At 36.9% G+C, this 1,022,973-nt stretch overlaps 267 protein-coding genes, 7 long non-coding RNA genes, 12 other non-coding genes and 30 pseudogenes across 520 annotated transcripts; 157 read left to right on the top strand and 159 right to left on the bottom strand.

Moving 5' to 3' along the window:
- Positions 1-1,863: 1,863 nt before the first annotated feature.
- On the top strand, positions 1,864-5,796 carry LOC147926183 (DNA-directed RNA polymerase II subunit RPB1-like; annotated as a pseudogene).
- Positions 3,710-5,215, top strand: LOC104747981 (DNA-directed RNA polymerase II subunit RPB1 pseudogene; annotated as a pseudogene).
- Positions 5,797-7,165: 1,369 nt separating the features above from the next.
- On the bottom strand, positions 7,166-8,595 carry LOC147926182 (F-box protein KIB4 pseudogene; annotated as a pseudogene).
- Positions 8,596-13,327: 4,732 nt separating this feature from the next.
- LOC104747979 (pentatricopeptide repeat-containing protein At3g03580) lies at positions 13,328-16,165 on the top strand. Its single transcript, XM_010469681.3, has one exon. It carries the CDS (start codon positions 13,340-13,342, stop codon positions 15,989-15,991), a length of 2,652 nt encoding a protein of 883 aa, XP_010467983.1. The 5' UTR covers positions 13,328-13,339; the 3' UTR covers positions 15,992-16,165.
- Positions 16,139-20,007, bottom strand: LOC104744450 (uncharacterized). Its single transcript, XM_010465508.2, has 10 exons — positions 19,274-20,007; positions 18,704-19,091; positions 18,389-18,583; positions 18,072-18,290; positions 17,925-17,991; positions 17,624-17,836; positions 17,315-17,406; positions 17,040-17,222; positions 16,815-16,951; positions 16,139-16,636 (listed from the first exon to the last, which is right to left on the bottom strand). The coding sequence occupies exons 1-10, from the start codon at positions 19,396-19,398 to the stop codon at positions 16,429-16,431; spliced, it is 1,827 nt and encodes a 608-aa protein (XP_010463810.1). The 5' UTR covers positions 19,399-20,007; the 3' UTR covers positions 16,139-16,428.
- LOC104744449 (uncharacterized) lies at positions 19,778-23,619 on the top strand. Of its 11 annotated transcripts, none has more exons than XM_010465503.3 (19): positions 19,778-19,943; positions 20,044-20,134; positions 20,238-20,315; positions 20,407-20,466; positions 20,561-20,665; positions 20,758-20,868; positions 20,951-20,992; positions 21,159-21,272; positions 21,400-21,557; positions 21,658-21,791; positions 21,875-21,981; positions 22,099-22,141; positions 22,217-22,308; positions 22,390-22,438; positions 22,535-22,605; positions 22,703-22,822; positions 22,926-23,011; positions 23,118-23,163; positions 23,314-23,619. In XM_010465503.3, the coding sequence occupies exons 1-19, from the start codon at positions 19,906-19,908 to the stop codon at positions 23,344-23,346; spliced, it is 1,578 nt and encodes a 525-aa protein (XP_010463805.1). In that variant the 5' UTR covers positions 19,778-19,905; the 3' UTR covers positions 23,347-23,619. The 11 variants fall into 11 exon arrangements, with proteins under 11 accessions (XP_010463805.1, XP_010463809.1, XP_010463808.1 ...); XM_010465507.3 differs by having other exon boundaries at positions 19,799-19,943; positions 21,685-21,791; XM_010465506.3 differs by having other exon boundaries at positions 19,799-19,943; positions 21,682-21,791.
- A 1,329-nt stretch (positions 23,620-24,948) lies between these two features.
- Positions 24,949-26,338, top strand: LOC104744448 (RING-H2 finger protein ATL51 pseudogene; annotated as a pseudogene). Its single transcript, XR_015582685.1, has one exon. The product of XR_015582685.1 is annotated as an RING-H2 finger protein ATL51 pseudogene (transcript).
- Positions 26,339-28,186: 1,848 nt separating this feature from the next.
- LOC104744447 (non-specific phospholipase C5-like) lies at positions 28,187-30,398 on the top strand (annotated as a pseudogene). Its single transcript, XR_015581897.1, has 5 exons — positions 28,187-28,778; positions 28,900-29,097; positions 29,186-29,595; positions 29,664-29,837; positions 29,929-30,398. The product of XR_015581897.1 is annotated as a non-specific phospholipase C5-like (transcript).
- Positions 30,399-33,316: 2,918 nt separating this feature from the next.
- On the top strand, positions 33,317-35,581 carry LOC104744445 (non-specific phospholipase C4). Its single transcript, XM_010465500.3, has 5 exons — positions 33,317-33,845; positions 33,937-34,134; positions 34,262-34,671; positions 34,755-34,925; positions 35,037-35,581. The coding sequence occupies exons 1-5, from the start codon at positions 33,403-33,405 to the stop codon at positions 35,420-35,422; spliced, it is 1,608 nt and encodes a 535-aa protein (XP_010463802.1). The 5' UTR covers positions 33,317-33,402; the 3' UTR covers positions 35,423-35,581.
- A 755-nt stretch (positions 35,582-36,336) lies between these two features.
- LOC104744444 (non-specific phospholipase C3-like) lies at positions 36,337-38,999 on the top strand. Its single transcript, XM_010465499.2, has 5 exons — positions 36,337-36,723; positions 36,861-37,252; positions 37,678-38,087; positions 38,301-38,471; positions 38,567-38,999. The coding sequence occupies exons 1-5, from the start codon at positions 36,472-36,474 to the stop codon at positions 38,911-38,913; spliced, it is 1,572 nt and encodes a 523-aa protein (XP_010463801.1). The 5' UTR covers positions 36,337-36,471; the 3' UTR covers positions 38,914-38,999.
- A 130-nt stretch (positions 39,000-39,129) lies between these two features.
- Positions 39,130-42,518, bottom strand: LOC104744443 (uncharacterized). Of its 20 annotated transcripts, none has more exons than XM_087487778.1 (12): positions 42,404-42,509; positions 42,158-42,311; positions 41,874-41,947; positions 41,702-41,759; positions 41,302-41,613; positions 40,631-40,720; positions 40,479-40,552; positions 40,304-40,385; positions 39,978-40,129; positions 39,713-39,866; positions 39,511-39,624; positions 39,130-39,420 (listed from the first exon to the last, which is right to left on the bottom strand). In XM_087487778.1, exons 7-12 carry the CDS (start codon positions 40,526-40,528, stop codon positions 39,301-39,303), a joined length of 672 nt encoding a protein of 223 aa, XP_087343904.1. In that variant the 5' UTR covers positions 40,529-40,552; positions 40,631-40,720; positions 41,302-41,613; positions 41,702-41,759; positions 41,874-41,947; positions 42,158-42,311; positions 42,404-42,509; the 3' UTR covers positions 39,130-39,300. The 20 variants fall into 20 exon arrangements, with proteins under 20 accessions (XP_087343904.1, XP_087343894.1, XP_087343893.1 ...); XM_087487768.1 differs by having other exon boundaries at positions 40,631-40,837; positions 41,182-41,613; positions 42,404-42,497; XM_087487767.1 differs by having other exon boundaries at positions 40,631-40,837; positions 42,404-42,497.
- Positions 42,519-42,582: 64 nt separating this feature from the next.
- On the top strand, positions 42,583-44,362 carry LOC104744442 (peroxisome biogenesis protein 19-1). Its single transcript, XM_010465496.3, has 5 exons — positions 42,583-42,806; positions 42,941-42,980; positions 43,154-43,469; positions 43,767-44,083; positions 44,192-44,362. Exons 1-5 carry the CDS (start codon positions 42,764-42,766, stop codon positions 44,235-44,237), a joined length of 762 nt encoding a protein of 253 aa, XP_010463798.1. The 5' UTR covers positions 42,583-42,763; the 3' UTR covers positions 44,238-44,362.
- Positions 44,363-44,624: 262 nt separating this feature from the next.
- On the top strand, positions 44,625-46,316 carry LOC104744441 ((Z)-3-hexen-1-ol acetyltransferase-like; annotated as a pseudogene). Its single transcript, XR_015581896.1, has 2 exons — positions 44,625-45,218; positions 45,292-46,316. The product of XR_015581896.1 is annotated as a (Z)-3-hexen-1-ol acetyltransferase-like (transcript).
- A 3,361-nt stretch (positions 46,317-49,677) lies between these two features.
- LOC104744439 (cytochrome P450 89A9) lies at positions 49,678-52,174 on the top strand. The gene is made up of 2 exons (XM_010465495.3): positions 49,678-51,457; positions 51,680-52,174. The coding sequence occupies exons 1-2, from the start codon at positions 50,257-50,259 to the stop codon at positions 52,015-52,017; spliced, it is 1,539 nt and encodes a 512-aa protein (XP_010463797.1). The 5' UTR covers positions 49,678-50,256; the 3' UTR covers positions 52,018-52,174.
- Positions 52,175-52,185: 11 nt separating this feature from the next.
- Positions 52,186-53,949, top strand: LOC104744438 (uncharacterized). Its single transcript, XM_010465494.3, has 2 exons — positions 52,186-52,708; positions 53,141-53,949. Exons 1-2 carry the CDS (start codon positions 52,254-52,256, stop codon positions 53,763-53,765), a joined length of 1,080 nt encoding a protein of 359 aa, XP_010463796.1. The 5' UTR covers positions 52,186-52,253; the 3' UTR covers positions 53,766-53,949.
- Positions 53,950-55,272: 1,323 nt separating this feature from the next.
- Positions 55,273-57,721, top strand: LOC104744437 (DELLA protein RGL2 pseudogene; annotated as a pseudogene). The gene has a single exon (XR_015581730.1). The product of XR_015581730.1 is annotated as a DELLA protein RGL2 pseudogene (transcript).
- Positions 57,722-58,245: 524 nt separating this feature from the next.
- Positions 58,246-61,326, bottom strand: LOC104744436 (U-box domain-containing protein 45). Its single transcript, XM_010465492.3, has 2 exons — positions 60,791-61,326; positions 58,246-59,303 (listed from the first exon to the last, which is right to left on the bottom strand). The coding sequence occupies exons 1-2, from the start codon at positions 61,207-61,209 to the stop codon at positions 58,490-58,492; spliced, it is 1,233 nt and encodes a 410-aa protein (XP_010463794.1). The 5' UTR covers positions 61,210-61,326; the 3' UTR covers positions 58,246-58,489.
- Positions 61,327-62,219: 893 nt separating this feature from the next.
- On the bottom strand, positions 62,220-62,700 carry LOC104744434 (putative calcium-binding protein CML28). Its single transcript, XM_010465491.3, has one exon. It carries the CDS (start codon positions 62,657-62,659, stop codon positions 62,408-62,410), a length of 252 nt encoding a protein of 83 aa, XP_010463793.1. The 5' UTR covers positions 62,660-62,700; the 3' UTR covers positions 62,220-62,407.
- Positions 62,701-63,206: 506 nt separating this feature from the next.
- On the bottom strand, positions 63,207-64,718 carry LOC104744433 (mitochondrial inner membrane protease ATP23). The gene is made up of 5 exons (XM_010465490.3): positions 64,488-64,718; positions 64,148-64,269; positions 63,895-64,032; positions 63,717-63,800; positions 63,207-63,627 (listed from the first exon to the last, which is right to left on the bottom strand). Exons 1-5 carry the CDS (start codon positions 64,591-64,593, stop codon positions 63,493-63,495), a joined length of 585 nt encoding a protein of 194 aa, XP_010463792.1. The 5' UTR covers positions 64,594-64,718; the 3' UTR covers positions 63,207-63,492.
- Positions 64,719-66,552: 1,834 nt separating this feature from the next.
- Positions 66,553-67,185, top strand: LOC104744432 (putative calcium-binding protein CML34 pseudogene; annotated as a pseudogene). Its single transcript, XR_015582604.1, has one exon. The product of XR_015582604.1 is annotated as a putative calcium-binding protein CML34 pseudogene (transcript).
- A 366-nt stretch (positions 67,186-67,551) lies between these two features.
- On the bottom strand, positions 67,552-76,368 carry LOC104744431 (protease Do-like 7). 4 transcript variants are annotated; one of them, XM_087489182.1, is made up of 25 exons: positions 75,714-76,194; positions 75,395-75,465; positions 75,084-75,218; positions 74,769-74,827; positions 74,522-74,558; positions 74,071-74,196; positions 73,565-73,654; positions 73,097-73,162; positions 72,948-73,004; positions 72,758-72,823; positions 72,424-72,531; positions 72,014-72,094; positions 71,527-71,576; positions 71,187-71,352; positions 70,704-70,830; positions 70,354-70,604; positions 69,901-70,083; positions 69,725-69,830; positions 69,429-69,599; positions 69,265-69,344; positions 68,956-69,183; positions 68,609-68,824; positions 68,292-68,449; positions 68,048-68,159; positions 67,552-67,906 (listed from the first exon to the last, which is right to left on the bottom strand). In XM_087489182.1, exons 1-25 carry the CDS (start codon positions 75,997-75,999, stop codon positions 67,742-67,744), a joined length of 3,195 nt encoding a protein of 1,064 aa, XP_087345308.1. In that variant the 5' UTR covers positions 76,000-76,194; the 3' UTR covers positions 67,552-67,741. The 4 variants fall into 4 exon arrangements, with proteins under 4 accessions (XP_087345308.1, XP_087345306.1, XP_087345310.1 ...); XM_087489180.1 differs by having other exon boundaries at positions 70,354-70,830; positions 75,714-76,368; XM_087489184.1 differs by lacking the exons at positions 73,097-73,162; positions 73,565-73,654; positions 74,071-74,196; ... (3 more) ...; positions 75,395-75,465; positions 75,714-76,194 and adding an exon at positions 73,193-73,241 and having other exon boundaries at positions 72,948-73,065.
- Positions 76,369-77,743: 1,375 nt separating this feature from the next.
- LOC104744430 (uncharacterized) lies at positions 77,744-78,261 on the top strand. Its single transcript, XM_010465488.3, has one exon. It carries the CDS (start codon positions 77,886-77,888, stop codon positions 78,102-78,104), a length of 219 nt encoding a protein of 72 aa, XP_010463790.1. The 5' UTR covers positions 77,744-77,885; the 3' UTR covers positions 78,105-78,261.
- A 176-nt stretch (positions 78,262-78,437) lies between these two features.
- On the bottom strand, positions 78,438-82,170 carry LOC104744428 (U1 snRNP-associated protein usp106). 3 transcript variants are annotated; one of them, XR_015582601.1, is made up of 14 exons: positions 81,925-82,071; positions 81,499-81,551; positions 81,217-81,385; positions 81,065-81,128; positions 80,774-80,853; positions 80,531-80,678; positions 80,188-80,249; positions 80,042-80,104; positions 79,681-79,739; positions 79,503-79,543; positions 79,272-79,353; positions 79,155-79,189; positions 78,831-79,061; positions 78,438-78,751 (listed from the first exon to the last, which is right to left on the bottom strand). XR_015582601.1 is itself a non-coding variant. In XM_010465487.3 (13 exons), exons 1-13 carry the CDS (start codon positions 82,069-82,071, stop codon positions 78,733-78,735), a joined length of 1,212 nt encoding a protein of 403 aa, XP_010463789.2. In that variant the 5' UTR covers positions 82,072-82,170; the 3' UTR covers positions 78,438-78,732. The 3 variants fall into 3 exon arrangements, 1 of the variants encoding a protein (XP_010463789.2); XR_015582602.1 differs by having other exon boundaries at positions 79,503-79,540; XM_010465487.3 differs by lacking the exon at positions 79,503-79,543 and having other exon boundaries at positions 81,925-82,170.
- Positions 82,162-84,955, top strand: LOC104744427 (uncharacterized). 4 transcript variants are annotated; one of them, XM_010465485.3, is made up of 12 exons: positions 82,162-82,432; positions 82,532-82,587; positions 82,670-82,703; positions 82,795-82,893; positions 82,992-83,140; positions 83,285-83,323; positions 83,459-83,551; positions 83,785-83,883; positions 84,098-84,199; positions 84,351-84,434; positions 84,511-84,576; positions 84,680-84,955. In XM_010465485.3, exons 1-12 carry the CDS (start codon positions 82,357-82,359, stop codon positions 84,767-84,769), a joined length of 987 nt encoding a protein of 328 aa, XP_010463787.1. In that variant the 5' UTR covers positions 82,162-82,356; the 3' UTR covers positions 84,770-84,955. The 4 variants fall into 4 exon arrangements, with proteins under 4 accessions (XP_010463787.1, XP_010463788.1, XP_087345304.1 ...); XM_010465486.3 differs by having other exon boundaries at positions 82,271-82,432; positions 82,532-82,582; XM_087489178.1 differs by having other exon boundaries at positions 82,277-82,432; positions 84,536-84,576.
- A 128-nt stretch (positions 84,956-85,083) lies between these two features.
- On the top strand, positions 85,084-87,934 carry LOC104744425 (uncharacterized). The gene is made up of 12 exons (XM_010465482.3): positions 85,084-85,241; positions 85,346-85,401; positions 85,497-85,530; positions 85,607-85,705; positions 85,794-85,942; positions 86,054-86,092; positions 86,197-86,289; positions 86,647-86,745; positions 86,958-87,059; positions 87,256-87,339; positions 87,415-87,480; positions 87,648-87,934. Exons 1-12 carry the CDS (start codon positions 85,112-85,114, stop codon positions 87,738-87,740), a joined length of 1,044 nt encoding a protein of 347 aa, XP_010463784.1. The 5' UTR covers positions 85,084-85,111; the 3' UTR covers positions 87,741-87,934.
- On the bottom strand, positions 87,843-89,629 carry LOC104744426 (uncharacterized). Of its 3 annotated transcripts, none has more exons than XR_015582603.1 (8): positions 89,141-89,412; positions 88,933-89,063; positions 88,783-88,843; positions 88,645-88,693; positions 88,477-88,531; positions 88,300-88,359; positions 88,075-88,193; positions 87,843-87,986 (listed from the first exon to the last, which is right to left on the bottom strand). XR_015582603.1 is itself a non-coding variant. In XM_010465484.3 (8 exons), the coding sequence occupies exons 1-8, from the start codon at positions 89,310-89,312 to the stop codon at positions 87,924-87,926; spliced, it is 738 nt and encodes a 245-aa protein (XP_010463786.1). In that variant the 5' UTR covers positions 89,313-89,629; the 3' UTR covers positions 87,843-87,923. The 3 variants fall into 3 exon arrangements, 2 of the variants coding, with proteins under 2 accessions (XP_010463786.1, XP_010463785.1); XM_010465484.3 differs by having other exon boundaries at positions 88,300-88,387; positions 89,141-89,629; XM_010465483.3 differs by having other exon boundaries at positions 88,075-88,196; positions 88,300-88,387; positions 89,141-89,417.
- On the top strand, positions 89,626-92,790 carry LOC104744424 (phospholipase A(1) LCAT3). The gene is made up of 11 exons (XM_010465481.2): positions 89,626-90,046; positions 90,278-90,369; positions 90,627-90,754; positions 90,845-90,980; positions 91,093-91,144; positions 91,235-91,335; positions 91,482-91,664; positions 91,768-91,925; positions 92,037-92,091; positions 92,261-92,314; positions 92,443-92,790. Exons 1-11 carry the CDS (start codon positions 89,824-89,826, stop codon positions 92,605-92,607), a joined length of 1,347 nt encoding a protein of 448 aa, XP_010463783.1. The 5' UTR covers positions 89,626-89,823; the 3' UTR covers positions 92,608-92,790.
- Positions 92,791-93,319: 529 nt separating this feature from the next.
- On the top strand, positions 93,320-96,482 carry LOC104744422 (putative metallophosphoesterase At3g03305). Its single transcript, XM_087488895.1, has 4 exons — positions 93,320-93,864; positions 94,093-94,334; positions 94,471-96,036; positions 96,148-96,482. Exons 1-4 carry the CDS (start codon positions 93,561-93,563, stop codon positions 96,262-96,264), a joined length of 2,229 nt encoding a protein of 742 aa, XP_087345021.1. The 5' UTR covers positions 93,320-93,560; the 3' UTR covers positions 96,265-96,482.
- A 520-nt stretch (positions 96,483-97,002) lies between these two features.
- On the bottom strand, positions 97,003-98,281 carry LOC104744423 (putative F-box protein At1g77650). The gene is made up of 2 exons (XM_087489122.1): positions 98,079-98,281; positions 97,003-97,900 (listed from the first exon to the last, which is right to left on the bottom strand). Exons 1-2 carry the CDS (start codon positions 98,279-98,281, stop codon positions 97,003-97,005), a joined length of 1,101 nt encoding a protein of 366 aa, XP_087345248.1.
- Positions 98,282-103,845: 5,564 nt separating this feature from the next.
- Positions 103,846-111,408, top strand: LOC104744421 (endoribonuclease Dicer homolog 2-like). 6 transcript variants are annotated; one of them, XM_087487624.1, is made up of 23 exons: positions 103,846-104,023; positions 104,307-104,386; positions 104,484-104,661; positions 104,878-104,991; positions 105,280-105,414; positions 105,542-105,626; positions 105,750-105,811; positions 106,231-106,371; positions 106,539-106,667; positions 106,753-106,882; positions 106,973-107,069; positions 107,257-107,452; positions 107,534-107,694; positions 107,785-108,000; positions 108,097-108,323; positions 108,397-108,668; positions 108,754-109,181; positions 109,283-109,386; positions 109,467-109,648; positions 109,746-109,955; positions 110,112-110,522; positions 110,603-110,881; positions 110,962-111,408. In XM_087487624.1, the coding sequence occupies exons 2-23, from the start codon at positions 104,307-104,309 to the stop codon at positions 111,307-111,309; spliced, it is 4,185 nt and encodes a 1,394-aa protein (XP_087343750.1). In that variant the 5' UTR covers positions 103,846-104,023; the 3' UTR covers positions 111,310-111,408. The 6 variants fall into 6 exon arrangements, with proteins under 6 accessions (XP_087343750.1, XP_087343751.1, XP_087343749.1 ...); XM_087487625.1 differs by having other exon boundaries at positions 103,876-104,023; positions 104,289-104,386; XM_087487623.1 differs by having other exon boundaries at positions 103,980-104,117.
- A 110-nt stretch (positions 111,409-111,518) lies between these two features.
- On the top strand, positions 111,519-113,121 carry LOC147926181 (uncharacterized). The gene is made up of 2 exons (XM_087487629.1): positions 111,519-111,684; positions 111,760-113,121. Exons 1-2 carry the CDS (start codon positions 111,637-111,639, stop codon positions 112,609-112,611), a joined length of 900 nt encoding a protein of 299 aa, XP_087343755.1. The 5' UTR covers positions 111,519-111,636; the 3' UTR covers positions 112,612-113,121.
- A 43-nt stretch (positions 113,122-113,164) lies between these two features.
- LOC147926180 (uncharacterized) lies at positions 113,165-114,814 on the top strand. Its single transcript, XM_087487628.1, has 2 exons — positions 113,165-113,434; positions 113,509-114,814. The coding sequence occupies exons 1-2, from the start codon at positions 113,375-113,377 to the stop codon at positions 114,646-114,648; spliced, it is 1,200 nt and encodes a 399-aa protein (XP_087343754.1). The 5' UTR covers positions 113,165-113,374; the 3' UTR covers positions 114,649-114,814.
- LOC104744420 (uncharacterized) lies at positions 114,790-116,085 on the bottom strand. The gene is made up of 3 exons (XM_010465477.2): positions 115,533-116,085; positions 115,361-115,446; positions 114,790-115,272 (listed from the first exon to the last, which is right to left on the bottom strand). Exons 1-3 carry the CDS (start codon positions 115,990-115,992, stop codon positions 114,976-114,978), a joined length of 843 nt encoding a protein of 280 aa, XP_010463779.2. The 5' UTR covers positions 115,993-116,085; the 3' UTR covers positions 114,790-114,975.
- An 868-nt stretch (positions 116,086-116,953) lies between these two features.
- LOC104744418 (uncharacterized) lies at positions 116,954-117,888 on the bottom strand. Its single transcript, XM_010465476.2, has one exon. It carries the CDS (start codon positions 117,730-117,732, stop codon positions 117,193-117,195), a length of 540 nt encoding a protein of 179 aa, XP_010463778.1. The 5' UTR covers positions 117,733-117,888; the 3' UTR covers positions 116,954-117,192.
- Positions 117,889-118,446: 558 nt separating this feature from the next.
- On the bottom strand, positions 118,447-118,990 carry LOC147926179 (uncharacterized). Its single transcript, XR_015581761.1, has 2 exons — positions 118,852-118,990; positions 118,447-118,773 (listed from the first exon to the last, which is right to left on the bottom strand). It is a non-coding gene; the product is annotated as an uncharacterized LOC147926179 (long non-coding RNA).
- Positions 118,991-120,276: 1,286 nt separating this feature from the next.
- LOC104747977 (uncharacterized) lies at positions 120,277-120,858 on the top strand. The gene has a single exon (XM_010469680.2). The coding sequence runs from the start codon at positions 120,344-120,346 to the stop codon at positions 120,731-120,733; it is 390 nt and encodes a 129-aa protein (XP_010467982.1). The 5' UTR covers positions 120,277-120,343; the 3' UTR covers positions 120,734-120,858.
- Positions 120,859-121,749: 891 nt separating this feature from the next.
- LOC104744417 (universal stress protein PHOS32) lies at positions 121,750-122,945 on the top strand. Of its 2 annotated transcripts, XM_010465475.3 has the most exons (4): positions 121,750-122,162; positions 122,263-122,372; positions 122,465-122,583; positions 122,736-122,945. In XM_010465475.3, the coding sequence occupies exons 1-4, from the start codon at positions 121,988-121,990 to the stop codon at positions 122,806-122,808; spliced, it is 477 nt and encodes a 158-aa protein (XP_010463777.1). In that variant the 5' UTR covers positions 121,750-121,987; the 3' UTR covers positions 122,809-122,945. The 2 variants fall into 2 exon arrangements, with proteins under 2 accessions (XP_010463777.1, XP_087343747.1); XM_087487621.1 differs by lacking the exon at positions 122,736-122,945 and having other exon boundaries at positions 121,801-122,162; positions 122,465-122,587.
- A 2,480-nt stretch (positions 122,946-125,425) lies between these two features.
- Positions 125,426-130,056, top strand: LOC104744416 (homeobox-leucine zipper protein HDG8-like). 4 transcript variants are annotated; one of them, XM_087486709.1, is made up of 11 exons: positions 125,426-125,632; positions 125,771-125,895; positions 125,994-126,111; positions 126,219-126,410; positions 126,805-127,239; positions 127,380-127,484; positions 127,682-127,882; positions 127,973-128,153; positions 128,867-129,126; positions 129,332-129,421; positions 129,537-130,056. In XM_087486709.1, the coding sequence occupies exons 1-11, from the start codon at positions 125,630-125,632 to the stop codon at positions 129,933-129,935; spliced, it is 2,109 nt and encodes a 702-aa protein (XP_087342835.1). In that variant the 5' UTR covers positions 125,426-125,629; the 3' UTR covers positions 129,936-130,056. The 4 variants fall into 4 exon arrangements, with proteins under 4 accessions (XP_087342835.1, XP_087342833.1, XP_010463776.2 ...); XM_087486707.1 differs by having other exon boundaries at positions 125,459-125,632; positions 129,332-129,427; XM_010465474.3 differs by lacking the exon at positions 125,426-125,632 and having other exon boundaries at positions 125,642-125,895; positions 129,332-129,427.
- A 3,673-nt stretch (positions 130,057-133,729) lies between these two features.
- LOC104744413 (homeobox-leucine zipper protein HDG8-like) lies at positions 133,730-138,400 on the top strand. 2 transcript variants are annotated; one of them, XM_087487659.1, is made up of 10 exons: positions 133,730-133,929; positions 134,014-134,131; positions 134,226-134,416; positions 134,955-135,401; positions 135,543-135,647; positions 135,844-136,050; positions 136,141-136,321; positions 137,050-137,309; positions 137,669-137,764; positions 137,874-138,400. In XM_087487659.1, exons 2-10 carry the CDS (start codon positions 134,125-134,127, stop codon positions 138,267-138,269), a joined length of 1,890 nt encoding a protein of 629 aa, XP_087343785.1. In that variant the 5' UTR covers positions 133,730-133,929; positions 134,014-134,124; the 3' UTR covers positions 138,270-138,400. The 2 variants fall into 2 exon arrangements, with proteins under 2 accessions (XP_087343785.1, XP_087343786.1); XM_087487660.1 differs by having other exon boundaries at positions 133,736-133,929; positions 137,669-137,758.
- A 6,808-nt stretch (positions 138,401-145,208) lies between these two features.
- LOC104744414 (homeobox-leucine zipper protein HDG8-like) lies at positions 145,209-150,041 on the top strand. Of its 2 annotated transcripts, none has more exons than XM_010465472.2 (10): positions 145,209-145,672; positions 145,769-145,886; positions 145,979-146,170; positions 146,726-147,160; positions 147,302-147,406; positions 147,605-147,811; positions 147,902-148,082; positions 148,799-149,058; positions 149,252-149,347; positions 149,457-150,041. In XM_010465472.2, exons 1-10 carry the CDS (start codon positions 145,554-145,556, stop codon positions 149,853-149,855), a joined length of 2,112 nt encoding a protein of 703 aa, XP_010463774.2. In that variant the 5' UTR covers positions 145,209-145,553; the 3' UTR covers positions 149,856-150,041. The 2 variants fall into 2 exon arrangements, with proteins under 2 accessions (XP_010463774.2, XP_087342990.1); XM_087486864.1 differs by having other exon boundaries at positions 145,443-145,672; positions 149,252-149,341.
- A 471-nt stretch (positions 150,042-150,512) lies between these two features.
- Positions 150,513-155,709, top strand: LOC104747976 (UTP--glucose-1-phosphate uridylyltransferase 2). The gene is made up of 20 exons (XM_010469679.3): positions 150,513-150,799; positions 150,953-151,000; positions 151,272-151,363; positions 151,476-151,566; positions 151,892-151,952; positions 152,044-152,121; positions 152,208-152,258; positions 152,370-152,443; positions 152,954-153,026; positions 153,121-153,178; positions 153,294-153,406; positions 153,628-153,660; positions 154,003-154,055; positions 154,132-154,207; positions 154,290-154,346; positions 154,453-154,536; positions 154,616-154,714; positions 154,812-154,916; positions 154,999-155,070; positions 155,423-155,709. Exons 1-20 carry the CDS (start codon positions 150,735-150,737, stop codon positions 155,447-155,449), a joined length of 1,410 nt encoding a protein of 469 aa, XP_010467981.3. The 5' UTR covers positions 150,513-150,734; the 3' UTR covers positions 155,450-155,709.
- Positions 155,710-158,097: 2,388 nt separating this feature from the next.
- LOC104744412 (uncharacterized) lies at positions 158,098-159,864 on the top strand. The gene is made up of 5 exons (XM_010465470.2): positions 158,098-158,231; positions 158,460-158,710; positions 158,790-159,001; positions 159,118-159,376; positions 159,501-159,864. The coding sequence occupies exons 2-5, from the start codon at positions 158,468-158,470 to the stop codon at positions 159,789-159,791; spliced, it is 1,005 nt and encodes a 334-aa protein (XP_010463772.2). The 5' UTR covers positions 158,098-158,231; positions 158,460-158,467; the 3' UTR covers positions 159,792-159,864.
- A 1,242-nt stretch (positions 159,865-161,106) lies between these two features.
- LOC104747975 (uncharacterized) lies at positions 161,107-163,229 on the top strand. 3 transcript variants are annotated; one of them, XM_087489266.1, is made up of 5 exons: positions 161,107-161,212; positions 161,526-161,773; positions 161,888-162,099; positions 162,490-162,743; positions 162,815-163,229. In XM_087489266.1, the coding sequence occupies exons 1-5, from the start codon at positions 161,200-161,202 to the stop codon at positions 163,108-163,110; spliced, it is 1,023 nt and encodes a 340-aa protein (XP_087345392.1). In that variant the 5' UTR covers positions 161,107-161,199; the 3' UTR covers positions 163,111-163,229. The 3 variants fall into 3 exon arrangements, with proteins under 3 accessions (XP_087345392.1, XP_087345390.1, XP_087345391.1); XM_087489264.1 differs by having other exon boundaries at positions 162,490-162,742; positions 162,833-162,981; XM_087489265.1 differs by lacking the exon at positions 161,107-161,212 and adding an exon at positions 161,312-161,356 and having other exon boundaries at positions 162,490-162,742; positions 162,833-163,226.
- A 75-nt stretch (positions 163,230-163,304) lies between these two features.
- LOC104744411 (expansin-A13) lies at positions 163,305-164,911 on the top strand. Its single transcript, XM_010465468.2, has 2 exons — positions 163,305-163,863; positions 164,280-164,911. Exons 1-2 carry the CDS (start codon positions 163,376-163,378, stop codon positions 164,590-164,592), a joined length of 801 nt encoding a protein of 266 aa, XP_010463770.1. The 5' UTR covers positions 163,305-163,375; the 3' UTR covers positions 164,593-164,911.
- A 77-nt stretch (positions 164,912-164,988) lies between these two features.
- LOC104744410 (protein ALTERED XYLOGLUCAN 9 pseudogene) lies at positions 164,989-166,707 on the bottom strand (annotated as a pseudogene). Its single transcript, XR_015582643.1, has one exon. The product of XR_015582643.1 is annotated as a protein ALTERED XYLOGLUCAN 9 pseudogene (transcript).
- A 1,744-nt stretch (positions 166,708-168,451) lies between these two features.
- LOC104744408 (NAC domain-containing protein 45) lies at positions 168,452-171,258 on the top strand. The gene is made up of 6 exons (XM_010465465.3): positions 168,452-168,917; positions 169,462-169,742; positions 169,838-170,119; positions 170,229-170,477; positions 170,558-170,627; positions 170,717-171,258. Exons 1-6 carry the CDS (start codon positions 168,761-168,763, stop codon positions 171,106-171,108), a joined length of 1,431 nt encoding a protein of 476 aa, XP_010463767.1. The 5' UTR covers positions 168,452-168,760; the 3' UTR covers positions 171,109-171,258.
- Positions 171,259-171,328: 70 nt separating this feature from the next.
- Positions 171,329-174,617, bottom strand: LOC104744407 (glutathione S-transferase F11). Of its 4 annotated transcripts, none has more exons than XM_019236588.2 (8): positions 173,780-174,617; positions 173,528-173,623; positions 173,356-173,436; positions 173,143-173,237; positions 172,944-173,031; positions 172,331-172,480; positions 172,200-172,248; positions 171,329-171,932 (listed from the first exon to the last, which is right to left on the bottom strand). In XM_019236588.2, the coding sequence occupies exons 2-8, from the start codon at positions 173,531-173,533 to the stop codon at positions 171,484-171,486; spliced, it is 918 nt and encodes a 305-aa protein (XP_019092133.1). In that variant the 5' UTR covers positions 173,534-173,623; positions 173,780-174,617; the 3' UTR covers positions 171,329-171,483. The 4 variants fall into 4 exon arrangements, with proteins under 4 accessions (XP_019092133.1, XP_010463766.1, XP_087345510.1 ...); XM_010465464.2 differs by having other exon boundaries at positions 173,532-173,623; positions 173,780-173,983; XM_087489384.1 differs by lacking the exon at positions 173,528-173,623 and having other exon boundaries at positions 173,780-174,003.
- A 1,563-nt stretch (positions 174,618-176,180) lies between these two features.
- Positions 176,181-176,251, top strand: TRNAS-GCU (transfer RNA serine (anticodon GCU)). The gene has a single exon. It is a non-coding gene; the product is annotated as a tRNA-Ser (tRNA).
- An 11,384-nt stretch (positions 176,252-187,635) lies between these two features.
- Positions 187,636-188,678, bottom strand: LOC104744406 (protein OXIDATIVE STRESS 3 LIKE 3-like). The gene is made up of 2 exons (XM_010465463.3): positions 188,303-188,678; positions 187,636-188,096 (listed from the first exon to the last, which is right to left on the bottom strand). Exons 1-2 carry the CDS (start codon positions 188,467-188,469, stop codon positions 187,802-187,804), a joined length of 462 nt encoding a protein of 153 aa, XP_010463765.1. The 5' UTR covers positions 188,470-188,678; the 3' UTR covers positions 187,636-187,801.
- A 1,402-nt stretch (positions 188,679-190,080) lies between these two features.
- LOC104744405 (uncharacterized) lies at positions 190,081-190,796 on the bottom strand. Its single transcript, XM_010465462.2, has one exon. It carries the CDS (start codon positions 190,659-190,661, stop codon positions 190,269-190,271), a length of 393 nt encoding a protein of 130 aa, XP_010463764.1. The 5' UTR covers positions 190,662-190,796; the 3' UTR covers positions 190,081-190,268.
- A 96-nt stretch (positions 190,797-190,892) lies between these two features.
- Positions 190,893-193,094, top strand: LOC109129048 (late embryogenesis abundant protein At5g17165). The gene is made up of 2 exons (XM_087487620.1): positions 190,893-191,239; positions 192,650-193,094. Exons 1-2 carry the CDS (start codon positions 191,130-191,132, stop codon positions 192,903-192,905), a joined length of 366 nt encoding a protein of 121 aa, XP_087343746.1. The 5' UTR covers positions 190,893-191,129; the 3' UTR covers positions 192,906-193,094.
- LOC147926178 (uncharacterized) lies at positions 190,964-191,671 on the bottom strand. Its single transcript, XR_015581729.1, has 2 exons — positions 191,438-191,671; positions 190,964-191,290 (listed from the first exon to the last, which is right to left on the bottom strand). It is a non-coding gene; the product is annotated as an uncharacterized LOC147926178 (long non-coding RNA).
- Positions 193,095-193,171: 77 nt separating the features above from the next.
- On the bottom strand, positions 193,172-196,838 carry LOC104744404 (uncharacterized). Its single transcript, XM_087487618.1, has 4 exons — positions 196,136-196,838; positions 195,541-196,052; positions 195,163-195,429; positions 193,172-194,915 (listed from the first exon to the last, which is right to left on the bottom strand). Exons 1-4 carry the CDS (start codon positions 196,315-196,317, stop codon positions 193,606-193,608), a joined length of 2,271 nt encoding a protein of 756 aa, XP_087343744.1. The 5' UTR covers positions 196,318-196,838; the 3' UTR covers positions 193,172-193,605.
- On the top strand, positions 196,832-199,564 carry LOC104744403 (uncharacterized). Its single transcript, XM_010465460.3, has 4 exons — positions 196,832-197,290; positions 197,755-198,226; positions 198,317-198,526; positions 198,619-199,564. The coding sequence occupies exons 1-4, from the start codon at positions 197,177-197,179 to the stop codon at positions 199,407-199,409; spliced, it is 1,587 nt and encodes a 528-aa protein (XP_010463762.1). The 5' UTR covers positions 196,832-197,176; the 3' UTR covers positions 199,410-199,564.
- A 103-nt stretch (positions 199,565-199,667) lies between these two features.
- On the bottom strand, positions 199,668-201,525 carry LOC104783161 (uncharacterized). Its single transcript, XM_087487619.1, has 6 exons — positions 201,179-201,525; positions 200,763-200,853; positions 200,565-200,680; positions 200,402-200,461; positions 200,254-200,319; positions 199,668-200,166 (listed from the first exon to the last, which is right to left on the bottom strand). Exons 1-6 carry the CDS (start codon positions 201,233-201,235, stop codon positions 199,978-199,980), a joined length of 579 nt encoding a protein of 192 aa, XP_087343745.1. The 5' UTR covers positions 201,236-201,525; the 3' UTR covers positions 199,668-199,977.
- Positions 201,526-201,679: 154 nt separating this feature from the next.
- On the bottom strand, positions 201,680-209,999 carry LOC104747974 (protein EXPORTIN 1B). 4 transcript variants are annotated; one of them, XM_087487616.1, is made up of 32 exons: positions 209,360-209,999; positions 208,987-209,103; positions 208,808-208,900; positions 208,634-208,705; positions 208,440-208,547; positions 208,287-208,369; positions 208,009-208,147; positions 207,855-207,923; positions 207,701-207,778; positions 207,442-207,504; positions 207,320-207,364; positions 207,109-207,216; positions 206,918-207,016; positions 206,601-206,810; positions 206,127-206,186; positions 205,801-205,911; positions 205,443-205,540; positions 205,090-205,198; positions 204,796-204,861; positions 204,622-204,720; positions 204,449-204,529; positions 204,275-204,364; positions 204,046-204,131; positions 203,881-203,961; positions 203,603-203,785; positions 203,323-203,389; positions 203,069-203,179; positions 202,827-202,934; positions 202,603-202,740; positions 202,385-202,522; positions 202,189-202,293; positions 201,680-202,089 (listed from the first exon to the last, which is right to left on the bottom strand). In XM_087487616.1, the coding sequence occupies exons 1-32, from the start codon at positions 209,456-209,458 to the stop codon at positions 201,967-201,969; spliced, it is 3,237 nt and encodes a 1,078-aa protein (XP_087343742.1). In that variant the 5' UTR covers positions 209,459-209,999; the 3' UTR covers positions 201,680-201,966. The 4 variants fall into 4 exon arrangements, with proteins under 4 accessions (XP_087343742.1, XP_087343740.1, XP_087343741.1 ...); XM_087487614.1 differs by having other exon boundaries at positions 202,370-202,522; positions 209,360-209,901; XM_087487615.1 differs by having other exon boundaries at positions 202,370-202,522; positions 206,601-206,804; positions 209,360-209,901.
- A 572-nt stretch (positions 210,000-210,571) lies between these two features.
- On the top strand, positions 210,572-213,208 carry LOC104744399 (putative NADH dehydrogenase [ubiquinone] 1 alpha subcomplex subunit 12). Its single transcript, XM_010465454.2, has 5 exons — positions 210,572-210,773; positions 211,195-211,221; positions 212,063-212,154; positions 212,632-212,741; positions 212,834-213,208. Exons 1-5 carry the CDS (start codon positions 210,682-210,684, stop codon positions 212,990-212,992), a joined length of 480 nt encoding a protein of 159 aa, XP_010463756.1. The 5' UTR covers positions 210,572-210,681; the 3' UTR covers positions 212,993-213,208.
- A 227-nt stretch (positions 213,209-213,435) lies between these two features.
- LOC104744397 (D-xylose-proton symporter-like 1) lies at positions 213,436-218,158 on the top strand. The gene is made up of 14 exons (XM_010465453.3): positions 213,436-213,975; positions 214,302-214,402; positions 214,641-214,719; positions 214,959-215,018; positions 215,164-215,230; positions 215,317-215,441; positions 215,904-216,005; positions 216,131-216,499; positions 216,578-216,625; positions 216,723-216,785; positions 217,001-217,081; positions 217,226-217,324; positions 217,447-217,584; positions 217,778-218,158. The coding sequence occupies exons 1-14, from the start codon at positions 213,943-213,945 to the stop codon at positions 217,907-217,909; spliced, it is 1,497 nt and encodes a 498-aa protein (XP_010463755.2). The 5' UTR covers positions 213,436-213,942; the 3' UTR covers positions 217,910-218,158.
- A 50-nt stretch (positions 218,159-218,208) lies between these two features.
- LOC104744396 (NADPH-dependent oxidoreductase 2-alkenal reductase-like) lies at positions 218,209-220,431 on the top strand. Its single transcript, XM_010465452.3, has 5 exons — positions 218,209-218,573; positions 218,865-219,042; positions 219,356-219,522; positions 219,675-219,757; positions 219,846-220,431. Exons 1-5 carry the CDS (start codon positions 218,340-218,342, stop codon positions 220,222-220,224), a joined length of 1,041 nt encoding a protein of 346 aa, XP_010463754.2. The 5' UTR covers positions 218,209-218,339; the 3' UTR covers positions 220,225-220,431.
- Positions 220,432-220,561: 130 nt separating this feature from the next.
- Positions 220,562-221,995, top strand: LOC104744395 (NADH dehydrogenase [ubiquinone] iron-sulfur protein 6, mitochondrial). The gene is made up of 3 exons (XM_010465451.3): positions 220,562-220,817; positions 221,482-221,566; positions 221,662-221,995. The coding sequence occupies exons 1-3, from the start codon at positions 220,680-220,682 to the stop codon at positions 221,769-221,771; spliced, it is 333 nt and encodes a 110-aa protein (XP_010463753.1). The 5' UTR covers positions 220,562-220,679; the 3' UTR covers positions 221,772-221,995.
- Positions 221,996-222,588: 593 nt separating this feature from the next.
- LOC104744394 (uncharacterized) lies at positions 222,589-226,451 on the bottom strand. 3 transcript variants are annotated; one of them, XM_087487613.1, is made up of 9 exons: positions 226,321-226,451; positions 225,843-226,209; positions 225,426-225,521; positions 225,047-225,157; positions 224,650-224,959; positions 224,357-224,447; positions 223,836-224,160; positions 223,439-223,587; positions 222,589-223,354 (listed from the first exon to the last, which is right to left on the bottom strand). In XM_087487613.1, exons 2-9 carry the CDS (start codon positions 226,158-226,160, stop codon positions 222,847-222,849), a joined length of 1,908 nt encoding a protein of 635 aa, XP_087343739.1. In that variant the 5' UTR covers positions 226,161-226,209; positions 226,321-226,451; the 3' UTR covers positions 222,589-222,846. The 3 variants fall into 3 exon arrangements, with proteins under 3 accessions (XP_087343739.1, XP_087343738.1, XP_087343737.1); XM_087487612.1 differs by having other exon boundaries at positions 224,650-225,157; positions 226,321-226,394; XM_087487611.1 differs by having other exon boundaries at positions 224,650-225,157; positions 225,843-226,376.
- A 61-nt stretch (positions 226,452-226,512) lies between these two features.
- LOC104763931 (cellulose synthase-like protein D3) lies at positions 226,513-231,506 on the bottom strand. The gene is made up of 4 exons (XM_019237220.2): positions 230,890-231,506; positions 229,598-230,541; positions 228,698-229,505; positions 226,513-228,522 (listed from the first exon to the last, which is right to left on the bottom strand). The coding sequence occupies exons 2-4, from the start codon at positions 230,491-230,493 to the stop codon at positions 226,774-226,776; spliced, it is 3,453 nt and encodes a 1,150-aa protein (XP_019092765.2). The 5' UTR covers positions 230,494-230,541; positions 230,890-231,506; the 3' UTR covers positions 226,513-226,773.
- Positions 231,507-232,092: 586 nt separating this feature from the next.
- LOC104744392 (F-box protein At3g03040-like) lies at positions 232,093-234,222 on the bottom strand. The gene is made up of 3 exons (XM_010465445.3): positions 233,013-234,222; positions 232,715-232,855; positions 232,093-232,616 (listed from the first exon to the last, which is right to left on the bottom strand). The coding sequence occupies exons 1-3, from the start codon at positions 233,952-233,954 to the stop codon at positions 232,293-232,295; spliced, it is 1,407 nt and encodes a 468-aa protein (XP_010463747.1). The 5' UTR covers positions 233,955-234,222; the 3' UTR covers positions 232,093-232,292.
- Positions 234,223-234,367: 145 nt separating this feature from the next.
- Positions 234,368-236,636, bottom strand: LOC104744391 (F-box protein At3g03040). 2 transcript variants are annotated; one of them, XM_010465443.3, is made up of 4 exons: positions 236,372-236,636; positions 235,309-236,225; positions 235,066-235,206; positions 234,368-234,962 (listed from the first exon to the last, which is right to left on the bottom strand). In XM_010465443.3, exons 2-4 carry the CDS (start codon positions 236,218-236,220, stop codon positions 234,627-234,629), a joined length of 1,389 nt encoding a protein of 462 aa, XP_010463745.1. In that variant the 5' UTR covers positions 236,221-236,225; positions 236,372-236,636; the 3' UTR covers positions 234,368-234,626. The 2 variants fall into 2 exon arrangements, with proteins under 2 accessions (XP_010463745.1, XP_010463746.1); XM_010465444.3 differs by having other exon boundaries at positions 235,309-236,220; positions 236,372-236,520.
- Positions 236,637-236,907: 271 nt separating this feature from the next.
- LOC104744390 (F-box/LRR-repeat protein At3g03030-like) lies at positions 236,908-239,033 on the bottom strand. Its single transcript, XM_010465442.2, has 3 exons — positions 237,770-239,033; positions 237,537-237,677; positions 236,908-237,449 (listed from the first exon to the last, which is right to left on the bottom strand). The coding sequence occupies exons 1-3, from the start codon at positions 238,739-238,741 to the stop codon at positions 237,114-237,116; spliced, it is 1,449 nt and encodes a 482-aa protein (XP_010463744.1). The 5' UTR covers positions 238,742-239,033; the 3' UTR covers positions 236,908-237,113.
- Positions 239,034-239,085: 52 nt separating this feature from the next.
- LOC104744389 (F-box protein At3g03040) lies at positions 239,086-241,357 on the bottom strand. 2 transcript variants are annotated; one of them, XM_010465440.3, is made up of 4 exons: positions 241,048-241,357; positions 239,972-240,909; positions 239,737-239,877; positions 239,086-239,646 (listed from the first exon to the last, which is right to left on the bottom strand). In XM_010465440.3, exons 2-4 carry the CDS (start codon positions 240,902-240,904, stop codon positions 239,302-239,304), a joined length of 1,419 nt encoding a protein of 472 aa, XP_010463742.1. In that variant the 5' UTR covers positions 240,905-240,909; positions 241,048-241,357; the 3' UTR covers positions 239,086-239,301. The 2 variants fall into 2 exon arrangements, with proteins under 2 accessions (XP_010463742.1, XP_010463743.1); XM_010465441.3 differs by having other exon boundaries at positions 239,972-240,912; positions 241,048-241,187.
- Position 241,358: 1 nt separating this feature from the next.
- Positions 241,359-243,052, top strand: LOC104744387 (uncharacterized). Of its 2 annotated transcripts, none has more exons than XM_010465439.3 (8): positions 241,359-241,496; positions 241,726-241,933; positions 242,020-242,078; positions 242,184-242,243; positions 242,367-242,436; positions 242,551-242,620; positions 242,745-242,771; positions 242,888-243,052. In XM_010465439.3, the coding sequence occupies exons 2-8, from the start codon at positions 241,727-241,729 to the stop codon at positions 242,905-242,907; spliced, it is 513 nt and encodes a 170-aa protein (XP_010463741.1). In that variant the 5' UTR covers positions 241,359-241,496; position 241,726; the 3' UTR covers positions 242,908-243,052. The 2 variants fall into 2 exon arrangements, with proteins under 2 accessions (XP_010463741.1, XP_010463739.1); XM_010465437.3 differs by having other exon boundaries at positions 242,858-243,052.
- Positions 243,053-243,815: 763 nt separating this feature from the next.
- On the bottom strand, positions 243,816-244,646 carry LOC104744386 (putative calcium-binding protein CML18). The gene has a single exon (XM_010465436.2). It carries the CDS (start codon positions 244,529-244,531, stop codon positions 244,034-244,036), a length of 498 nt encoding a protein of 165 aa, XP_010463738.1. The 5' UTR covers positions 244,532-244,646; the 3' UTR covers positions 243,816-244,033.
- A 2,591-nt stretch (positions 244,647-247,237) lies between these two features.
- Positions 247,238-250,009, bottom strand: LOC104744385 (heat stress transcription factor A-1e). Of its 2 annotated transcripts, XM_087487610.1 has the most exons (4): positions 249,459-250,009; positions 249,049-249,187; positions 247,598-248,801; positions 247,238-247,508 (listed from the first exon to the last, which is right to left on the bottom strand). In XM_087487610.1, the coding sequence occupies exon 3, from the start codon at positions 248,577-248,579 to the stop codon at positions 247,635-247,637; it is 945 nt and encodes a 314-aa protein (XP_087343736.1). In that variant the 5' UTR covers positions 248,580-248,801; positions 249,049-249,187; positions 249,459-250,009; the 3' UTR covers positions 247,238-247,508; positions 247,598-247,634. The 2 variants fall into 2 exon arrangements, with proteins under 2 accessions (XP_087343736.1, XP_010463737.1); XM_010465435.3 differs by lacking the exon at positions 249,049-249,187 and having other exon boundaries at positions 249,459-249,936.
- A 287-nt stretch (positions 250,010-250,296) lies between these two features.
- Positions 250,297-252,475, top strand: MCC1 (MEIOTIC CONTROL OF CROSSOVERS1). The gene is made up of 5 exons (XM_010465434.3): positions 250,297-250,966; positions 251,080-251,224; positions 251,651-251,750; positions 251,839-252,067; positions 252,180-252,475. The coding sequence occupies exons 1-5, from the start codon at positions 250,860-250,862 to the stop codon at positions 252,301-252,303; spliced, it is 705 nt and encodes a 234-aa protein (XP_010463736.3). The 5' UTR covers positions 250,297-250,859; the 3' UTR covers positions 252,304-252,475.
- A 102-nt stretch (positions 252,476-252,577) lies between these two features.
- LOC104744382 (protein EXORDIUM-like 6) lies at positions 252,578-253,913 on the top strand. The gene is made up of 2 exons (XM_010465433.3): positions 252,578-253,212; positions 253,323-253,913. The coding sequence occupies exons 1-2, from the start codon at positions 252,687-252,689 to the stop codon at positions 253,784-253,786; spliced, it is 990 nt and encodes a 329-aa protein (XP_010463735.2). The 5' UTR covers positions 252,578-252,686; the 3' UTR covers positions 253,787-253,913.
- Positions 253,914-254,355: 442 nt separating this feature from the next.
- LOC104747973 (heavy metal-associated isoprenylated plant protein 8-like) lies at positions 254,356-256,087 on the top strand. The gene is made up of 5 exons (XM_010469676.3): positions 254,356-254,417; positions 254,497-254,719; positions 254,874-255,052; positions 255,192-255,285; positions 255,598-256,087. The coding sequence occupies exons 1-5, from the start codon at positions 254,409-254,411 to the stop codon at positions 255,885-255,887; spliced, it is 795 nt and encodes a 264-aa protein (XP_010467978.1). The 5' UTR covers positions 254,356-254,408; the 3' UTR covers positions 255,888-256,087.
- Positions 255,991-257,634, top strand: LOC104744381 (THO complex subunit 7B). The gene is made up of 3 exons (XM_010465432.2): positions 255,991-256,320; positions 256,660-257,285; positions 257,378-257,634. Exons 2-3 carry the CDS (start codon positions 256,686-256,688, stop codon positions 257,486-257,488), a joined length of 711 nt encoding a protein of 236 aa, XP_010463734.1. The 5' UTR covers positions 255,991-256,320; positions 256,660-256,685; the 3' UTR covers positions 257,489-257,634.
- Positions 257,635-259,060: 1,426 nt separating this feature from the next.
- LOC104744380 (transcription factor MYB93-like) lies at positions 259,061-261,045 on the bottom strand. The gene is made up of 4 exons (XM_010465430.3): positions 260,923-261,045; positions 260,481-260,774; positions 259,381-260,055; positions 259,061-259,290 (listed from the first exon to the last, which is right to left on the bottom strand). Exons 2-4 carry the CDS (start codon positions 260,741-260,743, stop codon positions 259,254-259,256), a joined length of 975 nt encoding a protein of 324 aa, XP_010463732.2. The 5' UTR covers positions 260,744-260,774; positions 260,923-261,045; the 3' UTR covers positions 259,061-259,253.
- Positions 261,046-263,595: 2,550 nt separating this feature from the next.
- Positions 263,596-272,944, top strand: LOC104744379 (replication protein A 32 kDa subunit B-like). 3 transcript variants are annotated; one of them, XM_010465428.3, is made up of 11 exons: positions 263,596-263,737; positions 270,305-270,510; positions 270,803-270,907; positions 271,002-271,099; positions 271,203-271,244; positions 271,333-271,410; positions 271,612-271,690; positions 271,794-271,913; positions 271,994-272,070; positions 272,435-272,503; positions 272,615-272,944. In XM_010465428.3, the coding sequence occupies exons 2-11, from the start codon at positions 270,409-270,411 to the stop codon at positions 272,697-272,699; spliced, it is 855 nt and encodes a 284-aa protein (XP_010463730.1). In that variant the 5' UTR covers positions 263,596-263,737; positions 270,305-270,408; the 3' UTR covers positions 272,700-272,944. The 3 variants fall into 3 exon arrangements, with proteins under 3 accessions (XP_010463730.1, XP_019092919.1, XP_087343728.1); XM_019237374.2 differs by having other exon boundaries at positions 263,648-263,737; positions 271,612-271,684; XM_087487602.1 differs by lacking the exon at positions 263,596-263,737 and having other exon boundaries at positions 270,206-270,510.
- LOC147926177 (U1 spliceosomal RNA) lies at positions 265,154-265,315 on the bottom strand. The gene has a single exon (XR_015583371.1). It is a non-coding gene; the product is annotated as a U1 spliceosomal RNA (small nuclear RNA).
- On the bottom strand, positions 265,588-269,546 carry LOC104744377 (WEB family protein At3g02930, chloroplastic-like). 6 transcript variants are annotated; one of them, XM_087487593.1, is made up of 4 exons: positions 269,437-269,546; positions 268,942-269,094; positions 268,195-268,387; positions 265,588-268,092 (listed from the first exon to the last, which is right to left on the bottom strand). In XM_087487593.1, the coding sequence occupies exons 2-4, from the start codon at positions 268,959-268,961 to the stop codon at positions 265,882-265,884; spliced, it is 2,424 nt and encodes an 807-aa protein (XP_087343719.1). In that variant the 5' UTR covers positions 268,962-269,094; positions 269,437-269,546; the 3' UTR covers positions 265,588-265,881. The 6 variants fall into 6 exon arrangements, with proteins under 6 accessions (XP_087343719.1, XP_087343717.1, XP_087343718.1 ...); XM_087487591.1 differs by having other exon boundaries at positions 268,195-268,390; positions 269,437-269,490; XM_087487592.1 differs by lacking the exon at positions 269,437-269,546 and adding an exon at positions 269,199-269,424.
- A 501-nt stretch (positions 272,945-273,445) lies between the features above and the next one.
- LOC104744376 (putative gamma-glutamylcyclotransferase At3g02910) lies at positions 273,446-274,694 on the bottom strand. The gene has a single exon (XM_010465423.3). It carries the CDS (start codon positions 274,300-274,302, stop codon positions 273,730-273,732), a length of 573 nt encoding a protein of 190 aa, XP_010463725.1. The 5' UTR covers positions 274,303-274,694; the 3' UTR covers positions 273,446-273,729.
- A 1,725-nt stretch (positions 274,695-276,419) lies between these two features.
- LOC104744375 (uncharacterized) lies at positions 276,420-278,184 on the bottom strand. 4 transcript variants are annotated; one of them, XM_010465422.2, is made up of 8 exons: positions 277,988-278,184; positions 277,798-277,907; positions 277,479-277,556; positions 277,306-277,381; positions 277,085-277,158; positions 276,922-276,995; positions 276,763-276,809; positions 276,420-276,649 (listed from the first exon to the last, which is right to left on the bottom strand). In XM_010465422.2, exons 2-8 carry the CDS (start codon positions 277,819-277,821, stop codon positions 276,633-276,635), a joined length of 390 nt encoding a protein of 129 aa, XP_010463724.1. In that variant the 5' UTR covers positions 277,822-277,907; positions 277,988-278,184; the 3' UTR covers positions 276,420-276,632. The 4 variants fall into 4 exon arrangements, with proteins under 4 accessions (XP_010463724.1, XP_010463723.1, XP_087343734.1 ...); XM_010465421.3 differs by having other exon boundaries at positions 276,420-276,652; positions 277,988-278,168; XM_087487608.1 differs by having other exon boundaries at positions 277,999-278,150.
- Positions 278,185-278,334: 150 nt separating this feature from the next.
- Positions 278,335-280,122, bottom strand: LOC104744374 (uncharacterized). Its single transcript, XM_010465420.2, has 5 exons — positions 279,904-280,122; positions 279,465-279,591; positions 279,262-279,358; positions 278,773-278,853; positions 278,335-278,680 (listed from the first exon to the last, which is right to left on the bottom strand). Exons 1-5 carry the CDS (start codon positions 279,938-279,940, stop codon positions 278,537-278,539), a joined length of 486 nt encoding a protein of 161 aa, XP_010463722.1. The 5' UTR covers positions 279,941-280,122; the 3' UTR covers positions 278,335-278,536.
- Positions 280,123-280,131: 9 nt separating this feature from the next.
- Positions 280,132-286,089, bottom strand: LOC104744372 (ASI1-immunoprecipitated protein 2). 7 transcript variants are annotated; one of them, XR_015581717.1, is made up of 15 exons: positions 285,807-286,089; positions 285,510-285,563; positions 284,925-285,219; positions 284,599-284,804; positions 284,356-284,441; positions 284,050-284,144; positions 283,656-283,949; positions 283,122-283,541; positions 282,434-283,010; positions 282,121-282,351; positions 281,881-282,005; positions 281,668-281,739; positions 281,382-281,593; positions 281,102-281,249; positions 280,132-280,991 (listed from the first exon to the last, which is right to left on the bottom strand). XR_015581717.1 is itself a non-coding variant. In XM_010465419.3 (14 exons), the coding sequence occupies exons 2-14, from the start codon at positions 285,510-285,512 to the stop codon at positions 280,384-280,386; spliced, it is 3,300 nt and encodes a 1,099-aa protein (XP_010463721.2). In that variant the 5' UTR covers positions 285,513-285,563; positions 285,807-286,089; the 3' UTR covers positions 280,132-280,383. The 7 variants fall into 7 exon arrangements, 3 of the variants coding, with proteins under 3 accessions (XP_010463721.2, XP_010463720.2, XP_087343714.1); XR_015581718.1 differs by having other exon boundaries at positions 281,668-281,736; positions 285,807-285,965; XR_015581715.1 differs by having other exon boundaries at positions 284,599-285,219.
- A 1,116-nt stretch (positions 286,090-287,205) lies between these two features.
- Positions 287,206-288,201, top strand: LOC104747972 (gibberellin-regulated protein 5). Its single transcript, XM_087487609.1, has 3 exons — positions 287,206-287,337; positions 287,472-287,505; positions 287,786-288,201. The coding sequence occupies exons 1-3, from the start codon at positions 287,260-287,262 to the stop codon at positions 287,965-287,967; spliced, it is 294 nt and encodes a 97-aa protein (XP_087343735.1). The 5' UTR covers positions 287,206-287,259; the 3' UTR covers positions 287,968-288,201.
- A 542-nt stretch (positions 288,202-288,743) lies between these two features.
- On the bottom strand, positions 288,744-291,703 carry LOC104744371 (putative inactive receptor kinase At3g02880). The gene is made up of 3 exons (XM_010465417.3): positions 289,875-291,703; positions 289,393-289,710; positions 288,744-289,304 (listed from the first exon to the last, which is right to left on the bottom strand). Exons 1-3 carry the CDS (start codon positions 291,160-291,162, stop codon positions 289,027-289,029), a joined length of 1,884 nt encoding a protein of 627 aa, XP_010463719.1. The 5' UTR covers positions 291,163-291,703; the 3' UTR covers positions 288,744-289,026.
- LOC104744353 (thioredoxin F1, chloroplastic) lies at positions 291,611-353,887 on the top strand. Of its 2 annotated transcripts, XM_087487605.1 has the most exons (4): positions 291,611-291,690; positions 352,717-353,129; positions 353,316-353,415; positions 353,573-353,887. In XM_087487605.1, exons 2-4 carry the CDS (start codon positions 352,828-352,830, stop codon positions 353,720-353,722), a joined length of 552 nt encoding a protein of 183 aa, XP_087343731.1. In that variant the 5' UTR covers positions 291,611-291,690; positions 352,717-352,827; the 3' UTR covers positions 353,723-353,887. The 2 variants fall into 2 exon arrangements, with proteins under 2 accessions (XP_087343731.1, XP_010463696.1); XM_010465394.3 differs by lacking the exon at positions 291,611-291,690 and having other exon boundaries at positions 352,609-353,129.
- Positions 292,603-295,176, bottom strand: LOC104744370 (IAA-amino acid hydrolase ILR1). Its single transcript, XM_010465415.3, has 5 exons — positions 294,558-295,176; positions 294,323-294,448; positions 293,459-293,773; positions 293,253-293,381; positions 292,603-293,178 (listed from the first exon to the last, which is right to left on the bottom strand). The coding sequence occupies exons 1-5, from the start codon at positions 294,909-294,911 to the stop codon at positions 292,780-292,782; spliced, it is 1,323 nt and encodes a 440-aa protein (XP_010463717.2). The 5' UTR covers positions 294,912-295,176; the 3' UTR covers positions 292,603-292,779.
- LOC104744369 (inositol-phosphate phosphatase) lies at positions 296,527-299,007 on the top strand. Of its 2 annotated transcripts, none has more exons than XM_010465414.3 (12): positions 296,527-296,784; positions 296,913-296,968; positions 297,070-297,120; positions 297,294-297,374; positions 297,487-297,590; positions 297,692-297,776; positions 297,898-297,952; positions 298,094-298,137; positions 298,228-298,296; positions 298,394-298,494; positions 298,600-298,656; positions 298,744-299,007. In XM_010465414.3, exons 1-12 carry the CDS (start codon positions 296,772-296,774, stop codon positions 298,841-298,843), a joined length of 816 nt encoding a protein of 271 aa, XP_010463716.1. In that variant the 5' UTR covers positions 296,527-296,771; the 3' UTR covers positions 298,844-299,007. The 2 variants fall into 2 exon arrangements, with proteins under 2 accessions (XP_010463716.1, XP_010463715.1); XM_010465413.3 differs by having other exon boundaries at positions 296,641-296,811.
- On the top strand, positions 299,212-301,436 carry LOC104744368 (protein ABA AND ROS SENSITIVE 1). The gene is made up of 7 exons (XM_010465412.2): positions 299,212-299,505; positions 299,616-299,715; positions 299,954-300,113; positions 300,223-300,514; positions 300,663-300,738; positions 300,837-300,883; positions 300,996-301,436. Exons 1-7 carry the CDS (start codon positions 299,417-299,419, stop codon positions 301,180-301,182), a joined length of 951 nt encoding a protein of 316 aa, XP_010463714.1. The 5' UTR covers positions 299,212-299,416; the 3' UTR covers positions 301,183-301,436.
- On the top strand, positions 301,498-306,663 carry LOC104744366 (potassium channel SKOR). Its single transcript, XM_010465409.3, has 11 exons — positions 301,498-303,019; positions 303,519-303,743; positions 303,839-303,902; positions 303,983-304,322; positions 304,415-304,710; positions 304,785-304,865; positions 304,942-305,040; positions 305,134-305,544; positions 305,623-305,993; positions 306,085-306,206; positions 306,295-306,663. Exons 1-11 carry the CDS (start codon positions 302,775-302,777, stop codon positions 306,531-306,533), a joined length of 2,493 nt encoding a protein of 830 aa, XP_010463711.1. The 5' UTR covers positions 301,498-302,774; the 3' UTR covers positions 306,534-306,663.
- On the bottom strand, positions 306,497-307,781 carry LOC104744367 (U-box domain-containing protein 21 pseudogene; annotated as a pseudogene). The gene has a single exon (XR_015581724.1). The product of XR_015581724.1 is annotated as a U-box domain-containing protein 21 pseudogene (transcript).
- Positions 317,165-319,601, bottom strand: LOC104744365 (zinc finger CCCH domain-containing protein 33). 2 transcript variants are annotated; one of them, XM_010465407.3, is made up of 7 exons: positions 319,189-319,601; positions 318,907-319,064; positions 318,706-318,768; positions 318,464-318,583; positions 318,139-318,378; positions 317,717-318,049; positions 317,165-317,631 (listed from the first exon to the last, which is right to left on the bottom strand). In XM_010465407.3, exons 1-7 carry the CDS (start codon positions 319,241-319,243, stop codon positions 317,386-317,388), a joined length of 1,215 nt encoding a protein of 404 aa, XP_010463709.1. In that variant the 5' UTR covers positions 319,244-319,601; the 3' UTR covers positions 317,165-317,385. The 2 variants fall into 2 exon arrangements, with proteins under 2 accessions (XP_010463709.1, XP_010463710.1); XM_010465408.3 differs by having other exon boundaries at positions 317,717-318,043; positions 319,189-319,574.
- On the bottom strand, positions 319,705-321,844 carry LOC104744363 (uncharacterized). Its single transcript, XM_010465406.2, has 4 exons — positions 321,209-321,844; positions 320,990-321,112; positions 320,490-320,592; positions 319,705-320,287 (listed from the first exon to the last, which is right to left on the bottom strand). The coding sequence occupies exons 1-4, from the start codon at positions 321,521-321,523 to the stop codon at positions 319,953-319,955; spliced, it is 876 nt and encodes a 291-aa protein (XP_010463708.1). The 5' UTR covers positions 321,524-321,844; the 3' UTR covers positions 319,705-319,952.
- Positions 321,892-325,926, bottom strand: LOC104744362 (E3 ubiquitin-protein ligase ORTHRUS 2-like). Its single transcript, XM_010465405.3, has 9 exons — positions 325,347-325,926; positions 324,256-324,785; positions 323,989-324,114; positions 323,788-323,887; positions 323,637-323,701; positions 323,458-323,560; positions 323,181-323,325; positions 322,711-322,925; positions 321,892-322,307 (listed from the first exon to the last, which is right to left on the bottom strand). The coding sequence occupies exons 1-9, from the start codon at positions 325,815-325,817 to the stop codon at positions 322,110-322,112; spliced, it is 1,953 nt and encodes a 650-aa protein (XP_010463707.1). The 5' UTR covers positions 325,818-325,926; the 3' UTR covers positions 321,892-322,109.
- LOC104747971 (uncharacterized) lies at positions 328,262-330,497 on the bottom strand. 2 transcript variants are annotated; one of them, XM_087487600.1, is made up of 3 exons: positions 330,318-330,473; positions 329,494-330,224; positions 328,262-329,406 (listed from the first exon to the last, which is right to left on the bottom strand). In XM_087487600.1, exons 2-3 carry the CDS (start codon positions 329,750-329,752, stop codon positions 328,382-328,384), a joined length of 1,284 nt encoding a protein of 427 aa, XP_087343726.1. In that variant the 5' UTR covers positions 329,753-330,224; positions 330,318-330,473; the 3' UTR covers positions 328,262-328,381. The 2 variants fall into 2 exon arrangements, with proteins under 2 accessions (XP_087343726.1, XP_087343725.1); XM_087487599.1 differs by having other exon boundaries at positions 328,262-330,224; positions 330,318-330,497.
- LOC104744361 (receptor-like kinase LIP2) lies at positions 330,720-333,465 on the top strand. Its single transcript, XM_010465404.2, has 5 exons — positions 330,720-331,124; positions 331,203-331,366; positions 331,491-331,680; positions 331,784-332,169; positions 332,277-333,465. Exons 1-5 carry the CDS (start codon positions 331,037-331,039, stop codon positions 333,189-333,191), a joined length of 1,743 nt encoding a protein of 580 aa, XP_010463706.1. The 5' UTR covers positions 330,720-331,036; the 3' UTR covers positions 333,192-333,465.
- LOC104744360 (inositol diphosphatase DSP3) lies at positions 334,000-335,457 on the top strand. 2 transcript variants are annotated; one of them, XM_010465403.3, is made up of 5 exons: positions 334,000-334,431; positions 334,527-334,620; positions 334,701-334,758; positions 334,844-334,887; positions 334,977-335,457. In XM_010465403.3, the coding sequence occupies exons 1-5, from the start codon at positions 334,256-334,258 to the stop codon at positions 335,238-335,240; spliced, it is 636 nt and encodes a 211-aa protein (XP_010463705.1). In that variant the 5' UTR covers positions 334,000-334,255; the 3' UTR covers positions 335,241-335,457. The 2 variants fall into 2 exon arrangements, with proteins under 2 accessions (XP_010463705.1, XP_087343730.1); XM_087487604.1 differs by lacking the exon at positions 334,844-334,887 and having other exon boundaries at positions 334,008-334,431.
- LOC104744359 (protein METHYLENE BLUE SENSITIVITY 1) lies at positions 336,626-337,054 on the bottom strand. The gene has a single exon (XR_015581726.1). It is a non-coding gene; the product is annotated as a protein METHYLENE BLUE SENSITIVITY 1 (transcript).
- On the top strand, positions 337,143-339,634 carry LOC104744358 (isopentenyl-diphosphate Delta-isomerase II, chloroplastic). Its single transcript, XM_010465401.3, has 6 exons — positions 337,143-337,545; positions 338,001-338,056; positions 338,452-338,543; positions 338,808-338,910; positions 339,014-339,151; positions 339,251-339,634. The coding sequence occupies exons 1-6, from the start codon at positions 337,325-337,327 to the stop codon at positions 339,499-339,501; spliced, it is 861 nt and encodes a 286-aa protein (XP_010463703.1). The 5' UTR covers positions 337,143-337,324; the 3' UTR covers positions 339,502-339,634.
- Positions 339,674-341,393, top strand: LOC104744357 (putative 4-hydroxy-4-methyl-2-oxoglutarate aldolase 1). The gene is made up of 3 exons (XM_010465400.3): positions 339,674-340,013; positions 340,184-340,384; positions 340,958-341,393. The coding sequence occupies exons 2-3, from the start codon at positions 340,201-340,203 to the stop codon at positions 341,272-341,274; spliced, it is 501 nt and encodes a 166-aa protein (XP_010463702.1). The 5' UTR covers positions 339,674-340,013; positions 340,184-340,200; the 3' UTR covers positions 341,275-341,393.
- Positions 341,477-344,917, top strand: LOC104763894 (histidine--tRNA ligase, cytoplasmic). Its single transcript, XM_087487589.1, has 6 exons — positions 341,477-342,987; positions 343,063-343,242; positions 343,332-343,589; positions 343,672-344,085; positions 344,189-344,329; positions 344,418-344,917. The coding sequence occupies exons 1-6, from the start codon at positions 341,629-341,631 to the stop codon at positions 344,727-344,729; spliced, it is 2,664 nt and encodes an 887-aa protein (XP_087343715.1). The 5' UTR covers positions 341,477-341,628; the 3' UTR covers positions 344,730-344,917.
- On the bottom strand, positions 345,050-345,575 carry LOC147926176 (uncharacterized). Its single transcript, XR_015581727.1, has 2 exons — positions 345,445-345,575; positions 345,050-345,327 (listed from the first exon to the last, which is right to left on the bottom strand). It is a non-coding gene; the product is annotated as an uncharacterized LOC147926176 (long non-coding RNA).
- LOC104744355 (putative protein phosphatase 2C 33) lies at positions 345,988-349,520 on the top strand. 6 transcript variants are annotated; one of them, XM_087487594.1, is made up of 8 exons: positions 345,996-346,428; positions 346,533-346,812; positions 346,922-346,976; positions 347,060-347,461; positions 347,646-348,059; positions 348,145-348,262; positions 348,371-348,594; positions 348,679-349,520. In XM_087487594.1, the coding sequence occupies exons 4-8, from the start codon at positions 347,207-347,209 to the stop codon at positions 349,141-349,143; spliced, it is 1,476 nt and encodes a 491-aa protein (XP_087343720.1). In that variant the 5' UTR covers positions 345,996-346,428; positions 346,533-346,812; positions 346,922-346,976; positions 347,060-347,206; the 3' UTR covers positions 349,144-349,520. The 6 variants fall into 6 exon arrangements, with proteins under 6 accessions (XP_010463699.1, XP_087343720.1, XP_087343723.1 ...); XM_087487597.1 differs by having other exon boundaries at positions 346,000-346,428; positions 346,533-346,592; XM_087487595.1 differs by having other exon boundaries at positions 346,099-346,428; positions 346,533-346,631.
- LOC104744354 (aspartic proteinase 36) lies at positions 349,525-352,424 on the bottom strand. The gene is made up of 9 exons (XM_010465396.3): positions 351,819-352,424; positions 351,147-351,515; positions 350,839-351,063; positions 350,594-350,756; positions 350,438-350,511; positions 350,162-350,249; positions 350,007-350,082; positions 349,856-349,927; positions 349,525-349,766 (listed from the first exon to the last, which is right to left on the bottom strand). The coding sequence occupies exons 1-9, from the start codon at positions 352,058-352,060 to the stop codon at positions 349,615-349,617; spliced, it is 1,461 nt and encodes a 486-aa protein (XP_010463698.1). The 5' UTR covers positions 352,061-352,424; the 3' UTR covers positions 349,525-349,614.
- Positions 353,888-354,385: 498 nt separating the features above from the next.
- On the bottom strand, positions 354,386-356,530 carry LOC104744352 (protein DJ-1 homolog D). Its single transcript, XM_087487601.1, has 5 exons — positions 356,186-356,530; positions 355,977-356,093; positions 355,345-355,785; positions 354,885-355,247; positions 354,386-354,756 (listed from the first exon to the last, which is right to left on the bottom strand). The coding sequence occupies exons 1-5, from the start codon at positions 356,240-356,242 to the stop codon at positions 354,568-354,570; spliced, it is 1,167 nt and encodes a 388-aa protein (XP_087343727.1). The 5' UTR covers positions 356,243-356,530; the 3' UTR covers positions 354,386-354,567.
- TRNAS-AGA (transfer RNA serine (anticodon AGA)) lies at positions 356,428-356,509 on the bottom strand. Its single transcript has one exon. It is a non-coding gene; the product is annotated as a tRNA-Ser (tRNA).
- Positions 356,531-356,701: 171 nt separating the features above from the next.
- Positions 356,702-359,359, bottom strand: LOC104744351 (uncharacterized). 4 transcript variants are annotated; one of them, XR_015581720.1, is made up of 8 exons: positions 358,242-359,359; positions 358,020-358,104; positions 357,817-357,913; positions 357,598-357,661; positions 357,448-357,504; positions 357,239-357,276; positions 357,061-357,142; positions 356,702-356,919 (listed from the first exon to the last, which is right to left on the bottom strand). XR_015581720.1 is itself a non-coding variant. In XM_010465391.2 (8 exons), the coding sequence occupies exons 1-8, from the start codon at positions 359,326-359,328 to the stop codon at positions 356,830-356,832; spliced, it is 1,605 nt and encodes a 534-aa protein (XP_010463693.1). In that variant the 5' UTR covers positions 359,329-359,359; the 3' UTR covers positions 356,702-356,829. The 4 variants fall into 4 exon arrangements, 1 of the variants encoding a protein (XP_010463693.1); XM_010465391.2 differs by having other exon boundaries at positions 358,237-359,359; XR_015581719.1 differs by lacking the exon at positions 357,598-357,661 and having other exon boundaries at positions 358,237-359,328.
- Positions 359,353-360,949, top strand: LOC104744350 (protein LEAD-SENSITIVE 1). Its single transcript, XM_010465389.3, has 2 exons — positions 359,353-359,760; positions 360,062-360,949. The coding sequence occupies exons 1-2, from the start codon at positions 359,667-359,669 to the stop codon at positions 360,721-360,723; spliced, it is 756 nt and encodes a 251-aa protein (XP_010463691.1). The 5' UTR covers positions 359,353-359,666; the 3' UTR covers positions 360,724-360,949.
- Positions 360,950-362,194: 1,245 nt separating this feature from the next.
- Positions 362,195-364,242, top strand: LOC104744348 (F-box/LRR-repeat protein 13-like). Its single transcript, XM_010465387.3, has 3 exons — positions 362,195-363,377; positions 363,456-363,596; positions 363,699-364,242. The coding sequence occupies exons 1-3, from the start codon at positions 362,385-362,387 to the stop codon at positions 363,969-363,971; spliced, it is 1,407 nt and encodes a 468-aa protein (XP_010463689.1). The 5' UTR covers positions 362,195-362,384; the 3' UTR covers positions 363,972-364,242.
- Positions 364,169-366,619, bottom strand: LOC104744349 (WAT1-related protein At3g02690, chloroplastic). The gene is made up of 9 exons (XM_010465388.2): positions 366,557-366,619; positions 366,344-366,449; positions 365,551-366,245; positions 365,421-365,468; positions 365,223-365,345; positions 364,982-365,131; positions 364,689-364,860; positions 364,537-364,597; positions 364,169-364,450 (listed from the first exon to the last, which is right to left on the bottom strand). The coding sequence occupies exons 3-9, from the start codon at positions 366,163-366,165 to the stop codon at positions 364,348-364,350; spliced, it is 1,272 nt and encodes a 423-aa protein (XP_010463690.1). The 5' UTR covers positions 366,166-366,245; positions 366,344-366,449; positions 366,557-366,619; the 3' UTR covers positions 364,169-364,347.
- LOC104744347 (nibrin homolog) lies at positions 366,243-369,550 on the bottom strand. The gene is made up of 14 exons (XM_010465386.2): positions 369,456-369,550; positions 369,097-369,150; positions 368,737-369,007; positions 368,549-368,640; positions 368,324-368,454; positions 368,209-368,255; positions 368,011-368,119; positions 367,781-367,867; positions 367,538-367,709; positions 367,027-367,451; positions 366,888-366,949; positions 366,707-366,803; positions 366,557-366,619; positions 366,243-366,449 (listed from the first exon to the last, which is right to left on the bottom strand). The coding sequence occupies exons 1-13, from the start codon at positions 369,490-369,492 to the stop codon at positions 366,566-366,568; spliced, it is 1,638 nt and encodes a 545-aa protein (XP_010463688.1). The 5' UTR covers positions 369,493-369,550; the 3' UTR covers positions 366,243-366,449; positions 366,557-366,565.
- Positions 369,551-369,712: 162 nt separating this feature from the next.
- On the top strand, positions 369,713-372,008 carry LOC104744346 (tyrosine--tRNA ligase, chloroplastic/mitochondrial). 2 transcript variants are annotated; one of them, XM_010465385.3, is made up of 2 exons: positions 369,713-369,904; positions 370,300-372,008. In XM_010465385.3, the coding sequence occupies exon 2, from the start codon at positions 370,352-370,354 to the stop codon at positions 371,885-371,887; it is 1,536 nt and encodes a 511-aa protein (XP_010463687.1). In that variant the 5' UTR covers positions 369,713-369,904; positions 370,300-370,351; the 3' UTR covers positions 371,888-372,008. The 2 variants fall into 2 exon arrangements, with proteins under 2 accessions (XP_010463687.1, XP_010463686.1); XM_010465384.3 differs by having other exon boundaries at positions 369,819-369,904; positions 370,293-372,008.
- Positions 372,009-372,074: 66 nt separating this feature from the next.
- On the bottom strand, positions 372,075-376,269 carry LOC104747970 (WAT1-related protein At3g02690, chloroplastic). The gene is made up of 7 exons (XM_087487587.1): positions 373,435-376,269; positions 373,287-373,334; positions 373,074-373,196; positions 372,846-372,995; positions 372,548-372,719; positions 372,396-372,456; positions 372,075-372,309 (listed from the first exon to the last, which is right to left on the bottom strand). Exons 1-7 carry the CDS (start codon positions 373,750-373,752, stop codon positions 372,195-372,197), a joined length of 987 nt encoding a protein of 328 aa, XP_087343713.1. The 5' UTR covers positions 373,753-376,269; the 3' UTR covers positions 372,075-372,194.
- On the bottom strand, positions 374,160-376,221 carry LOC104744345 (small ribosomal subunit protein mS80 (rPPR6)). The gene has a single exon (XM_010465383.3). It carries the CDS (start codon positions 376,219-376,221, stop codon positions 374,428-374,430), a length of 1,794 nt encoding a protein of 597 aa, XP_010463685.2. The 3' UTR covers positions 374,160-374,427.
- A 138-nt stretch (positions 376,270-376,407) lies between the features above and the next one.
- Positions 376,408-378,000, bottom strand: LOC104747969 (putative UPF0481 protein At3g02645). The gene has a single exon (XM_010469672.1). It carries the CDS (start codon positions 377,998-378,000, stop codon positions 376,408-376,410), a length of 1,593 nt encoding a protein of 530 aa, XP_010467974.1.
- Positions 378,001-378,479: 479 nt separating this feature from the next.
- Positions 378,480-379,239, top strand: LOC104744344 (uncharacterized). Its single transcript, XM_010465381.3, has one exon. It carries the CDS (start codon positions 378,581-378,583, stop codon positions 379,097-379,099), a length of 519 nt encoding a protein of 172 aa, XP_010463683.1. The 5' UTR covers positions 378,480-378,580; the 3' UTR covers positions 379,100-379,239.
- Positions 379,240-379,410: 171 nt separating this feature from the next.
- On the bottom strand, positions 379,411-382,931 carry LOC104744343 (stearoyl-[acyl-carrier-protein] 9-desaturase 5, chloroplastic-like). The gene is made up of 4 exons (XM_010465380.3): positions 381,855-382,931; positions 380,832-381,336; positions 380,050-380,490; positions 379,411-379,868 (listed from the first exon to the last, which is right to left on the bottom strand). The coding sequence occupies exons 1-4, from the start codon at positions 381,974-381,976 to the stop codon at positions 379,746-379,748; spliced, it is 1,191 nt and encodes a 396-aa protein (XP_010463682.1). The 5' UTR covers positions 381,977-382,931; the 3' UTR covers positions 379,411-379,745.
- On the bottom strand, positions 382,302-384,212 carry LOC104744342 (stearoyl-[acyl-carrier-protein] 9-desaturase 2, chloroplastic). Its single transcript, XM_010465379.2, has 3 exons — positions 383,952-384,212; positions 383,067-383,580; positions 382,302-382,961 (listed from the first exon to the last, which is right to left on the bottom strand). The coding sequence occupies exons 1-3, from the start codon at positions 384,164-384,166 to the stop codon at positions 382,392-382,394; spliced, it is 1,299 nt and encodes a 432-aa protein (XP_010463681.2). The 5' UTR covers positions 384,167-384,212; the 3' UTR covers positions 382,302-382,391.
- An 842-nt stretch (positions 384,213-385,054) lies between these two features.
- On the bottom strand, positions 385,055-388,871 carry LOC104744341 (putative lipid phosphate phosphatase 3, chloroplastic). 8 transcript variants are annotated; one of them, XM_087488368.1, is made up of 10 exons: positions 388,005-388,462; positions 387,747-387,875; positions 387,174-387,266; positions 386,531-386,752; positions 386,358-386,445; positions 386,142-386,251; positions 385,972-386,062; positions 385,679-385,867; positions 385,526-385,585; positions 385,055-385,443 (listed from the first exon to the last, which is right to left on the bottom strand). In XM_087488368.1, the coding sequence occupies exons 4-10, from the start codon at positions 386,744-386,746 to the stop codon at positions 385,253-385,255; spliced, it is 945 nt and encodes a 314-aa protein (XP_087344494.1). In that variant the 5' UTR covers positions 386,747-386,752; positions 387,174-387,266; positions 387,747-387,875; positions 388,005-388,462; the 3' UTR covers positions 385,055-385,252. The 8 variants fall into 8 exon arrangements, with proteins under 8 accessions (XP_087344494.1, XP_087344496.1, XP_019092935.1 ...); XM_087488370.1 differs by having other exon boundaries at positions 387,747-387,839; positions 388,005-388,214; XM_019237390.2 differs by lacking the exon at positions 387,174-387,266 and having other exon boundaries at positions 388,005-388,459.
- A 132-nt stretch (positions 388,872-389,003) lies between these two features.
- On the bottom strand, positions 389,004-391,161 carry LOC104744340 (putative Delta(7)-sterol-C5(6)-desaturase 2). The gene is made up of 3 exons (XM_010465374.3): positions 390,607-391,161; positions 389,537-389,842; positions 389,004-389,452 (listed from the first exon to the last, which is right to left on the bottom strand). Exons 1-3 carry the CDS (start codon positions 390,821-390,823, stop codon positions 389,181-389,183), a joined length of 795 nt encoding a protein of 264 aa, XP_010463676.1. The 5' UTR covers positions 390,824-391,161; the 3' UTR covers positions 389,004-389,180.
- A 911-nt stretch (positions 391,162-392,072) lies between these two features.
- LOC109129046 (F-box protein DOR pseudogene) lies at positions 392,073-393,297 on the bottom strand (annotated as a pseudogene).
- Positions 393,298-394,875: 1,578 nt separating this feature from the next.
- Positions 394,876-396,530, top strand: LOC109129045 (uncharacterized). Its single transcript, XM_087488089.1, has 2 exons — positions 394,876-396,136; positions 396,493-396,530. The coding sequence occupies exons 1-2, from the start codon at positions 394,876-394,878 to the stop codon at positions 396,528-396,530; spliced, it is 1,299 nt and encodes a 432-aa protein (XP_087344215.1).
- A 3,436-nt stretch (positions 396,531-399,966) lies between these two features.
- LOC104744339 (putative Delta(7)-sterol-C5(6)-desaturase 2) lies at positions 399,967-401,299 on the bottom strand. Its single transcript, XM_010465372.3, has 3 exons — positions 400,958-401,299; positions 400,563-400,868; positions 399,967-400,482 (listed from the first exon to the last, which is right to left on the bottom strand). The coding sequence occupies exons 1-3, from the start codon at positions 401,175-401,177 to the stop codon at positions 400,181-400,183; spliced, it is 828 nt and encodes a 275-aa protein (XP_010463674.1). The 5' UTR covers positions 401,178-401,299; the 3' UTR covers positions 399,967-400,180.
- A 790-nt stretch (positions 401,300-402,089) lies between these two features.
- On the bottom strand, positions 402,090-403,837 carry LOC104744338 (delta(7)-sterol-C5(6)-desaturase 1). 2 transcript variants are annotated; one of them, XM_010465371.3, is made up of 3 exons: positions 403,379-403,837; positions 402,757-403,062; positions 402,090-402,584 (listed from the first exon to the last, which is right to left on the bottom strand). In XM_010465371.3, the coding sequence occupies exons 1-3, from the start codon at positions 403,605-403,607 to the stop codon at positions 402,271-402,273; spliced, it is 849 nt and encodes a 282-aa protein (XP_010463673.1). In that variant the 5' UTR covers positions 403,608-403,837; the 3' UTR covers positions 402,090-402,270. The 2 variants fall into 2 exon arrangements, with proteins under 2 accessions (XP_010463673.1, XP_019092753.1); XM_019237208.2 differs by having other exon boundaries at positions 403,426-403,831.
- Positions 403,838-406,042: 2,205 nt separating this feature from the next.
- Positions 406,043-408,360, top strand: LOC104744335 (mannose-6-phosphate isomerase 1). Its single transcript, XM_010465368.2, has 5 exons — positions 406,043-406,662; positions 406,792-406,959; positions 407,256-407,465; positions 407,584-407,850; positions 407,941-408,360. Exons 1-5 carry the CDS (start codon positions 406,324-406,326, stop codon positions 408,253-408,255), a joined length of 1,299 nt encoding a protein of 432 aa, XP_010463670.1. The 5' UTR covers positions 406,043-406,323; the 3' UTR covers positions 408,256-408,360.
- On the bottom strand, positions 408,344-410,070 carry LOC104744336 (small ribosomal subunit protein eS7y). 2 transcript variants are annotated; one of them, XM_010465369.3, is made up of 5 exons: positions 409,944-410,070; positions 409,305-409,389; positions 409,131-409,204; positions 408,735-409,041; positions 408,344-408,644 (listed from the first exon to the last, which is right to left on the bottom strand). In XM_010465369.3, the coding sequence occupies exons 2-5, from the start codon at positions 409,377-409,379 to the stop codon at positions 408,528-408,530; spliced, it is 573 nt and encodes a 190-aa protein (XP_010463671.2). In that variant the 5' UTR covers positions 409,380-409,389; positions 409,944-410,070; the 3' UTR covers positions 408,344-408,527. The 2 variants fall into 2 exon arrangements, with proteins under 2 accessions (XP_010463671.2, XP_010463672.2); XM_010465370.3 differs by having other exon boundaries at positions 409,921-410,046.
- A 1,531-nt stretch (positions 410,071-411,601) lies between these two features.
- Positions 411,602-413,555, top strand: LOC104744334 (uncharacterized). Of its 2 annotated transcripts, none has more exons than XM_010465366.3 (4): positions 411,602-411,792; positions 412,138-412,322; positions 412,419-412,488; positions 412,844-413,555. In XM_010465366.3, exons 1-4 carry the CDS (start codon positions 411,781-411,783, stop codon positions 413,120-413,122), a joined length of 546 nt encoding a protein of 181 aa, XP_010463668.1. In that variant the 5' UTR covers positions 411,602-411,780; the 3' UTR covers positions 413,123-413,555. The 2 variants fall into 2 exon arrangements, with proteins under 2 accessions (XP_010463668.1, XP_010463669.1); XM_010465367.3 differs by having other exon boundaries at positions 411,788-411,887.
- A 940-nt stretch (positions 413,556-414,495) lies between these two features.
- On the top strand, positions 414,496-416,065 carry LOC104744333 (LOB domain-containing protein 41-like). The gene is made up of 2 exons (XM_010465365.3): positions 414,496-415,088; positions 415,253-416,065. Exons 1-2 carry the CDS (start codon positions 414,899-414,901, stop codon positions 415,861-415,863), a joined length of 801 nt encoding a protein of 266 aa, XP_010463667.1. The 5' UTR covers positions 414,496-414,898; the 3' UTR covers positions 415,864-416,065.
- Positions 416,055-419,580, top strand: LOC104744332 (ubiquitin receptor RAD23c). The gene is made up of 12 exons (XM_010465364.3): positions 416,055-416,535; positions 417,046-417,207; positions 417,312-417,362; positions 417,524-417,591; positions 417,711-417,878; positions 417,966-418,143; positions 418,298-418,441; positions 418,539-418,604; positions 418,706-418,753; positions 418,842-418,954; positions 419,097-419,184; positions 419,287-419,580. The coding sequence occupies exons 1-12, from the start codon at positions 416,470-416,472 to the stop codon at positions 419,401-419,403; spliced, it is 1,269 nt and encodes a 422-aa protein (XP_010463666.1). The 5' UTR covers positions 416,055-416,469; the 3' UTR covers positions 419,404-419,580.
- A 905-nt stretch (positions 419,581-420,485) lies between these two features.
- Positions 420,486-424,526, top strand: LOC104744331 (T-complex protein 1 subunit zeta 1-like). The gene is made up of 15 exons (XM_010465363.3): positions 420,486-420,843; positions 420,951-421,014; positions 421,315-421,450; positions 421,686-421,837; positions 421,928-421,975; positions 422,090-422,182; positions 422,353-422,459; positions 422,570-422,684; positions 422,763-422,849; positions 423,138-423,342; positions 423,455-423,549; positions 423,635-423,703; positions 423,783-423,890; positions 423,987-424,105; positions 424,236-424,526. The coding sequence occupies exons 1-15, from the start codon at positions 420,710-420,712 to the stop codon at positions 424,309-424,311; spliced, it is 1,608 nt and encodes a 535-aa protein (XP_010463665.1). The 5' UTR covers positions 420,486-420,709; the 3' UTR covers positions 424,312-424,526.
- Positions 424,527-424,926: 400 nt separating this feature from the next.
- On the top strand, positions 424,927-426,734 carry LOC104744330 (14-3-3-like protein GF14 nu). The gene is made up of 5 exons (XM_010465361.3): positions 424,927-425,097; positions 425,412-425,922; positions 426,024-426,146; positions 426,240-426,356; positions 426,468-426,734. The coding sequence occupies exons 2-5, from the start codon at positions 425,446-425,448 to the stop codon at positions 426,546-426,548; spliced, it is 798 nt and encodes a 265-aa protein (XP_010463663.1). The 5' UTR covers positions 424,927-425,097; positions 425,412-425,445; the 3' UTR covers positions 426,549-426,734.
- Positions 426,735-427,262: 528 nt separating this feature from the next.
- Positions 427,263-430,049, top strand: LOC104744329 (ultraviolet-B receptor UVR8). Its single transcript, XM_010465360.2, has 11 exons — positions 427,263-427,411; positions 427,529-427,673; positions 428,108-428,218; positions 428,306-428,366; positions 428,442-428,557; positions 428,691-428,776; positions 428,875-429,076; positions 429,163-429,216; positions 429,309-429,422; positions 429,519-429,575; positions 429,673-430,049. The coding sequence occupies exons 1-11, from the start codon at positions 427,383-427,385 to the stop codon at positions 429,877-429,879; spliced, it is 1,182 nt and encodes a 393-aa protein (XP_010463662.1). The 5' UTR covers positions 427,263-427,382; the 3' UTR covers positions 429,880-430,049.
- Positions 430,050-430,163: 114 nt separating this feature from the next.
- On the bottom strand, positions 430,164-432,519 carry LOC104744327 (uncharacterized). 6 transcript variants are annotated; one of them, XM_087487585.1, is made up of 6 exons: positions 432,216-432,519; positions 432,085-432,129; positions 431,460-431,762; positions 431,207-431,373; positions 431,060-431,111; positions 430,164-430,542 (listed from the first exon to the last, which is right to left on the bottom strand). In XM_087487585.1, exons 1-5 carry the CDS (start codon positions 432,412-432,414, stop codon positions 431,085-431,087), a joined length of 741 nt encoding a protein of 246 aa, XP_087343711.1. In that variant the 5' UTR covers positions 432,415-432,519; the 3' UTR covers positions 430,164-430,542; positions 431,060-431,084. The 6 variants fall into 6 exon arrangements, with proteins under 6 accessions (XP_087343711.1, XP_010463659.1, XP_010463660.1 ...); XM_087487584.1 differs by having other exon boundaries at positions 430,230-430,542; positions 431,207-431,376; XM_010465357.3 differs by lacking the exon at positions 431,060-431,111 and having other exon boundaries at positions 431,207-431,376; positions 432,216-432,514.
- Positions 432,520-434,729: 2,210 nt separating this feature from the next.
- LOC147926175 (uncharacterized) lies at positions 434,730-435,472 on the bottom strand (annotated as a pseudogene).
- Positions 435,473-437,989: 2,517 nt separating this feature from the next.
- LOC109129286 (small polypeptide DEVIL 2) lies at positions 437,990-438,354 on the top strand. The gene has a single exon (XM_019237117.2). The coding sequence runs from the start codon at positions 438,217-438,219 to the stop codon at positions 438,352-438,354; it is 138 nt and encodes a 45-aa protein (XP_019092662.1). The 5' UTR covers positions 437,990-438,216.
- A 906-nt stretch (positions 438,355-439,260) lies between these two features.
- LOC147926174 (U6 spliceosomal RNA) lies at positions 439,261-439,356 on the top strand (annotated as a pseudogene).
- Positions 439,357-439,375: 19 nt separating this feature from the next.
- LOC104744325 (pentatricopeptide repeat-containing protein At3g02490, mitochondrial pseudogene) lies at positions 439,376-441,571 on the bottom strand (annotated as a pseudogene). The gene has a single exon (XR_015581558.1). The product of XR_015581558.1 is annotated as a pentatricopeptide repeat-containing protein At3g02490, mitochondrial pseudogene (transcript).
- A 277-nt stretch (positions 441,572-441,848) lies between these two features.
- On the top strand, positions 441,849-443,578 carry LOC104744324 (UPF0725 protein At3g44770-like). The gene is made up of 4 exons (XM_010465355.3): positions 441,849-442,019; positions 442,106-442,285; positions 442,379-442,772; positions 442,853-443,578. The coding sequence occupies exons 1-4, from the start codon at positions 441,903-441,905 to the stop codon at positions 443,356-443,358; spliced, it is 1,197 nt and encodes a 398-aa protein (XP_010463657.2). The 5' UTR covers positions 441,849-441,902; the 3' UTR covers positions 443,359-443,578.
- Positions 443,579-444,011: 433 nt separating this feature from the next.
- LOC109129195 (Late embryogenesis abundant protein (LEA) family protein) lies at positions 444,012-444,816 on the bottom strand. Its single transcript, XM_019236908.2, has 3 exons — positions 444,695-444,816; positions 444,401-444,469; positions 444,012-444,262 (listed from the first exon to the last, which is right to left on the bottom strand). Exons 1-3 carry the CDS (start codon positions 444,749-444,751, stop codon positions 444,182-444,184), a joined length of 207 nt encoding a protein of 68 aa, XP_019092453.1. The 5' UTR covers positions 444,752-444,816; the 3' UTR covers positions 444,012-444,181.
- Positions 444,817-445,694: 878 nt separating this feature from the next.
- On the bottom strand, positions 445,695-447,474 carry LOC147926173 (S-adenosylmethionine decarboxylase proenzyme 1-like). Its single transcript, XM_087487582.1, has 3 exons — positions 447,336-447,474; positions 447,103-447,150; positions 445,695-447,071 (listed from the first exon to the last, which is right to left on the bottom strand). Exons 1-3 carry the CDS (start codon positions 447,472-447,474, stop codon positions 445,963-445,965), a joined length of 1,296 nt encoding a protein of 431 aa, XP_087343708.1. The 3' UTR covers positions 445,695-445,962.
- A 414-nt stretch (positions 447,475-447,888) lies between these two features.
- On the bottom strand, positions 447,889-448,252 carry LOC104744323 (uncharacterized). Its single transcript, XR_015581714.1, has 2 exons — positions 448,064-448,252; positions 447,889-447,936 (listed from the first exon to the last, which is right to left on the bottom strand). It is a non-coding gene; the product is annotated as an uncharacterized LOC104744323 (transcript).
- An 865-nt stretch (positions 448,253-449,117) lies between these two features.
- Positions 449,118-452,188, bottom strand: LOC104744321 (uncharacterized). Of its 3 annotated transcripts, none has more exons than XM_087487580.1 (9): positions 451,837-452,188; positions 451,417-451,714; positions 451,132-451,327; positions 450,878-451,048; positions 450,679-450,795; positions 450,081-450,278; positions 449,932-449,991; positions 449,751-449,849; positions 449,118-449,510 (listed from the first exon to the last, which is right to left on the bottom strand). In XM_087487580.1, the coding sequence occupies exons 2-9, from the start codon at positions 451,572-451,574 to the stop codon at positions 449,442-449,444; spliced, it is 1,068 nt and encodes a 355-aa protein (XP_087343706.1). In that variant the 5' UTR covers positions 451,575-451,714; positions 451,837-452,188; the 3' UTR covers positions 449,118-449,441. The 3 variants fall into 3 exon arrangements, with proteins under 3 accessions (XP_087343706.1, XP_087343705.1, XP_087343707.1); XM_087487579.1 differs by having other exon boundaries at positions 451,885-452,188; XM_087487581.1 differs by having other exon boundaries at positions 451,417-451,674; positions 451,885-452,166.
- Positions 452,189-452,501: 313 nt separating this feature from the next.
- On the top strand, positions 452,502-457,720 carry LOC104744318 (putative inactive ATP-dependent zinc metalloprotease FTSHI 3, chloroplastic). Of its 2 annotated transcripts, XM_087487578.1 has the most exons (12): positions 452,502-452,528; positions 452,666-452,779; positions 452,892-452,970; positions 453,086-453,841; positions 453,914-453,994; positions 454,102-454,140; positions 454,230-454,446; positions 454,544-454,613; positions 454,746-456,483; positions 456,572-456,895; positions 456,967-457,267; positions 457,388-457,720. In XM_087487578.1, exons 9-12 carry the CDS (start codon positions 455,458-455,460, stop codon positions 457,585-457,587), a joined length of 1,851 nt encoding a protein of 616 aa, XP_087343704.1. In that variant the 5' UTR covers positions 452,502-452,528; positions 452,666-452,779; positions 452,892-452,970; positions 453,086-453,841; positions 453,914-453,994; positions 454,102-454,140; positions 454,230-454,446; positions 454,544-454,613; positions 454,746-455,457; the 3' UTR covers positions 457,588-457,720. The 2 variants fall into 2 exon arrangements, with proteins under 2 accessions (XP_087343704.1, XP_010463648.2); XM_010465346.3 differs by lacking the exons at positions 452,502-452,528; positions 452,666-452,779; positions 452,892-452,970; ... (1 more) ...; positions 453,914-453,994; positions 454,102-454,140 and having other exon boundaries at positions 454,319-454,446; positions 454,746-454,853; positions 454,960-456,483.
- Positions 457,721-457,976: 256 nt separating this feature from the next.
- On the top strand, positions 457,977-459,988 carry TBL20 (TRICHOME BIREFRINGENCE-LIKE 20). Its single transcript, XM_010469671.2, has 3 exons — positions 457,977-458,671; positions 459,049-459,533; positions 459,664-459,988. The coding sequence occupies exons 1-3, from the start codon at positions 458,054-458,056 to the stop codon at positions 459,947-459,949; spliced, it is 1,389 nt and encodes a 462-aa protein (XP_010467973.1). The 5' UTR covers positions 457,977-458,053; the 3' UTR covers positions 459,950-459,988.
- A 300-nt stretch (positions 459,989-460,288) lies between these two features.
- Positions 460,289-461,157, bottom strand: LOC104744317 (transmembrane protein, putative (DUF679)). The gene has a single exon (XM_010465345.2). The coding sequence runs from the start codon at positions 461,101-461,103 to the stop codon at positions 460,441-460,443; it is 663 nt and encodes a 220-aa protein (XP_010463647.1). The 5' UTR covers positions 461,104-461,157; the 3' UTR covers positions 460,289-460,440.
- A 535-nt stretch (positions 461,158-461,692) lies between these two features.
- On the top strand, positions 461,693-464,583 carry LOC104765471 (uncharacterized). Its single transcript, XM_019237270.2, has 9 exons — positions 461,693-462,004; positions 462,399-462,528; positions 462,640-462,740; positions 463,037-463,162; positions 463,254-463,374; positions 463,462-463,546; positions 463,658-463,771; positions 463,885-463,924; positions 464,240-464,583. The coding sequence occupies exons 1-9, from the start codon at positions 461,828-461,830 to the stop codon at positions 464,390-464,392; spliced, it is 1,047 nt and encodes a 348-aa protein (XP_019092815.2). The 5' UTR covers positions 461,693-461,827; the 3' UTR covers positions 464,393-464,583.
- A 333-nt stretch (positions 464,584-464,916) lies between these two features.
- On the top strand, positions 464,917-467,979 carry LOC104744314 (putative isoprenylcysteine alpha-carbonyl methylesterase ICMEL2). Of its 2 annotated transcripts, none has more exons than XM_087487577.1 (11): positions 464,917-465,790; positions 465,934-466,005; positions 466,098-466,167; positions 466,256-466,342; positions 466,427-466,501; positions 466,649-466,750; positions 466,833-466,970; positions 467,066-467,131; positions 467,241-467,384; positions 467,478-467,568; positions 467,656-467,979. In XM_087487577.1, the coding sequence occupies exons 2-11, from the start codon at positions 465,978-465,980 to the stop codon at positions 467,815-467,817; spliced, it is 963 nt and encodes a 320-aa protein (XP_087343703.1). In that variant the 5' UTR covers positions 464,917-465,790; positions 465,934-465,977; the 3' UTR covers positions 467,818-467,979. The 2 variants fall into 2 exon arrangements, with proteins under 2 accessions (XP_087343703.1, XP_010463644.2); XM_010465342.3 differs by having other exon boundaries at positions 465,282-465,790; positions 465,929-466,005.
- Positions 467,980-468,116: 137 nt separating this feature from the next.
- LOC104744315 (SMAD/FHA domain-containing protein) lies at positions 468,117-470,646 on the bottom strand. Its single transcript, XM_010465343.3, has one exon. The coding sequence runs from the start codon at positions 470,334-470,336 to the stop codon at positions 468,357-468,359; it is 1,980 nt and encodes a 659-aa protein (XP_010463645.2). The 5' UTR covers positions 470,337-470,646; the 3' UTR covers positions 468,117-468,356.
- A 118-nt stretch (positions 470,647-470,764) lies between these two features.
- Positions 470,765-471,210, bottom strand: LOC104747967 (uncharacterized; the record flags this gene model as incomplete). Its single annotated transcript, XM_019236593.1, has 2 exons — positions 470,765-470,874; positions 471,102-471,210. Coding segments are annotated over 2 exons (219 nt in total), but the record flags the coding sequence as incomplete, so codon positions are not given.
- On the bottom strand, positions 470,934-476,318 carry LOC104744313 (citrate synthase 5, mitochondrial-like). 19 transcript variants are annotated; one of them, XM_087487567.1, is made up of 16 exons: positions 475,959-476,311; positions 475,754-475,841; positions 475,461-475,597; positions 475,267-475,361; positions 475,111-475,167; positions 474,908-474,936; positions 474,646-474,745; positions 474,254-474,424; positions 474,095-474,172; positions 473,954-474,005; positions 473,723-473,861; positions 473,557-473,631; positions 473,129-473,251; positions 472,901-473,048; positions 472,154-472,352; positions 470,934-471,958 (listed from the first exon to the last, which is right to left on the bottom strand). In XM_087487567.1, exons 4-8 carry the CDS (start codon positions 475,267-475,269, stop codon positions 474,317-474,319), a joined length of 297 nt encoding a protein of 98 aa, XP_087343693.1. In that variant the 5' UTR covers positions 475,270-475,361; positions 475,461-475,597; positions 475,754-475,841; positions 475,959-476,311; the 3' UTR covers positions 470,934-471,958; positions 472,154-472,352; positions 472,901-473,048; positions 473,129-473,251; positions 473,557-473,631; positions 473,723-473,861; positions 473,954-474,005; positions 474,095-474,172; positions 474,254-474,316. The 19 variants fall into 19 exon arrangements, with proteins under 19 accessions (XP_087343693.1, XP_087343689.1, XP_087343694.1 ...); XM_087487563.1 differs by having other exon boundaries at positions 473,766-473,861; XM_087487568.1 differs by having other exon boundaries at positions 473,776-473,861.
- LOC104744312 (zinc finger protein CONSTANS-LIKE 2-like) lies at positions 471,320-472,697 on the top strand. The gene is made up of 2 exons (XM_010465341.3): positions 471,320-472,054; positions 472,191-472,697. The coding sequence occupies exons 1-2, from the start codon at positions 471,374-471,376 to the stop codon at positions 472,548-472,550; spliced, it is 1,041 nt and encodes a 346-aa protein (XP_010463643.2). The 5' UTR covers positions 471,320-471,373; the 3' UTR covers positions 472,551-472,697.
- A 6,944-nt stretch (positions 476,319-483,262) lies between the features above and the next one.
- LOC104744311 (6-phosphogluconate dehydrogenase, decarboxylating 2) lies at positions 483,263-485,653 on the bottom strand. Its single transcript, XM_010465339.3, has 2 exons — positions 485,330-485,653; positions 483,263-484,918 (listed from the first exon to the last, which is right to left on the bottom strand). Exons 1-2 carry the CDS (start codon positions 485,469-485,471, stop codon positions 483,444-483,446), a joined length of 1,617 nt encoding a protein of 538 aa, XP_010463641.1. The 5' UTR covers positions 485,472-485,653; the 3' UTR covers positions 483,263-483,443.
- Positions 485,654-485,687: 34 nt separating this feature from the next.
- GAUT9 (galacturonosyltransferase 9) lies at positions 485,688-488,681 on the bottom strand. Of its 2 annotated transcripts, XR_760629.3 has the most exons (4): positions 488,097-488,604; positions 486,739-487,977; positions 486,301-486,640; positions 485,688-485,991 (listed from the first exon to the last, which is right to left on the bottom strand). XR_760629.3 is itself a non-coding variant. In XM_010465338.3 (3 exons), the coding sequence occupies exons 1-3, from the start codon at positions 488,265-488,267 to the stop codon at positions 486,365-486,367; spliced, it is 1,686 nt and encodes a 561-aa protein (XP_010463640.1). In that variant the 5' UTR covers positions 488,268-488,681; the 3' UTR covers positions 486,063-486,364. The 2 variants fall into 2 exon arrangements, 1 of the variants encoding a protein (XP_010463640.1); XM_010465338.3 differs by lacking the exon at positions 485,688-485,991 and having other exon boundaries at positions 486,063-486,640; positions 488,097-488,681.
- A 564-nt stretch (positions 488,682-489,245) lies between these two features.
- LOC104744309 (uncharacterized) lies at positions 489,246-490,871 on the bottom strand. Its single transcript, XM_010465337.3, has one exon. It carries the CDS (start codon positions 490,710-490,712, stop codon positions 489,438-489,440), a length of 1,275 nt encoding a protein of 424 aa, XP_010463639.2. The 5' UTR covers positions 490,713-490,871; the 3' UTR covers positions 489,246-489,437.
- On the bottom strand, positions 490,826-490,897 carry TRNAD-GUC (transfer RNA aspartic acid (anticodon GUC)). The gene has a single exon. It is a non-coding gene; the product is annotated as a tRNA-Asp (tRNA).
- Positions 490,898-492,565: 1,668 nt separating this feature from the next.
- LOC104744307 (pentatricopeptide repeat-containing protein At3g02330, mitochondrial pseudogene) lies at positions 492,566-495,419 on the top strand (annotated as a pseudogene).
- Positions 495,420-495,537: 118 nt separating this feature from the next.
- Positions 495,538-498,022, bottom strand: LOC104744308 (uncharacterized). Of its 2 annotated transcripts, none has more exons than XM_010465335.3 (6): positions 497,376-498,022; positions 496,921-496,960; positions 496,495-496,824; positions 496,214-496,396; positions 495,915-496,120; positions 495,538-495,816 (listed from the first exon to the last, which is right to left on the bottom strand). In XM_010465335.3, exons 3-5 carry the CDS (start codon positions 496,807-496,809, stop codon positions 495,938-495,940), a joined length of 681 nt encoding a protein of 226 aa, XP_010463637.1. In that variant the 5' UTR covers positions 496,810-496,824; positions 496,921-496,960; positions 497,376-498,022; the 3' UTR covers positions 495,538-495,816; positions 495,915-495,937. The 2 variants fall into 2 exon arrangements, with proteins under 2 accessions (XP_010463637.1, XP_010463638.1); XM_010465336.3 differs by having other exon boundaries at positions 496,921-496,980; positions 497,376-498,001.
- Positions 498,023-499,549: 1,527 nt separating this feature from the next.
- LOC104744306 (WEB family protein At3g02930, chloroplastic-like) lies at positions 499,550-502,374 on the top strand (annotated as a pseudogene). The gene is made up of 4 exons (XR_015581712.1): positions 499,550-499,909; positions 500,377-500,569; positions 500,700-501,694; positions 502,075-502,374. The product of XR_015581712.1 is annotated as a WEB family protein At3g02930, chloroplastic-like (transcript).
- An 826-nt stretch (positions 502,375-503,200) lies between these two features.
- Positions 503,201-505,042, bottom strand: LOC147926171 (nucleolin 2-like). Its single transcript, XM_087487554.1, has 7 exons — positions 504,803-505,042; positions 504,581-504,630; positions 504,331-504,477; positions 504,059-504,235; positions 503,859-503,969; positions 503,622-503,761; positions 503,201-503,520 (listed from the first exon to the last, which is right to left on the bottom strand). The coding sequence occupies exons 1-7, from the start codon at positions 504,821-504,823 to the stop codon at positions 503,408-503,410; spliced, it is 759 nt and encodes a 252-aa protein (XP_087343680.1). The 5' UTR covers positions 504,824-505,042; the 3' UTR covers positions 503,201-503,407.
- Positions 505,043-506,385: 1,343 nt separating this feature from the next.
- On the top strand, positions 506,386-509,307 carry LOC104744300 (pentatricopeptide repeat-containing protein At3g02330, mitochondrial). The gene has a single exon (XM_010465331.3). It carries the CDS (start codon positions 506,429-506,431, stop codon positions 509,126-509,128), a length of 2,700 nt encoding a protein of 899 aa, XP_010463633.1. The 5' UTR covers positions 506,386-506,428; the 3' UTR covers positions 509,129-509,307.
- Positions 509,282-512,992, bottom strand: LOC104744301 (tRNA (guanine(26)-N(2))-dimethyltransferase 2). Of its 2 annotated transcripts, XR_015581711.1 has the most exons (12): positions 512,570-512,917; positions 511,869-512,153; positions 511,679-511,766; positions 511,472-511,593; positions 511,252-511,391; positions 511,095-511,167; positions 510,878-510,966; positions 510,658-510,763; positions 510,202-510,414; positions 509,932-510,126; positions 509,378-509,832; positions 509,282-509,335 (listed from the first exon to the last, which is right to left on the bottom strand). XR_015581711.1 is itself a non-coding variant. In XM_010465332.3 (11 exons), the coding sequence occupies exons 1-11, from the start codon at positions 512,663-512,665 to the stop codon at positions 509,461-509,463; spliced, it is 1,779 nt and encodes a 592-aa protein (XP_010463634.1). In that variant the 5' UTR covers positions 512,666-512,992; the 3' UTR covers positions 509,282-509,460. The 2 variants fall into 2 exon arrangements, 1 of the variants encoding a protein (XP_010463634.1); XM_010465332.3 differs by having other exon boundaries at positions 509,282-509,832; positions 512,570-512,992.
- Positions 512,993-513,054: 62 nt separating this feature from the next.
- On the bottom strand, positions 513,055-513,128 carry TRNAI-AAU (transfer RNA isoleucine (anticodon AAU)). Its single transcript has one exon. It is a non-coding gene; the product is annotated as a tRNA-Ile (tRNA).
- A 4,548-nt stretch (positions 513,129-517,676) lies between these two features.
- On the top strand, positions 517,677-520,656 carry LOC104744299 (developmental protein SEPALLATA 2-like). The gene is made up of 7 exons (XM_010465330.3): positions 517,677-518,456; positions 519,145-519,226; positions 519,345-519,406; positions 519,493-519,592; positions 519,714-519,797; positions 519,914-520,059; positions 520,277-520,656. Exons 1-7 carry the CDS (start codon positions 518,272-518,274, stop codon positions 520,368-520,370), a joined length of 753 nt encoding a protein of 250 aa, XP_010463632.1. The 5' UTR covers positions 517,677-518,271; the 3' UTR covers positions 520,371-520,656.
- A 110-nt stretch (positions 520,657-520,766) lies between these two features.
- LOC104744298 (RCC1 domain-containing protein RUG3, mitochondrial) lies at positions 520,767-523,816 on the bottom strand. Of its 2 annotated transcripts, none has more exons than XM_010465329.3 (9): positions 523,607-523,816; positions 523,091-523,363; positions 522,712-522,905; positions 522,584-522,631; positions 522,428-522,500; positions 522,160-522,331; positions 521,482-521,913; positions 521,161-521,352; positions 520,767-521,049 (listed from the first exon to the last, which is right to left on the bottom strand). In XM_010465329.3, exons 2-9 carry the CDS (start codon positions 523,344-523,346, stop codon positions 521,001-521,003), a joined length of 1,416 nt encoding a protein of 471 aa, XP_010463631.1. In that variant the 5' UTR covers positions 523,347-523,363; positions 523,607-523,816; the 3' UTR covers positions 520,767-521,000. The 2 variants fall into 2 exon arrangements, with proteins under 2 accessions (XP_010463631.1, XP_087343679.1); XM_087487553.1 differs by having other exon boundaries at positions 521,990-522,331; positions 523,607-523,748.
- A 72-nt stretch (positions 523,817-523,888) lies between these two features.
- On the bottom strand, positions 523,889-526,575 carry LOC104744297 (E3 ubiquitin-protein ligase At3g02290). The gene is made up of 5 exons (XM_010465327.3): positions 526,098-526,575; positions 525,219-525,598; positions 524,660-525,101; positions 524,463-524,572; positions 523,889-524,191 (listed from the first exon to the last, which is right to left on the bottom strand). Exons 2-5 carry the CDS (start codon positions 525,336-525,338, stop codon positions 524,165-524,167), a joined length of 699 nt encoding a protein of 232 aa, XP_010463629.1. The 5' UTR covers positions 525,339-525,598; positions 526,098-526,575; the 3' UTR covers positions 523,889-524,164.
- A 374-nt stretch (positions 526,576-526,949) lies between these two features.
- On the bottom strand, positions 526,950-530,700 carry LOC104744296 (NADPH-dependent diflavin oxidoreductase 1). Of its 2 annotated transcripts, none has more exons than XM_087487552.1 (12): positions 530,368-530,700; positions 530,120-530,197; positions 529,918-530,022; positions 529,672-529,763; positions 529,384-529,568; positions 529,034-529,113; positions 528,724-528,798; positions 528,527-528,637; positions 528,312-528,443; positions 528,054-528,173; positions 527,743-527,959; positions 526,950-527,658 (listed from the first exon to the last, which is right to left on the bottom strand). In XM_087487552.1, exons 1-12 carry the CDS (start codon positions 530,515-530,517, stop codon positions 527,129-527,131), a joined length of 1,875 nt encoding a protein of 624 aa, XP_087343678.1. In that variant the 5' UTR covers positions 530,518-530,700; the 3' UTR covers positions 526,950-527,128. The 2 variants fall into 2 exon arrangements, with proteins under 2 accessions (XP_087343678.1, XP_019092517.2); XM_019236972.2 differs by having other exon boundaries at positions 529,662-529,763; positions 530,368-530,688.
- Positions 530,701-531,035: 335 nt separating this feature from the next.
- Positions 531,036-532,781, bottom strand: LOC104744295 (nucleolin 1-like). 2 transcript variants are annotated; one of them, XR_015581713.1, is made up of 7 exons: positions 532,660-532,781; positions 532,446-532,495; positions 532,205-532,351; positions 531,903-532,082; positions 531,676-531,811; positions 531,439-531,578; positions 531,036-531,321 (listed from the first exon to the last, which is right to left on the bottom strand). XR_015581713.1 is itself a non-coding variant. In XM_087487555.1 (7 exons), the coding sequence occupies exons 1-7, from the start codon at positions 532,678-532,680 to the stop codon at positions 531,248-531,250; spliced, it is 726 nt and encodes a 241-aa protein (XP_087343681.1). In that variant the 5' UTR covers positions 532,681-532,781; the 3' UTR covers positions 531,036-531,247. The 2 variants fall into 2 exon arrangements, 1 of the variants encoding a protein (XP_087343681.1); XM_087487555.1 differs by having other exon boundaries at positions 531,676-531,789.
- A 453-nt stretch (positions 532,782-533,234) lies between these two features.
- Positions 533,235-550,971, top strand: LOC104744294 (auxin transport protein BIG). Its single transcript, XM_087487551.1, has 14 exons — positions 533,235-533,719; positions 533,935-534,041; positions 534,465-534,630; positions 534,720-540,760; positions 540,905-541,501; positions 541,610-541,787; positions 541,956-542,190; positions 542,266-546,783; positions 546,859-547,081; positions 547,273-547,671; positions 547,808-547,951; positions 548,178-549,197; positions 549,286-549,789; positions 549,977-550,971. Exons 1-14 carry the CDS (start codon positions 533,428-533,430, stop codon positions 550,799-550,801), a joined length of 15,249 nt encoding a protein of 5,082 aa, XP_087343677.1. The 5' UTR covers positions 533,235-533,427; the 3' UTR covers positions 550,802-550,971.
- A 4,223-nt stretch (positions 550,972-555,194) lies between these two features.
- On the top strand, positions 555,195-558,593 carry LOC104744293 (rhamnogalacturonan I rhamnosyltransferase 1). Its single transcript, XM_010465322.2, has 8 exons — positions 555,195-556,223; positions 556,365-556,432; positions 556,544-556,632; positions 556,725-556,890; positions 556,983-557,272; positions 557,370-557,574; positions 557,664-557,821; positions 557,912-558,593. The coding sequence occupies exons 1-8, from the start codon at positions 555,914-555,916 to the stop codon at positions 558,171-558,173; spliced, it is 1,548 nt and encodes a 515-aa protein (XP_010463624.1). The 5' UTR covers positions 555,195-555,913; the 3' UTR covers positions 558,174-558,593.
- Positions 558,594-559,700: 1,107 nt separating this feature from the next.
- LOC104744291 (protein GOLVEN 9-like) lies at positions 559,701-560,823 on the bottom strand. Its single transcript, XM_010465321.3, has 3 exons — positions 560,694-560,823; positions 560,347-560,420; positions 559,701-560,144 (listed from the first exon to the last, which is right to left on the bottom strand). Exons 1-3 carry the CDS (start codon positions 560,785-560,787, stop codon positions 559,992-559,994), a joined length of 321 nt encoding a protein of 106 aa, XP_010463623.1. The 5' UTR covers positions 560,788-560,823; the 3' UTR covers positions 559,701-559,991.
- Positions 560,824-561,770: 947 nt separating this feature from the next.
- LOC104744290 (protein GOLVEN 8-like) lies at positions 561,771-562,634 on the bottom strand. Its single transcript, XM_010465319.2, has 3 exons — positions 562,464-562,634; positions 562,304-562,377; positions 561,771-562,109 (listed from the first exon to the last, which is right to left on the bottom strand). Exons 1-3 carry the CDS (start codon positions 562,543-562,545, stop codon positions 561,927-561,929), a joined length of 339 nt encoding a protein of 112 aa, XP_010463621.1. The 5' UTR covers positions 562,546-562,634; the 3' UTR covers positions 561,771-561,926.
- Positions 562,635-566,804: 4,170 nt separating this feature from the next.
- LOC104744289 (UDP-arabinopyranose mutase 1) lies at positions 566,805-569,269 on the bottom strand. Its single transcript, XM_010465318.3, has 4 exons — positions 568,500-569,269; positions 567,701-567,951; positions 567,447-567,615; positions 566,805-567,350 (listed from the first exon to the last, which is right to left on the bottom strand). Exons 1-4 carry the CDS (start codon positions 568,839-568,841, stop codon positions 567,039-567,041), a joined length of 1,074 nt encoding a protein of 357 aa, XP_010463620.1. The 5' UTR covers positions 568,842-569,269; the 3' UTR covers positions 566,805-567,038.
- A 2,133-nt stretch (positions 569,270-571,402) lies between these two features.
- LOC104744288 (uncharacterized) lies at positions 571,403-573,123 on the top strand. The gene is made up of 7 exons (XM_010465317.3): positions 571,403-571,630; positions 571,727-571,848; positions 571,971-572,023; positions 572,121-572,184; positions 572,307-572,349; positions 572,464-572,511; positions 572,655-573,123. Exons 1-7 carry the CDS (start codon positions 571,550-571,552, stop codon positions 572,946-572,948), a joined length of 705 nt encoding a protein of 234 aa, XP_010463619.1. The 5' UTR covers positions 571,403-571,549; the 3' UTR covers positions 572,949-573,123.
- A 97-nt stretch (positions 573,124-573,220) lies between these two features.
- On the top strand, positions 573,221-575,928 carry LOC104744287 (COBRA-like protein 1). The gene is made up of 6 exons (XM_010465316.3): positions 573,221-573,724; positions 574,152-574,231; positions 574,321-574,777; positions 574,873-575,029; positions 575,116-575,396; positions 575,482-575,928. The coding sequence occupies exons 1-6, from the start codon at positions 573,637-573,639 to the stop codon at positions 575,772-575,774; spliced, it is 1,356 nt and encodes a 451-aa protein (XP_010463618.2). The 5' UTR covers positions 573,221-573,636; the 3' UTR covers positions 575,775-575,928.
- Positions 575,929-576,013: 85 nt separating this feature from the next.
- LOC104744286 (uncharacterized) lies at positions 576,014-578,697 on the bottom strand. Its single transcript, XM_010465315.3, has 10 exons — positions 578,346-578,697; positions 577,944-578,073; positions 577,711-577,849; positions 577,417-577,629; positions 577,190-577,328; positions 576,922-577,072; positions 576,740-576,849; positions 576,562-576,659; positions 576,405-576,474; positions 576,014-576,327 (listed from the first exon to the last, which is right to left on the bottom strand). The coding sequence occupies exons 1-10, from the start codon at positions 578,436-578,438 to the stop codon at positions 576,217-576,219; spliced, it is 1,254 nt and encodes a 417-aa protein (XP_010463617.2). The 5' UTR covers positions 578,439-578,697; the 3' UTR covers positions 576,014-576,216.
- On the top strand, positions 578,657-579,334 carry LOC104744285 (large ribosomal subunit protein eL39y). The gene is made up of 3 exons (XM_010465314.3): positions 578,657-578,789; positions 578,880-578,983; positions 579,077-579,334. The coding sequence occupies exons 1-3, from the start codon at positions 578,787-578,789 to the stop codon at positions 579,123-579,125; spliced, it is 156 nt and encodes a 51-aa protein (XP_010463616.1). The 5' UTR covers positions 578,657-578,786; the 3' UTR covers positions 579,126-579,334.
- A 214-nt stretch (positions 579,335-579,548) lies between these two features.
- On the bottom strand, positions 579,549-581,163 carry LOC104744284 (protein SPIRAL1-like 3). Of its 2 annotated transcripts, none has more exons than XM_010465311.3 (3): positions 580,304-581,163; positions 579,877-580,157; positions 579,549-579,771 (listed from the first exon to the last, which is right to left on the bottom strand). In XM_010465311.3, exons 2-3 carry the CDS (start codon positions 580,144-580,146, stop codon positions 579,670-579,672), a joined length of 372 nt encoding a protein of 123 aa, XP_010463613.1. In that variant the 5' UTR covers positions 580,147-580,157; positions 580,304-581,163; the 3' UTR covers positions 579,549-579,669. The 2 variants fall into 2 exon arrangements, with proteins under 2 accessions (XP_010463613.1, XP_010463614.1); XM_010465312.3 differs by having other exon boundaries at positions 580,231-580,364.
- A 4,102-nt stretch (positions 581,164-585,265) lies between these two features.
- Positions 585,266-589,535, top strand: LOC104744281 (protein LONGIFOLIA 2). Its single transcript, XM_087487549.1, has 5 exons — positions 585,266-586,354; positions 586,489-586,541; positions 586,638-588,269; positions 588,369-588,519; positions 588,646-589,535. The coding sequence occupies exons 1-5, from the start codon at positions 586,198-586,200 to the stop codon at positions 589,359-589,361; spliced, it is 2,709 nt and encodes a 902-aa protein (XP_087343675.1). The 5' UTR covers positions 585,266-586,197; the 3' UTR covers positions 589,362-589,535.
- LOC104744283 (uncharacterized) lies at positions 589,496-591,472 on the bottom strand. Its single transcript, XM_087487550.1, has 2 exons — positions 591,183-591,472; positions 589,496-590,952 (listed from the first exon to the last, which is right to left on the bottom strand). The coding sequence occupies exon 2, from the start codon at positions 590,819-590,821 to the stop codon at positions 589,706-589,708; it is 1,116 nt and encodes a 371-aa protein (XP_087343676.1). The 5' UTR covers positions 590,822-590,952; positions 591,183-591,472; the 3' UTR covers positions 589,496-589,705.
- Positions 591,473-592,709: 1,237 nt separating this feature from the next.
- Positions 592,710-595,110, bottom strand: LOC104744279 (transcription factor TCP13 pseudogene; annotated as a pseudogene). Its single transcript, XR_015581709.1, has 2 exons — positions 594,309-595,110; positions 592,710-594,005 (listed from the first exon to the last, which is right to left on the bottom strand). The product of XR_015581709.1 is annotated as a transcription factor TCP13 pseudogene (transcript).
- Positions 595,111-598,865: 3,755 nt separating this feature from the next.
- Positions 598,866-600,376, top strand: LOC104744278 (ninja-family protein AFP4). The gene has a single exon (XM_010465305.3). It carries the CDS (start codon positions 599,310-599,312, stop codon positions 600,231-600,233), a length of 924 nt encoding a protein of 307 aa, XP_010463607.1. The 5' UTR covers positions 598,866-599,309; the 3' UTR covers positions 600,234-600,376.
- Positions 600,377-600,470: 94 nt separating this feature from the next.
- On the bottom strand, positions 600,471-604,677 carry LOC104744277 (LRR receptor-like serine/threonine-protein kinase RPK2). Of its 2 annotated transcripts, XM_010465304.3 has the most exons (2): positions 604,282-604,677; positions 600,471-604,198 (listed from the first exon to the last, which is right to left on the bottom strand). In XM_010465304.3, exon 2 carries the CDS (start codon positions 604,167-604,169, stop codon positions 600,759-600,761), a length of 3,411 nt encoding a protein of 1,136 aa, XP_010463606.2. In that variant the 5' UTR covers positions 604,170-604,198; positions 604,282-604,677; the 3' UTR covers positions 600,471-600,758. The 2 variants fall into 2 exon arrangements, with proteins under 2 accessions (XP_010463606.2, XP_010463605.2); XM_010465303.3 differs by having other exon boundaries at positions 600,471-604,367.
- A 1,140-nt stretch (positions 604,678-605,817) lies between these two features.
- On the bottom strand, positions 605,818-607,095 carry LOC104747964 (uncharacterized). The gene is made up of 2 exons (XM_010469667.2): positions 606,391-607,095; positions 605,818-606,280 (listed from the first exon to the last, which is right to left on the bottom strand). Exons 1-2 carry the CDS (start codon positions 607,086-607,088, stop codon positions 605,977-605,979), a joined length of 1,002 nt encoding a protein of 333 aa, XP_010467969.2. The 5' UTR covers positions 607,089-607,095; the 3' UTR covers positions 605,818-605,976.
- Positions 607,096-607,562: 467 nt separating this feature from the next.
- Positions 607,563-608,460, bottom strand: LOC104744276 (uncharacterized). Its single transcript, XM_010465302.3, has 3 exons — positions 608,081-608,460; positions 607,878-607,986; positions 607,563-607,773 (listed from the first exon to the last, which is right to left on the bottom strand). Exons 1-3 carry the CDS (start codon positions 608,311-608,313, stop codon positions 607,723-607,725), a joined length of 393 nt encoding a protein of 130 aa, XP_010463604.1. The 5' UTR covers positions 608,314-608,460; the 3' UTR covers positions 607,563-607,722.
- A 2,841-nt stretch (positions 608,461-611,301) lies between these two features.
- On the top strand, positions 611,302-614,265 carry LOC104744275 (serine carboxypeptidase-like 25). The gene is made up of 7 exons (XM_010465300.3): positions 611,302-611,730; positions 612,502-612,705; positions 612,782-612,957; positions 613,032-613,331; positions 613,478-613,608; positions 613,696-613,897; positions 613,985-614,265. The coding sequence occupies exons 1-7, from the start codon at positions 611,463-611,465 to the stop codon at positions 614,126-614,128; spliced, it is 1,425 nt and encodes a 474-aa protein (XP_010463602.1). The 5' UTR covers positions 611,302-611,462; the 3' UTR covers positions 614,129-614,265.
- A 3,925-nt stretch (positions 614,266-618,190) lies between these two features.
- On the top strand, positions 618,191-619,719 carry LOC104744274 (F-box protein At2g05970-like). The gene has a single exon (XM_010465299.3). The coding sequence runs from the start codon at positions 618,322-618,324 to the stop codon at positions 619,483-619,485; it is 1,164 nt and encodes a 387-aa protein (XP_010463601.1). The 5' UTR covers positions 618,191-618,321; the 3' UTR covers positions 619,486-619,719.
- Positions 619,720-619,833: 114 nt separating this feature from the next.
- LOC104744272 (UDP-glycosyltransferase 83A1-like) lies at positions 619,834-621,649 on the top strand. The gene is made up of 3 exons (XM_010465296.3): positions 619,834-620,402; positions 620,512-620,941; positions 621,016-621,649. The coding sequence occupies exons 1-3, from the start codon at positions 619,895-619,897 to the stop codon at positions 621,467-621,469; spliced, it is 1,392 nt and encodes a 463-aa protein (XP_010463598.3). The 5' UTR covers positions 619,834-619,894; the 3' UTR covers positions 621,470-621,649.
- Positions 621,523-624,827, bottom strand: LOC104744273 (putative mitochondrial-processing peptidase subunit beta, mitochondrial). 2 transcript variants are annotated; one of them, XM_010465297.3, is made up of 9 exons: positions 623,830-624,827; positions 623,406-623,570; positions 623,177-623,314; positions 622,935-623,086; positions 622,733-622,841; positions 622,534-622,632; positions 622,341-622,406; positions 622,061-622,168; positions 621,523-621,915 (listed from the first exon to the last, which is right to left on the bottom strand). In XM_010465297.3, the coding sequence occupies exons 1-9, from the start codon at positions 624,499-624,501 to the stop codon at positions 621,829-621,831; spliced, it is 1,596 nt and encodes a 531-aa protein (XP_010463599.1). In that variant the 5' UTR covers positions 624,502-624,827; the 3' UTR covers positions 621,523-621,828. The 2 variants fall into 2 exon arrangements, with proteins under 2 accessions (XP_010463599.1, XP_010463600.1); XM_010465298.3 differs by having other exon boundaries at positions 622,057-622,168; positions 623,830-624,633.
- A 36-nt stretch (positions 624,828-624,863) lies between these two features.
- On the top strand, positions 624,864-626,188 carry LOC104744271 (small ribosomal subunit protein eS19z-like). The gene is made up of 4 exons (XM_010465295.2): positions 624,864-625,006; positions 625,519-625,609; positions 625,692-625,875; positions 625,957-626,188. The coding sequence occupies exons 1-4, from the start codon at positions 624,923-624,925 to the stop codon at positions 626,027-626,029; spliced, it is 432 nt and encodes a 143-aa protein (XP_010463597.1). The 5' UTR covers positions 624,864-624,922; the 3' UTR covers positions 626,030-626,188.
- Positions 626,189-626,464: 276 nt separating this feature from the next.
- Positions 626,465-628,958, bottom strand: LOC104744270 (microtubule-destabilizing protein 60-like). Its single transcript, XM_010465294.3, has 8 exons — positions 628,007-628,958; positions 627,887-627,932; positions 627,709-627,801; positions 627,503-627,622; positions 627,279-627,377; positions 627,032-627,091; positions 626,858-626,952; positions 626,465-626,781 (listed from the first exon to the last, which is right to left on the bottom strand). Exons 1-8 carry the CDS (start codon positions 628,828-628,830, stop codon positions 626,643-626,645), a joined length of 1,476 nt encoding a protein of 491 aa, XP_010463596.2. The 5' UTR covers positions 628,831-628,958; the 3' UTR covers positions 626,465-626,642.
- A 488-nt stretch (positions 628,959-629,446) lies between these two features.
- On the top strand, positions 629,447-632,057 carry LOC104744269 (UDP-glucose 6-dehydrogenase 3). Of its 2 annotated transcripts, none has more exons than XM_010465291.2 (2): positions 629,447-629,782; positions 630,368-632,057. In XM_010465291.2, exon 2 carries the CDS (start codon positions 630,380-630,382, stop codon positions 631,820-631,822), a length of 1,443 nt encoding a protein of 480 aa, XP_010463593.1. In that variant the 5' UTR covers positions 629,447-629,782; positions 630,368-630,379; the 3' UTR covers positions 631,823-632,057. The 2 variants fall into 2 exon arrangements, with proteins under 2 accessions (XP_010463593.1, XP_087343674.1); XM_087487548.1 differs by having other exon boundaries at positions 629,674-630,087.
- Positions 632,058-632,063: 6 nt separating this feature from the next.
- LOC104744268 (iron-sulfur cluster assembly protein 2) lies at positions 632,064-633,235 on the top strand. Its single transcript, XM_010465290.3, has 3 exons — positions 632,064-632,485; positions 632,604-632,658; positions 632,851-633,235. Exons 1-3 carry the CDS (start codon positions 632,194-632,196, stop codon positions 632,996-632,998), a joined length of 495 nt encoding a protein of 164 aa, XP_010463592.1. The 5' UTR covers positions 632,064-632,193; the 3' UTR covers positions 632,999-633,235.
- A 301-nt stretch (positions 633,236-633,536) lies between these two features.
- LOC104747963 (uncharacterized) lies at positions 633,537-634,780 on the top strand (annotated as a pseudogene).
- A 795-nt stretch (positions 634,781-635,575) lies between these two features.
- On the top strand, positions 635,576-639,194 carry LOC104747962 (putative galacturonosyltransferase 13). Of its 2 annotated transcripts, none has more exons than XM_087487547.1 (6): positions 635,576-636,444; positions 636,930-636,985; positions 637,095-637,250; positions 637,334-637,924; positions 638,036-638,338; positions 638,437-639,194. In XM_087487547.1, the coding sequence occupies exons 1-6, from the start codon at positions 636,234-636,236 to the stop codon at positions 638,716-638,718; spliced, it is 1,599 nt and encodes a 532-aa protein (XP_087343673.1). In that variant the 5' UTR covers positions 635,576-636,233; the 3' UTR covers positions 638,719-639,194. The 2 variants fall into 2 exon arrangements, with proteins under 2 accessions (XP_087343673.1, XP_087343672.1); XM_087487546.1 differs by having other exon boundaries at positions 635,638-636,444; positions 637,092-637,250.
- A 350-nt stretch (positions 639,195-639,544) lies between these two features.
- Positions 639,545-641,635, top strand: LOC104744266 (membrane-anchored ubiquitin-fold protein 1). Of its 2 annotated transcripts, none has more exons than XM_010465288.3 (4): positions 639,545-640,130; positions 640,517-640,793; positions 641,136-641,300; positions 641,422-641,635. In XM_010465288.3, the coding sequence occupies exons 2-4, from the start codon at positions 640,661-640,663 to the stop codon at positions 641,475-641,477; spliced, it is 354 nt and encodes a 117-aa protein (XP_010463590.1). In that variant the 5' UTR covers positions 639,545-640,130; positions 640,517-640,660; the 3' UTR covers positions 641,478-641,635. The 2 variants fall into 2 exon arrangements, with proteins under 2 accessions (XP_010463590.1, XP_010463591.1); XM_010465289.3 differs by having other exon boundaries at positions 639,878-640,135.
- A 384-nt stretch (positions 641,636-642,019) lies between these two features.
- Positions 642,020-643,567, bottom strand: LOC104747961 (F-box protein At2g05970-like; annotated as a pseudogene).
- Positions 643,568-645,825: 2,258 nt separating this feature from the next.
- Positions 645,826-648,174, bottom strand: LOC104744265 (uncharacterized). The gene is made up of 6 exons (XM_010465287.2): positions 647,583-648,174; positions 647,275-647,424; positions 646,880-647,138; positions 646,577-646,795; positions 646,356-646,498; positions 645,826-646,276 (listed from the first exon to the last, which is right to left on the bottom strand). The coding sequence occupies exons 1-6, from the start codon at positions 647,859-647,861 to the stop codon at positions 645,974-645,976; spliced, it is 1,353 nt and encodes a 450-aa protein (XP_010463589.1). The 5' UTR covers positions 647,862-648,174; the 3' UTR covers positions 645,826-645,973.
- Positions 648,175-648,552: 378 nt separating this feature from the next.
- Positions 648,553-650,032, top strand: LOC104744264 (early nodulin-like protein 16). The gene is made up of 2 exons (XM_010465286.3): positions 648,553-649,070; positions 649,407-650,032. Exons 1-2 carry the CDS (start codon positions 648,896-648,898, stop codon positions 649,754-649,756), a joined length of 525 nt encoding a protein of 174 aa, XP_010463588.1. The 5' UTR covers positions 648,553-648,895; the 3' UTR covers positions 649,757-650,032.
- Positions 650,033-653,859: 3,827 nt separating this feature from the next.
- Positions 653,860-656,350, top strand: LOC109129296 (putative WRKY transcription factor 58). Its single transcript, XM_019237136.2, has 4 exons — positions 653,860-654,503; positions 654,862-655,436; positions 655,533-655,679; positions 655,794-656,350. Exons 1-4 carry the CDS (start codon positions 654,111-654,113, stop codon positions 656,089-656,091), a joined length of 1,413 nt encoding a protein of 470 aa, XP_019092681.1. The 5' UTR covers positions 653,860-654,110; the 3' UTR covers positions 656,092-656,350.
- Positions 656,351-656,479: 129 nt separating this feature from the next.
- LOC104744263 (cyclin-dependent kinase C-2 C-like) lies at positions 656,480-659,707 on the top strand. The gene is made up of 8 exons (XM_019237135.2): positions 656,480-657,107; positions 657,196-657,480; positions 657,575-657,892; positions 657,999-658,229; positions 658,325-658,425; positions 658,528-658,636; positions 658,717-659,079; positions 659,200-659,707. The coding sequence occupies exons 1-8, from the start codon at positions 656,739-656,741 to the stop codon at positions 659,323-659,325; spliced, it is 1,902 nt and encodes a 633-aa protein (XP_019092680.1). The 5' UTR covers positions 656,480-656,738; the 3' UTR covers positions 659,326-659,707.
- A 147-nt stretch (positions 659,708-659,854) lies between these two features.
- On the bottom strand, positions 659,855-663,391 carry LOC104744262 (SNF1-related protein kinase catalytic subunit alpha KIN10). The gene is made up of 11 exons (XM_087487545.1): positions 663,140-663,391; positions 662,430-662,617; positions 662,139-662,323; positions 661,860-662,042; positions 661,644-661,775; positions 661,355-661,540; positions 661,174-661,263; positions 660,981-661,064; positions 660,770-660,907; positions 660,441-660,674; positions 659,855-660,156 (listed from the first exon to the last, which is right to left on the bottom strand). The coding sequence occupies exons 2-11, from the start codon at positions 662,611-662,613 to the stop codon at positions 660,043-660,045; spliced, it is 1,530 nt and encodes a 509-aa protein (XP_087343671.1). The 5' UTR covers positions 662,614-662,617; positions 663,140-663,391; the 3' UTR covers positions 659,855-660,042.
- Positions 663,392-663,536: 145 nt separating this feature from the next.
- Positions 663,537-667,913, bottom strand: LOC104744257 (hyperosmolality-gated Ca2+ permeable channel 2.3-like). Of its 4 annotated transcripts, none has more exons than XM_087487541.1 (11): positions 667,578-667,913; positions 666,864-667,201; positions 666,622-666,771; positions 666,467-666,530; positions 666,164-666,373; positions 665,897-666,076; positions 665,517-665,815; positions 665,152-665,428; positions 664,795-665,070; positions 664,150-664,383; positions 663,537-663,919 (listed from the first exon to the last, which is right to left on the bottom strand). In XM_087487541.1, exons 2-11 carry the CDS (start codon positions 667,142-667,144, stop codon positions 663,791-663,793), a joined length of 2,100 nt encoding a protein of 699 aa, XP_087343667.1. In that variant the 5' UTR covers positions 667,145-667,201; positions 667,578-667,913; the 3' UTR covers positions 663,537-663,790. The 4 variants fall into 4 exon arrangements, with proteins under 4 accessions (XP_087343667.1, XP_087343668.1, XP_087343669.1 ...); XM_087487542.1 differs by having other exon boundaries at positions 666,864-667,198; positions 667,578-667,815; XM_087487543.1 differs by having other exon boundaries at positions 667,414-667,619.
- A 541-nt stretch (positions 667,914-668,454) lies between these two features.
- Positions 668,455-671,480, bottom strand: LOC104744259 (cystathionine gamma-synthase 1, chloroplastic-like). Of its 2 annotated transcripts, XM_087487539.1 has the most exons (12): positions 671,042-671,413; positions 670,797-670,951; positions 670,586-670,689; positions 670,397-670,470; positions 670,119-670,287; positions 669,935-669,994; positions 669,640-669,843; positions 669,461-669,547; positions 669,267-669,374; positions 669,088-669,183; positions 668,858-668,976; positions 668,455-668,772 (listed from the first exon to the last, which is right to left on the bottom strand). In XM_087487539.1, the coding sequence occupies exons 1-12, from the start codon at positions 671,332-671,334 to the stop codon at positions 668,649-668,651; spliced, it is 1,593 nt and encodes a 530-aa protein (XP_087343665.1). In that variant the 5' UTR covers positions 671,335-671,413; the 3' UTR covers positions 668,455-668,648. The 2 variants fall into 2 exon arrangements, with proteins under 2 accessions (XP_087343665.1, XP_010463584.1); XM_010465282.3 differs by having other exon boundaries at positions 670,797-671,480.
- A 2,148-nt stretch (positions 671,481-673,628) lies between these two features.
- LOC104744256 (uncharacterized) lies at positions 673,629-674,775 on the bottom strand. Its single transcript, XM_010465275.3, has 3 exons — positions 674,566-674,775; positions 674,388-674,453; positions 673,629-673,944 (listed from the first exon to the last, which is right to left on the bottom strand). Exons 1-3 carry the CDS (start codon positions 674,611-674,613, stop codon positions 673,891-673,893), a joined length of 168 nt encoding a protein of 55 aa, XP_010463577.1. The 5' UTR covers positions 674,614-674,775; the 3' UTR covers positions 673,629-673,890.
- Positions 674,776-674,971: 196 nt separating this feature from the next.
- On the bottom strand, positions 674,972-678,832 carry LOC104744255 (uncharacterized). 2 transcript variants are annotated; one of them, XM_087487538.1, is made up of 15 exons: positions 678,380-678,832; positions 678,124-678,292; positions 677,906-678,039; positions 677,687-677,825; positions 677,455-677,601; positions 677,291-677,362; positions 677,111-677,206; positions 676,969-677,028; positions 676,817-676,891; positions 676,671-676,724; positions 676,467-676,574; positions 675,797-676,381; positions 675,602-675,700; positions 675,398-675,505; positions 674,972-675,295 (listed from the first exon to the last, which is right to left on the bottom strand). In XM_087487538.1, the coding sequence occupies exons 2-15, from the start codon at positions 678,181-678,183 to the stop codon at positions 675,146-675,148; spliced, it is 1,887 nt and encodes a 628-aa protein (XP_087343664.1). In that variant the 5' UTR covers positions 678,184-678,292; positions 678,380-678,832; the 3' UTR covers positions 674,972-675,145. The 2 variants fall into 2 exon arrangements, with proteins under 2 accessions (XP_087343664.1, XP_087343663.1); XM_087487537.1 differs by having other exon boundaries at positions 678,124-678,255; positions 678,380-678,819.
- Positions 678,833-679,648: 816 nt separating this feature from the next.
- LOC104744254 (transcription factor MYB106) lies at positions 679,649-681,478 on the bottom strand. 2 transcript variants are annotated; one of them, XM_010465273.3, is made up of 4 exons: positions 681,045-681,478; positions 680,817-680,946; positions 680,388-680,728; positions 679,649-680,277 (listed from the first exon to the last, which is right to left on the bottom strand). In XM_010465273.3, exons 1-4 carry the CDS (start codon positions 681,175-681,177, stop codon positions 679,817-679,819), a joined length of 1,065 nt encoding a protein of 354 aa, XP_010463575.1. In that variant the 5' UTR covers positions 681,178-681,478; the 3' UTR covers positions 679,649-679,816. The 2 variants fall into 2 exon arrangements, with proteins under 2 accessions (XP_010463575.1, XP_087343666.1); XM_087487540.1 differs by having other exon boundaries at positions 679,649-680,271; positions 681,045-681,177.
- Positions 679,904-681,734, top strand: LOC109129030 (uncharacterized). The gene is made up of 2 exons (XR_015581705.1): positions 679,904-680,658; positions 680,893-681,734. It is a non-coding gene; the product is annotated as an uncharacterized LOC109129030 (long non-coding RNA).
- Positions 681,735-684,794: 3,060 nt separating this feature from the next.
- LOC104744253 (polypyrimidine tract-binding protein homolog 1) lies at positions 684,795-687,911 on the top strand. Of its 3 annotated transcripts, none has more exons than XM_010465271.2 (10): positions 684,795-685,165; positions 685,361-685,570; positions 686,154-686,216; positions 686,302-686,375; positions 686,475-686,570; positions 686,684-686,741; positions 686,835-686,939; positions 687,022-687,103; positions 687,258-687,370; positions 687,519-687,911. In XM_010465271.2, the coding sequence occupies exons 1-10, from the start codon at positions 684,983-684,985 to the stop codon at positions 687,735-687,737; spliced, it is 1,203 nt and encodes a 400-aa protein (XP_010463573.1). In that variant the 5' UTR covers positions 684,795-684,982; the 3' UTR covers positions 687,738-687,911. The 3 variants fall into 3 exon arrangements, with proteins under 3 accessions (XP_010463573.1, XP_019092018.1, XP_010463574.1); XM_019236473.2 differs by having other exon boundaries at positions 684,822-685,165; positions 687,258-687,323; XM_010465272.2 differs by lacking the exon at positions 684,795-685,165 and adding an exon at positions 685,902-686,004 and having other exon boundaries at positions 685,431-685,570.
- A 139-nt stretch (positions 687,912-688,050) lies between these two features.
- On the bottom strand, positions 688,051-688,751 carry LOC147926170 (UPF0725 protein At3g44770-like). The gene has a single exon (XM_087487535.1). The coding sequence runs from the start codon at positions 688,749-688,751 to the stop codon at positions 688,296-688,298; it is 456 nt and encodes a 151-aa protein (XP_087343661.1). The 3' UTR covers positions 688,051-688,295.
- Positions 688,051-689,999, bottom strand: LOC147926169 (UPF0725 protein At3g44770-like). The gene is made up of 3 exons (XM_087487534.1): positions 689,682-689,999; positions 689,389-689,568; positions 688,051-689,297 (listed from the first exon to the last, which is right to left on the bottom strand). Exons 1-3 carry the CDS (start codon positions 689,799-689,801, stop codon positions 688,812-688,814), a joined length of 786 nt encoding a protein of 261 aa, XP_087343660.1. The 5' UTR covers positions 689,802-689,999; the 3' UTR covers positions 688,051-688,811.
- LOC104747956 (UPF0725 protein At3g44770-like) lies at positions 689,922-691,596 on the bottom strand. 2 transcript variants are annotated; one of them, XM_087487533.1, is made up of 5 exons: positions 691,439-691,596; positions 691,169-691,351; positions 690,698-691,073; positions 690,106-690,590; positions 689,922-689,998 (listed from the first exon to the last, which is right to left on the bottom strand). In XM_087487533.1, exons 1-4 carry the CDS (start codon positions 691,553-691,555, stop codon positions 690,121-690,123), a joined length of 1,146 nt encoding a protein of 381 aa, XP_087343659.1. In that variant the 5' UTR covers positions 691,556-691,596; the 3' UTR covers positions 689,922-689,998; positions 690,106-690,120. The 2 variants fall into 2 exon arrangements, with proteins under 2 accessions (XP_087343659.1, XP_087343658.1); XM_087487532.1 differs by lacking the exon at positions 689,922-689,998 and having other exon boundaries at positions 690,032-690,590.
- A 633-nt stretch (positions 691,597-692,229) lies between these two features.
- Positions 692,230-693,057, top strand: LOC147926168 (pentatricopeptide repeat-containing protein At3g02490, mitochondrial pseudogene; annotated as a pseudogene).
- Positions 693,058-693,086: 29 nt separating this feature from the next.
- On the top strand, positions 693,087-694,066 carry LOC104747955 (pentatricopeptide repeat-containing protein At3g02490, mitochondrial pseudogene; annotated as a pseudogene). The gene has a single exon (XR_015581704.1). The product of XR_015581704.1 is annotated as a pentatricopeptide repeat-containing protein At3g02490, mitochondrial pseudogene (transcript).
- Positions 694,067-694,160: 94 nt separating this feature from the next.
- Positions 694,161-694,264, bottom strand: LOC147926167 (U6 spliceosomal RNA). Its single transcript, XR_015583031.1, has one exon. It is a non-coding gene; the product is annotated as a U6 spliceosomal RNA (small nuclear RNA).
- Positions 694,265-695,014: 750 nt separating this feature from the next.
- On the bottom strand, positions 695,015-695,426 carry LOC147926166 (small polypeptide DEVIL 2). Its single transcript, XM_087487531.1, has one exon. The coding sequence runs from the start codon at positions 695,294-695,296 to the stop codon at positions 695,159-695,161; it is 138 nt and encodes a 45-aa protein (XP_087343657.1). The 5' UTR covers positions 695,297-695,426; the 3' UTR covers positions 695,015-695,158.
- Positions 695,427-698,224: 2,798 nt separating this feature from the next.
- On the top strand, positions 698,225-700,369 carry LOC104744252 (uncharacterized). Of its 2 annotated transcripts, none has more exons than XR_015581703.1 (4): positions 698,225-699,055; positions 699,427-699,683; positions 699,814-699,951; positions 700,059-700,369. It is a non-coding gene; the product is annotated as an uncharacterized LOC104744252 (long non-coding RNA). The 2 variants fall into 2 exon arrangements; XR_015581702.1 differs by having other exon boundaries at positions 698,239-699,055; positions 699,427-699,716.
- A 1,238-nt stretch (positions 700,370-701,607) lies between these two features.
- LOC109129043 (uncharacterized) lies at positions 701,608-703,200 on the top strand (annotated as a pseudogene). Its single transcript, XR_015581700.1, has 4 exons — positions 701,608-701,891; positions 701,977-702,021; positions 702,342-702,654; positions 702,767-703,200. The product of XR_015581700.1 is annotated as an uncharacterized LOC109129043 (transcript).
- A 489-nt stretch (positions 703,201-703,689) lies between these two features.
- LOC147926165 (uncharacterized) lies at positions 703,690-705,625 on the bottom strand (annotated as a pseudogene). Its single transcript, XR_015581699.1, has 5 exons — positions 705,486-705,625; positions 704,985-705,402; positions 704,805-704,879; positions 704,043-704,560; positions 703,690-703,964 (listed from the first exon to the last, which is right to left on the bottom strand). The product of XR_015581699.1 is annotated as an uncharacterized LOC147926165 (transcript).
- Positions 705,626-706,005: 380 nt separating this feature from the next.
- On the bottom strand, positions 706,006-707,436 carry LOC104744251 (uncharacterized; annotated as a pseudogene). The gene is made up of 5 exons (XR_002035504.2): positions 707,172-707,436; positions 706,749-706,924; positions 706,399-706,621; positions 706,209-706,273; positions 706,006-706,108 (listed from the first exon to the last, which is right to left on the bottom strand). The product of XR_002035504.2 is annotated as an uncharacterized LOC104744251 (transcript).
- A 346-nt stretch (positions 707,437-707,782) lies between these two features.
- LOC104744250 (inactive serine/threonine-protein kinase/endoribonuclease IRE1-like) lies at positions 707,783-710,150 on the top strand. Of its 2 annotated transcripts, none has more exons than XM_010465269.3 (7): positions 707,783-708,044; positions 708,232-708,861; positions 708,941-709,108; positions 709,237-709,343; positions 709,427-709,593; positions 709,727-709,770; positions 709,928-710,150. In XM_010465269.3, the coding sequence occupies exons 2-5, from the start codon at positions 708,237-708,239 to the stop codon at positions 709,574-709,576; spliced, it is 1,050 nt and encodes a 349-aa protein (XP_010463571.1). In that variant the 5' UTR covers positions 707,783-708,044; positions 708,232-708,236; the 3' UTR covers positions 709,577-709,593; positions 709,727-709,770; positions 709,928-710,150. The 2 variants fall into 2 exon arrangements, with proteins under 2 accessions (XP_010463571.1, XP_087343656.1); XM_087487530.1 differs by having other exon boundaries at positions 709,232-709,343.
- A 338-nt stretch (positions 710,151-710,488) lies between these two features.
- On the bottom strand, positions 710,489-711,925 carry LOC104744248 (uncharacterized). 2 transcript variants are annotated; one of them, XR_760621.3, is made up of 3 exons: positions 711,569-711,925; positions 710,928-710,979; positions 710,489-710,745 (listed from the first exon to the last, which is right to left on the bottom strand). It is a non-coding gene; the product is annotated as an uncharacterized LOC104744248 (long non-coding RNA). The 2 variants fall into 2 exon arrangements; XR_015581701.1 differs by having other exon boundaries at positions 710,489-710,721; positions 711,569-711,918.
- Positions 711,926-713,049: 1,124 nt separating this feature from the next.
- On the bottom strand, positions 713,050-714,911 carry LOC104744247 (UPF0725 protein At3g44770). Its single transcript, XM_010465267.3, has 4 exons — positions 714,691-714,911; positions 714,385-714,544; positions 713,931-714,291; positions 713,050-713,843 (listed from the first exon to the last, which is right to left on the bottom strand). The coding sequence occupies exons 3-4, from the start codon at positions 714,190-714,192 to the stop codon at positions 713,320-713,322; spliced, it is 786 nt and encodes a 261-aa protein (XP_010463569.1). The 5' UTR covers positions 714,193-714,291; positions 714,385-714,544; positions 714,691-714,911; the 3' UTR covers positions 713,050-713,319.
- Positions 714,912-715,084: 173 nt separating this feature from the next.
- On the bottom strand, positions 715,085-717,890 carry LOC104747953 (pre-rRNA-processing protein esf1-like; annotated as a pseudogene). Its single transcript, XR_015582573.1, has 7 exons — positions 717,528-717,890; positions 717,110-717,301; positions 716,476-717,036; positions 716,288-716,362; positions 715,830-716,060; positions 715,566-715,729; positions 715,085-715,476 (listed from the first exon to the last, which is right to left on the bottom strand). The product of XR_015582573.1 is annotated as a pre-rRNA-processing protein esf1-like (transcript).
- A 202-nt stretch (positions 717,891-718,092) lies between these two features.
- LOC104747952 (uncharacterized) lies at positions 718,093-718,965 on the bottom strand. The gene is made up of 3 exons (XM_019237126.2): positions 718,775-718,965; positions 718,450-718,629; positions 718,093-718,356 (listed from the first exon to the last, which is right to left on the bottom strand). Exons 1-3 carry the CDS (start codon positions 718,913-718,915, stop codon positions 718,093-718,095), a joined length of 585 nt encoding a protein of 194 aa, XP_019092671.1. The 5' UTR covers positions 718,916-718,965.
- A 194-nt stretch (positions 718,966-719,159) lies between these two features.
- LOC104744246 (pre-rRNA-processing protein esf1) lies at positions 719,160-723,283 on the bottom strand. Its single transcript, XM_010465266.3, has 7 exons — positions 722,198-723,283; positions 722,028-722,102; positions 720,951-721,195; positions 720,692-720,854; positions 720,476-720,604; positions 719,679-720,382; positions 719,160-719,576 (listed from the first exon to the last, which is right to left on the bottom strand). The coding sequence occupies exons 1-7, from the start codon at positions 722,768-722,770 to the stop codon at positions 719,300-719,302; spliced, it is 2,166 nt and encodes a 721-aa protein (XP_010463568.2). The 5' UTR covers positions 722,771-723,283; the 3' UTR covers positions 719,160-719,299.
- LOC104744245 (uncharacterized) lies at positions 722,973-724,430 on the top strand. Its single transcript, XM_010465265.3, has one exon. It carries the CDS (start codon positions 723,526-723,528, stop codon positions 724,213-724,215), a length of 690 nt encoding a protein of 229 aa, XP_010463567.1. The 5' UTR covers positions 722,973-723,525; the 3' UTR covers positions 724,216-724,430.
- Positions 724,431-724,953: 523 nt separating this feature from the next.
- Positions 724,954-728,100, top strand: LOC104744243 (uncharacterized). 2 transcript variants are annotated; one of them, XM_087487527.1, is made up of 4 exons: positions 724,954-725,980; positions 726,206-726,550; positions 727,396-727,625; positions 727,719-728,100. In XM_087487527.1, exons 1-4 carry the CDS (start codon positions 725,116-725,118, stop codon positions 727,989-727,991), a joined length of 1,713 nt encoding a protein of 570 aa, XP_087343653.1. In that variant the 5' UTR covers positions 724,954-725,115; the 3' UTR covers positions 727,992-728,100. The 2 variants fall into 2 exon arrangements, with proteins under 2 accessions (XP_087343653.1, XP_087343652.1); XM_087487526.1 differs by having other exon boundaries at positions 727,716-728,100.
- Positions 728,036-732,054, bottom strand: LOC104744244 (starch synthase 2, chloroplastic/amyloplastic). Its single transcript, XM_010465264.3, has 8 exons — positions 731,266-732,054; positions 730,269-730,935; positions 730,091-730,155; positions 729,900-729,977; positions 729,675-729,785; positions 729,552-729,596; positions 729,290-729,463; positions 728,036-729,203 (listed from the first exon to the last, which is right to left on the bottom strand). The coding sequence occupies exons 1-8, from the start codon at positions 731,584-731,586 to the stop codon at positions 728,247-728,249; spliced, it is 2,418 nt and encodes an 805-aa protein (XP_010463566.1). The 5' UTR covers positions 731,587-732,054; the 3' UTR covers positions 728,036-728,246.
- A 493-nt stretch (positions 732,055-732,547) lies between these two features.
- On the top strand, positions 732,548-733,179 carry LOC104744242 (protein DOWN-REGULATED IN DIF1 11-like). Its single transcript, XM_010465261.2, has one exon. The coding sequence runs from the start codon at positions 732,635-732,637 to the stop codon at positions 733,097-733,099; it is 465 nt and encodes a 154-aa protein (XP_010463563.1). The 5' UTR covers positions 732,548-732,634; the 3' UTR covers positions 733,100-733,179.
- Positions 733,180-733,245: 66 nt separating this feature from the next.
- LOC104744241 (peroxidase 27) lies at positions 733,246-735,047 on the bottom strand. Its single transcript, XM_010465259.2, has 4 exons — positions 734,498-735,047; positions 734,166-734,351; positions 733,913-734,072; positions 733,246-733,792 (listed from the first exon to the last, which is right to left on the bottom strand). Exons 1-4 carry the CDS (start codon positions 734,708-734,710, stop codon positions 733,386-733,388), a joined length of 966 nt encoding a protein of 321 aa, XP_010463561.1. The 5' UTR covers positions 734,711-735,047; the 3' UTR covers positions 733,246-733,385.
- Positions 735,048-735,876: 829 nt separating this feature from the next.
- On the bottom strand, positions 735,877-737,833 carry LOC104744240 (pyruvate, phosphate dikinase regulatory protein 2). The gene is made up of 3 exons (XM_010465258.3): positions 737,067-737,833; positions 736,226-736,865; positions 735,877-736,107 (listed from the first exon to the last, which is right to left on the bottom strand). The coding sequence occupies exons 1-3, from the start codon at positions 737,442-737,444 to the stop codon at positions 736,001-736,003; spliced, it is 1,125 nt and encodes a 374-aa protein (XP_010463560.1). The 5' UTR covers positions 737,445-737,833; the 3' UTR covers positions 735,877-736,000.
- On the top strand, positions 737,720-739,359 carry LOC104744238 (binding partner of ACD11 1). Of its 3 annotated transcripts, XM_010465257.3 has the most exons (6): positions 737,720-737,871; positions 737,964-738,001; positions 738,118-738,263; positions 738,338-738,413; positions 738,477-738,578; positions 738,673-739,359. In XM_010465257.3, exons 3-6 carry the CDS (start codon positions 738,148-738,150, stop codon positions 739,129-739,131), a joined length of 753 nt encoding a protein of 250 aa, XP_010463559.2. In that variant the 5' UTR covers positions 737,720-737,871; positions 737,964-738,001; positions 738,118-738,147; the 3' UTR covers positions 739,132-739,359. The 3 variants fall into 3 exon arrangements, with proteins under 3 accessions (XP_010463559.2, XP_010463557.2, XP_010463558.2); XM_010465255.3 differs by lacking the exon at positions 737,964-738,001; XM_010465256.3 differs by having other exon boundaries at positions 737,869-738,001.
- A 4-nt stretch (positions 739,360-739,363) lies between these two features.
- On the top strand, positions 739,364-741,637 carry LOC104744237 (homeobox-leucine zipper protein ATHB-20). 2 transcript variants are annotated; one of them, XM_010465254.2, is made up of 4 exons: positions 739,364-739,592; positions 739,657-739,770; positions 739,860-740,245; positions 741,043-741,637. In XM_010465254.2, the coding sequence occupies exons 2-4, from the start codon at positions 739,677-739,679 to the stop codon at positions 741,379-741,381; spliced, it is 819 nt and encodes a 272-aa protein (XP_010463556.1). In that variant the 5' UTR covers positions 739,364-739,592; positions 739,657-739,676; the 3' UTR covers positions 741,382-741,637. The 2 variants fall into 2 exon arrangements, with proteins under 2 accessions (XP_010463556.1, XP_010463554.1); XM_010465252.2 differs by having other exon boundaries at positions 739,378-739,770.
- A 1,091-nt stretch (positions 741,638-742,728) lies between these two features.
- Positions 742,729-743,479, bottom strand: LOC104744236 (uncharacterized). Its single transcript, XM_010465251.3, has one exon. It carries the CDS (start codon positions 743,390-743,392, stop codon positions 743,006-743,008), a length of 387 nt encoding a protein of 128 aa, XP_010463553.1. The 5' UTR covers positions 743,393-743,479; the 3' UTR covers positions 742,729-743,005.
- Positions 743,480-744,400: 921 nt separating this feature from the next.
- LOC104744235 (uncharacterized) lies at positions 744,401-745,078 on the bottom strand. Its single transcript, XM_010465250.3, has one exon. It carries the CDS (start codon positions 744,982-744,984, stop codon positions 744,586-744,588), a length of 399 nt encoding a protein of 132 aa, XP_010463552.2. The 5' UTR covers positions 744,985-745,078; the 3' UTR covers positions 744,401-744,585.
- A 250-nt stretch (positions 745,079-745,328) lies between these two features.
- LOC104744234 (uncharacterized) lies at positions 745,329-746,168 on the top strand. The gene has a single exon (XM_010465249.2). It carries the CDS (start codon positions 745,432-745,434, stop codon positions 745,924-745,926), a length of 495 nt encoding a protein of 164 aa, XP_010463551.1. The 5' UTR covers positions 745,329-745,431; the 3' UTR covers positions 745,927-746,168.
- A 129-nt stretch (positions 746,169-746,297) lies between these two features.
- On the bottom strand, positions 746,298-748,233 carry LOC104744233 (uncharacterized). The gene is made up of 6 exons (XM_087487528.1): positions 747,687-748,233; positions 747,534-747,583; positions 747,348-747,420; positions 747,157-747,270; positions 746,760-747,072; positions 746,298-746,662 (listed from the first exon to the last, which is right to left on the bottom strand). Exons 1-6 carry the CDS (start codon positions 748,192-748,194, stop codon positions 746,362-746,364), a joined length of 1,359 nt encoding a protein of 452 aa, XP_087343654.1. The 5' UTR covers positions 748,195-748,233; the 3' UTR covers positions 746,298-746,361.
- Positions 748,234-749,024: 791 nt separating this feature from the next.
- LOC104744232 (putative pectate lyase 7) lies at positions 749,025-751,271 on the bottom strand. Its single transcript, XM_010465246.2, has 4 exons — positions 750,873-751,271; positions 749,858-750,614; positions 749,532-749,777; positions 749,025-749,444 (listed from the first exon to the last, which is right to left on the bottom strand). The coding sequence occupies exons 1-4, from the start codon at positions 751,064-751,066 to the stop codon at positions 749,220-749,222; spliced, it is 1,422 nt and encodes a 473-aa protein (XP_010463548.1). The 5' UTR covers positions 751,067-751,271; the 3' UTR covers positions 749,025-749,219.
- A 753-nt stretch (positions 751,272-752,024) lies between these two features.
- Positions 752,025-754,271, top strand: LOC109124534 (mitochondrial outer membrane protein porin 1). Its single transcript, XM_010465245.3, has 6 exons — positions 752,025-752,343; positions 752,673-752,740; positions 753,008-753,118; positions 753,224-753,310; positions 753,434-753,642; positions 753,725-754,271. Exons 1-6 carry the CDS (start codon positions 752,295-752,297, stop codon positions 754,029-754,031), a joined length of 831 nt encoding a protein of 276 aa, XP_010463547.1. The 5' UTR covers positions 752,025-752,294; the 3' UTR covers positions 754,032-754,271.
- Positions 754,272-754,313: 42 nt separating this feature from the next.
- Positions 754,314-756,100, bottom strand: LOC104744230 (hypersensitive-induced response protein 3). The gene is made up of 4 exons (XM_010465244.2): positions 755,585-756,100; positions 755,388-755,508; positions 755,078-755,266; positions 754,314-754,982 (listed from the first exon to the last, which is right to left on the bottom strand). The coding sequence occupies exons 1-4, from the start codon at positions 755,771-755,773 to the stop codon at positions 754,627-754,629; spliced, it is 855 nt and encodes a 284-aa protein (XP_010463546.1). The 5' UTR covers positions 755,774-756,100; the 3' UTR covers positions 754,314-754,626.
- A 783-nt stretch (positions 756,101-756,883) lies between these two features.
- On the bottom strand, positions 756,884-760,201 carry LOC104744229 (serine/threonine-protein kinase PBL35). The gene is made up of 6 exons (XM_010465243.3): positions 759,453-760,201; positions 758,782-759,119; positions 758,540-758,675; positions 758,036-758,172; positions 757,826-757,949; positions 756,884-757,648 (listed from the first exon to the last, which is right to left on the bottom strand). Exons 1-6 carry the CDS (start codon positions 759,673-759,675, stop codon positions 757,137-757,139), a joined length of 1,470 nt encoding a protein of 489 aa, XP_010463545.2. The 5' UTR covers positions 759,676-760,201; the 3' UTR covers positions 756,884-757,136.
- A 917-nt stretch (positions 760,202-761,118) lies between these two features.
- On the bottom strand, positions 761,119-769,621 carry LOC104744228 (inositol hexakisphosphate and diphosphoinositol-pentakisphosphate kinase VIP1). Of its 4 annotated transcripts, none has more exons than XR_015581698.1 (31): positions 769,279-769,470; positions 768,952-769,101; positions 768,696-768,755; positions 768,359-768,405; positions 768,105-768,188; positions 767,915-767,978; positions 767,629-767,782; positions 767,364-767,434; positions 767,125-767,229; positions 766,916-767,008; positions 766,643-766,717; positions 766,433-766,518; positions 765,783-765,989; positions 765,592-765,691; positions 765,434-765,504; positions 764,994-765,075; positions 764,556-764,714; positions 764,365-764,407; positions 764,181-764,263; positions 764,022-764,084; positions 763,865-763,939; positions 763,567-763,695; positions 763,135-763,370; positions 762,971-763,015; positions 762,817-762,883; positions 762,568-762,639; positions 762,272-762,461; positions 762,059-762,151; positions 761,805-761,972; positions 761,648-761,722; positions 761,119-761,568 (listed from the first exon to the last, which is right to left on the bottom strand). XR_015581698.1 is itself a non-coding variant. In XM_010465242.3 (31 exons), the coding sequence occupies exons 2-31, from the start codon at positions 769,024-769,026 to the stop codon at positions 761,302-761,304; spliced, it is 3,156 nt and encodes a 1,051-aa protein (XP_010463544.1). In that variant the 5' UTR covers positions 769,027-769,101; positions 769,279-769,621; the 3' UTR covers positions 761,119-761,301. The 4 variants fall into 4 exon arrangements, 2 of the variants coding, with proteins under 2 accessions (XP_010463544.1, XP_087343651.1); XR_015581697.1 differs by having other exon boundaries at positions 768,934-769,101; positions 769,279-769,465; XM_010465242.3 differs by having other exon boundaries at positions 762,059-762,116; positions 762,220-762,461; positions 769,279-769,621.
- Positions 769,622-770,057: 436 nt separating this feature from the next.
- LOC104747951 (uncharacterized) lies at positions 770,058-771,941 on the bottom strand. The gene is made up of 4 exons (XM_019236592.2): positions 771,580-771,941; positions 770,954-771,226; positions 770,556-770,844; positions 770,058-770,258 (listed from the first exon to the last, which is right to left on the bottom strand). The coding sequence occupies exons 1-4, from the start codon at positions 771,811-771,813 to the stop codon at positions 770,245-770,247; spliced, it is 810 nt and encodes a 269-aa protein (XP_019092137.2). The 5' UTR covers positions 771,814-771,941; the 3' UTR covers positions 770,058-770,244.
- A 324-nt stretch (positions 771,942-772,265) lies between these two features.
- LOC147926164 (small nucleolar RNA R64/Z200 family) lies at positions 772,266-772,356 on the bottom strand. Its single transcript, XR_015583354.1, has one exon. It is a non-coding gene; the product is annotated as a small nucleolar RNA R64/Z200 family (small nucleolar RNA).
- A 264-nt stretch (positions 772,357-772,620) lies between these two features.
- LOC147926163 (small nucleolar RNA Z199) lies at positions 772,621-772,698 on the bottom strand. The gene has a single exon (XR_015583339.1). It is a non-coding gene; the product is annotated as a small nucleolar RNA Z199 (small nucleolar RNA).
- A 2,242-nt stretch (positions 772,699-774,940) lies between these two features.
- Positions 774,941-782,447, top strand: LOC104744227 (paired amphipathic helix protein Sin3-like 1). Of its 4 annotated transcripts, none has more exons than XM_087487524.1 (23): positions 774,941-775,387; positions 775,516-775,597; positions 775,803-776,006; positions 776,101-776,284; positions 776,378-776,476; positions 776,557-776,724; positions 776,811-777,087; positions 777,264-777,400; positions 777,480-777,555; positions 777,632-777,667; positions 777,758-777,951; positions 778,026-778,180; positions 778,253-778,380; positions 778,485-778,739; positions 778,882-779,577; positions 779,658-779,746; positions 779,961-780,542; positions 780,628-780,728; positions 780,819-780,957; positions 781,050-781,202; positions 781,307-781,473; positions 781,684-781,795; positions 781,912-782,447. In XM_087487524.1, exons 2-23 carry the CDS (start codon positions 775,521-775,523, stop codon positions 782,038-782,040), a joined length of 4,158 nt encoding a protein of 1,385 aa, XP_087343650.1. In that variant the 5' UTR covers positions 774,941-775,387; positions 775,516-775,520; the 3' UTR covers positions 782,041-782,447. The 4 variants fall into 4 exon arrangements, with proteins under 4 accessions (XP_087343650.1, XP_087343647.1, XP_087343648.1 ...); XM_087487521.1 differs by having other exon boundaries at positions 774,975-775,414; positions 775,519-775,597; XM_087487522.1 differs by having other exon boundaries at positions 774,989-775,387; positions 775,519-775,597.
- Positions 782,448-782,695: 248 nt separating this feature from the next.
- On the bottom strand, positions 782,696-783,101 carry LOC104744226 (uncharacterized). Its single transcript, XM_087489119.1, has one exon. It carries the CDS (start codon positions 782,990-782,992, stop codon positions 782,696-782,698), a length of 297 nt encoding a protein of 98 aa, XP_087345245.1. The 5' UTR covers positions 782,993-783,101.
- Positions 783,102-783,293: 192 nt separating this feature from the next.
- On the bottom strand, positions 783,294-783,742 carry LOC104744224 (uncharacterized). The gene has a single exon (XM_010465236.3). It carries the CDS (start codon positions 783,671-783,673, stop codon positions 783,347-783,349), a length of 327 nt encoding a protein of 108 aa, XP_010463538.1. The 5' UTR covers positions 783,674-783,742; the 3' UTR covers positions 783,294-783,346.
- Positions 783,743-785,899: 2,157 nt separating this feature from the next.
- Positions 785,900-788,757, bottom strand: LOC104744223 (E2F transcription factor-like E2FF). 2 transcript variants are annotated; one of them, XM_010465234.3, is made up of 11 exons: positions 788,483-788,757; positions 788,287-788,354; positions 788,119-788,171; positions 787,920-787,997; positions 787,761-787,814; positions 787,515-787,596; positions 787,201-787,280; positions 787,013-787,085; positions 786,856-786,917; positions 786,392-786,755; positions 785,900-786,229 (listed from the first exon to the last, which is right to left on the bottom strand). In XM_010465234.3, the coding sequence occupies exons 1-11, from the start codon at positions 788,578-788,580 to the stop codon at positions 786,159-786,161; spliced, it is 1,083 nt and encodes a 360-aa protein (XP_010463536.1). In that variant the 5' UTR covers positions 788,581-788,757; the 3' UTR covers positions 785,900-786,158. The 2 variants fall into 2 exon arrangements, with proteins under 2 accessions (XP_010463536.1, XP_010463537.1); XM_010465235.3 differs by having other exon boundaries at positions 787,201-787,268.
- A 221-nt stretch (positions 788,758-788,978) lies between these two features.
- Positions 788,979-790,894, bottom strand: LOC104744221 (protein transport protein SEC13 homolog A). Its single transcript, XM_010465232.2, has 2 exons — positions 790,732-790,894; positions 788,979-790,122 (listed from the first exon to the last, which is right to left on the bottom strand). Exon 2 carries the CDS (start codon positions 790,102-790,104, stop codon positions 789,196-789,198), a length of 909 nt encoding a protein of 302 aa, XP_010463534.1. The 5' UTR covers positions 790,105-790,122; positions 790,732-790,894; the 3' UTR covers positions 788,979-789,195.
- Positions 790,895-795,678: 4,784 nt separating this feature from the next.
- LOC104744219 (protein NRT1/ PTR FAMILY 5.9) lies at positions 795,679-798,686 on the top strand. Its single transcript, XM_010465230.3, has 4 exons — positions 795,679-796,082; positions 796,205-796,422; positions 796,984-797,522; positions 797,615-798,686. The coding sequence occupies exons 1-4, from the start codon at positions 796,028-796,030 to the stop codon at positions 798,507-798,509; spliced, it is 1,707 nt and encodes a 568-aa protein (XP_010463532.1). The 5' UTR covers positions 795,679-796,027; the 3' UTR covers positions 798,510-798,686.
- LOC104744220 (uncharacterized) lies at positions 798,652-799,763 on the bottom strand. The gene has a single exon (XM_010465231.3). The coding sequence runs from the start codon at positions 799,761-799,763 to the stop codon at positions 798,813-798,815; it is 951 nt and encodes a 316-aa protein (XP_010463533.1). The 3' UTR covers positions 798,652-798,812.
- A 96-nt stretch (positions 799,764-799,859) lies between these two features.
- Positions 799,860-804,613, top strand: LOC104744218 (CRM-domain containing factor CFM2, chloroplastic). Of its 2 annotated transcripts, none has more exons than XR_015581691.1 (13): positions 799,860-800,691; positions 800,767-801,286; positions 801,375-801,505; positions 801,636-801,944; positions 802,032-802,188; positions 802,349-802,637; positions 802,752-802,811; positions 802,896-802,952; positions 803,048-803,161; positions 803,352-803,531; positions 803,616-803,814; positions 804,044-804,174; positions 804,289-804,613. XR_015581691.1 is itself a non-coding variant. In XM_010465228.3 (13 exons), the coding sequence occupies exons 1-13, from the start codon at positions 799,999-800,001 to the stop codon at positions 804,496-804,498; spliced, it is 3,054 nt and encodes a 1,017-aa protein (XP_010463530.1). In that variant the 5' UTR covers positions 799,860-799,998; the 3' UTR covers positions 804,499-804,613. The 2 variants fall into 2 exon arrangements, 1 of the variants encoding a protein (XP_010463530.1); XM_010465228.3 differs by having other exon boundaries at positions 802,345-802,637.
- A 194-nt stretch (positions 804,614-804,807) lies between these two features.
- On the bottom strand, positions 804,808-810,586 carry LOC104744216 (uncharacterized). Of its 3 annotated transcripts, none has more exons than XM_010465226.3 (18): positions 810,195-810,586; positions 809,904-810,095; positions 809,642-809,797; positions 809,234-809,527; positions 808,585-808,802; positions 808,410-808,484; positions 808,120-808,186; positions 807,579-807,904; positions 807,259-807,492; positions 806,988-807,175; positions 806,530-806,671; positions 806,337-806,445; positions 806,146-806,248; positions 805,864-806,053; positions 805,646-805,744; positions 805,488-805,546; positions 805,292-805,397; positions 804,808-805,156 (listed from the first exon to the last, which is right to left on the bottom strand). In XM_010465226.3, exons 1-18 carry the CDS (start codon positions 810,442-810,444, stop codon positions 804,989-804,991), a joined length of 2,976 nt encoding a protein of 991 aa, XP_010463528.1. In that variant the 5' UTR covers positions 810,445-810,586; the 3' UTR covers positions 804,808-804,988. The 3 variants fall into 3 exon arrangements, with proteins under 3 accessions (XP_010463528.1, XP_019092554.1, XP_087343639.1); XM_019237009.2 differs by having other exon boundaries at positions 809,642-809,753; positions 810,195-810,556; XM_087487513.1 differs by lacking the exons at positions 808,410-808,484; positions 808,585-808,802; positions 809,234-809,527; ... (1 more) ...; positions 809,904-810,095; positions 810,195-810,586 and having other exon boundaries at positions 807,579-807,894; positions 808,120-808,185.
- A 9-nt stretch (positions 810,587-810,595) lies between these two features.
- On the bottom strand, positions 810,596-813,646 carry LOC104744217 (V-type proton ATPase subunit G1). The gene is made up of 4 exons (XM_010465227.2): positions 811,980-813,646; positions 811,371-811,469; positions 811,116-811,216; positions 810,596-811,022 (listed from the first exon to the last, which is right to left on the bottom strand). The coding sequence occupies exons 2-4, from the start codon at positions 811,456-811,458 to the stop codon at positions 810,879-810,881; spliced, it is 333 nt and encodes a 110-aa protein (XP_010463529.1). The 5' UTR covers positions 811,459-811,469; positions 811,980-813,646; the 3' UTR covers positions 810,596-810,878.
- Positions 812,528-813,838, top strand: LOC104744214 (uncharacterized). The gene has a single exon (XM_010465225.2). It carries the CDS (start codon positions 812,528-812,530, stop codon positions 813,602-813,604), a length of 1,077 nt encoding a protein of 358 aa, XP_010463527.1. The 3' UTR covers positions 813,605-813,838.
- A 256-nt stretch (positions 813,839-814,094) lies between these two features.
- Positions 814,095-816,427, bottom strand: LOC104744213 (uncharacterized). Of its 2 annotated transcripts, none has more exons than XM_010465224.3 (9): positions 816,262-816,427; positions 815,980-816,151; positions 815,713-815,871; positions 815,447-815,512; positions 815,219-815,338; positions 814,888-815,124; positions 814,687-814,794; positions 814,470-814,521; positions 814,095-814,326 (listed from the first exon to the last, which is right to left on the bottom strand). In XM_010465224.3, exons 2-9 carry the CDS (start codon positions 816,088-816,090, stop codon positions 814,295-814,297), a joined length of 885 nt encoding a protein of 294 aa, XP_010463526.1. In that variant the 5' UTR covers positions 816,091-816,151; positions 816,262-816,427; the 3' UTR covers positions 814,095-814,294. The 2 variants fall into 2 exon arrangements, with proteins under 2 accessions (XP_010463526.1, XP_010463525.1); XM_010465223.3 differs by having other exon boundaries at positions 816,239-816,423.
- Positions 816,428-816,776: 349 nt separating this feature from the next.
- On the bottom strand, positions 816,777-820,349 carry LOC104744212 (alpha-dioxygenase 1). Its single transcript, XM_010465222.2, has 10 exons — positions 820,171-820,349; positions 819,737-820,000; positions 819,228-819,377; positions 818,988-819,121; positions 818,495-818,711; positions 818,214-818,359; positions 817,881-818,108; positions 817,592-817,794; positions 817,263-817,506; positions 816,777-817,165 (listed from the first exon to the last, which is right to left on the bottom strand). Exons 1-10 carry the CDS (start codon positions 820,276-820,278, stop codon positions 816,940-816,942), a joined length of 1,920 nt encoding a protein of 639 aa, XP_010463524.1. The 5' UTR covers positions 820,279-820,349; the 3' UTR covers positions 816,777-816,939.
- A 1,053-nt stretch (positions 820,350-821,402) lies between these two features.
- Positions 821,403-823,289, bottom strand: LOC104744211 (mediator of RNA polymerase II transcription subunit 11). The gene is made up of 4 exons (XM_010465221.3): positions 823,037-823,289; positions 822,863-822,944; positions 822,648-822,764; positions 821,403-821,961 (listed from the first exon to the last, which is right to left on the bottom strand). Exons 2-4 carry the CDS (start codon positions 822,914-822,916, stop codon positions 821,785-821,787), a joined length of 348 nt encoding a protein of 115 aa, XP_010463523.2. The 5' UTR covers positions 822,917-822,944; positions 823,037-823,289; the 3' UTR covers positions 821,403-821,784.
- A 1,526-nt stretch (positions 823,290-824,815) lies between these two features.
- Positions 824,816-825,954, top strand: LOC104744210 (photosynthetic NDH subunit of lumenal location 3, chloroplastic). Its single transcript, XM_010465220.3, has 3 exons — positions 824,816-825,194; positions 825,299-825,585; positions 825,694-825,954. The coding sequence occupies exons 1-3, from the start codon at positions 824,918-824,920 to the stop codon at positions 825,790-825,792; spliced, it is 663 nt and encodes a 220-aa protein (XP_010463522.1). The 5' UTR covers positions 824,816-824,917; the 3' UTR covers positions 825,793-825,954.
- Positions 825,955-826,895: 941 nt separating this feature from the next.
- LOC104773405 (methyl-CpG-binding domain-containing protein 9) lies at positions 826,896-836,008 on the top strand. 2 transcript variants are annotated; one of them, XM_087488372.1, is made up of 10 exons: positions 826,896-827,676; positions 827,971-828,664; positions 828,749-829,861; positions 829,967-830,647; positions 830,775-831,077; positions 831,292-831,627; positions 832,073-832,171; positions 832,528-832,962; positions 833,163-835,211; positions 835,313-836,008. In XM_087488372.1, exons 1-10 carry the CDS (start codon positions 827,153-827,155, stop codon positions 835,622-835,624), a joined length of 6,546 nt encoding a protein of 2,181 aa, XP_087344498.1. In that variant the 5' UTR covers positions 826,896-827,152; the 3' UTR covers positions 835,625-836,008. The 2 variants fall into 2 exon arrangements, with proteins under 2 accessions (XP_087344498.1, XP_087344499.1); XM_087488373.1 differs by having other exon boundaries at positions 827,017-827,676; positions 828,767-829,861.
- A 44-nt stretch (positions 836,009-836,052) lies between these two features.
- LOC104773404 (homeobox-leucine zipper protein HAT5) lies at positions 836,053-838,218 on the bottom strand. Its single transcript, XM_010498008.2, has 4 exons — positions 837,630-838,218; positions 837,259-837,401; positions 836,906-837,145; positions 836,053-836,612 (listed from the first exon to the last, which is right to left on the bottom strand). The coding sequence occupies exons 1-4, from the start codon at positions 837,715-837,717 to the stop codon at positions 836,259-836,261; spliced, it is 825 nt and encodes a 274-aa protein (XP_010496310.1). The 5' UTR covers positions 837,718-838,218; the 3' UTR covers positions 836,053-836,258.
- A 7,426-nt stretch (positions 838,219-845,644) lies between these two features.
- On the top strand, positions 845,645-848,571 carry LOC104773403 (peptidyl-prolyl cis-trans isomerase CYP38, chloroplastic). Of its 2 annotated transcripts, none has more exons than XM_010498007.3 (7): positions 845,645-846,403; positions 846,666-846,962; positions 847,101-847,300; positions 847,457-847,692; positions 847,777-847,919; positions 848,014-848,085; positions 848,154-848,571. In XM_010498007.3, exons 1-7 carry the CDS (start codon positions 846,269-846,271, stop codon positions 848,379-848,381), a joined length of 1,311 nt encoding a protein of 436 aa, XP_010496309.2. In that variant the 5' UTR covers positions 845,645-846,268; the 3' UTR covers positions 848,382-848,571. The 2 variants fall into 2 exon arrangements, with proteins under 2 accessions (XP_010496309.2, XP_087343642.1); XM_087487516.1 differs by having other exon boundaries at positions 845,996-846,403; positions 847,429-847,692.
- A 61-nt stretch (positions 848,572-848,632) lies between these two features.
- On the bottom strand, positions 848,633-851,596 carry LOC104773402 (serine/threonine-protein kinase 54). Its single transcript, XM_010498006.3, has 5 exons — positions 850,662-851,596; positions 849,987-850,108; positions 849,550-849,746; positions 849,137-849,446; positions 848,633-849,043 (listed from the first exon to the last, which is right to left on the bottom strand). The coding sequence occupies exons 1-5, from the start codon at positions 851,056-851,058 to the stop codon at positions 848,837-848,839; spliced, it is 1,233 nt and encodes a 410-aa protein (XP_010496308.1). The 5' UTR covers positions 851,059-851,596; the 3' UTR covers positions 848,633-848,836.
- Positions 851,597-854,836: 3,240 nt separating this feature from the next.
- LOC104773401 (transcription factor WER-like) lies at positions 854,837-856,167 on the top strand. Of its 2 annotated transcripts, none has more exons than XM_010498005.3 (3): positions 854,837-855,126; positions 855,420-855,549; positions 855,676-856,167. In XM_010498005.3, the coding sequence occupies exons 1-3, from the start codon at positions 854,988-854,990 to the stop codon at positions 856,016-856,018; spliced, it is 612 nt and encodes a 203-aa protein (XP_010496307.1). In that variant the 5' UTR covers positions 854,837-854,987; the 3' UTR covers positions 856,019-856,167. The 2 variants fall into 2 exon arrangements, with proteins under 2 accessions (XP_010496307.1, XP_087343646.1); XM_087487520.1 differs by having other exon boundaries at positions 854,893-855,126; positions 855,428-855,549; positions 855,676-856,122.
- Positions 856,168-856,617: 450 nt separating this feature from the next.
- On the bottom strand, positions 856,618-860,426 carry LOC104773400 (beta carbonic anhydrase 1, chloroplastic-like). The gene is made up of 10 exons (XM_087487517.1): positions 860,142-860,426; positions 859,096-859,157; positions 858,782-858,931; positions 858,630-858,678; positions 858,424-858,540; positions 858,235-858,288; positions 857,572-857,657; positions 857,370-857,475; positions 857,101-857,259; positions 856,618-856,780 (listed from the first exon to the last, which is right to left on the bottom strand). Exons 1-10 carry the CDS (start codon positions 860,349-860,351, stop codon positions 856,742-856,744), a joined length of 1,032 nt encoding a protein of 343 aa, XP_087343643.1. The 5' UTR covers positions 860,352-860,426; the 3' UTR covers positions 856,618-856,741.
- An 854-nt stretch (positions 860,427-861,280) lies between these two features.
- Positions 861,281-864,790, bottom strand: LOC104773399 (phosphoglucan phosphatase LSF1, chloroplastic). Of its 2 annotated transcripts, none has more exons than XM_010498002.3 (10): positions 864,307-864,790; positions 864,101-864,207; positions 863,169-863,625; positions 863,002-863,070; positions 862,792-862,913; positions 862,472-862,687; positions 862,248-862,353; positions 862,007-862,119; positions 861,671-861,815; positions 861,281-861,546 (listed from the first exon to the last, which is right to left on the bottom strand). In XM_010498002.3, exons 1-10 carry the CDS (start codon positions 864,604-864,606, stop codon positions 861,427-861,429), a joined length of 1,755 nt encoding a protein of 584 aa, XP_010496304.1. In that variant the 5' UTR covers positions 864,607-864,790; the 3' UTR covers positions 861,281-861,426. The 2 variants fall into 2 exon arrangements, with proteins under 2 accessions (XP_010496304.1, XP_019098194.1); XM_019242649.2 differs by having other exon boundaries at positions 863,169-863,641; positions 864,307-864,679.
- A 40-nt stretch (positions 864,791-864,830) lies between these two features.
- LOC104773398 (uncharacterized) lies at positions 864,831-865,740 on the bottom strand. The gene has a single exon (XM_010498001.3). The coding sequence runs from the start codon at positions 865,667-865,669 to the stop codon at positions 864,992-864,994; it is 678 nt and encodes a 225-aa protein (XP_010496303.1). The 5' UTR covers positions 865,670-865,740; the 3' UTR covers positions 864,831-864,991.
- A 1,580-nt stretch (positions 865,741-867,320) lies between these two features.
- LOC147926162 (uncharacterized protein At1g43920, Chloroplastic pseudogene) lies at positions 867,321-867,687 on the top strand (annotated as a pseudogene).
- Positions 867,688-869,902: 2,215 nt separating this feature from the next.
- On the top strand, positions 869,903-872,817 carry LOC104773396 (uncharacterized). Of its 3 annotated transcripts, none has more exons than XM_087488986.1 (3): positions 869,903-870,041; positions 871,711-871,788; positions 872,067-872,817. In XM_087488986.1, exon 3 carries the CDS (start codon positions 872,090-872,092, stop codon positions 872,654-872,656), a length of 567 nt encoding a protein of 188 aa, XP_087345112.1. In that variant the 5' UTR covers positions 869,903-870,041; positions 871,711-871,788; positions 872,067-872,089; the 3' UTR covers positions 872,657-872,817. The 3 variants fall into 3 exon arrangements, with proteins under 3 accessions (XP_087345112.1, XP_010496302.2, XP_010496301.2); XM_010498000.3 differs by having other exon boundaries at positions 871,711-871,792; XM_010497999.3 differs by lacking the exon at positions 871,711-871,788.
- A 776-nt stretch (positions 872,818-873,593) lies between these two features.
- LOC104773395 (universal stress protein A-like protein) lies at positions 873,594-875,705 on the top strand. Its single transcript, XM_010497997.2, has 4 exons — positions 873,594-874,027; positions 874,701-874,822; positions 874,972-875,090; positions 875,384-875,705. Exons 1-4 carry the CDS (start codon positions 873,850-873,852, stop codon positions 875,490-875,492), a joined length of 528 nt encoding a protein of 175 aa, XP_010496299.1. The 5' UTR covers positions 873,594-873,849; the 3' UTR covers positions 875,493-875,705.
- LOC104773394 (transcription factor MYB57-like) lies at positions 875,683-877,291 on the bottom strand. Of its 2 annotated transcripts, none has more exons than XM_087488987.1 (3): positions 876,526-877,291; positions 876,277-876,406; positions 875,683-876,192 (listed from the first exon to the last, which is right to left on the bottom strand). In XM_087488987.1, the coding sequence occupies exons 1-3, from the start codon at positions 876,692-876,694 to the stop codon at positions 876,153-876,155; spliced, it is 339 nt and encodes a 112-aa protein (XP_087345113.1). In that variant the 5' UTR covers positions 876,695-877,291; the 3' UTR covers positions 875,683-876,152. The 2 variants fall into 2 exon arrangements, with proteins under 2 accessions (XP_087345113.1, XP_010496298.1); XM_010497996.2 differs by having other exon boundaries at positions 875,683-876,202; positions 876,526-876,915.
- Positions 877,292-878,327: 1,036 nt separating this feature from the next.
- LOC104773392 (DEAD-box ATP-dependent RNA helicase 14) lies at positions 878,328-882,613 on the bottom strand. Of its 2 annotated transcripts, XM_010497994.3 has the most exons (9): positions 882,056-882,613; positions 881,361-881,698; positions 881,100-881,258; positions 880,868-880,936; positions 880,016-880,285; positions 879,566-879,916; positions 879,206-879,483; positions 878,775-879,110; positions 878,328-878,674 (listed from the first exon to the last, which is right to left on the bottom strand). In XM_010497994.3, exons 2-9 carry the CDS (start codon positions 881,664-881,666, stop codon positions 878,545-878,547), a joined length of 1,899 nt encoding a protein of 632 aa, XP_010496296.1. In that variant the 5' UTR covers positions 881,667-881,698; positions 882,056-882,613; the 3' UTR covers positions 878,328-878,544. The 2 variants fall into 2 exon arrangements, with proteins under 2 accessions (XP_010496296.1, XP_087343641.1); XM_087487515.1 differs by lacking the exons at positions 880,868-880,936; positions 881,100-881,258; positions 881,361-881,698; positions 882,056-882,613 and adding an exon at positions 880,419-880,631.
- Positions 882,515-884,967, bottom strand: LOC104773393 (phosphoenolpyruvate/phosphate translocator 2, chloroplastic). 2 transcript variants are annotated; one of them, XR_015581695.1, is made up of 9 exons: positions 884,357-884,916; positions 884,152-884,274; positions 883,923-884,075; positions 883,684-883,769; positions 883,515-883,596; positions 883,314-883,433; positions 883,158-883,235; positions 882,896-883,049; positions 882,515-882,767 (listed from the first exon to the last, which is right to left on the bottom strand). XR_015581695.1 is itself a non-coding variant. In XM_010497995.3 (9 exons), the coding sequence occupies exons 1-9, from the start codon at positions 884,651-884,653 to the stop codon at positions 882,679-882,681; spliced, it is 1,158 nt and encodes a 385-aa protein (XP_010496297.1). In that variant the 5' UTR covers positions 884,654-884,967; the 3' UTR covers positions 882,515-882,678. The 2 variants fall into 2 exon arrangements, 1 of the variants encoding a protein (XP_010496297.1); XM_010497995.3 differs by having other exon boundaries at positions 882,896-883,025; positions 884,357-884,967.
- Positions 884,968-885,552: 585 nt separating this feature from the next.
- On the top strand, positions 885,553-887,931 carry LOC104773390 (uncharacterized). Its single transcript, XM_010497991.3, has 3 exons — positions 885,553-886,057; positions 886,196-886,471; positions 886,739-887,931. Exons 1-3 carry the CDS (start codon positions 885,809-885,811, stop codon positions 887,648-887,650), a joined length of 1,437 nt encoding a protein of 478 aa, XP_010496293.3. The 5' UTR covers positions 885,553-885,808; the 3' UTR covers positions 887,651-887,931.
- Positions 887,908-888,733, bottom strand: LOC104773391 (oleosin 5-like). The gene is made up of 2 exons (XM_010497993.3): positions 888,600-888,733; positions 887,908-888,525 (listed from the first exon to the last, which is right to left on the bottom strand). Exons 1-2 carry the CDS (start codon positions 888,705-888,707, stop codon positions 888,070-888,072), a joined length of 564 nt encoding a protein of 187 aa, XP_010496295.1. The 5' UTR covers positions 888,708-888,733; the 3' UTR covers positions 887,908-888,069.
- LOC104773411 (putative pentatricopeptide repeat-containing protein At3g01580) lies at positions 888,652-891,279 on the bottom strand. Its single transcript, XM_087487514.1, has 2 exons — positions 889,221-891,279; positions 888,652-889,109 (listed from the first exon to the last, which is right to left on the bottom strand). The coding sequence occupies exon 1, from the start codon at positions 891,277-891,279 to the stop codon at positions 889,297-889,299; it is 1,983 nt and encodes a 660-aa protein (XP_087343640.1). The 3' UTR covers positions 888,652-889,109; positions 889,221-889,296.
- A 404-nt stretch (positions 891,280-891,683) lies between these two features.
- LOC104773387 (putative glucose-6-phosphate 1-epimerase) lies at positions 891,684-894,679 on the top strand. 3 transcript variants are annotated; one of them, XM_010497988.3, is made up of 10 exons: positions 891,684-891,880; positions 892,066-892,156; positions 892,394-892,554; positions 892,783-892,857; positions 893,156-893,212; positions 893,304-893,461; positions 893,557-893,688; positions 893,767-893,869; positions 893,960-894,059; positions 894,146-894,679. In XM_010497988.3, the coding sequence occupies exons 3-10, from the start codon at positions 892,477-892,479 to the stop codon at positions 894,361-894,363; spliced, it is 921 nt and encodes a 306-aa protein (XP_010496290.1). In that variant the 5' UTR covers positions 891,684-891,880; positions 892,066-892,156; positions 892,394-892,476; the 3' UTR covers positions 894,364-894,679. The 3 variants fall into 3 exon arrangements, with proteins under 3 accessions (XP_010496290.1, XP_087343645.1, XP_087343644.1); XM_087487518.1 differs by having other exon boundaries at positions 891,708-891,880; positions 892,056-892,156; XM_087487519.1 differs by lacking the exon at positions 892,066-892,156 and having other exon boundaries at positions 891,701-891,880.
- A 401-nt stretch (positions 894,680-895,080) lies between these two features.
- On the top strand, positions 895,081-897,665 carry LOC104773386 (SUPPRESSOR OF GAMMA RESPONSE 1-like). Its single transcript, XM_010497986.3, has 6 exons — positions 895,081-895,367; positions 895,808-895,940; positions 896,040-896,226; positions 896,349-896,818; positions 896,900-897,148; positions 897,237-897,665. The coding sequence occupies exons 1-6, from the start codon at positions 895,360-895,362 to the stop codon at positions 897,279-897,281; spliced, it is 1,092 nt and encodes a 363-aa protein (XP_010496288.1). The 5' UTR covers positions 895,081-895,359; the 3' UTR covers positions 897,282-897,665.
- LOC104773385 (cell division control protein 48 homolog C) lies at positions 897,638-901,327 on the top strand. The gene is made up of 9 exons (XM_010497985.3): positions 897,638-898,824; positions 898,923-899,512; positions 899,612-899,764; positions 899,853-899,969; positions 900,057-900,161; positions 900,336-900,401; positions 900,481-900,741; positions 900,847-900,996; positions 901,094-901,327. The coding sequence occupies exons 1-9, from the start codon at positions 897,891-897,893 to the stop codon at positions 901,190-901,192; spliced, it is 2,475 nt and encodes an 824-aa protein (XP_010496287.2). The 5' UTR covers positions 897,638-897,890; the 3' UTR covers positions 901,193-901,327.
- On the bottom strand, positions 901,303-903,081 carry LOC104773410 (uncharacterized). Its single transcript, XM_010498013.2, has 2 exons — positions 902,780-903,081; positions 901,303-902,594 (listed from the first exon to the last, which is right to left on the bottom strand). Exon 2 carries the CDS (start codon positions 902,568-902,570, stop codon positions 901,488-901,490), a length of 1,083 nt encoding a protein of 360 aa, XP_010496315.2. The 5' UTR covers positions 902,571-902,594; positions 902,780-903,081; the 3' UTR covers positions 901,303-901,487.
- Positions 903,082-903,341: 260 nt separating this feature from the next.
- Positions 903,342-905,173, top strand: LOC104773409 (protein NUCLEAR FUSION DEFECTIVE 4 pseudogene; annotated as a pseudogene). The gene has a single exon (XR_015582670.1). The product of XR_015582670.1 is annotated as a protein NUCLEAR FUSION DEFECTIVE 4 pseudogene (transcript).
- Positions 905,174-908,499: 3,326 nt separating this feature from the next.
- LOC104773384 (glucuronokinase 1) lies at positions 908,500-910,819 on the top strand. Of its 2 annotated transcripts, none has more exons than XM_087487512.1 (6): positions 908,500-908,925; positions 909,187-909,336; positions 909,414-909,602; positions 909,701-909,817; positions 909,950-910,110; positions 910,230-910,819. In XM_087487512.1, the coding sequence occupies exons 1-6, from the start codon at positions 908,668-908,670 to the stop codon at positions 910,462-910,464; spliced, it is 1,110 nt and encodes a 369-aa protein (XP_087343638.1). In that variant the 5' UTR covers positions 908,500-908,667; the 3' UTR covers positions 910,465-910,819. The 2 variants fall into 2 exon arrangements, with proteins under 2 accessions (XP_087343638.1, XP_087343637.1); XM_087487511.1 differs by having other exon boundaries at positions 908,566-908,925; positions 909,701-909,821; positions 909,954-910,110.
- A 283-nt stretch (positions 910,820-911,102) lies between these two features.
- LOC104773383 (E3 ubiquitin-protein ligase RGLG1) lies at positions 911,103-914,833 on the top strand. Of its 3 annotated transcripts, XM_087487509.1 has the most exons (12): positions 911,191-911,524; positions 911,938-912,139; positions 912,250-912,636; positions 912,813-912,897; positions 912,985-913,125; positions 913,226-913,339; positions 913,449-913,546; positions 913,647-913,726; positions 913,823-913,928; positions 914,017-914,144; positions 914,238-914,379; positions 914,468-914,833. In XM_087487509.1, the coding sequence occupies exons 3-12, from the start codon at positions 912,319-912,321 to the stop codon at positions 914,603-914,605; spliced, it is 1,350 nt and encodes a 449-aa protein (XP_087343635.1). In that variant the 5' UTR covers positions 911,191-911,524; positions 911,938-912,139; positions 912,250-912,318; the 3' UTR covers positions 914,606-914,833. The 3 variants fall into 3 exon arrangements, with proteins under 3 accessions (XP_087343634.1, XP_087343635.1, XP_087343636.1); XM_087487508.1 differs by lacking the exon at positions 911,938-912,139 and having other exon boundaries at positions 911,103-911,524; XM_087487510.1 differs by lacking the exons at positions 911,191-911,524; positions 911,938-912,139 and adding an exon at positions 911,777-911,937.
- A 254-nt stretch (positions 914,834-915,087) lies between these two features.
- Positions 915,088-916,356, top strand: LOC104773382 (uncharacterized). The gene is made up of 2 exons (XM_010497979.2): positions 915,088-915,801; positions 915,898-916,356. The coding sequence occupies exons 1-2, from the start codon at positions 915,283-915,285 to the stop codon at positions 916,210-916,212; spliced, it is 834 nt and encodes a 277-aa protein (XP_010496281.1). The 5' UTR covers positions 915,088-915,282; the 3' UTR covers positions 916,213-916,356.
- Positions 916,357-917,101: 745 nt separating this feature from the next.
- On the top strand, positions 917,102-920,447 carry LOC104773381 (protein SIEVE ELEMENT OCCLUSION A). Its single transcript, XM_010497978.3, has 7 exons — positions 917,102-917,792; positions 917,877-917,957; positions 918,030-918,499; positions 918,584-918,693; positions 918,782-918,924; positions 919,001-919,465; positions 919,567-920,447. The coding sequence occupies exons 1-7, from the start codon at positions 917,241-917,243 to the stop codon at positions 920,227-920,229; spliced, it is 2,484 nt and encodes an 827-aa protein (XP_010496280.1). The 5' UTR covers positions 917,102-917,240; the 3' UTR covers positions 920,230-920,447.
- A 1,788-nt stretch (positions 920,448-922,235) lies between these two features.
- Positions 922,236-925,654, top strand: LOC104773380 (protein SIEVE ELEMENT OCCLUSION B-like). Its single transcript, XM_010497977.3, has 9 exons — positions 922,236-922,646; positions 922,740-922,835; positions 922,956-923,398; positions 923,487-923,596; positions 923,678-923,820; positions 923,916-924,163; positions 924,265-924,526; positions 924,653-924,949; positions 925,072-925,654. The coding sequence occupies exons 1-9, from the start codon at positions 922,395-922,397 to the stop codon at positions 925,441-925,443; spliced, it is 2,223 nt and encodes a 740-aa protein (XP_010496279.1). The 5' UTR covers positions 922,236-922,394; the 3' UTR covers positions 925,444-925,654.
- A 620-nt stretch (positions 925,655-926,274) lies between these two features.
- Positions 926,275-928,883, top strand: LOC104773379 (putative amino-acid acetyltransferase NAGS1, chloroplastic). 14 transcript variants are annotated; one of them, XR_002037169.2, is made up of 8 exons: positions 926,277-926,449; positions 926,554-926,666; positions 926,818-926,946; positions 927,028-927,139; positions 927,234-927,469; positions 927,566-927,713; positions 927,839-928,049; positions 928,453-928,883. XR_002037169.2 is itself a non-coding variant. In XM_087488887.1 (7 exons), the coding sequence occupies exons 3-6, from the start codon at positions 926,927-926,929 to the stop codon at positions 927,693-927,695; spliced, it is 432 nt and encodes a 143-aa protein (XP_087345013.1). In that variant the 5' UTR covers positions 926,275-926,449; positions 926,554-926,666; positions 926,818-926,926; the 3' UTR covers positions 927,696-927,713; positions 927,839-928,883. The 14 variants fall into 14 exon arrangements, 5 of the variants coding, with proteins under 5 accessions (XP_087345013.1, XP_087345011.1, XP_087345014.1 ...); XR_015582455.1 differs by having other exon boundaries at positions 926,296-926,449; positions 927,042-927,139; positions 927,632-927,713; positions 928,574-928,883; XR_015582453.1 differs by having other exon boundaries at positions 926,296-926,449; positions 927,042-927,139; positions 927,632-927,713.
- Positions 928,884-933,555: 4,672 nt separating this feature from the next.
- LOC147926161 (uncharacterized) lies at positions 933,556-935,167 on the top strand. The gene is made up of 4 exons (XM_087489118.1): positions 933,556-933,631; positions 933,691-934,033; positions 934,708-934,884; positions 934,970-935,167. The coding sequence occupies exons 1-3, from the start codon at positions 933,556-933,558 to the stop codon at positions 934,781-934,783; spliced, it is 495 nt and encodes a 164-aa protein (XP_087345244.1). The 3' UTR covers positions 934,784-934,884; positions 934,970-935,167.
- Positions 935,168-935,262: 95 nt separating this feature from the next.
- On the top strand, positions 935,263-937,305 carry LOC104773377 (uncharacterized). The gene is made up of 5 exons (XM_010497976.3): positions 935,263-935,817; positions 936,067-936,103; positions 936,190-936,426; positions 936,533-936,580; positions 936,677-937,305. The coding sequence occupies exons 1-5, from the start codon at positions 935,516-935,518 to the stop codon at positions 937,139-937,141; spliced, it is 1,089 nt and encodes a 362-aa protein (XP_010496278.1). The 5' UTR covers positions 935,263-935,515; the 3' UTR covers positions 937,142-937,305.
- A 1,912-nt stretch (positions 937,306-939,217) lies between these two features.
- LOC104773374 (classical arabinogalactan protein 11-like) lies at positions 939,218-939,955 on the top strand. The gene has a single exon (XM_010497964.3). The coding sequence runs from the start codon at positions 939,434-939,436 to the stop codon at positions 939,827-939,829; it is 396 nt and encodes a 131-aa protein (XP_010496266.1). The 5' UTR covers positions 939,218-939,433; the 3' UTR covers positions 939,830-939,955.
- Positions 939,956-940,052: 97 nt separating this feature from the next.
- On the top strand, positions 940,053-940,124 carry TRNAP-AGG (transfer RNA proline (anticodon AGG)). Its single transcript has one exon. It is a non-coding gene; the product is annotated as a tRNA-Pro (tRNA).
- Positions 940,125-940,162: 38 nt separating this feature from the next.
- Positions 940,163-942,532, bottom strand: LOC104773376 (uncharacterized). 5 transcript variants are annotated; one of them, XM_019242647.2, is made up of 8 exons: positions 942,262-942,532; positions 941,631-942,158; positions 941,269-941,514; positions 941,131-941,189; positions 940,969-941,043; positions 940,806-940,869; positions 940,522-940,698; positions 940,163-940,420 (listed from the first exon to the last, which is right to left on the bottom strand). In XM_019242647.2, the coding sequence occupies exons 1-8, from the start codon at positions 942,310-942,312 to the stop codon at positions 940,406-940,408; spliced, it is 1,215 nt and encodes a 404-aa protein (XP_019098192.1). In that variant the 5' UTR covers positions 942,313-942,532; the 3' UTR covers positions 940,163-940,405. The 5 variants fall into 5 exon arrangements, with proteins under 5 accessions (XP_019098192.1, XP_019098189.1, XP_087343632.1 ...); XM_019242644.2 differs by having other exon boundaries at positions 940,969-941,046; positions 942,262-942,517; XM_087487506.1 differs by having other exon boundaries at positions 940,969-941,046; positions 941,269-941,511; positions 942,262-942,517.
- Positions 942,533-942,890: 358 nt separating this feature from the next.
- LOC104773407 (peptidyl serine alpha-galactosyltransferase) lies at positions 942,891-946,925 on the bottom strand. Its single transcript, XM_087488797.1, has 9 exons — positions 946,540-946,925; positions 946,029-946,446; positions 945,736-945,906; positions 945,400-945,643; positions 945,084-945,284; positions 944,517-944,992; positions 944,253-944,417; positions 943,912-944,155; positions 942,891-943,817 (listed from the first exon to the last, which is right to left on the bottom strand). The coding sequence occupies exons 2-9, from the start codon at positions 946,352-946,354 to the stop codon at positions 943,200-943,202; spliced, it is 2,445 nt and encodes an 814-aa protein (XP_087344923.1). The 5' UTR covers positions 946,355-946,446; positions 946,540-946,925; the 3' UTR covers positions 942,891-943,199.
- Positions 946,926-947,339: 414 nt separating this feature from the next.
- On the top strand, positions 947,340-947,842 carry LOC147926160 (uncharacterized). Its single transcript, XM_087488798.1, has one exon. It carries the CDS (start codon positions 947,474-947,476, stop codon positions 947,747-947,749), a length of 276 nt encoding a protein of 91 aa, XP_087344924.1. The 5' UTR covers positions 947,340-947,473; the 3' UTR covers positions 947,750-947,842.
- A 1,119-nt stretch (positions 947,843-948,961) lies between these two features.
- LOC147926159 (putative F-box protein At1g70970 pseudogene) lies at positions 948,962-951,049 on the top strand (annotated as a pseudogene). Its single transcript, XR_015582840.1, has one exon. The product of XR_015582840.1 is annotated as a putative F-box protein At1g70970 pseudogene (transcript).
- Positions 951,050-951,406: 357 nt separating this feature from the next.
- LOC147926158 (uncharacterized) lies at positions 951,407-952,500 on the top strand. Of its 4 annotated transcripts, none has more exons than XM_087488794.1 (2): positions 951,407-951,683; positions 951,893-952,500. In XM_087488794.1, exon 2 carries the CDS (start codon positions 951,900-951,902, stop codon positions 952,293-952,295), a length of 396 nt encoding a protein of 131 aa, XP_087344920.1. In that variant the 5' UTR covers positions 951,407-951,683; positions 951,893-951,899; the 3' UTR covers positions 952,296-952,500. The 4 variants fall into 4 exon arrangements, with proteins under 4 accessions (XP_087344920.1, XP_087344918.1, XP_087344919.1 ...); XM_087488792.1 differs by having other exon boundaries at positions 951,491-951,683; positions 951,888-952,500; XM_087488793.1 differs by having other exon boundaries at positions 951,647-951,787; positions 951,888-952,500.
- Positions 952,501-953,231: 731 nt separating this feature from the next.
- Positions 953,232-956,729, top strand: LOC147926157 (uncharacterized). Its single transcript, XM_087488790.1, has one exon. It carries the CDS (start codon positions 954,492-954,494, stop codon positions 956,493-956,495), a length of 2,004 nt encoding a protein of 667 aa, XP_087344916.1. The 5' UTR covers positions 953,232-954,491; the 3' UTR covers positions 956,496-956,729.
- Positions 956,730-957,423: 694 nt separating this feature from the next.
- LOC147926156 (lysine histidine transporter-like 4) lies at positions 957,424-959,994 on the top strand. The gene is made up of 8 exons (XM_087488791.1): positions 957,424-957,683; positions 957,837-957,979; positions 958,080-958,469; positions 958,606-959,002; positions 959,096-959,201; positions 959,299-959,390; positions 959,504-959,572; positions 959,662-959,994. Exons 1-8 carry the CDS (start codon positions 957,636-957,638, stop codon positions 959,782-959,784), a joined length of 1,368 nt encoding a protein of 455 aa, XP_087344917.1. The 5' UTR covers positions 957,424-957,635; the 3' UTR covers positions 959,785-959,994.
- Positions 959,951-963,957, bottom strand: LOC147926155 (transcription factor GTE11-like). 4 transcript variants are annotated; one of them, XR_015582399.1, is made up of 11 exons: positions 963,531-963,822; positions 962,261-963,365; positions 962,133-962,181; positions 961,963-962,046; positions 961,512-961,576; positions 961,205-961,271; positions 961,029-961,112; positions 960,831-960,946; positions 960,666-960,748; positions 960,431-960,573; positions 959,951-960,347 (listed from the first exon to the last, which is right to left on the bottom strand). XR_015582399.1 is itself a non-coding variant. In XM_087488789.1 (11 exons), the coding sequence occupies exons 2-11, from the start codon at positions 963,332-963,334 to the stop codon at positions 960,087-960,089; spliced, it is 2,010 nt and encodes a 669-aa protein (XP_087344915.1). In that variant the 5' UTR covers positions 963,335-963,365; positions 963,531-963,957; the 3' UTR covers positions 959,951-960,086. The 4 variants fall into 4 exon arrangements, 2 of the variants coding, with proteins under 2 accessions (XP_087344915.1, XP_087344914.1); XR_015582398.1 differs by having other exon boundaries at positions 961,029-961,115; positions 963,531-963,793; XM_087488789.1 differs by having other exon boundaries at positions 960,666-960,732; positions 963,531-963,957.
- A 47-nt stretch (positions 963,958-964,004) lies between these two features.
- On the top strand, positions 964,005-969,320 carry LOC147926154 (protein TPLATE). Of its 2 annotated transcripts, none has more exons than XM_087488787.1 (7): positions 964,005-965,272; positions 965,397-965,993; positions 966,188-966,549; positions 966,638-966,941; positions 967,045-967,167; positions 967,317-967,766; positions 967,860-969,320. In XM_087488787.1, exons 1-7 carry the CDS (start codon positions 964,139-964,141, stop codon positions 967,890-967,892), a joined length of 3,003 nt encoding a protein of 1,000 aa, XP_087344913.1. In that variant the 5' UTR covers positions 964,005-964,138; the 3' UTR covers positions 967,893-969,320. The 2 variants fall into 2 exon arrangements, 1 of the variants encoding a protein (XP_087344913.1); XR_015582397.1 differs by having other exon boundaries at positions 964,139-965,272; positions 967,266-967,766.
- A 902-nt stretch (positions 969,321-970,222) lies between these two features.
- On the top strand, positions 970,223-970,725 carry LOC109131562 (uncharacterized). The gene has a single exon (XM_087488796.1). It carries the CDS (start codon positions 970,357-970,359, stop codon positions 970,630-970,632), a length of 276 nt encoding a protein of 91 aa, XP_087344922.1. The 5' UTR covers positions 970,223-970,356; the 3' UTR covers positions 970,633-970,725.
- Positions 970,726-971,846: 1,121 nt separating this feature from the next.
- Positions 971,847-973,934, top strand: LOC104774424 (putative F-box protein At1g70970 pseudogene; annotated as a pseudogene). The gene has a single exon (XR_015582841.1). The product of XR_015582841.1 is annotated as a putative F-box protein At1g70970 pseudogene (transcript).
- Positions 973,935-974,291: 357 nt separating this feature from the next.
- On the top strand, positions 974,292-975,385 carry LOC104774565 (uncharacterized). Of its 4 annotated transcripts, none has more exons than XM_087488785.1 (2): positions 974,292-974,568; positions 974,778-975,385. In XM_087488785.1, the coding sequence occupies exon 2, from the start codon at positions 974,785-974,787 to the stop codon at positions 975,178-975,180; it is 396 nt and encodes a 131-aa protein (XP_087344911.1). In that variant the 5' UTR covers positions 974,292-974,568; positions 974,778-974,784; the 3' UTR covers positions 975,181-975,385. The 4 variants fall into 4 exon arrangements, with proteins under 4 accessions (XP_087344911.1, XP_087344909.1, XP_087344910.1 ...); XM_087488783.1 differs by having other exon boundaries at positions 974,376-974,568; positions 974,773-975,385; XM_087488784.1 differs by having other exon boundaries at positions 974,532-974,672; positions 974,773-975,385.
- Positions 975,386-976,116: 731 nt separating this feature from the next.
- On the top strand, positions 976,117-979,614 carry LOC104774578 (uncharacterized). The gene has a single exon (XM_010499133.2). The coding sequence runs from the start codon at positions 977,377-977,379 to the stop codon at positions 979,378-979,380; it is 2,004 nt and encodes a 667-aa protein (XP_010497435.2). The 5' UTR covers positions 976,117-977,376; the 3' UTR covers positions 979,381-979,614.
- Positions 979,615-980,308: 694 nt separating this feature from the next.
- On the top strand, positions 980,309-982,879 carry LOC104774222 (lysine histidine transporter-like 4). Its single transcript, XM_087488782.1, has 8 exons — positions 980,309-980,568; positions 980,722-980,864; positions 980,965-981,354; positions 981,491-981,887; positions 981,981-982,086; positions 982,184-982,275; positions 982,389-982,457; positions 982,547-982,879. Exons 1-8 carry the CDS (start codon positions 980,521-980,523, stop codon positions 982,667-982,669), a joined length of 1,368 nt encoding a protein of 455 aa, XP_087344908.1. The 5' UTR covers positions 980,309-980,520; the 3' UTR covers positions 982,670-982,879.
- LOC109130969 (transcription factor GTE11) lies at positions 982,836-986,697 on the bottom strand. Of its 4 annotated transcripts, none has more exons than XR_015582395.1 (11): positions 986,416-986,552; positions 985,146-986,250; positions 985,018-985,066; positions 984,848-984,931; positions 984,397-984,461; positions 984,090-984,156; positions 983,914-984,000; positions 983,716-983,831; positions 983,551-983,633; positions 983,316-983,458; positions 982,836-983,232 (listed from the first exon to the last, which is right to left on the bottom strand). XR_015582395.1 is itself a non-coding variant. In XM_087488781.1 (11 exons), the coding sequence occupies exons 2-11, from the start codon at positions 986,217-986,219 to the stop codon at positions 982,972-982,974; spliced, it is 2,010 nt and encodes a 669-aa protein (XP_087344907.1). In that variant the 5' UTR covers positions 986,220-986,250; positions 986,416-986,697; the 3' UTR covers positions 982,836-982,971. The 4 variants fall into 4 exon arrangements, 2 of the variants coding, with proteins under 2 accessions (XP_087344907.1, XP_087344906.1); XR_015582396.1 differs by having other exon boundaries at positions 983,914-983,997; XM_087488781.1 differs by having other exon boundaries at positions 983,551-983,617; positions 983,914-983,997; positions 986,416-986,697.
- Positions 986,698-986,880: 183 nt separating this feature from the next.
- On the top strand, positions 986,881-991,460 carry LOC147926153 (protein TPLATE-like). The gene is made up of 7 exons (XM_087488778.1): positions 986,881-988,157; positions 988,282-988,878; positions 989,073-989,434; positions 989,523-989,826; positions 989,930-990,052; positions 990,202-990,651; positions 990,743-991,460. Exons 1-7 carry the CDS (start codon positions 987,024-987,026, stop codon positions 991,292-991,294), a joined length of 3,522 nt encoding a protein of 1,173 aa, XP_087344904.1. The 5' UTR covers positions 986,881-987,023; the 3' UTR covers positions 991,295-991,460.
- A 149-nt stretch (positions 991,461-991,609) lies between these two features.
- Positions 991,610-993,492, bottom strand: LOC104773510 (uncharacterized). The gene is made up of 5 exons (XM_010498138.3): positions 993,303-993,492; positions 992,952-993,023; positions 992,610-992,776; positions 992,354-992,465; positions 991,610-991,989 (listed from the first exon to the last, which is right to left on the bottom strand). The coding sequence occupies exons 1-5, from the start codon at positions 993,345-993,347 to the stop codon at positions 991,768-991,770; spliced, it is 618 nt and encodes a 205-aa protein (XP_010496440.1). The 5' UTR covers positions 993,348-993,492; the 3' UTR covers positions 991,610-991,767.
- Positions 993,493-993,607: 115 nt separating this feature from the next.
- Positions 993,608-995,263, top strand: LOC104773508 (uncharacterized). Its single transcript, XM_010498137.3, has 8 exons — positions 993,608-993,839; positions 993,977-994,126; positions 994,225-994,340; positions 994,450-994,541; positions 994,623-994,644; positions 994,727-994,795; positions 994,899-994,967; positions 995,064-995,263. Exons 1-8 carry the CDS (start codon positions 993,608-993,610, stop codon positions 995,142-995,144), a joined length of 831 nt encoding a protein of 276 aa, XP_010496439.1. The 3' UTR covers positions 995,145-995,263.
- A 133-nt stretch (positions 995,264-995,396) lies between these two features.
- Positions 995,397-1,000,717, top strand: LOC104767275 (uncharacterized). The gene is made up of 10 exons (XM_087488779.1): positions 995,397-995,549; positions 995,994-996,597; positions 997,075-997,837; positions 997,929-998,707; positions 998,797-999,076; positions 999,159-999,389; positions 999,474-999,647; positions 999,727-999,906; positions 999,994-1,000,107; positions 1,000,185-1,000,717. Exons 3-10 carry the CDS (start codon positions 997,139-997,141, stop codon positions 1,000,494-1,000,496), a joined length of 2,769 nt encoding a protein of 922 aa, XP_087344905.1. The 5' UTR covers positions 995,397-995,549; positions 995,994-996,597; positions 997,075-997,138; the 3' UTR covers positions 1,000,497-1,000,717.
- On the bottom strand, positions 1,000,669-1,002,534 carry LOC104773507 (putative adenylate kinase 7, mitochondrial). The gene is made up of 4 exons (XM_010498136.3): positions 1,002,056-1,002,534; positions 1,001,545-1,001,685; positions 1,001,156-1,001,341; positions 1,000,669-1,001,069 (listed from the first exon to the last, which is right to left on the bottom strand). The coding sequence occupies exons 1-4, from the start codon at positions 1,002,365-1,002,367 to the stop codon at positions 1,000,917-1,000,919; spliced, it is 792 nt and encodes a 263-aa protein (XP_010496438.1). The 5' UTR covers positions 1,002,368-1,002,534; the 3' UTR covers positions 1,000,669-1,000,916.
- A 538-nt stretch (positions 1,002,535-1,003,072) lies between these two features.
- Positions 1,003,073-1,005,978, bottom strand: LOC104773505 (protein LYK2-like). 2 transcript variants are annotated; one of them, XM_087488777.1, is made up of 3 exons: positions 1,005,404-1,005,978; positions 1,003,813-1,005,315; positions 1,003,582-1,003,768 (listed from the first exon to the last, which is right to left on the bottom strand). In XM_087488777.1, the coding sequence occupies exons 1-3, from the start codon at positions 1,005,829-1,005,831 to the stop codon at positions 1,003,708-1,003,710; spliced, it is 1,992 nt and encodes a 663-aa protein (XP_087344903.1). In that variant the 5' UTR covers positions 1,005,832-1,005,978; the 3' UTR covers positions 1,003,582-1,003,707. The 2 variants fall into 2 exon arrangements, with proteins under 2 accessions (XP_010496436.1, XP_087344903.1); XM_010498134.3 differs by having other exon boundaries at positions 1,003,073-1,005,315.
- On the top strand, positions 1,003,168-1,003,777 carry LOC104773504 (putative calcium-binding protein CML40). Its single transcript, XM_010498133.3, has one exon. The coding sequence runs from the start codon at positions 1,003,168-1,003,170 to the stop codon at positions 1,003,618-1,003,620; it is 453 nt and encodes a 150-aa protein (XP_010496435.1). The 3' UTR covers positions 1,003,621-1,003,777.
- Positions 1,005,979-1,007,161: 1,183 nt separating the features above from the next.
- Positions 1,007,162-1,008,042, bottom strand: LOC147926152 (uncharacterized). The gene is made up of 3 exons (XR_015582824.1): positions 1,007,842-1,008,042; positions 1,007,588-1,007,763; positions 1,007,162-1,007,394 (listed from the first exon to the last, which is right to left on the bottom strand). It is a non-coding gene; the product is annotated as an uncharacterized LOC147926152 (long non-coding RNA).
- Positions 1,008,043-1,008,435: 393 nt separating this feature from the next.
- On the top strand, positions 1,008,436-1,010,851 carry LOC104773503 (uncharacterized protein At3g27210). The gene is made up of 3 exons (XR_015582823.1): positions 1,008,436-1,009,202; positions 1,010,063-1,010,146; positions 1,010,270-1,010,851. It is a non-coding gene; the product is annotated as an uncharacterized protein At3g27210 (transcript).
- Positions 1,010,852-1,015,956: 5,105 nt separating this feature from the next.
- On the top strand, positions 1,015,957-1,017,949 carry LOC104773502 (hypothetical protein At1g04090 pseudogene; annotated as a pseudogene). Its single transcript, XR_015581494.1, has one exon. The product of XR_015581494.1 is annotated as a hypothetical protein At1g04090 pseudogene (transcript).
- Positions 1,017,950-1,018,403: 454 nt separating this feature from the next.
- Positions 1,018,404-1,020,250, top strand: LOC104773501 (vacuolar sorting-associated protein (DUF946)). The gene has a single exon (XM_010498128.2). The coding sequence runs from the start codon at positions 1,018,476-1,018,478 to the stop codon at positions 1,020,237-1,020,239; it is 1,764 nt and encodes a 587-aa protein (XP_010496430.1). The 5' UTR covers positions 1,018,404-1,018,475; the 3' UTR covers positions 1,020,240-1,020,250.
- The last annotated feature ends 2,723 nt before the right edge of the window (positions 1,020,251-1,022,973 follow it).

Below are 1,022,973 nucleotides of genomic sequence, written 5' to 3'. Positions count from 1 at the left end.
ATTTTGTAGTGTTTTTTTATAATTTTTTTTTGCTTTAAAAACCAACATTATTATCCATTTTTTAAAACCATATAAAGTAAAAGATCTATAAATTAATAAACACTATAAAATAATATACATATTACATATAATACTTTATCCCATCATCTTGTAATCACATACAATTATATTAATATTTTATAATAATTTGGAAAATAGTAATTACTGTATATGTTATACAATATTTTAAAGTTACACATAATAAAATTAATAAATATTATGATCCCATCATCCCATCATCTTGTAATTAACGGAAAGAAACAAAAATTATATATACATATATATGGCCAAGATATTCTCTAACTATAGTTTGACCTTATAATAATGATTTAAATATTTTTTTATAATTCAAAGGCTGCAAGGTTTTGTACTGACTATGTGCACGGTTAGAATGATCATTTTTCTATAGATCAACCAATCAATTGATTGGATGTTATTGACATTAATTAAAAATATATTAATTTGGTATTATTTTCCTTTTTAATTTGATAAACACATTTACAACAACAATAGTTTTCTAATCATGTAAGAAAATATATATATATATATATAAAATACAAAACTTTAGATGTGGAAAAATATAAAAATGATATGCTTAAAAATGATAATATGAATATATGATCATTTTTATTTTCTTATAGATCAACAATCAATCAATTAGTTGTTATTTACATTAATAAAAATATATATTAATTTAGTATTTTTTCTTTTTTAATTTGATAAATACATACAACAAAAATTTCCTAACCATGTAAAAAAATCAAAAACCAAATAATATATAAAGTACAAAAGTTTGAATGCGGAAAAAATATAAAAATGATATGCTTAAGATGAGAATATGAATATATGATCATTTTTTATAGATCAACAATCAATCGATTAGTTGTTATTTACATTAATTCAGTATTTTTGTTCAAATTGATAAATACATTCACAACAACAAAATTGCTAACCATGTAAGAAAATCAAAAACCAGATAATAATATATAAAGTAAAAAATTTTAGATGCGAAAAAATATAAAAATGATATGCTTAAAATAAGAATATGAATATATGCTCATTTTTTATTTTTTTTAGATCAACAATCAATTGATTGGTTGTCATTTACATTAATTCAGTATTTTTTTTCTTCTTCAATTTGATAAATACATTCACAACAACAAAAATTTGATAACCATGTAAGAAAATCAAAAACCAAATAATATATAAAGAACAAAATTTTGGATGAGGAAAATATAAAAATGATATGCTTAAAATGAGAATATGAATATATGATCATTTTTTTCTTAAAGATCAACCATCAATCGATTAGTTGTTATTTATATTAATTCAGTATTTTTTTTCTTTTTCAATTTGATAAATACATTCACAACAACAAAAATTTTCTAACCATGTAAGAAAATCAAAACCAAATAATAATATATAAAGTACAAAACCAAATAATAACATTCTGCGTACGGTCGCCAAGCCATCTCGGTTCCCATAACCAAAGCCATGTAAGTATTTATCTACCCACCTCCCCAAGTTACACCATGGTGTCCCCAGCCTACACGACCACATCACCAATATACCACCACGGATCCCCAAGTCACAACCCGACTTCAGCCTCCTACTATCTCATATTACCTTCCTACAACCAAGGTTTACATTCCTACAGTCCTGCATCACTTTCCTGCAGCCAAGCTCCACCCTCCTACAGCCAAGCTTCACACTCCTACAGTCTTTCATCACTTTCCTACAGCCAAGCTCCACCCTCCTACAGTCCCGCATCACCTTCCTACACTCATACTTCACCCTCCTATAGTCCCGCTCTTGATTCCGGTTATGAAATTGCAACCTGTTGAAATTGTTAAATATGTTGTTAAGCTTCAGGAGAGACTGTTGGTTATCTTGTTGATGATGCGATTAGTGTGGATGCAAAGAGAAATGCTACCATGTTCTTCAACCTGTTGCTTCGTAGCACTCTTGCTAGTAAAAGAGTTTTGGAGGAATACAAACTCAGTTGGGATGATTTTGAATGGGTGATTAGAGAGATTGAATGGAGATTTCAAAAATCACTTGTGACCCTTGTGAAAATGATTGGTTGTGTTGCTGGTCAATCAATTGGAGAACCAACTTCGCAAATGACTTTGAGAACAGTCATTATGCTGGTATTACTGCAAAGAATGTTTCGACCGGTATTCCCAGGTTGGAAGAGCTTATTAACATAGCTAAAGGTCCCAAAACACACTCCTTATCTGTCTAACTCACCCCAAAATTCAGCAGGTCGGAAGAGAATGCTAAGACGGTTCAATGTGCTTTGGAGTGTACTACTCTCAGAAGTGTTACTCAAGCTTCAAAGATTTGGAATGACCTAGATCGGACGACAACTGTTACTTAAGAGGATTTGGAGGAGGTCACGAGGGTATATAGTTAGAATGAATAGGATTTGGAGTATTTGGGTGCAATGTCTCCTTGGCTGATTTGTATAGTGCTTAATCGTGAGATGATGGATGATAACAATTTGACATTGGTTGATTTTGCAACAAAAATCGTCAACAGTTTAAATGGTTTGAATTGCATTTACATTGATGATAATGTCGGAAACCCGATCCTTCAAATTCGCATTATCGTCCCGGAAGAAGAAAAAGGTGATGAGGTTTCCTATGTCAAAAAGATTGCAAGCACCACTCTTTCAAATATGGTTCTTAAAGGTATTCCAATCATCAACAGATTTTGCATCAAGAAGGTTACACAAAGCAGGTTTGATAAGGAGGATGGATTTAAGACGACTAAGGAGTGGATTTAGTCACAGAAGGTGTTAATCTCTTAACCGTTATGGGCAAAGAAATGTGGATCCGAAAAGGACAACAAGCAATCAATTGGTTGAAATAAAAAACAATTCTCAAAATTGAGGCAGTTCACTGTAGTTTAGTAAATGAACTGAGTGTTGTGATATCCTTTAATGGTACTTACGTGAACCACCACCATATTGCCCTCTTGGCTGAAAACATGATCTATTGTGGCTATTTGATGTTTTTCACACAACATGATATCAATAGGAAGGACATCGGGCCTCTGATGAGATTCTCCTTTGAGGAAACAGTAAAAATTCTTTATGTTGCAGTTTGTGCTGAGACCGACAACTTACAGGGTGTTAGTGAAAATATATTGTTGGGTCAAATTGCACCAATTGGGACATGTATTTTTGAACATTACGTGTGTGAAGAGATACTGAAGAGTATGGAAGCCGGAGAGTCCCTTGGGGACAAGCCTATTCCTGGCAACAGTCCCAATATACCTAGCGAAGGACCTCATTATCCTCCCACCTCCCTGAGCTGCGTACGGTCGCCAAGCCAACTCGGTTCCCCTAGCCAAAGCCATGTAAGTATTTATCTACCCACCTCCCCAAGTTACACGACCACATCACCAATTTACCACCACAGATCCCCAAGTCACAACCCGACTTCAGCCTCCTACTATCCCGCATTACCTTCCTACAACCAAGGTTTACATTCCTACAGTCCTGCATCACTTTCTTGCAGCCAAGCTCCACCCTTCTACAGCCAAGCTTCACACTCCTACAGTCTTTCATCACTTTCCTACAGCCAAGCTCCACCCTCCTACAGTCTCGCATCACCTTCCTACACTCATACTTCACCCTCCTATAGTCCCGCTCTTGATTCCGGTTATGCAATTGCAACCTGTTGAAATTGTTAAATTTGTTGTTAAGCTTCAGGAGAAACTGTTGGTTATCTCGTTGATGATGCGATTAGTGTGGATGCAAAGAGAAATGCTACCATGTTCTTCAACATGTTGCTTCGTAGCACTCTTGCTAGTAAAAGAGTTTTGGAGGAATACAAGCTCAGTTGGGATGATTTTGAACGGGTGATTAGAGAGATTGAATGGAGATTTCAAAAATCACTTGTGACCCTTGTGAAAATGATTGTTTGTGTTGCTGGTCAATCAATTGGAGAACCAACTTTGCAAATGACTTTGAGAACAGTCATTATGCTGGTATTACTACAAAGAATGTTTCGACCGGTATTCCCAGGTTGGAAGAGCTTATTAACATAGCTAAAGGTCCCAAAACACACTCCTTATCTGTCTACCTCACCCAAAAATTCAGCAGGTCGGAAGAGAATGCTAAGACGATTCAATGTTCTTTGGAGTGTACTATTCTCAGAAGTGTTACTCAAGCTTCAGAGATTTTGAATGACCTAGATCGGACGACTACTGTTACTTAAGAGGATTTGGAGGAGGTCACGAGGGTCTATAGTTAGAAAGAATAGGATTTGGATTATTTGGAGTATTTGGGTGCAATGTCTCCTTGGATGATTCGTGTAGTGCTTAATCGTGAGATGATGGATGATAACAGTTTGACGTTAGTTGATTTTGCAACAAAAATCGTCAACAGTTTAAATGGTTTAAATTGCATTTACATTGATGATAATGTCGGAAACCCGATCCTTTGAATTCGCCTTATCGTCCCAGAAGAAGAAAAAGGTGATGAGGTTTCCTACGTCAAAAAGATTGCAAGCACCACTCTTTCAAATATGGTTCTTAAAGGTATTCCAATCATCAACAGATTTTGCATCAAGAAGGTTACACAAAGCAGGTTTGATAAGGAGGATGGATTTAAGACGTCTAAGGAGTGGATTTAGTCACAGAAGGTGTTAATCTCTTAACCGTTATGGGCAAAGAAAATGTGGATCCAAAGAGGACAACAAGCAATCAATTGGTTGAAAAAAAAAAAAACATTATCAGAATTGAGGCAGTTCATTGTAGTTTAGTAAATGAACTGTGTGCTTTGATATCCTTTAATGGCACTTACGTGAACCACAAGCATATTGCCCTCTTGGCTGATAACATGACCTATCGCGGCTATCTGATGGCTATCACACAACATGATATCAATAGGAAGGACACCGAGTCTCTGATGAGATTCTCCTTTGAGGAAACAGTAGAGATCCTGCAAGATGCTACAGTTTGTGCTGAGGCCGACTGCTTACGGGGTGTAGTGAAAATATATTGTTGGGTCAAATTGCACCAATTGGGACATGTATTTTTGAACATTACGTGTGTGAAGAGATGCTGAAGAGTATAGAAGCCAGAGAGTCCCTTGGGGACAAGCCTTTTCCTGGCAACAGTCCCAATATACCTATCGAAGGAACTCCTTATCCTCCCACCTCCCTGAGCTACGTACGGTCGCCAAGCTATCTCAGTTCCCCTAGCCAAAGCCATGAAAGTCTTTATCTACCCACCTCCCCAAGTTACACCCTGGTGTCCCCAGCCTACAAGGCCACATCACCAATTTACCACCACAGATCCCCAAGTCACAACCCGACTTCAGCCTCCTACTATCCCGCATTACCTTCCTACAACCAAGGTTTACATTCCTACAGTCTTGCATCACTTTCCTGCAGCCAAGCTCCACCCTCCTACAGCCAAGCTTCACACTCCTACAATCTTTCATCACCTTTCTACAGCCAAGCTCCACCCTCCTACAGTCCCGCATCACCTTCCTACACTCATACTTCACCCTCCTAGAGTCCTGCATCGACTTCCTAAACTCTTATTTTATCCTCCTACAGTCCCACATCACTTTCCTACACTCTTATTTCACCCTCCTACGGTCCCACATCACCTTCTTATACTCCTAGTTCACCTTGCATCCCCATAAATCCTATAAACAGCCCAACTTCACCAATTTCTAGTCCTCCGCCTCCTTCTTACAGCCCTAGAAATCCTGGAAACAGCCCAACTTCAGCAAGTTAGTTAGTTACATTCCTCAATCTCCCAGCTGCTACAAAGGGACTAAGAAGATAGTGAAGCAGGGTGAAGGCCTACAGATAGGAAGAAACTCAAGTGTGTTCTGCTTCATAGCTTTCACAAAACTCTCTAGCTTACAACTGGGTAATAGAAATCATATATATGATAAGGTGTAAGGTTTGATTTGAATATACTTTTTTGAACAATCATACTTCTCCCTGATGTCTAACTACACAGGTGATTAGAAATAGATATTGACCTTTAAAATAGGTTAATAAATTGTTCTGAAGATCATATCCAAACCACCCAGTCGTGAAACCTAAATGTCCACCAAACTACTAAGATGAAAACATTCACTAGTGAACTTAATAGTAGATTAACTTGTCAGTTAAGAGATGGAAGATAATATATTGTACCTGAAATTGGCAAAAGTATATATAATTGGAACTGGGAAAAGAAAAGATGAATGACATCGAAGTAGTGTGTATATATCTATTGGGCATGTATTTAACACTCTTAAAATGCTACATCAGCCGACAAGCAAGATGATCAGTAGAGACACTAAACACATTGTGGAATAAGCTATAAAACCGGTCATAGAGGAGCTAGGTCATGCTTTCAGTAGTAGTAGCCATATCAAGACCTTGATCCATGCCCCAGCTCTTGTAATCCATCAATCAAATTTATAATATTTTTTTTTTTGTTTCTTTATAACATATTAGCTTCTAATCATTTCAATTTAAAACTAAATCTAGTTTGAAAGAGACAAAAAAGAAAGAAAAAAAAAACATAATTATTGTTGGCCAACAAAATTTTAGAAGTTTACTAAATTAGTGGATTTAAACTTGTTTTGAAATCTAACAAGAATCATATGTTACTAAACCATTCATAAATTTTCTGCCAAAATATTTTTCTATTGCTTTAATGATTTACAACTATTAGTTAAAATTTAGTGTTATTCAATAAAAATATTTATTGGATTTTTTACATTATCTAATTTTTCTATTGAGTTTGTTTAAAATTAAAAATATAAAAAGGCTGAAATACAACAAACCTCGTTATTTAAATATTTTGAAATCAAGGTACATACGTTGGATTTTCAAATATACAAGAATTTCCAAAATTGTAATTGGACTATCAACAAATTATCAATTTTTTAATATTGCAAGTTAGGTAGTATGATGCATTCTTTCTCGATTGCTTTCGAGAATTGTCATATTTAGGAAATTTTTATCAAGCTAGTTGCTTGTTATTGCATCCGTACGAACTATAGTGCCTATATATACTCTACATGAACATGGTATGGTTTTTAATCTCTTGACTTAAACCAAGGAAGAGCTGTGTGATTGATTATAACGGTCAAGCCAAACTGATTATCAACCGAGGCAAAACCACATTAAGGGATACTCTTGTTCCACAAATATAAAAGAAGATCATCCACACCCTTACCACAAGACACAACTTGGTTCAGCGCCTTTAAAGCAAACCATTTAAGAACCAACAAGCACGCTTGAAAGATATTGGAAACGAAACAGTACGAGAGGGTGAAACACTTGGACCAGTTTCTTGGTTTCAGTATGGTAGACACGGATATAACTATCAGAATATCGTAGACTACTTGTGTTGCATCTATAAAGCTGGTCAATACAAGTATTAATCTATATGCAAATTTTCACAACTCCATCTTAATTAAGGTGCAACCGTTATTCCAAGCTAGAGCCAAAAGCAATGCCTCATCCCCTATAATAAAATTGATTATGCTCCATTCTAATGATTTTGGATCCATCTTGTAGACGTTGACGAAGCATCTATTATAAGATCCGTATCCATTACGAGGATATGGATCCCCATGGCTTAAAACGATCAAAACTTCTCCAGACAAAAGTCACAACAAGATTCTTGCCGTCAAATAATGAACGAAATCTGAAACTCAATTGTTGCAAATAGGGATTGCACACTAATTGAAATGTGCTTGCAATTGTTTGAATGTTCCTTTAGGTATAACATTCCACTGAAGAACACCACGGGAGAAATCAAGAACAGTGACTCAAGTATTACTAAGCACGTAAAGCTTGCTTTCTTTAAAGACCATATCGACGCATCCTTGATTCTTTAAAGGTTGAATCACTTTCCAGACAGTCTTGTCATCTCCTTTCTTGTGATATGCAAAAAGGCCATCAAAGTTCCAAACAACTAAGTAATCTCTGCTTTCTTCATCTACCCACAAAACGTTTTGCCAACTCTAAGGTGCATAACCATATATGAAGTTTTTCTTCGAGAAGCTTTGGTAATTTCGTGATTGAGAGTAACCCAAAAGCTAGAATCACTTATTCTCAAAAACTCCATCGGTGGCAATGGAATCAAAAGACGGAAGAGGAATCCTCTCTCGAGTAAACAGATTCAAAAGGTGAAAATCGTTTCTATGGTCTAACATAAGAAACCAACTACCGGAACTCGCCAAACAACGACTCCTAGCCATATCAAACCCGATATCTCTTACAGTGTAAGAACTATGGTCACGAGGATCGAACAACTTACATGATGATGAATCATTGTTGCTGCTATTCCAATATGGATTTGGAAAGAGGACGATCCATGGAGTTGTTACGCTGACGCACAATTTCGAAGCGTTATACCATTCTGTAGAAACGCATCTGGCTCGATGAAAATCAGCCAAGCTCAAGCGTTCCAAGATCAATATAATCAGGTCCAGGATTAGTGTCGGCTGCTTTGAATCGTCGTTGCATGTCTTTTCCAAGGAATCGCTCATCTAGGGTTTGTGTCAGTCTGAGTTTTGGTGACTAAAGAAATAGGGTTGGTTAAGCACCGGTTTAAATATAATAGCTGTCACTTGTTTTGTTATACTGTAATTGAATTTTTCAACTCGTTGGAGATGAAGATAACCGGAGTAGACCGGTGTCGACTAGGTGAAAAGAGATGTGGTTTTTGTTCCGGTCTTTATAATTTTATTTAATTAATTGGTTTATAAGTTTTGGAAGTTTATTAAGTAGTAGATTTAATTTAATTTTAAAAACCTAGCGTAATCATATTATTAAACCACTTGTGTAAATTTTCTGTCAAAATCTTTTACTATTGCTTTAATGTTTTACAAATATTAGTTAAAATTTAGTGATATTCAATAAAATTATTTATTGGATTTGAAAATTATCTATTTTTCCTATTGAATCTTAACATTTATAAGTGTTTAAAATAAAAATATACAAAGGCTCAAATACAACAAACATTGTTATTTTGAAATCAAAAATATCTTTGATTTCATGTGATTTCACAGAAGAATACATGTTATAGAAAAACTTAAAATACATTTTAAAAAATGATTAAAAAATAAAAAATATGAAGTGTACAAAATGTCCACCCTGAACCACCATCACAACGACAATCAATAACCTGGACCTTAGTGCTCGACTAACCTTCTAGAACGAGGCCACATTTCAAACATATTGTGTCGCCAGTCTTGAAGTCAACCATTGTGACAATGGCTCTTCGGCTACCGCGCAATCGAATAAGAGAGTATGATGGATTCGTTTTAGCTACTGGTTATTTATGTTTTAGCTACCGAGTATGATTATTTATAGAATATGGAGTAACCTAATTTGTTAAATGTCTTTTTTTCTTTTTTTGGTTTGTTTCCTTTTTACTATTAAAACATATATATATATATATAATTACTTCGTCATATATATATTCATGATGATAGAAATTAACCAGTTTCCTTTTTCTAATTATTATATATATTATTATATATATCAGTATGTCTCAAACGATATTAATTTATAAAAAAAGAATTTTTGTTGATAGGAAAAAATATTCTTATTTATTATACATGTTCCAATGCATGAGTTTTTCTTCTTTTTATGGATAAAATATTTCTTTTTCTTTAACGACTGGGATATATATGCTAGGAAAATTGTAAAAATTTCATTCTAAATCATGGTAATAACTTGCTGGATAAATAATAAAAATATATATAACTTGAATTGTTGAATTACTCTTTTGCAGTGACTCTGTTTTTTTTTTTCCAAAGTTTGCAAATATTTCGAGCCTACTTAAACTTGGCTCGAGCAGCCCCATGCGTAATTAGATTTGAGTTTAACAACCTATCCCAAGAGTTTATAATCTTAAGCAAAAACATTCCTTCGTTAGTCAAACAATGTCTAGCTAGGAACAAGGAACGAAAAGATGAGTTAAAAAGTTATTGACAACATTCACAACATCGAAAGAGGTTGCTCAAAACCACCAAATTCGTCAGGAGTTTCCAAACTAAGCTAATCATTTCTCAAGCAGTCTAGTCTTCACAAAGTGCGGGGGATGAAAACGTGACGAGCAAGCTTTAACAATGACGACACAAGTGCTAACTCAGGTTAAGCAAAAGGGAACCAGAGTTAGTATATATAAGTTAATCTCTGGTTGAGTTGTCTTTGTTGGATGACAAAGGAGCTGCACATGTCATGAGAAGGACAGTTTGTCCATTTGATGTTCAAGAATGGTTTCGGGCAAAACGAAAACGTTTTTGGAGGGGCCAATTCAACCTTTAATTTGCAACAGCTCAAGTCCAAGGGTTTTAACGCCTCTATAAAGTGGTGTTATAGGTGACGGTGAGTGAGAGACAAGATGAAGATGGGTGTATACTAATTAAATCAGGCCATACTATGGTTTCCCGGTAAAATCAGACCATTCCGAGAAAGAAAGAGCGATAAGGATGGAATTATAGAGGCGTTAAAACCCTTGGACTTGAGCTGTTGCAAATTAAAGGCTGAATTGGCCCCTCCAAAAACGTTTTCGTTTTGCCCGAAACCATTCTTGAACATCAAATGGACAAACTGTCCTTCTCACGACATGTGCAACTCCTTTGTCGTCCAACAAAGACAACACTCAACCAGAGATTAACTTATATATACTAACTCTGGTTCCCTTTTGCTTAACTTGAGTTAGCACTTGTGTCATTGATAAAGCTTGCTCATCACGTTCTCATCCCCGCACTTTGTGAAGACTAGACTGCTTGACAAATGACTAGCTTAGTTTGGAAACTCCTGACGAATTTTGGTTTTGATCAACCTCTTTCGATTTTGTGAATGTTGTCAATTATAACTTTTTAACTCTTTTCGTTCCTTGTTCCTAGCTAGACATTGTTTGACTAACGAGGGAATGTTTTTGCTTAAGATCTAAACTCTTGGGATGGGTTGTTAAACTCAAATCTAATTACGCATGGGGCTGCTCGAGCCAAGTTTAAGTAGGCTCGAAGGATTTGCAAACTTTGGAACAAAAAAACAGAGTCACTGCAAAAGAGCAATTCAACAATTCAAGTTATATATATTTTTATTATTTATCCAGCAAGTTATTACCATGATTTTGAATGATATTATTAAAATTTTCCTGGCGTATATATCCCATTCGTTAAAGAAAGAAGAAATATTTTTATCCATAAAAAGAAGAAAAATTGTTGACAAAAAAAAAAAGAAGAAAAATTCATGCTTTCATACATGTATAAATAATAAGATATTTTCGTATCAACAAAACATTCCTTTTTAAATATTAATATTTTTTTGGGACGTACTGTATAATAATTGGAAATAAACTGGTTAATTTATATTGTCATGAATATGTATGACGAGGTAACTAACTATATATAGGAAACAAACCAGATTTGGTTACTCTATCTTTATAAATAACAAATTACGTTACTCTATCTCTATAAATAATAGCTAAAACAATCGAATCCATCATACTCTCCCACAAGTAAATCAGTTTGTTAGCCATGCGATTACTTAAGTAATACACACAAATCTGCATCTTACCAAGATCTTTTACTTTAAACATTATTCACTATGAATATTTTATTATTCCGTAATCGTTTTGCAATTTTTTTTCTTTAGTATTTTAAACCTTCTGTTTTTATTTAAACAAAATCAGTTGTGACTTTTTTCTATTTTATATTTTGAGAAATTATTAGAAATACTGTATTTAAAAATATTCCCTTTCTGACAATTTCATTTTTGTACTCTTTTAACACTATTTCAAAATATGTTAAAGTAATTTTTTAGGATTTTTCTTTTAGATTAGATTCTTTGATAACATTTAGTATATAATTTTGAGGAGGTGTAGGTTTTGTATTTAAAGATTAGAATTTTAAATTTAGTCATTTTGTACATAGTATAAGATTTTATTGAAAATAGATAACAAAAGTGAGGGTGTTTGTTTGGCAAAAAAAAGTTTTATGAGGTTATTTTTGCAAAATGGTATAGAATGAAAGGTACTTTTATAAATGTCTCTATATTATTTTGTAAAATTATATAGGAATTATATATACATATCTTATCATTCTATATAAACAAATTAATTATTTTATAACAAATTAATTTCTTCAAATACACCTCCACTAATTAGATCAGATAATTAGACACAACCAAAACTTAAACAAACAAAAACAAGATGGAGCTCCACATCATCGTATATAAGAGTAAGGCTTATGTACTCTTCCACCAGATGTCTAGTATGACTGCATCCAGACATTGCAGTTTATTGACAATAGTTTTTTTTTTTTAGGTAGAGAATTGACATCTCTATGTAGTAGGCTGAAGAGGAAAGAAGGCAGGGTGAGGAAGAACTTGATGGGGAAACAAGTTTTCTCCTCTGTCAGAACCGTAATCACACCCAACCCAGCATGTACCACAATGCTTTGATACTAGAACAGAGGTGTAAGTGCCGATGATGGCTCATAATTGTATTGTCTCTCCCCAGGTGTATCGTGGAGAATACCCTTCTAGGGTGCCATAAGATTACAAAGAGAAATACTTTCATAGAGAAGGTAGCAATTTCAATAGGACTTGTTAGATTAAGATGCAAAGTGCTTTAAAAGATATTGTTTCAAGTTTAAAGTCAGTGTCTTAATTAGTGTATATACAAGCCGTATTGTCTACTTATATGAATTTGGTATTGATGTTGCTTTAAAACTGTCTAAAACACTTTGCAAATTACCCTGAGTTGTTATTGTAAGGTAAATTTTTTTTTAATCTTGTTAGTGTTATTTCGTTTCCGCATGGTAACCAACTTCTTGCGAAGCTAAAAAAGTTTACGTGCCGCAGACTCCGCCTGGATAAAAATATTGTAGACTCCTCTAATTAATTAAGGATCTTTTTGGTTTTGTCAGTTTCCTAATTTTGTTACTAATCATAGTTTTTCCCATGTGTAAAAGTTTCATTTTTATGACTAGTGAAAAAAGATGATGGCAAAGGATTACTATTACTATCTTTCACTAGATTAATCATTATTTACACAATTGTGTCAGACAAGCACACAATCTAGTCATAAAATAATAACATCTCACACCAAACATCAAACTCTTCGATTCTAAAAATTAAAAACACCAAATGACGCTGATGCCGGTATGTGTATAACTGATGTGACGAGTTTAAACCGGTTAAATTAGTTTATTGGTTAAAATAGTTGTAATACCGGTTTATCCCGGTTAAAATCCGGTAACTAAAAATAATGAAAGAGAGGTAAAAAGGACAATAATAATAACTCTTCAATGACTAGAGTGTCATCATCGTCTTTCATCTCGAGAGCTCTTTCATCGTCATCTAACCTCAGTGAGCTTCGTCGAGCCCACGCCCTTGTGATCTGTCTCGGTCTTGACAGCTCCGACTTCTTTGCCGGCAAGCTTATCGACAAGTATTCTCAATTTCGTGAACCTGCCTCTTCCCTCTCTGTTTTCCGGCGAGTTTCTCCGGCCAAAAATGTCTACCTCTGGAATTCAATCATCAGAGCGTTCTGTAAGAATGGTTTGTTCCCTAAAGCCCTCGAGTTTTACGGGAAACTCCGGGAATCCAAGGTTTCTCCTGATAAGTACACGTTTCCTTCGGTTATCAAAGCCTGCGCGGGATTGTTCGATGCAAAGATGGGAGATTTGGTTTATGAACAGATTCTGGAGATGGGTTTTGAATCTGATTTGTATGTTGGCAATGCACTTGTGGATATGTATGCTAGAATGGGATTGTTGGGTAGAGCACGACAAGTGTTCGATGAAATGCCTGTGAGAGATCTTGTGTCTTGGAACAGTTTGATTTCTGGGTATAGTTCTCATGGTTACTACGAGGAAGCCTTGGATGGTTATAATGAGTTGAGGAAGTGGTGGATTGTGCCAGATTCTTTCACGGTTTCAAGTGTTTTGCCTGCCTTTGGGAATTTGCTGGTTGTCAAACAAGGACAGGGACTTCATGGTTTTGCTCTCAAGTCAGGTGTTAACTCTGTTGTGGTGGTTAACAACGGACTACTTGCAATGTACTTGAAATTTAGCAGACCAACAGATGCAAGACGAGTTTTTGATGAGATGGTTGTTCGAGATTCCATTAGTTACAATACTATAATCTGCGGATATCTCAACTTAGAGATGTATGAAGAATCTGTGAGGTTTTTTTTGGAAAATTTAGATCAGTTCAAGCCAGATATGTTAACAGCTAGTTCTGTTCTTCGTGCCTGTGGACACTTACGGGACTTGCGCTTAGCAAAGTACGTTCATGAGCATGTGTTGAGAGCTGGCTTTGTGCTTGACACTACTGTTAAAAACATTTTAATTGATGTGTATGCAAAGTGTGGTGACATGATCACTGCAAGAGATGTTTTCAAAGGCTTGGAATGTAAGGATACTGTTTCGTGGAACTCGATAATCAATGGATATATACAAAACGGAGATCTTTTGGAAGCCATGAGACTCTTTAAGTTGATGATGATGATCATGGAAGAGCAAGCGGATCACGTCACTTATTTGATGCTTATATCTGTCTCCACGCGTCTTGCAGACTTGAAATTTGGGAAAGGGCTACACTCGAACGTGACAAAATCTGGAATTAGTTTCGATCTTTCTGTTGGTAATGCGTTGATTGATATGTATGCAAAGTGCGGGGAAGTAGGAGATTCACTGAAGGTATTCAATAGTATGGGAACTCGGGATACGGTGACTTGGAACACGGTTATTTCAGCCTGTGTTCGTTTTGGGGATTTCGCAACTGGTTTGCAGGTAACTACTCAAATGAGGAAGAGTGAAGCGGTGCCTGATATGGCTACTTTCTTAGTTACATTGCCTATGTGTGCTTCACTTGCTGCAAAACGACTAGGCAAGGAGATCCATTGTTGTCTGTTAAGGTTTGGATATGAATCTGAGTTGCGAATAGGGAATGCACTAATTGAAATGTACTCAAAATGTGGTTGTTTGGAGAGTTCCTTTAGAGTCTTTGAACGTATGAGTAGAAGAGATGTTGTAACATGGACAGGGATAATCTATGCATATGGAATGTATGGTGAGGGTGAGAAAGCTCTTGAAGCTTTTGTTGAAATGGAAAAATCTGGTATTGTTCCCGATAGTGTTGTCTTCATTGCCATCATCTATGCTTGCAGCCACTCTGGTTTGGTAGAAGAAGGCTTGGCTTGCTTCGAGAAGATGAAAACTCACTACAAAATTGACCCTATGTTGGAACATTATGCGTGTGTAGTTGATTTGCTGTCACGGTCTCAGAAGATTTCGAAAGCCGAAGAATTTATCCAAGCAATGCCGATAAAACCTGATGCGAGCATATGGGCATCTGTGCTAAGAGCTTGTCGAACAAGTGGGGATATGGAAACCGCAGAAAGAGTGTCTAGGAGGATCATTGAACTGAATCCGGATGATCCAGGTTACTCGATTCTAGCATCAAACGCGTATGCAGCGTTAAGAAAATGGGACAAAGTGAGCCTAATCCGCAAATCGTTGAATGATAAACTCATCAAGAAGAATCCGGGATATAGCTGGATCGAAATCTGTAAAAAAGTTCACGTGTTCCGTGCAGGAGATACTTCAGCACCTCAGTCGGAAGCCATCCATAAGTCACTAGAGATACTTTACAGTTTAATGGCTAAAGAAGGGTATGTACCCGATTCACGGGATGTGTCGCAGAATCTACAGGAAGAAGAAGAGAAGAGACGTTTGATCTGTGGGCACAGTGAGAGACTAGCGATTGCGTTTGGACTGTTGAACACAGAACCAGGGACGCCGTTGCAAGTGATGAAGAACCTTCGTGTCTGTGGTGATTGTCATGAAGTCACAAAGCTGATATCGAAGATCGTGGGACGTGAGATATTAGTGCGGGATGCTAATCGGTTTCATCTCTTCAAAGACGGCACTTGTAGCTGCAAAGATCGGTGGTGAATAGTTTCTTTGATGTAATTCAGAGCATGGATTTGCTTTGCTGTTTCATTAAAATGTATCCTGAAAAACCTACCGCAATTTATTCTCCTATACTGAAAGTGCAATCAACATATTCAGATGGAGAACCTCTTATATCCCTTGATCGAATAAAAAGAAGATGGTAAATTTCCATTAGACTGTAAAAGTTGAAATCAATATACAAAAACCAAAAAAACAAAACATGTTTTTGAAATGAAGATACATCAGAGCCAATCACATGTTCTGTATCATACACTTTGTTAATTTCGCACATCAAATATGTTCTTCAACCATAAATATCAAAAGAGGTTTGGTTATAAACCTCCAAGGACATTGAAGAAAGCATTGACCAAATCGAGGTTCCCGATTTGCGCAAGAATATTTCAGACTGAAGTTTATCTAGTCGCAGAGGTAGCTTCTTAGAGGCTTTCGAGCATTGTGATATCTTGAGGTAAAGTAAACTTACTTGTAGCCCCAAATACATTAGCCATCTGAAGCACAGCAGTTTGAACCGCAGGAGCAGTTGGTGCTAGCGATTCCGGGAGAGACGGAAAGCACTCTGGCTGATTTTGTTTGTTATTAGAGACTGGACTGTACAGTGCCAAGACAGCCCGGCAGAAAATGAATCTGCAGATAAGAGAGACAAAACCAACAATGTTCATGTTCCTTGTTCCTACACAATCTATATCCAAAAATGAACCTCCAATCTTATAATATTCTATTAGATCAAAGTTTGTTTTTTCATTGATACTGGAATTTTAGGAGATCTTGAAGGTGTATTAGAACTTGGAAGAGAAACATTTACCTTAGGAGCAGTCGTCTCAAGAAGGGATCTTTTAGTGTCTGGGACCAAACTAGGTGCAGGGTATCTGATGTTGCCAATGTCGAAGCCCAATCGTTCATAGACGAGGACAGAAGCTTCTCCGCCTTAACAAAAATATCCTGACACATGACAGTAGTCAGCATGCAAACAAGAAAAAGTTATGAAAAAGAAGTACCAAACAAGGGATAAAGCTTTATCTCTACCTACCGTTTCCATATCAGAGCCGGAAATCCCACTTAACAAGCAAAAAGCTTGGACTGGTGCAGTGAGAAAAATGGTGAAAAGGCTACCACTAGGTTGACGAGAGAAATCAGCAGAGATTAGCGGAGGAGCATGTGATGGAGACAGAAGCAATGCTGCTGGTTCTCCTTTCTCAGCTCCACAAATATTCTTCACATTTTAAGGAAGAAACATAAATGATTATGAAAATAAGTAAAAAAATGAATGCTATCATAAGAGAGATGGAGACATGTGTATCTAACCTTAAAAACTGTGCTGTGATCACTGTCAATGATTATGAAAAGAGGTTTCCTTGTGAATGGAACTAAATCAGAGGGATAGATGTAGCTTGATCCTGTGGGAAAGACAGTTCAATTATCAGACTTCAGACAATAGCAAATTCTAGATAAACCAGAGTTCAATTTTATGAATGTCTGGAAATGTCAGTGTAGTGTCCTTCTGCCCTCTAGAAGTTATACATGGCTAATTATTACTTGGTGTATGTGTCTCTATTCTAATAGTATTAGATGAATGTTTACATGAAAGTTTCAAAAAATCGGGAATGGATATACCTGTGAGCCCATGACTGCCAAAAGACAAACCACATGGGGTACTGACTGCGTCCTCACTGTTTTGCCTCAAAGACTGACCAGATGGCGTAATTTGAAGTGATGGGTCTCTCTCTTCTTTGATTGTATGAGAATCAAAGTCTCTCAAGATATTTTCCTCAACACTGGTTGCATTTCTACCACTCAAAGGAGATGATGAAATCTGCCCATTCTTGCCTGAATGGAAATGCAAATGTTAAAAGCTAAGGAACTCAATATTCCAAAGAGAAGCAGCATAATAAGAGACTTAAACTACACACATTACCAGAAGCAGACAGATATAATAAAAGAATGCCATGAGAAGGTAGCTCCTCACAAATGGTGGCCAAAACCTACCAAGATAAAAGAGAGTTCAGAGAATGAGGATGTTTCACATTTAGATAGACCAGCAAAAAAATTGATATCCACTTACAGCCAAGAAATGTGTTATGGATGGACGATAAAGGACAGCTTTGCGAGGGTTAGGTGGCAAAGTAGGATCATTCATGCTCTGAGAGTTAATACGAGCAACTCCAACGGGAGCATTCTGACCCATTTTAGCACCAGTTGACTGATATAGTGAACCACTCGGTTCCCACTCTAAGCATTGAAGCATTCTAAAAGAATCGAGCGTGAGCTCTGAGTACTTAACCTAAAGGAAATCATACAGCAAGACTGCAAACGTTAGAGGGTAAGAATATTAAATAGGCATTAGGCGTTCAAACTAAACATGAACAAGTAAAACACTACCTCGTTATAGTAGTAACTGCTTAAGATTGCATCCGTCAACCTTAAAGACCTAGTTGCACGCGGTGTACCAGCATCAAAATTAGGATCCAGAACAGGACTATATCTTAGAGGTCTGATGTTCATAAAAGCAGTGTCAGATTTCAGAAATCTAACTATTTCCTGTGCCACCACCTTCCATTCTTTAAAATCAGTTTCCTGATAACATGAAAAGTTGAAAAAGATAGATAAAGACAGCATCTCTAGTAAAAAACAGTCTAAGGCTCGGGGAGAGAATGTAGTCAAGATGGAGAAAATAAGAGTTTACAGAAACAAAACCTGGAATGTTCTCTTGCATTCATCAATCAACCGTTTAAACTGATCAACAAGTTGATGAACCATCTCACGGCGACCAAGGACCAAACACACCATAAGAAACCTTGCAAGAAACCGAAGCTGTTTGTTTGCAATATTAAGATCCTGAAACAATCCTTCTTTGAAGTACTCCCTAGTGAGTATAGCTTCGTAGAACACATATGACTCAGACAAGTAACCCGCATCACTCGTACGCATATAATGTCCATAGTAAAGCTGAGCAATCCGAGATGCAATCTCTCCAATCTCCCATCTCTTAAGTCCAGCTTCAACTAGCTTCTGCCTATTCTCTTGCTGAAATTTCCATAGTTGTGTGTATACCTTAAATACCTTGAAGAAATAGTTCTCATACCTAATCAACACAATGAACAAACAATCCGAATATCAGAATCACATTCTCATTCCTCCATACTGTTTATTTTGATTCCTACCAGAATCGAAACCTAGCAACTCTCTAATCAACAGTTCTAATGAAATCGAGATTCTCAGGTTCACACCGGTTTTGATCAACGGAATCGGGAGAGAGGTAGGTACCTGGAGCGTTCATAGAAAGGCAAGTCTCTGATCTTGGAGAATTTCTTATCGGCTTTGTTAACGAGAGACCAGTAAACTTCACTCAGCGGGATATTATTATTACCGCCGCTGATTTGCTGCGACATCTCTCTGAGGTTCACTCACGACGAAGCCAGTCACTCTCTCTTCGTTGAGTGGACCGTTGATCGGCGGAGTGTGTTGGTCGTCGTCGTTGTCGCCGTCTTCTAGATCGACGAAATCGACTTTTTTGGATGACTCAAATCAACAACCTTGTACCGAGCGGTTTACCAACGAAATCGATTTTTTTTTTTTTTTTGTATTTATCTGGGAGCACATTTGACTGAAAAAACAAAAAACCACCTGAAGTCTTCTTCGAAGCAATTTTTGACACTTTTTGAGTTAATTTGAAAGACTATTTTGTAATTTCGGTAATTTATGGGCTATCGTGAAACAATGGTTAGTTTGAGGGGCTTATTAGAAATATTTCCTTTGTTTCGTGGAGGTTGAAATTGACTGTTGGTAGAGTTTTTTTTTTTTTTTTGCTTCAAGATAGAATGAAATTAATAAAAAAGACAAAAATCCGATGACCTTAAATTCGAGCTTGGGTCTTCTTGTAGAGCTTGAACACCACCATGGATGACAATCCAAGAAGTTCTGAATCAATCAAAAGGTATTTTATTACTGCTCTGCCTTTAAAATCGTTTGATTTTTGAAGCTGTGTTTGTTGTAGTGGTGACGTTTGTTCTCGATCTGTTTCTCTTTATCTATAGGCATAATGAGATTGGCAAAGAGACAACTGCTTCAAGGAAGCTAGAAGATAATAATAATAATTCTAAGTTAATTCAAGATCCTGAGGAAATGGTAACTCATACTTTAATCTTATCATTTCTATTTCTTGAATCCAAAATAAAATAAAAAAAATGTAATCATACTAAAGAAGAAACTAAGCTTGGAAAAAATTCAGGCACTTTATGCAAAAGTGAGATCACAAGAAGAGGAGATTCATAGTCTCCAGGAACAAATTGCTGCTGCTTGTTTGAAGGTGTGTATTTATATAATTACATCATGCTCATATGAATCTTTCTAATGGATACTTGTATGGAGAAAGTGAAAGTTGCATCTTTTGATTACAGGATATGCAGCTGCTCAATGAGAAGTATGGGTTAGAAAGAAAATGTGCTGATCTTCGTGTGGTTTGTGCTTTTTTTTTTGTGTGCTAATCTATAAGATTGATCAAAGTTTTCACCTTTGGTTTCTGGGTCTGAACAGCAGTTTCTTATTCTTTAGGCGATTGATGAGAAACAAAATGAATCTGTCACGTCGGCTTTGAATGAATTGGCTCGTCGAAAAGGTGATCTTGAAGAAAATTTGAAGTTGGCACATGATTTAAAGGTAATTTGGCATTGGCTTAGTATCCTCAAAAATCGTTAAAGTTCAATGTCTTTTACACTTCCGTCTTTACTTCACTCACTTTCTATCTTTAGGTTACAGAAGACGAGAGGTATATATTCATGACGTCCTTACTTGGTTTATTAGCTGAGTATGGTGTTTGGCCTCGTGTTGCAAATGCTACCGCTATATCCAGCGGCATTAAGGTATTTGCTTTCACTACGTCTTTCTTCAGATTTATACACTAAACAATCTCAGCATATATATCATATTTTTTTTCCTATGCAGCACTTGCATGATCAGTTGCAATGGAAGACTAAAGCGTGCAACGTAAGCTCTCTATCCTGAAGTTTCTCAAATTTCAGTGTATTTACACACATTTACTTAGTATGTTGTTGTCTGCATATTTCCTTTAGCCTTGTTAGACCTCTGCAAGAATGTGAATACTCTTCTTGTCATCTTTTCGAACATGCTGTGACGAAATGTTAAATCACAGGATAGGATTAGAGAATTATCATCTGTTGTGGAAAATCAACCTGGAACAGAGTTTAATAGTAAAGACAACCATGATCCCAGAAATTCGAAAAGTCAAGCTTCTTATGGATCCACGGTAGTCTCAGCAAGTAATTTGCTAAATTAATTTATCATTTGCTCTTAAAGACTTTTTTATCAAAATTTCTGACATCTTCTCAGAAGAGATCTTACTTTATGTGTTCATATACTACCCTTTGATGCAGGATCGTGGTAATGATTACCGGACCAATGAACAACTTTTGCCACCAATGGACAATGTTACGAGAAACCCGTATCATAACCTTACGCCTGACACTGAAAGTTTGAGATTTAATAATCAGATTGGTGGTGTGTCTCAAGGAAATTTCCAGCAGCCGAAAAGGTACGGTATCATTTCTCAGTTCTCTTTAAGCCTTTTAGTTTTAAACCGATGAAGCTCTTTCCAAGTGAAAAATGCTTTGCTTCATTATACTCACTGGTAGGGAAAATTTTGGATATCCTCTAAGTAGTGTGGCGGGGAAGGAAATGATTCGAGAGAGAGAAGAAAAAGCTGAGAATTCTTCCATGTTTGATGCTTATAATGGGAATGAAGAGTTTGCTTCTCATGTTTATGAAGGTTGGAAAAATATTGCTTCGTTTTCTTAGAGCCTAGTGGCTATAACCTTAGATATCTTAATCTGACCTTTCTTTTGGAAACAGAGGGACCAGGAATCGATGGATTTCAGATTATTGGAGATGCAATACCTGGAGAGAAAGTTCTTGGTTGCGGGTTTCCAGTTCGAGGAACCACTCTCTGTATGTTTCAGGTAGAATTTTTGAACATGTTTTGGTTACAAGGCGCCTTTCAGAAAGAACTTGAAACTAATCAAAAAGATGATAAAATAATACATGTCCTGCTTTACATGTTTTCTTTTTTTGAAAAGTGGGTTCGGCATCTTGAAGATGGCACAAGACAATACATTGAGGGTAAGATTTGATTTCTTTGTCTTACTGACTTTTTTCAGCTATTTAAAAAGTGGACTATGGTTTAAACATATGCAGGAGCCACCCATCCAGAGTATATTGTAACCGCGGATGATGTAGATAAACTGATTGCTGTTGAGTGTATTCCAATGGATGATCAAGGTCGTCAGGTAAAATTCTGGGATTTCTCGGGTATCTATAGCATGAATGACTCAGTTGTCCTAAACAAAAGGGTTCTTTCGATTATGCAGGGAGAATTAGTGAGATTGTTTGCTAATGATCAAAACAAGATCAGATGTGGTAATGTATTCAACTGAATCTAACCCTGTCTTTTGTAGATAGCAAAGAGGTCTTTTACTGTCTCTTCTTTGCTGAGAATGTTTTTTGCTTATACAGATACAGAGATGCAAACAGAAATAGACACGTATATATCCCATGGTCAAGCAAGCTTTAATGTGCAGCTTCTGGTAAGTATGAAGACCAGAGCTTGCATCCACTGTCTCAGGTTTTAATTTAGGTCTGGATTTTAACAACCGTTTTTTTCGTGGCTTGTTATTTTGAAAGATGGATTCATCAGAGAGTTGGGAACATGCAACGGTTATTTTGAAGAGATCGAGTTACCAGATAAAAACGAACAACGTAGAAGCTGTAGTGATCTCAGAGAAATACTCAAAGGAACTCCAGGTAAAAATAAATCTTGACACTGAATTTTTAAGCTTTTCTCACATTTCTTGTTCATAATCTAACACAAAGATTTGTGTGTGTTGTTTATCAAAACAAAATACAGATAAAAGTACCGTGTGGAGTCTCAACACAATTTGTTCTAATAAGTTATGATGGATCTTCACATCCTATAAGCACACTCAACATCCGGTAAATATATCCATCCATCTGCAAATACAGTAATTTTTTTATTACGAATTTTTTTATCTTACAAACTCACACCTAAGATAATGAACTTTTGCGTTATTACCACCAGCATGCGTGATACGCTAGTCTTGACGATGAGGATGCTTCAAAGCAAGGTATGCTTTGAGAATTACTGAAATTAACCGATTAGATTACGCGTAATTAAATATAAAAATAACTATTAACTCGCATAAAATGTGACTTCTGAGTTCTGACTTGTGTAATACTGTATAGTTTGTAAATAACAATCTTATTTGATGAGGCAGGCACTGGACGAACGCAGAAAAGGACGAGTTTAATAAAGTTAAGTGACTACAGAACAGATCCATCCTCGAGTTCTTCAATCAAGTTTAATAAATTGTGTCTGCGACTGCGAGTTATATATCTTTTTATAATTGAGTAAGTATGATTGAGTTATCGCTATAGTTTTTGTATTATTATTATTAAAATTTTTTGTCGTTTAGGGCTTTGTTTTTTCTCAACAAGGAAAAAGAAAATCTTATATTGTAATAGACTGTAACATTCACTTTGTAGTTTGTACCGAAGCTAAAAGCGTCGGAATCTTCTTTGTTTTTCTTTTTTTCCTTTTTTTTTTTTTTTTTTTTTTAATGTCATTTTTCTTTTTTTCCTTTTTCTCAAATAATAGATCGATTCTTTCCATTTAATATTCCTTTATGATGCGTTCTATTTTTAATTCGGTTCTACAAAATGGGTACATTTACGAGGTAATTTTAAAAGCTGCAAAAATAGTTATAAAAGGGTTATACTGTACACTACTAATTTCTTTTGTTTTTTCTTTTCCGTCTTCTGGTGTAATTTGAATTTGTGGTAGAAAAGTTAAGAGTTTATCATATACTATGAGAGAGCACAACGAATGAAAAAGCAACTATTTTTATCAGTTAAGAAAATGTTTTTTTAAGTATTTCAGTAATTGCTGATAAAAGCTAAAAAAAGAAATAAAGTAAAAGCAAGGATTAGACACATGAATCACGAAAACATGTAGAGTTGATTCTAAAACTTGAAATTACAGTAATACACCAAACTTTAGCTAGTTGGCATAACATAGAAAGAAAAAAAGGGGGACAACTTTAGGCATGTGCAAATAGATGTGTGTAATCAATCATTATTATCATTTACATAAATGTATATAATTGGGTGTTACAGTTACTCTTTACAAGAGAAGAGAGGATGATCATGTATCATCATTCAATCAACTTTAATACTAATGATTTTGATCAGAGTAATTCACAGAATGACAACTTTATACTAGTTACAATATGATTTCCTAGCTAGTCTTTTTTTTTTTTTCTTTTTCATTTCTATAATTGTTTTCATAAATGAATTATTATGTTCTATAGATACTGTGTATAGATGTATGTCACTTTGTAAAACGAACGGTTGGAGAGTTTCTATCAATCATCCGTTGGATAACAACAACAAACGAAAATATTATTAATGAAGTTTTCATATTCAATAGTAAAATACTATAAGATATAAATCATAGGACGAAGATGGAAAAATCGTATAACGAATGTTGTAGTTAAACTGAAATGAAATTATATTTGTTGCTAGATATGTGCAAGTACGTAAGCGTAGTCAGTAGTATATAACACATGTAAATTGTATTTTGGTTGTATTACTTTACTGACCACAAATTGTTTTTCTTTTGGTACAGATTACGTGAATAAATTTGTCATCCACGTGGCCCCATGTTATACTATTCCCACCTTCGTCAACACTTCACCAAACCATTTTTTATGCCTTTGATATAGACTCTTTTTTAAACAAATTTGTCAACACTTAATACTAACCATTATTCACAAAAATTTATCTCAAAAAAAAGAAAAAGAAATGGAAGCATAAAGAGAAAGCTAAAGAATAAAAAAAACGAATAAAGCAAATTCTACTACACCTTTAGTTTATACTTTATACTAAAAAAGAATTGTTAAAGAAGAACATTCACTAAAGGTTTCATGAACATAAGATTAATTAAATGATCTACTAATTAATTACTAAATTAACACAACAAAAACAAAAGGAGACACTTACCAGACAAGATAGAGAAGAGAGGTACACTTCACCTCCTTCATCTTCTTCTTCTCTCTCTCTCTCTCCTGAAGGACCAGAACAACAACAACAACAAAAAATGGGTACAACAGGAAACCCTAATCCATGGGGAACATACGATTCATACAGAGACTGTTCACAAGGAGTATGCAGTGTCTACTGCCCTCAATGGTGTTACGTCATCTTCCCTCCTCCTCCTTCTTTCTACCTCGACGACGAAGACGACTCTTCCTCCTCCGATTTCTCCCCTCTCCTCATCGCTCTTATCGGAATCCTCGCTAGCGCTTTCATCCTCGTCAGCTACTACACTCTCATCTCCAAATACTGCCACCGCCGCCGCCAAAACTCCTCCTCCGCCGCAGCTATCAACAACACAGAGTCCCACGGAAGAATCTCATCCGATTACACCACGTGGCAAGAATCCACGAATCCGAATCAAACGATCGGCGACGGACTCGACGAGTCTCTGATCAAATCGATTACGGTTTACAAATACAAAAAGAACGACGGATTCGTCGAATCTTCAGATTGCTCTGTTTGTTTAAGCGAGTTCCAAGAGAACGAGAGCTTGAGACTTTTACCTAAATGCAACCACGCCTTTCACGTTCCATGTATCGACACGTGGTTGAAATCTCACTCTAATTGTCCTCTCTGCCGTGCTTTCATCGCCGGAGCTGAGATCGTCGTCGTGACAGATCAACCGATCGATGTAGAGAACAATACGGATGATGATTCCGTCGTTGTTGTTGTTAACTTAGATCTGGAAAATTCCAGATCTCGGAATGAGACGGTTGGTGGTGGTAACGGTGGATCGACGCCGAAACCGCCGGAGATGAGGGAGTCTAGAGACGGAGGAGATGAGGATGTGAATCGGAGATCGAGTTCAGGTGCCGCGGTGGTGTCGATCGCTGATATATTGAGGGAGATTGAAGACGAGGAGGAATCGGCGGGTGTGGGAACTTCTCGACGGGTGGATGAAGGAGAAGAAGGAGAGAAGACGCCTCCGCCGTCGGGATCGGCGGTGAATCAATCGAATGGGATTTCGAATTTTCTTGTGGCGGCGATGAAGAGATCTGTTTACGATAGAGCCAAAAATTACCGTTTACCAAATTAAAGTTACCAACCAAAAAAAAAGATTTAATTTAGGGAATTTGAGTTTAATAATTTGTAAAAGGGAATTGTAAAATCAAAAGAGTTTTGAATTTACCGCCCATATATTCTTAATTATTTAGTTTAAATTTATTTATTTTTACTTTTTGTTTTTACTGTTTACCACTATACCGTACTTGGAAAATACCAGTTTTGGTAAGTTTAGATTATGTCAACACCACAATGACATCATGATGCACTTTACGACATTATTACTGTATACTAATTACGATTATTAAGCTTGAATTATGCAATACGATTTTGCTACAAGGGATTTGATTTGATTTGATTTGATGACACCATTATTTAGATTCGGACTCTAATTAATTATTCACGAGATCCTAATATTCATGATGCGAGAGAATGAAAATAAGTAAAGTATAGATTAATCTATGTCTAAAACGAGTTTTTGATTATTTAGATTATAAGATCATTGAGATGTAACACAAATCTTGTAAATATAGACAGAATAAATATAATTTTGTAATTTTCCAATTACTCCTGAAATCAAGGATTCGTTTATAACTCACTCCACTACTATAAATAATTAAAATCCTCTTTGACATCACCTTAAACAGAGGTTCAAGAATAAAAAATCATACTAAACACTCATAAAACTTATCTTTTTCGTTCTTTTTCCGCAATGGCTCAGAAAAACGCAATTCTTTTAGCTATAATTATGTTCTTTGCGTTAATGATCATGTCTTCATCGGCTGATCTTATATCACCTTCAAGCAACGAAGAAGACAAGGCGATGGTAACAAAAGATGTAGATCCACAAGAGTTCCATCGAAAAGAATGTGTCGAGGCGATCAAGAGTGTGCATGGTTGTTTGGAAACAGTTGGTGATATATTCAAAGGGCAATTTCGTGACATGAAACAAGCTTGTTGCAAAACGCTTGATGGGCTTTCTAATAACTGCTGGCCCTCTATGTTTCCCGGGAAACAATACCTTCGTATGACGTTCAAACTAGCATGTCTTTTTACTGACATGAATAAAACTTTTTCCAATAATAACTTTTAACTTTAGTCATATATACTGGTTATTTGTTAGAGAGAATAAGACATGATCAATCATGTCATGATGTAATGTTTTTGATGTCTAATTATTTAGATCAATAAAAGACACTCGTTTTTTTTAGTTTTTTTGAATCATCATATATCCTATGCAGCGGTTAAAGTTAATACTAGCTAGTACATTCTTACGATAATTTGGTCAGATTAATTAATCTCATACACAACATATACCCGCGACACGCTGACACGAATATATTTTTATTCACCGTTACAAAAATTATATTTTATCGTCGTGATAAATCATGCGTTTTTTGAAAATTTCTCAAGTGAATTGACTAAGATCAGACTCATCAATACCCGTGTTTTGGACATCGCGCATATTGGGGTAAATCTTAAAATTGATCTCCCTTCATAAACACCGCATGGTTTCTCATCTATGCATGTATATTCTTGATTTATTGGTTAACACATACTGTAAACGTTATTTAATTGTCAAACTAAGGATATTTTTATTTCAATGTAATGCGTGTTTACACATAGTTTCGACTTTTAGAAAGAAAAAGAAAAAAAAAATCTAAGTCAATAGTAATTTTTTAACAATTAGTCACTGATCATACGTACGTTTATCAAGTTAATTGTGGTAAGCCTAGCTAGCTATGTATATATGTCACCATCATGCTTGCACTAGTTCTACTTAAATAACATATTATCGTATGATTTTGCTGTTTTTTAGGGATTTGGTGACCATATATATTAACATAGACTCATAATATGTGAGACGACAGAATAAGTAATCAAAACGACTACAAAAAAAAATAACCAATAAGCATGATGCGTATTTTGATTTACTTCCAACTTTATATTCGGGGTGCTTATAAGCATGCATGATGCGTATTTTTCTGATTTGCTGTTTACTTGTAAAACTCTATTATTTCTTCAATTTTCAAGCACTATAAACACATTTATCAAATCATGCATAAACAATGTGTTGTGTATTCAATATTCATCATAAACCCACGCACGATCTTCTCAAATCTTCGAAATAGATCATGGCCGAGGCGAAGGAAGGCTCAAGATCGTCGTATCCTATCAAAACCGTCGTCGTTTTGGTCCAAGAGAATCGTTCTTTCGACCACACACTCGGCTGGTTCAAAGAACTAAACCGAGAAATCGACGGAGTCATCAAATCAGACCAGAAATTTAACCCGGTTTTGTCCTCAGACCTAAACTCCTCTCACATTGTCGTCTTCGACGACCAGTCTGAGTACGTTGACCCGAATCCAGGTCACTCCATACGTGATATCTACGAACAAGTGTTCGGTAAGCCATGGGATTCGGGTCACCCGAATCCAAATCCAGGTCCAGCTACAATGTCCGGATTTGCACAAAACGCTGAGCGAAAGATGAAAGGGATGTCCTCCGCGGTTATGAACGGATTTAAACCGGACGCTTTACCGGTTTACAAGGATTTGGTTCAAAATTTCGCCATATGTGATAAGTAAGCCGGTTCACCTGTCTAATTCGGTTTACTAAAAACTGATTTAATCCAATTAAAAACCTTCTAATTTGGTTGTCTAGCGGTTTATAGCAAAATTTGATGCTCGTCTTGTGTTGGATAGGTGGTTCGCGTCGGTTCCAGGTGCGACGCAGCCAAACCGATTGTTTGTGCATTCAGCAACATCACACGGAACAACAAACAACGACAGGAAATTACTAATTGAAGGGTTTCCACAAAAGACAATATTCGAGTCGCTCGATGAAGCTGGTTTCACCTTTGGCGTTTATTACCAATGTTTTCCTACTACTCTCTTTTATAGGTTCTTTAATCTCTACTACCGTTACCAAAGATTTTAGTATTCTTTACGTATCTATCTTTATAAGTATTGTGTGTGTTTGTTTTTTCAGGAATATGAGAAAACTCAAGTATTTGACACATTTCCACGACTACGGACTAAAATTCAAGAAAGATTGTAAAGAAGGGAAGCTACCAAACTACGTTGTGGTTGAACAACGTTGGTATGATCTATTGTCGAATCCAGCTAACGACGACCATCCGTCACATGACGTCTCTCAAGGACAAAAGCTCGTTAAAGAGGTTTACGAGGCCTTGAGATCGAGTCCTCAATGGAACGATATTTTATTCATTATAACATATGACGAACATGGTGGGTTTTACGACCATGTCCCTACTCCGGTTGACGGAGTTCCTAATCCGGATGGTTTCTTGGGATCACCACCGTATAACTTTGAGTTTAACCGTCTCGGAGTTAGGGTCCCCACTTTTTTCATATCTCCTTGGATTGAGCCGGGGACAGGTATATATAATTATTAGTCATAGCCTTTATAGGCATTAATGTTTAAAAGTAAATGATAAAATGTGTAGTTATCCATGGACCAATTAACGGACCGTTCCCATTGTCACAATACGAGCATTCATCAATTCCCGCAACGGTCAAGAAGATTTTTAAACTCAAAGATTTCTTGACAAAGAGAGATTCATGGGCAGGCACTTTTGAATCTGTTATTACTAGAGATTCACCAAGACAAGATTGCCCTGGTAAATTACATTTTGTTCATCTTCTAATAAATTATATTAAAATTTTATTAATTAGTATTTCGAATAAAACTTCATCAATTTTCTTAAATAGAGACATTGTCAAATCCGATCAAAATGAGAGGGACGGTGACAAAGGAAAATGCAGAACTAAGCGACTTTCAAGAAGAGCTTGTAATAGTTGCTGTGGGACTTAAAGGAGACTACAAAAACGAACAACTGATCAACAAGCTATGCAAACAAACTTGTGTCGCGGATGCTTGTAAATACGTTACGAGCGCCTTTGAGAAGTTTTTACAAGAGTCAAGAAAGGCAAGAGAAAGAGGATGTGATGAGAACGAAATCGTTTATTGCGTATGATGATGTCAATCATCATGTTGTGAAACTCCCAAGCCAGATTAATACCTGATTATTATTTTTTAATAAGTGATTCTCTTGCTTCGTTTTGTCATATGATTAAAAAAGTGTATAAAATATCATTGTTTAGAAAGAAAAAATAATTGTAGTGTGTGTATACTATATAAATGTAAATACTAGTAAGATAATAAGATCTATCAATCAAATGACCTCATATTGACTTCCAATTTTTTTTTTCTATTGAACCCAACTGCCGACATAAAAAAAACTAAACTGCTGACGTAAGACTTATAATAATGATGGTTGGAGTTGCCAAGATAACGATAAAGAGATAACTCTGGTTCCCTTTTGCTTAACTTGAGTTAGCACTTGTGTCATTGATATAGCTTGCTCATCACGTTCTCATCCCCCGCACTTTGTGAAGACTAGACTGCTTGACAAATGACTAGCTTAGTTTGGAAACTCCTGACGAATTTGGTTTTGATCAACCTCTTTCGATGTTGTGAATGTTGTCAATAACTTTTTAACTCTTTTCGTTCCTTGTTCCTAACTAACGAAGGAATGTTTTGGGATGGATTGTTAAACTCAAATCTAATACGCATGGGGCTGCTCGAGCCAAGTTTAAGTAGGCTCGAAAGATTTGTAAACTTTGGAGAAAAAAAAACAGAGTCAATTCAAGTTATATATATTTTTGTTATTTATCCAGCAAGTTATTTCCATGATTTTGAATGAAATCTTTACATTTTTCCTAGCGTATATATCCCAATCGTGAAAGAAGGAAGAAAGATTTTTATTTATAAAAAGAGACAAACTCTGCTTTGGTACATGTATAATAATAATAATATATTTTAAAATATTAATATTTTTTGGGACATACTGTATAATAATTGGAAAAAAGAAACTGGTTAATTTCTATTGTCATGAATATATATGACGAGTTAATTATATAGTACTCCCTCCGTTTCAAAATATAGGATGCTTAAGGTAAAACACACATATTAAGATAATTTACTTTTCTTTTAAAAAGTATCATACATATTTAAATTAAAAAAGATTCAACCAATAATAAAGAAAACTGCATAAGTAATGATTACAGATTATTAAATATATATTAAAATTTGCATGGAAAGTTACAAGACATCTTATATTTTGTAACAAAGAAAAGAGGCTAAAACATCTTATATATTGAAACGGAGGGAGTATATGTTTTAATAGTAAAAAGGAAACAAACCAAAAAGAAAAAGCACATTTAACAAATTAGGTTCTCTATCTTCTATATAGAGTGACGGAATGTTTAGGGCTAGGTCTACACGAGGCTATCAATTTCACGGCTTGCGATATTTTGTATAAATTGTTATTTTGAAATACAACAAACATTGTTATTTTGAAATCAAAAATATATTTGTTTTATTATCAAATTAGTAAGAATACTTGTAAGTTATATATATTTAAAATAAACTAATATTTGTAAGTTTTTTTTAAATTACTTTGCAAATTTGAAAAACATTTTAATTTCATGTGATTCCACAAAAGAATACATATTAAAAAAAAGCTTAAAATCCATTTTTAAAAGAACTTGAGAAATGTTGGCATTAAAATGATTATGAAGTGTACAAAATGTCCACACTGAACCACCATCACAACGACAATCAATGACATAGATCTTGGTGTTCCGAGCAACCTTATTCTCAACTCGGATAATCTCGCCACAAAGCCTTTAAGAAAATGGAAAAATTGACCAATTTTTTTTTTTAAAGTTAATACACATTTAGTAATAAGGTTGGGTGAGAAATAACTTGATGGGAAAACCATTAGTTATACAAGAGAATGTTTTGAGGAAAAAGGGCCCTACAAGTAAATCAGTTTTGTTAGCCATCTGACGTCGTGCCATCAGAGTTAGACCAAGCGAACCAACCAAGGGGTTACTTTTTCATAGTCAGAAAATCTAAAACGGTTACTAGTAGATTTTTACTAGATGTTGTGGCGACTGAGTGTTTTGTCAAAACGATGGCAGTATCTTTGGGAACAGCAGAGACTACTTCATGATGATGTTGATATTGTAGTGATTCTCCACACTGGATAAATATTACATTTGTACTCTCATTACCAAATGACTCCGCTTGGTGGATAGATTTCATTATGGAACATGAAGATCCTTCCTCTCTGCGGACATTGGATAGTTTGCTGACTAGACAAGCATTTGTATTCCTTTCCTTGTATGGTACGCCACAAAATTGATCGAGTATAAGTTACTCCACTACTCGCTGATCGGGTAATAAATGGGCCACTGCAGCTTTATTTTTAGACCAAATTCATGTTAGAAAATCTAAAGATTTGTCGTAGCACAAATAAGAGTATTGGTGGATTGTCACAATCACAATTGTACACTCTAGCATTTATATTCCACCTAGATCCAAAGATCATACGATCGAATTCATCTTCTATTTTTTGCCTTTTATGACCACGAATTACAGTATTGATTTTATGAAAAGGCATCTCTTGGAGGAATATGCACTATTAATACTAATTTAAATCAAAACAATATGTATTGTCTTTATTTAATTTATCGTTTATTCGCATATTCTCGTTTATATTCTTTGCCGTAACGTGTGTTCTTATTTTTCTTGACAATTTTCTTCTCGTTCATATATCTATGTTTATAAGTTACAAGTAACTCAAGTCTCATAGTAATATAATATATAGTATAATTTAGCTGCGAGGAAAATGACACTTCAAACACATAATTTAAACAACTAACATAGTAACACTACCATAAAATTCTATGAAATAAAAAAAAACATATAGTAATTTAAACTAAATAGATGGAATCAGAAAGTGAGAGAATAATGAATTTGTTGACACAAACCAATTTTAACACAATAATTAAAATAAATGTTGTCGTAAAGATATCAACCTTGCCACAAATTATTATTTTCCAATTCCAGCTTATGGGTGCTGGTAGTTGTTGTATCAATTACTATTTTACCAAAACTGGTAATAATTTTATTTCCCTCTCCAACTTTTATTTGGAATAGTTGACTGGTTATACCAATTCAGTGGATAATATATAACTTATGACGTGCGTAGGTGATTTGTTGTTTACGTCTACACACTAGTTCTTCAAATCTCTAATGATCACTATATATTTATAAACCCCACGAGTTCTTTCTACTCAAAACGTTTTAACACTCGCAAAAGAAAATTAAACAGAATGGTCGAGAGGACGGAAAGCTCAGGATCGTATCCGATCAAAACCGTGGTCGTTTTGGTTCAAGAGAATCGTTCTTTCGACCATACCCTCGGCTGGTTTAAAGAATTAAACCGGGAAATCGACGGCGTCACGAAATCTGATCCCAAATCCAACCCGGTTTCGTCCTCCGACCCAAACTCTCTTGGAGTCGTCTTCGGAGACCAGTCTCAGTACGTTGACCCGGATCCAGGTCACTCCATTCAGGATATCTACGAACAAGTGTTTGGTAAGCCATGGGATTCAGGTAAACCGAATCCAAACCCGGGTCCAGCTACCATGTCCGGTTTTGCTCAAAACGCCGAGAGAAATAAGAAAGGGATGTCTTCCGCGGTTATGAACGGGTTCAAGCCAGACGCTTTGCCGGTTTACAAGGAATTGGTTCAAAATTTCGCCATATGTGATAGGTAAACCGGTTTGGTTCATCTGATCTTGAATTAATTTAACTTTACTTCTTCCGGTTTAAAGCAAAATTTGGTGGTTTTTTGTGTTCGGCAGGTGGTTTGCATCGGTTCCAGCATCAACGCAGCCAAACCGATTGTACGTACACTCAGCAACATCACATGGAGCAACAAGCAACGACAAGAAATTGCTAATCGAAGGGTTTCCACAGAAGACGATATTTGAGTCGTTGGATGAAGCTGGTTTAAGCTTCGGCATATACCACCAATTCCCTCCTTCTACTCTCTTCTATAGGTTTTTTTATTCTCTACCAAGTTACGACTAATTAAAACATTAAGATAGTCGTATAAACAAAGTAAGTAGTGAAAAAGAAAATCTTATCCAAAAAAAATGTAAGCTATTAATATTTTGTTTGTTTCAGGAACTTGAGAAAACTGAAGTATTTGACACGTTTCCACCAATACGGAATACAATTCAAGAAAGATTGTAAAGAAGGAAAACTACCAAACTACGTCGTAGTGGAACAACGTTGGTTTGATCTATTGTCAACTCCAGCCAACGACGATCATCCATCTCACGACGTCTCCAAAGGTCAAAAACTTGTGAAAGAGGTCTACGAGGCATTGAGGTCGAGTCCTCAATGGAACGAGATTTTATTCATTATAACGTATGACGAGCATGGTGGATTTTACGACCATGTACCTACTCCCATCGACGGAGTTCCTAATCCGGATGGTATCTTAGGACCACCACCTTATAATTTTGAGTTTAACCGGCTCGGAGTTAGGGTTCCGACATTCTTCATCTCTCCTTGGATTGAGCCTGGGACAGGTACGTAATTTATTAGCGGTAGACATTAATTTAATTTAGTTATCTTATATTCTAATCAACTCCTAATGTCTTAAAATGTGTAGTCATTCATGGACCAAATGGGCCGTACCCAAGGTCACAATATGAGCATTCATCAATTCCCGCAACGGTAAAGAAGATTTTTAAACTCAAAGATTTCTTGACAAAGAGAGATTCATGGGCAGGCACTTTTGAATCTGTTATTACTAGAGATTCACCAAGACTAGATTGCCCTGGTAAATTACTGCTTCTTTTATTTTTTAATCTAACCATAGGCCCATATATCATCATTATTTATGGTTGTTTTGAATACAAACTTCAATCTTTCTTTTTTTTTCTTAAAATAGAAACATTATCAACTCCGGTTAAGCTAAGAGCGACGGTGGCAAAAGAAAATGCACAACTAAGCGAATTTCAAGAAGAGCTTGTAATAATGGCTGCGGGATTAAAAGGAGACTACAAAAACGAAGAATTGATCCACAAGCTATGCAAAGAAACTTGCGTTGCTGACGCTTCCAAATACGTTACGAACGCGTTTGATAAGTTTATGGAAGAGTCTAGGAAGGCAAGAGAAAGAGGATGTGATGAGAACGACATCGTTTATTGCAATGATGATGATGATGATCATGTTGTGACACCAACACATTCAGAAGCACCAAATGCTGCTCCTAAACCGAAAACTCAAAGGTCTTTTTTCAGTAAGTTGTTCTCTTGCTTTGTTCGCCATGATTGAAAAAGTGTAAAACAAAATAAAAATGAATTAGAATTACTTGTAATAAAATTGTATGTGTTTGGACTTTGGTTAAGACTTATGTAAGAGCGCTTTCATGTCTCGTGTATATTTTTCTTTCGTTGTATAGCAAAGTTAAGAACTTACACAATTATTTGCATATTTCATCTTCTTTCATAAATCTTTAGATTAGATGAGATCTACTTTAATTATTCGAATGGAGTAGATTATATCAAAAGACTAATTAAAGACTAAAGTAACTAAAGGCAAAACCATATTAGCCACTGGGTCCAAATTATAATTGTAATTGAATGATTAAAAAGATACTAACTTTTGATATATTAACTAACATATGGTATGCATATGTGACATTATGTCATAATAGCACATATTATGAATTTGTATTTAACTAATATTCCATCTAAACGAAACATTAGTAGTACACAGTAATCAACGAATGGTTAATTTTCCTCTCCAAGAAAAAATCTTATCGTTTGCAAAATTTGTTCTGTATCTAATAAAACGACTCATACGGAGACGTGCTACAGACTATATAGTTTTAGCAATAATAATTTGGTCAACACCTAATTCCATCTACTCCATTGTCATTTTGAAAGATAGAGACTAATTATATATAATGCAATACGTATCGCCCATATATAACCTTAATTAAATTTTCATTTAACAATGGTAAAAAGAGTTATAAGAATCACATGCATTATATAAACTGTCATTTTAAATAACGTTTTTTTTTTCCTATGCACTAAAAATAAAAGATGAGTTCTTTTGCCACCTCACCGAACGTGAGAGGAAACAAATCCAAAAAATTACCGTTTATGAGTTTCAAAGATATCTTATAATTAAATGTAAAACTATACTACCATTTTATTTATATAAGGGGATTTACTAATCATAAAGAATATTAAGGCTACCATTTATTAACACGAGACACAGCTAATTAATTAAGAGAGACAGAGAGAGAGAGAGGTCAGAGAACACAACTAAAGAAGTCAGATTTTTTTTTTTTTTTTTTTTTTGTCATTAACGAAAATATGGTGGCGGAGACGAGCTCTGGTGGTGGCTCATCATCTTCTCCGATCAAAACCGTTGTCGTTTTGGTCCAGGAGAACAGGTCCTTCGACAACATGTTAGGTTGGTTCAAGGAGCTTAACCCAGAAATCGATGGAGTATCCGAATCCGAACCAAGATCCAACCCAATCTCCACATCCGACCCTAACTCTGCTCAAGTCTTCTTCGGCAAAGAATCTCAGAACATTGATCCTGATCCCGGTCACTCTTTTCAGGTACACCTCCGGTTCAGTCATTAACCGGTCTGATGAACATATAAATTCCTTATGGTTATTTTGGATTTTTCGGTTCGATACAACTGAACCGGGCAATTGAAATGGTTTAGTCAACGTATCTTATAAAAAATGTTCAGGCGATATACGAACAAGTGTTTGGGAAACCGTTCAGCCACGAGAGTCCGTACCCGGATCCGAAAATGAACGGGTTCGTACAAAACGCGGAGGCGATCACAAAAGGCATGTCGGAGAAAGTAGTGATGCAAGGGTTCCCGCCGGAGAGACTTCCGGTATTCAAAGAACTAGTTCAAGAATTCGCCGTGTGTGACCGGTGGTTCTCGTCGTTGCCTTCGTCCACGCAGCCTAACCGACTCTACGTACATTCGGCGACTTCAAACGGTGCGTTTAGTAATGACACTAACGCACTTGTACGTGGGTTTCCTCAGAAGACAGTGTTCGAGTCACTTGAAGAGAGTGGTTTCACGTTTGGGATTTATTACCAATCTTTTCCTAATTGCCTCTTTTACAGGTAATAATATTTTACTTCTTCTTTTTATTTTACTTTGAAAAGAGTTACGAATTTACACGATTGTAGAAATAATCAAATATTATTATCATATAATATAAATCAAATAACGTTAGTAATGACACCTGGATTGCAATATATCTACTTCATTGCTTAGTGTTATATATATTATTAAATTTCGAAAAATACTATGAAAGTTGCTAATCTAAATTTTATAACAAAAACATATGAGATTCAATTTTTGAAAAGAAGAATCATTATTGGGGTTTGCATGTGTCCAGCTGTGTAGAGTGTAGACTGAACAAGTTGTCCAATTAATACTTTTTGATACTCATTAAAATGATAAGTTACGCCATTATGGTTCATGTAAATGTAATAATTTAATTAATCAAATTAATAATATTTAAAATTTGAATACTATGAATTAGGAACATGAGGAAATTGAAGTACGTGGATAATTTCCATCAATACCACTTGAGTTTCAAGAGACATTGCAAAGCAGGGAAGCTTCCAAACTATGTGGTCATCGAACCAAGATACTTCAAGATTATGTCGGCTCCAGCCAATGATGATCACCCCAAAAACGACGTCGCTGATGGCCAAAACCTAGTCAAAGAGATCTACGAAGCCTTAAGAGCTAGTCCTCAGTGGAACGAGATTCTCTTTGTTGTTGTTTATGATGAACATGGAGGTTATTATGACCATGTCCCTACGCCAGTCATTGGTGTCCCAAACCCTGATGGTCTTGTTAGACCCGAGCCTTACAATTTTAAGTTTGATCGACTTGGTGTGAGGGTTCCTGCATTGCTGATTTCACCTTGGATCGAACCTGGAACCGGTATGTATATTCTCTCAAATTAATGGAACCAATTTGTATATTAGGTTCAAAACGGGGTATTGATTAGATTAGTGTACATTGCTCTTAGGGTTAGGGGTGCGTAATTTAGTAGAGTAAGGGCTGATTAAAATTGTTGTTGTATATAAATAAAGGTTTATATATAATTTGCTCAACTGTTATATAAAACTTATTGTTCGTAACATGATTTTGTAGTGTTGCACGAGCCAAACGGACCAGAGCCAACGTCGCAGTTTGAGCACTCATCAATCCCGGCAACACTGAAAAAAATATTCAACCTCAAGAGCTTTCTTACAAAGCGTGACGAATGGGCAGGAACACTCGATGCTGTCATCAACCGGACCAGCCCAAGGACAGACTGCCCCGGTATAACTATTGGTTATATCAAGTCGGTTATGTTTCCATAGTAGATGCAAATTAGGTTTGCTATTATAATTCTTTTCATCTTCCGATTCTTTCAGTTACATTACCAGAACTTCCACGGCCAAGAGACATAGACATTGGAACACAAGAAGAAGATGAAGATCTCACTGATTTTCAAATTGAGTTGATTCAAGCAGCCGCTGTACTAAAAGGAGATCATGTAAAAGACATTTACCCGTTGAAGCTCGCGGAGAACATGAAGGTTTTGGATGCAGCAAAGTACGTAGAAGAAGCTTTCACTAGATTCAATGGTGAGTCCAAAAAAGCTAAAGAGGGAGGTCGTGATGGACATGAGATCCTTGATCTTTCTAAAGGATCTACTCGTCACTCGAATCCAAAATCTTTCATTCAGAAGCTCTTCTCTTGTTTGATTTGTGATAATTAAACTTGAGTTAAAAAGTTTTATATTCGATCATTTGAGACTTGGTAATTTTTCTCGGATTTTATATGAAGAGCGTTTGTACTTTGATATTTTAGTTTGTTTCCAAATTTTCCTTTTTTTTTATGTTTTCTTAAACCAGTATATATCCTTTTTTACACAAGACAATAATAAGAGAGAAAGATCACAGCTTCTAGTACAAGTAACAGAAACAACAGACGATTTTGTAGAGAATTAGTTTTTTTCCAAACACATCAACTAATTATAATAATAACACACACAAGAGCAGAATTAGCAGAATTAACAGAAACAGAAGATGATATAGTAATGTTGTTCTTTTGTCTCTTTGATCAGGGATGATGTTACATTTCTGTAGAGAGCTAGACAACATTTTTACTGGTCTGCAAGCAGCTTAGAACCTGGATAAGAGAACAACCTCACAGTGTTTACATAACTTAACTCCGCGAGCTCTTCTTTCTTCATGTTTGACAGGTTCGCAACATAATCTAGTACCTGTTCATCGCCGAAAAACATCATCAGACGAGTAATGTGTAATCTAATCAGCAGAAACAAGACAAAAAGTCAAGTGACAATATAACATACAGCAAGAATGTTTGCAGGCTCATTGAGAGTTGGTTTTGGATCCGAAGCACTATCATCTGATTTTGGTAACCCGTCAGGTGAATCCGTCTCCAATAAGAACCTATCCGAAGGAATCTACACCAGACCCGGTCAAAACATTAAAAAAAAATCAATACTTTCGTTATCCAGAAGTTGTCTTTGTTACAGAGGGAAAAAAACAAACCGATTTCAGAGTCTCCTTTGCAATTTTCTCATCAATGTAAGTGAACCAGCCAGAAAAGGAGAAGTATGCACCAAGCTCTGCGAGTTGAGGAACAACTTCAGCTGAACCATTGAATGAATGAAGAATCACACCAGCAGGAAAAGGTCCCACGGATCTGCATGTATATATTTCGAGAAACTTAATGCGACATATGGAAAAAAGAACATTATAGGCTTTCCCCTTCAAAATCTTTGTAAATGCAACATGTAGATATGTATATACATACCTCATTATCTCTAAGAGATCATCGAATGCATCGATGCAATGAACTGCTACAGGTCTGTTCAGCTCTTTTGCAAGTTCAAGCTGCGGGCGAAACACGACTAGCTGGTCTGAGTAATCAATTCCTGCTGCTAAGGGACCTTTGTCTAACCCAATCTGCAAAAAGACATAAATTTTATGGAGATATTAATATGATGAGATCTCAGCCAAAATCCAAAATCATACATTAAAACATATCATTTTGCGGTTTATACTTAATCTTGGACCAACAAAGTAAACATTTAAGAATTTAGGAAAATAATAGATGAATCAAGAGATAAAGAGACTAACTTCTCCAACAGCAGCAGTAGGAGTGGTCTCAAATAACTTCTTCAATGTGTTAAACCAATGAGGGCTTCTATCAGCAATAAACCTGCAAACCAAAAACATAGCAAAGATCAGGAACAATCTTTGATCTGAACCTTTTTGCATCAACTCGAATTCATCTGCATATAAAAATTCATACCAAGGATGAATTCCAAAGCAAGGAACAACAGAAGGATACGTCTCTCCCATCTCTTTCACCAAGTCCCAATCTTTCTGTCTCCATAAACAAAACCCGTTAAAATATGTATACATGTGAGTAATAGTACTGACTATAAAAAATTGGGAACATACCTCGGAGGTCCCATTGACTGCGAAATTGGTAACACCAACAGCTAAAGCTGCAGATATGAGCTGGGAGGCTTTATCGATGACCCTCTTGTCCTGGAGGTGACAATGAGCATCAAACAACTTCATTTTCACCGTGATGTTCTTGGTTCTAATAGATCCCTGTGACTTCTTTCTTCTCTTTTGAGGTTCTTAAATAATCTGGAGAGACATCTATATATAATAGATGGTTCATGTACTGTGTTTATTATAGCTTAACCCAAAAGATATGGTTTCATCATATGATTAACACAAAAGAGTTGACTTTGGAGATAGTTTGAGGTTTCACAGACGCTACAAAACTGTGATCTGGATTTTACTTGAACTTGAAGACTGAAATGACTAACCTTTGTGTTTGATAGATTAATTACAGTAAACAAATACTTTCCGTATTAACCTAACTTGTGTAAGACTAGAGTAAGGAACAAAAATAAGACTTAAATAAGATTTATCTCTATCTGTGATATTATCAAGAACAAAACAAAGACAGCTCATATGTTTTGTTTAAACGCACATACAGAGACAGGCATGTCTTGAAAGATGGGTTTCCTCTGTGGGTATTGACTTTGTTGGTTTCAAGACCACCTGAAGATTAAAATAAAGAAGATGAAATGTAGATTGGATAATGTAATTATTACCTGTCCGAAGACACAGTCAAGGAAGGCATAAACATCTTCTTCTGGCTGATTGATGCTGTCATTTTCTTCAATTACTTAGAGGAGCACGATTGAAGTAACAAATTCTTGGCATTGAAGTTTCGACCATATAAAGAAGATTCAAGAGCTTTAGTCACACTTATGTGAGCTTTTCAAACGTCTAAAGGAGGCGTTGTTATCATCTGATAAACGCCATGAACCACATTATGAAGCTCCTCCCAGATAGATTTATACACCATCCTCTGCCATATCGCTGAGGATATGCCCTTGAACGCCGCTGATACCACGTTAATGCTGCAACAAAACAATGAGACATCAAACCAGAGAGTCATAACTGTTACAAACTTTGATCCATTTATCTGCAGCTTGTTCAAATCAAGACCAGAGTAAAGAAGATGAGCTCTAAAGTTGCTAGGTGCTTCGTGAAAAATGTGGTCCATCTTCATCTCAGAAACAGAACAATCCAACACACAGATGAGATCTCACAACTTCGATTTGTATAAACTTTTTGGAATATGATTTAACAGAAGAACAAAGAGTTAAGCAAAAGTTACCACCAAACACATCGTCCCCCTTCACCAGACATATCCTTGACAATGACCGACTCTGCGTCCATTAATTTTTTGATCTGCGCAATGAAAACCTCATGAACAAACATTTCTTCAAGCTTAAACACAAGCAACTAATGTGATCTTAGTTGGCTCATTTGGCAACTCAATGTCAACATTAAGAAAACGTGGCAGCATCATCAATCTAAAGCTCTAATGCCAAAAAAGAAAAAAAGAAGATCATGAGTTATGATTCGTAACAATGTGGAAAAAAAAAAAAAAAATCTCACCTTTTTCTCCATGGATTACATAAGGGGCAGATCAATAGACACAGAATCATTTACTTAAGAAGCTCTAGTACTGAAAAGACGATGTTTAATCCCGGAAACCCCAAACACTTCATTCACAGCAAATCGCAGAAACGAGCTAAAACAATTCGAATCGCTAATGAGACAAGAAGCAAAGAAGAAGTAAGAGGGTCTAATCTGAGAACGGAACAGGAGATGAAGGCTTTGTGATCTAGTCGAGAAGAGTACAATGTACGGACGAGAAGCAGCCATTAAGTTCTTCCCCCATTGCTGACTGGACTGACTCTGAGACTCAAAGAAGAGATGAACTTTTTTTTTTTTTTTTTTTTTTTTTTGTGAATTTTGCTTTACCGGAAAAATAATAATAATAATAAAATTGAAAAAGTGATCTCAGCCGTTGGATGGAGTCCTTGTTGCTTCACCGCAACTCAAAGAAAGAAGCGTGGGTCATATCAAATCGCACCGCCTAACAAAGCAAAACCCAAAGAAGGTTTCCTCTTCTGTCAATCTTTCTCTCCATCTGTGTGAATTGCTACAGAGAGAGAGAGAGAGAGAGAGAGAGAGGGGGTGAGTGAAACGCGTAAGGAAATGGCGAACAGTCACACCGATGACTTAGACGAGCTTCTCGATAGTAAGTTATCTCGAATTCTATGTAAATTGTGTTCCCTGCCCATATATATTGACATGATTGTTTGAAAGGTTTTGTCTTTTAGGGTTTTTTATTGAGAATTTTGGGGGTTTCTTTGTGGTTTTTTTGTCTCTCAGGTGCATTGGATGATTTCAAAGATCTCAATCTTTCTCAAAGGTTACTCCTTTATCCTCCTATATGTGTTTTAGCTTCAAAGTCTCAAACTTTTCGTATTCTAGTCACTGTTCAGCTCTGTGTATATATGTATGTTTTGGTTGAGCTCGAGGCTTTCAGTTCCCAAGTTAGAGATATCTAGGAATTTGAATCGTTTATGGGATGTGTTGTTGTAGAAATCAAAGGGAAGCCCAAGAGGAAGAGAAGAAGAAGAAGAAGAAGAAGAAGAAGGAAGAGACGAGTTCATTACCAAGTGGAGTTCAAGGTCTTGGAATGGAACTACCAGATATGAGAAGCAAGAAGAAAGGAAAGCAGAAAGTTTCAAAAGAGGATGATCATGTTGCAGAAGCTCTTGATAAGCTTAGGGAACAAACTAGGGAAACTGTCAAAGGTTTGGAATCCATTTCTTCTTCTAAGCAGCAACCAGCTTCTGATGATGATGGTATGGTAGAAGATTTCCTTAAGCAATTCGAGGATCTTGCTGGAACTAAGGTACAATATAATACCCTCACTCTGTTACTTCTATCGAATGAGAACTTGAAACTGTTATATTATATCTATTGCAAACCGTCTTTACTTCACTACTACAAGTAGATTTTAGCAGAACAGTGTACTGTGTGATTCTTCTTGTGCTCTTTTACTTAAGGTTATGAGTTAGCTGCAGTGAGTTAGAATGGTCGCTGATTGATAGATTTTGTTCTTTATGCTATGTTGAGGTTATATGGAGCTCATTATCTACTTGGTGGTATCTGTGGCTTTGTTTGACGCTCCCTCTTGTTTTTTGCTTAGGACTTGGAATCAATAGTTGAAACAATGATGCAACAGCTATTGTCGAAAGATATCCTTCACGAGCCAATGAAGGAGATCGGTGCAAGATATCCGAAATGGCTAAAAGAGAATGAAGCAAGTCTAAGCGAAGAAGACTACAAGCGTTATTCACAACAGTACAAATTAATCGAAGAACTCAATGTGGTTTACGAGAATGAACCGAACAATTCAGCCAAGATAATGGAGATCATGCAGAAGATGCAAGAATGCGGACAACCCCCGAGTGATATAGTTAAAGAGATTGATCCCGGGTTTGATTTCGCAAGTCTAGGCCAAATGTGAGTTCCTCTCCTCCTTTTCATATCTCTCTCATTATCTCAATTGGGTTTTGATCTCCCCGGACCTGAAAAAAGAACCAATGTTTTCATGTTTATTTTTACCCACAGATCTCCAGAGATGCTGGAGTCCTCGCCAAATTGCTGTATAATGTGAGTGGGGACCAAACAGCTTTTAAGGATTATAATGTCGGTTTATTCTCTCTAGTGTAAAAATTCAAAAGCTTTGTTTCACACACAGACAAAAATAAGTCTTTATCTTATTTATTGTGCCTTTCCCAATTAGTACAGCCAATCACATGCTTGTGTTTAATTGTAGATGATTTACAAAAATATCTGACTGGTGGAAGTTGTTAAATCATTTAAGAGCTAGTTGAATGAATGGTGGTACTCTTTTCATATGTCACTGTTGTTCAAAAATGTGCCAAACAAAGATTGAACGAAACATGCGTACTACTGTACTAGGATTAAACTGTGTGTACTGGGAAGTCTAGGATTACAAATATGGGCTAAAATAATATAGGGAAAGTACATATTAAAAAGATGTTGCTTCCAGTGTCCAATAAAAGATCTTTATACCCAACCGTTAAGAAAAGAAATCTCATAACATTACATAGTCCATATGTCTGTGTGGTGAAGACTGAAGACAGTACGTCTCAAATTATGGACCATCGAGTGTCTTTGCCGACATCTTCCACCACCGGTCTCTCGTTCAAGGTGCATCGCCGGCAGCCAGAGCTAATCACCACGGCTAAACCAACGCCACGAGAGCTCAAGCCTCTCTCCGACATAGATGACCAACAAGGGCTAAGATTTCAAATCCCGGTTATATTTTTCTATAGACCTAATCTTACAACTGATCTCGATCCGGTCAAAGTGATAAAGAAAGCCCTAGCTAGCCGACACGCTGGTTTACTACTATCCGCTCGCTGGTAGGCTCCGGGAACTATCAAACCGGAAACTCGCAGTGGACTGTACCGGTGAAGGCGTTTTGTTCATCGAGGCTGAAGCTGACGTGGCGCTTGCAGAGTTGGAGGAAGCTGATGGTCTTCTCCCTCCTTTCCCTTGCTTTGAAGAGCTTCTCTTTGACGTGGAAGGTTCGAGCGATGTGCTCAACACTCCATTGCTTCTTTTCCAGGTAAATTAATTAATGTTAGGTTATATATTTTGTTTATAATGGTTAGATTATATGAAACGAGACTGGCATGCAGGTCACGCGCTTGAAATGCAGCGGGGATTTATATTTGCCCTCCGTTTCAACCACACCATGTTCGATGGAGCCGGTCTCTCCCTCTTTCTAAAATCACTATGCGAGTTGGCGTGTGGGCTTCATGCCCCCTCGGTTCTACCCGTACCGTATGGGATCGACATTTGTTGACTGTGAGTGCTTCCGAGGCGCGTGTGACCCACACGCACCGTGAGTACGATGATCATGTGGAAAGCAATGCGTTAGCGGCAGGAGAACCTTTGGTTAGCCGGTCTTTCTTCTTTAGGGCGGAAGAGATCTCAGCCATACGGAGACTCCTTCCGTATGATCTCCGCTATACCTCGTTTGAAGCGCTGTCGTCATTTTTATGGCGTTGTCGGACAATCGCGTTGAATCCTGATCCCAACACAGAGATGCGACTTACTTGCATAATCAACTCGCGTTCCAAGCTTAGTAACCCACCGCTACCGACGGGTTACTATGGAAACGTGTTCGTCATTCCCCCGGCAATAGCGAGAGCAAGAGATCTTATGGACAAACCGCCTGAGTTTGCTTTGAGGTTGATACAAGAAACGAAGTCCAGCGTAACGGAGGACTACGTCCGCTCGGTAACAGCCCTAATGGCGACAAGAGGCCGGCCTATGTTTGTGTTGGCGGGGAACTACATAATATCTGATTTGCGATATTTTGATTTAGGGAAAGTTGATTTCGGGCCGTGGGGTAAGCCGGTGTACGGTGGAAACGCTAAGGCCGGTATCGCAGGTTTTACGGGAGTGAGTTTCTACGTACGTTGTGGCGATTAGCTTGCCGGTACGGGCGATGGAGAGGTTCGTAGCAGAGCTACGTGGCGTGGTTAATGTTTTAAGAGGTAAACCCAAAATCCTTAGGTCTGTTATGTCCTCTCTAAGAGCTTAATCGAGACGTTACGTTATCGGTAAAATTATTGATCAGTTTAGTCAATTATTAAATTAAAGACTAATGAAGTTTTAAAGGTTGAATACTTGCATACCACGAAGACATTATTTTCCATAACGGCTCCTATTGGTTTTGATTGTGGCACTCTGATGGGCATGTCCAACCGAGAAATGGCTGGAGATTCTCAAAAGAAAAAAATATACTTTAATTGTACAATTATATTTTTATTTTTTTTATAAAACTGAACCAATTAAAATTGTCTATGGTATATTAACAGTAGGAGAAACGTTTCTTCAGTAAGCAATTTCATAAACGTTTCTTTTTTTAGTGAGCCAATTTTTGAGTTTTTTAATTAAAATTTGGTTCTACAAAAAAAACATGAGCAACCCAATAAGTACTCCCACTAGACTTGGTCCCTCTCAATTCATTTGGGTTAACTTGCTTGGATCTAAATTTGCTCATGGAACAACGTGTGTATAATAATCACATACTTATAGCAAGTTTATATCCACTTATTCAGTGTGTTGAACTCTTGATATACTGTATAACTCTTTGTTTACGATTTTATGATTATAGAATTTGTGGAATAAGTTTAACTTAACTTTTATTCATATTGCTTCTATACTTTTCTTACACGAACGATTACATAGCAAGTCTTATACACTCACTTTCTCTTACTCAAAGCTCTAGATTAACTACTTCCATTAGACTTACTTATCATTAACTTTTAGGTTTAAGCTCACCAGCAAAAACTACTACGAGCATCATTAGCGGGAGAACGGTTCACCGTTGCTCAAAAAAGAAAATTAATATTTTAATATTAACTAATAAGAAATTGACATGTGTAAAAAAAGTTGAGAAACGTTTCTTCCTCAAGTACTTTGAGCAACGTTCTCTTACATTTCTCTCATTTTTATATTATTTTATTAATTTTTAATTAGAAAATTTGGAGGAAGGAACCACCAGTAATGATGGTCTAACAACTCTCTTAGCTCAGCTCATCTCCAGCGATAGAAATGGAGAGCGTTACTCAAAAATACAAAAATAATAATATTTTAATTGTATAGTTATATTTTTAATTTTTTGTTAGAGATGGACCAATCACAGAAACTAATATATTTGCAACAGGGAGAGAAACGATTATCCCAGAAGGACTTTGAGCACCACTGTATTTTCTTTCTCTTAGCTTTTTAATATTTTTATTTTGTTTATTTAGAGCAACTGTGGTTAAGTAAACTCCATTGGCCATGCCCTTACACAACCACCTTTAAAGCAACAAACCACTTAACTAAACTCACATGACTTATAGAAATAACAAGGGAAAAAGACTATTTCCGACCTATACAATGTTAAAAGTGCCAATTTATATATGTACAAACTCTCGGTGCCAATTTCTATTTATATTCAAATAAAATTCAAATTTCATACCCAATTATAAAAAAGTGTTCGATTTCAAAGTCAAAATCAACAAATATTAGTCAAAAGCTGACTCAGATGACACGTATTAGATGAAGTGGCATCGTATATTAAAACGACGTTATTTTGATGCTGTAATTTCGTTTTAAAAAACAAAGAAGGCAAGACCCCAGACTCGAACCAAGTCCATCTAAGTTTTTGTCAAACCTTTAACCATATGATCCAACAGCCTCATTCGATATACTTGGGAACATTAATAATTATATCCTATCCACCCCCGAGAATCTCCCTCCTCTTCCTCTTCTTCTCTTCCTTGACATCGTTAATGGCATCATAATTTTGCCTTACTCATTCCTTAATTTTTACTGGAAAACAAAAACCCTAATGATTAATTAATGATAATTGTGATCAAAGAGGAACATAGAATCTCCAAAATTCAAAATTTTTAAAGAATCAAAAAGTTAAAAAATCAAATCTTGGAAAACCACGATGGATGTAATCAATTAGCAATTGGACCAACAGAGGCGGATCTAGATGGAGAATGAACCACGGCGGAGCAGCCATTAACGATGCCAAAAAAGAGAAGAAGACGAAGAGGAGACAGATTCTCACGGGCAAATATGATTATAAACAATAAAGTCCCCTAATATTTCGAATAAAGCTGCTGGATCATATGGTTAAAGCTTTGATTCATTCTTTGATGGACCCGGGTTCTAATCCAGAGTCTTACATTTTATTTAAAAAACGAAATTACATCATCAAAACGACGTCATTTTAATATACGATGCCACTTCATCTAATATGTATCATCTGAGTCAGCTTTTGACTAATATTTGTTGATTTTGACTTTGAAATCGGACACTTTTTTTATAATTGGGTATGAAAATTGAATTTTATTTGAGTATAGATAAAAATTGGCACCAGAGTTTGTACATATATAAATTGGCACTTTTAACATTATACCGGTCGGAAATGGCCCTTTTCCCCGAAATAACAATAACGTACTTAGCCGAATGGGCTTAAACTAAACCATAAAGATATTATTATGTTGGGCCTAAATATATCAAACAATCCATTTCTTAACCAAAGGACAAATCCTTGTTGACTTCTTCTTGTTTGTTTCTTCTCGTCACCGACTCACATTTCTCTTCTTTTGTTCTTCATTCCTTTTTCAATAATTTCATTATTTTCTTTTCCAGGTTTGAACGAATCACAACACAATGGAATATATATATCATGCGCCACATGATAATAGACTGTCTAAACCAAATTATGGGGACATTGTTATCAACGACTAAAACATGATTAAAAATTAAAATTAAATGAAAAAATAATGAAAAAGCAAGCCAAAATTTTGAATGAAGACACTTACGATGTAACTGAAAAAGTGTTAAGCTCTGGGTTTCATTACACGACTGAAAGAAAACAAAAACTAGAAAGCAGCAACGTACACGCTACAGTTTACATTGTTGTCAGTCGTCGTCAATTCCCTTTCTTTGGGATAATATCTATCTAGTTAATCAGAGTCAGGACAAAATACAAGGTCTGATTGGTAATGTAGCCAAAGTTGTACATAAAAGCTGTAAGCTGAAGCTGTAACCTTTTACGAAATAGTGCAAAGCTGTAAGGAAGAGCTGTAGGTGAAAGCTGTACAAAAAACTGAGAGTAGAGCTTTTAATAAAGTTTTTGGTAAAGTTTTTGTGATTGGTAAAAAATCAAAGCGGTACCACTTGTAATATTTTGTGTATGTTTACCAATCAGTACCACAAAAATAGTGACAGTTAAATCGATCCTTTTTCCATTTTAAAAAGGTCCGAGGATACGAAGCAGTGTGTACGCTCATACACTATTTTGAGATTTATATCAAGCTTTTAAATTTGCATCTATTCTTAATTAGATTATTTGATTAATCTATTTTAATTTTAATTTTTGTACCCAAATTAAAGATTTAACGAAAAAATGAACTGTGTAGTACTCTTCTTTATTTTATGATTATACAAAGTTTGGGTTCTTCTAATTTCTATATAACTATAGTGTTTCTTTCTTTGATTAATTTTTGAACGTAAAAAATCTATCACAAATGAGAAGGTGATATCATCAAGATTTCATGATAGGAAAGATAGTAGGGTGATTTTATAAAATGTTCTACTTTTTTGCTAAATATGATTCAACTTATAGATAATAAATAAAGTGTTTTATGTTTTTATAAATATTTTTGTATGATGTTTAATATATTTATGAAGAGATTTTTTTTGTTATAATTTGACACCGGTTTTAAAATATGTATAAGTTGAATGCCAAGAGAAACGTTTAAGCTATGTATGACATATGTATGTCTTTGATTTAAAAAAAAGAAAAAAGAAAAAAAAAAAAAATTTCACCTTGTATTTTTCCAATTTCTGTTTGATATACACCACAAACTAGGCAGGCAGGTTGGGTGGACAAAACTTACAAGTGTACAGAGACATGCACGATAAAGTCATACGATCAGTTACATCAATGGTGTAAGATTATGCAAAGAAAAATATAATGCGAACAAAAGAGTTTTCGTTAACTCTCTATATATATATTTAGAAATCATACCTTTTAATTATTGAAACACTATATACGCTTTAATTTGAAGCAAGAGGGAGCAACGATGGAGATCATCACTATCATATTCCTCATCATCTCCTCTCTCACCTTCTCCATCTTCCTCAAACGCATCTTCTTCTCACCAACCCACAAACTCCCACCGGGACCGCCTCGTTATCCGGTCGTCGGAAACATCACCTGGCTTAAGAAAAACAGCTTCTCCGATTTCCAAGGCGTTCTCCGTGACTTAGCCTCACGTCACGGACCAATCATAACACTCCATGTAGGCTCCAAACCTTCCATATGGGTCACCGACAGATCACTCGCTCACCAAGCCCTTGTCCAAAACGGCGCCGTTTTCTCCGACCGTCCTCTGGCTCTCCCCACCACCAAAGTCATCACAAGCAACCAACATGACATCCACTCTTCCGTCTACGGCTCTCTCTGGAGAACCCTCCGCCGCAACCTCACCTCCGAAATCCTCCAGCCGGCGCGGGTGAAAGCACACGCGCCGTCGAGGAAGTGGTCACTCGAGATTCTCGTTGATCTGTTCGAAACAGAGCAGAGAGAGAAAGGGCATGTCTCCGATGCTTTAGACCACCTCCGTCACGCCATGTTTTATCTACTGGCTCTGATGTGTTTCGGCGAGAAGCTGAGAAGAGAAGAGATCAGAGAGATCGAAGAAGCTCAGTACACGATGCTTATGAGCTACACCAAGTTCAGCGTCCTCAACATCTTCCCAAGCGTAACCAAGTTCTTGCTCCGGGGAAAGTGGAAAGAGTTCTTAGAACTAAGGAAGTCTCAGGAGGACGTCATACTCCGATACGTGAACGCGAGGAGCAAAGAAAACACCGGAGATGTTCTCTGTTACGTCGATACGCTACTGAAACTAGAGATTCCGACGGAGGAGGAAGGAGAAGGAGAGAAGAAGAATAAGAGGAAGCTGAGTGAATCAGAGATCGTGAGTCTATGCTCAGAATTTCTAAACGCAGCTACGGATCCCACGGCAACGGAGATGCAGTGGATTATGGCGATCATGGTGAAGTATCCAGAGATACAGAGGAAGGTATACGAGGAAATGAAGAGCGTCTTGGCCGGAGAAGCAGATGATCGAGAAGAGATCAAAGAAGAGGATTTAGGGAAGATGAGTTATCTCAAAGCTGTGATCTTGGAGTGTTTAAGAAGATACCCTCCTGGTCACTACTTGTCTTACCATAAGGTCACACACGACACCGTTTTGGGTGGATTCCTCGTTCCACGCCAAGGTAAACATTACTATACTGTATACTAATATATCATCCGTATGCACTAATTTTGGAATGATTAGTAGTATTAGTATAGTAAGAGATGATTTTAGGTTAGTCATATTTTTGTATCATCATCATTTAAGTTTTTTTTTAGAGATGATATGGTTGTTGAAACTCTTATATGTAACAAATACCCCATGTGGTCCAACATGTAATTAATATTTTTTTGTGTGGGAGTAGGTACAATAAACTTCATGGTAGGAGAAATGGGTCGGGACCCGAAAATATGGGAGGATCCTCTAATGTTCAAGCCCGAAAGATTTCTAGAGAACGGGGAAGCATATGATTTCGATATGACCGGAACTCGCGAGATCAAGATGATGCCGTTTGGAGCGGGACGAAGGATGTGTCCCGGTTACGCCCTTTCGTTGCTTCACCTAGAGTACTATGTGGCCAATTTGGTTTGGAAATACGAGTGGAAATGTGTGGTAGGTGAAGAAGTTGATATGTCCGAGAAGCAACAGTTCATTACAATGGTCATGAAAAACCCTTTCAAGGCAAATATCTATCCTAGATGAGAAAGTGATGTTGTATTTTATCACACCAAAAAAAAAAAAAAAAAGCTTAATGGGCTTATTTGTCATATATTTAGTAAAAGGGCTTGTCTCATGTGTGTTGTTAAAACATGTTGGGCCTTTAATGGGCTTTGATATAAATATCAAATAGTTTATCCGATTGTCATGGCGGAGAAGTAGTAAGAACAGTTTTTTGCAACACAGAAAGAACCCTAAAAATTCGAAATTTACGGGAGAGAATGGAGGAATCGAAGCAGCAGCAGCAGCTGCAAGAACAACAACATCAGCTCCTTCTTCAAATGCAGCAACAACAACAACTGCAACATCGTCAACAACAGCTCTTTCTGATGCAGCATTTGCAGAAACAGCAGCAGCAGCAACAGGCGACGATGTCGAGGTTTCCGATGAACATCGACCCTCATCTCCGTCCTCCCGGGTTAATCCAGAACCGACCCGTTAACCCGTTTCTTCAGAACACTAACCCTACTCCTAATTTGAATCAACAAGGCAACAACTTTCATCAACTCCAACAGCAGCAGCAGATGATGATGATGCAGCAGCAGCAACAACAACAACAGAAATTGATGCGTCCTTCGAATCAATCGGAGATGCAATTTGCTTACCAGGACGCTTGGCGTGTCTGCCATCCCGATTTCAAGCGACCTTTCGCTTCTCTCGAAGACGCTTGTGAAAGGTTCGTCTGATTCATAATTGAAATTGATTTATGGGTTCTTTGAAATTTCTGAGTTTAGTGATTTTCTGAGTTATTGATCTCTCTGGTTGTTGTTGTTGTTAGCTTTAAAGATTCATCTTTTATCATAAAGGCCAATGCTTTATTAATGGAGTTCTTCAACCTTTTTATTTTTCTTGGGATTGCAGAAAATTTTTCTATTTTTAATACCCTGTGGCTGTGATATTTGTGTCTGTTGTTGATCTATATTAGCTTTGGTGGGTCTGCATTAGAGATCTTCTGGTTCTCATTGGTGCATTTTATGATATGTTTATTATTATTCTCTTGCTTAATATAATGTGGAATCTTTTATGAGGTTTTGTTACATCTTCAGGGTTCTTCTTCTGAGTCTAGTTTACAATATCTCTTTTGTTTATTTTACCATCTCTGTTGCAGATTGTTACCTTATCACGTCGTAGCAGATTACGAAGCAGAGGAAGAGGAGGCTAAGATCCTTGAATCAGACCAAACAAGCAAGACGCTACCTCTTTGTCAGCTATGGGATAACAACATTGCAGCCAAATTTGAAGAATTCAAGGCTACGTTTGAGGAACAAACCCAAGCTTTCAACAAAATAACTCAGAAGAGAAGCGATGGAGAAGCTAGAGCTGAGGAAAGGCTGATGATTGAACAACTTATGCTGCAGGACGAGAGAAAAGCATGTATTGAGCTGAAATCGGAGCTGGATATGGAGATGAAAGCTCAGGAGGCGAGGTTAAGAATGGCGGCTTTGGCACAAGCGAGGGCAGCAGAGTCGCAACAATCTCATGCTGAGATGATGATGGCTCGTAACCCGTTGAGAGCTAATGCGATTGGGAACCATGGAGAACAAGGGCGTAACATGAATCCTAATGAGATGATGATGCTGATGAACGGATGGGGGAATAACAATAACAATAGCAATATCCAGAGAGAGGAGAAGGAACCTTTGGAAGAAGATTTCTTGAATGATGAAGAAAATGAAAATGGTGAACAGGAGAACTGGCGACGAAGTGGGGACTTTGATTTGAATCTTCGGTAAAAGGGGGATAAAAACCAATAATTTTCTTTTTTTGTTTAGTGGTCCAAAGACTCAGTTTGATGAGGTAGTTTAAACTTGAAAGGTAGGAGTGAATAAGGTGAAAGAAAAATAACAATGGTCAAGTGTTTTTTTTAGGTGGACTAATTAATTCTGGCGTGACTAATGCTACTAGTATGGTTCCTTACCTCTCGCGTTAGCTGAGACAAACGGTGGTTGATGATCCATTGGAATTAAAAGTAACAAAATAATGTAAAACCACAAAAGCAAAAAACAGGCAAATTTAGACACAAGTTACAATCAAATGACTAAAAATGGGAAAGCATGCACCATGTGACTCCCTAAACACATCAACGAATATCATTTTTCTTCGTAGCAGCGACTGGGACCATACAATAATAAAACAATCCCCACAACTTTGTTTTTAAATATTCCAAAAGGATCTTTTACGATTTCCAAAATAATTCGAAAAAAAAACCCTTAATTATTATGCATGCTGATGTGTGTATTACATTGACCTGCTGATGGATATATGACATAAATTTATGTTGTGGACGTTTCGTAGGCTATGTCTTCCTCTACGTGGCACATGAAAGGTAGCTCATGTGTCCGCCTCAGTGACTTTGAGCCGTAGTTTTATCTCAATGAAATAATGCATAACTACAAACAAATTTGTTTATTTTTATTATAATATGAAAATATAATTATTATCGCCAAAAACTTTAGCATTTTGGTAAATTAGAGAGTAATGGTTGAATCATATTATGTAATTTGGTTACTATACTTGTCTTGTAGATGCTCGAGTTTAATTAGAATCTCTTAATACTGATCGTATGACACCTGACAGTGCAGTATCTACTGAAAACATGCATAGGATTCTTGCTTCCATGTATTGTCGAACTTTTAAATTCTGTCATACCATCCTGGCTCCGATTTAAAACTGTTACGGTGTAGAACGAACGTGCGTATGATCTATCAAATTATGGATGAACTTATTTATTTAAAGTCACGGAATGAGTAGGAGTTAGAACTATCCATAAGTAGGAAAATGGATTAAAGAGGAATAGGATTCTCACAGTAATCTATCAAATTTTAAATTGTTGAACTTCTACTATTGTCACTAGAAAAAGATCTCATATGGCAATTGTCTAGTCCGGTCAAACAACTATTGTAAAGATAAATATATATCCTCCACAGAAGGAAAATACAAACTTTGAAAAAGGCATACATATTGATTGAATGCCATTATCTTAACACGCATTTGGTTCCGTTTCGGTTTAAGAACAACGAAGTCGTAAGCAAGAATATGACGATATTTAATGCCATTTAATAAACAATTAAGTCGTAATCATAATCGTATAGAAGGATTAAGACTATGACAGTGTTATTAAAAGAAAGTTTTATACTTCAGAACTTAAAAAAAATCTTACCAACAAATATGAAGAAAGCATGCAAGTCTACAACCTCAAAGTAAAGTTTCACTAGCAAAACTACTAAACAGATTAATTTATTAAAAACTAGCTAATTTCACAACCAATAGGCTGTTAATAACACAAGTTTTTATCAAAAAAAAAGAAAGAAAAAACGAGTAAAAAATCTTGAAGTTAGATAAAAGAAAGAGAGAGAGAGAAGAACAGATGCCAAACTATAGTGGCATGCTCTGAATCTTATCTCTTAAACACACTTCACAGATCACTTCTCTAATTGGACCTCTCTCTTTCACACTCTCCCTCGTGTTTATTACATATTGTTCCTCTCAGAATCTCCCTTTCTTTCCACAAAATTTGTCTCTAACCAAATCACAAAAAAATGACCCACAAATTTATTATTTATCCCTTTTTTTTTTTCAAATCCCCATTAATAAAAAAACCTTACCAACCCATGAAGTAAAGTAAACTCCTTTCTTCTACTTATATCTAAACTCATCTCTTTTGTCTCTTTTTTCTTTGTTTCAACTATATCATCATCACTTCATCAGTCTCTCTTTTAACTCATCGATCACAAGAAAGTAGCTAGTAGTAAAGGAAGAAGATGAAGAGAGGACATGGCGAAACGTGGGACCCACCACCACCTTCTCGTGAAGGTCCTTCAATGGTGGATAAGAAGATGGCTGCTGCTGATGACAACAACAACAACAACAGCAACAACATGGACGATGAGCTTCTTGCTGTTCTTGGCTACAAGGTTCGATCTTCTGAGATGGCTGAAGTTGCACAGAAGCTTGAGCAGCTCGAGATGGTCCTGTCTAACGACGATGTAGGCAGCTCTACTCTCTTGAACGACACTGTTCATTACAACCCATCTGATCTCTCTAACTGGGTCGAGAGCATGCTCTCCGAACTTAACAACCCGGCTTCTTCGGATCTTGACCCGACGACCGGTGGTTGTGTTGTGGATAGATCCGAATACGATCTCAGAGCAATTCCGGGTCTCTCTGCGTTTCCAAAGCAGGAAGAAGAAGAAGTCTTTGACGTAGAAGAAGAAGCTAGCAGCAAGAGGATCCGACTCGGATCCTACTGCGAGTCTACGGGTGAGTCAACTCGTCCCGTGGTGCTCGTTGACTCTCAAGAGACCGGAGTCAGACTCGTCCACGCGCTAGTGGCGTGCGCTGAGGCGATTCAGCAGGATAATCTCACCTTAGCCGACGCGCTAGTGAAACGCGTGGGAACACTCGCTGCTTCTCAAGCCGGAGCTATGGGAAAAGTCGCTACTTATTTCGCACAAGCCTTGGCTCGCCGTATCTACCGTGGCTACACGGCGGACACGGACGTCTCATTCGACGACGTTCTTCAGATGCACTTCTACGAGTCTTGCCCTTACCTAAAATTCGCTCACTTCACGGCGAACCAAGCCATACTCGAAGCTGTCGCGACGTCGCGTAGAGTACACGTCATCGATTTAGGGCTTAACCAAGGGATGCAATGGCCTGCTTTGATGCAAGCTTTAGCTCTCCGACCCGGCGGACCTCCGTTGTTTCGTCTCACCGGAGTCGGACCACCGCAGAAGGAGAATTCGGATTCGCTTCAACAGTTAGGTTGGAGATTAGCTCAGTTCGCTCAGAACTTAGGCGTCGAGTTCGAATTCAAAGGCTTAGCCGCTGAGAGTTTATCGGATCTTGAACCCGAGATGTTCGAAACCCGACCCGAATCAGAAACCTTAGTGGTTAATTCTGTTTTTGAGCTCCACCGGTTATTAGCTCGATCCGGTTCAATAGAAAAGCTTCTCGGTACGGTTAAGGCTATTAAACCGAGTATCGTAACGGTGGTTGAGCAAGAAGCGAACCACAACGGAGTCGTATTCCTCGATAGGTTCAACGAAGCGCTTCATTACTACTCGAGCCTTTTCGACTCGCTCGAGGATAGCTACAGCTTACCGAGTCAAGACCGAGCTATGTCAGAGGTGTATTTAGGGAGACAGATACTCAACGTTGTTGCGGCGGAAGGAACCGATCGGGTCGAGCGACACGAGACGTTGCCACAGTGGACGAACCGGATGAAGACAGGTGGATTTGACCCGGTTCATCTCGGATCTAGCGGGTTTAAACAAGCGAGCATGCTTTTATCGGTTTTTGCTGCGGGAGATGGATACAGAGTTGAAGAAAAAGATGGTTGCCTTATGCTTGGGTGGCAGACGAGACCACTCATCACAACCTCGGCTTGGAAACTCGCCGGAGCGGCCGAGTCGCGGCGGTAGAGAGATGATTAAACCGGGGAAAGTAGTAATAAATGTTTTAAGAGAAGAATTAGGGAAAGAGACCGTGACTTTCTTAGTTATGTTTTTTTACTTTTTAACCCCGAAGTTTTTTGTGTGTTTAACTGTTCTGTCTAAAAGTTCACAACTTTTTATCTTTTTGGACGTTGTGCGTATCTTTGAGAGTTAAGAGAATTGAGTAAAAAATCTTTGTATCGTAGCTCGAGCTTATAGTAGTTTTCAATAAATGGAAGGATAACGATTCTGTATGTTTTTTTTTTAAGTTTACTTCAATCCAATATTAAATAGTAAATGATTGTGTGATATTTTTCAATTTTGGACAGTTTCGTTGATAACATGGGAAGAGTGAACGTGAGCGTCTCTGAAAAGGCGGATCCAAAACGTACTTTCAGTTTCAAGGACTGATGTCAGTCTTTTTATTTTTTGTTTCCAAAACATTAAAAGAACAAACAGATTGTTCGATTCTTCTCTCTCTATTTACTTTTAGTATGGGTTTGATGAGGTAAGATGGATGTGCAGTTGATCTTGGTGTACGTAATCAACTTTTAAAGACATGCAAGGTGAAAATTTATTAATGAGATCATAAGCCTCAAAATTCAATGGTCTTCTACAAAAGAGTTGGTGGATCTGAATTTTAGTTATGAAGCTAATTCTGTAATTCAATCTAGAAGGATAGTCAAAAAGATATCTTTCTTCGTGTGGGTATTTTGGTCGGATAAGTTCGGTTTATTATATAATGAACACTCCAATGCCATTATGATATCAGTGAAACTTTTTAAAAGTAAAAGCGTTTGTATATATAGTAGTAATGTACACACAAAATGACTTTAAATCACAGAAAGCTTTTTTATTATGAACACTTTTGAGTAAAAAAAAAGAAAAAAAAACCAGTCACTAAGAACCAAAACGCCGGCAACTGGACTGGCATATATCAATCTTCACCACCCTTATCCGGTCAAACCACAGTAAATACTTGGAAAGAAACCTCGGGATTGCGGTTTTGGGGATCACAGGTTTTAAGGACGGACAAGAGTAGAAGCACGTTCTTGTAGATGTCTCAAGCTTTTTTCCATGCTAACTTGCACCATTTCAGCTAGCATCTTCTTTGCTTTACCTGATTGATCATCTCCGTCTATATGAGAGATTAAGCTTGACACTATGTTTTCTATTGTATCGGGTTGAACCTCTGATCTAGGGCTTTCCGAGTCCCTAAGCAAACACAGAAGTCTTTGAGCTTTAGTCCGAGACTTCGATGTCCCTTGAACCGTGAGCTCAAGCAGTCCCGGTATCACACCTTCTCTAAGAATTGGCTCTCTGTATTTACTTCTATCGCTTTGGCACAGCGTTAAAAGCACGCCAACCGCGTGTTCCCGTGCTTGTAATGACCCGTTTTCAAGAACTTCCACGACCGCTAAAACTCCACCTTCGTTAGAAATCAACCCTGATCTCGGCTCCTCGCCAGAAACCATCAAGGATTCTATCAGAGAACAACATTTCTCAGATGTTTTCGATGACTTTTTACTTGACTTGAGAAGATTCAGTATCGGTGAGAGTGGTTTAGTGGATAGGATCATGCTTAGGTTATCGGGGAGCGTAGAGAGGTTGGAAAGGGCCATAACTGCATCAGCTTTGGCTTGTGGGCTTCCATGTTTAATGACATTGACTAATAAAGGAATCACGCCATTAGCTCCAATGATGGGTTTGTTGTTTGCTGACGCGGAGAGAGTGAGCAAAGATGCAGAAGCATACTCTTGAAGTGTTGGGCTATTTGATTGTAAGAAGTTGATGATTGGCTCTAAAGCACCAGCCTCAATTATACTCACTTTATTCCTGAAGATTAGAAAAATCAACAACAAAAACTTAGAATAATAGTCTCAGAGGAGAATAGTCTTGAAGACAATGACACATACATATGTTTCTTAGCAAATAGGCAAAAATCAATCTTTCTTTCTCTAAGACTTTAACTCTGCATTCAATTTAAAAAAGTCATAGGAATGGTAACCAAGGGAAATAGAGTTGTAGCCACAAACCTAACAACCTCTTAGGAAAACCAAGCCGACCTAATTAATTAATGTTTATGGGACACCAAACTAAAAGTAGGAAAGATATTTTTAATGAAAACTATATACGAGAGGAAAAGTGAAGGAAAAAGAAAGGCTTGGGGTCTAGTATCTTTTACTTTGCTTGCTCCATCTCTCCTCTCCTCTCCACTAGATGGATCCCATTAATAAAAAGAAAGTGATGATCTCAGAGTTTAGACTAAAAGAGAAATTGACTACAAAGTCGTTTGCGTATAAACTAAGAAAGATTCAGTAGCCATACACCAAAAAAACTCAAGTCTGGTAAAGCAGGGGCCTACAGATGCAGAAAGAGCTAATAAATTAAGCTGTGCAAACTTATTTCATACCTGCCCCCAAAGCAAAGAGTTAGTTACTTTCAGGTGATTTCCATCTTAAAAAAACTTAAATCATCCCCTGTTTTATCTAATAGTTTGACACAAATTTAAAAGCCCTTCTTGGATAAAATTTTTTTTTGATGCATCATGTTATTGTCCTCTCTTTCTAATGGAAGCAAGCAAAATAGGATGTGGAATTTGCGGCGGGTTTAGGTAGAGAATTAAAGAAAGATTCTTGTTCTAGTGTTATCTTACAACTTGATTCTTTGCTTTGCTATTGGAATGTCAAGACTTAAGGGTAAAAAAGAAAAGGTAACATGACTCATATAGCTTTTAGATCAATCAAAATTTCCATCTACAAGTAGAGAAACCAATCAAACCTCACCAAACATGAACGATTAAACAAAAGAAAAAGAAAAAAAGTCAGAATTCTCCAGAAAACCGCATAAACCAAAGAATAAATATTAAAGTAAAGGAATAAAGAAGAGTATCTATCTATCCATCCTTGTAGTAGTATACTGTGACGAACCCCTAGGCAAAATTTTGAATTCCCCCAGTAACAATAAAAAAAAAAAACCTTCAAAAGGAAGCAAAAAGGGAAACAAAAGAGGTAAAAAAAAAAAAGAAACATAGAGTATACTCCAAGCAAACAAAAAAAAGCAATAGCCAACAAAAGTTGATTGATCCACCCAATCTGATTTTTTAAACCATACAAAAATAAAGATCGAGAATTATCCATTACGCCATATCTAATCATCATAAACTTACACGAAACAGACCAAACTAATTAATCTCATGTTAATCTTAGTGGTGATTACCTAACTAATTAATTCCAAGCTAAGAAGAAATCACTAATCAAATCACTATACGAAGAAAACAGAACAAATTTTAACTTGGGGAAGAAGAAGAAGAAGAAACATACTTCTCGTCTTTGACGGCGAGGTTAAGGAGAGCAAGTAGAGCAGCCTCGTGGTGAGATTCAGGCGAATCAAATCGGAGCATCGAAACGAGAGGTTCCACGGCTTGGGAAAAGTGTCGGCGGCACCTATGAGACGTCTTTGTTAGCCGACGGATCTCTCTTGCTGCAAACAGCCTCGAATCTGAATCCTCGGATCTGATTAAACTGAGAACTCTCTGGATTGAAGCGGAGGAAGACGAAGAAACCGAAACCGACGATGAAGAAACCGCCGCCGCGGTGTGGTGGTGGTGGAGCAATTCGTGGTCTACATCTCCGCCACGTGGCGAATCGCAATCGAGGCTCGTGTCGATTGATGATACGGAGGAAGAGGAAGAAGAAGCCACGGTGGAGATTAGGCTGTTTGTTTCTCCGGCGAGGTCCATTTCACGAGAAAGAAAAAAAAAAAAGATCTGCTTAGAGAGAGAGAGAGAGACGTATGAGTAAAGGACGTTGGCCAACGGTTACATAGTACGTGTGTATTTATACTACACACGAGTGGCAATATACATATATATATATATATATATATTTTTAGTCAAAATATTTTATTTACGGAAACTTTAGTACTCCATCCGTTTTAAAATATAAGATGTTTTAGTGAAAACACGCATATTAAGAAATAATTACTTTTAAAAAGTTTAACCAATTATAAACAAGTCGGCATAATATAAAATATAAATTTAATCTAAAAGTTGCATAGAAAGTTGGAAACCTCCTATATTATGAAACAAAAATACTTCTCTAAATATCCTATATTATGAAACGGAGGGAGTATATTTTATAAAACATAGGAAAACAATAAATCCAAATTAATAGGAGAAAATTGGGTTGAAGACTTTTTTATGGCTTCTATTTCTCTAGTTTTTTTTAACTTTTAGTTGTAAAAAGATATTTTTTTTTTGTTGGGAACAATGAATGATGTAGATGGCTCAAAGCTATTTGTGAGATTTTATTCGATTATATTAAAGTAATATGTGTTTGGTCCTCAATGTTGAGATCAATTGGTACCAACCATTCTTTTGTTATAAGGTCTTTATCTTATGTGTTGCTATATCTAGAAACAATAATATGAGAGGTGTTTTTGCAAATGGCAAAAAGTATATAGAAGTAAAGATGTTTAATTGATCTGTGACTGTGTAAGAGAGGTATCTACAAATATTTAAAACTATATTATCAAACTTCGCACATTTCATATGGTAAAATTTATTAAAATCTCAGAGTTAGTAAGTTCTAAATATAATTCTACTTTTTTTTTTTCAATGGAAATGACTACATTTGGGTTTATTCGTATTCATGCTTAATCATCTCTAATGGTCTCAGTCAATAGACTTATAATTATAGACTAGAACAAAAGATCTCGAGCATTTTAAGTAACCAAGTCAAAACCGCAAAATGACAAAAACTAAAGAATGGAGAATTCTTCAATACATCGTTACAATCCGTTTGAAGAATAATCCAACACCTTTCACTCCATGAAATTAAGACATAAAGAAAAAAAAAGACATACTTAATCAAATGATTGTCATTACAAAACAAATTAAACATGATTAAATCTCACATGCACCATACTGTCAGTTAAGCTTAGAAAATCTTGGCGACGTCTTTCATAAGACCACGATTGGCACTTGCGAAATCAGAAAATTCGTCGTAAGAGATGTATCCATCACCATCGGTATCGATCTCGGCCATCATACGCTTAATGTCCTCGTGTGTGACCGATCCAAGGTTCTTGAGAGCATCTCCAAGCTCGGCCGCTGAGATTTTTCCATCTCCGTTAGCATCAAATTTCTTGAAAATACGGTCATGCTCAGCTTTTTCCGTTGCGTCAGCCATTGTTTGTAGTTTTTTTGTTCTTTTGGTCGGAAAGATTAGATGAAACCTCAAGTGTTATATAAAGAGATTTGAATGTGACTAAGCTGAGGCTATGCTTTAAATTAGGTGATTTAATGAAAACCCCGAATTTACCAATATTAGAATTTGACTTGGTCTTTCATCAACTCTCAATACAAAGTTGTTGTTTTATTCTTTTTCTTTTTGGTTGTTGTTACAACAAGAAGAAAATAGTGAAAGAAATTGATCGCCTACCATATTGACGATATAACATTTAAGTTGACATCTTGTGACATTTCTACCATTTTCAGCTCAAACTCATATAATTTAAATCCATCACTTGGATCCTAAAATTGATTGTGATTATCAATTGGAAAAAAACAAACATTGCTAACTTGTATATGCTTAAAAGAATTCATAACAATCTAATGCAAAAGTTGATCAATTAGTTTTCTTAAAAAATGATGTGTTTTTTTTACTCTGTTCTGTCCCAAAAGCATCAATTTTTGATTACACTGTTAGATTCAGAGCTTACTATTCCTCCACAGTGTGATGTTAAAATCCAAATCCATAAATCACTTTCAAGCAAAATTCACTTGAAACCAAAAGATTCTGTATTACACCTTTTCCACTGTTTCAAACAACAATGTAAAGAATACTATCTCGTTTGAACTTGGCCAAAAAGGTTGGATTGTGAGAAATACATGGGAAAAATAAAATTCAAAGGCTAAATCCAACAGTTTTTTCCGGCTTTTTATGATCTTCAAAGATGAAGTTGAACTCATAACTTTGAAGCAAAAATAAGTCTTTTGAGTGTGTAGATAGACTAATTACCTTCAAGGAGCTCTGTCAAAAGGCTTAGTGTCATTGTAACAAGTATCCCACACAGCTTCCATCGCGTCTTTAGCAGCTACTTCCGAGCAATACGGGTTTCCACGAAGCGATTTCAACACTCTTCTTTTTATACATTCCTTTTGAAAAAACCGTGAATTTGGTTAACACTAACAATGATTCAACAAGTGTTTATATGAACTAACTAATGCAACATACAGTGACTTACTTGTTCATGCCCTCTTAATTTAATGAAACCTCGCAAAAGTTCTCTCTTGAAATGACAATCACCGCTTAAATGACCTGCACGTATCTGTTCAAAGACACACAAACACAAAAACCTATCAAGAACTATGACAACAGTTTAGCGCTACATAGTAAAAGCTTTAATCTAACATTGAAATCACCTCGCTGCAAGCATGATGAGCACAATTAGTCCAATCCAAGTTCTTGGCTCGACACTCATCATAAGCATGGATCAACTCATGTATAACTACTTGGTTCACTTCATCTTGAATGGTCAGGTAGTTGCTGCAGACAGTGATCTTGAAGCAAAAAAAGGAATATAGCAAAAGATTCAGCATCAAGGTACAATCATCAAAAGAGCTCTCGAGAGCATAAAGGAAGAAGAAACATTAGAAACTGTGTGTGTGTGTTTACCCCTCTTCCTTTAGTGTAACCTCCAGCAACAGGTCCAGTACAAACAACAGCCTTAACGAAATTATCACCAACTCTACACCCAGATTTCTCCATTTGCTCCATCAGAAACTTCACAATTGGGTCTATATATTCAAAAAAAAACATTCAAACATCAGACAAAATCATAGCAAATGATACTTAAGAAACCCTATAAACCCCCACGAGTCAACTGCTTTGATTCTAAAACCTTAAACCCTAGATTGCTCTAATTCTCATGAATATCTCAAATTTTACAGAGTGAGCTAAATCAAAGAACCAATGGGATTAAGAATCGAAAAATAAAACAAAGATTTGAATATACTTCGGAAGCTTCTCTGAATCATGTCTTGGCATTCATCGATAGATTTGCCGCGTCTTGCTCCTGGGTTGAATTCCGATCCTGAATTCGGAGCTGCTGCATCTTCCATTCAATCTCCGGTTCGCTTGGAATCGGTTTTGACGGCGGTCGATTTTTTAGAAGCCGGAGTGAATCCTCGGTACGGTAAGTGGCCTCTCTCTATGGTCGGCGAGTGCGAGAGATGACGGAGAGAAACATTAGGGAAGGGTAAATATGTAAATTACATTATCAACCTTTTTTTGAAAAAAAAACGTTGGTAATTTTTTTTCTTCTAATTAATGGAAATTTTTTAATAATTTTTTTTTGTTGTCAACAATAGATCAGCTCAAAAGAGCCAATTGGTAGTAAAATCGTATGTGCTTGGCGTGCCAAAAAATCTGCCCTTACATTAGCATTTCTAGGAATTAAAGATAAAGAGAAAGAAGATAATTCCTCCCTATCAGTGTTGATGTCGTCAAGGTACGCCGAGAACGCTGGCCAGTCGGAAGAAGAAGACACCATCTTCACCAAGTCTGAGCAGTCGGTATAGAAAGCCACCTCTCCGAAGTCATGGCCGATCATGCAGCGCATCACCCAAAGCCCAAAGGAAGTCTTCAACTTCAGTATGTAATGGAGAGAGACTTCACCGGAAATTTTTGGCTCCCAAAAACAGCAACGTTGTCTGGATCGAGGTACAACACCAACCAGCACCTGCATACAAATCCCCTGCTTTCCAAGATCCATCTATAAAGCATCGATATCCAGAGAAGACCACAAGAAGGGAAACAGTAGGCCCCTAACTGGTAACTCCGAAACTACTGGAAAAGTGGGATTGGTGACTATGTTGTCCTCTATCTGAGCCTGCTGCCAGGCTGCAGCTTCACCCTCTGCTATTCTAACAATATCCTCCGGCCGCTCGGCAATATTTTCAAAGACACGTGCATTCCTTGCTTTCCAAATAAACCACAGGAGCCAAGGGAAAACCGCAACATGAGCCACATGATTCTGCTGCCCCAAGAAGTGATCAACATTTGCATATACTGATTCCGTCGGGAAGGAATTAGGGCCCACCGGCACATGTGCTAGGGCCCAAACCTGACGGGCAGGAGGACACACAAAGATGGCGTGATTTATCCCAAATCACTTAATATATACGTATGTTTAATACAGCCCAAGTTTATCTATTACATTAATATTTAAAATTAAAAAGTGTAAATAATTCTAGATAACTAAAGTGTATTTCTAGATAATACAAAATTTAATTAGATAAGTTCCACATAGATAATTAGTGGAACTTATCTAATTAAATTTTGTATTATCTAGAAACACACTTTAGTTATCTAGAATTATTTACACTTTTTAATTTTAAATATTAATGTAATAGATAAACTTGGGCTGTATTAAACATACATATATATTAAGTGATTTGGGTAAAATTTACAAATCCTATGTTATTCAATCATGAATTTTAAAAATTCTCATGAAATCTACTGTTATTGAACTACTAATTTAAAAGTCTATCTTAAAATATACTATTATTCAAAAGAGTTTGTGGATTTGGATTTTAATAATTTTTGGGAATTCTGAAGGATTTGAGAAGATTTCTTTAGTTAAAGATATAAAAATCCAAATCTCATGGTTTTAGGTAGTATTTGAAAGAATTTTACAATCATACAAACTTCCTTAAAATCATCAAATACATTTAAAATCTCACAAAAACTAAAATCCTTTGGAATATTAGATTGAATACACCCTTGATTTACATTATTTTTTTCCTTGCTTACTAACTAACATGTGTCAAACAAAATCCCATCTAATTTTTGACAAAATTTCCAAAACTTAAAAGGTTTTTAATACTATTCCAGATGGCTCAAAAACTTATACTCCATTTTAACACAACATATATGAGAGTTATTGTAAGATAAACAATGGAGTGAACAACTATTAATTACATGCAGATTGAACAAATCCAATTTCTAGGGATATAATCCAATGTAATTCATCATTAATAGGAATACATATGTGTTTTCTATAGTTTCCAAACCCTATAAATATAATTCTCAAAAACACAAAGGAGAAGAAAGTATCAAACAAAAACATATACAGTTCAAGAAAAATGTCTGCAAAACGGGTCTTCGACAAGTTCGACAAGAGCAAAGACGGTAATCTCTCGTTAGACGAGTTTCGTGAAGCGGCACTTGCTTTCTCTCCCAAAATTTCTCAGGAGGACATCGTAAAGATTTTCAACGAGATGGACGCGGATGGTAACGGCGAGCTAAACCTCGACGAGTTTACTACATGCATCGAGAAGATGTTGAAGGAAGTGTTTGATTTTTGTGATGTCGACGGTGACGGGAAGATACCGGCCAGTGAGTCCTATGTGACCATGACTAGCATCGGAAAGACATGGACCGAGGAGAGTTGTGCCGAAAAGGTTAAAGCGGTGGATGCAGATGGTGATGGCTATTTAAACTTTGACGAGTTTATGGCTTTGGTTATTGGTGACATATGAGAGAGTCAACCTAAATTGCTTGTTTAATAAGAGTATACATATGTTCTTTCCGCTTATTATATTATATCATTTACATATAACAACATGCCAAATGTGTTGGCCGTTGGGTCATTAGCCATACCGGTCTTATATATAATTATATATATTAATAAAATCCTAAATTACAGTAAATATGAATTTGTCGTCTTTCTTATAAAAATAAGCAAGAAACTAGTGGACATTGATCAAAGCTTGATCTCAATTGTATGAAAAAAAACAAAATATACAATATGTGACTATATTGATAATATGTCTATATGAGACATCTTCGAGAGGTTTGACAAGAACAAATACGGTCAGACGATCTTCTCATGGGAAGAGTTTCGTGATGCGATTCATGCTCTCTCTCTCCAGCTATTCCTTCTGACAAACTCGTTGAGATGTTCGTCCGGCTTGACACGAACGGATTTATCATATACTACTATATTAGACAAGAGTCTAAATTTAATCGACCTAAAACAATTATTTGATTTCGAACTCATTTTTGAAAGATGAGCGTTTTACGACATGGATAATCTTTTATTTGAACATTTTTACTGGATGTAAAATCCTTCAGTTATTTTCTTCTGTAAATTGTAGTGACAGACAGTTCTCTTAGTATAAATTAATGAAGAATTTGAGTATATAGAAGACATACAACAACGTTGGAGCAATGAGAGCTTTTCAGAGAATCTACCAAAAAGGCTTTTTACTTCAAGGCTTTCAATATATTTCTCCGCCAAAGAGCACTCTCTGGGTCGAACCTCAGCTCCCAAGTAGGCCAGTAATGGAGATCTTGTTTGAGAGTCAAGACTCGTGGCTTGCCGTTTAGATGAACAGTCCTAATACGCACAAACTGCCCGTGTTCTAGCTCCTATTGCAACCAAATCGACAAGCAACTATCTTAGAACAAAACTTAAAATCAGAGTAAAAGAATGATTGTAAGGGCTGCATATAACTCTTCTTCAGGTCCAAAGTAATGCAAAGTGTAACTTTTGTAAGGAACGAGACAAACCTTTGTAGCATCTGCGAATGCGTTTAGGTCAGGAGTCTTCTTCCCATTAACTTCCACGATCCACTGAAGTGCGTAGAGGCCATATCGATGTGCGGGACTTCCGTGACACCATCTGAGAACAAAATTTGTTAAAGAGAATACCAAAGAAACTGATGAATTCTAGTCGATTGAGACAAATTACTGGTACGAACGAGGTTTTATGTTAAACCAAATTGAAATTTCATATATAGCTCACAACTAGTACCTTGTGACATAGACACCATGGCCTTCCTCAGGAAGAAATCCAAGAGCACGAACCGCAGGATGGGGATCCTGAACAACGCATCCGCACCAGTTTATCACTCTTGTAGTTCCGTTCCCATCTCTTTTATCAGTTCCAACTACGAGCTCCATTTCTTGGCCCTAACAAACCAACAAGAGACTAAATAAAATACGTAGACCTTTTTTCTACAAACCACTGGTGTAAGAGGTGTTTTGATCAATCGACAGAAAGACTAAGGTGATAACAGAGAAACAAATAAATAATAATATGTCTCAAGAAACAGGAGTTAATGGTGTTACCTGTCGAAGGATTGTTAGACTGAGATTTTCATCGCTGTGGCTACCTTTATCCAGTGTTTGGCAAGCAGCTTCGATGTCACTGAAGCATGTAACTGGCATCTTATTGACTGCCAGAACCATGTCGCCTTGTTCTAGAAGGTTTTCAGCTTTTGATCCTGCCAGGCAACCTTTAACTCGCAGAACTTGACGTCTAACAGGATCTTTCTTGACTAGGATCTGTGAGAACAATCAATATAGTATATCGTTTTGAAAATGTATAATTATTGTTGACTAAGACAGTAAGCACAAAGACATATGATAAAGAATCTACTCAGAAATATAGCGCACAATATAAACAAATGGCTTACTTGGATCCATTCATCACTCAAACCAAAACTCCGAGCTTTTGAGAGCAAAGTAGGATACAGTTCAACTTCCAAAATCCGAACAAGTGGCATCGGTCTTTTGACACCATTTATGAGAAGAGCTGGTCCATTTCCACCGGTTATGATTTTTTTAAGGACTTGGCTGATTGCATATACCGGGATACCTCTGACAAACTGATGGTCTTCTGACGAAGTGGAACTATATTTAACCTGTAATCAATTCACAAGAACGTAGCATGTCAGGAAACAATAACACAAAAAATAGGTAAACTGCAAAGTGGGAAGATGAACCTGAGTCGAAAAGCTTCCCCAAATGGCCCGAATCCTTCCCTGCTCATCAGTCAGTGCCCCTGAAAATGAGCTACCAAAGTCTGCAAGAAACAAGTAAAAAACAAAGTGAGATTTGAACATGTCTACGTAACTAAATTTAATGTCAAAGGCTCTGAATTCCTTACCTGTATCAAGCTCGATTACTTCCATATTAGTAGCTCTGTAGCGGGGAGAATCAGCAGACCCAATGTTTAAGGCTGCACATGGATTGGTTACAATAGATTTTCTTGATGTGGCTTGAAGATTCCTACTCAATCCGACAAGATAGACTGAATCTCCACGTTCCAGTGCAGGTTCTGTTCAGGTAATAGCAACAACATATACATAAATCATATTAGACAGCTTTTCACAAAAGCATAGTCTATTAGATGGTGATTTCCAAACAAGCAACGATGGAACTTTCAAATGGTTAACAACATACCAGGTAGTAGCTCAGCTGCACGAATAACTGAAGCACTGGCAGGACCCATTGCTGACGGATTATAGGCAATAAGAGCATAGTTGTGAACAGGATGAAGAAATACCACCTGCAGTTAAGTTAAGAAAGATCAGTTTTAAAGCTTCCTTCCATGAACTATAACTCACAGAAAATCTAACCTCTCCAGGAATCTCGACTGGAAAAGCAGCAAATGACAACATAACATCAGATGCAGAAATCGCAACAGTATTTTTGTCCACCACAGCAAGTCCCATGCTAGAAGAATGATATATAATGATGCCAGTCCCAAAGAAATGTTGTGAGTGTACACCATCAAGACTGCACGATGGTGGCACATGAACCTGTATAAGGGAAATTAGTTTCAACAGATGCAAGTTATAAGAACTACTGTGTACTTTTGACCAAAAAAAAGGAAAAAAAGAGCTATAATTACAATCGCATATACACCAGAAAAATATTTAACCAAGTGTTATCACACGTTGTCAAAGAAGAAAACCAAATGGCCATTAAGAACCAAGAAAGAAACAGTGAGAAATAGCACACCACATAAATGTAGAAAATTTCAACTGCTGGTGAAACAAATAACTTTTGAGAGAAGTTTTAGTCTTTACCTCAAACATGACAAGAGCAGGCTCAATCGCACGCTCAGCCAACGAAGCATTAGCAGACAGTGCTGTTGCACCTTCGAAATCTCTTAAAACTGTATTATCTGTTGCCATTGCATCATCAGATTTAAATTCACTGCCATACAAGGAACCGTTTGCAGCACTTCCATCTACAGAATCATCGTCAACTCTTTGTTTCTTTGCTTCTGAGCCAAAATCATTCTGAGAACCATCCCCACTAGAGGCTTCCATAATAGCTGCAATATCAGTAACCCCACGAACATTCACTTCATGCATGGGTTCTGTATCGTGATGGCAGATAGATATATCTTGGCTAAGAGGCAAGCCATTATTACCAATAGATGGTGAAACAGAAGCAGGTTCAATTGCAGGTTTCACATCCCATAAACCGGAACTGTCATTCCGGGTATACAACTGAGGAGGAGCGTACCATTCATGACGATCAATTGTGACTAACACAGACTGCAGGAAATGGAACCCGACAATAAGTATTTCTCATTTGAGTATTATCATAGAGTTCAAAAGGAAACATGGACCGCAAGCATGTCAAGACAGAAACGTTGCTAACGCAAAAAGATAATATACAGTGATCACAGAGATCTAGCAGCACTGCAGTAGCAAAAAAAGCCATATACTAGGAGCACCGAGAAGAGAGGTAATCTTATCACAGAATCAACAAATTGTTTGCAAGAAAGAATATACTGATATGGAGTAGCCTAACAAAATATCATAATAGATGCTAGAATCAAGTTTGACAAGTATTGTTTACAGTGGGTTAAGAAGTCTAGCAAAAAGATTGTTCAAACAAGGTATATCACCTTCTTGCGATGACGATCAGTGTGAGACATATATTCCAAGGGAACACGAGCACCCTTGGAGAGTTTTGAAAGAACAGATACTAAATCCCCAAGACCGGAAATGTCCTCATTAGCAACCTTCTTTATGATAGCATGTCGAGGGACCCCAGCTCTAAATAGCATGTATCTGAATATAAAAAAAAAGAGCTCTTCCAAGTAAATCCAAAAATACAGAGACACGCAGTCATTTACATTCACAATAAGCTCACGTGTAATAATATTTGACAAAGCAGTCAAGAAAGTTACGAACTGTTAAATCAAGAAATGTGAAACTTTTGATGGCGGAAGTAGAGCGGCTTACCCAGGGTCCGCAACATAAGCCAGGCCACAAGGAAAACGAAAATTGCGAGCCTGTTAAATCACAGATATTTTAGGATCAGCTAATGATTATAAGAAAGTGTCAGTGAAAGTCGATCCAAAGCATTTGCTATCAATAAAATATCTAATCTAGCATATTGATACGTTTCTCCAACAAATAGTACATTAAAGAGTTCCAAGATCATACAGTTAGCATTACTATATTCACAAAGAGCATGCCAACCAACTAACATTTCAGCTAAATATCTTACTTTAGAGAAAACATATAAGCTTTTAACTATCAATTGGCAAGATCGGTATGATAATTTAGTGACGGATAAACCCTAACCCTAAACATTATACCCCGACCGTAAACCCTAAGCCATACATAAACACAACAGTTCCACCTGTAGCCTGTATGACACAAGAATATCATGCATGCAAGTACAGAGATTTCCAGAATATATATTTCCAAGTCATAGTTAAGTTACCTGCTGATAAGACAACGGATGAATTACAGCACCGCTTACTTCAAGGAAGTGGTCTGGAGTGATTGAGTGTAAATCCTGAACCTGTGGCAGGAAATACATTACAAAAGGCTCTTGCTTTTAATGAAAGATATGAAGTATGAATCACATTTAAGCAGATTTTGAAATCCTAAAAAATTCTATGTAAGGTATTGATAAATTCTTTGATCTATCTGGGAAAACGAAAAGAACAACAAAAAAGAATTTAATGACCAAAAGAAAAGAAGAGAGACGGCTACATATATTTTACTTCTCGTCTTTGCATAGTCTCCTACTTTTCAAGTCAGAATGTGACTGGTCAGAAACTAAACAAAATATCCTAGAGACTACTAGGCACATAAAACTTAAGTTAGAAATAGAAGAATGGAACTCACTGTTACACTAACAGATAGTGGCTGTCCACCCCTTTCAATCTCCATTTCAAGTATCTGGCCAACAACGTCATCAAGCAGATTTTCCAAGCTCAAAAATTGTGTGAGCACCTGTCATAACAAATAAACAATCAAAAGGCAGATTTAGGAAAACGAGGGAAAAGAGAACTAGACAATGTACGTACACTGATTAATAGGTTCTATGGCCAGGTAATAACAAATCTTTAAACAATACGTTCTTTACTAATGTTGCTGCAAAAGATATCACAATTCTAGATTGCTTGAGGCAAACAGGAAAAACAATTCTCACTAAGAAGATATAATAAAGACAACTTACTATCCCATTCACACGAACAAGAACATCTCCCGGCTCCAAATGTTTATCAGCAGGGCCACTTGGCACCTAACACATTTCAAGACATCATATATAGGATAAAACGTTTCATATTTAGCCGTCACTTAAACAGTATCTATATTTTTTGAAATATTTATTGTAATAAATGTTAATAACGAAGCAATGCACTCACCACAGAATCGACAACAAGCATCCCCGTTTCCCCAGTTGGAGATGCATGTCGAACCACCTGAACGGCCAAGATATAGCATGTTAAGGTCTCAGTGTGCGACACGAGGAAAGCTGATGCCCTACATGATGGTAAGACGGAAAAGTATGTACCTGTTCAGTTTCGCTCCTGAGACCAAGACGCCGTATCTCATCGAATCCTTTATGAACAAATGTCATCTAATACACAAGAAAACAGAAAAAGCTTACATAAGCAACCCTCAGTAATAGATTGAACTTCCTCTGAATCTCTGCAAACCTAACAATCGTTGGAAAGTGAAGAGAAATAAAATTATGAACTACTTCAGATCCTAAGGATAACCTTTCTATCACCAGCCACAGTAGTCCAGATAAAAGAAATCTTAACGAAATTCAAGGCATACATTTTCCCTCTAGGATTTGAACACAACATTCAAATCACATACATTTAAGTGACATACCATGTAACAGTATGAGTAATTTTTCAGTCAAAATACTGAACCCAGCTATTTAACGAAAAGGAAGATGTCAAAGTTGATATTCGTGGAAATTTTCTTAACGATACTATGAAGAGTCTCAAAATCAGAGAGGGGAAAAACAAACCTGAAGCGTACCACGAGGAATATGAACTGCTTTTGGCTTATCCGTGCACGAGTCAATGCTTTTTTGGAGAAAACCTAACGCCCTAACAACCTTCCAAACAAGAAAACCATACTTGATCACTAAACTTCAAATTAAGATAGGATTTACGAAATAATTTGTAAGGAACACTAAAAATGAGATCAAGAACCATGTCTGATTTTATCAGCGATTCCTACTAGATAGTCAGGGACCAATATATGAAAAGAGAAGATGTCAAGTATAAACGTAGATTATTTGTCACATTGTACGCACTTTCAGCAGGAACTATTTTTAGGAAGACCAAGCACATTGAACAACCCTCTGATGGATGCTCTATACACTTTTACTAATTCTTAGCTTAAGCAGAAGCTACACAAATAATCTAATGTTCTGAATCTACAGGGGTTGTTTTAGTGACTAAATAAGTTACACTATTTACTTTTAACTTAAAAATCAATACGAGTAAATGAAAACGAGAGATTGCTTACCCGTTGGAGTGGTAGGAAGAAGGCTGATGCACTTGATGACTTGCTGCCAGCATTCAAAGCTACCGCCCTGCCTTGCCAATCGATGACAGGAGAACCACTTGAACCACCTTTAGTACCTGATGCTGCCTATAAACACAGAAACAAATATTAGCGAACAGTAGTGTATGTGTAAGGTTTACACTTTAAATAACAGTAGCCCAAATACTTGAATATTGCACAATACGCTAAGAACAGGAAGTTTTTGCCCTAGTTGGTGGACTCGAGATATTTAAAAGCAATTACCACTGAAAAAACACATTTTGTTGTGGAAACAGGAATAAACCATAAGCATGACACGACTAAAAAGATAAAACAAGATTTTGACTTGGGGAAGACAGCATGCAATTTAGTTCAAATAAGTTAGTGAGTAAAATTTTAAGTAGTAAAGATCAAAGAGGACATAAACACTTACTTGCATATAAAACGTATTGAAGTCGTTATAACCATCTCTGCACCCAAAAAAAAAAAAATTGATTTTACAAAGCAAGTAGCCAGCCATTAAAAAAACTATAAAAGGTAGCGATGATATATTACGAGTTCAACAATTACTACCTATATGAATTAAAGAAAATTTCATGCAAGTCTCAAGAAACACCAAACAACTTTTTATGTTGACAAATAAACAGAACTATAAAATATGATCAGTGAAGCAGAAATACTTTTTGTAATGTGGAGCATCCCTATCCAACCGCGCAAGAGTACCAGCCAGTATGGAAACCTGCAAATCCACACTCCAGTTACTAGAAGCAATAATTATCTATAAATGCACCAACCATATATCAAAATGTCTTCTTCTTGTTTTTGGAACCTATGACAGTTAACTTAGCTAACTTGACAAATAGATAGACAGTTCAGACCTCATCCAAAATTTAAATTGAGACACAGCTGACTTGAGTAAGTAGACTGCTTTTATAACATCAAACTGAAAAATACAGCTTAAAATATAAAGGAATCTGACATGATATATATGTTACCTTTTCTCCGCTATCATTTCCAACAACCCTAATTTCAAGTCCAACGGAAGCTGCCTCTGGGGCAAGAGGAATTTCTTCATAAGACAGAAACTGAACTGCACTGGGATCATAAGAAAAGAAGCCAAAATCATGGACCTGAAAAGAATATCAAAGAATGTAAGCCTGATGACGAGGGAGGGAACAGACAAGAAGGGAGAAAAGTAAACTTAAATAAGATGAGACAAAACACGAACCGTAATAATACAAAAGCAAAACGACGGCCTCTGCCCAAACAAAAACACTCTGGAGTGGGATTAGGATGAAAGACTTACCGGGTCTCTATAAACAGGATAGATTGGGATTTCTTCACGGTTCACAAACATTGCCTCAGCAACTACTGGGCCTACATAAGAAGAAAGAATATACAATCAGAACATAAAGAGATTCTCTGTCTACTCAAACACAGAAGCGACCTAGAAATTAGAATCAGAACATTGTCTTTTCTAAGCCCAGCTACGTCGTTCTAGATAAAGTTCCGATCTTTATTGTTGTGGACCACCAAAATCAAACACGTAACAGCTATAACAATTCTAAAGCAAATACAACAACAAAGTTCGGATTTTTATCGAAGCAGCTCCCTAAATCCCCAACCTGGCTTAACGACATGGCGATTGGTGAGGATGATCCCACGTCGCTTGTCAACAATAAACCCAGTAGCATAGCTAGCACCGGCGGACTCGGTATCGAAGGCGCGACAAGCCGTTGTGCGGAGTACAACGACGGCGGGAACAACTTTGCCGAGAGAACGACGCCAGTCTTCAGCGGTGGCGACGGATTCGGTTAAAGGAGGATCGATCTCAACACACAAGTCCTCCTTCATGACAGACTCAGTAGCAATGGATGCTTGTGATCCCAATCTCTCCAACGGATCTCCCATTAAGCTTCGGGGGGGAGAAAATCCGCGGGGGAAAATGGGGTTTAGGGTTTTGGATCGGAACTCTCTAACTCTCTCTATGGAATGAATTGGGGGAAGAAGGGAAGAAGATATATGAGAAATCTGATAAGAGTGCTTCCAATTAGTTTGTTAAGTACATGACTTAAAATTAAATATGATGTTAGATTATATAATTATGTCATTAAAAAGAGATTTAATTATATTATATAGTTTTTATTTTATTGTTGACCAATGTAGTCTGACTAAGGCAAAACAAAAAAAGAGAGGCAGTTTTGTTTTGTAGCGTAGAATTTGATGATTGCGGAAGAAGAAAAATAAGATTTTTCTTTTAGAAAGCTGAACTTTATTATCAATTTACCGTCATCATGGTGGCGGATTACTATAATAATGCTTCTAAGTTGTTAAGAAAATCATAATATGATTTGTTAAATTGATAGTGGAGTACTTGCATGTCTAATGTCAATTATCCAAAAGTCACCAAACTCTCTTTCTTTGAATTGGATTTTTTAAAACATCCAAGATGAAAGTCTTTAAAATATAGAAAACAGGCCGTATAACAAAACATCGTCTTTTTCAAAATTATAATTTATAAGAAAAGTTTGCATGATTGTTTTAATTTTACGTACGTGCTTAAGCTTAACAGTCTCAATTATTTATGTTATTTGCTGTTATGTTTGATCAATTTCTATATCAGAGCTACACATAAAGATTGCTTACACAATTACATAATAGCTTTTTTGTTTTCAAAAATTTATAAGTACTCCAAACCCGGCCACAATTACAATAACCAAGAGGTACTTAACCGAATTCTGGTTTGCACTAGAATAATAGCCCCATTGGTCATCTGGCTCGGTTCGGTAGAGTTCCCCAGGCACACCGGTCACGTACATGTATTTCGGGGGAGGTCGAGATGCAGACGACCTACTGCAGTAAGTCTTTCGTGGTGGCAACGGAGGCGGCTGAGCACAAGAGTTAACGCAAGAGTCTTTAGCCGGTGGCTGAGTTTTAATTGCGGTATGTTCCACGGTCGAATCAGAAGTGGCTTGATTAGTGAGACAATGTAACACGACAAACATTGAGAAGAAGACTATAATCAGAGGTTTGGCTTTCATCATGATCATGATAATGATTGATGGAGAAATGTCTTCTAATTAATATCAGGACTTGGGAAATAACAATATAAAGTTGATATATATAAACAACATGCATGTGCTGCTGTACAGTATACTTAGCGTCATATCTATAGACTATACATCACTCTATGCATTTGGTGGAGACCAGTTCATACACATTACAGTGCAAAAGGTACTTCGGTTTTGAATAAGTCTTCCATTTTGATAAGTTCAACTATTTGGGTAGACTTATTAAGCTGATACATATATGGATTGGTCCGGTTGATTTTGACTCCGGCCTACTTTAGGCCCATCTCTTTTTGGTTTTGCTACTTGACCCTAGATTACATGTAATGTGCATTGGGTGAAGAACCCCGCAAATAATACTACAGATGTCATCAACGGCTTGGTTACAAATGATCTTTTGGGAACGATGACTGAGTAAATAAAGAGAGAAGAAAACACGTATCCACCTCAAAACCACATGTACAGCTCTCGAACACAACACGTGTTGAAGTGAAAAATAAGAATAACTAAGGACCGACCCTACGTATTTAAGAGCAAATATATTATCAAGATAAAACAAGAAGACCAATTTAATAAAGAGAGTGAAATGATTCGCTTGAGTCTCTATATAAACATCACAATCCAACTCTCCATAATCTTCCACTTCTACTTGTACTCATATTCCATACATCATATCCCTATAACATCAACAAACATTTCATCGCTTTGATCAACTTTTTTTAACCAACGATGATTCCGATATGCGTGCAGTGCGGAACTGGCGGAAACCCTTGTAGATGCAAAGTGGTAGGACCGACGTTAGGGCTCGTGGCGTTTGTAGCAGCTGGAATAGTGGAATGGCCTGTCGGAGCATTGGTTTATATCTTTAAACACGCAAAGGGTCGCCGCATTATGGGTCATCCGGCCACCCATGTTTATCCCAAAGTCTCTCGTTCCATTCCCATATGATTATGATGACTTCATGATCTCACTTTATGACTTTTGAGTAATTTACTATATTATATGTTTCTAAATCATATTGTATCTTATCTATCTTTTTTTCCAAGTAATGTACGTGTAAAAGTTAATAAATCTCCGCTTTCAATTTTTGAAAGTCGTTGTTCAAGAGTCCTTGTTTATTTATAATCGAGACAATAATCTAACTTTTTAACTGAAATAATTAAAACTAGCTAGTATAAGTATACAAATTTCACTTGAGGTAAGAAAGTAACTCCATAAATCATGTAATTTGCAATCTAGCCTTTGTTTGCCGAGGTATGTAGATAGTTTCGGAATCAAACATTTGCGTGGTAGATAGTTTTGTTTGATTTGCTGAAAGAAAAAGAAAAAAAAAAACCGTTCCATAATGGTGTTGTAGTAATACACGCCTCTCAGATGACAGAGAGCTAACTAGTCATATAAAAACATTCAGCGTTTTTGAAGTCTTTTAGTAGGTGGTAACGGAAAAAGATAAGAAATTTTTCTGAAAGCTGATCTACCAAACTTTAAAAACATACATGCAGGCAAAAAAAAGTTTCGGTGATGATCCTAAAACCATTTGTGTAACTTGTACACCCTGTCAAACAGCACGACCGATCTAGTGGCGGTTGTGTCGCCTGCACACAGAATTTTGACATAATCATTTGTAAGAAAGATATCGAGTTCTTAGGGATAAAAAACAAACCATGAATATACCTGTGGCGATCATAGTCCCTTGGTCTGTCTCTGGACCTGGACCGTGAGCGTGACCTACGTCTGCTTCTTGATGACCGATCATAGTCTCTGTCTTGTTCACGATCACGGTCATGGTGCCTATCTCGCTCTCTACTCCTGCGATCATAATCTCTTCGACGTTCACGACTACTTCCTCGCTCTTTCTCTCGGTCTTTACTTGATTCCCTCTCCTTACTGTTCCGTTCCTTTGACCTGAGAATGGTTTTCAGTTTCATCATTAAGTCACTTTCAATGATTCAGAACCGTAAAAACCAATGAACATAGAAACTATAACTAAAACCTAACCTTTCGCTTTCCTTGCGGGAATTGGTCTTCTCATCCTGAAAGAAAACGAGGAGAAATATAAGAACATACAGCTTTCATCCATTATCACAAAAGAGTAGATTATGATATTAGCTTTACCAGAAGCTCTGCTAATTTTTCTCGGACTAGCATGTATCCTAAATGAAGCTTCCCACCAAAATGATCAGCTAAACGACGATCACTGTAGCATCACAAAAAAACTCAATTAGCATGACCAAATGCTAAATCATTTCATGATAGCATTTTAGAACAGCTTAACGTTAAAACTCCATTAGTTAATCTCTACTAGTATGATCCTTCAAGCACAATAATATCAAGAAAAGAACGCACATTTATTATAGCTGCAAAAGTAATCCTGCCCAAAAAGCCTGCTGGTGAAAGGAGAAGGTACAATAGCCGGGGTCAAAAATGTTGAACCACTTGCAACTCAAGAATCTATTTCTAGCTTTTTCATCTTTCAATCCAAAAGGGAAACAATAACGCAGAAACTTTGAGCAAGGAAATTAACCTGTCATAGACGCTCAAGAATGCTCCACATATGTCACATAGTCGCAACTTTTGGTCTGTCTGAGAAGATGAAACCAATTTTTAAACACATTAAGCAGGCGGATACGAAGATGTTATACTTCTGTCCCAAATAATACTTTTATGAAAGAAATCAAACGGGTCTACCCATATTAACTAATAACTATTACTCTTTACCTAAAGGTTAAAATATGATTGTTATCATACTAAATTCAACGGTCCTTTCAATAGAAAAACTGATAAATATATAAGGAATCTTGAGGGCCTCATTGGGAAGAATAGAAAAACTGATAAATATATAAGGAATCTTGAGGGCCTCATTGGGAAGAATGATGTCAACTTACAATGCGCACATCAACAGCAGTGTACTTTGTTGGATCGGCTGCAGGTTCTCGTCTAACTGTAAGCTGAAACAGATATAGGCCCAACAGTCATGAGTCACTAATAAAAGTAGGGAGAAAAGAAAACGAGCTTAAGAAAGAGAATACACCTTCTTAAGAGCTTCAGCCTCTTCTAGTGCTTTCTGTGCTTCATCAACCATTCCTTGTTCACCTAAGAAATCAATTAACCATACACTCTATTTTCAAACTTTGGCAAGTCCAGCGATTCCTTAACATAGGTATAGTAACATACAAAGGGAAGATATTTCCTTATCTAAGGTCAATTTAAGCAATTTATAGGTCAAGAAATCTTAGATCAGCCAGCGGAAAGTCCCAACCGGCAGGGAACACTAGACCGTGGATATTTTAGCAGTTTCAATATTCCACTACAAATGGCTACTTAATGAGCTCTAAATTAAGATGAACATAGAAAATTAAGGTTATTTCACTTACCAAGATCTTCTGCCTTTTTCAGTTTCTCATTTATCATTTCTTGAGTGCGAGGATCAGGTGGAGGTAATACGGAAGATGGTGGTTGAGCTGGAACAGGCTGTGGCAAGGATGCTCTATCTTTGTTGAAGGCTTCCAACAGCAGTACTGCCTACACGAAAAACAAGACACAGGATTTTCCAGTTGCCACAGGTAAAAGTTAAGAAGCAAAAATGCTTATTAAACAAATAGTGAAAGCAAGGTCACCTGTTGGTCAGCTCTCTTGGTCCTCATCTCTTCGACTAACTCAAGAGCTCTAATCTTAAGATCCATCTTGCCTTCAAGATCTGCAAAGAGACATCAAAACTTTTAAAGACTACCAGCATCAGAACATTAGATAACCAGACATTAGCAAAAACATTAATCTACAATCCAGAGATCATCGATATGTACATAAGCAAACAGTATACACTCTTAACTAACAGTACAACAATCCTTTGCAAAACAAAAAGAGATTCAAAAGCCGAAACAGCAAAGCAATTTTCTTTTAATTTTTACCGTGCAGATCTGCTTCCTTCATCTTCTCTTTGATTTTCACTGATAACTCGAGAATTTCAGGTGACTGCAGTTAAAACGATGTAAGTGATTTAACAAAGAGCATAGCAAACTTAGAAGACACATCAAGCAAAATTTAAAAATCAAATGATAACCTGAGTGACTTCAGAGACAGAAATGGCAATGGCAGCTTTGGCGTCCTCTTCTTGAAGACGCTTAAGGGCTCTAGCAATCTTCCTATCACACTCAACGATAAGCCTGTCTATGGCATCTTCCAATTCCCTGTCGTAGTTATCAACACCTTTTGCCCTTGCTTCTCGATATCTTAGGGGAGAGTTAAAGTAACACAGAAGTGAAAAGAGAAACAAGAAGCCACTGTAGAATTAAATTAAACATACCAGTGACACCAACTTCTTTTGGTAACTAAAAAAGGATACTCTTTCCTAAGCTGCAAAGAGTGCACCTTTGGGCAAGGTCCCATATCCATTTTCTGAAAACAACAGAAACGTGAAAAGGAGCATCAGTAATTACTCAAACATCCAAAATTTATAGAAGGGCAAAATTTATAGAAGGACAATTGAATAGTACAGCCACCAAGAAGATACAAAACTGGACACTGTTGGTGTTAACTAACCAATAACGGAGTTCTGAAGATCACTAAAATACTATATCAAATATACTACTATATACCAGTAATCAACTCGAGCTAACGCAGAAACACAAAAGAATCAGATCAGCTCAAAAGTGAAATTAGGGTTTTTTTTTTTGTTTTTCAAAGAGTTCTTCTAGTAAAAGCAGAAATAAACAACACATGGGGATTCATCGAAGATGTATGTATACTGTATAGAGAGATAGGCACGCACCGTCAATTGAAAGAGATCGTGAGGGCAGAGACCAGACAAGTAAAGGCGACACACATCGCGGTCATAGTATTTGCGGTTCACCTCCTGAACGTCGCCGTTTCGGTTTGCTCCCATGAGCACATCAAGCTGCTTCCTTATCGCATCCATCTCCGCTCTTGGTTTCTCTACTTTACTCCCCCACCCACCCCAACAGAGAGAGATTTGGGGTTTTTTTTTTTATCGAAGATGATAATATCAATTGTGCGCATTGGATGTTGTGTAATGTAAGAAGAAGATTTACGTATTTAAGATTAATTACATACAGGCCCCTCAATATCAATAATGTTATGATTTGTCCCCTTTATGTTTTTACGTTAACATATTTTGCCCACTATTTGGATAAAATTTTTGGACCTCTTGTTTGTTCTTCGCCGTTGCCTCAATGCGAGTAAAATGCTGAGTCTAGTGTTCGTCTCTCTCGTACTCCTTCTTCTCATCAGTCTGCTCTTCAAATTCGCATTCGCTGATGGTATAAACTCTGATGAGTTCTAATGCGATGTTAACTCTTTTTTCGTTTCTTCTGGTTATAAAATCTGTAGTAAAGGATTGATCTTTTTGCTTTCTGTAGGAGATTTCACCCTGATTTCGAAGAAGCATGTCAAGCGCGAAGCAATTGAAGGCAAGGTAAATTTAGTGGGAATGATTTGAGTTTTCGATTATTTCAATTTCTGAGCACTAATATAAGAGATTTTGTGGTTTTGTTCAGGTTGTATGGATCACAGGGGCTAGCCGTGGAATTGGTAACTCCTGTTTTTAGGATCATCTGTGAATAGGTTTTCTCGAATTATTTTATTGTGGCTACTTAGTGTTCATGTTTATGATTGGATACAGGGGAAGTTCTAGCTAAACAGTTTGCAAATTTAGATGCCAAGCTTATTCTCTCCGCAAGGAATGAAGCTGAACTGGAACGGGTTAAGAATGAGCTCAAAGGTACTGACACTTGATGAATAAAGGAAAGGTCTCTACTTTTGAACTCTGAACTTTTCTTGTTGACACTTGATGGGAACTGACTCTGTGAATTCTTGTAGGTAAATATGCACCAGAAGATGTAAAGGTTTTGCCTTTAGATTTAGCTAGCGGCGAAGAGTCGCTCAAACATGTTGTAGAGCAAGCTGTGTCGCTTTTTCCTGGGGATGGTGTTGATTATTTGGTTCACAATGCTGCCTATGAGCGTCCGGTAAGTAATTTCATTGCTAATGTTTTGTATCTATCTACTCAATAGAGAGTCTTAAGCTAGAGAATTGTTGTGTTCAAGCTATTATTTCTGTTGTTTAAGCCTTTAAGGGCATGCCAGTGTCATCATCGTAACTTTTTCTTGCAGAAATCCAAGGCAACGGATGCAACTGAGGAAATTCTCAAGGTACTAATTATGTAAAATCCATAGGCAAGATAATTTTGATTGCCAGAGATTTCTTAGCCTGTACTATGATAAGTATGGTTTTTTAATGTTTTTTTATCTTGTTGACATATGGTTACTCGGTGACTTTGTGTGCAGACTACATTCGATGTTAATGTCTTTGGGACGATAACTCTTACAAAGTTGGTAGCTCCTCATATGCTAAACCAAGGAGGCGGTCATTTTGTTGTGGTACGTGGAGACTAACCCGGGGATAGTTTTTGTTTAGTGCCTTATGTTTGTGGATATGTTGAAAGATTAAGATATATATCATAGTTTCCTTTATCGCACGCTAGCTAAATTATAAATTATTTTACCATATACACGTCTTGAGAAGTGAAGCTATGATTAGCTATTCTTGTATGTGTTAATTGTCTATTTCCTTGGGTTAAATGTCATGATTAATAATTCATGTCAATCTATAGATAAGCAGTGCTGCAGGAAAGGTATCATCATCTGGACAGGCTATATATTCTGCTTCAAAACATGCTCTGCACGGCTACTTCCACAGTTTGCGTTCTGAGGTATGTTGAAAGTTAAAGAAACTGTGGTTCTTGCTTTATTTTGGCAGAAAATGACTACTGAAAGTCGCAATAGAAAACTCACACCTGTGTCCCAGATTGTTTATAAAATTATTTACTAATTTTTGATATTTTCTTTTACACTCCTTGTTACTAATTACTAAAAACAGCACCATAAAGTAGTATAATAACTTACAGTATCTGTGCATGGTTTCAGTTCTGTCAGAAGGGAATCAAGGTTACCGTTGTTTGTCCTGGTCCAATAGAAACCTCGAATGGTACAGGAGCATCAACTTCGGAAGACAAGAAGTCTCCTGAGGTTAGTTAACTGATCATGATTGTGATTTGTTGGTTAAGTTGTCATCTGGTTTTGTTTCCGTTAAACACTATAGTCTTGTAGACACATATAATCCTTTCTCTTATTATTTCCATTCAAGCATCTAATACATGAATTTTCTTTTGCTCCACAGAAGCATGTGTCATCTGAACGATGTGCGGAACTGACTATAATCGCTGCATCTCATAACTTGAAGGAAGCTTGGATTTCACATCAGGTACTTCTTTGTCAAATTGCATATCTTACACTCGCTTTAGAGGCAGATATATAAGCTTATTCTCGCTCTTTATCAGCCTGTATTGCTCGTGATGTATATAGTGCAGTACATGCCTTCCCTTGGCTTCTGGCTCATGGACAAGGTACTTAGTTCATGATCCCTTTATCCTTTTCAGAAGTTACTGGTATTGTGAAATCCAAGCTTCCTTCAAGAAACATTTTTGACGAGAAATGAATGACTTGCAGGTCGGAGGGAAGCGTGTGGAGGTCGCCGGAAAGAAAGGCAACACATACTCATGGAAATTACTGTTCGGGGAGAAGACTAAAACAAACTGATATTGGTTATTATTACTTACTTAGAAGGTGTATATGTATATAGTTGGTGTTTATGTTAGCGTCTGTTTGATTGTAAAAAAAGTAGCAATTGAGTTGCTCAATAAGTAATACACATTAGAAGCGTGTTGGTTATACGACATGGATGTTGTGTGTATTTTAAATACAGAAGATCACCATTTGTTTGCATACAGTAAGACATAATTTTGTGCATTGGATGTAATGTTAAGAAGAAGATTTACGTATTTAAGATTAATTGCATACAGGTCCCTAAATATCAATAGTTTTATTATTTACCCCTTTATTTATTTCCGTTGACATATTTTGCGGACCCACTCTATTTGGATGAAAATTTTGGACTCTTTGTTCGTCGCGTCGCCGTTACTCAATCCGAGAAAGATGCTGAGTCTAATCTGTGTCTCTCTCGGACTCCTTCTTCTCATCGGTCTGCTATTCAAATTCGCATTCGCCGATGGTATTAATAACTCTGATGAGTTCTAATGCAATGTTAACTCTTTTTTCGTTTCTTCTGGTTATAGATTCTGTTTAGAAAAGGATTGATCTTTTTGCTTTCTGTAGGAGATTTCACCCTGATTTCGAAGAAGCATGTGAAGCGCGAAGCCATTGAAGGCAAGGTATTACGATTCATATACGAAAAAAACGAAATTTAATGGGATTGATTTGAATTTACGAATTATTTCAATTTATGAGATGTTGTGGTTTTGTTTAGGTTGTATGGATCACAGGGGCTAGCCGTGGAATCGGTAACTCCTGTTTTTAGGATTATCTCGAATCCTTTTATGGTGGCTACTTACGGTTCATGTTTATGATTGGATTCAGGTGAGATTCTTGCTAAACAGTTTGCAAATTTAGATGCCAAGCTTATTCTCTCTGCAAGGAATAAATCTGAACTGGAACGGGTTAAGAGTGAGCTCAAAGGTACTAATGAATAAAGGAAAGGTGTCCACTTTTGAATTCTGAGCTTTTCTTGTTGACACTTGATGGAACTGACTCTGTATTCTTCTAGGTAAATATGCACCAGAAGATGTAAAGGTTTTGCCTTTAGATTTAGCTAGCGGCGAAGAGTCCCTCAAACATGTTGTAGAGCAAGCTGTGTCGCTTTTTCCCGGGGCTGGTGTTGATTATCTGGTTCACAATGCTGCCTATGAGCGTCCGGTAAATGTTTTGTATCTACTCAATAGAGAATCTTAGGCTAGAGAATTGTTTGGTTCAAGCTATTATTTCTGTTGTTTAAGGGCGTGTCATCATCATAACTTTTTCTTGCAGAAATCCAAGGCATCGGATGCAACTGAGGAAACTCTCAAGGTAAAATCCTTAGGCAAGATAATTTTTTGATCGGCAGAGATTTCTTAGCCTGTACTACGATAATAAGTATGGTTTTTATGGTTAATCACTGACTTTGTGTGCAGACTACATTCGATGTTAATGTCTTTGGGACGATAACTCTTACAAAGTTGGTAGCTCCTCATATGCTAAACCAAGGAGGCGGTCATTTTGTTGTGGTACGTGGAGACTAACCCGGGGATAGTTGTTTAGTGCCTTATGTTTGTGGATATGTTGAAGGGTTGAGATATATATCATATTTTATGGATATATGGATATATATTGCGTTTTTATATGTTACTTTAAGGTTGGGATCACACTATCAAATCTTAACTAAATATATTTTAATTTTGAGGCTTTAGGCTATCTAGACAGCTTAAGGGTTTCTTTTGGGTTATTATATTATCGCCTGCTAGCTAAATTATAAATTATTTTAAGACATCTTGAGAAGTCGAGCTATGACTAGCTATTCTTGTATGTGTTAATTTTCTATTTCCTTGTGTTAAATGTCATGATTAATTCATGTCAATCTACAGATAAGCAGTGCTGCAGGAAAGGTACCATCACCTGGACAGGCTATATATTCTGCTTCAAAACATGCTCTGCACGGCTACTTCCACAGCTTGCGTTCTGAGGTATGTTGAAAGTTAAAGAAACTGTGGTTCTTGCTAATTATTTGGCATCAAATGACTATTGAAAGTCGCAATAGAAAACTCACAGCTATCCCAAATTGTTTATTAAATCATTTGCTGATTTGATTTTTTCGTTTACACTCCTTGTTACTAATTACTAAAAATTAGCACCTTAAAGTAGTATAATAACTTACAGTATCTGTGCATGGTTTCAGTTCTGTCAGAAGGGAATCAAGGTTACCGTCGTTTGTCCTGGTCCAATAGAAACCTCGAATGGTACAGGAACATCAACTTCGGAAGACAAGAAGTCTCCTGAGGTTAGTTAACCGATTATGATGATTTGTTGGTTAAGTTGTCATCTGGTTGTATTACTTCTGCATTTCTGTTAGCCACTATAGTCTCGTCGACACATAGAATCCTTGTCCTTTACAACATTAGGATCTTCTATCCGAATCTTTTCTCTTATTATTTCCATTCAAGCTTCTAATACATGAATTTTCTTTTGCCACACAGAAGCGTGTGTCATCTGAACGATGTGCAGAACTGACTATAATCGCTGCATCTCATAACTTGAAGGAAGCTTGGATTTCACATCAGGTACTTCTTTGTCAAATTGCATATGTTACACTCGGTTTTGATGCAGATATATAAGCTTCTTTTGCTCTTTATCAGCCGGTACTGCTCGTGATGTATCTAGTGCAGTACATGCCTTCACTTGGCTTCTGGCTCATGGACAAGGTACTTAGTTCATCCGTTTTGTCTTTTTCAGAAGTTACTGGTACAAGATCTCGTTTTGTTTCCCATTAACATATGACAGGAAACATTTTTGACTAAATTTAAGATAGAACAGAGGCATTTACTATCCCTTAAAGGCAACTTTTTTGACGAAAATGAATGACTTGCAGGTCGGAGGGAAGCGGGTGGAGGTCGCCGAAAAGAAAGGCAACACATACTCATGGAATTTACTGTTCGGGGAGAAGAAGACTAAAACAAACTGAAACTGGTTGTTTAGAAGGTGTAGATGTAGTTGGTGTTTATGTTAGCGTCTGTTTGATTGTTAAAATAACTAGCAATTGTTGCCTTGTGAGTTGCTCAATAAGTAAGAAACGATGGTCATCTTCTGTATTTAAGATACATACAACATCCAAGTTTTTTTGCACTCAAAGTGAATTCAAATGGAGCTATAAGGTAATTGCGGCTGTATAGTCATCCAATAGACTTCTGATCCCAGTGGACTTTAGTTCCTATAAAAGAAGAACCGAAAGCTATATGATGCATACATTAAAGAGTAATGAAAGCCTTTGGTTTGAATTGCTGCCAGAAGAAACTCACAGACAATACTCCTGCCAAAGCTGCATAAGGCTGAATAGCTGGTTTTGCAACACGAATGGCTACAACACCGTTCAATCTTTCCTTCTCTTCAGAGTAAAAGTTTCTGTAAACTTTAACACCTGCTGATATAACATAATTCAGGTTAGAAACGCCCTCTCATAGGAAAATAGATTCTTTCTAGACGTTTTATGTTGTTTTAAGTAGCAATTGTAAAGATCTTCAAACCTTCTTCTATACTCTCAACTCCAGGAAGAACTTTGGCAAGACCCTCCAGTCTCAGCATTTCTGAGAATGAAGTATAATGATGAACATCCTGCCCTCATCAAAATGTTAAATACGAAGATGTATAGTGTGTGAACTCACAAGGAAGAACTGACAGAGATACAACGATTAGTGGACTACCTGAACTTCAAGCAGCAAGCATTTATTGAACAAAATAAAAGCTCCTGAACTAATTCTGAGAGTACAAAGGAGGAAACATAAGGCGAACTAGTAAGTATTGCGTAGACAAATTTTGAAGTCAAGATATGAATGTGATGGTTCATCAACAAAAAGATTAAAACATCAGACCTCATGTAGTCTCCCACTGCACATCTTCCTTCAACAGTTTTCAGACCATCTGGCGAATGAGAGACACCCGGAAATAAAAAAAAACGAGATGGAGCAAATTAAACTATTTACTACACTCAAGTAAACAGAAAAATGTACCTTTCAATTGTGTGAAGTAAGGCTCTTGGACATGAAGCTCAAAGTTGACCTTCTTCAACATCTGAAAGAATGAATCTTTTATTTTCATCAAATATATTAACTAACTTTTTCCCACTCTGTTTTAATGCATATATTTCAAAGTTTACATACATGTACTAAGTCATGTCCCAAGCCATGAAACAGTTTGCTGTATTTCTCCAAGTTAGAATTTTTATTAGCACCCTCGGAAGCTAGACATTCAGACAGAGCCCTTGCTAGAAGCTTATACACCGCTGGTTTTTCTGTCAATTGAAAACATTTCTGAGAAATTTCAGTTAAGCCTCTTCATCATTCCAGTACCATAATTAGCAGAACCTACCAGTTGAATCTGTATCTTCCTCGAGGAGATGAAGGCAAAAATCTCTGGTCAGATCAAGATCGAAACTTGGAACGGTTTCGTCTAAGTGAGAGCGCAGAGTAAAACATAGAAGTGATTCCATACATTCACGGAGATTCACCGACTTTGTTCCCGGCGATGTTGGTTGCTCCATTTTCGTCAACAAAAACGCGAAAGTGAATCGTTAAACTACCCTTAATTAAGTAAAATTCGTTAAAATAACCTTAATTCAGAAATATTTGTTAAAATACCCTCAAGTTTGCAAATATTACAAGATGTTATAACAAAAATTCGAAATCGTTAATAAGACCTTGACCTCGTTTTCCAAACGCTGTCGTTGCCAATGGCGTAAGGTTTACTAGAAGGTGTGACACGTGAGGAGCACGTGAAGCTTTTTCGTGGAGAGTGTCACAGTCAATGGTGCTGGTGTAGAACCTTAACCTCGACCTCGTTTTCAAAACGGTGTCGTGTACGGTTTATAGAAGAGAGACGTGAAGGTTCTCGTGGAGAGTGTCACAGTCACACACATGGCATATTCTCAGTGCTCTGACTAGAGTATATACCTCTGATAAGCCCCACCACTGCTAAACCATGTTTCTCCTGACCTCTGTTTAAAGATCCGAATTAAAGAATATTCTCTCGGGTCTACCCAACGACCCGCTTTGATGGACTGGATTCCGTGTCCGTGCTGGGGAACCAACGGTGATGATGTAAACGCCGGAGAGGTGGCGGATCGTGATCCCGTGCTTCTAGTTTCTGGTATTGGAGGCTCCATTTTGCATTCGAAAAAGAAGGATTCAAAATCTGAAATCCGGGTTTGGGTCCGGATATTTTTGGCCAACCTTGCCTTTAAGCAGAGCGTCTGGTCTCTCTATAATCCCAAAACTGGTAGTAAATCAACTCTCTTTTTGCACTTTTTCTTATAAAGTTTGAGTCTTGCTTTGTACTTTTTTTTTTAGCAGTCTTTATTTGAGCTTTGATCAGAGAGAGATGATTTCCAACTTTAGATTAAGTTTGAAGTCATGGACTTTATATTACTGTATCAGTTTATCTTATGAGTTTAAGAAACGTGAGTTATGAATCAGATCTTTTAATGTGTGTCTTTTTTGTTGTTGGCAGGTTATACAGAGCCGTTGGATGAGAATATTGAAATCGTGGTCCCTGATGATGACCATGGACTCTATGCAATTGACATTCTAGATCCCTCCTGGGTAAGATCGGTCTTTCATTCCTTAGAATTGCTTGTTACTCATTGGCTACTTCTATGTAGTTCTTAAGGTTTAGGGGTGAGTATCTAGTAAGTTGTTCTTTCTTGATGTCAAACCTCAGTGTCTGTTTTGCTGGAATTGTATTTTTTTGGCTTAACGTTACTTCTTTGTTTCGGTCGTTTCATTGTTTCTAAGGATGGAGTTAGCTTGTTGTTTTCATGTTATTATATATCTGATATCACAAACTTTGCTTTTTCCAGTTTGTAAAGCTTTTTCACTTGACGGAGGTTTACCACTTCCACGATATGATAGAAATGTTGGTTGAATGCGGTTATAAGAAGGGGACTACGTTATTCGGATATGGTTACGATTTCCGGCAAAGCAATAGGTGATTTTGCTAAACTTTACTGTTGTCACGACACCTGATATTGTAGTTCCCGAGATTTTATAGATGTTTTTGCTTGTATCATTCTTGCAGGATCGATCTACTAATACAAGGTCTGAAGAAGAAACTGGAAACTGCATATAAATGTTCAGGGGGCCGAAAAATCACTATCATATCCCATTCAATGGGAGGACTTATGGTTTCATGTTTCATGTATCTACATCCGGAGGTATTATAATCACCAACTAATATGATCTTCGGTTCTAGGCTTCTAGCTGATGTTTAGAGAGTACCCTATTCAAACACGATATTGAGTGAGTCTCTGTTCTCTTTACTGGCAGGTTTTTGCCAAGTATGTAAATAAATGGATTACAATTGCAACGCCTTTCCAAGGTGAAACGAGTTATCTTTTTGACTTTTTGGAAAGTTGTTCATAAGAGAAATAGCCGGTTTCATTGGAAATGACTTAATTTTTGTTAACAGGAGCACCAGGGTGCATCAGTGATTCACTCTTGACTGGAGTACAATTTGTGGAAGGGTTAGAAAGTTTCTTTTTTGTGTCACGGTGGACGATGCACCAACTGGTAATATACCCTCAAAGTTTTGGGGTTCTGGCATATATTGTTTGAGTTACACTTAGATTTTTGTGAGATTTGAGTTCTTCAGGATACATGATACTCTTTACTCCTAGACTGATGAATCTGTTTTTTCTTTTTCTTTTTGGTTTTAGTTGGTCGAGTGCCCCTCTATATATGAGATGATGGGAAATCCTGATTTTAAGTGGAAAAAGCAACCAGAGATTCGAGTTTGGCGGAAGAAATCTGAAAACGACGATGATACTTCTGCAGAACTGGAATCTTTTGGCCTAATCGAGAGTATTGATCTATTCAGCAATGCACTGAAAAATAACGAGGTATGAAATCAACGCACTCAGCTTTTGTTTCTCATTTGCATTGGCTTGAGATGTTATTTTGGTCACTGGAGATATAATCAAACATCTAAATTATGTATTGTAGCTAAGCTACGGTGGGAATAAGATAGCTTTGCCCTTTAACTTTGCTATCCTCGACTGGGCTGCTAGTACAAGAGAAATTCTCAACAAAGCGCAACTTCCTGATGGAGTTTCCTTTTATAACATTTATGGAGTGTCACTTGATACACCCTTCGATGTTTGGTATTCACCAGAGCTATCATAGTGTCTCTATTGCCTGAGACATTTTTTGTTGGTTGGTCGATTCTAACTGCTTCACCACGTTAAAAAAACTGTACTTTTTTTCTGCTACAGTTATGGCACAGAGACTTCTCCAATTGAAGATTTGTCTGAAATATGTCAAACTATGGTGAGTGAAATGACTCTTCTTGAGAAAAGTAGTTAGATCCCTTGTAAAAATTCGAAAACTTGCGTTTCTCTATCCCACCTTGGATTTGTTATCTCTTGGCATTCTTTCAGTTACTATTATACTTCTATGTTTGATTTGAGAGTCTCTGCATTTTTTAATCTTGTTTCAGCCTGAGTATACATATGTGGATGGAGATGGAACTGTACCTGCCGAATCAGCTGCAGTAAGCTACTTTCTTGTTCATCTCTGAGTTCTCTCGGTTTTGGTGAAGCAAATTTGTTACTGGTTCTGTTGTCACTTGTTTAAATCCCTTAACAAAACCCATACGTTTCTTCTAACCTTTCTTTGCAGGCTGCTCAGTTTAAAGCAGTTGCGAGCGTAGGAGTTTCTGGTAGCCATCGTGGGCTTCTCCGTGATAAAAGAGTATTTGAGCTGATCCAACAATGGTTAGGAGTAGAGTCTAAGAAGGCTAAACGGAAACAGTTAAGGACTCGCAAAGTTGTTGATTCTGGCTAAATCCAAAGCCTAGTAAGTAAGCCTAGTAGGTAGGCTTACTTATTAAGGATCTTGTTTGAATAGTTCAATAATAAAGAACTTCCTATTATTAAAGTGTGATGATTGTAATCAAATTAATATGCTATTGTAAGTTATGACATGTTTGTGCATGGAATTGAAAGAAAGCATATGGAATTCTTATTACACTATTTTTCTATAATGTAATGGGGACAACATGTAAAACGTTTCAAGACTAGTCATTATTTAACAACAGGACATCCTTTAGCAGCTCCTGATTTTGTTCAAATAACCTTTGTTTTATCTCATTACAAAAACACTGCTAATGGAATCATGCATTAATCATATATACCTTTTGCCTTTTTGTTCCACCAACTAAACATTCAAAATTACTCTGTTGATCTCTGTTTCTTTAATTAAAACGTTTAAAGATAGTCATTTAACAACAAGACATCCCCTTACCAGCTCCTGATCTTGTTCAAGTGACCTTTGTTTTAACATCATAACAAAACACTGCTAATGGAATCATTAATCATAACCTTTTTGCCTTTTTTTTTTTGGTTTCACCAACTGATTTTCTGAGAACAACATTGTCCAGAATCATCCTGCCAAGAACAAATTGAACATGGAAAATGACTCTGTTTCTTGCGTTTGTAAATCCATCCTTACCAATAATTTTCTTTTGTATAACTTTTGACACTCTCACATGTTTTTTATATTACACCATTCTTTCATAAGTAGTTGCAAAGAAGAAAGAAAATAATTTAATGAAATAATTACTTATTTGTCTTAATTAAAACATCTATAATAAAGAAAAACAAAGGCAAAAGAAACGACGAATTAAGAAAATAATAAAAATGTAGACTTTTTTTTTCTTTTGGGGTTGGAACATTGCAGTTCGAAAAATTGAGAGATTCAGCTGCTAATGCTTACTGATTCGCGGATAAACAGAGCTGATGGAATCGATCGGCGACGACGATTTGCTCAGAAGCAAAACAGTTTCCCATCGGAGAAGAATCTCGTTTACGATTCTTCTTCTGCTAATCTCGTTTACTACAAGGGTCTCTGGTTCGATTGACGAATCTGGAAGAAGAGTGATTGAAGCGAGAACTGGGCAAGACTTGATTTGGGTTGTTCAGCTTTCCGATCTTCATTTCAGTGTTCATCATCCCGAAAGAGCCATTGATTTCAAAAACATTGTTGGTCCTGCTCTGTCTCTTATCAACCCTTCTCTCGTCCTAATCACCGGTGATCTCACAGGTTTATATCTCTCTCTCCTGAATTCGAATTTGTGGATCTCTCGTTTGTACGGTTCGTTTGACGATGTTTGTTTATAGGTTCTTAGGTTTTACTTATGCTTCTTATATGCAAGTCTGAAGCTTTATTGATTTGAGTTCGATCTTTCCCCCAAAATTAAAACTTTAGCTTTGGGAACCATTGTGGTTAGATGTAGCTGGTTGATTTTTTGTTCTTAATTTGGTTAATCAGATGGGAAAAGCAAAGACATGCTAACAATGAAGCTAAATGAAGATGAGTGGTTAGAATACGAGAGTGTGATGCAAGATGTTGTGAAAAGAAGTGGGTTGAATAAGAGCATATTCTATGATCTTAGGGGTAACCATGACAACTTTGGTGTTCCCGCTGTTGGTTCATCTACTGATTTCTTCTCCAAGTATAGCATCAATGGACAGATGGGAAGGAAAGGAAATGTTAACGCCATTACTGTTGAGGTTGGTTGTTACTCTCTCCCAGCTTGGTCTATTGTTTTGGTTGAGATCATTGATTGTTTAAGTTTGGGTTGGTGAAGGACTGATTTGCATTTGAGATGAAGGTTATCTAACGGTTCTGTGTTTTGTTATTATACAGACTAGCGAACGTAAACATCTGTTTGTTGGTGTTGACACCACAATGCATATTGGATTACGTGGCCCGACAAATCTCTTTGGGCATCCAACTGATGAGCTTTTGAGCTCACTCGACTCACACCTATCGCAATGGGATAACCAGTCAGCAAAACCTGTGGCAAAAATATCGTTTGGGCATTTCCCGTTGTCATTCACAGCGCTGTCACGTTCTCAAAAGAGCCTTAAAGATGTTTTTCTGAAGCACTCCATCTCAGCTTATTTGTGTGGCCATCTACACACAAAGTTTGGCAAGAATCTTAAAAGACATCATCACTCTGGTGGTATCAGTTTATCAGATAATGACTTGTTTCAGCTGAATATGAGGCAGAGTAGTGCTGAAAGTACTTCCAACTGCTCATTTGGAGCCTTGCCAGCTGCAGACTTCTGGGAATGGGAGATGGGTGACTGGAGAAAAAGCAGGGCAATGCGGATCATGGCCATTGATAGGGGCCATGTTTCATACGTTGATCTTGACTTCAAGTCAAGATCTCAGAAGACTATCATATTACCGACCTTTCCGTTGGATTCACGTTTTATGTCAACATCCTTTGCACGTCACAAATATGAATGCCAACATATGATCTCATCATCCTATGACACAATAAGAGCCATTGTGTTTTCTCATTCCCTGGTTGTGGAAGTTGTAGCTAAAGTTTATGACTCGAGCCCTGGATTTGACAATCTGGTCATGGAAGCTCCAATGAGAAAACAAGGAGGTGACACTTCTTCCGGGGCAACATTCTTTTCAGTTCCATGGAATTATAGGGCCTTTGAAGATCCCTTGCCTGATAGATTTTGGCTGCAGATAGAAGTCACTGACATCAGAGGCAGATTAACTTTATCAGAAATGCGACCATTTTCTATCAATGGTCTAAGCTCTAAAGTCTCATGGACATGGAATGAGTTTCGTGTCATGGGATGCCAATATGCGGCATTATATTACCCGATTCTTTGGTCTGCTCTATATATGTTGTTACTCGTATTTCTTGTCCCCAAATGCATGATCATAGTTTTCAAGAAGCAGTACACTCTCAAGAAGTTTATTGCGAAGAAGGGACCAATTACACTTGTACTGTGGATTCTCCAAGACCTCTGCAGAATGCCTGTGGTATGGTTCGGTTACACGGCATACCTGTTCTATCTCATATTCTTTCCTTGGTTCTCTGGTGAAGTGTTTACTGATTCGGGGAACAGAACATACATGACTATTATGGGATGGGTGGTCAGTAGCTCAGGCGCAGATAAGAAACATGAATACATTGGACAACCCGATGTAATGGTACTGGTGATACCACATGTGATCTTTGTTGTTATCCCCAGTGTCGTGGTTGTGTGTTGTCTGGTTGCCGAGAGAGAAATGTACAAAGATCACATTCGTACCGTCTCTGGCAAGAAAGAGGATGACCATGTCCATGACTGGGGAAGGAAGAAGAGATCACAACGCCGGTCGCTGCTGTTCTCTAACAGAAGACTGTTTCGAAAATCGCTTTTGGTGGCTTCGTTGGCTCTATATTGGAAACATTTCAAGGTACTACTACGTCTATAGTTTATTTTCTGCTTTGCAATTGTCATCCGTTTTTTGCTGTTTTATTATATCTTCAATCACTAATGAAAGTAATTGTTTTTATTGACATAACAGAATTGCTGGGCTATAGCTAGAGCATATGAGATGAATGTGGTTCATTATCCAGGTTACAGCCTTGTAGTTCCTTTATTGCTACTCTATGTTATCTGGAAAACACATAAAGTTCCATGAGATATGAAAAGAACGCTCGGTAGAAATGTTGGTGAGTTATGAGAGTGATTTGATTTTTAGGGATTTTGTTGCATTTTTGTAATGTGTTGTTTGATAGAGTTGGGACATTATTTATAGAGTACAATTGGGAAAAACCGAATTTGAGAATCAGATTCCATTATAAGTGGCTTAACCAACAACTCTACCCCATTGGACTAATTAAAGATGTCTTCAGCAAAGTGTTTTCTTCTAGCACTATCAATCAAAGTTTACGAGTCTCCATCAGATAGGAAGAGTATTTTTAACAAGCTGCAAGTGCAATGTGTTTTCTTCTAGCACTGTGTATCAAAGTTTGTGATCATGAATCATATCGGATTTTGCTTTCGAATAATATTTGATCAACTTCATATCAGTCTTTTTTGGTCCATCAGTAATTGGCTTTTGCTGAATGTATGTGTGTGTGTGTGATTATGATAACGCGTCCGGTTCAGGCATCATGATATGAATCCAAAAGAAACCGCATACATACACACACACACATTACATCAACTGCTTTGTAATGCAACGAGACTATTTTGTAAAAAAAATTATAGTTGAAACATTTAACATATAGATAGAGAAGTGCACAAGTTTCATCACACAGCATATAAGCCAACACAAGAATAACAATAGAAAGACCATGACAAAAGCTTAAGAAAGAACATACATGAATTCTCTCATGCGAGAACAAGAGACACATAGAGAGTCTATTTTTGCGTCTTATTCTGGAAGAGGAACAAGACTCGGAACGTAAAGACTGCCACATCTATAAGTGCTACGGCCACGTGCATACCACAGTGGTCCTGTCTCAACTTGGTTTTTGATCTCACCTCCCTCACTAATTTCGTAAAAGCTGGGACAAGCAATATCATCATCCTTTATTTGTACATCATCTTTATCCTCCTCTTGGACAAGAAGTTTATCGCACCATAACATGAGACCACCACCACCACCATTGGTCTTGTCGTGGATAAAGTATGTGGGAATACTGTGAGCGTAGGCACGGGGATTCAATATAGGGAGATGAGGGTGAGTCACATTAAAATACTTAGTCCATGAGACAGCAGCAGTCACCTTGTTTGTGACCCAAACCTCGATCCTTGGGGTGTCGTCGTGTCCAACGCGGTGTTGATGCAATAAAGAAAGCCTATCTCCTCCGAAGCTTGACAAGACAAATAAATCAAGAGGCTCGTGGTGGACCAGATCCATCTCAATCTTAACGGGGAAATTAGAAGAACATGTTAAGGGCTTGAATGTCTCTTTGGAGAAATCGAAACTTTGGATGAACATTTGGGAGTAACTCCGCGCACTCCTGAGTTTAGCAAGCCAATACATGTTTCCCTTCATAGACACATACTGCCACAACATGATCCAATCGAAAGTAATAGCAGGAAAGACTCTCCAGAGTTTAGATTTGAAGTCATATATCTCATACTCAATACTAGTTGGGTAGTAGTGAAACTTCAAAACCTTGTAGTTGTGGTCATTATTGTCGTATCCAAAACCGTACTTATCAGAAGAATCGTAAGAAGCATGCAAGGGGGGTTCAATCCATTTGACTGCGCTGCTGCTGCTGCTGCTGCTGCTTAAAACCGGATTCCAAACTGCAAGCTTGCACCTTTCCTCGTTTCCGTCACGAAAAACGCATAGGCAATAATCCGTCGCAGTGAATAACAGAATTAAAACAATTATGAATTTCACTACCCACAATCAACTCGGACGGGAGTGGTAGAGTTAAGAGATCAAGGGTCACCGGATTCATGATTTGAAACGTAGTATGATGGATTCGAATGAACCGTCGTCCTGCATCATTTTCCTGGGAGAGATCCAAGTGTTTGTAGATGAATCTATTGTCCTTGAAGACATCGTACCATTCTTTGCACACCGACTTGGCTCGCATCACATCCTCGATCCGAATCCTGATAAGTATCTCTTCTTCTACCACCTCACGAGGCAGCGACGGCCAAAGCTTTTTTGTTTTTGACGAAGCCGCCGCCATGCGAGGACAAACAAATAAACTCTTAAAGTTTCAGTTTTGAACAGTAGAGGAAATTTTAAGAAACAAAGAGGAATGATATTTGACGGCGGGAGAAGAAAGCTGCTTCGAGAGAAAGAAGATTGATCGATCATATTGGGCTTCTATAATATTTTTATTTATTATTAGACTTTTGGGCTATTGATAACCCATTAGCACTCAAAACCCGATTTTTTTAGTTATAAATTTTTTGCTTTTTGTTTTTTTGGGTAAATTAAATTAATGAATGGTTGGATTCATTGTTTGACCCAAAGCGTATTGGTCAATTAGCTTTCCCTTAATCTGTTAAAGTGTTTTGATATGTGGGTAAATTAAGTTTGTTTGTCTGATTTTAAAGATCAAACTCTAACTCTAAAATTTTCAAGCTCATTGATTATCACCTTCCTTTTGGGTTATGGGTGTTATATTAAACTTGATTTTCGATTTCAAATATTGCATATTGTTTTGATGATGATATGTTATAAATCTCGACAAGGCATATTTCTTTCACCGTAAGGTTGCCGTAATTTTCTACCGGAGTTGTTGGGAGTTAGCTTTATAATGTTTATTTTATTGCAGTTAGATTGTTAATTTGGAATTAGTTTATTTTTATTTCAGAAATTTCCTATAATTTTCTTTTAGGTTGTCCATATTATTCTGTTTATTTTAGTATCTGAAAGGATTGATCATCATATTTGACGAAGCTCGGTAAATTTCGTATTTTATCAATCTATTACATCTCTAAATATATTTAATGAAATATGTCTTTTAGACTATTTGCAGTACTTTGTATACTATAAAGTATATATGTTAATAACCATTATCAAATGATAACTAGGAAAGAACACTAAAGCGCCAGATGGTACTTTGTGAATAATTATTTCCAAATCTCTGAAGGTTACAGCCGGTTTCATACACCACAAACCGAAACTAGCCCTGGAGTAATCTCATGTGACACAATAGTAAAACATAAAACACCATTAGTGATTACTAATGCATAATTTGTTCAATAAACATCATTTGTGAATACTAATGCATAGTTGTTCTATAAACTAGTTATTTGAAATTGTTTTTTACCAGAGCTTTGCAGAAACAGACGGTAATGTCTTTTGTTATCACTTATAAAAAGAGAATTCAAAAATAAAAAACAGCTCTGCATAAAAATGCGAAATTAGCTTCCCATACTCAAAATAATAAGTAAAACATAAAAAATGGTTAATACTGTTAAAAGGAATTAACAAATCTTCTAGTTTTTCAACCAGAAACTGAGCTAAACCAGAGTTAATTTAAAACTTTTCATGACTTAATAAAGGTAAAATTGTGACTACAAGTTTATATTCGATAGTATGTTTATATTTAATAGGTGAAAAATGTCATAAAAACTCTAAACTTATCAAAAATGTTGAAAAAAGCATGAACTTTGCTTGTGGGAATCGAACCCATCACCAATGAAGAGAACAACAAGTTAAGTAACCACTAGACTAGAGAACTTTATTGATGTTGTTACACAGACAAATATACTTATCCGCTTCTCTTTGTCTTTCTCTTTGTCTTTAGGGGATTTTGTTGCATTTTGTAATGTGTTTATTTGATAGAGTTAGGACATTATTTTCGCATCCAACAGTTATTTATTTATGCTGCTGATATACAATTACAAGTCTAATTCTTTTTATCTACATTATCAGCTCACAGCTTCCATACAAAAAAAAATTGCAATCAGTTCAATCTTTTCTCTTCACTTGTAGTAGTTGTATCATCCACTCCATATTTTAACTAATCCGATGAACTTTAAAAGAGAAATTAATAAGAATGGATAATTTTCAAAATTAATTCTAATGGTATTTGTCCACTTACGCCTAAAAAGGCGTGTGGGAGAACATAAAAATGTATCTAATGTTGGTTTCATGGCAGAGATGGGCTTACAGATTGTCGGCCTGATGAGGAAGCAATAATAATTAGTGGGCTCACCAAGCCTAATAGCAGAAAAAGCCCAGTGTGGCCCATTTCACACACGAAAGGGACAGAGGCGCCGCAATCTTTCCAGCTTTTACACCATTGATGCTTCCTTCTCCATCTGTATATTTTTTCATTGTTTGCAGCCTCCCATGATTTCGATTTCTGCGGCTTCCACATCAAGAGCTGGAGAAGCTGTGGACCAGTCTCAGGAAACAGAGAGTCAAGAGCTTGCAATGATTGCAGCAGCGGGTGCAGAAGAACTAAGGATTAAAAAGAAGAAAATAAGAGCTCTAGAGGAGAGCGCAAGAAGGGATGCAGAGGAGAGAAAGGAGCAAGTAAGGGTTGCACAGGAGAGACAGGAGAAACTAAGAGCTCTACGGGAGAAAGTAAGGGCTGTAGAGGAGAAAGTAAGGGCTTTAGAGGAGAAAGTAAGGGCTGTAGAGGAGGAGGTAAGGGGTGCAAAGGAGAGAGCAAGGGCTGCAGAGGAGAAAGTAAGGGCTTTTGGGTTGAGTCCGTTGGAAAAGCAAAAGTAGTAGATGCACAACGGGTAAAAGAATAGGGTGTGGATGATGATGTTTTAAATTTGTAGTGCATTAAGCGAAGTTTTTTATGCTTTCCTAACTAGTTATGTTTCATTTGAATTCATGTTTCAGATGAGTGTTCGATTTGAATCATGTTTAATTATGTTGGTATACTCTTAACATATTTTGATCAAGGAACTGAAACTTTCAAATAAGCAGGTTATCGAATTTACAAAATGTATTTTTTTTAGCACTCTTCACCTGCAATGACATGAGAGGATAACAAGGTGGCAACGAAATTCTTTCATAGGCTTTTAAAAGAAAAGAAAAAAAAGGTGCATAGAGACTTCAACTAGGCGTTGCTTGCCAAACAAGCCTGCGTATTTTTCATAATCCTCATTGCTTGTTTGCTAAGCTTTTCAAAAGCAGATACTTCCCGGAGGGTGAGTTTCTTAATTCTTCCCTTGGTGCTAAACCGTCCTATGCTTGGCGAAGCATCCTCTTTGGTAGAGATCTGTTACGCAAGGATCATTGGTAATGGTCGTTCCAAATTGTTATGGTCTGATCCTTTGGGATGGTGTAAGATGGAGACCTCCCTTGATGAAGCATTGCTTAGTCAACATTGATCTCAGAGTAGCCAGTATCATTGATACCATTAGAAGAGATTGGAATCGAGAACTTGTGCAGGATCGATCTGTTTTACCCAGATGATGTTGAGCTTATTTGCAAAAGTAAACCTCTTGTTGACAGAGAGGATTATTGGATTTGGCAACCTACTAGAAATGGTATCTTCTCAGCCTGAGAATCTCAGCCTACTACATTGCTTCCCAATCTCATCATGATGCTTCGCCGTGTTTTTCCTTGGATCCTCTAAGATATTATGGAAAAATCGGAATAAAAATGGTCTTTGAAGGGCTGACTATATATATATTATGGGATGGGTGGTCAGTAGCTCATCAGGCGCAGATAAGAAACATTATGAATACGTTGGACTACCCGATGTAATGGTTCTGGTGATACCACATGTGATCTTTGTTGTTATCCCCAGTGTCGTGGTTGTGTGTTGTCTGGTTGCCGAGAGAGAAATGTACAAAGATCACATTCGAACCATCTTTGGTAAGAAAGAGGACGACCATGACTGGGGAAGGAAGAAGAGATCACAACGCCGGTCGCTGCTATTCTCTAACAGAAGACTGTTTCGAAAATCACTCTTGGTGGCTTCGTTGGCTCTATATTGGAAACATTTCAAGGTACTACTACGTCTATAGTTTATTTTCTGCTTTGCAATTGTCATCCGTTTTTTGCTGTTTTATTATTTCTGCAATCACTACTGATTTAAGTAATTGTTTTTTTGTCATAACAGAATTGCTGGGCTATAGCTAGAGGCCTAGAGCATATGAGATGAATGTGGTTCATTATCCAGGTTACAGCCTTGTAGTTCCTTTTTTTTGCTACTCTATGTTATATTGATTGGATTAAATAAACATAATAATGATCTTTATATAATTATATGTTGGATCACAAAAAACTAAATATAATGATGAGTATACTGAAAATTGTATTACAATTTTTTTTGGAGGTAAGAGAGAATTAAGGTAAATTAAATTAATAATTGTAGTATAATAGTTTATTTCATTAAAACATTGCATACTTTTACAAATAAAATAAAATATGTAAGAAATAATCAAACATCTAAATAAATAATAAAGATGATTTCTTTAGCTTGACTGTCTTATTGTACAATGATCAAAAATAATATTTTTGATTCTACATGATAATTTTTTTGTATAGCCATCAAATTTTTATTATACATATGTAATTTAAAATTTAAAATAATAAGAAAACAAAGAAGTAAGACTATCCTCATTGGTGTTTGTAAGGGGTTTCTTAGAATTTTCCTTAGACCAAAATAATAATAAAATAAGCAACATTCTTCAACAAATCAAAGGAACATTTTCTTACTTGATACCTTCCTTTATATTATTAAAAAATGATTTAAGAAACAAAACAATGAGGACAGTCTAAGGAAACAATACATACCTCCTCAATCCTTACCTGCGAGTAAGATTAAAGAAGTATCTGAAAGGATCGATCAAGTCTCTTATTTGATCAATCTATTACATCTCTAAATATATTTAATGAAATATGTATTCTAAACAAAGATTTTCTATAGCTGGGTTCATTGACCTTGATGAACCTAATTTAATTGGTATGTCTGTTCTACTATATTTAAACCTTCTTTGATTAGATTTGTTTAATTTTTCAAATATTTCTTCATTGTTTGAAGGCCATAAACTAAGATAAACCAGATTTATTTAAAACTTTTCATGACTTAATAAAGTTATATTAGTGATTACAAGTTTATATTCAATAGTTTATATTTAATAGGGAAAAAATGTCATAAAAATTCTAAACATATCAAAAGTGTTGAAAAAACCAGGTTGTGTTAGATTAAATAGCTAACTTTAGTTGATTTTCTAACTAAATGGTTAATTTTTATTGGCTTGACCAAAAAAAACACATCCTCAAGTCAATTGACAAAAAAAATAAAGTCAACGTTAACACTGGCAATCGAACTCATCACCCAACGAGGACAGCAATAGAGAAATTTATTGAAATTGTTACACAGACAAATATACTTATGTCGCTTCACTTTCTCTTTCCCTTTAGGGATTTTGTTGCATTTTTGTAATGTGTTGTTTCATAGAGTTGGGACATTATTTATAGAGTACAATTGGGAAAAACCAAACTTGAGAATCAGATTCCATTATAAGTGGCTCAAACCAACAACTTACCATTGGACTAATTTAAAGATATCTTTAGCAAAGTAATATTCCTTAAACCAATTCTTAAAAAAAAAAGCATATTTATCTTTACAAATAATTATTCTGTATCCTTTTGCTTTTTTTATTTTTAACAGCTGGACCAAAAGTAAAAAAAGCGGTTTAGCTCTCTATCCGCCGGTAAAAAATATACTCACTAGAATAAAATAAGGAATGACGTCAGCAAAAGCGTGATGTGTCACTGTGAACTCACATCAAAATCATACGTCGCCGTAACAGTCAAACTCCTAATTAAATTCTTCTTCCTGAAACAATTTTCAAGTTTTTAATTTTCGGAAACATCCATCATTCAGTGGAGTTAAGTTTTTCTTTAATTAATCAAAATTAAATTTAAAAGTCGCTATCGCTTTGATCAATTCATTCGTCCGTCTCCCTAATAATACCTTTCTTCTTCTTCTTCTTCTTCAGTAAGCTTCCTCTCCGCCACTGTCTGTATCTGAAAGACTACTTTTTTTTTTTTTTTTTTTGAAAAAAATCGCTGCTTTATTTATCCCATTCGAGGTTTTCTTCTTTTTTCTTTCTTATTTTGATTTTAGAATCCGACCCTTGTGAATGAAAGCTGCAAAACGTTTGCGATTTCTTCTTATTTAGCTTTTGCGTTATTGCTCCTTCTTCTTACTCAACTAGTGATATTTGTTTCTAAATTAGGTTTTATTTTGCAATTTTTATCAGTCTAAGTCTATGTTATAGATGACAATGGATGCTGATGTGATGGAAACTGAGACCATTGATCAAGTCGTCTCTGCCTCTCCTCTCCAATTTGCAAGAAGGTTTTGTTTTTTTTTTCCTTATGTATTCAAGTCTCTGTTTTTGCTTTCCTCAGAGAAGCCATCTAATATTTGATGTTTTTTTTATATTATTACCCAGTTATCAGGTTGAGGCTCTTGATAAAGCTATCAATCAAAACACTATTGTCTTCTTGGAGACTGGTTCTGGCAAGACCCTTATTGCCATTATGCTTCTTCGTAACTATGCCTACCTTTTTCGCAAGCCTTCACCTTGCTTCTCTGTCTTCTTGGTTCCTCAAGTTGTTCTTGTCACTCAGGTTTCTTTCTATTAACTCCTATAGTGTATACATAAAATGTGATATGCATCAGTTCTTGTCCTTTTTGTTCTACAATTTTAAGTATTAAAGATTGCTGCTTTTTTCCAAATTTAGAAACATTACTGTCACTTTCTCCATTATTGGTGTGAGACTGAGATAGATATAAAAGAATAATGTACAGATTTTTTTACTTTTGTGCTTGTGTGTTTTACGCAGCAAGCAGAAGCACTGAAGATGCATACTGATCTACAAGTTGGTATGTATTGGGGAGACATGGGGGTTGACTTTTGGGATTCTTCAACTTGGAAACAACAAGTCGACAAATATGAGGTCTCCTTTCCTTATTTTGACCACTCACATTCTCATTTATTTTTCATTCACACTAATTTTAGATGGATTAATTGCTCGCCATTTCATGAGTCTGTCTCAGACTTATATATGAATTTTGCCATATTGATTTTGTGTTTCCTACTATCTGAAGCTAGTTTCTGCTAGGCACTACTTAGGTTTCATGTTTGCTCTGGTTGCACATCCATATAGGCCCACATTTTCAAACCGTTTGGAGTTTCAAGTGTTCACTCTGTTTATTTTTTTTCTCACTTGGTTTCACAAGTGCAGGTTCTGGTGATGACCCCTGCCATTTTGCTCGATGCTTTGAGGCATAGTTTTCTGAACTTCAGCATGATCAAGGTTCTAATAGTTGATGAGTGCCATCATGCTGGGGGAAAACACCCCTATGCTTGTATCATGAGGGTGAGAACGAAAAGATTCTCCTAGCTAGAGAACTCAGACCTGAATGAAATCTCATTGAAACATATGAAATTTCTAGTTTACAATGTAACTTTGCTCCTTTTGACAGCATAGCTCCCTTTTTATGCAGGAGTTTTATCACAAGGAGTTAAATTCTGGAACTTCTGATCTTCCACGGATATTTGGGATGACTGCATCCCTTGTGAAAACAAAAGGTATATATGCATTTAACATTCTTTCTTGATTGGATTTATACATTATATTTTTCCGTTTTGTTGTTGTCTTTTCAAGTTTGGTTTTCTTCTTTGTCATTTTTTTTTTTCTTTCTCTCAACTAAGGTGAAAATCTGGATAGCTACTGGAAGAAGATTCATGAACTCGAAACTCTAATGAATTCAAAGGTTGCTTCTTTTCTTTGTCTTGAAATTTTGGTATTGTCTCTCCTGTTAATATGATTTTGAGTTACAGATAATGAATTATTTTTTTGTTCTAACCTATCAAAGGTGCCATTAGAATTAGAAACTCTTACTTAAGATTGATTTTTTGTTTGGCATACTGACTACAGAGTCATTGCAAATATTTGTTGTTCGTTTATTTTTCGTTCCAACAGTGAGAATACATCATTGGTATCTGATGCAGAAGCATCATATTTCTTAGTTACCATTTTGAACTGCAGCAAGAGTGTTGATTCTCAAGTGCTTGGCCTGTCTCAATATTTATAAAACTGAACCATATTTTCATTTTGAAAAGGAAATAAAATTATAGGCTGGTTTTATCTTGCATACTCCATCATAATAATAAATTTGTTTGATTATTAAAGGTCTATACCTGTGAGAATGAGTCTGTGCTGGCTGGGTTTGTCCCCTTTTCTACACCAAGGTTCAAGTTCTACCAGCACATGGAAATATCAAATAACAAACGAGCAAGCTTGGTAGAGAAGCTAAAAAAACTAACAATGAAGGTACGTGAACTAAGGATTAAAGTTTGTATGATGAATTTTTTTGGGTTTTGAATCAAAAAATCATAGAATGGACCTTTTTTGAGTCTTTTAGAATGTAGCTCATATTTATGATCATTCTTGTGTCATACTCTATTGAAATTGTTAACTGATGGTAGACTTATTTTCAGCATCGCTTATCCCTTTCAACCTTGGATCTCAAACCCTCTACTGTTGATTCTATAAAGAAGAGACTGTCGAAGATCGAGTTAACTCTAACATATTGTTTGGATGATCTCGGAATTTTGCTGGCGCAGAAGGTATATTTTTTCGTGGTGCTGCTTTAAGGTTTTAGATTACATAAGAAAGTAAGGAGTATGGTAATATTTGTGATTTTTACAACAGGCTGCTCAGTCATTGTCAGCCAGTCAGAATGATTTTTTCTTGTGGGGCGAACTAAACATGTTTAGCCTGACCTTGGTTAAAAAATTCTGTTCTGATGCTTCACAGGCGTTTTTGGCTGACATACCTCATGGTAATTTTTTGTTTCCTGACATGTTATGTTTGAAGATTTATTCATTTCTTTAATTTTCTCACCTCTTTGGTTCTTTTCATGTGCAAATAGGTCGTGATTGGACTGTTTCTAGCATTAAAGGAAATGTGGAGGAAGGTCTCCTAACATCAAAAACAGTCTGCCTCGTTGAGACTCTTCTTGGTTACAGGTTTGGATCGCAGACACAGTTTTTTTTTCTGCTTATTATACTGGTGTTTGAGATGACGATCTGAAATGAAAAACCTTGAATGTTTGACATTGCTTAAATCAACTCATATTGGAGTACTGTACAATGCCTTTTTTCAAACCTTTGGTTTTTTTTCCAATTCTGTTCCTCTCAATTTTTATTGATACAGCTCCTTGGAGAACATACGGTGCATCATATTTGTGGATAGGGTGATAACAGCCATTGTACTGGAATCCCTTTTAGCTGAGATTCTTCCAAATTGTAATAACTGGAAAACCAAGTACGTTGCAGGAAATAACTCTGGTCTGCAAAATCAAACTCGGAAGAAGCAAAATGAAATTGTGGAAGATTTCCGGAAAGGCTTGGTATGGTCGAGTTCCTGTGAACTGTTGTAATTATCTGCTTACTGTTATCTTTAGTTCTGAGTAACCTGTTCTTATTTGTAGGTAAACATTATTGTAGCAACATCTATTCTAGAGGAGGGTCTAGATGTTCAAAGTTGCAATCTGGTTATCAGATTTGACCCTGCATCCAACATTTGCAGTTTCATACAGTCTCGTGGGCGTGCTAGGATGCAAAATTCAGATTATTTGATGATGGTGGAAAGGTATGTTACATATTTCGCTGGTCTTCATAGAGTTTACAGCCCCATGCTTAACAGAATCTAATTTATTTCTAACTCATTTGCCACTGCCAGCGGAGATCTGTTAACACAATCTCGGTTAAAGAAATATCTTTCTGGTGGGAAAAGAATGCGTGAGGAGTCTTTGCATCATTCTCTTGTTCCCTGTCCACCTCTTCCAGATGATTTAGACGAACTATTCTTCCGCGTCGAAAGTACTGGCGCAACTGTAACTCTTAGCTCAAGCGTCAGCTTAATATATCATTACTGCTCAAGGCTCCCATCAGATGAGTTAGTCCAATACCAGCTTCATCACATATTTTTCCTTTATTTAAAACTTTGCTTCTTTATATTTCCTTTCTGATGTTTGTTTCTCTTCTTGAAAAGGTACTTCAAACCAGCTCCTAGATTCGATATAAACAAGGATCTGGGGATTTGCACCCTTTACCTTCCTAAGAGCTGCCCAGTAAAAGAAGTTAAAGCTCAAGCAAATAGTAAAGTGTTAAAACAAATTGTCTGTCTAGAAGCTTGCATTCAACTGCACGAAGTCGGAGCTCTAAGTGATCATCTTGTGCCGGACATGGTTGTGGCGGAAACTGTCGCACAAAAACTCGGTAAAATCTTCTGCACATATGTAAATTTGGGCTGTATAATAAATCTCTCGTTTAATGAGGTTTGAGTTTGCAGAGAAAATCCACTATAACACAGTACAGCCATGTTACTTCCCCCCAGAGCTAGTCTCCCAGTTTTCAGCACAGCCGCAGACAACATACCACTTCTACTCAATAAGAATGGAGCCAAACTCTCCAAGAAAATTTCATCTAAACGATGTTTTGCTGGGCACTAGAGTTGAGCTTGAAGATGACATTGGGAACACAGGCTTCCGGTTGGAAGATCACAAGGGTACAATAGCCGTGACATTGAGTTATGTGGGAGCGTTTCACCTAACACAAGAGGAGGTATTTATCTCATTTAAAACTCGTAGGAAATCATTTCTCGTTTGAAGTTCAAATTTGAGCCGTCTCTGTATTTTCTTTTGTTCAGGTCCTTGTGTGTAGAAGATTTCAGATAACTCTTTTCCGAGTTCTTTTAGATCACAATGTGGAAAATTTGATGGAGGCTTTGGATGGATTGCATCTCAGAGATGGGGTAGCACTTGATTATCTACTACTTCCATCCACTTATTCTCATGAAACATCTCTTATTGATTGGGCGGTAATCAGATCCGTGAATCTAACTTGTCATAAAGCTTTGGAAAAACACTTAAATTGTTCTGCCACCGGTGCTTCTCGCGTGCTACATACAAAAGACGGCTTGTTTTGTACTTGTGTCGTACAAAATGCATTGGTTTACACACCACATAACGGATATGTCTACTGCACGAATGGCATTCTTAACAATCTAAACGCGAATTCGTTATTGACGAAGAGAGAGACTGGCGATAAGACTTATATTGAGTACTATGAGAAACGGTACATATAAGTTTACACATTCCAATATGTTCTCACTATTGATATATTTGTTGCTCCTTTTATTCTATTTTTAGATGCTGAATTCTATAATCTTGTTGCAGGCATGGGATTCAGTTAAATTTTTTGGATGAACCCCTTCTGAATGGAAGACACATTTTCACGCTGCATAATTATCTCCACATGACCAAGAAGAAAAAGGAGAAAGGTATAATCTTTAGCCACAGTCTGTGATTGAGTTCATCATGATGTCATGTTGAATTCCTTATTATATTCTTTTTACTGCAGACCATGACAGAGAGTTTGTCGAACTACCTCCTGAACTGTGTCATATCATTTTGTCCCCAATATCAGTTGATATGATCTATTCATATACTTACATCCCATCTGTTATGCAACGCATTGAATCTTTGCTTATAGCATACAACCTGAAGAAGAGCATCCCAAAAGTCAATATTCCAACCATCAAGGTAGAACTTGGGACTTCCAAACTGATACACATATTGTATGGTTTTTCATTTTGTTTTTTTTTTGCATCAAATGCTTTTGGTTTACTTGTGAGTACAGGTTCTGGAAGCTATAACGACAAAAAAGTGCCAAGATCAGTTTCACCTGGAATCACTAGAAACTCTTGGTGACTCATTTCTGAAATACGCTGTTTGTCAGCAACTATTCCAACACTGTCATACTCACCATGAGGGTCTTCTTAGCACGAAGAAAGATGGAATGATTTCAAATGTTATGCTCTGCAAACTTGGTTGTGAGCAGAAACTTCAGGTAAACATTCTTCAGTCTTAACAACTCTCGAACTGCTGGAATGAAGTACCCAGTGCATCGAGGCTCTATAGAAATGTTTAGATCTCAGCAGTTTGACTATCAAATTATTTCATGTAGTTAGTAGTAAAATTGTAAAATTTTCTTCTTTGAATACAGGGATTTATCCGCAATGAGTGTTTTGAACCTAGATGTTGGATGGTTCCTGGTCAATCATCTTCAGCTTATACTCTTGTTAATGATACCCTACCTGAGTCTAGAAACATATACGTTACTAGTAGGAGGAATTTGAAACGCAAGAGTGTGGCTGATGTTGTAGAATCACTAATTGGTGCATATCTCAGCGAGGGAGGTGAACTTGCAGCTTTGTCGTTCATGAATTGGGCGGGTATAAAGATCGATTTCACAACTACGAAGATCGAACGAGAGTCCCAAATACAAGCAGAGAAGCTTGTGAATGTAGGTTATATGGAGTCGTTGTTGAAATACAAATTTGAGGACAAGTCTCTTCTAGTTGAAGCATTGACTCATGGTTCATACATGATTCCTGAAATTCCAAGATGCTATCAGGTCCGATGATGGCTTCTCGATACTAGTTTGCTTTATTTTCTTTTGGCGTTTTGAATAATACTAATTTGACTCTACCGCAGCGGTTGGAGTTCCTCGGTGACTCGGTATTGGATTATCTCATAACAAAACATCTTTACGACAAATATCCTTGCATGACTCCTGGACTGCTAACCGACATGCGATCAGCTTCTGTTAACAATGAATGCTATGCTCAAGTGGCGGTGAAAGCAAACCTGCACAAACACATCCTGCATGCGTCTCATGATCTCCACAAGCACATCTCTAGAACAGTCAGTGAGTTTGAACGGTCGGCTTTGCAATCCACTTTCGGATGGGAATCCGATGTATCTTTTCCTAAGGTAACACATTTTGAAAACAAGTACCTTAACTTCTACCTTTATTTTCTTTTTTGTTTTCTCACTGTCTTTGCCAATGTCAGGTTCTTGGAGATGTGATAGAATCTTTAGCAGGCGCGATATTTGTAGACTCAGGTTACAACAAGGGTGTAGTGTTTGCGAGCATTAAACCACTATTAGGTTGTATGATAACTCCAGAGACTGTCAAGTTGCATCCTGTGAGAGAGTTGACAGAATTATGCCAGAAAGCGCAGTTTGAGTTGAGCAAAGCGAAAGGTTTCAAGAATGGTGAAGCTTATTTCACTGTTGAGGTGAAAGCTAAGGAAATGAGTTTTGCTCACACAGCAAAGGCCTCTGATAAGAAAATGGCCAAGAAATTGGCTTACAAACATGTCTTGAATTCACTTACAGAGTCTCTTCTTGCCTCCTAGATTTCTCTTCTCTTGTGGAAACTGAATTATTAGAGCTTTGACTCTCTCTTTCTATTGGCTATTAATAATAATTACCGTCATTATTATTTTTTGGTTAAATTTTTATTCCATTGATCATTATATTAATTCTATTCCCCCAGAGATCTCATGTATAATTCTTGATTAGAAAAAATTCTTAGTGACGTTTGGTTGTGAATTGTGATCTAGGAGGCACCGAGTTGAGAAATGCCCTATTTTATATATAAGGATTAAAACAGAGGATTTGAGAAAGAAACCCTAAATTGTGGACAGAAAAAGACGTGCGTGCCAAGGATTCTGCGGGCGGTCATGTTGGCAAGGAGGACATCCAAAGTAGCTGGTTTCGGAATGTCGCAGGTAAGCTTCTTTGACCTACTTCTCGTCGTCTCTGTGTGTTTTTGTTTTGATAGAATTCATATCTGTCGATGTCAGATTCGAAGTGGGATTCGTTTGTTGACGACGGCTATGACGTCATCATCTTTGCCTTCGTACCCGTATCTGTTGCTTCACATGGATGATGTTGTCGGAAACGGAGACTCTCCCGCCGCCGCCGGCAGTGAGACAGAGACAGAGAGAGTCGTGAATTTCAATTTCTACGATTTGGTGAAGAAGAGGCGAGTGACCATGGAAGAGGAGCAGAGGATCCCCGAAAGCATCTACCTTTCTCGAAACGTCGGATCTTCACGTGGCTGGATGATACGAATGAACAACGAAGATCTATCCGTACATGTTACCAACATGTTTCATCCCTCAGTTCCTAAATCCTCTCGCAAGGTCATCTCTCTGCCTCCCCTTCTTCCTTTGCCTCATTCTCTCGACCCTTCGGAGTCCACGCCTTTGACTGAGCTTGTTCGTAACGTATCTCTCTCATCTTCCCCTGACCAAGAAGACTGCATTGTGGCCGTTAAGTTTTGGGGAAGCTGTATCTCCTTTTGTAGACGACGTGATGACTCGTCGTGGTCATGGTCACACATTAACTCTCTTCCCCTGGATTTCAACGCTTCCTCCCTCATTTACTCCAACACAGCTTCGATATTCTACATCACGCCGTGGACTTTATTCGGACATGACTCCGACTGCTTGAAACCTAAGGGTTTCCCTCTTGTTGCTTATGTCCTGCTACTCGATTTTGAGCGACCGTGGAAGAGGTCGGATTCCGAGCATAAGCTGCTGCGAGGGTCCCACGACGGCAGGTACTTGGTGGAGACACCCTCCGGCGAGATTATTACCATCCTGCGTGAAATCAGTGAAGAATGGCATCTTGTTCTGCAGGGAGGAATCTGATGTTTATGTGGTAGAGACCAAGCGGTTTGAGCTGTACAAGCACGACTTGAGCGAAGGAACCGTGTCTTACGTGGGAGACATTGGAGATCTCTGCATTTTCTTTGGTAAGAACGAGCCTTTCTGTATCCCTGCCAGTATGTACCCTGGCCTTAAGCCTAACTCCATCTACTTCACCGAGAAGACTCAGGTAGCTGTGTATGATATTGCCACCCACAACATTAATGAACTACTCCCTCATCAAGAGCATCTGATTACACCTTTTTGGCTTCCCCCAATCCTTGACAAGTAATCTCAGTGCTAAAAAGTTCACATCAAGTGTTAGTCCTCCTCCTCCTGGATTTGCAAGCTCTAGTATGACTAGGATAATAAGATACATCATTGTATCTTATCTATACAAGATTTCAGTTATGTCTTAACTCTTAGCATCAAGACCTAGGTCTCTGGATCTGATGTTGTAAGTTTAGGGTACTACTCTTATAATGGGTTTTCATCATCACTGTTTTTTTTTTTTTTTTTTTGGCTCAATCAATCAATGTGATATTCTAAGATACTATGAGATACAATGAAAAGTATTCTGAACATATCGATTCTGCGAGTAAAACAGAACAGAAGAGCAAAAACAGTGTGTAGGGTTTAATAATAACATATTAAACGTGGGGCTCCTCAACCTAAGTGGCCAATAAACGAAGCAATCAATCTCGTATTGAAGCAAACCCTAAATTGGAGGGGGAGGCAGAGGAGGAAGGTTGAGGATAACACAATCATGCTTTTGGTGAAAAGAAGAATGTCGAACGTAGCCGGTGTCGGAGAACTGCGGATTAGGGTTCGTTGTTCGATCCCCCTCCCTCCCTCTCTTTTCTGTGTACTGATGAATTTGTTGTGATTTGTCGATGTCAGATACGAAGAGGAGTTCGCTTGTTGATGACGGAAACGACGTCATCATCTTTATCACCATCTCCATATATGCTACTCCCACTTGATGGTATCAGAGAGGCTCCCGCCCGTCCCCGCGCTACCAGAGGAGACAAAATAGCCAACATCAACTTGTACGACCCAGTGAATCAGAAACGAGTGACGATAGCAGACCAGAGGATCCCTGAAAGCATCTACCTTTCACGCAACATCGGATCTTCTCGTGGCTGGATGATCAGAATGAGCAACGATGATCTAACCGTACATCTCACCAACATGTTCAACCCCTCAGCTCCCAGATCCACTCACAAAGTCATATCCCTCCCGAGGCTTGTTACTCCTGACATTTCAGAATCCATGGCGACTGCTCAGGTTTGTAACGTCTCTCTCTCCTCTTCCCCTGAAAACCTTGACGAAGAATGTATCGTGGCCGTCAATTTCAAGGGAAACAGTGTCTCCTGCTGTAGAATCGGTGACTCCCAATGGCGCCACGCGCTGTCTATTTCCGACCGATCCACGTGCTCATTCGTTTTCTACTCCAATAAAGATTCCACCTTTTATCTCACGCCTCCCACTGATACATTCTTCCGCAAGGACGGTAGGGAAATGGCCGAACCTAGCTTCCCCTTCCTAACTTATTTCCGTCAACGCAGACCCTTAAAGCATCCAAAGATGGGAGAGTATGAATTCGAGCTTCTGAGAAGGTGCACTCGGACCAAACACTTGGTGGAGTCACCCTCTGGCGATGTATTCATCATTGTCTATTATGCTTTGCTAACCTGTAAGGGGAAACCCGTGTTCCCTTGGGAGACGCGAGACTTGGACTTGGATCGTCTGGAGGTGAAAACCGGGACAAGGTGGTTTATGTTGTATATGCATGATCCAACCACAGAGGAGGAGACTTATGTCCAAGACAACATTGGAGATCTCTGCATTTTCATAGGAAAGAACGAGCCTTTCTGTGTCCCTGCAAGCATGTGTCCCGGACTTAAGCCCAACTCCATCTACTTCATTGAATGGAATCAGCTTTTTCTCTACGACATTGCCGACCAGACCTTCTCAAGACTCCCTCATGACGGTCGGATTTCGAATTCCTGGATACAGCCCATCGTGATGCACAAATAATAAAACACTGGCGGGTTATATGTGTGACACAATTCTATCTAGCTAGCTCCATGTGCTTAATTAGAATTGTGTGCTTGTTGTTTCTTTCATCATTAAAAATCTATCTAGTGCAATTTGTGTTATGTTCTATCTAAGTTCAGATGGTGTCTGAATACTCTTTCTGCCTCATTAGGCTCTCAGTCTTGCTCTTATTTCAAAGAATTGTCATTAATAGCCGCATGTCTTAATTAAACAATAACAAAACTAAACTAAAATCAATCTCTACAAAAAAAAATCAAGACAATATGCAAAGACAGAAAAAAAATATCACCTTTAACCAAAATAAATTCAAGCTAAGAGCCAAAAGTTCTTGTGACGTTTGGTTGTGATCAAGTAACCACCAAGCTTACGGTTCTTTGGTTTAACCGCAATGGTCATACATGAAGCCTTCTCTAGGCAATACTTGAGAACTCCTGCTTGGCCTCGCCGTTTCTTCCATCCCCATCTCTTCAACAATCTCCAAACCGGCGGTTTCTTCTCTTCTCCGACCACTAAGAGACTCACTTGTTGTTCTTTAGCTTCTTCCACTATCTTCTCTCCTTTCTCCTTCTCTTTACCTTCTAGCCTTCTTATCTCAACTTCCATCTGTTTATTATATAGACATGATAAATTCTATCACATTTTAGCAGTTTTGAAACGCAACAAAACGCTTTTTGTTAGGATATGGACTCACCCCGGGTCGTTTTGTTTGGCAGAGTTTCTTTAAAGTGTGGACGAGTTCATCAGTCTTTACTTCCTGTTTCCGGTTCTTCCTTTTGCCTATAGCAAATTGAAATCCTTAGAATTTCAATCTCAAAAAAGTCAAGCCAAAATTGCTAATTGAGATGTAAAATTAGAGAAATGACCTTTTTTAAAAGGTTTGGAGAAATATAAGAGAAAGAGATAGTCTTGTGATTGTAATGTATGCTTCAAAGCCCATTCAAGAGCTCCAGTTGATGCAATCACTTTATCCACCACCACCATCACTCTATTCCCGGCCTCAGTGATCTCCGCCTCTGCCTCTGCCGTTTCTACCGCTGCTTCCGTCTCTTCGCCTTCACTTTCGCCACCCCTCTCAACACTCTTCCCATCATCTTGTTCCTCTGCTTCCCCTGCTTCTCCTTCTTCCTCTTCTTCAAACTCTTCATACTCGCTGCTGCTACCCTCATCGTTTTCCTCTTCTCCGATGCCCTTGTCTCCTCCGAGAAACTCGATTCTCTGATCTCTTTCTATGGAACTAGAGTCTGGTTTAAACCTGATGGTTGAAGAACGGATCCGGACATGTCTTAGGCTCAACTTGACTGATTTCTTGAGCGATCTTGCCATGTTCTCCTATGAATCTTGATTCTAACAACCATACTTGTGATCTTTATCATTGTTATTGTCCGTATATACACATACGTGCAAAGAGAATTAAAGAAAAAGTAATCACAAAAGAAGTTCCTAGGACGTGCGTACCATGAGAATATATATATTAGTCCGAAATTTTATAGACAGTCGCACATATTTTTGTTGTAACGAATTTTTTTATTAAATTTGAAGATCTTTATTAATGCAGCACACGTTAATTTGCATCTCAATTCTTATAACCTCTGGTTAAATAAACCGAACTTTTTCATCTTATTCTCTGAACCGGAGGAGGAGTTGCGTAATGAAACGAAGGAGTTAGTGAAGGCATGTGGAGCTGGTGCTTATACAAAAGCTTTGAAAGCCAATACGTTTGTGTAAGACCAAAAGGATGTGGAGTAATACGTACAAGACACTCCTTTTGGTTTGTCATCATCATGTTTTCTCTGTATCTGCAGTCTTCAATGTTTCCAAGTAAGAATTGGCAATCCGGTTCATGTTTTTGTTACCTCTGACGTAAGTCTTATCCTTTCTCAAGTGACTAATGATGCTTTGGTTAATGTTTCTCTTTGTAAAACCTCTAAATTCATCTTTAATGATATTTACATCTTTAGCAAAAAAACAAAAATAGTAGTATCCATAAATAAAGAGAGTAACAGAGTATTTTTAGCGCCATTAACAAGGTCAAATTAGGGTTTCCCAACATATGGTCAAAACCTGGTTTCAAGCCCAAATTAAAGTACTTTTAATGGAAGTCTTAAATCACGTTCAATTTCCCAATCAATCATCATCGAACTTTGTAAGAGACGGATGTGATTAATCTCCAGTTTCCTTAAAAACGGCTAATTTGCAACTTGATCATATATACTCCAACACACACCCCATTACTAAAAGATTTGCAACTTGATCATAAAGTAATAAAAGATTTGTTGTTTTTGACTTTTTGTTCATATGAAAAAGAAGATTATATTAACACACATTAATCTGCAGGTTAACACAAAAACATATACACATTTGCGTAAACGGAAAAAAAAAGTTATCACAAATGAAAAACACACGTTAAGTTACTAATTCTCGACTAATGGCTATTGCTCCTTCCGTACACTAAAATGAGGCACCTTGGTTGGTGAAGAGAAAATGAGAAAAAACATATATAGTAGTATTAAAAATTGGTTATAATTAGAACACGTGATCTTCTATTATTGTCTCTAGTTGTGGTTTCTTTGATTTGGAAACAGACATCCGATGAATAAACTCCGCCGCCGAGAACTCTTCTATGTCTTCAAGATTCAGCTTCGGTCGTCCGATCAGCCTTACGTCATGATGATGATCACCTTCCTCTTGATCCGGAGACACTCTCCTATTGTCAACGCTTTTGGCACGTTTCTTGCCAGCGAGGTAGAGCCGAGTCATGTCGGATGAGTTGGCTGCGGAAGTGACACGTGTCATCGGGAAAGCGACGTACACATGGCAGCCACTTAGGTCAAGGTCATCGTCGGCGGCGAGTGGTATGAATTTCCCGCCGATTCTCAAGGATTTGGCGTCGACTAGGAAATAGCTTGGCATCTCCATCATGATCTCCGCTACTTTTGTTGGCGCGTGGATATCACGCACTCCGCCGTCCGGGAGAATCACTTTAGCCGACGACGATGATACTGAAGATGACGACTGAGACGACGGTGTCGTTTCGTATAGAACGCATGAAGCGTAGTTCCCCATATTGTTGAGTGTTAAAACTGTTAATCACTATACTATCGAGAGATCGAAAGATGAGATAAACCTGATTTTGAGAAGATCGAAGAAGAGACAAACGGAACTACTATATATATAAATTACAAGGTTAAAGATTTAATGATTAGAATAACAAATATAAGTTTCTATAAAATATGGTGAAGATGGACAGCGTTGCAACAATATAGGGAGGTTGACATTAAGAAGAGATAGTTGAATCCGCGTCTTTAACACTTTGTGTATATATGGGCATTGTTTCTCATTTTACTCCACGTTAAAAGGTAATGATTAGAAAGAGACAATTAAATCTTATCAGTTCACGTAATTAGTTTCTTTGTTTACTGCATATTTTATGATAAAAAAAAAACTTGATATGTGGAATTTTCTATTTTGGTGGGGAGATATACCCTCAAAAATATGATGTTTTAATATTTTCTGAAACTTTCTAAATGTTTTTCTCTTTGTTTATACAGAGTGTTCTACTTTCACTAGTAAAAACTTGTCATATAGTTACTAATAATTTTGTAGTTATCTCATGATTTTTGTAGCAAAAAAAATTAGTTACAAATTTGCGACAAAAAATGTTAGTAACTATTTGGTAGTAGCAAAGTTTTTCATCGTGACTAAGTGTCGCAAAGTGCTACAAATTAGAGACTACACAATTTGTAGGAAAATGCTAAAAAAAAATTTAAAAAAATATAATTAGAAAAAGAAATTAATAATAGGTTTTATTTGTTTCTTAAATTCATTATATTATATGTAGAATAAATATATATCTATACAACTATTGGAACGGAGAACAAAACGATGGCGGCGGCCGAGATGTATTGGTGGTGAACTGGCGGAAGCTTCAAAACGTAGTGGCGGTGGTAAAAGGTGCGAGCATCTTCGGTGGTCCTTCACTTCCACCACCATCTCCGACGCCATGACACAAGGGTCTTCAGATCCACCACCTCCGATGTCATTGTTGACACTAGGGTCTTCAGATCCACCACCTCCGACATCGCTGTTGACATTGATTCTTCAGATCTGTCGATGAAACCTAAAATACAAATCAAAGAAATAATTAAAACACATTAAGAAGGAGAGAGAGAGAAGGTGACAAACCAAAACAACAGCTCCAGACATATTCTGTGTTTCTAAGCCTGGAATCACTTAGAAGAATCTGTTGAATCGACAATGGAAAGAGAGAAGATGAGAAAAAGAAAAATTGATTTTCTCAAAAGTGAAGGAAAGACACGATGACCACAAGAAGAGAAAGAAAACAAGAGATGATTTCTGTTCCTTAGATTAAACTGAATCAATGGTGGATGATAAACCAAAGGACAATCCTTGCCATTTTTTATTAGCCAATGAGAAAATTCTTTTTTTTTGTTATAAAATTTTGGTAATTTACTCTCATTTAATGTTATAATTTTGATATTGAGGGTTTAGGATCTAAAAAATATTAGATTTGATTTTAAGTAAGACTTATAAGGCAAATATTTTACACTTATATTTTCATTATTTTAATTAATAGCAGATTGTTACACTTATATTTTCATTATTTTACTTTTTTTTTTCATTACCTATAACATGTTGTGTCACAAACTATGTCACAAATTTCATACAGATTTAAATTGACACTTTCAGTAACTAAATACCCACATTTAGTGACATTTTAGCTACAATTTTTTTTCCCAACTTATTAGTCACTAAGTAGTAACAATCTGTAGTAATAGTTTCCTACAACTATTCTCGTAACAAAATTCCGTAACTATATGAACGTTTTTTACTAGTGTTTTAAACATATAAATAAAAAAGTAGATGATAGAAAGTGCATAAAGTCAATAACTTAAATTTATTAAAATTAGAAGAAAACTATTTTAATGCGCTAGAGTCAACGAAGCTACCATTTTATACAACGCGGCTCAAAGTGTGGAAGCAAAGGACGCAAAACTTATTGTATTGCTTTATTACTTCCAGTTCCAGTTGTTAATTAACCTCATCTCATCACACGATATGATGGTAATATGAACATACACACGCGTGGGATCAACGCTCGATCACTTCTTGATCATTTTGTGCTTTCGGTTTAAATCTACTAACATTAAGAAAACTTTTGACTTTAATGACGCGACGGTTCCGTTAACACCGTTATAAACTTATAATGATTATGCTAATGTTGCTTCAACGCAGTATCATCTCTATATATATGTAGACAATCGTAATCTTAAATTGGAAGACAATTAATCGTGTAGGTTTAAAAACACATTTACAAATTTATATACATTCGATATGCTTTAGTTTTCTGTAAATAACTTGTCACCTGTAAAACTTTCGCTTCAACAATTAAAGCAAGCTAGTCCAAACAAATCAAACGAATGAAACACTAGAATCTTAACTAACAGATCTTTCATATCTTTTTAGTTTTTAGTGTAACTAAAAGATCTAATTCCTCTATATTTCTAAGATTTTTAATTATTTTTCTCTGTTATATATACAAAACCCTAATAGAACCTTTCAAGACTTAACCAGTCAAAGCATCAAAAACCACTAAATATCAATCACTCATATATGTTAATTAGTAATTAGCATTTGCTTCTTCTTCTTCTTCATCATGATGAGATCACCAATTACTCTCATCCTCGTTCTAAGTCTCTTCTCATCTTCTCTTATGCCTCAAACCACAACGGCATCGTCCTTGTTCCCGTTTCCATTCCCGCTTCCACTTCCATTCTCACTTCCTTCCATCTTCGGCGGAAGTATTGCCGGTAGCGGTAATAGTAGTGATGACGAGTTAGCTAGGAGGTGTTTTCCAGACCTAGGAGACGGAGAAGCCTGCCTGGCCGAAATCTTCGGGTCATTCTTTAACCGTCAAATCATGATAGGACCAGAATGTTGCAAGGCGATCCTTGAAATCGACCATGACTGTACACAAGCCATTTTTAAACCATTCAGCAGTTCTTACTTTAGTAGTTCCGTCAATCAGTATTGCACTAATAATTAATCGAAATTTGTTTTATTAGGTCTATTTTAGCTGTGCTTGTTTAACCTTTATGTTGTTTCTTTGTTCTATATTATTATGTTTTTTTTTGTCAGGAACTTAATTCATCTCTAAAGTTTAAATGAAAATTTTGATTGTCGCCATCGGTGGTATTGTTATCATTATTTTAATTTCATAATGATTTATTTTCATCTCTTTTAAGATGGTTTACAATGACTTAGACGTGTTTTACAAAGATTAAATCAAGAAGGGTTTACAATTTCATTTTAGGGCGTTACGTTGTTAGTATATATATTTTAGAGCTTTGTTATTGTGTCTTTTCTAGTTTACTTATTTAATTACGCCGATTAGACTTTGTTTACTTTTTTTTTTTGATCAAAAGACTTTGTTTAGTTAAAGATTAAACTAGTGGTTTTTTTTCTTTTCTTTTTTCTTTCCAAGCTATCATTTTTTTTTAAATTGTACTGTACTTCTTTCTACACATGAAATTAAGAGAATAAAGTTGGTTTTGATATGTTGGTATCTCTATTCCATTAATTAGTGAATAAATAAATAAAAGGCTAAAAAAAAAAAAGAAGGAAAGTTGAAGAATAAAATTCACCTTTGCGAAAAGTTGCCAAAGAATATTATTTTCTTAGAGAGCAAGTGAAGTAATTAAAGAGAATTCACTAATACACTACGTCGTATCGTATGCATACATATCTTGAATCTTCTGGCCTTCATATCAGCGCACGATTTAAGATTCGGATTAAAAATTTTTAGTTACAATAGTTCTATTTATTTAAGGAAAAAAAAATCAACTTACTCGCTCACATTACTGAAAATCAAAATTTTCAATATTAAATATCTTTATACAACATTGGACACCAATGTATAGTTTCTAGAAGAAACACTATGTATTATATGACGTGAATGATATGTTATGCGAAGAGAAAAAAAAAAGTAAAATGTACTGAAAAAATGAAAATGATGTTTTTATCACTTTGAATATCACTGTTTTATTTTTATTTTAAAGAGTCATAATGAGTCATTAACAAAAGAATCAAGAGAGAGAGAGACCTAGTAGCTTCAAGAATCTCCCCCATCACAATTCAAACACAAGTCTAAAAAGAAAAAGACAATCATTAAAATATCTCGAATTCTATGTGCGCCAATATTCTCCAAAAGTCCAAACCATCAAACCGGACCGGTTATATATACATTAGACTACCGTAAACAATTTCCACATAGATATCATCGATAGAGAGAGAGAGAGAGATGGGAAAGGTACGTACGGTGGGAGTGGGAATGGACTATTCTCCAACGAGCAAATTAGCTCTCCGTTGGACAGCTGAGAATCTTCTTGAAGACGGCGACACCGTCATCTTGATCCACGTCCAACCACAAAACGCCGATCATACCCGCAAAATCCTCTTCGAGGACACCGGTTCACGTATTTACTATACATGATCTCTTAAATTTTGTTTCATATTATTATGATAAGAAATTTGCATGTTGATCTTTTAAATTTACAAAAAAAATGATTATTGCAGCGCTGGTTCCTCTGGAGGAATTTAGAGAGGTTAATTTCTCTAAACAGTATGGACTTGCTTACGATCCTGAGGTTCTTGATGTTCTTGATACTCTCTCCAGGGCTAAAAAGGTAAAATTAGTATTTTAATATCATACTTCTTTCATATAATGATGTTAAAATGTTAAATCATTTTATTTTGAACTCAAAATTACAAATTAAAGGTGAAGGTAGTTGCTAAGGTGTATTGGGGAGATCCAAGGGAGAAACTTTGTGATGCCGTCGAAAATTTAAAACTCGATTCCATTGTTCTTGGCAGTCGAGGTTTGGGTCCTCTCAAAAGGTAAGTTTATCACTCTTTAACTATTGTAGTCTAGTTTCATTACATTTTGGTTAAAAATACCTAAGTTGAGCACCTCTATATTTATCGATACGCGTCTATAGTTTTAATTAGTACTACTAACTACATATTTTATATGTTTTCGTATTTTGTAGGATGTTGCTGGGTAGTGTGAGCAATCATGTAGTGACAAATGCAACATGTCCAGTCACAGTTGTTAAGGGCTAATTAAAGCCTCTCTTGTCCTTTAATTCGACCAAGTTAATGCACGTGTGGCACTCATGCATTGTTTAGATATTTTGCAAATCTGTGAAACTGATTAGTGTGTGTAATCAATAAATGAAATTTACTACTTTTATTATTAATACTAGCGTTTTGTATCAGAACGAAGGAATGATCAAATGAAAAAAACACATCAATTAGCTATTTATAAGAAACTTCGAGTTAGAATTTAGAACATTAAATCATGATTCAATAAACATTAATAAATTGGCTCTGTTTATAAAGTTTAAATTCCAATGTTAGAAAGTTCGAGTTAATTCCAATAAGTAGAAAGTTGGAAGTCTACAGATCTACGTATCTGTAAAGAATAACTTTCCAAAATGCAATTTTGGTTTTAGATGGATAACAATCGATCAAGACTAATCCGTTAGTTAAAAGATAATATCAGTAGGTACGATCATGACCTAGTTGGACTTTATCAAAGTGGGCTTATAAACATAGCCGAGATGGGTAGCCTCAGGTCATTGTGTTGGATCATGATCTGATCGGATAAATTTGGTTTTTCTGAAAACTTTTATTTTTGGACTGAAATCTTTATAAAACTATGCTTTTCGATCCAGTTGTTGACAATCTCGTGTAAACTAAAGGAGAAAGAAGATCGAATCTTGAATGAGACCGTTGGAAATTAAATTTTCATTCTTCGGTTAGTGACTGATTTGGAAATTTGTGCATTCATGAAGAAAATATGGGCAAAGCAAAGAAAGTGAACAATGGAGATTAGGTTTTGGGTGGAAGAACAATTGTCATAACTGATTAAAATTAATCAGATGGTTTTGGTGAATCCAATTCGAAATTATAGTTGTTGGTTTCTATGTGTCGAGTTTAAATTTTGGTAAAAACAAATTATGATTATGTTGGCTATTCTAGATCCCTAGATATGTATTTTGATGTTACGTAAGATTATTTACGATATTATTTGCGTTGATGTAATATGGACTGGGTTAAAGTTTGCTTAAACTTGAACGGCCAGCCAAATCATTTTTTTGTCCATGGTCACTGTGTTAAATTATGAATTAGTTTGATTTGATCAATTACACATTACTTGTGTTCAATAGTTAAGATAGTCAATTAGCATAGCGTTCAATCATGGATTAAACTGGTTTTTTTCAACCAAACACTAACTAGAAAAAAATTCCAAGATTAGTAATCCAAACCGGAGGAGAAAAATTTACAAAGGAAATTGCAGAAATTAAAGAACGAGACGACCAAACGAGATAATCCACCTTCAAATTTGCCGTGCAAGGAATCTTGGACAAGGAGAAGAGTAGAAAACCGGTCCGTAGCATAAGAAAGTCGTCTATAATATTAGAAAAAGCCGGCCAGTCCTCAGGAGCTTGATTCATCACTATTAGTTTTGCGCAGTCCGTCTCGAAATGCTGGCAAACCACACCATTTGCAAGGAGACACTCCATAGCCCAAAGTAAAGCCTCCACACCATTGGCAAGGAGATTAAACTGGTTTTTTCGGCCGGTAATATGTAATTTTGAGATAAAACCATATATATATAATTCATGCTTTTTGATCTATACTAGATTGATCCGGTCCAGCTTGAACTGGGTTCTTGACTTAGTTGTATCACTAATTAGTAGTGTCATCCTAGAATTTTTGGAGGTCTAAAACTAAATTAAAAGTGACATAATTTATATAGACCTCCAAAAATTAATATCATAAACGACAAAAAAGAATATTCGGGCAAATAATTTTAATGATATTAAATCAAAAAAAATTATAAAGTCAATATGCAGAACATTTGAAAACAATTTATTACATAAGTAGAGATATAAATCTGACATTGCAGTGAGAAAATACATAATAGAGAAGTAAATCTGAGTTGCTTTCCGAGGATAAGTCTTACAAATAATAAATTTTATTATAAAAAATAATATAGAAAGACCGAATATAAAATATTTCTTTCCTCATGCAATACGCGTCTTCATAATGTTTCATTGGATTTTCTCAAAATTTATTTCTTAGTATTTGCAAGTTGTTGAATTGGGTACATTGTTTAGAAAAAATATATTTTACAATAGATTCATATTTCTATTCTGCATGAAGTTGATGATATCTTTCCATCCTCCTAATTTATAAAATAATTTACATATTAAAATAGGATTAAAACCAATTGATTAATATTTTAAACAGTAATTCTTCATTTATTTTATTTTTAACTAAAAAATTAACTTTATTTTATTTTTAACAAAAAATTAACTTTATTTTATTTTTAACAAAAAATTTTAAACACAATATTTTGTATAAAATAAAATATGTCTACATGCTTTTTTCTCTGTAAAAATTTCAAATATGACAGAAAAAAATTAAAAATTTTAGTTGACAGTTGACACTAGAGATTAACACTTTGCATTTTCATATTATATATAAATTTATGGATAATAAATAGTGTGGTTATAATTAGGTGATCTATAGGCCCTGCAGATTCAAAAATTAATAAAAAAAATAATAATTAAATTATACAATTATTATATACAAGTTTTAAAGTGTAATATTAAATCTTACAATACATATATTTAATTTTAATAAAAAAGAAATTTCACAATTGTAAACTAAATAGAGAGAAAAATGTATGTGTGATTGGTTTGAGTTCACCCCCAAAAATAATTCGACCAATAATATATAGAAAGCAAATCTTACCCCAATACATTGTATACAAATTATATGATTTATATCTCTAATACATACTGGAATTAAATATTATCTTTGAACATATAATTAAATCTAGACCTTTTAATATATAATTCTACCCATTCCAATGGTAATATCTATCTTTTCCCCTTCTTCCCATTTATGATATAATGTACTTTTTTATAATTCCCCTATAAATACTGATTAACTTGTGCATTGAGAAAAATAAAAATTGTTCGTAAACACAAATATTTTTTTTTTTGAGAAGAAGAAAATGGAGAATGATGGTAGTGGGAGCTCATGCAATGAACAATATGCTTCGGAAGACTCCAATCAAAGCGGGAAGAGGACCGGTCATCGCCATACCCCTCAACAGATCCAAGGACTTGAAGCGTAAAACCTTTATTATTTATTTATACATTTTCGATAAAAACTTATGATATTTTTTAATATTACAATCATTAATTTTGATTTCTTGAAATTGTATCAAGTTTTTTCATGGAATGTCCTCATCCAGACGAAGCACAGCGACAACAGTTGTGTGAAGAGTTGAAACTTAGGCTTGACCAAGTCAAGTTTTGGTTTCAAAACAAAAGGACTCAATGCAAAGTATTCATCTTGAAAAATCCTTTTTAAAATACTCTTCAATAATTTCTTAATATATTTTAACCCATTGATATTTAATAATAAATAATCTATTTTTTCATATGCTATAGGCCCAAGAGGAAAGAGCCGAAAACTTATCACTTCATAGAGAAAACGAAATTCTCAAAAGTGAGAACGAAGCTATATTCGGGGCATTAAGTAGTGTATTGTGTCCAGATTGTGGAGGTCCTCCTTTTGGCCGAGAGAAACGCGCAGTCAATTTCCAAAAGCTGCTTTTGGAAAACGTTCGTCTGAAAGAGCAGGTATTCATATAATATATATATATATATTTTGGATGTTTTATTAATTTGACTAATCATCATATTTTTCATTTAAATTTACAAATAAAATTATATTAATCTTTTTTTTCAAAACGCTATTTAGAAAACATAATAAAAAATTATATATATTGCTTGTGAATCTATATACATTTACACATACGCCACTATATAATTATTCATCATATTTTTCATTTAAATTTACAAACAAAACTGTACTAATCTTTTTTTTCAAAACGCTATTTGGAAAACATAATAAAAATATTTGGAAAACATAATAAAAATATTTGGAAAACATAATAAAAATTATATATATTGCTTGTGAATCTATATACATGTACACATACGCCACTATATAATTATTTACTTTAATGTGAAGCGTGACAAAATCTCCCATTTCCTATCCAACATGTCCAAACGACCGACCGTGGGGGACTCATTTGCTTCTGTTCCTACCCAACACATCTCCTCTTACGGAATCAACCCAAGCAATATGTTCGACCCGTTTAGCTCATTCGGACCACCAACTTCTCAACCCATCCAACCACAACCAATATCCCAAATGGATGTAAGCTTGTTGTCTGAAACCGCGGCAAGTGCGGTTGAAGAGCTCAAGCGGCTGTTTTTTAGTGAGGAACAATTTTGGGTTAAGTCGTCTATCGATGGCACAGATTTGATTGATTCAGAGAACTATGAAAAGTTCTCGAACGCTGTCAAAAAGTTCAGGAGCACGAGTGCCCATGTCGAGTCTTCCAAAGATGTCACGGTGGTTCCAATAGAAGCTACTAACTTGATTGAAATGTTCTTAGATGCGGTATGTATTCGATTTGTCGTCTCTAGGAAAAAATATTACGTTTTGACTTTAAGACACGTTGGTTTGTCCTAAATTAAGGGTTGGATGGAACTAATGATGATGAATAAGTTAAATATAAAAATGTTACTTGTTTATTGTAGGAGAAATGGAAAGAGCTTTTTCCAACGATGGTGAACAAGGCCAAGACGCTACATGTGCTCGGGTCGGAGCTTCCTATTAGAGAAAACTGCAATATTTTGCGAGTGGTGAGAATTATTTTTATATTGGAACCATTATTTACGTAACCAACTTACAGTTTTCATTACCGTTCAATCAAAATTAGGGATTATTTTGTTTAAAGACGCACAATCCTGCACGTAGAAATCTAATATGGGCAAAACATTTTGTATGATAACATGTATACTCATCATTTGATGTTTCAAACGTGAATGAAATTTGATAGATGTGGGAGCAACTACACATTCTGTCGCCGCTAGTGCCACCAAGGGAGTTCATGATCGTGAGGTGCTGCCAAGAGATCAGTAAAGGGCTCTGGATTATTGCTGACGTGTCACATAACGTTGACTTTGACTTTTTCAATGCTTCATGTTACAAACGTCCTTCTGGTTGTCTCATCCAGTCCTTGCCCAATGCTCAGTCGAAGGTATATCTCTCTGATCTCCATGGTCTCTTGGTCGAACTCATAAATGACATTTTATATATTGCATTTGACTGATGCTATCAAATATTACAGGTAATGTGGATTGAGCATGTGGAAGTGGCCCATAAACTGGATGCACACAAAATCTATAGAGAGCTTTTAAGCGGCGGGTCAGGCTACGGAGCTAAGCGTTGGATTGCTACACTTGAGAGAATGTGTGAGAGGATGGCTCTCACCTCCTACCTAACCCTTCCTGCAAGTGACTGGAGCGAAGGTACGTATCATCTTTACCACGAACTAAAATAATGACTTCAAATTGTGAAAGTTAATTAAAATATGTTATCTTTTTTATCACTTGATTTGAGTGGTATGATTGTATCATTTTGATTATAATCGAATTTACCAACATGTTCTTAAAAAAAAAACTTTAGTCAACATTTTCTTCCATTTCTATAAAAGAAATTTTTTAAAAATTTTGCAAGTCAAAATTTGAATGACAAAAACACGGAAGTTTTTAATCTTCAAATGGATGAATATACTAACTCATAAAAGCATATAAAAAAATATTTTTTTCCATGTATACCTAAATTTATTTCCCAAATTGAGTTTTCTAATTTTTAATTTTAGAAACAAATTTTTTTTGCGATATTATTTATTATTTTTATAAAAGTATGACATATTTATAAATATTGTCACAAATTTTTATTTTATTTTATTTGCTTCATCTAATCTTGATTTTAATTTTTGAAGTTTGAAATTTTTTGTAAAAATAATTGGATTATGGAAGGTCATAGGTCATATATAATAAATACATATCAGTGCCACCAGCTAAAAAATGTTAAGCGCTGGTCGGATAATTTTATATTACGTATCTCTAGGTTCAGACCGAAAGACATGCAACTTTACGTTATTACATTAGTTATTGTTTATTTACGTATAGTTTCTACAATAATGTGGCGTCTGATCAAGTTATTAATATTTTGGCAGTCATAAGGACAGGAGAAGAAAGGAGGAGAGTACTGAAATTAGGTGAGAGAATGATAATGAATTTCAACGAAATGTTGACCATGTCCGGAAAAGTTGACTTTCCGCAGCAGTCGAAATGTGGAGTGAGAGTCTCGATGCGGATGAACCTCGAGGCCGGTCAACCACCCGGTTTAATTGTTAGCGCTGCTTCGTCTCTAAGAATCCCTCTCCCTCCTGTGCAAGTCTTCGACATCCTCCGGAAACTCGACACTCGTCAGCAGGTTCCTTTCTTTTCTCTATCTCTTTCTTAATCTGTACGTATGATCATCATATTTTGTGAGCTTTGATACGTGAAACTAGTACTAGTTAATCAGTCCAGATTTTGATTAGGGATTTTGGTTTACTAAATTGCATGTCTCTTACTGTTGCATGTCTTAAAGAACGTACTAACACACACATAAAAAAACGTTTAATTACGTGTAACAGTGGGATGTTCTTGCCTATGGGACCGTAGTCACTGAGATCGCGCGCATTGCCACCGGATCAAGTGAAACCAATTGCTTAAGCATCCTCCGGGTACATGTATATATTTCTTCTGAACGACTTTTTATATAATTAAGCGTTTATTGGCATATTATATTACTCTAATAATCTTTAATCGTCGTGCGTGTGTATATAATCTACATTTCAGCCAACGCAAGAAGAGAATAATAATGGCAAGATGATAGCACAAGAGTCAGACAAGGACGACATGTTAATGCTGCAAGATTGCTACATGGACGCCTTAGGAGGCATGCTGGTGTACGCTCCTATGGACATGGCTACAATGGATACCACTCTCTCCGGCGCGGACGTCAAAATTTCCGATATTCCAATCCTTCCTTCTGGTTTCATCATCTCAAGCGACGGCCGACGATCGACTGTGGAGGACGGCGGAACCTTACTCACGCTGGCCTTCCAGATCCTTGTCTCTGGCAGGACCAGTAGGTCGAGAGAGGTGAATGAGAGGTCGGTGGATACAGTGAGTGCTTTGATCAGCTCAACTGTTCAAAGGATCAAAGGTTTGCTCAACTGTCCTGATCAGTTTTGAGTGAGAGAATATGCTGTGTGGAAGATTCTCTTCTGTTTTCATTCTTGTTTTGTTTAAGTCCATTCTTTTTGGGGGGTTTTATGACTTTTGGTATAATTATTAATTTTTTTTTTGTCGACAATCATATTTCATTAAAACCCTAAACTGGGTAAAGATACAGTAGTGAAACATAAGCCCAACAACATAAAAGCCCATTAGTGGTCCAACAAACATAAATTACAAAGATAATCATTTGGCCAAAAATGGACACGTGTAGTCACACGTGTGTCACGCAAGTTGGGAGGTGGAAGACGCATTGAACTCATCCCCGACTCGTCACCGACTCGGTCTTGACTCGTCTTGGACTCGTCACCGCCATCACCACCATGGCTGACCTTTGATCGAATCCAGAATGGATTCTCTGAAATCAGCTACTCTTCAGAATCACCACCTTAAATCCTTTTGCAGATTTCTCCGGACATGAATAAAGAGAGATCCAAAAACCAACAAGGTTGAATCGTCCGAACTGATGACACAGCAAGAGGCTTTAGACCCAGCAGCAAAACACGCTCTTCTGAATCTGTCTTCACCAGCCATCAAGTTTCCAATCATCCTGATTCACAAACAAAAAAAAGACCTTCATCCTAAGCCGATTATGGCACCATAGGGTATGAAGGATTTATTCTTTCTTGCAAGGAAATCGAGCAGTTGATGATCTTTTGAACCTCTGATCTTCATTCTCGGTGTTTGTCTCTAATTATTTTAAGGACATGATTTAAGATATTTTTGGTCAGTATTATTACAGACCGATTTATGATAATAATTAATAATAATAAAACAACCTTTTTTTCAACCTTTGGGCCACAACTGGCCGGCCCATTAGCCAAATTCCTACATTCGTAGGAGCCGGGACTCGATCCCGGATGTGATGGTGTCTTCTACAAATGGACTTACTTCCTGCCACTGCACTAAGGTTACTTCACACAACCCTTCTTTTTTTATACGAGTTTATTTTTTTTTTCTTTTTGGGTTTTGTTTGGTTATGATATTTTTACTCATAATTCTTTTTAAAAAGAAAAAGAAATCTATGAGTAAATTATTGACGTAAAAAAAATGTATTTAATAACCATAATACTATGAGTAACTATGGTTTGAAGATGGATTTTAACCATAATACTATAAGTAAATTTTGTTTTTTATATAAAACACACCACAATTTAAGTTATTTTCACTAAGAATAATAATGAAATGTCCTAAATACATATTTTTTTTTTTAGAAAAACTATACATAAAAATTTCACAATTATACTCATCATTTGTCACTTTCAAGTTGATGGAAAATAACATCCGTTAAGTTTAACGTACGGTATATATTTTTTTTTCTTGTCAGACGGTAATTAGAATGAAACAAAAAAGATTTTAAGAAACAGTGTGGGAAAAAAAGAAGGAAAAAAGATTGACGGTAATTAGAAGAAACCAGACTGGATGACTTAGGTCTGGTTTTGGTGAATCCAATTCAAAATTATAGCCGTTGGTTTCTATGTGTGACCTTCAAATATAGAAAGAGTCGTTGAATTTAAATTTTGGTAAAAACAAATTATGATTATGTTGGCTATTCTAGATTCCTAGGTATGTATTTTGATGTCACGTAAGATTATTTACGATATTGTTTGCGTTGATGTATTGGACTGGGTTAAAGTTTGCTTAAACTTGAACAATTTGTTTTGCTTAAACGCGAGCCAAATCATTTTTTTCCATGGTCATTGTGTTAAATAATGAACTAGTTTGATTTGATAAATTATAAATTACTTGTGTTCAATAGCTAAGATAGTCAATTAGCATGGCGTTCAATCATGAATTAAATTGGTTTTTTGTTTAACCAAACACTAACTAGAAAAAAATTCCAAGATTAGTACCCCAAATCAGAGGAGAAAAGTTTACAAAGACAATTGCAGAAATTAAAGAACAAGATGATCGAGCAAGACAATCCGCCTTCAAATTTGTCGTGCGAGGAATCTTGGACAAGGAGAAGAGCAGAAAACCGGCCCGTAGCATAAGGAAGTCGCCTAGAATATTAGAAAAAGCCGGCCAATCCTCAGGAGCTTGAATCATCGTTATTAGTTTTGTGCAGTCCGTCTCGAAACGCTGGCAAACCACACCATTGGCAAGGAGACACTCGATGGCCCAAAGTAGAGCCTCCACACCATTGGCAAGGAGATTAAACTGGTTTTTTCGGCCGGTAATATGTATTTTTGAGATAAAACCATATATATATATATAATTCATGCTTTTCGATATATACTAGATTGATCCGGTCCAGCTTGATCACTGGGTTCTTGAATTAGTTGTATCACTAATTAGTAGTGTCATCCTAGAGTTTTTGGAGGTCTAAAACTAAAGTAAAAGTGACATAATTTAATAGAATTATAACAAAACTAATATCATAAACGACAAAAAAGAATATTCGGGCAAACAATTTCATTGATATCAAATCAAAAAAATTATAAAGTCAATATGCAGAACATTTGAAACCAATTTATTACATAAGTAGAGATATAAATCTGACATTGCAGTGAGAAAATACATAATAGAGAAGTAAATCTGACGTTGCTTTTCGTAGATAAATCTTACATATGATAAATATTATTATTGAAAATAATATAGAAAGACCGAATATAAAATATTTCTTTCCTCATGGGATACGCGTCTTAATAATGTTTCATTGGATTTTCTCAAAATTTATTTCTTAGTATTTGCAAGTTGTTGAATTGGCTACATTGTTTAGAAAAGAATACTCCCTCCGTTTCATAATATAGGATGTTTAGAGAAGTTTTTTTTGTTTCATAATATAAGATGTTTTCAAGTTTTTATGTTACTTTTAGATTAGTTTAATATATTCTATTATGCAGACTTGTTTGTGACTGGTTAAACTTTTTTTAAGTGGTTATTTCTTAATCTACGTGATTTACTCAAAACATCTTATATTTTGAAACGGAGGGAGTATTTTACAATAGATTCATAGTTCTATTCTGCATGAAGTTGATGATATCTTTCCATCCTCCTAATTTATGAAATAATTACATAATAAAATAGGATGAAAACTAATTGATTAATATATTAAACGTAATTCTTCATTTATTTTATTTTTAACTAAAAATTAACTTTATTTTATTTTTAACAAAATATTTTAAAAACAAGATTTTTGTAATAAAATAAAATATGTTAACATGATTTTTTCTCTTTAAAATTTTTTAATATAAGAGAAAAAATAAAAAATTTTAGTTGACAGTTGACACTAGAGATTAACACATTGCATTTTCATATTATATATAAATTTATGGATAGTAAATAATGTGGTATTATTAGGTGATATATAGGCCCCGCAGATTCAATAATTAATAAAAACAAAATAATAATTTAGATTATACAATTATTATATACAAGTTTTAAAGTTTAATATTAAATCTTATAATACATATATTTAATTTTAATAAAAAATAAATTTCACAATTGTAAGCTAAATAGAGAGAAAAATGTATGTGTGATTGGTTTGAGTTCACCCTCAAAAATAATTCGACCAATAATATATAGAAAGCAAATCTTACCCCAATACATTGTACACAAATTATATGAAATATATCTCTAATACATACTGGAATTAAATATTATCTTTGAACATATAATTAAATCTAGACCTTTTAATATATAATTCTACCCACTCCAATGGTAATATCTAACTTTTCCCATTCTTCCCATTTATGATATAATGTATTTTTTTTTTTATATAATTGGCCTTCATATCAACCTTTTCCCCTATAAATACTGATTAACTTGTGCATTGAGAAAAACAAAAATTGTTAGTAAACACAAATATTTTTTTTTTTGAGAAGAAGAAAATGGAGAATGATGGTAGTGGGAGCTCAGGCAATGAACAATATGCTTCGGAAGACTCCAATCAAAGCGGAAAGAGGATCGGTCATCGCCATACCCCTCAACAGATCCAAGGACTTGAAGCGTAAAACCTTTATTATTTATTTATACATTTCGATTTTTTTAATATTACATATCATTAATTTGGATTTCTTGAAATTGTATCAAGTTTTTTCATGGAATGTCCTCATCCAGACGAAGCACAGCAACAACAGTTGTGTGAAGAGTTAAAACTCGGGCCTGACCAAGTCAAGTTTTGGTTTCAGAACAAAAGGACTCAATGCAAAGTATTCATCTTAAAAAATACTCTTCAATAATTTCTCAATATATTTTAACCAGTTGATATATAATAATAAATAATCTATTTTTCATATGCTATAGGCCAACAAGAAAAAACCAACAACTTATCACTTCGTGAAGAAAACGAAATTCTCAAAAATAAGAACAAAGCTATGCTCGAGACATTAAGTAGTGCATTGTGTCCGGACTGTGGAGGTCCTCCTTTTGGCATAGAGGAACGTGCACTTAATTTCCAAAAGCTGTTTTTGGAAAACGCTCGTCTAAAAGAGCAGGTAATCATATAATATATAAATATATATATATATATATATATATATATATATATATATATTGGATGTTTTATTAATTTGACTAATCATCATATTTTTCATTTAAATTTACAAACAAAATTATATTAATCTTTTTTCAAAACGCTATTTGGAAAACATAATAAAAGTTATATATATTGTTTGTGAATCTATATACATGTACACATACGCCACTATATAATTAATCATCATATTTTTCATTTAAATTTACAAACAAAATTGTACTAATCTTTTTTTTCAAAACGCTATTTAGAAAACATAATAAAAATTATATATATTGCTTGTGAATCTATATACATGAACACATACGCCACTATATAATTATTCATCATATTTTCATTTAAATTTACAAACAAAATTGTACTAATTTTTTTTTCAGAACGCTATTTGGAAAACATAATAAAAATATTTGGAAAACATAAGAAATATATTTGGAAAACATAATAAAAATTATATACATGTACACATACGCCACTATATAATTATTTACTTTTGTGTGCAGCGTGACATAATCTCCCATTTGCTATCCAACATGTCCAAACGACCGACCGTGGGGGACTCATTAGCTTCTGATCCTACCCAACACATCTTTGATCACATCTCCTATTACGGAATCAACCCAAGCAATATGTTCAACCCATCTAGCTCATTCGGACCACCAACTTCTCTACCCATCCAACCACAACCACTATCCCCAATGCATGTAAGCTTGTTGTCTGAAACCGCGGCAAGTGCGGTTGAAGAGCTCAAGCGGCTGTTTTTTACTGAGGAACAATTTTGGGTTAAGTCGTCTATCGATGGCACAGATTTGATTGATTCAGAGAACTATGAAAAGTTCTCGAACGCTGTCAAGAAGTTCAGGGGAACGAGTGCCCATGTCGAGTCTTCCAAAGATGTCACGGTGGTTCCAATAGAAGCTACTAACTTGATTGAAATGTTCTTAGATGCGGTATGTATTCGATTTGTCGTCTCTAGGAAAAAATATTACGTTTTGACTTTTAAGACACGTTGGTTTGTCCTAAATTAAGGGTTGGATGGAACTAATGATGATGAAAAAATTAAATATGAAAATGTTACTTGTTTATTGTAGGAAAATTGGAAAGAGCTTTTTCCAACGATGGTGAACAAGGCCAAGACGCTACATGTGCTCGGGTCGGAGCTTCCGATTAGAGAAAACTGCAATATTTTGCGAGTGGTGAGAATTATTTTTATATTGGAACCATTATTTACGTAACCAACTTACAGTTTTCATTACCGTTCATTGAAACTAGGGATTATTTTGTTTAAAAACGCACAATCCCGCACGTAGAAAACTAATATGGGCAAAAGATTTTGTTTGATAACATGTTTACTCATCATTTGATGTTTCGAACGTGAATGAAATTTGATAGATGTGGGAGCAACTACACATTCTGTCGCCGCTAGTGCCACCAAGGGAGTTCATGATCGTGAGGTGCTGCCAAGAGATCAGTAAAGGGCTCTGGATTATTGCTGACGTGTCACATAACGTTGACTTTGACTTTGACTTTGTCAATGCTTCTTGTTACAAACGTCCTTCTGGTTGTCTCATCCAGTCGATGCCCAATGCTCAGTCGAAGGTATACCTCTCTGATCTCCATGGTCTCTTGGTCGAACTCATAAATGACATTTTATATATTGCATTTGGCTGATGCTATCAAATATTACAGGTAATGTGGATTGAGCATGTGGAAGTGGCCCATAAACTGGATGCACACAAAATCTATAGAGAGCTTTTAAGCGGCGGGTCAGGCTACGGAGCTAAGCGTTGGATTGCCACACTTGAGAGAATGTGTGAGAGGATGGCTCTCACCTCCAACCTAACCCTTCCTGCAAGTGACTGGAGCGAAGGTACGTATCATCTTTACGACTAACTAAAATAATGACTTAAAATTGTGAAAGTTAATTAAAATATGTTATTTTTTTATCACTTGATTTGAGTGGTATGATTTTATCATTTTGATTATAACAGAATTTACCAACATGTTCTTTAAAAAAAAACTTCAGTCTAACATTTTATTTGATTTCTATAAAAGAAATTAAGAAAAATTTTGCGAGTCAAAATTTGGATGACGAATACACGGAAATTTTTCATCTTCAAATGGATGAATGTACTGACTCATATAAGCATATAAAGAAAGAATATTTTTCTGTGTATAACTAAATTTATTTCCCGATAATTGAGTTTTCTAATTTTTAATTTTAGAAACAAAAAAAATTCTTTTTGCGATATTGCTTATTATTTTAATAAAAGTATGACATATTTACAAATATCGTTCCAAATTTTTATTTTATTTTATTTGCTTCATCTAATCTTGATTTTTTTGAAGTTTGAAATTTTTTGTAAAAATAATTGGATTATGGAAGGTCATAGGTCATATATAATAAATACATATCATCTATTATGCTAGTGCCACCAGCTAAAAAATGTTAAGCGCTGGTCGGATAATTTTATATTACGTATCTCTAGGTTCAGACCGAAAGACATGCAACTTTACGTTATTACATTAGTTATTGTTTATTTACGTATAGTTTCTACAATAATTTGGCGTCTGATCAAGTTATTAATATTTTGGCAGTCATAAGGACAGGAGAAGAAAGGAGGAGAGTACTGAAATTAGGTGAGAGAATGATAATGAATTTCAACGAAATGTTGACCATGTCCGGAAAAGTTGACTTTCCGCAGCAGTCGAAATGTGGAGTGAGAGTCTCGATGCGGATGAACCTCGAGGCCGGTCAACCACCCGGTTTAATTGTTAGTGCTGCTTCGTCTCTAAGAATCCCTCTCCCTCCTGTGCAAGTCTTCGACATCCTCCGGAAACTCGACACTCGTCAGCAGGTTTTTCTTTCTTTTCTCTATCTCTTTCTTAATCTGTACGTATGATCATCATATTTTGTGAGCTTTGATACGTGAAACTAGTACTAGTTAATCAGTCCAGATTTTGATTAGGGATTTTGGTTTACTAAATTGCTTAGCTAGTTCACCTTAAATTCAAGTATGCTTTAGTCCAACTCGTTAGATAGATTACACTAGCCCGAATTCATGCATAGCATTGCCGATGATGATGGAGGGAAACGTGTAAAGCCTCATGTTAAAAACATGAATATATAATTTTTTTTTTATTTCTCTTACTGTTGCATGTCTTAAAGAACGTACTAACACACACATAACAAAAAACGTTTAATTACGTGTAACAGTGGGATGTTCTTGCCTATGGGACCGTAGTCACTGAGATCGCGCGCGTTGCCACCGGATCAAGTGAAACCAACTGCTTAAGCATCCTCCGGGTACATGTATATATCTCTTCTAAACGACTTTTTATATAACTAATCGTTTATCGGCATATTATATTACTCTAATAATCTTTAATCGTCGTGCGTGTGTATCTAATATACATTTCAGCCAACGCAAGAAGAGAATAATGGCAAGTTAATGGCACAAGACTCAGACAAGGACGACATGTTGATGCTGCAAGATTGCTACATGGACGCCTTAGGAGGCATGCTAGTGTACGCTCCTATGGACATGGCTACAATGGATACCACTCTCTCCGGCGCTGACGTCAAAATTTCCGATATTCCAATCCTTCCTTCTGGTTTCATCATCTCAAGCGACGGCCGGCGATCCACTGTGGAGGACGGCGAAACCTTACTCACGCTGGCCTTCCAGATCCTTGTCTCTGGCAAGACCAGTACGTCGAGAGAGGTGAATGAGAGGTCGGTGGACACAGTGAGTGCTTTGATCAGCTCAACTGTTCAAAGGATCAAAGGTTTGCTCAACTGTCCTGATCAGTTTTGAGTGAGAGAATATGCTGTGGAAGATTCCTTTCTGTTTTCATTCTTATTTTGTTTAAGACAATTATTTTTGGGGGTTTTTATGACTTTGGGTATAATAATGATTTTAAGGACAAGATTTAAGATATTTGATTATTTTCGGTCAGTATTATTACACACCGATTTATGATAATCTATACTAATAAAAAGTAAAAGCAATAAGCTTCTAAGGCTATCCACCTAGGATTTAAAACCTCCAATTGTAATAAGATATATCACTTATTAACATTTTTTAAAATTTATAGAATTTTCTATTTTAAGAATTATTTTATAACAACCTATCAGGATTTGACATATCATTCACTAACATTTTTTAAATTTCTAGAATTTTTTAGAAAAAAGAAAATTTTAAAGTTATGGAAATAAAAGAACTATGCACAATATCCCACATCGGTTAGAAAAGTTTTAGACAATGGTTCAAAACCAATATAAATAAGATTAATATGCTTCCAACAACGAATGAGCAGGAAAGCTTGATTTATGAAGCGTCCAAGTTTAAAAATTATTCGGTTTGATCCGGTTTTTTATTTGATCAAATTAAAACTTTAAAAAGTTTCAAATAATATTATAATTTTTAAAATTCTTAAAAGTTTAAATATTATAAATATTAAAACTTTTAAAAGTTCTTAGCTTTTAAAAAGTTTTTAAATATTATATTTTTAAAAGGTTCAAATTTTATATTTCGAAACCTTTTAAAAGTTTAATATACTATAAATATTGATGTAAAACATAAATTATCTTATTTATCTACGTTTGTGCTTTTTATTTTTTATGAGCTACAAAACATATTTTTGTGTATGATTTTATAGATAGTTGATATTCTTTCATTAATTTTTTTTTTGGGTCTAAGGAAGAATGATTGACATCGCAAGACGCCAAGACCTTGATTTGATGTTTGAGTCAAGTTTTTGAGTTTAAAGAAGAAAGATGGACAACAAACACACATGTTTTATTAGCTATACATAGGCATGACCAGAGTTACGGTTGTCACGGTTATGGTTTATTAACCATCGGTTATGGTTAGAAATATTGTTTAGCCTTAACTATAACCGTTTAATAAACGGTTAAACGGTAACATTTAAATACGGTTCCGGTTCAAGTAGTTACGGTTATATACGGTTACGGTTATTTGAGAATATGATACATTTGATATTATTTGATGATATAACATAATTGATATTATTTATTTATAATTAATATGTTCTTATAGTGTACTCATATTTCTATATATCATATGATTCATATTAAATAAATTATTATTAGTATATGTTATTAAGTTTTTAAAATATTATAAACCAAGTAAAGATTTTGGTTGGAGAAGATTCTAAATATGAGGATCTAAAACAAAATAAGTATATAGATAAAATTATCAATAATTGGATGCATGTGTTAACTATGCTGCTCTTCATGAATTTCACAAATTTTATGAGAAAATAAATAATTTTGTTCTTGGAGTTTGATGGGTTAACAAGTTGTGTGGTAGTCTAAAAAAAAAAATTTCAGTAGAAGAATGTGAAGAAGTTGACGAGTAAGAAGAAGTAAAAAGTATAACGAAGAAACAGACGGTAAAAGTAACAATGAAAATTACCACAAATTTTGACAATGAAAATGATAATATACTAATTTTTTTAATAAAATCATATTTTATTACCGTAATCAATCATATATAATTTTCATCAAAATATATCTAATAAACCCACGCGTAGCGTGGGTTCAAAACCTAGTAATTATAAAACAACCCTTCCTTTTTATATGAGTTTTTTTTTCTTTTTCTTTTTGGCTTTTGTTTGGTTATAATATTTTTACTCATAGTTCTTTTTAGAAAAAGAAAAAGAAATCTATGAGTAAATTATTGACGTAAAAAAAAGTACTATGAGTAACTATGGTTTGAAGATGGATTTTAACCATAATACAGTAAAACCTCTATAAAATAATAAGGTCGGGACCATGAAATTTTATTAATTTATAGAAATTTTAATTTATCGATAAATTAATAATTATTAATTTATGATGATATTCGTTCATTTTCATAACTTTGAAAAAATTATATAACAAAATAAAATACTTTTGTTATCATTCACATTTTAAAGAATTTTCTTAATTTATAATCTTGTCTATCGTAATAGGATGAATGTCAATTATTTACTATATTATCTAGGTAAAAATGATAACTGTTAGAAGTTTAGAGTTTAGAATAAATTGCTACTGCTATCATTCATGGTAATGATGAAGTCGAAGAAAATATTACGGTAGCTTTAAAACCAGTTATATGTAAAGAAAAAAAATTTGCATCTAGGACTCTCCACAATTTTTTATGCTATTTGAGAAGACACCAACTAAAAAAATTAGAGATAAGCTCCAATAAGTATGCAAATTCAAGAATATACAGACAAAATAAAATCATATTTCACTAGATTTTCTTACATATATATATATATATTAGTTTATGTGATTACTAATTTATGATATTGATGAGACCATATTTTTACATATGATTTCCAAAAAAAATATTATCTTATTATTTTATTAAAATGTGTCCTTTTTTTACACCAGTCCAACTTGGAATCGGAAGAATTTATTAATTTATAGCGAGTATTAATTTAAATAATATTAATTTATAGAGGTTCTACTGTACTAAGTATAAGTAAATTTTGTTTTTTACACACCACAATTTAAGTTATTTTCACGAAGAATAATAATAATTGTAGTCTAGTTTCGTCACATTTTGGTTAGAAAGGCCTAAATTGAGCACCTCTATATGTACCGATACGCGTCTATAGTTTTAATTAATACTACTAAATACTAATTACATACTCCCTCCATTTCAAAATAGAGGATGTTTAGAGAAGTATTTTTGTTTCATAATATAGGATGTTTCCAACTTTCTATGTAACTTTTAGATTACTTTTATATTTTATATTATGCAGTCTTGTGTATGATTGGTTAATCATTTTAAAAGTAACTATTTTTTAATATGCGTGTTTTAACTAAAACATTCTATATTTTGAAACGGATGGAGTATTTTACTTCCTCTGTCCCTGATAGTTTGATGTTTTGCTTTATACAGCCTAACATGTGGAGAAAACATAAAGTAAAAAAATTATATTAATTTTTAGGGACAAGAAAAGATCCTAAAACATCAATTTATGGGAGACAGAAGCAGTACTGTATATGTTTTCGTATTTTGTAGGATGTTGCTGGGTAGTGTGAGCAATCATGTAGTAACAAATGCAACATGTCCAGTAACAGTTGTTAAGGGCTAATTAAAGCCTCTCTTGTCCTTTAATTCGACCAAGTTAATAGTAGTAATATTACTAGTGACGTGTGGCATTCATGCATTTTTTAGATATTTTGCAAATTTGTGAAACTGATTAGTGTGTATCAACAAATGAAATTTACTACTTTTATTTATTAGAGAATTTGTTAAAAATGTCATTTTTGATATACTTCTTTTCAAAAATACCCTCTTTTCTGGCCATTTTTATTTTTGCCCTCTTTTAATTTTTAATGACCATTTTACCCTTAGATGAAAATTATTTTATTCAATAAAAAGAAAAACAAAATTTTCCCGCCAAAAAATTTCCGACATATTTTCCCGCCAAAAAATTTTCGAAAAAATTTTCCCGCCAAAAATTTTTTTGTCAAAAAAATTTTGATAAAAAATTTTGACAAAAAAATTTTCCCGCCAAAAAAAATTTACAAGGTTTTTAAAAGGTTTTAAAAGGTTTTTTAAACAACTTGTAAACGCTTTTACAAGATTTTTAAAAGATTTTTAAAAGGTTTTTAAACACCTTGTAAACGCTTTTACAATGTTTTTAAAAATCTTGTAAAAGTTTTTATAAGATTTTTAAAAGGATTTTAAAAGGTTTTTAAAAGCATTTACAAGCTTTTTAAAAACATTTACAAGGCTTTTAAAAGCGTTTACAATGTGTTTAAAAACCTTGTAAATGCTTTTAAAAAACTTAAAAGCGTTTATAAGGTTTTTAAAATGTATAAATTTCAATATTTTTGGCGGGAAAATTTTTCGATTTTGGCGAGAAATTTTTTTTTTTTGGTGGGAAAAAAAAATTTGGCGGAAAATTTTTTTGGCGGGAAAATATTTTTGATTTTGATGACTGTACATTCTTGCTGTCACTCAAAAAGGGTAATTTGGTCATTTTGTATATAAAGAAGGGTAGTTTTAAAAAGGGGTGTTTGGTCAACATGAAGGGGTATTTTTAAAAAGGGGTATGAGAAAATGGGCATTTTTGAGAATTCCCCTTATTATTAATACTAACGTTTTGTATCAGAACGAAGTAATGATCAAATGAAAAAATAATACATTAATTAGCTAATTATAAGAAACTTCGAGTTAGAATTTAGAACATTAAATCATGATTCAATAGACATTAATTAATTGGCTCTGTTTATAAAATTTAAATTCCAATGTTAGAAAGTTCGAGTTATTAATCCATTATTCAACAAACATTATTTCTCAAATTGAAATTCCAATACGTAAAAAGTTGGAAGTCTACAGATCTACGTATCTTATTTTATCACTCAAAATCTAAAAAGAAAGGAAGTTGGTGCTGTAAAGAATAACTTTCCAAAATGCAATTTTGGTTTTAGATGGATAACAATCGATCAAGACTAATCAATCCGTTAGTTAAAGGATAATATCAGTAAGTACGATCATGACCTAGTTGGACTTTATCAAAGTGGGCTTATAAACATAGCCGAGATGGGTAGTCTAAGGTTATTGTGTTGGATCATGATCTGATCGGATAAATTTGGGTTTTCTGAAAAGATTTAGTTTTGGGCTGAAAATCTTTATAAAACTACGCTTTTCGATCCAGTTGTTGACAAGCTCGTGTAAACTAAAGGAGATAGAAGATCCGATCTTGAATGACACCGTTGGAGATTAAATTTTCATTCTTTGGTTAGTGACTGATTTAGAAATTTGTGCATTCATGAAGAAAGAGAATATGGGCTACGCAAAGAAAGTGAACAATGGAAGTAGGTTTTAGGTGGAAGAACAATTGTCATAACTGATTGAAATTAATCAGATGGTCCAAAGATGGTTTTGGTGAATCCAATTCGAAATTATAGCCGTTGGTTTCTATGTGTGACCTTCAAATATAGAAAGAGTCGTTGAGTTTAAATTTTGGTAAAAACAAATTATGATTATGTTGGCTATTCTAGATCCCTAGGTATGTATTTTGATGTTACGTAAGATTATTACGATATTATTTGCGTTGATGTATTATGGACTGGGTTAAAGTTTGCTTAAACTTGAATGGCGAGCCAAATCATTTTTTCCATGGTCACTGTGTTAAATAATGAACTAGTTTGATTTGATCAATTATACATTACTTGTGTTCAATAGCTAAGATAGTCAATCAGCATGGCATTCAATCATGGATTAAACTGTTTTTTTTTTTCCAACCAAACACTAACTAGAAAAAAACTTCAAGATTAGTAGCCTAAACCGGAGGAGAAAAGTTTACAAAGAAAATTGCATAAATTAAAGAACGAAACGACCGAACGAGATAATCAGCCTTCAAATTTTCCGTGCAAGGAATCTTGGACAAGGAGAAGAGCGGAAAACTGGCCCGTAGCCTAAGGAAGTCATCTAGAATATTAGAAAAAGCCGGCCAGTCCTCAGGAGCTTGAATCATCGCTATTAGTTCTGTGCAGTCCGTCTCGAAACGCTGGCAAACCACACCATTGGCAAGGAGACACTCCATGACCCAAAGTAGAACCTCTACACCATTGGAAAAGAGATTAAACTAGTTTTTTCGGCGGGTAATATGTATTTTTGAGATAAAACCATATATATATGTATAGTTAATGCTTTTCGATCTATACTAGATTGATCTGGTCCAGCTTGAACTGAGTTCTTGACTTAGTTGTATCAACAATTAGTAGTGTCATCCTAGAGTTTATGGAAGTCTAAAACTAAATTAAAAGTGACATAATTTATATAGAATTGTAACAAAATTAAATCATCAACGACAAAGAATATTCGGGCAAATAATTTCATTGATATCAAATCAAAAAAAAATATAAAATCAATATGCAGAACATTTGAAAACAATTTTTATTACATAAATAGAGATATAAATCTGATGTTGAAGTGAGAAAATACATAATAGAGAAGTAAATCTGACGTTGCTTTTCGAGGATAAGTCTTACAAATAATAAATTTTATTATAAAAAATAATATAGAAAGACCGAATATAAAATATTTCTTTCCTCATTCGATACGCGTCTTCATAATGTTTCATTGGTTTTTCTCAAAATTTATTTCTTAGTATTTGCAAGTTGTTGAATTGGCTACATTGTTTAGAAAAAAAAATATTTTACAATAGATTCATATTTCTATTCTGCATGAAGTTGATGATATCTTTCCATCCTCCTAATTTATGAAATAATTTACATAATAAAATAGGATTAAAACCAATTGATTAATATTTTAAACAGTAATTATTTATTTATTTTATTTTTAACTAAAAATTAAATTTATTTTATTTTTAACAAAATATTTTAAACACAAAATTTTTGTAATAAAATAAAAATATGTTTACATGCTTTTTTCACTGTAATAAAAACTAAATATAACAGAAAAAATTTTAAAAAAAAAACAGAAAAAATTTAAAAAAATTTAGTTGACAGTTGACACTAGAGATTAACACTTTGCATTTTCATATTATATATAAATTTATGGATAATAAATAGTGTGGTTATAATTAGGTGATATATAGGCCCCGCAGATTCAAAAATAATAATAAAAAAAAAATTACACAATTATTATATACAAGTTTTAAAGTCTAATATTAAATCTTATAATGCATATATTTAATTTTAATAAAAAAGAAATTTCACAATTGTAAACTAAATAGAGAGAAAAAATGTATGTTGGTTTGAGTTCACCCTTAAAATTAATTCGACCAATAATACATAGAAAGCAAATCTTACCCCAATACATTGTACACAAATTATATGAAATATATCTCTAATACATATTTGAATTAAATATTATCTTTGAACATATAACTAAATCTAGACCTTTTAATATATAATTCTACCCACTCTATTGGTAATATCTAACTTTTTCCATTCTTCCCATTTATGATATAATTTTTTTTTTTTTTTTTTTATAATTGGCCATCATATCACCCTTTTCCCCTATAAATACTGATTAACTTGTGCATTGAGAAAACCAAAAATTGTTAGTAAACACAAATATTTTTTTTTTGAGAAGAAGAAAATGGAGAATGATGGTAGTGGGAGCTCATGGAATGAACAATATGCTTCGGAAGACTCCAAGCAAAGCGGGAAGAGGACCGGTCATCGCCATACCCCTCAACAGATCCAAGGACTTGAAGCGTAAAACCTTTATTATTTATTTATACATTTTCGATAAAAATTTATGATTTTTTAATATTACATATCATTAATTTGGATTTCTGAAATTGTATCAAGTTTTTTCATGGAATGTCCACATCCAGACGAAGCACAGCGACAACAGTTGTGTGAAGAATTGAAACTCGGGCCTGACCAAGTCAAGTTTTGGTTTCAGAACAAAAGGACTCAATGCAAAGTATTCATCTTGAAAAATCCTTTTTAAAATACTCTTCAATAATTTCTCAATATATTTTAACAATAAATAATTTATTTTTTCATATGCTATAGGCCCAAGAGGAAAGAGCCGGTAACTTATCACTTCGTGCAGAAAACGAAATTCTCAAAAATGAGAACGAAGCTATGTTCGGGGCATTAAGTAGTGTACTATGTCCGGATTGTGGAGGTCCTCCTTTTGGCAGAGAGGAACGCACACTCAATTTCCAAAAATTGCTTTTGGAAAACGTTCGTCTGAAAGAGCAGGTATTCATATATATATATATATATATATATATATATATATATATATATATATTTGGATGTTTTATTAATTTGACTAATCATCATATTTTTCATTTAAATTTACAACAAAATTATATTAACCTTTTTTTTCAAAACGCTATTTAGAAAACATAATAAAAATTATATATATTGCTTGTGAATCTATATACATTTACACATACGCCACTATATAATTATTCATCATATTTTTCATTTAAATTTACAAACAAAATTGTACTAATCTTTTTTTCCAAACGCTATTTAGAAAACATATAAAAATTATATATATTACTTGTGAATCTATATACATGTACACAAAAATGCAACTATATAATTAAGCATCATATTTTTCATTTAAATTTACAAACAAAATTGTACTAATCTTTTTTTTCAAAACCCTATTTGAAAAACATAATAAAAATATTTGGAAAACATGATAAAAATATTTGGAAAACATAAGAAAATTATATATATTGCTTGTGAATCTATATACATGTACAGATACGCCACTATATAATTATTTACTTTTGTGTGAAGCGTGACAAAATCGCCCATTTGCTATCCAACATGTCCAAACGACCGACCGTGGGGGACCCATTTGCTTCTGTTCCTACCCAACACATCTCCTCTTACGGAATCAACCCAAGCAATATGTTCGACCCGTCTAGCTCATTCGGACCACCAACTTCTCAACCCATCCAACCACAACCAATATCCCAAATGGATGTAAGCTTGTTGTCTGAAACCGCGGCAAGTGCGGTTGAAGAGCTCAAGCGGCTGTTTTTTAGTGAGGAACAATTTTGGGTTAAGTCCTCTATCGATGGCACAGATGTGATTGATTCAGAGAACTATGAAAAGTTCTCGAACGCTGTCAAAAAGTTCAGGAGCACGAGTGCCTATGTCGAGTCTTCCAAGGATGTCACGGTGGTTCCAATAGAAGCTACTACCTTGATTGAAATGTTCTTAGATGCGGTAGGTATTAGATTTGTCGTCTCTAGGAAAAAATATTACGTTTTGACTTTAAGACACGTTGGTTTATCCTAAATTAAGGGTTGGATGGATCTAATGATGATGAATAAAATTAAATATGAAAATGTTACTTGTTTATTGTAGGAGAAATGGAAAGAGCTTTTTCCAACGATGGTGAACAAGGCCAAGAAGCTACATGTGCTCGGGTCGGAGCTTCCTATTAGAGAGAACTGCAATATTTTGCGAGTGGTGAATTATTTTTATATTAGAACCATTATTTACGTAACCAACTTACAGTTTTCATTACCATTCATTGAAATTAGGGATTATTTTGTTTAAAGACGCACAATCCTGCATGTAGAAATCTAATATGGGCAAAACATTTTGTATGATAACATGTAAATATACTCATCATTTGATGTTTCGAACGTGAATGAAATTTGATAGATGTGGGAGCAACTACACATTCTGTCGCCGCTAGTGCCACCAAGGGAGTTCATGATCGTGAGGTGCTGCCAAGAGATCAGTAAAGGGCTCTGGATTATTGCTGACGTGTCACATAACGTTGACTTTGACTTTGACTTTGTCAATGCTTCTTGTTACAAACGTCCTTCTGGTTGTCTCATCCAGTCGATGCCCAATGCTCAGTCGAAGGTATACCTCTCTGATCTCCATGGTCTCTTGGTCGAACTCATAAATGACATTTTATATATTGCATTTGGCTGATGCTATCAAATATTACAGGTAATGTGGATTGAGCATGTGGAAGTGGCCCAGAAACTGGATACACATAAAATCTATAGAGAGCTTTTAAGCGGCGGGTCAGGCTACGGAGCTAAGCGTTGGATTGCCACACTTGAGAGAATGTGTGAGAGGATGGCTCTCACCTCCAACCTAACCCTTCCTGCAAGTGACTGGAGCGAAGGTACGTATCATCTTTACGACTAACTAAAATGATGACTTCAAATTGTGAAACTGAATTAAAATATGTTATTCTTTTTATCACGTGATTTGAGTGGTATGATTGTATCATTTTGATTATAATCGAATTTACCAACATGTTTTTTAAAAAAAAAAACTTTAGTCAACATTTTCTTCAATTTCTATAAAAGAAATTAAGAAACATTTTGCGAGTCAAAATTTGGATGACGAATATACGGAAGTTTTTAATCTTCAAATGGATGAATATACTGACTCATAAAAGCATACAAAGAAAGAATATTTTTCCGTGTATATCTAAATTTATTTCCGAATTATTGAGTTTTCTAATTTTTAATTTAAGAAACAAAAAAAAATTACTTTTGTGATATTTTTTATTATTTTTATAAAAGTATGACATATTTACAAATATTGTTACAAATTTTATTTTATTTTATTTGCTTTGTCTAATCTTGGTTGTAATTTTTGAAATCTTTTGTAAAAATAAATGGATTAAGGAAGGTCATAGATCATGTATAATAAATACATATCGTCTAACCAGCTAAAAAATGTCAAGCGCTGGTCGGATAATTTTTATATCACATATCTCTAGGTTCAAACCGAAAGACATGCAACTTTACGTTATTACATTAGTTATTGTTTATTTACGTATATAGTTTCTATAATAATGTGGCGTTTGATCAAGTTATTATATTGTGGCAGTCATAAGGACAGGAGAAGAAAGGAGAAGAGTTTTGAAATTAGGTGAGAGAATAATAATGAATTTCAACGAAATGTTGACCATGTCCGGAAAAGTTGACTTTCCGCAGCAGTCGAAATGTGGAGTGAGAGTCTCGATGCGGATGAACCTCGAGGCCGGTCAACCACCCGGTTTAATTGTTAGCGCTGCTTCGTCTCTAAGAATCCCTCTCCCTCCTGTGCAAGTCTTCGACATCCTCCGGAAACTCGACACTCGTCAGCAGGTTCTTTTCTTTTCTCTATCTCTTTCTTAATCTGTACGTATGATCATCATATTTTGTGAGCTTTGATACGTGAAACTAGTACTAGTTAATCAGTCCAGATTTTGATTAGGGATTTTGGTTTACTAAATTGCATGTCTCTTACTGTTGCATGTCTTAAAGAACGTACTAACACACATAAAAAAACGTGTAACAGTGGGATGTTCTTGCCTATGGGACCGTAGTCACTGAGATCGCGCGCATTGCCACCGGATCAAGTGAAACCAATTGCTTAAGCATCCTCCGGGTACATGTATATATCTCTTCTGAACGACTTTTTATATAATTAAGCGTTTATTGGCATATTATATTACTCTAATAATCTTTAATCGTCGTGCGTGTGTATATAATCTACATTTCAGCCAACGCAAGAAGAGAATAATAATGGCAAGATGATAGCACAAGAGTCAGACAAGGACGACATGTTAATGCTGCAAGATTGCTACATGGACGCCTTAGGAGGCATGCTGGTGTACGCTCCTATGGACATGGCTACAATGGATACCACTCTCTCCGGCGCGGACGTCAAAATTTCCGATATTCCAATCCTTCCTTCTGGTTTCATCATCTCAAGCGATGGCCGGCGATCGACTGTGGAGGACGGCGGAACCTTACTCACGCTGGCCTTCCAGATCCTTGTCTCTGGCAGGACCAGTAGGTCGAGAGAGGTGAATGAGAGGTCGGTGGATACAGTGAGTGCTTTGATCAGCTCAACTGTTCAAAAGATCAAAGGTTTGCTCAACTGTCCTGATCAGTTTTGAGTGAGAGAATATGCCGTGGAAGATTCTCCTCTGTTTTCATTCTTGTTTTGTTTAAGACAATTATTTTTGGGGGTTTTTTATGACTTTGGGTATAATGATTTTAAGGACATGATTTAAGATATTTTCGGTCAGTATTATTACAGACCGATTTATGATAATAATTAATAAAACAACCCTTCTTTTTTATATTAGTTTATTTTTTTCTTTTTCTTTTTGGCTTTTGTTTGGTCATGACATTTTTACTCATAATTATTTTTTAAAAAGAAAAAGAAATCTATGAGTAAATTATTGACGTAAAAAAAAAATTATGTATTTAATAACCATAATACTATGAGTAAACTAACTATGGTTTGAAGATGGATTTTAACCATAATACTATAAGTAAATTTTGTTTTTTTATATAAAACACACCACAATTTAAGTTATTTTCACTAAGAATAATAATGAAATGTCCTACATACATAATCTTTTTGTTTTAGAAAACTAAATATACATAAAAATTTCACAATTATACTCATCATTTAACATTTTCAAGTTGATGGAACGTACGGTATATATATTTTTGACTTTAAGAAACAGTGGGAAAAAAAATATTGACGGTAATTAGAAGAAACCGGACGTTGGAAAATAAAAGGAAATAAGAATGACGCTACACGCAAGGTAACACGTGTATGTTTCTAATTGGTTGAGAGAAGACGACAGACAAATTTACATATACATGCGGGTAACACCACACACATCGTCGCCACTTCATCACCACCACTCCCAAATCTCCCCTTCGCCTATAAATATTTTCTCTGCTATACAATTTTACAATCATCTCTTCGTTTTTTTTTCTGTGAATCTTCTGAATCGAAAGCTCTTAATCTCTAATCAACAATGGCCGCCACAACTGAGAACCTCCCTCAACTCAAATCCGCCGTCGATGGCCTTAAAGATATGAGGTTTGTGTTCGGATTCGATTATTTTAAGTCTCGTTTCTTCCTAAATCTGATGGATCTTTTATTATAGTTTTGAGAAATTCTAGATCTGGATGATATCGTGTGGATTTTTTTTTTGGACTGATCTGATTGTTTCCTTCCTTCTTTTGTTTCCAGTGAGAATGAGAAGAGCGGATTCATCAGCCTCGTCTCTCGCTACCTCAGGTTCGTCTTTCTATTTCATCGTTTCCAATTTCGAATTTGTGGATTCGTTCTCTTGAATTTGTGATGATCCAAAACAAACAAATATTGCGTAGTTGAGCTTTTTATTGATTCTATGATAGATATGCTTTTAATCTGAACGTTTATTAGACGTTGAATCGATCGGATCAGATCTGGATATTAGATCTGAGGTGTTGTCGTCGTTTAACGTTATAACAGTAGACTAATGAGTTCCACCATCACTGTTTTTTTTTTTTTTTTTTTTTTTTTGCAGCGGTGAGGCACAGCATATTGAGTGGAGTAAGATCAAGACACCTACTGATGAAGTCGTTGTTCCTTACGACAAAATGGTTCCCGTCTCTGAAGGTTTGAGCCTTCTCTTCACTGACGATGATACAAACTTTTTTTTTGTTTCAATACGGTTACAGGTTTCTCACTGTGGTGCTAAAACTATGTTTAAAATTTTAAATTGATGTAGATGTTTCCGAGACCAAGAATCTTCTGGACAAACTTGTTGTGTTGAAGCTTAATGGAGGTCTTGGAACAACTATGGGATGCACTGGCCCCAAGTAAGCCTTTTTTTCTTTGTCTGTTTTTAATTCTTAATTTTCAATCTATATGTGTCTGTTTGAGATGTCAAGTTCATTGTTTGCCTTTCTCTTTAAGCGTACGTTTCCTAATCAGGAGATCTATATGCCATGTCATCCGTGTCTTCTGGTTGAATGTTGTCTTGTTCTATATAGTTTATAAATTGCTTTCATCGCTAGTGGATGTAACGCCCAAATTGAAGCTAGCGAACAATTCATTGTGTTCTTTTTTTTTTGCATAGTCATTTACTAGTAGTCAGTCCAAGATTCAGTAAGTGAAGATTTACTTTGCCTTGTTTCTCTGCAGGTCGGTTATCGAAGTTCGTGATGGTTTGACATTTCTTGATCTGATTGTTATCCAGATTGAGGTTTGTCATTATCTTTTTTTTTTTATAACACTGCCCTACTGCCTCCATAATCTTTGCTAATCTTAATGCCGAATATATTGCTCACTCACAGAATCTCAACAACAAGTATGGCAGCAAGGTTCCTTTGGTTCTTATGAACTCGTTTAATACACATGATGACACACAAAAGGTACTTCTTTCTTTCTCTCGGGATCACATTTCTTCGCTTCTTTGTTTATGCTATTCTCTTTGGCTGACTGTTTTTGTCATATTCAGATTGTGGAAAAGTACACCAACTCAAATGTTGACATTCACACTTTTAACCAGGTTTGTGATGTGGATGCATATCAAAATTAGCAAATGAAATTCTCATTTCTATGTAAAAACCTGACATCAGTCTGTAACTACTAAGTACTAACGTTTACTTTGATATTTCAGAGCAAATATCCCCGTATTGTGGCAGATGAGTTTGTGCCATGGCCCAGCAAGGGAAAGACCGACAAGGATGGCTGGTATGATTCCATTTTGTTACGTACTCATAACTATTGAAATCTGTTATTCTGCAGTTTAGATAACGAACAGCAACTGGAAACAGTATTCAAGTTTACTTAAATCTTAATACTTTAAATGGCTATTGTTTGCTCGTGTTCATATTAAATCGCATTTTTATCTTCTTATGCAAGCTAGAACTGGTTAATTACTTACGTGATGAAAAATCAAAACTGCTTACTTAATTGCAATGCCTTGTGGCTTGTGCTCTCTGAGATCTGTCCATGATTGCAGAGATCAAGAAGCTGTGAATTTTCTAACATTTTACAGTATATTGAAATCTATTAGAGAATTTGACATGTTCTCAATTAGCATAAATTTTATCTGTTTTCTGGTTGACCATATGCTGTAGTCTTTTTAGATTTTATATTTTTTTTGCCTTCATATGCGTTTTTATTGGAGATTACGTTTGCATTTAGAGAATATCTTCTGTTGTTTATTGGATCGCCTACTAATAAATTGTCTTTGTGAAGGTATCCTCCCGGTCATGGTGATGTATTCCCAGCCCTCATGAACAGTGGAAAGCTCGATACGTTCTTATCACAGGTTCTTTCTTTAGTGCAGTCAACTACTGTTTTTACCCCAGCACTGAAGATTGACGTCTATGTTTATTGAAATTTTTGTTTTCTGGGTCTCTCAGGGTAAAGAATATGTGTTTGTTGCCAATTCAGACAACTTGGGTGCAATCGTTGACTTAAGTATGTCTCTTTATAGTTTCTTCGTTCTTGTATACACAGAGTTATATGGTTAAACAGAAATTTTACATGAAATTCCCATACTAACTGTCTTGTTTACCGTGTCTAATTGCTGTAGCAATCCTGAAGCATTTGATCCAGAACAAGAACGAATACTGTATGGAGGTTACACCCAAAACCTTAGCTGATGTAAAGGGAGGAACTCTCATTTCTTATGAAGGAAAAGTCCAGGTAAGTTATTGTCTCATCCCTTGTTTAGATGTACCTTTTCTTAAGCATGGTTTATTCAAAAACTGCTAATCAGATTTGGTTTTTCTCTAATACACCCAAAAAAACGAAAATTCTAAACCTCCTTTTAACTCATGGTGTTCTCACTGCTACCATTTTCTTGTGCTACTAAGGAACATACGTATTTTTCTGACCTCTAAAATCGACTTTTTGGTTTATCTCAGCTTCTGGAGATTGCTCAGGTTCCTGATGAACATGTAAGTCTATACTTCTTTTTTTACTTCCTGTTACCGTTTGGATGTCAATTTCTTTAGAGATTGTTTGAAACTCTTTAAGCATATTGATTAGAGATTTAGGAAAGTTGGTATAAACGAGCTTGGTTTAGAGAATCTTTCTTGGAAGCTTTGCAAAGCCATTTCTCCCTTTTCTTTGTGCTTTAGATTGTTCTTATGAAGGGAATATAGTAAATGCCATATTTATTATATATACAATAGAATGTGAAACCTGTAGACTTTTGTTTGTGCCGTCTTTTTTTTTGCTCCCACTTGTATCATCTGCTTAAAAGAGTAATTGCACTTTGTTTTTGATCCTTGTGGTAGGTCAATGAGTTCAAATCAATTGAGAAGTTCAAGATATTCAACACAAACAACCTGTAAGTAGATCACATCCCTGACGATATTAAAACAATAGAAACTTTTTTGTACACACTAACTGTGTAAAGCATACAGATGGATTAATTTGAAGGCCATCAAAAAGCTTGTGGAAGCTGATGCACTTAAAATGGAGATCATCCCAAACCCAAAGGTTCCTGCGTGGCCTAATGCACAGTTTTATATTTTTGCAATTTTCATTATTATCTAATCGAAGAACTGCAACTTCAATTCAGGAAGTTGATGGAGTCAAAGTTCTTCAACTGGAAACTGCAGTTGGTGCTGCGATAAGGGTAACATGCCTGTCCTAGTGGCTCATTTATAGAATGCAAACTGTAATCTTTTCTCAACTCCTTTTTTTTTCTTTGTTTTTTAAAATGTGATTCTGTTTAAAAACAGTTCTTTGACAACGCTATCGGTGCTAATGTACCTCGCTCACGGTTCTTGCCAGTGAAGGCAAGTTCAGACTTGCTGCTCGTCCAGGTAAACTCTATCAACTATATCAACAGAGCAACACAGATATCTTTTGAAACATTTGACTAATGATTTAAATTTTTCACAGTCTGATCTCTACACCTTAGTTGATGGCTTTGTCATCCGAAACAAAGCTAGAACTAACCCCTCAAACCCATCAATTGAATTGGGACCGGAGTTCAAGAAGGTAATAAAAGAAAATGATATCCTGACCAAGTCCCATTTGCTTTCTTAAACATCCTATCAAGACTTTTGAGCCTCACATAGTGTATCTTTTCTAACAGGTGGCCAATTTCTTGAGCCGATTCAAGTCCATCCCTAGTATAGTCGAGCTCGACAGCCTTAAGGTTTCTGGTGATGTGTGGTTTGGCTCATCTGTTGTTCTCAAGGTATATCTACATTATATACATGCAATTTGTTTTCATTAGATTCCGAAGTGGGTACTAAGAATGGTTTTCTTTGGGTTTAAAGGGCAAGGTGACTGTAACGGCAAAATCTGGCGTGAAACTCGAAATTCCGGACGGGGCCGTGATCGAGAACAAGGTAAGCTTATGTTTAATCCGGTTTTTTAGCTTGGTTTATCGGTTTTATATCATTGTTTGGCTCTGTTGGAAATATAGGAACCGATTATAGTTCGATTAGGTAATTTGTTTTGGTCTGGTTGTCAGTTTGGTTTTATTGGTTTCTAGGAACAGAATAATTTAGCTTGGCACGGTTATGATTTTGGTTCGGTATCTAATCAGAGATATACAGTATCCCGAAAATGAAAACTAGGATTGATTTAGAGGTTTCATCTGGTTCAGTTAAACCTAAGTGACATTTCACATCGTTTAGTTTAGAACCTAAATTAATTTTGAAGATCAGAGACTAATAACACCATCTGTGTTTTGTACAGAACATCAATGGTCCGGAGGATCTCTGAACAAGACAAATTCCAAGTCTTCTTCCCTCTCTCATGGAAGACACAACATCTCGAAAAGATACTGTTTAAATTGGTGTGAAAATATTACAGTGCCACAGCAAAGTTATGAAGAAAGAATAAAACAACGTTTCCTTTTTGCAGCTTAGCAAAGTCTATTCCCCCCCTACGGACGGACTTTATAGTATTAAATTTTGCTCTTTTGAATTTTCCCAAAAAAAACATAGCAATTAAGTATTTGATTATATATTTTGGTTTCTATCTCCGATCATTCTTCTTTTTGATAACCCACTTTTTCTGTCTACAACCCATATCTATGCTTTAAAACTAGTTTATTACATTTAAGTACCAGATGAGATAGTTCTCATTTGATAATTTAATTTCTAATCAACTTATGTAGTTACTAGTATTTTTTACTGCATTTCACTTTAGTTAGAATAATCGCAAATTCAAATGACAAAAGTAGAAATGATTCATCACCAAGATTTCTTATCCTGTCAAATTATTCTGTAAGATTCTTGTCTTCTAAAATTTATGACAGATCAGTATGTAATAAATACGAAGACCATTTTTCGTATTTTGATTGTGAGTTTTTAGAAACAAATATATATATCGGATCTTTTTCAAATAGTAATAACATGTATGATTGTATTCATTCTAGAATTTGGGATGATGGGATTATTGATTTGAGATTTGAATAGAGTTTTAAAGACTTTAAATGTTATGGAGAATCTGTTGTTATTAGATCAAGATTTTGTTAAATTTTATTAAAGTTTAGTGTTATTAGTTTGTGATTTTGAAAAAGTCATTTAAAATTTTAACAAATTTGGGTTATTGGATTCAGATTTTTGTAAAGTCATTAATAGTTTTGTGTTATTCAATTAAAACAAAATAATGTAGGATTGTTAATTAATTCAATTATTATGTTATTGGTTCATGATATTGTACATTTTCTTCACAAAATAAAGTCATGGAAAGTATCACAAAAATATAGAGGTTATTTACAGCATTTTACAAGATTTTTGAAAACTAATCAACAAAACTATAGACTACCCTCTAACCATCTTTAAAAGTCTCTTATTCATTTTTGATGATTTTGTTAAAATCTTCAAAATTATTTATAAATTAGAATCCAATAACACCCCTAGTGATTTGAATTTTCATGAGATTTAAGGGGTAGTATTGGATTCTAATTTATGAAGATTTTTGAAGAGTTCAACAAAATTATTAAAAGTGAATATGTGAAAGATTGTTAAAGATTGTTAGAGAGTTTTGTTGATTAGTTTTCTAAAATCTTGTAAAGTCCTCCAATAATCCATGTATTTTTGTGATATTTTCCATGACTTAATTTTGTAAAGAAAATGTCTAAAATCATGAACCAATAACATAATAATCAAACTCATTAACAATCCTAGATTCTTTTGTTTTAATTGAATAACACAAAACTTTTAATGACTTTACAAAAGTCTGAATCCAATAACCCAAATTTGTTAAAATTTTAAATGACTTTTTACAAATCACAAACTAATAACACTAAACTTTTACATAGTTTAACAAAATCTTGATCTAATAACAAGAGATTCTACATAACATTTAAAATCTTTAAAACTCTATTCAAATCTCAAACCAATAATCTTCACTTAAATGATTTTTGATAATTTTAGGGAAATTAATATGATTTACTGTAAAATTCTTTCAAAATCCACTTAAAACCATCAGATTGGATTTCTATATTAACTAAACAAATCCTCTCAACACCTCTAGAATATTTAAAAATCATTAAAATCCAATCAAAATACACAAACTGTTTTGAATAACATTGGATTTTTAATCAATTTTTTAAAATCATGAATTCAATAACAATAGAATTTAATAAAAAATTTATTTGTAGCCTCGGAACCTGCTATGGTTGATTATATCAGCAAAATCTCTATCACCTAAAATTAGAAGTATGAAGTCGGTTGCTTGTTTTTTACCTAGAAAAGTCCAAGCAAATAAACAATTATTAATGTTGGTTTAGTAAATATCAAAAAGATAAATTACTAGTAAATATCAAAAAAGATAAATCGTTAATAAATATTTTTTACCAGAAAAAACACGGTAGACACTAATTCCTGATTTTTGGAGTTCTTCTCCAATACGATCAGAAATGTTGTGGTCAGCAACTTCAATATTTACTGGACCCAAGAAAATTTGATCCAGCAAGATATAAGCACATATTTTGTGCAATTAATTTATGATTGAATAACATAAAATTTATAAAATTTACAAATCTGTATATATTTCTAGCAAATAAAAAGGAAAAAAAAATCAAATCAAATAACGATGGATAACCGCATACGCGCATAGTAAGATATCAATTATATTCATATGCAATTATGCATACACACGTGTATTAGTCATAATTGTAACAATCTAAGACGATCTTTCCTGTTTCTTGTTTTATACATGTCACGATCTAATTGCATTACATAGATGGCAGTTACTTGAAAAAAGTAAAAATTAAATATAGATTATGTGTCATTTGGCATGTTACATACGCGTCCAATTTAAGACTATGATGATCTAACATATCTCAACAGATAAGCTCTTCTTTATTTTCAAATCTGAAACTCGTAATTGCATTTCCTTCTTAATTTGTTTGACTAGTCCTGAAGTCTTTGCTTTTGATCAGTATAATAAATATATATATATATATATATTGATAAGTTGTTTGACCAGTGATATCATCAATAAAAGATTTTTACATTACCAAGCCATCTCTAGCTCGAATCAAACAGATCAGGTCAGTTTTCTCTCTATGACTTTTTTCTTTTCATTTTCTTGGATCTTATTAAAAAAACGTTGACGACGAATCGATCACTACTGCTACCTTGTTTTGAGGGACTTATGATGTCCCAAATATTAGATATGTCACTATCGCACATATATGATCAGTTGATCATATATCAGTTTATCATGTTGTTTCTAAAGTACTCTTTCCAATATTCCCTCATATATCTCTTACGCACAGGTCACTAAATGATGTTGTTTCTAGTCGCTGTTCTCGGTTTAATAGCCTTTTATGTCTACAAGTCCATAAAGCCGCCTCCGCCAATTCCGTTGCCAAAGAATGTTTCTGAGATATCTCCAAGAATCAAGCTCAATGATGGCAGATATCTAGCGTACAAGGAATTAGGTTTTCCAAAAGACAAAGCCAAAAATAAAATAATCATTCTCCACGGATTTGGAAGTTCCAAGTTAGTGGATTTAAAAATCACACAGGTATTCTAAATTAAATGATTATATTGCAAATTCCTTGAATATTGTTTCATATCATTAATAATGCTCCTCTGGCTTTCAGGAAATGATCGACGAGTACAAGATATACTTCTTGCTCTTCGATAGAGCTGGCTATGGAGAAAGCGATCCTCATCTATCAAGAACACTCAAAACGGATACATACGATATCGAAGAACTTGCTGATAAATTGCAAGTCGGTCCAAAGTTCCATGTCTTAGGAATGTCACTCGGCGCTTATCCAGTTTACGGCTGTCTCAAGTACATTCCTCATAGGTATCTATCGTGCTACGTACATATTCCGTATATATAAATAAATTAAAGATTATATAATCTATATATACTTGAGTGAATGTCTCTAACAATATATTAATGTGTGTATTATATTATAGATTAAGTGGAGCAACGTTGGTGGTTCCGCTACTGAATTTTTGGTGGCCTTGTCTGCCTCTAAAGTTGTCGATGTCGGCGTTCCAGAAACTGCCAATTCCAAACCAATTGACACTTGGCGTCGCACACTACTTTCCATGGTTGTTTTATTGGTGGATGACTCAGAAATGGTTCTCACCATTTAGTCAGGATCCTAGAGAAACTATGACTGAGCGCGATATAGAGCTCGCGGATAAGCATACAAAACACGCTTATATCAAGGTATCTTAATAAATTATGTAGTGTAGTTTTAAACTAGTTTTCTTATATATATACTGAACTTGATGATACTTTATAATGAAGAAAAAAAAAACACTCATGAAAGCGATTGATTTATGCGGTTCAGGAGTCCGCTCTACGTCAAGGTGAATATGTGAGCATGCAACGAGACATCATTGCGGGTCACGAAAATTGGGAGTTTGATCCAACCGAACTGAGCAATCCATTTTCAGATGATAACAAAGGGTCAGTTCACATTTGGTGTGCACTCGAAGACAAACAAATATCGCATGAGGTTTTACTCTTCTTATGTGATAAGCTTCCATGGATAAAGCTTCATGAAGTCCCTGATGCTGGACATCTTATTATTCATGAGAAACAGCATTTTGAAGACATTATTAAAGCCGCTTGTAGTTGAATGTGAAAAGATAAAACAAATCTTAATAGTTTGTGTTTGGAATGGATTTAATTAAATATATGTTTTGATGTCATGATTTTTACGACTTAAATTCCAATTTTATATCGATGTGGTTTTTTCTAATGATATATATATATTATCTGAGTTAGTATCAGTTAAAAAAAATCACTTTAGTGGCGATACAATCATGGTTGGCAAATTTATCACCGTGCAATATAGGTCTTTAGTCTTTTTTGTTTAAAAATGCTTCCACCGTATGTGTCACAAACACTTGGATTTAAATTAACAAAGCAATTTCTTTAAAAATTCACGAAGGATAAGTTTGTTTGTCTTTCTTTCTTAGTGATCTAAAATCTGTAATAAATCCAAAAATACAATTTAATATGCAATATAAACGAAGGGAGTTACGTAATTGATAATGAATGCAAAAGGACAACCAATTCAATAAAAGTAATGCAAAATAAGTTATCAAGATTCAAGACATGTGTAACAAAGAGAAAAAGAATAAAGACAGTATTTGTAACAAAAGAGCGGATTCCTGAACTGGATAAACCAAGCGCAATTATATTAGAGTTGGAAGGTATCCTTGTTATCGTTTAATGGTATCCTTACAAAACCTGTTGTATGCCTTGCTAAAAAAAAGAAAAAAACAACGATACCACCATTAGACCACACTAGGTACGAACCTCCACTATGTGCGGGTAAATTGAATTAAATAAATATTATGAGTAATATTATTATTTAAGGTTTAAGATTAATCTCAAATAAGTAGCAATATTTTATAGACAAATCGATTAAATTTAAACTAATCGTAAATTTAAAAATGCAATATGAAAATATATAAAACTGGTAAATAAATGAATAATTTTATTTTTGTTTGTGAAATTCAATTTACTTCTAATAATTAAATACATTATGAAATTGATAATTAAATACATTTCTAGATTTTGATTATTGAAAAATCTTTCATTTAAAAAACTAATAGAAAAGAACATTGTCTTATATATGTGAATAACATATCTATGTAAATAATAATGAAATGTAAGTGCATTAATTAAAAAAAAACACAGAAACGATGTGAACGCAACACCTCAGGTTTTTTTTTTTGGTGAGAGTGATTCTATATTAATATATAGGGAATAACATATTTATGTAAATAATAATGAAATATAAGTGCATTAATTAAAAAAGACACATAAGCGATGTGAGCGTGACACATCAGCCTTTTTTTGTGAGAGTGATTCTCTATTAATATATAGGGGATACCATATTTATGTAAATAATAATGAAATGTAAGTGTATTAATTTAAAAGACACAGAAGCGATGTGAGCGCGACACCTCAACTTTTTTTTGTGAGAGTATTTCTCTATTAATATATATGGATGGGATTAGCTAATCATCTCGTATATGATATCATTAGGTTGGTCTTTCTCTCCATTTCTCTCTAGACAGTTATCTGAGTTTCTTTCTTCTTTGGTTTTCTTTAAAGAAGTTCTTTTAATTTTTTGGTTCGTAGATTTGCAAATCGATGACGATGGCCACTCACTCATTTTGATATTTATAGGCAATGAAAACTTTTACATGATGTCCCAAAAAATGATTTTGTTACTATCAATCATCATATTATGTTTAACAGTTTTAGCATGTTTTTTTCTCTTTGGCAACAGTCTAAGCATGTTAATTTTTCTCACAAGATAAAATAAAGTTTTTTGTGTAATTGTTATTGTCTATAGGCCCAATAATGTTGCTTCTACTTGTGATTGTGGGGTTGATAAGCTATTATGTCTACAAGTCCATAGCACCGCCACCACCGATTCCACTGCCGGAAAATGTATCCGAGATATCTCCAAGAATCAAGCTCAATGATGGTAGACATCTAGCCTACAAAGAATTAGGGTTTCCAAAGGACAAAGCCAAAAACAAAATAATCATCGTCCACGCATTTGGAAACTCCAAAGAGATCGATTTATATACCACACAGGTATAAACATCAGGATCGAATCAATGCATGGTTCCAATACATTATTTTTAGGTGGTTTCTTTTAATAATTGATAATGAGATTTTGCAACTACAAAACACTCCTGTGGCTTTCAGGAAATGATCGACGAATTCAAGATATATTTTTTGTTCTTCGATAGAGCTGGTTATGGGGAGAGCGATCCTAATCCATCACGAACACTGAAAAGCGATACATACGATATCGAAGAACTTGCTGACAAATTGCAAATCGGTCCAAAGTTCCACGTTCTCGGCATGTCACTTGGAGCTTACCCTGTTTACGGTTGCCTCAAATACATTCCTCATAGGTAAATAATACTCCTATATAAATATGGGATATCTCTTAAGAAAAATATAATGATAAAAAAATTAGAAACAATAATCAATATTTTGGATTGTCACTTGTCATCATCTATCAAGACTAGCGCTTATGTTTATATATTTACATCTTTTATCCATTTCTTTTAAGATTTTCGGTTTGAAAATTTTCAGGCGATAGATTACAAACATTAAAATTTAAATAAGAAAAAACACTTGGTGCTAATAGTTGGGATAATATTTTCTCAAATACACGACTCTTTTCTTCTTGTTGTTTCATCCCCATCTGTAACTTACCATTTACCAAAAGTCAGGTTATCTAAAGATTATAATGATTGTGGTGTTTGTGTTGACTTATATGTGAATGTTGTTTATAATAGGCTAAGTGGAGCAACGTTGGTGGTTCCGTTAGTGAATTTTTGGTGGAGCCGTGTGCCTCGAAACTTATTGAATGCCGCGATGAAGAAATTGCCAACTGGATTTCAGTTGACACTTGGAGTCGCACACTACTGTCCATGGTTGTTATATTGGTGGATGACTCAGAAATGGTTCCCAAATAGTCGGAATCCCAAAGACACTATGACCAAGCGAGATTTAGAACTCGCAGAAATACATAAAACACATTCCTATAAGGTACGCATATGTAATGAACCTTATTGACAAAAAAAAAAAAACACTCATGCTCATGCATGAAATGCTATTCGTAATCTGCAATACGACAAGGTGAATTTGTGAGCACACAACGAGACATCATCGCGGCTTACGGGAAATGGGAATTCGATCCAACGGAATTGAGCAACCCGTTTTCGGACAGTAACAACAAAGGGTCGTTTCATATGTGGTGTGCACTCGAAGACAAACAAATTTTGCGAGATGTTTTAGTCTATATATGCGATAAACTGCCATGGATAAAACTCCATGAGGTCCCTGATGGTGGACATTTCATCATCTATGAGAAGCAGCATTTCGAAGCCATTATCAAAGCCGCTTGTAGTAATTAATGAACAAAAAAAAAAAAAAAGACTTGTGTTTCGAATAAATTTGATAAAATTATGGGCATGTATGGTTTAACCGTTTAAGTGGTATGTATATGGATTTTGATTTGTGGTTAAGCCGCTAAGTTGGAGGGTATTATAGTCATTTCAAACAAACCGACAAAACCGGTAAAAGCAATATGTTTTGTTTTCCCACTAAAGAGTTGTTTTAGTAAACAAAAAGAGAAACCAAAAAAATCAAATCTCTCTCTCTCTCACTCTCGCCGGAGAGATGCGACGGTTACTTCTAGCTTTACTCTTCCTTGCACTAACCCCGCCGGCGATTTCTCATTACTCTTCGTCAACCTCATCACCTTCTTCTTCCTCCGTCTCTTCAGACGCATCAGAATGGCGTCCAGCTCGAGCCACCTACTACGCGGCTTCGAATCCTAGAGACGCGGTGGGAGGTGCGTGTGGATACGGAGATCTCGTGAAATCTGGGTACGGTATGGCTACGGTTGGTCTAAGCGAGACTCTGTTTGAGCGTGGTCAGATCTGTGGTGCTTGTTACGAGCTCAGATGTGTTGATGATCTCCGTTGGTGTATCCCTGGTACTTCAATCATTGTCACCGCTACGAATTTTTGTGCTCCTAATTACGGATTTGATCCTGAAGGTGGTGGTCACTGTAACCCACCTAACAAACATTTCGTCCTTCCGATCGAAGCGTTTGAGAAAATCGCTATTTGGAAAGCTGGGAATATGCCGGTGCAGTATCGTAGGTGCGTTTTGTAATTTGTTGTTTTTTTGCCAAATTAGTTTCGCGTTTTGAGAGAAGTGCGTTTGCGGTGGTGGGAACGCGGTTCTGCTTTTTTCACGATTTAAATAATGGAGGCGATGATGATGCTTTTTCTTTTTGCTTTCTTCCGTCTTCTTCGATATCCGTGTGCTTTATGTGAGCTAGGTTTGCCCTAAATTGATGTCTCGATTTAGTCATTTACTTTATTGCCCCTCATATAGTTCTATCTGATTTTGAGTTGGTGTTTACAATAGTTCAGAGAAGTAGAATTTGGATAGATTTGGATTGGAGGATACCAATGTTGTATGTATGTAGTCTGAATAGTTTTGGAGCATTGGATATTTTTAAGTTATGGCTTAACAGAACATGTAACCATTGTTGTTGGTATTACAAAAACAGGATCAACTGCAGAAGGGAAGGGAGCATGCGGTTTACAGTTGATGGAGGGGGAATTTTCATATCGGTTCTGATCACCAATGTTGCGGGATCCGGTGATATAGCTGCTGTGAAGATCAAAGGGTCAAGAACCGGGTGGTTACCTATGGGTAGGAATTGGGGACAAAATTGGCATATCAATGCTGATCTCAAGAACCAAGCTCTCTCTTTTGAGGTAACTTCTAGTGACAGGTCAACCGTGACAGCTTACAATGTCTCCCCTAAAAACTGGAATTACGGACAGACCTTTGAAGGGAAACAATTCGAGACTCCATGAGACAAACACGGGGGTTTATCGAGAGATATCTCGTGATTCTTTTTTTTTCCCTGTCGGAATTTTTTTTGATGGCAAGTATATTGATCTTGGTCTAAGGTTATCTTTAGGTTTGAAAAGGAAGAAACTTGGGTCAGTCTTTTTGCATTTCATAGTCTCTTTTTCCCACGCATAGGTACAAATATCACCAATGTACTAAGAACAGTGATCACACAAACATCACTATTGTATCTATATGTTTTACATTACCAAGGAGCGAAAGCATCCTTTCAAATGCTTAAATCTAATGATGAGCATTGAGTCTTACAGTTTTCGTTCAAAACCACTGGTGTACTGTATTCCGATTTTGTAACAATAGGCCATGATCAGATATATATTGAAGGTAAAAACAGTTAAAAGAATGCAAAAAGAGTACTGTGATGTATAATAGTAACAAGAATCTGAATAACTAAAAGGTTATAACTTCCAAAGTCAAAAGATAGTAAACCTATTATAGCCAGGAATGTAAGTTCACTTACTTCCAATGTGAAGATCATTCAGGCCAAAAGGATCATCGTGTGTTGTAAAAATTCCTATCAACATCCCACTTCTCTTAAAACTCTACATGAGATTCAATAACCCCAAACAAAAAAAACCAAAAAAAAAGTAAAACCGTGTCAAGAACTCATAAAGTTTGATGAGATTCAATAAGCAACGCATTGAGCATGACGTGAACAGCAGCATCATAGACCGCAGAGTCGTAATGCATTCCGTCAAGTGTACATTGCGGTCCACAGTTCCATGTAAAAGACTGTATATCAAGCAAGATAAGTGGACCTCCCATTTGACGCAAGATCTTACTCTCCCCTAGTGACCTATCATACTCATGCCACACCGTATCACTCATCTTGTGCTTCTTCTCATCCGTATTCAACATCCCATTGATCAAAACAGGCATCCCAATCCAGAACAGATGCATAGATCTACCAGAAACAGATCCACCTCCTTCTTGCTCTTTTGGCCTCAATGGCACCAGAGACTCCACATGACTACTCAACTGCTTCAACTGAAATCCGAAATCTGAAGCATTGTTGACATGAAGCATATGCCATAACCCACTTCCCATAATCAAAACATCAGGATACTTGTTCATCTTCTTATACGACACAACAAGATCATCCAAATCTTTCTCGTAAGGAGCCCAAACGAAATCAAGCTTCATCCCAATCTCCTTAACCACAAGGGTGTAATCACTATGCCTCTTAAAGAGATCATCTTTAACCGAACCCAAGGACTTTGAATCCGAACCCAAAACAAGACTCAACAAAGACAAAGCAACGAACCTCGCCTGAGAGTCACCAGCGACAACAACCCAAGATCCATTCAACAAATCAGAAACATCGAACCTATCCAATTTCTGAAACTCACAGCTCAAAACTTTCCTCGATTTCATCCAATCCCAATTCTTGTCGAAATAATCAAGCTTCGTTGTTGAGCCGTTGTTGTTACTACGCCTACGAACAGGCTTAACATCCCAGACAATCTGATTCACCTCGTTGATACAAGAGATACGATGATCGTAGACGACAACAGACGAAACAGAGGCAACGATGTCGGAGACGGAAGGGAAATAAGGAGTGAGATGAACACAAACAGCGAGAGAAATAAACAAAGCGCCACTAAAGAAGAGCATCTTGTTCCTGCTTAGATGCCAACCTGCCATAACCATGGGAACGAAGAGGACGAAACAAGCTGCTAATACTCCGTAATGAATCGCTCCTAGCATCTCTCTCAGGGTTTCGTAATCAGACACACACATCTATCATCTAGATTTCATCATCTAGACAAAAACCCAATTTTTTTATTCAGATTCGACGAATCAAACTCTTTTCTTTTTTTTTTGGTTTTCTAGTTCCTATAATTTAAGAAGCTAGGGTTACGAAATTGGTTTGGTGAAGAGAACACATCAGATTGAAACACACAAAAATTGAAGGCGAAGATGAAAATTTGGTGAGATTGAAAGGAACAGAACAACCGTAGGCTTCTCTTCTTCGGTTTTTTAAATTTCCATATTTGATAGATCTCCATTAGATTTTATTATTGATGATGAATCTCAGAACGACATAGTTCGGTTCACTTTAGCTTGATAATGGAACAAGGAAACTATTCTAACGTACGCTCACCGCTGGGTATCACGTAACTGCATGTTGGTTTGGATCATAAGTTTTTCGGCCCACCTAAAAGCCCATTTAGCTTACCGATTTTACATATTTAACTTTTATTTTGTACTTGGCTTTTAAAATTTCCATATTTGATAGATCTCCAATAGATTTTATTATTGATGATCTCTCACATCTCAGAACGACATAGTTCGGTTCACTTTAGCCTGCTAATGGAACAAGGAAACTATTCTAACGTACGCTCACCGCTGGGTATCACGTGACCGCAGATTTTATTATTGATGATCTCTCACATCTCAGAACGACATAGTTCGGTTCACTTTAGCCTGCTAATGGAACAAGGAAACTATTCTAACGTACGCTCACCGCTGGGTATCACGTGACCGCATGTTGATTTGGATCATAAGTTTTCGGCCCACCTAAAAGCCCATTTAGCTCACCGATTTTACATATACTTTTTATTTTGTTAATTTCTTCTCATTCTATGGTTACTTGAGGCCTTGGGGAGGGTGTAACAAATCAAAATATTAATGCCTTATTATATTCACTCTAGCTTTTAAGGTAGGGCTAATAGGAGGACAAATCTATGATGTTATTAGTTTTATAGAGATGTGTGTGAACGTTGGGTAGGAAGAAATAAGTAAAGAACCAAAAGATGGATTCATGTGGGGGAAATGTGTAAAGAAGGCTATATGATCATATTGTATGTGTGTAGATATGTTTAATGTATATATATGTGGGATTGTATGTGTATACAATATGGTGATACATAATAGAAGAAAAAGAGAATATGGAATTTGGAATAATGAGAGAAAAAGGTTATGACGATGATGAGAAAGGCTGAGAAGTGATGCTCCCGGCGGGATGGCCCATCAATTGCTTCCAAGGATTTATTCACATGTTCACATCTGCTGGATCCCACATGATGATGATAATAATAATATCCATCTCATTCTCATATGCTTTTTTGTGTTTTTTTTGTTAGGTTTTTTTTAATATTGATCTAGTTTCAGTCGTCGATCGAAATTTTATAAGTTTTATAATCACCTTTACCATGTGAACATGTTCATAATCATATAAACATAGCAAATAGAGCAATAATTTCTAATATCCATTAGTTTTGGACTTACGGTCAATAGTTTTCTAATTAGATCAAATGATATGGTAATTTATTGGCGGACTAAAAAATGTGAAGAAATAAGTTTCTAGCCATATAAACTACGACGATGAGATATGAATCTGAAAAAAAAAAAACATATAAATGACAAAATGAAATATAAAATAACTATAAATAATAAATTACAACATGAAAGATCTATTTTTAAAATAAGATCAATGTACGTACGTAGATCGGATGGCAATGTGAAAGAAGACAAATTAAAGGATTCGGATGCAAGTGGGTACAAAATGAATTAAAAGAGACAGTTATTTCAGTTAGAAGTGCCGCCAAAGCACAAAGACCAAACATAAAAATAAAAAATATACTATAAAAGAGATTGCAACAGTTTTGGGTTAACCCAAGATTCGATCTCCCATGCAACCAATAAAATTCTGACACGTACACAAATATTCCAGACCGACCACTCTTGGAGAAGCATGGGATAATATAATTGAGAGGATCGCCACTTGATGAAGAAACACGGTTTACCATTTTAGGGCGGCAATTTTTCATTAATTATTCCGGTTTAGTACATTATCACCTCGTGATCATGTTATTTGTTAGCACAAAAAAGAAATTGATGAATTTTTTTTTAAAAAAGAGCTAAATTTATAATAGTAGTATTTGTTATATTGGGATAGGGACCTTCTCTTTATTCACTTTTTCGCCTCTCCTTTTTTCATGTCTTCTGTCTTTTTCCTCTTTATATATAACCCCTCCCTTGCTCTCCGAACCCTCAACGAACACAAAACATTTCTGTCGTCTTCTTCCTCTCGAGTCTCGATTATTTCTCTCTTTCTTTCTATCTCCTAATTGATTCAAAAAACATCATTTCAAGAGATTATATATATACATGGCTCCTGTCTCGTTACCTCCAGGTTTCAGATTCCATCCAACGGACGAGGAACTAATTACTTACTATCTAAAAAGAAAGATCAACGGTCTAGAAATCGAACTTGAGGTTATCGCTGAAGTTGATCTCTACAAGTGTGAGCCATGGGACTTACCAGGTATTAATTACTAATATTTTGATCTTCTTCATTTATGCGCATGAGTTACTAGCTATATAAATCTTTTAAAGGATATATGATTTATGATAAACATTACTCGATTATAGTTTAGTTTCAATTTCTCCAATTGGATTAAAATCACAGTTTCTATGATAATAATTGTTATTTATGCTCTTAAACTTAAGCAACAAAGAGAGCTAGGTTGAAGAAAAGAATAAGAATATAACATGTATGAAGAAACCCTATATATACGTTTATTTTCTACCTGGAAAATTCCACATGTTACAAGCAACAAGTATACAATAGTTCTTTATATAACTATTTTCTTAATTTGTTATTATTTCGACTGTTTTTTTTTTCTGACATCAAATTCAATAACTGTATTTCTTTAATTCTTTTCAATGTATAATTGTAAACATGAATGCCACGAACTTTGTTGAGATATTCGTATTTCTTAAGGTTTGGATTCATTATCCATATATATCTATTGATAAATATCGTTGTTTATATAGTAATCGCTAATCAAATATATATTAAATGATAGGTAAATCTTTGCTTCCGAGCAAAGACCAAGAATGGTACTTCTTCAGCCCACGTGACCGGAAGTATCCCAACGGTTCAAGGACAAACCGCGCAACCAAAGGCGGTTATTGGAAGGCCACTGGCAAAGACCGACGGGTGAGTTGGAGAGACCGAGCCATTGGAACCAAGAAGACACTGGTTTACTACCGTGGGCGTGCCCCACACGGTATTAGAACCGGTTGGGTCATGCACGAATATCGACTCGATGAAACGGAATGCGAGCCTTCTGCGTATGGCATGCAGGTTCGTTCGCTAACTACAATTAATTCGACTAATTATTCTTTTTTTATTGTATATATATCATTAAAAAAAATCCCGTCTAATCTTTTATATTTCAGGATGCATATGCACTTTGTCGTGTGTTCAAAAAGATTGTTATTGAAGCTAAGCCAAGAGATCAGCATCGGTCATATGTCCACGCGATGTCGAATGTGAGTGGTAACTGCTCATCGAGTTTTGACAATTGTTCGGATCTCGAAATCAGCTCAACTACTCATCAAGTTCAAAACACATTCCAACCGCGATTTGGCAACGAGCGTTTTAATTCCAACGCAATCAGCAACGAGGACTGGTCACAATACTATGGTTCTCCTTATAGACCGTTCCCTACTCCATATAAGGTATAACTAATATTTCAAAGTTTTTTTACATCCATCACCCTATAAGGTTAAATGCACCCATCAACGTATAACATATTGTTAATGATGGATTCTCTATATGTTCATACAGGTTAATACAGAGATCGATTGCTCAATGTTACAACACAATATATCTCTACCACCGTTGCGTGTAGAGAACTCTGCGGTTAGTGATTGCGATTTCTTTACGAGTATGACTCACAACAACGATCATGGTGTGTTGGATGACTTTACTTTCGCTGCAAGTAACTCCAACAACTATAATAACGTTGGTGATCAAGTGATCCACGTTGGCAATTATGATGAACAATTAATAACGTCTAATCATCATATGAACCAGGTATGTATATCAGACTATATTTAAAGTTACTTTCTGTTAAATTAAGCCTAACATATATTATTTATAATGCATTTGAACAGGCCGGTTATATAGAAGAGAAGAAGATGATCTCGAGTTTGGATGATACTGACCAAGATCTTGGATTTCATGGTGAGAATGATTTATAATTAGGTTTAAAGTTGAAGATTGTTAAGTTGCACTTCTTATCTAACGATAATTACAAATTGTTTAATTTACAGGGAACAATACCAATGGCAACATAGATATCGATGATTTTTTCTCATTTGATATATATAACGAGGAAAACGTGAATAGAATAGAAGATAATGAACATGTGAGCACAAATGAAACCCTTGATTCATTAGGATTTGAGGTGGTTGAGGAGGAAACTAGATATAACAACCAAATGCTCATCTCGACATATCAAACAACGAAAATTCTATATCACCAAGTCGTACCATCTCACACGTTGAAAGTCCACGTCAATCACAATGTGGAAGAAAGAACATTGTTCATTGAAGAAGACAAAGATTCTTGGTTACAAAGAGCTGAGAAGATCACGAAGACAAAACTAACACTTTGTAGTTTAATGGCTCAGCAATACTACAAATGTCTTGCGATTTTTTTCTGATTCTTTTCTTTTTAAATTATTGATTTATTTAACCCTTTTGGATATAACACAGGGCACTTACATATATGTATGTATACTAATATTTTTACATTTAATTGTTGTATTTCTTACTATTTGCAAAATATCTCTTATACGTATAACAACAACAAATTGGAATATTTCCCTCCAGAGTATATATATACTTTTTTCAGTTGTTATTTCCCTCAAGATTTTCGCATAGTTTACTGAAGTAATATAGTTTTTTTAATAGAAAATTAATATAACATGCGATTTAACTTTATTTGGAAAAAAACACTTTTACTTAATTTGGTCCAAATACCACATTATAATTATCATCATCAGCACCATCCACCATCCATGTAAACTTGAAGTAATTTAATAGGCAGACAAATCCATGAGCTTCTTCCAAGCCGGTCTAGCCGAAATCTCATTCCACCACCGGTTAACATTCTCTCGAGACGTAACCAAACCGCTCAAACTGACTTCATTCATGATATATCTCATACCGGGCATATGAGTCAAATCAGCCAATGTGAATTCATCACCGGCCAAATACCGGTTCGTAGCTAATCGGTTCTCATAAACATCGAGGACCTTCTCGAACTTGACCTTTAGCTCCTCAACCAAAGTAACGTCGCATGGCTCACCAAACTTGGGCTTAAAGACGACGTTAATAACTAAGGGAAGAGCCACAGCATAGAGATAGTTATTCTCAACTTCCACCCACTGGTCCACAATGGCTCGTTCCTCCAAAGTCTTGCCCAAGAGGTCCGTTCCTTGGTCCGCATACTTTGTCGCGTAGTACCTCACTATGGCTCGCGACTCTTGAAGTTAAGCCAAAAATGGAATATATAACTTGTTTTTAACCATTAGTATAAGAAAATATATTTTTGAAAATTTGACAAAAAAAATCAAATAAAAATAGAAAGATATGTTGTTGAGACAAAATCTAAACAAAGAAATCGTATACAGTTTAGAAATATATTTTACCCATAAAAATTACTCAAGAGTAAAATTTCGACTTAAGAGTAATTGAGTACACATGGTCATTTAACTTTAAAACAATAACAAATTTGAGAGTTTTATCTTACCAAAAAGCTTGAGATCTCCATCTTCAATAGCTGGAACTTGACCAAACGGCTAATAACAAGTATACAACGAAAGTAATGACTAATACATACGTTTCTGTGATAATAGTTAAAATATAATGCTAAAGTTATACCTGACGGAGAAGATGTTCTGGTTTTTTCTGCTCAAGTTGATCGAGATCGACATGAATCACCTCAAACTCGATGCCTTTCTCCAAAAAACAGAGCAATACTCTTTGTGGATTAGCTGCTTTTATCTGCCCATATACTTTGACTACCATTTTCTGATAAAAAATGTATAACTTTTTTTATACGTAATGTATTGTTGATATGAATATGGATGCGTGTAATTTATAGACCATGAATTATATATATTTCAATTTTCAACATCCAAAGAATGAGAGTGACTTTGCTTGTGGAGTAATCATCACTTATATATATTTCGAAATCCGATGGACCGGTAAGTAGGTGAGAAATGGAACGTGCTGTTTCTTTTTTTTTTTTTTATTATTATTTTGTGAAACACAAAGTTTGAAGGTTACGTACATTTCGTTTGTGTTTTGCATTAGTGTGTTTACATCTATTTGTTCTAATTTTGCTAAAACAGGTTTCTAATTACATCTGTATACAGTATATGTAAAATTTGTAAATACAAATGTATTTCTTCTTCAACTGAGTCCAATTATACGTTGGGTTGGGGATAAGGAAGATATATGTGTAAAATAAAATGTAAAACTGAGAGTGTACCGATCTGATGTATGGTTGATGAAAAAGCCAGCCCAATAGAGGTATCCTTTGAAGAAAGACCGCAACCGCAAGTGTAGGCCAAAAACCACTTTTAAACATGACAGAAGAATGGAAGAAAAGACATCATCATCAGTAAGCAAAATCAAAACTTGGTAATAATACGGCACAAGATGTTGTTGAGGAGAGAGGAAAACCAAACCTGAAGAGGACAAGGAAGCCATATGATTTTAGAAGCAAACCGAAGATAGGCCATCCAAACACAACAGAGAAGCAGAAACCCAATCCAAATGATATCTATATGTGTATATCAACAACAAGTATAAAAGCAACAAGTATCAACTTTTAAGTCTTTTTGCCTTGTGACCTCAGGAGTGTCAGATTGGAAGCAAAAGGGACAATAATAGCTAGGAACCTTAAAACTCTGCCTTTTAGTAAAGAATTGGATTGTTGGGTGGATTCCAATGGTTAGAGTAACACCAGCTAAGAAGAGTATCTGTTGTTCAAATATAGACCACAGAAACTTAAAAAGAGCTTCTTGGTAAAATCAATCGTAAGAGAGCACAAAGATGATGGTAACTAAATACCAACATTCCCCATGGCGATGAGTCCCTTGTCAAACACAAAAATCACTCCCAGGAATGTAAAGAAGATACCAAATCCAGTCAAACCTAGCCCAATCTCTACCACCACCACATATGTATATCATCACATCACCAAAGTTTCAACAATAATGATAACAAGTGCAACAAATTCATTCGACAAGGCAAATAACAGAATTCGAAATCAATGGATACAGAGTTCATTATTCTTATCACATATATCCCAAAGGAACTTACTTTTTAGGTCGTTCATCTCCAAGGAAGCCATTGTTGCCGACGACGAATTGGACAATAAAAGAAAAAACACGTAAGAAGACAAAATTCAAACAAAATTTCAGATCTGAGAAAGTGTAATTTTTCTTTTTAATAATCTCTGAAACAATCAACCCAAGAGGAGTTTGAATGATCATCATCTTCATCTTGTTGAAATTGGATCGTGGTGGAGTCTAACAACTTCAAGTAGAAGGAACCAAGCAAGCGCGACGAGTCAAAGCTTCGTCATCCCATGGGTCTCCACGTCAGCATCTTACACAACATATTTGAGATATTTCAAAAGAACCCCTCACTGTTATTTATTACCGAATATATCCCACAAGATTTCTAATCATATTTACTTACATATGTAATAATTTCTTTTTTTTTTAGAATAATAGTGACTAATTTATTTTGGTTATCAAATTATTATTAAGAAATTAAAATGCTAGAAATTACATTACATAAAAATTAAAAAAATATATTGAACAAACATAATTACATTATTACTTAACACTCAAATTTCTTTTATTAATCCAACCATGTAAAAGTATATTTAACTTGTGTGTAAATTTTGTAATAATTTCTTTATTAATATTATGGTTTTTTGGCCTCCAAAAATCTTATTTTTGGCCTCCAAGAGTCTCCATTTTTGGGGCCTCCAAGAGTCTTCATTTTTGGCCTTGGCCTCCAAAAGTCTTCATTTTTTGCCTCCAAAGCGACTTCACTTTTGGCCTCCAAAGCGTCTTCAGTTTTGGCCTCCAAGGATCTCATTTTTTGCCTCCAAAAGTCTTTCATTTTTGGCCTCCTCCAAAGCGTCTCCATTTTTGGCCTCCAAAAATCTTTATTTTTGGTCTCCAAAAGTCTCCATTTTTTGCCTCAAAAAGTCATCATATTTGGCCTCCAAAGCGACTCTAAATATAGAGACTCTTGGAGCCCAAAAATGCAGACTCTTGGAGGCCAAAAATGCAGACTCTTGGGAGCTAAAAGTGGAGACTCTTGGAGGCCAAATATGATGAATTTTGGAGGCCAAAAATGAAGACTTTTGGAGGCCAAAAATGAAGACTTTTAGAGGCCAAAAATGGAGACGCTTTGGAGGCCAAAAGTGGAGTCGCTTTGGAGGCCAAATATGATGACTTTTAAAGGCAAAAAATGAAGACTTTTGGAAACCAAAAATGGAGACTTTTGGAGACCAAAAATAGAGACGCTTTGGAGGCCACTATGATGAATTTTGGAGGCAAAAAATGAAGACTTTTTGAGGTTAAAAATGGTGATGCTTTGGAGGCTAAAAATGTAGACGCTTTGGAGGCAAAAAATGGAGACGCTTCGGAGACCAAAAATGGAGTTGATTTGGAGGCCATGGAGACACATTGAAGGAAAAAATAGAGACGTTTGGAGGCCAAAAATAGAGACGTTTTGGCCATGGAGACGCTTTGGAGGCCAAAAATGGAGACTCTTTGGAGGCAAAAAATGTAGACGCTTTGGAGGCCAAAAATGGTAGAACCGCACTTTATATACACATTTCAAAGAGGGGCATTTTTAAAAATGTCCATTCATAGCATTTTTAAAACTTTTATATACAAAATGACCATATTACTCTTTCTTTGAGTGATGGTAAGAATGTACAGTCATCAAAATCGAAAAACATTTCCCGCCAAATAATAAAAAATTTCCAGCCAAAAAATGAAAATTTTCCCGCCAAAATTGGAAAAATTTCCCGCCAATTTTTTTGAAATTTATACCTTATAAAAACATTGTAAACGCTTTTCAAAGACCTTGTAAATGCTTTTAAAAACCTTGTAAACCTTGTAAACGCTTTTAAAATTAAAAAGGGCATTTTCAAAGAGGGCATTTTTAAAAAACTTTTATATACAAAATGACCATATTACCCTTTCTTTGAGTGATGGCAAGAATGTACAGTCATCAAAATCAAAAACATTTCCCGCCAAAAAATAAAAAATTTCCCGCCAAAAAATGAAAAATTTTCCCGCCAAAATCAAAAAATTTCCCGCCAAAATCGGAAAAGTTTCCCGCCAAATTTTTTTAAATTTATACCTTATAAAACATTGTAAACGCTTTTTAAAGACCTTGTATGAAAAAAAAACTAATAAAAATTGATATCTGATATCAATATAGAATATTTTATGGAAATAGAAGAATCATATATTCTTGAATATGGAATTCAATATTAAATATATAGAATAAATCTAATATTAATATATAATATATATATATATATATATATAATTTATAAATATTAATAGAATTGTTAATTGAATTGATTTGGTGGTAGAATTTTATGAAATGACCCCAAACCAAAGAGTGTATCTCGTCTAGCTTTGAACAAATATTATCGATAAATTTCTTATCAAGAAGGCAAAAAAATGCGGATATAGTCGAATGGTAAAATTTCTCCTTGCTAAGGAGAAGACGCGGGTTTGATTCCCGCTATCCGCCCAAACATAAATGGATACAAAAAGATAAAAGATTCTGTTTGCACTGCCTAAAATATATTGACATGTGCTTAATATATTCTCATTAGAAAAATATATTTTTGATCTTAAATACATTTCATTTTCTCATATAAAATATAGTTATCATTTAGCGAATAAAATAAATAGATGGAAAAAATTTTAAAAATAAAATAGAAATCATAGTTTCCCATGTAAGGATTCAAGAGGCCTCAATTTCATTTCAATGAGGCAAAGAAAAAGCCTTTTATTTGATCAGAATAAGGCAAAACCTCTAGATGTATAACGATCAATCCAGAAATGACATAGTCTTATATTTGATCATATAGGGGGCATATCCTGCCATTTTTAACGATCTTTCCGGAAAATACATAGTCTTTTGTTAGATATAGAAGGAGGCAAAGCCTACCATATAAAATGATCCATCTAAAAATTATATAGCTTTTATGTATGATCGTAAAGGAGGCAACGCCTACAACTTATGATGATCAATCCGGAAAAATATATAATTTCACAATGTCTATAATATTTATGTTCTATAAATATAAACCGAAACAATATGAATTTACTTACCTCGTCAAAGCTCTAACGGTAAAGACATCGTGCTGATAAAGTGTTGTAAATAATAACGTAAATATATATGTGTTAAGGAACTATATAATTGTACAAAGAAAAATGGAGGAAGAACGTGATAGAAGAGAGAGTGAGGAAAAGCATATTAACACATTTCTTACTCTTCTTATTATGTATATATCTCTCTCTTACATTCTTCTCACATACATAACCTTTATATATACTAGTGATAAAGACTATGATGACTCATGCACTACACAAGGAAATAAAGACAAATGTACAAATGTGAAGGACAAGTGGTGAACAAGTGTTACACCAAGCAAATGGGTATGTGTCATTAAGATGGAAGACACATGTGGTGATGGACAGATCGAACGATTCGCAGAATCTTCCAATTTTTTGAATCTGAATCGATGGTTGGAGCTCTCGGTAATCCTTTCAATAATTTTCTCTCTTTCTTTTATCCGTTGTAACACACAAGAATCCATATCGTCAGTATTTTTAGTGTTCAACCGGACCACCGTCAACCACCACTGCCGGCCATCACCTTAACCCCTACCTTTAAACCAAAAAACCCAAAATAGTAATTTACCCTACCCTTGATCCTACTTTTCTAATTTTTTTGAATAGATGGTTATATTATTCTATAGTTTTGTTTTTTTGGCTACTCAGCTAATTCACCCTTATTAAAAACAACATAAACAAAGAAAAGAAAGTGAGTACCAGATACAGACGAAAATTTAAAATACCAAAAAATTGTTAAAAAAACACAAACCATAATCTAACTACAAGAGAAAAAAATTAGACTAAATTAACTGAAAAACATAGTCGAAAAAATAAACGAACAAAAGAGCAAAATAAATTAACAAAAGAGGAAAAGAAAACATACTAACAACGTAACCTGACGAAAAGAAGAAAATACATAACAAAAAAAACAAATTAACAAAACAACCGAAAAAGTTTAGGGGTTAGGGTTTAGAGTTTTTAAAATTAAAAGGTTTCCAACCATTTAACAAGGTTTAATAAGGTTTTTTAAAAACCTTGTAAAGTTTTTAAATAAAATGTTTTTTATAAGGTAGAAATTTAAAAAAATTTGGTAGGAAAGTCCAATTTCGTAATTTTGGCGGGAAATTTTTTCGATATTGGCGGGAAATTTTTTTGATTTTGGCGGGAAAATTTTTCATTTTTTGGCGGGAAATGTTTTTCGATTTTGATGACTGTACATTCTTGCCATCATTCAAAGAAAGGATAATATGGTCATTTTGTACGTAAAAGTTTTAAAAAGAGGTATGGATGGACATTTTTGAAAATGCCCCTTTTTGAAAATGCAGAATAGTCTCCAAAGATAAAGTGCGGTTCTACCATTTTTGCCCTCCAAAGCGTCTACATTTTTTGCCTCCAAGAGTCTACAATTTTTTGCCTCTAAGAGTCTCCATTTTTGGCCTCCAAGAATCTTCATTTTTGGTTTCCAAAAGTCATCATATTTGGCCTCCAAAAGTCATCATTTTTTGCCTCCAAAGCGTCTCCATTTTTAGCCTCCAAGAGTCTCCATTTTTGGCCTCCAAAAGTCTTATTTTTTGCCTCCAAAAGTCATCATATTTGTGGCCTCCAAAAAGTGTGGAGGCCAAAAATGGAGAAGCTTTGGAGGCCAAAAATGATGACGTTTTGGAAGCCAAATATGATGACTTTTGGAGGCCAAATATGATGACTTTTGGAGGCCAAAAATGGAGATGCTTTGGAGTCCAAAAGTGGAGACGCTTTGGAGGCCAAAAGTAGAGATGCTTTGGAGGCTAAATAGTGGAGACTCTTGGAGGCCAAAAATGGAGACGCTTTGGAGGCCAAATATGATGACTTTTGGAGGAAAAAAATGAAGACTTTTGGAGGCAAAAAATGGAGACTCTTGGAGGCTAAAAATGAAGACTCTTGGAGACCAAAAATAGAGACGCTTTGGAGGTAAAAACTCATGACTTTTGGAGGCCAAATATGAAAACTTTTGGAGGCCAAAAATGAAGACTTTTGTCCGTCAAAAATGGAGACTCTTGGAGGCCAAAAATGGAAACGCTTTGGAGGCAAAAAATGGAGACTCTTGGAGGCAAAAAATGGAGACTCTTGGAGGCCAAAAATGGAGAAGCTTTGGAGGCAAAAAAGGATGAATTTTGGAGGCTAAAAAGGATGAATTTTGGAGGCCAAAAATAATGATTTTTTGAGGCCAAAAATGAAAATTTTTGGAGGCAAAAAATGGAAACGCTTTGGAGGCCAAAAATGGAGACGCTTTTGGAGGCCAAAAGTGGAGACGCTTTGGAGGCCAAATATGATGACTTTTGGAGGCCAAATATGATGACTTTTGGAGGCCAAAAATGGAGACCTTTGAAGGCCAAAAATGGAGACGCTTTAGAGGCCAAAAGTGAAGAATTTTGGAGGCCAAAAATGAAGACTTTTGGAGGCCAAAAATGAAGAATTTTGGAGGCCAAAAATAGAGACTCTTGGAGGCCAAAAATGGAGACTCTTGGAGGCCAAAAATGAAGACTTTTGGAGGCCAACTATGATGAATTTTGGAGGAAAAAAATGAAGAATTTTGGAAGCTAAAAATGGAGACTTTTGGAGGCCAAAAATAGAGACGCTTTGGAGGCCAAAAGTGGAGAAGCTTTGGAGGCCAAATATAATGACTTTTAGAGGCCAAATATGATGACTTTTGGAGGCCAAAAATGGAGACTCTTGGAGGCCAAAAGTGGAGACGCTTTGGAGGCCAAATACGATGACTTTTGGAGGCCAAAAATGAGACTCTTGGAGGCCGAAAATGAAGACTTTTGGAGGCCACAAATGAAGACTTTTGGAGGCCAAAAATGGAGACTCTTGGAGGCCAAAAATGAAGATTCTTGGAGGCCAAAACGGATGACTTTTGGAGGCCAAAAATAAAGATTCTTTGAGGCCAAAAATGGAGACTCTTGGAGGCAAAAAATGGACGCTTTGGAGGCCAAAAGTGGAGACGCTTTGGAGGCCAAATATGATGATTTTTGGAGGCTAAAAATGAAGACTTTCGAAGGCCAAAAATGGAGACTCTTGGAGGCGAAAAATGGAGACGCTTTGGAGGCCAAAAGTGGAGACGCTTTGGAGGCCAAAAGTGGAAACGCTTTGGAGGTCAAATATGATGACTTTTGGAGGCCAAAAATGGAGACTCTTGGAGGCCAAAAATGAAGACTTTTGGAGGCCAAAAATAAAGACTCTTGGAGGCAAAAAATGGAGACACTTTGGAGGCCAAAAGTGGAGATCCTTTGGAGGCCAAATATGATGACTTTTGGAGGCCAAAAATGAAAACTTTTGGAGGCCAAAAATGAAGACTTTTGGATGCCAATAATGAAGACTTTTGGAGGCCAAAAATGGAGACCCTTGGAGGCCAAAAATGGAGACGCTTTGGAGGCCAAAAGTGGAGTCGCTTTGGAGGCCAAATATGATGACTTTTGGAGGCCAAAAATGAAGACTTTTGGAGGCCAAAAATGGAGGCCCTTGGAGGCCAAAAATGGAGACGCTTTGGAGGCCAAAAGTAAAGTCGCTTTGGAGGCCAAATATGATGACTTTTGGAGGCAAAAATGGAGACGCTTTGGAGGCCAAATATGAAGACTTTTGGAGGGCAAAAATGGAGACTCTCGGAGGCCAAAAATAGAGACGCTTTCGAGGCCAACTATGATAAATTTTGGAGGCAAAAAATGAAGACTTGTTGAGGTTAAAAATGGTGATGCTTTGGAGGCTAAAAATGTAGACGCTTTGGAGGCAAAAAATGGAGACGCTTTGGGGACCAAAAATGGAGATGATTTGGAGGCCATGGAGACGCATTGAAGGAAAACAATAGAGACGTTTTGGAGGCCAAAAATGAAGACTTTTAGAGAAAAAAAAATGTAAGCAACTATTATGTTTTTTGGAAGCCAAAAATAGAGACGTTTTCGAGGCCAAAAATGGAGACTCTTTGGAGGCAAAAAATGTAGACGCTTTGGAGGCCAAAAATGGTAGAACCGCACTTTATCTTTGGAGACTATTCCACATTTTCAAAAAGGGGCATTTTCAAAATTGTCCATTCATACCTCTTTTTAAAAATATCTATTAATACCATTTTAAAAACTTTAATGTACGAAATGACCATATTACCCTTTCTTTGAATGATGGCAAGAATGTACAGTCATCAAAATCGAAAAACATTTCCCGCCAAAAAATGAAAAATTTTCTCGCGAAAATCAAAAAAATTTCCAGCCAAAATCAGAAAATTTTCCCGCCAAATTTTTTGAAATTTATACCTTATACCTTTTAAAAACCTTATAAAAACCTTTAAAAATTATAAAAACCTTATAAAACTCTATTAAAACTCTTAACAAATTTGTTAACAAATTCTTAACGAATTCTTAACAAATTCTTAACAATTCTCCGATTCAAAACCATTTTACTCTTAACAAATTCTTACCATTTTACTCTTAACAAATTACTTCAAAAAGACCCTTTTTCCATGTCCCTTTTTTACTCCACCTATTTTGAAAACTATTTCTTAATGTAAAAAATTAAAATTTTCCCGCAAAAAAAAAGCCTTATTATAAACTTTTAAAAACCTTGTAAAAAGGTTTCCAACCTTTTAATTTTAAAAACCCTAAACCCTAACCCCTAACCTCTAAACCCTAAACCCCTAGCCCTAAACCCTAAACACAAAAATCACAACCCTAAACCCTAAACATAAAAACCATAACCCTAAACCCTAATCCCTAACCCCTAAACTTAAAAACCACAACCCTAACCGAAAACCCTAAACCCTAAATTTCCCGCCAAAATTGAAAAAAATTTCCGCCAAAATTACAAAATTGGATTTTCCTACCAAAATTTTTAAAATTTCTACCTTATAAAAAATTTTAAACCCGAACCCCAAAACTCAAAAACCACAACCCAAACCTAAACCCTAAACTCAAATACCACAACCCTAAACCCTAAACCTAAAAAACAACACCCCAAAACCCTAAAATATAATACCATAACCCTAAACCCTAAACTCAAAAACCACAACCCTAAAACCTAACCCCTAAACCCTAAACTCAAAAACCATAACCCTAAACCCTAAACTCAAATACCCTAAACCCTAAACCCCTAAACCCCTAAACCCTAAACTCAAAAACCACAACCCTAAACCCTAACACCTAAACTCAAATACCACAACCCTAAACCCTAAACCCTAACCCCTAAACTCAAATACCACAACTCTAAACCCTAAACTCAAAAACCACAACCCTCAACCAAAAAACCACAACCCTAAACCCAAACACCACAACCCTAAACCCTAAACCCTAAACCCTAAACCCTAAACCCAAAAACTACAACCCTAAACCCTAAACCATAAATCCTAAACCCTAAACCCAAAACCCACAACCATAAACCCTATACCCAAAAACTACAACCCTAACCCTAAACCCTAAACCATAAACCCTAAACCATAAACCCTAAACCCTAAACACTAAACCCTAAACCCTAACCCCTAAACTCAAAAACCACAACTCTAAACCCTAAATTTAAAAACCACAACCCTAAACCCTAAACTCAAACCCTAAACCCTAAACCTTAATCCTTAAACCCTAAAATCCTAAACTCAAAAACCAAAACCTTAAACCCTAAAACCCTAAATTGAAGAATCAAGCGTTAAGGCAACGTCGTTTGTTGGCGGTCCGACGGTACTTCGTCGGCGGTCCGGCGGTGGCCCGGCGGTTCTCCGGCGTATATATATATATATATATATATATATATAGTAATTGATTTTCTCATTTTCTTTTATTTTTTATTGCTGAATTAATATTAAGAAATTTAAGTGTTAAATTACTTTACATGGAAAAAGATTGAACAAGTGATGCCAAACTTATGAACCAAAGACGATGCAATGGATTGGACACCAAGCTCGGTTATTCTCCATTGTATTGCAATTTAACATTCAAATTTCTTTTATTAATCCAACCATGTAAAATTATATTTAATTTGTGTGTAAATTTTTTAATAATTCTCAAGTAAAATTATGTATATATAATAGTTGACTCTCTTCTTTTATTTTATTGTTGTCACATTAATATTAAGATATTTGAATGTTAAATTATTTTACATAGAAAAAGATTGAACAAGTGATGCCAAACTTACGAACCAAACAATGGATTGGACACCAAGCTCGGTTATTCTCCATTGTATTGCAATTTAACACTCAAATTTCTTTTATTAATCCAACCATGTAAAATTATATTTAATTTGTGTGTAAATTTTGTAATAATTTCTCAAGTAAAAATTACATATATTGACTTTCTCATTTTCTTTTATTTTTTGTTGTCGTATTAATATTAAGATATTTAAATGTTAAATTACTTTACATGGAAAAAGATTGAACAAGTGATGCCAAACTTACGAACCAAAGACGATGCAATGGATTGGACATCAAGCTCGGTTATTCTCCATTATATTGCAATTTAACATTCAAATTTCTTTTATTAATCCAACAATGTAAAGTTATATTTAATTAGTAAATCAAGTTTTATTGATTTTTTTTTGTCAACTAGTTTTATTAATATATTTAATTAGTAAATCAAATTTAATTAAAATAGAATTGTAATATCATGGTGAAAGGTTAATTTTGTGTCAAACTAACCTGAATTTGGTAGGGAGAATGAGAAAATCCGAGGCTCCAAATCCAAATAGACCTGCACACCCTAAAAAAGCAATTCTTCATTCACTAATAATAAATAATCCGTACAGAATTTCATATTTGCAAATGCATAAATCATACATAATCATACAAGTTCTAAACATATATAAAACCACCATACTTTGCTAGTAGTAGCATTAGGTTCTCCTTGAGATCGATCTTTTTTTTAGACAATTCCTAAACAAACAAAATTCAAAACAGTTGAGTTCAATCAACCAACCATAAACGGAAAAGAAGAAAAGTTTTAAATAATCAAGACGAGAAAAGAAAAACTAATAGACTGTACGAGTTACCCTAAAAGCATACCTGGAGCAGAGCACACACACACATGGAGAAGCTAAAAATTCATCCATTGATTCTCTAACCATCAGCTTTGAAGTTCATAACAAGAAAAAACCAGTTTTTTGCATCCTCCTTATCATCGATATCCATTCCAGTTTCCATCTATACATATAAAAAGAACCAAAAACTTAAGTTTCTCGAATTGCTTGCTCTACACTAAAAAACAGAGGACCTAACTTGAATGAAAATAAAACGCGACTGCAAAGAAATTAGTAAGTCGAGGAATGATTGAAAACTAAAACTTACGAGAGGGAAAAAGAATGCTTTGGATGAAGGAAACTTCTCCGGCGTAACGAACCCAGCTTTTCATCTGGCCAACAGATACGGAAAAAGGTTAAGACGTTGTCGACGAATGACGAGACGAACTCAAGAAAAATGGAGAAAAAGAAGAGAGTTTCTAGGTAGAGCTGTCAAAATGGGCGGGCTGACCATGGGCAGACCATGTCCAATTCATTATGGACCGGTCATGGACAAGCCCATAATTGAAACGGACTTATGTGGGCTTGGACAACAAAGCCCAAGGACAAAATGGGCGTGGACAGCCTGGACATTGGGCGGCCCATTGGACAAACAATTCTAGGTCAAAATTGATTTGGGGGAAATCGTAAAACACATTTTCATTTTCTTCTAACTTTCTCTGCGATTTTCTCTGCGATTTCTCTGGCGATACCATCTCTTCCCTTCAATCTCCATCGATTTCAGGTACGAAACTACGAAACTAAGAGACCCATCTGCTTCTCTTCTTCTCTTTCGATTTTGAGATCTAGGTTTAGCCGTTTAGGTTTAGATTTAGGTTTCTTCCTTCCTTCTCTCTTCTCTTTCGATTTTGCGAGATACCCATTTGAGATTTAGGTTTCTTCCTTCCTTCTCTTCTTCTCTTTCGATTTTGCGAGATACCCATTTGAGATTTAGGTTTCTTAAGTGAGATTTAGGTTTTGTATCTTCCCGGATCTGTTTTGTGTTTATGGTTTGATTAGAAACGAATAGCTATATAACGAAGTTTTGAGTCTCAGTTTGTGTTATTTTGGATATTCACAAGGGTTCATATGTTATTGCAGGCTGTGGTTTAGATTTAGGTTTCTTAAGTGAAATATGTTCGACTTTTTTCTAATTCATGTTGTGCTCTGTTGTTTTCTGCAGAAGAAGAGAAGTGTGTGCAAGTTAAGCTCATTGGTGGTAGACAAGGTAAGCTCATTGGTGTCAAGCTGTCTTTAAGTGTGTAGCTTTCTGATTTGGGTGATGCTTGTATCCTTGATGCTTGTTTTGTTCTTGTTTTGTTCTTGTTTTGTTCTTTTTTTTGTTAATGTTTTGAGCAAAACGTTTTGTTAATGTTTGTATCCGTGATGCTTGTATCCTTGATGCTTGTTTGGTCTTTATTACACTGCAACTTATTTTTATTACTTTGGTGATGCTTGTATTGATGTTTGTATCCGTGATGCTCATTGGTGATGCTCATTGGTGATGCTTGTTCATTTATTTATTAATGCTTGTATCCGTGATGCTTGTTCATTTATTTATTAGTCATATCTTTGCTTTTATTCATGTTTTCTGTATCACACTTGTTCATTTAGTTATGCTACATTCGTTTTCTAATTGGTATTTGGTTTTGGTTATTTCAGATGGATGATACACTAAACCTTGAAGATGATTATATGAGTGGAGATGATATGTTTGAGCATGATATGAATCCGGATGAAGAAGAACATGTAGAAGGGGAACGTGTAGAAGCAGATTCAGTAGCTAGTACGGCTGACAAGAGGACTGGCAAGTCTACAGGTAAACGTAAAAGGTCAACTTGTTGGAAAACTTTTGAAATTGTTGGAGATCAGTTGGATGATGGTAGGAATAATATTAGATGCACCCGTTGTGAGCATATTTATTGCCTTAATCTTCGTAAAAGTGGCACCAATACTCTCTTGCGTCACTCCCGATCATGCTCAAAGACTCCAGGAAGCACTCCTTCATGTGGAAACAGAAAGTTAGATATGATGGTGTTTAGGGAGATGATAGGATTGGCAATCATAGAACATGATTTGCCTTACTCTTTCGTTGAGTACAGAAGAATTAGAGAAGCTTTTCAGTATGCAAATTCCAACATCGAGTTTTGGTCAAGAAATACTGCGGCTGCTGATTGCTTAAAGATCTACGAGAAAGAGAAGCTGAAGCTTAGAAAGATGTTAGATGAAGTTTCGGGTAGGTTCTGTTTAACAACAGATTTGTGGAGGGCAATCACAATAGAGGGATACATGTGTTTGACTGCACACTATATCGATAGTGGATGGAATTTGAAGACAAAAATCCTATCGTTCTGTGCATTTCCTCCTCCACATACGGGTGCTGGAATAGCTACAAAGTTGTTGGCGTTGCTTAAAGATTGGGGAATAGAAAAGAGAGTGTTCACAATTACTGTTGATAATGCTTCCTCAAATGACAACATGCAAGGAATTCTCAAGAGGCAGCTTAGGAAAAATTTGGTGTGTGGTGGAGAGTTCTTTCATGTGAGATGTGCTGCACACATCTTGAATCTGATTGTGCAAAACGGATTGAATCTGATTATGCAAAACGGATTGGACAATGCAAACCGTTTTCAAGAACTGTCTTCTATGGCTTGTGACATCCTTAGCATCCCTATTACAACCGTAGCTGCAGAATCATCATTCAGCATTGGAAGCCGAGTTTTAAGTAAGTATCGGAGTTCACTCCTTCTTCTAATGTCCAAGCTCTAATTTGCGCTAGAAATTGGCTTAGAGGTTTTGAAGAGATTGTTGATCCATTCGAAGAAGGCAAAGAAGGACAAGGAGAAGGAGAAGGAGTTTGAAATATGTGTTTGCTTTATTGCTTTTGGATGTTGATCATTGTGTTTTGGATGTTTATCATTGTGTTTTGGATGTTTATCATTGTGTTTTGGATGTTGATCATTGTGTTTGGATGTTTATCATTGTGTTTGGATGTTTATCATTGCTTTTGGATCCATCTTTTATGTTTTATGTTTATGTTCTAAGCTAATTACACAATTTTTTCTCATTTTACAAAATCTGTTATATTTTTGTCCAATGGACACCCATGGAAAGCCCATAAAAAAATGAGCATAAGTGGGCATGGTCGTTAATGGACCGGACGTTAATGGACACGGACACCTATTTGTCCAAAATAAAAGTGGACAATATTGGACGGGTCAAAATGGACGTGGACGCCCATTTTGATAGCTCTATTTCTAGGGAAGAATACAAGAGAGCCTACAGAGACTGCGAGATGCGGAGAGCTTTTCTTTCTCTACCGGAGTGTGTTAGATAATGGGAAAATTGGAAAATATTTCTTCTTTTAGAAATTATTCTTAAATTTACAAAATATTACCATTTTGAAAAAGTTACCGTTAATACTTGTTGTTGTTACTATTACAGTGTCAGAGAAGAACCGAGTTAAAACGGGAAATGAAGGGCAAATAAGTCATTTCGAGTAACCTTAGTAAACCGACTATCACCAGATCTTATTAAACCAACACAAATCGATATTTCCCTTTTTTGAATAAATTTTAGTTTTAATTTCGTCAAATATGATAGCGAAGAGAGAAAGCCCATCTTAGGCCCATTATAGCCAATCAATCTCTAAGAAAAAGGCCAATTAAGCTACACTGTTGCAGATTAAAAATTAATTCGTCAATTTTTCATTTTATCACAAGCAAAAATTCATAAACATTTTTCCATAACCCAAAACATTATGATAACAAGAAAATTGGTCAGCTACTTGTATTTATATATATATACTGTTAAGTGCTTTCTAAATTAAACTGAAAAAAAAATTACAAAATTATCAAAAGAGTCGAGAACACTTTTTTTAAGTAACACTTATACAAAATTAGAGAAAAACAAAAAAAAAAAAAATTGAAAAACATCTCTCTCCCAAACGGAAACCGGTTTAAGATCGAGTGAGCAAAGTCGAAATATGAGCCGCCGAGAGCGTCTGAGCTCTTAGAGGCGGTCTGCTACCGGAAAGCCGCGGCGGTCTATCGAGAAAAACGTCGTGACCACTAAGATTTCGCTCCGATGCGCCGCCGCATCCGGATAATCTACGACAGTGAGGGCTCTCCCGTCGCTGCTTCAGCTTAGCGTTGAAAGGATTCTCCGGCTTGGCGAGATCTTCCACGCTTAACGCTTCTGCTAACGATGTGAAAGACTGTGATTTGCCTTTGTAATGTTTTGATAATCCTCTCCTGTTTATGAAAATTTCCGTTTTGGGGGTTACAAAATATTCGTAACAAAATGAAAAATTATTTTTAGAAAGACCCCATAAATGGAATATTTCCGTGTTATACTCTTAAAACTATAAACCGGTTAGGAAACACCCTAACTATTGGGGTTTATTCTGATAAGATTTAAAATCAGGGGTTATAAACGGAACATTCTGATTCTAATATACCTTGAGGAAGAAGAAGAACTTCGACGGTCCGAATCATCAGGAGAGTTTGGAAAAGAAGAGGGAGAGTTAACACTTTCATCTGCGTCTACGTCTGCGTCTCTGACTAAGTTTCCGCGTCTGCGTTCTTCTCCCAACATAAGAGACTCCATCTGTTCTTGATAGTGCATTTTTTTTCTTCTAAAGCCGCTCCTAATTTAGTACTAAAGAGTTGAGAATAGAAACAGTAGCGTTTATAACCTTTATATATATTTTTAATCAATGTGTTTATATAGTCGGCCCGTGCTTAAAAAATTCATTAACCTAATGAATCATTCGAATTTAAAACATTATCTAAATGAGTTATGTTTCTCAAATAACATGTCACGCCCATGAACATGGGTTCTGGTTTTCCGGTGTTTTATAATAATAAAGATGTCAGAGATAAGATATTCCGGGAATGATTGAACAAGATGATGACACGTGGAAAGAAAGAAGAAATGGACGGAGATTAGATACATGTTTACGTGGTGGGTGGAAACAGATGGCACGAACGACGAGGTCATCGAGAATCTCTGTGTAACGAATCTAACCGATACGTGTCGAACTATGTTGAACAGATTCAAAGACTTTTTTGTGCCATGATTGATAAATGAACTTCGTTTTATGTACTATTTTATGGACCGTCTCTAATGCCCCTTTGGCACATGATCGCTTTATAAAAAACATTATCTTGGGGAGGATTCGAGGAATCCATACGTTTTCTTCACCGAAGAACAAGTAGAATGTTTTCCTCTACTGTGCTTATTTTGCCTTTTTTCCAGCGTCAGAGAAAGGTTAACTAATTTTTCTACTGCTTTTATTCTAACTGGTAAATGATAAGAGTCAGAATCAGCTGTTCTCTACTCTTGATTATATTCCTCTAATCTGGCTACGAATATTTGCTTATTTCACTGACGGAGTCTATAGATGCTAAAAGTAAAGTTTTATGTTTCTGTTCCAAAAACCATCAGAAACTATAATTTATAATCAAAATCAATCACCTTCGCAAGTTATAAACATAAACACAAAATGAATACGTCAGTCATTTCATCAGAAAAGGCTTTAATCAAATAACTCAACTCAGTGTTTAAACTGACGAAAAAAACTATTCCTAAATTATGTATCAGTAGTCAGGCCAAGTATGGCTCTGTATAGAGTTCCTCCCGCTAAGATATTCCACATGAATCTCAATGTATACTTCGAGTCAATACATTCAAAAGTTTCGCCAAAGTACAAACATTTTAAAAGGTAACTGAGAGAAATCGAATAACTGAAAGCCAAAGAAAAAAGAATGAAGTCTGCCATAGCAAGGTCAATATGGGGAAGTAAGTACATGATCATATTTTAAGAGGTACTACTTGACTTATCTATCCTACAATATCTTATTAGCCACTTATGAATTACCCTACTCTTAAAACTGAATCGTCTAGATACTGAAGGACGAGTGATTACTCTAGTCTACAATGTGCATTGTTTGGTATTGGTCAATCAAGGGTTCATGATCAGTTCTTGTATCTAGCAGAGCATATCAAAAGCACATACGACTACAATACTACTTCAGACTTCAGATGCATCATTCATGACATTTGTATTTAACAGTTAAATATGCACATATTAGAAACCTGACACTAAACACTACTAAACAAAAGGTTTCCTTGATTACTCCAATTCACAGAATGCTTAACAGAAATCACAGTGTATAGCCATAGATTCAATTCACTAAAACCATCAATCATGTGTGTCTCATCAAACGCATATCCTGAAGAGAAGATTATAGTCAATCAAAATTCAAAATTCAACAAGAACAATCTCAATCTGGTAACAACAAATAAGAATCCAAGCATAGAAAAGTAGGATAAATCCTTCAATCTCCGGAAGTCAAAAACGTTGAAACAGAGAAAAGGCATTACACTAATTGGACCACTGAGACGAGAGGAGAAAGAGCCGATCAATCCTTGTTCTTGATCCTCTCGATCCTCTGGTTAAGATGCTCGATCCTGACAACCAAATTGGTGACAGAGTAAAGGATCCAGTAGAAGACAAGAGCAGCCGCGATGAGAAGCGCGTTTCGCTGGGATTTCATCATAGATTTCTGGTGACGAAGATGCTCCGACGGTGTGCAGGAATCGCCGTCGCACGAAGGCATAGTCTCGTACTTCCAGTAGATGTCCATCAAGAGGAAGAGACAGAACGGAACTATGGAGAGAAACGGTTTGAGGAGATTACGAGTGACGGCGACTAATCCCTTGCGGAGTCCGTCGAGTCCTGGCATCGTCAATAGCACCACCATGATCGCTTCAGCCGCCGCTGCGTAACCTAAAACAACCCATTCGAGCGCCATTATCACCGGATCAAGCTAGATCTGAATTTTCTATTTTTCCGATCCTTTTTTCTTCTTCTCGTGTGGGATTGGAAGAGAAGATGTGAGTAAGGAACACGTGGGCGGTCAACGCGTGTCGCACGTCGGTTAAGAGGGAGAAGAGTTTTAAATGGGCTTATGCGTTTACTTAAACTCGGCCCAAATAGTTACAAGAGTAAATAGGCTTAGATTCACACACAGTCCATTTGTCAAGTAACGGCGTCAGAAAAAAATGAAAATGAAACGGCAACGTTTGGTAGGTGAGACACGTTGATCAGATTGTGTTTTGTCTCCTAATCACATCACTTTCAAAGCAGATACATAAATGGATATATATAAGCACACATTAAACAGAGTTCATCACACATACTGACTAAACAAAAGAAGCAAAATCTTTAAGTAGAAACAAATTCTCATCTCCGACGAGAAGAAAAAAAAAACAGAGTTTGTATGGCAACCAGATCGAAGAGCTTTCAGTTGATCACCACCGGTTTAAGGAAGCACCTCGTTAACACACGCGCTTCCACACGCGCCACCGCCTCTGCTCTCTTCCCTTCACGGTATCAAAAAACACTCTCTTTCTCTTTTTGTTTTTCATGTGTTCTTTGAACCTAAGTAACAAAAAGAAAAGAAAATACATTGATGACAACTACATTTTCATGTGGAAATATAATTAATTCCTATGAAATGGACAGTAGTAGTATACAGTAACATCATCTTGATTATATATGATGAGAAACTGATATGAATATACGTACATAATAGAGGTTTTTTAACAAGATTATTAGAGGTTTGTGGTGTTTGGTTATTTTGTCAGTGTGTTACTAGTTTGGTCAAACAATCTTTAGTTTCCACTTTCTTGAATTCAAGATATGATTCCCAGATCTAGAAAGTTCAGATATCAGACTTCTTTTATATTTTCAATATCATACATTTGCTCTCTTTTTTTTTTTTTTTTTTGTCGGCTAAACATTTGCTCTCTTTTAATTCTTGTTTTTGTTCGTATCTCTATATGCTTAATATAAACGCAATGGGATCTGAAAAAGCACCCTGTCATATTCGAACAAGTGTATTAGTTTTGAGTCTTAAAAGTCTTTTTCTCTCCAAGAAAATCCTTTTACCATATCTTAAAATATTAATAACATTTTCTTGAAAATAATTATATTCGTACGAAAAGCATAAGCAATGTACCCATTCTACTACCAAAAAAAAATGGCATATGCCATTAGGCGTAAGTGGATAATACCAAAACAAATCTAGTTCCGGATTTGACACGTGTCGGTAGTTGTAATTTACATCAATACCCTTAAAGAATAATAAATTCCTTTTCTTTACTTGCAGTTTTAAGTAGCTGGGGGTCAAACTCAAAACTGTAGCCAAAACTAATGAATTTACATCTTTAATTACAAACCACATTTAGTTTCTTCTTTGCTGTACTCCATCTTTTTTAAACACGTTATTTTCATCTAATAGTATGAGTCTATGAGATCAGTACGTAGACGTGACCTGGCTGATCTTCTCATATCGTTAAATTAAGATAAGAATTGGACCGACAGCTTTGAAGATATAGAAAATATTGATGGGGGGCTGACTATGACATATTTTGACATTTACTTGATTTTTATATCAATTTTATAGGGAAAAGGCTTTTAAGGGGTCACTTTTTATGAAAATCAAAACTTTCCATCTTAAATAATATACAATGACCGGATAAAAAAAAAAATCTATACGAAGAGTGACTACTGTACGAAATCATTATTTTTGGGTGGTTGTGTCCCTGTGGGTATTTTCTGTGGTGGCAACGTCTCACCTACCAATCAACAATCTCCCACCCAACCGGAATTTTGTTTTTATTTTCCTTGATATCGCGTATTGATTTGACTAAATAATTTTGCGTTAGATTCTTTTTATACATGCGACAGAATGTGAGATAAATAAAAGTCTTCTAACAATCTTTTTCTTTTGAACAGTCGGAGTGGTCATTCCTCGGCGTATGATAAGAACGTGGAGGATGAGCTGCATGCAAGTGCAGTACCTGACGAAGTCATAAAGCCAGATTCCGACAAATATTGGTCTCCTCATCCACAAACAGGAGTTTTCGGCCCTTCCACTACTGAGCACACCCTCGCTGCTGAAGGTGCACGCCAGGACTCTGCTGTGCTGGAGGAGACTGCTTGGTTTCGCCCCACAAGTCTCGAGGACTCGGACAAGACTCACCATGTTTGAGTCTCCCACTCTATCTTTCTCCCTGCTTTTTACTGGTGTTATGTCGTTGTAATAAGGTTCTTTCTAAGTACACAATCTGCCAAGTCAAATAGTGTCCTAAAATAACTTTTATGTTCTGCTGCTACGTCTATGTCGATGGGTGTTAACGATAAAGATTCAAACCAATAAAAAATGAGGTTTGGTTTTTAATTTGGTGCGGTTAATCAAAGCCATGATGAGTGATGACCCCAGGACATATAAAAAAGACATCATCTGCTAATCGAATCTCTCAAGAACAATATCAATTATATCTGTAATCTTGATTAACCAGCGAAAGAGTCATAAATCAAATGAAACGAAAAAAAGCTCTCTAAGACTAGTAAACTAAAAGCTGAAGCTAAATCAAAAAGATACATAAAGCTTTCTAAAGAGAGAAAAAGAAAATATATACAAAACGAACCAGTGGTGGTATATTGTTCTACTTCTTCACCGATCTGTACCAATAAATAACCAGAGCCTCTCTAAGTAAATTCTTCTCCCTAACGACTAATTTTCCCTCAGAATCATCACATAATAAAAGACTGATGGTTGCTCAAAAAGATCCATCACCCCAGAAACTGTAATGCCCTAAACGTGATTCTCAATCTACGAAAACCAGAGACTTGGAATTGTTATATGTTTGGTACCTGTAAATCTCGTTTTCACTTGAGTAGAGCTCTTGTTATTGATCTCTTCTTCTATCGTTAAAGGATTTCGCAGTTGGCTTTGAAGGCGGTCTATTTATCTTCTCAAGTAATCTGCTAAATACTAGCTTGACCGGTATGCAGGCCACAGTTGGTGGTCCTGGTAATACCCGTCTGTTAGAGAGCTCGTGTGTCCGGTCTCGTAACACCTTCATCCCATTGTGCCCTTGTTCGCTGCTGAATGACGATAGTGCCCTTGTCTTTTGGCTAGCAGTAGCATTTGTGTTCTTCAGCAACTTCTTTTGCTGCTGCTGCTGCTGCTTTCTCTCTGCAGGTGGTCGTGGAATTCGCAGTGAACTGTTTCTCCTCACCGAGTTATCATCATTACTAAAACTTCCCAGCCCGAGTTTCTTAACATGCGGTTTTCTTCCCTGCTCGGCCGGAGAATGATCATAGTTTGCTTCATCATCCGCTTCGAGGGAAGATGAGAATGGCTGCAGCCGTGGAACCCGGGAATTACTCCTTCTTGCAGTCTTCCAAGCAGAGGGCAGAAGAAAGCTTTTGTCATGGTAAGTTGTTTCATTACCAAAATAATCAATTGTCTGAAAATATGACTCGGAGGAACCATCTGCTAAGACTTCGATTTCGACTGGATGTCCAATTATTGCTCTGCCATTTAACTTACTCATAAGTGAGACAATTGGGACAGGCCCTTTCTGATAGCTTCCTCGCACTTCTAGATCCACATCCATCAACGAAGAACGCGTTTTTCTGCCAAAATGTCGTTGAGAAACATCAAACTCCTGACCTAAACCTTCAAGTTTTTCCTCCCCACGCTTCCTCATACCAATCCGGCCTTCCCAAGGATCATCATCCCAGTCCAGCAAGTCATGGCTGTAGATGTTCTTACATCCAGATGAAACCACAGATGAGAACTGATAATTATCACCTGGTCCAATCATTCTGTCCCCGAACTGCCTTTCGTTGGGATCAGTGTCATCAGTACCATCGCTCATATCATTTGTCCCATTAAAATCTAAACCATAACCCATAGGCTTTTGCCCAAATGCCCTTCTCTTATATTCACAATATCTTCCATCTTCCATACGATTACGGTGCATTTCTCTCTTACGTGCAGACCTTCTTGGAAGATTCCGCAAGTTTCTTTTGCCCTTAAGCTGCCACTTGGAAACCGTGCTAGCATCATTATCAGGATTGTGGGAATAAAGGTAGGAAGAGTCGCCAGAAATGGAGGACTCATAATGATCTTCCTCACTGCTGGTGCTTTCATCTTCTTCTGACATATGTCTACTAAAAGTATTGCGTCGCTCTGAATGACGCCCAGCTCCTGGAAAGAGAAGATTTCAAACAAGAGTTAGGGCATAACTAACACCTGTACGACACAGAGAAAATTGTGGTCTACGTAACTAAACAGGTTAATAGGTTTTTACAGTTCAGAGGCTTGACACAAATTCTAGTCAAAGTAAAATCAGAAATGATTGCCGTCTTGCCACAATTGAAAGCCAATTTTCGTAAAAGTAGAACACATTTATATTGATAAGAAACTAGATTTTAGCAGTCCAAAAAAACTTCACCTGACGGCAAGGGAATGTCATCATCAGTATCCTCCTCCATATCAGAAGTATCAGTTTCGGATTCAGAATAATCAGATTCCATATCTTCCAAAAATTCAGGAGGGTCATAATCTGAATAACGAGAATCACCACGGACAAAGGAGGAATGCATTGCCTCCCTATGGCCTCGCAAACTCTGATGCAGGTCTGAAACATCATTAGTTTCATTTGGTGTGAACATATATTTAGGCCTTTTAGCCTCTGCCTTACTCCTTGTGTTCTCCTTTCCTGAAAGGGAGCCAAAATTTTCAAATGAATTTTATGTCAAAAAGGGCCAGAAGCCTTAAGTATCCAACCATCTTGGAATTAAAAACTTGGAAGTTTTCAAATTCATCTCACCGAGGGTATAACTGGGCCTCTCCATGCTAAAATCTCCACTCGAAGAAGCTGAAGAGTTGCTTCTGGCAAGATACTTTAAGGAAGTATCAGGACCATTGGAACGTGAAATCTTTCGCTTTGAAGAGGCGGTTCTAAGTCCAAAGTCCTGCAAGCCTCTCATTCGAGGTACAGCCTCATCATCACAACTTGGTTGTTCTTCCTCTTTATCTCTCAGCAAATGCGTAGCATCACCAACCCCTAGAAAATCTGAGGATTCTCTTGTTCCATTATCATGAACCCTAACTATATCAGGAGAGTGATCTCTAGCCTTGTAGGAAACTAGTTTCCCTTCTTTTTTCAGCAAGTCCTTTTCAAGTTCAAGGGCATGGAGAATAGCATCTTCTCTACGAGCATACTTCTCCCTCTTTCTTATAGTCAATGCTTGCGAAGATTCTACCCTTTCAATGCATTCATCAAAATCACCACAACGAAATGGCTTCACCCGTTTGGATTTCTCTAAATTGTACCAATCCCTAAGATTGAAACAAAACTGCTTTCAGTAATCAATCCAAGTCCAAAAGAAAGTTCATACAGACAGAAAAAAGAAGAGACTTACACACTTGCATCCTCTCTCCCGAGGAGCTTCACTGGAGTACCAGATCGTGGCGAGGTGATATGCGTAGAGTCAAGATCTTCTTGACCAAGTATCTTCCCAGGCCACCAAGAACCGTTCCTCCTCCTAACCCACACAATAGAACCCACCGTCCAATCCGGAGAACCTGATACTGGACTTCCCATTCTTCTTCTCTTTACACTCAAGATCACACTTTTTTCTCTCTTATCTTATACGTCACTACCACCAAAAAGGACCATTCTCTCGAAAAAAAAAATCTTATACGGCGGTGTGTATTTGATTGATCTACCTGAAAAAATCAGCTTAGCCGCCGGTAATACAGAGGAATCCCGGCGGATCCAAAACCACAACTGAAACAAACGGAAGGGAAGAAGAAAGTGAAGACGGCGAGGACTAAGCTTTCCATTCAGATTTGGAAAATTCCCATTAACCCTACGCTCTCTCTCTCTCTCTTTACGCAGGTTAGGTTAAAACCTTTCCCTCGCAGCTTTTCTTTTTTTTCCACCGCCCGTCTATAATAAACTATGTAAGCGAGTGGCTCTGTCTCCCTCTCTTTTACTCTCTGAAACCTCTCTATATCTCTCTCTCGCTCCTCTCCGTGACTCCGTCTCTCTTTCGCCTTCTCTCTTTCTATCTCTCTCCTCCGGATGGAGATTGCTAGCTTCGCAGTTCATTCAATTTACACGCGCTCCCCGAAAAGCGCGTGCTTTTTACGTTACCGAATCATAGGCCCATCCACTAATCAATAATTTGGGCTTTTAAATTCTTAGGCCCAGTATAATAACATGTTGGGTTTTTTTAAGATAATTTTCAAAATTCAAAATTGACGCTGCAACGGTCACATCTGCTCGAGGGGGGAGTTAGGGTTTTTGTGTTCGCCTAAATGGTATAAATATCCTTCGTCTTCGGATCTTTAGTCTCATCAGAAACGTCTTTGTTTTTTTTTTTAATTCAACCGTCATTTTTTCTAAACCCAAATCAAAGTTTTTTTTTTCTCTCTCTCATTTTCTCTAGATCGTCGCCATGGATTTCGACAGTCTTCCGAGAAGAGATCTACAGTTCTTCTGTAAAAGGAACAAAATCCCAGCCAATATGACCAATATCGCCATGGCCGATGCTCTCAAATCTCTTGAGATTGTAAGTCCTTTTTTTTTTTTTTTTTTGCCTTCTCCTTTCTTTAGAGTTTTGTTCCGATAGTATTCTCAGTAATATTGTTGCAATCGATTTGAGATCCACATCTTTGCTTACTGAAATTGAGAAATTTAGGGCGTTTGCTAGAGTATTTGGTAGTGACGAGTATGAAATCCTCGAAGTGGTTTCAGATGATGCTTGATTTCAATTGGATCGTATTCTAAGATCTGGGTAATCAAACAAGATTGAATGAATTCCTTATTGTTCGTAGATCTGCCTCGAATTTTGTGTTTGAAGCTTCTAATCTATGGGTAAATCTGCGAAATCAAGTTTCAAGTCTTATATATATATATTTGGTTTTAACATTTGTTGATGGGTGATGGTTTTGCAATAGTAACATTAGCAGTTTTACAAATTTGTAATTATACTAGATCTATCCAACATCGTCTGACTGTTTTGTGATTTGATAGGTTGAAGGTATTGATGACTTCATGAATCAGTCTCCAACGAGTGTAGCTCGAACTGCTGTTAGAACTACTCGGAAAAAGGCCACCAAAGATGATACTCAGTCATCAGATTTGGTCACCCGTTCTTGTTATGTGGGTAAGTCCCTCGCTGGAGAAATGGAGCAAGAAAACAGAGACACGAATATGCTCCTACCTCAAGAAGGCCGTAGAAGAGCAGCAGCGACCTCGGTTGCTGTAAAGCTAGACGTCACCGATACCATCTCTGAGGTCAATGTGAGCAAAACTCCAGCGGCCAGAAGCACGAGGAGAGCTCAGACAGCTGCATCTTGTAAGAAGGATGAGTCGGTTCAGAGGGTGTACAGCACCAGAAGGTCTGTCAGATTGCTTGAAGAATCTATGGCTGACCTGAGTTTGAAATCCGTAAATGTACCTGCCAAGAAGCACGAAGATGCTGAAAGAGAAGATTCACCCGCAGGTATGCAATGCCTCGTTATTTTAAACAGATGATTTCCATGTTTTTTGTAATTTGGATGAGTTTGTAATCAAGTTTAGTTGTAAATTGCAGGTTCCAAATTCGAGGCAAAATCAGATGAAAACTCAGAGAAAGTAAAGGAGGCTGAAGAAGTTGTTGTGTCAGTGAGAGATTTGAATGATTCAATGGAGAAGGAATGGGATGGTTCAAAGAATGATTCAGATATTGACATATTATATGGTGATCTTGGTGATATCACTTTCTTTGATGCGTCCACTAGTAAGGAACAGATGAATGGAACAGGTATGCATACACACTGGCATGCCCATCAATGTTGTTTGCTTCACTATTTTTTTGTTTTCATTTCTTAATTTCCATGGGGGCGTTCTTTGCAGGTTCCAACACGGTTTCAGCTTCGGACAGTTTTGTTCTAGTCCAAGAACAAGAAACATCGCAGGAGGATGACTTTGTTGTCGTAGACCATGCTGCTTCTACTACCACCGCAAACACTCTGGCCTGCAACAAAGAATCAGAGTCTGAACAAATGAAGATTGGTTCTGAGTCTGATTCAGATGAAACAGAATATGAAACTGATCCGGAGGAGGGTGATGCTGTTTCTGTTGCTGTTGCTGTTGACACAAACCAAGAGGCATTCGAGTCTAAAGTCTCTGCTAGTGATAATGTGAGTATGGTAGACTCGGTCACAACAATTCTGATAGCTGATGAGTCAAAAGAAGTCGATGAGATAGCTTCTGAGGAGGAACTTGAAGGAGATAGCGATGAATGGTCCGAATATGAGATAGACGAGGTCGAGTTGGAAGAAAACAGTTGCGAATCTGAGGAATCGATTGACATTGAATCAGAAGAGGCTCCTCTCTCGAAGACTCCAGCTTCTTCTTCTTCTTCGTCAACACTTGCTGCTGGTAATAAGACAAAAACTCCGTTGTCTCCATCTGAAGCAGAATCAATCGTAGAGAGCAAGAAGAAGAACAAGGAGGATGCTGTGGAGATGGATATTAACATCAATGGAGAGGGAGAAGCAGAGGTTGAGGCTAAGAAGAAGACAAAGAAGAAGAAGAAGATAATTGATGAAGAGAGCTTCAAAGACGTGAGCGTGAGGCAACTAATAAAGTTGGTCAAAGAGCTTGATATTAAGAGTAAGCAACAACACAAGGGCGCTGAGTAAAGAAGACCAAACTATTTTTGCCTCTTTTTGAAATCATTTCCTTTCTCTCTTGGAAAGATGTTTGATGTTTCTTTTATCCCTTCTGCTGTGTTTTTCTTTTTTTAAGAAAAATCCAAAACATAATTTTCTAATGAATTCTATTACTTTTAATCTCATTCATACTTTCTCTCCATTGCTTTCTAATAATCTCTCCATTCATTTAGCTGTATGTTCTTAATTTATCGAATTGAAGAGCCAAAAGCTCAATAGAGGATGACAGAGACGCAAAAAGATCAATCATATATAGCTTCAAAGGGATGATCCCATGAGAATTTTGCAGATACATTTTATCCATCTGAAAAAAGGAGCTTAACATTTAGCTTTTTAAGAAGCAGGGCCATGTGAAGACAAAAGAAAAGAAAAAGTATTGAGAGATTTTGATTTTGTGATATTACTAACATATCAGAGGCCAAGAAGAAGACTTTGACCATGGACTAAAAGTATATATAATGGTGGATAGACTGAACACCATGAGAGCTTGATTTGGTACTTTTCGTATGTCAATTATAGCTAGTAAATGGAGTGAGTGTTAAAACGAGGGACCAACGGATGAGTAACCAGCAGCTTTAACCTCTTTGAGCGTAGAGGATAACCAGTCTAAGCCTTCATAGAGCCCATCTCCTTGAAGAGCACATGTGCCTTGTATATGCCATTTCCTGTTCTTGAGTTCAAGTAAGCCAAGCCCCTCACATACTTCTCGAGGAGACATGGCTCCTCTCTGAGATTCATAAAGAGTTTTGGATCAATATTGGTAAATGAGAAAGATATCACATAAGAAAAGCTAGAGCTTTGAACTTTTTTTTACCATGTCTTGTTTGTTGGCAAACACTAGAATGATACTGTTGAGCATGAACGGGTCTCTTATGATATCCTGAAGAAATCAATAAGCAGAGATTAGACACTCCACAGAGACTAGTTTCACCTAAAAGATTAGTGTAATTTCTCTAAGGTACCTGAAATTCTTGCTTCGCTTTACCGATCCTCTCTCGGTCCAAGGAGTCTACCACATATATCTGCAAATGCATCAATTCGTTATTCATCTGTCTAAGAATTCTCTTCTGCAGAATCATATCTCCCTAACTAACACACAGAAGCAAAAAGAAGTAAAGACTATACAAGTCCATCGGTATTATTAAAGTAATGTCTCCACAAGGGCCTGAGCTTCTCTTGGCCACCAACATCCCAAACTGTGAACATCACATTCTTGTACTGAACTTTCTCAACATTGAAACCTGTATAAGAAAGAAGTTCAAAATCCTCAGCAAACAAGTCCTAAGATAGTTAAAAAAAAACGCTTTGAGCAATCTGACCTACCGATTGTGGGAACAGTTGAGAGAACTTCTCCTATGTGGAGCTTGTACAGTATCGTTGTCTTCCCAGCCGCATCTAGACCCAACATAACGACCTAGTAAACGAAACACACAACCAAGAGATCATCACAATCATATTTGAGAAACCCTAAACCACAGAAGATTAGTCATAAGAAACACCACAAAAACCTCTAGTAATTGAGCTGGGTTGGTCAATATACACAAAACAAAAGCTGGACTACTGAATAAGATCAATCATATATAATTCGTAACAAATGAATGAAGGAAGGAACACAAGATATAGGTTAACATACGAATCCAACAAAAAGGGGAAGAAGGATTCAGTAAACAATCAATAAGCAATAAAAGGAAAATATAATAAAAAGCGGAAGGGACGAGAGAAAGAGAGAGTAGTAGTACCCTCATCTCCTGGTTTCCGAAGAAAGTATCGAAAAGCTTACGAAAAGTTTGACCCATCTCTGATCTCTCTCTCTCTCTCTCAAAAGCTTTTATTAAACCCTCACAACAACACGAAGAACTGTTACTTGGTTTCTCTTATCGACAAAACCCTAATAGAAACTGAAGAAAACAGAGAGAATCAAAAGCTTAATAAGATGATCGATATTTGTTCTTCCAGGAATTGAAGATTTTCCCGAGAAAGGTTGCGTTTTTTTTGGGTACAATGGAATCAATCCAGGTGTATTTAGATTCGACTTGGTCTTCTCTCTATAGTATTCAATTTTAACCCGGTTTACAAAAGTCAAATTAATTAGGGTCGGTTTAAAACCGGTTGAAGGGTAAAAACGAGATGCCGGAGGAAATTGCTCTTTGCAGTGTCAAGGCCCAACTAGGCCTGTTAATATTTCGTTTAAACAAGGAATTTGATTATTGTTGTCTTGTTGAGCTCCTAAACATATTTCATTTTGATAATAACTGATTACTGAATCAAATAATATAGTCTTACGAAAAGAAGAGGAATACTAGCTAGACAAGTCAAAAACTGTTATGTAGAAAGCTACACCAAATCCAAACGCACACTTTCTCTCATTTCTAAGCTTTCCATTTCTCAAAATCGATTAGGAAGCTATCTACTACTCAAAGAAAAACAAAACTCTTTTAAAGCCTTTTACTATCATCAGAAAAAAAAAAAAACGTAATTCATCCATTGGTTACTATAATATAGCCTTCTTCTAAAGACACGACAAGACTTAAGAATCAACCATGTCGTCTTGAATTTCGCTGGGAGCTATAAGTCCAGGAATTGAAAGCATTCTTTGTCTCTCTCTCTCCATTTGAGCTGCAGCTTCCTCAGCATACAAATCTTTGTTATCCTGAACAAATCAAATCCAATTCATTAGATTTTTTTTAATGATATGTGGTCTTAACGGAAATAAGATACCAATTTAATCTGTAGCAAATCTTTTATTTACCTGAGCAGAAAATTCCTTGGATTGTACAAGGAAGTCACGTATGTTATTCTTAAACCTGCCAGCGTCGCTTCTCGTCTCGTATAGCCCATTCACAAACTGTGTCACCTGTTTTTTTGTTGTGTGTTGTCAGTTTTCAAGATAAGTCGCAATCAAAGAAAAGAATATCCTCTGGTTTAGTCACCTTTAGATTAGTTACCTCTGTTGTAGTCATGTTGGGGAATGATGAGCTTAGAAGCTTGATGGTGTATTCACGAATAAAGGCTGCATTATTTGGATACGAATGAGGTACCGTTGCAGCATCCCACAATGGTTCCGTCAAAGAATCGCTCTCAACCTGAACATTTTTATGATCAATCCTTTAATTCTGCATAAACTAGCCAAGTGGCAGATTTTTATGTAAGTTGGAATCTGTACCAGGGAAAATAGATGCTGCAGCACCAACACATGCAACTTGAACCCTGGCTTATGGAAGGTATCGGTCAAGACAGCAAATACTTCTTGCTCAATTTGCAGAAAGTATGTTCGGTAGAATTGGTTACAGATGTCAGATTTCTGTCACAAATCAGAGAGAACATGTTACATCATGAACAAAAACATAAGGGGCCAAAAGTGAAACAGTTAACACAACGAGAAAAAACCTGGAAGTTTTTCAGCATCTCGAGCAAGAGAATGAGCCCAGTTTCAGCGATATTTCTTTCAGTATGCCTAAATGCCCAGATAACTGAATCCATCACTAGCTTCAGTTGCTGATGATAAATTTATAAAGAGGAACAAAAAACAAGAAAAACTCAGGGATTACTAGAAAACTATCAATATGGAAAGGGCGTTAATAGCTTTCGAAGATCATGCAAAGAAAACACTGAAGAACATAATCACCAACCTCGCTCGACAACTGTATCAAGGCACGGAAACAAAATGTGGCAATAGCACGAAGTAACGAGAAAAACTTGAGGCGGTGCTCTGGGTAATCTTCAAAATTTTTAGTAATCATCTACAGAAAAACAAATTGACCTTCATTAGATGCATAACTACGATTGAGAATCACAGTACATTGTTCATAATATCTCCAAAATGTGGACTGACTTAAAAATGCACATGTAGGAAGTATTTTCAATGGAGCATAGAATCCATTACCTCCAATGTGCACTGGAAAACAGCTTCAAATATGAGGAGAACTTCATCTTGCATTACAACCTTGTACCTACAGGAACACATCAACAAGTTGCCAACTTAGAAGATAATACAATTTAATGGTACATTTTGTGTAAAACTTCTTTGGAGATTTCACACTATTGAAACTTTTATGCATCAACTAATTCAATTAATCCATGATGATAAATATAAATATTCTTAAAAGAGAAGACTGTAAACATCGTGGATTAATAAGGCAAACTGAAACAGAGAAGACACATACTTGTTTATTATCGTTGCAAAGAGTGATAAGACTTCTGATTCTCTGGCATCAGGAACATTTCTTGCATAGTCGCCAAGTACTTGATCCATCATTGGTGGAACAAACTGTTTTCCAATGTGTGGCTGGTTTTCAGCTTTGTCTAAAAATGTTTCTATCAGCTTAAGGATTTCCCTCTTAACAGACCTGTTCCGTGAAGCATAAAGATGTAATGTTATTCCAGTTTGAAATAGAGGGGGATCAAAATCTGTGCTTTTATTTGATATGCATTGCCCTCCTACCTTAAAAGTTTAACAAGAGATGTTCTTGATGCATATGGGCCTCCATTAGCAATGCTGCTTGACACAAGTTCACTATACATTCTGGTGCAGAAGAGGAAGAATTACGTCAATTATGTCTACCACATAACTCTTAACTGCAACATAACTATTGCATAAAGAGTTTACCTGTAAACATTCAGCATATCCAAGTAGATCAACGAAATTTGAGATAAGAAGTTTGTTCCAAGTGAAGTTGCAACCCGTGTATTTGTCTGCACACGTATATAAGTTTATACCATGTAATAAAAACCAAGGTCTACCAATGCACCAGCTCAACCATAATCCTATATTTATGAATGAAATTCTAATGTATTAATAAAATAAAATTCCAGCCAAACTCTGTCAGATATCAGACCTGGAGGATATTAAGCACAGTACGTATCACATCTGGGTCCTTGAGGATATCTGCACTATGGCGGGCTTGTCCTATAATTTCTCCCCATTTCTACATCATAGCAAAAAATACCTTTAGCCAGCTATGACAAAAACAAAAGCTGAACAGTACCTTTTTACTTAACACTTAACAGACCTGATTCGGGAGAGCCATCAACCTCTGGAGGTATTCACCCCTCTTCTGAGCATCTGATTCTGACTGGATCATAGTACCAACCTGGAGAGAGAGAAAGATAGAGACAAAGAATGCGATCACAATAAGAAATAGCTTCCCATCTCCATCAAAGAGACACGACAAACAATTCTTACAGTTTCATAAAATGTGTGAATCTGATGAGGCTCAAGATCTCCAACGATTGTAGTAAGGCTTGATAGAAGTTCAGATACAAATGGCTCACTTTCTCCAACCTTAAAAGCACAGAATATCACTTTTTAGATGATAAACTAAGAATTAAAAGGTGTCTTAAACGGACCAGTACATACCTGAGCAATAACGAATCTTCGATTGCACTTTTTAACAATTTTTAAGAATGTGTCGCATGCCATGTCCTAAAAAAACGTAGGTCGTTAGATAAACCAGACCACCCAAAGACAGCAACAAGGTGAGCAATGACTTTTTATGAACACTGAGACGTAATAAACGATGGTACAATTAGATATAAAGGGATAGTAAAGAAATCAAAGTCTCAACTGGTTCTACTTAATATGAAAGATTAAGCCAAGAAACTATAACTCCTACAGAAATTCTAATTCCAACTTGAACAAGGGAAGAATTACCTGAACACCAGGATGCGTCTCATGCATAAATTCAAACAACTTATGGACAACTGTCTTTAGAAACTTCCAATGGGCTCTTAAGAATCTTGAATATTGTCCAACAACATACCTGAAGCGAATGTACAAGAACACAAGTCAAATACTCAAACAAATCATGCATGGGACAAGTTTAAGTTTTGGGATATATATAATGCTAGCAGGTAACAAGTGATCCACTTCTAGAGAAAATCTCACGCTACATAAGTACCAACAATCCAAGCCAAAATCAACAATATAATGTAGATGTATTAATTTTGATAAGATGTAATGAATAGGTTTCAATTCTAGGATCCATGATGTAGAAAAAAACTCACATGATGTTGCTCGCAATAACAGCTTTATTGTCTTTTCCCTTGACGACTTCACATAAACTTAACAAATCGCGAATAACCATCACTAGAAATCTGTTTTCCTGAAAAGAAAAGAAAACAGACGGAGTTGTTGATATGATTAGTAAAGGATACAAACGTCACAATACACTGGTGGTAGAACCAATGTAACACAAATCGACCATAAAGCAATAGGAGACCACTCAAGAACACTAATAACATTAGAAACATTAGAAAAATGCTAGCACATACCTAGGGCCAATAGTATATGACTGAAATATAAACAAATCTAAAACTGTAGTTCATTACAAATACAATTAGACACTGAGAACGGAAATCTTACCTGTTCTACTAACATGGATCCAGAAATGGACCCAATAGCCCAGCATAAAGTGTTCAGATTGTTCCATGCCCATTCCTCCCCGCTCAACTGTTTGCTTAGCTTACTCAACATCTTAGAAGAAACAACAAAAAAGTTGACATCAATACAACAGGGGTAAGCCAAGATTCTACCCTTTCAAAGTACGGCTAATCCACAATTATGAACACTTCTACATATACTACCATTAGCACACATAAAAATCGTAAAGAATTAAAAGTAAACTCTGAAAACTAAATCATTCTAGAGTCAAGAGGATAGGAAAATTTGGTAACCCTCAAAATAAGTACCTGTTTTTCTGTATCTTCATGATCAAGGTGAGAGAGGTAGATTAATGTCTCCCGCATTATCTGCAATGGTGTAAAATATGAAATGGGATACCATATAATTGAAACCTAAAAGTCGGATCATATAATAGAACTTTCTTCTAATATATCATAACACTATTGGTATCCTATATCAAAGGAGTAGCGATGCGAGTAAAAGTTGTGTCAGTTTTTCTCTCCGATTTCATGAGTCAAGGAAAAAAAAGAGAGTATTAAATAGAGCTTATTCAACATTAAAAAATAATCAAAAGTCTAAATAAACATTCACTTATATTTATTTTGTTTATATTTCTATTATATAATAACTGTTAAAAATAGCTAATACTTTTTTACCACAAATATAAATACTCTGTTTAATAACTATGAATGAACATGCCGTGTGTGGAGGACCTAGTATATCTTACATAACTGAAGATAGGTCATATGCACGATTGGTACCTTATACTGGACAAGAACATCATTATCCTTCATAGTTTCACGGACAATGTTCCCATTTTCGTCCTCAACAATTAACACTTCTTCAGGCTTAGCCATGCGACTAATCATGAGCCCTCTTACTTTTGACAATGGATCTGAATAAATTTTATGCCGCTCTGTGACTTCAGGTTTAACACTATCAACCGTACGAGGAAGGAAAGCCATCTGACACTAGGAAAATAAAGACCCAGGTAAGTAAATACATCAAAGCAAAGTTCAACCAATACAATATCTATAATCCTGATTCCATTCTATAAAAGAACATAAAGGAGTCATACTTGCATTCCAAACAAACTTGGAGTTAGTGCAGGGTGACCGACATGATGTTGCGACCCAAACAACTCCAAAACTAATGAATTCCAATAGTCCAAACAAACCTGTTCGCTCGTAAGCAAGCAAAACGTGTCAGTTTCCAAAACATTGAACAAATAACATGAAATATATATATTAAAAACTATAATTCACATACCTTGAATACTTCAGAGTCATCAACATATGATATGCTAATGAGATATCCCAGACCCGCAAGTAAGAGAGAAATATTTTCGGGTGAAGATTCTAGAACTTTTATATGTGACTGCAAACGAAAAAAGAGTAGAAAAACAAATGCAAACCATCGTCCATCAGTTACACATCCAAAACAACCTGACGTAACTTACTCAACAAAGAAAGAGATTTACCTTGAAAAACGAAGTGAAAAACAGTGCCAAGTTCTGGATAAAAGCCTAGAGGTAAAGAAGATATACAGTCATTATCTCGAAAAATGGAATGGCCAGAAACTAACCCACAACAAAAAACTTGCCTGTTCTTCACTACTTCCGGTTGAATATGCCTTAGGGATATTAAAATTTAAAGGAAGAATTGCCTGCAGATATGAAAACAAGTATGGGCATCAACCTAGAAGCCAAATTATCATGAAAGTCAATCTAAATACAGGACAGAACAGGTAAATGACCATAAAAAGTACATTAACTGACTAAAAGTGAGACTCTATAGTAGGATCATTAAGAAATAAATCCACGAAAATAAGTAGAACCAACAAACAAAGATAACAGCACTACCTGCAAGTGATTCATGAAGATGCTGTACATCTTGACATATTGCACATTGTAGACTTCCCCACAATTAAGAGCTGCGACCTGCCAGAAAAACACTAGTTAGACAATGACAGTAAAATAGCGACAGCAGACAAATCTGAACTACATACTGGCATACCTCTGACAGACATTGAAGTGTGAGATTTCTATATGCTGGAACAGGGAAGAAATTAAGTAGGGTCTCCAGCTGCCAATAACTAGATCAGTAATGGGAGATTTTGTAATTAAAGACTTGTTAACTTATTTCCTTCCACTTATTCCAAAAATATTACCAACGGGGACTCAAATATATATCCCAACGGAATCCAAGAAAGATAGGCATGCAATGCAGAGAGAGTTGCACGTATAAGCTCTGGTCTATGGGACACTGAGAAGACATATAGGCATAGCTCGTGAATGAGTTCAAATTCACTGCATAAGAAAACAATATAAATCAGTAAACTATGAAAAACAAACATTAGCTACAAATTACGGACATATACTTGAACATAGTTAATTCTTATTTCTACTTTATTCTAATAAAGTAAACTCCTTGAAAAGTCTAACTTGCCTGTTTAGAGATTGTTTGAGTTCATCGATCTTTTGCTGAGTCATCACTCCTCTTGAGAAGTCAAAGACCTCTTCACTTAGGAGCTAAGAAAAGAAATGTTATTAAAATACACCATGAACTTAATTAACGCAAATGTAACTAGATTGTACTTACTTTCAAAATAGCCATGCAATTCTCACAGATAGTTTCACTAGTTCTCGCAGCTTTAACTAGATCAGGAAGAAAGCTTCTCCACTTTGCTGACCACTCATGTTTCACGATCTGCACACACATCACATCATACGTTATTCTCAAAGACTAATAAACAGACTTTTTCGATAAATTGGCAGAAACAAAATTTTCAGTACCTGAACCAGGATGACATTTAACTTGTTAACATAAAGCCTTTCCGCTCTGAAAGATGCTTCGTCCCTTGAGAGCTACACGGTAAAATTAAACATCAAAACAATTCAGTTGATCTATCATCTTCGTTCTAACCAAAAAAAAAAAAAGACAACCTAATGCCTGTAGATAATACATACCAGCACAATGACTTCAGATATGTAATTTTTCATTCCATCACGTTGTTCATCCGGTAATGCGTTCCACCTGTATTTGATAACACCTTCCAGCACCTGAAACAATAGATAATGTCAAGAGAAATAAGCAGCAAAGTAATGAGAAGACATTAGCAGATATAAAGAGAACACTAAAAACCAACCTGTAGTGCAAAATATTTTGTATGCGTACTACTGGTGTTCTGTAGAATGTGAACCACTTGAAGCCAAGTATCAGGATTAGCTTTCAAATCCCTCAAGATATTATCCGCAGAAGCTCTCTGCAATGTGTTTTCAAACATTATAATCACAAACAAATCGAAGCAACGACACTAAAAGAACCTCAAACCCACGAAAAAATCAACCAAAACTCATTCAATTTGAATCGGAAATACTAAACCCTCGCCTAAACCCCCAAATCGATTAAAAAAAAGCAACGACAAAGACGCCGCATTAACAGTAATAAATAGACCGCTTAATGCGGTGGCTATACTCGCTCTCATCGTTTAAAATTCACTGATAAAACAATGGACTCACTTCTTCCTTAGATCCGGTAGCGTAAAAAGCCTCAACAGTAGCATCGAGTAAAGGGACGTCAATCGGCTGACTCAAGTCTCGTAACTTCTCAGCAGCCATGGCGGAGAGAATACGCAAATTCCAGAAGAATCGAAAAAAAAAAGAGGAGACTCGATTACGAGAGTGAATCAATGAAGGGAAAACAAATTTCTCGAGTTTTTTTTTTCTTTTTCTTTGGGTAGAGGTAGAGCGGTACGGAAGAGAGAGGCAGTTTTAAATATAGGGGAGAGGAGAGGTTTGTTTTTGAACGACAGCTTACGATTGACGCAGGAGACGACGCTGAGAAAAAGGGAAGACTTGTAAAATTTTTTTTTTTTCTTATTTATCTTTTACTTTTCCGTTGACCGTTCTTAGTGTTTAAACTGTACTAGGTACTAACCCGCGGTAGACCGCAGGCTGAACAATTTTTTTATTGAAATCTATAATAATTTTTTTTGTTGTTATATTATTTATAATGGTTTATGATTGAAAATTCAGAAGCTCCGTTCTCGAATTTTTTGATTAAGTCATTTTTAAGGTCAGCTCCCATCCTATCATCATATATATATGTTTAGGAAAAGAAATTGTTTAATAAAAAAATACTGAGAAAAAAACCTTAATTATGGAAAATAACATACAGCTTCATCAATCATCCACTAAGATGAATTCCATGGAATCAGCGGCAGTAATCGAAGATTGCTTCCACATTTTAAAAATTTTAATGTGTATGAGATTTGTTAGTTAAAAGGATAAAGATTTGGTAAATAGATTTAATTTAAGTCAATTGATTATCCATGTAATCTGTGATTTTTGCTGATTAATAATAAGATAATAAGATTATTAATTATTAATTATCTTTTATACCCTTGATAGTTTTAACTTTTATTTAACAATTTCTAATGGCAGTTGTATGTAAATTTTTACACTTTTTAAGGTTATTTTTATTTTTGTACTTCTCAATTAATATAGTAGGATACTGTACGCTACTCATATATATTTAGTAGGATTATTTTCTTCTGATAAATATTATTCAAATATTTTACCTGAAGCAATTTTGTGCAGGTTACCTGTTCGAATCCCCATTCTAGTAAAATGTTTCACGAGGAAGGGCTTAGCGAGAAGTGGGCCGTGGCCCGTGAAACATCGATCGATCTAGGCGAATCATGTAAACACAAAGCGTAACCCAACAAATACAAAACGGTGCGTTTTTAGTTATCGTCTATTAAATTATGTTGCCCCTTGTAATTTCGTCGACATCAAAATCAAATCCCGATTCCGAGAGAGAGAGATAGCGGAGGAAGACGATGGCTTTGACGGCGGCGAAGAGTGCGTTGGAGGCGATTAGAGAGAAAGGTCTCGGCGGTTTCATGAGGATGCTCCGAGAAGATGGTTTCGTGTTAGTTCTTTGTCTCTCTTATTGATTTCTCTCGTCTTCTTCTCCTATTTAATTTCTTCTGGAATGGATTTGATTCGTTGGATCCCAAAAACCTAGGAATTCGAAAGATCTTTCGGTCTTTCATTTTATTTGAAGATTCTAGATGAACACGCGTTGTTGTCTCTGCTTAATTTGCCTTTTAGAGTTTGTATAGCTGAGTGTTTGGTCTTGCAATGATTCTTCGGATTTTTTATCACCCAAATGTTAAATCTTTGTTAATGGGAAATGAAAAGTGAACACTTTATGCTTAGGTGAACATAAAATTCTTAAGATTGGCTCAAATGTTTCTGGCTTTTTTAAGATCTTATTGTTTTTATTATGAGGTAATCTCTAGTTTATGATAGTTTTCTGATTGCTTCATTTTTTTCCCTTCTCATTACAGGAGATGTTTAAAAGATGGGAACCTCTTGTAAGTATTTATCTTTTTTGATATTTTGTGCTTAGTATCTCACTTATTTAGGGATTACGTATATGATTCAAGTGATTGTTCAGGAATCCTTTGTAGGCTAAGTTCATTTTCATATTCTTCTTTGCGGCCGTTGCTGTGTGACAGTGTGAGCAAACATCTTTCCGTCAGATTTAATCTACTGTGAAACAGAAGCTTGACAATTCTTGAACTCTTTATTGCTCTTCAACTTGGACTGCTGACTTTGGCATAATTCTGTCAATTCCCTCATAGATGTAATAATGTAAGTTGACACGGAGCTCGGCAAAGAAACAGTGACAATGAAGGGCTTTTTGGTATTCCAGAGATAGTCTTGTTACATGTCTGAAGGAATTGACAGTATTATGCCACAAGGCATTTCAATTTGAAGAGGATGAAGAGCTCAGAAAGTGGTCAGGTCTGTTTCACGATAGAGGTTGGCTTACTAAGTAGTCTTGATTCTTGAAAGCTCCTAAGAACCAAAGAATTTGTGCCCCTTGACGAATTGTATTTAAGTTGGATCTGTCATTCTTATAGGCTCTAGATAATTGGTGAATTTGACTAGAGCATTTGCAAAGTAGTATCTTTTTATTTCTAAGATTCAGAATATTGTCCTACCATTATGAGAATCATATATACAAATACAGTAATGTATTCTTTTTTCAGCAGAATATCCATCTTTTGTCTGCTCCTCATTCTGAATGTTAGTGGATCATACTATATGCTTGAATATTGCCAACTTATAGTTTCCCCAGTCTTCATATTTTAGCTTGCTGGTGAGTCTCACTTTCTGATCAATATCGTTTAATGTCTCTATTTGATTAAGGCAAACTAAGATACACAACATAGGAGCAACACTTGTTGGTGTTGACAAGTTCGGTAACAAATACTACCAGAAGCTGGGTGATACTCAATACGGTACGTGATTCTTTTCAATAGCTTCATGTGTTACCTATTCAAAATCATGCTTTTACCAAAAAAATGGATGACACTGTAGTGTGGGATATCAAATAGTATCTATTCCAAGAATACCGTTTGTAATATTCACTTGAAATGTTTGTTTGTCCTGAGTCCTAGCATTTAGTATAGTCATGGAAAAAGTATAAGCTCACAGCATGATTTGATGACTTAGTTTTGGTCAGAGCATGAGAAGACTGAGCAGGTTAACGTACTCTACCAGAGATATGTATAGCTTTGTTCAGTACAGATAAATCTAATCTGTGTGATAGTTTAGAAAAACATATGTGCTCAACTTCTTGTTTATCTGTGAAAGATAATAGTGGTGAAACAATACATGTATCTCTGTAGAAATAGTGGTGAAACAATACATGGATTTTTATAGAATGTTAAGTCAATAGGCATTTACATTGAAACAAGCAATCCCTTTGTTAACAGGTAGGCACAGATGGGTAGAGTATGCTGCCAAGTATCGTTACAATGCATCTCAAGTACCAGCTGAATGGCATGGGTGGCTTCATTTCATCACTGATCACACTGGAGATGAGGTAAAACCAAAAGCCATTTCTAATTTGCAATCAATCAAATTGCTTGAAAAACTTGGAAAACAACAAATAAATTAGTCTATCTGTTTTTCAAGCTATTGAGTTTGAAACCAAAAAGGTACGGGCTTGAGCACAAAGAGAACTTCTCTGGAGAAGGCGATGAATACATATACCATTCGAAGGGACATGCTTTGAACCCTGGGCAAAAGAATTGGACTCGATACCAATCATGGGTACCCACTAAGACTCAGTAAGAAGAGATCTAGTTGATCCTTTGTGTGATTTGTTTGTTTCTGTGTCATTTTAATAAAAGCTGTTTGGATCTAAAGCTGAACACACTTGGGTTTTTTTTTGTATTTGGAATATTGTAATTGACGCTGTTTAATAATTTTCTGATCCTTGAACTTCTCATCATGTTTGTTCACATGTGGACAGAAAATATATATATATATATTCGTTTCTTTCGTGTATTTTAAAATATTGTGATCTTCCAATAAAGAAAAATATGTATACTTATCTTCCAAAAAAGTCTTAATATTCAATACATCTGGCATAGTCGACTAAATAAAATGAGACATCTGCATGAGATATTTTCCCCAAAACGGATATCTATATCATGTTTTTTTTTAATAATTAAATTCCATTCCAGGTCCAGCAATGCGTACCATTTATCTTCTTATGATGATAGCAAAAACATGTTTTGTTTTTCTTTTTAAAAAATTTATATGGGATAAATTTAATACAAAATCAGCACCTCTGTACCACCTTACATATAGTTTTTTTTTTTCCTTGTCGTTTTTTGGTCAACTTTGTCACTTCTGTTGCCAACTTTCTCTAAACAAGAAAATCTCAAAATTTGCAATTTTGATTAATATATGCAAAACATGAAAACACACGATTAAGTCTAATTTCGTACCGAAACGGGTGAAATAAATAATTTTAAAATTAGGAAAAGTAAGCCTTTAATTTGAAATTAAGATCGACTATATAAAGCGTTCGTCCAGTGTCCCGTTAACATTGATTACCCACCCTGGCATATACTTGTCGTCTCCCGTCCTCACGTTTTTCTTCTCCTCTGCAAATTTCAAAGCTCGTACGAGCTCAAAGTTAATTCGTACGAACCCCCTCATAGAACGAGATCTCTCTATCTGGCTCTCGTTGAGCAAACCACACTCACGGGATCCATAATCAAGCTTCCGTAACCATGGGGTTCGATTCCGAGAGGCAATTTGAACAGGTTTTCGCAACTCTCTCGTCTTTTATTATTTCCCTCTTCTTTGTTCGTTTTTTTAGGTTTCCGATAGCAAAATTGTAATGAGCTTTGGTTGTTTTGACTCTTCTCTTGGTCGACGATGTAAAATGGATTTTAAAAAGTTTCGAATGCAATGGTATGAAGGGGTTAGGGTTTGACTTGATTTTTGGAATTGAAGAGATTGTTGTGAAATTGATTTCGATTTCGCTGTAATGTGTCTAGCTTGTATAATATTGGGATTTTGAGTTTTGACCTTAGCTTTTCTGGGTTTGAAATAACGATTTGGTGATTCAAACTATGTTTCTTTGTAGATTGGTGATTCTTCTTCAGGTGGGATTAGTGCTGAAAAGGAACCTCTGATTAAGGAGAACCACAGCCCAGAAAACTACTCTGTTCTTGCAGCCATTCCTCCGTGAGTCTCTATCTTTTTTTTTTTTTTTTTTTTTTTTTTAACTTTGTTTGTTTGTTAGTCATCAAAAAAACCAATTGAATAAAGTTGTGGTCCCAGATTGTTTTGTTTGTTGGCTATTCATAGTTTGTTTGCAAATCTTTTTGATGAAAGCAAGTGGGATTCTTTTGGGGATATGCACATCACACACAGATTTTGTCTAAAAAGCATTGCTAAGAAAGTAACAAGTCATTTATTGCAGGTTTCTCTTTCCAGCTCTTGGAGCTTTGCTGTTTGGTTATGAAATTGGTGCTACATCATGTGCAACCATTTCTATTAAGGTAATTGGTTTTACCTTATCTAAATCCTGTGCATTAGGTACTCAAGTTTGACTTTTCTAGCTTTCTCTAGTCTTTTAGCTCTTGTTTCAAAGCGCTTACATATCGTAAAGCTGTGTACTAGTTTCCCAGTTAAATAATGCTATTTCGTAGTTCACACCTGCATTTGGTTTTTACCTCCTGTCGTTGGACTAAGCCTTTCAAAATTCTGTTAACTTACTCTGCTTTTGCCTCCTGTATAGTCGCCAACGCTAAGTGGAATTTCATGGTACGACTTGTCTTCGGTGGATGTTGGTATAATTGTGAGTCTATAATTCACCTTTCTTGGATCTTCTACATGTTGGTTACTGCATTGTTATTTTTGTTCTTGTTCCCTTCCTACTAGAGTGTGATATTTGTTGTGGAAGAAAAACAAACTTTTTACAGTGTCTTTAAAATTTTGTGCAGACTAGTGGCTCACTGTATGGTGCCTTAATTGGTTCCGCTGTTGCATTTAGTGTTGCCGACATTATAGGTTGGTTTTTCTCGGCTTCCTTCATCTGAACATGTAGCAGTCTCTCCATCTAAAAAGAAATTGAATTGTTGTATTGAATTTTCAAGGAAGAAGAAAGGAGCTGATTTTGGCTGCATTCTTGTATCTTGTTGGAGCCATTGTAACTGCAGTGGCACCTGTCTTTTCCGTACTGATAATTGGACGAGTTACGTATGGCATCGGGATTGGACTGGTGAGATAGATCACACATCTTTAGTTATTACCTGCTGAAACTTGTACGCCCATGGGATCTTCCAATGTGCATCATGCATTTGACCAATTAATCAATCAAAGTCAACGTCTACAAAATAGCTGTATTTATTTGGTAGAATTATGCTTGCCTTTATTACTGAGCATGTCTTATCTGATGCATCCACATACAACCACACATAGACCGACCTGGCAGTGTGTCACTTCTACAATTCATTGATTGGTGGAATTTGGGAAAGAGTATGCACCTATAGCGATGAGATAGAACTCTTCCTATTCTTCTTGTACTGTCTCATTCAGTTTCATGAGCCATTGTTTATGAATCTAGTTTAACATTCAAATTAAGATGGTTGTTCTACTGTGTATGAATCCATACTGTTATGTTATGGAGTACGTTTTTAGCATTCTTTTTAACTTGAAAGTTGAAATGTTCCGTTGCTTTTAGACAATGCACGCGGCTCCAATGTACATAGCAGAGACTGCTCCAAGTCAGATACGTGGACGGATGATATCACTAAAGGAATTCTCCACTGTCCTTGGGATGGTTGTAAGTTTTCGAAGCTCTGAGGATTTTGGAATTTTATTGCTCAGTTCAAAGTTACAGTATTGCATCGATCCTTTTTGAAACCTTTTTGTCCACCAAGTTAAACTGACACATAAAATTTTGTGAAGGGAGGTTACGGAATCGGTAGCCTTTGGGTTACGGTTATTTCTGGTTGGCGTTACATGTACGCAACAATTCTCCCTGTGCCGGTTATTATGGGAATTGGAATGTTTTGGCTACCAGCATCTCCTAGGTGGCTTTTATTGCGCGCACTCCAGGGAAAAAGTAATGTGGAGAATCTTCAACAGGCTGCAATTAGGTCTCTTCGCCGCCTTAGAGGGCCTGCCATAGCTGACTCAGCAGCTGAACAAGTAAACGAGATATTGGCTGACCTTGCCTTTGTGGGCGAGGACAAAGAAGCTACATTTGGTGAATTAGTTCGAGGAAAATGCTTGAAAGCTCTCACTATAGCAGGAGGATTAGTCTTGTTCCAACAGGTTGGTGCAGTCAATTCATCAATTGCTCCTTAAGAAAATGACCAATAACTGAATAGAGGTTTGCTTTGCAAATGGCAGATAACTGGACAACCAAGTGTACTTTATTATGCACCATCAATACTGCAGGTTTTTCTTTTTATCTCTACTTTATTTGGATTCTGTTCAATAGGAGGAAACTCATGAGAGAATCTTAACTTCGTTTACCACTAACATTACCTGTTAGACTGCCGGCTTTTCTGCTGCAGCTGATGCAACTCGGATCTCAATTCTGCTTGGTCTATTGAAGGTATTAAAATTTGTTCATCTGGTTTCACATGTGAGAACCTTTTAGCAAAAATATATTAAAGGATTGATATGCTTTGTAGTACAACTGGTACCAATGTTAGAAGTAGTAAGTATATATGCTTAATCCGTATTATTCTTGTGAGCTAACTTTTTATGCTGCAAAGCGATTTTGATTTTTTCCTTTCGAAGACTTGATGTGATTTTTTACTGTTGCAGTTGGTTATGACAGGAGTTTCTGTTATAGTTATTGATAGACTTGGAAGGAGACCTTTACTTCTTGGTGGTGTTAGTGGCATGGTATATGGCCTCTGAATTCTTATGATTTTCCTTTTTAATTGTTTGTTCCACTAATTTCCACATGTTCACTGTCTTTTCGATTACAAGAGACAGAATCACATCGATCCAGAAATTTACCCTCGTGTATTTTCATTTGTGTAACAGGTAATCTCATTGTTCCTCCTGGGGTCCTATTACATCTTTTATAATAATGTACCAGCTGTTGCTGTAGCTGCGTTGCTACTGTATGTGGGCTGTTACCAGGTTAAATTTTCTTACAGATCTGTCTGATCAAAGTTCCATTGCTGGCAATGTCATATGCAAGATTGTATTTTGATACAAAAAAATTGGATACGACCGTAAGAGACTTTCCACTAATCTTGCAGCTATCTTTTGGCCCTATTGGTTGGCTGATGATTTCAGAGATATTTCCCTTAAAACTAAGAGGTCGAGGAATCAGTCTAGCAGTGCTTATTAATTTTGGCGCAAATGCACTTGTGACATTCGCGTTTTCACCTCTAAAGGTAGAGAAACTCCTTCTCTATAAGTATATGTCTTCAATAGAACTAAGCTATAACTTTAAGAAAAGAATGTGTAACGAGAGATTCCCAAGTTAGCTCTCTCATATATCTTGTTAGTTCCATATCTTCTTCTGTTTTTTCCCCTTAGAGATTATCGAACTTTTGAGGGTTTAGCTCACTTAGTATTGTTTTGCAGGATCTGTTAGGAGCTGGAGTATTGTTCTGTGGATTTGGAGTGATATGTGTACTGTCTCTCTTCTTCATCTACTTCATTGTGCCTGAGACAAAGGGTCTCACTCTTGAAGAAATTGAAGCCAAATGTCTCTAAAAGGGTTCTCATGTTATGGCTCAATTTTCTCTGCTGGTTCATTGCTTGAAGCTATGACAAATGCAGCAACCGCAGGTCGGAAGGTAGCGTCGTTTACCGCGGAATTTTCACTGTATGGATAAAAAGAATTGGTGCACCTTGCTGTAAAACTTTAATCAATGCGCTGGGCAAAAAGTTTGCTTAGTTTTGTATTTTAAAAATGTAAGAACATATACTCACGTCACGCATTCAAAATTTTGTTTTATTGCATTTTTGTTTGTGTGTTCCACATAAGCGGCGTTTAATCATAAGATACCACGTATTCTTTTAGCATGTTGTGTGGACCTTCTGGCTATTATACCGCACGATTCGCGAAGCCTACAGGTACATAACTCGTCAGGAAGAACACAAAAATCATCTTTTGCGGTATAGAGAAACTAAATCAGAGATAATGGCAACCACAGCGACCAACAAGCAGGTCATATTGCGAGATTACGTCACCGGTTTCCCCAAGGAATCTGACCTTATCTTCACCGACTCCACCATCGATCTAAAGATACCTGCGGGATCCAAGACGGTATTGGTGAAGATTCTCTACCTTTCTTGCGATCCTTACATGCGCATTCGCATGGGAAAGCCTGATCCCGGCACTGCTGCGCTAGCTCAAGGTTACACTCCCGGTGAGGTACACCATAACAACATTTATTATAGTTTACGCATTGTTCTCTGGAAGACAAAAAAAATATGAGAATCTATATGGTGAAACTCGATAGATTTTGTTACGTTTCCGGAAACAATTTCACCGGATATGGATTTGGAAACAGTGTTTTTAAATTTAGAAACATTATTTTATTCTACGACCAATACGACGTCTCTTATGGTCTTGCTAATCTCCTTGAGAGACAGAGTCTTGAAGGACCCTGACGAGAAATTATAACTTTAGTCGTGTAAAATGTTCTTACTATTTTCTTTGCAGCCAATCAATGGGTTTTCAGTGTCTAAAGTGATAGACTCTGGGCACCCGGATTACAAAAAAGGAGATTTACTTTGGGGATTAGTTGGATGGGGGGAGTACAGTGTTATAACTCCAAATTTTTCACATTTCAAGATCCAACACACCGATGTTCCGTTATCCTACTACACTGGACTTCTCGGTTTGTTATCTCTGCTTCTCTTTTGGTCATGTTTGTTATTGATCACTTGGTAATTATAGGGAAATTGTCAACTTGCATATATAGTGAGAAAGCTGGCATGATAGATTGGTCATATTGGTATGGTCTTGGATTGTAATGCTGATGCATGCTTTATTGACAAAAGCTCCAAATGCATGTAGAATAGTTGCTTAATGCTGCTCTGTAGAATAGTTGTTATTAAGCTTTCAATAGTTGCTTAATAACATTGTTCAAAACTCTACAAGTTTCAGTAGTTTACTAGTTTGTCTTAGAAGCATTCCTCTGTTTCTGTCAGGTATGCCCGGTATGACTGCCTATGCTGGGTTTTATGAAATCTGTGCTCCTAAGAAAGGAGAAACCGTGTTCGTGTCAGCTGCATCTGGTGCAGTTGGTCAGCTCGTGGGACAATTTGCAAAGATTATGGGTTGCTATGTCGTTGGAAGTGCAGGCAGCAAGGAAAAGGTAATCAGACTTTTTGTTTTTGGAGTCTAGCTATTGATTCATTTCCTTATCAAACAATATTAATAGAGATTTGATTGGTTAATTATGTCTTGTCTTTCTATCAAGAGAGTCCCCTTTTTTCTTTCTCTGTTGACTGTTGAGTTTTGTTATAGGTTGATCTTCTCAAGAACAAGTTCGGTTTTGATGAAGCTTTCAACTATAAAGAAGAGCAAGACCTTAATGCTGCCCTGAAGAGGTCAGTAGATCATTCTTGTTTTATCTATTAATGCTTGTGATATAGAGATCTGACTCAAAAGAAATGATATATATTTGTGACCATGCAGGTGTTTCCCTGAAGGAATCGACGTATACTTTGAGAATGTAGGAGGCAAAATGCTAGACGCAGTGCTCCTAAACATGAAGTTACACGGCCGTATCGCAGTATGTGGTATGATCTCGCAGTACAATCTGGAGAACCAAGAAGGTGTACACAACCTAGCAACTGTAATCTACAAGCGGATTCGGATTCAAGGGTTTGTGGTCGCTGACTACTTCGACAAATACTTGAAGTTCCTGGATTTTGTGCTTCCCTATATAAGAGAAGGGAAGATAACTTATGTTGAGGATGTAGTTGAAGGACTCGAGAACGGACCTTCAGCTTTGCTTGGACTGTTCCATGGTAAGAACGTCGGCAAACAACTCATTGTGGTTGCTCGTGAATGAATCAGGATTCAAGCGGTTTGAAAAATAAAGCCTTCTCGTAGGCGATTGCTTTTTTGGAATTTTTTGTACAATTTCGCTATTTTTCTATTCTACAATTTTGTACCCACAATAACATAATACTAGTAGATTCACAATTTTTGTACTTCTGATGTTTTATTGACAACTAAAAATATTTCATCATTCATTTACATTTCTACTGATTTTCTAGTTCTATGTATTTTGTTTTCCATCAGAACCAAATATATATAGGAAACAAAATGTTCTTTGTACTGTAATTTGTATTTTGCAAGAATTTAAAATACGAAAAAGTCAAGGGCCGTTGTATGCTTCAGATAAGTGGGCCTGTGTTAATGAGTAAAAGCCCAACTAAATGCGTTGTTCTTGGCATAGCTTCTCTTTCCCTTTCTCTCTTTCGATAGACTTTTTTACCTCTGAAAATCTCGTGTGTTGGAGAAATGGCGTCGAATCTCCTGAAAGCCCTAATCCGATCGCAGATTCTGCCATCTTCGAGGAGGAATTTTAGTGTGGCTACCACTCAACTCGGCATTCCAACAGACGATCTAGTCGGAAATCACACCGCCAAATGGATGCAGGTACTTCTCGCGATCATGAATTAGTCTTTACCGTCCTTATTTTTCTAGCTCTTTCGCATCCCGAATAAATCTATCGTAGATTGGGATCTTGAATTAGTCTAATTTTGCGTGAATTATTCGGGGATTAAGTCTCGGTGATCTCCGCTAGGGTTAGATCGTTGAACTGGATTTTAGAAACCACAGGGAAATGCTGATTTCTGAAATTTGTTGCTAGTGAGTTTCTGATCTGTAGTCGTTTGAAGAACTGAAGAAATTGTTTTCGATGTTGGATCAGTGTTCATAGAGGCAATGATATCTGTTTGAAACTGCTTACAAGTTGTTTGGAGTTTAAGGACATTAGGTTAATCTTTCACAAGTATTACTGTTTTATTTCTTTACTATTACATGGAGAAATTGTGGTTATCTGCGCTATCTTTCAATAGCTGAATCGTCATAGCACCATTACCTTCATAGCTTTGGTCTTGGAGTTAGTTCCTTTCGTTGATGAATTTCGGGAGTCTAGTGGAGTTATAAGTTTGGTTGGATTTTCAATCCGTATATATGATAGAAATTGCATAGGATCTATACCAGTCCGTTCTGGTTAACTATGAAGTTTGTGTATCACATTTTGTTTTCTTTGCCACTTTTTCTGGTATTAACACTGTTGAGGAACCAATCTCTACAGGATAGAAGCAAGAAGTCACCAATGGAACTGATCAGTGAGGTTCCACCTATCAAAGTTGATGGAAGGATTGCTGCTTGTGAAGGAGGTTTGTCTCCTTTTCTCATCAGTGGCCCAATATATTGAGTAAATTTCTTTCATGAGCAAAACAGATATTGATGTATACAAGTATAAAACTTGCAGACACCAATCCGGCCCTGGGTCATCCAATTGAGTTCATATGCCTCGACCTAGATGAGCCTGCGATTTGCAAGTACTGTGGCCTTCGTTACGTTCAAGATCATCATCACTGAAGGCAAATTCTGAAAGAGAAATCGCTAGTCTCACTCCCTCTTTTTATTGCATTTTCTAAGTTTGTGTATTGTTTTTCCTGGTGTGCCCACATCTTCAGCTATAACAATATAATAAAGGATTCGACTGAAGTCGGGGTAGTTTGAATCTTGTTTCATCCTCACTTCAGCACTCAGTCATTTTGTAAACATTCAATCAAGATCTGATATCACTATATCATTTTCCATGCCACTGAGTTCATAAAGGAGCTTGGGGTTTGCACTAGTGTCGAGTTGGCTCTCTTTTTCGAAGTTCCAACTCTAGTAATGGCTTTTATGCTACCAAGATTTATTCGTTTATATGATTTTTTCTCGCTACTTATTACGGGTGAGCAATTCGCATAATTTAATGTCTTAAACTATTAAATTTGCGCTAAAATATGCGCAAGGACAAATAGAGAAACAATGAGCCCAACAAGATTTTACTAGACGTACCGGGCTTCCTAAGGCCCACTAATATAGGCTTTTGAAACCAGATTGCACGTGAGGCCCGTGTCCCTTAACTAAAGACGCGAACAGAAATAAATAAAATTCTACGCGCACATGTAGCGCGTCAACGACACGAAGTCAAAACGGGTGGTCTATAGTCCAGGGATTTAGTCGTTTTTACAAAATTTTACAAGAAAGGCGCGTGGAGAAAAATTCAATTGAACTTTTTTTAACTCATCGGTTAAACACATAACAGGCTGAGTGCGTTGCTGAAACTTTCAGGTAACTACAATTTGATTTGGATTACTATTACGACGCATTTCATCTCGAAAAAAAACCGCTGAGTTCCAGATTTGTATGAACTAGATGATGATCAATCATCGCAAATATATAGATATTTCTCAATTTTATTTTTAAAACTAGTTTAATATGAGCTTGGTCAGACAAAGCAATAAGACAAGTACAAAACCTCTCATTAAACCAAACAAGGAGAAACAATAGGAATAAGTCTCTGCCTAAACCTCCGAACCAACATCAGAGAGTCTGTGCCTCTTGGCAAAAGCGTGAAGATGACACCACTTGACTGAACTTTTGGTATATATCTATCTGATCATTTAGAATCTGTTCCAGCCAATATTCTTCTCTGTTGATGCTCTGCAACTTTCTCATCAACAACCTCTCTGAAAAGCTTAGAGTCCAACACACATTCCTCACTTCCATAAACATTTGCTTGAACACTTGCCATCAGTTTCGCAATCTCTCTACCTGAAAACCCTTCGGTTACTGCAGCCGCTTCTTTTAAGAGCTCCTCAGTGACACCCTTTATCTCGATCTTCTCCTGTTCTTTCTTGAAGAGGCGCTGGAACAAACTCCGCTTTTTTGGACCAGCCTCAGCTATGTACTTTTCTAGATAGAGGCTTAAAAGCTTGAACCGCTCTTCTTCTCCAGGTAAGGGGAATTCGAGAACCTCGTCCACACGGTCAGCCACAGCTGAGTCTAGGTCACCAGGTCTGTTTGTGGCTAGTGCTAAGACTATGTCTTTGGACTGATCACCCGTGCGGAAGAGCAGAGCATTTAGAGCACTTCTTTGGGCTTCACTCATGTATGTTTTGTTCCTCCTGTCAAATTCCCATGAACATAACAAAACCGTTAATAAAAAAGTGCTGAAATGATCAGCTTCTAATTACACTTATAGCACTTACTCGCACAAAAATGCATCGGCTTCATCAATGAAGAGCAATAAACCTCTCTTAGACTTTTTGCCCCAATCAAACAGTTGGTGAATCTTTGTAACAGCCTGAGATCCAAGGGGAGCAACATCTCCACCCGTCATCAATGCATAATCCAAACCCTATACAAATTATGAACATTAGGATTATAAGAATAGATGAAGGAACAAAACTTTGAGAATCCCATGAAGCAGCTAAACTAAGAGCCCAAATCAACTTTCAGAAGTAATTTATGTAATCATGGAAATCAGCAACTACCATCTTCTGCACTACCGACCTAACTCTATCTTCTAGAGATTCCATTGCCCATTTGGGTGTCTTCTATAACGGATTCTGTAATAACTTAAATATCTAGGGAAAGAAATCATACAGATTTACGAGCAAGCTCTCTGGCAGCCATTGTTTTTCCTGTTCCTGGAGGACCATAGAAAAGCACATTTCGGAAAGGAGCCTGGTGGATTTTTGTGTTGGCGGTTGCATTAGCTAGCTGTTCAATTCTTTTGTGTAGTGGAGGATGCAAAATAACATCACCAAACCCTTTCCCATTTTTGGAAGCCGACTCCTTACCGCGCAATGTGGACATTACACGAGAAAGCGAACCAGACCAAGGGTACTTGCCTCTTGAGGATTCTCGAATTAAGGATGGTTGTCCTAATATTCTGTCCACATAGCTCCAGATAACCTTTGCACCTTCTCTGCAACAAGTAATAAAACAACCGTCTAAGTTTCTATTTCAATATTTGTAGACAAGTTGACTGGCAGGTAGCATAATCAAAAATGTAAAAAGAAAAAAAAATTGTTAATCAATAATTTAAACATATTCACAACCTTTTCAACCTGATAATGGCAACAGAAATTTCTCAACATTCGGTCTACATATGTAGTCTTTACCTTGTTGTGTAGATTCCCGCTGCGAGAGCAGTGACACCACCAACAGCAACAATCAATTTATTTTGATCCGTCAGAATAGCTCGCAAACCGCCTAGGAAAACAAGAGTACAATGTCAAACACCTCTAACAACTAGAATTTCCATTTATTAGTGCTATGTATACAATCTGAGGTCACATATCTATTCTAATCACTAGTTTTTTTGCACTACACAGGGATTTTTCCATGTCTAGTTAAACCTGCCAAAAAATAATCTAGACTACATAGAGAGCACGCATGAATTTAATTCTCACACCTCCGATATGGTCAAATGTTGTGTTTATGGCAGCAACCCATTTCTCTCTTTCTGCATTTGCACGATCCACAAGCATTCTCCTGTTTACATCTTCAGCAAGCCTTGCTTCATGGGCCCTTCCTTCTGCTTCTGCTATAGCTTTGACTCTGATGGTCTCGCGTTCAACCTCAGCCTTCTCCCTCTCAGTTTGTCGTCTCTGTGCCTGGATCTGTTCCTCAGTAGCCCGTCTAGCTGATTCCTGTCTAATGGCCGAATCTTCTTGCATTTTCACAAGTTCTTGATTTCTTGCTCTGTGGTACTCATTCTCAGCCTGTAAAATTATATACATAACAGAAGCTGTTAGAAAATAAAAAAAGAAACTCCCAGAGTTGTAAAAATTGTTTTGAGAATTACATGCCTGCATCCTCTTTCTTGCCAAGTCATCTTCATAACGGGCCATCTGCGATTTTGTCTGCGCTTGGTGTTGAGCAAGTTTTTTCTGTTCATCATATATAACCTTATGCCTCTCCTGTAAAATGGAAAATGTCAGGCACAAAACTTTGCCGCCAAGAAGCAGCTAAACCGAATAATGAAATGATGCAGAAAATATGTCTCATATTGATCACTGGAAGCAGGTTTTGTCACAAGAAACTACTTTCAAGTTTACTAAGATAAGTTGCTAACTCATTTATATTATGTAGCCATTAGCTGTAACACTATAATCGAAGAATATTTATACATATAAACAGACAAATATCAAAATATTGGATAATGAAGTTAAAGTTAGTTGAACTCACAGTTTCAGCTTGGGCTTGCATAGCTTTAAACTCTTGCGCCTTAGCTGCAAACTCAGTTTGCTTTGTCTCTTCTTGCTGCTTAACACTTTCAAAAACCTACAATGAACCAAAATACACAACAACAACTGTGAGCTCAACCACAACTGATAAAAACACAGAAAGAGAACACTTCAGAGATCCAACACAGAGTACTACCATTTTAAGCTCAAACCTATCTCTTTAAGCCTCATCATACAAATTATAACCTAAAAGAAGAATCCATTTCTCAGCCTTCACTTCCCTAAACGAAGATGTAGTAAAGATACTAACTCTTATAAGTTAAAGAAACCTTCCTATGAACCCTTTCCTAAGCCTAAGCATGATTCGATAGGGTTTCAGAGAAGATTCAAACCAAAAAAAAAAGAGAAGGTTCCAGACCTTTTTCGCGTAAGAGGAGCTGTTAATCTCCTTCAAGGCCTTAGCTCCACGCTCCAGAGCCTCCGGATCGAAACCACCGGAACTGGTCCTAGGATTATCATTCCGAGCTCGCGGAGGAGCAGAAGACTCTCCACCACCAGCCGTCGACGGTGGCTTCTGAGCTTGCGAAGCCGGAGGAGAAGTCTGCTGTTGAGGAATCGAAGAAGTAGAGAATCCAGAGAAATTGAGAGGACCATCAGCAGAAGCGACTTTAGATTGCGCAAGAGAAGCCGAAGCTGCTATGGCTGAAATCAATCCAATCGCACATTTCTGAGCCATTGGTAAACGAGACGAAACGAAACTTAGGGTTCTTCAGGATTCGCGAATGCTGTAAAAAGAATGAAAAAGAAAAAAAAAAAAAGATTTATGAAGAAGAAATTGGCTTGGAGAAGAAGAAATTGGAAGCCGAAATATTTGTTGCCATTACAAATTCACAAACCTCCGACGAGAAGCTTCTCTAAGGTTTTCGTAGGGTTTATGCGACGGTACAATTGTGTGTTGGTTGGGCTAAATTTTACGGGTTTAACATTATGGGTCGGTTTCCGGATATTTAACCCGATAACCCGACCCGTTCTTAATAGATTTCCGGACTCTGGAATTTAAATTGAATAAATTAATTTGACAAAAAAAAAAAAAAAAAATTGAATACATTATAGATTAACTGTAGCAAAATAAATAATTCCATCAACAGATCAAAGATTACAAAAATTTTAAAAAGACAAGTAAAAAAACAATGTCCTTTTCCAACAAACAAACAAAAAATAAGACAATGAGAGAAGTTCTTGACTTGTTCTATGTTTGGCTCAACTGTACTTTTTGAGTTTCTTAGCCAATCTCTGTCTCCATGGACCAAAGAGAGAGAGAGAATTTTTGAGAAACCAAACCTATTGAATCATGGGAAAGTGAAAGATCCTCCGATTTGAGTAGAACCAGCAGGTGGATTAATGGCGACCCATAGGAGAGATATGGTGATGGCAACAAGTCCTGACCAAACATAAACAATGGTTGGTGTCCTTCCTCTTCTTCCCATAAGCCCTTTAGCGAATGGATATAAATGAGCAAGCACCCAGAAACTAAAGAACACTCCTCCAATCAATTTACTCCACTGCGGAATCACACTGTATATTGTCCTGCTAAACCCTACCGCGATGGCTATTAGATTCACCATCATGATTGTGATCGGTGGGATCATGAGTGATGTCCATTTCACAACGTAGAGATCAGCGAACTCGTCGTCCACGTCGTCTCCTCCGGATTTAGATGTCAATGTGAATGAGATTTCGATTCCAGCAACAACTTTGAGCAGTCCTTGGATAACCGCAGCTAAATGAGCGCTTGTTCCTCCAATGAGCCAGAACTGTTCGTTTCTCCACCATTCCTCTAGTGAGATTCCTGACCATTTGATCTCTAGGAGAGCAAGCAAGCAGAGTGTGATGGAGATGGTTAAGAGGTAGATAAGGAATGTGACATTGAGTGTTTGGACTATGAATTGCCCTGAGAAGAGTGAGAGCGCAGGGAGGAAGCAGTAGACGATGAGGAAGATTGATGTGAACGGGTAGATTCCAACATTTAGGTAAGCAATTCTCTGTAGGATTTTCATTCTCGGGCTAGCGAGGAAGGCGTTGTTTCTTGAGAAGAAGATCTCGACAGAGCCAGTAGCCCATCGGAGAACCTGGTGCAACCTATCCGTCAAGTTGATAGGAGCTGTGCCACGGAAAGCATCCCGTTTTGTCACACAGTAAACTGATTTCCAGCCTCGGTTATGCATTCTGTAACCTGTGACCACATCTTCCGTGACAGATCCATAAATCCAACCAATCCGAGATCCCCACTCGGTTTTATCCTCATACCAACAAGAGATGACGGCTATGGCTTCTGCCACGGTTGATGCATCAAGAAGCTCACGAGGTATGGTGAGAGCACCAGGAGGTCGTCCGTTTTGCACAGCTGGATGATCTGCAAGAGGACGGCCTTGGAACTCTGCGACTGGGATTGAATCAATAAGGAAAGTTGAGTTTCCAAACTTCTTTGGAACCAAAGAAAGATTCATCTCTTCATCATCATCCGAGTCACCACCCATTCTCAAAGATCTGTTTTCTTCAGGGACACGGCTTTTCTTCTTCTTGCGAGGGAAGCAGCAACTGCAGAATCCAGGATGGTGTTCTTTAGCCCGAGGCGGATCAAATCCGTACAATGCGATTCTTCTAAAGAGACAACCCGTTCCGACATAAACCGGACCCATCAGACCATCAAGAGCTCTCATGTTCACATCAAAAAAGACAGTATTGTGATTTGCATATCGATCTGACGGGTCAATACCTTCAAACCGTTGCGGGAACTGAACGTAGCAAAGCCTGTCACCGCCTCGATCCATCATGAAACACATTCCTTCTCTCAATGCCTGAGAGTTGTATATGTAATGATCACAGTCAAGATTCAGAATGAATGGACCGTTGGACATAATTGCAGAAGCTCGGACCAGCGCATTCATGGCTCCTGCTTTCTTGTTATGGTCATAACCCGGTCGCTTCTCACGCGAAACATAGACAAGAAGAGGAAGACGAATGTCAACATCTGTAAGATCCATGAACCCTTCAGATACTCCATGTAATGGCTCATCACTAGGCGGCTTCAACATCACCTGCACTTACCAAAATTTTGAAAAATATTGATATTAGAGGCGGCAAAGAAACTGAACCAAACCAAAAGTTTGTTAATCCCAATTCAACCAAACTCCGGCTTCAGTTAAGTTTTGAATGAACTACAATGCTCCAAACCAAATGAACATGAAATAACTGAATTGAACCGAAATGTACCTGAATGATACCAGCATGGTCACTACGGGTATGATCAGGACCAGAATTTAACCAAGTGCCAGGCCAATGAGTACCATCAGCCATCCATGTAGCTTTAGGAATCTTGACTGGCTCTACTATTTCATCGTCTCTGTTCTGTCTCTGCAGCTTCATGGCCTTAATCTCTTCCCTTGCGTGATAAGCATCAGAACGGCGCCTAATAGAGTCAGGCAAGCTGTTGATCCTAACCTTAAACTCATCATACTCACGCTTGACCTTTCTCCGATCCTTAACGAAATCAGCCTTCACCTTGTTCTTGTAAGGATCTCTTTTCAGACTAAAGTATGAGTCTGGATTCCTCGGCTCGATATTGTGTTTACGACAGAAAGGAACCCACATGTTTGCAAAACTTGCTGCTTCAGCCATGGCTTCAAATGTCAAAAGTGCTCCTCCATCATCTGAAACATAGCAAGCTAGCTTTTCGACAGGGTAGTCAGCAGCGAGAATCGATAAAATGGTGTTGGAAGTGACAAGAGGAGGTTCTTTCTCCGGATCTGCTGTAGATACAAACATATCAAGTCCCGGGAGATCAGATTTCCCAGTCGGGTTGCTTGGTGTAGGTGTTTCAAATTTTTCTTTAAGAACATTGAGATCCGTAGCTCGGTTAATAGGACACAGCTTTGGAAGCTGATCAAGAAGCCAAGAAAAGGCGAACCAAAGCTCACAAACCACAGACATTCCCCATAGCCATATTGCATCTTGGTTTTTGTGTTTAATCCTCCACATTAAGAACAACGCAAGAACAACAATTCTGATAAATATCAAAAGCCTGCACGAGTAAATCAAATGTGTCAGCGAAAGTTTGAACAAAATGTAAGCGGTCTGGATATAAAATTTTGAAACAAGAACAAACTTTTCCACCTGTAAGGACTAATAACAGCTGCAGGAATCTGCAGTTTCCTAGTAAGTGGTCTCCACGGTCTGCTCATCAGATCCTGCGGTCCCATACCCTGTCCACCATTCCCATCCTTGTCCCCAAAGTTCCCGTCTTTTGTCCAGAAAGCATTTCCATAACCGTAAGTCCCAGTAGTCTCAAACAACCACCTGTTGTGATCGAAATCCCCGGTTTGACTCCTCATCAAACCAGACTTAGTCGACTTCATCAGTGACAATCTTCTCTCCATCTTCGACCCACCCGCTGGTGGCGGAAGCATAGGCCGTTGCTGCTGCTGCCCTTGCCCCTTGTTGGTATCAGCAAAATCCGCCAAATCAGTGTTCTTGTAAGGCTCCTTACACCCGGGACACATCCCGTCTTGTTTCACAGCATCCGCAAAGCAATCCCTACAGATTTTAAAATCACACTCACAAGGAAGAAGATCTTGACCTCTCCCATCACTCATGACCTTGACATCACAGCCATGAATGGCGCATGAAGAGCCTTTGGCACCGGCCATCTGTGGGTGGCTAGTCGTTGTCTCGATCACTTTGTCCATAAGATGAGCACGAGTGACGCTGTTAAAACCGCCAGTAAACAAGGAACTAGACACGTACTGCTCCTCAACCTTCTGAGAAATGGAAGGATCCATGGGTTGGTTATCAGGAGTTTGCGGAATCTGGACGGTATATAAGTCAACACTTCCGAGTTCGCTATCGAGATCATCTCTCGAGTAGTTGACATAACGTCCAGAGTTTGTCCTGCGGGCAAATGTCACAGAGTTTGACGGAAGCGGCTGCTGGTACCTCCCAGCTTCAGCAGCATCAGAGTTGGATGATAGATTGGATCTACTGTTGGTGAAGTGATTATTATTAGACGCCATGGTCTAAATAATAAACAATATCCACCGGACTTTGTAGCCGGCAGATCCCTGAAACAAAGCAAAACCAATAATGATCAAAATCTCTTCTAGTCATTGTTAACAATTTTCACAAGATCTTAAAGGTTGATGATTATTTATAGATCTAATAAGCTTAAAGGAAGAACAAATCTCATAGTAATGTTCAATAAAGACATGGAAAAAGACAATGATCATTGTTTCACAACCCCACCAAAAGCTTAAATCTGAAGCTAAAGAGGGAAAATTTAAATGACTTAGCTCAATTTTAAAACTCTCAACTCCCACAAATATAGCTTCCCATCAAAATCAACATTCAGGACTAAATAAGACGATCTCACACACAAACTAAACAAGAAAGCAAGGATGTAAGAACAGTACCTGAGAGGCTGTAACAGAGCAAGGTTAAGCTTCAGATCTTCTTCACACGATAGGAATTATAGAAGAAGAAGAAAAAGAAGAAAAGGGCTTTAATTAAATTGAAGAAATCGATAATGAATAAAAGAATGTGATCGTGTAGCCCAAACTAGTTAAGGAGGAGAAGAGAGAAGAAGAGACGAGGAAGGGACTTAGTCGTGAGCAAATACATCAGCACTACTACTGCTTTACTAATACACGTTATGATGGCAACAACGATAACCCCCCAATTTTTTTATTCTCTGGAGAGATCTTACCATTAAAATAATGAATATAAAACAAAAAAATGGAAGAAGGAAGACGAGAGGATGAAACAAGAAGAAGAAGAAGATCCAAAAGATCTCACAGCTCTCTATTGAATTTCTTTTTTTTTTTAACTGAAAAAAAGATTCAGTAGCTTTTGAGACGGTAACAGTGAAGGACGACTGTCAAAACGCCGGCGAGCGAAGAAACCGGCGGAGAATTTTAGTGTTTTTTTAACCTTTTGGAATCCTTTTTGAGTTTTGGGTTTTCGGACAAGGTAGCGAATTAAAAGGTCTCATTTTTTTTTATAATTATAAAATACGCGTTCGTTTCCATGTAAATGTAATAGGAGGAACGAAGGGTATTTTAGGAAATTCAAAGGGATTAAGGGAACGCGTAAGCAACTTAAGGGTATTTTGGTGATTTAAGTGTATTTAACGTGTGTGTGTTTTTTTTTTTATAATACACGGTCCGCCAATCACGCATGTGTTATGGGATGCAAAGTTAACACACCACCCCCCCCCCCCCCCCCCAAATAATACTGGTTTAAGATTTTTTACTAATATCATCAAAACCAACTTGGTCTATCCACCTAATATGTAATGTAAAAGAGTTAAACCATCACATTCACGCGGTTATCTCGGTGGTAATATTGTTCCTGCTGCTATCGACATCAAAACCAATTCATAAACTGAAGACGTTGGTCCTATTTTATCCCTTCCTTCAACCGGTTTAATTCGATGGTTTTCTTCTCTATAAATGTGACTCCTCAATAGCCAGCCACTTCGGTCCTCAAAATCAATTGTTTGTGGTCCTGAATTGATTTGGTTTGGTTTTGGCCGGTTCTAACCAAGAATACATTTCTTGTGTGATCGATCGTGACAAAGAAAGAAAGTCAAGTAACATCTTTAACAAAAAAGTAAGTCAACTGAAAGCGAATCTATTTCTCTTAAAACAATCACCTGACAAAAGATGGTAAGAACAAAGACAAAAGACACAAAAGTAAACAGATTCAGAGGAGGTCAGTTTGGTTTGAGACGGTTTTCAAGCCGATTACACAAAATTGAACCCATGTCAAATATTTTCCAAGGGGACTTTTGGCAAAAAAAAACTATGACCTTCTTTCATTGTTTAATCTTCTTCATCAAGTTGACTTTGCAACTAGATACCTCGTTGAACTCTTCTATCATCCCCAAGATGACTAAAGCCAATTCAGGGTCGTTTTTGAGCTGTGCAAAACTATTCTCATCCATACAGATCTTCATCTCCTTCAGAGATGAAAAATAATCCAGGAAATGGTCTATCATGTGCATCTCTTTCATTGTTCCTCTAAACCCTTGAATATCTATCTCTTTTACCGGACAAGATTTGAGCGAACGGCCTTTGTCCTTCCGATAAATGCAATCGCAGACATCCCCACATTTATCTGTCACATGGTGCACAAGACCCTGAAAGCAGAAACAAGACAACAAAGGTTTATTGTTAGTGAACTGTATCCTTAACACATGTCATAGGTCCAAGTACTTTTCCTGGTTTATAATTTCACCTCAAAGACTAGAACTTCTAAATGCGGACAGTTCCTCAGAAGAACAGGCATTGCTTGCCATCCTCGGCCCTCGTGACTCTTAATAACTAACCTTTTGACGTTGTTGAACACGGGCATCGATTCACAGCACAGAGAAAGCACCTGAAAACAAGGAAAAGAAACCAACTATAATGCTCGCTCGTTCCAAGGGACGGATAGCTTAGGACAGAACACATCTCAATAAGAGCTTTGGTTCCAGTGATTTCGCAATTGCAATATATCATTAACGAGACTAGAAAGAAGAAAATAGAAAGGTGACCTCGAGAGTATCAAAATACAAGTGAAGTTCCTGAACATGTTGTATGCCATTCATGAGCTTCACCACATTGCCAAATTTGAGAACAACATCACCCTCTAGCAATTCATCATTTGGCACTCTTATCCGCTTGGCTTGTTCGTTGGTTACAGCAAGTATGATACGAGCACTGACTAAGTTTTTCATATTAACTAATGGATAGTCCTCGGCAACTAAATCAGAGTAGCCAAAGTAAAGCAGACTCGGAGTATCAAAAGATATGCTCTTTGGATTCGGATAACTTCTGAAGCCGGTGGCGTTAATAGCTAGCCTTTTGATTGATGCACTAGACACAGTTTCATCCGAACCTATCCACTCCATATCTGTCAACAGCAATCTCTCAAGCACAGGGAAAGAAGGAAGCAGCAACTCAAACTTAGTATCACAAAAGATCTTATCTGCATCGATATCAAGACTCTTAAGCATTGGTAAAGAAGTGCCTTGAGCTCCAGTCCACCAGTAGATACCAGATTCACTTTTTAATTTCAGATTGACTAGTGTCTTAGAGACGAACAACTCTTGAGGCAGGTCATAACCATACCCTAAATCAATGGTGAGATCAAGGTCCGATACACCACGATTCAGCACTTGACTTATCCAACGATTCAGACGAGATTCACAAACACCATCTTTACACTTGAGGGAGAGTTTACGAATGGGAGAGTTGCCCTGCAAAGCCAATACCATATCCACAAAACCCATTAAGCTCTCAAGGATACCGTCTCTTTCCCGCTTACCCTCTTCCGGATGAAGAAACTCAGAGTCATTAAAGTCAAGATTAGGGACGAGCGCGAACAGGTTACCCCACTTCTTAGAGAGAACAGAGGTTAAAGCTGCCTCCTTTGTGGTGAGGAAGGACAGTATGTGACAACGAACCTCGTCTGGTAAACTGCTCAACAGATCCATCTTCTCTCCTGAGAGAAATATACACTACGATCGCTCGCTCGCTCGCTCCTACAGAGGCCAATCTCCAAGAGGACGACCAACACTAAACACTAAAAATTAGGGCAATGGAAGGGTCAGTGAGAGAAGAGAAGAGAGACTGAAGTAGACTGAGTACAGAATTTAGGGGTATTTTCGGTATTTTTGATAATTATTATTAATGCGTTTCACTTTACTGGTGTAATTACAACTTGTTAGTAGTATTATAGTAGTAATTAGGAGAAGTAAACACCAAGTAATTATCGTCAAATAAAAATCAAAAACGAGTTATACAAGTGAAGTGACATACATATATTTTCAATCCTAAACTGAAAATTATAACCACTATACGACTTGCTCTAACGTAACCAACAATCGCTTCTGCAAAATTCTCCGACTTGAAACAACATCAAGATTTACTCTAATGTTTATGGCAAAATCTAGTGAAACCAACAAGTTAATGATCAAACTGCAAATACACACATAAAGATAGAGTCTAGAGGATGAAAATCAATCAGTAACCCTTAGGTCAATTCGTAGTTCAAACACAATCAGAAAGTTTCGAGGAATCAAGCAAAACAGGCGTGAGAATGAGTCTGGCCGAGCCAAGGATAAGGATATGATACATAAGACGAAATTCGGAGGAGGCCTTCTTCTTCAGAGATTTCTAATCGACTTCTTATCCAAGTATAGCTTGACATTGCAACTGTACATCTCGTCGTACTCTTCCATCTCATCCAAGACAAGTTTAGACACTTCAGGGTTGTTCATAATCTGTGTAATACCATCTTCTTCAACATAAATCTTCATCTCCTTCAAACACGAAAAGTAGTCCAAGAAATGCTCTATCATGTGCTTTTCTTTCATTGTTACTCCAAAACCTTTTATCTCTACCACTTTCACTGGACAAGATCTGAGCGAACTGCCTTTTTCCTTTCGATAAATGCAGTCACAAGCATCCCCGCATTTATCTGTCACATGGTGCACGAGACCCTGAAAGCACAAACGGAGACAGCATATATGGTTATTGTGGTTACTTGTAAAGTATGAAGTTCATGCTTTGTCCAAGTAGTTTTTGATGGTTTGTATTCCACACCTCAAAGATTAGAATTTCTAAATGTGGACAATTCTTTAGAAGAACTGGCACTGCTTGCCATCCTCGAGCCTCATCACTGTAAATAAGTAACTTTTTGACGTTGTTGAACACTGGCATCGATTCACAGCATAGAGAAAGCAACTGAAAACAAACAAGTAAGAAGTAAGAAGTAAGACAATCCTCCCCAAGTAGTCATGTTGCCGTTACTAATATTTTGACAAAGAAATAAAAGCAGAAACTGACCTCGACGGTATCAGGACACAAGTGAAGTTCCTGAACGTTTTGTATGCCGTTCATGAGTTTCACCACATTGCCAAAGTTGCGATCATTATTTGGCAATCTTACTTGCTTGATTTGATCGCCATTTGTTCTAAGGGCGATTCGAGCGAAAGTCAAGTTTTTCATATTGACTAATGGATAGTCCTCCGCAACAAAATCAGTGTAGACAAAGGAACGCAGATTTGGAGTATCAAAAGAAATACTCTTTGGATTTTGAGCGCGGAAGCCGGTAATATGGAGCGTTGTGAGAGTAGCACTTGAGACGGTGTCATCAGAATCTATCCACTGAATATTAGACATTTGTAAATCCTCAAGGACAGGGAAAGAAGGAAGAAGCACCTGAAGCTTATCATCACAAAAAACCCTTCCCGAGTAAACACAAAGACTTTTAAGCATTGGTAAAGAAGTGCCTTCAGCTCCAGTCCACCAATGAATACCAAACGCACTTTTTAACTTCAGATTGACTAGTGTCTCACTCACGAACAACTCTTGAGGCAGGTAATAACCATACCCTAAATCAATGGTGAGATCGAGGTCTAAAACATCACGCTGCAGCACTTCACATAACCAACGATTCAGACGAGCTGGAGAGACACCAGTTTCACACTTGAGAGAGAACTTACGAATGGGAGAATTGCCCTGCAGAGACAATACTCTATCCACAAAATCCATGAAGCTTTCTATAATTCCATCTCTTTCCCGCTTACCATCTTCCGGATGAAGAAACTCAGAGTCATCAAAGTCAAGTTGTGGGACAAGTGCAAACAGGTTGCGCCATTTCTTTGAGAGAAGTGATGTCGACGCTGCCTCCTTTGTGGTAAGGAATGACAATACGTGACAACGAACCTCGTCTGGTAAACTGCTCAGCAGATCCATCTTCTCTGCAGACAAAAATACATACACAACCCACAAATCAATTTACCAAAAACCAAACAGTTCCACATAAGTAGTAGAGCGATTTGTTTATATTGAGACTCAGAAAAACATCATACCCAAAAAGATATAAATGATTAACTAGGTCACCAACCTTGATACAGAGGCCAATCTCCAAGACCAACAGTGAAATTGCAAATTTTTCGCAGCACTAAATTAGGGTAATGAGGCGTCGGTGAGAGCAGAGAGACTGAGTGCGGAATAAATCTTATCTAAGTTTGCTAGTGTGATTTGACGTGTTACTGTTTTCTTTTGTAAACCACCAACCAAGTAAATATCGTTCAAACTTCTAAGATTAACTAAACCAGTAGAGCGAAAATATATACAAAAATTCATCTGAAAAAACTAAAACCCACTTAACGACTTGCTCTCTAACTATCATGTAAAACAAAGTTGAGAAAGTTAGGAACATCACGCGGCTTAGACAAGACATGAGTCCAAAGGCTCGGAGACTGTGGAGTCTAGTTGCCAACAATCATCTACAAATTCTCCGACTTGAAAGTAAGCTTCATGTTCACCACCTTTTCCTGATATCTGCTCGTTGCAACAATATCAAGATTTAATCTAGTGAAACCAACAAGTGATAATCAAATGCCAAGAGTGTTTAATGCACACAATAAGAAGTCAGAAGATAAAAATCAGTCATGAAAGTATTCAAAAACAATTAGAAAGTTTCTGAGGGTTTAACCAAAATAAGCATGACTATCAGTCTGGCTGAGCCGAGGATTTTTTAAGCAGGATATGATAATTAAAAGATAGATACACATAGATGAGATAAAGAAAAACAAAGCAAGGATCTGATAAGTCAAATTCCGAGGGGGCTTTGTTCAAAGACTTCAATGTTCAGTACACTTGTCACACGGCTCGTAGAGTTGGACATCGCAACTATATAAATCCTTGTACTCTTCTATCATGTCCATGATAAGATCAAACACTTCAGGGTCGGTTCTAAGCTGTGAAGGACCATACTCTTCACTACAGATCTTCATCTCCTTCAAACATGGGAAATTGTCCAAGAAATGCTCTATCAGGTGCATCTCTTTCATTGTTTCCCTAAACTCTTTGATCTGTATCACTTTTACAGGACAAGATTTGAGCGAACGGCCTTTTTCCTTCCGGTATATGCAGTCACAAGCATCCCCGCATTTATCTGTCACATGGTGCACGAGACCCTGAGAGCAGAAACGAGACAACAAGGTTACCTGTAAGTACTATACCGCATGTTTTGTCCAAGTAGTTTCATGGTTTATAGAATTCACCTCAAAGTTTAGGATTTCTAGATGAGGACAATTCCTTAGAAGAGCAGGTACTGCTTGCCATCCTCGGTCGTCGTCACTCTTAATGCCTAACGTTTTGACGTTGTTGAACACAGGCATCGATTCACAGCACAGAGAAAGGACCTGAAACAAGAAAAGAGCAAAAACACAACTATAACATCTTGCAACCAATATATATCTCAACAAGACCCGAAAGAAGAAAGTAGAAAACTGACCTCGAGAGTATCAGAATGCAAGTGAAGTTCCTGAACATTTTGTATGCCCTTCATAAGCTTTACCACATTGCCAAATCGGAGAACAACATCATCATCTGACAAACTGTTACTTGGGGCTCGTATCCGCTCGATTTGATCTTCATCTACTCCAAGGATGATTCGAGCCTTAAATAAACTTTTCATATTAACCAATGGATAGTCTTCAGCAACAAAATCAGAGTAGGCTAAGGAAAGCAGATTAGGAGTATCAAAAGAAACGCTCTTTGGTTTTCGACAGGCTTTAGGGCCGGTGGCGCTAAGAAGTAGCTTAGTGAGGTTTGTACATGACACGGTAGAATCTATCCACTCAACACCAACCAATCGTAACTCCTCAAGCACAGGGAAAGAAGGAAGCATCAACTCAATCCTATCATCACAAAAGAACCTCCAAGAGTCAATATCAAGACTTTTAAGCATTGGTAAGAAAGTGCCTTTCGATCCAACCCACCAACGAATACCACCAAATTCAGTTTTTAGTCTCAGATTGACTAAAGTCTCACTAACGAACATCTCCTGAGGAGGAAAGTAATCATCTTCGAACTCGATGGTAAGATCAATGTCCGAGACACCACGCTGAAGCACTTGAGATAACCAACGATTCACACAAGCTTGAGAAACACCACCACTTTGACACTTGAGAGAGAACTTACGAATGGGAGACGTACCTTGCAAAGCCAATACTCTATCGACAAAACCCATGAAGCTCTCAAGTATATCATCATCATCATCATCATCATCATCATCATCATCTGTATCCCACTTACCCTCATCCAGATAAAGAAACTCAGAGTCGTCAAAATCAAGATTAGGGACAAGTGCAAACTGATTGCGCCACTTCTTTGAGAGAAGTGATGTCAAAGCTGCCTCCTTTGTGGTGAGGAATGACAATATATGACAACGAACATCTTCTGGTAAATTGCTCAACAGATCCATCTTCAAATCAATTTCACCAAAACAGTTCTAAGAGCGGTTTGATTCAAAACCTAATAGCTAACAACAACAACAACGCAAAAAGAGCAAATTGATTTTGAGACTGTGACACCTAAAACACCAACGACACTGAAAAATGCAAATTTTCACACAACCTAAACTAACACTCCAAATTAGGGCTACTCCTCATTGAGGCGTCCAGTGAACGAGTGAGTCGAAGAAGAGAGAGAGAGAGAGAGAAAGTGCTTGTAATTTTAAGATTTTTTTTTTGTCAATAAATATATTAATTGTGATTACTTAACGCGTGTTACTGTTTGATGAGCAAGTAAACATTAAACCGGAACAAATTAGAACATTAAACCGGAATGAACATTAATTGTATTGCAATCCCGGAATGGACATTAAACCGAACAAATTAGAACATCTACACGACTTCAATCTTGAAATCACCCAAAAACAATTGGAAAATTTGGCAAAACAGGTGCGACATACAGTCTTGCCGAGCCGAGGATAGTTAAAAGATACACACAGGAAACTAAAAAACGAAACAAAGATCTGATAAGTCAAATTCCGAAGGGGCTTTGTGTAGTCGACGTGTGAGACACGTATAGGTGGACTTTGCAACTATATAACTCCTTGTACTCTTCAATCATCTCCAAGATTTCAGACACTTGAGGGTTTTTTCCAAGTTGTGTAAGGGTATCCTCTTCAATGTAGAGGTTCATCTCTTTCAAACAGGGGAAATAGTCCAAGAAATGCTCTACCATGTTCAACTCTTTCATTGTTACTCCAAACCCTTTAACCGTTACCACTTTCACTGGAGAAGTTGTGAGCGAACTGCCTTTGTCCTTGCGATAAATGCAGCTGCAAGCATCCCCGCATTTATCTGTCACATAGTGCACGAGACCCTGAAAGCAGAAACGAGACAATAAGGTTACTGTAAGTATATATGAAGCTGCATGTTTTGTCCAAGTAGTTTTCATGGTTTATAGTTTCACCTCAAAGGTTAGGATTTCTAGATGTGGGCAATTCCTTAGAAGAGCAGGCACAGCTTGCCATCCTCGAACATCTTCACTGTAAATACATAAAGTTTTGACATTGTTGAACACTGGCAGAGATTCACAGCATAGAGAAAGCACCTGAAAACAAACAAGTAAGAAAAAACCCCAACCAGTTTTTACAATTAACAACAATATAATAGCAGCAGAGCAGAAAGAAGATATTATATAATACCTCGAGAGTATCAGGACACAAGTGAAGTTCCTGAACATTTTGTATGCCATTCATGAGCTTCACCACATTGCCAAACTGGTGAACGACATCATCCTCTAACAGAACATTATTTGGCCCTCTAAGTCGATTGATCTGATCGTCATTTGTTCTAAGGACGATTCGAGCCAGAGATAAGTTTCTCATATTGACTAATGGATAGTCCTCCGCAACTAAATCAGAGTAGACTAAGGAAATCAGATTTGGAGCATCAAAGGAAATGCTCTTCAGATTCTGAGGAGGGAAGCCGCAAATAAGTAGGTTAGTGAGGGTTGCACTTGACACAGTTTCATCAGAATCAATCCACTCCATGTTAGCCATTTGTAAATCCTCAAGGACAGGAAAACAAGCTGGAAGCATCTCCTGAAGCTTATCACCACAAAAAATTCTCCCCGAGACAACACAAAGACTTTTAAGCATTGGTAAGAAAGTGCCTTCAGCTCCAGTCCACCAGTGAATACCACAAGTACTTTCTAATTTCAGGTTGACTAGTGTCTTAGAGACGAACATCTCCTGAGGCAGATAAACCTCTATGATATCGATGGAAAGATCAAGGTCCGACACACCACGACGCAACACTTGACAAATCCAACGATTCAGACGAGATTCACAAACACCATCTTTACACTTGAGGGAGAATTTATGAATGGGAGAGTTGCCCTGCAAAGCCAATACTGTATCCACAAAACCCATGAAGCTCTCAAGGATACCGTCTCTTTCCCGCTTACCCTCTTCCGGATGAAGAAACTCAGAGTCATCAAAGACAAGATTAGGGACGAGCGCGAACAGATTGCCCCACTTCTTAGAGAGAACCGAGGTTAAAGCTGCCTCCTTTGTAGTGAGGAAGGACAGTATGTGACAACGAACCTCGTCTGGTAAACTACTCAACAGATCCATCTTCTCTGCTTCAAAGAAATATACACAATGTTCCTAAGCAAATCAATTTTACCAAAACAGTTCCACTGGGACTACTACTAGAGAGAGGTTGATTTAAAACCTAACACTTTTAACAACAACGCGATATAGTATAGGAAACTCACCCAGAGCAAAATTGATTCTGAGGTTGTGACTGTCAAAAGACCAGCACTCCAAATTTTGAGACCCCGAAGCTGAAATTGACTGAACCTGCAAATTTTTGTGGCACTCTCTCAAGTCGTCTTCACAAAATTGGGAAATTCTCGTCTAGTGAAGAAGAAGAGTAAGACGTTGTAGGGTATTTATTTAGGGATACTTTGGAGATTTTATCAATAAAAAATGATAAAACTAATGTTTAATTTTGCTCGTGTGATTAAACTTTGTTTATTACTGTCTACAGTTATATGTTTAAGGAGATTAATTGGAAGTTTGGAACGCAATTACTTAATAATACATGTTAAGGATAGAGATATCCGGGTGCCCCCAAACACCATAACTATCGCCGCCGATATCGTTGAAGAAGAAGAAACAGACTTTTTTGTCCACTGCTCAGCCGCCGGCCCGGAAGATTAAGGTAACGTATCTTCCCATTATTGATTAATCCTCCCTCGTAGATTAGTTTCTCTTGATCGGTCTCTCATGTTTCATTAACTACCTTCTCTACCAATCAATCCCTTACTCTGTAGCTCTCTATCGAATCAATAGCTCCGTTCCCACTCAGCTTTTTTGTTTTCCACATTGATTGATTAATTCAACATTGTTTGAGTTTAAATGAAAAGTTCTGGTTTTTTTGTTTGTTGAAGGATGGTGGATTTGATGTGGTTAATAATAAGTGGTTTACTTGTTGGAGCTGCACTTGGATATTTCATCAGCACTTTACAACTAACCCGCAGAATCTTTGTCTCGTCTTCCAAATCTGTCGCCATAAATGCAGGACTTAAGAAGAAGACTCAATCCAAGGAACCTCTCCAGATAGAGAAACTCGCTGATATACGAAAAAAATTCAAAATGGTTCCTCCTCCTTGTCTTTTGCATTATTGTACCACAGACACCAGAATTTGAATGTTTGTTGTTGTTGTTGTTATCTATCTGTGTAGGTTTTGGTTGTGAGGAATGATCTTAAAATGGGTAAAGGGAAGATTGCAGCTCAATGCAGGTGATTTTATCATCAAATTCTCTTTTTAGTTTTCAATATCATTTCTTAAATTTCCATTAACAAGTCCTCTTTTGGTTTGCATTATATATATATATATATATGTAGTCATGCAACTTTAGGTTTATACAAGAAACTCCTGCAACGGGCACCAAGAGCCTTGAACAGGTACATCACACCATGTCATAGTAGTCTACTTCAACTATTTTTTTTCTTCTTCATAGGCTACAGACGAAATTAACAACTTTTGGTTTGTGTTCTCTTCCTATCAAAAATTGATTGTTATTGCAGATGGGAATATTGTGCTCAGCCAAAAGTTGTTGTCAAAATCGAGAGTGAGGAACAGATGCTAGTTCTCCAAGTGAGTTTACTAAACTTGTGTTGTTATTGCTGAAGAAATATTCTTTGCCCTTTGCAAGATCTTTTGTTGACTGTTTACATGTTTCTGTATTAACAATGTTGTTTTTACCAACAGGAAAGAGCAAAGTCCCTTCAACTACCAACCCATATCACCATTGATGCCGGAAAAACACAGATCGCTCCAAGTGAGTTTCCCATAGTCACTGTCATTTGGAATTCAAGCCAGTCTCAAACTTTAAAATCCTACTTAACCATAGTCTTGACAATAGAAGAATCTAATGTGTTACTTGTTCTGTTCTTTTTTTCCAGATTCAAGGACAGTAATGGCTATTCTTGGTAAGTTATTATCATCTATGAGTTAAGTAGTAGGAAATATCATATATTGTAGATACAAGTTCTTAATAAGACTGGTACTTATGCAGGATCCGTTGATAATGTTGATGAAGTTACAGGTGGACTAAAGCTTATGTAATAACTCTTGGATTTGACAATTATCACAATGTGGCTGGCTGAAGGGAGAGCATGTTATTTTTTCGACATTTCTCGGTCACAAATCTGTTTCCCCTTGTACATGTACCACAATTACTAGAAGATAATTACCACAATTAATTTTTAGATAGAACTGTACACTTTATCTTACTAGAAGATAATCATACGACAGTGATGGCTATTCTCCAGCACGCGGTGAAGAAGAGAAACAGCGAGACGCCATGGATCTCAGATTCTGCATTAGGGTTCGCTCTCGGAATTGATTCTCCCTCTCGTCTCTGATTTCCTTCAAAAGGGGGGGGGGGGGAAATTATATTTATATGGTATACATCCTACTGACAATAGAAGAATCTAATGTGCTACTTGTTCTGTTCTTCTTCCAGATTCAACGACAGTGATGGCTATTCTTGTTTAGTTATTCTTTTGTTTTGTTTATTTAAGGTCCTTATGTATCTAACGCTGAAGCAAACTCGAAACGTGTGGAGAAGGAAAATGAAGAGGTAAAAGAAAAAAAAAAACGAATTCTTGAGGGGAAGACGAACCAATTTTTATCATTCTCATCATCTTTGATCTTCTGTTTTTTTTTTAGGTGGTAAGGACTTATGAGAAACACTTAGAGCGATTGGAAAAAGTATTGGTCTCATATGGTAGACCGTCAGAACTCGATGAGAAGCAGAAAGAGTATTATAAACATAACTTAGAAAACAAGTCTTGTCAGATGATCTCTCTGATGCGCTTTTCTTTTGTTTTTGCTATTGAGAGACCTTCCTTCATTATCTCTATGTAAACTAAAGTGGTTAATTCTAGCGACGATTTAGAACTGATTCACACGCATAGCAGCATCGCAAAGTATTATTTTCCCCCCTAAAGATCGTAACCAACAATAATAGCTTTCTCTTCAAGCTATCGAAATTTCATCAAAGAATATATGAAAATTGTGAACAACACAAATATTGTCTTTCCTTGGAATCATCACGCCTACTACTACACACATATACTTCCAAAATGTCTTTGATTTGAGGATGAAGCCAAAAACAAAAAACAAAAAACAAAAAACAAAAAACAAATATTTCAAACTATTTTTCATATTTATATGTACCTTTGTTTCTTCAACCCCAAGCATTATCAAATGCAGCTGAAGTAATCGCCTGAACAAACTCTTGGAAATCGATACAACCGTCGCCGTCTCGATCTGCTTCCTTGATCATCCCGGTTAACTCCTCCGCCGTCAACGCATGACCTAGCTTCGCCATCGAGTGCGCTAGCTCCGCCGCCGTTATGTAACCGTTTCCGTCGCGATCGAACATTTTGAAGATGGCTTTGAGCTGTTCATCCGTGTAAGGACACTTTACCAGATCCGGCTCGACGAGAGCGACGAACTCAGAGAACTCGACCAGACCGTTGTTGTTCCGATCTGCTTTATGGATCAAGGTGTCGAGCTGGTCTTGACTCGGCTTTAAACCGAGAGATCTTAGGAGTGAGCCTAACTCGAGCTCCGTCAAACTCCCATCCTTGTTCTGGTCAAATGATCGGAATATCTCCCGAAGCTCCGCTAATTGCTCGTCGCCTAGTCTCGCCGGCGCTGGTTTCCCTCCGTCGTCGCTCATCTCGAATCTGATTTTGAGTTCGGTCAAGCTTCAATGAACGTTTTATTTATTTTCTTGGTTTTTAGATTGATTTTTTTGTATCTTCTTGACAGAGTCAACGACAGGTATGAATGAGATTATGAATTAGACAAGATTGATTTCTTATTAATGTGCAAGCGAATAACTTTTATTTTTATTTAAATCATATAATTGATTGAGGATGGAATTCGAATTCGAATTTTTTAACGATTAATTATTCGAACCTACCTTACTATTGAAACGGTCAATGGTTGTTCGGTGGAGGCAAAAACAGTCGTGCTAACTCCTAATTAAACGTTACATTTTGCACTTTGGCACTTTGACAATACAAAAAAAGTTATTTTTTTCTCATATATAAAATATTTTCGACATTTGTAGCTAAGTATGTATGAATCAGATTTTACATGCATGATTTAGCATGAATGTTCAAAAAAATTTCCATAGTAATTTTATATCCGTAATATATGGTCTTCATCAATTCTTTTTAACAAATAGTACATGTTTGATAATGTCACTTGCAGCGGGAGCTCCCCATGCTCAGGCCAAACGCAAACGCGGTAGAGGTCTTGTCCGTCGCCAATATCCAAAGCCCGCGCGCCGATGATCTTGACCATGTATGTGAAAGTAGGCGACGGTTTTACCTTCACTCCTATGTTCGTCATCTCCACCTCCATCACCTTTTTCTGAATCTTCGGCTGTCCACTCATTGTCTAAGAAATCTGTTTCGTAATATGATTATCTCAAAGTTTTATGATTAGGAATAACCTCGCAACCTATCAAAGTGAATGATGAATTATATCTTGTGATTTACATGACTATTTATACAAGCAGAGAGAGTGAAAAATGTAATTAACAACAGCAAAAAAGGTAAAAGAAAAAAGTGATCCACCAGCTGGAACCTACGATTACATGAATTCTTGTTGTTCATATAGGTTTAGGACGAAAAAAATATGTTTTGTTTTTTTCAAAAAGTTAACAATGATATATATATATATATATAGATGGTTACCCATAAGATATGTAGATGGTATGTATTTTTAATTATTTATATATTTATATTATTTGTGACTATGATAAAATCATCTATATTAATATAAATTATTTGATTGTTTGATACATTGAGTATAGCTTAAATTAAATTCTATATAAATATAGATTGTAGGTGTGATTGTTTATATATGGCAGCAAATTAGTTATTTTTGGTTTTTTGAAATGTTGAATAGATATTAACAAAAAAATAAGCAAAAGATATGCTAAATATAAACAAAACATAAGAAAAATATTTGTACGTATGTGTTTTATAATGTATTAATTGTTTGAAAGTAAAAATGAAAAACCACATCAAGTTGAAAATTTACAACTACACTAACAAAATATTAATGTGACAATAAAAAATAAATGATATGATCTATATGATATTTGAGAGTATTTTATGTGTTAATACAAATAAGCATTTTGTTAGTTAATTAAAAATATATTTCGTATAAAATTTTAATACAAGTTCTCAATTTTCATGTGGTTTTTCATTTTACTTTTAAACATTTAATAAATTATATAATACTCTATTAATGCAAATAAAAAATTAAGAAATATAAAATCAGAAGAATTAATGACAAATAAAATATTATAAATTTTTAAAATAAAAAGTACATGAAAGTTAAGATTATGTATTTAGTCTGAAATGTGTCGAGAAAGTTATTTATATTGTGCATTAGTTTTCCACGGCTTTTTTTTTTCTCACTTTCTCAACGCATTATATTTATTGTGCATTTGATTTGTAATGACGACGTCATTGTTTCAGAATTCTTCTTTCCAGCTTTGTTTGAAATGGATGGTCGGTCTATGATGACGTCATTTTTTCTAACAGCTTTGAAGAAGAGTAATTCACTAATTTGGCTTACTCTTTTCCAAAATTAAACATCAATTGCATTTTAACAAATAACAATGTGCTACTTTTTTAAAAAGCCGTGAAAAACTAATTAATTATTTGGTACATGTTTAAGCCATTTTATTTCAAAAGATAAATTTTCTTTTCTAAAACGCTGATGAAGAATTTTCTTTTCGTCATGAGTCTTCTAGTGTGATTATGTGGCATGAGAGTCCTCAGAGAACAATTATAAAGAAGTTTTCATTTTAATTACGAAATCGTTCAAATCATGGAATTAGCTTAATCACTTTCATAATTTTCTTTATGGTTATCTATTAATAAAATTAAATATGTTTTCACGCATATCAATTTGCTTGGATACAGAGACTCCTGAGTTTTAATCAAACGAAAGCTCAGTAAAGATACTTCATGGGGCGAATTTGAGCTCCTTCGCCTCTGTTTTCTGTCTACACATCTTGCTCGGACTTCTCGTCTAAAACTTATAACTTAGTACTTGGATTTAGATTTCCTATGTAAACAACCTTTTTTTTTTCAGTAGTAAATTTCACATTTCAACAAAATAAAATATTGATCTACGAGGCCACGAATCTGTTATCTAGCAAAATAGTATATTGAAGAACACAAGTCATAGCAAAATAGTATATTGAAGAACACAAGCCAATGAAATGCATTTGTTTTAAAAGCATGCGAATATAAACGTTTGTTATCAAGTTATATATAAAGACTAAAAAGCAGGTAAAATTTTGGCCACAGTTCGGTAACGAAAACACAAACAAGGATCTCTATCAGAGGCATCGTTATTCTCTATCAGAGGCATCGTTATTCTCAATCATCATAAAGACATACACAAGAACAGAAGCATATCTCACTTTGGAGCATCTCCTTATCCATTAAGTGTCACAAGCAGAGATTTTTTTCCCAAATGCAATGCAAAAAAATCAGAAGGCAATATTTCTCTTATATTATTACACATTAACAAGAATCAGAGTTACACCAATTTTGATACATACACATACCTCCTTTTAATCATATTCTTTTTGTTATTGCGACTCACACAAAATCTTAACCCATCTGCGAGAACAAGAAGACGAGTTTTGAACAAACATTCTGGAAACTGTGTGGTTTATGATAACTCATCAATAAAGAAAGACTGAGATTACCTCGTGAGGAAAGATTGTGAATTCATGGTGATTTCTCTCATTTTCTGAGAGCATCTGATGTGAGAAGTCCCATCTGTTCAGTAAGATGGTTCATCTGTTGGTTCTTGCTCCACCCGTTACTCAGGCTTGATTGTAATTCTAGGTGCTCCATTATAAGTTCATTGTCCACTGATCCTGAGATCAGCTCATCTTTGTCACCAATCACTGGGGTTTCACCAAGGAACTGTCCCCAAAAAGAATCTTGGACTTCAGGAAGTAACTCATTTATAACACCATCTTCTAGTTCGATTGGTCCATCCAAAACAGCCATTATTGGATCCAAACACTCTCCATTATCTATCTCGCATCCAACAAAATCCAAATTTGAACCACCTGAAGCTGCTGCTACTTGCGTTGGAGCTAAGAGATCACCTTGAGAATAAGGCAAAGTGGTCTCCAGGACTTGATTTGTTTCACAAGGGTCGTGATACTTCATTGCAGGATATAAGCTTGCAGCAGGATTGGATGAAACGTCAGCCAATGTAACTCCAGATGATCCATTTGAGGAGCTCCCATTGTCTGAAATGTTTGAACTTGGGACATCGCCCAAAAGAAAGCTGCCATGGTTGCTCGAGAGAGATTCATGGCTTGGTGAGTTACTCATCTGTTGTATCTGTTGGAGCATAGTGTTAGCTGCATCGTTCATGGATGACTGATATCTCACAATCTGGCGACTAATAAGACCATTAACCCCATAACTCCCTGAATTCTTCTGGTCCTCAACAGGTAGCCTTCTCTTCTTGTTGCTTTCAGAAATGTGTTGGTTTGCGTCATTACTCTGCTGGGAGAATTGGTTCAAGAAACCAGGACTTTGAACAGCCTTTGCTAGGAAGGACATCATCTGTTGCTGCCTCTGCTCCATCACATGAACTTTCTGCCCCACGTTTTGCAGATGATGTTCGGTAACTTGTTGTTGCTGCCTTAATCTTACAAGTTCCTGCATAAGGACGTTCTTATCCCGCTGGAGTCTGTCAACTTCTTCTTCAAGTCCAAACTTGCCCACTTCAACGCAGGCACCCACAGATGAGTGCTGAACTTGAGGTTGTTGTTGGGGCTGCACTTGGGCCGGTTTTCGCCGGACGATACTCTTTAGTATTTGTTTTTGGCCTCTTAAAAAGCCCTCATTTGCAAATTCCCAACGATCTGGATCAACTTTTCTGAAGCCCTGTAAAAATGATGCATCAAGAATGGAACAGTCATCAACCAGAAGAAGATAGGAAGCCAGCATAGAGAAGAGTTGTACAGAAAATGTAATATAAACATAAAGACCATTTGAATACTTCAAAAACAACTAATTCTAGAGAGAGTATATAATAAGATAAAATCTCTTTATTGTGTGTCCTAAGTGCAGCACCCAACTAACTACTATGGCTCAAGAAAACTAATATAGTTCTTAGTGTATGGGCATGTACCTGGACGAAAAAATACAAACGACTAAAGTGGGACAACTGATAGAAATTTTGGTTTGTGACTTAAGAGAGCTACTGGCCAGAAATGGAACTGCAGAGTCAACCAATCTTCAGACACATATGAGGACATATCCAAACAAGCCTGCAAAGTTGGTGAACCTTTTGGTAAGTAAGAAAAGCATACAAGTATATAGGAACCGGATCATACTAGTAGGAGTTGACTTCTCCCAAAACCATTCGTAAGTTAATAATTATCACTAAACACTAATAACACTTAAAAATCATACTCACTCGTCGTTCATAGACAGAATCAGCAACTTGATTGAACCAAAACAAGAGAGGAAAATAAAGATTCCCCCAAATCGAACAACGGAAAAAAAAGAATCGAAATCGATGGAACTGTGCTAACTCACATAAGTATTGAGCTGTCTGACGAAGCTGGAGAAATTGTTGTGCTTGAAATACTTGGGAAGGAACTGTTTGGCGAACTCAGGCACGTTCCAAACAACGAAGCTGTTGTTCCCGCTGCTCCAAGACACCACGTCATCCGTCAGTGGATCGTCAACCATATCGTAGGTTTTACTCAGAAAAGGCGGAATAGATCCCCCCATAACCGCCGTCGAAGAGTTCGCCGTCGGTACAGATTCGCAAATCGATCCCATTCAAAAAAATTTCGTAATTGATTCGATTGATTCCGGTACCGTCAAACTTCACAACGAGGAGATCGAGTCCGAGATTCACTACGCAAAAAAAACCAACAGAGATATTTATTGGAAGATCTTGTCTTAGCGACGAAGAGAAGAGAAGAAGAAGAAGAGGAAGCTCTACTATACTTTATTTTAACTCTCTGCAAATAGCTTCACCATCTCTGCTCCTTTTATTTATACAGTTGAATTTTTTAGTTCCAGAAAGCGGTGGAATTGCGCAGAGTGCTCTAACGTGGCTTAATCTTTACCGTTCATCTGATTTCCTCTCCACTGTCCGATTATTAAATTAATTTAGTTTTTTTTCGTGTGCTAAAAGGATAAGAAATACCACGTGGGCCGGACTAACGTGTTCTGTCTTTTTCACGTAGTACGTAGTCCGGCCCTGGTCTTTTTCTCTAGTAACGTATCTGGTCCTAAACTCTCTTTTTTCATACGTGGCACTGTACTTTCGTTTTATAATTGGACCAGAATATACGTTATTGTATTGATTTTATATTATTCGCGTTTGATTTAACCCTCTGCGTTTCACGTTTTTGTTCTAATGAAAACGTTGAGTCTCTCTTCTGCTTGCCGCCGTGGAAGGCCAATACAATTTATTCTTCTGTTTTAATGGAGTTTTTGTTTTTAATGTTGAATCTTTGTCTTTTTCTTTTTTAGTGGGAGGGAATATTTTAAGATTTTATCATAAAGTTTTGTTGGTAACGAATAAATCATATGATTCGAAAGTACAAAATTAAATCTAGTATACAACACATAATAGTACTACTGGCACGTGCGTAAAGCACGTGTGCCCCAAGATGCGTCACTTGAAACGAGAAAGCCCCAAGAGACAGAGGAGAAGGCAAAGCAAAGGTAAAGGACCTTTTATTTTTTCCCATTCGCTCGAAACTCGATTCTTGATTGATTCCTTCGGCGACGATTAGCCAATCAAATTCAAACCCAGATTGGTTCCGGATCCGATTTAGTTCAACGGGTCGGATCCAGTGATCTGGCACTTCCAACTTGGGAAAGTGTTGGCGCTATGGAAATTTTCAAGTTTCTTCTTATTAGCCATCTTAAACAGTAATGTGGTGATTTCCTCGAAGATTCATTGAGGAGGATTCATCAATGGAGGATCCAGGAATCTCTCTTTGCCCAAGTATTTACTACAGACCTATAAACCCTAATGATCTAGATCGTTTGGAGCAAATCCATTGCGACATCTTCCCCATCAAGTATGCATTCATCTCCTTCTTCTTTTGGAGATTTTTTTTTAATATTTATTCTAATTTCTTCTTTGTCGTTGTGAAAAGGTTGTAAAGTATTGATCTTTTGTTTATCTTATCAGGTATGAGTCTGAGTTTTTTAAAAGTGTTGTGAACGGAGTTGATATTGTCTCATGGGCTGCTGTTGATCGGAGCCGCCCTGATGATCACTCTGATGAACTCATCGGTTTTGTTACTGCTAAATTCCTTCTTGCCAAAGATAGCGAGGTCTGTTTCCCATTCTTATGCACATTTTGTCGTTACAAGCTGTTAAAGTTTAGATTTTGAATCTTTGAAAATTAGTTCATAATGTTTTTGATTCTGGTAAATAAATGAGTTCTCTTTGCTCTGTAAGCCTTTGAATTGTTGTGCAGCAATTTTGTGATTACAAGTACTGATCTTGTAATGAATTTGAATATTGAATAAGTTCATAAGGTTTTTAGGTGGGTTTGTTATCTTGTTCACTAAATTGCGTCTCTTTGCAAAGTGATTCAGTTGTAGACAATCTTTAGAATTGGAGCAGCTTCTAGTATTTTTTTTTTTTTTTTGAGTCAAATGATTGAACCATCTCTCTACTACGATAATAATGCAAACAAGTCAAGTGCTGTTTTTCAAAATTTCTTATATGGCAGATGGTTTCTGTGTCTTGCACAGATAGATGATTTAATACATTACAATTCCTCGAAAGGAGAGGAGACTTTGATCTACATCTTGACACTTGGAGTTGTAGAAACATACAGAAACCGTGGAATCGGTATGAGTCATATAGCAATTCTGAACCCTGTTCTGTATCTTGGCTTGGTTTGTAAATTCTGACGTTTCTGCTACTTTTGTTTTCTCAGCAATGTCACTTATTAGTGAGTTGATTAAATATGCTTCTGGTTTATCCTTGTGTCGAGGAGTTTACCTTCATGTGATTGCACACAACAATCCTGCGATCCACTTGTACCAAAGATTGATGTTCAGATGCGTCCGGAGATTACACGGATTCTATCTAATCAAACAACAGCATTTTGACGCCTTCTTGTTTGTCTACTTTATCAACGATTCTCAAACTCCTTGCTCACCCTTGTAAGGAAGATTTACAATACAGACTAAACAAGTCTTTTGATTCTCTTATACTCTTTCATTCTTTTTTATGATTAGTTGATTATGGTTAAAGACATTCTACTGCAATATGCAGAGAGGTGGCGATGTTAGTTGTGAATTATATGAAGAGTGGAATCAAGTCAGTGGCATCTAAGCTGGCGAACAAGGAGGAGAAAGGTTTGAAATGGCTGGTTTGCAAAGACACGGATTGCGTCTGACCCACACAAACCAAATCAAATCTCGGATCATCATCCGGGTACGAATTCATCTGATTTAAACTATAAAAAATATCGATTCATTTTGATTTCTCATTCTGCTCTCTGTAATAAAAATGTAAATAGTTACTGTTATTGTCGCCTTTGTTAATAAAAAGTCTTGGATGTTCTTTAAGAGTTTTTTCAGCACCCTTCTTAAAAATAGTTACCTTTGTTGAAAATAGCTCTTTTGCTTCATTGGCTTTTATCCAAAACCAAAATAAAGCCAGCTTTTGGTGTCAAAAATAGCTTAAACAATAAATTTAGTTACTTGCCTCAAAAGATTGCCTAAAAATCCCCATCAAAGGCCAAAAGAACAGAAAAAGTTTTTTTTGCACGCGGTGGCAATGGCGTCTTCTTCTTCTTCCTCCTCATTATCCGTCATCATTTTCCTCCTCTTGGCGCCTCTCTGCCTTTCAAGTGAGTCACCTTTGCAAATCCCAAACGCAACCCTAGATCTCTCTGTACTATGGTACGGCCAATTCACGCCGGTTCAAAAGGAGCGGGTTCACGATTTCGTAGAATCGCTTAACTTCGACGCCAAGGAAGGTCTTGACCCGAAGGTATCATCATGGTGGAAAGTGGTGGAGAGTTACCAAGAGAGGTTTGAGCTGAAGGAGATTTACCGACAGAAGAAGAATAACAGAACCGTAACTCCGAGGATTAAGGTAAAGATTGTCCGGACTTATGTGGATGAGAAGATGAAGTATGGAAACGAATTGACAATCGGTAACGGTGAGAAACTTGTTGAGACGGCCACTGGTAATATGTCCAAAGTGATACCCGTGGTATTTCTTTCGTCACACGTTCGGGCTCATCGCATAGGGTTTTGTAACAGAACTTGCCAACAAAATGCCCTTGCCAAAATTGAAGGTGTGATCTTCTCTTCTTCTTCTTCTTCTTCTAATTGATTTATGAACATAATACGTAATTGACAACAATCAGAGTAATTTGACGTTATTACGTAAATCCCACGCATGCAGGTAAAAAAGAACCACAACCGTACATAATGGTAAGCAACCCGGAGGTGGAATGTCCCGGAGAGTGTGCTTGGCCTTTCCACACGGCTGACAAGGGTCCACGTGGTATGATCTATCAACCGCCAAGTGGCGATGTCGGAGCTGACGCATTGGTTATTCAGCTAGCCACAGGTTTAGCCGATTTTGCCTCCAATCCAGCTATAACGAAGTTCTTGTTCAAATCTGATACGACACCGTTCAACGATGACGGAAAGAGAAACCATGGCTCTTCTTCGAAGTATATCGAGAACCCATCAACCGAGTGCACTGGTGCTTTTGGATCCGGAGCTTTTCCTGGTTTTACCGGTAGAATTCGGGTTGACCCGGTTACTGGTGGAGCCTTTAATTCTCACGGAATCAACCACTTGAAATTCTTGATTCCTTCTGTTTATGACCCTTTCACCCAATCTTGCTGGACTCCTATGTAACCTCTTTGTTATTATTACATGTTACGCAGTTTTTACCCTTTTATGACAAAATTGAAACCTTGAGTTTGTAAAGGATACTATCTATCTATTGTTGGTAATATTCAAATAGACAAATTAAAGTTGGACCGATCCATCCTCCTATAAATATAACTTGATGAGAAAAAAAAAAAAATCCATGAATTATAGTAGATAAATACAGTATTTTACGACAACTAAAAACGCTAACAAGCTAAGTAAGAAAATAAAGCTCGAAGATTTGTAACCATTCATGATTTTTAGAATATCCAAATAATCAATAGTATACTTATTTTGACACTGAATAAGAGAGGTTACAAAAGTCCTAATTGAAGTTAATAGTGATCGTTACAATATTAGTAGTCTCTTTGTCATACTATAATCAATTAGATCATATTGGTGATTACAATTATTACTCATTGTAAGTAAACAGGATCATCCAAATAGAGAAATTTATAATTTTTTGTATGTTACTAAAAATATAATTAATAGTAAAATTTCTCTAGCCTTGTTATATATATATATATATAGAGTCTCATTGTTGATCCATTCATGATTGTAAAATTTCATTGCACTCGATCGTCGTACAAGGAGAGTAAACATTGATATGGGAAAGGTATGTGCATTTTGTCTTTGGTGATTTTGGTATTTGTTACAAGTAACTTATGTGAACTTTATTTTGTTTTATACTAAAGAACAAGCAAAATGGAGAAGCAGACAACAAGTCTGAGAAGAAGAATCAGAAAAATGGAGATTCATCAGTCGATAAGTCTGAGAAGAAGAATCAGAAAAGTGGAGGAGATTCATCAGTCGATAAGTCTGATAAGAAGACTCAATGCAAAGAAATTGTTCTGAAGGTTTACATGCACTGTGAAGGATGTGCATCACAAGTTTCTCACTGCTTGAGGGGCTACGATGGTAATTATATTCATTTTTTGTCCTCTTTAATGAAATTATATCATCTCAATCAAAAGAATCAATGTTAAGTTTCAGTTTAGGTCGCATTTATCATAAGGATGATCTATGTGGGTCTCATGTAATGACTAAAAGTGCTGATCATATTGTCTTTTAGGGGTTGAGCAAATTAAGACAGAGATTGGCAACAATAAAGTGGTTGTGTCTGGGAAATTTGATGATCCGATGAAGATATTACGAAGAGTGCAAAATAAATTTAGTAAAAATGCTGAGTTGATTTCCCCAAAACCTAACCCCAAACAAGATCAGAAGAAGGAGCCACAACAAAAGAAAGAAGTAAGTTTTCAAAAAATACTCTTGTTATTATATACGCACATTAAACTTATTAGATTATAAATGATTACATCATAAAAAAACAATTTGGTATATACTAACTAATATCATTATAAACCATATTTTGTGTGTTTGGTTTCAGACTACTCCGCAGATCAAAACTGTAATTTTAAAAATGAACATGCATTGTGAAGGATGTGTTAATGAAATTAAAAAAGGCATCGGGAAGATAAAAGGTAATATATATTAAAAAATACGCATAAATATTACTCCCTCTGTTTCACAAAGAGTGTCATTCTGGAGAATTTTCCTTGTTTCACAAAGACTGTCACTTTACAATTCCAATGTATTTTTTACATTAAATTTTCTAATTTACCCTTTATCCCAAAGCTCATTTTCATTGAATTTAAACCATTAGTCACTTATTAAATAGGGGTAAACATGTATAATTCTATCTTTCCTTAATTTGTGTGCATTGTGTCAAAATGAGTGAAATAGAGGGAGTATAGTTTATTGAGTGGTCTAACATTTTTTGTTCGTTTTGAAAGGTGTTCAAACGGTGGAACCAGACCGGGCAAAGTCAACGGTGGTGGTACGAGGAGACATGGATCCTCAAAAACTTGTGGAGAAAATCAAGAAAAAACTTGGGAAACATGCAGAGCTTGCAAGTCAAACCACAGAGAAAAGCAAAGAAAACAATAATAACAAAAACACTAATAAGAACCAAGACAGTGATGGAAACAAAATCTTTAGCTACCCTCCTCAGTATTCATCCCAACATGCTTACCCCTCTCAGCTTTTTAGCGACGAAAATGTGCACTCGTGTTCGATCATGTGATTGACCCGTTGAATCGGAGTCTAGTCAAGTTACCTTATATATGTATGGTTTTGATTTGCTAGACACACTCCTATATTTCAATTTTGAATGATTAAAGAACTTTGTGTCTCCACAACTCAATCATATACAATTCGACTTGTCCTATAGTGTAACAAAAAAAGTTATTTTTATCAAAGAATAAAATAAAGGGTTTATTGTTATACTTTAATAGATTGGGGTTGATTTTGTAATATATTATAAGTTGAGGGTACTTTATGCATTTATCCCAAAAAGAAAGTTAAAAAAAAAAAAAAAAGAGAAGGGGAGGAAGAAGATGAGTAAATCGGATTTAGGGTTCATCAAAATTTGAAGTGTTGTTTTGTAATGAAAAAGACGACTGTTTTGTTCGAGTTTTGATTGCAGAAGACGAATCTGGATCTTGGGTTCACTTCAGGTTGGTAAAGAGTTTGTCTTTTGCTGTCTTTTTTTTTATATAAAAAACTTGTCTGTGTAAAATCAATCGCACCGGAAATTTCAATTCAGTACATCCAATGGTTAACGATTGAGAGAAATTTCTTTGATGATGAATCGCTCATTATAGAATCTTTGAAGAAGAGATCGATATATTTATTGCGTAAATCAAAAATACGTTATGTTTCGGTTCTGCTATTTAGATTCAAGCTTGAATCTTGTATCCATTAAGCTTTTTAAGGTAATGCGATTTTGGCGAATTGGGTCTTTGATATAGTTTTGGTTGTTGAATGTTCTGTTCTTTGTGCATCTCTTTTTGCAGGGTTGAGTTAATTAAGTAAGTTGGAGATGTCAGTTAAAGCAAGGAGGATCTCTGGTAGATTAGAGACTGTAGTGGCTAAGGTTAATTATGCATTTGATCCGGTGGACGATGACAAAATCATAAGAAACCGGCTACTGACCAGAACCACCACCACTCGAGGGGAGCCTCCGTTGAAAAAACTTCAGAAGAAGTTCACTTCTTTTGTACTCGAAGTGGATAAAGATGAAGAGAACTACAACGAGTGCGGTAAGCTTGCGAAAGCATTTTTACAGGAACTGTCTACTTTTGAAATCCCGCTTTTGAAGAGCCAAGCGGTTGTGGAAGCTAACCGTAGGGAAAAAGAGAGCTTTAACGAGGTGAAAGATGAGACTGAGAGGCAGATAACGCAGGCGAAAACTGAGATTGAAGATCTTAAGAAGCAGCTTGAGGAGAGTAAAATTGATAGGCAGCATAAAGAAGAGTGTGAGACGATAAGGAAACTGATTTCTGCGCAACCTCCGAGGTCAGAGACTGAGAAGGTTATAAATGAATTGAACAAGGAGATTGCTGAGCTTGAAGCAGAGAGCACTGCAAGTTGGAGATTGCTTGAGCTTAGGAAGAAGCAGTTTGCTCTGCTGTTGCATGTGGTAATTTCAAAAAAAAAAAAAATTGAGACTTTTAGTTTTGCAGTTTTCATTTGTATTGTGTTTGTGATTGTGAACATTTGTTGGAAATGTAGGTGGATGAGTTGCAGAACACTATGGAAGATGAGCAGAAGAGTTTGGTGGACGAGATTCGGACAGCGTTGGATGACCAGAGGAACGTAACCGAGCCCATGTCTGTTGATTAAGTCCAAATCTGAATACTTTGTAAGAAGAAACCTACATTGTTTCAAGTGTTTGCTTTGTCATCTATTTTGCTGTTTCTGATAATGCCTATGATATTCTCAACCCTCGACAGAGGTGATCCGAACTAGTTGCTTCCCATTTACGAAAACCCGTGATCTGTGTTAGTAAAAGAACTGAGAAACAAAGACTGTAACAAACGTCAATGTGATGAAAGTATAAAACCAGTTAAGAATAGCGTCTGTTCCAAACCGAGACTGAGATTCGATTAAACCGAGTGGTTTATTATATATTAATCACGTAGCAACGGGTTTGCTTTTGAACCGGCTTAACTATAGAATCTCGTCTGTAGGTTTGCTGGTATGAAATCGGTTTGAATACAATATTTTGAAGAATGGAAAGATTTAATTACGATTTAGACAGTGTTCCTCTTTTGAACTTGGTTTCAATGAAGGGTTTCGGTTGCCCGATCGTAATAATGGTTTGGATTTTAGGTTCTTGTGTGTTTTGGACGTAGTCTTAGTTTTGTTTGGTGCGGTTTCTATTTTTGTCTTCGAGAATTATAAGTGTGATTGCATAATAACGGATATTTCCTGCAAATCGATAGCCACAAGCAAAAGCTTATGTTGGGTTTTTGGAATATGTAATTATTAATAAAGAATAATAATGCGACCGACTAGCCAAATAGGCTTTATAGTCCTAATTGTAGGTTTCTATTCTCTTGAGAAATATTTTACCATCATTAGTGTTCGTATACACACGTTTCTCCGATTGTTTACTCAAGTCTCTCCGGTCACAATCTTAACACTAAAAATGAACTTTTGAGTGTTTAATTTGCACTAGATATTCTAATGCCATCATTTTTTGCTTTGACTATAAAGTTATACATATTAGACATTTGCTCATACGAATATATTCCACTTTACTAATAATAGAAGGTGGCATCTTTTGAGAAAATGTGATCCATTAATTGGTGATGCAAAGTGTATATTTTTAACTGAATCAAGCTGAAAAGTAACGTATGTAATTATATTAAAGTTTGCTTAGTTAAATCCGGACATAAAATCTATATAATTGCGATTGATATCAATGATACAAATTAGTTATCGTTCATTTTTCTCTTTTGAATTCTTTCATATATCATATTAAATTACATGATGATGTGTCCACATTGGACACACTAATCATACAGTGTTTGTCTTGTTTGTTTCATTAATTTCAGTATTTCACCCGAGTTTTAAATAAAAAATATTTCGGTATGTTATACTATAAAAGGAATTAAATTATAACTTGCTTGGACTATATATAGTTAGCCACGAGTTTAATAGGTACGATGACGTATTAAATGCTACCATCTATTTCCTCCCATATATACTGATATACATCTCTTTTGTCTCCTCTAAAAGTCAAAACAAAAATAAGATTGTGTCACTTTCGAGACTCTTATTAGTTCACTTCTTCTTAACCATCCCCAACTAAATTTGAAATCATAATATATAATCGAAAAACAAACAAAGATTATACATATAGCTTTTGTATTATTTTTCTCATATATAGTTTGGGGGTACTATTACAAATTTTTAAAATCTCAACTAATGAAAGATTAATATAATACAAATATATGAAAAATCAATTTTGTACAGTATGAATGTGTTTTGTATACATGGTCGAATAAATACACAAACTGTATGAAAGTTAATTAACAATATATATGTATACATCTATATCCACAGAAAAAATAATGCTAATTAATGTTTTTCTTTCGCCTCTCTATTCACGAAATGGCCAAGGCTCCGAACAAGTTTGCCTGCGAAGAGAACAACAAAAGATACTTATAAGAGTTCGTCAAGATTTAAGAAAAGACAAGAAAAAAAAAAAACGACCGTCAAGTACTCACTCTATGATCTCTTTCCAATAAGAATCACTTGCTTCATCATCAATTATGTCACACCATGGCTGATGATCTTGGGTGAACGTTGAGGTCGATGAAGGGTTTGAAGTGTGATCCGCATGCCTCAAAATTTCCTTGTCCTTGACCATCATTTGGGTTTGCTTAGACTCATCAGGAGATGCCGAAACCAACGGTGGGATAGAATTCTGATCATCTTGATGAGCAACTACTCGCATCGGGCTAGTAAACGAATCCAGAGGCTGATTAACAATGTGAGAGAGGCTTTGGGTTTGATCATAAAGATTTTCACCAATATTTGGTAGGTTCTCCAAGAAAGAAGATTGGCCAAAGAGGTTATTGTTGGTGTTGGTGTGATGTGTTTCAAGTGAAGAAGAGGTATTGTTGTTGCTAAGGACTTGAATCATACTATGTAACAACTGGGCTTTTGCAACACTTGTTGCATCCAATTGTACACTTTGATTCAGATTCAAGAGGTTGTTGAAATTTGCGGCGGCTAGTAGTTGCGGGAGAGCGGCTAGAACGTTTAGATGGTCGGTTCTTGGCCTATGGGTCACTGGATCGATCCCCATCTGAATTAGTTTCTTTCTGATATGTGTGTTCCAATAGTTCTTTATTTCGTTATCCGTTCTTCCTGGGAGATGACCAGCTATAGAAGACCACCTTTATTAAAAAAAAAAAAAAGGAAAAGGTTAATAAATATTAGTGGGTTAGTTAAGCTTTATACGTATTATATAAAATTTCCAAGCTATATAAAGATAACTAATTATAGACTTGATAATATTGAACATTGACGAGTAAGTATGCATGCACCAAGAAAACTCCAGTGTAGCAGGTTTTTTTTCATACATATTCTTCAGTTCTTCTATACCTCAACTACCAAAAAAGAAACTGTATAATAGCATATATATACACACATAAATATAATTTTTTTAGATATGTGATATATAAATGACTGATGAAAAAGACTAAGATTTTTTAGAAACTTAAAAAATATTTATCGGTTTTCTAATTTTTGCTCTTGATAATCATCTCAAATATAATTTCTAATCAAAGTAATTAAGAATAAAATTTGTAAGATTAATTACTTGTTCCCAAGAAGAGAATGGAGGTTGATGATGGTTTGCTCTTCTTCGGCTGTGAAGTTTCCTCTTTTGATGTCTGGTCTCAAGTAATTAGTCCATCTCAATCGGCAACTCTTTCCACACCGGTTTAAACCGGCTTGCTTAGGAAGAGCTCTCCAGCTTCCATGGCCGTGTTTTCTTATGTGGTTTATCAGTTTCTGATCTTCTTCTGGCGTCCATGGCCCTTTCTTTAATCCGCTCTCATCACAACACGGTGATCTCCCCATTTTTTCAAAAACATATAGCTATTAACTGTAGCTGGACATAAAGTTAAAATGAAAAAATTAATAAACTACATATAAATTGCTTCAAAATATACTTGATAACACACTTTTGCTAAGAGATCGGATTTATGATCACAAATAAGAGATTAATGAGTGAGCATACAATTTATGTATTAAAATACCTGTGAGGAAGAGAGATAATTGAGAAGATATATAGAAGATTTTGGTGAAGGCAGAATCTGAGGTAATAAGGCTAATTAAGTGTTTTGTTCTTCACTTTATATATAGAAGAGGCTTTCGTCTTTGTCTTGTGTCTTGTCGGAACAAGATCTTAGTTAGCTCTTGTGACGTGTCGATTTGACTTTAATCAAATCAAATAAGTGAAATGATGCAAATGCCCTTTGATGAAACTAGAAGAAAAGTGAGGAGACAGGAGAAGGAGATGTTCAAGTTTGTGAAGTAATGTGTGGAATAAAAGTTGCTGCAACTAATTCATGTTGACAATGTAAGAGTTTCTCAATTTTTTTTTTAAGTATGAGAATACGAAAAAAGTTAGTTAAAGAGCTAAAATATTCAAAGAATCATAGAATATAAACTCTCGTATTAGTTTTAAATCACAGTTCCAGTAAATATTTAAACGTATATATATATATTGAGATTAAGTTAATACTATACACACTAAATTTGTAAATTGCGGCATATAGTTTTGTAGTCTGTAATGTGTGTTGGTCAATTGGTGTGTCTTCACGCAACATATTATACGTTATTGAGAAAATATTAAATAATACATATGGATTTTGAGTTGTGATCGTGTATGTTTATGTACTATATATTGAATTACTTAATACTTAAAACAATATATTATGTAATAATTTATAATGCTAAGTTGGCACAACTGTATATGAAAACATATTGCCTAAGAGATGCAGACAGTGCCTAGCTATAATAGTATGGATTACTGTTCATTGGTCAACTAGTGACACATCTCAACCATATACATATCAGATAAAAAAAAAGTCAAATTGTATAACTGAACCGTGTTCGGATCAGTCGATATGAATAAAACATTTTAGTCTTTAAGAAAAGTTACTCAATAACATTTTTTTTTACTCATTTAAAAAGGGTAGAAGTTCTACTATATTTATCTCTAACCAAAAAAAGTTACACTTTTAATTTTCTAGTAAAATTCAGCATTTTTTTTGTCTAATTATATATGGACGCTTATTATTATTAACACATTATAGCAATATATATATATATAATATTAAAATTTAGGGGTTTTCATGTAATATATGTTTGTACGTGTAAAAAACTGTTTTTTATTTATACTATTTTATAGAGTAGATTTGCTCATATTATTCAACTCATACACATTTACATATTCTTTTTTCAAAACGTTTTATATATAGTGTTTTGTTCATCTAAAAAAGTTTAATCAAGGTCTAGATATGGTTGTTCATTATTGGTATAAATCTAGTTTTAAGCACATTAAGACACGCAAACTATTTTGTTTGAGATCGCAAACCCAGGGGGCCCCAAAACCCTAATACTTTTAACTACTAGTTTTTTTTTTCTTGATTCTTGTATGTAAATATTTCTTTCTACGTGGCTTTTAAATACACATTGCTGACATCATTTTTTTAACATGAACAAACGTTGAGACATCCAAAAGTATCCATGACATAATATATTAAAATCAGTGGTATAACGATTTAGAAATCTCAATAACAATTGTTTTTTACTATTGAAAGGAGAAGAAATTAAAGTAATTATTCGTATATAGAAGTTTCCAACTAATCCGAATGCGACAGCATTCTCATCCCACACAATTGAAGCCAAACCCAATTCATTATTCGTCTTCGGTCTTACCTAAGGACTTATCTTTGCTACATCGCAAGTAAAGTGTATTTACGGAATTACGGTGGTTAACAAAGTTACAAGTACACAATAATCTTTCATAACAAGAATATCCCTTTATGATTCTTCAATAGAAAATATCCCAGCAAAATTAATGGTAAAATAAAATCTCCTAATATTAACACAAGGACAAAACTAAATTATCCTAATCTATAGACTAATTTTCTCCATAATGCACAACCCAACGCCATGAAATTATAAATACGGACGTTAATACTTTTTATGTGCTTTTTATATACGTACATGTACACGGCACATATAATAGAATCAAGTATAATTTGTGTATTTTTATATACGTACACATATAATTAAACCATCAATATTTTATAAAAGACAAAAATAAATAATACGCTCACGCAAGCTAAAACCTGATCGGATGTTGCTATAATACTCGTAGTTCCCAAAGCATAGCACAACATAACTTAGATAGTAATTAATAAACTTAATTATCTCTTACGAGCCCATGCAATGTACGTAACGTTACGTTCGGATTTAGAGAACGACTATTTTCATTTACTGTCACTAGTGGACGAACCGACGAAACCAGATTTAATCTTATATATGATGCCTATGTTTTGGTCTCTTATTCAAATATAATTCATAAGCAATAGATTCTTAAATTACTCTATGAGTTTATCTATGAGTTCTGCGATTGATCACCATCAATAAGATTTCTCAATCAAGATTATTTTCTTTACATATACCGTGAATTAAGTTAGATTTTTAGTCTCCATAATCAAAGAATGCAGAACCTACAATACATGAATGCAATACATTCTATACATGCATGGATTATACTCTGTTTCGGGCCATTCGGCTAGTGGTCCCTCTGTATTGTTCCACACTTGGCTTGCGATGATGTCATGGCTGATGGCTTTCATCCTTAATGCCTACACATGTACCAAAGGTTCTAAAAAGTTTTTTTTTCCAAAAAAATTGTGTTAAGGCATTTGGTTTGAGAGGAATATATATATCTCCAATTCTCCATTTACACCGACATCAATCTTCTGGATCAATATACAATTTAGAGACACAATTCGGGTCCGAAACAATGGAAGAACTTTTTGAAAGCTAATGCAGGTTTGGTTTTTCCCGATGTCTACTGTTTTCTTAAGTCACTACATTGTTTTAATGTTTTTGGCAAAGTTAGTATATACATATAAATAACGGACAATGTTCAGTTTTTTATTTGTATCCCAACATTTTATTTAAATACACTATTAACCTATATATGTATTATAAACAACAAAGATCGAATTAAACACCTATAATATATAAAGATGATATCACACAAATATATAGCGTCATTTGTACTGAGAAATATGTATTTCTTTGCGTATAGCATTTGATTTAGTTCTTTGCACACAAAAAAAAGGTTTGGATTTAGTTTATTTTGTAAAGTAGTTTTGATAGACATTCGTACATATATAAGCTATTATTAAGATATGTTCATAATTAAATTAATAAAAAACGATTGGATACAAACAGTACCTTTCTGTTTTTTGTTTTTTTATATCGTATTTCGTTCAATATAATTATTTATATAGCACAAAATATTGATATATAAATATGTATACACACTAAACAATACAAGTAACTGTATATATATCGACCAGTAGTATACTCATATATATGTGTTTGATTCAATTACGCAACATAAAATATAATTTGGTCCAATTTTATCTCGTTGATACAAAAAAAAGGATCCCATATAGGTGTGTAAATTAAACGTTTACCACGTACGTGGCTAATGTAAAGATGAATGGAACAGATGAACAATCATATCTCTTTTACCTTCTATGTGTACTTTTGGTAGTAATCAAAGGTTTCGTTAAACTAGAGATTTGTCTATTTTTAAGAAACGATTTTACCTTTTTCAACATTGTTATCCGTTTAAAAGTCAAAGATTATGAAACACAACTGATTTTCATATAATGTATTAAGCTCAACTTTGACTTCATCACAGGATAGAACCATATAAAAAGTTCTTTTAAACTTTCTGTTAACCGTGGGAAACTTGTTAGCTGAGTTCTGTCCGGTTAAAACTCTTTATCCTGCAGTTACTTAACGTGAAAAAACTTCATTGAAAGATACCTACCAGATTTAAGAGAACCAAAGATAGGTAAAAGTTCTTGGTAAATTAAGTTCTAAGTTCTACACGGTCAAAATATAGGGAGTAAATATAGAAGAACCTAGCCACCAGTTTATTGAAACCAAGGAAACAAAGTCGTTTCAGTCTATCGGGCTGGGCTTGATTGTTTTGTTAGGGTTATTTGTTTACGAAATGACCCATTTATCTTGCGGATGATTCCACAATATCTATTTCGATGTGGGATACCGATGCAACAAACATACGTCATCGCAAACTTGACTTGGTATCTATTTCCGATGTGGGATTATTGTACTGAAATAATTATAAATTTCAGGAAACTAAATTGTGTACAAATTACATCATCTAATTGTAGAACCTATAAAGGTTAAGACTGATAAAAATGGTAGGGGCTGCGCGAACGCAAACCCCCCTGCCACAAATAATGACGTAGGCTCTTCCTCTTGGAAAGACCTTAAGCTAAGCACCCCTCCGTAATGTGCAATGGAGGTCACTAGCCTAGGCCACTCGTCTTCTTGATCACGAGTTGACCCCGTCCAGGTAAGTGATTTTCCCAAACCATCCGCTACTTTATTTATACTCCTGCTCCCCTAGTCATTTCTTTTGGTCTAAGCGATGTGGGACTTTTTATAGATTAGTGAAGTAACTAGGATCGCTCATTTAAGTTAAAAAGTAAAAACTGAGTCAAAATGTAAAAAAAGATATGCTCTCACAAAACTTCACGTAATTATCTCCCTTCTATCCTCGAATTATTATTATTTCTGGATTTGATAGTCTCCTTCAATAGGAATATACATACTATGTGGATGATACTAGAAGGTTGCAAAAAAGGAATTAATCCCTGGATATTTATAATAGAGATTTTGTTTCTGGGTTTGTTTGACAAAAGAACAAATAATAACAGTGAAAGCCAAAAAAATCGAAAGAAGAAAAGAATCATAAACCAACAACTTAAAACAAATCCTATTCCAGAAGGCAGAAGCCATAAACTAAATAAAAAATAAAAAATAAGAACACTAATGAAGAAATCAAAATGGTGCAAAGAGATGTGTGTTTAGAGATGTAAAAGCTAGAATTTGCAATACCTCAAAAGTGAAGTAATCAAGAGAGGCTTTTATTTCTGGTTCGTGGGTCCTTTCTTCTTCAGAAGGTTTCCAACTTTACCAAACAATGTCTTCTTCTTTTTCTTGTCTTTCTCCTTCACCAGCTCATCTTCTCCAGTTAATCCATTTACAGGTGAGGTTTTCTCGCTTTGGTCTATCATGTTCGAGTCTTCCTCTTCATATTTTGCAGATTCTTGTTCTAGTTTTTCCTTGTGGAATCCTTCTTTCTTCTCAATCTGACAGCTTTCCCACATTTCTTCAACTGTCGCATCATCTGGTGAATGTTCTTTCTTTTCCTTTTTCTCAGCGTCCTTCTCAAGTTTCATGTTCATGCCATCGAGGGTTTTTACTTTAGAAGACTTCTCTTCAGCACTTCTATGACCATTCTCCTCAGAAAACTCAACCACCGTTGGAAGCAAATCATAGTCTTTTTCACTCTCACTGAGCTCACTGTTCTCTTCTGTATATTTCTTAGCCAATGCTTCCTCGAGTAACTTAGATAACTCCTTGATCTTCTTCAGAGAATCATCATGTTTCACTCTGAGTTCATCGTTCTCATGAACAATGCTTTGAAACTCAGTTTCTTTATCCAACATTTTCCCCTTTAGTTTCAAGGTTTCACCTTTCGCTTCCCTGAGAGTTTCCTGAAGATAAATCACCTCATCTTCCACTTCTTTAAGACTATCTCTCATTTGAGATTCTTTTTCCCATGCTGCATCAGCTTCTTCCTTAGTCCTTTTAACCAAATTACCCAACCTATTCATTTCTTTCCCCATTGACGAAACTTCTTCATCAAATTCCTTCACGTGATTCACCAAACCGGCTTCTCTCATCTCCCAGTCTACCATTGCGCTCTCAAACTGTTTCTTGGTTTGTTCTACCGCATTGACAAGAACATCGATCTCATGTCTCGCCTCGTCAAGCATATTCTCATACTTCTTGTTCGTTGCTTTAATGACCAACTTCAGATCTTCTATCTGTGTTTCATAATCCTGATCACCCTGACTCAACAATTTCTCTTTCAACTCACGTGATTCACTCGACACTTCGTGCAATGCTGAAGCTAAACTCTCCATTGCTTTCTTACTCTTCTCCTCTTCCTCCTTTGAGCTCTCCAGTTCTGACAAGATCTTGTTTTTCTCTTCCAAGAGCCTTTGAACACTTGAAGTAGCATCTTGCTCCTTCTTTAAAGCTTGATTTTTCTCTTCATTCAGAGTTTCAAGCTCATTCTTCAGTTTCTCTGCTTCTTTCTCAATCTTAGATAATTCTTCTTCTGCAATACCTAGCCTCTGTTCAGATTTCTCAAGATCAACCTTTTGTCTAGCAACAGCCATCTCCAATAACTCAATTTTCCTTTTAAGACCAAAAATCTCAAATTCCATATCGTGCAATCTACTATTGCTTCCTTCCAGCCGCTTTGTCACAGATACCAGAGATACCGAGGCAGATCTCTCCAGCATGTAAGCTTCTTTCAACCGTTTCTCCAATTCCTTCCCTTTGTTTTGCCATTCATCAGCAGAGCCATGCGCATAAGTTTCTGCTATCTTAGCAGCTTCTAAATCAACATTAAGCTGCTCAATGATCATCTCAAGTTCCTTGACCTTTGCTTCAAAACTTCTCGCTTTCTCAAGCTCTCTTTCTAGAACCACTATTTCCGCTCCTAGTTTTGAAGCAATCTCATTCTTGGATATGGTTTCCTTCTCTCGTGTTGAATCAAGCAAAGCCTTCAATCTTATTAACTCTGACGACAAGATTTCCACTTTCTCTGCATGAATTGCAGCCAACTTACTAGCATCATCTGCTTGACTCAAAACCTTACTCTTGGCATCATTAGCAGCAGCCAATTCTTGATTGGCATTCTCCAGCTCCTGTGTTACCAAAAGAAGAGCAGCTGAATCCGAAGCATGCTGGCTCTTGACGTTTTCGAGTTCTTTCTTCCATTCTTCTTCTTTCCTCTGAACCGCCTCTATACCCGCCTCAACAGCCTCAAATTTCTCAATTTCAAACTTCTCTTGGACCCTTTTCTGAGTTTTTAAAGCCTCATCTAGTTTCCTGGACGCCTCTTCAGCCTCTTCCCCCGCTTCTTTAAGTTCATCAAGTGCTTTAGCTTTTTCAATCTCGAGCGATGCTATCAGCTCATTTGCTTTTCTCAAATCTTCCTTGATTTGAACTGAACGAGGTTGTGATGATTCTGATCCTTTCACAGCCCGTATCTGAGTTTTCTGCAAACAATCAACACAAACACAAGTTAACAACAACAACTAAAAAAAAGGCTTCTTCAAAATTAAAGATATCGAAAAAGATACAAGTATTGAGATGATTACTTCTGGTGGGGTTGAAACTTTGGGCGACCTCTTTTCAGTAGAAGAAGGCTTTGAGTTAGAAGAAGAGCGCTCGAGGGAATGCCGTGACTGTTGAGTAGGTGAAGGAGAGTTAGTCTCAGACTTAGTCACCAACCGAGTCAGTTTACCTACTCGTAGAGATGATTTTCCCAAAGGAGTTTCAGATAAACCAGTCCTGCTTCAGAAAAACAACAACAACAAAGTGTCATCAAGCAAAAGCAAAAGGAGACACATGAAAAATTGATTACATAACAACTTCCAGAGTGGGCAATTCTCTAATATGAACTTATACAAACAGTCACAGTCACAGTAACAGACATATATGCTTTTAACTACACAAGAATCACAAATTCACCAATGTGTTGCAGTAAAAGACATATGTATCATCTGGATTGAAACTAGAACTAACAGAAGAAGACAACACATTAATAAGAACACGACATGACCATTGTATTTAATAATAAGATTAAAAGAAGTAGAGAGAAACGAGAGGATGATCAGACGAAATAAATAATACTGATCGATCATGTCATGTGCTACAGAATAATACTACTATATCTATATCCCCTAAAAATCAGGAGATTAAACCCTAAACCCATACCTATATATATAAATCAGATCTACCCCCAAAACCAACGAACAAGAAAAATAAAACCAGATCGGAATTGGAATCGACGGAATATTCCACCGACGGGATTACTGAAACTTAGGAATAAGAAAAACGCTTACTTAATCTTAGAAGAAGCCATAGTCACACAGTCTCCGTAATCGCTGTGGGATCAATAATGCAATGAGATGTAAATTACATTAGAGGCGGATGAAGGAACTATGAGAGAATTGGAGACAAAACACTACTAAAACTGTCTGAATCTTGTTTTGAACCTGGAAAAAAATCAAATTTGTTCAAACTGAGTTTCCATTTTTTGCGTAGAGATGAAAAAGAGAAAGAGAGAGACAATGATGTGAGGATCATCAGATGAACTAACACTAGTAGTAACGTAAAATGAATTATAGAAGTTGGCGAAGTCTCAAGAGTGGCCACACTCCTCCCCAAAAAAAGCGATAAAAAGCAAATACACAGTGTATATTATTTAGAAAATTAATAAATAAACAAACAAAAAAATCCGATTCGTTTTCCGATCCTACGTGATCAACGCAAACAAATAACGACTAAGCTATCTATCGTATAAACCAAAATATACTACTAGTAGTAGAAAATATTACCGATTATTGAATTATCATCAGCATAAATAGGGAGGAATTAAAAAGACTTATTATTAGCCAAAAAATATCGTTCCTTTAAGATGATTTGTTTGTTTCTGTCACCCAATCATAAACCAAAGTTTTTTTTTAGCAATGCGACAATAGAAATTTTGTGGTGATTGATGGCTATGATAAAATATGTCAAAAAGATAATGATGAAAACATAACCAATTTCTTCGCAACTGTAATCATAATGATAATAGTATACTCAATCAAATTTTCAAAATATATTTGATTGATAACCAAACCTTTTTTTTTCTTTACAATTGCAGTCAACCAAATTTTTTTACCTTCCCAAAAAAATATTTTCATCAATGTCTTGTTTGAATCTTCTTATTAGCTAGCTACCAATCGACAAAAAAATGTTATTGAGCCCAGTGGGCCATTATGTCTTAAGGTCCATTAATTAACCGCAAGATTAAAAAGGACTGTACTTTAAAATCCATGTGCCTCTATAATTATAAAGTAGTGCTGACCTGGCTTCTGCCATTTAATTACCTGTTTATTATAGGAAAAAAAAATGATTATTTCGGATTATTAGACATAAAAAATGCTTTTTGTATTATCGGTTTCAAATTAATAAATATTGCAGATGTAAAAAAAAAAAAAAAAATGCTTTTGAAAAAAAAAAAAACTTGGAAACTTCAAAATGTGGTCGCGGGAAAATGAGAGACATTTTTGGCGGGAATTCTATACATATTTTTTACACTAGTTCTTTTTTTTACTAACAATAAATAAGTTGAAATTTGCAATTGTAGATATTATTAGAAGATACGAAAATTTACTAGGTAAAATTTATTATTAAAAACTCACCGAGTGAATTTTCCAGAAAGCGGTGAAGATCGAAGAATTAAAATCACACTTCCGTTGAAGCGAGGCGACGAGCGTTCCATTAGGGTTTCGAATCGACTTCAAACAAACGAGTTGAAAAACATGTACGGAGGCGAGTTTGACGGCAACGCCGCTTTTGCCGGCGGCGGTTTCATGCCTTCTCAGTCGACTACGCAAGGGAATGACTCCTCTTCGTCCCTCAAGGTTTGTTTCCTCACTCTCTCTCTCTGATTAACTTCTCAATCTGACGAATTCGATCAATCCTTTCCGCGTTTTGTTCAATCCAAGTCTATTACCCCGTGCTTTTCGTTCCCCTGCTATGGGAATGATGTTGATTTCGTGATTTTTGCATCTTATCATAGATCTACTATACATGTCAATACAAATTATGTTTATCTCGAGTAGTGAATCTGGTGTTATAGACATCATATGCTGTGCAGCATTTTTTACTTTAGCAATTCATCAATATATGAGTTTTCACCACTGTTTTTTGCAGAACCGTGATGTACGTACCTTGCTTCCCCTGACACTGAAGCAATTGAGTAGCGCAACAACCAATGGTGAATCAAATTTCTCTGTAGATGGTGTTGATATTAACACTGTAAGCTCTTTTTTCTTCTTCTTCCTCTGCGGTTTAACTTATTTGCTGATGTGTTTATTAACACTGTAACTATATTGTTGTTATCTGTGTATAGGTTGCAATCGTTGGACGAATTTCTAGAATGGAGAACAGAATCACTCAGGTCGATTTTGTTGTTGATGACGGTACCGGCTGGGTTGATTGTGTCAGATGGCAAGTTCTTATATACTAATGCTAATAGAACCTCAATTTGAAAATGCTATCATAAGAGCTCCACTATATCGCTTGCTAATCTATTGTGGATAACTATCTGCAGGTGTCAGGAACGTCAAGAAACTGAAGAAATGGAAGCAGTCAGGTATGTTTCTTCTGAGTACATTTGTAGACTATTTAATTTGGTATAGGTTAACTATAATACAAATTTGAATTTTCCACATCTGTTACAGGCTGGGGATGTATGTTCGCTTACATGGACACGTGAAAAGTTTTCAAGGGAAGCGATCTGTGAATGTTTTCTCAATCAGGTTTGTTTTCTTGACATACTTTCTCAATCAGTTTATGATATACTTGGTCAGCGAATCATTTCCTATTAGGCTTTCTAGATTTGAAATATCTGTTTGATCATCTCAGTGGCTCAAAATGTTACATATTCTATTTTGCTTTGTTTAAAGTAAATGAATTTGCTGCATAAAGATATTTACTTGAGTCTAATAATATGCTTTCAGGCCTGTCACTGACTTTAATGAAATTGTACACCACTTTACCGAGTGTATGTATGTCCACATGTACAACACCAAGGTACAGGTATATTAGCCTATCATTCACCGCTATTTTAAGCTTTGTCCCACATCTTCAAACTTCACTGCTATTTTAAGCCTATCCTTCATCTTTGAACTTCTCATGTCAGGGTGGTTCTGTTGCTCAAGGTGGCTCTACTACTCAGGCTACTGCTACTCCTAGGCCCCAAATGCCATATTCAACAATGCCAACCTCTGCAAAGCCATACCAAACCGGTCCATCTAATCAGGTATTAGACAGATCCAATGTATAATTCAAATTCTACATCTCTTTTGTGGCCATCTTAAGTTACTGAAGAACCTTTTCCAGTTCTCGAACCAAATCAATGATCCAATGCATGGTGTAAAGCAGACGGTCATGAATTACCTAAATCAACCTATGCACCTGTAAGTACATCTACTATGACCCCAATTAACTTGTCATATATCATTCGTACAGCTTTGTATACACATGATCAAACTTCAGTTCATAAAATAAGCAAATTAACCTCTAAAGTCTTTATGAGCCAAATTTTGTTAATTTGTAAGAAAAGCTCATTCAACTAGCACAAGTAAGTATATAATAAGCCTTGTTGCTGGTTTTTGAAATTGTGATATTGCAGAAGATGATGTTCTCGTGTTAGTGATAATTGTATTGCAATATGAGACTCAACTTCTTTCATTGGATCATACCTCTCTTTCGCTCATCGAAAAAGCTAACATTAGTGTGATATTTGGTTTTTTTTTTATATATATGTTGAATCTACATCAGTGTATCTGAAGCTGGAGTTCATTGTGATATAATTGCGCGTGACCTCAGGATTCCGCCGCTTCAAGTCAGGTATATCTCTCTATCTCTATCTCCCTCCTGTCTCTATCTATCTCTACTAGATAAAGGTACAATATCAACGAAAAAAATTTCTCGACAAGAACTGGTTTGTCTCTGTGGCAGGCAAGCGATAGAACAGCTCTCCAGCGATGGCTGCGTTTACTCGACTGTGGACGATACATGTTTCAAATCAACCTTAAACGCGTGATGAAAATCGTTTTATGTCGTCGTCTCATATCAATCGTCCTCGCAAGTTCAAAAGCCCCTTGTATAGGCCCTTAGGTAGGACAATATTGAGCTTCAAGACTCCCTTATCCGATCAAAATTTTGGGCTGGGCCTTTGATTTTTAGTAGTCGTACCAGAATCTTTTTTTTTTTTTTTTTTTTTTATAATGAATCTAAGCACTGTAGTGTACACCTCATACATCTTTTAATGAAAGATTAATTACTTAATTAGATGTTCAGTTAACATCTTGACCCTAGAGTGTCTTGCTACTTGTCCATTGGAGTTGGCAAAGGTCTACTTAGCTTAAATTTCTGATTAATAATATTGTTAAACAAAAAATGTTATGGTTTCGTTTTTCTGCCGATTTTAGTTACATGAATCATGTCACATGACAATGGCGGCAGGTTGTTTCTTGTCGATGTGAAATGTCTGCATTATATAATAGTATGAAAATGCAAATAGCCGAACTACAAAAAAAGAAAAAGGACAAAACAAAGAAGGCAAATAATTGAGGTACTACAATTCCGTAGCGTCCTGAATCTCCTTGAGACGTTTACATAGACACTCAAGTTAAGTTAGAAAGATACAAATGCTAATCATTTGTAGGCTTTGTATCCCCGACTATGTTTAGTTATTGGTTATTTCGATTTAATTTTGCTACCGAACAAATTATATAATCTGTAAAACTCAGATACACAGATTAGATATCTTGGATACGAGAAGAACTCTATTGACAACCTACATTTATTTTCAAAGATGGAATCGTATGTTTTACATCCAACGATCACAGAAACCTCTATATCTGTCTCTCTCTCCCTCTCTCTAATCAAATCGATAACAACAAACCGGTTGTACGGATACGACGGACGGACAAACAAACTGGTGGGACCCTGTAAAACTAAACTAGTTGTGTTTTGTGTTTTTTTCTTTTCTTCTTTTTCCCGAGAAAGGAAAAAAAACAAACAAACAAAAGAGAGAGAGAGAGAGAGAGGGAAGAATTGAAATAGAGAAATCAATCAGATGGAGAAGATACGAAAATGCGGATATGATCCAAGAAGCTAAGATGCTGAGGCCTGTCTTTACGTTTCACGTACCCACGCGCTTCGTTCTCCGTATACGCGCCGAACGATCTCCCACGATTCCTCCTCCACAGCTCTTCCTCGTAGCTCTTGTGCGCGTAATACGCCTCCACCAACGACGGCTCTGTTTCCAGATCTCCTCCCTCATCTTCCTCCTCCTCACCCGTCGCTGAGAGACGGATCGGCTGCCTGACGTAATGGCCGCGGCTGATCCCTTCGAGCTCGTCGAGACGAGAGAGACCGCGAGGAGAAACCGCGTAAAGCTCTCCGGTCACGTGGTGACCTGATCCAGGTTTGTTGAGGAGGAAAGGGACTCTGTAAGGTCCGCAGACGAGAGGATATTTGTCAAAGGTTTTGTAAACACCTTTGAAAGAAGCGTCGCCTGATCGGATCAGATCTTGCATCAGGACATGGTTTGAGAATCCTGTCTTAAGAGTTCCGTACGTGAACACAAGCGTTGTTGTTGTTGTTGTCTGTTTCGCCGGCGTCATTGTTTCGTGTCCCATAATAGAGAAAGTAAACAAAATTGATTAGGCCTAGAGAAGAGATCAAACGGAGAATTTGTGTGCGTGTGTGGGGTTGGTGAAGCAAAAATAGAAAATAGAATCAGAATCGGAGAAGAGAGAGAGAGAGAGATAGGAATCTCTGATTTTTAGGGCCTGAGGAAATTTTGTGGGTTAAACCCGATGACGCGTTTTTATAGTACTGGACTTTTCATTTTTTATCTCCTCACTTTATTATTTTATTCTTCTTTTCTTAAATTATACAATAACCATTTTTTAATTATTTAGAACATTAATCATGTTGTATGTTTTTTAGATTGTTTTCCAGTTGTTGCAATTGAAATGACAATGTTATCTAGCTTGTTAATCATAGTTTATAAATAAATCTTTAATTTTATACATTTACTAGCCATTTAGTTAACTTTTTATTGCATGACAAGATAAAATGAAAAATTATAAATTTACTAATCAAATTTGTAAATTAGTTGTTACTATGTGTAAAATTAAATAAATAAAAGGAAATGACGACCCAAGTTGTAAATTTTCAAGTAAATATATGTACATTCTGCTTTTTTCAAAATCAATAAAAAAAAATATTCAGGGGGAGGACCACTCGGCTCACTAATAGACGAATGAATATAGCAAACGTCGTATCATATACGTCATTCATAATATAATATGATAAGGTTGACATTTGTATATGTTATTTCGTACATAAAATTTTAATTTTACATAACTTTATGCTTTTAAATTGTTATTATTATTTTCTTTGGGCATATAAAAACAAAAATAAAACAATAATTGGCGTGAGGAGTTGGTGTATTTGGGTTACGTGTAGACGCAGCACCACACATTACAGCCAAGTTGCCTTTATTTAGTTACAAACAAAACAATTTATTTTTTAAAAGACCCGAATTAACATTTTTTATTTCCGTACTTTTTTAAAAGATAAATAATTATTTGTGGGGTGGAAATGTGGAATGGATGATAGCTCAATCAAAAGTATATAATCCTCTATTTATTGAATTTCTTCTTTTATTTTCGAAGTCTAGTTTATGAATGTGTTTTAAGAATAGAGAAAGCCTTATAATATACATTCAAAATAAATGAAAGAAAAAGGCACGTAAAATGCTTGGTTTGGTTGACAAATAGAAGACGAAGAGATGAAAGAAGAAGAAGATGATTTGAAGAGACAATGACAAACACACAGAGAGATACAAACAGCTAATAAAAGTTGTGTTGTTTTTCTTCCTTTGGATGTTTGTTCCGTGGCTAGTAGTACAATTGCACCGTACTTCTTCTTTTTACCCTCACCTGACAAAATTCTCTTTAAACTTAACTTTAAATGTACTTTTTAAAAAGCTTAATAAATACTTTGTCAAAAGTACTTTTTCCTTGCAACTTTTTTAACACGACGCAGCCCTCTGGTTGAGTGGAGTAATCCGAATCTGACCGTAAATTCATCTGCGGTTTTTCTTATTAACTTTTTCATTTTTTATTTCTATTTTATAAGTAAAGAATCAAAAATATTAATGGGGGTGACTGGTGAGGGTTTTTAAATTCGATTTTACAACTTTGTATGTATCTACAATTTGGTTACGATTTACAAATCTACCGAGCCTAATAAACTATTGTGTAAAACTGGCTTTTACGTGATAAAATAATTTTCATATAAAATCACAAAGGAAAGAAAAGAAAATTAGAGTGTGAAGCACATTCAATGGTGTATAAAGAAAGGTACAAAACAAAAGCATGACATATCGAAACTTTTGAGCATATTCAATGGACGACGTGACGATGAACACAAAAGTTGCTTTCGGACACCTTCATGATTTTTGTTTTTGAGATCAACACCTTCATAATTTATCAATCAATAAATTCCAATACATATATACATACAAGAAATTATACAACGTTATACCAAATACTAAAAATTTTATTTTTATTTTTTTATCAAATCAAATAACACAACTTATCCATTTTGTTGTTATAAGCAGAGCTATAAAGCCTACAACACTTAACCATGGTTGAGGCTTTTATTCTTGTTTCACTTTCATATCTACTCTCTCACTCTACGTGTGACCCATGAATGATAATAATACAGTACAGGCAACCCACAATTTGTGTGAAGCTTATTAATACATTAGCCAGACAATGTTTCTTCTTACTGTATACCATCAAATTTATAAACATACAAACATCCTGCAAAAGCTGTTATATCGTCGAATGGGGCTGACATAAGGTGTACACTGCTATATCCATCTGGTGAGGCAGAAGATGATAATATGCCTTTTGAGTTTTGGATCAAAGGTTGCAAGAGCTCTGTTTCTACTTCAGTTCATACAGTATCCTGCTAAAACGGTGATAAGTTAGACAAAATTTTCATTACTGATGATGGAGAGTTAAAAGCGTGGAAGAAGAGAATCGGTACTAGCAGGTAAACAGAGTAAAGCAGATTGAAACCTTGCTCATCTGTAGTGTTGTTTTTGCCTTCCGCCAATTGTTGTGTCCTGCAATTTACGTTTTGGTTCGGTTTGGATGAAGAAGGGATAAACAAACAGAAGGTTGATATCATTCCCTTAAGTTGAAGGGATGAAGAAGGTTGAGTTGAAGAGGAGGTACCATGGTGATGAGGAGTGACTGATGCCGAGTCCATTGCAAGTAAGTATCATTCCCTTAAATCTAGCCAGATATTCCTGCGTTGATATCAAATACATGTCAAAACACTGATAATGCGAAAGCAGCTAAACTGAATTCGATAGCTCAAAGTAACAGTTCAACATACCCGTAAAGTATATTTGTGAATCTCGTAAATACCAGTCAAATCATACTCAAAACGTAAAGCAGGGTCCATAAGCACTGCAGGAATAAAAGAACAAAATAAGCAAATTACATGAAGAAATCAGATTACTACCAATACTTCTTCTGCATGTTAACCAACCTGAAGAGGCTATAATCGACACAAATCTATTTTCAATATCGAATCAAATACAAAGAAGACTGTACCATTATAAGCTTCATTAATCTCTTGAAATCTCGAAGTAGCCACAGTATCACCATTGTGCTTATCAGGATGCCACTTCTGCATATGGTTAAGAATCTCAATAAACATTCTTTAATCAAAAGAAATTTCAATCTAAAGACAAAGTATACAGAATCAGAGTCCTTTAATAACCAACCAATGCAAGCTTCCGATAGTTCAGCTTGATCATCTCCTCAGTTGCATCATAATCAACTTCTAGGATCTTATAGTAATCCTTCAAAAAAAAATGAGATTAATGTTAATGGATCACTCAAAAGAACCAGAGACATAATCAAATCCTTTAAAAAAAGATAAAAACTCAAACTTGCAAATTGAATAGTATAAATAATACATTCCATAACATGAACAAATTGCCAATATTTCCCCAGAAAAATCTCAACTTTTGCATCACAACAAGATCGAATCAAAACCCAGTAATCATCAGTGGTTTTTTTAATTAAAATAAAAAAATTTACCTTGGGAGGATTGTTATCTTCCATCTGAAGCAGAGAAGAACAGAGGAAGGAAGAAGAAGAATCGCTTCACACATCATCTAATAAGAGCTTAACCTGAAGAATAAAAAACCCTAAAAAAAAAGGGACTTCAGATTTTTTTTTTTTTCCCTCCTTCAAAAAAATCAAATCAAACTAATGGTAGAGGAATTACTTCAAAAAAACCTGTCTTTTCCATTGTATTAAATGCGAATTTCGACTTGAAGAAAAATATCAATCGAATCTGTGGTTTTGCTTTGAACTTTTTTTTTTTCTCAGTTCTTTTTTTTTTTTTTTGGTTTAATAGGGAAGAAGTTTAGGCTGAGAAGAAGAGACTTGGCTCTTACTTGATCGGTAACGTTGAAGATAGAGAGAGATACTAGCATGAAGAGCCAACCGGTTCACTACTATGTTTGACCGAACCGGTTTACAGCTGATTTCAGCAATTTCTTTGGATTCTGTCTACAAGAAAGTGATATTTTGATTAAAAAACGTTTCAAGTGTCAATTCTTCAATAGCAAATTATCACAAGAAAAGTGAATACTTAAAACACTAATCGACTACACCATTTATAGTTTGATTATAAAAGTTTGATCTTCTAAATGCATAATGGTTATATAAAAAAACTACATAAAAGCCCTCTGGAATGGTTCAACAAACAAAAAATCAGAGAACCAATCATAACCAATGAAAAGGCAATTTTCAATTGGTAAAAGAGCTTGAATCATGCAGTAGCTTCTGCTTCTGCGTCGGTTTCAACTGTGACAGACTGCGAAGAACTGTTCTTGCTTCCTCTCAGACGCGACGAAACATTGTCTATGGCTGAATTCAGTTGGCCTATTTTCTCATTCAATATCTCTCTTCTCTCCTGTTATCAACAAGCAAACAAAATATGCCCACATTAGTTTAGTATTTGAGATTTGCTTATAATATCAGTAACCGAGTTTTTCTTTTTTTTACCTCTAGGCCTTCATCGTAGTACATTGGCTGCTCTGGTTTCTTGAAACCATGTTCATTTTCGTTCAGCAACGATCTTCGGATCTGAATTAAAAATACATGATATCATATGGAAGTAAGAGATCACATGAGAAAAAGAAAATATTTGGTTAATGTTCTTGATTTCATTTGGAATAACCAAGCTCAGAATCATTCAATCATTTCAAGAACAAAGCTCAGGATCACTTGATCAACTGGAAGAACAAAGCACAGAAATCTTAGCAGTGGAGTTCCCTTAAGCCAACATAATCTATGTCAGAATGAAATAAAGAACCGACATAATCTATGTCAGAATGAAATGAAGAACCGGAAGTGCAAGACTAGACTGTTCTTCACGTTCTTGATTTCAGAGAGAACCAAAGCTCAAAAGCAGCAAAGATCTAAAGCCAAGAATCATATAATCTACGTCTTGTTTCCTGTGTTAGAAACACTGAAAATAAAAGAAAAATTTACCTGTGGAGCAAAGACATAAGCCAAAGTACCAAACACAGCACTTCCTAGAAGAAAACCCGTAACAAAATCACTACTTCCACCGCCCCTGCTTCCTTCACTGCAATCATCAACCCCCGTAAACTATCAAATATAATAATCAATCGTAACCTATCAATATCTCAATAGAGCAGCTTTAAATGGTTTATCTGTATAGAGAAACATACCGGTAACCTGCAGAAACCGAGAGTTTGTGACTGCGATTCGATTTTGTTATAACAGTTAATGTAGAGCTCTTGCGAATCAGATTGAGGTTTGTAGACGACAAACAGTGTGCTTTGAGATGAGAGTCACCTGATACCATAAAATTCGAAGAACATGAATCAAAAATACACAGTTTCAGATCATAAAGTTGTATCAGTGGATTTTCGTATCTGCTTCAGGTCGATTTTGCTATACGTTGAACTAGTATCAATCAGACTATTTACAAACAACGCAGCATGATCTTGCGAGAGAAACTATAACATCATATCTGCTACCTAAATCCCTAATTTCACAATTAATTCGAAGCCATCACAGAGAAATTGAAGAAACAACGAGCAATTCTAAGCAAGTGCAAATCGGAAAATCAGAAATTGAGTTCACAATCAAAAGAAGATTGGTTACCTGAGAGAGAGTTAGGAGCTGCTACGAAGGACGCCATTGTTCATGAAAACGAAGAAGAGATCTGAGAAGACGCAAACGAAATATATTTGGACGCCATTTGTTCGTCCAACGAGAAGAGTTATCTATTTTCTATTAGACCCCTTACTTATTACTTATTTCCCAAAACATCCTTTATGAGTTACATATTTTCTGAAGAAGATCAAAAGTTTTAGATTTTGCACCTCAGTATTTGTGATTTGCTAATTTATGCCACTACGAGAAAAATTAGAAATACAGTAGTAGTCACTAGTCAGGTTAAGCAGATCAGTCAAGTCAACCAACGCTAACATCTTGTCATCTGTTTTTTTTTGCCCATCGCTTTTATATGTACAACAAAGCTGTGAGTTGGGTCTTCTTCATGATACCAAAGGACCAAAATAAAAGACAACTTTCGTGGTTATTTTCTAAGATAAGTTTCCATATGAGGATTTGTCAGCTAAGTCACATAGGAGTATTCACATTCTGCTTCTTCCTGTGTTCCCATCTAGACACTGATCTCTGATTCTGCTGTTGCTGTTGTTGTTGTTGTTGTCGTTCCTTTTCTATGGATGACAAGGACAATGAGAGCGAGAGAGATGCTGCATCACCTTCTTGATTCACCATCTTATCTTGTGGCTTTTGACTACTGCTACTTCTGTGTTCTTCAATGGAGGTTGTACCAGCCACGGAAGGCAATACAACTCCTGTCATCGTGGTCATGCTCGGTGTAGTTTTCTTTCTCCATTTGTTGTTGTTGTCACTGCCAAGTGCTCTGGGATTACTGTCTATCATTTCATCATCATCATTCAGAACTAAAGGGAACACAATCCTTTCCGTTGCATCAGGATTCTTATTGATGATCTTTTTCTCCTCCTCGCAGGGACCAGCACAAGATTTTCTTGAAGCAAATTCATTGCCAAATGTATCCCTCCTGAAAATGCTACATCCAGTTTCTACTCCTGTAACTGTCTTCAGCTTTTTATTCAATGGACCGTCACACAACCTTTCTTTATTGAGATCATCCAAATCCACTTTCTGGTTCATATCCGAGGAATTCACTGTCCTAGGCCCTGTCATTGCCAAACAACAAATAATTTGTGAACACCCATAAGATTTTTGTCCTGGCCGGGGAACTAAACATCAGAGCTTGTTACAGCAGAAAGCAAATCCATTTGATTACCTGACGTCTTCTCATCCTTCAAGTGTGGACTAGGACCTATCTCTCCTTCCTCGGTTTCTTCATCCGCTCCGCAATCTTTATATGATACAGATAATGCCTTCTCATTTTGAATGGCACTGCACACTTTACCCTCTTTCGCATTCTCTTCCTGTTCAAATCCATGAATCCATCAATATGTGCATGATGTTAAGATAGACCTAGCAACTGTCTAGAAGACTCCAAACTAAAATACACCTGAGAGTAAGATTTCTATAACTAGCTGAGGAGTAGAACAACCCACCTCCATGCACAATTGCATTCTGCTCGATGTGCGATCAGTCAAAGACTCTCTGTTGCTTGGATTCTCATGGTGAAAAGTCTCACGAGAAGAAGAAGCTTTCCCCATATTTGGCAAAACACAAGACGCCGGAAGAGGTGTGCTCTTGAGTGGATTAGAGCAACTCTGATTTCTTCCTCGGAATACACCCCAAAGGAAATATAACATGTTCCAGCCTGCATCCGCAACAGATATAGGACTAAGCAATATACTTTGACAGATTAAATCAGGCCTTACATTTGAACAGAACCTTGAACACATCAGCAAAACATTTGTGAAACTTAGTGGACAGTGTTCCAGTATGACGGAAGAGCCATAGCTGCTAATTTGTAAGCAAACATTGTAAAGACAGTGAGATTCCATAAACTTAAAAACAAAAAAAAGTTTAAACCTATTCAGAACAGTGGAACTTGCAACAAAACATATGTTCACGAAGTGAAAGAGTTCTTGTTAACATTCTTACGCTGGCAATCCCGAGGAAGCTGGTTGGAGGCAAAAACCAAAAGCTCAACACCCTCGAGGTTTCCCTTTAGGGCCAAATCTTTCTGGATCATGTTGTCTACCAAGGGCTTATAATTTTTCTCATAACTGTGTGTCACAAGCAACAATTGATATTTTCCGTCAGTAGATTAGGAAATAAAACATTGAAGCTACCAAAAACAGAATAACCACATGAAACAAAATACAAGTACACTGTAGTTACCTCTCAATGTCCTTGGCAAAGAAGAAAAGAGCCACATGCTGTTCCTTAGCACCTAGATCTTGAAATTGTGCAGGCCATGCACTGAGCCTGGGTACTTCATTCAAGGTAAGTATTACAGGAAATTGGTTCACCACTTCAACAACCTTAGGTGATGCTAAGGTTGAAAGGTATGCTTGCATTCCGTTATGCATTCTTGATAAATTTCTGCTTTTCTCGACCTCCAAGTCTCCTCTGGTCAAAATAAGTAGAAGGTTTATCTGCAAGCAATTAAACAAGAAAAGAGATCTTCAAGAAAAGGGAACGGAAACCGTACTGCCAAATGTACTCAGGCTCTGGGATGGCTGAGGTTGTCGACAGAACAGCTGGGGCAGCAACAGGAAAATCTCTCATGACAGGTTTTATAGAAGGAACATGAACTTCGGGTACAACAGATTGGGAAGCAGCCATTGCATCAGCACCAGGGAGTGACTGCGTTCCATTTACTGCAATTGTCTGCTTGTCTGTCCCTAAATTTGGATGCCCTCCTGGCAATCCTTTGAATCCCACAGGCCAGTCCCTTATGACCGGCACCTTTGACGACATATTTCTTAAAGCCTTATCACAACCAGAATCCACATTAGACACTGAAGGCAAATCAGATTGCTCCAACCCTCTGCTTTTGCCAAAGTTGGGTTTTTTACGCAAAGCAGCATCAACCGCTGCTCGCAACCTATTGCCCTTATTAATATCCTCTCTAATATTTAGCGTTTGGTGATTACCAGCAGCATCTTTGCTTTTCTCCCCCGCCTCTCTGACTTCCCTAGGCCGGAGTAAACCATCTACATTTGCCAGTTCATTTTTACATTTCGCTTCACTTGAACTGCACTTTTCATTCGTAGATGAATCTCCCACTGCATAGGTAAGAAATAAATCCCTAGGTGTCAATCATGATGTCTTTAACGCATATAACTGTTTACTAATGGAGTGAAAAACATTATAACCGATAACAGTGGAAATCGTACCAGAAGCAACTATATCTTCTAGACGATTTCGACTTAGATGTCTGGCTTGCTTTGTCAAGCTACCTTGTTGACCATCAGACTCCAAATCCTTCAAATCACGGGGACTTTTTGCATATGAACTGGACGAACGGCCACGTGAAATTAGTTTCTGATCGATTGTGGATGCTGAAGGGTCAGCTTCTATGCTCCGATCTTTCAGTTGCTTTGTACCATTAACTTTTGAGTCATAACAACTAGAGCTCCCTACGTCTATACATCTACTTGACATTGATTTGCCTACATTTCTAGAAAATCCTTCTTTTAAATCAAGAGAAGAATTGTCTTTCCCAGTCTTCTGTCGGGGAAGCATAACATCATCCACTGTTCTCACTTTTGGTCTAGAGCTCGAAGAATTAAACGAATTGGACTTGAAAAATGAACCTACACATGTAGAAAACAAGGTAATTTTATACAACCTTATCATATATGAACCAGAAGTACAGCAAACTAGACAAGGAAGAACACCCTTGAGAAAAATCGTAGCATATATCCTACCTTTAGGGGACCGTAGCTGCGAGTCAGGAGATCGTGTGCTTTCTGAGTCATCACTGGAGTGGCTGTTGAAAGATGAGTGATGAGCTAGCTTTCTCGTTGGCTTCTCTAATCCCTTAAATGACGTTTCTCGGGATAAAGCGGACGATCTGGGAAGAACAGATCTCTTGGGTGACCCTGTTGGAGCCTCAACCGCCAATCTTTTAGAATCTGGAGCTGCCTCAAATTTGTCCATGTGCCTTTTGCTGGAGCTTTGTGTATTCAAATTTACTGCACTTTCTCTTTTTGCCTTGGTTTCTGCACGTTTAAACTCAGATTCGTTAGACAAAACCAAGTTCACAACCAAGTTCCTGATGTTTTGCACTAATATCATGGATAGTATATAATTCAGCTTTACCTAGCTTCTTCTTTTCTGCTTCCTCAGCAAACTTGCATTCTTCACAAAGCCAATCACCCTTAGGAACTTTTTTAAGCATTACTCGCATGCAATAGCTGAGCAACAGATAACACAACTATAAAGTTAGCACAGAAATGGTGCTCAGTTATTAATAACAGGATAATCCAATTTACTTAGACTTCACTAATATTAAGGTCAAGGATAAATCCTGGATGGCAATTGGCCATTAGTTCAGAAAGACGGGGTACCCCAGATTCCAAAAAATACTTGATGTTTTTTCTTTCCCATAAACAGAAGCAGGCTTACGTGTGTTCTGCACCATCACTGCATCTGCTGCAGATAGCAAGTAAATCTTCACGACCCGCATCTCCGCAAGTATCACATACTTTTACCTGCTCAACATAATAGAGAACAATTTCACTTCAGATTTTTGTCACTAGGAGATAAAAGTAAACATTGAAACAAACAGAAACAGAGGCACAAATTCAGCCAACAAAATAGATGTGTTTTCTAATTCCTCCTAATATGAGACAAAACAGCATTGCTTACATCAAGTTCCAGCATTTCAGAATCAACACCCTCACTCTCACTCTCAGACATGGCTGATGTGTTCGACTCGTCTGCCTTATTGGAGGGAACATTTTCTCCCGACTTCCTAACCATTGGTCCTGAACGCGTAGAACTCTCAATTAAAGAATTGTTCTTGTTGTCTTTGTTACTCTTTGCTCCTGACTTTTCCTTGACTTTTCCCTGACCTAGAATGTTTTTGGCCTTATGGTCATTACATGTATCCAACTTCATGGAATCTTGATCTTTGCGAGACCCATCTAAAAGTGAGCCATGGGATCTATCAGAAGATCTTATAATTTCCTTACTCTCAGCATTCTCAGATGAAGAAGTATCATGATTGGAATTAACCAGATTCCTCGCTTCACTTGCAGTGTTGCCGAGAGCATTAACCCCATAAGAACGCTCGTTGAAAGAACACTCGCTCGCCAGTACACCATGGGAATTTTCATCTGATGATGACTCATCCGACTTTGAACCAGTAAAGCCCGCATTACGGTGCATACAAGATGAACAAGGAGCAGAGCAGACATTACAAGTTCCAGACTGCATTTTAGGACGACCTCTGCGACTCATGGAGCGATAACCAAGTCTTCTATCAGCCTTCAGTCATAACAAACACATTGACAGGATGAGAAAAAAATGAAGAACTCTTTTTTTTTTCACAAAATCAGTGAATTAAATGAGCATAAAAGGGAAAATTTACTGAAATATAAGTTCTTAAAAGAAGAGTAAATTAAAAAAAACAGTATAAGGAAGACTTCCATATTAATGCTGGACGCATAGCATTTATAAAAAATAACGAACTGTGAGACTACTACAACTGGACATTTATGCTATGATCTACATTCAAAGGAAGCGTAATAATGCAATCAGTTATCCTCTGTTCTTACCATTAATAACAAAATTGATGAGCACGACTCTCGCAAAATTGATTTCTAATCCAACTGTGAACAAAACAGAAGCATAAATTAAGAACTGCTTAACATAAACCCAGAAGACTGAATCATGCTGTTTAATATCCAACACTCGCGTCGACTAACATGCAAATTAAGCACAATTCCTAAAAAGAATCAAAGCGGATTTTGTTTAGATTGTAGAGGTCTCAAAATCATCATCAATCATCATCATCCTCGACATTAGCATTTCACTATTCACCAATCGAGAGAAGAAACAAAACCCTAACTTACCATTCCCTTGATTATCGCACTACGAATATCACAAACCCTAAGTAAAGTTCCTCTAATAAAATCTCCAGATTCGATTCCTAATTTCTCTCTCTCGCTCTGGCGTGGCCCTAAAAGTTCGATTCTATGGAATCTCTCTCGCTTTTTCCCAGATAATGAAATGAGAGAGAGAGAGAGAGAGAGAGAGCTGCTATTAAATAGCCACCACCAAAGCCCCAAGGATCTCTCTCTCTCTAGTCTCTCTACCTACACGTAGATACGTACGGACATACATACATACATACGTATACACACACGCTAAATATTTTATTTATATAGTATTAATTACTAACTAATTTAGTCTATTATAAACATGCAAGTTTTTTAATGGATTACTTAAAAACGTGTTTAACAAAAAAATTACAGTGATTAGTATTCTTATCGCCATGGAAGGCATTTAATATTTCGTCTAGAAATTTCAGATTTCTTCTAAATACTGACAGACACAAGTTTATATAAGTAGTTTAAATTACGCCAAATTTTATAATAATTACATGTTATGAAATTGCTAATTTGGTAATTTCATTTGAGTTATCTTTTTAAGTTGGGAAAACGTTTAAGCCCATGTGTTAAGTGTTAACGTTCAAATATTAGACCAACCGAATAAGGAAAATTACAAGACTGCCATACATTTCATCATCCTAAGTGGACCGTTTTTAGCCCAATTAATTGGATATTTAGCTCATAGGATTCCAGTCCAGTGTTTGGGCCTTTTATAAGAGATTTCTATATTTAAAAAAAATAATAATAATAATAATAATAATAATAATATGACAAACACAAAATCAATGAAATGCCCCACAAAGATCACATGCTGAAAAATCAAATATTTTTATATTCGCCGCATTTTTCGCTTTCTATTTACACTGTTTTAATCCTCTTTACTCCTTTTTTACTTGCACTTCACTAAATTTGCGTACCATTAGCTTAATAACTTTCCTAAATTCGTTTATTTTTCTCTTTCGATTTTAGATATTTGCGCGAGTAAAACATTTAACAAAACTATAATAATACTCCGTTAGTCCGTTTAATAAATAACACGATTCATTCATAAACTGAGGGTTTCGAAACTTTTGTTTTTATTTATTTTCCAAGGCAATATTTATAGACTTTTGCTTCTTCTATACGTTGGGTAATGAACTACTGCTAAGTAGTAAATTACTGTACACTGTTTACTGATTTTGAGTCTTTGACATTTTCCAAGGGACATAAACGACAAGTAGGGAGGGGAGTCATTAGAAACTACTATAATGACCTACTTCCCCATAATCACGGCATGAACTTTGGCAATACCGATTTTCTTGATTAGGAAATAAGCAAATTCCCATTCCTTATTCTCTATAAATATCTTAACCCCTTTTTATTGTTTCTTAACCATTTATTTCGTTCGAGATTAAGAATTTTTTCTTAAAAGAAAATGGCGACTCGTGTCAGAAGAAATGCTCTATTTTTCTTGACTCTTCTCTTTTTACTGTCTGTCTCCAATCTCGTTCAGGTAAACCACCAAAACAATTTCTATTTTATTGAAATATTTTGTGTATAATAAAAAGCTATGAAAATTTTGATCATTATTAATATAGTTGTATACTTGTATTAGTCTTTTGAGATCGAAAGTTTTTATTTTTACAGGCTGCTCGTGGTGGTGGCAAACTCCGCCCACAAGGTACCAACACAAAACTTATGTAGTTTTATATCATACTTATTATTACTTAAACAAAAAAAGAATCGGAGGTATTAAGCTAACAACACATGTATTGATATATATCGTATGCTAATAATATTGAGACAATTATTTTTTATGTGCTAAGATCATGATATTTTTTGTGTGATTGTCATTTTCAGTATTAACATATAAATGACGAATTATATACACGAACATAAAGATCTCAATGATTTTTATTTTTATTTTGTGATATGTTTTTGGATGGAAACTTCAAACGTAGAATGCAACTCAAAGTGTAGCTACCGTTGTTCGGCAACATCACACAAGAAGCCATGCATGTTCTTTTGCCTCAAGTGCTGCACAAAATGTCTTTGTGTTCCTGCAGGCACTTACGGCAACAAACAAAGTTGCCCATGTTACAACAATTGGAAGACTAAAGAAGGCCGTCCAAAATGTCCTTAAAACCGCTTCTTATATGTTCTTGATCATATCTAGATTTGTATGAATCAATTATGTTGTTTAAACCTGTTTCTACAAGTTGGTAGGAACTCTATTTGTCTTTATAGTCTTTATTTTGTTATATCTTTTTTGCTCTTTTTTGTTGTTGTTGTTGTTGTTGTTGCGTTTACAAGCGCAAGTCAGCCCCATGTATGAGTATGACCAAACATTAGTAAAGAAGACTAAATGATTATCTTAGGTTACAATTACATAATTATGAAAGGGGCTTCATTAGTTATTGAGCCTAGAAACATATAGCCAGACCAAAACCCTTTAGCAAAAGAGCCCATCAAGCTTGTAATTATTATCAAAATAATGATATCCCAGTCATAAATACGATTATTTTCTAAAATTAGTATAATACTAGTCGTGAATCTTGTGATAATTGACCAAATAATATCGGTTGTTTTGTGTGGAAGCCATGTTCTATGATGTCTCTATCTTATTGTTTTCTTCCAAGATTTTAGAAACATCAGTTTATGATGGAGAATGCGAGCATAGTAATTTATTTGCTAGTTAGTGGTTACCAACTTTCACATTATAAAACGAGAAATACTCATCTGTCCAATCGTTAGCTGATATTTATGACCATTTTTGTCGTTGACTTTGTTTTTTTAGCTCAAATATTTGGACGGCGATGAAAATATAGATGTAAAGTCGTTGACTTTTCCCCGGCCGAATCGTTGACTGGAGTTGTGAGATAAATGTGAAAGGAAGAAAACAAAAAAAAACCGATAATATTCACACGCAATCGATTGTATATTTATACAAAAAATTAGCAGAAGCAATAGTTCTATAGACATTTTTTTGGAACTTATGAAATTAAGAAAAATAGAAAGAAGAAGAGAAAAGAAAACTGAAAAGGTCTCATCTCAATTTGAGGCTCAAGAAGAATTAACGAACAAACTAAAACAAGAAGAAGTAAAAGACTATGACAGGGGGCCTGACACTATTCAAGAATTTGCAAATTTAACCCCCAAACAATTTTCAAATCAATCAATTTAGACACACCCCCAAAAAAAATCAGTCGGATATGGGATTTGGGGAGGAGCCAGATGAATGAGAAACCTCCTCAATGAGTCTGGTGACATCGGCCATCGAAGGACGAGTATCTGGATACTGAGCCGTACAGCTCATACCGATCTTCAATAAACGGATGATGTTCTCATTGCCCTCAGGTTGGTACCTTGTGAGCTCCGGATCAAGCACCTCAGACGGTGATTGTTGATCTGTAACTGATTGGACCCATCTCGGCAAATCAACGCCTTCTTCATTCAACTGCTGATGTGTTGGAGACTTACCTGCAATGTTAAAAAACCTTTAAACCACCGCAGCAATTGCAAAGAAACACAGTTAAAAAGATAATATTAAGTTTGAATGTTTTGTTACCTGTGAGTAATTCAAGGATTAAGACGCCAAAGCTATAGACATCAGCTTTTTGGGAGATTTTGCGAGCATCCGTGACTTCAGGTGCACGGTAGCCATCAATACGGTTAGGTGCAGATGTAGAACTAATGATAGGCGCTAGACCGTAATCAGAGACCTTAGCTTCATAGGATTCAGACAAGAGTACGTTCGAGGACTTAATGTTTCCATGAGAAGTTGTCCCGTCACGCGAATGTAGGAATTTAATTGCTCTTGCAGCTCCTAAGGCTACACCAACTCTGGTTTCCCAGTTCAATGGAGTCCTCCCGTTTCCTTTGTTCCCTACAAAACCATTAAAACAGCCTCAAAACCGAGCTCCAACCATAATGACTAAATAAGTCCTCATCAAGATCATAAACTAGCATCAAGAGACATTACATCAACTAACTAAGAACCTTAGCTAAGCAAAGAATCAGAAAAATCAATAAATGCATTCGATTTTTTACCGTGCAAGATTGCAGACAAGCTTCCTCTAGACATGTACTCAAAGACAAGAAGCTTTTCGTCGCGGCTGAAGTAGTAAGCGATCAGAGTCACAAGATTGGGATGACTCATTGATCCCAAAACCTGCAACCTCTCTCTGAACTCTTTCTCAGGCACCACAACGTCTCTTAAACGTTTCACAGCCACAATCAAACCATGATCAAAGCTAGCCTTATACGAAGACCCAACTGTTCCTTTCCCAAGAACCTCAGCTGAAGCCTTCAACAACCCATCCAAATCGAATTCTCCAAAAGATTTCACGAAAAAGGTCAGATCTTTACTCACCACACCACTCTCAGACGACGTAGCCTTAGCCGGCGGGACAACAGCCGCCCTTTCCTTAGGAATAGCAGCGGCTGTGGCCGGAGGAGCTACAGGAGCTTCAACGTTTCTCGCTTGACCATTCTCTTCCTTCTTCTTTCTCTTTCTACATAGACAGAACACAATCACGAGAAGCAACAACAGACCAACAACACATCCGAGTACAATTCCGACAATAGCTCCGGTGGATAACTTGTCGCTATCTTTCTTCTCCGGCGGCGGATTGGGTCCTGGTCCTGGCTCTGGAGCAGAGTCACCAGCACAAAGGTTTAAGGGCTTCCCACAGAGAGTGTTACCTTCGAAAGCAGTTGAAGGCCAGCTCGACAACGAACTCGGAATCGAACCATTCAATTGATTAGAAGAAACATTAAACTGCTGAAGAGGAAGAGTGATCTCAGGGATTGAACCAGTGAGCTGATTCCTCTCTAAATACAGAGTAACCAACCGGGTCGCGGAATTAACATTACCCGGGATCCGACCCGAGAATTTATTCTCCGCGAGATTAATTCTGATCACGTTAGGGAGCGTGAAGAGAAACGAAGGAATCTCACCGGAAAAGGCATTACCTTGGAGATACAAGTAACGGAGAAGAACAAGGTTTGAGAAATCAGAAGGGATTGGACCGGAGAGGGCAGAATTGAATCGGAGAGAAAGGGTTTGAAGCTCCGTTAAATTACCAATCCCACCGATTGGTAAAGAACCGAATAAACCAGTTCCGGGTAATCGGAGGGCAGTGACCCGACCCGCATCACAGTGGACTCCGTGCCAATCACAAGGAGAAGGAGCACTCATGTTCCATAACAAAGTACGGCCACGAACACTGTTACGAAGAACGACTAAAGCTCTCCGGTCTGACTCTAGATCTGAAGTCACCGCAGCGAGATAGAAGACGAACAAGAAGACACTTAGCTTCGCCTTGTACTTTATCATCTTCTTCTACAAAACTGTGATTCTTCGTCTCCTTCGTTTCAAAATTCGATAAAGATATGGACTTTTGGATTTGGGGTTTTGAGGAAACTTTAATTCGGCAACGCGTTAAAGAGTGTTTGAACTTTGAACAGAGAGACTTGTTTTTACATGAGGTTCTGTCTCTCTCTCTCTCTATCGCCGGCTAAATAAAATCATAAGATAAAAGGGAAAAAGAAAAGTTACTAATTGGAATTTTTCCTTTTCGTCAAATAAAAATAAAAAGTAAAATAAAGAGAATCTTATGTATTAATGTGACAGCTAAATTACAGAAAATAATTAAACCAATAAAGGGTTATGAATACTAGATAGTTGTAACGATTTATCAGAGTCAACCGGTTTATTGCGTTTACATTAATTACTGTTATTAATATCATCAAATGCAGTAACGTTTAAACGACCATGTTATTCGTTTTTGTTTCTTTATGTTTTTTTTTTTTTTTTTGAATGTGACCAAGAACAGGCCTGGTCTGAGCTACCGTTGACGAACAAGTGTCTCTCAGACGCCGTTTTGTATATTTTGAATTAAGAAATGTTTATAAGTTTCTGCAATTTCCTGTCTACTCTTCTTAAACAAATATATATATATATATATATATTTGTACTAGAGCCGGAGAATAAGTACGTTCCATTGACATTTTTTATGTAGGCTGTATCAATGTGATATGGAATTGAAATGGTCAACAGGAAAAACTTAGTTGTGGTATATATAAAGTATAATATATGCTTGAGATTTTGAAGATTTCAATACTTCATTCTTTTTGGGTTTTCCTAGTCGATTCACTTCTATATTTGGCGGTGTATTCAACTTGACATTTTAAGTAATTTATGTAAAATTTACAAATTTATTCAATCATAAATTTTAAAAAGTTTATTAAAATCTAATTGATGATTTAAAATGTACTTTAAAATATATACTGTTATTTAAAACAATTTGTGAATTTAGATTTTAATAAGTTTTAGAGATTTTAGAGAATTTGAGAGGATTTATTTTGTTAAAAATACATAAATCCAAATCTCATGGTTTTAAGTGGAATTTGAAAATTTTTTATCATAAATTATTTCAACTTCCCTAAATCTATCAAAATTCCAAATTTCCTAAATCCTATAAAAACCTTCAAAATCATAATTTCAATACACCCCCTAATTCATTTCATATGCCTTTTTTAACAACATGCATGTTAACAAATTTAAATATAATTTGTGTGACTCAATAATGAATTAATGATATTTTTGAAATAATCACTATTGTTTAAAGTTAAGATAATTTTCAATTTCAAATTGCTTTTTTTTTTCTTTATTCGCATAGTGTCAATTTATTTTAAATGAAAGTGGGTGCTTTCTGGTGACTTTTAATATGCATTTTGTTGTAAAATGGGTGAACACGTAAACAATATCAGTCTATTGGTTTATCCCGCTGGTCAAACCGCGAGCTAATTTCATTATTTCAGTTTAGACTAACAACAAACATTCTTCCCAACCCCGAAACCTAACCTCACCTAATTTCCATGTTTTCAATACAACTTGCATGATTATTATTACAAGTCTACGAATTACCCCAAATGCTGAACGTAACACATTCTATAACTCACTCTTAACCTCATCGTCATGGACATGACCATGTTTATCCAAATAAGAAACGGCCATGGCTGCGTGAAGAGCAGCCCCAAGAGGAAGAGCTTCTTCATCAACAAAGAAGTAAGGCGAATGAAGCGGCTTACCAGCACCTAGCGTCTCATTCTTTATCCCAAGCACGAAAATCGCAGCTTTAGTCTTTTGAGTGAAGAAGCTGAAATCCTCTGCTCCCATTGTCACTGGAAAATCATGGAAGTTACTTTTTCCAATCATTGCTTCCGCTACTTTTTTACCATGCTCGTATATGCCTTCGTCGTTCATCATTACCGGGTGAAGTGACGGCTTTTTCTCTTCGAAGTTTACTTCTGCTTTGCATCTGTATACTGATGCTTGTGCCTCTGAAATCTGCATCATCAAGAATTGTTTAGGGGCCAACCCGAATGAAACAAAATAAAGTTGTAATAACGAATAATATATACCTCTTTGATCCGTCTTTGAATATATAGAAGACCATCGTTGCTTAAGCTTCTGAAAGTACCTCCAAATTTAGCACTCTCCGGTATTACGTTTTTTGCATGACCTCCTTCAATGTATCCAACAGTAACGACCTGATAAACATTCATTGCCACTCATTCAGTCAAGACTCTGACTCTGACAATGCTTTAAAAGTGGAGAACAAACTTACACCAGCTTCGAGTGGATCCATTTCCCGTGAAACAATCTGTTGCAAAGCAACAACAGCGGAAGAAGCTGCAAGAACTGGGTCTTTAGAGAAGTGTGGTGTAGCTGCGTGGCTACCTTGACCGTGAACCGTCACTGTAAACGATCCCGCACCAGCAAGAACGGTCCCAGGCCTAGAGCCAATGCCACCGGATGGGATAGATGGAAAGACATGAACGCTGAGAATCCCATCTAAGTCGTCTAGAATCTCATCTTTTAGCATTTCATTAGCACCTCCATAACCTTCCTCTCCTGGTTGAAACACAAGTTTCACAGTCCCCTTTTGCAAATAACAAAAATCAACAACAAGAAATTGTGTTTAATTGAAAAGCCCCCGAAAGATTCACCAAATGAGAATCTGACCTTATAGAAATTTCAAATTTTGATTGCTTGGGGGCACACACACTATAATCAATTAAACATGTTACTTTTGTGTGTATGTACACACACACACACTACTGTTTCATTTAAAAGCCCAAAAATTCACCAAAGTCAGAATCTGATCCAACTAAGACATTACTATTGTTTCATTCAAATTTATGCATTTTGTTCCACCAAATCAATAAACCATATCATACTATTGACTCACTCAAAAACCCAAAAAAAATCAAGAAAACAGAATGTGGCCCATTTAGAAAGTTGACATTCTCATTGCAGGGCATACAATAAATCAATCATAGGCATACAGTAAACAGACATAAATGAAGATCAGAATCTGAGGAAACACCAGTCTACATCGAAATGATTGAATGTGGGTACTACACAATTGACTTAATCAATCAAGCACATGTTCTATTGTGTGTATATATATAAAGACAGAGAGAGAGACCTTGATGAGGTGTTTGCTGGTTTGAAGAAGCCTAGCAGCTCCAAGAAGCATAGCAACATGAGTATCATGACCACAAGCATGCATCTTTCCATCTACTTTACTCTTCGATTCCCATTCCACTAATTCCTTTTTGTTTTTTAACCAATCACAGTCATCCAATTTTACAAACTCATTAGTCAAAGTAACATAAAAATCGGATTTAATTTTAGATTTTCAAAAACAGAAAAACAAAAACCTGTAACGGAAGTGCGTCCATGTCTGCTCTAAGTCCAAAAACGGGTTTGGAACCGGATCCGATCCAAGCCACGACGCCAGTCTTCGCGACAGGCCACTTATACTTCACTCCGAGTGAGTCGAGCTCGTCTCGAACGAGTTGACTCGTTTTGAACTCCTGGAACCCAGTCTCTGGGTTCTCGTGAATCGTCCTCCTGATCCCTCTCATCCATTCGAAGAACTCAGGGTCCTTAGCTGATTCGAGCATCCCACGAGCGAGTGACTCGAGACCCGACCCGTAATCATAGCTCCGAGCTGAAGAGAGAAGAAGGATAAAGAAGAAGGTGACGACGGAGTAGACAAAGAAGATACTCATTCTTATTTCTTTCTAAGACGACGGAGACTGTATATGTATATATATATATACACGTAATTATACAGCAGCACGTGTTGGAAACTGTTTAATCGTTTTTATTAAACCATAGGCCTCAGATCAGAATCAGATCATGTGAAATGATTATCTATGTTTATAGCATTGTTATGTGACATCATGACAAAAAAAAAAAAAAATGAAAAAGACTAGAAAAGGGAAAAGCTTTTCCTTTTTGAGTACGTAATTTGAAATTTGGATTGTATACAATGAATGAATGAATACCAACGGTATGAAAGGAATAAATTACGTAAAAAATGATTTATTTCTTTTGAGGGAAAAAAGCTTAAAAATACTTCATCTATTTTTAGAAGTTTAATACCTCGTCTTTTTTGGTTGGAAGAAAAATACTCCATTTAATTAAAACATGTGATTTAATACTCAAACTAATAAATTTTGTTAGTTTCATATTTATGATTTTTTTGCCAAAAATAAAATTCCATTTTTACTCTTACTATGTCAATTAATAATTAATTTTAAATGATATGATATTAATTTATAATTTTATTTGAATTAAAATTAATAAAAAGAAATATTAAATAAATTTAATTTTAATTCAAATAAACCTATAATTAAAAAAAATTGGATTTACAAAAGAGTGATTAGGGTTTAGATTTTACAATTAAACAAAATTATATATTGGTTTGGGTTTACAAAATAGTGGTTAGGGTTTAGATTGTATAATTAAACAAAATTATATGTCGGTTTGGGTTTACAAATGAGTGGTTAGGATTTAGATTTTACAATCAAACAAATTTATATATCGGTTTGAGTTTATAAAAGAGTGGTTAGGGTTTAGATTTTAAAATTCAAGAAAATTATATGTCGGTTTGGGTTTATAAAAGAGTGGTTAGGGTTTAGATTTTACAATTAAACAAAATTGTATTTCAATTTGGGTTTATAAAAAAATGATTAGGGTTTAAATTACACAATTAAACAAAATTATATGTCGGTTTGGGTTTATAAAAAAGTAATTTAGACTTACATATTATAATTAAAACTATAATTTAATGTTTAGAATTAATAACTTTAAAATTGAATGATATACATATTTTGCTTTTTAATTAATAATTTGTTTCCTTAATTAAGTGGGGGTGAACCCAAGAATTGTCCATAAATTAATACCATGTCATTTAAAATTAATTATTAATTGACATAGTAAGGGTAAAAACGGAATTTTATTTTTGTCAAAAAATCGTAAGTATGAAACTAACAAAATTTATTAATTTGAGTATTAAATCACACGTTTCAATTAAGTGAGGTATTTTTCTTCCAACCAAAAAAGACAAGATATTAAACTTCCAAATAAAAAATAGAAAATAGATGAAGTATTTTAAAGCTTTTTTCCCTTTCTTTTGATACACGATTTTACCATTTATGTTAATGATAATTTTGACTCTTTTGGACTAAAAACATTACATGGTGAGTCCGGCCCATAACAATTCAAAATTAGTCCAATAAATGTGTCAAGCCCAAACCGACTCGGATTCACCCCGAACCCGTAAAATAGTCTTGGATATCAAAATTAAGGTCGAATCTAATCCTTCAAATTGGTTAAGTTAGCTTTTGGGAAACGAATCTCAAAGCTTTGATTATTGGGGTAATATCGGATCCAAATTGGGTAATTTTGTATCTATTGGAAGATTAGAGATGCCTAGAATATTCGGTTTATACCCAACCACAAAAAGAAAACCGTAACTTTTTGGTTTTCTAAGAAGTAAGAAAGAAGAGATAACCATCCACACAACTAAAGCAAAGCCAAAGGCATCACTCTTTTCGTCTTCTCTCTTCCTCCTTTCATCGAATATGGCGGACAATGGTAAAGACAACAAGGGTTCAAATCTCAGTTAACTTCTTCAGTTCTCCTACGTTTCTATTCCTCTGTTTTCTCATTTGCTTTTTTTTTTTTTTTTTTAATTTTATTGGGCGACATTGAATTTAATGTAGATTCTCTAGATCAGTTCTTGGCTGCTGCCATTGATGCCGCTAAAAAAGCTGGACAGGTCTCTCTATCTCTTTCTCTCTTATTCGATCTCCTTGGGTTTTGAACGATCTTTTGGGGGTAATCATGATTTAATTTGGCTTATTTGGTTTCATTCTCCAGGTCATTCGTAAAGGGTTTTACGAGACCAAACATGTTGAACACAAAGGCCAGGTTTTTATTTTATTTTTTCCCTCTGCTCTAACAACTTTTTCTTGCAAGATTGCATCTTTATTTCATCTTACATAATCCCACAAAGTGGGAATTGCTTCTTCTAATCACAGAGTGTCAATTTTGTTTTGGAATCTATCTTACTTTGGTTCCTGAAATTTGTTGTTGTTTCTTAGGTGGATTTGGTGACAGAGACTGATAAAGGATGTGAAGAACTCGTGTTTAATCATCTCAAGCAGCTTTTCCCCAACCACAAGGTGATTTATTATTCCTTCTCTAACGTTGAATTCCCCCTTTTGTTGGATCTTTGTTAGCTCCTCCTTCTTCCTTGCATTGATAATGAGAGTTTTTTTGGCTATGGGTTTTTAGTTCATTGGAGAAGAAACTACAGCTGCATTCGGTGTGACTGAACTAACTGATGAACCAACTTGGATTGTTGATCCTCTTGATGGAACTACTAATTTCGTTCACGGGTAAACATATATGTTCTTGCCTGACTTTTCCATTTAAATGATTGTGTGTGTTTCGTTTCTCACATTGTATTGAAACAAGACCAAATGCTGATTATTCTCAGGTTCCCTTTTGTGTGCGTTTCCATTGGACTTACCATTGGAAAAATCCCTGTGGTTGGCGTTGTTTTTAATCCGATTATGGATGAGGTAATGTGTAGATCCTTCTAATGATGGTTCAAGTTTCTTCAATCAGTTACCATTATAGATAGTTTCTTTGATCAATGAATGTATGGTGACGTTTTTAACATGATATTCAATGATAAAACAGCTATATACCGGTGTCCAAGGGAAAGGAGCATTCTTGAATGGAAAGCCAATTAAAGGTTAGCATTTGTTCTATAGAGAGACTTGAAGATTTTGTTGATCTCTCTGTCTATGGCCATCAAGAAGATAGCTTACGCTGGTTTAGAGTGTGGAGTTCTTCCATTTTTTTTTTTTAACTCAAACAACGTTCTTTTTTGCAGTGTCAACTCAGAGTGAACTTGTTACTGCTTTGCTCGTAACAGAGGTAAAAACCTGGCTCCTTTTTTTCTACACTATCAAACTAGATTGCTTTGGGGCCTCTTACTCAGGGTTTATATGGCAAATTGCATTACAGGCTGGTACTAAACGTGATAAAGCTACATTAGACGATACAACCAACAGAATCAACAGTTTGTTAACCAAGGTGAAAGTTTATTGAGAGAATTTTGGAACTCCACCACTTGGCTCTATAACCTCTGCCAAAACTCATGATTGTGTCTTCTCTTTGATTCATTCACCAGGTTAGGTCCCTTAGGATGAGTGGCTCGTGCGCACTGGACCTCTGTGGTGTCGCGTGTGGAAGAGTTGATATCTTCTATGAAGTTGGTTTCGGTGGTCCATGGTAAATTGTCTTTTCTTTCTTCCGCTTTGCTTGGATTATAAATCAGTTTCAATCTTGCAGAAACACGATTAGATCTTGATGGCATAATATCAATATTTTTGACAGGGACATTGCAGCAGGGATTGTGATCGTTAAAGAAGCTGGAGGACTCATTTTTGATCCGTAAGTATTGAGACTAAACCAAACACACACACACTCAACGTTCCAACTATTTTTTAACTGTGTTTTTTGTGTGTGTGTGTTCAACAGATCGGGTAAAGATTTGGACATCACATCGCAGAGAGTTGCAGCTTCAAACGCTTCTCTGAAGGAGTTATTCGTGGAGGCGTTGCAGCTTACAAAGGCATGAAGGAGTTTATTCATTATTGTTACAAAAAAAATGGTCTCAACCTTATGATGAACTCTCAGATTCAAAAACTTTACAATTTGTTAGTTTGGTAACAAATGAAAGTATTTCTTTTAAACTCAGTTGACAAAAAGTTAATAATAATAAACAACTTCTTGTGAGCTTAATTCAAAAACTTCATACCAATGTTCTTATAACTATGTTTTTCATGGTTTTGATATTTCCCCAAAAAAAAGAAATAAAAAAATTTATTGATTTTTATTTTTGCTGTGAATAATCCATAATTTAATAACCAATGAGATATTATTGAGTGGCCCAGTATTTGTTATCAGCCCAGTATTTGTTAGCGGCCCAGAATCAGCCCAAAAGTTGTAAGACTAAACCCGGCTTCGATCGACCCGACCCGACCCGTAGAAGAGATTGCGGAGAAGAAGAACGGAGGAGGGAGACGTTTTGATCCTGATGGTCTTAGGCTAGGTTGTGGTGAAATCCATCTTCTAAGGATTTGTACTAGACGAATTTCTCAGATCTTCTCGTATTCATTACCTGGGTTTGTTGTTGCTTCCAAGGAGAGTGATGGATGCTCAAGCGAAGAAGAAGGCGATGTTTCGCTCTAAACTCAACGCTAAGAAGAAAGATACACGCATAGATTCTCCTCTCGTTAGGTAAACGATTCTATCATCATAAAATTTTGTGGGATTGGGCTTGAGCTGTAGTTATAGAGGTGATTACAGTTTGGGATGAAGATTTATGTGTTTATTGGAATTGTTTGTAGGTACAATGAATCAGACCAGCCTGTGTGTCGAGTCTGCAATGTCGTGTTGAAATCTGAATCACTCTGGGATGTACACCAAGCTTCTCGTAAGCATCACGAGGTAATTATTCCAATGCTCATATAGTCAGTCTCTTCTGCTCTATAAGAGTTAACATGATTTGCATAGATACATTGATGGTTGGTGTTAACTGTTAAGAGTTAAGTTCATGCTTTTATATGGATTATGGATTGCTGCTACTGAATTGTGGGACTTTGTTAATTAACTTCTTCAGTAGCTGGCTCTGTTTATGTTCTTTTGTCTTAGTAACTTTGGTTTGGTTGATGAATTGTTGGGACAGGCAATCGATAATCTAAAGGCTAGTGCAGCTGGAGTTCAACGGGGTAGCAAACCTGCTGCAACTCAGCCAGCAAAATCTGAAACATTTGCTAAACCATCCAAACCTCAGACATCATCTGCTCTTCCGCCAAATTTCTTCGAAAATCGTGAGCCTGCTAGAGGTAATCATGACTGGCTAATGCACTCTCAAGGGTAGTTTTATTTGTCAATTGAGTTTCCGTTATTGTGTATCATGGCAAAAACCTTACTAGTTAAAATATATATGTTCAGAATCTGGAGAAGTAGAATTGGAAAATTCCAAGAATATACAGCAATCAAAGCAGTCTACAGGTTCAGAAACAAGCAAGACAAAGGGACCTCTTCCAGCCGGATTCTTTGATAATCAGATAACCGATTCTTCAAATACCAATACCACCAGTGAACCTCAAGAGAGTCAGACACAGACTACAGGTGGTTCAGAAACGAAACCAGCGGTGAAAGGTGCCCTTCCATCCGGTTTTTTTGATAATAAAGAAGCTGACCTGCTTGCCCGTGGAATAAAGCTCGTCAAACCAGACATCAAGTGAGTTTTCTTGTTTTTGCTTTTTAAGATGCAGAAAATCAAATTGAAAGCTTACTGTTTTGGTTCTGTTACATTTCATGAGATTGTAAAAGACTTTGTACCGAATAACTCTCTTTGTGAACTTATATGAACATGGATCTATTTTCAGGGATGAATATAAAGAATTTGAGAAGTTGATACAAGAAGATCTTCAAGTAGTGGATAGCCGCATGGAAGAAGAAGAGGTCAGATAACTTTCTGTAACTATAAAATAATTGCTGCCAACATCATAAGCTCTATCTTTAAAACTTGACAACCTCTCTTTCCACACTCTAATTCTTAGGTCGATGCTGCTGAAACTATAGAAGAGGAGGAACAAAGAGAGCAAAGGTATTTTGTTACATTACTTGGTTAAATAGCAAGAAGATGAAAGTGTTGGGACTTGTTCAATATTAACCATTAAGTAAACACTTGGCTTCTCCTTTTAATCTTCTTCTGCTAGATCATACAACGAGAAAGTGGAGATTCTGAAGAGGAGGAAAATGGAACTTAAAGCGGCTAGATTAGCAAAGCGTAGTAAAACCTCTGAGGGGTCTGTTAAAAAGCCGAAGAAGACCGAGGAAGAATCCTCCAGCGATGAGGAGGATGACGAGGTTTCCGCTGTTGATTGGAGAGCTCAACATCTTTGAAAAAAGACAGTGTTTCAAAATCTTTGTCCTGGTAAAACATCTTCTGTTAAAATTCTCAGAGAACACTATCAATTCCTGATCTAGAATTCTCAAATCTTGTTATCTGTAGTTTCAGAGGATCAATAGATATTTGAGTATAGTTATCGGGATTATCCTGACACTGTGTCAGTTCCTAGCAGTTTCAGCCTTTCATGTGGTTAACACTTCACTTTGGTGACAAAAAAATTCATTAATGATGAGCCAACCATACATAATACTAGGTTGTTCGATAATTGACTGATATATATGGTCGTTTCATTCTAGTTTTGTTAAACCAAAAGTGGATAATTTAACAATCATATCTTAAAACACTTTGTGGGGTATTAAACAAATACATGTGTTCCGGAAACCAATTAGGGGTCAAATATGTCCATTAACTCATTAGGGGTCAAGTATTCAACAAGGAAGACCACTAACTAAACATATTCATGTTTAGTGACTTTTGGACTGTTTGTGAGTGGCAACCATATGCAGCATGCTTATATATATAACTTATATAATTTGCATCCTGCTTTTTCCATCACAATGGAGATATATAATTTAAAAGCAAGGAAATAACAACGTTGTGCTATCTTGTTTGTAACTTGAAAAGGAGTCTACAAAACAAATGAGAGAACAGACCAAAAGCAAAGGTCGGTTAATGCACAATTGATATAAACTATTATTACCCATTAGAACATAAATTATATAACTAAATTACCTCTGACCTAATTGAAAGCACTCAATCATTTGGTTCAAATTGTCACGTGAATTTTTATAGTGGTAAAGTTAGCACAACGGGAATCAAAAATTTAGGGACATTTCAGTTTAGAGTCTATCCACATCTAATACATACACACTGACAAACACAAACACACCAATCGGGTTCGACCTACGTTACCAAACAATAACTACTACTAACAGAAATCAGAAGTATTGAATTATCCTTTCTGAAGTATCATTCTCTGAGCACTTATGCATGAACGTGATAAAAGATAAACCGGTTTGCATTAAAAAGGAAGAAACCTTTTACGAACAAAAATGAGAGATAAGCTAAGTGACTCTTCAACGTAATCTGGAGCACATCATCAAAACTTTATCACATAACTAATAACTTGTATATTCTTGTGGTCATAAAAGACTCTAATCACTTATGTGGTGCTCTTCATAGGTCATAAATGTGAAGACATAAATGCATATTAAATATTCTTTTTTTTGAACAAAATTACAATGAAGATTTGAACTTTGATTAAAAATAATAATAACAACAACAGCACTTTTACAGCACTAACCAAAAAAATAATAACGAAAAAATTTCTATAAATTTGGCTGCTTCGATGTTATTAGTCATCGAATTAACTTGAGTTGCTGATTTGTTTTTTTTTTCTCTATCTGAAAGTTTTCAAACTCAGGCGCCAATTTTAGGCGTAACTGAAAAATCACAAAAAGGAAATAAGAGAGAGAGAGAGAGAAGGGAGAAGAAACAAAAAAGAGAGAGAGAGAGAGAAGAGATTATTGTCTTCTTCAAATATCCGATTATCTGGTTAAACCTAATTTCTCGATCAAGAAGTGTAATGGGCGGAAGTAGCGGCGGCGGCGGCGGAGCTTCTTACCGGAGCGGCGGAGAATCGGCCGTGGAATTGGAGGATTACGAGGTTGATGATTTCAGCGATGGGATCGTAGAATCGCGAGGGAATAGATTCAATCCCCTCGCAAATTTCTTAGGGTTAGACTCCGCCGGAGGTAGCGGCGGCAAGTTCACCGTCATTAATGGAATCAGAGATATCTCCAGAGGCTCCATTGTCCATCCCGATAACCGGTAAAAACATATTTTCTGAATTTATATTCTGAATCCTTGTTTTTTTTCTATTGTTTCACAAGTAACCCCTACACTTTATATTTTAATTCTATTCTAGTCTACTTACTTTGCTATATGGTTTTAGGGTAGCTATTGATTAAGACTAAATCTTACATACATTAGTTTATTAGATTTTTTAAGTTACCAACTTAAATCAAATCAATAAATTTAGAAGGTAATATCGTCAGCTTAACAAAGTTTTGGGGTCAATTGTAGTGAAAATAAAAACTCAGGGGCTTGATTGTGGTTTTTAACCTTTTTTTTTTCTTTTATTGTCATTACATTTTTCTTCGGTTATTCATTCATTCGTTTCCCCGCCAACTTTTATGACACGTATAATCACAATTAATCCGTTCGTTAAAAATTCTAACGACCATGAGTTTAGATCACTAATGAGTTTAGTTTAGCTACTTCAAGAATCTAAAGATTGATCACAAGATTCTTCCATTACGTTACGTAGGTGGTACAAGGCGTGGACGATGTTTATAATGATATGGGCACTTTATTCTTCCTTCTTCACTCCACTCGAATTCGGTTTCTTCAGAGGATTACCTGAGAATCTCTTCATCCTCGATATCGCTGGTCAGATCGCTTTCTTAATGGATATTGTCTTGACATTCTTCGTCGCTTATCGTGATAGCCACACTTACAGAATGGTCTATAGACGCAGCTCTATCGCTTTACGGTATTAATACTCTCCTCTGTTTCTGTCTTCTTACGGTATCTTGTATTCAAAGGAATGAGCTTAACACCTCTTCATGGTGTTTGCCATTTTTGCAGGTACTTAAAATCATCTTTTATCATTGATTTACTTGCTTGCATGCCATGGGATATCATCTACAAGGTACACTTTTTTACTCTTTGATTTTTGCTAAAACCGTGATAAACCAAACGAGGTGTTTAAAACTGTGAATTTGAAAACAGGCTGCAGGTGAAAAAGAAGAAGTGAGGTATCTATTGTTGATAAGGCTATATCGAGTTCATAGAGTGATTTTGTTTTTCCACAAGATGGAGAAAGATATAAGGATCAATTACCTTTTCACAAGAATCGTCAAGCTTATATTCGTCGAGCTCTATTGCACTCACACTGCGGCTTGTATCTTCTATTACTTGGCCACGACGCTGCCTGCTTCTCAAGAAGGGTACACTTGGATCGGAAGTTTGAAGTTGGGAGATTACAGTTACTCGAAGTTTAGAGAGATCGATCTTTGGACTAGATACACTACTTCTATGTACTTTGCAGTTGTTACTATGGCAACTGTTGGTAAGTTCTGGTAACTGAAAACTTAGTGACTCTTTTGCTTTGATTCTGTTTTATATGCACATCCCCTAATTCGTATGTTTCTTTTGATGCAGGTTATGGAGATATACACGCGGTTAATATGCGGGAAATGATATTCGCCATGGTGTACATTTCATTCGATATGATTCTAGGAGCTTACTTGATTGGTAACATGACAGCTTTGATTGTAAAAGGTTCAAAAACAGAGAGATTCCGGGATAAGATGGCGGATATAATGAGGTATATGAATAGAAACAAACTAGGTAGAAACATCCGTGGTCAGATCACAGGACATTTGCGGTTGCAGTACGAAAGTAGCTACACTGAGGTAGCTGCTCTTCAAGACATCCCTGTCTCTATCCGTGCTAAGGTATATATGATAAATGCGTTAGAGATGTTTAATTCAGATGATGAGCAAAATGTAAACTTACGTTTTTACTGCAGATTGCGCAAACTTTATACTTGCCGTATATTGAGAAAGTTCCTCTCTTTCGTGGGTGTTCGTCTGAATTCATTAACCAGATTGTAAGCCTTTTGACTTGGACTGTAAATATCAAATATCTTCAGGTAACTCAAGAGCACACTTTTGATTTTATTACAGGTTATAAGACTTCATGAAGAGTTCTTCCTCCCTGGAGAAGTTATTATGGAGCAAGGAAGCGTTGTTGATCAACTCTACTTCGTTTGTCACGGTGTATTGGTAAACAAAAATTTAGCCTTTTTCGTCAATATAAGCTTTAGAATGTTTAAAATTCAAATTTGGTAAAATCAAAATGTTTTTGATTTAAATCAGGAGGAGATAGGTATAACTAAGGATGGTTCTGAAGAAATAGTGGCACTTTTACAACCAGATAATTCTTTTGGAGAGATTTCAATCCTATGCAACATTCCTCAGCCTTACACAGTTCGAGTTTCCGAGCTATGTCGGCTTCTAAGGCTCGATAAGCAATCTTTTATGAACATTCTCGAGATCTATTTCCACGATGGACGGAGGATTCTAAACAATCTGCTTGAAGGGAAAGAATCTAATGTTCGGATTAAGCAATTGGAATCCGATATAACCTTTCATATCAGTAAACAAGAGGCAGAGCTAGCTTTGAAGTTGAATAGCGCAGCTTTCTACGGTGATCTTTATCAGCTTAAGAGTTTGATTCGAGCTGGAGCTGACCCGAATAAAACAGATTATGACGGAAGATCTCCTTTGGTACGGTCTTAATTAGAGCTGTTTGGTTTCTTTAATTGAATTTAGAACATATCTAAACATGTTTTTTGCTCTTGACAGCATCTTGCAGCCTCAAGAGGATATGAAGACATTACTCTATACCTTATTCAAGAATCAGTAGATGTAAATGTCAAAGATAAGTTGGGAAACACGCCGTTATTAGAAGCAATCAAGAATGGGAATGATCGTGTTGCGGCGTTACTTGTGAAAGAAGGAGCTACGTTAAATATTGAGAACGCTGGGACTTTCCTTTGTACCGTGGTTGCGAAAGGAGACAGCGATTTCCTGAAACGGCTTCTCAGTAATGGAATCGATCCTAATTCCAAAGATTATGATCACAGAACACCTCTTCATGTAGCAGCCTCTGAAGGATTTTATGTCTTGGCAATCCAATTGGTAGAAGCAAGTGCTAATGTTCTTGCAAAAGACAGGTAAATGCTTTTTTTTATTCCTTATCTTACCAAATAAAGAGTGGTTTGTTTTTGGCGGTTTCTGAGTTGTTTTTTTTTGTATTTGAATTAGATGGGGAAATACTCCACTAGATGAAGCCTTGGGTTGTGGGAACAAGATGTTGATAAAGTTACTCGAAGACGCAAAGAGTTCTCAGATCTCTTCGTTTCCGAGTGGTTCCAAAGAGTTTAAAGGTAGTTTAATCGACATATAGGTCAAGGTAGCAATGTTTCTAATATATGTAAGACTAATGAGCGGTTTGTTTATTCGAATAATCTGCAGATAAAGTGTATAAGAAGAAGTGTACAGTGTATTCTTTACATCCTGATGATACAAAAGAGAAAAGAAGACGTGGTATTGTAATGTGGGTGCCTCGAAGCATCGAAGAACTTGTAAAAACTGCAGCGGAGCAACTAAAAGTCCCGGAAGCTTCTTGTATATTGTCTGAAGATGAAGGTAAAATTATTGATGTAGATTTGATCAGTGATGGACAAAAACTGTATTTAACTGTTGATACATAATAATGATTCAAACCAAAAAAAAAAATTCAAAAACAGAGTATTAGAAACAGAGTAACTACAAAGAATATTAGTGTCTTGTGTTGTTGTATTGTGTTTGTTTGATTAAAAAGATTTCTTCACATTCTTCAAATGCATCGAAGATTCGACACAGTTCGTCTTCTCGATCTCGTTTCTACAACGGTTTAGATTCCGCAAGAGCTCGCTAGCTTTCTCCTTCGTCTTCTCCTCGCACCCGACTTGTAAAAGCACTAAGAGTTTCTCAAAAGCACCAACTTGAAGAGCTTCAACTAACAAACGATCATCACCTTGTCCGTTATTATTCTTCCATAGCTTCCAAAGAATCGAGACAGAACATTGTGTCGCGAGATCCGATACTCGAAGAATCTTCTTCACTAGAAGAGGAACGATCAAAGCGTTTCTAAGAACATCTTCTTTGCCTTGCTCGTTATCGCATGTAGCGTTTAGAACAACTAGTGATCTCTCGCAAACGCTCTTTTCTGCATTGTTGTTCACCATCATCTCTGTGATCAGTTCAACCAAACCCAATCTAACGAATCTTGTAGCTATCTTGTCGTTACACGAAACCGCTCTGTAAATCACCATTAGAGATGCTTTCGTGGAGCTAGTCGAAACAGAGTCTCTGATGATCTTAACTAATCCTTCACAAGCTCCTTCGGTATCTGTTAACGCATTCACGTACCTCTTGTCTACTGCAATAACTTCTCTGATGCAGAACGCAGCGTTTTGTCTCGTTTTAGCGTCCGTGGAGTTCAAGAACCGTACGAGACAGTCAAGCGAAGCCGTTGATCCCATCTTCGAGAAACCTTCTGACCGACTCAGAGGCAACCAGGAAGACAGAATATACAAGATCTCCTCGAGGAGACGCACGTGTATATCACGCCCCTCAGAGAATGTTTCGAAACAAGAAGACAGCGACAAAACGCAGCCGTTTTGGACCAAATACTTTTTGTTCGTGTCTCCTCCTCCTCCTCCCAAGTTCTTGATTTTGCTAACAAGCTCGAAACACTCGGCATATTCCTTACGTGCCGACGCGTTTTCTAGTCTCCGACTTATCTCAACCGCATCACGCGGTGTCAACTGTACCCGTGGTGACCTAATCCGCTCCATCCTCGATGATGATCGGATTTGAGCAGGAATCTTGGTTTCCACGACGGAGATATCGCCGGAAGTCAATTGATTACGTCTCTTTGCTACTCCTCCTCCACTTGATCTCCAAGGTAACACCATTATTTCTTTATATCTTTGTTTGTTTGTTTGGTACTTAACAAAAATCTAATATTCTCTCTAGATGATGATTTGATGAAGACTGAAACGGGGTTTATGGGATTTGTATAAATATATGTTTGTTTGACGTGTTTTTATATATGCATGTTCGTGGGTTTCTACTTATATAATACTAATATATAAAGAGAGACATGGTCAAAGGTTGTGTAAAGCTTTGAAAGAGAAAATTAGTATGAAATGGAACGTTTGATCTAGGTTTGTGAACTGAATTGGAATGTTGACCGTTGACATCCTGTGGATTATATTATTCTGGGTCCAGATTTATGACTTGAATATGTTTCGACAATCGACGGTTAATTAAATTTTACCTTCCTTTTTATATATTGTTATAAAATATTCAAAGCTTCATAATTATAAGTTTATAATAACATACATACAAGAACTATGTAGCATTACATAAAGAAACTTAAAAGATTACGCGTGTTATTACGGTCATACCAAAAACTATGTAGCATTATTACATAAAGGCATACTAAGATTACGCGTGTTTCACCTTAAAATTAAATAGCATATATCATTAACTCGAGGTATTTAGAATAGTTTATATATATTATCAATGAATAGATATATTTAGTTCCCACCAACCATGTTGTATCTTTGATTATGATACGATTTGTAATGAGTCCTTTATATATATGACCATGACGTATTTATTATACTACCGATTACAAAGATGGGAAAATTTGGACCGGGATCGAGTACGCATGTGAGACTCATTCGTGAATTAAGAAAATAGTCATACAGTTGAAATAATAAAAGTAATAATCAAAGAGTTTATTAAAACTTAAGACTAAAGAGAGTAAAGACTGTGTTAGGGTGTAATTAATTTAAATTTTTTAAAAGATGATAAACCGAGTAAGTATGGAAGACTTTAGACCAACCCAGGCGGTGCGACTCGGGGCTGGGTCGCTTATACGTCGTCGGGTCCGTGTTTGTTTACTTTTCCCCGCGTCATTGTTTTCTCCAATAAACTAATCTTTTACGCGTAGACTAATATGAATATCTAGATGAACCAGTCAGGACAATTCGATCATTTGGGCTTGTGGGCTTTTTACATACGAGGCCCTTTTTGTGTTATAATGGTTAGAAGAAGATATATTAACAATTCTTCAAAAATCATTTCTTTAGTACTAGTTTGGTATTTTTTATTTAGAGGCTAATCAAAGTGTTAATACGAAGAAAATGTACTGAAACGAAACCTACATATTGGGGGAGAATATTTTATGACATTCAATTTCAAACTCAATTATTCAACTTACTCAGCAAAACCCATAATATTAAAGCCGGTCTCACTTATATCAGACTCAGTAAGAATTCCTCAATGAATCATATTACTAAAAATTAAAATCCTTTTTCTTGTTACTGCTCTGTTTCAATGGACAAATGCTTCATTGGTTTGTTTTTGTTGTTAGCTTTGTTCATCCAAGAAATCGTCAGGCTGCTGAAATAATGTAATGATTAAAAACCAAAAAATGTGCCCATCCATAGATCTACTCCATGGAAGTAGTAGAAAAATAATCCCAATGAAGAAAAATTGTCATGGAGAGGCAAAATCAATGTCGTCATCTCCGACACAAATTTGGTAAAGAGGTTATAACCTATTTGCTTTAAGGATGACTGCAAACTAAAAATATTGGAATCTCAAGACAGTAACTTAAAGATTCAACAAACAATATAAAAACACTGTTCTAAGAAACTACTACAACAAGATAATTAAATTCATGAACTCAACCAATGGCAATGATGATTAGAGATTGATTCGGACAGAGATACGTAAATATAAGTGTGGAAGTGTGACCTCCGTAGAGCTACTCCATGGAAAGAGAAGAGTTCCATGAAGATAAATATGCCCATGGAGGTCTATTAACTAATAATGTTGTCATCTTCCGACACAAAATTGGTACGAAGTTAAACCAATCTTGCTTTGTTAGATGACCTAACACAAAAATTAAACACTGCTCAAATACGAAAAGTTTTAACTTTCAATTCAAATCCTAAGCCATAAAAAAAAACACTGAGATTGGAGAGGTAAAGCAGAAAGAAAACGCAACTTATATACGCTGCTACTCATGGGAGATGATGTTTTAGGGCAACCCAATAGAGCTATCTACCGAAAACGACGCCGTTTACTTAATGGGTTGTTTTTATATAATATGGGCTTTATCTTAAACCCAACGTAGGTTCAACTGTTAAACTAAATCCAATTATTTATCATCAAAGTATTAAAATTTAACAAAACACTAAAATGTCAAAAGTCCTTAGGATATTTTTTATAAATGTTTATTTTTTGTGAGTTTAATATATTTAAGTTTATTAATTAGTTACTGTATGTGTTAAATTTATATTACGTGAAAATATGTTGAACCGACCAAAGGAAATCTAAGGACCGGATGCCTAGGTTCGGTTTATCGTCAATGTATTAAAATTTAACAGCTTCAACTATTTTTATTTAATGATTTCATGTTTTTTGTGAATACAAACACGATTTTAGTCTAAAACTTTTAAGAAATTAGTTTATGTGTTAAATTTATAGTACATGAAAATCGTCAACATATTAAAATTTAACAGCTTAAACTATTTTTAATATGTAATTTCATGTTTTTGGGAATTCATTAGTTTAAATTTTTTTAAAATTTAGTTTATGAGTTAAATTTTTATCACGTAAAAACATGTTCAACCTATAACACCAACTAACCGACCAAAGGAAATCCTAAGGACCGGATGTCTAGGCTTGGTTTGTCGTCAACGTATTAAAATTTAATAGCTTAAACTATTGTTAAAAATGTTTATTTATTAATTTTCATGTTTTTGTGAATTCAAACGATTTTAGTCTAAATCTTTTAAAAAATTAGTTTAAGTCTTAAATTGTCTTAAATTTATATTACGTGAAAACATGTTGAACCTATAACACCAACTGACCAATTAAAAGAAATCATGTCTAGGCTCGATTTCTCGTCAACGTATTAAAATTTAGCAGTTTAAACTTTTTTTAAAATGTAATTTCATGTTTTGTGAATTCATAGTTTAAAACTTTTAAAAATTTATTTGAAGTGTTAAATTTACATTACGTGAAAACATGTTGAACCTATAACACCAACTGACCGACCAAAGAAATTATCGTCGACGTATTAAGTATGGTGAATTCAAATGATTGTAGTTAAATTTTTTTAAAAATTAGTTTAATTGCTAAATTTATATTACGTGAAAACATGTCTAGGCTCGGTTTGTCGTCAATTAACAGTTTAAACTATTTTTTAATAAGTAATTTCATGTTTTTGTGAATTCAAATGATTGTAATTTAAACTTTTTTAAAAATTAGTTTAACTGTTAAATTTAAATTACGTGAAAACATGTTGAAACTATAACACCAACTAACCGACCAAAGAAAATTCTAAGGACCGGATGTCTAGGTTCGGTTTGTCGTCGACGTATCAAAATTTAACATCTTAAACTATTTTTTAATATGTAATTTCATGTTTTTGTGAATTCAAATAATTGTAGTTTAAAACTTTTAAAAAATTAGTTTAACTGTTAAATTTCTATTACGTGAAAACATGTTGAACCTATAACACCAACTGACTGACCAAAGAAAATTCTAAGGACCGGATGCCTAGGCTCGGTTTGTCGTCGACGTATCAAAATTTAACAACTTAAACTATTTTTTAATATGTAATTTCATGTTTTTGTGAATTCAATTGATTGTAATTTAAACTTTTTTAAAAATTAGTTTAACTGTTAAATTTATATTACGTGAAATCATGTTGAACCTATAATACCAATTGACCGACCAAAGGAAATTCTAAGGACCGGATGCCTAGGCTCGGTTTGTCGTCGACATATTAAAATTTAACAACTTAAACTATTTTTTAATATGTAATTTCATGTTTTTGTGAATTCAAATGATTGTAGTTTAAACTTTTTAAAAAATTAGTTTAATTGCTAAATTTATATTACGTGAAAACATGTTGAACCTATAACACCAACTGACCGACCAAAGAAAATTCTAAGGACCGGATGCCTAGGCTCGGTTTGTCGTCGACGTATTAAAATTTAACAACTTAAACTATTTTTTAATATGTAATTTCATGTTTTTGTGAATTCAAATGTTTGTAGTTTAAAATTTTTTAAAAAATTAGTTTAAATGTTAAATTTATATTACGTGAAAACATATTGAACCTATAACACCAACTGACCGACCAAAGAAAATTCTAAGGACCGGATGCCTAGGCTCGGTTTGTCGTGGACATATTAAAATTTAACAACTTAAACTATTTTTTAATATGTAATTTCATGTTTTTGTGAATTCAAATGTTTGTCATTTAAACTTTTTAAAAAATTAGTTTAAGTGTTATATTATGTGAAAACATGTTGAACCTACACCAACTGACCGACGACCAAAGAAAATTCTAAGGATCGGATGCCTAGGCTCGGTTTGTCGTCGACGTATCAAAATTTAACAACTTAAACTATTTTTTAATATATAATTTCATGTTTTTGTGAATTCAAATGATTGTAATTTAAACTTTTTTAAAAATTAGTTTAACTGTTAAATTTCTATTACATGAAAACATGTTGAACCTATAACACCAACTAACCGACCAAAGAAAATTCTAAGGACCGGATGCCTAGGCTCGGTTTGTCGTCGACATATTAAAATTTAACAACTTAAACTATTTTTTAATATGTAATTTCATGTTTTTGTGAATTCAAATGATTGTAGTTTAAACTTTTTAAAAAATTAGTTTAAGTGCTAAATTTATATTACATGAAAACATATTGAACCTATAAAACCAACTGACCGACCAAAAAAAATTCTAAGGACCGGATGCCTAGGCTTGGTTTGTCGTCGACATATTAAAATTTAACAACTTAAACTATTTTTTAATATGTAATTTCATGTTTTTGTGAATTCAAATGTTTGTAATTTAAACTTTTTAAAAAATTAGTTTAAGTGTTATATTACGTGAAAACATGTTGAACCTACACCAACTGACCGACCAAAGAAAATTCTAAGGACCGGATGCCTAGGCTCGGTTTGTCGTCGACGTATCAAAATTTAACAACTTAAACTACTCCCTCCGTTTCAATATATAAGATGTTTTAGCCTCTTTTCTTTGTTTCAAAATATAAGATGTCTTGTAACTTTCCATACAAATTTTAATATATATTTAATAATCTGTAATCATTATTTATGCAGTCTTCTTTATTATTGGTTGAATCTTTTTTTAATTTAAATATATATGATACTTTTTAAAAGAAAAGTAAACTATCTTAATATGTGTGCATTACCTTAAACATCCTATATTTTGAAACGGAGGGAGTATTTTTTAATATGTAATTTCATGTTTTTGTGAATTCAAATGATTGTAATTTAAACTTTTTTAAAAATTAGTTTAACTGTTAAATTTCTATTACGTGAAAACATGTTGAACCTATAACACCAACTGACCGACCAAAGAAAATTCTAAAGACTGGATGCTTAGGCTCGGTTTGTCGTCGACGTATCAAAATTTAACAACTTAAACTATTTTTTAATATGTAATTTCATGTTTTTGTCAATTCAAATGATTGTAATTTAAACTTTTTTAAAAATTAGTTTAACTGTTAAATTTCTATTATGTGAAAACATGTTGAACCTATAACACCAACTGACCGACCAAAGAAAATTCTAAGGACCGGATGCCTAGGCTTGGTTTGTCGTCGACATATTAAAATTTAACAACTTAAACTATTTTTTAATATGTAATTTCATGTTTTTGTGAATTCAAATGATTGTAGTTTAAACTTTTTTAAAAATTAGTTTAAGTGCTAAATTTATATTACGTGAAAACATGTTGAACCTATAACACCAACTGACTGACCAAAGAAAATTCTAAGGACCGAATACCTAGGCTCGGTTTGTCGTCGACGTATTAAAATTTAACAACTTAAACTATTTTTTAATATGTAATTTCATGTTTTTGTGAATTTAAATGATTGTAGTTTAAAACTTTTTTAAAAATTAGTTTTAGTATTAAATTTATATTACGTGAAAACATGTTGAACCTATAACACCAACTGACCGACCAAAGAAAATTCTAAGGACCGGATGTCTAGGCTCGGTTTGTTGTCGACGTATCAAAATTTAACAACTTAAACTGTTTTTTAATATGTAATTTCATGTTTTTGTGAATTCAAATGATTGTAATTTAAACTTTTTTAAAAATTAGTTTAAGTGTTAAATTTATATTACGTGAAAACATATTGAACCTATAACACCAACTGACCGACCAAAGAAAATTCTAAGGACCGGATGCCTAGGTTCGGTTTGTCATCGACGTATTAAAATTTAACAACTTAAGCTATTTTTTAATATGTAATTTCATGTTTTTGTGAATGTAATTTAAACTTTTTAAAAAAGTAGTTTAAGTGTTAAATTTCTATTACGTGAAAACATGTTCAACCTATAACACCAACTGACCGACCAAAGAAAATTCTAAGGACCGGATGCCTAGGCTTGGTTTGTCGTCGACATATTAAAATTTAACAACTTCAATTATTTTTTAATATGTAATTTCATGTTTTTGTGAATTCAAATGATTGTAGTTTAAACTTTTTTAAAAATTAGTTTAAGTGCTAAATTTATATTACGTAAAAACATGTTGAACCTATAACACTAACTGACCGACCAAAGAAAATTCTAAGGACCGGATGCCTAGACTGGGTTTGTCGTCGACGTATTAAAATTTAACAACTTAAACTATTTTTTAATATGTAATTTCATGTTTTTGTGAATTTAAATGATTGTAGTTTAAAACTTTTTTAAAAACTAGTTTAAGTTTAAGTATTAAATTTATATTACGTGAAAACATGTTGATACTATAACACCAATTGACCGACCAAAGAAAATTCTAAGGACCGGATGTCTAGGCTCGATTTATCGTCGACGTATCAAAATTTAACAACTTAAACTATTTTTTAATATGTAATTTCATGTTTTTGTGAATTCAAATGATTGTAATTTAAACTTTTTTAAAAATTAGTTTAACTGTTAAATTTCTATTACGTGAAAACATGTTGAACCTATAGCACCAACTGACCGACCAAAGAAAATTCTGAGGACCGGATGCCTAGGCTTGGTTTGTCGTCGACGTATTAAAATTTAACAACCTAAACTATTTTTTAATATGTAATTTCATGTTTTTGTGAATTCAAATGTTTGTAGTTTAAAAACTTTTAAATAATTAGTTTAAGTGTTAAATTTATATTACGTGAAAACATATTGAACCTATAACACCAACTGACCGACCAAAGAAAATTCTAAGGACCGGATGCCTAGGCTCGGTTTGTCGTCGACATATTAATATTTAACAACTTAAACTATTTTTTAATATGTAATTTCATGTTTTTGTGAATTCAAATGATTGTAGTTTTTACTTTTTTAAAAATTAGTTTAAGTGCTAAATTTATATTACGTGAAAACATGTTGAACCTATAACACCAACTGACCGACCAAAGAAAATTCTAAGGACCGGATGCCTAGGCTCGGTTTGTCGTCGACGTATTAAAATTTAACAACTTAAACTATTTTTTAATATGTAATTTCATGTTTTTGTGAATTTAAATGATTGTAGTTTAAAACTTTTTTAAAAATTAGTTTAAGTATTAAATTTATATTACGTGAAAACATGTTAAACCTATAACACCAACTGGCCGACCAAAGAAAATTCTAAGGACCGAATGTCTAGGCTCGGTTTGTCGTCGACGTATCAAAATTTAACAACTTAAACTATTTTTTAATATGTAATTTCATGTTTTTGTGAATTCAACTGATTGTAATTTAAACTTTTTTAAAAATTAGTTTAACTGTTAAATTTCTATTACGTAAAAACATGTTGAACCTATAACACCAACTGACCGACCAAAGAAAATTCTAAGGACCGGATGGCTAGGCTCGGTTTGTCGTCGACATATTAAAATTTAACAACTTAAATTATTTTTTAAAATTTTTATTTATTAAATTTCATGTTTTTGTGAATTCAAAATATTTTGTTTTAAAAAAAAGTTTAGGTATTATTAAATGTTAAATAGATTATTTTAATATTTTAAATTCAAATGAGTTTTGTGAAAAATATTAATTTGAAAAAAGAAACGATTTTAAAAATACCTAGGTTGGAACTTAGGGTAGCGAAGTGGACCCACACAGCATATAGCCCATTGCCAATGCCAGACTTAAAATGCCGACCGTCTTACAGTTGTTCAGTCCACCGACTTAGACTCACTCAGTGATTTTTTCTTTTCCTGGTAAAAAAAAAAAGTAAAGGAAACTCATAGAAAGAATTTTTTAAAAAAATCTAATAATCAAAAAATAAATTTAAGGAAAATTATGAGAATAAATTTGAGTAACGGACGAGGATTTGCATCTATCGTTGATTTGATCTTGTATCTCAATGTCGTCGTTGAAGATACCAACTTGCGTAGAGTGATCTGGTGTGATTGATGCCGTTGGCGATCATCACTTTACGACGGAGAGACCATAGATAATCTCTCGGGGATCGACGAACTGAGTGGAATGGGTAAAATATCTATCTGGACCGGAAGAGCAACGAGATCGAGACTTGTGAGCAGAGACTTGGTACGTGTCGATTTGGCATGACCATCGATTCGATGAAAGCTAAATAGGAGAATCGAAAGAGCTGACGACGAAAGGCCGACGCTTTCTCGCCGGGAAAGCCATCAACAGTAACAACCATAAGTAAAAAAGAGTGACCTTTTTAGGTAAAACACTCTTGCAAAAAGAGATTAGGGTTTTTTTCAAAAGAAAAGAAAAGGAAATTTTAAGGTTTGGTTACGTTTGTTGTTTCCTCTTCTTTCTATATATAGTTGGGCTCTCGTAAAAATTGCAACGGTCACTTTTTTACATTCTACCGTTTACAACAGTAAACTTTTTTTCCTCATTAAATTTTACTAATATCAAAAGCTGTGATAAACATCGCAGCAGGTGAAGCATCAACTCATTGCCCTGACCCCATCAAGAGCTGTGTAATTATTATTACAACGGCACTACTGATTTGATATTTGTGGGATTTATTAAGATAAAATGTAAAATATTGAATTAATCAAACAACATAACTGGTTTTTTTTACACAAGACACAATAATAAGATAGAAAGATTTACAGCATCTACCAAGCAAGTAAAGTAAGTAACAGAAACAACAATTGTTTCATGAGACGACGATTTTTCTAGAAAATTAATAAGTCTGATAAAACAAAAAAAAAATAATAAGGTAAACCGGATCTAAACGGGGAATATACAACAATGTTTCCTTAAATAACCGAAAGTCAAATTTGAGGGAAATTACTTTCATATTATTATTCTCTCACCTGATTCGCCAAAAGAATATTACAACAATGGCGATCAGATCAGGATCAAGATCAAGATCAGTTGTATAAATCACCTCTATACATTATTATTAATAGATGTTTGAGATTAAATGAAAATGAGAATTTACATATTCCTCTTTTGAAAAATCAAAGCTTTTTAAAAGCTCTTTCATCTTTTGTTTCTTCACTGCTGTGTATCAATAATGGTGGTGGTGTCTTTACCAGAGCTTGTTGTTGTAGTTGCAGCAGCTTGTCTTGTTTCAGACACAGAGATTCTTCTGGAATGCCCACTTGATGATGTTTCCACAACCTCATCTGTCTCTGAAGCTGTGTTGTCGTATGCGAATACTCGCATTGGGTGATCAAATTTACAGCTTGGACCAAATTTGCAGATTCCATAGCGAGTATAGAACACACACAATGGTTCTCCCTATCCACCAAAAACAATTTGATTCATCAAAACAATGCCTGAGTAAGTCCTACTTCGACGTGAAAACCAAGCAACATGAGCTTACCGGGCGTAAAGGGAGGCCAATGGAACTTAGGAGACAATCAGGAGGAGGAGCTTGTCTGTCTCTAGGATGATGAAACTTACAAACTGTGCCAAATTTGCAGTCACCTGTCTTCATGTAGAATTGGCATTCTGGTTGTCCTGGTCTTTCCGGGAAAACATTTTCCCTTGGCAATGCATAGAACCCTCCTAACGGAACAGAGGATCCCGGGTTGAAACCAGAGAATGAGCCTTGAGACTGAGAGCCTGACTCTTTGGTCTCGCTCTGTTGTTGTAAGCTTCTGTTGTAGTTAAGGTCATTTCCTGTACCTGAAGGCGAAACTGAGCCGAGCTGACCCTATCGAAATGGAGAAACATTCGATAAAAAATCAAAACCAAGTAAAACAAATAGGATTATTATCTGAAGGTGCTGTTTTGATAACTTACGCTGTAAGGGTTCCATCCTTGAACCGGCACAACTCCTTGAGGCATGATTAAGGAAGGATAGGTAGAGGGATCTTGCCATCGAGGGCTGGCAATAAAAGAAGCTCTAGACCAAGGATAAGACTGTTGGCCTGAGGTAGGAACCATCATGTTGGTTGGTTGAGGCTGAGGGTGGTTGAATTTACAAGTGCCACCAAATTTACAGTGTCCTGTTCTTATAAAATAAGCACAATCGACCTCATTCTGCATTTATATGATATTACGTACAGAGGATCAGTAAGAGTATGAGGAAGTATATGAAAGTGAGAAAGTAAAAAAGTCAACATACCGAGCGTAGAGGATAGCCTAACATATTGAGTGAGACTCTTCCAGCAATCCCAGCTTTGTTCCTAGGATGATGAAACTTACATGTTACTCCAAACTTGCAGGTTCCTGTCTTCAAATAGTACTGCGCAAACATACAATGTAAGTTGGTTTCGTGTAAGAAGATGATTCAAACACCAACGCTTGGGAAAATGCTAATCTATACAATGAACAAAACAAAACTTCTTATAAACAACAATGGATCACCTCGCATTCAGGCTGACCAATCCTTTCAGGGTATTCACCTCTCATCCTTGCAGTGGCTATAACCTAAAGACAGAGAAAGAGAAGAGAGATCAAAACAACACCAAAAAAGGGAAAAGCTTTGAGATAATAATAATAAACAGAGGAAACAGATCTCTAAAGTCGAGAATCAGAGACAGGAACAGAAAAGAACATATATCGTACCAGTTCACGATCACGAGGGTGATTGAACCGACAAGTAGAGCCAAATCTACAAAGTCCAGTTCTGATGTAATAAGAACAGTCAGGCTCTCCAGGTCGTTCAGGGTACGAACCAGTTTCCATTGTTTCTTCTGAACCCAAATTCATTTGCCACATTGCGTCTGATCAGAACCCCCAAAAACAAGAAAAAACAAGATTAAATCTATCAATAATCAAAATAATAAAAATAAAAACTTTTCCGATCAAAAACAGAGAAACAAAAAAAAAGACGAAATTGAACAAGACCTTGATTCATCAAAGGTGAGAGAGAGGACATGGGAACTCCAGCATTAAAATCCATAGACGTGAAGAAGAAGAAGTAGAATGTCTCCGATGATGATGATGATGGTAATAAGCATCAGACATTATACTGTCATCACTCTCAACCGATCTTCTTCCGACAAGAAAATGGAGTGTAGATAGAGGTAAATGACAATGGAGGAGGAAGAAGACATAGAAGAAGAAGAGGAAGAAGAAGAATCGTGTAAACAGAGAGAGATGTGAGAGAAGAAGTGAAGAGAGAGAGACGAAAAGCAAAAAAGCGTTCTCCTCTCACCTCCACACAAATCAAACAAGAAATTTTCACTGAAAATAATTAATTAATTAATTCAAAGTTTTTTATTTGTGTGAATACGATGACGAATATACCCCTACTATGTAAAGGGACTAGAGTCTGCCAATTTTTATTTTATCCTCTCCATCAAAATTGGACGGTAGAGAACACGTCAGAAACTTTTTTCTTATCTTTTGTCCTTTTCCATGTGGTTTTAATTCATTCATTTATTAATATTTTAAAAATGAGTATTATACAAAATCACCTATAAATGTTGAAAAAGACAAATCTGCTATTGTGCCAATGATCAACCTTGGCTGTGGAACGAATCAACGGTCCATAATTTTGGGTGTGATCGTTCTTAAACCGACTTTGAACCGGAAAAAAATACAAAACAGTACCAGACATACATATAGCTAGATTCGGTAAATTGAACATGTGAAGTAAAACAGCTAAGCTATTCTTGATTTGGTTGAAGCCTTGCTTTGGCTCTTTCGAGAGCTTTTAGTCTATTAGCTTCCATACGTACTCTCTGTTCCTCGGAAATGTTATGAGCTTTTTCCATTGCCTTCAATCTATTAGCTTCCATACGTTCTCTTTGCTCTTCTGTCAGTTCACTGCTTTTATCCTTGTTTTGTTCATCGCTCGGTAGCTTTGAAGCATTATCAAAGATGTCATTCAACATACTGTCTTGAAATGCATCAACATTGGGATCAACATCAGCGTCAACGTCAACGCTCCTCGATGGTATGTTCTCTTCGTCATGACTTGGCTGATCCATGTCTACGTTACCTACAAAAAGATATGTTTAGTTACCTACAGGAATGTAATGGAGTAACAGAAATTGAACTTAAGTAGAATCAAGCCACACATAATATAGCGTTTCCCTTTTCATATCAAGTTTCCAAAAACTTGTGTAGCCAACCAAATTCCAAGACTACGCAGCACTACCTAAGGAGATTCAAGGGAGAAAAGCTGATCTGTTTTGACATACCTTGATCATCATCATAAGGACCAGTATTTTCTTCCTGCTTTTCGTATAACTTGTTTGGATCAACTCCGCTGGCAACCCTTTCTCGCAGTTCGTTTATACAATTCTAAAAAAGGATAAAAACACATCATTATGGATCAGGTATAAACGCAAAGCAACCATACCAATTGAGTGAATATATCAATGTACCAAGTACAAAATGCAAAGTCAATATAGTAACTGGCAGAACCTAAGTATGTATGTTAAGTAAAGACTAAGGTATGAGCACAATGATCATAACAGCCTAACACGGTCTCAGATTCTATTATAGTTGGAACTTTAAAGCAACACATGATAGAGACGAGCAATGTAATTCTGATTTCAGTATACTGATGTGATACAATCATCAAACTAACTTCAGCCTTCAAATCCGGATTCATCAATGTCAAAATCACCCACCATAAGGAACATTCAAGGTGCACGAAGGAACACTTACAAAAATCAGAAAAGAGGGGATTTTGTACCTTGACACGTTTAGTAGAAGCGACTTGTTGCACTTTATGAACAAACTGATCAAAGGAATAGTAAGGTAGCAAATGAGAGTGCCACTCACTGTACAGCCGTATCATATTCCCCAAATCGCTCACCTTTAAACCAAATAATGATTCATTATAATCCAAATAATCACAAAATCAACAGCTGGGAATCAAATTTCAAAAAAAAGAAGAAGAAGAGAGACTTGCCTCTTTGCCTCGGCCACGATACTTGAAGGATTTAGGGAAATAGCGAAGAACATAGCCGAGACCATCCTCAGAGAGCAGTAACTCAGGAGTCAGCTTGGGCCTTTGAACTCTCGTCTTCGTCAATTTAGGAACTGGCCCTATGGAGGTTCCACTTTTCTTGGAGAATCTCTGATTGTCATTATTAGGGATCTGAGCTGGAGCGGAAGAAGAAGAAACGGAATTGTTACCGGCGGCGACCGGAGCCGAGGATGGGCAATCGCGAGACCAGTGACCGGGACGGCCACACTTGAAGCATCCCGTCGGAGCTGATTCCATTATCACCCTTCAATGATCTCTCTCTCTCGATCTCTCTCTGTTAGGTCTTTATCATTCACCACCTTCGAAAAAATCACATCTTGGCGGCTTTACTTTTTTTCGTTGGCGGGACAATTAGATGGGTCGAACCGGACGGGTATTATCCGACCCGGTCCAGTTCTATAAAACAAACAAGTCGGGTATTATCCGACCCGGTTTATTATAAAAACTCTCACGCAAAGTCTCCCGATGACCTGATGAATGATGATTATACAACTCACTTTTGACCTGAATCAGGTCACCTGATGATTCTATCAAACCAACCAAGTTGAGTTCTAAAACCTAATAAACCAGAAAATTCAAAATAAGCAAAAATCAAATCAAACCAGAGAATCAAAGTTTACCCTCAATTTAGAACTCAGTTGTAGTAAAATCCAAAATAACAGACCGCAAAACAAAATAAATAGCGTACGACATTAGGGTGTTTTTTTTTTCTACTTCAGTCTTCGGTACCAAATCCAAACCATATAAGTCTCCACAACTTTACCGAATGGTTTGATCCAAAAAAGCCATTGGAAAGGCCCCTACCTACTTACTGCATGCAAGATTACACAACAGTTGCAGAAACTGCTACGTCTGTGTCCAGCTTAATCCGTTTCTTTGGTTGCTCAGCTTCTTCAGACACGACCTGCATTTCTTCTTCAGGGTCTGTACCTGAGCCTTCACCTTCTTCATCTACAGGCTTTGCATCGTCCTCTTCCTGGTTCTTCAGCCTCTCTATCACCTCCATCACTTCTCTATTAACCTGTTTACACAATTGCGATTAGGAAGCGAAGAATAATTTCACGAGAGAGCGAAATACCAGATTTGCATGATCATAATAATGGTAAGTCGCGAAATACCAGATTTGCTACAATTTCACTTTTCAAGAATGGAAACCATCAGTGAATGACATACTTAAATCCAATCAAATTTATAATTTATATAGGCTTCTGAATAAACCTTTTCACACACAATCACACTACAAACTCAATAGGTATTTGAAGATACAATCACATTACAAAATCCATTGACCAACTACATCTAGTTCAAGCAGAGCCAAAATCAATGCTAATGCAATTTGCACTTGAAAATATAAAAATTATACGAAAGACGTGTGCTATGTTTACTGCAGAAACAATGCAAGAAGAGAGATGATGATGATTCACCTGAGGGTTCTGGAGAAAGTCAGATATGTCAGTGGGGCAACAAGGGCAATTCATGACATTCTTCTGTGCGCGTAGTGTGCGTCCACCTCTGCTTCTCTCTCTCACTAGAGTTTTCCCAGCAAATTTAGCTTCCAAACACGCCTTGCAGAAGTTATGAGCACAAGGAGTTGTCACAGGAAGAGTCATCACTTGGTGACAGATCTGGCACTTAAACTCTGCATCATCAAAACCCAAAGACAGTTTAAGAAAGAAAGAGCTGAACATATCTGGGTCATATTAATGTAAACTTTATCAGTTAGGTTAACCCATTTCGGAAACATTTGACTTCCTGATACTAAAGCATATTCTATTTTCTAGAAATATATTACTCCGAAATATAGAAACATAGTGCACTAGAACTTATTTGGCAACAAGGGAATAGTCTATAAACATAATAACAGCAGAAGTAGAGAATTTGGACACACACAGACCTTTCAGAAGTCTTGCCCTCACGGTATTCGAGTGTGCCGCCTTTATGGCTTTCTTCAAACTTTTCCTCTCCTCAGGATCCAAAACATTCACTGACTTTTTACTGGCAGGTGGAGGCTTTATCCATTTCCAACAACCCTCACCTTCCTGATCCAGTAAGTTTATTATAAGAAAAGACCAACTTGTATAGTTTATAACAGATAATGAACCGGCCTAAACAAAAAAAATCAATATCTGCTCATACGCCAACTTGTATAGTTGAGATGTCTTGGAACTTACATCAAAATCCCATGATGGACTTTCTTTTCTCTCAAACAGGTCTGTGGCCATGTTAAGCTCAGGAATATTTGGTAAAGGTCTTGGATGATCTCCATGCTCATCACTGCAATATATCTCAGCATTGAACTCAAATGGAATATATATAGAAAAGGGGCACACTTTTAAGCAGTAGATCAAACCTGGTCCATGGAGCTGGCTCATTGTCACATCTAACAAACAGATAACGACAGACCTTAAAAGAACCCTATGGACCACAGAAAAATAGGTCAATGCATAAAAAATAGAACAGGAAAAGTTTACCGTTCTTAGCTATACGTATGTATTGTATACCTGGATTCCAACTTTTCGCCAGCACTTTTCGATCCTGTAAACTCCATCATATCTCACTCCTTCCTCAGGGGCATATGCAGAACGTTTTTCCTTGTGAGACCTGATCATATATCGAGATAGGTAAAAAAGTTAAGATCACTGCAAGTTGAAGAGTGAGAAAAACGTTGCATGAAACGCAGCTGTGCTCGAATAAGAGGTAACCTGACAACTCGAACGGGATACCCCAATTTGCAACTGAGTCTTAAAGCTTCATTAGACTTCTCGAACTTTTGGTCAAAAGACTGATCCTTGTTAGTCCTTTTGTTGCCACTGAGATCTCTACCCCCACTGCAACATAATCAAGAGAAAAAGAGACAATCTATCAGTAAATTGGAGAATTGATACTTGTATACACATGAGAGAAGTAAATTGTACAAGATTATTTAATAAATCAAATGGACCAAAAGCTAAGAGAAATGAAAGGCACACCTTCCTGTGTATAGAAACCATTCTCCATGATCTTCATCATCCTCATAACCTCCAGAGAGTGCTACAGATTGAGCTCCATAACTTGCTTGTCCAGCAATGCCAGCGACATGTGGGAAGTGAGCTCCCCACTGCCTACACTCGAGTCGGTCCTCCCAGGATTCTCCAACTAAAAGACCTTGGCTCCTCACAGGATCATTCTCAGCCGGTATGGGACCAAAGTGGTCAGGTGGTATTGTAACATAAATCCTGCCGCTAGCAGCATTGGCCTTCCCTGTTTTCTTTGCGCGCTCAGTTGTAAATGCTTTATCTGGTCGGTCTTGGTTGCTCACGAAATGATAGACCTTTGAAGTACCCGCAGCAGCACTTCTGGAGACTCTTGCAAACCGGATAGCAGAAACAAGGGAAGAATTGATACGAGGGTTCCTTGCCATTTTCTCAGGAACTATGCTGCGGCATTTTCCACAAGTACGTTTTCCCTGACCCATCCACTTCTCAAAACATTTCAAGCAAGCGTTGTGCCCACATGGTTTCTGAAATGAAAACATACAAAATATCCATCAGCCCTACTTAATATAGCCTTCATCTTTGTAAAAAAAAAAGGCTTATTTTGATAAGATGTTTACACTTATAGTCTTTCCCACTCCTACAGAATGTACAGTTTACCAACTTGTCTAAAATGAGTAAAGAAAAACATCCCATAAACGGCAACTAAACAACAGAGGTGTACATATACCAACCCCTAACAATTATCAACAACTATACTGACACAATGATACACCTCTCAACTAAATAATCCAACCCAAAAAGGGTAAAAAAAAAAAAAGGACAACTTAACAAGTCTAATAACAATCATGAACTATAAATGTAGCTTAACATTGACACAATTTGTCACAAATGGTAAGCACAATCAAAGTCTCTGTCTTTGTAAATCAGCAAAAGGAACGACTTAATTGTGTCAATAAAGTCTAAGCTCTCGAATTAGTAAAATCAAACTATACACATTAAACAATCACAAATCAATACTAACAACACAGATTCGAGAAAAGAAGACTAGATTAACAAGTATAAGAGCCAGGACAGAGAGAACGAACCGTCACAGGTCGCTCAGGCAACTGCATACAGAAAGAACACATCAAGTTATCTCCAAGAGCAGATAACACATCGAGATTCGCATTTTTCCCTTTACCCTTCTTCTTCTCTTCTTCGTCATCCTCATCGACGCCTTTACTACCACTGAGTAACTGTTGCCTCTTCTTAGCCTTCTCCACAGTACTCAAAGTCTCATCAGCCTCAATTGCGCGGATCGCCGCTACAAGATCTGAGCCAACAGCTCCGTACCCCGCCGCAACGCCGGAAACAGGAAGAGGGTCGACTTCGCCGGAGCAATCGGGACAATGCCACTGTAAAGTAGAAGCTAGGGTTTCGGGAGGAGACGAGAGGCAGGACACGTGCCAAGGCGTAACGCACGTGCCGCAAGTGAGTGATTCTTCAGGCGGAGGCGTTGATTTGCATCGCATGCATACTCCGTCGCCGTCGCACGGGAATTGGATGTCACGCGCCATTTCAAAGATATCGAGGGATTTGGGGAGTGGAAAGGCTCTAGCGAGAGAATTGGGAATTTAAGACGAGGGAGAACGAAAAAAAACGAAAAAAAACAAAAAAGTGAAAGGCGGGTTTTTTAAATTTTTGGGGAATATGAAAGCGTCTTTACACCAAAAGGCGAAAAAAAAAAACATTGAATTTATTTTTTCTTTTTAACTAGCATTTTTTACTTTTTTTAAGAAAAAATTAACAGAATATAGTGAAGTAATTAACTTTTTTTTTTTTTCGCAAATCAAACTTTCATTAATTGTAAAGAATAGTAAATTACAAAGACATTATACAGAGTTAATAGAATACAATTATTACATACACATATATATGTATTATAAAGTGAGAAAATTACAGCAGAAGGGAGATTGACGATGCTTTCCGAAGAGTAGCCTTACTCGCTAACCGATCATAAAATCGATTATTGTCCAACTTCATATTTGATTTCTCTCTGTTACACGGTTAGCATGCAACATCTTTTGGCTGAACTTTCTTTTTGAAAACCGTACATGTAAACCTGATGTGTCCAAACATAACTCTGAAATATATACATAATGGTACCAATGCTTCCGTACCAAAGTCTTTTTATATATTTTGACTCTGTAGTTTTCTTCACAATACTCACAAATAACATCAATGTAGTAGTAATCTCCACCATAATATCCTTTGAGAAAAGTTTGTGGCTAAATTTTAGCAAAACTCCAAATCTCGCAAGGGAGAACCATAGTCCTTTGGTAGATCCCACACTTTGCCCAACAGTCTCATCACCAACACCCAAAGATCGAAGGATTTGAATAGTTATAGTCACAGTTTTTTGACTCTCCGAATGTAATATCAATACCACGAGAGAAAACCATGTTGTTTCCATCTCTTGTATAACTTTGGCCAACAAAGTAACATAAGCATCAACATCAAATACATAATTAACTTCTTGTAACCCGATCATGAGAAAAGGTTCCCATCTAAACAATGTTGATGCGTTCTTCAAACTGCAAATCTGACCAATAACCATGTATAGTCGCCTATAATTGATCAAAACCATCTTTAACTTTGAATTGCCAATACAACCATAGCCAAATTGATGTAGCCATAAATCCATCACCCAAACGATAGTATCAACAATATTCACTCTCGGATCCCATATCCTACTTTGATCTTTGTTTCTAAGATTGAAGAAATACAATTTAGATCGAAGGAATCTATAAGATTGAAGAAACCTTATATTGGGTATGAAACGACGACCATCAATCAGAGATGGAAGGAAACTGACACAACTACTCTTGGGCCAGGGCTTGAATCAGGTCAGAAATACACTCTCCCAGAAGGAGAGAATGAAGACGCAAGTTTGAGTAGAACTCCAACCGCGACAGAGACAAAACGAGGCAATCCTTTCCCGACTCAAATACGGAACTACTCTTGGGCCAGGGCTTGAATCAGGTCAGAAATACACTCTCCCAGAAGGAGAGAATGAAGACGCAAGTTTGAGTAGAACTCCAACCGCGACAGAGACAAAACGAGGCAATCCTTTCCCGACTCAAATACGGAACTCCCAATGTGTTTTGGGTGTAATGAAACACCACACAAGCCAGAGATGGTGCCAATACGGATCGGATAACACAAACAAACGTTATCGGAATCAGATCTTTCCTCACCATCATTACAAAGGAGCAAACGATGGGGATTTTGAATCCTGGATTTGCCAAACTAATTAACAAAAGCTATACAGAAAGAAGGATTGAAAGACTAGAACTAAGAGAAAAGGGCCGACCGACGCCAGAGTAGCCGGCGCCGGCCGGAAAACTGTAAAGGCCAGTGAGTCTCTTGTTGAACCCTCTTTGGAGATATCGCCAGAGAGAAACCGTCGCCTTTCTCAATCAATGTAGTGAAGTAATTAACTTTAGTTCCAGTTCTACTACTAAAACAAACAAATCTGGTGATAATAAACTATCTGATTTTTTAACCCGCGGGACAATATTTTTAATTTTAAAAATATGAAATTTATATTGTATTTATTTGTTAATTTATTATTGTTTTATTAATTTTAAAAATATAAAATTTTACAATTATTTGATATAAGTATTCAAATAATATGATTTTTGTAGTGTTTTCAAGGTTTTAACCGTGTGGTATATGTATAGTCTAGTAATACATTTATCTCCTGCTACACATTTAAAAGTGTTTAAAAAAATCTGTTGTATATTATTTAAATTTGAGAGATCTAGCATCCAAAAAAATAGTTTTGGAAATTTAATGGGTTAAAACTTTAATGTGTAGAGTTGTTTTTGGAAAAATCAGAATGTATAGATGTTGTTCAGATTTTATGGCAATAAATGTAACAAATGTTGGTCAATTTAAGAAAGTTTAGTAATTGAATTTCTCTGCAATGTTATTTATGAAATTGTTTTAGAGGTTAATGTTGTAAAAAAAAATTAAATAAGTAAAATTTAAAGGGCATAGACCAAAATGTACTCCAAAAATATTAATATAGATTACAACTTTACAACTTGTTACATCCAAATTAAGAGCTTTTAAAGTATCAAATAGGCTGTTGTGTGCATTTGTTTTGAGAGTGTCCCAACAAATGACAACGACCACATTGAACAATCCTTTTCGGTCTCTTGAGATTCTCAGCTCGAACTACTTTCTTCTTCGGTCTACCAGGCGGTCTCCGTGTCTTAGGCGGTAGTATTAACGGTAAGCATTTCCCGGGTTCTTGTTGCTTCTTTTTCCACAAGTTGATGTCTGGAGTTTCACTTATGATCTGTGAGTATGTCTGCTGATAGCTTCCAACCGTGAAGCATGGTTCTGCGAATTGACGGGGGTTCTGTCCGCACGAGATAAGTGCTGCTGCTGCATGAGCGCATGGTAAACCGTAAAGCTGCCAACGGTTGCAAGAACATACTCGTGTTTGGATATCCACGATGTTTGTTCTCTCTGTCGAAACAATCTCGAATTCGACTTCGTTTGCACGCAAAACTTGGTAACAATCTGCGTCCGAGATAGCTTCTAGAATCCGTTTCTCGGCCGATGGAACTAGTATAGAGTTCCATCTCAAGCTTGAATCACGCCTGGTATCGACCCAAGATGACAACTGATTTCGAATGTGTTCCACTGTTTGAACGATAGGGAGATCGTGACATTCGTTAGCCCAATTGTACAATATCTCAGTGATACCTAAAGCAAAATGACCATAACGTACTAAGCCTTGGAAAAAAGCAACCGCCCAAAGCTCAGGTGGAAAGAGCTCAAACCATTGTATAACGTCATGCGATACCTCGATCATCTCAGACATCTTGGATTCGAATTCTGATGCGGTGAGAGCGTAAACAGCACTCCAGAACATATTAACAATCTTAGTGTTCTTGAACGTATCCCTGAAGTTCTCACTCACGTAACGAAGACAAAACCCGTGAAAAGCATTAGGAAAGTGAGATTTCACCGCTGCCACAATCCCTGAATGTCTCTCCGAGAGTATAGTGAGTCTCGGCATGCTCTCTGAATTCATCATCCCGAGAAGTTTCCTCAGTTCCGAGAGAAACCACATCCAGTTCTCATCGCTCTCTATATCAACAACAGCAATCGCAAGAGGAAAAAGACCATAATCAGCATCAACAGCAGCCGCACAGAGCATCGTACCCAAATACTTACCTTTTAAATACGCTCTGTCAAGCTCAAGAAGCGGCCTACAACCACTAGTGAACCCTAATATACATGCTTGGTACGCAATAAACAAGCGCTGGAAACAGTTTTCAGGTCCAGAGGAAGAAACAGAACAAACACTCCCAGGGTTAACTAGTTTGATCTGCTCACAATAAACAGGAAGAAGACGATAACCTTCCTCAAAAGTACCATGAAGTGCAGCCATACCACGCTCTTTCCCACGCCAAGCCTGCATATAAGAAACCATAACACCATGCTCATCACGAATATCTTGTAATATCTCCTTTGGTTTGTACTGAGGATTATCTCTAATCCGTGCTTCTAACGATCTTGCAACCCAACCAACCGACGCTTGATGATGATGATGCAGATCATCTAACCCCTCACAGGTGTGCTCACCGTTGAGTGTCCTAACCGAAAACGTGGGAACTCCAGGGCATTTAGCTACATGAATTCTCCATGGACAACCTTCCCTTGAACATTTGGCTATGAGTCTGCTTCGGTCTGATTTCACAATACGAAGATCGAAACGCAGAGCTAAAGCCAAATCTTTCAAAGTTCTTCTACAAGTTTCCACATCGGGAAACTCTTTCCCTACTACCAAATCATGGTCAGCTCCCAAAATATCTTCGGAACCTCAGGCGATAAAAGTTTGATCGGCCATATGACGCACAAAACCTTAATTAATCCATCTCCCCAATCAAAGGATCTCCTCGGAACTGAACAAAGAGCCAAATTAACAAATTACAGTAAAACAGAGATTGTGGCAGGAGATGAAATCGAAGAATTACAAAGAAACAAGTCGAAATCACCATTCAGAGACTCTGTAAAGAGGGAAGAAACAGTTGGAAAAAGAAAGCTCCCAGATCTGGAGTTGATGAGTGAAGCGAATCACACACAATGAGGGCGCCGATCACATTTTGAATCGGAGACTCATCATCATTCAGATAATATCAACGGAAGAAGGCAGAGATGAAAGCGATGGCTGGTATACTTTCGATGATGTACGAGAGAGAGACAGATATTTGTAATGGGCTTTTGTTTGTTGGGTCCTTACGGCCTAAGCCCAATATATAAAAAGCTTTAGTATATACGCGAATTTTAAGATTTTTTAAAAATACAAAATCTGATCTAATCACATAATTAGTCTGTTGTTGTGGGACAGATTAATCCACTTCACAAGGGATAAAAACTATTTTAATTAAAGGTTTTTCAAAATTAGGTTTTACAGAAATCGAAAGAAGAAAGAAGGATGGTTCTCCATGCTTTTGGGAGATTTTGGAATTTGATTTAAAATATAAAATAACAAAAAAAAAACGAAAATTTGATTACCGGTGGTTTGCATTTGTCTACTTCATCTTCTTCCTCTCTTTCTAACTTTCATTTTTCTTTTCCGTTTGTTTCTCTTTTTACGTTACGTCGGTCCTTCAATCTCCATGAAGGACCCGACCAATTGCTAAATTCCTAAATAAAACTTTTTTTTATTCAAAAAAACTTTTCTCTGTTTTGTTATTGATTCCGATCATTCATCATGCACTGTTTTCCGTGTTTCTCTTCCTTAAAGAGCAAGAAATCTTCAGCTACGAATGAGACTCAAGACAACGAAACTATACCACCTGGTATGTATATGTCTTAATGTTGAATGAACCCTCATACAAGCAATGTAAATGAAATAAAATATTGATTTTTTTATGAAGAGAGGAGACGAACAGAGGAAACAGAGGAAACTGAAGGAACGACGTTGAAGACATTCACTTTCCGGGAATTAGCGACGGCGACAAAGAATTTCCGGCAAGAATGTTTGTTAGGAGAAGGTGGATTCGGTAGAGTTTATAAAGGAACCCTTAAATCTACTGGCCAGGTACGTTCTTTTTTCCCATTCATCATGCATGATTCAGTACCAAAGTTAGATACTTTTTAAAAAAAATGATCCATCATGAGAGAATATGTCTATTTTTTTATTTTTTTTGGGGAATATAATGTAGGTGGTGGCTGTAAAGCAACTAGACAAGCATGGATTACATGGGAACAAAGAGTTTCAAGCTGAGGTTATATCGTTAGGCCAACTTGATCATCCGAATCTTGTTAAGCTTGTTGGCTACTGCGCCGATGGAGATCAAAGGCTTTTGGTCTATGAATATATCTCTGGAGGTTCACTTCAAGACCATCTTCATGGTATTTATATTGATGTATTCTTATTCAACACATCTTTTGTTTCAAACATATGAAAAGCTGACATTTTTGGTATGTTTGTTTTTGCATAATTAACCAAAATCAGACCGTGAACCGATGAGTTGGACAACTAGGATGCAGATAGCGTATGGCGCAGCGCAAGGGCTTGATTACTTGCACGATAAAACGAATCCACCCGTGATATACCGAGATTTGAAAGCTTCAAACATTTTGTTAGATGATGATTTTTCTCCTAAGCTTTCTGATTTTGGTCTGCATAAGCTAGGACCAGGGACAGGTGATAAGATGATGGCTTTATCTTCTCGAGTTATGGGAACTTATGGTTACTCCGCCCCTGAGTACACTCGAGGAGGAAATCTCACTATGAAATCAGATGTCTTTAGCTTTGGAGTTGTGTTGCTTGAGCTCATCACCGGTCGAAGAGCTCTTGATACCACTAGGCCTAATGATGAACAAAACTTAGTTTCTTGGGTAAATAAATATCTATCTAATAAACCATGCTCTTTTCTTTTTTTCAAATCATATATATATATAAATAGTTGTTTACTTTCTGAAATAAATCTTGTTATATATGGCAGGCACAACCTATATTTAGGGATCCTAAGAGATATCCGGACATGGCAGATCCGGTTCTAGAGAAGAAATTCTCAGAGAGAGGGTTAAACCAAGCAGTGGCAATAGCTTCAATGTGCGTACAAGAGGAAGCATCAGCTCGTCCTTTGATAAGTGATATAATGGTGGCCCTTAGTTTCCTTTCAATGCCTACAGAAGATGGTGTTCCCACAACAGTTACGGCATCCTTTAAGGACAAGAGTATGTCTATAGCCTTAAGCCGGCATGATTCAAATCTTGTATCTCCTGCTGCTGAGCTAGCTACGGAAGATGACAAGTCTAGTAGTACATCATCAGACGAAGAAGCATCTTTGGAAAACGAAAAAGAGAGTGTGAGTAAGAAGAAACTTGGAGAGGAAGATAGCCCAATGGAATCTGATGATGGGTCTGATTCTAACTCTGAACATGAAAATGACCAAGATAGTCCACAACTAAAGCCTGTTGATGAGAAGAACGCGGCGCAAAGCTTGAAGATAAGCTATAGATATAGCTGGGAAGATATAGATGTCAATGATGAGAGGCTAAGCAGCCAGAAATCAACTGACGAAAGCACTTCTTCACACTATGATAGCGACAGAGATCATGATTTGCCTAGAGAGGATGAGAAAGAGAAAGAGAAAGAAGAAGAAAAAGAAAAAGAAGAAGAGGAAGAGGAAGAGGAAGAGGAAAAGCATAGTCATCTTGAGCACAATAATAGCTCAAAAACTGATGATGATCAAAGTGTTTACTATGATAATGATGATGATTCAAGAGATGACAATAATGAAGCATCTTTGAAGCGGATAGAAACAGAGGATGAGATTGATCGTGTTGAAGATGACAATGGAGGCTCTTTGCATCAGATAAAATCAGAGGTTAAGACTGATACTGTTGAAGACTGACTTGTTTTAAAAAAAAAAAAAAAAAAAATTATTCATCCATTTTAAAATGACACAGAGTTTGAATCTTTTTTGGGTTTTAGAAACTCTCAATTGGGTAATTAATAATCTAAACAAATTATATACTCATCTCTCTATGTCTATGTCTCTTTTATGTATGATGAAGATGTTTGGATTGGTAGATAAAAGAAGATGTATTGAGAAAACAAATCTCATGTTTTGTAATCCTCTATTAATTGCTTCTTTTGAAAAAGAATGTAATGTATTTTCCTTAAAACATGCCATAAAAAATCTTACTTAATAATACCATCTTATGACAAGTGTGAGATTCAATAACAAATGTGATCAAGATAATGAATCTTAAAACTTAGCCAATATGTGACTCATATTAGAATGAGATTCTCAATTTTGATATACTTATACCATAAGATTCTTATCCTAATATGTAATTAAGGATATAGAGTCTTTAAATTTTCCATTTTGTTGGTCAACGAGGACAATTGTCAAAAGTTTCAGTCTTTAGAATAATAATATGAAGAAAACGAGACCACTTAGGTTTACTTTTCCTTGCATTGCATTGATTCGACCACTTTCCTTATGCAAAGTTCCTACTTACATAACATTACTTTACAAAAAATGTTATAAAGATTTGACCTTCAAGAAAAAAATTGTTAAGATTCGGAAGAAGAATAGTCAACGATGAGGATCTTGTAGAGAGGAAAAGACACGTGTAAGAATCCTAGAGATTCCTTATTAAGTGAGGTCCTCCATCCTAAAAATTACTAAACCTTAAAAAGGATTTATTAAAAGCAAATCACAAAGGAAGAAGAATCTTTGAAAAAAAACTAAAAAACTCCCAAAATATAATAATCAGATTAGAGTCCGCTTTTCAAAGTTGTCTCCTTTATGATGAAACAAAAACAAAACAACCCCACTTGATAATATGATGATGATCCCTCTTCTCCTCCTATAAAAAGCAAACCTTTGTTCCTCAAATCAATTCCATCACATCTTTGTTTGTTTGGGTCTGTTTTCTCTGTTTCTGATTTTTTTGATTAGTCGTCTGAATGTGTTTGATTATGGATTCGGAGGATGATCACCACAACAACAACAACAACGACGGTACTGATGTTTTATCGCCGCCGTTTAACTTTTCCATGGTTGAAGATGGTATTTACCGATCTGGGCTTCCTCGACCTGATAATTTCACTTTCCTCGATACCCTAAACCTTCGTTCCATCATGTAAAGTTTTAATCTTTTTGTAATGGGTTTTGTTTTGATTTGCTTTGATTTGATGATAACATTGGTTTGTTCAATCTCTACCCAAAAAAAAACAGTTATCTTTGTCCTGAACCATACCCAGAGGAGAATCTCAAGTTTCTTGAGGCTAACAACATTAAGCTTTTCCAATTTGGTATCGAAGGCAAAACGGTGCGTTTTATACCTCTCTCTCTTGATCATCTTGGTGCTTCTTGAAGTAACTTATGTCGGATTCGTTTGTGAATTTACAGGATCCTCCTACTCCTATGCCAAAAGATACGGTTTTGGATGCTCTCAAAGTCTTAGTTGGTAAGGAATCAACAACACTTGTTGATTATTTGTCTATAGTCTCGTGAGTTGTAAAAGTAGATTATTTTTGTTTGTTTCTCTGTAGATGTAAGAAACCATCCAATTCTCATTCATTGCAAACGTGGAAAGGTAAAAATTTACAATTTCTTCTAGGAACTTTGAGTCTATCATTCATCTACAGGGCACTCATGATTTTGAATTTTAATTTATGAATGCAGCATAGGACAGGTTGTCTAGTGGGATGCTTAAGAAAAGTTCAGAGCTGGTGTTTATCATCAGTGCTCGAGGAATACCAGAAGAACGCGGGTTTAAAGTGGAGACAAAGGGACTTGAATTTTATAGAGGCGTTTGATATAGTGAGCTTGAGAAAGTGTCTCTTGAGCATCATGTATCGCTATCACGGTTATGGATTCAAGAGGAGAAGGTTAGCGTATGAAGAAGAAAAGGTCCAGACACCAAAACCGCAGGCTACTAAAGTTTAAAAAAGAGAGCAACCAAAATGCTGCGATATGTCTCAATATTGATCGCTGGATGATTCTTGTAGGTGGATAAGATTTTAGTTTATCCCAAAATTCACAAGTTTGATTTGGTTTTACAAGAAATCGAAATGTACAGGTAGGGTTTATTCTTGATTTGCAGAAGGGGTCATTTTGTACTCGATGATGACAAATAATGCTTATGTTGCTTCATTTTTTTTAATTGCATTGTCAACTGGTAAAAGTTGCTTTATCTAAGTTGTTCAAAGACACCCTCTTTCGAATAACAACAATTAATTACAAATAAACAATTTGTACAAGTGGAGCATTATGCAAAACACCAAGTTGTTAGTTCCTTCTTGGAAGTTATTAATGCCTTGTGTAGTTTGTAACTTAACAAATTATTACACCATCACCATGTAAACTTTTCAACCAAAGAACTTCTCTAGCCAATCAAACTGAACGTTAAAGATCAAAATTCGGTAGTACACTTTCGTCAAAAGATAGATCTATAACTTAAAAAAAGGGGAAAACAGAGGAGGTTAAGAGTATCGAGTCAGCTTCTAGTTCTAATCTAAACCATGTGCACACTAAAGAACAAGGTTTCTGACTATCTAGCACATGTGTTTGGAAAGTATTATGTTCTTAAAAGATATTTTAAGATTATCCAATTTCATTAGCATTCTTCAACTATTCTCAGTCTTCGCGTGATTGAATCATCTAATTTGTACATATGACAAAAGTGTGCAACTATCATTGACATTTTCTATGAAACACCAAAATTGACAAAGAATAATCAAACTGAGAAAATTGAATATCCTAAAAATTCCAAAAACCGCATCACACAAGTAGCCAGATAGAAGAAACTGATCACTTACCTAGAAATTATCACCCAAGTATTGGATAAGAACTCAAGGACGCAGATCAAAGTGACAATTACTCAATCTTATAGTTTATAACTAAGAAAATTCAATGTCATTATAACAAAAAGAAACAAGATGTATGTTCATTGACGTGCTTTGCAAATCATCCTGACCTTAGGTTTCATTCAGCTGTTTAGGTCTGAACAGAAAACAGAGTATTTGATTTAAAACAAGAAGATGTCTACACTCTCAGGTTCAATTGGCAAAACAAAAACTTCAAACTCCTTAATCCTAACTCACAAACCAGTTAAAAACCACACGAGTCTGCAGAATTTCAACTAACAACACAATAGTCATATATGCTAGCTTTGCTTATCTTGATGATCTAAAACTTGTCTGAAAAAGAAACAGAGGTTCTTGATTTAAGTAAGACCAAACAGATTCTTGCCTTTAGAATGTAATACCAACACAAATAAACAGAGGAACTGAAACTACAAAGCTAATACCAAAGGACTCGAGAATGAGAAATCGTTAAATGACACACAGAGTTTATTGATATAACATCAACAACATTATCGATTTGAGTAGCAAAATCATAATCTTTGAAAATAAAAAGATGACAAAATTGAAACAATAGAGTTACTTCTTCAAGCTTCCCCTGATACCAGGTTTAGGTTTTGACTCAGCAACAGGTGCTAACACAGCATGGAGATTAACGACCAATGATTCATCATAAGTGAGCTTAGGATGCTTGGATTCGTGATGGATCTGCATAGTCTTTAGACCCGGAACCGTGATTTTGCAGTGAGGACACTCATACTTAGCGTGACCTCCTTTCTCTTTTCCGGTCCGATCAGCTATTCCAGCTAAGCCTCCTCCTCGATTCGTCAACGCAGCATCGATCTTCGCTTGAATCTCCTTCGCCGTATGCTTCTTCGGCTTCGCCTTACCAGTCATCTTTCAACAACGGCGGCTTAAAAAGGGAGAAGCCCTAACCCTAACCCTAACCCTAATTTGTGCCCCACTCTTCTTAGATTAAGACGCGAGAGCCGATATGAATATATATATACTAATTTTTATTTTTAAAAATGGAAATAATCTTATCTGGTTTTGTTTTGATTGTATACGGAGAGGTACACGGTAAGAACTGTGGACCTTTTGATAAAAAAATAAACGAAGAAAGGTAGAACGCATCAGTCATCACCACATGCGGCACAACCACCACCAATGTCTGCTTCTTCTTTATTTAATCTCCCGTTGATTCGCCTCAGATCTCTCACTCTTTCGTCTTCTTCTTCTTCTTCTTTTCGATTTGCCCATCGTCCTCTATCATCGATTCTTTCACCGAGAAAGTTACCGAGCTTTCGTGCTTTCTCTGGTACCGTAATGACAGATACTAAAGATGCTGGGATGGATGCTGTTCAGAGACGTCTCATGTTCGAGGATGAGTAAGTTCTTGATTCCTGTTTCTATTTATTTCAATTTTCAGTTTCCGGGTGTTGCCAAAATTGTACCTTTGTCTTCATTGGTGAAAGGGAAATGAACTAAATTAGGTTATGGGATTTGGAATTTTTTTTCGAATTAACAATGATTTAGGAGCTTTTAGGTCTATTGATTTGTTGACGTTAGTGCAATAATGAATGAACTTGTTAGAACTCTGGTGGTAACTTGAATGAAGCAAATAAAGGTCAACGCTTTAGTGTCTTCTGTGAAAGATGTCATAGTTTTGGGGGGAACATAGTTAGAGGTTTAGCTATGTTCAGAGGTGTGTTTGTCTTCTGTTAGACTTAATTTTACAATGATGATGGTTGATCCTTTGCCTTGATTCCCTATTATATGAAACTATACGATCTCTCTACCTTATTTTATTGATTCATCTCTATGTTTTTGATTTTGCTTGCAGATGCATTCTTGTTGATGAAACTGATCGTGTCGTGGGGCATGACAGCAAATATAATTGTAAGTGTACTTGGTTTGAGTCTCGTCCTATCACTTATCACTTGGTGTTTTCCATTGAAATTCTTGTTCTTTACCATCCTCCTATGACTGAAGTCACTGGACTTAGTTACACTTGGGGGGATCAAGATTTGACAGAGCGTTTTGTTTTAGTATTGATCTTATCCCTTCTAGATCGCACCTTTGAGTTTCCATCAAATGTCTTATTCCTCTCTGTCAATTTGTCGAACATATTATTTCTGTTGTCTAGTAACCTATATTAATTTCCATCAAAGATCAGGTTTTGCTGCTGGAAAATAGTTGCAGAAAATTAACTATCCGCTTGGTTTTCTTTGGAATATTGTTTTATCTCTTTCTGTATACCTGTTCAAGATACTGATACCTTTTCAAATCTGCAGGTCATCTAATGGAAAATATTGAATCTAAGAATTTGCTTCACAGGGCTTTTAGTGTATTTCTATTCAACTCGAAGTATGAGTTGCTTCTCCAGGTATTGACATATAAGTGCTTTGAAGTAGCTAAGTCAAGTTCTGTATAGGCACGGTTGTGTCTTATCTAGAATCACCTATTTGTAGAGAAAAATAAGCTCAAAACTATGGGAGGTTAGATCGTAAGCTTGATTATAGAGATTTTGTTCCACATGTTGGATGTTGCTATGATGATGGGATGCTCTTGGGATCTTAGATGGTTGGTGGATCTTAATAAGCTGACTCATGTGCGCCATCTTACTGAATTTTTTTTCTCTTTTGAACAGCAAAGGTCAAACACAAAGGTTACATTCCCTCTGGTGTGGACAAACACTTGTTGCAGCCATCCTCTTTACCGTGAATCAGAGCTTATCCAGGAAAATGCACTAGGTTGGTATCTACTAGCAGAAAAATTCAGTACTTCTGACTATCTATGTAACAAATTGTAGCTTCGTGTAACCAGTGACATCACTGTTTGTATCATACTCATTAGGTGTGAGGAATGCTGCACAAAGAAAGCTTCTCGACGAGCTTGGTATTGTAGCTGAAGATGTACCAGTCGATGAATTCACTGCCTTGGGACGTATGCTTTACAAGGCTCCTTCTGATGGCAAATGGGGAGAGCACGAACGTAATACTATTTTCTCAGAGACTTGGTTCCCATTTTCTTAAAAACAACTACAAACCGTTAAAAGCTTTTTTTTTTTCTGTGTTGGCCTTCGTTATGCAGTTGATTACTTGCTCTTCATCGTGCGGGACGTGAAGGTTCAACCAAATCCAGACGAAGTAGCTGAAATCAAGTATGTGAGCCGGGAAGAGCTGAAGGAGCTGGTGAAGAAAGCAGATGCAGGTGAGGAAGGTTTGAAACTGTCTCCATGGTTCAGATTGGTGGTGGACAATTTCTTGATGAAGTGGTGGGATCATGTTGAGAAAGGAACTTTGGGTGAAGCTATAGACATGAAAACCATCCACAAACTCTGAAATTTTTCTTAAGATTTTGGATAAACTTTCTCTTTGTCATTTTTTATCTTTGCAATATTAATAATTGTGGGCTGTGAGAGACTTTTAAAGATTATAAGCACATCAGGCAATAAAGTTTTCATTTTTATCTCAATTCATGAATTTCTTTGAATGTTCTACTAAGCTTTGACATAACATGGTTTTTGTCTTTTTGAGATGTACAAAAGGCATAAACACTAAACAGTCGAGAGAAAGCGAGAAGATGATAACAAGGAAACAGAGTCGAAACCAGACAAAGGCAACGCAAAGATTCCTTTTTTCGAAAGCTTAACGACAACCTCCACCTTCGCGATCTGATTTATGTAAAAGTTAAAAAAAAGTCCATACTTTACTATTATTGAATGACCAAAGCAAAGTAGTATGTTGATGAGACTTATTGTCCTCCTTTAAATAAAGGATCATCAACTTCGTTTCTCTGAGACTTGTTGGCCCACAGAGTCTTCTTTTCTTCATCTGAGTTTCTTCTATTTCAGGTAAATGAAATGAGATTCGATCTAAATCTAATCCAGATGAATTTTGGATTAAAGTTTGTAACTTTCCTTGTGGGTTTGATCGATTGACCGTGAATATATCATCACTTTTTCCAGATTAATCTCGATTTGTATCTCCAGATTACTTGTTTTGATCATAATCCTTAATACAGGTGAGAACCAAAAAAAAATGGCGTTTGTGACCACGGCGGAAGTTTGTGATGCGAATCAAGAGATGATTCGTAGTGGCCAGCTCCGAGCTCTGCAACCCGTTTTCCAGATTTACGGTCGTCGTCAAATATTCTCAGGTCCAGTAGTTACTGTTAAAGTATTTGAAGACAATGGCTTAATCCGTCACTTCCTCGAAGAGAAAGGTATTTTAATAGTTTCTTAAGATTTCATAAATACTGCAAACTTTACTCATAGAGAATAGAGATATGAACTTCCAGAGGATCATTGACATGGTTTAGATTCAATTCTGGTCTGTTACTTAGTTCTCAACTAGCTTCAATGGTTCTTTGCTTGAAACTATATAAAGTATAGGGACACATTGAATCTTGATGTAACAATATAGAGACACACTGGTCTGTTACTTACTTGTCAACTAGCTTCAGTGTTTGGTACTTCTTCAATCACTTTGCAAATGGATAGTTTGTGATGAGAAAAAGGGGTGTGCTTCGATTCATTATATTTAGAATAAACCAATGTGTTTCTATAATATTATTACATCAAGATTCAAGAACTCGTTATAGATGATAATAATAATGGTTATAATGAGGATGCAGGATGTTAGAAACATCAAAAGATTTTACCTTTTGGCTTACCAACTTGTTGCATAGCCTAAACCAACTTAGGGACTAGAGAGATGAGATAGGTCTTTCGAGTCTTTTTTACAATAAACCAATCTGCTCTCTGTAATTTTCACATATTACACATGTTTAAAATAGGCAATGGAAGAGTTCTTGTGGTGGATGGTGGAGGGAGTTTACGATGTGCGATACTTGGAGGAAACCCTGTGGTACAAGCGCAAAACAACGGATGGGCAGGGATCATAGTGAACGGTTGCATCAGAGACGTTGATGAGATAAATGGTTGCGACATTGGAGTGAGAGCTTTAGCTTCTCATCCAATAAAGGCGAGTAAGAAAGGACTTGGTGAACAAAGAGTGCCTTTGAACATAGCAGGCACTAGGATTTGCGATGGCGAATGGCTTTATGCAGATACTGATGGTATCCTTGTTTCCCAGATCGAACTATCCGTTTAATAAGTGTTGTTGTTTTAGCTGCTGCTTTTTGAGCTTTGTGTTCCTTCTTTAATATCGCTTCTTTGTTGATTACATATGTTTTGAGTTTGGGAATTAAATAAGAAAATACTTTCTTAAAATGCAAAAGATCCTCGAACTATCCAATATTTGCAAATTTACGAGCTGGAGGGTTTATCTAGCAATATTTGAAGATCAAGGTTCAAATTCCAAAAACTAGATAATTGTAGGGGTATTTCTGCAATTTTACGTTCTCTAATTCTTGTGTCGTCGTCTTTTACTCACTCACGGAGTCACATTTCTAAAGAAAGAAAACCCTAAATCACTCTCCGGCTTCAGCTCTGTAACTGTGAAATAATGGCGGCGGAGAGATCGTTCATCAATCTCGGAGGGAAAGGATCGTCTTTCACTTCTCCCTCCGTTTACAAGATTGCTTCCGGCGTCGCTAATGTTCGAATTGATTCCTCTGCAATTGAGAGATTCTCCACTAGAAACACTCCATCGATCAAACGAAGCTCATTAGGTATCCCTGAAGGTTTGACGAACGAAGAAACCAGAGCTTCTTTGTCTGTTATCTTAAACAAGCTTATTTTGTCGACTTCTGGTCCTCCTTCTTCCTCCACCGCTCGTTCTGTTCTTCCGGTTAAGATTTTGGAAATTTTGAATTCGGAGGCTGAGAGTTTCGATTCCGGTGAGATTGATGTGACGGAAGGGGAAAACATTGTGTTGGAGAAATCTTTTGCTTCGTTGATTGGACTCTGTTCTATTATAGATCACAAGTCGACGACACTTTCCCAGATCGTTGATTCTGTTGCTGCGTTGAGTTGTGAGGTTACAAAGGCTGATATAGCTTCGTTTAGCTCGTTGGATTCAGGAGATGGGAATGGTGATAAAGATGTGATTGGTGTTGCTGGTGATCTCAAGGTTTTGCTTAACGGGTATAAAGGTACAGGGAAGTTAGAAATCGAAGAGATTTCGAAGATTCCTTGGATTCATGGCAAATTCAGGTTTGTGGTGAAAAGCTTGCACTCTGATGCTCGGAGAGAATTGAATTCAGGTGTTAAAGGAGGCAAAACTGGATCTGGAAACACTGGAATTGGTGAGGCTTTAGGAACATCATTGGCACCTTTGTCGACTGCGATTAAAAACTTAGGAGTATGTTCGTACCTTCGTGCTAAGTTTTGTTTTGAGTCGATTGGGAATGAGAATCTGAGGAATGGTTTGTCTGAAGTGTTTGAGAAAAGCAGTGTTGAGTATGAGAATCTGAAGAATAGCTATAAGTTAGCTTATACTGCTCATTTGGAAGAGGATTACATCAGGTTTGCTCATGAACTGAATGAGTCGCTGGGGATTGTATGGAGAATCGTTGGTTTGGAGGCAGTTGCTGCCGTTTTTGCTCTTGTAGGTGGAGAGTTGTTTGTTCAGAAGAAGGGAGATGCGGACAAAGAAGATTCGAAGACGGATAAGAAAAAGAAGAAGAATGAGAAAAAAGCAGTTGTGGGGAAGGGGACGAGTATAGTTCTCCAGTTTATTAAAGATAAATTGGTGAGTAATGAGGCAACAAGTGATGGTGACCTGATGAATTCTTTGAAGCAATGGGTGGAACAAATCTTAAATCTTTTCAACCCTGCGGGTCACGGTTTTGATAGCTTTTTGGATAAAGTGAAAGAGATTGTAGAAAGTAATGAAAACAGGAGACTTCCCAAGCTTCCAAAGGTAAATTTCCAATCTCAAAGATGGAAAATATTTAGGCCTCAAAGTTAATTTCTGATTTGTTTGATTCTGTGGCAGGGAACTCGAGATTTTGCTAAAGAACAAATGGCAGTCCGAGAAAAAGCATTTGCAATCATACAAAACGTTTTCAAGAGGCATGGTGCAACTGCACTTGATACTCCTGTTTTTGAATTGAGAGAGACCCTTATGGGGAAGTATGGAGAAGACTCGAAATTGGTTTATGATATTGCTGATCAGGTTAAACTCATCTCGTCTGCTGCAATTTCATCAGTTTATGCGAAAGTTATTTCTCGGAAGTCGTGCTCATGTGAATACAGTAATTGCAGGGTGGAGAACTCTGCTCTTTACGATATGATTTAACTGTTCCATTTGCACGGTATGTCGCTATGAATGGAATCACATCATTCAAAAGATACCAAATAGCAAAGGTATACAGAAGGGATAATCCATCGAAAGGGCGATACAGGGAGTTTTATCAGTGTGATTTTGATATCGCTGGTTTGTTCGAACCAATGGGACCCGATTTTGAAATTGTCAAGATATTAACTGAACTTCTCGATGAATTGGAGATTGGTGATTATGAGGTAATAACTTAGTTGAAAGTCCTAATCTTTCCTGGTTGGTTTTCTCTTTGGCTATGTTCTTGATTCTGGTTTGTTAATGTAGGTGAAACTGAATCACCGCAAGTTGCTTGATGGAATGCTGGAGATATGTGGAGTACCACCTGAAAAATTCAGAACCATCTGTTCGAGTATCGACAAGTTAGACAAGCAATCATTTGAGCAAGTGAAGAAAGAAATGGTGGAGGAGAAGGGCTTATCGTCAGAGATTGCAGACAGAATTGGCAACTTTGTTAAGGAGAAGGGAGCTCCATTGGAGCTTTTGTCTAAACTGAGACAAGAAGGGAGTGAGTTCTTAGCTAACCAGTCATCAAGAGAAGCTCTTGATGAGTTGAGTATCATGTTTGAAGCTCTTGAAAGATCAAAGTGCAGTCACAGGATAGTCTTTGATCTAAGTCTAGCTAGAGGTCTTGATTACTACACCGGCGTCATCTTTGAAGCTGTTTGTATAGGAGCAGAGGTAAAATCCTTTGGCTTGGCTTCTTGAAATTCAATTAGTGAAAGTTTATGGTCTTTAAATTCAAAAAAGAAAGTTTATGGTCTTTAATTTTTTCTTTCTGCAGGTTGGATCAATTGGTGCTGGTGGTCGATATGATAACCTAATAGGAATGTTTGGAACAAAGCAAGTCCCTGCAGTTGGGATGAGCCTTGGAATCGAGCGAGTGTTTAACATAATGGAAGAACTTAACGAGAAAAAGAATCAAGTAACTTCCGAAACTCTTATGCTGTTTGTTGATCTTTATTCTAAAAGAATAGAATAAATTATGAACTTTGTTTTTGCTATGAACTTAGGTGATCCGACCTACGGAGACACAGGTTTTGGTTAGTATAATGAAGGATAATCAACTAGCGTTAGCAGCGGAATTGGCAAGTCAGTTATGGGAGGCTAAGATCAACGCAGAGTATCTTGTGAGCAAGAGGAAACAAAAGCATTTCGATCGTATTAGGGATTCAGGGATTCCTTGGATGGTGATGGTAGATGAAGAAGAACTCAGTAAAGATGTTGTGACATTGAAGAAGCTCGTTAAGGGAAGTGAAAAGGAAATCAAGAATGAATCTAAAGATACTTTCGTTGGGGTATTGTTGAAAGAATTCAGTTCTTGAAAAAGAGATGAAAGGTACACACTTGCTGCTGCGATTCCCAGAAACAGAAAAAGGAATCATTCACTGTTGCATTTTTGCTTCTTTTTTTTTTTTTTTGCTTGGTACTGGTGTTATTGGAGATAAGAACTTAAAAAAGATATTTTGATGTTGATGAGGTTTGTTTGATTAGTGGATAATTTACGTGGTTAGACCCCCCGAGTAGATCGTAATGATTGATTGGTTTTTTCGACTGGCTAGTTTTGTTTGTTTGGCATTTTCGTCTGCTTTGTTTATGTTTTTTTCTCCAAAAATATCTCATAAAAAGAAGAAACCATTTGCAATTTGAATATATATGAATGTATTTTATATGCAAGTGTAGACGCAAATATACGTTTCTTTCTAAAACAATCCTTATCCTGATTCTGATAAAAAAAGGGACACCCAACGAAAGTACTCGTTACTATTTCAACCTAATCTGCGATCTTATCGACAACAAATAAGAAAGAAGAAGAAGTTACGATTCTTTGATTGAGAAGAGGTGGAAGAAGAAGAAGATAAGAGTAAGAGTCAGCATAGTAAGACCGAAAGAGAAAATGGCTTTGGGTTCATTCACGAGAACCTGAAAATGAAAGACAAAATAAAAACTCTTAACAGGTAAGGTTAGTCTGTCCCCAACACCAAAAACAAAATTGTGATCTGCAGATCTGATTTTAGCATTGAGAAGAGAAGTTGATACGTGTTGGTTTCTGTGCCTCGCTGCCGACATGTGGCTTCAAGTTAACAAAGATCACTTCTCTCTATTCACACATCTCATGTTTCCATTGACTCTTGTCTCTACTTGTTTTAGCTTCAATAAAACACTCAGTCATATGCATATAGAGTTGTTACACAATAAGTACTAAATTGAGGTTTCAAATAAAATGTGTAATTTTCTTTCATATTGTTACGAATCGAAGCGGATCAATAGGACAAAATAAGTAAAGTAATAATTGTATGATCCTAAAATAAGTAGAATTCAGAGTGGTTAGTATTCTTCTTTCTTGTTTTGGTTTAAGTACCAAATAGCATGCATATGTAAATCATGGATTAAATATGATAAAGACCCTCTCATGTCATGTGGGATTGATTGACTGATTGAGAGACCTAATATATGTTTTTGATCTAAATAATAATATAAATGATCTGGTATGGGATATTATTTCTTTTTTTTTTTTTTAATTTTCAAAAAATAGAAATAATAATAATTCTTATTATATATGATTATATTCTAGTGGATGTCGGGAAATTATGTGTAAGAAACGTCTTATCCAACCCGATGTTAATTGTGCCAGCCTGAGCCCAAAAAAAAAAATCCATATTCACACATACATATATTAACATAAAAAAATATAAAAAATCTCATTACAAATTAATACATTTTGGTTATAAGATTAGAGAGAGAGAGTGACCCATCTCCTCCATTACTGTTTCTCTCTCTCTACACACATACACAAAAGTAGAAAGACGAAGAAGAAAGAACGGGTTTGTAGTTGGTGGTTGCGTTTCTTTCTCCTCTTTTTAAAAAATTCATCCTTTTCTCTTTTTTTTTTTTTTCATCTCTTTCAGTTACCTTCTTCTTCTTTTTTTATAATCTATCTACGCACGAACAGAATCTCTAGCTCAAAATTCATCCTTTTGTTTGAATCTCATTCTGAGATCGTTTTGATTGATCTGTATCCTGGTGAGTCTTCCTTTCAGCTCGAATTCGAATTTTCTGAATTTTGATTCTTTTTTTTTTGTGGAGAGTTCAATTATTTAGTGATTTCTTCGTTTGATTGGTTGCAGACCCAGAAGAAGAAGAAACAGAGAAAGACGAAAAGGGTTTTCATGATTCTCGTGTTTTGAGTCTCTTTCTCAATCCCTGTTCTTTGATTGATGGCTCATGTATTAATAAAATAAAAAAACACTTCTCTTTCTTTTTTTTCTTCTCTGTGTGTGTGTATGTGTGGCAACTGGCAATAGAAAAAAAATCTACGTAGATCTGTTCCTTTTGGGTTTAAATTATTTGAAAGACTCAAAAAGGGTCAGACCCAGAAGAAGTCTCTCACCTTTGCCTTTTTCTTTGGTCAGCTTTGGAAAGCTTTGATTTTTTTATTCTGTTTTTTTCTTCATTCAATTTTGACGATTTGGGTTTAAGATTCACTAGGGGTGTGTGTGTGTGTATGTACTGGCAGTTGTGAGGAATTATATGTGATCATTAGTCAATCTTAGCTGGAACTAAAAATTGAGGTTTGTTCTTGCATACTGAATCATCATCATCATTTTGCTCTTTCTGCTGGGGATCTAATAAAGAGTTTTTTGTCTTCTTGCAGAGATCTCTTTGCATAGTTTGAATCATCATTGCTCTTTCCGGCGAGAATCGTGATCTAAAGCTTCAATCTTTCCCACTGGAGGACCGTGGGGGTGATTGTACCATTGTTGGTCTGGATTGCCTTCTTAATATAATCAGGGCCCTTAGAATGGGGTCCTGTTTATCTGCTGAGACAAGGTCCCCTGGACCGGGCTCTCCTTGCTCTCCTGGGTTTAGTGTGAGGAAGAGGAAGAACTCCAAGAAACGACCTGGTTCTAGGAACTCTTCCTTTGATTATAGGAGAGAAGAACCTTTGCATCGGGTTCCTGGACGGATGTTCTTGAATGGATCAAGTGAGGCTGCTTGTATCTTCACTCAACAAGGCAAGAAAGGGCCTAACCAAGATGCCATGGTTGTTTGGGAGGTATGTTAGATCCAAAATTCCTCCCTTTCTTTTCTTGTTTCTATTTATGTTTTTTCATAGTATATATTGTTTCTCCACTGCTTCTATCTGAAATATTGATATCTATGTAGAATCACCAGATTATCTTTGGTTCTTTTAGCGATCTATGCAAATGATTCTAATTGTTTCCTGTTTTCACGCTCAGAATTTTGGTTCGAGGACAGATACAGTCTTCTGTGGAGTGTTTGATGGGCATGGTCCATATGGTCATATGGTTGCAAAGAGAGTCAGAGACAATCTCCCTCTCAAATTAAGTTCTTATTGGGAAGCAAAAGTACCAGTTGAAGGTGTTCTAAAGGCCATCACTACCGACAACGTTAACAATGCAACCAACATTAACAACTCTGAAGATACTGCTGCTTCTGTATCTGCTGAAGAAGAACCTAGGACATGTGCTAAGATGGAGGAGGAGGAGAACATGGAATCCCATCCGGAATTGTTTCAAACGCTGAAAGAGTCGTTTCTTAAGGCTTTTAAAGTTATGGATAGAGAACTGAAATTCCATGGAAGTGTTGACTGTTTCTGCAGTGGAACAACAGCTGTAACCTTGATCAAGCAGGTATTGTCTCGGTATGGTATGTTATTAGTTTAAGCCTTATTCACTGTTTCTTGATCTTGATTATGTATCCTCCGCAATATTGCAGGGTCAGTATCTCGTTGTTGGAAATATTGGAGACTCTAGAGCTGTAATGGGTACAAGAGACAGTAACAATGCTCTTGTCTCTGTTCAACTTACTGTCGATCTTAAGCCAAATCTCCCAGGTTGAATGATTGTTCCTTATGCGGGATGTATGCTGTTGTCCTGTGGATGTATGATGGATCCACTAATTTACTTCTATTGGTTTTTTTTGCCCTCATTTGATTTTACAGCTGAGGCAGAGAGAATAAGAAAATGTCGTGGACGGGTGTTTGCTCTTAGAGATGAACCTGAAGTTTGTAGAGTTTGGCTGCCAAACTGTGACTCACCTGGACTTGCAATGGCACGTGCTTTTGGAGACTTTTGCCTTAAAGATTTTGGCCTAATCTCTGTGCCTGATGTATCTTTCCGTCGCTTAACCGAGAAAGATGAGTTTATAGTGCTGGCTACTGATGGGGTAATTTCTCGTTCTCTCAGACACATTTCCTTTTCTATTTGCAATTTTGCTCATATTTCTAATGTTATTATGTTTGTGTGATAGATTTGGGATGTTCTCTCAAATGATGATGTAATGGGGATTGTAGCTTCAGCTCCATCGCGTTCCACTGCAGCGAGAGCTATAGTCGAGTCTGCGGTTAGAGCTTGGAGATACAAATACCCGACTTCCAAAGTCGATGACTGTGCCGCTGTTTGCTTGTATCTAGACGCCAACAACTCAAACGTCATATCTACATCATCTTCCATCTCCAAACTGGACGATGAAGAAGGAGACGAAGAGCTAAAAGCTGCGACTGAGAATGATGATGCATCAGGACCAAGCGGTCTTGGCCGTTCGAGTACTGTCAGGACGGGGAAAGAGATTGCTCTCGACGAAAGTGAAGCTGAGAAGCTGATAAAAGAAGAGGATAACTTGGATACAGAACCTGGAACAGAGTATTCTGCACTAGAAGGTGTGGCAAGAGTTAATACACTTTTGAACTTACCAAGATTTGTGCCTGGAAAGTGAAAAGAGAAAGAAGAGCTGAAATGAAGAATTTGAGAGGTGATAGATCATATCAAATAAAATCACCCAAGAGAAGAAGGTACTGTGTCTTTTTGTTTCCTTTTCAACTTTCTACATTGATCTCTATTCTTTTCCTTGAGTCATAATTCATTGGTTTTGGAACATAAATTTTTGTCAATTTTGTCTTTTGTTTATGTCTTTCTTTCTTGTTGATGTTTATGCTGTTTTTTGGTCTTGTCAGTAAAGAAGAGTGAAAAAAAACATCACATGTAATAATGGCTTTGTGTCTGTGATTCTGTGAAAGCCCCTCAGGCTTAATTTTGTCAGTCTGTTGGGAATTTTCCTGTTTTTGTCTATTCAAAAAGCTCCAATTCCAACTACAGATTTGTTGTCAATCTCTTCTTCCTCTCTCAAAATAAATAAAAATGGGAATATTTTAAACAAACTTTGTTCCAAAGAGGGTTTTATCTGAAACTATAAAGCCATGTAACAGAGGAAAGGAATTAAGAGAGAAACAAGTGTAAGAAGTCTTGTAATAGCTAAAGAAGACGACCATGAGAGGTTGTGTGCACCAACTGTGTAGATTGCTCCACTTTCTTCATCCTTTACTTGAATTCCTCCTGAACCTGTGTGATTCAGTATTCATTACAGTTAAACCTTCCAATCTTAGTATTTGTGGCAACGAGAAGACAATGACAGGATTTGTAATGCTTACAGTTGTGATTGGTCCATCCAATGACTTGGTTTTCAATATCGTAGACAACTAACTTGTTAGAGAGGGCCATGTCTGCGCAGGGAGACAAATCAAGACTCAATTTTTACAGCATTTGCAGGATGAAAGTCATTTATAAAAGAGATGTGCGTACCTCCAAGAATAGTTAATTCTTCTCCTCCTTTAGTCTGCAACCCACCGTTTTGCCAACCAAAACACCATGTGTCTTCCTATAAGCCAGTTTTTATGTCAGAACAAGAATACAAGAACACGAACAAGGTAAAGAGTCTGAAAAGGAACACGACTTACTCTAACTTGGAATAGATATTCCCGAGGATAAACCGCCAATGGAAGAGACTTGTCGAACTGGAAAGTGACAGTTGGGAACCGATCTAATCTGTGAATTGGACAGTAAATATTCAGAGGGTTTTACATTGTTCCATTAATGTTTGCACACAGTTCATTTTCATATACTTGATGTTATAACTCCCTTTCAATTCAAAGAGCAGTTAACAGTACAGTTCCAAACATTAGTGGAACACTAAGCACCGAGAATGACAAAGAAGCGATGAGTTAGATTCTTACTTGTCTATATAATGGAAACAAGTAAACGAATCTTGAACTGTATGCAAAGTAAGCTCCGGATGTGAAGCCAATATCTGAAAAAAAAAACAAAGTGTTAAGAACTTTATAGAAGAAGGCAGAGGAAAGAAATTCACAAGTAACATACATAGTCTTGACCTCATTCATTAATGGCTTATAAACAGCTTCAGGAAGATACACTAGAGTTGTACCACTATCAACAATAACTCCTTTGTCATCTCCCGAATTAAACGCATCCGAAGAAAGTTGTAAAACTGAATTACCAACTTCAATTGCATTGAGGTTAACACTATAGTGAGCTCTGTCAAAAAGAGTTACACAAACAGTGTTAAGAAATTCAAAACCTTTTTGACACCAAATAGAGAGTAAGGCATTTCACTTACGATTTAGAGAGCATAGGAGTAGTCTTTACTTTAGGTGACACAACTTCTCCAATGGCGAAGATACCGCCTCCACTGTTATTATCCAAACAATGTGCAAAAGATCTTTTGACCTTTCTTTGTGAAGCTAGCTGCGATATAAACGATGAATTCGACTGTCCAAATCCCATTATCCCATCAACTGCAGCTTGGGATTCACCGAGTTGACCAGACTGTTTAGAACCACATCTGTATATAAGACCCACATATATAACGATTAAAATTGGCACAATGCTAACGAGATTTGTAAGCCACAAGCTATAAAAACTAACCCGAAGATAATAGTTCCGTTGGTGGAACCGGTTTGACGATTGCCAGTAACTAAATCCAAATGCACAACATCTTTAACCAAGTATCCATTAGTAGAGCTCCCATCTCCATACATGATAACATATTGACAAGTAGAGCCTGCGTGACACTCAGATCTTTGGTTAACGTAAGAGCAAAAGCTGTCATCACAGGAAACAGATTTGGCAGTTGACGAAGCATCCGCATCATAAGGTGTCAGCTCTACCAGATCACTTTTCCTAGGACATCGGATGCAACCAGCACAATTCACCCATAAGATATCACTTCCTGTATCAACTTGGACATGAAAGTCTCTTGATGGAGTTCCTAGTCCGATTTTAGCAAAGTATAATCTGAAAAAAGTTAAAAACACCAAAACAACAAAGAACAAAGAATCAACATTTTACCATAGGCTAAGAACAAAAGAGTCAAGAACCAATCAAAAAGTTGAGAATCTTCAATAGATTCAAAATCAATAAAAAGCTTTTTTTTTTTTTAAATTGCAGATTCCGCATTTATAGAAGACAAAAATGCCAACTTTATTTTTGTTGTTAAATAAAATTCCCAATTTTTTTTTAAGTTTTGTCTCTTTACAAAAGAGGACGACAACAAAAATTCCCAAAATTACAAGTTTTTTGATTAATGGCGATTCGAACCCAATAGACTCAGGCTGGCTATCGCCGCCGAGAGGTAGATCGATGGCGGAGAGAAGCCTAGAGTGACGGTGGAGGTCGTGAGCTTTAAGAGCTCCAAGATCTTTTTCTCTTTTTCCAGCGAACTTGCTTCGAACTTCAAATACCGGAGTCGTCGCCGCCGTTGACGAAAACTGCGGCCCAATTAGCAACGCCGCCGAAAGCAAAATAATCGACAAGAACCACCGTCTCCGCTTTAGATCCATAACTAATTTTTAGTTAAAGAAAAAAAAACCGAAAAAGTGAATAAAGAGAAAAAAGCAAAAGAAAGAGAAGAAGTATAGCTTTGGCGGTGGAGTAAGGTTTCGGACAAGAGAAGAAACTTAACTTTAGTTTGGTTTGGTACTTTCCGAATTAAATTAATAATTTAAACAACGTATCGAAATTAAACTTTAAGACCAAAGCTTTAAAAAAATTATTATGTATATTATTAGTAAGTAACAAAAAAAGATTCGAGATTATGTATGATCGATCACACACTTATAAAGAAGGAAACTGAAATAACTGCTAGTAGTAGCTCACACCACTTTGGCGGCAATTGTTTCTGTAAAAATGTTTATTTTCTCACTTGTAAATAAATAAATTTCATATTTTTATATGTACGTACGAATAAATAATTTTGTATTTTAGTCAAAAATAGTTATATTTATGGAAAAATAAAAGAAATACATATTTGTCTCATCATCTTAAGGGACCGAACCGTAATTTCAGTGAAAAAAACATAAATATCAATCTTAATTCCTCGAAGAATTCTACACCGCCCGTTCAATCTATCACGATAACAAGTAATTACCGTAAATACCCCCGAATATACTTGTTCATCCGTAGCTATTCGAGGATAACACCGTCTTTTCTTCTATAGTACCCATTTTATTTGCTTCTCTCGGTCCGTTGAGACCTCTCACCACACACACACACTCTTGTCTTTGAGTCTTTGAGATCATTTCGAAATTATTTTGCTTTACCACAAACAATGCCTCTCTCACTCCGCCTCGCTCCGTCTCCGACGACTTTAGCTCCGAGCACTGGAGGATTCGGTCCATCGAGGAGGAAACAGTGCCGGATTCCTTACTCCGGCGTCGCGACGACTAAGATTGGTTTCTGCTCGTCGTTGGATTCTTGGAAAAGAGGAGATTCATCTGTTGTGGTTAGGTGTAGCTTAGAAACCGTGAATGTAAGTGTTGGTCAAGTTACAGAGGTTGATAAGGACACCTTCTGGCCCATCGTTAATGCCGCCGGTGATAAGCTTGTCGTACTTGACATGTACACTCAATGGTACTCTTCTCCTCCTCTCTGCTTTTAACTATATTCTTATGATTCCAACTCAATTGATTTGTTGCGATGAACCAATTGATTTCATAGTGGATGTTTTGGTTTTGATGTTGGTCATTCTTTAAAGAGAGTTTTCAAATCCTTCTGACTAAAGGAGATGGTCTCTTTGGATATCTTGTGTATATGCAGGTGTGGTCCATGTAAAGTGATTGCTCCGAAGTACAAAGCTTTATCAGAGAAGTATGAGGACGTTGTCTTTCTAAAGCTTGACTGCAATCCAGATAACCGGGTTTGTCCCAATATCTATCTATAATCTATTGAACCATGATAGTATCTAAAGATAAGAGAAAGACTTTATCAACAATGCTACTATGTACTTGTCCTTTGTTGTTGCTTAGCCATTAAAAACGTTTGAGACTCTTTTTTTATTTTATTATTGGTGGCAGCCATTGGCAAAGGAGCTAGGAATAAGAGTGGTTCCAACTTTCAAGATATTGAAGGACAACAAGGTCGTCAAAGAAGTCACTGGTGCGAAATATGATGATCTGGTTGCAGCGATTGAAACAGCGAGGTCGTCGTCTGCTGGTTCTGGATGAACCAATCTCTCTCTTTCATGTCTTATTTTACCATAATAATTGGTTGTATGTAAATGTAAAATCTTGGTGTGTTATACCTATAGGTGAGGTGAGCAAAAAGATTTTATCTTGTATTGTGTAAATGTTTCAAGAAATATGATCATCCAGAAAAAAAGATTATCTTTAGGTACGGTTTCAAAGATTTCTAAGCATGCAATTCGGAGTTGAATTTGGGATTTGGTAATTTGGAAGATTCGGGCGCAATGTTCACTAGTATGTATAGTCACAAAGATTCATGGAATTAATCTATATCACTAAGATTATTATACGTGCAACGCTTACGATATGATTAGGATTCTTCTCTGATTTTTTATTCACAAAAGGATATGATAACATATACAGATATACTATAATACACTATATTATATAATATAAATTATCTAATCGATAGTATGACAGCAAGTCGAAAAATGATAACATCTTTTCCCTTAGCTCGTATACAAATTAAGCTGCATCGATCATAATTAATTAGGATTTAGATCTTTTCCCTTAGCTCGTAGTCGTAGTACTTCTTTTTCCGTATGCTCGTAGGCGATCTTCTTCCACTTATATCTCTGAAAACAAACAAAAAAAGAAAGGGATGACCAATATGATGAAATAATAGCTAGCAATGGTCACAATATCTGTCATTCAAAAGTGCTTCTTTATTTATTTATTTATTTTTGTATACGAGCCAAATTAAGTTTTACAATATCTGTCATTGCAGCAACAGCCAAATTAAGTTTTACACACATTACAACATAGTAAACAAGTGGGTTGAACGGATTCCGAGTGAAAGGGGATGTTTACATAACATAACATGGAACTTAGAATGAAACCTTAATGCCCAACAAAGCCATTAGCTGTGACACAAACTCTGGGTGTCCAGGCCATGCTGCCCCAGTTACCAGATTCCCGTCAGTGAAGCATCTGTGGATTGGCTCTGGTTCTAGCCAAGTTCCTCCTCCAAGTACCACGTTCAGTTTCACGGCTGGATAAGCAGTGCATTTCCTTCCCTGCACCAGCCAGTAAATTGTAATCACGTCACATAAATCAAAATTCCTCAAAGAACTTGGTGGAGGGAAGCAAAAGAGTGGGCATAGAGTTAAAATAAATCGGAGCTACGAAGGAACAGTACACTGACCTTGAGGACACCAGCAGCAGCTAAGATCTGTTGTCCATGACAAATAGATGCAACTGGTTTCTCAGAATTCATGAAGTCTTTAACTATGTTAAGGACATGTTCGTTCAAGGCCAGATATTCAGGTGCTCTGCCTCCAGGAATGACCAGAGCATCGTAACTCGAGGAACCTAGGCCATCAAAGTTACTAGTTAAAGCAAAAGTGTGGCCTGGTTTCTCACTGTAAGTTTGGTCACCCTCAAAGTCATGGATTGCAGTTGGGCAGCGATCACCAGCCTTCTTCTCTGGGCAAACCGCATCAACTTGACATCCCAACGCTTGAAGGGACTGGAAAGGGACTTTGATTTCATAGTCTTCCATATAATCCTGCAAAGGTCAAAAAATAAAAAAACCAAAACTGTGATGTTTCAGAGACCCATGTGCGTAGTTCATTCACCAACAAAACCTATGTTTGGTCGCTTACCCCACAGAGAAACAAGATTCTTTTATTAGCTCCAGTTATTTGACCGCCCAGAGCCTTGACAAAAAGCTGAATAAATTCAGGATGACCCCCATATGTAGCAGCAGTAATCAAACTACCATCAACAACACAAACATCCGGGGTTACTGGTTCGACCCACTTGGCCCCTGCAGCAATAAGAGCAGGTCCAACAGTGGCATAAGCAGTGCACTTTTGACCATTAACCGTGTCTGCAGCTGCCAATATCAACTGCCCATGGCAAATAGAGGCAATGGGCTTGCCAGAGCTTGAAAACTCTTTAACCAACTCAACAACAGATGGAGTCAAGGCCAGGTATTCTGGAGCACGTCCTCCTGGTATAACCAATCCATCATACTTGCTAAGTTCAACTTCATCAAAAGTTGCATTGAGCGTGAAATTGTGACCTCGTGACTCAGAATAGGTCTGCAAATCCTCTAAGAAAATATACATTAGAAAATTGTTTCTCCTTTGAATTCTTGACACAATACAATTCTATCATCCAATTCGAAGCTCAATAGAGATGAAGCATTTCTAAAATTAGTTTCAATGGATTGTATATCAACAGATCAAGCAGCTAGCTACACATGGAGATCGAGAGAGAGAGAGAGAAAAACCTGGTGGCCACAGAAATCGTGAACGGCGGTGGGGCAAGAGTCACCAGCTTTCTTACCGGGGCAGACGGTGTGGACGGAGACTCCGAAAGCTTGCAAAGCTTGGAACGGGACCATCACCTAAGAGAAGAAGAAGCCACATACATCAGTAACTAGCTGAAACTGATATATTATAAGAACAAAGGAGGAATGTAACAGAGGAAGAAGATGACCTCGTAGTCTTCCATGTAGTCACCGCACAAGATCAAGACACTTCTCGACTTCGCCATTTTTCAGCAAGAACGATTGGAGAGAAAGAGGTTTCGTTTGGATTTTGGGAGAGATAATAACTCTCTGACCGGAGTGATCCGGTAACGGCGACGTTTGTGGAGCACACGTGGTCTCATTCTCGCACGTATGTGAACATTAAATTAAATTCAATTTAAAACCAAATTAGAAAAAAAACAAAAAAAAACGTGAACGGCAGGATTCGAACCTGCGCGGGCAGAGCCCACATGATTTCTAGTCATGCCCGATAACCACTCCGGCACGTCCACTTATCTGTACATTGTTATCCACTAAAAGAAATTATCTAGGTAAGCTTCTCGAAAGAGACTTTCTAACGTACATCGATACATGTGGCGTCTGACATTTGAACACTGATATCAAAGAAATCTGCCAGCTAAATGATCTTACGTAAAGTAAGACAGATCAATCGAAAGGTCACAATACTGCAAACAGTGATCAACTTGGTTACCAATATTGATTTTTTTTGCTCGACTTTAAGCCTCTTGAGATGAAAAAAAGAGTCTCTAGTCCCCATATTGGAATCTAATACAAAGTCATTGGCGATATTTCCAAAGTTCTTTATTCCTTATCACATTGCAGATATGAACAACTGAATTCTCGCCTGTCCTCGTTCCTTCTCCTCTGGTCCATCAAGATCTCCAATGTTGTCGTGATATTCCTGTTAAGGGTGTACGTTAGCAATTGCACCAACCACATAGGTTAACATATGGGTAAACCAAAATGTTTAATCCATATCAAGTCAAGTCACTAATTCATTGGTGTGTAGACTAATTTTTAGGCGAAGGAAGAGAAAGAGAACCTGAAGAATCTGCTTGACATCAGTTTTACTAAACCTCTGTTGCTTCAGTAACAGTTCGATCCGCGCTCTCATTCCAGAATGCCTACATCAAGTTTTGATTACAAATTAGTTAGTTAGTCTGAAGCGAAAGCTCAGGAATGTATCTTTTTGGTGTGGTACTTTTAAGGGTGGGACTTACTCAGAACACCATATATGGCCCAGAATAACAGCAATAAGCTGCAATTTCAGAAAAAAAGTTACTCAAGATTAATAACAACTAGAAAAAGAAGATAAAAGCAAGTGTAGGAGGACTGTATAAGTGTCTAATGTAGCATATGTACACATATGAGGCACTTTTGCCATTTCCCAAACGGACATGAAACTGGATATGATTAAACTTAGTCGAACCTGAAGACTGTAGAGGCCTGATTCTAGCTTCCGATTATATTTCTCATCTTCATCCAACTGATAAGTCAAAAACAGTGAAATCATTTCATCAACAGATTCAAGCTCAGAATGAAAACATCAAATTTATGAAAATGATAAAGTGAAAATTACCTCAAGGTCATCAAGCTCAAGCTGGTCTAACCTCTCCGCCTCTGACTTAACCCTATCAGAGTATCTGCCAAGTGAAAACAATAATGAGAGAGGAAACACAACTTTTAGGTAGCTGCATTTCACCATAGCCTTCACCACTACAAAGAAGAAGCCTTGGCTTTCTCATCGAATGCTTAAAATGGAATATTATTGAAGAGAAACAGAGCAGTTATATATTACCTCATATACAGTTCCATGAGCCGGTCAATCTTCTCAAATTCACTCTCCACAAATTTACTTAACAAACGATCTCTCCTAGAACCCCTTAGAATCCCAGCTGAAAAATACAGTCAGAAGCCAAGAAAACCAAAGAGTTAACATCAAGTACATGCAAGGAAAACACTGTTACTTTTTTACATGAACATATTACGTTCCCTTCTTACCAAATAATGACGCAATCAGTGAAATAACCCGCTCCTCTAGCTCCTCCTTATACCGCTCCCTTTTGATACTCTTGTTTAGTGGAATCTAAAACATTCAAAGAACTGAACTAAATCAATATGCAAGTATGCCTCAGAATCACCTCTTTCACATTACTAAGATACAGAATTCAATACACAATAAGCCACTAGTAAGAAGAAATGGGATTGAAAAACTTGCCTTACCCATGAAAGCAGCAAAGGCTGTTTTCAGTCCCATAACATCCACAAACCTCTCACATGCCGGTGGATAATTGGTCATGGCGAAGTCAAGAGCTCGAATTGCAGACCCGTAAGCATACTTCTTCTGCTTCATGATAATAATCATCAGCTCAACACCTTCAGCATTCACAAACCTCTCCTTGTTCTCTAATGGCATCAAGAGACAACACAAACAATCAAATAGATTCTCTAACATCTCTTCCTCATCAGGAGTTTTAGGATCCTTGGACTTATACATGGCCACACCTTCAAGCACAGCGTCTACACCATTCATCTGACCTAACCGTTTCTGATTCACCGTACTGTTTTGAAGCAGAATCGCAAGAATCTCAGACGCGTACTGCTTGATTCCTTCGAATTCCCTCACCTTAATCTTCGTCAGAAGCCACCGTAACAGCTTCGTCCGTTCACAAACCAATTCAGCTACAGACGGCTTCACTTCCACCAAATTCTCAATCACCGTCAACGTTGCGTATATAGCCGTGGCTTCGTCTGGGTCTGCCTCAGTCAAACGATTCATATTCTGAACCAAGAGCTCGAGCACGTTGTTTTCAACCAGCGCATCGACTAACACACGCGCCTGGTCATCGTTATCCTCTAACGCATCTTCGTCGGTCAGATCCTGAAGAAGCTGAACAACATCGTTGGCGATATCGGAGTTTTCATGGGAGAGGAGATTTACAATCGAAGGAACCGTATTGGAAGCGACGAGGTCCGGGTAAAGCTCCGGAGCTCCAGCGAGAACCTTGAGCTTCTGAAGCTCGTCGTGTAGGTCAACCTCAGAGTCAGCGAACTTTTCTGGATTATCAACGTACTTGAGACGAGCAGCTATGTTATCCCTAAGACGCCGCTCGAAGGAGAGTACTAGCTTTTTTAGGGTTTTAAGATCAAGCGCTTCAACTGCATTGTGCGATGACTTCTCAAGTGCTTCAAGGAGAGAAAGATCTACACCGCTTCCTTCGTAACTATCAGAGCCTCGATACGCCGGCGGCGGGGGGCCATGTCCGGCGTCGATTGCTTTCCGTTTCCTGTTCTGATTTGAGACTTCCATTGCTATACTCTCTCTCTTCCGGTCTCAGACTAAAGATTTTGGTTTAGAAGGCTTAATAAGTAGAGGTGAAGAGTTTGGACTTTAAATTGGGCTTTTATTTAATGAAGACTCATATTGTAGGCCCAATTACGCAACGGTGTCGTTTCCGAAGGAGATAGACTCATTCTTCTTCCTTTATGGAACTTTAAGAAAAGTTTGAAGATTTTATCCTAAGGAAGATGAGAAACCCTTACACACTAAGCAATATCAGATCTTTCTCTCTCTGACGGAGGCAGAGACGGAGACGGAGACGGAGGGGGTAATTTATAACTTGTGGTTCTCCGTTCGTCGGCGAGAAGATGGGATTTCTCTCCAATAAAATCCCCAGAGACGAAGTGAAACCAGGCGATCACATATATTCATGGCGTCAGGCCTATGTTTACGCTCATCACGGTTCGATCTCACTCTTGATACCATTTACATTCCACATTCATTGTTGACGCGAGATGATTCACTTTCCAATTGTACTTGTCTCTCAATTTTGATTATTTGATTGAGATTTTGCGGAAATTTCGAATTTGGGGAAGAGCTTATTTGTGATTCTTTCGTTTTGATCCAAATCAATAGATTGTGATTTTATTAGCTGTTCCCTGTTACCTGATCCTTGATCGTTGTATATTCTCATTGTAGGAGTTATTATGTAGGTTTGATTTAAAATGCTTGAATTTGACAATGTGATTAGTTGATTTTGCAGGAATCTATGTTGGTGATGGACAAGTCAACCATTTCACTCGTGGGGATGGTCAAGAGACTGGAACTGGGACTTTCTTAGACAAGCTCGTTAGTTCATCCCATAATCATGGAGCCAACCCTTGTCCTAATTGCGGAGAGAGACCCAATATTGGCGGTGTTATCTCTTCTTGCCTTGATTGTTTCCTTGCTGGAGGTGATCTCTATGTATTTGAGTATGGTGTCTCCCCTGCTATTTTTCTTGCCAAGCCTCGAGGTGGCGTCTGCACAATAGCACCTTCAGATCCTCCAGAAGAAGCCATTTACCGTGCTAATTTTCTCTTGCGAAATGGTTTTGGTGTGTACAATGTTTTCAAGAACAACTGTGAAGACTTTGCCATCTATTGCAAAACTGGTTTGCTTGTGGCGAACACCGACGTGGGAAGGAGCGGTCAAGCTGCTTCGATTGTTGCAGCTGGAAGTGTTCTTCTTTCTTCACCACTCAGGTTTGTTGCAGGTTTTGGTGGTCTGGCTGTCGCTGGCTATGGCATGTACTGTGCTAGTCGCTTGATTTCAGATATTGGCATGCGATGGGATGTGAGTAAGGTGCCTGTCGAGAGACTTGTTGCTGATGTGGCTGATAAGTTAGAGATGGAAGCGAAACCGGATGATATGATGACCACTTAATCCAAAACTGCTCACACCTGTATTACCATACTGGCTCTGTTTGGGAGTATTGTTTTATTACTGATTGTAAATGTTGTGGAGGAAGTAAAATAATCTGCTTCTGCTGTATCGAATTGTGCAACTTTATTTGTTATGTGATTATAAAACATTTGTATTTTGATTGATATTTGGTTAACAATGGAACTATGTAGTTCACTTTATTATATAGAATGTGTATTGAACATAATGATATTTGGATACTTCCTATTCATCTTCATAACAAGTTTTAAAAAGCAGTACGAACTAAAAACGTGTCTCAATCGATCTGAGTAAGCTGATACTTCCTATTCAGCATACTTGGATACGTGTCTGAGTCGATCTTCAACATTGGCGTCAAGAAGGTGAGTGAGCTGAGTTTAGTTAGGCTTCCTGCAAAAAAATAAGACATCATTAAATGATCAGAGATCTCAAACCCGAAGCAGCGAAAGTCTCTCGAGAAAGGGCAGTGATATAGAACCTTTAGTAGCGCTGTAGAAGTAAACACCGTAGCTAACTGCGCTGCCAAATATGGATGTGTAAAGAAGTGCTATGACGTCATTTGTGGTTTAGTTATTGTAAGAACTCTCAGAGACAAGCCACTGAACAGAAATGAGGACAAGTAAGGTTTGAAAAGGCCGAGGATCGAGTATTATTAACCGGTAGCCATAATTGGATCCGAGTATTCTGAGACCCATCGAACCATCACCAGTGCCAATAGCCATGCTCTGAGCTCCAAGAAGCATCCACCACTCTCCACTTCCCCACAAGGTGGGAACTGTTGCCATTCTTTCTGGAGAGCTGCCCGAATCTAAAATCTCACTCATTGGTTAAAAATTAATTACTGATACCATAAACTTAACTTTCTTATCAATGCAAATACTGAAAAGTATCACATACTCGACTTGTTTTGTACCTACTTGCAGGGATTTAGTAAAACTCCAGGAGAGTAGCCAGTTAGTATTTTGCCTGGACCGTATTGTAACCTACCATCTCTGGAGTTTGTTGACATAGGAAAGCCAATGGCAGAGGAGGCAACAGAAATGAAACTAATGAGTTACTTTCTAGAGAAGTCACCAATCCTCAAGAAACTCACACTGCGCTTGGGTAATTTCAGAGGAAAAGAAGAATCTGCTTTCCTCAGGAAACTCCTTACCATTCCAAGTTTTCATTCGCAGATCCTCATAGTCTTTGGCAATTAGTAGAAAATAGTTCTCTTTGAAGACATATGTGAAGTCTGTTACTTTTGTGATGGTTTTGATTTTTTGAATCTTGTTTATGAACAGAACCACTTGTTTTCTTCTGTTTTACAAAATTTGGGCTTATAATTGGGTTCTTCTGTGTCTTTTCTTTAACAATATAAGCCCCAAATATGCAAGACAGAAAATCATTCCTTTTAACATTATATAAGCCCATTATAAGCCCAACTACCTGATAAACAATTGCGATTATGGCGTCCAAATTCGAATCGGATAAAAAAAACGAACCGGGTCTCTCTCTCTCTCTCGCCCAAATTCTTCGGAAGCCCTCATTTTGAAAAATTTCGTTCCATTAATTTGACCTACTCTTACTACTCTCTCTGTCGTGTTAGTTCCCACTTCGCGATAAAATCGATTCGGGTATTTTTGCTTTGCGTCGCACATCACATGGATGGAGCTAGAAGGAAGCGTGTTCGTGTCACTGCCAAAGGATCGAGAGGTGGAAGAACAAGTGAGGGTGATTTGATAAGCGATTTGCCAGATTCATTGCTATGTGAGGTACTCTTGAAACTTACCACTAAGGATGTCGTTAGGACTAGTGTTTTATCTAGAAGATGGAGAAATCTCTGGAAATGCGTACCTGGATTGGACTTGGATGGTGGGGATTTCCGTGAACAAGGCTGTGATACGGAAAGCAGCATGGAAAATTGCGTGAGTTTTGTCGATAGATTTCTAGGTCTTCACAGTGAGTCCAACTTGGAAAGTTTTAGGTTTAACTGCCTTGGTCCTGGGGATCGTGAGCCTGATAATGCTCTTATCTGGCGGTGGATGAACACTGTCCTCGACCTGAAAGTTAAATATATTGACTATAGCGAAGATGCATATGAGAGTGATGAGCCTCAGATACCTCCAGCCATTTACACTTGTCAGACTTTGGTATCCTTACAGCTCTTTCGCGTAACCATGTCCAGTCCCGAGTTTGTTTCTTTACCTTCTCTCAGAGTTCTCAAGCTAAGTTTTGTCAAATTCCTCGAAGATTTGGCTATGGAAACGCTCATCTCAGGCTGCACAGCTCTTGAAACCTTGATCATTGATAGAAATGCCCACGAATACGATCAACTACTAGTTTTACGAGTCTGTTCTCAGTCTCTGTTGAGCTTCAGTCATTATCAGAGCAAGGACGATGATTTTTTGGTAGATACATCAGTTGTAATTGATGCTCCTAGGCTTAAGTTTCTGAAGCTACAGGATTTGCAAACTGAAAGTTTCATAATTAAAAATTCCGGTTCCCTTGTTGAGGTGGATCTCGATTTTGTGTTTAGCTTGAATTATGGAAGGAATTTTGATCCAGGTGATCTACCAAAGAGAAATATGATTCGTAACTTTCTTGGTAGCACCTATCTCGTCAAAGATATGATCATCTCATCCAGGACTCTTGAGGTAACCTGGCTGTGTTGAACTTGCTATTGCCCTAACTTTATCCTAAAAGTTTTTCCTAATTCCTTTTTCTTATTACAGGTCATCTATGACTACTCTAGATGTGAACCACTGCCCTTATTCTGTAACCTGTCTTCCTTGCGTGTGGATTCCACCCACGACAGTTGGGAAATGTTGCCAAACTTTCTTGAGAGTTGCCCAAATCTGAAATCTCTTGTCTTGGTTAGGATTTATTTTAATTGAAAGCATCAACCTCCTCCTTTGTTAAAATGCAAATGGTTAAAGGTATCATATATTGAACACTCGGTTGTGTTGTTCTTGCAGGATTTTAGTCATTCTTTGGACGAGGGGAGAATCAATATGATTCCTGGACCTCGGTGTGTCCTATCATCTCTCGAGTATGTTAAGATAGAAAGGCCATTGAAAGGGGATGAGATGGAGATGAAACTAGTGAGTTACTTTCTTGAGAACTCACCAATCCTCAAGAAACTGACTCTGAGCGTGAGGGATTACAGAAAGAAAAAAGAATCTGTCATCTTAAAGGAACTCATAGCTATTCCAAGACTCTCTTCCTCATGCCAAGTGATCTTTCTCTGATACTGATATTATCTGGGGCAATTTAGACATTATCTGGTGGTAGTCATCAGATTTTTAGACTATGAAATTTCAAGTTTATTCGTTTGTGTTGTGATAATGTTGATGTGTTGAAACCTCGTAAGAAAAGCCACTTAAACCAAAACTGCTCACATCTCTGATTGTAAATATTGTGAAGGAAGTAAGAGAATCTGCTTCTGTTGTATCGAATTGTGCAACTTTATTTGTTATGTGATTATAAAACATTGAAACTTGACTTTTGGTTAACTCTAAACTAAGATGATTCACTTTATTATTATATACAACGTATATTGAACATAATGATACTTCTTTCAACTTCATAACAAGTTTGTAAAGCAGTACGAACTGAGAGATTGTCTCAGTCGTTCCCTTCCGGAAAGTTCACCAAGTATATAGCAACCAAAGTAACTGCTGCTCCGACTAGTTGCAGTGAGGAGAAAGTCTCATCAAGGTACAGATACCTGAACATATCAGAATATGAACTATATGACTACAGAAACATGTGATCAGAATCATGGATGTATCGTTTGCTGATTTTGGATCTTACCCAAAGATTGAGGCAAACATTGGTGTCAAGAAGGTGAGTGAGCTGAGTTTAGTTAGGCTTCCTGCAAAGAAAATAAGAGATCATTAAAATCATCAGAGATCTCAAACCCAAAAGCAGCGAGAGTCTCTTGAGAAAGGGCAGTGATATAGAACCTTTAGTAGCGCTGTAGAAGTAAACACCGTAGCTAACTGCGCTGCCAAATATGGATGTGTAAAGAAGTGCTATGACATCGTTTGTGGATAAATCTTGAAGACTGCCGCTAAAAACTGGGTCATGGTTTATAACGGAAACCGCCAAAAGAGGAAGGCCACCAATAACCATATGCTGCAGATAAGTTTTGAAACATGTTAGTTTGGTTAAGTTCTTCTAAGAACTCTAAGACACAACCATTGAACATAAATGAGGACAAGTAAGTTTAAAAGGGCCGAGGATCAAGTATCATTACCCAACCGGTAGCCATAATTGGATCAGAGTATTTAGAGACCCATCGAACCATCACAGTGCCAATAGCCATGCTCTGAGCTGCAAGAAGCATCCACCACTCTCCACTTCCCCACAGGGAAAAGTTAGTACCATCTGAAGTAACTGATGGAACCTGTATTGAATCAAACATATCCACAAGTTGTAAGAACACTAGTGAGCTACTAGCTCGGACTTCTTTTTATATAGATAAGTAGATCTCTTACCTCAAGAAGCAAAAGTCCAGCAACGCCGAGAAGCAAACCTCCAGCTCTCACTATTCCAATGGACTCACCAAACAAGAAAGATGCTAACACAGCTACAGTCAGTGGCTGAGAATCAATTATAACCTGCAGCGCAACAGATTAGCAACCCAAAAGCATTTCCCTATTACTTTCTCAGGCTTTGCAATATATACAACTTACACTTCCTAAACCAGCAGAAGTTCTCTGTAACCCTTGAGCAAGAAATCCCTGAACCAACATCATCGTTCAGACAAGAATCTATCAACTTTAACTCTTAAAGAGTTGAGGTAAGTAATAAAGTAAAGCAGACCTGGAAACAAGTGGCGTCCACAAGAGCAAAGAGAGCAATAGAGAACCAAGCATTGAGTCCTTTAGGTAAAGGCCTCCCTTTGTAAACTGCAAACGCGACAAGCAACAAACCAGCCGGAATTAACCGAAACGCAGCCACGAAGAAAGGACCAGTAATAGGCAACACTTCCTTCATCGCTACCATCGCCGTTCCCCAGAAAAAGAAGGGTGAAATCAGAACCGTCCATTCAAGGAACGATCCTTCTCCGCCGCTCAAGATTCCGGAGCTCCGATCCTCCTCATCTTCTCCGTTATTATAGACGCATTCCACGTCTGATCCCATTCCGACGCAATCTACAGACGAAGACGAAGGTGGTTCAGTCTCCTCCTCCGTGCTTTTATTGCTTGTGGTGCTTCTCCGAACAACGGAATCTCCATTAATTCGACGTTTAGAGATCAAAACGAGATTATGCTTCGAGTCGAATCTGCTGTGTCGCAATGATCTAGCCGAAGAGTTCGATAGATATCTGTTAGCAAAGCTCGAATTCGTTCGTTTAATAACAGAAAGGCAAGAGTTGGGAGACGCAGAGAAGCAACTAGAAGAAGAAGCAGCGATGGCCGACCATGGCCACTCCATTGATGCTCGTACTTAGAACAAAGAGAAAGGATAAATTTTGTATCTTTTCGAGTTTCCAGAGAAGTAATAGCCACATGTTTCTGTGAAGAAAGATTGAATTTTTGTTTTCATCAGAGATACCCAAAGATCATTTCAGTTATATTTAAGTGTATAACTACACTTCCCAGTATATACATACAGTGTCTCAAGTCATGAAGAAGAAAAAAAAGGCAAGATTTTGTTTAGTTCCTAAGTGATCCAGAGTCATGCCACCACTCTCAAACGTACGTTCTTCCAGATTCGCTCTGAAATAAAACACACAAAGAAAACTGAAAGCTTAGATCTTTTTTTAGAGAGGACTAAACAAGCCTGGGAAATTTACAGAGTAAAGGTCCCATAGCAACTATTTTACCTTGAAACCTCAACCTCGAGTGAGAAACCCGCGAATGGAACCAGCCGTTCCACGCTTTCTAGCCTGCACATTACGATATTAGTATAAAGAGAATCGCTGGATGATCTTTAGATTTTGATGTTAGATGTTAGATGTTATTAAAGTTGACACCTTTTCAGTATTAAACAAGTCCTCTGCAATGGCTTCCATCTGCTTCCTTTTCTTCTCTTCTTTCATTAAATCTGTCACGTCCCCGCTATCATACTCTCTGGCATCACGAAGCAAACAGTCAAGAAAACATAGGGGAGAAATCATAATGAGGTAACAAGCAAGAGAAAAGACCCGGGATTACTTGTATGGATCCTTTGCAAAAGGTATTAGGCTACTGAAGCTGTTTCCGCATGTAACATTTCCCTAACAAAACAAAAACAAAAAAACTCATCATCTCGCAAACACAACATATGTCTAGAATCCAAAGGTTCTGTTTTTACCTTTCTGAATCGCTTGAAGTCCACAACTCCTTCCTCTCCTGTAGAATGAACTTTTCTAGTTGGTCGCAAGTCCCTAACAATTAGATCTTGAGTGTATATAATCTCCGAGTTCCCAGTTTCAGCCTCATCATTCCGATCCCTTCGGATTGTCACACTATCACCTGAGTACTTTTCGTCGATGAGGCCTCTATTTTCAGTATCTGCTAATAAGTTTACGCTTTTAAACTCATTCAAATTCACAGTTTCTTCCAATATCGTAACAGGACTATCCTCTATTACAATAGCAGCAATAGCAGCAGGCTTCTCTGGTGTTTCTGCCTTTTCAGTAGCATCAATCATATGTACAGACGATGTTGTTTCTTCCTCTTCGGCATCAGAATCCGCTACCACTGTCCCATCCGTAGAGCATGAAGATGAAATTACAACTACAAAAACAGAATATGTTTCAAGATCAGTGCTTTGCGATTCATAGTCCCGAGAAAAGCAATTATATCTGGCTCTTTGTACTCACCAGAAGGTAGTATCAGTGAATTCGAAGATAGATTTCCGGAAAAGACTGCGCATACTAAATCCATCTCGTTCACTCTAGATAACAAACTGAGATGCTTCAAACGGCCAAATTTGTCTCCTGAACTTTTCGGGATGACACATATTATGCGATTAATTTCTCCATACTGAGAATCCTGCAGAGTTGATTACGGTTAGGGATACCTATAGAAAGAGAAAAGGAGCAAAACAGTTTAAAAGCACAAACCTGACTCATGGAGCAAATGTCTGCTATGGTAACAGTCTCTGCACCACATACTTTAAGTAAAGATGGGAAGCTGAAACCAAATCTGTACTGCATAAAGATAAAGGCATGAATGGGTAAGTGCATGATTCATCAATAATTAACAAGACTAAGATCTATTGAGACCTATAACAAAAAGCACTTGGAACCATCAGTTAAATCTGATTCTGTTACGGAAAAGTAAGAGATTATACCATGTCTACTGGTTCCAACACAAAAGTAAATCCTTCTAAACATTTTTCACGGACGTTTACTTCTAGTACATCCACCAAAGCTTCTTCAATCATCACTGATGGTCTGTACCTAAAATAACGTTGATTATTTGAATGTCAGTAACAGCAGAATTCATTCTATTTTAATTCTATAACCGGAATACAGTAAGTACTACTCACTGGCTGTATCCGGGAATTTCGCTGGAGATACGTTTCTCTGCGAGAAGCTAGACAAACCAGTGAAGTTAAAAACCAATTAACAGACAAGTGATGACAATGAAATTCTCACACGTACCTTCACCCAATTTGTCAAAATGATTGGTTTTTTGGCTAAAACTGCATTGATTAGAGCTTCATTCACTTGCATACGAGGTTCAAGAAGCACATGAGTGCACTCCTCACTCAAAGTAGGAGAAATATGAGCACCTACATATCGACATAGATCAGGGAATGCGGGTAATATGAAACTACATTAACCAATATGACTCCATGAGGGCAAAGGATAACGTTTAACACTAACCAATTGATGAAACTGCATCTTGTACAGACTGGTCCACCTTAAAGGTCTCAGAGGAAGGGCAGAAGTAAAATACAAGCGGAACTAAAGAAAACCTGCAATGATTTTATTTCAAAAAGGGACGAATATATGCCATATTAAACGAAGTTATTACAACCAAAATAAACATCACACTGACAAGTTTGGAATACCTGTAAGTTGCTGAACCTGTACCAAACGTGATAACATCTCCATCTTTGAGAATTTTCTCCTTATCAGGTAGCTCATGAACTTTCTCTTTTGGCGCCAGGTCAGTTTTGACAAAAGTCCCATACTTTGAGCAATCTTTGACACGGATAACAAATGAGGAGGTTTCATCAGAAGACTTGTTCCTCCGAGAGGTTGAAACAGCTGTTGCATCAAAAGTTAACTCTGCGTGGATCCTAGATACCCCCTTATCCTTATTGATAATTATATCACATCCTAGAGAGAATCAAAAACCCCATGAGAGCACAGAACACAAGCAAGAAGAAGATGAAAGTGTTAGAATATTGAAGAATCTGTATCAATACCCTTTCGGCCAATCTTGTAAATCCCCTTTGTAAAGATATAGTATTTACCTTCACCTGATACACACAGATTCAAACCATTTTACAACTAATTTCTTAAAAAGCAAGATCAAAGCTGACACAAACGCACTTCTTTAGCATAAACCCAGAAAAAAAATTGGAGTTTTCCTGACACATTCATAAGAAAACAGTGCTACAATGGTGGAAATCAACTAAAAACTAAAGCTGATTCCAAGTTCATAGCATAGTTTGAGAACTGCAATTAATGGAGCAAAATGTTCGTAAAGATGAAATTTTTTTATCAGGAAACAATCAAACTCGTTCACTAGAAAGCCAATAGAATTATAATGGAGAACAATCACCTGAAAGTGGATCAACGGGAAAGAGACCCCAAACCATTGCTTCGCTCCAATAATAAAAAAATTGTTCGGAAGGGTTTTGCTTTGCTTTAGTTGGTTTCTTCAGAAAGTCCTTAAGAGGAGGGTGTGCTCTTTACTGGGTTTTAAGGTGACCGGTTTTGTTAACCAAACTTAGTCCGGTTTTATCAAATTAAACTTGAGATTCTTTAAACCCAAACTTTGAGTTGTAATCTAACAAACCCTAACACAAATCCGAAAGAGAGGATTAATTAGTTGGGTTTTATAGATCCCGGTTTTACATCTTAACCGGTTAAAATCAAATTGATTTCGGTTAGTAAATAAACCGGAGACTTTAAGGTTCTATCTTGTTTCGAATAATCTGAAGCAAATTGATCTGTGGAAGAAGCAAAGGTCGAAAACAAATTCCATTCCCGGAGCTGCAAACCAGTAAAGTAAGCTCCTTCACTTCATCATCTTCATCTTGTTCTCGAAGTTTAACTGTGTATACATTTAGGTGTGTTTTAATTTCGCTGAAGTTGGGATTTTTATCTCCAAGTAGTTAGTTTCTCTGGGTCCGTTTCGATGCAATGATGGGGATTCATTTATAGTTTGGTGTAAAATTTGTTGGATTCCTTTATAATTCTGTTTAAAGCTCCCATTTTTGGAGTTCAACTCGTTACTGTGTTTATGGGGACAGTAATATGATACAATGCCCATAAGGTGTTTGTCAAATTGCCTGCCTGAGAATTTTTGGGTTTGGAATCAGCAGTTTGGCTATTAACTCGTGCAAAGATCAGTAATTTATCTGTTTATTTTCAGCTAATTGGTGTTTCTATTTAGTTTGCAGTTGTAGTTACCAGCTTGGCTAGTCAAGAAAGGTTCAAGCATATAATAAATCTATGGCATATGCAACAGGAATAACGCTTGCTTCAAGGAGTATCTTGCCTATTTGTTCCAGAACCTTATCATCTCCCCTACGTGTTGCTTCTTTACTTGTTTTTAATGAGATATCCTCCTCCACTTTCTTCAGAAGGGTCAAAGTTCCTCACTTTTACTCCACTTCTACTACTCCTCTGTTCTCCTCTGTTAGGTGCTCAGTTCAATCTACTTCATCTCCTGAGACATTAACTCAAGCTGCTTCTCGCCCTAATGTAGTCGATATACTTGAAGAAAGAGGACTCCTCGAGTCAATCACAAGCGAGAATCTCAGGTCTGCTTGTTCTGATCCTAAAGTAGCTCCTCTAAAGGTTTACTGCGGGTTTGATCCAACTGCTGAGAGTTTACACTTGGGTAATCTACTTGGTATCATTGTGCTTTCTTGGTTCCAAAGATGTGGACATCAAGCCGTTGGTTTGATCGGTGGTGCCACGGGACGGGTAGGTGACCCATCTGGTAAAAGCCTTGAAAGACCTGAGCTTGACGCCGATACACTGGAGAAAAACATTGCGGGGATTAAAAAAATCATTATCAAGATTCTGGGTAGTAATCCGAGTTCCGGTAGCTCTTATATGATTCTTAATAACTATGACTGGTGGAAAGATATGACAATGCTCGACTTTCTGAAAAAAGTCGGTAGGTTTGCTAGGGTTGGTACTATGATGGCAAAGGAGAGTGTTAAGAAGAGATTAGAATCAGAACAAGGTATGAGCTACACCGAGTTCACTTATCAGTTGTTGCAAGCCTATGATTTTCTTCACCTGTTCAAGAACGAAGGGATCAATGTTCAGATAGGTGGCAGTGATCAATGGGGGAATATAACAGCTGGAACTGATTTGATCAGGAAGATTCTCCAAACGGAAGAAGCAGCTTACGGGCTAACGTTTCCTCTCCTATTGAAAAACGACGGGACGAAATTCGGGAAATCAGAAGATGGAGCAATCTGGCTCTCTCCTTCGATGCTATCGCCTTATAAGTTCTATCAGTACTTCTTCTCAGTTCCAGACGTTGATGTGATACGCTTCTTAAAGACTTTAACTTTTCTGAGTTTGGATGCGATAAAGATCTTAGAAGATCAAATGAGCAAACCGGGGTATGTTCCTAATACTGTGCAAATCAAACTCGCTGAAGAAGTAACCAGATTTGTACATGGTGAAGAGGGTTTGAAGGAAGCCATAAAAGCAACAGAAGCTTTAAGACCAGGAGCTGAGACAAAGCTTGATTGGAACTTGATTGAGAGAATAGCAGAGGATATACCTTCTTGCTCACTGCCTATTGATCGAGTTTCGGGTTCATCGATTGTGGATCTATCGGTTTCTGCGGGTTTGTTTGAGAGCAAATCTGCTGCGAGGAGAATGTTGAAGCAAGGTGGGTTTTATATGAACAATGAGAGAGTGGATGATGAGAATAAAAGAGTTGAAGAAGAAGATATTGTTGAAGGGAAAGGTCTTGTTCTTTCTGCAGGCAAGAAGAATAAAGTGGTCGTTAGAATTTCCTGATTTTTTTTTATAACAAATCTGTATTTTTTTTTTATTGTTTTTGTGATAACGAGCATTAAATCATTAATGATTCATAAGCTTGAAATAATATTTTCTAAATTGAATCATAATGGTTTAGAAAGTTTGAAAGTATGCAATTAGTTGTTAGAAAGGTAGGTGTGTCCCCATGCAAATGGCACTTTCTAAATTTGTTGACAAATGTTTCCTGACTAGTTGTTAGAAAGGCCTTGCAAGTGTGTAAAGTTCAAAACAAGTTCTTGGATACATCTTGTATATCTTCATAACAAGTTTTTAAAAGCAGTACGAACTAAAAAAGTGTCTCAGTCGTTCCCTTCCGGAAGTTCACCAAGTATATAGCAGCCAAAGTGACTGCAGCCCCGACTAGTTGCAATGGGGAGAAAGTCTCATCGAGGTACAGATACCTGGACATATCAAGAATATGAACTATATGACTACAGAAACATGTGATCGGAATCATGGATTTATCGTTTGCTGATTTTGGTCTTACCCAAAGATTGAGGCAAACATTGGTGTCAAGAAAGTGAGGGAGCTGAGTTTAGTTAGGCTTCCTGCAAAGAAAATAAGAGATCATTAAAATCATCAGAGATCTCAAACCCAAAAGCAGCGAGAGTCTCTTGAGAAAGGGCAGTGATATAGAACCTTTAGTAGCGCTGTAGAAGTAAACACCGTAGCTAACTGCGCTGCCAAAAATGGATGTGTAAAGAAGTGCTATGACATCGTTTGTGGATAAATTTTGAAGATTGCCGCTAAAAATTGGGTCATGGTTTATAACGGAAACCGCCAAAAGAGGAAGGCCACCAATAACCATATGCTGCAGATAAATTTTGAAACATGTTAGTTTGGTTTAGTTCTTCTAAGAACTCTAAGACACAAGCCAATGAACAGAAATGAGGACAAGTAAGGTTTGAAAGGGCCGAGGATCATCAAGTATCATTACCCAACCGATAACCATAATTGGATCAGAGTATTTAGAGACCCATCGAACCATCACAGTGCCAATAGCCATGCTCTGAGCTGCAAGAAGCATCCACCACTCTCCACTTCCCCACAAGGAAAACTTAGTACCATCTGAAGTAACTGATGGAACCTGTAGTGAATCAAACATATCCACAACAAGTAGTAAGAACACTAGTGAGTTATATAGATGGTTAAGTAGATCTTTTACCTCAAGAAGCAAAAGTCCAGCAACGCCGAGGAGCAAACCTCCAGCTCTCACTATTCCAATGGACTCACCAAACAAGAAAGATGCTAATACAGCTACAGTCAGTGGCTGAGAATCAACTATAACCTGCAGCGCAACAGATTAGCAACCCAAAAGCATTTCCTTATTACTTTCTCAGGCGTTGCAATATAGTAGACACTAGAGAAAACAACTTACACTTCCTAAACCAGCAGAAGTATTCTGTAACCCTTGAGCAAGGAATCCCTGAACCATCATCAACAACAATTCAACATCATCGTTCAGATAAAGAAACTATCACCTTTAACTCTTAAAAGAGTTGAGGTTGAGGTCAAGTTAAGCAGACCTGGAAACAAGTAGCGTCCACAAGAGCAAAGAGAGCAATAGAGAGCCAAGCATTGAGTCCTTTAGGGAAAGGTCTGCCTTTGTAAACTGCAAACGCGACAAGCAACAAACCAGCCGGAATTAACCGAAATGCGGCCACGAAGAAAGGACCAGTAATAGGCGACACTTCCTTCATCGCCACCATCGCCGTTCCCCAGAAAAAGAAGGGTGAAATCAGAACCGTCCATTCAAGGAATGATCCTTCTCCGCCGCTCAAGATTCCGGAGCTCTGGTTCTCCTCATCTTCTCCGTTATAGACGCATTCCACGTCTGATCCCATTCCGACGCAATCTACAGACGAAGACGACGGTGGTTCAGTCTCCTCCTCCGTGCTTTTATTGCTTGCGGGTGCTTCATTGTTGCTTGTACTTTAGAACAAGAGAAAGGATAAGTTTTGTATCTTTTCGAGTTAACAGACAATTAATGGCCACATGTTTCTGTGAAGAAAGATTGAGTTTTTGTTTTCATCAGAGATACCCAAAGATCATACAGTGAAAGATGAGTTTGACTAGAGGACGCCGAGTCAAGTGAAAGAGGAGATCCCGGGAAAGTGTGTCCCAATGCTAATGGCACTTTTAAAAATTGTTGACAAAAGTTTCCAGACGAAGGATTAGGCCTTGCAAGTATAAAGTTCAAAACTTTGAACATGAAGATCAATTTTCTCAACTGAAAATTTGAAATCGAAACTAAAACCAAAAGATGCTATCTTACTAGAAAACCAAATACAAACAGAACAATGACCACATGGTAAACTGAATCACTTCTTGAATCAAAAGCTAAAGAAAAAATATATTGATTGTATGGCTAAAGGCTTATTGGGGAAGACTGGAGTACAAAAGATAATTCCAGTAACAAAAGAACAAACCAGGTATCTTTCCGAGATTTCAAACCAAGAAAAACATCTTCAAAAGCTAGTCCACATTGTTAGAACTTTGACAAGTATCGGATCGAAATTCTATGCTTCAGCAAGTAAGTTTTCATTTTCCGTTACCTTAGCTTCAGATTCCATCTCTTTAACCGCCCTTATAAGCCCCTGAGTAATCGCATTCAAGTGCAAGCCTTTCTGCTTCATCTCCTCAAAGAGCATCTCTGCTTTTTCCCAATCCAAAGCTTTCAGGCAAAATGATTGTATCAGCTTATTGTACTCATCAGCATTAGGCTGCACCCCAAAACGATCCATTTCTTTCAAAAGTTCCAGAGCTTCGTCATATTCTTCAATCTTGCAATAGCCTCGGATAAGTGCGTGATATGTCACAGGACTAAGCTTCTTATGCTTCTTCTTCGCCTCTGCGAGAATCTCTTGAGCTTCGCTCATCAGCCCTCCTTTAGCATAACCGCTAATGATGACAGTGTATGTGTACACATCTGGTTTCAAACCTCTACTCTCCATCAACTTCAAAACCTCTTTTGCTTCATCCAGGTCTCCACTTCTCGAACAAGCATGGACAATCAAATTGAAAACCGCATTCCCAGGAGCAGGCCCTTTAGAAATCATATCCAAAAGCAAAGATTTAGCGTCTTTAACATTTCTCATCCTGCATAAACTATGGATAACATCAGAAAATGGTTTGATCCCTTGTCGCCTAGCTTCTCCAGACAAATCACCCAACAACTCCTGAGCAAACGTAATAGTCCCATTGTTCTTGGAAAGAGCACTTATCAGAGTAGCCACAGATCTAGGAGGTGGGAATTTCTCTTTCGTCTTGGCCATTTCGTAAACTGAGTAAGCCTCTTCAGCCTTCCCTTCCTTACAAAACCAAGTTATAATGTTACCAATCTGTTCTCCCTCTGGCAACACACCACTCTTAAGCATTTTTTCACATACAGAGCATGCCCAATCCATAAACGACCGCTTACAAAGCGCCTCCAATGTCAAATAATATGTTTTCGCATTCGGAGTAAAGCCAAACTCTTCGGTTTTACTAAACACATCAAAAGCAGCTTTGGATTTACCAATTTTCCCAAACAAGGCAATCAATTCATTCAATATCTCCAAATTCAAAACACAACTATTCTCCTTCTCACCAACCTCCTTAACCAAATCCCACAAACTATAAGCATCCATTCTACGTGTATCACTAGTAATGGCTACAAGAAGAGACTCCACAAGTGAGGTGGTAACAGTAATCTCTTCATTCTCAGTTGCCCATTTCAAAAACCTAATCAAATTCTTACCTGAAATCCCTGGGGATTCAAACACTCTTACCACAAAATCTAAGTGCAAGTCTACATTAAGCGCCTTAAGACCAACCTCCAAGGATTCCTCATCACTCCGTAACAGAGACAGGACAGATTCTAACTTTTCGTCATCAAATTGGTACACCTCGCTAACCTGAGAATCCCCCATTTCTACAACGGATCCATCTTCAGAACCTTCAACCACAACAATCTCTGAATCTCCATCTTCACCAACACCACCAATGGCTTCAACAGAGAGACCGCCATTTACATCAAAATCGCCACTTTCTGCAACACCCAAATCCGAAAGATTCGATTTTTCAAGAGTAATCTCTGCGGCGGCTGACGAGATTGGGATCTCATCCGTAGGTAACGAGACTGGGTTCTCTTCCGTAGGAGTGCTCGCGGAGAAGAACCTGATGTTTCGAGGAGAAGCATCTCCAGACGACTCGAGGTATGAGAATCTGGAAATGGAGTTTAGCGATGGAGTCTGTGTCTTCTTCTTCGAGAATCGAGTCACGGCGAGGTTCCGAGTCGCATTTTGCGATCTCCACAAAAGGGATCTCAACATTTTCTTCAGCAGCAGTTTCTGTTTCTAAACCCAAAACCCTACTCTCTCTCTCTCTCTCTCTCAAGTTCAGATCTTATTGCAATTAAAAAAAAAAAAGTTTTTGTTACAAATTGGTTCAACATAAACCAAAACAAACCAAACCAAGTGAAATAGAAATCAAAATCGAAATCGAACCAAATCCAAAACCTAACCGGTTCTTAACCGAAGCAAGGTGCCAAACACCAAAGAGAACAGTTGCAAAGAAACCAACATCAACAACAAAACCGCAGCCAAAAACGCAAGAATCTGCCAAGAACCGTAAACATAAACCTCAACCAATCTTCCAATCTTCACTTTCCACCGTCCGGTATAATAACGGTTAACATCTTCAATAGTCTTATCCAAAAACCCAACTTTGGTCAACCTAACAGACTTGCTCATACCATTCCACATCTCTGCCGCTTCTTTATCACTCTTGAGACGGCTCACAAGCACGCCTTGTTCTCTAAGCAACCTGACGTCTTCTTCCGAATCGATTATTCCGTTAATGAGCTCTGTGTAACGAGTGAACACTAATGGTCCTGAGGTGTTTGAAGCTTCGTAAGCGACGAGGTTTCTAAGAACTGTTTCTGTGTTGATGTCTAGGTTTATAACAGGGAGGTGAAACTGACCCGAGTTTGAATCGAATGATACCGTTGAAACGTTACCGTTTGTTGTTGGTTTGAATCGAACTCCGGCTTTGTGGAGATCTGAGACTGATGGGATTGCGAGTTCTTCCACAAGAGGAGGCTTTTCGATATCAGGGTCTGAACCCGATGTTGCTGTTGTTGCTGCTTCGTGTTCTTGTCTTGTGAAGAGGTAATCAGCTGAGAGTTTCAGAGCCATGAAGCCAGGAAGATTTGATATGATTCTCCAAGGAAATCTCAAGATTAGATCCGCAGTTTGAGACGCGAAAACCCTTTTGAACTGTTGCTTAATCTCTCTCAGAAACCTAACTGCTCTGTTTCCGCCATTGTCGTTTACTCTGTTTTCTTCTTCTTCGATTAGTTCTTCTTCTTCTTCGATTCTCGGAACGATCATTTGATACAAGAAGTCTAGGATATGATTACACTCATGACACTGAGCCTTTAAAATCTCATCATCTTCGAAACTGATAACTAGAGGAGAGAGATCTTTGCATAGTCCCGTAAGAACAGAGACCAAGAGATCATCAGCTGATTCGATCGATCCAAGCTGAAACTCGAGTGTTTTCCTCAAAACGAAAAGAGGGATTTGATTCTCAATCATCATTATATCTCTAAGAATCTCGTTATGACCAACTCTGTTAATCAAAGTCTCCACCTTTTTAAAACTGTAAATCTTAAGAAACTCGATCAAGAACGATGAATCTACCGCCATGATCCACAACAGTGTCTCTCCGTTAAACCCTATATACTTATGATAACAAGCTCGAATCTTAATCTCCATGGATTGTAATCTCTCTACAAGATCATGAAACCTGAAAGAGCTATTATTACATTGGTTTCGAATTTTTCTCGCGATCATTAGTTTATACCTCTCCATTTCGTGTAGCTCTGGTCTTAGACAGTAATAAGGTCCGATCGAAACCCGGTGAGGTGTGTATGAATCTGGATGGCTACACATTAATGCTTTAGGAACATTGAAAATGCTGACTGTGACTTGTTCGAGATCGTGTTCTTCTAGCTCTGCGTCGAGTGATTTCCGGACATCGATGACCCATCGAGTTTCGTCAAAGCTGTGTTGCTCTGTAGATGAAATAATTGGTCTTTTAGGTAACATGATCTTTAAATTGCTGAAGCAGAACTAGAGATCTTGACTCGAATCCTTCTTCTTCTTTCAATGTGAGTGTAAAGTGTAAACTGAAACGAAGAATTCAGTTTTTCTTCTTTCTGCAGTTATGGTTTCATCTATGCTTTACTCTGTTTCAATTGTATTGAAACGGTCATTAAGTTTCAATTCGATCTTTCATAGAGTATTCGGTTCGGTTTGATTGAGTCGGTTCAATTTAGCGGACCAAACAAAAACTTATTGTTTGCTTCCTAATACTTATTGGACAAACGAGAACCCAACCAGGCCCAATGGGCCTGTCAGTCTAGATCTGAACAAACAGTAAAAGCAAAACACTAGCCGTTACGCAACACCGACACACACTCTGTCCGTGATCTGTCCTGCACTTGACTTCTGTAAACCCCAACGGTCATAATTGGAAAAATCCGACCGTTTAAATTTCTCTTTATATACCATCTCACTCCAATGTATACAGATTCATAACTCACAAATCACTACTCACTAGCTATCTTCTTCTTCTTGTCGATCTCCAAATCCAAATTTTTTAACATCAGATAAATCCAACATCATCATGGGTTTAATTCCTCAGCCACAAGAATCTAGCTTCTACACCCATAAACTCTTCCTCTTCTCAAACTACGTCCTCCTTGGTGCATCCTCAAGCTGCATCTTCCTCACACTCTCTCTCCGTTTAATCCCTTCACTCTGTGGTTTCTTCCTAATCCTCCTCCACGCCACCACAATCGCAGCTGCTGTCTCTGGCTGTGCAGCCGCATCTTATGGCAAGAACCGGTGGTACGCAGCTCACATGATCACTACTGTCCTTACAGCCATTTTCCAAGGCTCAGTCTCTGTTCTCATCTTCACCAACACTTCCAACTTCCTCGAGAGCCTTAACTCTTATGTCCGTGAGAAAGAAGCGTCTATGATCTTGAAACTAGCTGGTGGGCTCTGTGTTGTCATCTTTTGCCTTGAGTGGATCGTTCTTGTTCTCGCCTTCTTCTTGAAGTACTATGCTTATGTCGAAGGTGATGGTAATGGAGTTGCTATGAAGAGGACTGGTAAGGTTCAGAGTGACTTCGAAGTTTGAAGAAAACATGACTTCTTGTAGTGATTTTGTTTTGAGAGAAGAGTGTCTTGTATCAAATGTTAGTTTGATCTGTTTTTCAGAGTTTGGTTTATATGTATTGAAAAATTAAATTGGTTCATTACTTTGTTGATGATTCTACATATGGCTTTTTGATTTGGATTAAACTCACACTTTAGCAACATTGGTTACGAGTTCAAGAAGGTTAATTTATTTATATTACAAATACTAATAGGAACAAATTGAACAAATTAAGAACGGAAGGAGTATTTTACAACTGCCTAAACAAGCAAGGGGGAAAATACAAACCATTCTTTACTTAAAGAGAGAACATTATTATTTAAACTGATACAACAAAGATAGAATCAAAAAGGTAAAGCAAACTCGTAAGTCTTGTGTTCTTGGTAAACCATACATTATCACTAAGAGAACACTCAAAACATTTTTCTTTGGTACTTGACTGATGCAAACAAGAAACATTACCTAACCACATAACTTTATCTACAATGTTCCGTATAAAACAAAACATATTCAAATGAACTTTCGTGGTCTTAAAAACTGGTCCTTCATTGGTGAGAATGAGATGGTTGGGTGAAGACCTTTATGGCTTACCTGGGATAATTCGAAAGAGAAATGTGTACTAAACTTCTTAAGCCCTGATATTTCTACCAAATATCCAGCTGAATGGTATGTTTTTGGATGCTTCTTTGGCTCTTCCTTGAGCTCTCTCTTCAATTTTGCGGATTCTTGTAGGTAGTCCGCAGACAAAGTCCTGTCAAAGGCAATGATCAAATCAGAATTCAAGTTCAGGTCCTGATCAGATCTTCAAATACACAAAACATACTAAACAGTATATCTAATACAGTATTCATGACTTAAAACTACTACAAGATCATGATAAGTATTCACAAACAGGAGGTTTCATCACAGGAAGTTTCATAGAGGTAATTTACCTGGGCCCTGTGTCCTTCACTAGAAAGGCCTGACAAAGTCTCCACATTCCACCGTTCAACAAGAAACTCCAGAATATCAGCATAGTCCTTGGCTGTGTAGATACCAAGCCTCTGGGCAACAGTTGAAAAGTGCTCAAACAGGTTATCATCTTGGCCATCATACATTAAATGTGCAGGCATTGAGATCTTTTTCTTCATCATATCAGCCAAGCCCAAGATCGTGCCATCAGCGTCAATTTCAAAGAGCTTCTCTACAATCTTGGTGTAAGCAGTCTCATGACGCTTCTCATCAGCAGCAATGGTCCCGCATATCTGCGCAAGTTTCAGATCTCCACGATCTTTCGCTAGCCTGGCGGTGTTTCCATGAGAGATGAAGGTCGCTCTTTCTTGAAAGGATGTGTAGATGAAACCCAAGTAAGGATTGTTTTCAGTTTTTGGATCCTAGGAATAACATAAGACAAATCGATCAATCACATATTGAATATTAGGAATACAAAACTACAGAAAATGAAAAACTTTAAAGTGCTTCAAGTGGCAGCTAAGCTGGATCACTTTCATTCTATCTTCAGAACTTCAAACATAAACTATGGGTATGTTGCTAACATGATGATTTGTTAATAGTCATTGTGAAGTCAATTCAAGCCTAACTAAGAAATGTCAAGATAAGTTCCAAAAAGGTAAAGACTGATAAATGGTTCCAAGTTATTACTCTTTATGTTCCCCTACCTATTGTATCTTAACAGTCAAAATCAAATAAGCAGGCAACGATTAGCAGAGCTTACCATTCCAGAACCAATCAGGTACTGAATTGTCTTCTCAATCTGCCTCATGTCTACACGACCAGAAAGATAAAGATACTTGTTAAGAAGATCACCATGTCTATTCTCCTCAGCAGTCCAAGCCCTGGTCCATATAGCCCAAGGAGTAGGACTTGCTCCTGTCTCATCCCTAACTCCATCCAAGGTGTTCAACATGGTCTGGTAAGTAGGAAGTGCTTCTTCAGTGATCATATCCCCAACAAGCACCACAAAATAGTCATCAGGAAGTTCCTTACACCTTTCTCTCAACTCCTTGACTTGGTCATAGAAACCTTCCGATTCAGGTTCCGGAAGAAAATCAGTCGGCTGCCATGATTTCTCAACAGGTTTCAAATAAGTCAAGAGGGTCTCATCAGCCCATCCTTCTAAAGACTTAAAGATCTCCAACTTTTCTGGCGGCATTGAATGTTTCACTTGGACATGCACCTCTCTAGGAGGGATATACAGTTTCCTTCCATTCGTAACCTCCCTGTAATAATAAAAAACCAAATAAAGTTTCAAAATTTCAAAAGGAGTTGAGCAGCTACTACATACACATCAATCCTGAACAACACCAAATAGTCTTTTACTTAACATGATAAACAAACAAGAGAATAAAATGAATAAGAAACTAATTAGCATAGTAGTAGTCTTATGGGCCAACAACCAAGTAACAAGAAAGTCATAAACACAAAACAATTCATGCATGCGTTCAGAACAAAGAAGAGAGATTAGCAAAATTTAATTTATGTTACTTAGTAGACAGACAATATTTTCCTTTGCATGTAAGGTACAGATTAACAAAATCAAACATTTTTCATACAAATGAGTCTCTGTGATCTAAACCAAGCTCGCAGATATATCTTAGTTAAAAATGAGATTGATGAAAACAGGAAGCTGGATCAACCAAAACCGGAGATTTATCATCGATACTCAAAAAGCAAACACCAGATCAGGACAAATTCAAAGCATTAAACAAATTCGAAATGAAGAGATTAAAAAACTCACGTAGCGGCAGAGCGAATCGTAGAAGCCATGAAAATTCTAGAAGATCTGGATCCCCTAACTTGACAAGGACGAAAGACGTAAGATGAAGGGGAGAAGACGATCCGATCCATAGCAATCGCCATTACTTCTTTTCTTCTTCTCTAACAAACTCAATCAATCGAATATGATCAATGAACAAAAGCAAAAAAAACGAATCACAGATGAAACAAGAAAAGTTTTCGATTATTTCTATGCTCTGAGAGGACTGTGAGAAAAAGAGACAAATGTGAAAGAAGAAGACCAAACACTGGGCGTGATGATCGAGCCACACCACGGACGGACAAATTAATACTATAATTGTTAACTTTTTCTTCTATCCCTCAGGTTCACTTCTAATTACGTCTATGCCACTCCTTCTTCGCTTATTTTCACAAAGCCCATGGGCCGTATGACATATTTAACCCAGTGTTTCACTAAAACGCAAGATCATTCAGCGTTTTATTATTTTGTTTACTTTACATTGTTTTAGAGTCCAAGTACAGTGAAAACGCAGTCGTTTTACAGTTTAACTTCTCTTCCGTAGATCCAGCTGAATGAAACAGAAGGTTTTGACCCAAGTTTGACTCTATCGTTAGCTCTTTCCTCTAACCTCCTGATCCTCTGCGGCAAGGTACACAGATAGTCCTGTGCTCTCCTTCCTTCACCGGACAAACCCGACCCTAACTTCTCCACCTCCCACCGCCGCAACAAAAACTCCAAAATCCCAGCGTAATCCGTCGCGGTATAAACCCCGATCCTCTGCGCCACGGCGGCGTAATGATCGAACAGATCTTCGTCGCGTCCGTCGTGCATCAGATGAGCCGGCATCGTGATCCGCTTCCTCATCATACTCGCTAGAGCCTGTACGGTTCCGTCGGGATCTATCTCGAATAGCTTCTCGACGATCCTTGTGTAAGCCGTCTCGTGCCGTTTCTCGTCCGCCGCGATTGTTCCGCAGATTTTGGCGAGGGTTGTGTCGCCGTAGGTCGTGGCTAGCCTCGCCGTGTTGCCGTGGGAGATGAACGTGGCTCTCTCTTGAAACGAAGTGTAGATGAAGCCATTGTAGGGATTGTTCTCAAATTTGGAGTCCTGAATAACAATTATAAAAAATTATCAATTAGACCCTAAAGAATTTATAATTTACAATTTGTGCACACAATATTTTTTAGTAGTATGAGATGATGAGAACGTTACCATGCCGGATCCGATAAGATATTGAATAGTTCTTTCAACATGTCGCATGTCAACACGACCTGATAAGTAAAGATACTTATTCAACAAATCACCGTGTCGGTTCTCCTCTGCCGTCCATGCTCTAACCCAAACCGCCCACGGTGTTAGACTCCCGCCGGTCTCGTCCTTGACGCCGTCGAGAGTGTTTAAAGTTGTTTGATAAGTTGGTAACGCTTCTTCGGTGATCATGTCTCCGACAAGAACTACAAAGTAATCGTCAGGGATCTCTCTCGTTCGATCTCTTAGCTCTTTTACTTGCTCGTAGAACCGGTCTTCGTCGTTGGTTTCGGGCAAGAAGTCTTGTGGTTGCCATGAAGTTTCAACGGGTTTGAGGTAAGGTAATAAGTTTTCTTGGGCCCAAGGTTCCATTGATTTGAAGATCTCGAGCTTCTCTTGTGTGATTGTGTGTGTCACTTGGTTTGGTACTTCTTTGATGGGTCGAAACGTCTTCTTGTTTGTTTCTTTACTCGTTTCTCTATAACATTTTTAAATTGTAAAAAAAATTGTTATTTTTGATCAGGTTTGTGCCTTTCAAAATGCAAATTGATTTGTATATATGAATTTTATCTCATTGATTTAACATATTTCCAAGTTCAATATAGAAAGAAAACAATAGTTAACTTTTTGATCACTTTTTTGTACCGTTTTGATTCGGTTTTGACAGGATTTGCGAATTAGACAAATATTTAAATACAATATGATCATCCAACACTTTTTCACTTCCATTGTCGAGAAGAAATATTCAATGACGTATACGACGGAATCAACCAATATAAAGCAAAAGTCTAAATTTATAATTTTATCAAAGAAATGGATTTGAAGATCTGAAAAAAGATAAAAACTCACCTAGGGTTTGTGGCAACACACGAAACTCGAAGAGGACGACGACGTGAAAAACTAGATCCCAAGCAAGTAGGGGGTGGAGAAGATACCGCCACCGCTGGAGTCTGCTTCGTCCTAGCCATCGTCATCGTCGAGTTCAAGAGCAAAGCCATCGTCATTTTCTCTCTCTTTTCTTCTTTCCCTTGTGCTTCTTGTGTTAAGAGGAGCAGAAGGAGCATATATATAATGAGTTGACAAAAGATTGAGTATTAAACATGTCACCCCTTAGCTGTAATTATTAGTCTTATTATATAGTTATATGATTAATTATTCACTTAAAAATATGCAACTATGCACTTGTGTGACATATGACGAGTCGTTTTTTTGGTTTTAAAAGTTTAAACGATATATGTTAAAAGATCTCTACTAAACGTAATTGCGAAGACATGAGATATTGTCAAACACATATATACAATATAATTTCTTCCGTTTGCATTCGCGTTTAAGTATTTCATCTTATATACAGTCGATCATTAATTTTGTGGTAATTATAAATTTATAAGCATATGTTAATATGATTACCAATACAAAACACAATTATTTGGTTTTACAATAAACAAAACATCACACGTTCGGATGGTATGTTTAGGCTCTTATAGTAGGTATTAACCGGATCGTTTTTTGGTATGTAATAAAGTTTCTGGTAACGCATGACATTTTGTAAAAAACAAATGGGCTTGATCGAGAAAGTTGGCGTGCTCGTGTCGTGTCTACTTGCCACGAAATTTTGGACATGTATATGCTAATATCTATACGAAATCAGACGTTACAACACTTGAAACATAAGAAAAGAACACGAAACTTAAATGTAATATTTAATCAGAGAATTGGAAGTATTCAACACATACAGAAACAAATAACAAAATAGATTATCAAGAAGAAACGATTCTAGATATATATATATTTTTTTTACTTATTTATTTCTTTGAGTTATTTGTTGTCAATGAATTATGCCGGACTTGAGTTTGATTGTGACCCAACAACAAAAGTGGTACACAGTTACAATTTACACATGTTTAGTGTTTCTAACCAAAAAATGATTTTCGATAATCCAGAGAGTGAACTAATGAAAAGCACAATACCGGACCCATTAATACTGGTCCCATCCATTTAAACTAAAAACCAAACGACTGTAGTTACTACTAAACTACTAGTTTATCTTACACAAATCTAGCAAAAGTAGTCAAACAAAGAATCAAAAGAACAAGAAAAAAAAGTGTCCTATTAAAAAATAAAAACCAGAGCAGCTTCAGCGTTTCTTCTACTCAGCCTCTACCAGTTTCTACATCTTCTTCTCTCCTCATACTCGGATTATCCACCAAATGTAAACCCATAAACCCACCGTCTTCTTCTTCTTCACCGTTATCACCTTGAGGCGGTTGCTGCACCGCTCCATTCTCGGTACCTTGAACTCTCGCAGCTTCCAACACTTGGAAGTAAGCATATGGTCCCCAACCTAGCACAATATCAAAACTTTAGATGATCAATTCACAATGTAAAAGATACATATTTTCAGCAAATCTGCAATTCGTTTGCACCTTCGGTGTGATATGGTGGCGGGAAAAACTGAAGATAACAGAATGTAGAGACCACAAGACCTGCGAGTTCAGATAATGGTATGAGGTTTGAATGTTGTTTAAAGGGAACAAGTAAGTTTTGACCTTTTTTTTGAGTAGAGAGTGGAAACAAACCTAGCAAGCCTCCTGCAAAGACGTCTGTCCAATGATGCCAATAGTCATCAACACGGGAAATACCGACCAGAGCTGCAAATAGCAAAGGGAGTATGACTATGCATAGCTTTGCAACATGGCCTTTACCGTCAAATGCTTGAATCTTTCCCGATAAGTAAAGCGACAGAAACCCCAACCCCGCAAAAGACCCTGCAAAAACAAATCAAAGCCACAGTTTAATAAAACCTAAACTTTCTTTTCGCCTAAAATGCTCAAAAAGACAAAGAAATAGAAACAGTTAAATAAGTCTTTACATGAGGTGTGCCCGCTTGGGAAGCTTTTGTGCCCTTCTCTTATGACGCTTTTATCACCATGGCATACAACATCTCCGAGGACATCATAAACCTGAGAAGCAAAAAAACGAGATTCAAGAGGCAGAACATAATTTAAAACGCGATAGTAAAACACATGGAGACATAGTTACAGCTTTGCCATCGGGAAAACAACGCCAGAAAAAGTCAGGACGTGGTCGACCAACTGCATTCTTTATTGCATCGGTAAGTACTGCTGTCACCAGAACGGAGTATAAGAGACCTGCACATGGAGAAAGGCCAACATTACTGTTGGTTAAACAAGTGAAATGAGAGAAGACGTTTTGAAGCAAACAGTACTCTCCAGCCTCTCCTTCAGAAATTCTTACCTAGCACAGCGTGATGAAGATCATAAACATCTCTTCGACGGAAATAGATAAAGATGAAGATTACCAAAGGCAACAGCATCGCATATACCTGTCATTCCGAAGAAAAGAAATGCCATTTATGTTGTGAAAAATGTATGAGGCCAATGTTAGAAGTTGACTTATTGGACGCTTACCGGGACAGACCAAATTGGTACAGTGTTACTTTTTAACGGGTAACTGAGATCAGTCATCATATCTTTCCCAACAAAGCGATAAAACGGGTGGATTATAAGGAGTCCGCCCTCGAGAATAACAAGTAACACGAGAATGATCCAATCATGCATGTGAGTCCTTGCAACAGTCATTCCATGGGACCTCACAGTGTGACCGCCTAGCTGTGCCTCTCTCATCCTGTGCTGCTTAGAGACAAAAAAAATACACCATGATCAAATAATTTTCCTTTCTCTCTGCACATTTCGATGTGACCACAATGATGGAAAAAAAGCAAACAATATAAGCAAGAAAGGTACTTGTAGCGTGTGAAAAGCAAAAACAAAGAATCGGCAAGAGATCGCTGTTGTGGGTCAAAACAGTTACATGGACTCGTAAGAAAAGCTTTTCATAGTATAAATGTATAATATTGAGTTCTCTAACAAAATTGACCTGGTGTATCACAGTACTATACTACAAACTTGTCAATAAATGTGAAGAAGAGATTTATAGATACTCCGATGTCTAAGTTATGGTATTCGTTGCAACACAAGATTAAGTTTTGATATACACTAGTGAGACTCGCCAAGAAATAGTTGGCGAAAAGACAAAAACAATTAGGGGTACCTCTTTACTATTAGGTTCTATGAGTGGAATGTCAGATGGTGAGACCAAATTATTAGCAGTTTCTGAAATCTCAGGCCCCCGGTTTGTCACAGCCTAAGATCATCCCAAGAAATCACACACTCTAATGGGTAAGAAGGTTTACAGGAAGATACAAAGAATACCACCTAATAAGAACCAGTCAAGTAACAAGATTATGGAAGAACCAGTCCTAAGAAGACTTGATTAAAGAAGCATTTTAGATTGAACAGCGAAATTTCTTCATTGGTTTGGTATAGAAAAGCGGCTATGCGTAAAGCTAAAGACATGATGTTATCTTAAATCAAGCAAAAGGAACAAAAGGATTGTACAATTCACAGCTAATCATACAAATCCTGTAATCCGGTGAGATGGGGTTAGGTCAAACATTGGTTTCTTCTATATTAACCACCTGATATAATATAACTATTCCCCTGTTCAATCAATCAATCTGGAAACAAACAAAATTCACACCAAAAGATATCACTTATCTGCAAAGAACTCAAACCACAGAACCACAAGAGAGAAAAACAGAGAAGATTCAAAAGAGATTCTTACTCGCTTAGAACAAGACCATGACTAAAGAAGACTATGACCACCAAAACGAATCTGGCTGGAACCAAGAAAAAGGCTCTAACTTCACCAAACAATCTACAATGAGATCCAAGAAAAAGGCTCTAACTTCACCTAAATATTAGGAGAAACCAAACACGACCGTGACGGAACTACATCAATTCTAAAGTAGAGAGTCAAAAGCAAAAAAACCCACCAATTTAAAAACTTTTACCAAAATCATTGACAAGAGAATTAACAAACCTGATTAAAACCCCCAAAATTCGGAAAACAAGGAAAACTGAAGCGAGCCATTGCGTTGTAACAAACACTTATAAAAGTCTCAAAAATTAGATGAAAAGGAGCAATCAAAGAGTCTCTACTGTCCGAAAAGTAGAGAAAGAATTAAGAAAGAGAGAGAGACAATAAACTTCATCCTTAGTAGTTAGTAGATGAAATGAAATCCCCCAATTCAACATTACAGTAATTGGGAAAAGAGCGATAAGTAGAGAGACAAAACAGTGACACCTCTAAGGACAAATCTAATCAACACACAAGTGGGAGTGGTCAATATAAATATTTTTTTGGGTATATCTTACAAAGACCCCATGTGAAAGGAACGACCTTTATGCCCTCAAGGTTCATGAATATGCAAAAAGATGATTTTTAATATGAAATTACAGAAGAAAAATTTACCAGAGACTCTCTCTAGTCAAATCAATAAAGGAGTTTCTTTTTTTGGGGCGAGAAAGAAAGATTTATACCTGACGTTGGTTGATCGACTCGCCTTAAAATTGTTTTGGTGCTTAGCAGAAAAGGTGTATTATACTTTCATGGCGGATGAAAGAGAAGAGAGGACACGCGGTTTTGTAAATTTCGATGCTTTGGGTGTAATTTTTTAGGTTAATTTGTTGTGTTATGAAAATTTTATTGCTTTTCAAAATTATTCAATCTTAACCGACAAAAAAGGAAACTTTGCTTCATATACAGATCAATCATATCTTGAGCAAAACTCACCTCCCTATTTAAAATTTTACGATTTTGGGAAACTTCAAAGATGACTGTTGTAAACCTCTCTGGCTAGATTTTTGGGTAGAGTTTGACTTTTTGACACCGCAAATTTATATACACAATTGATCTTAAACAAGATAGACCTATTTTAAATCCTTCAGATTTTTAAAAAATCTATATAAAGAAAAAATATATATCCTGCAATTAAAGAAAGTTAATTATAAATTTCTTATGAGAATTTTAGAAAAGGAAAGTCAGAAACTTTGCATCAAATTATGCTGGTCATATGTTTCTAATTCCAACAAAAGTGATTTGAAAGGTTTAAGAGTCACGAGAAGAATATTCAAACATAGGAAGAAGAAGAAAGATGTGAACTTTTGAACATTCTCATTATTGTGTTTTCTCCTTGTAACTGTCTTCTTCTAAGAGTCAGAGAGGATCCTTAAGAGAGCCAAACATCCAATCCATCCATATGGTATAATGACCATAGTTATGTTTGTACGTCGTGTGGTGTATGGTATGGTATCCTGCACCCATTATAGGCCAGATGTTGCCGTGGATGCAGTCATGGATGTTTGTTGTCCATATCGCTTCTATGAACAAAAGACTCAGATGTGTTATAAGATGAATCGGCACTATAAACAGCGCTATCACGTGCGGTACAGCTTGAAGTATCCCATCCAACGGATGCAATGCTAGCCCTGGAAAAGCCAAAATTAACGTTAATTAAGTAACCATTGATACAACATATTCTTGATGAGTTTAGATTGAAAGCATAGACTTACCGGCAAATGGAGAGAGTGTGTTTTGCTTGTTGTACATATGATGGATCGCATGGAGATGCTTATAGAGAAATTTAATGTCATGAAGCTCTTTGTGAACCCAATAAATCCCAAACTCAACTAAAACAAGATAGATAGCTATGTAGAGGAAACAGAGGAACCAGTTGAAATGGTCAAGTGTGGAGTAACATTTGGTCCAACCATGCTCGATCATATACTCAGAGACAGTTGGAAGAAGAGTGTACCAAGGCATAGCCTTCATTGCCACATATATTTGCAAAAGCATAGCCTTTCTTGTAGGAACGGAATCTGAACACAAAATAGAGAAGAAACCCCGGCCCACAAGAAACAGAGCTAAGAACCACAATATTTCAATTTCAAGGAATTGTATACAAGCTTAAAATGAATAGAACACCTATTATGTTAAGTACAATTGAGCACAACAAACTTTCATTACAATGTTCAGTACCTCATGAAGCATCTAGCATAATCAGATTTGAGCTTTCATCGGGAGATTAAAAATTCAACTTAAAGATTCAAAGTTGAGAAATAACTAATTCTTACTTCCTTTTAACTTTTAAGCCCTGGCCCTTTTTTGAAAATAAAAACTAAAAAATGAAAATTTAAGACTAATTAAAATGAGAAGAAGAAAAGAACTGAAAGTAACCGTCAGAATCCATGCAAGAGGGTAATTCGTTCGTTAAATTGAAACGTGTGACAGAATCCATTAGGCGATATAATCGAAAGGGATCAAGAAAATACTTTAATTACTAAGCAAATGAGAAGTACTAGAAGACAAGAGCTAAAAGTGATTAAACAGTAAGAAGAAAGAAAAAAAATGTAACGTTCAGGCGATATAATCGAAAGGGATCAAGAAAAAACTTAAAAGAGTAATCAAATGAGAAGTACTAGAAGACAAGAACTGAAAGTTATTAACAGTAAGAATATGCATGCAAGAGGGTAATGCTCGTCAAATTGAAACGTATTTATCATGTATGACAGAATCCATCAGGCGATATAATCGAAGGTTTAAAACAGAACATATATCGAAATTCAAAAAAAAAAAAAGTCACCTTTGGGAACGTAAACGTTGAGTTTAAGATAATAGATGTAGAAGCACCAGAGGAAGCCGGAGATGAAGTAGAGCATGTTTGCGGCGAGGTAATTCCGGAGCCATGTCTGGAGGAAATGTGGTAAAGGTTCCCACAGACTAGCCGGCAAAAGGTGACTCAGAACCATTTGGTTGTAAAAAGAGGTCTCCTTGACGAAGGGGTTATGATCTGCCGCCATGAGAAAGCGCCGAGAATATATGGCCAAGAGGAGGAGCTTTGAGATCTGTTGCTACAATTTCGAATGAAACACTTATAAATATTTCTATGAGTTACTTTATTACAACATAGAAAGAGGTTTAAGAGTGATTACAACATTCAAATGTCTATTTATTTAAGTACAACAAAGTGATTGGAAAGGCTTAAGAGTCACGACAACAACAACGTAACATATGAAAAAGAGACATGTGTATGCATGCCACTCGAGCACACTTAGTCACTTACCAAACCAAAAATTGAAAGAAAGAGAAAAGAAAAAGAAAAAAAAAAAAAAAAAAAACCATGGGTACCTTGATCTCCGACTTCTCACAACGCCTCTGGGAACTGTATCTTATCTTCTTCCAACCCACATGAATCTCAAATTAACGAAACTGTTGTTTTACCTTGTGTAACAAGGCATATATGTATATATTTACAGTATATATGTATATAGGTTGTTGACAATACCACCCACCACTAAAAAGCTTTTGTATATATATCACTCTAAAAGAAACAATTGGTTATCGTTTGACTACGTACAATTCTTACAAGTATATATAGATTTGACTAATAAAAGCCGATTTTAGTACTCGGTTCAAACCAACATATAATTTTCTTTGATGCGCATAACTGAGGGGACAAAAAAAACATTTGAAAACATCAAAAAAAAAATTAAAATAGTAAGGGGTTCTACGTTCTTGGCTAGTAACAAGAGGATTCTAAAAGTTTTAACTTTTAATATACTGCTCTGATTTCACTTTCTAAGTTTCAAAATATATCTGATCAATTGTAAAGAGAACGATAATTTTTCTTGAATTTAATTTTAACATTACATTCAAAAGAAAAAAAAAATATAGTAAGGGGTTAATATAAATCTCTTTGGTAAAAATTATGTAAATTTACTTTAGCAAAAATAAATAAATAATGCAACATTTGGCAAATCTCATATTGTGACACGCATGGAATTTAGTTTTGGACGAATTTACGTATAGCTTCATCGCGGTCCACCGATCCCTCACATGTCACACATGCATCTAAAGGATCCTTTTTCCAAAGAGTAAATCCGCCAGGAAACGCATGCATCATATACAAATTTAATTTAGTATGAAAAGAAGATGTTATTATTGTATATAATATTGTAATATGAAAACTTTGACCCAAAAAAAAAAAACAAATATAATATGAGAAGATGTTATAAAATTATTGTATCATCAAGCACATTCTGAAATGTGTTACGTAAGTCTCACGTCCTCTACATGGTCTAGAAACATTATAACCCCATTTAACTCAGTCGTTCCCATCCCTTGGATTTCAACTACTCTGATAGTTTTCCTCTCCAAACTGTAGCATAAAACATAGAAAGGGTCGTGCGGACGATCCGGCGAGAACACAATTTCATTTGTAGTACTAATCACCCCAATAAAACGTAAAACTTCCCATTTACTTATATACTGCCACAGAGGAGGCAATTCGTAAACAAACTTGGACCATTCGTGTTTATCTGAGTCTTTTAGAATCCACATCTCAAAACTTCTAAGTCTTCCACAAATGTAAGAACGCCCTTCCGACGAAAATGAAGCCAATTTACCATTGTAGTTAATCAGAGTTGTTCCACTAGCCACTGCTTTGATGAAAGGTTCCATGACTTTGATAAAGCTGAACGTCTCTGACTTAACATCAAAGCAAACTATCATAGACATATGTGAAGATGCGTCGACAGAAGCTCGGTAATACAAAACACCATTAATTAATGCATACCCCCTCAGAGTTAGGAAAATGAGGTATGCAACATTCGATCATGCTCCATGAAAGTTTCTTAGTTCCTAATAATTTTAGAACTTGATGCTCAACAGAAATCCCATCTCTTAGGGTCATTGAAAGTACCTTGAATTGTTTCTCCATCGGATCATACCCAAAATAGCTATTTATATATAACCTCGTCTTTGTCTTTGGTTTCGGTAAAGTTAAGGTTTGTCTGGTGGTAGGGTTACATATCATCGAGACCAACTTGAACTTCTGCACATCTCGAACAAAGACAAGGCCATGGATAGGACTAATAATATCACAAAAATTATTACGGCAGGGAATTTTCATATGAAAAGTGGCAGCTAAAGGAGACGATCTCTCATATGGATGTTGAGGCTGAGGTGTCGAGAAGACGACCAGCTCTCTGTGTCTCACGCAAGCGAACAATAGCTTCGGTCGAGCAGAAGATTTGGTCAGGAACAACTCGGTGAAATAGGGAAGTCTAAGTATAGAAAACCAGAGCTTCGATACGCAGCTACATATGGCTATAGATTTTGCTGATAATCTAGAGAATATGTCCATCATGACATCAATTGGGACCGGTACTTCTGAGTTTTCTAGAGCATTAGTTGAGTTTGAAGTAGGTACTCGTGAGTGCTTTCCAAGGATGGTTCGAGGATCCTCCGAGACGTTCAGCCGCCGCGATTTCATGGCTGCGTTAACTAAATCCAGGCTATATATCTACCAAGAAAAAGATAATTCTCTAGTGCTAACGTGTGACGAGCAAGGGAGAGAGATAGAGAGAGAGAGAGAGAGAGAGGAGAAGAGAGAGAGAAAAGATATCGTGATTACATAGGTCACCCTACCGTACGAACCTCCGATATATATATATGGGCCCTAAACTTGGGCTTTATTATTATTCTAACCAAGAAGTCAAGAACAGACATTCGAAACCTGACCCATATCGACATATCCAATGGTGAGGGGTTATTATCAAATTTTTATTATTAAATTTCGAATTTGTCAATGTTGAAGAACCCATGGGGACTAGTGGTTAAAATACCTTCTACAATGGTAAAACACTAAGAGGGGTTATTGGTTCTATGATTTTAATGGATTTGGAAATCCAGACAAAAATGATGTGTTATTCAATCATTAATTTTAAAATACTTATCAAAATGATGGGTTATTGGTTCCATGATTTACAAATACTTGTTAAAATCCCATGTTATTCATTCAATGATTTGTTTTTAGATTTTAAAATCCACATTATGTTTTAAATGGATTTGAATGGATTTGAAAGTGTAAAATAGAAGGATTCAAATCCAAGGATAAAATATGTTATTTCAAAATCCATGTATTTTGATTTCTAGAATTTACAATTCCATATGGATTTATAAATTACCTCTCCAATAACACCCCCTAAAACTCATGAGAGATTTTAAGAATTTTTTGAATAAATAAGTGTAATTGGGGTTTGAAGAGTTCATAGTCACATAAAAAAAAACTTGTCAAATGCAAAACAGAGATTCATGAACTTCTGCAGTGACAAATGCTAATTTCAACCATAGAAACAAGGTTTAGGCATTCAACATATGACGGAAGATGCTATAGCCAAGAATTGGTTTCTGAATACTCACCATCTAGAATCTGTCCCATATACGCTGCAGTACAGCCTGAAGTATTTCGTCCAACGGATGGAATGCGATCGAGCCCTGGAAACGCTCGTTAAAATTATGCATTCTCACCATTATGCATTCTAACTTGGTGAGAATGCATGCAAGAGGGTAACGCTCGTCAAATTGAAATGTATGATAGAATCCATCAGGCGATATAGCCGAAGGTTTAAAACAGAACATCTAAATTCAAAAAAAGTCACCTTTGTATTAGAGTATAGAATATACTTGTATATAGATTGGTTAAGGGCTCGGGAATGTCCGGTTTATTAGCTTAACTTAGATTGATTTAGTTAATCAATATTACTGGTTAATACCGGTTAAGATCACATGTATAGCATAAAGATCTTGTAACAAACTCTTGAGATCATTAATGAGAATCTGAGTTTATTCATCTTTCTCTCTCGATTCTGATTCAACTGATATGGTATCAGAGCAATTTCAAGCTCGTTTGATCTCTGATTCGTATTCTTTCCCAGATTATTCTTGTTTCCTTCATTGATTTGGCGTATTGATTCCGGATCTGTGCAAAATTTGAACTCAAGCAGAGGAGATTCTTGTTTCCAGCTTCAGATTTCATAGAAATTGCACATTTGAGCTTCGATTACGTCCAATGGTGAAACAGAAGAAGAAGATGACTGTTCGCAACGCTTCACCGGAGTCGGATTACTCACCGATGAAGACTCGAGCTGGATCCTCACATCCAGCGGACGATGACATCGCGTTGACACCACATCCGAAATTTGCGGCGGTTCGCGGCAGATCCACCACAATTTCTGAAGAAATTGAGTCGTACAGCAACGCTCATAGTCCTTTCTTCTTACACGCATCGGATCACCCAGGTCTTTCCATAGTCTCACATACTCTTGATGGATCGAACTATAACAACTGGTCTATTGCTATGCGTATGAGTCTCGATGCTAAGAACAAGATTAGTTTTGTTGATGGTTCATTACCTAGGCCAGAGATAGATAGTCAAATATTCAAGATATGGAGTCGCTGCAACAATATGGTTAAGGCTTGGATTCTGAATGTTGTCAATCAGGAGATATACGATAGTATATTATACTATGATGATGCTGCTGAAATGTGGAATGACTTGTTTTTGAGGTTTAGAGTCAGTAATCTTCCAAGGAAATATCAGCTTGAACAGGCAATCAGCACACTGAAACAGGGAAACTTGGATTTGTCAGCCTATTACACCAAGAAGAAAACACTTTGGGAACAATTGGCAAATACCAAGCTAACTACTGTGAAGAGGTGTAACTGCGACCATGTCAAGGAGTTGATGGAAGAAGCTGAGACAAGCAAGATCATTCAGTTTCTTATGGGACTGAATGATAATTTTGCCAATATACGTGGTCAGATTCTGAATATGAAGCCAAGGCCAAGTCTGACAGAGATATATAATATGCTTGATCAAGATGAGAGTCAGCGGATTGTGGGAGGATCAACAATGAGTAATCTCCCTAATCCAGTTGCTTTCCAAGTTCAATCAAACTCTGTTCCAGACCAGTCAAAAGTGTTCTTAGCACACAATGGTTTTCAGAAACCGAAATGTTCCCATTGCCATAAGGTTGGCCATACTGCAGATAAGTGTTACAAGCTCCATGGTTTTCCTCCGGGATTTGGTTCTAAGTGGAAGAAACCTCAAACCATTGGGACTACAAACCTTGCTGCTACACAATATCAATCTCAGATTGATCAGAAGGAGAATGTGGAGTCTACTTGTGAAGAAATGTCTACTGATCAGATTCAAAGTGTGATTTCGTATCTGAGTTCCAAGCTTCACACCTCTACTGCAACAACAACCACACCTCCTAATCCTTGTGCTTCGCCTTCAACCTCTGTACCTGTAATCTCACAGATTTCAGGTACCTTCCTGTCACTATATTCCAATGCCTACTATGACATGCTAGTCTCTTCTCTATCTAAAGAATCAGCTGTGTCTCCTAGGGCTTGGGTAATAGATTTAGGGGCTACTCATCATGTTACTCACAATAGAAGCCTTTATGTAGATTTTAAACCTTTAGATAAGACCTTCGTTACTCTTCCCAATGGTTATACTGTTAGGATAGTGGGTATAGGTTTTGTCCAATTAACTGATACTATCATTCTGCATAATGTGCTTTATATTCCTGAGTTCAAGTTTAATTTGATCAGTGTTAGTGTTTTGACTAAAACTTTGAACACTAAAGTGAGTTTTACATCTGATGAATGCTTTATTCAGGATCTTACACGGGAGTTGATGATTGGAAAAGGGATTGAAATTGGAAATTTATACGTATTGCATTTCAATGAGTCTACGCATACTGTTTCTTTAAAAGGTATTGTCTTACCTTCTACTATTGTTCCTGTTTGTTCTAGTGTCATTGTTGATCCAATTATATGGCATAGACGCCTTGGACACCCTTCTCAATCTAAAATAGATTTACTTTCTGATGTATTGAGTCTGAAAAATATAAAAGGAAATAAAGAAAAGTCAGTTTGTCATGTTTGCCATTTGTCTAAACAAAAGCATTTACCATTTCAAGTTAGACAAAACATGTGTAATGCACCATTTGAATTAGTACATATAGATACTTGGGGTCTATTCTCGGTAGAAACCAAAGATGGTTATAAATACTTTTTAACTATTGTAGATGATTTCACTCGAGCAACTTGGATTTATTTGATGAAACTGAAATCTGATGTTTTACATGTTTTTCCTACTTTTATTAACATGATTGAAACTCAATACAAAACAAAACTGAAGTCTGTGCGTTCTGATAATGCTCATGAATTAAAGTTCAATGCATTATTTTCTGAAAAAGGCATCATGTCATATCATTCTTGTCCAGAAACTCCAGAGCAAAACTCTGTTGTAGAAAGGAAGCATCAGCATATTTTAAATGTTGCTAGGGCTCTTCTTTTTCAATCAAATGTTCCTTTAGAATTTTGGGGTGATTGTGTCTTAACAGCTGTTTTCTTAATCAATAGGTTACCTACTCCAGTTCTAGGCAATAAGTCTCCTTTTGAGAAGTTAACTAGTAAAACACCAGAGTATCATTCTTTAAAGAGTTTTGGGTGTTTGTGTTATAGTTCTACATCTCCTAAGCTTAGACATAAGTTTGAACCTAGAGCTAAAGCCTGTGTTTTTCTAGGATATCCTAGTGGTTATAAAGGGTACAAGCTATTAGATTTGGAGACACATGCTGTTTCGATTTCACGACATGTCATATTTCATGAGGATATTTTTCCCCTTGTCTCATCTAATATCACGGATGATTCAAGAAATTTCTTTCCTCTATTACACTCTCCTGCTACCCCCGATGTTTTGCCTATAGCGCAAACATCTTCCAGTGCACATCAACATCAAGATGTGTCATCTTCTGAGATAGTTATTCCTTCTGAATCTCTATCTCGCAGAAAAAGAAAACCCCCAAAACACATGCAGGACTTTCATTGTTATAACTTTACTAGTACTATTCCCTATCCTATCTCCAACTATATCTCTTATTCATATATATCTGAGCCTTTTCGTGCCTTCATTAATACCATCACTAATGACATTGTTCCCCAAAGATATTCAGAGGCTAAGGATTATGATGTGTGGTGTGATGCGATGAAAGAGGAGATTGGTGCGATGAAACGGACTAACACTTGGAGTTCGAGCAGTTTACCACCTAACAAGAAGGCTATTGGTTGTAAGTGGGTCTTTACAATCAAATATTTTGCAGATGGAAGCATAGAACGGTTTAAGGCCAGACTGGTTGCAAAAGGTTATACACAAGAAGAGGGTTTAGATTATGAAGAGACCTTCTCACCTGTTGCTAAGTTGGCTTCTGTTCGTTTGATGTTTATGATGGCAGCTAAGATGAATTGGTCTGTTAGTCAGATAGACATTTCTAATGCTTTCTTAAATGGAGATTTGGATGAGGAGATATATATGAAAGTTCCTCCAGGTTATGCAGAATTAACAGGCGAGGTCATGCCATCTAATGGAGTTTTGCGACTACACAAGTCAATTTACGGCCTGAAGCAAGCTTCAAGGCAGTGGTTTCTCAAGTTATCTGCTACGTTGTGTAGAATGGGATTCACGAAGTCAGTAGGAGAACATACTCTGTTCATCAAGTATGATTCTGGAGTTATCATGGGAGTATTGGTATATGTAGATGACATCCTTATTGTGAGCAGCAGTGATGATGCAGTGAGTGATTTCAAAGAGGAACTAAAATCATTCTTCAAGCTGCGTGATTTAGGACCTGCAAAATATTTTCTTGGTATCGAGATTGCACGGTCAGCTAAAGGTATCACTCTCTGTCAAAGGAAGTATATTTTGGAATTGTTATCTACAACAGGTTTCCTTGGATGTAAACCCAGTTCTACTCCAATGAATCCTGATGTGAAGTTAAACAAAGAAACTGGTATCTTGTTACCAGATTCTACAAGGTATAGAAAGTTGGTGGGGAAACTCATGTATTTGCAGATCACGAGACCTGACATAGCATTTGCAGTTAATAAGCTTTGTCAGTATTCTCATGCTCCTCGAGATACTCACATGAAGGCTGTTCAACAAGTTTTACAGTATTTGAAAGGAACGGTTGGACAAGGCATGTTCTATGCGGCTGATGCTAAGTTTGATCTGCGAGGGTTTTCTGATGCAGACTGGGGAACCTGCACTGATGATCGACGGTCTGTCACGGGATATTGTATGTTTGTTGGTGATTCTCTGGTTTCATGGAAATCGAAGAAGCAAGACACAGTTTCTCAAAGCTCTGCAGAATCTGAATTTAGAGCAATGGCATTGGCGACAAAGGAGCTCATTTGGCTTTCTCGTCTTCTGGTGGATTTGAAGGTCCCGTTTAAACCACCTGTTTATCTCTATGGTGATAACACTGCAGCTTTACACATTGCCAACAATTCTGTTTTCCATGAAAGAACGAAACATGTGGATTTGGATTGCTACAAGATCAGAGAAGAGATTGACTCTGGTTTTCTCAAGACAATGTATGTCAAAACAGGGTGTCAGTTGGCTGATGTCCTCACTAAACCACTACATCCAGCTCAGTTCATGGAAATAATCTCCAAGATGGGTGTTTACAACATTTTTGCACCTTCATCTTGAGGGGGGCTATTAGAGTATAGAATATACTTGTATATAGATAGGTTAAGGGCTCGGGAATGTCCGGTTTATTAGCTTAACTTAGATTGATTTAGTTAATCAATATTACTGGTTAATACCGGTTAAGATCACATGTATAGCATAAAGATCTTGTAACAAACTCTTGAGATCATTAATGAGAATCTGAGTTTATTCATCTTTCTCTCTCGATTCTGATTCAACTGATACTTTGGGAACGTAAACGTTGAGTTTAAGGTAATAGATGTAGAAGCACCAGAGGAAGCCGGAGATGAAGTAGAGTATGTTTCCGGCGAGGTAATTCCGGAGCCAGGTCTGGAGGAAATGTGGTAAAGTTTCCCATAGACTCGCCGGCAAAAGATGACTCAGAACGATTCGGTTGTAGAAAGTGGTCTCAGTGACGAAATGATTATGATGTGCCGCCATGAAAAAGCGCCGAGAGTAGTCAAACTGTGCTTAAGCGTTACTGGGCATGCGTTTGAGAGAGAGAGAAAGAGAGAGAGAGCTAGAGAGCTAAAGAGCTAGAGAGAGAGAGAGATGGCCAAGAGGAGGAGCTTTGAGATCTGTTGCTACAATTTCGAATATAACAAACTTATACTGTAATATCTATATAATGTACTTTATTACAACATAGAAAGAGGTTTAAGAGTGATTACAACATACACATGTCTATTTATTTAAGTACAACAAAGTGATTGTAAAGGTTTAAGAGTCACGACAACAACAACGTAACATATGAAAAGAGACATATGATCATATGAAGAAGAGACATATGAGCATTGAACATTCACACTTTTTATTTCTCCTTGAAACTGTCTTCTTCTTCTGCTAAAGGAGCCTTAAGAGAGCCAAACATCCAATCCATATATATGGTGTAGTGACCATAGTTATGCTTGTATGTCTTGTGGTGTACGGTATGGTATCCAGCACCCATTACTGGCCAGATGTCGCCGTGGATGCAGTCATGGATGTTTGCTGTCCATAACCCTTCCAAAAACAGAAGAATCAGGTGTGATCTGAGATGAATGGGCACGATGAACAGCGATATCACGTGCGGTAGTGACTGAATTATCCCGTCCAACGGGTGGAATGCGTACGCTGGAAAACCAAAAAAAAAAAAAAAAACGTCAAGTAAAAGAAGTCACACTATAGATGATACAACATAACTTGACATATACCAGAAAATGGAGAGATTGTCTTTTGCTTGTTGTAGATGTGATGGGTCGCATGGAGATGTTTATAGAGAAATTTATTGTCATGAAGCTCTTTGTGAATAAAATAAACCCCAAACTCAACTAAAGCAAGATAGAGAGCTATGTAGAGGAAACAGAGGAACCAGTTGAAATGGTCAACTGTAGAGTAACATAAGGTCCAACCATGTTCGACCATATACTCAGTGACAGTTGGAAGAAGACTTTGCCAAGGCATAGCCTTCATTGCCACAGATATATGCTTAATCATTGTCTTTCTTGTAGGGATAGATTCTGAACACAAAACACACAAGAAACAGAACTTTAAACCACAATTTTTTCAAATTCAAGGTAGATAACATCGTAATTTTTTAAAATGTCACCTTTGGGGACGTAAACGTTGAGTTTAACGTAGTAGATGTAGAAGCACCAGAGGAAGCCGGAGATGAAGTAGAGCATGTTTGCGGCGAGGTAATTCCGGAGCCATGTCTGGAGGAAATGTGGTAAAGGTTCCCACAGACTCGAAGGCAAAAGGTGACTCAGAACCATTTGATTGTAAAAAGAGGTCTCATTGACGAAGGGGTTATGATTTGCCGCCGCCATGAATAGCTAAACTGTGCTAAAGCGTTACCTGAAAATGTTTAGATAGTGAGATAAATCGCAAGCAGGAGGGACTCTCTAATTTATAGCTGCAGCAGGTTCAGAGAAAAACAATAACTTACAATATTTAAATGATTAATTTGTGAAGGTTATGTTGTGATTGATTTATTTATTCACTAACTCCAATTTCCAACAAAGTGATTAAAAAAGTTTAAGAGTCATGAGAAGAACAACATATGAAGAAGAGAAATGTGATCATGTAAGTTTTAATTTTCATCCTGATTTAAATGACTTTACATTAATTTATTGATTCACTGTTTCCAATTTCCAACAAAGTGATTAAAAAGGTTTAAGAGTCATGAGAAGAACAACATATGAAGAAGAGAAAATGTGATCATGTCAGCATTGAACATTCATTTTCCCTTTGCTTTTTCTCCTTGAAAAGTGCCTTCTTCTGCTAAAGGAACCTTAAGGGTGCCAAACATCTTCTTCTACTATAACGATCATAGTTAATTATGCTTGTATGTGGTATAGTATCATATATAAGCCAGATGTTACTATGGATGCTTGCTGGTCCATATCCCTCCCAAAAACAAAAGACTCAGATGTGTTATGAAATGATCAGCACTATAAACAGCCCTATCACGCTGCAGTACAGCCTGAAGTATTTCGTCCAACGGATGGAATGCGAGCCCTGGAAACCGAAATACCGGGTTTACGAAGTAAAGGATTCTCTATTGATACAACATTCTTGAGTTTGGATTGAGAACATAATAACTTGACATACCGGGTCTACTGGCCCAGTTAAATAAGTTGGTGGTGAAGATATTGGCAAAGCCCACAACAATTGGTGGCAATGTAAGTCAAAATCTTTGTTTCAAGGTTTTACAGTTAAAAGAAAAATGGAGTCTTATAGAGATGATCAAACATTTACCTGATTTAAACTAGACAGCAAAATGTGCAGTCAATGTTTCTAACAAAATAATTGGAAACAATAAGAGAGAGAGAGAGACACATGAAGAACAAGAATAGTTGAAACTTTGAACAAACAAGGAGCAAGCAAACAGACAAAAGACAAAAAACCAAGTGGGCGCTTTCACTTTGCTTTCTTGGAGCTGTCTTTGTTGTCATCTTCTTCTAAGAGAGGATCCTTAAGAGAGCCAAACATCCAATCCATCCATATGGTATAATGACCATAGTTATGCTTGTACGTCGTGTGGTGTATCGTATGGTATCCTGCACCCATTATAGGCCAGATGTTTCCGTGGATGCAGTCATGGATGTTCGCTGTCCATATAGCTTCTATAAACAAAAGACCTATATGGGTTGTGAAATGTATTGGCACTATAAACAGAGCTATCACATGCGGTATAGCCTGAAGTATCCCGTCTACTGGGTGAAACGCAAGCCCTGTAAAACAAAAAACGTAAGGAATATATATAGATGTCACATTCTCTGATAATTCATGATACAGTCCAAGGCTAATGCATAAGTCTTTCTCAGATGTTCACAAACTCTTGGTATGAAACTGAATGCTATCAATCTTTTAAATGACTAAAAGAGTATTAGGAATTAGACGTACCGGCAAAAGGAGAGAGTGTATTTTGCTTGTTGTAGATATGATGGGTGGCATGGAGAAGCTTATAAAGAGGCTTAATGTCATGAAGCTCTCTGTGCATCCAATAAATACCAAACTCAACGAAAACAAGATAGATGGCAATGTAAACAAAATAGAGGATCCAGCCGAATTCGCCTAGTCTAGAGTAGCATTTAGTCCAACCATGCTCGATCATATACTCAGAGACAGTTGGAAGAAGAGTGTACCACGGCATAGACTTCATTGCCACATACATTTGCAAACGCATAGCCTTCATTGTAGGAATGGCATCTGAAGCAAAAAAAAAAGCAGATCAAATAAATAAATAAATAAAAGATTTCAAAACTAAGACAAAAGCTTAGAGACATCTCAATTTTTTTTTTTCCAGGAGTTAAATGCCAAAGTAATAATGTAGAAGAAGATGTAACACTTTTCATTGGTTGCACAAGAAGTTATATCACATCCACATGATCCATCCACATCAAGAGAAATTGTTTTATACTAGGGTTAAATCCAAATCACAGAACAGTACAACGAAGAAGCCCCTTTCCTTAAAATGAAAAACTCCGGAAGCATAATGAGAATAACAAAAGTAGAAATGAAAGACCTTTGGGAAGGTAAACGTTAATTTTAAGGTAATAGATGTAGAAGCACCAGAGAAAGCCAGAGATGAAGTAGAGTAGGGTTCCGGCGAGGAAATTACGGAGCCACGTCTGGGGGAAATGAGGCAAAGGTTCCCAAAGATTCGCCGGCAAAAGATGGCTCAAAACGATCCGGTTGTAAAAAGAGGTTTCGTCCACAAACTGCATCAGATACGCATTCTCCACCGCCGCCATGGTGAATCGGGAAAAGATCTGTGCCGGAAAACACCAAAAAACAAAAAAAGATTTCGCCCGTTTGATTTGTACTTTACTTTTTTTTTCTGTCCTGAATCGGAAAGAAACACTAGTTCGTGCGAATGTTTTAGATTAGATGTGTGTAACAGAGAGTTTGATGTTTGACTATGACTAATCTAATCTGTCTATCCCTCTCTCTCTCATCTCATGTCATGTTCAGTTCTATCAATGGGAAAATTCTTTGGTTCGGTTTTATCGAAACAGCTGTATTTCGTTTTTTGACCCAGTATTTTGTTATATTTACATATTCCACCTTATACTTTGTAGATTGCATTATAATAAACCCACGTTACCAATACTCACCATGTTTATGAAAAGGTAGAGAGAATATTCAACATGTGTCAGTCACATAGAACCAAAACACATTTCGAAACTGACTCTTTCGCGTGTTTTTAGATTTTATGCGGGAGGTGAGTTATACAAGAAAATAGGGGTATGGGTGTTTCATTAAAAGTAATAATATAGGGGTGACATTTATAAAAACTAAAATCTAAGGGGGAGTTAGTTGTAAGAGAGAAAGAAGTAGGCGTTGATTAGTAGATAGATTGCGACGGGGAGGTATAAAAAGATGCTTGTTGGTCCAATTTGTACAGTTGGTGTTGTACTTGTTGTTTAGTCTATATTTATAAGATGACGTGCCCGCACGTGGAAGGGTACGAGCGACACCCGCCGTCAGAACGAATCATACGGCGTTGGATCCCCCCCCCTGATATTTTAATGGGCTACTAACATAACATAAGGCCCAAAATGTAAAACGCAAACCGAAATTTTTTCAACACAGAGCTACGTTAAGGAACTTAAGATTACGAAACTTTACTAATTACATGTTCAATATCCTTTTTCCCTCGTTTAACTAACCATGAACGAGTTTTTACTTTTTAACATTTCAGTTACGTATCTAGTGTTTGGTGTTGGATGTATGACGTATACAACGATATTAGGTCTGGGCGTTCGGATATTTGGATTGGATTCGGTTCAGATATTTCGGATTTCAGATTTTTTTGGATATTGGCTCAAACATCTATTTGGATATTGTTGGAGTCAGAAACAACAATTGAGAAAGAGAAATTAAGAAACAGAATATGGGCAGACTTTCGGTGTAAATCGACAAGAACATTGAAGAACAGTAAACTGGATTTTTTTGTATTGATCTCGTATATTGAATTGCTAGAAAACTACATGTCTCGAACACTTTACAAAAGCTGATTATTTAAACTAAATCCTTAACGAGATTCCTCCGAAATCTCTTCCCCTGATCTCACTCCCGATCATCACCAAGAAATCCTGAACTCCTGTTTGGTTGACTCTGTCCTCCTAGAATCCAAGCTCTCTTTCTGGGCCTTTGCCAGGCCCAATTGTCGGATCGACACCTGCGCCTTAGTGGGCTTATCAGTTGGGCCTTTATTGAGCGAAACCCAACACCAACAGATATTTAAAAAATTCGGATTGGTTTCGGTTCAAATAATTCAAATTTTGGATCGGTTTAGATATATTGTCAATAACCAAAATTAAACCAAATTTATTGGATAAAGTTTTATTCAGATATTTTTTAATCCAATTGTATCAAAAAACATACTAACTGAGTATGTGAAAAAAATAGAAATGAAACAAATAACAAATTTAAAGTTCAAACTAACATAAAATTATACCAATACATAAAAGTGTGACGTACTAACATCCAAAGTGAAACATAAGACCGTGTCAATGTTAAAAAATAAAAACCAAAGTAAACAATAACGTGGATATAGGAGTATATCTACGATTTGTGTATATTGTATATAGTTAGGTGTGTATAATTATATCTATGATTCATGTATATCATATATAGTTACGTATACATTTATCTTTATAAAGTTGTTTCTTATATTTTCGGTTATATTCGGATATCTATTGGATATTGGTCGGATCGGATTTAATCCGATATCCAAAAGTAATGAAAACAAAAACCGATCGATTATTTCTTTAATTTCGGCTTGGTTTTTATCCGATTTTTTCGGTTTGGATACGGATTTTATGCCGAGACCTAGACGATATGATTCAAATACTCACTCAAACGCATCGGCCTGATTTTTTTTCCGATTTATAAAATTAGATTCTATTCTGGTATCATTTTTATTTGTTTCTCACAACATAGAGTGAGATCTTTTAACATTTATTGAATAAAAAGAATGAATTTGGAATTAGCGTACCACAATAATGAGAACGTTTTGAACATTTTTGAAATATTTCGGTTACATTTTGTCGGTTTAGTAAAAAACTATGAAATGTAATTGAGACGTGAGAGTGAGTCATCATAAGAGTCCACGTGGACAGCTAGCAAACGGCCCACTAACCACGGATGGACGTTAATTCCGTCGGCAAAACACGTGATTTCTTATAACATCTGTCACTTTTCCACTTTCTTAAGCTAAACATCTCAACCCCACATTTATAATTGTTTTCAACTTTTGACCCCCATACTTTTGAATTTGCAATCATACCTTCCTCTGTTTATAAAAACTTTGAAAATTTTCCACGATTCGGGTAAAGAAAAAAGCTCCGAGTCTTCTTCCATTGACATGGGCGCTTAGCTTATAATATATAGTTTTTAGATATTTTACATATATCTCCGAGACACGGATTTAGAGATTCGTGATCGTGAGAGTTGTGGTGTGAAATGGAGATCGTAACTGTCGTTAAGGCTAATGGCGGTTGTGAAGCGGATCGACGACGGCTTCGCCGATTGAGATGCTCTGTTAAGGATTACGATTGGGGCAAAATTGGATCGGATTCACTCGTTTACAGGGTTTATGCAGCCAACTCAGATGTTCAGATCGATCCCACACGACCTTACGCTGAGCTTTGGATGGGGACTCACGAGTCTGGTCCGAGTTACTTGGAGGATGCTGATGGATCCAATGGCGTGACCCTCAGATCGTGGATTGCCGAAAACCCTAAATCACTAGGTAATAGGGTTTTGGAGAAATGGGGTTGCGATCTCCCCTTCCTCTTCAAGGTACAGACTTTATATATACATTGCCACCAAAGTCTCTGCATTTTATGATTTGAATCTGTACTGTTGAGTTCTTTTATGTTTTGTGAGTTGCAGAATTGTGTGATTCAAAATTTTTGTAATGTTCGGTAGGTGTTGTCGGTGGCAAGGGCTTTGTCGATTCAAGCACATCCTGATAAGAAATTAGCAAAGAAAATGCACAAAGCTCATCCTAATCTTTATAAAGACGACAATCACAAACCTGAAATGGCTTTGGCCTATACTCAATTCGAGGCTCTCTGTGGGTTTATTCCTCTTCAGGTATCATTTCTCATTTCTTTAAGTCTTTGTTTTTTTGACATAAGAGATGAACCTATGCAATGGCCCACTTAGTTTCCCAATTTTGACAATCATGTTGCTTGGTCTAGTCGTCTAATTTCCATTATGTGTTAGTGACTGTAGTGTCTCCTTCCCTATTGCTCTAAGTTTGAGCCTAAGGTTCTCTGGTTATATCCCAAATATGATCACATTAGTTTGATTTTGGAGAGCAGCTCTATGAAATCTCTGGTATATGTTTTTCATGATTTAGTTTCTTCTTTTACGTACCAATGTTGCAGGAGCTTAAGAGTGTCATTCGGGCTATTCCAGAGATTGAAGAACTTGTTGGGAGTGAAGAAGCAAACCAAGTGTTCTGTATCAGTGAACATGATGAGGAAAAAGTGAAATCTGTTGTCCGAACAATCTTCACCCTGCTAATGTCTGCAGATCCTGATACAACAAAGAAAATCGTATTCAAACTAAAACGTCGTCTGCATATGGAGAGTCAGGTCAGCCATCTGACTGCCCTGTTACCGTCTACTTTGCTTGATTTTAAATTTTGTAATGATCTTTTTCTTTTAATTCCCCTGTGAATGCCACTGCCTGAAACCTTCTCTATTTACGCAGGAACGCCAACTGACAGACAAGGAACGACTTGTTCTGAAGCTAGAGAAGCAATATCCAAATGATATTGGAGTCATATCCGCATTCTTCTTCAACTATGTGAAACTCAATCCCGGCGAAGCCTTGTACCTCGGTGCAAACGAGCCCCATGCATATTTATTCGGTGAGTGCATTGAGGTCATGGCGACTTCAGACAATGTAGTAAGAGCTGGCCTCACTTCCAAGCCTCTGGATATTCAATCACTCTGTTCCATGCTCTCATATAAACTGGTAAACCCTTAAATTTTAAAATTAAACTCAATATCACAACACAAAGTTAGTTTACAGATGGGTTACTGAGGTCTTATTTCTGAGTTTCAGGGATATCCTGAAATTCTAAAGGGATCAAGGATTCGACCATACATCACAAGATACCTCCCGCCATTTGAAGAGTTTGAAGTTGATCTGTGTGATCTTCCCTCTGGAGCCTCCACGGTGTTTCCCTCTGTTCCAGGCCCTTCTCTTCTGCTTGTTCTCCAAGGTGAAGGAAGAATGTCTACAGAAGCTTCAGCAGATGGGATTTCAATGGGAGATGTTTTATTTGTGCCTGCAGATACCGAGATTCACTTGAGGTCTTCATCCGACTTGAAGTTGTACAGAGCAGGAGTGAACAGTAGGTTTTTGTATTCTCTATAGTGAAACTACACACAAGTATTTATTTTCAGCTATTGTATGATTTAATTGAAGTGTCGATCACAATTGTGCCCTGAAATAACAAATTCGATATGGAATTTTTTTTGATATTATGTTTCAAAACCATGAATGCTAGCAGAACAAAAGGGTCTTGTGAAATAGAAACTTTAAGAAAGATTGCGAAGTTGCTAAAACAGAGTTTTACTCCCAAACAAGCAAAACATAACCAAAAGCATTCTATCCGACAAAAATGAATAAAACAACCATTCATCTCTTCAAGCTTCAGTTGGGTACTCGAAAACGACATCTCTTCCTGTAAGTTTCCTGTACACGCCAATCATTGTCTCCAGCTTGTACTCAGTGTCGTTCTTCTGCTTAATGTCCAAATAGACCTGCCCAAAGATAAAAGGGGGATGAGACATTGTTTAAGACCAGTTTATTAAAGCACTGGAAGAAGATCAATGAGGTTTTAAACTCATTACCTTGGTGATCTTGGTGCCATCAAGACGGTATCTGGTTCGCTTTCCTACAATCTCAGCAGGGTAAGCGACATCCTCGAGCATAGCTTCATGGACAGAAGTAAGAGTTCTGTTGCGTGGTCTCTGAGCAGCTGAGCCTTTCTTAGGGGGACGCATGATTCTTCTGGTAGCAACAAAGACGACATCCTTTCCACTGAACTTCTTCTCAAGCTCTCTGACAAGACGGAGATGAATCTTACGGAAAGCTTTCCTCAGTCTGAACGGAACAAAGATCACAACAGCCTTGCGATTGCCAGAAATATCCATGGGCCTGAATAAAGAAATAAAAGGAGACAGTTTAAGTGGGGAAACCAATAACGAAGATCCTTCCAACCAAACCAAACAAAACAAGAAACATACACTGCTTGGTTGATGTAGAGATCTTTCAACTCGCTTTTCAGTTCCTGGTTGGTATTCTCCAAGTCAAAGAAAGCCTGCAACAAAATGAAATCAAACATTTGATCGATGAGCAACAAAATAAAAAAGCAAAATCAAAGCATTTTACACACCAAAGAAAACAAGATAAGCAATAACCTGAGCAACTTGCTCTTCAAACTCAGTTGGTGCCACACCCTTATCCTTATGGATCTTGTTCTGAGCGGAAAACATCTTCACAGATCTACAACATAACAAAAAGATAGCCAAATCAATATTTGGTGACAAAAGGTAACTTACATGATTGTAATGAGACTACAAAGCTAGCAAATGCAATTTCAGCTTGCAACTAAACTAAATCTAAAGACTGCTCAAATTGATTTTGATCAACATTTCCAAAATCAGGACAGACAATTAAAATCACATATCTTTCGTCGGAAAAATTATTTCTTTTACAACTTTACTGAAGCAGAAGTACTCAGTATTATCACCCCTTATAACTAAATTACGCAGCAAAATACAAAGTAGAGACATTTTATCACAACAAAGTTTTCATAACCCTAGAGGAACATCTCTATTCATTCATTGATCAAACAAAGTAAGCAGATCAACCTACTTGTAAACCCCCACTGAACTATACACCTCACTAAAACTAATCACTTTCTCGAAAAAAAAATCACGACGATTCGATTTAGCCTCAAAACAAGAAGACCCATTTCGTGGATTACGCAGAAACGATACTACCCAGTGAAAGGAAACGTTTTGAAGCGTGTACCAGTTAAAGAAAAACGAAACAACCTTTGAAGGTGAGAAAAAGGTTTACGGCTTTCAGAGCTTTCGTCTTCGAGAGAGGGGCGACACAAATCTGATGAAGCAAACCTTTATATATCAAGGGTTTTTCTTGAGACCCCTATTTTGGACGGTCTGGATTTAATCTTTACTGTTTATAACCCTTACTGGGCCTTTTGATGGGTTCTTAATTTTAATGGGCCTTCTTATATTTTCTTTTTCAAACTAGCCCATTATGATACTAAAATATATAGTTTTTTTTACCCAAACCAAAAATAATATATGCTTTTATAGTTTTACTTTTATACCACGAATTTATATATAGGTCAATCTTAAGAGAAACGAATATATTATATACATTTTTATCACCATTTAATCCTCTACAAATTTTTAAAAATTAAATGTTTGATGGTTTATAAGTTACACAATTAACGAGTTGCGGCCGACATAAGAAAAATATATGTACAAACCGACTTACGTTACGAGCTATATATATAGGAAAAAAGATGACTAACTACATGAAGTATTGGAGAATGCATGGTCACACATGCCAAGTATAATATTGTATCATCAACTACATGAAGTATATGTATTGCATGGCCACATGCATGAACTATATGACGTTATGTGGTTAACACCATAGACATACAATCCGGTACACCGGTCGAATGATTCCGGCAAAGACCGACATTGACTCCAGCGTTGACCAACATTGACCAAAAAAAATTGTATTTTAATATTTTCTATTAAAAAACAAAATAATAAATTATTATATTAAATTATATATGGGTTTTCATGATCAGAAAACACATTCTATTCAATATCTAATTATTTCTATATCTCTAATGTATTCATTCTTATAATTAGTTACTTTTATTTTTGAAGCTAAACTAATAGTTAAATAAAATTATTAATAATTATTTTCAAGAAATATATATATATATATATATATAACATATGTAATTATTAATGATTATATATATATAAATCTCTGATCATCATATTATTTAAAATTTTAAATACTACAAGAATCAATAAAATCAAATTCAACTATTTTCATTAGAAAATAATATGCAAAAGATTTGAGTATATGACTCTTTACTTTAAAATTTGCATGGTAAAGAGTATACAAAATTTTAGATACTCTTTGGTATAAAAAAAATTTACATACTCCTAATAACATGTAAACAATAACAAAAAAATTAACACTATTTACTTTTAATAGATAAAATATAATGATACATAATTATTTTCAATATATAATATAAGGACATTTGCAAAAATTTAAGATATTTAGATATTGAATAGAATGTTTTCTAATCATGAAAGTTCATAAATAATTTAATATAGTAATTTATTATTTTGTTTTTTCATAGAAAAAAATTAAAATACAATTTTTTTTGGTCAATGTTGGTCAACGCCAGAGTCAATGTCGGTCTTAGCCAGAATTATTCGACCGGTGTACCGGATTGTATGTCTATGGTGTTGACCACATAATGTCATATACTTCATGCATGTGGTCATGCAATACATATACTTCGTGTAGTTGAGGATACAATATTATACTTGGCATGTGTGACGATGCATTCTCTAATACTTCGTGTAGTTACCCATCTTTTTCCATATATATATATATATCAATTTGTCCACAAATACGAATAAACGACGTGAATAAGCAAAAATCACCAAACGACATCGCTTTTGATTGACAAAAACCTTAATTCACATTTTTTGGTTTTCCTACAGTCGCATCATTTATAAAGTGCATTCATAGCCGCTCTCTCTGTTTCCTCCTTTCTTCTCTCGCTACCCTCTCATCCTTATCGCCGCTGTTTCGTCGCCTTGAATGAGTTATCAGGTTTACTTTTCTCTCTATCTCCTTCTTCTTATTCTTCTTCATTCTCCGTTTATGGCGTATCTCTCAATTTTTCTTTGTGATTTTCTTTGAAAAGGGTTTGTTGGGCAGATCTTTATCTTGTTCGTTTTCTTTGGGTCTTGTGAAAATTTTCCGTTTTTAGTATAGTCAAATACTTCTTTTTGGTGTTCCTTTGATTTCTAATATTTCTATGAAAATTGGTTTCTTTTAGTCAAACGTATTCGTTGGCATTTTCTGTTTTGAAAAAAACACCCTTTTTATATCCTAATCCCTTCTGATTAATTTCAAATTGCAAAAATCTAATTTTTGTTTCATTTTGATGCACAGATTAGGCGTTCTTCTGTGGATAAAAGTGGTTCGAAGATGAATCATTGTAACCTTCAGCAGAACGCCTTCATCATGTCTCGTGACGAATCCAGAGGTTTTGTTTCTCCCATCTTTTGTGATCCTATGGACTCTGTTGTTTGTCCTAAGCCACGTCGCCCTGTTCACCCCCTTAGGTTACATTATAGGTGTAAAGTCTATTCCTTTTTGTTTATCTGGACATCATAATGGTTTAAGTAACAAAATGTTGATTTGATTTTGCTTTTTTCTTTTGGGATTGACAGTCAATCAGGAGCTGCTGATGCATGTGATTCTAAAGCCGGGGAAGACCTTTTGGACATAATTCGTAGAAAGGTTCGTTCTTTTTTCAATATGTATGTTTCAGAGCGGCGCATTGAAGCAATGTCTATTGCATTTCACTTGTCTTCCTTTGTTTGTTTTCCTTTATTGGAGTTCTCTGTATAGAAATCATCAACACTAAGTTACATAGTTGGTTTGCTTATCTTTGTGGGTTATGATGTTTTGTTCCATATAACGTAGACCGAAGTATGTATGATGTTCAAAGCTCTTCATTGTTTTAGTTTGCATATCGAATCAATTCTTTGATGCGTATAGAGATTGATCTTTAGTTGAATCTGTGAAGCATTGTCCTTATATTGTGTGTATTTGAGGTCTAAACTATGATTCTTGTCTTCTTCTTTCTTTACAGGAGGAATCAGGATCCTTTGTAGCTTCATCACACCCATTTTTTCTTGGCTCTCCCCCGAGTAGAGCAGCGAACCCTTTAACTCAAGATGCACGCTTTGGAGATGAGAAACTCAACCCTATCTCACCCTCACTCTCCCCTCTTCTTTCATCTTCATCTCGTGTCAAAGGAGGAGGTTGTGGTAGAGTGAAGTATGGTGTGAAACCAGCAACTGTTAGAGTAGAAGGGTTTGATTGCTTGAACAGAGACCGCCAAAACTCAAGCATCTCTGCCATGGCCTAGAAGAAGAAGAAGAAGACGAAGAAGAAGGAACAGAGAGATTCACAAAGTGTATATAAAATCCGGAACCAAGACTCCAGTGTTTGAAGCAGGTATATATATTTTTGAAGACGATGAGGAAACAGAGGATTGAAAAGATCATCAGTTAATGCTTTTACTTCAGTTTTTTTTTGTTACTATTGATGAGGTCAATGTTGTGTATATGAGATTTTTATCGATATGTATATAAATATCTACCTTGAGGTAAGATGGAAACTTGATGTGTTAAGTTTTCTTCTTTTTTTTTCCTTGTGTCTCGTTGTAACATATTAAAAGCTATTTGGAGTGTTGTTCTCCTTTGTATAGTAACGTTTCTTCTTCTTTTTTTTCTTTTTGGATATTCACAAGCTTTGTAAATTGTAATTTTGATAAATTCAAAATGTTAAATGCTTTTGTATTTGTGGTATTCTTTGGAGAATCTAGTTGTCTTGTCTAGAGAAGAAATGGAACGGGAAAGAATGGGAGGGTCCGAAAGGGAGTCACCCGTCGTTGACTACGTAACGTGACGCTTAGGAATTACGAACGGTCTGTTCAACAAAGAAGGTTCTTTAATATTGTCGTGAACAAAACCTTCTAATTAAATGAAACCCATAGATTAGATTAGACTAATGAATTTTGTTTTGAACTTCTAAAAGTTAAGACCAGTTAGATAACCCAAAAACCATGGATATAAAAATTTCAGTGGAAATATGATACCGGATGATGTGTGAAAAATGCGATATGGTTTGTTTATGTTGTAAAATGTTTACATGGATCTTTAGAAATTACACGACAGAATCCATAAACTCAAAGCAAACACGTATTCTGGTGTACAAAAATTAAAGGTGTTACGGAAGAATAGACTATTGGTTAATAAACTATAGAAGTGGAGGGGAAAAAAGAATTAAAGAGATAATTTTCTTAATGTATACTTATAATTTAGTTAAAGATGATTTAAGATTACGTTAATACGAAACCGTCGGCGAAGAGAGTCACAAAAAAGATCCGCCCACAGTGAGAGGAGAAGAAGAAAAGATAAAAAAAACCAGAAACCGGAAACCAGTCAATTGTTTTGGGACATAAGTTAGAAAAGCGGTGTTGTGTAATAAGGATGGGATTATTTTTCCAGAAAACCAGGAGCTAAGTGTGGGCCCAATTTCTCCTCTCTAATGACTCGAATCCCATCTGGATGAAAATTACGTGGCGACTCGACTAAACTTCTCACGCGCGACCGTGAAAGCCACGTGTTTTTGTCTTTTCAAAATCCCAGCATTCAAGGATAGAGTCATTTAAATGCTATGTGCACGTGTATGACACGCGCATGGGGATGAAAACAAAACTTGGGGAAGAAAACACAAGAAGCAAAACCTTGAATCAGGGCAAAAAAAAAACAGCGGCGGTTCTGGGAGAAAATTAGAAGGATTTCGTGGAATCAAAAAGACAAAAACACCCTTGTCTTTAGAAGAAAACTGCTCTTCTTATCTTGTTTAATCTTTTGTCTTCTCTCTTCTAAACATACCCTTGGTTTTATAATCTCTCCGCTCTCCCAAAAACCCAGGGGCTTCTTAAACGCACACACAATCCCCTTTAAAGCTTCCTTCTTCTTTCTTATATATTTTAGCGAATCTTCATTCACCAACTCCCACATAATCTCTCCGAGATACCTTCATAAACCAGAGACAAAAAAGGGTTTCAATCAACTGTTTTGTTGGTTTGGGTTTCGATCAGTTGTTGTTTACTGTAAGCAAATCGAATTCGAAGATGCGGATGAGCTGTAACGGATGCAGAGTTCTTCGAAAAGGGTGTAGTGAGGATTGTAGTATAAGACCGTGTTTGTCTTGGATCAAATCGCCTGAAGCTCAAGCTAACGCTACCGTCTTCCTCGCCAAGTTCTATGGCCGTGCTGGACTCATGAACCTCATCAACGCCGGTCCCGATCACCTTCGTCCTGGTTAGTGGTTTTCTACACCAAAACGTCGCCGTAGAGTTTAAGGGACTTTTTTGTTTAAACCGACGCCGTTTTTTAGATGGCAGTAGTGAATTCTATTTTGAAACGATACCGTTTGGGGTAGGTTATTTTTTTAACCAAATTAGGGTTAATTTTTATTTCCGCAGGGATATTCCGATCGTTGTTGCACGAAGCTTGTGGGAGGATTGTGAATCCTATCTATGGTTCAGTGGGGTTGTTATGGTCGGGAAATTGGCAGCTTTGTCAAGACGCCGTTGAGGGTGTCATGAAAGGGGAGCCGATCACTGAGATCGCCACAGACGCGGCGACGATAGGCCAAGGTCCGCCGCTTAAGAGCTACGACATCCGACATAACTCCAAAGATGATAACTCCGCCGCCGCTGCGGCTACTGGTTCTACCGATCTTAAACAAGGGAAAACTCGCCGGGCAAAGAGGGTCGCGGCCCTTGAGAAACAGTCGGAATCGGATGGAAAGTCCGGCGGCGGTGAGGCTAGTCACGAGTCATCGTTGAGTCATCAGTCTGAAGTAGTGGCTGGTCATGAAGGAGAGAGCAAGGAATCTGAGAGCAATGCCTCTGAGGTTTTGGCATTTTCGCCGCCGGCTGTTCAGGGATCCGGCGAGATTAAGCTTGACCTAACTCTAGGGCTTGAGCCGGTGTCACGTGAGTATGACGTGGTGCCTGTGAAGAAGAGAAGGATCGGCGTTTTTGGCACGTGTCAGAAGGAGAGCACGTGTAAGACTGAGCTTGTGCTCTAAGCTCCGTTTCCAGCTCTCTCTCCGTAGAAGTTTTGCCGTTTTGCCCGCAATCAGCTCAATTCGGTTCGGCTTTGATCATCGTCAAGCCGAGCCGGTAACTTTTTAATATAATTTTCCAAAGATAAGAATAGCCAGTAACTATTTTAATGTACAAACTTATTTGCAGAGAGTAATTCAAGAATTGGCTGAGATATTATTATTATTTCTTTAGTTTCTTTTACTAAAAAAGCTCAAATTATAAACAGGGAATCAAAAAAAAGAGAAAAAATTATAATAAAATCAAAATTGGATTGAAGTGAAAATATTATTTTGGGCCTAACATCCAAGAGTCATTATGGGCTTATCTATTGACGACGGAAGGTAGTCAGGAAACTGTCAAGACGACGTGGCAAATTTTCATTGGATTGAGAACGGCTGACTTGGCAGAGTTGAAAGCAGAAGCCATGTGCTTCGGGCCACAATCGAGTGAGGAGATATCGAGGGAACACGATCTTCTTCTTTCTCTCTTACCTACTCGCTTTGTCTCTCCCTTCGCCGGCGGCGATCAATTCGAACGGAATTTTTGCCGGAGAAAACGGTCACCACTGGGAAGGGAATTGTGCCGATATGAAGATATTTGTGAAAACTCTCAAGGGGACTCACTTCGAGATCGAAGTTAAACCCGAGGATTCGGTATGCCAATTTCTTCCACTGATTGTTTCCTTACTTGTTAGTTAATTACGTATCCGAGGGATTGGATTTGGTTTAGTTTGGTTTATGACATTATTTCGTGATCTGAGAGTAAGTTCTTGCAAGTGGACTTTGGTAATTTCGAGGTTTCTTAAGAGAATCTATACATACCATACCAGCAATCTTTGTGTATGGTTATTTCACTGTTCGTACTAGGAAATTAGCTCATCTCCTTTGCATTTGAATTGTGTTTGTCACTAGGTTTGGATATATTACCTTCTCCTGCTTCTCTTAGTTGTTTTCCCAATTGGGAATTTCAGTCTTTCTTTCACTGAACTGAGACTTTTAAAATTTAAAAGCATTTGTTATTTGATGATCTGACTTTAGTTTTCTGATGATCATATGTGAGGTTACTAGTTTGTTGTTGGTTGTAGATGTGACTGACATTTTCTTATCTTTCTATGCATTTGACTATGTTTCTTGGACTTGTGATGGTAATATATTTACATTCAGGTTGCTGATGTGAAGAAGAACATAGAGACTGTACAGGGTGCAGATGTATATCCTGCTGCGAAACTGATGCTTATTCACCAAGGTAAAGTGCTTAAAGATGAGACAACAATTGAGGAGAACAAAGTTGCTGAGAACAGTTTTATTGTCATTATGATGGCCAAGGTGCGTTTTGGATCTGGAAACAAAAGTAATTGTGTTTTTTTTTTTCCTGTTTAGCTTTTTGATTGCCTGATGCTCATCTTTGCTCTCTGGTGCTAAACATGTAGAGTAAACCTGCTTCAACTGGAGCATCTAGTGCATCTGCTGGCACACCGCAGGTGAGTTGGTTCTGTTGTTATAACATCATTATATAGGCTGAGATGCTGCAACTTGGGTTTTTATGAAACTCTTGCCTCAGCAACTAATGAAAGTATCAAATGTTCTTTTAGAAAATTTATCTTCTTGTTTGTTGATTGATCTACATTTTGTGTTGGTTCAGGCCAAGTCGATACCTCCCTCAACATCACAGCCTTCAGTTTCTACTCAGACTGCGGCTTCTGTAGCAACGTGAGTTTTCGAGACAAGTTGTACTTTCTTTTTGAAATTTACTGGAATCTGTCTGAAAATATTGTGGTTACATTCTATCCTAAAACTCATTTTCAATCCCCAATTCTTGAACTGTGCAGACCAGTGGCCCCTGCACCGACACGTCCGCCACCACCTGCACCGACACCGGTACCCACACCTGCACCTGTAGCTGCAACTGCAACTGAAACTGAAACTGTGACTGTACCTGAACCTGTGCCTGCTACTATACCGGAAAGCACTCCTGCAGCAGACTCAGCTCCTGTGGGGTTAGTACCTTTGCTATCTACATCTTCTGCTCATTTCAGAAACTAACCTATTCTTGTTATGTTCCTTATTTGTTTTGGTTGAGATAGAAGTCAAGGTGATGTTTACGGACAAGCAGCATCAAATCTAGCCGCTGGAAGTAATTTAGACAGTACCATTCAGCAAATACTTGACATGGGTGGAGGAACCTGGGATCGTGACACTGTTGTTCGTGCACTCCATGCTGCATTTAATAACCCTGAAAGGGCTGTGGAATATCTTTACTCTGTGAGTTCATTTATTTGTATGAATTTGCTGTAGATTTGTGTCCTTTCATGCAACTTTGTCTAAGAGGCATGTTTTGGTGATAATCACGATGCCTCACTAATCATAATGCCTTGAATGAGAATATATAAGTTTAACATCGAAATTTGTGTCTTAGGGGATCCCTGAGCAAGCTGAAGTTCCAGTTTTCCGTGCTCCAGCTAGTGGTGGACAGCCAGGAAATCCTCCAGCACAGACTCAGCAACCCGCAGCAGCACCCGCAAGTGGTCCTAATGCAAATCCGTTAGATCTCTTCCCACAGGTAATACGCCTTAAGATAGAAAGCGGACTTGGTTCATTCAAACTCTATATTATATATGGGTGTGTAATAACTAAAATATACTCTTTATCTTTGACAGGGCTTGCCAAATGTTGGCGGAAATCCTGGTGCCGGAACACTTGACTTCCTGCGCAACAGCCAACAGGTATAAACTGTTTTTTTTCTTACTTACTTACATTTGCGTACAGAATCAGTATATCAGACATCAATGTGTTACGTAAATACTATTATTCTGGTGTATATTAGTTCCAAGCTCTGCGAGCAATGGTGCAAGCAAACCCTCAAGTTCTGCAGGTATGTTGATCCAATTGAGAACTGAAATCATTGTCAGTTTCCATTGAATATCTCGCTTCAAATGATTTTGTCCACGCGTTTTCTGCAGCCTATGCTTCAGGAACTGGGAAAGCAAAACCCAAACTTGATGCGGTTGATTCAAGATCACCAGGCTGACTTCTTACGCTTAATAAATGAACCTGTTGAAGGAGGGGGTGAAAGGTATGTATAATCCTGGTGTTATGATGATTATTTTACGATTATGACTCATCTGTGATACACATCAAAACCAAAACACGATGAGGCATTTGATTACCTAAGCCGTGATTCCTTTCTTGGATAATTTGTGCATTGTATAATTCAGTGGCAATATCCTTGGCCAATTGGCGGCGGAGATGCCACAGCCACAGGCGATTCAAGTCACACCTGAGGAACGCGAAGCAATTGAACGGGTATGTTCCTTTTTCTCTAGAACTTTGATATTCCCCCTTAAGAACAATGTTTGTATCACTCTTTTTATGGACCAACTCGGCTTCGCATTGATAATAAAACAGCTTGAAGCAATGGGATTCGAGAGAGCACTGGTATTGGAAGTGTTCTTTGCGTGCAACAAGAACGAAGAGTTGGCTGCAAACTATCTTTTAGATCACATGCATGAGTTCGAGGAATAAGCTTCTACAGAAGAAACTTACCTTTCTCTATTCTTGTCAATGGTCCATATGTTTACCTATATATATTTGTGGGATGCCAAATTTGAACCAGAGACGACATTTCCATGATCTCCGTCACTTTGTCTATGCTCATGGCTCAGTTCTCAGTTTAAAATGCAGCTCTTTCTTTGTATTGTCTTTGATCGTCGTTAGTCCCTACTTTTACAAAATTGTAATGTTTATTATATGTATGTGCCTAAATAGTAACAATATATATATATATAATTAATGTAAGTTATCCTCACAAGGATGCATTTAGGCATGTCAATTAGGGCCAAAGCCTGCGGGCTGGCCCAGCCCGGCTCTGAAAAATAGTGGGCTCGGACTTAAATATATATGTCTAGAAAAAATCGGGCATTTCAGGTTCAGCCCGTTTGGACTATAGAGTTTTTCGGGCTTAGCCCGACCGGGTTCGAGTCAGCCCGAAAAGCCTTTTAACAAATATATTTGTGTTTTTTTTGTTAACATTTTTGTTTGATTGCAATATTTGATTAATAATTTATTGTAATTAAAGTTTTAAACTCTAATCCTAGTTTTTATATTTACTTAATAACCATACTTAATACTTTAAAAAAATTTATCCATGATATTTTATATGAATTATATATTAGTTTATTTGGTTAAAGTATCAAAATTTTGTTTAGTCTTAAACTTTTTATTTTAAATTAAGTTGGTTGTAATGAATATACAGTAAATGAGTTATTAAATTTTTGATTGATTATTTTATAATGCACTTTCAAACACTGTTTTTTAAGGCTTATAAGTTTAAATTTTTTATCGGTAAAATAAGCCCGAAAAAGCCCGAAAAATCCTGTAACCCTGTTAGGGCCGGGCTCGGGCTTTGAAATATAGGCTCGGAAATATTTTAGGCCAGGCCGGAGTTCAAACAATGCGGGCTTTACGGGTTTCGGGCCGGGCCAGCCCGATTGACACCCCTAGATGCATTAAGTTCAAATTTCTCAGAAATTGACATTGGTCTTCGGCTCTTCGCTGGTTATTACTCAGAGTCTCTAGCGCAGATAGAGTTTCTACGCTTTGCTAATACGACGTCGTTTACTCCACTCATGATGCCTTTTAAGAGGTTTTCTCACTCCGTCACTCGCATCTTCTTCTCTGGATCCCTCACGAAATTTAAAAGAGGAATTAAAAAAAAACTCATCTCACTGAAGCTCGGAGCTCCCACAGAAGAAAAGAAAAGCCCTAGAAATCTACAACCTCTCTCCCCTCTCCTCTATTTCCAGTTTGTTTCGATCTCTCATAATCGAAAATGTCTGTGCGAGTTCTGAATCCTAACGCGGAGGTGCTCAACAAATCGGCCGCGCTTCATATGACCATCAACGCCGCTAAGGGTTTACAGGATGTACTCAAGTCCAATCTCGGTCCTAAGGGAACTATCAAGATGTATCTCTCTTCGCTCTTGATGGATCTATGCTTTATTTCTTCGTCTCTTCACTCTCACTGTATATATATTCATTTTCATGCGATTTTATCGATTACTCTCTGTGTAGGCTTGTTGGTGGTTCTGGGGATCTCAAGCTTACCAAGGATGGCAACACCCTTTTAAAAGAAATGGTATGTCCGATTCAAGTAGAATAAAATAAATATGCTAGATCTTGTTGATTGATTGATTGATTAGAATCTAGCTTACTGTCTCTTCTTACTTGTAAATTGTGTTCAGAAGCTTGTAAAACGCTAGGATTATGCCTATTTGTTTATTGTTAGCAATTTGTTTATGGCTGGTATCATGTAATTTGGTTCGTTGTACTCGAAGACATGTTAAAACCCTACTTAGGTTAGGCTGATCTTTAGACCAGTCCCTTGGTCTAATGGATAACTCTGATTCTTACAGTGGTCACTTGCTTATGTTTTCAGCAAATTCAGAATCCAACTGCCATTATGATTGCGAGGACAGCTGTTGCACAGGATGACATAAGTGGTGATGGTACTACTTGCACTGTCATCTTCATTGGTGAGCTTATGAAACAGTCGGAGCGTTGCATCGATGAAGGTTAGCCAAACTAACTTGTCTCTGCATTTTACTTTGATTTGTTGATGATTTGGGTAGTTTTATGCTTCTCTATGTGTGTCTTCTATAATTTTTCTGGATCTGATGCCTTTCATATTCTTAATCTGTATGTCATGGTTAACATATAATACCTATCTTCTTCAGATCAGCTACCTTGTTATGTTTTGGTTACTTTCAGTGAGAAATGGTCCTAATGAAAGGTTTATATTTGTCTCAGGAATGCATCCACGTGTCTTAGTTGATGGTTTCGAGATTGCTAAAAGAGCTACTCTCCAATTTCTCGAAACTTTCAAGACACCTGTGGTTATGGGTGATGAGCCTGACAATGAGATCCTGAAAATGGTTGCCAGGACAACGCTTAGAACAAAGGTATTCTTTGTTTGCTGGTATCTTTATGTTTTTGTTATCACCGACTCTTCTCTTTGCTTTCTGACTAGCTTTTTTTTCTGTCTTACTTAGTTGTATGAAGGCTTAGCTGATCAACTGACTGATATTGTTGTTAATTCGGTAAGTTTACTGACGATAACTCTCATTGAATATCATCATGCTTTTTCACATATACAAAAACTATCTATGGATCTATTTTGGTTCTTCTGATTAGCTAACTCCCGCATTTAACAGGTTCTCTGCATTCGGAAGCCTGAAGAACCTATTGATCTGTTTATGGTTGAGATTATGCACATGCGCCATAAATTCGATGTTGACACACGATTGGTATGCCTTTGTTTTACAGTAAATTTCTTCAGTCGGATTTTACAGATTTTCACACTAGTAAAATGACTTGTGTATGGGATTAAATATTTTTGCTGGTCGTGAATCATAAATGTCATCTTTATGCACCCGTTGTAATATAACATTAACATAGGTTTTTTCTCTTGTATTAGGTTGAGGGGCTTGTTCTTGATCATGGTTCAAGACACCCTGACATGAAGCGACGTGCGGAAAATTGTCACATCCTGACTTGCAATGTGTCACTAGAGTATGAGAAGAGGTACGTAATACAAATCTCTGGTTGATTGGTTGAAGACATATGAAAGACTAGAAGTTAGATGTACTATCTTATGTATTTGTGCGTTTGTAGCCTAACTTCGTATATATCAGTGAAATTAATGCAGGATTTTTCTACTCGAATGCGGAACAGAGGGAAGCCATGGTTACCGCTGAGAGACGTTCCGTTGATGAAAGAGTTCAGAAAATTATTGAGCTGAAGAACAAGGTGAGTTTGAAACCACTACTACCTCCTAGCTATATGCTGTATTCTTTCAGATATTTACATATTCTGTTTCTCATGCAGGTTTGTGCTGGTAATGATAACAGCTTTGTTATCATAAATCAAAAGGGTATTGATCCCCCGTCATTGGATCTTCTTGCTCGAGAAGGGGTAAGCTATGATTAGCTTTTTCTTTATTTCAGCATCTGATTGCTAGAAAAGTATGGTAAATCCAGAAAATATTGTAAAATCAAGTGAATTGAGATTCAAAGTAAAGGCAAAATGAATTTAAACCAAATAGAGAAAAAGTTGTCCACTTAGAGTATTCACCTAGAAGCAGATGCCTGGATCTTCTACTAAGCTTGTTTCTTGTCTTGTACTCGGTTTCTCGTGTCTACAAGTTGTTACAACCGAATTATCTTTCTGTTTCGTTATATATATGTTTATATGTATCTTCAGATAATCGCCCTTAGAAGAGCAAAGAGGAGGAACATGGAACGTTTGGTTTTGGCATGTGGTGGAGAAGCTGTGAACTCCGTTGATGACTTGACCCCTGACTCTCTTGGTTGGGCTGGACTTGTTTATGAACATGTTCTTGGAGAGGAAAAGTATACATTTGTCGAGCAAGTGAAGAATCCTCATTCATGTACTATCCTCATAAAAGGTACAAAGGCCAAAACTTTTATCTTTTGGCAGCTAAGGTCATTTTTGCTTAATTTTATACGCCTGGTCACTGATCATCTATGATTTATTTATTTATTTTTTTTTTTCTGTAGGGCCTAACGACCACACTATTGCTCAAATTAAAGACGCTGTCCGTGATGGTTTAAGATCAGTTAAGAATACCTTAGAAGATGAGTGTGTCGTATTAGTAAGTACCTTCTTGTCTACAAGGATTAAATATTGCTACTTCAGTGTGATTGTTTTGGTTTATTGACATCTGTCTCTTTCCGTAGGGAGCTGGAGCTTTTGAAGTTGCAGCAAGACAACACTTGATCAATGAAGTCAAGAAAACCGTTCAAGGGGTAAGTATAAAGTAAAATCCCTTCCAGTACCAGTTCTTGTTTGTTCCGGTTGCTAATGTTAAGTATGGGTAAATTGCAGCGCGCTCAACTCGGTGTTGAAGCTTTTGCCAACGCTCTTCTCGTGGTGCCCAAGACACTCGCCGAAAATGCTGGGCTTGACACTCAAGACGTTATCATTTCTCTAACGGTATTATACTTGTGTTTTCCTCTTCTGCCACTATCGATTATGCTCCAGTTAACATTCTGAAATAGGTTTATTGACGGAATTTTGATGTTTATACAGAGTGAGCATGACAAAGGAAACGTTGTGGGACTAAACCTACAGGATGGAGAACCCATAGACCCTCTGCTTGCTGGAATTTTCGACAATTACTCAGTGAAACGCCAACTTATCAATTCAGGGTATGTGTGAAACCAAATGGCAACTTGTAAATGCAATGCTAAAATTTGGCATTTAAAAATAATGGAGTCTTTAATTCAGTTGCGGTTGAGGTCAGGCAGTTAAAACGGTCGTTTGGTTAATGTGTTGCAGGCCGGTCATTGCTTCGCAGTTGCTATTAGTGGATGAAGTGATTCGTGCAGGAAGAAATATGAGGAAGCCTACTTAAAAAGACTCTTTGTTTGAAATTTTTTTACTTTCTACCATTGTTTTTTTTTTTTTTGGTTTTAGTTCTTTACCTTTCGTGTTTAAGCATTAGCGTATGAAATAGTATTTCTTTTGTTTGTCATAGACACTTTTGGATCTAACTTTTTGTATCACAAAAAACATGATGTATATCTTGAGAGTGTTTGGTTTCTAAGGACTAATATACTCTTGTTTGTAGTAGGCATGCATCATTATTTTCAGTAAGGATGAATGTTTGAATCGAAACTGAATATTATAGAGCGAATTCTGAAGAAAATAGAGAAATTAATTGTAAAGTAATCTCAACCTTTAGCATTCTTATCTTACATAACCCTAATTCTAGAGGAAGGTAATTAAGACAGAAAAGTATTTGTGGGAAGTAGTAAATTGTGAACATTTGAAGAAATTTGTGTCGAACATCAATGTGAAGCCGAAATTACATTAATCAGTTTGAAGAACACAATAAAGTCAGATTACCAACAATGCACGGCATACAACTTTTAATGACTTTTACCCTAAAGATGGAATCAGGGCCCAATCAATGTATAAAATTATCATTTTTCACGTTTATTAAAGTCTTTGACCGGTCAACACCGTTAGACACTTGTCGAGTTACTATTGGGCCTTTTTTCTTCTTTACTTTCTCCAAAAATCAAAGCCCAGTCTCTTCTTCCCTTTTTCCCCCTAATTTCTCACTTCTCCCCTTCACAAAGTCACAAGACTCACAAGCTTCGAATTCGACAATCCCTAATTCCAAAATCCCCCCACGGTAAGCTCCCTGGATCTGGTCTCTCTCTCTGCTCTACGAATCATTCTTCTGTTGCTCGTTCATGTTTTCGTTTCGTCGACTTCGTATCTTTGTATTGTATGTGTTCCTTGTTATTTCGAGATCTGGCGTATAATCTAGGCTTCTTTCTAGGTCTTGTTGGCATAGTGTTCCTTTTATGTTTTTTTTTCCGTAATTGAGGATTGATCCGTACGAGTAAATGGTAGAAAACACGAAACCGTTGTTGTGTTTTGTATCTTTCTCTTTTGTGATTTTCGTAATTATTGGGAATTTTGTTAATGGATTATGAAAAACAGGATCTAGAAGTGTGTGATAAGAATAACAAAGAAGATGTCGTCTTTGAGAGAAGAGAATGTGTACTTAGCCAAGTTAGCTGAGCAAGCTGAACGTTATGAGGAAATGGTTGAGTTCATGGAGAAAGTCGCAAAGACTGTTGACACCGATGAGCTTACTATGGAAGAGAGAAACCTCTTGTCTGTTGCTTACAAGAACGTTATTGGTGATAGGAGAGCTTCTTGGAGGATCATATCTTCCATTGAACAAAAGGAAGAAAGCAGAGGCAACGATGATCATGTTTCGATTATCAAAGACTACAGAGGAAAGATCGAAACCGAACTTAACAGAATCTGTGATGGAATATTGAATCTTTTGGATTCTCACCTTGTTCCAACTGCATCTTTGGCTGAGTCCAAAGTCTTTTACCTCAAAATGAAAGGTGATTACCACAGGTACCTTGCTGAGTTTAAGACTGGAGCTGATAGGAAGGAATCTGCAGAGAGCACCCTCGTTGCTTACAAGTCAGCTCAGGTAAACTCTTTAAGTTTGAACATGTATCTGAATTTGCTGCTTGAGACCAGTAAAGGGGGCTGTCTTGATGAATGATTGTTTGTGTTTTCCTTCTGATGTAGGATATTGCACTTGCTGAGTTAGCTCCTACTCATCCGATTCGATTGGGACTTGCTCTTAACTTCTCTGTCTTCTACTACGAGATTCTCAACTCGCCTGATCGTGCATGCAGTCTCGCGAAACAGGTTTGTTTTTACTCTACGGAATGTTATGGTACTTTCAGACTTTGTAACATTTGTTCAAAAGCACCAGTTTGCTTAATATTGTTTTCTTCACAGGCTTTTGATGAGGCCATTTCTGAGCTGGATACATTAGGAGAAGAATCATACAAAGACAGTACACTGATAATGCAACTTCTCCGTGACAATTTGACCCTCTGGACTTCTGACATCAATGTACACTTTTGCCTCTCCTTGAAGATTTCTTCCCGTTAACCCATATCTACGCAATCTAAGCTTCTTTGCCGAGAGATTTCTACTAAACTGTGATGTGTTGCTCATTTTCAGGATGAGGTGGGAGGTGATGAGATCAAGGAGGCGTCAAAACATGAGCCGGAAGAGGGCAAACCAGCAGAGACAGGGCATTGACCAGATGAAAGTGAGGAAGAGATATTTCTTAAGTATGTAATGGTACGGATTTGGCTTTAGTTTCCAAAAACATATGATATGATTATTGGGGTTTGTAGTAGCAGCGAGAAAGATCATTATTTGATATTCTCTTAGAAAACTTAAAAACCTCTGTTCTCTTTTCTTTAGTTGGTTTGCTTTTAAAAAGCTCTTGATCGCTGATTCTCGCGATATTGCTTGTTAAGTATTTAGGAAGTGAAGAAAGAAGAAGCAAAACTATTTTAAGAGTGAAAACAAAACCAAGGACCTAAAATGTCCAATAGAACAAAAATAAATTCCAAAATGTCTTTATTTTTTTTTTTGGGCAGAGCATTATTCTTCATGTCATAATTTATTTTCCTTTTGTGCAGTAGTAACACTCATGGGTCTCTTTCCATACATAATACATTTAAATTTATTGTCTTTATTTATCATTTTTCTGTTGTTCCTTTTTTATTCATGTTTCCCATATGTGTGTATTTATATTTTGAATATAATTTTTTTTATATTCAACTAACATTACTAGAAATTGAAAAAAATCTCGTCAATAACTCCGAACACATATGCTAAAATCAATAGTTTTATTGAGCATACCTTTTTGAAATACGAATATACGCAAATAAATGTCTTTTAGTGATTATGAATATTATTCCTATTAGTATTAATTAAGTAATTAGACACATACTTAACATAAAAAACACACATCGCTATTATTATTACCATCCCCCTCCTCGAATCCCACTGCTTTGCTTTTCCGCTTGTCTTTGTGCATTCATTCACCTTCTCTCTCTCCTCTCGTCTCTCCCTCTCTCTCAAATGGTTTCAGCTACTTCAATCATAGCCTGGTCTAAAACTCTTCTCTTCACTTCTCTCTACTTATCAAAGTTTGGATTTTTCACTCGCTTTTGTTAGTACTTGGTCTCTCACTCTCTCTTGTTATCTTCTTGTTTTTTGCTTTTCAGGGGCTCTGGAGAAGATGGGCAACTAGGAATTGGTACCAGCGAAGACAAGGAATGGGCTTGCGTCGTTGAAGCTCTTGAGCCTTACTCTGTTCGCTCCGTTGTCTCTGGTAGCCGTAACTCCCTCGCCATTTGCGATGATGGCACGGTACTATCCGAATATTCATTGAAATGAGATTTGTCTTCATTTTAATTTGGTCTCTATGTATTAGCGGAGCTGATATCTATCTGTTATAGCCAAAAAAGAAGAGGGCGTGTACTATTTGGTTTTACAAGTTCTCTTAAGATTTGTAGGAACTAGAAACATGGTTTTACAATAATATATATATAATGAAGCTCTGTGTCTTCCTCTGTTGTGTGAAAAGTCTCTAAGCTGTGAGAATCTTGATTAGAAGTCAGCCAATATCTCAAAGTTGTTTTCTTTAACAGGTTTTGTTTGTGTTATCATCCTGTAATTGGTCTGTTTATGGTCCTTGTTTCAGTACTTTGATGACGAAATTCAACATTTGAATTGGCCAAGTTAAGATTTTAAAAAGCTCTATTTCACTAAGTTATGTTACTGGTTGTTTGAACTGGTCTCAGATGTTTACATGGGGTTGGAATCAAAGAGGTACATTAGGACACCCACCAGAAACAAAAACAGAAAACATCCCTAGTCGAGTTAAGGCTCTTGCCAATGTCAAGATCACTCAGGTTTGATCTTTTTCTTCTTCTACTAATCTATTCTGGTTTTCGTTACTGTTTAGTGTTTGTACCTTTGAATGTTGTAATGGATGGTAGGCAGCAATTGGTGGTTGGCATTGTTTAGCTGTTGATGATCAGGGCCGAGCATATGCGTGGGGTAACGCCTGTGTTATTATTGTTTCATTCTCTCTATATGTTTTGCTTGTTAAATCTTATGGGAATGAGTATGTAGGTGGGAATGAGTATGGACAATGTGGTGACGAGCCTTTAAAAGACGAGATGGGTAGGCCCGTGCGAAGAGATATTGTGATCCCTAAGCGTTGTGCCCCGAAACTTACAGTCCGACAGGTAAAGTTGCTTGTAGTCTAATTCTTAAAGCTCTCTGCATTGCCTCAGAACTAAATCTGTGTCCATCACTTTATGTTCTACTCTTTAATGTTGATGTATGAATAAACCGTTTGAGGTCTAATCTTCTTAACAGGTAGCTGCAGGTGGTACTCACTCGGTGGTTCTGACACGTGAAGGTCATGTGTGGACTTGGGGTCAACCTTGGCCTCCTGGTGACATGTATAGAGAGAACAATTAAACTCATATCAATAGTATTCATTTTGTGCAATATTAAGCTATTACTTAAGTGTTGGGGTTTGGTTCCCTCCAAATTGCAGAAAACAAATATCTGTTCCTGTAAGAGTTCAAGGTCTTGAAAATGTTCGTCTTATCGCTGTTGGAGCATTTCATAATCTGGCTCTTGAAGAAGATGGCAGATTATTGGCATGGGGTAATAACGAATACGGACAACTTGGAACCGGTGACACTCAGCCAACATCTCATCCTGTTCCAGTCCAAGGCCTTGATGATCTCACTTTGGTTCTGCTTTTTTCCCTTTTCTTGATTCCTTTTGATACCCATTAACTTTTAAAAAGTGATTCTGATGTTGTTAAACGTACCTGTAGGTCGATATTGCTGCTGGTGGGTGGCATTCAACGGCTTTAACCGATAAAGGAGAGGTAGTAGAACTGATTCTCAAAGTTTCTATATTCCCTTCTCTTCTCATTCTCACCATGTGCTAGATATGATTATATGATCTTCTGATTCTTAGGTGTATGGTTGGGGAAGAGGAGAACACGGAAGACTAGGGTTCGGTGACAATGACAAGAGCAGCAAAATGGTTCCACAGAAAGTAAATCTTCTATCTGAAGAAGATATAATTCAGGTAAGTAAAGCTTCAAACTTCAGTGAGTGATCTATCATGTAGGTAAAGCATTTAACTTATAATAATCTTGAGATCTCTTCTTTCCTAAAAATTTAGGTTTCTTGTGGCGGAACACATTCAGTTGCTTTGACAAGAGATGGCAAAATCTTCTCGGTTAGTCCCTTCAAACCAAGAAAACTGCTTTTGGGTTTTGTCCTGAAACATTATAAAAACAATCGTCCCTCTGATCATGTTTTGTCTTTTGGATCAGTTTGGTAGAGGAGATCATGGTAGACTTGGATATGGAAGGAAAGTAACAACAGGACAACCATTGGAATTACCTATAATGATACCTCCACCTGAAGGAAGCTTTAATCATGCCGACGAAGAAGAAGAAGGAAAATGGTTAGCTAAGTCAATCGCTTGTGGTGGCCGCCACACTCTTGCAGTTGTTAAATGGAAGTCCGATGATATTTGATCCTCAATGGCACCGGTCAATCAACAAGTTATGAAGAGAAAACAAGCAATGTGATTCATACTAAGGAGAGTGTATTTATAAAAAGGAAAGGGGCAAAAACATGCTCATTTCCCTATGAAATAATCTTTTTGTAAGAGTAATTTTGATTTCAAGGAAAGTTTTACTAATAATTTTGATAGTGGGAGATCTTGGTAATGCCAGAGTCCTTGGTTTGTTATAAAACCTTGAACAAAAAAGTTGTCTTTTACAATCTTATAAAACAAAATTTTGAAACATGTAACGTGTACCAACAAAAAAACTTAAATAAATTTCATATAGTATGAAGTTACATACTTCAAATACACCGAGAATAAAAGGGAGAGAAACACAAGCAATATGATCTTGCAAACATTGCTACATTATTATTGTGTTAAGTTAACCAATGATGGTCTTTCTTTTATTTCTTACTAGAATATTATTGGTTCAACAAGTAGTATTGATAAGATGAGGTAGACAAATGTGAAAGATGCATTTGGATTTTCTTGGTTGTCTATGCATTTTCCTCATCCAGGAGAAACACCTACTTCCTCTTTTCTTTTTTGTCTCCTTCTCTCTATCGTCTTCTTCAATTTCTTTCCTTGTCATACTTTTCTCCTTTTCTTCTGACTTCACATCCTTCAAATCCTGAAAACACCCCTCAACATAAGCAGCAACTAATCAGGTGGGTTAATCACTATAAAAAAATGTTATTGGTTGAATGATTCAACTCGTAAAAGTATATTTGGGTTTGGGTATATATACAAATGTGCACATATATATATTAAGCCTTTTTCAATGTAGACTACACAAAATCATAACATGGGGTCCAATGAAAGATTTTTCATGAAATAATTAGAACATCGAAGTTGGACGATACTGTTGAGTGTTTTATATGATGGATACTACTATCACGTATTATGACCATTTGTCCTTTTTATTATAATCAAAATATCATGAAGAAGATACATCTCAAAAAGGATACAGTATTTTTATATGTATAAACAAACAAAACGTGGAGTCTCATCACTGTCTACTCTATGATTAAAAATACAAAATTTATACACTGAGCATTCATGTATTAATTTGTGTTTTCTCTTATTCTGTGAAAGAATCTAATTGCAGAAAGGAAATTCAAAGTTTTATGCAATTATTACGTACGTACCTTTCTTTCCTTTACATGATTTCAATTATTTCGAATGGCCCAATGCAAAATTCTACCCATATTTTATAAAAATGTTTAAATTATGAATGTGTTGGGTTAAATAAAAAAATTATCATAGCAAAAATTGAACAGATATGTTATATGTACCTCTTGTTGAGCTTTCTTAAGTGCATACTCAACCGGCGAATCATCATCATCTTCCACCTGTCTTCTCTTTGATCTCTCCATAATCGGCGACGTCGTCGCCGGACCAACCCTAGTTGCCGGTGCACTCTGCACACCCACGTCTCGTTTCAACCCCACAACTTTCTCTTCTGCTAAAAAACACCCCCAAACTCTTTTTGGTCATTAAAAAAAAAAAAAAAAACCCTATATATAAATCGAGATCATTAACAATCACCTTGGATAAGAACAGGATACGGAGATCTAGAATCCCCATGAATGATTCTGACCATAGGAGTAGTAACCGTTCTTGGATTATGATTGGAAGGCAAAATCGTGAGTGGAGGAGAATGCGTGGTGGATAAGTTTCTGAAGGATCTTGAATTTAGGGTTCTAGAAGACAAACACTCTATAGGAACTTCACCAGACAAAGGATTGCAGATATACTTCTCTGCTTCGTTCCACTTCGAGTTTAACTCAACAACCCCTTCTGGTTTCAACCAATCACATTTCTTCTTGTACATTGCTTTTGCTTGCAATGCTGTGTTAGCAAATAAAACAAAACTTTAAAAAGTTATTAAATGTACCCTGTTCTTGTATAACAGAGCTGCTTTTTATTATTAGCAATGATATATAAACAAACCAACACAGTGTAATATAATGACTTAGTTGTTTGATTCAAATTTGAAAAAAGATTTATCGAAACGTAATGATTTTAGCAGAATTGTCTTTTTAGCTTTTTCTTAATTGACAACAATTACTATAATATACGACGTAGCACCCGATGGTTTGATTAGTCATTCAAATTAGCAAATGCTTAGAATAGGTCGAAATTCTCAAAAGTTTCAATCTTCGAAACTTACCCTTGAGTGCACTAGTGAAGGAATAATCTGATGGGTCAATCTCATCTGTCACAATATTCAAAATTACAAAACCATTTTTCTAATAAACAAGATATATCATAATAAAGAGAGGTTATATATACATTTAATACCTTTGAGGGAGTAGCCAGGAGAAGACAGAGTACTAGAGATGGTGAAGTTTGTTGTACAAGACTTGTGATCTTCTCTGAAGCTTCGGATACATGAGGCAGAGAACCTTCTAGATATTCGATTTTCGCAAGTTAGATGACCTTTTCGAGTCAATTCTCTTAGGTTAAAGTTAAACTCAAGCTCTTCGCCATGCAAAGCCATTAGAACTGAATATTTTGCAACGGAGGATTGTGAGAGGGAGGAAATGTACCTTTGAATATTAAAGGCATCGTTGAGTTTTTTTTGGTTTTTTTATTATTACTTAAGATATTGACTTGCTTTGTAGTTTTCTGACTCATCTTTAATTTTGTTTCGTTATATAGGGTATACCAATATAATTATCTCTTGAAAAATATTATAAGATAATTATATGTTGAACTATCATTGGATGACTTAGATATAATAAAATCTCACAATAAAGTTTAACTTTCTTGTCTTCTGCTTTTTTTGGGTGTAATCCATATATAGGAAACAGATTCACTTGGCATGTTCCAATTTTTCCTCGAAAGGTTATGATCTCTATTAGTTCTGGTTTCTTTTTCATGTTTTCATTTGTATAGTGACAGTTAAAACTTCAAGTATGGAACTGATTAGTCTGACAAGATTGATTGATTTAACATGTTTGCCTATTTTTCACTGTTATCAAATTGACTGAAAAAAAAAAAAAAATTGCAAAAATATTTATTATTTACATGTGTTAAAATTTTATTTAATCCTATAATTAACATGTCTGAAGTTTTTAAAAACTTATATTAAAGAAAAGAAAAAGAATATGTGTACATCGTCCAAAATCATAGATGATATTCTCGAATCTTGACTACATACTATTTATGAGCTACGCATGAGTTGAAAGTTATGGCAGCTGGTTCTATTCACTTAGTCCGGGTTGGTACGCGAAGTTGATGTTTATGGTCTCATTTATGAGTGTGTGAGATATAGTGAATAAGATGTTTATCGTTCATATCATAGTCTCCTACCTATATATCCACATATCTGAACTTCACCGCAATAGAATATAATGAAAATGACATATCTATCATTCATTGATTGATGATGCCTAACCTTTTTTGTAACAGCTTCTCTTCTTTAGCTGAAACCTCTAACGCTGTCCATATGTATGTTTGGACGTCAATTTTATGTTTTAGAGAATAAGAGAATCAACTATACGTATAAAGTGAATTACATATAAACAACATTTCAAACTATGTGATATCGATTGATAGAGCAAGACGTTATCTTTGATTTCTAAGGAGCTTGGTCTAGATAACAAGTGAATTGTTGTGATGGACCAACCCACTATGAATGCTTATGGTTGTTTTCAATATATAGCATGAAATATGGAATTCTCTTTCTAAACATTCCAAAGATAACAACAACAACAATAACAAAAAAGTGGACAATAAAAAGGAGTAGCTTTGTGTTGCATATGTAAACCACGTGCATGTTATAATCACCATGTCACATTCATCATCTGATCTCAGTTATGGTCCATGTTTTCATTTAAATTACTCTGAAAGCAGAATAAACATTCCGCTATTATTTTTTGGTACAAGAGTTTGATTTGAATTCCATGGACACTCGACATTCGAATTTTATGGTAAATATTTTATGTGTTACCGCACCTAAATCCAAGTTTTGTATAGGTCTTTCATTTCATCTCTTATCTTATTAACTCTATCTTTCTCTTTTATGATAGCTTCCTCATCAGACTTGTCACCCTAAGCATGAAATAATATCCCCGTCTGAAATCCAAAAGCTTTTTGTAACTGCAGTAACCAAAGACCATATAATTTGTGTTAAACAAAGGAAATTTTGATATCCAATGTGTCAAAAACAAAAACAATATCACTTTACCTAACAGACATTTCAAGAACAAGGGATCATTACATCCATAAAGCGAGGCAACTGCTGCATATGACAAGCAAAGATTGATCCGAGAGGATGACGACCAGAGACATGTATACACCCGGCAGAGTCCAAGATCAATAACCTTCTAATGGATAATCCTTGAATAGATATCTCCCTAAGAGACATGACCAGGCATGTTCTGACTTCAAATCAGCGCTACCAGCAGCAGCATCTTTCTGAAACGACACGAAGCACATTCTTGTTCACTGCAAAGGGTAAGAGGCTAGATTAGAAGTATGAACGCTACTACAACTGCAGCAGAAAAAGGCATTATCATTATCATTTTATCAAGAAATCACTATCCTTTTGCTAAAAAAAGAAAGTAACTCTCCTAAACCTAAAGATACCACAGAACCAGCTTTCCTGTAGTCTACTCTATCTTACGCACATTGTACAACCAAATCCTTAAACATGCAACTCCTCAATAAAGCAATCACAGTATATAGAAACATTTCAAATTCATCATCATTCACATTATAAATCACCAAAAAAATAGAACATTAAAACGATCATCTTAAAATCCCAAAAAGCACCCCAAGTAGTAACTAACTCTATAGACTTACAATGAACAGCTTTCTACTTCTTCTTGTTCCCTTCAATCTGCCCATTACGCATTCTCCCACAGTCTTTCTTGCCTTTCTTCTATCTCCCTCTCATTATCTTCCCCTAAGAATCAACAAACCCGAGAATATTCCAATCGACCAGACCAGTCTAACAAATCCAAATCGCACCACATCGTCATCATCTCCACAACAACTGCAGTCATCCATCAGTCACAAGTACCTTGACCCCAAAGATGAGTACTTTGGAGCTCGAACCCAAAATACATTGCAAAGTAATTGGTTGATCCAACGATTTTAACTGAAAGATTCAACAAAACCCAAACATTCTGATCACAAATCAATTTGGTTCTCACAAAGCTTTTGTTTTTCCCTTCCCATAGACCATAGAATCTGAGAAGAAGATGCGACCTACCACGTTATGGCCCAGCAATGATAAAGAAGACACGCGGAGACGATTGAGAGAGATAAGAGAGAGAGAGAGAGAGAGAGAGAGAGAGAGAGAGAGAGAGAGAGAGAGAGAGAGAGAGAGAGATGGAGGAACCAGGTAGAGTTAGAGCAAGTGATGAGGAGATTGGTTAATAGAGTATAGATGAAACTTGCTTGAGGAGAAGGAGATAGAGGTGGGTTTGGGAGATTAAGCTTTGATGATCAGACAATCGCCATTGTTGTCTTGTCTGTGATGAAACCTTTATACAGGTCGGAGAAGACACAGGAAAGAATCAAATCAAAGTAAGGATCTTTGGAGATCTCTCTGCTCTTCCGTGTTCATCAGTTTTTTTATTATATTATATTATTATTATTATTATTATTTATCATATTGCTTCTAAATTTAAAGCCCAATAAAACTCAATTGGGTCTATAAAAGGTTACTTAATCGCAAATTTTAATTTAGCCTGTTAAGGCCCGATAATTCTTTATTTAATGGCCCGTTAAGCCTCTCAATAATAAAAGGATTTAATTAACATATCGTCTAATTAACATATCGTCTATACTTTTTATGTAAAACCAAAATTTCATTACAAAATTAAAGTACCACAATGATTAGGAGACTTTTAGTTAAATAATTGCTCAAAGTGCATAGAAATACACTAAGGACAGAAGTATGGGTCAACGTATATTAATATAGATGGATAATGGATTATTGATGTTTGTATATGTAAGCATCTTGATTACATTACTAGAATACTAGTTCCAAGATATTGGATGCTTCATTAGCAAGAATCCAATCAGCCTTAGTTCGAATGATTAGTAAACCAAAATTACAAATTCGAAATTGTTTCTTGGTGCGTTGCACCGTACAAGTTTTTACCTACGCGACACTCTATCTTTTGAATCATCCAAGACCAAGATACGGGTTTATGATTCTTAATTTTGTTCAAGTTCATTGTTAATTAAGTCATATAATTGAATATGGTAAACATTATCATGATAATGGTTTCTAATGAAACGAATTAGAGTATTGGTATTAGTAAATTAATTAGTAAGGGGACAAGAGAACGAAAATTGTCTAGGTTATGCCAAACAGTAACCCTTAGCCATGCCAATTTCACGTGCAGCATGCTCCACATGCTTCTTCTAATTTGTTTATTTCTATGTTAGGTTTTGTTTTCTTTCTCTATTTTTATTATGTTATCCTTACTTCAGAAATTCTTAATAATTGAACAAGAAGAACTACCAAGACAACATTAGTTCAAGACTTGTGTCTTTTTGTTAAAATAATAAGATACCAATAACTGTCATTATTGTTTTCTTTTATTTTTCTTGATTTTTTTTTAAAGAGCTTCGATGGATTGTGGTTTTAATGACTATACGCAGCCATAATACGATATGCAGTCTGAGTGTGTGTAGTTGAACATAGAACAAACCATATTTACAAGTCCAAAATGTTCTGTTTTTGAAGCATGCATGCCATAGGGGAAAATCGGGATATAATATAGTAGCTAGGGGGCACGAAACAATTTTCAAGAATTGAGGCGCTGATAAAATATGTAGGTTTCGGTATTTGAAAACAATTATTAAGTCAAATTAATTTAAATTTATTATATATAACTATTAAAAATGGAGTGATTGTGTACGTAATACTTTATGAATGGTGAAGTACTGGAAACTGTGTGAAGCAAGGGCCAGGTTCAAGTTACGGCTGATTTCATGGTGGAACACGAGAAAAGACATGTGGGATTATGTTTTCGGCCATTATGTAAAATTTGTATGTAAAAGCTCACAATCGAAAATTTCAAGTAATTAAAAACTTAATCTTGTTCCAATTATGTTGGGTTTGATGAAAAGTATCATATACATAATCTTTGGCAGCTTTTAGCAGTATAATTATTTTTGGTATTTGAGCTTACGAAGTTTCTTTAGATAATTAGATTATAATGCTTTCTCACGGTACCATTGACAAAATGTTTTCTTAAGGTACACTATTTTAATAATTGTAAAAAAAAAATCCAAATCGAAGTTTCAACGTTAACCCATTTTTAAAGAGCAATAGATGTTAGATACTCGTTACTGATATGAGTAGTTCAATAATTTCGTGTTAACGGTGAAGGAATCAAAATCCATTTGTACATTTTTGCACGTTTGGCAGTATGCTTTTCGAATGGAACTAGAGATCAACACGGTTTTGAGTATCGTTACACAAGTTTTTTTTTTTTTTTTTTTGAAAAAGGGTATATTGCAAGTTAATTTATTTATATATGATTTGCCAGCTATTTTAGTATATACAAAACGAACCTAAAGTTATAAAAGTTAATGTCGTATTTTTATTTGCGAGTAAAAATGACTCAAGCATCCACATTTTATGGGATCTGTATATTTCATTTGAAGCAAATTGGCTCTAACTGGTCAATGTGTTAAAAAATAAAATAAAAATGAAGAAATATAAGGAAATTATATATACTATATCTAGTTTTTCATTACATAATACTATTTTTACTGATTAAAATAATTACTTTTTGTTAGTATATTGCATAGAAGAATATGTTATGCAACCAAATGGCCGCTGGTTGGTGGATTTTCACATTGTTATGTAAAGTTTGGTGACGTGACTCAACCATGAAAATGATAATAATTTGTCGAGCATTATTATTATTTTTATTATTCATAAGGTTGATCCACTGAACATAATTAAATTTTTAATATTCTGATAGATAGATATGATTAATTTATCTATTAAAATGTAGAATGCAGACAAATTGATTCTCCCTATAAAAACTCATTCGAACGAGTATCTTCCCCATCAAATCACTTATCTTCCAAAGCTCTCATCTCTCTTCACAAAGTCACACTCTCTACATCCATAGAAGATTCCTGCTTGGAAAAGAATCGAAAACAATCTTTTCAAAGGATTAGTCATATAAAATCTCACCATCTTTTTGGTATTTGCGATACGCTCATTGTTATAACGCTCATCTCACCATCTTTTTGGTATTTGCGATACACTCACTGTTATATCATATATAAAACCGGACTCTTAAGGACGCAGACGACGGATATGGAAGGCATCATGAACTTGAAGAGAAAGGAGAAGAAATCACAAAGTAGAAGACTTGGGAAATATCTCAAAGAACAAAAGGGAAGGATTTACATCATTAGAAGATGCGTGATGATGCTCATCTGTTCACGTGATTGATTGGTTTATTCATTACTACGATACACATATTACATATATAGATGTGTATGTACGTTTCTATATGAGTGTGTGTGTGTGTATGTTCAAGGGCAAGATGAAAGCATACGCATGTCAATACTAAAGATTTTGGTTGCTTTTGTTTTGTATTGTCCGATATGTAAATACATAGCGAAGTTGAGCAGTCATTAATTAATATACGATCAATAGTTATGAAGTTAGTTGATTCATTTATTAATCTTTGCAGTAATGAAGTTTACTATTTTGATGCATGCACATGACGTCTTTTTACATTCATCTTCGTAAATGCCTCTTCGCATATCTAAGCATGCAATGACAAAAATGTTTAATCATGAAATGACAAACTGTAAAACGCGATATGGTTTTGTGTATTTATATATACATATTATGTATTTGTTATATAAAAAATTGCTCTACTGATCTTGAGGAGATTTTATTTGAACTAACCGAGGGGATCGGAGAGCACCACTGCTTTCGTATTTGTTATACAACTCGTGCATGTTCATCACTCATCACTATAGAATCTTTGATACACAAATCATTGATTTCTTTACTTAACAAATCTTAAGTACACACCACTCATAGATATTCTTATTTTGTCCCCGTATGATAAAACTGTAATCTTGAAAAGCTGAAAAACTTTGAAACTTTTGATAAAAAAAAAAAAAAAAGATTTATGAACGAAAATATTATGGTACACACACATAAAAGAGATGAGATAGTATATTTTCTTCGAACCCAATAACAAAACTCAAGATGAGACATCCTGTCAAAAAGCCCACAAGCCCAAATAATTAATTTTCTCCTGTTTATTCCATAACCCCACCACATCGATAAACTTGGAAGTAAACTAAAGGGTTTATATATCGCTCGAGTCATTAACTGATTGTCACCTTCGGGGACATCTGATAAAATTGGAACGATACAGAGAAGATTAGCATGGCCCCTGCGCAAGGATGACACGCAATTATGGTCCAGAATATGCAGAATAAGGCAAGCAAAATTGGAGCAGAAATAGTGATTGTGTATAAGTCGAGCATTCCCCATGTCCCAAAAAACCTATAATAATGATTCAAGCTTCTATTTGAGCAGGAGCGGGTACAGGTTTTTCTAAAGAACATTTATCAGGTTTCATGGAGTTAAAAAGTTCTAGAACTTCTGCATTGCGACGGATATAACTTGGGGACATAGACAGCAACTCCTGAGCTTCACTATGCCTTCCAGACTTCAACATAGCTTCGAATACACGCAGAACCATTGAGTTAGATGGAAACTTCTTTGAAGTCACAGCCTTGAGAAAAGCGAAAGCCTCGGTGCTTGTTCCACTATTTGATAAGTAATCTAAGAACGGATCCACAAAAGGAGGGAACCCGTGATTTTTCATCATAGGTAGAAGACTCAACGCTTCTTCATACCCACCATCTCTTGCTACCTTCTTCATCAACAGATTCCTCACCATGATTTTGTATGTACTGTGCCAAGGTTTCAACTGGTTTTGTTTCACTAGCTCAGTGAAAACCTTGTATGCATCTCTTGCCCTCAAACTGTTGCAATAAGCAAGTACCAACTTCTCAAATGCATAACCTGCATAAGAGACTCCCTCTTTGCCAATCATCTTCTTGAAACACTCTGTAGCTTCTTCGAGATCTTTAGCATCACAATGCCCTTCAACTAAAGACGCCATTGCTTTGTCATCTAGATGATTTCCAGAGGTTTCCATAAAGTTGACAAGTTCATTGGCTTCATCTTTCTTTCCCTTACGACTAAGTCCTGATGCAATCACACTCTGCAGATCACCGCTAGGAAGATAGCCACCTTCGTTCATCGCTTTCAACACCTCATTACTCTGTCCAAACCTATCAACGCTTCTCAAAGACTTGAGGACATGCTGCAGCATAGAATCAGGCACAACGTTGCCCTTATCAGTATAAGCTTTCACAGTTCTTAAGAACAAATCCATGTCCAATTTACTCGCAGTAACAATTTTCTTGAGTAGTAAACTGCAGCAGTGCGGGGTGGGTGTATTGTTACCCGCCATTGCAAACTCAAACAATTCCACAGCTTCTTTAATCATTTTAGTCTGACAGAACCTTGCTGAAACCCTAACATAAGTCTCCATCTCCATCTCGTAACCAGCAGTCCTAATTTCTTCTATAATGTGTTGAAACCTATCAAGAAACTTCTCTTTCCCTAAAACCCTGGCCATAGCATTATACGTCTTCTCATCATGCTTAAAATTGCCAGACTCATCAATCCACCTAAAGAACAACAAACCTTTCCTCGGATCCACGTCAAGCTTTTCCAAAATCATCTTCACCAGGTCACTTCGAAACTCAAGTCTCAAATCCCTTAACTGCTTCTCCACATCAGCACCCCACACTTCCTTCATCACAATCTTACACACCCTATTGCAAACCTTGTCCACAGAATTATCCATAGAACCTGAAGCAAAAATCTCTTTAAGCCTCTCCAAATCACCATCCAGACCATCTTTCAGAAATCTCTCACCCACTTTATCCCTAACACCAGCTGATACACCATGCCCTTTCTTCTTCATAGCATCAACCAGTTCCCAAAACTCACGAACAAGACCATTAACACCAAGTATACGAAGCATCGTGTTATAACTTTTGGAGGAAAGTTTTCGAGGATAAGCCTCCAAAACCCATTGGAAAAACCTCCCCGCAACATCAGGGCTTGATTCAAGTTCCCTCAGAACTCTTAGTCCTAACTCATGGCTAATCACTATACCATTCGAATCAAGTTCTTTCCTAATCTCATCCTTACAATTCAATCTTCTAAAAACATCAATCACAACAGCCTCAGCAGGAGGTTTCTCTTCAATCACAGGCTCAGATGAAAAGCTTCGGCTAACAGAGCTCAATCCCAAGGCAAAAAGACACTGTCTTTGTTGCAAAACTCCAACTCCAGAACGTTCTTCATGGAGGAAATAAGAGAAAGATCGGGTCGAATTGGAAACTACCTGGAACTGGTGGGACTGATGAGAAAGTGATAGACGATGTGATAAACGGTAGCTCCGAGAAAGTAGCAACCGCCATTGATACCTCATGTTTTTGTTTTTCAATCTCAGGTACAAAAACACTAGTGTTTGGTTTTGATTTGAACAAAAAAAGTTTGGGTTTTTACGAATGGAATCGATGGAGCAGCAATGGCGAGACAGAGGAAATGGTTTAGGGCTTTAGACTAAAACCTTTGAGCAAGACAAAAGGTTCGACTTGACTTATTTTTAAAACTGTGGTCCTCCTACTTTTTGAGGTTTTCGGTTTTTAGCCACAACGTTTTAGAATTTTATCAACATTCCTGTTTTCTTGACTTTTTATGTTCACTGATTCTTACCAGATCTTTAATCGTGTAGGTGGGCCCAAAATGTGTGAAGCCCTATACATATGGTCCGGGCCGGTACTGGGCCCATTACCACTTGGTTTATATAACTAGTGACCGACCTATCCGCACTTAAAATATAAAAAACACAGAAAGAAATCCCTACGTAACGTCGAAAGAAGAAGAAGATGGCGGATACTCTGCGGCGGATGTTGGATAGCGGAAAGCTAACGGACGAACAATGCCTCTCTATGTTGAGGGTTTTAGATTCCGATGATAAAGTAGTGGGTCGATGCACATGTCAGGTATTACTTGTTTTTTTTCTTTTTTTTTGGCCATGGCGATTGTAACTTTATCACACACTCTCCTTTGTTGTTGTATGTATCATCAGAAAGTGATTGAGGAAAAAGCTTTTAAACGAATCGACAACAGGAAACCTCTGAAGCAGTTGTTGGAGATGCGGAATCTATCTGATGAGGAATACGACAATCATTTACGTGAAATAGATGAAGATCAAGGAGAATCGGAAGAAGTAGACGAAAGGTACTTCCGCCAAATGATTGAGTCTCAGGTATGTAGGTAACCCCTAAAAATATTACTTACCTACTCCTCCCCGCGGCTATATTGTAATTTGTATTTTTTTTCTTTTTTTTTTGGGGTTTAGCTTTTCGATATCGATCCTGACGTTCGTGTCCCACGTTTGATCGGACTCTCACATTTTTATTTTGGGGACAAGGAGGAAGAACAACCACCTCCCGAAATGGATCTCTACGGCCAGTTGGCTGTTCATTGGTTCAACTTTGAGAACAATAGGAACTTGAAGTTCTTACGCATACCAAAATTGAATACCGAGCATCCGTTTCCTCTATACTACTATATTACTGTAGAGGTTAAAGATGAGGTTGAAGATGTTGATGTTGATGCTGCTGCTGATTCGTCTCCGTCGTCTCTCACTCTGCAAACTATGGTCACAAGACCTTTTGGTGCCTCTGCCTCTTTGGAAGCTATGATGGAAGTTACGATTGAAGGCTGCAGAATCAAACCCACCACAACAGGAGGTTTTCTTTATTTTATTGAAACAAGAAAGACATTTTGTTTCTCTCTACTGACCTGACCTGACCTCCTTTTCTGTTTGTAGCGTATCAGCCGTATCAGCCAGATTTCCACCACTTCATGTTTAGTAGGGTTGATGCGTTACGCAGAGGATGTATGCCTACCTTTTTGTCGGGACCACCAGAAGAAGCAGCTGATGATCAGAGATTCTACGAGGTTCCGGACGAGGACATTCGTAAAAATGATTGGCTTCGTCTGTATGCCCACTTTGCACTTTTCAAAGTTTGCGAGGCTGGATCTCATGCTTTCCCGCCAAAGGAGATGGAGTTGAAGAAGGTACTTGTGCAAACCCGAGTAACAACAACTCAATATGATGATGATGATGATGATGATGAGCCGCCGTCTCCGATTTTCAATCCCATTGATGCCAAGTCTAAGAATGCCATCTTCCACATAAGCTTCGAGGCCAACTGTCGCGACTACACATCCGTAGTAAGGAGAACTGTAGATGGGATTTCAGGACATATGCAACTCGAAGTCAACACCACGGAGACTGATTGCTTCTCTTCTTCAACAGATGATCAAAGTTAGTTGGTGGTCATGCTGGTGCGCTCTGTTACAATCACTCGTCAGAATACTCCTTCTTATGCTTTATGTCGTTTTATCTATCCTTTGGTTTCTAACCCTCCACCGCAAGCAACTATTATCTATGATCTTGCATTTGCGTTCTCTATCGTATCAAACGGCTTGGTATGTTGTTGTGTTTAAATTTGTCTTTTAATCATTTTAATAATCAAAGGTTTGTTCAAAAGAGGTCCACTAGCTGTTTCCATTCACACTGTTATACTGAATGTTGCTACTCTAAAGTTCAAGAGATAGAATTTGTCAACAACCCTGTTTTCTTGACTTCTTGGGTTCACTGATTCTTACCATATTGTCAACAACCCTGTTTTCCAATGTTGTAACTTTTTTTCATTAAATTTTTAAAGGTTCCAAATTTTATATCTTCATTTTGGATAAAATTTCCAAATTAACACCAAGGTATACATTGTGTTCCTCCCCAAATACGATTGGAGCTCACTTTTAGCCCACACATGACAAAGATTCTATTGTATGTACATCCTAAACTTATTTTCTGTAAGCAATTGCTCGTAAATTCTTAATATATGATTTTTGCTTATCTTATTTTGATTGGTCTGATATTGTTTGAAGTTGTTACTTTATATCTACTTTTGCTTTAATAATATTTGACAAACTATTTATTAACTATATCGATAAGATTACATAATTAAACATCCAAAAGGAAAGCAAGAAAACAACATCAGAAAAGTGGCAGGAATGAGAATTAAACCCCCCCAATTTATTAAACACAAGTCGAAGAGGGGAATTAATTAGAAAAAGAAGTTGAAAGTGATTAGTTGTTTTTGTTCATGCCCGTCTTGTCCTTGACGACATCAGCAGCTCCTTGTGCCTTCTCCTTCACTTGTTGTCCCGTCTACAATTCACATGTACAAATAGAGGGTTATAAGACCATATATACAGATATACTACATAATTTGACTTAATTTTCAATATTATGAACGTTTCTACTAGAAGGGAACAAAATAATTGAAGGAGTAAATTAAAACTGAACCTGTTGCAAGGATTCTTGAGCAGAACCAGCAGCATCCTTAGCCTTGTCCATCATACCACCTGCCTTCTCCTATATTTATATATTTTAACATTATACATTAATAGAAGTATAGAACAATCTTGTCAAAAAAGAAGTACCACTTAAAATAATCCGCAAGCATTTTCGTGGAAACAATTTAAATATAGAAATGAAGAGATCTGTTGCAATATATCAACAAGAATGACGAAATGTGTAACAAAATATCAAAAAAAAAAAAAACAATACGAGTGTAAGGATTAAGAAAGAGAGAGACACCTTAGTCTGGCCAGTGGCTTGACCGGCTTGGTAGCTCGCGTTTTGCTTGTTGTCCATATTCTTCAAGTTATGTGTTTGGTTAAACTTTGATTGCTTTTTTGATTGATTGTTGTTGTGTTTGATGATGAAGTGGTAGTGGAGTTTTGGGTTGCTATTTATAACCCAGAGACGTGCTTGGGAGTCTCCACGTGTCGAGGACACGTGCATCGGTTCGAGAAACTTGCCTTCGTCGGTGGCATCCACGTGTTGGATAACCGTTTGACCAGGACATAAAGGCTTCTTACGTACGTGGTTCTCTCGATTGCTGATCCTAAAACGACATGGTTTTATTTAACTTTAGGCTTGTATTAGTCTGTTGAGCAATGATAGGATGTTGAGCAGTGTGAAAGAATTACTATTTTTTTAAAGATTTTTAATTACTTTTTCCTCACGCAATGTTTTTGTTTTGTGTTGGTTCTTAGTTTCATATTTCACATATACTTCATCTGTTCCAATATAATATAAGATCTTTTAGTTTTTATTTTTGTTTGATTTTATAAAATTGTTACAAGTTTCTATGCACACATTAGATATTAATTAAATAATTTTTTACTATCTTCTACTATACATTTTTTTTGTTTGAATTTTGTTAAATGGTAAAATAAAGTTTTTGTGTTTTTAGCCAAAAACTCTTATATAATAGTAGAAGAGAGAGAGTATATGTGAAATATCAGATTCCATTTCCTTTTTTCTTTGTTTGAATTTAACAGATTCAATTTCTAAGGATGAAAACAAGATGTTATGGTTTTGAAGGTTTTTTTCTTTTGCTACTGTTATTCATAGGAGTCATCATCTTTAATTCTTTCTTTTAATTTGTACTTCTAATTTTTAGTTCTTACACTCCCATTTACATAAACATCTCGAAAACTAAATTAGTCATTTTAAGTCGAATATTTATGTAACCAGAATCTGAACTTTTGCTAATAGGCAAACATTTTTAACGAATCTTTAAGAAAACAAATAGTATTTAACCGATATTATAATTATTATAATAACGATCATAATAATAATAATGACAATAACATTTCAAAATAACAACATAGTCTCAGGTCATATAAAACCCAAATTCATAAAGCAGAAAAACAAACACCAACACATTTGGCTTGTGAAGGAGATCAACTCAACCTCACAAGCCCATTATTCATTATTCATAAGTTTTTTAAAAAGAAAAGAGCAAAAAAAGAAAAAAAGAACAGAAAGCTCGAAAATATTTATTAGATAGAATTCTGCTAGATTCCCTCGTCCTTCTCGTCCTCGCTGCTGCAGCTATTGTTGCTGCTCCATTCACACTTCAAGGTAGATCTAGGCGATCCACAGTACTTACCAAGTTTCTCAAACGTCTGATACATCACTGTTCCACTCTCTTCTCCTAGAGACTCAAATGTCCTCTCTCTGCACCCATAGTCTTCCAAGTCTACACTGATCTCTGGCTTGTACGCGTTCACTCCAACGCTCGAGTGCACAGCCACAGAGAATTGCTTGGGCTCAAAGCAAGACAGAACCCTTGTCACCAGCTGGCTCAGGTCCATAGTGTTGAAGTCATAACCCACAGCTTCGAAGCTAGCGTAGCTAAACCCATCCTCGGGGGTCACATGGATCGTGGAGATTGCATCTCCTTCAATTGAGTTCATAGAGTAGCCACAGGGCTCGAATTCAAAGTCGCAGATCTGGGACTTGGGAAGGATCTTTCTGATTCCAGAGTTGTCAGTCATGGACCCGGTCTTGTCAGATTCATCCTTGTAGAAGACGAGAGCTTTCTCTCTGTCGAGACCCGTCATGCACATCTCAAGCGTGTAGACATTGTTGTTGCAGTTGCCAGAGTCCTGGGCAGAGGCAGCATAGACGTGCCATTGCTTAGTCTCATCATCATTGCCCATCAAGTAGGCCACGCTGTTCAAACCCAGCTGAGTAAAGTGCCCATCAAGAACAGAGACTTCTTCAGAGAAGCTGCGGTGAGGGAAAGGCTGACCTCCAGGGCAGAGGAAGGAGCCACGAGTGTACTTAACAGACTTGACACTCAGAGAGAGCTCACCAGCCAGCTTAAGAAGTGGCGGGATAGAGAGGAGGAGCTTAGTGGTACCGCAAGTCTTGATGATGACTTTGTAGGGGTAGACAAAGAAGCTGGACTCAGAGAGCACGTAAGAGTCCAAATGATCGTTGGAGAGAGACGAAACGATCGTGCATGCAGCAGGAGTGAGAATATCATCAAGCTGGGACTTGGTTAGAGCACGGAGCCCAAGTCCCTTGGAGTCTTGAAAGATGCTAGGCTCAAAGAAAGAAACCTCGAGCCGTTTCTCGTAACCTTCGAAACCGATTGCAGATAAGGCCATGTTCGCCTTGAAGTAGTGTGAGCGAGAGGACTAGTTGTTGTAGTAGGAGGAGAGAACGATTGGATCCGGGAACCAGCAGAAACGGAGCTTAGACAAACGAAAATTATAAACTGGAAAATAAAGAAAGCTATAACTATATAGCAGGAGACTCGGTGCACGCTAGTACTCAGGATGGCCTCTTAGCGCACTGCAACAAAACAAAAACAACCATTGTTAAGAGAATGGGAAATCGTAAAGGAATGAACAAAAGATGAATTAAAAAAAAAGGAGACTAACGTTGGAGTAGACAGAAGATTTGAATTTCTTGATTCCACCGTTTGGACGAACGTCTTCAATGCTGTAACCGAGGGGAGCTTCGTAAAATAAGGAACTACTACTGCTAGACTTCTTATTACCACCTTTCGACTCCATCATAATCTCATTCACGCTTTTCTGTATAATACACAAAACATATCACAAGGCTAGACGACGATAAACTAATAAACCATGTAAATACAACAAAGCTCTCAACAAGAATTGATTACACCAAGAACAAAAGAAACCAATTATGTATTAAGCATATCGGTAAAATTGAGGATGGCATCATACAAAACGTAAATCCTATATGACGATACTTGTGATCTATAAACGTACGTTAACACAACAACGATCGGAACCAAATTCGTTGGTTTTCAGATAATACACACCAATCAAAAACATGCATACGAATCTCGATAAAGATCAGAATTGTGAATCTACCTAACAATACTAAGATCCTTGACCCGTTTAAATACGATGATGAACAGAGAAGTCAATCGTTCGAGAGAGAGAGAGGGGGATACTTACATATAAATGAAAGATAGATCCAGATCGCGAATTACGAAACCCTTAAACCTGGAAATTGAAGAAAACAAAGAAAAAAAACCCAGAATTCATCAACGACCGAACAGATCTACGAATGAGATTAATCAGCGTATGGAAAGTAAAAAGCAGATCTACGAATTTCAAAAGAGAAACTAACCAGATAGAGATGATACAGGAAACCGCAAGACTTATCGAACAATTTCGTGGAAAAAAAGAGAGACAGAGGAAACCCTAAAAGATTTAAAGGTAATGATGAAGCAATGAGAAGGAGATGATGATGATGATGCGTTCGTGAGGAGAAAAGTAAGCTGGAATGAGTCCCTCTTTATATAATTATTCTAGGGTTGTGCTCTTCTCTCACAATTTACGTTTTTAACCTTTTCGCGTTTTTTTCACGTGAAGCTATCTGAACCGTTGATTTTTTTTTGTACCAATTTGCCGTTTTCAGGTTTTTACCAGATATACCCTTATGAAACCCCTGTTTTTACGTTGAAATCGGTAGGTGCGAAGAGCATCACCATTCCTGACCGCAGATTAATTTAATTGCAACAATTGTTTTTTTTTTTTTTTCCTTTTTGCCGCAAGTAGAATTTATTTTTTATTTTTGGACATTGCTTTTTTTTTTGTTGGCATTATCTTTAGGCGGAAAAAAACAACAACATTATACAAAGACGAGATGAGGAAACACGCTATAATATAATCTAACCACTAAAAGATCGACACGTGTTCAGATACGTGTGCCGTTTGAAGCGGAAAACTCGAGGCGAGCTGTAACGTTAGCGTGGGCCTAAAGAATCAAATTCTCTATTAAAGGCTCTCAACTGCTCCCACTAAATGACAAAAATTGGGCCTCCCGTGACTCATTCATGACTCATGTCCCCACCGTTCCCATTTGTCATAAAAGTAATAATATCAATCAGCTAGTATTTTTGACCACTCTTTTGAGCAATTAATTATTCCAAATCCTTTTTGTTCAACCATAAAATCCATATTTAAAAGTCTCAGATTTTAAACTATTTTGGTACCATGAACCTTAATTAAAACAAAATTATGAGATCCGATCTTCTGTTTTAAGAAAATAAAATAAGGATAATTATTAAACTGCCTTATAATTGGTCTATGGTAAAAAATGAAAACTGGGAATGGTTTTACGCTTTTACTGATTTAGATTGTCTTGTCAATATCATACATACCATGTGCAAATTAAATCCTTCCATCCACAATTTTTTTCTTATTTTTATTCAGAAATTCTGAAAAAGATTTAGGTAGAAAACATATTATTTACCTTCCACACATTATATGAGATTTTTCTAGGAACATAACTCTCTCTATCTACACATGAGCTGGAGCATACCTTCTTTTCCCAGAAATTGCTAAAAAGAACCACAGAGTTTCTGATAAGAAATTCCTCCCCCCTCAACTTGACAAGTATGATGAAAAAAGAATATATTCCAACCAAAAAATAACAGTTAAGTAAAGATGAGAAAAGAATTCGAATCCAATCGCCTGGTTCATGTTATTACCAACCGGTTCTTCTATGGTTGAACCGGTTTGGCATTAGTCTTTTCATAGTCCAGTTTCAGTTCTTCCAAACGCTTTGATACCTGGGATGAACATAGTATTAATGCCACATTTGTTAATCAACAACTCAAGAAACCTCAAAGATTTTTTCAACAATACTAACAGATTGTACAGCATCAATTCCCTCAATTGTTCACTATAACTAAGATTAAATGACGATATCGGGAATCTGATTCTTTCATATCTCTCCCGAGTTATATCATAGAATTTTAACCAGCAGAACATTAAGGAGAAAGCATCACTTTTCAGAAAAGAAAGAGAACCTTAATAGAGTAGGCCAATGGAAGCAATGTATCTGGATTCATTGCATCTTCCGGGAATTGTTTCAGAGCATGTATTAATTTTTCAAATGGTAATTTTACCTGCAGAGTTAATAATACACAATTTTTAAAAAGCTTGGTTTTTCCGAAGTTAACTTACAGCTCATAAAAACACTTCACTCACCAACTCATCTTGGCAATACTTCAACAATGCTAAGCCGACTTTGAACACGATTTTAACACCCTTAAGCAAGAATGACCAGAGAATATAACAGAATCAGGCTTTGATTACAGTAAATACCGAAAAAGATTTTAGAGATGTTATCTAGTTACCTCGGAGAGAAACACATCCCATATCCGTAGAGCCAAAGGAAAAGGAAATGAATAAGAGAAGACGGTGATGAACCATTGACTTGCATACATACTCGGATTGATCATTTCTTCAGTAAAATGTTCTCCGAGCTTTGGAATTAGCTCTTTTACCAAGCTTTCTAACTGAAACAGGTATTGCTGTACAAGAGGAAGCCCTGCCTACATTATACAAAGACAATGACTCTTTGATTAACATAGTTTTACATAGTAAGCATAGATAAATCAACATAAGTATCATAATTTCAGCATCTTCTTATCTATGAATCGATTCAATTTGTCATTTTCCGATATCTTTTTTAATAAGGATGAAAAACCTACAGAGATCAACATAGCCGTTTATCTTAACAAAAAAAACTCTCACCAGAATCGATATAAGCCTAGTCAATGAAGAATTTTCAAAAAGTAGCCACGAAGTCAAAAAGTAGCCGCATAAAATAAGTGTTTTTCTAAACATAGACAATTTCTTGCAATCTTCCAGTAAATAAACATATCATTTTGTCTCTACTGCAACAATATTCAAGGGTACATTTAGAGATGTGGAGATGATCCAAAGACTCACATGATATAGCCCTTCCATTGGAGCATGAACAGCTCCTTTTAGCAATGCAACCAATAGCCAGAACGCATCTTCTTCGCTCATATAAAGAAGCAACAAACCGGCTATAAACCCCATCCCCTGCAGATATTAGAACCATGAATCTCAGTACCATACTAAAAAAAAGAAATGAGAGGGAAGGGAAATATCTCAGAGGACAGACCTGAACATATCCAACATCTCTGTCATAAACCGAGTATGCCTTAAGGACATTGTATAAAGATCTTTGCCCAGGTCCATGTCTCTTCTGAAAGAAAACATGTGATGGGAAAGTACGGGATATGTCTCGAATGATATCAAGTTCTGATGCCGATGTTTCATAAATCACCAATTGCTGCATAAAAAAAAATCAATAGATTATCAAGATTCAAGAATATGATGACTTGTAAAGCAAACGATACAAACAGAAAAAATTACCTCATAAACACCAGGATTCATAAGCAAAAGGTCTCTACTTCCTGAAATTAGTTGCCAAACAAGACCTCGTAAGCAATCTGGGATCCCTTTTCGTATACGCCTTTTGACAATATTAGGTTTTCTCCTAACGTAATGCTTCCAGTCACTACCTCCAACCCCAATCATCTTCCTCCATTTTCTCAGCTTTCTCTCCTCTCTACACCAAAACAGCATAAAACACACACTCTCATTCTTACCTTTATGAAAAAAAAGAAACTCGAATACAATTTTTCAATAAGGACATACCTGTTGTCATGGTCAGTAGATGATGTAGTTCTAGTCTTGCTAAAACGCTCTGGAGAATTGCCATGCTCTTGCTTCAGGAACCCGAATCTATCCACCGGAACATGAGAAGTGACGACTGGTCCTGATACACTGTCGTTTTCCGTTCGTTTTCTACTCATTCTTCTACTAACCTGAAGAAGAGACTCCCTAGCATTGGTTTTACACAGCTTTCAGACTCCTTCTTCACAAGACTGTGTGTGTGTGATCAAGCAGGCTAGCCTTCACAAGATTGTAATCAAGCTTTCATAATCATAGAAACCTGAGCAAACATTCCAATATTCCCAAAAGACTAATAATTAATACGATCGCCACTAATCAAGTAAAAATCTCATAATTTGAATCCGTGATGATATATATTCAATTAGAACGAAGGACTCATACCCACACAAACTTTAGAGAAACAGTTCCGTGAGAAAAATGAAGACTCACCAACCAAATCCTCGATGTTTCCGATGAATCAAGGGAGTTGAGAAACAATCAACAGGACTTTTTGGAGATCAGAATTGCGGATCGCCGAATTTCGCAGATTGAATTGGAGAAGAAAATATAACGTTGGAGATCAAATCTGGGGAACTCTCAAATACGCGTATTGTGGTGTGAATCTTCAATTGTATTGTACCAATTCTTTGAATTTTTCATCCGCTTGAAGAAAGTGATTTTTTTTTTTTTCGAACCAATCAGAGTGAAACCTCTTCTTTATTTTGTTTGATTAAAGAAAATGGTGATGCAAACTTCAACTCAAAAACGCAGAGTTGGGCTTGAGCCCGACAGTATAGAAACGTAAAAGCCCATTATCAGATGTATTTTTACAAAATAGAAGTTCCCCTTCCGATGAACCGAAGAGTAGCAAACCCCCGTAAGCCCTAATTCCCCGATCATGTCGCCGAGTCTGAAATCCGTCTTTGCGCAGGTAGGTACATAGTAAAATCAATCAAATTCGCTCTTTCTTATTTCTGCGATTGAATCTCGCCGCAATTTCTCTAATCTCTCTTTCTTCGCCCAGTTACAACGGCAATCGAGACTCGTCCGTGGTTCTAGCCGCAATTTCTCTTCAACGACCCGTAACAACAACGGTACGGTGCTCGTTCCCTGATCTCTAATCTCTCTTGATAAAAAAAAATCGCGAGCATCTATGGTTTCGATATGTGTGTTTTTTATAAGTATTTATTTATGTCTCTGTTTTTTTTTTTTTTTTTTTTTTAATTTGCAGCATCCAATGGAGGCGGAGGAGGTGCTGTCCAAGACCGCGGGCCAATGGTTACGCTTTGCAAGTTTAGGTTTAGCTCATCAGTAGTGCTTGGATATTTTGTTGGCGCTGGTTTTGGTAAGTTTATTTTCATTCCAATTCGTCTACTTTGATTATTATTATATTGGAGCTAAAAAGATTAAACAAATTTCTTCGTTACTTTACTGCTTATATTTTTCTCCTTCCCTAGAGATAATGGAACTTTCTAAAACGTCACGGAGACTTTATGAGAAAAAGAGCACCTCCTGGAAAAACTTGAGATCGAATTGGTAGGAATTGCTTTTTTTTTTTTCTTTTTAAAAAAAAAAAAAAAAATTGAAAAAGAAAGCAGAAGAACTAAGCCTGAACTTACATCTGTGTTATTCTCTAATCCCATGCTTTCAGGAGTCGAATATGTATAAGGAGATTCTTTATGGACCCCAGAATAAATGAGTTCAGAAGGAAAGCACTGTGTTTAGTTTCTTAGTTGTGCAATTTACTAGTATGGTTGAATGAAGGAACTTATTTAGCTTGTTACCCTCGTCCTGTTGCCTTGAGCTTCTGTTGAGACTTGAGAATGAACTTGTTTCTTGTTAAGAAACAAGTTCTGCTAAAGTTTTCTAACAACGACCTTGAAGTTTAGTTGATATTAAAATGTTTATTAGTTATTGATTTTGCAAAACCTAATTCATTGTCGGATCGGATCAACTGTATAACTAACTCTATATATAGCGTCGGCGTGCTGTAACTGCCTTGAAGGGGTATGTCATAGAAGCTTAAGTTTTCATTAACTTTTTTCTCTGTTACGACAAACACACTAACTGTTAAGAAAACTCCAATCTTCAACAAGAATCCAACCTTCTATATAAATCCTCTTCAATTTTCTCTCCTGCAATCTAATCAGAAAAAGAGCCCCACAAAACTACCATCACTGTTCACGGCCAATTTACCAATCATCACCACCATATTTACGGCTAGCCACCAGATTCATACCCTCTGTTCGATCAACCATATCCTCCTCTATATACACACCACCACGAAAAACTCTTTCAAATTCACCAAACCAAAGCCCTTTTATCCACAATTTCAGTTTATTTATTATGTTTTCAACTCTCTCTGTATTTATTCTCCTCTTTTCTTCTGGCTGTTAAACTACAAGAGGTAAAAATCCTTTAGCTTTTGTTCAGATTCATAACTTTTCTCTTGAACTCACATTAATTATGTTTTTAATAGTTTAAGGTTGAAGATGCCTTTGGATTAATTATGCTTCTCTCTCAAATCTATAGCTTTAATATCCCGGACATGGAATTTCGGGTATGGAAGCAATTTTAGTGTGTTTATATTTATATAATATTCGTATCACATTATAGCCTTTTCAAAGGAAAATAAACTTTGCATGTTATTTTACCAATGTGTACAAGCAAAGATCATGGCAAGATTTATCTCCTATTTAACTCCAGGTTAGTTTAATTTCTTCTCAATTCTTATCTTCTTTCTACGAACTACTGATTGATAATGTGGGTTGTCTCTGTATTTATTTACTCTCCAGGTTCTGAATTTTTGGAGTGGAAGAAGATGAACACACACATAAGCAAAACACCTAACTTACACAGAGTTTCCTATGCATTGCACGGGGTCAATACTACTATTATATATATAAACAATATAGTGCTTCCCCTTCCGGTGAAACCAACGAAGAATACCAAACAACTAAGCCCTAATTCCCCGCGATCATGTCGTCGAGTCTGAGATCTGTCTTTAATCAGGTACATCGTAAAAATCTATCAAATTCGCTCTTTCTTTCTTCTTTAATTCTGCGATTGAATCTCGTCGGAATTTCTCTAATCTCTCTTTCTTCGGCAGTTACAACGGAAATCGAGACCCGTCGGTGGTTCTATCCGCAATTACTCTTCAACGACCCGTAGCAACAACGGTACGGTGCTCGTTCCCTGATCCCGACTGTAAATAAATCCATCTAATTCGCTGGCTTCGTGTCTCGTTGATCTCTAATCTCTCTTGATAAAATAAAAAATCGCGTTTTTCTTTTTTTTTTTTTTTTTTGAAGGAAACGAGTTCCCTCACATCTGCTTCTGGAAATTGATTACGTTGTCTGACCTTAAAAAAGTAGGTTTGGCCTCTTGGCTCGTATCTGCAAGCGTAGGAGTGTATATGGGTATGGAGAGAGTGATCGAGAGAGAGAAAGATTTGATTCCCTAAAAATTTCTTCATGGATTAGTTGATAATTAATTAATGAGACTATTGAATTGTTTTGTGTCTAGGTCGTCGTTATCGAGAATACATGTATCCTGAACACGATTTTGGGTTATTGAAGGCTTAGATTGTTTTTGATTCATAACATGGTTTTGAGGTTGAGGAACAAAACATGGGATTAAATTGGCTGTTAAATTACAATTATTACCTTATTATATTCATTACTCAGCCCAAAATGGAACACAACCCAATAGCTAAAGGCCCATGAGTCACTTACTGGGCCAGTCCTTTTTTTTTATCAGCAAGACAAAATCGTAAGATCAAAAAAATCAGTTCCCCTGTGTTTTGTCAGAGAGGATTTGAGAGCTTTTGCAAACTCTTCTTATCCTTTCAATTGAACCGAGTCGTCATCATCATCAGCTTGAAGACGAAAGCGTTTCTCATCTTTTCACGAGCATGACCTGTTCGTCATCCCTTCTTATGTAAAATTCTTACGATTTCTATTTGTTTTTGTTGGCCAATTAAATATGAACAACGCATGATTCGGATTCTAGGAAAGAGCGTCCATGGCTACTTTTAATGTTCTTTGTAGCAATCGTTTTCTATTCAAAGGAAGTAATTCTATTAGAAAGGTGTCTTCGAGGAGTAGTGAACTTAATGTTTGTGTCGCTAGAGCGACGACGAACCAGTCTATTAGTTGCAGGAGACTTGGTGGGTTTCTTGAAATTGGTGAATCCAGATTAGGAGTTAGGTTTCGTGGCGGCGATTCTCGAAATGGGTTTACTTGTAGTAGTGAGATTAAGCGACTTATGAGCGGTAGTGATTACGGAGATAAGGAAGATGGTAGAAGCAAAAGGAAGAGAAGAAGATTTTCTCTTAGGCTTCGACCTAGGTTACGATTAGTGAGCATGAGACTTGGGAGATTCGATTTCAGAGCATCAATGGAGGATCTTCGATTCTTTTTGAAAAAGAATCTCAAAAGAGTGATCTTATCTACTGGTGTAGCTGTGATCTTTGGACTGTGTTATTTGTTCTTGAGGTTAACCTCTGTTCCGTCTCCATCTACTGTTCCTTACTCTGATTTCGTTACGAATCTTCGAGGTGGTTCTGTTTCAAAGGTTTTACTTGAAGAAGGTTCTCGTCGAATCTATTACGACACTAATGAGAATGTTGAGGCTGTTGAAGAAAATGTTCACAAGTCTAAAACTTTTGATGAATCTGCAATCCAAACTGATGATGGCAGCACAGAGGAAACTGTGACGGAAGCTGTTACGACTCGAAAGGTTCGAGCTTTACCTCCTGTGTGGAAGTATGTGACAAGAAAAGTCGATCATGATGAGAAGTTTCTTCTTAGTTTAATGAGGGATAAAGGGATCACTTATAGTTCTGCTCCTCAATCTGCATTGATGTCAATGAGAACTACTTTGATCACAATCATATCTCTGTGGATTCCTTTAACACCTCTTATGTGGCTTCTTTATCGGCAACTCTCAGCATCTAACAGCCCTGCGAAGAAACGACGGTCTAAAAATCCCACTGTTGGATTCGATGATGTTGAGGGTGTTGATTCTGCTAAAGACGAGCTCGTGGAGGTAACAAAAGTGTTTTGTAATTTCTACGTTTTTAGATTTGAGTTTGAGTACAATCTTGATGTCTTCTGGCGTCTTTTTTTTTTTGTAGATAGTGTCATGTCTTCAAGGAAGTATAAACTACAAAAAACTAGGAGCAAGATTACCTAGAGGTGTGCTTTTGGTTGGTCCACCAGGGACCGGTAAGACCTTGTTGGCTAGGGCTGTTGCTGGAGAGGCAGGAGTTCCATTTTTCTCTGTTTCTGCTAGTGAGTTCGTTGAATTGTTTGTTGGAAGAGGTGCAGCACGGATCAGAGATCTTTTTAATGCAGCCAGGAAAAACTCACCTTCCATAATATTTATCGATGAGCTTGATGCGGTTGGAGGAAAACGTGGTAGGAGTTTCAACGATGAACGTGACCAGACACTAAACCAGGTAAAGAAGCGACCCTTTAGAAACCTTCTTGTCTGGTAGTAGCTGCCATTACTTATATACTTCTTTTGTAGTTGCTTACTGAGATGGATGGATTCGAGTCAGACACAAGAGTCATTGTAATTGCAGCAACTAACCGACCAGAAGCGTTAGACCCGGCTCTTTGTCGGCCTGGAAGGTTCTCTAGAAAAGTTGTGGTTGCAGAACCAGACCAAGAAGGCCGTAGGAAAATCTTGGCTGTGCATCTGAGAGACGTCCCTCTAGAAGAAGATGCGTTTCTCATATGTGATTTAGTTGCTTCTCTAACTCCCGGATTCGTAGGTGCTGATCTGGCCAATATTGTCAATGAAGCTGCATTGCTTGCTGCTCGTAGAGGTCAGTCTTTAAGTGATCTTATATATCAGCCCTAAATATCCACATCTGGTTGCTTCCGGGGTTTGAATATCTGCTCTTTTGGTTTAACCTGCATTAGCACTTTCTTGATTGTTTCATCAGGCGGGGAAGCGGTGGCACGGGAAGATATAATGGAAGCGATAGAGAGGGCGAAATATGGGATAAATGATAAGGAAGTGAGGTCAAGGACATTAGGAAATGAGCTGAGCAAGCTGTTCCCATGGATGCCATCTTTGGCTAGAAGGAACGGACCAGATCAAGACGGTTTACAAGGACCGTTAGGTTATCAAAGTCTTAGCTAAACCAAACGAAGTCAATTGGAACTGTACGTTTCTTTCATTGTATCTGAAAATTTTGGAACTGTACGTTTCTTTCATGTGTTCCGATCTCTGTTTACAATGTACAAGTCAATTGCTTTAATTCCTTTTCCGGAAATAGTTTACAATTAGACCAATTTGACAATATATTTTATACGTGAATAAAGGCAAATAACCTCTTTTTCTTAACGTGGATCAAACCGTTCACTTTGAGTATATTACTTGAAATGATAAAAGATGTGTACAGTGTACTAGAACTTGTTTCTAGATTACAGTAGCACTTAAACATATTTTAGTAAGTACCCATTAGTTAACCTTGTTTGATGCTAATCCAAGAGTATAAATTATTCCTAGCATCTCTCTCATCCATTAGAAATAAAAATAGAAAATTTCTAAAAATATTTCTTATTATTCATTTCTTTTTAAACATGGTTCTTCTCGGAATAGCGAGATGGAACTTCACACGACGAAGGTACGAATAGGACTAGTAATTTTGCCTCTTATTCTACTTGCAATAGCTCCAGTCGTCCTTTATCTCCTTTTTGGTTATCCTCTCTATTATTCATCATCAACATCAATATACAAACATATATCGAATTCATCATCATCAGATCATCATAACACAACATCATCATCATCATCATCATCATCAGAATCAGCATCGTTGTATGATAATGATTATGACGACACGTTTGATCATCCCAAGCCATCATCATCTTTGCATATCAATCAATCCATTTCATCGTATCAAGAAACTCCTAAGAAAGAGCACCGCCGGAAAAAGAGAAAAAGGAAATGCGACATATTCTCCGGCGAGTGGATCCCAAACCCTGAAGCACCGTACTACACAAACACGACATGCAGGGCGATACACGAGCACCAAAACTGCATGAAGTATGGAAGACCTGATTTAGGTTTCATGAAATGGAGATGGAAACCAAAAGATTGTGATCTCCCTTTGTTTGATCCTTACGAGTTTCTCGAGGTAGTTAGAGGAAAAAACATGGCGTTTGTTGGTGACTCCGTCAGCAGAAACCACGTTCAGTCTTTGATCTGCCTACTCTCTCGGGTAGGTACCTTTCTCTCATATATATGCTTATTCTAATTAAAATAAATATAACTTCATTTTGTCGCTTAACTTGATTAATAAAGTTTTAAAAAATAAATAGGGTTATGAGTCATCCTATTGTGCTAAATTAACATTCAAAACATATTTATTCGATACAAACGTAATGCTATATATAGAGACTAACTTCTAACCGCACGTTAGCTTAAAAACGCAAATTCAGCAACTTTGTGATCTAAGATTTTAAAAGTTCGCATGGTCGTGTCAACACCGGTGCAATATTTTGAACATGAGTAAACGTACAATACCAAATTTAATAACTCGATGCAAATATATATACTTTCAAATTAAAGTCACCTTAATTAAAATATTAACTTCAGGTGGAAGATCCCGAGGATGACTCACGACAACAAGACTTTAACTTCCAAAGATGGAAATACAAAACCTACAACTTCACGATTGCCACATTTTGGACAACCCATTTGGTTCGCTCCGAAGAAACCGAAACCGGTCAACCAGGTCCTAATTCATTTTACAATCTATACCTCGATGAACCTGACCCTTCTTGGGCTTCCCAAATCGTCGAGTTCGATTACATCATCATCTCCTCTGGACAATGGTTTTTCCGACCACTCTTCCTTTTCGACAAACAAAAACGGATAGGATGCTTGTATTGTTACATTCCCGGAGTTAGAAATGTCGGGGCACATTTCGCGTATAGAAGAGCATTGAGAACAACATTTAAGACCATTCTTGGATTAGAGGATTTTAAAGGAGAAGTGTTTCTAAGGACATTTGCACCTTCACATTTCGAAGATGGAGAATGGGATAAAGGTGGAAATTGCTTAAAAACGCGACCCTATAGGTACATTGTTTATCCAACATTTAATAATATTCTTCTAGAATGAGAATTAGGAATTTTGTGGTTTAGTTTGAGTTTTTCCATACGTCACCTCCTAACAGAAACATCTATTTGGGTTTCGTTTTGTGTTTAGGAGCAATGAGACAGAGTTAGAAGGAATGAATCTAGAGACACACAACATTCAACTCGATGAATTTCGCATTGCGAAAAGAGACAAAAACAAAAATGAAGGATTAAATTTGAGATTACTAGATGTAACACAAGTGATGTTGTTAAGACCAGATGGACATCCGAGCAGATTTGGACATAAACCGGAAGATAAAGTTGTATTATATAATGATTTTGTACATTGGTGTCTACCAGGCCCTATTGATTCATGGAACGATTTTTTACTAGATATGTTGAAAACAAAGATTTAACGAGATTAAAATAGTAGAATCTAAATTTTCTCAACAAAAGTTATATGTCTGTTTGGTTACGACTTATACTATATGTAGTATTCTCATTCTAGAAGTCAGCCAACGTTTTCCACGTAACACGTCAAACGTATATATTCAAATTCATGAGGTCCATGCAATTATTTAGAGTTCAAGTATGAATTAGGGAACTAATTTATTTAGAAGACGTATTTGACACAACGGTAATATAATGGTTTCATTATAATAAAATTTCCTAACATCATGCATTATATATGACGTACGAAGCGATATCGACAATATACATTTATAATATTTTGTGACATAAATGAGACCTTTTGCTTATATAATTTTCAACAGCTAGATTAGATAAATTTATTAATTTACATTATATAAATATGCATAACGTATGAAATCAAACTTTACAAATAAATAAACAATAAAACAAACGAAGATAGTCAACCCACCATGAACTTATTTGTTTACATGTAAATTCACCGGCGATCAACATTTCCGGTAACAAGATACCCAATGCCGTGACGTCTTGTTGGAAAAACCATAAACAATAAGCTACACATAACCCCAACACCCACCGGAACAATGTCCAAGACATGTTTCGTCTCTGCTTCCGGGGACGGACAAAAGCAGTCCGTTACATACTTATCTCTCAACGCAACCGCTCCAAACACTAAAACCGACAACGTGGCGTGGATCCAATCAACGACACGCATCCGGTATTTGGATAAATCGGGTAAACCAAACCCGGACGGGTCAGGATAGTCAACGACCCACATGCCTTTGAACGTGACGAAACCGAAGTAGATAGTTCCGTCGTCGGCTTTGACGCTATCGGTGAAGGAGCTGACGAAACAAGACGCGGCTAACATATAGAGGAGAACGGCGGTTAGGGAACGCGTTGCATGGTCGCAAACGCCGTTTGAAGTGAAAACAGGCGTTAGGAGTTGAAACGCGAGGAGTGTTCCCGTTGGGAGTAGGTTTGAGAGATTTGCTGCTGACGTCAGCGTGTTTGACATGGCTCGCTGTGACATTGACATCTGTCTTCTGAGCATCCTTGTTTCTGACGGTGGCTGATTAGAAAATTCGTCGAGCTCCGGAGCCGGAGTGTTTGCGTTTCTTAGCCGAAGGGAAGACGACATCTTTCTAATTAAGTTTGTATTATTATGGGGTTTCGTTGGATTTGAAATATGTGATGATTGATACTGGCGATGTTGTTTTATACTCTATGACATACATATATAGAAAAAGCTAATCATAACTAAGTAATTTACGCATAAATGGATTTGTATGTATATTTAATTAAACTTTCTAGGTTGGATCGGAGTACTTAACTTATACGATGGACATTCTACATTTTTATAAATTACTACTAAAATACTCTATATATATATATATATATTTTTTTTGTCTCAATCATCACAAAACTAAAACTAGAAGTCAACATTCAAACTAAACCCAAAACCTTAAATACTCATTTCTACAACTAAAAATTATTATAACCTAAATCTAAATTAGTAAAAGAAAATCTTATTTTTATCGATAAAATCATTAAAATCCAAGTCAAAACTCAAAACCATAATTAAAGTCATTAGTTTAATAAATAAAATCATATTTGTGGAATAAGAAATAGTATAAAATATTTATAGACAGATTTCGGCCTTTTGGGCTATAAAGCCCATAATTAAGCCATAAACGTATAAAGTCCACAAATAACGGCTGCGCCAAAACGTCGTCGTTCTGGGGAGAGTCAACAAAGGTACTAGTACTACTAGTAAGTAAACAAGAAAAGTGGACCAAAGAAGCAAAAACCCATAACAAAGTCGAATCCGAATCCGAATCTCTCTCTCTCCGGCGATTTCATCCATGGCGGAAGGCGGCGAAGATCCCCAGCGGTTGAAGAAAATTGCGGCGGCAGCCTTCGACTACGAAAGCGACGCTCGATGGGCTGATTACTGGTCCAATATCCTCATCCCTCCTCACATGGCTTCTCGTCCCGAAGTCGTCGACCATTTCAAGCGCAAATTCTACCAACGCTACATCGTACGAACTCTCTTCCACCTCTTCAATTTTTTGCTTATCTATCCTTCGTTACTTTTGAGTTTCGACTTTGAGTTTGTCTTGTGTGCGCTACTACTGATTTGGTTGAGAACTTTGAATCTTAGGTTTTACAAGTGTGTTTGTTGCAGTTGCTTGATTTTTTTACGATTGGGGAGTTTTGATCTTCGTTCTACTAATTTGCTTAGTTATTGGGTTTGAATCTCCTCTTGATTAGGTTATATTAAGCGGAGGGTAGGGTTTTCCATTGAAAACTGTGTTCACTCTGTTGATTTCATCTTCGTTTGCGTCTTGTTTAGTTTGTGCTGTTCATCTTTATGAAGCTTCCTTTTAAACGTATTGGTCTGGATTTGTTGCTAAATCTGGGTGCTTACACCAGGATCCTGATCTTGTTGTGGAGCCTATGTCGACTTCATCTTCGTCTTCACAATCTGCTAGACCTTCTGCTACATCTGCATCTTCAACGGCGTCTTCTAATGCAAATGAACAAGTTCGTTCACGTAACTCAGGTGAACTTTTTTTTTGTCTGATATTCTTTACCTTCTAATTTATACTATATGAGATTGGATGAGATGAGCTTTTCTCTAACTAACAAAAATTGACTTGATTGTGTGCCTCAGGATCGGTTTCTCGAACCTCTGGGCCATCTGCTACGGCCGGTGCAAACCCAAGTTCACTGCGCTGGGATCAGCAGACGATTCAGTTTTCAGTCAATGCTTGGGTAAGACAATGTTTCCAGTTGTAGTTTCTTGTTCTTATTGCTCAATTCTAAAAAACAGATCTAGCTCTTTAATAGGGCTGTAAGTTGGGATTGCTGTTGTTATCTGCTGTTCTCTCTTTAACTTGGACAGTAATGAGATGGTGTATGGTGTATTGTCACGTCCTTCTGTTCTCTTGTCTTGCTGAATGTTTATTCTGTACGCATATATGAACTAAGGGAGACTAATGCTTTTTGTCTGCCATGCTTCACGTAACTATTTCCTGTTTGTGTCTCAAAATCCATTACCTCTTTTGCAGGTTTTTGTTATAGCTGTTCTGGCAGTGCTACCTCTAATACCAAAGAACCTCTCAAATAGGGCTTATCGTCTATCTTTCATGGGAACTGCGTGCTCATCTCTATATTCCTTATACTCCTTATACGGGGTAAGCCATGTGATCTCCCGTTTTTTCTCTCTGTAGTGATCATGTAATGCGACATTTTGTTACATATGAATGTCAATATTGTTATCTGTAGAGGCCAAGGGAATGGAATATGCAAGGGCTGCAAGTTTATTTACAGTCAATTGTGGCAGCAAAGGATTTCATCTATTTCATCTACTGCCTTACACTCGTCACTTCACATCTCTGTCTCAAGTGTAAGAATTGATTGAAAACTCGTTTGTGAATTTCTTCATCTCACATACATTCTTATGACTAGTTTCCTTATCAATCTGTTGTTGCAGTTGCTTTGATTCCCATCTTGTGTCGGGCGCTTGAACAAGTAGCCAAGTTCTTGAGGCGTAACTTCGCTCGGTCCACTATATACAGGTAGTTGCATCCAGCTGATTAGCAGGTTTTTAATGTCGTAGTTGGTTCCATGTGTGGATTCTTACTGATGCTTATGTCGTTGTATGTGTCTTGTTCGGTAATGGTTATCAGAAAGTACTTGGAAGACCCTTGTGTGTGGGTGGAGTCAAACACTACTACTCTCAACATCCTGTCATCGCAGGCTGAGATAGCCATTGGCTTCCTTCTGATTATCTCTCTGCTCTCGTAAGCTCTTTGAACCTGTTAGAAGCGATAATAGTTTTAGTTGCACTAAGTTCCTAGCTTTTCGTTAGCTGGTTTCACTTATCTGAACAAAATTGTCTTTTTACTTAATGCAGATGGCAACGCAATATCATACAGACGTTCATGTACTGGCAGGTAAGCATCTTCGTTTGGTTGTAGCCATCAGTTCTTTGTGATGGCTCAACATCTCCTATTAGAAGCCCTGTTTTCTTTGTTTAATTTGATCAAGTGAACACATAGGAACAACCATTTTCATTAAAAAAACCTTTATTGTTGCTTTGTTGATGGATCGTGTTTGTTAAAAAAATTCATGAGAATCTGTCAAGTTTAAATCTCTTTTCATCATATTCTCCCTTAATGAAAGAAGATATAGGCAAATTCCAGGATTGTTTGTTGGTTGGATAGTGGGAGTTGTTGTCATGAACTGAGTATTTTGTTATATGGTGGCAGCTATTGAAGCTGATGTATCAAGCACCGGTAACAGCGGGTTACCACCAGAGCACGTGGAGCAGAATAGGGAGGACGGTGAATCCGATAATCCAACGTTACGCTCCCTTTTTGAATACTCCGGTCAGTGCCGTTCAGAGATGGTGGTTCAGGTGATAGTAAACAAACAAAAAATGCAGAGGTGACATTTGAAACCCCTTTGAAAAACCAGAAGATTTATTATAGCTTTTAACAATCCGTCTTTCATTTCATCTTCAGCGTAAAGTAGATTCTTCCTCTTCTCTTTTAACGTTTTCTTTTTATTTTTCTTTTTGCTATCCATGAAATAAAAATCGCTTATTACTAAAGATTTTGACTGTGGTCGCTAATTTAGTGATATCTGACTAAAAAATCTCTTTTGCATAGGGATCATCTTATAATTTTATAATACTCGTATTTGACTACATGAATGAGTTGACAACTTTTTCTCAGAAACCAAATATTCTGAAATACCTTGGCTCTAGAATATCGGCTTATCCGTGTAGCGGTGTAGGCTAATTAATCAGTTAGATTAGTTAGATAGATACTAGTAGATTATAAGGCCGAAGATATTATTAAAAGGTGGTAATTATAGAAACTAAAGTTGTTTGGTTGTGAGTCTTTTGCACATGTAGATTAGTGTTTTTGTTCATAAAAAAAAAAGAAAAATCTAAAATATACAGGCGACCTAATATTAGGAAGAAGAGATGTCAATCATTGATTCAGAGATGATTCCTTTCGTTGGTGTGCGTGCCACCGCTTAATCGCCGAACACGTTCAAAATAATCAAAAGTTTGTAGACTGGCATACCACGTGGCAACTTTGCAAAGTTTCGAGATATCCAAAACACAAATGATTTTCAATAGCGTTACGTCAGCGGGTCACTGATATACTATACATCTTGCATTTTTTTTTTTGCTTTGTGTCCTTAATTAAAACATTATTAAAAACAGCAATTGTTGTAACTTGTAGTAGTATCACTCAATTTGTTTAATAGATTCGTATGTATAATAATTAACTAAGATAAGATACTTTGTTAAATTCGATTTAAAATTACTTGCGGGGGAGATAATTAGGACGCCGTTTTGAGGACTTTATATCTTTAGTTTCCTCTTCCTCGCGGAAAGAGAGAAAGCCGCACATGCGTCGAAAAGCTTTTTTTTCAAATATTTGAAATAACAAAAAACAGAGAACCGAACAATTTATATAAGAAGAAGCAAGAAGAAAGAAGAAGCAAGAAGGAAACAAACAAAATATCGAGATCCAATCGGCGGAGATGCAGTCTTCTCCGAACCTATTATGCTGTCCGATGTCTTTAAGGGCAGCGAAGTCAGACGACATGGCGCTGCTTCACGGCTCTAACAGGCTACCTTTACCCGAAGAGGTCCGTCGAAGAGTCATCAGGAAGTCTTCTTCGTCTGTTGACGTCTCGCCTCGAATTTGCAGGCAGCAGTCGTTTGGTCGCGATATTGGCCATGCAGCTGCAGAAACGTATTTGATTACTCGACTTAGCTTCAACCTTCTTGGATATCTCGGGTACTCATTTCTCTCTATTTGATCGATGATGATATAAAGCATCATTTGTTTAATAAAATTTAATTAAGACATGTTTTTTTTTTTTGTTTATGTAAGAAAAGATTTGTTTTGATATAAATGTTTGAAGTTTTTATTCAGGGTAGGTTACCAGTGGATCACAAGATTACTTGCTCTTGCTTGTTATGCAATGCTCCTTATGCCTGGTTTCCTTCAAGGTTCTTTCTTTTTGCTCCTTTTTATTGAGTTTTTTGTTTTCTCAATTCTGTTTACTTAACAAGCATTTTTGCTTTTTAATCTTCTTCTGCAGTTGCATATCTTTATTTTTTCTCATCGCAAGTCAGGAGGAGTATAGTTTATGGAGATCAACCAAGGAATAGGTAGGTTCTATGACTCTCTCATAATCTTGCCTTCCTCCATTCTAATCATATGGTTGATATAAAATGTCTGTAATTGTTTGTTTGGCAGGCTTGATTTGTACATACCTCCAACTCCAACGAACGATGGCCTGAAGCCTGTTGTAGTTTTCGTCACTGGTGGAGCTTGGATTATTGGGTAAGCCAATGCATTCAATGGAGTTTCCATATATACTCATCTTTTACGTATTCTTATGCTCATATTATTTGACTCTTCCTTTAGGTACAAAGCCTGGGGTTCTCTCTTGGGATTGCAGCTAGCAGAAAGGGATATCATTGTTGCCTGTTTAGATTACAGGTAACCAAGTTTTATCATTTTCTTACCACTTCCCTTCTGGATTCTATCAACGTACTTAGTTTAGAGCTTTTTAGTAATCTAACTTTATTGACAATATAAAATAAGTATCCCATGGTTTAACCAAGCATTCCCCTGTCTTTGGATCAGAAACTTCCCTCAGGGAACCATTAGTGATATGGTAAATGATGCCGCTCAAGGAATCTCATTTGTCTGCAATAATATTTCTGCTTTTGGAGGTGATCCTAACAGGTTTGATCTCATCTGTCTTTCCGTTCAGTTTGTCTATCTTTCAGGGCTCTTGTGATTGAACCGTGTCTGCTTGCGTGTGTAGAATTTATTTGATGGGGCAATCAGCTGGTGCACATATCTCTTCTTGTGCTCTCTTCGAACAAGCTATTAAACAATCAAGAGGGGAGAGCATCTCATGGAGTGTTTCTCAGATAAAAGCTTACTTTGGTTTATCTGGAGGGTAATCACTTAGTAGATTTGGCGTTACTATCTAAACTTTTTCCATATTGGCTTTCTGTCGGACTCAAAAATCTGCTCACCATTTAACTTAAACAGGTACAATCTCTTTAATTTGGTTGAACACTTCCATAATCGGGGCCTGTACCGTTCAATTTTCCTAAGGTAATAATATATGTCTTTCTAACTTGGAACATTCTAAAGGCATTATTAGCTCTACACCAAAATTTACTTATGGATGGTTCTCTTTTTTGTTTTTGTCATCAATTTGCAGCATAATGGAAGGAGAAGAGTCCTTTGAACAATTCTCTCCCGAAGTAAGATTGAAAGATCCGAGCGTACGAAAAGCCGCTTCTCTCTTACCTCATAATATACTCTTTCATGGATCTGAGGATAGTTCTATCCCCGCTGAAGCAAGGTTAGATTACACTCTTACATATACATTGAATCCAAAATATGCCATTTGGTTTAACCATCTTCATAATCTAAGACAAGTTTTTTTCTTTTGAAGTAAAACTTTTACAGACGCTCTACAAGCTGTTGAAGTGAAAGCCGAGTTAATTATGTACAAGGGTAAAACTCATACCGATCTATTTCTTCAGGTAAGCAATAGAAACACAGCTCAATGTTTTTTTGGAATACTTGTTATATAACTAAGTAATGCGATCATCACAATTTGCATTTGCTAGGATCCTCTGAGAGGTGGTAAAGACGAGCTATTTGATTATATAGTCTCTATGATACACGCTGATGACAAAGACGCACTGAAAAACGATGCAGTTGCACCACCGAGAAAACGGCTGGTTCCAGAGTTATTGCTGAAACTGGCTGGCAAGGTCAGCCCTTTTTGAACAGGAAAGCTATATCTTCATACGGTTCTTGTAGCTTCTTGTTTGTTGTTGTTCTGTGTTTTCTTTTTCTTCGATTTGTAGCAACTCTCACATGTTGATATGATTGATATATATATACATATAGTCTCTCTTTGCATCAGTAAATGCATAGAGCTTAAGCAAGCCACATGAGTTGTCCCACAAAACTAACATCGATCCACTGATCCAAAAGCGTCAAACTGAAGCTACCTCTCAGATGATCAGAACATCATATTCAGCCATTCTATCTTGCAAATAAAAGATATTGGCAATTACAGTCATTCAACACACAAAATCATGATCTACATTGCACAAGATGAGTAAATAATAGATACAGATGCTTTCAAGGAAGCTTTTGTCATTCAATATTTCTTAACAAGATTCCTACCATACCTGAAGAAATCACATTATAAGCCAGTAGCAACTTAACAATGAGATCAAAGTATTCTCAGGTATAAGTTAGAACATAACCTAGAACATATCATGAAGCTTAGCAAAATGGGATGTTGTAAGGACTGAACTTACACGCCCTTTTCCCTTTGCTCTGCAATATGCTTGTAAACTCTCAAAGTCTTACTTCTCATGGGCTCAATCATCTTCTCTGTCTCTTCAATTGTCTGTTTTGGCAGTTGAGCTTCCATGGAATCAAACCAATTTCTTAGTGTCATTTTCCCTAAATCTACTTCTACCCTCTCTACATCCCTATTGCTTGATACCTGCTCAACCTTTTCCTCTTCACAATCATCATCTACTATCGCAATTCCAGCCTCCTCGACCGTACACTCTCTTTCCTCGTCACAACGTTCTTCTTCAATTTGTTGCAAGTTTTCTGTGTCTGCAACTTCTCTAACAGTACAGTTCAGGTCATCTTCTCCTATGGTGTTCTTCTTCCTTAGCTCAATCTCCACCTGCTCTACCCTCTTAGATCCATCACCTTCCCTCTCATCTTCTTTATCACTTCTTTCACTGCAACCTTCCTGAGCTTCATTTTCTTCTGCAATGTCTTGCAAGTTCTCAGTCTCTCCATCTTCTCTAACAGTACAGTTCAGGTCATCTTCTCCTATGGTGCTCTTCTTCCTTAACTCAATCTCCACCTGCTCAACCCTCTTAGACCCATCACCTTCCCTCTCATCTTCTTTATCACGTTTTTCATCACTTCTTTCACTGCAACCTTCCTGAGATTTATTTCCATTTTCTTCTACAATATCCTGCGAGCTCTCAGTCTCTCCATCTTCTCTAACAGTACAGTTTACGTCATCTTCTCCAACTGTGCTCTTCTTGCTTAGCTCAGTCTCCACCTGCTCCACCCTCTTAGATCCATCACCTTCTCTCTCATCTTCTTTATCACATTTGTCATCACTTCTTCCACTACAACCTCCCTGAGCTTCATTTTCCTTATCTTCCTTAACATGACAGTTCTTCAAAACCTCTACTCCGGCATCATCATTTCTAGTTTCCATCTCCACAACGCTCTTGGACGGCTCCTGCTCCATTTTCCTCTTCTTTGCACGGCTTTTCCGGGCTAGGCTCAAGACCATCTCCAACTCCATAAAGGAATCTCCACACATTTCAGTCTTCTTGCTTCTGGTAGCCCTTGTAGCTCTCTTCTCATCATTAACCTCTAAAACAGTGTCCTCAGTCTTTACATTCTCAATCTGCTTGCTCCTTGTCACTCTCTTCCTGCTTTTCACCTCTGAGATTTCTACTCTCTTTGGGGTATCTTCAACTTCCAATTTGATCGATTTCAAACCCAATTTCTTGATACTCTCACTGTTGCCTTTTTCCTCCTCAGGGACTTGTTCTTCATTCGTAATTGCATTACTTGCGTTCTTCCGAGGCCTCCCAACCCTAGAATTGACCTTTTTCTCCTCCGGAACCTCTTCATTTGCACTACTTGCGTTCTTCCGGGGCCTCCCAACCCTAGAATTGACCTTTTTCTCAACTTCCACCTCCAATTCCTCTTCTTTATCGACGATATCTACCAGATTCTTCTTTCTCGAAGCCCTAGTTTTCTTGGGTACTTCATTTTCCTCTTGCTTCAACGATCCACGCGCTCGCTTTGGCTTCTCCTGAACCGACTCAATAGGATCCGGATCCGGATCCGAAACAGCGTTACGCTTGTTATTCCTCCTTGGCCTTGGCGGAAGCTTATGCTCCTGCGGCGGCGGCGCCTGAACATCGCTTACAAAGTTCACCACAATGGAAGTGAACTCACCCAGCTTGATTTCGTCTCCATGGCTAAGATTGACGGGAGTATCTGGGTCGATGCTTTCCGAGTTCAATATGGTGCCGTTGGAAGACCCTAGATCCTGGATTATCCAGTTCTCCGACGAATCGGAGACGATCCGGAGGTGCTTGGTAGAGATTCCGGCGTCTTTGATGGCGATTTCATTACCACGAACGACTCGACCTATCCGGATAGTGGATCCGGGTTTGAACCCTAGAGAATCGCCAGCTCTTGGACCTTGGGTGAACTCGAGCTTCAGCAATGGCGGAACCATCGTTTACTACTGAAGCGTCTCGGCGAAGCTTTTTTTTTGTTTTTTTTGGCTTTTGTGATTCAAATTGTGAATTTGAAATTTCGGATTGTGTCAACTCGACATCGAACGGAACGGTTCTGAAACAAAGTAACCCTTTCAAGCCCAATGGGCTTTTCTTTATATGAATATACAATCCAGTCCATAAGTTACCACGAATAGGATATATATGCCTTTTTGTAACAGCCCATCCAAGTTTTTTTCTTTCTTTCTTTCTTTCTCTTGTAATTTATGCATGATTTTATTTATTATCAAATTCAAACAAGAAATGAGTTATAAAGTTGATTTGATTCAGAGATATATATCGTTATATCAATATAGTTGATGTCAAGACAACAAAACAAAACAAAAATGAAAAAAGGAAGTGATGAGGCTTTTTTATAACTTGTGGCTCATGAGCATCCTAATCTCTTCACTAAAGGCTTACTTGTCATATTCTCATTGGTCACAATAGATTCACTCACCACTGTCAGCTTTTTTTTCATCTCTTTACTTTTCATGTCTCTGAAAGTTTTTGGTCTAATATCTTTTTGGTCGACACCTCATTTACCTAGTAGTATATGATAAACACATGTTTCAAATTTGATTCAAAAAGTTTACATCTTTGCTTAAAAAGAAAAAAACAGTAAAAGTTACGAGATTGGGAATCTTATCCATGTCAGCTCTCACGGGTCCTACAGAGAAAGCTACAATATGAAGAGATTGTTTACACACTTGCATAGGAGACACTTGGTGTAGATTTGTTTTCCTTTGCAAAGGACGTAAGAAAAGACTTTTCGATGATTAAATGAATCCTTTCTTCAAAACTCAGACAGCCACAAGATGATCCAACCACTTTTTACAACCACTAACTCTGCGCCACGTGTTCATCTCCAAAAGATTCTATCTCTTTACCCCTCTTCTCACCACCACCAGATATAGTAGTAGCCTTCCCTCTTTTCTAAATTACAAACAATCTCTCCTTTTGCCAACTAATCTTAAAAACTTTATAACTTACTATAATGTTGAAAGAAGAGAGTAACGAGAGTGGTAATTGGGCACGATCATGTGACACATGTCGTTCAGCCGCCTGCACTGTCTACTGTGAAGCTGACTCTGCCTACTTGTGCAACACCTGTGATGCTCGAGTTCATGCAGCCAATCGTGTTGCTTCCCGCCATGAACGTGTTCGTGTCTGCCAGTCATGTGAGTCTGCTCCGGCTGCGTTCTTGTGCAAAGCTGACGCTGCGTCTCTCTGCACAGCCTGTGATGCTGAGATTCATTCCGCAAACCCACTAGCTAGACGTCATCAACGTGTTCCCATTCTCCCATTGTCTGCAAACTCTTGCAGCTCCATGGCCCCGAGCGAGACTGATGCAGATAACGATGAGGATGATATCGAGGTGGCGTCCTGGTTACTGCCTAATCCAGGCAAAAACAGCGGTACTCAGAACAATGGTTTCTTGTTTGGTGTTGAGTACCTTGATCTTGTGGATTACAGCTCCAGCATGGACAACCAATTCGATGATCATCAGTACAGTCAATACCAGAGGAGCTTTGGAGGAGATGGAGTTGTGCCACTTCAAGTTGAAGAATCAACAAGCCACCTGCAACAAAGCCAACACAACTTTCACTTGGGTATCAACTATGACTGCTCCTCAGGAGCTCACTACAACAACTCCTTAAAGGACCTAAACTATAGCGTAAGATTTTTTATATCCATGCCAGCTCTTTAGTTCACAATAATCACTTGTTTCATCACAAATATGCTTCCCTATGCATCGATTCTTTACTCCTATTACCTCAGAGGATTGAAAATGTCTTTGTTTCTGTCATTAGGCATCCGTTTCATCAATGGACATCAGTGTTGTGCCAGATTCAACAGCAAGTGACATAACAGTCCAACACCCAAGAACAACTAAAGAGACGATAGACCAACTATCTGGTCCTCCTACTCAGATGGTGCAGCAGCTTACTCCAATGGAAAGGGAGGCTAGGGTCCTGAGATACAGAGAGAAGAAGAAGACGAGGAAATTTGACAAGACAATAAGGTATGCTTCACGAAAGGCATATGCAGAGATAAGGCCACGAATCAAGGGCAGATTCGCAAAGAGGATAGAAATTGAAGCTGATGCTGAAGAAATCTTCTCAACATCGCTAATGTCTGAGACTGGATATGGAATTGTTCCTTCCTTTTGAACTACTATGGCGAAGATGGACTAGATTGCATGCTGTAAAATATTTCTAGTTTGTATTTCTACAAGTTATTACCACAGTTACGCATATGAATCCTTAGTTTTGTCACTTTTGTCCAACTAGTACGAGTTAATTAGATATGTTCCTATAGCTGCAGTGTTTAAACAACATCTCTCTACATAGCTGAAATGGTGAAATCTTATCTTCTGGAACAGTACCTATCACTCTAATTGAATTGGTGCCACATGAAAAAGATATGCATCACTATGAGTAGCTGTGAGTAGAAAAGCAGATTTTACACGTTGTCACTTGACATGAAAGACGACACACCTAGGTAGGTTCAAAGTAAATACCTTTTGATTATTTTCTGGCAGTAGAATCTTCGGCACGTTCCAGATCCCTTCTACACGTAAGTTGCAGGACAGTTCCACTTATGCCAACTCATGATTTGTTGATTAAACGGATAACATAGAACAACTTTGTCCACAGAAATTTAAGAAACTCCAAAAACCAACATGCAAATCAGCATCAGTTAACGTATTCAGCCAAGTAGGAGTAAGATAGTGAAGAAACTGAGAAACCTAAGTGGAGCAAGGTTTTGTGAATGGATTGATTACATCCGATCATATTATTTCTCTTGATTAGCACTTGGGTCCTTGGCCAGCACCGAATATACACCAGCTACAAGCATAAGATGTTGATGCCTATGCCAAAGACAAGTAAACAAAGATAACTCACTTTTTAAACCCTTTAGAATAAAGGACTATACTTTCTCACTTTTTATTGGTAAGTGCTGAAAATAAAGGATTTTAGGGCAACGAATAAAAATACCACATTTTAATCAAGCCTAACTGTGTTCACATCTAGAAATGTTCAAAGAGATCATAAAATGTGGGATCTTCCTAGGATCGTTTGTGTTTGTAAATGAAAACATTACGTATGCAAAACAGAAATAGCGGGATATATGATAACAACTAAAATTACCAAAGCACAATATAAATTTACGTACCTGCAGAATTCACTTAGTTGTGAAGTCGAATGCAGCAGAAATCTGTCCTGTGGCATCTACGCTGTCTTTGACTATCTGGAAGAAAACACAGTGTTAGAAGTTCCTAACTACACAGGAAAAATTTAGACTAAAAATCGCTTGTTTCTCTAAAAGTGCCAAAAGCTACCCATTCAAATGGAAGAGAAGGCTAGTTTCATAAAAGAGAGAACCTTGACCAACCACAGTAAGGAGGGATCAACTTAGCGTTTCGGCTGTCCTCTCTTTGGCCTATCTAGTGGCAGTCCAAGAGCCCGGTCCCATATCAGCTGAAACGAAGAAAAGAAAACAGCATTATAAAGATGTGTGTGAGTTTATTAAACGAGACCGGTCGATAGCGCGAATGTATGTCTGTATGTACCTGTGAGCAGATGCCGAGACTCCTTCAGACGCCAAAAAGCACAGTGTCGTATCTGTATTTGAAAGAAATATCACTCTATTATAACCAAGATTCAGTAAAACAAGGTCCAAGGTTAGTCACACTTAACGATGCAGTTCGTACCTTGCTTAGGTTAGACCATAATTAATAGTTCAGCAGCACTCTACTATGAGCATCAACGTTAGGCCACAGGTTCTTGACCTGTAACAGCAATTTCAAGATTCATAAAACCAAAGTAAAATCAGGAATCTGGTAGCACATGAATGATAATGTAAATAGTACCTCTCCCAGCTCAGTTACAATAGGAGGCACCACTTCATAAAGCTTTGAGACATATCGAGTTGATTAATTTAAAAGAGGATCATCCGGTAGATGCTTCAAGGCAAACTCTCTTTGGCACAGGTATCTTGGATCCGTTTTAGGCAAGACACCATGGCTATATCCTACAACAACCTGCAAGAAAATGTTTATATAAAGTGTCTGGCAACATTCACAGGCAAAGCCAAAAATCAAAACATAATCTCAAGCTTTTATCTTTTAATTGGACAATGATTCAAGTTATGGCCTGTCATGATTAGCATGCAATACAAATTACAAACGGTCTATTTCTCTCAGCTTTCATTTCAGAGCATGTAAGCTTTTAAAAAGGCTAAGCAGAGCAGAATTTTGTTTACCTTCCCACTGTTCAACGTTTTCCAGACATTATCTTTTGGCTGTCCTTGATATATTTTCTCCACATTCCTCGACAAATGATTTAATCCACAGCAAAACTTCCTAGCCATGCACAAAAAAAAAAAAAAAAAAAAAACTGACTAAGATTTCAGAATTCTTAGTTGAACATAATAAGTTTAGCAGTTTAAGAGTCATTCTTGGAACTCTCACTTGTAGTTTCGACCAATTAGAAGATTCATTCAGGAGATAAATAAGAGGGGTTACCTGATTAGCCAAACCATGGAGTGGCCAACCTTAATAAAGAAACACCAAAAACAGAACCATCAGATATGTCTATAAAAACATTTGGAGTACAAACTAAAGTGGAACACTATCATGTATCAAGACCAGCGTGAGAAGCCATGCACAGTCAGCAGTTTGAAATGATAAAAAAATATCATAAAACTTCATGTAAAATCCAACTAAACCTTAACTCCATCGAAGACATTTTCCAAAATTCCTGGTCCTAGTTCCAGAGAAAGTGGCTGTAATAACAGGCGCAAAGTATATGTTAGCTACAGATGAATAACCTTACAAAAGAGAAAAGAGAAACGAAAGCCAAGATAAGGAGGAGAACTAACAACCATTGTGTGAACAGGATCATTAACTGTGAATCCAGCTGCTTCCTAGTAAACCAATAAACTTACAAGTCACCACCAGTTATTGTGTCTCCCTCTGACTGCACAAAAAAAAAAATTGAACTTAATTAAGCATCAAGACTAAGACCATATGAACACTTCAACAGAGAGACATATGCAGTCAAACAAAAACACGTTACCAAAAATTGATTGGTCTAGGAGGGAACTAGTCCCAACCAAGGACAATCTTTGTCAAGAGAGCTGGGACAGAAACACCCCCGAGCGATGTACACATCACCGGACCGGATACTCTGGCAAGTAGTTCTTCAAAGAGCTCCTGTGAAGATATGAAACAAAAAGAATCGTGAGAAGCCACAGTATGCCATTAACCCTATAAGCACAAAGCAATCACATATAGATATCTCTAAACCCTAAAAATTGTAATTGTAACCAAAACAGAACAAACAAAAAAAAGAGACAAAAGTTGCATAACCTGTGATCCCGTAAACCCTAAAACCAAGAATCGGTTATATTCCGGTTATCATAAATTGCTTGGCTGCTAGTGTTGGCTTGCTCCTAACCTGAGAGAGAGCGAGATTAGGATTTAGGAACAAAATTATCAGGTGATATGTTAGTCAATGGAGAAGAGAGGAAGATGATTTGCCAATAATAATTAAATAGAGAGAACAAACCCTTACCGAGAAATTGGACTAGATAGGTAGATAAGGAGAAACCCATGGGGATTCGAGTTCGAAGCTCCAGAAACCCTAATTTTCCACACCGACAGTGTAACGGAACAACCCTCACCTGTTGAGACTGGTATAGTGTCTGCTCTCTCTCTCTCTCTTCGATACCAAACAGGCAAACACTATACTAGTCTCTGTTGGAACTACACTTTTGACAACATGGCTTTAGCCAACTTTCCGGTGACTTTTCTGGTGACGTTCGTCATCGGAATGACCGGTTTAAGAACTCTTTGGATTCCTTGTAATGAGCACTATAACATAGTGTAGTTACTTGTCAAAAGCGAAGTTATAATGAATGAGAAATTAATCTCCAAAGTGGTTAGCTTGAAAGCTTATAACTAGTATTATCGGATGAGGAAATTACGTTGCATGGACCGGACTTGGTTTAATATTTTGGAGTAAATTTATTTGCAACTTATATTACATTTCATGTTACGTATGCTTATAATATTCAAAATATTTATTTGCAAAGTCAAATCGAGTTTGTTGTGTTTAAAACAAACAAAGTCGAAACCTTATCAACTCAAACGGAAGAATAAGTCGTTCCGGAGATCTCGCCAACGTGTGAGACTTCGATCGCATCTCTCCACTCCTCAACGTCCCGAGATATCAGTCCACGAGCCCAGATTTTGTGGAGAGCATCTCGTCCTCCTCTCCATATAAATACATAGCTCTCTCGTTTCATTATCTTCACGCTTGCGGAGAAGAAAAACACTCTGAAACAAAATCCAACTCTCTCTCACTCCTCTTTCTCTCACTACAAAAACGTAAGTGTTATCGTTAAGAGTGTATCGTTTGCGCCAACGTTCGTTTGAGTCCGTAGTCAAGTGTTGTGACACGGTCTCGTCTCGGTTGTATCCTGGGATCCATGTACTCACTAAACCGCCACACTGCGGGAGCTATTGTGGGTTAAGGAAAGAGATCGTATCTCGCCTCCGAGAATCTACTTCTACTCCTTTCTTCTATCGTTTTACATAGGTGTTATAATCGTTATCTCATATTTGGATTTTCGCGGTCCTACAGTCTTAACCCAAAGTAAAGATTCGTTTTCTACATATAGTTTAAAACGGATCTTACGACGCGAACAGTTGATAACGATTAATGCCGTAGTGTAAGCGATGTTTGAACGTTTTATGTGAAGGCCTTCGGGTGTGTTTCGTAAAAACGCTTCAAGATTCTCGAGATTTCAAAAAAACAGTTTCCATGAAGACCATGCATGTGGTAGTTTCGTGAATCAGTTTTTTCGAGCAATCAAAAATATTTCTACGATAGCTTTAGTGCAACGTACTATAATAGCTATCTACGGAAAATAATTAATTTTTAGCAAATTAAATTAATTTAATTATTCAATTATTTAATTGCTAACTATTGATTAATAATTATATTTGTTCACAAATATTGACATATTTTTGTCTTTTATGAACAGATGACTGACGACAACAACAACAACGGAGGTGCTGAGGAACTTCGTGAGTCGACAACCCGACCCGGGAATGGTCCACCACCTGCTCCTCTCCTTCCGACCGAGCTGAAACCGAGCATCCCGAGCTCTGCAGTGACGCCCAACAAGTTTGATGGCACAAACTTTGAATCGTGGCAACAAAAGATGCACTTCTTCTTGTGTACACTCAACCTGCAGAAGTTTCTCACCGAGGATGCTCCGTTACTGCCTCTTGATAACAATGACGTGCATGCGAATGCAAGTGTTGATGCATGGCATCACTCAGACTACTTGTGCAAAAATGTCATCCTTGTGTACATGGAGGAAAAGCTGTTCAAGGTGTTTAACAAAGCACTAACCTCCAAGGTTCTCTGGAATCTTCTAGAAACCAAGTACAAAGTCTACAATGTGGGCTCAGGGAAACATGCCACAAGGGAGTTTCTCAACTACCATATGGTGGATTCTAGGCCCATAATGGACTAGGTACATGAGCTTCAAGTGCTTGCACAACAGTTAGCTGATGAAGGAATGAACATATGTGAGACATTCATGGTGAATTGCTTCATTGAAAAGCTACCTCCAAGCTGGAGCGACTTCAAGCACTATCTGGATCACAAGCAGAAGCTAATCACCTTGCTCAACCTAATCTCAAGGCTGCAAAACCAATCAACTGAACGTGACAACGCTGTGTCCGTCATTGATGAGAATGCAAATATGACTGAGTATAGGAGAAAAGGGAAAGCCAAGGTTGTTTACGGCAACAAAGGAGCTTCACCAAAAAAGGCTGTACCAGGCAAGACGGCACCTCAGTCCTCCACGTTCTTCAAGAAGCAAGGCGGGGCTAAGAAGTTTGCTGGAAAGTGCAGCTACTGTGGCAAGAAAGGTCACAAAACCGCTGAATGTCGCAGCAAAGACAAGGGTAAAAATCAAGCCAATTTGACTGAAGAGGACCTGTGTGCGGTCGTCACGGAAGCAAATGTGGTGATGAACAATGAGAACCCAAGGGAGTGGTGGTACGACACTGGAGCCACTGCCCACATCTACATTCACAGAGACATGTTCAGCACTTATCAGAAATCTAAGTCTGGTGAGAATCTGATGATGGGCAATGTGTCTCACTCCAAGATCGTTGGAACCGGAAAGGTGGTCTTGAAGATGACTTCCGGAATGGCCGTCACGCTCCACAACGTGAAGCATGTTCCAGACATGAGGAAGAATCTGGTCTCTGGGACCCTATTGAGCAAGCATGGCTTTGCTGCTAACCTTGCGTCCGATCAGATGACTCTAAGGAAGAATGGTGTCTTTATTGGCAAAGGTTTTGTTAAGGGAGGACTTGTTAAGCTGTGTGTTGCAACAATCCTTAAGAAAAATGATGTAGCTTCTACTTCTGTTTCAAACAATTCCATAAATAAAAATTCAGTTGCTTATTTGGTTGAGTCTTCTAATTTATGGCATGAACGATTAGGACATGTGAATTATAAATCTATGCAAAGATTAATTAATTTGAACCTAATCCCCAAATGCAAAATAAGCAAAGAAAAGTGTGAAGTATGCGTTCAAGCAAAACTCACAAAAACACCATCACCTCGTGTTGAAAGAGCAACCCAACCTCTAGAATTAATACACACAGATTTGTGCGATTTAAAATACGTACAATCTAGAGGCGGTAAAAAGTATTTTGTTACTTTCATAGATGACTGTACAAAATTTTGCTACGTTTATTTGTTACGTAGTAAAGACGAAGTCTTGGAGAAATTCAAAGAATATAAAACCGAAGTTGAAAATCAACTCTCAAAAACTACCAAGGTAGTAAGAAGTGATAGAGGAGGCGAGTACGATGGACCTTTTAATGACTTTTGTCAAGAAAATGGTATTATACATCAAACTACTGCTCCCTATTCACCGGAATCTAACGGAGTTGCGGAACGCAAAAACCGAACTCTAAAAGAAATGATGAATGCAATGTTGCAGGAATCAGGGTTACCACAGAACCTGTGGGGGGAAGCTTTGCTTACCACAAACCTCATCCTGAATAAAATACCGCACAAAACAACCGGCGATACGCCTTATCAACTTTGGAAAAGAAATGTACCATCGTACAAATACCTAAAAGTGTGGGGGTGCCTGGCTAAAGTCGCAGTGCCACCTCCAAAGAAGGTTACTGTCGGACCTAAAACCGTTGATTGTATTTTTATTGGATATGCACACAACAGTAGTGCTTATCGGTTTCTGGTTCACAAATCAGATATTCCGAATATTCATGTTAATACAATAATGGAATCAAGAAATGCGTCTTTCTTTGAAAATATTTTCCCTTGTAAGGATAAACAAAATCTAAAACGCACTTGGGAAGAGAGAGATGCAATCACCACTACTAATGAGGCCAGTACCTCTGGTACCTCGGTAAAACTAGTAGAAAAAGAACCTAGACGTAGCAAACGAGCTCGCCAGGGAAAAACTTACGGTGAAGATTTCTTGATGGTTCTCCTTGCAGAGAACGAACCAAGAACATATAATGAAGCCATGACTACACCCGACGCTCCTTTATGGAAGGAAGCCGTTAATAGTGAGATCAACTCCATTATGCAAAATCATACATGGGAGATAGTTGAACTACCTGAAGGGTTTAAACCACTAGGGTGTAAATGGATCTTCAGAACAAAATTAAAAACCGATGGCTCTATTGATAAGTACAAAGCTAGACTTGTGGTGCAAGGATTCCGACAAAAAGAAGGTCTGGATTTCTTTGACACCTATTCTCCTGTAACGAGAATAACGTCAATCAGAATGCTAATCGGGATTACAGCGTTAAGAGACCTGGAAATCCATCAAATGGATGTAAAAACCGCCTTTCTAAATGGTGATTTAGAAGAGGAAATTTATATGAAACAACCCGAAGGGTTTATTGCTCCAGGACAAGAAAATAAAGTCTGTAGACTGGTGAAGTCGTTGTATGGACTTAAACAAGCTCCAAACAATGGCATGAAAAATTTGACAATGTAATGATGTCAAATGGTTTCAAGATAAATGAATGTGATAAGTGCATATACATTAAAACTACTCCTAGTGGGTATGTTTTGTTATGTTTGTACGTTGATGACATGCTCATCATTGGTAGCAATAAAAACATAATCCAACAAACAAAAAATATGCTTCATGGTCAATTTGACATGAAAGATATGGGTTTAGCAGATGTCATTCTAGGGTTTAAAATCACTAGAACCGCTGACGGAATTATTCTATCACACGCACATTATGCTGAAAAGATACTTGAGCGGTTTAAAAACTACTCAAAAGGAAAAGCAAAAACTCCTGTAGATCATGAACTTCACTTGACCAAAAACTCGGGTGAAGCGGTGTCACAGATAGAGTATGCTAGGGTGATCGGAAGTCTCATGTACTTATCAAATTGTACAAGACCCGATCTCGCACACGCAGTCAACTTTCTAAGTCGTTACACCAGTATTCCAGGTCATAAACACTGGCAAGCCATAAGAAGAGTATTAAATTACATAAGATACACAAAAACTTATGGGCTGCACTATGGTAAAGAACCAGCAGTTTTAGAAGGATACAGTGACGCCAATTGGATAGCTGATTCCAAAAACTCAAAATCCACAAGTGGATATGTCTTTACTTTAGGAGGTACAGCAGTATCATGGAAATCTGCAAAACAGACTCTAACGGCTGGATCAACCATGGAGTCGGAGTTTATAGCTTTAGATAAAGCCGCAGAAGAAACAGACTGGCTTCGTAATTTTTTGGAAGATATTCCGATGTGGGAAAAACCTGTGCCGGCATTACGTGTACACTGCGATAGCCAATCAGCTATTGCCCGAGCACACAATACTCACTACAATGGCAAGAACCGTCATATTAGAAGACGTCATAAGACCATTAGAAACTTGATCACTACTGGTGTAATTACAGTAGATTACATAAATACAGTTTTTAATCTTGCGGACCCCTTTACTAAAGGGCTAGCTAGAGATCAAGTTGTAAAATCATCAAGAGGAATGGGTCTAAAGCCTACAATATAAGAGGATGTTTGATGGAAACCCCACCTAAATGACTGGAGATCCCAAGAATTAGGTTCAAAGGGAAAACTAAATCAAACAAAATCAATCTGGAGTACTGTATGACTAATAGTCACAGCCCAGTTCCTAAGATGAAAAACAGTATTTCCTGTGTCTTTAAAGGTTAAGCAATGCTTTTAATGATCAAGTCCATAAGCTTTGATATATCAGTGGAGTATTTCCTAAAGGAAAACTTCTTAAAACAAACGCTAATGGCGAATCACCTAGTGAGTGTGAAATCAGGCCGTTTCTAGGAGAATAAATGTAAGGCTATATTCTCCAACTTCACTCATGAAATCCAGGCATGTTCACGGCCAAAACGAACACAATAGAGAACTTGGTTCTTCGAGAAAAAGAAGCTGGGTTATACCTGTTGTCTCGGTTTACATAAATATCCGGATGGTTCAAGACATCATGTTCACCTCCTGGCCAGTAAATCCGACAGATATTAACTATGAGTAGTTCAAGGCTGAAAAATGCTACTATCTCAGACACAGTTATTTTTCGCATACACTCTTGAAAGTCGAGTCTGTCTAGTCAGTCTAGTCTTTTATCTTTTATTTTTTATTGAGCCAGTAAAATCTTTCTATGTTTAGGGTAAATTCTATTCATGTGGGGGATTGTTGGAACTACACTTTTGACAACATGGCTTTAGCCAACTTTCCGGTGACTTTTCTGGTGACGTTCGTCATCGGAATGACCAGTTTAAGGACTCTTTGGATTCCTTGTAATGAGCACTATAATATAGTATAGTTACTTGTCAAAAGCGAAGTTATAATGAATGAGAAATTAATCTCCAAAGTGGTTAGCTTGAAAGCTTATAACTAGTATTATGGGATGAGGAAATTACGTTGCATGGACCGGACTTGGTTTAATATTTTGGAGTAAATTTATTTGCAACTTATATTACATTTCATGTTACGTATACTTATAATATTCAAAATATTTATTTGCAAAGTCAAATCGAGTTTGTTGTGTTTAAAACAAACAAAGTCGAAACCTTATCAACTCAAACGGAAGAATAAGTCATTCCGGAGATCTCGCCAACGTGTGAGACTTCGATCGCATCTCTCCACTCCTCAACGTCCCGAGATATCAGTCCACGAGCCCAGATTTTGTGGAGAGCATCTCGTCCTCCTCTCCATATAAATACATAGCTCTCTCGTTTCATTATCTTCACGCTTGCGGAGAAGAAAAACACTCTGAAACAAAATCCAACTCTCTCTCACTCCTCTTTCTCTCACTACAAAAACGTAAGTGTTATCGTTAAGAGTGTATCATTTGCGCCAACGTTCGTTTGAGTCCGTAGTCAAGTGTTGTGACACGGTCTCGTCTCGGTTGTATCCTGGGATCCATGTACTCACTAAACCGCCACACTGCGGGAGCTATTGTGGGTTAAGGAAAGAGATCGTATCTCGCCTCCGAGAATCTACTTCTACTCCTTTCTTCTATCGTTTTACATAGGTGTTATAATCGTTATCTCATATTTGGATTTTCGCGGTCCTACAGTCTCAACAGGTGAGCGGCGCTCTCTAGTCGCCACCATTGAAACGCCTCTCTTTTCTCTCTCTCTGTTTCTCTGAACTTGTTTTTTTGGGTGACGAAGAAGAAGAGTGATGATGAGAGAGAGTATTTATAAGAGAACACTTAATCAAAATCAGATTATGGGCCGAAAAAATAACTAGCGAAGCCCATCTAATAAACATTAAAAAGGAAAAATTATAACCCAAATTAAGATCTCAGTTTAAAATTGGTTTATAGAGAAATAGAAGAGAGAACACAGAAGATGAGAAAACTCAGTTCTACAATCATAAAAATAAGCCAAACAGTATATATATCACACATTGAGGGAACGAAACATTCTGTGTGAAAATTATTATTGAAGGAGAAGAAGAATACAAGAGGAGAGAGAGATCTTCTCTAGATCTTGGATTGTCTTGCAATCTTGAACCACTCGGTATGGAAAGATCCTTCCACATCAGTCCTTTCATATGTATGAGCTCCAAAGTAATCTCTCTGCGCTTGGACAAGATTTGCAGGCAACCTCTCCCTCCTGTAAGAATCAAAGTAGGCGAGACTCGCAGACATACCCGGCGTGCTGATACCTGAGTTGATAGCTAAGCATACAACTCTTCTCCAAGCGGACTGTCTCTCGATGATCTCTTTCGCAAACTCAGGGTCGACCAATAGGTTAGCCAGCTCTGCGTTCCTGTCATAAGCTTGCTTGATCCTGTCTAAAAAGATTGCTCTGATGATGCACCCTCCTTTCCAGATTCTAGCTAACTCACCTAGCTTCAATCCCCACCCCTTTTCCATGCTCTTGGCACGGATCAGGTTCATCCCTTGTGCGTAACTGCAGATTTTGGATGCGTAAAGAGCCTTCCTCACGTCATCGATGAGCTGTTTCTTGTCAACGGTTTGATCAGTCAAGATATCACCAAACCCACCTGCCTTGAAGACTTTAGCTGCTTCCACACGTTCATCTTTTAGCCCGCTGAGGAACCTAGCATCAAGTGAGGATTCAATGGTGGGAGCAGGAACAGATAGCTCAGCTGCTTGCTGCACAGTCCATTTTCCTGTACCTTTCATGCCGGTTTTGTCCAAAACCTTGTCAACCAAATGCCCATCTCCCTTATCGTCCTTGATCCCGAAAATGTCAGCTGTGATCTCAATCAAGAAACTCTCAAGCTCACCTTTGTTCCAGTCAGTGAAGACACTGTGAAGCTCCTCATTCGATAACTTACCAACAGACTTCAAGACGTCATAAGCTTCAGCGATCAGCTGCATATCACCGTACTCAATCCCATTATGGACCATTTTGACAAAGTTTCCAGACCCGCCTTTACCAATGTAAGTCACACAGGGACCACTATCCCTAACCTGAGCAGCAACCTTGAGAACAATATCTTCAATATACTTGTAAGCTTCAAAAGAGCCTCCAGGCATCATAGATGGGCCATTACGAGCACCTTCTTCACCACCAGAAACTCCCATTCCAAGGTAAAGGAAACCGTTCTCAGCCACAGCTTTTTCTCTCCTGTCAGTGTTCTCATACCATTCATTACCACCATCCACAATGCAATCACCCTTTTCCAAATAAGCAGAGAGGGTCTTGATGGTCTGGTCAACAGGTGCACCAGCCTTAACAAGCATGATGATAACACGAGGCTTCTGAATCGATTTGACAAAAGACTCAGGGTCATGGAAACCGTAAAGAGGAAGGTTGCCTTCCTTTTTGGCACGTTCGACGGTCTCATCAACTTTGGAAGTTGTTCTGTTGTAGACAGAGATTGGGAAGCCTTTCTCAGCAATGTTGAGAGCTAAGTTCTGACCCATCACAGCTAGTCCAGCTAGACCTATTCTTGTAGGTTGAACAGCCATGATTTCTTCTCTCTCTGCCAAAATTAATAAACACCTTTTACAAATCTCAAATCTAAGAATCTATGTTAATTTTGATCTTCAACATCTTAGAACACAGGAATCAATAAATCTAACATATGACAAATCTGATATTTGTTACGATCGATCGTAAGCATACACTAACAACATCCCAAGAGCCAAAGAGTCGAATTACCCTTTAGAACCAAAATAGCGATCTAAACAACATAATAACAATGAGGATTTTCAATTAAAATACTAGATCGTGACACCAATATTGCTGGATTATACAAAAAAAAAAAAGTGTTTTTTTTCGAAATATTCGTAGAGTACATCATTAATATCGAAAAGCGATTGGAGATATCAGATGGCAAAAACAAAAATTGATTGGGAAAAACGAGAAAGTGAGTATGATCGGAGAAACAAACCTGCTTTAACTTTTTCGTCAGAGATGGATTTTGAGATTTGTCCAAGAAAACAAAAATAAAGAGGAAAAGATCTGAGGAAGCAGAAGAAGGAAGGGTAAGTAAAAAGGGATTGTTGAGATGAGTGATGGTTTTGTTTTTGCATCAGATTGATATATAGCAAATGAACGGTCTGATTCGCACCACCACTAAGTAAAGTACTAATAATTAATATTATTCCCTTTCTCGTTTTTAAAGTATTGTCAAAATTGGCCACTCTGCGTTAGGTAAGAAAAGGGTTGGGTTGGTGACTTGGTGGTGGTGTGTAGAGATAGTCGTTCGTTTTCTATTGGATCTTCTTCACATTTACACACATAAAAACTATGGAATGTTTTATTCTTCTGTTCTCATTCCCTTTTGATTTACAACTCATATAATATAACTCTTGTTTTGAATGTATTTACAAACCATTTCTGGAGAAATAATTCTCAATCGGTTCGCTTTTTACATCATTCTGTTTGTCAAGTATTATTACACATGGCAATTTAAACAGCGTTTGACATTAGAGCCAAGAAACAAATTCAGAAGCATGTTCACTCCAACAAAATCCTATTTCATCACCAAACCAATCCTTTGACATTATAACTCAACCGCCAAGTTTGAGCCACACACTTCTATGTTCAAACCTATATAATGTATATATATTATGAGCGAGAACATTCTAGAAAGGGAAGAATAAACCTTTTAGGAGGACATATTTGAATGATTCTTGATGATTCTTAGTATGAAATAAAGACAACAAAGACAGACATTGTAGCTTGGAGTTGGAGAACATATTGCTGTGATGATGAGTTTACATAATTTAAATAAAGAGACCAAAGCTATGACAAAAAAAAAAAAGAACAAGCAAAATACTTTGTAACCCTATATAAAAGATAAACGTATCAGTTAAAGAATTTCCCTGAAAGACAGAAACAAATCGATCCGAGGTTTACCTCTTCTCCGTATTCTTTTTCCTCTCTCGGGTTTTGGTTTGGTTTTTTTTTTCCATCGCTCTCTTTAGAGACCAAAATTGCACATCTGCACAAACTCCATTTCGTTATCGACATATTTCGTCCAGAGAGACTTGTATTGGTTCATTGCAATGTCAAGCCATGGTTTCATGTTTCCATTGTAATGGATCACTGCTGCGTTTCTGATCTCGTCCATGCTCACTCCCGGGTTGTACCCTAACCCAAGCACATGCCATGATTTGTCCAATGATTTCGTCTTTGAATAGAATGTGATCAATCCCGGAGGGAGAGTTCCCAATTTCCATAGAGTTCTGTCTTCATTCTGCTCGGAAAAAAAAACAACAGGATGTAAGCGCACATCAGGAGCTTTGATATGTCTAAGTTACTAAGAAAGAACCATACATTATACCATTAACTTACCAAGTTCTGCCAGTAATGGTATTGATCGGTGCATTTCTCGCGCCTCCAGGCATTGAGATCGAATATATTCATTCCAAAGGCCCAAGCACAAGCATTGGGATTAAAGCTCTCTTTGATCAAAGGATGAGTGAAGTTTAAGTATTGACCATAACGATGGAAAGAGCCAAAGCATGTCTCAACAGCTCCATTCACCTTGCCATCCAAGTTGATTTTCCATAAACCAGTCACGTCTTTCTGCACCACAACATCATCGTCCAAGAACAAAATCTTATTCAGCTTCGGATACATCTCTGGTAAGTAAAACCTGAGATGGTTCAACATCGAGAGATATTTCGGGTTCTTGAACTTGAGGTTATGTGAATCCTTAGTTGCGTTCTCAGCTTGATTCTCGAAGTAAAACTTCTGCAACTTGGCAGACTCAAGCTGCCTCAAGACAGGTGCATATGAAGAGTTCAAGAACTTGAAGTCCTCCACGGATTTGATCTCAATATGAGCACCACGGTCTAAAGGACGCATCTTGAACCAGACCTTCATGGCTGCAAGATTCATTCGATCGGTCACCACATGGAAGACATGCTTCCATGGCTCCTCAGCATTCATCACAACAGATCTCACCACAACAGAGACAGCAATCACATTGTCAGAGAAAATCGCATAGTGGTAAAGAGTTGGATCCTCTGCAGCTGGATCAGGTGAAGCATCCTTGTACTTCTCAGGATTTGAGATCCTCTCTCCTACAAGCCTCATAGCCAAACAATGAAGACTTTTAGGAACAGACTTGGCTGAAATCAAGCTTGCAACAGCACCATTTTTCTTTGCTTTAGTCAACTGTTCTTGAACAGCAAAGATCGTATCTTTCAACTTCTGGATCTTAAGCTGTGTATCATAACTCTCTTTAGACTCAACGATCATCATCCTAGCTGTCTTCACCTTATCTTTCACTTCTTTCTCAAGCACTCTAAACGTATCCTCCTCAAGAGCATTGCCGTTGTCAGAGACAGAAGATTTCAAACCTGGCTTTGACTGCAAATCAGAGAAGTTGATAGCCAAATCTTCAAAGAGCTTAAGCTGCTTGGAAGCATCAAGCTTAAGCTTTCTAGCGTAAGCAGCATAAGCATTGACAAGTGTGAGATGATCAGTGGCTTGCTTGTGTATCAGATCCAACCTCGTTTTCAATGGATCCGATTGTAAAGCCAAAAACGTCCTCTGCATATATGCGTTTCCCATACTCGGCAATGTCTAAAACAACAAATACGAAGAAGAAGCTCAGATTAAGATTCAAAAGAACCGATTCATTGCAAAATCAGATCAAAAAAGCATATTAAATCAAGGAGCTAAAGAGATAGGGAGATGCGTACATGATCCTGAGGAGGTTGATGACGAGAAGAGTTGAGAACGACGGAGAAAGTGGCGAGGAAGAGGAAAGAGAACAAAGCGGAGATAAAGATCCGGTAAGAGAAGAAACTACGAAGTCCGGTAGATTGGCCGGATCCGACACCGCCTCGGCCTCCACGGAAGGCCACCGCCATTTATAAACCGATACACTTCACGTCAGTTGTTTTCCAGATCGGGAAATTTTCGATTCGTCGGTGAGGTTCTTCTTTGCTTTTTGTCCCAGAGACACAGATGACTGAGTTAACACAACCTCTGGAGTGTGACGGATAGATCTCAAACATTTAATTTTAGTGAAGAAAAAAACACGTTAATATATATAATCATATAATCTTACTAAAATATGAAATAAACTAATTTAGTGCAGTGGTAACTAACTTATAATTAATTACAAAAATTATGTAATGGAGAGAGGATGGTGACGACGACTGACGCGACGAGTGAGGAGACCACAGCTTTCCGCGTCGGTGCGATGCGATCAAATGATCAATTGACAAATCAAAAACGTTTTTTAATTTCACATTCACACCTTTTATTTTCATTTATTTTATATATCACACCCCTTAATTCTCTCTTTTTCTTATTAGTTGGGCTTTAGTATAACAGGCTGATATTTGGGCCATATGACATATGAGGCCTAATTCAATTATACGACAAACGGCATGTAGTTCTCATAAACAAAAAACATCACGATGTTCAGTGTTTTTCCCAATAAAAAGAGTAAGTATCACAGACAACAAGAGTCTCCGACTTGTTTAAACAAAAGAGATGCGAACCTGTTTCAACATTTTGTCGGGTTGACAAGAGACTATATACAGTACAGTCATATACAGATTACAGCTGATTTGTTCTCTAAATCATATAGGGGAAAACCAAAAAAACTAACAATCAAATCAGACATATAGCATAACATACCAGTGCGACAGGGCGCGCGTAGACATTATATTACTTTTACAAACTCCATCGAATCTGTAAGAAACGCTGGAGTCCTGCTGCAACAACACTGAGAGAACAAGTAAGCATCGCAGAGGTGTATAATCGAAGCCATTACAAAAGGGTAACTTTATAGTACTGATCTATCCAGATCAATGACTACAACTTTGAAGAAGATTAACTTCAGAACAAACACTTGGAACATTATGGGTTCCAAGTTTAACATGATTTATTTCACAAAATAGGAATATTTACATTTACAACATGAACAACAGATACTTCACTATCACATTCACGGTAAGTGCTTACCATAAAAATAAAGTGGTTTAAGGATCTTGCCTGGCTAATTAACATGAACAACAGATACTTCAAATTCAATTAACTATAGGTAAGTTCCTTGGCAAACCGGAATCGCTCCTTTGTGAGCTCTTATGCCTTTCATACTCAAGATCATCAGTAGGCAACTCATACCGACAAACAGGGCAAGTATTCCTTATCCCTAACCAAGGCATAATACAGTCTCCATGATATAAATGACTACAAGGAAGCCTCCTCACTTTCTCCTCCACTACAATTTCATCTTTACACACCGCACAAACAATGTTCCCCTTGCTTAATTCTTCCACTGTAAGTTCCACAACTGGAAGATCCTCAATAACACTTTTAGCTGCTGGAGGATTTCCCCAGATTCCAGTCTCGTTATCAAACATTTGCCCAAGAATAGCATCAGCATCATAATGTCCACTATGGTTTTCATCATCATATTCATCCAAACTAGCTAGATACAGGTAATAACTCGGATCTATATCATCAGGGTTTATCAAGATTCCTTCAGCTTGTTCTATATAATTAACAACATTGTTAACAGTTAACAAAACCTGCCAGTCCAGTTCATGCTCTTCTTCATCATCATCCCTTGATAGTGAAGACAATTCATCTTCCCCTTCTTCTTCTTCTTCTTCTTCTTCTTCTTCTTCAGGTCTACCAAACTCCCTAACCGTCCAGTTAATTGCGTTCTGCACTTCCTCCCATTCTTCATCAGCCAAGACAGTTTCCTCTCCGAAGACATCATCCCACACAGGAGGGAGACCCGTACCAACCTCGACCCGACCCGAATCATTTGCTCTATTCCCACTATCCTCTGAGGTATAACCAAACACGTCATCTTCATAATCGGAATCGGAATCCGAATCGATACCGGTCACTCGAAGCCCTTGCTCACCCGGTTGCTGATCCGACACGGATCCTGAACCGGATCCAGATACACATATAGATCCCAAAACTATCTCATCTTCGTCTTCCTTGGGGTCATAAAATCCCCAAATATTGAAATCACCGGAGGTCAGCCCTTCCGATTCCAAGTACTCAGACGCGTCAACCTCGGAAGAAGACTCTCGATCGAAGAAATCGATGGGACATATGTACGGATCGGGTTCTGAATCCGAGTAAGAACCTGATCCAGAATCTGAAATTGGTCCTGAGAATGGGAAATAAGGATTGCAATTGATGTCCCTGTCGTCGAACGGAGAGTAACAAACGAGCAAACTCGCAGCCTCCGGTATGAAAATCGAATCGTCTACGGGTACACCGTCGCCTTCCGCCTCTTCTTCAAGGTTGATTGCGGGACCGGGCTTCGTCGTCGACGCCATTGTTGTGTTTCAGAGAAAAAAAAGTACAAAAAAAAAAAAAAAATTGCAGAGGGAAAATCGTATGCATTCGTACACAAAGGATATAATATAATGACACGTAATGAAAAAGTTAACGCCGTTGCCGGGGATCGAACCCGGGTCACCAGCGTGACAGGCGGGAATACTTACCACTATACTACAACGACTTTGTTGACTCTGTATTTTTGGCCTAAGTATATACCAGAGAACTAATAAATAGATAGATACTCGATTGTCAAAGAAAAACAATAGATAGATACTCTGGATTGGATAGTATGGGCCGACAAAATATTTGTACCCTATTAATTATATGGGCCGACAAAATATTATTAGTTTGGGCCTAAATATACAAAAGAACTAATAACCATTAAGATTGTCCAGAAAATTAAGGCAAAAATAATTTTTACAAAAAGATATACGTTTTCTTCAATCTCCTAATATTAGTAGGATGAGCTTGATGTTTGTTTCGTATCAGGACTTTGTGATATAAAAGCAATTCATGACTTGCCTCTAAAATCATGATAATAAATTAATATTTTGCATTTTGCTGCAGTAAAAATAAAGGGAATATATAATGTTTACAAAAAAAAATGTATAACATTAAATCTTATGTATATATTATATTTTACAAAGGATTAATCATCTAATTTACAAAATAAAAAGTTTTAAGTAATTTGTAACTAACTATATATGTGTACTATGTGTACACTTTGTTTAGATGAATTTTGGTAATACAAAGCTCACATAGTTTACTTAAATTTAATATATTTAATATATTGTACTTATATTAACCAAATATATGTATATATATATATATATATTCATGTATTTTATATTGATCATTTTAAAAAACATATCTCCAAATTAATTAAATTTAACAAAAGAATAATTTGTAACTAGCTATATATGTGTACACTTTGTTTAGATGAATTTTGGTAATACAAAGCCCACATAGTTTACTTATATTTAATATATTTAGTCCATTACGCATATAAGTACTTGTATTAACAAAAAAATATATATTCATGTATTTTATATTGATATTTTAAAAAACATATCTCAAAATTAATTACTTGCACAATATTTATATGTATTTATTTTTTTAATACATTAATAGCATTTACTCATTATTTTATTCTTTTTAAAACTGAACAAGATTAGTTAGGTCAAGCAATAAGAGTAACCAATGGCCTTGAGACGGTCTAGAGGAAACTGGGCGCTAAAAAATGCAACCTCAGCAGCAAAGTCCGCGAGGTGACATAGAAGTCGGCTACCAATCTCGTAATATCTTGAGTACCTCTGTTTACGAGTCTGGATTCCGCGGCACCTGACTCTAAGAATCCGGTGTTCTCCATCGTTTCTTGTGAACAAAGAAACATTCCTCGTTTCTTCACTGTATATTGTGCTGAGAGAGAAGTTAAATTTTCTCGTAACGCAACGACTGGTTCGGGGAAGTTCATTAGGTCGACATTGATGGAGACTTCTAATGGTGATAATGAGGCCAAAATACACTCGTAATGCACATTGCTCTACTTTTTTTTTCTTCCTCTGTTCTTGATTTTTTTTTTCTTTGTTAATGAAGCAAAACAAATTGTTAAAGGAACGAAGAAGAAGCCAAAAATACATATCACACTTGAGTCGATTTTTTATTATTATATATTTATAAATATTTAGTTATTTATTTAATAACCGAAAAAAAAAATTGTGAATTTTAATGAGATTAGGCTTAATAATAATCTAATTTTATTAAACCGGTTGGGTTGCAGGCTAATTGATAATCGGTTTCAGTCGGTTTACATTATTTTTTAAACCGAGTAAACCGAACCAGTTGTAATCGTTTCAATCCCGCCATAGATATCACGGCTGAGTTTTATGACTCATGGCGGAGTATCTCAGATTCTTGCATATGACCAGAGCAGTGGTTTCATTCAAACGATGTCTTCCAGAGAAATTTTCATACCGAAGAGTTCCAATGTTTTCTTATTTCACGGATTTTGTGACTCAACTGAACTCAGCTAGCACGACCAACTTTTCGTTTGTTTTCAAGGAATGTGCCAAGCAAGGAGCATTAGAGCTGGGAAAGCAAGCTCATGCTCATATGATCTTATCTGGGTTTCGTCCGAGTACGTTCGTGCTGAACTGTTTGCTTCAAGTTTACACAAATTCTCGAGATTTCGTGTCTGCTTCTATGGTGTTCGACAAAATGCCGCTGAGAGATGTTGTTTCTTGGAACAAAATGATCAATGGTTACGCCAAGAGTAATGACATGGATAAAGCGAGTTCGTTCTTCGATATGATGCCTGTGAGAGATGTTGTGTCGTGGAACTCAATGCTTTCTGGGTATCTACAGAACGGTGAGAGTTTGAAATCTATTGAGATTTTCCTTGACATGGGGAGGGCAGGTATTGAGTTTGATGGTAGAACTTTTGCAATCATACTTAAAGTGTGTTCCTTTTTAGAAGAAACCAGTTTAGGAATGCAGATTCATGGGGTTATTGTTCAAGTGGGTTGTGATACTGATGTGGTTGCTGCAAGTGCTTTGTTGGATATGTATGCAAAAGGTAAGAGATTTTACGAGTCTCTTAGAGTGTTTCAAGGTATTCCGGATAAGAACTCTGTCTCTTGGAGTGCTATAATCGCTGGCTGTGTTCAGAATAACTTGTTGTCCCTTGCTTTGAAGTTTTTTAAGGAGATGCAAAAGGTAAATGCTGGAGTGAGCCAGTCAATTTACGCTAGCGTCTTGAGGTCATGTGCTGCGTTATCCGAATTGAGATTAGGTGGTCAGTTACATGCTCATGCCTTAAAGTCAGATTTTGCAACAGATGGTATAGTGAGGACGGCAACGTTGGATATGTACGCAAAGTGTGATAATATGCAAGATGCTCAAATTTTGTTTGACAAGTCAGAAAATCTTAATGGACAATCTTATAACGCAATGATTACTGGTTATTCGCAGGAAGAACATGGTTTCAAAGCTCTATGGTTGTTTCACCTTCTCATGTCGTCGGGTCTTGGTTTCGACGAAATAAGTTTATCAGGAGTGTTCAGGGCTTGTGCCTTGGTGAAAGGTCTTTCAGAAGGGCTTCAGCTTTACGGTTTGGCGATAAAAAGCAACTTATCGGTAGATGTTTGTGTTGCAAATGCTGCTATTGACATGTATGGTAAATGTCAAGCTCTGTCTGAGGCCTTTCGTGTATTTGATGAGATGAGAAGAAGAGATGCTGTGTCTTGGAATGCGATCATAGCAGCACATGAACAGAACGGAAAAGGATGTGAAACAATTTCTCTTTTTGTCTCAATGCTCCGTTCTAGGATTGAACCTGATGAGTTTACCTATGGAAGCGTATTGAAAGCTTGTGCTGGTGGTTCTTTGGGTTACGGTATGGAGATTCATTCCAGCATTGTCAAATCAGGAATGACTTCTAATTCCTCTGTTGGATGCTCTCTGATTGATATGTATTCAAAGTGTGGAATGATAGAAGAAGCGGAGAAGATACATAGTCGATTGTATTTAGGAGCCGATGTCTCCGAAGAGCTTGAAAACATGCACAATAAGAGGCAGCAGGAAATGTGTGTTTCATGGAATTCAATCATTTCCGGATATGTTTTGAAGGAACAAAGCGAGGATGCTCAGATGCTTTTTACCCGGAAGATGGAGATGGGTATAACTCCTGACAAATTTACTTATGCAACTGTTCTTGATACCTGTGCGAATCTAGCTTCCACTGGATTAGGTAAACAGATTCATGCTCATGTCATCAAGAAAGAATTGCAATCTGATGTGTATATCTGCAGCACCCTCGTTGACATGTACTCGAAATGTGGAGATCTTCATGATTCAAGATTGATGTTTGAGAAGGCACGGAGAAGAGATTTCGTGACCTGGAACGCCATGATTTGCGGATATGCACATCATGGGAAAGGAGAGGAAGCCATACAACTGTTTGAGAGAATGATTAGTAGAAAACATAAAACCGAATCATGTAACTTTCATATCGATACTCCGAGCTTGTGCTCATATGGGTCTAATTGACAAAGGACTAGAGTACTTCTACATGATGAAGAGAGATTATTGCTTGGATCCTCAGCTACCTCATTACTTGAACATGGTAGATATCTTAGGAAAATCCGGAAAAGTCAGGAAAGCATATTAGAGCTTATTCGAGAGATGCCATTCGAAGCAGACGATGTTATATGGGGAACCCTGTTAGGAGTCTGCACGATACATAGAAAAAGTGTAGAGATTGCAGAAGACTCTGTTGAGATTGGATCCACAAGATTCTTCAGCTTATACTTTTTTTATCAAATGTATACGCAGATGCAGGAATGTGGAAAAAGGTTTCTCAGGTTTCAGATTTGAGAAGAAGTATGAGAGGCTTTAAACTTAAGAAGGAGCCTGGTTGCAGTTGGGTTGAACTCAAAGATGAGCTTCTATGTGTTTCTCGTTGGAGATAAGGCTCATCCTAGATGGGAAGAGATATAAGACGAGCTTGGTTTGGTTTATAGTGAAATGAAACCGTCTGCTGATTCTTCTTTGGAACCGTTTGGTTGAAAGAGAAGAACAGAACCAGTGGTGCTACTAGTAAATGATGTGTTCAATGTAAAGTTGTGTAATGTTGTTCCAAATAACTATGATATAAGAGGTTTCAATAAATTACTTTAATAGAAAAACAAATTTGGACAGGTTGATATTTTGACTCGCACTCTACATATTCGAAAATACAATTTAATACAAAAACAAATTTACTTTATACCATCCGAGTTTGTTTTCTTTCTTTCTCGTGGCCAAAAAAAGGCCATTTAATCATTATAAAAACATAGTGATATTTTTATTACTATTTCTTTTTTTACCTACGTCTCAAAAGGAAGATAAAATAAATAACGATAATGATAACTACAACCAAACGAAAAAACAGAAAGTCATTATACAGATTGTGACAAAAGGTCCACGAGATTACAACAAATATTAAACTACCAAACTAATAAATGAAACCATAATATTTTCTTGTTTGTGCAACGACAAATGAAACCATAATATTTAACTATAAATACTAGGTCCCGTCGTACCACCACGACCATATCATACCTGGGAAAAAAAAACACGTATTCAGTAAAATATTCAAATTTTAAAACTTCAAAAAAAAAATTGATGAAAGAAATACTAAAATCTTAAACGATACTTACCTGCATGTGGATGAACTCAGTCACTAAATCGCTTCGCACTTACGCCGAATGTAGACTCGCCCGTTCACTGAATATCCCGAAGAGTCTTGACACTCCCAACAAGGGACACCATCAATAATGACAGGCCCAAGAAGTAGTAAAAAGTGACCGTATTCCATCATGTTAGCATAAGCAAGCTCATCATCGGATGGATCGTAAACCGTACCCTGTAAACATTGACATTAGTTAATTATTTAACCAATAATTTCATTTAAATTTAAAAATGTCTCTAACAAAACTTTCAAACAAAAAAAACTTACCATTGTTGCACAAGTCTCGAAGCTACCACAGCTAGGAATCCTAATAGTCACAGGAGTAATTTTGGCACGCTCTTCAAGTAGATGTTCAAATAAATCACTACCAAACTCTTCATACTCGTGTTGATACCAGGCCAAGTAGTGGGGATCCATCTCCGCAAGATAAAATCGTTTCACACGGGGATGCTAATAAAAAAAAATAAAAAAAAAATTGTGAGTGACCTGTAAATAATATTCAAACACAGAGACATGACAAGATAGCTATTTGAAATTAAAATAATTACCTGTGGAGTTCGTCCAGGGGTATCAAGCGCAAAAGTTAGAGGGCACACTGTGTCGAGTACAGTGCCTAGCCTAGTAAGGGTATCTATGGCGTATGAACTACCATGGATGGTACCATGGTATTCCCTGTAACCTCTCGGAAGGATATTTATGAATTCTTGAATAGACAGATGTTGATCTACGGGCAGATTCAGATTTGGTTGTAACCTCACAGTAGCTTCCATTTGATGGATGTAGGAGACAGCCCAGCACGTGTCACCCAATTGGATGACGACTGGAGGAAGGATATGAGGGGCAGTATCCCTCCAAGTATCCATGGAGTCAATCAAGTCCTTATAACCAAAAAAAAACACAAACCCACCACATTACAAGAGATCCAATCTAACATAAATAGAAATTCTAGAAACGAATAAATAAAAAAAGCTTACCGTGAAGGAGAACCGGCCAGAACAACTGCGAGAACAAAACCTAAAAAACAAAAATCAAATCTGATTCCATCAGACATGGAAACCCACAAATTCTCGAAATGACGCCAGAAATACAAAACCCTAAAACACAAAATCAGATACGGTGCAGAGTACAAATTCTCAAAAAAAAACTAGAAAGAAAAAAAAAAAAATCAAATCTGATTCCATCAGACATGGAAACCCACAAATTCTCGAAATGACGCCAGAAATACAAAACCCTAAAACACAAAATCAGATACGGTCCAGAGTACAAATTCTCAAAAAAAAAACTAGAAAGAAAAAAAAAAATCAAATCTGATTCCATCAGACATGGAAACCAACAAATTCTCGAAATGACGCCAGAAATAGAAACTAAGAGCAAAACCCTAAAACACAAAATCAATCAGATACAGTACAGAGTACAAATGGAAGCTTACCAACGGAAGGCTAAAGAGAGCAACAAAACCTAAAGCTAAATCCAATGCGACCTCCCTTTTTAAGGGAACGAAATTTGGTTGGGCCTGCGGAAAACGGGCCTGTATGAGTAGTAGTAACAAATTGGGTCATTCCTCCTATTTTGGATCCCTGGACCAGGCCTAAATGGATAACTGGACGAGGCCTAAATGTCTCCAATGGACCTATAACTTGTTGGGCAGGTTGCTGTGATTGTGATTGCTACGGCGGAATTGGCGGCGGCGACGACGACGGCGGCGGTGAAAGAGGAGTCGAGATACCTCAAGACTGGCCACCAGCAGATATTGGCCACCGTGAGCCATGTTTTGAGAGGAAGAAATTGAAAGTTTATGCTCTAAGTAAGTTAGATTAACTGAAGAGAAGATGGCTTATGATGAGAAAAATCAAACCAAAAAGGAGAAAAAGAAAAGACTAAGCCTTCGAACGAAAATTATAGAACAGATCTAGAAAAAAATGAAGTTTAAACAACCAAAGTAGAAAGAATGAAGTTTAAACGAGACGAGGCTTTTCTTATAAAAGAAGAGCCTGAGGTAAGATTAGGTCTGAGGTACTACTCCCTAGATTTTCACGCCGCTGTCGAATCTTACCCGAAACGTCTCTTTTTATTATTATTATATTATATTATTTATTTGCGATAAAAGATAAGGTCAACAATAACTTGCTGATAAAGAGGAGATAAAAATCCGAATTTTACTGCCTTATCAAGAAACGTTTGTTTTGACAAAAAGAAAAATAAAAAACCGTTTGTATTTACTATTTCATTAAAGATTAGTTCACTAATAGCAGCTTTGTATAAGTTACCCGGATTTCACGCATAGATTCATGCAAAACAATTACAAAACCAGAAAAATCTAGTTTACTGCACCGTGCTGCCGACAACTAAATGCAACTGGGACGGCACACGTGAATCGACGACATCCACATGGGTCGCACTCACCACCTAATGTTTCTTTATGATATACTAGTATCTTTTTTTTTTCTTTTCTTTTTTTCCTTTTTAAGAATTATCAAATTATAGCAGAAATCATAAATATATTTTGACAATTTTATTTTGATAATTTTTCAAAAATACCATACAATTTTTTTTCAAAAATATTAGAAACACAACAGTTGATTTTTTTTTAAGTATAATTTTTGGAGGGGGGAGGGATGTAGGTATTGATTGGTAAACCTACGCAAAGTATCCGCTTTGATTTTTTACCAATCACAAAAACTTTACCAAAAACTTTATTAAAAGCTTTACTCTCAGCTTTCACGTACAGTACAGCTTTGGCTACGTTACCAATCAGACCCGTAGTGTTTAAAATGTTTAAAATTTTAGTTTTGTAGTATTTTTACTAAAATTTTAGTTTTAGTTTTATCCGAATTGAGTTTTTATTTTTAGACTTCAGTCCTTCTTGCGGTTAATTAATGGATTTGAATACATAATGGCCCACTGGGCTCAATTACATTATTTTGTCGATTGGTAGCTTAGCTAATTAAGAAGATTCAACAAAACATTATTAATGAAAAGATTTTTTTTGGGAAGGTAAAAAAATTTGGTTGACTGCAATTGTAGATAGAGAAAAAAAAGTTTGGTAATTAATCAAAATATATTTTGAAAATTTGATTATTATGATTACAGTTGCAAAGAAATTGGCTCACATCTTCATCATTACTCCCTCTGTTTCATATTAAGTGTCATTTTGTGACTTTTCACACATATTAAGAAAATTATTAAATTTTTTATTTTACCCTTTATAATATATCATTTATTTTTTTCTATCGGTCAATACATTAAATTGTTAGGGATAAATTTGGAAAATTTACCAAACATTTACATTGGAAATACAAAATAATACTTATTTTGTAACAATTTTTTTAGACTAAAATGACAATTAATATGAAACAGAGGGAGTATCTTTTTGACATATTTTATCATAGCCATCAATTACCACAAAATTTCTATTTCGCATTGCTAAAAAAAAACTTTGGTTTATGATTTGATGACAGAAACAAACAAATCATCTTAAAGGATCGATATTTTTTTGGCTAATAATAAGTCTTTATAATTCCCCACTATTTATGATGATGATAATTCAATAAATCGGTAATTATCTTCTACTACTACTAGTATATTTGGTTTTTAGATAGCTTTAGTCGTTCTAGTTCGCTTTTTTTGGGGAGGAGTGTGGAGTCTTGAGACCTCGCCAACTTCTATAATTCATTTTACGTTACTACTTACTACTAGTGTTAGTTCATCTGAGATGATCAACATCATTGTCTCTCTCTCTCTTTCTCTTCTTCATCTTTACGCAAAAAAATGGAAACAACTTTGACTTTTTTCAGCTTCAAAACAAGATTCGGACAGTTTTAGTAGTGTTTTGTCTCAATTCTCTCATAGTTCCTTCATCCGCCTCTAATGTAAATTACATCTCATTGCATTATTGATCCCAGCAGCAACAAGCCCAGCGATAACGGAGACTGTGTCTGTGACTATGGCTTCTTCTAAGATCAAGTAAGCGTTTTTCTTATTCCTAAGTTTCAATAATCACGTCGGTGGAAATATTCCGTCGATTAGAATTCCGATCTGGTTTTATTTTCTTTGTTCGTTTCTCTCTACTTCTTTCAAAATCTTATTATTAAATACAATGGGCATGTCGTGTTCTTATTCAAGTGTTGTCTTCTTCTTCTGTTAAGTTCTTGTTTCAGGTGATACATATGTCTTTTAGCTGCAACACATTAGTGAATTTTTTATGCTTGTGTAGTTAAAAGCAAATATGTCTGTGACTGTGACTGTGACTGTTTGTAGAAGTTCATATTAGAGAATCACCCACTCTGGAAATTGTTATATGTATTGATTTTGATGGACTTTATCAATGTTATCTTTGTTGGCTCCTGGAATTTTTTTTTTTCATGTAATCAATTTCTCATGTGTCTTCTTTTGCTTTTGCTTGATGAGACTTTGTTGTTTTTGTGAAGCAGGACTGGTTTATCTGAAACTCCTTTGGGAAAATCATCTCTGCGAGTAGGTAAACTGACTCGGTTGGTGACTAAATCTGAGTCTAACTCTCCTTCACCTACTCAACAGTCACGGCATTCCCTCGAGCGCTCTTCTTCTAACTCAAAGCCTTCTTCTACTGAAAAGAGGTCGCCCAAAGTTCTAACCCCACTAGAAGTATGCATCCCAGTACTTGTATCTTTTTCGTTATCTTGAATTGAGGAAGCACTTGTTTTGTTGCTGTTAAGTTGTGTTTGTGTTGCCACACTACGCTGCAACTGTTGATGATATTTCTTGTTGTTGTCAGAAAACTCAAACACGGGCTGTGAAAGGATCAGAATCACAACCTCGTTCAGTTCAAATCAAGGAAGATTTGAGGAAAGCAAATGAGCTGATAGCATCACTCGGCTGAAGAGGCGTCCGGGAAACTAGATGAGGCTTTTAAAACTGCTCAAGAGAAGTTTGAAATTGAGAAATTTGAGGCTGTTGAGGCGGGTATAGAGGCGGTTCAGAGAAAAGAAGAGGAATGGAAGAAAGAACTCGAAAACGTCAAGAGCCAGCATGCTTCGGATTCAGCTGCTCTAGGCCAATCAAGAATTGGCTGCTGCTAATGATGCCAAGAGTAAGGTTTTGAGTCAAGCAGATGATGCTACTAAGATAGCTGCAATTCATGCAGAGAAAGTTGAAATCTTGTCATCAGAGTTGATAAGATTTTAGGCTTTGCTTGATTCAACCCGAGAGAAGGAAACCATATCCAAGAATGAGATTGCTTCAAAATTAGGAGCGGAAATAGTGGTTCTAGAAAGAGAGCTTGAGAAAGCGAGAAGTTTTGAAGCAAAGGTCAAGGAACTTGAGATGACCATTGAGCAGCTTAATGTTGATTTAGAAGCTGCTAAGATAGCAGAAACTTATGCGCATGGCTCTGCTGATGAGTGGCAAAACAAAGCGAAAGAATTGGAGAAACGGTTGGAAGAAGCTAACATGCTGGAGAGATCTGCCTCGGTATCTCTGGTATCTGTGACAAAGCAGCTGGAAGGAAGCAATAGTAGATTGCACGATATGGAATCTGAGATTACTGATCTTAAGGAGAAAATTGAGTTATTGGAGATGACTGTTGCTAGACAAAAGGTTGATCTTGAGAAATCTGAGCAGGGGCTAGTTATTGCAGAAGAAGAATTATCTAAGATTGAGAAAGAAGCAGAGAAACTGAAGAATGAGCTTTAAATGCTACTTCAAGTGTTCAAAGGCTCGTTTGATCTAAAGCCAGCCGCCAAGCCAGAGTCGAGAGGCTTCCCCGTACAAGTACGTGTTATTTCTGTAGCCTAAAGTTCTGAAGCATGATCCGTTAATGATGATTAAGTTTAAGAATTTGAACTTCTCACAACTAGTTTCACTGGCTTAGGTAATTAATTAGGTTCTTAGCTGCGATTAGGTCATGTGACAGTTCAATTCGACTTTTTGTTGGCTAGTTTAATTATGTTACTTTCATTGTGAGCATATATATAAACATTTAAAGCTATCATCTACGAATCTCGAGATCCTTTCTCATTGTCAATGTAAATGTGGAATTGTATATAGGTAAGCTAATCACGGAAGATATAACTAATGAGTAGTTGTGTTTTCAAAGTGATGGCGGAAAATTGTGAGTTTCTTACGGTTTTGTGTGTATATCTTTATAGCAGGTGATAACAGGAAATCTCTCTCCTGAACATGGGTTATCAATACTCAAACGACTATGCGAGGAGGGTTAATGTAAGTCCTGTCTCTTAGAGTCTTGGAGTTCATGCATTCTTGATCCAAGCAAGAATGAAGCTAGCGGTTGTGTTTGGTTTATCATTGAGTAACGCTCTCGTGTTCTTAAGGAACCTGCATTTTGACAAGCAGTAGTAGAATTAGGATGTATGGGTTTCTTCTGATTGTAATATTTTTGTTCTCAAATTATAGTTTTACTTTCTAATATCAAAATTATGTGTTTGCCACAATGTGCACTTGAGAAGACAAATGAGTCCGTCCTAATACTTTTCTTTCCTTTGTTTCATGCTTTTCTTCTAATTCAACTATTCAAGGATCCCCAATAAAATGATTGAAACGATGGAAATTATTATTGTTTGTTGGGAATTGGGTTTGATGGAGGATCAGACAACTGCAGCTCATTTTCATTCCATGGAAGCAAATATGATCCTATCTTTAGAGATGATAGATCAGTGCACATGCGAGGAGGAGCCAATGGATATGAGATGAGTAACAAGTGCATATATAAAGGTTTGGAACGAAAAATAAAAGAGAAAGGATAAAGAAGGAATTGCCATCGATGATGTGGATATGAGCCAATGCACACCAATGAGAAAGATGAAGATGATACTGAGAGTGTGATCAAGAAGCAAACGGTAAATCTGCTGCTGAGGACTTTTTCTTCAAGCTCTAGATTATGTCCAGACGATGATGTACAAAAGATGGAACCAGGCTAATCAGTGGGAGCGAGATAATTAGTCAGATATGGTTATTCCAGATTCGAGATCAAAAGAAACTTTCTTTGCCCTCTGTGTTGGTATGGCCGAGTCGGAGTCACCATGGATCTCAGAAGTTGTGGCTGTGCCAAAGAGAATAAGATTGGTGAAATGATGAAATTCCTGCTATAAAATTTGATCTACTATCTTCTTTTGTCTCTTTTTGGCGCAAATGGGAAGAGACGAAAAATTAATTAGTTTAAGAGCTTATAAACACAAAAACACAACTGACGAAGAAGATATGATCTTAACGAAAATGCTACGTACCTAATCGATGGAACCGTATACTGCTTGGAAGAAATAAGGCAGATAATATGATTATATTTATAGAGATCATCATACAATACAATACTAATTGAGGTAAATAACGAAGGCTGGTACCATGATTATTGCTGTTAACATCCACACAAAAACAAAAGAAAACCGAAAGTGATAATTATGGAGAAAGAAAGGAGGCTGAACACTTTTATGTGTATCACGAGTTTAAAACACCAAACATAGTCTCCTCCTACTCCCATGAAAGAGAACTCTCCTCCTTGGTCTTCTGATTCCGCTTCGCAATTGGGGCGCCGAGGTTGAGGTAAACTGGGGGGCGGATCTTGTTGCTGGGATGAGAACGACCTACGAAATAAATGAATTACGTAATGAGAGGTTTTTACTTTTGTTACCAAAGAATTAGATTAAACAAAATATATAACAAAGTCATATATGTTAGTACGTACTGGATGTTGGGAAGTTTTTTTTGGCTAACAATGGCGGCAAGACACGAACAACTGTAATATTCCATCCTCCCACGTCACGTCCACTTAGTTCCAGGGCCTTTTCTACTGCGCCTTCTCCCCGAATAGAAACGAAAGCTTTCCTGTAAAAAAAAAGAAAAGAGGGCAAGTCTTTTCCATTAGTTTGTAAAAATAATGATAATAACTCTGAGACAGAAAATTATATAAGAAACCACAAACCAGGCCGGAACCGTAACACGGTTGACCTCTCCACATGAAGAGAAGTATTTAGTCAGCCCGATCTGGAGATCAATCTCAGGGAGCGAAGTGTCATATCCCTCGACTACCAGACTAACAGACAGACGATCGAGTTAGTGATAATATGTAATCAACATGACAACAACGTACGATAACAACACCACAAAGGAAAATGGTATTACGTGCGTTCTGAACGAACGTGTTTGATTGACTCAGCAGTATGATGAGGATCTCCCGCACACACCGTCATCAGTGCCTCCTTAGCGAATACACGCCATCCAGCTCCCACCACTTTTTTTCCACTAAGTTGCAACGCCTTCTCTAGGGCACCTTCTCCGTAAATATTGATGTAGGCATGTCTGTTACGAAACACACCGATGGAAAACAATTAGTTCGGTGGAATTATCGAAGCAAGAATTTATTAATTAGCCAGAACAGAAACAAACAAACAAACCTGTGGAGGGTACCCTTTGCATAGTTTCTGCGGACATTAACATATGTGACCTTTCCGCATGAAGAGAAGTGTTTTGTCAACGCGAGCTCGACCTCACACGCATAAAGCGAAGTGTCAAATCCCTCGACGCAAATACTGCTAATCCCACTGCAATAACAATTCGACAAACAAAATATATACTTTGTACATCTCCGCACCAAAAAAAAAAACGTAAAAAATAAAAAATAAAAAATAGAGAATCAATAATTACCGTTGTCTTGGGATGTCTGATGCATCACTACTATCGATAAATTCAAACCCCTAATCAGATTCAGGTACATACAAAGAAAAAAAGATGTAATCAGAAATTATAATACTACTCCAAATATTTTTCTTCCCTTCTTGTGATGAAACAATTCATAGACAAACAACAAAGGTTTAATTAAAGAAGAGTGCGTAAGAAGAAATCCATAAAGAGAATTAAGAAGATTACTTTCACGGTGGATCCTTCCATGGTTACGGTTTAGAAGAGCGGCTGGCTACGGTTTCCGACCCTCGAAAGATATTTTCCAGATCTAGGGATTTAGGTTATGAACAAGGTTTTTGTTGTAAAAAAAAAAAAAAAAAAAAAAAAAACCAAGGTATTTATATTTTTCGTTTATTATTTATTTTGGCTTCGGACACTATACAAAAGAAAGGACACGATTGGGCCTTGAATTTAGATCAGGCCTGGACTAAGCACATAAAATTCCTAGTCCTAATAAGAAGGGTAAGGTGGAGACGCGATCATATTTGACTGGATAAGGAAATTCGAAATTTAGGGACCTTTTGTGTAACAAATAATAATACAATTATAAACTCCTTTATTATTATTACTTGTGGCAAAGATTCAATGATTGCAAGAAAATCAAAATAGAATAACTTACTCATAATGTTCATGTTAGAAGTAATTCATGACTGGCCCCTAAATTCATGATAATATTTAAATCAACATTTTGGATTTTGGTGCACTAAAAATAAAGGGAATATATAATGTTTAACAAAATAAATGTATAACTTTAAATCTTATGTATATTATATTTTACAAAAAGATTAATCATCTAATTTACAAAATAAAAAGTTTTAAGTAATTAGTAACTAGCTATATATGTCTACACTTTGTTTAGATGAATTTTGGTAATACAAACTACAAAGCCCACATAGTTTACTTAATTTTAATATATTTAGTCCATTACATATATATGTACTTATATTAACCAAAAAAATATATATTAATGTATTTTATATTGATCATTTTTAAAAAAACATATCTCAAAATTAATTAAATTTAACAAAAGAATAATTTGTTACTAGCTATATATGTGTACTATGTCTACACTTCCTTTAGATGAATTTTGGTAATACAAAGCCCACATAGTTTACTTTAATTTAATATATTTAGTATATACATACTTATATTAACCAAAAACATATATATTCATGTATTTTATATTGATCATTTTACAAAACGTATCTCAAAATTAATTACTTGCACAATATATACATGTATTTTTTTCTTTACATTAATAGCATTTACTCATTATTTTTATTCTTTTTTAAACTTAACAATATTAGTTAGGTCAAGCAAAAAAGGAAGGCAACCACATTCATACAAAAAAATCCAATAAAAACACATTAAATTTGAAGTCCTTATAACAAAAAAACACAAACCCACATTTGATTCCAGAGACAAGATATAACCTAACATGGAGTACAAATTCTCGAAGTGCAGACCAAGTTGTATCCAGGATCATGAACCGACATTATTTTAATTGTTATGGAACGAAGAAGAATCGATTTTTTTTATTATTATTTATTTATAAATATTTAGTTAGTTATTTAATAACCGTGGAAAAAAAAAAACAAAAAAAAAAATTGTGAATTAGTAATTTGGTATTTAACACATATGATGAGATTAGGCTTAATAATAATATCTAATTATATTAATCCGGTTGGGTTGCAGGCTAATTGATATTCGGTTTCAGTCGGTTTACATTATTTTTAGACCGATTAAACCGAACCGAATCAGTTGTAATCGTTTCAATCCCGCCATAGATACCACGGCTGAGGTTTATGACTCATGGCAGAGTATCTCCGATTCTTGCATATGACCAAAGCAGTGGTTTCATTCAAACGATTTCTTCCAGAGAAAATTTCATACCGAAGAGTTCCAACCTTTTCTTATTTTACGGATTTTGTGACTCAAGTGAACTCAGCTAGCACGACCAACTTTTCCTTTGTTTTCAAGGAATGTGCCAAGCAAGGAGCGTTAGAGCTGGGAAAGCAAGCTCATGCTCATATGATCTTATCTGGGTTTCGTCCGACTACGTTCGTGCTGAACTGTTTGCTTCAAGTTTACACAAATTCTCGAGATTTCGTGTCTGCTTCTATGGTGTTCGACAAAATGCCGCTGAGAGATGTTGTTTCTTGGAACAAAATGATCAATGGTTACGCCAAGAGTAATGACATGGCTAAAGCGAGTTCTTTCTTCGATATGATGCCTGTGAGAGATGTCGTGTCGTGGAACTCAATGCTTTCTGGGTATCTACAGAACGGTGAGAGTTTGAAATCTATTGAGATTTTCCTTGACATGGGGAGGGCAGGTATTGAGTTTGATGGTAGAACTTTTGCAATCATACTTAAAGTGTGTTCCTTTTTAGAAGAAACCAGTTTAGGAATGCAGATTCATGGGGTTATTGTTCAAGTGGGTTGTGATACTGATGTGGTTGCTGCAAGTGCTTTGTTGGATATGTATGCAAAAGGTAAGAGATTTTACGAGTCTCTTAGAGTGTTTCAAGGTATTCCGGATAAGAACTCTGTCTCTTGGAGTGCTATAATCGCTGGCTGTGTTCAGAATAACTTGTTGTCCCTTGCTTTGAAGTTTTTTAAGGAGATGCAAAAGGTAAATGCTGGAGTGAGCCAGTCAATTTACGCTAGCGTCTTGAGGTCATGTGCTGCGTTATCCGAATTGAGATTAGGTGGTCAGTTACATGCTCATGCCTTAAAGTCAGATTTTGCAACAGATGGTATAGTGAGGACGGCAACGTTGGATATGTACGCAAAGTGTGATAATATGCAAGATGCTCAAATTTTGTTTGACAAGTCAGAAAATCTTAATAGACAATCTTATAACGCAATGATTACTGGTTATTCGCAGGAAGAACATGGTTTTAAAGCTCTATGGTTGTTTCACCGTCTCATGTCCTCGGGTCTTGGTTTCGACGAAATAAGTTTATCAGGAGTGTTCAGGGCTTGTGCCTTGGTGAAAGGTCTTTCAGAGGGGCTTCAGCATTATGGTTTGGCGATAAAAAGCAACTTATCGGTAGATGTTTGTGTTGCAAATGCTGCTATTGACATGTATGGGAAATGTCAAGCTCTGTCTGAAGCCTTTCGTGTATTTGATGAGATGAGAAGAAGAGATGCTGTGTCTTGGAATGCGATTATAGCAGCACATGAACAGAACGGAAAAGGATGTGAAACACTTTCTCTTTTTGTCTCCATGCTCCGTTCTAGGATCGAACCTGATGAGTTTACCTATGGAAGCGTATTGAAAGCTTGTGCTGGTGGTTCTTTGGGTTACGGTATGGAGATTCATTCCAGCATTGTCAAATCAGGAATGACTTCTAATTCCTCTGTTGGATGCTCTCTGATTGATATGTATTCAAAGTGTGGAATGATAGAAGAAGCGGAGAAGATACATAGTCGATTGTATTTAGGAGCCGATGTCTCGGAAGAGCTTGAAAATATACACAATAAGAGACTGCAGGAAATGTGTGTTTCATGGAATTCAATCATTTCCGGATATGTATTGAAGGAACAAAGTGAGGATGCTCAGATGCTTTTTACCCGGATGATGGAGATGGGTATAACTCCTGACAAATTTACTTATGCAACGGTTCTTGATACCTGTGCGAATCTTGCTTCCACTGGATTAGGTAAACAGATTCATGCTCAGGTCATCAAGAAAGAATTGCAATCTGATGTGTATATCTGCAGCACCCTCGTTGATATGTACTCGAAATGTGGAGATCTTCATGATTCAAGATTGATGTTTGAGAAGGCAAGGAGAAGAGATTTTGTGACCTGGAACGCCATGATTTGCGGGTATGCACATCATGGGAAAGGAGAGGAAGCCATACAACTGTTTGAGAGAATGATAGTAGAAAACATAAAACCGAATCATGTAACTTTCATATCGATACTCCGAGCTTGTGCTCATATGGGTCTAATTGACAAAGGACTCGAGTACTTCTACATGATGAAGAGAGATTATGGCTTGGATCCTCAGCTACCTCATTACTCGAACATGGTAGATATCTTAGGAAAATCCGGAAAAGTCAGGAGAGCATTAGAGCTTATTCGAGAGATGCCGTTCGAAGGAGACGATGTTATATGGAGAACCTTGTTAGGAGTCTGCACGATACATAGAAACAATGTAGAGATTGCAGAAGAAGCAACTGCTGCTCTGTTGAGATTGGATCCACAAGACTCTTCAGCTTATACTCTTTTATCAAATGTATACGCAGATGCAGGAATGTGGGAAAAGGTTTCAGATTTGAGAAGAAGTATGAGAGGCTTTAAGCTTAAGAAGGAGCCTGGTTGCAGTTGGGTTGAGCTCAAAGATGAGCTTCATGTCTTTCTCGTTGGAGATAAGGCTCATCCTAGATGGGAAGAGATCTATGACGAGCTTGGTTTGGTTTATAGTGAAATGAAACCGTTTGGTGATTCTTCTCTAGAACCTGAGGTTGAAGAAGAAGAACAGAACCAATGGTGCTACTAATAAATGTGTTTACTCAGGTAACTGATGTGGGTGTATTTACTTGAGTAATTTTTTTCTACCATTAATGTGTAACATGTGTTCAATGTAAATTTGTGTAATTTTGTTCCAAATAATTACAGTATGATAGTGACATTTATAAGAAAGAGGTTTCAATTCAATAAAATACTTTAATTTTTTTATTTTTAATCCAAAAATAAATTAAAATCACTACAAGGGTAAATTTTTAAATGAGAAAACTAATAAGATCACAACAGAAAGAATCTGAACAAATGGGTCACAACGCTCAGTACTATCAAAAATGGTTAAACAGAAAATGTGATCTCTGACTTGTTTTATGATGTTGAAGAAATATCCTCTGTTGTTGTCTTCTGGCGTTTCAGATCAACCTTGTCTTTGAGGTTATCTTCTTGCTCTGCTCCATCTTCATCTTCTTCTTTAAGTTCTTCATGGTGTTGATTAAGATGACCATTAACGGCTCCATGACCAATCAGCGAAACATGTTTGCTCGTGATTTGGCGACCAGCCCTAAGCTTTGGACCCCAATGCTTCTCTGGATTCGGAAGAAAACGAGCTATTTTCTTCGCCTGCGCCTTGCTCAACGAACCAATGTGACGCGAAAAATCAACCTGATGTGATGGTTCTTTGGACAAAATTATACTTCCGGGGTGTTCAGGGGATTGTGCCTTAATAGGATGATTCTTTACCTACAACAAAACAGGCACCAACCAAGAAAAAACCATCAAAAACATTATTAGGTACAATGAAAGCAAGGTCACATTATGAAAATCATCAACTTAGCTTACCCAGCAGCGCATAATGTCCCAGATAATCTCCATAGGAGCATCAGTTTTCATGCCGAGCGGATTCACATGAGTCCCCGAGATCCGGTAATTAGCATTAATAACCGCTGACCGAAACATAGCAGCTGATGGTGAAATGCATTTTAGAGTCGCACAAAGATTATGCAGACTCAAATACAGAGGAACATCTAGCAATTCCTGATACATAACAAAAAAAATCAAATTTTTAATCGGTCAACAACTGAAAACTGAACACACATCTAAGCAACTTACCTCGGAGACTGTAGTAAGTACAGCAGAGATCTTGTCATAAGCAGGATATCTGTCTTTCATGGAATTCACACTGCTTAAAATCGAAGTCACCCATTCTGGATCATGCATTGGAGCAGACCATATTGGTCCACCCATGTTATACTTCTTCCCACAGTGGCTGCATTCCTGCTGCACAACCGGACCAATTGCTGGTAGATACCTCACACTGTTGTTCTACCAAAGCAAACAAATATGATTTAATAAAATACGGTCTCAGGATAGAAATTAAACTACTTTGGAACTAGTGACCTCAGATAGTTCCAAGAGTATCACGAAAAAAGTGGGAACTATGACATACACTATTGTCACACATAGAACCATAACAAGAATCATTGGCTATATTCCAAGTTTCTATCATCTTAGGAGATGCATTGCATAGAATAGAGAATGTGTGAAATTCTCTATAGGTGCATATACCTTAGGGAGAGATCTTCCGACAGGTTGGAGATGAAATGAATCACAGCCAATGCATTGATAGACGTAAGAAAGCTTCAATGGAGTGTTCTTCATTGCACTCGCCGAGCTGAAATTTTCATTAAGCTTTGAGGTTTCAGTGGATCAAAAACGAAACAAAAGTATTTTGTAAAATCTGTATAACTGAGATGTAATGTGTTTTGATTAGGCAAGGAAAACTCACGTGTAAACGCGGACAAAGACACGAACATAGAAATCCATTTGCACAGATAGCACCGGAACAATATACCGCTTGTAGCGGTTTGCATGGCTCTACATTCAATCATAACCAAAAGGTAAAAAAGAAACATAAGAAAACAATCGAAACCTGAGAGAATTGGCAATAAATGACAGAAAATGATTATTTAGTAAAAAACTGGATTTGGCTAAGATTAACAGACCTCGATGCTGGCAAGAAGGATCCGCAAAGCCATCTCATGACAATACTTTCCTCTCAATGGGTAAGAACCATATCTGATATATTAAGGATTGGTTTAGCGAAAAGGCATCATCGGTACTTGTTTAAAAGAAAGGTGTATGAACGGATAAAATACTCACTTGGAATAGCAAACTTCACCGTTACCACCACATAACACTGCCATGTCAGTTGCTGTACACATAAGCAATCCACCATCCGTGACAGATTGTATAGCCGAGTCAAGGAAAATAGACGGTGATCCATATGGATCAAGATCAACCTGACAACATTATTACCAAAATTACTTTAACAGAAGCAACTCTAGTAAAATATGCAAATGAACAAAGTAATAATGCTTACCACATCAAATTCTTTAGGGTGGGTGATCATATGGACACGAGCATCTGTATGATGTGACTCCACCTTTGATATAGCCACCGAGCCACTGAACTTTATGTTTCTCTGGCAAGCTTCGACAGATGCTATTAAAAGGAAAAAGGAACAACATTAGGTACAGGAGAGCTATGAGTACAAATATATCTATAAAGGAATGAAGGAAAAATTTACCTAGGTCATTGTCCAACGCAACAACCTGACCAATTCCTTCTATCTCACGTGCATATCTTAGAGCCCGTAACCCAGAAGCTGACAAAGCCTGAAAATTGAAGTATGCAACAAAAAGTTATTTTTAAGAGCAAGATCACAATAAGGCACCAAGCTATGAAACAAGACAGTGAGTACAAGAATATAGGAGGACCTCAAGCACTTTTGGTGGCTTGGGTTCTCTAGGTGCAAATCCTTCTGTTGTCTTGGCAGGATCTTTTGATGCAGAGCTTGGTGGACCATCCTCAGATGCTACTTTGTGTTCACCATTACTCAAACCGTTCTCACTAGGAGTATCTTCCTTGGAAGCATCAGAAGAATCCTTGCCGTTCACTTTAGAAGCTGATCTAGTTCTTTTAGATGGCTTACCTTCATACTCTTGCTTGCGTTTCGATATAAATTCCCTTAGGACAGCAATAGACATATCTCTATTGTTCACCTAATCATTCATTATAGACATAAAGCAAAGAGTTCAGGTTCACTCTTAAACAGGCATACATCATTGACTAAACCCATGAATTAACTACTTACTATAAAACTGACTAACAATCAAAATTTGTGATACTTTTGGTTCATCTCACGCACATAAAAATCCAAACTTTGGAACAATCACTGACAGTTCTGGGAGATTCCTAGATTTTCAAAAAAAGGTAAACTAATTCTAGTTCCAGAGCAAGGCATCATCAGCTAACTGAATTTGAATCAGTGTTCAGTGTGTCTAACCAAAGCTAAAACATTTAAAAACAGATCAAAGCAGCCAATACAATGGAACAGAAGCACCAATTCAGATAAATATATCTCAGCTTAACTTAAGAAACAACAAAACATTCATAAAAGAAGAGAAGTTAGAAAAACCTGAGCTTTATTGAAGAAGACTTGATTCTTCTTGTGCATGAGAATCTCAGCTTCTCCTTCCTTGATAACAGTATAATCATTCAGATCCGTTTCCATTGCTTAATCTTAGTCTCTCTATTCACAATATCGGATTGTGTAAACTCAACGACAAATCACAAATACGTATTGAAATAAATGAAAAAATCCTATGCGCTTCGTCTTCAGAGACAAAGATGAGATTTTGATTGGAGTTTAAACAAGGAGGAGCCAAAATACAAACAAGGAGGAGATTAAAGCCTTGAACTTCAAAGTTGAAACTTATAAAACCCTACTATGGACCGGACATCATAAACTGTATTTGCCTTTTTTATCTATCTGATTGAATTTGGACATAATTGATAAAATTAGAAGATAGCGGGTATGAATGTATATAAATGAAAAGTCAGGTATTTGTTTTAGACCAAAAGAAAAAGATAAGGACCGGGTATATATAAATTACAAAATAATGGCCCATGCAGGTTTCGAACCTGCGACCTTCGCGTTATTAGCACGACGCTCTAACCAACTGAGCTAATGGGCCATTTGATTATGTTTTCCGATTTGCTTATGATTTGCTTATGTTTTCCGATGGGCTTTTTGGGCTTGACGGGGTACTACAGGAGGGGCCTCATCCCGGGGGCAAGCCGGGGCTTATGATTTGCTTATGTTTGTACAAAAGCTGCATTGATATTTTAGTTAGATTTAAGAGCTTCATTAAGCGTATATATTATGGTCAAACTTTTTTTTTTTTTTGTTCAAAAAAATATTATGGTCAAACATGAAAAACGAAAACATGGAATTATTAAATTTAGATACTTTGTCAGAGAATTATTCAGATTAAACTCATATAAATAAGAGTTCTTTAAAAATAATATATTCTTTAACAAATTATAAAATGATTGCAATCTTATCTAAAATATCTCTAATATCACAAGGAAAAATTACGAGATTTTTAAGTTTCTTAACAAAAAAAAAATATTTTGTTTGATATATATGAAAAATACACATATTAAAAATTATTATTCAAATTCCATAACCTCTAAAAAGATGATGAATAAAATACTTATTTTAAAGATACATACTTCCATCTCGATGAATTTGTGACCAAATTGCGCTTCCGACGGATGTAAAAACGTCCGTTCCATGAATATCCACAAGAGTCCCGACATTCCCAACATGAGATACCACCAATTATCACCGCCTCAAGAGCAAGTAAAAAGTGACCATACTCAACAGATAAAATCTCATATTGCAAAGAATAATTTTGAGATTTTGTAGTTTTTTAAAAAAATATATATTTTTTAATATATATAAATATCATATCAACTAAATAATTATTTTTCTAAGGCATAATCTTCCCTTAAAGTTTAGTAATTTATTACATAATTTTATTTTACAAGCAATGAATCATATAATAATTCTAAAATATATTAGTATTAAGTATATTACTGGCAAATTTACTTCATTAATGTTAATTAATGAAAGATATGAATATATATAACATATATAATTGGAATATTCCATTATTTTATGATATGGATCAAATTTAGAATTAGTTGAAACGAAATTCCTATTTGAGTTTTTAAATATTTTAAACAATTTTATGAAAACAATAAAGAGAATCAAAAAGTTAAAGGTGAATATTAAGCATATTCCTTGGTCATTCTAATCAATATTAAAGGAATAAAGGTATTCATACAAAAGCATTTACTAAGAGTATATTTTATAAGTTAGTTGAAGTAAATGATTAATTCGATTCTTAAATTTGGAAGTTAGTTAGATGAATCAATAACCTGATTGTTATTAGCACGACGCCCTTACCAATTGAGCTAATGAGCCCTTAACAAATGTTAATTTCTGCTTTTTTAAATTAAATTAAGCTTGTTAAATGTTGTTGCGTATACAAGTAACATAAAAAATTAACTATGTCAAGTTCCATTTCTTTCCATTGTCATAAAACTCATCTATACAGATGTTGATTTCATTCTTTTTTTAGTGGTGGTCGCATAAATAAATTAAAAAAAAAAAAAAAAGCTAGACAGAGTGCTATATAATTACTTGCTTGAATGAATTTCAATAGATTATGTTGAAATAATTTACGAAATAAATATGTTAGGTATAAGGTTTCTCTGCTTGTAAGGCATACAATATACAGTGGCAACATGTTTCTTCTACATTGGAGATATTTAAACCATGCATGTGAACGTGATAGATGTCATGTTTTCTTCTATTGAAAATTTCCCAAATGGTCATTAATTTGCTCTTTGCATTCGTGTAGCGCTTTCTGGGCTCATCAAACAAATCATAATCTATACTTGGAGAAGTGTTTAAATCCATCCCTAGATGAGACTACTAGACTATGGTGTCGATCTAGTATACCAAACAAATCAGAAGGGTGTAAAAAAAAAAATACTTTTTATACTGTATACAGAGGGACAAGACACTGTTTAGAAAGGTGACTCTCTCTCTCTCTTCGGGCCACAAAAGTCTAAGCTTGCTTACTAGTGAATCATACTTCGACACGTGTCCTTCAACTTGTTGCGTTATTTCACTCTAGATTTTCCCATTTACTTACTTTTTAACGTCTTTTTGCTGTCTGTAAAAAGAAGAGGTGTACGGACGTTTTCCTACGTCACCTGAGCTGAAGATAAAAGATCTTTGCTGGTAGATTCGTTGTCCAAAGGAAAACAAAAATTAAGATTTCTTAAATCTAGCTACTACCAGGTATATATAATAGTAGTAGACAAATGCATGATTAATCAATTTATTAAGTATTTACAACTGCATACATGTGTAATAATAAATCGTCAGCTATTAGAAAATCCACACTCTCATAGTTTCATGGTTCATTAATTTTTTTTTAGTTCAAAACAATTTCATCGAGTATGAAATTTTAGTAAGTAAATTAAACCTTGAAATAAAAATTTAATTTTGGTTTTTGCTCAAGAGTAATTAAAAACTAAACGAGAATAAATTCTAATCTTAACTTAGGAACCAGATATTACCCTTGACCAAAAAAAAAAATATATATATATATATATATATATATAAATTTACCTTTCTTGGCTTCACCTACAAGACTTAAAACTCTTGCAAGCAATGACCCAAATATAGAAGATTAATTGGAGAACAAAATTAAATATGTTTTCTAAGTAACATAAAGAATAATCAACGAACGAACCTCAACTTAAGTAAAACTATGTATGCATGTCCATGTGGTGTGTATCTCCCATATATATGTTGTTCTCTTCAATATAGTTGTAGACAAAATCACACGGATTCACGGAGATACGTTACCTATAATACCGAGATACGGATGAATAAATCTATACTAGTATTTTTGCAGCAGTTTTTGCTCAAAAATACTAATAAGGAAACTTTTTGTAATTAATGCTACTAATGCAATTAATTCTATCAGACCTCTAGCAATTTTATATGGACCTCTTAGTATTTTATGGGTCTCTTGATAATTCATAATATAATGGTCTCCATTTATTTAGGTTGTAGACAAAACGATGTCTAAAATTTCGTATGACCCTCGAAAATATACTCTTTTGCTAATAATTTAGACAAAATTTCTGGAAAATGAATTTGTAGACAAAATTTCCGGAAAATTACATTGCAATAACTACAACATTAATGATATTCTCAATTGCCAAAATGATTCTGAATAAAAATGAGTAGACCCTTGATTTATCAGGCATTCAAACTTTCAAAACTTTTATTTAGTTTATTCCGGTTCTTTATTTTAAAGATTTTTAAAAGTTTAAATATGAAAAAATTTTAAAATTTTTATGATAAATATTATACCGTAGATACAAAATAAATAAGAAAAGTTAAGATGATACAGTGTGAGTTAAAATATTTCGAGACGGGGTTATAAAGCGGGACAGATTTTATCGATATTTATATAAATTAAAAAATTCAGTAACTCAGTGTTACACAGGTAAAATATCATTTTGTTATTTTGTTAATACTGTCAGTATCAGAAAATAGACATATCTAATTAAATTTAAATAAATATTATATAAAAAAAATATATTGCGGTATTATATGGTTTATTTAACAATTATTATATAATTATAATATATTTAACCAACAAATACAATTTATAATTTTAAATTTTTAATTATAAATAATTTTGCCCCGCGATACACCGCGGGTCCTAATCTAGTTTGAAAACATTAACAAAAACTATGTTTGGAAGAAAAGGCAAATATCCAGCTAAATTAATTAATAAGAGGGTATAAATTTTCTCAAACGTAAAAAAATAAGAAGAAAACTGCAACGTACGTTGTACAAAAGACAGGAAGGCAAGCAAATAGGAAGGCGACACGTACATATTATCCATTTTAAGGTAGGAGAAGCTTTTCTGCGGCTTGTGAAGTAGAAAATGATGATAGCTGCTTTCGTTTCTTTTTTAGATACTCAACCCCAACTGTGTTTCCCCAATCTCTCTCTCTCTCTCACACTCACGCGCTTGGCTTGAGATATTTACCCCCACACCACACTAGCTTGGAGACATTGTACTACTACATTCAAAAAATCCCTTCAAATTGCAAACTTATAGACATATATAATAAGTACATATCACACAATATAGAAAAAATTAAAAAGAAGAAGGAAGAAGCACTTTTTTGTTGACATTTTTTTTTTAAAATTCGAGCCTTACTGGATGGAACTATATATATTAACTCGTAATGAATGAGTTTTCTGACTTTATAAAAAGCCTTATACACTACTATTATACTTACTATATTTATTATTATTGAATAAATCAGAGAAAATGTTCACTACAGATATTATTAGTTGGGAAGGTTTTAAAACGTTGCATGTCATTCTATTTTGATTCAGCCACACATTTTAAAGAAAATAAAACAAAGGTTAATTAATTAGTAGAAAATTATAATATGAGAGATCGATGTTTCAATTTTTGTTTGATGAAGTTGGGGAATGTATGTGTATATACCTAAAAGAGTCGAAACATTGTATCTACTTATCTATATATATACGTAAACATGAAATATGTAATCAGAAATACTTTTTTCCCCCAAAACTTCATATACTACTTTCTTATTTAGTAGTGTACGCAACTCTTTTGCAAAACAATGACGTCTGTGTGACACGCGCAATGGGAGAGAGGGTTTGAGAATGTTTTTTTTTTTTTACTTTGTTTTGTAATGTAGGGAGGAGAGAGAAAGAGTAAAGAAGTAGAGAAAGAGAGAGAGATAGATAGTGTGAATGGAACACACCAAACCCTAATGATCTCTCACCCTCACAATTTTTTTTCTTATCTTTATAGCTTTTATAGATTCACAAAAACTTTTCTTCAGATTCACAACCTCATCACACACACAAACAACAACCCTTCAAAAAAAGAAAAGATCTAAAGAATAAACAAAGAGCCCTAATATATCAAATCAAAAAAACCAAACCAGAGAAAGCTAAGGTTTCCTCTTTTTTATTTTCCGATCTTCTTTTCTTGTTCTTGAAAAATAAAACTAGGGTTTACTTACTTATCCAAAAGATAAGATCTTTCCCCTCAGAAAAGTCATGTTTGTGTGTGTCTGTATATAGATAAAACATTGCATACCCTAATAAGGTTACACATATATATCAGCTATAAAAAAAGAAGAAAATTAGAATTTTGTTTTCTTTTGGGGGTGGGACTTAAGTAAAAGATCATGGGAAGAGGAAGAGTAGAGCTGAAGAGGATAGAGAACAAAATCAACAGACAAGTGACGTTTGCTAAGCGTAGGAACGGTCTTTTGAAAAAAGCTTATGAGCTTTCTGTACTCTGCGATGCTGAGGTCTCTCTCATCGTCTTCTCCAACCGTGGGAAGCTCTATGAGTTCTGCAGCACCTCCAAGTACTTCTCTTTCTATCTATATACATAAACATTTGTTAGATCTGTGCATAGATCTTTACTTTTTCTAGTGATCTTGTGAATTGTGATGAGGTTTAAATTTATCTTTCTTGATTTTGTTGATAAAATTATATATCAAGGTTTTGTTTGGTTCTTGATCGCTTTTTAACAATTTTTAAAAAACTAGTTTCTAAATCTGATCTCTTAGGTTTTGATTATATATAGAAGGATATGTATAGTTTAGTTTATATTAATTGGATTTCGAGATCTGATCTCGTCTCATGTCCAATTGCAATCTGTATATATATGTAGATTCAGAATTTAGAGGAGCTATTGGTAAGTCATAAGTGTCATATATAATAAATGATGAATAAGTTAATACTCCTTGGCTCTACACAGTAACACAGATATATATGTGATTAGGACTTATAAAAGCAAATTGAAGATTCACAGTCTTCTATTAAAAAATAAAAAGATCCAACGTAGAATAATTTGTGGTTACATGCATTAACCAGTCTGAACCTCATGCAGCCATTTAAGCACCACACATGAATTGTAATCTGTATCTCATCAAAAGATCTTTCTTTGTTACAATTTTTGTATATATTTAATAATTTTTTATTCTTAATTCCTGTCATCAAATTAATTGTTTCTTTTATTTCTCCTAATTTGTGGTTTGATCTTTCATCAGCATGCTTAAGACACTGGAAAGGTACCAGAAGTGCAGTTATGGCTCAATTGAAGTCAACAACAAACCTGCCAAAGAACTTGAGGTTTAATCTTTTATCCTTCCTCATTGACTAATTTTGTTTGATATTAACAAAAGCAAATCAAAATTTTCTCAAAGATTCCAAAATATATAAGCTTTCCAACATTTATGGCATCATTCAGAACAGCTACAGAGAGTATTTGAAGCTGAAAGGTAGATATGAAAGTCTGCAGCGTCAGCAGAGGTATATACATAAATTAGATTGTATGCTCATTTAAATTCTATGTATAAATTTTATATATTGATGTAAGTGTATACGTGTTGCTGCAGAAATCTTCTTGGAGAGGACCTTGGACCTCTGAATTCAAAGGAGCTAGAGCAGCTTGAGCGTCAACTAGACGGCTCTCTGAAGCAAGTTCGCTGTATCAAGGTGATTAAATGTTTCCATATTGTATATATACTGAAAGATTCACACACAACATTGACCTCTCTATGTTTTTGATGTGTGAGTATATCTTAAAATGCTTCTTCTTTTTTTTTTTCTTTCTCAGACGCAGTATATGCTTGACCAGCTATCTGATCTTCAAGGTAAAGAGCATATCTTGCTTGAAGCCAACAGAGCTTTGTCAATGAAGGTACTCTCTCTCTCTACTCAGTTCACGGTTATATATCTTAAAGTACTGCTACGTACATATGTCTCTTTTGGATTATTTCTGTGGAATGGTTTCAAGAAAGTTGGTGTTTTGTTTAGCTGGAAGATATGATCGGCGTGAGACATCACCATATAGGAGGAGCATGGGAAGCCGGTGATCAACATAATGTTGCCTATGGGCATCATCAGGCTCATTCTCAGGGACTATACCAATCTCTTGAATGTGATCCCACTTTGCAAATTGGGTAAATCAAACAACTTCTCTTGTCTTTAGACATCAACTTAAGTGATAAACAGTTAACAACAGTTTGGTTAATCCCAAAATTGTCTTTGTTTCAAAGATATTTGAGTCTAAGGTTTCAGCCCTTTGATGTCTTAAGGAGGGAATATCAAACTTTCAGACTTGAAAAGTGGGTTTCTATTGTAAATTCCTAAACTATGTTGTTGTGGTGATGAAAACAGGTATGGCCATCCAGTGTGTTCAGAGCAAATGGCTGTAACGACGCAAGGTCAGTCCCAACCAGGAAACGGCTACATCCCTGGCTGGATGCTATGAGTGAGACTTCTTATCCCAGTAAGGATCTGAAGCAAGTACTGGTGGGGTCTTGGCGTGAGGTCTTAGATCTTATGCATATGAATAAGAATGAATGAATAGTTATGAATTTTGTGTTTATGTATGCACAAGACTTTGATTTGTAGACATAAGTGGCTATAGCTGTGATAAATAGCCTTCAATATTTCTCTTTTGTTTCAGACTTTCAGGAGATATTTGTGCCTTTTATATATGTATGGATTGTAATGTGTGAACGGCTAAGAATGACCATGTCTCATCTGTTTACTTATCCTGTCTTTCAAATTTGTATATTACAATACACGGTTAAATGCAATCGACATAGCTTGCGACAGAGGGTAATAAACTCTCAAGTTAACAGTGAGATTCAATACTCCACAATGCCACCAAACTGGTTTTATGATTAAGTCGTAAGTGTACAGAACAGATAATTACAACATGTGGATCTTCTTACAGAGACAGGACAGGATGAATTGTCCTGAAAGGTACAATGGTACAGAGTTCTGCTGAAGAATGGACTTTCTGGTTTACTACATATATTTTTCAAAGATACAGGATGAATTGTAATAACTTCCACCAGTACCAAATTGTTCGAGAGTTTGGGGTTTGTGCTTTTTAATATACTTCTTCCCCATTAGTAAAGTCTCCGTCAAGTAACTGCTCCCTGAAACACATCAAGCCACAATTGTTTAGCTTTGCTTAACTTGGATTCCCTCTAGTCTAAAAGTTTACGAAGTAACAGAGAAGATTGTCCAAAAGTTTCAACTTTTCTTACCTGAGACTTTCGCAGAGGCGGGCTAAAGCTTCGGAACCCATTCTGAATGCAACATCTTGAATTTTTGAAGCATTTGAGAGGTTCACACTATCTGCTAATTGAAATTCACACAACTCCTTCAACGAGAATGCATCGGTTAAAACAGCCGAGTGACCACCTCCTGCTGCTAGCTTCCTCACTTGTCCTACACACCTGAATGCAACACCATAGTTCCCGTTAATCTAACTGAAAACTACCACAATGTTTTCATCACAAACTCCTTTATTTCTTTGCTTTGTTTTGGCAATAAAATAAACAATATAAACTGTTTGAGCTACATACCAGTCTACAGGCGATGGGTACCAAGCATATGAAGATTTCTCATTTGCTGCTTGACCATAGCTATTATAACCCCATCCGCAAATCCGTCCCTCTCTCATATAAACGAGAGTGTGAGAATGTCCACAAGCAACAAGCCGGACATCAGTTGGGATGACTAAAACGGGGACATTTCGTAGAAGCATATCGGTTCCATTAGAGACATTAAACAAGAGACCAGATTGAGGACCAAGTCCTAGCTGTCCTGCTTGGCCACCACCCCAAGCATAAAGTGCTCCTTCCAAAGATAAAGCACAAGTGTGTACGCCACCACAAGCAACTTCTTTCATGGACACACCATCAAGACCAGCGACTCGCCTTGGTATTAACTCCTTATCCCCGGATTGAAGAGACACATGCCCAAGTTGACCCATGCTTCCTAATCCCCAAGTGTAACTGCAAAGAAAGAGATAAGCAGTGGACATTGAATGAGATAACCAAAATAAATTAAGCGAAAGGGAAGGAGACTTGCATAGTCAGGAATCCATTTGCTTCCTCAAGCATTCCCATCTGTTAGGATGTGATGAGATCAATATCTCCATCAGAAGGATTTCCTTCCCCCGGGTCCTTGCACAGAGAATTAGCTTCCATGCCATGTGAATAACCACAAAGTTTTCAAGAAAAGGCAAATAGATAACTTACACCTCGCCTGCATCAGATACAGCAGCAGTATGGTATTCCCCACATGAAACTTGCATAACCTTCACAAGCTCGGGTGCTTCATCAAGGAACCTCGCATAAGCAGTTATCACACGAGGTGCTTGTAGTCCTTCACAAGTGACTCCTCTACCAAGTTGGCCTTGTTCATTATAGCCTTATAATTTCCATGAAAAACAGAAACCTCAAAATCACAAAAAATTTACCAAACAAACAGGTTATAGTGCATAACAAGTTCTCAAAGCATTCTTACCCCAAGCTTGAAGAAGGCCTTCCTCTGATAAGGCCACAACATGAGCTGTCCCACATGATACTTGGCGAATCGCCTATAATATGTGCATATACCAAATCACTGTCTGCTCTCTACACTAATATATTTCTATCATGGATATAGGTTTTTAGTACATACCGTTGTAGCAGGGAATGCCCCCGAAAACAAGCGTGGTAAATTTGATCCCTGTCATGAAAAATCTGAGAGATCATTTTGAAAAACACATGAAGTAGCAAATCCAGTCACAATAATGTAAACTGCTATACCTGGTTTTGGCCCCAAACCCAGAGTCTACTAGTGGAAAGAGTACCGTCATTCTCACGGGGTTCTGCTATAGCTGCAGTGCAAAAAGCTCCACAGGACACAAATTTCACAAACTCTGATTGCAGCTGCTTCACCTTCTTTGGATGTTTCCTCCTAACCTCAGTTCCATCCCCAAGCTGACCGTATTCATTAGCACCTGAGACGAGGACATGAAAATGTAAGAAACATCCTGATATGTAACCACAAGATCCAAGCAAACAACTATACGTAGATTGCTTTCTATCACATTGATCACAGAAAGAAGAGAACTTTACACATCGTAAGAAGAAAGAAATCCCAATAGAGCAGATTCAAGTTTTATGGAGATAGAGAGAGACAGACCCCAAGTAAAGAGAGATCCATCAGATGCAACGGCAGCTGTATGTTCCCGACCACAAGATATATCGAGCCAACGAGAATTGGAACCAGAGGGGCAACCAAAAAGGTCAGGAGGAAGCTGTTTAGGGAAACGCAAAAGCTTCTCTTGACCATTCCTACCAGTTTGTCCGCTTTGATTGTAACCCCAAACGTAAATTGCGCTCTTTGTTGGGATACTCACAGGTGGAGCTACTTCACCAATGATTTCTCCAATATCCATCTTCTAGGTGACTCCCCCTTTCAGAAGAATCATACCAAAAAAAAAAAAATGTTATCTTTCGTAAAGACCCCAAATTTATCAACCAACGAACAAAACTCTGTTTTTACAGAAACGAGCAGATGCGATCACGAATCACGCAAGTTATTCAATACCTACCCATTCTTAGAGCTAAATCACGAATTTATTGAATAACTAAGATGACACCACACGCAAATGCAAACAAGAAAAAGCAAAAATCCAGAGAGAATCTGAAACCTTACCTCAAATATCAAATGTTACAAATTGGATGAATCGAAAATTCTGAAACTTGTTTAATTAATGTGTAAGAAGAAACAGAGGAGAAGAGAGAAGCAATGAGGGTCGTTCTCGTTCTCGTTCGTTCATTTGCTCCCAGGAGCTCGGGGACCGAGTCGGGGAAGAGAAATTTCTGTTATTAACACCAGAAGTCCTTCACGTTATGGTATATTTACAGTCAAGTCCCTAAACTCTCTATACTTCATAAGAACTCTGTATCAGTTTTGTGTATTCCTTAGATTGAACACTTTAATAAGGGAAATTAATTTATGTATGTAAGAGAATACAACAGAGGAACACTATAAGATAAAGACATTGCTTCTTGTTTTATGGATTTAATTTTTCTCAGAAACTTAAAAGTGTTGCAGAGGAACATTTTCTCCCATTCTGCTTTCATATATTTACCATCGTAAATGAAAATATTCACAAACCAACAAGCCAAATTTACAAATTATTCCTTGCATTGCCTTGTCATCTTCCCCGGTTTCAGTTCAGATACAGGACACAGATCAATGGTACGATGATCACGGTGTTTCGTTGAACTCCATCACCTGCATACAAGGACATTGGCAAATATGGGAGCTTGAATGAATCAGAACAACGTAACTCAACTGTTATGAATTTCCAAAAACAGATTAACTCTTTCTATAGGGACATTTTCTACGCAAATATATGCTTCACTTGTTCTACCTATCAAACGAGGAAGCTAAAACCAGTAGAAGCCATGGAAAGAACATATGAAGTTTTGAAAATAGAGCTTTTTTTAACCAGAATAATACAGAACAACACACTTTGTTCAGAAGTTAAAAAAAAATTGGGTACCTTTCCGCAGACAGGACAGTTTTCACTTCTCTCCATCCACTCATAAATGCAACCAAGGTGGAAATGGTGAGAGCATTTTGTCACAATCTTTGGGTTTTCTGATGTATATTCTGCAAAAAAAACCAACAAGAAGATGAATGCTTATAAGGAACAAAAAGGAAATTGCAAAAGACAACTAGGAGTGGGAGTTTCCACACCTTCAAGACAAGTTGGACAGACATCTTCATCTTCAGACAGTATATACATGTTTTCAGACTCTGCCATTATTGACTTTGACTTTGATTTTAGAATCCTGAGACTGGATTTACTAGAGTACTCTTCTTTGGAATCTTTATCAGAAACAGTGGACTTATGGTTGTTAGCCCATTTGCATCCTCCTAGGCCGAAAGATTCAGAATCTGCATCGCTATCACTTCTTAAAGGTTCAGCTTCATCATGGGAATGACTTGAACCTTTCTCCCGTCTTGAGACGAGTGAGCGGAAATATCTAGGATCAGCATCATAAGGCAGAGGTCTTGGCGTAGAACGAAATGCTTCAGACAGAAAGTTATCGTGCGAAGAAGAGGAAGTCATCGATGCTGTAGCTTGAACCGAAGATGGGAGAGAGCGAGTTTCCCCTCTTCTGAAGACCGAGATATACTGCAACAAAGATTGAAAGATCGGAAAAAATATTTGTGATCATGTAAAGATGAAAACTTTTGAGATTTCAAACCATAAGAAAGCATGAATTGAAATAAGCAATGTGGAAGAACGTACCAGGTTAAGGAAATTATGAGCAAGGCATCTAATGCAGGGACAGTTCCTATAGACAGAGCTATTTGGATTCATGTAGTCATCAATGTCTTCGACCCGAAAGCATGAAGAAACACATCCCATCCTGTCCTGCTCTACTTCGTCACTCGTTCTTTCTTTCTATGTTAATTTGAAATAGATTCTTTTACCTCAACTTTAACAGACCAAATGGTTTAACAATCATCTACAACACTAAGTGATACATGTAAATCTATCTAAATCCGATAATAAGACACTCAAAAATCTTTTGAACGTTGCTTAAAGGTAACTAACTATTTTACAGAACTCTGATCCCCCACAACATTTTAGTTAACAATCAGTCTGAGATCTCCACGTTTACCAACCTGCAATAATAAAATGTGAATTTGATTCCTTGATGAGATGAAGCGGTTTCAAATACATACAAATTCATCTCAACAAAACCGAAACTGTGTCTAGTAGCAACTGAGAGTTTCGATCTGAACACTCACACACACACACAACTAACTTGAGGTTTCAGTAAAGTGGAATGCAAGTACATTAACTGATTAAACCCTAAATTAGGTTAAGAAATTCCGACAACATCCACAATAATAATAAGACAAAAAAAGATAAAAACTTTGCTTCAACAGAGAAACAGACAAACCCAATTAAGATAAGAGACACCTAAAAGTGATAAAACCCATTTTACGATTAATACAAAGAAGTGAGAAAACAGAGTGTTACCATCCATCAGCTACAAGAATCAGCGAGAATTGACCAATACAGAAAACAAAACAATTTGAGATCAAGAACGATCAGGATCGGAATGATCACAACCCACTCCTAGTAGTAATTTTCAATAATTAAGAAGAAAGAGTTAACCTTTTTGATCGAGAATTGAGCTGGAAGGAGAGAGAGAGAGGAGGAGGAGGAGGCCAAGAAGACCTAAACTGATTTCTTCACTTTATTACGATCAGAAAGAGAGAGAGAGAGAAGAGAGATGAAACAACAAATAACTGACGTTTAAAGTTTCAATTTTTATTTAATTAATTGCAATTTCCCACTAAGTGAACAAAAATAAAAAAGGAAATTTGTTTTTTTTTTTCTCGTCGGTGATTGTAAAATAAAGATTGCGGAAAAGGTGAGGAAACACTGAAGAAGAAGAAGATGAATGATGATTGTTTTGTTGTTGTGAAGGTGGTGGGTGAGAGACAGACAGAGAGAGAGAGAGATAGAGAGCTTTGTTTGTTGGATGCCAATGGAGCTTCAAGAATGAAACCAAAAAAAAAAAAGTTGACCTTTTTAACAAAAAGGAAAAAAAACTCCATTAACTAATACTATATAATAAGGTTGTTTACTCAATAAAATTAATGATAATCAAAGGACATCTTTCGTATATTATATACTAGTTTATAATATGTTTAGATTATGAGTTTGAAGATAATTTCTAAATCTTTTTTATATATACTTTTTGTACAATTCTTAATCACTTTTTAATCTTACGGTCCGTAGAAATCTGACTGCTTTTATGGGGGCTTTAATGGAGGACGAATAATCTATCATTTTGTTATTCACGCATGCTCGATTGCTCTCACTTTTTCCATCAATACACTTTTTAAAATCATCTTTTTGCGTGTAAAAGAAATTTACTTCCCTTCCATACTAAAAGTAAAAACAAAAGCAAGCGGTATATCTTAAATTTACACACAAACAAACATAACAACAAAAAGCAAGTATTTCAAAGATTTTTTAAATATATATATATGTTAACTTAACACTAGACAAATCATCTTCAGTTTTACTTTTGTTAATAGTATATGAATTATCAAAATAGCGTTAAAAAAATTAATGTGACAACAATAACCAAAGCTTCTTGGCTTCATATATAAACGATGCAAGGAAGGTAGATTTAATCAAGACCAAGCTTCAACATTGTATCTCCCTTTCTTCTCCAAACCCTTGAGGCACTGTGAAGCATCCTCCTTTGATCTTCCTGTTTCTTCTGACACAATCTCCTCTAAAGCCGACATTATATCAGACGGCATTTTCGTCGACGATCCAGCCACGTAAACGGCAGCTCCACCGCATAGCAAATCCCAAACTTTCTTGCTCATCTCGCGGATCTTATGTTGCACGTAAACCTTCTTCGGTTGGTCTCTAGAGAACGCTGTGTAAAAGCCTCCGCCCATCTCTTCAGAGAGCATTCCTCCTTCTCTTGTGTGAGACTCCCAGAAATCGCGGTATAGAAAGTCTGTGTCTTTGTTTCTGCAACCGAAGAAGAACATGACTGGCGCCACCGGGCTTGACTGCGCTTGTACGGATCTCTCAGCTATGAACCCACGGAAAGGCGCACATCCGGTTCCAGGTCCCACTAAGATGAGCGGAAGCGACTGTGATGGAGCAGGAAGGGAGCCTTTGTGAAACCAAACCGGTATGTGTACCTCTAACCACAACGGGGAAATAAAGAAAACACATCAGAAACAAAGAACTGAGCCAGTTATGGTAAAGAAGAAACAAAGTTTCTAACCTTCTTCAGGTGTGAGGCTTGCAAGCCAAGAGGAGCATAGACCTTTTCTAGTTCTCTTATAAGGCGTGATCCATGACACTATGCTTACAGTCAAATGTACTTGATCAGGGTGGGCCAAAGGAGACGAAGATATCGAAAAAGCTCTTGGTTTTAGCGGTGGGACTAACTGTACTAGCCACTCAAAAGGGATTTGTACGGAAGGAAAATCCTCTAGCACCTACATAGGCATTAGCAATACGATCCATTTGGTTAAACGAGTCAACGCGTGTTCAAGACGAATCATGGACCTGTGAGATCTGGTGCTATTTTACCTCAAGAATGCTTCTACTTTCCTTCTGATTGTAATTGTAGAGATCCTCCCTCCCCTCGGTTGAGGCAAAGTATTGAAGTCTCTCCTTCTCATGTTCAGCTGTTGCATAGAAGCTCATAACCTGAGCAGAGATGATACATTGCAAGGGTTTCCATCAAAATACTTGTTTCATAGATATACTCAAAGCCATATCTACGTAAGATGAAAAGGACTTCCATAAATTTGGAATTCAAAAACATTAGGATTGAAGGGTTCTTACCTCAAAGAAGTATCGTCGGGGTGAAGCGGATGTAACATCCATTGTTAATTCAACAAAAGTCTTAAGCTTGATAGGGAGCTGTGTAACCATTTCTTCATTGACACCACTATTCTCTGTCTCTCTCGGACCAACCTGAAAACAAATTAACCCTCAGGATTTATTTTGAATCCCAAATTATCTTATATCCAAGTATCAACCGATCGGAGCTAACTTACTATGATGAATGATTCTGGGTCTAAATCGCAGCGTTCTATAAACGCATCTATAGCTGAAGGATTTTGGCTTGGAAGAAGCTCAACAACATCGCCGACTTCATATTCGATAGTCTTAAAAAGAGGAGAAATCAAAATAAGATGATAAGACATCACCCTCAAAATTGATTGAAAGTTGACCTTAAACGTAACTGACTTACAGAGGAAACAGATTGGAACTCAAAGTGGCGGACATCCTTTGTGCTTCCAGCTTTAGTCAAGACTTCATTTCTGGTCTACATGTTTGAAATGTTAAAGCAAGCTAAGGGAATATAATTTATATCATCTAAGGCTTAGAATAATAATGTATACCAAAATCAGATATGTTAAGAAAACATGTTAATCATCAAGCAACACCAACTCCACCAGATTCAAGGTAACAGAGCATTGGTAGCATAACCAGTGAGGTTGACTAACATATACAGACAAAAAAAAAAGTAAAATTTTTGCTGGGAAACAAGATGTGCATACCATCTTGAGAAAGCAGTCTGGTTTACTTTTGTCCTTATATAATTTTCCGGGAGACATTCCACGAGCTCTTTGTATGATGTCTGCCAAAACATAAGATGCAAGATAAATCCCCAAAACCAGGTAAAATGCTAGCTAACCTTTGTCATGATGCAAGAGAAAATAATTTCACGAGCCAGTTGAAACAGCACATTTGTGAGACTACTTCCAGCAGATTCATTCGAAATGATTTTAATATGTAGATTTCTAGCAATTACCATTAGCAAGTATACAGTTCACTGTTAAGTAGCATAACATAGTCAATAAGTTGACATAAATGAAGCAAAGTATCCACTCAAAAAATTTGGACATACCTGAGTCTGTCAATAATGTCGACTCCAGTTTGTCTTGCTTATGATATAAAATCCTATATTTAGGCTGATCAATTAAATCATCTTGAGAAATCTTCACATCTGGACCTTTAGGAAAGTATTTTGGGTTGATCTGATATAATGTACTCCACAAAGACAGCATCCACGGATCAAGAGTTCCTTCATACCTAAAAAAAATAAAGAAAACACCAAAACCTGAAAACTTAGTACTCTAACACTAAACTTATACTACTTAGTATTCTTTATTTGTCTTAATATACCGTATCATACCCTGATGGGTGTTGATCATCTCCTAGACCTTTTTCAATGATGGTTGTGGCCCCAAGACCAGATAATCTTTTGTCTAGCTTCTTGGCTACAAACTAAAGCCATCAGATAGAGAAAAGCATGTCATGAATCAGAGAAAAAAGAAATAACCTTGAATAGAAAGGAGAAGGGTAAAGCTGTGCTAACTTAGTAAAGCCTAGCTTTTAGTTATTTTTTTGTTCTTCTAGTAAAAGAGGCAGAAGTACTTACGTTGTACTTCTGGTAACCAGAATCACCTAGGCCAAACACGGCAAAGCGAACTCCTTGCAACCAATCCTTTTCCAGCTTTTTTTGAAGCAGAAACTTCCAAAATGCCTTCAACGATTGAAAAAGACAATGAGCAAAATAAGCTTACAATAATATAAGTAAATACAAAAGTTGGGAAAACTTATAAAGAATAATAACAACGAACCTTAAAGGAATCAGGAGAGTCTCCTTGCCCTGTAGTGGAGACAACAAAAACAACAGCTTCCTCATGAGGTAAGTAACTCTGCAGAAAAACACCTTTTATGTCACACTGTGGTATCTTAGAGAGAGTTTTGTGAAATCCAATAGCTCTACCACAACTACTTTCTAAAGTGAGCAATTTTAATTGTAAGATAAACGAAGCAAACACAATCTTCAAAACAGAAAGATTGGATTTTTTACAGAGACACATACCGCGTCGAATTCGTCAGTGGAGACGATAGAAGCTGGACATCCACGGCGTTCTGCTTCTCGGCCAATACGCTCCGCCGCATCAAGAGCGTTTCCGGTTTGAGAAGCATACAACACAAGCAGCTTCTTCTTCGGCTTTTCTCCCATCGTCATCGCCGCCACTTCACCTCACCTCACCCACCCGGAGATTGAGATTGAGATTGAGAGAAACAACGAAACCGGATCCCGGTCTGATGATTTAAACCGGATCACTGTATCTTTGAGAGTTTTTGTCGTGTTACGTTTTCTGGTTTAAGGGGATTCGTGACTAGGTTGAAGATGAATAATGAAAAACACAACGTTTCATTCATATAAAGACCATAACGAAATAATTGTCAAAAAAAAAAAGACGATAACGAAATAATTTTTATTGGGCTTGATAATACATGTTACTGGGCTTCCTTTTTACAACGGCCCAAATCGTTGACCAGTATGTGCTTACAGAATAAAACCAAGTTAAACGTGACGTGCTAGTTCATGGTATGTTAACGAGTTTGAAGAGCTTTTAAACGAAAAAGACAACTGGAGGAGAGTTGATATGTCAATCAAGGAAATGGGATTACGAAGAAGATATGATCTTAACGAAAATGCTACGTACCTAACCGATGGAACCGTATACTGCTTAGAAGAAATAAAGCAGATAATATGATTTATTTATAGAGATCATCATACAATACAATACTAATTGAGGTAAATAACGAAGGCTGGTACCATGATTATTGCTGTTAACATCCACGCAAAAACAAAAGAAAACCGAAAGTGATAATTATGGAGAAAGAAAGGAGGCTGATAAGTTTTATGTGTATCACGATCGAGTTTAAAACACCAAACAGAGTCTCCTCCTCTACTCCTTAGTCTTCTGCATCCGCTTCGCAATTGGGGCGTGGCGGCGGAGGTGGCCGTTGGGATGAGAACGACCTGAAAATAAAATAAACGACGAAATAAATGAATTACGTAATGAGAGGTTTTTACTTTTGTTACCAAAGAATTAGATTAAACAAAATATATAACAAAGTCATATATGTTAGTACGTACTGGATGTTGGGAAGTTTTTTTTGGCTAACAATGGCGGCAAGACACGAACAACTGTAATATTCCATCCTCCCACGTCACGTCCACTTAGTTCCAGGGCCTTTTCTACTGCGCCTTCTCCCCGAATAGAAACGAAAGCTTTCCTGTAAAAAAAAAGAAAAGAGGGCAAGTCTTTTCCATTAGTTTGTAAAAATAATGATAATAACTCTGAGACAGAAAATTATATAAGAAGCCACAAACCTGGTGAGGCGAACCGAAACAAAGTGGACCTCTCCACATGAAGAGAAGTATTTACTCAGCCCGATCTGGATATCAATCTTAGGGAGCGAAGTGTCAAATCCCCTGACTACGATACTAACAGTTTTGCTTACACCATCTATAGTTAGTGATGATATGATCAACATGACAACAACGATAACAACAACACATAAAAAAAAAGAAAAGAAAAGAGAGATGGTATTAATTACGTGCGTTCTGAACGCGCGTGTTTGATTGACTCAGCGGTATGAGGATCCCTGTTTATTCCCCCACACGGCATCGGTGACTCCTTAACGAATACACGCCATCCAGCGCCCTTCACGTCACTTCCACTAAGTTGCAACGCCTTCTCTAAGGCACCTTCTCCGTCAATATGCAGGAAGGCATATCTGTTACGAACACACACCCATGGAAAACAATATAATTAGTTATTTAGCATTTAAATTCAACTGTCGGGGGAAATCGGAGGAAGAATTTATTAATTAGCCAGAACAGAAACAAACAAACAGACCTGTGGAGGGTACCCTTTTCAAAGTTTTTGGGGACATTAACATATGTGACATCTCCGCATGAAGAGAAATGTTTTCTCAACGCGAGCTTGACATCATACGCATAAAGCGAAGTGTCATATCCCTCGACGCTAATCCTGCTAAAGCAACTGCAATAACAATTTTGTGATTTAATTTGACAAACAAAATACTTTGTACATCTCCGCACCAAAATAAACATAAAAATAGAGAATCAATAGTTACCGGTGTCTTGGAATGTCTGACGCATCACTACTATCGATAAATTCAAACCCCTAATCAGGTACATACAAAGAAAATATATGTAATCAGAAATTCGAATACTCCAGAATATTTTTCTTCCCTTCTTGTGATGAAACAATTCATAGACAAACAACAGAGGTTTAATTAAAGAAAGAGTGCGTAAGAAGAAATCCATAAGGTGAATTAAGAAGATTACTTTCATGGTGGATTCGCCCATATTCAGAAGAGCGATTGCTATTATAACCTAAACCCTTTTCAAGATATTTTTCCAGTCGAAATTAGGTTTATTTTCTCCCGTTACGTATGTGTATGCTTTCCACCGAATGTTCCTTTACGAGATTATTGGTATATAGTCTGGTTTATGTAAACCGTAAATCAAGTGTGATTTTTCCTTGTTAAACCGGAGCACTCTCTTGTAATATTTACGTAAACCGTAAATCAAGTGTGATTTTTCCTGGTCTTTTTGACTTTACTCCCAAATTACAAATTAATGTCATCAAAATTTTTATTAAAATCACTTAAGTTTCATAATCTAGAGAAAAAAGAATTCGTAATGGTGGTGGACCAATAAAAAAAACTGAACGTTTTTATTTCTTACGCCAAAGTGATATTTTTCTCCCCCAAAAAGCCTTAAAACGATGATAGTTATGGTAATCTAACGAATTATATAGATTTAATCAAATTACAAAAAATAATTAAGGATTTTTTATGAACGAAATTAAGGAATTTTCTAAATATTAATTTTGAAAGTAAAAAAAAAAAAAAAAAAAAAAAAGAAAAAGGAAAACGAAGAAGAAGGAACATCGTCTTCCTTCTACAGAAGAGAGTCTCTCTCTTTTTTCACCGCCTTTGAAAGAAAGAAAAGGGGATTTCTGTACTTATAAACCCTTACCTCTTTGTATATATCACTCTCTCTAGAAGAAGAAGAAACCTTTTCCCAATTGTTTCACGAACTCGCCAGGAAATGGCAGATGACTTGGCGAATCTCTGCCGATTTCTCTTTGACGACACCGCCTTTCCTCCCTCTTTGTCGTCTTCGGCATCTTCAGATCTCTTTTCTCGACGTTTACGCTCCGATGATTCGATCAAGCGTGGTCTCCGTTCTTTCTATCTCCTCCTTCGCTGGGGTATCTCTCCGATCGACGGAGATGATGATTCCTCCGGCAAGCTACGCTTTCAGACCTGGTCCGATTCGCAAGTTCAGTCACTTGTTTCGATTTCCCAGGCGATCCTTCTACTATCGCGATCTCTTTTAGGTACTACCGACTTTGACACTGATTAGTTATTTTTTCTTAAATCAAGGTTTAGGTCTGTACTCGCTGATTGTTTGATTATCATAGTCCGTCTTCCACTTTCTGAGCTTTTGATGTTTGCTACCTTAGATGAGCGAGTTACTTGTTGTTGTTTTCCAGATGAAGCAGTAGTAATGACCTCGAATTAATCATTTTCCTTACTGTTTTTCTTTTTTCAGTGGACCAACTCGAACCAATAGTTTTGGGTGTCATCCAGGAGGTGATGGAGTTCTCCCTCAGCTTCTTGGAGAAGTCAAATTTTAGACAAAATGATTTGAAAATGCAGGTTTGTTCTTTTATTTTGATCTGTGTCATTCTTTTACTTCAATTTGTCATAGAGATTCGCTAGGGTAGTCTTTATCGTTGGATATTGCTCTCCACCTCCCCTAGTCGTCATGACTGTCTGTAAGTCTAGGAAATCTGCTTGAGGACCTTGATCTGAATTTTTATTTTTATGAAGCTTTTTGTAAGTCTTTATCAGGTCCTGATACTTTGTGGTTAGGTTTCATTGTTGCACCGTAGATATTAGTTACATATGCTCACCAGCATGTTTTCGTTTTAAATTTTCAGTGAGGGATATAGTAGAGTTACAGGCTACTTCCATTACCCAAACAATTTGCGGCCTAATGTTTTTGTTTCTTACTGTGTTTCTATCAAGCTTGACTGCTTTAGTAATCTCTCCAAATGCTTGCTTCCTTGCTTGATTCAGATAAACATGGAAGTACTTTTGGAAATTGCTTCTTTTGATGCAAGTGAGAAGCAATATGATATATTACCAGCTGTCTCTCCCGCTGAAGTTACAGAACTGTGGCCAGCGTTTTCTGGCGAGCATGATAATATGGAATCATATAGCCTTGTGAAATGTACTTTTCAAGGTATATTATTGCTACCAATCCACTCAGCAATTTGTTTTCTTACTTCAAACTTATCTGATTACCTTTACATCCTTTGACATGTCAAGCAGGGGGCAGATGCTCAAATGAAGAGAAGCCAGTTGACCGGCTTCTAATTACGCTGATGTCTGAATGCATTGAATCTGATGTCCAGGCGCAGTCAGTAGTAAAGCCCTCCTTTCAACAAGACTCTAGAAACTTGAATCCCTTAACTCGACACCTGGCTGTTGTTCACCTTGGCTGTGTTTTTCGTCTGATTATGGTCTGCAAAGAGCTTGTTCAGTTGCCAAGTGTGTTAGATGAGAAGACAGTTGATCAAGCTTTCCTTGATAAATTGTCCTTCTGCTTAAGAATTTTGAAGCTGCTTGGAAGTCTTTCCAAAGATGTTCAAAGTATAGAAAACGATGGCTCATTGTTACAGGCAGTAGCTTCATTTACGGATGCTTTTCCTAAGCTGTTTAAGGTTTTTTCTGAATTCGCTAACCACACAGCTACAGAGGGTAATATTGAGAGTCTTTCTCTTGCGCTGGTGGAGGGATTTCTTAATCTTATCCAACTCATTTTTGGCAAGAGCAGTGTTTTTCAGAATGTCCAGGCATGTGTGTCAGCTTCTATTCTCAACAATCTAGATGCCTCAGTGTGGAGATATGATGCGTCCTCTTGTAATTTGTCCCCTCCTCTTGCTTACTTCCCTCGGTCTGTCATCTACACATTGAAACTCATTCAAGATCTCAAGAGACAACCATACCATATCCAAGATCTGAGGATTTTAGAGTCAGAAGTCACCTATGACAATACCAATCCTTCTGTTGATTCTGTTTATTTCCATCTGCGCCAGGAAATGATCCCGTTGCTCAAGTGCTTCACGGTCGAGGATATAATGAGAGTGATATTTCCTTCATCAAGTCGATGGATGGATGACTGCTTCCATCTTGTTTATTTCCTCCATCGCGAAGGTGTAAAATTACGTCCAAAAGTGGAGAGGACGTATTCCAGTTTAAGATCCAACAGTTTTGCGGAAGTCGAAAGCCAAATTTCTCATGACGATGAAGCCCTGTTTGGGAACTTGTTTTCTGAGGGTAGCCGTTCTCTGTGTTCAATAGAACCAAATGATCAACCACCTGTTTCCGTTAGCAGCAATTTACCATTGCAAGCTGCTAGGGAACTATTGAATTTTCTTAGAACGTGCATTTTTTGTCAAGAATGGGTTCCTAGTATATACGAAGATGGATGTAAAAAGCTTGACACTAGTCACATTGATATCCTGCTCAATATAGTAGGCTGTAGTATTGAAGACAAGGCTTCTGATGGTGGTTGCATGCTCCAAGATGAGGGGAAACCTGGACACGTTGCCTTTGAGCTGTTACTCAATCTCCTGAGAAGTCGTGCTCTGTCCGATTCTCTTGAGTCCTACCTTTTTCAGCAAATCCTTGTTGTTGAAAATAGTGACATCAGCTATAATGATAAGACTCTGGCGCTGTTGGCTCACACTCTTCTTTGCAGGCCGGGATTGGCTGGGGCACAGCTAAGAGCCAAAATTTATGATGGTTTTGTTAATTTTATTGCCGAGAGAGCAAGAAGTATATGTGCTGAAGCTTTGAGTCTCAAGGAGTTGACTGCATGTCTTCCCTCTGCTTTCCATATTGAGATTCTTCTTATGGCTTTCCATCTATCAAGTGAAGAAGAAAAGGCAAAGTTCTCAAATCTCATTGCTTCGTGTCTGCATAAAGTTGATACCCCGTCAGGAATTTGTGATGGTCCCCAGCTGTCCAGCTGGGCAATGCTGATATCTAGGTTGTTAGTGCTGTTGCACCATATGTTGTTACATCCAAACACATGCCCAACATCATTGATGCTAGATCTAAGGTCTAAACTGAGGGAAGTTCGTAGCTGTGGTAGTAATTTGCATGTAACCATTGGTGATCATTTATCTTCTTGGGCGTCTGTTGTAGCAAGGGGCATAACTGATTCATGGGCTGAAGAGGAGTCAGTCAACCATCTGATGAGTCAAATGATTGACTTTTCCCCACATCCTCCTACATTTCAGAATGATGTATCTGCTGCCAAAACTCTAAACTTGAATTATGGAGATTTATCTGCTAGTTTGTCCCGGGTTTTGGGGTTGTGGAAGGGAAAAAAGGCAGGAAAAGTGGAAGACCTAATAGTGGAAAGATACATTTTCTTACTTTCTTGGGATATTGCTCGTATCAACTGTGCATTGGATAGTCAGCCTTCCTTGCATGTTAATTACCAGGAATTGGACATATCTAGCTCTGTGGATCTCATCTGTACCAGTCATTTGCTTGTTGGCGACATTAATGTTGCTGGTAAGAATACAGAGTTGAGAAACATTCTGATCGGTGTTTTAAGTCAGCTCCAGGCAGCACCTGAGCAGGTGGTTGAGGATTTGGGTTGGGACTTTATTCGCGGAGGATCCTGGCTCTCCCTTCTGTTGTACTTTCTTGATGGTGGTGTCTGGGGTTATTGCAAGAACAATTCATGTTCAGAGATCGATCCATTCTGGAGGGAGTGCGCATCTGTTGACGCCAATTATGTTGCTGCTGCAGAAGGTGTAGTCTCTTACTTGATGGAGACTGGTGATATTACAGAACTGCTGAGAATGCTTTCATCATTGGTTAGCAAATATTTACGAGTGTATAAGAAAGCTTTCCTTGCAACTTTTAGCGCTTGGAATCATCATGGTCATAGTTCGCCTTCTCTGCTACTTCTCAAGCATACTCAATTTGGCAAAAGTCTCCAAGGTGAATATGTGAAGATTGGTGACAATTCTCTCCATCTTCAATGCATTTTTTATCTGTCGAAACTGGATGCTCTGGGTGATGGAAGAGGTTCGGGTGTTTTATGGAAAGTGTTTTGGGAATTTATGGTACATGGGTTTTCCACTAGTCTTCAAACTTCCAGTGCGATTCTTCTTTCATGTATTCTAAGCATAAGATGCATTGTGCTGACAATAGATGGCTTACTCAAGCTGGGCAACTCAAAGGAGAAGTTTGGGGTAGATACTTGTGTACTTCATCAGATACTTGATTCTATCATGATTATTAAGTTTGATCAGGTATTCGAAAATTTTCATGGGAAATGTGAGGAAATCCGTCAAAATATATGTGCAGCGTTGCAGCTTCCAGATTTGACGGAGTTGTTCCTGATGAAAGACATGGAGGGGTTTGTAAGAGATATCTGTGCTGAGCAGATAGATAGAAGCCATGTGCTTGAAGGGGTGATTACCAAGATTGTTGATGTTATGGATAGTCTAAGCAAGGATTCTTCGAAATCGGATATTTTCAAATTTTATCTTGGTGTAGATGCAGTCTCTGAGACTACCAGGGAATTCTACCAGTTGCAACGTGGAGATCTCTCTGTTTTTATTGACTCATTGGACTACTGTTCCTTGGAACCGGTTAACATAAAAGTACTCAACTTCCTTGTTGACCTCTTGTCTGTGGCTCCATCCACTGATCTCAGGAGAAAAGTACAGCAAAAGTTCATTGACATGGATTCGATAACTTTATCTGGGTGGCTGGAGAGAAGACTGTTGGGTTCCTTCACTGAGGAAATAGATGGGAAAAAGACTGCAAAAGGGAATTCTCTTTCTTTCAGAGAGGCAGCAATGAATTTTATTAATTGTCTTGTGTCATCTACTGACGACCTACAGACCAGAGAGTTACAGAATCATTTATTCGAGGCCATGCTGATCTCCCTCGATACCGCATTTCTCTCGTTTGATACCCATATGGCTATGTCATATTTTAACTTTGTTCTTCAACTTGCAAGGGAAGACAACCTGATGAAGATGGTTTTAAAGAGAACTATAATGCTGATGCAGAAGCTTGCTGCTGATGAGAAGTTGCTTCCTGGTTTGAAGTTTCTTTTTGGTGTGATAGGCACCTTATTGAGCAACCGTTCTCCAAGTCATGGAGAGAGTTCATGTTGGCAGTCCTTGACAAGCAATAAGAATACTGCAACAGGTCCATTGGTTCCAAAACTTTCAGGAACCGCGAAAAAATCTGACACATTGGCTCTCCCTGTGGATCAGGAAGGAAGCTCAATATCACTTGAATGCGATGTCACTTCTGTCGATGAAGATGAAGATGATGGAACATCTGATGGTGAAATGGCCAGCTTAGACAAGGAAGATGAAGAAGATGCCAACAGTGAGAGGTACCTTGCCTCAAAAGTCTGCACTTTTACTTCCAGTGGCAGTAATTTCATGGAACAACATTGGTATTTTTGTTACACATGTGACCTTACTGTGTCCAAAGGTTGCTGTTCTGTTTGCGCAAAAGTTTGCCACCGGGGTCACCGTGTTGTCTATTCACGATCGAGTCGTTTTTTCTGTGACTGTGGAGCTGGGGGTGTTAGGGGAAGCAGCTGTCAGTGCTTGAAGCCACGCAAATTTAATGACATTGGAAGCGCTCCAGCTCGTGGTACAAATAATTTCCAATCCTTTTTACCCTTGTCTGAGGATGCAGAGCAGCTTGCAGAAAGCGATTCAGATGTGGAAGAAGATGGTCTCGGGGAGGAAAACCACGTTGTGTTATCTATCCCTAAAGAAACTCAATATAAGATGTCACTGCTACTAGAAGAGCTCGGCATAGAGGACCGAGTGCTGGAGCTTTTCTCTTCTTTGCTTCCGTCTATCACTAGCAAAAGAGACTCTGGCCTTTCGAAAGATAAGCAGGTCAATCTCGGGAAAGAAAAGGTTCTTTCGTTTGACACAGATCTTTTGCAGCTGAAAAAAGCATATAAAAGTGGGTCACTGGACTTAAAAATAAAGGCTGATTATGCTAATTCAAAGGACCTTAAATCTCTTTTAGCCAATGGTTCCCTTGTCAAGTCTCTCCTGAGTGTTAGTGTTCGGGGTCGCCTTGCAGTTGGAGAAGGTGATAAAGTTGCTATATTTGATGTTGGACAGCTAATAGGGCAAGCCACAATTGCACCCATAAATGCAGACAAGGCCAATGTTAAACCACTTTCCAGGAATATTGTTCGTTTTGAGATTGTTCATCTGGCATTCAACCCAGTTGTGGAGAATTATCTTGCTGTTGCAGGCCTTGAAGATTGCCAGATACTTACGTTAAATCATCGAGGTGAAGTCATCGACAGGCTTGCTGTTGAGCTTGCCCTGCAGGGTGCATACATCAGGCGTATAGAATGGGTTCCTGGTTCACAAGTTCAGTTAATGGTTGTTACAAATAAATTCGTGAAGATTTATGATCTATCCCAGGATAGCATCAGTCCAACACAGTACTTCACCTTGCCAAATGACATGATTGTGGATGCTACCCTTTTTGTTGCTGCTCGTGGGAGGGTTTTCCTTCTTGTTCTTTCAGAACAAGGGAATTTGTACAGGTTTGAACTATCTTGGGGCGGTAATGCAGGTGCAACACCACTTAAGGAAATCGTTCAAATTATGGGAAAGGATGTTACCGGAAAGGGTGCATCTGTCTATTTCTCTTCAACATATCGACTGCTTTTCATATCTTATCATAACGGAAGTTCTTTTATGGGTCGACTCAGCTCAGACGCAACATCCTTAACTGAGACATCTGGCCTGTTTGAGGAAGACTCAGATTGTAAGCAGAAGGTGGCTGGATTGCATCGTTGGAGAGAGTTGTTGGCTGGCAGTGGATTGTTTATTTGCTTTTCCAGTGTGAAATCAAATGCTGCCTTAGCTGTGTCCTTGAGGGGGGATGGGGTATTTGCACAGAATCTCCGTCATCCGACTGGATCATCTTCCCCTATGGTCGGAATAACAGCTTACAAACCTTTGTCAAAAGACAATATTCACTGTCTGGTTCTGCATGATGATGGCAGCCTTCAGATTTATTCTCATGCTCGGAGTGGAGTTGATGCTGACTCAAATTTCACAGCTGAGAAGGTTAAAAAATTGGGTTCTAAGATACTAAACAACAAAGCCTACGCGGGTGCAAAGCCGGAGTTTCCCCTTGATTTCTTTGAGAAGACATTTTGCATTACAGCAGATGTGAGATTTGGTAGTGATGCTATTAGAAATGGTGATTCCGAGGGAGCAAAACAGAGCTTGGCATCTGAGGATGGCTTTATTGAGAGTCCCAGTCCTTTGGGCTTCAAGGTATGGTTGGTTTTCTCCAGTAATTTTTCTTTATAAGTTTATCTGTGTAATATGCTTGATTATAACTCTTAAAGAGTATTTTGACGGTGTGATTATAATGATATGGGTCACTTGTGTCTAGTTATCTAACTTTCTCTCTTTCAGATATCTGTCTCCAATCCAAACCCTGACATTGTTATGGTTGGCATCCGGATGCATGTGGGTACTACATCAGCAAGCTCTATACCTTCAGAAGTGACCATTTTTCAAAGATCGATTAAGATGGATGAAGGCATGAGGTGCTGGTATGACATCCCATTTACAGTGGCTGAGTCACTTCTAGCTGATGAAGATGTTGTAATCTCTGTGGGGCCGACTACTAGTGGGACCGCACTGCCCAGAATAGACTCGCTTGAAGTATACGGGAGAGCTAAAGATGAATTTGGCTGGAAAGAAAAAATGGATGCTGTGCTAGATATGGAAGCTCGTGTGCTTGGTCATGGTTTGCTTCTTCCAGGCTCTAGTAAAAAGAGAGCGTTGGCACAGTCTGCTTCTGTAGAGGAGCAAGTTATCGCTGATGGTCTTAAGCTCCTATCAATCTTTTATTCAGTTTGTAGGCCAAAGCAAGAAGTAGATCTTGGCGAACTCAAATGCAAACAGCTACTCGAGACGATTTTCGAAAGTGATAGGGAAACTCTGTTACAAACTGCAGCTTGCCGTGTCTTGCAGTCTGTCTTTCCAAGAAAGGAGATATACTACCAGGTAATGATCCTACCATATTCAGTCTAGCATCTTCACATGCTATTTTTGAGCAGATATGCGTGAAAGTTGTATGTTATTTTTGGCATTGATATATCTGTGCTGTTGTAGGTCAAAGACACCATGCGACTTCTTGGAGTGGTCAGGGTGACCTCTTTACTTTCTTCAAGGTTGGGCATTTCTGGTACTGGAGGCTCGATTGTTGAAGAGTTCAATGCTCAGATGCGGGCGGTGTCTAAAATAGCTTTGACCCGAAAATCAAATTTCTCTGTCTTTCTGGAGATGAATGGTATATGTGCTTTCTGTTAATATCTACAGTCTATCTTTTTCCATATGTAGTCGAACACAATATTGTTTCTTTTACCCTTGTAATATGTAATAGGAGCGACTGTTTGTCATACAATTATCGTGTTCCTTTCATATAGCTTTGTTTATATGAGATATGTTTGTTCTGTAGGCTCTGAAGTGGTAGACAATCTGATGCAAGTGCTCTGGGGTATTTTGGAGTCAGAGCCACTGGATACACCTACTATGAACAATGTCGTGATGTCCTCCGTTGAACTAATCTATAGCTATGCAGAGTGTTTGGCATCTCAAGGAAAGGATACAGGGGTTCATTCTGTGGCTCCTGCGGTTCAGCTACTGAAAGCACTTATATTGTTTCCCAATGAGTCTGTACAAACATCCAGCAGGTGTGTTCTTCTGTATGGTTTTTATACTCTGTTCTTTTAGATATGGTCCAGTCTTCTAAATAAGTTTCTTTACAGCTTGGCCATATCATCAAGATTACTTCAGGTTCCTTTCCCAAAGCAAACAATCTTGACAACAGATGATTTGGTAGACAATGTTACAACTCCTTCGGTGCCTATCAGAACAGCTGGTGGAAATACGCATGCCATGATTGAGGAGGACTCTATAACTTCATCTGTTCAATACTGCTGTGATGGCTGCTCCACCGTCCCTATCCTGAGAAGAAGGTGGCACTGCACCGTTTGTCCAGATTTTGATTTATGTGAGGCATGCTATGAAGTGTTAGATGCAGATCGTCTTCCACCACCACACACTCGAGATCATCCCATGACTGCACTTCCAATAGAAGTGGAATCACTTGGTGCAGACACCAATGAGATTCAGTTCTCTGCGGATGAAGTAGGTATTTCAAATAGGTCACCGACGATAACCAGTAGCATCCCACAAGCTTCAACTCCATCGATCCATGTCTTGGAACCTGGTGAATCTACTGATTTTTCTGCCTCAGTGACCGATCCTGTTTCTATCTCAGCTTCAAAGCGTGCCGTTAATTCTTTAATTCTCTCTGAGTTTCTCCTAGAATTGAGCGGATGGATGGAGACAGTATCCGGTGTTCAAGCTATTCCTGTCATGCAATTGTTCTACAGATTATCATCTGCCATTGGTGGAGCCTTTATGGATAGCTCAAAGCCCGAAGAAATAAGCTTGGAAAAGTTAATTAAGTGGCTTTTGGGTGAAATCAATCTCACCAAGCCGTTTGCTGCTTCAGTTCGCTCTTCCTTTGGGGAAATTGTGATTCTTGTGTTTATGTTTTTCACCTTGATGCTTCGTAGTTGGCACCAGCCTGGTAGCGATGGTAGTAGCTCACGATTAGGTGGAAATACAGATGCAAATGATCGGAGGGGTGTCCAGAGTTCCACTCTAGTTGTTTCCCAGTCTGCTTTAGATGTTCAAGAGAGAGATGACTTTGCGTCTCAGCTGATTCGCGCATGCAGTTTCCTCAGGAATCAAGAGTTTGTTAATTATCTAATGAACATACTTCAGCAGCTAGTGCATGTTTTTAAGTCTCGTGCGGCCAATGTTGAAGCACGTGGATCAAGCTCTGGTTCAGGTTGTGGAGCCATGCTCACAGTCAGAAGAGATTTACCTGCGGGTAACTATTCCCCCTTCTTTTCGGATTCATATGCAAAAGCCCATAGAGCAGATATATTTGTGGACTATCACAGGCTGCTACTTGAGAATGTGTTTCGCTTAGTTTATACCTTGGTTAGACCTGAAAAACAAGAGAAAATGGGAGAGAAGGAAAAGGTTTACAGGAACACTTCTTCTAAAGATTTGAAGCTGGACGGTTTCCAGGATGTTTTGTGCAGCTATATTAATAACCCTCATACAGCTTTTGTTAGGAGGTATGCTAGAAGGCTGTTCTTGCATCTTTGCGGAAGCAAAACTCAATACTACAGTGTCCGAGATTCTTGGCAGTTTTCCAATGAAGTGAAAAGCCTATACAAGCATGTTGAAAAGTCTGGTGGTTTTGAAAACAATGTTTCATATGAAAGGAGTGTAAAGATTGTGAAGTCGCTTTCTACAATTGCTGAAGTTGCTTTGGCGCGGCCTCGGAACTGGCAGAAGTACTGTCTCAGGCATGGAGATTTTCTGTCCTTCTTACTGAATGGCGTATTCCATTTTGCAGAAGAGTCTGTTATTCAGACACTTAAACTCCTCAATTTGGCCTTTTATCAAGGAAAAGATGTGAGCAGCTCAGTGCAGAAAGCTGAAGCAACTGATGTAGTGACAGGCTCAAACCGTTCAGGATCTCAGTCCGTGGATTCAAAGAAGAAGAAAAAAGGTGAAGATGGGCATGATTCTGGATTGGACAAATCATATGTGGATATGGAAGGGGTGGTAGATATCTTCAGTGCCAAGGGCGGAGATCTCTTGAAACAGTTTATAGATTTCTTTTTGCTGGAATGGAATTCGAGCTCTGTTCGCACTGAAGCAAAGTCCGTTGTTCATGGCTTGTGGCATCATGGAAGACACTCGTTCAAAGAAAGTCTGTTAGCAGCACTTTTGCAGAAGGTTAGATACTTGCCAGCATATGGTCAGAATATTGTTGAGTACACAGAGCTTGTCTCCTTGTTGCTCGGCAAGGCTCCAGAAAACAACTCAAAGCAAGCAATTAACGAGCTTGTGGATCGTTGCCTGAACCCTGATGTGATAAGGTGCTTTTTTGAGACGCTGCATTCTCAAAACGAACTCATTGCCAATCATCCAAACTCCCGTATATACAGCACTCTGGGTAATCTTGTGGAATTTGATGGTTATTATCTTGAGAGCGAACCTTGTGTTGCCTGCAGTTCTCCTGATGTGCCATATAGCAAAATGAAGCTTGAAAGTTTGAAATCCGAGACAAAGTTTACAGATAACCGCATCATTGTGAAATGTACTGGTAGTTATACGATACAGTCTGTGACCATGAATGTTCATGATGCACGAAAGTCAAAGTCGGTGAAGGTCCTAAACTTGTATTACAACAATCGCCCTGTCTCGGATTTATCAGAGCTTAAAAACAACTGGTCACTGTGGAAGCGCGCCAAAAGTTGCCATCTGTCTTTTAACCAAACTGAACTGAAGGTGGAATTTCCTATTCCTATTACTGCATGTAACTTCATGATCGAGTTGGATTCCTTCTATGAGAATCTTCAGGCGTTATCTCTTGAACCATTACAGTGCCCTCGATGCAGTCGACCTGTTACTGATAAACATGGTATTTGCAGCAACTGCCATGAGAATGCTTATCAGTGCAGGCAATGCCGTAACATAAACTATGAAAATTTGGATTCTTTCCTCTGCAACGAGTGTGGCTATAGCAAGTATGGGAGGTTTGAGTTTAACTTCATGGCAAAACCAAGCTTCATATTTGATAATATGGAAAATGACGAAGATATGAAGAGGGGATTGGCTGCAATAGAGTCGGAGTCTGAAAATGCTCACAGGAGATATCAGCAACTCTTGGGCTTCAAGAAGCCGCTTCTGAAGATAGTATCAAGCATTGGTGAAACTGAAATGGATTCGCAGCACAAGGACACTGTCCAACAAATGATGGCATCTTTACCTGGTCCCTCATGCAAGATAAACCGCAAAATCGCGCTTTTGGGCGTATTGTATGGTGAGAAGTGCAAAGCTGCTTTTGATTCTGTCAGCAAAAGTGTACAAACACTGCAGGGGCTACGCAGAGTTTTGATGAGCTATCTCCATCAGAAAAACTCAAATTTTTCTTCAGGTGCCTCAAGATGTGTGGTCTCAAAGACCCCAAATAATTGTTATGGTTGTGCCTCTACTTTTGTCACTCAATGTCTTGAGATTCTTCAAGTTCTGTCAAAGCATCCAAGATCTAGGAAACAACTTGTTGCAGCTGGTATTTTGTCTGAGTTGTTTGAAAACAATATTCACCAGGGTCCGAAAACAGCTCGTGCTCAAGCTAGAGCAGCTCTTTCTACTTTTTCGGAGGGTGATCTGAATGCAGTGAATGAGTTAAACAATCTGGTACAGAAGAAAATAATGTACTGCCTTGAACACCATCGTTCCATGGACATTGCGCTCGCCACTCGTGAGGAGATGTTGTTGCTTTCAGAAGTATGCTCTCTCACGGATGAATTTTGGGAGTCAAGACTGCGCCTTGTTTTTCAGCTACTATTTTCTTCCATTAAATTGGGTGCTAAACATCCTGCGATATCAGAGCACATAATTCTTCCCTGCCTTAAGATTATTTCTGTGGCATGTACACCTCCAAAACCAGATACAGCAGAGAAAGAGCTAACGATGGGAAAATCTGCTCCTGTAGTGCAAGGAAAGGATGAGAATGCTGCTGGCATCATAAAGTATTCGTCAGAAAGTGAAGAAAATAGCCCGGATGTGTCTCAGAAGACGCGAGATATTCAGCTTGTGAGTTATTTGGAATGGGAGAAAGGGGCGTCATATATCGACTTTGTGAGGAGGCAATACAAAGTCTCTCAGTCAATTAGAAGTGCTAACCAAAAGTCTAGAACCCACAGATCAGATTTCCTGGCACTTAAATATACACTTAGGTGGAAGCGACGCTCTAGCAGGACATCTAAAGGTGGTTTGCAGTCATTTGAGCTCGGATCTTGGGTCACAGAGCTTATTCTTAGTGCTTGTTCTCAATCTATCAGGTCCGAGATGTGCACATTGATTAGTTTACTCTCTGCCCAAAGCTCACCTAGGCGCTACAGGCTGATCAATTTGCTGATAGGCTTGCTTCCCGCTACGCTTGCAGCGGGTGAAAGCAGCGCAGAATACTTTGAACTGCTTTTCAAAATGATAGAGACACAAGATGCACTTTTATTCTTAACTGTTCGGGGCTGTCTGACAACAATCTGCAAATTGATCTCCCAAGAGGTGGGAAACATTGAATCTCTAGAAAGGAGTCTTCAGATAGACATTTCACAGGGATTTACCCTCCACAAGCTCTTAGAACTCCTTGGAAAGTTCTTAGAGGTTCCAAATATTCGTTCCAGGTAAATTTCTCATCATTAAATCTATTGATCTTACATTGACTTCTTCATACGTGTCTAATGTTTTGAGTGTGGCAGATTCATGAGAGACAATTTGCTGTCTCATGTTCTGGAGGCCCTCATTGTAATCCGTGGCTTAATAGTGCAAAAGACGAAGCTTATAAATGATTGCAACAGACTCCTAAAAGATCTTCTTGACGGACTTCTGCTTGAAAGCATTGAAAACAAAAGACAATTCATCCGTGCCTGTGTTTCTGGACTGCAAACCCATGCAGAAGAGAAAAAAGGACGTACCTGTTTGGTAAGAAGAATTGTCATTCGGACCACTGTATCATCTTTAAAATAGTATTTTTGGAGATATTAATCACGTTACAGTCTCTGGAGATTTTCTATACTTCTCTTTAGGCATCACTTGAAGTCGATGACATTTATTTTGTTATAATTAACATATATCCTTGACTAGTTTTTTGACCATTTCAATTGTATTTGCAGTTTATTCTTGAGCAGCTTTGTAATTTGATCTGCCCGTCAAAACCCGAGGCTGTATATATGCTGATCTTGAACAAATCACACACGCAAGAGGAGTTTATTCGGGGATCAATGACGAAAAATCCATATTCGAGTGCTGAGATTGGCCCACTGATGCGGGATGTTAAAAACAAGATCTGTCAGCAGTTGGACCTCTTAGGTCTACTGGAAGATGACTATGGCATGGAGTTGCTTGTAGCAGGAAACATCATTTCACTAGACCTGAGCATAGCTCAAGTTTATGAGCTGGTTTGGAAGAAATCAAATCAGTCTACTACTTCACTGACCAACTCCGCACTTTTAGCTTCAAATTCAGCTCCTAGCAGGGATTTCCCTCCGATGACGGTGACATACAGACTTCAGGTTTGTGACCTTTTTCTGGTGAATAGCTAGGCCAAAGATGGTTTTGCTCACCTTTACTTACTGTTTAGGCCCCTTATAAAACAACTAGTTATTTCGTGTTTCTGTTTTTACTAAAAGCTGTGACAAATATTGGCAGGGGCTAGATGGTGAAGCTACGGAGCCTATGATCAAGGAATTGGAAGAAGATAGAGAAGAATCACAAGATCCAGAGATTGAGTTTGCAATAGCAGGTGCAGTTCGGGAATATGGTGGTCTGGAAATTTTACTTGATATGATCAAGGTAAGCTTCGTAAAACTACGAAACGAAATTGGGATCCTCCCACTCTCTGTCACTGCTCTGTATACTTACACTGGTCTGTCCTTAGTGTTTTAGTGCACTTTTAGGTACACCGTGAAGAGGAATAGTTATATTACCAAAGTGGCTTTTTAAGATAAATTTAATGTATTTGAACGAAGCTGGTTAAGGTCGCAGATTAAATTTATACTGATCATTTTGCACTTTGCAGAGTTTACGAGATGACTTCAAATCTAACCAAGAAGAGATGGTTGCAGTTCTTGATCTCTTAAACCATTGCTGCAAGATTAGAGAGAACAGGCGAGCTCTACTCAGGCTAGGGGCTTTAAGCGTACTTCTTGAAACAGCTAGAAGGGCATTTTCTGTAGATGCTATGGAGCCAGCTGAAGGTATTCTTTTAATTGTTGAGAGTTTGACACTTGAAGCAAATGAAAGTGACAGCATCAGCGCCACGGAAAGTGCTTTGACTGTCAGTAACGAGGAAACTGGAACTTGGGAACAGGCCAAGAAGATAGTGCTTATGTTCTTAGAAAGGCTAAGCCATCCTTCAGGGCTTAAGAAATCGAACAAACAACAAAGGAACACGGAGATGGTTGCTAGAATCTTGCCTTACTTAACATATGGCGAGCCTGCAGCTATGGAAGCACTCATAGAGCATTTTAGCCCTTACCTGCAAAATTGGTCCGAATTTGATCAGCTTCAGCAACGTCATGAGGAGAACCCCAAGGACGAGAGCATTGCTCAGCAAGCTGCGAAGCAGAGGTTTACTGTGGAGAATTTTGTAAGAGTGTCAGAATCTCTCAAGACAAGTTCATGTGGAGAGAGGTTAAAAGACATAGTTTTGGAGAATGGTATCATAGCTGTTGCTGTCAAACACATCAAGGAAATTTTCGCTGTCACAGGACAGGCTGGGTTCAAATCTAGCAAGGAATGGCTTTCGGCTCTTAAACTTCCCTCAGTACCTCTTATTTTGTCAATGCTAAGAGGATTATCGATGGGGCATTTGCCTACACAAACATGCATAGACCAGGGAGGTATTCTAATTTTACTTCATGCCTTAGAAGGAGTCTCTGGAGAAAACGAGATTGGTGCAAGGGCTGAAAATTTGCTAGACACACTCGCTGATAAAGAAGGAAACGGATTTCTAGAAGTGAAAGTCCGTGCTTTGCGAGATGCCACCAAAGATGAAATGAGACGCCGTGCACTAAGAAAGAGAGAGGAGCTCCTACAGGTAATTTTAATAATGAATCTCTCGCAAGGAAATTAAAAGTGTAATTTGGTCTTGTGACAATGTTTACCAATTTTTTCTTTTGTATCAGGGACTTGGAATGCGTCAAGAGCTATCTTCTGATGGTGGTGAAAGGATTGTGGTTTCTCAACCAATTCTTGAAGGTTTTGATGATGTAGAGGAAGAAGAGGATGGATTAGCTTGCATGGTGTGCAGAGAAGGCTACAAGCTCAGACCTACTGATTTATTAGGAGTCTACTCTTACAGCAAACGGGTGAATCTCGGTGTTGGCAATTCTGGAAGTGCACGTGGTGAATGCGTATACACTACCGTGAGCTACTTCAATATCATTCATTTCCAATGCCATCAAGAGGCGAAAAGAGCAGATGCTGCTCTTAAAACCCCGAAGAAAGAATGGGAAGGAGCTATGTTACGTAACAATGAATCTCTTTGCAACTCTCTCTTCCCTGTCAAAGGTCCCTCAGTGCCCTTAGCTCAGTATCTTCGTTATGTTGACCAGTACTGGGATAATCTCAGTGCTCTTGGTAGAGCCGACGGGAGCAGACTCCGTCTACTGACATACGACATTGTCCTGGTAAGTTAAAATTTTGTTCTGAAACGTTCACGATTACTAGGTGTAGGCGTTTGGTTATATGGTATTAAAAATTAGTTTTGTTTCATAGTCAATCCAAACTGCATTCCAAACAGCTCATCAATCGCGTTGGTTAATTTCGTTTCGTATTTGCTCTGTGATTTGCTAACAATTTGTGTTTCCTCTGTAGATGCTGGCTCGGTTTGCAACAGGAGCTTCTTTTAGCGCGGATTGCCGAGGTGGAGGAAGAGATAGCAATTCCCGTTTCTTGCCTTTCATGTTCCAAATGGCCCGTCATCTTCTCGACCAAGGAGGCCCCATGCAACGCACCAACATGGCTAAATCGGTCTCATCCTATATTTCATCGTCTTCACCATCTACCGCAACAACGCCGCCATCTGACTCCCGACCCTTAACTCCTGGATCTCAGCTATCCTCAAGTGGAACCGAGGAAACGGTTCAGTTCATGATGGTAAACTCGCTTCTATCAGAATCATATGAATCATGGCTCCAACACCGTCGTATTTTTCTCCAGCGTGGGATTTACCATACTTTCATGCAACACTCTCACGGTCGGGTAGCTTCTCTCGCTGCGGAATCAACCAGTTCAGGAGGCAAAACTCAAGACGCAGAAACCTTAACCGGCGATGAACTGCTCTCTATTGTCAAACCAATGCTGGTCTACACCGGTATGATAGAACAGCTTCAACAGTTCTTCAAAGCAAACAAAGCAAAGAAACCGGTCCACGTCGAACCAAACAAGAAAGAAGGTACATCAAGTGGAGTAGAGCTTGAGGCATGGGAGACTGTAATGAAAGAGAAGCTATTGAATGTGAAAGAAATGGTAGGTTTCTCCAAGGAATTGATATCGTGGCTCGCCGAAATAAACTCTGCAACTGATCTGCAAGAAGCTTTTGATATTGTCGGAGTTCTGGCTGATGTTTTGTCCGGAGGAGTTACACAATGCGATCAGTTTGTCAGATCAGCGATTGATGTTGGGAATGGAAAAGGCTGAGAAAAAGTTTTGGTTTCGGGAAGGACGAAGAGCTCTATGTGTTTTAATTTGATCGTGTCTCTTGTCATTGGTATTGTGATTGATTGTCATTGTAGAAAAATTGTCATTGTTGTAAACACTTGTTTTGTTGTTTTATCAATGCAAAAACACACGTATTGCTCTTTGTTTAACATGGCAGCCATCTAATTACAACTCACTCGAGCGTGTCCAAATTTGAACCGCATTTGGCTTCGTTACAGGTGTAGCATTTTTATGCAAAATGTATAAGACCCGGTTAATTTGCATTTTCTTAGTTCAAATTCGGTTTTGGTGTTTCAAGATATTAAAAAAAATTATAAGAGCCCAATTTGAACTTTTTGGGTCAAGAATTGGATTTTGCTAATTTATCTCTATTCAATTATTTATTTATTTTTAGAACCAACTTTTGTGTCTGCCCACTAAAGTAGGAGTTGCTATCTATTCACGTACCGCTTTATCCGACGCGCACTTGAAGCGTTGATCGCGTCGAGTTTAAAGGGCTGGACTATAGTCTATAGTCCAAAGGAAACAATGTTTTTGGTCTACTTTTAACCCTTGCGGCAATATAGACGCCTTACGTCTTATGTTAGCAAAGACATAATTTGATGAAAATTTGTTTTTTTGTTTCTTGTTTTCTAAACTCAAAAACTTTTTTGTCCCATTCAATCAAAATTTCGTCATTTTTAGCACAAAATCTCAAAATAATTATCTTCTTTCAAGCACCCAAAAATTGACTACAACCAAAATTCGCAAAATGCTCATTTATATTGTTTTCGTATCTTTTCTTTTTTTCACGCAATGTATGTAAAAATATATGGACAGCAATAATTGCCTAAACTTGAGAATGGCACGTCATGCTTCAGGCATTGAGCCACCGACACTACTTTCTTTATGCTCGTGGAGATATTAATTGTTAAGTGTCCTTTTATTATTATATATTATTAATATATATTAATTTATATATCTCCACGAGCGTAAAGAAATTATATATTATTAATTTATATATTATTAATATAAAATTTTATATTAATAATATATAATATATATATATAATAATATATAATATATATATATAATAATATATAATTTATATATATATATAATAATATAATAATATATAATTTTATATTATAGAAATTATATATTATTAATTTATACACTACTTTCTTTTTATATATTATTAATATAAAATTATATATTATTAATTTATATTATTGATGGGACCATATATTTACAAAGGATTTTCAAAAAATTATTATTTTATTATATTATCGAATTGTGTCCAAAATTACACTAGTCCCAACTTGGGACTGGAGAAATTTATTAATTTATAGAGATTATTAATTTACCGAGTATTAATTTATAGAGGGTATACTTGTACGTATGGAGTAATTAATTCTTGTTTCCTTAAAAAAGAAAGGAGAACAGTATTCAGTGTCTTCGTAGTTACGAGTATTTTCGTGCCATTGTGAAATTTCATGCTCATAAATTTACTCAAAGTGTATATAAACATTAAAACCAAGGTATTTTTATAAATTAGCTTAGGTTTATATCTCAAATTTCACGACTATGTTAACAATACAATGTACATATAAATTTAGCATATACTATAATCTCAACGAGTTTATAAACATGTATCATTGAATTAAAATGATATTCAAGAATAACCAAAAACAAAAATTCATAATATTCAATAAAAAAAAGCAAATTACATATTTTTTTGAGTTTAGATCTCTCTCTAGAGTTCATCTTGCTATCTTCGGTGAAGCAAAAGTTTGCAATCTTTGCACTAATAGATTTGGTACCACAGACTATAACTGTATTTTGGGGCCTCAAATCACGATGAACATACTTCAATTTTGTGAAGATGGTTTAAGCCATTACTAACATCCTTCATCAGATCGACCATCAGACCATCAATATACCCTTTGTTAAGGGTCACACTGTTCTTCTGGATAAACACACCAAGAGCTTCAGGACATGGTAGTCGAGTTGCTGTGCCTAAGCTGTGCAAATATTTAACCAGTGTCTCTAAAGTAAAACTCCATCTGTCTTGAGAGAGGTACAAATAATTGTCATCTTGATCCAACGACACCCAATCCAGAATGTTTTGGTGTTTATCCCAGGCTTCCATCCACTTGATTTCTCTGTCCATTCTTTCTAAACTCTCATCAGAGATCAACATCCGCTTCACCATCAATTTTTTCCCAGGGTCATAAAACCCTAGGCATGAATCAAAATTGTCTCCTTCATCCACTGGATCTTTATAAACAAAGAGCTTCGCCCCAACCTTAGTCCACTGATTTTCTGCTTGTTTGAAACTCGTCGAGAACATCTGAACATGTTGATATGATCTGTTTGTTTTAGAAGACACGTATCATTGAATTAAAATCTTGATTTGCAATCCAAGTTGGGTGGTACATTTAATTGGATTGCCTCTCGCGTTACGTCCAAAACGAAACCCACCTTAATGCACCCCCACACATTTACGTTCACACAAACCCCAACTGTTTATTTCTTTATTTATTAATTAACATGCATATATGTACTTTTATTTATTTATTCTTTTACAATTGATGTTGCGAATCTTTTAATATATATATAGTTTTGAAATAATAAGCATTTCATGCATCACAATACTATATGAGACTTATAAAACATCAACTTCGTTGTCGAGGGTCTTGCATGTTAAGAGCCCTTTTCTAGACTTCTAACCATAAACTAATCAATCATAAATTCTTTATGACTCACAAAAAACAAAAATTTAATCGTTTTCAGTCGACTACATAAATTTTAAATTTAAATTTGTTATGCATATATAAGTTAATGTGTTAATCTATTTTTATGTTCTGTTGGTTTCTAAAAATAATTTCCTAGTGGCTATACATTAGCAATCTACATATATTTTAAAGTTATACGCTATGTAACTATCGATATGTATGTCAGTAAAAAAAAAACTATCGATATGTATGTCAGTTACTTACTGACAGTAAGTGTGTTATATGAATAACCACACACATGTGAAGTTTCTATGAATTGTAACTTGATCGGAAGAGATAGTAAAATACAAACAAAGTAAAGCAACTTGCCAGGTCACGGGGCTTTGTCCTCTATCTCTCTTCTGGTGATTTTTTTCAATTCTCATATAAACTATGTTTTGAAATTAGTTTCTGTCTGTGTTTTCTGTCCGCACTAGGAAATCTGCGAAAACATATACATCATTATTATTAAGTATATATATCACGTGAAGTAAAACTATTTGGGTTTTGATGTTAAGTTGTATATTTATTTGTGATCTTCTTGATACATAAGTCTAATTCTTAAAACTAAAATGAAAACTGATAGACCGATAGTGATATACTGATATTCATGCTACAAAAGTATATTATATTTAGTTTAGTGTTCCGTGGATATTTATACGATGCTTCAAATGAAGCTAAGGTACCAAATTCAGTTTATGTTTGCTCTTTAATTTTACTCATTATATAGAAAACATGTTAATACTTTCAATTATTTTATTTAAGAGTACAGTAAGAAAACTATACATACATACCATATATGGACCTACATATTTTGTGTAATCTTCTGGAAAACAAAATCTAAATGTGGACAACTGTCAACGAGAGAGATCCACAAGACTAGAAAATGTCTCTTTGTATTCGTTATAGAGTTGCGTTTGCTAAATTGTAGTCATTAACTACATTATCAATAACTAATGTATATGGTTGTGGTCATCATCACTCATCAGTACTAATCACTGATCAATAGAAAAATTATAGATCTATTTAGATCAATAAATATTCTTTTGTTTTTCTGCTTTTTTTTTTTGTTTGCGTTTAATTTAAGTTTGGCACTGAACTATATACTTCATCGGTTTTAGTTAACTTAAGAAAATGGTTTGAGACGGGACTTGTTGATGTGGTTTTAGCTATAACTGAAAGTATATAGTTATACTTAAACTTCCTAATAAATGCTAAAATATACACACACACACAAAAAAAAGATTTAGCGATTAAAATATACACTAATTAATTAACGATATGGTCAAACAAAACTGAAAAGTTGACTGTTTTCAACCATAGTATGTAACTTGTGAGAAGATAAAAGTTGAAATCAAGTCGTGGGGGAGAGTTGAACTTACCATAGACTGATTAATTAAGAAGATAAAACAATATTTTTAGTAGAATGTAGTATTGTGATTATTATCCTCACCAGTCACCAATAATTTAAGACTTGGTTCATGCATGAAATTTATAAACTTTTAAAGAAAATTATCAAATCAGAATGTATCAAAAAAAAATTTGATGAATCGAATCCGTATTGAATTTTAATAGATTGTGTATCCTTTAAGAGAGTAGTATTTATTTCTAATCACATTACAATGCAGCTATATAAGGATGGTTCCAACTGTCTCACACAAAAAAGGTTAACAAAACGGTCACAAAAAAAAAAGACTACCGACAAAAAAAAAAAGACAGTTCATTTGTTTTTTCTTTTTCTTTTTCTTGATGAGAAGAAAGTAGTAATCTTTTGGCACATTCTTGTCCTGATCTTCTTCTTCTTTTGTTCCTAATCTTTCTGAGTAGCTTCGATCTCATCCAGTTTCCATTGATCTCTCTCAGACTTGGATCTGGACGAAGAAGAAGAATCTCTCCCTTACCAAGCATTCTCATAAAGCTTCCTCCTTTTTAAGTATAGTACTAGTTTAAAGAATCGTCATTGCATTGTAATTAGGAGAGTTAGTTAGCTTCCAAAGATCTAGTCTTTGAATGGGTTGAGTGAGTTTTGTCGGATGTGGTGGAAGGTTCATAAAAACTCAGATTAGTCTTTTTTTTTTTTAATTGATTAAAAAAGGCGAAATCTGTGGTTGACTTGAGCAAGAATCTGGATTCTTTCGAGGAAGAGTAATAAATGTTCTCAGAATTCCCCTGGTTTTGCGTGTAAAGGTTACATTTTTTTGAGTGTTAAAACTTATCCGAGTGTGCATTAGTATTCTTTTGTAAGCTTCTGAGGAAGACTCTCCAAGTTGCTCCGTTGTTTTGATGATACTCCCCTGTGGAGAGAGAGTGAGAGAGTTGTTAGGATTTTGGAAGAATGTGTAAAGCGGAGAAGTTTCTATACCATAGGAAACTCTGGGAGATGAAGGTTAAGTATCTAGGAGATAGTAGTAAGATAGAGAAGTTCAAGAACTCTTTGGTTTCGAGGTCTCGTATGAGTCTATGGATGATTCGTGCTATGACTATATTGTTGCTTTGGAGTTGTTTTGTTCATTTGGTTGCTTTGGGTGAGATGTGGGGACCTAGATTGTTGAAAGGCTGGCCTTCTTGTTTCAATCATCATGATTTCCCAATGGCTGCTGCTGAGATGACTTCTCTTCCCATCAAAATCGCCTTTCCTCCTAAAAGTAAGTTTCTTTCTTGTTATGTAGTAGCTTAGCTGCAACAACCTGGGAATGTCAATGTTTTGTCTGTTTGTTGTACTTTATTAGTTAAAACGATTGCAAATTTTATGCTTTTTTTTGTTTTGTCCTCTTTGTTCATCTCAGGGATATATCAGAACAATGGCTATCTTATGGTTTCTTGCAATGGGGGACTCAACCAAATGCGAGCAGCGGTATGATCAGATCAGAACTAATCCTCTTGCTTTCTTAATGTAATCTCTTAGCATATCTGAAAACTGTGTTTCTATTCGATGTGACTTTTGAACTCTGTTTTATTTCCTCAGATATGTGATATGGTCACTATTGCAAGATACATGAATGTCACACTTATTGTGCCAGAGCTTGACAAGACCTCGTTTTGGAATGATCCAAGGTGTTATGCCATCCATCTTACTCATAGCTTCTTTCTGATTTCTTCTTTTCTTTTGTATCTCAAAGTTGCTGATTGGATTTTCATGTGGGCAGTGAGTTCAAAGACATATTCGACGTAGATCACTTCATTAGTTCTTTAAGAGATGAGGTTCGTATACTCAAAGAGCTTCCTCCAAGGCTCAAGAGAAGGGTTAGGCTTGGGATGTACCATACCATGCCTCCTATTAGCTGGTCCAACATGTCCTACTACCAAGACCAGGTTATTTTCTCGTTAGTCTTTTATGAGATTAATCTTCAGTTTACTTTGTTGGTTTCTCACAAGCTTCTTTGTACCTAAATCCTTGGAAACAGATTCTTCCACTGTTAAAGAAGCACAAGGTTGTACATCTGAACAAGACCGATACACGACTTGCTAATAACGAACTGCCTGTTGAGATTCAGAAGCTGCGATGCCGAGCAAATTTCAACGGGCTTAGGTTCACTCCAAAGATTGAGGAATTGGGTAGAAGAGTAGTCAAGATTCTGAGGGAGAAAGGTCCCTTTCTTGTTCTGCATCTCAGATATGAAATGGATATGTTGGCATTTTCTGGTTGCTCACATGGTTGCAACCGCTATGAAGAAGAAGAACTAACAAGAATGAGGTCTAAGAAAGAAACTATCATCTTATATTATTTAGTTTGGACTTTGTTTTGTGTTGTGTGATATTGATGATGTTATCATTCTTTCCTGTTGTTTTAGGTATGCTTATCCATGGTGGAAAGAGAAAGTAATAGACTCAGAGTTGAAGAGGAAAGAAGGTCTTTGCCCATTGACTCCAGAAGAAACTGCTCTTACTCTATCAGCTTTGGGTATTGACCGTAATGTTCAGATTTACATTGCTGCTGGAGAAATATATGGTGGTAAAAGGCGGTTAAAGGCTTTGACTGACGTTTTTCCAAATGTGGTTAGTATCTAAAGACTCCCTAATTCCTTAATCTTTCACTCAATATATAGTCACTAAGACAGTAACTGATAACATTTTGACCAAACCAGGTCAGGAAAGAAACTCTACTCGATTCCTCTGATTTGAGTTTTTGTCAGAACCATTCTTCTCAAATGGCTGCTCTTGATTACCTTATCTCTCTCGAAAGTGATATATTCGTTCCTACATATTATGGGAACATGGCGAAAGTTGTGGAAGGTCATCGCAGGTAAATCATTTGCTGTAACTTTCTCTAATCTAAAGAAGAGGTAATGTGTTTCTTTCATCAACGACTAACGCATTATAAAATCACATACAGGTTCTTGGGTTTCAAGAAGACGATTGAGCTAAACCGTAAGTTTTTGGTTAAGCTAATAGATGAATACTATGAAGGATTGTTGAGCTGGGAAGTGTTTTCATCCACGGTTAAGGCCTTTCACTCTACACGAATGGGAGGGCCAAAGAGACGGCTAGTGATCCCAAATAGACCGAAAGAAGAAGACTACTTCTATGCCAATCCATATGAATGTCTTCAGCTATTACATGAGAATAATGGCAATTCACTAGAAGAAACCATATGATCAGATCCACCATATTGTTGTCTTTGTGGATGGAGGAGATCTTTGGGTAAGTTTAGCTTGAGCAAGATGATGCAGGACATGGGTAGATGGGGGGCTATATAACAGTCTTGAAGGTGAGGTTCCTTAAACAGATGAGAAGTTATTTAGGGTTCTTTGGTGTACAGAGATTTCCATGCATGGATGCAGAAGAAAGGTTGTAGCTTTCTTTGTTAAGTGAGCATATTTGTCCTTTGGCACCATATATCCATCATCCATGGCCTTGCAGTTTTGGTAGCTCAAAAAATAAAATTAAAAGCAGTGTAAGATTATGTTACACATTATTATTATTATTTGACAAAATAAATAAGTATTCTTTTCTTCTTTTTTTTTCATCAAAACTTGAACATTATAAATAAGTATTCTATTTTGATTTTCTTGCAATCGTTGAATCTTTGAATAAATTAAGGTCGAACGTTATTATAAAATTAGATTGCCACAAGTAATAAAGGAGTTTATTTCTTTATTATCCTACTATATTAATTGAGAAGTACAAATATGAAACTAACCTTAAAATGTGTAAAAAATTACATTCAATTGTCATTAGAAAAAATTAATTAAGGTTAATTAACTAATTTAAATAAATATAATTAAATTAAAAATAAAAAAACACTCACATGTCAAATTAAAAAATCTAAAAAAATCTAAAAAATATTTTCTCTCTCTCTCTAATAAATTTTGGACGAAATTAGTAAATTTTTTTTTAAATATATAAACCAATCAGAATTTTAAAAACTAAGATTTTATATCCAAGTATACAATACAATTATTTTTAATAACTAAATTCGAAGATTTTGTTAAGATTTCAAATTATGATTCTCCTATCATTTTTATTTTATTTTATTTACAAATTGTTTAGAACTTTCATATAATACTTATAATTAATAAAATGCATATTTTTCTGCATATGTTGTGATTTGATTTTTTTTAAACGAAAATATATTACTCAATGTATGAAAATGTGTGTTTTAATTTTCACATTGGCGGGCTGGTAAAACTAAATTTATATAGATGATAAATTAATATTTTTTATTTACTCACAATTATAACATTAAAATTACTATTTTATATTTCACATAATATGATGCAAATATAACAAATAAACAATATAAAACTGTAATAAAACGTCAAAAATAAAATAATATAATATTCTAAAATAATTAGTATTCAAATAGACTAATAGATTTTTACATAACAATTTAAAATAAATATTATCTCAAACTAAATTTTTATTATTATATTATAAATTTTTTTTAAAGTGTTGATCCGTGCTTTAAGCACGGGATATATCCTAGTTATCTATTACACAAAACGTCCTAGATTTCGAATTTCCTTATCCTTGGTCCCAAAGCTTTTGTCGTCTTATCTCATCAATCGCTATCTCCTCAGAAATCAATATAGCCGTTAAATCACTAATGTGTTGTGATTTTGTAAACTATAAAAATAAATAATATTGTACTATTGAATAGTCAAGTCTTGGCAAAACATAGATGAACAACCTGCTTTTGTTATTATTAATTATGAAAAATAAGAACTTGACACACTTCATCGAAATGGAAGCACGCACGCACTAAGCACGCACTAACGTCACCATTTGTAAAATATAAGCCTCAGTAAGAATACATTGGTTGCAGCAAAACAAAAACAAAAACAAAATAGCAAAATCTTACTTTTTGTACACATACATTTATGTAGTAGACCTATAGGATCTTCTTACATGCATATACTAAACTGTTATCCAAAACGAAAAGTTTCTTAGACTACCCGATACGATATGCCATATCAATTATGAATTGGAGTCCTTTTCCTCCCTTTCATACGTGAAGGATAGTCACTTCTCATTAGATTATCGATTCCCTTTGCTGAATCTGTCGAGACTAAGCCTTTTCTTGATCTTTTCTTTGTTTCAGAGTTGATTGATTCTAAACCTTTTATCTGCGGTAAAACATATATTACAAATAGGATTATATCTTCTTTTTTATTTTTTTTGCTAATGATATAAAATCTTCTTCACGACTGTTTGTGTTAGAAAACCCTCTAGATTGTATATATCAACTGTAGTATGACGCATATAATCTTTACAGAAATTAACGCTAGACCAAAGTTTGATAAATAAACAAATAAATGTTCTGTGTACCTTTCGTCCCATCAAGAGATGTTCACTTCCGCTCACTATAAGACCAAAATCCTCATATTTGGATCCACCTACATCTATTTTTACACTTATCTATAAGTCTTTCATATACAACATCAGCTTCACATAATCACATGTTTACACCATTATACGTCGTCTATGTATATCGTCATATCGACAACACACACACACAATTCATAACTACAAGATTTACACCATGACTATGGAAGAGTATATATATATTGGAAGAGTATATATATATATATAATCATTAGTATCATATAACTCAAAATATCAACTAAGAAAAAATACATAAATAACTAAGAGTTTTATCAATGGATCGGACGAACCGTGAAGCGCATGAGGAAGGTTCAACTTCACCATCGTCGTGAGGAAGAGAAGCCCTAGAAAGAGTGTGATTAACTTAGCATTTGTGTTCTTCATCTCTTTTGTCTTTGTCAATATTAAGGAAGTGGTTAGGATTTTAACTGATGTGAATGAAGCTCATATATATAGTAGAAGTTGGTTCTGAAGTTCGATAAAGTGAAAGCTAGGGTATTCCGACAATTCCATAGGCAAGACAAAAAGGCACTTCTCATCGCCTCATCGGTAATTGTAAACGATTGCGAGAAATAAATTAAAAACAAAATCTTTCCAGCAACAACAACACTTGGAAGATTGGTCAAACAAAGTTATACTAATTAACGACTAAACAATCAATATTCCAGTCTTTTTCCATCATCTTTCACAAATACGTTATATAATCAAACTCTGGTCTTACAATTATATCTCATTGCATATATATAAGACGAAGTTATTCAAATGGTGGTATACCACATATCTGTTATGGAAAGTATAAGAATGAAAAAATGTAAAATTATTTAAAGAATATCGTATATTTAGATGAGAAATTCGAGAAATAAAGAACCTAAAATAGTAAATCTAGAGAAAGTCGGTACCGACATGGAGTATAAATTAAAAGACAAAGATATGTTTCTTGGAGAAATCAAGGAGGCATGGGGAAGTTTTCATGAGTTTAAGTGCCCTAAAGTAAACATTGGAGCTAACTTAATAATAAAATCTTTGGTTACTGCTTAGGGTTTCTAAATAAAGTCCCTCCTTTTGTAGTTCCAAACATCTTTTTCAACCATAGGTTTGCTAAAAATGCTTAGTTTTGTACAATATTTAATTAAGTTTGTACGAAAAAGTATATAGTATATATATGTTACGTTGAATTTGATATATTCTTTTTGAGACACGAGGGCGGGTCCTCCGATTCAATCCTTGTGGCCTTGTTGGTGTACGATGCCACTTTAGAATAAGAAAGTATGTTGTTAAATTAGAATCACATATTCACATTCGTTGGATCATTTCCTATCTAATATTTCCGGTGTGAGTAGTTCAGTAGTTGTACAGTTAATCAACCCTTAGAGAAACATTTGAAGTCTTATTCACATGAAATGAATAGTCATTAAATACATGCAGTACAAAAACATCATAATATATAAAACTTTTGTTCGTTTATTTTATAAATTTAATTAGTAATTTAACTTTAGTTATCAATGACACTACGTACGTAGCCGTCAATTGTGGATTGGGGGCTTTCTGCTTTTTGGTCCTCGGTAGTCCCTAGCCATTAGATCGACAAATACATCCCTTTCTGATAAATGATACGATTTTTGATCTGAATACTCATGAAACCCGTCCTTCTTTTTTGGAGTATTGATTAGCGTCAGCGATTCAGTTTGTGGTTTCAGATATTTTAACTGCATGGTGAAAATATAATCATGGTATATATACACACTCTCAGATATATGAAAGTACTTGTATGGATATATAAGAAACATTAAGATCAAAATATGTGATTGCTGAAGTATTAGTAGTACTCGTAATTAATTAATTGATATAAACATATTTAATTCGATCGGTTTTAGTTGTTAATTGTGTAAATTGTGTGTACCTTTCGTCCCGTCGAGATATCCTTTGTTCCGATGGCCACATGAACATACTGATGATCGTCACCTCTTGATCCACCTAAATGCATATATAGAACAATCATATTATCAAATAAAAGAGTATATCTATAAAGAAGAAAGATAACGATTGGCTAGGGGTCAAACCTTGAAAGGCCAAAAGAAGTATAATTAAGAAGAGAAACAGAAAAGCTGAAGTTATTAACTTGGCATAACTCGACTTATTCATCTCTGTAAACTAATCGTCAATCGTGGAGAGGAAGACCCGAAAAAAAAAAGATATTTCTTTACGATCTTGAAAATGTTTATGTGAGTGAATATTCGTATGCATGTTTTGGTGGAAGTTATATGTGTGTGTATATATAGAAATAGAAAATTAAAGTCAAAAGCTATAAATTTAATTGGTTGGGTTATAATTAAATTAAGTTGTTGACGCCCTTCTAATGAACAACTTTCGATAAATATACGTGTGTAAGTCCAAACAAATAATGATATTTGCATTTTACAGAAAGAAAAAAAAAAGTTACCATGTGAAACCAGACATCTACTAATGATGATCTCTACGTAGATGCTATGGTGACTAGCGCTAATATTACACTCACCGGCCGGTGAAACAAAAGAAAGTCAAAGGCAATTATTATTTTCCATGAGCTGCGTCTATCTGTCCATCTTTTAGATGAATTAACAAGCACCAAACCATCAGCTACTTGCCAATGATAAACGTACAGTTCTTATTTCCGTTAAAAAAATTCCATCAATTAACCGCAATTATATAAATAAAAACAAGTGTCCGCCAAAAAACAAAGAAAAGTCAATGCTAGATTGCTAGATATATCATGTCTTTGCAACTCCAACCACCAGCTGCATATTAGCATAATAGCATATAACATATGGCTCCAAACCCATCAAGGATCAAAGACGTCTATGAGCTCAACAAAAGTGGATTGGTGAACACACAAGTGGATGAGCACAAGAAGGCAAGAGGTTCCATTAGTGTATATAAAATGGCAATTGGTGTATATATTTACGTTGTTTTTAATAATCAAGTGGTTCTTTTTTTCTTTCTAGCTAATAAATGTTTTCCAATTCTTATACTACAATAACAAAACTAGTCGCAACATAAATGAAACAAAATCACCGCGTACTGCATAGAGTAACCGAATTAATCTTTTGGTAAAATAAATAAAAAGGTAAAAAAAAAATATTTTCTTTACTGCTTTCTTTGTTACCTTATGAGTCAGTTTGGTCCCCCTCGCATCGGCGACATCTTTTTTATCATCGCACAAATAATAAATCGCAACTTCCTATATGGCTAATATTAGGACAGCCCCGTCTCAACAATTTTTTGGTCCCCAGGCATATAATTTTTTTAGACCCTTAACAACATAATTTTTTTCTCCATTTTTTTGACCCCATTTACTTAAGGTTTTTTTAAAAAACAAAATTTGTCCCATGGCCACCGCCCCTCTCGCTATGGGTATGAGCCGAGCTTAATTAGGATCTGCGGTACACCGCGGAGAAAAATTATTTATAACCAAGATATTTAAATTATAAGTTGTATTTGTTGGTAAATATGTTATAATAATTGTTAAATAAAACATATAATACCGCAATATAATTTATTTTTATATAATATTTATTTAATCAATTTAATTATATATGTCTATTCTCTGATACTGACAGTGTTAACAAAATAGTGAAATTAAATGATGTTTTACCCGTGTACCACTAAATTAATGATATTTTTTAATTTTATATAAATATCGATAAAATTCGTCCCGCTATATATCCCCATCCTGAGATATTTTAACTCACACTATATCATCTTATTTTTTAATATTTATTGTGTATCTACGGCATAATATTTATCATATTTAATTTTTTCAAAGTATTAAACATTTTTCATATTTAACTTTTAAATCTTTAAAATAAAGAACCAGAATAAACCAAATAAAAAATTTTAAAGTTTGAATGCCTGATAAATCAAAGTTTCTACTCATTTGTATTCAGAATTATTTTGGTCTCTTTTATAGTATGACTCTAAACCATTGTCCAATTTTTTAGACGATGTGGAATATTGTATCCGTATTTTTTATTCATCTATTGAGTAATATACGTCCGTTTTTAAAATTAACAATAGCAGCCGGTTGAAGTTGATTACCACCGTTGTTTCTCACTGTCTTGATTACAAAATTAACCGGAGCAAACACCATTACAAACCCAGTCAATATCGCGATAACTTTGTGATATCGCTTCACAAAGATACGCCATTTCTTAATCTCCCTATACACAAAAAAAAATCATATTTTTTTCAATGTTTAAACGAACGGAACGACTGTACGTAGAAAAATCTGTTACGCCGGACGCCGTCGCTCCTGCCGCCGTGGAGAGAGACTGTGGGAGAGTGTCCATTTCCATGGAGCGCTGTTCTGCAATTTTTCTTGTCACAGGTTTATACATGTATATAAAGACAAATTTTATTGTCGACTGTCGAAGCAGAGGACGACAAAAACCCAACGAACCAAAAAAAACAATTTATAATTAAAGACATCCATTTTTCTTTTCGTCTGTCAACATATATATATACTAAATTATATAACTTTGTGAAAACATTTAACGTATTTTTTGTTTTTGTTTTGTTAAAGTACCCCATTTTCATTTTTACTTTTGTATAGGAGATTTTACATTTTGTTTCACAAAAAATAGCTTTTTAATTAATTATAAATATTTTATCAATTACAAAGGTAAGACTTTTTGGTCATTTTCCCACAGATTTATATACATACTAAAGCCCGCGTATTAACACGGATATAAGAAAAATATGTGAAATTTTAAGTTATATTCAAAATATTATTTTTTTTTCATTTATCTTTTAAAGAAACCGGATTTAGAGTTCACACACTCCATATTGCAATACAATTTCTTTGTATATTACATGATAATAAAATTAGATTTTAATTCTATGCACTCAATCCCAATTAGTAACATTTATAATTTTCATATCAAAAAAATATGCATTGTATCAAATTTATATCTTACTTAATTTTTTCAAAAAACTAAAAATTAATAAAACATAATTTTCAAAGAAAAAACTGAAATATAATTTTATCTCATATTTGTACAAGTAACAATATCTTAAATATATTTGTTTCATATTTTGTAATCTCATACGTATAGTTTTCTACTTGTCCAACTAATTTTGAATAAAATTATTCTAACACTATCATAAATTAATCAAAAATTCAAAGACGTTATTATGAGAAAAAATATTTGTTTATGTAAAAATGAGTATCTACAATCCTTTTTCTTTTAGTATTAATAATTGACAGTATAATTTATTTAATTATGGTATTATATTAATTAATTGTATTATTTCTTAATTCTTTTTCTTATAGAATTAGTAATATATGAACTATCTTTTATATTTATTAAATTGTTTAAAATTTTAATTTCTTATAATTTACAAATATGTTTAAACAAAGTTTTTGTATAACATATGACAAAATCTTTAATTGTTAAAATTGACACATGTCGCGATCACATGAGTTATAACTTTGAAAACCAAGGTTTATATAATAATATAATATTGAATACGCTATCAAAATCATTCACCGATTGAAAAACTTAAGAAAATTACATTAATTTCTTATTTTGATTATCTTATTTTTCTTATATTGTGTTAATCACTAACTGTAACACTTTTTTCAGCATCACTAATTTTAACACTTGAAACCTTTTTATACTTTAATCACTTTTATGTATAAATTTCTTTTTACTATATGATTACAATAAATAATAATTGTAATTAAATTGCAAATATTTTCCTTATTAATTGTAAATATTTTTCTTATTAATTACACATATTTTCCTATTGAAATTAGTAATTTAATAGATAAAATTTCCTTTAGAATTAGTGATATAATAGATTACTTTTGATTTTATATACCTTTTAAAAATATTAATTGTAATCATTTTATTTTTAAATTTTTTTTAATTTTCCTAATAATTATTAAATGAAATTTCTTTTCTAAGTTAAAATACTATCAATATACTTGACACATGTCGCAATTATATGAATTACTAACTTTGAAAACCAAAATTTATATAATAAGATAGTTTTTCTAGTTAAAACTCGAGTTTATTGCAGGCATTATATGATGTAAAGTCCATTAGTCAATTTTTAAAATCGTAAACTTCAGTAAGCAGTTATTTATCGCTGATGAGTGATGGATATGACTTTGAAAGTTGTCTCTGCAACTATACTATCAGTTTGCCTCCTCTGTTGGTTATTGTGCATACTCTGTAAAGTCCTCTACTTTTGTGTCAAAGGATTGCATACTTAATCATTTGCTTATACATACTGATGTTGTTCATCATCTCTTTTCCAAGATCCTTTTTATAATGATGTTGGAGTCTTTTTCATTTTTCAATTTCGAACTTCCCTCAAAGTAAATAACATGTCAACAAACCAGCAAAGACACCAAAGACTTAAGGGATATGATTTTATTATTGAAACACACGAAAAACCTCAAAGGAGAGATTGTCTCGGTCATAAATAGAGCTACATCATCACTATTTAAATAAAACTCCGGCGACTTAAAACGAACTGAAGAATCCGCCGGAAAATTGAGAAAACATAAAAGAAAAAACAAAAGGGAGAAGATAGATGATATAGATTGAGCTAAATTAACCAAAACTGCGGGTGGTGGTTCTTTTTGCTGCTCAAGCTTTGGTGGGTGGGTTAAGCTCATCCCAAGCTTCAATCCAAGTGACCATAGCATCTGCAAGCTTGTCAAAGTAAGGATCAATGACACTTAGCTTCTCCTTCACCATCTTGGACAGCTCAATGTAGCATTGTTGAACTGTCACAGCTTCTTTCGAGAGCTTCGCGCTCTGGAAGAAAGGAATGATATCCTCCTGCCAGAAGATTCCCTTGTACTCCTTCTTCAGGTTCACAAACGGGTTGCTAGCTTTGCTGTGGTAAATGTAGGGCAAACCTGTCTTCACTCCCAATCCAAGATGGTCACAGATCACCTGACGAACACAACCATAAGACAGAAGTCAGTATTAAGAAAAATATATAGTTTAAATCCGCTAAAAGTAAGGAGCAGCTTGGAGAAAGTAAGTTACCTTGACACACCATCCAGCCCACATATCGTCGTAGCGACCAATAGGCTGACCATCACCCATGAGACCAAAGTACATAGCCGGGCCAATGAGCTCACGGTCAAAAGCCAAGTTCATGCCACACATAGGGAAAAGTGTTCCCTTTGGGATGGTCATGACAGCATCCACATACCTAGAAGTGATGCCAATTAAGCATTGTTAGCTTAATGAACACCCCGAAAACAAAAAATGTAGAAAGAAAATGTGAGATTAACTACCTTGTGTTCCTTTCCTTAGGCTTCACAAGTTGGGTCGGGGCATCGTAATCAGGGATGTTGAGCCACAGACCATGGGAAACAGCAGTGGAAACACCCTCACGTAGACTGAAAGGATATCCACGGACGAAGTCAGCACCTTCACGGTATGGGTCATACAAGGTGTTGAAGAAAAATGGAGATGATGGGCAGAGAAGGTTCTTGATGTGTTGCTCAAGAGCGTTCACAGCTTTTCCAGATGGATCCTTAGCAACCTATAATACATGACAACAACAAAATAATATTAAAAATTCAAATGCACGTATAAGACCATGAGGGACCAAACAATACGTTACACGTGATTAAACCAACCACATTATGAAAGCAACATCAATGCTACAATCATGCCGTAACTGAAAACTCAAAATTCTTCAAAAAGCCCCACAAACCCCTAAAGAAGGGAATTTAAAGGTTGGACTTTTCTCCTCCTTAACCTAATGACAATAACATATATGGACAGGACAATGACATGCAAGAATCTTGTGAAGTTAACTCTTAAGACACAGATAGTTTGGTCCAACAACATTGACACTACCTAAACATAAGAGATCATGACAATGCCGACAAACATAAGACAAAATTCTGAAAACAGATCGAGAACAGTGTTATAGATCTAGGTCAAAACAGTGTTATCTAATCACAGGATGACCTAAACAATTGGAATCGAATTTTCAATTTTTAAAGGTTAAGATCTGTTAAATCTACAGACTTTATCACTAGATCTAGATGACAGATCTAAAAAAACAGAATTGTGATAACTTACGAAGCAATCATCGTCAATGGTGAAGATGTACTTCTTCTTGGAGACCATGTAGCCAAAGCAACGACAAGCAGAGTCCTTGAATGAAATGCAGGAAGCTTTAGGACCAAGGATACGGTTGATGTCGTTCCTGTTGTAGAGCTCATAGTCGAACCCTTCAGGTACAGCAATGGTCTTCGATGGATCTCCATCTTGGACAATGATCAGATGGTAAGGCTGGAGAAAAGGTCTCCACATCTCGAGGAAATCGAGGTTACGGATCGTGGGGATGACGATGTCAAGCTCATCCTTCAACTGTGGCATGTGATTCACCGGAATCCCAACGGTATTCGCCGGCTCAACCATGGTTTTGATGATTCAGAGAGAAGAGAAGGAGAGGGTTGTGAGATTTGAGATCGGAGGAGATGAGAGACTCTGAAGACCCGTCGCTTTGGTTTTTATATTGGGTTTGGTACGTGTGAGGGGTTTGGGTGACACGTGTGAGGTTTGACACGTGGTTGATTAAGACTCGTTCAACAGGTCAAAAGAAACCTTTGTTTGTGTTATGTTATGGTGAGGAAGTGAAGACTTTTCTATTTTTTGTCCTCTTGATGTCCGTATTCTATGGGGATGCAAACATAATTATCTTTTTTTTCGGACTTTGCAATTCAATTATTATGCCTATTAATAATTTGTCTTATTGGTTTAGAAAATTAATACAATTTGGTTTAAGTAATTTTCCGAAAAAATAGAAGCTTGTAATCTTGTCTTGAAGATGTACTGTATTTTTAGATATTTATCTCCACACCACACAAAATATATATATATATGAAAATTTTTTTAACATATATTTGTGAAGAATATCCCATACTTTATTGTGTATATAATAAGATTTTTGATAAATGTACAAAAAATATGGATTTATCTGTTTTTATTTACATTTTTTTTGGTTTGACATATTTTAGTTTAGTTTTTAGCCATTGAAATTTTGGAAACTAATTACTGTTTTGACTAACTAAAGGTGCAAAACATTCAAAATAATAATTTTATTTTCTTAATATAATGGTCAATATATTAAAGGGCTGTATTCAACTTGATATTTTAAGTGATTTGAGTAAAATTTACAAATCATATGTTATTCAATCATGGATTTTTAAAAATCTATAAAATTTAATTGTTATTGAACTGATGATTTAAAAATTTACTTTACAATCCACTATTATTGAATTGATGATTTAAAATTTTACCTTAAAATCCACTTTATTCAAAACAGTTTGTGGATTTTGATGTTAATGATTTATATAGATTCTGCAAGATTTGAAATGATTTGTTTAGTTAAAAATACAGAAATCAAATCTCAAGGTCAGAGCCGTCGCACAATATATTGAGGCAACAAGCCCAACATTATGTTAAGGCTGGACCAAAGGAAAGAAAGAAAAAAAATTGTTAAAAAAGGTGTTGCTGAGGTTCGAACCTAGAACCTCATTTAGTTTATAGTTGACTTTTACCACTACATGAAACTTTTATGGAATTGAGGGCCGAAAATTTACATATTATTTCAAGGCCACAAGCACATGCTTCATCAGCTTGTGCTTGGGACCGGCACTAGGTTTTAAGGTGAAATTTGAAAAAAATTTACAATAAATCATATTAACTTACCTAAAATCATCAAAATCATTTAAAATCTCATAAAAAATCAAATCACTTGAAATATTAGATTGAATACACCCCTAATTATGTCAAAAAAAAAACTTAAATGTTAGATCTGATCATCTATTGTATATTGTTAATTGTCATTTGTTTGACTGTACCATCTTTTTTTTTTAGTTAGGCTTTAATTAAGTTAAACAATTGTTGTTTCTTGTTCAATTCGTTTGGTTTTAGTTATTATTTCTTCACTTTTGGACTTGAGAGTAAATTGAAGAGTTTAAGATATTAGGTCTAGCTAAGCTAGCTAACCTTATGAAGGATCTATATCTTTTAGCTAGCAATTTAATTCATTCTCGGCTTACGACTATTTCTTAGTTGATTTAGTTACATACATTACCATAAATGTACCTAAATTCGTGTATGCGTTTTTAACAGACAGGAAAAAAGTCGTATGTGAGGAATTAAAAGTTGGGGGGATACAAAAACCGAACAATAAATTAATACTTTTTGACCGGAGTGTAACATCAATAAAGGTGTCAATTAGAATGTAATTAGGCTTTTAGCTCATAACGGGAATAATGAATTTTAAAAACTGTCCTCGATCTACTTTATTGTGGAACGAAGGAACATTCGCATGTGGGAAGCTCTCAATCTTAGATTTTAAAAATTTTACATTCCTTTTAGGCTTTTAGCAGAAGTCCATAGTATACAAGAACATGCTAAACATAATATACAATAACACGAATTAGTACTTTGATTATAAAAGAAACTACGGATAATATTCTTTATACTTTCATACTTATGTTGGGATTTGATAAAGTTCCAGTGCATTTCACGGAATAAATAATTTTAGTAATAAAAAATAATTGAGATTATTTATTTACATGTAATTATAACAATCAAAAATGAAAAATCATTGGAGTTTGATCTTAAACGTCGTGGGGAGCTCGTCGATGCACGTTGCGAATATCATTACATGCATATCGTGAAAAATCTACATAACATCTTCCTTTTATAAAAAAAACCCTTTAGTTTAAAACATTACAAATGGAACGTGAACCTATGATTAGTATTATAAAAAAATATGATCGCTTGATCTGATGATCTCACACTTGTATTGTATTAGTAAAAATATGGAACATGATCGAACGTTTAAATATTTTTCTCAGACTATTGATGATGACACCTTTAACAAAATGTTGGAAACCATAAACCAAACAAATATGAGTTATATGGGCTTTTAAGTTTATGGACTGGCCCATTATGAATAAACCTAGTAGAACTTCAGTTAGTTATGGATCTTTTTTGGGTTATTTTCTGAAACCTAATTGGCTTCTTCATCTTTTCGCGCCGCTCGTCGTCTTCTTCTTCTTCTTCGTCTTCCTCTGTTTTCTCCGATCTTAAATTCACGACACATAGAGAAAATGGGATCACGGCAAGGACCACCAAAGCATCAGAACAAATTCGCCTGGGTTCCCAAAGCCGGCGTCAAGATCAATGAAACGGTAAAACAATTTGCTCTGCTGGCTATGAGGTTAACGAAATTGAGTGATTAGTGTAGTTAGATCCTTAATTTTTCTGGAAATTTCTTTTTTTTTTAGGAAGTTGGAGGGAGATTTAGACCATTATCGGAGATAACTGGAGTTTGCTATCGCTGTAGAGAGCAGATAGCTTGGAAACGCCGCTACGGCAAATACAAAACCCTAACTGAAGCCACCAAATGGTATTGTTTATTGAATTTAGAGTGTTCTTATATCTTAACCGAACTGATTTGTTTGTTCTTTGTGTTAATTTTCTTAAAAGAGCAATCTTTTTTTTTTTTGTTTGTTGTTGTTGTTGTTGCAGTCAGAAGTGTACTAAGCGAAATGTTCGTCAAGCATACCATAAGTTATGCCCTGGTTAGTGTCTTGTTATCATACCTTTATAGCAATGAAGAAGAATACATCAGTATCTTGTTTTTGAGTTGATGTGTTTATATTACTAAACTAATAACAGGTTGTGCCAAGGAGCAAAAGGTGTGTGCAAAGTGTTGTTCTCGTGTTGATCAAATCCTTGGAAGGTAAGTTTAATCTTGAAGAAAGTCTTTATTTTGCTTCTGCTAAGATGCTGGTTTTCTTCTCTGAGTTAGTTTGGTAGATATGATGTTAAGCTAATGTAGAGGTAATTGTTCGTTTCTTGCAGAGATATTTATGAGGTAGAGGCTGAACAGAAGATGCTTGATGAGGTTAGTCTTTTACTTATTCTGCTTCCGAGTTCCATTTCCTGCTTGTGGGTTTTTTTTTTTTACTTAAAAGATGCTTTTGGTATTCTCACTGATTTTTTTACTAATGTGATGCAGACTATCAAGAATGCTAGGGAAAGGGATCGAAGGACGCTATTACGTGCGGTAAGCTTCTTTAGTAATACACCCTTTTTTACCACCTATGATTCCAAAGAAATAGAGTTATTATATCTTACATTGAAGAGGGTTTAAGATTTGTAAATGTGTATGTGTTATTGGTCCTAAAGTTGCGTATTTGCATGACACAGATGAACAAAGATAACAAGCCGAATAAATCAGATGAAGCTACAAGGAGTGATAGTAGCAAGGTCGGCGATGTGTTTCCTTCAACATCCCTTGAAGAATATGCAAACAAGTCTGGAAGAATTAGCGGGATTATTGGTCATGGTAGCAGCGTACCTGATCATGGTCATGATGATGATGATGATGATGATGATGATGATGCGAGTGGACCTGAATCAGATGAGGATCACACTGGTGATGATGAGCATGATTTGCGAGAAGATAGTGATGAAACTGAGCCATCTCAACTGCAGAAGTAAACTCAATATTGATAGTATTGTAAGATTTTTGCAAAACCGGTTATTGTTGTTGTTTTGATAGACTTTACTTCCTGCAATGCAAAGACTACTAGCAAAGGATATTTATGGTTGTATCTTGTATCCGATGGGATTTAAACGGGCCTAATTGTCGTTTCGCATCGGCCCAATTTTCCAACACTAACGTGTCTTAGTATAGTCTAGAGACTCTAAAAAATCATTGGTAAACTAAACAATAAATGTGGACAAGAATGTTTGAAATTGAAAAAGAAATTGCTAATGCTAGCTAAGTAAGTGCATTAATGCTTGTGCATTAAGTCAAATTATTACACTTGGCACGAAAAAAAACCATCTCATCGCCCACTAAAGCTGCCTTCTTTTGGCTTTCATTAATCTCTCTCTGTCTCTGCACACAAAAAAAACCCCCAAAAGCTGGATTTCTCCATTTTCAATGAACAATTATGAGTTTTTAAACCTCATTATGATACTTAGTAGATTAATCTCAAAGATTTTGAAGCTAATTGGTCATTTTTCATTGTTGTTAATCAATAATCACTTTGGCTTTATCTTTTGTTGCTTGACTGTTATAATACGTCGAGCTTCTTAAGTCTTCATCCTTGTCCTGTCACTTGTCAGAGACTTAAGATTCAAGAAGAAGACGAGTTTCTTTCTCTTTCTCTTCAGGAAAAAAATGGGTTTCTTGTGTTCTTCTTCAATCTTCTTCAAGTTGGGAATATCTATAATCTTTCTAGTGTCTTTCTCTTGTTATACTCCTTCAGGTAAGCCGAAAGATTCTATCTTTATTCAAGCTTTTTGCAGTTCATTATTGTATTTACTATCTAGGGTTTTATTTTCTCTGAGTCTGAGTGTAACTTGGCTTCTGGTGGGTTTCGCTCGAAACTGAACAAAGCTTCCTTCTTTGTTCCCCATGTTTTAATTATTTCTTAAAAGATTTGCTAGGAGATTGTATTTATTGAGTTCTGTAAGATAGGAATTGCTTGATGGTTTTGGGTGCATAGAGAAAGAGAGGAGTTAGTTCTTTTGGTTTTGAAGGAGCTTATTAGTCTCAAAGAGAAGATCTTTTTGACATTTCATCTTCTATGCTCTGTTACTAGAGAAAGAGAGAATCTTTGAGACAAGATAACCAAAAAAAAAAGCTCTTTAATGTATGTGTGACTCATGGTGTTGCTTTTGGGGTTGTTTCAGAAGCTTATGATCCTTTGGATCCAAGTGGGAACATTACTATCAAATGGGATATCATGACCTGGACTGCAGATGGCTATGTGGTATGTATGTATACATTAGCTTCAAAATTTGGGGGATTTCTTGACTCTTGATTGTGTATTTAATACCATTCATTCTTTTCACGGTGCAGGCGGTTGTAACGATCTATAATTTCCAGCAATATCGTCACATTCAGGCACCAGGTTGGACTGTCGGATGGTCATGGGCAAAGAGAGAGGTTATATGGGGAATGAATGGAGGCCAAACAACAGAACAAGGAGACTGTTCGAAATTCAAAGGAAACATTCCTCATTGCTGTAAAAAGACACCTTCTGTTGTTGATCTCTTACCCGGAACTCCTTACAATCAGCAGATTGCTAATTGCTGCAGAGGCGGTGTCATCAACTCGTGGGCTCAAGATCCTGCTACTGCTGTTTCTGCTTTCCAGCTCACTGTTGGACAAGCTGGAACCACAAATAAGACTGTTAGGGTACCTAAGAATTTCACTCTCAAGGCTCCTGGACCTGGCTATACTTGTAGCCCTGGTAAGATTGTGAAACCGACTAGATTCATCGGTACTGACAAACGAAGAGTTACACAAGCATTAAGTAAGTTACTCTCTTCTTGAAATCTACCAATGCTCTTTTTATCTTTGAGTGAAATTAAAACTGAGTTTTGGGTTTTTTCTTTTCTGCTGTGACAGTGACTTGGAATGTAACTTGCACATACTCGCAGTTCTTAGCTCAGAAAACACCTACTTGCTGTGTATCACTTTCATCGTTTTATAACAGCACAATAGTTTCTTGTCCGACATGCTCTTGTGGATGCCGTAACACTTCTCAGCCAGGGAATTGTGTAGAGTAAGTTCTTCGTCTCATGGCTTTCATTACCTCAAAATATGTTAACTTGTTTGGTTAATTTTGGTGTCTTGTCTGTCCATACACAGCCCAAAAGGTCCTCGGATAGCATCAGTCATTCCAAATCCTGGAAAGAACGCATATATACCGCCCCTAGTGCAATGTACAAACCATATGTGTCCTGTTAGAATCCACTGGCATGTGAAGGTTAACTACAAGCTGTACTGGAGAGTTAAAGTCACCATCACAAATTTCAACTACAACATGAACTATACACAGTGGAATCTCGTCGTGCAGCATCCTAATTTCGACAATCTCACTCAGACTTTTAGCTTCAACTATAAACCCTTGACTCCTTATGCTTCCATAAGTAAGTACCATCAATCATCAATCCCTTTGTTTTTATACAAAGAAACAAATCTTGATGTGTTTTTTTTTGTTTTTCATTGATATAGATGATACTGGGATTCTCTGGGGAATAAAGTTCTACAATGATCTGTTGATGCAAGCTGGTCCATTTGGTAATGTACAATCTGAGCTACTTTTCCAGAAAGATGCATCGGCTTTCACATTTGAGAAAGGTTGGGCTTTTCCAAGAAGAATCTATTTCAATGGAGATAACTGTGTCATGCCTCCTCCAGATTCTTACCCTTGGCTGCCAAATACCGGTTCACACAAATCAATTGGTTCTCGGTTTGCAGCAATCGCCTTGTTGTTACTGACTGTGCTCCTACATGGGAACTTGTAAGAAATAAGAATCATCAAGTGTAGAGCGTAGCTTCCTATCAAGAGAGAATTGTTAGCTTATTGTTTCCTATCGACTGTTGTTGTCTGTACTCAGTACAACCGTTTAATCTTTGTATTATCACTAACTAGATTAAATGATAATGGTTACTATATGATTCTTCGTCTCCTGTTTAACTATTAATAGTTTAATACCATTCGCGAGTCCTCCACCTAGTGGTGGCCAATGGTGTGTGCACTGTGTGGCATCGAAATAAGAACATTATTAAGCCAAAAATATTGTATAGCAAAAGTCTCCGCATTGTTTTAAGGACAAAAAAGATTCAAAGACCACAAAACTCTGCAAGCAAAATACACAGAGAGAGAAAGCTTTAAGAAAACAAAAGATTCGTTCTAGAATTGAGCTTTTTTCTGGGGATGCAAACGGTTTCTCTTGATAGCTTTTTTCAACGAACAGTCAACCCTTGAATTGCTGCAGCAGATGATGATGATGCCTGAGAACCTTCCTCGGTTACCTTGTTCGATTCGATTGTAGTTATGATGTTTGAAATGTTGTCCTACAAAAAACCCCACAGAAGAATCAGATTCATGAGATGATTTTGTAGTCAAATGAAGCAAAAGTATGTGTCTTTACCCTCCAAGTCGCAAGCTTTGTTCGAAGAGATTGCCATTGCTTTGTCCCAAATTCACGTTCGGAACAGCGGCTGAAAGATATGAATCAAACCATTAAGTTATAAATGTTACGTAGACATGTATAATTAGTACAGAGTTTGTATAGATGTGTGACTTGCCTGACAATTACAACTTGGTTCATCTGATCCATCTTACAATCAATCAATTTCGCAGTTATTGCCCTCACAATCCATAACTCGACCTCCTCTTCGTTTACCTGAAAACACATAGAACAGTAAGCAACCAAAAGAGTCGCAATATTTCAAGTCTTGTGCCAGCATAGGAGTTTTCTTTTACCTCTAGCGTGTCTTTAATTGAAGCGTAAGGTATTTTGCCAGATTCATCAGAAGCCAAGTCGACTAGTGACAACAATCTCATCTTCGTAAGACAATCTTCGTCGACAAGTCCTATAAACACCAAAGGATGCATCAGGAGATCATGCTCAAGAAAAGCAGGAAATGAAATAATGTGTTAAATACCATGGCTTTGCAGAAAATCCGAATTTGCATTTTGGAATTCTGTGTAGGCATTTAGTCTCTGAGTAAGAAAGATCTTCAGAAGCTGGTAAACCGGTGCATATTTAGCATCCTTTTCCAACTGCGCTACGGCTGGCAAGTCCAATAAATCACACTGCAGTTTTTAAAATCATCAATGAAAATCCAGTAAAACATATAAAAGTAGTGTCAGAACAAGAAAGATGAATCTCACACATCCAAGTCACATTAATACTTTTATAAATTATGATACCTGGAAAATACTAGAAGCCTTGACAAATTCGATAACTGCACGCACAGCCTCCTCCTTAGCTTCATCTAGGCCCTGAGCATCCTCATTGGAGAAAGTCGCTAGATACTTAGTCAAGAACGTAAGGGATTCTTTCACCAAGCTGGAGTATTGACAGAGAAAAACCCATGAGGCTATAGTTATACCTTACGGAAACACAAGAAAGAGAATGACTGATTATTTTGCAGTACCTTTTGTTTTCTTTCAACACATTAGCAATGGCAAGAAAGAGTTCCCTCTGATCTTTAATGTCAATATTCCACTCTTTCAAGAAGTTATCAATCTTCTTAAAAGAAGAAACAATGTACTCAGTAACCTTGCCATCAACAGCCAGTGTTAGAGCTTTCATGTACACTTGAAAACGAGCGTACGGGTGGTCCAGAAGGTTGTAGAGATTGAAGAGTCTACACAAAGACAGGAAAAGAAAATGAGAAGTATGTGATAAATAAACAAAGCATTATAATATAAGCTGAAAAGAATCATACATCTTCAAACGCAGTGAAGCTTTGTCACTCGGTTGTTGAGCAACCTTGGAAGATATAACTTTCACCATTTCGAGGAGTTCCTCAGGGCTTTTCACATTCTTAACAAGACTGCAAATTATGGTGTAGGTACACTCAAGATCTGAATCAAGAGAGGCAAACAACTCATAAATGAATAAGGAACATACAAAAAGAAGGATACAGTGTTTTAGTAAAAAGAAAATAGGAACACAAACCTTTCTCAGATATCTTGGAAGATACCAATTCAGCAGAAGTGACCATTAACGTAGCTAATTCAAGCGACTTCCCTGCTCCTATCGACTCCTCAGCCTCCTTACATAGCCTGTTAATTTCTGGCTCTGCAGCCTAAAATGAAGAAGACAAGTTCCAAAATATCAAACCAGAACTAGTTAAGTAACGTAATCAGACTAATCTTAGATGGTACGCAACCAAATCATGAGCAATGTACTAGTCCAAAGACATCTAACAAAAGGAGTATGGAATTGAGTCTATTAAACACAAACCCATACATACACCAATCAGATGCATCTAACGAAACAACATACACCAAATCAAAGTTCTCTATTTCTCATCGCCGCCGATAAAATTCACAAACAAAGGTGTGGTAGAAGTGGTACCTCGGGACCAGCATCGGCCCAGGCGAGCTGGGAAGTGAATCGGACAACAGCGAGAAAGGGATCTTCTTCGGAAGTGGGAACAATCGTCGTCATAGCTTCGCTCCGGTTTCGAATCTTCTCTTCTCGGCGGCGCTGAAGAACAAAATCCTCAGAAATCAGAACTTGTTTCAGCAAGCCGAGCAGCAGAGAGAGAAGAAAATGAAAACCCTAATCTATATTTTTTTTTATCTTCTTCGGTTAAGCTAACCGGAACCGAATCTGATTCACAATGTTAACGGTTTAAGAATCGGACGGCTAATTAATTATAATAAAATCCAACGGTGATGATTGAACTCTAGTTCACAACCCTTATAAAAAACAATCTCTTCGTCTGCTAGCATTTGAGAAGATTAGGGTTTAAACGCCGCCGTGTTCCGCCGGATCGCCACCGTTGAAGTCAAGATGGTACGTTTTCTCTCTCTACGTCTCTATTCTTCTTCCTCTCTCTTTACCTTTTCTTTGCCTGATCGATTTCACGATTCCTGATGATCTTAGCCGTCGCACAAGTCGTTCATGATCAAGAAGAAGCTGGGGAAGAAGATGAGACAGAACAGGCCAATCCCTAATTGGATCCGTCTCCGTACTGACAACAGGATCAGGTTTATACATTTTCTAAGTCTTTTTTCTTGTGATCCTTGTTAAAGTTACAGAATTTGATGCTAAGTGAGTTCCATTGTTTCAACTTCACACAGGTACAACGCTAAGCGTAGACACTGGCGCCGTACCAAGCTTGGGTTCTAGAGCGCGCTCTCGAGGTCCACAGCCATGTCTCAGATTCGTCCGAGTTTCCTAATTGCCTTCTCTTGGGTCTTTGACCCCCTATAAAGTTTTAGTTTTTGTTGGCTTTGCTATGTTAAATCTTAAGACTTGCATAATGCTTGAATATGAATTATGATAGTTGAATCCTTTCTCTTACAATATGAATATGAATCTTGTTTCTGTTTCTCTAATCTTATGCTAGTAATCATCATATTCAATCTGTGTTTGCTTGTCCTACAATTTGATTACAGCTTTGTTGAACATAGCTAATTCGATGCTGTTACTTGTGGGCATTGTTAGTTTAATTTTGATTTCGATCTCTAGGTGGATCAGGACTTAAGTTTTATTTCCTTGGGAACTTTGAGAAAACATAGTCTGAAATTGTTTTTGTAACAACACAAAGAATTAGATCTCAAAGGCAAACATCACAATTGAATCACACACAGAGGGTTCACAGAGGGATAAAGTCACACTTTTACTGATTTACACAAATCCAAGTTATCGGAAACACAAAAAGTAAACTTGATTATTTGTTTCCAGATCCAGCAGCAGGACTTGATCCTCCAAACAGATAACCAAGAGAAGATCCTCCACCAGGAGCTGCATGAACCTTAGTAGATGGCCTTTCCTGTTCTCATCAACACATTTTTTTTTGGGTTTTGTCAGTTTTCTCTCTAATTCAGAATCAAACTCTTCTTCTTGAATCTCAAAACGTGAAAAATTTCAGACTTACAGTGAGAAAGTTGCCACAGTTTTGGCCTTCTGATCTGAAGTAGTTATTAGGGCTTCCTCTAACACCAGCAGATGTCTTCTTGTTGTCAGTCACTGTAGTAGTCGTGGTGGTAATCGGTCTCCCTCCGGTTCCATCCGTAGTAGTTGTGGTGGTTGTAGTCGTAGTAGTCCCCATTGCGGCTGCAGCAGTGGAAGAAGGCTGACCGGAACCAAAGAGATAACCGAGAGAACTTTCATTAACACCATTGTTCACTCCTCTTGCTTTACCCATCTTGTCAAGATCTGAATTGTTAAGTTTTGTTTATTAATCAGATCAGTACATTAAAGATGAGAAAGATCCAAAAAAAGAGATTACCGTTGAATCATTAAAGACACACGTTGTAATAAGAGGGAGAGAGATCTAAAGGAAAGGATTGATTTTTTTTTACCTCTCTGTCTCTGTAGTCTGTAGTCTGGTAGAGTAGTATCTTCTGCTCTCTACTTCTTCTTTCTTCAACGATTGGCCGCAAATCAAGGAAGAGAAACAGTTGGAAATGGATATGCACTGAGCCACTCTGAGAGGAAATGACACCACAACAACAACAACAAAAAAGTATTCCAAAATGGGCTTATACGGGCCTTTTTTGGGCTTACGTAATACCATAGACATAGAACAAAAGTTTTTCATAGGATATAGGAATTTTATTGTTTCTTTGTAGAAAATCATTAAAATCACACACAAACTATAAATAACATGCATGAAGTAACAAATTTATTTGGGTCTGATTGATAATATATCCGAAGTTGTACAAAAAAGCTATAAGCTTTTACGAAATAGTGCAAAGCTGTAAGAAAGAATTGTACATGAAAGCGGTACAAAAAAACTGAGAATAAATTTTATAATAAAGTGCTAAGTTGTACACTTATACAACTTTGTTTTTGGTTACCAATCACACTCTTTATATATATATATATATAAAAGAAAAAGGAAAAAGTAGGCGAGAATAATGAGATGCATTTTCTTTTGAAAATTTCTGACACGAGAAACTAACCACAATGTGTGAACCCATGACTTTGAGTTTGAGGATCAATATCATCATCATCATTATCATCACCATATGTCCGATCATCATCATCATTATCCTACGGAGGAGATTTCCTAGTTGACTTGAAGATTTTAATTGATGTTGAAAGATGCCAATGAAATTAAAAAAAGAAAATTCTCACTCTCCCTTTGAATCTCTCTCTCTTTTGCTTTTTCATTTTGCGCCCATTATCTCCTTTTTCAAAGTACAAGACTTATCTCTTTTGGTCGACCTTAAAAGTTTGATTCCTATATACTATATATATGTGATTATGTGAATGTGAATTAAGGAATGAAACTTTGGTTTACAAACATGCTTTGTTAGCAGAATATATAGTTTCCTTGCCAAAGAAAAGAAAAACCAATGTTAAAATATATATTTTTAAAACTTATGTTTCGTTCACTACACATTGAACAAGGATAATAAAAAAAAAAATAAGAAAAGGAAAAAAGTTAGATCATAATTTGTTATTGGCAGAGAAAGCATACGATACTATTACATGGTTTCCATACTTCGATCGTCTTTATGGTTACGTTTCTTTTTCCGCATGTGTAGAACAGAAGTATTATTTTAAGGACATTTCGAGAGAAGCACATTTTAACAAACTCCAAGGTACATGCACTTGAAAGCTTTAATTACCTTATGGGTTTAGAGAGTTAAGGCCCATCTGACGACTGGCACAACTCCAGGATTATCAGATTTTTTCCTTCTGCAAAATGATACTAAAGATCTCTGGAATCAATGGACCTATATTATATGTGAGAATAGTACGTATACTGGAACCAAATAGTATATAGAAAATATGAGTCAATCTCTTCGTAAAACTTATCACTTTTACGTGTGGATGTTAATTAAGGCCAACGTCGATTAAAGACCGATGAGCGATGACCTCAAAAATAGCGATTGTTATATTAGACTTCTCTTTAAATTTTGGGTCTTCCCTAATCTTAGATCCGTCGTATGTGGCACTAAATTATAGTTGTTATAGTTAATTTGTAATCATGATGAAGAAAGGAATCTTGACTTAGCTCCTCGTTAACTATCTAAATCTGTTGAGTATATAGATATAGTACTACCAATAATTTTCATTGTTTTTGGGACGAATAATGATAATAAACTTAAGCTTGTAGTGATTAGCTATTTTTCTGAAAGCACTTAAGTAAATTAGTACTATAGTATTTCATAAATTGGTGACTATATATTAGTCAGATGACTACAAATCTAGTCAAATATGTGGGCATATATGAACTTAGCCAGAGAAATCCACTAATAAATTCACGTTGAATTGTGATCATTTAGTTTTCTTTCAAATTTTTTTCTTTAACTTATTAGGGATCATATTTGATGATAAAATAACTATATCCTGAAAAAAAAAAATTAACGCAAAGTAAAACCATTAGTTTTAGGAAAGGCATATGATCACACTCTTACATCCATCAAACAACGCATAAATTAACCCTAAAATAATAACAATAATATTTTTAATCAATAGTAATATTTATATACTGATACGTATGTATGCGTATAGGAACATAATTATTAAATTGTTAATGCATGTAATTATTATAATTTCTTTCAAATGATACATATAACTATGCAAAGATGTGTATGTAATGTTGGTAGTCAAAATCAAAGGAGAGAAGCCCCACATAAATTAATGGTGAAATTAAACAAATGTTGGATGGGTGGGTGATAAGTGGGATCATGTGCCAATAATTGAACAATAGATAAATTGAACAGAAACTTAACGTAAAAGAATACACACTTAACTTTTAGGATTGGTTTTAAGTTAACTATTATAATCATTTAAAATGCGTTTTGCTTAGTTGGTTCCCTATCAACTCTAACACTCAAGCCACTTACCCAAATGCTTCATGTGATTTTGTTCCCTTTGTCTGTTCTTTTTCACTTGTCTATTATTTTCCATATTTTCTCTTAATCTTGATTCTTATTTTTCTTCGATTACTTTCATCCTAAGGAAAAAAAAAGAGTATATATATAACTGATCAAACAGTTTATTCTAAAGGTTGTGTGCCGTGTATATAAGTCTTTCGAAATATCAGATAATTAAGTTAGTTTAGTTACCTAATTTATTGTACTAATTTTCATTTCGCAGTTTAACATTTTAATTATCGCACTGTCTATTTTGCATGGATCTTAGCAAATACATGTATATTTTGTGATTGATGTAGATATGTATCAACTTGGAAAACAAAAACAAAAAATTCCAAAACTGGTGCTCCCTAAATTTGTATCCACACATTCTCTCGTTTCTAAAACGTAATAACAATGAAAGGTTCTTTAGTAATGATAAACAAAATTGTTATTAAAAAAACAACAAATACGTGATTTCTCTTCATCGCATTGTAATTGTAACAAACTAACAATCGTAACGTTTTCTGTGTTTCCGCATGATATATGTCTAATTTTTAACCAAAAATAATAAAAATAGAATCAACCAATTAAGACACTGCATGAAATCTACCATATAATACCAGTAAGTCAGTAAAAGTAAACTTAAATGTAACTGCGCTTATCTTATATAATCTTGTCATTAATCATAAACAAAACAAAAAGTATCCCAAAATGTTGTAAAGGACAAAAATATATACAGAACTCGCATGAATTGAAAAATTACCAAAGAATTCAAACCATCAAATCATCATAAAGAAAGGTAACGCGTTTAATAAACTGATTATGGTACAATATTTGAAACCAAACCTAGCTAATAGTAATACCCACCATGTGTAATAGTATATTCCTTGGTACTTCCAAGGTCAAATCAAATTAATTTTGTTTTTATATTAGCAAACATTATTATTTTAAATAGAAAAGAAACAAATAAATAGATAAGAAGAAGTCCTCACAAACCCCACCTGGTTCACAGCACATTGTGGAACAAAGCACGTGATATGCCCACAAGCTTTTTGTGATTAGTACATCTAAGGACATAAAACCCTCAAATCAACCAAGACAAATGAACTAAACGACGACGACTTTATTATATACTATATAATAATTTCCTTCCTCATTTTATATGCTCTAGATTCCTTAGTTTCTAAAAAAATCACATGCAAAAAGTTATTACATCATCTTAAGCTAATTTATAATATACATTAAGCAACCGACTAATTAATATTTTTTAATAATCAGAAAGTAATCAACTTTCCGATCGATCTAATTAATAATAGTTTCTTTAATATTTTTGATATACTTTGTGGTGGCTTGTCCACAAAATTTTGAAACATCATCATTCACTAAAAAAAATATCTTCACCTTACTATTCAATTTGAGAATCGCAGTTTTAACAGGCTAGACTAAGTACTATGCCTGGCTATAAATTAATTGTATTGATTTGACACATACTCTTAACAACAGGAAAGAGATGTATGAGTAAAAGTAGTTAAGAGGCTACTTGTTTTCCTTGCACAATACAATATCTTAGCAGCCATCTAATTATAGGAAATAGGTTCCTTTCATCATATTTATTGGTGGTGTTTAATCTAAAGAATCAAACAAATAAATATGGCCTCTTTATCATCTCTTTTCTGTTGTTGTTAAAGACCTATTTATTACTCCTCAGATCGGATACAGTTTACCATACAAAATTCATGTAAATACCAAAGTACTGAATGTAAATGACTAATGAATAAGCTGAGTCGATCAATATCGTATACTATAGTTCCTCTTCACCTAGTGGACGTAGAGATATCCCAAATATATGTACACAGTTACACACACACATTCATTAATACACGACACATTATCCAAAAAAATTGAATAGTAGTATGGTTATTTAATAGCCACTATTTAATAAAGCTTTAATTCATGACAAAAACCATATTTAGTGTTCGCATATTCACAAAATGTGGTCCTTAGTTTATGCAGAAACAAATATCCATATTCTGCGTTTAACTTGCATATGGTACATTACTACTATTGAAGTCTGAAGAATCAACAAAAATAAGTAGGGATTACATTACATATATATATCGTCGTTGGTCGACAAAAAAAAATATAAAAGAAATAAAATCTCAGTTTGGAAGACCCACCAATCTCAGACCATGCAAGCTTTCTTCCAGTTCACCAATCCACTTTCCCCTCCCCCCTAATAATTTATTTTGATTTTGTGTTACCATTTCCATTGCATTAGAATACAAATTTATTTATTTTCTCTTATCCTTTTAGATAAATATATATAATTTATTTCTTCTCCTTCTCATAAAAAAAATGCTGTGTGTTCCTGACAAAGTCCACATGCACATGTAAAAGGGGCACCAAGACTTATAAAGACCCACCCACATTATTTTGTCCACATGGATGTGTAAGGAAATTTTAGCTAAATTATCTCACTCATTGTCTTAGATAAAATCTTCATTCATTTTGTATTTTTTTTTTTTTTTAAAAGAAGAAGATAAAACTTCAGTTTCCTTTCTAAAGAGAAAAAGCCAAAATAATTTTTGGAGAAAATTGTAAAATTAAAAATATCATAAGACCTATCAATTTCTTATTTGTACCAACACACTGAAATAAATAGAAATAGATAGACATGGCTAACATTTCTTATAATAGAACCAAAATATAACCAATTAGTTTTCCCAATTTCAAAAAAGCATTTTTTTTTTTTTTTGTTAAAAATAAAGTTGCCTTGTGCTGTCATGTGCATAACTATCATCTTAGGAGGTGAACCAGATTCCTCATTATTTGGCGAGCAGAATTTTTCAGAGCTCTGACATATAATTAAAAAGTTATAAGATATATATACTAAATAATAAAATAAAACAAACCTCTTACATGTATGATTCTAACATGTTAACACATGTACATGCATTACATTATATATGAATGTTCAAAGCCACCTTTGACAGTTGTATCTTTGCCTTTAAAGATAGAAACCTCTTTCTCAAAGACCAAAAACAAAATCTTCTTCTTTTTTTTTTGGTGGTGCTCTTCTCTTCTTTCTTCTTCAAGGTAACCTCCAAGCAACTCGCAGAGGAACCTAATCTGTTGTCTGCTCATAACTTTACAAGAAGCTATCATTTGTCCTTAATGTTGGCTTCTTCTTGTCCATTTCTTCCTTTCTTCTTCTTCTTCTGAAACACAAGAAAAAAACATCTTTAATCCAGAACAGAGTAAAAAAGACGAAGAAACTGGTAATTGTAAAAGCAGAGTACTTACATATGAAGAGAAACTTGAATTTGTGAAAGTCTGTTTAGATTATCCCTTTTGAGATAAGTGTTAAAGAAGCAGAAGAAGATATGTCTGCAAAACTTCTGTATAACTTGTCAGATGAGAATCCAAATCTTAATAAACAGTTTGGATGCATGAATGGGATCTTTCAAGTGTTTTATCGGCAACATTGTCCGGCGAGACCAGTCGCCGTCTCTGGCCATGTAGACAAGTCTTTGCCTCCAGGTAACTTGAACTCTCTATCTCTCTCTCTCTTACTAAATCTCAGTTCTGAGTTTAGGACCACATGGAAACAGAGTAGTAGTTTCACTAGAACCAAAAACAGGCTTATAGCTAAGAACATGGGGTTCTTTTTGCAGGAGATAGAAAAGATATCGTCGGTGAAACTAACATGGAAAGTGATAAAGAAACGGTAAGAATCTAAACTCAGTTTATGCACTCATCGTTAACGAATGAGGATTCAGGAAACAGAAACTGAAAGAAACAGAGAATTTTTTGGGAATTGCAGGAGAGGAGTAGCACCAAGAAGAAGAAGTCAGCAGCAAAGGAGAAGCATAGAGTCTCTTCTGAATCCTCTTCAAGGCCTTCGTTTTCCTCTTCTCCTCGCTCCTCGAGCTTCTCGTCTGCAGAAGTCAGTACCACAGCTTCTCAATTTGACCCGCCTGGTGAGAATCTGATCAGAGAGCAGCCCAATGGTGGCCTGATGACGCCATATGATCTAAAGGAGCTTGTGAAAGGCTCTATTAATAGAGAAATAAGAACCAGGGGTGAAGAAGCAGCCTTCACTCAGCAGCAGCAGCCCAATTCAGCTCGAGCTAGCTTGTTGCTCTCGTCATTGCGTTCACCATGTCGGAGTTCTAATGAGTGGAATGAAGGAAGAGGAATGGCTGGGAGGTTTAAGGAAAGTCATCGCCTTTCTTATGATGAGAGGGAGATGAGAAACAACGGATACAAGACGGGCTCGAAGTTCAAAGAGACACCGAGGTTGTCATTGGATAGCAGATCAAATTCCTTTAGGAGTCCGAGAGCAGATAGCCCGAGATCAAGTTGTCCAGAGGAACACGAAACAATAAGTCACAGGAGATCGAACTCGAGTGTTGTTGCCAAATTGATGGGTCTTGAAGTCATGGCGGACAATTCTGATACGGAACAGAGAAGAGAAAACCGGTTTTGTGATTCTCCAAGGCCAATGTCTAGAATGGAACCAACAGCTCTACAGAGATCTAGAAGCGTTGATTCCATGAAAAAGATACCTGCTTCTGCTGCTTCCAAGTTTCCAATGGAACCAGCTCCATGGAAGCAAATGAAAGCAGGCGACACTGCACTGACGGTTTATGGCGAAATTCAGAAGCGGCTTACACAGTTGGAGTTTAAAAAGTCTGGAAAAGATCTCAGAGCTCTTAAGCAAATACTTGAGGCTATGGAGAAAACGCAGCAGTTAATAGATGAAAGCAGAGATGAAAACAGTACACTGAGTACAACCACTCCTATGCAGAGAACCAACCAGCCAGTTCCAGCTGCAACAAGTCCAGCCAGGAACTTCAAATCTTCGATCGTTCTTATGAAGTCGGCGGCTCCAGCTTCCCCCTCTTCGCTATCACAGAATGTCAGTTTACCAAATGTCAAGGTTGGAAACTCTAAACAAACCCGAAAAGTCACCTCGGGGAAGCAGAACGCGATGGATTTAACCCCAAGGCCAGGCCTTTACAAGGGCCAACATGATTCCACGAAGAGCAATAGCCCAAAAACATTACGGTCGAGGCAAGTTTTGGCTGCGGATTCTTGTTCCATGACCAAGTCAGGTAGGAGCCAACAGAACAGTGTCAGCCCAAGAGCACAGCCAAAGAAGCTCGGGTTCGAGAAGCAGTCTCGACCCACAACTCCAAAATCAGAGTCAGGCAAAAAGCAAATAGGAAGGCAGCAGACAGAGGTAGCCTCCCCGAGAAGAAAACAGGGATTAAAACCTCGCAATACTCTTCAGCAACCTGATGACCGTTTAAGTGATGCAAGCAGTGACTTGAGGAGTCTAAGATCTGACAGCAACATAAGCTTGGGGTCGAATGTTGACACCGAGGTTACAAGCAGACATAGGTTGGAGAGAAATTGTGACTTCCAAGAGCAGCACACCCCAAGACAAAGGGTATATAATAAGATCTCTTTATCTCTCACACAAATCTTCACTTCTCAAGTTAATTCATTAGTATTCATTTAACTGAATATCTTCTGTTTACCAATGCAGAGTTCGGACTTTGGAATCAAACAAGACAGGCCGTCCCTAAAACCTCTGAAAGTTACAATTGAACAACCGAGCCCAGTTTCAGTTCTTGATGCAGCCTTCGACGACGAGGATTCACCGTCCCCTGTGAGGAAGATATCCCTTAGTTTTAAAGGTAAGACACTGAAAAAAGAACATATACAGTAGCAATTACATGTACATCGATGCTAATTAACTACATGGATTCACAAAGTTTTGGATTAAGTTAAGTTCTCACCGTTTTTTGGTTCTTTTGCCACAGAGGAGGATCCTTCACGTTCTGAAGAATCTGAGTGGATAAACAAGCCTACCAGCTTCTGCAGATCCATACTATTTCCTGAGAGTAATCAGGGCACAACACAGCTAGGTTCTGATCTTCTCGAATACCTCCCTGAAGACGGTACAGACTTCAAAAGCGGCGACAACAAGTACATCTTGGAGATATTGTTGGCATCAGGGCTTCTAAGAGATCTCGAATACAGCATGGTAAGCTTTCAGCTGCACCAAGCGCGCCTCCCGATCAATCCTGGTCTGTTCTTTATCCTGGAACAGAATAAGGCCAGCAATGTGACTCTACCGGACAGCAAATATAGAGGCAGAGGTTTCAGACACGAGCAGACAAACGCGACAGAGAAAATCAGGAGAAAACTGGTCTTTGATACCGTAAACGAGATTCTAGCTCAGAGATTCACTGCAGAAGGCAGTACCAAACCACGTTTAACATCATATCCACTCAAAAAGATGGAGAAAATATCAAAAGAAGAAAAACTTCTGCAGACTCTGTGTTCAGAGATTGATAGGTTACAACAAAACAACTCAAAGTGTCTCTTGGAGGACGATGAGGAAGACATCGTATGGGAGGACCAGCAAATTCAAGGCATGAACTTGAAAGAGTTTGAAGGAGAGACTCCAGGGATTGTGCTAGATATTGAGAGAATGATTTTCAGAGACTTAGTTAATGAAGTTTGCTTCTGCTAATTTGTTTATGGTTATCACTTAGAATTGTAAATGAAGGGATCTTAGAGAGGAAAGAACCTCTGGTCCTCTTCCTACTTGGTTGTTGTAACCAGCATATATATACAGGTCTAATTAATGTATAAGGATAATGCATATACCAAAAGTGCCAAGAGCATATTAATTGGTCTATCAAAATAACATGTCACCAGCAACTGAACTTTAAAGGCCAAACAACCTTCTATTTCTCCATCATTTTGAATTAGTAAAAATCTCTTACCCTAAGAAGTAACGTATTCCAGTTGCAACAATCACTAAACTCAGGATGCAAAGCTATCTTGTCTACAAATTCTAAAATGACATAATACCTATTTTACATCTGAGTGGACAATTTGCGAGTCAAGTCTTCCGCGCTTATCTTCGGTTTCTGACTTTTTCTTTCTATTGTCTTCACCATCTTCCTGGAAGATCCGATCTATTGCCAAGCACGTAGGTCTTTTGGTAGTCCCAATCTTGAAACGTACCAGATTACGCTGTGTTCTTGCACCATCTCTCTTCCCTCCATCCTCAGAAACAGCTATCCCGTTCTTGTTGATGATTTCCTCCGAGGGAGCAGATACCTCTAGAACCGGGATGTGATGGTTGTTTCTCACATGCTTATCAGGATCGTGATTGATTCCAACAACTTGATTTGAAAGCTCCAGAGGAGGAAACACAGGTGACACATCCTTCTCCACAAATCGAAGAGGCGCGGTTAAAAACAGGTTACCTTCCACTTCTGCTTCTGCTGTGTCCCGAACATCCTTTGGAGATTTAAGAATTTCTAACCTACCACCATCAAAAGAATGTTGCACACTCGGTAAAGACGAACCATTTTCTTTACTTGGGATTCCTTGTTCGATTGTGCCTTCATTAGCTTCTTCTGATCGATTGGTATCGGGAAACGCAGGAAGCCAAACAGGAATGTGTTCATCTGGAGGCTCTTCTCCAACTTCAGAGAAACTAGGAGAAGGTCTTTTCTCTTTACTAAACGGAAAACGTGGAAGAGAATAAACAAACGGCAACTCGTCAGCTTCTCTAGTATAACGAATAATATCCTTGACAACACCGGAATCAGCAAGACAATGATCAGTATCTGAAACAGCAGGAAAACCCAAACCAGATCCCAAATCCTCTAATGCTTGAACAATGTCGAGAGAATTAGCATCTACTCTACCAGCTAAGTTGGCATAAAAATGAGCAGTCTTGCCAATACTCTGGAGATACTGAACAGCAACATCGGTTAGTGTATCAAGAGCAGAGTCTTGAAAAGAAGTAAACCTTAAACCTTCCCGTGACTGAGAATCCTGATAAGAGTTAACCTCAACACTCTCTGAAATCTGAGCGACAGCCATTTTAGCAACGGCGAAAGCGAAATCATTGCCTTGGGAAAGCTTTCTATTACCACTTTGTTGAGTTCCACTTTCCTCAACTCCATTGCTCATATTCAAACTTTGTTGCAACTTCACCCAACATAACCATTTCTTGAATGAAAAAACAACACAACACGCATCCCTCTGAGAGATGACAGAAACAAAACTCAATTCATTCCCCTCAAAGTTCTTCCCTTGTGCACCTAAATAAGAGAGAAGAAAACATCAGAATCAATTCTGAACTAACCCATAAAACCCAATCAAAGGAAATTGACTATTAAATTATGATCCAGTCACTAAGAAAAACTCAGATTTCAGCGAAACCCTAAAACGTAAATCGGGTTTGAATTCACCGCAAATAGAGAGCAACAAAGCAAACTTGAGAGTGAGAGAGAGAGTAAACAAATACAGTAAGGAGAAGTAGAGTGCTTACCGGAGAAAAGGATATCTCCATTGTAAATTTTACCGAGGAAGAAGAACAGACACACTTGGGCAGCTACCTATCGGCGGTGAAGAAGAAAGTAAAAACCCTAGCGAAATTGAAAGTGGGTACCAACCCAAGCTAGCGATAGCTCCAAAGTTAAACCCTTTCGATCCAGAAAAGAGAGAGATAGAGAAGGCGAAGGCGAAGAACAAAGAAGAGAGAAAGAGTGGCAGTTTTTTTTTTTTGCAAAGTTTTGAGATTTTTTTTAGTTAAAGGAGCAAACTGAACCCAGACATTTTGTTTTTAAAGAATCAAATTAGCCCTTTAATAAGGAAATTAATCTTTTATTAAAGCGAGTTTAAAATTCGAATTATTTTTTTTTAGTAAGGGGTTACAGCGATGATGCAATTATTAAAGAGAGAATTCAATTATTGCGGCTAACGACAATTAATTAACCAGATCCATATATGAAAATAGCTTTTGGATTCGAGAGAGGAGCTTCATGGGCTTTCTAGTTATCAAACATAAATAATGGGCCTTCCTGGTTGGCTCAATTACAAACGATGACGTAATATGCAAAGCAAAGCTAAGTTACAAGGGAGATAATGCGAATAATATAATACTGACTGAAAAAAGCTCAAAATGTTTTCATTGGAAATCAAAATCAAAGTAAAACCATGATGGTTTCTAGGTATGGTTCGGTTAACCAAGGAGTAATTACAACAATATGTATAAAAAGTATATATATATCAATAAATCATGTACCATATAGGCAAATACATATAGCTAGAGTTCGACAGGGAAGCTTTTTGCAGAAAGTATGATGATATAGGTCAGAGCCACAGAGCATTGGATCGGCAGCCTTTTTATTCAAATCAATCAAAGATCGTACGCTTACATTATTTACTAGCTTTTGTCTCTATTACCCTTTTTTACTTCTTCTTCTCTTCCTCCTTCACTCTCATTGGTTCCACCTTTTATAATTACCTTCTACTTTATATATTTACATAATTAAAGCTTATAAATATTTGTGTATCTGCATTTAAGACTAACTCTTGCGTTGGTGAACATGCATGTGATACTAGACTATACATAATTTGAGTTAACAACGAGGGCATTTAGCCTATCTAGTCATCTAGAGTTTTAAACGGGAATGGCGTCCTTGCATCTTCAGTTAAAGTCCAACTTACTATTCTAATCAGATAGTTAAAAATGGACACTTGTATATCAACCACATTCATCATCTAATCTACCTACAGTCACGAGCTGAGTTAGTTCTGTGTATCCAAAATAGAAACACATGATCCCTCCTTATAGCTCAATTAACATATCAAATATAGACTATTAGATTCCATCTCATATTATTGCGTTATCTATTGATGAATCTGTGTTTCTTTAGCTTCTCATTCTCAAGAGTGATACATTATTGATTATTTGTACTTATACTAAGAGCCCTAAATGTATCTACATTTCATGCAAGTGTTAGTGAGTATTCAGATCCTACGAGGAAGATATTAATATTTTTAGAAGAGAAAGTTCCAAACACATGCTAAACACACATGCAATAATTTACTAAATCAATTATAGTATCAATTTGTATATAAAAAATATATCAGAAAAAAGTACAATATTAAATTAGCTAGTAATTATTGTTTTTGTTTTGTGTCCCCCTTACTTCTGAACACGAACAAAACATTAATTGTTTATATAGCTAGCCTAATTTCACATATGGTGTTCACTTCCTCTACTTGTACTACTACTCTCCGACCCTTGAAGCTTCGACATACTAGCCGCTGTAGTAATATTATCTCGGCTAAATTGGACATAAGGCATCCGATTATTAATGTCTCTACCACCATTGTTGTTGCTACTACTACCATGTAGCAATGAATATAAAGTCGAAATGTTTTGGGATGACGAAGATGAAGAGTTACCCATTAACGGCATTTGAAAATGGCTTGCCATTTGCCTCGGATCTATTGTCTCCATAGTTCCTGAACCAGCTGACGAAGATGATGGAAACAAAGATTGTATAGTTGTTGTCGTTGTTGATGTCGTCATTGGACATACCAAAATTTGTGATGGAAATGGGACAAGACTATGTAGTTGATGTTGATGATAATCTCCTTGGAAGCTCAAATATTGTTGATGTTGGTGATGATGATGATGATGATGTTCCATGTTGTGATGATAAGTTCCGTAAGACCCAATATGATGATGATTGTTTGTGAAAACGACATCGTTGTCTCCCTTCTCTTTGTTGTTTACTTCACGGCTGCTAGTACTAGTCTCTTCTACACATCCTCCATTGATTTTAAACCCGAGTTGGGTCGGATCTTGATGAACCGGCCTTTGACCAAGATTCAAGAACGACTGATGATGGTTGAAGAGGCTAAAATTCTCCGGCGAGATTGGTAACGGAGGGAGCTCGTCGATCTCCTCTTTAGCTGCATCGAGCAACCAGTCCACGGCTTTGCTAGGCTGGTCAACGCCGAGTCGTTCTTGAAGATCATAAAGCTGAATAGCCGTGGGGACTGATAATCTCACGCGTCTGTCACGTAGCCCACGTAACGTAGACACTTTGCTGTGACGGTCTTTGCCTCCAAAGGCGCGTGAAACCCTAACAATCCTCGGATCCTTCGACTTCATCCACGAAGAAGAAGAGGAGGTTGGCGGCTTTTTATTTACGGTTTTGCCACTGGTGGCTCTGGCTTGGTCTTCTTCTTGATCTTCTTCTACGTCTCCTTCACGTCTTGTCGCAGCCCCGCCCGAAACTTCGTCGTTTGCATCTTTCCAAGGCATGATATTCATAATGCTATTGTCAAGATCTCTCTATATATTTAATACAAAAAGATGAATCAAATGTAAAACCGTTAGTAGAAAACATATATAAGGGAATTTAGAATTAAAAAAAAAATTAAACAATTTAGTTTTGAATTTCGAAATCTCATATATCTTTTCGAGTTTCTGAATCCTTTAAAAACTAATTACAAAATGGAAAGAGAAACCAAAAAATTAGGGTTTAATTGAGCTTTTTTTCTTCAATTGACTTAATTCTTATAAGACAGGATAAAAAAAAAAAAAATATATATATATATATATATATATATATATAAAGCATGTACTGTTTCTTACCTGAGTTTCAAAGTTTGTACGGCCTTGAGCTTTAACAGAAAAATCTAGGGTTTTGCTGTTCTACAATGTTAAGTAATAAGATGAAGAATGATGCTGAGTAATAGAGAAAAGAAAGTATGTTATTCGAATTTTCTTTTTCAAAAAGTAAAAATGAAAATGAAAAGAAAGAAAAAAAATTAGAAAGAGGAAGATGCTTTTGGAAGTGAATATGAGAACCCTACCAATATCATAAGCCTCCAAAATTTAGAAGTATTGCGACTTAAGTATTTTTATGTTGGAAAAAGCAATGGACGACATAATGCCACATGGCGGATTTCGCTATCCTCGACTGAAAAATAAATTAAATGCGTTTGAATAAATCAGTCGAGTTCATTTTCATCTTTATTATTTATGGATCATCTCAAATCTATATACGGACGAGAAAAATTAAACTCGAATATTTTATCATCTATATATTTGTGATATGACTTGCAACTATAATACGGCTAAGAAGAAAACCCCAAACAAGTATACGTGAATATCCAAATTTAAAAGAAATCAATTATAGATACCAAAATATAACGTGAAGTTATATATAATAGTAGCTTGTTAGAACAGCTAGCTAATTAATGTTCTCAAGATGAAAATAATTAACGAAATTTTAGGAGCTAATAAATTTAATTAAAGACCACTGAATGAATTATGAAATGCAACTCACATCCTTGATGTCTATATATAGCTAAAGCTAACCAAACTCTTTCAAGTTTCATTCTTGATGTCTTTCTGTTTTCCATTTTCTTTCAAACTTCATTGTCTAGTGGACAGAAAAAGGCAACTCACATATACGGTTATATAGTGTATGTGCATGACCATCGACGACAATTGCAAAAGGTTGTGAATTTACCCGATGCACGCCTCGTGTACCTTGTGTTGACTGTTGAGTCACGATTTTACCTTTTCAAAACACAAGTACATTAATTAGACATCACTATGCCCTAGTTTACTTTTGCTTCATAAAAACCGGTTTAGCATCTTTGTTTATCAAAAGGTTGGATATAGTAATATAGTAATTGACATTTCTAAATATATGTATAATCGGCTCTATCCTATTTTTCCATTTATATATTAGGATATAGTGATATAGTAATTGACATTTCTATATATCTGTATTAATTGTGCTTATCTACTAAAAAAACTAATTGACATTTGAGTCGCAAGGAAAGAAAAGAAAAAATGTGCATACGTTTTGGTTAGCTACCACATACATTATTTGAATATAAAAAAAACATTCGTTAATTTAACATCCTCAAAATTAAGTAATTATATCATTTATACATAATGAAATATCTGCTGGCGACTTTCAAAGAGAGCATGCTTATTTGATCATTAATTTCCTTTGTTTGCCAGATAAAAAAAAATATGCTGGCAAGCTAGACTCTTATTTGGATCCATTTGCGAAATTATATATTGTATCAGCATAATATGTGAAAGGAAAAGGGCCATGTAAACCCTTAACTTGAAAACTTTATTTCTTTCTTTCTTTTCTACGTGTTAATGTTCTAAGAAAACATTGAAACAAAACTTTTTCAAATTTCCAAAGCAAAAAAGAAAAGAAACAAAAAAACAGAAGTGGCGATATATATTAGGTATCCACATGATTGTCTTTATAAGTGTGCAACTTATCCATTCACAATAAGATTCCAACCCATTTATTATTTCTCAAATACATTGTAAATATCTTATGAATCGATAATATCAAATTAACTTTTTATTAAATTGTACATCGTCTTTAAATAAAGTGATGTAAGAATATTAATAGGAAAAAATAGAAGTGGACGAAAGCAATATATCCTTATGAATCAAAACAAAGGAGTGAGAAAAAAAAAAGTGTGATGATGATGATCATTTTATCTTAAGACATCACATGAGAACAAAGGAGAAATCGGACAAACTTAAAATCCACTAAGTCATGTCTTCTTCACCGACTCCAAAAGCTTGTGGTCTCATGAACAAAGATTGGGTTTTTAATAGCTTTTCAATAGTAATAATTAATGATGTGAAGGATCAACGACAATAATATCCTAAAAATTGGGTCTAATAATCCAAACGATATATATATTTGAAGTCATATATCACTAATTAAGAAACTAATATACATATCTTGTTAAACCTTAAAAGTATTAGTTCTCCATGTTTAATACGTAGCAATTAATATTAGCGTCAGCTAGAGCTGGCACGAACAAAAAATAAATAAAGAACGAGTAGTTAAGTATGGATATTGCAAATAGATCGAACACCATATCATTAATTTCGCACGACGTGGATATTCAAATGATCTACCTATACTGCTATACAGTACCGTCGGTACGCGTACGCATGCCATTTCGAGACGTATACAATTTAGTTTCTTCCACTTGAGGTTGATTTCAAACACGTTTATATATACACATAAATATGTAGAACATTTTTAAGATTCTATGATCATATAGATACGACCAGGACTTTTAAATATTCCAGAAGCAGAACATTGACACTTTTAATTTCTTTTTGAAACGTTGATATATAGTCCGCATGTGAAAACTAGCTCAGAACGTGATAGTATGAGTTATTGGTCGATTAATGTATTCAAGAATATTAATATTTGCTAAAAAAGTAGCTGAAGAGTGAAGAGAGGGTTGGGCATCTCGAGAGAGAAACTGAAGAAAACAGAAGAGAAAAAGAGAGTTATTTACTACTCTACTCAATGGTCCCCCCAATTTTCCTATCACTTTTTTGTTTTACCTGTCACGATTTTAATTACCTCTATTACAATTATCCCCAATAGTTATATTTCTACTTCAGTGTTACTTGTTGTATTGTGGATCTGGTAATGGTATACCGAAACAGGCAGCAAATTTTCACTTTCAGTTATAGTATCTTTGATTAAGTGGATCCACTAATTGACATCTTATTATAACACATATGAGCATGTAGATATCATAGTTGTTAGAAAGTTTAGATATGAAACACAAGTCTTATTTGGTATATCCATTAATGTCAAGACAAACATAAAAATGTTAGACAACAATTTTTACCCTTTTCTACTTTGGGATATCAATACATTTGAGAAATTAAATTGCAAATTATAATTAACAAGAATATGACTCATAAAAAGGTTAGAAATTTTAAATTAGTTTGATATAAAAATTGCATGCGTACTTTTTTTTCAATGTACTGTTCCTATCCCAAACACCAATCCCTATGCTCAATCCATATGGTAGATACTAGATAGTAACCCAACATAGATATATGTCGTAGATGGCCGCAGGCAGTAGTAAGCAAACCTTGTTTTACTATTCTGAATATATTTATGAGTCGTCCTTTCTTTGTTTATTTGTACGAAATCCAACTTGTATTATGTGAGTTTGTTGTTTTTGTGGAGTCCTGGATCATGAATTTGGGCCAAGAAAAGAAATATAGAGGGCCAACTGTGATGGAGGAAAAGCCCAATGGATACAATCTCTATATTTTTTAGAAAGCTGAAAACTCTTTGGAGAGAGAAGATGGTTTGTGGACTCTTTTTGGGGAATGTAACTTTTGTTTAGCTATATAAACTGTTCGTAAAGAAGTATCTCGTGTATACCGAAAACATGTAAATTAGGTTCTGTAACATGATGTGGTGTGTTGTTCTATAGAAGATAAATTAATAATTACATTATAAATAGATAAGATTTTTGGAACTATATATATATATATATATATATTACTACCAATTTATATATCAAAAAGTGAAAATATGTTGTTAAAAGTAAAAACCACAAAAATAAAACCAAAGCCGGTTGATGACTAGTAGTGCTTAATTTTGTTTTCTTATTTTTAAACAATAATGACCCCTGCAACTTGGTAATATATTGTCGTGAAGCAATGAATAAAAGATATACGTGGCGTATTCTAGAAGCGAAACGTGTCACAAATCTTATCACTTTTGATTATGAGAAAAAAATAGATTTGAATCTGTAACCAAAAAAAAGAAATACAAGTTGGCCACTACGGTCGATGGATGGCGTGTCCCACTTCTCTCTCTCGAATTTGTTTTGCGTCTCTTTAGGAGAATCCTCGATTCCTCCCTCTCCTCCTCTTCTTCAACAACACTTGACAAAAAAAAAATTCTTACCACGAGAGAGAGAGAGAGAGAGGTTTAGAAAATAACACATTTACTTTTAACTTAACAACCAAAAAAAAAAAATATTGATAATTGTTAGAACTTTGAAGTAGGGAGGGTACAACACATTGTAGAAATGTTATTGTTACCTAACCAAAATAAAATAAAACAAAAAAAAAAAATTTGGTTTGGGGGTGTCAGGGGGCCCAAGTCAGGCTGGATACACGTGGCAATAAAGTGAGCACGTTGATAAAATAAACACGTGTCAAGTTGTAGACGAACAAGTAGTAGAAGCCTACGTCTAGTCTACTACTACGCCCACTTGATGCCCTTTTCCACGTGGCGCGGTGGGTGGTCGTCTATTGTTTTTTTTTTTTTTTTGTTCTTCATAAATTTAATAATAGTATAAGGAAAAAGTTTTGAAAGAAGATAATCCGAATCATTCCCATATTTGTTGTCTGTCAACGAGAAAATCAATCACTACTATTTGTCATTTGATTATTGTAATTCAAATGGGCATATTTATTATTTAACTTGGAATTATGATTGGTTACATTAAAAAGCCAACTTGTGCTAGAAATAAAGTAAAGTATCCGTACTAACACATCGTCAACTATGCTTGTAATATAATTCATTAACATGATCTTTTCTTTTCTTCTTTTCTCTTTTTCCTACAAAATTATAAAAAATACTACAAATTGGTAGTACTACTACGGTTTATAATATGCATTTGGTGCTTTGTTTTTAAGGAAAAACCGAAGATTGTTTTCGTAGTCTCTCTCTCTCTCAAAGATCGAAAATAGAAAGTTCATAGCCTAACTAAGACGTTTCTCCCATTCCTTCTCTCTTTCGATTTTTTTTTTTTTTTTTTTTTTTGATTAATGGAGATGATAAGAAGAGGTGGTGGGATCCCCAACGGAGTCGTTCAAGTACCTAATCTTGCTGCTAACAATCTCTTGCACAAGTATTTCATCTCTAGCAACTATCTTTGTCAAACAACAGACTCTGATGATCAGAAACAAGAATCGAACAAGAAAGAAGTTCAAGAAGAGGAGGAGGAGAAAGATGTTGAGCTCACGTTAGGTCTTTCTCTTAATGGACAGTTTGGTACGGATCCGAGATCGAGGAAGAGGAAGAACTTTGAACTGGGTCGATCTTCTTCAATACCCCAAGGTTTCATTTTCGTCGATGAGCTAAGAAGATCCGGCGGCGGAGATATGCAGCGTGGTGCTAAAGACATGTTCCAGCTGGATCGGACACGTTCTCTGCCTGTCGTAACGGAGATAGAGACAGAGAGGAAGAGGATGCGATCGGAGAAGACGAGGACAGTTATGGAATCTCCGGTTCATCCTCTGACAAAAGATAAAAACAGAACCGCCGAGACAGAGGAACAGAAGGCGAGGGCAATCTTGGGATTCAAGATTCCTCCGACGAAGGAAAAGGAAGAGAAAGATCGGTTCGTTGTCCCTGGTTCTGTCAACGAGGGGAAGGGTAAAAATGCGAGGAAGAAGAATGTGCAAGTTTCGGGAATGGAGAAGGCGAGGAACATTCTAGAAGACATGCCGTGTGTGTCGACAAGAGATGTCGGAGCCGACGGGAAACGAGTGGAAGGGTTTCTTTATTGGTACGGAGGTAACAAGGAGGAAGTCAAGATAGTCTGTGTTTGCCACGGCAGTTTTCTTTCGCCGGCCGAGTTCGTTAGGCACGGCGGATGCACCGTGAGCGACGACAACAGTGGTGGTGATGTTGCCATAAACCCTCTTAGACATATTGTTGTTAAACTTCCTTCTTCTTCTTCCTTGTAGTTCATTTGCTAGGGTTAATCCCAAACTAATTCAGAGACTCGATTTCATTCTTTGTTTTTTTGAGTTAAAACATCAAAGTTGATATTGAAGATGAATTCAAACAGATTGTAAATACATTTTATAGACTAAGTTGTATTTGCATTGATCCATGAAGCATTCATAGAGTAATCTATTTGCTTGTTCCTCGGTCTTAAGGGGTTGCTTCTCTCCAAGCGTTATATAATCTGCAATTAACTATTTTTAAACCCCACAAAACTTTGTATTGAAAACAATTTACAAGTGGGAGAGATACAAAAAAATTAGCTACAATTCTGCTTTCTCATAGTTTTATGTATGTTCTGCTTTCCTTTAAGAGAGACCTAACAGAGAGATAGAGAGATTAACCTTCCTATGCCTTCCCCTTCAGAGAGACCCTCGAGAACCCCATAGGAAATTAAACCTCTCTTCTCTTTCTTCTTCTAACTACTACACAAACAGGTTTACACAACAACTGAGCAAATTTAAGAACATCAATAATAATCAGTGCTAACATGACGGAGGCTGTAGCTGCTTCAGCCGTCTTACAACTTGCTTCATCGTCGGTCTCGTCGATAGTAAATCCACCGTACAGACAACCGCTAAATGCAGAACCTCTACAAGATCATCATGAGGACCCGCGTCCCACAAACCCGCTGTGAAAAACTCCTTTGCCCTTCCTTGTCTCAACAGCATACAAGCCCATTGCACGATGTTGAAACCGTTACCGTACGACACAAACGACGGATCTAGTGCTTTCTTGTCTGAAAGGAGCTCTAGAAGCACCACCCCGTAGCTGTAAACATCTGCTTTATCCGACACTCGGCAAGTCATAGCGTACTCGGGTGCTACATATCCAAACGTACCCGCCACACCTGTTGTTGCGTGTGTTTCCGATGTCCCAAGCAATCTTGCTAACCCGAAATCTGATAAATAAGCGTTGCAATCATCATCCAGTAGGATGTTGCTCGGTTTAACATCTCGGTGAAGCACCCGTGGGACACATTGGTCGTGGAGGTAAGCGAGTGCTCGAGCAATGTCTAGGGCGATCTTGTGAAGAACTCTCCAATCTCTTGTGGATCTTTCTTGGATGAATTTCTCGAGGTTGCCTCCTGGGAGATAGTTGTAGACCAAGAACATCTCTGTTTCGCTAGCGTGATAACCAATGAGAGTCACAAGGTTCGGATGTCTTAGTCTACCAAGAGTTTTGATCTCTGCGTGGAACTGTTGCACACCCTGAAACCGTCCAATGGAGAGGCGTTTGATAGCGACGACCACATCTTGAGATATTTCTGCTTTGTAGGTCGCTCCAAATCCACCGTTTCCAATCAGATTGCTTGCGTTGAAGTTGCCTGTGGCTCTAACAACGTTGTCAAAGGTTATCGGAACTCCAATGTCCATGAACATAGTGACTTCTCGTTTCGTAGTGGCCATGATCTTTGACTTCGGATGCCATTTCCTTGTGTAGAAGAAGAGAATCACAAGAGCGATCAGAACCGAGAAAATAGCTGAAGCTGATGCGATTGAGGCGATCTCTAGCGAGTTAAAACCACGCTTTTCTGGCGACTCAGGTGGAGAGTTTTCAGCAGGGGAAGATGCGTAATCCTGCGTGATAGAATCTCCAGCAGAGTCTCCGGAATCAGAAGACGGCGTTGTCAGAGAAAACACATGGCAAGGTCGAAGATAGGGGTTTCCCTGAACAGTGCTGCATTTGGTCAATCCGTTGGTTGAAGGAACTGGACCAGACAGATTGTTGAAGGAAACATTGAAAACCGCAAATGTAGAAAAACCTGACGGGATTGGACCAGAGAGGTTGTTATTGTTGAGAAGCAGCACAGTGAGATTCTTCAAGTTGACGAAATCATGAGGAATGCCGCCAGAAAGATGATTTGAAGAGAGATCAAGAACATCCAAGGAATGTAACTGACCAAAACTCTGAGGAATTTGCCCTGTGAGGTTATTATTCGCAATCGATAGATATGTCAAAGCTGTCATCTTCTTCCCAAGACTTCCCGGTATCTGACCTTGCAACTGATTCCAGCTCAGATTAAGAGCAACAAGCGAACCTAGATCCCCGAGACTCGATGGGATTATCCCGAAGATCTGATTCGACGAAGTATCAAGAATCTTAAGAGAAGTGCACATCTTGTTTAGTCCTTCAGGAATCCGACCTGAGAGCCTGTTGAAGCTGACATTGACATAAACTCCTTTGAGTTCGTCACAGTTATCAAACAGGTTTCCTGGGAACTGCCCGTACAACTGATTCCCTCCAGCAGAAAATATGTAAGAGACTCGCTTCCCCAACCGCTCCTGTGCAAGTGGTATAGACTTGAGAGTACCAGTGAAGTTGTTGTCTGCGAAATTATGAAACACGGCCGGACCTCCATCACCTCCAAGATCCATTAGGGAAGTTCCAACTTGAGACTTCATGGTGAAGAAGGATAGATAAACAGATGATGGGTCATTGTAAGATTCGATAGAAAATTTGTCAAAGTAGACAACAGGAGGACAACGGGTTGTGGTACTGTTGAGAAACTCAGGGATGAAACCTGATAAGCTGTTTCCGCCAACATCAAAGACACTCATACAGGGGACTGAAATATCTTTGAGAAGCTCTCCCGTAAGCATATTCGAGCTCAAATCAAGAAGACGAAGGTTCCTACATTTACTAAGACCAACAGGAATCTCGCCTTTAAAGAAGTTCTGACCCAAATTAAGCATCTCCAAGTTTTGACACAAACCCCAATCTCTTGGAAATCTCCCTTCTAACGTAGCTCTTGGCACCCAAATTATCTTTAGCTTAGGAAGCCTAGTGATTTCCTCCGGAATTCCACCTTGATAGAAATTGAAATCCTCAGTCATCGAAGTTAAATCAGCGCCTGGAGGTAAATCTGATACCCCTCTAATGCTGTTAATGTCATCATACACATTGTACAGATTTGACAGCACGAGAACAGACAACGAAGAGCAGTTCCCGAGTTCAACAGGTAATGGACCACTAAGAGTGTTCCTAGAAACATCCAAAACCTCAAGCTTCTGAAGATTCCCAAACTCTAAAGGGATAGTCTCCTCCAATGTATTTATATACAACAACAAAGACCTTAAACTGCCACACTTGCCCAAACTCTCAGGAATCCTCCCAATCAAGAAATTACCAGACAAATCTAAATGCTCAAGCTTTCCACAGTTATCCCCAATATCTTTAGGTAAAGAGCCTTGAAGCCAGTTTAAAGGCAAGTGAACCACTCTGAACCTCCCAACAAAACCAGGAACAGTTCCATTCAACCTATTACCACCCAAATTCAAAACCTCCAACTTTGACAGATTCTGCAGCGAGTTAGGGATTTCACCTGAAACTCGGTTAAACCCTAAATTCATAACCCGCAAACTCCGTAACCCAGTAAACCGAACAGGCAATGACCCGGTTATCAAATTCCCTTCCAGATCAAGAACTTCAAGCTTCTCCATTCCCCAGATTCCTACAGGAATCTCTCCGCTAAACGAATTGAAAGGCAGAGACAGAACCCTAAGCTCTGTAAGACCCACGAGTACAGAAGGCAAATCTCCGACCAAAGCTCCATGATTTCCGGTACACTCCCTCCGGATACCAAACCCATACAAAGGAAACTTACCGATATCACCACAAGTGAAACGATTCCGACTGGTTTTGGAACTCCCTTTATCGCTTCCAGAGCCAGTAATGTTAAGAGACGTGACTCGAGAAGTCGAATCGCAAGATACACCAAACCAGGAGCAGTAATCTTCGTTATCCTCAACCCAGCTAGCGAGAATCGAACTAGGGTCCGACAACGTTTTCTTAAACCGAAGCAACACCGATTTGTCCGAGTCAGCTGCTAAAACAGAGAGACAGGTAGCAGCGAAACAGAGTAACCAGAGCGAGAATACAACGTTCGAAGGCATCTGTCTACGGAAAAAACGCCATTTGATCACTGAAGAAGGCAAAGAAGTCATCTTCGTAACTTATCCCCAAAAATGGTTTTTTTTAACACACAAAAAAAAACCCTAAACCCACCTTTGCAAAGTCTGCTAATTTTGCAATTGACGAGCAAAAAGATCCTTCCTTTTTTACTGGGCGATACAATCTCAAGCTCTCGACCCTTTAACCCTAATTTGGGGAGGGGGAAGGATGATGAGAAGCTTTTTAGTGAGAGAAACAGATGAAGCAGAGAGAAGAGAGAAGAGAGAGGAGAGAGAAAGAAAGATATGAGAATTCAACACTGTCACTGAGGAAGACGCGTTTTTTTTTCTTCTCTGTTTTTTTTTCCGTTAATAATAAAATATCTAAAATGTTTTTATTTATTTATGGAGAAAATAAAATTCTTTATGTGAATAAAAAGAGTTGGCTTGGCTCACTTTGCTTACTTCCCTATTGGCTAACAAACTCTTTTTATTCCATTTTTATATAGGTTTTTGAAACTATAAAATCAAACAATGTTGTAAAGTTATATTGATAACACACTAAATTAACATTGTAGTCTCTCACCGCATCAAATCGCAATAGGTACATGATTGATAACAGTAGGTAGATGCGAGCGAGATTATCTTATCACTAAATTTGAGGTCACATTTAATTATTATGAAATAAATTATGTTGAGTCATAATAAATGTAACGATCATTCAATCTCTACTCCTACTAATAGTATATACTTCCTCTGTTTCACAAAGAGTGTTATTCTGAAGATTTTTCTTTGTTTCATAAAAAGTGTCACTTTACAATTCCAATGCATTATTTTATATTTTCAATGCATATTTAACATTAGATTTCCTAGTTTTACCCTTAATCTATAACTAAATAAACTCATTAAATACTTATTAAATGAAGACATATTTGTATATTTTAATATTTTCTTAATTTGTGTGAAATATGTCTAAATGACACTTTTTGGAAACGGAGGGAGTATATATATATATATCTCCCCCAAGACGTATCAATCTCTCATCGACCAATGTTATGCTAAGATCTTGAAGCTATACATTTATTACAGATACATATATGTATATGGACATGCATATATATATATATATATATTATATTTCAAAGTTACTTATTAAAAGAAAACTTCATGATCTAGCACTTAACAATTCATCCTGCCAATGAATAATTTTAAAAATACATATTAAATGCATGTGACAAAGATGTGTTTCTTTATATAACAAAAATATTGAGAAATTGTAAAGTGAAAAAGGGACAGAATCGCCTCTTTTCAAGGATTTATAACTAAAGGAAGCTTCAAGATAAAGCAAAAGAAAATGTTTTTTTCTCAATATATATAAATTTATAATTTTGTCATGTACCCAACACATTAGCCAACATTTATGGGGATAAAAAGAGTTGAGTTATATAACCTTTTTAAATGAATAATTACAAGGAAAAAAAAAAGTTTGGTTTTCTTAGTGAATTATATCTGTCTTTTAGCTACTACTTATAAATAATACGTATTGAAATAAAGTAAACAATGAAATGTGGTCCTTGTTTGTATGCATCACCATGACATAAGAGTTATATCATCCATCAGCCGGTTTGTAACCAAATTCAATCGAGCCAAAAATGTGGTGTCAATGCTAAAAACTGGAACTCGATTTGGATCATCACTTACAAGTTTACAAAGAAGAAAAGGAAGAAGATGAAAATTTTAACTACTTCCACACGTACACACATCAGAAAAAAAGATGAAGAAGACAAAACGCTTATAAAAGCCTCATCTACTAGAAAAACCCGCATTTTGAAGGACATTGGAAGCAAGAGAACCAACCCATTCTCGAAGCTTTTACCGATTGTGTTCGAGACTCGAATTTTTCCGATCCCTCCCGTTGTGGTTGTGGCTGTGATTCCGGCTGCAAGTCAGTTAGCGTACTAGATTCTGCATAAGGCTGCGGTTGCCGTTGCGGTTGCGGTTGGGGCGGTAGCACCGGCGACAGAGGCAGCTGGTACTCGGGTCTTTGCTTGTGGATAACGTTCCCTTTGATTTCCATAGATGGCGTTTTGATAACGACATCTTCTTTTGGCAATCTGTACATGAATTCCAAAGAAAATAAATATAGGGTTTCGAAGGTTTCGTGCTTCCCAAGAAATCATCAGAAGAAGATGGATAGATTGAGATTTTGCAGAAAACAACTCACACTTGGAATGCGAAAGAGGCAATGCTGTTATTGCTGGTGTCCGAACGACAAGAAATGCTCGGGGAATGTGAAACTGTACTGGTCGAATCTTCTGGTTTATTCTCCTTGACAACTTCTACAACTTCTTTCTCCTTTGGAACTTTGGTTTCAGTTTCTACTAAAACCTCCGCTTCTATCATTTCTTCATATTCATCGTCGCTCTCGACTTCACTCATCTTCTCTTCTTTGTCATCATTATCATCAACCTCAGAGTCTGATATCTCGACCTGGTACGGTTCCTCCTCTCCATTAATCGTCTCTTTCTCAGATTCATTTGGTTTCTTTACCGGAGGAAGAGGAAGAGGAACAGGAACCGGGTTGTTTTGGGTTATCATCTCAGCCGATCTCCACCCTGAAGCAGCTCCGTCATGGATGCTAAACAAGGACTCGTTAGAAGCTATACTCCATTCCATCGGATTACCCGGTTTACTGGAGAAAACCGAAGATGGAATCCGGTTTGGATCATAAGCCTGATGTGACTCTCTCAGTTTCTGTGCCTCAGAAGCAGATAATGATGGCTTGGGAAGAGGAAAATGTCGGATATCAAAGTGTCCATCTGAAGATTCAGATGTTATCGATGAACATCGTGACGATGAAAATGAACAAATCGAATTATTCCATTGCTCTTCTTTGATTTCGGTTTCTGTTTCCATTGTCATCTGATTGAGAAATAAAAAGAAACAGAGCGCTCTGTTTCTTTTTTGTCTGATTGTATAAAACAGACAACTAAGGGAATTGAGAATTTGAAGATTTGAATCAACACGATTTGCACTGAAACTTATGAGGGTTTATTTTATCTTATTTATACAAACGTAACACTAACAACAAAAGAAACAAGAGTAACAAAAAAAACAAGTCTGAATGATGTTTGTTATGTTTGTTTCAGTTAAACGAAGTTAGTAACGAGATTAAGAGAAAACCTTAATTTAGTTTCTTATTTAAAATGTGTTATTTACTTACCTCTATTTTTAGCAAGAACATATTGTAAAGGTAAAAAACAGCTTACTATACCGTTGTTAAACATTCTAGAAGGTTACTATAAGAAAAGCATAGTTGTTAACTTGTTACTAACAAAATAGGAAACAATAGTACTACTAATATACTACTATTCGTTTTGTAAGAAACCAAAATTATTTAATCAGTTGATAAATTTCCTTTTTAATTATACGCGAACTGCGAACATAAGAATTAAGAAATACAATAACCTCAGCGTTTGAGAAAATAAAGATAAAAAAGGTACATCAGCCAAGAACAATGTATTCGGTTCAAGCCACAGAATTAGCAAAGTCTTCTTCAGCAACTGACAGATGATAAACCGGATTCCGGTTTGCGTAGTTCTTGAATCTGAATGAAACAATATGTTTGAAAATTGAAGAGAGTTAGTAAATCTCTAAACCAAAAGAACAAATTGAGGAAACCGGTTAACGATTTGGTAGAATGAAATTGACCTTGGTTTGGTCAAAGCTAGGTGGAATAAGAGAACCGGAAGGTTTTCTGGTCCTTGCGAGAAGACCTTTAGTAACTGGAGACATCATTGCATCAGTTGGGCTTCTGTACCTGAGAGAGAAAGAGAAAAAAAAAACAAATTGATAAGTTTTAAGTACCAATCGATCTGGTTCAAACCGGCTATTTCACGTTAACCGAGTTATACCTCTCTGGGTACTTGAAAGCTATAGGAACTTTTAGTCGATCCGGAGTCCCGATTTTCTTCTTTGGCTCGTTGGTGGAAGAGGAGACTCGAGCAGAAGGAGGAGGAGATTCATTACTTCGGCAAGATTCCAGGAGCGGTGGAGGCGGAGATTCAGGGCTTAAAACGGTGATTTCTTGATGGTCGGGTTGGGTTTTGATAGGTGTTTCAAGATTTGGTTGTTGAGAAGACTCCATTAGAGAAAGAGAGATAAAGAACGATAAAATTGAGTGAAACGACGGATTCGGGTGTATGTTTAATTTATATGTGTGTGTATTTGGCTGAAAACATTACCGTTATAGTGGCAACGGTCGGATTTTTTTTGCATTATTTAAAAGTCTGTGTGGACACAGTGAGATTAGTGACCGTTTGTATTAAAAAGAATTAAAGGATGTGTATCAATACTTTTAGTAAAAAAAGATTAATTCAAAACCTCTGTATCTTGACTTACATTTTTAGAATATTGTTTTCCATATAAGTTACACAAATATGTATTATTCCATAATAAAGAAAATTTGAAACCTCTGTATATACATTTTAAAAAAATTTAGTAGTGGCTAGTGAAACCTAGTAGTGACTAGTGACTAGTGAGGCCAGGCCCAATAGAGGAGGTGTCATCGAGCAAAGTTTTCCGGCCCAGAAGATGAGAGAGAGAGAGTAGAAGGAAGGAACAGGGACGTATGATTGGACGGTGACATAAGCGACTGTAAACAGCACGTGAGGGGAAGCAGAGAGATTCACCGCTTGGTGTCCTTAAAAACGTCACAGAAAGAGAAAATAGAGAGAAGGAAGGAAGAAAGATACTGACACACAAAACTCTGAATCTGTTGGACAAAAGAAAAAAGAAAATATGCGTAAGCAAAGAGTTGTTTCTTGTTCTTGATATGACCTTAACACTATTCGACGACCCTCACTCACTCCTTTTTACCACTCTCTTCTTATCTTACTTCTTAATCATTTCATCTTTTGTTTTCTTATAGAAAAAAAATACAATACAAATATGATGATCTGTATTCAGTATTTTCAAACAGCAGGAGGATACGAAAAAGAGTCATTATTATGTGGCTTTAAATATCTACCATCTCATTTGCCAACTACTACTCCTGTGCTTCTTTAAATACCATCATTTTTTTCACTTCTTTTAATCATTTTCGAATTTTTATTTTCTTATTACAACGTTGGTGATGATACTTTATAAGCGAATCTGAATTATAGAAAAAGAAGAAAAAAAAAACTGCTAAGCACGGAAATAGAATCTTCTAAAGCAGTTGTCAGATCTTTCCCAAATAAAGGCTTTTACTTAATAGACAAAAACGCGATATAACCCCAATAATTCTCTATTAGAAAATTACGATTTTTAATAAAGAAAAAAAAAAAAAAACAGATATGATGTTATAAGTTGTTGTACTGATGTTGTATAGCGTTTGTTGGATATTCGTATGTATCTTAAATGAATAGATAAATTCATTCAGAAAACTGTATAAGTCCAAGATAACATTATATCATGGCTGTTGCTGATACGAGGCGAAGCAGTGTATATGGTGTCACCATTAATGGCTTCTTCTCCAGTAACTTCGCGTGTACGTAAATGATGTATGTATATTATTAACCTGACCTGAACATCCAATATTTTACATTTATCGACAGCATCCATAAATTACATGAATGGTTTATGTAGTCGTCAATAAAGGTACATACTTAAATGCGCTTGTCTAAGTCAAAAAGAGTTAGCTAGGTCTAAGTACTATCAAGTCGACACAATTATAACTTGAATACATAGAAAGAGAGAGAGAGAACAATATAAAGAAAAATGGAATTAGACTCGTTTAATTTTTTACCTGTCAATATTAATGCTCTACTCATCTCACATTAGCCACTTTTTGTGAAACAGAGGGAGTATGTTATAATTTATGGACAAGAAAAAATGTGTTACAGATTATAATACGAAAGGGGAAATTTATTATAATGACCTATGAAAAGATGGTCAAAGTTGTAGGTTTTTTAATCAGTAAAGAGAGAATACTTTTTGGTTTTTCTTCTAACATCGAGACATCAATTTCTTGCATGGGTCCAACTATTCAAAAACATACCAATTTATATTTTTCAAATGTTTATATATATATATATATTCACTAAAAAAGATTGTAACAATAGAGAGAGACCAAACATTATTGAGAGAATTTTAACTTTGATGTTTCGAGTTGTGATATTTTATTAAATACAAGGAAGGAACTATATCACCTAGGTGGAATTTCTTTAATAGGGAAAAATGGCTGGTCTTATACAAACTATATAAATAAATGGTGTCGAGGATTAAAACATACATGAGTTTATTTAACAGTTACTCTCTAATTCCAAGCATCTAATTCATATCATTAGACAAATGCTGTGGCAACATGCAAATGTAATCAAATAAGTACTTGCAAATCATCATTTAGTATTTTCTATCGTATCGTTTTAACACACTTGGCCATATTGTTATACTATCATGCATGTGGTGTATGACTGTATGTAATGGACACACACGATTGATTTAATGCTCTGTCATATCAAATAACGTATTTCCTTACTACTATTACAAGCTGGTGGTGTCATTGAAGTCATCATTGTATCTTCTTCCAAATTCATAAAGTTACTGTCACTGATAATATTGGTGGGCCATTTTTTCTTACCATCACCCATTTTTTCGCTATTATTTTTCTTCTCTCTCAAATATATTTTCTACATCAGAGCTTTGGAAACATAAACAACTCCATGAACCTACACCCCAAAAAATAAAATAAAATAAAAATTTCCAACCTAATAATGAAAGTAGTATCTGATTTTAAAGTGTAGTTTTGGTAGAGTGAAAATAACTTAGAAGTAGTGGACTAATGTGGATTAATTGGCGATATTTCTGTTTAGAGACAAATATTAAAATGTTACTCGTAATGTAACATTTGCATTAGGAACATAACATTTTAAATAATAATAAAATTGCAAGTGTCTATTTAATTATTTTATGCCGATTAAAAACATATTGGTTCAAAGTACAATCTATGCATATTGGTATCACATGAGTTAGGGATTATTTAAGTCAATTGTACTAATCAAACTGCCAAAACAATGGGGTTTGAAGTAAATATGCTAATAACTTTATTTGTTTCCAAACTATATATATATATATATATATATTTAATATTATTAAAACAATTTCAATGTCATTTGAATATTATCCTAATTTCGGCTATCTCACTCTCTCTCTTTCTCTATTTAAGGCAGGCAGGCTAAAGGTAGAACTGTAGAAGCCAATCTCAAAAGTCTCCGACACACTCTTTAGATTTTTCTCTTTCTCCTTCTTCTGGCCATGGCTATGGCAAAACGTGTAATAATGTTCACCACTCTCATGGCCATACTTGTAATGACATCTCAAGGAAGAGTTCAAACAGAAGGAGGAGAGAAAGAAGCTGAGGCAGACCGAATTACGTCACTTCCCGGTCAGCCTAACGTCACGTTCGAGCAGTTTTCCGGCTATGTCACCGTTGATAAACCCTCCGGAAGATCACTCTTTTATTGGCTCACCGAAGCTTCTCACCTCCCTCTCGCCAAACCTCTTGTAATTTGGCTCAACGGAGGTAACTTTTTTACCAAACCTTTTTTTTTTTTTGACAACAAACCTTTTTTTTTTTTTTATTCTTTTTGTGTGTGATTATTTTTGCTTTTATTTTGTTTGGACATTTATTTATTTAACGTATTTACTCAATAAAATTATAAATCTCGCTAGATCTAATTTTAGCAGACCAACTATCTAAATCTCTGTCACACTTCTTGAATGGGTTTGCAATAAATTCGTTTGTAAATTTTTTATTTATTCAATTTCAAACCACGCTTTATATCCATGAAACTGGATTTATCTTTTTTATTATATAGTATTTGTTATAATTAACTATATTCGGGTTTGGCCTACTGAAGCATGATAATAACGCCCTAACTACTTATGGAGACTCACCATTCGAGCCCATATTTTCTTTTCTCATATAATATCGATTATAAAAATACTTATAAGGAGTATATATTACTATGATTTTTGTCGAGGTTATACAACTTGTCATTACAATAATGCTATCTATGTACATGCATGCATTCAATAGAAGATGGTTGTATTTTCTTGTTAGATACGTATATATTGCTAGAAAAAGTTATAACATTAAATGCAAAATTCATTTAAACTACCATTGAGAGACGCTATTAAATACACAACTAATTTTTGGTCTCTTCTTTAATTTTTGTTAAATAAATAAATTCTCAACCTCTTTATCATTCATATATATTTTTTTCTTCTAGGGGGTAAAATAAATTACTCAAACCTCTATTAAATTTTAATAAATGTCTTTATGTATTATTAGGACCGGGATGTTCGTCGGTAGCGTACGGTGCGTCGGAGGAGATTGGACCATTCAGGATAAGCAAAGGTGGGTCTGGTTTGTATCTCAACAAGTTCGCGTGGAACTCAATCTCCAATCTCTTGTTCCTCGAAGCTCCCGCCGGCGTCGGCTTCTCTTACACTAACCGTTCCTCTGATCTCTTCAACACCGGTGATCGCCGTACCGGTATATTTACACAACCTCCCTCTACGGTTTAACTAAACCGATTTTTTTAGGTTATTGATGACTCTGTTTCTTGCAGCCAAAGATTCACTTCAGTTTCTTATTCAATGGCTTCACCGGTTCCCGAAATACAACAACCGGGAAATCTACATCACCGGCGAGAGCTACGCCGGACATTACGTTCCTCAGCTCGCTAGAGAAATCATGAATTATAACAAACGATCCAAGACTCCCATCAATCTCAAAGGAATCATGGTAATTATCGAAATCAAGATCCTCTGTTTCCGTTACCAATCGAAACTTTTTTGACACTCGGTTACGTTGTATAGGTTGGAAATGCGGTTACGGACAATCACTATGATAACCTCGGGACGGTGTCGTATTGGTGGAGCCATGCGATGATCTCCGATAGGACGTATCATCAGTTGATTAACACTTGCGATTTTAGTCGTCAGAAGGAATCTGATGAATGCGAAACCCTTTATTCTTACGCTATGGAGAAAGAGTTTGGTAACATCGATCAGTATAACATCTATGCACCGCCGTGTAACAAGTCAAGCGACGGTGGTGGTAGCTACACTGGTTCTTCTGGCCGCCGTAGTATGCGGCTCCCTCACCTTCCCCACTCCGTAAGAATCTATTATCTCCTCTGTTTCTTTTGGTTTGGTTCCGGTACACTTGTTTAAATTACTCGGTAGAGACGGTTCAGTTGTTTTAATGATAATGTATTACAGGTTATCTGTGGTTTAATTCGGTTTCCGGTTATTGGGAATAGGTATTGAGGAAAATTTCAGGGTATGATCCGTGTACCGAGAGATATGCAGAGATCTATTATAACCGGCCTGATGTTCAGAGAGCTCTTCATGCCAACACCACTAAGATCCCGTACAAATGGACAGCTTGCAGGTTCATACCAAAAATTTGAGAAGATCATGTTAATTATTTTTGCTGTATAGCTCGATATTAACTAGGATTGGTGGTATTTTGTGGCAGTGAGGTGCTAAACCGGAATTGGAACGATACAGATTCGTCGGTTCTTCCTATATACCGGGAAATGATTGCTGGCGGGATTAGAGTTTGGGTTTTCAGTGGTGATGTCGATTCAGTTGTACCAGTGACGGCTACTAGATACTCACTAGCAAGACTTAGCTTGAGTACCAAAGTTCCTTGGTATCCTTGGTATGTCAAGAAACAGGTATGTGTAACTCTAAAACCCCGAAGCTTGTTTGGTTCTCTCCGGTTTAATCAGGAAATCGATTTGAACCGAAAACGTGGATTTTAGGTCGGAGGATGGACGGAAGTGTACGAAGGACTAACGTTCGTGACGGTGAGAGGAGCAGGTCACGAGGTGCCATTGTTCAAGCCACGGGTTGCTTTTGAGCTTTTTAAGTATTTCTTGAGAGGCAAGCCACTTCCAAAGGCTTGAAAATAAATATATTTCAAGTCAAGAGAGATTGTTAACATTTGAAATTCATGCCCGAGAGAAAAGAAAATGTAAAGTTTGGGTTATGAGAGATGGTATTTAATTAAATCTAGTCTATTAATGACAACAAGTATTTAATCTATGATTGTTTTAGTCCATTTGTATTTTCTCTTAAGGCGAATTGCGAAGATCATGGTTGTGGAAGTTAGGAAAGGTAATATTAAAATTAGAATACAAGTGAAAATCTAGTAATACATTTTCTTATATGTGAAAATCTAGTAATACATTTTCTTATATGTGAAAATCTAGTAATTCATTTTCTTTTGCAAGTGCAAATCTAGTAATACATTTTCTTTTGCAAGTGAAAATCTAGTAATACATTTTCTTATATGTGAAAATTTAGTAATACATTTTCTTTTGCAAGTGAAAATCTAGTAATACATTTTCTTATATGTGAAAATTTAGTCATACATTTTCTTTTGCAAGTGAAAATCTAGTAATACATTTTCTTATATGTGAAAATCTAGTAACACATTTTTAAAGTTTAGTAATACGTTTTCTTACTAGATACATCTTTAATTAATTTATTCATGTGATAAAATCTAGTAATACATTTTCTTATATGTGATAATATCTAGTAATACACCAGTATTACAGTTTTCTATTTACTGTAAATCCCACAAGAATTGGATTTATGCACAAATCAAGAATTGGATTTATGCACAAATCAATAAATCCCACAAACCCCCTTATGTGTAATGGACAATTGTCCAGTTCTTTGTAAGCCGATATAAGGTTCGTTTCCAAGCTTACAGGAATCGTATGGGGACCAGACAAGATATTCACGGTCTTTGTTGGTTCAAGCGGAAATGGTTGTTCGACGCCGACGAACACAATGAGTGTCCCCGTAGCGATGTCACTCCTATCGATCTTGTCCAGCCTTGTGTATCGAATTCTCGTCCTTCGGATAATAAACTCTCCTGGCTTGGGTCCAAGGTTCAATCTTTGATCAGCGACGACGAGTTTCACAATAGTGCCGCTTTGTCTAGCTCGTCTCGTAGCTGCCCGGATATATTTTCCCGTTACTATAAGAGGACGAGAAAACATTACGTTGCGATTAAAGTATGCTACTTCCGCCACCGTAGTTGCAAGGAGGCGTACAAGACTACTACCTTGCTCAAATCTTACGCAAGGGGGAGTTCCTGAACGAGGAATGGACGGGGTTACAAACCTACCACCTACACCGGGCTCTCCTCTCTTGGTAAACACTGAAACAATTCCCGAAGGTTCGTGATACGTACTCCAGAAATGGGTGGTCAAGTTTCTGACTGCGATGTCCGGGGTTGACATGCTTACGGTGGAGATGGTCATTCCTGCTTCGGTGGAAGGAACGTTATTCCCCAACGTGCAATGGAAGGTTGCTGAAAGGGTTGCACCATCCTCTTGGATTGTTCGTTCCATTTCTTCTAAGAAAATGCAAGGATTGATAAAAGCAATTGTTGAACGAGTAATGCTACTAGCTCAGAAATGATAATTAAGGAGGGTGAAACAAAGAACTTTATTAAGATTGTCAAAGATCGTCGAATTACAATGTATCCGTTATAAGCCGATCGGCGAATTACAGAGAATTGTATTCTCAAATTGACTAATAAGACTGAAAGCTAGAATTGGACTGACTCCAGATTCCTGCCTTATGATACTTGATGTCTTTTATGCGCTGCTCCTTCTGTATTTATAGTTGATGGGACGCTTCATCTTTCTACCTCGGGATCGATGTGGTATTGTCTTCGAACAAAGGCAGCGATCGTTTCTTAGCGGGCCCGCTAACTGGGCTGTCCGTCTCAAATGGGCCTTCTAGAAGCTTCGTCGGCCCAACTAGGGAGATTCGGTCAGTCAAGATTTCTAGAAGTTATGCTGACTATTTCAATAATGGGTCTGAGGGAAAGCCTGCTAAGGCTGGGTGAAACCCATATCTAACAGCAATTTAGAGAGAAAGAGCGATAAAGGAAAAAAAACGAAGCAAGAGAAAGAGATTGATATGTTTTTCTTGCTTCGATTTGCTGCATTTATATACAAGTTCTTCCTCACATTGACGACCTCATTATGCCTACACCAACAAATGAGAGTATAAACGTAGGTACATTTTAAAAGTTTTGGCCATGCTTTAGTTAAAAATTAAGAGTATAAAAACGTTTACGTGTTGTATAAGTGAATTGCATGCGCGCTCTTTTGCAATATCTAACTGTAACCGAGTAAGAATTACATTGTGCTTTCATTTTTTGATTGAAAATTTGGATAACTTGGAGAGATTGTTAATCAGCCTTGTAATAAAGTAATCAAACGTCGTAAAAGCCAATGAGTCATTTCATTTAACGTCCTCCTCATGGCTTACCCAAAAATGAAAACCACAAGTATGGACTACTGGGAGAGACATGCTTATTTATTTTCAATTTTTTGGTATTTTCCTAATGGAGAAATTTTCTTAAGCAAAAAGATTGAGGTTATAGAAAAAAAGTAATTAATGAACATAATTAGTAACTCTAACCGTAATAAAGCTAATGAATAAAATGAGTCATTTCCATTGGTTTTTCATTGTTATTTTATTTTATTTACAACAACAATAAAATATTGTTAAGTTCATTTGCTTTCTTATGATTCACAAGTCAAACTTCGGATCAAATTAGTCTAACACAAATCAATTAGAATTCGTTGTCCATTCATCCTGTCCTAATCTGACAAATTTTTCTGTAAATAAATCAAAACCTTTGATAACTCATGAAAAAAAAAAAAATATGGGAAGACCACATGTTGTGGTCATACCTTACCCAGCACAAGGCCATGTACTTCCTCTTTTGGGTTTCTCATGTTGCCTTACGTAACATGGAATCCTTGGTATATCAAGAAACAGGAATGTGTAGTGTAGCTCTAAAACCTTATTTGGTAATCTCCGGTTTTATCAAGAAATCGATTTGAACCGAAATTTTGGATTTAGGTCGGCGGATGGACGGAAGTGTACGATACGAAGCGCTAACGTTCGTGACGGTGAGAGGGGCGGCAGGTCACGAGGTGCCATTGCTCAAGCCACGTGTTCCTTGTGAAGTGTTTCTTGAGAGGCAAGCCACTTCTAAAGGCTTCAAAAAAATGCAAGTCAAGAGAGAGCTTTTTTAATGGAGTCTCAGACGTTAAAAAAATTTATGTAACAATATTGTTTCTTTAAAACATTTTATCTTTATCTTTATCTTTAATTATTTTTCTCATATATTCTTATTTTTAACAGCATTTCCATTATTTAATAATTAATTAAGATAATATTGTGTAGCCTAGTCACGAGTATTAAAGTTTTCTATTTAATGTAAGATGTATTCTTTTATTATTTTCATTTTGTTGTTTTGGGTTAAAGTCTATATTCTTTTTTAGGAGGTATTGGTTTAGAATTTAGAAATAATTTTAATGACTTTAAAAGTTATGTAAAATATGTTGTTATTCAATCAAGACTCTTTAAAACTCTTTAAAAATTTGGTGTTATTGGTTGTGGATTTGTAAAAAGTTATCTAAAATCTTGATAAATCTAGTGTTATTGGATTAAGAGTTTTATAAAGTCTTACAAAATTTTATGTTATTCAATAAAAACAAAAGAATCTTGGATTGTTAATGAATTCAAATGTTGTGTTATTGGTTTATGATTTTATATCATTTCATTCATAACAAAAGTCATGAAAACTCTTTCATCAAATAGAATTTTTTTGAAAGATTTTATGAAAGATTTTACAAGATTAGGAAAAACAAATCAGCAAGATTTAAAATAACTTCCTAAACAATCTCTTATACAATCTTTCATTTTTACTTTCTAATTTTCTATGATTTTTAAAATCAGCAAGATTTTTTTAAAAATAAAGTCATTAATTTCATTGTCTTATATTTGATTTTTTCTTGTTTATGTCAACAAAATTGAACAGGAAAAAGAAAATCATAATGATTTGGCAAATAATAATTAAGATAATAAATAACCTTAGATATACAAAACCCATAGACAGGTGTAACAAGCTAGTAGTGTTGGCTTTGGGCGTTTGGCTCTATAAAAAAGAGAAGTCCCATGAATTTCTCAAAATTGGTGATTTTGTTCTGAGTCTCTTTGGTAACACAACAGAGTATAGATTTTTTTTTTTTTTTTTTTTACTTTGGGGAGAAGACTTCAAATGGGCCAAAGCAAGGACCGGACATCCAAGTGGTCAGAGATTTGTCCGGACCTGCTGCGATGTGTCTTGGAACGTCTGAGTTTCACAGATTTTAATCGAGCTAAATATGTTTGTTCGTCGTGGCACTCTGTTTCGAGAGGCTGCGTACCTAAACGAAATCAGATTCCATGGTTGATTCTATTCCCTCGCGACGACATCATCAACAACAACAACAACAACAACAACGATAGGAGTTGCGTGTTGTTTGTTCCTGACGATAGAGACAGAGTTCACAGAACGAGAGATCTCGGTGTTGACTTTGTGCGGAGTTGTTGTCTGGCTACGTATGGAAGCTGGCTTCTGATGAAGGACACTCGTTCGAATCTCAACATTCTGAATCCGTTAACCGGTGAGAATATAGTTTTACCAGTTACTTCAGACTATTACGTCCCACCTGCACCACCAAATTATGAGAGGGAAAGCATAGCTTGTCTTTGGATTGACGATAGAAGCAAAGATTACGTAGTTGTGTGGCAGGTGGATGAGGAACTGCTCCTTAACAAGAAAGGGAACAATACGTGGCGACGGATTGCTTATACTCGCTGGGGATATGGAACACAACTGGTTTACCAACACAAGAATCAGACGCTCTACTTTCACGGTTACACTATCAGGATCTGGTATTTATCTGGAGATGAACCACTAGAAGAATCTGAATTTTTTCCTCCAGCTTATTTTGCCATTTGGGATTTTATCACTGATAGATGGATAGACAAGTCTCTGAGAGAAGAGGAGTTGTTCGTGAGAGAGTTTCTTGACAGCGGACTATACATTGCAGTGAGTACAGTATCTGGTGAAGTTTATAAGATTGCTAATGTAGTGCAAAAGTGCAAAAGATGGCTCTTCCGCGTCAGCAAGATGAACCCTATAAAACTTCGTTGGGAAGTAATTGATTCCCTGGGAGATGAGGCGTTGATCTTAGACATGGGTATTACTGTTCTCGCCAAAGACGTGCCAGGGTTCAAGAGAAACTCAATCTACTTCAGTGGGCTTGATTATGACAGAAAAAATCCAGACCATATATTTGTCTTTGATCTCACAACCCAAGAGATTGAACCTTTACCTCAGTGTGTTTTCTCCTCCATACAATTCTCTGGTGCTCGATGGTTTCTTCCGGAGTTTTAGTTTGGTTTTACAATTGTTAGCGTAGATTGCTCATGAAGAAGAAGAAGAAGAAGAAGAAGAAGAAGAAGAAGAAATCTGATTTTGGAGTCTACACTAACAATAGTTACTTCCAAAGATGTGTTTTCCCCTCTTTTTCTGTTTGGTTATTTTGAAAAAAGGAAGCTCATTATAAGAGTTTTGTATGCTGGTTATCATAATTTTATATTTTACAATAAAGTAAGCTCATTTGCTCTCTCTTATGATACACAAGTCAAACTTTGGGATCAAATTAGTCTTGATTCCCATAGAAAAACGACAAAAAGAAAGTTCAATAATATAATTCGTTGTCGATTCATCCTGTCTTACTCTAAAATATTTCCCTATAAATGAATCAAAACCTTTGGATTATAACTCAAAACAAAAAAAAGATATGGTAAGGCCACATGTTGTGGTCATACCTTACCCAACACAAGGCCATGTTCTTCCTCTAATGAGTTTCTCACGTTACCTTGCAAAACAAGGAATCCAAATTACATTCGTAAACACCGAGTTTAACCACAATCGCATCATCAGTTCCTTACCAAAATCATCCCATGATGATTATTTTGTTGGGAATGGGATCAATCTTGTTTCGATCCCTGACGGTTTAGAAGATTCACCAGAAGAGAGGAACATTCCAGGGAAGTTGTCTGAATCGGTTTTGCATTTTATGCCTACCAAAGTAGAGGAACTGATCGAGAGGATGATCACGGGCAGTAGCGGTGGTACTGGTACGATCATAAGCTGTGTTGTAGCCGATCAGAGCTTGGGATGGGCAATCGAAGTTGCGGTTAAGTTTGGGATCAGACGTGCTGCTTTTTGTCCCGCCGCGGCTGCGTCTATGGTTCTTGGATTTAGTATTAAGAAACTAATCGATGATGGTCTCATAGATTCCGATGGTAAGAATAATAAACTTTTCAATCTGGTTTTGATTTTTCTTTTTGATGTTGTAGAACTACAAAGATGACTTATAAATTTATAGCTATTGTTTCTATATCATATATGCAGGGACTCCGAGTGTGGACAAGACAATTCAACTATCTCCTGGGATGCCGATGATGGAAACAGACAAGTTTGTGTGGGTTTGTCTGAAGAACAAAGAATCTCAAAGGAACATATTCCAACTTATGCTTCAAAACAATGAGTCAATTGAGTCAACGGATTGGTTGTTGTGTAACTCCGTGTATGAACTCGAAACGGCAGCGTTTGGATTGTGCCCACAAATATTACCAATTGGTCCCGTTGGTTGGGCTCAGAGTCTTGAAGAGGATTCCATTTCCACGTCACTAGGAAGCTTTTTACCTCAGGACCGGGATTGTCTAGATTGGTTGGACCGGCAGATTGCCGGTTCGGTTATATATGTTGCCTTTGGGAGTTTTGGGGTTATCAGCAACGCTCAGTTACAAGAGCTAGCAATCGGTCTAGAGCTTACCAAAAGGTAAAAATTTGGGACAACTTGCTCAACTCTGTGTGATTATTATTCACTAATACTAAGTTAAGTTGACTCAACAGGCCGGTCTTGTGGGTCACCGGCTCCGGTGATCAACAACCGATCAAAGTCGGGTCGTATCAGGTCAAAGTGGTGAGATGGGCACCACAACGGGAGGTCCTTTCTTGTGGAGCCATTGGATGTTTCGTGAGCCATTGTGGATGGAATTCAACTTTGGAAGGAGCCCAAAATGGCATACCATTCTTATGCATCCCTTATTTTGCAGACCAATTTATCAACAAAGCATATATATGCGATGTATGGAAGATTGGATTAGGATTTGAAAGAGATGGACAAGGAGTGGTTCCGAGGTTAGAGGTGAAGGAGAAGATCAATGAGATCATGAGAGACGGTGGAGTGTATAAACAACGAGCCATGAAGATTAAAGAGATCGTGATGAAAAGCGTTGCAAAAGATGGAATCTCTTATGAGAATCTTGATAAATTTGTCAGCTGGATCAAATCACAAATGAATTGATAAAGTTTAGCAATGCATGCATATTATTACAATGTTTCTAAAGAAAGATAAAATGCAAAAGAAATTAAATGTATCCAATTCAAGCTTTCAACCAAACATCCAACAACTTATTAGTGTGTGTATGAGAAAATTATGAAGAGAACAAAAAATCAAAACAGAGGATCTCTGACATTTCCAGTAGAGGATAAAGAGTAAATTGGTACATTTATTTTACCAGCGATGATGTGAAATTATGAAAGATACAGTAAGAAAAAACTCAAAAATAATGAATCCATCATCACCTTGTTCTGCTCTCTCCGCCGCCTACGGAATCTCCCCGTGGGCGAACCTTGCGGTTCTCTGACCGTTGTTTCAGAGACTTAGTAACGGTTCCAGTAGGTTCTGCGTCTGAACTTGTTGTAGTCGGGCAAACCTTGGATTGGACCAATAGCTGAGATGGCAATGTCCTGCACATAATCACATAAGCATTCACTTAATCACTCTTGGGTGTTGTTGTACTCTTGTTTAGCAGTCTAAACTCATTATCTCTTTTCTTTTTCTTGCATTTAAAGAAGCCTGGAGGATAGAGAAGGAGAGAAAGATATAACTTACCTTGTCATACATATATTTGTTGGCAACACGTTTTACCGTGCTGGCATCAACAGCATCAATCCTAGCAAAGAGTTCAGCGATTGGGATTCTACGCCCATAGGTCAGCAGCTGCACATATCACAGGAAATGATGCGTTTTAGAAGATAATGGTGTTCCAGAGCGGAACATAATGGGATGCTAAGGTTTGTTATCTTTGACCAAGCAAAGTATAGACTTCTAAAAATTATAAATTTACAATTTACAAGGTTCTATCAAGTTGCTTCTATGATTCAAGGCATACCTGACGACCAATATCTTCAGCAATTGGGCTAGTTCCATCCATGTGAAGTAACAATGATGATTTCAGCTGCAGAGAAATTTTAAATCAGTTGGCATTAAAAAAATACAGAAATAAATGAACACAACAGATTTACACATGTAACTAGCTAAAGCTAAATCTCGGGAAAGAGAGACAACATTAGTTGGGTGTTAACCTGATTCCGTGCACGTGTCACATCAGCGTCTGATACTCGGTAGGCCAACTTGGTTACCTCATACATAATGGCATATGATAGATCATCTAAGCAATCGGCCTGAAAAAGTAGCAGACTATATGAATATGCTTATATCGATGAAATTAAACAAAGACTCAAAGAGATAACAGCTAAGCTAGCTATGGAATTCTGGGTTGACCTTAGCAACTGCATAAACGCCGAACAGTCCAGTATCCTTGTAGTTGGTGTTAAATGCCATTATGCTTTCCGCTATTTCATTAATGGCAACCCTCTGGGTCAGGTCAGAACTGCACACAGAAATATAATGTTCATCAACACATTGCAAAAGGAGCTATTCTTTGAATCCATGGCTAGAAATAATAGCCAGAGAGCAAACTCACCCCACGTGTTTTCCCCCACCAACATTTTTGTTCCAAGAACCCAACATAGTTTGCATAACCATAAGAGCAACGGAATCTGGATCTGTCCAAGATGCTCCCTCAAAGGCAACAGCAAATTGTGCAAGGGGTAGGTCGTCATCAATCATTCGGACCTGCCAAGAATTTCAAGGGTTAGAGATTTAAGAAAGAAAGAAAGAATACTGCTTAAAGAGAAGTAGCAATCATATAAGTTGTGTCTTTACCTCAGAACCAGTAAAACTAGCAGGTTCATTGGCAACTAGTTGAGAAGTAGATGTTGGATCAGATGACAACTTTGTAAATAGCTTCTTCACTTGCTCAACAACTTCCTCATGATTAACAGCTCCTGCAGCAGCAATCACCTGACATGTTTTGGATGAGCCAACATAAGAATCCTAACAAATTCAATAAACCGATTGTAGGAAATGATAAAGAGGTAACCAAAATTAATACCATCCTGGAAGCTGTGTAGTGAGTCTTAATGTAATTCTGTAGGTCCTCTCTGGTGATGGACTTGACATTCTGAGCAGGCCCCAAAATAGTTCTTCCAAGGGGTGTATATTGGAATGCAGTAGCATGTAAATGGTCAAGAACCACTTCATCTGTTTGTCCCTCCACCTACGGCCACACAAATTACCAAAAGCTACACTTTAGCTAAGTAAAGTAACAAATAACTCTAATAAAACCTATGACTATGCCAATTAAACCTCAAAATATGAATGAGTAAGCCACTACAAGCTTAAAAAGAGGTAGATCAATTAAGAACATGATAAAGTTTTCATTTTTAGGCACAAGAGAAACAGAAACTAACGGTATTGATCGAGAACAGAGCAAAAAGTTCGAATTTTTAAGTAGACAGATAAATAAAAAAGCAAACCTCTTGCATTTCCCTGAGGATGACATCACGTTCCCGGTTGATTCTACCTTCCTCGAACTTGGAGTTCTGTAAGATATCAGCCAACACATCCAAAGCCTGGTTCACATTCGAATCCAACACCTTTGCATAGTATGTGGTCTGTTCCCTAGATGTATACGCATTCAAATGACCACCAATATCTTCGATCTCTTCCTCCAACGCCCTCACAGTACGCCTCGACGTGCCTTTGAATATCATATGCTCCAGAAAATGAGCTGTTCCGTTTGTCTCATCCGACTCGAACCGAGATCCAGCGTCGATCCAGACTCCAACGGTGGCGGTCTTGGCCGAGAGATTGGACTCAGTAGCGACTCTTAGACCATTGGGCAAGGTTGTGACACGTGTCTCCGGAGCTGACAAGATGTGGTTGTGCGAAGCTAGGATCGGAATTGGCGATGCGTATTTAAGAAACCTCTTGTCCGGATTCTCGAGCTTCTTGATCTTACTTTTGATAAGCTCGGCTGCGTGATCGTATGGCATAAGATGCGGCGGCGGCGGGGATGGAGTCGCCGGAGATGTGGAAGCCGGCGCTGAATCGATTGCTGAAAACGATGAGGAGGATCTTGTCACTTGATTCAGAGACAACCGCCTCTGAGATCGGCGTGCTAGGGATAGTAGATGCTTCATCGCCATTGCTGATGATGGCTTTCTCTTTGCTCTTCTCTCTCTCTGGCTCTCCTCTAGGGTTTGATTGAAAAAGCCAAAAATGGCAGAGACGACTCGAGATGCGAAGTAATAGCCAGTGGTTATGTGATTATGAAACGACGACACTTTAAGACACTACCAATACGATGTCGTTTTAAAGAGAAAATACTAGTCAACTAAATTTAAAAGGCCGTATTAGGCCCATTATTATGAACAAGATTGGGCCATGAGAAGGGGTCCGGGTTTAAGACCCGGATTCGAGAAAACCCTAATTGAAAGAGAGTGAGCCGTATATAAAGAGTTTGTTAATGGAGATTGAAAACCCTAGCCTTTGCGGAGAGACAGAATAGTGAGAGAGTTGGGAGAAACCCAGACGAAGATCACGCTTTCTTAATCTCTCGTTTTAGCTATGGCGACTGGTAAAACTGTGAAAGATGTCTCACCCCATGACTTCGTCAAGGCTTACGCTTCTCATCTCAAGCGATCTGGCAAGGTTAGTAGATGAGTTGCTTCCAAGTTCTTTCGTGTTTTTGAGTAGAAATGATCTACGCCTTTTTTATTTGTCAACTTAAATTCTGAAATCAGAAATCTTTCCTTGAATTGAATCAGCCCTAGTCTTCACATTTATGCCATCTGCTCGTTTTTGTGTGCTTTTGTTATAATTAGTGTTGTGTTGAGGTTGTCGTAATAATCATTTACCTGCGAAGAAATGTGAGATTGTAAATAAAGCTCAAATTTTGATTTTGTAATAGCTCAGATTGTATGATGTCTCTTGTTAGCTTATTTTGTTTGTTGAATCTATTGAAATTTGTATCTGTTTACAATAATTGAAACCTAAGTTAATGTTAGTAATTGTTTCTAGACACACCTTTACTGTTTAGTCTGATACAAATGCTTTGAACCCACAACGTAATTCTTATTAAGGTCTTTTGAATTGAATGAAACGTCCTTAGTCGTTTTTGTCTATCTCGAGATCATAACATAATGTCTATTGTTTGTTTTCAGATTGAGCTTCCCCAATGGACTGACATTGTGAAGACCGGAAAGTTGAAGGAGCTTGCACCATATGATCCAGACTGGTACTACATCAGAGCTGGTAACCTCTTTTTTTTCTCTCCTCTTGTCTCTGTATTTCTCAATGCATATAAAGTTTTCTGATGAGAACTCTTGTTATGTAGCATCTATGGCAAGGAAGGTTTACCTTAGGGGAGGTCTTGGAGTTGGCGCTTTCCGTAGAATCTATGGAGGCAGCAAGAGGAACGGTAGTCGTCCACCACATTTCTGCAAAGCCAGCGGTGGTATTGCCCGACACATCCTCCAGCAGTTGGAGACAATGAACATTGTTGAGCTCGACACCAAAGGGTAACATTAATGACTTTAAACATCTTCTCTTTAGAGATCTTTGAACAATGCTAATAGTAACACTTTTGTTCTTCTCTTCAGAGGAAGAAGAATCACTTCCAGTGGCCAACGGGATTTGGACCAGGTTGCTGGCCGTATTGCAGTTGAACCTTGAAGATCTTAATGTTCTTTTTTGTTCTTCTACTACTTTTCAGGCCATTGTGCTTTTAGTGTTTATCTTTACTTTTATGAACTGTTATCATCTCTTGCTGAAGACTGCACTCTTAATGTTCAAAGATTTTAAAAATTTTGGTGGTGGCTTTGGACTTCGAAATTTATGTCTTCCTCCATTTTGTTGTTTTTGCGTCCGAGATATCTTAACCAAAAAACTAACAGAGCGCAAATTGGGGTAGACGAATCTTTAATAGTTTTAACCAGGTTGATTGTAATGCAAATTCTAATCATCATATTGCCAACAAAAAAAAAGCCATTTTGGTTTCTTGATGAAGTAATGTAGACAAAAGAAACGATCACTAAAGAGATCATAATCTGTGTGTGAGACACGGTTCTTTTTTTGGATCAGTAGAATGTTTGATGTGCAAATTGAGTCTTTAGATGCAAGTTTCAATCATTATAATATCTAAATGGAACCGAGGAAACCTAAACTTGCAAGTTGCAACTAATTTGGTTGCGTCAAGGAAAAAAGTAAGGTTCTGTTCCGAAAGAGGGGTGATATGGACAAGGAACAAGATTATTGAAGAAATGTGCAAATTGAATGAAAAGCTTTTTTAGAGGTCTTGCTGTTTGAAGAGGTCGCTCATGTAAGATCCAGTGTCGCTCCAAGACGATAGACTGCACCATGTTATCTTCTTGTGTTGCGGTATATTAAACTTGAATTCTCTGGGTATAGTCGGGTGCTTGTTCGACCTTTAAAGAAGAAACACAACAACACTTGATCATCTATCAAGAAGAAAGCAAAATTCAAGAATGTCTTTTTCTTTACCTTTTGGGAACGAATGGCCTATTAAAATATGGCATTGGTTGTGCCTTAGGGACCAACTCTTTCCTTAGCCTTCGTATCTCTTCTTCTTCTGCTAGCTAAAGAAACCAAAAAGCGTGTCATTCTTTTATATTTGATTACATAAGAAGCACACGGAGTTTCTTCTCATGTGCATACCTTTCGCTGCCGTTCTCTATCTGTTTTGTATTGCCCTATTAGGTTTATCTTCTCCGCAACCTGATACAATGATACAATGCTGGATTTAATCATACAAGATCCACAAAGGTGAAGGCAAATGGCTGAGCATCAGCATTATATATAGAAATTAAGACTCTGCTTGTGGTAGATGAGTTCAGGCCATAACGAGAAACTGTAACATGCATAACTCTCAACTATGGACAAGATATGTGTAAAATAGTTTTACCTGGTAATCAAATTCCGCTCGTTCCACTGCTCGAATGTCTGAATGGAGCTTCAAGTCTACTGGTATTGTGATGTCTTTCACATGAGGCTTAACCAAATTCTGAAATCAGAGAGAAACATTACAGTGTTAAAACAACCTTTCGAGTACAGAATCATCTTCTTATGTTTAAACATCCAAAAAATATCTGGTTTGATAGAATGTTAATGAAGAGCAGAGGGGCTCACCTCAGGTTCATCAGTTGTCAAGGGAAGACCTTGAGCTATAGGGATTCTCATTTTTTCCTCCTCCAGTTTCATCTCTTGTAGCTTCTTTATAAACTCTTCTTCTTTCATTCGTCCCCGTTCCTGCGTAGACATAGACCAACAATCACGATTCAATAACTATCATGTCCGGAAAAAGCTATTCTCATGTTGTTTTGCCAAGTTTATACCTCAGTTCTGAGTTTGAATGGCCTCAAAGAGGTGACTTTGATCTGCTTCTTCTTCGATCTTCTACTCCCCACTGATGCAGAGGATTCCAAGCTCTGTCACAAATAGATAGTCAAACTACATCAACCATTCAAGGAGAGGATAAACAAAATCATATGCTGCATCGAACTAAACACATACATTTCTTCTGCCCCTGCGGCCACCATTTGAGTTTAGACTTGGAACACTACATCAAATCAGACAAATTAGAACCAAGTATGCATAGGATCAACAGTTTCAATAAAACCTCTATCTGTATACCTATTGTCCCATGATGAAGAAACTAAGGCATGAGGCTGTTCTAGTCCAAGATTCGTAGCTGTTAAAACCAAATCAGATGGAGAAAACAAAGAACTCCAAGTGACTTCATCAGTCTCAGTTTCTGGACACTTAGGAGGCTTCTGCTGACTCATCATTCCAGGCAATTCCCATTTCAAAGGTTTCTTAATCTGGTCTTCTTCCTTCTTATATGTAGAAAATGGGAAGCAAGTAAGCTTCTCAAAAGCTTTCACAAGATGCATCACTTTACCATATTCAGGGATACTCATCCTCGCTTCTTCAAGCACCTGTTCTCTTCTCCTCTTCATCAAAGCAACTCCAATTTCATCAGAATCTCCAACTCCGACTTCTTCATCTCCGTCGTCCAAGTTACAACTGGATTCTCCAATCTCTGGTTCAGATTTGAAGAACTCTTCTTGTGAAGCGCGTAGAGTCTCATACGCGATACAAACACATTTCTTAGAGTTGGAATTGGTCTTAGCTCCACATTTACAATCCACAGAAACCGAAGGATCCGTCGTCTCCTTCGTAGAGTTCTTCTTCTTCTTCTTCTTAACCACCACGAATCTCCTCTCTCTGATCCGGTTCCGCGGTGAGAAAACCGTCGGATTAGGCTTCGATTTCGGATTCTTCTGCGAAGATTTATTTCTCGATTTCGCGAGTGGAGTCGAGTGTGAGACGACGATGTTAGGGTTGGAATTCTCGGAGAATTTAGAAGTATCTTCTTGAGAATTGTTGGATTGGAAAGTGATCGGATCCATCAACGGAGTCTCGTGTTTAGCATTCTTCAAATTCGTCGATTCCATCGGAGATGCGAAATTAGGGTTTTGTCTAGAGATTACGGAAGAAGAAAGAAGAATAGAGAGAGAGAGGAGACAGAGGAGGAGGGAATTGGGTGATGCAAAATCTGACCGTTGCGACTTGTTAGGAAGACTCTCTCTTGTAACGGTTTAGTGAGTCATTCATTTACTGGATTTCGCGTAATCACGACGGATTAATTGCTTAATTTCAAACTTTTTGTGGTTTTAACGCTCGAGAATCTAAAATGATTTGTCAATTGGGTTTCTGGCCCAAGCCCAATCCAAACCGATTAAAACGGAACGGCGTCGGTTTTAACTTGGTTATATTTTATTGTCAACCAAACATAGTTTAATGTTGCAATTTAACTTTATGAGTTGTACATATTTATATAGCTTGAGAAACACTTTAAAGTTGGAAACAAAGAAAAAAGAAAGAAAAAGTAATGATGCTGGATTTTGAAGCATCTTTGATCTCAAGTTTGCTTTTGCAGAATCCACCTTTCACTTAACTAAACTAATGTAACACCGAACATATTATATTAATCAAATATATACAAAAGAAAAAAAAAATTACATGTTAGGCAATTACTACTAATATTTACGTGTTAAAAAGTTTGTTGTTGCCTTGTTGGTTTAGCTCTGCGGCTAAGTTAGCACTGCCAAATTTTGTGATCCCCTATACTAGAGAGATTAAAATTTTAACTCCCCCTAATTTAATTAGAGAAAAAAAAAAAAGTTGAAGGAAAAAAAAAGTAACTAATAAAGTTTTAGGAGCCACGTTATGGGAGTCTTAGGGGCATTTACGGAAAATCATGACCTATATAAATCAGCTTCTTCATTCTGATCACCGTCACAATTAATTTCCCCGCAATTCCATACACATTCCCCACCACCACCACAGTGTGAGGAGCGAAACCTGAAAAGTTACGTAGCTCCACTCCTCACTCCTCCACATAAGGTACGATCAACGGACGTAGCTTCTCTCTTGTAATATGAGATCTTCCTTTTAGGTTTCCGCCATTTGATTAATCTCTCCGTTTAATATTATTATGTGATTGCCGTCGATTTGGATCTCAAATTCGTCTACCTTTTTTAAATAGAATTTTGGATCTGATTGCTTGTGTTGATATTGTTGTGCTCCGGTTCGGTTTGCTGTGTGATCCGCGAAAATTCACATAATTTTGCACTCTTTTCTTCGACTCTTCCTTAAACCGGTGGTTTCATTCAATTGCATGTAACCAGATCTGTGATTTTTTTTATAAGGTTCGTGTAATTTCCAATTTGTTTATTGCTCTACTTGAATTGCTTATGGGGCTAAACCATGATCATGAATTCCTCATTTGGTTTTACATGAATTCTCTATCTTCAGTTTCTTTACTGTACCGGATCTGACTTACTTACTGCATCCACCAAACTTGTTTAGTTTTTTTGAATACATAAAAAAAGCTATATATCTTGCATCTCTGTTTCTCATACATTTGCTCTAATTCTCGGATCTGACATGCTGATACCAAATCTCTGAATTTATGTTTTTTCTTTGCAGATTAAATAAAAAATGGTGAAGATCTGCTGTATAGGAGCTGGGTATGTTGGTGGTCCAACTATGGCCGTCATTGCTTTAAAATGTCCTAACGTTGAAGTTGCTGTTGTTGATATCTCTGTACCACGTATCACTGCTTGGAACAGCGACACGCTCCCAATCTATGAGCCAGGTCTCGATGAAGTTGTCAAGCAATGCCGTGGCAAGAACCTTTTCTTCAGTACTGATGTTGAGAAACACGTCAGAGAAGCTGATATCGTCTTTGTCTCTGTCAATACCCCTACCAAAACTCGTGGTCTTGGTGCTGGTAAAGCTGCTGACTTGACTTACTGGGAAAGCGCTGCTCGTATGATCGCTGATGTCTCGGTTTCAGACAAGATTGTTGTTGAGAAATCAACCGTTCCTGTAAAAACCGCTGAAGCCATCGAGAAGATCCTTACACACAACAGTAAAGGAATCAAGTTCCAGATTCTCTCTAACCCTGAGTTCCTTGCTGAAGGAACTGCTATTGAAGATCTTTTCCATCCTGACCGTGTTTTGATCGGTGGTCGTGAAACCCCTGAAGGCTTTAAAGCTGTTAATGCCTTGAAAGATGTTTATGCTCAGTGGGTTCCAGAAGATAGAATCCTAACTACTAATCTCTGGTCTGCTGAGCTCACCAAGCTTGCTGCCAACGCATTCTTAGCCCAAAGAATCTCATCTGTCAATGCTATGTCTGCTCTCTGTGAAGCCACTGGTGCTAACGTCACTGAAGTCTCCTTTGCTGTTGGTAAAGACTCTAGAATCGGTCCCAAGTTCTTGAACTCCAGTGTCGGTTTTGGCGGCTCCTGTTTCCAGAAAGATATCCTCAACTTGGTTTACATCTGTGAATGCAACGGCCTCCCTGAAGTAGCCGAATACTGGAAACAAGTCATCAAGATCAATGACTACCAGAAAACCCGGTTTGTAAATCGCATTGTCTCCTCAATGTTCAACACAGTTTCCAACAAAAAGATTGCTGTCCTTGGATTCGCCTTCAAGAAAGACACTGGTGACACGAGAGAGACTCCAGCCATTGATGTCTGCAAAGGGTTGTTAGGTGACAAAGCCCGAATCAGCATCTATGATCCACAAGTCACTGAAGAACAGATCCAAAGAGACTTAACCATGAACAAGTTCGATTGGGACCATCCACTTCACCTCCAACCCATGAGTCCAACCACTGTGAAACAAGTCTCAGTCGCTTGGGACGCTTATGCTGCCACCAAAGACGCCCATGGAATCTGCTTGTTAACTGAGTGGGAAGAGTTTAAAACACTTGACTATGAGCGGATCTTTGAAAATATGCAGAAACCAGCGTTTGTCTTCGATGGAAGAAATGTTGTTGATGCAGAGAAGCTGAGGAAGATAGGATTTATTGTTTACTCTATTGGTAAGCCATTGGACCAGTGGCTCAAGGACATGCCTGCTCTTGCTTAGCTTTGAGTTTTATTCTCAAGATTTGGATTCCTTTTTCTCTATATATATGTTGGTTATATCAAATAATTTGTTCTGTTTCTTTTTGATGAGACATTTTCCAATACTTTTATCATATGTTTGGTTAGAAAGAGAGACTAGATTTGGTTATTATCGCTAACCACCTTGTACGTTGGATATCAAACTTGTAAGCTTCTCAAACATTTTCAATATATAAACCTTTTACTGTTTCTGATTACTATTTATTGCCGGATTGAGGAAGATATAACTAAAGATGATTGCAATAAAAAAAAACTGTTAGAATTTTCATCGTCCACTCGTATATATAAAACAACCTGCCCTTGAATCCGGCAAAAAAGAGAGAGAGAGAGAGTATGATGATGATGATAAGGCAAACGTCGAGAAAGGCTTATCTAGGGCTACGGGCGTCTCCTTTAGGGTTAGGGCGTCGATTGTACCACGAGAATGTGATCGACCACTTTGAAAACCCTAGGAACGTCGGATCCTTCAACAGGAACGACCCTGACGTTGGCACAGGATTGGTAGGAGCTCCTGCCTGCGGGGACCTCATGAGCCTCCAGATTAAGGTCGATGATTCCGGTCAGATCATTGATACTCGATTCTGGACCTTTGGTTGTGGCTCTGCTATCGCCTCTTCTTCTGTCGGTATGTCTTCGAATCAGAGTTTTTAATTTTGATCTATTCGTTAGTCGCTCATGAGCAGAGTCGATCAGAGATAAGTAGGCAAGTTTTGATTTGTATGTTTTTTGGTTTGTTTGTTCAGCTTCTGAATGGATCAAGGGCAAAACCATAGAGGAAGTTTTGACCATCAAGAACGCGTAAGTGCCCTATTTTTACAATCTGCCAAAGCATGTTTCTGTTCATGTCGCTCAAAGAGATTAACAATATCTATCACCATGGTTGTCATATCTAACTCTGTTTCAGTAGTTGGAATATCTCAAGTCTAGTGATAAGTAAGTTGAACATTTGGATGGATGAGTAATTTTGTTTAGGAATTCTTAAATTCGCAGGGAAATCGCAAAGCATCTTAGGTTGCCACCGGTCAAGCTACATTGCAGTATGCTTGCAGAGGACGCGATCAAGTCCGCGGTCAGAGACTACAAGGAGAAGCAAGCAAAGGCTAATGCTGCCACTGAAGGAGAAACTGTCGAGGCCTGAATCCACTATTAATACTATATGCCGCATTGTGCTGTTGTTGCTGCTGCTGATGAAATACAAGTTGCAAGGAGAGGTGTGTTTCGTTTGGTTGTTTTATGCTTACCTTTCAATTGTTTTAGTTAAGTTCTTTGAATAAATAGCTGAGCATGTTTATTAGCTATTGATTAACTCAACCGAGTCATTCTTCTGCATTGTGAGAGTCATTCTTCTGCATTGTGAGTGATACTTCTTTCTTTAGTGTTTTATGAAAGCTCAAAGCCTAGACACGTCAAACTTAATTTCTAGCTGAAACAAAAAAGTTCTCTTTCACTTCTTATTATAGGCTAAAAAGCCGAAGTTACGAAACTAGCCCTTTCTTCCTTCCCTCGCTCTCACACACACTTGTTGTCAGTGCTGCTTATTGATTCTCCTCTGTTTCCCCACTTTCTCTCTTGCTCCCTCTCACTCTCTTGCTTTCTTTAATCCGAATTTTTCAGAGCATTACGTATCTTTCTTTGCCCCCAACAGTTACTGCTCTGTCTCCGGCGATTTCTTTTGCCTTTCCTCCTGAAAGGTGACGGCCTTTGTAGCTGTTTCTACGCTCATCTTTCTTGGGTAATGAGCGTAATCCTCTTCGCCCTCATCTCTGCTTTCCAACAAGCTTCGTTTTAATGGAAGACCATCATCAAGAATTTGAGAAGTCCATCTTCGAATTCGTACCTAACAAGCTCAGAAACTCTCTAGTTTCGAGAAATCGCAAGATGAAGAATGGCTTCAGAGACTCTATGAGTCACTACGAAGAGCTCTCTAGCTCCTACGGATTGAGGAAGAACCCGAAGAAAACCCAGAAATCTCTACTCGTTCATCCAAGGACGAATAAGAAGAGTTTGATTCGATGCAGAGAGTGTGGGAAAGGGTTTCTTTACGAGAAATGTTTGCTGAATCATCGCCAAGTGACACATTCTGAAGAATCTGTGAGAAGAAGTTTGTTCTGTAGCTTCAGTGTTGTGCAGAAGAGAAAGAGATCGAAGAGAGTTTCCAGGTACAAGAAGAAGAGTACTCCATTCTCTGTTTCTTCTTCTTCTTCTTCTTCGTTTACAATGTTTCCTGTTTCTGTGGATGATGATGGGGAGTTATTAGAAGTCGCTGAGTCTTTGATTCTGTTGTCTATGAGTGGTGGTAAGTTCATGCATGGTTTGGAAATCTTTGGTAAAGCTCTGGATTCGAATCAAGAGACGAATCAGAGAGAATCTGGATATGGGTTTTTGAGGAATAAGCAAAAACTTGTTGCTGAAGCTTTGGATGGAGACGGTGAAGAATCTAATGGACGGTCGAAAGAGCTTTCGGATTTCTTGGCAGACAAGAAGGCCAGGGAAGGCGATGAATCGGGTCAGCAGAAGCAGGTAGGAGCTGGAATGCTTATAGAAGAAATCGAACAGAAACTTGTTGGTCAAGAAACTGTCTTTGGAGATTCAGATTCAGGAAATAAAGGTTTTCTGATGAACATTGATGAGCATCGGTGTGGGCTCTGTGACAAGGTTTTCTCGACTTATCAAGCTCTTGGTGGTCATCAGACGTTTCACAGAATAAGAAACAAGTCCAAAAGTCGAACCTAGAGATGCAGAGACGAATCAGTACTGGAAGTTGGAAGCTGAGATTAGTGGGTCAGTGACGTTGGGACGTAAAGTGCAGAGTGTGCTCAAGGCTTTAGGTCAGTTCAGGCTTTTTAAGAGGTCACAAGAAGTGTCAAAGCACGAGATCAAATGATGGAGAGAACCTTTAGCTAGCTGTGATGTTTTTTTTTTGTGTGTGTTGAAATTCAATTGTTGTTGTCTTGTTAGCTGTGTGATGTTTGTATTTTGGTACGTAGAGGGGAGACTTTGTTTAGTCGTTGGTTTCTCAAATCGGTATTCAAAAAATTGTACATCAACTTGTTATGGTTTTAGCAATTTTAGCTCATTTCACATCACATGTTCAAATTCTCTAATCCATTTGGTTTGTTTTTCGAGAAATATGAAATTTTTCTTTCAAATCTGACCCTCTAGTTTCCACGTTTTGAATGTGTAACTCACTTTAAAATCGGAAAAAGAGTCTTGGGGATCAAATAAAAATACAATCATAAACAAATCTTATGAAAACTCATAAATTCCTGGTTAAATTTTAACAATACACGACATAATATTGGTATGATATCGCAAAATTGAGCTGAAAGATCATGTCGAGGTATAGTTTCTTCAAACTTCAATCTTATGTCTTTGACCGTATCACTATCATGTATAGTGTCGGTTGGTCTTCGCATTAAAATGAAAAACTTTTCAAATAGTTTGGCGAATGTTCATTATAAATGAAATCAAATAAAAGAAAAGTTCATATACTATTAAATGATTACGACATACGAAAATTCGTACGGAAATTTCTGATTTTCCTTTCCTAATTGTATACTTTTCCTTTTCTTCTCCTTTTGCGTCTACTTATTTCCATTTATATAAAAAATACAGCTGTTAAGAAAAATATTTAACATTTTTAATATATAATAAAACTGGAAAAAAATGAAAAATATATATTTATAAATTATTGCTTGGGCATGAAAGTCGGAAAAAAACCTAAAATTAGCTTAATACAGAAAACCCTAAACTCAAGGTCAAGACACCAAATCCTTTAACACGGTTTGATTCATTTATAATTGAAATCCTTAATTAATTACGCTTCTTCTTTTTTTCTTCCTTTTTTTTTTTCTTTTCTTTTGGTTTTTAATGCATTATTATTAGTTCTTTTTTTATTTTGAGATCCACCGGCGAAATCACTTTGGCAAAAAAAAAAAGGCTTGATTTTTCTTCTTCTTCTTCTTCTTCTTCTTCCTCCTCTTATATTTTGTCGTCTTCTTCTTCCACAAAGCTCATTGCTTTGTCTTTGAAACCTTCTTGTAACACGAATTCGAGCTAAACCCATTTGGATTCTCAATTCGAATTTGCTCAAAAGAGTCGGCGGGAATCTAAAAAATTCCGAATTTTTGCTGGCTGTCGTTAAAATCCTAATGCGGTGTGAGAGAAGACGACTACAACGAATAAGAAGAGCGAATCAGAGTCTAAAATCATCGGATTTGGGAGTTACCCACAAGGCTAGATCGGTAATCGAGATCGGAGGAAACGCGTCGTGGGGAGGTGATGTTTTTGAGTTGGGGATTGGGTGGAATTAAAATTAGGGTTTTAAACGATTCGGTTGATCTGATAACGACTCCGGGGCTGCAAGATCAAGGATGCAGCTTCACATATCGCCTAGCATGAGAAGCATTACGATTTCGAGCAGCAATGAGTTTATTGATTTGATGAAGATCAAAGTCGCAGCTCGTCACATCTCTTACCGAACTCTCTTCCACACTATCTTAATCCTCGCCTTCTTGTTGCCTTTTGTCTTCATCCTTACCGCTGTTGTTACCCTTGAAGGTGTCAACAAGTGCTCCTCCTTTGGTAACCCCTACCCCCCCCCCCCCCCTCCCTCCCTCTTCTTTATTCCGTTTTGTTAATATGGTTTGGATCTCGATACATCGTGTAGGATCTACCGCCTTAATGTTGTTAGATGAGCATCTTGTTAAGTTGTTTGGATCCAATTGGTTATGTCAACAAAGTTTCTTGCTTGGAATCAGTTGAGTTTCAATTGTATCATTGTATGAAGCTTCGAGCTCAGATTCCGTGGTTAATGTCATTTTGTTTGAATGAATTCCATTGTTGTGTTTGTGTGTGTGAAGTAAAAGTTACATATATTAGTATTACTAAATCAGAACCAGATACTGATGAGATGAATCTTAAGAGTTGTTCCCTTTTCGCTTGTGGTTCATATGCTTAGCTTTGCCACCCAACATCCTTAGTTGAGTATCTTCCTAATTATGCTCATGTGATGAGCTCATGAAAGTTTTTTCTAATTTTGTTGTCTATTCTTGTCTTTTTTGCTTCAGATTGTTTTGGGAGGCGGTTAGGACCACGTCTTCTTGGTAGGGTAGATGATTCAGAGGTGAGTGATTGCTTCTTTCCAGATGTTTAAATTTACAATTCAGATTTTTCTGTGTCATTGTGTTAAGTCAGATTTGCCTTTTCCTTTTTTTCACGTTCTGTCACAGCAGAGACTACTTAGAGATTTTTACAAAATTTTAAATGAAGTAAGCACTCAAGAAATTCCAGATGGTTTAAAGCTTCCAGATTCTTTTAGTCAACTTGTTTCGGATATGAAGAACAACCACTACGATGCCAAAACATTTGCCCTCGTCCTTCGAGCTATGGTACAGTCTTTAATCTTCAATTAAATATAAGTTGTGGATTTATCCAAAAATGTATATATGATTTGATTACCCTTTCTGAACAGGTAGAGAAGTTTGAAAGGGATTTAAGGGAATCCAAATTTGCAGAACTTATGAACAAACACTTTGCTGCAAGTTCAATCCCAAAAGGAATTCACTGTCTCTCTTTAAGACTAACCGATGAATATTCCTCCAATGCTCATGCCCGTAGACAGCTTCCTTCCCCGGAGCTTCTCCCTGTTCTCTCAGACAATGCTTACCACCATTTCGTTCTAGCTACAGACAATATCTTGGCTGCCTCGGTTGTGGTCTCATCCGCTGTTCAATCATCTTCAAAACCCGAGAAAATTGTCTTCCATGTTATCACTGACAAGAAAACCTATGCGGGTATGCATTCTTGGTTTGCGCTTAATTCTGTAGCTCCTGCGATTGTTGAAGTCAAAAGTGTTCATCAGTTTGACTGGTTAACAAGAGAGAATGTTCCGGTTCTCGAAGCTGTCGAAAACCATAACAGTATCAGAGATTATTACCATGGGAATCATATCGCTGGTGCAAACCTCAGCGAAACAACTCCTCGAACATTTGCTTCGAAGTTGCAATCAAGAAGTCCCAAATACATATCTTTGCTCAACCATCTTAGAATATATCTACCAGAGGTAAAAAAGAATATGTCCTTTTAATTTCAAATTTTTTGCCTTTTGCATGGCTTACTGTCTTGGGATTGAGAATATGAAGGTAAATGTTTGTTTGGTTTGCCTTTTTGACAGCTTTTTCCGAACTTAGACAAGGTAGTGTTCTTAGATGATGATATAGTGATACAGAAAGATCTATCTCCGCTCTGGGATATTGACCTTAACGGGAAGGTTAATGGAGCTGTTGAGACTTGTCGAGGAGAAGACGTATGGGTTATGTCAAAGCGTCTTAGGAACTACTTCAATTTCTCTCACCCGCTCATTGCAAAGCATTTGGATCCAGAAGAATGTGCTTGGGCTTATGGAATGAATATCTTCGATCTACGGACTTGGAGGAAGACAAATATCAGAGAAACTTATCATTCTTGGCTTAAAGAGGTAAAAATATCAGAGAAGCCTGCAATATTTTTGAGTTTAAAGATTCGAAGATTGGCAAATCCTTGATTTTGCTTCTGGTGTTGATTTTTGATGTGCAGAATCTGAAGTCAAATCTAACAATGTGGAAACTTGGGACATTGCCTCCTGCACTAATAGCATTTAAAGGTCATGTTCAGCCAATAGATTCGTCTTGGCATATGCTTGGATTAGGTTATCAAAGCAAGACCAACTTAGAAAATGCAAAGAAAGCTGCAGTGATTCATTACAATGGCCAATCAAAACCGTGGCTCGAGATAGGTTTCGAGCATCTTAGACCCTTCTGGACAAAACATGTTAACTACTCCAATGATTTCATTAAGAATTGTCATATCTTGGAATAGCAAATAGAAAGCTTTCAGATAGTCTTGAAGCAGAGTGGAGATATCGCTGGTTCTGCAGATTTACTCGAATTTTAGCTGGACAATGAAACCAGTTGCAGAGCAGCTGGAGAAAGAGAAAGAGAGATATAAAGATTCATTCTTCTGTAAAAATAGAAGGTACCCTTTTTGAGATTCTTTTTTGGTTTTGAAGTAAAGATTCCAATCTTGGATCTGTTATAAGAACAGGAAAGGTTTCTCAGAAGAAATTAGACTTTGGTCATGATCAGAACAGTCCAAGGACCAAACAACACACTGTTGCAGATCCACTTGTACTCTTTTTTATTTATTATTTTTTTGGTTAAATTTTTAACAGTCAAATTCCACATTTTTTGTTTTTACTATTTTGATTTCATTAGGTTTTAGGGATTTTATATGGACATTATTGCTTTGTTAAGGTCCGTCCCTATTGGATCAATCATGAGACTTTTCTTGATGCAGACGTTTTTTTTGGCAGATTCAATTTACTTATCTCCCTGTCTGTCCTCCTAGTCCTATCTCTCTCTATTTGATGTCATTGTTGAGATATATCTAAACTAAAATTATGAATTTATGACATATTCACAAATTCGTCATTCATAAATAATAAAAAGTAAAAAAAAAATTATGGTGCACTTAAATCGAAATATTGAGGTAAATACTAGATACCACATATTTTCATTTTAGATAATAATTTAATATCTTGTGTAAGAAAATTACAAGTAGAAAATGGTAATCACATAACGTTGACTTGAATTTTGTATATAATATATAAATGAAACAAATAAAGATAACTTACCAATTTATTTTTAGACTTGATGATTAAATAATAAATTGATGGTTGGATAAATAAATAATAAATCATTGCTTTCTTATTTTAAGGGGGCAGATATTAAAAAATTGTATGTGATGAAGAAAGCTTCATTAGAAAGGTAATTTTTGTTTAGTGTAATTGCTATGATATGTCCCAACAGTTTCTTCACAAGAAGCAAAAAGCTTACACATACAAGTAATTAAAAATTGGTGTAATTAAAAAAAAAGTGTATTCAAGAAATTGTTGGAAAAAAAAACAAAGAAAAGAATTAAAATTGGATTGATCTAATCGATTGAGTAAAATAGTAATGCGTTCTTTCCAAGTGACTTTGACAAAAAAAAACAAATAAAAGAATCGTCTTGGTTTCATATACAATATGCTTTGAGAGAAGAGAAGAGAGAGAGATGGGCAATTTGATAGGCGCATAGATGGGAAGAATCTCAGATAAAAATGGAAGCTTTGACCGCCATTGATTCTTCTCATCAACCACAACACTCTTATTGTTGATCTCTTCTATTTCTTCTCCTCTCTGATGCGTGTTCTTGATTCATCGGCTCTCAGATCAGTCACAGAGCCCCCCCAAGTAAGGTTTTTGATTCTCTAGATTACACACACACCTACACCTACACCTATGACCTAACCACCTGACCTAATTAAAGGCCTTTTTCTTTTTCTCAAATCTGGGGATTTTAAAGTTTACTCCTTTATTTGGGAGATTTCCTCTGTTTTTTGTTCATTCCTTTAGATCCCTTTCTTCTTATTTAAATTTTCTTCAATCTTTTCAAAATGCTAATCTATTAACTCTGTATCCTTTCAGAATCCTCTGTTTAATTGCTTTTTTGCATGCTATTCATTTATTATCAGATTCTGTTTTCTTACAAAGATCATTCATCTATTTAAACAAACCCTGTTTCATCTTCACAATCACACTTATTGAACAAAAGATTGTTCTTTTTTGGCTTATTGCAGATAGGATACAGAGCGAACAAGGTCCTGTTTGGGATTTGATCCATAGAGAGAAACTGTCAAGCGTCTTTTGAGATTTTGTTTTGTGGTTTGAGGGAACGTTTTTGTGGGCTTGTTTGTTGGTTTGGTTGGTTGGTTCTTGGATAGATGGCAGAAGTACATAATCAACTAGAGATCAAGTTTCGGTTAACCGATGGTTCTGATATCGGTCCTAAAGCATTCCCTGATGCTACAACTGTTTCGGCATTGAAGGAAACTGTTATCTCTGAATGGCCTAGAGGTCAGTTCTTTTCTTATATATATATATATATGCTTACTTACTCTTATGGCTTTTAAATTTATAATATCCTTAGGCAATAGGCACTGTTTTTTTAGATTGTAAAAGCTTGAATCTTCTTGGAACAATGGTTTTTTCGTTATGAGAATCATGTCACACTAGGATATCTTATGCATTACCAAATTTCAGATTCTTAGAATGTTACTCACCTTGCCTAGAAGGCTAGAACTGTACTTATTCTTGTGATTGCTTCGTCAGGGGAAATTACTTGTTCTTGTTATCAACATAAACCTGTGTGCATCATACCACTTGTCATTTTGTTCTGTTGTGTTTGACTCATGATAGAGAAAGAGAATGGGCCGAGAACAGTGAAAGAGGTGAAGTTGATAAGCGCAGGGAAGGTATTGGAGAACAACAAGACGGTTAAAGATTACCGAAGTCCAGTCTCTAATCTCGTAGGCGCTGTCACCACAATGCATGTTATCATCCAACCTCCTGTTACTGAAAAAGGTAAAACATTCTTTAGATTCTTCTCGTTTTTTTCTAGCTCCTCAAAGAGACAACAGCCTCTACTTTAGCATCAAATTATGTTATCGACCTGACAGAGAGATGTTTACAATGTTTGAAACAGAAAAGAAGCCTAAAGGTGACCCGAAGATGAACAAATGCGTCTGTGCAGTCATGTAAGAGAGTAGCAAAATCTCAAGAGAGAGAGAGTCAGATTTCTCCTTTTAAGTTTGGTCCCTGATGTGGTTGGTATAGATTGTTTACTAATACAGATACGAAATTAAAAGAGTATTGAACCATTTTTTTTTAGATAAGTATAAATCAAAAGCTCTTCTCTAGCTTGTTGCAAAAGTAAATTATGGTGTAGTAATATGATTCAGATCCTCTTTTAAGACACAAGAAGACTCTGTTTTAGCTATATTTCTGAGCTCCTCTGCATTTCGAACCCTTTGTTTCGTCTAAGAATTTTAACATAGCAGGATTGTCAATTGTGAGACTAAACTAGAATATCTCCCAATCATTGGTAGAGATGATTTAGTAGATCGTTCACTGTTTGCAGAGAATTGTTTGACTAAACTCGCAAACAACAAATGAAATGATAAATGTATCATCAGGATTTAGCATTGAAAGAAAAAGAAAAAAAAAACGAATAAAACAACTCAAAAGCAAATCAAGCATAAAACATTAAAAGGAACAGAGCCAGAGGCGATACAGGTAAAGTATCATGGGAAGAACCAACGAGCATCAGAGAATGGTAAGGAAGAGAAGACGCATTGTGGCAAAGGTTGCATCTTTTGGGTGGTGAGATCATAGACAAATATGTGGTGTGGATCCTTTTCACCATGATCAACGCCACTGAAATAGATAGAGTTCCTTTTGATCCCTGGGATGCCATTTGCGATAACGGTGATGCCCATGTCATAGATCAATGCTTCATCGCCCAAAGAATCTATTTTTACCCACTTGCCTCCCACCTGGTTCGTCTTGTAAATGCGAAAATACCATGTTTTGCAGTGTTGTACTATACTTGATACCATCAAAATATCTCCGGACACTGTGACTGCAATACGTGTTTTGAAGTTACGTAACTTTTCCCAATAGAGTTCATCATCTTCTTCATTAGGAAAACAGGGGAAATCTTAATGATTGAAGCAAAAAGAGTCAAGAGACACAGCCCCATCTTTGCGTAGATTATCTCCTGATAGGTCCCAAATATCGACAAGATCATTGTGAAGGTAGAGCTTTTGATCTTTGTGATTATAGACAAAATCTTCATAAAATTCGAAGGGAGGAAGGTCGTGCCACTTGTTGTCTCCTTTCTTGGTAAACACACAAGAGCGCAACATTACCTACAACTAGGTAGGCCCTGTTCGTTTTTGAGTCGCTACTGTAGCGACTGCGACTGGTTTAAAGATATTTCTTTTTGTAATTCTGAATATTGTAAAGGGTATAATTATAAATACTGTAAAATCCCAATTAATTAAGTCATAGAAGAAGATGAAAGGTTCTGCAACTTTTGTGTTTGGAGCTTCTTTTATCTGATTTTAAAAATGGTGATTTGATTATAAAAAAAATAGCGACAGTCGCTGATTCAGATCATGGCTTGGGTCTCATCGCTGATTTTTCCGGCGACTCCAAATTCTTGATATTCTAATCGCAGCGATCAAAATTGAAGGCAAGATGAAGAGAGAGAAAGAAGGAGCAAAGGTATTTTTCATGGTCGCTGTCGCTACTGTAGCGACTCATAAACGAACAGGGCCGTAATCTTTGGTTTTGTTGTCTATCCGAAAACAAGCTTGGTCGTATTGTAAGCATCCTAAACTAAAAGATTGAGTATCGGGTAGATCAATCTTCTCAGCAGTTAAAGGATTGATAATGTAGAGATGCATAAGAGGATTCAACAACAAGAGCCAGCTACCACAAGTCGTCAGACAACGACTCTGGGCAAAGTCAACACCAAGGTCTCTACTTCTGTAAACTTTGTCTTGATCCTCCGGAACAAATAACACACAACTACTGTTGTTGTTGTTGATGGCTTCCTCGTTGGGAGGGAAGAGAATCAGCCATGGAATCTGATTTTGGTTAGGGACGCAGCCTCTCGAAGCAGAGTGCCACGAAGAACAAACCGATTTAGCTCGATTAAAAGATGTGAAACTCAAGCGTTTGAAAACACATCTCAGCAAGTCGGGACATATCTCCGACCAGTTTGCAACCCCCGGAACTTCTTCTCTTTGTCTCCCACGATTAGCATTTCTTTTGCTCCGGTCCATTGCTCAAACAAGGTTTCGATCTCGTTAATGTAACCCTACTACATAAATGAGATGATTTTTTGTTTTTTTTTGTAATTATCTAAACGAAACTGAATAAAATATTAAAATAACCCAAAAATTTGAAATAACCGAACCAAAAAAAAAACAAAACAAATAGCCACATTACTATACATGTCATCTACAAATGCTAGTATTATTGTAAAATAAATACATTAACACACGTAAAAAAATAAATTTGTAACAATTTTTTTTCTCTTCCTGTATCTGAAAAAACGGAAATTGAGTAATTAATATAAAACACTATTATATAAAAGGAAAAATATTTTTTAAAGGGTAAAAATGAGGGATTTTTGGTCTTATTAAAAATACGATTATTCAACTGAAAAAAATTATTAGCCAAACGCTGCTTTTGATCAACATACATTAAGTCAGGACGTGTATAAATAAGACGATGTCGCTTTCAAAAAGCTCTTCTCCATCCTTTCACTATGTCATAGTATAAACTAGATTATGACCTGATACCGCGAGGCAAGTTTTTACATATTTTTTTTTTTTGTTAATATACTCTTTTAATACTAATTTGTTAATGTATTATTTTGTTAATTTTAGTGGTTTAATATATAATTCGCAGTATAGCGTACAATAATTTTTGTTTAATACAATAAATCAATTTGATTCAGCATATTTGATATTGGTGCTGTTAAATAGTAAAATAATGATTTAATTCATATTGAAGTATCATATTAATGATATTTTATTTTTTAGTATTATTAATTCAATTTTGTCATGTCAAATAATCTGTCATGTAATATAACTCATTTGTGTTATTTTAAAATTTTAATATGTTTAAATATTCCTAATTTTAAACTTTTTTTATTAAGTTAAGATATATCATTTATAAATTATAAACTTTTTAAAATTTTATAATTTACTATATACAGTAAATTTACTATACATATATGTTAAACATACACTTTTTATATTAATTGAGTAATATATGTTCGTTTTAAAAAATTCAAATCACAATATATGCAGAAAAAATCAATTTTATTAACTTTATGTATTATATGATGATTCACTACATTTAAAATTTAAAATCAAAAAGATATGATAGGAGAATAAAATTTTATAATCTGGAATAAATTTTCTAAATATCTATATTAATTGGAAAACATTATATATATGGATATTTAAAATATTTTAATTGTGTTTGGTTATAAGAATAGTAGAGAGACTTAACTAAACTTGTTTAGATATGAATATAAGCATTTAATGGTACATGTTTCCAAAAACATATTTTTGAGCAAAAAGTGCTGCAATTATACTAGTAAGATGTTTAAACTTGCTTCACTAAATATAGATGAAATATATATATATATATATATATATATATATATATTATTAAGTATGTGTGTATTTGTAATCATTGTATATTGTTATAATATTTTTAAATCTCTATTTTTCTAAATAATTTATTAAAAATTAGTTGAATACAAAATGTGTACAAATTATACATGTTAAACTTCTTTCCTACATGTTAAACTTGTTAAATTAGTCGATTGCTTCTTTCAATTCGGCGACTACTCTCACTTCTCCGGCGATTCCATCCCCTCCACCGCATAAACTAATGCATCGTAACGATCTTTCACCCCAAAGATCATTCAGTAGCGGCAGTAGTGGTCACGGTGACAAGCCGGTTATTCCAGACAAAGACATGAAGAGTCTAATCGTGGATCACAACATGGAAAGGTTTCTGCTCTCTTTGGGGAAAAGGTTTCCATGGCTTGGGGCTAAGTATGGACCATTGGCTTCTCTTGTGTATCATCTGAAGCTCATGGTGATTGAAATGTGACACTAAGAGAGATTGGATTTTATCAGCGGAAGAGGTTTGGAAAGGAAGATGGTGTTGAAGTTCTAGCACCTCTTGTGGCACAAATTCTCTTCTTGTTGCTTCAACTCATTTGGTATGCTGCTCTACTTTTCTCAAGCAGCTATGTATCGCTCAAGAAGGAATCAAGCAGTTGGAAGTATGTGTGTATAGCGTTAAGTACATTGAAACTGTGTTAGGAAATGTGGATTCTTGTCTAGTTGGTGAAACAAAAAGGCAAAAGGTATATGATTAATTGAATGATTCCATTAGCAGTGTTTTGTAAGAATCACTAGATATGAATTGCTTCTTTTGAGACATGTAATTTTTACCTTTGTTCTCTGTTTTGCTAAAAAAAACTCTCAACAACAGATAAAGACAAGCGCTGAAGTGAGAAAGCCCTACTAAGTGTACAATTTTAACCCATAAAGAGAGAGAGCTTCAGTAAACAAAACATCGAAGCTTACAAGACCGAATCGTTTTTTTTTTATATTCTTAAGACTATATAAGATGAACCCTTTTTCTATTTCATATCAAAGTCATCTTCCTTTTCTACCAGAGACTGTCTTTTTCACAGCCCCAACAGATACTAAGAACTGATCAAGAGAAGAGAGAGTTCTCATATCGTCTGGAGGAAAATAACTCGCTGCTTTTCCCATTAGCGAAGTGAAGAGTAGAGAGAGCGAAGGACGAGTTACATATCTTTCCCCAAGAAGATCGTCTAGGAACCCAAACGCAGCTAGAAACTCTGATCTTCCTGCGTTTATTGGAGCTTCAAAATGAGCTGGGATTATCCTTTTAAATCTCCAGTCACGTGCTATCTCATCGATCCAATCTCTCACCTAAATCATTTGTGATGATCAAATCAAATCAAAACAACCACGTTTGGACCAAAAAGATTTAAACAGATAGAATAAGGACCTTCTCAGGGACTTTGCTAAAGACCAAAGTCTTTACAATGGGAGAAACGATCAGCTTCTGCGACATTTTTGCGAAGCTTGCGTTTGGTTCCAAGAGATTCGAGGGACCAAGAAATAGGATTTGCAGAACCATTCTTTCCCATCCTGCAAGTTTTAAAACAAAAACAGAAGCCACTGAGATCTCCTGGTTGATTGAAAACAGAGATTTTAAGAAGTGCTGACCTTTTTGGCGGGTGTTGGGGTTATCAACCACTGGATCATTGGGTACGTCTTTTCCTTTGCTAAGTATCTTAACAGCTAGTCCATTCTTAGCCGAGGCCAACAAGGACTCGTTGCTGATACTCGAGGGAGGTCTCCGTGGGACGAAGATCACAGCATCAGTAACTAAAAGGGTTCTTGACCGCTTATGGTAGAAGGCTACTTCGACATAAGGTCCAATTCCTGGATATACATATAACCCCATAAGAAAAATATGATTTCTGAATCTTTCAACTAAACCAGATTGGAATACTAAAAGGAACATACCAACTTCAGGGGAGCTTAAGACTTTCTGCTCAATCTCCTCAGCCCATGGTGTAGATAAGTCACCGTCTTTGATGATATTAGCACGAAAGATACCGAAAAACTCGAGTGGTAAGTTCAATGGCCAGCTCCATTGTCTTGGTGCCACCCATATCTGAGCCTTAGGGAACTTTCTAGAAAACGGACCGACAAAAATCTTGTGCTCATAAGCAAATGTTGGCAAGACAATGTACTCAACCGGAGCTCCCAACTCCTTAATAAGCTGCCACAAAGCGAACACAACCAAATAGTGTTCAATCATCTATCTACACGCTTTCTCTATTTATCAACCACTAATTAAGTGTTACATAAAAAACAAAATCCAATCTGGTGGGGAAGAAGAAAAAGAAAAGGGGAACCTGAATACACTCTTTGGTGGGAGCAATAGGAGCATGAACCCATAAACCTCCAGATTTGAGTTTGATGACAGTCATTCGTATATTGGTGGACACACTGCTAAACCCTAAAGCTTGTTCTTGTTCAAACATCCATATACAACCTTTAACCGCCTTCAAACAAAACCAACAAGGTTCAAAAATTGTGTTTTTGTCAAAATTAAAACAGTGTTTTTGGGCATAATTGACTTAGTGGAGTCTGTTAATTGGAGATTACGACCAATTAAAGAATCGGTATTGAGATTGAGAGATGGAGCAAAAAAGAAGCTAACCTCGGTTCTGATGGTGCGCCGGTTAAGGAAAGGGCCAAGAGGAAAAGGAAAGCCAGTGAAGTTAATATAAAACTGTTTGCTTCGATCTCCGTTTATGTCATCAGTAACGACGGTCTTGCTCGTCGAAGAAGAAGCAGAAACCATCAACGGAGCTTTAATTTGTCTGTTTACGGACATGGGTCGACCCAAATTCAATGACCCACCGAGAAAGTTGATGTTTTTATCCAATACTACAAGTTTGGGTTTCGGGAGATGAACGGCCATGGCCGCTGCCGCCATTTTTCTTCTTCGCTTATCAGTTCCGATGTTCTTTTTTTTTTTGGTTCTTCAGCTTTTTTTTTTAATTGGTACAATAGGAACTAGAAGCTGATGTTTGGACACGTGGATGGGTATAATGTGATAGTTTCCCTTTTCTTACGTGGATATTACAACAAATATTGTGTGGACATTAGTAAGTTTAAGTACAAAAGCATAAATCATTCATAGTTGGTTTGACCAAAAAAAAAAATCATTCATAGTTGAAGACGTCAAAAAAAACCCAAAATTGTTAAAGGAAACTGTAAATAAAAGAAGAACATCGTAGAACTTTCCCAAAAAGTTTAAAATTTCATCGGTTTGGTTTTGTGGTTGGTGGTGGTTATGACGCGCTACGTTTGCGGATGGGAAGACGAGAAAGCTTTACTAGCCAGCATTAAGACAAGACCCCACACTCAAACTTGTTAAATTCCCCAACGGCTACACAAAAAAAAAATATAATTGTATAAGAGTTATTTTCATTTTATTTTATTTTAAAAAAAATATGAATTGGATACATATAAGATTCATTGTACATATGTTATCAATATGTCTTTTAACTTGGAAGGAAATAAATCTTGGCTTTACATTGAACAATTTACTAGTATTTACAACCAATTTATTAGCATTGACCAAAGGAAAAGGAAATAAATTTCAGCCAAAAAGTTAAGAAAATATGACCCAAAAAATTCACCAAATGCTAAAGAGAAAATCAGCGAAATAAAGTGGTCAATGAGAACAGCCTTACATAACGCAGCGCTTAAGCCTTAACTTGTACTTTTCGTGAACCTCGAGGTTTAATTTAAGCATTGGAAGGGTTTTATAGCTGGGTCGATGAAATTACGGATCTAGAGAGATCTTTTCCTGGAAAAAGAGAAATTTGTGTCACACGACACGACGTTTTGTAATATACTTATTAAAAAACTTGTAAGAGAAAATAAAAACCATCCAAATTCTAAAAAACCCCACTCACTTATCAAAAGAGAAAGAGTCAGAGAAGAAAGACTCATCCTATTCTGATGGCGAGAGTTGCGTTGTTAGTTGCGGCGGCGGTTCTGGCTTTTCTGATAGCGGCGCCGGTCACAGAGGTTGAGGCGAAGAGGTGGACTGTTGGTGATAACAAGTTCTGGAACCCTAATATCAACTATACCGTTTGGGCTCAGGACAAACACTTTTACCTCGATGATTGGCTCTGTATGTTCTCTCTCTGTCTCTCTCTCTTTACGTTATTATCACACACTCTCGGATTCATTATGATATTTATGTTTTAGATCTGTAACGTTTTCGCTTATTATTATTCTATGTGATTACGTTTGAAGATCATGTCTGATTGTATCAATCATAGGCTCTGTTTTCTTGTTAAAACGACATCACCCAGTTGTTAAAAGTCTGAACATTTTAGTTTCAGTTTTGACCTTTTGATGGATATGGATTAAGCTCTCTGTTCTTTTTTTTTTTGTAAATCTTGTTGACTTATATAGTGTTTCTCATTGGTGTCTCCTTTTGGTGGTTTCTTTCTTGTCTCCATAGATTTTGTGTACGAGAGAAACCAATTCAACGTTATAGAGGTGAACGAGACCAACTATCTAAGCTGCAATTCCAATAATCCCATCGCTAATTGGACTCGTGGTGCTGGAAGGGATTTAGTTCATCTTAATGAGACCAGGCATTACTATCTCATTAGTGGTAATGGTGGTGGATGTTACGGCGGTATGAAGCTTGCTGTTTTAGTTGAGAAACCGCCTCCTCCACCACCACCTGCTTCACCTAATAAGAACAGTGCATCGACGGTCTCTGCTTTTGCCCACCAGTTTGTTGTTCCGGTGGCTGTTTTCGCAGCAGTCTGGACGATGTGGGATGCGGTTCCGAGGTTGTGGTAACTAGTCTGGATGTTTTCTCTTAAAAGAGAAAACGATTGTTATCGGTGTGAATTCCGATTCGATTTTTATATCTTCACCAAGTGAAGCTCGTTTATAGTTTTACTGGTACTCTTTTATGTTTAGGTTCTTTGGATCTTTATGTGTTTGGATTATTTCATTCATGCTTTTGCTTTTTGTTGGTGGGAAAAAACAATATTCATGCTTTTAGCTTTCATGAGCCTACGATTTGGGCTTTGGATTCTGAAGTTATAGATCTTTCTTCAATTTGGACCCATAGATGATCATTGTTTCATGAAAAATGGTTTTATGTAGACCGATAAAAAATTCAAGATACTTATCAACGAATGGTCTTAGGTCTGTATATGACAGTAAAATAAATGAGCTCCTTTTTTTTTTTTTTGTATTTCACAGAAATTATACGTGGAATGAGAAAGCAACTAAATTATTCCAATAATTGATGTATTGTCATGTAGGTGATATAATAAGTTGCAAGTTGGTCGCATTGTCACATAACATCAAAGACAAAAGGATGTTTGGGAACACGTTTATCTTTTTAGTGTCCTCTCAACGACCACCCCTTTCTCCAATCTTCAAGTCGTCTTATGCATATTTTATACTGCTCCACTTGTTTATTCTTTTATTTTCTTGGCCAGTCTTAACTTTGTTAATCAAGTTTTTATTAACATTAAGGATGGCACACTATCTCTACGATCTATGTACTACATTAGTTTTATAGTGTGATGGGTAAAGACTATTCTTTTTGTTTTGAAAAAGAAAAAGTGTGATGAGTAAAGAAAATTAGTTGTGGATAACCCAAGTCCAACATGTGTCTTGTTTTTTGACATCGATCAAGGACTTTCTATTTTGAAAACCAAAAGAACTATTACTTGCTTCTTGGTTATTATTATTATTTTTTTTTCGTTGTCTATTGTGTGTGTGTTTAAGTTGACCCAAACAAAAAAATATTATGTTGAACATGATTACGGGTAACAATTTTGTTGATGATAAGAAATTTCAGTAACTTAAAAACCATAAGACATATAAGTATATAACTAATCATGAGTCAAGTCTTTCATGTTGATCTTGAAGAAAATGTATCGTTTAGCTCTTTTTGTTTAGTTATATTCATATTTAACAGATATATTGTGTCAAAACTATTTCTTGTAAATTTGTAATGGGTCTCCCTAAATCAAGGGAATTCTGGACTTTTAGCCTATTGTCTCCATATATAGGGTACTAGCCATTGATAATATGTGTGGATCGTTATACTTTGTTCCAAACTATTAGTATACTAGCCAAAACTAATATACTAAACTTAACCCTGATTAGGGTTTATTTAATCTACTCATCTCCCAAACAGTGGACACCATGATTAGTCACCTTAACCTATCAAAACCCTAGATCTTTTGTTTTTTTTTGGGGGTTAAATAAAATATTGTCGATAACCATTAACAGTTTAAAAATAACCAGCTAGCTAGACTAATTTAGTTTATTGACTAAAGCTGGCAGTTTAAATAGTATCATTAGTTCATCACATCGATAATGACATGATGGTAAACTAATCTGACCACGAGATTTGCTCATTTGAAGATGTTTAATTTTATAGTTCAAACCCATAAAAGATTTCACTTTCAATTTTAAATTATTGTTCGTGTGGTTATCGGGTTTTCGACTATGTAAAAGGCCTAAAGTAACTATATAATAATAGCTTGACCCTAATCCAAAAGTCAACCACACGTCCCGACAAAACAAACAGCTCTTCAAGGTTTTTTTTGGTCATAAGATTTTTTGTTCTCCGTGTTTTCTCATACACCAGTTTTTTTTAGATATTAAAATCACATAACCCCAATATTAGGGATATATTTAACATTTTTTTGACTATTTTCTTGCAAACATGGATTTCAATTTTGTTAAGTTGTATCCCTTTTGATATTATCCAACACCAGGTTACAATTCTTCTTGACCCTTCTTGTGTTTAACTAAACTGTCTTTGTCATTTGAATACCGTAATACGGTATATCAAGAAATGTCAAACCTTTAATTTGTTTATGTTTTCATTTTGTTTGAGATAAACTTTCAATATGCTTGATTGTTTCCCTTTCTGTTGCGTCCATAACTCATACTGCGTGACACCTAAAATACAACTTCTGATTATCGAATTATAAATCAAATTGTAAATACATATGGGAGTATGATTATATAAGAAAATAGAACTATTAATTTCTATTTCTAATGAGGGGATCAATACGCTGTCCCTTAGGTGTCAAAAAACAATAAAATAATGATACTAATTGCAAAAACATATGTCAGTTAATTAGTTTAAGTTGATTCCTTTAATCCTCTTAACACTCTGAAGACATGGTACGCAGACACTTGTTACGTTTTGCTTTAAGAACCCGAAAACATAATTTAATATAATGAAACACAAATCGTTGCACGAATATTCCCAAAATTACGTTATTATTCATTATGTCATTTAATATCAAAGAGATTAGATCTGTGTATAATCAGCAATATTATATTTTGATTTTTGAGTCTTTTGACATTTTGCAGCTTCAAATTTTTTGTTTGGTCACTTGAAAAGTACTTATAATGATGATTCGAACGATGTAAAATATAGTATCAAATAATTGACCAAAGTCGTGGGCAATATCGAACTTTATATGTTACTAATAATTAGCCACTAATCAAATTTATGATTTCCGAATCAAATGGATCCTTTTCGGATTTTTTTTCTCAATCCATTTAAATTAATGTTTTAATGAACTAGTAATATATTAACATATCTAAAATAATAGGTTAAGTTTCTGTTTTATTTTATTTTTCTGTGAAAAACTTGCATAGTAGTTTTACTGTCGGCCATTTTAGTTAATTGAAGATTATGTTCTGCATAAAATAAAAAATAAATACTCCATATAATAACAAACGCAAGTTGGTCCTTGTGTGTTTGGCTCATAAAGGAATAAGGTGGATGCTTATTGGCTATTCCATATCTCACATTTAATTTTCACCTGTAAAACTATTAACCTCTACTTAGTACTAACCATATGATCATAAGATATTTTACTACATAGAACCGCGATAAACAAATGACTCTACCATACCACCTAAAAATCTTCGATCATTATGTTTAGTATTTTACATGATGTAATTTGTATGCTTTGAAAATCAAACTCCGAACCTAACATATAACCCACTCCGATCCACTTGATCGACCATTGAGTCCAAGAACTTATACTTTCACTTACATTCATTTAATCTAAAAAGTGTATTTTGTCGCTATTTGGAGTGGTTGCCTCGCAGTGCCGGTCTTGTGAGGCTAACTTTGGGGGAAAAAAACAAGCTTCTATGGTCAACACGTTGAAACTAAAGACACAAATTTTGAACACTTTATAAGTACTTATAATATACTGAGATCCATTTAAGTTATTGATATTCTTATTAATATTATTGTATACTTCAGCTGTAAATAAAATCTTTAGGTTTTAATTTTTTTTTTCCCTCGTGAAAAGGTGAAATCATGAAAGAACAAAATTGATTGTAAACGATATATAAAATGACAAAAAAACGTCTTCAAATACTTATATTGCGATTGGTAAAACCTTGTGACATCACATAATCGTTCCAGTAACCCACACTATATCACTAGTAAACCAGAACCTATGTATCTTCTGATGATTATTGTTGTTTTAGATGTGATAGAGATACGCATATATATGGATTATAAGACTCATGACGTCAAACCGAAAATTAAAAAGAAATACTAAAGATATATACCAAGTGAATTATTATTTTTTGTAATTGTAATTTGATAATATAAAGAATAGATTATGGCTCACTCGAATAATTAAGTTCAACTTTACAACAAGAAACGGTCTAGTACACAGTACACACACATCCTAATATTGTTGGTCCACAAGATTTACTATATGTTAATACACAAGTACAAATAGCATCTAAGATGACTTTTACAAGTTAATTTAGTTATTCAATCAACCTGTTAAAGAAATGATTGAATAAAAAGGGTAATAAAAGATGCAAGTTGAATTATATTTTGCACAAGACTAGTAATAAAATAGCTTAAATGCGAAATTCATCAGAACAGAGTGATTGGACCACAATAAACTAGCAATATTATTATTATTATTAAAGAAGTTCCATGTTTAGCCCGTAGACTTTCGAAAACCAATGTCAAGGCTGCACGAAACCGATCTAAAGAAAATCATACATTGAAACAGAAGACTCTTGTCTCTTTGTTTCTCTCTATATATACACACACATATACCAACACAGTAATTAATATCCATATCTAGAGAAATCTACAAAGATTTGTAAAATTTTATCTTTTAAGAATATGGCGGTTGAAGACGATGTATCTTCGATAAGAACGACCACGTTAGTGGCTCCAACAAGACCAACGATCACAGTTCCTCAGAGACCTCCTGCGATCGAAACGGCGGCGTATTTCTTTGGCGGTGGAGATGGGCTTAGTCTTAGCCCCGGTCCACTTTCTTTTGTCTCTTCTTTGTTCGTTGACAGCTTTCCTGACGTCTTGACGCCGGATAATCAACGGACGACGTCGTTCTCTCAGCTTCTCGCCGGTGCTATGTCGGTGTCTCCTGGCGCTGGCGGCGGAGGACGTTCTACGGCGGGGATGTTCGCCGGAGGAGGTCCGATGTTTACTATCCCTTCTGGTATCAGCCCTTCTAGTCTTCTCACCTCTCCCATGTTCTTTCCTCCTCATCAGGTTATTATTTCTTTGTCTCATCCTTAATTAAATAGTTAAAGCCTAAACTTTTATAAAATTATTTTTAGAGTTTGTATGTGTAAGTAAAATTAATTATGTAAACTAATTTATAGTAAATTAACCCAAATATTAAATAAATTCATGATTCACATTTTAATTAGTTCTTAATGCAATATCATGGGTTAGTTGTGTCACTACTCATACACTCAATCGTCTAAAAATTGAGAAAAATACGACAAAAATAGTATAGACCAATACACTACAACCTTGTTTTGGACCAAACTAGCATTTTTCATATAGTTTTCCTTTTTTCGGAATACTATCAATTAAATCGTTCGTATGATATATAATGCTGCAGTCGCCAGTTCAGACCGGCTTTGTTCAACCGCAGCCTCAACCGCAACCACAACAACCAGGCACATTTTCTCACCATATGCCGACATCGACGTCTACCATCCATGGGCGTCAATCTTTTGAAGTTTCGCAAGCTGATCAAAGAGCTCGAAATCATCATAATAATCAGGCGAATAATAACACTAATAACCGGTCGTATAACGTGGTTAACGTTGATAAACCGGCGGATGACGGTTATAACTGGAGGAAGTACGGACAGAAGCCTATCAAAGGGTGTGAATATCCAAGGAGTTATTACAAATGCACACATGCTAACTGCCCGGTTAAGAAGAAAGTTGAACGGTCGTCGGATGGACAAATCACTCAGATCATTTACAAAGGTCAGCATGATCACGAGAGACCTCAGAATCGCCGTGGCGGTGGCGGCAGAGATTCCGTTGAGGTTGGTGATATTCATTTCGTTGGTGGTGCAGGGCATATGATTGAATCTAGTGATGATAGTGGTTATGGTAAGGATCATGATGATGATAACAATGATGATGATGATGAAGATGATGATCTTCCGGGTTCAAAGATAAGGTATAGTACAAGTGTGACTAATATGGAAAGAGCATATAAATAGTATAACGTTCATGGCATTTCCAATTAATTAATTAACTATTGTTGGGATTGCAGGAAAATAGACGGTGTGTCGACAACTCACCGGACGGTGACCGAGCCAAAGATTATTGTCCAGACAAGAAGTGAAGTGGACCTTCTCGACGATGGTTATAGATGGCGCAAGTACGGACAAAAAGTCGTCAAAGGAAATCCTCATCCAAGGTATTATTTTAGTTACGGTCATATAGTTTAATAAAACTAAGTTGATATTATTCTAAAGATTATTTTACATTTTGTTTCTAAAAACAGTACTCCTTTTATTTTGGTAATAATTAGGAGCTACTATAAATGTACAACGGCGAATTGTACGGTCCGTAAACATGTAGAGAGAGCTTCAACGGATGCTAAGGCTGTGATTACAACTTATGAAGGTAAACACAACCACGACGTCCCTGCAGCAAGAAACGGTACCGCCGCAGCAACCGCAGCCGCTGCTGGGACGTCCGACCAACATCGTATGAGATCAATGTCGGGGAACAATATGCAACAACATATGAGTTTCGGTAACAATAATAACAATTCAGGCCAACCTCCGGTTCTATTGAGGTTGAAAGAAGAGAAAATTACTATTTAACTTATAAACCGAAGACTTCGAGGTTGTTTTAGGATTGGTTTAGCCGTTCGGTGATTGATTCTGAACCGGACTACTACTGATTGATGACTTGTATAACAAGTGTGATGTGAATTTGAGTGCATATGCTTTTGACTAAAGAAAATAAATATGTTCTTTTTCTTCTTAATTTGTGATTTTTGTTTTTTTTTGTAACTAACCATTGTTTGAGAATACAAATGTACGTAACAACATATACACTATATACTTTCTTTTCAGTTTTTTTTTTTTGTTTTTCCCCCTTCAAAAGTTAGTAGACGTTATCTTTATTTTTCTTGGCGGTGAATAAGATAAATCTATTTTAAAATTACAAATGAAAAAGATAGATGAGATTAAAAAAAAACTTGTTTTGTTGTCTCTTTTCTCTTCCAGAGTTTAAGGAGGAGGATTATCGAATTCTCCGTAATTATCTCTCTAATCGATTCGGTTCTCTCTATTTTACATCAAAAACTATTTACCCTAAAATTTTGTTTTTTTTTTATTTCTCCTTTATTTTCGTTTCTTTATGGTCTAATGCGGGGATTGCCCTCCCTGCGTTGGACCCGTTTACCCGACCCGGGTCGATACTCACGCAGCCCGGAAACTCTCCTCTGACAATTAATTTATTATATATGGGTTGCTTCAACTCCAAGCATTCTTCTTCTTCTCCGGCGGGTCCTTCACGCCCTCACCGCCGTCGTTTCGACACAGCTGCCCACCACCGAAGTCATCCCCAAGATCACCATAAACGCCACGTTCTTCCCGGTCCACCATCTCACCGCCGTGTCGTCAACTCATCTCCGAAAAAACATCACAAAAATGACGATGATGCTCCAAGATCGAGGACGTCCGGTGTTAGCCTGAGATCGAGCTTGCCGCACGGAAATGTAGAGGCTGAGCAGGTGGCGGCTGGTTGGCCCTCCTGGCTCAGCTCTGCCGCACCTGAGGCCGTTCATGGATGGGTTCCACTACGGGCCGAGGACTACGAGAAAAGAGAGAAGGTAAAAATTAATCCTAAAAACCTAATCATAGATTTCTTGCCAGAAAAGTAACGACCCTATCAATGATCTCTCAACAATTATTTTCTAGATCGGACAAGGGACGTATAGCAACGTGTTCCGGGCTTGTGAGGTATCGACGGGACGAGTTATGGCTTTAAAAAAAATACGGGTCCAAAATTTTGAAACTGAAAATATAAGATTCATTGCGAGAGAAATCATGATTTTGAGAAGATTAGATCATCCCAATATTATGAAACTCGAAGGGATCATCGCGTCAAGGAATTCAAACAGCATGTACTTTGTGTTTGATTACATGGAACACGATCTCGAAGGCTTATGTTCATCTCCCGACATCAAATTCACCGAGGCACAGGCAAGAAAGAGACGCTCAAACACACACAAAACCCTGACCCCTCCAGCAAGTAACTCTGTTTTTTTTCTTCTGACTACCCTAATTTCGTTTTCAGATAAAATGCTACATGAAGCAATTGCTATGGGGAGTAGAACACTGTCATCTACGAGGGATTATGCACAGAGACATTAAAGCCGCAAATATTCTGGTGAACAACAAAGGAGTTTTAAAGCTAGCTGATTTTGGATTAGCCAACATTGTAACACCAAGAAACAAGAATCAGTTGACGAGTCGGGTCGTGACATTATGGTACCGTGCACCAGAACTCCTTATGGGCTCGACCAGTTATAGTGTATCGGTCGACCTCTGGAGTGTTGGTTGTGTTTTCGCAGAGATTCTTACCGGAAGACCACTTCTTAAAGGAAGAACAGAGGTGAGCGAGAAAGGGGACCAAACCGATAGATTGAAATTACTCATTCTAGATAATTACTCAGAGATTATTTTGGAGATGAAGTGTTGCTTGTGCTATTTCTTTGTAGATTGAACAACTTCACAAGATTTATAAACTCGCTGGATCACCAGATGAAGAATTTTGGGAAAAGAATAAGCTTCATCCTCAAACTAAGATGTTTAGACCACAACATCAATATGAAGGTTGTCTAAGAGAAAGATTTGATGAGTTTCCAAAAACAGCAATTAATCTTCTTGAGAATCTATTGTCCATTGATACTGAGAAACGAGGAACTGCTTCTTCTGCCCTTATGTCAGAGGTGACGAAAAACCTACTAAACCAAACCCTAGCCTCTTTTATAATCAGATAAGCTTTTTGTCTGATCTCTGTCGTTTTGTTATTGTTGTTCTTCAGTACTTTAACACAAAGCCTTACGCTTGCGATCCATCGACATTACCTACGTATCCTCCTAATAAAGAAATGGATGCTAAGTACCGCGAAGAACTTCAACGAAGGTATCATCAATGGATCGATTTTGGCCATCTCTGTGTGTACATATCCTAGGTTGTATTTGTATGCAATTACTTGTGTTGAGAGATTGAAACTTTGTTTTGTAGGAGAAGAGTTAGTGTCAAGAAAAGAGATAATTTGGCAACAAAGAAATTGGGGAAATCTCGTAGAACAGTGAAAGAGCCTACAAATCTCAACAGATTACCAACCCACCAGGTATTTTGGTAACCGGAATTAACCGATGAGTATAATTCCCGGTTCAATATTTGTAATTCTGTTTGTTAATCTTTTTGCAGGAAACGAAGAAGGAAGCTGAAACACAGATTGTAATCCAAACGCCGTCAGAGACATCTCAGGCAACAACGCGAAGCGAGTTTCCTTACAACAGTTTATCTCAAACCACCGCACCAGCGAGCGGGTTCGCTTGGGCAGGAGCAAAGAAGAGGAAAGAAAACGACGTAGCTTCAACGTTGACTTATAACCAGCCGGCTGGATCTGCGAGCCATGTCAGTGGTATGAGTATGGCTTTCGCTAAGAACACTTTCGGGTTGACGATAAACGAAGAGAAACCAAGCATTCTTAGGCCTCACGTTTCTCTCGACTCCTCTGATGTATTGTTGTTCTCTGGCTTGCATCACAAGAAAACAGAAGACGATACGGTGAGTCATATTGACCCGGTATCATCTAAACCGGTAGTTGATATTCGAATTTTGGTATTAAACCTCTGTAATATTATTATTTGGCAGCTTAAATTTTATTATTTTGATAAAACTTTACAGGATTTGACAAATTTTGGAGCGAATCCGAAGATTTTTCAAACAAATGGGATGAATGAAATATTAAGGAGGACTGAAAGTGATGTTAGAGTTGGTGTTCGAAAACCACCACGAATAGAGAGAGGTTAAAATTGGGGGGAAGAAAACTAATTACCAGCATTTTCAGCCAAGGATATATAATTTTTTTTTACCTACCATCATCTGTAGTCCATATTTGTTTAATTTGTCACAAAAAAAAAAGCCCAAGACAGCCTGAAAATGTATCAATTTCAGGTTTTCGAAAAGATAATTTTTTAAAAGAATATTTTTTTTACAAATTTCCTTGTATATTTGTGAGAGATTATCACAGTCTTGAGGTGAGTTTTTTGTTTCTTTTTATTGGTAGAAGAAGAAGATAAACTAGTAGGTAAACCACACGTTGGACACTTTTGAAATTCTTTTGGGCTTGTTTTTGAATTTGTATAGTTTTTTTTTGGATCAGGTATCGAATGAATTCTTCTAATTTTCCTAATCAGATAATTAATTCCTTGAAATTATAAATTATTTAATTAAAAGGGATTTTTTTTTTGTAAAAGAAAAATTAGGGAAAAAATCATAAACCAAAAATGATAAGCCCTAAGACTGTTGAATGCTTTATGTACAAAGTTGCTCATATCAATTTTTTTTGTTTTTACTTTTTTACTCGAGTTGTCCGGTCTTACATTTAGGTTAAAAAGAGGTTATTTTAGTAGAGCACAGAAATAGACAAAAAGCTAACTTTTCAATTCTTTCTGAATATTTCTTAAGACGAAGAAGAAAAAGAAAAGAAGAAGTGAAGATTATTCTTGAAGAGGTCCGGCTTAGGATTCAGAGGACTCGGAGCTGAGCAAGAAAAGCAGCACAGAGATCCAAGAACAAGAACTGAGGACCTTGTACCCTTTGCAGATCCAGCAGATACTTGTCGTCCCGAGTTTTATACAACTGTTTCACCATAACAACAAACACCATCAACCCCAGGAATCATTGATTGATAGCTAGATTCAAGAAGATTTACTATAGTTCTATTTCAGTTTCAAATGTGGTATTTCATCCGAATCACATCTGAAAAAATGTGGTATACGAGAAACCGATATGATGACTTTTGATGGCTTGTTGAACACTTGAACTGATGTTACATAATTACTTTGTGTGAGGGTTCTCTACTCTAACATGGGCCTTACTTCATACGAATGTGGTGCTATCATGTAGTGGAGAAGAGGGATTACCTGAATTTCAAACTTGACAACATTCGGCGACTTAACAGCTGCATCGTTCTCTATTATGCTGGACTCGTCTCCAAAGTAGTTGTTATCGTGCATTGAGTTACTGAGCATACCATCTGCGCTGTTAGGAACCCATCTGCACTTCATGTTGTAGTGCCCTATCTTCTTCCAACAGACATTCAAATCTTGCAGGGCTTTCAGGACCTCTGTCATTATTTCACGGGGATGAGCCCGAGACTGTTGGATCAAAGTGGTTATCTTATCAATCAAACTAATCAGTTAGATATCAAAAGCTTATGTCTGTATAGCATAAATACAGAAAAGATGAAAACCTGAAGTCCAAGAGCCCATTTTCTCTCAACAGGGTATTGAGATCTCAAGCCAACTCCTTGGTATTCCATCAGTCCTGGTAGCCGATGGCTAACAGGTGAAGCGACGCTTTCTGCTGGATGTGCACGGGGAGTACCTTCCTAAAGAAATTAAACATTCAAGTATTACTTCAAACATCTTTTGCTACAATCGAAAAGGATAATGATGACCCACCATGGTCTCTTGAAACTCGGCCCCGAGATATCCACTAGAGGCACGGAAACGATTGTCCAGTATTAGATAGTATGTCACAGTACCCTGGAAGACAGCAGTCAGCAATAATTCAGTATTTCAGATCATTCGATGGAAAGGTTGTATCTCTCAAATAAAAGAAACAACAAATGGACAAGAGCTGGGAAACACATACATCATTCTGGGTCCGGTTACGGAGAGATTCAATGAGGTGGTTTCTGTCAAATCCCATATTGATAACTTCTACGAGAATCTCCTCGTCAATCTACAAATGAAGCCAGCGCTTTAAAGCCTTCATTGAAAATGGGAATAAAGACTATCTCAAATGTAAATAAGAGTAGATATGTTAGGTTTACCTTTTTCGCCTGTTGCACTGTATCTGGAGGAGGAACAGCTAAATACCTCGGAAGATGAGCTTGGAACCAAGGGTGTTGCCGAATCTCAGGTATGGTTACTCGTTTCATGGGGTCGACTACAAGCATCCGGGGGATCAAATCTCTAGCACCAGCAGATAAATGGCTAGGTAATGTATATATTCCTCCCTAAAGGAAGAAATGAGAAAAAAAATTACACTGTATAGCATTACTTCAACTGTATAGACAAAAAAAAAGACCAAATCAAGTAACAGACCATATTTTGCCGTACCTTTATCTTCTTAAAAAGGTTGGGAATGTTTTCATCATCAAATGGAAGAGTCCCACAGAGAAGAGCATAGAGTATCACACCACAGCTCCAGACATCTACTTCAGGCCCAGCATATAATTTACCGGAAATCACCTGAAACAATTCAAAGATCTCGATTATAACTGATCATTTGGAACGTGCCCTACTTATAGTGCTCCCGAAAGCTGAAGCACTTACCTCTGGAGCAGCATAATTTGGGCTTCCACAACTTGTCTTCAAAAAATGACCATCTCGCATTATATTGCTCAGGCCAAAATCAGCAATCTTAACATTGCACTTAGAATCCAAAAGCAAGTTTTCAGGCTTAAGGTCTCGATGAACAACCATATTCCGATGGCAATATTCGACTCCTGATATAATCTACATCCAAAAACCAAGTCATGGCGGATTTTTTAACTATTACAAAATTAAATAGTTGCTTGAAAACTTTTGTTGAGCAAAAAAAGAAAAACATACCTGCTGAAAAAAGTTCCTTGCCTCGTCCTCCTGCAATCTACCTTTCTCTACAATATAGTCAAACAGCTCACCAGAGTTCACATACTCCATGACAAGATAAATATCAGTCGGAGTCTCTATGACCTCATAGAGACGGATGATGTGAGGATGCATAAATAGTCTCAAGATTTTGATCTCTCTCCTCACTGCATGAAAAAGAAAACACAGAAACGAAGTTCAACTTAGGGAGATGAAAAAGAAGCTTACAATCAAGAAGATACGTAAGATGGATAAAGAAAAAGAAACTGTAACCTTTCTCCTCCATCTCCATGTTCTTGATTTTGCGACGATTGAGGATCTTGATGGCAACTTTATGTCCAGTCAAAGCGTGCTCAGCAATCTTCACCCTACCAAAGGAACCAATACCAAGAGTTCTCCCAAGCTTGTAATTTGGTAGAATCGATTCCACCCCACTTCTACCGCCTGATCCATCCATTTTTCTACACAAACCAAATTAAAAAGAGTCAAACCCCAAAAGAGTTATATATAATCAGATCTACTACACAAAACACAGAACAAACTGCAAAAAGAGTATTATAAACAAAACAAAAACGTACTTTTGACAATCTGAAGATTCAGTGATCGATAGGTTACTAAATTTCACTTAACTTACCCAATCAAAATCCTTGATTCTTGCTAATATATTCACATTTCACCACTCAATTGCTTCGTTTTTTTTTTAATGAGGATCAAGGAACGTAAAAAAGACAAGGAATTTATAGAGTATAAAAAAAAAAAAAGAATTAACCAAAAACTAAGAGAGCTTAAAAATAGCAATATCCCAACAATCCCCAAATCGGAATAAAGAACCCTAATAATTCAATTGCAGAGAGGATTACTAGTAATGGATCTCTCGTACCCGATAGAGGGAACAAGAAGAATCAAAACACACCCGATTTGCAAAAAAAAGCGAGAATTTTTAATTTCTGAAATTAGAAGATTGAGAGATATACGAAACTTACCAAAACAAATTCACCTTCAGAACCAAAAATGCAGCAAAGAAGACAAAAACACAAAAAGCTCTAAAATTTATGAGCTAAGAGTAAGATTGAGATCCACCAGATCAGCTTAAACCCAGAAAAATTTGAGAGATTCTTCACCTCTCTCTCTCTCTCTCTCGACTCGTCTCGTCTCGTCGTTGCTTGTGTCTGTAGCCTATAAGGCGCAACAGAGAAAATTATTTGATTTTTGTTGCCATAAACGGATTACTCTTTAATAAAACTGCCCCCAGAGTTACATTTAATTACAAGAAATACCCTTACGGGGACGTGGCATTGAGTCATCAGCTTTCATCTTTTTGCTAATTATTCTCTGTTTAGCAAGTCACTTGTGTTAAACTGTTAATGATTAAACCGTTACTACCAATCAATTTTCACTTCATTATATAAAAAAAGAATCAAAAAACAAAAAAAAAGTACTGAGATTTGTGGTCATGTGGTCTAAATACAAAACTCGGTTACTACCCAATGTACAAGACAACCGGTTTAGTATGTGTATAGTAGTAACTAACATACACCATCAACATGTATAATTGTATATGCAGCAAACTTCAAAAGTTCAAGTAAAAGCTTTTCTTCTCGGGCGCGTAAACGTGAATGATGAAGCGGAGGATCTTAAGGTGAGATGTCTCGTGAGTTCTGTGATTCCGAAAGCGCAGGATCTCTATAAGCAACAACAAGTTTCGAATAGAATTCAGACATGTTTTGGTCTCTCTCGTCTTCTTTGTCTTTGTTTACCAGACACTGCAAAAGGTTAAAAAACATCATCATCATCACCATTTTAAAGGTTATGAGAAAAAACGTATACACTGTACTCTGACAGTTATATTTGAGACTGCAAAAGATCCAGACTACATACTAACTACTATGCATAAGTGATTCTCTAAACTTTATAAACGTATACACTTTAGTATCTAGCCACATTCCTACCCTTGCAGCAACAAGTGATTCTCTAAACTCTATAAAGCCTTTACCTCGGTAGGATACGATCTGAAATTTGGTAAAAACCGTCTTTGGCAATAAATGCTGAAAAGCACTGTGAGAATCGGCAGGGGGATTGTTAAATAAGATGCCCACGGAACCTCTTTAAGCCCGAATAATCCGACTGCAATTATGTGCATTAGTACCAAAGAGAAGATAGTGTAGCTGTGTACTATTGGCCAAAACTTTCCACCAGTTTCATACTTGGCCGCATATACGTTTAGGAGCTGCAACACAAAAGGACCAATAAGGTGAAGTTATCTCTATCACCAAGTTGCAATGGATTCATTAAGGCAAAAACGAATTAAGTGACGAGAATATGGATTCTTGATGTAACGTTTTTGTCATGACTTAAGCTTCAAAAGGGACTTTCGGTTTAAATATGCTATTCGAGAATCTAGAAAAGAGATTACACATTAAGAAACGATAAAAGTGAGATTCCATATACCAAAGGATGTGTAGCTGATTCATAGATTATAGAGCAGATATTCCTATATAGCTTTATCAAAGTTTTGAGGAGCATCAACAGAGGATATACTTAGCATTGTCCACAAACATCCAATTGGAATCATCTTAGATATTATATTATAATAAACTCCCTACATAAAAATGCTGAAGAGTAAGATTGGTTCAGTTACCTGGTTGCGGTAGATGACATATCCAAGACAATAGTAACCCAACAAGAACGGCAGTATCAATGGCGAAAGGAAGAAGTAAGTTATACCGAGAAGTCCAAAAAATAGAATCTTTGGGATTTCTTGGCAGAAAGGAGTTGAAGGAACTTCAAATTCTTTGTCATCTTCCTTGCCGAAAAGTTTATTTATTAAATTCCAAAGAAGAGGAACCAAACGTAGGACTTCTGATGATAAACCAGTCCATCCAGATGTCACAACATAAGATACAAAGAAAGATGCCTGCACCAATGATTAAACATAACTCATGGTCTGAAAAAAAAAAATTGTGGAAACCTCAAAACTGGGTTTTGTGTTCATTACCTGTGCTGGCACAGCTGCAGCAAGCACACGAGGAATAGTCTTAGGTTCAAGGAACACATTAACACGATAAAGAGCAGATCCGGACAGTACATTTGTAAAAAAACTGTTCCACACGGTAAAGATTAGAAGCTTGATACATGCAGATTTCTCGATCTGGCTATGAGAATTGAATCCTTGCATTGAGGAAAGTAGAAGCATAATGGGTGGTACTGTCAAAAGGAAAAGCTGGAAAATTAGACTCGGAAGATATCCCGTAATCACTGTGCTCACGATTTTCCTGCAATCATAAGAAGAAAAAAAGCTTTTTGTAGTTGGTTCAACTGAAACAAAGAAACCATCTTTTATCTAATTAGGGCTTTACTTACATATTTAATAAGCCTGTTAGAAAAGGGAACCAAGTCTCTAACTGGTGAAGATTAGCAAGACCTTGAACCACTACAACAGGGACAATGTATAGGATTAACAGAGTTACGAAAGCCACGAGCACCACCACATTGGAGATCCATCTTCTCACAAACGATGCAGTGAAAAATGGCCAATGAACATCACTAGGCTCCGGGGCTCTCTCAGTCAGCCATTGTGTTGGATCTAGACCTTGCTGAATGTTTGTTGCTATTGCAGCACCATGTCTTGTCCTAAAGGAAACGAAAGCAGCTGGAACTTCCTAAAGGGTTTTGCAAAAAAAAAAGGAATGAATTATGAATATGTTCAAGAATGCAATCGTCACATAAAGCAAAATCCTCACCTCTCCTGCTAATAAAGACTGTTTCAATCTCATGTCGTCTTCTAACTTGTCAAGCTTCTTTTGGTAATGGTCAACCACATCAACATTCTTCCCAAACATCCCTAGAAACCCATCACGCCTACGAGATATGCTTCCGGATTTTACTCGAGTAAGCTTCTTGTACAGCTTCTCAGCATCATTCTACCCATAGTAACAAAATATATGAATTCCAGATATATCAAATAGGTAAGATAATATAGAATCCTTACACGGGGGAGAAAAGCTTACCATGAGAACTTTTAACTTGTCTGTCCGATGAACAACTATATGAGAAAGATACGTGGAAGAATGATATTCCCTGAAAAAGTTTTCCACTGTCTCACTTATACTGTTCCCGGACACAAGAGGGACGCCACTGACCAGAACCGTAAATTCATGTGGCTGAGGCTTGGATGAATAAAGATGAGCTATCCGCTTTGATGAGATGTACTGGTGCTCCTGCAAATTTAGTTTAAAAAATATTTTCTATTCACAAGATAGAGAAGCAAATAAGTTGAATGAAAGGGAAAAAAAAAACAAAAGGCTTCTTACATGGTAAAGTAGAGAGCAAACAACTGCAGTGAAGATGTATATTGCGCAAAAGTGGATCCACAGCCTGAAGCAAAAACACATACAAGCATAAGAAATTAGTCAAGGATAATAATAAAACAGGATACTTTTGTTTAGGCATAGCTTTGATTTCTTACTTATTTGATCCATCGTTGACATTAGAAATGCTGAAGTTATCCATAGACTTCTTTGGCAGGTCAAAAAACTCTTCAAACTCGGTGCCCATATAATTAACCGGAAGAAGTATGAAGATTCCAACCACAGAAGCAAAGCTAAACACTCTTATACTGTCAAGAAAATGCGTTGAAGTTTCAAATCATTTTGTCAAGAGAAAAAAAAAAATCAAACTTTAAAGCAGATTCTGGATGAATCAAATCACCTGAAGACAAAAACACGAACGAAGACCAAAGCATCTAAGCCAAGATTGGAAAGGATTTCATCATTGGTAGGTTCCAGTGCTCTTTTGACCCAACCTGCTGTAGGCAAAAGCCTCTCGAGGTTGAACGCATTTGACTGCTGAGAGTTCCCATCTTTAACAAGCCGGGGACCGTATACAGTGACATTGGCAGGCTGTTTTCTCAAAATTGAATACAAAGTGAAAAACAGAAAACAGAGCCCAAGATTGATTCCAACTGAAGTTAAAAGTGCTGAGAGAAGCATAACTCCAAATTGTGCCCTCCTAACGCAACAAAAGGGATTGGTTTCAACCTAGCACTGCTGCCAACGAATATGAGTTGAGCGTTAGGAGGGAGTTAAACAATATGACTCATTTGCAATGCAGAGTGAAATCAAACACAATATATAGATCATTAATCATCGCAAGACCTCAGCAAATATGTGAAAATTGACAAACAAGATACGCGAATTTAATAGTTGTAAAGAGCATGGAGACTGGAGAGTAGGCTAAACCGGAATAGTAGAACCCATACCAATCAATGAAATCTTCAAGCTAATAAACGTTTTCTAATATGGATCATTAGACACATATCAAGAGTCGATTCTTCCAAAAGGCAGATGCTTTTTCAATCAAAAAAAAAAGAAAAAAAGAAAAAGAGCTCTGAGGCAGGGAAAAAACCAGGAGAAAAGATCGAACCTTTGGCGCGATTCAGGTGAGGCGGTGATTTCTCTGAGCTCTGACCATTCATCACATTCGATAAGTCCCTTGTACCGACATGATACAGAGTTCTCGGTTCCTCCAAATTGGATTTTTTTTTTTTTTTTCTTTAATTTTTGCGTTGGGATTCAAAAAAGAATCAATATTGATTATTTAAAGGTTACTTACTACTACTGGGTCAGAGAGGCAACACATGGATTTGCGTAGTTAAACTAATAAATTACAAATTTAGTTTTTTAATTAAATACTATCAGATTCAGATAAAGAAAGTACAAATACAATTACGTTAGGTTAATGGGCCTCAAAAAGTGCCCATTAAGAGTTCCTAAGCTCGTTTTATAAGTGAACCAAGGTTAAGAGTTCATCTTAAAGGGACGAGATTTGTTATGAAATGTTAAATACTGTATTCGTGCTCAGTGGCGTGTTCAGTTGGGGATTTGAACCCTTGAACTCAATTATTATATGATGCATCAATAATGCATCATTGACCACTAGTCTACTTACATCACTAATTAGTACCCATAAACTAAACATTTTATACTTTTATGTGGTCCTGTTCGTGCTCCTCAACATATGGCTTAGCCGGTTGGTTCCTCTGTACAATTTTTTAAATGGTTACAACTTTAAAACTACTGTATAAAGGCCAATCGTGAAAATGAAGGAAAAAAAAACGAGGCATTTAGGAATGCCTTTAATGTTGATTGAAACAAAGAGAGTGAGAAGCAGGAGCGAGAGGGTTATGACCAATGTTCGAACCCAAGACCTTGAGGATCCGAACACAACGTGTTCTCACCACAACGCAATGGTCACATTGGTCGTTCACATTGACACTCTTAGCCAATTTAACCTCTAAATCTTTCTTGAACAGACGTATTATATGGGATTTGTTATCAGTATGACCAACATAACAACAATAATAATACGAGATTATTTCAACGAAACAGTAAATGTCGCGGAACAATAGTTCAAAGACATTATTAAGGTGACTGAAACAGCAAGAGAGAAAACAAAGACAAAGAAACGACGGCATTTCAGGGTGATATCTCATTTTCAGATGGCTTCGAGAGCTTGAAGGACGTCAGCTTTGACATCTTCAAAGTCTTCAACTCCAAAGCTGAAACGAACCAAGTTATCTTTGATTCCATACTTCATCCTCTCCTCTTGCGTCAGATCCCTATAAATTAAACCGTACAAATTAATTAGTCAAACTACAAATCGGTGATTTGATGAGTTTGTCAACTGAGAAGCTTATAACATACCAGTAGGACATGATGGCAGGTTGGTCCACGATGCTTTCGCAGCCACCGAAAGATGGTGCAATGTAAGGTATCTTGAGAGCATCCACAAACTTGATTGTCCTTTCAATGTCTCCATCAATCTACTCAATCAAGATAATCACGGTTTTCAGGATCATTTTTACTCTAAAAATAGATGCTGAAACTTGCTTGAGTAGAGAAAGAGAGAGATTAGGTTGGTGATTGATCTTTACCTCGAAACTGACCACACCTCCAAAACCACTCATTTGTCGCTTGGCGAGTTCATGTTCGGGATGACTTGGAAGACCTGGATAGTATACATGACTCACCTGCAAATCAAAATGCACTGATCGTTACAGTGTTGTTTCAGTAAATTTTACTCAAAAAAGCATACTCAAGAGATATCGCATACCTTAGGATGTGCCTCTAAAATTTCGGCCATTCTAAAAGCAGTCGAGTTCTGTTGCTGTACACGAAGATGCATTGTCTTCATGCCTCGGATGAGTAGGTACGCAGCGTTCTGTTAACAAACTTTTTGTGAGAATTCATGAAATAATTAAAGGCGTCATAAGAGAGAGAGATTCATGAGACGGTCAAGTAATTTACCGGGTTAAGTGTGCCTCCCAACACATGATGCAGATTGCGGATTTCTGAAACCAACTCAAGTGGACCGCAGATGCATCCACCAAGAACCTAAGCCAGGGTGTAACAATCTTTGTTAATAACTACACAGCCAATGAACGGTCTTTTGATGTTTTACAATACATGGAACACTTAATACTCACATCATTGTGTCCTCCAATGTACTTTGTAGCAGAGTGCACGACAAGATCAGCACCAAGAGCAAGGGCTTTCTGATTCATAGGTGTTGCAAAGGTGCCATCAATGCAAACAAGAGTTCCCCTTTTGTGACATATTTCTGAAACTAGCTCAATGTCGACACATCTAAGGAATGGGTTTGTCGGGGACTCCGTGAAGAACAGAGCAACCTGCCAAACAAGTCGGAATGAATTTGAGAGACATATTCTTTTTCCAACTGTAAGAAAAGAATATTAAGGCACAATATGTTACAGAACTGACCTTGAACTCATTCACTGCAGCTTCAAGCCCTGCGATATCAGCAGGATCAATCACAGTGACCTGGACATAAACATGATATCAATCGTCCAACATGAAATGGATCTATGTGGGTTATAAACAGAGAAACTGGAAAAGTTCAAAAGGAAGACTGTAACTAAAAAATTTGGTGCTAATAAGTTCTTACAGTGATCCCCATCTTGGGAAGAAAATTCTCCATGAAGATTCTAGTCTTCCTATAGCAATCTGTAGTAGTCACAATGTGTCCACCAGCAGGAACCAAAGCCAAAAGCATAACAGTGCTTGCACACATGCCAGAAGCCATAACCAAAGTCGATTCAGCTCCTTCAAGTGCACTACACATTATATTAATCAAACAAAGCATCAAAGAAGATAATCTTAAGGAAAAGGCAAGTGTTATTATAAAACACATAATAATTACGATAATATAATAATAATAATAACCTTATCTTCTCTTCAAGTACCACCGTCGTAGGGTTACCATAACGACCATACTCGAAACTCACACTCCTTTTCTCCTACAACATATTCAAGTTTTTCAACACACAAACAAACAACAAAGTCAATGATTCCTTCCTAATACAGATTGTTTCAACGTAATGAGTTAAAGGGACTACTCAATGAACAACGAACCTTGAAGTCAAGAAGCTCAGCAGTTTTCTTGAAGAAGTAGGCAGATGTGTTGACTACAGGAGTAGTAATAGCATCCGTGACTATACCACGACCTAATCTTTCACCTGTTTAATAAAAACCCCCAAAATCTAATAATAATCAGATATGAAAATTGAAATGCCCCCAAAAAGGAAAAAGAAATGGATCTAGCGGTGGTGACGAGACGACGTACCGGCATGAACAGTAAGGCTCCCATCGGAGCTTAAGAATGAGTGTTTGGAATCCGTCAACTGTACACTACCTAACTTCTCCCTAACAAGCCCCTCCTCGGCCACCAAAACCTCCTCATCGATCACGACGGGAGGAACGGCGGCCACGGGGGCGGCGGCGGCGGCTGCAGATGCGGAGGAAGAAACCGCAGAAGCAGACGAGGAAGCAGCAGCAGACGCCGCCGCCGCCGCCGAAGGTAACCCGGAGGAAAGGTTGTTGGACCACTTAGCCGCCACGATCTGCGCGACACCGATGTTGCTACAGTTTCTGCGGGCTTTGATGCTCAGCTGACGGACGAAATTAGGAGGAAACCTCAAGATCCTCGAGGATAATCCACCGTCACCGGTGAATGAGGCAGAGATCCCCGCGGCGGCATTGACACGGCGGCGAGATGATCCACCGACGGGAGAACCGACGAGATCTGGATCAGAACGGCATTGAAAGCCGGAGATTGAGGATGTGGAGAAGATCGAAGGGCACTGGAATGAAGAGACGGCCATTTGTTTCGTTTCTCTCTCGTTGTCTCGTGTGTGTGTGGTTTAGAGGAAGAGGTAGGTGCGTGAGGAGGGCTCTCTTTCTCCAATGGGCGGGTTTTTAACAAGCCTAAATATTGCTTTTTTGTCGTTTTGTGTGTTTAACCACTCCTTTGGGTTTAGATTAACTTAACCCAATTATCTTAAACTAAACCATGGTTTTTTATTTTTTTTATTTTTTTGCTTTTTAGGATTATTATTTTCTAATTTTGTTTGCTTGACTAATATTTTATTCTAATTTTTCTACATTACAAATATAGAACACGTTTCTTGCCAGAATTTTAAAACTTATCTCTAAATTAAAAAGAATCTTTGGAATTCGATAATGTGTTTTTGTTTGTTGAGTTTTCTCAAATTCAAGTTCCAACTCATTTGTATTGTTAAAAGTTAAAACATTCAATTTCATGTTGAAAATTTGCTTAAGAAACTAGTAATAATAACTTTTTAAAAAGCGAGAACGATATCTTTATCCTGTAGTGGCTAATAGGATTTTTTTTTGTTTTGAGGAATATAACATCTCTATCTTAATCATCTGGCTAATCCAAATTTGGGTGTTTTTGTTTTGACTATGACCTGTTTTTTTTTGCTTAAAAAAGATTGTTGCTAGTCTTCAAATAGAATCTATCTATGCAATTTAGATTCGATAACAATTTGTTACAGTTGCAAACACTTTCAACTTTTTTATTCATCTCTATTTGCTAAAAACGATCAAAATGCACCTACAGTTGAAAATTTGTCTTCTATAGTTAAAAAAAAAAGTGTATTAATCTTATTATGTTTAACAATTGGACCCGAACTAGTAATAAATAAGGTCCACTTGAACGAGAGATAGTTAGTGGTCTGGGTCCAAACACCACCAATATAATAAGTCTTTAAAGACACTATCATGAGTCACATTTCAAAAGCTTTTGTATTTGTGGTCATTTGTTCGTGTAGCGATTAACAAGATATTTAAAAAGATGTGAAAAAAAAACACGATTGAAACTTATAGGGTAGTCAATCTAAAATTCATATGAAAACGTAGTTATACGGTTATATACCTCAAAAGAATGATAGCTGGAAAAAAAGAGGAAACAAAAAAGTCAATCAGTCAGACAAAAACAGAACAGTTTGGTAACCCTCTGATGACTCCCTCAGCTTTTACTTGTACTTGTTGGGTGAATGGTAATGTGCTTTATGTATGTGAGTTTAAAAAAATGTTCTTACTATTATTTTACTAAAATGCCACTTAAAATGTGTGAACGTGCGTTTTAAGACCTGAGGGTAGGTCGCGTTGCTTTTTGATTATTATTAATGAATGACTTCGTTAAATTATTATACTATTGTTTACTTATTGAAGACAAATCAGTGAAGTATTTCATGACTGAATCATTAAACAAAAATATATGCGAAAATAACACGAAAATTTTTACAAACAAACAAAAACTGATATAAAATTCGCACAAGGATATGCCGTGTAGGTAGGTCATCATTATTGAGTTGTAAAATAAATAAATAAATCTTATGAACTTGTTGTTATGTTCACTACAAAAATTGGGACCCTACAAATTCGCCGGCTTTAACTATAGCCAGAAATATAATTAGCTATCCATATATATAAGGCTGGAAAATACTACAAATTAAAATAAAAATTTCCTATTGTATAATTTACATTTTCAATTTCTATAATTTATGTTCTGTTGATTGATAGTGAAGATTATATATTTTTCTCTACCCAATTTAAATCGAAACTACAATCAGTTATATACAGTAGTAGTTTGATCATAGCCCGCCAAATGGACCACAAAAACACTTATAGTGATGTTTCGTTTTTTCTATTTTGGAAAAGCCATACAAAATTGATTTTTTTAAAGTTTGTTATCATCCGTCCAATAAGGAAAGCACCAACAATAAAATTAATCGATAACTACGTGTCCCGTGACTCCCATTAACGTCTGTGTCACTATTATTGTAATGTTCAATGGTCATATTATATAGACACACTCAATAGAGTGCTTTGTTTATGAATTCTGATTTCCATAGTTTTCTTTTTGTGTCCACGGTTTTAAAAACACTGCGACTTTGGTACACCCAAGGTTAACCAATTTTGACACTTTTTGTTTTGGCGGATTACTACATCAATCAATACTGTTAGGAAACCTAAATAGAATTCAGGCTAGTAAATCAATCAGTGATAACTATCAAATAACACATTCGATTGCAATCTTTGGTTTCGATAGAAGCACCGTAGGTTATACTATAGTATCAATCTATAGTGCAGATGATAAAAAGATTGGTGTTTATTGAATAGAAAAGCAACAAAAAGAGGACAGCGGGTTTAAACCAAAATGGTGGTATATGATTTGCTTTCTCAGATAAAAGGTTTTCCTCTTCTTAGTCAAAAACAGAAAAATCAAAAAGCGAAAAAAATCGTCAAAAGAGGGAGAGATATATAGCATAAGATGAAACAGCTACTACATTTGGAAATGATAACAAATCACTTGCTTTTTGATCTTCTTATTGTGAAGGGAGAGAAGAGTTGGTTTAGTGATGAGCAGCAGCCTTAGCTTCCGCCTTAATCTGTGAGTTCTTCTTTATCTGCACATGAAGAAGCATTTGTTGGTATCATCATCACTTAGCAAACAATGGGATACTCTTAAGGTAGTACCAGAGTCTCGACCTGCATAACTATTTTTCTTAGGGTTTGGAAACCAGACATACCATTGCAAACTATTGATGCTTTGAAAGGCAACAAAAAAAACACATTGCAGTAATGAGAAAAGCGAGCTATGAACATACAGTGGAATATGAGATTAGAACTCAGAACATAACCATTGGATTCAAAGAAGGATCATGTTACTTGCGAATAGATTACTCCAAGTAAAAGAAGAAAAGTAGCAAACTTGTAATTCAGATATCTAATTTTAGCTTAACTATGCAATGATATAAATCAAATCTACTAATGGACAAGACAAAAAAAAAATCGAAACTTGAAAGTATAATTGAAGCAACATCACGTAAGATTCGATAGAGAGATGTACCTTCAAAGCCTTGAGCTTCACGTTCCCGTAGATGAGACCCAACCCGAAAGCCGAAGCACGAGCCACCTAATTCGATGATACACAAAACAAAAGACTCGATGAAGAACTCTTAAAAAACCAAAATTCCTACAAGTCAAAATACAGATCGAGAAACTGATCGGAGAGAGAGATAGATTACCAGAGCAAGAGTGCTGGTACCGGAGTAAAGTCCTGGAGGTGGCGCCATTGATTGATTCAGCAAATTCTTCGGTCAGAGATTCAATTAAACCCTAAAACCCCCCAAATCGATCGAATCTTCCGAAATCTCAGATTCGCGAGGAGTGATTGATATGAAAAAGACCCCAGCGGCTCCTTTGTCTTCCTTCTTCTCAGGGAAAAAAATATATTCACTGGGCTTTCTACGGGCCTTTAATTAATAATAGCTAGTAATACTTCAGGCCCATATCCTTCTTACTCCATTTTTTTTTGTAATTTTAACTTTTTATCCTATAACAAAATTATAGGATTAAAACCTTTAATAACAAAATTTTGTTTATAAAAACCAAGATTGAAATTTTTTAAAAAAAAAAGACAATCATGACATGTTTTTAAAAAAATATAAAATTCATATATAGAAATATCTTAATAAAACATTTGTTGAACATTGTAGACATTGAACTTGAACATAGGAATAATTATTTAAGCAAATTGTTTGTTTTGTTTTGAGACAAAAAAAAAAAAGAAAAAAAAAAAGAAGGGAAGAGTTTTGGTCATTAGCTTCACTTCCAAGCTTTCCTTCCTCTGAACTGGCTACCGCTGAGGCTATTCTTCTTTTTCTTGGCTATCTTTGATTTCCCAGCCTTTCTTCTTATTGCAGCCAGAGGCATATTCTTCTTGTGCTCCTTCTGTCTATTGCTCGATCCTCCGGTCTGCGTTCGTTTTCAATTCACACAAATTAAGTATTGGATCATATATCAAACAAACATATATTATATGCTTGCTTAACAACGGAAATAACAAACAAGATATACCTTCTTCTGCTTGATGGCAGTCTTGGATTTGTATTTCCCTCTGTCCTCCCTACCCGCTTTAACTAACTCCAGTCTTTCTTCTTTTGTTAGTTTATGCCTTATGTGAGCCTGTTGAAAGAGTCATAAATTTTTTTCAGTTAACATCGAATCTGTGCGAGACATCTTGTGACTAAAATGGATCAGCTTCTCATAGTAACAGCTTACTTCAAGTTTGGCTGGATCGACCAGCTTCTTACTTAGCTGATCAGAATCTGGAACTTTGAATCCTTTTCGAGCCAATGCAATTTTCACATCCTTCTTTGCCTGTATGTGACACCAAGACATCAACAACGTTGGACTTCTTTATACCAAAAACAGAGGAAAACAGAGCTTCTCTCTCTTACGCATATATATGTATACCTTAAGTTCTTTGATTTTTCGGAAGTCCTCATTCGAAAGTATGCCATCACTTTCACCAAAAGATGGACGTTCGCTTGCTTCTGCGCATCTCTTTAGTGCTCGTAAGCTTGTATCAGCAGCGAGAAGACTCGCATCAAAATCTTCTATCTTCCTTTTCTTCCCCTTTGCTTTCTCTTTGTTTCCACTACCCTCCACAGAAGAAGAATCGGAAGCTTCTCCTTCATCTTCTTCGCTTTCCGAATCAATCTCGGCTTCATCACTGTCATTCTCCTCTTCCTCTTCATCACAACTGACCAAAGTATCAGTATCACTATCATCTTCAGTGTTACTCATATCATCACCATCATTAGAATCTTCTCCAGCCTCGTCCTCAGTTCCACATTCATCAGGTATCACCTCCTGTTCCATATCATCATCACTGCTAGGCAACGTCACGTCATCATCGTCTTGATCATTATCACTTTCTTGCAGTAACTCAACATTGGGAACATCGCTGAAGACAGTAACTTCTCCATATTGTTTAGGTCTGGCAATGGGACCTCCAGGACGGCCACGGTCTTTTTTCACTAGAAGCGAAGGGTTGATCTGAAATTACAAAATGTAATTAATCGGCTAACCACAATACATCGACTATTTTGTTTCCAATTGACAAATCAAATGCTTCTTTTACCTCTCTGAACAGTGCTACGAGGGAACGAGATGCTGCTGAGATGGCTTTATTATGGGCATGGTCCTTTTTATACCGAGCAAGATCTTGCAGCAACTCTTCTGTCATCAACTGAAACAAGAAAAGACAATACAGAAAAAAGGATTGGTGTTGTATAACTACATTTATATAAATGAGGATATTAAACCAGAGTTAAGAAATAGTTACCTCGTGAATCCTAAGGCACATTTCTCGTACCACATTGAGTCCGACAGCAATAGCCTGGTTACATAAATGAAAACAATGAATTAAAAAGAAGAATAATATAGTAAATGATAGACAAAGCTTTCTAGTTAAGTCCCTCGAAGTCACACCTCAGGAAGTGAACCGTTGTGTAAAAACTCATTTACTATTTGCTTGAACAGTGGCTCCACGGCATCCGAAGGTACCTGCCCGAGACAAAATTATTGCGAGGATTGAAGAATGAGAAAATAGATAATGCTTTAAAGTGGAAATGTTTCTATACCCCATCATGGCAAGCCTGAACCGCTGCTGCAAGTATATGTGTAGTGTCCTTTCTACCTTGCTGCATTTAAGAGCATCCCTAGCTATTTTAATCAAATTTCAACAGAAATTTTTTAAAAAGTCAGTTAGAAAATCTCACTTACCTTAGCATAGTTTTGAAGATAAGTATAAAAGCTTAATAAATGCAACTTGTGAAGACCAATTGTTCGTGCAATAACTTTTATCATCATCAACCTCGTCTGCAGCATGGAGGAAACCAAACAGAAAGTTAGTTAGCTCATATGATTCTGTAGAATGGATGAAGCGAGTTAAATAATAGTTACCTCAACCCGTTCACTAGTTTTCCCAATGCTCTTGCCAGTCTGAAGCCGGGAAAGCAACCTCTCTGCAAAATTCTGTAAAACAAAATATTCAATTATACTATTGTAATTACTTTCCCTGCATATGAGTATATGACACACTACAAAAAGCTAGGAAATAAATGAACCTGTGGATCATTTAGATGATTAAGAGGTGAATAAGTTGAAGGGGTGTTCTCAGACGACGCACGCTGCTTTTTTTTAATACTTCGCATCGCGCGCTGCAATTTTGCTTGCTTTTTCTTCTTGCTAGAAGATGTACCTTTGTTGTTAGCCTAAACATCGGAAGTTAAAATATCTATCAACAACTAGTAAGCGTCTTCATACTCTGCAATCAAATTCATGTATAACGTTGTTTACCTTGTAAACAGCGTCTCTGTTAATCATAACCTGAGATGCTTGCTTTGACTCCTCTTCATCGCCACTTGAAGCATCACTATCATCCTCATCGTTAATGTTATCGTAGTCAAGAAGAAACCGAAGGGAAGATATCATAATCCTGTTAAAAGAGATAAGTTAGTATCATCATATCAAACTATTCCACAGTTAGGAAAAAAGAAAGAAAGAGATATATAATACCTAGGTGAAGTATGAAAGCACGCTTCACAAATAGCAATTGCTACTCTGTCATGTTTATCACCAAACCAGACCTTTCTCTTGTGAAGCTCACAAAGGGTAACAAGTGCTCTCTTAGCCTTGTTTTCATCTTCTTGCTACAAACAAGCAAAATGATATTATCTACTTGATAAACTCAGTAACACAAATCCCATGAGAAGGAAAAAGAGATTAGAATTAACCTCCAACGTAGAGACCACAATCTTCTGAAGTGAATTGTGCCTTGGATCAGTGATACTCATCTTACGAATGGTCTGAACAATGTGAGAGAAAGCAATCTTTCGCAAGTTTTTATCACCAAGTGTTTGAATATCCTAGAAACAGAGCCAGCAAATCTTCCATGACAAGACTCTTTTTAACACACCAAGAAAACGGTAGAAGAATCATATTAACAAAGAAGTAATCATATTCGTATCAATCACATTTTAAAAAACAAACCTTTCGATTCATGAGAAGAATCAGAGCTTGTGCAACATGGTTCCGAAGCCCCGACGGCATTGCAAGGCATGAGGTACGGAGTAAATCAGTCAACTGTGCTGGAAATGCGGCTAGATGCTTCGGGTAAAACGGAGTGACATGAGCGAGAAACATGGCTCGATCGCCGAGTTCCTTGGAAACGGAAGTGTTGGAGACGACGGAGGAGAAAGTGAGAGCCGCCTGTTGCTGAAAGAGATCGACGGAGGCATTGAACTGTTTGTAAATCAATTGGACCTCCGTTTCGTAACCCTCTGGGTCACGCTTGATTTGACCCTGAAGGATAGGAAGGCTGAGGTTCTCGGAGCTCCGACCAGACGCCTTCAAAGACTCCGTCGTAAGACCTAGAGATCCGGCCATAATCAGAGAGGGAAAGAAACCCTTAGGGTTTATTATACAGAACAGAGAAGAAAAAAAGATAGACTTTTGAATTTTGATCTACTTATCCTTTAGGTTAAGTATTCACTGGGCTTTTATGGGCCTTTTTACCCATAATACTAGTAAAATACTTCAGGCCCATCATTTCCTTTTTTTCTCCATTTTTTTTTTTTGTTTTTGGTATTTTTTTAATGTCTTTTAATAATAGAAATGATGATTGAATAACATAGATATAAAAAATATAAAATTGAAGTCAATGAATTTAAGAAAAAAAGAAGAAAAAAAATCCAAGTCGATGCATGTAACTATTCTAAATAGAATCTATTTAGCATATGTTTTGTTACTATAGATCATATATATTGATAATTATAGTGAAAATGACATGAAACTACCAAGTATTTAGTATTTTTTTTCTTTACTCAACATTCAACGTGTTATTGTTATATATTGTTACTATATAGTGTCTTCATTATTTACATCCATTACATAAACTTGACACTCATATCTTTTTTTTAGAAAATAAGAGTATCAAAGAATCCTTGTGTATATATAGATATACTATAGGTAAGTTGGATTTTGCTACTTGCATATTAAGCAGTAAAACTCAATTATTTAACCAAACTGATGGATACCAAAAAATATAGTTTCAATTTGAACACAATGACAACCACATTAATATAAACTATAACATAACATATTCACTATTAGAGTTATTAAATATTTTTTCTTAAAATTGTATATGAATATGATATACCCCAACATAAAAACATAATATATAAAATCATTGAAAATTGGATTTGTTACATGCATTATTGCAACAACAAAAGAAAAGTAAAGAAAAACAAGGTGTACAAATTTTGTTTGTCAAAGGTCATTTTCATGAAATTTCATCCCATATATCATATATGTAATGTAATAATAATATAACGAAAATAAAAGTGCTATCGACAATTAAAAAAAAAACAATCTGAGAGAATTAAAAATGTTTTTTTGGAGAAATGACTGTAAGACCCCTTATTAAGATCAGAACATGGCTTGAGAATCGGACGGTGAAGAATCAACCAAGTTGAGAATGCTATTCCAGTAGTTCTTGTTATCTTCATAGTAGTTAAACTCACTCTCGCCGGCTCCGGCAACGGAGGAGGACGGAGGAGCCTCGTTTTTTCCGGTGGGTAGACTCCGATTGATTGGATCACCGAGGAGAAGGCTCGTGAATCCTTCTCCTATTCCTTCCGTAGGACAAGGACAGTTGATTTGCCTAATCCAGTCGTGTTCGTGTTCTTTAACCACCAGACTCACATCGGAGGAGGTTGAGGAAGAGACGGCGAATTCAATCCTCGCCGGAATCTCAGATGATTCATTGTTATTATTATTGTTTCTATTTCTGTTGTCCGTTGGAATTCCTAAAGGCATGATCATCAGAGGAAGATTCTCTGAGAATGTCACCGTCGATGTCGGAGATTCAAGCTGTTGATCTCCTGTTCCTGTCAGAGTTTCCATTAATACATTACCAAAAACCATTCAAAGTTTAGTTTTTTAGTTATAAAAGATTCAAAGTTTAGTTTTTTATTCATAAAAGATGAGTGTCTCTTACCTTCGTTTAGTTTTGTTGACCAAATTGTTGATGTTTTGTGAGTGAAGCAGTGTTGTTGAGGAGCTGATTTGTTAAGGTTATTGTTTTGGTAATGGAGAAGCTTTGATTCTCTAGCTAGTCTTGCTTCAGCTTCGAGCCTAGCACTCTCCCATTGAGCCATATGGCTAAGCGTGGCTGCGTTCTTGGATTGACCTGTGGAAGACGAAAGGGTCTCGTTTTTGTGCTTGTGAGTCACTGGATCGATTCCCATTTTAAGCAGACGTTTCTTCAGGTGTGTGTTCCAGTAGTTCTTGATCTCGTTGTCTGTCCTTTTCGGTAAGTGAGTTGCAATCGCTGACCACCTATGAGATTAAAAGATCAGACTTTAAAGCAATCACAAAAGATTGAACTGTTTTGAGTGATACTTTGACTGATAATAAATAATTTCACCTGTTTCCGAGGAGAGCATGGAGTTGGATGATGGTTTGTTCTTCTTGTACAGTGAATTTGCCTCTCTTAATGTCAGGTCTTAGGTAGTTAGTCCATCTGAGTCTGCAACTCTTTCCGCACCTTTGCAGACCTATAAGGAGTTTGAAGAAAGGTTTTAAAAGAGATAGATGACAAGAAGAAGATGTGTGGTTTGTGAGTAAAAGAGCAGAAAAATGTGAGGTTACTTACCAGCTTTCTCAGGCAAAGAACGCCAGCTTCCATGGCCATGTTCTTCAATATAAGCCAAAAGTTTCTGATCCTCTTCTGGTGTCCAAGGCCCTTTCTTCAACCCGGCCTTATCACAACACGGTGATCTACCCATTAAATCCGCAACACAAATTAGACTAATTTACTGAAGAAGGAGAAGAAGCTTCAGTCTGATCCTCCACTGTGTATAATGTGTGGAATAGCTATCATTATAGTGATCACTATAATCACAAAGGCTGCTCACTTGGCGTCACTCTGATATATAGATGGAGAAACACAACAGAAGATGTCTCTGTTTAGGTCCTGTAAGCGCCCCTTTTCCCGGTCTCTGACATGGATTGGCATTCAATTAGATGGGGTCGAGAGATATTATTACCTTTGTGGTTCCAACACCTTGATTTCCTTTTAAAGACTCTACAGAGCACCCAAAAAGTGGCCATCTTTACTCTTGGAATTGTACCTTCTCTCAATACAAGGTAAAACAGTGAATTTCAGAACCTGGAGTAAATTTCAAGGTCAACATCTATCAATAGCCCTCACTTTGATAAACTTGCAACTTAGGATAACGTCATAGACAAGAATGTTTTTTTCATTTCTTCTCATTAGCCTTAAACAAACTCTGTGGTCCTTGAACAGTTTTCACATTTAAACCAATCTTGTTCTCCCATCAAAGTTCGCTATCTGACAGTCTCTGATCTCTCTGCATGTTCACTAAATCAGTAAATCTCAATACTTTTATCTTAAACTAGGGTCAAAAAGATGCTCAAGGTTTCTTATTACAGGTTATCCTATTAAGGTCTGGTTTCTTGAAACCTACTAAGTTCGTATTGTTACTCTCTCTTACTAACTGTGTAACTCTAGTTACCCTAATAAGTTATACTACTTTATGAAAACGTGTTTTATTGATTTCTTTTTGAGTTTTTTTCACATTTTTGTTAGCTTTTACAAAAACTCCACAATAGTAAATGCTGTTAAATGACGGTGAAGAGAAGTGGAAGCTGGCACTATAATGGGAAAAAGTAAATCAGACACAGAGGATTGATGATATTTGGAGAAACTTAAGAGCAAACAATCTTTATGATTTATAAATCCCAATTTTAGAAAAAAGAAAAGGGAAATGCAAAGTAGTTGCAAGTAATTAATTGATTGTCTATCTATGATGTCATTAGCTTAGACTTGTTCTGTATTCAATTAGTCATTACTCTGCAAATGGTAAAATTCTCCCTGTGGAAGCAACACAAGTTTTATGCCAAACACATTTACAACCCTAAGTGTCATTTTCTCTTTAGATTTAGATCAGAAAACTATGACCGTGGTAAAAACGGAATTTCAACCATTGTAAATTTGAGTTTCTAACCTTGTAAATGGAGAGAGGAAGCACTAATGTGGTGGGGAGCAAGAAGAAAGGAGGTGAAAAACCTTTCCTTGTGTGATTCCTCCATCATTTAATGAAAGTCACACTGGCTGCTCCACTGTTGTTGGTGTCAATTCATCAGAAAATCTATTATTTTCACAAAGATAAACTAAGATAGACAATGAATGATGAAAAGTGTACTGAAACTTAACCATCAAAATAGCTACTTGATGAGGTAAAAAGTTATGGTTTACCATTTGACCTTTACCATATCATAAAGGCTTTGGGAAATGATCATATATGAATACTTGCAACTACATTTCTCGGCGACCGTAGAATTTTTACCTTGTTTCTTACTAACTATTATGCATTTTCTTTAGTACCGTTGCATACATGGTTTGGATAGTTTACAGGTGATCAAATGTTGTCGACAAAGGTAAATTTTGCTGCCAAGAAAGGTAGACGATTTAATGGCGGTGACGGTGACATTAAAGAGATTTTACTAGACCAAACAAAGAAAAGAGTATCCTAGTGTGTGCCATGGCAGCAAAGGAGGATTTATTGAGGTGGGCTCCAAGCTTGAAGGGAGAGAAGAAAGTATCTTCATCGACTCAAACCATAAGACAAAATCACAAGGCTCAACGAATTGTACCAATAAAAACTAAAAGAAATTGGGGAAAAAAATTAAATCATATTGGCTGCAAAAGATATAAAGGACAATGGGGACACTTTTATAAATGTCTTGCTGATTTCATATTGCCAGCTTCTACTACTCTTCAAACTTTTATGGTCCAAACAGTGCTCGATAATTAACCTTCATAGATGATGATGATGAAGCCACTTGCCAAAATCACATCCATCCACGTAGCTGAACCACCCAATATAAAATGTGAGAAACTAAGAATCAATGAGCCAAGAAGAGGGGCCAAAGCTTTTAAAGTCAACTGATAACCATTTGCTTTTCTACATCATCAGTTTTTGGACCAGAAATAATATAGTTTCTTAAATTCCCACATCAATGCTCCAAGTCTTTTGCATCAGAATGATCGTCGTTCTACCGAAAAGAACAAGAAGTCACACGCATGGGAAATCAGTAAACAAGAAGTACGTACATGAATGCTCCAAGTCTTTTTCTTCACACTGTTTCAAACTTTTCATACAAAAACTATGTAAAACCCTTTTTAAGTTGGCGTAGTAATTAAATACTGAAGTACACAAGACATAAAAACGCAGAGACTGTTAAGCTGCCCAAAACCTGTCACTGGATCTAGACATTCAATTCCCATTTTTTCCTAATGGTAAAGAAGATGAAAACAACGCAAATTGTGCTATCTTTTAGGAGTTTCATCCAAGTAACAATAGTCAATAACTCATCCCTGTCTATGCCCAAACTTGCTTGTTCTCAGTTCAACCATCTCTCGGTAATTTATGCTCCGACCTTTTCATTCACTATCTTCAGCAAGACATGGCCCAATTTATCCAACTAAAAGTCAACAAAGAGGAAGGAACCAAACAGCACAGTTCTCATCTTAATCACAGTAGACCAAGTACTTTTAAGTGAACTTACGGCAAGAAACAAGCCACGCAAGTTAAGAAACTACAACAAACTTAGTACCGTGTTAAAGGCTAGTTAATAATAGAATTAAAACAGTATTAGTGGACTTTATATAGTAGTCCCTTCACAAACAGTACAAAAATATTGAGAGTTTGAGACCCTCACGACAAAGACAACGAGTACGTAATATTAAGAGGATCGTAATAAGGATTTGAGATTTAACTGATAGTTAGTTCAATGTAGGGCCAAGAAACAGCTTGAACTTTGAAGTCCCAAGTCTCTGTGACCAAATCAGTAGTGTTTTGCTTTTTCGGGTTTAGTTGAAGTATTTTTCTAAAGGGGTCGTCACAGTACAAAAAAACTTGGCAAATCGACTCCCTTAGCCTTAGCAAACAACTAAACACCTCTGAGTCATACGACAAACCGACTTATATTATATCACATATGTGCTCTTCCTGACATTCAGATTTATTGGTAAAACAAAACATCGAATCCAGAACAGGTCATGGTGGGATCCATAAGTTTGGTTGCTAGCAAAGAAGATGCTCGGCTCTCATTCTCAATCATGTAAAGATTGATAACTTCTTCTATATATATAGGACCGTACTTGGTAGTAGTATAGTATATATTGAATTTGAACTTATAGTATAAAACAAAAGAACAATTCCATAGATTTGAAATGAAGCATGCATGTAACTTCAATAGTTAGAGATCGATAATATGCCTTGACTACTGATGATAAAAATATTTTAGTAACACAAGTAGGGGGACTAGTAGTTACGGACATAAAAATTAAGGGTTAAATATGGAGAAGATATAAATATTGGGGGCAATTTTGAAAACATTTCCTGATAATTTAGCTGTATGGGTTAGGTTCCGATGAGAAAATTTTGTTACTCTAATCGAGAGAAATCGAATCGCGAAACTTTTATTTTTCCGGCGGCTTTGCTCTGTTTGATCGATCGTTTACACCAAATCCGAACTAAGTATCGAACCCCGCCGTAATCGGAGATGTCGAGCTCAGGCCAGACGCAGTTCCGCTATACTCAGACGCCGTCGAAAGTGGTGCATCTGCGGAATCTCCCATGGGAGTGCGTTGAAGAGGAGCTCATCGACCTTTGCAAACGATTCGGCAAGATCGTTAATACCAAGAGCAATGTCGGCGCCAATCGCAACCAAGCCTTCGTCGAATTTGTGAGCCTTTTTCTCCTCTCAGATTGTTTTTTTTTTTTTCTTTCTAGCTCCTGAGGATTTGGTTAGGAAACGATAAAAAGATAAATTGGAACTGCTTACTTGAAATTGAAGCACTTAATTGAACTTGTAGTATCTATCTCATCATGAATCATCACCATGTTGAATTGGTTTCTAAAGCATTTGATTGATGTACAGGCTGACTTGAACCAAGCTATATCAATGGTTTCGTATTATGCTTCATCTTCAGAGCCAGCTCAGATTCGGGGGAAAACTGTGTATATTCAGTACTCTAATCGCCATGAAATTGTAAACAATCAGAGTCCTGGAGATGTCCCTGGGAATGTCCTCTTGGTTACCTTTGAAGGAGTGGAATCTCACGAAGTGAGCATCGATGTTATCCATCTGGTGAGTGCATTTACCTTCATTTTCAAAATTTCTTGCTTGCTTGCGTACTACTTTGATTTTGCTTTGCTTTGCTTCCGAGTGTGAGATTCTTTCACTGAATTCTATTTTTATCAAATAGGCATTTCTCAGTTAAAATTGGTCATATTTTGATAAGATATGTGATTGATGTCTTTATATGGGTGAGGCAGTGTGTTGTGCTTCGAGCAGATGAATTTTTATAAAGAAGATTTTTCAATTCTTGCTACTAAACAAAACTACTTTGAGTAACTTTTACATAGACACACTATTCAAATCATAGTATATCAACATTAATGAAATGCTCGAATCACAGATGTTGATGCCTCTTTATTAAAAATCTTTCTGGAGAGAGTTTGGAAATAGTATCGTGTTCGTCATTCTCCTATCTATGGTCTATCATGCCCATAAGTGGACAGGTGTCACTCTGTACTTATCTGGGCTTCTTCTCTTTTTTTTAGTCTCAATCCGGGATCATTTTGAGTTTCTTTCACCCGTTTTGGTTCCCTTTAGCTGTTATCCCTCCTCCGTATGGTCATGGTTCATATCGAGTCCAAATTTGTTTCAGGTATTTTCTGCTTTTGGATTTGTGCACAAAATTGCCACTTTTGAGAAAGCTGCTGGTTTTCAGGTAAGGCATTGAGATTTGTATCAAACGTCTCTATGGAGAAAATGAAATGATATTAACCTTTTTATCTGCCTTCCTAACTTGCCAGGCACTAGTTCAATTTAGTGATGTGGAGACTGCATCCGCGGCAAGGAATGCGTTAGATAGCAGAAGTATACCCAGGTATACTCGTTTTTCTTGCATGCACACACAAGATATAACTCTACTGATTATAACTCTACTGATTATATATTCTTTTGTTTTTGGAACATTTAAATTTAGATATTTGCTCCCGGAACATGTTGGTTCGTGCAATTTACGAATGTCCTATTCAGCTCATACTGATCTCAACATCAAGTTTCAGTCCCACCGGAGCAGGTAGAGTTTTGATTCCTTTACAATGTGTTCTCTGTCTGCATACGCTCCCTGTAATGTTGAAAACCTTATGGTAGAATAGTTGTATCATATGTTTGATTCTTTGATTTACTCAGAGATTACACAAATCCATACCTTCCAGTGAATCACACGGCAATGGACGGGTCTATGCAGGTATCGTTTTCTTCCCCTGCCCTCCCCACACTTTTATCTATCTGTCTCCACCAGTGTTTACCTTTCTTACGTGGTTTATGGTATTTTCTTCAGCCTGCGTTAGGTGCTGACGGCAAGAAAGTAGAATCTCAGAGCAACGTCCTTCTTGGTCTGATTGAGAACATGCAGTATGCTGTCACTGTGGATGTTCTTCATACGGTGAGGAACAACAGCATGCCCATTTCTGCTTCTCAGGCATGCTTAATCTCTCTAAATCAATAATATATTTTGCTTCTCATAGGTGTTTTCCGCGTATGGGGCTGTCCAGAAGATTGCTATATTTGAGAAGAATGGTTCAACGCAAGCCTTAATTCAGTACTCTGGTACATCTCCTTGCACTAACATCTGATTGTGATCCAATTCAACCCCTTTAAGCATTCTGAACATCTTTTAACCATTATCTAATCAGCTTATGGTTATGCTAAGCATTTGAATACAATCATCTTCTGCTTCATATTTGCTATTTCTTCTTTGTAGATATAGCAACTGCGGCAATAGCTAAGGAAGCACTGGAAGGACACTGCATATATGACGGTGGCTACTGTAAGCTTCGACTATCATACTCTCGTCATACTGATCTCAATGTTAAGGTACATAAGATTTGTTGCTTTTTGGAGTTGTATACCTAAGAAACAAAATGTGAGGGGACGACAATAGTAATCGATTTGCGTAGGCTTTTTTTACTTTTTCTTTTCTAACTTGTAATTTCTTCTTTTATTTTCCCGTGTTTGAATGCAGGCTTTTAGCGACAAAAGCAGAGACTATACACTCCCTGATCTAAGCCTAATGGTGGCCCAAAAGGCGGCCGGAGTCTCGGCTTCAGCGCCAGCAGGTTGGCAGAATCCGCAGGTGCAAACTCAATACGGAGGAGGTTATGGTGGAAGCCCATATATGTACCCATCATCTGATCCCAATGGGGCTTCACCTTCAGGCCATCCTCCTCCATACTATGGTTGAGATATTGTTTACTATAAATTTGGGATTTTGCTGTCGTCTAAAGACAGAACTGAGAGTGCTTCCATGTTAGCCAGTGTTATGTGTCCAGTAAAAGTGTGATTTGTTCTTTTTGGTTAATAGACATAATTTAAGTGGGGGAAACCAAATAATAAATTGAAAAGAGCTTAGTATAAATGCATGCAGTAATCAGTATAGCTAGCGCATTAAGGTGTTAACATGGTTAGATTATCTTCTTCTCTGTGATGTGCCGGTGGTAACATCTAGCTACTGAACCTCTTTTGAACAGTGTGAATGGAAATAGCTACTGAACCTCTTTTGAACAAATTAAACCTTTGATTATTAAAATGATTAAAAGACAAATTTAAACACAACAACATACCAAGCTGTTTGATACGATAGAGAACACAAATGCAAGATCATAGATAATAGTTGCTTGCGGTGGTGGATTAGAAACAAAGGGATAGATAAAACGACATAAAGCATAAGAAGGAGTATTCTGACGACGAGTGATTGTAACAGAGCGCACCGGCATGACCACCAACTAACTTTCATCATCTGTTAAGGAGAGAAGCAATCAATCTCCGTGGTGTTGACTTCGAGGCGCATATGTCCTGAAAACCCATCTACAGTTCTCCTTACTACGGATGTGTAGTCGCGACAGTTGGCCTTGAAGCTTATGTGGAAGATGGCATTCATAGACTTGGCATCAATGGGATTGAGAATTGGAGACGGCGGCTCAACATCAACATCATCATCATCATCATATTGAGTTGTTGTTACTCGGGTTTGCACAAGTATCTTCTTCAACTCCAGCTCCTTTGGCGGGAAAGCATGAGATCCAGCCTCGCAAACTTGGAAAAGTGCAAACTGGGCATACAGAAGAAGCCAATCATTTTTACGAATGTCCTCGTCCGGAACCTCGTAGAATCTCTGATCATCAGCTGCTTCTTCTGGTGGTTCAGACAAAAAGGTAGGCATACATTCTCTGTAAGACGCATCTACCCAATCAACCATGAAGTGCTGGAAGTCTAGCTGATACGCTACAAACAGAAAAGGAGGTCAGGTCAGGTCAGGTCAGTAGAGAGAAACAAAATGTTTTCTTGTTTCAATTTGGTTAAAGAAAATTAAAAAAAAAAATAAAAAATAAAGAAAACATGTTGTGGTGGGTTTGATTCTGCAGCCTTCAATCATAACTTCCATCATAGTTTCCAAAAAGGCACCAAAAGGTCTGTTGACCATAGTTTGCAGAGTGAGAGACGACGGAGACGAATCAGCAGCAGCATCAACATCTTCAACCTCTACAGTAGCATCAACGTCTTCATCCTCATCTTTAACCTCTACAGTAATATAGTAGGATACAGAAAACGGATGTTGGGTATTCAATTTTGGAATGCGTATGAACTGCAAGTTCCTATTGTGCTCAAAGTTGAACCAATGAACAGCCAACTGGCCGTAGAGAACCATTTCGGGAGGTGGTTGTTCTTCCTCCTTGTCCCCAAAATAAAATTGTGAGAGTCCCATCAAACGTGGGACAGGAACGTCAGGATCGATATCGAAAAACTAAACCCCAAAAAAAAAGAAAAAAATACAAATTACAATATAGCCGCGGGGGAGGAGGGGTAAGTAATATTTATAAGGGTTACCTACATACCTGAGAATCAACGATTTGGCGGGAGTACCTTTCGTCTATTTCTTCCGGTTCACTTTGATCTTCTTCTATTTGGCGTAAAAGATTGTAGCTTTCCTCATCAGATAGATTCCGCATGTCCAACAACTGCTTCAGAGATTTCCTGTTGTCGATTCGTTTAACAGCTTTTTCCTCAATCACTTTCTGATAGATACATACAACAACAAAGGAGGAGAGTGTGTGAGAAAGTTGTTTAGGTTTGGGATAATCATCTTCTAATATCTAAGCCATGGCCAAAAGAAAAAATGAAGTAATACATGACATGTGCATCCACATCGACCCACTACTTTATCGGAATCTAATACCCTCAACATATAGAGGCATTGTTCGTCCGTTAGCTTTCCGCTTTCCAACATCCGCCACAAAATATCCGCCATCTTCTTCTTCTCTCGACGTCGTATGGATTTCTCATTTCTCTGTGTGTGTTTTTTTCGTTCTTTTTCTTTTTTAGTGCGGATAGGTCGGTCACTACATATATAAATCAAGTGGTAATCAAGTGGTAATCAAGTTGATGTATAGGGCTTCACACATTTTTGGCCCACCTACATATTTTTTTCTCCGAATAGCGTTTACTCTGGATCAAAAATTGTGCCTCATCATTGGTAAGTTTCAGATAATGACCCATTGTATTAAAAAATTATAGTGTTAAACAAACTAGTGGCATAGATTAACAGAGCGCACCGGCATGACCACCAACTAACTTTCATCATCTCTTGAAGGAGAGAAGCAATCAATCTCCGTGGTGTTGACTTCGAGGTGCATATGTCCTGAAAACCCATCTACAGTTCTCCTTACTACGGATGTGTAGTCGCGACAGTTGGCCTTGAAGCTTATGTGGAAGATGGCATTCATAGACTTGAGAATCAGAGACGGCGGCTCAACATCATCATCATCTTGAGTTGTTACTCGGGTTTGCACAAGTATCTTCTTCAACTTCATCTCCTTTGGCAGGAAAGCATGAGATCCAGCCTCGCAAACTTGGAAAAGTGCACACTGGGTATAAAGATGAAGCCAATCATTTTTAGCAATGTCCTCGTCCGGAACCTCGTAGAATCTCTGATCATCAGCTGCTTTTTCTGGTGGTCCCGACAAAAAGGTAGGCATACATTCTTTGTAAAACGCATCTACCCAATCCAACATGAACTGCCGGGATCTTCGCTGATTCGCTACAAACAAAAAAGGAGGGCAGGTCAGGTCAGTAGAGAGAAACAAAATGTCTTTATCTCTTTCTTGTTTCAATTTGGTTAAAGCAAATAAAAAAAATAAAGAAAACCTGTTGTGGTGGGTTTGATTCTGCAGAGTTCAATCATAACTTCCATCATAGCTTTCAAAAAGTCACCAAAAGGTCTTCTGACCCGAGTTTGCAGAGTGAGAGAAGACGGAGACGAAGCACCAGCAGCAGCAGCATCAACATCTTCAACCTCTACAGTAATATAGAAGGATACAGAAAACGGATGTTGGGTATTCAATTTTGGTATGCGAATGAACTTCAAGTTCCTATTGTGCTCAAAGTTGAACCAATGAACAGCCAACCGGCCGTAGAGATCAATTTCGGGAGGTGGTTCTTGTTGTTCCTCCTTTTCCCCAAAATAAAATGCTGAGATGCCTTGCTTACTTGGGATACGAACGTCAGGATCGATATCGAAAAACTAAACCCCAAAAAAAAAAAAAAAAAAAAATACAAATTACAATATAGCCGCGGGGAGGAGGAGGTAAGTAATATTTTTAGGGGTTACCTACATACCTGAGAATCAACGATTTGGCGGAAGTACCTTTCGTCTACTTCTTCCGATTCTTCACCTTGATCTTCATCCATTTGACGTGAAAGATTGTAGCTTTCCTCATCAGATAGATTCCGCATCTCCAACAACTGCGTCAGAGGTTTCCTGTTGTCGATTCGTTTAACAGCTTTTTCCTCAATCACTTTCTGATAGATACATACAACAAAAAGGAGGAGAGTGTGTGTGTGAGAAAGTTACAATCGCCATGACCGAAAAAAAAGAAGAAGTAATACCTCAGATGTGCATCCACCACCCACTACTTTATCGGAATCTAATCCCGCCAACATAGAGAGGCATTGTTCGTCCGTTAGCGTTCCGCTTTCCAACATCCGCCGCAGAATATCCGCCATCTTCTTCTGCTTTCGACGTACGTAGGGATTTCTTTATGTGTACGTAGGATAGGGTCGGTCACTAGATATATAAAACAAGTGGTAATGGGCCCAGTGGCGGCCCGGACTAGATGTATAGGGCTTCACACATTTTTGGCCCACCTACACTATTAAAGATCTGGTAAGAATCAGTGAACACAAAAAGTCAAGAAAACAGGGTTGTTGATAATTCCAAAACATTGTGGCTAAAACCGAAAACCTCAAAAAGTAAGAGGAGCACAGTTTTAAAAATAAGTCAAGTCGAACCTTTTGTCTTGCTCAGAGGTTTTAGTCTAAAGCCCTAAACCATTTCCTCTGTCTCGCCATTGCTGCTCCATCGATTCCATTCGTAAAAATCCAAACTTTTTTTTGTTCAAATCAAAGCCAAACACTTCTGTTTTTGTAACTGAGACTGAAAAACAAAAAGATGGCGGTTGCTACTTTCTCGGAGCTACCGTTCTTCACATCGTCTATCACTTTCTCATCAGTCCCACTTCCAGGTAGTTTCCAATTCGACCCGATCTTTCACTTCTGGAGTTGGAGCTTTGCAACAAAGACAGTGTCTTTTTGCCTTGAGATCGCCACTAGCGAGCTCTATTAGCCGAAGCTTTTCAACTGAGCCTGTGATTGAAGAGAAACCTCCTGCTGAGGCTGTTATGATTGATGTTTTTAGCAGATTGAATGGTAAGGATGAGATTAGGAAAGAACTTGATTCGAATGGTATTGTGATTAGCCATGAATTAGCGTTGAGAGTTCTGAGGGAACTTGAATCAAGCCCTGATGTTGCGGGGAGGTTTTTCCAATGGGTTTTGGAGGCTTATCCTCGAAAACTTTCCTCCAAAAGTTATAACACGATGCTGCGTATTCTTGGTGTTAATGGTCTCGTTCGTGAGTTTTGGGAACTGGTTGATGCTATGAAGAAGAAAGGACATGGTGGATCAGCTGGTGTTAGGGATAAAGTGGGTGAGAGATTTCTGAACGATGGGCTTGAAGGTGATCTGGAGAGGCTTAAAGAGATTTTTGCTTCAGGTTCTATGGATAATTCGGTGGACAAGGTTTGCAATAGGGTGTGTAAGATTGTGATGAAGGAAGTTTGGGGTGCTGATGTGGAGAAACAGCTAAGGGATTTGAAACTTGAGTTTCGAAGTGACCTGGTGAAGATGATTTTGGAAAAGCTTGACGTGGATCCGAGGAAAGCTTTGTTGTTCTTTAGGTGGATTGATGAGTCTGGCAATTTTAAGCATGATGAGAAGACGTATAATGCTATGGCCAGGGTTTTAGAGAAAGAGAAGTTTCTTGATAGGTTTCAACACATTATAGAAGAAAGTAGGACTGCTGGTTACGAGATGGAGATGGAGACTTATGTTAGGGTTTCAGCAAGGTTCTGTCAGACTAAAATGATTAAAGAAGCTGTCGAATTGTTCGAGTTTGCAATGGCGGGGGTAGCAATACACCCACCCCGCACTGCTGCAGTTTGCTACTAAAGAAAATTGTTACTGCGAATAAATTGGACATGGATTTGTTCTTAAGAACTGTGAAAGCTTATACTGATAAGGGCAACGTTGTGCCTGATTCTATGCTGCAGCATGTCCTCAAGTCGTTGAGAAGCGTTGATAGGTTTGGACAGAGTAATGAGGTGTTGAAAGCGATGAACGAAGCTGGCTATCTTCCTAGCGGTGATCTGCAGAGTGTGATTGCATCAGGACTTAGTCGTAAGGGAAAGAAAGATGAAGCCAATGAACTTGTCAACTTCATGGAAACCTCTGGAAATCATTTAGATGACAAAGCAATGGCGTCTTTAGTTGAAGGGCATTGTGATGCTAAAGATCTCGAAGAAGCTACAGAGTGTTTCAAGAAGATGATTGGCAAAGAGGGAGTCTCTTATGCAGGTTATGCATTTGAGAAGTTGGTACTTGCTTATTGCAACAGTTTTAGGGCAAGAGATGCATACAAGCTTTTCACTGAGCTAGTGAAACAAAATCAGCTGAAACCTTGGCATAGTACATACAAGATTGTGGTGAGGAATCTGTTGATGAAGAAGGTAGCAAGAGATGGTGGGTTTGAAGAAGCGTTGAGTCTTCTACCTATGATGAAAAGTCAGGGGTTCCCTCCTTTTGTTGATCCGTTCATGGATTACTTGTCAAATAGTGGAACAAGCACCGAGGCTTTCGCTTTCCTGAAGGCTGTGACTTCAAAGAAGTTTCCATCTAATTTAATGGTTCTGCGTGTATTCGAAGCTATGTTGAAGTCTGGAAGGCATAGTGAAGCTCTGGATTTGCTGTCTATGTCCCCAAGTTATATCCGTCGCAATGCAGAAGTTCTAGAACTCTTTAATTCCATGAAACCTGATAAATGTTCTTTAGAAAAACCTTTACCCGCTCCTGCTCAAGTAGAAGCTTAGTTCATTATAGGTTTATGTTTGTGGACACGGGGGATTCAAAAAGATTGGTCAGAGAATGTTCGGCTTATACACTATTACTATTTCTGCTCCAATTTTGCTTGCCTTATTCTGCATACTACTCTTCTATAACATAATAACTTGGTCTATTCAGAGGAGAAAGAAATCGATCTATAAAGTTTTGCAAAAAAAATTTTGGACCATTTCTCGATTTATGCGTGTCATCCTTGCGCAGGGGCCATGCTAATCTTCTCTGTATCGTTCCAATTTTATCAGATGTCCCCGAAGGTGACAATCAGTTAATGACTCGAGCGCTATATAAACCCTTTAGTTGTCTTCCAAGTTTATCGATGTGGGGTTATGGAATAAACAAGAGAGAATTAATTATTTGGGCTTGTGGGCCTTTTGACAGGATGTCTCATCTTGAGTTTTGTTACTGGGTTCGAAGAAAATATACTATCTCTTTTATGTGTGTGTACATTTCCATATGTTTTCGTTCATAAATCTTTTTTTTTTGATTAAAAGTTTCAAAGTTTTTCAGCTTTTCAAGATTACAGTTTATCATACGGGGACAAAATAAGAATATCTATGAGTGGTGTGTACTTAAGATTTGTTAAGTAAAGAAATCAGTGATTTGTGTATCAAAGATTCTATATATAGTGATGACTGATGATTATGCACAAGTTGTATAAGAATACGAAAGCAGTGGTGCTCTCCGATCCCCTCGGTTATTTCAAATTAAATCTCCTCACGATCAGTAGAGCATTTTCTTTGATAACACATACATAATACATATGTATATATAAATACACAAAACCATGTCGCGTTTTACAGTTTGTCATTTAATGATTAAACATTTTTGTCATTGCATGTTTAGATATATATATGCGACGAGGCATTTACAAAGATGAATGTAAAACACGTCAGATGCATGCATCAAAACAGTAAACTTCATTACTGCAAAGAGTAATAAATGATAAAACTAACTTCATAACTTCATTATTAATGACTGCTCAACTTCGCTATGTATATACACATCGGACAATACCAAACAAAAGCAACCAAAATCTTTAGCATTGACATGCGTGTGCTTTCATCTTGCCCTTGAACACACTCATATATACACGTACATACACATGTATATATGTAATATGTTTGTATTTGTATCGTAGTAATGAATAAACCAATCAATCACGTGAACAAATGAGCATCATCACACATCTTCTAATGATGTAAATCCTTCCTTTTTGTTCTTTGAGATATTTCCCAAGTCTTCTACTTTGTGATTTCTTCTCCTTTCTCTTCAAGTTCATGATGCCTTCCATATCCGTCGTCTGCGTCCTTCAGAGTCCGGTTATATATATGATATAACAATGAGCGTATAGCAAATACCAAAAAGATGGTGAGATTTTGTATGACTAATCCTTTGAAAATATTTTTTTCGATTCTTTCCAAGCAGGAATCTTCTATGGATGTAGAGAGTGTGACTTTGTGAAGAGAGATGAGAGCTTTGGAAGATAAGTGATTTGATGGGGAAGATACTTGTTCGAATGAGTTTTTATAGGGAGAATCAATTTGTCTGCATTCTACATTTTAATAGATAATTAATCATATGTGTCTATCTAAATATTTAAAATTTAATTATGTTCAGTGGATCAATCATATGAATAATAAAAATAATAATGCTCGACAAATTATTATCATTTTCATGGTTGAGTCACGTCACCAAACTTTACATAACAATGTGAAAATCCACCAACCAAGAGACATTGGTCGGCCATTTGGTTGCATAACATATTCTTCTGTGCAAACAAGTGACAAAATGTAATTATTTTAATCAGTAAAAATAGTACATTATGTAATGAAAAACTAGATATAGTATATATAATTTCCTTATATATATATATATTATATTCTTTTTTTTTTAAAAACACATTGACCAGTTAGAGCCAATTTGCTTCAAATGAAATATACAGATCCCATAAAATGTGGATGCTTGAGTCATTTTTACTCGCAAAGAAAAATACGACATTAATTTTTATAAACTAGGTTCGTTTGTCTATACTAAAATAGCTGGCAAATCATATATAAATAAATTAACTTGCAATATACCCTTTTCAAAACAAAATAAAACCTAGTGTAACGATACATATAAAACTCAAAACCGTATTGATATCTAGTTCCATATGAATAACATACTGGTCAAACGTGCAAAAATGCACAAATGGATATTTGATTCCTTCACCGTTAAAACGATATTATTGAACTACTTATTATACCACTACCAGTAACGAGTATCTAACATCTATTGCTCTTTTATAATGGGTTAAAGTTGAAACTTCGATTTGAAATTTTTTTGCAAATTGTTTTTACTATTATTAAGATAGTGTACTGTACCACCGGCGCAAGTGGGCTAGTGGTTTAAGTGCAGGAGTTGGATCCATGTGCTCCCTAGTTCGATTCCCGGTGGGAGAGATGTTTTACGCCATGTCATAAGGTTAGCAAAGGCTGGTCCTGGGCCATGGGGGAGATTAAGGCCCAGGCCCGAACTCCTCCTAGTTAACAAAAAAAAAAAAAAAGATAGTGTAATTAAGAAAACATTTTTTCGTTAAAGGTACCTTAAGAAAGCATTAATCTAAAGAAACTTCGTAAGCTCAATAACCTAGAATAATTATACTGCTAAAAGCTGCCAAAGATTATGTATATGATACTTTTCATCAAACCCAACATAATTGGAACAAGATTAAGTTTTTAATTACTTGAAATTTTCGATTGTGAGCTTTTACATAAAAGTTTTACATAATGGCCGAAACATAATCCCACATGTCTTTTCTCGTGTCACGAAATCAGCCGTAACTTGAACCTGGCCCTTGCTTCACACAGTTTCCAGTACTTAACCAGTATTACGTACACAATCTCTCCATTTTTAATAGTTATATAATAAATTTAAATTAATTTGAGTTAATAACTGTTTTCAAATACCGAATATTTTATCAGCGCCTCAATTCTTGAAAATTGTTTTGTGTCCCCTACTATATTATAATCCCGATTTTCCCCTATGGCATGCATGCTTCAAAAACAGATCATTTTGAACTTGTAAATATTGTTTGTTATATGTTCAACTACGTACACACAACACACACTGCATATCGTATTACGGCTGCGTACAGTCATTATAACCACAATCCATCGAAGTTTTTTTTTTTTTGTTTCTTTTATATATCAAGGAAAATAAAAGAAAACAATAATAACAGTTTTAATATCTTATTATTTGAACAAAAAGACACAAGTCTTGAACTAATGTTGTTTTGGTAGTTCTTCTTGTTCAATTATTAAGAATTTCTGAAGTAAGGATAACATAATAAAACTAGAGAAAGAAAACAAAACCTAACATAGAAATAAATAAATTAGAAGAAGCATGTGGAGCATGCTGCACGTGAAATTGGCATGGCTAAGGGTTACTGTTTGGCATAACCTAGACAATTTTCGTTCACTTGTGCCCTTACTAATTAATTTACTAATACCAATACTCTAATCCGTTTCATTATAGAAACCATTATCATGATAATGTTTACCATATTCAATTATATGACTTAATTAACAATGAACTTGAACAAAATTAAGAATCATAAACCCGTATCTTGGTCTTGGATGATTCAAAAGATAATGTGTCGCGTAGTTAAAAACTTGTACGGTGCAACGCACCAAGAAACAATTTCGAATTTGTAATTTTGGTTTACTAATCATTCGAACTAAGGCTGATTGGATTCTTGCTAATGAAGCATCCAATATCTTGGAACTAGTTTTCTAGCTAGTAATCTAATCAAGATGCTTACATATACAAACATCAATGCATTATCCATCTATATATATTAACATACGTTGACCCATACTTTTGTCATTAGTTTATTTCTATGTATTTTGTGCAATTATTTAACTAAAAGTCTCCTAATCATTGTGGTACTTTAATTTTGGTATTAGACAAAAAGTATAGACGAGATGTTAATTAAATCGTATTATTTGATCACTCCAACCTTTTATTTTTGAGAGGCTTAACGGGCCATGAAATAAAGAATAATCGGGCCTAACAGGCTAAATTAAAACTTGCGATTAAGTAACTTTTTATGGACCCAATTGAGTTTTACTGGGCTTTAAATTTAGAAGCTATATGATAAATAATAATAATAATAATAATAATAATAATAATAATAATAATAATAATAATAATAATAATAATATAATAAAAAACTGATGAACAGAGATCTCCAAAGATCCTTACTTTGATTTGATTCTGTCTCCGACCTCTTCAGATGTATAAAGGTTTCATCACAGACAAGACAACAATGGAGATTGTCTGATCATCAAAGCTTAATCTCCCAAACACATCTCTCTCTCTCCTTCTTCTCCTCAAGTTTCATCTATACTCTATTAACCAGTCTCCTCATCACTTGCTCTCTCTCTCTCTCTCTCTCTCTCTCTCTCTCTCTCTCTCTCTCTCTCTCTCTCTCTCTCTCTCTCTCTCTCTCTCTCTCTACCATTCCCTCTACTGCTTCTCTCTTATACCCACAAACCCTAGTCCCGTCTCCTTGCTCCTCGTCTTCGTTTCTCCCAGAACCTTAATAACTCCAACCACGATTCTGCTAACGAATCGTCTCCGCGTCAATGCTGTATCATTGCTGGGCCATATCGTGGTAGGTCGCATCTTCTTTTCAGATTCTATGTGGTCTATGGGAAGGGAAAAACAAAAGCTTTGTGAGAGCCAAATTGATTTTGTGATCAGAATGTTGGGGTTTTGTTGAGTTGAATCTTTCAGTTAAAATCGTTGGCTCAACCAATTACTTTGCAATGTAATTTGGTTTCGTGCTCCAAAGTACTCATCTTTAGTGTCAAGGGTACTTGTGACTGATAGACAGCAGTTGTTGTGGAGATGATGACGATGTGGTGCGATTGGATTTGTTAGACTGGTCTGGTGTCGATTGGAATACTCTCGGGTTTGTTGATTCTTAGGGGAAGATAATGAGACGAAAAGAGTTTGCGTAATGGGCGGATTGAAGGGAACAAGAAGAAGGAGAAAGCTGTTCATTGTAAGTCTATAGAGTTAGTTACTACACTTGGGGTGCTTTTTTGGATTTTAATATGATCGTTTTAAGCTTCTATTTTTTGGTGATTTATAATGTGAATGATCATGAATCTGAAATGTTTCTATATACTGTGATTGCTTTATTGAGGGGTTGCATGTTTAAGGATTTGGTGGTACAATGTGCGTAAGATAAAAGTAGACTACAGGAAAGCTGATTCTGTGGTATCTTTAGGATTCGGAGAGTTACTTTCTTTTTTTGAGCAAAAGGATAGTGACTTCTTGTTGCTTCTTGATAACATGATAATGATAATGCCTTTTCTCTGCTGCAGTTGTAGTAGCGTTCATGCTTCTAATCTAGCCTGTTACCCTTTGCAGTGAACAAGGGGTTGTTAAGTAAACAGAGACAACCATCTTCTGAAACAAGAATCTGCTTCCTAACGCTGTTGCTGCTGGTAGCGCTGATTTGAAATCAGAACATGCCTGGTAGGGCGATATCTATTCAAGGATTGTCCATTAGAAGGTTCTTGATCTTGGACTCTGCCGGGTGTATACATGTATTGCATGTCTCTGGTCGTCATCCTCTCGGATCAATCTTTGCTTGTCATATTCAGCAGTTGCCTCGCTTTATGGATGTAATGATCCCTTGTTCTTGAAATGTTTGTTAGGTGAAGTGATATTGTTTTTGTTTTTGACACATTGGATATCAAAATTTCCTTTGCTTAACACAATTATATGGTCTCTGGTTACTGCACGTACAAAAAGCTTTTGGATTTCAGACGGGGATTATTTCATCATGCTTAGGGTGACAAGTCTGATGAGGAAGCTATCATAAAAGAGAAAGATAGAGTTAATAAGATAAGAGATGAAAGACCTATACAAAACCTTGGATTCTCGGGCTACGTAAGTTGTTTGGTTCCATCTATTCCAGTGGTAGATAGAATCATAAAAACATCCTTTTGCAGAAAACACAACCGCTAAACTCTGAAATGTTTTACTCTTTTTGGCAGGAACCTTGTACGCCTATGCTATTATCCTGAAGCAGCTAAGACATGATTTGGTTTTGTTAAAAACTGGGTATAAAATAGTTACCATAAAATTCGAATGTCAAGATAGTGTCCATGGGATTCAAATCAAACCCATGAACTTATAAATGAAAACATGGACCATAACAGGGATCTGATGATGAATGTGACATGATGATGATTATAACATGCACGTGGTTTACATATGGAACACAAAGCTACTCCTTTCAACTTTTTTTGTTGTCGTTGTTTTTATCTTTGAAATGCTAAGAAAGAGAATTCCATATTTCATGCTATATATTGAAAACAACCATAAGCATTCATAGTGGGTTGGTCCATCACAACAATTCACATGTTATCTAGACCAAGCTCCTTAGAAATCTAAGAGCGACTGCATTTAGTCTAGAAGTGCTTGTTCAATTCATACTAAATTATTAATATATCTTTTGTATAATGATAGTCTGTTTTGGATTCTTCGTCTGATAAAACGTATTGCTCTATCAATCGATATCACATAGTTTAAAATGTTGTTTACATGTAATTCACTTCATACATAGTTGATTCTCTTAGTACCTAAAACATGAAATTGACGTCCAAACATACATATGGACAGCGTTAGAGGTTTCAGCTAAAGAAGAGAAGCTGTTACAAAAAAGGTTAGGCATCAATCAATGAATGATAGATATGTCATTTTCATATTATTCTTTTGCGGTGAATTTCAGATATGTGGATATATAGGTAGGAGCCTATGATATGAACGATAAACATCTTATTCACTATATCTCACACACTCATAAATGAGACTATAAACATCAACTTCGCGTATCAACCCGGACTAACTCATAAGTGAATAGAACCAGCTGCCATAACTTCCAACTCATCCGTAGCTCATAAATAGTATATAGTCGAGATTCGAGATTCGAGAATATTAATGTTTATAACAAAGACAGCAATAACAGACTATCATCTATGAGTTGGGACTATGTACATACATATTCCTTTTCTTTTCTTTATATATAAGTTTTTAAAAATTTCAGACATGTTAATTATAAGACTAAATAAAATTTTCACACATGTAAAATTATAAATTTTTTCTATTTGCAATTATTTTTTTGAGTCAATTTGATAACAGTGAAAAATAGGCAAACATGTTAAATCAATCAATCTTGTCAGACTAATCAGTTCCATACTTGAAGTTTTAACTGTCACTATACAAATTAAAACATGAAAAAGAAACCAGAACTAACATAGATCATAACCTTTCGAGGAAAAATTGGAACATGCCAAGTGAATCTGTTTCCTATATATATGGATTACACCCAAAAAAAGCAGAAGACAAGAAATTTAAACTTTATTGTGAGATTTTATCATATCTAAGTCATCCAATTATCTTAATAATATTTTTCAAGATATATTATATTGATATACCCTATATAACGAAACAAAATTAAAGATGAGTCAGAAAACTACAAAGCAAGTCAATATCTTAAGTAATAATTAAAAACCAAAAAAAAAACTCAACGATGCGCTTTAACATTCAAAGGTACATTTCCAACCTCTCACAATCCTCCGTTGCTCTTTGCCCCTACTCTTTCATAGCAAAATATTCAGTTCTAATGGCTTTGCATGGCGAAGAGCTTGAGTATAACTTAAGCCTAAGAGAATTGACTCGAAAAAGTCATCTAACTTGCGAAAATCGAATTTCTACAAGGTTCTCTGCCTCATGTATCCGAAGCTTCAGAGAAGATCACAAGTCTTGTGCAACAAACTTCACCATCTCTAGTAGTACTCCGTCTTCTCCTGGCTACTCCCTCAAAGGTATTAATTGCATAACCTCCCTTTATTATCATGCTATATATCTTTTCTTAGAAAAGTGTTTTGTAATTTTGAATATTTGTGACAGATGAGATTGACCCATCAGATTATTCCTTCACTAGTGCACTCAAGGGTAAGTTTCGAAGATTGAAACTTTTGAGAATTTCGACCTATTCTAAGCATTTGCCAATTTGAATGACTAATCAAACCATTGGGTGCTACGTCGTCTATTATAGAAATTGTTGTCAATTAAGAAAAAGCTAAAAAGACAATTCTGCTAAAATCATTACGTTTCGATAAATCTTTATTCAAATTTGAATCAACAACTAAGTCATTATATTACACTGTGTTGGTTTGTTTATATATCATTGCTAATAATCAAAAGCAGCTCTGTTACATAAGAACAGATTACAATAATAACTTTCGTAAGTTTTGTTTTATTTGCTAACACAGCATTGCAAGCAAAAGCAATGTACAAAGAAGAAATGTGATTGGTTGAAACCAGAAGGGGTTGTTGAGTTAAACTCGAAATGGAACGAAGCAGAGAAGTACATCTGCAATCCTTTGTCTGGTGAAGTTCCTATAGAGTGTTTGACTTCTAGAACCCTAAATTCAAGATCCTTCAGAAACTTATCCACCACGCATTCTCCTCAATTCACGATTTTGCCTTCCAATCATAATTTCAACAATCCAAGAACGATTAATACTCCTACCGTCAGAATCATTCATGAGGATTCTAGATCTCCATATCCTCTTCTTATCCAAGGTTAATGATCTCGAAAGAGTTTGGATTTATTTATGGGGTTTTTTTTTTTTTTTTTTTTTAATATATATAAAAAATTTATAACCAAAAAGAGTTTGGGGGTGTTTTGGAGCAGAAAAGAAAGTTGTGGGGTTGAAACGAGACGTGGGTGTGCAGAGTGCACCGGCAACTAGTGTTAGTCCAGCCACGACGTCGCCGATCATGGAGAGATCAACGAAAAGACAGGTGGAAGATGATGATTCGCCGGTTGAGTATGCACTAAAGTTGAAAGCTCAACAAGAGGTAGGTACACATATGTTCAATTCTGCTATGATAATTCTTGATTTAACACAACACATTCATTATTAATTTAAACATTTCTATAAAATTTGGGTAGAAAATCAAATGCGCTAGTATAACTCGTGATCTAATCAACGGTAACATAGACAACTAGTACATGATTCTTCTTTCCCAAATCAGTCGTTTTAAAAGTAATATTTGAATTAAATTTGGAAAGTTACTTTTATGTTAAACATGTTTGAATTAAATTTGGAAAGGGCATTATACTCATTTAGGCCTTTGGGAACAATATTAAACTTCCAACTATAATTATCAATTTCTCGTACTACGATTTTGCATTGGGCCATTCGAAATAATTGAAATCATGTAAAGAAAGGTACTGTACGTAATAATTGCACAAAACTTTGAATTCGTTTGTGCAATTAAATTCTTTCACAGAGAATAAGAGAAAACACAAATTAATACATGAATGCTCAGTGTATAATTTTTGTTTTTTTAATCATAGGAGTAGACAGTGATGAGACTCCACGTTTTGTTTGTTTATACATATAAATATACTGTATCCTTTTTGAGATGTATCTTCTTCATGATATTTTGATTATAATAAAAAGGACAAATGGTGATACAATACGTTGATAGTAGTATCCATCATAGAAAACCGAATCGTCCAACTTCGATGTTCTAATTATTTCATGAAAAATCTTCTATTGGACCCCATGTTATGATTTTGTGTAGTCTACATTGAAAAGGCTTAATATATGTATTATGTGCACGTTTGCATATATACCCAAAGATACTTTTACAAGTTCAACCAATAACATATTTTTCAAAAAAGTATATAAATTTACTACTAGTGATTAACCCACCTGATTACTGATTAGTTGCTTATGTTGAGCATGTTTGAGGATCTCTCACCTCAGATGCAATATCACGAGGTGGATGTTTGAATTCCATGGAATCAGGAATAAATCTAAGGTCGAGCTTGTTTGAGGATCTCTCAAACTCAATTCCATCACACGATTTGTACAAGTAATCTGCAGTAGCACTTGAATCACATTCGGCAACAGCGAAATAATACCTGAAAACAGAGACAAGAGTAGCTTTGAACTTACTTTAATCTACTTAATTCGTAAACACGTAGCTTCTGGTTGATGACATCTCATCATCATCATCATCATCATCATCATCATCATCATCATCATCATCATCATCATCATCATCATCATCATCATCATCATCATCATCATCATCATCATCATCATCATCATCATCATCATCATCATCATCATCATCATCATCATCATCATCATCATCATCATCATCATCATCATCATCATCATCATCATCATCATCATCATCATCATCATCATCATCATCATCATCATCATCATCATCATCATCATCATCATCATCATCATCATCATCATCATCATCATCATCATCATCATCATCATCATCATCATCATCATCATCATCATCATCATCACCATCTCCATTCTTTTTGTCTCGTCCCGTGAATTTCCTCCTCTTTCATTCGCTGAAGTCCAAACTCAGATGGATAGACAGCCACAGACAAAATGCGCCCATCTTTTGGCAGAAACGAATTCAAAACTACGTACAAGTCTTTGGCCTAAGTAAGTAACAAATAAAAGATATCAGCCAAAAGAACAACTGCAAAAACTAACAGAACACTAAACTCTAAACAACGGAAAGAAACAAACAATCTCTAATTTATCGAGCAAAAAGCTTTATCCTTTAGTAACCATTCCCACTTATTAGATTAGTTCCATAACCATAGCAAAGATACAAACACAAAAAAAAAAAAAAAAAAAAGGCCTATCTGAAACAATACATCAAGGATGGAGAACACTTACAGAGACATGTTTCCAATCCATGTTAACGATAGCAAGTCTGGGAGTTTCTTCTGGGATAGTCGGTATGTTCTCTTCCTAGAAACCATCATCAACACCAAATTCGCAACATGAGAACATCATTCATTATTTATAAAACAATAACAACAAGGGCATATGAATCACAAAGTAGAGCAATTATACCGGAATTTCTGGTCCATCGTCTTCATAGATACCTTCATCGTCCTCATCGGTATCATCCTCTTCTTCCTCTGATACCTCTTCAGACTCAGCTCATCGGAGTCAGCTTCATCATTAGACTCTTCCTCCAAAGAAGCAAGCTTTAGCTTCTTGTCCAGTATCACTCTCTTCCTCTGATTCCGCCTCAGATTTCAGATCAGTCATCTCTTTCTCACTGTCATCCCCAGATTCCTCCTCAGTCCTCATTATTACCCTCATCCTTCTCCTTCTCCTTCTTCTTCTTATCATCAGTATCTTCTTCATCAAGTCGATAAAAAATCACGAAGCAAATCGTTTCCTTTTCCAAGTACTTTCCCTTTCCCTCATTTCTTTGAATGCTTCGAATGTGTCCTCAGGGACACCAATCCTCATCTGCATCATCCTGATAAATGTGGTCAGCATTGACAAACATGCTTAAACTATAATATTCATGAACATGTGACTAATAAATTCATAAACACACACCTCAAGTGTCATAAGAGATGCCCTCTTCCCGCGTTTCTTTGTTCTGTTTGCTTCATCAGATTCTTTTAAGAGTTGGACTCCAATCATTTGAAGATGCTTCTTCTTAGCTTCAGCTGTCTTATTCTTAACTAAATCCTCCCCTTTTGATCATCATCAGCTTCTTTTGCAACATCTTTAATTTTGTTCTCCGACTCTCAACTGTAGCTACTGTTTCGTTGGATTCAACTGAAGTTTCAATCAAGCCTTCTCCAAGAAACGGACGTTTCCTTGTTCCATCAATTTGTTTATTCTCCTTGCTTTTTGGACTCGCTGGTAAAGAGCATTCCGTGTTCCATCAATTGGCAAACCCTGAGCTTCAAGTTCTTCCTTTAACTCTGATACAGCCATCTTGTTTGCTGCTTTTGGCTTCAAAAAAGATTATGTGCAGGACCTCTTATTATGTTTCGTAAAGCTCTCCATCACTCTCATGTAATCAGATTCTGATGCATCTCCTAAAACTGGAAGACCTTCACTCTGTAAGGTTCTCAAGAGCTTCCCTATGGTGAATTTTCCAATCTTCAAGGCAACTAAACCTCATATGACTCGGCCCCAGTTATATGTCTCAGTGTTGGGCTTCATAAAATCTATCAAATCAAGCTATGCTAGAAGCCATTACGCAACAACTAGACCAAACATTTGAAGCAGGATGCAGCTGGAAAAAAAAAAAAAAAAAAAAATACAAACCTTGGCCATACTCCATATTTTCAAATGTCGCATAAGCAAGCAACCTCGGGAATCCCACATGTAGCCTACAGAATGGAAACAAAGAAAAACCTATTTGATAACGACAAAAAAAGACATATATAAAACCATCTTCATCATTCATCAGACAGAGAAGAAGCGTATGTATACGTTCCAAAGTACAATGACAAACCTGCAAACTAAGAAGAAGACAGTTGAAATGAAATGTTGTCGCCATTCTACCAGCTGCCTCCGTTTCGTAAGAGATGTCTAAGGTATTATAGGATGATCTACAGCTTTGCAGTCTTCTTCAATCATCAGATCAAAAAGCTGATCTGTTGCTCTCATCCCACCTCTAGCACCCTTCAAGAAAACTTTATTTGCATCTTCCAAGTGATTGGTTCTCATGAGCTCCTCTATAAACAAACCCAACAATCCAAATATAAACGATTACTCAATAACCCCAACCAACCATGGCAGACACACAAAAGAAAATACAAGCATTTGATTCTAACAAATAATAGTCTTGGTAAGAGAGAATACCAATTAACAAGAACGAGCCAAGCTTGACGAATGTCATAGTTAAGCTGCTCCATAGCGGCAAGGATTTCCAAGCCTCTCGTAGCGTTTCAACCTGAGAGTGGAACCAAAGCAATCACTGTTTCAGGAAGCGGACGTTGGCCTTGGCCTGCACCTAACTCCTTTCTAAGCGAGTGCATCTGCAGTCAGACACACCAAACAAAGAAAAGTGTTAATCTTTCACTTCAATCACACCCAAGAAGCTACGAGAAAGAGGAACGTTCCAATTTGGATTAAAATTAAAAAATAAAAAATGTTAAAAAGTCTTAAACCACATAGCTCAAGTTCAGTTGTGAGTTTTTAGCTTTCAGCTATGATGAGTGACTTGTTAAGGAAATCAGGAAGTAGTATACATCTTTAGTTAAGGGGCTATAGAGAAGCATTTACCGCGCCTTGTTCGTCGCCGTTAAGCGCGTGAGCAACGACTAAGCCATGGAAAGAACGAGGTCCAGGGCTAAGCCCAGCGGCAATCAGGTCATAGATAACCTCGGAAGTGTCTCGATTTCTAGGTCTTTCCATAAAAGTGAGGCGGAGACTCCTCTCCAGGGCCGAGACAGCTTCACCGCTTCCGAGAAATCGAGCAACCAATGGAAGACAAACCGGCGGCGCGATGAGGAATTGGGTGGATTGAGTTGGAGGGAAATGGAGGATTGAGGAAGAAGAGTGACATTTTTTTCTTTTTCTTTGGCCAAAGTCTTAAGATTTTATTTTTTTTGGTTCCTTCCTCACTGGAGAATGGATAAAAGTGATTAGAGCGACTGAACTCAGAGATACTATCATCATATCATACTAGATTTATTCTTTAATTCAAAAAATTCATACTTTCATACTGTTGTTGTTATTATAATCGGGACGATGATCATGTGCACATCACGTGAGCAATTGTCTTCCAGATTTTTTATTGGTTTTTATCGAACCAAATTGGATTGAACCAGAATTTTCCATATAACCGGACTAAACCAAGCGATATTTCCTTATTTTTCTAAAACTGGCTTTGCGAGAGAATGTTCGTCGACAAGATATCAGAGGAAGAAGATAAATTGGTTCTCAAGTTTTCGATTCGAGCTTTTTATAGATCTTAATACCAAAACGCATCGTTTCTGTCTTTAGAACGACCGTTGGGCGATTCCGACACCATCTCCAATCCGAGTCCCGGAGAAATCTAGCTCTGTGCCCTTTCTCTTTCAAAAAGATCGTTTCTCTCGATTCTTCGTTTCATCGAACGCACGTCGATTTTCTTCAAAATTTCTGAAATCAGAGGTATGTATCAACATCCTTGAGTCTAGTTTTAGGCTCGGAAGTTTTAAAGAGGGTTTAGGGAATGGTTTTAGCGATGTTAGGATTTAGGGTTTCAAATAAAGTATTCAGCTTTCTTGATTTGATTGAATTAGGGGACTTGGTGTTTTATCGGAATGGTATAATCTAATTATGGTTCTCCCTTGATCAGATTAAATGGCTTTCTCAACGTCTTACAAAACAGCACAAAGAGATTGGTATAAGGTTCAGGATACGAAGCTTCTTGTTTCGCATGATGTAGTGGAAAAAGGCCACGAGTTTGAGTCACTCTTAGGTTTTTATGACCCTGGGAAGAAATTAATGGTGAAGCGGATGGCGAGATCTGATGAGAACAAAGAAAGAATGCAGAGAGAATACACAAATTTGGAAGCCTTCCAAAAACATCCTAACATTCTCGAGTGGGTTACTTTTGATGAAGATGACAGTTTTCTGTATTTGTCTCAAGAGCGATGGAGTTTCAGCTTAGAGGAGCTGGTGAAATACTTTCGCAGCAGTCAACACACACAAAGTCCACAACAACCTCCAGAACATCTTGATACATATATCAAGAATACGGGTATGATTCTAGACAAACCTTCTATTGGTCGTGTCATGTTGGATTTGATGGAACAAGTTGCTAGTGGTTTGAAGCATCTTCAAAAGATAGGGTATGTTCATCGAGATTTGAACCCCAAAAATATAGTCATAGTGTGTGGAACGGAATTTATGACTGCAAAGATTGCCAACTTCTGCACCGCCCAAGATAGCAACATGCCATCTCCGCATAAACACAAAACAATAAGTAAGTGAATTTGTTTTAATGAATATTATGAATTTCTTTTTGGTTGTTGTTGAGTATTCTAACTTGTGTCTTTGTGCAGGCCATTATCACACGGGTTTTCAACCTCAAGAACAGATAAAAAACAATGAACAGAGGAAGCCGTTTGAGACTAGTCAAGGGACATCCAAGCCTAAGAAACCTTCTCCAGAAACTAAAGATGCAGACTTGTTTAGTTTTGGTTGTATACTGTTCTACTCTTTAACTCTAGGTGATCATCCTTTTGGAGCTTCTCATGGTTCACCAGTTGCAAAAATAGAAACAAGAATCTTGCAAAATAAACTCGATCTCAGCAAGTGTGAAAGTGAAGATGCTAAATTTCTTTTGCTTCTAGAACAGGAAAAACAATCCATCCAAACCATTTTCAAGATGTTCGTGCATTGATTAGGTTGATTAGAAACCAGTATAGTCACTTCCGTGAACTATCTACAAACATCCAGATCCAGGTTCGCACCTCATAATAAAGAAAACACAAAGTATCATTGAAACCTGGTACACAAGTTTATTTTGAATTTTATGTTTGTCTCAGGCACTTTATAAGGGGACACTTGAAGGAATGGAGGAATATTACAGTGGGATATTTCCTGGATTGCTGACGACTGTCTATAAGGAAGTCTGGTTAGTAATGCGTAAGCCTGTAGCAGGTTATGAAGAGTTTTTGAGAGAGTACTATTATTGAAATAGATGTCTGATAAGGTACGGGTTTATTCGCAATTCGCAGTCATGATTCAGTTCTTCAAACATAGTTATATAAAGATCAAAACATAAATTGATCTGTTTCCTTTTCTCTTATTAGTTTGGTGTTCTGCTTTGATGTGTAAATTTGCAGGTTCCGTTAGGAAGGTGATCTTGATGATATGGAACAACCAAAAGGTACGCAAAGCTTTAGAGAAAACAAGGGACTTGTCTATTCCTGATGAATATGATGTAGTAATCTTCAGAGGAATAGCATCAATAATCTCTGATCTGTAATGGTGTTTCTTTGAAGTGAATGATTCAGTCGTTGAGGAGTGTTTCTCTTAAAATGCAGGTTCCAAAGTGGTGGCTTTGAAGCGCAAATGAGACTGATCACTAGTAGACATTCAACTTGATGACAGATATATGGTCGCAGATTTTTTTATTGGAGAATATATTCTAACGGACTCCGTATTTGTAGTAACGACAACTCCTAGATTTATGTTTCTTGTTCACTAGGTTCTACATATGTAATCTCCTCAACTCTTAATGAAGAGATACAGAAACCTTTTCACGCATCTGACTCTCTCTTTATTTTTCTCTCTTACAATTCCCTTTTAAAATAAATAAACCAAACATGGTTATGGATTTTTAAAAGGTTTTTTTTCTTCTTTTCGAATAGCGTAAAGACTCTTGATCAAAAAATGTGCCCCATCATTGGAAAGTTTCAGATTCAGCTATTAAGATCATCTTTACTGGTAAAAAGCTAAGAACCCATGAAACCAATTTTTTTCTATTAAATTTTGGATTTGTCAATGTTAAGAAACTATTAAGAAAAACTTTCTCCAATGGTAGAACATATGAGGGGTTCTTAAGATTTTTTTTTTGAAGAGTTCATCATAATCACATTAAAAACTTGTCAAATACAAAACATATATTCATTGACAAAAAAAAAACAGAGATTCAAAACAGAGATTCATGACTATAAGCAAAGAGATTCAAAACAACTATTCAAATCAACTTTACACATTCCAGCAAGCATTTGGATTGCCATTGACTTGATTGACATTCTCATTCTGCAAAGACTCATCATCACCTGAAGGTTCCGTGAAGACAGCTTCTGCTTGGAAAGATTTTTGCTGCAATATCCTGAGATTAAGACAACAAAAAAGGCTTCGAAACAGCAGAGACCAAGAGGATTTAGTCTGGTAATACTAATAACTTTCAGAGAGAAGCCAAAGTCATGAAAAAACTGATGCATGTTCTGAGGGAAGACAGTCATGCTCAAGAAACCGACAATGACCATTTGTATTCCTTGATATACAAGCGTAGAAAGGTTCAGAGAATTGACATACAAGCGTTGAGCCTCCACCCTATGATAATCCACTGTTCTTTCTTTGCTTTTTCCTGCAATCATCATAGAGACCTTCAATCATCATAAACATTACCAAGTGTAACTAAAACCAGATATATTCAACAAGATCAGAGTAGAGTTTAATCATGAATACAAGACTAAGAGAGCTCACAGGTACAAGATTGGTTCCAGCTTCAATTTCATTTTTTCCCATACTTATACGGTTCTAAGAACTATTCTACACAATGACACAGACATCCAAAACATCATCTAACACAATTAACTTGTTGTATTATCTCAGAGTTTCCTACATATGAAAATCAGATGCAAGACAACAACAATTCCTTTGCTTCATTAGTTAGTGAATGCTATATCATATTCACTATGAAAGCTAAAATTGAAGACAACCACAATCAAATCGAAGTTTCAGGACAAGAATACAAACTCTCTCCAAACATGTCTGTAAACTACATTAACCATATCAATCAGAATGATCAAAAACCCTCAAATCCGTATTAAATCCAATCTAATTTTACCAATTTTCGAGATTACTCAATGACTCTTTTGCTCAATGTCATAAACTAAGCAATCAAAACTCTATATTCAACCAACAGAAGTAGAAAACAAGGAGAAAGAACAAACCTTTCAAGAAACTGGACTGAGCAGACAAAAAAAGGGTTTTTAACCGAACTCTGTTGGATTGAAAAGGAGCAATTTGACTTCTCAAAATTCTCAGTTTATCTGCGTTATTAAACTCAAAACAGAACATGGAGCAAGAAACCGAGAATTAGGGAATTGGGTTAGGGTTTGTAAGAATCTGGGAGCGAGAGGAGAAACCATGACATGTGAATGGCTAAAGCGGCTTGATAATACTCAGATTCTCAACAAGAAAGAGTCGCTACAGAGAGAGTTGAGAAAGAGAGAAGAGCTCGTCGCGAAAGAGAGAGGAGAAAGAGAAAGAAGCAAAACGACAGAGTTTTTCCTCATCCAACAAATATCGAACACGTCATTGCCTCTTATGAGCTCTTAGTTTTTTTTTTTTTTTTTATCAACAACTCTTAAGTCTTAGTTAAGAGGTACTTCTTAGCAATATCTCCAATTTTGATTTAATTTTAATTGGGAAAATGTCATTTAAATAATAAACTTTTTTAAACATAAAGTTTTGTTGACCAAACCAAAAAAAAGACATGACGTTAAATCTGATAGTTGACATACTAACGTTACTTTGCCGTTAATCACACCGTTACTAACAAAATGACATCATTTTAATGGAAATTTTAGTTCGAGAAAATATCATTTAAACCATGACCTTTTAAATATAGGTCATTTAAACCATGAACTTGTAAATGTATGTCATTTAAGCCATCAATTTTCAAATTTTTGTCATATAGATCATTTAAACCATAATCGGTTTCGGATTATATGATCTCAATGTTAAGGTACATAAGATTTGTTGCTTTTTGGAGTTGTGTACCTAAAAAAACAAAATGTGAGGGGAAGACAATAGTAATCGATTTGCGTATGCTTTTTTTACTTTTTCTTTTCTAACTTGAAATTTCTTCTTTTATTTTCCCGTGTTTGAATGAAGGCTTTTAGCGACAAAAGCTGAGACTAATACACTCCCTGATCTAAGCCTAATGGTGGCCCAAAAGGCGGCCGGAGTCTCGGCTTCAGCGCCAGCAGGTTGGCAGAATCCGCAGGTGCAAACTCAATACGGAGGAGGTTATGGTGGAAGCCCATACCCATCATCTGATCCCAATGGGGCTTCACCTTCAGGCCATCCTCCTCCATACTATGGTTGAGATATTGTTTACTATATAAATTTGGGAGATTTTGCTGTCGACTAAAGACAGAACTGAGAGTGCTTCCGTGTTATTATGCTTCCAGTAAAAGTGTGATTTGTTCTTTTTGGTTAATAGACATAATTTAAGTGTGGGAAACGAAATAATAAATTGAAAAGCGCCATTATATTCAAAAATCATAAACAATGACTCGTATAAATGCATGCAGTATAGTTAGCGCATTAAGGTGTTAACATGCTTAGATTATCTTTCTTCTCTTGTTGTGCCGTTGGTAATATCTATCTCTTGAACTTTACAGTAGAGAAATTCAGTATAACAGTATGAATGGAAATAGCTACTGGACCTCTTTTATTATTAAAATGATAAAAAAGACAAATTTAAACACAACAACATACCAAGCTGTTTGATACGATAGAGAACACAAATGCAAGATTGTAGATATAGTTGCGGTGGAGGATTAGAAACCAAAGGATAGCTAAAACGACATAAAGCATGCATAAGAAGAAGTATACTGACGAGTGAGTGATTGTAACAGAGCGCACCGGCTTGACCACCAACTAACTTTGATCATCTGTTGAAGAAGAGAAGCAATCAATCTCCGTGTTTCTTAGCGGGTTCGACTTCGACTTCGAGGCGCATATGTCCTGGTAACCCATCTGTAGTTCTCCTTACTACGGTTGTGTAGTCGCGACAGTTGACACTGAAGCTTATGTGGAAGATGGCATTCATAGACTTGAGAATCGGAGACGACATCGGCTCATCATCATCATCTTGAGGCTTTACTTGGGTTTGCATCGGCTCATCATCATCATCATCATCATCATCATCATCTTGAGGCTTTACTTGGGTTTGCATAAGTATCTTCTTCAAGTGCATCTCCTCTGGCAGGAAAGAATGAGATTCAGCCTCGCAAACTTTGAAAAGTGCAAAGTGGGCATACAGAAGAAGCCAATCATTTTGATCAATGACCTCGTACGGAACCACGTAAAATCTCTGATCATCAGCTGCTTCTTCTGGTGGTCCCGACAAAAAGGTGGGCATAGGTCCTTTGTAAAACGCATCTACCCCATCATACCTGAAGTGGTCGAAAAATAAATATGGTTCTTCCGCTATCGCTACAAACAAAAAGGAGGTCAGCCAGGTCAGTAAAGAGAAACAAAATGTTTTTCTTTTGGTTAAATAAAATTAAAAAAAAAAAAAACCTGTTGTGGGTTTGATTCTGCAGCGTTGAATCATACAATCCAAAAGGGGGAAAAAAAGTCTTGAGACCAGAGTTTGCAGAGTGAGAGAAGACGGAGACGAAGCACCAGCAGCAGCAGCATCAACATCTTCAACCTCTACAGTAATATAGAAGGATACAGCATTCGGATGTCCGGTATTCAATTTTGGTATGCGAATGAACTTCAAGTTCCTATTGTGTTCAAAGTTGAACCAATGAACTCCCAACCGGCCGTAGAGAACCATTTCGGGAGGTGGTTCTTGTTCTTCCTCCTTTTCCCCAAAATAAAATGGTGAGATAAATCCCCAACGTGGGACACGAACGTCACGATCGATATCGAAAAACTAAATCCAATAAAAAAAAATAACAAATTACAATATAGCGGCGGGGGAGGACGGGGGAGGGGGAGGTAAGTAATAATTTTAGGGGTTGCCTACCTGAGACTCCTCGAGTTGGCGGTGGTACCTTTCGTCTAATGGCTGCCATTCTTCTTCTTCCACTTCTTCATCATAACGACGACGAAGGTGATCATCATAACAACTGCGTCAGAGATATCCGCTTGTTGAGTCGTTTTACAGCTTTTTCTTCAATCACTTTCTGATGATTACATACAACAACAAAGGAGGGAGAGTGTTGTTAGATTTTGGATAATCATCTTCTAATATCTAAGCCTCTCCCCGCGGCAATATTGGAAGATCAAATACAAAATTACAATCGCCATGGCCAAAAATAAAAAATAATACCTTGTCAGATGTGCATCCACCCACTACTTTATCATCGGAATCTAATCCCCGCAAAAAAGAGAACAATTCTTCCTTCGTTAGCTCTCCGCTAACCAACATCCGCTGCAGAGTATCCGCCATCTTCTGTCTTCTTTCGATCTAGGGATTTCTTCTTCTTTTTTAGGTCTTTTTCTCTTTTTAACTGCGGATATGTCGGTCACGACATATATAAATCAAGTGGTAATGGGCCCAGTTCCGGCCCGGACCATATGTATAGGGCTTCACACATTTTTGGCCCACCTACACTTACTAAAAAGGCCATCCCCTTCCGTTAAGATATTGTTTACTATAAAATTTGGGTTTTTTCTCTGTCGGTATTAAAGACAGAACTGGGAGTGCAAGGACATGCGAAACATTAACTGACTTGAGACTATATAATATAGGCTAGAGTGAAACTCTCTAGAAAAAAAAATGTATTTAAAATATAAGTGAGTGATGAATCTCATCATCATTATAACATACAAAACTGATTTGAAGGAAATAAAAGCTAAAGAGATTTATTTCTTTGATAAATCTTTGGCTTTCTTCTTAATCCGCTGAGCCAGAGTCGAGGAAGTCACTGCGTTTCCCGCTTGCTTCTTCTCCGATTCTTTGTTAATCATCTTCTGTTTTACAGACCTGTTCAGAATTGAGATTCTGTTTTAAAGTCTTAATGCGGTGCGGCTCATCATCATCCCAAGAAAGTTCAACTTTGCTCAATTGCAGCGCTCGGCTCTGAAAATCTAAACCTTCATAACCAGCAGGTGCCTGAATTTTTTATAACAACCAATAGATCAGAAGTAATCACCATGACACAAAAACTAATCCCAAGTAAAAAGGAAGTAGTGGTAACGCACCTCAGATGCAATATCACGAGGTGGATGTTTAAATTCCATGGAGTCGGGAATAAATCTAAGGTCGAGCTTGTTTGAGGATCTCTCAAACTCAATTCCATCACATGATTTGTACAAGTAATCTGCAGTAGCACTTGAAATCACATTCGGCAACAGCGAAATAATACCTGAAAAAGATAGCAATAGTGTATTAGCAAGTTTCAGTAATAGTCCCTCTTCCTAGCTCCACCACATATACCTTAGAGATAAGAGTAGCTTTGAACTTACTTTAATCTACTTAATTCGTAAACACGTAGCTTCTGGTTGATGACATCCTCATCTTCCTCCTCTTCATCTTCATCATCATCATCATCACCATCTCCATTCTTTTTGTCTCGTCCCGTGAATTTCCTCCTCTTTCATTCGCTGAAGTCCAAACTCAGATGGATAGACAGCCACAGACAAAATGCGTCCATCTTTTGGCAGAAAAGAATTCAAAACAACGTACAAGTCTTTGGCCTAAGTACCAAATAAAAGATATCAGCCAAAAGAACAACTGCAAAAACTAACAGAACACTAAACTCTAAACAACGGAAAGAAACAAACAATCTCTAATTTATCGAGCAAAAAGCTTTATCCTTTAGTAACCATTCCCACTCATTAGATTAGTTCCATAACCATAGCAAAGATACAAACACGAAAGAAGGCCAATTCGAAACAATACATCAAGGATGGAGAACACTTACAGAGACATGTTTCCAATCCATGTTAACGATAGCAAGTCTGGGAGTTTCTTCTGGGATAGTCGGTATGTTCTCTTCCTAGAAACCATCATCAACACCAAATTCTCAACATGAGAACATCATTCATTATTTATAAAACCAGAACATGAACAACAAGGCATCCCATGAATCAAAAAGTAGAGCAATTATACCTGAATTTCTGGTCCATCGTCTTCATAGATACCTTCATCGTCCTCATCGGTATCTTCTTCTTCTTCTTCTACCTCCTCCTCTGATACCTCTTCAGACTCAGCTTCCTCATCAGACTCAGCTTCATCATTAGACTCTTCATCCAAAGAAGCAAACTTTAGCTTTTTGTCAGTATCACTCTCTTCCTCTGATCCCGCCTCAGATTTTAAATCAGTCATCTCTTTCTCACTCTCATCCCCAGATTCCTCCTTCTCCTTCTTCTCCTTCTTCTTCTTCTTATCATCATTATCTTCTTCATCAAGTCGATAAAAATCACGAAGCAAATCGTTTCCTTTGCCAGCTTTTCTCCGTTTGCCACACTTATCGACGGGAGCATTAGCCGTGGTAAATCGCTTATCATATAACATAGGCTTGAATCGAGAGTCGACAGCTAATTTTGACTGACGCCTCGGCATACTACGGAATCTAGGATCCGTGTGCGCGGACGAGAACCTTGGGTCGTTAATCATCTGATTTCCTTCCTGTGCGACGACTTCACCACCACCGGATCCTTCACCCTTGCTTTACTTAGAGATTCTTGTCTTTCTTTTTAAGAATCTCTTTACTAAGATCTTCTAACCTTGTATTGAATGTTACCTCCATATCCTGGTCATTCTCCTCTTCCACGTCTTTATGAGAATCAACATCTTCAGATTCAATTAAAGCTCGGTACTTATCTTTCCTCTTCTCCACTTTCTTCCGGTTAATACCTTGATTGCTGTCGTCTTCGTCGTCATCAGATTCACTCTCATCAGAAGCTAAAAAATCCTTCATCTCAAGATTTGCCAACTATGATGAGAAAACTGTATCAGAACGACATAAAGCATAAGAAGAAGTATTCTGACGAGTGATTGTAACAGAAACCAAAGGATAGCTAAAACGACATAAAGCATAAGAAGAAGTATTCTGACGAGTGAGTGATTGTAACAGAGCGCACCGGCTTGACCACCAACTACTTTGATCATCTCTTGAAGGAGAGAAGCAATCAATCTCCCTGTTTCTTAGCGGGTTTGACTTCGACTTCGAGGTGCATATGTCCTGGTATCCCATCTATAGTTCTCCTTACTACGGATGTGTAGTCGCGACAGTTGACTCTGAAGCTTATGTGGAAGATGGCATTCATAGACTTGAGAATCGGAGACGACATCGGCTCATCGGAGACGACATCCTGAGGCTTTACTTGGGTTTGCATAAGTATCTTCTTCAAGTGCATCTCCTCTGGCAGGAAAGAATGAGATTCAGCCTCGCAAACTTTGAAAAGTGCAAAGCGGGCATACAGACGAAGCCAATCATTTGTACGAATCTCCTCGTACGGAACCACGTAGAATCTCTGATCATAAGCTGCTTCTTCTGGCGGTCCCGACAAAAAGGTAGGCATACATTCTGTGTAAAACGCATCTACCCCATCAATGATGAAGTGGTCGAAAATTGAATGTGGTTCGGCTTCCACTACAAACAAAAAAGGAGGTCAGCCAGGTCAGTAAAGAGAAACAAAATGTCTTTCTTTCTTTCTTGTTTCAATTTGGTTAAAATAAAATAAAGAAAACCTGGTGTGGTGGGTTTGATTCTGCAGAGTTCAATCATAACTTCCAAATGGGGGAAAAAAAGTCTTCAACATCTATAGTGAGGTAGTAGGATGTAGAATACGGATGTCCGGTATTCAATTTTGGTATGCGAATGAACTTCAAGTTCCTATTGTGCTCAAAGTTGAACCAATGAACTCCCAACCGGCCGTAGAGAACCATTTCGGGAGGTGGTTCTTGTTCTTCCTCCTTTTCCCCAAAATAAAATGGTGAGATAAATCCCCAACGTGGGACACGAACGTCACGATCGATATCGAAAAACTAAATCCAATAAAAAAAAATAACAAATTACAATATAGCGGCGGGGGAGGACGGGGGAGGGGGAGGTAAGTAATAATTTTAGGGGTTGCCTACCTGAGACTCCTCGAGTTGGCGGTGGTACCTTTCGTAATCCGGATCCGATTCTTCTTCATCCGAATCCGATTCTTCTTCATAACGACGAAGAAGGTCGCTCTCCGGATCACGCATGGCCAACAACTGCTTCAGAGATTTCCTGTTGTCGATTCGTTTAACAGCTTTTTCCTCAATCACTTTCTGATAGATGCATACAACAAAAAGGAGGAGAGTGTGTGTGAGAAATTTGTTAGGTTTGCGATAATAATCTTCTAATATCTAAGCCTCTCCGCGCGGCAATATTGGATGATCAAATACAAAATTACAAACAAAAAAAAAGTAATACCTCAGATGTGCATCCATCGGAATCTAATACTTGCAAAATAGAGAGGCATTGTTCGTCCGTTAGCTTTCCGTTTTCCAACATCCGCCGCAGAGTCTCCGTTAGCTCTCCGCTTTCCAACATCCGCCGCAGAGTATCCGCCATCTTCTTCTTCTTCCGATCTAGGGATTTTTTTTTTTTTTCTCTTTTTAAGCGCGGATAGGTCCGGTCACTAGATATATAAACCAGTGGTAATGGGCCCAGTTCCGGCCCGGACCAGATGTATAGGGCCTTCACACATTTTTGGCCCACCTACAGTTATTAAAAAGGCCATCCTCAGATTGTTTACTATAAAATTTGGGATTTTATTTTTCATTTTTCTGTCGGTCTTAAAGAGTGCAAGGACAAGTGAAACTAACTTCAGACTATAATATAGTCTAGAGTGAAATTCTCTAGAAACCAGTGACAGAAAAAAAAATATTAGTGAGTGATGATCTCATCAATATAACAAACAAAATTGATTTGAAGGAAACAAAAGCAAAAGAGATTTTATTTCTTTGATAAATCTTTGGCTTTCTTCTTAATCCGCTGAGCCAAACTCGAGGAAGTCACTGCGTTTCCCGCTTGCTTCTTCTCGGATTCCTTGTTAATCATCTTCATCTTCAAAGATTTGACTGTAGAATTCAGCGAGTGTCTCTCTTTCTTAGACCCCATCATCGAATTCAACTCTTGTTCTTTCTCCTTTGGCGCTGTCTCTTTCACATCCTCGTCGCTTTTCGAAACTTCCTTACGCTTCGCAGCTATTTGCCTTGCATAAGTAGCACTCCTGCAACAACACCAACAACAAATCCCTCAAAATTTCATTAACTTCCGCAATTCACAACAAAAGATTACCACCAAAATTGGATTCATTGATCAATAATATTACCTCTTAAACTGTGGATCCGTAGGATCTAAGGCAAAAGCAGGAGATGTGAGTAGAGCTGAGAACCTCGGATCGTCAAGATCAGCAGCAGGTATCTTCTCTTCTGATATATCAGTTTTTCCTCTTTTACCTTTCCGTTTAATATTAAACCCTTTCGGTTCATTACCATCTCCTGCATTCTCATCAGCTAGTAACAACTCGAGCACCGCTCTGCTTCTTTCTTCCGCTGCTACTTCATCCTCTAAACCCTTCTTCTTCTTATTCGTCTTTCCTTCTTTCTTCTTCTTCTTAAGAGGAGGTTCTTCCATAAAGAAATCGTCATCACCATCATCATCTTTCACTGCCTTTCGATCAATGTAATCATCATCATCATCATCATTTTGATTATTCTTCCTGGCCCTCTTCTTTTCGCGTCTCTGCCTTAGAGATGACTCCCAGACCGATTCTGACTTCCTGTCTTTCTTTTTAAGAATCTCTTTACTAAGATCTTCTAACCCTGTATTGAATGTTACCTCCATATCCTGGTCATTCTCCTCCTCCACGTCTTTATCAGAATCTACACCTTCAGGTTCAATTAACGCTCGGTACTTATCTGTACTCTTCTCCACTTTCTTCCGGTTCATACCTTCATTGTTGTCCTCGTCGTCTTCGTCATCAGATTCACTCTCATCAGAAGCTAAAAATTCCTTCATCTCAAGATCTGCCAACTATGATTGACAAAACTGTATCAGAACACCAACACTACCACTAAAGGTCTTACATGCCGTCAAGTTTTAAGCAATTAATCCTAATTTACAGACCTGTTCAGAATTGAAATTCTGTTTTAAAGTCTTAATGCGGTGCGGCTCATCATCATCCCAAGAAAGTTCAACTTTGCTCAATTGCAGCGCTCGGCTCTGAAAATCTAAACCTTCATAACCAGCAGGTGCCTATATTTTTATAACAACCATTAGGTCAGAAGTATTCACCATGAAACAAGAAATAATCTCAAGTAAAAGGAAGAAGTGGTAACGCACCTCAGATGCAATATCACGAGGTGGATGTTTGAATTCCATGGAATCAGGTATAAATCTTAGGTCGAGCTTGTTTGAGGATCTCTCAAACTCAATTCCATCACATGATTTGTACAAGTAATCTGCAGTAGCACTTGAATCACATTCGGCAACAGCGAAATAATACCTGAAAAAGAGAGCAATAGTGTATTAGCAAGTTTCAGTAATAGTCCCTCTTCCTCCACCACATATACCTTAGAGATAAGAGTAGCTTTGAACTTACTTTAATCTACTTAATTCGTAAACACGTAGCTTCTGGTTGATGACGTGTTCATCTTCCTCCTCTTCATCATCATCATCATCATCATCATCGCCATCTTCTTTCTTTTTGTCTCCATCAATTAACGGCCCGTGAATTTCCTCCTCTTTCATTCGCTGAAGCCCAAACTCAGATGGATAGACAGCCACAGACAAAATGCGCCCATCTTTTGGCAGAAACGAATTCAAAACTACGTACAAGTCTTTGGCCTAATAAGTACCAAATATAAGATATCAGCCATTTGAACAACTGCAAAACTTACATAACACAAACTCTTGACAGTGCAAAAAAGCTTAATCCTTTAGTATCCATTCCCACTCTTGGTTTTAAATTTGGCAAAGCGCACCATGGCACAAAGGGTCCATCAATGAGCCATGCGCCATGGCGCACTAAGGCGCGCGCCTTTCGGATTTGTGGCGCTCCATTAACAGATTATCTACATATAGTTTTATCCTTCAAGCTTTGTTCATATATGGTGATTTATTAAAGAGAACTGGGAATTAAACATCTTCAAATTGGGAAACTATCGTTAGACTAAGAGGTAAGGGTCAAAACCTGTTCAATTTATATAAACTAAAGAATTGATTTGGTTTAATAAACACATTATAACACATTGTTTAACTTTAAAGCCAGTTTAAACTACCAAATCTCTTTAATTGAATCATGTTTTAACCAGCTCGGTTTGTCAAAATGGTTTATCCTATTGGATCTAGTTGTTCTCTTCCTAACAACCCTAAAATCACAAAGTTTTTTGTTGCAGGTTTTGAAGAGTTTTTGCATCAACCAATGATGCGATCGCCATGATTGCCTCGCGCATCGACGAGGCTCACATATGGCGCGCGCATCATAGATCTCGCCACGCATCCAAGTTTGGTTGCCCTTTTCTTCATAACTTACTGCGCCATGCGCAATTGCGCGCCACAGGCGCGCTATTTAAAACCAAGTTCCCACTCATTAGATTAGTTACACAACCATAGCAAAGATACAGACACGAAAGAAAGGCCAATTTGAAACAATACATAAAGGATGGAGAACACTTACAGAGACATGTTTCCAATCCATGTTAACGATAGCAAGTCTGGGAGTTTCTTCTGGGATAGTCGGTATGTTCTCTTCCTAGAAACCATCATCAACACCAAATTCGCAACATGAGAACATCATTCATTATTTTATAAAACCAGAACATGAACAATAACGTTGAGCAATTATACCGGAATCTCTGGTCCATCGTCTTCATAGATACCTTCATCGTCCTCATCGGTATCTTCTTCTTCTTCCTCCTCCTCCTCTGATACCTCTTCAGACTCAGCTTCCTCATCAGACTCATCTTCATCATTAGACTCTTCATCCAAAGACGCTACCTTTAGCTTCTTGTCAGTATCACTCCCTTTCTCTGATTCCGCCTCAGATTTCAGATCAGTCATCTCATTCTCACTCTCATCCCCAGATTCCTCCTTCTTCTTCTTAGCATCATCATTATCTTCTTCATCAAGTCGATAAAAATCACGAAGCAAATCGTTTCCTTTGCCAGCTTTTCTCCGCTTGCCACGCTTATCGACGGGAGCATTAGCCGTGGTAAATCGCTTATCAGAGAACATAGGCTTGAATCGAGAGTCAATAGCGACTTTTGACTGACGCCTCGGCATACTACGGAATCTAGGATCCGTGTGCGCCGACGAGAACCTTGGATCGTTAATCATCTGATTACCTTCCTCTGCGACGACTCCTCCTCCACCACCGGATCCTTCACCCTTGCTTTGCTTTTTCTTCTTATTCGAACCCATCTTCTTCTTCTTTAGATATGATTCTCAAAATGAACAACAGCGGTGAGCTTTTTAGGGTTTTAGGGAAAGTGGCTGTCTAACGAGGTAGTAGAGAATCAAAATCAAAGTTAGGGTTTTTATTATTACTCTGCTTTGGGCTCAAAATATAAAAAATACGTTTTTTTTTATTTTTAAAGAAATAATGATGACGTCATGTGAAATCAGACATAAGAAGAGGTGTTGTAGTAAGGGTTATCTAAAGAGAAACGCGTGTCAGTCACTCTTGGCTACGAATATACGATTGATTCCCCTTTCCGATTAGATTTGGACCCTCTAAACCAAAAAAGAGATTAACTTTGAATTCATCATGACGACGAAGACGACGATTCAATTTCTCTGTAGACGTTGAATTTATTGTTGTTGTAGCTTCTTGAAAACTCTTCTCATCCTTTTTCCGATTCGATTTTGTTTCCGATTAGGTTTTTACAGGCTTTGCTACCAAAAAAATCTGATTTTTATTTTTTTTACTTGCTTGATTGATCTGATCGAAACAGAGCTTCTTCTAATAGTCAGTTTGATCAGGTGAATTCTCTCTACGTTTGCTCGATCTGATTATTGGGTTTGATCGTTGGATCGAGAATTGGGATTCAGATCGAGTTTCATAGATCGATTCTGATCCCAATCCTTAGAGAAGAAAACAAAAAAAGAATCCAACTTTGAAGATTTGAATCGGTTGGGTAACTTTTATCTCTCTCGAGGGGATTCGAGTGAGTGAGATGGTATATTTCCATAGCTCAATCTCGGTCTGCAATTCCGTCGACCAATCTCCAACAACAACATTGATCATGTCCAACTCTCTTCACTCCTCCTCTAAGCCGACAAGAACCACTCGCAAATCCCACACTTCTTCTCCAACCTGTTCCAACTTCCCTGTCTGCGACAGATCTCAGTCCGCTGCTATCGATGTCGTGATCCTTATCGCCGTGATCACCGCCTGCGGGTTCCTCTTCTTCCCTTACGTCAAGCTCATCACCCTCAAGTCTATTGAGTTCTTTTCAGATCTCTCTGTTTTAGTCAAAGAAGAGATTTTGCAGAACCCTATTGTCTATGGTTCATTAGCTTTGAGCATCTTCTGTGCTGCACTCTCCACTTGGCTTGTTATACTCTTGTGTACTATGCAGCGTTGTGGGAAACCCAATTGTAAAGGGCTTAGGAAAGCTGTTGAGTTTGATATTCAGCTTGAGACTGAGGAATGTATCAAGAGTTCCAACAACAACAACAGTGCCGGTAAGAGAGGGATGTTTGAGCTGCCTCGTGTCCATCACCGTGAATTGGAAGCCGAGCTCAAGAAGATGGCACCGCCTAATGGGAGAGCTGTCCTCGTTTTTAGAGCCAGGTGTGGTTGTTCTGTAAGGAGATTAGTGGTTTCTGGACCAAAGAAGCAGCAGAGGAAGATCAAGAAATGAAAAACAGAGAAAGTTATACAAGGTTTATTCAGTCTTTTGGAAATGAGATTTGATCGTTTACTCTTTTCTTCGGTTAGCTTTTACTCTCATACACACACTTTTTTTACAAGAACTGATAAATATGTTATAGTCTGTGTTTAAATAAAGTACAATGGGAACAAGCATTGTAAGGATATTGTTGGAAACTGGTCATAGTAAAGAACATTTTGGTTATACTCTCTGCTTTTCATTTGTGCTTGCTTAGTTTCGCCTTCGAGATCGGGGCCTATGGAAACAGGGATTGATGTTGTATTAGGTCTGATCTGGTTAGGTTGAAACTTGAAGCTTTTATGCAGGGTTACATAAAAGATGTTACTAACATTGATGAACATCATGTGTGTTTCTGTGTCTGTTAGTTCGTTATGTTCTCCATATGTGTTCTGTGATGGAGCTTGAGAAGTGATGAGCTTTCTATGTGGATTTGATAAAAAGTTACAAAATCATGTCACTAGTTCCATTTGTCTGCCGTAGGTTAACAATTAGAACTATGGAGGGTCAAGTTGGCTCTTTTAATTAAAAATTTTATTATATAGCCAATACATGGCCTTAGAGGTTTAGTTTAACACTAAAACGGATATTTTTCTGTTACATATTGAATTAGTATACTTCAAATCCGAATATTGCCAACATGTTTAAAAGTTCAAAACCAAACAAAACTTGAATCAATTAATAAGAAAGAACATTCAAGATAACAAAATTGACCCTTTACCAACTTAATTTATTAATGATCATGCTGAGGGATAAAAATTCCAACAAGGCTCTTTCGCAGCAGCTTCTTCTCGTCTTTATAAACACACTCTCCTCTTTTGAGTCCCTTTCCCTTCCCCTCTCTCTTTCTCTCTGCCTCTCTGTGAAATTTTGATGGCTATACTCTCAACATGTTGGCTAATTATAGAATCCATAGTGATTCGAGATGGTTTCTTGAGATCGTCTTATCTGAAACTATACATGCACCCTGTTGTTCTGTTTCTTTGTCAACTTCTTATATGGCTCTATCTCTTCTTTTTATGGCTTCTCCCATGTTTTCAAACGTTATACAACGCCTTTTCATCGGTCTTGGTCACGTTCTCTAAGCTATTTACTAGTTTTCTCCGAGTCATTATGGTTAGAAGGGAGGCTACATGTACTATTGAGTCTAGGAAAGAGATCAAAAATACCCTTAATAACTTGGAACTTTCTAGAAGTATTCATAATCCGATTCCTGCCTTTAGCTTTTCTTTTAAATATCAAGTGGACACTCAATTAAAAGTTCTTTTAGCTCAGCGAGAAGGCAAGATTCTTGAAGAAGATGATGATGAAGACGATTTTTTCTACGAATTTGATCGAGAAGATGTTGTTGAGCTTCCTGAAACGGAAGGGGAGGAGGAAGAGGTACAAGACATTGTTGATGCTATTAACATGGAGAAGAATCTTGAGTTCGAAATCCAGACGACTATGCCACTAGATCAAGAAGATGAATATTCTATAACCAGTGATGAAGAAGAAGAAGATATCATTAACTCAGACGTGGAGAATGATGATCTATCTTCTCTAGCAGCTAGCGATAGAGATCATCCCTCGCCTTCATCTACTGCAAGCTTGGATTCAGCGTGCCAAGATTCAGTTGTGATAGAGAATCAAACACATCGAGTTGTTGAAGATGATGAAACTGATCAAGTATACAAGAAGTACTGCGAAAGAATGAGATGGTATGACATACTCAGCCGCGATAGAACCTATGGACTAAGTAAGTCTATTTTTATTTTTACTGTCTTTATAAGTTATAACTGGGGGAGACACCGAATAAGTCTAAACTAGAATCTCAGGACCTACACAACAGTCGATTTGTCATTTTTACAGCATTCTCAAGACTAACAATAATTGAAACCAAAGTCTTTTTAATATACTATAGTTTACCAACCAGTACTATAACATAATTTTGATGTTTAATATTCATTTTTACCATTCCTAGGTGTGATCACGAACCAAATGACGGCAAGTAGTTTGCGCTCATGGGGGGAAACGGCAGAGAAGAGGCTAAAACAAAGCATAGAGAAGGACCTTGAGCTAGTTTATGTTGCTCAGTCTTGCTTATCATGGGAAGCTCTTCAGCATCAGTACATTACAGTGAGAAATAGTTCGAAACCCGCTGATTCGAGAGGTGAGTTACATGACGTTATCTCTAGAGAGTTCCAAAACTTTCAGGTCTTGTTAGAGAGGTTCTTGGAAGATGAAAGGTGCCAAGGAAAAAGAGTCTTGAGCTTTGTTCAAAGGAGATTTGAGTTGATGAGCTTCTTTCAAGTCCCTCGACTCTCAGGTAATTAATTACTTTATTCAATTGTCACATATATTATATATTAAATAATACCTAGATTTTTCAAATACTTTTCTTGGTGTGTGGGTTACATCGAGTATAAATTGAGAGTTCATATAATAGTTTTTAATTACGTTGGTTGGAATCGTAGGAACAAAAATCTACTTTTTTTTTTTTAGCAACAACGATTAGTTATGAATCTTGCTTTTTCTTATAAAATTATAAAGATGTGATCATAAGATGAGCTTTAACAGACTTCTTGACTAAATTCTAAAATCACTATCAAGATTCATCACTCTACTCCTTAAGAAAACATTTTAAAACTCCAAACATATCATTTTAGATACGACTAATCTATGGATTAATTTTTTAAAATAAATTACGTGAATAAAATACCTTATAATTTGGAATTCTAATTTGTATTTCTAAAGAAATAGTCTAGTTTTGGTCTCTAACAGGTTATGTGTCGACAGAATCTTTCGACGTAAATTGGTGGATAAGTCACACAACTCACAAGTCACAAGAACACTCCTTATCTTACTTAGATGACTTGTGTGACTTGTGATAAGTTATCTACCAATGAATATTAATCAAGTAAACTCTTAAAAATTGTCAACTCTACATGTTGACCAAGAAAAAGATGTGCTTACGAAACTCCAAAAAAAAAATAGAAATTTCAAATGTTGAGGGTTAGCATGATTCATCCATTTTTAGATTCGTATAATTTCCACATGATAATTCTTTTTGGGGTCAAAATCTCTTCATTCTAGATTCTTTTTCCATATAGAATTATCTAAGTTTTGTTTTGAACTCATAATTTCCTTATCTTTATCTTATTTTTTCCAAAGGATATAATAGAGAGGGACCTCATGAAGGAGAAGAAGAAAGACAGGACACACAAGTGTTGAAAGCAATAGAGAGATGTATTGAAGTCTTCTATGACTTTGTGAATGTAGACATCAAAAAACCTTTGATGTGGGAAAGACTTAAGATCTCTTTGACTAATTCTCCTCTTATGGAATTGGAAGATCCTAGAGACTTTAAGCTCTTTCTTGACCTTAAAAATTCACACCAAAAGGTTAATTTACTTTTATTAACAATTTAAGACTTTTCATTTTCCCTTGGGTTTTTAGTCTTTATACATCTTAATGTTTTTTTATTTGTGAAGAAGGAACAATTGTTGAAGGAGATCCAAGGGAACAAGAAGAAAATTTGGTTCAAGAAGAAATCTTCCAACATGGAAGAAGATAAGATTGAGAAAGATGAACATTTTATGTTAGTGAGGTTCATAATGATAGATTTAAAGCTAGTGTCTAGGGTTTTACACATGTCTTTAGTCTCATCTTCTCACCTCAAGTGGTGTCAACACAAGCTCAACAACATTCACTTCAACGGTGACAAGATTTCTAGAACTTTCTCTCCTATTTTATTCCCATCTTCTTGATTTCTTTAAGTTAGGGTTTTCACCATATGTAATTATCAATCTACTTTGTGAAGTATATCTATCACTTTAGAATTACTATAGAGAGAGAGCAACAAAGATTAACAAGCTTGATCCTTAGACCACAAGGAGCTTAATGGCATGAGAATTTGCCGAGCTCCAATGTAGTTTTATCACCAAATCTACACAACTAAGCTTCTTAACAACTCCAAAAACAGGTTCTTTATAGACAGTAAAAAAAAAGGAACATTTATTAACTCACCATTGATATTTAGCAGCAACAAGAACTTCTTCGTACTTCTCTGCAGCATTATCCCAACTCAAATCTTGTGTCATTCCTCTTCTCTGAAGCCCTTCCCAACTCTGTTTATACTCTCTATACGTCAACAAACAGTTTCCTAAGGCATGTATCAGCTTACCTGCTTCTGCACTATCAAATGTCCAACCAAGACCAGTTTCACTATACGGGTCAAACTGTTGAACTGTATCTCTCAACCCTCCCACAGCATGGACCACCGGAATGGTTCCATAGTTCATTGCGTAAAGCTGGTTAAGACCGCATGGTTCGAATCTCGAAGGCATCAGCAATATGTCTGCACCAGCTGTTATTCTGTGTGCTGTCTTAACCGAGAACCCAACCCATCCCCGTGCTTTATCTCGGTATTGATGCTCCATTTGTCTGAGGACCTCTTCAAGATCCGGTCGCCCTGTGCCTAACATAACCAGCTGAACGTCCTGACTCATCATCCATGGAACCGCCTCAGCTATCAAATCAACACCTTTCTGGTGATCCAATCTTCCAATAAAACCGATCAGCGGAACATCAGGTCGAATAGGCAAACCAAGCTCTCTCTGTAATGCAGCTTTACATTGAGGTTTACCAATTCCAAGTGTCTCCACGGAATAGTTGGTATAATCATCAGAGTGCAAGTGAGTATCAAATTCAGGGTTCCATTCTTTTGTATCTATACCGTTCACAATTCCTCTAAACTTCCAGTCGTTTTCATTAATGATGTTATGCAGACCCCAACCACCTTCTAAGGTCTTAACCTCCCAGGAATATCCATGGCTAACAGTGAGAACTCTATCGGCAGCTTTTAGACCAGCAGCAAAAATGTTGAAATGCTCACCTCCTACAGGGTCATATAACTTGAAGGTATCCAAGTAATGCCCCGGTAAATCCACGCATGAGAAATCATCTACCGGTCCCCGACCCTAGTTTGCCACCATTATGGTTAATGCACAGATCTCTGGATATAATAAGCATGAAATCAGTCACTTCTTGGAATGAAGATACTAACCTGATGAGCAATGTTATGGATTACAAGAACAGATCGTGTGTATTTCATTATTCCGTGATCTCGGTAATAGGCTTTCAGGTAAACTGGTAGTAACGCAGTGTGCCAATCATTTGCTATAAAAGCCAAATTTCCATCTCCATAACACACACCTCCACAAGGAACATACCACGGAACCTGAATTTTTTTTTCAAGAACCCGAAACTGGTATAAGAAGGCGGCAAAATATCGATCTCCTGTTCAAAATCTTAGAGCAGAGGTTTACCTCAACAGCAGCCTTGCAAAATAAAACCATTCGCTTCAAGATATCCTGGATTCAGATATACCAAACTTAGTACTTGTAGGCTGAATTTGGTAAAGAAGAGGGAGAATAAGACAGAAGTCTTACAAGTCGGTTTCCACCGTAAATGTTATTACTCAGATGCCGGAAGACAGGGCTGTCAATGAAAACAAAATCAACACCATCTATATATGCGTGGAAGTACATTACTTCCATGTCCTGCAGTAAAGTGTGCTCCACTTCAGTTTTCTCTACCACGTCTACTCTTTGTTAAGGAATTTAAATGAAAAGGAAAGAAAAATTCCAATCTTGATACATTAACAGCTTTTATACCTGCCCGGCCACCTTATATCTCTTCCGTACCCCTAAATCTTTGGCTTCGGCATACTCTGCATACCGAGGAACCACAACCTAGCAAGAAAAAATAAAGAAGATGATTAACTTAACTAATTTGAGTTTCGATGTCCACGATCAAACAGAGAGCTTTGATGACACCAAAAAAGGCACTCTTTGATCAATATTACCATAACCCTATGTCCACGCCGAGCCAAAGCTTTTGGCAAAGCACCAGCTACATCTCCAAGGCCACCTATAAAATTTCTCACAGTGTTCAGTTCGTGTACTCCAAGAGAAGCCTACTTATGCATGAGTAAAACAAAACCCGCACAATCGATCAAAGGTAAACAAAAATGAAATAATTACCTGTTTTTGAAAATGGAGCACACTCTGCGGCTACCAATATAACATTCATGACATTTGCTCCAGCTAGTGGAGGCGGCATCTCTTCGTCCTTCCCAGGTTCATTAGTGTCGCTACTAGTTTCTACATGTGTCTTATCCTCTCTTTCTTCCATGTACTCCTCGGTCTCTATACTTGATGTTTCAGGTGCTTTAGTCAGGTAAGAGGGTAGTGGGTCTGCCCAAAATGCACCAGCGCGAGAATTACTCGGCTTTCCAGGAGAAGCTACGGGATCAGAAGTCTTCTCAGAAGAGGTAATAGTAGAAGAGGGTTTATAAGGAGGATCTAGACTAGAGGCTACTACACTAGACCAAGGTTTCCCATTAGTGGCTACACTGGATGGTTTCTCAGGAGAGGTTACAGGGGAAGAAGATCTAACAGGCACTGAGCTTTGTTTGCTTTTCTTCAGGGATTCAGTACTACTGGGAGATAAAGTATTAGGTTCTGATTCTTTGTTCAAAGATGACTTGCCATAACTGCTTGCGCTGACACTACCGTTTGCGTCTCCATCCATCTTATCTTTCATAGTAGTATCAGCATTTGCATTCACAGAAGAACCATAACCTTTCCCATCATCCAAGTTAGGTGTGCTCTCTTTTATAGATGAGACCAGCTTCCTCCTTTCAGCAATCTGAAGAGTAACATGACAGATAAAGTGAAAGAACATAAGACACTAATTTCAAACAACAATTCAATAAATCTAATCCTAAAACAGCCTCCATAGAATTAAGCATCACAAACACCATTATATTGACACATTCTCACTTACATCTCATAGTTTTGGACAAAAAAAAGGACCTTTTATACTCTAAGTTTCTAAAGATCTCCAGAAAGCAATTGAGTGACCTAATCCTGACATTGAATCATTGCCAAAAGGCTAAAAAGGGTACCTTTACTATAGACCCAAGAAATCAAATGTAAATTTTGGAGAGCAGAGTAAAAAAGGATGGATCTAGTAAACCTGCTGAAGAAGGTTCCTTTGCATAGCAAGAACCTTCTTGCTCTTCTCAATGGTAGCCTGAAGCGCATCCTCTGGCTCATCTCCACTGGTAGGTTCAGAAGAATCAGAGCTGCTAGTAGCCTCAACGCGCCTCACACACTTCCATCGATGTCTAAGAACGAAGCTCCGACCACGAAAGGACAGCGACCCATCAGGGTAAGAAACTCGGAGGAGACCCGAATTCCTCAGCGTAGAAGAAGAAGAAGAAGAAGAAGAAGTGACTCGACGGTGAGTCTTGATTTGACACAGAAGAGGAAAAGAGCTCTCGGCAACTGATGCCATTAAACTTCGATTGATTCAACCAATTCAAGAAAAAAAAAAGTTTCTTTTTTTTTTTGGTTATTAAGTAATGAGAAGATGGATCACACACAAACTCGGACAAGTTTCATCAACGAAATCGGACAGACCTAATTGAGAAGAACCGAACTCAGATGATCTAAAAGACAAAGGCTTTTTCTTTTGTCAGCGAGAAAAAAATAAAAACGAGTGCTTTGAGAGTGTAGTTGCGACGGCTGTGTTGTTGTTGTTGTTGTTGTTGTGGATTATATAAATCGAGAGAAAGAGAGAGGAATCAAACAAAAACAAAACAGAGTCGTGTGAGAGAGATTTGCACAACAATGGGGCCACAATGATCTTTCACCATATACAACAACAAATACTCTCAAATACCATTCGCGTGATTCATGAGCCTTAATTAATACTACTATGCAATTTTTATATTTCTTTCTGTATCTATTTGTTGTTGGGGATGGATCCATCTATCTCCACATACGTAGTTTTAGTTAGGCCTCGAGAGTTTCCCAAGAATAAATCGTAATCGTCCAAACAAAAAATACAGATATCAAGAAGACTCTTAGCACCGTCCAATTCTTTTGACCATTCCTTTCAATTTTTTTTTACATTTTAAACATGCACAAATTGATTTCATTAATTATATATTTTGAATCTTTCTAGAATTTTTTTTTAAAAAACTTCACACCTCATATTCAAATGAAACTTTTGATATTAATTATTAACGTTTTTTAAAAAAATGCTAAAAATTAAATGTTTTATGCAATTTAATGAAATTTTTTTATAAACTGAAGTATATTTAATGAAATTTATATACATCCAACGATAACGAAACCGTCAATGTTTAAAGTTTAAACTACATAAAGTAAATAAATATTTTTTTTTCTTTTAATGAGTAACAACCAAAAACGTAATTTATTTATTTTATTTTTAAAAAAGAAACTGATTAGTTGGATAACATTTGATCGACTACTATATATATATATAACATGCAAATTTTAACTAGAAGTAATAAAAAGGAGATTAAAGAAAATAAATAATGAAGACTAATAGTAATTGTGTTTTCATGGCATCTCTTCTAGTGATCACCACATTGGTATTGTTTGCTTATCCAAGTTTGGCTTCAAAACTTGAAGATAACGAGGAACCGTTGATAGATCCCAATGTTGATTTAGATCCGTTTGCGAGGTCCCCGACTACGGATGAAATCAATAGAGACATGACTCGTAAACTGCCAAAAGATGTTTTAGAGTATGCCCTGTTTTGCGGTCAATTGATGGGAGAATCTAGATGCAACGATGAAGTCCTGGGTGAGATTCTTCAAGATAAACCAGCTTCGAGGTATTGTTGCATGAAAATGATGATCTACGGCGAAGAATGTCACATAGCTTTTAGGGAATTTATGTTTAAGGTTTATAAGTTCAAACAATTTGCTTCTAAAGCCCGTCCTCGGATTCGTCAAGTCTGGAACAGATGTTATGCTGAAGTTGGAGGTTTATTTTAACCATTTTCTCAATCCCTTCATTGTATCCATCCAACTAATATATATGTAAACCAATAAAATCATAATATTTTGTTTTTATTTTTTCAAACGAGTAAGCGTTATAACTTGAGCCTTATTATAACGTGAATTTTCAAGACTTTTAAAAATTCTATAATGCAGCTTATTATTCCCAAGAAAACAATCACATTTAATGAAGAAAAGAAAAAAAAAAGCGATATATAGTCATATAGAAGCAAACAATAATAATCAAACTCAAATAGATATATTTTCATTTTTATACTATCTCTTAATTAGGAACCCGACACATCTTACGGATCTCCCCAGCACGACCCGTGAGAACTCCGCTCCGACCCATTTTCACCATAGAGACACCAAAGTCATGAAAGAACATTGACCCATGAGTTCTTAATTGCTGCAAGACATAAGCCTTAGTCTTGGAGTTGTCCAATAGAGCAGCATCCGATTGGAAAAGTCCTCTTCTCTTAGCCACTAGCGTGAAGTAGCTCACGTCAAAAGTCTTGAAACTTCCTGGATCCATCTCTAGAGCCGTCGTCGTGTCGGTTGGCTTGCATTTCTGCCTGAGTTTAACTGCGTACTCTGAGTCCAACTTCGGGTCGCTGTCTCCTCTTCCGGTGAAGTTGTAAAGCCGGTTTGTCACTAGAGGACAATGTCCCATTCCAATAGTGTGTCCACCTTTAGAAAAAAAACATGTGTATTTTCCATATATTAATTCACTACCAAAACAGGTTTCTAATTTTTCATTTTTCTCAGTCGGGCTATATAATATGATATCATTCAATATTTTATACGTACCTGAAAGAATGACTAGATCCTTCTCGTTGAGGCCGTTTGAGCGAAAATCTGTGATAAGCTTGGTGATGTTATCAAAAGGCGATGGCAAGTTGACCTCGTTGATATTAGAAACCCTGCCGTCTCTTCTTCCCGTTTCAACTTCCCACGATGGTCCTTCAAGCTAAAAATTTACATATTTCATAGTAAATATAGGGAGTTCTATGCATGTGTATGTAGAATTTTTTTTTTTGTTTAATGTGATGAAGATACTTACTGCTACCATTGCGTCTCTGGCGACAAGTGCCAAGACATCAGAGCAAGAAACAATGCCCGGGCACACTTTTTCTAGAGCCGCCTTGGAATCGTCTATGATGCCAAACCCTCGAAGGCTTAGGTTAGGAACCGCACTCTTCTCGCCTTGATTGTTCGATTTATCTAACAATATTGATCCGTCACATCCCTGTTAATTATAAGATTCACGGATCAGACGATAGATAATACAACACATTAATAGTTTTACTAGGAATCTCACATTGACAAGAGAACGTACGTGACGTATGAAAAATATAAAAGTCATGAGTCGCTTCACGCTTTACATAAACTTACTCGAACAAAGCAGTCGTGGAAGAACATTCTAAGCAAAGGAGCACCAAGAGTAGGCGCTTTCTTCATTGCTTCGAACACGACCTTTTTGACAATACCCTCGACTTGTGGGCATGTTTTGCTGTAGAAACCTACTTTTAAGCCTTGTGAAGTGGCTTGAGCAAACAACAGCACTAAGAACAAGCAAGAGACAACTAATCCCTTAGAAGCAGCCATATTTGAACTGTCGTCTCTTTAGCTTGTAGCTCTGGACTTTTGTTTTTTGCTAGATTAATTGATGATGAATTGTTGATGAAAGTCGAAGTTATTTATACTCAATTGAGTAAGTAGTTTAAACTAAATTGCAATATTGTAAGTGTTTGTGGTTAGAACATTGAAATTAATTAACATCAAAATGCAGTTGACTATCATTGGTCTGCGGTGGAATGCTTGTTGCATTTTTGTTGTTCATAAGACCAATCATTGTTTCTATAAATATAAAGAGTGCAAATTGACAAAAGTCGTACTATATTTGTGTATAGAAAATATGTATGTTTGTGTATATAATATCTACGCGTGTTTTTCCTTATGTATGGTGTACATATATTGCTACACCAAAAACAAAGGGCTGCCTAAATTTCCCATTTCTTTAAGACCAGATAAAATACAAATTGGGTTTTAAAAATTGCAAATTTCGTGTGTCTTTACGTCACTAAGACGCCTATATAGTTCCTCTAACAAGAGAATGACACATATAGTTTGGATAAAACAATGTATTTATACTACTTTAATTGCCATATAGCTCGGGACAATAGTTTCCTAACCGATGGAAGAATTTAATTAAACTTTAGTTTGTATTTTAGATTAATATATCTACGTATGCATGATGAATGAATGAATGTTTAATCTTTGGACGTTATCGAAAAACAATTATTTGATCCCACATGCATCCATGCATTATAAGTTCCCTGTAATGTTTCGCGCATGTTCTTCCAATTAGGCCAAATCATATGACCGCGACGCTTTAACCTTTTAAAACTACCGCCATCTCTTAGCATTCTCTAAATTAAAAATTGTCTTTCACGATGGACTCCAGAAACGTTTATCAACTTTGCCAACACATCCACATTGCAACGTTTCAACTGAATGCTGATGATAATTATTCTTTTGTTTTTATACATACTATTATATTACCATATTCTAATTAAAGAAATTAATTACAGGCCCGTATTAAATCTTATCCAATAGAGGTGAGCGTCTTAGTGGCATGTGCAAGTGCAACCCCTTTTGGAGGAAATTACACCTCCCCTAGTTTGATCCCCCCTCTGGAGACGGCGTGGTGTGCATCTCTCTTTGAACATGAAAATGAAAATTCAACTAAAATAATTACTGCCTCTGTTTGATTTGTTATTAACTTATTATATTACCGATACTTTATTCAGTTAATACAAAGGTCTATCTTTCAATTCAGGAAAATACTACCAAACTGTTTCATCATATACTGACAATACTGTCAAAGGAGTGAGCTTAGTAGCGTTGTGAGATACACGGTACTGAAGTAGTACTGTCTCTACCATCATGGTACAGCCGCAGAATCACAGCCGCGGTTTCTTCAATCGCCTTATTGGTCACATCTGCAACCACAACCACAACCCCCAAAAATAACATGAGAATACTGTCTACTTGAAAACCTTGTTGTTGCTAACATTGAGTAACAAAAATGAGAATAAGTTTTTAAGTGTTGTTGTTTACCTATCACTGCCCATCCGGGGTTTTCCGCAAAGATCCTTGACGCGAAATCCAGTTCTTTCCGAACAGGATCTATCCCTGAGTAATTGTTTTCTGCCTGTGTATCTACCCCTAAAGTTCTAGCCCTTGTTCTCCTAATCGCTTGAAGTACAACAAGCTGAATCTTCAAAGCAAAAACCTTTCTCGGTTCAACATCAAAGAGTGTCCTGGGTGGTTCCACACCCATCACAAACGGTACGTTCGCAACTTTGTACCCCTTTTGAGCTATGTAAGTCGACAACGGCGTCTTCCCTGTCCGAGAAACCCCAACTAGAACTATATCAGCCTTACTTAAGTTCTCGGGTAAAGTCCCATCATCTTGCTTAATGGTAAACTCAATGGCTTCAATCCTTTTGAAATATGCATCATTGAGAGTCTTGACCCTACCAGCTGCTCCACGGGTAAGACCTGATGGAGAAACACCTAAGTGAGACGCAATCCCTTCGATGATTGGTCCTAGGATATCAACCGAAAGCACACCACATTGATCGCAGGCTTGTTTAGCAGATTTAGCCATTAAAGGGTTTGCTAAAGTATAGAAACACATTGCTCCTTCCTTGGCCGCTTGGTTAATAATCTCTATTAGCTTCTCCTCATCCTCAACCTGAACAGAACAATAACCCAAGCCAAACCAGAGTCATAACAATTCTCAAACCCTAACAAAATGAGCTTGTTCTCATCCCTAACGTGACAGTTCCAAAACCTAACTCATCACAACTAGGTACAAAGATCACTAATTGTAACTCCCTGTGATTGATGATGAAACTTAAAAGGAAATTAAAAAAAGATTGTTTTTTTTGCTTACCCAAGAGAAGAGATGAGTATTTACAGAAGACCCACGATTCACCGAGTAATCTTCGAACTGCCCCAAAGCGGCGTTAACGGAGTGCTCAGCCGTCCACCCTGTCCCGTCGGAAATCAAATAGATAGACTTTCCCGCCGTTATCTCAACGTCAATCGCCGACGTCTTCTTATCATCCTCCTCCGTCTCATTGGATTCCGTTGCTTGACGGAAATGCGTGTTATCGGTACGGCGAATTGGACGGTCGAGCTTAACACCACCGGATCGTAAAGCTCGGCCCATGGACCAGCGATTCAATTTGGGACTAATCTTCATCTTCGGACTCGACGAACCTGTCGGAATTGGAGGTTCGGGATTGCCTGAGACGCCGTGTTGGCTCATCGTTAAAGATGATGATAACCACGGTTACGTTTTCAGCTTGTCACGCCGGCGTTAATTATATTATCCAAATCACGGTGGTCCAACCGTTTTGATATGAGATATTGACGGATCTATTTTTCGTTGGGCTTTAGAAACAGACATATGGGCTTTCAAAAGCCCATTAAAGCCAATATATTGCGCTCATTATTCAACGATGTAAGATCAATAACGCGCATCATTAGAGCGTATCGTTGACGCGCGGATTAGAACATCCTCGTCGTCCACAAAACAACATTGATACCGTGCCGACAAAAAATGAAAAGAGAAAAGAAAAGTGAAAAATTCTCTCTCTCACAATCAATCACACGTATTCTGTGTTCTTCTTCTTCTCCGTCTCTTTCGTTGCCTCTGCTTTCACTCTTTCCTGATCAGTTTATTTATATATCTGGTAAGCTAAAAAAACACTAATCGAGTTTTTGTGTGTGCTTCTCGAAGTTTCCGAATTGTTTTGTTGATACGTCTCATTTAATTATAACTTAGGGTGATGTTATTACTCTGTTCTCTCTGCAATCAATTTGGTATGGACATAGAATTAAAAAGGGCTACTTTATAATGTCAATAATGGTAGTTCTTGAGTTTGTCAAGAAATCTGATTCAAGAATCTTGTTTATGTTTTTTTTTTCTTTGATTTTAGGTATCTAGGTTTGTGTAAGAAAACAGAACAATGTATCCTTGTGGTTACGTTGCTGAAGTCACCAACTTGTCTCCTCAAGCCACTGAGAAAGATGTTCATAGTTTCTTTTCTCACTGTGGAATCGTCGAGCTCGTCGAGATCACCGGGTAATTTTATAAATCATTCAAGAGACATTTTCATTAATTCCTGGATTCTTGTTCAATGTCTCCATGTATTTCAGGTACGAAGGGGATGCGTTAACGGCTTATGTAACCTTCAGAGATGCGTATGCTCTAGATATGGCTGTCTTGCTTAGCGTAAGTGAACTCCTCAAAACATTCCAAATTGTTAAATTGGTATTGATTTTTTAACGTTTTCAGGGAGCTACGATCGTTGATCAAACCGTTTCGATATCCATGTACGGTGTCTATTTACATGAATCTAACCATCTCACACCAAAAGAAGACGACTATTGTGTAACGGTAACAAAAACAGACTTATTAGATTACTCTTTGGTTATATAAGAAGCCAAGTCTTAAAAGACTCTCAAAATCTTTCTTTTCTTGAGGTTTAAAGACCACTCGTTCGGATGCTTTTGCTTCATCACCTGGAGAAGTTGTAACCGTGGCTCAACAAGTTGTAAAGACAATGTTGGCTAAAGGCTACGTTCTAAGCACAGACGCCATCGGTAAAGCCAGAGCTTTGGATGAGTCTCAGAGATTCTCAAGCTTGGTAGCCACCAAATTGGCAGAGATCAGCCATTACATTGGCCTCACACAGAACATTCAGTCTAGTATGGAAGTGGTCAGATCAGCAGACGAGAAATATCATTTCTCGGAGTTCACAAAATCCGCGGTTCTCGTCACAGGAACGGCTGCCGTGGCTGCAGCCACCATTACAGGGAAAGTGGCTGCAGCTGCAGCGACTGGTGTGGTGAACAGTCGATACTTTGCTAATGGGGCTTTATGGTTCTCAGATGCTTTGGGCCGGGCTGCAAAAGCAGCGGCCCATATGGGTGGAGGAGGAAGCAGTTGACTCTTCTCGTTTCAAAACATAATTAAATGTGTCGACATGTGAAGTTCTTCCAAGTGTTGTGAGATAAAGAAAAAAAGCATCTTGAAGATATTATTAGTAACGTTACATATTATTACTTGTATGTTTATGAGAAAACTATAGAGATAACTTATAAAATATATGAACAAAGAGTTTATACATGAATATATGAATAATAATAATAATATAAGCCTAAGCTTTTTTAATAAAGGATGGGTCCTAGAAACCTCTCTAACTTGATCTTTTCTTCCTTCTCGTTCTCTCTCTCTCTCTTCCTCTCTCTCTCTCTTCCTCTCTCTTTCTCTTATATGAGAGGTTGATGAGATCCACAAGAAACTCCAAACTCAATTGTTATTTCCAAATTTACAAACAACAAACCGTTTCGTCATCACTAGATTTATTCCAAATTCCAATAGAGCATATCAGTGATCTATCATTCTGAGGTATTTTGTACGTATATATATATATATATATACATGTATGTGTTTGATCCAAACGCAGACGCAGACGCAGGATTGAGATTAGAGATGGCGTTTCCTCAACATGGTTTTATGTTCCAACAACTTCATGAAGACACTAGTCAAGATCAACTCCCTTCATGTCCTCCTCATCTTTTCAGTGGTACTCACTTGCTCTCTCTATCTATCTCTCTGCATAAAATTGATATAAAACTCTTGAATTATATATTTTGCCTTTCTTGGTGTATATAGGAGGAGGAAACTATATGATGAACAGATCCATGTCTTTAATGAACGTGCAAGAAGATCATAATCAAACCTTGGATGAGGAGAATCTATCAGACGATGGGGCGCATACTATGCTTGGAGAGAAGAAAAAGAGACTGCAACTAGAGCAGGTTAAGGCATTAGAGAAAAGCTTTGAGCTTGGGAACAAGCTGGAGCCAGAGAGGAAGATACAACTAGCTAAAGCATTAGGGATGCAACCGAGACAGATCGCGATTTGGTTTCAAAACAGGAGAGCTAGGTGGAAGACTAGACAGCTCGAGAGAGATTATGATTCACTCAAGAAACAGTTTGAGTCTCTTAAATCCGACAATGATTCTCTACTTGCCTACAACAAGAAACTCCTTGCTGAGGTATGTAACTATATAAAAGTATACTATATGTGTTCATATAGTAAAATATTTAATTCAACTTTCAGTTATAATTTGATTAGTTTTTTTTTTGTTGGTTTTGCAAGACTAATACTTCTTGAGAAACGTAAAATGAAATCTAGTACTATAATTCTTCAAACTTTTATTTGATTTTTGGCTTGGATTGGTACAATTTATCCGGTTTATATTGTATATGCATATTATGTGTGTAAGTAGGATAGATTCATTTAATACGATATGCAAATATGCAATAGATTATTGCTAGGCACATGATCCAACACCATAAGATGTTTGTCAAAAGACAGTAGGTGTTTTGTTTATTAAATAAAGGATTCTTGATCAAATATATACATTTATTTAATACATTCCCATATGACTATCAAGTAATGGCATGTGTAGGAAGCACTAACCAGAATTAAGAAGAATACTTTATAGTTGCTCTTATTATATCATTTTTGTGTGTTTTAAATGATTTTATAATTATTAAAAAGTTATAGTTACAAAAAAAAATTAAGTAAGTGAATTTTATAAGTTCTACAGTCTTACGATAATTTAAATTATATAACTAAGGTTTCTATCTTATTTAAAAGTATATTTTAGTAATTTTTGTTCTTTTGCCATTTCAAAAATTTATATCGAAGTATATAGTTTATCTAAGTGATACTATTTGCATGTAGAATTGAAATTATGACAAATATAATGCATTATGCATAGGAGACGATGTATTCCATCTACGTTTGAATTTCTGAAACATAACACTTGAATTGTGTGGTGGTTAGGTGATGGCTTTAAAGAACAAAGAATGTAATGAATCAAACATCATAAAGAGAGAAGCAGAAGCCTCATGGAGCAACAATGGAAGCACAGAGAATAGTTCAGACATAAATCTGGAGATGCCTAGAGAGATCACTACGACACATGTGAACACGATCAAAGACCTTTTCCCTTCATCGATCCGATCATCTGCACATCGTGATAATGATGATCATCACCAGAATCATGAGATGGTTCAAGAAGAGAGCCTTTGTAACATGTTTAATGGCATTGATGAAACGACGTCGGCTGGTTATTGGGCATGGTCTGACCCAAACCACAACCATCCCCACCAATTCAACTGATTCATGATCCTATAGCTCTTCAACAAAATCATCACCATCATGACATTATCGTAATCATCATCATCGCCACGATCATTTTGATCAGAAGAAGAAACAATTCATCTCTTTGAATTTGATTCTTTGGAATTATTGCTACTCTTTTAAATTTAAATTGTTCATTTTGTTTCTTTGGGTTTGTAGAGCATTGGTGTATAGTGCGAAAATTTGTTGTTGCATTAATTAAAACAATAAAATAAATCTTTACTATTTGAGCAAATTATATGTTTAAGTCATAAAATTAATTCTAATGCATTCATCCGACAACATTTTTTAGATTTGGGATTCACCGTTTACGATATATGTAGTGGCTCAAAAAAAAAAAAAAAAAAAAAAGAAGAATAACCACTCTCTTTAATTTTTAAGGCTCAACCAAATTGACTGAGATTAAAAATCATGGTTTCCTCAACTTATATATCTAGTTTTATATTATTTGATATAGGTTTGGTACAGATTGATTAAGAAAAATAAGGATATAAAAGTGAGAAAGATTCATATGCATGTGACTTCGAGTGGGATTCCAGCTCTGTCATTGACGTAACATGATCCATAGCTTATATTATATTGCAAAGAGTTTTTAAAATATATTTTATTAGTTTATCTTTGCAAGTTGCAATTTTGAATTTTCATGGACTATAATGGAACCATTTAAAAGAAAAACCCATGCGCCGACGTATATACCAAATGTTCACGTTTTCAAACCAGCGTAAAACCCCTTCGTCATCTACCAGTTAGACTTATATACATAATATCTTTGTTGGTTTAAATTTTTGAGTCAAATCTATTCGATGGTAGTTTTGTTGTACGTAATATCTAATCACCCAGAGCTATCCTACATTATTATTACTTTTGTCATAAATATGTGTCATGGTCACTATCCTACGTTACTTTCTTCAAATAATTTTACGTTGAAGGATAGTAAAGAGGAAGACTGGAAGAGTATTAAAAGCACACGTTCCCAAAACACAAAGAAGAACAGACCAAAAGGAAGAAAACAAAAGTGGAGACAGTGTTGAAAGAGTACTTCACTCTTCTTTTGGGTTCATTCTCTTTGAGACGAATCTTGATTGTTTTAAAAAAATATATATGTATTTGTAATTTCAGAAATTAATATTTAGTTGTGCGTATGTTTATTTTGTGTACAGTTTGTTGGACTAGCTATATATGCATTGGCATGTTGAATAATAATGTTTTAATATTATGGTTTGCACATGATTATACATGCATGTTTTTTTGGTAAAAATTATACATGCATGTTAGTTAATAGATATCAACTCATAAATTATTAATTTTAAGTGTGGTAAACAAAGAGATTGAATCTGTTATATTTCTGTAACTAATTTTAAGATGCATTGTGATAAGAACTACATTAAAAAAACCTTAAAACAAAAAGACCTTAACAGTATTAGTAGTAGTAATACATTCCATATTTAATTGTAGTACAATTGATTAATTATTCAATTGATGCAATTAAATATATATACTATGGGCAAGTTATTTGCTCCTCTCACTTGTAAAGCCAAACTCCATGGGCAAATTTAAAACCTCCTTTGAACGCATCAAAGTTAAACGCTCATCAAACCCCTAATTAAAATTTCTTTTTCGATTTGTTTAATCCCAAATCCATCAAAATGGATTGGATTATGGAAACGTATCCCACTTCCTCAGGCGCTTGTTTGATCTTCCTGTTGAATTTCTTGAGTTTTTTCCCGAAACGATCAAGACTCTTACCACTTTTGTAAGCATCTTCGAGCTGAATGAGCGTCTTCTCAGAATCAGTCAACAAAGTCAGCTCGCTTTCCAAGTTCTTGATGTTCGTTTCTTTTTCTTTCAAGTCCTCTTCGAGCAAGTCTTTGGCTTGGTGCAAGTCGTTTTCAACCACTTCTTCGTTAACATTAATCGGACGACGAGCCTCAGAGACATGTTGAAAAGCAATAAGGGCGACAACGAGAAGCACAAAGGAGATCTTTGCCATGATTATAGATTGATTTTCCCTTTAACTTAATTTGAAATAGATCAAATTATAGTTTGTTAAAAGGAAAATATTTTTATGAGAGGAGTGAGTTCGTGTGTCTGTTTCGTAAAATCATTTATAGTTTTGTCTCTGCGTAAAAATAGTATGTAAAATGTATCCATATTTTGATGGTTAAGGAATGGTTTTGACTTCATTACTTAATTTTCTTTGGTCACCCACAATATTCGCATAACGAAATTTTTGTTTGTCATCTTATCTAAAACCTTAAACCTTCAATTATGGGAAGTCAAAAAATATGATTCTTGACTTCTTTGTTTAGATATTTTTGGTATAACGGCTATGCGATGAACCAACTGATTAATCAATCATATATGGGAAGCTGAACCATTCAAAGCAAAACTTACCCATGCATGAGATAAAGTCCTATGCAGCTGCCTCAAAAGTTTGCCTATAAGCACTTTGTAGCTGATATAAATTTCTTCAGAAATATTGGAGCTCTGTTTTTCTTTATGGGTCCTATTACAAAGCAGAATACTACTTTTACTTTTATTATAGTATTTTTTTTTTGTTTCACAGATATTAATTACTATTAGTTTATTTTATTTTATTTTTATCTCTAATTACATAAATTTAGAGTTTTTATTAGTAGTGTGATAAAGCTGGATTTTTTAGTGAAACAGATAATATTAAATACTAAACAATCATATTAGTCAATATAGGCCGTGTACGTGTATCTCTACTTCCTCTAAATTTTGCATGGGTAAATATAAGAGTCATAGAAGATTAAAGATTTTGTTGGATAGCATATGATTGTGTTGAGGGATATAGCAAAACGTTTTTTATTTGTACTGTATATTTCATGTTTTGATCTGAATATATATTCATATAAACAATCGTATTTTCATTTTTTTCTAAGTTATTGTTAGTGTGTTTTGTTTTTTTATATGTTACCTTTTGTATCCACAGACTGTTAATTAAAAAAAAATCGTATGGAAAATTTTTATGATATCACTAGTAATAAATGTAGTATTGATATTTCATTCAATTGTATTAGGTACAATACAATATGATGCAACTAATATACCAAGTATGTGAGAATTATTTCCTCCTCTCACTTGTAAAGCTAAACTCCATGGACAAGTCCAAACCCCCTTTCAACACATGAAAACAATAATCATACCCTAATTTGTGTGTCAATTTTTCCCTCCGTTTAATCCGAAGTCCTTCAAAATCGATTGGATGATGGATACAGGCTTCTTCTTTTTCGCAACAGCTGCAGGTGCTTTCTTAACGGTGGTAACCCTGCTGATCTTTTTGAGTTTCTTTTCGTAAGGCTTTAAGTTCATATCCTTTTTGAAAGCGGTTCCAAGTTCACTCAACACCGCTTTGGATTTGCTCAAAGTTTTCACCTCAGATGTCAAACCTTGAATGTCTATTCTCTTGGCCTTTACCTCTTTCTCGATCATGGCCTCGGCTTTATGCAAGTCTTTTACAAATGCTGCTTCATCGAATTTTGCCAAGTGGCGAGCTTCGTAAGCGTGGAGAAAGGCGATAAGGGCCATAGCGAAAAGCAAGAAGGAGATCTTTGCCATGGTTTTAAAGCTCAATCTTCCCCTTAACAAATCAATTTGAATTTTTATGTTCAAATAATTTGTTAAAGGAAAAGAGGCAAGAAGAGATGTGAGTTCATTTGTTGTGTTTTTTGGGGTATCTTATACTATTTACTTGTGACTAAAAATAGTATATGTACGTATTGATGGTCAACGAAGAATTGTATTGACTCTCGGTTGCTCAACATTCTTTGGTTATCCACAAAATTTGCCAAATATTTTCTAAAGTCAGCTAATCAAAAAATTAATAGCAATTTACTTATAATAAAACATCAAATTTTAACCATCTACTTTTGGATAATAATTTCCTCGTAAAGGGCTACCACCGAAATTAAGTTGCAGTCCTCTCATATATTTGAGAGGCAGGAAGGTTTGTCTCAACGTAAAGCCTTTTTCAAAAAAAAAAAAAAAAAAGTGAAACACAATACAATGGCAAAGAAATCTTTTGTAGTGTCAGGCCTAATCGTGGCCCTAGTCGTCGCACTAGGATGGAACATCGATGAAGCTGCAGCGAGAGACGTGAAGCTAGTGAAGCTCCGCGATGTCAAACCCGAAACTTTGAAAAAGTTACAAGGAGAAGAAAAAAGTGAACTGATGAAAGAAGAGTCCAAAGCCAATCTTCTAAAGGAAATTGAGAAGGCGAAAAAAATGCTTGGAGAGTTGAAAACGTTGAAGAAGACATCAAGCGGTGATATGAAAAGCGAACTGAGCTCTTTGGTGAAATCTGAATCGCTGCTTAATGAGATGACAGATTCTATCAAGAACGGTAAGTACAACGCTAACGAAGCAAACATTTTCGTTGAAAAAGAATCATTTTTCTACAGAGCGTGGAAGGAGAATGCATATAACTCGGTGGTTCCGGAGAAAGAGAAAGAGTTCATGTTTACCATTAAACGCATTGTCAAGTTGCTCAAGAAAACTTAGAACAAGAATATTGGCAGATTTATAATATCTAGTAATTAACCTTTTTGATTAACAAAATAAAAATCATAATAGTGAAAAGAGAAAAAATCTTGTCACACACAGACGCATTCAACATACAATATATGCATATATGTATCAATGATTTTATTGTGTAACAAACATTTTTGTAATTTAGCATGTCCATGTTGTATTTGGTTGAAAATACTAAAAATAAAACTTACACCAATTTTTAAATTTTCAAATATTATATCTCCATCGTCTATCATAATCTATGTTAACACTTTTGATAATTTTAAAGTAAAATTAAAAATTAACATAAAGTATTAGAGTAATATGGCCAAAAACAAAAACAAAAACAAAAAGAAGAAAACTAACACAACAGATTTATTCTTATTATTTTTCTGGTCATAAGCTTTGCAGAAAAATTGACGAAGTTTAGGGAACAATCGAAAACATAAAAAGCATAGTATGCTTATAATTAGTTTTCCCCGGTTCAACCATCTGCAAAGGAAGATACTTGTAATTGATTGCATGTGATTCCAGACATAAACCAGTGTAAGCTTTACGAACCGATCCATTTTCTCCTTTATTGTTTTTAGACCTTTCTCCGGTATAGAATCGTAGACCAGATTGGTCTGTAGATAACTCCATTCTTATCTTCGATTTCTTGTCCACAAGCTCCACGACTTTTCTCATCTTATTTGCAACACCATCTAGACAATAATTTATACCAAACCTACATTCCAAAAAAAAAAAAAAAAAAAAAAAAGAATTATACTAGCGCAAACCGGTTCAATATATGTCCGGTTTGTTCGAAACATTGAATTACGTACCCTGTCTTCTTAAGCTCATTAATGAAGTTGGCTTCAATAGGTCGGAGTTGGCGAAAATCGTACGGTGTTCCTTTAACGGATAGGATTTTCCCGGTTGGAGTGAGATTGTCGTCGAGGTGAGCATAACCGGAACCTAGAATCTGAATTTCTTCAGAATAGATGTCTCCATCGTTATGACGACGACCACCAAGATTCCAGTAAGAACGATGAACTAAATTCACCGGAGTTGTTTTCTCTTTAGCCTTTGCTTCCATCACCATTTTCAATTTGTTTTCTCCCACCAGCTTATACGTTACACTGACCTCAAGTTTCCCTATTTGATTAACATGGATGATTTTAGTCCTTTCTCTATATATCTTGATAATTTATGCAAATATAAAGTTATGAAAAAACGAACCTTGATGATCGCCATGATCAGGACTTGTATATGTGAAAACAATATAAGGTTTTTTGCTGTTATGGTTGTGTTTCTTAACAGTCCAAATCACATCACCAGACCCTTTCTTCCCACCTAATTAAATTATAGAAAGTAGTATGATTTATGAAGTAACCAAGCTGTACATAGATATGTTAATTCGGTATTGTTACCATCGTTGGCAACGGTCTTTTCTCTAGTATTGCTTACACGTGCAACCGTCGCTCCACAAAAGACCGTATCATTCTGATTTTACAAGTTTAGATTTTTTTTTTAAAAGTTAATACCGTAGCTAATTTTTTGAAGGTCTGTACCAAAATTAATTAATTTTAATCCAAAAGTAGAGGTTTTTCACTTACCGTGTAGTCATTAACGCTGTCGTATCCAAGAACAATGTCCTCAACTATTCCTGAAAGATAATTACTCGAATGTTACTATTACTAATGTATATAAGAATACGTATAAAACGCGACACGGCGACACACAGTATAATATACGATTGATCCACTAACCATGTTTATTAGGGAAAAGGAGAGACATGATAGAAGCACCCCTGTTTGTAAATTTGACCGTTAGATTCCCCTTCTTTAGCTCGTGTACCCCCAGCGTCTTCTTTCCTTCATCTTCATCATCATCATCACCATCACCATCACCATCATTATCACCGTCATCTTCATTATCATTGTCATCTTCTCCGTCGTTGTCGTTATCGTTATCGTTATCATTATCGTTATCATGATCATGATCATGATCGTCATTGTCATGATCATCATTATCATTGTCATGATCATCATTATCATTTTCATGATCATGATCATGATCATGATCTCCATCACTATCTTTGTCGTCATCATCATCATCGTGATCATTTACCTTACTAATGGAACGATCAGTTTCTTCTCCTTTGACTTTCTTCAAATCAGTTGATTTCACTTCATTGTTATCAGCGAATGAGACACTAACCATGACTCCTATTGTAACCAAAATAACCAAAATCCATAAAACTGAAATCCTAACCATTTTTTTTTTTTTTTTTTCTTATTCTTTTTGTGTGTATATGTAAGTGTGAGTGACTCTTGGTGTATATTTATAGATGGTTTGTTTTTCTTATTTATATTTTATTTTGGGAGAGACACATTTCGAGCATTATCACGCACCATATATATTTTATATCATATTTCGATTCAGTTCAAATTTGAAAAATATTACTCTTAACGAAAAAAAACAAAACAAATCATATTTGGAAGAACTATAGGTTATTAATTAAATTTATACACTTTATATTGGAGAAAACATATTATGTAAATTAGTATATCTCCTTTTCACTATGATTACCCATAAAAATTCAAATCTCGGATTTAAGAGAAAATAAGAATGCTGAGATCTCTCTACAAATAACAGCAATATCTTATCGAAATTGTTTTATTATTATTATTGTAAATGCTGCATGAATCACCATAACACTAATTAACTGGTGCTATTTGTCATTCTTTTTCATGGTTGTACCGTTTTAATGATATTGTTAAATATGACCATGATAACATAATTAATGTCAAGCCTATATAGCAATAAAGAAGATCTTTTAACGTTTCGGTAAGATCATTCGAAGATTTCGGCAGTACGCCAGTATCCTTGCTCGAGATTTTCAATTAGAAATTGCGCTGCGTGTCACTGAACAATACTAATCAATAATAATATAGATATCTCTTAAAACTATATTATTCGGAATATATAGTATGCAGTGTAAAAATAAAGTCTTTGTTTTTTTAAAAATTGATTGCCTTAATTATATTTTTTTTCATTGGTGTTTCATATTTGCAGCACACAAAAAAAAAGAAGCAAAAAATTAATGAGCACACAACCAAAACATACACAAACAAATTAAAGTTACAAAGTATCCTGCCGTTCGCATATATTTTACACACAGAGACTTTTATAGATTAAGAATCCTTTCCAATTTTTACCCCATGATTTTTGTTTTTCATTTCTTATAATATAGATAGGCCTAGGATACAAGAGAAAAAGGTAGTAGTGAGTTATATATATTAGCATGCTTTTCCGACCCGACAATCCAATGCTCCGGCGTATTTGGTAAGCTTTGAAACGGCCACACCATGCTTGGGCTTTATCATCTGTTGCCTTGAGTGCGAGCACTTGAAATGAGGATTTCCAGATTGTCTGAAATATGCTCCGTTCAAGAAATAATCTTTCTCGGATCTCCAGTTCCAGTTTTTCCATTCAGCTTCTGGAGCATAATCCCTCTTTGTCACCTATATATTATTACACATGTTTCTATTAGTTTTAAACCTCAAACTTTTATTTGATGTAATATGCACATATCGAGAAATATCTTATACCTCTCTGTAATGTTGTTTGTGAGGAGGAGCGATGAAACGGTTTCCATGGCTGAGAATGGTAGGACCTTGGCTACCTCCAATCGCGTAAAGCTCCCAATGAGTGTAGTCATTGTTGACAACATGGACGAAACCCCATCGGATCCTAGGCATCCTCTGTACGAGTCCTTTACCAAAATGGTTGTAAGCCACCGTGACTTGCATCTTCTTGTCATCCTGGTTGTGGTCTTGTGCACCGAGCAACATCACCTAAACCCAAAAACATAACAAGTTCATTTAGTTAACTTGAGTAGTCAATAGCTAATTAGGTTTTCAAGGTGAAGGCTCACATCGTTGTGGTGGGTGAAATGAGAGTTAGAGATGGTGATTGCGGTGGAGCCCATTATAGCGTCAATGAGGCCATCTTGGCATTTAGACATAGAAATGTGGTCAAGCCAAATGTCTGTTGCCCCAAAGATAGAGATCCCATCTCCATCAGCCTGTCCTCTTTGCCCAAAGTGGTCAATCGAATCTCTTATCAAACCGCCACTGCTTGTCACAATGTGATGGACGTGAAGCCCATGGATGATGATATTTTTCACGTACTGCATCGTGATACCGGCACCATATGCGATGTGCACGTTAGCGCCACGAGCATCGATCGTCTTGTGACTAGCAATCATTAGCTCTTGGCTTAACCTAATGCTCATATCGTGCTTAAAAATGATCCAAAGCGGTTCTTTTTGTATCACAGCGTGACGCAGTGTTCCAGGTCTAGGGTTCACCGTATCATCGTCTCTGGGGCTCGTGACCACATAGATGCGACCGCGTTTGCCTCCTGTGGTCCTGTAACCAAACCCACGGACGCAACGAACAAGCCTCTTACGACGCCTGGCCCAATCGGGCTGGCAACGCCAACATTTATCAATCGGGTTGCTTGCGGTGCAAGGTCCCTTTAGCTTGCTCCATTTTCCTCTTCCCCTGCGCTTGCCACTTAGGCTCCGCCTTGTGCTGTTTGTCGGACTAGAAGTCATCTCAATGACGTCCTCATCTTCCGCGGAATCGACCGCCTTGTCTTCCTCGGTCCCCTCGACATCAGTCGAGTTGCTGAAGATAAACACCAACCCAAAAAACTATCATAAGCCAAAATTCCTCATTTTTGATTAGTTAACAAAAATTATCATCAATATCGCTATCATTCTAATCCTTGTTAAAACTCTTGATAATATAGTTTTTGCAACCTAATTTTAAACAAAATGATAGAAGTAATCCAAAACCGTCTACTCTCTTATAATACATAATCACAACCAAACCTATTTTGAACTAGACAAATCAGGTCGAATGCAACAATAGAAAAGGGCTTACTCGTAATGACGCTCGTGGAAGTGGTCGACGATGTCATAAGGATCAGGATGATAAGCCATAAGGGTATGTTTACGAGCTTCATTGGCCTTATTTACCCAATACTCATCGGTCTCGGCAACATTGGCTCGTATGGTCGGAATCAAACTGGCAATACAAATCACACACACTAACTTTACAAGCCTAGCCGTCTCCATTGTATGTGATTACCCCTTTTTCACAGAAAACAATATTAATTTTTTTTTTTTTTCTTAAAGGGGTAATCTTTTATATATATATTGAAATATATATATGGAGAGCAGCTAAGCTTTAAACATGGCTTTAGGTGGTTATATGTGTTCGGCCTAAAGCCTTTTTTTTGGTAGATGAATCGTATTGCGAAGTTTGAGAAACGTGAAGGTTGGTGTTTAAATAATAATAATAAAAAACTTGAAAAGAAAGTTGACTTCTATATTTAGAAAGTTTCCCCGTTATGTATGGAACGCCACCATATATTACTTGTGGACAGGTTTCTTTGTTAATTTTATTTTCTTCTTCTAAATTTGGATGGATACGAAGAGAGAGAGAGAGAAAAAATATTGTTTATCAAGCTTTCCAACTGATTTTAGCAATACAAACAATCACTTTCTTTTCCTCATACATCTAAAAGGTAGTGATTGTGAAGATGCTAGTTATTGTCAAAAGGCATCGGTTGTTGACTTAGAATACACATATGAATCAATAATATCGTGATTTCTCTGAAGATACACCATATATGATTTTTCAATTTCAAGTTGGTTTTTTGAATCCTAGTAACTACGTGAACTTATTTGGAAAGCTTTGAGAAAGATTTTATTTGTGATTGGTGCCCTTAAAGATGTAAAGATTTATTTCAGGGTTGATATATCACTATAAATAAAAGTCAAAACCATGAAAAAATAACATTATTATTTCATTATATATATATATATATATATTTAAATTTTTGTCACTTAAATCACAATCACCACAAATAGAAAGAATTGTGTAAAAATCAAAATAAGTAAATGTGAAATAAATTATTGTGCCTAATTCAAAAGAATACACCATTTTATCTCATTTTATGCGTGGTAAGAAAAGAAGGAAAGTAAACGACGCCGCTTTGATAAATATTGAAGAAGAAGAAAAAATAATTTCGTCTTGGTGAGAGAGGGGAATAAATATATATGGACGGCTGCGGATAAGGAAAACTGAAACAGAGTGTCTCCATCCAACGGCTCATAACATTTTTGGCTTCTGAAATAATTAGGGTATTAAAAATAAAAATAATTAGGGTTTTCTTCAATCTCTTAATAGAGAGAGAGAGAGTCAGAGAGAGACGACGCCCACACACATCTTTCCCCTCAGCTCTCTCTCTTCCAATTTCTTTTTTTTTTTTTCTTCCCCAACAGAGAAAGCAAAGCAACAATGGTGAAAGGTCCTGGTCTCTACACCGAAATCGGCAAAAAAGCCAGAGGTATTATCTCTTTTCATTCGTTGAATTTGATGAATCTGTTTGTCTCCCAGGAACGATCTTATTATTATTAGGGTTCCGTTTCTCTGGATTTTGATTCCCTTTGTTCATGACTTTAAATTTTCTCGGTCTTGTCGATGATAGATGCATGCGTATTAGAGCGATTCAAATGTTATATGGATTTCGATTATTATTGTTATTGCTGCTGATATATATATATGAGTATTTTTCCCCTGGGGGTTCACTCTCGATTTGTGTGTTTGCTCGATTTGGTCATGGTTGGTTTGGTCTTCTGGGATTGTCAATTTGAATACTGTAAATCTTGTTTGCAGATCTTCTGTACAGAGACCACAACAGCGATCAGAAGTTCAGTATCACCACTTACTCCCCTGCTGGTGTTGTAAGTTTCTAGTTTCTTCTCTTTGAGTATCTATCAGCTCTGTATTGTTTATAGATGATTACGGTTTATTTGAGTTTTTATTCTTTCTAGAGTGTGCTTCTACTATTGCCTTACTCATTAGCCTTATGTGTTTACTTCTGAGTATTTGTGTTGAAATCAGCATTTGTTTCTCAAATTTGTTTACTCTCTACTTTTTTTTGAAGATTGGATTTCTTCTATCCCTTGGCCATCCTTTTACTCATAACCTGGTTCTTTCTTTCTTTGTAGGCCATCACCTCATCTGGAACTAAGAAAGGTGACGTTTTGTTGGGAGATGTTGCTTTTCAATCCAAGCAAAAGAACGTTACTACTGATTTGAAAGTTTGCACTGATTCTACCGTAAGTCTATTTATTTATTTCTTTCTTCTCTACCCCTATTTTTCATACTTCTGTTTGGTTTGTTTTGGTTACGCTCCTTACAAGTTTGTGTGTATTTGGTTTCAGGTCCTGATCACTGCTACCGTTGATGAGGCTGCACCTGGACTGAAGTCTATCTTCAGCTTCAAGGCTCCTGACCAAAATTCTGGCAAGGTATTGTTTGTAATCACTATTCACTACACGAACGAACCTATGTCTTTGTATAGTTTTAGAGCGTCATCAGCTGAGAGAGTTAACTTCACGTTTTTTTTTCTTCTTTCCTCTTCTTATAAACAGATTGAGGTGCAATACTTGCATGACTATGCCGGTATCAGCACAAGCATGGGATTGACTCAGAACCCAACTGTCAACTTCTCTGGTGTGATTGGCACCAATGTCTTGGCTGTTGGTACCGATGTTTCATTCGACACCAAGTCTGGCAATTTCACCAAGATCAACGCTGGTTTAAGCTTTGCTAAGGAGGACTTAATTGCCTCCCTTACCGTGTAAGTTGATTTTTTAGTGAGATATTTGGATGGTTTCTCGTTGATTATCTATTAATATCATTTCGGTTTATTGTTTGTTTAGGAACGAGAAGTTTGATCTATTGAATGCGTCCTACTATCACATTGTGAACCCGGTGTTCAACACTGCCGTTGGAGCAGAAGTGAGCCACAGGTTCTCTAACAAAGACAACACCATAACCGTTGGAACACAGCACTCGCTTGACCCCTTGACCTCTGTGAAAGCACGTGTTAACAGTGCCGGTATTGCCAGTGCGCTCATTCAACACGAGTGGAAGCCCAAGTCCTTCTTCACTATCTCTGGAGAAGTCGACACAAAGGCCATTGACAAGAATGCTAAAGTTGGTTTGGCTCTCGCACTCAAGCCTTGAAAACTGAGATGGAAGAAGAAGTTGCTATAGCTTTTTTTTTAACTAGTTTCTTTCTACGTTCTGTTTTTCTCTCTACATGGCTACTCATGGTTTGAATGGCTACTACTCAACTTTCCCATTTTCTTGTCGGATTTGTAGAAGAATAATAAGTTGAAAAAGGATCATCTTGAGGTTATGTGATGAAACCCTAACAATTTGTTCGGTTTCAATTTTTATTTGCAATGTATCTGGGTTCATGTATGATAGTTGCATATTCATCAGATGGTCGTGTTCAAGTAAGTAGAGTTGAATGCGATGGGCTTCAATTCAGGCCCACGCGTTTATCGATAGGTATTCAATGAGATGGGCCGCGAGGTCCACGAATCAATAATTTGACTTTTCACTCTCGCAAGTTGGAAGTTTTTTTGGTCAAAATAGAAAGATACAAAATACAAATCCAAATCAGATACAAAGCGTTTGTTGTAGTTCACGAAAGAGATAGGTACAACATGACAATTCACAATCAGCACACCGTTACATTAAAAAACTTATAACAACAATATAGAAAACATTAACAGAGACGACGAAGACAATTTTGACTTGAGTAAGTCTACTACTAGGCATTGTTAGCCTGTAATAACCCGTTTCGAATCTGCGTTGCCACATCAGAAACTGCGCCGGGACCGTGAGGAATAAACACCGCCGAGGATTTGGAGGTTGCTCCGATATCTCTCATTGTGTCAAAGTACTGAGTCATCATCACCATGTCCAACACATCTTTCGCTGACGTCCCTGGCACGTTACCTGCGAACCCTAGAACACTGTCTCTCAGACCGTCCACGATCGCTTGCCTCTGTCTAGCGATTCCGAGTCCCGACAGGTACTTGGACTCGGCTTCACCTTCTGCTCTCTTTATCTGTATGATTTTCTCTGCCTCTGCTTTTTCGTTCGCCGCCACTCTCATCCTCGCCGCTGTAACAATTACAGATTTTAAAACCAATTAACCAACAATACTAATCAATAAGTATCCAACTTTTGATTTTGGGTTTTAAGATTTGGGGACTTACCGGCGTTGATTTCGTTCATGGCACGTTTAACCTGTTGATCAGGCTCGATGTCGATGATTAGGGTTTGAAGGATCTCATAACCATAAGCAGTCATGGCTTTGTCTAGCTCTTCTTCCACTGATTTGGCGATTTCATTCTTCTGCTCGAACACATCGTCCAAGTTCAGTTTTGGAACACATGCTCTGATCACTGAGACCCCAGAAACAAAACAAGAATTCAATAATTTGACCAGCAAAAAAACATCACTTTATCATTGTTAACAACAACTTATAATAATACTCTGTATTGAGAAGGACAAAGAAGGAGATACCATCAAAGACGTAGGCTTTGATTTGGGTGGTTGGATTGCTGAGTCTGTAAAAAGCATCACTTGCCTTGTCAACCAAGACTCTGTATTGTATGGATGCAACCACAGTCACAAACACATTGTCCTGTTACAGGATCAAAGATGAATTTAGAAGAAGGAGATTTGTATATACATGTGTGTTTAAAATGTGTTATAGTTACCTTTGTTTTGGTTTCACATTGAACATCGAGTTGCTGGAGACGGAGAGTTAGTGTACCGGCGACGTAATCACCGATGACCCATGGAACAAATTGGAGACCTGGATTCAGAACTTTTTGGAATTTGCCAAACCTCTCCTTGATCGCCACATCTGATTGCTTCACAAGCACGCAACAGAAAAGATTCCCCATTAAATCTTACAAAGAACTAAGAAGAAGATTATGAATGGATTAAATATATGTCTCGGCCTCTGTTTTGTTTCTCTCTGTGAGTTTGTGGGATAGAGGAAAGTCGCAGGAGAGCTATCTATATATTGATAAGAGGAAGAAGGTGATCATGTCAAGATGTCATGTAACATTCCTCGGAAATTTCCTATTTATTAATTATTATTCAGTAGTGTGACATTTTCATTGAAATGTCAAGTAGTATATATCTTGAAGAACAATAAATTATTAAATTTGATAAATATTTGTCATTCTTAGCGGTTACTCTTCTTTTTTTTTTGGTTAGGATTATACTTAGTTTATTAAACCAAATTTCCTTTATATGTCATTTGCAAAGTTAGAGACTAGTGAGAAACATATTTGAAAAGTCAAAGAAAATGTCACTATTGAACAATTATTAGATATGCGTTCCAATAAAAAATTAACAATGTGGTTTCTATTGTAGCTGTTATATGGTTTCGAAATAAAAATAACACAATATGGTTCTATTATATCTATATTTTGTTTGAATATTAAGTTGTGTTTGTTGGAAAAAGGTGGAGGGGATTACCGAACTTTTGGGAAACTTGAAAGTTGGAACGGTCCTTTACTCTTCTTTACTAGTTGAACTTGAATGTATATTGTTTTAAAATTAGTACTAATAAAATTATGATCAAGATAAGCAAAGAACATTTAAAACCAAACAAATTACGACCAAAAACTAAGGAAATTAATTGTATAATAATTCATTTGAATAAAAGTCGTTGGTCCTTGAGGCTCGCATGGAATATGAAGAAAATGGATAATGTTCTTGTATTTGAGAAATTGAATAATACTTTAGTAATAATTTTCACGTAAGAAAAGTTGTCATTATGACATGTCTTTTTGTATATTTTAAATAATTCGGTTATCTATGTGAAGCGACAAAGTAGATAAGTCCAAAAACTCGCAAAGAGGAAACAAAATTCAAACTTTCAAAGCAAAATGTCATCCACATTATCCAATACCCCTTCTTGATATGTACTAAATATCTTATTATACTAGTGGTAGTAATGACTAATGAGGAAGAGGTTGTTTTACGTATTGGTGAAGCGATTGTGAAAGTGAAAACGACTAAATAATACATTATGATGACGACAATATTACCCCTAAGAAGACAATTGTTCAATAATACAACAGACGAAAACACATGAGGTCACAAAGGTAACATTCACAAGTTGGGATCTTCTTCAGAATAAACCTTAAAAATCGCCTTTCTTTTAAAATCATCGGGTTAAGAAATATCGATTTGTTGTTTTACATTTGTTAAGAAGAGACGTTCTTGCTTACGTCACAGGAAAGTGCAAAATCTCTAAGTAGTTGCACCTTTAGGCTTAGGAGATGGAATCTGATGACGATAAGGGGAGGAACCAGCTTGACCATGAGGACTAGACAGAGTTCGAAACACAGGTTGCCCATTTCTTGACCCTAATCCACGACCTGACCCTGACCCTGACACAGATTTCAAACGTTCAGCTTGCATAGTCTGGAAGTAGTAAGACGTGCTAGCCATGTCCTTGAGATGTGGGAGAGGCTTTAGGATTTCCACCACTTCACTCATTTTCGGTCTTATTTTGGGGTCACGGCTAAGGCATTTTGCTGCAAGCTGTGTCACTTTTTGAGCTCCTTTCACCGAGAAATGACCCTCAAGCCTCGGATCAAGTAACCTGTAGAATCTTCTTTTGTCCAGGAGATGTGGTCTCGCCCATTCAACAAGGTTGTTTTCACCATTTGGTCGGTTTTTGTCCATAGATCTTCTACCAGTCAGCATTTCAAGTAGAACCACACCGAAACTGTAAACATCGCTTTTTGATGTCAAGTGACCTAAGGAGTCAAAAAAGGACACTAGTTATAGATATAATCTCAAACCAATAATGAACATTGATGCATATATGTCAAACGGGTAGTATCCAGCTCGGTCTCTAACTTTCTATATTCAATCATATAGAGAAGAAATAAGCAGATGAGTGAATGAAATCCCAAAAGCAAAACAAGACTTACCGGTCATTACATACTCAGGAGCAGCATAACCATAAGTGCCCATGACTCGAGTAGACACATGGGTTTTGCCTTCATCAGGAGCATCTTTGGCAAGACCAAAATCTGATAATTTAGCATTGTAGTCCTGAAATTGGAAAAATGGTAAGAGTTTAGAGGCAAAGAAACAGACGTGTATATATAGATGTTGATTTAGAGGAGAGGAAAACATACTGCATCAAGTAAAATATTTGAGGTTTTGAAATCTCGATAAATGACCGGCTTTAGAGCTTCTTCATGAAGGAAACTGAGACCCTTTGCAGCACCTAATGCAATCTTCATCCGAATTGACCATGGAAGAGGCAACGACCCTTTAATTCACAAAGAAAAAGGTTTAACATCAATTATAACTGAGAAGATAAATCATACAAAAGCATTATGCCCTTTTAAACACACTTTATACACCACAGAATCTTAAAACTAGTAGTACTAAGGATGTAAGGGATTTAGTTATTGATCCGTGGTTCAATGTAATCAACTAATCAAGCAATATAAACCATCTAAGACTGCACTAAAAGGTGCCAATGTTCCAAATTTAGCTAGATGCAGTCTTAAAGGTTCCAACTTTAACAATATGGAGTAAATACATCTTTAAATTGTAAACACTTGTATCGAAAACATAAAGGGAAAGAATTTAGCTTGCGTATAAAGAACTTAGGGCTGTAGTAGTTTCCTTACTTCTGAAAAGGTGATTCTCCAAACTTCCTCGGGGCATAAACTCATAAACCAGCAGCCTTTGATCATCTTCGATACAATAACCCACCAGTTTAACAAGATTGGGATGGAGAAGATTGCCGAGATAATTAATCTCAGCCTGCAAACACACAAACAGGAACCTTTAGTTGTATGCTCAGTTTTAACAATGGAAAAGGAGGATATATGATATGGAAGAAGAAAAAACAGAGAAAGAAAGATCTTACAAGCCACTCTTTATGACCCTGAAGTCCATCAGGATTTAAGGTTTTGACAGCGACAGTGAGACCAGTGCCAGGCTTAACAGGAGCAGTCCCATTCTCCTCAACCCATCCTTTAAAGACACAACCAAAACCACCTTCACCGAGAAGACTTTCGGGTCTGAAATTTCTAGTTGCAAGCTTGAGATCAATGAAAGTAAACTTCTTGAGGTGAGAATAGAGCTTAAGTTCTTCACTAATCATAGGAGTGGACAAAGAGCTTTCAGCATTGCTAGTTGTAGTTGTAGAAGAAACTGGACCAACCGGTTGATCATTTGATTTCACAGTTGCGGACTTACTTCCCACTGGTAATCAAAACAAAAAAGAGTCAATTAGCTACAAAAAATGTCACTTTCAAGAAGACAAGATGGAGAAAGGAATCATTTTGCAAAATTGTAAAAGAGCCAACTCATCAAATTAGTTGAGCTAAAATTAGGTAAACCAACTACAATGACATTGAGGTTTTGCTCTCAGTTTGTCAAATGGGGGAAAAAAAACCCTAGATGGAAACATAACTCTTGTGTGACAATTATAGGAAAAAATCCACAAAAAATTAAGAAGAAACATTATCATCTGAAACTGGAAAGGAAGGGTTTTTATTTACATGGAGCTGGGAATTGTAGAAGAAGAGGACATACCAGTGCTTGAAGAGAGAGTGAGAGAACTCTCAACGTCTGATGTAGAAGACACGCAACAAACCATAAACTTAAATTTGACCCAAAACCCATTATTAGATTCTTTACATTCACTGTTTCTGACATTGTTCTTCTTCTTCTTCCTTCTCTTCTTCTTATTCGTCTCACTCTCATTAGCTTTCTCCGATTGCCAATTCTCCATAACTTTGACAGAATCTAAATCCATCTCTCTCTCTCTCTCTCTCTCTCTCCCCCAAAAAATAAAAAAAGGACGAAACTTTGATCAGACCACAATCGAGAGAGGTAAAAACAGAAACCCTAGAAAATCAGAATCGCAGTTGTAAAGAGAGAAGAAGTAAGATTCACTTGTTGGGTTGGGGGAGAAAGAAAGAAAGAAAGAGAAAACGAAGGGAGGTGGCGTAACTTTAGTCAAAAAGGGAATTTGATGTCTGTGTGAAGAGAGAGATGAAAGAAGAAGAAGAAGAAGAAGAAGAAGAAGAAGAGACGGGCAAGAGAGAGAGAGAGAGATTGGGGCAGCAGAATCATATCATAGCATACATAGCATCATGTGTTTGTTTGCTAACTCTCTCTCTCAAGTCTCAACAGTTACAAAACGCATATTACAATTTCGTATCCTATTGTAATAATTTTTTGTAAACTATCTCTCTCTCTCTCTCTAACCAGTTTTGTTCTAGAATAAGTCGTTTAATATCCCAATCAAATTTATATAGGAGATTGATGTATTCAACTTCACATTTGAAATGATTTATATAGAGTTTATAAATTTTAGGTTATTCAATCATAGATTTTAAAAATCTTTTGGAAATCTATTATTATTAAATTAATGATTTAAAAATCTAACTTTAAAATATATTGTTATTCAATTATTGATTTTAAAAAATCTTTTGAAATCTATTATTATTTAAGTAATGATTTAAAAATCTACAATTTAGACCTTTAATGATTTTTAGAGATTTTTTTTTGAAAACTTAAAGAAGATTTTTTAGTAAAAATTACTGAAATTTAAATCTCATAGTTTTTTGTAAGATTTAAAAGAATTTAACAATAAATCATATTAATTTCCCTAAAATCATCAAAATCATTTAAAATCTCATAAAAACTCAAATCACTTAGATTTACTATACCGTTTTTACTCAACTTGGTACTATAACAATTAGTATTAACAAATATTCGATGTTTTGAGATTTTTGCCGGAAAAAGAAGAAAATCTATTGAGATGATGTAACTAGGATTTAATTTGTCTGTGCTTCTTTCGAAAAGAAGCTCCTCTAAATCTAATCAAAATTGCTTTTCATTTTCACTTTCTTCTTTTTCGATATTAGTGAAGCTTAAACCATTTTTTATTATTTTTAATTAATTTTTACGGTAAGTGCCAAAATCATTAGACTGTTTTTTTTGTTTGTTTCATTCGGTAACTGGCGAAACAATTCCTATCCAAAAGATCCAGTGTAATGACTAAACTAGAACAAAAAAGAAAAAAGAAAAAAAGTGCTCATTTATAGAACGTCACGGGTGACTCATTTATGTTCCATGTAATCATATCTTAATTCAAACCCAACTGCATCAGTCCCTTTCAACACATTGACTATATATATCATATTCTTAGTATACCCAAATATATATAGTTATATATACATAACAATCATGCTGAATAAAAGAAACAGCTATATTCAAAAAAAACATTCTAGCAATTTTGGGAGGAAAAGGAAATTCACATAACATGTCGAGAAAAAATATAAAAGATGACTAAAACTGCACAAACACAAGCGTGAGCAAATTTATGTAGCCAAAATAAAAGAGTAAAAAAAATAAAATTGGTCTGCCTCTGCCCTCAGGTCTTTCCATTAGAGGATGAGTTCTTATAGTTGTGGAATAGGTTAACGAGACGCTCGAGCACGGCCGCGCTTTTGGAGAAGTAACCTGAGAAACCCACCGGAGTGGACGCCGGAGGGAAATCTTCCGCCGGCATGGCAAAAGGACGAACCATTTTCTCCATCGTCTCGAGTGTTAAACAAGAACCAACCTCTTGAAGCCTCTCTGGTCCCATTATCGGAAGTGTGTGTTCCCTTAGCAATGACTCTGCCTCGTCGTCATTATTCTGCATGTTCTCACAACAATTAAGATCTTCAAAATTGTTCCCTTATTTAGTTTAAAACAAAAACAATAATCCCTCTTACCTCTAAGGGAGACAAATCAGCTCCACGGCTAAATGTAAGCTCAATGCGGAATCTCTTCGGGTCTTCAAGTGATACCTGCATCGATTTTTATGGTTTCAGAAACTGATCAAGGCCATGCATATATATTGAATCATATGATGTGAGAGTGAAAGGGAACCTCAGTGTTCTCAAATAGCCTTAGGACAATGTAACTCATGTAATCAAGTTCTTTAGTTTTACAAAGACGTTCCAAGGCGTTTTGGCAGATGAGACTTTCTTCTCCTTGAAGTGATTCATCGAGGTTACAGTATCGAAGGACATTCATCAGCGAATGAATATGCGATTCCTGTTCCAATTCATACAACGCAAAAAAACATATTAGTTTTCACTCAAAGACACTTAAACAAGCAATGTAGTAAGGAGGAAACTTACAGATGTGAAGTACAGTCGAGTCCGCACATGACGTTCAGGTGTCTTAACATTTGCATACCTAAAAGGAAATGAAAAGCAATTAGTAGATAACACCTGTGTAATATTCAGAAACCAAAAAACATATTAGTTTGTAGAAAAAGCAAAGAGCCAAAGACTATTACTTTGGATCTAAACGGTATTTGGTTTCCTTATCATCATCTTCATCTTTATCACCTGTGCCAGGTCGTCTCAATTCATCGGTACTGATAGAAAGCCTTGGTTGACTATTTCTATCTTCTTTTTGGGACGCAGATAATGACAATGAGACTTGTTCATGGCTTTCTTTCAGCTCAGCAACACTCATTGCTTCTTCTCGAGTATTCCTCAAGTCTATCAAGATTTTCCCCATTAAGCGCCGAGCAATCTTTGGTTTTAAAGGAAACAAAAAATATAGATATAATAAGTTGTGAGATCCTCTGGAAAAATATTCTGAGAGAGGAAAATAACTACACGTAGCTAGAAACTGTCACCTTTGAACCGATTTTGAGCTTTTGTTGTGGATTGATGCCATACTCGTTTGGGATGACACCATCTGCAAGCAACTGCAACCACATAACTTTTTATATGCAAGCACAGTCAACAATACAAAGATAACCAACAATGGTCATAGTTTCAATCAGGCATGATCAGTAGTCACAATGCCTTAGAAAACAATGCGACCATGCAAACTATTATATGAGTTTCAGGAAAAAGGGAAAGAGAAGTTTTAGTTTGTTTACCTGTGCGACTTTGAAGAGTTCATCTAATCCTTTTAGATCGAGATGGGAATTATGCAACAGGTCGTACCTGGTGGTGAGAATAACACATTACAGCATATTCAGAAACAAGTAACTAAAGCTAGGTGTAAATACACCAACAACACCTAAAACTTACTTGCATGAATCGTAAACATCTGGAATCTGTGTGATGTCAAACCGGCTGCAAATAAACTCAACTATCAGTGATATTCACAAAACTCTACCGGAAAGAAAGATGAAAAATTGAGAAGCATTACTAAATCAAAGCATAGCTAAATCCAAACCCGATGATAAACTTACTCTTTTCTTTCATTGTAGAGGTCCCTTGCGAGTTTTATCCACCGAGCAAACATCAGAAGGAACCCTTCACTACCACATGGTAATCCAGAGGCAATCCGATCACTGTCAATGTTTGTCTTGCCAAGAGCCTTTGCTTGATCATATGGTGGAATTATATCATATGGCTCAGTGAGGTTCTCGTCTTCATCCATTGCAAGTAGTCTTACTTGTTCAGTCACATTCTTGGTTAATTTCACCTAATTATTTTGGAAAGTAATTCAACACATTAAGAGTTTATTTTCTCGACTCCAGTAAATCACTTTTACGAGGGAGAAAATGGCAGAGAAAACCAACTGTAAAATGAGATGTTACGTTGTTGTGCAAACAGACTCATGGCTGGTGATCTCTTTCACGTTAGCAATAAACTAATATATGATGGAAAAGTGTGAGTACCAGTTCACGTAGGAGTTCATGAGCGTTGGGAGGCAGTCCAGCTCCGTCAGTCATCCAAGGGCATTCTTCGGAGGAGACAGGTTCATCTATTATATTTGTGCCAGACGTCATAATCTCGTTCAATCTAGCCTGGGAAAGCACGTAGAGAAGAAATCCAAAAATTATTTGAGAATGGGTATTTGCGGAGACTCTATTAGTAACAGATTGGATCTTGTTGGCCACAAGCAAATGGTTCAGACGAGTTGCCAAAACGTGATTGACACACATTAAAGATGGCTCATCATATATAGCGACAAACCTTAGTCGCTTCCATTTCAATGCTGGCATTATCAAGACCATCCAACATGGAAGAGTCCTTGCTAACCAAAGAAACCTAGAGAAATAAGATAAGAAATTAGTGATGATCAATGACATTGCAAAGCACCACGAGATCTCAGTAAGAGAAAAGGCCAAACCAGGATTGGCGTCAGCTGGCCTTCTAAGTCAAGCAGGCCTTTAGCAAAAGCTGCTGCAGACATCTGTTAACAATGCAAATAAGTATTGAAGCTTGAAGTATATGTTCAAAAGCTGAATATCATATTCTCATCTTGACTACTAAAAGCGTAAAGCTGTACCTGAACACGTCCCTCGTCAGAGCTGTAAATTTTGAGGTCATGACGGTATGTACTATGGAGACGAAGTAAACCAGTCCCTTCACCTACAAGCAAATGCCATTTAATCGTTACAGAGTTAGAAAACATATTGATCATCATAAGTCACCAAACTGATTCAGATGGAAAGTAGATCAAGTTTCCTCACCTGGATACATATTGTTTCGAAAGTATCTACCAAGTTCTTCTGCCTGCAAACGAAGCATACATAAAAAAAAATTAGGCAAGAATACACTAACGGCCTGCAGTTTTGTAGATAAGATGCCTTCATTTAGCAACAGAAATCTTGAATTTTGCAATGTATATTATATTATTTTCTGATACTGAATGGAAGTATACCTGCTTTCTACCAGCGTGTGTTAAAACACCACCGTATTTCAGAACCATAAGGGCCTCTACTGGTCTTTCTTCTTCGCCTTCACCATCGCTTTTTGGTATTTTAACCCACTTCAGCGGCTTCAGTTGAACCTTCCTGTATATACCCGAGAAATGTCCACCCTGCATATCAAAGTTCTATAATATGAGGGGAGGCTAACAGAGGAAAAGCAAAATACCAAACAGAACCTGTAGAAAATTCCCAGATCTATCTTAACATCAAATCACCGTATAGCCAAAAACAAGAACTTATGACAGTAACAGCAGCTGGCCGTGAAGCTAAATCCAGGACGGTTATTAAATAATTCTTTCCAAGGACTATATCCTCTACAATTACAGAAACTTGATTCAAAGAATGCAGCACATAGAAACGGGAAAGTAACAAATGTTGAGACACACAACCTCTTCGAGAACTGCTTTGACTTGCCGAAGCTTCTCAGCATGTTCAAGGTCTTCTGCATCACTATCACTTTCACGACCTGGTCTAAAGATAAAAAAGGAAGACCATAAGGTTCTTACCAGATTTCAACGGTAAATACAGTTTGCAACAGCAGTAAATGAAGCATGCTACTTTGGTTTTAAGAAAACTATGATGGGACAGCAAAAAAAGCCCCTTGGAAGGCTTTGGTGAGCAGAAATATAGCACTACAACGGACGTAGCTCGCTTAAAAACACTTCACAGAAACATCAGGAATGCTCTAGAATAATTTAAGTTATTTCAATTAAATAATGTTACATTTATTAGTAAAGAATTGCGCAGGTGAATATCATTTGGCAAGGAAAAGGCTGGATTGGACATGTTTTTGGTAACAAGAAATGAATAAATAAGTTCAGGGGTTTACCTTGTACGGGGAACTAGCATTCTTGTAGCATCTAATAGATCTTGCAACTGGACGGCACTTTTAAGTTTGGTCTGCAAAAGGGGGAAAAATGACAGAGTATAAGCAAATTAATCAAAGCGAGATGAAGTTAATGATTTAGGAAGTCCTGCGCCTCTCACCTCAGCTCTTGGCTTTCCACCATTGTACTTCAACATGAGGTTTAATAGTTTTTCCTCTGTAACTTTTAGCTTCACTTTCTGTTTGGGAGTTCTATCACCACTTTCATGCAAAACAAAGTTTAACACTTCTCAGATCATGGCTAACCAGAGAGAATGGTAAAAGGAACAGGTGATTATATGCTAGAACATACTGTCGAATAACAGCAATGACACAACGTAGCTCTTCTGACTGCCCAAAAGTGCCGATGATGCCACTTCCCTGGCGAGTTAGTCCTTCATTAGGTTGTACAGGCTCATTGACCTTCCATGGCAAAGTGGGAGGAAGAGTCGATGAAAGATGAGGAGCCTTTGCATCCAAACACATTTTCCTTAGCACACAAGCGGCATCGTCGTAATACCTTACAGTACAAGAGGTTAGTGATTACTTCAAATTAAAAATCACTTTTTAAAAGTATAACAGAGAGGCAACAGCATGCCAGTCTACAAACTATTTCAGCATTCCACGTTGAACACCAAAAACAAGAACGAGGTTCATAACTATCTGGCATCATTTATACCAGCACAGAGTTGAATGTTTGCCATACATTAATGGCCATCATTTTGCAATTAGTGGGTAAAAATGCATTTGCTTTTGTGTTGATTAAGGAAGGCTACTCAAGATCTCTAGGGCTGTGTTCACGTACAGGATTTTCAAACTAAAGCTGTGGCAGCTACAAGTCGGCAATGTAAATGTTAAGCTTATTCAAAAAACTTAACCTGTAACATTGCCATTGCCCTACCCAGATATAAAACGATCTATGGTTTTAAGAGACAAAAATACAAATGCAGAATGCTAGCTTACTTGTATGAATTCTTCACAAAACTCCATCCATTTACATCACAAACATATGAACAGCCCTCAGATCGTAGAAGGTCAAATCCACAGACCTAGAAATGTGAAAAAAAATTGAAGAAATTGCTACGTCGTTGCACAAAATCAGAAAGTACCATTATAAGGGATTACAGCCCTGTAAGACATAAACGAGAGCCACATAATTGGATTCCAACTTACCGCTTGCCTAAATGCAATGCAAACTTCTCTAGCCATTTGCTTTTCAGCAGGTGTAAGCAGTACTGGATATCTCACCTGTTCAATAGATTAAAAATAAATTACTGATCAAAATCTAAGCATCAAAGTTTTAAACCTTTATGAAAAAAACATTGGCAATTCATGCTTTTCATCAAAATCAGCAGACTTTGAAACTCTATTCAAACTGTAGCCCTTTAAAAAGAGGTACATTAGGTTCCATATATGTAACTGTTGGAAAATCAATGGAAGACGTACCTCCTTCCCATCTGTATTCCTCATAACAACACCATCTACAACAGGCGACTTTCTTGCTTCAGCATGTGCGTATTCAGGACCCACTGTGTAGACCTGTGTTAACCAGGGAGATTGTTAGTTGACAACTCATGAAAGGTTTAAGTTGTCCAAAAGATAGGACTGAGAATGAGCTTATCAAAAAAAACATGTAGATGGCAAAGGATCACAACCTTGACATCAGTTCCTCCAGTGGCCATAAACTCCTCGTATATATAAGAGCCTTCTCTCCTTACCCTTCTGACGTCAGGATGAAATTCACTTGATCGGTTCCCAATCTATAGTAAAATGGGAACAAACAAAATATATGAAGCAGGATGGAGTTAATCCGAAAATACAATAAATTATTATGACAATATTAAAATAACTAGTTCAATCCAGAGCAGAGAAGTTCTGCGAAGAGATGCAGTACCTTGCGAAACAATTCTTTCATGCCGCCACCTGCTGAGCTAGGGTAGTATATCATTATACTATGGTCATCCCCTATACACGCATAAAGGATATCAATTGTTAGCCGATAATAAAATAGATCTACAAATCAGAAGATAAATAGAACAAGGAGGATATCCAGTGCCATAGAACAACCAATGGCATTATATGAGAAAACAGCCAAAGGCGAGCTCATGGAGGGATAGCTAATAAGTTGTGAGTGAAAAGAGAGCCAGAGGCAAACTCACCATTGACAGGCTTTTCCACAAATGGCTTCCAGAAGCGTTCACCATGGACCTCAACAAAATCTTCTTCCTCGACAAAATAATCAAGGTCTTGATTTGGTACCGTTCTATTGACACAGGCATACCTAGGAACTGGGATGCCATACATCTCAAGATGCTGTAGAGGTGCACATAAACAGTTAATTTTATTAGTAAATAGGAAAAGCATGCAACTCTTCTTTGTCGCCAACGCTGAATCACTTTGAAGAATTATCAGAGAAGCAACTATGTTGCAGTTAAGAATGCTTACCTCATACACCTTCCGGCGGTCATGAAGAAGATACTGGGGATCAAGTTCATTCACTAAAAATGGCCTGAATAACAGAAGTTGGAAACATCAAACCTCAGAAGTCAAACTCAATTAATTTGCACCCAAAAAAAACTAAGGTAAGATAGGCTATTTATTGAGGCAAGAGCAAGAAATAAAAGGTAGAACTCACTTTCTTAAAGCAGCATATGCCTGAGCCTTCTTAAGAGGATATCCAGAGGAATGAAAAGCAATCAAGCAGTCACAAATGGGCCAACTGAAACAGCAAAGTTTCTTGTAAAGTTATAATTTCAGTATATACTTTTGTACTTGATATATATATATCCAACAAGACTTTATCCTAAAAGAATCATGCATAACAAGAATAAACGAGTATACAAGAAAGTGAAAGGGCCAAAAACTGAGCTCTATATGGGTACAGCATACCTTTCTATAGGATCTTCAAGTATAACTTTATCCCCAAAATGTAAGATCTGCGAATAAAGTTGCGACACAAAAGTGTCTATGAGATGAGATCATAAAAGAGGAAATGGAATATACCAAAGAATCTACAAAGACAAAGCGTAAATAAAAACTTTCTTAGGCAGACACTAATGCCAACAACTTGGAAAGGCAAACAAAAAAAATAAAGTTACTCAGAAGCAAACATCTTCCAATAACATTAGCCCAAGAATCACAAAAGTAACAAACTGTCTCCAAAAGAAAAGAACAAACTATAAAACAAGGTCTGCTCCTGGATTAAAAAAGAGAAAGAAGAAGGTACCTCGAATTCACCAAAGGACTCAAGTCTGTCGAGAATTTCGCCCATGGGAGCTGAGAATACCTATAAACAAGGAACACGAACCATATATGAGCGAGAGAGAGAGAACACATAGATAGTACTGTTAAAAGAATTAACCAAGAGAGCTCAATAAAAAACATATAAAGCATCCGAATCTGTTCGTCAGTAGAAAAGGGCGAAAATACGAACAGCCAAAAAAAAAAAAAAAAAAAAACAGAACCTCGGAGCCGCATTTCACCTTCTTTTCCATGACGCAGACTCCAACCTTTATCTTCTTCTCACCACCACCAACACTTACTCCTCCTTCTTCCATCTCTCTATATCTCTCTTACCTTTACCTTTTTCTCCTGTTCCTATTTCTCGCTTTTTACACAGCGACGTTTTCTCTCTTAAAATCGCAGATTCACAAAACCAACAAAAAAAATATTATTCACTGACAGATACTAAATCTCGCCACTCGCCAGTAGCCAACGATGATACGTATATGAACGGAAACGAACAAATCCGCCGTAAAATAAAAAACACAGTCGAAGATTTCGCAGAGGAGAGAAGAAGAGAGGCTTACCAGTAGAACAATTGTGATCATTCACAGCTCACAGGGCAGAGCAAAAGCGATAACAAAAATAAAAATTATAAAATAAAAAATCTCAGGAAAGATTTTAGCAGAGAAAATATATTTACTCATTAAAAAAAAATATCTTAAGGAGCGGTGAAGCACGAGGAGAGAGAGAAAAAGAACATTCATCCGTCACAGGCCGTTGCGTTATATAATAATCTTATTATAATTAAAAAAAATTGTAATTTACTACATAGCTACTAGTCAGCATCCGTGGACCGAAACTGGACCTACAGCTTGACGTTATATTGTGGTTGAGCAAAAAATTAACGATAATAATGAAACTAATGATGATGATACTAATTGTTTTCAATGTGATTTACTATAAACATATCACATGGTCCATTGTGTCGTCCATCCATGTTATTCCAAAAGGTTTATGTCATTATTTTATTTTGTTCATGGAACAATAAAACAAAAAAAAAAGTATGTAACCAAAAAAATAAAAGGTGTGGAAGGATAAGATCTCTAGCAGGCAGGATTCGAGAATATGCAGTAAGTAAGAGAGAAATTGTAATTTAGCTTTTTGGTTGTTTTCCTAACTTTTTCTTATTCCCAAAAAGTTTTTTTTTTCTTTTTTTTTCTTTTGCATATAGAGTTTAAAAAGGTTCCAACCAAAACACTATAGGTGTCATTATCTTGGTTTTCCTGACTTTATCAGAATCTACTAATAACTAATTCGTTAGGTATATACATTTCGATTTCAATTCTAGTAGCTTGGTGGTAACTTATTATATCAGTTTGAAGATTGAAAAATATAATGAAACGAATAGAACAAAGTTTCAATATATAATATACAACTATATACATGTATATGCACTTATCTTTGGCGTATCAACAACTATATATCGAATACAAATACGAAGATATTATCTTCGAATTGATTTCAAGTTGGCTGTAATTGACGTTTTGCTATCACTTCTCAATCTCTGCAAACAAAAAAGAATGGAAAATCATTAACATTATATTAGTATAGTACTCCTTAGAAACATTAAAAAGAATAATTAACCTAGGGATGATTAAAATATGTGTTGGCGAGACGAATAATGAGATTTCCAAGAAAAATATGTGTCGCATGTTAGAATTCCAATTTGAGATTCGAAACAACAACAAAAAGTCGTATAAACACAAACACTAATGTCTCAAATATACGTAAAATTTTATTGGAAATTGGAATCCTCGAATGAAAAGAGTAGTAGTATAATAAAAGGAGAAAAGTTTTGTACCGAAAGAAGAAGGAAAGACGACGATGTGCATTGTCGCGTTGTTTGGGGGAAGATGCAACTGAAGAGGATAAAGCTTTTCGTTCAAAGGGTTCCTACAGCAAATCATAACATCTTCCATCTCTGTTTCTTCCTCTACTTTCTTCTTTAGTTCAGTTAACTCACTCCCATGGAACATCATTGATTTTTCTCCTATCTCCTTATTTATGTTCCCACCATCATCTCCAGTCTCGTAATATATTAATCTTCCTTCCGATTTTAGTGGTAAACTCACACTAAATGAATCATCTGACTGAATTAACATCAATCAATAATGTTATTAATCCTTCTAATAAATAATGTTATTATAATACGTAACATTTCAGAAAGATAGTATTGGTATGTGTAGTGTTATATAGTACCTCAATCCGTGAAAATGTGGAAGAACTATGAGTAGATTCTGCATCATCTTTGGTAACTCGAATTTGGAGAACGTCAACACTCCACATGATCCAATCTTGCGTGACCGTACGGCTAGGAATGTCGTGTGTGATAGATTTTCTCCACGGTGGTACACCTTTGTTTGCCCTTAGATATTGTCCGTACCGACTCTTGAACCGTACTTGTATATCATTGTCCGATATGGGCTCCCACTCCGCCGATGAATCCAACTTTCCCGGTAAAGTTTGAAGTACCTTGTTTCACAAACAATCTTAACATGGCTTCTTTAATTAGCAAGAAACATAATCCCGTTTGAGAAGAGTCCGTTTATGTATTTTTTTTGCATGCTAATGGGCTTTCTTGTTGTTTAAACATTGAGATTTCTCGATTGGCAAGATTACCGATCTTTTTGCAACATTGTTAATGCAAAGGGGCCTTAAATATAATGTTTTCGTTTTGAATAAGAAACAATGACAAGATAGTAAAAATGTTATGCAGGAATTTTGGATGCCTTGTTTTTCAAGAAAACTTTGAAACCTAATGTGATATTGAGATTCTTTATTGTAAACCCAAGATCATAGCCGTAGCTGGCTAGTTATATGAGTACCTTTTTACCGGAGGCTCCGAGGAGGAAATGAATATTAGTGGCGGTAAGGTATTTGCCGTAACAGCTTTGAAGACGAATCACATTGGATCCAGGTACGATCTCAACCGTCCATCTGGCGTTTTTAGTTGTGCCACGACGATCTTGACGAACGGATTCTTGGTCATCATCGGCAATTAAGTATTTCTCGTTGTGGCTACGGAGGCGTACAATCGCTGCCTTTCGGAATATCTCCATACACGAGAGAATAAGAAAAAAAAAATCAACAAGGAGACAAAAGTGGATCTAAAAGCTATTTTCCTGAAGCTGCCACGTATGTAAATAATAACGTCTCTCTTGTCTGGTTACTGGTTGATGAAAGACTTCGGAGATATGTGTTCTAGGATTAACAGTTTCCTACTGTTAAATCCAATATCCTTTTCAAGAAAATTTAATTTATAATCATTCAGTCCATTGTCGGATTGTCTTGTCACGTATTCATCATAGTATGATTAACATTATATTCAGGTAACCAACTCATTCTGTTCAACTCATCAATTGATTCTATATTATGTCCTTAGTCACACACTGATTATTTGTATTTTCTTATAATACAAAGCAAACCAACTTGTTCTCGATTTCAATTCCTCTGAGCAATCTACTTATCCAGTATCAATCAATACGGTCGATTCTTTTATAAAAAGATTAGTCTTCTGCTCAGAAATATGAGTTTATTCTCATTGATTACAAGAATCTCTGAAGTCTGACATGTGAATTCTCATAAATTCATCACAGCAGAAGAAGATGATAAATTCTACCAAAACAGAAACTGATATTAAGAAATCAAAAAAAGGATAAGAAAGAGATCAGAGTTTGGTTAAGAAAAGTTTCGGTCACGGTTAATCTGAAACACGGACCAATTTGTTCATCATCATATCTCTTAGTTTCTTTATCCCTTAATCGCTAAACAAATCGAATAAAACAGAAAGAAGACAGAGCAAATTGAGAAGATCGAAGAACACGATCAAAAGCTAAACAAAAAGGGGATTGATTAAAAACGAATTAGATCATCAGAGACTTAAATACTAAGAATCATGAAGATTTCTCCATCATATTGTTGCAGTATTTATTCATCACCTGATCTAACTTTAACCCTATCTACAAACAGGAAAGCTTAAAAAACAAAACTCGAAATCCTAGGATCTACATAAAAACAGATTTGAAGATCAAAACAGAGAACCCTAAACTGAGTTGTGTGGTCGGTAAGAGATGATGATGTCTTTAAAAAGTCATGTGTGGTTAGTATATAAAGGTTCCCAACGGCGGCGATTCTCAGGTTTCACAAGAAAACCCTAGCGATGGTGGGCTATTCATAAGGCCCAATTTTAATAACCTCTATGACCCATTAAAAAAAACCCGAACAATCCTCAGTTATTTCCAATTATATTAAAGCTGGTACAAAGGAAACCGAACCAAACCAACCCAACCTAACAACATTCAGTCATTCACTTACACGATAAGTTACACTTTGCAGATCCTACATTCCAACTTACATAGATAAAGTTACAACTTAGGTTTGATTTTGTTAAGTTTAAACAGATATATTGCAAGTACAGTGGTTGGCTATATGGTGATGCTTCTTCCTAATTTCTTCTTGAGATATACTTATCGTGTTCGTAGTGTGGCCGTGTGGGAGATTTATATATCAACGTCTTCTCGAGTCACTTTTACACGAGCCACGTGAAATGTTAGCTCTTGCACAAGCATTCTTTGTCGACGACTATTGCTGGGGGATCATTTTTTTGTCTAGCAACTAGTTCTTGCTTATGGTTTTTATGTCAACTATTTTAATATTGGCTTAGATATAAGAAAACACCAAAGAACTAATATATGTACTTTTGACAAATACTTTGCTCACAAATCTCTACATCTATTTAAGGCTCAAATTCATTAGATCCGACTTTGATGGAAGAAAATATCAAAATTAATATTCTTTTTGTGTGATAGATTTAAACTTATAGCTTAATTTAGCATGTTTGCAGATAATCCAACACCGGATAAAATCTAATTTCAAACTCAACTAATTTTATCCATGTTATCCTAAACAACAAATGACAAACACTTAAAAAAGTTCAAACACTTTTCAATAGCTTCATCGTACATACGCACATAGAACATTGGTGGAATAAAATAGCTTTGTTACCAAAGAGTTAATATTTTTTAAAAAGCTTGAAATCTCTAGTAATGACAACGCTACAAAGATCAGCAGTTTCATTCCGACGCCAAGGTTCTTCAGGTCGTATTTGGAGTGATCAATTCAAAAATGGAACAACAACTCATCAAAATCAAGAAGACACATGTCAACAATCAGGAAGAGATAATAGTAATAATGATCTTGAAGATAAAACTCCATCACGGAAATCATCAAGTTCGTCGTCCTCTTCTTCATCATCACCACGTACACCACAATATTTTTACGAGATACGTCGAGGACCAGATATATCATCTTCTACACCAAACAAACCTGGTTGTGGTTTATCATCATTTTTTCGACAGTGTATTTGTTCTTCAGCTCGTACATAATTTTGTTTTACATATTCTTTTTTGTTTTTTTTTTGTTTTTTTGTTTGGTTTAGATATGTCAATGCTTGACACAAATTTTGTAAATATAAATGTTCCTGTTATATAAAACTTCATTCATCACAATTCTCTTCTTGCGATAACAATTTTGTTCATATATATACATTGTGTCGCTAAACAGATACTACACATTTTTGAATCGAATACTAAAAAAGAGTAATGAAGAGTTCTTGAGGAACTTAGAGGTGTTATTAGATTCTTATTTATAAAGATTTTTGTAGAGTTCAACAAAATCATTAAAAGTGAATAAGTGAAAGATTGTTAGAAAATTTTGTTGAATAGTTTTCTAAAATATTATAAAATACTCTCGATAATCCATATATTTTTGTGATACTTTCAATGATTTTATTTTGTAAAGAAAGTGTTTAAAATCATGAATCAATAACATAATAATTGAATTCATTAACAATCTTAGATTCTTTTGTTTTAATTGAATAACACAAAACTTTTAATGACTTCATAAAATCTGAATCCAATAATCCAAATTTGTTAATTTTAAATAACTTTTTACAAATCACAAACTAATAACAGTGAACTTTAACAGAGTTTAACAAAATCTTGATCTAATAACAGCAGATTCTGCTTAACATTAAAGTCTTTAAACTCTATTCAAATCTCAAACCAATAACCCCACTTAACCTTTTACCAAAAAAATTATTGAGGATACAAAAAAAAAAAAGTTATTGAGACAACAAATAAAAGGGCCCAATGGATAATAAAGGCCCAATAGATATTTGTATACGGCCCAGAAGAATAAGGGAAATAATAATAAAATCTCTGTACCAATTTTAGCAAAAACGCAGACAAAAAGAGAGAAACATCGAACGAACCTTCTCAAGAGGAAGAAGGCAAACAAAATCCCTCTCTCTCTGCCTTATTCGAAAATTCTCTCTGCCCTTTTTGGCTGCTTCAAACTCCTTTCAATTTCTCTGTCTTCTTCGTTCCTTTTCGATTCTGTCTTCTTCTTCTTCTTCTCACCGCAAGTTCTTCTCTGGTCCAAGTCTATTACACCGGAGAATTTGGACTTTCGCCGGAATTTTCCTCTCTCTCTCTCTCTGTGTGTATTGGTTGCCGCCGAGGCGATGATCAAACTGCTTTCATCTCCCGATTCTGTTCTCGTTTAAGAGATCTGAGTATCTGATTTCATATACTACACTTGGTTTCTCGTGAAAAAAATCTAGATTGCAACAAAGTAGGTCTCCCTCATACAAAAAAAAAGGTTTCGCTGGGAATTTTGAGTTCCTACTCTCTTAATTATCTTCTGATTTCGTTAAATTCTAAGAGTAATGATTTAAATTTGATCTTTTGTTTTTGGGGCAGCAGCGATGAAGCGGATAAGAGATGATATATATGCCTCTGGGTCTCAATTTAAACGTCCTCTCGGCTCTTCTCGTGGCGAATTGTGAGTTTCTTCTTAGGTCACTTCTAATTCAATTCCTTAGCTTTGAGGTTTCTTTTAACAGAGGTTTTCAATTTTATGACTCATGTGATGTGATTAGGTTTTCTTCAATTTTTCAATTTTGCATGGAAACTGAAAGAATTTGTTAGGAACGAGTTATTGAATTTGAGTTATTTAATTGATTGATTAGAGATTATTTTTGGTGCAGATTTGGACAATCTCCGGTCCCTGGCCGTGGTGACACCGAAGAAGAAGGAGTAGGAGGGAGATTTGTTGGTGGGGAAATTACTAATCAGAAATTGACAACCAATGATGCCTTGTCTTACCTGAGGGAAGTAAAAGAGATGTTTCAAGATCAAAGGGAGAAGTATGACAGGTTCCTTGAGGTCATGAAAGATTTTAAGGCTCAAAGGTAATACTTTCTATTGACTTGAAATCTCAAGTGTTGAGGTTGTAGATTTTTTATAGGTGGTATCGGATTTATTTGTTCGTCATTGCATTTGCAGAACCGACACAGGTGGTGTCATTGCACGAGTTAAGGAATTGTTTAAGGGACATAACAATTTGATATATGGATTCAACACCTTTTTGCCAAAGGGATATGAAATAACGCTTATTGAGGAAGACGAACCTCTGCCAAAGAAGACTGTTGAATTCGAAGAAGCCATCAATTTTGTGAATAAAATTAAGGTCCTCTCGAAATTTTTGCTCTTTATCTTTCTCTTATTAAGTTCCCCTTACACCTAGTGTCTCAATGTACGAGTTTCTTTTTTGTCACTGCAGAAGCGATTCAAGCATGATGAACATGTCTATAAATCTTTCTTGGAAATCTTGAATATGTATCGAAAGGAGAACAAGGAAATTGGTGAGGTTTACAATGAGGTAATATACTTCATCTCTCCTGTAATGTATACTCCAAACTTTTTCGAACATTTTCTAACCTTCAATTATATGTGCTCTAGGTATCTATTCTCTTTGAGGGGCACTTGGATTTGCTTGAGGGGTTTACTAGGTTTTTGCCAGCGTCTTTGCCATCTCATTCAGCAGCGCAGCATAGCCGGAGTCTGGCCCAACGGTACAATGACCGAGGATCAGGCCCTCCTCTAATTCGTCAAATGCAAGTGGAAAAGGTATGGTATTTGTTTCATATGTTTTACTTGTTCTATTTGTTGTTAGGTATCTCAACTTTGTGCATACTACATCATTTTATCCCCAGGAACGTAGACGAGATAGGGTCTTTGCTTCCCGTGTTGATTATAGTGTTGATCGTTATGACCTTACGGATGATAAATCGATGGTGAAGATGCAAAGAGAGCAGCGGAAGCGTGTTGATAAGGAGCACAGGGCAAGGAGAGGCCGTGATTTTGACGATAGAGAAGCCGAGCAAGACAACCTACACCATTTTTCAGAGAAAAGGAAGTCGTCCAGAAGAGCTGAAGGTCTTGAAGCCTATTCTGGTGTTGCTTCACATTCTGAGAAAGATAATTTGAAAAGTAAGCTAACTCCTGTCAAGCATATGCTTATTTGCTTGGTCCCTTTTCTATTTTCCATGACACCTTAATTCTTTCTCTACAAGAGAGAATTTGTTATCCAATTTTGGCCGTCTGGTATTTTTATGGTGCAAAGAATCTGCTTCTGTTTTCTAAGATATTTTCTTTCTTTATGTTAGGCATGTACAACCAAGCATTTGTTTTCTGTGAGAAAGTCAAGGAGAGATTATGCAGTCAAGATGATTATCAGACATTCCTGAAGTTCCTTAATATGTTTAGCAATGGAATAGTCCAAAGGAAGGATCTGCAGACTTTGGTATGGCAATTTTTGATCAGGGGTTGATCTTGTGGTAACGCTCTGTCTATTGTGTTAAATTCCATTCATATTTTTTCAGGTTTCTGATCTTCTTGGGAAATTTCCTGATCTGATGGATGAGTTCAACCAGTTCTTCGAGCGGTGTGAGAGTATTGGTATTTAAATTACCTATTTTCTTTTTAAAATTTTGTCAGCAATCTTCTTCTTTCTTAGGCTCATTCTTTTTTGCAGATGGATTTCAGCACCTTGCTGGTGTTATGAGCAAAAGTATGCTGCTATTTTAAACTCCTTGGTTTTGAATAATATTGTCTCTTGCCTTCCCACTTTGTACTGACATTACTGGTACACATCCGGCAGAATCATTCAGCAGCGAAGAACAATTATCTAGGCCAATGAAGGTGGAAGAGAAAGACAGAGACCACAAGCCTGACCTCGAGGCTGTTAAGGAAACGGAGCAATACAAGGATGAGTACATGGGAAAATCTATTCAGGAGCTCGATCTCTCTGATTGCGAGTGTTGCACTCCTAGCTACCGGCTTCTGCCTGCGGATGTAATTAGAGCTTTTCCAACTTGCATTTTTAGCATGTTCATTGGATAATACTTACTATAATATTTAATTTGCAGTATCCGATACCAACTGCGAGTCAGAAATCGGAGCTAGGAGCTGAGGTTTTAAATGATCATTGGGTATCTGTCACCTCAGGAAGTGAAGATTATTCATTTAAGCACATGCGCAGAAACCAATATGAAGAGAGCTTATTCAAATGCGAAGATGATAGGTATATATATGACAATATACATTTTTTAGTTACAAGTAATTGGTCTTTTATGTTAATTACTGCTTATATCAGATTTGAGTTGGACATGTTACTGGAATCTGTGAGGTCTGCAGCCAGAAGTGCAGAAACTTTGTTGAATATCATCACAGAGAAGAAAATTAGTTTTTCTGGCTCCTTCAGGATCGAAGACCATTTCACGGGTCTGTATGCTTTTCTGGGGGTTATATCTTCTCTCTTCGCTTATTTTGGGGCCCTCGTATGTTTGGTTCTTAACTTTGCCATTTTCTTATTGACATATTTACAGCCCTAAATTTAAGGTGTATTGAGCGACTTTATGGCGACCATGGTCTTGACGTGATAGACTTATTACATAAGAATCCAGCCACTGCACTTCCTGTAGTCTTTACTCGTTTAAAGCAGAAACAAGATGAATGGAAGAAATGCCGTGAAGATTTTGATAAGGTCTGGGCAAACGTATATGCAAAAAACCATTACAAGTCACTTGATCACCGCAGCTTCTATTTCAAGCAACAAGATTCAAAGAACTTGAGTGCAAAATGTAAGTAGACTTATAGAATTCGAAATTTATATTCACTAGTTCCTTTATTCTGTTTTGTTGCTTACATTCATCTGGTAGTGCTACTCCTACCTCCTTTCCCTTTCTCACTGTTTTATGTTCTTATTCTTGTTTTGTGAACCAGCATTGGTGGCTGAAATTAAGGAGCTGAAAGAGAAGTCTCAGAATGAGGATGATGTTCTATTGTGTATTTCTGCTGGTTACAGACAACCCATAAATCCTAATCTTGAATACGAGTATTTCAACAGAGCTATTCATGAAGACCTGTACAAACTAGTCCAGTTTTCATGCGAGGAGTTATGTTCTACAAAAGAGCAGCTCAGTAAAGTTTTGAGGCTTTGGGAAAATTTCGTTGAGGCAGTTCTGGGTGTTCCCCCACGGGCCAAGGGCACAGATCTTGTTGAAGATGTTGTAATAAAACCCAAGAGTCTTGATGTGAATCACAGTACATCTATTAACGGGGAGGCTGCTTTGAGTTCTGTAGCAGACACAGCAAATTTGGCTTTCAGGAAACTAAAATCTACTGCCAGTGGAGATGAGAATGGTTCATCTGTGGCATCCAAACATGGTGGAATTGGTTTGTTAAGTAAGGATTTGACAAGGACAGAAAATCCTAGACATGCTGATACGGCCGACAGAGATGGTGCTACCTGTTCTGCTGTGAGACCCCAGATAGAACAAGAGACTGGAAATGGAGCCGAGGAGAGATTTGGAATGCCTATCCCGATGGATATTAGCGAAAAAGCAGTCACCTCGAGTGTATCAATCCCAAGTGTGGGAGAAAACAATCATGATGTTGTAGGAAAGGATAATTTGGCAGGTAGTTTTCATATGCAAACTAATTAAATAAAATTATGCTGCTTGTCTATTTGTGTTGATGTTTGTTACTTTACAATTCAGGTTCACATGAGATTGAAGCCAAACCAAGCAACACCCTCAGTGATGTACAGCATGAGGTAGACAGCATTGAAACTGTTCATTCGACTCAGGTACTACAATCAATTGCTTGTTGTAACATATTTATATTTACCTTAACCCACTATTGCCCAGAGGTTTCCATGGGTTAGGGATGTACTACCCATGGAGTATTACAGTACTACCTATGGGACCCATGGGTGGAATAAGTAAAAATGTGCTTTATTTTATATATTATACCTTTCTGGACTCTTCTGACCATGCTAAACGGTCCTTTCATTTTACAAGGGAGGTGATGTTGGTAATTCGATAGTTTTGGCAAATGGAATAAAGTCAGATTCTTCGAAAGGTATTGGGAATTCTGATGAACCCGAAGGTCCGTTCAGAATTGAGAAGGAGGAAGGGGAGTTGTCACCGAATGGTGATATCGAAGACAATTTTGGTGTTTACGAAGATCTTGGGGTGAAGTCTACATCCAAATTAGAGAATTCAGCACAAGCTGAACTAGAGGCAGATGCTGAAGTAGAGAATGAGGATGATGCTGATGATGATGATAGTGATAATGCTTCCGAGGGTGGTGAGGATGCATCTGGAACTGAATCTGGTGGCGACGAATGTTCACAGGACGAAAACAGAGAGGAGGAAGATGGTGAGCATGATGGTAAAGCTGAGAGTGAAGGGGAGGCGGAGGGAATGGATTCACATCTCCTTGAAGGAGACATTGAGTTGGTTCCGCAGTCAGAACGTGTTCTCTTGTCTGTCAGACCCCTTTCAAAGCATGTAGCAGCATTTTCACCCGATGAGAGGACTAAAGATTCCCGAGTTTTCTATGGGAATGACGACTTTTATGTTCTTTTTAGGCTTCACCAAGTGAGTGCATCGTTTAATATGATCTTTACCAAATTATTTACTGTAGTTTCTACTCTCTAGCAAAGATAAAGTGGTGCATTTTCAGATCCTGTACCAGAGAATTTTGTCTGCAAAAAGGAATTGCTCAGGCGGTGAACTGAAATCGAAAAATTCAAAGGATCCCAATTCCCTAGATCCTTATGCGAGGTACCTTCCTTTACAACTGTTTCAACAAGTCTATATAGATATACCAATACTTTTTTTTTCCCATCAAATGCTGATATGTATGGCGTACAGGTTTATGAAGGTTTTGTATGGTTTGCTTGATGGATCAGCTGAAAATGCGAAGTTTGAGGATGAGTGCAGAGCTATTATTGGGAATCAATCATATATGTTATTCACGTTAGACAAGCTGATATACAAATTGGTTAAGCAGGTAATTTACTGATACTAGTGGTTTAAGACTTATTATTTGCTTTTGAATTTATGTTACATACCCTGTGGTGTTCTAATATTATCCATCTGCAGCTTCAAGCTATTGTAGCTGATGAGATGGACAATAAGCTGCTTCAGCTGTATGAGTATGAGAAATCCCGGAAACCCGGAAGGGTTATCGACTCGGTGTATTATGAAAATGCCAGGGTTCTCCTGCACGAGGAAAATGTTTACCGGTTGGAATGTGTATGAACCTTGTGACTCTCTTATGTCTCCCGGTACTTCATACATCAATGTGGTCACTCGTGTTCAATTGGAACTTAATTGCTTTTTTTTTAATTCATATGCAGTCATCCTCGCCATCACGTTTATCTATCCAGCTTATGGATAGCATAATCGAGAAGCCAGAAGCTTATGCAGTTTCTGTGGATCCCACATTTGCAAGTTATATGCAAGCTGAGTTTCTTTCCACCTCATCAGTGAAAAAAGAGGAGGGACATAACATTGTGTTGAAAAGGTATCAATCTTATTTAATTACTCAAAATGTATTTTTGTCTTTCATCTGCTTCGTTAGACTTTTGCATAAACCTCTACGTTCATGAAAATACATTAAAATGGTAGATTCTATCTCGTTGACACGCTTGCAGGTTATATATAGGTTTGTTTTTCCTTTTTCTCGTCTACTGGGATGATACTTAATTATTTAAACCAAATCTGGCTGTGGCAGGAACCTGCGTCCATACACTGGCTTGGATGATCTTGCAGCACTCTGTAAAGCTATGGAAGGTGTCGAAGTAGTAAATGGCTTGGAGTGCAAGATGTCTTGCTCGTCTTACAAGGTGAAATATTTTTAGTTTAAAAATTATCAACCAATCCACTTAAAACCGATTTCTACCAGTTCATCTTTCTTTATGCAAAAGCTTCTCCCTACTCAATTTATATGCGCCTTTTGTAGATCTCATACGTCTTGGACACAGAGGATTTCTTCCACAGAAAGAAGAAGAAAAAGAGGACGGAACAGTTATTGCAACATAACAGAGATAGAGTAGAAAGGTTCCATAGGTTTCTCTCAGCTTCAAGATGACAACAACGAAGCTTCCGCGTTTCTTGTTTCTTTTACTCCAACAGCACACAAGTAAAAGGTAAAACCGACAAAAGTCACACAAGTCAAGTTGTCTGCAACTATTCCCAACTTTGGTCTTCAGATTTCTTACTATGCTGATTATATAAGATGAGATATAGAGAGATGCACAGAGTGGGCAACAAAACCATTAGAAGAACAATGGTGGTTTAGTGTTACTATGTGTATCGTGTATTGGTTTTAGGTTTCAAGTGTCAAGTCTGTTAGTGTTAAATGTAGTGTGTGTGTGTGTCTCGAGCAGATTGTTGTTGTAAATATGGGGAAGCACTGGTTAATATATTTAGATAGGCCCAAAAGAAAACGTATTCTTCATCTACTTCAAATTTCAAGATTAAGAAATCAATTAGAAATATTGGTGTTGATTCTTAATTTACTGAAAAAATGTTTTCTCTATTGTGTATATTTATTTTTTGTTAAAAGTAGAGATGTCTTTTAGGGCGTGCCGTATATATGTGTTCAATATTGACGTCGAGATAGTGACTGAGCTGTAACAAAACGATGACGTATGCGATCAACAAAATAGTTTTAGGAAAGTTAGTAAAACTATTAGACAAGTAGAGATAGTGATCAAGTACATCGTGTAATAGTTTTAGGAAAATTAGTAAAATGATTTGTGGAACTTTGAAAACAAATGCTTTTGAAAATACAAGTATTGTAAGCTCTCTCGGCAATCATCAAGTTTTTTCACTGCTCTGCAACAAAGTCTTGATAGCCACCTGACATCTGCATCTGCCGCTAACCTCACGGCATCAAAACATCCAGGCACCTTAGCTATTGGCGTTGTCTGTTTTTTCGAACATATGCTCGTTTTTAGCTGAGCTTCTGACGGTCGGAAAATCAAAGCTGAAACTACAAGCAATAGGAAGAACATCTCTTTGATTTGCTTTGGTTTCATTTTATGTTTTACAACAACAGATCAGATCTTAAGTTTGTTTATATATATACAGTATAAACTATAGAGAGTTTGTATTGTTTAGTAAAAACTACATATTTAATAACTGTTTGGCCAACTTATTTATGTTTTAGACATAATTAGTTTAACCGATATATTATTTTGAATGGTCTTATAACCGAAGTACGAGTATTAAATTTTTGATTTATTCTTGTTTTCTGATTAAAAAGTACATATTGCAAAAAAAAACAAAAAGCATTCGATGAGACATATATATGGTTGTTTGCGAATTTCTTACCAGAAATTTAACAGGAAATATGATTTATTTTATGAATATTGTAAAGAAACACACACAAATTATAAGATTGATGCAGGAGGGTACTTTCCAACACAAATGCTTTTGAAGATATTTGTATTTAAAGCTACTTTGCGAGGAAAGGCAACCAATAGGCAATCAGGAAGTATTTTCACAGCTCTGCAACAATCTCTTGATAGCCATCTGACGTCTGCCTCCGCTGCTAATCTCACCGCATCATAACATCCTGGTATGTTAACTATTGGCGACAACTGTTCTTTCGTACATATTTGGTTTGGATTTTGACGAGCTTCTGATGGTTGGAAAACCAATGTTGAGATTAGGGTTAACAAGAACAACGACATCACTCTGGTTTGTTTTAGTTTCATTTTCGATAATATATTACAAAGAAAAGAAGAAGAGGTTTTTGAGGTTTAGACTGTGGTGAGATATCTTTGTTTTCAGTAAATAAATAGAAAATAATTTGTATAGAGGGAACTTTTTTTCTTTCTTTTTATATATATTTGGTATATAGGAACAAATTTTGACTATAAGAAAATAATAGGAAGATTTCCTTATTTATTTTGTTTGACCCATGAGACCTCAATAAAATGAGACATTCAAAGAGACAAAGTTAGAAGATTATCTAGTAGAGTTGACTTACCTTATTATATGGTTAACAAATAACAAAAGAGAGAAAAATGATATTAAAAAAAAACTAATGACGTAGTAATACAAATGCTTATGAAGATATTATAGTATAGTAACTTAGTAAGCTTATGAGAACACTTCCTTGCAACAAATTCTTGATAGCCATCGGAAATCTGCCTCTACCACTAATTTCAACGCATTGAAACACTCCGGCACGTACGTTATCTATCGTTGTTGTTGAACATAGGTTCGAATACGGCTGGGCTTCCTATTGTATGAAAATCATTGTTGAAGTTAAGGCTAGCAAGAAAAACGTCACTTTGTTCTTTGTTTCATCTTCGACAGAAGTATTTTTTTCAATTTTACCCAAAAATATAGTGGTTTCGTGGGTTTTGGATTGTGTATAGAGATATTATTGTTTCCTATATAAATAGAAAAGAAGTATGATGTATAGGGAACGTTCTTATATATAAAAAGTTGACCGAAAAATTCGAAAAGTGTATTTATTTGTTTTTTGTACCTATTTACATATACTTGGGAAAATTTACAGTCAAGATTTTTTAAGTAATCATTTGTATCCATCTTTGATGTAAAACACTAAAATGGACGGATTAACACAAGGAATTTTAGTATATTTGCCGTTTTGAGTAAGCTTGAAATTAAACATTACTTATTTGGTGGATTTCTGCTAATCAAACAAGTGTCAACGTGGTTTTCTAGCGGAATATGCATGGCAAAAAAAAAAAACAAAATATATATATCATTTATCTCTTTATCATATCATTGAAAAAACACATGAGTCAAAAGTTCATAAACGATGCTTTGGAGGGTTCACGCCCTTACAAATTTCTTTGAAGACAGTAATTGGTAAAGCAAGATCATGATTAATGTTCAAGAAGCAAGTATCAGGTTGTGTTGCGTATACTGCTTTGCAACAGTCTTTATATAACCATCTATAATCTCTATACGCCGCTAATTTCAACGCATCGTAACATCCATCCTCTCTGTCTATCCTCGTCGTCGAACAATAAACAATCGGCGGAGCTGCTTTCGATGGTCGCACAGTAATGATCAATGCCAAGATTAAGGTTAACAAGTAAAATATTGCTTTGGTTTGTTTTAGCTCCATGTTTTTGAATCTTTTCAGATAAGAGTGTTGTTGGTTCAAACTGTGTGGAATTGAGATTTTTATTTTTGGGTGAATACATAAATAAAGAGTTTTGTAGTGTGTAATCTTGTAGAAAGAAGAAACTTTGACTATTCTTTTTTTCTTCTATATACATCAGAGGAAAGTTTGAGTATAAAATATAATAATTTGGCAAGTTCATATATATTTGTTTGACTAATATGCTAATGCATGCATATTCATATACATATAGTAATTTTCTTCTGCATTTATAGGAAAAAAATCATTCGCCAACAAGGAAAAATCATCTCCATTTTTTTTTTTTTTTTGTAAAATAAATCATCTCCAATTTGAATAATAAGAAATCATTCACTAGTATAACGAAATAAATAATTAACTTTTCAAAAATGCATACAAGATTTACATTTGGAGCCAGTATATTATAATATATGAAAAATGTATTTTAATGCGATATGACATTCATTTCCGAACTACTAAACAAACCTCAAGCAAATAGAATTCCAGTAAGTTGTTACTACAAAATCAGAGATAGAAGCAGTGATATACAACTATAACAAGAATGCACATGGTGGAATGGAACTGGAAGAAGAGGAAACTGAAAGAAGGGGTTGCTGACGGCGTTGGCGTTGGCGTTCTCGCCGTTGTTGTTCAGAAAGATCAGCATCCTCGGCAGGAGAATGAACGCAAAATTCGAGCTTTTTCAAGATTAAAACCAATCGCTTGCATAGTTAATTTGTGGCATAACGAACAAAAATCAGAACATGCTGACATTGAAAATTATAATGATACCAAACCAAACCAAATATGAGAGGGAATATTAAAAAGTTAAGGAGAGAATAGGAATTGGAATCCGGATGGGAACTGTCAACTAGACCAAAGTCGCTCGGTAAAAAATACATACAGGGGATGTGACTTTCTTTATTAACAGTAACAATACTTTGTTCCTTACTAATACTGTTTGTTTTCTTCCATTGATCTAAAGGCAAAAAAGACTAAAGCTATGTTCAATAGAGTTATGTGCTCTCTCTCTCTCTCTCATGTACCCCCAGACGAAACATCTACCTCAGTAATGTTATTTACTTCCGATCAAGCTCTGCATACCATCTCTTCCATGTCTCCGTGAAATGTCCAAGAAGACTAGTTATTTCTGTTTCAAACGACATTTATCAAAACCAAAACTCAGTTATGTTTTGAATTTCACATATGAACAGACCCCATGAATTTTGATCTCACAGAAGCCAAATGGAATCAAGAATGCAGGTTTATTATTATTAACATGCTTCTGTAACGATTTGAGTTTGGTTGTTACCTTTATTACAATACTGTGGTTTGTAGGTTGAAGCAAGGCTCTCGATCTCTTGTAACCTTCCCTTTCTTACATTTTCGTTCTTCTTAGATGCAGCTCCTGTTGGGAAGGATGGGCCAAACACATACTTACTTGCAGCTGGTTTCGATTCCTGCTCTGTGTTTTCATCGTCATGTTTCTTATATCCAATTTGCTTGCCGTTTGATGAACAGTCTGTTTTGTTTCTTTTTGCTCTCAAGTTTGTGATCTCTGTACCAAATACCCGTTTCTTCGGTTCATCGGAATTGAATAAGCTTGTTCCTGTCTCAGCTATGCTTTCTGAGCCCAACCACCTATATGCTGGTTTCTTAGTCTCTGGTATTTGAGTCTGTAGAAAAAGCATACAAAAAAAAAAGTAAAAGATGAAATATTGGAAATTTTTGTAAGTTCAAAGTTAATGTATGGTCTTAGGAATAAAGCTATCTTACCTTCTCAATTAAATTCATCGAGGAAAACACATTTGCAATGTCATAAAGTCGTCTAACTTTAGCTGTTAATCAGTTTCAGAAATTTGGTTGGTTAATGACTCTATGTATGTGATAATAGAGATCAGAAAAAGATCTAAAACAGAAACAAGAGATTTACTTCTCATATGGACTGGATCTTGAGAGTCGCTCAGCAAGGCTTTTGCAGCACTATCAAGTGTGATAAGATCATCCTGAAGAGAAGGCAGCAGACAGAAGTGTGAGTTGTTTATAAAAAGGGATTTGAATATTTTGTGTAAGAAGCCAAATGAGAGATAACAAATCAAATCAAATTATTCATTAACTTACATCAGAACAAAGAAACATCTTCACAAAGTTCTGCGAGAGAAGCCATAGAGATTTCTCCTTCTTTTGGTCTGCAAATGACACTAAATTTTTCATAAAGTTAGCTCCAAGAAAAAAATCTTAGCCTGGAAATTTTGATTTATCAAGTAGCACTTTTGTAACAGGGAGACTTTATTTGCAAATTATTCAGAATCAAGTTCAGGACTGAAATCCCAATAGTGATTAGCAAGTACAAGACATGCAGTTATATCTGCTAGAAAGAAGATGCATATTGATAATACTCGAGCATGACAAAGCAGTAGAAAAGAGAAGAATACCGATTTTAGAGGATGATGAGGTTTCTTGATCATCAGGTGTTAAGCTGAAAGAAGATTCTTCTCTTTCAACATCATCTAAAACCTGTTACAGAAAATCACGTTGGATCAGAACTAAAGAGACAAGATGAGCATGACATTCTTCTAAAGAACCACACAGGTAACATTCTTCTAAAGATGAGCATGAAGAAATCTTTGCCAAAAAAAAAAACAGCAAGAAAGAATATGAATATGTTCATATATAAAAACCTTGTCAGAGTTGTTGGAACTTGAGATACAAAGCTTCTCTCTCATTCCCTCTTCCTGTAAACAAAACAAGAAACCAAGACTAGTTTCAGAACCATTCTCGGGATTTATTCAAAAGAAGCAGAAATAGAGACCAAACAAGATTCAATTAAAATCAAGTACCTTGAGTTTATCTAGAGAGCGAGGAACCTCTCCAAAACCTTTCCAGGAATACATATTCTTCCCTTTTCTTGCAACAATCTGAGTGAGTATGTAAGACCACAAATTCGAATCAGCTAAAGGGTGAAATGAGCTAAGCTAAATTAACCCAGAAACAAAAAAAAAAAAAAAAAAAAACAAAATTCAACAGAAACAAACAAACCCCAATGCTCTCCAAAATATTGACGACATCATATATACGGCGGCGTTCAACTCCTGCAAAAATTATATGATTTTCTCTCCGTTATAAAACCCTAAATTATAATTCTTAGTCTTGGAAATCTAAAGAATACGCTTCTTAGATTTGAGCTTATATAAAAACTTGAATCACCTAATTTGCCAGCGGCGTGATCGAGACCAATCAGATCTGCATCGTCTCGGTTATACAGTCTCAGAAAACTGAATCATACACAAAAAAAACATCATCAATTACACACATAAAACAAAAAATCCAACCAAAATAAAAATAAATCTAAGGTGTGAATCTCGAGAAAGAGAGAGAGAGAGAGAGAGAGAGGGAGTAGTACTTGGAGACGAGAAGCCCAAGGGATTTCTCCTTGCGGCTATAAGTTTGCAGAGCGAGCGATTCCGCATCTTGAGAAACCATCGCATATGATGATGACATCTTCTCTTCTCTTGAGGAACAAAAAAAAAAAATAGAGACAGAGAGATGAAAAATTCTGGGTATATTTATTTTTATTTCTTTCCACAGAGCTCTTTAGCGTGACTTCGGAAAATAAATAAATAAAACCTTTTTGGGCAAAAGCGGGGGGAAGATTTTAGATTTTCGAATTATGAATCTAGGCGCTTCTTCAGTTCATCGCCTTTACTTTATTCTTTTATCTTTCACTGACGAAATTACCCTCGCTCCTCACGCTATAAACGCTGATGCCAAAGGGTCATTATGTCATTTTGTTCTTGTATAGTCGAAATCATCTTTGTTTTTAAGCGCCAGCGGCAAAAATTTCGCAAATCATTTTTTAATAATTTTTTTTTGATACAAAATCGCATTGGGTTATACGATTATACAAAGATACATTTCTTTTTGAAACCGTTAAGAGTCTGATAAAAATAGTACACATATTCATGAGAGATAACGTATAGAGAGAGAAACTGGTCTGGTCCCTAGAAAAATGTATACAGAAGAAACCCCCCCCCCCCCCCCCCCCCCCCCCACATTTTGATATTACCACCACCACAAAAGCAAAAGTTACAAACAATACACAACCCAATCAATCTATTATGGCTCAACGGAAGTCACTTCTTCCCACTCTCCATCAACAGCCTCTTTCCACACTGTTACGTTATTGTTCCCATACGAAACCGCCAACAAGTTACCCGTCAACGACCACGACACCCTCCACACTGTCGTCTCGAAATCTTTCAATACTTTGCCTTCCCATTGCTCCCCTTCTTTCCCTGTTGTCCATATGATCACTTTCCCATCTTCTGAACCACTTGCTATCGTTGATTTTGGGAGTCCTAGGTTCGGTGCCCATGCCACGTCACGCACCCAATCTGTGTGTTTGCTAAGAGCAGGGAAACAGTCCATTTTCCATGACCCGTTTGAGAATTTCCACACTTTCACGGTGCTGTCACACCCACCTGATGCTAGTTTGTAAACCGGCTCGAGCATACCTGAGCTAACGAGTGCGCCTGGTTCTGTGGCTGGTGCCCATGAGACTGAAGTGACTCCAACCGGGTGTGCTTGGTCTATCTTTGTTGTGTCCCAACCGCCATCAGCTCTAGCTGAGAAAACGGATATGTTTCCATCGGATGCTCCACAAGCTAAGGAGAGTCCAAGATCATGAGGAGCCCAAGCGATAGAGTTGACTGATACTTTGTGGTCAGTGAAGACATGAGCTTGTGTCCATTGGTTCTGGTCACCTTCTTTCCATAGTATGATTTGCCCATCGTAGGAACATGAAGCGAGGAGCGAACCAAACTTTGGATGAGCCCAAGCGACTTGCCAGACAGGACCACGGTGACCGGTTAAGGTAGCAAGAGGATGTGATCCACTGCTGTTGTTTACTCCGGTAATCTTGATAGTGCAGTCAGATGAGGCAGTAGCCACTCGTTTTCCATAGTAATCCATGACCACATCATGGACAGTGTCGTTATGACCAGTTTCAATCTTCTGGGGAGGCATATTTCCTGAATGCTTTCACTGTTTCCGTATGGACAAAAACAACCAACAACATGGTAAGGTTCACTAAAACATCTTAAACTATGATTCGAATTTTATAAAAAGAGAAAGACAACGGGTTCATTACACAGCTTTGAGCCACTAACCAACCAGAGTACAACAGGAGAAGGACCTATAAATTTCAATTAGGAGACGATAGAAACGAAACTATGCAATGCAATCCATCAACCATGAGTATGTTTGATTGATTACTAAGCAGAACAACTAGCAAATTATCACAACCAAGACATGTAAGCACATGGATGATATATATGTGAACAATCAAAAAAGGAGACAGAGCAAAAACGCATGATTCGATCTATACTCAGACAGACTTCAATTATAAGCGTTTATTCAACAAAATCACTATAGACCACTCAACATCACAGCGCTTAGATCGTAACATAAGTAGTTCTGAAAAGCATCGCAGGAGCCCCAAGTAAAAAAAAATTGACAAGATCAAAAAGAGAATTCGAAATCGTAGATCCTCCTAATAATTGTTAACTTTTTCCCCCACAGATGTACAATTCCATTCATATGAACTGAGCTAGGAACCCAGAAAAAAACAACGGAGAAGAAGGAGATACGAACCTGGTGGTAACGGAGTTATCTTCTTCCTTTGAAGTCTACAAAACCCAGATCTGCTACTGCTGGAGAGCGAGCGAGCGAGAGAGAGAGAGAAACCGAAAGAGGGGCGAGCTTGTGTTGTGTTGTGTCTTCCTTATTACCGATTCTACCCCTGCTTCTGGGAATGACAACAGTGCCCCTACTTACTTATCAACAATTTACTTAATTGACCTTGAAAGCCTGTTAATTGGTCGATGAAGAGATTAGTGAGAGAATACAGTAATTATGGGCCATCGTATATATGGTATTGGGCCTTCAATTTGATTCATGGAGAAAACAGCATAATTAAGCTTCCTCTGGGGAGAAACACAATTCATACCAAACATATCGATAGATTAGAGATGGTAAGCGGTGCGTATGTCGACATTGATCATTTGCTAAAAAGACCAAGAAAGGTGATGATGTTTTGAAAAATGTTTTAAATAACTTTATCTGGAGACTGGAGTTGTATAGAAAGGTAGCACAAGTTTAAAATGTCAGATTTAAACCAAACATTAACTTATAATACTAATATAAGAGTCAAAATGATATTGTAGAAAAAAAGATAACAAAAGTATAACTTTTTAAAAAGTAATATTTTGGTCATTTTAAATACTTACTTGGAGCCTATAATTTATGTCGTGTAGAAAGGCACCATAACATTAATTAGTACTCTAATCTTCAAATGTTCGTGAATAACTAAGCATTAACATATTTTATGTCAATAATATATCATAGTTAATTAATCCTTTTAGCACCAGATCAACACACAGATAGATTGGGTAAGTGTTTTATCACATGACTAATATATTAAACAAATGCAACTTTGTAAGTATTCATATGTAGGTGTCGAACAAACATGTGTTCGTTAGTTGCGAGTTTACGTACCACGTATAGATAAGGATCAGGCACGAGAAAGATTACGTTGTTATGTATTCAGGAACTTTACTGGCTTTCAATTTCGTAATTAATTAAGATCTTAATAAATAAACATATATATATATATATGTGTGTATATATATACCTTACATTTTCATTTTTCAATATACATATATAATATAATGCATTATGCTAGTTGGCATATGTAAAATTTTAACAAAATGTTCAGAAAACGTAATAAATCGATCGAGAGTTTTTTTGTTTGTGTGTAAACAATCGATCAAGAGTTGGTTGCATGAGATTACAAATAACAAATAATTTGATGCAAAATTTAACGAAAACAAAAACTACGTGCAGAGGTGTCGCTATCTTATTTCGTTGATGATATGAAAGGAAAAACATTCATGGATTGATGTTTTTTTTTGTAGCTGCGAATATTTGCATTATTCTATCGTCATTGGCAACTTACAAACTTCGCTTAGAAAAGTTTCATAAATGAAAATGAAATAATATTTTTTTCCCCATGTAGAAGACACTAGACAGTGTTATCTGTTCCTTTTCTCCTTTGTAGACCAAAATGATTTCCATCTCACTAAACCACCATAGCGTGGGGTACACAGGACACTACATATATAGTGCATGCAGGTATAGTCTAAATTATTTGTTGACCCAAATTTTTTTTTTTTAAGAAATAGAAAAATAAATGTTACTTGTGTTATATGCAAATTTCATCTCTATACAAATATACTATCATGTCAGTGACGTTACTTCAGTATGTTATATAACAACATGGCCGGTATATTATAGAAAGCTAATTAATGTAATCATATGATTTTATTTTGTTTGAGAAATAGATGATCTTCTATCTACTAAGTTACTAAGAATTATACAGTATGTTACTATTTTATGGACAGAATATGTGTAATATTTGTTTATCTAAAAAATGTCTACAATATTTTCGTTACCAGGGAAAAACTCTATATATATATTTGTCAACGACTACATCATAAATTCATAATGTTTTCTGGTACAGTAGTAGGTAATCATGTTGTCTACAAACTACTAGTGATGAATATTTTCTCATGAACATTCGAATGTTTATATTCATATATTTATTTACTTTACACACGAGTGTATGTTTAATAGCTCCTGCAAGTCACGTGTTAAGCAAACGAAAGCACGTGTTATTCTCAGGTTCTTTAACGTACAGTGCAACCTTTAGTTCTCAGTATTATTTTCATACTTTATTTAACATGTCATTCAACGTATAAGAATAGATACTGTTAGTAATTTTATAACAGTGTTCTATCTAAATAATTAAAACCAAACCAGAAACAATCAACTATTTTATGAATTCAATATACATATATAAGTATATGTAACTTATAAATTCAATAATTCATTCTTATCTCATGCACTTTCTATTTGTGGTCAGCGTTGTTCGAGTTGGACCACGTAAAAAAAATATTTAATATTTTAAATTATCAATTAATATATCAAAAGAACGTTAAGGAATTGCATGGTAATAAGGCGCTGATTTTTTTTTTTTGTTAAAGCATCGGTAAGGAAATGACGTAATTAAGTACATTCTCATAAAAAAAAAAAAAATTTGACGTAAGTATATCCACGTGGAAAAGGAGGTGAACCACGTGGCAATATACATCAGAGTCAGAGTCTCAGAGAGAGAGAGAGGAGTTTGGTTGCACGGAAGCTGTTCTTTATTTTTAAAAAAGATTTGGTGCAAGTCGACGTTGGGACACTCACGTACACTAGCTACACCACTTTCCCACCAAAGCCAAAAAAAAACCTAAAGTTGATTTTATCATCCTTTTTAATTTGCTTTATTTTTTTCCAAACCATTAGAAATTTATAATGGTTTTCATTTTTAATTATTGCGACTTGCGATTGTTATTTCTTCAAATCTATAATCCACACGATTGCCATAGTTTATTATTCTACTACGAAATATCGTGTATAGATATAGTGGTTGATGGGAATTTCATCTTAGGTATTATTAATTTGTAAGTCTCTTTGTGATTATAAACTTAAGTTCTCTTTATAGAGTAATAGCTACTTTCATAAGCAAGAAAATCAGAAATTCGTATATATCAAAATTTTGCTCTCTTTTAAGTTTTCAAAATTTTGCTCACTTTATAGTTTTCTTACGTTCCCATTAATTGTAAGAGTTTTATTTGTTTTCTTTGTATTATCATTCTTCGTGTCTAGTAACAGAGATCTAATCTAACAAATATAAATATAAACAAAAGATATTGCAAACAATCGAGGTATGACGGAAAAAAGAAAACGAGTCCCTGGTTTGCCAACTCGTTGGATATCGAGGACGGAAGACCAAACTAAAGCAATTCGATAGGTGGACAAATATATTTGCATCAGTTATTCGAAGCATGGCTCATTGGAGAGCACGTCTAGGTAACACTTTTGCTCTTAACAATTTGATCTCATTCCTCTCTTAAAACCCACCCTATCTCTATGAATGGAACTATATATATATCAACGTTAATTCATAGGTTTGTATATATATGCGTTTCTTTACTAATTTAAAAAAGAAAGTCTCAAGTATACTACTTACACATACATACGTGACAGAAATGTTTCAAATATCATTTTCTTTTCTTCTTTTTTTCCAACAAAAACAAATTGATTTTATTTAATTAAAAAAAGAAAAAGACATATTATCCCACAAAGGCGGTCAATGAAGCCGAAAAGTTGTTAAAGGATAATACACTAGCACACTTTTTAATCTTTGTTTTTCAGGAACACTTTTTAATTTAAGAATTACGGTATCTAAGAAATCGTCAAGTAATTCAAGTAATTAAACGTTCTACAATCAATTTCACAACTATAGAACATATCTCTTTAACTAGTATATAATTCCGTACTTAGATAGCCACACCAGTTATCTGCATCCGTTGTTTTATACGACGCTTGGCACATTATAGAGCACACGTGTTCTGTTCATGTATTCGCCTATTCACAAAACGCGCCACATGATACCTACATGACGACATAAATTACTTGTATTGTTTGTAACTTCTTCGGGGGATACCTAATTTGAAACTTAACTTTGTTCGGATTTATATAGGAAGCAATTTGAAGAAAACTTATCTAGAATAGAAATTCAAATTATGAAAAAATCATTTTCCACTAACTTATGTTTCATGTATTTTTTTTGGTAATCTTATTAATGTGATCATGTGCTCTCACCTCAATATTAATTGCCATTAAAATGGATTACTCCCTATCATTTAATTTATACTTTAGACTTTTTCTAATTTTTGATTTGGAATTCTAACAAACCCCCCCCCCCCCAAAAAAAACATCTTAAATACTAATACGAATTGAATTCACATATTGTGAAGAAAAAAAATCAAACAAGTATATTAAGAAAATACATGCATACATATATATATATATAATGATATAGAAAAAGAAATCAATATACGCCAAAAATAAACGAAAAAGATAAACTTTAATTATTGTTATATATATATATTCAATATAGCTAGCTGATAGAAAAAGAAAAGCTAATGGATGGTCCATTTTAGTGATTATACACTGCATGCAGTTGCATTATTTCGACGTATTTGTAACATTTGATTTTATTTTGTAAAATCGATCAACCGGCCTCTTTTTTCTAGACTTTTTAGTGTTTGATTATAAATAGAACAAATCAGCAAACTTATAATTTTCTAGACTTTTTTTTCTTCTCTTTTTCCTTTTTACTACTTTCCAAAGACGGTCTGGGTTTTCTTAGAACATAGAAGGGAATTTATTGTATATATGTTTTCACATACAAATTAGTTTCTTTCAAAGAGTATAACGAGTATATAAATGAAAATTTTCAGAAATTGGAATATTTTTTGGATTGTATTTGGTGTTATGATTATATACTGGCTACAGTTTATATGAAGTAAAATTAAATTTCTGGTGTTAACAAAAAAAAAAAAAGTTAGCGTAACGGTATATTGAAAAGGAACCTGGTTGCAGTATGGCCAAAAAAAAAAGGAAGAAATATTTATTACTCTTAGCTATACACAATTACACACATCCACCTATCTACACATACAAAAAAAGGGAAGAACTATTTAATATTATGTATAAGATATAGGATTTCCAAATATAGAAATTACTATCTGCCATTAATGGAAGTTCCCAAATACCCCAAAGCTAATGATATTTGTTTTCTTTTTACTCGTATGATTTCAAGTCTTTATAAATACGAAAATCAATCTCACAAATCATCAACAATCACCTTAATAAATCTCCACTCTCTTCTTACATGTACAACAACAAAATAACCAAACATCTTTTCTCCCCTTCTCTCTCTCTCTCTACACACTACCCACACAGACAATAAACACATAAAGACAGTCAGTCTCTAATGGATTTAGAACAGAAGACAAGAGGACTTAGCAAGTCATGTGCTCTTCTCATAGGTAAATGATTTTCTCCTTTCCTTTTTTGTTTGTTTGTTTCAACTTTCAAAGATTCAAACTTCACTCATGAAACTAAAGCTTGAACTTTCTTTTCTTTCTTATAAACCTTTTGTTGTGAATAGTGATTGCGGGAATGGAGAGATATGCATTCAAAGGAGTTGCATCAAACTTAGTGACATATTTAACAGATGTAGTGAAGATGAGTAATTCAAGAGCAGCTAAAACAGTTAACACTTGGGCTGGTTTCACTTCTATGTTGCCTCTCTTCTCTGCTCCTTTGGCTGATACTTATTGGGACAGATTCTTCACTATCCTCGCTTCTTCTTCTGTCTACTTTGTGGTAAGTATCAAGGCATGTTAACTAAAGTGCTAAAACACTCGGTTCCACTGTTAGAAAAAACGGTCAGGCGGTGAGGTAGAGCTTATTTAGTTATGAGGTCACTAAAGTGTTATTGTTTAAATATCAATCTGATTCTCTACGTAATTGGTTAATAAAGGAATTTGACTATATTTTGATCTTCTCATAGATGTCTCTATGTGTATTAACTTGCGCAAGAAAATATGGTTTAGAGGATCTAAGGAAGTTATACATTAGGTGTTAGGTCATTGTCCAAATTAAGAAATCGATCAAGTAGACTATCTTAATGAGTTTTTAGAAATTAGATATTGGGTCATCATCGAATTAGAGTTTTCTTTTACCACTAATGGTGTTTATACATGTCTCCCTTTTAAAGTTGGGTTGATGATAATGGAGTTTTAATTATAATGTTGATATAGTGCACATAATGGGTCTCATCGGATCTTATTGGCGAAAAAGCTAGCTCAGTGGAAATTCGAATTTTTCCTTTGTTATATATTTCGAAGTTTTTTTTAAATCTAATTAATGTTTTTGCTTTCAAAGGGGCTAGTGGGATTGACATGGACAGCATTTGCTGGGTCACGTTCAGCTACTAAGACGATCTCTACGTGTTTTCTCTACTCTTCACTATGTCTTGTCTCAATCGGTTTAGGCGTCTTAAACCCTTCTCTTCAAGCCTTTGGTGCAGACCAGCTTGACCACGACCTTGATAAGAATTCCGAGCTTTACTCGGGTGATCAAAAGGAGGCTAAAGCTACCCGAAAGACTCAGTTTTTCCAATGGTGGTACTTTGGCGTCTGCACCGGAAGCCTTATGGGTGTCACAGTCATGGCTTATATTCAAGACACTTTTGGTTGGGTTCTCGGTTTTGCTATTCCCGGTATCGCAATGTTCCTACTGATCTTGTTGTTCTTGTCGGGTTGCGGAATCTATGTTTATTCTTCGGGTGATGGTCTGAAGATGAAAAAAACTACTACACCTTTTGAGAAGATCCTTAAATTCGTTCAAGGGAGAGTAGTGAAGACGAAGAAACACATATATACACTTGCAGATGAGAAAGATCTGGATGCCATGGAGCTTGAGTAAGTCCCAAAAAACCACGATATGTTATGAAATTAATTAGTCTTTTACGTTTTGTTACCTACTTAATGATGACGGGTTCTTGTTTATGTAGGCTACAAGAGAGGCCTCTCTGTAACTGTGATGACAGCACTGAGACCGAAGACGTTGAGGCTGCTTCAACGACCACCAAAGGATTGGGAGAAGAGGAGAGCTTGAAAACGGTTTTCTCTGGGATTGATAATGTGAAGTTAGTGATTCGCCTTTTGCCCATATGGACGATGCTTCTCATGTTTGCGGTCATCTTTCAGCTGCCAGCAACTTTTTTCACCAAACAAGGTATGACTATGAAGCGAAACATTGGGACCAACTTCAGAATCCCACCTGCAACCCTCCAAAGCACGATCACGTTATCCATCATCCTTCTTATGCCACTATACGATAAGATTTTGATACCTATTACCAAGAGAATCAAGAAAAACGGTAAAGGCATCTCTGTGATGGAGAGAATGGGAGTCGGAATGTTTCTATCCATCATCGCCATTGTTATTGCGGCAATAGTCGAAAGGAAAAGACTAGACATAAGCCAAAAGATGAAGACTTTACCTGATTATGATCCAGAAACCGTCCCACTGAGCATCTTCTGGCTACTCCCTCAGTATATACTCTTGGGAATCTCGGATATTTTCACAGTCGTTGGTATGCAAGAGTTTTTCTACAGCGAGGTTCCTGTTAGAATGAGAACAATGGGATTTGCACTCTACACAAGCGTTTTTGGTGTTGGAAGCTTTGTGAGCGCCGCGCTGATCTCAGTGGTCGAGGCTTACTCGAGCTCAACAGGCGACTGCCAAAACTGGTTTGCAGATGATATGTCGAAAGCTCGGCTTGACAATTACTACTGGCTACTTGCTCTTACAAGTACAATAAGCTTTGTGGTCTACATAGTTCTATGCAAGTTTTTCAAGAGTAGCAGTGATCAAGGCGATGAAAAAAAAGAATCCCCTAAATGAAAAGAAGACCAACTTCGATTCCTTTGACACAGTCAGACTTAGATAAACTGTTTGCCACAAGATTCCACGATAGATTACACTGTAGTATAGTAGGTTTAGAACTAACTAGCGAACCATGAAGAAAAGGAAGAACACTGTTCTCTACTATCAAATGCAAATGATTCAACATTATTAGTATCTCGTGTGTTTGATTACATATCATCTTTAATCCTCCCATTGACCAACAACATTTCTAAAATAGACAGAACACTAAACCAGAAAAAAAGAAAAAGTCTGAAACTTTGATTTGTATTGTATCTACCTTCAGTCATGTGAGCTGATTCCATTGAGAACAGCTTCTTTAGTAACGTGTCCCTCTTCTCGAATCTCGTCTTCTTCATCAGAATCGAGAGTGAAAGTACTTAAATTCTCCATCTCAGCTCCAAGAGGTTTATATTTCGAGTGATCTTCACGGAGATAACCTTTCTTGTTAGCAACAACAGAGAACAATGCAGTAGCCAAAACCACCATCAAAGCCAAGTGACAGTTAAACTGAAGAGTTGCTATAGCTTTGGCTCGATGATAATCACCGTGTCCTTCGCATTTGATCGTGAAATTGCCTCTGCTCTTCCCGTGAAACGAACAGTTATTAGAAATCAAACCGGTGAAAAACGATATACCCATTTGCAGAAACCAAGTTCCTTGCAGAATCAGACCGATCCCACGACCTAATCTAGCGAAACGATGCGTTTTGGAGTCAGATTTGAGCTCAAAAACCGTGGAGAAGACGCAGATCGCAATGGGTACGAGCATGAGATCGTAATAACGATTCTCAATTCCAGAAACATCTTTCTTTTGCAGGTAGAACATCAAGAACTCCTCGACGAAGCCGAAGAGAAGCAACAGAGTCGTAATCGAAGACGGTAGAGAAACAAAGACTGCGTTTTTGGAGTTGTTGACCAGATATGTTAGTATGGCGTATACTAGGAATAGTACTGCCACAGCTAGGATCTGTAACTGGATCATTGACCCGACCCGATCGTGGGATCCGATTGAGCTGAAGAAGGTGAATATCGAGTTGGCTATAAACAGAGACGAAAGCAAAGCTACTGGGATCGAAGATGATGATCCAACAGATTTTGGCGGCGAACCACTGATCTGAGCCATCGATGGATCAGTAGATGGATTCGGATCCACGTTTGATGAGTCGAGTGACTCCCAAGCTCCGATTACTGCAAATCCACCGCCGGCGACGGCGTAACTCAATATTCCCATCACTTCCAATTCTCAGAATCCCACAATCTTCCAATTCCAAAGATCTCGAGGAAATTAGGAAGTAAACCGGAATGACCCGACCCGAATAACAACCCAAATTGGGATATAGGCTGGTGACCCAGTAACACAATATAGGCCCATTGGGTATTTAAATGCAATCATCACGTGTTTAATCACGTGCATCTATGGATATAGTGTGTGAGCTCTATGGATATGGTGGTTCTGTGGAGAAATAATGTCGGTGCCGGTGTATCAGCAACCATTTCCCAAAGCTTCCTTACCAGATCGAATTTTCCCGCCATTTACAATTCCCAAAACCCTAATTTCGCGATGCAATGTCCGTCGGGGGAACTCTTTCGTCGTCCGTAGTAGCTCCTCCTCCTCTGATCGGCGGAAGACGCTTCCTCAATCCGCAATCCAGAGAATCGCTGAGAAGCTTCGTAGCCTTGGATTCGTTGAAGAGAGTCATGATTCGTCGCCGGCGGCTACTGGAGAAGAATATGGTAAAAATAATTCACCAGGAGAGATATTCGTTCCGTTGCCTAAGCAGCTTCCGATTCACCGGGTCGGGCACACGATTGACACGAGCTGGAGCACGCCTAGCTACCCGGTTCCGAAGCCCGGGTCGGGTACTGCTATTTCCAGGTATCATGAGTTGAAGAGAGTGTGGAAGAAGGAAACGGAGATTGAAAGGAAGAAGGAGGTGAAGGTTCCGTCGTTGGCGGAACTGACATTACCGGCGGCGGAGCTGAGGCGGTTGAGGTCGGAGGGGATTAGGTTGACGAAGAAGCTGAAGATCGGAAAGGCTGGGATTACGGAAGGGATCGTGAATGGGATTCATGAGAGATGGAGGACGACGGAGGTTGTTAAGATCTTCTGCGAAGATATTTCCAGAATGAACATGAAACGTACTCATGACGTCTTGGAGGTTCGTCTCTAGTTTTGATTATTGAGTTTGGATGGTAACAATTTATGTTCATATCTCTCGTGGTTGATTTCACAGACGAAAACTGGAGGCTTGGTCATTTGGAGGTCTGGAAGCAAGATTTTGTTGTATAGAGGAGTAAATTATCAGTATCCTTATTTTGTGTCTGATCGGGATTTGGCACATGATTCTTCAGTGGAAACTGCTTCAGGAGCATTATCTATGGATCAGGGAGTGGTTGATAGTAGAGAGAAACTGAGTATTGCAGAATCTTCTTCATTGAGTGTTGTTAGTAAAACGGTTAAGCCTCTGTTAATACAAGGCGTTGGTTCTCCGGATAAGGTTCGGTTTCAATTACCCGGGGAAGTTCAGCTAGTAGAAGAAGCAGACCAATTGCTAGAAGGATTAGGTCCAAGGTACACTGACTGGTGGGCATATGATCCACTTCCAGTAGATGGTGATCTTCTGCCAGGCGTAGTACCTGACTACAGGAGACCATTTCGCCTTCTTCCATATGGCGTGAGTCCAAAACTAACTGATGATGAAATGACCACTATACGGAGACTTGGTAGACCACTCCCTTGCCATTTTGCTTTAGGTGAGCTTGTTTTTCATCTGATTTTAGCTTACTATTAGACACGGGAGATTGTTAACTTATTGTGGCTTACCCCATCTGAGACTTCCAGGTAGAAATAGAAATTTGCAGGGACTAGCTGTTGCAATTGTCAAGCTTTGGGAGAAATGTGAGCTTGCCAAGATAGCAGTGAAGAGAGGAGTGCAGAACACTAATAGCGAGCTGATGGCCGAAGAGTTAAAGGTTGCTGGTTTACTTTAAATGATCAAACTGTTTGTGGCTCTGTTTGCAAACAATAGGAAATTATGCCCTTTGGCGCCCCATATAACTGAAGATATCTACTGATGAGTCAAAAATATATATTCTGTCGCAGTGGTTGACTGGAGGGACTTTGATATCTCGGGATAAAGATTTCATTGTCTTGTACAGAGGAAAGGATTTCCTCCCATTTGCAGTTTCTTCTGCAATAGAAGAGAGGAGAAGGCAAACCATGATCATGGAGAAATCAAGTACGCATAAGATGACTGAAAATGAAGAGGAAATAAAGCCTCAGGCTGCTACTGACGACACTGAGCTAGATGCTGAATATAAGAAGGATCATCTACAAACCCATCAAATGAAACCAAGACAGCCGAAATCTCCTGAGGAAATCCTTGAAAAAACTAGTATCAAGTTGTCCATGGTATATACCCTAATAGACGTTTTATACTAGAAAACATTGGTGGTTTGTGGGTCCTTTTTAGTTGTTAATGGTTAGTTTGCTCTTTAGGCGTTAGAAAAGAAAGCAAAGGCAGAAAAAATTCTGGCGGAGCTGGAGAGTAGAGAGAGTCCTCAACAGTCTGATATCGACAAGGAGGGTATTACTGATGATGAAAAGTACATGCTACGGAAAATAGGCTTAAAAATGAAGCCTTTCCTTTTACTAGGTAATTCATTTTTTCCCCTCCTTTTCCACTTAAAAGCAGTCTGTTCCCGTCTTTCATGTATATATCTGTGGTAAATGAGTAACTTTCGTGGACTTCTTTCTTTGACGTGTTATGTGTAAACTTCCCCTTTCTGACATCTCTTGTTGTGTTCTCAAGGTAGACGAGGCGTCTTTGATGGAACAATAGAGAACATGCATCTTCATTGGAAGTATAGGGAACTTGTGAAGATTATTTGTAATGAACATAGCATTGAAGCTGCTTACGAAGTAGCAGAAATCTTGGAAGCAGAAAGTGGTGGCATACTAGTTGCTGTGGAGATTGTGAGTAAGGGCTATGCAATTATTGTGTATCGTGGAAAGAATTATGAGCGGCCTCCATGTCTACGACCTCAAACACTTCTCAGTAAGAGAGAGGCGCTGAAGCGATCTGTGGAGGCACAACGTCGAAAGGTAAGAAAAATCATAAGAAATCCATGACATGACGATCTTATCTGGAAACTTCAAGTCGATTTTTGTGAATTTCTCGCGTGATTTTTTAATTATGCTTCTCCTCAACTATTACAGTCATTGAAGCTGCATGTGCTGAAACTTTCGAACAACATTGATGAATTGAACCGTCAGTTGGTAAGTCATACGTGTCGCTCAGCTTGATTTGCTTAAACAATCCATAAAAGATGGTCGTAACATTTGAATGCTGGTTGAGGGTAGGTCGAGGACAGTGTAACCAATGAAACATGGTCAGATGGGGAATCAAGTACCAGAGTGGTAAATTATTTACAGTTTCAATATACTCATACCAGTTCTTGATGCTACACATATGCTTCTTTGATCTTTTCAATTCTCCATATTTTTTTATGTAGGTCCAAGAAGAAACAGAAAATCAGCTTATTGAACCTGAGAAGTCAAGAGAAGAAATTGAACTCGGCTATTCTTCTGACTTGTCAGTTTCTTCCTCTGGTGAAGAAAACTGGGAGGTAAGACTCTAAGCGCCTACTCGAAGTTTCTTGCAAATGGCTACTATGAATATATATATATATATTTATATGTCTGGTAACTAGGCATCTAGCAAAAAGCTAGCTTCAAGTACACTACTTGAATATTAATAAATTCTCTGGATTACTAAAATGTGAGCCTGAACTCCTGTGTTGGTGAATATATTCTAAGGATGACAGCGAAGGTGAAGTAGACACATTTACTACGAGCAGTCATGAGCATCAAGAAGACGAATCTGGATCTGGCTTGTCTCAGAGACATGAGGGCAACTCTCTCGATTCAACTGCAAATATATCTGTGCTTGCGGAGAGCGGTTCTGCCAAGGCGTCTTCTTTTCATGATCGATCCGTTGTAATGTCTAAAACTCGTCTCTTTCCTCTTTCTCTCTCTATGTGATATCTAATTATTTACCTTTTTTTTTGGTGCTGATTTTAGCCGGGAAAAAGCTACCTGAATGCTGAGAGAAAGGTACCTAAACAAGAACTGGGATCAAGTGGAGGTGGCTCACGAATCTCAGCTCAGAGAGAGAGGAAAAACGAAAATGATGGGTTGGTCACAGATCTCTCCAATAGAGAAAGGCTCATTCTGAGAAAACAAGCCCTTAAGATGAAGAAGCGCCCACCCTTTGCAGTAGGTGAGTTATAATATCTTCTATACTCTTTGCTGCTAAGAAACCACCTGATTTATATCTCAATTCTTATACTTCCCCCCCCCCCCCCCCCCCCCCCCATGAAGTTCATTAAATAAACACCCTCCGTGTCTTTTGCATCATCATCAATGGCTGTAAGTTGTAGGAAGTAGACATGGAACCATAATAGTTACAATTGTTGAGAATGACTATTATTCTTCCTTCCAATTTGTAGGAAGAAGCAACGTCGTAACCGGTTTAGCGAGAACACTGAAGATGCATTTTCAGAAAAACCATCTAGCAATCGTAAACGTCAAAGGGAGAGCCGAGGGAACATCAGTGCAAGAAGTCATCGCAAAGCTCAAGGTCAGTTCATAACCACACTATATAAACATAAAAGTAACCAGTAATTACTAATTAGTGATGCTTTCTGGGCTTCGTATGAAAAGTTAGTTTGGTGTTGAATTGTTGATTCTGCAGGAAGAAACAGGAGCACTTTTGGTGTCGCAGGAGCCAAGTAAAGTGATACTTTACAGAGGTTGGGGTGCAGAAGAAGAAATGAAAAGCTTCTACCCAAATAACAATGTCAAAAACTCCATAAATCTAACATCTTCAAAAAGCTTTGTTGATGATCCTCCTCCTGTGTCTCCTGCACTCATTGAAGCCATAAGACTTGAATGTGGATTGTAATAACGTTTTAAATTATTAGATGTAAAAATGATATACAGTAAATTCTTCTGTTAGCTTTGCCAAAAGAAAGAAAAAAAAAAACGAAACGTGAAGAGCGTTCGTTCAAGTTTGAACTGATGGGACAAGAAACTCCACGCGCCCCGGTTTCCAAAACTTTAGAAAATACCCAAATCTTGTGGACTATAACCCTCGATTTTTGGGCGGTGGTGATAACGCGCTAATAATGCGCGTGGTTAAGAGTCCATGTTTTTAGAACAGATTTATACTAGCTATAGATTTCTCTAAAAACTCGTAGTGAATGCTTCACAGTTTGAAACAAAAACTTCGTATGATTTTAAAAAAAAATGAAAAATTGTCAAGTGTGCTAACTGCTAACTAAAGGTTTCATTTGCTACATTTGTGTCATAAAACTTCCCATCAGATATCTCTCTCCTGACAACGCCTTTCACAGAGAAGAAAAAATAATGGAGAGTTTTGAAAATTGTGCGCTTCAGAGCGTTTTGAGAGAAGGGGAGGTTGAGAGTGGCTTGACTCGGATGCTTCTCGTGTAGAGGTTGGTAAGTGCAAAGAGTAATAGCACAAATACCACTTGTGCACTCACTATCCCAAAATGGCTTATACTATTCCCAATTTCCATCCAGCTTCCTGTGTTTTTCACCTGCAATTTACATATATTTTTTTGGATATCTGTTACTGTTCCTTCAAGAATGCACCAGAGAATGAATTGATGCTATAAATGTACAGTAAGAAAAGGTAAAAAGCAACTGCGTTGATGCTATGAATGTTTACTTACCAGGAAGAAGAAATGGATTGTCATTATGTCTGAAAACAAGATCACAAGGAAGTAACATCCCAGTCTTGGCACTCTCACTAATTTCGTTATTGCACTGAACGCACATCTGCAATTTACAGCAATTTGGAAAAGGTTTAAAGACTACATTTAATACTTATCATTACTTTGTTTGGTTCAGTGTTTATTTATTACTCACATGACAAGCATGAACGGTATGAAGAGCTTGAATATAAGAAGAGCTGCCATCAGAAAGGGCTGTACAGATGCAATCAACAGTTCACGTAAGATCTTATGGTGTGATTATAAGAAAGGAAATCAGATTTTTTCAAAGCTCGAGGTTGCAGATACACTTACGCTGAAGATTGTGATAAACCGGTATACAGATGATATCTCAAAACTTGCTATACTTGCAAAATTCCCAGTTCCGAAGAAAGCTACATTGAACAGAACCATCTACAGAACACAAGCCATATACTAAATCATATAACAGCTATTTTTTTAGATGTAACAGGTTCATAATCTCTCGCATCATAATTCAAAAAAAAAACGAGGAAACGGAGAAGAAGACTTACAAAAATCAAAGGAATCCGCACATCAGATAGCAACAAGTATCTCTCATCGCTTCCGATAGTAACATGTTCCTCTGTGTTTTTTTCTGACAGAGATGAATCTTTTACTTTGCTAGAATGATGAGAAGCATTCTCAAACAATATCCATGCCAAAAGTACAACGGCAAGTGCACTGTAAAAGACAGCTTCATATCTGCAATAAATGGTGGAAACATGAGAACACGCAATGATCCATATAACCAGCGAACTCTAAATTATATAACTAACACTTGTAAAGAGACAAACCCAATAGACAGAAGAAGGAATGGAGGCGCAAAACCAAGAAATATTGAACTTAATCGTGAAAGGATGCCATTTCCTGAAAACAACGGAAGAACCATTGAAGAACCTGCAAAGATAGAAGACGGTTAAAAAAGTGGTAGCTAAAAACAGAAAGAAACATATTATGCAAACAGAACAGAGGATTAAGGATATACCGGCAACAAACCAGTTGATGAACTGGTGTGACGAATGTAGTTCTTGATTCTGTGTTCGGTGCTTTGTCGACAGAAACACCATCACCGACGACACTCCAACCAAAAAAATCTATGTTCCATTTGCACCAAGAAAAGGTGAGCTATTAGACGAAGAACCAAAATTATAAGTTATAAAAGTAGAAATGGTTTGTACCTGTATGCAATATAGCATGGAGCACAATGGCGTCCTGCTTTCGTGAAAAGTGATGCTCTGCCAAAATTTGTTCCCTTCTGCATGTGTGTCCAGCCACTTTGCAGCAAGGCTTATTACTATAATGATAGCTCCACTTATAACTCTGCAACCGAGAGATGGTACCAACATGAAACAGTGAGCATTTCAAAAGTAAAATTGACGCTAGAGAGCAAAGATGCTTAACGCTGTGTTCCACAAAACTCATTTTCTTTATAGAATGTTCAACATAATTTATTTTCTTGAGATTCTATTGAACAATCATATACAATGGGAGTGAATCCTTTTTCTAGATGAGTAGCTCAAAAGTAACTAGAGCTGATAAATTTGGTTTCTCAAAGCATCAGAGTGTCATGTAAACCACAAAACATAGGAAAAATAATCAGAGGAAAGTTCAAGCACGAGCAAGTAAAAGAACTTACACTAAGTTATTATTGTCAGGAATTTCAGCTGGCATCAGAGTGAAGACAGACAGGGACCAACAAGAAATACAGACAAAAACTGGTATCCCAGATCTCCAAGGGATTGAAAAGTGCAACAAAATTGAAGCCACAACACCAACTATCAAGAAAAACCAAGTGTAAAGCTTTCTCTCAGTGAAGCTATGAACCTGCACGAGGTTGAAAGAAAAAAATGATCAGGGCAAAAGTCTCGATTTCTAATGTAACTATTCGATTATCCAATTACACATACCAATAATTCCACAATCACAACCGACACAGCTGCAGCAAAAAGAAGTTTGATGAAATAGTCAGCCCTCCTCTCCCTCAAATATCTCCACAATCCTCTTATTAATCGGTATTCACTAAAGATTTGTGTCCATAGAAAAACTGTCATTCCAATATATGCATGGTAAAGAGGGGGAGAATGCTCCACCAAATTTAACACCGAAAGAATTGCCATCAGCAGGCACCCTGATATATATACCTGCGTCAAAATGATCAAAATGTATGAGACAGAGAGAGATTTCACATGAAAAGTAAACTTGACAAAGTGAAGATTGAAGTGTTTACTTTTCCAGAGTCTTTTTTCTGCACAGATAATTGCTCTTTTCTGGACAAATCTCCTGATAGTGAGCTATAACATTGCAGGACATGCAGGGCAAGTACGATCATCCATCCAGTGTATCCAAGGGTAATTACAGTCATCAGCATTAGCCAGTCATACGTTTGGAAATAATGAAGGCCCTCTAGTGACAAGTTTCTGAGGTCCACAGCCAATTTCATTGCAGCTTCATAATTTTTGGCGGATATTAACTCATCAATCTGACTCAGCGATGAGGAATGGTGGACCAACGGCTTAAATGGCTTGAAGAATAAGGAATTTAAGCTTTTTATATCTGATTTTGTCAAGGAGACCATATCGAAGATAAAAAGAGCAGGAAATATACAATACTACAAGAAAAAATCCAAACACAAAATATGAATGTGAAAAAAGATTTTTTCGACCAACATAGACTACTGTACAATAGCATGAACAATGTCAAAGGCTTGCAAAATTGTTATCATCAGTGCAGAAAGTTAAGCTAACATTAGAGTGTGAGCAAAAGGATACATGATTTACGAAGAAGCTGATTAAGGATTTGTTTGGTATTGGCTAGCACAGCTTCAACTTCTTCTGCCTAAAAAACACATTAAACAATAAACACTATAAGTCTTGACCTCCCAGCCATCTTTCTGTTCCTCTTATTATTTTAAAACCAGTTTCCTATTGAGTTTCAACCTCTCACCCTTGAACACTCTATAGGGAACTGGGATCTTATGTACGAAATGTAGCATTAACAAATACCTAAACTCTTTCAGAAGACCACAAGCAGAGAGTTCACATGAAGTATAAGAACATACCTCATTCAACTTCATATAACCAAGTGGTAGGTTTCCAACGGAGTTCACTGGGCATGGCAAACCCAAGAGCGTTGACTACAGATATTAACAAAGAGTGACAACGAAGAACTTTAAAGAACAGATTCACATTTATGTTGTTTGACTGAGAGGATAAGAAATGAGGGCAAAGTCCAACCATAAGTGGTGCTATGTCAGCTTGGTTGACGTCTACTCTCTCAACACGACGAAGGCCCCAGTCATAAGGTGTGGGCATATCATGTGCATGCTTGTCAATAAATGTAGTAACAGTATCCGAGTGACTGCTTCCGGTTGCTGGTTTAGGATATTTAATCCCAGCTCCCCAAGCAACTAATGGAGTATCAGTGTTTGTAGGATGCCCATCGCCATGACTTCCTATAAGTAGCAACAAGTTTGTACATAGTATGATTACCATCATTAGCTCAAACGAAACAAAGAAAATTAGATGGAGGGCGCAGATGAAACCCTAACCAGGTGGCTAAGATGGCTAAGAGCATATTAAGGATCATTCCATATATGACACGAGTTTTGAGTGGCAAATGCAAGGCAGGAATATATATCTACTTGAGAAAACAACTGTAGCTGAATTGATATATAAACCCCAAAACATGTCATCTTAGCATCATAAACTATCCTATCTCAAAACAACCCAAACAAATGACAGAGCAACTATCTTACTCCATAGCAGTATACTCTACTCAAACCGGTTCCGAAATCGTTGGTAGCCGAACCACTCAATATGCCCTAAAGTGTTAATGAATGAGAAGATTTAAAACAAAAGGAATGACAACAATGAAAAGGCAGACCTTTGTCGCTCATCCCATGATCAGCAGTAAAGATATATGAAGTGCGATTGTCTCTGTAGTAATCCTCCAAGAGATGGTAAACCCTTTCAGCTATCTTATCAACAACTTTGACATTGTTGAGATAGATTGATGAGTAAGGCCGATGTGCATGACCGTTGGAATCACAACCAAGAAGGTGAAGAAATACAACAAGTTTGTCCTTGTGGAGAAGCTCTTTCAACTTTGGATCTTCGTGAGACCTATTGAGAAGACTCTCAAATTGATCGAAAGACCACTCATCCAAAAAGGAGGCATCTACACCAAAATACATCATCTCAGTTCATTCTAGAGATTAATTTCTTTTTTCCAAATACTTATACATAATTGATACGGCATAGGATGCTCAGTTTATTAAACAACGAAACTAACCAGTTGCAAAGTCTTCATACTCGTGCGGGTAAGAATTCCAAGTGCTGTGAGGTAAAGCACTGCAGAATATAGGAATAATATCGGGGCTCCCAAAAGCAAAGGTATGCCGGCTCTGGTTAAAAACAGAATCAAATTCAACAGGATTAGCTTTCCATCCTGCCAAACAAAAAACAAGGTGCGACACAATTACACATCAAAGCTGATAAGACTAAGTAGGTAACTACCAGCTTGTATATGTATAGAGAAGAAGAATAAAGAAAACCTTTAGTGACAGCACTAGGATCTTCATAGAAACCAGCAATAATGGCGACATGTCCAGGTCTAGATTCAGTAGGAGGACGAGCATGAGACACACCCCAACGCCCCTGATTCTTAATCACATTCCTCAAGAAAGGTGCTCTGTATTTGCCTTGCTCGTCCGGCTCAAAGAACTTGTCAGCACGTAAACCATCAGCTGATAAATCAGAAAAAAGTTCCGGAGCAGAACCAAAATTCAATCTACTAATTTCCAGAGTAAGTATGAAACCAATGAGGAGAAGTAAAAGCAGCTTACAGATGAGAAGAACAAGTCGCTTGGCCGGTGGCTCAGAGAATCTGGGAGGCACCGGATCCATCCCGTGGACTATGGGGGTCTTGAAGTAAATGTCGAAGATGCTTAGCATGTAAACGGCGTGAAGTGCAACACCGAGCACCACGAGCCATGTTTCTCGCCTCTTTAGCCATCTTCGTCTACTAGCGATAACGGCGGCTGTAGCTCGACTCTGATCCGAACCTCCTACTCCCAAGATCCCGTCGCTCCTCATCTCACAGCTCAGAACTTTTTCCCTCGGCGGATGTTTCTTAAATCTCCATCTTCAATTTTTCATTCTTCACTGACTCTTCTCGTCTCACTGACTCTTCTCGTCTGTGTTCGTTGGACGCGGTAACTAAAGCCCAAGCCTTTAAGCTATGATATTAAGCCCAATCCAATTGAGATTTATTGCTTTTTTAAGAGATAATAATAATAAGAAAATAAATAATCCAATGAGTTCCTCTGCTCTCAGCTTATTACAGATATGAATACAAACGAGGAGTACACAGAGAAAGAGAGAATAAATAGCAATAATCATATGAGATGAGTCTCTGGAACACCACAAGAGAGGTAGAGAGAGAGAAGCAGATACTCAAAAATTGACTCCCACTTTTTTCACCATCATACACAAACCATTTTTTTATACTCGGGTTATAAAAAGTCTCATCAGTTCTTCACAGTAGTGACATGTTTGAGAAGCATTTCCACAACATCTTTGGAAATCCTGGATGCTTCGTTCTTCAACTCCTCGATTTTGGTATCAGTCTCTTGCTCCAGCCTCTTCACATTCGCACCAGAGTCTCCACTAGTCTGTTTTCACATATCATAATACTTTTAGAGAAAAGCAAACTAGTTTTTGTAGATTGACTAAAGAAGACATTCTTTTTTTTTTAATTCTTTTACCTCCTCGAGTTTCCTCTGGAAGTCTTGCTCGGTTTTAGCTTTGTATTCGGCAATCTCTTTCTCAGCCTCTTCCTTGGCTTGCTTCAGTCTTGCCATTTTTGCTGCAACCAAGAAACACACACATGATGAATATCAATTTTCAAAAACATATATATAAAATCAAGCATTATGCTCCCCAATTCTAAAGGTACACTTAAACAAGCAGCCTGATCAAGCCAACACTTTTGGTACGTTGTAGAGTTTCAGATCATTTACCGGTTCTGGCAGCATTGACAATGTGTTGAGCTTCTAGCTCAGCAGCAAGCAACTGCTGGATACCACCTTGACCTCTGCTGGAATCCATCTTCTTTTATCCTACACACACAAAAAAAAAAATCAAAGGTCATCATCATACAACACAAAATCTGAACTTCCATTAGAGTCAAAAACATAACATTAAATTCGAAGAAACCTAAACATGATCTAACTGATCAATACGATCATATGAATTCTGAAACTGACTAAGTTACATACAGTCCTTGTTCCGGTAAATTTTCGTTGGATTCGAGCGAGCACAACAGGCTCGGATAGAGAAACATAATAATAATTAACTCAGTAAATTCAAAGCAGATCTGTTAAATCTAGCAAATCACAACTCGGAACCAAAACAAGACTCAGAATCAAACAGATCTAATAGCCCAAAAAGAGCAGTGAGGATTCGAATTTAGTTGATCTAAAAAAGAAAACGAACAAACCCAACTGCTCTAAGTAAGTATCAATCCTAACATTTTAAGTCCCCCTGTAGAATTCCCAAATCATCTCCAGAAACGTCTAAGACATTTTGACTTCCGATAGAAAGAAGTAGAGAGAAGAAGACGCGTATACCTTTCGCTCGTTGTTGTTTCCACGGAGGAGAGAGAGAGAGAGAGAGAGAGAGATCAAATCGGAGAGCAAATCTATTAACAACAACAAACACGTCTATCTCCTTCCTATACTACTTGTATGACTAACATCAGTAGTGGGCCCACGTTGTATAGCAATTAAAGCCCACGTTTATAGTGGGTCTTATCATCTCCTAGAAAAAGCCCAAATTCACGTCTAGACACGTGGAGTTATACAACGCCTCGTAATAATACCATTGCAAAAACATAAAATAAATATTAAAAAAAGCCCATACATCTTATATTATTATTACTATTAAATAGTATAATAATAAAAGAAGGGTATTATAATTGCTCTTCTTTCTCTCTCTCTCTGTAAGACAGAGTCTATAGCAGCAGGCAGCTCATTCTTTCTTCCTTCCTTCCTTTTGGGGCTAAACTAAATACAATTCACATCGGAAACAAATATTCCTGACAGACAAACGAACCCTAAAGCGAGAGCAATCCCCCACCCACGTTTTTATTTTAATTTGATGATCCTTTGATTTATCGATGGAGATGGAGAACCATCGCCCCGGCGGCGGAAGCTTCACCTATATGGGCCGCAAATTCAGCGATTTAAGTGTCAACGACTCCTCCTCCGCTTTCAGCGATTGTAACAGCGACAGATCCGGCGAATTTCCCACTGCTTCCTCCGAAAGCCGTCGTCTCCTTCTCTCTTGCTCCTCTGACAATTCCGATGATCTCATCTCTCATCTCGTTTCGCTTCTCGATTCCTCCTCCTCCGATAACGACCAGAGGAAACAGGCTGCTATGGAGATCAGGCTCTTATCCAAGAACAAACCTGAGAACCGGATCAAAATCGCCAAAGCCGGTGCCATCAAGCCTCTGATTTCTCTCATCTCCTCTTCCGATCTTCAGCTCCAGGAGTACGGTGTCACCGCGATCTTGAACCTCTCTCTCTGCGACGAGAACAAAGACCTCATCGCTTCTTCCGGTGCTATTAAGCCTCTCGTCAGGGCTTTGAAAATGGGAACCCCCACGGCTAAAGAGAACTCCGCCTGTGCTCTCCTCCGTCTATCTCAGGTCGAGGAGAACAAAGTCGCCATCGGAAGATCCGGAGCCATCCCTCTCCTTGTGAACCTTCTGGAAACGGGAGGATTCAGAGCGAAGAAGGACGCCTCCACGGCTCTCTACTCGCTCTGCTCGGCTAAAGAGAACAAAATCAGAGCCGTGCAATCTGGGATTATGAAGCCGTTGGTGGAATTGATGGCGGATTTCGGATCTAATATGGTGGATAAATCGGCGTTTGTGATGAGTTTGTTGATGTCGGTGCCGGAATCGAAGCCGGCGATTGTGGAGGAAGGAGGAGTTCCGGTGCTGGTGGAGATCGTTGAGGCGGGGACGCAGAGGCAGAAAGAGATGGCTGTGTCGATATTGCTACAGCTCTGTGAGGAGAGTGTTGTGTATCGAACCATGGTGGCTAGAGAAGGAGCGATACCTCCGCTAGTGGCTTTGTCTCAGGCAGGAACAAGTCGAGCTAAGCAAAAGGCTGAGGCGTTGATTGAGCTTCTAAGGCAACCAAGATCCATTAGTAATGGTGGTGGCAGATCTTCTTCCCAACTCTGAGATGTTTGATTGACCCTTTTTTTTTTTTCTTTAGACATTTTCTTCTTCTTCTTCTTCCCTTTTGTTTTTATCTTTTTACACTCTTTTTTTTTTCTTTTTTTTACTGTTAATGCGAAGATACAAACAATCAGAAAAGGGAAAGTAAAAAAAAATGTAAATAGTTTATATGTAGAAAATTAGTGGGCTTGTAATTTTACATATATCTTGAGTTTGGCTTCTTCTTTTGTGATCCAATTCGTTAAGTTCTGTTTGGTTTTTAACACTTCTCTCTATCTATGTCCAAGTACGATCCAGAATGAGTTTATTCTATATGTAGTTGGAACGTCTGTAAATAGTTTGTGCACGAAATAATGTAGAAAAATTAGTGCTTTGTACATTTTATCTAGAGTCTAGCCCTTTTACTTTTAGTCATCCATTTTGTTATTTTCGGCTTTGGCTCTAACAAAAAAAAGATAACATTCTTGTTTGGAAAAAAAGAAAAGAGAAACAATAAATATAAAACGTATTTCTTAGAAATTTAACTTGGCGAACAAGTGACTGATATTTCAACAAGCTGGGGGACAGAATAAAAGAGAGAAGAGAACATGTTCCACCATGTTCATGTTTATCCCAACACACAGCATGTTTAAAGACACGATCCCAGAAACATGAAAACAGGAATACTAAACTATTCATATATAGCACTCTCTTCTAGCGGCCTGGAATCACCATCGTTTGACCCTCTGGATGGATACGCAATGACAAAAGAAAACGAAAAAAATTCAAACCTGGTTAGATTGATGCGTATGGATTTCTTTCAAGATCCAGTTTAAATAAAAACAAAATTAGGATTGCTATTAGCTTTAAAGATCTCAAACTAACTCACCTGCCAGAGCAATCGCACAGTTAGCTTGATTATCAGCATCAGAATTGAATTCCTACAAAGCAGACAACTTACAATTAATGGTCATTTTCATATCATATTACCTTAACAACGAAACAAAAAATATATTCAATTGTTGTTCGCAATAAAACTCTTAAAACCAAACATGATTGAAGATCTACAAATCAGCAGCTAAACCAAAAAGGGTTTGGTGGCTTACCCTGTCAATGTGTTCGATATGGAATGTTGTAAACTTGCTCTTGAGCTCCTTTGCCTGTTTGCATAGCTCAGCCATCTTCGGATGTTTTGTTTTCCATGCATCTTGAACCTGGTCCATTGACGAATCCAAGTCATCAAGGTTCTATCATGAATGATCCAAACAATAGAGAAAAAAAACAAATGGGCTGAATTCTATCTGCACCTGCATACAGACAAGCATTGAGTCTCCTTTGACGCGCACATTTTTAAACCCTTTGTCGAGAGCAGACTTTAAACCAAGAATCAGAGCACGATACTCTGCAACGTTGTTTGTGGCAATGCCAACACCTTCCCGTAAATAGAAGAGGACACTTTTATCTGAAGCACGGAGAACAGCTCCTGCACCAGCTTTTCCTGGGTTTCCTTTAGAAGCACCATCAAACTCAATGGAACATGAATCCTGAGGGAAAACGATGGACTACAAATTAAGAAGATGCAAAAAAAGAAAACCAAGCATATGACTGAAATATATATATTTTGTTTGGTGTTATTACATTTTGAAGTATAGGTTGCCGAGTCAAGAGACTGGAAGGAACCCGATGAACCATGTCATTTTCTGTCTTAAGATGCTTTTGCGCAGGACTCGCGGAAAGTGAACCTGATTCATCACTTCCCTGAAAGAGTAGAGGCACAAGAACTTTCATCATTATCTTCAAAGAGACTGAGAAAGATACAGTTACTATTGAACTATGTCTATAGCTGACGAGATTTAGAGTTTTTACCATTGCCTGCAATCTCTTAGCCGGGGAAGGTTTGTTGGAAGTGCCTCCTTGGCAGGAAGATGGTTGCTGAAATGCAAAATCGAAACTTCAGAACAAAATTTAGAATCCCAATTTAGTAAGAACTCAACTGAAATAATCTCAGATTACACATTTAAACATGATAAATGTTCCTGGACAGTATGATATATCTGAACTAAGATCACTCTGTCTTTTTCAGTCTCTCATAAAAGAATGTTAACTCAGATCAACAAGATTGTGAATCAAACCTGAACAGGACAAGGAATGAGTTTCCCAAAAACATCATCTTTGACATAAGATGCATTGATAGAAAAGAGAGCGTTCTTCATTCCAGACGAAGATAACAAGTCCTCTGCTCCTTTTGGCAACCCATATCCTTTGTACACACTCATTGCAGGATCTGACACCTGAAACAAAACCAAATACAAAAAAATCAATGTAAGTCCTAATAATGCAGACGGAGATATCAAGTTCAACAGCAGTGAATAAGATAGAAGAAAGAGAGAAATTAATACAGATGATCCAGCTTGTTCTTGGCACTCGGTCAAGCTTCGATACACACCAATGATGTCTCCCTTACGAACGATGTAAAACGCATCTTTCGCATCCTCCATCGTGGAACCCATAAACCAATTTACACTACTATAATATCTCTAAATTCCAATCACAAACCCTAAAATCCCAAATCTGCAGGAATCAACAAAAACCCCGAGTTAGCGACATCACATTAAAAAAAAAAACCCTAAAACCAAGTCAAACGAACAAAGAACAAACCCAGAAAGCAATTCAACAGATACCCAGAATCCGAACAGCCAACGCGCTTCGAGCGAGAGAGATTTCACCGGAAGTTTTGGTTTTCGAATTTCAAAACTCAGCTCATGATCGTACGCATATGCTTGACCTTGAGACTGAGAGTGCTGCTTTGATGGAACGGAGCTAGAAAGGACAAATATGTAGATGGGCTTCGGCGGGAATTAAAGCCCAATATTTTATTAGGGTTCGAAGATTTGGTATACTTGTGTTGTGTCGTTCGGTGTCATACGAACAAAACTACTTGCCGTTTTTAGTGTTATTCTCTAATTTACCTTTTTCTTTAATTTGCTGTGTGGGTTTGATAATTATAATCTTCTCAAAAATAGGTCTGAACATAATCTTCTCAATGATAACAATTTGTTGTGTGGTTTATATATAAAAATAGGCCTATATGAAAATTAGATAAAATTAGTTTGAACAATTGAACTTAACTTGATTTCAATCTCAATTTTAATAATGAAACTTACAATGGCATGAAAAATTATATTACATCTACTACTTAATAACAAACACATTATTGATATATAAATATTGTTCTTTATATAGTACATGAATGATGATGTCAAATAACTTACAATATATAACACACAGCTCACAACCAACAAAATGCCAATAAACAAATAAAATTCATTCAAATTGCATAGATAACATATTAGAATGATCTAAGAAGGAATTCGGAGATATAGAGGGACTGGATTTTTGGTAACCGGTGGTGAATCCCATACTGAAAATGCACTTTCGGAGTTCATCCATTTATCGGTCATTTCAGGATAATGACGATCAAACACATCTTTGAGACTCTCTGTAGTATTCACCCATTTAAGTCCCTTCTTTGTATAGATTGTTTCATTGAAATCGCTAGTGAAAAATCTGTCCGCTTCTAATCGCCTGTTTAAATTAGTAGTGTTAGATTCAGCTTTTCTATTCTAGTGTATTATATTTTGGTTTGAAAAAAAAATATAACAACCAGATAACATATATATACCTTGTGGCCATGAGGAGGAAAATGTAAAAAGCAGTCTCACTGATAGCAAAACCTTTGATCTTCTTCTCTGCCATAAGTCCCACGAGAAGATCAAGCTCCTCCAAATCACCATTGTACACGTCATCCAGCACTTCAATAGCTTCCTCATCGTCGGTGAGATCTTCCCACTTGGTTATCGGTATCATAAACATTGCTCTCCTGAAATCGTTGTACCGTGGGACGTTTCTCTCCCTGTCCCTATAGACTAAAATAATCGACCACGAATCCACCAATCAAGTGAGAATTCAAGTCAGACAACAATGAATGGCTGAGAGATCAGAATGACTTACTCTCTAAAGCAGCTAAGTCAACGTGGTCCGGACGTTCTTGGCCGTTGGGGTCTTGGGGAACAATGTCTCTAAACCACATTGGATAATTCATCAGTTCGAGGGCACCACTTGCTTGGTGACCCATTGAGACCATTAGCTTAGTGAATCCAATCTGAGACATGGTTTCTTCTCCCTTGGGACCAATCAAATGTATCATAGAAATCCTAAACCCAAATAAATAAAACCATTTAAAAACTTTTTGGAAACTTCAAAATAGGAGAAATAGATGTGTATATATATAGAGTTATACTCTTTGGTCAACGGTAGAGATTTATTAGTTCCGGGTACATCGTCAATGTCACGCATCTGGAGTTGATCAGGTAAGAGAGAGTGCATTCGATAGACGCTAGTGAAATCTTCGGTTAGAGAGTAAGGGACTCCATGATTTTTAGTTTTTTTCGTACCCACGACACCTCCCAAGATCGAATTGCCTGCATGTCCGAAAGAATCTTTAAACTTCTTTCCTAGTATTCCATACCTAAGGAAAATCACAAAAATATATATTAAAAGTGTTAGATTGCACCATGCATGTGTACGTAACGTGATCAATTATGAATGATAAAAAAAATGTGTTATTGATTACCAGTTTGCTCGCATTCCAGCAAGTAAAGTGTCGGTTTTGAGAAGCTGCACTGTCCAGTCTATGGTGTGAATCTTGGCTATCACCGCTGAGGTCACTAGCCTCGCGTGCCGATACAAATCTTCGTCTTCCAAATCCTTATCCTCATCCTATATATTTTAAATAAAGTTTTCAAACTGGATTAGTATTTTTTTTCTTTTTAGGGTATATCATGCATGTACAACAGTAAAAATATTCAGATTTCGTAATTTACATTATTTAAAAAAAAAAAACAAATATTGAACCTTGAGGGCGTCGCATACGGCGTTGTGCTCTTTGATGAAGAGGGCTTGCAAAGCGGAGACGCCAACCCAACTGTTACGAATGTCGCCGGAGATGGCTATGCCGTCGTTGTCATGGAGAAGGAGACCCGTCTCCTCCGATATCTTTAGTTTCCCATCTTTGTAAGTTCTCACTCTATCCATTGTTTTCGAGTTGCTTCCATAGATGACGCTCGAATCCCTAATTTATTAATTATTCTCTAAATTATTTGCAGTCTTCATACATACATAATCAAACGTAATTTGTATGCATGGATGTGTGTTTACGTCGTCCAATATATATATCATCTATAGATATAATGCTAAATGTTAATTTAAAACGAGTCAAAATTTAGAACCGAACGAAACCTAATAAAATCAATTAAACTTTTCTAAACTTAAATGATCCTTCACACATTCTAGTGATCCTTAACACAGTTTAGTTATTTATATAATAAGGTTATAATAAAATAATTACCACCAAGGTGTACGGATATTTTGCGAACCAGTCTTGATTTCGAAGAAACCGGTAGGGACTTCCTTTGTCTTGAAGAACTTAAAGGAGCTCAACGGACACTTGTTCGCTACTTCTTTTGGAGCCACAAGCTCGATCTAAGTAAACCAATATTTAACCGGAGTAATTGAATCAATTTAATTGTTTCATTAAAAAACATATATATGACGTAAATAGATGAAATTGAAAAAATAAAAGACGAACTTGGTGAGTGTCTTCAAGATGATCAATCCAATCATGGATCATGAATTGAATCCAAGAAGCTGCAATCATATTGAATTGTTTTCCTGTGTCGATAAACTTTCTCCTTCCTAATAATTTCGTCGCCACCACCATGGGGTCTGGCCTCAGTAACTTCAAAAATATATCACAAAAAACACGCTTAATTTTTATTTTATTTTGAATATTTCAAAATTTGCTAAAATGATAAAACGTGTTTAAATATTGAAAACTTCTCAACAAATAATTGTTTGATATCAAATTAATAATATATTAGCATAACATAAAGTCATTAATTACCCAATTTTAATTGGTTTGCTTAGTTTCATTTTTTCATCCAAAGACGTGAAACAAAACATGTAAAGCATTTTATATTCTCATAATCAAAAATGATATTGATAAATTACCAAAGTCTAACTGATTCATTTTAGATTATATTCTTTGATTATCAAACTGATTAACTTAAAATCCAACACACATATGTACGTAATTACCTTTGTTTTCTGATCGACAGGAGGACAATTTCTTCCGAAAAAAGTATTTTGACTGCCGACGCTTTCATTAAACGGATCATTGAATTTTCCGTCAGCAGTCCGGTACGGAAAATTAGCAGGATCAAACCGTGTTCCAACCGGAGTTTGACCGACGTTGAGAAGATTGTATTCTTGGTGAAGATGTCTACGTGCTTCAAGATAGGCTAAACCCAAGAAAACCGGAAGGTTATGCCATGGAACCATCTTATCCACTGCATGGACGATCTGCACGGCCATGTAAACGTTAGATTTATAATAATAGAGCTAGTAACAGAAGTGCTGTGTGGCAAAAATAAAAAATAAAAAGAATATGCATTGATAACAACTTCAATTCATTCCATTCCAAAGAGAAAAAGTTTGGATGTGATTCTACGTGCAAAGATCAATTTACTTACAAGAAGTAGAAAACGATCGAGGAGGGACATTCTTGCGTAAATCTCATGGAAGTCTTTGTGGATGAATTTAAGTATAATGGAAGAGATTAGAGAAGTAATTACTTTCATCCTGTTGAGTTTTTTTGGGGTTATCGTAGAAAGAGTAGTCACAAAGATAAATGTTTGAATAGAGTTGTGAGGGTTGTAAGAAAACCTTGGTGTTAGTTGTCTATTTATAAGCATAAACCATGAAAAAAAAGAGAAGTTTGTTCAAATATGTACACTACTTAATCAAATTGAGTTTATTTTTTTCTTCCTAAATATATGTATTCTTAGTGTCAATTATTTTCTTGTTAGTATAATTTTGAAAATGTGTTAGTTGTCTATTTAGAAGCATAAACCACGAAGAAGAAAAAAAAAGAGACGGCTAGTATTCAAAATGTATACACTAACTAAAATCAAATTGAGTTATTTTATTCTTCCTAAATATATGTATTCTTAGTGTCAATTTTTTTCGTGTTATTATAATTTCGAAAGTGCGACTCATTAACCTTTTATCATTGTGATTTATCAGCCATCAGCCATCATGAAGCAAGGTACGTGTTTTTATTACCTTCAACCTAATTTTATACAGTAAAATAATATATTCTTGACAAGTGTGAGTCTATTATATTCGAAAATATGAATCATCATCCTATGAAAATCTTAACAATCACATGTAGGGGCCGGCCGGCCGGGTTCCAAAACGAAAGGGCGATGAAGTGAAGTCAAACTGGACCAAATGCCTGAATTTGTTTGATAAAGATATATTTCATATTAGATACTAGAATTTTACGAATAGAGACCTGATTATAATAATAAGACATGTAATATAGAAACAAATTAACATAATGTTGGCTCTTTTTGTTTGCAGAATGTGAATTGTGTATTCAAAGTAGACATGTCAGACTTTTCAAATAATGTCGTATTTTTTATTTGATCACAATTTTTTTTTTTTTAAACAATAAGGCAGAATAATATTTTTTTATTAAAATTCAAAAAAGGTTGGCCAGCGCGTGACATTCAGGTACCCACTATCCAATATTCCAATCTCATCGCGTAATCTCAGTACGGGAACTTGTCGTCCGGTTTGTTCGAAATTTTAATGAGTAGCTCAACAGATCGTACCGGAATTTGCGAATGGTTCTCATGAACCGGCTTTGGTTCCAATCACATGTAACCGGATATTTCAGCTGTTGATGCTATTAAACCACTAATGGAATGAATGGTGCATTGCACATTCAACTCAAGTTGTTACCAACTTTTTTTAATCGATACAGCAAAAAATACATTTAACTGCAATAAAATTGGTCCGGTAGATGGATATTTTAACCGAATACACCTATATTTTTTTTTTGCAAAATCTAATATACTAGTAAGTAGGAGAAGATGTTACTTGTGTGCAACAGGGCACTCATGCTAAAAAAAAACCAGACAAACTTTAGTGGGATAACCTACAACTGATCTAGAGACTATATAGCACAATGGTTTAACATAATTCTTCAAGTAAGAATTTTATGAATATCAAAACCAAGGAAGACAGAGACAACTTGTAAAATCCCACAAACATGAGCAAATCTGCATAGAGTTGCGAGCTCAATCTGATGAAGTATACCGGTCAGCAGTTTGTTTCAGATCATCAAGCTGCGTGAGAACATATTCAAGCTTCTGGAAGCAGATCTCATTAGCTATTCTAGCGTTGTAATCGCATTTCTCAAAGGGACGGTACTCGCAAGCGCTTTTGATCTCTTCCCTTAGTGTCACTTGAATATCCTGCAAATTTTCATGTTTGTATTATATATGGATTGGCGATAGATTATATGCTGCATATATGTAAAGTCCAAGATGAACATGTTCATGGATCAGACAATGAAGCTGAAATATTCAAACTTTCATTCAAGACAGAAAACCCAAAATCAAAACTCCAGCAAAAAAGAAAAGCCTTTTTACTTGTTCATGGAATGTAATACTCTCTAATCTAGATTTGTGTCAAATGAGAGCCCAAATGTTCTTTGAACAGTGAGGCTCTATCAAATATGAAAATATCAACATCCATCACTCATAAACCTTAAGCCTAAGACTGAAGGATCAATGTCAAATCCTAAGAAACAGGAAAGGAATACAAACATAGAGATTGTGAGACATGAAACCATATATGTTCACTAACCAAAGAAGAAACAGTACATTAACTGCAAAACGAAATGCAGTGGCCGTCTTGAAGACTAAACCCTAAACTTTGATCAGGCAATGTAATGAACCCTAATATAGACTTGTGTCAAATTGAATGATCAACACTCATAAAAAGGAAGGGAAATATGATGAAAGAGCAGAAAAAATACTAATCTAGACTTGTGTCAATGAGCCCAAACGTTCTTCTATAAGCTAGTTTTATCAAAACACTAGAATCCAATCACTCATAAATGGGAGTGAAGAAGAAGAGATTGGAGTAAGTAAGAAACCTTCATAGATTGCATAAACTCTCGGCAATGGCTGTTAACGAACTCTTTCTTGGGACCAGAAGGGCTCGCGAGCTCTTCCATCACTCCTCCAGCTAGTTCCAAAACCTTTACAACTCTCTGCGCGGAAGAAAAAACGCATACACATTCTCACATCACATAATCAATCAATCTCTCTAAGGAAAGAAATAAGTCAGAGATTGTTCCGAAATTTTCACATTCTCGACATTCTGGAGTCGCTGCAACGAAGTGTTCTGCGTCTGCGGATCCATCCACGATTTCTCTAGAGGACCGACGAAACTGAATTATACATCAATCAAAATTACGTCAAACTCAAATCCATTCATACACATACACTACAATAAATACTCAAATCGGAGCAGTGGAAGTACCTCAATGGAACACGACGGCGACGGCGATTCAAGAAAGTAAGGACGGAGGGGAACACGGAGAATTCAGAATCAACGGGAGAATACGGCGAATTTTGACGGCGAGATGAAGATCAGCAACGGAGAGTCTCTCGGCAACACACAGATCGGCGAGAGGAAAAATAAGAAGAGAAGAGGATTTTGTCAATTGAAACGGCACGAGTTCTATACTTGATGGGATCCTTGAAACAGCACGTTGTTTAGTAGTGAAAAGCCCATTCGACGACCATCATCACAAAATACATATGAACCGATAGAAAACCGATTGAAATAATAATAATAATAATAAACCGATTAAAATCCACTTACTGTTTCGTTAAGTCCTGGTTTATTCAAACCGATAAGAGTGTATTTTCTGGCATGAATCCGATCCAGTTTTCACCGGTTTACTTGCTGTTTAAGATTAATATATTAATTTAGCAAAATTATTGATTACTTTTTGAAGAATTCCATAAAACTATATATCATCTCTATTTCGGTTAATAACAAATATTCAATATTATTATAAAAAAAAAACAGAAAGAAGATAAGTCATTTTTTTGTCTAAAAGATAATTCATCTTTTCTATAATGCATATTGTGTGATGGAAAATTCATTTTTTCACTTTCCCGTTTTGGTATACATAAAATTAAATACAACATTAAGTTTGGAGCCTGTATATTATATTTTATCAACTAATCCTAAGATGATGAATGGAAAATTCTAGTTTTTTTTCCTAGACAAAAACTAATATTGTAGTTCACTTTTTCTTAATCCTATCACAGCTTATATTCTTTATTTACCACTTCTTAGCTAACAAATAAATTCCTTCAAAGTTGTTCTATTATAAAAAAAAAAAAATATATATATATATATATATATAGATTCTTTCAAAATTAATATTTTTAATTTTTTTAAAACAAACTTGGACAACCAGGACCATCGTTTCCATTCCCGTCGTCCCTCTACCAATATTTTTGTCGTCTTAGTGCTCATCTTATTTTAAAAGTGGTAGTTTCGAAATCTCTTGCTGAATAACATAAATTGCTCAAATAGGAAGCACCAAATGTACCAAAAAACCTCCAATGACATGGGATGTGAAGGCAACAACGATAGTCCATGCCGAATAAGCCGACCAAAGTTTGCGGCTCCTCCCTTGAGCTTGAAGGAGAGACAATGGACATAAAACAATAGAAACGCTCCACTAGCATACCAATCGGCATAGTCTGATTGAACCTGAATTTTCTCAGCGATATAATTTAGGACATGCTGCAATAACCAGCCTTTGACATGTTGAGACGACGACGGACCTGGCGGTTATGGTTTTAACGCAGGCTTTTGAGTAGTGCCAGAGAAAGCTACCCAAGCGAAGGATTGGGGTCCCATTTTTTTTTTTTTTGGTGTTTAAGGTTTTTTCGAAGTTTTATTTGAATAACTATGTAGAAAAAATGTTCAATTTTATAGAAAATAAATAAATTTTGTCTCAAATATCAGATATTAGTATAAATTTGGGTAAAAAATTACAACTTTTGGTGTGAATCTACTAAAAAGTTAGGTAAAAAAATTACAAGTTTTAGTGTGAATCTCTTCAACATTTGCAAAGTTATTAGCTTTAACAGTTAACAACCAAAGTAAGATTCAAGTTCTACTGTCTTTGGTTGAGTAGTAAAAATTGAAACGGCACGAGTTCTATACTTGATGGGATCCTTGAGACAGCACGTTGTTAATATAGTTGAACTACGAAAACACCCCTTCGTCCAGATAAAATCTTTGTGATGATGGTCGCTATTTCTCCTTTATAAACAGATAAAAAAAACCAACATAAGAACAGAAAAGCTGACACCTTAAGCTTCCTCTGTAGCTACAATGGCTCACTTCCTTAATCTTAACAGCCTCACAAACACTTTATCTTCGATTCCAAAACTACCTGAGAGTCGTAAAATCAGCAAACCCGCTGGATTTGCTTGCAGGAGAACCGTAGAATGTCAAGAACTGGATTCAGTACAGATCACTAGACGGATGACATTAGGATCTGCTGTATCCATAGGTCTAACCGGAATTTTTGGCCAGAATAATGTTTCTCTGGCACAAGACAACGGGTTTTGGATCGATGGTCCTCTTCCAATTCCACCTATTTACAACAGTAAGCACATCTTGAGCCATACAACTAACCAATATGAGAATTTTGTTTGGTATAATACAAATCTGAATTGTACCAGAAACTACTCACACAATTCAAATGTACAGATATCGTGAATGAGCAGACGGGAACGAGAACGTTCATAAAGAAAGGAGTGTATGTAGCTGATATAGGGACGAAAGGAAGAATGTATAGAGTTAAAAAGAATGCTTTTGATCTGTTAGCAATGGAGGATTTGATCGGACCAGATACTTTAAACTATGTCAAAAAGTACTTGAGGCTTAAATCCACCTTTTTGTTCTACGATTTCGACAATCTCATCTCTGCTGCTGCCTCTGAAGACAAACAATCTCTCACCGATTTGGCCAACAGATTGTTCGACAATTTCGAAAAGGTATAAGTATTAGTGCCGGTTTAATTATGAGGGCATTGTTTCTTTTATTGACTTATCCTCCTCTATATGATTGATTATTTGTGGTGTGTTGTGGTGTTTTTTTCACAGCTTGAAGATGCAGCTAAGGCAAAGAACTTAAGCAAGACAGAATCGTGTTATACAGATACAAAGATTCTTCTTCAAGAGGTCATGACCAGAATGGCATGATTCCGTTTCAGTTTTTTCACTGGTTTTCTTGCTATATATTGACCATCATTCACGGTAAAAAAAAATTGTACTCTAGTAAAAAGAAATGTAATCTAGACCCATGTGTACGGCGTCATAAAATATACTCCCTCCGTTTCATAATATAAGATGTTTAGAAGATTATTTTTGTTTTATAATATAGGATGTTTTCAACTTTCTATGCAACTTTTAGATTAATTTTATATTTTCTATTATGCAGTCTTGGGTATGATTGGTTAAACATCTTATATTTTGAAACGGAGGGAGTAATATATATTTTTATTTTTTGAGCGAAATTGATGTTTTATTTTCTTCTTTTTTATCTGATACAGTACTTTGGTTGGTTCATGTAATGTAATCCTCGAAGATACTTTGGTTGGACTAGTATGGAATATATATATATATATATATATATATTTTCTCATTTCTGTAATGATTTTATTCTTTCTTCACCATATTTACCAGCTAACAAATACTACTGATTCTTATATAAAGATATACAAATATATATATATTTTCTCATTGATAAAACGAACCGATGTAGTAGAGAGACTTGTAGTTAATTTGACCGGCAGATGCATGTACGTAGTGGTTTTTTTATACAATGTGTTTACAAACTTGGTCAACTACTGAAACGGTTGATTTTAATGGGGCTTAGTTTTGTAAAGAGAAGAAGAAGAATACATACATACTGCTTTAATTAGAAAAATAAAATAAAAAAATTGAAACTAGTAATGAAGATTAGTAATAAGATCGTTAACGTGAGTATTACAACACCTTCCCGGAGCTACTTTCCTCGTGATGCCAACATCATTTTAAATTCTTCTTTACCTTTCTTCTGACACAGTAACCATTTATTTGACTACGGATCCTTACTTATCTTTTTCGCGTTATATCCAGGCAAATTTACTTTAAAAAAAAAAAACATAGACTATTTACTTTATAAACATAAGAGTAAAAATTTATCTTATTTTATAAACTAACTATATAATACCAGAAAAAAAAACTAACAATAATTAACATTTTTTTTTGGGTAGCATCTTCGAAAATATGAAAGGCACCAAAAAGTAAAAAAAAAAAAAAAGGGGTAAGATAATTCACGTTTTTTTCTTTCTCTCCCCAAACAGAACTTCGGGAAAACTGGGGAAGGCAAAAAAAAATAAAGAGAGAATTAATTAAGAAAAACCTTTTTTTTTGTTTCCTCACTTTCTAGCAATATACAAATCTTCTCTTCTTCTTCTTCTTCTTCTTCTTCTTCTTTCTTGTTCGTACTTCTTCCTTCTTTAGTTTCTTCTTCCTCTTCAATGCAAACAATGCTCGATTCCATCAACCTAATCGAATAATGGGACTCTCTGATTCTACAAACGAGCTACTCGGAGACACTAGGACCGCCGCTGTCAAGGAAGATAACCGCTCCTCCTTTCTCGGCATCGATCTCAACGAAATCCCTTCCGCCGCTACTCTCGGCGGCGGTGTTTGCACCGCCGCTCCGGATGACGACGCCGACTATGAACCCGTCGAAGTTGTTAGGTCGATTCACGATAATCCCGACCCTGCCCCTGGAGCGCCTGCTGACGTTCCTGAACCGGATCGGGATGCTTCCTGCGCCGCCTGTGGAAGGCCTGAGTCTATGGAGCTCGTTGTTGTCTGCGATGCTTGTGAGCGTGGGTTTCATCTCTCTTGTGTTCACGACGGCGTTGAGGCCGCCGCTCCCTCTTCCGATTGGATGTGCAGCGACTGTGTTTCTGGCGGCGAGAGGAGCAAACTCTGGCCCTTTGGTGTCAAGTCTAAGCTCATTCTCGATATGAACGCCTCGCCTCCCAGTGATGCCGAGGGTTATGGCGGCGAGGATACGTCTGATTCTAGGTACGTTACCCTGCTTCTGTATGCGTTATTAGGGTTTATAGGATTTTAATTTTGGTTGAGATCGATCGACGACACAGATGCTAAGACTTGGTTAGGGTTTCTTTACATGAATAGGGGTGTTAGAAGGAGAGCTAGAAACTACTGGAAAAGCCGCTCGATTAGAATTTGGTGTAATTGAATTTAGGTTTTATTTGATAGGCTTTTTGCTGGCCTTACTATAATATAACATGAGCATGTCTAAGAAAATACCTAGCCGAATTGTAAATCACTGATGACTTGTTTCTTCTTCTCCAGAAAGCATATGCTGGCCAGCAGCTCTTGCATGGGAAACTCTTTTGATAATCCAATCATGCATTCAAGCTTTTCAAGTCCTGGTCCAGGATATGCTAGTCTCGAATCTTCAGGGTTAACGGCTCGTAATCCCAAAATGAGTTTGGATGCATTGGGTTCTCATAATCTAGGTTTTGGATTCCCATTAAGCCTGAACAACAGTAGTTTGCCCGTTAGATTTCCATCCTTGGATCCAAGTGAGTTGTTTCTGCAAAATCTCAGGCATTTCATATCTGAAAGGCATGGAGTATTGGAAGATGGTTGGCGTGTCGAATTTAAACAGCCTTTAGATAGTTATCAGCTATGTGCAGTGTATTGTGCTCCGAACGGAAAAACATTTAGTTCAATACAAGATGTTGCTTGTTATCTGGGCTTCGCAGTTAATGGTAGCTTCAGCTGTATGGATGCTGAAATCAGGAATGAAAGTTCTCTTCCTCAAGAAAGATTGCATATGCCCAAGAGGAGAAAGACATCAAGATGGCCAAACAATGGTTTCCCTGAGCAAAAGGGTAGTTCAGTGAGTGCTCAGCTCAGGCGTGTTCCATTCAATGGTCAAACGATGCCCCCTTTTGCCATTAAATCTGGTACTCATTTTCAGGCTGGTGATTCCCTTAGCGCTGGAAATAATGGATGCGGTTGTGAGGAAGCTAATATAAATGTAAGCTTGAAATCTCTCTTGATGGGTTTCTTTTTCCCAATATTTTGTACTTTTTGTCCTCATGTTTGTGTATTTGATTTTCAGAATGGACTTCCAATGCAGTTTGAAGATTTCTTTGTGCTGTCACTTGGACGTATTGACATAAGACAGTCTTACCACAATGTCAACATGATCTATCCAATAGGATATAAGTCCTGCTGGCATGATAAAATCACGGGGTCGCTATTTACATGTGAAGTATCTGATGGCAGTTCTGGTCCTGTTTTCAAGGTTACACGGTCACCATGCTCTAAGTCATTTATTCCACTTGGATCAACTGTCTTCTCCTGCCCAAAGATTGATGAAATGGTGGAACAGAACATTGAAAAACGAAGTGATCGTAAACACAGTACCCAAGAGCATGATGATGACGCTAATATTGAGATCCTTCTTTCGGATCACCCCCCACCTCTTGGAGATGATATATCGTCTTGTTTACAAGAGAATAATATTTCCAAGACATTCAGTTGCTTGCGCTCAGAGGGTGGTTCTTCTCAAGTAGACTTTGATAGTATATTATCCAGTAAACAGGACCATGGGGTTGACATTGGCGACATTGTTGTGGAAGAAGATTCATTGTCTGTTGCATGGAACAAGGTGTGTCAAAAACTTGTTGATGCATGTTCCAATGTCATGAAGCAGACGGGTACCATGGATTTCCTTTGCAAGCATGTTGACAAAGAAACAAGAGAAATCAACTGGGATACGATGAATGAGAAAGACAATGTAGTTTTATCATTGTCAAGATTTTGCTGTTCTTTGGCTCCTAACAGTGTCACATGTGGTAAAAAGGATAATAGAGAGATTGCAACTGTAGTTGATGCTATGTCAAGGTGGCTGGATCAAAACAGATTTGGACTTGATGCAGATTTTGTGCAGGAAATGATTGAACATATGCCTGGTGCCGAATCTTGTACAAATTATAGGAATCTGAAGAGTAGAATTTCCTCCTCTGTTCCTGTAACTGTAGCAGAAGGAGCACTAGTTGTCAAACCAAAAGGCTGGGAAAATGTCAAGGAAGAAGTTTTCGGTGAGATTTCTCGGAAAGCCAAGAAGCCTAAACTAAATGGTGGTCATGGTGTCAGAAATCCACACCCTCCTCCTGGGAGGCCAATGTGTTTGAGGCTTCCTCCTGGGCTTGTTGGTGACTTCCTTCAGGTACGGGCATGTGTTTTCCTTATATGGTAATCTACGACATACCCCTCCAATAACTAAGTTCTGCCATGCATATATGATAGTCATTTTTTATGCTTGCCTGATTAGGTATCTGAAGTGTTCTGGCGTTTCCATGAAATTTTGGGTTTTGAAGAGGCTGTCTCACCTGAGAAGCTCGAACAGGAGCTTATCAATCCAGTTTTTGATGGTTTGTTTCTTGATAAACCTGGGAAGGATGATAAGAGAAGTGAGATGAACTTGACTGATAAAGATTGTACAACTACTAATCTTTTTTCTTTGTTCGATGAATCTTGCCAACCTTCTCCCGCGAAAAATACCTCTGATTCTGTACTAAAGGAGACAAAGGCAGGGGATTCTTCTGATTTTAAGATTTCATATTCCTCTCGTGGGCAGTGTGTCAGTGCACTTCTAACAAGGACTCACATTTCGCTTCTGCAAGTGCTAATATGTGAGTTGCAATCCAAGGTAGCTGCATTTGTTGATCCAAACTTTGATTCTGGAGAATCAAGATCCAGACGAGGACGGAAAAAGGATGACAGTACACTTTCTGCCAAAAGAAATAAGCTGCATATGCTTCCTGTTAATGAGTTCACTTGGCCTGAATTGGCCCGTAGGTACGTCTTGTCTCTTTTATCAATGGATGGGAATCTCGAATCAGCAGAGATAGCTGCCCATGAAAGTGGTAAGGTATTTCGTTGCTTACAAGGGGATGGTGGTTTGCTTTGCGGCTCGCTTACAGGAGTAGCTGGGATGGAAGCAGATTCAATGGTATGTTTTTGTTGGTTTTCTAATTATTTTCTGCGTTACATATCTTCCTTGTATTACTGGAAGAAGGGATCAAAAATTAGTTTCATTTTATTGGATTTACGTGTGGATATTAACTCTTTATCTTCAGTTACTTGCAGAGGCTATTAAGAAAATATCTGGTTCTTTGACAAGCGAAACTGATGTTCTTTATGTGGAAGATGATGAATCCGATGTCGTTGATGCTACTGAGACAAACACTTGCAATGGTGATATTCCAGAGTGGGCACAGGTTTTGGAACCTGTGAAAAAGCTTCCAACAAATGTTGGGACTAGAATCAGAAAGTGTGTTTATGAAGCTTTAGAGAGAAATCCACCAGAGTGGGCAAAGAAGATATTGGAGCATTCCATCAGTAAAGAAATTTATAAAGGCAATGCTTCAGGACCAACAAAGGTTCAAATCTATAAAACCAATTATCTTCCCTCCTGAAGTACTTGCAAAATTTAAATTGCATAAACCAATTATCTTGTTTTCTCAAATTCACTTCAGTTTTTCTGCTTCTTGTTCTTGTGATGTTGTAAATCTCAGTCTCAGTCTGATGATACATGCTTTTTTGTTAGACTCACCTTAATTCTAAAATTAGTTATTTCCCTCCTATTGGATACAGAAAGCTGTCCTCTCATTGCTAGCGGATGTTCGAGGTGGAGATTTGGTGCAGAGGTCTGTTAAAGGAACCAAAAAGCGGACACCCATAGGTGTATCTGATCTCATTATGAAGAAATGCCGGGCTGTATTGCGTGGTGTTGCAGCCGCAGACGAGGATAAAGTATTCTGCACTTTGCTCGGGCGAAAGTTACTGAATTCCAGTGATAATGATGATGACGGGCTCCTGGGATCACCTGCCATGGTTTCGCGGCCCTTAGACTTCAGAACTATTGATTTGAGATTGGCTGCTGGTGCATACAACGGATCAACTGAAGCTTTTCTTGAGGATGTTCTTGAGGTGGGATTTTCCCTCTAAAATCTGTTTTTTTTTTTTTTGGGTGCAATTGATGGCATGATGCTTCTTGTGCGAAGTAGGAATTAGTTTCTGAATGCTTATAGTATAAGTGCTATATGATCAATTTAGGTATCGTATGTTTGTGTTGTTAATTTCACACTGCTAGTTTAGATGCATAAATGTAAAAGTATCCCAAGAGCCAGGTTATATTTAGAATATTTTTGCCTTCTCTTTATGTCACAGCAGTACCAGGCTAAGCTTTCCGTTGAACGCCAGAACTTTTGCTGGTTCATTGGATAATTTTTTAGCCAGCAATTGAGTCTGACAGTATATGACTTAATTTAAATTTTTCATTTTGATGGTATATCCCTGGACGCGGGTCTTTTTAATGCATGCAACTTGATTTTTCTCATGAATGACATGCTAACTGTAGCTTTCTAATTTGCAGCTGTGGAGTAGTATACGTGTTATGTATGCGGATCAGCCCGATTATGTGGAACTGGTTGCAACTTTGTCTGAAAAATTCAAGTCATTATACGAGGCTGAGGTTTGTCTTCTCCCTCCTTTCTCTGTTATGCTCTACACAATAAGTTATATTCATTACTTAGTAGCATCTAGACGTGGAGACAGTCATTTATATTTTGGCATCTTTGTGGAATAAAATGTTTTGAGATTTATTATTTGTGCAAGTTATAGGCCTTTATGATCAAAGAGGCATCTGAAGATGTCCACTAATGCTATATGCTTTAGAAAGGTTCTTCCTTTTGTGTGCGTGTATAATTTTCGTTATGTTCGCAATTCAGAAATTGCATGCATGGTCTCCTTTTTTCTATGAGAATAACTGCAGTATTGGGGTGCAATTATTTTCTCAAGTTTCAAGCCTTTATTTGTTTTCTGGTATAGGTTCTACCACTTGTTCAGAAACTTGTGGACTACATGAAATTGGAATGCTTAAATGCAGAGATGAAGAAGGAAATTAAGGAAATAGTTGTTTCAGTAAATAAACTTCCCAAGGCCCCGTGGGATGAGGGGGTATGTAAAGTATGCGGCGTTGACAAAGATGATGACAGTGTTCTCTTGTGTGATACATGCGATGCTGAGTATCACACATATTGTTTAAATCCACCTCTTATCAGAATTCCTGATGGAAATTGGTATTGTCCATCTTGTGTCATTGCCAAGCGCATGGCTCAAGAGGCTTTGGAATCTTACAAACTAGTCAGGCGGCGAAAAGGTAGAAAGTATCAGGGGGAACTCACCCGAGCCTCTATGGAAATGACTGCTCACCTGGCAGATGTGATGAAAGAAAAGGACTACTGGGAGTTCAGTGCTGAGGAGGTCAGTTTTGAAACTTGTCTCTCATTTCTTGCTCATTCATTTGAAATCTGTCAATTTTTCATTCTCTTTTGGAGATGAAGACTATGACTATAATTTCATATGTGATATTTAGCTTATGCATTGCCATCTATGGATTCTTACAATCTTTTGGTGCTATTTTCACTTGTATTGTGGTTGAATTTATACCTATTCTGATGCAGAGAATCATGCTGCTTAAGGTTCTATGCGATGAACTGCTCAGCTCATCCCTTGTCCATCAACACCTCGAGCAATGTGCCGAAGCGATAATTGAAATGCAGCAGAAATTGCGCTCTCTTTCCTCAGAATGGAAAAACGCAAAAATGCGGCAAGAATTCTTGATGGCTAAACTCGCAAAGGTTGAACCTAATATTTTGAAGGAAGCAAGCGAACTACATAATTCAAGTCACTTTGCAGACCATATGGGATGTGATCAACGACCACAGGAGGGCGTTGTTGGAGACGGAGTTACTCATGATGATGAGACTTCCTCTACTGCATTTCTTAACAAAAATCAAGGTAAAGCTCCACTTGATACCGATTCTCAACCTGGAGATTTGCATGTTAATTCCGGTGCGAGCAAGATTTCTTCCCCAGAGAAAATTACATCCCCTGTGAGGCATGAGTTGCCTGTAGCAGATACCTCTCCTCATGTAACGGATATTATGTCTTGTGAAAAAGATACCTTGCACAAGTCCGTTGGAAGAATTCACGAAACACATTCTCTAAATTCCAATGCAGTGGAATTGCAGACAGCTCATGATGCATCTTCTCAGGCTTCTCAAGAGTTGCAGGCTTGTCAACAGGATTTGATTGCCACTAGTAATGATATTCAGAATCTGCAGCTATCAATCAGAAGTGTAGAGTCACAGCTTCTAAAGCAATCTATACGAAGAGACTTTCTGGGAAACGATTCTAGCGGTCGTTTATATTGGGGTTGCTGCTTCCCAGATGAAAATCCGCGTATACTGGTTGATGGAAGCATATCTTTGCAAAAACCTGTTCAAGCCGATTTGACGGGTTCAAGAGCCCCCTCTCCGTTTCTCCATGCCATTGACCATGGAAGACTAACGCTTTCACCCTGGACATATTATGAAACCGAAGCTGAGATAAGCGAGCTCGTCCAATGGCTTCATGATGATGACCCGAAAGAAAGAGACCTGAGAGAGTCTATTTTGTGCTGGAAAAGGTTACGATTTGGGGACCTTCAAAAGGAAAAGAAAGAAGCTCAGAATTTGTCTTTTCCTGTTTTGGCTAGGGGACTTGTGACCAAGGCTGCCATGTCAATGGAGAAGAGATATGGTTCATGCATCAAACTAGAGATGGAAACGTTTAAAAAGCGGGGGAAGAAAACAAAGGTTGCGGAGCAAGAAAATTTGTGTCGATGCGAATGCTTGGAAGCAATTTTGCCATCCATGATTCACTGCCTCATATGCCACAAAACATTCGCAAGTGATGATGAATTTGAGGACCACTCTGAGAGTAGGTGTATTCCTTACTCATTAGCAACTGAAGAAGCGAAGGAAATCACTGATTTTTCGAAAGCAAAAGAAAGTCTGAAATCCGATTATCTTAATGTTAAGTCTAGCGCCGGCAAAGATGTCGCTGAAATATCCAATGTTTCTGAACTTGATTCTGGGTTGATAAGATATCAAGAAGAAGAATCTATATCCCCATACCATTTTGAGGAGATCTGTTCCAAGTTTGTGACTAAGGATTCCAACAGAGATTTGGTTAAAGATATCGGTCTGATCGGCTCAAATGGCATCGCAACATTTCTTCCATCGTCTAATACTCATCTTTACGACTCAGTGCTTATCTCTGCCAATTCCAGTAAGCTAGATGGTGATGATTCAGGGGATCAGGTCATTTTTGCTGGTTCTGAAACCAATGTTGAAGGCTTAAATTCTGAATCTAACATGTCATTCGATAGATCTTTTACACACGACCTTGGCGGTCCACCGAGTAAACCAAGCGGAATGGGTTTTGGCTTCTCAGAGCTAAAGATTAAGAAATACTCAGGTAGTGGGTTGAAAAGCTGCTGTGTGGTTCCACAGGCTTCGTTGAAACGAATAACTGGCAAGGCGTTGCCGGTTTTTAGGTTCCTAAAAACCAACTTGCTTGATATGGATGTGGCACTACCTGATGAAGCTTTAAGACCGTCGAAATCGCATCCAGACCGTAGAAGAGCTTGGCGTATATTTGTTAAATCCGCGCAAAGCATTTATGAGGTTTGGTCTAATCCTTAATTAGTATATTTCCTCCTCTCTATCTATAGATACACAGATCAATCTGGATTTTCTAATTTCTATGCGTTTCATATTTATTTCAGTTGGTTCAGGCAACAATTGTGCTAGAAGACATGGTTAAGACAGGGTACTTGAAAAATGCATGGTGGTACTGGTCTTCCCTTTCAGCGGCTGCTAAAATATCGACTCTCTCGACGTTATCTGTCCGTATCTTCTCCCTTGATGCAGCTATTACGTACGATAAACTCATAACTCCATCAGATCCGATGGATGAAACAAATCCGATCATCAGCTTACCAGACCAGAAGTCGCAACCGGTTTCAGATTCACAAGAAAGAAGCAGCAGAGCAAACAGGCGATCTGGTAAGAAGAGGAAAGAACCCGAGGTATCATAGTAACTTATTTGAACCCACCGGAAAAGCTCAGCGGGCACAGCCTCGTGAGAATGTGAACCGGAAATGTGGATTTTGTTTTTGTTCCGGTTGAGTCAAAGTGGAGCCAATCTGTATGTTGTAGATATAGGCAATGTTTCTTCTATCTATATATCTGGAAGTGGACCTGTAAGTTGCGGATGTTTTTGGTAGTTCATCATGACAGGAGAGGCCGAAGTCCGGTTCATGGAATGGAACGGCGGTAGATGGCGGTTCAAGAGGTGAATGAGCTTGAGAGAGTATGTGTACACATAATATGTAGAAGAAGACTGACTAATGTGGAATTAATTAGTATCAACTGATGTTAGAACGGAAACACTTCAATTCTTTATAAAATCTCTTTCTTAATGGATCGTTATGACTTGTGAGGGCTGTTTTGGTAGCAATAAGTATTCACAACAACCGGTGATTTTATATTGGTAGTAGTACTAAATTGAAGTGACTTCATAGTAATACTTTTAACTTATCAAATACCGTGAAATTGCTGAATGATTCCACAATTATGCGGGGGGTTTTCGTCAGCAAACATGGCAACGACATGACTGTTGTACTTTAATAATAAACGCACACATAAATAGTAGATGTATATATATAATAATTAAGGCCAACCCCAGAATCCCAATGATTCGCTGTGATGGTGCGACGGTGAAGTAGTGGGCACAAAGACGTCAGAGAAACAGGCCCGGTCATTATCACAGGCGATGTTGTCTTGTTGGGAGTGGATGGGTACGAGGCTGGGGAAGTAAGAGTCACAGCTGTCTAGTAGTTGAGGTGCGTCTTCGTCAAGTACCGCACTCCCAACACTCCCTGAACTTAACCGGTCCTCGGTTTTGATTGCCGCCGGGTTGAGGTATACCGGATCAAGTTGGTTGGGTTCGGGGACTTGACGACCCGGAGGTAGTTCATTAGCTTCTTCATCTTTGCCAAGAAGCTTTTCGGTCAGTGAAGTAACCTGTGGAAAGATTCTTAACTTTTTCAATCACAACGGTCAACACAAGCAACCTCCCCTTAATTATATAATTCTTCTTTGATTGATTTGTATTCTTCCCAACTTTCTATCTTTTTCTAGTATAATAATAATAATATATTCTCCAATCAGCTTGTCTTGAAAGCAAAAAGAAAATTAAAAGCATGTTCTTCTTTTTTCACTTGATGCTTTCTCTTCCTTAGGTAGATTAAATCATTCATTCATATTTAAAATTCTTGAGATGATGATGATAAATTGATGTTGGATGTAATAAAAACCTCGGATCTGAGCTTATCGTTGTCCTTGACGATGGAGTCGTAGTTAGAGAGGAGTTGGTCGTAAGTGGACTTGAGAAGATCGTAGTCTCTCTCGAGCTGTTTTGTTTTCCAACGAGCCCGGCGGTTTTGAAACCACACGGCCACTTGCCTCGGCTGTAGACCAAGCTTCTTGGCAAGCTGAGTCTTGCGTTCTGGCTCCAGCTTGTTCTCTGTCTCGAAGCTTTTCTCCAACAGATGCACCTGAAACACATGCATCATGTATATATTATTAACCCTAGCTAGCTAAATCAATCATGTTTCAGACTTATCTTCTTCTTCTTCTAATATTATTTGGATGAATAAGGAATTTGTACTTGTTCGGAAGTGAGGCGACGCTTCTTTTCGGGCAACTGGTCGTCGTAATATTCCTCGTCGTAGAGATCCTCAGGGGAGCTAAAGAAGGGCCTTCGCTTTGATGTTTCCTCCATGTTCATCATCATCATCGATCTTGCTCCTCCTTCCCAATCCAACATATATAATGATATTTATATATAAACCAAACTGTCACAATATATAATAACTACACAATAACACAACAATATTCATAATTGTTCTAATGCGGGTTCCTAGCTAGAGCATTTATCTAGAAAACAGTAAAAACAGGGGAAATTCACACACCTAGCTAACCTAATAAGGTCAAATTTGAATCAATAGTATTAGATTTGAGTGGTGATCAGGAAATAACCTTGGACGACTGGATTGAGATTCCCAAGGAAGAACATGTTGCCGTGTTGTGAGGCTGATGGATCGAAATAAAACGAATTTGATTCCATAATGATTTTTGAACAGAGAAGAGAAGAAGGAATAAAGAAACAACTTGTGAGAGAAAGAAACAAAGAAAAAGAGGATCACAGCGAGAGATGATTTTATCAAAGAAGATGGATCGATCAAGATTTGTATTGGAAACCAAAGAGAATAGGATTAAAAGATCATGATCTTATGGCGGAAGAAGCTTGTGCTCCATAGTAATCTCACGGGTGACTCCAACGGGCATATGCAAAATCCCATCATGAACTACAAACAATTCCCCTCCGCTCTGCCAGAGGGAGCCAAGAATCACAGCCAGTACTATCAAAACAAGAAACCTATATTGATTTCCAAATATCGACGATTAGTAGTTTTTTTAAAGAGTGTGAGAAGACTTGTGATAGAAGTGAGAGAGAGAGAGAGAGAAAGAGAGAGAATAGAACAAAGTTGGTTCCCTTTTGTTGGTTGGCTTTTGCAATGCAATCGGCTAAACTCATTAGCTTCAACAAGCGCGCTCTTTTATACACACCACTAGGCCCTCTTTGCTGATTTACCTTAATACCCTTTTTCTTTTGGGGGTACACGAGTAATGTTTTTTTTGTTGTTGTTAGGGTATCAAATTCAAACGTTAATACTTAATATATCTGTTTTAGCTACAAAAATTAACATGTTCTTAGATATGATGATTGTGAACTGACCTTTTTGATCAAAAATTTCCATATTCTTCTTCCAACATAATCCGATAATTTTATAGTTAGATTAGGGATTGGACCCGTACATGCGTGCGGGGTTAATTTTTTTAAAAACTAAGTTTGCAATTAGGTTTGGACTATGCAGAGTTATTATTTGTTAAAAATGTTATTAACATTCATAATCCAACTTTGTGCCAATTTATTTTTAGTTTGATTTAGAAAAGAGGATGATTAGATTTACGTACATTAAAAAGTAGTAAAAGAAAGATAGTATGTCTGTTTCGGGAACCCGTCCCGTCTCATATATAGTATGTCATGTGTTTTGTTCTATCTTATAACCGTAGTTCTAATAAGATTTTATCAATTTGATATTGTATGTTTTAGTCCAACAAATAAGGAAGTAGGTAAATGATTCGCATCCACATACATTTTATTTGTAAATATAATTATTTGGTACAGCATTTATAACATAAACTTATATTGGTTTTCTTTCATCAAATTTCTAAATGTTTGAAATAATAATCGCTTCACCATAAATTTTGGATTCACTTGAAATTTAATTTAACTATCCAAATTTTATAATCCCATCTTGATATATATATAAATATATTTCTTGGTTTTTTTTTCTATAAAAATAGTTTATATAATGTTTTTCAAAAAAATTATTTGTTCTCGTCTCTTACTTGATCTTCCCTATACATTAGTATTTTTAATTAATTATGTATTAGTAAAACTCAAATTATTTGGGGTTAATTTCTATAAACTAAACCTATGGATCAACCCGCACTTTCGTGTAGGGTTTTTTTTAATTGTTTGTATTTTATTAAAAATAGTGAGAAGACCTATTATACATAAATTTTGACAGAAAATATAACTTTTTCTAATTTAACTTTGTCTAATTTAATTTAAATATAACTTTGTTCTAATTTAACTTTGTCTAATTTAATTTAAATATAACTTTGTCTAATTTAATTTGATAAAGATATGAGAAAGCCTCAGAACATCTTTGATATTTTTTATTCTCATTAATCTTTTCATTTTGTATATTAGAAAGATAATAAAATTGATGATAAATGTTTTAATATAATTATTGTGTTTTCGTTTTTGTATAGCTATATATATTTAAAAATTATTTTTTATATTTTATGAAATATTTAATTAATTTCAACTAATTAGCATCTCGTATCAATTTAAGTTATCATTTTAAAAGAGATTTAATGTCATGTTTTAATTTGTAATCGTGTTTTTAGAAAATTGTATAAACCTCTAACTTTAATTATTAGAATATTTGTTAAAGATTGAGATCTCTTATACTTAATCATTAATATAGTTTTCTAAAATATTTGAACTTATTATTTATACTGAATATAATTTCATAAAATATAAGATGTATTATTTTTGTAGTTAATATAGCTTCCTAAAATACTGGAATAATTTGAATCAAATTTAACACACGAAGACTAACTGAATTTAGAAAACTATAAATGTTTAATATTTAATTTAAAAAAATATTTAGAAAACTTAATATTTTCGAAGTTAATTATTTATGGGTTATTACCATATCCAAAATTAGATTTGAAATCTAAGTATCCATCGTTTAACCAATTATGAAAAGAGTTAATCATTTATTTCTTTAAAAGCTGTTACCAGTTTAGTATTTTTTTTTTTTAATTATGTAGGTAAATGGGTGTGTTTGGCAATATGGATATATGTTATGTTTTTGTCTTTTTCTTTATGCCTAAGTGTACTCTCCAATTAATAGTATAAATTGATTTTTTTTTTTTTTTTTAATTTCTCTCTGTTGATTGATACATGACATCAAAAAGGGAAATGGGGACAATTGTGGTAATTCGAATGTGATTGGCTTCGTTTTTATAATATTTACAATCGGAAGTGGACTTTTCTGAGCTCTGTAGGGTCCACTTTCTTTAGCGAGTGGACTCGGTAACAGATCTCCACCGTTAGATTTGCATTATATCTTCTCTTTTTTTGTTATTTAATATTTTTAAAAAGAAAATAGTTATATAAAATAAAATACAAAAATCAGATTTGGGGGTGGTTCGGCCAAAGCAGAGAGTGTGGTAGGAGTTAGGGGTTCATGCTCGACGGTCGGGTCAGTGTCGGATCTACGCTTTATCCTATTTTATCCAACGGTCCTCGTCACCCTGTGTCTTAACCTTGTGCACAGCTATGTCACATTATCATCATTTCATTTAAAAATTCTGTAAAAATCAAATTCACGTCATTCCTATCTCTTTTATAGTATTTGTTTTCTTTATCTCTTAATATATATGCTGCTGCACCTTGACGTCTTGCACAAACAACATTATACTATTAGTCTATTGTTAATCACTTTGTTAACTATTACAAGAAATTGCTTCTATATATACTTTTACTTTTCACATTTAAGGTTAATCATATTATCTTCGTTTACTGTCACTTTACCTAACTGCATATTTTTCCAAATTAAAAACAAAAAAAAATCAATTTTTTAAAAAATGTATACAACAAAATTTTGGTGAATATCAATTTTATGTCACACCTTACGGAGGAAAAAAAACAGACTAGGTGCATGGAACTGCTTATAATCGCCGCACTAATTCAGGGCCCTATAGGGTACTGTTCTTTTTGATATACTAATATAAACATATTAGTTAATAAACTTATCATGTTACACAAGTCCCCACGTAGCTTCGTCCTGTCCCTTTTTTTTTTTTTATGATTTCTGATTGAACTATTTTCTGTGAGTTAATCGTTAATCGTTACTAGTTACTACAGTACTTACTAGTTACTAGCTACTAGTATTTCATGATCTTGTTTCCAGTGATATAAGTATAATTCAACATATATAACATATTTAAATTTATTTACCCTTAAAGATATATATTCCTCCTTCGTTTTCATTTCTTTATGACTCTTCGGCTACCCAAAATGCAAATACTCGTATACTGTATTATACATATATCATGTGTGTATGCATGTTTATATGACTTTATATATCAATATATGCTCAGCTCTTGCATTGCATACATATTAATTATGGATGCATAAATATTGTTGATCAAGAAAAACCATTCCAATCAGATTGATCGCTCCATTACAAACTATATGATCCATGGTATATGTTTGATAGAAGAATTATGTTTGTCTATATAATAGATGAGAAAATATGCTAAATTTACGTACGTTATTGTCTGCTTCCATTCCATGTGTTAGCCAGTTGGCTACCAATGGACCTTTCTAATAAAGGAATATCTTTCACCACCCAAATAAGAATATAAGAGGGAAGAAATTAATAACCCTTAAGATTTTTTTTTTTTTTTAAAGAAAAGAAAAAAGGGAGTACTCTAAAGAAAATTGAAAGGTAGAGGAATTTGCCATCCTATGAAGGAATGGGTTTTTTTTTTTTTTTAACACTTCTCCCCAAACGATAATGATCTCACTTAAAAAAAAAAAAAAAAGGAGAATAATATGCTAAAATAAGCAAGATCATAATCATTATAGCAATGTTTTAAAATCCGACCCGGATGACGAACCGGACTACCTCTCGAGTCATCGGGTCACCGGGTCAACCGGGTTCAACCACGGGTCAATCGCACATCTGCATAAATCTTCGAACACACATATGTATTCCCTTTCACGCCATTAAGATGGTGTTTCATCATATTATCACTTTGGGTCTTTTGATTGAATGACATACGGCCAAGCAATATCACTTTTTCTTCGGACTGAACGGTTTGCAGCTGCTTTTTCTTCATAGTTTTCCACTTCCTCTCTTACCATTTCCTGTTAAATTCACAACATAGAAATATCAAACACAGATCTGAAAAAGATTATACTAATAGTTTAATATTCTAAATCAATTAAACACATGATAATCACAAATAAAGATGAATTTTCAGAATAATAGAGAAAGATTAATATAGAACAACCAACGGTTTCTTACGCAAAGTATGAGAGATCAGAGATGACAAATAAGTTGAAGATGAGAGGTGTGCCATCGAAACTCTAAAGGAATAAAAGGTTTTAAAATAATTGAAACTGTGAAACTTTATATTTTTTTCCAAAAATCAACTGAATTTTTTTGAACCACTAACCGGCCGGGTCAACCGATTCACCGGGTCACGGGTTAATAGCGGTTTTTTCTGGGTTTTGCTGATTTTATTACTACCGGTTATTAGTACTATTTCCGAACCGGTGAAGTCTCCGGGTCGCAGGTTAACCGGTCGGACCGGCCGGTCCGGGCCAGGCGTGAAAACATTGCATTATAGTGATTGCATATTTAAGCCACTTTAGAATTAAAGCTTCTATATATGTTTAGTTAACTATTACTCCATAGAGTATATGATGAATATAAATTGTAAAACAACTTAATTAGACACAACTAAGTAAGTTGACTCCCTATATTCTATGATCTCAAAATGTTTTTAGAAAAGAATCTTTGAAAGGTACACTTAGCTCATAATGGAATGTATGTTTGATTAACTTTTCGTCTATCAATAAGTTTTCTCAATTTAGCACTAATTAAACAAAGCAAAACAAACAAATCTGAAATTGTTTTTTTGAGAAAGTAAAAAATATATTCATCTTGATTCTTGATTATTAAAATAGCTATACAAATAAAAAATCAAGATTTTTCTTTTGTTTTTTTCTTCACAGCTAAGCTAAGAGGCCACGAAAATATGGTGGCATCTTTTTCATTGGATAGTGTCTTCTGAGGTTTTCCTTTATGTTTTTCCAAAAACAGGGGACTTTTTTTCTTTATCCCTCTATTATTTGCTTTACACAAAAAGGTGATTGCACGAATAGTTCATGAAATTAAAGTATTGAAAGAACATAAATGTTAATTAGAGAAACAAAAAACAACAAATAGTTACAGATTGCCATGGATTATCGTTTAAGAAAAAGGGTTACGAAAATAGATTACATTTCACAGGGGTGGTTCTTTCATATAATGGATTATTTTTATTTTCATTACGGCATAAATTATACTGACGCGTATTTTAAAAACTTCAATTGAAAGAAAATGGTGTGTACTGTTTAAAGAAGAAAGAAAAGAAAAGAAGCAGAACACCTGAGAGGAACAAATGACTTTTAGTTAGGACATTGTGTGTGACTGTGTGTGTTCGTAGTGGATTGTGTCGCCATGTGTGTGGTTCTGCGAAAAGAAGATCAATCTATAAAGGTGTGTGAGCACCATTCATATTTTTTAATAGTTTCCTCCACTATCTTTTCTTTCTTTCTTATTTCCCTTCTTCTATTTCTATATTAAATAGAGGAAAACTTTAACTGGAATCGTTACTATCTGTCATGATATTCATATTAGCCTTTTTTTTTTTTTTTTTGGTGAGGGTCACGACCACGATGTCATTTTCAGAAAGATAAAAAGGATAGATATAAATATTAAATTTATATTAAAAAAGTATATTCAGTCTTTTCGTTTGAGAAGGTCCATTCATTATGGTATGGGTTTTCAATTCTAACTGTATGCGAACAGTGAGTGATATTCAACTTCTTCTTCATCTCAAACCACACACGTATACTACACACGTTTATCTCTTTACAGGTTATCAATACATACATATAGAATTTTACAACAGTACATGTTACGTGTATGTACGTACATTCGTCACGTAACCCTTTACTAGTCTAGATCGTATAGTATTTAGTTGAAAGACAATTGAATTCTAGCTAGCAATTTCTTTTTAGAGTGATAGATAGAAGAATCACTCGTGAAGCGTTGCCTTCTATTTCATAGACAACCACCAGATGATGATATGAATTTATTTAAATTAGGAAACAAACTAAGTAACAACTACAGTAACATACATCTTTCAAGTAATCGACTTCTTAAAGATATCGTAGTAAAGAGTGATTTGATTATAGTATAGAGCAAGAATAAAGTAAGATTTGATTATATAGCTACATAATTTGTTCCCTAAGTACGAAACAAGAAAAAAAAAATGAAAATACACTAGAATTAACCCAAATTTGGGTAAAAATAACTCAATTGACATACCATCACTAGATTGACACAATATTTATGTAAAAAAGACCAAAAACCCAAAAAATAATAATTAATTTTTATTCTTAGAAAAAAAAGATTTGAAATAAATTAAAAAATAATAATAATAATCTATATAAAAATATAATTTAAAATATGATTTTTAATTTTTTATTTGAAAATATGTTTACAAAAATATTATGTATTAAAATATGATTTTTTAAAAGAAAATTTCGAAAATATGTTTTATAAAACTATAATGAAATAAAATATTATTTCAAAATATTATTTAAAAAAAATATCTGTGTTGATGTTTAAAATATAGTTTTCTTCAAATCTCTACAAAAAGAATATGATAAAAAAATCTGATGTATAAAATTATGATTTGTCAAAAATAAGATGTATAAAATATGACTTAAAACATATATCTATGTTAATGTATAAAAATATGATGTATAAATAGAAAATAGGGAAAAAATTAATGATTTTAATGGTGAATATGGCAACTAATATAAACAAATTTGATAACAAACATCAGATTTTTAGAATCCTAAAAACAAAATTGTTATAACAAAAAACAAATCTGCCATAACATAAAAATAAATTTGTTGCCACTATAATTACATCAAATAAATTTGTTATCAAACACCAATACTCAGACAGCAAAGTAGTGATGACTCAGCATGATATTGGAGTCCCACCATGGTTCGAGGAACGATATTGGTACCTCGTAAAAAAATAAAATAAATAAATTGTTATCAAACAACAGATTAACAAATTTTTTATCAAACGACATATATTTTTGGTTAAATTATCAAAATATGTGGTGTATTTATAAATAAGTCTATCGTTAAAAAATAAATATGTCACTAATTATAAATTTGTTATAACTATCTTCAAATAAATTTGTCATCCAAAATAAATCTATCGGTCATGCACAAATAAATATGTCGTGCAAAAATAAATCTGTCGTACATAAACAAATATGTCACAACTAATCCGATAGACTTTTAAAAATATTTAAAATTGTTTAAAAAATGCTAGAGATTTTTTTAAAAGGTAAATTTGACTTCTTTTTTTTTTGACAAAAAAAAAATGTATTTTAGACATAAAAATAACTCAACTAACCTTCATATTTTATAAGTTAATTGAGTAACTAATCTCTTAATTTGGTCAATCTTAGGTTTTTTCCCAAAAAAGAATTATAATTACGTTCAGGTTGACTTCATATAAAGATGTGACTAACATTGAACGTAAGATGATGATGCTGCAAGCAAAACTCTCTTCCTCAAGTAAGGTCAAACAAAAGTTAGAATCCTAGAACTTCCACTCCAAACAATTGAAGAAAATGATATTAACATTTTTATTTACAAAGAAAAAAATATGTTTTCATGTATCTCTTAGTTTGTTTTTTTTTTTTTTTTTTTTGACATGTTTTCATGTATCTGTTGCTTTTAGTTTTTTTTTCGTTAAGTATGCTACGATATGTTAAAAAAAATTGTTATGTCAAAACAGGCCCATATAATTGAACAGATCAGGCAAACAAGGTTCAATTAACGGCCCATATTAGATAGAAAATATTAAAATAATAATGTGGAATTATATCTTATCCAGAGAGTGAGAGAATCACAAAAACAAAAACCCCTCTTATCCTCTTCTTCTTCTTCCTCAATCCTCTCATCATCCAATTGAAAAAAAATATTCCCCGATACAGACAAATAATACTAGTAGTAATACTTTTCACTTTCTCTCTCTCTCTCTATGTTCGTTTCGGACAGAACAGAAGCACTCCCTAATCCAATGTCAATTTCTCTCTGAAATAGTATCATCATCTCTCTTACTTCATCACGCATACCCTTTGTCAATTTTTGTGCTTCTCCAATGGCGGCGTCGTTTGCTTCTGTTCCCACATTTAGTTTCGTCAATTCCTCCAGCTTTCCCCGAAAAAGATTCGATTTTTCCTGCTCTAAAAAAACCCTCCAAGTTCGCTGTTCTTCTTCCGGCAACAACAAGCAGGTTAGGTCTTTCTGATTCCCTTCTCTCTGTTATCAATTTCTTATAAAAAAAAAAAAACACTCACCAATGCACAATGTGATTAGGTGATTTTTTAAGTCGATTTTTTTTACTGTGTGAAACTTATATTTTCTTTGAGAGATTGGAATTAATACCTCTTACAGTCTTACTACATCACAATGCTGCGAGATTGTTGTTGTCGAAAACTAGCGCTAAAACTTATGGCTCACGGCATCTGAAACTGAATGGGTTTCTTTGGATGCAGAGAGGAGCATTCTCATCATTGAAAGAGTGTGCTCTTTCGTTAGCTTTATCAGTTGGTCTAATAGCTGCAGTTCCTTCGATTTCTTCGCCTCCCGATGCTTACGCTGTGGCGGCGAATCCAGCGATCCCAGATGTCTCAGTGTTGATCTCTGGTCCTCCGATCAAAGATCCAGGGGCTTTGTTACGATATGCATTGCCTATTGACAACAAAGCCATCAGAGAAGTTCAGAAGCCTCTTGAGGATATCACTGATAGCCTCAAGATTGCTGGTGTTAAAGCTCTCGATTCTGTTGAACGGGTAGGGAGTTAAGAGTACACATAAGTACTTCTTAGTGTTTTCAATGATCGATCAGTTGAATTTGCAGGTTTCTTGTTCTGTTTTTATTAAAGGAATCTGAGCATTTCAGTTGTTGGTTCTTGTGTTTGCCTACTGTAGAATGTGAGGCAGGCAAGTCGATCGTTGCAGCAAGGGAAAACTATGATAGTGGCAGGTTTTGCTGAATCGAAGAAGGATCATGGCAATGAGATGATCGAAAAGTTGGAAGCTGGTATGCAAGATATGCTAAAGATTGTGGAAGATCGTAAAAGAGATGCGGTTGCTCCAAAACAGAAAGAGATTCTCAAATATGTTGGCGGGTGAGTGTTTTTTAAACTTTAAAGTAACTTTAGGGGTATGTATAACTGAGGGATGAGGGATAAAAGAAACATAATTCTATAACGGAAAGTGAGATGGGTTATGCTCATTTTGTGATTGATGACTGCAGCTGAGATCTTCGTGTGGGGCATTCGCAGAATAGAAGAGGATATGGTTGATGGCTTCCCATATGAAGTGCCAGAAGAGTATCGGAACATGCCTCTTCTCAAGGGAAGAGCCAGTGTGGACATGAAGGTCAAGATCAAGGACAATCCCAACCTTGAGGAATGTGTCTTCCGCATTGTTCTTGATGGTTATAACGCCCCTGTTACCGCCGGCAACTTTGTGGACTTGGTAGAGCGCCATTTCTATGATGGCATGGAGATCCAGAGATGTAATTAAGACTACTCTCAGTTTCACTTTTGCCTTACTTCATATATGGGATTAGAAACTTAATGTGTGTTTTTTTTGGTTTCAGCTGATGGGTTTGTGGTACAAACCGGAGATCCAGAAGGTCCTGCAGAAGGATTTATTGATCCAAGCACAGAGAAAACGCGGACAGTTCCTCTTGAGATTATGGTGACTGGAAAGAAAACGCCTTTCTACGGCTCAACTCTTGAAGTAAACCTCCTAAAACCTCTCCTTGTCAGTCACTTATTATAGTTATTAACATCGATTTTAAGCTGTTTGTTTGGTTATTGGTGTTGGTGAACAGGAGCTGGGTCTCTACAAGGCTCAGGTTATGCTTCCTTTCAACGCATTTGGGACAATGGCTATGGCAAGAGAAGTGAGTTCTTCTTCTTCTTCTTTTCCATAGTTTATTAAGTTGGTGTACTTACACATACATACAAACAGGAGTTTGAGAATGACTCAGGATCAAGCCAAGTGTTTTGGCTGCTTAAAGAGAGTGAGCTGACACCAAGCAATTCCAACATCTTGGATGGTCGTTACGCAGTCTTTGGTTACGTTACTGATAACGAAGACTTTCTAGCTGATCTTAAAGTCGGTGATGTTATTGAATCCATTCAAGTTGTCTCCGGTTTAGAGAATCTCGCTAATCCCAGTTACAAAATCTCCGGTTAACTACTCCTCTTCTCTTTCCCCTTTGCTCGGTTCATGTATAATGTACTCTGTTTATTTTAATTTTGTGAGAGGAATTTAAAGGTGCATAACTTTTTCCTATGAAGAAAAGTCTGAATTTATATCTTTTTTTTTTTTCTTTTCAAGAAAAAATAATTGATGTAATCCCTTTAATAGTTAATGCTTTATAATCTATGATCAGGTTTAATGCATTGTTAACCAATAAAACATTGACAAACTATAAAACAAGCAAAGAGCAAGAATTAGGTTTTGTGTGTAATAACGATGATCGTTTGAAATAGGTACACGACATTCATCCTATGAATCAAACACCAACTAAATAAAACATTTTTAATAACCCCCACAATCAAATTTTCATAAATAATAATAATCTCTCTACTTCCAAAATAGTAAGAGTTGATGATGATACTAATAATAATGGAAACGTAGTTTATACTTCATGGGCCTCGGTGTCGGCGGAAACAGAAACAGCCTTGTTGCTGGTCAGGAGGTATCATTCCTCCGCCTTTAGAAGTATCAATAGCCTCCAACATTGCCACCACTTCGTCCATCTCTGGCCGCTTATCCGGATTCGCATCCCAACACCTCTTCATCACGTTTGCCAACGAGCTTGGGCAACATCTAGGTATCTCCGGTCTCAGATTCTAGTTATTCAAAAACATAAATGTCTATATATATATACTCTTTTACGTAATCATTTTCATAAATAACTACGAAAAAAGGTTATTTTGAAAAACCTGGCGGACGACGGCGGAGGTGACTTCGGAGAAGCTGAGGTCAGGATAAGGCATGTCGCAACAGTAAATCTCCCATAGACATATCCCGAAGCTATACACATCGCACTTTCTGTTGTAGGGACTCCCATTTAACACCTCGGGAGCCATGTAGCCCAAGGTTCCGGTTTCACCGGTCATGTCGTTAGGGTTGGAGGCCTCGAGGCGAGCCACACCGAAATCTGCAATTTTTAAGGTGCGTGACTTGTCCAAAAGCATGTTCTCCGTTTTCACGTCTCTATGCACAATCTTTTGAGTGTGCAAGTAACTCAACCTAATTTACATATATAATAATCACCAAGACAAAAGGTTAATAAAAACATAAACCGGGTTATACCGGAAGAAATTGATGAACCGATATGCAATATGTAATGTACCCGCGAGCAAGATCAAGGGAGAGTTGGATAACGACTTTGAAGGCGAGTTTGCGGCGGCGAGTTTTGATGAGGAATGATTTGAGTGCGCCGCCGGGGCAATACTCAACCACGACGCAGCATACGTTACTCGGCATTCCCATGTGTCCGTTTTCCGTCTGTATGCTCATCTCCGATGTCCCCATCGCCGCTCCTATGAACTTTTTTTTTGTTTTATCCACCAGACAAAATGAATACACCAGAAACACATGACATCTTTTATTTAATGCTCAAAAAAGACGTAACGTTTGTATTAAAAACAGACATAAACGTACACCTACCTACTCTATCCATACATACATGTGAGTATTTTTGGATATCAACAACTCAATCATGTTTTGGTTAATCGGCTTAAATCGATTTCGGTTCAACACCGATATGTAAGAGTGAATTTAGTGTACCTTGGTGACATTGGGGTGGTCAAGCTTATGCCAAACAGCTACTTCTTGAGTGAAAGCAGCTCTAAGCGAAGCTATCTCTGCGTCTGACCTGTGCCCCTCTTCTCCCCAGTCTAGTAGTTTCACTGTTTTATAACAATATTTTTCACACATGAATCATGAGTTACATTGGAAAAAAAATGTTTAACTGAATACGTACATCCAAATATTTGAAGGAAAAAATTACTTATATGAAATATCTTTTTAAATGCCGAGTAGGTAGATTGAGTTTTGAGTTTTGCAGATTGACATAAGGTCAAATTTGTGTTGTTACTTGTTAATATTACACTAAGAACTGAATATATATTAATTAAAAAAAAACATGTTTTTGTTAGTTTCTTAACTTTAATCACTAATTCACGGAATATAAATCAGCCGGCATTTCGCATTACACTGCTAATGCATGCTTGTTTAATTTACTGATCACCTATTAAGACACCTAGATATAAAAAAATAGTTTTCCACAAATTTCAAAATTTTTTACTTCTTTTTCCGGAAAGTAAGTTTCGATTCTTCCCTAAATTATTTGACAAAAAGGGTACGTTCTACGTACGTGTATATCTAAAACACACTCTATTTGTACAAATACAGAAAACAAAAAAGTTATGAATGATGAGAGAGAGAAAGAGAGATTTGTACCGGCGACATCTTGGCCATCGTAGATTCCACGGTGAACCGTACCAAAAGTACCTCGAGCAATCACACTTTTTACGATAAGCTTAGAAGGATCAATCTCCCACTCTCTTCTTGACCTCCCAACCTCCGTCGACCTAATTATGTCGTTGTTGTTGTTGTTGTTGCTGCTATATCCACCACCAAGAAGCGGTCTCTGAAACACAAGCTGTCGATGTCCGAAGCTGTTCTGGTTATGTCGGGTATTATTTACGTTGTCTTCGCCATCACTCAAACTCTTCCTCTTCTCCATCGTCCATGCTCTGCTTAAGTGTCTCTGCAGTTGCTCGTCTAGACTCTTTAAATCTATCTGATCTGCTCTCACGTATCCTACGCCCCCGCCACTCTCCGCCTTCTCCTTCATTTCCTCTGGATAAACCAAAACCGTTTCAATATATTTGAAATGGTTTTTCTTTTCCCTTTACTAAATTGGAGTTTTCATCATCTTCTTTTTTTTTTCTTTGGTTGAGATTACTTTTATTGTTTTATGTATGGTTTGAGAATTGTGATTGGAGTGTGTAAGGGTTGAACAAAAAAAGCAGAAAATGGGGAAGTTGTGTTTGTGTTTATTGCAACAAACAACTAAAGAAGAGGCTAACTCTCGCTTCTATCTTCTATGTGATGAGACTTCTCTCCCGAATACTTCAAACTTAAACTTTCTATTAAGACAAACAAACGTTTACACGTGACCACATGGGGTGTCCCTTAAGGGGCTAGGGGTCGACGTGTGTCGGCTCCACTTCTCCCAACTCTCTTTTGGATAATAATTTGTTCCAAACCCAATAAAATTATTTGATCTACTGTTATCAAATATTATAACAAATTATATATGGGAAAAAATAATGCTTTAACGTTAATAATAATATATACTTAAAACACTATTTTGAAAAACATAACAATTTGATAAAAAAAAAATTGTATCATCAAATATAATGTGTTTATTAAAACAATGAGTGGATATGTTATAGTTCGAGAAATCATGGGATTCCTGGTCACTTTGCTACCTTTTCATTAAGCTTTTTCGTTTTGTGGGTTTAATATGTCATTTTCAACATTATTTTTTTCTTCATTCTAATTAGTTTATTTGGCTTAGTTCTATACTACTTCTTTTATTTAAATATTAAATATGGACATATTCTTCGAATGTCAGTTTCTATATATGCATATATGTGAGAACCTCAAACTTAATTATGTAGCTATCCTAGTTTATATTGGTATATATGTTCATCCGACTATTGGTTATTTTGGTCCCAAATTCAGTAGATCGGTACCATTTTTAAATATAAGCTAAGTAACTTACAAATCAACAATCTCGGCGTAGATTATATTTTTTTGTTTGTCGTGTTTGAACTTCTAGAGTATATATGCTAATCCGGGAGTACTATTAACAAGGTCAAAAAGTAGGATATGATGGGAAAATGTATTATTGGACCAAAACCAAAGTGTACTGACATCATCTTCATGCCAATTATGAATGTCACAATAGGAAATTTTAGTTAATAATATTTTCAGTCGGCATATAGTTTGAACAAACAAACAAAAAAGGTGGTTTATGTCTAGAGATGTCAATTTGTCTCTAAAACCATGGGCTGTTCGGTCCAAATTAATTTGGATTGGTTTTAGTTATTACCAAATTTAAAACAGTCAAATGGGCCTAAAACCAATTTAACCCATTTATATATGATCTAAACTAGTTTAGATGTGGGCTGTCCAATAATCTTAAAAAATTAGGGTTTTTATTATTTGGGGGATTTTTTTTTTTTTTTTTATTTCGCCGCTTCTCTCTTTCTTCGTGTATTTATGAGTATTATAAGTGTATTATGAGTGTATTATGAGTGTATTATGAATTTATAAATCTTTAGCTTTATAATTATGAGTTTATAAACCTTTAGCTCTATAATTATGAGTTTATGAGATTATGAATTTTGCTTCAATCTGCAACCAATGGACAGACCAATTGGTCATGGTCCTATTTGGTTTGGACATATTTGGGTGTAGGTGTATTTGGGTCTTGACACATAAATGACCATAAATTGTATGTGTCCAAATGGACATGCCCATTTGGTTATGGATAGACCAATGGTCCGAGAGTGTATGTTTAATAGAAAGTTGGTCTGTGCACCCCATATATAACAACTGAATGAAAGTATATATAAAACTTTTCAATTTATTACACAAACTATAATAAATATTTTTTTGTTAACAAAATTAAAAAGATAGATATCAAAAGGCAATATGACAATTGATGTTAATTCTCTTTTTCGTCAGGGAAAAAGCAAATTTAAAAAAAAAAAAAAAAAAGAAGAAGAAGATTAGACTGTCACAAGTAAAGTAGTGGCAGGATAAGAAAACGACCGAACAAAAACTAAAAAAACCCTTTGTTCGTATTTTAGTAAATCACTGTATGTATATAATGGCATATATTTATATAAAAAAAAGATATATATTGGCATAGTTGAGTTAAGCCTGAAAGTTGTTGTTTCGGATAAAAGGAGAAGTCGCTGCAGATTTGCATCGACATGCACGTGAAATCTTTGACCGACTTCAGTTCATGTGACCCAAAAGGCCAAAACCGAGAAAAATAGTATATGCACTGTGCAGTCAGCAGTGCGCACAATTGTAGTATGCACCATGCATATACTATATTTTACAACCTTTTTCCATCAAATAACCTTTGCAAACCTAATTATTCTAACTTCAGAAACCCAATTATCGCTCTAAATAATGTAGGGACTTATTCCACGACGAGTTCATATACAACTTTCGAACTTTATCCCGATTATTGCTCTCGTCGGCTCGTCGCATGAACAAAGATGCTCAGCGGTTATGTCCCAAGAAACTAACCAGAAAAGATATGAGCGTAACCACGACCGCTCCAGAACCTCTTGGTCTTGGACTACTTTTTTGTTCTTGTTATCTCGGCTTTTGATTGGGTCTATTGTGGAATCACGCGAAGGAACCGTTATATCATGGGTAAGGAGTTTGGGCCTTATTGTGGCTGTGAATTTGTGGGGACTAAACTGCGCTCCATTTATTTTTCTCTTTATTTTATGTATCGTCGTATAGAAAAAGCACAGAGAACACTTCAAAAATGTACCAACATAAGCCCTTACGGATACGTATGCTTAACGTTAACCACCAAAATATAGGCTTATAATATGTATCTTTATATAAAAAATTGTATATAAGTATATGGTTTGGAGTCGCGTACTACTTGTCCATAATAATTAAATAAAATCATACGTACCGATTTTGTGTAGGAAAAAAACATGGAGTTATTACAAGTATTTAATGGTGACAGAGAATTATTACTCTTTTATCGTCTCAACTCCTAATGTTAATGAACAACTTTTCCTTGTCGAAGTTTTAATTGTGCAAAATATCTATGTTTACTTTATCTTTTTAAATAAATGGGAATTTTTTTCTTTGAAAAAAAGAGAGATTACAAGTATAAGATTCTGTGTGAGGAGAAAATTACAAAGTATACGTTGCATACGTGAATGGCACAAAATTTCATAGATATAGTGACAAGACAGGGAGGTTCTATTCTTTAGTTTTGTAAAAATAATTTTAATTTCAAACGATAATCTTTTTTTATAATCCCAAGATAGTCAAACCATATACTGTATGTTAAACATCAAATCTCATCGTAACCATGTCACTAATTTTCATGCCACTTACCTTTTCAGTTGAGATATGATAAATATTTGGTCTGACACATGAAACTTCGATGCCAAATTAGTAATCGAAGGCGAATCTTTTTAATACTCACGTGATCTTTTGTGTACCTCTAGACCATCTTATGCGCGGTTCCATATTATTTTGCCAAGGAGATTCGTTCCAGCTGTATTAAAAGAACTAAATGTTAAATACTCAGATAAAAAAAAATTTAGGATTTTTGTACGAAAATATGAATTTGCGTTATATTTTGCCTACAAAATGTTTATCTATAGGAAAAAGAGACGTCAAAAGAAATATCAAAACCAACTTAAAAAAAAAAAAGTGAAGAATGTGAATTGTTCAACTTTAAATTTAATATTAATTCAACTTTGAATTGTTGTTCGTAAAACTATTAAAAAAAAGCAGCTCAATTAAATTAATTTGTAAACATATATATCAATGACAATGTTATTATAAGAGCTAGCTTTGGCGGCACTCCATAGATGTAGCTGAGTAGCTCTACTCTTGTATATATATAAAGAGCTATTCTCGATAGTCTCTATCATATAATTTCTCTCCTCCCCCCCAACCTCTTTGTCTCTCTCTTTCTCATCACTGAAAGAAACGAGTAGAATGAGAAAAAAGATAAGTGGGGAAGAAGGAAACCATGAGTATAAGAAAGGTTTGTGGACAGTTGAGGAGGACAAAATCCTCATGGATTATGTCAAAGCCCAGGGAAAAGGCCACTGGAACCGCATTGCCAAAAAGACTGGTCTCTCTCTCTCTCTCTCTCTCTCTCTCTCTCTCTCCCCATTTTTCTTGATGGTAAAATTGTAACTATGGGTTTAACTACGATGAAGTTTTGAGCTTTTGACTTCCCATTTCAAAAAGAGCTTAATTAAGTTAAGAATTAGTCACATATATATATGATCACATAGATTCATTGTTAATTAGCTGCCTTTGAGTTGGGGGGAATAATTGGAAAAATCATAACTTATGGAGATGCCTTTAGACTTTTACAGGCTCTAGACGTTTATTTTAAAAAGCATTTGAATAATGGAATAGGTTTGAAGAGATGTGGAAAGAGCTGTAGATTGAGATGGATGAACTATCTTAGTCCAAACGTGAAGAGGGGCCATTTCACTGACCAAGAAGAAGATCTTATCATTAGACTCCACAAGTTGCTTGGTAATAGGTAAAGATCGATATAAATTATACGTTCTATTTAAAAAAAAAAAAAAAAGATATCGCACACTTTCAATTAGTTGTATATAACTAGTAGCTACTTGATGTATATATATATATATCAATATATGTACAGGTGGTCTTTGATAGCTAAAAGAGTTCCAGGTCGAACGGACAATCAAGTGAAGAACTATTGGAATACACATCTAAGTAAAAAAATTGGAACAAAAAATCAAACAATCAAATCGATCAGCAATCAGATGAACAATTTGGGGAATATGACAGATGCATCCGAAGAAAGATTATTGAATGTGAAATTTGATAATAAAAGCATTCTCGGGGATGAGAGATTGCTTATGAGCGCAGGTCTTGGCCTTCTCCATCAATCGAGTTCGTCGCTTTGGGGTCATCATGATGATGCTTTTGAGCCTAACACACTCACCTACATGATGGATTTCATTGATGGACAATGTTATTAATGTTTTTTTATTTTTTTTATTTGCTGCCTTTATCTACTTTTTTTTTAATTATTTTCTCTTTTCTACATTATGTCATTTTTTTTTTGAAAAATGTTTAACTGTAATTTTGGTGGTCATAATTAAGAAATGAAGAAAACAAAAATAGAGGATATGTACACTCGGAAGTTAATGAGACAGAGCAATAATAATAAGCCAGACAGAGTCATAAACGCAGAATCCAGATTTTAATATTAGGCAGTACGAATATAATAATGATATTTTCTGTAACTAATAATTAAAATGTGTGACAATTAATTACCATTCACACTGTCCTAAAAATTCTAAAAAAAATCTTGTAGTAGTACATGACAAGTTTGTTCCCTTAGTTTAGTTTAATTATAGTTAATTGCCATGATACGGTTCACGTACTAAAAAAAAAGTTCGGAAAAAAGGTTTTCTAGGTCTTCATATTTGTTACAGATAGTGTTTAGTACGTCCCAATGATTGATTTACTTTCAAACTGCATGCAATAGGCTTCAAATTTGGGAAAGAAAGAAGAGAATTCTTGTCACCTAAGATTTCAATTCGATCTCTCTTACTTAAATAAAACCAAAAGACCATTTTGTTTTAATTATTAAATATATAGCGCGAATGGTTTTTTTTAATGATCTTCATAGAAAACAACAAGTTGGTATGACTGAATTGAAAATGTGAAACAGGAAAAAAAAAGGCTTCAAAGAGTTCCTACAGCTTCCAATGTAGAATGGTAGCCACATCTTTAACCTACCAACCAACATAAGAAAATAAAATCAAACCATAAATAATACAACCGATTTGATATACATAAAGAACACAATAATTTTCATAAAGTTAAACCGCGAAAGATCTATATATATCATCATCTCGGTTTCCTTTTTTTTTTTTTTTTATTGATATAAAGAAAGTTGGTAGAGAGGAGAAGAGAGATATATAAACTCATCACAACCAAAGAGGCACGTTACAAATTACATATGGCGTAGTTATATATATTTATGTATGATGAATATAATGTTGATGATGGATGATCATGATGATGATGATGATGATGGATTGGTGGTTCATACAGAGCTAGTTTCGGAGATGTTAAATTCAAGTCCCCAAAGCTCAAAAGCACCCTTAACGAAGTCAAAGTGGCCTCCCTTCAAAGAAAGTGTTCCATTCACAAGTCCTTCTCTCACAAACGGATATGTCAACAGGTTTGCTAGTGAAACATTCACAGATTCCTGCATTCAATTAATAATATTTATATTAAAATCTCATCTCAGCTCATCTCGTATGTATATATTGGATTCTGGATTGACGATAGAATGAAAACATATATGTATATATGTACCCTTTCGCATTGGGCACATTGGTGTTCAAAGCTTGCATCTCCATGTTCTGCTAGAACCTTAGTCCTGGCTGGCAAACCGATTTTGACCCAGTCCTCTATGAAGTCACTGCAGTTAATAACATATATATAATCTCATTTAATAACTTTTTCCTTAAAAAAATTGATGTCAAAAATTAGTTAAATGGGTAGGAAGATATTATACGTGGAGTTGTTTCCATCGAAGGGGAAAGACATAAGCCCCTTGATTCCACCACATGCGCTGTGTCCTATTACCACAATGCTCTCCACCTACATTCACAAATAAAAGAAAAATCAATTACATGAACTTTATTAATATTATTCATAAAAATTAACAATGTTATATGTTAAAACTCAGTATATATCTCATTTTTTCATTAAATTCAGGTTTTTGTTTTTGTTGTTAGACCATGATTACTGGGAGTAACTCTCTCAGATACTCTTATTAGAAAATAATAAAAGAAAGAGAGAGAAAGAAAAAAAGAAAGGAATCGTTTCTTTCCCAAGTCACTTGAGAATCGATTCTCAGAACAAGTGTGACATGTGTCACTTGTTAAGTGGAACAACAATGAGGAAATAAATAAATAATAATAATTTATAAAAAAAATATTTTTTTTGGTTTTTTTGAGAAACGTTGAGTCGTTCTCGATTAATGATGCTCTTAAGGTGTTAATTGTATCATATGTGTTCTCTTCGTTATTTTAGTTATACAAATATATCACACATAACTACAATTAATATTTCCCTAATATGGGAAACCCGATGGGCCCATCTTCAGCCTTTTGGCCCGGCCCATTAAAACTACATATGAAGAACTAAACTATAAAAGAATTAGGAGTTCGTTCACCTTCAGGTGCAAGACCGCGTATTCAACGGCTGATCCAACTCCAGTGTGTCTGACCTGCAAAGTTCAATCCCCATAGAAAAAGTCAACGTTAGGACTCCTCAGGCAAAAATTCAAGTAGCATGGTCTAAGACAGAAGGATTCTGTCTGGAAGATAGTATATGTAAAGACAAAAGTAAGTGTTGGATTAACCTGGTCAAAAGGAGGAACCATGTTGGCGACGTTACGAACCACGAAGGCCTCTCCTGGCTGAAAGTCGAGAACGTGTGATGGACACACACGTGAGTCCGAACAAGCAAACACCATGAACTGCACCACCATGAACATTTTAAATGTTTATATATGCTGTATATATACTTTTTTGTTAACTAAATTAATCATGATTTCTAGTTACGTACCTTAGGACTTTGACCCTTGGAGAGTTCACCCCATAATTCAGGGTTGGAACTGCAAATTAAAACATTAAAAATATGAACTAGTTAAAATCTACAGTCATTAAATTGGTGATAAAATTAAGAAAATAAAAGAAAACAGAAAATATATAATATACTCGTATTTCTCCTTCTTGAAAGTGATGAAGCCCTGCTTAATGGCTTCGACGGGGTCAAAAGCCTTCTTGTCGGACGAAGTGCCTGTCTTAAGCTCCGCCGTGATCTGCTCCACCTTTGCCGCCGCAACCGTCTTTAGCTCTCCCTTCTCGCTGCCCATATATATTATATCATTGTTAATTCACAAATATATTGTTAACTGGTGTACTGAAACACCCCGTTATTAATTTATTAAAATGTGTTTAGTCTTTTTCAATCCAGTAAATCTGATCATATGCTAATAGTATATGTGAATAAAGAGGTGTATTTTACTTACATGAGAAGCTTCTTGAGAGCTTCAATAGCCTCGTTGTATGATTCGCTTCCCATCTCTTCGCTCTGCATGTTGGTTGACCAAATAAAATTAGAAGACAATCCAGTAGTATATGATATTTTCGTGGCAGTAATTAAGTAGAGAGCGGCTCTTGTCGTGTTTTAAATGTTGAAACTACAATCAACCAGTTCAACACTTTATTATACGATGAAAGTACAATCTTTAATGTCTTTTATACGATTTTAATTTTTTTTGGGGTGGAAGATCGGTAATGTGGTTAGGAGCCAAATCGGTAGGTTGAATGAATAAATATAGATGGCGACTTCATCGTGAATATGCTCCACACGCTCTTATATGGTTTATGCATAAAACACACGTCTCAGTTTTCACAAATCGTTTTGGCGAAGATACTAGTAAATTTATCACGTGGATCCTACGTACGTTCCAGCTCCCAAATTTAAAAATGTCGGATTTTGAGTAGAGACACAATAACGCTTTTTAATAGTTTAAGGTCATTTTTGTTTTTTTGACATCATTAAATGTCGAAGCAAGTAGTTTGAGGAATAAATGTGAAGTTGGATCGGAATCGGTAAGAGCATTTGGAAGCTGAAACACTAAGCTAGTCTGAGATTTGTTAATTTGGGTAATTGTTTCAGTGTCACGCACTCACGCTAACGACCAAAAGTAAAACACATAATAGTAAGGTTAATAAAAAAAAAAAAAAAGGATGTGAAATACACGTGACATTTTCCAGGATTTTTGGAAGTTTTTCGTTTGAAATACCGAATAACAAACAAAGAACCATTTAGCTTTTTGAATAATAACAAAGAACCGTCCGTAAATTATCGGGGTTACTAATTAATGCGAAGAACTTACTATAAAGTAAAAAATTACGTCGAAAGGAAGGGTAAATTTAGTTTCATGTATATGTAGATATAGATGAACCCTATTATAACTAAGTAATCAACAATGTAACTATATATCTATCATGTATGCAAGTAATAACGTAGATTAAGAAAAAAAAAGAGATGAATGTAAAATGTATATACCCAATAAGGGGCGATGATAGGAGCAGGAGCGGCAAAAACAGGCTCATTACGGATAAGGGTTGGAACGGAACGGGAAGAAGAGGAGGGGGAGGAAGAAGAGGAGGGGAGGCAAGCGACGGTGGAAGAAGTACGAAGAGAGAGTTTTTGGAGAGAAGATTGAGAAGGAGTCAGAGAAGTGAGGAAGAAGCCGGAGAGAGGAGCGGTCGACATTTTGCTGGTGAAGAGAAGCGGAGACTGGAGAGTACTGATAGTGAGATTTTATTTATAGTTATATATTAGTCTCTTATGGAAGCTACTGCTTAAGTGAATGTATTATAGCATTGATTTAAAGAGTGGTGTCTCTCATGGACTTATGGTAAGGTTTTGTGGGAACGAGGATAACGAAAACGATAGGTGCGGTGAATATGAAAGTTTCATCTCTTCTTGTGGATGAGGAATATTAGCACAAGATTTGAAAAATCTACGTGCTCTTTGTTCTTTCAGCTTTTAGTTGTATATTTATTTTTAGAAAATAAAAGGTCTCAAAAAGGTTTAGAGGATAAGGTCCCTTATCATCAAAACGAGGATCAGCCTCTTTCACTTACCCTCTCAGCCTCTCAGGCTTTCATCTTAAATAACCACCACCCACTTTAGATGTTAGGCCATTGTTTGTGGTGCATATGAAAGAACCATACTTCTCTAAGCCCGGAAACCAAACATTGCTAACACTTTACATCATCCAGAAGATGCAAACGATGTAGTTACGGAAAATGTGCAAGGATTTACATCGATCATGGACTGTTGCTCTATCTTATCAAGCAACAGATTCAGTGAAACTCTTAGCATGAACGAAGAACAAAAATGAAAAAAAAAAAAAAAGAGAGAAGAAATCCATAAGAAAAAAAGCTTCTTCTCTCTCTGGCCACGCTTCTCTCGGAACATCCATGACCATAAATCATAGAAGCAAAATTAAGGAAAAGAGTTTTGGTTTCCTTTTAACATGTTAGTAGAGATAGAAATTGAAGAAGAAAGATAGATGAGCAATGCAATAGGTTTGGTTTTTGGGACTTATATGTAAAGTGGGGAATGGCGAAACTATGTCGACATTTTTTCATGCAAACACACACAACATAATGTCAACACTCTCTTGTCACAGAGTGTGTCGAATGTGGCTTTTATTTATTCATTCGGAGTAAAAAATGAACATAGGCAATGTTTTTCACAACGACATTAGTAAGTACCTTGAGGAATGGATAGAGACAGAGGAGTAGATGTAATATTTTAACTTATGCCAATTAAAGAACTTCTACTTTGGGCATAGTCTTATTGGACAAACTGAGAACGCGATACATCTAGCTGCTTTTGCTAGCCTAAATCTTTCGCTCTCTGTCAAAACTCTCTCGATCACCTTTATGATATTTGCATCCTGCAAAACATTGTAAAAGTTGCTTCAGATATATGTCTTGAACCAATCAGGCAAGATATAACTTGGAACACATCAAAGTTTTTCCTATTGTGTAAAGAAGAGACTACTGCATTGTAGGAGTAACCTTTCTTGGTTGTTGAATAGTAGGCCTAACGTTAGCAACATCACCAACTATAATTATATTGTTCGTGTTTCCTCGGTCATCCCTTTCTGTTGGTGAAGTTGTTGAATGCCTCCAGTCACCATTGATTATGTACTTGTAGTAGTATCTGCCACATTGTCAAATTGTCAACGATCACCAAGTTATATGACACAAGTGCATTTTCATAAGTTTCCAAACTATAATACCTTTGCGATCCCTCAAAAGTCACAATTAACATGCAGGGAAAATTATGGGACGTTTTTCTGTTGAACCTTGAGCATAAGCTTTAATGGGAAAGGTAAAAGAAGAATGACTTACTTTCCTTGTGAAAGTCTAACTTCAGTTTCAAAACGTGGACCGCCCTTGTGCGTTGCTTTTATAGGCTCTTTCCAATTTCCTGTGAAATCTCCAACTAGCAATACATCCTCCCCCTGTAATAGAGCAACCCAAGGTGTAACTTAAAACACAGAGGCCAGTACCGTTGGTTTCTCAACCCTACAGATCACGAGTTCTAAAGAATTGCAACAAATTAATAAAAGCATGTGAACGCAATAGTCACCTCGTGTCCATTCCACACAAAGGTTACAGAATGTGTTGGATTCCCATCATGTTTGCCATCTTCCACCATTGCAATAAGATCCCATGTTGCCCAAGCAATTGCAGGTCTGTGAAAAATTACACATAAGTCGACATATATATACATCAAAACAGAAAAAAAAAAAAAAAAAGGTCATCCATGGTCTGCACGTTAATGGTCAAGACAGAAATGAGACGGATAAAAACCTGTCAGGTTTGCAAGCGTGCAATCCAGTAACGAAACTATAAGCAGCATGGAGAGAGGTATCAGTCATCCAGTGCAGATAAGCGATCACACAAGCCGATGATCGGTCAAAACCAGTGGTACAAGTTACAAAGACACGATGGTTCTTTTTAAGTAACCGTAGTAGAATCCCGACACAAAGTGGGAGTTTCTTCCTAAGATCAAATGAATCTGCATCCCTGGCACGAAAATATCAAAACTCTATTACTCATGTTCACAACTGATTAGAGCGCTAGGAAAAGAAAGCACATGATGTGCCTCATGGCGATATGACTTTGCATACTTTATAGGATAGTTGATCATTAAGACTTCAGATTTCTGGCATGCATCATTGATTTTTTGTGAATCGATTCCCCAGTTTTGAGCTTCAGTTCCACCTTGGAAATTCAATATGGCAGTAATTCCCTGTAGTAGAAAAGCTTGACCAGTTTAAAGCATACTTGCAATTCTATCATTGCACACCCTAAATAACAATTATATATAAAAGACTCACTGCTTCCGACAAATTTTCCACATCCTCTTCTGTTTGTATACATGAGCCGACATATATTTGCTCTGTAATCTGAAAAAGGCCAACAAGAGAAGAGTGGTGTTGAGAGATTGAACAGAACGAGGGAATATGAAACAAGACTAATCCGGGAAAAGAAAAGAATTTCAGACCTTGCTGTAGCGCATTCCAAGAGCATGGTTATAAGACAGCTCTCCTTTTGATCGGTCAAGGGCTTTGATGTATTCATCTAAAAGGAAATTACCATAACCCCATTCCCCATCTCCAGAAACTTCTTCTGAAAAGACACAGATGAGTGGACTGATAGGTGGAGAAAGAATGTTCTTCTGTGTCCCTGACTGAAAGGAATTGCTCTGTCTGGTCAGAAGTTTCCATCCCTGAGAAGTAAAAAATTTCGAGGAAAAAGCAGCATAGCCAGAGTTTCCATTGCCTTGAGAGGCTCTCAGATTGGAGGATAAAAGGTTTTTGTTCCAAGTAGCAAAGGAGACACGTCCTCTGTTATAGAGCAAATCAAGGTCGCTCAAATGAAGCAGATACTGGATTGGAAATGGAGAGAATGGTCTTTCAAGAACAAGGCTAAAAGATCCTGTTTTCTCTGCCAGCATCTTCCTGAATAAATAAAAAACTGGAAGAAATAAAAAAGAAAAATTCAAAAACATAACAATGGAGTCAGCTTTTCAACTCACATCACTGCACATAAATATATTAATCTTGAAAAATCCAGCTACAACTGTTAAATGTTAAAACTATAGAAAAAAAAGAAAGATACAAGCATGAATGTTTCCAGATTAAAACAACACAGGTTAGCAAATTACTAGTAATCCTACCATCCAATACATGGGAAATATCTCTAGCCAACAGTGTTAGCAACACCAAGTTATATAGGCAAACGTAATGTTATGGGTTGATTTACAAGAGCAATCAGATGGCAGAATATTGCAAGGTATGAATCAGGTAACTCAGATCAAACGCGGGTAAGGACTAAGCAGTGACTAAATATTTCAAATGTTAACTAGTCATAAAGCAACAAGAGCACTATTAAGAGGCATATTTAAAAGAAACAGGGCATAGAAAAATGTCATACTTGGTATCACCAAAACCGTTGATTTCGACAAGAATACCACCAGAAGAATCACTGGCCTTCTTTAGTGTATCTCCAACCATTATGATTCTTGCCTTCTCCGCATTGCTCTACGAAAAAACAATTTATAACAATGGGACGAGATGAGCTAGAAGAAACTTTCAATAAGAAGCTAAAAGAGTTGAGATGGAGAAATAATAGAAGATTACCCCTTTTTTGATGGCGTGGACGAAGATGTTGCCATCCGCTGAAAGAGCGAATCGAATCCCTAAGGGCTTCTCAAGGGTGACCATATACTCATTCAAGTTCATCTTGAAAGGAGATGAAGACGACGACGCTACGACTCTGAGAACGAGTCTTCGTCTGTTGGATCCGACCTTTTCCCTAGAACCAAAGTATGCGATTCCGCCTCTTCCGCTCCTCTGGAACGGCGATCCGGTAAAAATAGACGGAGGAGAAGATCGTTCGAGAGCTCCGAAACCGGAGATTTGTTGAAGAAACGCCATCATTAACCTACCGGAGATCCCAATCGAGAGAAGCAAACTACGAAACTGTGCGCAGCAGAAAACGAGGCAGAGCAACAGCGAGCGAGTGAGAGAGAGGGTAAGGAACTAGTGGTCCACGTGTCTTTCACGTGGGTCCCTCTTTCTCGTGGAAGTAATCTAGCTTCCTTTTTCTCCACATGTGACACGTGTCTTCTTTTTTTTAGTATACTAGTATTTAAAACCAAAAATAGAAAATAAATTATCTAATTGAATTGGACTTTCATCAATATAATAATACAAAGTTACATGCAAGTAGAAAAGTAGTATAAAATTACAAAATAAGTTTAAACAAAAGTAAAAGTGTGCCTAACTGCTATAATAGTGGTCAAGTTGTTGTAAAATCATTTAATTAACGACGAAATCCTCGAATTCCGGCGAATACTCCGATCAAATCTTGCTTGTATGGCAAGTAAGATTTCCTTCTCTTGTCTCCTTCCCCGACCTTATACGACGTTGTTTTCTCCTTCTTCCCTTTCACCCCCGGGGCCGGGGAGCTCGTCTTGCTTGCGTCACCCCCGTCGCTGTGGCTCCTCCTCATAAACTCCTTTAAATAGCATCGTTTCGATGCGCTTGGGGCCAATACCACACCGTCGCTATGGCTTCTCGTTAGAAGAAGCTTCTTTAAACGGCTGCGCTTCGAACCAGCCGCCGGGGATCTAAGCGGACTCCACAGACAATTCCCGGAGTAACACTCCGATATATTCTCAGTGGCGGCGGCTTCTTCGAAGTCATCATCTTGTTTCTTGTTGACGACGAAAACGACATCTTTCTTGAAGGGCGGGAAGTGGACGAAGGTGTCTTCGCGCAACGGCGACGTTTCAAACTCGAAGTCAGCGTCTTCGACGGAGTCAACTTTAGCGAGATTGTAGCTCATCATCTGGCTCTCGCGGGAAACTTTAACGGCGGCTGCTGCGAAGTCACCGGAAGCGTAGCAGCTGAAGCTTGGACTATACGACACCGTTGAGGAAAACTCATGCATTTTGTTGTCTAGTTCTCTCTCCACTAATTTTGCCTTGTTCTCCTCCATATCTCTCTCTCTCTTTCACCAACCGCGTTGTCTGTATCTTTGTGTGTCTGTGTTGTAACAATATTTATACATAAAACGCGGTCTCGCTTTCGTGGTCTTTATTTTATGGGAAGTTTAGAGACACGTACGTACGTCAATGCTGACGATTATCGCCATCTTCAAATTATGATCCATTTTTTTTTCATCAACCAACCTATAATATCTTAGACGTGTATTCAGATTTCACATAATCATTTTGCGATTCTGTCATTTCTTTAATTAATATCTGTGTGAACACGTGATTCATTTCTCTATTTTAATAGACTCTATGTACATATATAATCATATGATCTGCGACTGACTCTACAAATATTTTTATAAGAGTTTTTGAACTTTTTACGTTTAGCAGTAAGTGATTATCAAAATAACTACCACCAATTATTATTACTATATTTTGGTTGGAGTCCAGTACGTAGTTGTTATTCTCTAAGATTTTTAAAATTGCGTAGTTGAATCAAACATATATTGAACCTCTAGCGAATTTATAAATGTTGTTTCCGATAACCCAATTGATTATAACAACTTTGCAATATACATATTCTCGTCGGCACTAAGATCTACATGACGACGACCCAAGACCAAACATTCTTATTTGATATAATTGAGCATACAAACAAGCATGATTATTATAATATTGCACCACATGCTAATATCCATTTCCTCAACCGATAGCAACATTGAAGTCCATTTTGGCATGTTCTGCTACATAAATTATACATTGTTACTTGCTAGCTGTTGGAATTCTAATCTGTTATATATATATATATATATATATATTCTCTTACGAATAATTCAAACATTGTTATTTTTTAATTATCAATAAATATTCCATAAAGATTGTTCTCCATGTTACATTTCTCTGTTACATGTGAAGCAATGAGTTGGCATGCAGCTTAAAACTATATACATAGTTTAAGAGACTTTTAATTTAGTTTGAATATTCAGTCATACTTTTTTTTTTGCTGTATATGTGGCTCCCAAATACATTCTATTTGATTATCTGTAGCCTCATCAAGCCCAAATTTGCCAAAACTCAGGGCCGTCCTTCTCCAGAGTCCAGACCTAATTCTTAGCAGTTTCTGTTAAATAGTTAAGATCAAATATTTCCACATTTGCTGTAAGCTTTTGGACTTTAACATGAGAACCAAGAAATGTAGTTGTACGATGTTATCAAATCTCTTTTTTTCTTCTGTGTGACTACTTCTAGACAATGGTGATGATATTTGGGAAAAATGTCATAAAATACATGAACTCACTCATTTAGGCCATTTTAATCATCAACTTCATCACAGGTCATTTTAAACATGAAATTGCATTGACTTTCTGTTTTAAACATGAGCTTGTGTAGACCAGGACCAAAGAGACATGTCGTTAACTTGGCAAACGGAGCAACTAACTGGGGTTAAAATGTCGTTAACTCTCTCTGTTAAGTCTTACACGACATCGTTTGTCGCTAAATGAAATCGAAAAAACAAAAACCCAATCCCCAATTTCCCCAAAAATCCCTAATTCTCAAAACAAAATCCCTAATTCTCGACATTGTTTTCTCTTCTTAAGTTTGATTTTTTCATCTGCATATCGAAAACTCTCATCTCCATATTATCCTACAAACATGAGTTGCAATTCTGGGCAATCGCACGGTGAAAACAGAGGCCGCGGGTGCCATGGGTTCCCCTCGAAGTGTCATTGCGGCTTAGATGTCGTACTTTACACATCGAACATGCAGGCAAACCCAGGAAGACCTTTCTTCCGCTGTCCAAAGAAAGGAGATGTAAGTGGTTGCATTGTTTTGATTTAGTGTTTTTCAAGGTTTGAGTTTTGTTTTTGTGTTTCAGGACCACTTGTTTAAATGGGTTGAAGAAGGTGTATATGAGGAGGTTGTAGATGCTTTACCAAAATTCTCCATCATTGACAAAGAGATTGAAGATTTGAAAGCCCAGATCGAAGAATTAGGGATTTTTGGAGAAATTGGGGATTGAGAATTAGGGATTTTTGGGGAAATTGGGGATTGGGTTTTTGTTTTCTCGATTTCATTTAGCGACAAACGATGTCGTATAAGACTTAACAGAGAGAGTTAACGATATCTTAACCCCAGTTAGTTGCTCCGTTTGCCAAGTTAACGACATGTCTCTTTGGTCCTAGTCAACACAAGCTCATGTTTAAAACAGAAAGTCAATGCAATTTCATGTTTAAAATGGTCTGTGATGAAGTTGATGATTAAAATGGCCTAAATGAGTGAGTTCATGTATTTTATGACATTTTTCCCGATGATATTTTATGGTAAATGGTCTGTCAAGTTACCACATACGACCTATTTCTCGAATAAACTAGTATAGATTACGTGATGGATTGTGATCATGAGACAGAAATTAATAATTAATCGAACTATGCATATATAGAATTAGGAAAGTAGTTAGTTTACTTTCAAATATCTAAAAGCATGAATTGAAGAGAAGTATTGTATATTCGACTAAATTAATAAAACCAAATTATTTGGTTCCTTCTATGCTCTCTAGTTTCTAATCATTTTCTCTTGTCAACATCTTTCTATGTTTTTCTGATTAGTCAACCAAATTCTGGAAGTTTAAATTTAAGAAGAATATTTCATTATGGAGGAACGCGTAAATACATATATATACACGTATAATATGAAGTTATGAACATATATTAATCACACACATATCAAGCCACTAATTTGACAAAGATGGCTAGTTGTATAATATATCGTCTGTGATTATTAAATTTATTACATTATGGATTTTTCCAAATGTGTCCGCAACACGCAGCTCACGCCGTTTTGACTTGTTTTCTTTTCAGTCAAACCACAAAAGGAGATCGATTGTTACATACTCTGTATGTTCAAAGGAAGAACATATGCATGTTACTGCAGTGATCAGTGACGGAAAACGCAGATCGCGACTCTTGTTATGTAATAGGCAAAAGAAGACCGTTGCGTTGGGCCTGGATTGGGTGTGTGCGTGTCACTGACATACTGACAGATTTGGACGGTGAAAACTTTCTTACCTAAAAGAATTAAAGAGCATCTCAGTTGCTGACGTGGCCACCTTTAAATACGACGCACGTGCATGGCTCAAGCAAAGTGCTTACAAAGGCAGCAAACATAAGAGAAAAAAAGGCGTCAACGACGCTCACGACGCACAGTATTAGTATTTAATATCCTAAACTTTAATTTTGTCTATACGTAAAGTTTTTGCGCAAGTACTCAAAATCCATATTAAACTTTTAGAACTCCAAAATACTCCTACTAATTACGTTGACATATATGATTATTCTACTTATAAATACATCCAAGTGGCTCACAAAGTTCAATATATTCTCATATACTTATGAGAATGAGACTAATCCGACGATACAATTTATGTATTAAAGGTAGAAAAAAACAAGGTATCGAACCACAGATTTAAATATTAGGTAGTCCCATACGAAATTTTGGAGTGCTATGAAAAGTATTTTAATATGTTCATTTCTGATTAAATAGGATATTTTCGTTCGTTTCTCATATGTTTATATATAGTACATATGTTATGCTATGAAAAAAAGAAGGATAAAATACGAATTGCATAGGAATGCACATAAGGGGCCGAGTTCCCATAAGTTGATTCTCTCTGTCTTCGGGACTCATCAAACACAAAGTTCCGATATTTCCTGTAAACCCGTTTCCAACCAAATACAGTATATTGGGTAATTGTAGCATTGTTTTATATTAAACCTAGTAATTAAGTACCTAACCGGTAACCCACTTGATGATTTAAAACCGAGTTATTTAAGAAATTGTAAATATCAAAAAATTTCATACTGTATAATTATTTACAACTTTCATATAGTAAAACTGCAAATACTCTTTTCACTTAATATTTTAGGTAAGAGTAGTAGTATATTATATGTTCATATGTGTAAACAAATATTGATGCTTTAAGAGAGCTTTTGTAGCTGCTAAAATGGATTAAAATATTCATGTAAGACCCTTACACATATGAGTCTGTATCCTCATGAGAACAGGAGAGAGATAGAGAAAGAGATGATTTTCAAAAGATAAACATAGAAAAAAGAGAAACTCAAATTAATCAAAGATATAATATAATGTGTATTATTTATAGATCAGATCACATCTTTAAGCTTCTTCTTCTCCTTCTTCGACTTCTTTTCTCGTCTACTCTTTCTCTTCTCAAACTCAATAGAACAGAAACTCTTACTATAGACCAGAAAGCAGATCTGGGATTTTGTTTTCGTTGATGTCTTCATACGGAGAAGTATTTCAATCAGGATCCATGGCTTTTGAGTAGGTTAATGTATTACACCATCACAAATTAAGGTATGTAACTATTTCGATAATCCTCCCCTTGATGTCTCCATTGTTGTTTCCTCTATCGGGTTCATTGATTCATCAAATCTCCTTTTAAGACAATTTTATAGGCTAAAATCTGTTGTGACTGACAAAAATAAATCATTGTTAACAATAATGCTTACTTGCTTAGTTAGGTTACATTATCCGTTTAGTAGGCGTTTCAATTTATAAGAACAGTAGTTAATACTATACAACAATAATAATGTTCGGATGCAGATCCAAATATTGCATGTTTGTTGATAGTAATAAAAATACAATTCTTTTGTTTATATATACATTACCTAGTTCAACACAGTTTTTTTGGTTGTTTTTGGTCTTTTTATTAGCTAAGTACAGTTTTCCTAGTGTGAAAAAAGCATAATGTGTCTACCTACATAAAGAGTGTCTCACCATAAATCAAAATGTGTGGGGTTTTTTTTTCTAAGCACACCACACTAGCTACGCTGAATAATGAATGTTGCACTAACTAACTTAATTAGTTTGTTGGGTATTTAGTGGTTAATGTTGAAATTTGCATCAAGTTCTCTCATTTGACAAAACAAAATGATGGAAAGTAAAAAAAATGACCCCTAATCTAAATAGATAAACTGTATAAGGTTCGTACATGTCAGTCTATTAATTAATTCTACAACGCCGAATAAATTTTTGAATTTTTTGACTCGCCTTTTAATTATGTACTTTTTTTTTTTTACCTTATACTACAAGTGAAAAAGGGACAGTCGTACTTTTCACCTTTAACTTTCCTTTTTAGTAACATATCGAATAAAAAGATAACCCATTTCTTTTCCAGAGATCGTTTTGTATTTTCAAAATATCTTCTATCACCTATCACGTAAATCATTTACAAATCTAATCGTTTTTAAAATCCTAGGGGTATCCTACTTATTGTAGACACTATTTTATCCCACGTGAATAATAAAATTTTCATTTGAATGTTTTTGTATTGTATTGTATTGTATTGTATTGTATTACTTGTAGCTTTGAAATGGGCCACGTAAATGGGCCATGCTAGGACCCGGCAACCCATGTGAGATATGATCTCCCGCACTATAATCCACGTTGTCTCACTGATATCTCTAATTATTTTTTTAAAACACTACTATCGTCTTTATATTTTAGGAGCGATAAATTAATTTTGAAAAATCAATAGAGGGACTGGACTGTATATGTTTTAAAAGCTACCACCGTACCATAAGATTCTTACCATAAAGAGCCAATTTTTTTTTTTTTTTTGTCATCTGATGTTATTAATACTGCTTGAAAGTTTACATAAAGAGCCAAAATTATAATAAGAGTTTATTTTATAATAAGAGTTTATTTACACATCTCCAGATTAACAGTTTTTTTTTTAATCTTGTTTTAACCAGTAAAAAGAATAGTAGTATTAGTATTATTTTTCCGCTATCGAACAAAAAAAAAAAGCTTCAGATTCATCTCCCACGCGGTCGTTCGTCCAACACTTTTCATTATTTTACAAAAAGCTAACCAGACCAGTCAACAACTTGACCAAACCAATCTCAGTTTAAAACTAACTAACTCCGATAGTATTTGACAGAGCTGTAACGTTGACATGTGATCTTTTCTTTTTTCAACTGGTCACTAAAAAGTAAAAACATTGGCTGGCACTCTCCTACAGAATACTCGTTGATGCAAAAAAAGAAGTAAGACTGTGGCTAAAGTGAAGGCAGTGGCTAATACGCGCCAAAGTGGGAGCGTGAGTAAGATTTGAATGCACCTGAAACTGTCTGGTCAATAAGTTAAAGTGCATGGGAGAAATCTTTGTTGCTGTTTCCTATATCTCTCTTTTTAGTTTTTAAAAAAAAATTTTACTAGTAGTTTATTTTATTTTATTTATAAAGTAACAACAAAATGTAATATACACACTCGTATATGGACAAAAATCTGTATATTGTGATGGAAACAATGAGTAGTATCATGTAAACGTATAACTTACTAGTAAGCTTTATTTTGTTTTTTCTTTTTCTTTGGCAGGGTTAATTTTATAAATTTTTTAAATGGAGGAGGAAAGCCAAAAGCCGCATCGAGTGTCACGTAAATTAGAGCAGAGTGAATCCCACTGTAATAGTCAAGGAGGAGGCGATGAAGAGCCGAGATCAGCCAGATGCTCCCGGAAAAGGTGCCGGTCTTGGGCGGCGGCGGGGATCGCTGACTGCGTGGCGCTCTGCTGTTGTCCCTGCGCCGTCTTGAACCTCCTCACCCTCGCCTTCGTTAAGGTCCCCTGGATGATCGGGCGGAAATGTATCGGCCGGAGTAAGAAGAAGGGGAGGAACCGGGACGATCGTTTACATGAGCAGCAGCAGCAGAAGCGGAGGTCGGCAGAGATGGTGAGCGGTGGTGGATGTTGCGGTGGCGGAGATGACGACCACCGGTTTGTGGTGGAGAGAGATGGGAGTTTGACGAAGGAGGAGGAAGAAGAAAGAAGGGGGGCGTCGTTAGAAGAAGAGACGAGGATAAGTGCGAGAGTGGAAGCAGAGAGAGTTTGGTTGGAGTTGTATCAGATTGGTCATCTTGGCTTTGGTCGAGTCTCCTTCACTGGAATTCAATCAATTCATCATCAGTAGTAATCAATCAGTAATCTAATCAATCATTAATAGAGAGTCAGAGAGATACATATATTCATAGCTAGGCAGGCGTATCATTTCCAAAACAACATCAAAATAGTAATATATACATAAAAATTGTTTTGTGAAATTCTTTTAGTGCAGCAAATAAAATTCCACAATTACATATTTCAGATTTCTCACCCACAAGCTATTACGTATTATTAAGAAAAAAAGAAAGTACATACATATATACTGGTTAAATGTTCTTATACATATAAAAAGATAAAAACATATGTAGTATAGATATGATGGGCTCATTCGTTCGGGCCCATATTGTAGGGCTTACACAATGATTAGCAGAAAAGGGTAGTTTGGCAAATATAGTTATACTAGGTAACAATCCGTACAATGTGCGGGATAAATTTATACAAATAAAATTAGAGTAATGAGTAAAATTATTTTTTGGGATCTAAAATTCATTTGTGTAAAACCAAAATATATAACTAAGTTTTTTTTTTATTTTGTTTAAATTTACATTTATTTCAAATATGTTTCACCGTGAAATATTATACCAATAATATTTAAATAGTCAATCCCTTATAATAATAATTACTGTGATAATTTAAATTTTGAATTTTAAATATGTGGATAGTAATCATATTTTTTAATAGGTGAATAATTTCAGGTTTTGAAAATGTTTTAAATATAATAATTATATATTTTAATAATTAAAATAGTTATGAGAATGATTCATATATATTTGAAAATTGAAATATTTTGTTAGATGTTTGATTTTTTAAATTAATTAAAAAGGAATATTTTTTAATAATTCAATGGTACTTATATGTAAATATCCATAAAAAAGAGAGCAATAAATTCATTGGTGTCTCGAGCTTTCTAACCACGACATATCAGCATTTTCTTGAGAATGCTTCTCTATTAATATATAGGGGATAGAACTACACTGTCATAGCTGTCCCGTAACAGAAACGGTGCTCATTTTAGCATACATATGAATCAGCTAGCTAAAGTAAGCATGTGTATACGTAGTGCGCGCATAGCTTAGCATAGTTGTATTGTCTTCCCCCACATCGTGTATATGATCTGATCTGACCAAGTAGTCGATTCCCCCCCCCCCCCCCCCCAAATATCAAAAACAACAGAGACGTATTAGCAGAAAAAGAAGAGAGAGACGATTTGTGGGTGAAAAAATGGGGAGCGAGCCGACGAAAGTGATGGTGGCCGTGAACGGTTCGACGATCAAAGAGTATCCTCACCCTTCGATTAGCAGCAAAAGAGCTTTCGAATGGACTCTGGAGAAGATCGTCAGGTCCAACACTTCCGATTTCAAGATTCTCTTGCTCCACGTCCAAGTCACCGACGAAGACGGTTCGGTTCTTCTTCTTCATCTCTCTCTCGCCTTCTTTTTTTATTTATCCTTCCTTGACATTGTTAGGATTTAATTATGATATCGCGTAGATTGGGATGATCGTTTCGGTCGGTGAGATCATCTCTTTCTCTCTCTGCTTTTTTTGTTGTGTTTCAATTTTGGCTTTGATCTTTACATTTAAGTTTAAGGGGTGGGTATGTGTTGCTGTTGCCAGTTCAATTACCATATTCTTGAAGAGTTCTTATTTGTATGATGAGAATATATCTGATGCTGATAAGAATGAAGGTCACTATCTCTTCTCTCTTATCTCTTCTCAATCCCTAATACAAACTGATGAACCTAACTGATAAGATCAGAGTTACAGTTCTCCTCTCTTATCACCATGAACAGAGTCGCAGCTCTGATCTAACAAACTCACAATGTTGATCACGCAGGATACTCTTCACAATCCTACACTATTCTTATTTATACTCTAAACTTCACACATGCTTCTCTTTACTCTTCACATGTGCCTCTCACATGCTCTCTTATCAGATGCCTGCCTTGATTCTTTCATGCTACTTGTTTTGTTCTGTTTCTTGTTTGTTTGTTCTGTTTCTTTCATGCCTTGAGTGATGAATTTGTCTAAGTTTCTTTTGGGTGTTCTGTTTTTTTTTGTGAATTGGGAACCAGGTTTTGATGACGTTGACAGCGTTTATGCTTCCCCTGATGATTTCAGAAGCATGAGAGAAACTAACAAGGCTAAAGGTCTTCACCTTCTCGAGTTTTTCGTTAAAAAATGCCATGAGATTGGGGTAATAATACTCTCTTCTTTATTAAGTTATCCTCCTCTCCTCTGTCTACTTGCTACTTCCTCCTTTTTTTTTTTTTTTTTTTTATATCTCCTTACTAACAACTACTGTAAGTAATCTTGTGAAATTCATGATCATTGCAAAACCTGTAGGTTGCTTGCGAGGCCTGGATTAAGATTGGTGATCCCAAGGATGTTATTTGCAAAGAGGTCACCCGAGTCCAACCTGATTTTCTCGTTGTTGGAAGTCGTGGTCTTGGCCGCTTTCAAAAGTGCGTACAAATTCTCACACTCCTCCTACATGATTTATTGCTTCATTTATACTAGTTATTAGACTGAATGATGAAATTACCAATCCGGCTGTCATGTAAAGGATAAAACAGCTAGATATGATTTTCTCTTTGACAGATATTTGAGTTTGGATAGACTAGTTGATTAGTTCAAGACTCTACTAGCTACTAGAGACTGCTATTGTTGTTATTTCAAACATGACGTGTTTTTGTGATAATATGTCTGGAGTCTTATGGGTTTGGTCTTCTTCTCACTCTCCTTCATTGCATTGCAGGGTCTTTGTGGGGACTGTGAGCGCGTTCTGTGTGAAACATGCCGAGTGTCCAGTTTTGACGATCAAGCGCAATCCCGATGAAACTCCCAGTGATCTAGCTGATGACTAAATAACAACAACGTCCCTTCTTTTGTGTCTACAAAAGTCCAAATTTATACCTTCAATATTTGTTATCTCTCTGTGTGTGTTTGTATTATGTATGTGTGCAGTCTGATACTTTTTGGAACTGGTTTTCAAACTTAACCAACTGCTATGATATATTTGATATTTGTTTAATTTTTTCATATATACCGTAAAAGTTGAAAGAAAAAAAAAAAAGAAATATATATATTCTTTAACGAACAGCGGAACAGAGGTAACTCTTAACTCTGCTCTCACACAACCTTCATATGTAAATTAATTGCAACAACATTTCAGCAATAGAAACAACACCAAAGAACGTACCAACACCAAAAAAGAGCAGCTCGGGGATATAAATATATAAAGGTAGTAGGACTATCTTAAATGACATGGTGGTCACCATTTAGCAAGTGGACGGGCCACAGATCTTCAACGTTCCAGTAATTCTCGTTTGACTGTTCTACCACATTAAACGTTGTCGTCGCCGGAGAGAAGCTCTCAGCCATGTCGATGGCTTTCCCGGAGCTGCCTTGGTCCGTCGTCGTCATCCCCGAGCTCTGTGAGTTTCCCGAACGATGATGATTCATCATATTCTCGGACGACACTTTCACTTTCATGTGTCTCTGAATCTTTGTCCTCCAAAAGTTCTTTATCTCGTTGTCCGTTCTTCCCGGGAGATGCTTCGCAATCTTAGACCACATATACAACACAATATATTAGTTTTCTGATTCGTTATTACGTACGCACGCATGTCATGAAACTATATGTAAGACCTGTTCCCAAGCTTAGCATGAAGCTGAATGATCACAAGTTGTTCTTCTGCGGTTATGTTGCCTCGCCGCACATCTGGTCGGAGATAGTTCAGCCACCGGAGCCGACAGCTTTTTCCAGTACGTTTTAGACCTTATTATAAGATGAAAACATAATTATATACATGCATATATAACATCATCAAAAACAAAACATAACACGTGAGTGATCAGTGTTTAATTATTGTATATGACTTGAATGTGCAAATATACCAGAGGCTTTGGCGACAGAGTTCCAAAGACCTTCACCATGATTAAGAATGTAATTAAAGAGGATGAAGTCTTCTTCCATAGTCCATGGCCCTTTCCTCACTGTTCCTTCCTCTTCTTTCTGTGATGTTATAGTCGCTTTGCCTCTCCCTTTCTTCTTCATCGTCTCCATCTATTTTTCTCAATGCAATTAATCAAGATCGAGAGAGAACAGAGAGAGAGAGAGAGAGATACTCGGGGCGGGAAGATGATCAACAACAACTGTTTTCTTTTATAGGGTTGTGCCTTGTGACTAAACTCCAATTGGTTATACAAAGCAGAGTTGTTTTTCAGTGGTAACTATGTACTGTGTACATATATATATAGACAAAATCAATGAAATATGTAATATTTGATTATAAAACTTAATGAGAACTCTTAAATAATAAGCTAATAATCAAATGAGTACTTGACGACCACACAAATTGTAAACAGTGAGAAGAAAGAAAGTACGAAATATTAAATCAAAGCAAAGGTTGACAGAAACATTACACTGATCGTTTATGTAAATAACGACTTCTTCCTAACCCTCTAATCACTAATATATATACTAGCCAATACTTTTATTTAGTAAACAAAATCAATGATATTCTTTTCGTTTTGAAACTGAAATTTATATATATTTTTCATACTTGCTATGTTTTACCCCATCTATTCTAAACTACACTTTCAAAAACGCATTATTTTAATTATAATTATGTATGATTTCGAATTTATATTTCGATTATACAAAGAAAATCAATAGTAGAGAGAGAAAACAAAATGAAAGTTGTGATAGCGTTTGCTTTGGGGCAATTAATTGAGAAGGTTCGGTGTAATTCATATGCCAGATTTAGTAAGTGTGTTTTGTGGCTGATATTTTAAATGATGTGTCATCATCTTACAATTTCAATTAAATTATTGTAAGATAGTAGTAAGCAGCAATATAACCAAATACTTTGCGTGTATTATTATACAATAAATTAAGCTGTATTAAAGTTAATTTAAAACTGTATAGTAGTCGTTTTTTTCCAATATAATTCGAAAGACAAAAATCCTTGAACTATTATTCCATATATATACAATTATTTTACAATATTAGGATTTATTTTGGTTGATGATTGATTTATATATTCAGGATAAAAGGGTTATCTCGTAATGACCAATGATTATTAATATTATTGATAGTGGAAAATAAACCATGTGTGAACATATATGATATATGTATGTAGTGAGCTTTTGATTTTAGATTTTAGGAGTTCATGATTCGTTTAGTTGTAAAAGGAAAACTAATTTGTAACCACAAAAAAACTAGAGAGTCTATTTGGAGACTAATAGGCTGTCATCAATTATATTATCATCAAAGTACACAAGACACACACTTCTCCTCTAAGCCTTAGACTCACCAAACTTCTTTTTCCAAAGTTTTTTCTTTTGTCCAAAAAACTAACTAGAACAATTATTAAACGTCACTTTTGAAAATGATGAATACATAGATTTGTTATGCTTTGCATTAGATAGTTATTTTTTTGGGTTTGGTTCGGTTTATGACTATAGAGTGCTGACAGGTTATTCCGTCAGCACAAATGGGGAGATGACGAATTTGAAGTTCTCATCACTAATTTGGAACTATGAAAGCAACGAAGATAGTTCGATTCAGTTTGGAGACTAAACCAAATCAAACCATACTAAACCGAGATCTCAAACATCACTGTTTTGTTGTTATTTAAATGCCAAAGCAGCGTAGAGATCGAGTCCCATAAGATAAATAAGGTAAAGGTTACTCGTATCGAATAAAACAATTCTTACCAATCTCTGAGAGTTTGAGTAAACAGATGAAATACAAACAATAAGATATCAATTGTAGTTTGAGTAAACAGATGTTTTTTTTTTTTTTCTTTTTCTAAATTCTTCACCGGCCAAAAAATATTATATATTGTCAAAGGAATAAGGGATATCTCCAATAACACATTCTTCTATCACGCGCTTTATCAGGCTACCTTTTCATCTGTGTTTCATCATGGACTCGTGGAAGCTGCGAGGAGGCGATCCGGTGGAAGACGGTGGTGGAGCTCTGTTGAATCTCTCAGGGCTACGGCTCCTTTCACGCTCCCTTCCCCATCCGTTGCTGCTTCTGCTTCCCATCAAAAATTTATACAATCTTAAGTCACAAACATAATTTCAATAACATCCAACACAATATTTTAAAAGAAGAGGCCGATATGTTAATTTACCTGTCACGCGAAGCAAAGCCACCTCTGCCACCATAACCAGAGTCGCCACCTCTGCCGCCATAACCAGAGTCGCCACCACGACCACGGCCTCCAGAAGGAGGACCCCAGCGACTGTACTTATTCATTCCACCACCACCACGTGTAGCCATTTCACGGATCTGTTGGGGAACTTGCTGGTTTGCTCCTTCCAAGATCTTGATCAGATCTGAAGCATGTTTTGAATCCTGATCACCAAAGAATGTGAATGCATGACCAGTCGCTCCAGCTCTTCCTGTTCTTCCGATCCTATGAACATAGTCTTCCACTCCATTGGGAAAATCATAGTTTACGACCGCCCTGTGATCTCAGATTGTGTTAAAACTAACATAATCATCAAGTAACAATTTCATGATTCGTTTTTTAAGGATTGCGATTTGGATTATATTGAATACCTGATGTCCTTAACGTCCAGTCCACGAGCAGCAACATCGGTTGCAACAAGAACTGGAGTCCTGCCACTGCGGAATTGATTAAGAACATGGTCTCTCTCAGGCTGGGACTTGTCTCCATGTATAGCAGCAGCTCCAAATTGGCGGGTTATATTGCGTGTTAGTTGATCACACATCCTTTTGGTCGAGCAGAATATTATCACCTTTGAGCCTGGTTCCTGAGACCGCAAGATCTGCTCTAATCTCCTCTGTTTCTCCATTGGTGTTACCACTTCAATATGCTGCGTCCAAAAAAGCACAACAATCAGATTGATTTTCCTGAAACGGTCAGCAGAATCAATAGAATCAGAGATCAAGTCAAACCTGTGTGATTGACTTGTTAGCCACAAGCTCGTCAACGTTGCCAATGTTGACTTGAGCAGGGTTAACAAGCAAGTCAGCTGCAATTTTCCTAACTCCCTTTGGCCACGTAGCTGTGTACATAAGGGTTTGACGCTTAGTGGGAATTTCTTTCACAATCTTCCTTATCTGTGGTTCAAAACCCATGTCCAACATCCTATCTGCCTCATCTAGCACAAGGTAAGATATTTGACGCAGACTAATTCTCCTCATTTCAAGGATATCATTCAATCTCCCAGGAGTTGCAACCACGATATCTGCTCCTCTATCTAAATCCCTCAGCTGAGGTCCCTTTGGCGCACCACCATACAAACACTGAAACAGAGATAACAAGACCAGACATTTATAATCCATTAGACAGATGCTACACAAGAAGCAAGTCAAAAGTTTACAAGTTCAGAAACTTCTACTTACGGTACACGAAATTCTTGATGACCTCCCAAATTTAACAGCTTCTTCTTGGATTTGTGTGGCCAGCTCCCTCGTTGGAGACAATACCAAGATTGTTGGGCCCGCGCGCGAATCATTTCGGATGCGTTGAAGATGCAAAAACCCAGGAATCAAGTAACCCAAAGTTTTTCCTGAGCCAGTTTTAGCAATGGCTACAATGTCCCTACCTTGAATAGCAATTGGCCATGACTGAGCTTGAATTGGAGTTGGAGCAGAGAAACCTGCACTGAGTACCTAAGAAAGCAGAAAACGAGGCTGTCCTATGAGAAGAGGAACACCAAGGTTATTTTGGGCTTAGGGAGTGGTGGCTCATGTCAGAAGAAGCACCATCCCCCATTTGCAGGCGGCAAAAGATTACTGATGAAACCTGCAGCAGGAGGACGCCTCTTCTTCTGTCTGGACCCGGTGGTGAAATGAATCATCACACCATTAACAGGCCCTGCCACGAGCTTGGATGATTTGGGAAGCCCTTTCCAAAAAATTTGGCCCACCATATAGGGCACTCCAAATAATTTGCAAGGACCTCAAAGAAGTGGCACAGTGTACGACATTAGCTCCCCCCCAGGAGCAAACATCGCACCTGGGAAAAAAAAGAAAAAGAAAAGGGTGCATATGGCATAAAACTTTGACTCTAAATGTTAAACCTAAGTCGATCTAAGCTTGGTGACAAAATAAGGCTACTATTAGGAAAACCAAACTAGGTTCATAAATCAGACCCCAGCATAAAACCCAACAAAGATTCAGCTTATTGAACGGAAACAAAGGTTTGAGGGTTTCTTAATTCTTTTCAATTTACTATGACAAATTAAATCATACCTCCCGCAGAAGATCAGGAGGGAATCCAGTAGCTTCAAAGGACATTATAGGTGGTGGTACTTGGCCCCCCTGAAGACAGAGGAAAAGAGATATCAGTAACTAGAGGAAATAAAAAGGTTTTACAGAAATTAAACAGGTGAAAGCCAAATAGGCAACTTGGTAAAGAGGAACACACTAAAAATTATTACATAAAGAAACCGACTGTGGTTCAACGAAGATTTTAGATACTTACACTGACAGTAATCTCATGACGGCGGGAGTAGGCCTCAGGGGAAAGTTCACTTCTTGGAGCTGATGAAGGAGAAGGACCTCTGGCAGATGGTGCACCATATGCAGGATTCGCAACTCCGTTAGCAGCTCCATTCGAATAAGGCGGTCCACTCCTGCCACCCTTGAGGAAATCGAGAAAATTTTAAATGAGCAACCGACCAAGAGGTACCAATAGCAGAATAGAAAATAGAACAGGTATAAAGGGGAGACAAGTGATGAGTACCTCAGTAAACCTGGAGGAAGAGTCAATCTTAGGGCCATGTTCAGAGGGTCTAGAATACTTATCATCAGCCTTGCGAGGAGGAGCATAGGAGGCACCGTTAGGAGTAGGGTGAACCTGAACGGAAGAGCTAACAGAGACGGGAGGAAGCTTGGGAGCAGGTCTCTCGTACTGAGTAACATTGGTCTCAGGATTCCAATAGTACAAGAAGCCACTGGCATCATCGACAAGGCCTTTCCAAGGCTTAGGAAGAGAATGATCCTCAGGTGCATAACGGACAGAAGAAGGAGCATTAGCGGTAGCAGCCATTGCAACAACACCCCAAACACAAAAAGAGGTTTCTACAATTTAAGAGATTCAATAAAAAAAGTTACTACTAAACCTCATCAAAAAGCAGCCAAAAGTAACACAAGAGGTCTATCTATACAAACTAATTATACTAAAGCAAAATTCGTGATTATCTTCAATTTCAAGTTAATTAAACCAAAATTATAAAGCATCCAAATAGATTCGAGCACAGATCTGGATTTTACTAAATCGAAGAAACCCTAACACGTAATAATAATATAAAATCAAGCGGATTCGGATCATCAGACATCAGAAATAGAAACACGACCAATACAAGTGAAATCTCAAATACCAAATTCGAGGAAATCACCGAGGAATTTTTTCTACAGGAGCATAAAACGCGCTAGTACCTGATGATGATGGTTTCAAGTGTTGCCGATGAAGAGGAGCGGTCTCTGGAAAACGAACCAACCAGCAGATTAGATTTATACTTGGTCGGGTCGGGTCGGGTCAAATCTTCCAAAGTCGAGATATGAGATTCCTTTTTTTTTTTTTTTCTCGACCTTGAATATAAATTTCTCTCTCTAAAAATCTACGCCACAAGAAGGGAGAAGAAGCGTAGAGCAGAAGAGAGAGAAACCAAAAAAGACCAGATGGAGAGAAGACGTGTGTTCCCCTTTTTATTTATGCCGTCCCGTTTATTAGGTTTATACTTTTACCGTCTCTCAACAAAAATATCTGAATACCTTTACCTACCTAAACGAGCCGCCTCCTTCTCTTTTGGGCCTTCTGTGGGCTATTCACTTTTCTTCCAAGCCCATTGTTGACTCATCAGAAGGGAAATACAATTTTCCAACTCCCAAGTATTGTTTTGTTTCTTCTTTAATGGATTAGTGACATATAATAACAAACTCATTGAGTGTAAACTGACATAATAATTGATTGAACCAAAAAAAAAAAAAAAAAAAGGCTTCTCACACTGATAACAAACTAAAAGAGCTTCTACAAATTTTTAACATATATACAGACAAATTCAGCAAGTTTTTGGATTTGGATTTGGTTTTACTTTGACTCTTCTGGCTCTGCTGTACAAATATACTCCAGCTAGTGCAGTCGCCGTACCTGTTCAAGAGTTTATTGAAAAGGAAAAGAAAAAAACTTCTTCCTTCAACAAAATGATCTTGTACCAATCCTATTATTACAACGTATATATATAGTCGTCTATATTTTGTTTGTTCTGTCAGTGTTACCTATAGAATTAAGAGGTGAAACTGGAGTTTGGAAGAAAATAATGGATGATGTTATAACCACCACACGCTTCACGCAGTTCCCCACCGAGTGTGTGACCGGAGACACCATCTCCAGTATCATATACGATACCTAATCAAAATCCGGATTATTATTCTGAGACACAGTATAATACTTTATTAGAAACCATACACTAACTGACGACTTAACACAGAACCTTAACTGATCAGTACAATTTTATGAAACCCAAATATGCGGACCAACCTGTTGGTAGCTATGCAAGCAAACCCCAGCAAGAAGAGACATGATGCATAACTCTTTCACGGACATTCCCTGGCTTGTCTGTCAAGCAAACAATCACAAACATATATCTCATAACTTCTTCTTTTGGAGACCTATTAGATATATCTGTTTACTTACAGCTATTTGTAACTCCGAAGGAGTAAGCTTAAACCCATCCATCATGATTGCTGCAGGGACCAGTAAGATAAAGGAGATAATGGTTATTACAGAGAAAAGGTTGATGTTGTCCAACGCTTCCTGTTTCAATAGAACCACACATGTCGATTACTAGCATTCTTGAGAGGACATATAACACGTATTCGGATCCTTCTTTTTTACCTTTCCAACCATGAATTTTTTACTGAGAACATTCCGTGATTGGTTTGTTACATTAGACGCCATCGCACTGCAGAAACCAATCCTAAAAAAACATCCAATCAAGTCAATAAAAAGAGTCATCAACAAGATTAATTTTTCCTTTCTGTTGATTATTGATTGTTGTTCATACCAATTGAAAGAAGCTTCAGTAAAAGATGCTAAAGAGACTCCAGCGACAATTGGCAACAGCGAGCAAACAACCCACAAACTTGGCCACTGTCATCAAAATCAAAAAACTTCAAGAATATGTTTGAAAGTATAACTGGCTTGTATAGTTATAAGGTTATTTCTGGATGAAATAGGAATCAAATCAAAACCCTGTTTTAGATATGTTAAGTCTTAAGACGAGTGAGTCTCTGTTTGGCATACCTCACCGAGCAAGAGAACAGAGAACAAGACGGTGAAGAAAGGCTCCATTGCTTTGATTGTATGTGTGAAAGAGACGTTTACTCGTCCCAAACTCACGTTTGTTAGCAAGTTTCCTAACGTGTGAGCTGCTGCTAGTTGTACGATCGCCGTAAACTGAAGATCAGAGGTGTTACTTAGAGTTGAAATCTCCCTGTTTTTTTAGGGTTTGACGGAATCAATACTGAATTACCTGAGAAGGAGCAAATTTAGGGGGTGGATGGAGTTTAAGGAGCCACATTATTGCAATCATCAAGGTTCCACACCCTAATTGAAAAGCTGTTACAGTCGCTGGATATGGATAAACCCTAAGTACCTGGGATGAACGAGTTCCAATACTTGTATGAATAGGTTCCTGAGATATTCTCGGTATGTATATAACGAAGCAAAGAAGGAACCTGTTTGTTGAAGATGTTGTAGTAGATATTGAGAAGGTACCAAACTCCGAACATGCCTCCTAACTTCAACCCTTTGACCAAACTTTCGGATTTCGAATCTCCTCCTTCCACGTTCTCGGGAGCTGTGGCTGACTTGAGCTTGAAGCCATTCAATCTAAGGTTCGGTCTCCAAGGATAAGAGCGAGAAGATGAGAAAGCTCTGCTTCTCCTGCTCAACGCTGGTTCAGGAATCGATTTGGCAATGAACAATGGATATGGAAGTCTCGGATTTGGGTTAACAAATGTAAGAGGAAACATAATTAATGTTCCTTTGATTGTGTATATGAGATACTCCAAGATCTACATAATAAATCCTAAGACATTTGTTGGGTTTTGACAAGTTACATAGACAATTCCTAACTTTCTGTTCCTTCTTCTTTCTTCTAATTTGGTAAGAGAATGTTTAACGAATGAAACTACTCTGTCGCCTCATTTTCATAAAAGAAGAAGAAACAAGTTTGTTTTGTTTTTGGATATGATACGATGCAAACTAATTATTATTGTTTCACAAGAGTGCTCTCTCGTTGTACTCTGTTTGATTAAAAACTTGTATGCCGACATTTTTTTTGTCCAGGTGTACAATTCAAGATTTTCTATTTAAACATTGGCTAGTTGGATAGATAATTGTATTGTTTTTTGAAATTATTTTGACATATTTTTGTCCTTCATTTTTTTACAAACGGCAGGGCTGGCAGTGGTTATCTTGGAGTACATTAACATTTTTCATTAAAAGTTTTACGTACGAACAGGGAAAATTTACAGACCACAAATTAATAGGGTTTGATTGTATATAGAAGAAGAAAGGTCAGGGGGGAAAATGTAATGGACAATATTAGTAGTAGAACATGTGGATGTTGTATCGTATGCACCTGACCTGAGTGGTGTGATGCCAGATGCCAGATGCCAAATGCCAATCAATTCTAGAGTCCACTCTTTATTTTTTTGGTCTGCCGTGTTATTTTCGTAAACAATACCATGGTCCCATGAGTCCCCATCCCATTGCTTTGATTAGGAAATTATAAACATTGATATTTTTTATTTGGTGTCTTGACCTTTTTGATATATATAAATATATATATATATATATATAAAAATGCAGCACTGTAGAGAATTATCAAAGGTTTACAATAATAAATAAATTGGGCTTTTATTTAGGTGGAGGAAACACAAATCGGCCCATAAAACTCTGGTAGCCACAGAGAGACAGAGAGGATCCAGAAGACCAGAACCTTCTAGGCCGGAACAGAGGTTATGTTGACACTATGATGTGTTTGTTTTATACAGAACTCTCAGTATACAACAGCGCTAGAGGAAGGAAGCTGGTCAATTTTTGTAACATAAAAAAAAAAAAAAAAAAAAGAGAATCCCTGTAGTAGTAGAGTCAGAGAGCTAATCCGAGAGAAAAGGTTTCCGATGAGTAGTAGAAGTAGTCAGTTTATGGATAAACAGATAATGGATCTTTCCTCCTCTCCACCTTCCACTGATTTCAACTTTCTCGTGAATGATCATATCCACAACAAGAAAGAAGAGATCGTTCCTAGCTATGATTTCCAGCCCATTCGCTCTACCTCCGCCGCTCCATTGTCTCACTCGCCGTCAGATCTCCTCGGATCTACGACTACTTCTTCTTCTACTGAGCCTAGGGTTAATTGGTCTTCCAAGGTACACAATACAATACTTCTCATGATCAATTTCAAATTGCCTTGTCTAATTGCTTTTTTTTTTTTTTTTTTTTTTTTTTTTTAAGCTTTTGCATTGTAATATTCATTGTTTTCTTTTGTTTATGCTCTGTGGGCTTAGGGTTTTGGATCTCTCGACTCTATTGAACCTTCGAAGTTGGTTCCTGACGACAAGGCTCACTATGTGTCTAACACCACCACCATTTTATCTGAGATTGATACCACTGTGAAGAAGCATGTTGATACCTTGCTTCATGTTATGGAATCTGTCTGTTCACGTCTTACACAGCTTGAGACCAGAACCCTTAATCTCCAAAACCTTGTGGATGATCTCAAAGTTTCTGTTGATAACACCACTGATGCCAAATTCACACAGCTTACAACTATCCTTTTAGAGGTAACTCTTTTTTACCATTATATCCATCTGAAATTAGAACATTCAGATTCTCTCATCATATCTAGAATTTAGATTTTACATTATCTGATGATGGAATTGGTATAGAATCCTTGCGCTTTCTTCTTGTATTGTAACTACATACATTTAAGTGAGCCTTTCCTCTGGCTACTTATTCATCTTTTTCTATTCAGACCATATTTTTCGAGTCTGAGCTTATGTTACGTTTTTGTTGATGCTTTGGTACTTCTTTATGTGAATTGCGTGCAGGTGCAGAGTGATGTGCAACTATTGAAGGATAAACAGGATATCCTCCAAGCTCAGCCTCAGCTTTCAAAGCATCACGTATCCAAAGTTGACCAGCACACCAAAACACACTCTTTACATGGTTATGATCCCAATGCTCACTCGCCTGCACCAGTTCCTCCTCTTACTTCTTTCCCACAGCCACCATCTTCCGCTGCTTCTCCTTCCCAGCCACCTTCCTCGCAACTACTAGCTCAGCTACCTACCCAGTTTTCTCCTCAACAAGCGCCATCTTGCCCTCCGCCAAACCAGTTTTCTCCTTACCAAGCTCCTCAAACCCCAATGCCTCATCAACCACCTTACCAGTCACCGGCTCAGCAACAGCCACCACCATCACTTGGCTACAAACTCGACGAACAACCACCATACCATATGCAGTCTTACCCGCCAAACCCTCCTCTTCAGCTGCCACCTGCTGGTTCTGCCCCTTCTCAGCAGTTCTACAACCCTCCTAAACCACGACCATCAATGTACGATGGAGCAGATGGTAGATCTAATTCAGGTTTTCCTTCCGGTTACTCGTCTGAACCTTACGCATACACTGGTTCACCAGTGGCATCAGCTAAACCGCCACACATAAGTAGCAGTGGCACTGGTTACCCACAGCTCCCAAATTCACGTCCCTTGCCACACGCTTTGCCAATGGCTTCAGCCGTCAGCAGCGGTGGCGGTTCTAGTTCCCCGAGATCAGAAAGCAGAGTCCCAATCGATGATGTAATCGACAGAGTGACAACCATGGGATTTCCAAGGGACCAAGTCAGAGCAACTGTGAGAAAACTGACTGAGAACGGCCAAGCTGTGGACCTCAACGTAGTTCTAGATAAGTTGATGAACGAAGGAGCAGCTCCACCTGGAGGCTGGTCTGGTGGTCGGTAGCCATCGGTTTAGTTGATTCTGTACAGAACTATATATCAATTATCGATTTTAGGATCACCTTAGTGACCAACCAAAATATCTAAGAGCTTCTAAACCATTGCGACTTCATATGATTTCAGTTTGATGCAGAGAATGTCCGTTGCTCTGTCTTTGAAGTTTAAAAAGCTTCATCTGATGTTTTCGTTTTTCTTTTTTCTGACCATTTGTAAAAAAAATAAGCTACCAAATCAAATCTAGTACCGAGCAGTACGCATCAATAAACAAAGAACTGATTGAAACTATAGAAGCAAAACGTCTCCGACATTATTGTTACAGGAAGAAAAGAAAAAAACTAAACTCAAAAGAAGCGTACAAGCAAATACAAACACACAAACATCAAGAACTCACAGTCGATCCTTTTATTCACCAAAACACACGCTTTATGTAGACGCCACTCGAACCTCGTGAGTCTTGGTGGTGTCTCGGACATTACCCTTGGTGGTGTCTCGAACATCAAAAGTCTTGGTCTCTCGGACATCATGAGCTTTGTCTTCTATGGTTTGTCCAGCATCTTTAGTCCTCTGTCCCACGTACTCAGCCATGCCAGCCAAACGCTGCTTTGCTTCCTCAAGCTCCTCCGGAATGTGCTCTCCTGCCCGGCGGACGTAGTTGAGTACCCACGACATGGATGATAGTCCAGTGAGACCTATGGCCCCTGACGCCAAGAATCCGGTCATAGCTAGACCGATCACAAAGGCTGCTGGTACGATTACTGGGCTGAAGATGAGAAACAATGGGAATGCTAGCATTAGTCCAATAACCGAACCGGCTAATGTCAAACCAGCTATAGTCAGCAGCGTTCCTCCAACAGGTACACCCGCAAATACGGCTAGCACCTGCATGCACGTGCGTCACGTGAAAACCATATACATATATGCATAGCTGAGACTGGGAGGAATGTAAAACGAACCTGAGTTGAAGAAGGGCCACTCTGAGGATAAAGAACTTTGATGCCTCCTTCGTGCTGGCGTTGAGGGTGCACTTGAAGCTGGTGTGAATGTGTGCGAACGTCTGCCATTGATCCTCCAAGTTCAAACTTAACTAGAGAGCTTCGGAAAAGAAGAGAGTGTTAACTTAATCGATTGCTTCAGCCTTTAAGGCTTGAGAATTGAGATCGGTTTTGGAGCTAGATGGTGTGTAGACATGACACGTAACAGAGTGACGTGGCACCTGAGAAGCTTGCATGAGTAACAAGTTTCGTTTCCTCTTTTATTTAACTAAACTCTCATTGCGAATCCGATGATATCAATGAGATGGACAAAGATGACTACATTAGTGTCAGGGGGTGGAGCCATTCTACATAAAAAGTCTGCTCTACCCTTATAATCAGAGTACTCTCCTCTATGAATCTTGTCATCAAAATCTTCTGAATTGACTAAAAAAGCATACGGCCTTGCTAAAAAAATCTTGAGTTTTTCTCCTATAAAAGGGATTCCTCTGGTCAGGTATGGTTTCAAAAGCAAACAGTCAAAAGATTGAGATTATTGAATAGAATATGCAGAAACTCTGATCTGCAAAACTCAGTACATACCTGTGATGAATTCAAGATCATGTATCGTTGCCGAGAAAGACAGAGATCTTGGCTTCAAGCTTATGCATACACTGAATCACAAGCTGTCTCCCTCATATTCGAAGTACACAGAATATTCCAAGTCTGCTTTCATATGCAAATCCAGCTCTTTGAGCAATCCATAAACCGGCTCTTTCTCGGGATGCAAATCATCATCCGCCACAAATCTATGTACCTTTCTTGTTATCTCAATCAAACTCTCTGCCAGACCTTTCTTAATTCCTCTCTGCTTCACTGTATTTCTCAACTTTTCCACATTCTCCCACTCTCCCTTAACCCCATACAGATTCGACATTAACATGTAATAACCAGCATGATTAGATTCCAATTCAAAAAGCTTTTTTGCTACAATTTCTGCCATCTCATTATTCTGATGAATTCTACACGCGCCTAAAAGAGTACCCAAGATTTGAGGTGTTGGTGAAAAAGGCATGCGCTTTGTGATTTCAATGGCAGTATCTAGTTCTCCTACACGACCAAGAAGATCAACCAATACAGCATAGTGTTCTAAGTTAGGAACAAATCTATATTTATTCACCATCAACTCAAATATGCTCAACCCCTCGTGTATCAAACCTGCGTGACTACAAGCAGATAAGACTGAGAGAAATGTCACTTTGTTAGGCTCAACTTCTGAGCTGTTGACCATGTGACTAAATGTCTCCAGCGCTTTAAAGCCCTTCCCATGAATTCCATAACCAGTGATCAAAGAGGTCCAAACCACAGTGTCCTTTAAAGTAATCTCGTTGAATACTTTAGAAGCATTGCCTAGACTGCCACATCTCGAGTAAAGCTCGACAAGAGACGCTCCGATGAATGAGTTACTGTCAAATCCATATTTAATCACATAACTATGAAAGCATTCAGCTTGTTCGAGAAAACCCAACTCCGAACATGACCCGAGAATCTTGACCATAAGAATAGCGTCAGGCCTGGTATTATTTGCCAGCAGCATCATGGAAAACTCCTCAATTGATCTGTGAGCCATTCCATTTAATGTAAAGCCACTTATCAAAGCAACCCAAGAGACCACATCTTTCCTTGGAATCATGGAGAAAACAGAATAAGCTTCGTCGGGGGAGAAACACTTCATATACATATCGACTAGAGCAGTGGAGACTTTCACATCTGTCTCTAAACCTTTCCTAATGGCTAATTCATGAGTCTTCCTACCTTGCTCTAAATCATGAGCAGCTGCACAAGCTTGTAAAACACAGAGCAAAGTAGCTACATTAGGTTCTGTTCCGTGATCCATCATCTCATTGAAGACACACAATGCTTCAGCGGCAGATCCATTTAGAACGTAGCAAGCAATCACTGTGCTCCAAGATATAACGTCTTTCTCTGCCATCGTCTTGAACAAATTAACCGCTTCTTTGAAAGCATTCGACTTCGCATAACAGTTCAATAGCGAATTTACTAAAGACAGATCCTTTGAATACCCACGCCTCAGCGCAAAACCATGCACACATCTCCCAAGCCTTGAATTCGATAGCTTTGTACATGCAGAGATTAGTGTGACTAAAGTCACCCGATCAGGAGTAATATCAGAAGCCATAGCCATTCTCCTGAAAAACTCAACGGCCTGAAAGGGAGACCCGTTTTTCTCAAAACCAGAAACCATAGAAGACCAAGTCACTAAATCAGGCTTCTCCAACTCATCGAACACCTTCAAAGCTTCGGTCATTCTCCCACATTTAACATACATATAAATCAGAGAAGATCCAACATAAAGGTCAGAGACAAAATTGGGATCCTTGTTCACAAACCCATGAATCATTTCCCCATACTTAACATCCCGCAACTCACCGCAGGCCTTGAGAGCAACTGGAAGAGTGAAATTATCAGGCTTTTCTTCATCGCGGAACATTTGAACAAAGTGACAGAGGACATCTTCCCATTGTTTATCTCTGGATAAACTCTTAAGAAGAGTATTCCACTGGTATAAGCTTCTCTTCGACATTTCGCCGAACACTTGGCGTGCATCCACGGAAGAAGAGAACTTCCGGTAAAAACCCATCCGATCTATCTCCCCTGGAATTAAAAAAATATCCCAAATTAAAAACCTCCTTCTGAGTCAATCGATCTTGTCGCTTCTACATTGCTTGAGCAATTCACATTTCCTTCTCGTAGTGACTAACTTTTGCGAGGGAGAGAGAGTTGAAACTCTTCAAGCATGAAGCGCCAATGCGACGACTGCGTTTTGTGTACATGATAGTTTGGGCCTGGGCTATATCAGTCGGGCCACACTACTCTGTCTCTGTGTTATATTTGTGTAGCTTTTTGATTGGTCGACGTTAATTTTTTTTTTTATAATTAATCAGTCAGTGTTTGTTGTTTGTATGCAATGGGATATTTAAATACAAACCATGGATAAACATAACAATTAAAGAACGATAAATAAAGATTTGTTAATTAATTAAGGAAAGAAATGGGAAAAAGGGGAACACGTGGCAGTATACAGTTATAGAGAGAATTGGAAACAGCTACAAATACGCACAAAAGGGCTCCTTGTTCGTCTTCTTCTTCAAGCTCTCTCGCTTCTTTCTTCTCTGACTCATCATCATATAATAACCCAGAACTTCGAAGAGAATCAAAGCCTTATTCAAGAGAACTTCAAGGTCCGCATTTTGTACTCTCTTTGATCTCAATCTCTATCTCTGTCCTCTTGATCTCTCTTTTATCTCTGTGGTCTACACATTTGTGCTACTTTTTTCTTGTTATTATCGTCACGTTGTGTGTCGCTTAGTGTATATATATAGAGTCGTCTCGGATTTGATTGATTGATTTGTGAAGAAACGCGTAGAGTTCGGTGGAAGTTGTTCGGATCAGAAGCCGATCGCGGAGTCGCTTGGTTTGATTACGTCGCATTTTTTTCCAAAATTCGATTAGACGACGTAAGCTTGAATCTTTTCCCTTTTGGTTTTGTTCGATTCTCTTCGATTTCTTTATTATTTCTTGATTTCCCCTTTTTCCGGAATTGATTCCGGTTTTTATCTTTTTGATTATTATTCTTAAGTATTACTATTGATTTGTCCGTATATTCCCCATATTTTTTTTTGTTTGTTTGGTAAACGGTTGGGGGGGTGTTGTTTATAAAGTTGATAGATTTGCATCTGGGTTTTTGGTTGTAGCCTTGTAGCTAAGAGTGAAGGAGATCATCATCGATTTCAGAACACGAATCGACTCTTCGAGTGAGGTTGAGACCATAAAAGAGATGCCTTTGAATTTAGGCAACGATAGCGATGATTCGTCCCGGATTATTTTGACTGAGCCTCGCGGTTCAACTGCTGAGGTTTGCTTTTCATTTCCTTCCTCCTATTGTTTGAGGCTCTTTAATTTCAGTAGTTAGTGAATTGAGCCTTATTTACCTTGTTTGAAGGAGATGTTTATCTTCAGGGAGTATGAAATGAAACTTGAAACTTGTTTTTCAACTTTTCTGCAAGCCTTCATTGGTTTTTTTCATGTTTGCTTTGTGAGGGGTTGTAGAGTTTACATGTTCTCCGATTATAATATCTTTCAGGTGCTTCTATTTGGAGGACAAGTCATTTCTTGGAAAAATGAAAGGAGGGAAGAACTTCTTTATATGAGCAGCAAGGTAAACTGTACTCAAATTATTAGTCTTTAGATTTAGATCGTAAGCAGCTCTGATGTAGTCACTGATTTAACTTCAAACCCACATAGGCGTTAAGATCTGTGGCCTCAGTTCCGAACTATTGCTTCATCACTTCTCGTTTTCTGTAACTTTGATTTGTTGATAAAGATGTTACTTCATCTATAGCTTGAATATATATATATATATATATATATATATATATATATAAATAGACAAAATCACTGCCCATTGAAGAGTGAAGCAACAATGTTTTAACTAGTATTTGGTGTGTCTCATTTAGGCTCAATATAAGCCACCCAAGGCGATCAGAGGAGGAATACCTGTTTGCTTTCCACAGGTTTGGCACCTCCTGTATTTTTAAGATTGTTGAATCATCTTTTTTTGTGTGTTTCGTTACTGCCATCAAGCATACTGATTCATGTTTGCAGTTTGGAAACTTTGGTGGACTTGAGCGACATGGATTTGTCCGGAACAGATTGTGGTCATATGATGAAGATCCTTCGCCTCTCTCTCCTGCTAACAAACAATCATCAGTTGATCTGATATTGAAGTCCACAGAAGATGACCTGAAGACCTGGCCTCACAGGTCTGTTTTAACTTATACTCTGATCTTTGATCTGGATGTTTTGTTTTTGCTTCCTCTTCGTCTAACTTCATACTTCCTCGGCGCTATTGGTGCAGTTTTGAACTCCGTATTCGCATCACTATCAGCCCTGGGAAGCTTACTTTGATCCCTCGTGTGAGGAACATTGACTCAAAGGCATTCTCCTTTATGTTTACACTGCGAAACTACTTATATGTATCTGACATAAGGTATGCATCTGATTTCCTCTACTTAATACTGGTTTCTTTTTCTGAGTGATAATTCATGTGGGGGTATCGAATTTTCAGTGAAGTACGAGTTGAGGGTTTGGAGACACTGGATTATCTAGACAACTTGATGAACAAAGAAAGATTCACGGAGCAAGCAGACGCGATTACCTTTGACGGCGAGGTGAGTGATGTCAGCTATTGTCTTCTCTACTTAAATTCAAAGAGGAAAAAAAGACCAGCAAGATTGATATAGAGTCATTGCTGTGCACAGGTCGATAGAGTGTACTTGAACACACCAACAAAGATTGCGGTCATAGATCATGAACGAAAGAGGACAATCGAGTTGCGAAAGGAAGGCATGCCCAATGCAGGTAAACTATAGCATTTTTGATCTTCATACCTTTTTTTGGAGTGTTATTGGTTTCGTCTTCTAACGGATGGAGTTGGAAACGAGCAGTTGTGTGGAACCCTTGGGACAAGAAGGCAAAGACCATAGCTGATATGGGAGATGAAGATTACAAAACAATGCTTTGTGTAGATTCTGGAGCGATCGAGCCGCAGGTATTGTTAAAGCCTCGTGAAGAGTGGAAAGGGAGACAAGAACTGTCTATCGTCTCATCCAGTTACTGCAGCGGACAGCTTGATCCACGCAAGGTTCTTTACGGAGATAACTGATCCTTATGGGATTTCTTTTTTTTTTGCTTACTTAGTGAAGACAGAGAAAAAAAAAAAAAACAAGAATAATAATAAGCCCTATGATCTCATTATATCACACACACACTAGCCAGAACACAAGTCTCTAAAGATTCAGGACTTGTCTTGGAACCTTGGAGATTTTTTTATCCTGTCTGGATTGGTGTTGTTGTTGTTGTTTACAGAGAGGAGAGGAGAGGTCACGGTCATATTTTGTAACGTTGACTCTGTGTTTTGACCATCAAACAATGTATCGGTTTCTTTGATTCGTGAAATTAGAATATATATAATATCACCATTGTCTTCTTTACAACTCTGTTAAACTAGTCTTCTCTTCTCTTGCGTTTTCTTAACCATTATTTTCTAGATTTTGTCAAGTAGTAATCATACAAGGATAAAAGATAAAAACGGGTTTTACAACGTATATTTCACGTAGGTAATAAATAGCATACAGTCTCCGTAATCCAACGGTAAGTTGTCCTGTCTCGACTTTGGGGTTAGTATTTTTGTTAAAGAAAAATCATTAGATAACACGCATTTAATTACGGGTAAATCAATAAATAAACTAAACTTATTAAGTAAGTGCGTGTAGGCCTAAGTGAGTATGTGTTTTTTTTACTGTATATGGCTTGGGGAGCAAGCTAGCTGGGCCCCACATAACAGAAATTTACAAAAATAGCCATAAACAAAGCTCCCAGAGTGCTTCGGAATCCGAACCAATATCTCTAGTGGGTCAACTAAAGACGAGTCTTATCCGAAGCTGAGGTTCGTCAGTTGTGTTCTTGAGAAGCTTTCCTCGAAGCTCAGGTTCGGAACGTACGAGTCTCTCTGGGTTTAGCTTTACTTTCTTTCCCGCTCGCTCACACATAGTCTTCTCTCGGTCTTGACGCGTTCACTCCATTTTTACTTAGCCTAGTGAACAAGCTCCAAAGCCTTCCTCTTCTCTCTCTCTCTCTGTATCTCTTTGTTTTGGGAGTCATGGCGAGGTAAGCTTTGAACCCTAATACTGTATATAAAAACCAAACCCCCCAAGATTTTTCGTTAGATTTGATTTCACCCAAAACCCTGAATCGATTTTACCAATCGATTTCGTTACCTGTTTGTTCCGCGCAAGACAAGGCCAATTTTTTAATTAACTGGGTTACGATTCCTGGCAAGCAAAATGTGAAATTTCTATTACGAACGAGTTTTTAGCTACAAAGATTGAGACTTTTAGATATAATTTGGGTCTGGTTAGGCATTGTCTGCATCTCTCTATAGCTTTCAGTTTTAAAGTAATCTATATAGGGGCTAGGAGATTTGTGAGATATAAACCTTTCTCTCTGTTTCTGACAATACCCGCTTGAGTCTCTCTGCTAATTGACTCTGAAGAAGATGACCGATTTGTTTTCTTCACATCTTTATCCGTTTTGTTCTTGTCACACAGGGCTTGGATTGTCGATGGTCGAGGTATTGCAACCAAAGTGAAAAATGCTTCTCTTTCTTCAGCTTTTCAGATCCAAGACTGCGGTGCTCATATCCAATGCCCCAATTGCTCCTACCGCATTGACAACAGCAATGTCAGTCCCCAGGCTCACTTCCCTCTCCTACCACATTGCTCAAACCAGAGACTTCGCTTACACACTTACACACTTGTCTTTCTTCTTATTTGGACTCAGGTACTGCTTCCATGGCCTGGTCTTCCTAAAGGTGTCAAGTTTGAGCCAACTGATGAGGACATCGTCGAATTTTTGGAAGCTAAATGTGGGCTTGGTGACTCACAACCTCACGTGCTTATCGAAGAGTTTATTCGTCCTGTCACTGAAGATGTTGGAATCAATTACACTCACCCTCAAAACCTTCCTGGTAAACTACAACATTCTACCATCTTCTTTTGCAATTTTACTCCATAAAGACCTTTACTTTAAGCTCATATAACTGTTGCTCTTCGATTGATTCCTGTGATCTTTTGAGCTTTGCTATTTCAGGTGCAAACAAAGATGGAGTAAGTGTCTTCTTCTTTCACAAGACGGTGCAGGCTTATGGCACAGGACAGAGGAAACGCCGAAAGATCACACCAACTCTTGTGAACGATGAACCAGTTCGCTGGCACAAGACTGGCAGAACCAAACCTGTATTTCTCAATGGAGTCCAGAGCGGTTGCAAGAAGATCATGGTGCTCTACAAGAGCGCTAGAAAGGGGTCAAAGCCCGTGAAATCAAACTGGGTTCTGCATCAGTACCATCTAGGTACAGAAGGAAAGGAGATAGGAGACTATGTTGTTTCCAAGATCACATATCAGCAGCAGAAGCTTGGGGATGAAGGTGAGAATTCCGGGGGTAGAGGTGGCCCTAGAACACCAAAGACGAATACTCCTACACCTCCTAGACCTGTAGAAAGTGTTGCTGGAGATGAAGAAGCTTTTGATGATTCAAAGATGTTTGCTCCATTTATGGAGGTTGGTAAAATGGTAACCACAAGATCATCAACTTCGTTTTTTAGAGACTAAAGTCGGTGTTTTTATTATCTGGTAAACCAGGGACTGGACAGCATTCCAGAAGCTGCATTAGGGAAGATGTGGTCCAAAAAAGCTCGAATGGATGAGGATTATGTTGTAAACCTCAGTGAAGATAGCTTAACATGCAATGAGAGCATTGAAGCTTCGTCTATTTGGGAAAATCAGGTTCTGCCCCCCAATCCTAGCCTCGGAACTATTGGGGAGCTTGATGGTTTCTCCATTTCAGATCTGGAGAATGCAGATTTGGGGACTCCCCCTGATTTCCTCTCTGTAAGATCCAGCTTAAAACAATTTTCCTTTGAAAATCATTGGAACTTGAGATTCTGATTTCTTCTCGTGTACATATGGGTTTTTGTAGTTGGCTTCTCAGGAGAGCTTGTTGAACTGGATTGGATGGCTGTGATAGGATTCTTGCTGCTTAACCAATAACCTCTAGAATGGCTTTGCCGAAGAAGAAGAAGGCAGAAAGCAGGATCGTGTATAAATTATTAAGAAAAGTCTCCTCCAACTGAAGTCATATCTCTGCGATATTTTTACTTCAGGAGATGAGGTTTTCTCTCGGATTCTCGGAAAGTTACATGAATATTTCCGGGAATATATCATTTTCAATCTCGGAATCTGCACTTTTTGTTGTAATTCAAGAAGACATTGTGACCTTTGTGCTCGTTGTTGTTAACTTGTTATGGGTTACTCTGTTTTATTTCGCTCAAAGGTCCATCAACGGTTATGTATATTTTTTGGGTGTTTTATTTACCATTCGCACCAATATTCTCAAAAGATTTCATTATTACCCCCAAAGAAATTAATTAATACAACAAACCCTCTTAAGTCTTAACCTTGGTCTGTTTCTCTCTCACTCACGAAATTAATTAGGGTTTTTTCTAAGTAGCCGTCTACGGTTCAGACGGTGGTGGTGGGCGCTTCGAAAGTTTTACCCTTTCGTATAACTAAGTTTGGAAGATTCAGACTTTCGTTGTTGAAAACCCCACTCTAAGCTCTCTAATTCAATACGATGGTGAGAAGAGGTCGCGGCGGCGGAGGCGGTGGTATGGGCGGAGGAATCAATCGCAGATATCTGAGTCAAGTTATGGATTCATGCGGGAAAGATTTAACTACGGCGGAGGATATCGTCGATGATCTCTGTTCCAAATACGGCAATTTTGCGAGGTTGACTCGACAAGTGCTTCTTCTCAATGTCAGACAAGTCCTTAATGTAAGAAACAACAACAAGAGGGTTAAAGACGACGACGAAGATGACAACAATGGCGACGATGTGGAAGGTTCTGCTGCTCAGAGAAAGAAACAGAGACGGGTTGATGAGAAAGAGGAGAAGTTGCAGAGAGCTGAGCAGTCACATCTTAGGAAGAGGAGCATGGAACGTTCAGTGTCTTCTTCTCCGTCGTCTTCTTCTCCGTCGGAAGACAGTGGCGATGTCTCTACCTCCGAGGACGGTATTTATGGCGAGAAGCTTAGTCCGCTGTTTGATTTGACTAATGACAGTCTACGAGATAACTACGCTAAGTTAAACAGCTCCTCCAAGAAACCAATTGGGGCGCCTGAGGAGAACAATGTCGAAGTTGAGACTGTGAGCAACAAAGGTAGAAGCAAGTTGGCTACAATGGGGGTGAGAAAGGAGGCTAAAGGCTCTCTTTCCCTGAGTGGAACTACTGGTAATGGTGGTGATTTGGTAGTGGACGGTAATAAAGGACCTACTTTTAAAGATTTTGGTGGGATTAAGAAAATTTTGGATGATTTGGAGATGAATGTTCTATTCCCTATTCTCAATCCTGAACCGTTTAAGAAGATTGGAGTGAAGCCACCAAGCGGGATTCTATTTCATGGACCACCTGGTTGTGGAAAGACCAAGTTGGCCAATGCCATTGCTAATGAAGTTGGTGTTCCGTTTTATAAGATCTCAGCCACAGATGTGGTTTCTGGTGTTTCCGGTATTGAATTTGCATATCCATTTGTTCACTTTGGTTTTGGCTCCCTCTCTGTTCTTATTATTGATTGTACTAATCCAATATGCAAATTTTGTTTACAGGTGCTTCTGAAGAGAATATTAGAGAGCTCTTCTCTGATGCGTATAAGACTGCGCCTTCAATTGTGTTTATCGATGAGATTGATGCAATTGGATCAAAGAGAGAAAATCAGCAAAGGGAGATGGAGAAGCGGATAGTAACGCAATTATTGACTTGTATGGATGGACCTGGTCAAAAAGGCGGTAAAAGTGGTCCTGATTCTAATACTGGATTTGTTCTCGTCATTGGAGCTACAAATAGACCTGATGCTCTTGATCCTGCTTTGAGAAGAAGTGGACGATTTGAGTGTGAGATCGCTCTAAGTGTTCCAGATGAAGACGCAAGGGCTGAGATACTCTCTGTTGTAGTCCAAAAACTGAGACTAGAAGGGCCTTTTGACAATAAAAAAATAGCTCGTTTAACACCCGGTTTTGTTGGAGCTGATTTGGAGAGTATTGCTTACTATGCTGGCAGAAAAGCCATAAAGAGAATCAAGGATTCAAGAAAATCTGAACAGTCTGGAGACGCTGCTGAAGATGATAAATCTTGGCTGAGGCTGCCCTGGCCAGAAGAAGAGTTGGAAAAACTCTTTGTCAAAATGTCTGATTTCGAGGTATGTCAATTGCAGGAGTGAGATATGGGACAACTTTTCTCTACTTCAATGTTTACAAAGTTCTTCTCTTTGGTTCCTAAATCCTCTGTTATATACCAGGAAGCAGTGAATATAGCTCAGGCATCTTTAACAAGAGAAGGATTCTCAATTGTGCCTGACGTCAAGTGGGATGATGTTGGTGGACTTGACCATCTACGACTTGAATTCAACCGTTATTTAGTCAGGCCTATCAAAAGGCCTGATATTTATAAGGTACTAAAAATCACATGGCACCGTTGGTACATAGTCAAGTACTTGCTAGTTCTATTGAGGTCCGAACAGTCTCTTTGGATCTTTTTAGGCTTTTGGAGTAGACTTAGAGACAGGATTTTTGCTCTATGGACCACCGGGTTGTGGTAAGACATTGATTGCAAAGGCAGCTGCTAACGAGGCTGGAGCTAATTTCATGCACATCAAGGTTTGACTTCCTCGTCTTACTTATTTGGCTTTGTGTATGAATGGTTCTTGATAATGTGATTATCTCTCTTCTATCAATGGCTTTCAGGGTGCAGAACTTCTAAATAAATATGTCGGAGAAAGCGAGCTAGCTATTCGGACATTATTTCAGCGCGCTCGAACATGCGCACCATGTGTACTCTTCTTTGATGAGGTTGGTTTATTACATTTTGAACTATATGAAGTATGAACAAAAGGAGACTGATGTCTGTGTATGCAGACAATAAGATATGAGATTAAGATATGACTTGTAGTCAAAATTGATCCATGTTTGGGTAGTTTAAGAGCTGTCTGATTCTTATACATGAGTAATGTCTTTGAAGTTCAGGTGGATGCTTTGACTACAAGTCGTGGCAAAGAAGGTGCTTGGGTTGTGGAACGGCTTTTGAACCAGGTAATATACGCTTTCTTCATCATATTGAATGGTGCAACTGCATACTCAGGCGTTGATCAAATGGGTTTCGATGTTCAAGTTTCTTGTGGAGCTGGACGGTGGAGAAAGGCGTAATGTGTATGTAATTGGAGCTACAAACAGGCCAGATGTAGTTGATCCTGCTTTCTTGAGACCAGGTAGGTTTGGGAATCTTCTTTACGTACCCCTCCCTAACGCGGATCAGCGTGCTTCAATTTTAAAAGCCATAGCGAGGAAGAAACCCGTAGATCCTAGTGTTGATCTTGATGGCATTGCAAAGATGAACTGTGAAGGTTTCAGCGGAGCTGATCTCGCTGGCTTGGTAATTATCTCCCGCTCTTGTCGCAGTGTTTCTTGAAACTTGACATGACCCATGTCGTGTAATGTACGTGATTCTGATGGTTAGTTTATATTTACAAAATGGAAGGTTCAAAAAGCTACATTCCAGGCAGTGGAGGAGATGGTAGGCTCCAGTGAGTCGTCTGAAGATGATGTATTAGATACAACTCAGTGTACCATCAAGATGACTCATTTCGAGCAAGTCTTGTCCTCAGTCTCACCTTCTGTGAACAAACAGGTTTTCTCTTCTCTCTGTTTGCATCACTTTGAGAAATTAAAATTCTATAGTCTCTTGTTGAGTTTGAATTTGAACCTCATTTTGGCGTGTTTTGCAGGATCGAGAACGCTACGAGGCACTATCAAAGAAGCTTCAAAAAAGCATTGGAAGGAACACTGAACAAGTCACCATAGGACCATCTTTCGCCCTTGAGTAAAACTCTCTTACTTATATAGAATGTCTGCAAAATCCCATTTTCCCCGAGGGTATTCTTTAATTTAATATAAAGAGTAAAAGACTCAAGACTGTTTTTCAACTTCAGACACGTAATAGAATCAAGTTATTTTTCCAACTGTTCTGATCAGATCCGTAAGTAATACTACAAAAATTCTGATACTGTAAATTTTATATACAGAGATGATTAAAGAGATAACAAATGCTATTAGCCGTATACGAGATTACCTAAAAGACTATTAAGAGGTCTCTGACAAGTGATAGATAGAGATTCTTATTTATAAGCCAGAATCTCGTTTGCAGTTCCCAGGTAATAAGTACTTGTAGCTATCAGCGTTCTGAATCAAGTATCCAGGGAGATGAACAGCTGAATAAGACCGTGGAATCGGACCTAGTTTCCCAATAATCTCCCTAAATGTGTGTTCTTCAGGAAGCATATCGAAAAGATCAGTTCCTTTGCAGATTACATCTTGGATTCGTCTCGGGTTGAGGTAATGCAAGAATCTAACCCGGTCGGTATGGCTGTATGCTTTCATCTTGAACACAAAATCATTGATGTGTCTGAAACAGAAACTGCAGTGCCAACCTGAATCTGTCAAAAGATTGTTGCTTTGGCGGAAATGAGCGTACCGAGTTTTACCAGGCTTGTAGAGATGAACTGAAGCTCTCCAGCTTTTGCTATCGACATAGTACTCATACGAGTAGAGGTAGTTTCTCAACTGAAGATGAAGAATTGGCGGGAATCCGTCACACCATCTAAGCAGGTTTATGGTATGGCCGCTCGGGATCTCATCGACGTCCGACATTATCAGAAGATCATCTTCTTTTATACCAGCGAGTTTGATCAACTGATCCAGTGCAAGCCTTTGGAATGATTCTTCCACAAAAGGGTTTTCGCCTTTCTTGAACCTTCCTCCAACGTGCCCATAAGTCAGCCTTGACTCAGCAAATTTGAATATCTTGTCCCGGTTGTCTGCGAAAGACAAGGGCTTTGACAGTCCGGTGAAAGTAGAGTTAGATTCGAGAAGCACAAACTGAGTAATGTAAGGACTTAACTCCTTCCAGCGGATAGTGAGCATATCGATCTCGTTACTGAACAAGACAGCATCGAAGACTCTTCGTGGAGATTCACGGAGTTTCCAGCCATGAAGACTGCAGAGCGTTTCCATGGAGGTGTTGTGGTGGTAGTAATGCGGAAGGATGTTGAAAGGTTTTGGAGGTGATTCCCAAAGAGGTCTCAAGAAATATGTGATCTTCTGACCATGTAAGTAGATGCCGAAGATAGAGATTGGGAGGACAGCGAAGAGAAATACAAATGTTTTTAAATCGAGTCCTCTGAGAACAAATCGAAGCCTTGACATGGCTTTGCCTACTCGAGAACCCTCCTGTATATTGTAAAAAGAAAAGTCCCTGGCGTTAAAAGAATGCAAAGGTTCTCAACTTAAGAATGATATGTTTATGTAGCCAATGAAGCAAGCAAACTCAATCATAAGCAATATTTACAAGAACCAAAAAGAAAAAACCTAAATGTTGTAAGTTTCAGAATCATCTAAGAAACAAGAATAAGCACCTGTCCACAAAGATGGTCGGAGATGGTATCCGTCTTCTAATCGAATAAGCACCTGTCCAGTTTTTTGAGGTGTTGCTTCTCTAGAGAAAGTTGAAGTATCCACAAAAATAAAAGCTTATGGAAAACAAAGAGAGAGAGATGTCTATGAGGATCGGAGGTTCAATCAAGTCCGAGAAAACGTGTCTTCAAATCGATCCATATCTCCTCCTCTAAGGAAAATTGTAACCCCCTCCAATTATAGCCGTTTGGTGCTTTTAAGGCTTTCTCTCCAATTATATTCTCAACTATCTATAATTATCTCCTTTATCTCTCCCCTAATTACATTTTAGCTTCCATATATTCATTGATCCCACATAATTATTTTATCCGTCCGATCTCGTAGAAGATTTCATCTTACGGCTTTAAATCTTTTTCTCTCTATCTCTCTGCCAAAATCAGAATATTCCTTTCTTATTTCTTTTTGGATGATTAATAGTATCTGTAATCGAAAATAGTAAAAGTAATTTTAAACCGAACGTTGGAAAAAAAAAAGAAAGGGAAGAAACAAAAGAAATCACCAAAGTGTGTGATTGATGATTATGAGACGGCTAAATAATGATAACCCCAAAGACAATAACGACGGCAGGGGAGGAACCCGCCACGCCTTCACCTTCAGCTCCACAAGTCAATTCTATTCTCCAATGGTGGCGTAGATGGACGGTTTTGGTGGCGGCTATCTGGATTCAAGCCTTCACCGGTACTAACTTCGATTTCTCTGCCTACTCTTCCGACATGAAGTCTTCCATGGGGGTTTCTCAATCACGCCTTAACTACATGGCGGTTGCTTCTGATTTAGGTAAAGCATTGGGCTGGTCTTCTGGTTTCGCCATTGCCTATTTCCCTGTCTCCGTCGTGCTGTTCGCTGCAGCTGCCATGGGACTCGTCGGTTACGGCGTCCAGTGGCTATCCATCGCCGATGTCATCGATCTTCCTTACTCTCTCGTCTTGGTTTGCTGCTCCTTGGCCGGATTAAGCATCTGCTGGTTCAACACCGTCTGCTTCATCCTCTGCGTTCGCCATTTCGAAGCCAACCACTCTCTCGCTTTGTCTCTCGTCGTCAGTTTTAACGGAATCAGTGCTGCGTTGTACACGCTTGGCCATGAAGCTATTAGTGGCAAATCATCGGCGAGCTCTGATATATACCTTCTCCTTAACTCTCTCATCCCTCTCATCGTCTCTGTTTTAGCCCTTTGGCCGGTCCTTACCAACCCTCACGATTCCGATTCTGGCTGCCGAACACGTGACGAAGTCCGAGTCTTTGTCGCCTTCAATGTCTTGGCCTTAATCACATGTTTTTACCTTCTCTTGCCTTCCTCAGGCGCCTACTTAGCTTCATCACCTCGTTGGCATTTCCTCGGTGCCATTTTCCTTCTCCTTTTCCCTTTGTGCGTACCGCTTCTCGACTATGTTCACCGCGCTCGCCAGTCCCTTCGCAGCTCTGGCTATGCAGTGGTTGACATAGAGGATCCCAAGATCCTTGATAACGTGTCTTTGGATCATCAGAAGAACAATGCGGAGGAGGGATGTAATCAAGTGAGACTGGGAGATGAACATTCTCTCGGAACCCTTGTTTGCAGTTTGGACTTTTGGCTGTACTACGTAGCTTATTTCTGTGGCGGCACGATCGGTCTTGTATACAGCAACAACTTAGGACAGATCGCCCAGTCTCTGAGACAAAGCAGATCGAATGCTAAATCCTTGGTCACGCTCTTCTCTGCCTTCTCATTTCTCGGAAGATTGCTCTCCTCTGCACCTGACTTCACACGCAAGAAACTAGACTACTTGACAAGAACAGGATGGTTCGCGATTTCGCTACTGCCAACACCTATAGCCTTCTTCATCCTGGCGTATTCGCCCAAGACAAACCAGACGGCGCTATTAGAAGTGGCTACAGCACTAATAGGGTTAAGTTCGGGGTTTGTGTTTGCGGCAGCAGTTTCCATAACGTCGGACCTCTTTGGACGCAACAGTGTGGGTGTAAACCAGAACATACTCATCACAAACATACCCATCGGATCGCTCTTCTACGGGTACATGGCTGGGACTGTCTATGACAAGAATGCCAGCACGGCGGGTACACCAAAGTCTCAGGTCTCAGCAGACGACGCGGTTGTTTGCGTAGGAAGTAAATGTTATTTCGTAACGTTTTTGTATTGGGGGTTTCTGTCAGTTTTGGGATTCGTATGTAGCTTGTTTCTTTTTATCAGAACCAGACCGGTTTATCAACGGTTAGAACAGAACAGAATCTAAAATGTTGTCCGTAGACCGTAGTATAGATTGATCAGATAAAAAAAAAAGGTGTAAAATGCAATTGTAACTAGTCTATTAATTAATTTGAGTAATTGATTTAGTGTATAAGTTACTAGGAAAGCGACCCGTGCGTTGCCGCACAGGGAGGTGAAATCCTAAATTGAAATTTAACATTTGTAATTCATCTTAAATTCTTTATTTTCTCAATCAATTTGATCATTTTCACTTCTTGCTATTGCTTTCAACTGATTAAAAAGCCAAAAATTCATTTCAATGTTATTATATTTTAGGTTGTCACACACAAAAGTGAGCCTTTTTTAGAGCTTGATTTACTATGAACATTACTTTTAACCATATATAAAATTTCATTTATGTTTGTCTCCGACCATATGGTGCTATATATTGGTATCCTTTCTTATTTCGCTATTAGAAATTGTCTTTGTTGTTGATCATTATCAATCAAAATACATACAAGACTGCTTCTCTCTTTGTTTATTTACTGTATAGAGAAAATACTAAATGCCACTTGTCGAAGGAAGGTCGAAGATTGGGATCGGAGTAGATGGCTGGATTGAGTTTTGTTTCTCCTTCACTTTGATACGCGATTTCTCTTTCCATAGATTACTGATTCACAAATCACAATCAATATTCCGATGATGTAAGCAAGTGGAGTTTGTATACAAATGATTTACTATGAACATTACTTTTAACCATGTATAAAATTTCACTTATGCTTGTGGATGTTTTTTTCTCTCACTTTTAGATATGTACAAAACCAAGTTTTATATGACCGACCAATCAAACCTAATGGGTTAATATAGAGTAACTCACATTCTTCAGCTACAACTTTTAGAGATATATATTTGGCTATAATGCTTTCCACAGTTACATGCATGTTGGTGTCACGTTTTCCCTCAGAAGACCCCATTCTTTCCTCCCTTTTAATGGGTTAATCTTGATTGCCTTATTTCCTACTAACACATTTGATACATGGATTTGTAATATTTGCTTCAAATCACATATTCCTCTTTGGAAAAGAAAAAAAAGCAAGACGTAACAGACTAAGAATGCATATAGACAAAAACTTGTACACTCATCAGCTATTCAATCAAAGCAATTCAATTAAACTACAAAAGTTCAGAAAATTAATAAAATATAGAACAGAGGATTTTATGTTGGTCTCTCCCAATCCATCCCATTCCACCGTGTCGGCTGCTCTCCTTCCAGGCTGCATCCCCCTTTATTTGATTTCCCACTTATGTCTATGAATCGGTACCATCATGTTTTTCAATAAACGACAGCGAAAACGAAGTTAATATGGTGAAACAGGTGATAATAATATCTCACCTTTTGATGTTCTCTTCTTTAGGTTAAACACTAATTTTATAAATTTCTTACATTTTTCTTTTTTTTGGCAGATTCCAGATCACTCTAAAAGTGACTGTTATACATTATGTTTTTAAAAAGTTGTATATACAGATTAGAAAGTCATCAAAGACTAAATAAGTTACCTTTAGTAGATCCTTTCTTTCTAACTTGACTTGTCATTTGGTCGTGCTTACGCTTTCTAGAATTTGATTTTGTGTTGTCACAAGTATGTCTGGCTTTTTCTTCGGTACTCTCTATTTCCATGCTCATTTGTAATATTTCTATATATTATTAAAATGTTTGATACCCAGAAAGTATAAGAAATTATAATTCAACTAAAATTTTTAAAAACTTTATTTACAAAAAATGTAAACTAACCTGGATCATGAACATCTAATGGACATCCTACAAAAAAAAATTTTTTTTTAACATTTATACCATGTTTGTTAGAAAAAAATAAATAGGTTAAAATAAGAACATATATTAAATTATAATTATACCATGTTTGTTAAAAAATTTTGGCTTATCCGTAGCTCTAGCATCACTGCATATTATCATGCCTCTCGTATCTTGGTTTTGGGTTTTCCAGAAAGTCAAAAAATAATATTTGCACATTGAGAATCAAAAACATTAGCCATGCAAAAAATACGGCACACGTACTTAATAACATTAGTCATGCAAAAACATGAAAACCAGAAAGGCTAAAAATTTTGAAGAGACTAAAAGTTAACAAAACTAAGATTAATGTATGAACTTAATAGTGTCGACTAACAGTAATAATAATCTAACCGAAAAACACTACAGGTCATTCGCAGCAAAAATATTAGATTACCTTAAATTAGAGATTGATGCTTGAAAGTTAAAAAACACTTCAATAATACAATTCTTTAGTACTCAGAAAACAATTGTTCGAAACTTGTTTATGTAGTCAAGAAAAGTTTATATATAATAAACAAAGAGGTGTAAGACATAGAGGTGTGAAATGTAAATGTGTTGAAATTAATAGATGTGAAACATGGAGGTACAACAAAGAGATGTAACACATAGATGTGTGAAATTAAAAGGTGTAAAAATTAATGGATGTGATTTTTGAAACCAGGAGGTACAACAAAGAGATGCAAAGACTAAGGAGGTGTGATTTAAAAGGTGTAAAAATTAATGGATGTGATTTTTGAAACCAGGAGGTACAACAAAGAGATGCAAAGACTAAGAGGTGTGATTTAAAAGGTGTAAAAATTAATGGATGTGATTTTTGAAACCATGAGGTACAACAAAGAGATGCAAAGACTAAGAGGTGTGATTTTTGAAAGATGGGGGTGCGATGAAAAGATACGATTAATAATTTTAAACCGTTGGATTAAAACTGGAACTAATCTCATCCGTTGCATTAAAAGTTGACACAAAAAAGTGGGTTTGCTATTATATATAGGAGGTACAACAAAGAGATGTAACATATAGAGGTGTGAAATTAAAATGTGTAAAAATTAATAGATGTGATTTTTGAAACCAGGAGGTACAACAAAGAGATGCAAAGACTAAAGAGGTGTGATTTAAAAGGTGTAAAAATTAATGGATGTGATTTTTGAAACCAGGAGGTACAACAAAGAGATGCAAAGACTAAGAGGTGTGATTTAAAAGGTGTAAAAATTAATGGATGTGATTTTTGAAACTATGAGGTACAACAAAGAGATGCAAAGACTAAGAGGTGTGATTTTTGAAAGATGGGGGTGCGACGAAAAGACACGATTAATAATTTTAAACCGTTGGATTAAAACTGGAACTAATCTCATCCGTTGGATTAAAAGTTGACACAAAAAAGTGGGTTTGCTATTATATATAGATTGACGACGATTGTACCATCTTTGCCCTCGGCTCGACAGGAAACAAACATTAATGGTAGCTTGACCTTCTTGACATCATCACAATAACTAGGGAGGGAGGGACTAATAAGAAGTAATCAAATCATGGTAATACGAATTAATCAAAGGGTTGGGCCCAAATACTGGAAAGTTAGTTGGGCCTGGTAAGTTTGCATTAAAGACAAAAAATTGAATAAACTAGAAAGAGTAGTGTAATTGACTGACAAATGTCACTATCTGAAGCATACGATCGTGATCGGGGGTCAGTCAGTGTCAGTGCCCAAAAAGGTTCAGGCGATTAAATTCCAAAAAGGCTCTGGATATTGTTTAAAAATATAAAATAAAAAAGTAAAAAAAAAAACGAGCACGGCAATGGATGGGAGGACTGAGGAGGAGGAGAAGATGGATCCTAAATCCACTGTTGCTGACCAGCCTAGGGCGGCGATCGAGCACCGTTCCTTCGCTCGGATCGGGTTCCTCGGTAACCCCAGCGATGTTTACTTCGGCCGTACCATCTCCTTCACTATCGGTAACTTCTGGGCATCCGTCAAGCTCGAGCCTTCCCAGCATCTCCTCATCAAGCCTCACCCGTTCCACGATCTCGTCCGCTTCACCTCTCTCGACCACCTCGTACGTCCTTTTTTTTTTCCTCTCTGGATCTGTGGAATTGCTCTATGCTCCTTCTGGATCCGTTTGTTTTGGATGCTTTTAAAAAAAAAAAAAAAAAAAAAGATTATTGTGATTTTTGGGAATATTGAAGCAATAGATTCCATATTTGGCCCCAAATTGTATAATGTTTAATTAGTTAGGAATGTTAATACTCCCAGAGGCTGGCTTCATGATGGTTCTAACTTGTGAGAGGTTATTATTATATATTTTTGGCTTCCTCAGGTGGATCGTTTGCAAAATGAAGGCTACTACGGTGGTGTAAGGTTGCTTATGGCCATTTGTAAAATTTTCCGAAACTATTGCAAAGATAATGCCATCCAACTTCATCAAGGAAACTTCTCTCTTTCTTATGATACCAATATCCCTAGGCAGGTAGTGTAAGCTACACTCTTTGCTTCTATATAAACACCCCACTTCTCTGATGCTCTCTAGCTTTGATGTTCCTTCAGACAGGGCTTTCCGGTTCTAGTGCCATCGTATCCGCTGCCCTCAACTGTCTTCTCGACTTCTACAATGTCAGGCATTTGATCAAAGTACAAGTTCGCCCTAACCTTGTTCTCAATGCTGAGAAAGAACTTGGTATCGTTGCTGGTCTTCAAGACAGGGTTGCTCAAGTGTATGGTGGTCTTGTTCACATGGTCAGTCTCCATTCTTTTCTCTATAATAATAATAATTTAAACATCATTCATCACTTCATAGTCTTCATGGACTAACTTGTATCGTCTTCAATTTGCAGGATTTTAGTAAGGAGCACATGGATAAACTGGGACATGGGATTTATTCTCCTATGGATATCAGTCTCCTCCCTCCTTTGCATCTCATCTATGCTGAGAATCCTAGCGACTCAGGGAAGGTACCTACCATTTTACCCGACTTTTTCAATGCTTCCTCACAAAGCTACACTTGATTTCAACATTAATGAGACTATATAACTCAAATCTTTCGGGCATTGCTCAGTATATATTAAAATTGTCTGCTAATGCAGGTACATAGTAAGGTCAGGCAAAGATGGTTAGATGGCGATGAGTTTATAATCTCATCAATGAAAGAAGTTGGGAATGTAGCAGAAGAAGGTCGAACTGCATTACTCAACAAGGACCATTCCAAACTCGTGGAACTCATGAACCGTAACTTTGACATTCGGAGGTAAATATAGTTCGCAAACTACTCAAGATTCAACCAACTATGCTCACATGATATTTAAATAGAGATGAGAGTGTAAGCAAGCATATAATGATGTCTTTTTTTTTCTTTTTCTTTGAAAGACGGATGTTTGGGGACGAATGCTTAGGAGCAATGAACATAGAGATGGTGGAAATAGCGAGGAGGGTTGGTGCAGCTTCGAAGTTCACAGGAAGTGGAGGAGCAGTGGTGGTATTCTGCCCTGAAGGTCCATCTCAGGTGAAGCTTTTGGAAGAGGAATGCAGGAAATCGGGATTTAAGATTCAGCCGGTAAAAATAGCACCTTCGTGTTTGAATGAATCAGACATTCAGAGCTAATGAGAATGCCCTTGATCGAGTCTTTTACACGCACGCACACATTGGTAGCTTTAGTGTCTCTCAGTTGTTACGGGAGGTGGTTGTCATGAATTCACGGGTTCGATCGAACCTTGTGCTCACAACTTTCTTTCTTTTTGGTTCTTTAGGCTTGCACGTTTTAGTGGTTTGTTCCTTGTACGTCTCTCTTCGTTTTTTTTTGTTTTCCTTTCTTTCGGAGTTAGCTGTTCCTGTTTTACCCATATAAATGCACACATATTTGTGCTCTGTTTTTTTTTTCTTTAATAGTGTAAAATAAAGAAATATTATATTGGCAGAAAGAAAAGAGAGAACGTGCTAGACATGTTCTATTTTTCTAGTTCATAGTAAACATTTGTATAGATAATTGAAAAGATGTTGTTGTTTCTAGTACTCTTTAAGCTGATTGAACAAAAAAAACTTTAATTTGCTTTGAAAAAAGTCGATAATCCTAAAAACTGTAAAATCATGATTAGTTACTCTAATATTATTATTTGTGGAAGAAGCAATAAAATATATTATAAAAAAATGAAAATGGGTATCTGGGACCTTTGACTTGGTGGGCCAATGATATGGCTGAATAAAGAAGTTTTCTTTTTTCAATATTCATTGGATGGATGGATAGAGTTCGTTTTTAGTCTTTTTTTTTTTTTTTTTTTTTTTTTATTTATTTTATTATTTATGATAAGGTGTGATTTGGATTTAATGATTAGGTCTATAATAACAAAAACAAATCCAACTCATCACTTTTTTCTTCTGGGTTGATTTCATGATTGAAACGGTGAAAGTGAAAACATTAATATAAAACTTATAAAAAAAAAAAAAAAAGAGAAGGTCAGATTGCTACTTTCTGAACGAAGAAACAAAAAGAAAAAGAAAGAATTAAGGCAAAATCTGGGATTGTTGAATCTGCAATCGAAGATCCCTCCTTCCTTTTTTCTGACAACCCCAACAAAGGAAGAAGAATCACTTTCATCTTCTCCTCAAAACAGTCGGATTGCTCTTCGTCTTCGACTTGTCTCTCTCTCTCTCTCACATAATTAAGGTTTGTTTTTCTAAGTTCTCTAATAATCTTTAGAGTAGAAGATAGTAAAAGTCTCTCTTTTGGGTGGCTGGGTGAATGAATGAATCCAAGTCTACACTTTTTGTTCTTTGTGTGTTTTGATTATTTGGGCATTATTTGATTTAATTATGTTCCGAATAGAAAAAAATCTACTAGTAATTAAAACGCCTCAGATTTTGTTTTGTTGGGTCTTCTTTACTTTTTGTTTAAAACCCACCACCACCCTAAAAGGTAAGTTCTCATCAATCTTGTTCTTTTTCTAATGGGAAAAAAATCTACAGTTGTTGTTGTTGGTTTGTTCTTATCTAATAGTTTCAGAAAAAATAGGAAAAAACAAAATCTATATTACTCTTTTATAAATTACACAACGTAACGGCCTCAAGTCGGTGATGTAGGTAACGTGATTGAATCTTCCTCCTCTTCTTCTTCTCCTTCTTCTTAAGAATTTAAGACTTCAAAACTCAGAGCCGCCGCCTTTCATTAGTATCGTGAATATTCAGCCCTTTATAATTGCCCTCTGCCCTCCCTCCCCTTAAGCTTTTTCTTTAAGGAAACCACAAGAAAGTTTCAATTTTTTTCTTCTATAGCCAGCGATAGGTATTTTGCATGTTGCATCCATTCTGTTTCTCTTGTTGTTTCTTTTGTCCCCAAGAGGATAAGTTTGATTCTAACATCCGAATCTTGTTTTTTTATTATACATGTTGCAGGTAAGAGGTCGTCTTTGATCCTTGTTTATTTATTTGAAAACCAAAAAAAAAGAAAAGCAAAAGTGTTTGATGGGAGGAGGGAATTCGAAAGAAGAGTCACCATCACCATCTTCATCATCATGGGCTGCTCATCAAAGTTACACTCAATCTGGCGCTGGTAGCTACAACTATCCTCCTCCACCCACTTATAATTCTCCCGCTCCTGCTCCTTCTCCTGCCCCTGCTCCCAGTTTTGGCCATCATTTTCAGCAGCCTTATACATATAGTCAAGAGGGGTATCCATCACAGCCTTATAATAATCCTCCTCCTCCTCCGCAGAGTGCTGACAGGAAGAAATTTGATCGGAGGTATTCCAAAATATCCGATAATTACTCTTCTTTAGCTCAGGTCAGTTTTATACAAATTCACTAGAGCTTATTACTACTTGTTGTTGTTGTTGTTTGATTTTATACGTATATATCCCTCAAAACAAAAATAAAAATAAATAATAGTGTGTGTTTATGTGAGACTGAAATCTGAATTGTGTGTGTGTGAGACTGAAATCTCTGAATTGTTTAATATAGGTGTCTGAGGCTCTAGGGCGTGCAGGTCTTGAATCTTCTAATCTAATCGTTGGTATTGATTTTACCAAGAGCAATGAATGGACAGGTCTGTTACAATATCTTCATTTTAAAGGTCAAAAGTTCCCCTATGACTATGAGAAAAACTACTAGCTAATTGGTAATTTTCTTGCAGGGGCTAAATCTTTCAATAAGAAAAACTTGCATCACTTAAGCAATACCCCCAATCCATACGAACAAGCCATCACTATCGTTGGCAGAACCTTAGCCGCCTTTGACGAGGATAACTTAATTCCTTGTTATGGTTTTGGAGACGGTAACCTCTCTTGTTCTTTTTTTTATTGCGTCTCTCGATTCTCTCAGAATAATGTTATATCAATCAGAGCTAATCAAGATTTGCTTTCATCTCTTTGCAGCATCAACTCATGATCAAGACGTCTTTAGTTTCTATCCAGAGGGTAGATTCTGTAATGGATTTGAGGAAGTATTGGCTCGGTATAGAGAAATCGTGCCTCAGCTTAAGCTCGCAGGTTTTATTATCCTCCTTTGCCCTGCATCTAACATTATCTATCTCCTTGTGAAGTACTTAAATCGTGCTTCTTCTTTTTTTTTTTTAACATGGAATGTTGTGTTTCACAGGACCAACCTCTTTTGCCCCGATCATTGAAATGGCAATGACAGTGGTTGAGCAAAGTAGTGGCCAATATCATGTGTTGGTGATTATAGCTGATGGCCAGGTACTTGGTTAATATTTTCAAATGCGTAAAAGTGTTGTGGTATGATCTTCTTATTCTGTGTCTAGGGATATCATATCGGAGACTCAATTTGTCGTTTCAGGTTACAAGAAGTGTCGATACTGAACACGGGAAGCTAAGTCCGCAAGAACAGAAGACAGTTGACGCAATTGTGAAAGCAAGGTGCGAATAATTTAAATCTTTTGACTGTGTTTCTTCCATTAGTAAAGTTCTTTTCTTTGTGTTGTTATGTGATCAGTTTCACCTTCTCTATTACAGTACGCTTCCTTTGTCAATAGTCTTAGTCGGGGTCGGGGACGGACCATGGGACATGATGCAGGAATTTGATGACAACATACCTGCCCGAGCCTTTGATAACTTTCAAGTAAGCTTCTTTTTCATATCATGAGTCACGACACTAAAGTTTGTTTCAGTTTTGAAACATTTTTTCTGAGATGTTGCTCTGTTTCTAGTTTGTGAACTTCACAGAGATCATGTCAAAGAACAAAGAGCAGTCTCGGAAGGAGACAGAATTTGCGCTCTCTGCTCTCATGGAGATACCTCCACAGTACAAAGCTACCATAGAGCTTAACCTTTTAGGGTAAGGACTTAAATTAAAACTCTAACTTAGGTTTAGCTGCATATCAAAAACTGTCAAGTATCTCTTGGCCCTTACATTTTTTTTTTTTTGCAGGGCAAGAAATGGGAGTATCCCAGAGAGAATCCCACTTCCGCCACCGGTGCAGAGTGGATCATCATTCTACAATTCCCGGATAGCGAGTTTTGAACCGAGTGTACCTACTTATCCAATTAACACTGGTGCAGACGATAGCCAGGTAAATTAGTAGAAACTTGAAATCTGTTTGGAATGTTAAAAAAGTGTTTGGAACTTACAGTTTGTTGGTTGATTTGCCGTTTGAACAGCTATGTCCGATATGTCTGAGCAACCCGAAAAACATGGCGTTTGGTTGTGGGCATCAGACTTGTTGTGAATGCGGACCAGATCTTAAAGTGTGTCCGATTTGTCGTGCGCCGATCCAGACCAGAATTAAGCTCTACTAACAACAAGACACCATTATACCATAGACAGTCCAGACCCATTTCTCTCCCAGAGACTTGAGATCTTTCTGTAAAAAGAATTGAAAAAGTGTTCTTTTGTTCTTTGATTAAATTCCCAAAACTTTGTTTTGTTCTTAAAATTTCTTTTGACTTTCTTTTAAGTTACTTTGATTCGATTGTAAGAATTATGTATCTATAATCTATCTATCTCTATGTGGGCATTCTTGAAAATTTCAATATTCGACTGAACCAATTAATACCATGATGATGAATCAAGTATCGCTGATCTTAAGGCTAATAATAGCCTCTACGTCAAGAGATGTGTTCATTGGATTGATGGACGCCCATCCTTGGAAGGATAATCTGAGCATTAGTGTTGTAAAGAGCCTATCCAATTCCTGAGATGACGCTTGTTTTTCTCTACAGACACAAAATGGATAGAAAAAATGCCCAATAAAAGCCCATTACCATCAAATTGGGCTCAGAAGCAAATTTTACAAATAAATTGAAGGGAATAAGCAGAAAATAGTCACCACTCATCAATTATCCATTCGATTTTAAACCAACTTTTTTTTTTTGAAGTTGTCACTTTTTCTATTAATGATTCTTATCTTCGGCGAAGTTTGATAAAGCAAAAGTTTATTTTATTCTTTTAATTTGAGAATCTTTTGTTTTTTTTAATGGATTCTCTACGAATCAACCTCCAGCAATCTCCAATTCGATCGAAATCCAGAATCGTTCGACCAAGAAGAATCAGTAACATGTCGAACCAAACCGATGAAACCGATCCTCGACCATCATCCTCGGCCGGTAAGATCCAAAGGTTAGTACTCAACAACGAAGGTCGGACCAAACTTAACGCCGATCCTGACCGTGAATTCTATTCGTACCCACGGTTCGTGAACCACGTGGACGACGGGTTCATATCCTCCTTAACCGAACTATACAGAAACAGGTTGAGACCCGGTTCGATTGTACTGGACTTGATGAGCTCATGGGTCAGCCATCTTCCAGAAGAAGTCAAGTACGAGAAAGTTGTGGGGCATGGTCTTAACGCGCAGGAGCTTGCAAGAAACCCTAGACTCGATTACTTCTTCCTCAAGGATCTTAACGAAGATCAGATATTCGAGTTCGAAGACAAGTATTTCGACGCTGTTTTGTGTTCTGTCGGTGTTCAATATCTCCAACAACCCGAAAAGGTACGTTACCGGTTACCGTTAACCAAAAACCAATTTCGGTTCGTAAGTGATCTTTTTTTATTTTTTGGTTATTTTTAAATCCGCATCCGCATGCAGGTGTTTGCACAAGTGTATAGAGTGTTGAAACCGGGAGGTGTGTTGATAGTGAGTTTTAGCAACCGGATGTTTTATGAGAAAGCTATTAGGGTTTGGCGAGATGGAACCGAATACAGTCGGGTCCAATTGGTGGTTCAATATTTTCAGTCTATTGAAGGGTTCACTCAGCCAGAGATCATCAGGCAGCAACAAACTCCTGGATCAGCTCAGATGTCGGTTTTGACTCGGCTTATGGGTTTTATTGGTTTAGCTTCTAGTCCCAACCCTTTTAATGCTGTCATTGCTTATAGGAATTTCAAACCACTGTATGAGTAAAATATAATAACTCCTTTTTTCATAGAGTAAAAAAAAGGTACACAGTACTATCATGTATTTATGTTTCGTTTTTTCCTAACATTATTATCAATGAAAAAAAAGTGTATAATAAGTGGGTATAAATTGGATGAGAAGTTTCATAAACTAGATATGCTTTGAACTAGTATCAAGTCCAGCTGGAGAAACTTACAATACAAATTTTAAAATAGTGAAACTACAGATTAATTTTAAGCATACAATCAAATTGGAAAAACCTGTAATACAAAAGAGAGAAGTAACTGAAATAAAGATTACACACTGTGAAAGATGCGTGATAATATATAGGTTTGATTAACAACAACATGTTTATGTGTGTGTGTGTGATTCGCTTTGTTCGTAAAATGATGAACAATAATAGACAATATCCAAGCAAGGTAGCCTTGTCTCTTTTTCAACGAGTATCACGACTCACGAGTTGCTAATTACGATTTAAATCTTTTCCTGTATATAATTTACAGCACTAAAAGGAAGTCTTCTTATTTTAAAACAAAATCTAATCATGTACTATGAACAATTTAATAATGTTATAAGTTGCATAATAAAATTTTCGATATTGGTTATCAAAAATAAATTTAGATACTTTTAAAATATATTAAAAGTTTTCATTATTAATAAAAAAGGGAGACTTTGCATATACACATTACGTCAGAGATGTTTTATATACCAAATTTAGTAATTTACTACCAACAGCTGATTTCTTGTTTACAAAAATTATAATCGAAGACCTGAAAGTCTTGTATTATCAAAATAATGAAAATGATGAGATATCGATTAGGGACAAATCGTCTATCGAAGTGTAAAAGACACAAAAAACAAATATATATTGAACCAAAGGGGAAGCAAAGAAGTTGATTCAAAGTTGCTACTTTTTTTTTCTTTTTAAAAACCTTTTGCACCTATATATATATACACACATAATCATTTACCACAACACATAAAATCAGATCCTTCACATATTCAACCCATATATTTCTCACCTTCTTGCCAATATGGCTCAACGCTTTCAACTGAACCCGAAAGCCCTCCCAACGGCCGACCCTCTCAAAAGGGTTTCTCTTATCCCAAGATCTACCGAGCAGAAGCTGGCTGAGAACTCTGATGAGAGGCGTCCTGTAGTCCCCAGAACTCACGAAGAAAAACCCTTTGGTGATCAAACAAATGATCACCATGTTGCTGCTCCTGCGGAACACAATAAGGTGATGGATCATGAGACTGAGAAGCTCGGTTCCCATGTCCCTAAGACTGCAGCACATCATCCTCACCCATCTGAGGATCTCGTTGATGCTAATAGTAGACATTCTTTAGTTCCGAGATCACTGGGTCACAATTCGCTCGGTGGAAGATTTGGACCGGGAAAGAAACAAGCTTTCCATAAAAATGGCAGACCCATGTTTTCACTTTCTGATGACCGAGTCATGGCTGATAGAGTCTTGACAACTCATACTCCAGACATGTTCTTCTTTGATGTCATATCACTTCTCGCCGTTGTTGATGACATCTTCAAGTCTCATGTCCCATCCATTGACGCCTCTGCTCCTAAGGTGAAGTTACTTGTGCAACAATTAATCGCCGTCGTTTCAGAATATTAATTTTTACAAGCTCTGATTAAACTCAAACTTCTGCAGCCGCCACTAGTATTCAAGGACTACGCTGATCATACCTCCTTTGAAACTTTCGCGGATCTCATCGACCAAATCGCTTGCGAGGTACAGTATATATGAAGCTTTCTTGTTTCAACCTTTTGACTCAGTTTCTAAGGATCAATGTCTCTGCCACAGATCGACTGCAAGTGTCTCCATGGCGGTGAATCTCACGGAATGATGACATCAGGGCTTCATTTAGATAGTCGCAATACGACAACGTTCTCTGTTCTGTCCCTGGTCTCTAAATACCGTTGGGATGCTAAGCTAGTCCTTGTCCTAGCTGCATTGGCCGTGAAATACGGTGTTTTCCTACTCCTCGCAGAGACACACGCGACAAACCAGCTCACTAAGTCTCTAGCTCTTATCAAACAGCTCCCTAGCATCTTCTCTAGGCAGAACGCTCTGCACCAGCGTCTCGAAAAGACCCGAACTCTGATGCAAGACATGGTTGATCTCACCACTACTATCATCCATATCTATCAACTCCCACCAAACCACATCACAGCAGCGTTTACCGACCATGTCCCCACTGCGGTTTATTGGATTGTTCGCTGCGTTTTGATATGTGCTTCTCACATCAGTGGTGTCAGCGGTTTCAAGCAGGAGTAAGTTTGTTTTTTTCCCATTTTTCTAGTCTTTCTTCATCTTCTTGTAAAAACCTTTTAACAGCTTCTCATATGGGTTTTCAGTCAAATCATGTCTTTTATGGAAGTTTCGGAGATACATGAGAACAGCGAAAGGCTTAGGAAGATCAATGCTTACTTGTTAGAACAACTCAAGAAGAGTAAATCAACCATCGGTGAGATTTCTACGTTTTAAGCTATCTCTCTCTCTCTCTCTGTTTCTCTGTGACTCTGTTCTCAAGCTCTGTTTTTGCTCTGTTACAGAGGAAGGTATAATCGAAGAGGAGTATCAAGAACTCATTCAGACGTTCACTACTATCATTCACGTCGACGTTATTCCTCCTCTGCTTCGTCTTCTCAGACCCATTGATTTTCTTTACCACGGAGCTGGTGCTTCAAAGAGACGCGTAAAAATCTCCTTAAATCTCTCTGCCTCTGTTTAAGTCTCTTGTCAGTGTCTCATCTGTTTTGAACATTAACCAGGTCGGGATCAACGTGCTCACCCAAAAGCACGTGCTGCTTCTGGTATCAGACCTTGAGAATATCGAAAAAGAGCTCTACATCCTGGAATCGCTCTACACAGAAGCATGGCAGCAATCATTCGAGATTCTGTGGGTTCCAGTTCAAGATTTCTGGACAGAAGCTGACGATGCCAAGTTTGAGGCACTTCATATGAACATGAGGTGGTACGTTCTTGGAGAGCCTCGGAAATTAAGACGAGCCGCGATGAGGTTTGTGAGGGAATGGTGGGGGTTCAAGAACAGGCCTATACTCGTTGCACTTGATCCCAAAGGTCAAGTTATGTCCACCAACGCTTTTCCTATGGTCTGGATCTGGCAACCCTTTGCACACCCTTTCACGACCGCAAGGGAACGTGATCTATGGAGCGAACAGGAGTGGAGTCTTGAGTTCTTGATTGATGGCACTGATCCTCATTCCTTAAACCAGGTTTTCTTGATTGATGACACCTATAAGATTTTAGGTTTCTTGTTTTACACGTAACCTGAAATATCAAATGTTTTTTTTTTCTTGTGATGATTTTATCTCAGCTTGTTGATGGAAAATACATATGTCTCTACGGAGGAGAAGATCTGCAATGGATCAAAAATTTCACGAGTCTCTGGCGTAATGTAGCAAGGGCCGCAAACATTCAACTCGAGATGGTTTATGTAGGGAAAAGAAACCCTAAGAATGGAATCCAGCCTATCATCAACACAATCAGGGATGAAAACCTTAGTCATACGTTGCCGGACTTGTTCCAGATCTGGTTTTTCTGGACTAGGATCGAGAGCATGTGGGAATCGAAGCAAAGGATGCTGAAAGCCCGTGGTACCAAGGGGAGAGAAGGGTTTAAAGATGGATTGAAAGAAGAGGAAAAGGACCTCGTTCTGCAAGAAGTCGTTGCAATGTTAGGTTATGGAGGAGAAGGAGATGGATGGGGACTGGTGAGTAAAGCTTCAGACTTGATGGTTCGAGCCAAAGGGAACTTGTTTTCCAGGGGTTTGGCTGAGTACGACGAATGGGAAGTCAACATTCCCACAAAGGGTTTTTTACCAGCACTCAATGATCATCTCTTAATGCGTCTCCCACCACATCACTGTACAAGGTTCATGCTTCCTGAGACTGCTGGAATTATACCCAATGAGGTCGAGTGCACCGAGTGCCGTAGGACCATGGAAAAGTATTACTTGTACCAATGCTGCCTTGAGTGAGATCCCAGAATATTAGTTGATTTGGAAGCCATCAACTTGTTCCAATAAACTAAAGTTTGTGTCTTTTCTTTAATTTTCCACTTGTTGTGTTTCTCTATATTCTTGATATTGTTGTTGTGCTGCTGCTTCTGCTCTCTACTATACCAGAGTCTTTGTAATAAAATTTGTGTGTTTTGAGATTTCAAATATAATAAAGTTATGGGAAGCTTCTAGAACAATTAACTGGGTTGAGTCATGCTTCTTTGTCGATTCCTTGATTCTTAGAACACTTGTAAACTACAATAAGAAATCGAGTTTTCCTACTTAGTAATCAACTTTCTAATGGGACGGACACTAAAGTTTAGTCTTTACGAAATTGATTAATAGAATGTAAACCTTAAGCTTTATGAATTTTGATACGAAATACGCAAACTAAAGAGGATCAACCGAAAGAAAGATGAACAGTCTTTTGAGCCTAAATAAATTCAGACATCACTTGACTTTTGTACATTATCCGTTTACATTACAAGAACTCCGAAATATTACAATTTTATATTTCTTTTTCTGACATTATATAAATCTTCAATAAATATGAGTTACGTAGGCACTATACATCCAAGAGAAAGATAAAGGCCGTTAGCTACATTGTTAAAAATTAAGAAAAAAAACAAAAAAACCATGAGACTGATTGCTCTACATTACACATTTGCCAAGAAGTAAGAACAAATTACAATATGGAAGGCGGTTTCAACTTAATTAAACGATAAATCACCAACTTCTAGCAATTATTGGTTAATATAAAATCTTCCAAAACATCAGTACTTTTCGAATATTGCATACATTGGATTTGATTTAAAAGAAGTTCTTATAGTATAGTATATGTATATTTTCTGATGTCATAATTTTTTTTCTTTCTGAATGTATATAATTTGTTTCATATGGAAACAACAAATTTAATCCAAAGTAGAAAAGTTATATGCTAAAACTAACGAAAAACAAAAGTCATGCGCAGAATAAACTCCAAAGCATAACAAAGTTAGTTTTAGAAAAAATGATTGGGTTAGATACATATATCCTTGGTTACTCTAGTTTTGCTTTTTTTAGCATAATCCTAGATAATATCATTGTGCATAAGAACATTTCCATAGTTTTACCCAAAAGAGAGCACAGAATCTTTAACCTCACACCCTTTTGTTCACTTCACTCTTGATGACAGAGGAATGAGATAGCAAAGTATGAGGTGACAGAAGCCATAAATTCTATGGTATGAGGTGAAGTAACATAGGAATATAAGCAAAGTAGCAAACACATTTTTTTTTTTTTTTTTTGGTATGTCCTTTAATTAGTAACATAAAAGAAATGCAAGAACTAAATCGTTTTCCAAGTGATCATCAATGGGTTGGTTAAGATATAACATAAAGTTATAATCCACAAATATTAAATTCACATACTGATAAGTACGTACATCATGTCTGAAATTTGATATAATCACACATACCATGAGATTATTGATATCATCACATATATCAAGATGTGTAAGGTGTACAGAGCTGGAAGATTGGATTTGAAGCCGTATACTTCAACACAATAGATATTTTAGAGGCTTTGATTAAACTAGTAGTTAAGGTCTCTATGAGATGGAGTAATATTAAAACAGTATAATTTGATTTTTGATCCACGTCTAGTTTTTGTATGAATTCGAAGTCAATGAGTAATTTACTCTAAACATTTCTGTGACCTTTTTCTAAGAAAGCAGATAATATAAAATGTAATTAAACCATCTATACATATTATGATTTGGTTTATCCTAGTTTTTAAGTTACTATATTCCTGTAAAAGTAGGCCTATACTTCACAGTTCACACAGTTTGAGGCTTATACTTAATCGTACTAACGACATTCACGTGAAAGGGAACTATATCTCATATTCTCAATAAAATCATTCTTCTATAATAAGCCAAATAAAAAGAAAAGCAAAAAAAAAGAAACAAGATTTATATAAGAATCTTGTACATTTTTATTTAAATTGTTCCAGAAGCAAAGAAGTTGATTCTCAATTTCCACCCTTAACTCAAGGAGGAACAAATTAAACGATTATTTAAGGCTAACCTCACGCATAGCACAACAAGACAAACCAATAAAAACTGCCTCTTCTTTTCAACTCTTTCATCAGCAACCGACCAAAGAATGGAGTCGCTTATCAAGTCCCAGCACGCTCAGCAGCTGGCGGGTCACAACAGTTCAACCGGTAAAAATACTTCCACGGACATGATGCCGGCGACTGGACTGGCGATGTCATCGGACGAAAACATGATGCTGAAACTGATCCAACAAACCCACTCCCCAGATGCTCGCGAAGTCCAAGTGCGTGGCCTTCTCTCTCTCGTTGAGGATATTCTCGACCGTGCCACCCTTGACTCTCAAGACACCAACGCCTCCGTTAGTATTCTTACACCACACATTCAATATTTCCTTCTTAACTTGTACGCTATGATCTTGTTCCCTTTATACGTACTCGCTTTGATTTTGCAGATGCTTCCGTTGCCCACTGAGGATAAACTGATGCAGTCAAGCATGATGAGCGTTCTAGATAGTGTCTCCTATGCTATTGATCGCGTAGCCTGCGAGGTATAGCCACTTTTCTTTTCTTTTGCTTTCGCACTCTCTAAAGATCAGCAACCTATTTTCCAACCTAACTTGAAACGCAAGCAACACAATGTTTATGTTGTTCTCTTTATCCTTTTTCAGATAGCCTACAAATCTTTGACGGGATCAGACGCGCACGAGATAACAATGTCAGTGTTCGAGCACCTCTCAAGCTTCCACTGGGACGGCAAGCTCGTCCTGACTCTAGCCGCGTTTGCGTTGAACTACGGAGAGTTCTGGCTTCTGGTCCAGTTCTACTCAAAGAACCAGCTTGCTAAGTCCCTAGCTATGCTCAAACTCGTCCCTGTGCAGAACAGAGTGACCCTCGAGTCTGTGTCCCAAGGTCTCAATGATCTCATCCGAGAGATGAAGAGCGTCACGGCATGTGTAGTGGAACTTAGCGAGTTACCTGATCGGTACATTACACCAGACGTTCCTCAGCTGTCGAAAATCCTCTCTACAATCCCAATTGCGGTCTACTGGACCATAAGAAGCGTAGTGGCTTGCATTTCTCAGATCAACATGATCACTGCCATGGGGCACGAGTACGACGATATCTAACTTTGTTTTATCGATCTTTTTGTCGTGTTTATGATCAACCGCCAACGCTAACGATTAATTTATAAATATCAGGATGATGAACACTCAAATGGATTTATGGGAAACATCCATGTTAGCTAACAAGCTAAAGAACATTCATGACCATCTCGCTGAGACCTTGAGGCTTTGTTATCGTCACATAGGTTTTGTTCCGCGTCCCATTTAATTTAGGAGCTATTAATTCATCTCTCTGTTTCTTTACTGACAAATACTGCATCTTGCAGAGAAGCAGAGGAGCGCAGAGTCCTTAAAGGTGTTGCATTCCCTATTTGACACCACTCACATTGATAACATGAAGATTCTGACGGCCTTGATTCATCCCAAATCCGACATCTCTCCATTGCAAGATGGGATGACCAAGAGAAAGGTTTCTGTGTTGGATATATATATATTACAAAGTTCATCAATGTAAAATGCTAAGTTGAGTATATAATCTCTGATCTATAAATATGAATGTTGCAGGTTCACTTGGATGTGTTGAGGAGGAAGACAGTGTTGCTGCTCATCTCTGATCTCAACATACTACTAGACGAGCTATCGATTTTTGAGCAAATCTACACAGAGTCAAGGAGGAACTTGGTCGGAGTCGACGGTAAGAGTCATATGCCTTACGAGGTTGTCTGGGTCCCAATCGTCGATCCTATTGAAGACTATGAGAGATCTCCAAATCTACAGAAGAAATTTGAGGCTCTCCGACAAGATATGCCATGGTATCCTTAGCTGCTTAACACCATTCAAAACAACACAATGTAAACAATTTTGAAAATTTGAAATGTTTTTTATTATGTGTGTGTGTGTATAATGGTGTCAGGTACACAGTGGATAGCCCGAAGCTGATAGAGAGACATGTGGTGGAGTTTGTGAGAGGGAGGTGGCATTTCATGAACAAGCCGATACTTGTGGTGATTGATCCACAAGGCAACGAGGCTAGTCTCAATGCGCTTCACATGATCTGGATTTGGGGAACTGAAGCTTTCCCATTCACTAGGTCTCGTGAGGAAGAGCTCTGGAGGAAAGAGACTTTCTCGCTTAACCTCATCATCGATGGCATCGACTCTGTCATTTTCAACTGGGTAATTCAAAACTCTCTCTTATGATTAGCCAGCCCCTGCCCCTGACATTATTATAGGAACAGAGCGAGCAGGCTGATGAGACTTTGACCTAATCATTAACGATCAACCTATGATTGATTAATACAGATAAACCCGGATAATTACATTTTCTTGTACGGAGGAGATGACTTGGACTGGATAAGGAGATTCACTATGGCGGCCAAAGCAACGGCTAAAGATTCCAACGTGAAGCTAGAGATGGCTTATGTCGGAAAACGAAACCATAGTCACAGGGAACAGACAAGGCGTATCAGTGAAGTAATCAGGTCTGAAAATCTCAGCCACAGCTGGGCCGAGCCACCCTTGATGTGGTTCTTCTGGACTAGGCTCGAGAGCATGTTGTACTCCAAGATTCAACTCGGTAAAGCCGATGATCATGACGAGGTAAGTGAAAAAACAGAGTAGATCTACAACTAGGGTTTAATTTGGCCAATGAAGGGAAAAAACTAATCAGGGTTTTTGTTTCCATAAATAAAAACGATGTCGTTTTTGGGAAACTAATTTAGGTGATGCAAGGAATCAAGAAGATACTGAGCTACGACAAGCTTGGAGGATGGGCACTGCTCAGCAAAGGACCTGAGATCATTATGATCGTTCACGGTGCCATAGAAAGGACTGTGACCGTTTACGACCGGACCTGGAAAACCCATGTTCCGACCAAAGGCTACACCAAAGCAATGTACGACCACCACCACGATGAGATCCTCCGGGAAACCGGAAAGCCTTGTGGCCACTTTGATTTCCACATCACTGCTCGGAGCGGTCGTATTCCGGAAAAGATGAATTGCTTTGAGTGTCAGCGTCCGATGGAGAAGTACATGAGCTTCGCTTGTTGTCACGATGAAAAGTTCCACGAAGACGAGAACTATAACTTCTAAATGCTGCTGCCATATGAGCCTCTTCCGGCCGCTTCTTCTTTTTTCCCCTTTTATAAGTAATTTGGATTATCAAAATACTTAATTATTCGTAATAATTTCTGAATTTCATTGTCTTTGTATGAGAATTGGTCAGTAGTCTATGTGTGGACATGTCCGATTGAAGTATTATTATTCCTAATCATTTTCAATAATAAACAATTTCTTTTCTTAATTATATACTATATTTTTCATAATAAAACCAAGATGAGAGACTAAACAACATTGACCCACCACTTCAAAAATAATTACTTTATTTATTTAATGGACCCCCATGAAGGAGGACACCAACATTGTTTACTCGATCCTTTTAAATTTATTATTTTTTAGTTTTTTTTAAAGTTTCACTATTAATAAATTACTTACTGTTCTTATGTTCTTATCATTATCTGATTTATCAATTGTCATTTATTGGGTTATCTTCTTATAAATGTTTGTTTGTGTTAGTTGTTGATATCTCATTTTCGAGTCAATCGAATTATAGCATTTCAATGTGCCCCTTATGTCGTCGATGTAATGTTTTATTTTCCTTGTTTTGATACATATCCTGTCTTCATGTGTGGTCCATCTTCGAATAATCCCTACTATTATTTTGAAACACAGTTTATGGACTAAACCTTCGTTTTGTAAGAAATTACAAGGGTATGCTATTGGAGTTATGACCAAATTAATTCATTTAAAAACGGTTAAAATCGTCATTTAATCGTTTTTCCATTCGGATAAACACGCGGATCCTTTTTACCCAGTAATCTGACCCGGTTTCATTTTCTAATCTCAGCCGTTCAATATTTTTTTGAGAATAAATCGCAATCGTTCATAGACTAAACCAAAAAAGAGTTTTTTCCTTCGCCTCTTCACTCTCTCTCGCCGTCTCTCCCAAATGGATTTAATTTTTTTTTTTCTTTTTTGTCGACGAACTCGAAGAGATGCAGAGGAAGAGAAGAAGGAAAAGAATTTCCATTATGATAAGGTTTTAGTTTCTTTTCTCTTTTAATTAAGTTTATATTTTAAGTATATGTTTGATGATTAAAACCAAGTTTAATTGGAATTTGGTTTCTGAATCTTGATGTGTAGTGGTTTTGGATTCTTCTCTGGTCATCAGCTTGATTTTGAGATGATAAACTCAAATCTCATAAATCGCCAATGACTTAACCTCAGAAATCTGTCCAATTCATCTCTCCGATCAAGTAAGCTCGATTGTTTTCTTTCTAATCTGAATCGATTTGTGTAAGATTCTGTTCTGGTGGGTTCTATGGTTTTAAATGTTTTTTTCTTTTGGATTCATGATATGATCTTTAACATTTTATTTGTATGTGAAATCTGGATGTATTCAAACAGGGAATCATCAAAGGCGATCTAGGAGAACGAAGTTTGATAATTTGATTCGTACTATAAGAGTTCACTTATTGGATAGTACTATAAGCGGAGTGCTATTGTTGGAGATGGAATGGGGACTATGGTGGCAAGGTATACACAACTGTTTTCAATTGCAAACGATTCAAAGTTTTAATCTTTCTTACAAAAGCTTCCTGGCCCTTACTATCACAGTGACGTATACGAAGGAACCCGAGAGGCAAAAGTGGAAGATCTTACTGGAATTAGAAAAACAATCAAACCTCTGGAAGAATCAGGGGCTTTAGTTCGCAGAATTGATGAAGAGGTTTGCCTTTTAGCCCATAGCCTTAGCCTTAAGTTCTAAGTCTATTGCTTTGTTGTTAGGATTAAAGGAATAATTGGTTTCTTTCTGTGTTTAGCTACTGCGAGCTTTGGATTCATTTGTGGTTGTGGAAAAGGAAGGACAGATTATCGCTTGTGCGACTTTGTTCCCTTTCTTTAAAGAAAAGTGTGGAGAAGTTGCAGCTATTGCGGTTTCATCAGATTGTCTCGGACAACGACAGGTCCACTATTATGAAGATGGATCAACACCTACCGGAACTTGTGGTGTCTATGTTTTTGGTGGAGAAATGTCAGTTTACAATCAATCTTTAATGTGAGTGATTTGCTCTTGATTCTCTTTCAATTTTATTTACAAATTGTTTTGTTTCTCTTTGATTATAAGGCTATTTGTATCTTTTCATCCCCACAGATTTACTAAAGCTCAGATAAAAAATTCAATCACTAAACTATTGTATCTTCGCTTTGGTCTCAATAGTCGGAGTTCCATGTCCACTATTATGAAGATGAGTCAACACCTACTGGAACTTGCAGTGTGTTAGTGTTCTTGGTGCAGAAAGGTCAGTATACAATCAATATGAAATATGAAATATCTTTGCTGGATCAATTTGGCGCCTCACGACGCTATCTGAAATATCTTAATATTCTCAATTAGTACATCATCTTTGTCTTTATAATGTTGCAGGAGGACATGTTAAGTGTGTGTTCTTCACCGTTGATATTTGTTTGCCATATCTATAACCAAATATATGGTTGAAAAAAACTAAAGGGTTGGGTAATACTTCTTTTTTGGCTATTCATTCTGCATGAGTGATTAATCTGATTCCATCTCCTACATCGCTGCATTCATTCTGCATGGGAGATCGTTTGTTTCTCGCCGCAATCTCTTTCTCATGGTAAGAATTTTTCTGATCTCATTTACAGATCGTGTTGAATTAGGATTATTTGATGTGATTGAGATTAGGGAAGAAAACTTTCAAGCATCTAAAATGAATTTTGGCGAGAATGACATAGTTTTAAAAAATTTAAGTAGCAACACTAAAATTCATTTTGTGTGTTGTCTAGACGGGTCTGGTCGTGATGAACTTAAAAACTTGGTTAGTACTGAAATAGTTGTGTGTGTGCTCTGTTGTTTTCTGCAGTTTTAGAAGAAAAAGCTATTGCATGTTTGGTTTGTCTAAGTTAATATAGATTGCAGGTTTTGTTTGTCTATGTTACAAATTGTAGGTTTTTGTGAATTAATTTGGCTTTATAAGTTGCAGGTTCAGGTTTGAGAAAATGCAGGTTTTCTTTTTGCAGGCTTGATGATTCATGTTTGCAGATGAAATTTTATGTCCCATAAATGCTTTTCAAAATGACTAAATGAGGAACTCGACAGAATTGTTACATTATATCTTCTTAGCAGACTTCAACAATGCAGGGTTCTCCAGGTTATGAACTGGGGAAATTTACAAGAAATATGTCAATGGTCGAATATGTGGAGCTGTAAGCTGCTAGCAAAAAGACAAGTTTCGTTTTTGTTTTTTTCCATTATATGTTATAAGTCTCATTCTCTCTGTTAAATTATTTTGGAGATCATTAATGATTTTATATTTTTTGTGTGATCCAGTTATCAAAATTGAATTTTGATCCATATTTTGTTGGAAGTGTGATTCTATATGTTTAATGTTGTTATAATGTTTTTGTACTCGAATTAATTTGTTAAACCAAGCCTTTTTGATCTGGCAAAATTAGCGGCTCCCAATGAATCAGTGAAGCTGATTGAACCTTGCTAAGCTTTTCATACGAAGAGAAGCCATTTTATCGATTGACCCAGTGAAGGAGTGTTTTTTTTTTTACATTAAGTAGATCCTCTGCGATTACAACAGATGTTTGAAATCTATTCTTTAGAGTTATTTTATTCCAACTTACTTTTTGTAGGAAAGAAAAGTTAGGACAAACAAAAAGAAAAGATTTCAGTTAAAATCATTGGAGACTCATTAATGTTACAGATACAAAGTATATGTTTTGTAAACTTTTGTTCTTTTATGAGAAAAGTTTTGGATAACACTTGCTACTTTTTTTTTACTGGGATTGATTTATTACCAGTACAGGAATAAAATTTACAATTTTTTTTTATTTGAAACTATGATTCTCTAACAATATATTTTCAGATCATCAATTTTTCAGATGTCAAAAAAGAGTGACACCAAAAATTTTGTATTATAAATATTATACCAAATAAATATATCTATAAATATAATCCAGCAAATCCATGATCAATAAGTTTTACAACTTAAAATTAATAAATTTATTGAAACAAAATTTTTCTAAATTATATTTACAACCAAAAATTCTTACCCGTATATTACCATATTATATTACCGGATACAAAAAAATAAGATAATAAGGGATAGGACGGGACGGGACAAGAAGAGAAGATACGGGACGAGACAAGACATGTTTCCAATTTTAAAATAGATACGTCTAGGTTATATACATGCAATAATCCAACTAAAATTAAATTGAAATATGATATTTGGATTTAACACTCCTAAGTAAACTATGAGAAATGTTTTGATTAGTTTAAAAATTATACATGTATATCATTATATATCACGTAATTATATGAAATAAAAAATAATAAAAATTCAGTTGTAGATATGACAACAATAAGTTTTATCTCTATGATATTATTATTTTTTAAAAAATTAATAGAAAACTGTTGTAGAACGGGTTAATTATTTTATCACTTTTATACGTTAAAACTGAACCTACAATTATTTAAACAAATAACTATATAAATCTTTTATTTTAATATATAAATGTTAAAATTTTAATAAGATATGTCAATTAAAGTATAAATCCAAATTTATTAAAGAATTTTTATTAAGATTAAAATTATACTGTTCAACCATTTAAAAACAAACATTAAACTTTACAATTTATGTTACCTACTATGTAATTATTTAAAAGAAAACATTTATGGGACATAAAATTTCTAACGAGATGGATCGAGACGGGATGAGATGGGACTGGACTGGACGAGATTTAACACCCCATTAAAAAATTACTTTAACATTTTCAACAAAAGCGGGCTTTGCTTGATTATTATGGATGGATTGTAAAAAATTAATATTTTCCACGTGATGAAGATGATGATCATGTTTATTTTCGGTATGAGTAGCGGTATTCTACGCATACACTAAAATATTGACAAAACACCGTAAAAGAGTGGCCAAGTATTTTTTTTGGAAAATTCTAATATTATACAATTAAAATTTTACAACCTAAAAGGGTTTATTATTTGACTGAATATATGTTTTACCAGTGTGTTTATAAGTAATTTAATTTACTAATTAAGTGCATATACTTTAAAAAATAATAACTAAATTTTGAGAAAAGGTCCATTCTATTTATGGTATTAAGACGAGAAATAATATGTAAACTGAAACGGGTAATTCACATAATGAGAACCAATATATTGAAATTTTTTTTTTAAAAAGTGTCATAAATTTTAGATAAAAATAGGAAATTACAAAATATAAGTAGATAAATTCAAATGTTAAGTTTTCACTAATTTTGATATGGATGCGACATGTAACTAATTATTTTGGAACAGGCAATTTTAAAATTTTGGTATTTTTGAAAACAGATATATAGTTTTTGAAAATTATAATTTTTTTGATAATTTCAACTAACTAAATAAAAAAAATATTCAACGAAGAACTCTGGTATCCCATTTTTATTTTTTACCCAATCTCTTTTAGTAAACATTGTGTAGCGAGTAATAATTTAAAAAAGAACGAACATAAGACGAAAAATTATGATTGATACGGGACGAGACGGGATTAGACGAGACGGGATGAGATGAGACAAGAGGGGATGAGTTGGGATGTGAGGAGATGGGACAAGACGGGACGTATTTCCTGTTCCAAAGTAAATACATTTAGGTTTATTTTAAAAATAATCATATGAAAATAACGCACCTTTGCTACAAACCTGGATTAATATAATTCTTAGTCAACACTTGAATATTGTGTCCCGTGCTGTAGCACGGGTTACTACCTAGCCAAAAACTAATAATTAATTTAGTTTAATTTAATTTGCTACATATACTTACAGAAATAATAATTAAATTTTGAGAAAAATTTCTGTATATTTATGGTATTGAGACAAGAAATAGTATATGTAAACTGAAACAGGTAATTCAAATAGTGAAAATCAATATATTGAACAATTTTTTTTAAAAAAGGGAAAGAAATTTTAGATAAAAGTACAAAATAAAAAAAAAATACTGGTAGAAAAATTCAAGTGTCAAGCTTTCACTAATTTGGATAAGAATTTATTATGCGACAGTTAATTAACTACTTTGGAACGAGCACTTTGAAAATTTGATATTTTTGAAAACAATTATATACTTTTTTAAAACTATAACTATTTGCATAGTTTCAACTAACTAACAAAAAAATATTCAACGAGAAATTTAGTATCCCATCTAATTTTTACCCAATCTCTTTTAATAAATATTGTCTAATGGATAATTATTTAAAAGAGAACGAACATAAGACAAAAAAAATTGGATGGATATGGGACGAGACGAGACGATATGGGATGAGACGAGACGAGATGAGACGAGAGAAGATGGGTTGGAACATGTTGAGATGGGACGGGACGGGACGTGCATTCCCATTCTAAAGTAAATATAATTATTTGTCATTTTACGAATTTAAAATTTATTTGAAATATTTGTCCCGTGCTGTAGCACGGGTTACTACCTAGTATATAGTATTTTCTTAATTCCTGATCGATAAAGTAATGAATTGTAGGGGTGGGCATTTTAACCGAACCGATCCGAACCAAACCGACCTAACCGAACTCAAACCGACCCAAACCAAACCCAATCCTACTTTCAAACCATTTGGTTAAGATTTTTTTCAACCCAAACGGTTCGGTTTGGTTTGGTTTAAACCCAAACCGAACCAATAACCCAATGTGCTTTTTATTAACTAATTTAATTAATAATATTCATAATTTTTGTATAATATGTAATCATAATCTTATATTCTTTATTAACTTATTTGTGTTAAATTAGATTTAATTATTTCTAAAACTTTAACCCTAGGTTTTAAAGAGTAAAATTGTAATTAACTCAAAAGTTCTTATAAGAAATTAGACTCTTATATTTCCTTATGTTGTTTGGTTTGTTTCATTTTTATTTTATTCTAATTACTAAACATTTAATAATAATATTGTTATCATTTTTAGGTAAAATTTTATGGATTCGTTGAATTATTCAACTTACAACTTGTTGTTTACTTTATACATATTATTATCAAAGGACAATGAATTTTGTTTTGTTACATTAATTGATTTTTAAACCGAATAAAATTGAACCAAATTAAATCCAAAAACCGAACCAAACTAAACCGAACATAAACAAACCGAAACACAAACCAAACCGAACTAACTTTGGTTGAGTATGGTTAAAATTTTATAAAAATCGAATTAACCAAACCGAACCGAACCCAAACCGAACCCGAATTTAAACCGAAATGCCCACCCCTAATGAATTGTTATCATACATACACACGATAATTACTCTTGGGCTAGTTTTCGTTCTTAAAACACATATCCATCCATATAGAACTTCCTCCCTTCGGCACTTTCTCTAACTAAATCAAGGCAAAAAAGTTAAGTATATGTCAGTCGATCGCATATGTCTAATCTCATAACGAATGGTTTTTTTTAATTTTAAATCTAAATACCAACCATATCATCCCACATGCCATTGTCACCTTGTTCTGTCTTAGGAAAATACACTTTTGTTGTAAGTCAATTGTACTCTTGACACAATTGATTGCCCTTAATTAATCCATTTAAACCCTTTTTTGGAGGAACAAACAAAAAAAAACTCTACTTTAATTGGTCTGTCCATGTCCATTTCAACTTGAGGTTGATACATAAATTAGGGTGTAACACATGTATAATATTCGTTCAATTTCCTATACATTATCAATAAAATTAGTTAGGTACATAATGTGTTTGAAATGAACAAGATGTATTTTTATATATATATATATATATAATTATTAGCCGTGGTGTTATAACGTATGGATCTAAAATATCAGACCTATATACTCAAAAAAAAAAAAAAATGTATCACCGATTACTTTGAGGTGATAATTTTGCAAGCAAAGTAAAGATATTGACGTCAAGAGAGATACGTTACCCATACTAGACCCCTTTTACATAATAAACTAGAAAGAGATAGTATAGTAGTCAAAATTATATATAGTCAAAGTTAATTGTAAAATCGTTTGCTTATTTTAGCTTTAAATATTAGTATTATGAAAAGAAACTAAGACCATGTGCATCGCCGTTGTTTTGGGCTGTCCTTCATGTTTTTTGTTTTAAAAATAAATGGAAAATAGCCAATTAACGAAGAAACGTATCTTTGTTGGGGACGTTTTTCCTCCGTTAACTTGGCCACGTGCTTGTTTCTGATTGGAAAAAGAATTTGTCTAGGGTAAACACAAAAAATTTATCGAGAGAAAGTTCTCGACTTTTCCGAAATTGAATCAAAACGTCGAGCTTCCGTCATCCAGCTTCCGTCAATTGGTGTGAACCCTGTGAAATTCGTGATATGCGTTGTGTTGTGGGCTTCGTTCTCTTTGCTTTGGTTTGCTAGGTCTGGAGATGCCAAAGCGGCTACTGATTCAATCAAATCATCGAGCTTTGGTCTCAGAATCGCCGCCACTCTTCGCCAGTTTGGTTGGCCAGACGAAGCTGTGGTGTTTGCTTTAGCCACGCTTCCGGTTATTGAGCTCCGTGGTGCTATTCTCGTTGGTTATTGGATGCAGCTGAAACCTACGGTTCTCACTTTCTTCTCTGTTCTTGGGTTAGTGTCTCTTATATCTTCACACCCTGCATTAGTGTGTGATAACTTGTGTATGGAAATGGTAATGTGTCTTGTTTGTGGTTGGGTACACGTTTCTGTTGATTAGTTGATTCAATATTAATGAACCAAGATTAGCAGTGTTCTCATTTCTGTTGAATATATGGTAGATTTGTGATAACATGTGTGTGAAAATTGTAATGTGTCTTGTTTAAGGAACACCTTTCTGTTGTTTAGTTGAATCTATGATCTTGAATGAGTTTTGAGTTATATGATAAGTTAGAGCAAACGTTTAATCCATTTCCTTTTGATTCCATTATGTAGCAACAAGAAGTGACACAGATTTTGTCTTTTTGTTTGCAGCAATATGGTTCTAGTTCCATTCATAGTATTTTACCTCAATTCATCTTTTTATATTGCAGGAAGGTTTTCATATTTAAGCAGAAACCAATTTACTCAATTCATCTTTTTAATGTGAGCCCCTTACGGACAAGACTGAGAATTTCTATCAGTGTTTAGTTTTGCACTTTGTGTGATCTAAAGTGGGTCTGCGAATTTGTGATCACCAGCGTTTTGTTTGTTTGTTGTGTGTGTGTGATCTAACAAATTCACAAATTAGTTAGTTTCTCCTCTGCCTTCTGGTCGTTTGTTATAATCTCATTTTTGTTTAAATGCAGATTGTGCTGGAGTCAATTGGAATCTCAATCTGGCAAATGGCGTTGGCTCCGGTTAATCTACCCTCAGTTGATGTAGAAGGTAAAGCTAAAGAGATTGAGAATAGATACTCGAGTGAGAAATCACAACACGGGTTATGGGTACACAAGGTTACGCAGCTCCAGAGTATGTTGCTACAGGTACTACAACGTCTCGTCTTCTTCTTAGTCCTTTTGGTTTTCATCAAAACACGGGTTATGTGAACATGTTGGTTGCTTCTAACAGGTCATTTGTATGTAAAGAGTGATGTATGCCAAAGGATATGATGTTGATTCAGCATTTAGAGTATTTGATGAGACCACTTGTAGAAACATTGTTTCATGGAATTCGATTTTGGCTGGTTTGTACATAGCCAAAGGTACAATTCGATTAGTGTTTAAACTTTCAAAATATTATTATTTTATTCAGGGGACCAAATACAAATAGACACCAATGCTCATACTAAAAATAAGAAACTTTCAAATAATACTATTAAATTTGAGGGACCAAAAATTGTCCCTAACCGATGCCCATGCTCTAAAGAATGATGTATACAGTATACTAGTAAAAAAAAAAAAAAAAAAAACAAAAAAGAGTGTGAGACTTAAAAAAAGCCACTTGTTATTATTGGGGGTGCTTAACAGTACTCTCTCTCTTTCTCTCTCTGTCTCTGTTCCCAAGGAGAAAAGCTTCAATCTCAAAAATTCAGAAAGCTCAATAAACCAAAAACCAAAACCAAATGCTAGCTGTGTAGAGAGAGAGGCGGAGTGAGGAAGTGTAAGGACTAAGGAGATGGGAGGTGTGACGTCATCGGTGGCGGCGAAGTTCGCCTTCTTTCCTCCGAGTCCGCCGTCGTACAAGGTGGTGACGGACGAGCTCACGGGGCTGTTGCTTCTAAGCCCTTTCCCACACCGGGAAAACGTAGAAATAGTAAAGCTTCCGACAAGGAGAGGCACGGAGATAGTGGGTATGTACGTGAGGCACCCGATGGCAACCTCAACGCTCCTCTACTCCCATGGAAACGCCGCCGATCTGGGACAGATGTATGAGCTCTTCATCGAGCTTAGCATCCATCTCAAGGTTAATCTCATGGGGTATGTTATGTTATGTTATGTTTCTTCCCCCTTTCATATTCTGATGTTTTAACTAACTAATGTACGGTTCCTCTCCTCTGTTTTTGATTTATAAAAATATGTTTTTTTGTTTTTAGAATAGTTTCCGTTGATTCTGATGTTTTTAGTTACTCTCGCAACCCAATCAATCATATATATAGTTGGGGGGGGTTTAGGCTAAGATCTGCTTGGAATCAATCAGTCTTTTGATTAATGAACGGATTGTTGCAGATACGATTACTCCGGGTATGGACAATCTACTGGAAAGGTTTGTCCTTTACCCTAAACCCACCCATCAATTTGATACATTTGAGTTTTTAAGGACTAAACCCCAAATATTTCTTGATTGAAAAGGCGAGTGAGCATAACACGTATGCTGATATCGAAGCTGTTTATAAGTGTCTTGAAGAAACCTTCGGCTCTAAGCAGGAAGATGTCATCCTCTACGGCCAATCTGTTGGCAGCGGTCCAACCTTAGATCTTGCTTCCCGTTTGCCTCAGCTTAGAGCCGTCGTCCTTCACAGCCCCATTCTCTCCGGTTTACGCGTTATGTACTCCGTTAAGAAAACCTACTGGTTTGACATCTACAAGGTTGGTTATTCTACTACTACTACTACTTTCCTTTCGTGTACTCAGAACTCTGTCTCTCACTCTCTCTCCAAATTGTAATGTAAAAAGACTTCTCGTGTTTCCGCAGAATATCGACAAAATCCCATATGTCGATTGCCCTGTTCTCATCATTCATGTAAGTTAAGTTAGGTTACAATTATACTGTGGATACCTTTTCTTTGTTTTAAGTTTTGGATCCAAACAAACATGTATGTATGTATGTATGTGGCAGGGAACTTGTGATGAAGTAGTGGATTGCTCTCATGGGAAACAACTATGGGAACTCTGCAAAGACAAGTACGAGCCGCTTTGGGTGAAAGGAGGGAACCACTGTGATCTTGAACACTACCCCGAGTACATCAGACACCTTAAGAAATTCATCACGACAGTTGAGAGATTACCTTGTCCGAGGATGATGAGCAGCGACCAATCAGTTGATGCGATTGCGCCCCCTAGGAAAAGCATGGACAGGAGAGTGAAGCCGAGGCACAGCACTGAGCGTAGAGAGAGAGATCAGAAGCCGCCAAAGAGTCAGTCCAAGAAGAGTAGCAGCAGCAGCAAGCTCAAGATCTCTTTTGATCATCTTGATCGCTCCAGGAGGAGCGTTGACTGCCATGAAAAGAGTCGGAAGAGCGTTGACCAGTCCCATCAGATTGAGAGGGGAAGGAAGAGTGTGGACAGACTTGGCTCCGAGTAATACACACACACACACGCACACGCACATATATAATACGTATAGATGATGAAAGAGTACATAACTGTTGTTTACCAAACAAACAAAAGAAAAACCATGCATGTGGCCGTGATACTGATTTGTAACGCTTATGCAATTTGGGATCTATCTTATCATATTATACCCTATCTACTTTTCTAAATCAACAACTCGATCTTGAATTGAATAACCTCTGTTTTAAAATGAGTTTTTTTTTTTTTGGTGTTTGTAATAAGTAGGAGATTTTGCATTCTAAAACCATAGATGGCTTATTAAATAGTTTTAGATTTCTGTATAGTAAGGATACGTATTATAAAAAGCCTGGTATCATGTTTTGAGAAACAAGAAGATAAAGTGTTAAGAATCTAGATTACAACTAGACCCTCTATTGATAAGAGAGTGTTCCGGTTTAATAAGGGAAAATCACACTTGATTTCCGGTTCAAATAAACCAGACTATATACCAATAATCTCATAAAGGAACATTCGGTGGAAAGCATACGTACCGGGAGAAAATAAATCTAATTTTCGACCGAAGGAAGACTGGGAAAATAAACCTAATTTATTTGGAATTAATACATTAAAGTGTATTAATATATTGAAAGTTTTATTTTTATTTTTTTCAAATATCATGGCCTTATGGGAGTTAGATTTTAAAGAATTAATATGCAATAAATTGTGATAATTATTATTATAATAACTAAAAGGACATTGCTAAAATGTTAAGATATTTTTTTATGTATATAATCTTGAGAAGAATGAGTGCCACTTGTGAGCTTTTTAAAGTATGAGTTTGAGAAAACCTTACTTTATTATATATAAAAAAATACACTAAGATAATGTTAGTTGAATACAAAAAAAATATAGAATTTACAAATTTATGTAAGATTTGAGATATGAGTGTTATTGAGATGTGTCTCTTTCTTTTTATAGGAAAATTTGGAGTTAGAAGCCTATTATAAATTGATTACTTAATTGGACAGTTAATACACTAATCCTTATATCAATTTATATCTATTAGAAGTTACATAAGCTATATGAGAGTTATAAAATACAATAGATACATATTAATATATCTTAATATATATTATGTTTCTAATTGTTATTAGTTATTCATTACAATACTAATAATATTATGGAAGTTACAAAAGTGTCAACATATAGCAAAAGTAAATAATTTCAATAAAATAAAATTTAGTAATTTAAATATGGATATGATTAATAATATGAGAGTTACAAAAGATGTGATAGAATGAAATTTACTAAAATATGTGAGAAAGTTCACCAAAAATACATTTATTAATTGTTTTAAGTATTATTTTGTTTAGTTAATATAACTATAAATATATGATAGGAATTTCAACCTAATCAAATTAATATGAGAGTTGCAAAATATATGATAGAATATAAAATTTAATAAAATAAGTGAGAAGGTTAATAAATAAATACATTTCTTATTTTTTTTCAAATATAAATAGCTACTATGAGTCTATGACTAATAATATATGATAGAAATTTCAAGCAAAACAAATTATATATATATATATTTCTTTCTTTCTTTAAAAGACATATATTTTAGTTATGTCTCTCTAAATATATATAATCAATATATATATACATACATATAGATATTTAAATATACTTTAGTTTGTTTTAGTTAGAATCAAATTGAAAAATAATGTAACAATCTTATCATGTTAATTATTTCTATTAAAATTAAAAAATCCTTATATTGGACAATATGCTACAAAAATTAAAGAATAAATTACATATCTTATAATGTATAATATCAAATTACATATGTCATAAAAAAAAGGTGTCAAATGACATATGTCATAAAAAGAGAATGTCAAATGCCAAAAGAGAACCTTACTTTATTGTATAAAATATTATTGTGCGAATTTATATCCTAGTTAACATATTATACAAAACTTTCAGTTTAATGCAAAATCACAAACTTGGAATTTTTTTAAAAAAAAATCTCATACAGTACTTCTAGAAATCCAAATTTTAGGATTTTTGCTATAAAAAAAAAAGAATTGTTTAGCATACAACTAGCTTAGTTCTAAAAATAAAAGACTTGCTAACGGATGTCCATAATATTCTCAAATCCATCCGATTCCTCAATTAGCCCTCTGTCAAAAAAACATTATAAAAACCATCTCATCGACCTCTTCCTTTTCTTCATCTGAAGCTTTTGCAGTATTCATTAATAACTAAATAAATAAATATACTGCTTTAGCTTTGGAACAAAAACATTAAAAAAGAAAAGAAAATAATGGCACGTCAATTTGTCGTATTAGCCCTTTTGGCTCTGGCCGTGGCCACCGCATTCGCCGCCGATGCACCTTCAGCTGCTCCAACCAAAGCCCCCACCAAAGCCCCAACCAAGGCTCCCGCAGCTGCACCCAAATCCTCCGCCCCCGCACCTAAAGCATCATCCCCTGTCGCAAAGGCACCCACCCCCGTAGACGACTCCGCCGATGCACCCACCCCCAGTGACTCCGCCGATGCACCCACCGTCTCCTCCCCTCCGGCTCCTACCCCCGAAGCTGATGGACCCTCATCCGACGGACCCACCGCCGACTCACCCAAAGCTGGCGCCGCGACTAATGTGAAGCTCTCCATCGCCGGCACCGTCGCCGCCGCCGGAATCTTCTTCTTCTCTCTCTAAGTTTTTTTTTTTTTTTTTAATGTTTTTAAATTAAACTTGGGGCTGAAATCATTACAGTATTTGTTGTTGTGTAACATTATCAACTCTTTAACTAACTAACTAACTAACTTAACTACTATACCAAAAGATCGAATGGATTTTATTATTATTACGTACGTAGTCTGTTTGTTCACTTAACCATTCAAACAAAAAAGCAAATTTTACAACCGAAATTAACAAAAGAGGGCATTTGGTCTAGTGGTATGATTCTCGCTTAGGGTGCGAGAGGTCCCGAGTTCAATTCTCGGAATGCCCCCTTTTGTTCTATTTTGCGTGGCTCTATTTCTTCTAATCTTTTACACAAACCTGTGTATATAACAAGGACGTTTACAAAATATATTTTAATACAAGAGATGCAATGTCATCAAACTCAATATTTCTTCTTCTTGGAATACAAAAACCAAACATGTTAAACGATTCCCAACAAACTCATCCTAGGCTAACGGGCTAAGTCGTTGGCGCAATATACAAATCATATGTCTCTTTGAAAGATAATGGTGGGAATTGCTTGAACACCTCTCTCTCTCTCTCTCTATGCTACTGTAAGAGAGCCTACCAAAAGACACGCATACACCACACAGATCTCTCAGACACAGAAACAACTTAAGATACATTTGACAATTTTAGTGAAAAGTGAGAGAGAGAGAGCTTACTTTCTTAGTTTGGTCGTCCGTGCATTTAGGTCTCTGTTTGTAGAAATTTGGAAGTGGCTTGGCTTTGAAGCATAGCCTTTGCCGTAGTTTACTCCCTTCCTTCTCTACACTTCTCTCCTTCTCCGGCTTCTTGGCGTCCTGTGGCTCATCCATTGCTTTGAATTTCTCCTCTAGCTTCTGAAACACATCAACAACCTGATGGTAAGTACTAAGAAGACACACGTAGATTAGAAACCAAAAAGTATCTATAATGAATTGATCACTCAAAAGCTCCTTCTTCTTGCCTTTTTTCTTCTCTCTGCTCTCTCCTCTGTTCTTAAGCCAAACGGTGTAAAACAGCTCGGTGTCCTGCTTTTGTTTCCCCAATAACAAACAACAACAACTTGGTTAAAAAAACAAAAAACAAAAAGGGCACACATTGAACATTTTATTAGTATGATTTCTTACTCCGCAGGGAGGAAATTCCATCTTCCTCGACCAGTCTTAGCAGAAGAATCAGGAGCCATCTTCCCTCTGCACTTACTACTGTTACACCCAAGTGATTGATTACTTCTCTAACCACACGACAACAAAGGTTTTTAAGAGTTTGTTCAGAACAGTTTCGTTTACCTTGTGTGACTCGATAAAGGTGTGCACAAAGAATCCTCGACAATTCCCTTTGCAGACGCCTACAATTTACAAGAGCCACTATAAGCAATTTGTTGAGTGGAAAACACTATTATTATAAAAGAAAAAGATTGGAGTCACCTTGTCTGATGGTGTCCGGAGAGGAGTTTTGCAGTCTTTGGTTGGTTTAGAAGAAGCTCTTGACCCGTCAATCTTCCTTATGATGGACACTAATCTATTGAACTCTTTAGCAGGTGTGAAATTGTAAGAAGAGCTGCTGCTCTTGTTGCTAGGCTTTTTACTTGGAGTCCTCTCGGATGAACTCTTGTACTTAGAGACTCTTGGTTTGGTACTGCTGCTCTTTGGTTGTGAATCTTTGGATTTCTTCTGCAAAAGACGGTTACAGATCAAGAACAAAAGAAGCCAGACCCAGAGAGAAAGAAAGAAAGAAAGAAAGAAAGAAAGAAAACTCTTAATCATCATCATTAGTAATAATCAGATACCTTAAGAAGTATAGGCTTCTTCTCCTCCTCTGCTTGTGTAGAAACTTTGCCGCCACCATTGATCTCTGACTCAGGCATCCCACAGTTCTCTTTCTCGTCAGATGATTGTCTAATACCAAATCCGCAGCCGCCTTGTTTCTCTGTAACTGATTTCATTTGAGCAGTAGCAGCATCTAAAGATCCTCTTGGAAGCTCAAGATCCGGTTTCGGGACCAGCCGATCTTTCTTTCCAACAACACAATCTGCTTGTTGAGCTGCTGGGAGCTTATCTGGTTGGGATTGCTGTTGAAGCAAGAGGGCTTCTTCAGCAGCAGCTTTCCTAGCAGCAGCGAGTTTCTTGTAGTGAGCTTCAAAGAAAGCTTTCTTCTGAGCAACAGAGCCTGGCTTAGAGTACCTCTCGGCCTCGGCGACATAAGGGTTCTGGGAGGTGGAGAAAGCAGACCATTTCTCCCAGTCAAGTTTATCGGACATGAATCTCCCGAAGGACACAGACTGTCCTAAAGAAGTAACAAGAGAGTCTCCTCCTCCCTAAAAGACAGACACACGAGAGGAAACAAGAGAGATGAGAGCGTTTATTTACATATTATGTTATAGAAGGAGTTTTGGAAAAGAGAAAGCATTGGTAACGAACCTCAGGAGCTGCATATGAGAATGGCTGCATGAGACAAGCAGTTTCTCCCATTCTTTTTGGAACTACAACAACAATATATCTTTGTTTTTTTTTACAGATTGATAGAGAGAGTCAAGTGTTTTTTTTTTTACAGAGATCCTTAAATCTGTTATTAAAAAAGAAAGTTGGGTTTTTTTTTTTTGTTGTCCGTTGTAAGAAAAGAAAAAGAGAGAAGCTTTTTAGTGTTTAAAATTTGAATTCAAAAAAATTGGGCAATGGGGGCATCTTCTATGGGTGGGTTTCTTCTTCTCTGTCTGTTTCTTCGGGTGATAGAATAATACTTTACGCTTTTTTTTAATAATTTTTTTACTATTATTTAAAGTAAAAGTATTGCCCACAGGAGAGAGAGAGGGAGGGAGGGAGGAAATGGTCCTCGGTTTTATTAGAAGTCCGTCAACTCGTTTACACCCGCTCGATATTACTCCCTCCGTTTCAAAATATAGGATGTTTTAAGCAAAGCACGCAGATTAAGAAGTCTTTACTTTTAAAAGTTCAACCAATCAGAAACAATACTGCATAATATAAAATACTAAACTAATCTAAAAGTTGCATTGAAATCTGAAAACATCCTATATTATGAAACAACAAACTTCTCCAAAACATCTTATATTTTGAAACGGAGGGAGTATTATACTGTAGATTTTTGGTTCCTTGTTGGGCGCTTTTGCATAACAGAATTCAGAAGTATTAAGAAAAAAGAAAAAACACAAATCGCCCTGAAAAGAGTACAAAATAAACCTATATGACTGACTTTGGGTGGGAAAATCCAAAGAGTAAAATGTCTCACCTTTTTCTTTATATCTTTGGTTTAAGTTGTATCTACACAATGCTCTCTCATATTCTAAAACAGAAACGGCCCTCCACTCTCTTGAATCAAGTAAGCCCTTCCTCTTTCTCGATCATTTTGTGTCCAAGAAACCCGTGTTCGAGTACGATGTTCGTCTCTTGTTTCTGTACCCTTTCCCTCTTGTTGTTCCTCTAACTTTACGAGTAGAGAACACCAATAGCATCACTACTAGGAACCCTACACCAGAGATCAACCACAGAGCTATCACCCATAACTTCAACGTGCTGAATCTCCCTTCAGACTCTGACGACCCTGTTGTTTCTGATTCTTTCGTATCATCGCTTCCTTGGGACTGTTTCGTTTCAACTTTACCAACTTTCCTCGAAACCGATATCTTCTCGGTCGATTCAGATCCAGGTTCAGGGCAGTTTCTTCTCTTGTGATGCAGAAACAGAGCTTCGTTTAGCTTCTGTCCACATTCAATGCTGAGAAGGTCTCTTTGCCGCAGATCATTGTCTGTTTCATGGACTGCCGAAAGGCTAGGCGGGTCTGGAAACTTTGCCCAGCATTTGTTGATCAAATCAGTGTTCCTCCAATTCGCCTTGTCGAAGCTCCAATTTCCAACTTTGAACTCAAGACCGTAATGGAAAACTCGATAGTCAGCACCAGGTTCAGGAATATAACCAGGATATATCAATATGTCTTTGTTTATGATATGCCGCAGATTCAGCTGCAACAAATGTTGTACTGTATAATTAGACCCTCCCTATTCGAAATCAATCATTGAGCTGAAAAATTAGAAATATTGTGATAAGTTTTTTTACCTCTGCAGCGCCAAACGAATAACCGTACATTTCGCTGATCCAGCCGGATTCATATATATCCCCAGTTAATTCTTTCCCATAGTGTTCTTTGTCTGCTCGAACCTCCTGTGTTTTAAGCAACCAGTACATTGCGAATTTCCGCAGATCCTCTATGTGCATCATAATGACTCCACCAACTTTATCACAAGCCTCTGGATTACGCGTGTGCAGTCTTGCAAGGTCGTTATCACATCCAATTAGATAGCTATCCCAAAAACAAAACAAAAGAGACAAAGGTTAAATGGGATTTCTGCATCATCTATAAATTGGGAAAAAAAAAAAATTGATCAAAAAAAAATTACTCGTAAGGAGTTGAAACTGGTCGGCCTCGAGCTGCCTTAAACTCCCAAGGAGTGATGGGTCCTCGGAGGATCATGTCAGCATCAAGAATTACTATGTACTCTGCATCAATGTTTGTGTGGTGAAGCCAATGGACAACCGCTGCTGGTTTGTTAATTGCCGGGTACCTGATTGTGTCAAGAACTTATCAAAATCAGACGAAGATCACATTTTAAGTTAACAAAAAAAAAAAAATACCCCGAGGTTGGTTTAACTGCTAATCGTACCAATCGCCTGTTAGAGGATGTCTGCTCATGGAAGGAACATAATGTGTCGGGGCCAAGTCATGACCTTTATAGTTTTTAAGATCTTCATCTGTGCAACTGAGAAGCCGAGTGACATTTCCGGGTTGGCCACTCTGGCGGAAACTGTGCATGAAGCCGACTGTTTGCCAATCGAAATAAGTTGTGCACTCAGTAGAAAACAGTGTGTGAATCTTTGGATAAGCTCCTTTGAATTCATCGACTGGTGGCGGCTGGTGTTGGTCCGGCAAGATATGTACACTTCCTGGTGCAAGCAGTTTAGGCTTTGTTAACTCCATGAAAGTTTTGCTCTTGAGAAAGCTCAAGTATTTGGACCACTTTGGTTTCGGACACCCATTTTCTGCGTGACGCAGTATGAGTCCCTCGTTCAATGTATTCATGCATTCCAGACTCAAAAGTAGACCTCTTCGCTTGTACGGATCAGGTTCCATCATTTTCACCTATCCAATGGAAATGAATTTTGTCGGTAATTAGCATCCAATAGAGATACATACATGAAACGGAGTTGAGAAACTTATGAAGGAAGGTTACCTCTCTTGGATATGGAGGCTCGGGAAAGAGACGGTTGCAGTCATAGACTATATTGTCTTCGTGGTGGTCAAGTTTAGTGAAAGACCAGTTCCCAATGGAAAAAGGCAAACCGTAATGCAGAAGAACAGGCTCAACACCTTCTCGTGGAACATAGCCGGGATATATCATCAAGTCGTCGTTAATCTTGTGCTTAAGCCCTGCCTGTGGACCAAAAACAACACCACACAACACAATGTTTATAACCGAAAATCAAAGGTGGTGAAGAGGGCCAGCGTCAGAGCATGAGCAAGAAGAGAATTAAGGAAGGAGAGTATACCTCAGCAGCACCGAAGGAGTAACCATACATCTCACTGATCCAACCTTTGCCGTAAACATCTCCGGTAATGTTGGTGGTCCAGTGAGCAGTATCTTGGCGAACGTCTTCAGTTTTGGAAAGCCAGAGAGGGGCCAAGACGCGGAGATCTTCGATATGCATGGCGAGAAGACCGCCAACTTTGTCACAGAGCTCAGGATGCTTTGTATGCAAACGGACAAGGATGTTATCGCAGCCAACCAAGTAGCTATTTTGAAAAGAGAAAGAGGCGTGAGCTAAAAAAAGCAAGGAAAGGCTGGCTACTGGCTACTTAGGTGAAAGAGAGAGAGATTATATTACCCGTAATGGGCAGCAAAGGGTCTGCCGAGTTCAGCACCGAGTTCCCAAGGGATGATAGGACCTCGAATGATCATGTCAGCATCAAGAATAACAACCCAGTCCACATGCTGGGCATCTTCACTGTGTTGAAGCCAGTACAGAACTCCTACTGGTTTGTTAATTGCTGGGTACCTTTTTTTTTGTGACCCCAAAACAAAACAACAAAAAAAAAAAGACTTACAATGCTAAACTGACATCTCCATATCATCATCATCATCGAAATTGGGAGGGAGAGAGAATCAAAGTATACTGACCAGTCATGGGTCTTGGGATGAGTGCTCCAAGAGGGAACCTCGAAAGTGGGAGCGAGATTCATGCCTCTGTAAACTTTCTTCTGGTCGTCGGTACAGCTCAATAACCGGGTAATAGGACCGGGTTGTCGGGATTTATGGAAGCTGTGCATCAAACCAACGGTCTGCCAATCGAAGTAGTTCTGGCACTCCACGGAGAAGAGCGTGTGGATCCGATACGGTGCCCTTTGACCCCATTCATCAACATCATCAGCCAAACACCCACTTACCAGCACCACCGCCGCAGCCACAATCATCATATCCCACCACCACCACCGCCGCATCTCCATCGCCGATTTCCGATTTCCGATTATTTTCAAAACACCCCACCCCCTTTTCTTTAACTACTATAATTGCATATTATTTTTCTCTCTTCTTTGATCTAAGTAAGTAAGAAAGGGGGCAAAAAAAAAAAAAAAAAAAGTCAATGCATGGATGATGATAGATCCATGCCGATGCGATGCGTTGTTGTTACCTTCTTCTTCTTCTTTCTATTAAAAACCCGATGCGATTAGGTAGTGGCGACCACGAAGCCCCCCCCCCCCCCCCCCCCAACTGCAACTTGTAAATTATTGTAATTTTTTAAAAAATTTGAAAAAATGGTTTGGGAGGGGAATTGAATAAATTAAAAATAATCAAAGAAGAAGAAGATTCTATGAATTTTTCCCTGTCTGAATCGCCCAACTTTGAAGGCTGCCATGGAGTCCGGCTACACACGTGTTTAGTCGTCTCTCTACTTCCCCTTTTTTTTTTTTTTTTTTTTTTTTTAAAAAAACATACATTAGTTACATATACACCTCCAAAACTCGGCGAGTTTGCCAGCGAGCGTTATCAAATTTAGTATTTATTTATTATTCTCTCATCTCACCCATTTACTGATCACTTCTTTAAGTACATACAATTTGCCAATTACAAAAAAAAAAAAAAATACAATAAAAAAAATAAGAAATACTAGTAATTGATTAGTCTATTTCTATTACAAGACCTCCTCAACAACAACAACATTATAACAACAACAAAACAAAAACAAAAAAGAGCTACTCAACTTGATTAGTCTGTATAATCTTATACTAGTATTAGAGACAAGTCAATGATCGATACCTTTATTAGCATTTTTACACAATAGTTGATCCATATTTTTATATTTTAAAGTAATTAGGGATCACTTGGTCTTTTTTTTGAATATTTACGGTGTCATTCAAATTGTAGGAGAACAAGTCATGTTACTTTTTAAGTATTATTATAGTATGGTTTAGCCACTACCGTACCATATTCTGATATTCACATATCTCTCTCTCTGCTGCCCCCGGCCCCGGCCCACACGACACGAAATTAGATTATAGACTCATTCTCCCTCCCCGTCGACACTTCAAGTGTATATATAAGTACTATATTCCCTTTGCGATGAGATGATCCGATATCAAATATTGCAAGCAATGAGATCTTTCAGCTTAGTCATATGTGTTCTCGTCTTGGCAATGCTCATTATGTTGGCCGAATCCTCCTACGGTGGTGGAAGCAAACGCTCTCCTCCTCCTCCTCCTCCTCCTCCAATGGCTCCTTCTCCATCACCAACAACTGCTCACTTTGGTGACCCCAAGACGCCTCCACCACCTCCAAACGCCGCCACTTGCCCGCAGTTAATCACCTCTACGTTCATTACTCTCTTGGCTTTCGTCCTCTGATATATATTTCCTTGTCTTTTGGTTGTACGTACGTGTGTGCTGATCTCAAACAGCTAACCTATATGAATCAATAATAACTGACACTTCAATCAATATTCCCCATTTATTGTCCTTTTTATATATATATATATATACATTAATTTGGTTTGGTGTGATGGAAAGTGCAAAGTACGTCTCCCTATTTCGGATTGTCTCTTTTATTCACAGCTGTTATTACAGAAACATTCATCGATCGGTTTTGTTCACCAAAATTGACACGTCACCAAATATTTTTATAATTGATCTCAAGGTAGAGAAGATTGGACGACCGCATCATGAGTCTGTTTTGTTCGTCGCTGCAGTACTCTCGATCGAGTCCGATGGTTCTTGCCGGATTTCACAAGTGTTGAAATCTAATGATTTATCATAGGTTTATATATCGAGTTTGGTTGAATCGTGTGTATATTAATACATGTGTCGTTACTAATGATATATCATACTTGAGTCTGAATATATAACATTACTTCATTTTTATTTCTAACTTTTAATCCTAACATATAAACCAAAAAATCCTCAACGAGTAACCCGATATAAAATAAATAAAGAAGTATAAAAAGATTGTCAAGAGCTTTTTATGCGTATACGTGAAAACCTTTCTTTCAACAATTGTATACAAAGAATAAAAGTGAAAAGTGAAAACTTTTAAGAAGTTAAATTCTATATCTGAATTTGTTTTGTGCATTGACGACTAGATTTGTACGATGAAAGAAAACCTTCCAAGTCACGCTTGGTTTGGCTTACACCAAATCTCTCTGTTAGTCTAGTAATCATCCTTCTCAATAGATAAAACAGAATTAAAGTGAAAACCTTTAAAAAAATGTTAACTTGTTATCAATATTTTGGCGTGTGATTATTGTATTAGAATTAGAACCACATTACTACTAAAACGTGTAAGATGAAAGCAAATTTGTCACTTTTCATGCATAATATCTAGTAATCTCTATGCTAATTGGCCAATAGTTTTAGTAAGTTTTTAACGTGTGGAGATAAACATTTTTCTTTTGTTTTTCTTAGATGTAAAGCATTTCATGATATGTAAAATAAAGATGTACGCGTTTTTACGACTCAACAAGTGATCATCACCCACACTCACAAGTTAAACGTAACGTTGGTAACAAACTATGGGACTACTCTGTTATAAATACCACATATGTGTGTTTAGTCTCTCAATATCTCAAAACACAAAATATCATTACAAATACAAAGAAAGAAAAAACAAGAATGGAGAAATCCTTGCAAGTCACGCTTGGCTTGGCTTACACCAAATCTCTCTGTTAGTCTAGTAATCATCCTTCTCAATAGACAAAACAGAATTAAAGTGAAAAACTTTAGAAAAATGTTAACTTGTGATCAATATTTTGGTGTGTGATTATTGTATTGGAATTAGAACCAAATTACTACTAAAACGTGTAAGATGAAAGCAAATTTGTCACTTTTCATGCATAATATCTAGTAATCTCTATGCTAATTGGCCAATAATTTTAGTAAGTTTTTAACGTGTGGAGCTAAACATTCTACTTTCATTTTTTTTAGATGTAAAGCATTTCATGACATGTAAAATAAAGATGTACGCGTTTTTACGACTCAACAAGTAATCATCACCCACACTCACAAGTTAAACGCAACGTTGGTAACAAACTATGGGACTACTCTGTTATAAATACCACATATGTGTGTTTAGTCTCTCTATATCTCAAAACACAAAATATCATTACAAATACAAAGAAAGAAAAAACAAGAATGGAGAAAACAAATTTTGAGTCACTTACTGAAGATCATCAAATGAATATTCTGTCACGGTTGCCTCTGAAGTCCTTGGTGAAGTTCCTCCTCGTCTCGAAGAAATGGGCATCCATGATCCGCTCTAAAAAATTCAATGTTGATTACTTGAGCCTATCGATGACAAGGCCTCGAGTGATGTTCATGGTCGAACGAACTACATCACAACCACCCGAACCTACGATGTTGTGGTTTGACAATGTTTATAAAGAGCAAACAGTTTTAACCGAACCACCTTATGATGAGGTGTTGTTTCACTCTGTCTATCAAGAGGAGGAACCATTGTTGTCGTCTGGACAACAGCAGTTGCGTATTTCTCTACATTCAAGCAATGATGTTTCTCAGCCCATCCGAGGTTTGATCTGTCTTAAGTTACGAACTAAGCTTGCCATTTGCAATCCGGGTACGAAAAAGTTTCAGGCTTTACCGGAGATCCAAGCGCCTAAAGAATCCTTCATAACCAGATTTCTCGGATACGATGAAGCTACAAATGCAGTCAAGGTGTTATGTATCACGGAGTCTAGGTCATTACCCAAAACTAGGGAATATCTAGTCTTGACGGTGGAGTCCGGTCAAGAAGAATCTTGGAGATCGATCAAATGTTTATATGAACATGATCCAGTACAACTTGGTGAAGGAATATGTAAAGGAGGAGTTTTGTACTATGGAGCTTATCGACCTCAATCCGATGAAGCTCAGTCCAATAGTGACAAATTAGTGCTCATGAGCTTCAATGTGAGTTCTGAAAAGTTTGCCGTCATTAGATATCCTGATTATGATTCCGATTATACAACTTGGAGATTTGTGTTTTACAACAAGAAAATTGCCTTAGTGGATGACTTTGACTTTGACAAAGACGTGAATGATGAACCGAACTTGGACAATGAAGCTGTGAATGATGAGCTGAATGGGACTAAAGATTTTCATATAATTGTTTTGGATGAAAGTACGCAACAATGGGAGAGAACCCCCATAAAGATTCTTCATTGGGAAGAAGCTGTTGGAGAGAAGGAATTTTATTTCCAAGGTACCATTGGAGAAAACGAACTTGTTTTTGCACAAAAACGTGGCGGTCCTGACTACTGTGTGTTGTATTACAATACAGAGACAAAAAGTTTCAGAGAGTTTGAGATTCAAGGAGTGGTTGGCAATAATGAAACTGTTCGAATCTTCTTGGATCACGTTGATAGCCTTTATCTTATGTGAAGAACAAGAACTGGTCCGCTGATTAGGACCAAAGACTCGTTGGTTGTTCACTTTTTCAAAATCCTATTGTGGGTAATCTTTACGTATGCTAAATAAATAAATAAATAATTAATAATGGTGTTCCTCTAGTCATAGTACTAGTGGTCTTATTGGGATTGTTCGGTTTTCATCTCTATTGTCGTGTTGTTGACCTTTATTTATACTAAAATATTAATGTTTGTTCAGTTCAGATATTTGATATTATGTTTCTAAATAATAATTTTATTGTCGTGTTAATTTTTATTTGTGCTAAAGAATAATGTTCTTTCACAGTTTAGATATGACTTTAAGCTTGAGGGCCTCTTCAATAAAATAGAGTTAGTCAACTTTTGGGTGTGAATTTTCTCATGTATTTATGAAAAAACAAAATAATAATAAAAAATTTAAAAGAATTGGCAAGTAAGTTTGTATACGTGAAACCAAACTACACTAATAAACTTTTTTTTAAGTGAAAACCTTTAAAAAAAAAGATATGAACTTGTTGATTCATTGATTGTATTCGAAGAACCAAACTACTAAAACGTGTAAGATAGATGGAAACAGATGTGTCACTTCACTTTCATATGCCAAAGGAGCTGGCGGCAATTACGAGTTAAAGCGAGATTCAAAAGAAAAAAAAATATTTTACTCTTTGCGAATTTCTTCAACCGTAATTAATGTATGCTGCTAATCTTCACTAATAAAGTCAGAGATTAATTTATGCCTTTTTTAATTCTTTTAGAATTTGGTTTTGATTTTTGGGCCCAATACAAAAATATTTGGGCCTTAAGTGGAAAAATAGTATTGGTTTGTTGTGTGTTTGGTCTTCTCCGCTCCGCCGCTCTGAAACTCGTAGTCAGTGAAAGCTTCTTCTTCTTCATCATTAGTGGTCGTAAGTTTTCTCTCTCTCTCTCTCTCTCTCTCTCTCTCTCTCTCTCTTTCCCAAAGGGCTTTGCGGGAGTCGATTGAACATACCTAATTTTGCTCGCTGTTTTTGTAATTTTACACAAAGTTTCTGGATCAATTAGCAGCATCTAAAACCCTAATTTCTTCTGGAAAATGATTAAAAAAAAAAAAATTGATGCTTTGTATGTAGGTTAGGGGGGAAATGATGAAGCGTATTGGAATGATTAGCGGAGGAGGATCATCCAAGGACCTAATCCGGAGAACGTTCGCTGCAGCAGCTAGCAAAGCCAAGAAAGGTGGCAAAGGAGGAGGAGGAGGAGGAGCCGGCGATGCTCCTAAAGGTTCGAGCTTGAGCAAAGAGATCAAATCCACCACTGTTGTCGGCGCCAATACTCTGAAAGAAGGATCTGATCCCAAGATCTTGCCTGATTCTGATTACCCTCAATGGCTCTGGCATCTCCTCGATAAGCGCCCTGCTCTTAGTGAACTTCGTAGGAAGAACGTCGAGACTCTTCCTTATGATGATCTCAAACGTTTTGTCAAGCTCGACACTCGTGCTAAAATCAAGGAGAACAACTCCGTCAAGGCCAAGAACTGACTGACACTATTCCTCTGCTCTTGGGTAAGATCACGTGTTTCTTCACTCTCTGCTCTGTCCTTAGTTTGTTGAACTATGCTTTTGCTAATAAGTAAAATTCATTCAGTTAGATTACATTTGGGAAAGAGTATGATGATGTTCTTTTTTTGTAAGTTCTCAGACTCTTTATTTATTAGAGAGTATATCCAAAAGATTGCTTCTTCTTCTTCTCTGCCTTTGAATGTGGAGCCTTTAATTAACAAATTGGGCTTCTTATATATAAGTACATTGTTTCTGTTTAAGTTACATTTTTAGAGCCAGGTAGCATGATGCTCTTGTAAGTTGTTGATCCTTTTGGACTCTTTGTATTAGTAAATCCAAGTAACTGCTGCATCTGTCTTTGGCTCTTGTTTAACCGAGTGATAAGTGTAGCTAGCACAAATCCTTCTCCGGGTAAAAGGAGGAGATGATTAGGTCGGTTCTTAAAGATATTGCGGGTGTACCTGATCCATTTAACAATCAGATTCACTGTAGTTAGCATTACATGGGACCTAGCTCACTTACTGATATTGCATCACTACTCGCTAGGTGGATACCAACTCTTGTTGTCTACCTCTTGTGGGGTTTATAATACCTTCAAAAGAACATAAAGGTAAAGCAGAGTCTTGCAATTTGCATCATTATCTCCCTTTTGTTCTTCCATTATTGCTCTTCTTTGCTTTGATTTGCTCAGTGACAATTTCATATTGGTTTGCTGTCAACTTACTTATTGGTGTTATAAACACAACTAGACCCAAACCATCCTCTGTCTGTCTTTAACATATATGAATGAATGAATGGTTGGGTGGGTAAGTTTCAATTTGAACTGTTTAAATTAAGATCTAAGTTATGTATTCCTTTCGATGATGATATTCTGCTACTTATAAGTCCTTCCTTTATGGCTCTATACATATCCCATATGCCCATGAAAGTTTAAAGAGTTTAGAAAAGGAGACACCTCTCCATTCATCATCACATGCTTTTATATGGGTATAACAAAAAAATAAAGCTAACTTTTTCTCTCATCACATGCCTATTTTCCTCTTTTGGCACCTTAACCATATCTTGTTTTTATTTCTGCATGTTTTACATTTCTTTTCTTAAATAGTATGTATATACTAGCTTAATCTTTTTTATATATGCTTACAATGACATAATTATGAAATACAAGATCATGATTTCTAAAGACCACGAGGGGAGGGGGAGAAAAAGAATCAAAAAAATTTTTTAAACCGCTGGCTGATTCAGAATTTGTCCTTAATAGCGTCGTTAATACTACACTATAATAATATATAATGAGAGCATTGATTGGGTTGGGCGTGGTTGGCCACCTCGTAATCGTATCACACATTAAATATTTTGTTACGTTGGCTTATACTAAAAGCAGCTAGCTACCCTTATCTGTTGTTTAATAACTAGTAACTAGTACTAATCTTACCCACAATCCATACTTATCACATCATTACATATAATGTCTTAGCTTATACTTACATGCGTAACGAAAGTCTTAACGGATACAATAATAACAAGTCTAATACCCTCGGATCCTGAAATAAAATTGAGGGTATGAAACGTTAAAATTCTCGGATATCAAATAAAAGATTCTGATGATTCGAGAGACATGCTTTGGATTAATCCAATTCGATTATATTACCTCATGAGAAAAAAAAGTAGTGGAGCTTTTGATACCATTGTAAAAAGAGAACTCGCGGGGGCTTTGATTAAAAAAGGTCTCCTTTTTAGTTTTTTTTTTTTAATTTGTGGTTCCATGTGTCACCATCATCATTACAATCAGTCCTTTTCCACTTTATAGAATTAGGCCTTTCTCACACCACACGACTCTTTTCTTCCACATTCTCTTTTATTTATAGATATCAATCTTTTGATTACGCGTTAAACATCCAATAATTTCTTGAAATTTGGTAATAAAGATAGCAGATATTTTGTAGGTTCGGTTACAAATCAAATTGGGGAGTTTCTTTTTTATTTATATAGTACTTAAGTAGTAGTAGACAAACCAGATACTCTTCTGCTTAATGTTACGAAGACGATCATTTTATTTTCTCCAAATTGTATTCTTTGTTAGGTAATAAGAGTAAAATATAAGTTTCCACAGATATTCTCCGGTGACCACCAAGTATATCAAGTTTAATATTTCTTCTACCTCTGCAACTCTTTATGCCTCCGACCTACTTCCCTCTCCGGTGGGAGAGCACCGGCGATCAGTGGTGGTACGCTACTCCCATTGATTACGCTGCCGCCAATTGCCAGTACGATCTTGTCCGCGAGCTTCTCCGCATCGACTCCAACAACCTCATGAAGCTCACTTCCCTCCGTCGTATTCGCCGCCTCGAGACCGTCTGGGACGACAACTCTCTCTTCCACGACGTCTCCTCCTGCCGATCCCGCGTCGCCAAAAAGCTCCTCTCCGCCTGCGACGAGGGCGGCTCGAGATCCAAGAGCAACACTCTTATCCGCTCTGGGTACGGTGGCTGGCTGATGTACACCGCAGCCTCCGCCGGAGATCTTTCCTTTGTTCGCGATCTCCTCGACAGGAACCCTCTTCTCGTGTTCGGCGAAGGAGAGTACGGCGTCACTGACATACTCTACGCAGCTGCCAGAAGCAAGAACGACCACGTTTTCCGCCTCATCTATGATTTCGCCGTTGCTCCGAGGTTCGGTTTCGACCAGCAAAGTGCCGGTGATATCCCGGCTGCTTACAAATGGGAGATGAAGAACAGAGCGGTTCACTCTGCTTCCAGAGGTGGCAATTTGAACCTTCTCAAAGAACTTGTCAGTGATTGCTCTGTTGAAGATGTCTTGGCCTTCCGTGACAAGCAAGGCTCCACTATCCTCCACGCTGCTGCCGCCAAAGGTAATACTCAGGTGGTTAAAGAGCTTGTGGCTTTATACGGTTTGGTCGAAGCTGTGGACAACCAAGGGAACACGGCTTTGCACGTGGCAGCCTACCGTGGCCACGCTGATCTTGTTGACGCTCTCATCTCTGCCTCTCCGTCTTTGATACACGTTAGAAACAACGCCGGAGACACTTTCCTCCACGCTGGAATCTCCGGTTTCCAGGCTCCGGCGTTCGAGAGGCTTGACAAGCACACGGAGCTCATGAACCGTCTGATCACATCCGCTGCCTCCAAATCTCCTCCAGGTGATTTTGTGAATTATAGGAACAACGAGGGACGCACGGCTCTTCACTTGGCCATCTCTGGGAATGTTCCTCTGGAGTTCGTTGAGATGCTCATGTCTGTGAAATCGATTGATATTAACATACGTGACAACGCTGGTATGACTCCCCTTGATCTCATCAGGCAGAAGCCGCTATCTCCTACCTCAGATCTCTTGTTCCGACGGCTGGTATCAGCCGGAGGGATGTTCAGTTCTCGTGATCAAAGCATCACAAGTGTGGTCGCAACTCACTTGAAGGACAGAGGAAACTTTTACAGCCCAGGAGCTCGTTTCAAGACGTCGGACGCTGACATGTTCCTAAGCACCCGACTAACTGATGTTGCGCCAGATAAGACTGCTGTTGCTAGACACGTGAGGTCCAGCTCCTGTTCCATTGAGATTGGTCAGCTAGACGTGATGGATGAGAATCATCATTTCAAGAAATGCAGAAACGCGTCTGTTAACTCTGCAACGGAGAGATTGAAGAGCGTTTTCCACTGGCCGCGAGCCAAGAAGCAACCAGGCCATTCCAAGAACGATTCTGAGATAAGCATCGCTTCGACAGTTGTGGAGGCGCAAGAAACTCCGGTCCCTCTCCGACAGAGATTCTCAAAAAGCAGCAGCAGTGGCTCGCTTGCTCTGCCTAATAATAACAATAAAAGAACGTTATCGGTAAGAAGTAACCAGTCGAGTCCAAGAGCCAAGAAGAAGCGGATTGGTACAGTGCGGTCTCGTTCTAGTTCATTCTCGAAAATATCCATCCACTCGTCTTCGACGTCATCAACTTCGAGCATGGTTGATCTTAAACAGAAGGGAGTGATGATGGATGCGACTAGCATAGCCGGACCGTCGTCTGGCTTGAACAGGCCTGCGGTTACGGAGCAAGGGAAAAGTAAGCTAAACGAGAAGAAGGGTTCGTTGAGGAGGAGATTGAAGAGCCATTACTTTTGCTTTGGTGCTTCAGCTTTGTCAGTGAAAACGCCCACTACGGTCTTGGTATAACCCCCCAGGTTATTGGGTGAACCCTGTAGAGCAAAACAGAGGAGTGACAAGTGAGAGAACCGAAAGAAATAGGTTTGGTTTGGTTTCTGTTTAGTTTCCCTTCATTCTAATTCTCAGTAATTCTAATGTAGTAAGTAGTTAAATGGACCGAGTCGTGAAGTTAAACTACCCGCCGTTTTCGTTTCTACTTTCTAGTACTAATAATAATATCAGAGAGCTGATTATGTGCCGTTATAGTGATTGATGTTAATTAGAAGAACTAATTTAAAGTCTTTTTAAAAAAAAAAAAAAAAAAAATTATATCCTCTAAAACATGAGAAACTAGAATTAGGTTATTAATAAACACATTTTGTATTTAAAAGTTTGTTTACAAGAAAAACATGCCTGGGTCATGTGTTGCAGCACCCACGCACACGCCAACGATGCGCGTTACTTACTCGTCCAATGAGGAGGGTGCCTGACTAATTCAAACGATTTTTATAAACCACTAATTATTAGTATTAGTCTTTACTTTGAAAATTTTCTGTCATTGACTTGAAGAATGACTTTTATACGTATTTTCTACTTGAGAGAAAACATGTATAAAAAAAGTAAATTTGTGCAGGTTGAATTCTCTCTAATATGACTAATAAAAATTAAAAAATCGAATAAATAACTTTCTTCGGAGCAGATATATTTCCTAATTTGCAATCGTTAGAATTAAAAAAAAAAAAAAAAGAATTTCATTGACACGACCCCAAAAAAAGAATTAACATTAAGAATATCAGATGGAGAGAATTAGAGGAAATTGTCCAATAGTGTGACATGAAGTCGTCGTATACAATCAAAATCAATTAATAGCGTAAACAATGGAGTCCGTCCATTATGTAAGTATTCAACCAACGACCATTTCAACACAATACAAGACGGTAAATTAATACTAATAATTAATTCGAACAAATATAATCTCATAATTAAGCAGCACAGCCACAGCTAATGAGGTCAAGGTCAACTTTCATTCCCTCTCTCTATCTCTCTCTCTTGCACGCAACTTTTGTTCGAACTCCGAGAGAAACCAAAACAGAAAAAATAGTGGAGAGAAAGATTGACTCACAAGAAACTGTCACAAACAAGATTAAATTCCTCTTTTAAGGTTTCGCGATGAAGGGAATCCCACATGATCATATCCAAAACCAAGATCTTGTTGAGGTAGGTATATATATATATATATATGCCTACTTTAGTCATGATGATCATGCTTACTACTTTATCGATCATTTTATAAACTAAGTTGGTCTTGTTTGTACGATGATACTTTTTGATCAAATCCTGAGAGACTTTGCTTGCTTGCTTACTTAACAGGATCAGTCCTTTGATCTGGAAGATTGGCTTCCAATCACAGCATCACGAAATGCCAATTGGTACTATTCGGCTTTCCACAACGTCACTGCCATTGTTGGTGCTGGACTTCTCGGTCTTCCTTACGCTATGTCCGAGCTTGGATGGTATTTCTTTCTACACCAATTCATTCATTCATTCCAAGAGCATCTCTATATATATATATAGCTAGGAAGAGCTTAATTAGCAATGATTAATTTGTGGTAGGGGACCTGGGGTTGTGGTGTTGATCTTGTCATGGGTCATCACTTTATACACCCTCTGGCAAATGATTGAGATGCACGAGATGTTTGAAGGCCAACGGTTTGATAGGTACCATGAGCTGGGTCAGGCTGCCTTTGGGAAGAAGCTTGGTTTGTACATCATCGTGCCCCTCCAACTTCTTGTTGAAATCAGTGTCTGCATTGTCTATATGGTCACTGGAGGTAAATCCCTTAAGAATGTACATGACCTTTCCGTGGGAGATGACAGCTGCACAGATATGACTATTCGACACTTCATTCTCATCTTTGCCTCTTCCCAGTTTCTTCTCTCCCTTCTTAACAACTTCAATTCCATTTCTGGAGTCTCTTTGCTTGCTGCTGTCATGTCAGTAAGGTAAACAACTAACTCTCTTTTGCTTTTCTTAATCTTATCTTGCGCAAGCATAACATAACATAATTGCTTTCAAAAAGTATATCAATATATATCAAACGTCACGTCGTTTTATTACTTTCCCCGTTCCCCAAAACAGCTATTCCACAATTGCTTGGGTTGCCTCGCTGAGGAAGGCAGCCGCCACAGGGAGTGTAGTAGAGTACGGCTACAAAAAAAGAACAACCTCAGTGCCATTAGACTTCTTAAGTGCACTAGGGGAGATGGCTTTCGCCTACGCAGGTCATAACGTTGTTTTAGAAATTCAAGCAACCATCCCATCAACACCAGAAAACCCATCAAAACGACCCATGTGGAAGGGAGCCGTTGTAGCTTATATCATTGTAGCTTTCTGCTACTTCCCTGTGGCCCTTGTAGGCTTCAAGACCTTTGGAAACAGTGTTGAAGAAAACATCCTCGAATCACTCTCAAAACCAAAGGCACTTGTCATTGTAGCCAACATGTTTGTGGTCGTACACCTCCTGGGAAGCTATCAGGTACAAGACCAGCAAACGCCCTACTCGTAACTACAAGGACATAACATAAACCCGCCCTTGTTAACTCTGCTTTTTATTTTTTTTTATTTCTAGGTGTACGCAATGCCCGTGTTTGACATGATCGAATCTGTAATGATAAAGAAATGGCACTTCAGTCCAACAAGAGTTCTACGGTTTACCATCCGATGGGCTTTTGTGGGTAAAAAACTCTCTCTGTGATTTGCTTGCATACCAAGAAATTTAGATTCACATCTTTTTCAAAGGATAATTGATTAAACTTACCTCTATTATCGCAGCCGCCACGATGGGAATAGCAGTCGGTTTACCGTATTACAGTGCGTTGCTGTCATTTTTTGGGGGATTTGTGTTCGCCCCGACCACATACTTTGTAAGCGGAATACTTCTCCTAAACTGCTATTGATATCAACAAAACATGTTAAAATCATAATATATGTATATAGAAGAACTCTAACAAGCATGATGATGATGTTTTCTTTTCAGATCCCATGCATCATGTGGCTGATCCTAAAGAAACCAAAGAGATTTAGTCTATCATGGTGTATCAACTGGGTCAGCTCCTTCTGTCTGGTATATATTATCAAAAGCTAAATATGTTATCATATAGCTAATACAGCTACATACTCTTTTTTCTTTTGCAGTTGTTCATCATTCTTGGGGTTGTACTGATGATCATAGCACCTATTGGGGGACTGGCCAAACTAATCTATCATATTAAAAAGGGCAGTCTACCTAACTCCAAATGCAAACTACCTAAAAACTGAGTGCACTAGGCTTTGCAACATGAATTCCTTGTAGGTATGGTTGGATGCAACGATGTCACTTTTGTACTAGAGAGAGGCTATATATAAAGCAAACTCTAGAGTAAAATATTTAGGGACAATTCCGAGACACATCCTCCTCTCTCATTGGTTTCTTAGGCTCACAAGATAAAGTGTTCGTGGTTTACTCGGATTAAAGAAAGCTTGTTTACATTTTTGAATCTAACTAATCGTTTTTTTACAACAACTCTCTGGTTCTCTCATGTACACTGCCTGCTATTACCCAATTACAACACTCGTGAATCTCAGTCAATTTCACCCTCTTCTACCTCGTTGCTGGGATCTTGAAAACCAAGCAGGTCGGCTTCATCTTCATCATCATCATGTTTCATATATAGCCCCAGCTGCTCTAGAGGATTGCTTCCTCCAAACCCAAAAACACCCAGCCAATCAGAGTCATGGCCTACCTCTCTTAGATTTGTCAAATGGTCCGTGTTAACCGTTTTAAGCAGTTCTAGGTCATTGAGGAACCTTGGGTTCTCATTTATTTCAACCGACTTCTCCATCTGTGTACCATTCAGCCATGGCAATAATCAATAAATATATTGCAGTGAAAAAAGACAACCAAATTGCAGCTATTTCGGTTCACCTCAAGCAATGCCTGTCGGGCTGCTTCTCTTTCAAGTCCCAGTTTCCTCTTAGCCTCAGCAGCAGCTTCAGCTGCAGCTTGTGCCTTAGCTTTTCTACGAGCTTCTTCAGCTTCCTTGGCTTCTGCTTGTAACCGTGCTTTTTCTGATGCAAAATAAAAGAGGACAAGTTTATGTACGTATGTACTTGGTATATTAACATTAATCACAAACTTGGAACTCGCAAATCAAAAATACCTTTCTTCTTTTGCAATTCGAGTTCATCCTTCTCAAGTCGCAGTTTCTCTGGGTTTCGTTTCTCATTCTGATATCAGATATAACTATTTCAGGAAATAATTTTGAGAGCTAATGAGGGAGGGCTAACCAAATATAGCAGCTCACAGTTCCACAAACACAGCTAACCTGATTAAGAGTTTTCTCTCGAGCCTTCAAGATTAAATCCGCATATTGACTTTTCAATAGAGCAGCCCTGTAACGCTTTTCCGGAGGTAGTTGCTTCTCATTCTGAGCTCTATTTCCTAAATAATTAACGGGTCAAGAGTGAGATGCCACCCCAGAAATCAGAACACGGACATTTTTCTGTCACACTCCTTAGCTTACCATCTTTATGACTATTGACCCCTTCAACAGGACTTAGCTTCCCTTTGGATGCATCTTCCAACTGATTTAATCCACCGACGGAAGCTGCTTTTAGAAAAGGAATAAGTAAACCAAGGGTCAGAAATTTAAATCAACAAAAGTTAACATCTCTTGCACCAAAAACTATATCCGCTCACGTTTTCTCTTTGGGGAACTGCTTGTAGCTCCATCCAAGGGAGATTCCGAATCCATGCTCTCAGGACCCTGTATCAGCGGATAAAAGGAAAAGGAAAAAACGATCAGAATCAACAGTGTCTCACCAAATTTCAGACTAGGTTAACTCATCTGTCAGGTATTAAAGCTTTGTATCTGTCAGGTGTTAAGAATATATCAAAGCTCAGTATCATAACCAATATTGTTTGCCCAATCCAAATTATGGAAAGGTATCTCCGACCTTTGCAGAGGCATATATATTATTAATTATAATCCAACAATGATGCTTACCTTTGATAAACACAATAATCTTGTGGTTGTAGGATCATCTGGTACACTCTCCGAGCTACTAGAGCCTAATCAGTTACATGCACCATAAAAGGAGTAACCACTGATTAGATCAATCCAAGGAATAATATGATCACTAAAGAAAACAGCGAACTGGGAGTAAAATAAGCAGAAGATATAACACGTCTATCACTATCAAACTAGGTGTGTAATATGACTATCAGCTAATACGTTATTTGAATAAGAATAGTAAGTTCCATTCCAAAAATCTACAGAAGAAACATTAAGATGGACGGCCACTATTACGAAAAGGGAATTAAGATGATTTTGACTTCTGAGGGTTAAGTACATATAAGCACTGCAAAAATCAAATATCTGCAAAAGTTCCATAGAGACAAAGACAAATATCATCTAACAAGATTAAACAAACCATTGGAGTTCCCTAGCGCCATACCTTTTTCTGTCCTGACAGATGAGATGTGAGATCTAGGGTGCTCATAATTACCAACGTCAACATCCTCGTCCTCCAATTCACTTCCTGCAAGTAAGGAAGAAGAAATGACAACTTAATCATAGAGCAGGACATGAGAATTTGCTCAAACAACAAAACCAACATATGCTAACCATCACAGTGTTGCATCAATGAATTTCCTGGCCCTGACCCATGTAAAAGCTACATCAAGGAAAGTATTCGCTGTTTGTCAGTCAATGTTAACAAATGGATCAAGCAATAGATATAGAAGGGGGATTACCTCTAGCTCACAGGGTTCACCGTTTGAATCTTTCTTCTGATTTTGTCGCAAGAACTCATCAAAGAGATCCCGCAACTGGAACAAGGCATCATGACTGAGATCATTAATGTCAATCTCTATCTCATCGTCTCCACATCCCTCTTCCTTGGAGCTGTGATCTCTCAGAAAATTGATTATATGTACCGGGAGTTCTGTTAAGGAGCCCAAATCTCTGCCAAGCTTTATTTTTTCCTCATCTGCCATAACCCGTTTAGCAGGCTCTAAGTTCACAGCATTGATCTTTCTCTTCTTAGCAAGAGGCTCAGGCATTACAACCTCTTTGTCAGTATACGTAGCCAAGTTACTTGGTTCGGAAGTGGTTCCAGATGACTTCTTCTCAATAGTTTTCCACTTCAACTCAAAAAACTTGGAGAGAGAATCAGCCATGTTATAAACCTTGTTTCCGATGGGGTTATATGTCAATGCGTTGCGAAAAGTAAGACGGACATCAGCAGAAAACTCAGATGGGTTAGAATATGTGCCGGAGGTTAACTTGCTCTTAACAGTTCCTAAATCCATAGGATGCTTAATAATGGTAAAATAATCAGGTATGTTGAGCTTGACAACATCAACAGGAGTTTTAAAAAGCCAACCATGCTGATGCGACAACAATCGTTTCAAGAGGATCTCACATTGCTTCATCTGAAGCATTGTAAAAGTGGAAACGGGCTCAGGTTTGGGTGCCCTTTTGCCTTCTGGGTTAGTAGTAGAGCAACGTGACATACCAAAACTCTTCTTGGGACGAGGCAAATTGCAAGCAGGTGTACTAGTGAGAGTCGTAGACTTGGGAAGGTCGACAGTCTTCTGAAAGGAGCGTATCTGTTGCAGCTCCTGTCGAAGCTTATGAATCAACTTTTTCCTTTCGGAGGATGACAAGTCAGACAATGGTAAAACGGTTCTCGGGACACCAAAAGTTTCATCTTCAACAAACTTTCTCTTGAAACAATCGGAAGCATTAGGGCTATCAAAGCCGCCGGGAGAGTCAAAATTATGACGATAGTAATCTCCTGGGAAACCACCGTTACTCACAGTCATATCGCCAAGGAAGTGACAACCTCCGTAACTCCTGCACAACAACAACAAAATCAAAACCAAAACCTAAAACCTAAAACCTAAAACCTCTCTAACAGTTCAATCACTGATATAGCAATTTAAATCTATCTATCAAAGTACTAAACTCAATATGAAAAAGAAAAAAAAAACGAATTCGGATATAATAAAACGAACTAACCGACTCGAAAATTCTGAGCAGCCGTTCGAACCTAGAGGGAAAAGCAAAGAGAACCTGGGCAGAGAGAATCGTAAATCTCGAGCAGAGAGAGAGAGAGATAGAGAGAGGAGAACGTTGAGAGAGTTTGATTTGAGAACAAGTCAAAAAAAACCCTTCAAAATCGCTCTCTCTGTCTCTCTACCCTCTCTAGTCCTCCTCCCTCCTCTCTAGAGTGTCCAAAGTCCGATGCTGCGTCTTTCTGGTACCGCGGCGCGCAGGAACTCAATCTAGACCGTCGGATCTATTCGAATGCAATATTGCCGGTGAGTACCCTGGGCTTTATCATACTGGGCTTTTAATAATTTTGTACTGGGCCTTTTATTGGGTCTAAGTAAGTACATCTCGACACGGCACGCTGTGATAGCTCAGATCGCAGGAACGCCACGCTGTTTTTTTTATTCCGTTTCTGTTTCTTCTTCTTCAGTCGAGTCCGACGATGGATGGATGATTTACACATCCTTCTTCCACAGTTTCCATGTCGCATCCGTAGACAGAATAGACAGCAAAGATAGATAGCTAGCTCAGGTTGGTCGCCTTGGATCCGAATTTGAACTTGATTGAATCCGGTTATGGACATTCTTTTCGCCCAGATCCAGGCGGACCTCCGCTCTAATGACGCGCTTCGCCAGTCATCGGCGCTTCTTCAGGCGCTCCAGCAATCCGCCGCCGGACGTGATATCTCCGTGATCGCTAAGTCTGCTGTGGAGGAGATTGTTGCCTCTCCGGCCTCCGCTGTTTGTAAGAAGCTCGCTTTCGATCTCATCCGATCCACCCGCCTGACTCCGGATCTTTGGGACACCGTCTGTTCAGGTGTCAAAACGGATCTTCATTTCCCCGACCCCGACGTCACCGCCGCTGCCGTCTCCATCCTTGCTGCTCTCCCTTCCTTCTCGCTTCCTAAACTCATCTCTGATTGCAGCAGTGAGATTGCTTCCTGCTTCGATTCCCCATCTGACAACCTTCGTTTCTCCATCACCGAGACTCTTGGCTGCATCCTCGCCCGTGATGATCTCGTTACATTGTGCGAGAACAATGTGGGTCTTCTCGACAAGGTCTCCACCTGGTGGGCTCGGATCGGCCAGAACATGCTCGACAAATCCGACGCTGTCTCCAAGGTTGCCTTTGAATCCGTTGGTAGACTCTTCCAGGAGTTCGACTCCAAGCGGATGAGCCGTCTTGCTGGCGACAAGCTCGTTGACAGCGAGAATTCACTCGCCATCAGGTCCAAGTGGGTCTCTTCTATGGTTGACATTGTATGGAAAAAGAGGAGCGCTTTGATGGCTAGGTCTTTAGTCCTTCCTGTTGAAACCTTCAGAGCCACTGTTTTCCCTCTTGTCTTTGCTGTCAAGGCTGTTGCTTCCGGTAGTGTCGAAGTCATTAGACAGCTTTCCAAGGCTTCCTCTGCTGCTGCTTCTGCTAATGCCACCGTTGTGGACTCCAACGCCGAGAAGCTCGTTGGCGTTTCAGATTTGGTTACCCATTTGGCGCCATTCTTGGCTTCCTCTTTGGATCCAGCTTTGATTTTTGAAGTCGGGATTAACATGCTTTACCTGGCAGATGTTGCCGGAGGCAAGCCTGAGTGGGCTTCACAGTCCATTATTGCAATTTTAACACTCTGGGACCGCCAAGAGTTTTCTTCTGCTAGAGAGAGTATAGTCAGGGCGGTTGTCACGAACCTCCACTTGCTTGATCTGCATATGCAGGTATATGATTTTTCTACTTCTTTCAATACGTATTTAAGTTCTCGATTGGTTGTTGTTTTGTATAATTGTTTTGAAGCTGTGGCCTATGATTTCTGAATTATTCTTTTTGGAACTTGTTTCGAAGGTCTCTTTGTTTAGAAGACTACTGCTTATGGTGAGGAACCTGAGAGCAGAATCTGACAGGATGCATGCATTAGCCTGTATCTGCCGTACAGCTCTATGTGTTCACCTTTTTGCAAGAGAAAGTGCCAGAAGAGGTCAGAAGCCTCTGCCTGGGACAGATATTATTTCTCTCTTTGAAGATGCTAGGATTAAAGATGATCTCAACAGTGTGACCAGTAAAAGCCTATTTCGGGAAGAGCTGGTGGCAATGCTTGTGGAAAGTTGCTTCCAGTTATCTCTACCTTTGCCTGAACAAAAAAACTCGGGTATGGAGAGCAGAGTGATTGGTGCACTAGCATATGGCACTGGTTATGGTGCTCTGAACTGGACAGAACCTGCCCTTGAAGTTGTGGAAGTTTGCAGGCCTTGTGTCAAATGGGATTGTGATGGCAGAACGTACGCTATAGATTGCTATTTGAAGTTGCTTGTCAGGCTCTGCCATATCTATGATACCCGTGGAGGAGTAAAGAGGGTCAAAGATGGTGCATCGCAGGATCAAATATTAAATGAGACGCGATTGCAGAACTTGCAGCGTGATCTTGTTAAGGATCTCCAAGAGGTAATTAAGCCTCAGCTGAAAGTTAGATGTCACTTTTGGTAACGTTCTTCTGTTATATATTTCAATCATTGAGGAGGTTTAGCTATGACTTTCTTAATTAATACTAAACTGTAGAGAAACGATTTCCTGTGGACTGAAACTTTGTCAATTTCCTCTTTTCCCCATGTATAATAAGTTTTGATCTAACGTGGCAGGTAAATACTCCTAGAATTCTTGGGCGTCTTATATGGACCATCGCAGAACATATTGATCTAGAAGGCCTGGATCCACTTCTGGCTGATGACCCTGATGATCCATTAAATATTATCATAGCAAATATACATAAGGTTCTCTTTAACTTGGACGCCGCTGCAACTACATCGAATAGGCTACAAGATGTTCAGGCAGTCTTATTATGCGCCCAGAGGATGGGATCACGTCATGCAAGAGCTGGCCAATTAATAACCAAAGAGCTTGAGGAGTATAGGAACCATGCTGCTGCAGATACAGTTAGCAAACATCAAACCCGTTTAATATTGCAGAGGATCAAATATGTTTCAAATCTTCCTGAAAGAAAGTGAGCTTTCTCATTTGCTTGTAATCCTTTTGTTGCTTGAGTTTTACTGCATTTCTGGATTAGAACTCACACAACCTATTATTTCCAGGTGGGCTGGAGTTAGTGAGACAAGAGGAGATTACCCGTTTAGCCACCATAAGCTTACTGTTCAGTTTTACGAACCATCAGCTGCTCAAGATAGAAAATTAGAAGGTCTAATTCACAAGGCCATTCTAGAGCTTTGGAGGCCAAAGCCCACCGAATTAACTCTCTTCCTTACGAAAGGGGTCGACTCGACTTCTATTAAGGTTCCTCCCACAGCATATCCTTTGACTGGAAGTAGTGATCCTTGCTATATAGAAGCTTACCATTTAGCAGATACAAATGATGGAAGGGTCACTTTGCACTTGAAGGTTGGTATATATTCTAGTGTGTCATCCTGCGTTTACTTGATTATAGTTTAGTTAGTAGAGTTTAGCGTTTCAACATATTCTTATGTTATATGTTACCTTTCAGATAATTAATTTGACAGAACTTGAACTGAATCGTGTGGATATACGGGTTGGATTGTCTGGTGCCCTATACTTCATGGATGGTTCTCCTCAAGCAGTGCGGCAGCTGCGTAATCTTGTCTCACAGGTTGGATTTTAGTCTTCATTGCTTATATATTCCCATCTCGTTACAGTTCTCTAATATCTAAAGTTTTGCCAGTTGTAAAACAATTTCTGTTCTTACAGATCAATCGGGTTTAGCTGTCTTATCAACCACTCTGTGCTTTACCCTTGTAGGATCCTGTACAATGCAGTGTCACCGTTGGTGTGTCCCAATTTGAAAGATGTGGTTTCTGGGTTCAAGTCCTCTACTATCCATTCCGTGGTGCTAGAGGAGAATATGACGGTGACTACCTAGAGGAGGATCCACAGATCATAAAGCAGAAGAGAGGTTCAAAAGCAGAACTCGGAGAGCCTGTGATCTTAAGATGTCAGCCTTACAAGATTCCACTGACTGAGCTTCTTCTCCCGCACAAAATCTCACCGGTCGAGTTCTTTCGTTTGTGGCCTAGCTTGCCAGCTGTTGCAGAGTACACTGGCACATATATGTATGAAGGAAGCGGCTTCATGGCAACAGCCGCACAACAGTATGGTGCTTCACCATTTTTAAGCGGACTCAAATCGTTATCATCCAAGCCATTCCACAGAGTGTGTTCCCACATCATACGCACAGTTGCTGGCTTTCAGGTGATTCATTAGTTCCAGCATGGTCTTATTATCCTTCATGTTCCTTAACTGGATTGATGGTCTTATTATCCTTCATGTTCCTTAACGGATCAGGTTCCATCATTTTCACCTATCCAATGGAAATGAATTTTGTCGGTAATTAGCATCCAATAGAGATACATACATGAAACGGAGTTGAGAAACTTATGAAGGAAGGTTACCTCTCTTGGATATGGAGGCTCGGGAAAGAGACGGTTGCAGTCATAGACTATATTGTCTTCGTGGTGGTCAAGTTTAGTGAAAGACCAGTTCCCAATGGAAAAAGGCAAACCGTAATGCAGAAGAACAGGCTCAACACCTTCTCGTGGAACATAGCCGGGATATATCATCAAGTCGTCGTTAATCTTGTGCTTAAGCCCTGCCTGTGGACCAAAAACAACACCACACAACACAATGTTTATAACCGAAAATCAAAGGTGGTGAAGAGGGCCAGCGTCAGAGCATGAGCAAGAAGAGAATTAAGGAAGGAGAGTATACCTCAGCAGCACCGAAGGAGTAACCATACATCTCACTGATCCAACCTTTGCCGTAAACATCTCCGGTAATGTTGGTGGTCCAGTGAGCAGTATCTTGGCGAACGTCTTCAGTTTTGGAAAGCCAGAGAGGGGCCAAGACGCGGAGATCTTCGATATGCATGGCGAGAAGACCGCCAACTTTGTCACAGAGCTCAGGATGCTTTGTATGCAAACGGACAAGGATGTTATCGCAGCCAACCAAGTAGCTATTTTGAAAAGAGAAAGAGGCGTGAGCTAAAAAAAGCAAGGAAAGGCTGGCTACTGGCTACTTAGGTGAAAGAGAGAGAGATTATATTACCCGTAATGGGCAGCAAAGGGTCTGCCGAGTTCAGCACCGAGTTCCCAAGGGATGATAGGACCTCGAATGATCATGTCAGCATCAAGAATAACAACCCAGTCCACATGCTGGGCATCTTCACTGTGTTGAAGCCAGTACAGAACTCCTACTGGTTTGTTAATTGCTGGGTACCTTTTTTTTTGTGACCCCAAAACAAAACAACAAAAAAAAAAAGACTTACAATGCTAAACTGACATCTCCATATCATCATCATCATCGAAATTGGGAGGGAGAGAGAATCAAAGTATACTGACCAGTCATGGGTCTTGGGATGAGTGCTCCAAGAGGGAACCTCGAAAGTGGGAGCGAGATTCATGCCTCTGTAAACTTTCTTCTGGTCGTCGGTACAGCTCAATAACCGGGTAATAGGACCGGGTTGTCGGGATTTATGGAAGCTGTGCATCAAACCAACGGTCTGCCAATCGAAGTAGTTCTGGCACTCCACGGAGAAGAGCGTGTGGATCCGATACGGTGCCCTTTGACCCCATTCATCAACATCATCAGCCAAACACCCACTTACCAGCACCACCGCCGCAGCCACAATCATCATATCCCACCACCACCACCGCCGCATCTCCATCGCCGATTTCCGATTTCCGATTATTTTCAAAACACCCCACCCCCTTTTCTTTAACTACTATAATTGCATATTATTTTTCTCTCTTCTTTGATCTAAGTAAGTAAGAAAGGGGGCAAAAAAAAAAAAAAAAAAAGTCAATGCATGGATGATGATAGATCCATGCCGATGCGATGCGTTGTTGTTACCTTCTTCTTCTTCTTTCTATTAAAAACCCGATGCGATTAGGTAGTGGCGACCACGAAGCCCCCCCCCCCCCCCCCCCCAACTGCAACTTGTAAATTATTGTAATTTTTTAAAAAATTTGAAAAAATGGTTTGGGAGGGGAATTGAATAAATTAAAAATAATCAAAGAAGAAGAAGATTCTATGAATTTTTCCCTGTCTGAATCGCCCAACTTTGAAGGCTGCCATGGAGTCCGGCTACACACGTGTTTAGTCGTCTCTCTACTTCCCCTTTTTTTTTTTTTTTTTTTTTTTTTAAAAAAACATACATTAGTTACATATACACCTCCAAAACTCGGCGAGTTTGCCAGCGAGCGTTATCAAATTTAGTATTTATTTATTATTCTCTCATCTCACCCATTTACTGATCACTTCTTTAAGTACATACAATTTGCCAATTACAAAAAAAAAAAAAAATACAATAAAAAAAATAAGAAATACTAGTAATTGATTAGTCTATTTCTATTACAAGACCTCCTCAACAACAACAACATTATAACAACAACAAAACAAAAACAAAAAAGAGCTACTCAACTTGATTAGTCTGTATAATCTTATACTAGTATTAGAGACAAGTCAATGATCGATACCTTTATTAGCATTTTTACACAATAGTTGATCCATATTTTTATATTTTAAAGTAATTAGGGATCACTTGGTCTTTTTTTTGAATATTTACGGTGTCATTCAAATTGTAGGAGAACAAGTCATGTTACTTTTTAAGTATTATTATAGTATGGTTTAGCCACTACCGTACCATATTCTGATATTCACATATCTCTCTCTCTGCTGCCCCCGGCCCCGGCCCACACGACACGAAATTAGATTATAGACTCATTCTCCCTCCCCGTCGACACTTCAAGTGTATATATAAGTACTATATTCCCTTTGCGATGAGATGATCCGATATCAAATATTGCAAGCAATGAGATCTTTCAGCTTAGTCATATGTGTTCTCGTCTTGGCAATGCTCATTATGTTGGCCGAATCCTCCTACGGTGGTGGAAGCAAACGCTCTCCTCCTCCTCCTCCTCCTCCTCCAATGGCTCCTTCTCCATCACCAACAACTGCTCACTTTGGTGACCCCAAGACGCCTCCACCACCTCCAAACGCCGCCACTTGCCCGCAGTTAATCACCTCTACGTTCATTACTCTCTTGGCTTTCGTCCTCTGATATATATTTCCTTGTCTTTTGGTTGTACGTACGTGTGTGCTGATCTCAAACAGCTAACCTATATGAATCAATAATAACTGACACTTCAATCAATATTCCCCATTTATTGTCCTTTTTATATATATATATATATATACATTAATTTGGTTTGGTGTGATGGAAAGTGCAAAGTACGTCTCCCTATTTCGGATTGTCTCTTTTATTCACAGCTGTTATTACAGAAACATTCATCGATCGGTTTTGTTCACCAAAATTGACACGTCACCAAATATTTTTATAATTGATCTCAAGGTAGAGAAGATTGGACGACCGCATCATGAGTCTGTTTTGTTCGTCGCTGCAGTACTCTCGATCGAGTCCGATGGTTCTTGCCGGATTTCACAAGTGTTGAAATCTAATGATTTATCATAGGTTTATATATCGAGTTTGGTTGAATCGTGTGTATATTAATACATGTGTCGTTACTAATGATATATCATACTTGAGTCTGAATATATAACATTACTTCATTTTTATTTCTAACTTTTAATCCTAACATATAAACCAAAAAATCCTCAACGAGTAACCCGATATAAAATAAATAAAGAAGTATAAAAAGATTGTCAAGAGCTTTTTATGCGTATACGTGAAAACCTTTCTTTCAACAATTGTATACAAAGAATAAAAGTGAAAAGTGAAAACTTTTAAGAAGTTAAATTCTATATCTGAATTTGTTTTGTGCATTGACGACTAGATTTGTACGATGAAAGAAAACCTTCCAAGTCACGCTTGGTTTGGCTTACACCAAATCTCTCTGTTAGTCTAGTAATCATCCTTCTCAATAGATAAAACAGAATTAAAGTGAAAACCTTTAAAAAAATGTTAACTTGTTATCAATATTTTGGCGTGTGATTATTGTATTAGAATTAGAACCACATTACTACTAAAACGTGTAAGATGAAAGCAAATTTGTCACTTTTCATGCATAATATCTAGTAATCTCTATGCTAATTGGCCAATAGTTTTAGTAAGTTTTTAACGTGTGGAGATAAACATTTTTCTTTTGTTTTTCTTAGATGTAAAGCATTTCATGATATGTAAAATAAAGATGTACGCGTTTTTACGACTCAACAAGTGATCATCACCCACACTCACAAGTTAAACGTAACGTTGGTAACAAACTATGGGACTACTCTGTTATAAATACCACATATGTGTGTTTAGTCTCTCAATATCTCAAAACACAAAATATCATTACAAATACAAAGAAAGAAAAAACAAGAATGGAGAAATCCTTGCAAGTCACGCTTGGCTTGGCTTACACCAAATCTCTCTGTTAGTCTAGTAATCATCCTTCTCAATAGACAAAACAGAATTAAAGTGAAAAACTTTAGAAAAATGTTAACTTGTGATCAATATTTTGGTGTGTGATTATTGTATTGGAATTAGAACCAAATTACTACTAAAACGTGTAAGATGAAAGCAAATTTGTCACTTTTCATGCATAATATCTAGTAATCTCTATGCTAATTGGCCAATAATTTTAGTAAGTTTTTAACGTGTGGAGCTAAACATTCTACTTTCATTTTTTTTAGATGTAAAGCATTTCATGACATGTAAAATAAAGATGTACGCGTTTTTACGACTCAACAAGTAATCATCACCCACACTCACAAGTTAAACGCAACGTTGGTAACAAACTATGGGACTACTCTGTTATAAATACCACATATGTGTGTTTAGTCTCTCTATATCTCAAAACACAAAATATCATTACAAATACAAAGAAAGAAAAAACAAGAATGGAGAAAACAAATTTTGAGTCACTTACTGAAGATCATCAAATGAATATTCTGTCACGGTTGCCTCTGAAGTCCTTGGTGAAGTTCCTCCTCGTCTCGAAGAAATGGGCATCCATGATCCGCTCTAAAAAATTCAATGTTGATTACTTGAGCCTATCGATGACAAGGCCTCGAGTGATGTTCATGGTCGAACGAACTACATCACAACCACCCGAACCTACGATGTTGTGGTTTGACAATGTTTATAAAGAGCAAACAGTTTTAACCGAACCACCTTATGATGAGGTGTTGTTTCACTCTGTCTATCAAGAGGAGGAACCATTGTTGTCGTCTGGACAACAGCAGTTGCGTATTTCTCTACATTCAAGCAATGATGTTTCTCAGCCCATCCGAGGTTTGATCTGTCTTAAGTTACGAACTAAGCTTGCCATTTGCAATCCGGGTACGAAAAAGTTTCAGGCTTTACCGGAGATCCAAGCGCCTAAAGAATCCTTCATAACCAGATTTCTCGGATACGATGAAGCTACAAATGCAGTCAAGGTGTTATGTATCACGGAGTCTAGGTCATTACCCAAAACTAGGGAATATCTAGTCTTGACGGTGGAGTCCGGTCAAGAAGAATCTTGGAGATCGATCAAATGTTTATATGAACATGATCCAGTACAACTTGGTGAAGGAATATGTAAAGGAGGAGTTTTGTACTATGGAGCTTATCGACCTCAATCCGATGAAGCTCAGTCCAATAGTGACAAATTAGTGCTCATGAGCTTCAATGTGAGTTCTGAAAAGTTTGCCGTCATTAGATATCCTGATTATGATTCCGATTATACAACTTGGAGATTTGTGTTTTACAACAAGAAAATTGCCTTAGTGGATGACTTTGACTTTGACAAAGACGTGAATGATGAACCGAACTTGGACAATGAAGCTGTGAATGATGAGCTGAATGGGACTAAAGATTTTCATATAATTGTTTTGGATGAAAGTACGCAACAATGGGAGAGAACCCCCATAAAGATTCTTCATTGGGAAGAAGCTGTTGGAGAGAAGGAATTTTATTTCCAAGGTACCATTGGAGAAAACGAACTTGTTTTTGCACAAAAACGTGGCGGTCCTGACTACTGTGTGTTGTATTACAATACAGAGACAAAAAGTTTCAGAGAGTTTGAGATTCAAGGAGTGGTTGGCAATAATGAAACTGTTCGAATCTTCTTGGATCACGTTGATAGCCTTTATCTTATGTGAAGAACAAGAACTGGTCCGCTGATTAGGACCAAAGACTCGTTGGTTGTTCACTTTTTCAAAATCCTATTGTGGGTAATCTTTACGTATGCTAAATAAATAAATAAATAATTAATAATGGTGTTCCTCTAGTCATAGTACTAGTGGTCTTATTGGGATTGTTCGGTTTTCATCTCTATTGTCGTGTTGTTGACCTTTATTTATACTAAAATATTAATGTTTGTTCAGTTCAGATATTTGATATTATGTTTCTAAATAATAATTTTATTGTCGTGTTAATTTTTATTTGTGCTAAAGAATAATGTTCTTTCACAGTTTAGATATGACTTTAAGCTTGAGGGCCTCTTCAATAAAATAGAGTTAGTCAACTTTTGGGTGTGAATTTTCTCATGTATTTATGAAAAAACAAAATAATAATAAAAAATTTAAAAGAATTGGCAAGTAAGTTTGTATACGTGAAACCAAACTACACTAATAAACTTTTTTTTAAGTGAAAACCTTTAAAAAAAAAGATATGAACTTGTTGATTCATTGATTGTATTCGAAGAACCAAACTACTAAAACGTGTAAGATAGATGGAAACAGATGTGTCACTTCACTTTCATATGCCAAAGGAGCTGGCGGCAATTACGAGTTAAAGCGAGATTCAAAAGAAAAAAAAATATTTTACTCTTTGCGAATTTCTTCAACCGTAATTAATGTATGCTGCTAATCTTCACTAATAAAGTCAGAGATTAATTTATGCCTTTTTTAATTCTTTTAGAATTTGGTTTTGATTTTTGGGCCCAATACAAAAATATTTGGGCCTTAAGTGGAAAAATAGTATTGGTTTGTTGTGTGTTTGGTCTTCTCCGCTCCGCCGCTCTGAAACTCGTAGTCAGTGAAAGCTTCTTCTTCTTCATCATTAGTGGTCGTAAGTTTTCTCTCTCTCTCTCTCTCTCTCTCTCTCTCTCTCTCTCTTTCCCAAAGGGCTTTGCGGGAGTCGATTGAACATACCTAATTTTGCTCGCTGTTTTTGTAATTTTACACAAAGTTTCTGGATCAATTAGCAGCATCTAAAACCCTAATTTCTTCTGGAAAATGATTAAAAAAAAAAAAATTGATGCTTTGTATGTAGGTTAGGGGGGAAATGATGAAGCGTATTGGAATGATTAGCGGAGGAGGATCATCCAAGGACCTAATCCGGAGAACGTTCGCTGCAGCAGCTAGCAAAGCCAAGAAAGGTGGCAAAGGAGGAGGAGGAGGAGGAGCCGGCGATGCTCCTAAAGGTTCGAGCTTGAGCAAAGAGATCAAATCCACCACTGTTGTCGGCGCCAATACTCTGAAAGAAGGATCTGATCCCAAGATCTTGCCTGATTCTGATTACCCTCAATGGCTCTGGCATCTCCTCGATAAGCGCCCTGCTCTTAGTGAACTTCGTAGGAAGAACGTCGAGACTCTTCCTTATGATGATCTCAAACGTTTTGTCAAGCTCGACACTCGTGCTAAAATCAAGGAGAACAACTCCGTCAAGGCCAAGAACTGACTGACACTATTCCTCTGCTCTTGGGTAAGATCACGTGTTTCTTCACTCTCTGCTCTGTCCTTAGTTTGTTGAACTATGCTTTTGCTAATAAGTAAAATTCATTCAGTTAGATTACATTTGGGAAAGAGTATGATGATGTTCTTTTTTTGTAAGTTCTCAGACTCTTTATTTATTAGAGAGTATATCCAAAAGATTGCTTCTTCTTCTTCTCTGCCTTTGAATGTGGAGCCTTTAATTAACAAATTGGGCTTCTTATATATAAGTACATTGTTTCTGTTTAAGTTACATTTTTAGAGCCAGGTAGCATGATGCTCTTGTAAGTTGTTGATCCTTTTGGACTCTTTGTATTAGTAAATCCAAGTAACTGCTGCATCTGTCTTTGGCTCTTGTTTAACCGAGTGATAAGTGTAGCTAGCACAAATCCTTCTCCGGGTAAAAGGAGGAGATGATTAGGTCGGTTCTTAAAGATATTGCGGGTGTACCTGATCCATTTAACAATCAGATTCACTGTAGTTAGCATTACATGGGACCTAGCTCACTTACTGATATTGCATCACTACTCGCTAGGTGGATACCAACTCTTGTTGTCTACCTCTTGTGGGGTTTATAATACCTTCAAAAGAACATAAAGGTAAAGCAGAGTCTTGCAATTTGCATCATTATCTCCCTTTTGTTCTTCCATTATTGCTCTTCTTTGCTTTGATTTGCTCAGTGACAATTTCATATTGGTTTGCTGTCAACTTACTTATTGGTGTTATAAACACAACTAGACCCAAACCATCCTCTGTCTGTCTTTAACATATATGAATGAATGAATGGTTGGGTGGGTAAGTTTCAATTTGAACTGTTTAAATTAAGATCTAAGTTATGTATTCCTTTCGATGATGATATTCTGCTACTTATAAGTCCTTCCTTTATGGCTCTATACATATCCCATATGCCCATGAAAGTTTAAAGAGTTTAGAAAAGGAGACACCTCTCCATTCATCATCACATGCTTTTATATGGGTATAACAAAAAAATAAAGCTAACTTTTTCTCTCATCACATGCCTATTTTCCTCTTTTGGCACCTTAACCATATCTTGTTTTTATTTCTGCATGTTTTACATTTCTTTTCTTAAATAGTATGTATATACTAGCTTAATCTTTTTTATATATGCTTACAATGACATAATTATGAAATACAAGATCATGATTTCTAAAGACCACGAGGGGAGGGGGAGAAAAAGAATCAAAAAAATTTTTTAAACCGCTGGCTGATTCAGAATTTGTCCTTAATAGCGTCGTTAATACTACACTATAATAATATATAATGAGAGCATTGATTGGGTTGGGCGTGGTTGGCCACCTCGTAATCGTATCACACATTAAATATTTTGTTACGTTGGCTTATACTAAAAGCAGCTAGCTACCCTTATCTGTTGTTTAATAACTAGTAACTAGTACTAATCTTACCCACAATCCATACTTATCACATCATTACATATAATGTCTTAGCTTATACTTACATGCGTAACGAAAGTCTTAACGGATACAATAATAACAAGTCTAATACCCTCGGATCCTGAAATAAAATTGAGGGTATGAAACGTTAAAATTCTCGGATATCAAATAAAAGATTCTGATGATTCGAGAGACATGCTTTGGATTAATCCAATTCGATTATATTACCTCATGAGAAAAAAAAGTAGTGGAGCTTTTGATACCATTGTAAAAAGAGAACTCGCGGGGGCTTTGATTAAAAAAGGTCTCCTTTTTAGTTTTTTTTTTTTAATTTGTGGTTCCATGTGTCACCATCATCATTACAATCAGTCCTTTTCCACTTTATAGAATTAGGCCTTTCTCACACCACACGACTCTTTTCTTCCACATTCTCTTTTATTTATAGATATCAATCTTTTGATTACGCGTTAAACATCCAATAATTTCTTGAAATTTGGTAATAAAGATAGCAGATATTTTGTAGGTTCGGTTACAAATCAAATTGGGGAGTTTCTTTTTTATTTATATAGTACTTAAGTAGTAGTAGACAAACCAGATACTCTTCTGCTTAATGTTACGAAGACGATCATTTTATTTTCTCCAAATTGTATTCTTTGTTAGGTAATAAGAGTAAAATATAAGTTTCCACAGATATTCTCCGGTGACCACCAAGTATATCAAGTTTAATATTTCTTCTACCTCTGCAACTCTTTATGCCTCCGACCTACTTCCCTCTCCGGTGGGAGAGCACCGGCGATCAGTGGTGGTACGCTACTCCCATTGATTACGCTGCCGCCAATTGCCAGTACGATCTTGTCCGCGAGCTTCTCCGCATCGACTCCAACAACCTCATGAAGCTCACTTCCCTCCGTCGTATTCGCCGCCTCGAGACCGTCTGGGACGACAACTCTCTCTTCCACGACGTCTCCTCCTGCCGATCCCGCGTCGCCAAAAAGCTCCTCTCCGCCTGCGACGAGGGCGGCTCGAGATCCAAGAGCAACACTCTTATCCGCTCTGGGTACGGTGGCTGGCTGATGTACACCGCAGCCTCCGCCGGAGATCTTTCCTTTGTTCGCGATCTCCTCGACAGGAACCCTCTTCTCGTGTTCGGCGAAGGAGAGTACGGCGTCACTGACATACTCTACGCAGCTGCCAGAAGCAAGAACGACCACGTTTTCCGCCTCATCTATGATTTCGCCGTTGCTCCGAGGTTCGGTTTCGACCAGCAAAGTGCCGGTGATATCCCGGCTGCTTACAAATGGGAGATGAAGAACAGAGCGGTTCACTCTGCTTCCAGAGGTGGCAATTTGAACCTTCTCAAAGAACTTGTCAGTGATTGCTCTGTTGAAGATGTCTTGGCCTTCCGTGACAAGCAAGGCTCCACTATCCTCCACGCTGCTGCCGCCAAAGGTAATACTCAGGTGGTTAAAGAGCTTGTGGCTTTATACGGTTTGGTCGAAGCTGTGGACAACCAAGGGAACACGGCTTTGCACGTGGCAGCCTACCGTGGCCACGCTGATCTTGTTGACGCTCTCATCTCTGCCTCTCCGTCTTTGATACACGTTAGAAACAACGCCGGAGACACTTTCCTCCACGCTGGAATCTCCGGTTTCCAGGCTCCGGCGTTCGAGAGGCTTGACAAGCACACGGAGCTCATGAACCGTCTGATCACATCCGCTGCCTCCAAATCTCCTCCAGGTGATTTTGTGAATTATAGGAACAACGAGGGACGCACGGCTCTTCACTTGGCCATCTCTGGGAATGTTCCTCTGGAGTTCGTTGAGATGCTCATGTCTGTGAAATCGATTGATATTAACATACGTGACAACGCTGGTATGACTCCCCTTGATCTCATCAGGCAGAAGCCGCTATCTCCTACCTCAGATCTCTTGTTCCGACGGCTGGTATCAGCCGGAGGGATGTTCAGTTCTCGTGATCAAAGCATCACAAGTGTGGTCGCAACTCACTTGAAGGACAGAGGAAACTTTTACAGCCCAGGAGCTCGTTTCAAGACGTCGGACGCTGACATGTTCCTAAGCACCCGACTAACTGATGTTGCGCCAGATAAGACTGCTGTTGCTAGACACGTGAGGTCCAGCTCCTGTTCCATTGAGATTGGTCAGCTAGACGTGATGGATGAGAATCATCATTTCAAGAAATGCAGAAACGCGTCTGTTAACTCTGCAACGGAGAGATTGAAGAGCGTTTTCCACTGGCCGCGAGCCAAGAAGCAACCAGGCCATTCCAAGAACGATTCTGAGATAAGCATCGCTTCGACAGTTGTGGAGGCGCAAGAAACTCCGGTCCCTCTCCGACAGAGATTCTCAAAAAGCAGCAGCAGTGGCTCGCTTGCTCTGCCTAATAATAACAATAAAAGAACGTTATCGGTAAGAAGTAACCAGTCGAGTCCAAGAGCCAAGAAGAAGCGGATTGGTACAGTGCGGTCTCGTTCTAGTTCATTCTCGAAAATATCCATCCACTCGTCTTCGACGTCATCAACTTCGAGCATGGTTGATCTTAAACAGAAGGGAGTGATGATGGATGCGACTAGCATAGCCGGACCGTCGTCTGGCTTGAACAGGCCTGCGGTTACGGAGCAAGGGAAAAGTAAGCTAAACGAGAAGAAGGGTTCGTTGAGGAGGAGATTGAAGAGCCATTACTTTTGCTTTGGTGCTTCAGCTTTGTCAGTGAAAACGCCCACTACGGTCTTGGTATAACCCCCCAGGTTATTGGGTGAACCCTGTAGAGCAAAACAGAGGAGTGACAAGTGAGAGAACCGAAAGAAATAGGTTTGGTTTGGTTTCTGTTTAGTTTCCCTTCATTCTAATTCTCAGTAATTCTAATGTAGTAAGTAGTTAAATGGACCGAGTCGTGAAGTTAAACTACCCGCCGTTTTCGTTTCTACTTTCTAGTACTAATAATAATATCAGAGAGCTGATTATGTGCCGTTATAGTGATTGATGTTAATTAGAAGAACTAATTTAAAGTCTTTTTAAAAAAAAAAAAAAAAAAAATTATATCCTCTAAAACATGAGAAACTAGAATTAGGTTATTAATAAACACATTTTGTATTTAAAAGTTTGTTTACAAGAAAAACATGCCTGGGTCATGTGTTGCAGCACCCACGCACACGCCAACGATGCGCGTTACTTACTCGTCCAATGAGGAGGGTGCCTGACTAATTCAAACGATTTTTATAAACCACTAATTATTAGTATTAGTCTTTACTTTGAAAATTTTCTGTCATTGACTTGAAGAATGACTTTTATACGTATTTTCTACTTGAGAGAAAACATGTATAAAAAAAGTAAATTTGTGCAGGTTGAATTCTCTCTAATATGACTAATAAAAATTAAAAAATCGAATAAATAACTTTCTTCGGAGCAGATATATTTCCTAATTTGCAATCGTTAGAATTAAAAAAAAAAAAAAAAGAATTTCATTGACACGACCCCAAAAAAAGAATTAACATTAAGAATATCAGATGGAGAGAATTAGAGGAAATTGTCCAATAGTGTGACATGAAGTCGTCGTATACAATCAAAATCAATTAATAGCGTAAACAATGGAGTCCGTCCATTATGTAAGTATTCAACCAACGACCATTTCAACACAATACAAGACGGTAAATTAATACTAATAATTAATTCGAACAAATATAATCTCATAATTAAGCAGCACAGCCACAGCTAATGAGGTCAAGGTCAACTTTCATTCCCTCTCTCTATCTCTCTCTCTTGCACGCAACTTTTGTTCGAACTCCGAGAGAAACCAAAACAGAAAAAATAGTGGAGAGAAAGATTGACTCACAAGAAACTGTCACAAACAAGATTAAATTCCTCTTTTAAGGTTTCGCGATGAAGGGAATCCCACATGATCATATCCAAAACCAAGATCTTGTTGAGGTAGGTATATATATATATATATATGCCTACTTTAGTCATGATGATCATGCTTACTACTTTATCGATCATTTTATAAACTAAGTTGGTCTTGTTTGTACGATGATACTTTTTGATCAAATCCTGAGAGACTTTGCTTGCTTGCTTACTTAACAGGATCAGTCCTTTGATCTGGAAGATTGGCTTCCAATCACAGCATCACGAAATGCCAATTGGTACTATTCGGCTTTCCACAACGTCACTGCCATTGTTGGTGCTGGACTTCTCGGTCTTCCTTACGCTATGTCCGAGCTTGGATGGTATTTCTTTCTACACCAATTCATTCATTCATTCCAAGAGCATCTCTATATATATATATAGCTAGGAAGAGCTTAATTAGCAATGATTAATTTGTGGTAGGGGACCTGGGGTTGTGGTGTTGATCTTGTCATGGGTCATCACTTTATACACCCTCTGGCAAATGATTGAGATGCACGAGATGTTTGAAGGCCAACGGTTTGATAGGTACCATGAGCTGGGTCAGGCTGCCTTTGGGAAGAAGCTTGGTTTGTACATCATCGTGCCCCTCCAACTTCTTGTTGAAATCAGTGTCTGCATTGTCTATATGGTCACTGGAGGTAAATCCCTTAAGAATGTACATGACCTTTCCGTGGGAGATGACAGCTGCACAGATATGACTATTCGACACTTCATTCTCATCTTTGCCTCTTCCCAGTTTCTTCTCTCCCTTCTTAACAACTTCAATTCCATTTCTGGAGTCTCTTTGCTTGCTGCTGTCATGTCAGTAAGGTAAACAACTAACTCTCTTTTGCTTTTCTTAATCTTATCTTGCGCAAGCATAACATAACATAATTGCTTTCAAAAAGTATATCAATATATATCAAACGTCACGTCGTTTTATTACTTTCCCCGTTCCCCAAAACAGCTATTCCACAATTGCTTGGGTTGCCTCGCTGAGGAAGGCAGCCGCCACAGGGAGTGTAGTAGAGTACGGCTACAAAAAAAGAACAACCTCAGTGCCATTAGACTTCTTAAGTGCACTAGGGGAGATGGCTTTCGCCTACGCAGGTCATAACGTTGTTTTAGAAATTCAAGCAACCATCCCATCAACACCAGAAAACCCATCAAAACGACCCATGTGGAAGGGAGCCGTTGTAGCTTATATCATTGTAGCTTTCTGCTACTTCCCTGTGGCCCTTGTAGGCTTCAAGACCTTTGGAAACAGTGTTGAAGAAAACATCCTCGAATCACTCTCAAAACCAAAGGCACTTGTCATTGTAGCCAACATGTTTGTGGTCGTACACCTCCTGGGAAGCTATCAGGTACAAGACCAGCAAACGCCCTACTCGTAACTACAAGGACATAACATAAACCCGCCCTTGTTAACTCTGCTTTTTATTTTTTTTTATTTCTAGGTGTACGCAATGCCCGTGTTTGACATGATCGAATCTGTAATGATAAAGAAATGGCACTTCAGTCCAACAAGAGTTCTACGGTTTACCATCCGATGGGCTTTTGTGGGTAAAAAACTCTCTCTGTGATTTGCTTGCATACCAAGAAATTTAGATTCACATCTTTTTCAAAGGATAATTGATTAAACTTACCTCTATTATCGCAGCCGCCACGATGGGAATAGCAGTCGGTTTACCGTATTACAGTGCGTTGCTGTCATTTTTTGGGGGATTTGTGTTCGCCCCGACCACATACTTTGTAAGCGGAATACTTCTCCTAAACTGCTATTGATATCAACAAAACATGTTAAAATCATAATATATGTATATAGAAGAACTCTAACAAGCATGATGATGATGTTTTCTTTTCAGATCCCATGCATCATGTGGCTGATCCTAAAGAAACCAAAGAGATTTAGTCTATCATGGTGTATCAACTGGGTCAGCTCCTTCTGTCTGGTATATATTATCAAAAGCTAAATATGTTATCATATAGCTAATACAGCTACATACTCTTTTTTCTTTTGCAGTTGTTCATCATTCTTGGGGTTGTACTGATGATCATAGCACCTATTGGGGGACTGGCCAAACTAATCTATCATATTAAAAAGGGCAGTCTACCTAACTCCAAATGCAAACTACCTAAAAACTGAGTGCACTAGGCTTTGCAACATGAATTCCTTGTAGGTATGGTTGGATGCAACGATGTCACTTTTGTACTAGAGAGAGGCTATATATAAAGCAAACTCTAGAGTAAAATATTTAGGGACAATTCCGAGACACATCCTCCTCTCTCATTGGTTTCTTAGGCTCACAAGATAAAGTGTTCGTGGTTTACTCGGATTAAAGAAAGCTTGTTTACATTTTTGAATCTAACTAATCGTTTTTTTACAACAACTCTCTGGTTCTCTCATGTACACTGCCTGCTATTACCCAATTACAACACTCGTGAATCTCAGTCAATTTCACCCTCTTCTACCTCGTTGCTGGGATCTTGAAAACCAAGCAGGTCGGCTTCATCTTCATCATCATCATGTTTCATATATAGCCCCAGCTGCTCTAGAGGATTGCTTCCTCCAAACCCAAAAACACCCAGCCAATCAGAGTCATGGCCTACCTCTCTTAGATTTGTCAAATGGTCCGTGTTAACCGTTTTAAGCAGTTCTAGGTCATTGAGGAACCTTGGGTTCTCATTTATTTCAACCGACTTCTCCATCTGTGTACCATTCAGCCATGGCAATAATCAATAAATATATTGCAGTGAAAAAAGACAACCAAATTGCAGCTATTTCGGTTCACCTCAAGCAATGCCTGTCGGGCTGCTTCTCTTTCAAGTCCCAGTTTCCTCTTAGCCTCAGCAGCAGCTTCAGCTGCAGCTTGTGCCTTAGCTTTTCTACGAGCTTCTTCAGCTTCCTTGGCTTCTGCTTGTAACCGTGCTTTTTCTGATGCAAAATAAAAGAGGACAAGTTTATGTACGTATGTACTTGGTATATTAACATTAATCACAAACTTGGAACTCGCAAATCAAAAATACCTTTCTTCTTTTGCAATTCGAGTTCATCCTTCTCAAGTCGCAGTTTCTCTGGGTTTCGTTTCTCATTCTGATATCAGATATAACTATTTCAGGAAATAATTTTGAGAGCTAATGAGGGAGGGCTAACCAAATATAGCAGCTCACAGTTCCACAAACACAGCTAACCTGATTAAGAGTTTTCTCTCGAGCCTTCAAGATTAAATCCGCATATTGACTTTTCAATAGAGCAGCCCTGTAACGCTTTTCCGGAGGTAGTTGCTTCTCATTCTGAGCTCTATTTCCTAAATAATTAACGGGTCAAGAGTGAGATGCCACCCCAGAAATCAGAACACGGACATTTTTCTGTCACACTCCTTAGCTTACCATCTTTATGACTATTGACCCCTTCAACAGGACTTAGCTTCCCTTTGGATGCATCTTCCAACTGATTTAATCCACCGACGGAAGCTGCTTTTAGAAAAGGAATAAGTAAACCAAGGGTCAGAAATTTAAATCAACAAAAGTTAACATCTCTTGCACCAAAAACTATATCCGCTCACGTTTTCTCTTTGGGGAACTGCTTGTAGCTCCATCCAAGGGAGATTCCGAATCCATGCTCTCAGGACCCTGTATCAGCGGATAAAAGGAAAAGGAAAAAACGATCAGAATCAACAGTGTCTCACCAAATTTCAGACTAGGTTAACTCATCTGTCAGGTATTAAAGCTTTGTATCTGTCAGGTGTTAAGAATATATCAAAGCTCAGTATCATAACCAATATTGTTTGCCCAATCCAAATTATGGAAAGGTATCTCCGACCTTTGCAGAGGCATATATATTATTAATTATAATCCAACAATGATGCTTACCTTTGATAAACACAATAATCTTGTGGTTGTAGGATCATCTGGTACACTCTCCGAGCTACTAGAGCCTAATCAGTTACATGCACCATAAAAGGAGTAACCACTGATTAGATCAATCCAAGGAATAATATGATCACTAAAGAAAACAGCGAACTGGGAGTAAAATAAGCAGAAGATATAACACGTCTATCACTATCAAACTAGGTGTGTAATATGACTATCAGCTAATACGTTATTTGAATAAGAATAGTAAGTTCCATTCCAAAAATCTACAGAAGAAACATTAAGATGGACGGCCACTATTACGAAAAGGGAATTAAGATGATTTTGACTTCTGAGGGTTAAGTACATATAAGCACTGCAAAAATCAAATATCTGCAAAAGTTCCATAGAGACAAAGACAAATATCATCTAACAAGATTAAACAAACCATTGGAGTTCCCTAGCGCCATACCTTTTTCTGTCCTGACAGATGAGATGTGAGATCTAGGGTGCTCATAATTACCAACGTCAACATCCTCGTCCTCCAATTCACTTCCTGCAAGTAAGGAAGAAGAAATGACAACTTAATCATAGAGCAGGACATGAGAATTTGCTCAAACAACAAAACCAACATATGCTAACCATCACAGTGTTGCATCAATGAATTTCCTGGCCCTGACCCATGTAAAAGCTACATCAAGGAAAGTATTCGCTGTTTGTCAGTCAATGTTAACAAATGGATCAAGCAATAGATATAGAAGGGGGATTACCTCTAGCTCACAGGGTTCACCGTTTGAATCTTTCTTCTGATTTTGTCGCAAGAACTCATCAAAGAGATCCCGCAACTGGAACAAGGCATCATGACTGAGATCATTAATGTCAATCTCTATCTCATCGTCTCCACATCCCTCTTCCTTGGAGCTGTGATCTCTCAGAAAATTGATTATATGTACCGGGAGTTCTGTTAAGGAGCCCAAATCTCTGCCAAGCTTTATTTTTTCCTCATCTGCCATAACCCGTTTAGCAGGCTCTAAGTTCACAGCATTGATCTTTCTCTTCTTAGCAAGAGGCTCAGGCATTACAACCTCTTTGTCAGTATACGTAGCCAAGTTACTTGGTTCGGAAGTGGTTCCAGATGACTTCTTCTCAATAGTTTTCCACTTCAACTCAAAAAACTTGGAGAGAGAATCAGCCATGTTATAAACCTTGTTTCCGATGGGGTTATATGTCAATGCGTTGCGAAAAGTAAGACGGACATCAGCAGAAAACTCAGATGGGTTAGAATATGTGCCGGAGGTTAACTTGCTCTTAACAGTTCCTAAATCCATAGGATGCTTAATAATGGTAAAATAATCAGGTATGTTGAGCTTGACAACATCAACAGGAGTTTTAAAAAGCCAACCATGCTGATGCGACAACAATCGTTTCAAGAGGATCTCACATTGCTTCATCTGAAGCATTGTAAAAGTGGAAACGGGCTCAGGTTTGGGTGCCCTTTTGCCTTCTGGGTTAGTAGTAGAGCAACGTGACATACCAAAACTCTTCTTGGGACGAGGCAAATTGCAAGCAGGTGTACTAGTGAGAGTCGTAGACTTGGGAAGGTCGACAGTCTTCTGAAAGGAGCGTATCTGTTGCAGCTCCTGTCGAAGCTTATGAATCAACTTTTTCCTTTCGGAGGATGACAAGTCAGACAATGGTAAAACGGTTCTCGGGACACCAAAAGTTTCATCTTCAACAAACTTTCTCTTGAAACAATCGGAAGCATTAGGGCTATCAAAGCCGCCGGGAGAGTCAAAATTATGACGATAGTAATCTCCTGGGAAACCACCGTTACTCACAGTCATATCGCCAAGGAAGTGACAACCTCCGTAACTCCTGCACAACAACAACAAAATCAAAACCAAAACCTAAAACCTAAAACCTAAAACCTCTCTAACAGTTCAATCACTGATATAGCAATTTAAATCTATCTATCAAAGTACTAAACTCAATATGAAAAAGAAAAAAAAAACGAATTCGGATATAATAAAACGAACTAACCGACTCGAAAATTCTGAGCAGCCGTTCGAACCTAGAGGGAAAAGCAAAGAGAACCTGGGCAGAGAGAATCGTAAATCTCGAGCAGAGAGAGAGAGAGATAGAGAGAGGAGAACGTTGAGAGAGTTTGATTTGAGAACAAGTCAAAAAAAACCCTTCAAAATCGCTCTCTCTGTCTCTCTACCCTCTCTAGTCCTCCTCCCTCCTCTCTAGAGTGTCCAAAGTCCGATGCTGCGTCTTTCTGGTACCGCGGCGCGCAGGAACTCAATCTAGACCGTCGGATCTATTCGAATGCAATATTGCCGGTGAGTACCCTGGGCTTTATCATACTGGGCTTTTAATAATTTTGTACTGGGCCTTTTATTGGGTCTAAGTAAGTACATCTCGACACGGCACGCTGTGATAGCTCAGATCGCAGGAACGCCACGCTGTTTTTTTTATTCCGTTTCTGTTTCTTCTTCTTCAGTCGAGTCCGACGATGGATGGATGATTTACACATCCTTCTTCCACAGTTTCCATGTCGCATCCGTAGACAGAATAGACAGCAAAGATAGATAGCTAGCTCAGGTTGGTCGCCTTGGATCCGAATTTGAACTTGATTGAATCCGGTTATGGACATTCTTTTCGCCCAGATCCAGGCGGACCTCCGCTCTAATGACGCGCTTCGCCAGTCATCGGCGCTTCTTCAGGCGCTCCAGCAATCCGCCGCCGGACGTGATATCTCCGTGATCGCTAAGTCTGCTGTGGAGGAGATTGTTGCCTCTCCGGCCTCCGCTGTTTGTAAGAAGCTCGCTTTCGATCTCATCCGATCCACCCGCCTGACTCCGGATCTTTGGGACACCGTCTGTTCAGGTGTCAAAACGGATCTTCATTTCCCCGACCCCGACGTCACCGCCGCTGCCGTCTCCATCCTTGCTGCTCTCCCTTCCTTCTCGCTTCCTAAACTCATCTCTGATTGCAGCAGTGAGATTGCTTCCTGCTTCGATTCCCCATCTGACAACCTTCGTTTCTCCATCACCGAGACTCTTGGCTGCATCCTCGCCCGTGATGATCTCGTTACATTGTGCGAGAACAATGTGGGTCTTCTCGACAAGGTCTCCACCTGGTGGGCTCGGATCGGCCAGAACATGCTCGACAAATCCGACGCTGTCTCCAAGGTTGCCTTTGAATCCGTTGGTAGACTCTTCCAGGAGTTCGACTCCAAGCGGATGAGCCGTCTTGCTGGCGACAAGCTCGTTGACAGCGAGAATTCACTCGCCATCAGGTCCAAGTGGGTCTCTTCTATGGTTGACATTGTATGGAAAAAGAGGAGCGCTTTGATGGCTAGGTCTTTAGTCCTTCCTGTTGAAACCTTCAGAGCCACTGTTTTCCCTCTTGTCTTTGCTGTCAAGGCTGTTGCTTCCGGTAGTGTCGAAGTCATTAGACAGCTTTCCAAGGCTTCCTCTGCTGCTGCTTCTGCTAATGCCACCGTTGTGGACTCCAACGCCGAGAAGCTCGTTGGCGTTTCAGATTTGGTTACCCATTTGGCGCCATTCTTGGCTTCCTCTTTGGATCCAGCTTTGATTTTTGAAGTCGGGATTAACATGCTTTACCTGGCAGATGTTGCCGGAGGCAAGCCTGAGTGGGCTTCACAGTCCATTATTGCAATTTTAACACTCTGGGACCGCCAAGAGTTTTCTTCTGCTAGAGAGAGTATAGTCAGGGCGGTTGTCACGAACCTCCACTTGCTTGATCTGCATATGCAGGTATATGATTTTTCTACTTCTTTCAATACGTATTTAAGTTCTCGATTGGTTGTTGTTTTGTATAATTGTTTTGAAGCTGTGGCCTATGATTTCTGAATTATTCTTTTTGGAACTTGTTTCGAAGGTCTCTTTGTTTAGAAGACTACTGCTTATGGTGAGGAACCTGAGAGCAGAATCTGACAGGATGCATGCATTAGCCTGTATCTGCCGTACAGCTCTATGTGTTCACCTTTTTGCAAGAGAAAGTGCCAGAAGAGGTCAGAAGCCTCTGCCTGGGACAGATATTATTTCTCTCTTTGAAGATGCTAGGATTAAAGATGATCTCAACAGTGTGACCAGTAAAAGCCTATTTCGGGAAGAGCTGGTGGCAATGCTTGTGGAAAGTTGCTTCCAGTTATCTCTACCTTTGCCTGAACAAAAAAACTCGGGTATGGAGAGCAGAGTGATTGGTGCACTAGCATATGGCACTGGTTATGGTGCTCTGAACTGGACAGAACCTGCCCTTGAAGTTGTGGAAGTTTGCAGGCCTTGTGTCAAATGGGATTGTGATGGCAGAACGTACGCTATAGATTGCTATTTGAAGTTGCTTGTCAGGCTCTGCCATATCTATGATACCCGTGGAGGAGTAAAGAGGGTCAAAGATGGTGCATCGCAGGATCAAATATTAAATGAGACGCGATTGCAGAACTTGCAGCGTGATCTTGTTAAGGATCTCCAAGAGGTAATTAAGCCTCAGCTGAAAGTTAGATGTCACTTTTGGTAACGTTCTTCTGTTATATATTTCAATCATTGAGGAGGTTTAGCTATGACTTTCTTAATTAATACTAAACTGTAGAGAAACGATTTCCTGTGGACTGAAACTTTGTCAATTTCCTCTTTTCCCCATGTATAATAAGTTTTGATCTAACGTGGCAGGTAAATACTCCTAGAATTCTTGGGCGTCTTATATGGACCATCGCAGAACATATTGATCTAGAAGGCCTGGATCCACTTCTGGCTGATGACCCTGATGATCCATTAAATATTATCATAGCAAATATACATAAGGTTCTCTTTAACTTGGACGCCGCTGCAACTACATCGAATAGGCTACAAGATGTTCAGGCAGTCTTATTATGCGCCCAGAGGATGGGATCACGTCATGCAAGAGCTGGCCAATTAATAACCAAAGAGCTTGAGGAGTATAGGAACCATGCTGCTGCAGATACAGTTAGCAAACATCAAACCCGTTTAATATTGCAGAGGATCAAATATGTTTCAAATCTTCCTGAAAGAAAGTGAGCTTTCTCATTTGCTTGTAATCCTTTTGTTGCTTGAGTTTTACTGCATTTCTGGATTAGAACTCACACAACCTATTATTTCCAGGTGGGCTGGAGTTAGTGAGACAAGAGGAGATTACCCGTTTAGCCACCATAAGCTTACTGTTCAGTTTTACGAACCATCAGCTGCTCAAGATAGAAAATTAGAAGGTCTAATTCACAAGGCCATTCTAGAGCTTTGGAGGCCAAAGCCCACCGAATTAACTCTCTTCCTTACGAAAGGGGTCGACTCGACTTCTATTAAGGTTCCTCCCACAGCATATCCTTTGACTGGAAGTAGTGATCCTTGCTATATAGAAGCTTACCATTTAGCAGATACAAATGATGGAAGGGTCACTTTGCACTTGAAGGTTGGTATATATTCTAGTGTGTCATCCTGCGTTTACTTGATTATAGTTTAGTTAGTAGAGTTTAGCGTTTCAACATATTCTTATGTTATATGTTACCTTTCAGATAATTAATTTGACAGAACTTGAACTGAATCGTGTGGATATACGGGTTGGATTGTCTGGTGCCCTATACTTCATGGATGGTTCTCCTCAAGCAGTGCGGCAGCTGCGTAATCTTGTCTCACAGGTTGGATTTTAGTCTTCATTGCTTATATATTCCCATCTCGTTACAGTTCTCTAATATCTAAAGTTTTGCCAGTTGTAAAACAATTTCTGTTCTTACAGATCAATCGGGTTTAGCTGTCTTATCAACCACTCTGTGCTTTACCCTTGTAGGATCCTGTACAATGCAGTGTCACCGTTGGTGTGTCCCAATTTGAAAGATGTGGTTTCTGGGTTCAAGTCCTCTACTATCCATTCCGTGGTGCTAGAGGAGAATATGACGGTGACTACCTAGAGGAGGATCCACAGATCATAAAGCAGAAGAGAGGTTCAAAAGCAGAACTCGGAGAGCCTGTGATCTTAAGATGTCAGCCTTACAAGATTCCACTGACTGAGCTTCTTCTCCCGCACAAAATCTCACCGGTCGAGTTCTTTCGTTTGTGGCCTAGCTTGCCAGCTGTTGCAGAGTACACTGGCACATATATGTATGAAGGAAGCGGCTTCATGGCAACAGCCGCACAACAGTATGGTGCTTCACCATTTTTAAGCGGACTCAAATCGTTATCATCCAAGCCATTCCACAGAGTGTGTTCCCACATCATACGCACAGTTGCTGGCTTTCAGGTGATTCATTAGTTCCAGCATGGTCTTATTATCCTTCATGTTCCTTAACTGGATTGATGGTCTAATAAACCCTAACGTGATGTCACTACAGCTTTGTTACGCTGCAAAAACGTGGCATGGAGGTTTTGTGGGCATGATGATCTTTGGGGCAAGTGAAGTGAGCAGGAACATGGATCTGGGTGACGAGACAACCACCATGATGTGCAAGTTCGTGGTAAGAGCCTCAGAAGCATCAATCACAAAGCAAATAGAGTCGGATCTTCAGGGATGGTGTGATGATCTAACAGACGGGGGCGTTGAGTACATGCCGGAGGACGAAGTGAAGGCAACCGCGGCCGAGAAGCTGAAGATCTCCATGGAGAGGATAGCTTTGTTGAAGGCAGCTCAGCCGAAGAAGACTCCGAAGACAGAGGAGGAATCAGAGAACGAAGAAGAAGAAGAAGAAGACGACGATGAAGAAGAACAAGAGAAAAAGGAGAAAGAGGAGGGAAAGGACAAAGAAGAGAAGAAGAAAAAAGAGAAGGAAAAAGGAACACTGTCTAAGCTGACAGCAGAAGAAACAGAGCACATGGCACTTCAGGCTGCAGTGCTCCAAGAATGGCACATCTTGTGTAAAGATAGAAAATATACAAAGGTTAACTGAGAGAGATTATTGTTTCAAGATGAAGGTGCGACAATCTTTTGTATTCTTTTTTTGTGTGTGGTTTGGTCGTAGGGGTAGTTGTATTGTTTTGTTGTTGAAGAAAAGAGGAAACGAGGATGCTACTATTGTTGCCACTACTATGAAAATCTTCTGTCGTGTTCACAAATTTCGCATGCTTGATGCATTTACGTACTTTTCAAAGATTCAATTACCAACAATAAGAGAAAAGCAAGCGACCCTTATGTAATAATTCTGGCGTGAGATTGCTCTGTTCTGCAACGAAGATAACAGAAAGGTAACCAGAAACAGATCCCATGTTCAAGGTAGATGGTTTTGGCTTCATGTGTGATACAGTGTCTGGTACTCAATAAACAGGAAAGCCTTAAAAGGTTATTATCCACGCCTGCATTATGAACGTTGCTTACAGATAAATAAGACGAGTCACATAACTAGGTTCCTCTGAAGTAATCCTTCTACGCAGTTGCTTGAGGAGCGGGGGTCCTCTTCTTTCCTTTCTTAACCTCTGTCCCATCATTTTCTGCCTGCTCTGCCTTCTTCTGTGCACGGATCATCGCTCGCCTTGCGCGTGGTGGCATCTCTCTAACTCTACGAGGTGGCATCACAAATGGCTCAAGTGGCTTGTCCCCAAATGGATGCTCACCACCTTCAAATATCCTTAGCTTCAGATCCCTGTCCTATACCCACACAAAGAAAGAAGAAAACTAAGCACATTCTTGTGTTTTAGAAACAAATCCTAAACTATGAGAGCAATTCATCTAGGAGCTGAGAAGTGAGAATGTATCAATACAAATAAGTCAGTTTTCCCAGCAAAGATAGGCAACAAATAACAAGTGATTGCAAACCTAAATCATTTGCAAAACAAGGGTATATATATCATCAATAATAAGACCGATGGTTGAGGAGAGAAAAGGTACCAAGAATCTTATACGTCAACCAACCCATGAGGGGATTCCAACAAGTACAAGTAAAAGCAAGGTTTGGGGTAATCTATGTAGCCAAGAGTAAATCTAAAAGAGAGGGGATCAAGAGTGTACTTACATCACGCAGATTGTTACTTGGAAGCATGCGCCGGACAGCCTTGCGTATGACCTCTGTGGGATCTTTCTCCATCTGTTCTTTCAGACTTCGTTCCTTGAGGTGTCCAATGTACCTGTTGTAAAAAGAGGTGAATAGATCAATAAAGTAAGTAGAAGCAAATGGGAGATACTGGCTAGAAAAGAGATGAACAAAAAACCCCTTCTTGTAGCTGAAGATTTACACAAGCAATAAAATAGGAAAAAGGTAAGCAACTTGCCCTGTATGCCAACGGTAGAATTTGTCGGTGAGCTTTCTTCCAGTGAAGGCGATTTCCTTAGCATTGAGAACAATACAGATGTCACCATCGTCGCGGTTAGGACAGTAAGTAGGCTTATCTTTGGCTTGAAGCACGGTTGAAATCTGGGAAGCTAGTCTACCAAGAACCTAGTAGAAATGAAATGAAAATACAAAGACACAGCCGAAATGATGTGTGTTATTAAGTTCAAGGTTAAGGGCAGGCAGCTTAGTGGAAATGTTAAAATACGTTAACTAGTGTGGACGTTAAGGAACAGACCAAACGAAGATCAAGTTGAAAAAGAAGAGAGAGAGGAGAACCAACCTGGCCTCTGGCATCAAAAACTCGCCAACGAAGACCGTCGAGATTGATACGCTTGATACCTGCCATAGCTTTCTGCACAAAAGAAGCGATTTGTCGTGGGGAGTTAAGTTGTCGTTTGTAGCATCTAAGATTACCACAGCACACTCAGAATTAGGTATCACTAGAAGCGAGAAAAAGGTGAAATGGGAAGCGATCACAGTTGAGGAACTCGAAATGATGGATGATTAACATGTAGAAGAAGAAGAAGAAGAAGAAGAAGACATAAAATGTGCGAATCGATCACACTATTTTGACAGAGTAAGTGATAATCTAAGGAACAAAGCCTGGAATTTTTGAAGAAATCAGAATAACCTTTAAGTTGCCATTGAAAGAGGCAGCAGCAGCCTGAGTCGCCATCGTGAGTGCCGGAAGGGACGGCGGTGGTGAGAATGGAAAGATCTAAGAAGAGCGGAGCAGTGAGCTCGAAAATCAAAAGGGTTTTAGGTAGGGGAGGAGGAGGCGCATCTCTCAAGGCTACTTTTGGTATTTCCCCTTTTTTTTTTTTTTTCTAAACAAAAGTTTTTATTAGAGTCTGTCGAGGGTTTTAGACTTTTTAGGAGCCAAATCAAAAACCCTCTCAGTCGAAGAAGAAGAAGAATTTTAAGGGAGGGAGGGGGATGTCTATGTTCGTAGTGAGACGAGCTCTGTCGTCGAGTCGAAATGCGATCGGGTTTCTCAGAAGAAGAAGCTCCTCCGTTGTTCAATCTCGCGATTTCTTCTCCATCTCTTCTTCTTCACCAAATCTGATGACGAGGATGATAGGCAGCCGAGATTCTCAATTCGATTTGTCCATTATGCCCGATTTCCTCAGAGATTCTCGTCGAGGCTTCGCTAAAGGCAAAAAATCAAGTAAAAAAGCTAATTTACTTTACTTTATAACCCCTAAGAATGAGTTTTTTTTTTCTTTTTTTGTGTGTTCAAGCTTCTTCTTCTTCTTGTTTGTTGTACTAACTCTATTAGTACTTCTTGTTGTTCTTCTGCTTCAGAGGACGATTCATCAGGAGCAACGGGGATGGTCGACGCTTCTCCAGATATCGGGCCTAGCGTGAAAGCAGCTGCCTCTTCTCAAATGGAGGCCGCCATCGATGCCTTGTCTCGTGATTTAACTAAACTCCGTACCGGCAGAGCTGCTCCTGGTTCCCTTTCTTTCCTCTTTCCTCTTTTATCTTAATCATATACTAGTATAGCTCTCCTTCTGCTTCTTATCATTGTTACATATGGGTGGGGTGGGCAGGAATGCTTGATCATATTGTTGTTGAAACGGGAGGTGTCAAGATGCCTCTCAATCACTTGGCTTTGGTCTCTGTCCTCGATCCTAAGACTTTGTCTATCAATCCTTATGATCCCGATGTATTTCCCCCCCACTTTGTCCTTTTTAATACTTCCTTTGGACTAAGTAAGTTAGTAGTCTTTTCGGATTACATCTTTTCCCCCTCACTTTTTTTTTGTTTTTCTGCAGACTGTGAAAGAACTCGAGAAAGCTATTGTCTCATCTCCATTAGGATTAAACCCCAAACTCGATGGCCAACGTCTCGTCGCATCTATCCCTGCGTAAGTTAACTACTACTCCTCCTCCTCTGTCATTCTTTTCACTCTTTTGTCTGATCTCCCCTTCTTCATATCTTTGACCAGATTGACCAAGGAGCATATTCAGGTAAACCATCCCAATGCCATGATTGTTTAGCCTCTGAGGTTTCAGCCTCTTGACCTTATTATTATTATTAATGAACTTCCAGGCAATGTGCAAAATTGTCACAAAGTCCAGTGAAGTTGTCAAACAAAGCATTAGAAGAGCCAGGCAAAAGGTAGTTTTTTGAAAGACTGTTAGTTGTCTACTGACTACTGCCTCCGATGCGTCAGAATATCTAATGATCAGAGAGATAATTTCTTTTTAAAATTTTGGGTCAGGCACTAGAGACGATAAAGAAAGCAGGGTCGAGTCTACCAAAGGATGAAGTGAAAAGACTGGAGAAGGAAGTGAGTATCCTTCTTGTCTGAGATGTTTCTTCAAATGGGAGATCCCTCCCAATTATTATTGATACAATCTTTCTCTTTGTGTTGTTGACATGACAGGTGGAGGAGCTGACGAAGAAGTTTGTAAAGTCAGCAGAGGACATGTGCAAGTCCAAAGAGAAAGAGATCACCCAAGCCTGAATCATCATTTCATTTCTATCCATCACTAGCTGAACAAGTTTAAGCCTTGAACAAATGCTTGTTTTACGATGATTTTGTTTTGAATGTTGTTGTTGTTATTTCATTTTGAATTGCAAATTGATGGTTGGTGCCTGGGAGACAAAAAAAAAAAAAAAAAAGAGTGCCGGAAGGCCCTTCAAAGGGCACATGAAAGGCCTTTTAGAAAATGTCCATTTAAAGTAGGCTTTTGTTAATTGATGTTTGTTATATCAGAGTGAAAATGGGGAATTGACAAAAAGAAAGACTTGATCATACAGTTGGGTTTGAAGAGAAGTTTCCAAAACTTGAAAACCAAGGCAAGGGAGGTAGGAGACAAGTCAATTTTGTTACCAATAAAATTACATCATAAGGAAAGATGATGTTTAGGTAAATTTGTTGCAACCCATTTCTTTATCTTTTTTTTTTTGGTAGTTGCATAAGTTATTATAATAAATAAAGAAGAGAAATAGTTTCCATATATAATAAGAATATAATGTAATAAGCTTATAATAATAACATGCCAAATACATACATAGTGCTTTCAAAGTTATTTTAAAATTCATACAAAGTGAACTCTAAACTCGGTCCATCACCACCAACCACAAAAATCTTATAATTAAAGAATGCATTAGATCAGTATAAATAAAATGTAGGTAAATAGTATAAGCTGTATGTTTTGTCGGCAAAAAGATAATACTACTAAAAAAAACATGTACATATATATACAACAGATATCAACAACTAACAAAAAAAAAACATAAAAATATCCTAATAAGAAAACAATTAAAGACGTAATGTAATGTTTATCTAATTTTTGTTGCCCACTCGCAGTCGTGTCGGAGTTGAAGGCAAAATCAAGTGGAAGGGATGCTATTGATTTGATCATGCGCGAGTAAAGCGCGTCGGTGCTCTCGCTCTCTTAATTAATTTTATTAAATGGTTTTTAAGTCACTGCAGGACCGAGAGAGAGAGAAGCTGAAGAAGAGATCTTTCGTAACGTCGCCGTTTAGCTGCTTGCACGATCAATCAAATCTAAGCTCCTTTTTTCATTAATTCTGCTTTTTTTTCTTTCTTTTTTTCATTTTCAGATTTTTTCCATAATAAAATTTGTTCTCTCTCTTTTATTTTTTGTTTTTTTCCTTTTTGACGTCATCATAATTTTAATTATTTTATTTCTAAACTCTCACTTTTCTATTAGATTCTTCATTCTGTGTCCAGTGGCTCACATCCTCTCTGATTAAAACAAAAACGCACACACAAAGCAGAAAGAAGAAGAAGAAGAAGAAGAATAAGAAAAAAAGCTATGAAATCAGGAAAAGATAGGAGAAATTTCAGTATCGTGTAAATAAAAAAAGGAAGAAGAAGAAGAAGAAGAATCGAAAGGACCATCTCTCACATTTTCATCAGAGATTCTTCAGCAGCAGCTCTTTGTTGGGTATTATTCTTTCTCTCTCACATGACTTTGACGACTACTCTGTGTTCTCCTCCATTGCTGTGTCGGCATTACTTTTTAACTATCTCTTAATATTTATTGGGTTTCCTTTAAACCTGCTTGGATCTGATTTTAGAGAGAGAGAGAGAGAGCATGCTTTTTATTAGCTTCAAAATCTCTCTATATATGAATGAGCTTTTCAAAGTTTGCTTTTTTCCTTCCTACTTGTTGATTTTTTTTGTTTGGATCAATCCAATCTATTAATGTTTACGGGAAGGCCGCCAGATTAGCACAAATTGTTACTCACTTGTACCTTTCTTATTCATGAGTCTGATAAATGTTCGTGCATGTCTTAACATTTGAAGGAGGGTTTCGCTCGTTCCAATTAAAAAGTTGAATAGTTTGCTTTCAACAACCAAACGAAAAATGATTACTTTGGTTGTTCAATGTTTGATTTGCGTTGGGATGATGTTTATGCAGGTACTCTGATTCAGGACTTCCTATTTTTAGTTTAGTTTTTTTCTTATATATATATAAGGCAAAAATGGTTTTGGGTTTAAGCTCCAAGAGCAGAAGAGGCTCAACCGTACAAGTTGATTACCTGATCCACATTCATGACATCAAGCCTTGGCCTCCTTCTCAGTCCCTTAGATCACTGCGCTCTGTTGTTATCCAATGGGAGAATGGTGACCGCAACTCTGGCACCACTACTGCTGTTGCTCCTTCTCTTGGATCTGTCATTGGCGAAGGCAAAATCGAATTCAACGAATCCTTTAAGCTTCCCCTCACCTTGTTGAAAGATGCTTCCTCTCGTAACAAGGGTGCTGATCTCTTCTTCAAGAACGTCTTAGAGCTCAACTTATACGAGCCTCGCAGAGAGAAAACTCATCAGCTTTTGGCTACTGCCACCATTGATTTGGCTGATTACGGTATTGTCAAAGAAAGCTTGACCGTCTCTGCTCCCATGAACAGTAAGAGAAGCTACCGTAATACCACTCAGCCCGTTCTCTACCTCACTATCCAACCGGTTGATAGACGCCGGGCCAGTTCTTCATCTATCAACTCCTTGAAAGATGAATCCAAGACTGGTGGTGGATCTGTTTCTGCCTTGATGAATGAGGAGTACTATAAGGAAGCTGAGATTGCATCCATCACAGATGATGACGTTTCCTCCCACTCCTCCTTGACTGTTTCCTCTTCTACTTTAGGGTCTAATGGTGGTTTCTCTGTGCGAACCGAAGAGGTAACAACATGTCAGATATATTCTTTTGACAAGTTATGATGAGAATCTGAAATGTTTCTAAAATGATTTGATGTCTTCTTCTTATTCGCAGGAAGAACATGAGAGAGTAAACAAGAGTTCCAAAGGAAATGGCCACGAGAGATCACAATCAGCATCAGAGAGCAGACGAGTAGCCGACCAGATTCCGTCACGTTCCTCTTCAGTAGATCTATCTTCTGTGTTTCTTCATCTCCCAGAGGACATTCCTGATTCTGCTGCACCCAATACTTCTGTGTCTGGGCTGGAGGACTGTGCCAATGTGTTTGTAACCGATACTAACGAGAGCTCTAAGCTGGTAAACAGCATTCCACTTAATAACGGAGAGACCAAGTCTATGCCTTTCCAAGCCGATGATCAAGCAGAAACTGCTTCGCCCAGAGCTTCTGAGAATAGTCAAGATATGATCAGTAGTGATCAGGAATCGCAGACTATAGTTGAGAAATCAAGAAAGGTGAAGTCTGTTCGATCATCCCTTGATATTTCCCGGAGCAATAGCCGGTTGAGTCTATCCAGTGAACGGAAAGAAGCTAAGGTGTATCCAAAGTCCACCCGCGACACAACTTTGGAGAGCAAAGTCAGGAACTTGGAAAGTAAAGTAAATAAACTTGAGGGTGAGTTACGTGAGGCTGCAGCAATCGAAGCAGCTCTCTACTCCGTGGTTGCAGAGCATGGAAGTTCATCAAGTAAAGTCCATGCGCCTGCCAGACGTCTTTTGAGGTTGTATCTTCATGCTTGTAGAGAAAACCATCTCTCAAGAAGAGCCAATGCAGCTAAAAGTGCTGTCTCCGGGTTAGTTCTTGTTGCCAAAGCGTGTGGAAACGATGTCCCCAGGTATGGTGATATTCTACTTTGCATAATTACTATTCTGAGTAGTCTTTTTCAGAGTTTCAAAAAAAATTTATGTTGTCCGTGGGTTGCAGGTTGACATTTTGGCTGTCAAACACTATCGTTCTGAGGACGATCATAAGTGATACTACAGCAGAAGAGGAGCTGCCAGTTTCTGCTGGCCCTGGACCAAGGAAACAGAAGGTGGAAAGAGAAACTGATAAACAATCGTCCTTGAAGTGGAAAGATTCCTCTTTGAGCAAAAAGGACATTGAGAGTTTTGGTACCTGGGATGACCCTGTAACTTTCATAGCAGCGCTTGAGAAGGTTGAAGCTTGGATCTTCTCACGCGTTGTAGAATCAATTTGGTGGCAGGTAATGTTGCTCTGTTCTCTCTGCTTCAATTTCATTCTCTTAACCAACTATTGATACACATGTTCTTTTCCTTTGGTTGCAGACTTTGACACCACGTATGCAGTCTTCGGCAGCATCGACTAGAGAGTTTGATAAAGCAAATGGCTCTGCATCAAAGAAAAATTTTGGTAGGACGCCGAGTTCTATGAACCAAGAACAAGGTGACTTCTCATTAGAGCTTTGGAAAAAGGCTTTCAGGGATGCGCACGAACGTTTGTGCCCTCTGCGAGCTAGTGGGCATGAATGTGGTTGTTTGCCCGTGCCTGCTCGTCTGGTAATCATTTCTCCTTTTGAATTTTTCACTTTAATACCTTACTCTTCTTGACTCGCAAACGAATGTCCACGTTTTGTAACGCAGATAATGGAACAATGTGTGGCTCGGTTAGATGTTGCCATGTTCAATGCTATCCTTCGTGATTCTGATGAAAATTTTCCAACAGACCCTGTATCTGATCCCATTGCAGACTCGAGGGTCTTGCCGATTCCTTCTACAACATCAAGTTTTGGTTCTGGTGCCCAGCTGAAAAACTCGGTCAGTTTACTAAAACTCAAATTCTTGGTAAAAGATACTTTAGTCTCCGTAAACCTCATGCATTTCTAATTTTAAGCAGATAGGAAACTGGTCTAGGTGGCTCACTGATCTGTTCGGCATCGATGACGAAGATGAAGACAGTAGTGATGAGAATAGCTACGTTGATAGATCGTTCAAGACATTCCATCTTCTTAAGGCGTTAAGTGATCTAATGATGCTTCCAAAAGATATGCTCCTCAACAGTTCTGTGAGAAAAGAGGTGCAAATACAACATAGAACTCACCACTTTGTATCCAGTAAACTTTATTCCTTTACTTGATCAAATATATCTCTTGTTATTGTGAAGGTTTGCCCGATGTTAGGTGCACCGTTGATCAAGAGAGTGTTGAACAATTTTGTCCCAGATGAGTTTTGTCCTGACCCAGTTCCTGATGCTGTGCTTGAAGCTCTTGAATCCGAGGTGAGACCATTTTCTAAATGATGGATCTTAGGAGAAGAAACTAATTTTGCTAACAGAAACGTGATGACCCTTTGTAGGAAAAAGCTGAGAAGGGTATGATCACAAGCTATCCATGCACTGCACCTCCTCCAGTGTACTCTCCACCTTCAGGGGCTTCAATCTCCACCATCATTGGGGACTTTGGACAGCCTCAAGCGCCGCAGTTATGCAGAATCAGGTCTTCGGTTACAAGAAAAGCGTACACAAGCGATGATGAGCTCGATGAGCTGAGTTCACCGTTGGCTGTTGTTGTTCTTCAACAAGCGGGTTGTAAGAAGGTCAATAATGGTGGTGCAGATGAGACAGTTAGGTATCAACTACTGAAGGAGTGTTGGATGAACGGCGAATAATCAGATATTGTTGTGTTTTGTCTGTGTTTCCACTTGTGACTTGGTTGTAAATGTCTGATGTGTCAAAAATCTTGTTGGTAATGCGATGATATAAGTAGTGTTGGTGAGTTGATGTATAGAATGTAGCACAAACTTTATTCAACAGTAGTACCAGTACGAGACGCACACGAGATTGTTGCAAATATAGACTTACTTATCATAAGGAAAATTTTGGCTCTGTATAGACTCATTACAAGCTTTAGTGTATTATCCTCCTCACATTGGATCTCTCGCAAAACTTTGAATTACAGATTTTTTAGACAAAGAAAAAAGGGTGCTTTGTGTTAAGACCCATAAAATGAAAGAGAAAGATCAAAATTTTGTAAAGCAAGGCTCAGAGGATTTAATCCTAGCCTTAGCGATATGACTGCTGTTCAATCATCACAGAGTCAGTTTATGTGAAGACGCCAAATTCAACTGCTTCAGATGCAAAGCTGCCAACAAGCCCTGCCAGGTTTCTGCTGATGTGGCACCGTCAACATGAAAGTCTAAAAGTTTTCTCTGCTTCCTATAGTAGTCTTCGAGGGGCTTCACCTGATACAATCACCGCAAGATATTCAGTTGAAAACACCTTGTAAACTAGATATAACAACGAGATTGATCATAAACCAGTAAAGTACCTCATGTGCATAGACACGGAGACTATCCCTCCGAGCTTTGTTTGCAACAGGTGAGTGTAACATAGAGGCGAGGAACTCTTGTCGAGGCAGAGCTGTTTCATTTAGAACATTTCGGTTTACCAGAGGCTCCTCAGAGGATTTCAGATTTACAACGAGGTCAATCTGAGCGATTTGATCAAGAGTTTCCTGCAAACATTCAGAACAGCTTGAGGAATCACAAAAACAAAATGTTGTTATTCAGAACAGCAAGAAGAATCACTAAACAAACAATGCTGTTTTGGACATTTTTCAGGCCAAAGTAGAATAATATAATCGAGGATCTCTGCAAAACAGTAGGCAAGAGCTTTGTGGGATTAAAAAACAGTGTCAAAAGTGTAAAAGAAACTCACGGCCTGAATATGAGTGCGGGGAAAGCCATCAAGAATGAAACCTGTTTCCCCATTGAGGTATCCTTCTTCGAGCCTCTTTGATAGCAACGCAAAGACAACATTCTTTGGAACAAGCCTTCGTTCATTAACAGCACTTGCAATCTATATATAGTCAAGACTCAAGAGTTTGATTAGTTTAACTAGAACAAGGGAGGGAGGGAGAATAAGAAAATTGCAATTGCAAACCAAACCCTAAACCGCTATTTAATACAGTAGTTTCTATAACTTCATTGTGGATATTGTTAACAACATAAATGATGTGTTTAAAGGAACAAGACATTGCCATAAGAGAAAAAGTTGTAAATCCAGTATGAATCAAAGTAACTGTGGGATCATTTAAAGCTCCAACGGTTACAGTTACAGAGTAGACAATTAAACATCTTACGAAGAAAAAGGTTATGACTTTAAAGAGAGAAAAGTAAAAAAGATTGGAATTTTTTCTTTTTAAAGGTAAAAAAGAGAGAGGCAATACCTCCAGGTAGAGAGAAGATCTAGGGTTAAGTTCTTGACGAAGAAGCGATCCCATGGAAATGTGAGGAACGTCGAGAAGCTTGGAGAGCCTCTGGGCGAAGACGTGCCTCAAAGCTCCGGGGGCACCCATGAGAACCCACTGCACTCCTCTATCCGGACCCGATCCATCCAAACCAAGCCTCGGCTCCGGGAAGTACTCGTCATCGGAGTCGTAGTCAAACGCCAAGGCGGCGACTGATCCGAAAGATCGGGGAGTTGCCGCGAGGAGCTTTGATACCGGACAAAATCCTCTCACGCGGCTCAGCCATGCCATGGTGGTGAAGAAGGCGTGGCGGCGGATTCGGAGAGAGAGAAGAATGGCCGGCCACAGAGTAAAGAAGGAAGAAGGGGTTTCTTCTCTTTGAATGGCCGAGGTTTAAGGGGGGGACAGCTGTCACTTTATTGTATGGGAATTGCCCACCTACTCCCTTTTCTACTCTCGAAACCACGCAACTGCCACTAGAGATCTAGTATTCCCCCCACGCGTCGCAATTGAATGGATCACAATTAGCCCATACCAGGCCCAACTTAAATCAACGCCCGATATTGTCAACCAATGCTTTCTTTTTTTTGGTCAACCGATGTTAACCACACAAACAAAAAAACACATGAAAAAATATATATAAAGTGAGATTTAATAGTATTCACATGAAATTTCTTTTGAGTAGAAGAAGAAGACTAGTCAAAGTAAACGGAATCTTCCTCATCATCACCAAGAAACAAGAAGAACTTGTTATTATATATGTGTATAAAGAAAACAAAAACAGAAGATGTAAGAAGAAACTTGTCAACGTTATATACAGAGAGAATTGAAAGCCGCGGAAACTTTGTGTATTCTTCTTTGAATTAAGCGCGCCGTAAAGATATTAACAAGTCCGTTCGCATGTGTAAAAAAATACTACTATGGTCAACGTCTCTAGTCCAGCTCCTCTCATGAATCTTCTTCTATATATATATATATTTATCTATCTCTCTATCTATCTATCTATCTACTGCCATAAAAAAGTTCCAAAGAGAAGATTCTCTAAACCATAATCTTTTTCTCCTCTCTCAAAAAGTCCTTCTTCATCCTCTATGAAGAGTGACAACGTTACCAAACATCAAGAGTATCAACGTGTCTTTAGTCGCTTTGACAATAGCCAACAAGGCAAGGTTTCCGTTTCTACCATCCAAAGATGCGTCGAAGCTATCAAGTCTGGCAAACGTCCACTTCTGCCTGAAGACGACACCGCCGTTCCAAATCCTGCGGAAGCGACGACGACCGATGACAAATCCTTGCACCTCGAGGAATTCGTCAGCTTGGTCGAGGAAGGAGACGACGAAGACAAGGAGAAGGACCTCAAGGAAGCTTTCAAGCTGTATGAAGAGACGACTGATGGCATCACACCAAAAAGCTTGAAGAGGATGCTTAGTTTGTTGGGTGACTCCAAAACTCTCAAGGATTGCGAGCTTATGATTTCTCAATTCGATATTAATAAGGATGGGATTATTAACTTTGACGAGTTTAGGGTCATGATGATGCAATGACATATACTACTATTACACATACATATATATATATATATATATATATATATATATCTCATCTTAATTATATTAGTCTACTATACTATACTAGTCTTCTTTACCAAAGGCTTGTATGAACTCTCTGAAATTAATGTACTCTCCCTCTCTATTACTGCTTCATCTTCTTCTTCTTCTTCATCATCGTCATCCACCAGTCTTGAAACCCTCTCTGCAATCTCAGCCGCAATCGGCCTTGACTCCGGTTCTACTGCAGTACAATCTCTTGCAATACTTGCCATTTCAAATGCGCTATCAACCGAATAACTATCTCCCAATGTGCTGTCCATCACTTCCCTCAGCTTTTCCTTGTCCCCGAGAGCCCTTCTCAATCTCTCCCATTCGGATACACACGTTTCTTGTGTCCCAAGGGATGTTGTCTCTTCCTCTTGCAATCCAAGCAACATCTCTTGTGTTTGTCCGGACAAAACCTCCATTACCATAATCCCGTAAGCGAATACGTCAGTAGCTGAGGACATCGAACCTTCTAGAAGGTTCTCCTCAGTCGCTAGTTCGTCGTTTACGCACTTTGACATCCCGAATTTTCCGACTTTACCTCTGAGATCTTCGTTCAAGAATATGTTTGTGCTCTTGATGTTGCCGTGGACGTAGTTGATCCGATGCATATACTTTAACGCGATGGCGACATCATGACAGATCTTGATCCTCTGTTTCCACGCCAAGAAACAGTAACAAGACTCGATGAACTGATTCTTGATCGCCAGTTTGTTCTGAATCCAATCCCACAGGGACCCATTCTTTGCATACTCGAAAACCAGATAAGAAGCCTGATCGATTTCTCTGAAACATGTCCCAAGAACCCTAACCAGATTGTGGTTATAGTAGTGTGACTGATCGTTGAGAAGCCCGAAATCGAATCTTTTCATTGCATCTGCACTCACTTGCTTTATGGCCAAGTCTTTGCCTTTGAGCGAAGCGAAATAAACCGAACCTTTGATGTGATTGCTTGAGCTGAAATTCTCAGTGGCTTTCTCTAGCTCTTCAAACGCGTAAATCTCCAGAACGGGTTTCCGCGGCGTAGTGGTGCCAACAGTGTTGTGAGAGTCCAGTATGGAACCGTCCTGCGACCCTTCAAACGAGATTTTCTTGTCACTGGTGGTTCGGATGCTCAGACTCAGCTGCCGCGTCTCAGGGTCTTTGTTGCTGATCCAGTTCTGCGTTTGCGTTTGCATCCGCGTCTCTTTCTTCCAGTGTAAGTAACCAAACACTAGGATAGTGATAAGACCGCAAACTCCAGCAATCGCACTGCTCACAGCGATCATGAGCTTCATCTTTGACCGTTTCTTCTTGGTTGGTTTTTTTTTACGGAGAATCTCGGCGGTTACGTTCCGTGATCCTGGCTTTTCCGGTTTGGCCAGCTGATCGAGAACCGGTCTGTGATCAAGAGGGATCAGAGCAGGCTTGAGTGGAACCACACCAGATTTGTTGTTTGCAGAGACAATAGCATCCTCTGTTGTGTTGAACTTAACCGCCAGGCTGGAAACGCTGTCGCGGACGCTCACGGGATACGTGATGAGAAAGCTAGCGTTTGAAACGCCTTCTTCTGGTTCTGGACAAGAGCACCTGATCGCCAAACTCAGCTTAACGTTGTCGCCGAGCTTGTCCTCGGAAATATCTGGATTCTTCTCTCTGATAGATCTGCAAAAAATAGCACTCATCATCAGCTGGTCGATAAACAAAATGATTCAGAAATCAGACAAGTTGGAAAAAAAGTGTGTTGGCTCACAGGCACGTGGTCAAGCCTTGCAGAGACTGAGAGACAGAGCGAAAGGTGTCTCCTTTAACGCAAGTTTTGGTGAGACGGGCTTCGTAGATACTTCCATTACATCTGCAGTCGATTGAGATCAACAGTAACTGACCTTGTGGAACAAACTCGTCAGCGTCTACAGAGGAGTCGAGTCCCAGATGGTAACTTAGATTGGATGGGGAATTGAAGGGAGAATGGGCTCGGAGGATGGCGAAAGTGTGGCACTTTTGGAGGTTTGAGTGGCAAACGTAGCTGGAGGAGGCTGCTTCTTCTTCTTCAGGGTCGCAGCTGTGTGAAGTTGCAAAGAGAGATGATGAGGAGATCAAGAGTAAGATTACTACAAGACTAGCCATGTACTGTTTACTAACTAGACCAGCCATATCGACTGACATTACAAATCTACGCATGTATATATTAGCCAAGAGGAATCAAAGTTTGATGGACTTTGACATCTAAAGAGAAACCAGTACTTATGTTTGTCTAAACTTATAATATCATCCTTCCGACTTTTAGGAAGAAAGACTCAACATTCCAACCACTCAATAATAATTATATTTTAAACTATAGTATATTGGATGGTTAAATTACCATAAACCATACTATTGGTTTATGATATTTATAAAGAAAATAAAATATTATTGGAGGCTTGGTGCCGTGGAGGGTTGTTGACAAGAGGGGTGGCTATGAATCCCGAGTAAAAAAAAACAAAAAAAAAAAACTAAAGATATTAGAAACTAGAAAGGACTATTTCTTGTGCTTGGAACCTGTTCTTCGTAAACACAACAACATTCACAAAAGTGCAATGTCCAAGCTAAGTGAATCTAAATGGTACAGACTCACTTTGTCCTAAGAAGATTATATCATCTAGATATGCGATATGATTTGTTGTTTCGGAACAAGTTTTAGGCCGATTGAGGACCCACTTTTTATTTATTTTGGGGTATCACCTTGGAGTCATGGCATATGTTTCTTTATCCTTGTATCGGGTCAAAAGCATGTGCAATAGTTTATAGAGTACGGAGATCCACACTTTCAGAATTTTGATTCATACCTAATTTGTATGTAGCTTGCAAAATAATAACCATAAGTTCAAACACATATATAGTACGTTTTATACTAGTCTAGTAATATTTGCCTTATTGGTTGAGACCTGATCAGTTCACACTAAGCGAACAACATTGTTGTTCGAACAAGGTTTTGGATGTAGCGACAATAAGACTTTAGTATTATTATTTTGTCTTAGGCCAATATCATTTGAGAGTTGAATCAACGTTTTAGGAAATGTGATAAGTATTCTTGAAAGGCAAACCCACAAAACTTATACCAAACTTGAATTAAGAACCAATGGCAATGGCTTGGTCGTGTAAGATCCAAAACATATTGTGTGGAGAATGATTTGGGAATTGATAGTAGGGGGAAAACAGGAAAACATTATCAAGAAACTGAAAAGACATGCCATACAAAGCAACGACAAGGGGATAAAAGGCTAAGTACTCTTACGTCCATTTTGTAATAAATCCCTAAGTTGACCCCCAAAAAAAGAAGAAAAAAACAATGGAATCTTAAGAGGTAGCTAGCTACAAAAATTACTACTATACGTAAACTATGTAATATTTTTTGAATTCAAAATTCTAATTATCATAAAACGACTGACCCTGATACCTTTATTGAATTACATTGCACATTAGCCTTAGCACCCAATTCGTATGAAATAAATAAATTAAATACCGGACTGTAAACAAACAATATCATGCTGTACTAGACTCCCAATAGTATATTTATATAGTCGGTGTGTGAAAAAAAAAAAAAAAAAAATGACTTGTTACAATTCTTGGAACCAACCAAAGAGTCTATTATGTATCACGATTCACGAAATAACTTTTTTAACCATGAGAGAAACGAAGAGGTACCGTCTTCCGATGAGATGGAAATATAACGTCGTCTCAGCACAGCCATCACGTGCACCTTCTCTGTAAATAAAGAGAAAATACAAAAAACTATTAGCCAAAGATTTAGATAGGTTTTGGACATATATATTTATGAACTTATATCTTACATTTAGAATTGGATTTGTTCAAAAAAAAAAAAACATTTAGAATTGGGTATACGAAATGGTGTTAGATCTCCAGAGTTAATATAATAGAGTTAAGACGGTAACGTAACCTTGTCCATAATGGTAGGCATGAACTTAGGTTCCACAGTCATCACAAGAGCCATTAGAACGGGAGTTGTGATGGCACTCAGGGAAAAATGCCAAAAACAGAGGATAGACTAGTTCAAGTTGAACTGTTCAACAGGTGTTCCCAGCAGACTTAGACTTAATCTCGTCTGACAGTTCTCTGAAATAAGCAATTAAAGTCAAAAAAATCAATAAAGATGAGGATAGTTTAATTGTAAAAGAGCTAGTAGTATATAACCTTTGGCCACCTCTGAGGTACGTGGAGGAAAGTGAAACCAGATGCACTCAGATGAGGAGCAAAGGAAAAGAAGAAAGTTGAGAACTCGATCAGGTGAAAGCCTAATAAGTCCAGACAACATGAGCATGAGCATCGTCGGCGGCGACAGACATCGATCTTTCCCTTTATAAAATTCCGTCAAACCTACCCCAGACGGCTTCCCCAGTCAGCGTGATGACGTGACAACAGCTTTTATGTTGACGTGGCTTTATCGTCATTAATAAAATAATCCCTGGTGTAAAAAAAATCTCTTTAATAAATTTTGTGGAGAACAGAACGAACTGGGCCATTTTAATAAATAAATCCTTGGTTTCGATCTTTTTGAAGTTTTATGGATTCGTATTATATATCGAACTGGGCCATTTTTATACCACCCAAACCATGCAGTTGGCCCAATCATTTTTTTTTTTTTTTTGATCTAATGACTTTTCTCTTCTTCATTTACTTGTATCATTATGGAATTTATTTTGGGGTCATCAATCATGATTAGGTGTCCCTTTATTAAGACAACTTGATGAATTTAACTTATTGATGAGAACCGGAAAAATCTATATATTTTTTTCTCTCAATTAGATGTGATTGCGACATATACACTTGAGAGAGCATGAACAACAACAACAACAACAACAACAACAACAAAATGTAAGAATGAGTCAAACAAAAATCTATATGATAATAAATCATGAAAATAAGAAGATTTATATATACACATAGACATAGTATAGTAGTATAATACTACATAGTAGTAGTATAAAAAAAAGAATAGAAAGAAAGAAAGGGAGAGGCCACATAATGAGAGGGTTATTAGGAAGACCAATATATTAATAAGAGCCCATATATAAACCTATAATATGAATGAATACACACGGGACGTGGGGGTGGGGATATTTGCACAATTAAAGACTCTTACCAAATCGGAAACTGCTCCTTTTCGTCTTCCCATTTACTTCACTTTGAAGCCCCCCTCCCTCTTCCATTTCTCTACTCTACTCTCTCTCTCTCTCTCTCTCTTTGCTTCTTCGTCTTCCATCTCTCTATGCCTTTAAGATTCTCTAAACCCATCTTTCCCTCTCTCTCTCTCTCTCTTAAAACCACATCATTGATCTAAGCGTCTCTCTCTGGTGAATAATCATCTTCAGATATGGGTTCCTGTGTCTCCTCCTCTTCTCACCACAAGAGCTCCTCCGCCGCCTCTGATTCCGTCGTTAAGCTTGCCGCTTTCATCTCCCCCCTCACTACTGACGTCATCTCTTCCCCCACCACCATCATCAACGTCAACGCTCCTCCCATTCATTCCGCTCGTCTTGATTCCCCTCCTCCTGGTTGGTATATATGGATCCCTCATTCTTTGCGTTTTCTTTAGTTCCATCATCGTGATCCGCTTTTTGTTCTTCCATAATATTATTATTTTATTTTTTGTTTTATCTATAGAGTCTCAACAATAATTTTACGAATATATTTAAAGAAATTAAATTTGTTAATGGCTGTAATCGATTGGTTGCTTTAGTGCCGACAAATGTAAAGTCATTTGCTTTTTCAGACCCAATCAAAGATGTAGTAGGCTGTAGGCACAATACAAATATATACCAGTATTAGTCATAGTATGAATTATAAAAATCGTATAATACTTATACTTCAAGTGCCATTATTTGATAAAATTGTCATGACTTGTATATGACGATGGTGATCATATAATTATTTTAAACATGGGTAAATGTGTTTGGTCTGATTGTTCAGTAGTCTTTTTTAACAAAAAAAAAAAAAAAAAAAAAAAACATGGGTAAATGTGCAACCGGGTCTATCTACTACTAGCTAGTAGCATTTAGCAGCACATGGACAACGCTGAAACGTACGATAGAGGTTAGAATGTCTTCAAGGCACAGACAGTTTGCGAGAGATTTGTGATGATGGACTACACTTCTAGTTGCAACTTCCATAGATTGATTAATCTCTTCATGTTATTTATTAATCGCATACTCTCTTTCTATGTATAAGAATAGATGTACTCCTAGAAATTTACAACCGTGTGTATTTAGGTGTGCAAATAATTAGGTACATTCACACTCAAAACCTACCATCTTTAATTAATATTATCATCCGCTTTATTATTTTGCGGTACATTTATTAATAATTGTATGAAATAACGATCGATCGATGATGATTTGGATGATTTCTTAATTAGGTGATAAAGAGGAGATGATATTTTTCGATTCAAGGGGGTGGCTTGATTCGGACTGTGAAGATGATTTCATGAGCGTCGATGGTGGTACGTTACGTTTCTTTTCTTTCTTTTCTCTCTTACATCTTAAACTTTTTTTACATATAATATTTTTTTAAAATTAAAAAAAAAAATTACAAGGAAAAGGTTAATATGAGTTACCGCGGGCAGAATTTACGCCGTCGCGAGGAACAACACCGGTCCATCACAAATTCTGCGACCAAACTTCTCAAGGAGAGGAGAAAACCAATGAAGAAGAACAGTCTGATCCTATCGATAACAAAAAGAGACTCCTCGAACTCTTCAAAGAGACGCAAGACGAGGATGAAGAAGAGGAAGACGATTACGTGGCGGAAGGCAAATCAAGATCCTGTCTCTGGCTAAGAACACCTGTTAGATCTTCTGCCCCGGCCACTCCTTATTATAACAACAAAGAAAGGCAACTAAAGCTCAAGAGGGTGAGATCCGCTGCTCACGGTGGCTGCGTTCCGCGTTTGGTTTCCTGTAGTAGCTTCACTGATCGCCGACGGAATATGATGACTCATGCCCCCCATTGACGTCCAACGCTAAAACGACAAACAAAAGAAGAACCAAAAAAAAACTTAAGTATTAAATTACTATACATTTTTATACAGAATATGTTTCTTAATTTGTCTTTTATTCTTGTTTTTCCGAAGGATCGAACAATATAATGTTCTTTTTTCAGCTCATAATGCTAGCTTAATGACAGTTGGTAATGCATCATTTTCCTTATTTTTTCATAAGATTATTTAATTTTCTCTTATATTGCTTTGGAGAAATTACAGTTGATGCTTCATTCTTTGGTCCTCCTAATATTCTTTGGTGCTGCAAACAAGTTTGAACAACAGAAGAATAATAAAGAACTGATCACTCTCATCAATACTGGTGGTGACCATTTGAACCTGGGAACATTATTATTTGATATTCGACATTGGATGGCAAAACTTTTGGATTCGTCCATTGACCACATTAATCGAGAAAGAAATTCTGCAGTAGATAAGCTTTCACAACATGCTTGTTCTATCAATTCCTTGTATGAACTATATACAGTTCCACCAGTTTGGCTGGTTAACAATTTGTATTTCCCGTTTACAATCTAATAAAATGTCAGATGTTAAAAAAAAAAACAGAAGAATAGTACCTTCTTGAACATGAAACTCATTTAATGTAAGAAACATACAACCGATCATTCAAACTCAAATACATGAGTGTGTACGTATGATTACTAAGCAGAACAACTAGCAAGTTAATCAAAACCAAGCACACATATCATATATATGTGAATAATCAAAAGGAAACAGAGCAAAATAGCATGATTCGATCTATCTATAGTCAGACCTCAATTATAAGCGTTTATTTATTCAACAAAATCCTCCAAGCATTGTTAACTCTTTTCCCACAGATGTACAATTCCATTCATCGATCAAACTGAGATAGGAACCCAGAATCATCAACATAGAAGAAGGAGAAATGAATCTCATAACGGAGTTAACTTCAAACTGTTGGGATACAAACAATGTCTCATATCTGAAGATTAGAAAATAAGTTTCTAGTATATAAGCCAACACCAACTCTAATTAGTATGAGGTTTTTTGGGAAGGAGCCCAATAAGAAATCCGTGCGGGCTTTGCCACCTGGACCCAAAGCGGACAATATCATACTAATAGGGGAGTTGGCTTGGGCATGGAAACCCCAACAATTGGTATCAGAGCCTAGGTCGAACAGTGGACCTAGAGGAGTGGGTGTGGGCTCTGTATTCGGTGTTGGAGGATCTCACAAAAAAATGACATGATTAAGGGTGCCTCAAGAATACTTCAGGAATAAAGGGGTACCGGAGCCTGAGTACCTGGCTGAAGATTAGAAAATAAGTTTCTAGTATATAAGTCAAGACCAACTCTAATTAGCATGAAACTTTTTGGGAAGGAGCCCAATAAGAAATATGTGCGGGCTTTGCCATCTAGCCCAAAGCGGACAATTATACTAAATAAAAGTACGAGCTATAAGCTCCTAAGACTGTCCATCTAGGATTTTAATCATCCAATAGAGATTCGACATGTCACTAATTAACATTTTCTAAATTTCCAGAATTTTCTATATTAAGAATTATTTTAAACAATCTATCAGGGTTTGACATGTCATTCATTAACATTTTCTAAATTTCCAGAATTTTAAATTTATGGAAATAAAAAAACTATATATAACGTCCCACATCGGCTAGAAGTTTTTAGACAATGGTTCAGAACCAGTATAAATTAGATTAATATGCTTCCAACAACAAATGAGCAGGAAAGCTTGATTTATCATGCGTCCAAGTTTAAAAGTTTTTTTCGGTTTGATCCAGTTTTTTATTTGATCAAATTAAAACTTTAAAAAGTTTCAAAAAAATATTATTGAAACTTTTAAAAGTTCTTAACTTTTAAAAAGATTTTAAATATTATAATTTTTAAAAATTTTAATAGTTTAAAAGATTATAAATATTGAAACTTTTTAAAAGGTTCAAATATTATATTTCAAAACCTTTTAAAAGTTTAAAATATTATAAATATTGAAATTTCTAAAAGTCTTAGCTTTAGAAAGGTTTCAAAATACAGTAGAACCTCTATAAATTAATACTCGCTATAAATTAATAAATTCTTCCGGTCCCGAGTTGGGCCGGTGTAAAAAATGATAAATTTCGATAAATTAATAAGATAATATTTTTTTTGAAAATCCTATGTAAAAATATGGTCCCATCAATATTATAAATTAATAATCAGATAATATATATATATATATATATATATAAATCTAAAAAAATCTAGTGAAATATAATTCTATTGTTGTTTATATATTCTTGAATTTGTATTTTTATTAGAGCTCATCTCTAATCTTTTTCATTGTCTTCTTTTCAAATCGCATCCAAAAATTATGGAGAGTCCTAAATGCGATAATTGTTTTTTTACATGTAATTGGTTCTAAAATTACCGCAATATCTTTTTTGACTTCATCATTATCATGAATGATACTAGTAGCAATTTCTTCTAAACTATAAACTTTTAACATTTATCATTTTTACCTAAATTCTAAACTCAGCAATTACGATAGCCACGATTATAAATTAAGAAATTCTTTAAAGATATGAATGATAACAAAAGTATCTTATTATAATATAAAATTTTCAAAAATATGAAAATTAAAAATCTCTTCATAAATTAATATTTTATTAATTTATCGATAAATTAATAATTATTAATTTATCGATAAATTAAAACCTCTATAAATTAAGAAAATTTCATGGTCCCGGCCTTATTAATTTATAGAGGTTTTACTGTATTATAATTTTTAAATTTTTAAATTTTCTTAGCTTTTAAAAGGTTTTAAAAGAATTATAATTTTTAAATTTTAAAAGTTTAAAATATTATAAATATTGAAACTTTTAAAAGGTTCAAATATTAAAAATATTTAAACTTCACAAAAAATTTTAAAATATTACAATTACTTATCCTCCATAGAAATTTCAAAATATCATATCTATACTAATAAAAAGTTGAAGCTATAAACTCTTAAAGGTGTCCATGTAGGATTTAAAATAACCAATAAGAATTAGATATTTAACTAATTAACATTTATGGAAATATAGTAGTAATCTATATTATTAAGATGTTTTAGAAAAAAAAGTAAAAGTAAAATCTATATAAATAAAAGAAAAATGTACAAGGATTTTGGTTTGAGAAGTTTCAATATGTGTGGATCTAAAACCGAATAAGTATATGGATTAAATTATCAATAATTGGGTGCATGTGTTGACTATTCTGGTCTTTATGAATTCCAAAAATTTTATGAAAAAATAAATGATTTTGGTTTTGGAGTTTTATGGGTTAATAAGTTGTGTGGTAGTCTAAAAAAAAGGTTTTTCAGTGGAAGAATGTGAAGAAGTTGACAAAGAAGAAGAAGAAGAGTATAACGAAGAAACTGACGGTAAAAGTAACGATGGCAATTACCATAAAATTTGACAATGAAAATGACAAGAAAGAATATGAATAATAAGAAAACATTGAATAAAAACATGAAAACATAGGTGGTAACAATCAATTAAATATGAAAACGAGATAGATTCATGATTATAAAATTATTTCGTTTTTCTGGTGGTCAAAGAAATGGTTTAGGATATGTGAGGTCACCACTTTGATCTGTCTCACCGGGACGTCGAGTTAGATTCATGATATTTTTGATCAGATTTGATTTTATAACACAACTGATTTTTATATTTTTCAAACTTGTGTATCTGAATTTTTTTTTTTCTTAATACTAATTAAAATTTGTATAAAATAATATTTCATCAAAAGTCATCAATCATATATAAGTTCATCAAAATATATCAAATAAACCCACGCGTAACGTGGATTCAAAACCTAGTATTATACTAATAGGGGAGTTGGCTTGGGCTTGTCAACGCATATCTTCGCTCCATTGTAATCATTATCCGAAAGTTTTTTCTCAGCCATATCCATTGCTATTTTGGCTTCTTCCTCGTTAGATTCCATTTTGGTTCAATGATTTAAGAATGAGAAAAGAACATGAATTACCTTGTATTTTAATTTGTTTTACACTTTGATGTGTATTGTTGGTTGGTTGTATTTGCATCATTGATTTGTGAAATATTTTAAAGTATTAATTATAACAATGTAATTGTGAGCAAATAAAATGTATTAATATATCAACCGCATAAATTTAGTTAGAAATACATTATTTGATAATTTGTTAGAAATACCCTTTTTGAGATAACTATTTTCAAAAATATTTATTTTTTTGAACATTTTCATTTTTGCCCTTTTTTACATAACTAAAATATAGAAAATTAATTTTTGTAATTTTTTTTTAGGTTTGAATTCTTTATTTTACATTTAGGGTATAGTTTTAAGGGGGTAGAATTTAATATTTGGGTTTAGGATTTAGAATTTAGTTATTTTGTATATTAAAAATGTGTATTTTGAAAATAGACAACATAAAGGAATATTTTTGACAAGTGACAAAGGTATTTATGAAAATGCCCATTTTGAGAATTTGTTAGAAATATATATTTGTTTATAAAAATTCAAATTACAACATATACAGAAAAAATCTACATATTTATTAATCATATGTATTAATCTGATAATTCAAAACAGTTTGTAAATGAAATAAAATAAAGACTAGATAATTCAAGACTAGATAAGTGAATAATAATTCAAAATCTTAACAAAATCTTCCAAATATAGTTATTAAAAATAATCATATTGTATACTTAAAATATAATATCTTAGTTTTAAAATTCTGATTAATTTACAATTAAAAAAATAATAATTAGTAATTTTGGTCCATAATTAATTAGTGAGATAAAATATTTTTTTTTGGAAAATAATAATTATTTCCAAGAAATATGATAAGATAATCATAATTTAAAATCTTAACGTAATCTTCGAAATATAAGTATTAAAAATAAAAATAATCATACTGTATACTTAGATATAAAATCTTATTTTTAAATCGCAAAAATGGGACTCAATCCCAAAACTAATAATTATTTCAAAGATTTTATTAGTATAATATTTAAATTACATATTTATCATTACTGAAAATTAAACATTTGTCTTAAGACCAATGACATGACAAATGTAATTTTTTACACTTTATAAGATTAATTTTATATTTGTATTTCTCAATTAATATAGTAAGATTTCTTCTATAAACACTGGTCAAACCCCTTCCCATCATGGTGAAGTTATATAATTTGGTGCTATAAATGGATTTTCCCAAAAAAAAACTGTAAATTCAAAGGATAAGGATCTATAAATATATCTGACTGCATTTAACCTGCCCAAATACAAAGACTTTCTTATTTTTGACTAAAAAGGTACTACTATAATAGAGAAGAGAGGTTGATGATGGGTTTGGCATAGCTAAAAGTCATTCCTGAATGTTATAATTGGGGCAGTCTCTCTATTTCTTGTATTAACTAAAGAAAGTAGAATGCAATCATCTATTGGAAAAGGCTTTCAACTTTTCCCATTTCTTATTATTTTATTTGTTAGCCTTTGCCTTAGCCATGTGTGTTGGATCCAAGTTCGAGCCAACTCCGTTTTGAATTCCACAGATGAGAGCAGATCTACGGATCCATTTCTTTTGTCTACAAGCTTACCTGTGGACACAGCCTTCAAGTTTCCATCTGCTTTACCTGAAATCCCTTCGGGTAATAGTAGTTTTGGGAAAGGAAGGATAGATCTGGGAGGTCTCGAGGTGATCCAAGTCTCCATCTCAACCTCAACATCAAAGCAAGTATGGAGGACGTACGAGGGCATGGGGCTCACTATCTATCAACCTATCAACCTTCCTCCCAGCTTCTTCACGCTTGGCTTCTATGCCCAACTCAACAACCGTCAGCTTTTCGGCTGGGTTCTTGCTGCAAGAGACGTGTCTGGAGATAGCTTGAGGCCACCCGTTGGCTACATTGCTGTCATGAACACTACATCAATGATTATCAAGCAAGACGGTCCTGCGTATTTTTGGCAGCCCCTATGTCCCAAAGAGTATCAAGCGGTTGGTCTATATGTCACTACTTCTCCTCAAGAGCCATCTTTAAGTCAAGAATCTATAAGCTGCGTTCGATCCGATCTTACAGAAAAGAGTGAAGCCGATACATGGGTTTGGGGGACAGAAGAACTGACCATTTCTAGCATGAGACCGGCCAACAGAGGAACAGAAGCAACGGGCGTGTACACAGGGACATTCAGCTGCCAGCGGCCAAACTCCTCTCCTCCTCCACCTCCTCTGTTCTGCTTGAATAATACAAGATTTAACTTGTCTAGCATGCCAAGCGAAGATCAAACTAGCCTACTGTTTAAAACGTATTCACCGTGGGTGTATTTGCATCCGGATGAAGATTTCCTCCCTTCCTCTGTCGAGTGGTTTTTCTCAAATGGTGCCCTTTTATTCCAGAAAGGGAACGAATCAAACCCCGTCCCAATACAACCGGACGGTTCAAACCTTCCGCAAGGCGGTTCGGACGATGGTTTGTTCTGGTTGGACTATCCGGCGGATAAGGACGCAAAGGAAAGGGTGAAGAGGGGAGACTTGGGAAACACGAAGGTGTATCTGCACATCAAACCAATGTTTGGAGGCACTTTCACTGACATAGTCGTGTGGATATTCTATCCTTTCAACGGCAATGCCCGCCTTAAGTTTTTATTCGTCAAGGGCCTGTGGCTGGGGGATGTAGGCGAGCATATTGGAGACTGGGAACATGTTACGCTGCGCATCAGCAACTTCAACGGAGAGTTATGGCGCGCATACTTGTCGGAGCACAGTGCGGGAACGCTAGTGGAGGCATGCGATCTAGAGTTCCAAGGTGGAAACAAACCAGTGAGCTACTCGTCGCTTCACGGCCACGCAATGTTCTCAAGACCAGGAATGGTGTTGCAAGGCGAAGGCGGGAACGGTTTAAGGAACGACATGGCAAGAAGTGACAAATTCTTCGACGCAGGAGCTTCATATGCGATGGTTGCAGGACCCGGGATGGTGGAGCCACCGTGGCTCAACTATTTTAGGAAATGGGGACCATTTGTTCAACATGATATTCAAAAGACATTCGATGGTATCGCCAAGACATTGCCTGGATTCTTTCGTAAAAAATTCAGAAAATTTGTTAACCAAATCCCTCGTGAATTGTTTCAAGAAGATGGCCCCACTGGTCCCAAAGTCAAAAGGTCTTGGACCGCTGATGAGTGAGAGAGACTAATCTAATAGAATCTTAATTTTATCTATAATTGTACTAGTATTTATTAATTATATGATATACACAATTTTTTTTTAAAATTGCTTAATTAATCAGTTGTTACCTTAATTATTCCCTTAATTGTTTTGCCTTTTTTTTGTTCTTTCCAAAACATGATTTATTTCAACCATTATGGCAAGAGTTGTTAATATCCAAAATCTTGTAAAAATTGAAATATATTTATTATATGGATATTTTTTTTCCCATTCTTATATTTCCTGTGATTGATTTAAATGGATTGGTTTAAATTAATTAAAAATCTGATATACAATAGTTACTTAATTGAGAAACAAATTATATCAAATTCAGAATCTCTTCTTAGCCATCTATGGTTTCATTGTTCTGGTAGAAATAAATGTATATATCCATTTGTATATTTGTTTTCTAAGTTTCTTGGTTAATCATGGATTCTTTTTCTTAACATATGGAAATATCATATTATTTATAAGATCATTAATTTGTTGGTTTTTTGCATAATTGTTTTTTAATTTTATTTTTGATTCAAAGTTGAATGCTCCTAATCTTAAGAAATGTCTAATATTGCGATTAACTAACTAGTCAAAGAAAATGCAATTCTTGGTTGAAACCCACTTCAAATCTCTGTTGTTTTATTTTGTTCTATTTGTTAAGCAATTGTCAAGGGCTGAAACTGGAATTAACGTTTTGACGACCAACACTGTAGATTCATCATTACCACATCCACCATGGTTTTTGTCGAATGGTTTACCTGTGGATACAACCTTTACGTTTCCTACTCCTTTGCCTAGTATCCCTTCCGATGATGGGAACTTTGGCAAAAGAAGCATTGACTTGGGAGGTCTTGAGGTTGCTCAACTCTCCATGTCAGACTCAACAACACGCAGGGTATGGAGAACATATGAAGGAGGACCAGCTAACATGGGAGTCAGCATCTTCGAACCGATCACTCTTCCTCGTAATTTCTTCAGACTTGGCTTCTATGCACAACCCAACAACCGTCAGCTTTTCGGTTGGATTCTTGTTGCAAGAGATGTTTCCGGAGGTAATTTAAGACCTCCACTCGACTACACTGAAGTTGGAAATACTATATCATTGAGTATCAAACAAGACGGGCCTGCATATTTTTGGCAGCCCCTATGTCCTAATGGGTATCAAGCCGTTGGTCTATACGTCACTACTTCTCCTCTGAAGCCCTCTTTAGGACAAGATTCTATAAGCTGTGTTCGTAGGGATCTTACAGAACAGACTGAAGCCGATACATGGGTATGGAGGATAAAAGAAATGACCATTTCTAGTTTGAGACCAGCCAAGAGAGGAACAGCAGCAACAGGTGTGTACACAGGGACATTCAGTTTCAAACAAGTAAACTTTCCAGCTCCTCCTCTATACTGCTTGAAAAATACAAGATTTGACTTGTCTAGCATGCCAAGCAAAAACCAAACTAGACTTTTGTTTCAAACGTATTCTCCTTGGATATACTTACACCCAGAAGAAGAGTACCTTCCTTCGTCTGTCAATTGGGTCTTCACCAACGGTGCTTTACTATACCAGAAAGGAAACGAATTCAACCCTGTTCCAGTATATTCAAACGGTTCAAACCTTCCAAAAGGCGGTTCCAACGATGACTTATTCTGGTTAGATTACCTAGTCGAGAAAGAGGCAAAAGAAAAGGTTAAGAGGGGAGATTTAGGGAGCGCTAAGGCGTATCTACACATCAAACCAATGTTTGGAGCTACTTTCACAGATATTGTTGTCTGGCTGTTCTATCCGTTCAACGGAAATGCACATTTGAAATTTTTGTTCATCAAGAGCCTATCTCTAGGAATGATTGGAGAGCATGTTGGAGACTGGGAACATGTTACATTGCGCATAAGCAACTTCAACGGTGAGTTATGGAGAGTTTACTTTTCTAAACACAGTGGAGGAACGCTTATGGAGGCATGCGATCTAGAGTTCCAAGGTGGAAACAAGCCAGTAGTATATTCGTCTCTTCATGGTCACGCAATGTTCCCAAAGCCTGGGCTCGTGTTGCAAGGCAAGTACAAGAGCGGGATAAGAAACGACATGGCAAGAAGCGACAAGTTCTTGGACGCAGGTGTTGCGTATGAGGTGATTGCAGGACCTGGCGTGGTTCATGAGCCACCATGGCTGAACTATCTGAGGAAATGGGGACCTCGAGTCCATTACACAATAGACAATATTCGTCACTATATCGCTAAGATTTTGCCGTTTTTTATACGGGCGGGTTTACGGAAACTCACAAGAAAAATTCCTAAAGAAGTGTTTGGTCAAGATGGTCCAACTGGTCCCAAAAGCAAGGTTACTTGGACCGGCGATGAACAATATTCTTAATTAATTTAATGTATTTTTTTTTTTTTGTCATCACTAAATCGACATATTATTATTTGTAACAAGATCCGATACATACTATTGTTCATTAATTAACATAGTTATTATTGTGAATTGTTACATTAATCTATACTATATGTATAAACTTTATTTTCTTTTAAGGATACAAAATATCAATCTATATAATAATAACAATCTGAATAAATGCGACCAACAGTTGTGTTTTTTTAATCTTACCTTTTGGATATTTTCTGAAAAATCGTGATGGATCATTAGAACGATTATTTATGAAAAGTTACAACTGTTCACTGTAAAGTTGTGTTGATTGGAACATTCGTATCTTTTGAAATCTATATATTTGTCTGATTGAACTGTTTTCACACAAAATCAACTAAAATTTAAATCTCAACGATTTATACATTTTTCTAAATTATTTTCTAGCATTCATTCTTTTAAAAGTCAAGAAATTCCTCTAATTCTTGATTTAACAAAAGATTTTTGGAATGATGAATCTAATTTACATATTTTAGTTCATTTTAAATATAACAGTTTAATAAAAATACCTAGAGTATTTTTCCAAGATTTAGATGGATTACATAGTGAGTTTTTTTATTTGACATTTCAATATATTTAAACCCAATTCAAATAAATGCCACCAAAAGTTGTGTTTTTTCAATTATACCTTTTGAATAATTTTTTTTTTTAAAATATGTAAAAAATTTAAATTGTATGTTTTACAAAAAATTGCGATTGTTCATTGTAACAATTATTTTGTAAAATTGCAACGGTTCATTGTAGAGTTGTGTTTATTTGAATATTTGTATCTTTTAAAATCTATCTGTTTGAATTGTTTTCATTTTTTTGCCATGACATAAAATAATATAAAATTTTAATATCAACAGTTTTTACAGCTTTCTAAATTATTTTTTAGCATTCATTCTTTCTAAAGTACCAACTTGTCGAGTCAACAAAGAACCCATTTGGTTCCCAGCACAGTTAGTTGTAATTTTTGCGGAAATCTATGGGAATATTTAGTCAGACAAATTGCATGAATATCCTAATTAATTAACCATATGGATAATAGAAAGGAAAAAAAAATCATATTATTTGATGTTAATATATGATTATAATAAGTTTTTAACTTTGTCATTTAACTATTTGAGACTTTTTGTTTTAAAAAAATGCTATAACCTTTGTTCTATTTTATAAGATATTTTATTTAAAAAATCACAAAGTTTAAAAAATCATAATTTTTTAATATTTTATATAATATATATTAATTAACATTCATTTTGAATTAACCAATAGATAAAGACTACATAATACAAATGGTCTTAACATATTAAATAAATATAAACATATAATATAATAATCTATATAATAATAACGATCTGAATAAATGCGACCAACAGTTGTATTTTTTCAATCTTACCTTTTGGAAATTTTCTGAAAAGTCGTGATGGATCATTAGAACGGTTATTTGTGAAAAATTAAAACTGTTCACTGTAAAGTTGTTTTGATTGGAACATTCGTATCTTTTGAAATCTATATATTTGTCTGATTGAACTGTTTTCACACAAAATCAACTAAAATTTAAATCTCAACGATTTATACATTTTTTAAACTATTTTCTAGCATTCATTCTTTTAAAAGTCAAGAAATTCCTCTAATTCTTGATTTAACAAAAGATTTTTGGAATGATGAATATAATTTACATCTTTTAGTTCATTTTAAAGATTTTTGGAATGATGAGTATTTTTCCAAGATTTAGATGGATTACATAGTGAGTTTTTTGATTTGACATTTCAATATATTTAAACCCAATTCGAATAAATACCACCAAAAGTTGTGTTTGTTCAATTCTACCTTTTGAATATTTTTTTTTAAAAAATATGTAAAAAAATTAAATTGTATGTTTTACAAAAAGTTGCGATTATTCATTGTAACATTTTTTTTGTAAAATTGCAACTGTTCATTGTAGAGTTGTGTTTATTCGAATATTTGTATCTTTTGAAATCTATCTGTTTGAACTGTTTTCATTTTTTTGCCATGACACAAAATAATATAAAATTTTAATATCAACAGTTTTTACAGCTTTCTAAATTATTCTTTAGCATTCATTCTTTTAAAAGTAAAAAAACTCTTCCAATTCTTGATTTAACAAAATATTTTTGGAATGATGAATCTAATTTACAACTTTGTGTTAAATTTAAATATAAAAATCTAATGTCTATAAATAATAGCAATCCGAATAAATGCCACCAAAGTAGTGTTTTTTCAACCACCTTTTGGATATTTTTATAAAAAAATATGTAGAAAAATTAAATTGTGTGTTTTACAAAAAGTTACGATTATTCATTGTAATGGTTTTTTTTGTAAAGTTGCAACTGATCATTGTAGAATTGTTTTTCTTTGAATATTCATCTCTTTTAAAATTTAGATATATTTGTCTTATTGAACTGTTTTCATTTTTTTGTCATGACACAAAATAATATAAAATTTCAATATCAACAGCTTTTATATATTTCTCAATTATTCTCTAGCATTCATTCTTTTAAAAGTAAAAATATTCCTCCAATTCTTGATTTAACAAAAGATTTTTGGAATGATGAATCTAATTTACAAATTTTAGTTAATTTTAAATATAAAAATTTCATGAAAATACTTAGAGTTTTTTTTCAAGAGTTAGATGGATTATATAGTGAGTTTTTGAATTTGACTTCTCAATATGGTAATA

This window comes from Camelina sativa, chromosome 15 (genome assembly GCF_030686135.1).
Source record: "Camelina sativa cultivar CO46 ecotype springtype chromosome 15, ASM3068613v1".
Classification (NCBI taxonomy): Eukaryota; Viridiplantae; Streptophyta; class Magnoliopsida; order Brassicales; family Brassicaceae; genus Camelina; species Camelina sativa.
Note: the sequence above shows the minus strand (reverse complement) of the source record. Positions and strands in the feature narration are given on the sequence as shown.

Excerpts from the sequence above, each read along its gene's own strand:
- LOC104747979 (XM_010469681.3), top strand. The coding sequence starts at position 13,340 with ATGACTAGAGTGTCATCATCGTCTTTCATCTCGAGAGCTCTTTCATCG.
- LOC104744450 (XM_010465508.2), bottom strand. The coding sequence starts at position 19,398 with ATGTCGCAGCAAATCAGCGGCGGTAATAATAATATCCCGCTGAGTGAA. Across the intron at positions 18,291-18,388 it reads GCAGTTACTACTATAACGAG|GTTAAGTACTCAGAGCTCAC; the intron begins GTAGTGTTTTAC and ends GATTTCCTTTAG. Across the intron at positions 17,992-18,071 it reads CCATAACACATTTCTTGGCT|GTTTTGGCCACCATTTGTGA; the intron begins GTAAGTGGATAT and ends TTATCTTGGTAG.
- LOC104744449 (XM_010465503.3), top strand. The coding sequence starts at position 19,906 with ATGGATGACAATCCAAGAAGTTCTGAATCAATCAAAAG. Across the intron at positions 20,316-20,406 it reads TTGCTGCTGCTTGTTTGAAG|GATATGCAGCTGCTCAATGA; the intron begins GTGTGTATTTAT and ends TTTTGATTACAG. Across the intron at positions 22,309-22,389 it reads TGGATGATCAAGGTCGTCAG|GGAGAATTAGTGAGATTGTT; the intron begins GTAAAATTCTGG and ends TCGATTATGCAG.
- LOC104744445 (XM_010465500.3), top strand. The coding sequence starts at position 33,403 with ATGGTCGAGAGGACGGAAAGCTCAGGATCGTATCCGATCAAAACCGTG. Across the intron at positions 34,135-34,261 it reads CCTTCTACTCTCTTCTATAG|GAACTTGAGAAAACTGAAGT; the intron begins GTTTTTTTATTC and ends TGTTTGTTTCAG. Across the intron at positions 34,672-34,754 it reads TTGGATTGAGCCTGGGACAG|TCATTCATGGACCAAATGGG; the intron begins GTACGTAATTTA and ends TAAAATGTGTAG.
- LOC104744444 (XM_010465499.2), top strand. The coding sequence starts at position 36,472 with ATGGTGGCGGAGACGAGCTCTGGTGGTGGCTCATCATCTTCTCCGATC. Across the intron at positions 36,724-36,860 it reads ATCCCGGTCACTCTTTTCAG|GCGATATACGAACAAGTGTT; the intron begins GTACACCTCCGG and ends AAAAATGTTCAG. Across the intron at positions 37,253-37,677 it reads CCTAATTGCCTCTTTTACAG|GAACATGAGGAAATTGAAGT; the intron begins GTAATAATATTT and ends ACTATGAATTAG.
- LOC104744443 (XM_087487760.1), bottom strand. The coding sequence starts at position 40,753 with ATGAAGTTGTTTGATGCTCATTGTCACCTCCAGGACAAGAGGGTCATC. Across the intron at positions 40,386-40,478 it reads TGCTTTGGAATTCATCCTTG|GTTTATTGCTGATAGAAGCC; the intron begins GTATGAATTTTT and ends TTTGGTTTGCAG. Across the intron at positions 39,421-39,510 it reads AGCCTGCAAACATTCTTGCT|GTACTAGATTATGTTGCGAA; the intron begins GTATGTTATATT and ends GGCGATGAACAG.
- LOC104744442 (XM_010465496.3), top strand. The coding sequence starts at position 42,764 with ATGGCGAACAGTCACACCGATGACTTAGACGAGCTTCTCGATA. Across the intron at positions 42,807-42,940 it reads CTTAGACGAGCTTCTCGATA|GTGCATTGGATGATTTCAAA; the intron begins GTAAGTTATCTC and ends TTTGTCTCTCAG. Across the intron at positions 44,084-44,191 it reads TTCGCAAGTCTAGGCCAAAT|ATCTCCAGAGATGCTGGAGT; the intron begins GTGAGTTCCTCT and ends TTTTACCCACAG.
- LOC104744439 (XM_010465495.3), top strand. The coding sequence starts at position 50,257 with ATGGAGATCATCACTATCATATTCCTCATCATCTCCTCTCTCACCTTC. Across the intron at positions 51,458-51,679 it reads ATTCCTCGTTCCACGCCAAG|GTACAATAAACTTCATGGTA; the intron begins GTAAACATTACT and ends GTGTGGGAGTAG.
- LOC104744438 (XM_010465494.3), top strand. The coding sequence starts at position 52,254 with ATGGAGGAATCGAAGCAGCAGCAGCAGCTGCAAGAACAACAACATCAG. Across the intron at positions 52,709-53,140 it reads CTCGAAGACGCTTGTGAAAG|ATTGTTACCTTATCACGTCG; the intron begins GTTCGTCTGATT and ends TCTCTGTTGCAG.
- LOC104744436 (XM_010465492.3), bottom strand. The coding sequence starts at position 61,209 with ATGGACCTCGCCGGAGAAACAAACAGCCTAATCTCCACCGTGGCTTCT. Across the intron at positions 59,304-60,790 it reads CTCGCCGTCAAAGACGAGAA|GAATAAAGTGAGTATAATTG; the intron begins GTATGTTTCTTC and ends TCTAATCTTCAG.
- LOC104744434 (XM_010465491.3), bottom strand. The coding sequence starts at position 62,659 with ATGGCTGACGCAACGGAAAAAGCTGAGCATGACCGTATTTTCAAGAAA.
- LOC104744433 (XM_010465490.3), bottom strand. The coding sequence starts at position 64,593 with ATGGAAGATGCAGCAGCTCCGAATTCAGGATCGGAATTCAACCCAGGA. Across the intron at positions 64,270-64,487 it reads GATTCAGAGAAGCTTCCGAA|ACCCAATTGTGAAGTTTCTG; the intron begins GTATATTCAAAT and ends TTGAATATATAG. Across the intron at positions 64,033-64,147 it reads GTTACACTAAAGGAAGAGGG|ATCACTGTCTGCAGCAACTA; the intron begins GTAAACACACAC and ends TTTTGCTTCAAG.
- LOC104744431 (XM_087489180.1), bottom strand. The coding sequence starts at position 75,999 with ATGGGAGATCCGTTGGAGAGATTGGGATCACAAGCATCCATTGCTACT. Across the intron at positions 75,219-75,394 it reads ATCCTGTTTATAGAGACCCG|GTCCATGATTTTGGCTTCTT; the intron begins GTAAGTCTTTCA and ends TATTCTTTTCAG. Across the intron at positions 74,559-74,768 it reads GATGCTCCACATTACAAAAA|AGATGGTTATAACGACTTCA; the intron begins GTATTTCTGCTT and ends TTTTGGGTGCAG.
- LOC104744430 (XM_010465488.3), top strand. The coding sequence starts at position 77,886 with ATGATTCCGATATGCGTGCAGTGCGGAACTGGCGGAAACCCTTGTAGA.
- LOC104744428 (XM_010465487.3), bottom strand. The coding sequence starts at position 82,071 with ATGGATGCGATAAGGAAGCAGCTTGATGTGCTCATGGGAGCAAACCGA. Across the intron at positions 81,552-81,924 it reads ACGATCTCTTTCAATTGACG|AAAATGGATATGGGACCTTG; the intron begins GTGCGTGCCTAT and ends TGTTGTTTTCAG. Across the intron at positions 80,250-80,530 it reads GAAAAAGGCAGAAGATCTTG|GTGAACAAGGAATGGTTGAT; the intron begins GTAAGTGAAATA and ends TTGATTTCTTAG.
- LOC104744427 (XM_087489178.1), top strand. The coding sequence starts at position 82,357 with ATGCTGAGTCTAGTGTTCGTCTCTCTCGTACTCCTTCTTCTCATCAGT. Across the intron at positions 82,588-82,669 it reads GCGAAGCAATTGAAGGCAAG|GTTGTATGGATCACAGGGGC; the intron begins GTAAATTTAGTG and ends GGTTTTGTTCAG. Across the intron at positions 83,324-83,458 it reads CAACTGAGGAAATTCTCAAG|ACTACATTCGATGTTAATGT; the intron begins GTACTAATTATG and ends CTTTGTGTGCAG.
- LOC104744425 (XM_010465482.3), top strand. The coding sequence starts at position 85,112 with ATGAAAATTTTGGACTCTTTGTTCGTCGCGTCGCCGTTACTCAATCCG. Across the intron at positions 85,242-85,345 it reads CAAATTCGCATTCGCCGATG|GAGATTTCACCCTGATTTCG; the intron begins GTATTAATAACT and ends TGCTTTCTGTAG. Across the intron at positions 85,531-85,606 it reads AGGGGCTAGCCGTGGAATCG|GTGAGATTCTTGCTAAACAG; the intron begins GTAACTCCTGTT and ends GATTGGATTCAG.
- LOC104744426 (XM_010465483.3), bottom strand. The coding sequence starts at position 89,312 with ATGGAGCAACCAACATCGCCGGGAACAAAGTCGGTGAATCTCCGTGAA. Across the intron at positions 88,388-88,476 it reads GCTTGCTGCTTGAAGTTCAG|GATGTTCATCATTATACTTC; the intron begins GTAGTCCACTAA and ends TGATGAGGGCAG. Across the intron at positions 88,197-88,299 it reads AGTTGAGAGTATAGAAGAAG|CAGGTGTTAAAGTTTACAGA; the intron begins GTTTGAAGATCT and ends ATGTTATATCAG.
- LOC104744424 (XM_010465481.2), top strand. The coding sequence starts at position 89,824 with ATGGACTGGATTCCGTGTCCGTGCTGGGGAACCAACGGTGATGATGTA. Across the intron at positions 90,981-91,092 it reads TCATGTATCTACATCCGGAG|GTTTTTGCCAAGTATGTAAA; the intron begins GTATTATAATCA and ends CTTTACTGGCAG. Across the intron at positions 91,145-91,234 it reads AATTGCAACGCCTTTCCAAG|GAGCACCAGGGTGCATCAGT; the intron begins GTGAAACGAGTT and ends TTTTGTTAACAG.
- LOC104744422 (XM_087488895.1), top strand. The coding sequence starts at position 93,561 with ATGGAATCGATCGGCGACGACGATTTGCTCAGAAGCAAAACAGTTTCC. Across the intron at positions 93,865-94,092 it reads AATCACCGGTGATCTCACAG|ATGGGAAAAGCAAAGACATG; the intron begins GTTTATATCTCT and ends TTGGTTAATCAG. Across the intron at positions 94,335-94,470 it reads TTAACGCCATTACTGTTGAG|ACTAGCGAACGTAAACATCT; the intron begins GTTGGTTGTTAC and ends GTTATTATACAG.
- LOC104744423 (XM_087489122.1), bottom strand. The coding sequence starts at position 98,281 with ATGGCGGCGGCTTCGTCAAAAACAAAAAAGCTTTGGCCGTCGCTGCCT. Across the intron at positions 97,901-98,078 it reads GAAAATGATGCAGGACGACG|GTGCAAGCTTGCAGTTTGGA; the intron begins GTTCATTCGAAT and ends AAACGAGGAAAG.
- LOC104744421 (XM_087487624.1), top strand. The coding sequence starts at position 104,307 with ATGACAATGGATGCTGATGTGATGGAAACTGAGACCATTGATCAAGTC. Across the intron at positions 106,883-106,972 it reads TTTGGCTGACATACCTCATG|GTCGTGATTGGACTGTTTCT; the intron begins GTAATTTTTTGT and ends ATGTGCAAATAG. Across the intron at positions 110,523-110,602 it reads AAATTCCAAGATGCTATCAG|CGGTTGGAGTTCCTCGGTGA; the intron begins GTCCGATGATGG and ends ACTCTACCGCAG.
- LOC147926181 (XM_087487629.1), top strand. The coding sequence starts at position 111,637 with ATGTTGGCAAGGAGGACATCCAAAGTAGCTGGTTTCGGAATGTCGCAG. Across the intron at positions 111,685-111,759 it reads CTGGTTTCGGAATGTCGCAG|ATTCGAAGTGGGATTCGTTT; the intron begins GTAAGCTTCTTT and ends TGTCGATGTCAG.
- LOC147926180 (XM_087487628.1), top strand. The coding sequence starts at position 113,375 with ATGCTTTTGGTGAAAAGAAGAATGTCGAACGTAGCCGGTGTCGGAGAA. Across the intron at positions 113,435-113,508 it reads TCGGAGAACTGCGGATTAGG|ATACGAAGAGGAGTTCGCTT; the intron begins GTTCGTTGTTCG and ends TGTCGATGTCAG.
- LOC104744420 (XM_010465477.2), bottom strand. The coding sequence starts at position 115,992 with ATGGCAAGATCGCTCAAGAAATCAGTCAAGTTGAGCCTAAGACATGTC. Across the intron at positions 115,447-115,532 it reads CTCCAAACCTTTTAAAAAAG|GCAAAAGGAAGAACCGGAAA; the intron begins GTCATTTCTCTA and ends AATTTGCTATAG. Across the intron at positions 115,273-115,360 it reads GCCAAACAAAACGACCCGGG|ATGGAAGTTGAGATAAGAAG; the intron begins GTGAGTCCATAT and ends TATAATAAACAG.
- LOC104744418 (XM_010465476.2), bottom strand. The coding sequence starts at position 117,732 with ATGGGGAACTACGCTTCATGCGTTCTATACGAAACGACACCGTCGTCT.
- LOC104747977 (XM_010469680.2), top strand. The coding sequence starts at position 120,344 with ATGATGAGATCACCAATTACTCTCATCCTCGTTCTAAGTCTCTTCTCA.
- LOC104744417 (XM_010465475.3), top strand. The coding sequence starts at position 121,988 with ATGGGAAAGGTACGTACGGTGGGAGTGGGAATGGACTATTCTCCAACG. Across the intron at positions 122,163-122,262 it reads CTTCGAGGACACCGGTTCAC|CGCTGGTTCCTCTGGAGGAA; the intron begins GTATTTACTATA and ends TGATTATTGCAG. Across the intron at positions 122,584-122,735 it reads GGTTTGGGTCCTCTCAAAAG|GATGTTGCTGGGTAGTGTGA; the intron begins GTAAGTTTATCA and ends CGTATTTTGTAG.
- LOC104744416 (XM_087486707.1), top strand. Across the intron at positions 126,411-126,804 it reads ACGTTCGTCTGAAAGAGCAG|CGTGACAAAATCTCCCATTT; the intron begins GTATTCATATAA and ends TTTAATGTGAAG. Across the intron at positions 128,154-128,866 it reads TGCAAGTGACTGGAGCGAAG|TCATAAGGACAGGAGAAGAA; the intron begins GTACGTATCATC and ends ATATTTTGGCAG.
- LOC104744413 (XM_087487659.1), top strand. Across the intron at positions 135,402-135,542 it reads TTGAAATGTTCTTAGATGCG|GAAAATTGGAAAGAGCTTTT; the intron begins GTATGTATTCGA and ends TGTTTATTGTAG. Across the intron at positions 137,310-137,668 it reads AACTCGACACTCGTCAGCAG|TGGGATGTTCTTGCCTATGG; the intron begins GTTTTTCTTTCT and ends TACGTGTAACAG.
- LOC104744414 (XM_010465472.2), top strand. The coding sequence starts at position 145,554 with ATGGAGAATGATGGTAGTGGGAGCTCATGGAATGAACAATATGCTTCG. Across the intron at positions 148,083-148,798 it reads TGCAAGTGACTGGAGCGAAG|TCATAAGGACAGGAGAAGAA; the intron begins GTACGTATCATC and ends ATATTGTGGCAG. Across the intron at positions 149,348-149,456 it reads TAAGCATCCTCCGGGTACAT|CCAACGCAAGAAGAGAATAA; the intron begins GTATATATCTCT and ends TCTACATTTCAG.
- LOC104747976 (XM_010469679.3), top strand. The coding sequence starts at position 150,735 with ATGGCCGCCACAACTGAGAACCTCCCTCAACTCAAATCCGCCGTCGAT. Across the intron at positions 150,800-150,952 it reads GATGGCCTTAAAGATATGAG|TGAGAATGAGAAGAGCGGAT; the intron begins GTTTGTGTTCGG and ends TTTTGTTTCCAG. Across the intron at positions 151,364-151,475 it reads AATGGTTCCCGTCTCTGAAG|ATGTTTCCGAGACCAAGAAT; the intron begins GTTTGAGCCTTC and ends AAATTGATGTAG.
- LOC104744412 (XM_010465470.2), top strand. The coding sequence starts at position 158,468 with ATGATGTTGTTTCTAGTCGCTGTTCTCGGTTTAATAGCCTTTTATGTC. Across the intron at positions 158,711-158,789 it reads TGGATTTAAAAATCACACAG|GAAATGATCGACGAGTACAA; the intron begins GTATTCTAAATT and ends TCTGGCTTTCAG. Across the intron at positions 159,377-159,500 it reads CAAAACACGCTTATATCAAG|GAGTCCGCTCTACGTCAAGG; the intron begins GTATCTTAATAA and ends TATGCGGTTCAG.
- LOC104747975 (XM_087489266.1), top strand. Across the intron at positions 161,774-161,887 it reads TCGATTTATATACCACACAG|GAAATGATCGACGAATTCAA; the intron begins GTATAAACATCA and ends TGTGGCTTTCAG. Across the intron at positions 162,100-162,489 it reads CTCAAATACATTCCTCATAG|GCTAAGTGGAGCAACGTTGG; the intron begins GTAAATAATACT and ends TGTTTATAATAG.
- LOC104744411 (XM_010465468.2), top strand. The coding sequence starts at position 163,376 with ATGCGACGGTTACTTCTAGCTTTACTCTTCCTTGCACTAACCCCGCCG. Across the intron at positions 163,864-164,279 it reads ATGCCGGTGCAGTATCGTAG|GATCAACTGCAGAAGGGAAG; the intron begins GTGCGTTTTGTA and ends TTACAAAAACAG.
- LOC104744408 (XM_010465465.3), top strand. The coding sequence starts at position 168,761 with ATGGCTCCTGTCTCGTTACCTCCAGGTTTCAGATTCCATCCAACGGAC. Across the intron at positions 169,743-169,837 it reads CTTCTGCGTATGGCATGCAG|GATGCATATGCACTTTGTCG; the intron begins GTTCGTTCGCTA and ends TTTATATTTCAG. Across the intron at positions 170,120-170,228 it reads CGTTCCCTACTCCATATAAG|GTTAATACAGAGATCGATTG; the intron begins GTATAACTAATA and ends ATGTTCATACAG.
- LOC104744407 (XM_010465464.2), bottom strand. The coding sequence starts at position 173,810 with ATGGCTTCCTTGGAGATGAACGACCTAAAAA. Across the intron at positions 172,481-172,943 it reads ATCAACCATACATCAGATCG|AAAATGGTAGTCAAAGTATA; the intron begins GTACACTCTCAG and ends ATTTTTTATCAG. Across the intron at positions 171,933-172,199 it reads TGGAGATCTCAAGCTTTTTG|AGTCGCGAGCCATAGTGAGG; the intron begins GTAAGATAAAAC and ends CTTAACTTCAAG.
- LOC104744406 (XM_010465463.3), bottom strand. The coding sequence starts at position 188,469 with ATGCACTATCAAGAACAGATGGAGTCTCTTATGTTGGGAGAAGAACGC. Across the intron at positions 188,097-188,302 it reads AGTTCTTCTTCTTCCTCAAG|GAGAGGATTATCAAAACATT; the intron begins GTATATTAGAAT and ends TTTCATAAACAG.
- LOC104744405 (XM_010465462.2), bottom strand. The coding sequence starts at position 190,661 with ATGGCGCTCGAATGGGTTGTTTTAGGTTACGCAGCGGCGGCTGAAGCG.
- LOC109129048 (XM_087487620.1), top strand. The coding sequence starts at position 191,130 with ATGGCAACCAGATCGAAGAGCTTTCAGTTGATCACCACCGGTTTAAGG. Across the intron at positions 191,240-192,649 it reads TCTGCTCTCTTCCCTTCACG|TCGGAGTGGTCATTCCTCGG; the intron begins GTATCAAAAAAC and ends TCTTTTGAACAG.
- LOC104744404 (XM_087487618.1), bottom strand. The coding sequence starts at position 196,317 with ATGGGAAGTCCAGTATCAGGTTCTCCGGATTGGACGGTGGGTTCTATT. Across the intron at positions 195,430-195,540 it reads GAGGCCCAGTTATACCCTCG|GAAAGGAGAACACAAGGAGT; the intron begins GTGAGATGAATT and ends GCTCCCTTTCAG. Across the intron at positions 194,916-195,162 it reads TGACATTCCCTTGCCGTCAG|GAGCTGGGCGTCATTCAGAG; the intron begins GTGAAGTTTTTT and ends TTCTCTTTCCAG.
- LOC104744403 (XM_010465460.3), top strand. The coding sequence starts at position 197,177 with ATGGATTTCGACAGTCTTCCGAGAAGAGATCTACAGTTCTTCTGTAAA. Across the intron at positions 198,227-198,316 it reads AAGAGAAGATTCACCCGCAG|GTTCCAAATTCGAGGCAAAA; the intron begins GTATGCAATGCC and ends TGTAAATTGCAG. Across the intron at positions 198,527-198,618 it reads GGAACAGATGAATGGAACAG|GTTCCAACACGGTTTCAGCT; the intron begins GTATGCATACAC and ends CGTTCTTTGCAG.
- LOC104783161 (XM_087487619.1), bottom strand. The coding sequence starts at position 201,235 with ATGGGTCAAACTTTTCGTAAGCTTTTCGATACTTTCTTCGGAAACCAG. Across the intron at positions 200,462-200,564 it reads TTAATAATACCGATGGACTT|ATATATGTGGTAGACTCCTT; the intron begins GTATAGTCTTTA and ends ATGCATTTGCAG. Across the intron at positions 200,167-200,253 it reads TTGCCAACAAACAAGACATG|AGAGGAGCCATGTCTCCTCG; the intron begins GTAAAAAAAAGT and ends TATGAATCTCAG.
- LOC104747974 (XM_087487614.1), bottom strand. The coding sequence starts at position 209,458 with ATGGCTGCTGAGAAGTTACGAGACTTGAGTCAGCCGATTGACGTCCCT. Across the intron at positions 206,187-206,600 it reads ATGTTCTTGTCCAGTATAAG|ATAATGCGGGAGACATTAAT; the intron begins GTACCAATCGTG and ends ACACCATTGCAG. Across the intron at positions 204,721-204,795 it reads GAAGATTCGTTATTGCTCAG|GTTGGAGAAAGTGAGCCATT; the intron begins GTATGTACTGGT and ends TGTGCTTTTAAG.
- LOC104744399 (XM_010465454.2), top strand. The coding sequence starts at position 210,682 with ATGGCTTTGACGGCGGCGAAGAGTGCGTTGGAGGCGATTAGAGAGAAA. Across the intron at positions 210,774-211,194 it reads CTCCGAGAAGATGGTTTCGT|GAGATGTTTAAAAGATGGGA; the intron begins GTTAGTTCTTTG and ends TTCTCATTACAG. Across the intron at positions 212,742-212,833 it reads CTGATCACACTGGAGATGAG|CTATTGAGTTTGAAACCAAA; the intron begins GTAAAACCAAAA and ends CTGTTTTTCAAG.
- LOC104744397 (XM_010465453.3), top strand. The coding sequence starts at position 213,943 with ATGGGGTTCGATTCCGAGAGGCAATTTGAACAG. Across the intron at positions 214,720-214,958 it reads GTGCAACCATTTCTATTAAG|TCGCCAACGCTAAGTGGAAT; the intron begins GTAATTGGTTTT and ends CCTCCTGTATAG. Across the intron at positions 215,019-215,163 it reads CGGTGGATGTTGGTATAATT|ACTAGTGGCTCACTGTATGG; the intron begins GTGAGTCTATAA and ends AATTTTGTGCAG.
- LOC104744396 (XM_010465452.3), top strand. The coding sequence starts at position 218,340 with ATGGCAACCACAGCGACCAACAAGCAGGTCATATTGCGAGATTACGTC. Across the intron at positions 219,043-219,355 it reads CTACTACACTGGACTTCTCG|GTATGCCCGGTATGACTGCC; the intron begins GTTTGTTATCTC and ends TGTTTCTGTCAG. Across the intron at positions 219,523-219,674 it reads GTGCAGGCAGCAAGGAAAAG|GTTGATCTTCTCAAGAACAA; the intron begins GTAATCAGACTT and ends GTTTTGTTATAG.
- LOC104744395 (XM_010465451.3), top strand. The coding sequence starts at position 220,680 with ATGGCGTCGAATCTCCTGAAAGCCCTAATCCGATCGCAGATTCTGCCA. Across the intron at positions 220,818-221,481 it reads ACACCGCCAAATGGATGCAG|GATAGAAGCAAGAAGTCACC; the intron begins GTACTTCTCGCG and ends CAATCTCTACAG. Across the intron at positions 221,567-221,661 it reads GATTGCTGCTTGTGAAGGAG|ACACCAATCCGGCCCTGGGT; the intron begins GTTTGTCTCCTT and ends TAAAACTTGCAG.
- LOC104744394 (XM_087487612.1), bottom strand. The coding sequence starts at position 226,160 with ATGGCTCAGAAATGTGCGATTGGATTGATTTCAGCCATAGCAGCTTCG. Across the intron at positions 225,158-225,425 it reads TGCAAGCCCAAGCTGAAACT|GAGAGGCATAAGGTTATATA; the intron begins GTGAGTTCAACT and ends TCCATTTTACAG. Across the intron at positions 223,355-223,438 it reads GCCGATGCATTTTTGTGCGA|GAGGAACAAAACATACATGA; the intron begins GTAAGTGCTATA and ends GGAATTTGACAG.
- LOC104763931 (XM_019237220.2), bottom strand. The coding sequence starts at position 230,493 with ATGGCGTCTAATAATAATCACTTCACCAACAGTAGATCCAATCTATCA. Across the intron at positions 229,506-229,597 it reads GCTGTTATTAGTCCTTACAG|GCTTTTGATATTTATCAGAA; the intron begins GTGGAAAAGTTT and ends TTACTCGTGCAG. Across the intron at positions 228,523-228,697 it reads ACCATGCTGGTATCATTCAG|GTGATGTTGAAGCCGCCTAG; the intron begins GTACATTTCGGT and ends TGGTAAGTGCAG.
- LOC104744392 (XM_010465445.3), bottom strand. The coding sequence starts at position 233,954 with ATGGATCTGTTGAGCAGTTTACCAGACGAGGTTCGTTGTCACATACTG. Across the intron at positions 232,856-233,012 it reads TGTATTTTGATACTCTCGAG|GTGCTTTCTCTGTGCTGTGA; the intron begins GTCACCTTTCTA and ends CCTTGTTTTCAG. Across the intron at positions 232,617-232,714 it reads TAGAAGTTCTAGTCTTTGAG|GGTCTTGTGCACCATGTGAC; the intron begins GTGAAATTATAA and ends TTCTGCTTTCAG.
- LOC104744391 (XM_010465443.3), bottom strand. The coding sequence starts at position 236,220 with ATGGATCTGCTGAGCAGTTTACCAGACGAGGTTCGTTGTCACGTATTG. Across the intron at positions 235,207-235,308 it reads TGTGTCCTGATACCGTCGAG|TTGCTTTCTCTATGCTGTGA; the intron begins GTCAGTTTCTGC and ends GTTTGTTTTCAG. Across the intron at positions 234,963-235,065 it reads TAGAAATTCTAATCTTTGAG|GGTCTCGTGCACCATGTGAC; the intron begins GTGTGGAATACA and ends TTGTGCTTTCAG.
- LOC104744390 (XM_010465442.2), bottom strand. The coding sequence starts at position 238,741 with ATGGATCTGTTGAGCAATTTACCAGAAGATGTTCGTTGTCATATATTG. Across the intron at positions 237,678-237,769 it reads TGCATTCTGATACTCTCGAG|GTCCTTTCTCTGTGCTGTGA; the intron begins GTCAGTTTTCTA and ends TTCTTGTTTCAG. Across the intron at positions 237,450-237,536 it reads TAGAAATCCTAAACTTTGAG|GGTCTCGTGCACCATGTGAC; the intron begins GTGAATTCTATA and ends TTCTGCTCTCAG.
- LOC104744389 (XM_010465440.3), bottom strand. The coding sequence starts at position 240,904 with ATGGATCTGTTGAGTAGTTTACCAGACGAGGTTCGTTGTCACATACTG. Across the intron at positions 239,878-239,971 it reads TGTGTCCTGATACTCTCGAG|GTGCTTTCTCTATGCTGTGA; the intron begins GTATTATATAAT and ends GTTTGTTTTCAG. Across the intron at positions 239,647-239,736 it reads TAGAAATCCTAACCTTTGAG|GGTCTCGTGCACTATGTGAC; the intron begins GTGAAACTATAA and ends TTCTGCTTTCAG.
- LOC104744387 (XM_010465437.3), top strand. The coding sequence starts at position 241,727 with ATGGTGGATTTGATGTGGTTAATAATAAGTGGTTTACTTGTTGGAGCT. Across the intron at positions 241,934-242,019 it reads TACGAAAAAAATTCAAAATG|GTTTTGGTTGTGAGGAATGA; the intron begins GTTCCTCCTCCT and ends CTATCTGTGTAG. Across the intron at positions 242,079-242,183 it reads AAGATTGCAGCTCAATGCAG|TCATGCAACTTTAGGTTTAT; the intron begins GTGATTTTATCA and ends ATATATATGTAG.
- LOC104744386 (XM_010465436.2), bottom strand. The coding sequence starts at position 244,531 with ATGAGCGACGACGGAGGGAAACCAGCGCCGGCGAGACTAGGCGACGAG.
- LOC104744385 (XM_010465435.3), bottom strand. The coding sequence starts at position 249,707 with ATGGGATCGATTTGCGAATCTGTACCGACGGCGAACTCTTCGACGGCG. Across the intron at positions 248,802-249,458 it reads TCAGACAGCTCAATACTTAT|GGCTTCAGAAAAGTTGATCC; the intron begins GTGAGTTAGCAC and ends TCATTTTTACAG.
- MCC1 (XM_010465434.3), top strand. The coding sequence starts at position 250,860 with ATGGAGGATCCAGGAATCTCTCTTTGCCCAAGTATTTACTACAGACCT. Across the intron at positions 250,967-251,079 it reads TGCGACATCTTCCCCATCAA|GTATGAGTCTGAGTTTTTTA; the intron begins GTATGCATTCAT and ends TTATCTTATCAG. Across the intron at positions 251,751-251,838 it reads ATACAGAAACCGTGGAATCG|CAATGTCACTTATTAGTGAG; the intron begins GTATGAGTCATA and ends TTGTTTTCTCAG.
- LOC104744382 (XM_010465433.3), top strand. The coding sequence starts at position 252,687 with ATGGCGTCTTCTTCTTCTTCCTCCTCATTATCCGTCATCATTTTCCTC. Across the intron at positions 253,213-253,322 it reads TGCCCTTGCCAAAATTGAAG|GTAAAAAAGAACCACAACCG; the intron begins GTGTGATCTTCT and ends CCACGCATGCAG.
- LOC104747973 (XM_010469676.3), top strand. Across the intron at positions 255,053-255,191 it reads AGCCACAACAAAAGAAAGAA|ACTACTCCGCAGATCAAAAC; the intron begins GTAAGTTTTCAA and ends GTTTGGTTTCAG. Across the intron at positions 255,286-255,597 it reads AGGCATCGGGAAGATAAAAG|GTGTTCAAACGGTGGAACCA; the intron begins GTAATATATATT and ends TCGTTTTGAAAG.
- LOC104744381 (XM_010465432.2), top strand. The coding sequence starts at position 256,686 with ATGTCAGTTAAAGCAAGGAGGATCTCTGGTAGATTAGAGACTGTAGTG. Across the intron at positions 257,286-257,377 it reads TTGCTCTGCTGTTGCATGTG|GTGGATGAGTTGCAGAACAC; the intron begins GTAATTTCAAAA and ends TTGGAAATGTAG.
- LOC104744380 (XM_010465430.3), bottom strand. The coding sequence starts at position 260,743 with ATGGGGAGATCACCGTGTTGTGATGAGAGCGGATTAAAGAAAGGGCCA. Across the intron at positions 260,056-260,480 it reads CATTCTCTTCTTGGGAACAA|GTGGTCTTCTATAGCTGGTC; the intron begins GTAATTAATCTT and ends TTTTTAATAAAG. Across the intron at positions 259,291-259,380 it reads TATTGGAAAGAGATCATAGA|GCAAACTTGTTCGGAGCCTT; the intron begins GTGAGTACTTGA and ends TTCTCTTCGCAG.
- LOC104744377 (XM_087487591.1), bottom strand. The coding sequence starts at position 268,961 with ATGGCTTCTTCTAAGATTAA. Across the intron at positions 268,391-268,941 it reads ATGGCTTCTTCTAAGATTAA|CAGGACTGGTTTATCTGAAA; the intron begins GTAAGCGTTTTT and ends GTTTTTCTGAAG. Across the intron at positions 268,093-268,194 it reads AAGTTTCAACCCCACCAGAA|AAAACTCAGATACGGGCTGT; the intron begins GTAATCATCTCA and ends GATTGTTTGCAG.
- LOC104744379 (XM_010465428.3), top strand. The coding sequence starts at position 270,409 with ATGTACGGAGGCGAGTTTGACGGCAACGCCGCTTTTGCCGGCGGCGGT. Across the intron at positions 270,511-270,802 it reads ACTCCTCTTCGTCCCTCAAG|AACCGTGATGTACGTACCTT; the intron begins GTTTGTTTCCTC and ends TGTTTTTTGCAG. Across the intron at positions 272,504-272,614 it reads ATTCCGCCGCTTCAAGTCAG|GCAAGCGATAGAACAGCTCT; the intron begins GTATATCTCTCT and ends TCTCTGTGGCAG.
- LOC104744376 (XM_010465423.3), bottom strand. The coding sequence starts at position 274,302 with ATGGGACACGAAACAATGACGCCGGCGAAACAGACAACAACAACAACA.
- LOC104744375 (XM_010465421.3), bottom strand. The coding sequence starts at position 277,821 with ATGGAAGATAACAATCCTCCCAAG. Across the intron at positions 277,159-277,305 it reads GATTAATGAAGCTTATAATG|TGCTTATGGACCCTGCTTTA; the intron begins GTACAGTCTTCT and ends TTATTCCTGCAG. Across the intron at positions 276,810-276,921 it reads AGTCACTCCTCATCACCATG|GACACAACAATTGGCGGAAG; the intron begins GTACCTCCTCTT and ends CGTAAATTGCAG.
- LOC104744374 (XM_010465420.2), bottom strand. The coding sequence starts at position 279,940 with ATGGCGTCCTTCGTAGCAGCTCCTAACTCTCTCTCAG. Across the intron at positions 279,592-279,903 it reads AGCTCCTAACTCTCTCTCAG|GTGACTCTCATCTCAAAGCA; the intron begins GTAACCAATCTT and ends TTATGGTATCAG. Across the intron at positions 278,681-278,772 it reads ACTACGATGAAGGCCTAGAG|GAGAGAAGAGAGATATTGAA; the intron begins GTAAAAAAAAGA and ends TGTTGATAACAG.
- LOC104744372 (XM_010465418.3), bottom strand. Across the intron at positions 282,352-282,433 it reads GAGCCTGAGTACATTTGGCA|AGGAGACTTGGAGGTCGAGA; the intron begins GTACGGTTTCCG and ends TATTTTGACCAG. Across the intron at positions 281,594-281,880 it reads GCTTCCTCGGGATTGCCAGC|GCTGGAACATGTTATATTTC; the intron begins GTAAGAATGTTA and ends TTGCGGATGCAG.
- LOC104747972 (XM_087487609.1), top strand. The coding sequence starts at position 287,260 with ATGGCGACTCGTGTCAGAAGAAATGCTCTATTTTTCTTGACTCTTCTC. Across the intron at positions 287,338-287,471 it reads CTGTCTCCAATCTCGTTCAG|GCTGCTCGTGGTGGTGGCAA; the intron begins GTAAACCACCAA and ends TTATTTTTACAG. Across the intron at positions 287,506-287,785 it reads TGGCAAACTCCGCCCACAAG|AATGCAACTCAAAGTGTAGC; the intron begins GTACCAACACAA and ends CTTCAAACGTAG.
- LOC104744371 (XM_010465417.3), bottom strand. The coding sequence starts at position 291,162 with ATGATAAAGTACAAGGCGAAGCTAAGTGTCTTCTTGTTCGTCTTCTAT. Across the intron at positions 289,711-289,874 it reads CTTGTCTGCAATCTTGCACG|GGAACAAAGGAAACGGGAGG; the intron begins GTAAAAAATCGA and ends ATGGTTTTGTAG. Across the intron at positions 289,305-289,392 it reads AATCCTTGAATTACTCACAG|GTAAGTCTCCAACACATCAG; the intron begins GTAACAAAACAT and ends TTAACATTGCAG.
- LOC104744370 (XM_010465415.3), bottom strand. The coding sequence starts at position 294,911 with ATGAGTATCTTCTTTGTCTACTCCGTCGTCACCTTCTTCTTTATCCTT. Across the intron at positions 293,774-294,322 it reads CCAGCAAACACCTCATCAAG|GGGACTGTGAAACTTGTGTT; the intron begins GTCTCTCTCTCT and ends TATTTGCAAAAG. Across the intron at positions 293,382-293,458 it reads TGGATCCACTCGAAGCTGGT|GTCGTTACTGTTGGATACAT; the intron begins GTAAGTTTGTTC and ends AATGTTTATCAG.
- LOC104744369 (XM_010465413.3), top strand. The coding sequence starts at position 296,772 with ATGGCGGACAATGGTAAAGACAACAAGGGTTCAAATCTCA. Across the intron at positions 297,953-298,093 it reads GAATGGAAAGCCAATTAAAG|TGTCAACTCAGAGTGAACTT; the intron begins GTTAGCATTTGT and ends TCTTTTTTGCAG. Across the intron at positions 298,495-298,599 it reads GTTGGTTTCGGTGGTCCATG|GGACATTGCAGCAGGGATTG; the intron begins GTAAATTGTCTT and ends TATTTTTGACAG.
- LOC104744368 (XM_010465412.2), top strand. The coding sequence starts at position 299,417 with ATGGATGCTCAAGCGAAGAAGAAGGCGATGTTTCGCTCTAAACTCAAC. Across the intron at positions 300,515-300,662 it reads CTCGTCAAACCAGACATCAA|GGATGAATATAAAGAATTTG; the intron begins GTGAGTTTTCTT and ends ATCTATTTTCAG. Across the intron at positions 300,884-300,995 it reads GAGGAACAAAGAGAGCAAAG|ATCATACAACGAGAAAGTGG; the intron begins GTATTTTGTTAC and ends TTCTTCTGCTAG.
- LOC104744366 (XM_010465409.3), top strand. The coding sequence starts at position 302,775 with ATGGGCGGAAGTAGCGGCGGCGGCGGCGGAGCTTCTTACCGGAGCGGC. Across the intron at positions 304,711-304,784 it reads CTGTCTCTATCCGTGCTAAG|ATTGCGCAAACTTTATACTT; the intron begins GTATATATGATA and ends TTTTTACTGCAG. Across the intron at positions 304,866-304,941 it reads CTGAATTCATTAACCAGATT|GTTATAAGACTTCATGAAGA; the intron begins GTAAGCCTTTTG and ends ATTTTATTACAG.
- LOC104744365 (XM_010465407.3), bottom strand. The coding sequence starts at position 319,243 with ATGGATTTTAATGCTGGAGTTCCCATGTCCTCTCTCTCACCTTTGATG. Across the intron at positions 318,379-318,463 it reads TAGGCTATCCTCTACGCTCG|AATGAGGTCGATTGTGCTTA; the intron begins GTATGTTGACTT and ends ATATAAATGCAG. Across the intron at positions 317,632-317,716 it reads TTGGCCTCCCTTTACGCCCG|GGAGAACCATTGTGTGTGTT; the intron begins GTAAGCTCATGT and ends TTTGGTGGATAG.
- LOC104744363 (XM_010465406.2), bottom strand. The coding sequence starts at position 321,523 with ATGGAATCAGCTCCGACGGGATGCTTCAAGTGTGGCCGTCCCGGTCAC. Across the intron at positions 320,593-320,989 it reads CTTCTACTAAACGTGTCAAG|AATTGTATAAACGAACTGCG; the intron begins GTACAAAATCCC and ends ATCCTTTTTTAG. Across the intron at positions 320,288-320,489 it reads TCCTTATGATGATGATCAAG|GTAACGTAGACATGGATCAG; the intron begins GTATGTCAAAAC and ends ATCTTTTTGTAG.
- LOC104744362 (XM_010465405.3), bottom strand. The coding sequence starts at position 325,817 with ATGGCGCGTGACATCCAATTCCCGTGCGACGGCGACGGAGTATGCATG. Across the intron at positions 324,786-325,346 it reads TGCCTGAGCGACCTGTGACG|AAACCATGTGGGCACAACGC; the intron begins GTTCGTTCTCTC and ends TTTTCATTTCAG. Across the intron at positions 323,326-323,457 it reads GTCCATCATGGGATTTTGAT|GAAGGTGAGGGTTGTTGGAA; the intron begins GTAAGTTCCAAG and ends TTACTGGATCAG.
- LOC104747971 (XM_087487599.1), bottom strand. The coding sequence starts at position 329,752 with ATGGTTTCTTATATGCAGGCTTGGCGTGGGAAAGAGCGTGGTATGGCT.
- LOC104744361 (XM_010465404.2), top strand. The coding sequence starts at position 331,037 with ATGCACTGTTTTCCGTGTTTCTCTTCCTTAAAGAGCAAGAAATCTTCA. Across the intron at positions 331,367-331,490 it reads CCCTTAAATCTACTGGCCAG|GTGGTGGCTGTAAAGCAACT; the intron begins GTACGTTCTTTT and ends AATATAATGTAG. Across the intron at positions 331,681-331,783 it reads ACTTCAAGACCATCTTCATG|ACCGTGAACCGATGAGTTGG; the intron begins GTATTTATATTG and ends AACCAAAATCAG.
- LOC104744360 (XM_010465403.3), top strand. The coding sequence starts at position 334,256 with ATGTGTTTGATTATGGATTCGGAGGATGATCACCACAACAACAACAAC. Across the intron at positions 334,621-334,700 it reads TTGGTATCGAAGGCAAAACG|GATCCTCCTACTCCTATGCC; the intron begins GTGCGTTTTATA and ends GTGAATTTACAG. Across the intron at positions 334,888-334,976 it reads TTCATTGCAAACGTGGAAAG|CATAGGACAGGTTGTCTAGT; the intron begins GTAAAAATTTAC and ends TTATGAATGCAG.
- LOC104744358 (XM_010465401.3), top strand. The coding sequence starts at position 337,325 with ATGTCTGCTTCTTCTTTATTTAATCTCCCGTTGATTCGCCTCAGATCT. Across the intron at positions 338,057-338,451 it reads GCATGACAGCAAATATAATT|GTCATCTAATGGAAAATATT; the intron begins GTAAGTGTACTT and ends TCAAATCTGCAG. Across the intron at positions 338,544-338,807 it reads AGTATGAGTTGCTTCTCCAG|CAAAGGTCAAACACAAAGGT; the intron begins GTATTGACATAT and ends TCTTTTGAACAG.
- LOC104744357 (XM_010465400.3), top strand. The coding sequence starts at position 340,201 with ATGGCGTTTGTGACCACGGCGGAAGTTTGTGATGCGAATCAAGAGATG. Across the intron at positions 340,385-340,957 it reads TCACTTCCTCGAAGAGAAAG|GCAATGGAAGAGTTCTTGTG; the intron begins GTATTTTAATAG and ends TGTTTAAAATAG.
- LOC104763894 (XM_087487589.1), top strand. The coding sequence starts at position 341,629 with ATGGCGGCGGAGAGATCGTTCATCAATCTCGGAGGGAAAGGATCGTCT. Across the intron at positions 342,988-343,062 it reads GACTTCCCAAGCTTCCAAAG|GGAACTCGAGATTTTGCTAA; the intron begins GTAAATTTCCAA and ends ATTCTGTGGCAG. Across the intron at positions 343,243-343,331 it reads TTTATGATATTGCTGATCAG|GGTGGAGAACTCTGCTCTTT; the intron begins GTTAAACTCATC and ends CAGTAATTGCAG.
- LOC104744355 (XM_010465397.2), top strand. The coding sequence starts at position 347,207 with ATGGGGTCCTGTTTATCTGCTGAGACAAGGTCCCCTGGACCGGGCTCT. Across the intron at positions 347,462-347,645 it reads ATGCCATGGTTGTTTGGGAG|AATTTTGGTTCGAGGACAGA; the intron begins GTATGTTAGATC and ends TTTCACGCTCAG. Across the intron at positions 348,263-348,370 it reads TCTTAAGCCAAATCTCCCAG|CTGAGGCAGAGAGAATAAGA; the intron begins GTTGAATGATTG and ends TTGATTTTACAG.
- LOC104744354 (XM_010465396.3), bottom strand. The coding sequence starts at position 352,060 with ATGGATCTAAAGCGGAGACGGTGGTTCTTGTCGATTATTTTGCTTTCG. Across the intron at positions 350,757-350,838 it reads ACTCCTATGCTCTCTAAATC|AGCTCACTATAGTGTTAACC; the intron begins GTAAGTGAAATG and ends TCTTTTTGACAG. Across the intron at positions 350,512-350,593 it reads ATAAGCCATTAATGAATGAG|ATATTGGCTTCACATCCGGA; the intron begins GTCAAGACTATG and ends TTTTTTTTTCAG.
- LOC104744353 (XM_087487605.1), top strand. The coding sequence starts at position 352,828 with ATGCCTCTCTCACTCCGCCTCGCTCCGTCTCCGACGACTTTAGCTCCG. Across the intron at positions 353,130-353,315 it reads CTTGACATGTACACTCAATG|GTGTGGTCCATGTAAAGTGA; the intron begins GTACTCTTCTCC and ends GTGTATATGCAG. Across the intron at positions 353,416-353,572 it reads ACTGCAATCCAGATAACCGG|CCATTGGCAAAGGAGCTAGG; the intron begins GTTTGTCCCAAT and ends TATTGGTGGCAG.
- LOC104744352 (XM_087487601.1), bottom strand. The coding sequence starts at position 356,242 with ATGGCGAAGTCGAGAAGTGTCTTGATCTTGTGCGGTGACTACATGGAA. Across the intron at positions 355,248-355,344 it reads GAATCTTGTTTCTCTGTGGG|GATTATATGGAAGACTATGA; the intron begins GTAAGCGACCAA and ends TGACCTTTGCAG. Across the intron at positions 354,757-354,884 it reads CTGCTGCTGGTGTCCTCAAG|GGAAGGAAATGCACTGCTTA; the intron begins GTCAGTGTACTG and ends TGGCTGGTGCAG.
- LOC104744351 (XM_010465391.2), bottom strand. The coding sequence starts at position 359,328 with ATGGAAGTCTCAAATCAGAACAGGAAACGGAAAGCAATCGACGCCGGA. Across the intron at positions 357,505-357,597 it reads TTGAGCTTGATGACCTTGAG|TTGGATGAAGATGAGAAATA; the intron begins GTAATTTTCACT and ends TTGACTTATCAG. Across the intron at positions 357,143-357,238 it reads GGCCATATATGGTGTTCTGA|GCATTCTGGAATGAGAGCGC; the intron begins GTAAGTCCCACC and ends AACTTGATGTAG.
- LOC104744350 (XM_010465389.3), top strand. The coding sequence starts at position 359,667 with ATGGGATTTCTCTCCAATAAAATCCCCAGAGACGAAGTGAAACCAGGC. Across the intron at positions 359,761-360,061 it reads CTATGTTTACGCTCATCACG|GAATCTATGTTGGTGATGGA; the intron begins GTTCGATCTCAC and ends TTGATTTTGCAG.
- LOC104744348 (XM_010465387.3), top strand. The coding sequence starts at position 362,385 with ATGGATGGAGCTAGAAGGAAGCGTGTTCGTGTCACTGCCAAAGGATCG. Across the intron at positions 363,378-363,455 it reads TCTCATCCAGGACTCTTGAG|GTCATCTATGACTACTCTAG; the intron begins GTAACCTGGCTG and ends TTCTTATTACAG. Across the intron at positions 363,597-363,698 it reads ATCTGAAATCTCTTGTCTTG|GATTTTAGTCATTCTTTGGA; the intron begins GTTAGGATTTAT and ends TTGTTCTTGCAG.
- LOC104744349 (XM_010465388.2), bottom strand. The coding sequence starts at position 366,165 with ATGGAGTGGCCATGGTCGGCCATCGCTGCTTCTTCTTCTAGTTGCTTC. Across the intron at positions 365,346-365,420 it reads CTTCTGCTGGTTTAGGAAGT|GTTATAATTGATTCTCAGCC; the intron begins GTAAGTTGTATA and ends GTTGCGCTGCAG. Across the intron at positions 365,132-365,222 it reads CTGGACTTTTGCTTCTTGAG|GTTCCATCAGTTACTTCAGA; the intron begins GTAAGAGATCTA and ends GATTCAATACAG.
- LOC104744347 (XM_010465386.2), bottom strand. The coding sequence starts at position 369,492 with ATGGTTTGGGGTCTCTTTCCCGTTGATCCACTTTCAG. Across the intron at positions 369,008-369,096 it reads TTACAAGATTGGCCGAAAGG|GATGTGATATAATTATCAAT; the intron begins GTATTGATACAG and ends GATTCTCTCTAG. Across the intron at positions 366,950-367,026 it reads ACTTCAAGCGATTCAGAAAG|GGAAATGTTACATGCGGAAA; the intron begins GTAAAAACAGAA and ends TTGTTTTGTTAG.
- LOC104744346 (XM_010465385.3), top strand. The coding sequence starts at position 370,352 with ATGGCATATGCAACAGGAATAACGCTTGCTTCAAGGAGTATCTTGCCT.
- LOC104747970 (XM_087487587.1), bottom strand. The coding sequence starts at position 373,752 with ATGGGATCAGACGTGGAATGCGTCTATAACGGAGAAGATGAGGAGAAC. Across the intron at positions 373,335-373,434 it reads TGGACGCTACTTGTTTCCAG|GGATTCCTTGCTCAAGGGTT; the intron begins GTCTGCTTAACT and ends ATGATGGTTCAG. Across the intron at positions 372,720-372,845 it reads CAATTATGGTTATCGGTTGG|CATATGGTTATTGGTGGCCT; the intron begins GTAATGATACTT and ends ATTTATCTGCAG.
- LOC104744345 (XM_010465383.3), bottom strand. The coding sequence starts at position 376,221 with ATGTTGAGATCCCTTTTGTGGAGATCGCAAAATGCGACTCGGAACCTC.
- LOC104747969 (XM_010469672.1), bottom strand. The coding sequence starts at position 378,000 with ATGTTACCTAAAAGACCAATTATTTCATCTACAGAGCAACACAGCTTT.
- LOC104744344 (XM_010465381.3), top strand. The coding sequence starts at position 378,581 with ATGGGTTTAATTCCTCAGCCACAAGAATCTAGCTTCTACACCCATAAA.
- LOC104744343 (XM_010465380.3), bottom strand. The coding sequence starts at position 381,976 with ATGGCGATTGCTATGGATCGGATCGTCTTCTCCCCTTCATCTTACGTC. Across the intron at positions 381,337-381,854 it reads ACGATTCGCTCTGCCGCTAC|GGAGGTTACGAATGGAAGGA; the intron begins GTGAGTTTTTTA and ends TTATTATTACAG. Across the intron at positions 379,869-380,049 it reads GTGAAGGACACAGGGCCCAG|GACTTTGTCTGCGGACTACC; the intron begins GTAAATTACCTC and ends TGCCTTTGACAG.
- LOC104744342 (XM_010465379.2), bottom strand. The coding sequence starts at position 384,166 with ATGCTCCTTCTGCTCCTCTTAACACAAGAAGCACAAGGGAAAGAAGAA. Across the intron at positions 383,581-383,951 it reads TGTGTTGCCACAAACCCTAG|AGAAACGAGTAAAGAAACAA; the intron begins GTGAGTTTTTAT and ends AAAATGTTATAG. Across the intron at positions 382,962-383,066 it reads ATCTTATCGGATCCGGCATG|GACTCCAAATTTGAGAACAA; the intron begins GTAACGTTCTCA and ends ATTGTTATTCAG.
- LOC104744341 (XM_010465375.3), bottom strand. The coding sequence starts at position 388,055 with ATGGCTCGCTTCAGTTTTCCTTGTTTTCCGAATTTTGGGGGTTTTAAT. Across the intron at positions 386,063-386,141 it reads GTTTTCCCGATGGCAAAGCT|GTTTATGATGTCCTCGGAGA; the intron begins GTAACTATGTCT and ends TTTGCTTCTCAG. Across the intron at positions 385,868-385,971 it reads CCCAAGCGGGCACACCTCAT|GGTCTTTTGCGGGGTTGGGG; the intron begins GTAAAGACTTAT and ends TTGTTTTTGCAG.
- LOC104744340 (XM_010465374.3), bottom strand. The coding sequence starts at position 390,823 with ATGGCGGCAGATCATAACCCCTTCGTCAAGGAGACCTCTTTTTACAAC. Across the intron at positions 389,843-390,606 it reads CAACGTTTACGTTCCCAAAG|ATTCCGTTCCTACAAGAAAG; the intron begins GTGACTTTTTTT and ends TTTTGTGTTCAG. Across the intron at positions 389,453-389,536 it reads CACACTCTCTCCATTTGCCG|GGCTAGCATTGCATCCGTTG; the intron begins GTAAGTCTATGC and ends TGGCTTTTCCAG.
- LOC109129045 (XM_087488089.1), top strand. The coding sequence starts at position 394,876 with ATGGTGAAACAGAAGAAGAAGATGACTGTTCGCAACGCTTCACCGGAG. Across the intron at positions 396,137-396,492 it reads TGTAATCTCACAGATTTCAG|GATCTTACACGGGAGTTGAT; the intron begins GTACCTTCCTGT and ends TGCTTTATTCAG.
- LOC104744339 (XM_010465372.3), bottom strand. The coding sequence starts at position 401,177 with ATGGCGGCGGCAAATCATAACCCCTTCGTCAATGAGACCTCTTTTTAC. Across the intron at positions 400,869-400,957 it reads CAACGTTTACGTCCCCAAAG|AATCTATCCCTACAAGAAAG; the intron begins GTGACATTTTAA and ends TTTTGTGTTCAG. Across the intron at positions 400,483-400,562 it reads GACAATCTCTCCATTTTCTG|CGTACGCATTCCACCCGTTG; the intron begins GTATATGTCAAG and ends TTGGTTTTCCAG.
- LOC104744338 (XM_010465371.3), bottom strand. The coding sequence starts at position 403,607 with ATGGCGGCGGTGGAGAATGCGTATCTGATGCAGTTTGTGGACGAAACC. Across the intron at positions 403,063-403,378 it reads TAACGTTTACCTTCCCAAAG|ATGCCATTCCTACAATGAAG; the intron begins GTCTTTCATTTC and ends TTTTTGCTTCAG. Across the intron at positions 402,585-402,756 it reads TACACTCTCTCCTTTTGCCG|GGCTTGCGTTTCACCCAGTA; the intron begins GTACGTCTAATT and ends TTTGTTTTACAG.
- LOC104744335 (XM_010465368.2), top strand. The coding sequence starts at position 406,324 with ATGGAGATCGTAACTGTCGTTAAGGCTAATGGCGGTTGTGAAGCGGAT. Across the intron at positions 406,960-407,255 it reads GTGGGTTTATTCCTCTTCAG|GAGCTTAAGAGTGTCATTCG; the intron begins GTATCATTTCTC and ends CCAATGTTGCAG. Across the intron at positions 407,466-407,583 it reads GTCTGCATATGGAGAGTCAG|GAACGCCAACTGACAGACAA; the intron begins GTCAGCCATCTG and ends CTATTTACGCAG.
- LOC104744336 (XM_010465369.3), bottom strand. The coding sequence starts at position 409,379 with ATGTTTTCCGCTCAGAACAAGATCCATAAGGATAAGGGTGTGGCACCA. Across the intron at positions 409,042-409,130 it reads CTCTACATCAACCAAGCAGT|GCCCATGGATATTTCTGGCA; the intron begins GTATGTTTCTTG and ends TTCTTTATTCAG. Across the intron at positions 408,645-408,734 it reads ATGGCACCAAGATCACCAAG|GTCTATTTGGACATTAAGCA; the intron begins GTAATGAGTTTA and ends ATCTTTGGGCAG.
- LOC104744334 (XM_010465366.3), top strand. Across the intron at positions 412,323-412,418 it reads CCCCTTAGGTTACATTATAG|TCAATCAGGAGCTGCTGATG; the intron begins GTGTAAAGTCTA and ends TGGGATTGACAG. Across the intron at positions 412,489-412,843 it reads TGGACATAATTCGTAGAAAG|GAGGAATCAGGATCCTTTGT; the intron begins GTTCGTTCTTTT and ends CTTTCTTTACAG.
- LOC104744333 (XM_010465365.3), top strand. The coding sequence starts at position 414,899 with ATGCGGATGAGCTGTAACGGATGCAGAGTTCTTCGAAAAGGGTGTAGT. Across the intron at positions 415,089-415,252 it reads TCCCGATCACCTTCGTCCTG|GGATATTCCGATCGTTGTTG; the intron begins GTTAGTGGTTTT and ends TTATTTCCGCAG.
- LOC104744332 (XM_010465364.3), top strand. The coding sequence starts at position 416,470 with ATGAAGATATTTGTGAAAACTCTCAAGGGGACTCACTTCGAGATCGAA. Across the intron at positions 416,536-417,045 it reads AAGTTAAACCCGAGGATTCG|GTTGCTGATGTGAAGAAGAA; the intron begins GTATGCCAATTT and ends ATTTACATTCAG. Across the intron at positions 417,363-417,523 it reads CATCTGCTGGCACACCGCAG|GCCAAGTCGATACCTCCCTC; the intron begins GTGAGTTGGTTC and ends GTGTTGGTTCAG.
- LOC104744331 (XM_010465363.3), top strand. The coding sequence starts at position 420,710 with ATGTCTGTGCGAGTTCTGAATCCTAACGCGGAGGTGCTCAACAAATCG. Across the intron at positions 420,844-420,950 it reads CCTAAGGGAACTATCAAGAT|GCTTGTTGGTGGTTCTGGGG; the intron begins GTATCTCTCTTC and ends CTCTCTGTGTAG. Across the intron at positions 422,685-422,762 it reads TTATTGAGCTGAAGAACAAG|GTTTGTGCTGGTAATGATAA; the intron begins GTGAGTTTGAAA and ends TTTCTCATGCAG.
- LOC104744330 (XM_010465361.3), top strand. The coding sequence starts at position 425,446 with ATGTCGTCTTTGAGAGAAGAGAATGTGTACTTAGCCAAGTTAGCTGAG. Across the intron at positions 426,147-426,239 it reads CATGCAGTCTCGCGAAACAG|GCTTTTGATGAGGCCATTTC; the intron begins GTTTGTTTTTAC and ends TTTTCTTCACAG. Across the intron at positions 426,357-426,467 it reads TCTGGACTTCTGACATCAAT|GATGAGGTGGGAGGTGATGA; the intron begins GTACACTTTTGC and ends GCTCATTTTCAG.
- LOC104744329 (XM_010465360.2), top strand. The coding sequence starts at position 427,383 with ATGGTTTCAGCTACTTCAATCATAGCCTG. Across the intron at positions 428,558-428,690 it reads CGAAACTTACAGTCCGACAG|GTAGCTGCAGGTGGTACTCA; the intron begins GTAAAGTTGCTT and ends TCTTCTTAACAG. Across the intron at positions 429,576-429,672 it reads GAGATGGCAAAATCTTCTCG|TTTGGTAGAGGAGATCATGG; the intron begins GTTAGTCCCTTC and ends CTTTTGGATCAG.
- LOC104744327 (XM_010465357.3), bottom strand. The coding sequence starts at position 432,414 with ATGGCTTTGCATGGCGAAGAGCTTGAGTTTAACTTTAACCTAAGAGAA. Across the intron at positions 432,130-432,215 it reads TCCTGGCTACTCCCTCAAAG|ATGAGATTGACCCATCAGAT; the intron begins GTATTAAATGTA and ends ATATTGTGACAG. Across the intron at positions 431,377-431,459 it reads GTATCCTGTTCTTATCCAAG|CAGAAGAGAAAGTTGTGGGG; the intron begins GTGATTGTTAAT and ends GGTGTTTTTTAG.
- LOC109129286 (XM_019237117.2), top strand. The coding sequence starts at position 438,217 with ATGGAAGGCATCATGAACTTGAAGAGAAAGGAGAAGAAATCACAAAGT.
- LOC104744324 (XM_010465355.3), top strand. The coding sequence starts at position 441,903 with ATGGCGGATACTCTGCGGCGGATGTTGGATAGCGGAAAGCTAACGGAC. Across the intron at positions 442,286-442,378 it reads GCCAAATGATTGAGTCTCAG|CTTTTCGATATCGATCCTGA; the intron begins GTATGTAGGTAA and ends TTTGGGGTTTAG. Across the intron at positions 442,773-442,852 it reads CAAACCCACCACAACAGGAG|CGTATCAGCCGTATCAGCCA; the intron begins GTTTTCTTTATT and ends TTCTGTTTGTAG.
- LOC109129195 (XM_019236908.2), bottom strand. The coding sequence starts at position 444,751 with ATGGACAACAAGCAAAACGCGAGCTACCAAGCCGGTCAAGCCACTGGC. Across the intron at positions 444,470-444,694 it reads AAGCCACTGGCCAGACTAAG|GAGAAGGCAGGTGGTATGAT; the intron begins GTGTCTCTCTCT and ends ATATAAATATAG. Across the intron at positions 444,263-444,400 it reads CTCAAGAATCCTTGCAACAG|ACGGGACAACAAGTGAAGGA; the intron begins GTTCAGTTTTAA and ends TGTGAATTGTAG.
- LOC147926173 (XM_087487582.1), bottom strand. The coding sequence starts at position 447,474 with ATGGAGTCGAAAGGTGGTAATAAGAAGTCTAGCAGTAGTAGTTCCTTA. Across the intron at positions 447,151-447,335 it reads TTCTGTCTACTCCAACGTTA|CTCCGTTTCTGCTGGTTCCC; the intron begins GTCTCCTTTTTT and ends CGTTTGTCTAAG. Across the intron at positions 447,072-447,102 it reads TCGTTCTCTCCTCCTACTAC|AGGCGAACATGGCCTTATCT; the intron begins AACAACTAGTCC and ends CACACTACTTCA.
- LOC104744321 (XM_087487580.1), bottom strand. The coding sequence starts at position 451,574 with ATGAGTAGAAAACGAACGGAAAACGACAGTGTATCAGGACCAGTCGTC. Across the intron at positions 450,279-450,678 it reads CAATGGAAGGGCTATATCAT|GCAGGGCTTCCTCTTGTACA; the intron begins GTGAGTCTTTGG and ends TGTATAATGTAG. Across the intron at positions 449,850-449,931 it reads AGTATTGCCAAGATGAGTTG|GTAAAATTACCATTTGAAAA; the intron begins GTGAGTGAAGTG and ends TTAACTCTGCAG.
- LOC104744318 (XM_087487578.1), top strand. The coding sequence starts at position 455,458 with ATGGCTACTTTTAATGTTCTTTGTAGCAATCGTTTTCTATTCAAAGGA. Across the intron at positions 456,896-456,966 it reads GTGACCAGACACTAAACCAG|TTGCTTACTGAGATGGATGG; the intron begins GTAAAGAAGCGA and ends CTTCTTTTGTAG. Across the intron at positions 457,268-457,387 it reads ATTGCTTGCTGCTCGTAGAG|GCGGGGAAGCGGTGGCACGG; the intron begins GTCAGTCTTTAA and ends TTGTTTCATCAG.
- TBL20 (XM_010469671.2), top strand. The coding sequence starts at position 458,054 with ATGGAACTTCACACGACGAAGGTACGAATAGGACTAGTAATTTTGCCT. Across the intron at positions 458,672-459,048 it reads TGATCTGCCTACTCTCTCGG|GTGGAAGATCCCGAGGATGA; the intron begins GTAGGTACCTTT and ends TATTAACTTCAG. Across the intron at positions 459,534-459,663 it reads TTAAAAACGCGACCCTATAG|GAGCAATGAGACAGAGTTAG; the intron begins GTACATTGTTTA and ends TTTTGTGTTTAG.
- LOC104744317 (XM_010465345.2), bottom strand. The coding sequence starts at position 461,103 with ATGTCGTCTTCCCTTCGGCTAAGAAACGCAAACACTCCGGCTCCGGAG.
- LOC104765471 (XM_019237270.2), top strand. The coding sequence starts at position 461,828 with ATGGCGGAAGGCGGCGAAGATCCCCAGCGGTTGAAGAAAATTGCGGCG. Across the intron at positions 462,005-462,398 it reads AATTCTACCAACGCTACATC|GATCCTGATCTTGTTGTGGA; the intron begins GTACGAACTCTC and ends TGCTTACACCAG. Across the intron at positions 462,741-463,036 it reads AGTTTTCAGTCAATGCTTGG|GTTTTTGTTATAGCTGTTCT; the intron begins GTAAGACAATGT and ends CCTCTTTTGCAG.
- LOC104744314 (XM_010465342.3), top strand. The coding sequence starts at position 465,531 with ATGCAGTCTTCTCCGAACCTATTATGCTGTCCGATGTCTTTAAGGGCA. Across the intron at positions 466,168-466,255 it reads GGAGATCAACCAAGGAATAG|GCTTGATTTGTACATACCTC; the intron begins GTAGGTTCTATG and ends TTTGTTTGGCAG. Across the intron at positions 467,569-467,655 it reads ATACCGATCTATTTCTTCAG|GATCCTCTGAGAGGTGGTAA; the intron begins GTAAGCAATAGA and ends TGCATTTGCTAG.
- LOC104744315 (XM_010465343.3), bottom strand. The coding sequence starts at position 470,336 with ATGGTTCCGCCATTGCTGAAGCTCGAGTTCACCCAAGGTCCAAGAGCT.
- LOC104744312 (XM_010465341.3), top strand. The coding sequence starts at position 471,374 with ATGTTGAAAGAAGAGAGTAACGAGAGTGGTAATTGGGCACGATCATGT. Across the intron at positions 472,055-472,190 it reads TAAAGGACCTAAACTATAGC|GCATCCGTTTCATCAATGGA; the intron begins GTAAGATTTTTT and ends TTCTGTCATTAG.
- LOC104744313 (XM_087487558.1), bottom strand. Across the intron at positions 474,746-474,907 it reads TCCATGGTTTGGCTAATCAG|GAAGTTTTGCTGTGGATTAA; the intron begins GTAACCCCTCTT and ends GTGCATGGCTAG. Across the intron at positions 474,425-474,645 it reads AAACGTTGAACAGTGGGAAG|GTTGTTGTAGGATATAGCCA; the intron begins GTAAACAAAATT and ends ATTTTCTTGCAG.
- LOC104744311 (XM_010465339.3), bottom strand. The coding sequence starts at position 485,471 with ATGCAAAAACAAAACCATCACTCATCTCAACAATCCCTTTTTACTTAC. Across the intron at positions 484,919-485,329 it reads TGACGAAAAAGTTAAAGCAG|AGAGAGAAGAAATCATGGCT; the intron begins GTTTGTTTCTCC and ends TAATTTTGGCAG.
- GAUT9 (XM_010465338.3), bottom strand. The coding sequence starts at position 488,267 with ATGGCGGTGGCCTTCCGTGGAGGCCGAGGCGGTGTCGGATCCGGCCAA. Across the intron at positions 487,978-488,096 it reads ATCAACCTCCTCAGGATCAT|ACATTGCCGAGTATGGGAAA; the intron begins GTACGCATCTCC and ends TTGTTGTTTTAG. Across the intron at positions 486,641-486,738 it reads ACCATTACTGGCAGAACTTG|AATGAAGACAGAACTCTATG; the intron begins GTAAGTTAATGG and ends TTTTCCGAGCAG.
- LOC104744309 (XM_010465337.3), bottom strand. The coding sequence starts at position 490,712 with ATGGCGTCGACGACGAAGCCCGGTCCCGCAATCAACCTTGAAGAAGAG.
- LOC104744308 (XM_010465335.3), bottom strand. The coding sequence starts at position 496,809 with ATGGATACTTGGAGGGATACTGCCCCTCATATCCTTCCTCCAGTCGTC. Across the intron at positions 496,397-496,494 it reads CCCCTGGACGAACTCCACAG|CATCCCCGTGTGAAACGATT; the intron begins GTAATTATTTTA and ends TTTTTTTATTAG. Across the intron at positions 496,121-496,213 it reads TCGAGACTTGTGCAACAATG|GGTACGGTTTACGATCCATC; the intron begins GTAAGTTTTTTT and ends CAATGTTTACAG.
- LOC147926171 (XM_087487554.1), bottom strand. The coding sequence starts at position 504,823 with ATGGAAGGATCCACCGTGAAA. Across the intron at positions 504,478-504,580 it reads TCAGACATCCCAAGACAACG|TGGGATTAGCAGTATTTGCG; the intron begins GTAATTATTGAT and ends TTGTTATTGCAG. Across the intron at positions 503,762-503,858 it reads CGTGTTACGGTTCCGGCCTG|GAAAGCTTTCGTTTCTATTC; the intron begins GTTTGTGGTTTC and ends TTTTTTTTACAG.
- LOC104744300 (XM_010465331.3), top strand. The coding sequence starts at position 506,429 with ATGGCAGAGTATCTCCGATTCTTGCATATGACCAAAGCAGTGGTTTCA.
- LOC104744301 (XM_010465332.3), bottom strand. The coding sequence starts at position 512,665 with ATGGAAACGGATCTGAATGATTATACTGTTATCAAGGAAGGAGAAGCT. Across the intron at positions 511,594-511,678 it reads TGCGTTGGACAATGACCTAG|CATCTGTCGAAGCTTGCCAG; the intron begins GTAAATTTTTCC and ends TCCTTTTAATAG. Across the intron at positions 510,764-510,877 it reads GTCTTTGTCCGCGTTTACAC|CTCGGCGAGTGCAATGAAGA; the intron begins GTGAGTTTTCCT and ends TGAAAATTTCAG.
- LOC104744299 (XM_010465330.3), top strand. The coding sequence starts at position 518,272 with ATGGGAAGAGGAAGAGTAGAGCTGAAGAGGATAGAGAACAAAATCAAC. Across the intron at positions 518,457-519,144 it reads GAGTTCTGCAGCACCTCCAA|CATGCTTAAGACACTGGAAA; the intron begins GTACTTCTCTTT and ends ATCTTTCATCAG. Across the intron at positions 520,060-520,276 it reads GATCCCACTTTGCAAATTGG|GTATGGCCATCCAGTGTGTT; the intron begins GTAAATCAAACA and ends TGATGAAAACAG.
- LOC104744298 (XM_010465329.3), bottom strand. The coding sequence starts at position 523,346 with ATGGATATTGGAGAAATCATTGGTGAAGTAGCTCCACCTGTGAGTATC. Across the intron at positions 522,632-522,711 it reads GGGTTTGGGGCCAAAACCAG|GGATCAAATTTACCACGCTT; the intron begins GTATAGCAGTTT and ends TTTTCATGACAG. Across the intron at positions 522,501-522,583 it reads GGGCATTCCCTGCTACAACG|GCGATTCGCCAAGTATCATG; the intron begins GTATGTACTAAA and ends CACATATTATAG.
- LOC104744297 (XM_010465327.3), bottom strand. The coding sequence starts at position 525,338 with ATGGGATGTGTTTCTTCATGCTTTCGGGTCGAAGACATTGATGACTAC. Across the intron at positions 524,573-524,659 it reads CTGTCCAACTTGTCTTGAAG|AATATACATCAGAAAACCCA; the intron begins GTGTGGAAACTC and ends TTTTTTTTGCAG. Across the intron at positions 524,192-524,462 it reads ACTGTCCTGTCTGCGGAAAG|GTGATGGAGTTCAACGAAAC; the intron begins GTACCCAATTTT and ends CCTTGTATGCAG.
- LOC104744296 (XM_087487552.1), bottom strand. The coding sequence starts at position 530,517 with ATGACGATGGGAGAAAAGCCGAAGAAGAAGCTGCTTGTGTTGTATGCT. Across the intron at positions 529,764-529,917 it reads CTGGTTACCAGAAGTACAAC|TTTGTAGCCAAGAAGCTAGA; the intron begins GTAAGTACTTCT and ends TGATGGCTTTAG. Across the intron at positions 528,174-528,311 it reads CCCGACGATACTTCTTTGAG|GTTATGAGCTTCTATGCAAC; the intron begins GTAAGAACCCTT and ends ATCTCTGCTCAG.
- LOC104744295 (XM_087487555.1), bottom strand. The coding sequence starts at position 532,680 with ATGGGCGAATCCACCATGAAA. Across the intron at positions 531,790-531,902 it reads CACGCGCGTTCAGAACGCAC|TATCGTAGTCAGGGGATTTG; the intron begins GTAATTAATACC and ends CAAAACTGTTAG. Across the intron at positions 531,322-531,438 it reads AAAAAACTTCCCAACATCCA|GTCGTTCTCATCCCAACGGC; the intron begins GTACGTACTAAC and ends TTTTATTTTCAG.
- LOC104744294 (XM_087487551.1), top strand. The coding sequence starts at position 533,428 with ATGGCAGATGACTTGGCGAATCTCTGCCGATTTCTCTTTGACGACACC. Across the intron at positions 533,720-533,934 it reads ACTATCGCGATCTCTTTTAG|TGGACCAACTCGAACCAATA; the intron begins GTACTACCGACT and ends TTCTTTTTTCAG. Across the intron at positions 541,502-541,609 it reads GAAAGGAGATATACTACCAG|GTCAAAGACACCATGCGACT; the intron begins GTAATGATCCTA and ends GTGCTGTTGTAG.
- LOC104744293 (XM_010465322.2), top strand. The coding sequence starts at position 555,914 with ATGTGTAAAGCGGAGAAGTTTCTATACCATAGGAAACTCTGGGAGATG. Across the intron at positions 556,224-556,364 it reads AATCGCCTTTCCTCCTAAAA|GGATATATCAGAACAATGGC; the intron begins GTAAGTTTCTTT and ends TGTTCATCTCAG. Across the intron at positions 557,822-557,911 it reads GTTGTGGAAGGTCATCGCAG|GTTCTTGGGTTTCAAGAAGA; the intron begins GTAAATCATTTG and ends AATCACATACAG.
- LOC104744291 (XM_010465321.3), bottom strand. The coding sequence starts at position 560,787 with ATGAAGAACACAAATGCTAAGTTAATCACACTCTTTCTAGGGCTTCTC. Across the intron at positions 560,421-560,693 it reads CCTTCCTCATGCGCTTCACG|ATGTAGGTGGATCCAAATAT; the intron begins GTTCGTCCGATC and ends GTGTAAAAATAG. Across the intron at positions 560,145-560,346 it reads ATCTCTTGATGGGACGAAAG|ATAAAAGGTTTAGAATCAAT; the intron begins GTACACAGAACA and ends GTTTTACCGCAG.
- LOC104744290 (XM_010465319.2), bottom strand. The coding sequence starts at position 562,545 with ATGAATAAGTCGAGTTATGCCAAGTTAATAACTTCAGCTTTTCTGTTT. Across the intron at positions 562,378-562,463 it reads ACTTCTTTTGGCCTTTCAAG|GTGGATCAAGAGGTGACGAT; the intron begins GTTTGACCCCTA and ends ATATGCATTTAG. Across the intron at positions 562,110-562,303 it reads ATATCTCGACGGGACGAAAG|TTAAAATATCTGAAACCACA; the intron begins GTACACACAATT and ends TTCACCATGCAG.
- LOC104744289 (XM_010465318.3), bottom strand. The coding sequence starts at position 568,841 with ATGGTTGAGCCGGCGAATACCGTTGGGATTCCGGTGAATCACATGCCA. Across the intron at positions 567,952-568,499 it reads CCATTGACGATGATTGCTTC|GTTGCTAAGGATCCATCTGG; the intron begins GTAAGTTATCAC and ends CATGTATTATAG. Across the intron at positions 567,616-567,700 it reads CCTAAGGAAAGGAACACAAG|GTATGTGGATGCTGTCATGA; the intron begins GTAGTTAATCTC and ends CATCACTTCTAG.
- LOC104744288 (XM_010465317.3), top strand. The coding sequence starts at position 571,550 with ATGGGATCACGGCAAGGACCACCAAAGCATCAGAACAAATTCGCCTGG. Across the intron at positions 571,849-571,970 it reads CTAACTGAAGCCACCAAATG|TCAGAAGTGTACTAAGCGAA; the intron begins GTATTGTTTATT and ends TTGTTGTTGCAG. Across the intron at positions 572,185-572,306 it reads GTTGATCAAATCCTTGGAAG|AGATATTTATGAGGTAGAGG; the intron begins GTAAGTTTAATC and ends CGTTTCTTGCAG.
- LOC104744287 (XM_010465316.3), top strand. The coding sequence starts at position 573,637 with ATGGGTTTCTTGTGTTCTTCTTCAATCTTCTTCAAGTTGGGAATATCT. Across the intron at positions 573,725-574,151 it reads CTCTTGTTATACTCCTTCAG|AAGCTTATGATCCTTTGGAT; the intron begins GTAAGCCGAAAG and ends GGGTTGTTTCAG. Across the intron at positions 574,778-574,872 it reads AAGAGTTACACAAGCATTAA|TGACTTGGAATGTAACTTGC; the intron begins GTAAGTTACTCT and ends CTGCTGTGACAG.
- LOC104744286 (XM_010465315.3), bottom strand. The coding sequence starts at position 578,438 with ATGACGACGATTGTTCCCACTTCCGAAGAAGATCCCTTTCTCGCTGTT. Across the intron at positions 576,660-576,739 it reads CAATTAAAGACACGCTAGAG|GTAAACGAAGAGGAGGTCGA; the intron begins GTAAAAGAAAAC and ends ATGTGTTTTCAG. Across the intron at positions 576,475-576,561 it reads AACCAAGTTGTAATTGTCAG|CCGCTGTTCCGAACGTGAAT; the intron begins GCAAGTCACACA and ends CATATCTTTCAG.
- LOC104744285 (XM_010465314.3), top strand. Across the intron at positions 578,984-579,076 it reads CGTACTGACAACAGGATCAG|GTACAACGCTAAGCGTAGAC; the intron begins GTTTATACATTT and ends AACTTCACACAG.
- LOC104744284 (XM_010465311.3), bottom strand. The coding sequence starts at position 580,146 with ATGGGTAAAGCAAGAGGAGTGAACAATGGTGTTAATGAAAGTTCTCTC. Across the intron at positions 579,772-579,876 it reads ACTGTGGCAACTTTCTCACT|GAAAGGCCATCTACTAAGGT; the intron begins GTAAGTCTGAAA and ends TGATGAGAACAG.
- LOC104744281 (XM_087487549.1), top strand. The coding sequence starts at position 586,198 with ATGTCTGCAAAACTTCTGTATAACTTGTCAGATGAGAATCCAAATCTT. Across the intron at positions 588,270-588,368 it reads AGCACACCCCAAGACAAAGG|AGTTCGGACTTTGGAATCAA; the intron begins GTATATAATAAG and ends TTACCAATGCAG. Across the intron at positions 588,520-588,645 it reads GATATCCCTTAGTTTTAAAG|AGGAGGATCCTTCACGTTCT; the intron begins GTAAGACACTGA and ends CTTTTGCCACAG.
- LOC104744283 (XM_087487550.1), bottom strand. The coding sequence starts at position 590,821 with ATGAGCAATGGAGTTGAGGAAAGTGGAACTCAACAAAGTGGTAATAGA.
- LOC104744278 (XM_010465305.3), top strand. The coding sequence starts at position 599,310 with ATGGAGATGATAAGAAGAGGTGGTGGGATCCCCAACGGAGTCGTTCAA.
- LOC104744277 (XM_010465303.3), bottom strand. The coding sequence starts at position 604,220 with ATGACTTCTTTGCCTTCTTCAGTGATCAAATGGCGTTTTTTCCGTAGA.
- LOC104747964 (XM_010469667.2), bottom strand. The coding sequence starts at position 607,088 with ATGACAATGGAAACAGAAACCGAAATCAAAGAAGAGCAATGGAATAAT. Across the intron at positions 606,281-606,390 it reads GCCTCTTTCGCATTCCAAGT|ATTGCCAAAAGAAGATGTCG; the intron begins GTGAGTTGTTTT and ends ATTCATGTACAG.
- LOC104744276 (XM_010465302.3), bottom strand. The coding sequence starts at position 608,313 with ATGGAGTCTTCTCAACAACCAAATCTTGAAACACCTATCAAAACCCAA. Across the intron at positions 607,987-608,080 it reads GCTTTCAAGTACCCAGAGAG|GTACAGAAGCCCAACTGATG; the intron begins GTATAACTCGGT and ends TTTCTCTCTCAG. Across the intron at positions 607,774-607,877 it reads CTAGCTTTGACCAAACCAAG|ATTCAAGAACTACGCAAACC; the intron begins GTCAATTTCATT and ends TGTTTCATTCAG.
- LOC104744275 (XM_010465300.3), top strand. The coding sequence starts at position 611,463 with ATGGCTATGGCAAAACGTGTAATAATGTTCACCACTCTCATGGCCATA. Across the intron at positions 613,609-613,695 it reads TACAAATGGACAGCTTGCAG|TGAGGTGCTAAACCGGAATT; the intron begins GTTCATACCAAA and ends ATTTTGTGGCAG. Across the intron at positions 613,898-613,984 it reads CTTGGTATGTCAAGAAACAG|GTCGGAGGATGGACGGAAGT; the intron begins GTATGTGTAACT and ends CGTGGATTTTAG.
- LOC104744274 (XM_010465299.3), top strand. The coding sequence starts at position 618,322 with ATGGGCCAAAGCAAGGACCGGACATCCAAGTGGTCAGAGATTTGTCCG.
- LOC104744272 (XM_010465296.3), top strand. The coding sequence starts at position 619,895 with ATGGTAAGGCCACATGTTGTGGTCATACCTTACCCAACACAAGGCCAT. Across the intron at positions 620,403-620,511 it reads TGGTCTCATAGATTCCGATG|GGACTCCGAGTGTGGACAAG; the intron begins GTAAGAATAATA and ends TCATATATGCAG. Across the intron at positions 620,942-621,015 it reads GGTCTAGAGCTTACCAAAAG|GCCGGTCTTGTGGGTCACCG; the intron begins GTAAAAATTTGG and ends TTGACTCAACAG.
- LOC104744273 (XM_010465298.3), bottom strand. The coding sequence starts at position 624,501 with ATGGCGATGAAGCATCTACTATCCCTAGCACGCCGATCTCAGAGGCGG. Across the intron at positions 622,842-622,934 it reads GGTGGGGGAAAACACGTGGG|TTCTGACCTGACCCAGAGGG; the intron begins GTGAGTTTGCTC and ends TTCTGTGTGCAG. Across the intron at positions 622,633-622,732 it reads GCGTTTATGCAGTTGCTAAG|GCCGATTGCTTAGATGATCT; the intron begins GTCAACCCAGAA and ends CTACTTTTTCAG.
- LOC104744271 (XM_010465295.2), top strand. The coding sequence starts at position 624,923 with ATGGCGACTGGTAAAACTGTGAAAGATGTCTCACCCCATGACTTCGTC. Across the intron at positions 625,007-625,518 it reads ATCTCAAGCGATCTGGCAAG|ATTGAGCTTCCCCAATGGAC; the intron begins GTTAGTAGATGA and ends GTTTGTTTTCAG. Across the intron at positions 625,876-625,956 it reads GTTGAGCTCGACACCAAAGG|AGGAAGAAGAATCACTTCCA; the intron begins GTAACATTAATG and ends TCTTCTCTTCAG.
- LOC104744270 (XM_010465294.3), bottom strand. The coding sequence starts at position 628,830 with ATGGAATCGACGAATTTGAAGAATGCTAAACACGAGACTCCGTTGATG. Across the intron at positions 627,623-627,708 it reads CATTCAAACTCAGAACTGAG|GAACGGGGACGAATGAAAGA; the intron begins GTATAAACTTGG and ends ATGTCTACGCAG. Across the intron at positions 626,953-627,031 it reads ATAGAGAACGGCAGCGAAAG|CTAGCAGAAGAAGAAGAGAT; the intron begins GTATGCACATGA and ends TGGTTTCTTTAG.
- LOC104744269 (XM_010465291.2), top strand. The coding sequence starts at position 630,380 with ATGGTGAAGATCTGCTGTATAGGAGCTGGGTATGTTGGTGGTCCAACT.
- LOC104744268 (XM_010465290.3), top strand. The coding sequence starts at position 632,194 with ATGATGATGATGATAAGGCAAACGTCGAGAAAGGCTTATCTAGGGCTA. Across the intron at positions 632,486-632,603 it reads TATCGCCTCTTCTTCTGTCG|CTTCTGAATGGATCAAGGGC; the intron begins GTATGTCTTCGA and ends TTGTTTGTTCAG. Across the intron at positions 632,659-632,850 it reads GTTTTGACCATCAAGAACGC|GGAAATCGCAAAGCATCTTA; the intron begins GTAAGTGCCCTA and ends TTAAATTCGCAG.
- LOC104747962 (XM_087487546.1), top strand. The coding sequence starts at position 636,234 with ATGCAGCTTCACATATCGCCTAGCATGAGAAGCATTACGATTTCGAGC. Across the intron at positions 637,251-637,333 it reads CCCTCGTCCTTCGAGCTATG|GTAGAGAAGTTTGAAAGGGA; the intron begins GTACAGTCTTTA and ends CTTTCTGAACAG. Across the intron at positions 638,339-638,436 it reads ATCATTCTTGGCTTAAAGAG|AATCTGAAGTCAAATCTAAC; the intron begins GTAAAAATATCA and ends TTTGATGTGCAG.
- LOC104744266 (XM_010465288.3), top strand. The coding sequence starts at position 640,661 with ATGGCAGAAGTACATAATCAACTAGAGATCAAGTTTCGGTTAACCGAT. Across the intron at positions 640,794-641,135 it reads TATCTCTGAATGGCCTAGAG|AGAAAGAGAATGGGCCGAGA; the intron begins GTCAGTTCTTTT and ends GACTCATGATAG. Across the intron at positions 641,301-641,421 it reads ACCTCCTGTTACTGAAAAAG|AAAAGAAGCCTAAAGGTGAC; the intron begins GTAAAACATTCT and ends TGTTTGAAACAG.
- LOC104744265 (XM_010465287.2), bottom strand. The coding sequence starts at position 647,861 with ATGGCGGCAGCGGCCATGGCCGTTCATCTCCCGAAACCCAAACTTGTA. Across the intron at positions 647,425-647,582 it reads GGCGCACCATCAGAACCGAG|GCGGTTAAAGGTTGTATATG; the intron begins GTTAGCTTCTTT and ends TTTTGTTTGAAG. Across the intron at positions 646,499-646,576 it reads CCCCAACACCCGCCAAAAAG|GATGGGAAAGAATGGTTCTG; the intron begins GTCAGCACTTCT and ends TAAAACTTGCAG.
- LOC104744264 (XM_010465286.3), top strand. The coding sequence starts at position 648,896 with ATGGCGAGAGTTGCGTTGTTAGTTGCGGCGGCGGTTCTGGCTTTTCTG. Across the intron at positions 649,071-649,406 it reads TTACCTCGATGATTGGCTCT|ATTTTGTGTACGAGAGAAAC; the intron begins GTATGTTCTCTC and ends TTGTCTCCATAG.
- LOC109129296 (XM_019237136.2), top strand. The coding sequence starts at position 654,111 with ATGGCGGTTGAAGACGATGTATCTTCGATAAGAACGACCACGTTAGTG. Across the intron at positions 655,437-655,532 it reads CTTCCGGGTTCAAAGATAAG|GAAAATAGACGGTGTGTCGA; the intron begins GTATAGTACAAG and ends TTGGGATTGCAG. Across the intron at positions 655,680-655,793 it reads AAAGGAAATCCTCATCCAAG|GAGCTACTATAAATGTACAA; the intron begins GTATTATTTTAG and ends GGTAATAATTAG.
- LOC104744263 (XM_019237135.2), top strand. The coding sequence starts at position 656,739 with ATGGGTTGCTTCAACTCCAAGCATTCTTCTTCTTCTCCGGCGGGTCCT. Across the intron at positions 658,637-658,716 it reads ACAGATTACCAACCCACCAG|GAAACGAAGAAGGAAGCTGA; the intron begins GTATTTTGGTAA and ends ATCTTTTTGCAG. Across the intron at positions 659,080-659,199 it reads AGAAAACAGAAGACGATACG|GATTTGACAAATTTTGGAGC; the intron begins GTGAGTCATATT and ends AAAACTTTACAG.
- LOC104744262 (XM_087487545.1), bottom strand. The coding sequence starts at position 662,613 with ATGGATGGATCAGGCGGTAGAAGTGGGGTGGAATCGATTCTACCAAAT. Across the intron at positions 662,043-662,138 it reads CAAGGAACTTTTTTCAGCAG|ATTATATCAGGAGTCGAATA; the intron begins GTATGTTTTTCT and ends TTTTGGATGTAG. Across the intron at positions 660,157-660,440 it reads TTGTCAAGTTTGAAATTCAG|TTGTATAAAACTCGGGACGA; the intron begins GTAATCCCTCTT and ends ATGGTGAAACAG.
- LOC104744257 (XM_087487541.1), bottom strand. The coding sequence starts at position 667,144 with ATGCTTCTCTCAGCACTTTTAACTTCAGTTGGAATCAATCTTGGGCTC. Across the intron at positions 666,772-666,863 it reads GTTCGTGTTTTTGTCTTCAG|TATAAGAGTGTTTAGCTTTG; the intron begins GTGATTTGATTC and ends TTTTCTTGACAG. Across the intron at positions 666,374-666,466 it reads TTTGCTCTCTACTTTACCAT|GAGCACCAGTACATCTCATC; the intron begins GTAAGAAGCCTT and ends CTAAATTTGCAG.
- LOC104744259 (XM_010465282.3), bottom strand. The coding sequence starts at position 671,334 with ATGGCCGTCTCTTCATTCCAGTGCCCTTCGATCTTCTCCACATCCTCA. Across the intron at positions 669,995-670,118 it reads TTCCCAAGATGGGGATCACT|GTCACTGTGATTGATCCTGC; the intron begins GTAAGAACTTAT and ends GTTTATGTCCAG. Across the intron at positions 668,977-669,087 it reads GAGGTGTGGTCAGTTTCGAG|ATTGATGGAGACATTGAAAG; the intron begins GTAAAGATCAAT and ends TTGATTGAGTAG.
- LOC104744256 (XM_010465275.3), bottom strand. The coding sequence starts at position 674,613 with ATGGCGCCACCTCCAGGACTTTACTCCGGTACCAGCACTCTTGCTCTG. Across the intron at positions 674,454-674,565 it reads GTACCAGCACTCTTGCTCTG|GTGGCTCGTGCTTCGGCTTT; the intron begins GTAATCTATCTC and ends TCATCGAATTAG. Across the intron at positions 673,945-674,387 it reads TGAAGCTCAAGGCTTTGAAG|ATAAAGAAGAACTCACAGAT; the intron begins GTACATCTCTCT and ends CTTCATGTGCAG.
- LOC104744255 (XM_087487537.1), bottom strand. The coding sequence starts at position 678,775 with ATGGCCGGATCTCTAGGTCTTACGACGGAGTCTTTGAAGGCGTCTGGT. Across the intron at positions 677,602-677,686 it reads ACAGAGACGCTGTTTACAAG|GCTAACAACAAAGGTACATC; the intron begins GTAAACAACGTT and ends TCCGATGTTTAG. Across the intron at positions 676,575-676,670 it reads TGTGCCTTAGGATTCACGAG|TTGATGACAGAAGAGTTGCT; the intron begins GTAACTATTTCT and ends TTCTTGTTTCAG.
- LOC104744254 (XM_010465273.3), bottom strand. The coding sequence starts at position 681,177 with ATGGGTAGATCACCGTGTTGTGATAAGGCCGGGTTGAAGAAAGGGCCT. Across the intron at positions 680,947-681,044 it reads TTCTTTGCCTGAGAAAGCTG|GTCTGCAAAGGTGCGGAAAG; the intron begins GTAAGTAACCTC and ends AACTCCTTATAG. Across the intron at positions 680,278-680,387 it reads GTCAACAAAACTAAACGAAG|GAACAGGAGATCAACAGCTT; the intron begins GTAAGAGACACT and ends AAACTCTGACAG.
- LOC104744253 (XM_010465271.2), top strand. The coding sequence starts at position 684,983 with ATGTCGAGCTCAGGCCAGACGCAGTTCCGCTATACTCAGACGCCGTCG. Across the intron at positions 686,742-686,834 it reads CAATGGACGGGTCTATGCAG|CCTGCGTTAGGTGCTGACGG; the intron begins GTATCGTTTTCT and ends TATTTTCTTCAG. Across the intron at positions 686,940-687,021 it reads CTGTGGATGTTCTTCATACG|GTGTTTTCCGCGTATGGGGC; the intron begins GTGAGGAACAAC and ends TGCTTCTCATAG.
- LOC147926170 (XM_087487535.1), bottom strand. The coding sequence starts at position 688,751 with ATGGTTGATTGGGTAGATGCGTCTTACAGAGAATGTATGCCTACCTTT.
- LOC147926169 (XM_087487534.1), bottom strand. The coding sequence starts at position 689,801 with ATGGCGGATATTTTGTGGCGGATGTTGGAAAGCGGAAAGCTAACGGAC. Across the intron at positions 689,569-689,681 it reads GATGTGGATGCACATGTCAT|AAAGTGATTGAGGAAAAAGC; the intron begins GTATTACTTCAT and ends TGTATCTATCAG. Across the intron at positions 689,298-689,388 it reads GCCAAATCGTTGATTCTCAG|TTTTTCGATATCGATCCTGA; the intron begins GTATGTAGGTAA and ends TTTGGGGTTTAG.
- LOC104747956 (XM_087487533.1), bottom strand. The coding sequence starts at position 691,555 with ATGGCGGATATTCTGCGGCGGATGTTGGAAAGCGGAACGCTAACGGAC. Across the intron at positions 691,352-691,438 it reads GTGGTGGATGCACATCTGAG|AAAGTGATTGAGGAAAAAGC; the intron begins GTATTACTTCTT and ends TGTATCTATCAG. Across the intron at positions 691,074-691,168 it reads GCCAAATCGTTGATTCTCAG|TTTTTCGATATCGATCCTGA; the intron begins GTATGTAGGTAA and ends TTTGGGGTTTAG.
- LOC147926166 (XM_087487531.1), bottom strand. The coding sequence starts at position 695,296 with ATGGAAGGCATCATGAACTTGAAGAGAAAGGAGAAGAAATCACAAAGT.
- LOC104744250 (XM_010465269.3), top strand. The coding sequence starts at position 708,237 with ATGGCTTTCTCAACGTCTTACAAAACAGCACAAAGAGATTGGTATAAG. Across the intron at positions 708,862-708,940 it reads GCATAAACACAAAACAATAA|GCCATTATCACACGGGTTTT; the intron begins GTAAGTGAATTT and ends GTCTTTGTGCAG. Across the intron at positions 709,109-709,236 it reads GTTCTACTCTTTAACTCTAG|GAAAAACAATCCATCCAAAC; the intron begins GTGATCATCCTT and ends CTTCTAGAACAG.
- LOC104744247 (XM_010465267.3), bottom strand. The coding sequence starts at position 714,192 with ATGGTTCTCTACGGCCGGTTGGGAGTTCATTGGTTCAACTTTGAACAC. Across the intron at positions 713,844-713,930 it reads CAGAATCAAACCCACAACAG|CGATAGCGGAAGAACCATAT; the intron begins GTTTTTTTTTTT and ends TTTTGTTTGTAG.
- LOC104747952 (XM_019237126.2), bottom strand. The coding sequence starts at position 718,915 with ATGGCGGATACTCTGCGGCGGATGTTGGAAAGCGGAGAGCTAACGGAG. Across the intron at positions 718,630-718,774 it reads CCGATGGATGCACATCTGAG|AAAGTGATTGAGGAAAAAGC; the intron begins GTATTACTTTTT and ends TGCATCTATCAG. Across the intron at positions 718,357-718,449 it reads GCCAACTCGAGGAGTCTCAG|TTTTTCGATATCGATCGTGA; the intron begins GTAGGCAACCCC and ends TATTGGATTTAG.
- LOC104744246 (XM_010465266.3), bottom strand. The coding sequence starts at position 722,770 with ATGGGTTCGAATAAGAAGAAAAAGCAAAGCAAGGGTGAAGGATCCGGT. Across the intron at positions 722,103-722,197 it reads ACGATGGACCAGAGATTCCG|GAAGAGAACATACCGACTAT; the intron begins GTATAATTGCTC and ends GATGGTTTCTAG. Across the intron at positions 720,855-720,950 it reads TACGAATTAAGTAGATTAAA|GTATTATTTCGCTGTTGCCG; the intron begins GTAAGTTCAAAG and ends TCTCTTTTTCAG.
- LOC104744245 (XM_010465265.3), top strand. The coding sequence starts at position 723,526 with ATGGTATATTTCCATAGCTCAATCTCGGTCTGCAATTCCGTCGACCAA.
- LOC104744243 (XM_087487526.1), top strand. The coding sequence starts at position 725,116 with ATGGCTATACTCTCAACATGTTGGCTAATTATAGAATCCATAGTGATT. Across the intron at positions 726,551-727,395 it reads TCAAGTCCCTCGACTCTCAG|GATATAATAGAGAGGGACCT; the intron begins GTAATTAATTAC and ends TTTTTTCCAAAG. Across the intron at positions 727,626-727,715 it reads TTAAAAATTCACACCAAAAG|AAGGAACAATTGTTGAAGGA; the intron begins GTTAATTTACTT and ends TTATTTGTGAAG.
- LOC104744244 (XM_010465264.3), bottom strand. The coding sequence starts at position 731,586 with ATGGCATCAGTTGCCGAGAGCTCTTTTCCTCTTCTGTGTCAAATCAAG. Across the intron at positions 730,936-731,265 it reads AAAGGAACCTTCTTCAGCAG|ATTGCTGAAAGGAGGAAGCT; the intron begins GTTTACTAGATC and ends GTTACTCTTCAG. Across the intron at positions 729,978-730,090 it reads GGCGTGGACATAGGGTTATG|GTTGTGGTTCCTCGGTATGC; the intron begins GTAATATTGATC and ends TTTTCTTGCTAG.
- LOC104744242 (XM_010465261.2), top strand. The coding sequence starts at position 732,635 with ATGAAGACTAATAGTAATTGTGTTTTCATGGCATCTCTTCTAGTGATC.
- LOC104744241 (XM_010465259.2), bottom strand. The coding sequence starts at position 734,710 with ATGGCTGCTTCTAAGGGATTAGTTGTCTCTTGCTTGTTCTTAGTGCTG. Across the intron at positions 734,352-734,497 it reads TCCACGACTGCTTTGTTCGA|GGATGTGACGGATCAATATT; the intron begins GTAAGTTTATGT and ends TATAATTAACAG. Across the intron at positions 733,793-733,912 it reads GGATCTAGTCATTCTTTCAG|GTGGACACACTATTGGAATG; the intron begins GTACGTATAAAA and ends TTTTTTCTAAAG.
- LOC104744240 (XM_010465258.3), bottom strand. The coding sequence starts at position 737,444 with ATGAGCCAACACGGCGTCTCAGGCAATCCCGAACCTCCAATTCCGACA. Across the intron at positions 736,866-737,066 it reads ATACTCATCTCTTCTCTTGG|GTTGAGGATGAGGAGAAGCT; the intron begins GTAAGCAAAAAA and ends TGTTCTGTTCAG. Across the intron at positions 736,108-736,225 it reads CCCCGGATGGGCAGTGATAG|ATGTGACCAATAAGGCGATT; the intron begins GTAAACAACAAC and ends TTGTGGTTGCAG.
- LOC104744238 (XM_010465255.3), top strand. The coding sequence starts at position 738,148 with ATGTATCCTTGTGGTTACGTTGCTGAAGTCACCAACTTGTCTCCTCAA. Across the intron at positions 738,264-738,337 it reads GAGCTCGTCGAGATCACCGG|GTACGAAGGGGATGCGTTAA; the intron begins GTAATTTTATAA and ends CATGTATTTCAG. Across the intron at positions 738,414-738,476 it reads ATATGGCTGTCTTGCTTAGC|GGAGCTACGATCGTTGATCA; the intron begins GTAAGTGAACTC and ends TAACGTTTTCAG.
- LOC104744237 (XM_010465252.2), top strand. The coding sequence starts at position 739,626 with ATGTATGTGTTTGATCCAAACGCAGACGCAGACGCAGGATTGAGATTA. Across the intron at positions 739,771-739,859 it reads TCCTCCTCATCTTTTCAGTG|GAGGAGGAAACTATATGATG; the intron begins GTACTCACTTGC and ends TGGTGTATATAG. Across the intron at positions 740,246-741,042 it reads ACAAGAAACTCCTTGCTGAG|GTGATGGCTTTAAAGAACAA; the intron begins GTATGTAACTAT and ends TGTGGTGGTTAG.
- LOC104744236 (XM_010465251.3), bottom strand. The coding sequence starts at position 743,392 with ATGGCAAAGATCTCCTTTGTGCTTCTCGTTGTCGCCCTTATTGCTTTT.
- LOC104744235 (XM_010465250.3), bottom strand. The coding sequence starts at position 744,984 with ATGGCAAAGATCTCCTTCTTGCTTTTCGCTATGGCCCTTATCGCCTTT.
- LOC104744234 (XM_010465249.2), top strand. The coding sequence starts at position 745,432 with ATGGCAAAGAAATCTTTTGTAGTGTCAGGCCTAATCGTGGCCCTAGTC.
- LOC104744233 (XM_087487528.1), bottom strand. The coding sequence starts at position 748,194 with ATGGTTAGGATTTCAGTTTTATGGATTTTGGTTATTTTGGTTACAATA. Across the intron at positions 747,271-747,347 it reads AAAGACCGTTGCCAACGATG|GTGGGAAGAAAGGGTCTGGT; the intron begins GTAACAATACCG and ends TAATTTAATTAG. Across the intron at positions 747,073-747,156 it reads TGATCATGGCGATCATCAAG|GGAAACTTGAGGTCAGTGTA; the intron begins GTTCGTTTTTTC and ends TTAATCAAATAG.
- LOC104744232 (XM_010465246.2), bottom strand. The coding sequence starts at position 751,066 with ATGGAGACGGCTAGGCTTGTAAAGTTAGTGTGTGTGATTTGTATTGCC. Across the intron at positions 750,615-750,872 it reads TTCCACGAGCGTCATTACGA|CAACTCGACTGATGTCGAGG; the intron begins GTAAGCCCTTTT and ends GTTTATCTTCAG. Across the intron at positions 749,778-749,857 it reads ATTTCACCCACCACAACGAT|GTGATGTTGCTCGGTGCACA; the intron begins GTGAGCCTTCAC and ends TTTTGGGTTTAG.
- LOC109124534 (XM_010465245.3), top strand. The coding sequence starts at position 752,295 with ATGGTGAAAGGTCCTGGTCTCTACACCGAAATCGGCAAAAAAGCCAGA. Across the intron at positions 752,741-753,007 it reads CTTACTCCCCTGCTGGTGTT|GCCATCACCTCATCTGGAAC; the intron begins GTAAGTTTCTAG and ends CTTTCTTTGTAG. Across the intron at positions 753,643-753,724 it reads TTAATTGCCTCCCTTACCGT|GAACGAGAAGTTTGATCTAT; the intron begins GTAAGTTGATTT and ends TTGTTTGTTTAG.
- LOC104744230 (XM_010465244.2), bottom strand. The coding sequence starts at position 755,773 with ATGGGGAATCTTTTCTGTTGCGTGCTTGTGAAGCAATCAGATGTGGCG. Across the intron at positions 755,267-755,387 it reads CAAAGCCTACGTCTTTGATG|TGATCAGAGCATGTGTTCCA; the intron begins GTATCTCCTTCT and ends CTGGGGTCTCAG. Across the intron at positions 754,983-755,077 it reads CATGAACGAAATCAACGCCG|CGGCGAGGATGAGAGTGGCG; the intron begins GTAAGTCCCCAA and ends TAATTGTTACAG.
- LOC104744229 (XM_010465243.3), bottom strand. The coding sequence starts at position 759,675 with ATGGATTTAGATTCTGTCAAAGTTATGGAGAATTGGCAATCGGAGAAA. Across the intron at positions 759,120-759,452 it reads CACTCTCTCTTCAAGCACTG|TGGGAAGTAAGTCCGCAACT; the intron begins GTATGTCCTCTT and ends TTTGATTACCAG. Across the intron at positions 757,649-757,825 it reads TCCTGAGTATGTAATGACCG|GTCACTTGACATCAAAAAGC; the intron begins GTAAGTCTTGTT and ends TTGACTCCTTAG.
- LOC104744228 (XM_087487525.1), bottom strand. The coding sequence starts at position 769,026 with ATGGAAGAAGGAGGAGTAAGTGTTGGTGGTGGTGAGAAGAAGATAAAG. Across the intron at positions 768,189-768,358 it reads CTTGAAGATCCTATAGAAAG|TTGGCCCATTTGTGACTGCT; the intron begins GTATGCTGTACC and ends TTGCTGTTTCAG. Across the intron at positions 762,640-762,816 it reads AACTCTTCAAAGTCGCACAG|TTGCTTGCAGATGGTGTCAT; the intron begins GTAAACAAACTA and ends ATGTGGTTGCAG.
- LOC104747951 (XM_019236592.2), bottom strand. The coding sequence starts at position 771,813 with ATGGAGATATTCCGAAAGGCAGCGATTGTACGCCTCCGTAGCCACAAC. Across the intron at positions 771,227-771,579 it reads TCGGAGCCTCCGGTAAAAAG|GTACTTCAAACTTTACCGGG; the intron begins GTACTCATATAA and ends TTGTGAAACAAG. Across the intron at positions 770,845-770,953 it reads CCACATTTTCACGGATTGAG|TCAGATGATTCATTTAGTGT; the intron begins GTACTATATAAC and ends ATGTTAATTCAG.
- LOC104744227 (XM_087487524.1), top strand. The coding sequence starts at position 775,521 with ATGAAGCGGATAAGAGATGATATATATGCCTCTGGGTCTCAATTTAAA. Across the intron at positions 780,958-781,049 it reads TATACAAATTGGTTAAGCAG|CTTCAAGCTATTGTAGCTGA; the intron begins GTAATTTACTGA and ends ATCCATCTGCAG. Across the intron at positions 781,203-781,306 it reads ATGTTTACCGGTTGGAATGT|TCATCCTCGCCATCACGTTT; the intron begins GTATGAACCTTG and ends ATTCATATGCAG.
- LOC104744226 (XM_087489119.1), bottom strand. The coding sequence starts at position 782,992 with ATGAAACCAAAGCAAATCAAAGAGATGTTCTTCCTATTGCTTGTAGTT.
- LOC104744224 (XM_010465236.3), bottom strand. The coding sequence starts at position 783,673 with ATGAAACTAAAACAAACCAGAGTGATGTCGTTGTTCTTGTTAACCCTA.
- LOC104744223 (XM_010465234.3), bottom strand. The coding sequence starts at position 788,580 with ATGTCATCATCATATGCGATGGTTTCTCAAGATGCGGAATCGCTCGCT. Across the intron at positions 787,815-787,919 it reads GCTCTCTAGATAAACTCAAG|GAAGAGGGAATGAGAGAGAA; the intron begins GTACTTGATTTT and ends TTTTGTTTACAG. Across the intron at positions 787,281-787,514 it reads CTCATCATCCTCTAAAATCG|TGTCATTTGCAGACCAAAAG; the intron begins GTATTCTTCTCT and ends TGAAAAATTTAG.
- LOC104744221 (XM_010465232.2), bottom strand. The coding sequence starts at position 790,104 with ATGCCTCCCCAGAAGATTGAAACTGGTCATAACGACACTGTCCATGAT.
- LOC104744219 (XM_010465230.3), top strand. The coding sequence starts at position 796,028 with ATGGATTTAGAACAGAAGACAAGAGGACTTAGCAAGTCATGTGCTCTT. Across the intron at positions 796,083-796,204 it reads GTCATGTGCTCTTCTCATAG|TGATTGCGGGAATGGAGAGA; the intron begins GTAAATGATTTT and ends TGTTGTGAATAG. Across the intron at positions 797,523-797,614 it reads CTGGATGCCATGGAGCTTGA|GCTACAAGAGAGGCCTCTCT; the intron begins GTAAGTCCCAAA and ends TTGTTTATGTAG.
- LOC104744220 (XM_010465231.3), bottom strand. The coding sequence starts at position 799,763 with ATGGGAATATTGAGTTACGCCGTCGCCGGCGGTGGATTTGCAGTAATC.
- LOC104744218 (XM_010465228.3), top strand. The coding sequence starts at position 799,999 with ATGTCGGTGCCGGTGTATCAGCAACCATTTCCCAAAGCTTCCTTACCA. Across the intron at positions 802,189-802,344 it reads GAAGCCTTTCCTTTTACTAG|GTAGACGAGGCGTCTTTGAT; the intron begins GTAATTCATTTT and ends TGTGTTCTCAAG. Across the intron at positions 804,175-804,288 it reads AAGTCATCGCAAAGCTCAAG|GAAGAAACAGGAGCACTTTT; the intron begins GTCAGTTCATAA and ends TTGATTCTGCAG.
- LOC104744216 (XM_010465226.3), bottom strand. The coding sequence starts at position 810,444 with ATGAGGAGCGACGGGATCTTGGGAGTAGGAGGTTCGGATCAGAGTCGA. Across the intron at positions 808,803-809,233 it reads TCATGGGATGAGCGACAAAG|GAAGTCATGGCGATGGGCAT; the intron begins GTCTGCCTTTTC and ends TGCTACTTATAG. Across the intron at positions 805,547-805,645 it reads GGTTTATCACAATCTTCAGC|CCCTTTCTGATGGCAGCTCT; the intron begins GTAAGTGTATCT and ends GCATCTGTACAG.
- LOC104744217 (XM_010465227.2), bottom strand. The coding sequence starts at position 811,458 with ATGGATTCCAGCAGAGGTCAAGGTGGTATCCAGCAGTTGCTTGCTGCT. Across the intron at positions 811,217-811,370 it reads TGTCAATGCTGCCAGAACCG|CAAAAATGGCAAGACTGAAG; the intron begins GTAAATGATCTG and ends TCTTGGTTGCAG. Across the intron at positions 811,023-811,115 it reads TCCAGAGGAAACTCGAGGAG|ACTAGTGGAGACTCTGGTGC; the intron begins GTAAAAGAATTA and ends ATGTGAAAACAG.
- LOC104744214 (XM_010465225.2), top strand. The coding sequence starts at position 812,528 with ATGGAGATGGAGAACCATCGCCCCGGCGGCGGAAGCTTCACCTATATG.
- LOC104744213 (XM_010465224.3), bottom strand. The coding sequence starts at position 816,090 with ATGGGTTCCACGATGGAGGATGCGAAAGATGCGTTTTACATCGTTCGT. Across the intron at positions 815,513-815,712 it reads TCATTCCTTGTCCTGTTCAG|CAACCATCTTCCTGCCAAGG; the intron begins GTTTGATTCACA and ends TTTGCATTTCAG. Across the intron at positions 815,339-815,446 it reads CTAAGAGATTGCAGGCAATG|GGAAGTGATGAATCAGGTTC; the intron begins GTAAAAACTCTA and ends CTACTCTTTCAG.
- LOC104744212 (XM_010465222.2), bottom strand. The coding sequence starts at position 820,278 with ATGAAAGTAATTACTTCTCTAATCTCTTCCATTATACTTAAATTCATC. Across the intron at positions 819,122-819,227 it reads ATCTTGAAGACACTCACCAA|ATCGAGCTTGTGGCTCCAAA; the intron begins GTTCGTCTTTTA and ends TGGTTTACTTAG. Across the intron at positions 818,712-818,987 it reads AATATCCGTACACCTTGGTG|GGATTCGAGCGTCATCTATG; the intron begins GTAATTATTTTA and ends TTAATAAATTAG.
- LOC104744211 (XM_010465221.3), bottom strand. The coding sequence starts at position 822,916 with ATGGATCCGCAGACGCAGAACACTTCGTTGCAGCGACTCCAGAATGTC. Across the intron at positions 822,765-822,862 it reads GACTCCAGAATGTCGAGAAT|AGAGTTGTAAAGGTTTTGGA; the intron begins GTGAAAATTTCG and ends TCTTCCGCGCAG. Across the intron at positions 821,962-822,647 it reads AGTTTATGCAATCTATGAAG|GATATTCAAGTGACACTAAG; the intron begins GTTTCTTACTTA and ends GAAAATTTGCAG.
- LOC104744210 (XM_010465220.3), top strand. The coding sequence starts at position 824,918 with ATGGCTCACTTCCTTAATCTTAACAGCCTCACAAACACTTTATCTTCG. Across the intron at positions 825,195-825,298 it reads AATTCCACCTATTTACAACA|ATATCGTGAATGAGCAGACG; the intron begins GTAAGCACATCT and ends TCAAATGTACAG. Across the intron at positions 825,586-825,693 it reads TGTTCGACAATTTCGAAAAG|CTTGAAGATGCAGCTAAGGC; the intron begins GTATAAGTATTA and ends TTTTTTTCACAG.
- LOC104773405 (XM_087488372.1), top strand. The coding sequence starts at position 827,153 with ATGGGACTCTCTGATTCTACAAACGAGCTACTCGGAGACACTAGGACC. Across the intron at positions 831,078-831,291 it reads ATGCTTCAGGACCAACAAAG|AAAGCTGTCCTCTCATTGCT; the intron begins GTTCAAATCTAT and ends TATTGGATACAG. Across the intron at positions 835,212-835,312 it reads CCGCGCAAAGCATTTATGAG|TTGGTTCAGGCAACAATTGT; the intron begins GTTTGGTCTAAT and ends TATTTATTTCAG.
- LOC104773404 (XM_010498008.2), bottom strand. The coding sequence starts at position 837,717 with ATGGAATCAAATTCGTTTTATTTCGATCCATCAGCCTCACAACACGGC. Across the intron at positions 837,402-837,629 it reads TCTCAATCCAGTCGTCCAAG|GAGGAGCAAGATCGATGATG; the intron begins GTTATTTCCTGA and ends TGGATTGGGAAG. Across the intron at positions 836,613-836,905 it reads ACGATAAGCTCAGATCCGAG|GTTACTTCACTGACCGAAAA; the intron begins GTTTTTATTACA and ends ATCTTTCCACAG.
- LOC104773403 (XM_010498007.3), top strand. The coding sequence starts at position 846,269 with ATGGCGGCGTCGTTTGCTTCTGTTCCCACATTTAGTTTCGTCAATTCC. Across the intron at positions 847,301-847,456 it reads ATTCTCAAATATGTTGGCGG|AATAGAAGAGGATATGGTTG; the intron begins GTGAGTGTTTTT and ends GGGCATTCGCAG. Across the intron at positions 847,920-848,013 it reads TCTACGGCTCAACTCTTGAA|GAGCTGGGTCTCTACAAGGC; the intron begins GTAAACCTCCTA and ends GTTGGTGAACAG.
- LOC104773402 (XM_010498006.3), bottom strand. The coding sequence starts at position 851,058 with ATGAAGGAGAAGGCGGAGAGTGGCGGGGGCGTAGGATACGTGAGAGCA. Across the intron at positions 850,109-850,661 it reads CGATGGCCAAGATGTCGCCG|TGAAACTACTAGACTGGGGA; the intron begins GTACAAATCTCT and ends GTTATAAAACAG. Across the intron at positions 849,747-849,986 it reads ACCACCCCAATGTCACCAAG|TTCATAGGAGCGGCGATGGG; the intron begins GTACACTAAATT and ends ACAAAAAAAAAG.
- LOC104773401 (XM_010498005.3), top strand. The coding sequence starts at position 854,988 with ATGAGAAAAAAGATAAGTGGGGAAGAAGGAAACCATGAGTATAAGAAA. Across the intron at positions 855,127-855,419 it reads CCGCATTGCCAAAAAGACTG|GTTTGAAGAGATGTGGAAAG; the intron begins GTCTCTCTCTCT and ends ATAATGGAATAG. Across the intron at positions 855,550-855,675 it reads CACAAGTTGCTTGGTAATAG|GTGGTCTTTGATAGCTAAAA; the intron begins GTAAAGATCGAT and ends ATATATGTACAG.
- LOC104773400 (XM_087487517.1), bottom strand. The coding sequence starts at position 860,351 with ATGTCGACCGCTCCTCTCTCCGGCTTCTTCCTCACTTCTCTGACTCCT. Across the intron at positions 859,158-860,141 it reads CTATCATCGCCCCTTATTGG|AGCGAAGAGATGGGAAGCGA; the intron begins GTATATACATTT and ends ACCAACATGCAG. Across the intron at positions 858,541-858,629 it reads CCAAGGGTCAAAGTCCTAAG|TTCATGGTGTTTGCTTGTTC; the intron begins GTACGTAACTAG and ends ATGGTGGTGCAG.
- LOC104773399 (XM_010498002.3), bottom strand. The coding sequence starts at position 864,606 with ATGATGGCGTTTCTTCAACAAATCTCCGGTTTCGGAGCTCTCGAACGA. Across the intron at positions 864,208-864,306 it reads TCCACGCCATCAAAAAAGGG|AGCAATGCGGAGAAGGCAAG; the intron begins GTAATCTTCTAT and ends GTTTTTTCGTAG. Across the intron at positions 862,688-862,791 it reads ATGATCAACTATCCTATAAA|GGATGCAGATTCATTTGATC; the intron begins GTATGCAAAGTC and ends TTTTCGTGCCAG.
- LOC104773398 (XM_010498001.3), bottom strand. The coding sequence starts at position 865,669 with ATGGAGGAGAACAAGGCAAAATTAGTGGAGAGAGAACTAGACAACAAA.
- LOC104773396 (XM_010497999.3), top strand. The coding sequence starts at position 872,090 with ATGGAGGAGGAAAGCCAAAAGCCGCATCGAGTGTCACGTAAATTAGAG.
- LOC104773395 (XM_010497997.2), top strand. The coding sequence starts at position 873,850 with ATGGGGAGCGAGCCGACGAAAGTGATGGTGGCCGTGAACGGTTCGACG. Across the intron at positions 874,823-874,971 it reads AAAAATGCCATGAGATTGGG|GTTGCTTGCGAGGCCTGGAT; the intron begins GTAATAATACTC and ends CAAAACCTGTAG. Across the intron at positions 875,091-875,383 it reads GGTCTTGGCCGCTTTCAAAA|GGTCTTTGTGGGGACTGTGA; the intron begins GTGCGTACAAAT and ends ATTGCATTGCAG.
- LOC104773394 (XM_010497996.2), bottom strand. The coding sequence starts at position 876,694 with ATGGAGACGATGAAGAAGAAAGGGAGAGGCAAAGCGACTATAACATCA. Across the intron at positions 876,407-876,525 it reads CTCTGTCGCCAAAGCCTCTG|GTCTAAAACGTACTGGAAAA; the intron begins GTATATTTGCAC and ends TCTTATAATAAG. Across the intron at positions 876,203-876,276 it reads CATGCTAAGCTTGGGAACAG|GTGGTCTAAGATTGCGAAGC; the intron begins GTCTTACATATA and ends TGTGTTGTATAT.
- LOC104773392 (XM_010497994.3), bottom strand. The coding sequence starts at position 881,666 with ATGGCTGCTACCGCTAATGCTCCTTCTTCTGTCCGTTATGCACCTGAG. Across the intron at positions 881,259-881,360 it reads CTTCCTCCAGGTTTACTGAG|GGTGGCAGGAGTGGACCGCC; the intron begins GTACTCATCACT and ends GATTTCCTCAAG. Across the intron at positions 878,675-878,774 it reads GGCTTTGCTTCGCGTGACAG|AAGCAGCAACGGATGGGGAA; the intron begins GTAAATTAACAT and ends GATGGGAAGCAG.
- LOC104773393 (XM_010497995.3), bottom strand. The coding sequence starts at position 884,653 with ATGTTTCCTCTTACATTTGTTAACCCAAATCCGAGACTTCCATATCCA. Across the intron at positions 884,275-884,356 it reads ACAACATCTTCAACAAACAG|GTACTTAGGGTTTATCCATA; the intron begins GTTCCTTCTTTG and ends CGTTCATCCCAG. Across the intron at positions 883,434-883,514 it reads AAAAATTCATGGTTGGAAAG|GAAGCGTTGGACAACATCAA; the intron begins GTAAAAAAGAAG and ends CTATTGAAACAG.
- LOC104773390 (XM_010497991.3), top strand. The coding sequence starts at position 885,809 with ATGAGTAGTAGAAGTAGTCAGTTTATGGATAAACAGATAATGGATCTT. Across the intron at positions 886,058-886,195 it reads GGGTTAATTGGTCTTCCAAG|GGTTTTGGATCTCTCGACTC; the intron begins GTACACAATACA and ends CTGTGGGCTTAG. Across the intron at positions 886,472-886,738 it reads TTACAACTATCCTTTTAGAG|GTGCAGAGTGATGTGCAACT; the intron begins GTAACTCTTTTT and ends AATTGCGTGCAG.
- LOC104773391 (XM_010497993.3), bottom strand. The coding sequence starts at position 888,707 with ATGGCAGACGTTCGCACACATTCACACCAGCTTCAAGTGCACCCTCAA. Across the intron at positions 888,526-888,599 it reads GTGGCCCTTCTTCAACTCAG|GTGCTAGCCGTATTTGCGGG; the intron begins GTTCGTTTTACA and ends ACGTGCATGCAG.
- LOC104773411 (XM_087487514.1), bottom strand. The coding sequence starts at position 891,279 with ATGGGTTTTTACCGGAAGTTCTCTTCTTCCGTGGATGCACGCCAAGTG.
- LOC104773387 (XM_010497988.3), top strand. The coding sequence starts at position 892,477 with ATGCCTTTGAATTTAGGCAACGATAGCGATGATTCGTCCCGGATTATT. Across the intron at positions 892,555-892,782 it reads CTCGCGGTTCAACTGCTGAG|GTGCTTCTATTTGGAGGACA; the intron begins GTTTGCTTTTCA and ends AATATCTTTCAG. Across the intron at positions 893,462-893,556 it reads CTGAAGACCTGGCCTCACAG|TTTTGAACTCCGTATTCGCA; the intron begins GTCTGTTTTAAC and ends CTATTGGTGCAG.
- LOC104773386 (XM_010497986.3), top strand. Across the intron at positions 896,227-896,348 it reads TCACCCTCAAAACCTTCCTG|GTGCAAACAAAGATGGAGTA; the intron begins GTAAACTACAAC and ends TTGCTATTTCAG. Across the intron at positions 897,149-897,236 it reads CTCCCCCTGATTTCCTCTCT|TTGGCTTCTCAGGAGAGCTT; the intron begins GTAAGATCCAGC and ends GGGTTTTTGTAG.
- LOC104773385 (XM_010497985.3), top strand. The coding sequence starts at position 897,891 with ATGGTGAGAAGAGGTCGCGGCGGCGGAGGCGGTGGTATGGGCGGAGGA. Across the intron at positions 900,742-900,846 it reads GAGCTGATCTCGCTGGCTTG|GTTCAAAAAGCTACATTCCA; the intron begins GTAATTATCTCC and ends ACAAAATGGAAG. Across the intron at positions 900,997-901,093 it reads CACCTTCTGTGAACAAACAG|GATCGAGAACGCTACGAGGC; the intron begins GTTTTCTCTTCT and ends CGTGTTTTGCAG.
- LOC104773410 (XM_010498013.2), bottom strand. The coding sequence starts at position 902,570 with ATGTCAAGGCTTCGATTTGTTCTCAGAGGACTCGATTTAAAAACATTT.
- LOC104773384 (XM_087487512.1), top strand. The coding sequence starts at position 908,668 with ATGGATGGGAGGACTGAGGAGGAGGAGAAGATGGATCCTAAATCCACT. Across the intron at positions 909,818-909,949 it reads ATCCTAGCGACTCAGGGAAG|GTACATAGTAAGGTCAGGCA; the intron begins GTACCTACCATT and ends CTGCTAATGCAG. Across the intron at positions 910,111-910,229 it reads CGTAACTTTGACATTCGGAG|ACGGATGTTTGGGGACGAAT; the intron begins GTAAATATAGTT and ends TTTCTTTGAAAG.
- LOC104773383 (XM_087487508.1), top strand. The coding sequence starts at position 912,319 with ATGGGAGGAGGGAATTCGAAAGAAGAGTCACCATCACCATCTTCATCA. Across the intron at positions 913,126-913,225 it reads TTGTTATGGTTTTGGAGACG|CATCAACTCATGATCAAGAC; the intron begins GTAACCTCTCTT and ends ATCTCTTTGCAG. Across the intron at positions 913,547-913,646 it reads TGATTATAGCTGATGGCCAG|GTTACAAGAAGTGTCGATAC; the intron begins GTACTTGGTTAA and ends TTGTCGTTTCAG.
- LOC104773382 (XM_010497979.2), top strand. The coding sequence starts at position 915,283 with ATGGATTCTCTACGAATCAACCTCCAGCAATCTCCAATTCGATCGAAA. Across the intron at positions 915,802-915,897 it reads ATCTCCAACAACCCGAAAAG|GTGTTTGCACAAGTGTATAG; the intron begins GTACGTTACCGG and ends ATCCGCATGCAG.
- LOC104773381 (XM_010497978.3), top strand. The coding sequence starts at position 917,241 with ATGGCTCAACGCTTTCAACTGAACCCGAAAGCCCTCCCAACGGCCGAC. Across the intron at positions 917,958-918,029 it reads TCGACCAAATCGCTTGCGAG|ATCGACTGCAAGTGTCTCCA; the intron begins GTACAGTATATA and ends TCTCTGCCACAG. Across the intron at positions 918,500-918,583 it reads GTCAGCGGTTTCAAGCAGGA|TCAAATCATGTCTTTTATGG; the intron begins GTAAGTTTGTTT and ends ATGGGTTTTCAG.
- LOC104773380 (XM_010497977.3), top strand. The coding sequence starts at position 922,395 with ATGGAGTCGCTTATCAAGTCCCAGCACGCTCAGCAGCTGGCGGGTCAC. Across the intron at positions 922,647-922,739 it reads CTCAAGACACCAACGCCTCC|ATGCTTCCGTTGCCCACTGA; the intron begins GTTAGTATTCTT and ends TTGATTTTGCAG. Across the intron at positions 924,950-925,071 it reads AAGCCGATGATCATGACGAG|GTGATGCAAGGAATCAAGAA; the intron begins GTAAGTGAAAAA and ends AAACTAATTTAG.
- LOC104773379 (XM_087488885.1), top strand. The coding sequence starts at position 926,927 with ATGGGGACTATGGTGGCAAG. Across the intron at positions 926,947-927,027 it reads ATGGGGACTATGGTGGCAAG|TGACGTATACGAAGGAACCC; the intron begins GTATACACAACT and ends TTACTATCACAG. Across the intron at positions 927,140-927,233 it reads TTCGCAGAATTGATGAAGAG|CTACTGCGAGCTTTGGATTC; the intron begins GTTTGCCTTTTA and ends TTCTGTGTTTAG.
- LOC147926161 (XM_087489118.1), top strand. The coding sequence starts at position 933,556 with ATGGAAAATAGCCAATTAACGAAGAAACGTATCTTTGTTGGGGACGTT. Across the intron at positions 933,632-933,690 it reads GTTAACTTGGCCACGTGCTT|TTCTCGACTTTTCCGAAATT; the intron begins GTTTCTGATTGG and ends ATCGAGAGAAAG. Across the intron at positions 934,034-934,707 it reads ACTTTCTTCTCTGTTCTTGG|ATTGTGCTGGAGTCAATTGG; the intron begins GTTAGTGTCTCT and ends GTTTAAATGCAG.
- LOC104773377 (XM_010497976.3), top strand. The coding sequence starts at position 935,516 with ATGGGAGGTGTGACGTCATCGGTGGCGGCGAAGTTCGCCTTCTTTCCT. Across the intron at positions 936,104-936,189 it reads ATGGACAATCTACTGGAAAG|GCGAGTGAGCATAACACGTA; the intron begins GTTTGTCCTTTA and ends TTGATTGAAAAG. Across the intron at positions 936,581-936,676 it reads GCCCTGTTCTCATCATTCAT|GGAACTTGTGATGAAGTAGT; the intron begins GTAAGTTAAGTT and ends TGTATGTGGCAG.
- LOC104773374 (XM_010497964.3), top strand. The coding sequence starts at position 939,434 with ATGGCACGTCAATTTGTCGTATTAGCCCTTTTGGCTCTGGCCGTGGCC.
- LOC104773376 (XM_019242644.2), bottom strand. The coding sequence starts at position 942,312 with ATGGGAGAAACTGCTTGTCTCATGCAGCCATTCTCATATGCAGCTCCT. Across the intron at positions 941,190-941,268 it reads TCCGGACACCATCAGACAAG|GCGTCTGCAAAGGGAATTGT; the intron begins GTGACTCCAATC and ends TGTAAATTGTAG. Across the intron at positions 940,870-940,968 it reads TGGAATTTCCTCCCTGCGGA|GACACCGAGCTGTTTTACAC; the intron begins GTAAGAAATCAT and ends AAACAAAAGCAG.
- LOC104773407 (XM_087488797.1), bottom strand. The coding sequence starts at position 946,354 with ATGGAGATGCGGCGGTGGTGGTGGTGGGATATGATGATTGTGGCTGCG. Across the intron at positions 945,285-945,399 it reads ACTCCTTCGGTGCTGCTGAG|GCAGGGCTTAAGCACAAGAT; the intron begins GTATACTCTCCT and ends TTTGGTCCACAG. Across the intron at positions 944,418-944,516 it reads CATCCTCTAACAGGCGATTG|GTACCCGGCAATTAACAAAC; the intron begins GTACGATTAGCA and ends TGACACAATCAG.
- LOC147926160 (XM_087488798.1), top strand. The coding sequence starts at position 947,474 with ATGATCCGATATCAAATATTGCAAGCAATGAGATCTTTCAGCTTAGTC.
- LOC147926158 (XM_087488794.1), top strand. The coding sequence starts at position 951,900 with ATGATGAAGCGTATTGGAATGATTAGCGGAGGAGGATCATCCAAGGAC.
- LOC147926157 (XM_087488790.1), top strand. The coding sequence starts at position 954,492 with ATGCCTCCGACCTACTTCCCTCTCCGGTGGGAGAGCACCGGCGATCAG.
- LOC147926156 (XM_087488791.1), top strand. The coding sequence starts at position 957,636 with ATGAAGGGAATCCCACATGATCATATCCAAAACCAAGATCTTGTTGAG. Across the intron at positions 959,003-959,095 it reads ACCTCCTGGGAAGCTATCAG|GTGTACGCAATGCCCGTGTT; the intron begins GTACAAGACCAG and ends TTTTATTTCTAG. Across the intron at positions 959,391-959,503 it reads TCGCCCCGACCACATACTTT|ATCCCATGCATCATGTGGCT; the intron begins GTAAGCGGAATA and ends TTTTCTTTTCAG.
- LOC147926155 (XM_087488788.1), bottom strand. The coding sequence starts at position 963,334 with ATGACTGTGAGTAACGGTGGTTTCCCAGGAGATTACTATCGTCATAAT. Across the intron at positions 962,182-962,260 it reads GTGAACCCTGTGAGCTAGAG|CTTTTACATGGGTCAGGGCC; the intron begins GTAATCCCCCTT and ends TCCTTGATGTAG. Across the intron at positions 961,577-961,962 it reads ATCTGTCAGGACAGAAAAAG|GCTCTAGTAGCTCGGAGAGT; the intron begins GTATGGCGCTAG and ends GTAACTGATTAG.
- LOC147926154 (XM_087488787.1), top strand. The coding sequence starts at position 964,139 with ATGGACATTCTTTTCGCCCAGATCCAGGCGGACCTCCGCTCTAATGAC. Across the intron at positions 965,273-965,396 it reads TGCTTGATCTGCATATGCAG|GTCTCTTTGTTTAGAAGACT; the intron begins GTATATGATTTT and ends CTTGTTTCGAAG. Across the intron at positions 966,942-967,044 it reads GGGTCACTTTGCACTTGAAG|ATAATTAATTTGACAGAACT; the intron begins GTTGGTATATAT and ends GTTACCTTTCAG.
- LOC109131562 (XM_087488796.1), top strand. The coding sequence starts at position 970,357 with ATGATCCGATATCAAATATTGCAAGCAATGAGATCTTTCAGCTTAGTC.
- LOC104774565 (XM_087488785.1), top strand. The coding sequence starts at position 974,785 with ATGATGAAGCGTATTGGAATGATTAGCGGAGGAGGATCATCCAAGGAC.
- LOC104774578 (XM_010499133.2), top strand. The coding sequence starts at position 977,377 with ATGCCTCCGACCTACTTCCCTCTCCGGTGGGAGAGCACCGGCGATCAG.
- LOC104774222 (XM_087488782.1), top strand. The coding sequence starts at position 980,521 with ATGAAGGGAATCCCACATGATCATATCCAAAACCAAGATCTTGTTGAG. Across the intron at positions 981,355-981,490 it reads GCTGCTGTCATGTCAGTAAG|CTATTCCACAATTGCTTGGG; the intron begins GTAAACAACTAA and ends TCCCCAAAACAG. Across the intron at positions 981,888-981,980 it reads ACCTCCTGGGAAGCTATCAG|GTGTACGCAATGCCCGTGTT; the intron begins GTACAAGACCAG and ends TTTTATTTCTAG.
- LOC109130969 (XM_087488780.1), bottom strand. The coding sequence starts at position 986,219 with ATGACTGTGAGTAACGGTGGTTTCCCAGGAGATTACTATCGTCATAAT. Across the intron at positions 985,067-985,145 it reads GTGAACCCTGTGAGCTAGAG|CTTTTACATGGGTCAGGGCC; the intron begins GTAATCCCCCTT and ends TCCTTGATGTAG. Across the intron at positions 984,157-984,396 it reads GATTATTGTGTTTATCAAAG|GGTCCTGAGAGCATGGATTC; the intron begins GTAAGCATCATT and ends CCGCTGATACAG.
- LOC147926153 (XM_087488778.1), top strand. The coding sequence starts at position 987,024 with ATGGACATTCTTTTCGCCCAGATCCAGGCGGACCTCCGCTCTAATGAC. Across the intron at positions 988,158-988,281 it reads TGCTTGATCTGCATATGCAG|GTCTCTTTGTTTAGAAGACT; the intron begins GTATATGATTTT and ends CTTGTTTCGAAG. Across the intron at positions 990,652-990,742 it reads GCACAGTTGCTGGCTTTCAG|CTTTGTTACGCTGCAAAAAC; the intron begins GTGATTCATTAG and ends ATGTCACTACAG.
- LOC104773510 (XM_010498138.3), bottom strand. The coding sequence starts at position 993,347 with ATGGCGACTCAGGCTGCTGCTGCCTCTTTCAATGGCAACTTAAAG. Across the intron at positions 992,466-992,609 it reads TTCTACCGTTGGCATACAGG|GTACATTGGACACCTCAAGG; the intron begins GCAAGTTGCTTA and ends TTTTTACAACAG. Across the intron at positions 991,990-992,353 it reads CAAGTAACAATCTGCGTGAT|GACAGGGATCTGAAGCTAAG; the intron begins GTAAGTACACTC and ends GTGTGGGTATAG.
- LOC104773508 (XM_010498137.3), top strand. The coding sequence starts at position 993,608 with ATGTCTATGTTCGTAGTGAGACGAGCTCTGTCGTCGAGTCGAAATGCG. Across the intron at positions 994,542-994,622 it reads CTCGTCGCATCTATCCCTGC|ATTGACCAAGGAGCATATTC; the intron begins GTAAGTTAACTA and ends ATCTTTGACCAG. Across the intron at positions 994,645-994,726 it reads TGACCAAGGAGCATATTCAG|GCAATGTGCAAAATTGTCAC; the intron begins GTAAACCATCCC and ends ATGAACTTCCAG.
- LOC104767275 (XM_087488779.1), top strand. The coding sequence starts at position 997,139 with ATGGTTTTGGGTTTAAGCTCCAAGAGCAGAAGAGGCTCAACCGTACAA. Across the intron at positions 997,838-997,928 it reads TCTCTGTGCGAACCGAAGAG|GAAGAACATGAGAGAGTAAA; the intron begins GTAACAACATGT and ends TCTTATTCGCAG. Across the intron at positions 999,907-999,993 it reads ACAGTTCTGTGAGAAAAGAG|GTTTGCCCGATGTTAGGTGC; the intron begins GTGCAAATACAA and ends GTTATTGTGAAG.
- LOC104773507 (XM_010498136.3), bottom strand. The coding sequence starts at position 1,002,367 with ATGGCATGGCTGAGCCGCGTGAGAGGATTTTGTCCGGTATCAAAGCTC. Across the intron at positions 1,001,686-1,002,055 it reads GATCTTCTCTCTACCTGGAG|ATTGCAAGTGCTGTTAATGA; the intron begins GTATTGCCTCTC and ends GACTATATATAG. Across the intron at positions 1,001,070-1,001,155 it reads TCCGTGTCTATGCACATGAG|GTGAAGCCCCTCGAAGACTA; the intron begins GTACTTTACTGG and ends TGATTGTATCAG.
- LOC104773504 (XM_010498133.3), top strand. The coding sequence starts at position 1,003,168 with ATGAAGAGTGACAACGTTACCAAACATCAAGAGTATCAACGTGTCTTT.
- LOC104773505 (XM_010498134.3), bottom strand. The coding sequence starts at position 1,005,831 with ATGCGTAGATTTGTAATGTCAGTCGATATGGCTGGTCTAGTTAGTAAA. Across the intron at positions 1,005,316-1,005,403 it reads CAAGGCTTGACCACGTGCCT|ATCTATCAGAGAGAAGAATC; the intron begins GTGAGCCAACAC and ends TATTTTTTGCAG.
- LOC104773501 (XM_010498128.2), top strand. The coding sequence starts at position 1,018,476 with ATGCAATTCTTGGTTGAAACCCACTTCAAATCTCTGTTGTTTTATTTT.